The sequence below is a fragment of the Sorex fumeus genome, unplaced genomic scaffold (genome assembly GCF_029834395.1).
Source record: "Sorex fumeus unplaced genomic scaffold, SorFum_2.1 ptg000072l, whole genome shotgun sequence".
NCBI lineage: Eukaryota > Metazoa > Chordata > Mammalia > Eulipotyphla > Soricidae > Sorex > Sorex fumeus.
Window position 1 is genome coordinate 15,285,398 of NW_026606129.1, and position 1,153,433 is coordinate 16,438,830.

Genomic DNA, 1,153,433 nt, shown 5'->3' on the forward strand with positions numbered 1-1,153,433 from the left:
CCCAAATTTTAACCATTGAATCTGGAGGGATTTCTGTCAAAACTTGCTGGGTTCCGAGATTTGTTTCTGAGACTCTGGGATCATGGCCAGTAATCATGGCTTGATCAGGAGCCAGAGAGGCCATTTGTGGGCGGCAACTCGGGATCTTGTTGGGATGGGGAGGAAAGGGCTGGCTCCACCCCCATCCTGTGAGGCTCCACGTGTCTTGTCACTGTGGACCCAAACCTGACTATCCAATGTCCTTTGGCAAATGGGGGCCACCGAGCTGCCAAGGGGGAGCAGGTGGAGGAACAGCACCCTTTTCCCTTCTGGGTGGCCCAGTGACAGTAATTTACTGCGGGGTCCGGATGCATTTCTGCCAAAAGTCACTGGGCTTCAAGATTTGTTCTGAGTCTCTGGGTTTATGACCATTAAGCAGCTTGATCAGGAGCCAGAGAGGCCGTTTGTGGATGGTGATTCAGGATCTCTTTGGGACTGGGAGGAAAGGGCCGATTTCACCCCCATTCCATGAGGTCCTGCATGTCTCGTCACTGTGGGCCCAATCATGACTGTTCAATGGCCTCTGGAGGATGGTGGTCACCGAGTCGCCAGGGGGACCAGGCCAAGGCATGAAACCTATTCCCACCTGGGATGACCCATCGCTGGTATCCTACTGCAGGGACCGGATGCATTTCTGCCAAAAGCCACTGGGTTCCAAGGTTTGTTTCTGAGTCTTTAGGATCATGGCCATTAAGCAGCTTGATCAGGAGCCAGAGAGGCCGTTCATAGGCGGTGATTCAGGGTCTCGCTGGGGTGGAGAGGAAAGGGCCGGCTCTACCCCCATCCCGTGAGGCCCTGTGTGTCACTGCGGGCCCAAATCTGACTTTCCAATGGCCTTTGGAAGATGGTGCAGGCGGAGGGACAGCACCCCCATGGGGTGGCCTGGTGACAGTAACTTACTGCGGGGTCTGGATGCATTTCTGCCAAAAGCCATTGGGTTTTGAGATTTGTTTCTGAGTATCTGGGATCATGGCCGTTAGGCAGTCTGATCAGGAACCAGAGAGGCCATGCCTCCAAGTATATAGCTGAGCTGAAGGTGTTTTATGGGTGTGTCTCCCACATACCTAACTTTTGGCTGTTTACTTTCTTGGTAAACTTTGCCCCAAGATTTTGGGGTCTGGCCAAAGGCACAGCAGCAATTTGGGGGTATCTGGAAGTCTGAAGGCGCCATCAGGCTGCTAATGCACTTGCCTCACAGGTACAGATTGACCTGCTGGCGGCACCATATGCCCCAATTCTTGGCCTTTAGAGGGCACCACTAGGTCCACCATAAAACTATATTCCTGAAGATAGAGATCTATTTTCAGGTCCTGTTACCCTGACTTCTTTTCCCAACTTTTCTTTCAGGGCCATCCAGGTAACTCCCTTCTTTCTCCTTGGAGATATATAATTTAATCACTCGAAGGAGTTTAAAATCTCACAGAGAGGAATAAGGATCTTCACAGGAGACACAAGAAACACTGGAAATGTTAGTTTCTGCCCTTCAAATCCCTAGTTCCAAGAAATTAAAAAGAGTTTGACTTCGTTCTTGAAATGAAAACGAGGGAGGAGGAAAAGAACACAGAGAACCAAAGAAAATTAATATCTCCATGTGTTTTTCCCATGGGTTTCTCTGCTGGTATCTGTAAGTTGTCTTGACATTTGAAGAAAATAATGACCATAATTTCGGGGTGACAGTATGAAACTCCCTTAAGGGCTTCTTTTGATAAATCACAAAAAAGTCTTATAGAATGGCTTTTCTTGGAGTCCTCTAAGAAGATTCCAAGATGAAGATATATGTGAGAGTATTTAAAAAAATCCTTGGGGCAGCAGGAATGGGATTAAAAAAAAGGAGGGGTTCAAGGAAGAGGATGTGGGATGTGGTCAGGAACAGCTCCTGTGGGTATCTTTGACTGTCCACAGGGGAACTAAGAGGAAAACAGATGGATTATTAGTGCCTCTGTTTGTGTCAGGAATTGATTAAGAGCTGTAAATTGTGTGTTGGGGTAGACAATGTTAGTCCCCACACATTGGATGTCTCTTCAAATTCACAGACATATGATCTATTTCAATCTGCCAGTCCTCTGATGGAGAGAGGGAAGTATTAGATCTCTAGCAAATGGCATATTGCTTTGTTACCAAAATGGCATACTCTTTCCCACTCCACAAGCAATCCCTACAAGCATGACTCTGCCACTCTCTTCCTGAGAGGTGGAGTCCATGTCTCTTTCTCTTACACCTAGGCAGGTCTCTGTGATTGCCTCCTTGGCCAGAGTACAGCGAGAAAAGACTGCACAGATTTGGTGGTTAACAGAGAAACAAACCTTTTCTGCCTTATTCTCCTGGGAGGTGTGCCTTAGATAACCTGCAAAGGCCAACAGGCTGTGAGGAAGCCATGTTGCCTCCATGGAGAGACCTACAATGAGAGGACCAGGCATCCAGTACCAAATTTCCAGCTTTCTGAGGGAGCTTTTCTCACACCAGCCTCTTCTAGCCTCCTCAAAGATGTTGGTCAGCTCAGAGTGAAGATGGGCTTTTCTTTTTTTTTTCTTTTTTTTCCCCTTTATTTTATTCTATTTTTTTTTAAAGTTGTAGATTTACAAATTTTTGTGCTTTGGTTTCAATTATACAATGATCAGATACCCATCCCTCCACCAGTGCCCATTTTCCAACACCACGGATCCCAGTATCCCTCCCACCCCCATCCCCCCATCCCCCCTGTCTCTGTGGCAGGGCAATCCCCTGTGTTCTCTCTCTCCTTTTGGGTGTTGTGGTCTGCAAAAGAGGCATTGAGTGGCAAACATGTTCAGTCCATAGTCTACTTTCGACATGCATCTCCCCTCCTGGGAGGATCCTCCAAACACCCTTTATTTGGTGCTCCCTTCTCTATCTGAACTGCCCTTTCCTCTAGGATACCCGGCTGGCCTCTAAGTTATGGAGTAATCCTCCTGGTGCTGATCTCAGCTATTCTTGGGTATTAATCTCATACTTTGTTACTTTATATCCCCCAGATGAATGCAATCTTTCTATGTCTATCCCTCTCTTTCTGACTCATTTCGCTTAGCATGATACTTTCCATATTGTACCACTTGTATGTAAATTTCATGACTTCATCTTTTCTAAGAGCTACATAGTACTCCATTGTGTAGATGTAACAAAGTTTCTTTAACCAGTCATCTGTTCTTGGGCATTCAGGTTTCTTCCAGTTTCTGGCTATTGTAAAGAGTGCTGCAATGAACAAACAAGTGCAGATGTCACTTCGACTATACATTTTTGCCTCTCTGGGATATACTCCCAGGAGTGGTATTTCTGGGTCAAATGGGAGCTCAATTTCTAATTTTTTGAGAATCGTCCATACTGTTTTCCAGAAGGGCTGAACCAGTGGACATTCCCACCAACAGTGAAGGAGTGTCCCTTTCTCGCCACATCCACGCCAGCATCGGTTGCTTTTGTTCTTTTGAATGTGGGCCAGTCTCTGAGGTGTGAGATGGTATCTCATTGTGGTTTTGATCTGCATCTCCCTGATGATTAATGATGTAGAGCATTTTCTCATGTGCTTTTTTGCCATTCGGATTTCTTCTTTGAGAAAGTTTCTGTTCATTTCATTGCCCCATTTTTGGATGGGGTTGGATGTTTTATTCTTGTGGAGTTTAACCAGTATTTTGTATATCCTGGATATCAACCCCTTGTCAGATGTGTATTCGGTGAATATCCTTTCCCATTCTGTAGACTGTCTTTGTATTTTGGTCACTGTTTCTTTGGAGGTGCAGAAGCTTCTTAGTTTAAGATAGTCCCATTTATCTATCTCTGTTTTCACTTGCTCGGCCAGTGGCGTGGCATCTTTGAAGATACCATTAGCTTCAATGTCATGGAGGGTTTTGCCAACTTTATCTTCAATGTACCTTATGGTTTCTGGTCTGATGTTGAGGTCTTTAATCCATTTTGATCTTACTTTTGTACATGGTGTTAGGCAGAGTTCTGAGCCTATTTTTTGCATGTAGCCGTCCAGTGATGCCAACACAATTTATTAAAGAGGCTTTCCTTACTCCACTTCACATTACTTGCACCTTTATCAAAGATTAGATGAGCATATGATTGAGGAGAGATGTCAGTGTATTCAACCCTGTTCCATTGGTCTGCAGTTCTGCCTTTGTTCCAGTACCATGCTGTTTTAATTATTACTGCTTTGTAGTACAGTTTGAAGTTTGGGAGGTTGATTCCTCCCATTTTCTTTTTCCCAAGAATTGCTTTCGCTATTCGTGGGGGCTTATTGTTCCATATAAATTTCAGGAGTGTTTGCTCCATTTCTTTGAAGAATGTCATGGGTATCCTTACAGGGATTGCATTGAATTTATACAATGCTTTCGGTAGTATTGCCATTTTGACAATGTTAAGTCTCCCGACCCATGAGCAGGGGATATCTTTCCATTTCCTCATGTCCTCTTTTATTTCCTGAAGTAGCGTTTTGTAGTTTTATTTGTACAGGTCCTTTACTTCCTTAGTTAAGCTGATTCCTAGGTACTTGATTTTCTGGGGCACAATTGTGAACGGGATTGTTTTTTTCATGTTGCTTTCTTCTCTCTCACTGTTTGCGTATAAGAAAGCCATGGACTTTTGGGTATTGATTTTATAACCTGCAACTTTACTATACGAGTCTATTGTTTCTAGGAGTTTTTGGTGGAAGTTATTGGGTTCTCTAAGTATAGTATCATATCATCTGCGAATAGTGAGAGCTTGATTTCTTCCTTTCCTACCTGAATGCCCTTAATATCTTTTTCCTGCCTAATCGCTATTGCAAGTACTTCCAGTACTATATTGAACAGCAGTGGAGAGAGTGGGCATCCCTGTCTCGTCCCTGATCTTAGAGGGAAGGCTCTCAGTTTTTCCCCATTGAGGATGATGCTTGCTGTAGGCTTGTGGTAGATGGCTTTAATTATGTTGAGGAAGGTCCCCTCTATACCCATTTTGGCTAGGGTTTTCATCATAAAGGGGTGCTGGATCTTATCAAATGCTTTCTCTGCATCTATTGATATGACCATATGCTTTTTATCTTTTCTTTTGTTGATATGGTGGATTATGTTGATTGATTTCCGAATGTTAAACCATCCTTGCATCCCTGGGATGAATCCTACTTGGTCATGGTGTATGATCTTTTTGATGAGTAGTTGGATTCTATTTGCTAGTAGTTTGTTGAGGATCTTTGCATCTGTGTTCATCAGGGATATCGGCCTGTAATTCTCTTTCTTTGTGGTATCTCTGTCTGCTTTTGATATCAGTGTGATATTTGCTTCGTAGAAACTGTTCGGAAGTGTTTTTGATATTTCAATTTCGTGGAAAAGCTTAAAGAGCATCGGGAGTAAGTCCTCTTTAAAGATTTGGAAGAATTCACTAGTGAATCCATCCGGGCCAGGACTTTTGTGCTTGGGGAGACTTTTTATTACCATTTCAATTTCCTTGATGGTGATAGGTCTGTTCAGGTATTCCAGGTCATCTTGGTTCAGCCTTGGGAGTCTGTAGGAGTCTAGGAATTTATCCATTTCCTCGAGGTTTTGATGTTCCGTGGCATAAAGCTTCTCAAAGTACTCCCTGAGGATCCTCTGAATTTCTGTGGTTTCTGTTGTAATGGCCCCCTTTTCATTTCTGATTCGGTTTATTAGGGTTTTCTCTCTCCCTTTCTTTGTGAGTTTTGCTAGAGGCTTATCGATCTTGTTAATTTTCTCAAAGAACCAGCTTTTGGTTTCATTGATCTTTCGGATTGTTTTTTGGGTTTCCATCTCGTTAATCTCTGCTCTGAGTTTTATTATTTCCTTTCTCCTGTTCAGGTTGTGCTCCTTTTTTTGGTCCTTCTCCAAGCTCTTAAGCTGTGAGGTTAGGTTACTTATGTGTGCTCGCTCCTCCTTCCTGAGGAATGCTTGTAGAGCTATAAACTTTCCTCTTAACACAGCCTTTGCTGTGTCCCATAAGTTTTGGTAACTTGTGTTCTCATTTTCATTCGTTTCTAGGAATCTTTTGATTTCCTCTTTGATTTCCTGTCTAATCCACTCGTTGTTCAATAGTGCACTGTTTAATTTCCAGGTGTTTGATTTAGTTTTCTGTTTTTGTGTGTGATTTACTTCTAATTTCAGCGCATTTTGGTCTGAGAAGATTGTTGATACAATCTCTACCTTCTTAATTTTATGGAGGCATGTTTTGTGGCTCAGCATGTGGTCTATCTTGGAGAATGTTCCATGTACGCTTGAGAAGAATGTGTATTCAGCTTTTTGTGGATGAAGTGTCCTGTATATATCTACTAAGTCCCTTTCTTCCATTGTTTCCCTCAAATGAAGTATGTCCTTGCTAAGCTTGAGTCTGGTTGATCTATCAAGAGGTGACAAAGCGGTCTTGAAGTCTCCCACTAGTATTGTGTTGCTATTGATGTCTTTTTCCAAATCTATGAGTAGTTGTTTTAAGTACTTTGCTGCTCTCTCATTAGGTGCATATACATTTATTATTGTAAGTTCTTCCTGTTGTACAGATCCTTTGATCAATAAGAAATGGCCTTCACTGTCTCTTATGACCTTCCTCACTCTGAAATCGATGTGGTCTGATATAAGGATGGCTACCCCAGCTTTTTTATGGGAGCTGTTTGCCTGTAGGATTGTTTTCCAGCCTTTGACTCTGAGTCTGTGTTTGCTTTGACTATTGAGATGCGTTTCTTGCAGGCAGCAGAATGTTGGGTTCAATTTTCTAATCCATCCTGCCACTCTATGTCTTTTAATTGGTGCGTTTAGCCCATTGACATTGAGAGAGATTATTGTTATGGGATTTTGTCCCATTGTTCTGTTAAAATTTGGTGTATTTGAGGGGCCTTTCTTGCCTTAAAGTAGCCCATTTAGTTGTTCTTGTAACCATGGTTTTGAGTCTATGAAGTTCCTGAGCTGTTGTTTGTCTGTGAAACTGTGTGTTGTTCCTTCTATTATGAATGAGAGTCTTGCTGGGAAAAGTATTTTTGGGGAGGCATTTATTTCATTGAGTTTTTTTACTATGTCCCACCACTGTTTTCGGGCCATGAGGGTTTCATCAGAAAAATCAGCTGTGAATTTTAAGGATGCTCCTTTGTAAGAGATTTCTTTCTTCGATCTTGCTGCTTTCAGAATTTTGTCTCTGTCAAAGATTTTGGTCATTTTGATCAGAATGTGTCTTGGGGTATTTTTATTCGGATTTCTTCTAGCTGGTACCCTTCGGGCCTCCTGAATGTGGTCACAAGTTTTCTTCAGCTCTGGAAATGTTGTAGCAATGATTTCTTTGACAGTTTCTTCTTCATCGAGGTTTTCTTCCTGTACCTCTGGGACTCTAATAATTCTTATGTTACCCCTCTTGGCTTCATCACGATCTTCTCTTGCCATCTGTTCCCGAATTGTGAGTCTCTTTTCCATTTTCTGCTCTTTTCTGGAGAGTCTCTGAACTTCATCTTCGAGCTCACTGATTCTGTTCTCAGCCGCTCTTACTCTGCTGCTGAGGCCTTCCACTGAGCTTTTCAATTCGCCTACGAGATTTTTCAGATCTGACATTTCTGATTGCATTTTCCTCATTTCTGCCTTCAGATCCTCTTGTCTTCTATTGGCATTGCTTTCCATTGTTTCTTTTAATTCCCTAAGCATCCTAAGTAGCTCCCTTCTGAATTCCTTGTCAGAGAGGTTGTCTAACACTACAGTACTGTTGGTGTCATCTGGGCTAGACTTTTCAATATGAAAGTTTGGTGGGCTTTTGCGTTGCTTTACCATTGTGAGAGGTGTGGTTTAGTCCTTCACGTTTACTGTTACTATTCTGCTTGATATGCAGTGTGAGTTAAGATAGGCTTATGAGTTATTGGCTACTGTGTTTCTAGTGGCTGAGCTAAAATAGAGAAGTTTCCATCTAAGAAGTTAGCTTATGGTTCCTATGGCATATATAGTGGGAAAATATTTTGCGGCCGCGTCAGCGGCCGCGGCTTCGGAAAGAGTCCCTGGCACTGGGCAAGGAGTTGGGAACGTCTCCTGTTTGGAATTGGAGCCGTTCAGCTTTGTTGCCCAGAGCTGGGCCTCTGTGCCCGTCCCACGCAGATCAGGGGTTGAAAACCGGCTTTCTAGGGGCTGGTTCTAGCTGCGCGTGCCCAGAGAGGGACCCAGGCCCTTGGGGGCAGGCTGTACCTGTTGGAATTGGAGCCGTTCAGCTTTGTTGCCCAGAGCTGGGCCTCTGTGCCCGTCCCACACAGATCAGGGGTTGAAAACCGGCTTTCTAGGGGCTGGTTCTAGCTGCGCGTGCCCAGAGAGGGACCCAGGCCCTTGGGGGCGGGCTGTACCTGTTGGAATTGGAGCCGTTCCAAGATGGGCTTTTCTTAAGCCTTACTTCCATGGAAGACTTGAGCAGAATCATGATAACTGGACGTTTTCTGTTGGTTTCATTTTGTAAAACTTGAGATACCCTTGGTTTGCCTATTGTATATGTTTTGTGAGTGTTTTCCACAGTGTTTTATGGGAAAGTTATTCTATCATGTTTGCTGTTAAAGTATCAAAATCCTCCACTACAATCTATCCGACTCCACCCTGTGGATCCCTCTCACAACCTTCATTCTGTGGATTAACCATGGGTTAGTTTTGTATTGATTTAGTCTTTCCCCTTACTTTGCTTTTGTGTATACCCTATATTTATGTTTTAAATTACTTTGGAGTGTGTGTGTGTGTGTACACACTTACAAATAGAAGGTGTATCTTATAGGACTGGTTAAAATAGCTTAAGCAGTGAAGCATGCGCCTAGTGTATTCAATGCTCTGAGTTCAGTCCTCAGAACAACTGTCCTATGCCCCTGCCTCATATTCAGCACTCCTGGTAGTAGCCCTGTTAGGTCCCAAGTACCACTGGTGGCTCTGGTAGGCTACAGCAGCATTGCAGTGTTGGCTCAAGTACTGAACAATCAGATCAAGCATTGCTGGGGTGGCCCTTATTTACAATAGCAAGAGATGTGTCATGTTTGCAGCCTAGCTTTGAAAGTTATATAGCAATACTTTCTTTAAGATGAAAGACCCACCCAGATTCAAGGGGAGAGAGCCTGGATCCAAACACTTGATGGTATAAATGTCAACGTCATATGTAAGAAGTACTTGAGGGATGTGAGTTTTATATTCACCTTGGGGAAATTCAATCTGTCCCTGAAAACCACCACGCAGCATGAGAGATTTTCAAATGCTGGTTGTGCCTTTACTAAGCTTGAATTCCTGAACGCCAGAGGTCTTTGTTTTTCTGTTTCAGTGTTTTACATTGAGAATATAGTTGTTTTCATACCTGTTGCTTCTCTGAATATTTATTGAGCAAATCACTGGTATCCTACCCAACCCAATGCTCAGGAGGTTGTTCCAAATTTCTGAAGAGTGGAACTAAAAAAAACAACCAAAACAAAACTAAAAACCAAAAAAAACAACCAGATGAACTTCTCAGAAGTTTCTGAAGGGTACGAGTAATAGTAGTGAGGCAGACTCCAGTTGGTAGAAACAACTGGGAGATTTTCAGTGCCTTTAGAAAGGCCAGAGATCATGGAAAAGAAACAAGAGAACAAGCAAGTGGTAAACTAATATGATGCTGTGAAACAGTTGTGACGATAGCAATAGTAATAAGAATGATAGTTATGATTAACAACTGATGGTCATTAGTTTTAATCACATAATAATATTCTAACAGTGGATAAGTTTACTAGAAAACCTTGGGACAGAGAGATAGTAAATAAGGTAAGGTGCTTGCCTTTCATATAGCTGACATGGATTCGACTCTAGGTACCCCATATAGAGTCCCTGAAGTCTGCAAGGCGGGATCCCAGCACAGAGCCAGAAGTAAGCCCCGAGAGACTACAGGTTGTCCGTCCCCACCCAAAAATTTGCTTAAGAACCATCTATGTGCTAATGTCTTCAGAATAGTTATCTCCATGCCTTCAAGAAGTATCAAGTAAGATAGATTGACCTGTTTCATCTTACTCTGTCATTGTTAGAACTGTGATGAAGAGCAATTTGAGTAATTTTACCAAGATCACACACCTATTAAGAATAGAACTAGGACTCAAATACAAATAGATTTGATCCAGAAGTCTGTGCACACTCTGTATATGCTGTGTTACTCTCACAAAGGAACTTTCAGTGGGCACTGAAGAGCCTGCATGGAAAAGAAAGTCTCTTATTTGGGGAATCTGACTTTCTCACAATCAAAATAATCAGAATAATGTCTGAATTCGTTTTGGTTCTGCTTCTGACTTGTGGGTTTTAATTTAATAGAAAGGGGGACTATTTCTTTGAGAAGAGCTTTCTTCTTGAACATTCTAATCTCTCCTTTACTTGTTTTTTATTTTTCATTCCTTAAAGCATCTACTTTCATTTTACTCCCAGAGCCTCTCAAACCATCTTCTGCCCCATTTGTAAATGGTCATTTAGGAAAAGCTGCATTGAATTAGCTAATATGAACATACTGGTATTTTTTATTCACTTTGCTCTGACACTACTTAGAGATTTCTTTTCTCCATCAAAAGTAACTGTTAAAAGCCAGTTTGAAAATTATTTTTCTTCATCAAAAGCTTACTCTTGAAGATTTAAAGAATCAATCCTTACTTCTAGGTTCGTTGAAAAAAACAAATTAGACTTCATTCCACCATCTTTTCTCCCTTATGAGAAGCAACGATTTTCTTCTCTTTTGCTGATTTAAACAAAATTTCTTCTCTTTGCTTGCTTAGTTTTTATTTATTATTTTGGTCCACTCTCAGGAATACTCAGTCTATCAGGCTGACTGTTAAGTGCTAGGGCCTGAGGATGAGATCCACTAGGGTCTGGGGTATGGGACAATGAGGTCACAGTGGGGACAATTGTGACTGAGGCCTCCAGAGTCATGCCCAGTGATTCTGGGGAGGGCATGTGGTACTGGGGACTGAACCATGGTGGGACCAGTGTAAGGTAGGCATTCTACTCCCTGTGTTATCTCCAGCCCCTGTCTTATTTCTTGATGGTTATTATTGAAGGGCAACTTGAAATCTTAATAAGAGCCCCAAAGGGTTCATCAGTTCATGAGAATTGATTAATGGGGCAAATGTCTAAAAGAAAGTTGCTGGGGATCAGGGCAATGTCCCCAGGCATTTCTTACAGATAACATTACTATCAATGAATTGAGCTATACATACAATGTAGATACAGGTACTGGGTCTCAAGGGAAGGACTTTTTTCCAACTGCAATGATCAGATGACTAGATTAAAATAATCTCAATAATATTTTTCAACCAATAATTAGTTTTTAAGTAAATTTAGGTCTTAGATCTAGTATAGTGAGTTAGGCAACTGCCTTACATAAGATTGACCCTGGTTTGATCCTTGACACCACATACGCTACTCAGAGCACAGCCAGGAGTGATCCCTAAGTACATAGCCAGGAGTAAGCCCTTAGCACATCCTGGTGTGGTCTCAAAACTCAAAAAAAGGGAAAATATAAGATTACCAATAATTTAAAATAAACATCTCTTTTCCAAACTGCCAAAAATTCCAGGGACACTGGTCTTTTGGCTGAGAACTCTGGGGTCTTCTCAGAATGGGGACAGACAACTTCTTCCCAACCTACTCCCCACTTCCAGAAATCTCTGGCAACCACACCTTACATACCACAACTGCATCATGCAAACTTACCACCCAGTTAAATATTCTGGAATTTCTGGAGTGCACAACTACTACTGACATCCCAGTAGGAGCACACCAGGTTAGATGGGAAAATACCACAGTAACCAACTAAGCTCAGTAAACAAAATCATTAACACAGAAGGATCCACTAGCAACACACAGGTTAGTAAACCCTCAGCCAAGGACTTAACTTGCCCATTGTGAGATATAATAATTTTCACAAATTTTCTTTTACTGAAGTATTTTTGATAAATCTGTTAGATGTAACAATCAATATAAAATGAATTAATTTGGGCCTACTAAGGGGGAAGGCTTGGGGGATGCTTGGGAAAATGGGGAATATGGTGGAGGGAAGCTCACACTGGTCGTGGAATTTATATTGGAAAATTAAATGCCTATAACAAATGTATCATGAAGAACTTTGTAAACCATTGTGTTTAAAAAAAGGGGGGAAATAGTGTCTCTATGTTCTCTCTAGTTAGGAAACAAAGTTGTGACTGGAAAGAAGTAAATTACCTTGAGAATTATCTGTGGCATATTGATTTGATAAAACTAGTGGGAGGCCAAGACTAATTTCATTGGTCAGTAAAATATCTTATGGCTTTATAATATAATAAATAGAAACATATATTTAAAATATACTAAGTCAAATAATTATTTAATATCTTCTCAAAACAACACTGCCCTAAGAAAATACAGTGTGCTGTAAACATTGGGATTCCAGAAGTTATGCTAGGCATGATTTAATGACTCATACCATTGATTTGGACCTATTTCTTTTTTGTTAAATTTTAAAAAAATTTAATATTGTTTACTTTTTATTTTAAAATGTTTTGAAATATGGTTTATGTAGCATCATTTAAAAATTATTGAATCACCATGAGATAGTTACAAGCTTTCATGTTTGGGCTACAATCACACAAGGAACAAACACCCATCCCTCCACCAGTGCACATTCCCCAACACCAATATCCCTAGTATACCCTGCCCTCCCTCTGCTCCATGACAGACAATATTCCCCATACTCTCTCTCTACTTTTGGGCATTATGGTTTGCAATACAGAGACTGAGAGGTTATCACGTTTGGTCCTTTACCTACTTTCTGCGCACATCTCCCATCCTGACTGGTTCCTCCAGCCATCATTTTCTTAGTGATCCCTTCTCAATTCCAGTTGCCTTCTCCCCTTTGCTCATGAGGCAGGCTTCTAGCTATGGGGCAATCTTCCTGTCCCATGTATCTACTGTCCTTAGGTGTCAGCCTCATATTATGTTGCTTTATACTCCACAAATGAGTGCAGTGATTTGGACCTATTTTTTACATCCCTACTTGTGATGCTTTATATATTATTCCACATGTGTTAGGCAAAAGTTATCTCCTAGGAATTTTCCTTTGATCTGGAATCATCCTCTCTGAAGCCTGTGATTATAACCACCACTTAAGCTTCTCCTCTCTCCTGCTCCTTATCATTTCATCCATTCACAATATTCCTTTGTTTCAGATTCTTCATACTCTTTTTTTTCTTGCTCCCTTAATTATGAACTTGACCGTGGGTCCTCAGAAGGAAACTGTATTGGGGCTGACTTGTGTATAACTTTCCTTTTCCCCTTTGAAACTTATTGTAACATTCTTGCTCTTCTTGCTGCCTGGGGTCTTTGGCAGCAGCTGGGATGCTCACAGTCTGTCAGAAGAGGAAGGGAATCATTCAGGCATCCTCCCAATGTACACTTCACATTTGTACTGGTGGGACTTGGCCAATTGCACAGAGCAGCCTGCACAAATGACCCGCTCTGAAAAAAGCTAGCTGGAAAGCAGAGGGCAGAGCTGAGGTGCTGTCAGGATGCTGGAGTCCTTGATGGTCAATAAAGTCCTGCCTGCCACATGAGACCTTGAGAGAATACGAGTCTGACCCATGGGTCGCCCTGGTCCCGGAATAATATAGATGTTTGGCCAGAACCCACTATCTGATAAATTGACTGATGTCTCGGTACACTCAGTCATTTTCTTGTTCATAGCATATTTATTAAGTACCTGCAGCGTGTCTGGAATCCAGCTTAGCAGCTAATCTTTTCTACTCCCTAAAATTCTGCAATTATCAGCTTTCCAAAAATAAGCATTTTAAATTGTGCTCAAATGTAGAGCCAAGGTATGACTAGGAAGCAGCTCCTCTTTCTCTCCTCCCTCCTTCTTCCCCAAGATCCTCTATCCTTCCTTCCTTCCTTCCTTCCTTCCTTCCTTCCTTCCTTCCTTCCTTCCTTCCTTCCTTCCTTCCTTCCTTCTTTCCCTTCTGTCCCTGCTTTCCTTCCCTCCTTCCTCACAGCTTTCTGCTTTTGGATCATGTATGGCAGTGCTCATTCTAAATTTGTGCTCAGACGTCACATCTGGTTTTCAGGAGACTATAGGAGCTGCCAAGTATTGAACTGTGATTGTCTTCATGCAAGGCAAGTGCCCTAACTGCTGTACCATCTCTCCATCGTCCCACCACACCTTTTATCACACCATTTTTTCCTTTCCCAGATGTGCTGAAGATGGAGAAATGTTGGACCAATTGGGTTTGCTTTTTTTAGATTTGGGTGATGTGATCTGAGCTCTTGTGGATGCAGAAATGTCCTGGTGGAATTGTGCCCACATAGAAGGAGCTTCCTGCTTAAAGGACAGGGAAGTTACAGAGCACAGAGGCTAGGTACAATCTGTACAGGTCATCTTCTTTGTTCAGAAAATACAGAAAAGTCTAATGAAGATTTCCATATCTTCTCTAGCTTTCCAGACTCAATCTGTGTACAAATCAGATGATAATAGGCATGCTATTGATAGTGGGATTTTTCCACCAATGTCTTGAAAATTTTCCCACACCATCAACTAATTTGAGCATCATGATTACATACTCTGTTATTTGAGTGTATCAATTTGTTTGACCATTTTAATTGATTTTTATTTCTTTTTTTACCATAGGTAATGCTCTTCTGAATATTGTTGGTCTGCATTGCTGATTATTCTTTCAGAGTCTTAGAAAAATTAGTGATGTTAGAAACTTTAACTTTTTAGAGACTTTTAAGATACATTGTAAAAAGATATTTCTGGGTGAGGGACTTACTTTCACAATATCCCCATCAGTAATGTTTGCAAGTGATTAGAAAGCTACTCTCTCTAATATTGTGTATGAATCTTACAACTTACACTATTAAATTATTAATGAAAGCTTTAAAATGGTATCTGTTCCTCTTTGAATGGCTATTGCTCTTTTTTGATGTTTTCTCTAGGAAGGAGGAAGTGAGTGAATCTGGTGTGCAGAAAACCAGCATTACTTTCTGCATTCCCTGATGGGCCTTCATCTTGCTGTCAAGAGACATTAGAAATGATTCATGCTCTTCTCCACTCTCACCCCTCAGAACACTTGACTTGATGAGATGATGATTTTGCCCCCTTTCTTCTGCCTGATAAAGAAGTCAGTCTGTACTTGGAGCTCTGATAGTAGTTAGATTTAGTGATTGGGTTCTCGGAAAGAAAATTTTCCAGGACTGTCCTTCAATTTTGATCCTGTCTTCAAGAAAAGAATGCTAATGTTGGTTTAACCAAATTTTTATCATGCTTCCAGGTGTATTGTTTTGCCTAAGATTGTCATACTATTTCCTCAAGGTTAATTAAATATAATTTTAGTAGAATATGAAATATTTTTAGAAGAGAGTATCATAAAATCAAATATAAAACAAGTACCTCCCCAAGTTTTTTGAATATTGACAATAATTTCCTTAAAGACAAAAGGACCTCATTCTCAGTGGGATGTTTGAGTACAGCCAAACCTGATCTTTGTCCTGGAATCATTGAAGAAAGTTTTCTTGGATGAAGCCAGAGATGGTTTTATTTGCTAATAGAGATTAACTAGGGTTTTGTCTTAGAACTAATTGTGAAAACAGAGGGGCAAAATGAATCTAGGTATTCAGTATGGTCCCTATTATTGTGGGCTGGAGCGATAGCACAGCAGGTAGGGCGTTTGCCTTACATGTGGCTGGCCCGGCCAACCCGGGTTCGATTCCTCCACCCATCTCGGAGAGCCCGGCAAACTACCGGGAGTATCTCGCCCACATGGCAAAACCTGGCAAGCTACCCGTGATATATTCGGTATGCCAATCACAGTAACAATTGTCCCAATGGACACGTTACTGAGCCCACTCGAGCAAAGTGATGAACAACAGGAGGACAGTGACAGTGACCTATTATTGTGACAACAGAGACCAGATAATATGATCATAGTAAGTAGCACAAAAATTGTGAGTTTTAACGGGAAATAATGGGCATAGTGTGTGAAAGCTGACAATTGTGATTCAGCCAACGTGTTCAGTGTTCAGGGAAAACTGAGAAAGTTATTTTGTGAATATAGAACCTTGCTCCTGTCCTCCTATTAGGAGTTAACAGGTTAAAGGACTTACAGAGTTGAGAAACTAAAGCAGGAAAAAGAAAGGCTCCAGCTGTTTGGAACAGGGAAGGAAATTGCTCTTGCCCTGGAAAATAAGACTTCCTGAATAGGGTGGAAGCTACTTCTAATGCAGGTGATAATGCTATTGGGCAAGAATATTAAGCAAGAGTTTTAGCTACACCTCTGTGTCAGGACAGGCTTGCTACTAGGACAGACTGCTAATCAAGGTTGTATGCTGAAAAAGGAGTCCAGGCAGGCCAAAGCCTGTAAAAAATATCTTAATGCGCGTGTGGAGGGATGGGAAGATGTGAGTTGTCAGTGGGCTCTCTGGTCAGCTCTCTCTCACCGCCCACATTCGGTGCTCTCGAGCCACTGTGTATTGACCGGATTGGGGTGGCTCCTCCTTTGTGCTCTGCTTCTGTGCATGCCGCTGTGCTCTCCTCTGTCTGTCTCTCTATTTCTGACTCTGTCTCTGTAGTCTTTCCTCTGGTATCCTCCCATCTCTTTCTCTCTGGAGCCTTTCTGATCCTCTCTCTGGAGCCCCTTCACTCTAGATTCTGATTCTGACCCCCTCCACTCTTACAGTCTTAGTTCATATAGCAATCACATAGGTGGTGACACAAATGTGGGTTGAACATTAACAAATCAACAAAGAGAGATAAAACAACTCCTCCAGGAGATTAACCCAAGGATAAAATCTCATCTAAAGAGATTACTCTGGATTACTAGGAGATCCACTTAAGGAACAGATCCTATCCAGGGTGTGTTGCTTTCTTCTTTCCTCAGCTAGTAATCCTCTTAAATAGTTGTAGTAAATCTACTTCTAATATTTCTAGCAATGTCATTCTGTATGAGCACTGTAATACTGTATCACTGTCCTCCCATGGTTCATCGATTTCCTCAAGCAGGCCCAGTAACGTCTCCATTGTGAGACTTGTTGTTACTGTGTTTGGCTTATCAAATACATCACAGGTAGCTTGCCAGGCTCTCCGAGAGGGGTGGAGGAATCAAACCTGGGTTGGCTGTGTGCAAGGCAAACACACAGTAAGAGATATATCAACTTAAAGTTTGGTTCTTTCAAGGACGTCTTACTATATATTCCAAACCACAGTCCTCAGACCAGGTTAGTCTTTCTAACCCCAGCAGAGTCCTAATCTCATTGTTACTTTTGGATCATGACAGCATTTGTCTATGATCATGCTCTCAACTTATAGTTGAGTATCGTGGCACTTTGGTCTGGCCCATTTCAATGCCAGGGTAGCTCACAAGCTGCCCTGCGTTCATTCAGTCCCTTGTCGTGACCTTGCTTTGGGGGGTTCTAGGAACTAAGGGTAACTGAGTCGAGAGAACAGATGCCCAAGAATAAATATTATTGGAGTCAATCAACCCCCAAGTTACAAAGCATAATATTAACTGTCTTCCTGTGTCATTACAGAATGGAGATTGCTTTAAAAGGTAAACTAAGTTCCCTGTGGCAAGGCTGAAAGGTCAAACCCAGTGTTATCCTACAAAACCCTATAGCAAGCAAATGGGAGGGACATTGTAGTTCATATCTGAGTCCTTATTACTGGTGAGCATAGCATGATTTCTTCTGAATACATAGAGGGCTTAGAAAAGAAAATTGTACATCCACTGCTCTTATTTGCCCTTTGGCCTGCATGAAGCGAATCACCAATACTGCATGGAGAATGAGAAGAGGCCAAGGAAGAAAATGCACCAAACTCCCTTCACCTGTGTGACACCTGTTATGTGGCTCAGATAAGTGCTGTGGGGATAGCCCAACCATCTTTCCCTCTAGAGAATTCTGACAAAAAAGACAACCAAAAAGTGATTCACTGCACAGAGCTTGCTTTCCATCAGAGTTCTGATGGCTCTTACCAGAGTTGTGACAAAAAGATTTTGAGCAAACAAACTTTGGGGGAAATACCCTGATTTTAAGGAAAAGTAAAGCTTAGCTTCTTTCAGTCCCACCTGATCAGATTCTCCTATTTTCACAGCCCCTGCAGTGTTGTACAGTGTCTATAGCATGGACCTTGGGGCCAAGTACTCCATGCAGGAATCTCAGTCCTATGTTATATTAGCTAAAACGAATCCTCAGAGTCACTGTTTGTAAATAATTTATTTTCTGTACTTGCCTTTTAGCATTATTTGTGAATGTAAGTGGGAATCATATTTGCAGAAATGAACTGTGATGTAAGAAGTGTCACACAAATGGAAATTACCATTAGAATGAAAAAAAACTAGATTGAAATAATGTCTCCATCTCCACCTCTGCTCCTGGCCAGGTTCTGTACAATCGAAGGGCACTGCCTCAAGGTACTATGTGAAGAGATCCAAGGCCAGGATCATAATGGCCATCTTACCTGTGGGTCACATGCAGGAAGCTGGGCTAACTGGCAGGAGGAGGCCTGCTGTTCCCACCCCCATCTCTCCTCTCTTTCTTTCTCTCTCTCTCTCTCTCTCTCTCTCTCTCTCTCTCTCTTTCTCTGATGAAGAAAGAGGTCAAGAGACCCCACCACATCTTCTAGAAAATGTGCTAATGACAAAGTTCTTTATTAGCAAAAGGAACTTTATCCCCATCTACAGAATTATTTCATCAGGATTCTTGGATTCTTTCCCAAACAAACCTGAATTTCTGGAATTAGAGAGCACAGCTCCCTGCACAGCGGCAGGTGAATGTTACTACCCAAACATAAGATGTCTGTTCTCTAGAAGAGATGTGAATTCACAATTCACATGCTTGAACACTAATAGGCATTGTAACTTGATGTGGAAGAAAAGGACTTAGGAGACAGTGTCAGAATACCCAAACTCAGTCTCTCCTTTGCTTTGTATGTGTCTGTATCCTTAAAATTATTAGAAAAGCTTCATGATTGCTAAGACTTTTGATTAATGTCAGATTTGGTGACTGGATCATTGGTTTTAATCTCATGTACCTTTTTGGAAATGAGTTGGAGGGCCAGGGTTAGAGAGTGGTAGTAGAGAACTTGACTTGTATGTAAAACCTCTGAGTTTGAAACACCACGCACAGAGAGAGAGAGAGAGAGAGAGAGAGAGAGAGAGAGAGAGAGAGACAGGGAGAGAGCAAGAGAAAGACAGAGAGAGACAATGAGAAAGCAAGAGAGAGAGACAGAGAGAGATGAGCTGGGACACAAACACAAGAATGACTTGCTTAATATTTTTTCTAGAAAACTTGTTTTCATGGATAAAAATCCAGCTATAGCCCATCAAACTCTGAATAGAAAATTCTCTGCCTCTGTTCACTATTATTTTAGTATGTTACCATTAGCATTGATTTAGTAGGGTCTTCCAGAGTTCTTGAAGTTCTGTTCTTCCCTCAAATCTGCAATCTAGTCTGCCATCCTACAGCATCCTGGCAAACTATTTTCAGTGAATGTGTGGCCCTTATAGATTCTCCTCTCTCCTCATGGAATATTAATACATTTCCTGGGTCCCTCTGACAAACTCAGACATACCTGATATACATTTACTTCATTACATGGATTGAGATAAAAAATATGGCCATATACTTCACAGATGGCTATAATACTAATAAAACACTACATATTCATACATATATTCTTTTTTCACTACCACTTGTATGTAAATACCAGAATCAGTTTTATACTTTGATAGAAAAGTTTGAGAATTTCTCATGCACAAATAGTTAACTTCTTGCTATTACTGGCCTGTTGAAGAGATGGAATGGCATTCATCCTAAAATCTTTGATAAATGGGCCTGTTCTTATGTACTGTTCTGCTTCTATGAATCTGCTTTGTTCTTTTAGAGGTGTCCTTGGTATTTGAAAATTAGCTGAAGGTTGGGGGATGTCGATCTAAGAAAGAATATCACCTGCTTCTCATTTGTTCGAGTGTTGAAAGCTCTGGGATTTGAGTCCTGATAGGATAACTACATTCCTTTTTTTATTCTTAAATGTGGTTTACTTAGTGGTTCTTTAACGAATTTGCCTTCCTTTTCTTCAGGGTCTCCAGTGATCTCATAGTACTTTGGTGTGTTATAATTTCTTTTCAGATGTTTTTCTGTTTATCGTCTGTTACTTTCAGTTTTCCTGCAGCTAATCTTGGAGATTAGCTGCTTTCATTCTGCCTCTAAGACCTTCTACTGAGTACTTGGCTTGTTTTGTTTTGTTTTAAGGGCCACCGTTGGTGGTGCTCAGGGGACCGTATAGAGTGCTGGGGATCGAGCCTAGGTTGGCTGTGTGCAAGACAAACACCTTACTTGCTGATCTACATTTCTCTTGAGATGAACATGCTGCTTGGAAAGATGGTAAAACTTGAACTGGGAAGAATCAGGAGTGAGGAGACCCTGCTTTACCTACTTAGTTATTGTCGAACCTTGGACAGCTCTTTATCCTCCTGTGTAAAATTGAAGTAAATAGATACAGCGAAGTGTCATTGAGAAGCTCAAGTATGTATAGGATGTAAAGGCACCTGGTAAACTACAAGGCACTACAAATACATGTTTTCATTGGTATTTTACATAAAAAGTGCCAGATTGATTTCTGGTTTATTTTTCCTGAGTTATCTTTATTACCCCTGCCCCAGCTGAGATTAGCCACTCAGAAAATATTGCATGTGGGAGGTGAGGTTCTATCAGTCTCTTGGAAGACAATCTGCTACATGAGCCCTGAGATCTGGTTGAAAGACCAGATATTCAAAGAATTAAGGAACACATCCTCACATAGATATAAACAGTTACGCAAATACTCACAAATATACAACCACATGCGTACAAAGGAGGGGTCCTCCCAAGACCCTGAGATATGATTCTTTTACATCACTGTCACTGTCCTCCCGTTGTTCATCGATTTTCTCGAGCGGGCCCAGTAACGTCTCCATTGTGAGACTTTATTGTTACTGTGTTTGGCATATCGAATATGTCACGGGTAGCTTAGCTTGCCACGCTTTGCCATGCGGGTGAGATACTCTCAGTAGCTTGCCAGGCTCTCTGAGATAGGCAGAGGAATCGAACTCAGGTTGGCCATGTTGGCCGCTTGAAAGGCAAATGCTCTACCCGCTGTGCTATTTCTCCTTTACATCATAGGATGGAAAAGAATCTAATTATTTCTTCCCACCTATATGTAAAATGCCATCCTGTAGAGCAGTATGGATGCATTGGGAGTTGGAACCTCCTTGCCAATGGGGAATTATAAGTATAGGGGAGAGCAGGATGCTCTGATAGAATTGGGGTCAGAATTCAGGTTAAGACTCAAAATGCCAAGATTTTATATCCTCATACTGTCTCTTATCTTTCAAGTTTTGTTCTCACCTCTGTGACTCATATTGTTCATGGGATTATTGAGGAGAGAGTGAGATTCATTCATTGAGCTCTTGGAATGGTTCACTGAGTTCAATAGAGCAGGAAGAATTGAGCATGCCCTCTGGAGACTGAGGAAATGTGAATCAGATTACCCTGCGTGATGTGGATGTCAGACTTCTTATTTATTATGTTACCTGATTATGTCATACTATTACTATCCATGCATTATACTGTAAACGAAATCTCTCTGCCTTATTTGCTACTCATTTATTAATGCTACCTTTAAGCGCAATAAATTCTATTTCTTCATGACCTCATCCTATGGCAATCATCATTTCATTATTTTTATTTACAGGTTTTACTTTTTATTTGTCAAATCTTGAGTTCTTTTGTCCAAAATAGAATGTAGAAAAGCTAGGTGTTGAATTATAGTTACTCCGCAGAATATTTGGCATAATAGAACCAGGTAGACTTCAATTCACATCCTGTTCATTGGTTTTGAGTTCATGGACAAGGTTAAACTGTCTGAAGTCAGTTTCTTAGATATATAATAAGACCGCTTCGTCTTCTTGTAGAACAAAGGGAGACAGCCACAAACCCTGGTGTTCAGGGGCTTTCTCATTGTGCATTCTTCTCCCCATGTCATTTCCTATTGCAGTTCACCCTGTTGGACTTAGCTGAATAACTACTAATGGAAGTTTAGACTGTGTAAAATTCTTATTTATTTGGGGCTGGAGTGATAATCACCCAAAATGCCAAAAAAAAAAAACCCGCAGGAAAAAAAAACCCTCTTATTTGTCCAATTGTTTTCAGACACATTATAGGTAATATAAACACCTACTAGTATCTGTCTTATTATATTCTCTTCATTGTAAGCAACAACACACACATATGTACATATATATAAAATATTGCTTTTTGGGTCACATCCGGCAATGCACAGGGGTTATTCCTGGCTCCTGCACTCAGGAATTTCTCCTGGTCGTGCTCAGGGAACCATATGGGATGCTGGGAATCAATCTGGGTCAGCTGCGTGCAAGGCAAACACCCTACCAGCTGTGCTATCATTCCAGCCCCAACAAATAATATTTTATAAATGAGAAAGGGCTTGGAAAGTATTAGGTGGAATGGCTTGCCAAAGTTATTATTTTTCTGACAAAGGTAGAAGAAACTTTAAATCTGCAACACCCTCCATCTTCTATTAGCCACACCTCTATGCCTCATTGATTCTGAGTTTGAAACAAAAAGTTCTATAATAGTTTCCCTTGACAGATTCCTCAGAAAATTCCCACGTCAGTTGCAACATTGTTTTCTTTCTTTCATAGATTTTTTTGTTTGCTGCAGCTGGATTGTCCAGCTGATTTCAAATACTAGTCTAGGTGAATTGTTCTTGAAAACTCCAGACAGATTTATTCTGTTTAGCTGCACTTGGGAAGTAAAAATAGACTGGCAAGATCTGGAATGCATCCATTTTACAAAGGTGGAAACACTTCCAAGTGGATCCTTTCCTGACTCTAGCTTCAGATCACAATACAAAGCCAAATAAAGACTTCCTCCACACCTCCACCAATCCAAGGACTTCACCAGACTCCAAATCATACTTTCTGGGGGCCATAAGTTTATTCTCTGGTTTTTAAAAATTTTGTTATCACCAGAGCTCATGTTTTCCAAGTGGAAGAAAGTATAGTCCATAGTAACACTTAGGAAGAAAAGTCAGGAAAATCTTCCTACCCAGAAATGCGTATGTGTGGCATCAGGAACATGCCAATCTGCATGGAATTTTGTCAGTTTTATATAGAACTGGTCCACTGAACTTGAGTAAATTTTAGTAATGTTTCCAAAATTCTTTTCTTTCAGGGTATCCCTTAAATCTCAAAATGTAGAGAATACGAACACTGGGTTTTCCATAACAGTCGTCTAGGGGCTCTGATAATTTTATTTGACAAATAAAGGAAGGCTAGTTCCATGATGGCTTAAAGATGAGGGTATTTGGGGCCATTCTTGGGTGGGTGTATTAACAAATACATCATTTCATACCTGAGTGGGCTATTTTGCATACATTGTAGAGCTAAAAACGGAGCCTAGAGCCTTGATGGGGTTATGGTTCTTAACAGTCAGTTATTCTTCATTGACAGAATGGAAACTCTCCGGATGAGTCAGGTCAGAGCTAAACTCATTTTGTATGCAAATATCAGCTCCTTTAATAAAGAAGGGTCAATTCTAATCCCCTCTCTGCCCTCCTGTGTCACCAGCATTGCCTTTGCTAGGATGCTGTGCAGACTTGCTCTCTGTTACTCTATAAAGTCAAGGGTGAAAATAGGATTTGACTTTAGCTTTCACTCAGATTGAAAAGTGTGTTGAATTCTTGTTCAGCAGTGGTGCAGTACCTAGGATACTGAAAGCACTGGTTTATTATCATTGTTCTTTTTATTTTACTTCTTTTGGGGCTTTATTGTAGGTTAGTTGAACGCTCTTTGCATTGTCTATCTTTAGAATGTTCTTATTTGTAAACTGGAGGGGGGGAGCCAGGGAGAGGCCCCAGTGGCTCTTCCCCTAGCCTCTGGTGTTCTGGGTGGGTCTGATCGTTCCCCCAGCTGGGGCAGCCCCGGTCATGGGGCAAACAGTGGATGAAACGAGGGCCAAGCTGGTTGGTTGATCAGTTGCCATTTATTCAGTCTCCCCATGCACCCGCCCCAGTCTCTCTGAGCTCCTGTTCTAGTCTCACACTCCCCTCATTCCCATCTCTTTCTCTCTCTCCCGCTCATCTCTCCATGCTCCATCTCGCAGTTTGGGCTCTCTCTCTCTCTCTCTCTCTCTCTCTCTCTCTCTCTCTCTCTCTCTCTCTCTCCACGTGCTTGCTCCAGTATTCTGCTTCTTCTACATTCTTCTCTCTTTGTCCCCCTTGCTGGCCTCTCCATGGTCCATCTTACTTCCCAGCTCTCTTTCTCATACTGATGTCGGTGGGCCCCACGGGTGACTTATGTGAAGTGCGGAGGAGAAAGACAGCCACTTTCTCCTCACCCGCCTCTGCCACCCGGAACCCTGGGTAGGCTAGGACCGGTAAAGTCTGCAGTGAGCACCTGCTCGGCACGGGCCTAAGCCCCGCCAGCCCCACAAGGTGGCCGTCAAGCCACACCTGAAGTCCGCTTGATCTTCTCGGCACGGGAGTTAATCCCCGCCACCCGATTGCTCGGGGAGCCACGGACTCAAGCTGGGGCTAGAATTTGCTCTTTGCAGGAAAGGAGAGACCAGTCCCAAGCCTTACCCGAGGTTTCTGGGGTTCTTGTCTCGCTCGCAGAAAAGAATTTCAGGAGTAGACGAGCAGTGAAGTAACAGGTTTTATTTGGAGGCTTTTGGAGAGGGAGAGAAAGGGATAAGCAGATAAGCGGGGAAATGGAGAGTAAGAGAGAGAGAGAGTAACGCGTCCAGAGGGAACGCGGGCTTCTCCGAGGGTGGAGAGAGCGCCAAGTGGGCTCTTGAGCTGGTTCTTATAGATCCTTCTGACTCAGAATGTTCTGGAATCTCCTTGGGGCTGGGTCACTGGAGTCAACCGGATAGAAAGCGGGTTCGAGAGTCATCTGACTTGGAATGTCCTGGGATCTCCTTGGGGCTGGGTCGCTGGAGTCAACCGGATAGAAAGGCGGGTTTCGGAAAGGAGGAATTTCATGGGGAGGAGGCCCATATTTTCAGGGTCTGGGGATGGTCTTATCAAGTCTTTATTCTCTGTGTCCACAGAGTGGGTCGGTCCTAGAATTCTTCTATGAGACTTTGTTTCATTGCAGAGAGCCTTTCCCTATCTACCTGCCTACATCAATACCTCCTCAGCTCTCTTGTCTGTCCCAACTCCTCAGCACTCTGGGCAGACACTGAACCCAGTCTGGTAGCAAAATCAACATAAAATAACCCTTCCTGAGGGCCCACCAGGTTCAGAGGTTCAAAGGAAACACCACCCAAGAGGTATTCCAAAGGCCTTCCTGACTGCCCAAGGGCAAAATACCTCTTAAGGTGTTTTTCTCCTTTCCCCAGTCCAATAACTATCAACCTCTTAACACTAGTTATTTTTGTATGGACACAGTCAGAGATAACATTGAGGCTTGTAGGGCACCTCTCCTGGGAACATCTTGCCACAGACTCAGACTACAGCTCTCAGGCCAGATTAATCATTCCTAACCCCAGCAGGGTCCAAATCTAGTTATTACTTTTTGGATCATGAGAGCATTTGTCCATGACCAAGCTCTTAACTTATAGTTAAGCATGAGGCACTTTGGCCAGGCCCATTTCCATGCCAGGGTAGCACATAGCTCACCACTTGCCCTGTTTCCATCCAGTCCCTCGTTTTCGGGGCCTTGCTTTGGGGGGTACTAGGAAGTAAGGGCAGCTGAGGCTTAGGTGGAGAGAACAGATGCCCAGGAGGAAAATATCACTGAGAGTCACATTACAAAAGCGCATATACTTTCTTCTTGTGTCCATACAAAAAGGACATTGCTCTGAATAAACTATGCAAAGGACTTAGGGAAAATAGAAAAACAATCTTTACAAGTCAACAGAGCACAAAGAAAGAAGTTACAAATAAACACAGAGGAATGGGAGCACTGTGATGGGAGCAACCCAATAAATCTAAACTACCTGAGGCTATGCAGGAAGGACAAAGCAGTGTTATTCTACACTTACTGATGAATTCAAACATTGAAACTCGTTGAAAGATTTTCAACTCTTCGAGGTGACATTTTTTTAGTCTCCTCAGCTTCAAGCCAAATACATTCATGTGCTCAATGAGTAGGTTTCTTGTGCTTTGCTCTAGGGAAATAAAAACCATTATTTCATGGGAGGCTTGGAAAATGAAAATTTTCAGAAAGAACTCTTATCATTATCTATTGCTTCCACTGTTTTTATAGTCAGACTTTAGCTTTACATCTATTGCAGCTTAATCTTTCCAGCTGGGACCTATCCTTGGCAAAAGGAGCTATATGCTTCCCCTTGATATCGGTGGGCCCCACGGGTGACTTATGTCAAGTGGGGAGGAGAAAGACTGTCAGTTTCTCCCCAACCGCCTCTTGCCACCAGGGACCCAGGGTTATTGGGTTCTTGTCTTGCCTCGCAGAAGGGAATTTCAGGAGTAGAGAAGCAGTGAACTAAACAGATTTTATTTGGAGGATTTTAAAGGTGTGGAGGGGGAGAGAGTGAGAGAGAGTAACAGTACTCAAGAGAGAACATGGGCTTCTCCAAGGGCGGAGAGAGCCTCTATACACATACCAGCATCAGACACGAAAGCATGAAAGTACACATCTCAAGAGGGGAGATGTGGGCAACACCTGTGCCAGCTGCCACTGTGCTCGGCCACATGGGCTCAAGCAACACTTGGGCTGGGGAAGCATATGAGTGCCCTTCCTTTATTATAAAGGTGGCCTTTATAGGGTTTCTCCAACCTGCCCCCAGCTGGGCCCATTGTTAAGGAGGTTGGGGGGGGTGGGGGTTGGGAAAGGTGATGGTCTTCTATGGAATTCCTTTCCTGGCCTTTTGTTTTCTGCTGGAGCTTCTCTGGGCCTGTTGCTATAGATAGGTGAGGGTCTTATCAGGCCTTAGTTCCTGTATTTCCTATTGTCTACAGGGCTGGCTTTTGCCATTACATTGGGAGGGGGTCTTCCCTGTCTACCTGCCTACATCACCCTCACTAGCTGGTAGGGCAGAAATATTTCTAACTGGTCTGATCAGCAGTGACTGCCCTGAACAGTGTACTGAAAATGGAGCTAAGGGGCTGAAGCAATAGCACAGCAGGTAGGGCATTTGCCTTCCACGCGGCCAACTCAGGTTCGATTCCCAGCATCCCATATGGTCCCCCGAGCACTGCCAGAAGTTATTCCTGAGTGCAAAGCCAGGAGTAACCCCTGAGTATCAGCCAGGTGTGACCCAAAAAGCAAACAAAACAAAACAAAACAAAACAAATGGAGCTAAAATTGAGATGGCTACAGAATGACATGCCACGACCTAGTCTGGGATGAGAGAGTTGAATATGGTATATGATCTGGTTCTGCTCTAACTCTGGTCTATGGCAGTAAACACTATGAACTGTCACTGTACACTGTCCTTCCGTTGTTCATTGATTTGCTCGAGCAGGCCCAGTAATGTCTCCATCGTGAAACTTGTTACTGTGTTTGGCATATTGAATACGTCACGAGTAGCTTGCCAGGTTTTGCCGTACGGGCGAGATACTCTTGGTAGCTTGCCGGGTTCTCTGAGAGGGGTGGAGGAATCAAACTGGTCAGCCGGCTGGCCGTGTGCAAGACCAAACACCCTACCGCTGTGCTATCGCTCCACTATATATCAAGTAAAATTTGCTTCTCAAATTAAAATGGAATAATTACCCAAAGAACTCTGGAATTATCTCATCGCCCCATCTTTTCTTTGGGCAGGACAAGCGAATATATGCTTGACTGTATGGCTTAGTGTTCAAATTAGAACATTGTAAAGTCTCCAGTGGAGACGTTACTGGGCCCGCTCGAGCAAATCGACGATCAACGGGAGGGCCTTTACGTTTACCTTTACCTTATACAGTGGCAGGGACCTGTATTAAAAGTTTTGTTGAACCCAAAAGGAGAGAGAGAACACAGGGGATTGCCCTGCCACAGAGACGGGGGGATGGGGGGATGGGGGTGGGGGGATATTATCCATCACTTAATCACTTAACTTCCCGTTAGTCGTAGATTTGCTCGAGCGGGCGCCAGTAACGTCTCCATTTGTCCCTGTCGCGTGCTAGTGTAGCCCAATGGCATCTGTTCGCTCCGGGAACATGAAGGGCCTCAAACCGATCGTTCATGATCTTCACGAAGAAGTCTGACCATCTGGAAGGTGGGCGGCCACGCGGTCTTTTGACATCCCGTGGAATCCAGTCGGTAACAGCTCTAGTCCAGCGGTCGTCTTTAAATCTCATTACGTGACCAGCCCATCTGATTTTCGACACCTTGGCAAATGAGACAGCGTCCCTGATTCTTCATCGTCGACGGATGTCAGAACTCCGGATTCTTTCTCTCATTTGAGTGAAACGTGATATTCCAAGCATAGCTCTTTCTATTCTTCTTTGGGAGACCTGAATAGCGTTCTCATCTTGTTTGCGTAGGACCCAGGTCTCTGAGGCATATGTTAATGGAGGAAGAACAGTGGAATCAAAGAGATGTGCCCAGAGCCGGAGGTTCTTCGTCTTCTTAGCTATTTCTTTGACGTTCTTGAAGGCGTTCCAAGCCACTCTCTTACTCCTGCGCAGCTCGGGTGCCAGGTCATTTGTCATGTTGACCTCTCGACCTAGGTACACATAGCTGTTGCATTCGGAGATGGTCGTTCCATTGAGAGCAAATGGGGCGTCAGGAACAAGGCTGTTTCTCATAAACATTGTCTTCGTAAGATTCAGCTGTAGTCCTACCTTTCCACACTCACGGTCAAAGTCGGCCAGCATTTGTGCCACTTGGCTGATGTTTGGTGTTACTAAAACAATGTCATCAGCAAAGCGGAGGTGGTGTAGTTGCTGACCATCTATCTTCACTCCCATTCCTTCCCATTCCAGTCGTCGCATGATGTTCTCGAGGGTGGCACTGAAGAGTTTCGGTGAAATGGTATCACCCTGCCGCACCCCTCTCTTGACATCAACGATCACTTCTTTGTAGAATGGTGAGATCCTGGTAGTGAATCCGCAATACAGCTCATGGAGGATCCTGATGTATTGGGCTTGAATGCCCTGATTGGCTAGGGCTTCAATGACTGCTTCCGTCTCAACAGAATCAAAGGCCTTCTTTAAATCAATGAACGTTAAACAGAGCGGCATCTTGAACTCCCGAGAAACCTCAATGAGCTTGGTTATTGTGTGGATATGGTCGATGGTGCTGAATCCTTTGCGGAACCCGGCTTGCTCGCATGGTTGTCCTTCATCTAGTGTTCTGCCAATCCTATTTAGGATGACTCGAGTGAACAACTTGTAGATGACAGACAATAGGCAGATCGGGAGATAGTTGCCAATGTCATGGATGTCTCCCTTCTTGAACAGTAGTACGGTCCTGCTGGTTTTCCATTGGGATGGAACCTTGCATTCAGATAGGTAGCGAGTGAAGAGCCGAGCCAGTGTATTGATGAGTACTGACGGCAGGTTCTTCAGGTGTTCAGGTCTGACCTTGTCTGGGCCGGGTGCTGTTTGTTTCTTTACCGACGATATGGCGTGTCGGATTTCGGAAGGGAGAACGTTGGGAACGACATATCCATCCTGTGGAATTTGGTATGTCGGCAAGTGGACATGGCTATCGAAGAGATTTGAGTAGAAGTCATGGATAATCTTCTCCATTGCCGTTCTGGAGGATGTGATGGATCCATCAGGACGTCGGAGGGCAGTCATCTTGGTCTTATAGTTGGCGAAGGACAGGCGGGCGTTACGAATACTTTTCCCGGCTTCTGCCGCATCTACCAGTACTTCTGCTCTTCTCTCTTTGAGGTCTTCCTTGATCGCATCTCTGCACTGCTTTGCGAGCTCGGACGTTAGCTTGCGGTTGCCTGAGGCATGCGCCAAACCACGCTGGCGAATTAGCTCAAGAGTTTTCGAAGATAGGCGATATTATCCATGGTGGTGGAAAATGGGCACTGGTGGAGGGATGGGTATCTGATCATTGTATAATCGAAACCCAAGCACAAAAAATTGTAAATCTACAACTGTAAAAAAAAAAAGAAACAAAAAAAATATATATTACTTGAATAAAAGTAATCACCAAAAAAAAAAAGTTTTGTTGAGTCAGTGACTGTTTGCTGGGACCATTGTTAATAATAAGCAAGACAGGTGGATTACTTTCTAAGTCTCTCCACAACTGTTAAGTATGTGTATCTACTTTAATCCAACTCAGACCCACAGTACAAATATAGCCATTTGTTTTTATAAATAAAGTTTTATTGGAATATAGTTAAGCCTGTTATGTGTTGGGGTCTTCACTGTCTTTTCAATAACACAAGAGTTTAGTAGTTATGACATGGCCTGCAAACTCCCAAATTCTATCTGGCTCTTTATGGGAAAATTGTGAACCCCTGATAATTAACTGAGCTCTTGTTGGTGAGACCTATATTCCAGCTTCCTGGATAAGTGTTAGAATTTACTATGTGTTGGCCTCATCTTAGACACTTTGTATAGGGGAAGTCACTGTGTCCCCAATGACTCTGCAGTATCTCTCATCTCGAATTCATCTAGAATTGTTCAGTCTGCACAAGAAATAAGGCTTCCTAGAAATAAGGTTTCCTAGCCTGCAGTTTTCAGAATTTTGTTTTATGAATATTCTTACAACTGTAAGCCATTCATATCTTCTCTCTAATATCCCACAACCTGGTAGCAAATCTTAGTGACTCAAACTCCATATTATATCTGAAATTTGAACACGTTTTACCATCTCCACCTCTGTCCTTTTTCATCTGAGTTTCCTCCAACACCCCATATCACTTGGTTTATCTCAAATTTCCTTGGTTCTGCTTTTGACCCTATACTCTGTTTTTATTAGCATATCTAGATGTATGATGGATCCTAAAAAAAAAACCCATTTCATATCACTCAGTTTATCTCTTCCAATTTCTCCCCATTTTATTCAAAGTAAAAATCAAAATCTTGACAGCTTAAAAGAGTCATTATTATGATCCACATGCTACCCACTGGTGATTATTTAAATTTAAATATGGTGGGCTGGAGCACAACCCGTAGAATGTTTGCATTGCACGTGGACAACCTGGGTTCAATTCCCAGCATCCCATATGGTCCCCTGAGCACTTCCAGGAGTAATTCCTGAGTGCAGAGTCAGGAATAACCCCTGTGCATTGCCGGGTGTGATCCAAAAAGCAAATAAATAAATAAATAAATTTAAATATGGTAAAATTAAATAAAATTAAGAATTGAGTTTTCAGTCACAGTAGTTTTTTTTTTCAAATGCTCAATAGACACATGTGCTAATGGCCATGATATTGAACAGCAAAGATACAGAGCATTTTTATCATTGTTTTGTTGGAAGAAACTTTGAAAGGTCTCCAGTATCTCTTCCCTCATTCTTCCTGTTCTTCTCTCTCTCTGTTCTTCCCTTTGCTTGTTCTATTCCACCAGAGAGCTACCTCTAACATCTGTATCTCAGGGTCTATTCCTAGATAAATAATTTGTCTTTGAGTTCCTTCTTTAATTGACACCTTCTCTGATACCCTGTTTAATATGCATCCCTCTAGCAGTTTCCTCATCCCTCTTTTTCCCCATATAATTTACTACCATTGATATACACATGTGTACATATATTTATGTACCCTGATTTCATTCTTTTCTGAGTGGGTTCCCAAGCAGTACTCAGGAGACCTGGGAGCTCCTACTGTTGGTTCTCTGCCAACCAGGCCAGTGATTCAGTACAAAGGCCTGAGTGTGTGGTACTGCTTAGGTCCTGCATTGCTGGAGATTGCCTCTGACCTTCAAGGTCACACCCAGTGTGTGGTATGAACATGTGGTGCTGGGATCAAGCCCCTCCCTGTTGTACTCTCAGGCCACCTCCCCCCACCCCTATTTATAATCACTATAATATGACCTCAACCATGTAATGTATTATTTTTGTTTGGGGGCCATACCCAGCAATGCTCAAGGGTTACTCCTAGCTATGCACTAAGCAATTACTCATGGTAGTGCTTGAGGGACCATATGAGATGCTGGACATCGATCCCGGATTGACCACATGCAAGGCAAATACCTCATTCTCTGTACTATCTCTCCAATTCCATGTCATGTATTTTTTAATTCATGATTTTGCACAGCTCTGATTAATTTCTGCTCCACTTAGTTCCCATAGGATTTGATAAAGAAATGAATAAAGAAGAATTCAGCAGTTCTTTTGTTTGAACCCCTAAAAGTCTGTTTCACATCATTTATGCACTACCATATTTTTTAAAAATCTATTTGTTTGTTTCCTTCAGGGTCAGGGTCAGGTGAATGAGACCAGTTGTAGTTACTTGTTTCCTTAGCTTATTGAGGTTTCTCGGGAGTTCAAGATGCCACTCTGTTTAACGTTCATTGATTTAAAGTTTAAAGAAGGCCTTTGATTCTGTTGAGACGGAAGCAGTCACTGAAGCCCTTGCCAATCAGGGTATTCAAGCCCAATACATCAGGATCCTCCATGAGCTGTATTGCGGATTCACTACCAGGATCTCACCATTCTACAAAGAAGTTATCATTGATGTCAAGAGAGGGGTGCGGCAGGGTGATACCATTTCACCGAAACTCTTCAGTGCCACCCTCGAGAACATCATGCGACGACTGGAATGGGAAGGAATGGGAGTGAAGATAGATGGTCAGCAACTACACCACCTCCGCTTTGCTGATGACATTGTTTTAGTAACACCAAACATCAGCCAAGTGGCACAAATGCTGGCCGACTTTGACCGTGAGTGTGGAAAGGTAGGACTACAGCTGAATCTTACGAAGACAATGTTTATGAGAAACAGCCTTGTTCCTGACGCCCCATTTGCTCTCAATGGAACGACCATCTCCGAATGCAACAGCTATGTGTACCTAGGTCGAGAGGTCAACATGACAAATGACCTGGCACCCGAGCTGCGCAGGAGTAAGAGAGTGGCTTGGAACGCCTTCAAGAACGTCAAAGAAATAGCTAAGAAGATGAAGAACCTCCGGCTCCGGGCACATCTCTTTGATTCCACTGTTCTTCCTCTATTAACATATGCCTCAGAGACCTGGGTCCTACGCAAACAAGATGAGAACGCTATTCAGGTCTCCCAAAGAAGAATAGAAAGATCTATGCTTGGAATATCACGTTTCACTCAAATGAGAGAAAGAATCCGGAGTTCTGACATCCGTCGACGATGAAGAATCAGGGACGCTGTCTCATTTGCCAAGGTGTCGAAAATCAGATGGGCTGGTCACGTAATGAGATTTAAAGACGACCGCTGGACTAGAGCTGTTACCGACTGGATTCCACGGGATGTCAAAAGACCGCGTGGCCGCCCACCTTCCAGATGGTCAGACTTCTTCGTGAAGATCATGAACGATCGGTTTGAGGCCCTTCATGTTCCCGGAGCGAACAGATGCCATTGGGCTACACTAGCACGCGACAGGGACAAATGGAGACGTTACTGGCGCCCGCTCGAGCAAATCGATGACTAACGGGAAGTTAAGTGATTAAGTGATTATTTGTTTGTTTCCTTAGGCCAGGCCTGGCTGAGTTCAGGGCTTACTTCTGATTCTGCACTCAGGAACACTCTTGGTGGTACTTGGGAGACCATGTGAGATGCTGGGGATTGAACTGGGTTGGCTGAATGCAAGGCAAGTGCCCCCTATACACTGTACTGTATCTCCAGCCTCTGCATTAAAATGTCTATTGCTTTGAAGTCAAGAGTGGTTTTGCTTCTTTTCACTCTGTCTTCCCTGCAGGTACTAACTTCAAGTCCAGGGTCTGTGCCTTTCATTCTTCTGCTTCCTCATCTGGGGTTAAGTGGCCTCGATTCAAGGCTGGCTGGGATATCACTGATAACTCATAGTAGTAGGTAAAATACAAATGAAATGCCAGTACATCATCTTCATTGCTCCCTCTGCAATTTATTTTCAAATTGAGATGTCATGATTAATAATAATATTAATGTTTATGATTTGGACATACTCAGTTACTGCACCAGACCCCATCACCACTGACCCTAGCTCTCTTATGCTCTGCTACACATGTTCTTCTCAGTTCTATGGACCAAAGTCAAGGTTTGTTTTCATTGGTCAATGTCTATTTCTTTTGAATGAACTCAGTTGGTATTTGTCCTTCTTTTGATTTACTTTGCTTAGCAGGAATCCCATCCATATTGTAGCAAAATGCGAGATTTTATCTTTTCTTATAACTATATTTTATTATCTTCTTATAGCACAGAGATAGCACAATGGGTAGGGCGTTTGCCCTGCACATGGCTGACCTAGGTTTGATTCCTCTGTCCCTCTTGGAAAGCCCAGCAAGCTACCCGAGACTATCCCACTGCAGGACAGAGCCTGGCAAGCTCCCTGTGGTGTATTCAATATGCCAAAAACAGTAACAAGTCTCACAATGGAGACATTACTGGTGCCCGCTCTAGAAAATCAGTGAAGAATGGGAGGACAGTGCTATAGTGCTATAGTGCTTATAGCACTATTTTTTTATTCCTCTTACCACTCAACTGTTGTTGGACATCTGTGGTTGTTTACAGATCTTGGTTATTGAAATAGTACTGGAACATCACTGCTACTTCTAAAAGTTATTTTTCTTATTGTCTTGAGAAGACAGTACTAGTTAGGTATGCAAATTATGGAGTACTTTTTATTATTTTAATTAATCGAATTTCTATATGTACACACACAAAAATATAATAGAAGATGACTTTCATGACAATGCATAATTATAATACAGAGGTGGAGGACCCTTTGTCTGAAGTTATGTCTTTATGTCCTTGCCACTGAAAAAACTTGAATTAAGTCAAAGTCCTATCTCAGCTACAGTTCAGCAGGAAGATTTTTATGCTGGTCTGAAACCTCACACGTTTTAGGGAATAAAGTGTGCCAAAGTCTAGAGTAGTAAGGCTGGGTGAATACTTAGCCCTTTAAACTCAGCTCTGACTATAAGAAGTATGTGGCTTTATTCTGATCCTGAATTGGATCTTTTGGGGCTGGGTAAACTTCTTCATTTCTCTGACCCCTGGGAGCAATGTAGTACTGTGTAGTAAAGTGAACTCATTGTTTTAGGGAAAATATTAGTACTTGACTTTCAGCTTTTTGAATGAGGACAAAAATCCTAATCAGGTGTGATTCAGCTTTACTATCAATATGCATGCAGTAGGTGTTCAATTAATGTTGAATCAATAAAATTCCTCTTACCTAAACACTAACATTGTAACCTCCTCAGGTTACGATGTTGGTGTTCTTTCTCCCTACTTATTTCTCTTTTAGCATACTTCCATTAATCACAAAGAATCTAAAGACAGATTAAGAATAATAGATCTATTCTTTATATTTAGTCTTCAGTCAGCTGCCATAATCAAACTTTTTTCATTTCCTTGGGAAATTATAGATATTGAAGCATCTCTTACCTTTATTGTTTTTCTCAAACATTTCTAGTGTTCTCTGTGAGTGAGGCTTCAGTTCTTATTTGTATTGAACAGATATAGTGATGAAACTTAAAGAGATTTGATTACAGGCAGGTTGTACCTATATAACTAAGTTTGCACAACTGGAAATTGAAAATAGTACTGGGATATAAGTCTTCAGGGATATAAATATTCTAATTCTAAACCCAGTATCTCAGTGCATGATTTATAATGTTTTGAAAATATTTTATATTGTATTTATATTGTATTATATTTATAATGTATATGAAAATATTTTCTATTTTGGCTTTTTGGGTCACACATGGCAATGCTCAGGGGTTACTCCTGGCTCTGCACTCAGGAATTACTCCTGATGGTGCTTGGGGGACCAGATGGGATGATGGGAATCAATCCTGGGTTAGCTGTGTGCAAGGGCAAATGCCCAATTCACTGTACTATTGCTCTGGACTGTGAAAACATTCTTTATACCTTCTTTGATTCACCAAGTTTGGTCATCTTACTAGAAAATCAACAAGAGGTGAAGTTCAACTTAAGAGGTGAAAATGGTGACCTTCTCAAGCTGTCAAAGCAGGGATTGAAAATTGCAGACTACCCAGGTCTCCATTTGTAACCTGGGTGGAAATTGCAGATCAAATTGGACCAAGATATAAGATTTGTTTATTTAAACTGAGCAGAAAGGAAAAATCAACTGAAACTTCCAGAATTGAACAGAACTGGGAGTGAAGATCAGTGAGTGAGGCTGAGATGCTAGAGAGGTATTGTCAAAGACTTGCTTGTTTAGAGTAGTGTCATGAATACAAAAGACTCTGTGTCTACTTGGGAAGACTTTTAGCAAATGACAAATCCCATGTGTTTAAATTGCTCTGATGCAGCATTAGTTTGGTTGTCCTTAATTGATATCCCCACGATCATCTGTTCACTTTTCATGTCTCGCTCTTCCTTTCTTCCCACTCCCCAAACACTCTCCCAAAGGAACCCCAAATCAGTTCCCAGATTCCACTACAAGTTTCTACTCATTTAGTTCAACTCACTACTCTTGGTACTTCTCTGTACTCTCATCTATAGATTTCCTTCATGATGGGGACTCTTTGTGACGTCAAGGTGACATTTGGCAACTCTTAATTGGTCATGTATTACTTTTTAAGTCTTACTTTCCCCCTTTCCCACTCTGAAACCATGAAAGAAGGTGTTTTAGTAATATAAGGCAGGAGAATAAAAATATTCAACAATGTAAGACAGGTGTGCTGCAAAAAATACCCAGGGAGGGGAGTTAAAGTGAGTCAGGGGGAACTGGCAAGGGGGAAAGTGATGAAGCGGCTTTTGTGAGGCTGAGACAGAAGATCAGAAGATGTAAAACCTCAAAGGTCTGGAAAATCTTCATATGGATTGGTTCATCAAAAACACCTCTGGGAGTGGAAGAGCCAGTTTAAGGACCACTAATGAGAGGCATGATTTCACGAAATGGGCAGCAGATAGATGAGTAAGAAAAGGTAGTAGCGTTAAATATGCTGTTTCCCTGCAAGGAAATGGATGGATTCATGGGTGAAAGTGCATTCAAAGTTATTAAGGGTTATGAGGGATGTATGAGCTGAATTCCTTCCTCTTATAACTGAAATTGTTGGAGATAATCAGAGCCATCAAAACCCATTTCTTGGGGACACTCTGAAAAGTGAAACCATAATTGAGTAAGTTGTTTTTCTGAATTTGTAGTCCACTGTGGCTAATAGTGAGTTTACTGTTTTGTAAACATGTTCTATTGGCTCATTCTAAGAGCACCCATTAATATAAAAATGAGACTGCAGAAAGATGCTGGGTTTGATCCCTGGCACTTCATGGCCCTCTGAGCATGGTGTGACCCCCCAAAATAAACAAGCCAAAAAATAACCCCGATAAACTTTTGGAGCAGGAGAGAGAGTAGAGAAGATAAGGCATTTGCCTTGCATGTAGCCAATCCCAGTTTGATCCCTGTCGCTGTACCCTCTGGCATGGCCAGGGGTCACTCTGAGCACAAACTTCAATAAAATATTAACTGTTACTGAAAAGTAAAACATAATCGAATACCTGTGTTTTCTGAATTTGTAGTTTATTATGGATATCACTGTAGTACTGTCCTCCCGTTGTTCATTGATTTGCTCGAGCAGGTCCAGTAACATCTCCATTGTGAGACTTCTTGTTACTGTGTTTGACATATAGAATATATATATTTGCTGTGCGGGTGAGATATTCTCGGCAGCTTGCTGGGCTCTCCGAGAGGGGCAGAGGAATTGCACCTGGCTCAGCCAGGCCGGCTGCATGCAAGGTAAACGCCCTACCGCTGTGCTATCGCTCCAGCCCGGATATAAATGGGGAAAAAAAGCATATAAAAGGGTAAGATCTCCAAATCTCACCACCTCATATCTCACCACTATAATTAACATCAGCTGAACAGTTTTCCCTGCTCTTCTCCTTCCCAAACGTTCTCTCTCTCTCTCCAGACATAGGCAAACATAGGAAAGTGGTGGGCTATATAGAAATGGTGACCACATTAAGAGATCATGTGGTAGGCAGTGGTCCCATTTGTCTGGAAAAGATCAAGCAGCACTCAGGAAAGCTTGAGTAGCAGCAATATTTATTTCTTTCTGATAGGTCCCAGAGGAGAACTATCTCATGGCTCTGGGCCCCAAACAAAGAAGGAGCAGGGCTCTTAGGCATTGCTACTTCTGTACAAGTGAATAAGCAAGTTTCACAAGGGTCTGGGGTGTTTTGGGTGGGTACACAATAATGAGCACAGTAGAGGACCTTTGGTATTTTCCTTGGTTAAGAAACACTCATTACCCTGGGTGGACCCTGTGGTCACAGTTCCTTGTTCTAATGCTCAGCTATGGTTTTCCACCCAGAAAAGGGGGTCAAATGCTTCCTGACCAACAGGAACTTGAGGAAGCAGAGGCTAGGTCAGCTGTCTAGCTGCACCAGCTAGGAAAAGGAGCCAGATCTGGCCTTGGTTTCTGCAGGCCAGTCTATCTGCCTATGGCAGTAATTATATGATTGCCGCCATAACAATCAGACTCTACATTACTTAAATAAAAAATGACAAGATTACCTCAAATTGCAACTCACAGATGTATTTTTCAGGAGAATCTAGTTCCTAGGAACTTCTGCTTAGTGATTTCTGTACCAACCAAGGACATCAACAATTGGCTGAAATCTTGTTAGAGTCACAGTGTCAGGTCCTTACCCTTACTCTGCATCAGAAACTCTGACCATATGACCCAGTCATCTCTAACAAGCTGCTATGTCATTCTGGAGGTACTAGAGCTTTAGACCTCCTTTCTGTGTATCAGAAAATAGTGGCAACATTGACATGCAGGCATTATAGGTGGCTTATAACTGCATTTCCCGACTGTGAAGAGTGGGAACACAGTACAGTTTTTCTATCTCTTCCCCCCACTTTCTGATTTCCTTCAACTAGCCGTTATTTTAACAGTGTCAAAATTTGTAGCATACTTGAAAAATTGTTATTGTCATCATGATTGTTTAATTTTGATTTTCTTTAAAAGAGACAATTCTTTGTTTCTATAACTCTTTTTAAATCTCTATCTTGGTATATGTTTTTGTTGGAAATCTTCTCCAGATCTCTCAGGTCTTTATAATCTTTATTATATGTTATTAATGATGAAGCTCGCTTTTTTGTTCCCTTTGTACTTGAAAAAATTTTTAATTTTGCATGACAGTTTGGGGTCACCATTTCTTAAACTCAGAACTTTCTAAGGCAACTTTCTCTCTCTTTCTCTCTCACTGTTTTTAAACTTATGTCTTGATCTAAATACCTGGAAAAAAGTTTTTTAGACACAGTTCAACAATTTTACTAAGACCAGCATTTTCTCTAACAATTGTTAATATTTTCTTGGAACAGTGTTCTTTCATAGATCATTTCCCTTTATTTTAAGGAAGAAAACTTTTCTTTGTAGCCTTTCCCCCACTTCATTTTATTTTGTAAAAGTATATGATTTACCAAGTTATTCATGGCTTGGTTTTAGACATACAATATTCCATCACCAATCCTACCAGTAGGTACAATGTCCCTTTACCAGTGTTTCCTAGATAAAAAGAAATCAACACTAAACAATAACATCAAATTAAAAGATGACACAACCAAGTAAAATGGTTTCCTGGGATAAAATGATCCCAGTGGTGCAGGAAGGAGATGATCACATGGGGGCCACTGGGGATTTGGAGGAGCCCTGCACCCAATGCCTTCGAATTTTCCTCAGGAACAGTACATTGAAGATAGTGTTTTCTTCCCACTTTTGAAAGTCAAAAGAAAACTGGGAGGAAGGGATTTGGGGGAGAACTTCTTGTGTTATGTGTAGCCTTTGAAGAATCTGGGACCTTTCTCTCTTCTGAACCTTTGTCTGGTTCCCTAGAAGCAGAGCTCATTGTATTTGGTCACGTGGTTGGAATTTATTATTCTAGCGTGTGATGTGATGCTTCTGTGTGTGTATGTGTGTGTGTATGTGTGTGTGTGTGTAAGACAGGCATGATACATATCTGTGGGTCAGCTTGTATGTTACATATATCTATTTCCACCCACCTGTCTTTTCCCAGCAGTGATTACTATTCCTTATATCTTATTTTATTTTTTCAACTTTGCTGTGCTGGGAATTAACCCAGAGCCTCACACATGTGAGGTAGACACTCTACCTTACCATAATCGCACCCCAGGTGTGATTTCTGTCCCTGCCTATAAAAGAAGAAAATGGCCTCATGACAATTGGGTTCTCATTCTTCGTTCCAAGAGGAGATATGGATTCATCTGGGTTCCCTTTACCCAACAATTTTTTTTGCTCTTGTTCTGCTGTCTGCTATTTTTGGTGATGGGAATATGATTAAGTCCTTGAAAACTGTTGTGACAAATGCAGGGTCATGATTATCTAGAAATGGTATCCACGACTCTCTTTTTAATGACATCCCAATTTCTATTTAATTGGCCACTACTTCCCAGGATAAACCATTTATTTGGGGGAGTAGGAAGCTTAAACCATCAGCATAGACTTATTGGAGGTTCTCTATGGGGAGAGGGATATACCTGGTAGTTCCCAGGGTACAGTCCCAAAGCCCTGTGCTTAGATATCATTCCTGGTGGGCTCAGGGCACCACTTGTGGTGCTGGGTATTGAATATGGGTTGGCCAAATGCAAGTCTTACCTGCTACTCTGTCTCTCTAGCCTCTTCCCACTCCCACCACACCTCCCTTTTTGGAGGAGGCTCTGAGAAGATGGCTATATAACTTAAGTGTATGGCAGACTATTTCATCCAGGTCTGTGTAATTTTGCTTGGACACTCTTACAATGATGCTAGTACCTATTAATGTATTCCTCAGCGCGTATACCAGCCATTAAGTGATGTGTGGCAGTTCATTATTACCTGGGCCCCAGCTTTGCTTCTTTGCTGACCATGTGCTTTCTTGTGTGATTCAATTAGAACAAACCTTGAACACTTCTGAATAAAATGTAATTTTATAAAATATATTTCTGAATGAATATAGTCTCAGCCTTGGTAGCTATCCTAGAATTTGCTGGGAAGAGAAAGTCAGAATTATTGAATAAAGCACCTTTCATATGATTCTGCCTCTGGAAAACATGATCCAACTAGTCCCTGAATACTTAAATTAGTTTGTATTTATTTTTGTTATTCATTATCCAATATCTTCCAACTTTACTCTCTCAAAGTACTATAAATCATGAGAATTCATAAATAACAAATTCATGAGTGTTAAAAATTGTGAAAATTCTTTTGAAGTTTGTAAAGCATACACAAAAAGATTAACAGCATATAATTAAGTCAACAAATGTTTATTGAGTATCTATCGTGTGCAAAGCTCCATTCTAGTCTTGGGTATTCAATGGCAAATTAAATCGATAGAAAATAGACAGAAGGGATTAAACCAGAAAATCCAATACAAAGTGGTAAATGCTATAGTACAGAAGTATAAGACAGTGAGTAGGGTGCTTTCCTTACACTTGGCAGACCCAGGTTCAACCCCTGGCATCTCATGTGGTCCCCCAGAAAAAAGCCAGGAGTAATTCTGGAATGCAGCGGCAGGAGTAACCTGTGAGCACCTCTGGGTTTCCCCTTAGAACCCCCACCACAACAAAGTACAAGATGCTTGTAGGCAGAAAATAAGACTCCATTATTTTGGTTATGAATTTCAGGGCAGACTTCCCAGTAGGGATGTCAGCTCTTCTGAAAATTAAAAAACTAGCCCCAAATGTGTGTACATGCATGTGTCTTTATGTGTGCACACGCCAATGAGTGTCAGTGTGCACACACACACAAAGACATACACATACGTACACACACACACACACACACACCCCAAGAGATAACCCAGTTGAAGAAATAGAAAATGTGGGAAGACTTAGAAACAGGAGTTGAATGACCTGAAAGAAATTCAGTCTGGAAAAAGCAGAACTGCTAGGGAGCTGGAGAAAATTACAATGTGAAACTATACAGATGCAGAAGGATAGGGCCATGAAGCTATGGGGAATGAATTACGTTGCTACTATATGGATTTTCATGGAGCATGAGAGTGAGTACAAGAGATAAAAAGGAACAGGTCTGTAGAAAGTTAGTCCTTCAGGGGGATGGAAAAGCATGATTGAGCTTCATAGGGTACATAGGAGTATGGGCTAGTTCCCCCCAGAGTGACATGCCTCACAAGCCAGAAACAAATCTTTTTTCTTATAGCATCTAGTTGCTATTGTGAAGCAAGGGTTTTCACCCAGATGAATGCTTTTGATGTAGACTATGTGATTGAAGATAACAGATTTTTCTTACCTCATTATTTTCCTCCATTGAACACATCCTTTTTCACCAACATATACATCTGCACACATGGTCCATGAGCCAGAAATGGGAAAAAAATTTGATCTTGCCACATTGAAGCAGCTGTGATATGAGTTGTGTATTCCCCCACCCCCTTTGTTCCCATTCTCTAGACAGGAGTTTTGAGAGGATGGAGTAGAGACATTTAGATATAGTAATTTACTCATAATTGAATTCTAATTATTCCCAGTTATTAGCTGTGTGGTCCTAGGGGAATCATTTCATTTCTCTGTACTTTTACTTTCCTTTATCTCAAAAAGAAGTTAGACTATATCCTTGTATGAATTTGCTATTGAGGCAGAGGAAACCACTTCCAAGGTTCAAGGGCTTAAAATAACCGGCATTTATTAGCATACACTTCTTCCCAGGTTCAGCTATTTGGGGCATTGCTCTTCTATGCGTTTATGGCCACATACAGGTTGGCTGGGAGGTGGCCTAGACTGGCTCCCTGGTTGAATTTACAGTTATGGCTCATTTCTCTCATCCTCCAAAGAGAACCTGAGCTTGTCCTCACAGTCAGTGTGTGAAAAAGGTGCTGGATCTCTTAACAGTCTTAGATCTAAATTGTTGCAATACCACTTCTGCTGCTATTGGCCAAAGCAAGTCACCAGAAAGCCCAGCTTTAAGAGGGTAGAGACACAGAAGAGCTGCTCAGGGCATTAAAGGGAGGCCGGCCCTAGGGAGGGTGATTGTTCTGGGAATCCTGCAGGCTGTCACCGTGCACTCTCAAGGGAAATTATTAAGAACATTCCTGAGGGTGCCTTAACCTAGTGCCCAGCATATAGATGTCCAGCAGCTGTTTCTTCTATTCTTCCTATATATACCACCAATCACTAGATCAAAATGAAGTAGATCAACATAACACACTGTGAACAAGAGGCAGAAATATTTTAATATGTGTTTCATCGTTACTTCTCCATGTCTTTCCCAATAGGCAAGTGCTTTAAAAAGATTTTGAAAATGGCAAAATTTCAGGTTGCAGGAGGTAAGGTGCTTGCCTGGCATGCTGCTACTCTGGGTTGGATCCCTGGTTAGCACATATGGTCCCCTGAGCCCTGCCAGGAGTCATCCCTTAGTATAGAGCCAAAAATAAGCCCTGAGCACCACCTGGTGTGCCCCCTAAAAATAATGACAAGTTTTCACATTTTTACTCGCAGCAAAATGAAATAACATGAATTCTCCAGTACTCTTCTTTTCTCCAACACCCTCAGAACAATAGTCTATACTCTTAAGGAGCATACTATTTTATTATTTTTTTCTTTTTGGGTAACACCTGGGAATGCACAGGGGTTACTCCTGGGTCTGCACTCAGGAACTACTCCTGGCGTGCTCAGGGGACCATATGGGATGCTGGGAATTGAACCGGGGTCGGCCGCGTGCAAGGCAAACGCCCTACCTGCTGTGCTATCTCTCCAGTCCCAAGGAGCATGTTATTTTGATCTGCCTTTGATCACCGGTCATTCACTATAAAGAGATTCCAATTGGAAACAATATGCAGAACACAGAGTTTCAGTCTGAAAGATGACATTGTAGAAATGGCGTTTTCCTAAATTGTTTCCCAGAGAACTATTTTTGGTGGAAATGGGTAAGAGTATTTCTTAATTCCTTTGGGTACTGAGAAACAGCCAGGCTAGGAAGGGTGAGTTGTCTCTGGTCATTTTTATCAGTATTTTTTCTGAATTCTGCCCATAGATAATCAGGGAACACCTTCCTGTTGAGTCTGCCAAAGAGACATAGTTAACTTAAAGATGCCAAACAAAGAAATTCACTCCTGTATTAGGCCACAAAGAGGAATTGAGTTAAATGATCCAATTGCTACTGTCACATCATGACCAAAATCCTGAAAATGATTCCATAATTTTAACTTCAATGAGTCTAACTTTATGCCAAACTCATGGATATTTGAAACACAAACATTAAATTTGGGATAATTTTAGATTTATTAAAGTATTATAAAGATGGTACAAAGAATAACAATAGCATTTCCCCATAATGTTAAAAGATGATATTACCACAGACACTTGTCATAACTACAAAACCAGTGGTAGCACATTGCTACTAAGTAAACCCACTTGATATATCTTTCACTGTTTTTTCCATTGATGTCATTGTTCTTTCTGTCTTGGAATCCAACCTAAGGTACCGTATTGTATTTAAAATCATGTTTCAGCATTCTCTGACTTGAGAGGTATCTCAATTTCCCCTCCCACCTTTTTCATGATGTTGACAGTATTGGAGAGCACTCATAAAGTAGTAGATAGCATATCCCTCAATTTGTGTGTTTGATGGGCTTCTCATGGTCAGACAAGGGAGCCCCTCTTGGTATTCTTGCCACATACTAACATGGGTACCTGATATAAGGTCACGTTCTTGGGATCACTGTATGTAAGAGGGAGAAGTTGGAGACAAATCCTCAAAAATAGCAATCAGTAATCCAAATACATTGCACCCATATATTGGGATGCTTCTAATACACATTGTGATGTAGGTTAATATTTTTAGATATAAAAGGGAGTCTTTATAGTATAATAGAAACATTTGGTGTAACAAAAATATTAAAAACACTTAGGAATATGGGGGCTAGAGAGAGTACAGTGGGAAGGGTGATTACCTTACAAGTGACCGACCTGGGTTCAATCCCCAACACCTCTTATGGTACCCCTGAACTCACCAAGTGTAATCTCTGAGCACAGAGCCAGGAGTAAGCCCTGAGAACTGCCTGTGTGGTCCCCAAACCCAAAACCAACCATCCAAACAAAAAACCCAACAAACACCCAGAAATAAAGATGTCTCTTGCTGCCTCACAACAGTCAGCCCTAGAAAGAAGACAGTTTCAGTTGAGAGCCTAAGGGCCCTATGACATACCCATAATTCTTTTTTGTTTGTTTGTTTTTGTTTTTGGGTCACACCCGGTGATGCTCAGGGGTTATTCCTGGCTCTGCACTCAGAAATTACTCCTGGCAGTGCTCAGGGGACCGATGGGATGCTAGTAATTAAACCTGGGTCAGCCGTGTGCAAGGCAAATGCCCTACCCACTGTGCTACTGCTCCAGCCTGGTGCCCATAACTCTTAAATCAGTGAGTCTTCCTCCCAGAGGACCCAGTGCCCACAGCCATACCAAGGAAACCCTGTGACCCAGGAAGCAGATTGTGTTTTTGAGGCAAACTTCACGCATTAGAGTTATTTCTCCCTGGAAGGCATACAAGTTTTTCATTTTGTTTTAAAAATTAATGACTTTTTATCTTGTATATTTTCTCTTTTATTTGCTCTCCTATTTTATTCTGTTCTATCTTTCCTGCCATCCACTCCCTCCAATCTTATTTCATTTGTTGTTATTGCAGGTGCTTGGGTGTAATGTGCATGCCTGGTTTTGGTGCTTGTAAACTTGGTTGTGGTGCTTGACAGGCATTACATTTCTGCATGTGGTACTAACAAACAAGGCCTCGGTACTCACGGGGTCAGTCACTTATGTCACCATGCTGCCTGCATCCGGCTGTGCTACACAGGACATCACACATTCAGTTCCAGTGTCTGGGGTCCCCTAATATCTACTTCTTTCATATCTAACTGGCCCCGTGGTGCTGTGTAATCCCATCAAAGGCCAAGACCCAGAGACTATAAAATCCAGCTCCCGGAAGTGCGTGGCCGCATTTGTGGCTGCACGACATCTTATAATCTTATTCTTACTTTGGACAAACTGGCAGGCTACTGAATGTAACCTGCTCACACGGCAGTCTGGCAAACTCCCTGTGGCGTACCCAATATGCCAAATACCAGTAACAATGATGGGTCTCATTCTCCTAACCCTGAAAGAGCCTTGAACATGGCACTTTTTAAAAAATCTCAGGGCTAGGATGAAGGAGACGTTACTGGGGCCTGCTCGAGGCAATCGACAAACAACAGGATGGTCGTGATCGTGATTTCTTTCATACATTTGGAATTAATTTTAGTACATGGTGTCAAATACTAATTTTCTTGCTTCTTTTTTCCTCCAATGTGACTTTCCAGTTTCCCTTGAAACATTTCTTAGAGGCTTCCCTTTCTCCATGGTCTGAACTTTGGTCATTTCTCATTGACTAGAAAACCATGTTGCTTTATTTCTGGGTTTTATATTCTATGCCACTTTCCTGGGTGCCTGTTTTTTCCCCAGTACTATACTGTAAAATTACTATTGATTCATAATAAAGTTTGAAGCCAGGAAGTGTGCTGCCTCCATTTCTTTTTTCTTTATTTATTTCAGAATTGCTTGACTATTTGAGGTCTTATATGGGTCCACACCAGTTTTGAATTTTTTTTTCTATTTCCTTGAAGAACACCACTCCTATTTTGATACAGATTGCATTGAATCTGTAGGTTATGTTAGGTAAAACGGCCATTTTTTAATAATGTTTAGTCTTTCAGCCCATGAATATGGATGTCTTTCCATTTTGGGGGTTTCTTTCTATTTCTTTTTAGTAATGCTTTACAGTTTGCAATATATAGATTTTTCACTTTCTTTATTAGCTTTTTCCCCTGGTATTTTATCTTTTTTGATGGGATTGTTTTCTTATTTCCCCTTTCTCCAACTCAATGTTTTCATATAGAAATGCAACAGATTTATATACATTGATTTTTGTATCTGACTTTACTGAGCTCAAATTATTTCTAATAGGTTTTTTTGGGGGGAGTGATTAATTTTTATATGTAAATACATAACATGTCCTCTGCAAGTAGCAGTGGTTTATTTCATTTTCAATGTGTATTTTCTCATATCCATTTCTTGACTAATTTCTCTGACTAAACCTTTCAAAAGTATTTTAAAAATTAGTGATGACCAAGGGAAATGTGGTGGGCAGATTTAGAGAGAACCTGGGAGTATTGATAGAGAGATGTTTGTATCCTGGCAGTGGGTGTGGTACTGAAACATTGTATGCCTGAAATACTACTATTAACAGATTTATAAGTCATAGTGCCTAATTACTTGTGATTGTAGACTTCTTGGTTCCAGAAATTAGAGAAAAAACCTTAAATTTTCCATCAGAGTATGGTATTAGTTATAGGTTCGTCACACTTAGCCTTTATTATGTTGAGATGTGTCTTTCTATTGTTTTTATATCATTTTTGTATTCTTTTTATATAAAAATTCACATTGAATAATATTAAATAGGTTTTTTTGGCTTATTTGGTCACACTCAGTGGTTCTCAGGGGGTTACCCCTGGCTTTGCACTCAGGAATTACTCCTGGTGGTGCTTGGGGGACCATATGGGATGCTGGGGATTGAACCCAGGTTGGCTGTGTGAAAGACAAATGCCCTGCCCCCTCTACTAGCACTCCAGTCACAGAAGAATATTAAATGCTTTTTTCCCAGCATTTATACAGTTTATGTATTGCTGTATGCTATTTGCTAAGGTTTTAGGTATTGGTTTGTAGTTTCCCTTTTTGTGCTCGCCTGACTTGGGAACTAGAGTGATACTGACCTCACAGGATGTGTTTTGAAGTGTTTCTCCTTCAGCTTTTTGTAAGAGCTTGGGCAGATTTTGTATAAGTTCTTTGAAACTTTTGTTTTATTTAAAATGAAACCATTCACTCCTGGGATCATGTTCTTATGTATCCTTTTTTAAAGTGTATGAGTTATAGTTTGGGTAATAGGTTATAATAGTGTTAAATTTATATATAGTATTGGATGAACAAAATTGCTACACATGAATACCACCAAAATGTCTATGTCTCTTAGGAATGCGCTTGGTTATTTTTATATCTTTACTTGTGATGGTTTCCTTAAGCTGTATATTTTTGGGGTTCAATTTGGAAGGCTTTATGATTTGGTTATTCAATTTATTCAATTCATAGTAGTCCTTTTGGTACTTTGTATATCTGCATTATAAGTTGTTACTTTTCCTCTTTTGATGCTGATTATTTTTAAAGGGTTATTTTCTTAGTAAGTAGAGGGATTGGCTCACCAATTTTGTTGATCCTTTTAAAGAACTAGTTCTTGATTTTATTTATCTTTTATTCTATGATTTACTTATTTACTCTCTTTTTAATTATTATATTCTACCTTTAAGTTGACTTTTGGTCTGTTAGTGCTTCTTTTCCTAGTTCCTCCAGGTATGATATTAGTTAGATCATTTATTTGAGACTTTTCTTGTTTATTGAGGTGAGTCTGTATTATGAAGAACTTGTGTCTAATAGTACTTTCACTACCCTTCCTTAAATCCAACAGCATGTCTTCTTTTTTGTTGTTCTCCAGGTAATTTGAAAATTTCTTCTTTGATTTCTTGGTTGACTAGTGTTATTCAGAGTAGTTTTTTAGGCATTTTCTCATTTTTCTCATTTTCATTTTGTTGTTGATTTTCATACCACTGTGATTGGATATATGCTTGGTATGAATTTTGCCTTTAGTATTATGACTTCTTTTGCATCCCAACATGTTATATATCCTTGAGAATGTGCTTTGTGCCCTCGAAAAGAATGTATTTACTTCTTTGGGGGTAGAAGTTTTTTTAGTCTATCATGTTGATTACTTAATTCATCGCCAGTATTTCCTTGTTTTTTTTTTGTTTGTTTTGTTTTTTTTGGGGGGATGACTTGATAGCACAGCGGTAGGGCATTTGCCTTGCACGTGGCCGACCCCACTGACCTGACCCGGGTATTGAACCCGGGTTCAATACCTCCACCCTTCCCGGAGAGCTCGGCAAGCTACTGAGAGTATCTCGCCCACATGGCAAAGCCTTGCAAGCTACCCGTGAGGTATTTGATATGCCAAACACAGTAACAACAAGTCTCACAATGGAGACGTTACTGGGTCCGATTGAGCAAATCGATGAACAACGGGAGGACTGTGACAGTGACAGTGACTATTGCTCTAAGTATCTGTTAAGATTCCCTGCAACTCTTGTGTTGCTCTCACTGCATCCCTAGTATTGTTTTTATATTTGGGTACCTCACAGTTTGATGATATCTGTCTACCTATCTCTATATATGATAACTATACTTTCTTGATGGATTGGTACCTTGATAAATCTGTTATATCCACATCCATCTCCTGTTATTTTTTATTGGTTGAAATGAGATATGAAAGCAGCAGCTTCTGCCTTTTTTTCTCTGCATTATTGGCTTGAAACTTCTTTTTCCAGCATTTCACTTTGTGTCTGCATTTGTCTTCATGTCCAGTGTGACACTCTTGTTTACATAGTAAAGGTGAATCATGCTTTGAGAGCCAGACAGTCACTCAGGGTCTTATCATTGGCGAGTTCAGACCATTCACATTGCAGACAATTATTATTATGTTACCAATAGAATAATATTGGGATTAATTGTCCGGGCATGTCTGGTCAATTCCCGTAGTCAGGAAGATAGAGATAAACATCACCAGTATTTTTTTGTAGTAGAAAAACAATCAAGTCTGCAGTGGGGACTAGGGTGGGGGAGTATCACAGAGAATCGAATGAGAGCCTTGAAAGAAGTAATTATGGACCAGAATTGAAGAATACTCATTCATGAGGGGAATTTTATTATGCCATTTATTAAGAGCTAAGCAAAAAAAGATTTGAAAGGATAAAAAGATACTTAAACTTAGTCTCAGCTTATTTGCCCAAAATGGAAGAATTCAAATATTTGCGGGAGTGTCATGAGACCTAAACAATGTTAATGTTATCAATTAAACATTAATGTTAATGTTTAATGCTATCAATTAAACCATTCAGTCAAGTTTCTAGCACCTAAAACAAACTTGATTACTATTTCCCTTTTCTTTCCATATCTTTCACTCTTTAAGATTAAAAAAATCTATCATGGCTCCATGATTTACTAAGTTATTCATAGTTGAGTTTTAGACATATTGTGTTCCTGTACTGAGCTCACCACCAACATCAACTTCTTTTCACAATTATCCCCAGTACCACCCCCATGTGACCTCCTTGGCAGGCACATTTTAAATTTTGGTTGTTGTGGTAATGGTCTCATATTTTCGGTGTTGTTGGTTTTGTGGTTTGTATATATACCTGTATCACTTCTCTATATTGCTCATGCATCAAACGCCTTTGACCTCTGCCCCCTATTACTTCTCTTCCTATTTTCCTTCTTGATTTATACCCTTCTATGTTCTTCTCATTCCTATACTCTGTGATCATGGAGGATCTAGGAAATCCCTCTTTTATACATTGCATTTACTTATTCAGTTTTTCTATACACTGCATATATGAGAGATCATCCTGTGTTTTTCTATTCACTTAACATATCTTCCAGTCTTACCCACATTGCATCAAATTACATGATTTCATCTTTCTTTACAGCTGTGTAATATTTCACTATGTGTGTGAATATATATAGTATAAAGTATATATAGTATATAATATGAAGATGTAATATATCTGCATACTACATCTTCATGTATACTACATCTTCATGATCCATGCATCTATCATTGGATATACAGGTTGATACTATATATTAGCTATTGTTATAAGTGCTGATGAATAATGGTGTGGATATCCCCTTTAGATGGAATGTTTTTGTGTTCTGGGAGTAGATATGCAGAAGTGGAATTGCTGGGTCTTATGGTAGCTCAATTCTTAGTTTTCTGAGAAATCTTTATACTGTTTTCCATAGGGTTTGAACCAGACAGCATTCCCACCAGTAGTGGATGAAAATTCCTATTTCACTCCATCCCCACCAATATGGTTTATTCCTTCATACCACCACTCTTATCTAGGAAAACATATTGCTGCTCTTCTGCCAAATTATAGAATAGGGTACTATTATCTAGGTTGCCTGGAATACCTCATCTCCTTCCTTTAGACCCATGGGTCATATTGAAATAAATGATATCTATCTATTGTGGGCATGTGTGTTCTTTTTGTTTCTTTTAGCTAGAGCCTTGTGCTCAACTATACTCAAAGTTAAAAAATAGCAGCTTGTTTATCTGATTCCCTTAATATGAAATTATTCAGAGAACTTCCTAAAGGTATATAAGGTAGAAATAATTCTTGGCTGCTAGTAAAGTTGGAAAGAGTGGCTTGAAGCAATTGGTTTTATTTTTCTCGTAATAAAATTGGCCACACTGGTTACCTCATGACATCAGGCCCAGATTTCTTTCATCTTTCTGCAGAGGAAGCTGACTGCTCCCTGGCCTCTTGTTAGCTGAGCTGCCTTTACCTTCAAGTAGAAGAAGGGAGGAGATAAAGGACATTGGAGTAAGGGTATGGCATAGGTTGTCTCTTCCTCCCATCTCCCCTCAGAGACATTCCTGAAGACTTCCCTATAACTTCAGCTGATATCTCAGCTAAACCAGTTGTGTCCAGAAGAACTTTCTGTGGTAATATCTAAATTGAGACTCCCAAACTTATTTGACCTATTGCCTCCTTTTTAGAAAAAGGAAAAAATAAGACTCAGTACCCTCCTGGAAATCTACCTTGAAGAGAGCAAATGGAAAGCACCTCTTAGACACCTCACTCCACTCCTAATCCCCCATTCCCACGATTCCAGTGTATCATTCAATTTAGAAAACACTAAACTCAACTTTCCAAGATAGTAGCTGTTGCTGCTTCCAGTCACCTGAGTCAATCAGCATTTCAAATGTGGAGAGTGTGACTGTGGAACTCTACATGTTTAATTTTGATACAATGCAAATTCCTGTTCACGTGTTAGCCTACGAGAGTAGGGTGAGATCCTAAACACGCGATGCTTCATAGGCAAGGCAGGCTGGGACACTTAGTTTTGGATTAAGTACAAGGCTTCTTTCCTGAACACTGCCTCTCTAGGTATGGACAGGCAAGCAAACAAAAGCATCTATGGGCTGGGCAAAAAGCAGTCTTCACAGCAAAGCATTGATGCCTGCTCATGCTCCACAAATGCCCAAGTTTGGAGAATGCCCTGAGAAATGACGTTGTTTAGGTAGACATTACGTTGGAGTTCCAGGCAATTCCCTTCTTTCACAGTGAAGAAACCCAGTTGAGGTGGATGAGTGAGGGGTGTCATTTAGAGATCCATCTGTTCCTAGGCTCTACGATCTTCTGTGCTAAATCTATGTTCTTTAAAATGGGGCCGGAGAGTACAGTGGATAAGGCAACCTCTTGTACACAAGTGACTCGGGTTCCATCCCCGGCACCCCATATGGTCACTGAAGCACCACCAGGACGGTTTCTGAGTGCAGAGCCATGAGCCAACTCTGAGTACAGCTGGGTATAGTCCAACAATGAAAACTACAAACACATCTGTGGTCTTTTAAAATATTGCCTGTCAAATATCAAAGAGAAAATGCTCCCTTCTTCCGATGCGCAGAACGCAAGGACAAGGGAGGTGAAGACGGACGTGGCTGCCACCTATTGGTAGATGAATGAACCAGGTGTCCCCTCCATGGCTGAGCTTGAGGGTGCCAGAGGGAGGACAGCCCCCTTGGAGGGAGGAATGATACGTAGCCAGGCATGTGCCCTGTCTCAGCCTGGCACCTCCGTGTTGGTTCTCTCAGGACTTTGCAGGTCTCCGATGGGCTTTCTTAGAGCGTCCCTCTCTGCTTTCCAGTAATAACACCCATCTCAGGCATCCACAGAGATGCCAGGGGAAGACATAACAGTCAATTTTCAAGATCACACAGAACTGAAGAGGAAAAAAAAAGAACACATTTTTTTTAAAGTTATAAATAAACCTGGGGTGAGATTCAAGGTTCTTATTTGATCCACAGCCTCAAAAAAGAAATCCTGTTATTTGTGGCAGTCCCCTTGGCTAGTGGTGTGTGTGTGTGTGTGTGTGTGTGTGTGTGTGTGTGTGTGTGTGTGTGAGAGAGAGAGGCAGGGTGGGGGCGCAGGCAGAAATTCAATTTCAAATCAGAAAGCTCACCCTGACTCATTTGGGGAAGGCTCCAAGGTTCTGACGACAGGGCCTGGGTTCTCTGTGTCTGCTTTCCTCATCTGCTACCCTGTACCAAATGGTATCTACTGCCTGTGGAAGAAGCCACAATTTCTTCCCTTTTGTTCCCTGGCCCCAGGCCAGCGCTTGCCTTCACACTCTGTGGGTGGGGTGCCTTTCAGATTGGCACAGGACAGGGAGCGAATGTCCCCGCTGATGGTACGAGAGACCCAGCAATTGAATCGACCCCTGGCTGGAGCCTCCCCAGAGAGCTCTGGGCACCCAGGTGACACCGTGTGGCTTCAGGGTTTGGCTTTAGATCTTTCTGACTATGGCTGTAGAACCCAGCAGTTCCGAATCCCTGGGAAGGAGAGTTGGAAGGAGGTGAGTGATCCAGTGAGGGGAGTTGGATGTTCTCTTGGTCCATGGGGGACTCTAGGTGGCCTGAGGCATGGAGACTGCAGGCTGGTTTGCGAGTGGGTGATGCCTTTTTTTTTTTTTTGCCAATGGGATGAGTTGTTGATGTCCTTGAAGAGGTGGGATTTGCGCCTTATCCTGAGCACCTTTGGATCTCCTTTTCGTGTCATGCTTGGAGAAATAGTCCCCAGCTCCTGGCATGAAGCTGCACATGTGCGCTACACACCGCCTTGCAGGCGACTATTTGTTTCTAATTAGGGAACTGAAGCCTGCTGGCAGCCGAATCCATATTTGTCACAAGTTGTGGCATTGTGTTTAGGGTGCGTGTCTATGCTTCTCACTTGGGGGGTGGGGGAGGCGGCGGCACTGGGAGAACCCGATTCTTCCCTCTGGATGCGAATTGCTTGTGTCCTCTCTACAGTGGTCCCATAGTATTTCTTCAATGAGCATCCCCATCCCCCCCCCCCCCCAACTCTTATTAGTCAACCGGGTTTCCCTGCTTGGCTCACTCAGACCAGCCCAACCCCAGAGATTTTTGTAGCGGTAATAAAAACCTACTTGGGCTGGTGGTTGAGAAAATGAAATGACCAGGTCAATGGTGTCCTTAACAGATTGCTTGGAAATAGTTCATGCCTCACGCTTCTTAATCCCTTGCCTCTCACTCCCCAAATAAGAAGCACATGCGAAATGACCCAGAGGGATTTTCATTTTATTTATTTGTTTTTTAAATTTGATTATTTCCCCCTGTATTTAAACACTGTGGTTTACAGAGTTGTTCATGGTGCATTTGTTATGGACATGTAATATTCCAACACTGGTCCCATCCACCAGTGTGGCCTTCCCTCCACCATTGTGCCCATTTTCCCAACACCCTCTGACCCCCAAGCCTGCCCCTAGGCAGGCATAAATGACTTTATGTTGCTTTTTACAACTAAATGGCTAATGTAATTATCAAAAAATATTTCAGTAAAAAGAAAATTTGTGAAAATCTCAACATGGGGACATTAAATCCTTGTCTGAGGGTTTACTAAACCATTGCTGCTAGATGAGACTTTGATTTTAAAAAATTTTTGTTTGTTTTGGGGCCATATCTGATGATGCCCAAGGCTTACTCCCGGAACTGCCCACAGGGACCATATGGGGTGCTGGGGATCAACTGGCTGAGCTTAGTGCAAGGCAAGAGCTCTACCCACTCTACTATCTCTTTGCCCTTTGGTCATTGTTAAAAGTTGTTTCCTAATTGCGTCTCTGGAATCCTAGTAGGGCTACCTGGTCTCCACCTACTATTTCTCCTCCTTTGGCTTTTGCAAGCTGGTGCTCTGTGTCTGTAAACAGCCCTTGGCTGATCATCTTTATAGGAAGATATCTTCTTGGGGGTGGGGGACTTAGAAGCTGTGGCGGAAGATCCTCCTGTTTCCGTCCTAGTAGTGATGCCACCCACCCCTTGGCCCCCATTCCATGCCAGAGAGAGCTCTTCTTGAAACTGGAGATTACTAAATTCGAACTGCAATCCTGCAGGTCCTTTGCGCTGGGATGAGACAGTAGGCCCAGGTCTGCACATCTGTCCCCTGCGTCCTGTGCACTGATCTGAGGCTCCTTTGAGTAAGTTTGCATCAGGAAAACCACATTTGCTCTCAGGGTGCTTTGTAAGGCAGAGCAATGATCCCACTTCCAAGAGCCCCGTGTTTCTAGCCGGCACTCTCGCTATGGCTGTGGTTGCATGACTGGGTGCTCGCAGGGAGTTGGGGCACTCTATGTATCTGGCTGTGGAACACTTCCTATGCGAGCAGTATGGTCACACTTGGCATGGGGGGGGAAGGGGTCATGTCCTGGATGTTGAGGATTCAAATGAACCTCCAGGGGATCCCCATATCTTTTAAAATTTTATGGGGAGTGACTCCCAGCTGTGCTCTGGGTTAACTCCTGCTTCTGCACTAGGCATAATTTCTCGGGGTGGGGGCCTCAGAGAACCATCTGGGGTACCAGGAGCTCGAACCTGAGCCAGCCACGTGCACGGCAAGCGTCCGACCCGCTGCACTCTAGCTCTGGGTCATGGGTTCCCTTACATCCCCGTGATTTCAGACCTCTTTTTTTTTTTTAAAAAAAAAAATATAGTTAAAATACAGGTACTCCCTGGGAGTCTCATTCATCTTAGACAGGATGACACGGGGCGAAAGCGGCTCCGTGATCTTTTTTGTTTTTTCATGCATTTAATTTACTAAAAAGCGAGAGCATCTCGCTCCCACCCTATGCCAAGTACTCCAGGCGATGCGGCGCGGAGACCGGCCTTCAAAGATGTGTGGAGGCCGCGGAGCATCTCTCTCGCCCCGAAGTTGGAACCCGAGAGAGGACCCCACCGGGGTGGCGGGGGTGGGTATGGGGGAGGGGACTGAGCCGCGGGGCACTCGCGGGCGTCCGCTCGGTGGGGAAGGAGCCGCGAGGCTGGGCGGGGCTCGCGGGTTCCCGGGGCAAAGCTCGGCGCCGCCGGCTCCCTCCAGGGGGCGCTCGCGAGCGCAGCTCCGCGACCCGGCGGGCGGGCGCGCTGGGCGCTCGGGCTTCGTCAGAAGGTGGCAATCTCCCTGCCAAGCCGAGCTGCCATCTCGGGGCCGCCCGCTGTCCCTTGCTCCGCCCGAGCCGCTCCCGGCGTGCAGCCCGCCTCCCACTTTACTCTCGAGTTCACTGGGAGCCGCGCTGCCGGTCCCCCTCCCCCTGGACCCCCGCCCCCCACCCCACTGCCACCCCCCCACCCCACACTCCCCATCACCATCACCGCCCACCACGTAACCCCCAGCTCCCCGCCTCCCCACCCAGCACCCAGCATGGAGTCCGGGTTTCCGGAGGAGAGACCCAACTCTGGGCTCAGCGTCTTCTCCGCCTACGGTTGCTAAAGTGGCCTCGGAGGACGCAGGGGGCTGGAGGGGGGGTGAACGACCACCCCTGCTGCTGCACCCCCCTGACATCACTCCCCACCTGCATCTCCTCCTCCCCCCACCCCGACCCCCTATTCCCCGCCCCAACTCTACTCCAAAGCCGGATTGGCAGCCTGGAGCGGGGACACCTGGTCCCGGGCTGAATTCTCCTCCTGCTCTGGGACCCTGACACACCCAGGTAAGTCCATGCAACTCTGCGTTCGCGGGCTCGGTCGGTCGGTCGTGGGGCGCTGCTTAGCGCCAGCAACTTTTGAGCGGCTCTGCCCCCTCGCTCCTCGGGCTTGTTTATATTCTGCAGCTGCTGCTCCAAGAAGCAGCGACAGGCTTCGTCTGTCTTCCATCCCAGGGAAGTTTCTTCCATACAGCTCGCTCCTGATGTTTCCCCCAACTCCTCTAGGTGGGTTGGGAAGAGGGGGGGGGCCGGTGGGCTGCCTGGGCTTGGGGAGACAGCTGCAGGGAAGTCCCCCACCCCCGTAGAGGAGATGGGGGATGGTGTAGCTTTAGATATTGGGAAAGGGGGGAGGGGAGGGGAGATTGTCCTGGCTGAAGTTGCGACTTCCCTGTGCACTAGAAAAAAAAAAGACTGGAAGATTGTAAGGGCACCGGATAACTGTTAGGGTTCAACCTCCTCCCCAAGTCTGATTTAGAATAGCTCCCCCCACCCCCCGACACTCAGTGACATCTGGATCAAGTGAATCCCTTTGATTCGGCCAAGTCGCTCCCTTCTAGGTTAGAGGTAGTAGCCCAGAGCGGGGAGGTGGATGGGCTCAATGGAAGTGCTTACTACAGACCGAAGTGATCAGGATCCCGGGCCCCAGGCTGGTTAGGACCTGATGGAAATAGAGGTCAATCAGACAGCCCCTGATACCCTGAGTGTTGACGGGCTCCCAGGGAGCAGGCTGAGCGCAGTGAGATGCTCTTAAGAAGGCGGCACCCCATCTCCTCTTCCCACTCTGCCCTCCCTGTGGTCCTGATTCAGCTCCCGGAACCTGCCTGGCTCTAGGAAGCAGAGACCTCCCCAGGCAGGAGCTTCTAGGAAGGTGCCAACGGGATTCCTGAAGTGGGGGGCAGGAAAGGCCAGCAGGGTAGGGAGCGGGTGGGGGTGGGAAAGGAGAGTTGCCCTGGCAACTGCAGCAAAGCATCCGTCCTGCACTCCCAATTTACCCACTGATGGGGGGGATCCCAGTGCCTCCGGGGAGAGATCCGCCACCCACTTCACACCTGTACTCAAAACTACGGCAAAACCATTTCTCTCCGTCCTCTCGCTGCCATGCCGGGTTTTAAAAAAGCCTCGCATGCGTCCCTGGCTCTTGGCTCACCCAACTTTCCTTTCCTGAACAGCGTTTGTGAGCTGTCCAAGGTACTTAAAAGTGTTCTCGTTAAATGGGGACAAAACTCCACTCTAGTGAAAACAACGCCCTGGTTTCAAGTGAAATAGTCTTTTCTACCCATTCCTTTCTTTATTAGTAAGTAATGGCAAAGACCTTTGTGTATTAGTTTATTGATTTGTTTGGTTGTTGTTTTATGTTAAGACAACTCCTTGAAGCACTACCAGAGCAAAACCAAACTTTCCTGGGTTGGGTGTTTTGAATTCACGTCCCTGTTTGTAGTCTGTAGACGCTGGTTCATTGGCACAGTGCATACCCCCCAAGGACAAGAGATGAGTAACAACTTCACTTATTTTATCTGGGATGCCTTTATGGGTAGGAAGGTCCCATTTCTTTGTATTATCCTGCAGATACGGCAGAGTTCATGCTGCCTATGACTATGATTAGATAACTTCTGATGTTTTCCTTTCCCTTGCTGGGCGGCCACTTTGGGGTTAAATTTATTTGATCGGCCTTACAAAATCACTCTGTGAGATCAGGGAGTGAGCCCGGAGCAGGGCATGGGTACTCACCTATAAGGAGACTGCTGAAAATAGCAGGAGGGTTGGCAAATCCAAATAGGATTCCTGCATTGATGTGCATGCTAATAAAGCCAGATTCTCCTCTTTCATTTCTGCCGGGAAGATTTTGATGGTTTCACAGGATCAAATTCCAGCCCCGTGAAAACTAGGCGATTTCCTCAGAGCATTATATAAAAGAAGGCGGTCATCCATAGCAGGAGTGGATGTTGACTCCTGGGCAGTTTTGAATGGTTGGGTGAGAAGAGCTGTACTCTAATGAACCAAGGGTCTATTCCTATGTCACCACATGAAAGTCTGTGGCCATCAGTTTCCGTATCCTGTGGGTGAATGGTCTCATTTTCATTCTCTTAGATGCTGCCAGCACACTTGGAAGCAGGCCCAGTGTATGTGGGGGACTTTTATTACAGCTTCTAAATATTTCTTTACCAATAGTTTCTCTGAAGTTTGTAAGTTGTTTTTAAATTGTACTTAAAAGACGCCTTGTTTTTCTGCAGGTGTTTGGTAGCGAAATGGCATTTTGCTTGACTCACTGGTTTGTCTTAAAAGAGACTCAGCTCTTAAAGATCTTAATTAATAGATGTCTTGTCCCAAAATGTTTCTTGATCTGTCTGTGGATTTCTGGTGAAAAATACCTCGTTCTATTTAGTCGGAAGCAAAGATGTGAGCTGCTTTATGTAGCAGTAAAAATAGAAGCTTTGGTTTTACTCATCATCAGATAATTGGAATCACCAGCATGACTGAAAATCTTGAGATTATATTGACTGTAAAAAATAATCAACGAGAAAAACATGGGTTAATTGTTGGAATGCTTATTTCTCATGCATTGAATCACTGGAAACTCGGCTGCATGCATTTATATGGTTTGCTATCTGCCTTTCTCTCTTCACTTTACAAGTTCCCTGAAACATAAAACACTGGATCATTATAGCCCAAATTCACATAAGAAAAGTAGTTTTCCACTTGAAGGTAAACACATGGGAGGTGAGCAGTGGATGTTGTATGTAATCAATGTCCCAAACTTTCAGAGAAATCTGGATCCTGAGCAACAATGAAAGCCTACTACTCTCTTATCTCTGACTGGATGGGTTGGCAAAGTTGCTTCATAAGTCTTTGTGTGTTTCAATCAGCGATGTGGTCAGAAGATCTATATTTCAGTACTTCAAAGAGAGAAAGGGCCTGAATGTGTTTTCTATATTTGATCTTTCCATTTTTGTTCTTGTTAATATTTTAAGGCAAAACCGACAAACGTCCCTTTGGATCCATGTGGTAACCCAAAGTAGTATTTCTTTGGCAGTAGGAGCCAGTATGTTGGAGATACAAAATATCAAGATGGAAAGTTTTAAATGCCTTTAAAAGAAAATGTTGGTTGGTTCCAGACCATCCTGTTGTGTGGTCAAACGGACCTAGTACTTAATCAAAGAGTTGCACTTGACTGTCCTCTTTTTCTGCTTAAGTGTAAATAGTTAAGAACAAAAGACAGGACTTTTAGTCTCAACATTTTTATGATGGTCTTTTTTTTTGGGGGGGGGGAAATCTGTGTAGAAAAAAAGAAATGAGTATGAAGCTATAAATCCACTCTCAGGGTGTGGTATTATAGGGAGTGTTGGGGTAACTCCAAGTTTAAGCTCAGTAATTGGGTGCTGTCTTATTCTCTATTGTTTGAACTAGACAATCTTAATAGTCCAGACTGCCATCAACACTAAATTCAACCAGTGGGTCTGCTGAACCGTGATTGCACAATGCAAGCATAGTAGTGCCTACATATGTACTTTCCATCTTTTCTGTACCAGAGATCTCATTTATGTGGGAGCTTTCTGTTTAGTCTATGAGCTGCTAAATATAGACGAAACATAGCGTATAAGCATATACTCTCTGTTTTTTCTAAGTTGGCAAGTCCTAGGAAGTTTTCATTTCAAGGCTGGGTTCTTGAGAAAGACTTTTGAGAACTACCAGCATTTTGTTTAGCAGATAGTGAGGGCCTGAAAGTAAGTCATAAAAAACAGAAATTGAGAGGGTGGACAATTTGGGACAGGAAATCCCTGTCCTAGGATGTCAATATACTTCCAAGAGCTGCAGGAATGATCCAGTCTAAGCCTGGTGATGGTGAACCCATTTCTAGACTGTGAACAGCAACTTTATCACATTGAATCTATGATTATGAGAATTGGATGAATCCATGGGGATTATCTGTTGACTCGAGCAGTTTAATTTGACAGCCGTGGAAACGGAACCTCTGAGGGGTGACTTGCTGCAGCCAGAAAGCTCATTTAATAACCCTTTTGATTACTCCTCTCATAAAGAGACTCCGTTTCCCCGGAGAGCATGGACATGGTGGCCCAGTATGTACTGATCATTTCTGGCTCCATGTGTCCTGATAATCTTTACTGAGCTGAGGCTCTTGCTGGGGGGTCACCCACCTCCCTTGAGTGTTTGTAGAAGCAGGCTTGAAACTGATTACATTGCTCTCTCCTGGAGCCAGGGCAATACTTAGCCAATAGACGTGATTAAATTTGTCCATAGTCACTGTCTGCAGCGCTCTCTGCTAATGTGCGTGTTTCATGAAGAATTGCTCAGGCACAGTCTTGGCTTTCTGGTTTGAACATCAAAATTGAGTCAATAAAGTAAACAAAGAGATATTCTGTATATTTACAGTTCTAAAGAACTCGCAGAGGGAATCCTTTATTATTATTATTTTAAATGAAATGTCCATTCATAAAGAACCAGTGTTTGGAAATGTTCCTTCAACAGCTCTGGCCCAGAACCTAGCATTTCTAGCTGTGTGTATCGTATTAGAAAATGACAGCTGCTCCTTTTTGGAAATATTGAAAAAGACAACATTTCAGATGAACTCTGGAAACCTCAGATTTAGGGCGCATTAACTAAAATCTTTTCCTTATTTAAGAAAGTCGAAACCTCTGTGGGATAATTCAGCAGGCTTTGAGGGAGAGGAGAAGAATCCAACTGGTTCTGGGCCAGGGTTCAAGGGACTGGCAAGAGCTGGACAGAGTTGGCATTAGAGTTGATGGCCGCTAGAGGGCACTGGAGCTCTGGCAGAGTCCACCTCGGAGCCCAGGAGAGGGACTTCTAGGCCCAGGGAAGGAGTTTGACAGAATCCCAAAAGCGTACCTAGATATGAGGTATTGATTTTCCAGTTCCTCTGACTCTCCATCCCATACTGCCTCAGTGCGGAGAGGGAACAGAAGGTTTTGCCTGCAAGTAGTAGAGGGTGTGGGGGATGCAAAGGGTGGAATTTCTTGAGTCTGGGTGAGTTACCCAGTGACTGGCAAGGCTTCTGGTTCCCAAGCTCCTTTTTGACTGGCCTCACTGGCGCTGGGTATGTTATCAGAGTAAGGATTCTGTCCCTGCTATGCCAATGTGGATTTGTGACTTTCTATATTTAAGGCATAGGTCTGTGGGGTCTTGCTTCATTTACCATCTGGAAAATGGGCTTAGTCCTGTCCACAAATGTGATATGTCTCTAGCAATGGAACATTGTCTCTTTGTGTATTAGAAAGATTTTTAAAAAATTGTGGTTCTAAATTGTGTCTTTAAAAACAATAGATCAGAGGAGCTGGAGCGATAGAATAACGGGTAGGGTGCTTGCCTTGTATGCAACCAACCCAGGTTTGATTCTTGGCATCTCATATAGCCCCCTGCCGCCCCACCCACCCACCCAGATTGCCAGGAGTGAGCCCTGAGCACTGTCAGATATGGTCCTCAAGCCAAAAATAAGTAAAAACAATGGTTCACAAGGGGCTGGAGTGATAGCACAGTCGGTAGGGTGTTTGCCTTGCCCGTGGCTGACCTGGGTTCGATTCCTCCACCCCTCTCAGATAGCCTGGGAAGCTACTGAGAGTATTCCACCCACTCGGCAGAGCCTGGCAAGCTTCCCTTGGTGTATTCCATATGCCGAACACAGTAACAACAAGTCTCACAATGGAGATGTTACTGGTGCCTGCTCGAGCAAATCCATGAACAACAGGAGGACAGTGGTTCACAAGAGTGCAAGTGTTGGGTTCTAGGGATACAATACTTCCGGAGCCCACTTATCTTCAAAGTGCCGATCTCCTACCCCCAGAGTCTCTAAAATTTATCCCATCTAACACCCCTTGGTGACCTCAGTTTTGTGTTCAGAGTCTAGGAGCTTGGATTTGTTGGACATTGTCTATTCTCTACCTTGGAGTGAGGTCACTTGGCATTTGTCTCTCTTCTGCTGCTGTATTGTTACTGAGCACCAGTCCTTCCAGTTCCATCCAAGTTGTAGGGGAGGCAACCCGACCTCTTCTCTTGGGTTTGAGTAGCGTTCCGTAGTGTGTCAAGACAGAGCACAGCTTCTCTATGCTGTCTTTCTTTGTGATTGTGAGCCTTTCCTCTGGGGATTTCACTTCAGTTTCTGTACTCTTCTATTTCTCCAAGCCGTTCTGTTTCCAGGCCTCTTGCTCAGTAGAAGGGTTGCACTGAACCATCTGCTGAAGCATAATTGATCTCCGACTTTATGCCAAAATCTGTGTTCAGATTCACTGGGATGAGTGTGAAATTCTGATCTGGATCATTGGATTCAAGTTGGAGGGGCAAATGACAGGTAAGAAGCAATGCTAGAACCTGCCATGGATACTGTGGGGGAAGAGATGGACCAGAGAAGGGGCTAAGAGGAACTGGAGTGTTACTTTTCCTCAGGAAACCTGTAGAAGGGTCCCTTCAATTCCTGACTGTGCTTTCATTTCTGTAGATCAGGGAAGTGAGTTTGTGGAGGATAATTCTGAAGGAGAGGCAAGGGAAAGCCTCATCCAGCATACACTTTAGTTTCTGTGTCTCCGTTAAATGTATATTTTTACATATAAGTGAACTGTGTTTTACATATTCCATAATGCTACCAGCCATTCTTCTATGAGTCGACTGACTCCTCAGTCCTATATACATTCATCTCATCATTTTCCTAAGACAATGTCTCAAGTTGGCTTAATCTACTTTAACAGAGAAATGCTTTAACGAGAAATGCTGTCTCCTTCTTTCCTTTCCTCTGTTGGCATTGTATGTTATTTGGCCCTGGCAGTGCTCAGAATTTATTCATGGCTCTTTGAGTTCATTACTCATGATAGTACTCAGGGAGACCAAATGTGGTGCTGGGGATCAAACTCTAGTTGGCTGTGAGCAAGGCAAGTACCCTACCCGCTGTACTCTCTGTTCATCCCATTGTCATCATTGTAACAATGTCTGGGGATCCCACACTTGGTTGTTACATTCACTGGGACCACAATTGGCCATAGGAGGTGGCACCAGGTATTGAACTCAGGACCTCCCATGGGCCTGGCAGGCCCTCTACCACCAAACCACATTTCTGGGCATAGGGAGATGGTTTCTTCAGAGAAAAATAAGAGTAATTTATTGTTACAATTGTTTGTGACAAAATGGGGACTTTGGGGTACCCTAAATAAGCATTCCCTTTTAAAAAAATCAAGAGATGTATTCAGTACAGTCTTCAGTAAAATGGAGAGTTAAGAGGGCAGTTGAATGGTACAAATAAATGTTCTCTCATCTTTAATGTGACAGAAAGGCTTTGAACTAATTCATCAGCAGGGATGGAGGTGGAGGAGGGGGTGGTTGGACTGCTACTTGGTGGGAATCCAGTTGGTTTGTGAGAGTGGTGATGGGGAGCTGGGCTGGGACCCCTGGGGCCACGATGACTCATTTTAGAGACCAGAGAAACAGCAAAGCTCCAGAACGATGCCGTGGGTGGAATTCTTTTGCCTATGTCCCTGAAATATGGTGACTTGGTTGACTGAATCCTATGGGAGGAGCTATGTGATAAGAGAGTTAGGCGGGGTAGCTCATTTGGGGTGGGAAGGAGCATGCAGAAGCTCCTGGCCTGACTGAAGACAGAGGGACAGGACTTAAAAACTTCTCATGGGACTGACCCTACCATTTTCCAGAGGAGCAGGCAGAGACCCTGTTAAGTGAAGCCACATCAGAGCAAGAGATGAGTATCCTCGTTCCTCCTCCATGTATGCTTCCTGGGCCCAGGGATCTCCCCAGAACACAAGGCCAGACCCCCAGGAGCCACTCAGAAGGTTTTTGTGACTAAATGAACTCTATCAGTGTTTTTTTTTTCTTTATTCAGTTCAAGAATGTACCAAGAAATCATGAGATTGTGGAGCAATGTGATAAAAGCAAATATTCGTTGAGTTTTGTTAGGATACGGGCTTAGATAAGCTTAGGATAAGTTGCAATGTAAAAAGACTTTCAAATCCGTGTCACTCAAATGCTGTTTAGCCTTGGACAAATCATCAAACCTCTCTGAGCTTGGTTTCCTTGTTTATAAAGGTGGGGATAAAGCCATATCAACAGGTAAGCACAGGTGTTTTTTTCCTCCCTTTTTGACTGCTCACTGTTCTTTCCCAGAGGGTCTCATACTTTATAAAAAAATTGTTTTAATTTCTTTTTTATTTTTATTTTTATTTTATTTCTTTTTTTCTTTTTTGCTTTTTGGGTCACATCTGGCGATGCACAGTGGTTACTCCTGGCTCTGCACTCAGGAGTTACTCCTGGCGGTGCTCAGGGGACCATATGGGATGCTGGGAATCGAACCCAGGTCGGCTGTGTGCAAGGCAAATGCCCTACCCGCTGTGCTATCTCTCCAGCCCCTATTTCTTTTTTAAAATTGAATCGCTGTCAGTTAGACAATTACAAAGTTGTTCATGATTGAGTTTTAGTCATGTAGTATTCCAAACCCATCCCTTCAACAGTGCACATTTCCCAACACCAATTTCCCCAGTTTTCCTCCTGCTTTCTCTCTCTCTCTCTCTCTCTCTCTCTCTCTCTCTCTCTCTCTCTCTCTCTCTCTTTCTCTAATTTTCCTATTAGGCACTGTGGTTTGCAGTACAGTTACTGAAAGGGTATTATGCATATCACTTTGCCTCCTTTCAGTACTCCACTTTGTTGGCTTTAATTTCTTTTAAGAAGTATCTTGCAGAATTTTATTCCACTGTATAAACAAAAAACACATAGATGGTCACTGAATAAGTATTCTGTGGGTTAGATGTTATTAGTCTTTTCTAATAATTAAGTGGGTCCGTGCCAAAGCATTAGCAATTGGGAAAGCAAAACATCTCTAATGCAGGCTGTCCCTCCCCCTGCCCTGCCCTACAATTCCAAGGCCAGGGAAGCAGCCTCAGGTCCAACTTTTGTATGATTTGGTCCACTTCTGCTCATGTCTTCTCATGGTCACGTGTGCTCCAGCTGTGAATGGGTATTATCTCCAGTATATGCACTTGTCTGGGGAGCTCCACTTGATCTAGAATATTCCCAGGTACTTAGAATTTTTTAGTACATAGGCTGCTGATGCCCATAACACACACACACACACACACACACACACACACACACACACACACACCCTATCTGTCCCTGTATCCAGGAGAGTTGTGAGTTGTTGCAATGTACCTTTTTCTTAGAATCACCTCTACACCTTTTCTTCTGCATGAGAAACATGAGTTGTGGTCTTTGGTTTGTTTGTTGTCTATGTTCCGGTTGAAAGGAACAGTGTGAGGTTGCACCAGCAGGCTCATTTTACCATAGGCTATTGCAGATATAATAGAAAGTCTATTGTACTGGCAACAATCTGTGACTTTTCTTTTCTTGAAGATGATTCATTGTAGAACTTTTCCTTTTGCACTACCTTTGAGTTGGAGCCTGTGCCCACGGGGCAGGTGCGCTGATGGATAGGATTGTACTCTGGGATGCACAGAGCTGGTTGGCCTGGCTTATTGGGAAGGACATCTGCGTGGAGTCACGGATTCCTGAGTTGGAATCTTGGCTCTGTCTCAACTTCAGAGCTGAGTTGGCACAGAGGTGGAATGAGGGAAGTGGAAGCACGAGGGTCTCCTAAGGGGCACAGCACTGCAGCCCTCTGACTTATCCTGCCTCTCATTCAGCGAGACCCGCAAAATAGGTTGTAGGGTAACTACCCAGCTATTTCCCTCTTCTCTGCTGCATGTTTCATTCCTAGCCACGGAGATGGCTCAAGACCAGACTTCTTTGAAGACAAGATTTCCTCTGCTCTTCCTGGGCCAGCTTTTTCTCTGATGCATGAGGGGTTCAACTCTGCACCCCCACCCAGACCCCACCACTACACATCCAGCCTGAGTGTGGGATCCATTTAAATTCACCCTCAGTCTATCACAAAGTCCAACCACAGAAACTTCTGACATTGAACTTTGTGTATCCTGTACTTTTGCCCGAGTTGGATTCTTGGCAGTCAGCAGTCGACACATTTGAGGAGTTTCTGTTTTTGAAATCCAAAGTTCTGTGACCACTTTTGCAGAGTGTCCTTGCCCCAATGCCTGTGACAACACATCGACTCTGATGCTGCATTTTGGTTTGTTCGTTTGTTTTTTTGTTTTGTTTTGGGGCCACACCAAATGGAGCTCAGGGCATTTATTTGTTGCTCTGTGTTCAGGTATCTACTGAGAGACAATATGGGATGTTTGCAAGGCCAGTGCCCTACCCGCTATCCTATTGCTCTGTCCCTGTGATGCTGCAATTCGTGTTAATTGAGCCACATTTAAGGGGGAGCCACACACGCCCGTGTCAGCACATTAAAGTCACATTTTCACTCCCAGGCTGAGTGTGGAGGGCTGCTTATATCCAGTGTGGGGTCTGTTCATGTCTGTCTGTCTGGCTTGGTGGGTCTAGCCTGGGAATCGTCATGCCTCTTTCTTCTACCCAGAAACCTGGGCCTTAAACTCACTCTTTACAGAAAAAGTAGACCATTTTCTCTTCTATGTGGTGCAGCCAAGGCAGTACCAGGGGGAAGAAAGGGAGGTGACATTTCCTGAGTACCTGTGACATTTTCCATGTGCCAGGGCCCGGGATGCATATTATCCCATTTAATCCTCACATTTCTCACTGCCCTGCCAATCAACTCGAAATTTGTTAGGGAGCCTTTGCCATAGATCTCTCCGTGTGCCGTGCTGGGCTCAGGTGTGCTCATGAACGGGACACGTACCTGACCTTCTGGATATCGGATGTCAGCAGGGAAAAGAGCCTGAGCCTATACCTAGACAATAGAAGACCAGAAGGGTTAGGGAACTTAGCTGAGGGGGGAGACAGCTCTTGGGAGGCAGAATACATGCTAGGGGAAAAGGAAGCTCAGATAGAGAAGGGAACACCAAATAAAGGGTTGGGAGGATCTCCCAGGATGGGAGAAGCATGCTGAAAGTAGACTATAGACCAAACATGATTGCCACTCAATGCCTCTTTTGCAAACCACAGCACCCAAAAGGAGAGAGAGAACAAAAGGGAATGCCCTGCCACAGAGGCAGGTGGGATTGGGGGTGGGGGTTGGGGATGGGAGGGATACTGGGACCCGTGGTGGTGGAAAATGGGCACTGGTGGAGGGATGGGTACTTGATCGTTGTATAACTGAAACCCAAGCACAAAAATTTGTAAGTCTACAACTGTACCTCATGGTGTTTCACTAATAAAAATTAAATTAAAAAACAAACAAACATTTAAACCATTTTATTCTTTTGGGGGCCAGGGAACAGTTTGGGTCAGACTCAGCAGTGCTCACAGCTTATTTCTGGCTCTGTGCTCAGGGATAACTCCCGTTGATCAATGCTCAGGGCACCATATTTGGTGTCAGGGATGGCAATGGTGACCACTGCATCCTGTACTCTCTACCTCCAGCCTCTGCTCTACTGTTTTATTATTAGTTTGGGGGGCCCACACCCAGCAGTGCTCAGGGATTGCTTCCAGAGAAATCTTGTGGTGCTAGGAATCAAACAGGGGCCTTACACACTCAGCCCTTTGGAGCTGTTTTACTGACCCTCAAAATAATTTTGCTTGAAAAGATGCAGCCATTTAGCTCAAGCAGAGGGAAGAAGCATTCCAAAGGCCTTTTAGCATCCACGATCTATGGCTACTCTCAGAATTATTAACGATTCCCACCAGACTTTTGCTCATTTGATTGAATGATCACTCACATTGAATGATCACTACTGCAGGAAAGTAGGTTGCAAATCCACCCGCTTTGCTGAGACTGTGAGTGCTTCACTCCTTAAGGTGGCCTTTGTGGCTGCCAAAGAGGAGAGAAACTTCTCTGCTCCTAAACTTCTTCCTCTCTCTCCCCACTTCCCCTTCTTCCTACCTCCCCTTGCCTGATTAACTCTGTAAGTCCAGTGAAGATGGCTTCCGCGGGAAAAGCTGACTTGCTCTGGGACTGCCTTTTTGAATAAGCATGCACGTGGGCCTGTGTGGTTAGGAGGAAGGAGAGCTGTCACCAAAGTGTCTATTAGGGTATTAAAAAGGTGCAATCCACGTCCCTGGACATCTGAGGTGTGCATCATCTTCAGAGATCTTCCAGACATCACACGCCCCATGGCAAGGGAAGCCCCAGAAATAGGCATGGAGCCCCCTTGCAGTTCTCACCTGGTTCTATGTCAGGGAACTTGTCGCAGAAATCACCGCCCCACTGGACTTGAGAGTCAGGGGCTTTCCTGTCCTGTTAGCTGCTAAATTGCACTGCTGTTAATCAGGGCTAGCAACCAAGTGACTGTTCTCATCATTGTTCTGACTCTCTATCTCAAGGCAACCAGAGTGCCTCTCTGTCTTGGCTTTTGGGGCTCATGAATGGGGCGCTGGCAGGTCACACGCTGAAGCCAGCCTGACAGTGTTGTTTGGTTTTGAGAGACAGCACCCAAAGGTAAGCTGGCATGGCTCCATGCGGTTCTCAGTGAATGATCAATGAATGCCGGCCCTTATTGGTCTAGAAGTCCAGGATTTAAGGAGGATGGTATCACGTGATCTCTGACTGTTGATCGGAAGGAAATCCTGGGAGGAGACATGGACAGGAGGAACTTGTTAGTCATTTGAGCTGTTTTGTTGTTTTTCCTCTCTCTTTCCCTTTGTTGCTGTTGTTGGCACGTGTGCGTATGTGTGTGTGTGTGTGTGTGTGTGTGTGTGTGTGTGTGTGTGTATCCACACACATACTTGGTTGAGGTGCTTGCACTTTTACAGATGTCACTTTGGATTGCACTGGCAGAGGCGGGGATCACACTTGGAGATACCAGGTGGTGCCCCTGGGACAAGAGCTTGTGTCGTTGTTCCTACTAGGCAGGTGTTCTGCCCCTGAGTCGCATCCCAAGGCCCCAGTTTGGTCTTTTTGACACCAGATGTGATGTCTGGATCAGTGGTTCACAGAGCAACTTCAAACATTTTTTTTCTTTTTGGGACACATCCAACGATGCACAGGGGTTACTCCTGGCTCATGCACTCAGGAATTACTCCTGGCAGTGCTCAGGGGACCATATGGGATGTTGGGAATTGAACCCAGTTCAGCCGCGTGCAAGGCAAACACCCTACCCACTGTGCTTTTGCTCCAGCCCCTTCAAACATTTTTTTATCCAGCTATTTGCTGCCATAGTTACCTCCCAGAGCCCAAGCATAGACTCAGACCCAAATATCATGATGTCTATAGATATTTATTTGCATTTTTTTTTGGTGGGAGGTGGGGGAGCACACCCAGTGGTGCTCAGTACTTCCTCCAGGCTCCGTGCTTCAGAGATCACTTCCAGCAGTGCCTGGGGAACCCAATGCAGAGCCAGGTTTTGAATCAGGGTCAGCAGTGTGAAAGGCAAGTGCCTTAACCCCTGTACTGTGTCTCTAGCCTTTTGGACAATTTTTTAAATGTTTTTTTGAGGCATCACTCTGGAAAGCTGAAATTGGACACCCAGATTCTCCTCTTGTTAGCAGGAGGCCCCTGGCTGTCTTGACCAGCACCTCTGACTGCATTGTTTGCAAGTGAATTTGCTAGGGGAAATACATTCCGGGCAGAAGCCCATGTCTTTGTGGGCCCAATATTGTTTCTGCAAATTCTTCCTCCACCCCCTCATCACAGCACCGATCTGTAGTACGGGGAGCTAGCTCCCAGAAACCCTTTTAGTCAAATTTCTGTGGTGGTTTTTAAAGTTGTGGATTTCTTACACAGAGTCCCCTAAGTCTGACTTGATCAGCCCCAGAACATACTCTCAGGGGCGAGTGCATGGGTTTGTAGAAAGTGAGTGCCTTTCTCTAAGCAGACACAGGCAGGGAAAGGATCTGACTTCGCGGTTTTCCATCGAACCAGCTAAGTACGTTCAAGAAAAAGTTTCCTTGCTCCCGCTGTCAGGGGCACATTTCTGCTTGGCCACCAAATCTACCATAGGCATCCCCTGCCCCTAGTCCAAAACTGTCATTTTGAAATCTGGCCTCCCGAGCTCCCCCAACCCCCCACCCCGCCCCGAGCCTACCGATTTCTACATTGTGTAGTTGTCTTACCACGAGCTGAATGATGGATTGTATCTTGCTCCATGAACAATTTATGGTTTCCAATCTGTAAAATCCATATAGTTGATTTGATCTCTCAGGACTCTTCTTGCCTGATTACACAATATTAGTGAGGCAGTGAGGCAGAGAGACCCTGGGCTCCTGGGCTTCCCTGGTCCGCGGGAAAGACGATCCAGCCTCTGGAGTCTCTGCCTGTCATTCCTCATGAAGCATCAGCTGGCATGATGAGGCAGGTCAGAGGCTGGAGCATCCCAGCCTGTGACATGTAGCATCTTGCACTAGAGAAATCGAGTAGTGGAATGCAGAGGGCATCTGACTGAGACTTAATGCTGCTTCAGAGTTGGTTGATGCAGATGGGTTGCAGAAAAATCACCAGCTCACAGCTGTTTCTTGTTTGTTTGTTTGTTTGTTTGTTGACCCACACCTGGCAATGCTCAAGGCTTACTGCTGATTTTGTGCTCAGGGATATCTCTGAGAGGCGATGCAGGGACCAACAGCTGTACTGGGGATTGAACCCAGATAGGCTGAGTGTAAGGCAAGTGCCCTGTCCACTGTACTCTCTCACCCACTGCTTTTTGATGTGATTTGGCACATGTTCTATATATATACCTTGGGTACCAGATTGGAGACAGAAATCACAATGACACGAGCGCTGGGGCACAGATGAGAGAGATGGAGAGGGAATTCCTTGTAGGGGCTGGGATTTGGGAGAGGGGAGGACCAGCTCCTTCTCTCCTTGTCCTTCACCCCCCCAGGGAGCAACAGGAGAGGTGTGGACCTGAGAGAAAAAAAAGTCCTGCCCGGGGGTGTTAACTGGGACACAGACTGACAGAACAAGAGCATCAGCCATCCCTTTTGGCACGGGAGTTCCCACCATCCCCTTTCCTGGAGAGAGTCTGGGTTTCCATCTGCTCAGCTGCACAGATTTGACCACGGGGTTATCATTTATTAATTCATTCATTTGGGAGGTGACACGCAGCCTCTGCCGAGGCGGGATCAGAGTCACAGCCTCGGCAGGTGCATTTCCGCCAGAGCCAGCGCCGCCAGTGCAGACCGCAGCCCTGCCTGCCTCCCGCCTGGTGGTGAGTGACTGGCCGTGGCAGGACAGAGGGCTGAGGGCACGCCGGGCAGGAGAGACCTGGCGTGGAGGGGAACGTTGGCCTCCTCCGGCTTTCAGGGGCAGGACCGAGATTGTGATCTCGCTTGGGATGAGAGGTGGGGGGCAGGGGGGCACAGGACCGGGTGGGCCTGGCCCCCAGCCCAGCATCTGGATCACGTTTTGATGCTTGTGCCTTTAAGCTCACAAGTGGTACCCAGAAAGGCTGCCCACCTGGTGCCCTGGGCTAGGAGCAGAATTTGCTTTCTAGGCTGTTTGTTTCAAGAATGTTTTGTTTTTCTACAACTTTGCGGTGCTCTGGAGAACTGGGATCAGAGTTGCTGTTTGTCCCGATGGACTTTGGCTAACACTATCATTCAGTTGAGGCGACGTCTATGGGTCCAGTGAGAACCTGGCATTCCTGAGTTAGGTTTCCCAGAGATTGCCTCTGGCTGTTTTCAGAGTGGAGCAATCTGGATGCATATGATTGGAAACCTTTGTTATTCTCCCATATTTCTATGTCCTGTACTTAATGCGTCTCGGATTGCGTTTATGATGTTTATTTTTCTGGGGTATTGTGTTACGCTCTGACACAGCAGCAGAGAATCAAATTGCTTTAAATCCTTCACCTCTGCAGTATTTGTGTGTGAATTTCTGTCCCATTTTTACCCAGGGGCACCGATTTCAGAGGAGGATAGGCGAAGTCTTAGAGCAGACTTTTGTTTTCGTAAGGAATGCCACTTAGGCATAAAAAAAAGAGGGGACTTCAGAGAATCAGGCATCTTTTAGAACTCCAACACACTTGCTTGTCTCATTTGTAAATGTTGATTTTCAGTGAATCCCTGGACTTCCCTCATTTCCTTATTTCACAACTCCTTAGGAGTGTGCAAGAGGAAAAGTAAGATGGGACCATCTTTTCAAGATAAAACACGATTCATAAAGGTGACAGCCATGCCATATGTGAGCGGTGATTAACAGCTGCAGACTCCGCTAACGGTTTTTTAAAAATAAAGCGATAAAGTTGATGTTTTCCCTTCGTTTGAATTTGCTGCTGGCTCGGGTGCACTGCCCTGATTTTTTTGAGTTTTACGTGATTCCATAGCAATTAAATTATTACTCCCAGCCCAGCAGTATTCTTAAATATTAAATAAAGGGGGGATTTAAATATTCCACACTTTTCTCTGTGCTTCCTCTAGCCCAGTGTTTTAGGTTTCAGGACAATAGCGGGACATATGAAAAATGATTACCTCCTCTATAATTGTTGGATTTCTTAGAGGGGCTTTGGAGGGTCTGAAGGGAAGGCATCTCCCAGCTCTGCTGGCTTGGATTTGGTTTGTTTTCATTTATATCTGTGATGGTGCTGAATGAAGTGTCACAAATTTTAAAAGTCTCCCATGCTGATCCCTTGTCCCCTGGCTGGGTAAGGACTGACAGACAGGCCCAAGGATGTTCCATCTGAGATGAAAGGTGGGGAGGAAGAAAGCATCTATTATCAATTCCCTTGTTATCTGAGCAGAGTGCATTTTCTCAAACATGAGGAAGACTAGACGGGAAATGGTTCTTCTGATGGATAAGCCCCTGACAACTTGCATGCGGATTATTTTTAAATCTTGTTTGGGTCCCCTGTCCTGCAAGGATAGGGAACTTCACACAGTGGTCTGTCTCCAGTTTCAGGGCTCAGGGACCTTCCTGAACTGTAGACACCTCCTTCTCCACTAAGAATCCCAGAACTCTCTCCAAGGAAACTCTCCAAGGAAAGTGCCTGGCAGTGCCAAGGTCTTTATAAAAAAAGCAAATGAACAAACAGACTGTCCCTTGATATTCCTAATATGGCATTTATGTCTCAAGGAAGGGGATCAGATGATTTGGGTAAATCTTGTAAAGTCCAGAACTGCCCCCGTTTTTGGTGGAGGGCCAGGGAGTTACCCCAAAGCACTGAGCACTGGGTATAACCTTCCTGTGTTATCAAGGAGATGGTCAGAGTTGAGTGCCCGGGTTCAGGAGTGTGGGTGGAGGAGGGGTGCTAATAGAACCTCAGGGGGTTGGCAGCAAAGGAGGCTTGGCTGCGAGCCACTGAATATCTGAAGATCCCTGCAACCCCTCTTCCCCCCACCTCCAGCCCCCATGGAGCCTCAGAGACCTGCTACCCTGGTGGGCAGCCTGGGACACTGGTGGCCTGAGCCCATCATGTGACATCCTGGCACCAATAGGAATGGGCCTCCCTCAGATACTTCTAGCGGAGACCAGTGGGGCCTCGGGATTTTGTCCAGGCGTCCTCCAGAGCTTGGAGCCTTGGGCTGGGAAATGCAGCTTTTCTGAGGCGGAGAGCTGAGCCTGGTCCCACCTTGGTTTCTGCTAGTGGTGGGTACAGACCAGCGAATCCACTTTCTGTTGACTGTGAGGCTCTCACGGCTCTATGCGGGGGCATCACTAAGCCTGGAAGTAGGTGTCAGACGCCAAGAGATAGTTTGCAACTAGAAAGAACCCAAGTCTCAAAATGGAAGACCCCGAAGCCCAAGGGTAAGACAAGACTCGCACCCCTCCCATCTTCTCCATGCCCCTCTTTTTCCCACCTTTCTTTCATTTTTCTTTCCATTTTTCTTTCATCCCCTCTTTCTCCCACTCTTCTCTCTTTTATCCCTCACTCCCTCTCTCCTCCCCTTATCTTTCCCCTTCTTTACATTCTTCCTCTCTGTCGTTTACCCTTTCTCTTCCATTCTTCCTCCCACTGCCTCTGCCTTCCACTGAATGAACCTTTGCTGTGGTGTGCCTGTGGTCTGGGCTGGGAGTCCCTCTCTGTCATTGCGGGTCTCCTGTTATGCTAGCGGGGGACAGTTTCTTCCTGGGTGACCATTCCCTGCTCACCTTCCTTGCCTGATTTCCCTCTTCTCTGTTACTGCATCGCCCTGCGCCAGGGTACTACTTGCCTTAGAGCCTAAAGCAAGAAAAGAATTACTGTCACTTTCAGAAAAATTTAAGTCCCAGGCAGCAGTGGAGCCCCAGAGTGGACAAGACCCTCCTGGCATGTCTGTCTTGTCTGGAATTTGGGCACTGTGGAAGTGCAGGAGGCAATCTGTGAGCAGGGAATTCAGCCCTCTAGGGTGAGGGGGGCCCAAGAGGAAGGGTATTATGTAGAAGGAACCCCCTCAGGACTTTCAGGAGAGGAAATTCCAATGCAGGAAAATAGAGACTTCTAGAAGGAAAAAGCGCAGTGGATTGGGTTTTCAGTCATTGAAAATTTCTGCCCATAATTTCAAAAGGAAAAATTCTGGGGGTGCCATTTTTCTGGTGTCACCTTTCACTTCTCTCCTGGACACTGCCATCTTCTGTTAAGTTTCTACACCCCTTAGCGACCAACATTGTCTCCCTGGAATACCTTTTCTCTTCTACCGTCAAGGGAATTGTCTCTTGAAGACCTCCTCTTGACTAGCAGACCAGGTGCTTTTTGCATGTCCTCCAAATAGCTGCTTTAAAGTCTGAATTCAGCACACAGCACTGAAGCATCGCTTTCATTTGGGGTGGTAGGAGTCCAGCCTTTGAGTTTTGTTAAGTCTTCGGTGAGCCATTGCATTTGCCTTAGGCTTCTCAATCTGTTCTGCCGGAGCTCCTGAGAAGCCCAAAGATCAAGGATTTCTTGCAGATCCCTAGTCTGGTTAGTCCAATATGGTAGACTGCAGTAAAGGCTGGAATGTCCGGTGTGCTGTGGAATTTCTGTTTTCTTCTTAGCGCAGCCACTCAAGGTGGAGAGGCAAGGGTTCATTGCCTTGTCTTTGAAATGCCCTGATGCTTTACGTAAGGGCACTCTCCAATTTTTCTTCCTCATTGAGAAGTATGTTGAAGCCGCGCTCCTGGTATTTTCATCACCCATGTATGCCATGAATTAAAATAGATTCATGTCATTTCCTACTAACAGCCCCAATCCAGGAAGGACTATTTTACTCACTGGATTTCTGGTGAATGAGCCTTTGTCAGTTCAACCAGTATCTGGGTTTATGACTACACTGGCTTGAATGAAACTGGACCAAAATGCTGTGATGAGCCATTAGTTGTGGGAGCTTAAGACTCCTACCCCCTGAGTTTATTCCCTCAGAGACTGGCATTTTTCTGTGACTGTTCCCTCTGATCCTACCAAAGGCTTAGCCTCATTGGCAACTTGGATGATTAAGAATGGCTGGGGTCCCCTTATCTTGTGACCTTTCAATTTTTTTGCCTTTAAAAAAACTGAATTCCTTTATCAAATATTTGCTGACTGGAGAAATAGTACAGCAGGCAGGGCACTTACCTTGCATACAACAGACCGGAGTTTGATTTCTAGAAGCTCATACGGTTCCCTGAGCCCTTTGAGGAGTAATTGCCAAACCAGAAATAAGCCCCAAGAACCGCTGAGTCTGGCTCTCCCCCAAAAAACAAAAATCTCAAGTATTTCCTGACTGCTAAGAATAGAAATGTTATCATTGGTCCATTATAATTGATTATTATAATCAATAATAAAAAAAACAAGCATTTTGTGTGTGCATACACACATGTGCATGCGTGTGTGTGTGCGTGTGTGCATGTGTGTGTGTGTGTGTGTGTGTGTGTGTGTGTGTGTGTGTGTTTAAAACAGAGGATTCCTTTACTTCCCAAGTACAACATGGTGATTCTTAGGAAATATGTGAGCTACACTCCTATCATCACCTGGTGAAATCAGATGATGGGTAACATTGCACAGAAGGGAGCGATAATAATAAATGGTGATAAATGTGAGCTTGGTTGGAAGTTTTCCTAGAATGGAATAGTCAAAAGGCAGTTCTGGGGCCTGGAGAGATAGCACAGTGGGTAGGGCGTTTGTAAAAAAAAAAAGAGGCAGTTCTGAAATATCTCCTTCCTCTCCCTGGGGTCAGGGAAACTGGATTCCAGGGATATGTTGGGATTGGGGCCAGGATGAGGTGCAAGTGACAGGGAAATGGGGATCTGTTGGAGCTTCTCTGAGTCTGGAAACTAACTAGAGGGACAGAACCTTTGCCTCCATTTATTAAAATGTGCTCGGCAACAACAGATTTTCATCAGTAGCTTGCAAATTTTTGTTCTACATTTTATTTTTATTAAGTTTTGGCTTCCCAAGCAGTGTTCAGGGGCCTCTGGGGTCTTGCCCTGTGATTCTTAGCCAGCTAGACTAACAATTTATTACAAGGGCTTGAAGATGTGGTGCTATTTGAGCTCTATGGTTCTGGGGGATTCCTGGGCCACGCTTGTGGTGCTCAGAGGTCTCCAGGGAGGCACCCAGCAGTGTCAGAGGACTATTTGGTGCCAAGGATGTAGTGAGGGTCAGCCATAGGCAAAGTAAATGCTTTAATGGTTGTACTATATCTTTGGTCCTCTTCCACACTTTACTAGGACTGATCTCACAGGCTGGAGTGATAGCACAGTGGTAGGGTGTTTGCCTTATACACGGCTGGCCCTGCCGAGCTGGTTCAATTACTCCGCCCCTCTCGGAGAGCCCGGCAAGCTACCGAGAGTATCTTGCCTGCACCGCAAAGCCTCGCAAGCTCCCCGTGACATATTTGATATGCCAAACACAGTAATGACAAGTCTCACAATGGAGACGTTACTGGGCCTGCTCGAGCAAATCGATGAACAACAGGAGAACAGTGCTACAGTGCAGGCTACAGTGATCTCACAGGATTTTGAAGAAACTTTGTAGATGGAGAATAATCTCTGTTTGGTTTTGTGTCCTAATCCTGCTATTCTCAGAGAATACTCCTGGTTCTGTGCTCAAGGATCATACCTAGCAGGGTTCAGGGAACCGTATGTGGTGCCAGGGATTGAACCCGGTTGACTGAGTGCAAGGTCAGCACCTTACCCACTGTACCATCTCCCTGGTTCCAAAATATTTTCAAGAATATAGAGGATTTTTAATGAAGATGTAGAGGTTCTGTGTGGTAAATAGCCTTTAGATTAAAAAAAAAGCAATCAAACTTACTGCATACCACAGCTTGCACCATGCAATAATGCCGTCGGAGATGGGGGGTGCTAGGATAATGCAAAGCTGTCCAGTTGCTCAAAAACTGTTAAATAACTGTCTTGTGAAAGACAGAAGCCAAGAATACAGTCTATTAAGGGACAATAGAAGTGGGAACCTCCTCGTGCATCACGGGTGCCATCAAAACTGTAATTAGACAAAATTTCCTCATCCCAAATGTCAACGCTTGGGGGAAAAGAGAGATTAAAATAGCTTCTGGATCCAAAACATTTTAAGAAAAAGAAAAGCAAAGGAGAGCAAAATCAAAATAATCCGGGTCTCGGGGGAAAAAAAGACCAAATCGGGTTAATGGACTTCGTTGCTGAGCTTAGTTGCTCCACCAAGGCTGTTTCTTGTCTCCTTAGCACTGTTAGCCTCTCCCTGGTCACTGGGAACATCAGCGTGTCTGGCCCCACACTCCCCAAAGGTCTGAGGTCTCAGAATCTTACAGAGATGAGAAGAGGGAGTTGGGGGTTATAGAGGAGCTGCGATCATTTTTTCTACCTGTTCCCCCTAGGAAAAGTTCAGGGAAAGGGGCCTAGAGCTGCATTCCCAGCTTCCAGGACATTTCCAGAGGCGCAACCCTCTCTTTTGTTTTCTTGTAGCTCCCTACAATGGCCCCAGATTCCCTCTGAGACTGCCCTGTGACTGGCTGTTCACCAGGAAGATGGCACAAAATCAGTTTCCTGGCAATGACACTTTTGGCTGGCTTTCAGCTCAGGCCTCCTCTGCCGTTTCCTGCCACTCAGGGTCATTGCAGGGATCCCACCCAACGATTTATTGCTCACTGCATTGGTTGCTTTTGCTGAAACAGACAGCATCGCACTGATGGTCAGAGCACTGACTATGGAATTGGGACCTTGGTTTCGGAATCCACCAAGGAGAGCAACCTCACTGGGGGCAGTTGGTCCATCTCTCTTTGCCCAGCCATGAACTCGACAAAACATCTTAAAAGAACATGTGCTGCTCATGTGTTGGGGTGGGCTGACTGGATGAGAAGTTACTTTAGAGCATTTGGGATGGTGCCTGGCAAATGGTAATAGCTTCTCAAATGTGAGCCATGCCTGTCGCTTTAGTGCAGGAACCCAAGGAAACGGGGAAATAATATGAAGGAGTAGAACAGAACCTGCCACAGAGGGCCAGCTTAGGGTGCAAGCTTGGAAATGGAACTCTCTTTTTTATGCACGAGGGAGTTGGTCTTGGACTTGATACTTAGACTGAGGGTGTTTCACCATCCCACCCCCTTGACCATATCACCACCTGGAGAAACACAACCTCCAGGAATTCTGAAATATGCTACAGTTACTGTGGTCCTCTTTGAGTGTTTCCTTTGGCATCCTGAAGGTACAGAAGAGAGCATAGTTTTCAGAGTCTCCTATCGATTGATGAATCTTATGATGTCTAGACATTTGCCACGGCAATCAGCATTTAAAGACATCTATTAGAATAAAGCATCTGTCTCAGGAGAAGACCTTTCTCTTGCTGCCCAAAACTAGTCTACTAAGTGTATGCTTCTTTCTCACTCAGGGACAAATTATGGAGAGGATCAGAGGAAGGATTTCCCATCCCACTGCCTTCTTGCTTACTTGGTAGGGTTGATCCTAAAAGACCAACACTGTATTTCATCTTTCACCTATATGATATATACAGAGGATATAAACAGATGAATTAGATGAAATGCAAATGAATTTTTGGATTATAAGACCCCTAAGTGAATGATAGGACCTCTAAGTTTTCTTATTCCAAAATTCATAGACCCCTAAAAGAAGCAGTGTATGTTTGTGTGTGTGTGTTGGGGGGGGGGGGTGGATGGGGAAGAAGACTGGGTAAATCAGGACAAAAGCAGCAAACGTATGAAGGGCAGGATTGTTTTACAGTTGCGAAACTTACATCGGATGAGGCATGTTGATTTTTAGTGATACACACTTGAAAGTTTCATGGCATTACAATGCAGTGGCACTTTAATTTCAAATTAAGGTAAGACCATACATACCATACCTATAGAATGAAGGGGGTGAAACACTAACTGGAAAGCTTTGGTTGATAGAGGTTCCTGCTGTTTAAATTCTAGCTGAAGTTTCTGCTAATAATAGACCATATTTTTCTTTTCTTTCCTTTTATTTTGGTTCTGGGGTCATATCCTATGGTACTCAAGGCTTACTCCTAGCTCTGCACTCAGGGATCACTTCTGGTGTGGCTTGGGGGACTTCCTGGGATACTGGGTATTGAACCCGGGTCAGCTGCATGCACAGCAAGCCCCCTACCTCTATACTATTGCTCTGACCCAGCCATGTTTTTATTATCTCCAAGGCATGCTCTGGTAAGGGGAAACTTAGTGGGTTTCTTTGAAATGCAAATCTGTTCTCCCCTAGCTATGCTCTGGACACAGTGTACTGTACTGTAGCACTGTACTCCCGCTGTTCATCGATTTGCTCGAGCGGACCCAGTAATGTCTCCATTGTGAGACTTGTTGTTACTGTGTTTGGCATATCAAATACATCACGGAGAGCTTGTCAGGCTTTGCCGTGCGGGCGGGATACTCTTGGTAGCTTGCCGGGCTCTCCGAGAGGGGCGGAGGAATTGAACCTGGGTTGGCCTGTTTGGCTGCATGCAAGGCAAATGCCCTACCCGCTGTGCTATCACTTCGGCTGGTCACTGTGTACAATTTCACAAATATAAAAGCCCTCCTTTAGCACCTGACTTTGCATTTTCAGGTCTGATTCCAAAAGGAGTGTTTTGATTCCCCTTCTCCCAGAACCACCCCATCTCTAATGGTGTCGAGTTTTCCCTAGGCCCTCACCTCAGCTCTGAGTGTAATATTCTCAGGGAGCCCACCCCATGCTGAGTTACCTGCTGGCCCCTCTACTCTGATTCAAGGGGCTGTGTCCATGGGAGATGGATATGAGGTCCAGGCTTCCTGGCCAGCCGATGTTGCTCTGCCTAGACTGAAGAGACCTCCCAGACCCACTTGTGTCCCAGGCAGAAGTGACTCTCTCAGAGCCCCTAAGCGATTGCAGATCTTCAGCAGCTCTGCGTGTGGCTGATCTTGAGCAACTCCCTTTGGGAGATTCTGCTCAGGACTGTGGGATTTGCACTGAAGCTTACCTGTCAGCTTGGGATTCAAGCCCCTTCCTCTCTCGGGCTACACTCCCAGCTCAGGACTGCCTCCATTCACGTTTGCCCCATTGCTAATCTGCAGCGTGGTGTCCTTCCGCCCTCTTCCCCATCTTCCATTTTACTGACCAGGAGAAACAGAGCTCTGTGGTTCTAAAGGCATCTTCTGGCCCTTTCATTTCCAGACTGTTTGAGGATGCTACACATGTGGCCGGCTGAGCCGGTCTCCTCGTGCTGTGGATGCTTCCCTGCCTGGAGTGCCTTTGAAAGCAGCAGGGAAAGCTGTGTGCCAGGAAATCCATGGGGCTTGCAGAGAGCACCGCTCCTGGGTTGCCCTGGGGATAAGGCTTTGGGGACAGGAAGGAACAGTGACAAGGTCAGTATTGGGAGAGGGGCAGAGGGGTGTCAGACCAAAGGTAGGTGTGACTGAGTCCAGACTGAGTCCAGCCTTGATTTGCTTCATATCAGAACAGAGAGAGAGAGAGAGGGAGAGAGAGAGAGAGACAGAGAGAGAGAGACAGAGAGAGAGAGACAGAGAGAGACAGAGATAGAGAGACAGAGACAGGGACAGAGGCAGAAACAGAGACAGAGAGAGAAAGGGACAGAGAGAGTTGGCGGGCTGGATCCTGGCCCATATACAGAGAAAACAGGGACGTATACTTTAGTATTTATTCTCTGTGAACATCCTTTTCCCCAGACCAAACTTTCCTCAGAGGATTGCAGATACCTGGATACAGTATTGATTGGAACTTTGGTGACCTAGAAATGAAGGAACAATACTCAAATAGGCCAGTAGGTTGCTTTGTGGATATGGATGTATGCGAATAGGGTCCTTTGGAGTCTAGGAAGCTCTCAGGAAAGAAGGGGTAGACCTGAGTGAGTTCCCTGCAGTTCCCCAGTCCTTGACCCACTTTTCTTAAAAAGCCTCATTTCTCTTCCCATCCCACTTGACTCTCTTGAGCCATCACAATCTGCTCTGTTACTTGGAGTTGCTTGTAGGAAGGAGGCTGAAGGTGGTCTGCTCCTCACTTCACGTCATTTAAACCTCGCCAAGTTCAGGGTGGTCAGTTGTTTGCATTGGATGGAAGAGGCTCCCAGAGGTTAGACCAACTGCTATAGGCACAGAGCCGTCTCCCAGCTACAATGCATACCCAGACCCTCTGCCCAGAGGAGGGCGCGTGTTAACATGCCACTGTGGCTCATCGTGTCATTAGTATGAGGAGGCGGTAGGGAAGGAAATTTACCAGTGTTTCTAGTACAGAAATTCTCAGCCTCAGCACCACTGACATTTGGGTCCAAGGAATTCTTTGCTGTGGGCACGTTTAAGGAGTGCAAAACTGGTTCAAGAAACCAAGGAGAGAAACAAATGCTCGTGACTACAGTCTCTGTCCTGCTACCATCCTGAAGTGTGTCATTGGAAACCCCCTTTCCTTGTTGGCATCTTCCCAAACTTCCCATCCATGCCATCTTTGAGTGCAGGGCCTCCTGGGGCTATCCTGAAGCCCAGCAGCTATGAGAACCATACACTCCTCTCCGTGCTAAGTGCCTGTGTGCAGGCAGTAAAATGCTTCAGTGGCATGAACATATGGTATCCACCTGGCCTCTGAAAGCCATGCTGGGCATCTAACAAGCATGGAGGGAAGGTGTAGCGGCTGTGCAGAGCTCTGGAAGCTAGAGAACAGCACCTCCCGCCCCCAGGAGCATCTGTGCTAGGCTTCCTCCAGGACCTGACATGGGGCAAGGCTAGGCACGGCTTTCCGGGGGAGGAGGCCGGTGCCTTGAAGACATTAAGCTGTGTTCGTTTAATAGCACTTTGTGACATCTGTCACAGAGAAAGACTCACAGAGCTGCTGTGTGACTCAGCACCAGCCTGACCTCTTAAACCTGGAGGCAGGTGTGTGTGTGTGTGTGTGTGTGTGTGTGTGTGTGTGTGTGTGTGTGTGTGAGTGACTTGGTGGAGAGGTGTCTGGGCAGCCATTCTGCTGACCTCAGGAGGTCAGAGCATGTGGGCAGCTCCAGAGGGAGCCATGATAGTCTAAATGCTTTGCCTCCTGCCTGTGCTGAGCCAGTAAACACAGATCAGGTATCTGAGCTGAGCGGCAGCTGCACTGAAGAATCCCAGGTTACAGAAGGTAGACCTGGATGGAGCTCACCATGGGAGGGACTATCTGGGACTTTGCATAAGCATGCTTCAGGTCTGGGTCTTCTGCCTGGGTAACATTATCACAGAGGTTGGTGATGGGTCTTTGCTTTGTTTGGTTGCTGTACTGGGCAGTGCTCAGGGGCTACCTCTAGGGCACTGCATGCTTGCTCAAGGGTCAGTCTTGGAGGTGTTCAGGGGTCATTCAAAGCTAGGTATTGAACTTGGGTCTTTAGCACACAAAGCCTGCTTGGCAGCCTTTCAGCCTGATACTGGATGAAAAAAAATTTTTATTGATTTATTTATTGTGGGTGTAAGCACTAAGCCCAGAAGTATTTGGGATCAGGAATCACTCCTGGTGGTGCTCAGGGAAACCATATGTGGTGCTGGTTATTGAACTGAGGTCAGTATTGAGCAAGGCACTTCTAAACCCTGTACAATCTGTCCAGGCTCATTGGTTGATTTATTTATCGTACCCAGCAATGCTCTGGGGCCTGAAGTAGTCAGGCCTCAGAGTTTCAGGGTCTTCCATCGTGGCACAGAGCAATGCTTAGGGAGTCATGTGATTAAACCTGTGAGGGATTGAACTTGGGGCCTTGTCCTTTAGCATGGGTGGAACCCCAGTCCCTTAATAGACTTTATATATAAATGACATAAAAGGACCAGAAAACATCCCAAGTTCAGTTCAGCAAGTTTTTCTTTGTTGATAGACTTTATGAATATATCCTGAACCACAGTGGACAGCCATGGGCCTGCATTCTTGGGGCTATTCATACACAGACATCCTTGTCTCCATATGGAGAGATCCTGGAACTTGAGGCCAAAGGAGCTGTTACAAATTCCACTTGACTCACCTCTTGCTTGTGAGGCTTGGCCTAATTACTTCAGATCTCCATGCCTGTTTTTTCATTTCCTGAATATTCCTAGAATATTAGAAATTGTATTCTGGCATTGTTGTGAAGGTTGTAGCACTGTAGCACTGTCCTCCCGTTGTTCATTGATTTGCTCGAGTGGGCCCAGTAATGTCTCCATTGTGAGACTTGTTGTTACTGTGTTTGGCATATTGAATACGTCACGGGGAGCTTGTCATGCCTTGCCGTGTGGGCAAGATATTCCTGGTAGCTTGCCGGGATCTCCGAGAGGGGCCGAAGAATCAAACTCGGGTTGGCCTCGTGGGCCACATGCAAGGCAAAGGCCCTACCCACTGTGCTATCGCTACAGCTGTTGTGAAGGTTAGAGTTAAAATTATTTGGAGGCACTTCTTTGGTAAATAGTATTATTGCCACAATGGTCTCTTATTAACCATTAAGAAAAATGGGTATTAATTCTGGCTTTTGATGGGGTTGATTTTCTTGGATTGCTCTTCACTTGGCTGTTACAACTGATATTTACTCCACTTCCTTCTCGAGACTGGATGTGGATACTTTCCAGTATACAATACTTTCTGTCATTCCACATGTGATAAGCCTTGATATGTCATCATTCAGGAATCTGAATTATTTTCATATAATTTGAAATTTCTGAAGTTTGACTGGCAAGCCAAGAATTGGTTTAGAAAACATTTGTGGATGAATAATTCATGAAGGCTTAGTAAGGGAAGTTGAAATCATAAAGTCTGGAACACAGGATGTAAGTTTGAATGAGTAAACTGTTAAACGAAGGAAGAGGTTGCTCTGAATGGCTGTACTGGTTTCATACTGCACAACCCTGTTGTTTGCCGTTTATATTATAGGAATAGTATCCAATCTACATAATCATGTGCAGCAGCACTGCAGCCAAGGACTTTACACAACATAATTGCATTTGCTCCTACCAACACCTATAATGTAAATGGGATGTTCTCCTTTTCACAGACAGGGAATATGGGAATCAGAGAAGTTGTTAAGTGCCATATTCACAGAGAGAATTTGTGGAAAGGAAAACTTCCAGATGAAATGAAGACTCCTCTGACTCTGGAGGTCCTACTTGGAGAATTTGACTAAACAATCCCTTTACAATTAAACTAGATATCTTGGTTCTTGATTTCCCTTTAGATTAGCTATTAGGTCTCTGGAGTTGAAAATGGCAAGAGGTTGAAATGGTAGCTTTCCCAGATCCCATATCTAATTTTCTTTGAATTTTATTTTTTTTAATTTTTATTAGTGAAACACCATGAGGTACAGTTGTAAACTTACAAATTTTTGTGCTTGGGTTTCAGTTATACAATGATTGAGTACCCATCCCTCCACCAGTGTCCATTCTCCACCACAATGATTCCAGTATCCATCCCACCCCGCATCCCCCCATCCCACCCTTCCTCTGTGGCAGGGCATTCCCTTTTGCTCTCTCTCTCCTTTTGGGTGCTGTGGTTTGCAGAAGAGGCATTGAGTGGCAAACTAACTTTCAGTTCTATATCCTTTTGTCTAGAGAAGCTTAGAGCCAAGGTCCTGAAAAATCCCTCGTAGCTGAGGATGGAAAGTTAGAACATCTAGGAGGACACTTGTCACATATGCAGCTGACCCGGGTTCAATACTCAGCATCAAATATGGTCCCCTGAGCTCTGGCTAGGAGTGATCCCTGAACAGTGAGTGGGGGAGTAAGTCCTGAGCACTGCAGGGTGTGACTCAGGAAAAAAAAACTGTTAGAGAACCTTGGACAAAAAACACATATGGGATTTACAAAACTTCGAGGGGTAACTGCTGTAGTGCAGATCACTCATCCTAGGGATGAGAGTTTTGTTTTGTAACTCATTTCAAAGACTGGCAAGCTACCGAGAGTATTCGATATGCCAGACACAGTAACAACAAAGTCTCCAATGGAGACGTTACTGGGCCCGCTCGAGCAAATTGATGATCAACGGGAGGGCCTTTACCTTTACCTTTACCTTCAAAGACTTAGGCTTCTGGGCCAGTAGTAAACTGAACATACAATGTTATGTTGATGTCTTCTGAAGAGAGCTGATTGGGTGGTTATAAGCCCTCTGTGAAGTCTTCTTGCTTGCTTCACCCCACCCCTCCTTCCCTTCCCTCTCCCCCCTTCACCCCCAGGTTCTCACAAAAATCTCAGGATGATTCTGGAAGTCCAGAGAAGGTGGGAGAGACTAAATGCTTTGGATGATGGCTTGCTGGTTCCATGTTCCTTCCTTATGTTTCTTCCTTGTTCGTAAAAGTAATTTATTTCCCAGTCAACTTTGAATGTATCAGCACAGCCCAGAGAGCAACCAGAGGTGAAAGGAAAACTTATGTGAAGTTAAAAAGGATTGTGATGCAGAAAAACTCAACTGCCGTCATGCTCACTGCCACTCTCCACACTCTTGGGCTAGCCTCACCCATGAGTGAATCTATTCCTGGACTGTGTGACATCACATACTTCACACCACTAATATTCAAAGAGTAGCCACCACATTTGATGGGGTTTAAAGTAGAAGGCAACCAATCTTAAAGGGAAATATATTTTTACATATATATACATATCTATAAAATTATGTATATTTTTGTTCAACCTTTAACAACATGTTAGTAATCTCTGATAGAAGGGCTTAATGGCCCCTGGGTGAAGTAGAACAATCTTCACATACTTTCCTCTAAGGAAACTTTTTTGAAGCATTTTCATTGGTTTATTCATAACAAACAATACAAAATAAATTATTTTGGTTCTTCTCTGGGGCAAGGGTTGGTGTTTGGGATGGAAACATCTGAAATATGGTGTTGGGAAGGTATAATGGTGTTGGGATTGGTATTCAAATATTAAGTGTAGTCAAATATTGTGAACTACTTTATAAAAATAAAATTAAACTAAAAATAAATAAAAAGGATTGTGGATAGCAAGGGATACACTTTTAAAGATTTGTAAATGAAGAGTAGGGACTTACATGATTCTATAGAAGGAGGACTGGCATATGCTGCATTAGAAACATCTTAGGCTGTGAATGTCTCTCTGAATTTCAGAACCTGTAGGATTCTTACAAATAATCTACTTACAGTGTAGAAAGGCTTTACATCTTTTTCTCTGCTTATCTTTTTTTTTTTTTAAAGAATGAGGGGAAGGGATGTAGAAGAGATTTATATTTCTAAATTACATGAATGGTTTCTTTAATATTATTGCAGGGATCCAGGAGGGAAGAACTTATTATCTTAATTTTATTGATAATGAAATGGATGTTTTCAGGGATCACGTGTCCTGGGGTGTGTGTTCAAGTTTTTCTTCTTTGGACTGGCAGATATAGAGCTCAGATTCTTTCTACAATTTTAAAAAAATTATTTATTTATTTACTTATTTATTTATTTTTATTAGTGAAACACCATGAAGTACAGTTGTAGACTTACAATTTTTTGTGCTTGGGTTTCAGTTATATAATGATCGAGTACCCATCCCTCCACCAGTGCCCATTCTCCACCTCCGGTGCCCCCAGTATTCCTCCCACCCACCCCCATCCCCCCATCCCATCCCACACTTGTGGCAGGGCATTCCCTTTTGTTTTCTCTCTCCTTTTGGGTGCTGTGGTTTAAAAAAGAGGTATTGAGTGGCAATCATGTTTGTTCTATAGTCTACTTTCCCATGCATCTCTTATCCTGGGAGGACACTCTCAATACCCTTTATTTGGCATTCCTTTCTCTATCTGAGTTGCCTTTTCTCCTAGCATGTGCGACTGGCCTCCAGGCCATGGAGTGAACCTCCTGGTACTTATCTTGGCTATTCTTGGGTGTTAGTCTCCTATTTTGTTACTTTATGTATTTTTGTTACTTTATATCAGATGAACACAATCTTTCTATGTCTGTCCCTCTCTGACTCATTTTACTTAGCATGATACTTTCCATGTAGTACCACTTGTATGTAAATTTCATGACTTCATCTTTTCTAACAGCTGCATAGTACTCCATTGTGTAGATGTACCAAAGTTTCTTTAACCAGTCATCTGTTCTTGGGCACTCAGGTTTTTTCCAGATTTTGGCTATTGTGAATAGTGCTGCAATGAACATAGAAGTGCAAATGTCATTTCGACTGTGCATTTTTGCCTCTCCAGGATATATTCCCAGGAGTGGTATTGCTGGGTCAAATGGGAGCTCAATTTCTAATTTTTTTGAGAATATTCATACTGTTTTCCAAAAGGGCTGAACCAGTCAGCATTCCCACCAGCAGTGAAGGAAATTCCCTTTCTTGCCACATCCACGCCAACACCGGTTGCTTTTGTTCTTTTGGATGTGGGCCAATCTCTGTGGTGTGAGATGATATCTCATTGTTGTTTTGATCTGCATCTCCCTGATGATTAATGATGTAGAGCATTTTCTCATGTGTCTTTTAGCCATTCAGATTTATTCTTTGGAAAAGTTTCTGTTCATTTCATTACCCCATTTTTGGATAGGGCTAGATGTTTTCTTTTGTAGAGTTCAACCAGTGCTTTGTATATCCTTGATATCAACCCCTTGTCGGATGGGTATTGGGTAAATATCCTTTCCCATTCTGTAGATTGTCTTTGTATTCTGGTCACTATATCTTTTGAGGTGCAGAAGCTTCTTAATTTAAGATAGTCCCATTTGTTTATCTCTGTTTCCACTTGGTTGGTCAGTGGAGTGTTGTCTTTGAAGATACTGTTAGCCTCAATATCGTGGAGGGTTTTGCCGACCTTGTCTTCAATGTACCTTATGGATTTTGGCCTGATGTTGAGATCTTTAATATGACTTTTGTGCATGGTGCTAAGTCGGGGTCTAAGCCCATGTTTTTACATGTGGTTGTCCAGTTATGCCAGCGCCATTTGTTAAAGAGGCTTTTCTTGCTCCACTTCACCTTTCTTCTCCCCTATCAAAGATTAGATGTTCATACATTTGGGGTTGTGTGTAAGGATATTCCACCCTGTTCCATTGGTCTGTGGCCCTGCTTTTGTTCCAGGACCATGCTGTTTTAATTATTACTGCTTTGTAGTAGAGATTGAGGTTGGGGCGAGTGATGCCTCCCCATGTCTTTTTCCCAAGAATTGCTTTAGCTATTCATGGGTGTTTGTTGTTCCATATAAATTTCAGGAGTGCTTGATCTATTTCATGGGTATCCTTATAGGGATCATGTTGAATCTGTATAATGCTTTTGGGAGTATTGCCATTTTGACGATGTTAATTCTTCCTATCCATGAGCAGGGGATATGTTCCCATTTCCTCGTGTCCTCTTTTATTTCATGGAGTAGCGTTTTGTTGTTTTCATTGTAGAGGACCTTTACCTCTTTAGTTAGGCTGATTCTGAGGTATTTGATTTTCTGGGACACAGTTGTGAACGGGATTCTTTTTTTCATGTCACTTTCCTCTCTCTCATTATTTGCGTATAGGAAGGTCATGGATTTTTGGGCATTGATTTTATAGCCTGCGACTTTACTGTACAAGTCTATTGTTTCTAGGAGTTTCTTGGTAGAGGATTTAGGATTCCCTAGATATAGTATCATATCATCTGCGAATAGTAAGAACTTTATTTCTTACTTTCCTATCTGGATGCCTTTAATGCCTTTTTCTTGCCCAATCGCTATTGCAAGTACTTCCAACACTATATTGAACAGAAACGGTGATAGTGAGCATCCTTGTCTTGTCCCTGATCTTAGAGGAAAGGCCCTTAGTTTTTCTTCCATTGAGGATAATGCTTGCCATGGGTTTGCTGTAGATGGCTTTAACTATCTTGAGGAAAGTTTCTTCAAAACCCATTTTGGTGAGAGTTTTCATCATAAATGGGCGAAGAGCTTGAATTTTTTAGCCAGTGAGGGACAACATACTTTCTTTAAAAAGGAAAGTATGTCAATTATCTGTCAGTGACAAGATTTACCACTGGTAGAGACAAAATAAGAGTAATTGAAGGAATTGCTCCTCTGTTAGGTATACAATTCCGTGTTTTCATGGTGCTTTAGTGGGTGAAGGGTCTGTCTTTACCCTTTTTCGATCAATGGTGAAGCTGAGACTCAGAGAGAAAGGGGTCTTCCCAAAGTCTAACTGTGGTTGGAACCCTTTCTTTGTACGTTTGGTATTTTTCTTCTCTGGCAGGATTTGAACACTCCTGAAATCTATTTATTCACCCCAGAGTCCCCTGTAGAGTGGTTTTTCCCATGATATGTGCCTACTGGACTTCTGACTGACTGATCAGGCCCCCGAGTCCTCCCTCTCTTGGCATCTATGCAGGGTCTGGCTGACCAGGCTTTATCAGGTAAATAATGGAAAGGAAGGCCTGGAGGATGGTGCAGGAGGTGAAACACTTGTTTTTATGAGACTGAGTCACAATCTTGGTTTGAATCCCAAGCAGCACATATGGTTCCCTGAGCACTGGTTACTCCTGAACACAGAACAGGCAACATCCCTTGAGCACCATTGCTTGTGATTCAAAAGTCAATCAGTCAAACAACCAAACAAAGCCCCAAAAAGAAGATTGCTCCCTTCTTCCTGAAGACTAGAGCAGTCGACAGCTATCATGTGTGAATGACAGATATGGAGCAGTCCTTTATTTAGGGGGGTCATATACATAGGATAAATTAGGTTGTCAGTGTTTCCCAGAGTGGGCAATGCCACACCCTGGAAGGTTCTGGAATGCTATGGGGATGGTGGAAGTAGCCTCTGGTGCAATTATTGTTGGAGTATTTCAGTTTGTTTGCTTAAAGTAGGTAGATTTCCAGGGGGCTGTTGAGATTTTATTTTTTGAAGGAAAGGTGCCACTTGCCTAAATTAACCTGGGAACCTCTGGGCTATGACAAACTTGATTCAACCCCAGTGGATGGGCACTCCTAGAACCCCTAAGACAGGTGGTCCAGTTATCAGTGAGCCAAGATGTTGCCTTAATGTTGGGCTCTGCTGCCTCAACACAGGGACATCTTTACAGCAGGGGACCTGGCTGTGTGGGCTCTTGACCTGATCATCACATTGGTGCACGTAACTTTTTGTCATATTGCATTGGCTGAAATTAGTCATATGACACCAGACACCAAAGAATGTGGTGAAGAAGCATTCTTCCTTGTGTCCAGGAGGATGAATTAGATAAATGAGAGTTCTTGGAGAAGAGGGGATGGGTTGAAGGGAACTAGAGAGATAGTATAGCAGTAAGGCCCTTTCCATGCATGTGGCCTGTCTTTGATCCCCAGACCCCCCCCGCCTCCCCATGGTCTCCTGATCCCCTGAGCCCATTTATAGGAGTAAGCCCTGAGTCAGTAATCACTGGGTATGGCTCCCAAACTAAAACAAAAGAAAACTCAGTTTCAGTATATTCTACTCCAGTGATATTGGTTTTCTATTTTTCTATTCCTGAGCAGGATTAAGGATTGCAGTCCCAATAACTGTGATGTTTCTGCAGATTAGTTTTAGGGATTTGTAGTTCCGTTAGCATGTGATAATAATTTCAATTCTGTATGTTGAACCACTGACTCATGTATAACTTGCTATTTGAAGTTTCTATATGTTTGTTATATCAGTTGCTTTAGCTTTTAAAAAATAACATTCTTTATAAGCCCTAAGAAATATTTTAGTTTAGAAAATTGTCCTATTTTCTTGGTTTTGTCTCAAAGGATGGTTTAATTGGAGCTCTCCTGAATTTTAAATATTTTTAGTGTAAAAATATTTTCTATTAGGTTATTAAAATTCTTCACAAAACAATGCCTAGTAAGCTTAACGCTGTAAAATGACACACATTGTGATTCCAGTCTTTCTTTCTTTCTTTCTTTCTTTCTTTCTTTCTTTCTTTCTTTCTTTCTTTCTTTCTTCCCTTCCCTTCCCTTCCCTTCCCTTCTCTCCCTCCCTCCCTCCCTCCCTCCCTCCCTCCCTCCCTTCCTTCCTTCCTTCCTTCCTTCCTTCCTTCCTTCCTTCCTTCCTTCCTTCCTCTTGTATTTTTTTGGCTACACTTGGTGTTGTACTCCTGTCTCTGCATTCAGGGATCACTCCTGGAAGGCATGGGGGACAGTATGTGTTGCCAGAGATTGAACCCAGGTTTGGCTACATGTAAGGCAAATACCCTAATTGCTGTACTACCTGCTGTACTATTGCTCCAGCCCCATCTTTTTCTGATAAGACCTCCTTTCCACATTGCCATGTGCACCAGAAACAAATGTATTGAATGTTAATAGCTATAATTTGTTGGCTTAATTATTACTTTTCATCTCTCTTTTTGTTCATTTTACAAGATTTATACCCAACCAAAATATATATATTTTTAAAAATTTATGATAACATTTTGCCTAGGTATATTAAATCAGAAAAAATAGGTCTCATATATACAGACAGGTAGTGACTAGATATTTAAAAGTGCTTCTGAATTTTTTGGTAATTCTGATTCACAGTAGAGGATTTTTCTCCCTCTGTTTTCTTTTCAAAAAAGGAATATAGAATTTGAAGCTGATCTTGAGAGAAGAGTGGGCAGAGCAGGAGGGAAGAGATATGCCATTCAGAGATGAGGAGTCCTTCATTTCCATCATGAAATCCAATTTAATGAGGGTCAGCCAGTCCCCGCATCACTGTCCCTTTCTGCTCCTCTAGGTTAGTTAATTTGGGATCTTCTGATGAATGTCATCTTGCAATTAAAATGCTGGCACTGACAGGTTTCATGCAAGATTCTGCATCCATGCCCCCCAGCTGTCGGTACCCTTGTCTTTTTAATCAGGACCTGTATTACTCTTTTCCACCATTTTCCCAGATCCCCAGGAATTTGTTTGGAGAAGAGAAACATTCATTGAATTTTAATCCAAATCACTTGTTTCTTGGGACCTCGGCCACAAAGAGGGGTCCATATGTTGCCAAGGTGATGCAGCTTCTGGGGTCACTCCATTCGAGAGCACCCAGGATGTGCAGAAGACCTGACACCCAGGAGAAGGAGCTGAGGATGATAAGCCCTGGAAGCAGAAGATATAGGGGCTGTGGGCTGTTAAAGTAATGAGGAATCAAATCAGGAGAGGACAAAGATGTGAATGTGACTGCCTTCTGTCCAGGAAAGAGTGGTCTAATCAAAGTTTTAGGGTCACATGTGTGTGGTGTGAGCAGGCCATGGGGTCTCTGGGAAGGGTCAGATCCTACTGACAGCACAAGTCCCCTGACCACAAGTATCATCCAGACTAGATAGAAGAGTTCGTCTCTGGGGCAGATGGCCCCTCACTCCCTCCCTATCCCCCTGGTTGTATGGGTGTCCTTCCAGTGGCCATGCTGTTATATGCCATCATGGTACTGCACAGACTTCAGCAAGTGTATATTCCACTATAGTTGCCAAGACTGTGGTTTGGCACCTGCAGACTGTTTCAGGGATGATGAGCTCCACTCGGCGCCCACAGTTCATTCATGGAACTCAGTACTTCCTCAACTAACTCCTGAGTGGTTTTGGACCCCAGGGGTCTTGATTAAATACAGCTTCCTTCTCAGTTGATACCCTGAAAGCCTGAGAGTCTACATCATAGCAACCGATTTCCAGATGACAGGAGACTGCTAACTCTGGGCCCTTAAGTGAGTAGCAGGAATTTAGCAAACAATGTCCTCATTAGAATCATCAACCTGCCAGGGATGTTGGAAAAGCTTGACTACTTGATCCTTTTCTCTATTTGAATTCTTCAGTATTACAACTTTCATGCAGCCTTTGAATTTACCAATGACTCCTATAGCAATTGATTCGTAGCTGAGTTGATCTTTCTTTCTTTCTCTCTCTCTTTCTTTCTTTCTTTCTTTCTTTCTTTCTTTCTTTCTTTCTTTCTTTCTTTCTTTCTTTCTAAAATTTTTATTAGTGAAACACCATGAGGTACAGTTGTAGACTTACAAATTTTTGTGTTTGGGTTTCAGTTATACAATGATCGAGTACCCATCCCTCCACCAGTGCCCATTCTCCACAACCACTGATCCCAGCATCCCTCCCACCCCCCCCATTCCCCCCCATCCCACTCTGCCTCTGTGGCAGGGCATGAGTTGATTTTTCTTTCAAGTTGGAAGAGAGGTGTCCAGATGGGCATTGGTGGTTGATTTTCTACTCTCTTAACAGAAACACACCCGTTCTCCTCAATAGTGCATGCTTAATTTCTGAATCTGTGAGCTTTGGGGGTAAGAGTCTCCAAGGCTTTGTGCTGACTGGAGCTAAAGAAAGTCTTTCTCATCATAGTCGAAGTTTGGGGAGGAGTGGAATTTAACTTGGCAAAAAGAAGAAATAAAAAACACCCAAGGCAACTGAATTAAAGGGAGCAAGAAAAATGGAAGCAATTCCTTGGAGCTTCATTGCCTTGAGGTCCTGCTTATGTCAGAATTCAGTGCCTTGCAAGAGTCCCATGAAAATGGCAAGTCAGCTACACCTTAATGAGAGCTTTGGTCCCTGTTCCTCACCTTTTCTTCCTGCTTCCCTTTGCGACTCTCTGCCCAGTTCTGAGTCTAATTTAATATCCACATCTCTGCTACAGATGGTCTCTGGCCTTTGGAGACTCACTGCAGAATACCACAGTGTGCTATTGAGATGACAAATGGGACAAATAAGAGAAGTTTCAAAAGCAGCCACGGGAGGCTATTGCCACAATGGGTGTGGATGCCAGAGGTGAGCACAGAGATTGGCAGTCAAACGGATTTTTATTAGCTGGTGCTGCTGTGTCTGCAGTGATACCATCCTGTAGAAAGGAGCCCAGGACTCTCTGGGAACAACATAACCCGGTTAAAGAAAATAAAAGTGTTTGCATTACAAATGGGGGAAAATATACAGCAGCCACTAATGTGGGGAAGTTAGAAAAATGAATTCAGTTGCTTATGGGTTTCTTGAACTATTATCAAATGCTTTCTTGTTCTGTACCAGCCTTAAATACCCTCCTGTAAGCCATGGGTATTGGTTTTCACTTTGCTTCAGTCCTAGAGTCTCTGGATGTTCTCATCCAGGTGTGGAGTAGGAGAAAGGCTTACGGTTAGTTTTGAGCACAGACAGGTGTGGCCCAAATTACCTCTTCCCCCAATAAATAAAATTAAAAAATTTTTAAAAAGAAAGACTTATGATTTCTCTTCTATGCACTTTGTGTAATGTCCAAGAATCATTTCTTTGATATACTGGGGAGATAACTTATAGGGCCGAGTGCTTTGCATGAGGGAGCTCCAGGCTCAATCCCCACCACTGCATGGTTCCTAGAGCACTTCTGGGTCACCCTTGAGTGCTAAGTTGAGAGTTGAGCACTGCTGGGTAGAAATCCAAAGGAACAACACCAAAAAGGAATTCTTTGAATCAGGCAGGACTCATTATGGTTTGATTTTGTTTTTTAAATGCTAAGTACCACAAAGGTTCAGGAACTTCTTATGGTGTAAGTCAGGAGGCTTTGAATTGGTGCTGATGACATGGGCTGCATTGTATTTGTGATTAATTTCTAGTTTTCATGTGCAGGCAGATTGTCTTCATCATTTTGTTCGTGGCCTGTTGGTGAAAGTGACCACCTTGCTGGCATTATCCGCTCATCCTACTTGACTAGGGTTTCCCTGCTGCCCTTTTATATAAGCCTTTCCCTGTGGCTCTTCTGAGTTCTGATGAATCCTAATCCTCATGTATTTTAAACAAGCCATCCCTGGTTGCCCTAACTGACTTTCTTGTTCTAGAGACAGCAGAGTAAATAATTTGGTAGTCAGGATTTAGGATTTAGTTCAATTTGCTGTTCAACTAAAGGACAGAAGAGGAAAACAGGTTCTCTGATTACTTTGCATTATTCAGCTTCCTGGTCTGGGCTATTCTCATTCTTAAATGAAATAGTATGGAAGATGGGGCTGGAGGATAGCACAGCAGATAGGGTGTTTGCCTTGCATGCGGCTGACCCAGGTTTGATTCCCAGTATCCCATATGGTTCCCTGCGCACCACCAGGAGTAATTCCTGAGTGCAGAGCCAGGAGGAACCCCTGTGCATGACCAGATGTGACCCCAAAAGCAAAAAAAAATAGTGTGAAACAAGCAAGTTCCCAGGGCCTACTTAAAGCAACCTTGTTTGCCATGAATGGGGCTGATTTTACTGCAGACTTAGAGAGTGTGGGGGTGGTCTTAATGTTCCAGTGCTTTATTCCTTCCCTATCAAAGGAGAGTCATCTTAGAGCACTACTCAGAGGGATGATGGCCATGGACTTAAGGAGCACAGTGTCTTCTCCCTTTTTCGATGTTTGTTCAATTGAGTTGAGATGCTCCTGCCTTGTGTTCCACTGGCCTGGAATATTCTTTCTCCCAATATCCTGATCATCAGCTCTCTAAATTGCCTATAGGTTTTCGAACAATTTCCTTCTCAATGATAATTTTCCTTTTTCTCAAAAAAATTAAATTTTATTTTTATAAAGTTGTTCGCTATAATTTGTTACATTTAATATTCGAACACCAATTGCACCTTCCCATCACCTTATTTCAAATATAAAAAAATTTTTTTTTCTTTTTTTGGGGCCACACCCGGGGTACCCAGGTGTTACTCCTGGTTCTGCACTCAGGAATTACTCCTGGCAGTGTTCAGGGGACCATATGGGATGTCAGGGATCAATGCGCCGCATGTGAGGCAAATGTCCTACCCATTTACTATCACTCCCGCCCCTGCCTTATCTCTCAAATTTTAACTCACCTCATAACAACCCTGTTTTGTTCTTAGTCTTAGCTTTTATCACTATCCAATAAGCTGTACATTCTTTATATATTGATTGTTTATTCCCTTCTCACCTCCTATCTCAAAGCATTAGATGCCATTCAGTGAAAAGACCCATTCAGTAAAAGTGATTGGTGTCCCATTTCATTCCTAGAACCTGGGACTAGAATATGATAGTTACATCATGAGGCAAACACCCTACCCAATATACTATCACTACAAGCACACGTGTAGTGGGTTGGGTATGTCTTAGCATATACTAAGTACTTGATAAACATCACATTATGATGGGGAGAGCTCCCTTTTCTCCCTTGTTTTTTTAAAATTCTACAGCTGAATCCTCTGTCATCTATCTGGACCCACTTAAACATTTTTCTTTGCCTATGGCATTCTTCCTTACACTCTATTTTATGATGGTATCATCTTTTTGTCTTTCTTAACTCATTTTCTGATTATTTCATATTGGTTGGTCTGATCTCCCTAGCTATTTTGGCAAGTTTCTTGTTAGCAGGAACAAATAACTCCTATTTGATTTCCCCCATATTTCTTTCAGCATAGTGCCAGGGGCATAGAGAGTGTTTATGAAATATCATTGCTGTATCAATCTGCATTGAGAAAATGTCACACAATGAGGAAATTTATCATTTACAACTAGAATCTAAGAAAATAAACTGAATAGAGAAAAAAATATCATTTTCAACCAAAAAACACACATTAGTGAAGTACGTTTTCTTGTGTGAATTATTTGATTAATATGTGTCTCCATAACATTAGGGCATTCTCTCTGCACTGGTCTTTTCTAAAGTACAATTTTCATTTTTGATTGACTTATTAGGGGTTTTCAATATTCTTAAGTTCAGGAGCTTAGCTTCACAATTCTCTCTCTACATATTCATTACCACTCCCTTCACCAAAGTTTCACTGTCACCTCATCACTGAAAGACCCCTCTATCCATTTCCTCCAACTGCCCCTCTACTTCTCTCTAATAACCACTTTTGTTTGTTTTGGGGGCTACACCGAAAAGTGGGGTTCAAGGATTACTTTGTGGCTCTGTGCTCCGGAATCACTCTTGGAAGTGTTTGGGGGAGCTATATGCCATGCCTGGGATTGAACAGGCGTCAGCCACATGCAGTATAAGTGCCTTAACTTATGTTCTGCTACCTCTCTGCACACACCACTATAGTTTGTAACAGAGTCTAAGAGTTAGTTTTGTGGAAGTTTTGCTAGTTAATTCACTTATTTATAGCACATATATGTGTGAAACCATTTAGTGAAATCGTTTCCTTACTTATTTCACTTAGCACCATCACACCAAGATGATCCATTTAGTCCCAAAGGACATGTTTCATCTTTATCAAGTGGCAGACTAATATTCCACTGAGTATATAGACTGTATCTTCTTTATCTAGTCCTTCATCTATGGGCATTTGGATTGATTTCATGTTTTGACTGTTGTGAATTATGTTGCTATAGGGATACAAATACTTTTTCATTTTTTATATTCTTCAGATAAATGTCTAAGAGTGGTATTGTGAGATCATATATAAATTTCAGTTTTATTTGTGTAAGTAATCTCCAGAATGTTTTCCACAAAGAGGGCACCAGTTTATACTCTTGCCAACATGTCCTACAGTTGTTTATGTCCAGATCTTTACCAACATTTGTCATTTCCAACCATTTTTACGTAGGCAATTCTCATTTGGTTTAAGGTAATACTCGTTGTGGTTTTGTTTGCATTTTCCTGACAGTGAGAGATGTTAGTCATTTATTCCATGTGTCTGTATGGCTTTATTCTATTCTCTCATCATGAAAAATTCTACATGCCAGAAACATTGAAAGAATTTTACAGTAAGCACTTGTTTGGCCACTAGTTGGCTTCTAAAGTTAAAAATTTCCTTGTATTATCACATTTTTATCGATCTGTCCAAATATTCTCTCTATGAATCTTTGTTGGAGGGCAGTGCACTTCAAACTAAGTTGCAGTACACTTGCCTCCACTTTGACCAACATATACTGAACTGCATTTAATGTTGCAACCAGCATTCTGCTTTCAAGCTTAGATTTCTTTTTCCTTTCCCAGGCTTTCATATAGATGGGAGGATGAAGCATGTTCAGCTTTTTGCATGAAACAGGGCTCCTGAGAGTCACCCACATTCTTCCAAGTGTTTTTTTTTTTTCACCGAGAGTAACATTTCATTGCATGGGTGTGTCATTTTTATTCTGGCTATAAACAAGGATGAAGGACATTTTGGATGAGCCTACTTATTAATGAAAATTTGTGCACAAGGAGAATCTTTTTCATCTTGGACAAATACCTAAGATGAGATTTCTCGGCCATAATATACACTGCTCTTTTTCATTTTTATTTTTTGTCCAAAATATTGCACAGTAACAACAAAGTCTCACAATGGAGACGTTACTGGGCCCGCTCGAGCAAATTGATGAACGGGAGGACAGACAGACAGACAGTCCAAAATATAGAAAGTCTTTTTCTGCCTTTTAGCCTTTGTTCTAGCCCTCCCCCCTTGTCTGGAATGTTGCTCTTTAAGTACAATATAATTTTGTTCCTTATCACCATGTAACTATCTCATACACTCTGAATATAGTCCTGCTGACTTCCCATCTCAAAGTTATGACGAGATCTCTTTTTGACAATGACTCCGTTTGAATATTCCTGAAGCTTTTTACCATTTTCATAATTTTGCTTTCTCCAGTATAACAGAGATGGATGAACCTATTCGCTTTTGCACTTGCACTTTGTAATCCAAAGCAATCTGCAGTAGTTTGGTTATAAACAGTTTTAGACATTTCTGTGCTGGAAAATTGTATAGCCTGTAATCAGAGACCTTATAGATCTCTGACAAAGAAGCGAAGTAGGAATAGTTGAGTTCTAAATTCTAAAACCCGTCAATTGTACTCATTATTTTACCTTCAGTGCCCAATAGACAATAAGAAGTCACTATATATTTGATGTCTATGTCAATGATTGCAATTTCTGTCAGACCAGAAACTCTTAAGGGAAATGCCACTCTGGAAAATGTCTTGCCTTGTCTCATGAAGGAAGTATTCCAATTCTTTAAACATGGAGGTAAAGCATCACCACCCAGAGAAATCGCTGGTGGCAAGCTGGAAAACTCACGTCTATACTGTCATGCAAACAGACTTGCTGTGTAGTCTGATGTTTAGCGGTACAAAAATGTATTTCTCCAACTCTAATTCCTGGTAGTTATCTGAATGAAGGAGGCAAGGGTGAAGGAGGAAGCTTTCTTCACAGGAAAATTGGTGCACATGGTGGGGTTAGCGATTGGACTTGATTTTTCTGTCTTGCTCATGGATTGTTATTCAAGATGCCTGCAGCTACAGTGACAGGAACTCTTTGAGGTTTAAAGGTAGGAGTACATTTTCATGATTTTCAAATTTTTGGAGTGGTGGGGAGGGACGATAGAAAAAGAATGCCTGTGACATCTAACTCCATGTCCTTTCTTTCTTAATCTAGCACATCATGTGCTGTGTAGGAGTGAAGAAATTTATCTGTTCATCCTGTGAATTAGGAAGGGAATTCTAGCATCTCCCAAGGAACAACTAAAAGGGATATTGGAGGAGAATCTTCCAAGTATATACTTCTCTTTGCGTTGACCACTGGTAGGCATGTGTTCTGAATAACAAAAATGGAGGTTTATGCCTGCCTCGTGAACTGGGGGAGAAGGCATCTGGAATAGAGAAGGGATCACTAAGTCAGTGATGGTTGAGGGATCGTTTGGGACAGGAGATATGCTGAAAGTAGATAAAGGACCAAACGTGATGGCCTCTCAGTATCTATATTGCAAACCATAATGCCAAAAAGTAGAGAGAGAAAGTATGGGGGAAATTGTCTGCCTTAGCAGCAGGGGGAGGGTTGGGGAGAGTGGGGGGAATACTGGGGACATTGGTGGTGGAGAATGTGCACTGGTGGAGGGATGGGTGTTCCATCATTGTATGACTGAAACTCAAACAGGAAAGCTTTGTAACTGCATCTCACAGTGATTCAATTAAAAAAAAGTGAGAAAGAAGTTGTGGTTGGAGTTGTGCATAACCCTCAAGCTGATGCTCTTTCTATTAGTCACAATCCTCTACCAAAATGCCCAGTGAAGAACCCACTTATTTGGATACCCAGTGCAGGCCATCATCTTTCTCTGTGCATTTGGTTTTTCTGTTTGTTCTTCACCCTTCTCCATCAAGTTATTTGCTTTACTTATTTATATTTCACACATGAATAAAGTATCAGTAATTATTTTTTACTTATTTCACTTATCATACTCACCCCATGATGCAGGCATTTTTTTTTGTCCCCAAAGCTATGATTTCATCTATTTTTATTTTTATTTTATTTTATTTTTTTTTATCATTTTTTTAATTAGTGAAACACCATGAAGTACACTTATAGACTTATAAATTTTTGTGCTTGGGTTTCAGTTATACAATGATCAAGTACCCATCCCTCCACCAGTGTCCATCCTCCCCCGCCACGGGTCCTAGCATCCCTCCCACCCCCCATTCCTTCCCCCCCCCCCCCCCCCGTCCCTCCCTGCCGCTGTGGCAGGGCATTCCCCCTTGTTCTCTCTCTCTTCTTTTGGGTACTGTGTTTGGCCAGAGAGGCATTGAGTGGCAATTGATTTCATCTATTTTTAATGGCAGACTTTGTTTGAGTGTATGTTCCACCCCTCTTTATCCAGTCATCTATCAGTAGGCATTGGTTTGTTTCCATAACTGGGCTATTGTGAATGAAGTTTCTATGAACATGGGCCTAGAGATTATTTTCAATATTGTGTATTCCTATCCTCAGATATATGCATAGGAATTTTATTACTTTATGTTGTGGTATAAAATGGAAAAAAATTGTTTGAGTTTGGAATACACTTAGTGGTGCTCAGAGCTCACTTCTAGCTCTGAGCTTAGGGATCATTCGTGATGGTGCTCAGGGGACCATATTCGGAGCTGGGAATCTAACCCAAGTCAGGTGTGTGCAAGGCATGCAACTTACCCCCATGGTACTAGCACTCTGGCCCATAAAATTAAATTTTAAATTAAGCGGAGTTAATTTCAAAGAGTCCCTGTCACTGAGCTGTGGCGTTCAACTGAAAATAAAATGAGTTGCTGCAAGAACTACAGAGAAGGCTTGGAAGATGAGAGGAAGCCATTTACCAGTGATTAGATCAAGGCTATAAAATTCAAATAATGAGGGTTGCTTTAAAACTCAGTGGAGAGTCTGAGAACCCTAAAATTCCACTTCTCCATGTATTCCAAATGAATTCCAAGGAGAGGCTATTATTATAAAAATAACTTTACGTTGGAGAAAAACATCTATAAATTGAAGGTCCTTACAGAATTCTGATCAGGATTAAATTAGTTTAAAAAGACACATGTGGACAGATGCTTTAAAGCATTTGGATTCCCATCATTTTATCAAAAGTTTTCTTAAACAGGATGTTATTGGCAAGGGGAAAAAGAATCACAGTGACATCAAACTCCTCATCTGCAGTCCCGAAGTCTAGGACATGATGGATGAAACATTCGTTGAGCATTTGAACTATGTACAGTTTTGAACTCTTTAAAAAGACATTTTTCTTAGTTGGAGACTAGATGGTTTAGAAGTGCTCACTGGTTTATGAAGCGGGAATCAGGAGATAAGTTTGCTTGTTCACCACCATTCTCATGTATTCCAGAATATGTCTTCACTGAATCTTCTCCCAACCTCATAAGTCCTTCCTATGACAACCCATACCAATATTACAAAAAATAGTCCTCAGAAATGGAAATATTTGCAAATACCACATTTAATATGGATCTTCCATTCAGCAACTCCTATTTCCTTCCTTATAAAGAAAAGAAGCAATAAAATATCAAGCAATTCATCCAGAGCTTTGTAAGTAATAAGTGGAAGAGTTGGACCAGACAGATCTCTTTTCCAATTCAATAGTCTTTCCAATTACATGGAGTGGGAATCCTTTCATTCTGTGAGATTCTTCTCATTCTGCTTATACAGTGCTTTGTTCAGTAGGTGTGAATTGGTTTTTCTTGCAACTAGAGGATCCCAACTGATTAAAAAGTCTTGCTAGGACCATACATCACCTAAACTATAATATGAATCCCCCGTCCCCAGGAATGTTCACATTTAACTTACAGAACAAAGCAAAATTCAAATCACCAACTAATCTCACTTGTAATAGGCACTTAGTTGATTAATAAACAGATATTTGATAGATTTGAGGACCCTATCCAGTACAGACAGAGGGACGGAGATGAATAAAGTGAAGGATATAGGAGAAATTTATTGGGGTACACTCTTGGAGAGAACTCTATGAGGCTGGGGTAGAACCACACTCTGGGAGAGATTAAGGGGGCTTTTAAGTTGTCTTGGGTGGGGAAAGGGGAGAAGGGAACGAAGACCAATGGAACTGGTGGTCTTGGTCTGGCCCATTATCTGTAGGGGATGGATATGAGGAAGCATGGAATGCGACCTGTTCACTTCCTGTCACCAGGTGGACCATAAGTCCTGTCTTCTGTGCTGGGGTCAGGGTGAACTTGAGTCTAGAAATATCACTGTTTCATCTACCGTCCACCATTCTGAGCAAACCTTACAATATTTCTAAGCAATGACCCTTTCCTCTGCTTAGCATATCTCAAATTTTCTTTCACTTTTTAAAATTTTGCCTCACCAACTGATGCTCAGGGTTTACAAACTGGCTTTTTACTCAGGAATTACTCCTGGCAGTGCTGGGGGGACCACATGGGATGCTGGGGATCAATCCCTGGTCAGCTACATGCAAGGCAAATGTCCTCCCTTCTGTATTATATCCCTAGCCCTCAAATTTCCTAGAAAATATAGTCTTTGATTCACCCATTTTTTTGAGTGACGAATACACATTATTTTTATCATTTTATTTTTTTTCAAGCTGATAATTTTAATTTGAAGTAATCAATTGTTTTTACCTTTTCTGTTCTTTCTTCTGTCTTTTTCTGTCTTTTTTTAAAAAATTTTTATTAGTGAAACAACATGAGGTACAGTTGTAGACTTACAAATTTTTGTGCTTGGGTTTCAGTTATACAATAATCAAGTACCCATCCCTCCACCAGTGCCCATTTCCCCCCACCATAGATCCCAGTATCCCTCCCACCCCCCTTCCCCCCCACCCCACCCTGCCCTGTGTGGGCATTCCCTTTTGTTCTCTCTCTCCTTTTGGGTGTTGTGGTTTGCAAAAGAGGCACCGAATGGCAATCATCTATAGTCTACTTTCAGCATGCATCTCTCATCCTGGGAGGATCCTCCCAACACCCTTTATTTGGTGCTCCCTTCTCTATCTGAGCTCCCTTTTCCCCTAGCATGTGTGACTGGCCTCCAAGCCATGGAGCAAAATTCCTGGTACCAATCTTGGCCACTCTTGGGTGTTGCTTGAGGCCCTCCCGTTGTTCATCGATTTGCTCTAGCGGGCCCAGTAACGTCTCCATTGGAGATTTTGTTGTTACTGTGTTTGGCATATTGAATATGTCACGGGGAGCTTTCCAGGCTCTGCTGTGTGGGCGAGATACTCTCGGTAGCTTGCCGGGCTCTCCAAGAGGGGCGGAGGAATCGAACTCGGGTCGGCCATGTTGGCTGCATGCAAGGCAAACGCCCTACCGCTGTGCTATCGCTCCAACTCTTGGGTGTTAGTCTCCTATTTTGTTACTTTTTGTTCCCCAGATGAATGCAATCTTTCTATGTCTGTCCCTCTCTTTCTGACTCATTTCACTTAACATGATACTTTCCATGTAGTACCACTTGTATGTAAATTTCATGACTTCATCTTTTCTAACAGCTACATAGTACTCCATTGTGATTCACCCATTTTTAGACTCAGCAGGTCCTGTCAAGGTCTTTTGTTACTTCTAATGTTTTCCTAATGTTCCTATTTCTGTAAGGGACACTCTAGAAATACAAATTACATTACGTGAAGCAATATTCTCTCTCTTTGTCCTGCCCCTCCTCCAAACCTTCTACCTTTCTCTGTTGCTGGCAGTTATGGGTCATGCTTGTGATAAAATGTTGACCTGTGAACACAAACTCTTGTCAGATATGTCCATATTACTGTCACTTACTTTAGGTTTTAATATTCATACCCTTGATCCTATTGTACATTCCACCTAGATTGGTGTCTCCTACTGTTAAAAAATGTCCTCTTAAAAAGTGCCCACATCATTCAAGTCAACCCAGACTTTCTACCTATCAGCCAAGCCATTGGGCTGCATGCTAGATTCACACATAAATACTAGCTCTAGGTTCTTGGAGGCTCTTTTTTTAACCTATAAAATATGCACCTTTCTTCTCTCCTAAGCTAACCCTTTCATTTTATTCATCCAAGTAAAGAAAAAGTAATGCACAGTAATCTTAGGGACTTGATCAAAGTCACTTTTCTTCCAAATGAGATGGATGAAAACCTTCAAAGCTGCCCACTCAAGTAGACCATTTCTCAGGAGTCTCTTTGCCTGCTTTGCTTGTAGCACTGAGCCTCATTGGCTGTGGGTACCAGCCCCTCTGATGGGGAAGAGGCAAAGAAGATGGTCTGGGCAGAATTGGATCTAGAAAGTATATTTCTGTATTTGGGACAATGGCGTGTCTGAAAACTTCATTCCTTTTTTTGGGTGAAAAGGTCTGCCCTTTTCACTGGTGGTTAAAAAGAGTTTTTTAATATTATGAGGAATATTTTCCCCTAGGCAGTTGGAAAGAGACTGGAATCCCAAGATAATTATGGAAAAAATATATTACATCATGGTGAAGAGAGGCAGTCTCAGCTACACTGGGTTCGAGGGAGGTGTTTCCAGAAGGAATGATAGAGCCTTGGTGCCTGCACTGGCCATTTGGCCAATCTGGGCTCTGTTACTGCCTCAATTGGAGAGTTCTTGGTTTCATTGTGAACCTGCAGCCCCCCCCCCCCAAATTTTTGAAGAAGATACTTCCCCAAGCCCCACAAAGAATAGTCCCTATGGGAAGATCCAGTAGTAAACCTGAGCACAGCTGGATGTGCCATCTCTCCAAAAAATATGACAAAGTTTAGTTCTTTTTTATTTTTTATCTTTTTTTCTTTTTGGATAACACCCAGTGATGTTCAGGCTTACTCCTGGCTCTGCACTCACGAATTGGTCCTGGTGGTGCTGGGGAACCATATGGAATGCCGAGGATCAAACATGGGCTGGAGCAATAGCACAGCGGTAGGGCGTTCGCCTTACAAGCGGCCAACATGGCTGACCCGAGTTCGATTCCTCCGCCCCTCTCGGAGAGCCCGGCAAGCTACCGAGAGTATTCGATATGCCAAACACAGTAACAACAAAGTCTCCAATGGAGACGTTACTGGGCCCGCTCGAGCAAATCGATGATCAACGGGAGGGCCTTTACTTTACTTTACTTTAAACATGGGTTGGCCGCGTGCCAGGGAAACTTCCTACCTGCTGTACTATCGCTCAGGTCCCTCTTTTGGACTTTTTAAAAAATGCAAACTTGGGGCTTGAGTGGTAGTACAGTGGGTAGGGCATTTGCCTTGCAAGCGACTAACCTGGGTTTGATTCCCAGCATCCCATATGATCCCCTGAGCACTGCCAGAGGTAATTCCTGAATGTAAAGCCAGGAGTAACCCCTGTGCATTGCTGGTGTGACCCAAAAAAAGAAAAATAAATAAAAATAAAAAGTGCAGACTTTCTGGAACCCCAAAAATGCATGGCAGATTTCTTGTTAGGAAGGCCTTTCTCCAAAGCATTGAGACCCATTTCTCAAGCATCCCTCCTCCCTAAAACATCAGGTCATGCCTTGGAGTGGGGGTGGGGGAGCACTCCACTCCCAGCATGCTTGGGTGTTCACAGGCTCTAAGAACCTGTGAAATCTGCTTTCAGACATAACTCATCAGCAAATTCCAGCCTGTCACATCTGGGCTCCATGGGTGAATGTCTGAGAAGTGCAGCTGTGAGGACCCTGCCAGGCAACATCTACAATACAAATTGCTGTGCAGCCTGCTAAGTGCTCATGGGTGGGTTTTCCCTCCTGCCCATATCTGTCCTCCTTCATTTCTCATTGTTCCTCAGTTCCTCTGGTGTATGGAGTTCCCTCTTAGGCCCTCCTCTTTCTCTGCCTTCCTGTGGACAATGGTTCCAATCCTCCTTCTGCTTGACTTTTTCATTGCCAGCCTTTCTGCTTTCCTGCCTGAGCACACTATTTTTTTTTTATTAGTGAAACACCATGAGGTACAGTTGTAGATTTACAATTTTTTGTGCTTGGGTTTCGATTATACAATGATCAGATACCCATCCCTCCACCAGTGCCCATTTTCCACCACCATGGATAATATCCCTCCACCCCCACCCCTCCATCCCCCCCCTGCCTCTGTGGCAGGGCAATCCCCTGTGTTCTCTCTCTCCTTTTGGGTGTTGTGGTCTGCAAAAGAGGCATTGAGTGGCAAACATGTTCAGTTCATAGTCTACTTTCGACATGCATCTCCCCTCCTGGGAGGATCCTCCAAACACCCTTTATTTGGTGCTCCCTTCTCTATCTGAACTGCCCTTTCCTCTAGGATACCCGGCTGGCCTCTAAGTTATGGAGTAATCCTTCTGGTGCTGATCTCAGCTATTCTTGGGTATTAATCTCATATTTTGTTACTTTATATCCCCCAGATGAATGCAATCTTTCTATGTCTATCCCTCTCTTTCTGACTCATTTCGCTTAGCATGATACTTTCCATATTGTACCACTTGTATGTAAATTTCATGGCTTCATCTTTTCTAAGAGCTACATAGTACTCCATTGTGTAGATGTAACAAAGTTTCTTTAACCAGTCATCTGTTCTTGGGCATTCAGGTTTCTTCCAGTTTCTGGCTATTGTAAAGAGGAGCACACTGTATTTTTAATGGAATTTCTCCTCTGGTTCTTTTCTCTCTCCTCCCGATCTCTGTGTTCTTCCACCAGTTCCTTGCTATAAATAACTCAAGGCATCCAACCTTTTGCTCATGGAGAAATGAATAATTAAAACTCCAAAGGAAGACATGTGGATTAAATCAGGCACTTAATTTCTTCAAAACACAGAGAGCATTTTATGGCGTCCTTTGCAAATGGATGAGTCACAGCCAATTACTTCAAGAGGGAGGAAAGCTGGGGTTTGGCTTGATCAACAGTGTATCAAAAAATGGAGCATACTATTGAATTCCAGCTTCTGGACAGGAATATCCCTTCTCCCCAAAGCAGCAGTAGAGTCCCCATGGTCACATGGTACATGTACATGTGAGCATGGAACTGTTCACTGGCCAGAGATGTCTACGGTATGTTTCTCTGACTGTTGTTGGTTTGTAAAATTTTTAAATATAATCAAATCCACAAACTTGGAGGCCACATTTGTATACCATGCCACAATAGCTGATCATAGGTTTGAAAGAGCGTGGTGAGGTAGGGACTGGATGTACTGGAAGACCAGGCAGAGGTAATGTTCCTGTTTCTATAAGTGCCAGGAAGCAGGTGGCCTGCTAGGTAGTGATGGTGTCTTGGGATGGGCTGTCCTCAGAGGCAGTCGCCAGTATGCAGGCTAAATGATCTCCCTGGTGCTCCTCATTTCATAAAGGTTACCCAGAGATGTGCTGACTGCCTTGCAGAGCAGTCCCATTTTCTGCTATCTTCTCTCTCTTTGGGACCTCATAGCCAAGAATAAGCAAGTCACAGGACATGGGTATCATGGGCTGTTTCACTGCTTTGTCAACAGACTTTGTGAAGGATAGTGAGAGACCTTGGTGAGTGGATGGAACCTTGATATGGAAAGCTAAAAACGCTTTAGCTTTGGTGCCAGACAGTGCGGTGGGTAGGGTGCTTGCCTTGCATGTGGCTGAACTGTGTTCTATCCCTGGCATTCATATGGTCTCCTGAGCCTCAACAGGGTATTCCCTATGTCAGATCCAGTCCCTGTGTCAGTTACAGAACTCTCCAGAACCTTGAAGTGAGAGAGAATCTTCAGGGACCTGTGGGAATTCAGAAAGAGTCGTCGACGAAGAAAGGAAACCCCAGTGATTCCAAAGAAGAATATAACACCTAAAATAACTGTGTGTGTGTGTGTGTGTGTGAGGATGAAGAGGAAAGAAGAGGTGATGAGAGGAGAGATGAGTGGAGAGGAGAGAGGGGAAAAGATGACAGGAGAAAGGGAAGGGAGGGGGAAGAGAGATGAGAAAGGGAAAGGAGAGGAGAAGGGGAATATGAATTGTGCTCTAAGATGAGATCAAATAAAATTCCATGAGAGAAAGTTTCTAAGTGAGAGAAGGTTCTGTGGTAAGATGTAAGTTTCCCTCTTAAAAATGGGGCTACACCTTTTAATGACACACTTACTTGGCTCTAAGTTACTGGACACAATTATTTCGCTTTCTGTTCTCTTTTTTATGGATGAATAACCTTTCTCCACAAATGACAGTTTCACTGTAGAAAAGCCTCTTTCTATTCATATACTTTCCCACTCATACATGTGCTACTCTCAGATTTTAGAGCTTTTGGGAGGAGACAGTGTTAATTAAGCGAATGATTTGCTTTCACTCATTCAGAACTTGGAAATGGCTAAAGTAGAAGAGGTGGGGGATCAGAAAACTGTGAGGCAGAACTGGTGGTAAAATCACACAAACATGAACACAATCCCTCTCAAACATGAATGTGTGTGTGTGTGTGTGTGTGTGTGTGTGTGTGTGTGTGTGGATTGAGTTGTCTGGAAATCTTGTTGAAAATGTAGATCCTGGTTTGGCAAGCCTGCCAACTGCCAGATGGGGCAGCTGCAGCTGCTGGCCGGAACCACCCTTTGAGGAGCAAAGAGCTGGCATTATAGACTCTAATTCCGTTGCCTGTGAAGTTCTGCAGTTATCTTTACGTTCTCTTATGTAAGATTATACTTTATAGATTATGACCACGGAACTTGCATGTGGTTGAGTGGGATTGACTCACTTGGGGCTGAAATCACAGTGTTGTTCTCACTCCACAAAATGGAATGGGTTTCTGTTGGTTTATTTAGTAGTCTTCTTTAATTCGTCTCTTAGTTTTCAGTTTTTAGCATGGAAATATTAGGCATTTATTGATAGATTTAAATCTATCTCTAAATATAAATTTTTTTACCAGAGTTACTGTGTTAGATTTCATGTTTGATGCTGTTGTAAAAACAGTCACTAATTTTTTAAAAAAATTTTACTTCTAGTAAATTGATAGACCACTTGAATTTTGAATTTTGTTTTTGTATCTTTTCAACATTATTAGATCCATTTTTTTTTAGTTTTGGAATTTTCTATGTTGATAGTCATTTTGTCTGGAGAACTCTTTCTTCCTTTCTAATATGTATGATTTTATCTCCTTTTCCCCTTATAGTTTTGCATCAACAAAGACTCTAAGATGATGTCAACTAGAGTTGCTTTACTGTTTCTTTTAAAGTGAGGTTCATTAATATTACTGTAAACAAAAATGAATGTGAATCAGGGAGAGTGATATCTACTACTGAGGACCCAGTGATATTAACAGAGCTCTAGGTTTTTTTCCCCTATCTTATAGCTATTGTCCTGCAAAAAAAAGGAATCTTCTCAGACTGAGGGATATAGCTCAGTGGTAGAGTACTTGCTGTATGTATGTATGTGTGTGTGTGTGTGTGTGTGTGTGTGTGTGTGAGAGAGAGAGAGAGAGAGAGAGAGAGAGACAGAGAGAGAGACAGAGAGAGGGAGAGAGAGATAGTGTCTGCCATAGAGACAGTCTGGGGGCATGGCAGGAGGGAAACTGGGGACATTGTTGGTGGGAAATGTGTACTGGTGGAGGGATAGTGATGGAATGTTTTGTGATAAAACCTGTCGATGAACAACTTTGTAACTATGCATACTACAGTGATTCATTAAAAAATGAGAGAATCTGTGTACACATCTTTCCAAAGCATACCCTCTACTCACCTATTTTGTTTGATGTTAGACTTTGACAGCTCTTTACCCTTTGTTGACAATGACTGTCAGAATCTCAGTTTACCGGGGCTGAAGAGATAGCACAGTGAGAAGGGCACTTGCCTTGCACACAGCTGACCCAGGTTCGATTCCCAGCATCCCATATGGTCCCCTGAGTAACTCCTGAGTGCAGAGCCCGGAGTAACCCCTGTGTGTTGCCAGGTGTGACCCCAAAAAAAAGCAAAAAAAAAAAAGAATCTCAGCTTACCATCTCTTGTCATCCCTGCATGCAAAAGAGGAATGCTTGTTGTTTGGATATCCCCATGTGGAGTAACTCGAACTAAAGTTATCTCTCTGTAAACAGTTTTGGCTTTTCTAAAACGATGTTAAACATGATCTAGAAGTCACAAGTTTCCTGTGTTCTTTTGTAAAGGTCCATGCATCAAGCCTCAAAAGTCTGTATCAGTCTGCTCACCTTCAGGCAGCAGAGGAATGGGATCTTTCACCAGTCGTGATATTTTCATACCAGTCCAATGGGAGAGAAGAGTTTGAGTGGATGGACTCACCTCCTTCTCTCACACCAGGCCGTTCCTAAGGCTTCTGTGAGCCATTGCTTAGGAATGCCTTTTAGCTTGGCCATGCACTTCATTTTTCATCATTTTTTCAGCAGCGGCATCCTCTTCTGTCATTGTGGCAGGTAAACTACACACAGAGGAGACAACAGTTATTCTGCCAATGATTGTTTTTATATGTTTTAAAGCAGAAACTTCCAAATTATTTATTTTCAAAGATCTCCTTATTGGGGACAGACTGATGGTCCAGCAGGTAGAGAATCTGCCTTGCATGACACTGGCCTCAGTTCAATCTTCAGTATCCCATATGGTCCCCAGAGCACCACCAGGAATAGCCTCTGAGTGCAGTGCCAGGAGTAATCCCTGAGTACTGCTAGGTATGGCTCCAAAACAAAAACAAAGCAAGACTTTCAAAGATGTCATAATTAAGAACGTTCAACTCCTTCTATAACTTGTATCATGCTGCTGTTGTGCTGGAGCGATAGCACAGCAGTAGGGCATTTGCCTTGCATGCAGCCAATATGGCCAACCCGAGTTCGATTCCTCTGCCCCTCTCAGAGAGCCCGGCAAGCTACCAAGAGTATCTTGCTCGCATGGCAGAGCCTGGCAAGCTACCCATGACGTATTCGATATGCCAAACACAGTAACAACAAGTCTCATGATGGAGACGTTACTGGACCAACTCGAGCAAATTGATGAACAACGGGAGGACCATGACCGTGACTAGATGCTGCTGTGAAGTTAAGTAATATTTAGTAAACTTTCTGTTACATATTTCACAGAGCATATCCTTGTGAAGGTTTTATGATTCTTACTGTTTTGACTGGAGGATTTTTAAAACTATTTTCTTTTCTTTTAGGCACTGCGGTTTACAATGCTACTAATGGTAGGGTTTCTTACATAAAACATTTCAGCGTCATAACCTCAACTGGAGTGTCCTTTTTCATTCATCATTGTATTACTGTTCCACTTGTCCAGTATTGCCTCCCATCCAGCCCCCACCCATGCTAAGTTTCCTACTGAAGACCAGTTCTCAGTTTCTGTTGCCTTTGGGCATTTATTTTTATCCTATTATGTTTCTTTATATTCCACATACTAGAGCGATCATTCATCATTAGTCATGCGACTAACTGGCATGTAGCTAGTCCTTTCCTGACTAACTTCACTCAACCTAATATTCTCCAGGTCCATCCCCATCACAGAAAATGGTATGATTTTATTTTTTCTTACAGTTGACTAATAGGCTACTGTGCATATGTGCCATAGTTTCTTTATTCAGTCATATGTTCTTAGACATTTGGCTTATTTTCAGATTTGGTCATTGTGAATTGTGCTGCAATGAACATACAAATATTGTTTATCTTTCTTGAAGACAATGTGGTGGACACATGTAAAAAATCAAGGACTTGAGCTTCTGTATGACCCAGAAATTTCACTTATTGACAGAAACCCCAAAGGTCCAAAAACTCTATTCAGAAAGACTAGAGGATTTTTAAAGAAAAAAAAATGAACTAGAGACACCATGTATTCCAAACTCCAAACAATGTTTTTTCCTTTTGAAGTCAAGGATGACTTTCTGAAGTTTTCATTGAAAACTTGGCTAAAACTCAAAACTCAACTTTGTCTTTAAATCAAGAACAGTTTGTTTTGGGGGCCATATCTAGCTGTGCTCAGGACTTACTCCTGTTCTCTGTTCAGACATCCCTCCTGACTTTGGGCCTTGTGTGGTGCCAGGCATCAAACCTGGATTGGCTGCATACAAGGAAGTGCCCTAGCCCCTGTAATATCTTTTCAGTCCCAAAGCAAGACATTGAAAGGCAATAAAAACTAGCCAAACACATGATAAAAACATGATCATAATTTAGATACCAAGAGAAGGTGTCTTTGCTTGAGACTTTTGAAAATATAACCAGAAATAATGCTTAGAGGGCTGGGGTCTATGACTGGCATACTTGAGGCCTTGAGTTTGATTACCCTGCCTCTTGCCAAAACAACCAGATATGACCTTGTAACACCAAGCTTTGCTGAGCTCAAGTAGAACTGAACCACCACACCTGAGCCCTGAAGCCATCAGGCCCAAGCTAAAAGTCTAAGTGGTTCCCAGCCTCCCCAAGGTCTGCTGGAGAAGGTCACCCCAAAGAAACTTGAATTTAGATAAATTTTTGTTCCTTGACAATATGGTATTATATGTCTGTGGAGACATATAATGTGTGTTTATATTATATGATAGACAAATGGAAAGTAATAAATGAAGATGGTGACAAATGGAAAGTAATAAATGAAGATGGTGATTGTAAATGTCTCTGATATGTGAAAGTGTCAGTGAAATTATGTATATCACCATTCAGTTGGAGAGAATATAGGCTTTGAGTAAAAATTCACAGTAATCTAATACTTGCATTATTTCTGTCATTCAATAAAATTTCTGCTCTGGAAACTTTAGTGACTTTCCTGAGCCCACACATTACATTGAACTCTCTTCAACCCAGGATTCTGAGCCCTCCAGGCTTGGCTCTCCTGCTTATTCCTAGGCACTCCAACTTCCTTTGCACCAACTGCCCATATCCCAAAATCTAAATGCAATTTTGTTTCTTGATGTATTTGCACAGTATTGTCTTAGGCTGCTTCTTGAGATTTCATATATTTTTTAGCCACCACCACTACCACCTCACATTTTATTATGTTTGTAATACTTTTTCTGTATCCCCAGCAAGAGAAAATATATTGTTTCTCTCTCACTTACAAAATTGGCTTTTCTTTTTGTCTCTTTGCAATGATTTCATTCTTTTAGAATTATCTTCCATTCTTCTCATGTCTGTCTCCATGAGGCAAGGACTCTTGGCTTATGAATGAATCCCTGAATTTACATGTTTAGTTGGCCAGTGCAAAAGCTACACACACACACACACACACACACACACACACACACATGCACATGCACATCCACACACACACATTTAAGTCAGTGCATGCAGGTCTGGCCTACTACCACAGAGATGAAAGCTCAGTGTTTTCAATTAAACACTGCATTTTATGCTTGACACCTCCTAAATCTATCTATCTATCTATCTATCTATCTATCTATCTATCTATCTGTCTGTCTGTCTGTCTGTCTATCTATCATCTATCTATCTATCTATCTATCTATCTATCTATCTATCTAGACTTTTGTTTTGGGACCTCACCTGGCAGTGCTCAGGGATTACTCCTTGCTTTACGCTCAAGGACACTCGTGGTGGGTTCAGGGGACCATATATGGTTTTAGGAATTGAACTTAAGTGAGCCACGTGAAAAGCATACCCCCCCACCTGCTGTTCTATTACTCTGGTCCTCATATATAATTTTTGTCCAACATACCTTCTTCAATCTGGGGAAAACAGCTGTTGTTTACATGCAAGAAAATACGTGATTCTGCAAGCAATTTCCACACATATAAGCTGAGAAGAGATTTATTATTAATAGAAATTAATTAATATTAACAAAGCATAATAAAATGTGTAATTTTTCATAAACAGTTTGCTAAGTGCATGGCTCCATATTCAAATTATGGGATAAAGCATGAGGTTTTATGTGCTAAAGAGTAAAAGGATGAAAAAACCCGAAGAGAAGGGCTATTTGGTTTTTAACTTTGGGGCTTTATGTTCAAAGTGACCCTGTGGGCTGGGCCTGAGGTAAGTAAGTAAGCTTCTTGTAAAACTAAGATGCCATAGGAAAAGGCACTATTGCTGGCAAACTTTTTCTTTCTGTTTTTAAGTAGTGGATTCATTTCTAGGACAGGTCCCATTCTATGAGCTATGCATGCTGTGCAAAAATAAATGTACACAGAACAAGGATTATTTTAGAAAATCATAAGAATATGGAGGCAATCAAGGTCAGTGCTCCCCAGTTTCTTGTGTGACACCCCTGTTTTTCCTCTTCTGCCATTGAGAAAAACCCTGTTCATTTTTAGGGCAGCTTGTGGTGTCCACCTCTGTCTCCATAGCTGTTATCCTCACCCAGGCTCACTGTCTTTCTCCTTTGGGTTATAGACTATCCTTCTCTCTGGCGGCCCTCTAATTGGTTCTCCATATTGCAGTTCCAATGATCTTTTTAAAAATGCAAATCTGATTATGCTACCCCCCTGCCTAAAAACCTTTCAAAGGCTTCCCATTGCTTTTCAGATAAAGACCAGAATCCTTAGCGTGACTCACAAGGCTTTGCTTTCCTGGGGCCCTTCCTGGATCAGAAAACTCATTGCCTATCAATTTCCATCACTCTTCACTCTCCAGCATCAGTGGCCTTCTGTCAGCAGCTTCATTTCACCCTGCTCTTAGAGCACTTATCTCAATTGGGATGAGTAAATATTTTTGTGCTTTCTGGCCTGACATCTATAAACTCTGGGAAAGAAGGAGCATGTCCCTGGCTGGGCTGGCTCATGTCTCTGTCGTCTGCTATTCTCACAGTGATGATTTTTAATCAGTCATTGCATTTGTTCTACCAATTGTTTGGTCTCAATCAACTGTGTCTTCTTCAAGAACAGCCGGTGCTTATGAGGCAGCCTAGAAGCTAGCACTTTAGAACTACTGGGTCAATGTTAAAGCAAAGTAGTGTGTTGGTTACTCTACATTTAGCCTAGGACCTTAAGCCTTGAGACTCTAAGTGAGGTTCTAGTGCTGCATTAGCATCACTTGGGAGCTTGTTAGCAATCTAAATCTCTGGGAGCCCGAGCAATAGTACAGCAGGTAGGGCATTTGCTTTGCATACAGCTGACCCAGATTGGATTCCCAAGCACTCCTAAGGTCCCCTGAACCTGCCAGGAATGATCCCTGAGCACAGAGCCAGGAGTTAGCCCTGAGAACTTTTAAGTGTGGCACTGAAACAAAAAAAACAACAAAAGTTCAATTTTTGGAACTCAGATCTGCGAAATCAGATTCTCTACTCGCAGGTAGGGCGTTTGCCTTGCACATGGCTGACTAGGCCGACCCGAGTTTGATTCCTCCGCCCCTCTTGGAGAGCCTGGCAAGCTACCGAGAGTATCTTGCCCACACGGCAAAGCCTGGCAAGCTACCCTTGATGTATTTGATTTGCCAAAGACAGTAATAGCAAGTCTCACAATGGAAACGTTACTGGGCCTGCTCAAGCAAATCAATGAACAATGGGAGGACAGTGCTACAGTGCTGCTCAGTACCACTAATTTTCTGTGGCATTTATTTTGCAAATGAGGTACCAAATGAAATGTAAGATTGCAAACTAACATGATACCTGTATTAGATCAAACATAGAAAATTTTCAGCAACTGCAAAGTTCCCATTCCCCTTGCACAGTGGTAACTGCTCATATTCCTATGTCATAATTGATCTGCTTAGTGCGTTCTTGAACTTGTACCACTATATTTTAGGTGGCATCTCCAGCATATGCATTTATGCAACACCTCAAGATGAGTTGCATGGTAGTTGAAGTTTGAAAGTTTTGCTAGGAAGTATTCATTCCCACCCCTGACTGTATAGTGCTATCAACGTTACCGGGGCAACTCTCAGAGAGCCTGGTTGAGTTGGCTTTAGGTGAGAAAAGGGGCTAGAATAAAATAACCACCACCCTAGTGGATCCTGATGAATTTATATCTGGTCCAATCTGAAAAGACTGCTCTTTCTTTCCCTAAGCCCCTATGGCAAGGTTTCTCCTGTCTCCAAAAGCCATGATAAGGAAATCGTGATTATCTCTTAGGATGTCTGGATCTCGCTGGAGCAGATTTTGCTTGATTTCTCAGTTGACTCCTTTTTTCATCTTCCACCTTCCCCCAAACCCAGAGAGACATATGGCACATATGGCAACCTTGGGGCTTCTGTTCTTCCATCTCCCAGAAGCAGTGGTGTGCTTGATACAGCTGGCCCATGCTGGCTGCTGAGGAAGATTCTTTGCATCTCTTCCCAAGTACACATTTGATGACAACACACTGTCAGCTTGAAATTGCCTGTGGTGGGAGTGTTTACACCACTGAGATGGGCAAACACCCCCACTACAGTTCTGTTTCCTGCATACCTTCTGGAGAACTGGATTACCACCACTCATATACCCTAAAGGGAAAAAAACAGCTAAATCTAATCTAACTAGATTTAAATGTTTTTTTTTTCTGTCACCCCCCTCAAGTTTTCACTTTTACCAACACCTCACTTATTCTTTAACCTTAGTAATATTGATTGGCAGTATGTCCACTCATTTGAGGAGTCTAAAGGATGGAGTGCAGTCATGGCTTTTCCATAGGCTACATTGGAAGCCTATAAAACCATGCTTTAAGGAGTCACTTTTTGTCTGATTACACAGGGCAAAGGCAGAAAGCACGGATCATATTTATGATGCAACACACTCTGACTTTGTGGTCGTATGATTTGATTTCTCTTGGTCATGAAATGTCCTTGGTGACAAACTTATTCAAGGTATTCTATAGACATTTTGTATGTAAACTGGTAGAGCACCATTGACAAAAGATTTATACTACATACGGACTCAAAACAAGACTTGAAGCCAGATGGATTTGTGTTTGAATATAGAATTTAGCTCTTCTACTCTTGTATCCACGTGCCAGTCATAGTATCTCTAAGATTTTTGCTTGTGTAAAGGATTCATTGAAAACTTATTGTAGGAATTAAGTTTAAATAGGTAGTACACTGAGTTTCGAAGTAATGAAACGACTCAATGTCTGTCTCCTAGCAATCAACCCCAAGCAGAGTTTCTAGTGCAGGTAGTTTGGGAGGTGATTGCAGGAAATACTGGGAGACTGTGAGGAGAGAAACAAGACAGGAAAGGGAAGGAAGCCAAGAAAAAGTGTACTATCAGGCAAATCTGAAGTTGAGATAGCTGTAACTTAATCCTACTGAGGAAATCAGGACAGCAAGGTGGAAGGTGGACTTCAGAGTTATCCCCTTAGCAGATAGAGGAAGCTGATGCATTCATGGCCTCTGTTAGTCACTGGTCCTCATGTCCCTGGCACTCCTGCCTAATATATATTATATTACATTATATTAACACATGTACTATCATATATTATACACACAGGTATAAAACTCAATCTTGTCCTTTTTTCCTATCAGGATTTATTTTTGATTTTGTGTCACTCTTATGTTTGGGTGCTACTCCTGACTCTGTGCTCTTGTGGTATTTGGGGAACAATGGGTGCCAAGGATTAAATACAGAACTCTTGCATACAAAGCATGTGCTTAGTCTATTGAGTTATTTATTTATCTTCAATATGAATTTTCTGCAAATAAAATAGAATGAACAGAAACAAAAAAAACTCATGTAAGCAAATGCCAATGATTGTATTCGAGTGTAAATGGCTAGCTTCTGGGTTCTTGTGGACTATGAATAAGAATAGCAGACTAACCATCCAGATATCTTTCCATTCATTTTTTTTCTCCCTTTTTTGGGGGAGGCATCACACCCGGCAATGCACAGGGGTTACTCCTGGCTCTACACTCAGGAATTACTCCTGGCGGTGCTCAGGGGACAATATGGGATGATGGGAATTGAACCCAGGTCTGCCGTGTGCAAGGCAAATGCCCTACCCTCTGTGCTATCACTCCAGGCCCCCATTCTCAAGATTCTCAATTCTCAATTCTCGATTCTTGAGATCCAACAATGACTTCCATGCCCAGGACAGCAATCCAACTAGCTCCTTTCCAGTGACTCATTACCTGTGTTTATGTACTCTGCATATCCCTACCTCCTTAGCTATTTTGGTTGTTTAATCAGTTATGCCATGAGGTTTTGAAATTATGATCGGTCTTATTGATTATAAATGGGGCAGTCAGATGACTTGATTAAAGATTAATCATATCGGCTCTTCAACAACCACTCATGTGGTGTATAGAGAGATGGCTTCCTGACTTCCACTGTAATAATCGTACCATCAATGATACCAGCAAAGAAGTACACAAATAGAGTATAAGTCAAAAATCTTCCTTTAATTCAAAACTCTAATCACAGTACAAGGGACATAAATTTTTTTTATGTCCTGATAAGTCAGGATATAATAATTATATTTGGAAACCAGTGGCTCCTTTTATGTGACTTTGGTTTCTAATTTGAGCTCTTCTTTCTGTAACATGAAAGCACTTTGTCTAGGTGTGCATACAGTCTAGAGGAGGTCTGTGGCAAATCGCTGCTGACTGACTGGACCCTAATGGATTCTGGCATTGCCATTGACTTGGTCTCTATGGAAGTCTATTTCTGTATTTACAATTGTTGTTGAAAAATTATATGTGTAGGACTTTTGTTTAAGACAACGCATCTGTTAAGAGATCTGCATAGATCTGGTCTTAGATCTTAATGGTAAGAAAGTGATTTCATTGGATCCATTGGTAAATGCAACTAAGGAATGTAGATATAGCAAGTTTCCAGAATATTCTGTCGTAAGACAATGGACATTTAAAAAGCTAGCTAGAGTATATAACTGAAACTAAATTCCATTCCATTCCATTCCATTCCATTCCATTCCATTCCATTCCATTCCATTCCATTCCATAGTGTAGTCTTTCCCCATTCTGCATTTCCCTACCCAGTCCCTGAGTGTGTGTGTGTGTGTGTGTGTGTGTGTGTGTGTGTGTGTGAGAGAGAGAGAGAGAGAGAGAGAGAGAGAGAGAGAGAGAGAGAGAGATTGGGGTGAGGAGGTTTCATTTGGGGGTGATTTAGCATCAAATATGCATTTACTGGATTTTCATCATTTTTACTGTGTCTCCTGGTTGAGGTGTGAGCTACCCTTCTCTCCTGCTATTTTTCACAGCCTGAAAAGGAGGTGTTGTGATGGGCTAATTATTACTGTCTCTCCTTTACTCCCGTTACAAGACTCTATCTTGATTGAACTGATCATTAGCCAGAGTGCTGGAGATTTCTTCTCCTTGGTCTCCTTATTATTAAACAATTGGAGTGCAGCTTCAGGGAAAGTGGCACATTTTATCCTTTTCTGCCATATTTGCATTCTTATAAAAAGCAGAGATCTTGGTATTTGTACCCTTCTTGCTATATCTCCTTTAGTTTCCCTCTTACTTCAGGGTACTTGAATATTACTGCTGGAAAGATTACCATTGGGCATCTTTATTGAGGTTGTTGGGGGGAAAATCAGCAGATTTCCCCTAAATTGAATTTTATTTTATTTATTTTTTAGGAGTTTTGTTTGTTTTTGAACCACACTTGGCAGTGCTCAGGGTTTATTCCTGACTGCACTCATGGATCACTCCTGGTAGGCTTGGAGGACCATATGGGTTCCCAGATTGAACCCAGGTCAGCTACCCTACCTCTATTAACGATTGTATTTTTGGTGTTGGATGTTTATTCCTTTCAGATATATAGAAGCCACTTTCCCCATCCTTTACCAGCCACCACATTTCCAGGTCCCTTTCTTTAGCTCTAAATCAAAATTTATATCCTTAATAATTTGCATGATCAATATGATCACCCATTTCCAATCCTGCCCCAGCTTGAGTGCCCCTTAATTTCCTTTCCTCCTGAATCTTGTGAAGCCTCCTATTAGAATTTTCTCATTTTCATCTTTGATGACTATTTCAGGGGGAAAATCCACCTCCCCATTTTAATGCTTTTTTTCTCATGGCCTACTCTTTCTCCCAAATTACCTTCAAATGAACAATAAGAACCGTCTTTATCTTGGTGAGTTTAGAATGTCCTGTGCCATTAGCTGACCTATAAACAGAATCTTCACTGAAGTTTCTGTGATTGTGGGGGTTCTATTTGCTTTTATATTGAACATGTATTTTCCCCCTCCCATTTACTTGAAAAATAAACCATGGTCATAATATAAAGAAAAGCAAAACTCTATAAAACCCAAAGAACTGATCTCTTCTTTCTTGCCCGAGGCTTCTGCCTAAGTGACAGTGCTGATTTCAGCCAACAAAATCTTACTGAAGGAGAGAAAATGAGACTCTTTCCTTCTCAGTTTCTTTAATGACCTCCTCATTTTGAGTTTCAGAACCAGTCATTTTCTAAATTCAGTGTTTTGTGCCCGAAGACTCGGTGTCTTTAGAAGCCACACTTGGATTTTTTTGATGCCGATGAACTCATTCCAAGGTGTGCCCTGTCCAGTGGAGAGCATAGTCTAGTAACTTCTTTGTAGGCTTCCTCCTGGACAGCAGGGCCAGTCCCAGTATCCCTGACATATTTAGTCTTCTCAAACACAAAGAAGTATCCAGAGCAAATCTTACGTACACTCATTCTTCTTTGATCTCTAATTCAAGGAATAATCTTGTTTGCCTTGGGAGTCAGAAGTGTCTTTGTCTTCAACAAACCTCCCTTGCTATGAATGAAGTTCTGTTTGTAGATACGATATTGTGTTATGATTACAAAAATGATGATAATAAACTAAATCAGGGAAAGAGTTTGACATTCTAAAAATGTATTGCATATTTAAAAAAAATTAGAGCAGTTCCTCTAAAACTCCTTTAGAAATATTTCAAGGATTGAGTGTTTTATAGGAGAGTGGGCCTGGGAGACACAAAGGAAATAAGGACTGCCCTTTAAAAAAATCAAATAGGTCCTGAGTACAGAGCCGGCAAGAAGTGTCCCTCCAGACCCCTGGCAAAAAGGGCAAATATGACAAAATATTAAGTTTTTTTTGGTTACAATTCCTATCTTAAACTTTTCTTTTTTATTTGTTTTTTTTGGAGGGGACATACCCAGCAGTGGTCAGGTCTTACACTGGGCTCTGAGTTCAAGGATCACTCCTGGGAGTGCGTGGGAGACCATATGGAGTGTCAGGGATTGGGTCTGGTTCAGTCATATGTATGGCAGGGATAGTACTGTACTTGCTGTACTGTCACTCTGGCCCATCTTGGACATATTTAAAACCTACATTGACAAGTCTACTTTATTTTTTGTCAAATAAAAAAGTAGACATGTTGCCTAATATGTTGCCTAATGTGAGTTATAATCTACTCTGCCTTCCCCTTGTCAGTGGCTGTTTTAAAGTTTCATTCTTTCATACACCCACATTACCTGTTACTAGCCAGGCTTTAATGATTATACTTATTTGTATGTCTTTTCCTTATATGGAGGATATATACATATATATATATGATAAATTCTGTGCACACTGCTCATAAACATCTTATTATTATTAACTACTTGTGCTCACAGAGAGAAACATACAAACATAAAGTTCTGGGAACTTGGGAGATGGTCCAAAGGGCTGGAGCTCATGCATGGCACACACCACCTCCCACTGTTGCTCAGATGCCTCCCGGCACTCTAGAGCCCCCTACTCCCAAAGAGTAGATTGTGCATCCTCATTTCATCACTTTAAAAAGGACCTTAGACCTCGGCAGACACAGAACCCCCCATTATTCTCTAGTTCCAGTGCATTTCTGCTGTTAATGAAGATATTTATATGTTTATTGTAGAGTGAAGATACAGAACTTGAGTAGCTTCCCCAGATACAGGAAACAGGGCTGTTGGAGGTGGATGATCCTAGTGGTTTCCAGTCTTGTGATATCCCAGAAGCCTTGGCTGGAGACCCTGGGAGAGTTCACATCCTCATTGACACACCTCTCATTCTCAAAGTGCAGGATCTGGAAACTGAGAAATGTGCATCTTGGCCTTGGGGTCTCTGCTCCAGTGAGAGACAGAGGCTCCTAATGGCCCTTCAGGGTACTGTTTCAACTCACCTTCACTGGAAACTGGAATTTTGTCTCTGTGGTACCTGCTGGCTGACTTTTCTGGTCTTTCTTTGTCTTCTGGACCTGGATTCTCTGGACTTAATATGGATTCAGAATTAAAAAGGAGAGTGATTTATTTTTATTGATTATTTAAAAAACTTTAGTATTTACTGTTAAAGTAAAAATCAAGTATGACATCATGGTCTGACTGAGGCGAGAAGGCATCAACCACATCACGCAATTTTCAACAATGGAGAAGAACTGTTCCTTCAAACATGTGACAAAAGATGCATTACTGGTGTCGGTGTCCTTGTCAATAGGAACTTGGCCATGAGCATTGATTCATTCGAATGCTTAACAACCCGAATCAAATGATTACATTTGAATAGATGTGGCTCACTGATGGCAGTTTCTATCTTCATTGTCTACACACCAACATACAATTATTTTCAAGAAGAAATCAAGAAGTTCTACATGGAGATGGAGGAATTCTATAAAGAAGACCACACCTTCTACAAGATCATTGTCAGTGATTTTAATGCCAAGATAGGAACGAGAAGATCAGCTGAAGAACTCCACATTGGGACCCATGGAATAGAATGGAATGAACAGGTGAGAGACTGAGTTCATCATGTCAACCAAGACCATCTATGGTAACTCACAGTTCCAGAAGGCTGAATCTAAATGTTGGACATGGTAGTCTCCCGGTGGACAGTTCCATAATGAAATTGACCATATCATATTCAACTGACAGCTTTGCCTGACTGATGTCGCTGTTGTCCCAAAATTCCAAATGGGATTGGACCGCCGTCTCCTTCATGAAAAATTCTACCTCATGGAGCGGGGAGCAAGGGCTGCAAAGTTTAAGAAGAGAACTCCCAGAACGATCACAAACTGGGAGCTCTTTGGCACTAATACTGCAACATGGGAAGATGCCGTTGTTGACAACATTGATGAGGAATATGATCGACTGGTTCAGCACCTCCATGATTGTGCGAGGAACACTGGGAGAGAGATAGCCACAAAAAGACAACTGTCTTCAAAAACTCTCGAGTTCATTCACCAACATGGCTTGGCGTGAGCCTCAGGCAACTGGAAGTGAACGTCCAAGCTTGAAAAGCAGTGCATAGAAGCGATAAAGGAATACCTCAAAGAGAGAAGAGCAGCAGTGCTGGCTGATGCAGCAGAAGCCGGGAAAAGCATTTGCAACACCTGCCTGTCCTTCACCAACTACAAGACCAAGATGACTGCCCTCTGATGTCCTGATGGATTTATCACATCTTCCAAAAGGGCAATGGAGAAGATTATCCATGAGTTCTACTCAGATCTCTTTGATAGCCATGTCCACCTGCCCACATACCAAATTTGGCAGGATGGATATGTCATTCTCAACATTCTCCCTTTCGAAATCTGACACGCCATTTTGTCGGTAAAGAAGCGAACAGCACCTGGCCCAAACGAGGTCAGACCTGAATGCCTGAAGAACCTGCTATCAGTACTCATCATTTTACTGGCTTGGCTCTTTATACATTACCTGTCTGAATGCAAGGTTCCATCCCAGTGGAAAGCCAGCAGGACAATTCTACTGTACAAGAAGGGAGACATCCATGACATTGGTAACTATCGCCTGATCTGCCTGTTGTTTGTTGTCTATAAGCTGTTCACTCAAGTCATCCTGAATAGTATTGGCAGAACATTAGATGAAGGACAACCATGCGAGCAAGCCAGGTTCCAAAAAGAATTCAGCATGATCGACCATATCCACGATAACCAAGCTCATTGAGATTTCTTGGGAGTTCAAGATGCTGCTCTGTCTAATGTTCATTGATTTAAAGAAGGCCTTTGATTCTGTCGAGACTGAAGTGTTCATCAAAACCCTAGCCAAACAGGGTGTTCAAACTCAATACATCAGGATCCTCCGTGAGCTGTATTATGGATTAACAACCAGGATCTCACCATTCTACAAGGAAGTGATCACTGACGTAAAGAGAGGGGTTCGGCAGGGTGATACCATTTTACCAAAACTCTTCAGTGCCACCCTCGAGAACATCATGCAATGACTGGAATGGGAAGGAATGGGAGTGAAGATAGATGGTCGGCTACTATACCACCTCCACTTTGCTGATGACATCATTCTAATAACACCAAACATTAGCCAAGCAGCACAAATGCTGGCCGACTTTGACTGTGAGTGTGGAAAGGTCGAACTGCAGCTGAGTCTCATGAAGACAATGTTTATGAGAAACGGACTCATTCCTAACATTCCATTTTCTCTCAATGGAATGAACATCTCGGAATGCAACAGTTATGTGTACCTAGATCGAGAAGTCAACATGACAAATGACCTGGCACCCGAGCTGCGCAGGAGGAAGAGAGCGGCTTGGAACGCTTTCAAGAACGTCGAAGAAATAGCTAAGAGGATGAAGAACCTCCGGCTCCGGGCACATCTCTTTGATTCCACTGTTCTTCCTGCATTAACATATGCCTCAGAGACCTGGGCCCTACGCAAACAAGATGAGAACACTATTCAGGTCTCCCAAAGAAGAATAGAAAGAACTATGCTTGGAATATCATGTTTCACTCAAATGAGAGAAAGAATCCGGAGTTCTGACATCCGTCGATGATCAAGAATCAGGGACGCTGTCTCATTTGCCAAGGTGTCAAAAATCAGATGGGCTGGTCACGTAATGAGATTTAAAGACGACCGCTGGACTAGAGCTGTTACTGACTGGATTCCATGGGATGTCAAAAGACCGCGTGGCCGCCCACCTACCAGATGGTCAGACTTCTTCGTCAAGATCATGAAGATCGGTTTGAGGCCCTTCATGTTCCCAGAGCGAACAGATGCCAGTGGGCTACACTAGCACGTGACAGGGACAAATGGAGAAGTTACTGGCACCCGCTCGAGCAAATCGACGACTAACGGGAAGTTAAGTGATTTAAGTGAAGTGAAGTGAATGCAACAGTTACGTGTACCTAGATCGAGAAGTCAACATGACAAATGACCTGGCACCTGAGTTGCGCAGGAGGAAGAGAGCGGCTGGAACGCCTTCGAGAGCATCGAAGAAAGAGCTAAGAGGGCAAAAAACCTTCGGCTCTGAACACATCTCTTCAATTCCACCATTCTTCCTGCATTAACATACACCTCAGACCTGGGCCCTACGAAAACAGTATGAGAAACGCTATTCGGGTCTCCCAAAGAGGAATCGAAAGAGCTATGCTTGGAGTATCACGCTTCACTCAAGTGAGAGAAGGAATCCGGAGTTCCGATCTCTGTTGACGATTGAGAATCAGGGATGCTGTCTTGTTTGCCAAGGCATCGAAAATCAGATGAGCTGGACACGTAATGCAATATGGAGATGACTGCTGGACTAGAGCCGTTACCAACTGGATTCCACTGGATGTCAAAAGATCACATTGCCCCCCACCTATGAGATGGTCACCCTTCTTCATCAAGACCTATGAGATGGTCACACTTCTTCGTCAAGACCCCGAATGATAGGTTTGAGGCTCTTTGCATTTCTGGAGCGAGCATACCCTATTGGGCTATACTAGCAGTGAGACACATAGTTCCAAAGTTGTTCATGATTGGGTTTCAGTCATACAATGTTCCAACATCAGTCCCTTTACTAGTGTATATTTCCCACCTCCACTGTCCCCAGTTTCCATTCTGCCAATCTCCTACCTCCACCTGCCTCTATTCAGGTACTTTTCTTCTCTCTCTCTCTCTCTCTCTCTCTCTCTCTCTCTCTCTCTCTCTCTCTCTCTCTCTCCTGGGCACTATGGTTTTCAATGCAGGTACTGAAAGATTATCATGTATATCCCTTTTCCTCCTTTCAGCATCCAGTTCTTGTCCAGAGTGATCATTTTCAACTATCAATGTCACAGTGGTCCCTTCTTTATCCTAACTGCCCCATGACCAACTCGTAGCAAGTTTCCAATAGTGTACCAGTTTTCCTGGCGCTTATTTCTACTGCCCCTTGTTCTTGCTGTTGGGTATAAGACATATCATAAATTCTTTAAACATTATCTCCTTTCAGCCTCTAGTATAGCATTAAAATCTGACAGATATTTAAGTCTTGCAGAAAAGATTTTATCAACTTATTTAAGATTCCAATGTCAGCTTGATGATGGTTTCAAGGCCCTTGCTAAAATGGAATGTCATCATTTGGGGAAAAGAAATGATGCTTCTCCATTTTGCTCCCTTATTCCCATTGTGACACCCTCACAGAATACTACTTTATTCTTTGTTTGGGGGCCACATCTAGCAATGCTCAGGGCTCAATCCTTGCTTTGTGTTTAGGGACTACTCATGGTAGGGCTCAGGGGACCACATGGGGTGCTGGGGATTGAAACCCAGGTTAGTTGCGTGTAAGGTAAGAACCTTACTCACATATCTTTGGCCCCTTCTTTTTAAAAAGTTTGAGGGGGAAAGGGGCTGGGTGAGGAAGAAATAGCATGGTGGGTGGGAGAGTCAGGCAACTGATTTTTCTTTCTTCCAGTGACAACCTTCATGAATAGCTCACATGAGGAGATGCTGCTTGGTTGTCCTTTCTTAGAAAATTCATGTGCTTCCAGATGAACAGGCCATCTGTCAGCATCATGGTTTGAGAACTCCATGACAAGGAGATGGAAAGAGTATGTATGTGTTATATGTGTGACATGTAAGTTAGGACATGCAGTTAGTGTGTCATTGCATGTACATTATGCGCCTATAATATATGCATGCATCTAGATCATTGTGATCAGATAGATGCACTGACAGTAACACAATAGATTTGCAATGTGCAGCTGTGACAGGAAGCAGTAGACCATCTTGAACTTCTAAGGAGGAAAAAGGAAACAACTATATTAAGAAGATCTGAGAACAGAAAGTTTCTATAGGAACAGAAACAGGTTTCTTTTTCTTCCCAAGCGAAGTATCTCTTAAAGCATAGAATCTCTCCATTTTTGCCATGAGCGGGCTTTTAATGACAGCTTTATCCCGGCCTGTGTATATGGGGCACGTCCACTGACTCAGATTGCTATGGTGACTGAAAGGTACTGGTCTGCCTCTCAAGTTTGGGGCACCATACTTTGAAATGTCAAGTTAAAGAACCCAGAATCCACATTTTGAGACTTGACAACTTGCTATTCCATGTTGAATTCTTAGAATAAAAAAAAATTCAATGCTATGCTTGGCAAACCAATTTCTTTTGACAAGATAAGTGCTTTTGACATCTCTGCTCTTCCCAGGTAATTGTTAAATAGACAGGTGAAATTGACCCGAGAGATAATCATCCACACTCATTCCTCCACTGCTATAATATTCAAAATACTCCTTCTAAACTTTTTTGGAATTGGTTCCTAAGAGGAAGAAGTTGTTCCATTTCATAAATTGGAGACACCGGTGGTGGAATCCTGTGACCTGGGTTTGGAGTTCAGCTCTCTCACTTACTGGTTGGGAGATCTTAAGGGAAAATTATTTTAATTTTCGTATTCTTAGTTTCCTGGTGTGCCAGTGTGAATATAGTCTGCACCACTTATGGTTGTACTGAAGAATAAATTAATCATGTCTGGTTCCTACAAGGGGCTACGAAAATGTCAGATATAATCAGCATCATTACTTATTTCTTTTAGTATTACTACATTAAATTCTTGGTAGAAAAATTGACACTGCTTTCCAGCCTATGATTAGAAGGGCTCTGGATAGAAGACAGTCAAATCATAGAACAGATATAGGATGGAGCATGGAAATTAACAGGAATTATTTCAGAATCACCTAGGAATATCCTTGATTACATTGGAGAGGAATCTGTAACCTTTAATTTCCATGTAAAACCTCAGGTTTTCATTTCTATTTATTTTTGGTTTGGGGGCCATAACTGGTGGTGCTTCTGGCTTTTTTTCAGGCAACTAGGGAAAAAATCTTGGTTATTATTTTATTTTTCCCACTTTTTAATTAAAGTACTGTGGTTTACAAAGTTATTCATAGTTAAAAATTTTACATACAATATTGCAGCACTGATCCCACCACCAGTGTCAACTTCCTTCCATCAGTGTTCCCAGGTTCCCTCCCATATCCCCTGCACTCTTCCAAACTACCCTCTTGGCAGGCTCCTTTCCAAGTTTGGTTGTTGAAGTTTGATTTCAGTGTTGTTATCTCCATGGTTTGGATATTTGGCTCTATCATTCCTTAACAGCAACTTTGTACCTGACTCCCCTGATCTGGCACTGGATACTTTTCATCTGTCTCTCCTCGATTTTCCCTTCACTTTTTTCTTTTCTTCCCTATACTCAGATGAAGGCTGATTGGCTGACTGGGGCTTCAACCCCATATCAAACAGTACTTTCCCTCATGCAACTATTCACCTATAAGTAAGATTATCCTATGTTTATCCTTCTGGCTTACTTCATTTATCACGATGTCTTCCAGTTCCATTCATGTTGCTGTGAAGTGCATGATTTCATCCTTCCTTACAGCTATATACCTATACTGCATCTTCATGATCCACTTAGTGATCTTTGAACATCTAGGTTGATTCCAAATTTTAGTTTTTGTACTGAGTATTGCAATGAATAATGGTGTGCATAGTCCTTTTAAATGAATGTTTTTCTGTCCTGAGGATAGATACCCAAAAGTGGAATTGATGAATCATATGGGAGCTCGAGTCTGAGTTTACTGAGTACCCTCCAGACTGTTTTCATAGGGATTGGACAAGGCAACATTCTCACTAGCAGTGGATAAGGGTTCCTTTGTCACCACATCTCCCCAACAGAGATTGTTCCCAGGTTTTTTGATATATGCCATCCTCACGCGTTTAAGACAACATCTCATGGTTGTCTTAATTTGGATTTCCCTAATAATAAGTGATGATGAGCACATGATTTTTTCATGTGCCTGTTGTCCTTCCGTTGGTTTTTCTCAGAGAAGTCCTGTTCATTTCCTCTCCGTTTTTTGATGGGACTTTTAAGGGTTTTTTTTTTAAATAGTTAATTTCCTTTCTTTATACTTTATTTCAGCCCAGCGGAAGGGCATTTGCCTTGCATGCAGCCAACATGGCCGACCCGAGTTCGATTCCTCTGCCCCTCTCGGAGAGCCTAGCAAGCTACCGAGAATATCTCGCCTGCATTGCAGAGCCTGGCAAGCTCCCCGTGACATATTCGATATGCCAAACACAGTAACAACAAAGTCTCCAATGGAGACATTACTGGGCCCGCTCGAGCAAATCGATGATCAACGGGAGGGCCTTTACCTTTTACCTTATACTTTATTTTATTTTATTTTTAACTAATTAATTTATTTATTGAATCACTGTGGGAAAAGTTACAAAGCTTTCAGGTTTAAGTCTTAGTCATGCAATCATCAAACACATTTCCCTTCACCAGTACTTATTTTTCACCACCAAGAACCCCAGTATACCCCCCTACCAACCCTCCCAATGCCTGTGAGGCAGATGAATTCTAGTTAACACTCTATCTACTTTGACTAGATTCACTGTTTCGACAAAAGATGCACCATTATTATTTAGAGTTTCCGCCCCCCCCCCCCCAAATCAGACCTGCTGAAAAGGCATTGTGAAGTAATTTGTTTCCTACAGCTGGTTACAAAAACCAAATGATGTCGTGCAGCCACAATAGCGGCCACGCAATTTTGGATTTCTGATATTTTACTTATAAAGCCTGGAAGTATTTCTGCCAAGAGTCAGATAATTATAAGATTGGTTTCTGTGGCTCTAGAGCCATGGCCGTGCTGGAGAGCTGCTCGTGGGGGCAACTCATGACCTCGGTAGGGCGTGAAGGACGAGCCGGGAACGCCCCCCTTCCCGTTAGGTTTCAGTTGCCCGTCATGACCGGCTCTTACCTGGCTTTCCAAAAAGCTCCGAGGTGGCCGCCATCTTGCTGTCCAGAGGGAAAAGGGCAGAAGGGAGCAACACCCTTTCCCTTCCAGGCAGGCATGGTGGCATGGATTAACGCATTGTCCATTCACTTTTCTGCTGCAAGCTGCTGGGCTCTGCATTAAGTCCTTGCACTTCTGGAGCCATGGCCGTGCCGGAGAGCAGCTTGTAGGGGGCAACTCATGACCTCGGTAGGGCATGAAGGATGAGCCTGGAACACCCCCCTTCTTAAGGGTTTTTTTTTTAGACGTTGATCTTTGTGAGTACTTTATGGATCTTCGATATCAACCCTTTATATGATGTGTTGAGTGCAAATATATTCTCCCTCTTGACTGTCATTCATGTTTCTTTTGCAATATAAAAGGCCCTCCCGTTGATCGTCGATTTGCTCGAGCAGGCCCAGTAACGTCTCCATTGGAGACTTTGTTGTTACTGTGTCTGGCATATCGAATACTCTTGGTAGCTTGCTGGGCTCTCCGAGAGGAGCGGAGGAATCGAACTCGGGTCGGCCATGTTGGTCGCTTGTAAGGCGAACGCCCTACCGCTGTGCTATCGCTCCAGCCCTTTGCAATATAGAAACTTCTAATTTTAATGTAGTCACCAAAGTTTATAGATCCAGATTTAATTTTTTTTTGCATGTGGTTATCCAATTGTCCCAACACCATTTGTTGAAAAGGCTGTCATTACTCTATTAGATGCTCTTAGCATATTTTGTCAAAAATTATTATATATGTGAGGGTTTATCCTTGGATATTCTGTTCTGACTCATTAGTGTTTTTTTCAGCACCATGCTTTTTTTATTTCTATGGCTTTGTAGTATAGATTTAAGTTAGGTAGTGAGTGATATATTTCCTAGTTTCTTGATTTTTCAGCATGGTTTTGGCTATGTAGGGTTTTTTATGGTTCCATACAAACTTTATAATTGAATGTTATAAATTCTTGAAGAATGTTGTCTGACTTTGGATAGGGATTGCATTGCATCTACATAGTAATTTAGTTAAGATGGTCATTTTCATAACATTGATTCTTCCAATTCATGAGCTTGTGATGTTTTTCCATCACTTAGCATCTTCTTCAATTTCTTGAGTGTTTTGAAGTTTTCATGGCACGGGCATCTCACCTCTTTTGTTAAGTTGATTGCTAGGTACTTGATATTTTGGGCCATTGCTTTAAATGAGATAGACTCTTTGATCTCTTTCTTTGTTGATTCATTATTTATATATAAGAATGCAACCAATTTTTGTGTATTGACTTTGTAGCCAGCCACTTTGCTATGTTGGTTTATTGTGTCTCAGAGCTTTTGTATGGACTCTTTAGGGTCTTCAGCGTATATCATCATCACGATCACAATCACGACCACCCTGTTGTTCGTCGATTGCCTCGAGCAGGTGCCAGTAACGTCTTCTTCGTCCTAGTCCTGAGATTTTTTTTTTAAAGTGCCATATTCAAGGCTTTTTCAGGGTTAGGAGAATGAGACTCATCATTGTTACTGGTATTTGGCATATTGGGTATACCACGGGGAGTTTGCCAGACTCTGCCGTGTGGGCATGTTACATTTGGTAGCCTGCCAGTTTGACCAAATTAGGAATGAGATGATAAGATGTCGCGCTTCCGGGACCTGAGTGTGATGATCTCTGGATCCTGGCCATTGTTGGAGTTACACGGCAGTTGGTGGGTGTAACTGTCTAGTTACTGGCAGGTCCAGTCCCAAACTGTGCAGGCTTGGAGATCTCAGCCCCGGGTCCCACACACCTGGGTTCCTCTGTCAGTTCTTATATGCGTGAGGCTCATCCAAGTGTGTGGAGAGTGCTCCCAGCATGGTCTTGGCTGGGCCTCGGTGGTCTTCAGCTGTTGGGCCCTGGTGGAGACAGTCAGGCATAGGGTAGGAGATTCTGTCTTGTTCTCTCCCAGGAGCTGAGTGTGATGATCTCTGGATCCTGGCCGTTGTTGGAGTTACACGGCAGTTGGTGGGTGTAACTGTTTCATATATATATGAAACAGAATCCTTCCTAACACCTTCTGTGAAGCTAACATTATACCAACCCAAAGTTGACAGAGATATTACCAAAAAAAAATTTCAGACCAATCTCCTTGATGAATATTGATATAAAAATTCCATTTCATTTCATTTCATTTCATTTCATTTCATTTCATCATCCTGTTAGTCGTCGATTGCCTCGAGCAGGCCCCAGTAACGTCTCTTTCATCCTAGCCCTGAGATTATATTCACGGCTCTTTAGGAGAATGAGACCCATCATTGTTACTGGTATTTGGCATATTTGGTAGGCCACGGGGAGTTTGCCAGACTCTGCCCTGTGGGCAGGCTACATTCGATAGCCTGCAAGTTTGTCCAAAGTAGAAATGAGATAATAAGATGTCGCGCGGCCGCAAATGCGGCCGCGCGGTTCCGGGATCTGGATTTTATAGTCTCTGAGTCTTGGCCGCTGATGGGATTACACGGCGCCAGGGGGCCAGGTGGTGGGTGTGACCCCCGCCTACTGGAATTTGGAGGATCTGGGTGGAAGATGCTCGACTCCAATTCGAGTAGGCTTGGAGGTCTCGGCCCTGGAACCCGCGTGGCTTTGTCCCTCTGCCAGTACCTTCATGTCTGCGGAGAGTGGTCTCAGCATGGTGGTGGCTGGTCCTGGAGGTCTTCGGCTGCCGTAGCCCTGGTCGGGGCGGGGAGGAAAGCTCAACCCGCTCCCCTCCAAGGGACTCCGGGAAGGAACACCCAGGCGCGGGGGCAGAGACTGCACTGTTCTTGTCCGGGATCTGGATTTTATAGTCTCTGAGTCTTGGCCGCTGATGGGATTACACGGCGCCAAACAAAATCTTAGCAGACTTAATTCAATGGAATATCAAAAGAAATCATACACCATGATCAAGTGGGATTCATCCCAGAGATACAAGGATGGTTCAATATATGCATATCAATTAACATAAAATATACTATATCAGTAAAAGGAAAGATAAAATTATATAATCATGTCAATTGATGTAGAGAAAGCTTTTGAAAATATCCAGCATCCATTTATAATAAAAACCCACAACTAGGGGCTGGAGCGATAGCATAGTGGGTGGGGCATTTGCCTTGCATGCGGCCAACCCGGGTTCGATCCCCAACATCCCATATGGTCCCCTGAGCACCCCCAGGAGTAATTCCTGAGTGCATGAACCAGTAATGCCTGTGCATCACCGGATGTGACCCAAAAAGAAAAAAAAACCCACAACTAAATAGAGGTGGAAGGAACCTTTCTCAAATTAGTAACAGCTATCTATAAAAGGTGCACAGCCAATATTATTCTTAATGGTGAAAAACTGAATGCATTCCCCCTAAGATCAGGGACAAGACAAGGATGTCCACTGCCCTGACTCTTATTTAATATTGTATTATAAGTCTTGGAAGCAGTAATCAGACAAGAAAAGGAAATCAGAGGTATACAAATTGGGGAAAAGGAAGTCAAATTATCTCTATTTACAGATGATATGATGATATTGATCCAGCCCCAATATTTTTGAAAGACATTAATCCATTTCAGACCTCTGGTTGTGACCTGAATTTTTGTCTCTTAAGTAAATATGCTTTGTCATTCTCTCATTCCTTCATTCACATGTCTATAAATTCCACAAACATTTATTAAACATCTACCAAGTGCCAGGCTTTGAGCTAGCTGGAAGGGAAATATAGGCATACAAGAGCCTATACAGGACCTGGAGAACTCCAAGAGCCAGTATGAGAGGGAAATAAATGATTCCACTCAGTGCTTGGCAAAGTGCTTGAAAAGGCTTGGTAAATTAAACTGAACAGATAAAACTGAAATTTGGGGCTGGAGCGATAGTACAGCAGGTAGGGCTTTTGCCTTGCACACAGCTGACCCGGATTTGATTCCCAGGATCCCATATGGTCCCCCAAGCACTGCCAGGAGTGATTCCTGAGTGCATGAGCCAGGAGTAACCCTTGTGCATCACCGGGTGTGACCCAAAAAGCAAAAAAAAAAAAACCCTGAAATTTGGAGATTGCTTAATATTTCAGGTATGTAGTCTAAAAATATTTTCAAAGTTCTGTTCTGTTGATGAGAATCTTTTTAATTGATTTTGTTTTTGACAGAGGGGCCATTTATGAAGTGAACTTGATTGCAATGTCTTCATTGTCTTCATTGATTTCTCAATAAAAAGTTTGAGATGTTTGTGGAATAAAAAATATCTAATATGAGACTAACCCAAGGACAGTAGAGACAAGGGCCAGGAAGATTACTACATGGTTGGATTCCTGCCTTATGAGCTGGGGGAGAAGGCAGCTGGGATAGAGAAGGGATAGTCAATAATGTCAATAATGGTTGGTGGAATCGCTCGGGACGGGAAATGTGTGCTGAAAGTAGATAAAGGACCAACCATGATGGCCTCTCATTATCTGTAATCTGTATTGCAAACCATAATACCAATAAGTTGAGAGAGAGAGAGAGAGAGAAAGAGAGAGAGAGAGAGAGAGAGAGAGAGAGAGGAAGAAAGCAACTGTCTGACTTGGAGACAGGAGGAGGAGTGCGATAGGGGGAGGGACACTGGGGATATTGGTGATGGAAAATGTACACTGGTGGAGGGATGGGTGTTGGAACATTGTGTACTGAAACTCAAACATGAAAGTTTTGTAACTGTTGCTCACAGTGATTCAATAAAAACAAGTTTGAGATGAAGAAAATTTACCTAAAAAATCTTCATTCAATATCACCTCAAAGAACCTCACATAGGTTGTATTTTTAATTGTTTTAATAAAGCCTGGATGCATTTGGTTTTGTTTCTCTTGAAGCTCGCATCACTTCTAGTTCTGAAGAGGTGGGTCACTGAAACTAGAGAAATTTGTCTAGAGTAATATGTCTAGAGTAATATGTCTCATTCTAGAATAGTATGTCTGATAAGAGTTTTGACTTTTACTCAGCTGGAGGCTCATGGCTGACACAGTGCTCCAAAAAGAAGGCATGTAACCCACTTGTTCACTCTCCTCTTTCTCCTCCCATGCTTCCATAATTCTCATTGTAGGCACCCACAAGAAACCAGGGGGCAAGGGCACCTGTATCCAGGTCAGATTTCTAGAGGCTAGAACAAGAGAAGAAAGGGTAGACAATGCCTTTGGAAGGGCAAAAAAATATGTAGCATAGGAAGATCTTTAAAAATGAGTCAAGATAATTCTCTGGGGCCAAATGTAAGGTATTTAAATGTGTAGGGGAATTAATGTTTCTTTGTCCAACTTAATGTAGTGACAGTGGTTTTTAGATCCAGTGATATCTTAGGGAATCAGTAGCAGTGATTGCTATTCTAGAAGCAATCAAGATTTGCTGTTCCTTAGTTTAATAAAGATGATTACAAAGGCTTTTCTGGTTCTCCCAATGAGACATAAAATCTAATTCCCTTCCAAATGATTTGGATATAACCTAATTGGTCTTTTTGACAATAGATTTAATATTTGGGCACTTCAAAGGCTAGATTCTAATAAGTCTTGCAAATTTTTCCTTGGAATACCCTAGGATTTCTAATGTGGAAAATGCAAAAATTTTAGCAACTACTTGACTTCAAGGAGCAGACAGTAATTTCCATGTAAAAAATCCAAATGCCTTGCTGTGTTGACAGTGGCAATACAGTTAATACATGTAGAAGAAGAGCTCCACTCTTTCCAGCTTCTTTCCATCAAGGTATTAGACTTGAGGGTGAATCTATTCTGGGAATTCCAGATCAGATTTTACACCAGAGAAATGCCAGTGAATGACCCCATCTGTATACATAAAACAGAAGATTCATCCAGGAGAACTTGTATCACATAATTTAATTACAAACATGTTAGATGCAGTAAAATGGTTGATTTATCCTACTAAATCTGGAGACAGTTTGTGAAGCAGCAGTTGATCATTGGAAAATGCTACCTGTTCTCAAATTGGTGATTCCCATTTGCCCATTGTTCACATTAATAATTCAGGGTATGAACCACTCTCCTTTAACTACTATACACATATTACTAGGATATACCTACTTAATTTTACAATTATGTGATAAGGAATCAGATAATTGACTCTAAAGTGAAGCTTTTGAATATTGGTTGGATTTTTGATTTCTGGAAATGGAGAGAGATCTTCAATTATTTGCTTAAGTAAACCTTTAACTTTAAGAAGCTAAATAAATTATATGGGTGTTACCCAAGTGCTCCATCTAAGACGACAACAACAGTTTTTTTTTAAATGTGACAGTGAATTTGGTGAGTAGAACACAAGGGAGGAGTCATTCAGCCTCAGGTACCAAGGAAAAGAAGCATTTACTAGACACAGTATAAATCAGAATACACTAGATTATGCCACAGTTATGAATGTCAAATCTCAGTGATATAATATAGGAGCATTTTACCTCCTGCTAGTAGTTGATTGGCCCTACTTAGGTTGGTATGTGTATTTAGTGGGGAGTTATGTCTTCATTTACAAAAACTCCTAAACACATGAGAACAGAGCCCTTCTCTCATTTCTTTGGTAAAGGGTTTATGGCTGCTAACCTATGAATTCTCAAATCAGTTCAAGAACCAGATGACTACCAAACCTACTTTACTAGTCAAAGCAAGTCATATAACTCGATCCAATTTGTAGAGGATAAGAAAGTTCTCCTGGGAGATTGGGGAACTGGAGATCCTGTGGTGAGAAGCCCTAGTTATGATCAAGCGTCTCTACCCAGGCAACCAGTCTTCCAGACATGGTTCACTGATGTTAAGAAAAGTCCATTTTATAGTGCAAAACCAGGTCAATGGAGGTGAAACAATTTGCCCACAGCCCCAGCCATTATTGGGTAAGGAGAGCGTGGAACACAGGTCTTATGTCCTTGGGTCTGATCCTCAAGGGATGCCATGCCCTTCTTTTGTTTGTTTTCATGATGCTCTGAAACAAATTCATCTCACTTAGAAACTGGAACAAAGCAATAGGAAGTGAGGAGAATTTAATAATTGCATTTAGAGTGAATTATCTTACTGAGGGACTCTCGCTGCCCCTTGAGTATGTGCTCGGCAGTGCACTGAATTGAGAAGAGATAGTTCTCACAGTATAGGGCATTGTTCTTGGCTGGAGAACAGAAAGAGAAAATATCAGTCTTTGGTATTTGTGACCTTTACTATACTCTAGGAAACAAGAGTAAAATATCCTTTAAAAAAGTCAAAGACTTAAAGGTATTTAAATAGTTCATTTGTAAATTAATGTATATCTCTTAAAGTTTGAGCATGGTGTTTTTTAAAAATTTTTATTCAAAAATTTTTAATAAAGAACTGTGATTTACGAAGTTACTGATAGTGGAGTTTTAAGTATAAAATATTTCAACACTAATCCCATCACCATTGTCAACTTCCCTCCACCAGTGTTTCTCTTCCCACCTCAACCCCCACCCCAACCCTACCACATCTCCACCTGCCAAATTGTCAGGGATTACATTACAGAGTTTCAGTGGTTGCAATTTAGCTATTATGTTTTAAGTTTTGTTGAGTCTGCGTTTTAGATATACATCACTCACTCATATCGCCAGTGTAACCGAAGCTCTAATGCCTGTTCACCCATTACTTCATGTTCTCTTCTTCCTCCCTTGGTATTTTACTCTCTCTGTCCTTCTCCTCTCTAAACACTGGGGTCAAGGGTGATCTAGGAATCCTCCTTTGACTGTAGTACTTTTCCTCATCCAGTATTCTGTATACCACAGATAAGTGAGATCATCCTGTGTTTGTTTTTTTCTCCTGAGCTACTTCATTCAGCATATCTTCCAGTTCCAACCACATTGCAGCAAATTACATGATTTCATCCCTTCTTTCAGCTGAATAGTTTCCCATTGTGTCTGTATACCACATCTTCACAATGCATTCATCTGTCATAGGAAATTTAGGATGATTCTGTATCTTAGCTATCGTACTGAGTTCAGCAATGAATAATGATATGTATATGTCTTTTAGAGAGTATTTTTAATATACTGGGGGTAGATGCCAAAAAGTGGTATTGCTGGGTCATATGGCAGTTCAATTCCAATTTACTAAGAACAGTCCCCAGGGATTATACCAGACAAAATTCCCACACAAGTAGATGAGAGTTTCCTTTTCACCACTTCCCCACCAACACAGATTGTTCCTGTTATTTTTGATATGTTCCATTCTCACTGGTGTGAGATTGTATCTCATTGTTGTCTTGATTTGGATTTTTCTGATGATAAGTGATGTTGAGTTGCTTTTATGTGCCTATTGACCATACACCTGTCTTCCTCTGAGATGTGTCTATTCATTTCCTCTGTCTGTTCTTGATATTTTTAAAAATTTTTGATGGTCATTGTGAGTAATTTATATATTCTGGATATCAAGCATTTATCTGAGGTGTTGAATGAAAATATTTTTCCCATTCAGTTAGCTATATTTTAGTTTTAGCTCATGTTTCTTTTGTTATGCAGATGCTCTTTAAGTTTATGTAGCTCCATTTGTTTAATTTTGACTGTGTTGCCTTTACCAGTGGTATCAGGTCATTGAAGGAAACTTTGGGGTCCAAATCTTGGAATTTTCTGCCTATATTTTCTTCATTGTATATTATATTTTCTGATTGGCCCTCAAGGTTTTTGACCCACTTTAAATTGACTTTTATGTGATGTGTAATATATGGATCCAGCTTTAGTTTCTTATGTGCAGTTATCCAATTTTCCCAGAACTATTTGTTGAAAAGGTTATCCTTATTACATTTCATTTTCTCAGCTCCTTTGCAGAAAATTAACTGCCCATATCTATGGGATTTTGTCACAGGGTATTCAATTCTGACCCATTATCAGAGGATCTATCTTTATTCCAGTACCATGCAGTTTTGATCACTATAGTTTTATATTACAGTTCCAAATTAAATATTGAAATATCCTCCAATTTCTTATTTTTCAGTATGGCTTTGACTATTTGTGGTCTTTTCTGAATCCATACAAACTTTGTTGTTGAGTTTTCTAGATCTTGGAAGAATTTCATCTAAATTTGGATGGGTATTGCATTGAATCTATATAATAGCTTAGGTAGGACAATTATTTTAATAATATTTATTCTTCCAATCTATGAACATGGATATTTTTTCTATTCCCTAAATTACTCTTCTATTTCTTTTTTTTTTTCTTTTTGGGTCACATCCAGCGCTGCACAGGGGTTACTCCTGGTTCATGCACTCAGGAATTACTCCTGGCAGTGCTCAGGGGACCAAATGGGATGCTGGGAATCAAACGTGGGTTGGCCGCTTGCAAGGCAAACACCCCACTTGCTGTGCTATGGCTCCATCCCCTCTTCTATTTTTTTCTTAAGTGATGTAAAGTTATCATGGTATAGATCTCACATGTCTTTTGTTAAGCTGATTTCTAGATACTTGATATTTTTGGATACTACTTTAAATGTGATAGACTTCTTGATCACTTTCTCTTGTGATTCATTATTTGTATATAAGAATACAACTGATATTTTGTACTGACTGTGTAGCTGGCCACTTTGTTGTATTGGTTTCTTGTTTCTAGGAGCTTTCTGTGGACTCTATTGTCTACTATGTACATCATCATTTCATCTGCAATTAGTGATCATTTGAGTTCTCCTCTTCCAGTTTGCATTCCTTGATTTGTTTTTCTTGCCTGATTGCTGTAGTTAGAACTTATAATGCTATGCTGAATACAAGTGGAAAGAGTGGATATCTTTGCCATAATGCTATGCTGAATACAAGTGGAAAGAGTGGATATCTTTGCCATAATGCTATGCTGAATACAAGTGGAAAGAGTGGATATCTTTGTCATATACCTGATCTCCAAGGGAATTCTTTCAGTTTTCACTACTAAGGATGATATAGGCTATGGGCTTGTTATAAATGGCCATTATTATCTTGAGGAAGATCTTTATACCTCTATTTTGTTGAAGATTTTTTAAATCATAAATGGATATTGAATCTGCATCAATTGATATAATCATATGATTTTATCTTTTCTTTTATTAATGTGCTGTATTATTTAATTTACTTATGCTGAACCATCCTTGGGCTGGAGCCATAGCACAGTGGGTAGGGTGTTTGCCTTGCATGTGGCCGACCTGGCCGACTGGAGTTTAATTCTTCTGCCCCTCTCAGAGATCCCGGCAAGCTACCAAGAGTAAATATCTCACCCACATGGCAAAGCCTGGCAAGCTACCTGTGACATATTCAATATGCCAAACACAGTAACAAATCTCACAATGGAGACGTTACTGGACCTGTTTGAGAAAATCGATGAACACCGGGAGGACTGTGACAGTGACAGTGAACCACCCTTGTGCAAGATGTTTTATAAAGAAGGAAAGATTCTTGTTATATAAAAATAGAAAAGTCCTGGAACTAGTGCACATATGAATATTGCTCCAAGCAGAGTTTAAGGTTTACAGTTTGATTCTTCAATATTTTGAAGCAGATACTCTTGGGAATGGACTGATAATTATCCCTTATCTTATGAGAGGAAAGTATATTTGTACACGTTTATATCTTTGTTAGAGTTTCAGAGTCTCTACAGATGCATTATATAGCAGAGGATTATTACATAAGACTTTATGGAGTAGAAGGATATTCAACTAAAACATTTCAGTTCTTGGAAGCTCTTCTTCTACATTAGTTGCTCAATAAATGTTCAATAAATAAGTGGAAATAGAAGCAGGGGGCTAATTAGCATATGACTTTAATGTATGCTTTTTATTTTGTGCTGCTACTCAGAAGATTGGTCTTTATTTTAGTTAGGAACCATATGAATATGAGCACATTAATTTATTGGTTGTATAAAAATGGATGCAGAAGAATTGAGAGAAGCTCAAATAAAAATAAAGCAATGAACAGATTATAATGGTCAGACTGTCTGTTTGATGGTTGAATGATTCTGAGAGATAGACATCTCATCATATGTCCTTGATTGAATGCCAGGTTCTTTGGACACCGGGGAACTAGAGATTAAAAGACAAGGTCTGATCCTGAGAGATCCTGAGTCTAATGAAAGAAACAGTAGGAAAATTACCCATATTGCTTGTAGAACTAGCCATCACAGAAGAACAAGCAGCTCTCGTTAGATGCAAAGTGAAAGGCTGCATCTTGACAAGTGACTCAGAATTTGTCATATTTGGAGGGGAGTTACAAAGAAATTATGGATATTTGTACATGAATGGAATTCCAAGAATTTGAAAAATGTCCAGTGCTTTTTGTTCTTGAATAAAGAATAATGAATAATAGTTTTGTGTAGAGGAATATTTGTAATAGTAAGACAGGAAGCAAGGACCCTACTCAGCTGTTGATCAAACCGATGGTCTCCCTTGGGGCCAGCTTTACTCTTCCAAAAAATCATTTCCATATTTGTATTGGTTGCTTGGAATGTAAGAGTGATATTTACTGGGAGATGAATGAATGTCTAATAAGTGAAATCCATTTATAATAGAGGTCAATTAATGAATTGAGCAACATTTTGGGAGCTAAATGGTAGGACTAGCTGATATGTAAACAAACGGTGGTAGATCTATAGTGGGAAAAGGAGAGATGGGGAAAAATCAGTGGAAAATTGTTCAGTATATGAATTTTTTGATCTGTTGATATCTTTTCCTGTTGGTCTTTCTTTAATGCATTGTTTCAAAAATTGCAAGGAAGGAACATAAGACTTTCCTTGAATTTCACATGTTCTACCATATATCCTCTAGGTTTGGATCTTGAGAATCAGGAATAGACCACCCAGAAAGGATGAAAACATACTTTTGGAGAAATGATGTGCCTGATTAATATACAGTAGTATATTGGATGCCTATTTTATATCTTTTCTTTCAGCCTGATGATCATTTTGGTCATTGGCTATTATTTAGCATTGTCTTGACTCATTGTCAAGTAGCCCACTTCCATTTCCTTCAGCCTGAGAATGATGTATATTGGCTGAGCATTTCATTGGATGGATTAGACATGATCCCACAGATTAGCTCCTCACAGCAGTGAGATGTTGACCAGAATTGTTTCTACCTGGCTAGCCACTATGAAACGGAGGTTCAGCCTGATGATGTCGCCTACTAGGGTTACCCTGGAAACTCACTTCTTTAGGATCCAATGAAGTTCATCTTCTAGCCATTCAATAGAGCACTGTGAAATGATTCCCTAACAGAGAGAATCTTTCACTGAGTCATATTACTTTAAAAGAGGTTATAAGGTGTTTTCAACAAAAACATGTTCATATGGAGAAGGTGCCTTGAATGAAGTCTAAGTTTGCCCATGTCATGTCATGGCTTTACACTCTCCTTGGACATTCATGCACCTTGGCTTTTCTGGCATCTCTCTGAAGGCATCTCTTCCACCTTTGAAATTTGACTGGTTAGCTAAGCTACATTGCCTGCTCAGGTAGCAGTTTGAGTAATGATGACAGGATCAGTGATGGAACACTGTATATCAAACCATAACTATGAATAACTTTGTAACTTATGCTGCTTTAATAAAATAAAGTTTGGAAAAGAAGTTTGAACAATGAGACAAAATTCTTAGAAATCAGCTTTATGAATTGGGAGGTAAATATTGCATGAGTATTTTTAGAGCAATGAACATTGCTTGAATCGAATCATTCTTGCTTGTGTTCTGCAGCTTCAGAGCTCTCTCTCATTTTCTTCCTCTCTCATCCCTTTTTTCTCTCGTTTTTTTCCCTGTGTTTCCTTCCTAGAGTGATGGTTTCTTTCTTTTCAAGGCTGCTTTTGAGTCATGCATAAGACCTGAAGCACCACATAGTACTAGATAATATTATAATGTGCTCCTGGGCTTTGGTAGTCAGGTGATGTATTTCTTAAAAGAATGAGGTTAGCCATTGAAAAGAAAGAAGGTTCTGCTAGGCACTCACATTTATTGCTAGCCCGCTATCATTATAAATCAGGACATGGATTGACTGCTGACATTTTAATTTAGATGATTTTGAGTAGTTTATGACCTATGGAGCAGAGTCGGGGAGATTGAAAGGGGAGCAAAAGAACTCCCTCATGCCTTGCATTGGGGAATGAAGAACATCCTTTGCACCTTCTGTGATTGATCAGTGAGGGCTCCTTATGCTGTTGTGTTATTGGGCATGCTAGCTACCTTGGAGGGAGGAGAAATGGCCTTTAAAAACTGGCTATTTCGGGGGAGGGGCAGAACAGTCATACAGTGGGAAGAGTGTTTGCCTTGAATGTGGCCAGCCTGGGTTCAATGCTCTGCACCCCAAATGGGATGAGCACCCCAGGAGTGATTCCTGAGTAATTCCTGAGTGCAGAGCCAGGAGTAACTCCTAAACATCACTGGGCGAGTCCCCCAAACAAAAAATGATGTGCGGAGGGGTTAGTTTATCTTTTTCATTGTCTAGTGGGGTCTCTTAGGTGAATGTTTGTAAGCTGGAATCTGGGTCTTACTGCCATCGCTAAACCAAACACTGTTGAATTGGACTCAGGAATTTCTATCCTGTCTTGAATATGCAGTATTTGGTTTGTTTTTTCTATGTAACTGGTCCTGTGATTTATGGTAGAGGATTGGCCTGGTTTAGACATTTTTGGAGTTTTGACTGCTCAAGACACTTGACTTTCATTTGTTTCATTTCACTCATTATAAAGTCCTTCAGAATTGGAGAATTCAGGAGTATCTCCACCTTGTAGAGGATGGAACTGCAGTTTGGAAAGGAATAAGAATGGCCAGAAGTCACATAGTTGGTCCTTAGGAGGGTAGGAATTTCACACTAGACTTCTGATTTTTGAAGAGGCTGGGTTGGAGCTGTGGTCCTCAAACATTATGTACTTCAGAATCCTGCAGAGGGTTTGCTCAAATTCTAAGCCCTAGTCTATTTCCTTCAGTGAATACATGGACAGTCACATTTCTAGTAAGTTTCAGTGGGATACTGATGCAGGTGGTCTGGAGAACTCACTGGGAACCACTGATGCAGTATATAAAACTTTGGATTTCTTCCATCACTTGCATGGATGCAAATAGTACTTAAGAGTGACAGAAAATCACTGTGTCTTGGAGCTGTTTTTGCTTATCTGTTCCTGCCTCTGAGAGCTGTGCTGAGAATTACCTGCAACAAAACATTTTATATGCCTGGTTCAGTGTCTGGTGTTTGGAAATGACTCATTTGTTATGCTCAGAGCTTACTCCGGGCTCTATTCTTAGGGGTCACTTCTGGTGGGGCACAGAGGACTATGGGGGTGCTGGAGATTGAACCCAGGTTGACCATGTGCTTGACAAGTGCCTTCCCACTGTACTATCTTTCTGGCTCCCCCAGCTCATTATTTCTTATCTTATTCATGTTGGTTTTCCAACTCTGAGTTCTTTTTTTCCCCCTTCATGTGTCCTACCACTACTGCTCTGTGCTCACCTCTTCCTCCCTCACACACACACTGTGGTATTTAGAAGCTTTCCTATCTATGGAGAGCCTCACCCCTAGTTAGAAGAAAACCCCCAATTCACCGGCTTTGAATTTCTCCACATTAGCTTCTTCAGTTATGCTCAGCCTGTGTGCCTTCTTACCTAGAAGATCCAGTCAGAATGCTTGATTTGAGAACTCTCCTGGAATAAGCTTCTGGAAGCCAGAGGCTGAGTACAATCAATCTCTGATCCTCAGCCAAGTCACCCAGGTAGCAGATCCGCACAGGTATCTGATGAATGAGTAACTGAGGGAGGGCATTGGCCCTGGTCACAAAGCACTTTGCCCCACGCGCTGGATTATTTTCCCATTATGAGTTTTGATTTCTTCAGTGAAAGGCTGGCAGGAGAATGGGGAAATTTAAATCTCTGCCCTTTCTATTACATTTGCACACACCCTGGAGAGATGATTTCCTGCTCAGTTATTCTCTGGGCGTCCTGGTCACTGAGGTCTCCGTGTACTTTCTTTAGCTCATTTTATAATAATACTCAGCTCCTTCCTGTGTGCTTACCGCTAAGTTGGTCCCTGGTTAGTGTACCCCATAGAGACTTTTCCAGAATCCCCATGACTCAATTCAGGAAGCTATTGTGTTTGTACTTAAAGGGAGGAGTCCCCAACAGTTCTGGGACCTGGGAGCCTCTCCTGGCTATACTTATCCCAGCTGTGTGGGCCTGGTGATTCAGTGACTGGGGTCCGTGAAGGAGGGGACCACCAGGGCCATAGATAATGGTTCTCAAGAGACCATGGAGTGCTCAAGATCTAACTCAAGGCCTCTGCATGCAAAGCATGTAATCCAGCTCTTTCGACTCTCTTCCCAACATAAGAAGCTCTAGTGCTTGTCCCAGAATCAGATAGAGACAGACATGCCGACATTATTTTCTTCTGAGTAAAGATGGAGACTTCCCATTGCCCTAGATGTAGTCAGACATGAGTTCTAGTGAGGATACACTCTGTGAGATGTTTTAGATGTCAGCAGGTTTGCACTGAGTGCTAGGGTGCAGTTATTCTGCACCCCCATTCAGTCAAAGTAGGACATGGCCTGGAACTGGGAGGGAAAGCCTTGTCCAGGAAGGTGTAATGCACAGTGTTGGATCAGTGGAACTGTGGAAGAAACAGAGTGACAGAAATACTTGCAAGTTTGTTAGTTCCCGATGACGAAAGTATCATGTTCGAGAGAGACATAATTTTGGCTTATTTTTAGATTTTTACTTCTCCGGTAGTGCTGGGGATCACCAGAGCTATGTCCAGGGGCATAAGAGCTGATTTGGTAGAGAGAATCCAACGTGGGGCCTGTGTTCCAGTCCTTTATGCTTTCTTCCTGGCTCCTGTCTGCAATTTTCTCTTTTTTTTTTTTTTGCTTTTTGGGTCACACCCGGCAATGCACAGGGATTACTCCTGGCTCTGCGCTCAGGAATTACACCTGGCGGTGCTCAGGGGACCATATGGGATGCTGGAAATTGAACCCGGGTCGGCCGTGTGCAAGGCAAACGCCTTACCCGCTGTGCTATTGCTCCAGCCCCTGTCTGCAATTTTCATGGGGGAAATAGCAAGATTAAAGTTTAGGTTTTATGGTCTCTCTCTCTGCCTATAACTCTCTTTCCTTTCATCACCGACAAGCAAAATCAAGTATTAGAATTTATAACTTTTTATCACCTGCCAACACAAAATAATTTTTACATCTTTAAATATTCTTTAACGACATAACTTTCCTTGGCTTAAAAGTGTTCAATTCCGTGGTTATGCACATTATTTGAAACGATCTCATTTTAAAAATATTTGTTTTGTTTCCAAAATTAACAGTTTAATAAATACTGTTTTGAATTTCCATCTATATACATATAAATGTTATAGATGTTTATGATAATTTCAGTGGAAAAAAACACATAAAATGAAATTTTATGGGGTTGTGGTGCATGAATGTAACTTCTATTCCATACATTTCAAAATACGTTTTTAATGCAGATTATTTTACACTTAATATTTTACTAACTGGTGGTGACATAAGAAGCCTCAGTAAGCCAATTTCATTACATAAATGGGCTTAGTAGTTAAAATAGATCATTAATTCTGTGTATTTTAAATAGAGAAACATGGGAACTCAAAGGCTGGAGTGCACTCTTTACATGCTGAAATCTTTGGTTCATTCCCTTATGCTACATAGTCTTTAAAGTTCCAATGGGAGTGACCCCCAAGAACTTCCATATGTATACATTAAAAATTGCATATTAAAATGTATATGTAATAAGATATGCACAGGCCAGTAAAATTTGATTAAATCTCAATAAACTGCTAATTTTCATCCTAATCATGTTTCAGAAACCCTAAAAAGAAGAAAGTTATCAAACTTATATCATACTCTTTCCTTTGATACCAAAACTTTTAAAATATAAGAAATGAATATTATAGACTAATTTTAGTATTATAAATGAATTTTTATTAAAATATTTTATTAACGGTCATGGTCACGGTCCTCCCATCGTTCATCGATTTGCTCGAGCGGGCCCAGTAATGTCTCCATTGGAGACTTTGTTGTTACTGTGTTTGGCATATCGAATACATCACGGGTAGCTTGCCAGGCTCTGCCGTGCAGGCGAGATACTCTCGGTAGCTTGCCAGGCTATCCGAGAGGGGCGGAGGAATTGAACTTTGGTCAGCCATGTTGGCTGCGTGCAAGGCAAATGCCCTACCACTGTGCTATTGTTTCTGTATCATAGTTTTATACTTGCAATGCCAAATGTTATGTTACTTCATGATCCCACAGAAGAAAGCCAACACGGTGTCCAGCTTTTATTAAGTATTTTTATTTTGTATTAAAGCCCTTGCAAAAAAAATGGTAAAAGAGCTCAGAGTGATTTTAGAAAAATAACATTAAACTAAGAAATCCAGTTGTGTGGGAATGTAAATCGGTATAGCCGTGCTGAAAAATAATGTGGAGGTTTGTCCAATAATCAAAAATCAAGCTGCCATATCATTCTGAAAATCCACTTCTGGATATATACCTCTAGGAAAAGATATAGCTATTTCAAAGAGAGGAAAGGCCCGTATTCCCATTTCCATTGCAATATTGTTTACAATAGCTAAGACATGAAAACAGCCATTTGTCAATCCATGGATAAGTAATGGATAAAGAAAAGATGATATAGACATCTCACACACAAATAATTCAAGGATGTCCAGGCTTCAATTTCTGAGATTACTACTTTCAAAAGTTATCAGTTTTTACATCACAGATTCCATACTGTAAATTTGCCACATGATGTTACACTCCGAGTAGGGGTTGAACAGGGCAGCACTTGACCTTCTTAATTCTTATGCTGCAGATGGGGATCCTGTCAGTTCAGAGCTGGTGATTTCCCTATTTCAAATGAACCCCAGAACAGTGCTGAAGTGCGGTCTACTGTTAATTCACACAAGGTTTGATATGCTTTGTAGATAAAGGCATGTGTTAGATAAACCGCCTTCAGACATAAGGGAGAGTGCTGTTGGATCTGAGTTCAGTACTAATGAATAGGCCATATAATCAGTAACATACACTAAATAAGGTGGCTTTAAGGACAAAGTACATCATCCTTAATATAATATTACACAGATAAAATGAAATTATTATTGGCTCACAAAAGTTTTGTGACCAAAGGCCTTCAGGGGCCTAACCTTGTGTTTTGCCCTGCAGCAGTGATTCAATATCTGCCAATTCAGTGTTTGTGGGGACTCTATAGAACAGAACTATTATTGCAAATAAGAAGGAGCAGTGGCCTTTATCATAGAGAAAGTCCCATATTTGCACATGAAGACTCTTTTTCTTTATTTTTTTTATTATTGAATCACTGTGAGGTACAGTTACAGGCTTACAAACTTTCATGCTTGTGTTTCAGTCATACAATGATCAAGTACCCATCCCTCCACCAGTGCCCATTTCCCCCCACCAATCGTTCCAGCATCCCTCCCACCATCCTCACCCTGTCCCCTCCACCCCATTCCACCCCTGTGGCAGGATATTCTGTCTTGCTCTCTTTCTCTCTCTTTTGGGGTGTTGTGGTTTGAAATAGAGGTATTAAGTGGCTATCCTGTTTGGTCTATAGTCTACTTACAGCCCGCATCTCCCATCCTGAATGGGTCCTCCTCGCACCCTTTACATGGTGGTCCCTTCTCTATCTGAGCTGCCTTTTCCCCCAGCATGTGGGGCTGATTTCTAAGCTGTGGAGTGATCCTTTTGGTACTTATCTCTTCTATTCTTGAGTGTTGGTCTCCCACTCTGTAACTTTATATTCCACAAATGAGTGCACATGAAGATTTTTGTTATTGTTGTTTTGGGGCCATTCCCAGTGGTGCTCAGGGATTACTCCTTGTTTTGTGCTCAGGGATTACTCCTTGCTTTGGGATCACTCCTGGCTGTGCTCTGGGAACCTACGTTGTGCCAGAGATTTAACCCAGGTTTTCTGTATTCAAGGCAAGTGCCCTACCTGCTGTACCATCTCTCCAGCCTATGCACAGGGATACTTACATCAAGTGTTTCATTAATCAGTGAAAAATAGAGACAAAATCCTAATGTCCTTCATGTAGAGGATAAATTAACTGCATTCATTTACTGAAACACTCTCTCTGGTGCTAGCATTTTATTGAAGAGACATCATGACAGAGCAAAACTCTATAATGTAAATATTATGTCCAGGTAATAAATGGATGTTGGAAAATTCATCAGAGAAGGAAGATAGTAAACTCTTGGATTTGGGGTGCTTTGACATTTTAAGTAGGGTGGCTAGGGAGTTTCCATGTGAAAGAACATAAATAATAAATAATTTGACCTTCTTTTCTTATTAGAATTTCCAGAACTTATTAAATAATAATTACAAAAGCAGATGTTCTTGTATTATTCCTTACTCCAAATATAGAAAATAGTAGGTGTTGAATAAATGTTTTCAAGAAAAAATTTTCTGACATTTCACCTTTAGATTTGAATTTGACTATCATCTACTGCTTCTACTCTTCATTGCTCTAGGAGTTCTGCTTATGTTTTTGCACTTTATAAGCTATTTCAGCTAGAGGACAGAAAGGACAGGTATTTAAACTTTAACTTTTCTCTATTGTTTATTTTTTTCATTTTTGGGCCATACCTCGTGATGCTCAGTGCTTACTTTCGACTCTACACTCAGGGATCCTTCTTAGCAGGCTTAGGGGTTCTGCGGATAGAACCCAGGTCAGCCACGTGCAAGACAAATGCCCTACTCACTGTATTATTCCTTTGGCCCTCTTTCTCTATCCTTATCTGGAGATTTATAATTAACATTTTCATCTCAGTGAAGCTTTGTACCTCACATTAATTAATGCTTAATATACAAAAATTGAATTAATAATAAAACAGAGAATAAAGGGAAGACCATATTTATCTTAATTTTTAATTTTCAAATAACTTAATAACTAAACTTTTGTCTTCTTACTCTGGGTCCTGCACATGATATGGATAGCTTAACCTAGAGAGCTAGTATTTACTCAACATTCTAGGTACAGAGTAGAGTCCTTTACATGTAATAAAAAACCCCTCAGGGGCTGGAGTGATAGAACAATGGTTAAGATGTTTGCCTTGCACGTGGCCGACCCGGATTCAATTCCCAACGTCCCATATGGTCCCCTGAGCACCGCCAGGAGTAATTCCTGAGTACAGAGACAGGAGTAACCCCTGTGCATTGCCGGGTATGACTTAAAAAGAAAAAAAAAACCTTCAAAGTTGATATTATTTCTACTTTATAGATTTGCAAACAGTTTCAAAGAGATTATGCTAATTTCCAAATGTCACACACCTGAATCATATCGGAACTCACTATCCCAGCCCAATGGGGCTGACACCCAAACCTGTATTCTTTTATTCGGAAAATAATGTTGGTTCCAGTCATAATTAGTTTGCTTTCTCCTGCTTTGGATTTTATGCTCAGCATCTCCATGCCAAATCACTGCAGCAGATAGTGAAAACCACTTAGAGTTTTCAATGTAATAAACACATATTGAGTTCCTACATCAGTTGTTTTCAGTATTTCACAAAAAGATATAACATTCTCAGCATGATATAAAGAGTTTATGATATCTCAAAGCTCACATTATACTCAGTGGTGAAATATGGAAAATTTTCTCCCTTGATATCAGGAACAAGATACAGAGGCCCACTTTTATTCTTGATGCTTGGGCTTTGTAACCAGAGTAATTGGCAAGAAGGAAAATAAAAGTCATCGAAAATTGAAAAAAAAGTAGAATGATTTTTATTCACATAGAACATAGTCCTATATGTAGAAAGTTCCAAAGAATCAACAACAAAAACAACAACAACAATAAAATAACTATTAGAATTAATGAAGCAAAGTTAATTAGAATTAATGAAGCAAAGTTGAACCATTCAAGGTCAACATATGAAAGTCAGTTACATTTTATACATTAATTATTTAAAATACTAAAAAGTAAATTAATAAATCATTTTCATTTAATTCCAAAGACTGAAACACTTAGGGCAGTTCTTAGCACTGTGTGGTCCCCCAAGTACCACCAGGAGCAATCCTTGAACTAAGTCAGGAATAGCTTTTGAGTACTGCCAGTGTGACCTATAAAACTTCCTGCAAAGTCACTGTCACTGTCACTGTCCTCCCGTTGTTCATTGATTTGCTCAAGCGGGCCCAGTAATGTCTCCATTGGAGACTTTGTTGTTACTGTGTTTGGCATATTGAATACATTACGGGTAGCTTGCCAGGCTCTCTGAGAGGGGCGGAGGAATCTAACTCGGGTTGGCCATGTTGGCTACATGAAAGGCAAACGCCCTACCGCTGTGTTTCCTGCAAAGTAAATAAAATAAATATAACTCCTGAATAAATTGAACTAAAATTATGAAAATCTCTGTGCACTGAAAGGTTATAAGACGTTGCTCAAAGAAGTTAAAGTTGAAAATGATTACTCTGGGGGGTATGATGCCGCCAGCAGGTCAATCTGTATCTGTGAGGCGAGTGCATCAGCAGCCTGATGGCGCCTTCAGACTTCCAGATACCTCAAAATTGCTGCTGTGCCTTTGGCCAGAACCCAAAAATGGGACAAAGTTTACCAAGAAAGTAAACGGCCAAAAGTTAGGTATGTGGGAAACACACCCACAAACCACCTCCGGCTTAGCTATATAATTGGAGGCATGGCGTCTCTGGTTCCTAATTGAATTGCTTAATAGCCATGATCCCAGAGACTCAGAAACAAATCTCGAAACCCAGCGGCTTTTGGCAGAAATGCGTCCAGTCCCTACAGTAAGTTACCGGCGCTGGGCCTACCCAGGTAGGAATAGGTTTTGTTCCTTGGCCTGTTCCTCCTGGTGGCCCAGTGGCCACCATCCTCCAGAGGCCACTGAACAGTCAGGTTTGGGCCTGCAGTGATGAGACACGCAGGGCCTCCCGGGATGGGGGTGGAGTCGGTTCTGTCCTCCCCACCCCAACAAGACCCCAAGTCATCTCCCACAAACGGCCTCTCTGGCTCCTGATTAAGCTGCTTAATAGCCATGATCCCAGAGACTCAGAAACAAATCTCAAAACCCAGCGGCTTTTGGCAGAAATGTGTCCGGACCATGCAATAGGTTACTGTTGCCAGGCCACTCCAGAGGAGAAAGGGTGTTGTCCCTCCACCTGCTTCCCTCTGGCAACTCTGTGGCCATCATCCTCCAGAGGCCATTGGGCAGTCAGGTTTGGGCCTGCAGTGACGAGACATTTTGGGCCTCATGGGATGGAGGTGGAGCCGGTCCTGTCCTCCCTGTCCCAACGAGACCCCACGTCATTGCCCACGAACAGATTCTCTGGCTCCTGATCAAGCTGCTTAATGGCCATGATCCCAGAGACTCAGAAACAAATCTTGAAACCCAGCAGCTTTTGGAAGAAATGCGTCCGGACCATGTAGTAGGTCACTGTCGCCGGGCCACCCCAGGGGGCAAAGGGTGTTGTCCCTCTGACTGCTTCCCCCTGGTGGCTCAGTGGCCGTCATCCTTCAGAGGCCAATGGACAGTCAGGTTTGATCCCGCAGTTACGAGATATTGTGGGCCTCACGGGATGGGGGTGGAGCCGGTCCTGTCCTCCTGTCCCAATGAGACCCCAAGTCATTGCCCACAAACAGCCTTTCTGGATCCTGATCAAGCTGCTTAACGACCATGATCCCAGAGACTCAGGAGCAAATCTCGGAACCCAGCAGGTTTTGGTAGAAATCCCTCCATATTTAAGTGTTAAAATGCCAGAATTTCAAAATCGCGCGGCCACTACTGCAGCCACGTGACATCATATGTTATTCATAACCAGCAATAGAAAACAAATTGTTTACGGTTGACTTTTCAGCAGATCTGAGTGTTGGGGTTAAATCTCAAATAATAATGGCGGGTCTGGTGTCAAAATATTGAATGTGATCAAAGTAGCGTGAGAGTAATATGGAAATCATCTGCCCCACAGGTAGGGGGAGGGTGTTGGATTGGGGTATACTGGGATTGTTGGGGGTGGAGAATGGGCACTGGTGAAGGTATGGGTGTTTCATTGTATGACCAAGTCTTAGACCCAAAAGCTTTGTAACTGCTCTCACGGTGATTCAATAAATAAAATTATAAAAAATAAAAAAAGTAAGGTGGAGTTCATGCACAATTCAATCCACTAATCAGTGGCTGAACAAATAGCAGTACTCCTACATAAAAAAAAAAGAAAATGATTATTCTGGACAAAAAATGAGTGCTGAAAGTAGGTAAAGATATATATATATATATATATATATATATATATATATATAGGCTGGAGTGATCAGCCTGGCTGAGCTGGGTTCAATTCCTCTGCCCGTCTCGGAGAGCCCTGCAAGCTACCGAGAGTATCTCGCCCACATGGCAAAGCCTGGCAAGCTACCCGTGATGTATTGGTTATGCCAAACACAGTAACAACAAAGTCTCCAATGGAGACGTTACTGGGCCTGCTTGAGCAAATTGATGAACAATGGGAGAACAGTGCTACAAAACTGGATATATATATATATATATATATATATATATATATGTATATATATGACGGTCACGGATCACGGTCCTCCCATTGTTCATCGATTTGCTCGAGCGGGCCCAGTAACATCTCCATCATGAGACTTGTTGTTACTGTATATATATATATATATATATATATATATATATATGTCTTTCGGTATCTGTATTGCAAACCATAACGGCCAGAATTAGAGAGAGAGATAAAGAGAGAAAGAAAAAGAGAGAGAATATAAATGTGCCAGAGAGGCAGGCTGGGATGGGAGTAGGGTATGGGATTGGTGATGGGAGGGAAACTGGGGACATTACTGGTAGAAAATGTACACTGGTGAAGGGATGGAAATTGCAACATTGTATGACTAAAATGCAGCCATGAACAACTTTGTAACTCATGGTGACACAATACTAAAAAAAGAAGTTCTAAGTGGATTGGAGGACAATTTTGTCTCGGTGTGTGTCCATTCACAGATTTAATAAAATTCCTATAAAAATTCAATTTTTGAAGTCATGACGGACTGGAGCGATAGCACAGTGGTAGGGCGTTTGCCTTGCACGCAGCCAACATGGCCGACCCGAGTTCGATTCCTCCGCCCCTCTCGGAGAGCCCGGCAAGCAACCAAGAGTATCTCGCCTGCACTGCAGAGCCTGGCAAGCCACCCGTGATGTATTCGATATGCCAAACACAGTAACAACAAAAGTCTCCAAAGGAGACGTTACTGGGCCCGCTCGAGCAAATCGATGAACAACGGGAGGACAGTGACAGTGACAGAAATCATGACAAAACTGATCATCATATTCTTATGGAATTGTCAATTACCCCAAACACAATATTGAAAATTGAATAACTTCATGATTTCAAATTTTATGTAAAGCTATATAATAAAAATGGTTGATACTGCCCAAAGCAGATATGTGGAATCATGAAATAGACCTAAAAATTTAGATTTAAAACCTTATATTCATGACAAATTGAGTTTCTGCAAGAATGCTAAGATTTTCCAACAGAGAAAAGAATATTCTCTTCATATGGTACTGGGAGAACGGGTATACCTATGGAAAAGAATGACATTAGACTAATACCACAGACAAAAAATGGATCAAAGATCTAATTAAAAGAGTTAAATCTAAAATATGATAATGCATAAGTATTAATATTGATGAGTTTGGAAATGAATTCTTAGGTAGGACACCATAAGACTGACCAACTTAAAAAGTTTGACTTATAATTTTAAGCACTTATTTACTGTAGGACATGTGAAAAGAGTCCACAAAATTAGAGAAAATATTTTCAAATAATGCATATGATAAGGGTCAGATTGCATGAAGAACTTTTAAAACTCATCCACAAAAAAAAAATCAATAACTGGGTTGGGAAGAAGGTACAGGGGTTAGGGTAGATGCCTTGTGTATGCCCACCCTGGGTTCTATTCTTATGATCTCCGAAGCATATGACCTTGGAGACTCCTTGAATACCCCTGGAGTATTTATTTCTGTTGGTTCCTGAAACTGCAGGGTTCAAACAACGCTGCATCCTTAAGACTGCTGCATTGAACTGCTGTTCCAGTTCCATTCTGAGCACTACTTGGGAATAATACCACCCCAGAGACCAGTCATCAAATTTGAAGATGTACAATGGAGTCCACACAGGCACATTTCTTCAAAAATTATATGCAAATGTTCAGCAGAAACATTACAAGATATTGATATCATTAAAGATTAACAAACTGGAAAACAAGCTCAAAATGAGGTATCACTTTACAACCAATAGGATGATTATTATTTTCCTTCAGAATTTTACACCAAAATGGGACCACAATAGTCCAACAAGTAGGGTGTTTGCCTTGCATACCTCAATCCGGGTTCAATTCCAATCCTGCCAAGAGTGATTTCTGAGCACAGAGCCAAGAGTAAGCCCTGGGGACTGCAATGTGTGCCCCCCAACCCCTTAAAAAGGGATTTTACACCAAGAGTTCTGTGGACTATTGCCTTCCATGACTTCTCACAAGCATGATCTATATTCTATTCTTGTCCTCAGTAGGATCTGATTTAGTGATCCTTATTCACTATGCAAATGTGAATTTTGGTCTCCCAAGAAAAAGTTCAAGATGGAATTAGGTATATATTTAGAGAAAATAGCTGTAAACAACAGAGAGGGGGAAGAAAACAAACAAGTGGAGGGGGGAGAGTTTTCTGTTTACCATTCATGTCTAATAACAATAAAATAAGAAGAAAGGAGAGTTGTGGTGTGTGTGTGTGTGTGTGTGTGTGTGTGTGTGTGTGTGTGTTTATGGAGGGGGGTGTCGGGAAGAATTATAGACTGTCCAGAGCTTGGAGAAAGTCTTGGCTGTGGATACCTGGGACTAAGATGACTGATCTGAGGAGTTTTCTTTGGACTGGGCTGTCTCTTGTTTCTGAATCATTCTCTGTCATTGACTAGGGATAACCATGGCAGTGTGTGGCCTCCATGGTGAGTGTTGCTGTGAACTGGAAGATGTGGCAGGTGGAGGATGTCTGCCATCAGCCTTGCCAGGGAACAGATTCTCTTAAAGGAAGATCTGAGAACCTCCATATCATTACAATTTGATTCTAGACAAATTTCATGATCTCTCCGAAGCTCCTTTTAAATTGCAGTTAATACCATCTTCATCTCTAGGGTTTAGGAAAGGTAAATTAAAATATCACAACTAAAGCCGGAGTGATACTATAGTGGTGAAGGTAGTTGTGTGACATGTGCTGACCTCCCTTCTGCCCCTGGCACCGCATGTGGTTCCCTGAACACCGCTGTGTGTACTCTCCCTCCATAATAATAAAATAGCATGAGGAAAAGCACTTGGCATAGTATCAGATCAAATATAAGCAACAAACCATTTTTCTTATCATCATTATACATAGGAGCACATTGTGACTGGGAGACAGGAAATGATGGTCCCAAAGGCCACATGACTGGCAAGAGGCAGAGGGAAGATTAAAACCCAGCCTAACCTTATGGCCTGCACACAAACACATATTCATCTAAGAATTTATTCCCCATGTCTGCAGGTAGGGGTTGCAGAGATTCTCTGGGTAGTCTGTAAAGTTGTCTGTGGAGAAATAGCCACTAGCTCTGGGGTGTAGGTAGCACAGTAGCACCGTCCACTGTTCTCCCATTGTTCATCAATTTGCTTGAGCGGGCACCATTAATGTCTCACAACAAATTGTGAGACTTGTTGTTACTGTTTTTGGCATATCAAATACATCACAGGGAGCTTGCCAGGCTTTACCCTGCAGGCGAGATACTCTCAGTAGCTTGCCGGGCTCTCTGAGAGGGGCGGAGGAATCAAACCCAGGTTGGCCGTGTGCAAGGCAAATGCCCTACCCACTGTGCTATGGGAGGTTTTCCTTAATTTCTTCATGTTTCACTTTCCATTGACACCTTCCAGAGAAGTGCCAAGCATCTTATTCTCTGATCACTGGCTGCATATTGGCAGTGGGAGCTTTTGGAAAGATGATAACATTTTCAGCACTAAAATATTCATCTTGGATCCATGCTATGTCAGGGAGAAAATGAAGATGTAAATTGAATCCATTTACATCTTACTGCTTCCACCACATAAGCCCACCAGTTTGGTGCCGCCAGACTGAAAGTGGCGCCCACTCCCCCGTGTGATCTGCAGACGGGCAGATGGAGAGCAGCTGCTCCTGGGCATCCTGGGAGGTAGCTAGTGGCAGCCGGAGCTCAGTTCTGGCCACTGCAAGCCCCCTGCCATCATCGCCATTGTGGAAAGTGAACTATTAACCGGGCTACCCTCCAGGAACAACCTATGGGCAGGTAAGAAATTAGAGTCAGATCCTACTTCGGATCATCCAGACATATGTCTCACTTCCTGTGCTTTTCCATATGTTTCTGAAGAACACAGTCAACCATTCCTCCCCGCATCAGATTGCCCACCCATGACACCATTTGTCAGTTGGCACTACAGAAGTGAGGGAGAGGGGGAGGGAGGGAAGGAGGCCGAGAGAGAAAGAGAGAGGGAGGAAGAGAGAGAGGAATGGAGAGAGAGAGGGAGAGAGAGAGGGAGGGAGGGAGAGATAAAAGAATGGAGAGAGAGGGAGAGAGAGTAAGGGAGGGAGAGAGAGAGGAAGGGAGAGAGAGGGAGAGAGAAGGGGGGAGAAAGAGAGAGGGAAGGAGGGAAAGAGAGGGGGAGGGAGGGAGAGAGAAAGGAAGGGAGAGAGAGGGAGAGAGTAAGGGAGGGAGAGAAAGGAAGGGAGAGAGAGGGAGAGAGAGAAGGAGGGAGAAAGAGAGGGAAGGAGGGAAGAGGGGGGAGAGAGAGAAAGGGAAGGAGGGAGAGAGGGAGAGAGAGAAGGAGAAAGGGAGGGAGGAAGAGAGAGGGAGGGAGGAAGGGAGGAAGGGAAAGAGAGAGGGAGAGAGAGGGAAAGAGAGAGCCATCTTGATGCCATGTTAGGTCGAGGATCCAGCTCTTTAGTATTTTGGGGGGAGTCTCCCAAGAAGTGCTCACGGGGATCTGGGGGTGACTCCTGGAGATACTTTCCAACCATGCGAGCTGTTTGGTGTGAGGGACTGAGGATGCAGTGCTGCTAAGGCCACATCCATCCATGCTTGTGGACCTCTAGTGCTAACCAAGTGATGCTTGGATGATCCTTTTATCAAACTCAGGGTCAGCCACCTACACTGCCTGTGCCCTAACCCTGCCCTAATACCTGTGCCACCTCCCTAGTTCCCATTAGCACTTTTCGTGCTGAGCACTGTACGTAGATACAAATTTTGAGTTGAAAAGATAGTTTCTGTCTTCACAGACGTCGACATAGAAGCAAGCACACTGAAATCTCTTGTAATAAATGTGGTGGGGGAGTTTGGTTTAGTCAGTATGTGGCTGAGTGACAACAGGAAGGATCAAAATTTGGGCATTGGGGTGATGAGGTGTCTGCATCAGGGAAAGATGTCTAGAGATGGTGCTAACTCTGGATTTTTCAGGTGACTGTGGGAAATGAGCATCCTGACTTGGATGCAGAAGTACACAGGCAAGTTGCATTTGAGGGCACTCAGGAAAGCATTGACTGAGTGTAAAGGACTCGGGGTTGTGGAGGACCTGAAGTAAGAGACATAGAGAGCAGGGCAAACAGATGATTTTGCCAGCCCACTGGTATAGAGCAGTTGAAAACCTTTAGTGTAGTAGAGTAGTTATAATTGCCAGTCCGTGGACTGGTTCACTTGAACCATGTGAAAAGGTTCAAGAATGCTGCTGTGGGTCAGATCAAAGGATGCTTACTGGACTCAGTGTCTGTCTGTGGAGAAACACCCACCAGCTCTGGGGTGTAGGTATGGGAAATTTTCCTTAATTTCTTCTTGTTTCATTTTCCATTGGCACCTTCCAGAGAAGTACCAAACATCTTATTCTCTGATCACTAGATGCATATTGGCAGTGGGAGCTTTTGGAAAGATGATAACATTTTCAACACTGAAACATCCAGGGAGGATGGTAAGTGAGGCAAGAAATGTGTGGTCACATTGGTGTTTTGTGATTCTCTTGTGTACGCAGGGGAGGGTGCTTTTTGGGAGAGACGTGGGTCAGGAATGGGTTCAGAAGATGATGGAGGAGTCCATGTGAGGCAAAGAGAAGATCCAAATGGAAGCCACAAAAGGGGCAATGCGGAGCAGGAAGAAGACACAAAGACTGCTTTAGAATGAAAAATAATGAAAGCAATTACAACCCTAATAGGAGTACCAATTAGCTGTTGCTGCTCCTGAAATATTCTTTATTGAGTTCCTGTAGCTGCACCAGGACTGGTGCTAGGGAAACCCTCTTCCCATTTATAACAACTCAGGATGGGATTAAACAACTAAAATCTCTTATCTGTGATTCTTAAATTTCTTTTAAAGAAACAAATAAAATGGTTTTCCAAATGTATTTGTAGATTGCAAATCTTGAGCTGGTTTTGAACTTGTTTGACAATGAACTGTTACCTAATATGCCAGGAAATTACTAGTATAGGTTTGATTTATGCCACTTTAGAGTGGGGCAAGAATGTAAATGTTTGATTATTGAGGGTTACCACAGACCCTTCCATTTATATATTACCAAGCGTATAGAGGATGATGTAATGTCCTTGGTGGGCATTGCGAATTGCACATCTTAAAAATAGAGGCCACTCTCAAAAAATGGGGTGATGGAATGAACAGAAACGTTCTCAGAGAGGAAATCCGAATGACAAAAAGGCACATGAGAAAATTGCTCTATAACACTCATCATCAGGGAGATGCAGATCAAAACAACAATGAGACATCATCTCTCACCACAGAGACTGGCCCACATCCAAAAGAACAAAAGCAACCAGTCTTGGCGTGGATGTGGCGAGAAAGGAACCCTCCTTCACTGCTGGTGGGAATGCTGACTGGTTCAGCTCTTTTGTAAAACAGTATGGACGATTCTCAAAAAGATTAGAAATTAAGCTCCCATTTGACCCAGCAATACCACTCCTGGGAATATATCTGGGAGAGGAAAAAAAAAGTACAGTCGAAATGACATCTGCACTTCTATGTTCATTGGTGCACTGTTCACAAAGCCAAAATTTGGAAAAAACCTGAGTGCCCGAGAACAGATGACTAAAGAAACTTTGGTACATCTACACAATGGAATACTATGCACAGTTGTTAGAAAAGATGAAGTCATGAAATTTACATACAAGTGGTTCTACATGAAAGTATCATGCTAAGTGAAATGAGCCAGAAAGAGAGACAGACATAGAAAGACTACACTCATTTGGGGAATATAAAGTAACAGAATGGGAGTCGAACACAATAGTTGAGATAAGTACCAGGAGGTCTGCTCCAGGGCTTGGAAGCGGGCAGCACTTGCTGGGGGGAAAAGGCAGCTTAGATAGAAAAGTCGGAACATCAAGTAAAGGATGTTTGGAGGACTCCCTAGGGATGCATGCTGAAAGTAAACTAGACTGAACACAATGGCCACTCAATACCTCTATTGAAAACTACAAGACTCTGAAGGAAAGAGTGAGCAAAAGGGAATGCCCTGCCACAGAGGCGAGGTGGGGTGGGGGTGGGGATGTAGTGTGGGGGTGGGAGGGCTAGTAGGATCATTGGAGGTAGAGAATGGGCACTGGTGGAGGGATGGGTACTCGATCATTGTATAACTGAAACCCAAGCACAAAATTTTGTAAGTCTATAACTGTACCTCATGGCATTTCACTAATAACAAAATAAATAAATAAGTAAATAAAAATAAATAAGTAAATAAAATATGGCAGAGTCTCCTACACCCGCACCTGAATGTCCTCGCTGGGGCCCCTTGGAGGGGGGTGGGTTGAGTTTTCCTCCCTGCTCCAAGCAGAGCCCTGGCAGCCGAAGACCTTCAGAACTAGCCACAACCATGCTGAGACCACTTTCCACACGCATGAAGGAATCGACAGAGGAACACAGGCATGTGGGTCCCGGGGCTGAGATCTCCAAGCCTGCTTGGATCTGGGCTGAGCATCCTCCACCCAGATCCTCCATCTTCCAGTAGGCAGGGGTCACACCCACCAACTACCCCCAGTGCCAGGTAATCCCATCATTGGCCAAGACCCAGAGACTATAAAACCCAGCTCCTGGACATCTTATTATCTCGTTCTTACTTTGGACAACCTTGACAGGCTACTGAATGTAACCTGCCCACACGGCAGAGTCTGGCAAACTCCCCATGGCATACCCAATATGCCAAATACCAGTAACAACGATGGGTCTCATTCTCCTAACCCTGAAAGAACCTTGAATGTGGCACTTTTTAAAATCTCAGGGCTAGGACGAAGGAGACATTACTGGTACCTGCTCGAGGCTATCCATGAACATCAGGATGATTATGATCCTGAAATAAAATATAATGTTAAAAAAAATAAAGACCTCTCTCAGTGATGCTTAGCCAGGTGGTGTAGGATTGCTGTTTTAGCTGACAGCACTGGGGATTAAGCTATCTCCTTGTGTCACCTCCTTCCCAATTATGTATTATGTCTACTTTATTACCTTTGTAAACTCCAAAGTTTTGATTTCTGCAACACACTTTTCACCTGAGGAAAGGGATCCTGAGTGTAGTGATACCACTTGAAGCTGCTGTGAAAAGATGAACAGAGAAGTTGAGTTGTTTCAAATGGGACCCAAGTAGGTGGTGATAGAACTGTAAGGAGATCCAGAAGAAGGTTCCCAAACCTGCACGCAGAGCTCTGTTTCTTCAAGGTTGGCTTAGGTTAAATCTTAGAGATTGGAGGTGTTGGGGGCACACTCAGCAGTGCTAAGGTGCTACTACACATTGTGTGCTCAGGAGTCATTCCAAGAAGAGGAATGGGCAAGGGAAGGGGGAGAAACCATATGGTGTGGGGATCAAATCTGAACCTCCTGCATCCATTTTATCCACTGAGATATCTATTCCCAGCATCCAAGTCTTTTCCCCTCCCCTCCCCTCAGGTACCCTCCCCTCCTGTAGAAGTAAGAGTTATCACTAAAGTTGCTCAAATGAACCTTGTAGCCAGACTCTAAGATGATGGAAATCAGTTACCAGTGGGAAGATTCATCAGTGGAGAGGAAAGATGTAGCTGCATAAAGCACGGGCTCCAGATGGAAAGAACCAGGGTGAGGTTCTGGTCCTTACTTTTGGGGGGAGAACTTCCCAAATGGTTCTTGGGAGGTTTTGCAGTCTCCAGTGGCAATGCTTGGCCAACCAGGCTCTCAGTTCAGTGCAAGAATCTGAGAATGCCATGCTGCTCAGGCCTGGCAGTGCTGGACATACTGATGATGCTGAGGATCTCCAGGGCCATATCAGGTTGTTTGGGGTACCATGTGGTGCCAGGAAGGGAACCCAGGTGTATGTCTGGACCACTGTACTATCTTCCGGCCCTGGTCCTTACTTTTTCATTCACACAAATGGAAGTGCATATACATATGTGTGTGCACTGAAATACATACACATATATGTACCCTGCCAAAATGCTAATGGTGGCATGAGTATAGATTGTTTTTACCTTTTATTCTTAAAAGCTTGCGGATTATTTTCCCGTATTGTTATTTTACTTTTTTAGTCAGAAAACAGACTTATAACTGTTTGCTTTGTTGTTCTTAGAAATGACATTTATGGGTAAGAGAGAAAGCATTGCGTGCCTTATAAATAAGAGATATTCAGGAAATAGGTTTCTTTTTAAATTTTTTTTTAACATATCACTACTAATAGACTGCTTTCTTATCCACTTGATGATGGCCTCTGGGGGCACTAGAAGTTTAAAAAGTTGAATTTTTGTTCACAACTTAGAATTATTGCATGTTTTTCACATTCTTTGAACTATGGTAATCCACTTTATTGCAACAATAAACCTTTTTCAAGTTTCATTTTTTAAAATTGTTTTATTAGTGAATCACCATGGGGTACAGTTACAGACTTACAAACTTTTGTACTTGCGTTTTAGTCATACAATGATCGAGTACCCATCCCTCCACCAGTGCCCATTTTCCACCACCAATGGTCCCAGCATCCCTCCCACCACCCCCACGATGTCCCCTCCACCCCACCCTGCCTCAGTGACAGGGCATTACCTTTTGTTCTCTCTCTCCTCTTGGGTATTGCAGTTTGCAGTAAAGGTATTAAATGGCCATCATGTTTGGTCTGTGGTCTACTTTCAGTCCACATCTCCCATCACGAACGAGCCCTCTTAGCACCCTTTACTTGGTGGTCCCTTCTTTATCTGAGCTGTCTTTTCCCCAGCATGTGAGGATGGCTTCTAAGCTGTGGAGTAATACTCCTGGTACTTATCTCTACTGATCTTGGGTGTTAGTCTCCCATTCTGTTACTTTATATTCCACAAATGAGTGTAATCTTTCGATGTCTGTCCCTCTCTTTCTGACTCATTTCACTTAACATGATACTTTCCATGTTGATCCACCTATATGCAAATTTCATGACTTCATCTTTTCAAACAGCTGCATAGTATTCCATTGTGTAGATGTATCAAAGTTTCTTTAACCAGTCATCTGTTCTCACAGTGATTCAATTAATAAAATTATCAATAAGCTTTTTTAAGTAAATTTATTTATTGAATCACCATGAGAACAGTTACATAGCTTTCGGGTTTAAGTCTCAGTCATACAATGATCAAACACCCATCCCTTCACCAGTACACATTTTCCACCACCAAAAACCCTAGGATGCCCCCCATCCCACCCCTACTGCTACCTGTGTGGCAGATAATTTACACATTTCTCTCTCTCTGGAGCGATAGCACAGCGGGTAGGGCGTTCGCCTTACAAGCGGCCAACATGGCCGACCCGAGTTCGATTCCTCCGCCCCTCTCGGAGAGCCCAGCAAGCTACCGAGAGTATTCGATATGCCAGACACAGTAACAACAAAGTCTCCAATGGAGACGTTACTGGGCCCGCTCGAGCAAATCGAAGATCAATGGGAGGGCCTTTACCTTTACCTTTACCTCTCTCTCTACTTTGATTACATTCAATATTTTGACACCAGTCCCACCATTATTATTTGGAATTTCCCCCCAACACTCAGACTTGCCAAAAAGGCAATATTAGGCTATTTGTTTTCTATTGCTGATTATGAATAGTATATGATGTGGAATTCTGAAATGTGGAATTCTGAAATTTTAATAATTAAGTCTGGAGAGATTTCTGCCAAAAGCCGCTGGGTTCTGAGATTCCTTTGTGTGTCTCTGGAATCATGACTGTTAAGAAGCTTAATAAGTGGCCGGAGGGGACTTTTGTGGGCAGCATCTCAGGGTCTTGTTGTGGCGGGGTAGGAGAAAAACTGGTTTCACCCCTATCCCATGAGGTCCTGCATGTCTTGTCACTGCTGGCCCATATCTGGATTGTCCAATGGGCTCTAGAAGATGGTGGCTCCTGAGCTGCCCAGGGAATAGTCGGAGGGACAACACCTTTTCCCACCTGGGGTGGCTGGTCCTGGTGGCCTAATGCAAATGCATTTCTGCCAAAAGCTGCTCAGTTCTGAGATTTGTGTGTCTTCTATTGTAATAATAAACTTTAAAAGGAACAAAAAGTGTTTCCAGGCAGTGATGAACTACTTGGTTTGGTGTTTTGGGGTCACACCTTGGTGGTCTTCTAGAGTTTCTCCTGGTTCTTTTCTCAGAAACCTTATGGTGCTCAGGATTGAACCCAGGTCTCCATAAACCATGTGCTCAGCCTGTTGAGATGACTCTCTAGCTCATTGATAAATTGTTTAATAAAAATTAATATAGAATGAAGTAAACTTTATAATAACATTAGAGAATTAAGACTTTTGTTTAAAGCTTACTGAAGTCTAATTCAAATTATATCAGGTTTGAATGAGTGAATAAAGTCTTTCTAAGAAAGGGTGGGAGGGAAGGGGAAAGTTATAGATGGGAAGCAACGAAGAAGGTGGGTCAGAGGATTAAGGCACAGTGGTGGTGTTAAGGAATAAAGGAAAAGGTAAAGGCCCTCCCGTTGATTGTCGATTTGCTCGAGCGGGCCCAGTAACGTCTCCATTGGAGACTTTGTTGTTACTGTGTCTGGCATATTGAATACTCTGGGTAGCTTGCCGGGCTCTCCGAGAGGGGCGGAGGAATCGAACTCAGGTCGGCCATGTTGGCCGCGTGTAAGGCGAATGCCCTACCCGCTGTGCTGTCGCTCCAGCCCTAGTGTTAAGGAATGACAGAGCCAAATATCCAAGCTACAGAGTCAGCAACACTGAAATCAAAACCTAAATTTTAACAACCAAACTTAAAAAGGTTCCCATCCAAAGGACAGGCTGGAGGAAAGACAGGGTCTGGGAGGGAACCTGGGAATACTGGTGGAGAGAAGGTGACACTGATGGTGGAATTGATGCTGCAGTATTGTATGTCTGAAACTCAACTATGAGCAACTTTGTAAATCACAGTGCTTGAATAAAATAAGTCTTTTTTCTAGTCCAGTAAGATATTATTATACTATTTTATACTTAGTAAGGATAAACATTTTATATGTATTAGGACTCTATAAGCCATAGAATCCAAATTTTACTCAGGACATAGTTTTTAAAAATTTTTACCTTTTGTTTTGTTTTCTGGGTCATATCTGGTGGTGTTCAGAACTTACTGTTTGGTAAGTATTCAGGGGTCACTCCTGGCAGTGCTGGGAATAGAACCAGGGTTGTCTGTGTGCAAGCCAAAAGCCTTAAGTTGTTTTATTTCTCCTGCTCAAGGTTTATTTTTTTTTATTCAGATGATTCTGTGGATAGTAGACCTGATATTGGCTCTTACATATGTATCTTCTCAGATTTTGCAGTCTTTCAACAAATTACCTTTATGCTATTTGTTTTAAATAGTGTCAGATGTATTCCATGCATTTCCAAAGATAACTTCTCTTTGGACCTTAGTTTTCTCATCTTTGATGGGGAATAATAACATCCAAATTATGTAGCTATGGCATGAGGTTGGTGTTTAATGTTTAATAATCAACCTTAAACAAGAGGGAAACTTTCCGTTTTACAGTATCCTCTAATTTCTATGTTGTAAGTGTTCCTACCAAGGTTTATTTCAAGCTACTGGAGTAATATCAAGCTGTAATATTCCCTTTCTTACTATACATGTAATAGGTATAAGTAACCTTAAGAGCAGAGATAATGGCAAAATGTAGCAGAACAATGAGGAAGTGATGAGTTTTGTTTTAAGTGCTTTTTAATGGTGAGTTCTAGGCTGTCATTTTAAATAATGGTTGCGTTTAACCAGCAACTTTGCAAAATTCCTGAAAATTTAACACTGAGCGCTTAGAGCCAGTAGAAGCAGCTTCAGCATGCCACCCACTAGGTGTTAGGAAGATTAAAAGGAAATCATTAATTTTAAAACTGCCTAATAGTGCCTTGGAACACTATACGTCCTCTATAAATCTCAATTTTCTTCACTCTTCATGTTTTATTAAGTCTCATCCTCCTCTTCAGCCAGCATAACAGTACCTCTAGCTCCAGCACCATTGTCAAAAACAAATAGCTTGATGCATTATTCAGAATATTCTGGAAAATGGAATGAACATGATCCACGTGCTCTCAGTTAAGATTTTTGAGAAGGGGCAGCTTGGATGTGAACAAAGAGATGTTGACATCTTTTTCTCTCTCCGTAAACATTTGGGCCTCTGCTGGCAATGGAACCAGGCAGTCTCACCTTGGCTTCCCTTCTGCTCCTGATGCCGGAAGTCATGCCCACAACCTGCCCCCAGGAACCATCTTGGCACATCAACAGCCTGGGCCCAGAAACTCCCAATTGAATCCCAAAATGGAAAAGCTTCCTACAGAGATGTGTCTGAAACCCAACTATTTATAATCTTAGAATGTGAGACCTCTCATGATATGCAAAATGAGCAATGGAAAATAAATGATCTAGCATCTGCCCCTGGAAGGCAGACTTGAATGGTGGTGGGAAAATTCAAGCAAAATATCACGATCACCATCACAATCATCCTGTTGTTCGTCAATTGACTCGAGCAGGCACCAGTAACGTCTCCTTCGTCCTAGCCCTGAGATTTAAAAAGTGCCATATTCAAGGCTCTTTCAGGGTTAAGAGAATGATACCCATCATTGTTACTGATATTTGGCATATTGGGTATGCCACGGGAAGTTTGCCAGACTCTGCCGTGTGGGCGGGTTACATTTGGTAGCCTGCCAGATTGTCCAAAGTAAGAATGAGATAATAAGATGTCACTTCCGGGAGCTGGGTTTTATAGTCTCTGGGTCTTGGCTGTTGATGGGATTACACAGCGCTGGGGGTCAGTTGGTGGGTGTGACCCCTGCCTACTGGAAAATGGAGGATCTGGGTGGAGGATGCTCAGCCCAGATCTGAGCAGGCTTGGAGATCTCAGCCCCCGGACCTACGTGTCTTTGTTCCTCTGCCGGTACCTTCATGCGTGTGGAGAGTGGTCTCAGCATGGCTGTGGCTGGTTCTGGAGGTCTTTGGCTGCCGGAGCTCTGCTCAGGGCGGGGAGGGAAACTCAACCCGCCCCCATCCAATGGGCCCCAGTGAGGATAGCCAGGCGCAGGGCAGGAGACTCTGCACTGTTTTCTTCCTGGAGCTGGATTTTATAGTTTCTGGTTCTTGACCATTGATGGGATTACACAGCGCTGGGGGTCAGTTGGTGGGTGTGACTCCTGCCTACTGGAAGATGGAGGATTTGGATGGAGGATGCTCAGCCCCAATATAATATAATGCCCCCAAATAGAAGAGAGTATCTGAGCAATTGTCTGCCATAGAGGCAGGGTAAAGACGGTGTGAAGGTGGGGGGAGATAATGGGGACATTGGTGGTGGAAAGTTTGTACTGGTGGGGGGATGGGTGTTCGATCATTGTATGGCTGAATCTCAAAATGAAAACTTTGTAACTGTATCTAATGGTGGTTCAATTAAAAATTTAAAAAAAAAAACAGAAACAAAACAAAAAAAAAACATTTGGGCCTCTTCCCAAGGCTGCCTACTTGCATTCTCTGCCCTTCTCTCTGGGTAAGTGGTTCTGCATTTTCCCTCATCCTCAAGCCAGCCCAGATGAGCAAATGGTTTAATTAGGGAATCAAAGCTTCAGGGGTGAGTTCTGGGAGATGTTTCCAAGCAGATGTTGAAAAATAACCACTCCACTAATTTTAATGTAGTCAATTTTGCTTTTATTTCTTTTCAATTATAAGCAGCATATTAGAAGTCCATGTGTATTTGAGCACATGTGTTTTTTTACAGATAAATTCTATTGCATTTTTTTAAAAATATAGGATGAAACATACACGGTGTTTAAAAAAGAATACTGAAAAATACTAGACAAGACAGGTTTATAATTTTTTTTCTTGAATCACTATGAGATATAGTTACAAAGCTTTCATAATTGAGTTTCAATCATAAAATGATGGAACACCCATCCCTCCACCAGTGAGCATTTTCTACCACCAGTGTCCCCGGTATCCCTCTCACCACTCCCACACCATCCCACTCTGTGCCTCTGTGGAAGGCACTGTTCTTACTATTTCTCTACTTTTGGGCATCATGGTTTGCAGTACAGATACTTAGAGGCCATCATGTTTGGTCCTTAGTCTACTTTCAGCACACATCTCCCATCCTGAGTGATCCCTCCAACCATGATTGACTTGGTGATCCCTTCTTCCCCAACTGCCTTCTCCTCCAGCACTTGAGGCAGGCTTCCAAACTGTGGAGTGATCCTCCTTGCCCTAAGACAGGTTTATACCTCTGTACTTCAGAGAGTAGCTGTTATCTTTTGGTGAACTTCTTGTTCACCAAATTTTTTGTATGTGTTTGAATGAGTTACACAGCTGGGATCATACAGTCTATGAAGTTTAATAATCAGCTTGGATGGTTTTTGATAGTCATGATAAATCTAGACTATTCACCTATTATATATGAGCACTTCTGGTAACAAAATTTTCATCAAAAGCACAAAATTGATGTCAGAGAGATAATACAGTGGAAAAGTTACTTGCCTTGAATATGACTGACATTGATTTGATCCCTGACATCACATAAGGTTCCCTGAAATCTGCCAGGAATGATTCTGAAGCACAGAGTCAGGAGTAATCCCAGGTATTGCTCAACCCCTGTGCCCCTCCAAAACATGTAAACTTACTTTTCTTTTTTCTTGCTTATAAACTCCCATAATGTCTTAACCTCATGATTAATTATAAGAAATTGTCCAGAATGCATTTATTATACAAAACTACAAGAATGGGATTAGGATGTAACACATGTATGCTTTTGGGCACAGATGAACCTGGGTAAAATTCCAGCTGTGTTACTCTCTGTGACTATGTGGTTTGTGATAGTTTGTTTATGCTCTCTGTGTTTCAGTTCCTTCACATGTAAAATAGGAATAATGTTAGCTGTTAGTGTTAATAGTGTTAAATAGCCTGTCTGGAAGGACTATTTGTTAGATTGGAGGAAGGGATGATGCTCAGGAAACGCTCAGCAGATAGTGCTTTATAAAGGAATACAGCTCCTGTTATCTTCTGTACTGACTGATCCAGTTCCGGCACATGAAAACCTGATAGGATGGGCCCTGACTACAGGACCAGTGGACAGAAGAGGAACAGTGAGGATGGAATATGTGACTTGTCTTGAATGATGCAAATGCATGGTTAGGAGGTATGGAAATGTTTGCTATCATTGGTTGCCCATTCTTGTCTGAGTTTATGGCTCCCCTCCCATTTGGCCTCTAAACTGAGACAGTAGTGAGTCTCAGGGGGCATTTTAATAATTATCCTAGAGCAAAAGGTGTTAACTTGGGTTGTCTGAAGTGAATGAGGATTATCCTAGCCAAACCAAGACAGAAAGTACACACAGATACCCACCGATACTCACCACACCCTTACCAAAACACTGCATAGTTTCTTAAACCTTCTTTCAGAGTTTCTTTATCCATACACAAGTAATTATACATTTTTTGTTATTTCTATTACCTTTTACATAAAAGGTAGAATTTTCTAAATGCAGTTTGCTGCTTCATTGTTCACTTAACAATAATATATCTTGGCAATTACCCATCTCAACACAAACAATTTCTCATATTTTTAAAATTCATAATGTTCCATTGTTTGGATGTACCATTAACATATTTAAGGCCTTTTCTGTAATCATACCTTTTAAATTGTTTACAATATTTAGCTGTTTAAAATAGCATGGTGATAAATAACTTCCTGTGTTGGAAGGCCTGGAAAAATAAAATTGCTGGGTCAAAGGCTTTACAGCTTTGAACAGTGTTGCTAAATCTTCTGGTATAAATTGTGAACCAATTTGCCTAACTGGAGTTTTTCCTTAATGGGTATATTGGGTTTTTGCCCCACAAAGTATATTGCTGAATTTTTACTTCTGACAACTGATAACAATTTTAGTGTAGTTAGGGTTTAATACTATGTTGTGATGATGAATATTCCTGTGTTATAATCCCATACTTTTGGGCTGTGTCCCATGAGTCAGCTTCTTAAACTAGTATTGTCTTTTGAGATTTTTTCTGTATGTGTGTTAAGTATCTATATAAGTATATATATATGTATATATATGTATATATATATTCCTATTGCTTTCTTGATTGAATAAAATATTCCTATTGCTTTCTTGATTGAATAAAAATAAAGAACTGCAATGTAGCTGTTCTCTTATATTTCTATTGTTTGATATTTAGAAAGATCTGTGGTTTTGTTCTATTATTTTACTGGTAATTATACATTAATATGATTCATATGTTTTTCTTTGAGTTTTATTTTGTAATGTATTACACAAGTAAATTATACCCATAGTATTTGTCCTTCTCTGGCTTATTTCACTTAGAATAATATATTCCACACTTATTAATGAAGCCAAAAGTGGGGGTATTTTCTTCTTTTTAAAGACTCAATACCAATATTCCATTACATGCTACATTTGCAAGCATGCGTCTGGATATGATGTAAACACAATATCACATTTTAACTACTTTTTTTCTTTTTTAATTTTTTTTATTAGGACATCACCATTACAAAGTTGTTCATGAGAGTTGTTTCAGGCATACAGTGTTCCAACACCAATGTCTCCTTCCTGCCACCAGTGTCTCCAGGTTCTCTACCACCTCTCAGCCTTCCCTCTTGGGAGGCATATAACTAATTTATTTTATATTGCTTCCTCCAACAAAAGTTAAAGGCAAAAGGAGTTATAAGAAAATAAATCACAAGTCAATTTCTAGTGATTGATTGCTATATGAATTTACCTGTGTAAATAAATTCAAATCATTTAATATAGTATAGTATATTACCTATTATCACTTACTTTCATAACTAAGTTCTCAGCTCTGCAATCTAAAATTCAATTTAATTTGCACCTGGATCTTTTGTGGTAATCATCAGATCTTCCCTATCATAAATGAAACTCCCTCTCCCCCTCTTGGCAAGCATATTACAAATTTATTTCATATTCCTTGGTCCAAAAACCCTTAAAATAATGGCAAATAGAATTATTAAAAATAAGTCCATAAAAGTCAATCTGGGATGATTAATTGTTATATGTTTATAACCTTTCTTAATGTAGTAGAAGATGACCATGTGCACCATCACTGAGTGCCATACTCAATGCCATGTGATGGGAAGTTTCTCCTATCCGTGAAAGGAGCTCTGTCTCTGTCTCTGTCTATCTCTCTTTCTTCCTTAGTTTTTATTTATTTTTTTAAAAACTTTTGTGCCACACCCAGTGGTGCTCAGGGATCACTCATGACTTTCCACTCAGAAACTACTCCTGGCAGTGCTTGGGGACCATATGGGATGCTAGGGATCAAACCCAGGTCAGCCGCCTGCAAGGCAAATGCTCTATCTTCTGTACTATCTTTTGGGCCCCAAGAAGCTCTTTTAACACTTCTTGCAAAACTGGTTTCAAGTGTATGAGTTCCCTAAGCTGTTGCCTGTCCATGAAGTTCTGAATAGTTCCTTCAAATCTGAACGATAATCTAGCTGGATGGAGTATTCTTAGTGAGGTGTTCATTTTGTTGCGTTTTTATACTATATCCTTCTTTATTATTCTGCATTATAGATTCTTATTTGATAGATCTGCTGTATATGTTATGGCTTTCCTTTGAATGTTAGTTCCTTTCTTGATTTTGCTGTTTTCAATATTTTGTCTCTATGTTTGGATTTTGTCATTTTTAGTATAATGTGTCTTAAAGTGTTTTCCTAATTGGATCGATTTTCACTGGGCCCCTTCAGGTCTTTTGAATTTTGGTGCCTATAACTTTCATCACCGGGAAGTTCTTATCAAATGATTCCTTTAACTATCATTTCTTCATCATATTTGCCTACTTGTCTTTCTGGGACTCCAATGATTCTGATGTTGTTCCTCTTGACTTCATTCCATAGTTCTTTGGTATGCAGTTAATTTCTTTACAGACTGTTTCTCACCTTCTGCTGTTTCCTAGCAGTTTCCTCCTTTTCATCTAAGAGCTCTAGTTTCTTTATTTATTGATGGATGCTAACATTATTCATACCTTGGCTTCAGTGAATGAATGCCACAGTAAACCTAGACGTAGAGCTATCTGAGAGTGTCTTTATCTCTTTAGCTACTACTTGAAGTTGGATCGCTACATTGCCTTCTGGCATATAATTTCTCTGTAGGGAAATCTTACATCACCTGTATTTATCCCACAAACATTTTTCCATTTTTAAATTGAAGTATTGTTATTTAAAAGTTATTGATAGTTTTAGGCATATAATATTTCAACACCAATCTCACCACCATTGTCAATTTCCCTCCACCGGTGTTTCCATATTCCCTCCCTACCTGAACCCTCACATCATCCCCACCTGTCAACTTGATAGGCACATTACAAAGTTTCAGCATTCCATGTAATTTTTTATGATTGCCCAAGCAATCATTACATATATGAAATTTACTGTTATGTCTTAGGGGTATCTTTGTATTGATGATCCTAGCATAAATTTCTTGCTTCGTGTTGTGCCTGTTAAATAAATGTACATCAAAGTCTCATTTCAGGAAGGTTTTTTTTATTCCATAGAATTTATTATTTTTTTGATGAAGTCATGAAATTTATATACAAGTGGTACAACATGGAAAGTATCATGCTAAGCGAAATGAGTCAGAAAGAGAGGGATAGACAAAGAAAGATTACATTCATCTGGGGGATATAAAGTAACAAAATATGAGATTAATACCCGAGAATAGCTGAGATCAGCACCAGGAGGATTACTCCATAGCTTAGAGGCCAGCCGGGCATTCTAGGGGAAAGGACAGCTCAGATAGAGAAGGGAGCACCAAATAAAGGGTGTTTGGAGGATCCTCCCAGGAGGGGAGATGCATGTTGAAAGTAGACTATGGACTGAACATGTCTGCCACTCAATGCCTCTTTTGCAGACCACAACACCCAAGAGGAGAGAGAGAACAAAAGGGAATGCCCTGCCACAGAGGCCGGGTGGGATTGGGGGGATGGGGGTGGGAGAAATATTATCCATGGTGGTGGAAAATGGGCACTGGTGGAGGGATGGGTATTTGATCATTGTATAATCGAAACCCAAGCACAAAATATGGTAAATCTACAACTGTACCTCATGGTGTTTCACTAATAAAAATTTTTTAAAAAAGAATTTATTATTTTTCATACCTTTTTAAGGTTTTATTTATTTAGTTTATTCATCGAAAACTCTGACTATTTTTATGTTGGATCTTCACTTTCCTCATATATTACATTGTCTAATCCCTAACATTTTTTGTCATTTTGCTTTCTACTTTCTAATTTCCACTTTCCTTGCTATCTGTAATGATTGCTCTGCTTAATAGTCTTTCAAGGGTTATCTTCATATTGGGGCTTCCTCCACTTCCTCTCCTACAACTCCCACTACCACTTGCTTCTTATTTTCTGCCAACTTTTTTCTTCTTCTCTATCCTTTAAACATTTTTTTCTGTTCTTACATTTATGCTGTGTCTTCCTGAATGGTAGAGATTATTTCATTAAATTAAAAATATTGCAACACAGGGGCTGGAGCAATAGCACAGCGGGTAGGGCGTTTGCCTTGCACACAGCCAACATGGCTGACACAGGTTCAATTCCCAGCATCCCATATGGTCCCCCGAGCACCGCCAGGAGCAATTCCTGAGTGCATGAGCCAGAAGTAACCCCTGAGCATTGCCGGGTGTGACCCAAAAAGCAAAAAAAAAAAATACCGGAACACTTTTATCACACTTTTTATGTGCCCAGGAAATTTTCTAAATTGTATTCTTCATTTATGAGTTAGCATTTCTCCTCTTTTCTTTATTTTCCTTTGCATCTAGTCAATTGCAGCTCACTCTTTATTGCTCATCAGTGAGCAAGTTGGAATTTCTGCTAGCTTTATGTAGAATATTTTTCTTTGGGTACTAAGCATCCAGGGTAAACTTAAAAACATTTCCCCCTTTGATGTACTACACTCATCCTAGTGTTTTATTTTTTTGTGTGTAATTCCCTCTCATATTCTATTAAGTAGACTTGGCACCATGGGGATTCTGCTGCCAGTCCTGCTCATTCAGCCTACACCCACTCAAAATGGAGACTCCACTTTTGTACTTAAGGCAAAAACTTTACTTTCAAGTGAATGGGACTTATCTTTCCTGAACTCGCTCACTGTTATGTTTTTTTTTTATCTACTTATTGATATTTTCCTCCTCAGGCAGCTTCTGCTTTTGCTCAGATGCTCTTGGCTGTCCTTATATGTGTTTTGAGACTCTGTGCATTTAATCTGTCTCCTGATTACACTAAAATGGAATTTGAGTTTTTAAATTCACTTTGTTTCTTTTATAGAATGTTCGTGAAGAAAAGAGTAAAGATACTGACTGATGCATCTTTCCTATCAGAGATCCTGAATATGATTCTGTCAAAGTAAAATGAAACAAAAAATTAATTGACGGGTCGTAATCCTACATGGTTCAGTGACTTTAATTTGTTTAAAATTATCTGTTGGGGATGGGAAATTATTCCTGGGTTTTCTAATCTATATAGGGAACTTTATACCTCTCCATTAATGCATAGTACTTTTTATAGACTTTTCCTTCTAAGATTTCACTCGTGTCTGATGTTTCAGGATTCTCCAATGGGACTTCCTTAAATCTTGTTCTTTTAATATAAACATTCCATCCTTCATTTTGCCTTTAGTGACACATAACTGAACCCAAAAGTCAGCACACTCCCTATTGCCTTTTCAAGCAGAGTCAGCTTTTGTCAAAGACGTATAATCGGCCATGAGTTGTAGACCCTTTCCTCATGGTCATGCCCTTCCAATAACTGAAGGATTTGAACTGCTTTTGATGCTGGTCTCCTAGAAAGTATGATAGCTACTTAACCATCTCCCACAGAACTCAGACATTCAGTTTCTAATTTGTTCCTTTGTTCTACTTTCCTCCATTGTTCTGATATGTCTTTCATGTTATTGATTTTGGTCAACTACACAGAGGTACTCTTCTCTAGTATTGCTAATTTGAATACCCCATTTTTCACTTCACTTGCTCTATTTTTTTTTTTTTTTTGGTTTTTGGGTCATACCCGGCAATGCACAGGGGTTACTCCTGGCTCTACACTCAGGAACCACCCTTGATGGTGCTCAGGGGACCACATGGGATGCTGGGAATCGAACCTGGGTCGGCCGCGTGCAAGGCAAACGCCCTACCTGCTGTGCTATCTCTCCAGCCCCTGCTCTATTATTTTGAAACAGTGATTCTGTGATCTTGTTTGAGACGTCCAGTGTGGTGATTCCTTTAATTTCTCTATCAGCTTCTTCCTGTATTTTTAAATTTTCTGTCCTACCCAGATTATATTTGACTTTATTTGAATAATCCTTTCTTTTTTTTATAAATATTCTCAATTTGTCCTAAACACCATTAGCAGAACTTTCTAATCTCGGACCTGACTGAACAAAACCATATGCCATACCCTAGGTATTAGTTCAAGCCCTTTGGAGAGAAACACACAATGGAAAAGGGTGACATCACCATACATTTCCAAACTCACCATCACTCCCAACTTGGCCTTCAGCAATACCAGGAAATGTCTTATTTAAATTTACCTGCTAAATTTGTTCCTCAAAGTTTATTTTATATACCTTCCATTATTCTAATTTCCCCTCCAAACCTTGTCATTTGACATCTTTCTATTTCCAGAAGTAATAGAAAACCATCCTATTATCCTAGTGGGATATCCTAGAGGTAACTCACCCTCTTTTACTACCATTTTCCCAAATTTACCTACTTCTCCTTTCTTCCTGCTTAGTGGGAGAAACATCCCTCTCTAATCAGCAACTATCCACAGATAGCCCAGGCAGCCACCTCTCCCACAGTCTCAAGGGACTCACTTTGTCAGATATTAAAGCTCCTATACCTTAAATCTCAGCTCTCCAGAACTTCTGTATTTTCCTCTGTAGGCTTCATCTGTGTCCTTGGTGTATTTTACCTTAGAAGTTTATTCCCTGATATAACATATCGCCATGACATTTTTAGAGGAAGCTTCTTGAAAGCTGCCTGTACAAATGCTATGTCCACTTCTTACCTCCCATTCATTTTTTTAAAGTTCTTCCCTCCTATCTAAATTCAGTACCTGTTCCCCACCTAAATTTATCTTGTTAAAACTGACAGTGGTCTTCTAAATCTAAATGGTGGTGGTTATTGTTGAGTCCTTCTCTTCAGTGGCATCCTGATGGCACTTAGTATAGTTTTGCACAGTTGCACTCTGGATTTTTATCTCTGGTGCTTATCTTTATTCTTTTATCATTATCTCCATTCCCAATGTTTCACAGGTATCCTATCACCTCTTCATATCAAATCCAAAAATTTTTTATGATCTGTGATTGTCTCTCAATCCTAATAGTCTTTCTATTCTCAATGCCTCAATCATATTAGTTTATCATTGTATAACTGTCATCCCGTTGATGGTCGTTTTACCCGAGTGGATGCCAGTAACGTCTCTATAACTCCCAGCCCTGAGATTTTAGCAGCCTCTTCTTACTCATATTTTCCCAATGATTGGAGGCTCTTTGAAGATCAGGGGAATGAGACCTGTTGTCGTTACTGTATCTGGCATATCAAATATGCCATGGGGAGCTTGCCAGGCCCTGTTCATGTGGGCAGGAAACTCTCAGTAGCTTACCAGGCTCTCCAAGAGGCATATATTTATATATTTCTCTATATAATTTGTTGCCTACTGTCTGAACCCCATCAGATATGGTGTAGTCATTATGGAAAATGGGTAGAAAGTGTCTTATAAGTGTCCAGAGAGTGTCCTGGACTGTGGCGGTGGTTGGGTAGTGGAGGTCGGCTGCTAGGGCTAGGTTGCTGGGGGTGGGGAGGGCTCTCACCTGTCCCACAGCCTGGCACAGAGTCTAGGTTTACTTTATATAAAGTTTATATATTAGTTTACTTTATATAAAGTCACACTTTGAAATTTTGCATCTACTGCAATATTTTATATCAGTGGACCTGACTATCTATTACGTATATATCAAATTAAACTTTTGTGTCCCCTTCTTCACAAAATTCTCTCTGATCCCAGACTGTAACCCTTTTATAAGACCTCATCACATTATTACCCCTCCCTCATGACCTTTATTCAGTTGTATAAACATGTAATCGTATGTTTATTTACTCAATATCCCTTTCCTAACAGTGGGGATCAAAGGTTATTTTTTTTTATTCCACATAAACATCTTCTCTTCTGAAAGTGTTTAGGGGGGGCAGAGGCATTTTAAAGGATTCTAACAATTGGGGAGGGCAGCTCAATGCTAGTACCTGAGGTATGTCTCTCTGGCCCTGGGACTTCAGGATACACTAATGTTGTGCAGATGGCCAGTAGTGCTGGGGTTGAAACTTGGGCCTGGTGTGCACAAAGCATGAATCTCTGATCACTGAGTTCCCTTCCTAGCCCACAGTCTTACTCTTTTTTAAATTTTTATTTTATTGCTTTTGGGATCACACCCAGGGCTGGAGTGATAGCACCGTGATAGGGCATTTGCCTTGCATGCAGCCAGCCCAGCTGAGCTGGGTTCGATTCTTCTGCCCCTCTCGGAGAGCCTGGCAAGCTACCAAGAGTATCTCGTCCGCACTGCAAAGCCTGGCAAGCTACGTGTGATGTATTCGATATGCCAAACACAGTAACAACAAGTCTCACAATGGAGACATTACTGGGCCCACTCGAGCAAATTGATGAACAACGGGAGGACTGTGACCATGACCAGATCACACCCGGCTATGCACAAGGGTTACTCCTGGCTCTGCACTCAGGAATTACTCCTGGCGGTGCTCAGGGGACCATATAGGATGCTGGGAATTAAACCCGGGTCGGCCACAGGCTAGGTAAATACCCTACCTGCTGTACTATCACTCCAGCCTCCCAGAGTTTTACTCTTTACTGAATCATCTGCACCCAGCCAATAACAAAGCTGAAACTCCATTGGTGTGTGTGCTTGGGACTGAAAGGAAATTTTGATTAGCTCTTGCCATAAAACAGAGTTATTGGATTATCTTATCTGTCATAAAATAGAGAGCTAAGTTTCTTTTCAGGCTTTTAGAGTTTGACTTTGCAACAAACCAGTTGATTTCACACTCAGGAGGCCCTTTAAATTGTCAACATGAATATGCTTCTGTTTATGCCATTCACCTTGGCTTGGAGACCTCCTGTCCAAACCCATTAGCTGATGTGTTAGATCTCTCATCTCCACAGCAACACCATTCAGGGAGTAATTTGAATCTTTCAGTCCTCTCACTGCTGTGTGTGGGGGGGAAGTATTGTCTTTTGACTGTGGGTGTTGTGACCAGGTCTGATTGGTATACTCACTTGTCTCAAGGTACCAAACTTGAAGTGAAAAAATCACATTAAAATATTTTTAATTTTACTCTCTTTCTCTACTTTAGGGCATTATGGTTTGCAATGCAGATACTGAGAGGTTATCAAAAGCTTGTAACTATATCTCACAGTGATTCAATAAAATTTTAAAAATTATATTTTTGACTAGAGGCCATACTTTTAAGTGTTCAGTGCCACCATACAGTTCCAGGAATCGTACCCAGGACCTTGAAAATATACCACTTAAGCTCTTTCCTGGTCCCAAGAAATAGCATTTTGAAAGGCAATGAATGTATATGTAAGGGGGTTGTTTCCTATCTTATAGATTCACAGAATGTCAGAATTGGAAAGTGTTTTATAGATCTAATTAAAAGTTTTCTGAAAGAATTAAGAAACTTGAAACCCAGAGATATAATTTGCCCAAAGTCACACAGTTAGGTAACCTCTTGACCACATGCCCAGCAATAATTTTAATCACTAAAAATATTTACATGTAAACTTAATTTTTCCTCCACTTTATTTAAGCTCATTGGTTTACAAAGTTGTCCATGATGCAATTGTTACTAGTATTCACTATTCAACACCAATTCCACCACCACTGTGACCTTTCCTCCACCACTGTCCCCATTTTCCCAACCACCCCTCAATCCTGTCCCTGTAGAATGCCCCAGATAATTTATTTTATATTGCGTGTAACCACTAAATAGCTAATATAACAATAAAAAACACTTAGCAAAATATTTGTGAAAATTATTGTATCTTAATATACCATGGGGCTGGAGCAATAGCACAGTGGGTAGGGAATTTGCCTTGCATGCAGCCGACCCAGGGTTGATTCCTCCATCCTTCTCGGAGAGCCCGGCAAGCTACCGAGAGTATCCCACCCGCATGGCAGAGCCTGGCAAGCTCCCCATGGTGCATTTGATATGCCAAAAACAGTAACAAATCTCACAATGGAGACGTTACTGATGTCCGCTTGAGCAAATTGATGAACAACAGGAGGACAGTGTGACGGTGCTACAGTACTAATCATGGGGACATTAAGTCCTTGTTAGTTTACTAAGCTCTTATTGCTAGTTGAACCTTCGATGCTAATATTTTTGTTAGTTGAGCTTAGTTGGCTTCTACATTACATTCCCATTAAATCTGGTGTGCTCCTCTTGGGATATTAGTATTATAGAGTTTAAAGATATTAAAGGTAAAGGCCCTCCCGTTGATCGTCGATTTGCTCGAGCGGGCCCAGTAACATCTCCATTGGAGACTTTGTTGTTACTGTGTCTGGCATATCGAATACTCTCGGTAGCTTGCCGGGCTCTCCGAGAGGGGCGGAGGAATCGAACTTGGGTCGGCCATGTTGGCTGCTTGTAAGGTGAACGCCCTACCCGCTGTGCTATGGCCATAAATGCTTCCACAAACAAAATCCAGATTTTTTAACTAGGCACTGAATGTTGGTAGGGATTTCAGTGCTTCCAAAAAGTATAGGGAAGTGTGGGGAAGTCACCTACTCCAACTTCAAGAAGGCCCTGAATTTTCAGCCAAAAAATCTCTAGTGTACCTGAAATTTTTGGCATTTGGCATCTCTATAGAGCTAAGTTGTGAGGCAGTGCAGCCTGATCATAGGTGCATGCCAACTTTAAATGGATTTTGTTAATATATTCCTTGAATTGTTAAAACAGTTGGATCCACATAATGGGAGGTGTGGTATGGGGGAGGGAAGGGAACTACAGACATCAACCATCTTGATTAAAGAGGTGTGTTCAGTTTCTTCATTCTTCGGGATTCTAGGAGACCTCCTAAATCCTGTTAATCACAAACCTGATAGAGGTAGTTTTAACCCTGTTGCCAAACCCATAGCTTCAGCCTCCTTGTGGTTAGGACTGAATGCTGTCTTTCACAGAAGTGTTTCCCTTTGAAGAAGAGGATTAACGGTCAAAATAAGGTAAATCCTCCAGTAAATGAAGTCTCTTTATTTCTCTGTGACCTTTGAGTTAAATGGCCTCACCATTTTTTCTTTCACTAAAATAATGTTTTCTTTTGCTGAGACAGTTTTCACTCTTCATATACTGAGGATTTTCTGCTGGAAGTGGTTGTGTCTCAGTAATAGATGGCAACGATCCTAGCAGGCTAATTGATAGGGCAAATTTTATTAGATCTGCTTCTTTTCATGATGGAACTGTCTTGAAATTTTTGAGGCATGAGTAAGTGTAAGTCACTCTGCAAAAATATAAGGGAGTGATAGTTCCTGTATAATGTATTGGCCTATGCGTTGATTGGAAATATTTCTAATCAACACCCTTAACTTCCTGTGTGAGCTCATTCTTTCTCACCTCAAAATGGTTCGTTTGACTCACCCTGCTCTGTGAGAAGCACAGATACAAGATGGGAAGCAGGAAGGTTGCAAGCACCTGTTTCTGAAAACTCCATGATCACAGGAGTTGGTTTTGAGAGCCTCACTATTCTCTAAGTTCTTTGCTATCAAAAGGGTAGCAGCAACTCTGTTCCTTGGCTTCTCCCATGTGAGAACCAAATGAAACCTACAGGGAATGGACAACTTAGTCTGACCCAGTTGAAGGGGGTTATTTATTATCTGCCAGGCACTCACTAAGTGCTTAATAAGGATCCCATGTTTCTTGACTCCATCACCACCACTGACATTCCCATCTGCATGAATGTATTACTGGAAATTGTACATTAAGTTATCATTAAGAGTATTTATACAAATGCCCCATCATATTCATACCAAAGAATAAGTCTTTTGGCTTCTAATTAATTTTTTCATTGGGAACCCCAGAAGGAGACTGGAATGAGACCATAGTCTGTGTTCCCCTGAATCCTTCTTGTGGACACTGGCTGGATCCCTGGCCTCCTCAGGGCAGTGCTTTTATTCTGGCATAATTCTCTCTGGATTTTAGCTGCTTCTATTGCCTCTTTACTGCACTATACCTTGATGTTCCCAACATCACAATTAAGTAACTTGAATGTGTTCACGTATTTCCAGTGAAGATGCCAATATAATTTCAAGATGAAGTCTATTGAACTAGAAAGTTCAGGTTCTTCCTGCAATTTCTTGTTAACTCCATTGAAGAATGCTTGTGCTTTGCCATGGCTGCCTAATTGAGACTAATTCAGACAATCTCTAGGAGATTGCATAGTGGAAGTTCAGTCTCTATAGCACATTTATAAAAGCACTTGTAGCCAAAAAGACCTTCTGTGCATTTGTGTTTGTTTAACGAGAGTCTAATCTAGCAGAGTCTAGTGTTGCCAAGACTGGTGTTACTCTAATTGGTGGTAGGAATCAGTCCAGGTTGTATCACACAGAACTACCCTTTGGGTCTCCTTTGTCATTCATTTACCCATAGAACAAATATTTCTTGAGCTTCCATAACATGCCAAGGAGTGAATAAGGTGTTTGGTCTTTAATGGAACTATTCATAGTCTCTAATGCAGTTCATCGGAGAGGAGACAATCCAATCGATAGACTATTCCAGTGCAGGAAACTCTATTAGGTACAAAGATAGCTTGTTGAGAGTATATGGAGAAAAAAGAGAAGAGGAAGATGAAAGAATGAGAAAATGAATAATGTCAAGGCTGGCTACCTATTGATGTTGGCCAACTTTGGGTTTTGAAGAAAACTGTCAGTTCATTGAACAGCAGAGTGCAGGTCGGAGTTAGTTTTCTGCTCAATTCAGAAACATTTATTGGACATGACCTCCCTGCCAGCCAGTGAGTGAGGCCTTTTAAAGTTTTTCTCTCATTCACTTTTCTGTCAATATCTGTGGGGTTATCAAATGAGAAAGCATGGAGGATCTCAGAGACCTAAAGAGCATCAAAGGGCATTTGGAGCCTAGTTTCACTGGGGTTCTCTGGTCCTTGCTGGGTTTAATGTGATTTCCCAGTCACTTCTTATGTGGCATGAAGGAGTGAGCTGCACATTGCCTCAACTCTTGGCTGTCTTCCTGTCATGGTACATTTTGTGTTGGGTGTGTGAGGGCAAATCGGGGACTGATTAATGGTGAGACAGGAAGGACTTGACAGGATGTATGTCATACAAATGTTTGAACTGAAAATCCTAACCTGTCCCGGAGCCTAAGGGAGAATCCCTTTGGGGCTTGTTTGACAGCCGGCAGGAACAAGAATTGCCCTTTGCACCTATTTTCTTGAAGATTCTGGCTCTGCTTTCCCTCAGCTGATCCTCAGATTGGCGCTCTCCAGTGGACTGTATCCAGGGCTTGGTTCCTCTTTGTCAGTACACAAAGCCAAGTTTCAATGCTGGAGTAGTCAACTGCTGCTCATTCCCTTTCATTTTCCCACATCCAGAAGGAGGCATCAGGGAAACAGAAGCTTCTCAAATGGTAGCTTCCCCTGGTGGATTCCTGGGTGATGTGATGCTCTCTCATCTGTTCCATTATAACTTAAGAGTGCGTGTCAGCACAGAACAATGGCTCCAGGACTTCTCAGCATGGCCAAGTGCAGGCATGGATGGGATGCCATCTGAATCCTGGTGGAGGGTACCCTTTGGGCTCTCTCTTGGCACAGCTTCTGATCTTCAGATGAGCTTTGCAGTGGTAGGACTGACTGCTAGGATGTTGCTCTTTTCCAACAGACAACCTCTCTTTTTAGAGGATGGCAAAGGACAAAGGGCGGTGGGGATTGCTGCCTTGAAATACTTGTTTCTTTAATGGGTTTTTAAAGCTCTGATGATGAATTCTCTTAGGATTTCTTGGTCAAGTTGATTTATTGACTTAATTTTGTTTTCTGGTTTTGGGCTACACCTGCTTATGCTCAGGGATCACTCCTGGCATTGCTGGGAGACCATATGCAGACCTAGGGATGAGCCTGGGTCAACCGCATGCAAGACAAGTGCTTTAACCTCTGTACTATCTATCTGCCCCCTGTCAAACTGATATAAAGTGTGAATTACAAGGGTTTTATGTTCAATACAATATGTAGGTCAGGTTTTAGTAAAACATATTTATGAAATTTTAATAATTTCGTAGGGCATTTGCCTTGCATGCAGCCAACATGGCCAACCCGAGTTCGATTCCTCCACCCCTCTCGGAGAGCCTGGCAAGCTACCGAGAGTATCTCGCCCGCACGGCAGAGCCTGGCAAGCTACCCGTGATGTATTCGATATGCCAAACACAGTAACAACAAAAGTCTCCAATGGAGACGTTACTGGGCCCGCTCGAGCAAATCGAGCAAATAAGTTTTCAATGCTGGTGATATATATAAGCAGCATTGAAAACGTATTGATTATTGACATTTCATAAATGTTTTTATAAATATATTTTGGTGTGGGGAGGGTGTTGAACCATACCTGGTGGTGCTAAAGGCTTACTTTTGTGTTTTATGACCTTTCAGGTACTTAGATCCACACGTTGACTCATAGATAACTGCACCACATCTTTGCAAAGAGCTTGTTAACCACCATCTGTTACTCAAGGAACTGTATCCCTCTACTCTTCCTCCTCCTCCCCCCTCCCCCACTTCACCTCTGGTAACCACCAATCTGTTGTCAGAATATAAAGATTTGTTTTTGTTTTGTTGGTTTCTTTGTTTTATTTCTTCATATTTCACGTGCAAGTGGAACCATATGGTATTTGTCCTTTTTCTGACTTATTTCACTTAGCATAGTCCCCTCAAGTTCCATCCACGTTGTTACAAGAGGAAAGATTTTTATCTTTTCTTATAGTCAGGCAGTATTCTATTATGTATTTGTGCCACATCTTCTGTATCTGGGCATCGGATATTTTTCCCTTACCACTGTTACAAAGAAATGGCGTTGAATAAGATAATATTGTTTGAAAATCTGTTATTCAGTCATTTGTTATATACAATTAATATATACTTAGCTCAGATTTTGTTTATTAGCATTATCTAAGAACTCATGTCTAAAGATTTTATTTTTAAAGTTTGGAAATAGTTATTTTATTTATTTTGGTCAAAAAAGTAGAATATTCATGTTAATTACCTACAACACTAAAATTAAGATCACTTGTAATCCCATGATTTTGAAATAAATAAAATTAAAATTGCATTATTATTTGTAGTGTACTTTCTTTTGGGCTTGCATCATAGGCATGAATCTCAGATTAGATGCATGACTTTTACATATATAACTACATGATATAAAGGATATACATGTACAGTAAAAATGAAATTACTGTTGTTTATTTACATAGTTGTCCTTGGATCAGTATTCTCTTAACCATTGACTTCTATCTCCTATTACAACAACAAAAATGAAGCCGGAAAATTATGGTGGGGAGATAAGGTTGAGGACAGATGGAGAAAAATGAAACACTGGTTAATATCCAGACCAGATGCCAAATGTCGTGCTGATTTTATTTGAAGTTTGTTTTACATAGGTGAACACAATGATGATTCTATTCAACAAATTCTGATTGAGCCTCTCTCTCCTTACTTTTCCTAGTAAGATTTGTAGACACAAATTTTAAACTAATTCATTCTTGCTTGAAATAGTTGAACCGGTGTTAGGGTTTGCTTCTCTGGGAAAAAGATGGTGACTTGGTTCCTGGCCCATGATTCAAACTGATTTCTTCCCTCCTTAGAAAGTTTCTCCTATCTTATTTTGTCTTCTAATGTCCCCACTTGCTTCTCCCCATGATGGTTTTGTGTTTGTTGTATCTTCCTTTATTTCTAAGTATATTTGTTGCAAGTGTTTTTATTGGCACGTCTAATCCAGCAATTCTTCTTCAAATAAACCAGTGTTTGTTGAGTGTTTATATCTGTTCTATAACACTTGTCACTAAATAATCTGGGAGAGAAGTAGGAAAAACACTTAGAAATTTTTCTTCATCCTTTTCTCTCACTGAAACCAGCCCACCTATTGGGATTTTTTGCAATTGGTTGCTAATCCCTCTACTACAATACATGCCTTTTATTTCTCTAAGTTCTCCATGGTTCACTCTAGAGGAGGCAGGATACATTAATGTCATTGAGCATTCTTACTATTATCCTCAGGAATGATACTGTATTTTAACTTAGATACTCTATAAATGTGTGCGTATAATTTTGAAAAGCCCAATTAGTTTGACCATAGGCTTTTTTCCTACAAATAATTAATTGATTCTATATAATTGTTCCCCCTCTTTCCTTAAATATTTTACTTATTTTGGAACTGAGAAAATCTGTTGACCCTTAGGAAGTCTCTTAGAGATGAAATTCCCCATAGCCTGAAGATCATTGCCTCTGTTCTCTTTTTATTCCATCTGCAAGCATGAAAGATCAACCCTATTTCTATCTTTCCTTATATGGCAAGCTTGTAGAAAATGTGTCCCTAGATTTCCTAAAATTCTCAATAAATGCAGGATAAACTTGGTGAATCATCACCAAGACTTAGAATACCTTGTTTGGTTCTTGGCACAAGTGCTCCTTTGATGATGACCCTGGGGAACATCCCCAATAGCCTGAATCTTTATTCTATATTGAGTATCTCCAGTACATTCTTCAGATGATAAGTACAAGGACACAAAGCGCTTACACAGATACCTATTTTAGAATACCATTGGGCACATTATAAGAATGCATTTTCTTTTTTTGCTCTTCCCATTTTCCTTCTTCATCCTCATTCCCAAAGATATATTTTGCTCTGAAAGTGGAAGGCTAAAAATCTCCCCCTTTTTCCCTTCTCAGAAGAACTATTTGTGTGCACTGTACAAAGTTAAATTTTTTATGTCATGTGCCTGTTGGAGAGAATTTATGGGTAGGTAGAGGGAGGGCCCATGCCCTGTGGGCACATTCACTTTTAAGGAGGAAGCAGGCAAGGTGAGCAAAGACTTTGATCAAGTGAGTGAATTCTGCTTGAGCAGTGAGTTGACCCAGGGGCTAAGAAGTCATGAGGGGAGTCAGCTGACTTCACCCCAAGGTAGCTCTGGGTCATCCTAGAGTAAGGGCTACTTCAGAAGAAAGTGTGTGTGTGTGTGTGTGTGTGTGTGTGTGTGTGTGTGTGAATGAGTGGGCATCCCAAATAAGAGTCAGTCTATGTCAATATAATGGCATATAAGTTAATGGCACATTAAGACTCATTTTTATTTTTAAATTATTATTATTTGGGGTTTGGGGCCACACCTGGTGGTGCTCAGGACTTACTCCTGGTTCGGTGATCAGGGATTACTACTGATTGTACTTGGGGGACCATATGGAGTGTTAGGGATCAAATCCTGTTCAGTCACATGCAAGTCAGCACCCTACCTGTTATACCATTGCTCTGGCCCCTTAAGCTTCACTTTTAAAAAGTGGCACTGGAGAGATTAGTTGTGAAACAGTGGATTTGGGATGTTGGCATAGCAGCAGCTGTGCAGAGTGGCAGAAAAAGAGCACATTAAAAGTCATATGACTTTGCCAAACTAGTCACATGACTCTCCTGAATTGCAGGAATGAAAATGGGGTGAAGCAATATGTGGTGATCTCTGTCTGTCTCTGTCTCTTTCTCTCTCTCTGCCTCTCTCTCTGCCTCTCTCTCTCTCTCTCTCTCACACACACACACACACATACACACTTGTATTTGTTTCTTTTGTCTTGCTAATGGAATGAAAGAGGACGATGTTAGAGCAAAAATTATTTGTAACAGGTTTTTTAATTGAACTGATAAACAATGGCTTTCCAATGAGAGGGACTTATTTTTGAACATCACCAAAGCTGATTTTTTTACAGAACTTGCCAAACACCAAACTAAAACAACAGTCTCAAAAGCCACCACAAAACCCCATAGATCTAATGACCTCATTGCAACTGAATGCATTTACCTTAATTTTTTTACTCAGACCAAAATATTAACATAAACTGATTTTTAAATTTGGAAGTTGACTTCTAAGAATTTACTTCTCTAAAAATCATAGCTTTCACAAATAATATGAGATTTAAATGTGAGGAGGAGAACTTGGGAACTTTTCTATGTTTTAGAACAGAAGACAGGAGAAATGGAAATAGAAATAACACTTTTAAACAACCTACTGTGGTGGTTATTATATTTTCTATTACAATTATCTTAGTAATACCTTCTATTACTATTACCTGAGATAATACCCATGGGAAGTAGTGATTAATATCTTCTTTTCCAATCTGAGGCTCAGAGAAGTTGTGCGACAACTTGAAAACATCAGAGTCAACACAAATTTCAGTCCATGGCTCCTTAGTGTCCTTTTGACTCTATACACACCTGTGTGATATATTCTCATTCACTGGAGCATCTCAGACTTCAGATCCAATGCGCCATTTCTGGGGTTCTGATTTTTGTTGTTGTTTGTGTGGGGGCCATACTCAGTGGTGCTCAGGTCTTACTCCTGTCTCTGTTCAGGGATCAGTCATGGAAGGGTTTGGGGAGTCATGGGGGGTGTCTGCCATCAAATTCTGGCCACACACACACACACACACATAAGACATGTACTAATACCACTAGGTCACAGCTTCTTCCTCAAGTGTCCACAACATATTCATGATTGGCCCTACAAAGTGTTGTTTTCTTTCTTCTTAGCTCTTCAAATTCAGACCTGGCTTTGGCTTGAGGCTTAAACTGCAACCTTTCTCTTCCATTTCCCCTCAATACATGTCTGGAATAAAGACAGAATATTGCTTTGTTCTATTTTCTCTGTGCTTCAGATCAAAGTCACTTGGTCTTTGTTGGACCTTGGCATCATTTAATTTGTATTCGCTAATTACTTTAGCAATTCATCATTGAGCTTGTGGAATTCATTTTCATATTAACACTGATGACATCAGAATGATATGGCATATACTCTGTGTTCTCTGTCTTCATTGTTACTCCATGCCTCCTTCATGTGCTGTTAAAGAGATCTTTGTATTAGATGCAGTTTTGCAGATGTGGAAACTAAAGCATTTCTTACCTTCAGTTACAAAGGTAGGACATCGTTGAGCTAGGATGCAAACCCGGAGAGTCTGTCTCAAGAGCATCTCTTCTCAGTGATCTTTGATTAAGAGAATTTTCCTTGTTTGCTTTCTGGACTTTAGCTGCTGGTATAATAGACAAACACCAAGGCTTGAGTTCTGGGGGTTATGTTAAGATCTTGTATTTTTGTTCCATGAGTGGTGGAAAAGGAATGAATTGGTGCCCTTTACCAAGAAGTGACTTCATTTCCTGGAGAATTGGATTTCTGAAATTCAGAGACAAAGCTGTCACCTTTGAACTCATTGCTGATAGCACAGCCAAATGAGTCAGGCTGGTGGAAGCAATGGAATCTGTTCATCAGGGATGAGCAAGAGAAATCCCTGTCTGATTGGTTAACTTCCGGTTTTCTGATTGCACTGTGAAGATTCCTGACCTATACCCATCTTCTTTTTCTTCTGCCATTTCCCATATTGTTTGGTAGGTGTGCAGTATCAGTGGACATTATATCTTAGACATTGCATGTTGCAAAGTACTTTTGAGCAATACCATTCAGCATTAGTCTTCAGGAGGAAGCAAGTTTAAAAAGAAAGATTTTAACAATGTGTTTGGAATATCTAGTATTTTTGCAATATGGTAGTAATAGCACAGGTTGCTATTTAAATTTAATTAGCAATGGAGTAAGAGTAAGATTTATTTCCTCAGGGGCACCAGTCATATTCAAAAATGCTCAACAATCAAAGCAAAGATACAAACCACTTTTAGATAGAGACAGCATAGATACAGAACGCTTTGTAAACTAATGGGCATTGCTGAGTTAGAGGTTGTGTTCTGTATCTTAAGAAGTCTCTCTTTTGATCCTCTATCAAGCTCCTTTTCTTTCCCCAAACACTCTTTTCCGTATTGTCCTCTGCCATCTAATTAAAAGTGTATAAGCACAAGTATGCCATTAAAAGCAGACGTGGCCAGTCATAACGAAGAAGGTGGAGGAATAGAACAAGATACATCAGCATCGCACTCCATTAGCTTTCTCAAGGAAATCAATTTCTGACTTCGTATGCTGTCTGTAGCTTCTCCTATGGAACATAAAAATAATCTTGCTCCTTTTTTCTTTTAAATTTAGACACATGTATGAGACCAGAAGCACAAAGTCTATTTTGTGAGCTCCAGCTTCCTGAGAACATGACATTAGTGGGAGAATCCAACCTGTGATTATATTTGAAAGGGAAAATAACTGAACAAAAGAAGACTGGGATTTGATCTTTCTACTGGGTAAATTTAGTTGCCTGAGAAACAGGAGGAAATTATTTCTGTGCCAAAATAACAAAAACATCATCTGAATTTGCATTTTCTCTCATGTGGGAGCTGTGGTTTGTCTTTAGTATGGTAGGGAAGGAGGGTGCAGTCATTCATATGCTTGTCTTTGGTATTTTGTTCAGGTTTTACTTTTAGAAGTTTTCCTCAGTCTTTATAATTATCCAGTTAAATTTATACTTCTAGTTCTTCTAAAAGCGGGTGACATTTGAGTGTTACAAAGTTAATATGAATCTGATGCAATGGACATAATTGCTTTCTAGAAAAATCTCATCTGTATGACTCACTGTTGGAGACAAAATCTGAGCCCGGAAGTTCCTAGAACATCAATATATCTGATTCCTTAGGCTCACATTTTTCCTAAGAAATCTGTTTTTTTCTGGAAACAGATTTCTGCTGGAATTTTTTTCCTCTTATCTTTGCTGTCTCAAATTAGAAAGCTCAGGAAATGGTTGAAATGACACTTTGCTGAACTGGTGTGGCTTGGCATATAAGGTTCCAGAAAACCTTTATGTGTTTATAGGGTCTAACTGAGTCTTTTTGACACTAAGGACTTTGGTGGCTCCCAGGGTTCTTCCCTAAGTTTCCCCCATGTTGTGGTGGTGTCATCTATAACTGATCAATCACAGTGTTGGAAAAACTCTGGAGTGTTCCAAATGTGGCTCCAGCTGCCTTGAGAGTAAGGGGGCAAATAAAAAGCACTGTTTTTAGAATTTTGTTCTTGGGGTCACACCTGTAATGCTCAGGGGCTGCTCTCAGCAGTGCTGGGGACCATCCAGTACTGGGGATAAAGCTGGACTTCCAGCATTCAAAGCCTGTGCTCTGTCCTTGGAGCTATTTCCCATATCCCACCCCAGTGAACTTTTAGACTGCTGGAGCCCGTTATCATTCAATACACTGCACCTATAATCTTGCTAAGCTTGGGGCAGGCTTTAACAGGGCCTTTGCCATCAAGATATTGAGAGAAAATCATTGTTCAGCAAATTAAGCATGTAACTCATTTGATAAGAAATGGAACAAAGCAAGAGTTCTGGAATCCGTTTGACTCACTTTTAACTCCTGGCCCTATCATTTACTGGCTCTGACTTCGTGGCAAATTGCTTTTTTTGACCTGGGCTGGATGATTTCTATTTCAAGAGATCTCTTGGGACTGGAGTGATAACAGCAGGTAGAATGTTTGCCTTGAATGCAGCTGATCCAGGTTCAATCTTTGGCATCCCATTTGGTTCTCTGAACCTACAAAGAGTCATTGCTGAGTGCAGAGTCTGAAGTAACCCCTGTGCCCCACTGGGCCCCCAATCCTCCCTGCCCCCTCCCTCAAAAAAAAGGAGAAAAGAGAGAAATATCTCAACAATGAAAAAAAATGGTATATTTGCAGTTTGTGATCAATATAGTTAAAGTAAGTGGCTAATAAAACAGAATTTTTAAAAGTTTGTAGGGCTGGGAAGATAGTTCAAATGGCTGGAGTACACACTTAGCATGTGTGAGCCTGATTCCACACATGGTCCTCCAAGCATTTCCAGGAGTCTGCTACCCTTCCCCAGCCAGGTCTACAACTTTTTAAAGGAGAGCTTTATTGAGAATTATTTATGTCTCTCAAATCAAACACTTAAAAAATAAGAGCTTTATTGGACATTATCAACTTAATGAGTACTGAAGGATACATTATTCACAATTTCTTTCTCTTTCCTATTCTCATGGAAGGATTCAGTATTTGTGCTCCCAAATTCAACCAGAACAGGATAAATCATGAATAAAGTTGTGTGCTGAAAGAAGACAGTTTAATTTGCAAGATAAAGGACTCACTAAAAAAAACCATAATAGAGTCTCCAAAAACCTAGAGGACTGTGAAAGAAGGGGACTGGACCAGAAATTTGGGGAGTAGGGTCAGCAGAAAGTGGGTAGTGAAAGTTATCCAGAGTGATATTTAAGGGAACTAGGTATATGAGGAAAATCTAGGGACCTGTGGCATGGTGGGAATAATTTCTCTGGGTCATCTTCAGCAGGATAAAGGCAAGTATAGAAGAGGCCTCAATTCTGGATTATACTTCTGAATTAAGATTCTCTTCTATGCTGCACTTCCTTCACTCTTCTGAAGCTGCATTTCTTTTGCCTTGAATGGGCTTCTCAATGGCACCTCCCATGGAGTTATCTGAGGGTTAGAGGAAGGATTCTTCAGAAGATTGGAGGGCTTAATTCTGAGTGCTTGGCAGAGAGAGGTGTCTAAAATAGCTGGGGATTGAACCCAGGGTTTACAGATGTAAAGATATACAGGGCATATGCCTTCCCTAACCTCCTAATAGTGAATATATTTTAAATAAAAAGGACACCAGTGGTTTGTATCAACTGAATACTCATTTTAGAGGAGTATTCTGAGGACTTTATGAGGGTTGACTCATTTGGTTACTCAACAGGACTAAATTATCCCATTTTACATGTGGAAAAACTGAAGTACAAGCATGACCAAGTCATGGAGGCACTAAGTAACTTCCCCAAAGAAGTGAAAAGGAATGCTTGGTTAGCATCCTTATCTGGGACTAGATCCATTTTCTTTTTCTCTGTATATTTTGTTTCTCATAGGTAAGAGAAGTGTGATTTTTGTTTATTTGTTTGGGGGTCATATCCAGTGATGTTCAGGAGTTACTCCTGGCTCTGCACTCAGGAATCACTTCTGATATTGCTTGGAGGACCATATGGGATACTGGGGATCAAACCCAATTGAGCTATGTGCAAGGCTAGTGTCTTACCTGCTCTACTATCACTCTGACTCCATGATGTTTTTAAAAATAGAGGTTAACCTCAGAGGAACTAGTCTTAGAGATAGTTGGCCCAGCAGTGTGGCCAAGCTTGCAGGATAGCTGAGCCACATCTGGGGATGCTTAGAAAGCTATTTGATGTCACGGATTGGATTCAGGGCCTCACACCTATAAGTGCTTTACCACTTGGGTTAACTCCCCAGATCTGAGTGTTAGAAACAAGATTTGCAGCATATGGACAGTGTGAGTTATTCTACAGATGGTGATTCTTGGTTTTTACTCTTCAACTTGCTACTCAAAGCATCAGTGACTTCTGGGAGCAAATCTCAGGTCACAAGGTAACCCTGGAAAACAGGAACTATATTTTTATAACGCTCCCTAAGTGACCCATTATGGTGTTAAAATTTGAGAATTTCTACTCTAGAATTGATTCTTTGAGGTGCATTGCAGATCTGATGATTCCTCTGTTTTTCACAGTGTCAAGCACAATGTTTGCCCCACCTCCACCCCTGAGAGTAGATTTACTCTTGTGTCAAAAGTGGATCAAGGGCTGTGACTATGAAAGAAACTAATAAGTCCCAGTAAAATATACCTAGGTCATTTTCAGTTGTGTGAATAGGGGTTCAGTGCCTCCAGCATCTCACACTGCACCAGGTACAGAGCTGGTCCCTTGCGCATATTTCTTGAATTGAGATGGAGATGTTATGTGATAGACACATTCAGTAGACACCAGCCTTCCCTGGGTGTATTAGAACATTTAGAAAGAACAAATAATGCCAACATTAGCAGAACAGTGATTATGCGCTTATTCTTAACAGGCTTTTAAGACCAGCTCTGCACAGTTGGATCCCCTGTGAACTCAAGCTGATTTGCTTCTCTCTTGAGCTCTCTATTGTCTTGGTGTTGTTTGCAACTCATTCAGAAACTAATTAAGTTTCAGGATCAGTTTGTCCTGTTGGTGGGTGTGGATATGCTGAAATGGGGATTTTAAAAAATAAATTATCTGGGTGAAAGGACACTTATGATTTGCTTCTAAAATTGATCAAAAGTCAGCCTTCATCAAAATAATTCTCAGCAGACATTAGTCTCCACAAAACCAGGATATTTTACAAAAGTCAATGAAAAGGATTTAAAATGGATCATGGAAAATGTATTGATAATCTGGCCATATTAATCCTATTCTCTAACAGAGTGTGAAATTACTTGTTTACTCCACTTATCTGGAGCTGGGAGCCACTGATCACTCATTGACAGAGCTGTATTTTGTGATCACCTTTGAACAATGAGCTTCAGTTGGGCCAAATCGAAGAGATTTGATTTCACTAGCCCATATATGATCTCTAGAGTCAAGGTCAGGATTGCTGTGACATCTGGAAGTAAGAGAAGCTCATGGACTTTAAATACCTACTATCCGTTCAGGACTTTGGACATGGATGGGAAAGTTAGCCAGAAACCCTCAATATAATTCTGAAAAGTTGGGAGTTTTATCTTCTGGATTTCCATGTTACTTTCCTGTGTCCTAGCCATCAAGAAGGGAAGGTTTATATTGGTTTTATTACCAGTGTATAAATAGTATAAGGTACTAGAGACAATGCAAGTATTCAAGGAGTAATTCCTGACTGAAAGAGTTCTGCCCTGCTGTGTAATGCATCTTTAATCTTCTTTTTTTTAAAATTTAAGGTTTAGGTTTTTGGGCCATACCCAGAAGTGCTCAGGAATACACCTGGCTCTTTGCTCAGGGATCACTCCTAGAGGGCTTGGGGAACCACATGTAGTACCAGGGATCAAAGCCAGGTCAGCTGCATGCAAGGCAAGTGTCTTACTGGCTGTATAATCACTCCAGCCCCTTTAACTAGTTTTTATTAGTTATTCCTGTCTAACAGTGTGTATAAAGCAATAGATATTTGGTATCTCACTAGTTATATGGCTCAGTAGTTTGTTAGAGAGGAGCTAAAATCTTTCTCACAAAAGCTACAGTCCAGGTAATAGCCAGGGCTACAGTTCCATCTCAGGTTCGATCTGGAAATGATTTACTTCTAAGATCATGTGACTGTTGCTATGATTCAGTTATTTTCAGTCTGTTAGAAGGCATTCCTCCACTTTTGGCTGTCATTGACTTCAGTTCCTTGTTTCTCCCACATGTCCACTTTGGTACAAAGCCAGCAAAGAGGGTGTATCTTAGCAAGATGGTGGCACTATCTGCTGCTGATTCTCTTATGCAGTATGAGCACAGAAATGACACCTCATTAATTTTTCCCTAATTTTTTTTGTTGTACAAAAATTTTAGGTCCCACCCACTATCAAGAAGATAGAGCTATTTCAAGGGCATGAAATCACTGTAATCTACAGTGGTCATGATAGTCTCTGTCGGTAAATCACTTCCCTATTTTTGTTCACTTATGCTGATCTATCTAGGGTGATTCTATTCTTGGCAACAAACTGGATTTTGGCTCTGTTGATTAAGGAAGGCCCTCCCGTTGTTCATCGATTTGCTCAAGCGGGCCCAGTAACTCATGTTCTAGAACTTTCCTTAGAATTACACTGAGGCTGGACTCCTAAGGAGACAACCTCCCTTTCCCCTCACTTTCACTTGATAATCTGCTTAGTTGAACTAATTGAAAGAGGGCATCTGAATCCTTCCTTCAGGCTCTGCTTCTAAGATGCCCAACTGAAGACTTTCAGGAAACTATTCTGACTCATAAGCCTGATGGGGCAAAAGAAATAGTATTACCAAAGCTCAGGGAGACCTGGAACTGTGGGGACAAAGGTGTCTGACAATTTACAAGTTATGTGGGGACTTGGTCAATGCAGAAATAAATATCTGAGGAAGAAATAGATTATCCCCCATTCCTTACCTGCATCTGCATACTTCTATTTCACTCTAATAGTTATCTTACTCCATTTAGGCTGCCAGAGTACCATAGACTTTGTGATTTGTGTCATAGAAATTTATTTCTCAAAGTTCTGATAACTGTAGATCCAAGGTCAGCGTGTTCATTTGAGCACCCACTTCTGGGTCACACCCTTTTCACTGTGTTTGTATAAGGTGAAACTATCTGCAGGAGTCTATGGGATTCTTTCGTAAGAGCTCCAGTGCCATTCGTGATGATTCCCCTCTTATGGCATAATCACCTTCCAGATACCTCGTCGATTGATACCATTACCCTTAACTAATGTGACCTCCCAGATACCTCACCAATGGATAACATTACGTCCTGGGGGGTTACTATTTCAAAATGTGGGTTTAGTGGTAGGGTTGGGGCATGGACCTTCAGTTTATAGCAACAGTAAAATAACAAACCAATGAGCTGGCAGGAATTAGAGGTTCCTTAAGGTGAATAGAGTCCATCAGCAAGGAAAAAATAGCCAATAACCAATATAACAATCTCAGATAGACAGTTCTTTCTGCTTTAGTCCTTCAGTCCAGCTGCTATATTGAACTGAACTTTATTATTTTCTGATCTATTTTTCTAGTTAAAAATTCTTCCATGCTGAGAATTATCTATTAGAATGATTCATACAATTTATGAGTCATATACCTCATTCGTATATGCATATATGCATATATATGTCTCTCGGAGATTCCGGCAAGCTACTGAGAATATCTCACCTGCACGGGCAGAGCCTGGCAAGCTCTTCGTGGCGTATTCAATATGCCAAAACCAGTAACTATAACAGTTCTCATTCCTCTGACCCTGAAAGAGCCTCAAATCATTGGGAAAGACGAGTAAGGACAGGCTGCTAAAATATCGGGCTGGGACAAATGGAGACATTACTGGTGCCTGCTCGAGTAAATCAATGAACAATGGGATGACAGTGATGCAGCATGATACTCATTGGTAAAAATATTTTCCCTGAACATGTAACCAGGTTTATTTTTTATTCATGTATAAGGTATTTAATCATCAACTAATATAAAAATCACATGCTGTGCATACATTTAGTATATATTGATTTGTATATGAAAAATACATATTAAAACATTTATTTATTTATTTATTTATTTTATAATTTATTTCTTTATTGCATCACTGTGGGAAAAGTTACAGAGCTTTCGGGTTTAGGTCTCAGTCATGTAAATATCAAACACATTTCCCTTTACCAATACTTATTTTTAACCGCGAACCCCAATAGAACCCCACCTCCCACCCCTCCCAATTCCTGTGAGGCAGATTAGTTCTAGTTAATACTCTATCTACTTTGACTAGATACATTGTTTCGATAGAAGATGCACAATTATTGTTTAGAGTTTACGACCCCCCCCAATCAGACATGCTGAAACAGCGTTGTGAAATGATTTGCTTTCTACAACTTGGTTTAAGAATAAAATGATGTCATGCGGCTGTGATAGCGGCCGCGCAGTTTTGGATTTCTGCTATTTTACTTATTAACCCTGTAAGAATTTCTATTAAAAGTTAGATAGTTAAGAGATTGGTTTCTGTGCTCTGGAGTCGTGGCCGTGCCGGAGAGCCGCTCGTGGGGGGCAGCTGGCGACCTTGGTCGGGTGTGAAGGATGGCCCATTACGCCCCCCTTCCCATGAGGTCCCTGCTGCTCCCACTAAAATATTTTTATTTATTTATTTATTTATTTATTTAATTTATTTATTTATTGAATCACTGTGGGAAAAGTTACAAAGCTTTCAGGTTTAGGTCTCAGTCATGCAAATATCAAACACATTTCCCTTTACCAGTACTTATTTTTTACCATGAAGAACCCCAATCAAACCCCACCCCCCACCCCTCCCAGTCCCTGTGAGGTAGATGAATTCTAGTTAGCACTCTATCTGCTTTGATTAGATTCATTGTTTCAATAAAAGATTCACCACTATTATTTAGAGTTTACCCCCCCCCCCCAATCAGACATGCTGAAAAAGCATTGTGAACTGATTTGCTTTCTACAGCTGGGTTCAAGAATTAAATGTTGGTTTTGGATTTCTGCTATTTTACTTATTAACCCTGGAAGTATTTCTACTGAAAGTCAGATAAATAAGAAATTGGTTTCTGTGCTCTGGAGTTGTGGCCGTGCCAGAGAGCCCCTCGTGGGGGGCAACTGGTGACCTCGGTAGGGCGTGAAGGGCGGACCGAAACGCCCCCCTTCCCATGAGGTTTTAGTCGCCCCCACACCCCCGGCTCATACCTGCTGTTCACAAGGCTCCCATGCGGCCGCCATCTTTCTTTCCAGAGAGGAGAGGGCGAATGGGGCAACACCCTTTCCCCTCCGGGCAGACATGATGGCCTGGATTAACACATAGTTCGTTCACTTTTCTGCTCCAAGCTGCTGGGTTCTGCATTAAGCCCTTGTGTTTCTGGGGCTGTGACCGTGCTCCAAACTTAACTCTGATTTTCAGGGAGAAACGTTGGGTGATTTACTTCCCATTGATCACTTTGTATATAGAGAGATGTCGCGCAGTTGAGCGGCCACGTGGTTTGGAGGAAAAGTCCTAGTTCCCACATACTCGAGTTATGCTTGTAGAGGCTTCTGGTCACCAGGGTTCCATCTGGGGGAGGCGGGATGCGGCACCTACCCCATCTGGGACTTCCCGATGATCTTGGCTCTTTTTGGAACCTGGTTTTTTCTCCGGGGGCTGTGGAGCCAGCCCTTCATGTGGCCCTTCTCTTCGGCTGTATCAATATTTATTTTTAAATGTGATAATTATCACCTAATGTGTGTAGAACCTCAAACAAACTACTGATTTGAGAGGTTACTGCTTTTATGTAGAGACTGGTATATTCTGATTACGTAGGAGGTAAAGACAATGATTTTAAGGGGTTTACTACTAACCCCTATACCTTAAAATTGTATCTGGGATTTTATAGTCATTCTGGTCGATAATGGAAAAATGTTTTAATTCAATGAAGTAGTGAGATAACAGCAATCCCAATTTTGAAGTGTTTACCCTATTTCTGGCTATAGGCTAATCCACTTTTCATCATCTGCTTAAGAGGGGTGTAACTGAAAGAGATTCATGGTCCTGCTCAGGATTACAGATTAGAGTGGAGGAACCAGATTTGAACATAAAAGGATGTAAACAGATCCTTGGCACTGTCTTTTTGCCAGTAACCATCTCAATGAAAGCTGAGCCCTAAAGCTTCCTCGTTCTGTAGAAGCAGTTTGTGTTCCAGAGAAAGGAGTCGGTGGCTCTTGAAAGTGGATGAGAAAGGAGCCACTCTGGTAAGGCTGCTTGCTGCAGGGACCCAACAATATGTCACCTCATTAAAGCAAATTCTAGAGCCAGTGAAACTGAGCCTTGCACCTGTTGCTGGGATTGACAGCAGCCATACATAACATATTAATGGATTAACATATCCATCTTCCAGTAATACTTTAGTTACTAGAGCAGATGGTAGGCCATCTTTAATACAAGGGCCAGAGTATATCCATTCCTGTCCAGAGAGCATACCATTCTCATATTCAGTGCAATTTTTCTCTACTATATATAAAGGATGATCTTGGGTTGGAAAGGAAGGGAGGAAGAAAGGAAAGGAGTAAGGAAAGGTGGAAGAGACAAAGAAATAGAAGGGGAAGATGGGAGGAAGGGAAAAGGGGAGAGAGAAAAGAAATGAAAGAAGAATGAAAAGCAGAATAGAGAACATTAGGATAGAAAATTCCAGTGACATCTGTCATAAGGGAGTGGTACCATCAGATTGGGATGATTCAACTTGGACATGAAGTTATAAGGTTAGAGAGACCATTGTGTGTGTGTGTGCATGTGTGTGTGCGCATGTATGTGTGTGCATGTGTGTGTGTGCATCTATGTGTGTGTGTTCAAAGTGCATGTACCATCTGGTAGAAGTAGTAGCACACTATGCTTGTACTTTTTGTAGTTTCAGGTACCATGCCAAGGAGATCACATGAAATATTTGTGATGGAAGGAAGAGGAAGGGATTATTTCTCATATTATAGATAAAGAACTTGTACCACTGTATATCAGTGCTGTGCGTAGTTGGGGAAATCATTGCCATTCTTTCTAAGGAATTCACAAGGAAACAAATTTTCAGGACAAGGCTAATAAAGATTGTGCTTAAGAGATCCTTCTGATGTCTTAGGGAAGGAACATGTAATGGGAGGTCTCTGAGGATCCTTGTAACTTACCCAGGAATTCTGCAGTGTGGAAAGCGTTCCATTTGAAAACAGGTGGGACCTTCCATGTTGTCTTATGATTGTTGTTCACCTGGACATTCAGAGGCTTTGTGCTTTTCATTTTTCCTTTTCGCCATTTTGGTTCTGAATTCTCTGTGACCAGAAGGAATGAGGGTGGGGAAGGGGAAAAAATGTCCAGGGCTGAAAATAAGCTTTGGGACATTGCTTTTGGAGCTGGTTTGCAGACACCATATTAAGAAGGTGGAATGGGATTTGGGGCAGGAAAGTTTGCATTGTTTCTTTCTGTAGGATGATCTATTTCTCTGGTGTCCCCCAGACTCGAAAGGAGAGCTGGATTTTTAGGTATTCTTCATAATATGGAACTAGATTACAGTAGATTACAGTTTGCAGTCTGTTGCACTAATTCATTAATTTCATTTCACAGACTGGAAGTTTTACTATGCAAATGTATGCAAATCAAATAGGAAAACAGTGTTTTGAACTGAGGATACCAGCACCTGTTTGGTTTCCTTTTTTTTTTTAAAGGTATTTGTTTCAGTTTTGGCAGGGGAGAGGCTTTTTTCTCACTGGGATTGTGTCCCTGGGGTACAAGTGAGAAAATAAATATATTCAGTGTTTGAAAGTGTGCAGAACAGTTTCCTGAAGAATGATTGGGGAGGTTTCTCCTTTGACAAATATTGTGGTGATTGGCATGTTTCCCACTCTCTCTTTCTTGTCTAAAACAGAATGAAGAAGATGAGCAACATCTATGAGTCGGCTGCCAATACCCTGGGGATTTTTAACAGCCCCTGCCTGACTAAAGTGGAACTGCGTGTCGCCTGCAAAGGCATTTCAGACAGAGATGCCCTTTCGAAGCCTGATCCCTGTGTCATCCTCAAGATGCAATCCCATGGACAGTGGTTTGAGGTAGGCAAGTCCAATGAAATGTCTCGAAGCAGGCCTCGAGGCTTGGCTAGCAATACATGGTATCTTTCATCTTCACATGGTGATTTCAAGACTCAGAGAAATCTTCCTTTTGTACTATGATGCTTTTATGTGGTTATTGGATGTGTGCGTGTGTGTGTGTGTGTGTGTGTGTGTGTGTGTGTTTTGCCATCCCCCTTTTATTCTGGAGCCTAACACTTCTAGGGTGTTTTTAATTAATTACTGAAAAATGTTCAGAGTGTGTCCCTGGTCTCATGCTCGGTCAAAGGAGAAGTTTTATTAATGGAAAAAAATGGCCCACAATCATTGCAAATATTTGGAGGGACTAGGGAAAGGATTACACATCGTGAAGCAAAGATGAGCCTAACACACTCAAGCCCCAGGATGGGTTGAGGTGGGAAAGCTCACACTCAAAAAATTAGCTGTATGTGTTAAGAAGGCCGGGTCAGATTTCATATTAGAATACATTAGGATTTGGGAATTGGCAGCTTTGCAAGACTAAGTTTTGGGGGGGTTGGGAGAGAAATAGCTGTTCAGATGTTCAGACAAAAAGGTGAATGCTGACTCAGGATGTCTTATAGACCGGTGCAGAAACATGGGTTCTGGGGACAGTTGTCAGTCTCATTGCCACGAGTTCCAGGGCAAGGCAGAGTGCTAACCAGTGGTAATGTAACCCATTACCAAGGAGTGACTCCTTCCAAGATCCATGGTGGAAAAAGCTGAGCTGGATATGGACGATGTCTCAATTGGAGTTCATTGGGCATTGTAGAAGAGTGAACACTGACCAGAGAGATTTTAGGTGGATCAATGGTAAGGAGATTTGGATGGCAGAAGTGGAAATGAAATGAACCTCCAAGCCTTGAGAGAGTTTTAACTGTCAAAAGCACATTCAGATACCCCCACCGTCTTTTTTTTTTTATTATTATTAGTGAAACACCATGAGGTACAGTTGTAGATTTACAAATTTTTGTGCTTGGATCTCGGTCATACCACGATCAAATACCCATCCCTCCACCAGTGCCCATTTTCCACCACCAGGATGATATCCCTCCCCCTCATCCCCTATCCCCCCATCCCCCCCGCCACTGTGGCAGGGCATTCCCTTTTGTTCTCTCTCTCCTTTTGGGTGTTGTGATCAGCAAAAGAGGCATTGAGTGGCGAACATGTTCAGTCCAGTCTACTTTCAACCTGCATCTCCCCTCCTGGGAGGATCCTCCAAACATCCTCCACTTGGTGTTCCCCTTTCTATTTGAATTGTCCTTTCCCCTAGAATACCCGGCTGGCCTCTAAGTTATGGAGTAATTCTCCTGATGTTGATCTCAGCTATTCTTGGGTATTAATCTCACATTTTGTTACTTTATATCCCCCAGATGAATGCAATCTTTCTATGTCTATCCCTCTCTTTCTGACTCATTTCGCTTAGCATGATACTTTCCATATTGTACCACTTGTATGTAAAGTTCATGACTTCATCTTTTCTAAGAGCTACATAGTACTCCATTGTGTAGATGTACCAAAGTTTCTTTAACCAGTCATCTGTTCTTGGGCACTCAGGTCTCTTCCAGTTTCTGGCTACTGTAAAGAGTGCTGCAATGAACAAACAAGTGCAGATGTCACTTCGGCTACACATTTTTGCCTCTCTGGGATATATTCCCAGGAGTGGTATCGCTGGGTCAAATGGGAGCTCAATTTCTAATTTTTTGAGAGACGTCCATACTGTTTTCCAAAAGGGCTGAACCAGTCGGCATTCCCACCAACAGTGAAGGAGTGCCCCTTTCTCGCCACATCCACGCCAGCAACGGTTGCTTTTGTTCTTTTGAATGTGGGCCAGTCTCTGAGGTGTGAGATGGTATCTCATTGTGGTTTTGATCTGCATCTCCCTGATGATTAATGATGTAGAGCATTTTCTCATGTGCTTTTTTGCCATTCGGATTTCTTCTTTGAGAAAGTTTCTGTTCATTTCATTGCCCCATTTTTTGATGGGGTTGGATGTTTTCTTCTTGTGGAGTTCAACCAGTATTTTGTATATCCTTGATATCAACCCCTTGTCAGATGTGTATTCGGCGAATATTCTTTCCCATTCTGTAGACTGTCTTTGTATTTTGGTCACCATTTCTTTGGAGGTGCAGAAGCTTCTTAGTTTAAGATAGTCCCATTTATCTATCTCTGTTTTCACTTGCTCAGCCAGTGGTGTGTCATCTTTGAAAATACCATTAGCCTCAATGTCATGGAGGGTTTTGCCAACTTTGTCTTCAATGTATCTTATGGTTTCTGGTCTGATGTTGAGGTCTTTAATCCATTTTGATCGTACCTTTGTACATGGTGTTAGGCAGAGTTCTGAGCCCATTTTTTTGCATGTAGCCATCCAGTGATGCCAGCACAATTTGTTAAAGAGGCTTTCCTTACTCTACTTCACATTTCTTGCACCTTTATCAAAGATTAGATGATCATATGATTGAGGGGAGATGTCAGTGTATTCAACTCTGTTCCATTGGTCTGCAGTTCTGCCTTTGTTCCAGTACCATGCTGTTTTGATTATTACCGCTTTGTAGTAAAGTTTGAAGTTAGGGAGGTTGATTCCTCCCATTTTCTTTTTCCCAAGAATTGCTTTAGCTATTTGTGGGGGTTTATTGTTGCATATAAATTTCAGGAGTGTTTGCTCCATTTCTTTGAAGAATGTCATGGGTATCCTTATAGGAATTGCATTGAATTTGTACAGTGCTTTCGGTAGTATTGCCATTTTGACAATGTTAAGTCTCCCGACCCATGAGCATGGGATGTTTTTTCATTTCCTCATGTCCTCTTTTATTTCCTGAAGTAGCGTTTTGTAGTTTTCTTTGTACAGGTCCTTTACTTCCTTAGTTAAGCTGATTCCTAGGTACTTGATTTTCTGGGGCACAATTGTGAACGGGATTGATTTTTTCATATAGCTTTCCTCTCTCTCACTGTTTGCGAATAGGAAAGCCATGTACTTTTGGGTATTGATTTTATAGCCTGCAACTTTACTATACAAGTCTATTGTTTCTAGGAGTTTTTTGGTGGAGGTTATTGGGTTCTCTAAGTATAGTATCATATCATCTGCGAATAGTTAGAGCTTGATTTCTTCCTTTCCTACCTGAATGCCCTTAATATCTTTTTCTTGTCTAATTGCTATTGCAAGTACTTCCAGTACTATATTGAACAGAAGTGGAGAGAGTGGGCATCCTTGTCTCGTCCCTGATCTTAGAGGGAAGGCTCTCAGTTTTTCCCCATTGAGGATGATGCTTGCTGTAGGCTTATGGTAGATGGCTTTAACTATGCTGAGGAAGTCCCCTCTATACCCATTTTGGCTAGGTTTTTCATCATAAAGGGGTGCTGGATCTTGTCAAATGCTTTCTCTGCATCTATTGATATGATCATATACTTTTTATCTTTTCTTTTGTTGATATGATGGATTATGTTGATTGATTTCCGAATGTTAAACCATCCTTGCATCCCTGGGATGAATCCTACTTGGTCATGGTGTATGATCTTTTTGATGAGTAGTTGGATTCTATTTGCTAGTAGTTTGTTGAGGATCTTTGCATCTGTGTTCATCAGGGATATCGGCCTGTAGTTCTCTTTCTTTGTGTTATCTCTGTCTGCTTTTGGTATCAGTGTGATATTTGCTTCATAGAAACTGTTCGGAAGTGTATTTGATATTTCAATTTCATGGAAAAGCTTAAAGAGGATTGGGAGTAAGTCTTCTTTAAAGATTTGGAAGAATTCACTGGTGAATCCATCTGGGCCAGGGCTTTTGTGCTTGGGGAGACTTTTTATTACCATTTCAATTTCCTTGATGGTGATAGGTCTGTTCAGGTATTCCAGATCTTCTTGGTTCAGCCTTGGGAGTCTGTAGGAGTCTAGGAATTTATCCATTTCCTCGAGGTTTTGATGTTCCGTGGCATAAAGCTTCTCAAAGTACTCCCTGAGGATCCTCTGAATTTCTGTGGTTTCTGTTGTAATGGCCCCCTTTTCATTTCTGATTCAGTTTATTAGGGTTTTCTCTCTCCCTTTCTTTGTGAGTTTTGCTAGGGGCTTATCGATTTTGTTAATTTTCTCAAAGAACTCTTGGTTTCATTGATCTTTCGGATTGTTTTCTGGGTTTCCATCTCGTTAATCTCTACTCTGAGTTTTATTATTTCCTTCCTCCTGTTCGGGTTGTGCTCCTTTTGTTGGTCCTTCTCCAAATTCTTAAGCTGTGAGGTTAGTTTATTTATGTGGGCTCGCTCCTCCTTTCTGAGGAATGCTTGTAGAGCTATAAACTTTCCTCTTAAGACCGCTTTTGCTGTGTCCCATAAGTTTTGGTAATTCGTGTCCTCATTTTCATTCGTTTCTAGAAATCTTTTGATTTCCTCTTTAATTTCCTGTCTAAGCCACTCGTTGTTTAATAGCGCACTGTTTAATTTCCATGTGTTTAATTTAGTTTTCTGTTTTTGTGTGTGATTTACTTCTAATTTCAGCGCATTATGGTCTGAGAAGATTGTTGATATAATCTCTACCTTCTTAATTTTATGGAGGCATGTTTTGTGGCTCAGCATGTGGTCTATGTTGGAGAATGTTCCATGTACGCTTGAGAAGAATGTGTATTCAGCTTTTTGTGGATGAAGTGTCCTGTATATATCTACTAAGTCCCTTTCTTCCATTGTTTCCCTCAGATGAAGTATGTCCTTGTTAAGCTTGAGTCTGGTTGATCTATCAAGAGGTGACAAAGCGGTGTTGAAGTCTCCCACTAGTATTGTGTTGCTATCGATGTCTTTTTCCAAATCTATGAGTAATTGTTTTAAGTACTTTGCTGCTCTCTCATTAGGTGCATATACATTTATTATTGTAAGTTCTTTCTGTTGTACAGATCCTTTGGTCAATAGGAAATGGCCTTCACTGTCTCTTATGACCTTCTTCACTCTGAAATCGATGTAGTCTGATATTAGGATAGCTACCCCAGCTTTTTTCTGGGAGCTGTTTGCCTGTAGGATTGTTTTGCAGCCTTTGACTCTGAGTCTGTGTTTGCTTTGACTATTGAGATGTGTTTCTTGCAGGCAGCAGAATGTTGGGTTCAATTTTCTAATCCATCCTGCCACTCTATGTCTTTTAATTGGTGCGTTTAGCCCATTGACATTGAGAGAGATTATTGTTATGGGATTTTGTCCCATTGTTCCGTTGAAATTTGGTGTATTTGAGAGGCCTGTCTTGCCTTAAAGTAGCCCATTTAGTTGTACTTGTAACCATGGTTTTGAGTCTATGAAGTTCCTGAGCTGTTGTTTGTCTGTGAAACTGTGTGTTGTTCCTTCTATTATGAATGAGAGTCTCGCTGGTAAAGTATTTTTGGAGAAGCATTTATTTCATTGAGTTTTTTCACTATGTCCCACCACTGTTTTTGGGCCCTGAGGATTTCATCAGAAAAATCAGCTGTGAATTTTAAGGATGCTCCTTTGTAAGAGATTTCTTTCTTCGATCTTGCTGCTTTCAGAATTTTGTCTCTGTCTAAAGTTTTGGTCATTTTGATCAGGATGTGTCTTGGGGTATTTTTATTCAGATTTCTTCTAGCCGGTACCCTTCGGGTCTCCTGGATGTGGTCACAAGTTTTCTTCAGCTCTGGAAATGTTGTAGCAACGATTTCTTTGACAGTTTCTTCTTCATCAAGGTTTTCTTCCCGTCCCTCTGGGACTCCAATAATTCTTATGTTACCCCTCTTGGCTTCATCACGATCTTCTCTTGTCATCTGTTCTCGAACTGTGAGTCTCTTTTCCATTTTCTGCTCTTTTCTGACAAGACTCTGAACTTGATCTTCGAGCTCACTGATTCTGTTCTCAGCCGCTGTTACTCTGCTGCTGAGGCCTTCCACTGTGGTTTTCAATTCGGCTACCAAATTTTTCAGGTCCGACATTTCCGATTGCATTTTCCTCATTTCTGCCTTCAAATCCTCTTGTCTTTTATTGGCATTGGTTTCCATTGTTTCTTTTAGTTCCCTAAGCATCCTGAGTAGCTCCATTCTGAATTCCTTGTCAGAGAGGTTGTCTAACGCTATAGTACTGTTGGTGTCTTCTGGGCTAGCCTCGTGAATAAGAAAGTTTGGTGGACTTTTGCGTTGCTTTACCATTGTGACCAGTGTGGTTTGGTCCTTCACACTCGCTGCTACTGTTCTGGTTGAGTGAGGAGAGACTGCCAGGAGCCGTTCAGCTTTGTTGCTGCTAGATGCGCCTCTTCTACCTTTCTGAGTCTGACTTTCTTCTCAATCAGGCGTTATTCTTTGTTTTATAACTGACATTGAGTGAAACTTTTGGAGGAGTTGCTATTTACTACTGAGCTTGTATAGCTATTTTCAAACAGAACTTTTGTTGGAAATGGAGTAGGCGAGTGGGATTTTGTTGAATTGTAGTAGAAGAGGTGAGAAATTTTGGTTGGTATTAGGTAACAAGTCGATGAAAAGGATGAAAGGATGAAGGTCCAACTTGCTTGGAGTGAGTGATATACCTGCGGCCGCATAAGCGGCGGCCCGCCTGGAAGCAGGCCACGCCCACTTTAGGAGGCCACGCCCCTTCTTAGAGGCCACGCCCCTAGCCAGTCCCAGGCCACTCCCTCCCAGGATCCTGGGATCCGCGCTGTCCTCCGGCGGGGCTCGCTCCTTGGGCGGCGGGGTCAGGGGCGGGGCTCCGCTGGAGTCCTCCAACCCACCTGGATCGGGGGCCGGTGGGCTGCTGTGCGCGCCTCTCCGGAGCTTGGCGCACGCTGGGGCCTGGGGTTCCCGCTGCCCCCCACCGTCTTTACGTGTGAAGTATCCTCTCCTGTGTAGAATGTTTGTAGCACGTACTCTTTGCACATGGCCATCTGCAGGGTGACTAGAATGTGTGATTGCAGTGACAATGCCATCAGTCATTCTCCCAAGACTCATGGGCTCTGCTTTTATGAGATATAACTTGAAATTTTTGCTCAAATTTATTTTCAGAATAATTTATTTATTGTCATGCCTATTGAACTATTGCCTCTCAGATCTGTGGTGAGCAAAGCTCTAGCAAAAGCCATAACGGTGTTTGGTTTTTTACTGTGCTCCATTTGGTCAGTAATTTCCTTGCATACTGCTCATAGTTGACAAAGAGGCACTGGGGGCAGTCCACAGAGAGGGCTCCCAGCTGGTGACCACATCGCACAGCATTTGGATTTTGGAGTGGGAACTCAATGTTATATTAATTGAGCTTTATCAGGTGTTTACCAGGGGCTGTAAGCCATGGTTTTTAGTTACTTGACATATTAAATTAGTTTATCTCATCTTTACAATAATATCAAGAGGAAAATAAGGCACAAAGGTTAAGGATTTGCTAAAACTCCTTCAATTTGCTAGTCACGCATTTAATATTTATACCTGGGCTCATTATTATCTGAGCGCATTGTAGTGCTTTGTGCACTTCTTGGGCCATGAGGGTAGTCTTCTATGGCAATACTTTAGATCGAATTCTACACTGCTGTTTTGCTTGTTTGTTTTATATTATTATTTTTGAGGGGGGGGGGACAGGTCCTAAGCAGTGAGTAGGAAACTCTGGAGCATGGTCTGCTGATTCTTGACCAACTGAGAATTTGATACTTCTTGGGCCTGTGATGCAAGGGATTCCCTGTATCACTCTGCAAGTGCCTGGGGATCTCCATGGCTACACTTGGTGGTTCTCAGAGAACCCTGTAGTACTGAGGATTGAAATGGTGTTGGGCTTTTGTAACGTATGCGCCATAACTGCTGTACTATCTGGCCCCTTGTTTGTATATTTTAAAGTTGAAACAAATTGTATAAGCAGGAGGATTGCCTTTTATGTCTTTGGTTGCGCTCTCTGTCATTGCTTTTGTTCCAGGTACCTTGTCTAAGTCAGCAAGGCTCTTACAGAGTTGGTCAGAGGTGGGCGCACCTAGAGAGGAATCAGGGTTTCAGCAGAGGGAGCAATTCTTGGCCTAATCTGGTACCAGCCCCTTGATGGAACTTGGATAAGGGGGTTGAATTCATGCTAAGTGAAACTGCTTTGGTCTCCTAAGACAAACTCTTCAAGGCACCTTACATCTCTCAGCCTCTGGAGCAGAGTCTTCCATCCTGTAGAAAGGAAGCTCATGAGAACCCAGAGATGGTGCTGTTGCTTCCTCACAGAGGGGTGGAAGCCCAGGTTATTCTGGAAATGACTTTGTTGAAGAGAGAAGAGCAGGTGTAATACCAGCTAGGAGGCAGCATGCAAGGGGTGGAGACAGGGGGCTGAAGGACAGATAGGTATCTTAAGATACCCTGGGCTTCTCCAGAACTAATATTGTAAGGATAAAGGAGCCCAGGCTTCTTGATGTGTAATCCTTTCCCCACTCCCTCCAAATATTTGCAATGATTATGGGCCATTATTTTTTCATTAATAAAACTAATGGAAAGCCTATATCATAAAGAAGGAACTCAGAAAGTTCGAGGAAAAGCAACTACTGAGACTCACTTTGAATGATTCGATCATTATTTAGATGTATTTCTCTTTGGTCATTACTTTCTGGTATTCGTATTGTATTTTTTTCTTTTTTATATTTGTGTTTTTGGTCTCCCAAGCAGTACTCAGGAGCCACAGGGCCCATTCCTGAAGGTACTTGGTCAACTATCCCAGTAGCTCAGGGCTAGGGCTAGGGCTAGGGATTCGGTGTTGCTCAGACTCTGCAGTGTCAGGGACCACCAGGACCACACCAGAGATGTTTGGGGAACTCCACAGTGTGCAGGAACTTCCAGGGTCACAACCCACAATTCTTGGAGTTGACAGATATCAAACCAGGAACATGCAAGACTTCCACCCGTATCCCTGTACTATCTCCCCAGACCCCCTGTCATCCATCCTTTTAGATTATTCTTATTACACATGTAAAATTTTCTCTCCTGATTTTATTGGCTTGTCATATCTGCTTTTCTCCATGCTGCTCTATCGATAATTTCAATTTTAAAAACTGTGTAATATCTTATCCAAATGGATTTATTTAATCATTTTTCTATTTTCAAATCTTGATGTCCCTCTGAAAGTATTCTACTTGAAATCATACTGCCATGAGCATCTTTTGTGAATAATCTCTCCCCCATTTATTTTATTGTTTTGTTTTGTAATCCAGAGATCAAACCCAAGACCGCACACATGAGAGGTCTTCTAGTCTTCATTTTGAATGAATTTCTAGGAGTGTCTCTGTCACAAAGGACAGATTAATTAGAGGACTTTTGGTGCATACTACCAGATTACTTTCACAAAGTTTCTAGTTACAGTGTTCTTCAAAGTGTGGTCTGAATACAGCTCATAATTTTTTTTGTTACTAGTTCAGGGTGAGATGAGAATATCATGATACTATATAAATTGTTTCACAGATTCCTTCATTTAAAAAGTTCGCTCTAAAAAAATGCCAGTTAGACCTCCATCATTTGATAGCATATGGCTGATTTATATTCTAGCACTTGGAAATTCCCTTCTCTAGTATGTTGTAGTCATGTTTTTGTTGTTTTTGTTGTTTTGGGAGGGGCACACCCAGAGGTGCTCAGGGCTTACTCCTAATTCTATACTCAGGGATCACTCCTGGTGGACTCAGGGGACCATATAGGGTGCTGGGGGTAGAACTTGGGTCAGTAGTATACAAGTGCCCTTCCTGCTGTACTATGACTCCAGCCCCAATATACATTCTTAACAATATAAATTTTAAAACAGAGTGGTGAAAGCAGAATCTAGTCAAGCTAGTTAATGGAAAATATTTAACTCAGGTAATTAGAAATAAAGGACTTGAGAGTACAGAGGAACTTAATAAGATTTTAAGGAAACCCAAATACTAACAATAGGAACCTGCTACTTTGCTTTGAGGGTGGAAGTGTGCTGGACCCAGTCGATGGTTTAAATAGTCAGAGACTTTAAAAACATGTGTGTTTTATACCACAGACATTGGCAAACATATCGAACTGTATCTCTCCTCTCTCCTCCATCCTTTCTTTTCCTTTCTTTCTTCCTGGAGAGCTGTTTGTTAAACAGGTGCTGGCATGCTGCTGGATAAGCAGACCAAAGGAGGGGATGATATTGCCAGAATGGCCTAGCAGAAGTTGGATGCAATGAAGGAGGGCTTTAGATCTAGTGGGCAATGGAAAGTTAGGGGAGATAATGCAAATAGGAAGAAATGCTGCATGGAAGGGACAGAAGAGGACCATGGCATTTTCTCCCTGTTGCTCTAAGTTCCCCTGTCAGTGCCTTCCTTTGGCAAAAGCTGACTGGAATCTAGTTGGCAAGATTAGATTTTCAGGGAAAAATCACAGAATGATGCAGTTGAGACCAGCGAGGGAAGTGCCTAGCACTCTGACCTGATAACTCACTGTGGCATAGAGGCATCCATCAGGCATCAAGGAACTCATATTTAGGTTTTCTTCACATCCACATTTTGGGCAATAGTTGAACAAGTTCGTCCTCTTCTTCAAGGTAGAAACAAACCTGTGCTAGAACTAGACACACCTGACAATCTTTTTAAACCATGTAGCTATTGCTGCTTTTTCTGGTGGAGACTGGAAGACACAGATCAAGCAGTGGGATGTTTTATTTGTGCACTTTTCCGACCCTGAACCCCATGGACATAAAACACATTTGTATTTCTAGAGAAAGTTCTCTGCACAGAGCTACAGAATTTGGAGAAAGCCTCGTAGAAGAAAATGCGTGCTGCTTGGGTCACTGACCTGGGTGCCCTTTTCAAGGGCAAAATTTACATTTCACGAAGAGACACACAACTAAGAGTTTAAGCTAATTTTCATAATGAGAAGATTGTGAAGGAGATGTCAGGTTGAGAGAGTGAAAAGCAAGACAAGCTGATATTTCAGAGAAAATTTTATAAAAGAGTTGGAAATCACCTTAATGCTTGCCCTCTGATGATTGGATTTGAAAAAGTGCCTGTCATTGAGGTAGGTTGGAGGGGGGTGTGGCAGGAGGGATATGAGGGATACTGGTGATGGGAAATGTACACTGGTGGAGGGATGGGTGCTAGAACATTGTATGACTGAAACCCGATCACTAAAGCGTTATAACTGTATCTCACCGTGATTCAATTAAAAAATACTTATTTTTTTTAAATGTGGTATGAATGCTGCACAATGGAACTTAGAGTTTTAAAATGATAAAATTGGGACCAGAGGCATAGTAGTATAGGGTTTAAAGCATTTGACTTGCACATGGATGAACCAGTCTGATCCCCAGCAGTTCATATAATTATCCAAGCACTGCCAGGAGTAATTACTGAACACAGCGCCAGAGTAAGCCCTAAGCATGGCCAAGTGTCCTTGCTGACCCCTGCCAATAATTTCTTCCATGTACAATAAAATAGATGGATATAGGCATCGTGCTTAATGAAATAAGTCATATTGTAAAGATAAGTATGCTATGATTTCAATCAGATATGGTACATAGAGAATAAAACCAAGACAAGAATGAACTCTTAAACCAAATTATTGGCTACTGGAGGGGCAGGGGAGAAGCAACATGGAAGGTCGGGTTAAAGGTATCAATTAAATAGTGGAGGATAGAATTGACTTTTAGTGGTGAACTTATTCCACCTAAGATTTGTAGTTATGAAGACCTGAAACATATGCAGTATTATAATGAAATGTTGTTACATTCAATAAAAATTAGGAATATTGGGAAGTGATACTAAAAGTTGTAAACTATTAACACCAAAATTTATTTGACTAAAGAGAAATTTTATCTAGATCAACATTGTCCAGGAGAACTCCTGGCAATGATGTCAGTGTTCCTGTGCTGCACATAAGAGAATGGCCAGCCACCAGTGTCTTACTGATCGTTGAAAGCTGCAAAATATTATTGGAAGGCTGAATGTTTTAATTCTTTAATTTTGATTGATATAAGGGTAAATTTTAACCAGTGCAGTTTCAGATTATTTTGATGCGCTAGAGAAATTTGTGTGTGCGTGTGTGTGTGTGTGTGTGTGTGTGTGTGTATGTGGTGGGGTGGGGGGGGAGGTTGTGGTGAAGAGGACAGAGAGATTGTAAAACTGAAATGTTTTGGGGCAGGGAAGGAAATCTGTAAGTAGAGCTTCATCTTTCATTTTTTTAATGGTTGTGAGTGTTGGATTGTGCTTCTCTAATGGAATTATGGCAGGATGAGGTCCCTGTTTCAGATCAGTTTACTACTCTAATAGTGCTAACTATCCTTAGATGCTTGCCCATGTGAAAGGAGAACTGTTTTCTCTTTTAATGACTCTAGACTGTTAGCAGTGGGAGAGAACACCTGATTTCTATAGTGGACTGTAAAACTGTAAGCCTGATTTTCCGTCTCAGAAAGACCTACATTCTGACCTTCTGTGCTGTTGACACTGCTGAGTGTTGGTAAAGATAAATATGTATTTTTTTAAATATTAGAAGCCATTGTTCTGAAATCATAACAGACATACTTTTGGCAGGCCATCCAGTTAGAAGGCTGAAGAGGCAGAGAATATACCTTGTTTCCTTCCAGGAATATGGACATGAGGGTCATTTTACTTACTTACTTATTTATTAGTTTGTTTAATTGCTTTTTGGGTCACACCCAGCAATGTCCAAGAATTTCTCCTAGTTCACTGTACTCAGAAATTATTCCTGGCAGGGCTTAGGGGACCATATGGGATGCCAAGAATCAATCTAGGGTCAGCTGCATGTAAGGTAATTGCCTACCCGCTGTTCTATTCCAAGAGGGTATTTTATTTATTTAATAATTTTTAGTTGATTTTAATTGAATCACTGTGAGATACAGTGACTAAACTTTAATGATTGAGTTTCAGTCATACAATGATCAAACACCCATCCTTCTACCGGTGTAAATTTCCCAGCACCAATGTCCCCAGTATCCCTCCACCAGTGCTATCCCACCCACTCCCTGCCTCTGTGGCAGGCACTTCCCTTCTTACTCTCTCTCTACTTTCAGGCATTAGGGTTTGTAGTACAGATATTGAGAGGCCATCATGTTTGGTCCTTTGTCTACTTTTAACACACATCTTCCAGCCCGAGCAATCATCATTGACTTAGTGAAGAGGGCATTTTAATTGGGTGATCCTTCCAATTTAAATCTGCATTTAAATTTAAATGATCATGATTGTAAACATCAGAAAAGAAGAGGAAAATTGGTACTGGGGATGAATTCCAAATTATATGCCTACCATTTCTTTCTCCTAATTCAGACTTCAGACCTACTACTTCTTTCTCCTAATTCAGAATTATTTTTAAAGATCACCCCTGCTCCTACTGGTGGCCAGTAATGGTGACAAGTGAGTGGGACACTTCAGTGTAGCAATCATTCAGAATATATTTCCTCCTTCTATAAAGAGTGGAAATAATTTCCACCTCCCTTGTGGGGAATATTGATGTGTTCACTAACTTCCGGAACTAAACATTATGTCCAAGTGGGATAAATTATCACTTCTCAGGAATCTAATGGGATGAGTCCTGTGAACTAAAGCATTTTGTTCAGTTTCCTGGAGAATGTGCTCTGTTCCCTGAGCACACTGGATGTTCTTCATAAAGCAAAGCTAAACTCTTGTTGTCATAGCCCTTGGCAGAGATCCTAAACATGGCAGAATACTTGTTTTCATTGGAAAAAAGCCAAGTTATTCCCTACACTACTAGGATATTGCTCCAATCATTTTTATGCCATTTAATTTTAATTTGCAGCTATTAAACTCCTCCATAGGAAGCTCTAAGATGAATTATCGTTGGATCATTTCCATATGAAAATAAGTTATGATGAATCATACACATTGGTAGATTTTTTGATAATAATAATTATAATAATTATTGTGGTTATATCAAACACACCAATTATCACTGCCCTCTAATGCAAGATCACTATTGTTTGTAGTGATGATTTATTCATATAGCACATTTTATATTCACAAAATCTCATCTACTTACATTATTTCACTGGAACTTCATTCGAAAGCTTGAAATTAACCACAGCATGAATCGGATACTCAAGAAAATACTTGGTAGGTGTCCTCAAAGACTTCAGAGTCCAGGTTAAGAACTCATCCACCTCAGAGAAAGGATACTGGATGCTCAGATGGCTACCTTATCTTGGAAAAAGAGGATTTGATACAAAATCCTGGCTTCAGTCTCTTCCTTCTCTTGAATTAGCAGTGTGTAGATCTTCTCCAGGTGTATATGGAAAATCAGCCCCTATCCTATATATTCACCACACATTCCCATCTTCTCTCCCCATTCACTGTCTGCCCTAATGTAGGGTTTGGTTGACATATGATCTAGAATCTGGTGAACAGCACAGAAAGGGCAGTGTGTGTCCACAATGGTGTATTTGCTCAATCTCTAAGAAGTAGACTGTGAACTTGTTCAGCTGGTCCTTCTTGGCTAAGCGTTTCTGGAAGATTTTACCCTTGAATTAGAAGTCACCCAATTCTGTGTATTGAGCCAGGAGGATAAAGTCCTCAAATAGGAGTTTCATCTCCATATAAGTTCAAGATAAGAAATTTTCTGTTGCTGGAGTTTATCAAAATGAGTCAGACTATATGGACATTGAGGTAATGAATTAAAGTAGTCTTCTTGTTGTGGTATTACCAGCTATACAGCCATCATTGTACCAATAAGGTAAAGGTAAAGGTAAAGGCCCTCCCGTTGATCGTCGATTTGCTCGAGCGGGCCAAGTAACGTCTCCATTGGAGACTTTGTTGTTACTGTGTCTGGCATATCGAATACTCTCGGTAGCTTGCCGGGCTCTCCGAGAGGGGCGGAGGACTCGAACTCGGGTTGGCCATGTTGGCCGCTTGTAAGGCGAACGCCCTACCCGCTGTGCTATTGCTCCAGCCCTGTACCAATATCTTTTCTAATCTTTACAAATGCCCCACATGTAGATGTTAATATCTGAGTAAGGTTAGTACAATAATAAATTATTCTGAGGTGCACAACTAGTAAACAGTTAAACTAGAATTTGATTCCAAAGCCTGTGCTCTCTCCACTGACCCAGAGGTTTGGAACTAGGACCTGAGTACTTCTTCCTAGATTCCAGACATATTCCTTTGACCTGAGTTTTATATTCTTCCCAAATTTAAAGATCCTTAGGCTGGAGAGATAGTACAGAGGATAAAGCACATGCCTTGCACACTGACAAGCAAGGTTTGATCCCCGGTACCACAAAATCACATAAGCATTGCTGAATGCAAGTCTGGAGATACACAAGTATTCCTCTGGCAGCCTAGGTAACGCATAATACCACAGCACCCAACCCACTCCAAATCCTTGGAAGTTTTTATTAAACTGCACGTCTACTTGATTGTGAATCCCCCAGGGAGAGGCCTGAACTGCCTCATGAATGCACTGAGAATTCCCCTTCCCAAATCTTACTTGTATTTTCATATAGCTCCAGATTCATGTTTCTTTTTTTTTTTTAAAAAAAAAAAACCTATCTGGCAACATGGAACCTATGGTCCTTGTGCAGCGACGCCGCAGAAAATATTAGCAGCTGCCAGACCCATAGTTTATCCCTGAGCTTTCTGTCAATCAAGCTGCTTCTTTCCATACTCCATTCACCCCTGGTGGTGTTTGAGTTGGACTTGGGCTTCTTAAATATTTTCCACTCATTGACATAATATGAGACTGATACCCAATGACAGTAGACACAAAGGCCAGGAATATTGCTCCATAATTGGAAGTGTGCCTCATGAGCTGGGGGAGAAGGCATCTGGAATAGAGAAGGGATCACTAAGTCAATGATGGTTGGAGGAATTGTTCAGGGTGGGAGATGTGCGCTGAAAGTAGATAAAGGACCAAACGTGATAGCCTTTCAGTATCTATATTGAAAATCATAATGGCCCAAAGTAGAGAAAGTGTATGGGGGAAATTTTCTGCCATAGAGGCAGGGGGTGGGATAGGATGGGGACAGGGGATACTGGGGACATTGTTGATGGAAAATGTGCACTGGTAGAGGGATTGGTGTTTGATCATTGTATGACTGAAACTCCAACATGAAAGCTTTGTAACTGTATCTCATGGTGATTCAATAAAAATATATTTCCCACTTATGGGCTGGAGCAATAGCACAGTGGGTAGGGCGTTTGCCTTGCACACAGCTAGCCCGACCGAGCCAGGTTCGATTCCTCCGCCCCTCTCGGAGAGCCCAGCAAGCTACTGAGAGTATCTCACCCGCAAGGCAAAGCCTGGCAAGCTGCCCGTATTCGATATGCCAAACACAGTAACAAGTGTCACAATAGAGATGTTACTGGGCCTGCTCAAGCAAACCAATGAACAATGGAAGGACAGTGACAGTGACAGTGACCCACTCATGACCTTATTGCCTAAGAAATGCACACAGGTAATCACTACCATGAACATTTCATATTTGTTATCTAGGGGTTCCCCCCTGATTAATTTTTGGCTTCTACTTATTGAGAAACCCTTTTCTGTTGCTAGGCTTTTTGAGACCCCCACATTCAGTTCCATGACTCCACAGGGGTATGTGGTCCACAGTTTGGGGGCATAGAGTACACACCTGTGCCTGTGGTTGGGTCTCTGCACCATACCTAACTTCTCAGTGGTGGACACAGATGCAAGCTGAAAATGAAAATGACGATAATTAAAGAAATCCCTCTGGATTTCACCTGCAAGCATCTTCTTTCTGGAACACCACACTTTGCTGACTTGTGGTGTTCTGGCAGCTAACACCTAGCATGATGAATGATAAAAAAAAAAATAGTTTCCCTGCTTGTTCACAAAGTTTTCACTGCAGTTTCACATCCAACTCCCATTTGGGAAGAAACTTTGATAATGCTTTCTACCAGTGGGCCCAGTAACGTCTCTATTTTGAGACTTGTTACTGCATTGGCATATCGAATACGTCACAGGGAGCTTGACAGGCTTTGCTGTTCGGGTGAGATACTCTCGGTACCTTGCCCGGCTCTCCGAGAGGGGCGGAGGAATCGAACCTGGCTCGGTCGGGCTGGCTGCGTGCAAGGCAAACACCCTACCCACTGTGCTATCGCTCTAGCGGGTAGGGTGTTTGCCTTGTGTACAGCCAATCTGGGTTCGATTTCCAGCATCCTCTATGGTCCCTCGACCACCACCAGGAGTAATTCCTGAGTGCAAAGCCAGGAGTAACCTCTGAGCATCTCTGGGTGTGACCCAAAAAGCAATAAATAAATAAATAAATAAATAAATAAAAGAACACCCCCCCCCCCCCAAAAAAAAAAGAATTGCTTTGCTTGAAAGATAAAAGGAAGAGAAATTCCAGTTCTGTTGATACTGGAACTTTTACCCCAGCACTAATAGAAAACAAAAGAACACACTGAAACTGCATGCTGGGTCCTCCCTTCTGTCCCAGGCCACTTCATAGATTCCTGACTAGCTGTCTGATGTCAGTTCTGTGAGTGATGTACTTAGGGAAAGGATGGCTGGGTTGCTTCACCGGTGACTAAGTAGCTTTCTTAACATTACTGCCACAATAGGGGATGCCCTTGTGTCAGAGAGCAGAGTCCCAAAAGATGGGAGTTTCTGGGCTGCCAAGTAGCAAAAATCCTTGGAGCAGGAATCTCAAACTATTAGTTCCTGTGTGTACCCTGAAGGGGATTTATCAGCTGGAGGAGCAATGTGGAGCTTCCAGCAGAGATGGTGCCATTATGAAGTGGAGAACTAGAGAGACGTATTCTGGACATCCTCACACAGAACCGCAGTTGCTGTGGATTTTTACTGCATGCTTGGAGCACCATGAAGAGTCAGAGAGAGTTGGAATCATCGGTCAAGAAAGTGGAGAGAGTCTTCAGCCTCTCTCTCTCTCTCTCTCTCTCTCTCTCTCTCTCTCTGTGTGTGTGTGTGTGTGTTCTCAATAGCATCAAGGAGATATTTTCTTCCTTAGGCAGCTGTGTCAGCAAAGGACAAGACTCACTATGGTTTCTGCTCTCCTTAAGAAAAGCTTCTTTCTACTGTCATTTCAGTTCATCTTATTTCTTTTGAAATTGTGGTGGTGTCTTATTCATCATGGCTCTGAAGTATGCTGAGTATAGTTACATGGTATGTGGAGGGGGTAACCTCTGAAGCTCTTTCCTGGTGACACCAAATCAAAGCATCAAAATAACCCTACAAATAGGGCTCTGAGTCTCTCTTTGATAGAGATATACAAAAGGCTTAATTAATTAAGTATCTAATTCGGGGTTCACACTGTGGTGAGTGGAGAAGCCCTTGCAAATGGAGTCCAGACTGTCCCACTTTGGAAACTGGGCCATCTCTGTTCTTCACTGACCTGCACCTCTTTGGGAAATAGACACCTTAACTGAGAGTTTATGGAGCCCTGTCTCCTCAGTCTTTAAGTAGACCCATGATCCTCCTGGCAGTGTTGCAAGATTAGGATTGTGCTCACCCATTGTGCAGACAAGAAAGCTGTCACTCACAGAGAAGTACCTGTCCATGGCCACAATATAAGTGAGCTCTGGTGTCTGGGCTAAAACTCAGATCCAGTTGTCTCCAGTGACCCATTTTCCCCATGAGGCTGCATATCTGAGCATGTCTGGCCTTGGGGAGGTAAAAGAAACCTATGTAATGCCACTTGGCTATAAATTGAATATATTAAAATTGAAGGGTACATTTTAGACGGTTGTATCAAGTTTTAAATGAATTTTGAGGGATACTTGAAATTGCCTCCTCAAACTTAATTCATATAGTTTTAGCTTAACCTCTGAAGGTTCCTGATGGGGTGTGGCCTTGTGATCCAATGTCAGACTATGGAGTCTAGAGTCCAGGTATAACCTAGCCATTGGGTTTGTGCAAATGAGTCTGCTGTGTCTCAGTTTTCCCACCCACAAAATGGGTGTCTTTGTGACACCTATGTTTTGAGGGCCATTTTGAAGACTGAATGATCCCATCAGTACATTTAGATCACTTTATATAGTGCCCGATGGACCAAAATTGGGATCAGTCAGAGTTATGATTATTGGACATATGTCAGTTTTTAATAAATGTCTTTGAAATAATGATGGACTGTTTCATCCTCAATTTTCTGAGGACTGAAAATGAATACAATAAAATGAGTCCCCTATCTAGAGACAATAGTAGATCTGGTGCGTCTGGAGGCTGCTAGGGAAATTTCTGGGTGCTGAAGCTGTGACCACTTTTTTGATTTTGCCTTTTCAGTTCACACAATGAAATTCAAAGTTAGATACATTTATCTCTCCTAATCCACTTTCTCCTGTTTACCAACAGGCCCTCCCTCCCTCCCTCCCTTCTTCCCTCCCTCCTTCCCTCCCTCCCTCCCTCCCTCCCTCCCTCCCTTCCTTCCTTCCTTCCTTCCCCTCCTACCCTCTGGTTCTGTGCCCAAGTATGACTCCTGGCAGTGCTTAGGAGATCATTTGTATTACTGGAGACTGAATTAGGGTTGACTGTATGCAAGATAAGTGCCTTACCTCTTGTACCATCTCTCCAACCCGTTTGCAATTGAATAAGTTTTGTTAATTGTCTGCACAGTTGGGTATCCACTATCCTAATCAAGATAGAGAGCATATTCTAAAATACATTTTAGGGGCTGGAGTGACAGCACAGTGGGTAGGGTGTTTGCCTTGCACGTGGCTGACCTGGGTTCGATTCCCAGAATTCCTGGATTCGATATGGTCCCCCAAGCACCAGAGTTGTAAATCCTGAGTCCCCTGGGCATCATTGGCATGACCCAAAAAAGCAAAAAAAAAGTGCATTTTAATTTTTTAAATATATAGCACAAAATGATAAACGTTTTAAAATTTCAATACAGGCAACCACAACTTCAAGTTTCATTTCCTTTGACTGACATGATAGCAAGTGAAAGAAATATCAACTTACAAAATAAATTTTATTAAAAGTCTTATATTTAAATATAATGGTGTTTAAAGGGGCTAAATATGTTTTCATTGCTAAAACTTTTCTTTTTAACTTGAAGTGTCCCATGAGAAAAAACTAAGCCCAGAGCTGGATTTTCTCTCAATCATATACTGTTCATATTGCAACTGCAGTTTTCATGCTGAAATAATACTGCCCAACATTTTCAGAAGCTATTCCAGCAGCCATGCGTGATCTGAAGTTGATTTGGAAAAATACATCCACCCAATGTTAATCATATGACTGGGAAAATTCTTAACTTCTTTGAACTTGTCCTAATTCCTCATGATGGTTGTCACAATCACAGTCACGGTCCTCCCGTTATTCATCGATTTTGCTTGAGCGGGCCCAGTAACGTCTCCATTGTGAGATTTGTTGTTACTGTGTTTTGGCATATTGAATACATCATGGGTAGCTTGCCAGGCTTTGCCATGCGGGCGAGATACTCTCAGTAGCTTGCCAGGCTCCCTGAGAGGGGTGGGTGGAGGAATCGAACCCGGCTCGGCCGGGCTGGCTGTGCACAAGGCAAATGCCCTACCGCTGTGTTATCACTCCAGCCCTTATGATGGTTGTCAGGATTAAATATTTGCTTGGCTGACACAGTAAACACTAGAATCAGATACCTGGGTTATTCATGTGGGCCCTCCTTAAATGAAGGTTACCATAACACCTATTCCATGAATTTGTTATAGGGATGAAAAGGGTTGCTTAGGCACTACTAAACATGGTATGGGCATAGTGAGTACTTCATAGCTTTTAAATGTTACTGTGTATAAAGGAGATTATGTGTGGTTACTACCTCACCTAATGCTCAGTGTAAAGATGGTATTACAGGTAACATCTACCTGGAGTTGTGTTTCATGCCTGATGTTCAACTTGAGTATTCTTGGTTTCTTTTGGTCTCTAAAACAATAGAAATTTCTGTAAGGAAATCAAGCAGATCTCTAAGTTTTCGCCAAATGTCTTACCACTTTGATTGATATGTTTCAGCTCCCCTGGTTGGGAATTATCTGAACCTCCTTATCCCCTGCACTCTCTGCATTTTCAAGAAGATGAATAGACTTAGAGTGACTTCATTCTGCCCGTCTGTGGTCTCTAATCTGTGGACAGGAATCAGAGAGGCCATGCTGATAACCTCACCTTTCCATCTTTCCTCTGTGCCAACAGCAGCCCCACTGGTTGACAAATTTAGGAGATAAGTGACAAGAAAAATCTTCCCTTCTGGAAACTCCAGATGCTCTGGGGGTCAGTTTGTAGGCTAATTAAATGTTTTATCTTGATCCAAGCTTGGAAACGTTCAGCTCCCTATCTTGGCTCGTCTGTTTTCAAATACTTGATATTTCAAGAACTTCCTCCCTCTCATCTGACAATTGAGTCTTAGATATTTTCTTCTTGAGTGTGAAGAATTGTTCTTGATAAGCAATTACAGATTTGGAGCTGTGTATAGGAGCGCAAAATGTTGATTCTTTTCTTTTTAACTGTACTCCCACCACAAATCCTCACCTTTCAAAACAACTTCTGAGAAGCTGGGATTTGGGTGAATTTATTTATTGTCCACCCTATTGTATATTAGCTATAGTGAGTCTATTTCAGTATTGCAAAATAATGACCCCCTTCAAATTCACTGTCACTGTCATTGTCATGGTCCTCCCATTGTTCATCGATTTGCTCAAGCGGACCCAGTAACATTGTGAGACTTGTTACTGTGTTTGGCATATCGAATACACCATGGGTAGTTTACCAGGCTTTGCCTGTGGGCGAGATACTCTCAGTAGTTTGCCAGGCTTTTCAAGAGGGGTGGAGGAATCGAACTTGGGTCAGCCATATTGGCTGTGTGCAAGGCAAACACTCTACTCGCTGTGCTATTGCTCCAGCCCCAAAATTAAATACTATAAATTTATTATTCAACACGTTACATTAAATAAAAGATAATAAATGTTCAACCAATATCACTTTCTAAATATTAGTTCTTTTCTCCATGTTATCATTTGTCTTTGCATTTCTTAAAGTGATCTGTGGCATATTATACTTGCTTTCACTAATTTATGGATTATACATTAGTGTTTTTCAATATTTTACACCTTTGGACCAGACCTGTATATATAGCAGTCCATGGACCAGTTGGTAGCCAAGGTTGGTTTTCTACCTTCGTGTACTTGTGGACCAGCACTGACCCATGAGCTGGTAATTGAAGGTCACTGATATGTATCAAGAGCCCAGATAAAATACATTTATCTCTGTTGTACAATGTTCAGAACTCCATCAGGGCACAATAGACAAAGAGCTAAAACCAGTGTTTCAAATCAACTGCAGGTTTCTTTATTTTTTGTCATCCTTGAGCTTCCAGTTGGATCTAGTATGTACATATTCCTTCCATGTATGACAGTTTTAGGAGGTGCCAAATGTGTACCAAACATTAATGTCATGAACTATACTTGGAAATGTCCTAATTAAGAAACCCTGTATTATGATCACGTGGTCCTGTGAATTCCTTAAAAGATTTGGATAGGAAATTTATAGGATTATAAAATACAAAGAGGGAGAGTGCAAGTCATTGTCTCTTTCCTGACTTTAATCACAAATTTTATAAATAATATACATGTATATATATGATACATATATATTTCCACCACTCTATATAAAAACAAAGAGGAAGAAAACATAGAGAAGGAAGAGGATGAGGGAGAAAAGAACTAAAAGAAACAGAAATGAAAATGGAAAAAGAAGAAGAACTAGAGTTAACTAGTCTTTGTAGAGGTAAAGGAAGTGAGGTTATCATTGTAATTCATTGGTTTCTTACCTATTGATGTTGGTATAATTTTTTTCATTGCCAATTTATATATGAGAAAACTGAGACTCAGAACTATCATCTTAATCAGATCACATAATTATAAATCAAGAGCATATAATCAGAGTGTGTGAGACCTGCCCTCTTAAACTCTCTGTCTTCAGATTTCAGATCCTTTGGTCAGACCCTGAGCTGCTCCTGTTGGTACTCATAGACAGTCCTGACTTCTTTAGAAACTAGTGTATGAAAGGCTACGGGTGCCATCTAAGCCCAAACACTATGGTCTGTATCTCTTTGCTGCTTGTTTCTTGTCTTTCCCACTCCTTACCTTGCCACCTTGAAATATGCCCCCTTATATCTATCAATTCTAATGTTTTCCATAATCGCTTCTTAGGAAGAGAACTCAGTTCATCCTATGGGTGAGCTATTAGCCCAATAATGGGCACATGTAAACAGTTCTTTTTTTTATAAAACAAATTTTACTTCTTCTTGTGTTTGGTACTGTTCTTATGACTGGGAATACAGCAGGTAACAAGGCTCAGTCCCATATTTTGTGCTAGTGGAGAGAACAGAATACAAACAATAAATATATAAGTACTGTGATGAATAATAAAGAGGGAAGTAGTATGGAGAATGTTGGGGGACTGTTTTTAAAACTGATGTTCACTGCAGTGCTATATATATTTGGGACCACAACTGATGGTGGTCTGAGATTACTCCTGGCTCTATGTTCAGGGATCACTCTTAGTGGTGCTCAGTGGACCATATATGGTGCTGGGGATTGAATCAAGGTAACCACATGCAAGACAAATACCTTAATCCCTATAATATTTCTCTGGCTTATGCAGTGTTATTTATAATACCCAAGATCTAGACACCACCCTGTGTCCAACAGTGGATGAGTGAGTAGGGATGTGGTTTATACATACAAAGGACCACTATTCAGCTCTTAGAAAAGATAAAATCTTGCCTTTGTTGCCTTTAGCTGTAGGCATAGATGTGGAGAAGGTTATGTTAAGCAAATAACTTGGAAGAGATAAACATCAGATGATTCTATTCATATTTGAATAAAACTCATTATTTTATTTAAAAATAAAAGAACATAAAATGTCAAATGAATACAAACCCTTATGTTCTGATGGCAGAAATGATGTTACCAATGGGGTTGGTGGAAAGAGTGGGAGATGCCCAGTGGGCTGCTTTAGAGACATTGACAGTTGTCAGTAGATTTAGTATCACTGCACCCCTAAATATATAGTTTTATAGACAAGTATTACCTCAATAAAATAAATTAGAATGAATACTGCTTTTTCTCAGTATTCTCAGAAACTTTCTGGAGAAGCAATATATGTGCAGAAAGATGAATGGGTTGGGGAATGAGCCCTCTTTCTTGGGGGAAAACCAACAAAATAATGTGCAGAAGCTGTGACCCCTGGCATTGCTTGGCTTATTTAATATATAGCCAGGAGGTGAGGGGATTGGAGAGCAGAGGGATAAGAAGGCAAGAGGGAAAGGAAAGGATGGTGAAGAGGAGTATGAGCAGACCAGCTAGGGTCTGGGAGGCCATAAGAATTCAGTTGCTCTGGGGTAGGTATGGGGTAGGCCATAAGGCCTGCTACATGGAAATAATTTGTATTTGAAAGATAACACTGTTTGGTTCTTCCAGACAGTGTTCAGGAGCAAGAGAAGATACCAGAGACAACTGGGTAGAGGATAAGGAGAGATGGGAAATCAATAATAGATTTCTCTCTTTCCTTCCCATGTTGCAATGGTTGAGAGTCACACACTCGCTTGGTTTTGGTGTTTTCATAATTAGTTGTGATATTCCTGGGGTGGGGAGCAGTGGTGGTGTGCATCACACTTTTAGTTGTGATGCTTGTATATACTGGCCACAGTGTTCAGGAGATTCCAGGCTTTGCCATGGCACTGAGGATTATGCCTAGCACAGGATTGCACTCAGTATGTGGAGTGGGACCAGGGATAAAACTCTTGGTCTTCGACATCTTATGCATAACAGCAAGATTAAGCATAACCTCCACCCGCAGCCTAAGACAGACAGACAGACACACACACGCACACACACGCACGCACGCACACACACACACACACACACACACACACCTTGTAAGGTGTATTTAAAAAGTGGTCTCTAGGGCAGCCATGCCCACCTTCCACAGCCACCATATTGACTCACCCACCGGCCTCTTCTACCAATTCCCAATTAAATCTCTGAGAAGATTCATGCCCTAAAGTTTATGGAAACATTGGTCCCCTCCTAATTCCTCAGTATAGAAATTCCAATAACAACACAATAAGTTAGATGGGAAAGTAATATGGAAGTCAACTCAACAAACAAAATATTAATGTAGAAGACTCGAATAGCAACAAACAGCTTAATAAAATCTTATTCAAGGACTTAGTAACCCTGTGATCAGAAATAACACTTTTCACAAAAAATTGATTTTGATATTTATTGATTTTAATATTAGAGCTCTGTTATCTAATTAATTTCAACTCTAGAATTGTATCAACAGTTGTGACTTTGTGTACATTGAAACAAAAAAATTTAAATAAGTAGTTTGTATCACATTTGTAGATGTAGGGTATGTGAAAAAGAGAGGAATCAAGATTAATTCCAGAGGTCCGAGCAGCTGGGGGAATGAGTATGAATAATACTGGGAGAAAGCATAGGCGATACCAATAATTCCCCAATAAATATTCTCCTAGTGGTCAGAAACTGTGAGAAACAGTATGGGATACTGTTTCTCTGGTATCATGTAATTCTGATCACAGGTCGTCTCTGTTTGAGTTCCAGTTCTATTATTCACAGGTTAAAGCTCTTGCCAAATTCAGGTACCACTGTTTTCTCCTATGTTTAATATAAGAGTCTCAACATTTTGTGGCACAAATATGTACACCACTATCTCAAATTTAACTAGATACCATTATTAGACTCTAAGTTTTCTTAGGGGGAAATGTGTCAAAGTATATATACATTATTTATTGTTTAGTATTTTTAAAACCTCTCATCAATTTTAATTTAAAAATGACCAAAAAGCCTAAATATTATATGAGAATTCATCAATCAGATTATCTAATAAAGTATATTTTGTTATTCATAGAATATTTTTAAGGAGACAAATTTTGCTAAAATGTTCTGCATGACAGTATTTTGAAACAAAGTAGATATTATTTTTTTCTTAAGGTTTAGTCACCATGAGTTACAATCCTATTAAGGTTTCATTTGTATAGCATTCTAATACCACCCCTTCCACTCCTCTCTGCTCATTTAACTCATACCTCCATCCCATCCCTCCACCCTGGCAATTATGCTCAGTTCTGTAGACCAGTACACAGACTATGCATACGAAAGTTTTAAATTACCAAACTACCTGTGTGAAATTGTTCCAATGATTCATGACCAGAAAGCTATGATATGCAAAGAAGAAAATCCTTTAAAAATATATTTTACATATTTAAACTTTAATATATGGACCCCTCAGACCTTCAGCATCCTCTCTTGCCCCAAAGGGAAGCTATTTCCTTATTTAGGCATGAATTGTCACTCACTTAAGTAATTTTATTCACACTTCCATCCTTCTTCCAAATACCTGTACATGGATGTGCATATTCATGATTAACATAATAACATGACAAAGTTAACAATATTTCTAATAGATGCAAAACATAGGTACCGCTTAACATGATTTTTTAGTCGACAGTGTGCGTTTATGTGTGTTTTTGTTTGTAAGAAAGGGAGAAGTTGCACAAGAAAGCTGTGGGTTGTGTGTCTGTATGCCAGAACTGAAGACTGAATCCAAACATCTCTGGTTGTCATCTTTAATTCTGAATGATCACTGTACTTGATGCTGTGCTTTATTTAAAGAGAGGAAGAGAAATTGATTTAATAACCTGTCACATTATACAACACAAGAAGTACTTGGGAAAAGAAAGCACTCTGGTATTCTTAGTGAGAAGAAAAATATTGTGACAGCTCCATGGAGAAATCTTTGTGAAGAGAGAACTGGTGGAAATTGTGGTGATGACTTGGATGTCTTAGAAAATACACTGCTTCTCTGGTACAGATCTGACCACTGTGCTACAGAGCTCAACAACACAGAAGGAAGCTATTTCTCTTTATTCTCTAAAGAGAGGAAGAAAACTGGGACCCCATAATTCCTTCACTTTCCCTTATTTATTAGTAAATAATTTATTCTATAACTGTTTCTACTGGGGAGGGGGGTTTCTAAAATATTCTGTTTAAGTTATGGCAGAAAAAGCATGATAATACAAATGTAGTTGAATTGTAAATTTTATTCAAAAGTCTTTACTACCATAGCACTCCATCCTGGCAAACTGGAGTCAATTTGTACTTGAGTGAATTTTAGTGACTATTAAGAAATAATGCCTACTTTTGTCAAACAACTCAGGTTTATTGCTGCAAGAACTATCCATGTGGAAGCATGGGTCATCTTAGGAAGAGAAGAGTTTCTTTTTTTGTTTGTTTGGTTTTTGATTTTTTGGGGGAACACACCTGGCAGTGCTCCAGGCTTAGTTCTGACTCTGTGCTCAGGGGGATTTCTCCTGGCAAGCTCTAGGACCATATGTCCTGCTGGGGATCAAATCCAGTTTGGCCACATGCAAGGCAAATGCTCTATCTACTATCTCTCAGAACCCAGAAAGAAAGTTTGAGGAAGGTGTGGAGCCTGGGAGCTGTGGTTGGGTGTCTTTAAAAAATCAAATGCAGGACAAACTCTCTCTGTAAAAAGCATCGTTTTAACCTAGGTGGGGTGCTTATTAGCTGCAGCTGTGTGTAGTTGAGACCGGGTATGTGTTTTTTCTGTTTCACATGTGACTCCAAAGCTATCAAGTTTTTGTCTATTTCCATCAAGGGCACATCGTGGCCTCGTGTTATGTTGGAATTCAGTGAAGAATTTTTGTTCAGCCTCACACAAAGACCTAATTGTATGTGTCAGGCTAACTCCTAGTGTTGTCAGAACTGAGTTGAGAACTCTAACGCAACTCTCAATGTGTCAGCAACTGCAGTGAAGCCCAGTGGGCAAGCTGTTCTAGTTTAAAAACATATTCTTAACAATGTCTTGCATACAAGCTTAAGATCTTTTATTTCCCAACTCTCCTGACTATCCAGATGGTATTTATGTTGTTAATGGACATGCATTCTTTAAGTGCATTTTTTCCTTTTACTATAACCTCAATGTTCCTTCTACTTTTCCCCCTCTGTTTCCCTGATCAGTTACAGGTAAAATTCCCAAGAGCTCTGATAAATTTCTTGAAGTTTCTGTTCATCTAACCAGTAAAAAATTCTTTGAGAACCACTCCAAGTTCACCAGAGAGCATGACTTCTTACAAGAAATATGGCAGGATCGATAGCATAGAGGGCAGGGTGTTTGCCTTGCATGTGGCCGATCTGGCCAACCCCAGTTCGATTCCTCTGTCCCTTTCGGAGAGCCTGGCAAGCTATCGAGAGTATCTAGCCCACTTGGCAAAGCCTGGCAAGCTAACCATGACATATTTGCTATGCCAAATATAGTAAATGTTACTGGGCCCACTCGAGCAAATCGATGAACAATGGGAGGACAGTGCAGTGTGCTACAGTGTTTTTAAATATAAGATAGACTGGAGAGATAGTCACTTGCCTTACACGTAGCTAGCCTAGATTCAATTAGCAGAACCGCATATGTTCCCCAAAGCCATGCCAGGAGTAATCCCTGAGTATAGAGCCAGGAGTAAGTTCTGAGAATAGCCAAGTATGGCCCCCAAACCAAAAACAATAATGATTAAATAAAGATAAGGTGGAGAGCTAACTCAATGGGCTAAGCACATGCTTTTCAGGTCAGAGACCTAAATTCCATCCCTGTACTCAATGGTCCCCTAAGCACTGCCAGGAGCTTTCTCTGAGCCCAGAGCTTAAGTAGCCTCAGTGCACTGCTAGATGTGACCCCCCAAATAAAACAAAACAATCCCCCTCCCAAAGAAACTGAGTACTTGATTTCTCTCCTATGTATTAAGGCAACTCCCACTTATGTTTGAAGACTGATTTTTCAAAAGTTCCATTTTATTAAGCTTATCTGGTCTCTGACATTCATTAAGCAGTGAACTATTAACTAACCACCAACTGCCAAGTACTCTCCCTCTCACTTTTATCACTGGGTATGAGACTAGATAGTGATGGATCCTACCTTCATAAAACTCACCATCCAAGATCAGACGGAGAAATGTGTGAAACCAAAAGTTGTTTAACGTCTTGGAGGAATCAGAGGAATGTAAATTTAATTGTAGATTTGAAAAGAGGAGTCAAGGAAGGTTTTGTAAGAAAAATATACAACCAGAAAGGTTTTAGGTGATGAGTCTTCCCAGGTAGGAAATAACACTATTTAAGGGGGTTGAGGATTATATTATGTACAAAGGTCTGATTTTAACAGGAGAAAAATCCCTCTCCATCACCAATACACAGTGATTGTGGTGGATGGTTCATGATGGGACCTTATGAAAGGATCTATTGGCTCTAGCTCTTCATAAATATATACACTTGAATGTATAGATCAATGAATTTTCTCTTGTTTGTAGAGATTTTCTGGGTTTCTTCAGTGCTGAATTTGATTACATGAGAAGTTCTTCTACAGATATTGGTGTATACAATCTAAGTGGAGCAATGTGTATATTTCTTTCTCTTTTTGTGGTTTTTGGGCCACATCTTGTGGTCAGGCTTACTCCTGACTCTGCATTCAGGGTCAGGGGAACATATAGGATGCTGGGGATTGAACCCACGCTTGTCTCATGTAAGCCAAGTACTCTATCTCTGTACATCTCTTCAGCCCCAGTCTACCTTATTTCTTGATAACATTTTCTTGTCCTTTTGAATCATCTAATTAGTGTGAAATTTTATGCACGTCTGATTTGGAAGGAAGTTTATGATAAGTATTTAAGGTAAGTTTTCATTTTATAAATAAGTATATAGCTCATGAAACCTTCAGAAAACAAACCAAACTGCAACAGTAGCACTCACATTAAGAAACTGAACGTTTTGTGTTCCAGACTACCTTTTGTGTCCTGTATTGTGCCTCTCATTTTGAACCTGGAATAATCACATTCTTGACTATTAACAGCACATATCAATTTGCTTGGCTTTGACTTGCTTACAGAAAGAGCAATAAGTACTATTTATTATTGGGTTTCTTTCTTCCTTTTTTTCTTATTTTACTTTTGGGCCACACCTGGTGATGCTCAGGGGTTATTCCTGGCTCATGCACTCAGGAATTACTCCTGGCGGTGCTCGGAGGACCATATGGGATGCTGGGAATTGAACCTGGGTCGGCTACATGCAAGGCAAACACCCTACCTGCTGTGTTATTGCTCCAGCCCCATATTTTGTTTTATTATTTGTGATTACAGATGGTCTAATTCTTTTACTTCTCTGCTGTAGCTTGTCCAGTTGAATGGATATACCATAATTGAATCATCCATCCCATTGCTGATAGACATGTGGGTTGCTTCCAGTTTAGCATCATGATAAATAATGTTGCTATGTACAATGCAATAGATGACTTCAAATGAGCAACTGTGGTTGTATTTCTCTTGGATAGAAACTAGGAGAAAGTGATTTCTGTCTCATAGGCTGAACATATGTTTAACTTGAATAGATATCTCCACATAGTTTTCCAAAAGCAGTTGCAAAACTGTATCTTCCCTTCTTCCTCATCATTTAACATGATGTCTTTCAGTTTCATCCATGTTTCAGCAAATTGTATGCATAGGATGATATCAGTTGTATGTGGTGCTTAGAATAACTGGATGAGGGAATGCGATGTTTTAAAGGGGGGATGCCCAGATCAACTGTGGCCCCAGATTCTAGGGGGAAGGAAAGTAAGAGTGGAGGTGAGGGGGAGAAGAGACAGATGAGAAGCAATGGGAGCCAGGTCAGGCAATTAAGGCGCAAAGATGGTGTTAAGGAATGATAGAACCAAATATCTAAACAACAGCACTGAAATCAAGAGACCCAAACTTTAACAACTGAACTTAAAGGGTGCCTGTCAAGAGGGCAGGCTGAGGGATCAGGGGCATATGGATGGAAACCTGGGAACATTGGTGGAAAGAAATTAACACCGATGGTTGGATTGGTGCTGCAGTATTCTATGTTTAAAACTCATAGTTGACATACAATATAGTTGAGTTTTAGACATACAATATTGCAGCAACAGATTCTACCACTAGTGTCAACTATGAGTTTAAGACATATATCTACTTTGTAAATTATGGAGCGTTAATTAAAAATTTAAATTAAAATATGCATCATCCCATCCACATTGTGTGATACTTCTATTGCTCCACATTTTTCCCAATATTTGATAACGTATGTTATCTTCAAAGCCGTTTTGTAGATGTGTAGGAATAGCACAGGTGGGTCTTAATCTATAAATCCCTGAAGAATAAAAAGAGAAACATTTATTTGCTGGGCATTGGTTATCCTATTTTGAAAATACTTGTGTCTAGGAGACATTTTGTTTTAAAGTTTTTTTAAAAAAAATTATATCTCCTGGGGCTGGAGAGATAGCACAGCAGGTAGGGTGTTTGCCTTGCACGCACTGACCCGTGTTCGATTCCCAGCATCCCATATGGTCTCCTGAGCACTACCAGGAGTAACTCCTGAGTGCAGAGCTAGGAATAACCCCTGTGCATCGCCAGGTGTGACCCAAAAAGCAAAAAAATTATATCTCCTTTCTGAATATAATTTCTCTAGCCCCAATATTCTTATTATTTCATCAATAAGAAATAACTTTATTTCTTATTGATCTATTCTTTATTCACTCAAACCTGTCATAATAATATCATCATCAAGTAATTATTTGCTTTTCTACTTAATTTTTGAATTACTTTGTTACTGGGCTGGAGCGATAGCACAGCGGTAGGGCGTTTGCCTTGCACGCAGCCAACATGGCCGACCCGAGTTCGATTCCTCCGCCCCTCTCGGAGAGCCCGGCAAGCTACTGAGAGTATCTCGCCCGCACGGCAGAGCCTGGCAAGCTCCCCGTGACGTATTTGATATGCCAGACACAGTAACAACAAAGTCTCCAATGGAGACGTTACTGGGCCCGCTCGAGCAAATCGACGATCAATGGGAGGGCCTTTTTTGTTTTGTTTTCCAAAAGGGCTGAACCAGTCAGCATTCCCACCAGCAGTGTAGGAGGGCCCCTTTTTCCCCACATCCACGCCAACAGCGGTTGCTTTTGTTCCTTTGGATGTGTGCCAGTCTCTGTGGTGTGAGGTGGTATCTCATACTTGTTTTGATCTGCATATCCCTGATGATTAGTGATGAAGAGCTTTTTCTCATGTGCCTTTTGGCCATTTGTATTTCTTCCTTGAGAAAGTTTCTGTTCATCTCTTCGTCTCATTTTCTGATGGGGTTGGATGTTTTCTTCTTGTAGAGTTCAACCAGTGCCTTATATATCCTTGATATCAACCCCTTATCAAATGGATATTGGGTGAATATCCTTTCCCATTCTGTAGATTATCTTTCACAGATTATTTTTTTTAATTTTTAAAATTTTTTATTAGTGAAACACCATGAGGTACAGTTGTAGACTTACAAATTTTTATGCTTGGGTTTCAGTTATACAGTGGTCAAACACTCATCCCTCCACCAGTGCCCATTCTTCACCACCACGGTCCCAGTATCCCTCCAACCCCTATCCCCCATCCCACCTTGCCTTTGTGGCAGGGCATTCACTTTTGTTTTCTCTCTCCTTTTGGGTGCTATGGTTTGCAAAAGAGGCATTGAGTGGGAATTATGTTCAGTCCACAGTCCACTCTCAGCATGGATCTCCCATCCTGGGAGGATCCTCCCCTGTATTTGGTGCTCCCTTCTCTATCTGAGCTGCCTTTTCCCCTACCGTGTGTGGTTAGCCTCCAAGCCATGGAGTAAACCTCCTGGTACTTATCTCGGCTATTCTTGGGTGTTAGTCTTCTATTTTGTTACTTTATGTTCCCCCAGATGAATGCAATCTTTCTATGTCTGTCCCTCTCTTTCTGATTCATTTTGCTTAGAATGATACTTTCCATGTCACACAGATTATTATTTAGTAAAATTGGCGATTACAGATGCACACATGCACACACACACTCAGCAAGGAAGGGGAAAAGAATGTCTTACAAAAAGACTCAATAAATTAAAGCATGCCTCCCATTTGATTGTGCTTAGAATTTTGCATAAATGCACTAAGTATTATTTGCTTTTGCTTTTATTAGTAAATAAGGGGACCTTGCTAGTCTGTTGAAAGGTATGCACTTTTACATAAAATATTATCTGAAATAACCTAGAATTCTGTTTTCAAAAGCTCAGTATAATTTCTCTTCATAAAAGGTGAAATGCATTTTTTTCCAGCTTTACTCAGCAATGATTGACAAATAAAATAATTTGTGCATATGTCTATATGCACATATATTTACATACATTATAAATGTGTGAATTTTTTGTGTACAATGTTATATAACATAATATAGACCTTAAAATGACTACGTAATCAAGTTAATATTAACACTTCTGTTACCTCATATAGTTACTTTTTCCTCATAAAGTAACGTCTCATGTATCTTTTTAAGTGTAAGAACACTTAAGCTTTACTTACAATATAATTAAAGTATTTAATAGGGTTGTGTTAAATAATTATTAGAATACATTCGATCTCCAAAAATCAACCTTTCTATAACTGAAAATTTCTGCCCTTTGACCAAAATCTCTTCCCTCTTCTCCCTCAACTGTTTTTTCTCTTTGGTTCTATGAGTTTAGATCTTTTAGATTCTGCATATAACTGATATAATACAAAATTCATTATTATGTGCTCAACATTCATTTAGAACAGTATATTTCAGGTCATATATATTATTATATATGACACAATTCTCTTCTGTTTTATGGTTTAGCAATATTCCAGTTATTGGCATATGTGTTTATGGATATGTAACATTTTCCTTCTTCATTTATTGACAGACATGTAGGTTGTTTCCCTACCTTAACTATTGTGAATATACTATGGTGTACAGGTAATGTAGATAATTCTTCAAGATAATTTGATTTATTTTGACTATATACCTGTAAATGGAATGGCAAATCACATAGGATAGCTCTATGTTTAGTTGTTGGTTTTTTTTTAACTTTTTAAATTGAATCACTGTGAGATAGACCCTTACAATGTTGTTCATGATGGATTTCGGTCATATAGTGTTCCAACATCCAGTCCTATACAATGTACATTTCCCAGCACCAGTGTCCCCAGGTTCCCTCCCATCATCCCCCACCCCACCCCCTGCCTACCTCTATGGTAGGTGCTTTTCTTCTCTCTGTGTCTCTGTCTGTCTCGGTCATCTTTTTGGCTGGAAATCTATATTTAGCTTTTTAAGGAATTACCACAATGTTCCCTCGAACTTACATTCTAACTGACATTGTATGAGGTTCCATTTTCTTCACATTCTTACAATTGGTTGTTATCTCTTTTTATCTTAATAATAGTCTTTTAAATAGATGTGAAGAGGTGATATTTCATTGTGGTTTTGAACTGCCTTCTCTAATGGTCAGTGATATTGAATACTTTTTCATGTACTATTCATGGCAATTTGTGTGTTTTCTTTGAAAAAATGTATATGGCATTTAATCATTTTTAATTGTGCTGTTTTGCTGCTGTTGAGTTGTATGAGTTCCTGATCAATTTTTGATGTAAACACTTTGCCAGATATATAGTTTGCAAATGCTTTCTATCATTACACAATTTTTCATTTTCTTTCCACTGCTGTACAAAACTTTCTAGATGAATGCTTGTGTTTTTGGAATCATAACCAAAAAATTCATTGCTAAAATCATTATCCATGAATTCCCTCCATTTTCTTCTAAGAGCTTGTTTCATATCTTAGTGTATGCTTTTAATCAATTTCAAGTTAACTTATTCATGTGTGGTCAGATAGGGTCCAGTATTTTTGTGTGTGTGTATTTTCAATTTTCTCAGAGCCATTTATTGAAGAGATTTCTTTTCTCTATTTAAGACTCCTGTCAATGATTGTTAACCATTATATGTCTAGGTTTATTTCTGAACTCTCTGTTTTGTTCATTGGTGGTTTATGCCAGTAGTACCCTAATATGCATTTTATAGTAGCATCATGCGTGTTTTATGCCAGCATTACCATAATATTTTCTTTATGTTTCTTGGAAATATAGTTTGAAATTAGAAAATGTAATGCCTCCAGATTTTTTCCTTTCTCAAGGGAATATTCTGGGTCTTACATGGTTTCATACACATTTTAGGATTGTCTTTTTTTTTTTTTCTGAAAAGCTTGCCATAGGAATTTTGGTAGAGATTACTTGGATATGTTGGATGGTGGTAGTTATATGGGCATTTTTAATACTAAAGTTTCTTCTGACTGATGAATAATAGGGATATTTGTTTTTAATATATATTTTCCATTTGTTTATGGATTTTCCCACTTTTTCCCCAATGTCTTAAAGTTCTCAGTATACAGATCTTATACCTGCTTGATTGGAGTTATTACCAAATATTTTATTAATATTGGTGCTAATGTGAATGAGATTTTCCCTTTATATCAGTCTGTCTAGTTAGTTGCTGGTACATGGCAAAACAAAAGTGAAATCATATGATTTTTTTCTGACCAAAAAGGTACAAAACTAGGAATTAATGAAAGAAAAAAAACTGAGAATTTGTGAATATCTGTGAATTAAACATTTTCTGAAAAAAGAAAAAGCATGGGTCAAAGATTAAATCAAGAAAAGAACTAAGAAACACAACTCAACAACAACATATCTGAATAGATTCTTTACCAAAGAAGACATTTAAATGACGAACAGAGACATTGAAAAGATGTTTATTATCTCTTTTTATCAGAGAAAGGAAAATCAAAACAACACCCCTTACACCTGTGAGAAATAGCCCTTATAAAAGAGGCAAGAAACAACAATGCAGAAGTGGGTATAGTGAGAAGGGAAGAGAAGAGGTATTACCCTGTTCTAAAGACAGTTTTTGGGCTGGAGAGATAGTACAGGTGTCAGGGCATTTGCCTTGCACATGGACTACCGGAGTTTAATCCCCAGCATCCCATATGGACCTGGAACACCACCATGAGTAATTCTTGAGTGCAGAGTCAGGAGTATCCCCTGAGCCCACAGGCTGTGTTAGAATAATATATTTGTTTCTACAGTATCAGTCAGGGTCCAGTCAGAAGAAACTACACTTTAAGAGAGTGAATATAATATAAAGACTTGTTACTAGGGATTAAATATGTGCAGAAGCAAAAAGGAGACTGTAAGGTATCAACAAAGGACTTTGTGGGGAGCTGCGTTCATCCTTGGGCTGGAGAAGTATGGGAAACCAAAACTAAAATTTAGATGGTTGAGGAGGGTCTCTGAAGGGGCTGATGAAGCAAGTCAGTTCTGGGCTAGCCGAAGACTGCAAAGTACATTCAGTCCCTGCCAAGGGAATGAAGTGACATTACCAGAGCAGGAAAGTACCATGGGAGGATTTTGTAGGAGCTCATGGGATTAAGGGGAGACCTTAAGTCAAACTAGAAAGAATAGAGAAGAGTGGCACTTTTCCTCTAGTGATCCCTCCTGGCCAAACCTAGGGGGATCTGCCTTGAAAGAGTTCCTGACTTCAGCATCACAAAGTTAATGTAGAAGGTGGATTTAAAAAGCAGATACAGTGGCATATGCTGTACTATATGCTGTACTATAACTACCTCTTATAGCTATAGCTATACATTATGTAGTAGGTAGGGTACTTGCCTTGCACGCAGCTGACCCAGGTTTTATCTCTGGTATCTCATACAGTTCACCAAACACCCCAGGAGTAACCACTTAGTGTAGTGCTGGGAGTAAGCCCTGAATATGGCTGGGTGTGGCCTCCAAACAAAAATAAAAAAAATAAAAAGAAGGTAAAGAGTTTAATAATTGCGTGCCTTTTGGAAAGTCACTCAAGGAAAATGAACTGCAATTATTCCACAAGACAATTGCTCCTCCAGCTTATAATAATCAGATTTCATCTTTTTACTGCCAATAGCCCTTGATCAGCCAGAGTAGATTTCTCATCTCTGCCATCTTTTTAAAAAATTATTTTTCCTTTACACTTTATATAAATACGGTGGTTAACAAAGTTAACAACATCTTAGTAATCTTTGCTATCTTTAATGCGTGAGAGTGATTAAACTGCAGGCTATTGAAAGCCATAGAAGCTTGAAGCTTACCTAAAGTTGGATTCTTGACTCTGTCACTAGCTCTCTGGAAAAGTCTTTGTCTCTTTATGATATAATACCTTTAGTTTCTCAGTAAAAGGACCTTTCTCATAGAGATATGACTGATGTAGATATCAAATAAGCATAAGTCCATGAAACCCTCAAAATCTTGGTGAAATTAGTAAGGACTCTGTGAATATCAGTTTTATTATTGGTGTGGACCTTGGATTGGACAGCGTAGCAGGTCATAATGAGACAGATTTTCTGAATGCTGATTTGCCTGACATATTTACTTATATTGCCCTAACTAGCTTCAGAGACATGTAACTGGGTAGGTGTGGATTTGGAATTGGAGAATTCCAAATCTTGAGGTAGATAAAAATAGGTGAATGATAACTTTTTGTGATAAGATTTCTTATTTCATTCAATAAATACTACAGAGCTGTGTAACATGACATCATTACTCATTTTATATTGCCATATAAAAATTTATTTTGTACTTTTATAGCTTAAAGCAATAAAAATCATTTATTATCTCTCACATTTTTGTGGATCATATATTGAGACAAGAAACCACAAAAATAATTTTCTCCTGATACACAATATCTATGATCATAACTAAAAAGTTGAAGAAAATATTAGGTAAAGGACTGTAATGATCTCAAGGCTCATTGACTCGCATGTGTGTTGGTTGGAGACCCAATTGGGGGTTTTGTTCAGAACGCTTACCTGCAGCCTCTTCATATGGTCTGAGCTTCCTCACAACTTAATGATTTCCCAGTAGAGAGCAAGCAGAAGGCATATTTCCTTTTTGATGTAGCCTAAGAAATCATGCAATGCATTGTTCAAAACAGTTACAAATGTCTACCCAAATAAAGATAAGGGAGGGAAGATCTCCCCCCCACTCACCCATCATGGAGAAATATCAGCATCGCAATATATGAAGAACATGTGGAACAGAATATGGTGCTGTTTCCATTTCTAGAAATTGTAATCTGCTACAGCATCTCAGGGTGGGAGAGGATAGAAGAGTTGATCAGAAAAGGCATACTCTATAAGTGATGGTGTTCTTCGAGGTTTATGAGTTCTAGAAGAAGTGGCTAATGAAAAAAAGAAGAAGGCTCTTTCAGATGAACTGTAAAGTTAAAATCCTACAGGTGTGTATTCACTGGATTTATGTTTAGAAAATAACATATAGTTTTTTGTGTTACATTTTCTTTGAATAATAAATGTCTGGGTATACTAAGACTCTTTTTTGCTGGAGTGATAGCACAGTGGTAGGGCATTTGCCTCGTGTGCAGCCAGCCTGGCTGAGCCGGGTTCAGTTCCTCCACCCCTCTCAGAGAGCCTGGCAAGCTACCGAGAGTATCTCACCTGCATGGCAAAGCCTGGCAAGCTACTCCTGACATATTCAATATGCCGAACACAGTAACAAGTCTTTAAATGGAGATGTTACTGGGCCTGCTCGAGCAAATCAATGAACAACGGGAGGGGGGGGCAGTGTTTGTTCTTTTGTTTTAACATTGTTTCTACTAGATCAAAGGCAAACCATTTAGTTTATTTGGGGAGATTTTTCTCCTACCATCTCCATTTTTCTTTTGCCTCCTGCTGAGTCTGTACAAAGTAGCTGGGTTTCTCATTAATCTGTTTCCCTGTTATTATGACTTGTGTCAAGGTTTGAGCATGAAGTATGGGTGGGGGTAATGTCAGTCTACTAGAAGGTCTGCTCAGGACATCCTCATTTGACCAGGTTCAGCATTCTGAATAATGTTCTCAATGAACCAATAATACAGTGAGACTCCATTTTTCAGTTCTTCAAGTAGACCCCTCTAATTTTCTTGATTTATGTTACTTCTATCTTCTTAGTTCTACCAGGAAAACAAAATCCTATTTGAGTTCTTATTTTGAAATCAAGATTACTTCCTTGGGCAGAGGAAAAATCCCTTAATTCTCTCTGTATTCCATGATATTGTGCAACAGTTGACCACTAATAACTTGAAAGTACTGGTTATATTTTAATGCTGTCGTACTTTCTCCCTTATTTTTCCAACTTTATTCTGTTGCCCATTTTTATTTTGTCCTTCTTTAATTGCCTTATATTTGATTTGACCCCACTCTATATTTACGACTATCTCCTTGGATTATTACGATGGCTTAATGATTGGTTACCCAATCATCTCTATTTTTCTCTCTCAACCCCTCCACACACCATACTTAATTTCACTACTTGTGCATACTTAATTTCACTACTTGTGAACATGGAGGGTGTTCAAAGAACTCTAACTTTTCCCTGGAAATCAGTTACTCCCTTACCCCTCCACCTTCCCTTCTGCAGGCTGAGTGATCCCACCTCCCCAGAGGGTGGCTTCTTGTGTTTCTCTGGCAAGGCTCAGTGTGATGTCTGCTACCCTGAGTCAAATGATTTCTAAATAGAAACCTTCTGGTAACACCATCATTAATTAACATCCTTGTTCAGAACATCTAAAAGGAGCTAGTTGGGAGAACAATGTGCTTCCAACAAAGCTAATGAAGTTTTGAAGCTGGCTGCTTTTAAAAATAAAGAAATGAGTATAGCCCTTGCTGGTTAATAGTTCTTGCAGTTTCCTGAACCTTCTCTTCCCTTGCCCTCCCTATGCTGTCCCTCCGTTGCCTTCTCTGCCACCTTCTGGATCAAAACTGTGTCTTAATTTTTGATGACCACACATGTGCTTTTCCCATCCCCTTATCTCCTGCTGCCATGGAGAAAACCTTTGATTATGATGTCATAATAGATTGTCTCATGTAAGTAGGCATCCTCACATACTTATCCTTTGAGGACCCCTCTTGATAGCACAGACTTTGGCATTCAGTGGGGCAAAGTGAACATTTAATGACTGATTGAGTGAACAGGTGTTGGTCACTAGAGCTGTTCTGCCCCTTTGGCTGAAACAATTACGTGGGAATGAACATGGTGTGCTTTCCCAATCCTGCTGAGACATTTCTGGGTAAGTCCATGCTGCATCCCTGCCTTAAGTAGATGTTGACTTATCTGTCATTCCCTTGAGAAACATTTCTAAAACCCTCACACCAAACTTCTCTCTCTTTCCTGTTCATGTTTCCTCATGCTTTTCTTGTGTTAGAAAATGCCCCCTTTTACTGTTTGATTTTTAATGATCTGTGTTCACCTTCAAACTACAGGCCCCAGGAGAAAAAAGTTCATATGTATCTTGCTTTCACTGGACTGCTAGGTATACTGAAAACTCTCAGTAAATATGAATAAAAAAACATATGCTTAGCTAATGAGAACAGGATATTTCCCCATGGGTCTCAAAATAAAAAAGTTCCCTTTCCTTTGCCAATGTAGAACTATACCATCTGAGTAGAATTTCACAGTGAGAAAACCACAGTAAAATATAATATAGCTACAAATAGTTCACTACTATAAAAAATGTAGAAGTGGAGGATATATGACCTACAAGTTTCTTTATGTTGAAAAGCTGAGATAACTTAATGGTCTTTGCCTCCATGGCTCATGGTAAATGGGCTGATAGGGTGTTTTGAGGGTTTTAGGTGCCATCTGTCTGCCATTTAGAGGGAAACATGGCTGTGATGAATGTTGAGGGGTACAGTGGTAAGGAACTTGCCTTGTATACATCCAATCCTGGTTCAGTCTCCATGGCTGTATTTAGTCCACTGAGCACAGCCAGGTATGGCTTCCTTCAAAATCAACAAAAATGACTAAAGAAATTAAAAATAAAAATGTATGAGATGAATAGCCAAAGCCAGGATTAACAGGGATGAGGAGGACTGGTCAATGGTTAGAAGCTTATCACAAGTGTGTGGGGCTCAAAGGGCAGTTAGGATAGAGATGGGACAAGTATGACAGTACTAGTTAGAAATGATCACTCGACAAGAACTGAGTATTGAAAGTGGGGAAAGAAATATACATGATGACCTTTCAGTACCTGAACTGCAAACCAGAATGCCCCAAATGAGAAATAGAGAGAGAGATATAGAGAGGTAGATTGCCTGCCACAGAGGCAAGTAGGGGGGTGGGTTATGGAACCGGCAAGAACCTCGCAACATTGGTGGTGGGAAATGTACACTGGTAAAGGAATGGGTGTACTGAAACCCAATCATGAACAACCTTGTAACTGTTTACCTCACTGCGATTCAATAAAAATATGTTTTAAAGAAATAAATAATCTGTAGGGCCGCAGCAATGGTATAGCAGGTAGGGTACTTGTCTTTCACACAGCTCACCTGGGTTCATTCCTAGCATCCCATATGATATCCTGAGCATCACCAGGAATAATTCCTGAGTGCAGAGCTGGGAGTAAGTCCTAAACATTGTCAGATGTGACTCCCGAACAAACAAAAACCAAAAAATAAATGAATAATCTTCAGAGAGACCATTCTGGAATGATATTTTCTGCACTTCATGCTGCCATGGACAGTCATAACATAGTTGTCTTAAAGAGGCCAGTAGAGTGGAATTCCTGGTCTCACCAAACAAAAGGAGAAGCCATACAGCATTCTTCTCCTTTCCCTTCTGGAAGTGACAGGTTTATCTAAGTGGTTGTCATAAGGCTGGGACTGGTCTAGAAGAGATAGGAATATGAAGAGAAGTAAAGACCTGTTTCTATTTCCTGAAAAATTGCCTTTGACATCTTAGCTTAGTTCTCAGTGATGCAGCTGATGGCAGCCTCAGTGAAATGTTGCATTTCGTTGGGTTTTATCAAATATTTCTGATAATGTTCACATTTCTCATTTTCTCATAATCTTAGCTTAGATAATTTTAGGAGAATTAGAGTCCTTCATAGGAATGGTTCCTGATTTAATTCTATATATCGTCCCAGTTAATTCTAGAAAGGTTATTGTCCTTTTTGATTCGCTACAGAAATATTTCTCTGCAGAGAGAGCAATATGAGTGGCCTCTGAACAGATCTGGTCTAAAGTGAATTCCATTTTAGAGGGTTTCTCTTTCAGTTGATGTCAGCTAATGGCTGCTTTGATCTATTTAGGGAAGTAGGAAGTGCACTGGGCTTAGATGTCAAAATCATCCTGCATTCAAATGTTAGTCTTGCTGAAGTTTCAAACCCATTGTTTCATAGGTCAACCAAAAGAATTCTTCCTATTTCTATCAATGGGAAATTTATATGCACTCCCAGTGAAATAAATAACTGTATTTTGAATAATGCACAAATTTCCTTTTCTCACCTTTTAGCTAAAATGAGTTCCTGGAGACAATAGAAATAAAGGTATTTGTCCTTTGGGTTCCTATTCTCCACATAAAGCTTTTGTCACATGGTCCAGGATATAGCTGAAGCTCTGTCCCTAAGCCTGCGCCTTAAGCAAACTGAGAGGATGTAAAAGTTCTCACCTGCCCACTCTCAGGAAACTGTCTATAATACTGCTTCTGTCAGAACTCAAAGTGTCATACTTTGTTGTAGAGGAGGGAGGAAATGGGGATGGTTTAGATAAACAGTTACTATAAGTGGTCCTGGGTCATGATCAAAGTTAATTGGTGAGAGAGAGAGAGAGAGAGAAGAGAGAGAGAAGTGCTTGCCATAGAGGCAGTGGTGGGTGGTGAGGAATATGGCAGGGAACTGGGGACATTGGTGGTGGGAAATGTACATTGGTGAATGGACAGGTGATGGAACATTTTAAGGCTGAAACCCAATCATGAACACTTTGTAACCATGTATCTCACTGTGATTCAATTAAAAAAATAAATTAAAAAAATTAGATGTCTAAGCATGGAGGACTGAATAGTGTATATTGAACATGGGAGACCCATACATTCCCTGGCACTACATGGTCCCTCAGCACTGCTGAGTAATCCCTAAGTAACAAGTTATAAGTAGCTATGAGTAGCTCCTAAATATCAAAAAATCACACTGAACCAAAGCAAATAGAAGATTAGGGGTCTATTCCTCTAGAGATGAAAAGAGTAGAGATTGGGTCCTAAATTTCCTCACTTGAATAATGTGAGACTGAATTGATATGACTCCCTTTCATTTTAACTGTGAAATCCTGTATCTTTGGTAGTTACTATCCCTCAGGGGCTAGAGAAATAATATAATGGGTAAGCCACTTGTATTAAATGAAGCCAACCCAGGTTCAATCACTCGTATCCTATATGGTCCCCAAACCTCACCAGGAGTGATTCCTGAATGCAGAACGAGGTGTAATCCCTGAGCATTGCCAATATGATCCATCCCCAATCTATCTATCCGTGTGTGTGTGTGTGTATGCGCACGCATGTGTGCATGTGTGTTAATAGTGTTAATACTATTCTTGTGAGTAAGAATTCAGAGAAAAAAAACACAAGGAAAAGTCAAAGGAAGTAGGGTTATCCATTTCTCAAAACGTAAAAGTTCATTCTGGACTTGTTGAGATCTGTTTTGTGAAAGAGTTTTTTATGAAAATGCTTATCATTAATTATACATGTACAAAAAAAAAGGGAAGTGAGAGGAAAAAAATCTCTTTTACTTTATAGATGAGGAAACAAGGCTCAGTGAGAGGGCTGCTAGTTTTTTGAAGGCCCCAAAGCTGATTAGCAGCAGGGCCGAGTGATAGCCCAGTTTCCCTGGGAGAATATTTATTCCTGTTCATTGTCCATCTTAACCTCTAACCAGTGAAAACCAGCTGGCAAAATTGACTGATTTTTCTATAAGGAGGTTGACTCAACTCTTGAGGGAAGTTGTATTGAGAAGTTGCTAGAATTTTCTGAGAACAGAAGGACTGGAGTTTAAATTTATATGGGCTTATCCAATACCGTCTGTGTGCCCGTTTGTTTCTTAGTCATGGGGCTGACATTGCCCATCCTATGGCTTCACTCTGGTTCCATGATTACCTCATCCCTGAAATCTCTCTCAGGTCTTGTCTGTCCTTTGATCCTTGCATCCTGGATTCTAGAATCCTGCTGCCTTTTGTGGTGGTAGATTTTCTTCCCCACTCTTGCAACAGCTGTGCTCCGGGGAGCGGGTGGGGTGGGGTGGAGGGGAGCCAGTTCCTCTGAGCGTCACAGCCTGCTCCCTCTCCCTTCCCTCACATCAGGGAAACCTATTTCTATCTTCAAAATGTGACCTTTAGCTCCCTTTATGAACACAGGCAACAGACTCAACGCACTGGCAAGAGCACCAGCTGCCTTTCTGACTTCTCACTCGAGTTTCTAAGGAGCGTTGCTGACATCCTGTGCTTTGTGTTTTATTCTTGCAGTTTTGTTTTAATGCTTGGTGGCATCTTGTTCCAGTTTTGCCCTTTTCTTTGTTGTGCTCTTCTTCGTCCTCTTTAATTTAAGACGACTTTGATTCTTTGTACCAGCAATCTGCTTTCTGCTGTGTCAGAGGCTGTATGCCACCCTCTTTCCTTAATATCTCCTCTGGCAGGCTTAATTAATTCATATAATTTTGCTGTGCTAAGTGGGAAACCGATGTTTGACAAAACAGCAATTACCTTATGAATCTACCCCATCTCCAAGTTATCTAATCTTATTACATGTCTCTGGCTTTTCCTTTGAACCTGGGTTTTTTTAACCTGTGATTGGTTTTGTGGCAGAAATTCATTGTCTGACAGGCATGCTGTTTTCCCAAACAGAACTCGTCTTTTGGGGAACATGTGAGAGAAGGACACTTGCTCCCAATTATAAAAATTATAATTTCTAAACTATGCATTTTTATCATGACAAAAGACAAAACCATAATTAATTTATACTTTGCTTGCTTTAAAATGATTATTTTTATGAGCTTATGGTTTGCCTCCTTACCAAGACTCTAAACTGTGGACAGAAGAATTTCTTTTATGTATGGCTCTAAAGTAAAGTAAAGTAAAGGCCCTCCCATTGATCATCGATTTGCTCAAGCGGGCCCAGTAACGTCTCCATTGGAGACTTTGTTGTTACTGTGTCTGGCATATCGAATACTCTCGGTAGCTTGCCGGGCTCTCCGAGAGGGATGGAGGAATCGAACTCGGGTCGGCCATGTTGGCTGCGTGCAAGGCAGATGCCCTACCCGTTGTGCTATCAAATCTTAGTATAATGTCTCACACAGAGTGACCACTGTACTATGACCAATAAATAAAAAATATAAGATAAAGATGTGTAGATATAAATACGATGCCAACCATTCTTCTTGGTTCTTTCTCATCCTAGTGTGTGGATATAGTGGATGGAGTGGCCATCACTATTTATTAACCATAAAAGGTCACAAAGTATTGAGGAACCCTCAGCCCTATAATTCTGCACCACCATCTGATTGCCAGTGATCTTCTACCTCCATAATTTTGGTTAAAAGATTAAAAGCTTCTGATGGGTTGACATCACTTACATGGGAGCTCTGCTAGCATTCAACTAAATGCAATTCCTAAGTAATGTCATTATGACGAAATGAAGGGAATTACTGTGGTGGACATGGTAATATGCCATCCTACTCTCATGAAAGGAAGAACCTTCTAACTTCTTACACACTGGCAATACTGTCAGCAGATGTTCATATGCTTACCCCTTAGGGGCATCTCATTTCTTGTCTCTCTTCATTCAAGAGCATACTCCTTTCTGGAAGTCCCACATTGAATAAGTGACCAATTGAATATATACATAAAGACCTGGCCATTTTATTCACCTTGGGGAAATTCCAAAGGACCAGATAGGGCATCTGTGAGAATACCAGTAATTATCATGAAGCTCAAATTGTAGCCTAACTCCACCTTTTTTCCCTCTCTGAGTGCCCCGTCCCCACTCCCTTTGTAGACACTGGTCCCCAAAAGCATTCCCCAACACATACCTTTACATTGGGCTCTGTCTTTGGGGCTGCTGTCCAAAGAATATCTTTTGTGCTTCCTGCTAAATTGCACTTTAATTCAAAGATATTGACATCCAACTCTATCAGTCTCTATGTTATGCCTTTACTGTTGTTGGTGATGGGCAGAAGACTAAAAACATGAATAAGATATAGTCCTTATTTGGAATTAGCTGCGGTATACTGAAGGAGTCATATAGACAAACAAAGAATTTTATTTGGGTAGATGAGTTCGTTTGTAGGGGTTATATGGAACATACTTAAAAACTTCTAGGAGAATCTGAAGAGTCTCACACAGAATGGAAGGTTTGAGAAAAGTTTTAAAGTGTGTAAGTGTATACTTAACAGGAAAATTAGAAAGTGAAGGACATTAGAAGGGAGGAGTATTAAGAAATGTATCAGCTTGAAAGGGTATGGCATGATTGAAAAAGACAAAGGACATTCTGGTACGAGGAGATGAGTCTAAAAAGTTTAATTGAAGTCAAATAGTGGAAAGCACTCTCTGAAAATTTGGGAATTATTTGGATCAAAGTGAAACATAGAAATTGAAATGTGGGGTCTAACCCCTGAGCATCGCTGGGTGTGACCCAAAAAGAAAAAAATTGAAAGGTAACAAAAGATTAATTAATGACTATCACTATATCACGGTCATCCTGTTGTTCATCGATTGCTCTGAGCAGGCACCAGTAACATCTCCTTCATCCTAGCCCTGAGATTTTAAAAAGTGCCACATTCGAGGCTCTATCAGGGTCAGGAGATGAGACCCATCATTGTTACTGGTTTTTGACATATTCAATACACCACAGGGAGTTTGCCAGACTCTGCCGTGTGGGGAGGATACTTTTGGTAGTATGGCTATATAAAATGTAAATTAAGAGGGCAGAGTTCTGAGGTAAGCAAATCTATAAGAGACCCTGAAGGGTATCCAGGCAAAAAATGAGGGGGGCTAAGCTAATGCAGGGACTTTAAGTACAGTGAATATACTGGATCCAGAAAATTTTGGTGAAAGAATGAACAAGAGGGCTGGAGCGATAGCACAGCAGGTAGGGCGTTTGCCTTGCATGCAGCTGACCCAGGTTCGATTCCCAGCATCCCATTTGCCATTTGGTCCCCCGAGTACTTCCAGGAGTAATTCCTGAGTGCAAGAGCCAGGAGTAACTCCTGTGCAATGCCAGGTGTGACCCAAAAAGCAAAAAAAAAAAAATGAATAAAACTGGGAATCTAGTTTTTTTTTTTTAATTTTTATTAGTGAAACACCATGAGGTAATTGTAGACTTATAAATTTTTGTGCTTGGGTTTCAGTTATACAATGATCAAGTACCCATTCCTCCACCAGTGCCCATTTTCCACCACCACGGGTCCCAGTATTCCTCCCACACACCATCCCCCCATCCCACCCTGCCTCTGTGGCAGGGCATTCCCTTTTGTTCTCTCTCTCCTTTTGGTTGTTGTGGTTTGCAAAAGAGGCATTGAGTGGCAATCATGTTTAGTCAATAGTCTACTTTCAGCATGCTTCTCCCATCCTGGGAGGATCCTCCAACACCTTTTATTTGGTGTTCCCTTCTCTATCTGAGCTCCCTTTTCCCCTACCATATGTGACTGGCCTCCAAGCCATGGAGCAAAATTCCTGGTACTAATCTCAGCTACTCTTGAGTGTTAGTCTCCTATTTTGTTACTTTATGTTCCCCAGATGAATGCAATCTTTTTATCTCTATCCCTCTCTTTCTGACTCATTTTGTTTAACATGATACTTTCCATGTAGTACCACTTGTATGTAAATTTCATGACTTCATCTTTTCTAACAGCTACATAGTACTCCATTGTGTAAATGTGCCAGAGTTTGGGAATCTAGATTGATGTCGGTAGTAAGTGATATAGAGGAATCAAATATGACTAAAGTTTTTGGCTAACTGTAGTGTAGTCATGGAACTTTGAAGATTCAGACAGAAATTGTGAGAAATTGGAGATATCCAAGATAACTTGTGACCATTGAAATAGATACTTAATACACAGAACCATCCCTGAGCTGCCAATATAAGCTTCTAACACATTGAACTTTTTGTCTTATTTGAAACTATGCATTCAAGTGACATTCTTCAAAGAAAGTTGTAGAATATAAGGGAAAATGGTGAAGGTCATAGCTCTGGAGAAACAGCTGTTAGGTCTAGTGGTACTTGAATAAATACTACTGAATTCTTAACTGAGTGATAATGACTAAAAGTTTGTGATCCAACTTTCTTTTATGTGGTGACACTACCTCTTTCAATAATTTGGAAAACTCTAGGCTAGCATTTAAGACTTTACCTTGTGTACATACTAGCCATTGTCTGCCCATTTTCTTTGAACTCTATTATATTGAAGAAAAATGGTATTATCCTCAGTTATTTATTTATTATTTTTTGCCTCTGAGAAGGATTTTCCAAACTTAGGGGTATATCAGATTAAACAAGGAGAAATTGGCGTTCATAGGAAGTGGGTCCGTCTTGCAATTTCAGATCCTCAGTCCTTGATTCAGGAGAGTTTTCTGTCATAAAATCAAACTTGTCACTTAGTTCTTGCTTTCAAAGAGTTTATAGAGTATCTTCTTAGTCTTTGAAGGACTTGGAGAGTAGTAAACACTAAATAAGTTTATGTGCATCTGAATCAAATGGAATTGAATCAATCCTGTAAGAATATCTTCAGTAGGGCCAGAAAGATAGTACAGGCAATAGAGTTATTTTATTTTTTTTAAACTTTGTTATTAAATCACTGTGAGATAGATCATTACAAAGCTGTTCATGATTGGATTTTAGTCATACAGTATTCTAATACCTATCTCTCCACCAGTGTATGTTTCCCAGCATCAAGTATCCCCAGGTTCCCTCCCATCACCCCCCACCCCCTGCCCGCCTCTATGGAAGGTGATTTTCTTCTCTTTCTCTCTCTGTCTCTCTCCTTTTGGACATTGTGGTTTGCAATATTGATAGTGAAAGATTATCAATAATATTCCTTCCCTACCTTTAACCCTTAGATCTTGTCCAGTGTGATCATTCCCAGCTATTATTGTCATACTGGTCTCATCTTTCCTACTTACCCTCAGCCCTAAACACACTTGTGGTTAATTCCAACCATTGACCAGTCCTCCTAACCCCTGTTTATCCTGGCCATGGATATTTGACCCAGTAATACCACTTCTGGAATATACCCTGAGGGTAAAAAACACACAGCAGAAACACTATCTGTACTCCTATGTTCATTGCAGCACTATTCACCATAACTAGAATCTGGAAACAACCTGAGTGCCCAAGAACAGATGAATAGATAAAGAAACTATGGCATATCTACACAATGGAGTACTGTGCAGTTGTCAGGAAAAATGAAGTCATGAAACTTGCCTATAAATGGATGGATATAGAGAGTATCATGCTGAGTGAAATGAGTAAGAAGGAAAGGGACATATATAGAATGACAGCATTCATTTGTAGTATATAAAAATACATATATAGTAGAAGACAATAGTGTTCCTGTGTTGCATGTAGTCAATCCTGGTTCAGTCCTGGTCATGACATATAGTCGCTTGAGCACCAGGCAGGGAATGATCCCTGAGCAAAGCCCAGTGTGGCTCAGTACTCCCCTCCACCCTCTTCAAAGAAAAACACAACAAAACAACACAAAGAAAATCTCCAGCAAGTGATACATTAAAATCATTAACTGACTTCAGATCTTTTTTCTGCAAAAATGGAAGTAAAAGTAAGTTTATTTGTGATTGTGCTCAACAGTGACCTTCTACATTTAAAATTCATTGGTGCTGGTATGTTCACACTCACACACTAGGAGACTGGTAGACAGCAGAAATCTATTTCTCATGAATTGGAGGCCATGATGTATAAATTCAAGGTGCCTGCACACTGAGTATCTGGTGAAGATATGCTCTTCAGTTTATAGACATTATACTTTCAGAGGACAGAAAAGGTTAAGATGCTCTTTGGGGTTTCCTTTACAAGGGGACTAAGCCCATTCATGACAATCCCGTTTTCAAGACTTATGTTAAACAGGAAGTACTAGAGTATCATACTAGCATACGGTATTCATGTGCTGAAAGCTAAAACAGAAAGTTTTGTGCTGCTGTTTATAAATGTGCATTGATATCCAGAAATTGTATAGTATTTTTGTCTGCAGCCAAACAAACGCAGGAAACAGAGGTTATTCATTTAAAGACAGATCCAACTGTCATTGTAAATATATTCTGCACACTAAACAGGATTCTGTTGTTGTTGCTATTGCTGTTTTGCATTGCTTGGCACATAGAAGATACTAGTTATCTTCTTATGCTTCCAGTACCTTCTGTGACATAAGTAATATATCTTATTTACATATGAACAAGTCAAGACTCCGAAATAAACTGATTTAATCACACAACTAGATCTCACATTCAAATGTAGGTCTGCCTCCAAATGCTGTCTGCTTTCAAACATGTTGCATTGTTTTTATTGAATTCTTCATTAAAAATACATGTAGAGTTTTAATAAAGAGAAGTAAATACAATTTTCAGATGTCTTAATTTTCTTAGTTTATCATCCATCTCAGGAATAAGAAATGCCGGGGGGATATCCTGACTTTGTCATAACTGTTCCCCATTCCAAGTCCTGCCATTGCTGTTGGTGTTTTATAGCAATAATTACAATGAGCTCAATTAGTTTTTGACATATTTATATCACAGCCCTCCTATTTTGGATTTTTATATAGTCAGTGGTCTTTTGTTGGTATCTGAACTGTTTCCAGAATACTGTCATTGTAATTTAGTTCTAGTCTACTTTTGAAATTTTATAGACTTGGAAATTACTAACTCCCATGGATTAAGTTTTTATTATATCAAATATAACTTTGGAGGCATTTATTATCATGCTTGATTTGGTGGTGCACTCCAGAAATAAAACAAAAATAGTACAGAGATGGAGAAATTATTGATAATCAACATGTAAGAGACCCAAGTGCCTTACTTGATTTAAAGGATGTCTTTGGGGTTGTCATAATTCTGGGTACAAGAGAGAGAATTGGACCCCAGGTGAAGGTGGGATTGTTTGAGATACAGGAAGGGAGTGGTGAAATAAGTGCTGGAGGGAAATGTGAAGTGATGTAGTCATAATATGAATAGGATTGCATTGACAGTTACTATTAGTTTCTACCCTGGGTTCTGTTGGTCCAGCATCATTAGTTTCTTTATGTCCGATAAGTGCTTCTGTGTGCCTGTTTTCGTTTTAGTCTCTGGTGTACCTTTTGCTTCTCTATGTAAGGTTTGTGGAAACAAAGGAAATTTGATCATTAACAGCATCATAGCCTGTATTTAAGGGCCCCTGTAATTGATGGTATTCAGCAGTTAGCAACACTAGATTCTTATTGGAATCATCCAGATTAGACTGGTACTCAAATTTGATGACACATTCAAATTGTTTGTTTAAAATACTGATGTCTTGAATCCATAAGGTACATAGAGGAAAATGTAGGCAAAACTCTCCATGACATTGAAGCTAAGAGCATCTTTAAGGATGAAACAGCACTGACCATGCAAGTAGAAGCACTTAATCACTTAACTTCCCGTTAGTCGTCGATTTGCTCGAGCGGGCGCCAGTAACGTCTCCATTTGTCCCTGTCGTGTGCTAGTGTAGCCCAATGGCATCTGTTCGCTCCGGGAACATGAAGGGCCTCAAACCGATCGTTCATGATCTTGACGAAGAAGTCTGACCATCTGGTAGGTGGGCGGCCATGCGGTCTTTTGACATCCCGTGGAATCCAGTCAGTAACAGCTCTAGTCCAACGGTCGTCTTTAAATCTCATTACGTGACCAGCCCATCTGATTTTCGACAACTTGGCAAATGAGACAGCGTCCCTGATCCTTGATTGTCGACGGATGTCAGAACTCCGGATTCTTTCTCTTATTTGCGTGAAACGTGATATTCCAAGCATAGCTCTTTCTGTTCTTCTTTGGGAGACCTGAATAGCGTTCTCATCTTGTTTGCGTAGGGCCCAGGTCTCTGAGGCATATGTTAATGCAGGAAGAACAGTGGAATCAAAGAGATGTGCCCGGAGCCGGAGGTTCTTCGTCCTCTTAGCTATTTCTTCGACGTTCTTGAAGGCGTTCCAAGCCGCTCTCTTCCTCCTGCGCAGCTCGGGTGCCAGGTCATTTGTCATGTTGACCTCTCAACCTAGGTACACATAGCTGTTGCATTCGGAGATGGTCGTTCCATTGAGAGCGAATGGGGTGTCAAGAACAAGGCTGTTTATCATAAACATTGTCTTCGTAAGATTCAGCTGTAGTCCAACCTTTCCACACTCATGGTCAAAGTCGGCCAGCATTTGTGCTGCTTGGCTGATGTTTGGTGTTATTAAAACAATGTCATCAGCAAAGCGGAGGTGGTGTAGTTGCCAACCATCTATCTTCACTCCCATTCCTTCCCATTCCAGTCGTCGCATGATGTTCTCAAGGGTGGCACTGAAGAGTTTCGGTGAAATGGTATCACCCTGCCGCACCCCTCTCTTGACATCAACGATCACTTCTTTGTAGAATGGTGAGATCCTGGTAGTGAATCCTCAATACAGCTCACAGAGGATCCTGATGTCTTGGGCTTGAATGCCCTGATTGGCTAGGGCTTCAATGACCGCTTCCGTCTCAACAGAATCAAAGGCCTCTTTAAATCAATGAACGTTAAACAGAGCGGCATCTTGAACTCCTGAGAAACCTCAATGAGCTTGGTTATTGTGTGGATATGGTCGATGGTGCTGAATCCTTTGCGGAACCCTGCTTGCTCGCATGGTTGTCCTTCATCTAGTGTTCTGCCAATCCTATTTAGGATGAGTCGAGTGAACAACTTGTAGATGACAGACAATAGGCAGATCGGGCGATAGTTGCCAATGTCATGGATGTCTCCCTTCTTGAACAGTAGTACAGTCCTGCTGGTTTTCCATTGGGATGGAACCTTGCATTCAGATAGGTAGCGAGTGAAGAGCCGAGCCAGTGTATTGATGAGTACTGACGGCAGTTTCTTCAGGTGTTCAGGTCTGACCTTGTCTGGGCCGGGTGCTGTTTGTTTCTTTACCGACGATATGGCGTGTCAGATTTCGGAAGGGAGAACATTGGGTACGACATATCAATCCTGTGGAATTTGGTATGTCGGCAAGTGGACATGGCTATCAAAGAGATTTGAGTAGAAGTCATGGATAATCTTCTCCATTGCCGTTCTGGAGGATGTGATGGATCCATCAGGACGTCGGAGGGCAGTCATCTTGGTCTTATAGTTGGCGAAGGACAGGCGGGCGTTACGAATACTTTTCCCGGCTTCTGCCGCATCTACCAGTACTTCTGCTCTTCTCTCTTTGAGGTCTTCCTTGATCACATCTCTGCACTGCTCTGCGAGCTCGGACGTTAGCTTGCGGTTGCCTGAGGCATGCGCCAAACCACGCTGGTGAATTAGCTCAAGAGTTTTAGAAGATAGGCGATTTTTTGTGGCTATCTCTCTCTTGGTGTTCCTCGCACATTCATGGAGGTGCTGAACCAGTCGATTGTATTCCTCGTCAATGTTGTCAACAATGGCATCTTCCCATGTTGCCGCAATAGTACCAAAGAGTTCCCAGTTGGTGGTCATTCTGGGAGTTCTCTTTTTGAACTTTGCAGCCCTTTCTCCCCACTCTGTGAAGTAGAATTTTGCACGAAGGAGACGGTGGTCCGATCCCGTTCGAAATTTTGGGACAACAGCGACATCAGTCAGGCAAAGCCATCAATTGAATATGATGTGGTCTATTTCGTTGTGGAATCGTCCACCGGGAGACTCCCATGTCCATCGTTTAGATTCTGCCTTCTGGAACTGTGAGTTACCATGAATGGTCTTGGTCGACATGATGAACTCAGACAGTCTCTCACCCTGTTCGTTCCATTCTAGGCCATGGGTCCCGATGTGAAGTTCTTCAGCTGATCTTCTCGGTCCTATCTTGGCATTAAAATCACCCACAATGATCTTGTAGAAGGTGTGGTCTTCTTTATAGAACTTCTCTAGCTCCATGTAGAACTTCTCGATTTCTCTTTCATCATAATGAGATGTTGGTGCGTAGACAACGAAGATAGAAACTGCAGGCAGTGAGCCACATCTATTCAAATGTAAACGTTTACAAGTAGAAGCAAACATAAACAAATGGGGCTACTTCAAACTAAGAAGCTTCTGCACTTCAAAAGAAACAGTGGCCAAAATACAGAAAGAGCCCACAGAATGGAAAAGAATATTTACCCAATACCCACCAGATAAGGTATTAATATCCAGAATATACAAGACACTAGTAGAATTGTACAAGGAAAAAACCTTCAACCCCATCAAAAACTGGGGAGAATAAATGAACAGAAATTTTCTCAAAAAAGAAATACAAATTGCCAAAAAGCACATAAAAATGCTCCACATCGCTAGTTAGCATGGAGATGCTAATCAAAACAACAATGATATATCATCTCACACCACAGAGACTGGCAAACATTCAAAAGAGCAAAAGCAACCAGTACTGGCATGGATGTGGGGGGGAAAGGATGCTCTTTCACTGTTGGTGGGAATGCCCACTAGTCCAGCCTTTCTGGAAAACAATATGGAAAGTTCTTCAAAAACTAGAAATTGATCTTCCATATGACCCCACAATACCACTTGGAATATATCCCAAGGATGTAAAAAACCACAGTAGAAATGACATATGTACCTATATGTTCATCGCAGCACTGTTCACAATAGCCAAAATCTGGAAACAGCCTAAGTGCCCTAGAACAGATGACTGGTTACAGAAACTTTGGTACATCTACACAATGGAATACTATGCAGCTGTTAGGAAAGATGAAGTCATGAAATTTGCTTATAAATGGATAGACATGGAGAGTATGATGCTAAGTGAAATGAGTCAGAAAGAGGACAGATATAGAAGAACTGCACTCATTTGTGGAATATAAAATAACATAACATGAGGCTCACACCTAAGGATAGTAGATACATGGGCCAGGATGATTGCTCTATAGTTGGAAGCCTGCTTCCTGAGTGGAGGAGAGAAGGCAGATGAAATAGAAAAGGGACCACTAAGAAAATGATGGCTGGAGGAATCAGTCAGGATAGGAGATGTGTGCCGAAAGTAGATATTGGACCAAACATGATGACCTCTCAGTGTCTGTATTGTAAACCATAATGCCCAAAAGTAGAGAGAGAGTATGGGGAATATTGTCTGCCATGGAGGTAGGTAAGTGGAGGCTGGGGAAGGAGGGGGTATACTGGGGAGATTGGTGATGGGGAATGTGCACTGGTTGAGGGATGAGTGTTTGATCATTGTGTGATTGTAACCCAAACATGAAAGCTTGTAATTATCTCACGGTGATTCAATAAAATTTAAAAATAAAATAAACTTTAGTACATCTAAAAAAATAAAATAAAAATAAAATACTCATGTCTGAGTTGAACTGCCAGAGATTCTATTTCATTGCCATGGTATATGAACTGGTTGTTAGAATGTTTGACCCCTCCTTCTACCAAAGAATTTCTATGACACTTTGAAAGATGCCAAATTGGGTTTGGTGGGCATGAAAGAGGGTCAAAGATTAATATTTGACTTGAGTTGCAACAGGATTGAGTTGCAACAGGATTTTTTTTTAACATTCAAAAAAAAACAGTGACCAACATACAGAGATGTTAAAAAAAAAAAAAACAGTAACAATGATTCCCGTGACCCTGAAAGAGCTCTCAATATGCCATCGGGCTACACTAGCATGTGACAGGGATGAGTGGAGACATTACTGGCGCCCCTTCAAGCAAATTGACTAACAATGGGATGACAGTGACTGTGACAGTGACACTATCTTTTGAAGTACAGAGGCTTCCTAACTTAATGTAGTCCCATTTGTTTGTGTTTGTTTCCACTTGTTTGGTCAGTGGTGTTTCATCCTTAAAGATGCATTTAGCTTCAATACCATGAAGGGTTCTGCCTACGTTTTCCTCCATGTGTTCAGTCTGATATTGAGGTCTTTAATCCACTTTGATCTGACGTTTGTGCCTGGCATTAGACAGGGGTTTAAGTTTATTTTTTTGCAGGTAGCTGTCGAGTTTTCCCAGCACCACTTGTTGAAGAGGTTTTCCTTGTTCCACTCCACATTTTTTACTCCTTTATCAAAGATTAATTGATCATATATTTGAGAGTCTGTGACAGAATATTCAACTCTGTTCCATTGATATGCAGGTCTGTTTATATTGCAATACCATGCTGTTTTAATTACTACTGCCTTGTAGTAAAGTTTGAAGTTGCGGAAGGTAATGCCACCCATCTTCTTTTTTCCAAGGATTTGTTTAGCTATTCGTGGGGGTTTATTGTCCCATATGAATTTCAGGAATGTTTTTATCTGTTTCTTTGAAGAATGTCATGGGTATCCTTATAGGGACTACATTAAAACCGTATAATGCCTTGAAACAATAGGTTTGTATAGTAAAGTGGCAGGCTACAAAATCAACACCCCAAATTCCATGGGTTTCCTATACACAGAAAGAGAAGAAAAAGATTTAAAAAAATCCCGTTCACAATAATGCCTTAGAAAACCAAGTACCTTGGAATAAACTTAACTAAAGAAGTGAAGGACCTTTATAAAGAAACAAAACACTACTTCAAGAAATAAAAGAGGGCACTATGAAATGAAGACACACCCCCTGCTCTTGGATCAGGAGGATTAACATTTTCTAGAAGTTCTCTTATCTCTTATCTTGGGCTGCCTTCTTCTTTCTTTTTCTTTCCTTTTCTCTGTTTTTGAGAAGTAGCTCATAAGAGCTCACCAAAGGAGGAAACACCTTATAGAAGAGGATATCAATTTCAACTACTATTTTCATTAAGTAGTCTCGTGATGTGGTTGAATGGGAGGGGAGTATTGTATGAAACTGAGGATGAAAAATCCTTTTACATTTTCCCTGGAATGTCTTGATCCTTTCCCAGTGCTTATTTTGCCAGAGATGAAATCGTGGTAGATTCTTTCATTCTTTTGGCTTCAAATATGTAGGAGAAGTTTGAATATATGATTGCAGGAGACAGTGCACACATGTGAGCAATAGATATTTTAGCACTAATAAAAATACTAAGGTATATATGTAGCTGATATAAAAAGTGGAGTTGTCAAGAAAAGAGGCTCGTTTGCATAACTCAGAAAACTTATCCCCCTTCAAATACCTGTGTGGTAGTATTTATATGGGCTACATCTGGTGTGAGGATTTTTGCTCCTATTTTTTAAAAAACTCCTAGCACCTGCTTTTAATTGCTGGGTTGTTAAGACAAGTGAGTTTGTATCGGATTCCTCAGTGGATTCTACAACTTAATTAGTTGAGGAGTATCATGGATTGAGGAGCCAGAGGGGTGGGAGTTGGAGGCAGAGGAAAGGTTTCAAAGGGGGTTCCTTGTTTTATTTCACAGAAGATTTACAGAAACGGAACATAAAGAATATCTCATCAAAAAGGCAACTACCACCATTCTATGTCAGATCTGAGACATTGAAGAACTTTTAATCACCCAATTCTCTTTTATAAAATGAAATGACCCAAAGGGACAGAAAGGTCACCGAAGTCAAGAATATCCAATGTTTTAGTTCCCATACCACTGCTTTTTTCATCAGAATCCATTGTCCAAACTTGTCTCCCCTCCCCCACTCTAGGGTACCACTTACTTTTGTTTTGTTTTGGTTATGGGCCACACCCACAGTGCTCAGGATTTACTCCTGTCTCTGCACTCAGAGATCACTCCTGCTAGGCTTTGGGAACCATATGGGATTCTTGGGATTGAATCTGGATCAAGCTCATGCAAGGCAAATGCCCTTCCCACTTTATGATCACTTCAGCCTCTAATTTTGGAAACTCTACATAGAAGGAAACATTTCTGTTTTTTTTTTAATTTTTATAATTTATTTATTTATTGAATCACTGTGGGAAAAGTTACAAAGCTTTCAGGTTTAGGTCTCAGTCATGCAAATATCAAACACCTTTCCCTTTACCATTACTTATTTTTTACCATGAAGAACCCCAATAAAACCCCACCGCCACCCCTTCCCATGCCTGCGAGGCAGATGAATTCTAGTTGACACTCTATCTGCTTTGATTAGATTCATTGTTGCAATAAAAGATGCACCACTATTATTTAGAGTTTACCCCCTCCCCCCAAATCAGACATGCTGAGAAAGCATTGTGAAATGATTCGCTTTCTACAGCTGGGTTCAAGAATTAAATGTTGGTTTTGGATTTCTGCTATTTTGTTAATTAACCCTGTAAGTATTTCTACTGAGAGTCAGATAATTAAGAGATTGGTTTCTGTGCTCTGGAGTCATGGCCGTGCTGGAGAGCCGCTCGTGGGGGGCAACTGGTGGCCTCGGTAGGGCATGAAGGCGGACCGGAACGCCCCCCTTCCCATGAGGTTTTAGTCGCCCCCACACCCCTAGCTCACACCTGCTCTCCACAAGGCACCCATGTGGCCGCCATCTTCTTTCCAGAGAGGAGAGGGCGAATGGGGCAACACCCTTTCCCCTCTGGGCAGACATGATGGCCTGGATTAACGCATAGTCTGTTCACTTTTCTGCTCCAAGCTGCTGGGTTCTGCATTAAGTCCTTGTGCTTCTGGGGCCGTGGCCGTGCCGCAGAGCTGCTCGTGGGGGGCAACTGGTGACCTCGGTAGGGCTTGATGGACGGACCAGAACGCCCCCCTTCCCATGAGGTTTTTGTCGCCCCTGCACCCCTAGCTCATACCTGCTGTCCACAAGGCTCCCATGCGGCCGCCATCCTTCTTTCCAGAGAAGAGAGGGCGAATGGGGCAACACCCTTTCCCCTCTGGGCAGAAATGATGGCCTGGATTAACACATAGTCCGTTCACTTTTCTGCTCCAAGCTGCTGGGTTCTGCATTAAGTCCTTGTGTTTCTGGGGCTGTGGCCATGCTCCAAACTTAACTCTGATTTTCAGGGAGAAAGATTGGGTGGTTTACTTCTCATTGATCACTTTGTATATACAGATATGTCGTGCTGCCTCGTAATCGGCCGCGCGGTTTGGAGGAAAAGTCCTAGTTCCTGCATACTCGAGCTATGCTTGTGGGGGCTTCTGGTCACTGGGGTTCCATCTGGGGGAGGCAGGATGCGGCACCTACCCCATCTGGAACTTCCCGGTGATCTCGGCTCTTTTTGGAAGCTGGTGCCTTCTCCGGGAGCTGTGGAGCCAGCCCTCCATGTGGCCCTTCTCTGCGACTGTATGCTGTAAAGATGGCGCTGGGGGGCGGGCCGTGGGCGTGACTTCCAGGATCAGAGGTTATTTGGGGGCCGGAATGGTCCCAGAGGTTTGGATGAAAAGTCCTAGTTCCTGCATACTCGAGCTATGCTTGTGGAGGCTTCTGGTCACCGAGGTTCCATCTGGGGGAGGCAGGATGCGGCACCTATCCCATCTGGGACTTCCCGGTGATCTCGGCTCTTTTTAGAAGCTGGTGCCTTCTCCGGGAGCTGTGGAGCCAGCCCTCCATGTGGCCCTTCTCTGCGGCTGTATGCTGTAAAGATGGCCTAGAAGGAAACATTTCTCACCAAACAGTGAGTGGCCTGCTGTCAATGGCCCCACTATTCTGTCTGACTTATGCTGCGGGATTCTAGATAAGATTTTTAAGTAGAGGGGAAAAAACACAATCTACAGCCAAATTTATAAAGTACTGATTGGCTAAAGGGTAAATTGAATGTGGTTTTGAAAACCATAAACTAGGATTAGAACAAAATATTACCCAGTGATTCCTGTTTAAAGGCAAGACAAGGAGCACTTGAATGAAAGAGCGTGATTTGCCATTTTTGTTTTTCTCCTTGCATAATCCTTTATTTATTTATTTATTTATTTATTTTGCTTTTTGGGTCACACCCGGCAATGCACAGGAGTTACACCTGGTTCATGCACTCAGGAATTACTCTTGGTGGTGCTTGGGGGATCATATGGGATGCTGGGAATCGAACCTAGGTCGGCTGAGTGCAAGGCAAACACCCTACCGACTGTGCTATTGCTCCAGCCCCTCCTTACATAATCCTTGAGGTAAATATTTGATCCAGCTAGAGAAAATATTCCAGCTAGTCATAGGAACTAAGTTGGGAGATGCTGATAGACTTGAAACATCATATATAATGTCTTGCATTCTTGCATATAGAAATAATTTCATGTCTTGCATATAGAAATTGTCATAAAGCATACCTTCTTATTTCACTGAGTGAGTGAGATGCATCAATCTAAACTATAATTGTCACTGTCACTGTCCTCCCGTTGTTCATCGATTTGCTCGAGCGGGCCCAGTAACATCTTTGTTGTTACTGTGTTTGGCAAATCGAATACATCACGGGTAGCTTGCCAGACTCTGCTGTGTGGGCGAGATACTCTTGGTAGCTTGCCAGGCTCTCCGAGAGGGGCAGAGGAATCGAACTTGGATCGGCCATCTTGGCTGCTTGCAAGGCAAATGCCCTACCACTGTGCTATCGCTCCAGCCCAATCTAAACTATATCAGTAGAAAAGTTTTTGTATTCCAAGATTCTGAGAATTATGGGTGCCCCAATGTTTGCTTAATTGAATAGATTATCTATAAAGATCCCATGGTTGGTCATTTCCCATCCATCCATCCATCCACATTATATTTTATTACCAAAAAAGTTCTTGGCTTACATTGGGGAAAAACACAATATTTTGGCAAATAGAAAAATTAATCTAAGCACATTACCGTGGCTTGAATCACAAATGCATTTTGGTTTTGGTGGCTTTTCAGTCAAAGGAGAAATCTGAGAATGGCAGATGTATGATGCAGGTTCAGTGTAGGGGAAAAATATTGATAAATTTTTCTTCATATGAACTCAAAAATTTGTTTATTAGAAAGGATCAGGCTTGGCTGCAGAGATAATGATGACAAATACTGCCAGATAGATGATAATAGATTTAACTAAACAGAGTGTGGAAGTGGAAGACATTATAAACAGAGGCACAAACAAATTCTTCAAAATTAAATGGTTGCAGTATTTATGACACAAGTCCGTCCCCCCTTCCCCCCCCCCCCCACACACACACACCAGCCTCCCAAGGCACAATTGAGAAACCAAAGGAGTGTTCAGGATAAGTAACACAGGAACTTACTTTTCACCTAATCTGCCAGCTGATGAATATATCTAAGCTGGGCATTAAAACTCACAAAAATTTGTAAGTCTGTAACTATCTCACAGTGATTCACTAAAAAATTTTAAAAAATTCATGATTTTGAAACCAGTACAAATTTCAAGAAGGTATTGCTGCGGGAAGAAAAAGATCCTACTTAACCCCCCATGAAGGCAACTGTCCCAGAACAAATGGAGGGTCTTTTTATAGTGGAGAAATGTGAAAACTGGTGTAAATATCAACAATTCAAGAGTCAGCAATAACTGCTTGTGCCTAGAAACTGCAGGTGAGCACTCTGGGTGTTTTCTCTCATTATATTAGTCTGTTGGAGCTAACTGCAGTGTGCATAGACCCATTGCTACAGAGGTATAGAATTAGTTCTAGGTCTACATCTCCATGACTTCACTGGGCCCATCTCTGTCCATCTAGGAAATCATGAGCTCTTGTGATGCAACAGAAGAGGAATTGTCTTGGGGACCAGGGAAGGAAAACCCAACTGCTGCACAATGGGCCAATTAAGATCCAGTTCAGATTCGAACCTTTTGAATATTTCAAGCTCAAATCCAGGAAGAGACTCATTAAAAAAAAAAAACCTGACATGAAACTAAAGCTAATTTCTCTTGAACATAATTATCCTGCCATTCAAAAGAACAGAAGGGACATAATTCTCTGCTTATAGGCTTGTCCAACCCCATAGAGAAGGGTTTGATTGTAAAACGTCGAGGTTAGTTTCTTTGCTTTGGTCACCAAAAATTCATATTCTTGGGTTGAGTAAAATTGTGTTTCTCAGTTTTCTAGGGACCTTCTAAAATGAAAAAAAAGAAAAAAGAAGAGATGTGGGAGAGAGGAAAGGAGAGAAAATAAAGAAAAAATATACCCACAAGGTCTTGCTTAATAGCATTAAGTGCTTTTCATTTTGATAATGGAATGGAAGATGATGTCTTGTGTAGATCAGAGTGCAAAGTTTAGTTCTTCATCCTGAAATGAAATACATAGACCTTTCCTCATTGGATTTTAGCAATTGTTTTCTTACCCCTTTTGTAATTTGAAATGAATTTGCATTTAAAATACCTATATCTATTCCATTAAATGCTAATGCATATTATTTTGAAAATTATATACACTTATGTCACAAGCACTGAAAACAATATGTAGAATAGTTTCATCATCCATGAAGGTCATCTCCTGTCCTTCTAAGTCTCTTCTCAAGAAGATACCACTTTTCTCATTTCTATGAATTTGTTTTGCAGAATCTTGAACTTTATATAAAGGTATTATTTTGGGGGCTAGAGCAACAGCACAGCAGGTACGGTGTTTGCCTTGCACTCGGCCGACCCAGGTTTGATTCCCAGCAGCCCATATGGTCCCCCAAGCACCGCCAGGAGTGCTTCCTGAGTGCAAAGCCAGGAGTAACCCCTGAGCATCGCCAGGTGTGACCAAAATAAAAAAGGTATTAATTTGTGTCTGGCTTATTTTCTCAGTTCCACATTGAATTGCCTTGATGCTTTGTTGAAAAGTAATTGAAAAATTTTGTGTGGCTTCATCGCCAGATTATCTGGATCATTTCTCTAGTTGTCTGCCCATTATGTATCACTTCCTGATTCCTGTTGCCATCATCAAATTATGATGTTGGGAGTCCTCAAGACATTTTATTTTTTAACATTTTTGTTGAAACATTTCGTTGAAATTTTGTTTTTTCAACATTTTGTTTTTTCAACCAAAAATTTAAGATTGATAATTTTATCTGAAAGTTATGCTGGTAAATTGACCACACTTGTGGTCTATATCAACTCTGTGGAAATTGACATTTCTGCAGTCATATCTCATACATATTTTTAAAATTAAAATAATTTTCTAAATATATCTAGTTTCTATTAAGATTTGTACCTGTTTTGCTAGATTAATTTTAAACATTTTAGTTTATGCCATTTATATTATTTTTTATCTTATATTTGTATTTTATTAGAAATAGGAATATAATTTCTACTTATATTGCATTATATACATCCTATGAATTTAACAATTCATTTATTACCTTTGTAATAAGTTTGATTTATACATCCAGAGGACTTTCTGAGTTTCTATTGCTAGTACTATCATCTGTTATTAATGATAGTTCTACTTTCTAGTCTTCTTTTTTAAGTTTTACACTCTCTGGAACTTCAGTATACTATTGAAAAAATGTATTTAGAGTAACAGTCTTTGCCTCATTAATGGTCTTGGGCAAAAGTGGTCAGCATCTCATTAAGTATATTTCTTCAGGGAACTAAAGAGATAACTTAAGTGGTAGAGTACATGACTGACTCTATGTAAAGCCCCGAGTTAGATCCCCAGAATCATGTGACCCCTGCCCTAAACCCATCCCAGGACTGTGAAATATTGTTCTGTTGATTCCCAAGTACTATTAGGTGTGGCTCTCATGATGCATAAGCGTCACCCACTGAAGAACCTACGTGCTGGTCAGGTGTTTAAAAATGTGATGTTAGGTACAGATCAGTAGCACAGCACATAAGGAGTTTGCCTTGCATTCATCTGACCTGGGTTTGACTTGTAGCACCAGACATGGTCCCCCCAGCCCCACCAGGAGTGATCCCTGAGCCCAGTAGCTAGGAGGAAACTGAGCCCCGCTGGGTGTGACCCCAAAAACTAATTTTAAAAAGTGATGTTAACTCTAGGTTTGTTCAAAATGTCTTTAATTTCATTCAGGGTACTATCTTTTGTATATAGTAATCTCAGAGGTTTTATATGAATAGGCCCTTCAGTTTCGTTAAATACCTTTTGCTGCATCCTTTGGAATGATGATGGGATTTTTCTTCTTTATTCTGCTAATGTGGTATGTGATATTTGTTGATTTTCATATGTTAACCTTGTATTTTCTTGGATGAACTTCATTTAGTTATCATTCTCGTCACTGTCACTGTCCTCCCGTTGTTCATCGATTTGCTCGAGCGGGCCCAGTAGCATTGTGAGACTTGTTACTGTGTTTAGCATATTGAATATGTCACAGGTGGCTTGCCAGGCTTTGCCATGCAGGCGAGATACTCTTGGTAGCTTGCCAGGATCTCTAAGAGGGGCAGAGGAATCCAACTCGGGTCGGCCATGTTGGCTGCATGCAAGGCAAACACCCTACCCCCTGTACTATCATTCCAGCCCATCATTCTTGTACATTGCTGAATTTTATCATTGCTGCACAGACACATACACACGTACGAACATTTGCTACCATTATACTGGGTTCTCACTCATTGTCCTTCCCTACAAGATATAGTTCTTGAGAAGAGCATTTATTTTAATCTCTGAGAGAAAGTGCCCTTCATTCATAATAGCTAATAAGTGCACAGAAAATACTTTACTTTAGAAATGAAAAATTCATGAGTAAACTATTGAAATATATATGTACATATATATGTATATTGGTTCTTCCTATATCTTTCAAGAGTAGGCTTTGCTTCATAAAAAAGGTCTGGCTTTAATCATTCTCTTTTGCTTACAGATGAGTACTTTTCTATGGGTGTGTCTTATTTCAGTGGTCCATAGTGTGGTCAGGAATTCCTCTGGTCTATTGTCAGCTCTGAATGAGATCATGTGGTAATTAAGGCCAGGTTTTAGCTGAGACACTATTGTGGCCTCTGTTGCTACTAGGAGATGGTAGCAAGCCACTTCTCCCTGTCTCTGTCTGATCATCTGTAAAGGCAGAAGGCTCTGTGATCTGGAAGGCTTCTTCTGTGTGTTTGGGGGTAACAACAAATAGAGGGAAGGCCAGAAATAGAAACAGGAGTTCCTGCCTCAAAAAACCCAACAACAGACTATCCAATGGCCCCAGCCACGAATGGGGCAATGAGATCAACAGATACTTTACCAAAGAAGACATATGGATGGCCAACAGGCATATAAAAAATTTCTCATTCTCACTCACTCATGATTATGGAAATACAAATCAAAACAAAAATGAGATGTCATCTCACGGCAGTGAGAATGGAACATATTAAAAAGTCTAGAAACAGCCAGCGTTGGTGGGGTTGGATTGAGAAAGGAGCCCTTATCTAATGTTGGTGAGAATGTCATCTGGTTCAGTCTCTTTGGAAAGCACCATGGAGATCTATCCAAGAATATGAAGAGAATTCCACAAGACCCATGGGTCCCACTTCCTGGCATTTGTCAGGAATTAAATTAACACAAAGTCTTAATTTAAAATGATATTTGCACACTTATGTTCATTACCACATATGGGAACCACCCAAATGCCCAGCTACTGATGAATGGATCAGAAATCATGGTATATATACACAGTGGAATGCTATGCAGCTCTAAGAAAGACAAAATCATGCAATTGGCTGCAATATGAATGTAACAAGAAGATACCATGCTGAGTAAAGTCAGTCAGAAAGAGAGGGATAAATACAGAATGCTCTCTCTATTGTGGGACATAAAGATACACAACATGGCAGCAACAAAGGGCCAAAGGCAACACAAAGGCAGAATTCATTCACACAATTGAGCTGACTTGAAAGGTAGGATCTTTGGGGCTCTTGTGGGAGGGAGGTGGATATACTGGTTATGGGTGTGGTATTGGAATTACGTGCATGAAAAACCATCATTAACAATATTATTAATCACAAAATTTTTATTAAAATTTCTTTAAAGAAGAAAAAAGTCTCCTCACGGTTATCCCCATCATCAAATTGTTATTTCTCTTTTGTTGTTACTGTTTTGGGGCCACACCCAACTGTGCTTACTTTGCCTTACTCTGGCTCTGCAAACCCTGATTACTTCCGGTGGGCTTGGGGGGCCATATGAGATGCCAGGGATGGAACCTGGGTTGGCCACATGTAACATGTTACTCTCTGTACCATCTCGCTGGATCCTCTAATAATTCATTTCATGCTGTTTGAAAGCTTATGTGAGAATTGTTGAACAAACAAAATGCCTACTCTCCTCTATCCTCATTAACTTCTATGAAATGACTCTTTGGTGTTTAATGTTTAACTTCTTTTTACTATTTTAAGATTTGTTGAGTACAATGATGAATAAAATTACAAAAATGTTTTTAAATAATGTAAGACATATCCAAACCTTTATTTATTTATAACATACAAATTCCTCAGTACCTGGTGCCTTTTCTAATATATGGTTCATTCTCCTGTGGAGTCATGGTTCTGTCTTTTATGATTCTAATTTTCCCCACTGATTATATTTATAATTTGACCCACATATTATATTTCTTCTTCCATGGTTGATTCCAAGTTCATAGAATAATGGGCAAATCAGTCTCTAGAATTTTTTCTAGGTTTTATTTTTGTGAAGGAGGGATTAAAACATATGAATTTTAATTAATATACAAATGCAGTCTTATCTGTGAAACTTCAAATATTACATATAATTTCGAAATATTCCTGAAACATTCACCTTCTTTTCTGGTCCCTTTTTAAGCTACTTATTTGATGTCTTTTCTTTTGCATTTAAATATTTACACAGGCATACCTAATAATTCCTCTGTCCCTCTCAGAGAGCCCTGCAAGCTACCAAGAGTATTCCGCCCGCACAACAGAGCCTGGAAAGCTACCTTTGGCATATTTGATATGCCAGAAACAGTAACAACAGGCCTCATTCCCCTGACCCCTGATAGAGCCTCCAATAAGGCAGAATTGGGAAAGACGAGTAAGGAGAGGCTGTTAAAATCTCAGGGCTGGGATGAGTGGAGACATTACTGGTGCCTGCTTGAGTAAATTGATGAATAACAGGATGACATGTGATACAGGTGATACCCAATAATTCCAAAATATTGACTAATGATATCAGGAATGTTCACTTTTTTAGCTCTTTACCTCATTATGTTGTTTCAATTTGCTAATATAATAGATGGTTTTGCTTTGAAGGTTCTTATGAACATTTTATTTTGTTTGTTTGCAAGTGCTAAAAGAAGACTATCCTTAATTTAACACCAAAAATTGCTCCTCTCTAGTCACAGAACCTTATATAGAATTGCTGCATCATGGGTCATGAGAATGTGCTTATTTAATGGCAACATACTTTCACAGGAGAGTGTTAAGAGCATTCAAAGTGGAACTAGACTATCCAGGTTTGAGTTTTTGCTCTCCACCTTACTAGCTGTGTGATCTGAAGATGGCTAACCACTTTAAGGAATGGGCCAATGAGCTCAGATGACTGGAATAGAGGGTTTAGGAGATAATATATATAAAAGATTTAGAATAGGGCCCCTCTCGTGTGCCCTTCACTACAATTTAGTTTCTAATGTCAGGGACCATGTCTTACTCAAGTTGTGAATAAACTCCACTAAAGTGCTGTACTTATTTGGCATGTAATAGGAATACAGGAAAACTTTATTGACTATCCTTAATTTAACACCAAAAATTGCTCCTCTCTAGTCACAGAACCTTATATAGATGTGTAAAGTCAGGGGAAAAGTGAATATTATTTGAGAGGCTGTTAATGGTTCATGTCAGGATCAGGCTAAAGATGTTGGAGAACAGTTTTTCCCAAGGGGTGCACCAGGTCCAGGCAGATGTGGGGGAAGGCTGACGGGTGGCAGAGGAGCACCCTCCAGGAACCCCGTGTGCGATGTGTCTGGGCATCGTGGGGAAAAACTGCTCCCCAACACTAGACATGCTATATTCTTTCCCTCACATGCCCTCAGTGTACACAGCAAATCACAGACTCAGAGAAGATAAGTCAGTTATCCAAGGTCTCCTAGCTAGTAATTTTAAATTCGAATTCATTGTCATTTGATCTGTGAGTCTGTGAATATTCTCCCAGTACAGAAACTGGGCTTTTGGTTTCTATAGGCATAGCCCATGCAAGAAGATATACTTTTCCTGGTGGTGTTGTAATCCTAATTTAAGAACAACTAGAAATCATTTTTTAAGAGCAGGTCTTAGAACATAGTGACATAAAGTATGGGAGAGAAAACCTAGACCCGAGTCAAAAAACTGAAACATGTTTTAAATTTTTGAAAAATCAAAATGAGTTGTTTCAGTTTAGTCTGCTGCAGCAAAGTGACCCTCCTAGTATAATGGAACTAGTAGTGCTAAGTACTGCACCTTGTATGTATATCTTTTATATAGCATCTCACTAAAAGAAAGCTTCACAGCTCTAGCCCAAGGATAGGGTACTTTATTTCTCAATGCTAGGGTTACTACTCTTGTTTGCTTTTTCTAGACAAATACCATAGAAGAAAGCACCATGGGAATTTTATGGTACAAAAACATAACTTTATGTTATATATATCAAGTGTTATAAATATATATATCACGATCACAATCATCCTGTTGTTCGTCAATTTCCTCGAGCAGGCACCAGTAACGTCTCCTTCTTCCTAGCCCCGAGATTTTAAAAGAGCCATTTCAATGCTCTTTCAGGATTAGGAGAATGAGACCCATCATTGTTACTGGTATTTGGCATATTGAGTACGACACGGGAAGTTTGCCAGACTCTGCCGTGCGGGCAGGATACTTTTGGTAGCCTGCTAGGTTCTCCAAAGGAAAAAATAAGATGTCGCACGGCCGCATTTGCGGGAGCTGAGTTTTATAGTCTCTGCATCTTGGCCGTTGATGGGACCAACCTGGCGCTGGCGGCAGCTTCTTCTAGTAAGTAGGCGTCACACCCACCAGCTGCCGCCAGCACCAGGTTGGTCCCATCAACAGTCAAGACGCAGAGACTATAAAACCCAGCTCCCAGAGGAGAACAGCGCAGAGTCTCCTGCCCCCGTGCCTAGCTGTCCTCACCAGGGCCCCTTGGAGCGGGGAGGGTTGAGTTTCTCTCCCCCCTCCCCCTCCCCGAGCAGAGCCCCAGCAGCTGAGGACCTCCAGAGTCAGCCACGGCCATGCTGGGACCACTCTCCACACGTCCGGACGGGCCTCATGCATGAAAGAACTGCAGTGGAACCCAGGCATGCAGGTCCTGGGGCTGAGGTCTCCAAGCCTACTCAGATTGGGACTGGGACTGGTCTCCACCCAGACCCCCCCACCCCATCTTTCAGTAGGTAGGCGTCACACCCATCAAATATATATCATATATGTTATTTGCATGTTATACATAATGTAATATATATATATACATATATATATATATATATATATATATATATCAGGTGACTAGGTTTTCTGAGAGCCAAATGATTTAGGCTGGTTTCCCTCATGGTCTTTTTGTTGGGACAGCTCTATTCAATGAATTTTCCATTCTACTCCTTGTACTAGAGGGCTACCCGACACATATTTTATCCTAGTAACATATGAGATACTCAGGTGCTCCAATGCAAGAATCATAAGACAGTCCTGGCATCAGAGCAAAAATACTGTCCCATTTGCTTCATACTAGCCAATGAAAGCAATAGAAATGTCCTCCATACCCTTAGTAGTAAAAATCTCAAGATCACTTATCAAAGGATATGGGTTCAGAAAAGGTTGAAAACACAGGACCAATGATGCAACCCACCACAAAGATTTTAGAGTTCCTTCAAGGGTAGTATCTGCTCTTCCAGCTTTGGTTCAGCAGCTGAAACAAAAAGAAGAGGCGGGTATAATCTTGTTGGGTGATATCTTGGTGGATGTTTGCTCATGTTATTTTTTTTCTTTTTCTTTTTGGAATCAACACTGTCATTCCACTATTGAGGCTGTCATGGAAAATGCCTTTTTCAAGACTCCCTCCCCTATGGGCACATGGAGTGAAGAGTAATTGAAAATGAGCTCACTGTTTTAGGTTTTTCAGAACACCTGCATCTTATTTTAGAAGCAATTGACGTTCTTGGCCTGGTTTGTGCTTGGGCAATTTGGAGTGATTAAAGAATTTTACATTTCTCAAGTGCTTCTGTGTTCAGATGAGCCAAATAGGGATTGGGTGCAAATCTTAGTTTTTTTTAAGGCACTTTTAATTACTAATCACCTAATAGAGTAGCTAAGATATGAAACTCCCCGTGTCCCAGTTTTAATTCACAGCAAGACAAATTTAGAAGCCTCCCTGGCAAATTTCAACTCATTGGCTTGATGTTTCTCTCCCTTTCCTTTCTTATTTTTAACAACAAGAAGTCCTCGCCTCTGTGTTTGTCATTTTTTGTTCAGATGGTGCGGGCTGATAGAAGTCAGATAAAAATAAATGCTTTCTTGAGAGAATTTTTCTGGAATGGGGACTAGCAGGATGAGATGAGGAGAGAAAATAGTGAGAAATAAGTGGAGTGGGAACCACTAAACAAGCAAGGTTGCTGGAAGTATATGCTTTCTGTTAGTGTTATACAGATAACCTACAGTCAGTGACTCTGCTATAATGGAACAAAAATACTAAACATATTTTTTCTACAAGACACTCACCACACTGTTCTCTCAGCTTGAGGGTAATGAGGAAAGGTCTAGACTTCACCTTTCAGCTCAGTGAAGAGAAGGGAGTTATCTGAAGGGCACTCTGGCAATCTCTCAAAGTGAGTCAGTGATCAAGGGCTTCCAGGAGTAGTTACGAGGATGGTCACTAAATTGGAGTCCTACTACATTACATCAGAACATAAACTAAGCCTGCATGACTGATCAGGACAAAAATCTCACCATGGTAGACCAGTGAGGGCAGAGATCACTCCCTAAATTCTGGACGAGGTGAGTGGTCCTTCCTTTGAAATCATTGGGGACCACAAGGAGGCAACACAGGACCAGATCCTTCTGGAGATATAGACACTGGACAGCAGAGTGGAAAGGAGAGGGGGGGATCATGGAAGGGAAGGATCTCTCTTTGTCTTTCTTTGATGGAGAACTTGACACATAAGCTGATGAGTTCTTTCCCAGACATGGGATATAATGAGAAAATACATTTTAATATGAAGACTGTTACTTGTCATTGACATGTGTTTCCTTCCAAAATTGAGAGTAGATAGTGAGTTGATATACAATTAAAAATACACATTTTTGTAGTCTGATTCACTGAGTTAATTCTTCTTGCCCATACACACAGACCAAAATACCCTCCCCCAATTATTTGAATTATTTTAATGTGACTAATGTTTTATTGTTGCAAGGCTCAATATATTTGGGCACTGAGGGCCTAGCTAATTTCTAAGTTATGTTAAGTACCAAGTATTTGAGCTGCTTTTACATGCCAGGAATTGAGTAGCACTACACACACACACACACACACACACATACACACAGACATTTATATATAAGCACATATAAATATGCATATATGTGCATATAAACATGCATATATGTTCACATAAATATGCACATATGTGCATATATGTAAACACAGGTGTATATAATGTTCATATATATGCATATATACATATATGCATATTTGTATAGAGAGAGATGGTGTGGTCCATATCAAGCAATGCTCAGGGCTTACTCCTGGCTCTGTATTCAGGAATCACTCTTTTGGTGTTTGTGGGAACCTTATGTGTTACTTGGGATCGATTAGGGGTCAACTACATACAAGGAAAGCACTTTATTGGCTTTACTGTCTCTCTGGACAATTATTTTTAAAAATAATGTTTACAGAAAGACCTGTGATCCTATAATTGAGGTGATGGGGTTTCAGTTTGCAGATGTGAAAGAGGGACTTGGAAGACTTGCTTAGAGTAATTTCCCAACACAACAAAGTTGGTGGTAAACCCCCTGAAGGGGTCCCGAGACTTCAGAATCTAAGGTCTGGACCAATGCGTTAATATGGCAGTGGCTGTGGAAGATGGGCATGGCTGCCAGGGCTTCCAGAGTATGGAAGGTGGTGGGGGTAGGGAGGCTTCCCACCCCAATTCAGAGAAGACACCAGAATTCTCAGCCTGAGTACTGGAGTACCTGAAATTATTCGCAGTTTGGTATCTCTGTAGGGAATACTTGTGAAGAGGTGGGGTTGACCCTTTCGCATGGCTATAATGGTGGGGTGTGAGTGCAGTTGTGTAGGGATCAAGAGCCCAGGAAGGGCAGGTACTTGGGCCACCTCCCTCTTGAGAGTGTCCTGGAGTTTTCAGTTGTGGGAACCCTGTTTCCATGATTTTCAGCTGCTTGGCGTGCAATCCTTGGATATTTAGTCAGGAATCAGTAGAACAGGACCAGTGGGTGAATTGACCTGGCAGCATCTGTGGGAGGTGGGCCTTGTGTTATTACTCTCTAGGATCATGCTGGTATCTTCTTTCCAATTGTTTGTGAATTATTTTTGGTTTTGCTTCCATTTTTATCCAAATCAGTAAAGGTGATCATAGCTGATGTCAGAAATGTGTATTAGGGCCTTGGCGTGAAAAAAAGGGCCTCTATTTTCAAGAGGATGTTGAGAAGAGAATACGATTTCCTGCTGTGCACCCCATACAACATAGAAGGAACATGGCAGAGGACTCACAGCCCAGGGTCGTGTGGATGATTATACTTGCTACCTGAACACTCTGAGTCAACTGAGAGAGTCAAGATGCACAAACCATTTCCTACTCTCTGCTCTAGTCATGCCACTAATAGGAATATTTTTATTTTTACCCATTTATTTATTTATTTTTTGATTAGTGAAACACCATGAGGTACAGTTGTAGACTTACATATTTTTGTGTTTGGGTTTCAGTTACACAATGATCAAGTACCCATCCCTCCACCAGTGCCCATTCTCCACCACCAATGAACCCAGTAGCCCTCCCACCTCCCACTCCCCCACACCGCCCCACTTCTATGGCAGGGCATTCCCTTTTGTTCTCTCTTTCCTTTAGGGTGTTGTGGTTTGCAATAGAGGTATTGAGTGATCATCATGTTCGGTCTATAGTTGATAGAAATATTTTTAAAGAAAATTAGAAATATAGATATTTTATGTTTTGATTAAGGTTTATTAATTCCTTTAATACTTGAAGAACTACCTGCAAGATCATGAAGGCATTAGCATGTTTTAACAGTCAGTAGTTTTTTCCTGTCTTCTTTTTTTCTTTTCGCCTGTCTCTTCTCTCCTTTCCTACCCTCCACTTTTTTCTCTACCCTCTCTTTCCCACCTCCCCTACCATCTCCTCTCCTCGCTCCTTGGAGAGTCCAGCTGATACATATATCTAGCTTTCAGAAAACACTATCCATCTCAGTGCAGAAACGATAGATTATTCCTAAAACAGACTCAGAGATGGCTAATGATGGCATTAAAATATTCTGCTCCATTAATAAATACATGGGAATTAAAATAAGATACAATTTTCCAATCACTATAATTATTTAAGTTTGCAAAAATGAGAATATCCAATGTTGTTGAGGATGCTGGGAGGGAAGCTCTAAACCCATTACAGTTGCTGGTGGAAATAGATTCTAATGAATATGTAAATTGTATATATAAAAAAAGTGACTCCTTGCAATGTTGTTTATGTTAGTGAAAATAAAAAAACAGCCTACATGTACAAGAATAGGAAAGTGATTGTATAAATTATATTCATACAATTCAATCACGGTCAGCATCCATCAACAGTGATATTTTCTTCCGGTCCGTCCTTCACGCCCTACCGAGGTCACCAGTTGCCCCCCATGAGCGGCTCTCCAGCACAGCCACGGCCCCAGAAGCACAAGGACTTAATGCAGAACCCAGCAGCTTGGAGCAGAAAAGTGAACGGACTATGCATTGATCCAGGCCATCAAGTCTGCCGGAGGGGAAAGGGTGTTGCCCCATTCGCCCTCTCCTCTCTGGAAAGAAAGATGGCGGCCACATGGGAGCCTTGTGGACAGCAGGTATGAGCCGGGGGAGTGGGGGCGACTAAAACCTCATGGGTCGGGGGGCGTTCCGGTCCGTCCTTCACGCCCTACCGAGGTCACCAGTCGCCCCCCGCGAGCGGCTCTCCAGCACGGCCATGGCCCCAGAAGCACAAGGACTTAATGCAGAACCCAGCAGCTTGGAGCAGAAAAGTGAACGGACTATGCGTTGATCCAGCCCATCAAGTCTGCCGGAGGGGAAAGGGTGTTGCCCCATTCGCCCTCTCCTCTCTGGAAAGAAAGATGGCGGCCACATGGGAGCCTTGTGGACAGCAGGTATGAGCCGGGAGTGTGGGGGCGACTAAAACCTCATGGGAAGGGGGGCGTTTCGCTCCGCCCTTCACGCCCTACCGAGGCCACCAGTTGCCCCCCACGAGCGGCTCTCCAGCACGGCCACGACTCCAGAACACAGAAACCAATTTCTTAACTATCTGACTTTCAGTAGAAATACTTCCAGGGTCAATAGGTAAAATAGCAGAAATCCAAAACCAACATTTAATTCTTGAACCCAGCTGTAGAAAGCAAATCACTTCACAATGCTTTTTCAGCATGTCTGATTTGGGAGGGGGTGTAAACTCTAAATAATAGTGGTGAATCTTTTATTGAAACAATCTAATCAAAGCGGATAGAGTGTTAACTAGAATTCATCTGCCTCACAGGGACGGGGAGGGGTGGGGGGTGGGGTTTTATTGGGGTTCTTCATGGGAAAAAATAAGTATTGGTAAAGGGAAATGTGTTTGATATTTGCATGACTGAGACATAAACCTGAAAGCTTTGTAACCTTTCCCACAGTGATTCAATAAATAAATTTAAAAAAAAAACTGATATTTTCAAGCAATATTTAATGACAAAGTTTAAAAAGAATACTGACTGGGGATAAGTGTAAGTGAAACTGGGTATGTTGGTGGAGGGAAGTGAACACTCATGGAGGGATGGGTGCTTGAACAATGTATGACTAAAATTCAGTCATTAACAACTTTATAGGTTTGTATCTCATGATGATTCAATAAGTTAAATACAAGACAAAACAAAAAGAATATTGCACCTCTATACGGTTCAAAGGGCTGGGATTCAATGCAATACAATTCAATTCAATACAATCCCTGGCACTGCATGGTCCCTTTAGCACCACTGGGTGAATCCCCTTCAATAATATTAAACTGGAAGGAAAAAAATTATAACATTTCATGAAAATGCATTACATATGTATATAACATATTATTTTCAGAAAAAATACACTAATTATTTTAACTTCTAAGTTAGGATCAAATGACAGCTTTTCATCTTCTTACTTATTCTTATTAGTATATTCCTGATGGGCTGGAGCGATAGCATACTGGGTAGGTTGTGCCTTGCATGCAGTCGACTTGGGTTTGATTCCTCCACTCCTCTCGGAGAGCCCGGCAAGCTACTGAGAGTATTCTGCCCACATGGCAAACCCTGACAAGCCACCCGCGACGTATTTGATATGCCAAATACAGTAACAAGTCTCATAATGGAAATGTTACTGGTGTCCTCTTGAGCAAATTGATGAACAATGGGAGAACAGTGCTACAGTGTTATATTCCTGATATTCTTCAATAATTTAACAATTTTTTTAAAAATCCATGGTCATTAATCACTCTCTTTTACCACTTGTTTATTAGTCCGTCTGCAGCAGTTAACTTTTGTTCTCTTTATGTCTCTCCATCTGAACTTCTGATATTATATTGGATTACTATTGTTAGGTTTTATTTTAATTTTTTTTTAACAATTAAGTGTCAAGATGACTGGAAATTCCATATTTCTGTCTTGATTCTTAACCCTTCTTAAGTCACCTCAATAAACCCCTGGGACTTTAGTGAAACAATATCGTTTTGACACATTAATACCTGTTAGCAGTAGCCTTTAGTTCAGCCTCTGCTGACCTGTGATTCTCTTTCCGGTTCTGCCCTGAGTCAGAGAACAACCAGCTTTACTCTTGGAATAGACAGGCAGGATCAGCAATGCATTGTTACATGGAATCACATATATCCAAAACGGCAGGAAATTACATCATGGATAATATTAGTTTCAGGAATCTTTAATCCTCCTTATGGCTAAGGAATGAAATGAAGGGAATTTGCTTTTTTATTGGTGAAGGAAAAAGAGGCGATGAACATGTAAGTAAAACTTGTCTAAGGTCAGTGGTCAGTGGTGGAGGTGAGCAACACCACAGCAGGTGGGCAGCAGGGTCCAGGGCAAAGCCATGGAGAGAGGTTGAGCTGGTAGTCCTAGGATGTCAGTGCATGGGAGAGGAATGACAGGAGCATCCCTGGGAGATTCCCTGTAACCTTTGTCCGTGTGCTGATTTGAGTTGTCAGATATCTGTGGAAGAACACTGGTTTGGGTTAGAGTCTGAAGGGAAATTTGTTAACAGGTTGTATTTTCCAAAGATGACCCTAACACAACACTTCCTAAAATTGGAATTTGATGTATATCACTCCTTATGGATATGGAGTTGACATAGACATGTGACACCTGTGAATATGGTGTGGTGTGACTTCTGAGGTATATCATGGAAGGAAATACAATTTCTGTGTGTCTGGGATGGGGTAGAGAAGGAGGTGGATTTTGTTCCTACAACTCAGCTGCCATGTTATGTGGAAGGTCCATAATAGCTACAAGGAAGAGTCCAGTTGAAAGGCCCAGGCTAGGTCCAAAATTTTCATCAGTGTCAGTCACTGGACTCATGAGTGAGACCTAAAATGCCACCAACTCTCCCTCTACATCTGTGTGCTCTTGAACTCCCAACCCAGAGACAGGTACCCTTTCTGAAATTTTCTGACCACAGAATCCATGATCATAGTAAAACTGTTGCTGTAACCAACTAAATTTGAAGTGCTTACTGTATGTACTGTCTATTCCAGCACGGTGCCTGGAATAGACAGAATTTAAACGGGTCACAATCTGGGAATCAGGTAGAGACAAGACTTAAATCAAATTCCCAGAGAAGGGTGAAAGCCCAAGCTCACTGTCCTGGTTACAATAACTCCCTGCTGAGCAACCCCAAAAGCACAGAGGAAGAAAATCTATAGCACCTCCAAATGTTGAGAAAGATTACTGCTTTCAAAGGGTTTTTAACACACACTTGAAGTCTGGTGGAGCTGAGTTGAAAGTCTCAATAGGCTGCCTTGCCATCTGCAGTCATTCCCCACTGGGACGCAGGAAGGAAGGAAATGCCCTCTTATTTCCTAGAAGCTCTCAATCCACAGAGAATTGAACAGTTTGAACTGTGCAGAGGGAAGTTCATGGAGCATCTTATTCCATCCTTGCTACACCTCTACGTGTATTCCCAGTAAGTTCTAATCTGATTCGGTACTTTTGTCTACCTCCTAAAGAAAACCAAGCCCTTAGCAACTCTTACTACATCCATTCTGATAAAGCAGTACCCTGTCAGCCTGCAGAGAATGGGGATAAGAATGAACCAACTCTCATTTGTGGTATATAAAAAAAAATCATAGTAAGAGACCAATACCCAAGACAGTAGAAACAAAAACCAGAATGACAGGCCCACAGTTGGAAGCTTGTTATAAATGGTGGGGCAGGGGGTTAGGGGTGGTGGTGGTGAAAGCAATTAGGATAGAGAAGGAACCATTAGGACAGTGATAACTGGAAATGATCACTCTGGACAAGAACTGAGTGCTAGAAGTAGCTAAATGGATAAACATGATAACCTTTAAGTACTTGCATTGGAAACCATTATGTCCAAAATGAAAAACAGAAAGAGCAAGAGTGAGAGAGAGAAAAAGAAAAGTGCCTGCTATAGAGGAAGGCTGGGAGTGAGGTGGGAGGGAAACTGAGGACATTGGTGGTGGGAAATGTGCACCAGTGAAGGGAAGGGTGTTGGAACATTGTATGACTGAAACCCACACATGAACAACTTTGAGGCTGTGTATCTAATGGTGATTCAATAAAACAAACAAACAAAAATGAATGAGCCAACTGTTCCAGGGAAAAGGGAAAAAGAGGGTCTTTAGAGATAGGAGTCTAACAATAAAGCCAAGTATCTGAAAAATACAAGCATATGAGTAGTCAGACATGAGAGCACACTATTCATTTTATCTGTCATGATCATTGGAGGCATAGGAGGGAAGAAGAGAAGACATCAGCTCCCAAAGATCTGTGTAACATGAATGCTTCTTATATCGTAGAATGTTATGCAAGAACATATATTCAGCTACCTGTAAAGCATATCTTGAGGTTTACATGTATTAAGCCATAATAACTCTACAAGTTAATACATTATTTCCTCAACTTACATATAACAGGCACAGAAATATTAAGAGCCTTGTCCGAAATTGCACAGCTTATAGATACAAGAATCTAGGTAGTCTCACTCCATCCCCTTTGTTATTGATTTCTATGCTGTCAGCCTCAAGTGCTTATATTAATTCCACTTAACTTTCCGTAATCAGGAATAGTATCAATACAAACTAAGAGAGTCTGTCTCATTACAGTTTAATGGAGAAAATTTAGTTCTCAGCTCTTTGTTACCAAATATTTTTATCACAAAGCAAAAAGCATCTAGTGTAATTAAAAAAACCCTAAAGGGAACCAAAATCAAGCTAGTACTTATTTCCTGCCATATAATGTATAATTAAACATAGTACCTATAGACTCAGTGCATGAAGGATATGGAAACACAATCTTATCTTTGTCAACTATTTCATTGATAATTCGTTTATCCATTCACTTACTCAATAAGCTTATTTATTGAGTGCTTATTTGTTAAGGGAAGTGAATTAAAATAGCAATATTTTTCTTGGACACTTAATTGTCTTAGACCCATGTTCCATTTTCTGTGACTCATTGCAGATTTATAAAAGTATGACATGTTTCTCATAATTAAGTTGCATAGGTTAATGAAACTGTTCCAGTTAACTTTAACCTTCAGAGGATTTAATTATAGTTAAATTGTAGTCTAACCTTTGAAAGACAGAACTACATGGTTGGAAGCAAAAATTTTGACACAGAAGGATACTGTATTTGAGTGAGTCTTGGGTCTGCTGCTAGAGTGTGGCCTCAGCTATTTATGTCTCTTAGTTCTCATTTTCCTTATTGTAAAATAAAAATATGTTGGAGCCAGAGCAATAGTAACATCTAGCACTTGTGCTGCAGGTGGCTCATTAGGATTCAATCCCAAGCACCCTATATGGCCCTCTAAGCTCCACCAGGAGTGATTCTTGAGTACAGACCCAGGAGTAAACCCTGAGCATAGCCATTTGTTGCCCCAAACTCTCTCTCTGCCCACCAAAAGACACATGGCTGTTGTGAAGACAAAGTGGAGGTAGTCCATTTAAATGGTTGAATATGGTTCTTAGTATGGAATTAATTTTCAAAATTTTAGTGATGATGGCAGTGGTTATGATAATGCTATAGTCAGCTGTCTTAAATCAATCATTAAAGCTTTTTAGCAAGTTTTAAACCAACTAAAAATGCATGGAATTAAAACATTGATAGAGTTGATATATCTTTTCTGTTACAAAAGGAAGATGGTGATAGCAAAAATTTAATGTGGTTATACATAATGATACTGCAACTAAAAAATCACAAATAGCTTCTGAAAGTGATAGTTTTTATATTCTGCCTTATTCCAACCTCATTCTCAATGTTGATGTCAGACAACTCACATGAATTAAGTTATTTGCTCTGCCAGGTATTACAAGGCATCTCTGATGTGAAAAGAGCCCTGACAAGTAGATATCACAACCAAACTCCTGGGAGCACTGGCTCCTGAGTTGAGAGATTGGACTTGACACTCATTTTCTTTCTTCTTAGATCCACAACATTTGATTCATTATCCAACTTGGGCCTCTGTCAACTTTTCTGTAAAAGGTGGATATTAATTGTGCCCAAACCAATGACCTCTGTGAATATTTTATGAGATCCTATCAAGTGATACTATTTGCATGGTCTATAATAAACTATAATAATATGTGAACAGTTATTTTTTATTACACTATCAACTCAGCTTCAAGGAGCTACAGTTTAGAAGATATAATAGATCTGAAAGAAATCATGAGAACATGGCCTGTAAAGAACACACAGATAATTGGAATGATCTGTAGAAGATAGATCTTCGGTGATTCAAGGAAAATATTAAAAGAACATAGAGAATAAGGTAGATGTAGATGTTTGTATATGTTGTAATGCACACCAAGACAGGGGCCAAGATTGAGAGTGTGTATGAGAGTGTTTGTGGAGGGATGATCTCTATAGATAAAGAAATTGAGGGGCTTTCTTTTAAGTAACTTCTCCTACATGACCCTCACATTGCTTCCACCACAGTTCCCCTCCCACCATCCTTTCTGTTTCTTTGTGTTCTCTAACTGAGCCTTCAAGGTCTCTTTCTTCTCTCTGTCTTTCTGTCTCTCTGTCTCTCTGTCTCTCTGTCTCTCTGTCTCTCTCTCTCTCTGTCTCTCTCTCTCTCCATACCTCCCTCCACATATTTATAAAAAGTCAGGGAAAATAGAACACGTGCTATTAGTAATGACAGTCTCCTGGAATAATTGAGAGCTTGGGGACCCAGGACAGAGGGTCACACTAGTATCCAGGAATAATGAGAAGTCCCTGACAATGGGTACACCCACCTACACAGTGCTCTATGTTTGGAGTATCTATTCATCTTTTATGTTTGTGTGAGAAGCATGATAGTTTTTATTGAAAGAAATTTGCTAAGAAAGATATGAGGGTAGAAAAAGAGAAGAAATTGTGTTCAAGAGAAAACATGTCTTCTCTAGAGTGGAAAAAAAAGCAGAGAAAGAGAACAAGATAATGCGTTCAAGTAGAACAAGGGCTGGAAAGAGCAAAATGTATCTGTTCACCTTTACAGCAATTCTGCAAGGAAGGTTTCATTATTCCATGTTTCCTAGAAGAAAACTATAATGATCCAAAAACTCATAGTGATTTCACATTTCAGGTTAAAATTTGGAAATAGTTCATATGCTGCCTAAGTAGCCCACTGAGGACCAGAGGAGAAAATGTTTCTTTTTATCATAGACATTGTTGACACATTTTAGAACAATGTGTCTAAAATGTATTGAGTTGGTTAATATATATAGTCAAACTTTCTATGTAAACACTGTTTTCTGTGTTCACCATATCACTTTGCCTTATTTATTGGAGCAATGTACCTTGTGGCATATAAGTAAATAAGAGAAGACAGCTCCTGTAATATGTGCAGAGGAAGAATGGATTTGATTTTTTTCAAAGCATACATAATTCAAATAGCAAATCCTGTCCCACTCAGCTTATGCAGAAGTAATTTACAGATTCTCTGAACTTTTGCCAGCTTACCCCCTTCCAGAAGCTTCCTAGGGTTATACTGAGAATGCTGTAAGTAGCTGGAGGTGGTAGAGATAATATTTGTTTTTATATTATTATTATCTGCTAGCTTTTTAGTTCAATGTCTTATAGTTGACAGTATTGGCTCTATAAGTATGATTTTAGTAATGATGCTTTTACAAATGAGCAAATTGAGATGCCGAAATGGTTAAGGAAAGCCCAAGTTACTAGTGTGTAGTGACAGGAGGGGGAATTTTTGGACTGAGATCAACTCCCACCAGTTCACTGAGTTTGTGCATTGTTGCAATTATTGTCTTATTTTCCCGAGGGTAATAATTATGCACTGTCTTCAGTTCTTAACCACTATGGGATGGATATTATTTTTTTTGGCCACAGCTGGTGGTACTCAGGACTTCTCCTGGTTCTGCTCTCAGGGATTACTCCTGGCAGGGTTTGAGAGACCAATATGGGGTGCCAAACCCAGTTCAGCCATATGCAAGGCAAGTGCCCAACTACCTGTACTATCTCTCCAGCCCCACCCCCACCCCAGCAATGGATATTTTTAAGATGTTGTGGGCAGTATTGCATGTTATTCTTAAAGATATGTAGATGGCTTGAATGTTCCTTTGACAATGTAGACTTGGAAATGTTCATTTTTCTAGAGCAGAGTTTGACTCACCATGAGCCAAAGGGTGACAAATGCTACCTGAAATGTGCCCACTTGAGGTAACTTTATCATTTCTGGTTTACAATTAGTCTTTTAAAAATTAATAGAATAGTTTTTCTGTAAATAGCCAGTTGAAGATTTAAAACCTTTGTACTTAGAATTCAAGCTTTCTACAGAAGTGATTCTCCTGACATCTTCTTGTTCTGCTTCAACATGGGTGTCTGGTTTCAGAGGATATTACATAGCATTGCAGCGTTGCATATTGTCAAAGGAAAAGGGTCTGTTCTCATGCAGTCATGAGATCTCTGCCAGCTTCTTCTGAATGGGTATCAGCATCAACTGTACTTAGTGCTCTTGGAGGTAGAATGACTTGACTATTGGTAGGACTCCAACTTCATGATTCCTGTTAACTCTCTGTATATATGCTCCTTATCCAGTTGTAAATTTCTTTACACCTCTTGGAACTTGAGGCATAGTCTCATGCTTCTCTGCAGAAGCACCTGGAAACCACATAAATATACTGGTAAACCAAAATATACTTTCTTGCCCTTGCCCCACCTTCATTGTGTAATCTCATAAATTCTCTCCTATTTTAATAGCCTAAAGTTGGCTAGCAGATCTAAACTGTTGCAAGATTTTATTCCACCTATTCTAATTCAATATGCCAAAAATGGTAACAACAAGTCTCACAATGGAGATATTACTGGTGCCCGCTCGATCAAATCCATGAACAACTGCTACAGTGCAGTGCTACATTCTAAAGAGAGAATCATGGAGTAAATCTCAACATGTGTTTCAACATCCTTCCTTCCTTCCTTCCTTCCTTCCTTCCTTCCTTCCTTCCTTCCTTCCTTCCTTCCTTCCTTCCTCCCCAGCACCTATAACATAATCAGAATTTAAATTTCTTCCCTGTGTGGCAGAGAACCTTCTATCTTATATCGTGATACCCCACAACCCCATTTTTTATAACTGACTCTGAAGCTGAAGTAGACCCCATAGAGGTTAACAAGAGAACCATCTCCTAACAGTACACCAGATGCTAAGGATAGGTGGTTCTTCTAGGAAGGAGTATCTGGGTGTGCATCTCATGTCTATAACAATGATGAATTATGTCTGTTCTTAGTGATGTAATGGTCCTTCCTTTTGATTCCCTCCCACCACCACCATATCCTTTCTAGATGTTCTTTGTTTTTATTCTAAGAAGGAATTTCTTATGGCAGAGAAAGGAAGGGCAGATTATATTCCATTGGGAAGGTATGGTTATTTCATTATAGGAATTAAGCCAAAAATAAAAAGATAGCCTGTACCCTCTTCTTGATAAATGGGCTGAACATCTTGCATAATACCTCTGAACTCTTGCTGCAGTAGCTTAGTATTTCCTTTCTAACTATTCCCAGCTCAATATGATGAAGGTACTAGCTTTGTTTCAGGAAATAGAAAGATAAGGTTTCTTGTCCTTAGGATAAAATGATTATTTGGGAGGAGCTCTGTTTAGAAGTAGGGTATGGGTATAGGCACGAGGGACTCAGCAGAAAAAAGTTGAAAGGATTCCACCAATTCCTTGAAAAGTTTATTCAAAATGGTATCAGCTGTGTTGATTCCCTATCCATATAGAAGCTCTCAGGAAAGGTTTACTTGAGAAGTAAATTCACTAGTGTGAATGCCAGTGTATAGCATTATGATTGATAAAGCAACTCCAAAATTCTTTTATACCAAGGTTGGGTCATTTATTAGTTAGACTTTGTGTTCTAGAAGCCCAGCCCAGAGATTTGAGGACAGTCATGGCATGATGTTGCAATGATGCAATTATCTCTATAATAAACATCCTTAAAGATTACCTTTGGGGCCCTGTGATAGACTCAGGATTGTGTCTCACTGTGTCCAAGACTTATAGTATCCATCAGGGGCTGGCAACTGAAATGCTAACCCAAATATTTGTCTTGCTGCTTTGTAGGTCCTTTTAGAATTCTAAAGTTTGCAAGCTAGATACACCCCACACTTAGTTGAGCAGAAATTTAAATCAAACTGTAGAATTCAAATCCTGTTGATAAATATTTTGGCTGACTATTTCCTGCTGAGGCCGGCATTTAGCCAACATATTTGTTAACTGAGTTGTGATTTATTCTTTTGGATTCCAATTCACTGATGCTGTGTCACTCTCTGGCTGCTGACAGGGCTCACCACAGAGGATATTGAAATAAAAAAAACTAATAATGATCCAAAATACTAATGGATTAAAATTGGAAGCCAATTGAGAAGATTATAGAGGAGAAAATCAGCTGAACTGAGAGTGGAGGAGATGAAACTGATTGTGCCAACTTCTTCATGAGAATGTTTCTTCTCACATACTCCCACCCTCCACAGGGCAGCTAACTTATGGCACTCACCCCAAATGCTCCCTTGTTCTCTCTTGCTTTATCTCTGTGCAGGATGGTTTCTTCCTGGCTAGATATTTTAGGTCCTTGAGTTGCCGTACACCTATTCTTCATATATCGAAGAATATAGTGCCTCACATGTAAGAGGGAGCGGAGACATAAAATCACATCGCTAACCAGAACTGACATACTCTTAATAGGGTTACCAGGAAATGACAGGAACTAACCCTCCTCTAACAGGTGAGAGGATGAGAATGGGGCATGGGGGGAATGGTTCAACAGTCTGCCTGGATTACCTGATAGTGGAAGCACAGTAATTACACACCAGAGTTCTTCATTCTCAAGGAAATAGTCTTTTTCTTACTATAATAGTGTTACACTTTTACAATGTTTTGCATATGTGAAGAAATGCTTGAGCATAAAATAACTCACCAGTCAGAATAATCTCTACAAGTGTTGAATATGTATAAATAAGTTCATGAAGATATCAAGGAATATATCAAATAGGCATTTAGGATATTGAGAAATAAATATCAATTTGTATAATTTGTAATCTTCCTGAAAATGCAAATGTTTGTCAGTGTATTAAATAATATATGTAAAATATGACAATATATAATATGTATACTTTTTAATATGTTTTAAGTTTATGTTACATATTATTACCAGCTTCTAGGTATTGCAATGTTCCCTAAATAGATGTTTAAAGGCTACAGTGCAGTGTAGCCTTTAAAATTTTTTTTAATTTTAAAAAATTGTATGTTATGGACTTGGCATGATTTATTTAAATCATGTTTTATAATAAAATATTTTCTAAAAGTTTACATTATATTGTTGACATTTGCTTTCAAGAACCTTTCACCATAAAATATATGGCTACATTTGCCCTCATCTTCTCTTTGGGTGAATGTCAGCTGATTCAGCCTCTTTGAATAACAATATGGACACTTCTCAAAACAAGTACAACTTATGCTTCCGAATACCACCCAGCAAATCCTCTTCTCAGAATCTACCCAAAGGGCCCCAAAACACTATTGCAGAAGGACCTTTGCACTCTTATGTTCATTGCAGCACTATTTACAATAGCCAAAATCTAAAAACAACACATATCCAAAACTGATGACTTAAAGAAACCATAGTATATATGAACAATGAAATACTACTCAACTGTAAAATGGTAAAAGGCCCTCCCGTTGATCGTCGATTTGCTCGAGCGGGCCCAGTAATGTCTCCATTGGAGACTTTGTTGTTACTGTGTTTGGCATATCGAATACTCTCGGTAGCTTGCCGGGCTCTCCGAGAGGGGCGGAGGAATCGAACTCGGGTCGGCCATGTTGGCCGCTTGTAAGGCGAATGCCCTACCCACTGTGCTATCACTCCAGCCCCCTGTGACGTATTCGGTATGCCAAACACAGTAACAACAAAGTCTCCAATGGAGACGTTACTGGGCCCGCTCGAGCAAATCGACGAACAACGGGAGGGCCTTTACCTTTACTCAACTGTAAGAAAATATAAAATTATGCAGTTTGTTGCTACATGCATGGAAATAGAAGATACCATGAGTAGTGAAATAAGTCAGAAACAGAGGAATATACAGTATTCTCTCTCTTGATGAGAATGCAAAGAAGCATCATAGGAAAATTAAAAAATAACTAAAAAGAACAGACCTTGAGAACTGGTCTACGCAACTCCAAGGATGTGGGATTGGTGGAGGGACTCAAAGATCATGGAGTATGTTTTTTTTGGGGGGGAGGAGGGGGGTCACAACCGTCAATGCATATAGGGTTATTCCTGGCTTTTGCACTCAGGAATTACTCCTGGCAGTGCTCCGGGGACCATATGGGATGCTGGAAATTGAACCCGGGTCAGTGCCCTACCCGCTGTACTATTGCTCTAGCCTGACCATGGAGTCTTTGAGTGGAGGGAAGTAAACATTCTGATGGAGGACAGAACTTTGGCATTGGAATTGATATGGATAAAATCCTATCATTAACAGTGTTTTAAACAATAGTGCTTAAAAAATATATCCAGTGAGTTCATTTTTTTCCTTATTTTTGTCCAGACCTCAGATTTCAATCACAAAAGGAAATTCTGAAACAAAGTAATGAACTATTTAAAAACTCCTGATACATTGTTTTCCAAAAATTTTGCACCAAGAAGATCCCCATTGTCTTTACTTGACTCGAATAAAGTTTAAGGCTAGGCTAAATATGCTTTGTTTTGTTTATATTTTAATCAGTTTTATTGTGGTGACATTAGTTATTTCATTATATAAATTTCAGCTGTGCAATTTTATAATTCAGCATCTTTGAACGCTGCATTGTGGTTACCACCGAGAGTCTAGATTTTTGTCCATCACCACACACTTGACCCTTTATTATTCATTTCACTGCTTCTCCCTTCCTTTTCCTCTGGTAAACCATCAGTCTGTTCTCTGAATCTAGGAGTTGGATTTTGTCTTGTTCTGTTTATTCATTGGCTTTTCCATCTTCATATTCCACCGATGAATAAGCCATATAGTATTTGTCTTTTTCCATCTGACTTATTTTAGCAGTGTAATGCCCTGAAGGTTGTTCACATTGCCACAAACAGGAAAATTTCATAATACTTCTCTATCTTCAAGGTATTATTGTTTAGTCCTTTATAAACCAAAAAATATATTTTATTTGGTTGAAGTGAAATGATAACTCAAAGTGTATATTTCTTCTGCTTTCTTTTTCTTTTTGGAGCCATATCTGGTAATACTCTAGGGCTCTTTATGATTCAGTGCTCAGGGATCACTCCTAAAGATGCTAAGGGACCACACAATACCAAGGATTGGTAGTCCATGGTATTCCATTGGTATTCCATAGTATTCAATCCTTGAACTCAGCCTCCTGCATGCAAAGCATGTAATTCAGGCCCAGATATTTTTAAATCACTCTAGTTGTCATTGTACACAATGACAATATAGTAACATTTTAATTATAGTGTAGTAACATTTTAATTTAAAAGAATATATGTGCTTAAAAATGGAAGAGCACATGGTTGGGTCCCTGTGTTCAGTTCCTTGTATAGATGTGGCCCCATGAGCACTGCTGAAAGTGGCCTTAGTGGTCCAGAACTCTACTGGGTGTTCTTCACAAATAACAAAAATAAGTAAGTGAATAAAAGCAAAAGGTACTGAAGTTCACTCTAAATGTCACTTGTTTTTTTTTTCTGTTCTGTCAAATTCTTAGTGTTTTTATTTTTATGATTTACCAATTTTTTTGCACAATACTTAAATGCTATAATGTTCACAGAAATGATTACTATCATAATTTTGATGAAATATGAATATTGTTTCCTTAATTTACCATTGACTTCAAAATTTGTCAGAGTTATTCTTAAATGCCATAATAGATCATTGTTAAAAATAAACTGTTAATTACCTTACATGCTTTGTTTACTTCTTACTAATCTCTGCATTTGGGGTGAATTTATCACCAATAATAACAAATGTTTTCTGGCCTGTGTTGTATTAGCTTGAGTATTCTAATGCATCATTTATCACCCAAATATATCATAATCTTATGATAAACATTTCTCATATATTTCAATCATAATCTTTTCACTTATAATTTATTATAATAAATATTAAAAATATAAAATCTTTAATTTACTTGTGTCTACAGAGATTTAAAATGGGCATCTGAAAGTTTTCAAAAATTTTTGGAAAAACAAATCTTAAAGTCATCACTTGATATCCTGTTACTCATGAATTTGCTCGAGCAGGTACCAGTAATGTCTCCATTTGTTCCTGTTGCATGCTAGTGTAGCTCAACGGTGTCTGCTCACTACAGGAACATGAAGAGCTTCAAACTCTTTGTTCAGGGTCTTAATGGAGAAGTTCTACCATCTTGTAGGTGGGCGGCCACACATTCTTTTGACATCACATGGAATCCAGTTGGTAATGGCTCTAGCCCAGCAGTCATCTCCAAATTGCATTACATGTCTGGCCCATTTGCTTTTCTACACCTTGGAAAATGAGACAGCATCCCTGGTTCTTGATCGTCAATGGAGGTTGGAACTCCGATTCCTTCTCTCACTTGAGTGAAGCATGATACTCCAAGCATAGCTCTTTCGATTCCTCTTTGGGAGACCTGAAGAGCGTTCTCATCCTGTTTTTGTAGGGCACATGTCTCTAAGGCATATGTTAATGCAGGAAGAATGGTAGAGTCGAAGAGATGTGCCCAGAGCCGTCCTCTTAGCTATTTCTTCAATGCTCTTAAAGGCATTTCATGCCACTCTCTTCCTCCTGCGCAACTCAGGTGCCAGGTCATTCATCATGTTGAGTTCTCAACCTACGTACACATAACTGCTGCATTCAGAGATGTTCATTCCAAATGAGAGTGAATGGAACATCAGGAACTAGTCCATTTTTCATTATAAACATTGTCTTCATGAGATTCAGCTGCAGTCTGACCTTTCCACACTCATGGTCGAAGTCTGCCAGCATTTTTGCTGCTTGGCTAATGTTTGGTGTTATTAGAACGATGTCATCAGCAAAGAGGAGGTGGTGTAGTTGCTGACCGTCTATCTTCACTCCCATTTCTTCCCATTTCAGCCATCCCATGACATTCTTGAGGGTGGCACTGAAGTCATAGATTTTCAAAATAACTTAAAGTTTTTATTTTGAAATAAATTTGAAGAAAGAATTTTTAAAAATAGGGAGCATGAAAGCCATAACTACTTAGACAAAGTAGTATGAAGCAAAGGAAGGGACAAAGAGTAGGTTCAAATAAGTTTTATTTGGGGGGGATGGGATTGGAAATTCTAAGGTAAAGGTAAAGGCACTCCCGTTGTTCATCGATTTGCTCGAGCGGGCCCAGTAACGTCTCCATTGGAGATTTTGTTGTTACTGTGTTTGGCATATCGAATACATCACGGGTGGCTTTCCAGGCTCTGCCGTGGGGGCGAAATACTCTCAATAGCTTTCTAGGCTCTCCGAGAGGGGCGGAGGAATCGAACTCGGGTCGGCCATGTTGGCTGCGTGCAAGGCAAACGCCCTACCACTGTGCTATTGCTTCAGCCCGGAAATTCTATAAATATAGTTAATGCTAATTGTTTTACATCTATAACTTTCCTATACAATAAACTGCATATTTAAAATGAGTTAATTTTATTATATGTATTTGATACCCCAAAAGCTTTTAAAATGTGGTACAGAATTCTCAACCAGGTATTCTCAACAGTAGCATCTTTTATAACTGACCTAACTGCATTGATCAAGATTAGAAATTGTACAGCAGTATTATCAAAATGATAAGTATTATGTGGATTTCATCAGTTTTCTTCATGCTCTTTCCCTTTTTGTGTTTTTCATTTTTGGCACGTGGTGTATACTTATATTAATTAACTTCCATGTGTGAGTTTGTTTAATCATTATTATAGTTAGGAAGCAATTTTCCCTTCACCTCCAATATAGTCCTTTGTGATTCTTTATTGTCTCTTTCTCTTGTAACTATAATTCCTGGAAACCTTTAAAATGTCTCCACTACTATAGTTTTGTCACTTGTCAACTTTATGAATCACACATCTTATAACCACTTTAGATGCTCTATTCCTTAGAGAATCATATTCTGAAAAGCCACACAAGATTGACATGTCACATATCAATCATTTTATTAATTTGTCATTTTTTAGTATTGCATAGTATTTTATGGTGTGAATGTCCAACATTTTATCTGTTACTGTGGTGCAGGATATTTGGGTTGTTTTCAATTTTAGACTATGAATATTTATGTTAATTTTTTGTGTCTACATATGCTTTATTCTCTGGGGTCAACAGTCACAGTAACTTGTTCAAATGCTACTAATATGCTTATAAGAGATGACAAAGCTGGCAAGTGATGTGAGACATAAGGGATGGAGATGCTGTATCCCAGAATGTTGCTACCATTTTACATTCCCATCAGTAATAATTCAGAGATAACATTGTTTTCCTTTCTCATGATACTGCCAGTGTTTCATGATTTCAGCCATTCCAGTAGTTGTGTAATGGTTTCTCATTGTTACTTTCATTTGCTATTTCCATCATGCCTTATGGTGTTGGGAATGTTTATATTTACTTATCTGCCATTATTATATCTTTAGTAAAATATATGGTCAAGTATTTTATCATTTTAGCTGAAGTGCTTTGCTTCTTGCTGATTCTGAGAGTTATTCATACATTCTAGTTTTTTGTCATTTGTTGCATTTCTGATTTATGAATATTTTCTCCAAGTCTGCATGTTCCCTTTTCTTAGCAGATCCATCAGTAGAACAAAGGTTTTTCTTTTATAAAGAACAATTTATCTATTCTGTGATTATGGATCGCATATATTTGATGTCATTTTTAAGAACTCTCCATATTCCCAACAGTGAAGGGAGAGATTTTCATTTTTTTCTTTTCAAACTATAGTTTTTGCTTATTTTATTCTACTTTATTCAAATTTATTCTACTGAATAAATTAGAACACTCTTATGTTAAATAGGTGTGGTGAAGCTAGACATACTAGTCTTTTTCTTGATATTAGGAAAAAAGAATTTCATTTGTCACATAAAAGATGTAAAATATAACTTGATTAGTGCCTAGCTTCTTTTTCTTATTAGTGAAACACCATGAGGTACAGTTATAGACTTAAAAACTTTCGTGCTTGGGTTTCAGTTATACAAAGATCGAGTACCCACCCCTCCACCAGTGCCCATTCTCTACCACCAATGATTCTAGTAGCTCTCCCACCCCCACACTCCATCTCCCCCACCCAAGCCCGCCTCTATGGCAGGGCATTTCCTTTTGCTCACTCTTTCCATCAGGATCTTGTAGTTTGCAATAGAGGTATTGAGTGACCATTGTGTACTGTCTATAGTCTACTTTCAGCATGCCTCTCGAATCCTGAGCAAGCCCTCCAAACATCCTTTACTTGGTGTTCCCTTCTCTATCTGAGCTGCCTTTTCACCCAGAATGTGCTGCCAGCTTCCAAGCCCTGGAGCAGACCTCCTGGTACTTATCTCAACTATTCTTGTGTGTTCAACTCCCATTCTGTTACTTTATATTCCCCAGATGAGTACAGTCTTTCTATTTCTGTCCCTCTCTTTCTGGCTCATTTCACTTAGCATGATATTTTTCATGTAGTACCACTTGTATGTAAATTTCATGACTTCATCTTTTCTAACAGCTACATAGAATTCCAATGTGTAGATGTACGAAAGTTTCTTTAACCAGATCTGTTCTTAGGCACTCGGGTTTTTTTTTCCCAAATTTTGGCTATTGTGAACAGTGCAGCAATGAACATAGAAGTGCATATGTCATTTTAATTGTACTTTTTTGCCTCTCCGGGATATATTCCCAGGAGTGGCATTGCTGGGTCAAATGGGAGCTCACTTTCTAATTTTTTGAGAATCGTCCATACTGTATTCCAAAAGGGCTGCACCAGTCAGCATTCCCACAAGCAGTGGAGGAGGGTCCCTTTCTGGCCACATCCATGCAAACATTGGTTGCTTTTTTTCTTTTGGATGTGGGCCAGCCTCTGTGTTGTGAGATGATATCTCATTGTTGTTTTGATCTGTATCTCCCTGATGATTAGTGATATAGAGCATTTTCTCATGGGCTTTTTTGCCATTCCGATTTCTTCTTTGAGAAAGTTTCTGTTCATTTTGTCACCCCATTTTCTGATGTTTTCTTCTTGTAGAGTTCAACCAGTACTTTGTGTATCCTTGATATCAACCCCTTGTCGGATGGTTATTGGGTGAATATCCTTTCCAATTCTGTAGACTGTCTTTGTAGTTTGGTCACTCTTTTTTTTTTGAGATGCAGAAGCTTCTTAGTTTAAGACAGTCCCATTGGTCTATCTCTGTTTTCACTTGCTTGGCCAGTGGCATGGCATCTTTGAAGATACCATTAGCGTCAATGTTGTGGAGGGTTTTGCCCACCTTGTCTTCAGTGTAACTTATGGATTCTGGTCTGACGTTGAGGTCTTTGATCCATTTTGATCTTACTTTTGTACATGGTGTTAGATAGAGATCTGAGCCCATTTTTTGCATTCAGCTGTCCAGTTTTGCCAGCACAATTTGTTAAAGAGGCTTTCCTTGCTCCATTTCACATTTCTTGCTCCCTTATCAAAGATTAGATGATCATATGTTTGGGGGCAGATGTCAGTATATTCAACCCTGTTCCATTGGTCTGCAGCTCTGCCTTTATTCCAGTACCATGCTGTTTTAATTATTACTGCTTTTTAGGAGAATTTGAAGTGAGGGAGGTTGATTCCTCCCATTTTCTTTTTCCCAAGAATTTCTTTAGCTATTCATGGGGGCTTATTGTTCCATATGAATTTCAGGAGTGTTTGCTCCATTTCTTTGAAGAATGTCATGGGTATCATTATAGGGATCACATGGAATTTGTACAATGTTTTGGGAAGTATTGCCATTTTGACAATGTTAATTCTCCTGATCCATGAGCAGGGGGTATCTTTACATTTCCTCATGTAGCATTTTGTAGTTTTCTTTGTACAGGATTTTTACGTTCTTAGTTAAGCTGATTCCTAGGTACCTGGTTTTCTGGGGCACAATTGTGAATGGGATTGTTTTTTTTCCTTTTTGGGTCACACCTGGCAATGCACAGAGGTTACTCCCAGCTCTGCATGTAGGAATTACTCCTGGCGGTGCTCAGGGGATCATACAGGATGCTGGGAATCGAACCCAGGTAGGCTGCGAGCAAGGCAAACGCCCTACCCGCAGTACTATCATTATAGCCCCGAACGAGATTTTTTTTTCATGTCACTTTCTTCTCTCTCATTATTTGTGTATAGGAAAGCCTTGGACTTTTGGGTATTTATTTTATAGCCTGCCACTTTACTATACAAGTCTATTGTTTCTAGGAGTTTCTTGGTAGAGGTTTTAGGGTTCTCTAATTCATGTCATCTGCAAATAGTGAGAGCTCGATTTCTTCCTTTTCTACCTGAATGCCCTTAATATATTTTTCTTGCTTAATTGCTATTGCAAGTACTTCCAGGACTATATTGAACAGCAGTGGAGCAGTGGCATCTTTGTCTAGTCACTGATCTTAGAGGGAAGGCTCTTAGTTTTTCCTCATTGAGGATGATGATTGCCATAGGCTTGTGGTAGATGGCTTTAACTATATTGAGGAAAGTCCCTTTTATACACATTTTGGCAAAGGTTTTTATCATAAATGGTTGCTGGATCTTGTCAAATGCTTTCTCTGCATCTATTGATATGATCATGTATTTTTTTTCTTTTCTTTTGTTGATATGATGGATTATGTTGATTGATTTCTGAATGTTAAACCATCCTTGCATCCCCAGGATGAATCCCACTTGGTCATGGTGTGTCATCTTTTTGATGAGTTGTTGAATTCTATTTGCTAGTATTTTGTTGAGAATCTTCACAACCATTTTCATCTTGGATATCAGCCTGTAGTTTTCTTTTCTTGTGGTGTCTTTGTTTCCTTTTGGTATTAGAGAAATATGAGCTTCATAGAAACTGTTTGTGAGAGTTTCTGTTTCTTCAGTTTCCTGGAAAAGCTTGAGAAGAACTGGCAATAGGTCCTCTTTAAATATTTGGAAAAATTCGCTAGTGAATCCATCTGGATCTGGGCTTTTGTTTTTGGTAAGAATTTTGATAAAGGTAAAGGTAAAGATAAAGGCCCTCCCATTGTTCATCGATTTGCTCGAGCAGGCCCCAGTAACGTCTCCATTGGAGATTTTGTTGTTACTGTGTTTGGCATATCGAATACATCATGGGTGGCTTGCCAGGCTCTACCGTGTGGGCGAGATACTCTCGGTAGCTTGCCGGGCTCTCCGAGAGGGGTGGAGGAATCGAACTCGGCCATGTTGACTGTGTGCAAGGCAAACGCCCTACCGCTGTGCTATCGCTCACGCGCCAACTGTTTCAATTTCCTTGATATTAATAGGACTATTCAGGTACTCTAGATCTTCTTAATTCAGCTCTGGGAGATTATAGGAATTCAGGAGTTTATCCATTTCTTCTAGGTTCTCTTGTTTCATGGCATACAGATTTTCAAAGTAATCTCTGATGATCTTTTGAATTTCTTTGGTTTTGTTGTGATATCCCCCTTCTCATTTTTGATTCAGTTTATTAGGGTTCTCTCTCTTTCTTTGTGAGTCTTGCTAGTGGTTTATCTATCTTGTTTATTTTCTCGAAGAACCATGTCTTGGTTTCATTGATCTTTCGGATTGTTTTTTGGGTTTCCATGTCATTGATTTCTGCTCTAAGTTTTATGAACTCTTTCCATCTGCCTGGTTTGGGCTTGTTTGGTTGGTCCTTTTCTAAGATCTTGAGCTATGAAGTCAAGTTGTTTATGTGGGCCCTTTCTGTCTTCCTGAGAAATGCTTGCAGATCTATAAATTTTCCCCTTAACACGGCTTTAGCTGCATCCTATAGGTTCTGGTATCTCGTGTCTTCATTCTCATTTGTTTCTTTTTATTTCTTCCTTGACTTCTTTCCTGACCCACTCGTTGTTCAACATTGAGTTGTTTAATTTCCAGGTGTTTGATTTGGTTTTCTGCATCTTTACATGATTAATTTCTATCTTCAGTGCATTGTGGTCTGAAAAGATAGATGACACAATGTCTATCTTCCTGATTCTGTTGAGGTATGCTTTGTGGCCAAGTGCATGGTCTATTCTGGAAAATGTTCCATGTGCACTGGAAATGAATGTGTATTCTTTTTTGCAGAGATATAAAGTCCTGTATAGATCTTTCAGTCCTCTGTCTTCTATTTCTTCCTTCAGAGCCATTATTTCCTTGCTGAGTTTAATCTTCTTGATCTATTCAGGGGTGATAAGGCAGTGTTGAAGTCTCCAACTACTATTGTGTTGCTTGTAATGTCCTTCTTAAAGTCTGTTAGCAGTTGTTGTAGGTGTTTGGCTGGTCCCTCATTGGGTGTGTATATGTTTAGGAGTGTGATTTCTTCCTGCTGTACATATCCCTTGATTAATAAAAAGTGACCTTCACTGTCCCTTCTAATCTTTTTCAACCTGAACCCTATGTTATCTCATACTAGTAAGGCCACTCCAGCTTTTTTGAGGGGACTGTTTGCTTACAGGGTTGTGTTCCATCCTTTGACTTTGAGTCTGTGTTTGTTCTGATTGTTCAGATGTGTTTCTTGTAGGCAGCAGAATGTCTACTGGGTTCTGTCTCTGAATCCATTTTGCCACTCTATGTCTCTTAATTGGTGAATTTAGACCATTGATGTTAAGAGAGATTATTGTCATGGGTTTTTGTGTCATCTTTCTGTAAGGTTTTGTTGTGCTTGTAGGGGTTTTTCTTGTCTTACAGTAGCCCCTTTAGCCCTTCTTTTAGGTTTGGTTTTGAGCCTATGAAGTTCCTGAGCTGTTATTTATCCACAAAATACTGTACCGTTCCTTTGAGTTTGAGTGAGAGTTTAGCCAGATAAAATATTCTTGGTGAAGAGTTCATATCAGTGAGTTTCCCACCATTGCCTTCGGGCTTAGAGGGTTTCCTCTGATAGGTCTACTGTGAATCTAAGGAGTACTCCTTTGTATGTGATTCCTTCTTTGACCTTACAGCTTGCAGTATTGTGTCTCTATCCATGGCATTCATCATTCTAACTATGATATGTCTTGGAGTGTTTTTGTTAGGGTCTCTTTTAGCTGGCACCCTTCAGGCTCCTTGAATCTGAATGGCTGCATTGTGTCCAGCTCTGGGAACTTTTCAGCAATGATTTGTTTAACCGTGTCTTTTTCACTAGGATTGTTTCCCTGGCTTTCTGGTACTCCACTGAATTTAATGTTGTTCCTCTTGGAATCATCCCCTATTACTCTGATTCACTCTAGAGCTATTTTGAGGTCTCTTGCCATTGCTTGTTGTTGTCTGTAGGCTTCCTGAATCTCATCTTACAGCTCACCGATTCTGTCTTCAGCTGTGGCCATTCTCCTGTTGAGGGCACAGACTGAGTTTTTTAATTTCATCTACAGAATCTTTTATTCATGACATTTCTGTGCATAGCTTTCCAATTTCTGCTCTCATTTCTTCCTATATTTTCTCAATTGTATGATCCATTGTTTCTTTCATGTCCTCCTTTAATTTATTGGATATCTGTCTCACTTTTTCATTGAGTACATTGAACATCTTCATTACTTCATATCTGAATTCTTTATCAGAGAGCTCCCTTAAGTGAGTAACACCTAATGAGGCTTTGGGACTCTTTTCATCGTCCTCTCCTTGTGGTGGGGATTTGCGTTGTTTCTTCATGTTGGTGTGGTGGTTGGAGACTGAAATGTTACATGAGATTGCTAGTTATGAATAACTTACCTGAGGCCGTGGCCCCAAATTAGGCCACACCCACTTCTGCAGAGGCCATGCCCACTTCTGATGAGGCCAGGCCCCCTTTGGGTACCTGGTGTGTAGGGGTACAACCTGGGAGGAGAAGTCCAGGTGCGGCATTGGGGATGAACAGGAAGAGGCTCAGGGATAGTGGGCTACCCAGCTTTCCAGTGGACCCCTGGGGCTTACACGTGGGGAAAGTGAAGTCCCAGGTTTGAATCATGACTCAGTGTCTAGCTTCTTAAACTGAGTTTCAACTCCATATGGTGATAATAACTGAATGTGAAGTTTGAAAAAAATCTTAAAAATTTATTTTAAAAGAAATTTCTTTATGCTTTTGTAGGATAACATTGGTTGTCCTTTCTCCCTTGCTACAGAGAGCTTAGGTTTTTTGGGTGACACCCATCACAGTGCTCCTGAAACACCTCCATTCCTCTGTGTTTATTGGAATGTAGCTCTAAACATTTTAGGATGATATTGGTATGTCCTGTTTCCCTTGCCACAAGGAACTCAGGTTTATCACAGTGCTCCTGAGGCACTTCAATTCATTGTGTTTATCTGTAAACTCTTCCCTATGGCTCCCCTCCCCAACCAGTTAATCAGCTTTTCCCTAATCAGACTCTGTAAACTTGTAAGGTCAAATTCCTCAGAAATCTATGATTTTATATGTGTGAAATATTATCTTTCTTCTCTTATATCTTTTGAATAGTTTACTTTAAAGCAATATCCTTTTGAATAGACACAGGAAGACAGTTATTATTATGCTTTTATAACTTGGGATTTAATTGGCTTCGAATATTATTCATTCCTGGACATCTGCTTTCTCGACTTAAGCCTTAGTTTCCCTTAGTTCCTAGTACCCCAAAAGCAGGATCCTGACAAGGGACTGAATGGACCCAGGGCAAGTTGTGAGCTACCCTGACATCAAAATGGGCCAGGCCAAAGTGCCATGCTACTCAACTATAAGTTGAGAGCTTGGTAACGGACAAATGCTTTCATGATCCAAAAAGTAACAACGAGATTAGGACCATGCTAGGGATAGGAAAGACTAATCTGGCCTGAGCACTGTAGTCTGAGATGGAGATGATTCCAGGAGAGCAATTCTATAAGCTTAATGTATCTCTTACTGTGACCATACAAAATGATTAATATTATGAATGTTTATTCCTAGCTGCGGTATCCAGGCGGCTCGGGCCTGCTTTGAACACTATGATTTTTTCAAAGTAAACGCTTTGGGGGCTGAAACAGTAGCACAGTGGTAGGGCGTTTGCCTTGCCCCGCTGAGCCAGGTTCAATTCCTCTGCCCCTCTCAGAGAGCCCAGCAAACTACCGAGAGTATCTCACCCACACGGCAAAGCCTGGCAAGCTACCTGTGACGTATTCAATATGCCAAACACAGTAAAAACAAGTCTCAAAAATGGAGATATTACTGGGTCCACTAGAGCAAATCCATGAACAATGGGAGGACAGTGTTTGATAGTTTATGTATTTTTATATGTTTATTAGACTAAGGAGGGGAGAAACACACCCATATTTGCCTTTAGGCCAGTCATCTTTGCTGGATAAGAATCTGTCCTGGAAGTAGCTTCCCCTAAGGGAAGGACCTTACATCCGCTGATTGTATAGTGATACCTATGTGTAATTGTTACCCCAACCCCTCATGCTGAGGGATTTAGCTAGGTTGTAGAGGAGCCAGAAGGAGAATGAAGGGGGATCGAGGAGAATGAAGTAGCATTGGGGAGGAAGAAGTTGGAGGAGAATCAGAGGAGAATGGAAAGGAGGGTGGAATAAACTGCAACTGACATCAACCAAACTGGCCCTTGTTCCTTCCTTTGCCTGCCCATCACCATTGACCTCCTTGGGGTGGGGGAAGTGGCAGAGATTACTGAACATGGGAGGTGGTGGGAGAGATAGAGCGCCCCTGCCCCCCTTTTGTGTTTACACATGGTTTATTATCAGAAAAGGTTTGATTTGGGTGCCATAGCCATATATGGCTGGAGTGATAGCACTGCGGGTAGGGCGTTTGCCTTGCATGTGGCTGAACTAGGTTTGATTCCTCCGCCCCTCTCTGGCAGTCCTGCAAGCTACCGAGAGTATCTTGCTCACACAGCAAAGCCTGGCAAGCTAACCCATGACATATTTGATATGCCAAAAACAGTAACAACAAGTCTCACAATTGGTTGTGAGATTTACTGGTGCCTGTTCGAGCAAATCGGTGAACAATGGGATGACAGTGCTACCCATATATTCGGTGTTGCATAAAATGTTTTTCTTGTGAAAGCAGTCACAAGTGAGAAAATTTTAAGTAGTCCTGAATTAGTATATTTTTATATTAAATTTTTATTTCTATTTTTTTATTTTTTTCATGAATGAGCTTTACATTTTCTCAGGGGTTCTCCCTCCCACCCCCATGCTCCCATCAATATGCTCATGTCAATTTTCTCCTTTAGAGTATTAGTATAACAGATTTCATTAATTCCTTTCTGAGCATTCAGTCAACTATATATTAGAACAAAAACCACTTGACTCTAAGATATTATTCCATCTATGAAATATATATATGTTAAATCTATGTGTATGCTCACATTTTGTTTAGAATTTCATTACTGATCATCATAAAGGCTGTGGTTCCAAAAAAATGTCAGTTTCCATTCAAGCCTTTGGAATGATGTTCTGGTCTATTTCACTTGGGTGTCCCCTGATTCCTACCCAAGACTGGGGTGGTAATTGACCCTATAATCAACTCTAAGAGCTTTCTTTCACTTGCTTCTGGGCAGGTTTCAAGCATGGGCAACTTCTGCGTGTCGCTGGGACTTCATACAGATGTAAAGGATCCGTTCCCCTACCGCCCCTCAACACCCTCACCTCCGCTCCCATCCCGCCCCCTTTATAGCAGCCCTTCTCCTGTCTATCTGGGGAAGGGTGAGTGCCTATGTTTAATGCGCACTTACTGAGTGTCTGTGAAGTCCCATAAGCCTCCTCTACTGATTGCGCAACCATCACCCAACGGAGGGGACCACCACCAACTCCCCGTTGGCATTTCCTGAGTGATGGGAGGGCTGAGTAGCAGGATTTCTTTCCCAGATTTTGGTGATTGCGCTTACTGGGAGAGGGAAAGAAAGTGTTTCTATGTCTCTTCCTGTGTGCCTTGGCTGTCAGACTGGGAAGCAGGAAGCATATTTCTGTAATTTTCTGCAATGAACTGTATAGGCTGCTTCTGTAATATTTATACGGCATCCAGGGTACCAAGAAGTCATCATTAGGACTAGGGTTATGGCCCCGCCCCCGTTATTCTAGATAAAGGAAGAAATCTTCACCTAAGACTTTTCTTTGTTTTTCCTTTCTCTTATTTTCATTGTACCCTTTGGCAGTTCTCATTGCAGAAAGCCCTAGAACCTATGTTGAGATAAAGATGAAATGAAAGTAAGACCAAGGGAAATTCAATCCAGTCTTCCTTCTTCCTTTATCACCAGACAAACCATCATCTTTTTATCTCACCTCTTTTCAGAATCTTCTGATGGTGTTTCATCTGGGCATCCAGAATTTTTATTGTAATTGGGAGGAGAAATAGGATGAAATATGCAGCTTTCATTGTGAGTGGGAACAGAAGCTATTGTTTTCTTTTTATTATTAGTCAGACTATTTTTTATGTTTATTATTAATTTAAATTCTTTTTGAATTGCATGCTCATGTCCTTCAGCCAATTTCAAATGAGATTTTCTTATTATCTAATAAGAGTACTTTGTATTACTTTCTTAGACTAATTTTAATTGCCACAAGATAATTTCCTAGCTCTTCTATATCTTATCTATTTTTTAGAATCTTTTACTGATGTTACATTTTTCTTTTTGCACCCTAAGAATCTGAATACAATTAGTTGTATTTTCTTTGGGAAATTTTTTGTTTAAAAAAAAGACTTTAAAATCACAGTCCATCTTAAATTTATTTATATTCTATGGTAAGAAGTGATGTAATGCATTTTGTTTCAGTAGTCTTGTTTATTTTTTGATCCTTTCTCCATATATATATATATATATATATAAATTAATGAGTACTTTTTCTTTCTAAGAATTTCTTTGACACCCTCACCTTCAAGTTTAACAAACTTTCTTGGAATCTAAATGAAAGATAATGACCTTACAGTGCCTGCACTATAAGCTGTAATGATCAGAAGGAAGGGAAAGAGAGTGAGAGAGAGTGAGAGAGAGAGTGAGAGAGAGTGAATGAGAGTGAGAGAGAGTGAGAGAAAGAGACAGAGAGAGTGAGAGAGAGTGAGAGAGAGAGTGAGAGAGAGACAGAGAGAATAAAGTGCCTGCCATAGAGGCAGGCTGAGGGTGGGGAATAGAAGGATGGAAATTGGGGACACTTGTAGTAGGAAATGTACCTTACAAAGGATCTGATGTTGGAACATTCTATGACTGAAACCCAATCACGGACAACTTTGTAACTGTGGTTTAATTTAAAAAATTAAAATAGGAAGATGAAATCTAATCTCTCATAAAAGGTGACACAGAGGAGCTCCTGATCTTTTCTATCCCACTCTCATCACTCCACACCTAACAAAATTAATAGTATATGTACTCAGTAATACTATAGCACTGTCCTCCCGTTGCTCATGGATTTGCTCGAGCGGGCCCAGTAATGTCTCCATTGTGAGACTTGTTGTTACTGTGTTTGGCATATCAAATATGTCATGGGTAGTACTCAGGAATATGACATATAAATTTAAAGGAAGTCGTTAAGTCTGGCTGACCCATGGTACTAATAAAAATAGAAAATTAGGGCAATAGCGATTATTGTAAAACTTTTTTTTGAAATCCCAGGTTTCCACTATAGCTGCACTTTTCTCCATTTTATCTCTTAAAATACAAAACATATAGATATTTGTTATTGTATTTTCTTCTCAAGATATGGAATTAAAATGGTGTTTTAAGAAGGAATAATTTATCTTTTTCAGTTCGCAGATATTTCTTGCTTTTCTGCTTAATTCTTTGCTGCTTTAATACCAACAGGTAAATATGTTCCATGAGACTATTTTATTTTTGCTGGCAAGTCTGTGACTCTCGAGGCAGAAGAAGGAATCTTGGTGAATTGTGGGGTGAAGAAGACTATCAGAAATGCTGAATGTTCTTGATGAGTCATTGGTGAACTTTGCATATTTCGCCAATTTTGATGAATTGTTCTTGAGCAAGTCATCCCAACAAAGTGTTACATCTTAATATTCACAGCCAGGCTCCTCTGGGCCAGATGGCATTTTTAGCTGCAGGAACTGAGAGGTCATTTTTGTTTCCAGAGCATCCTCAATTGACCTGTTGTTTACTGTCACTTTACATTCCAAACTGGCTAGACTTGCTGTATGAGAATATCCATAATATGCATTCTGCCCCCAAACTGATGTATCAACATAAATGGCAACTATACACCTAAAAATCTGTAAAATAAAATAAATAATAAAAATCTGTAAAATAAAACTTCAATCCTTGGAAATTTAGGTCAATGGCCTGAACAGGAAAGATTTCAGTCATTGAACTTAAAACCAGGAATCTTTAATCACCTGTCTTGGGGGCCTCATGTCTTCTATCACTTAATTGGTCACATCAGTTTGCAATATAGGCATTATAGGCACAATTGACCCTATTTTTCATATGAAAGAAAATAAAATGTGCAGGAGGACTCACGTCCCAAGTGGCAAAGGGCACTTATAATAGGGACTTCATTCAGTTTTGGATGATCACTTCCCTGCTGGACTAATGAACAAAGATGATTTTAGGAGAAACCTAGAAAAAAGTTAAGGTGTACTAAACCACATAGTGAGAATTGCCACTTTTAAATTCTTTCCATTGTTCCCATAATCTTTGATTTTGGTATTATATATTTTCATCTTTTAGTATGTTTTCCACGTCAGTGAAGAGAAGAAAGATCTCAGAATAAGGTTTTAGGCCAGCAATAGTATCCAACTAGAATTTTATATTTTGTAATATATTTTTATTTTTCTCTTCTATTTATGGCAAATTTTAATAATTTTTCCTTTATTGGTAAAGCTTCAGTTGTTTAGATAGATGAACTAATTTTTATTGTGTCAACATCAATGAATACAAGGTTAAATCCAAGTATTAGTGACAAGAAAAATAATATTCAGGGAATGCATATTTTGCTTTAAATATGAATCTAGGCATTGTTTAAAAATGTAAATTCTTTTACTCCATGGCTTGGAGGCCAACCACACATGCTAGGGGAAAAGGGAGCTCAGAGAGAGAAGGAAACACCAAATAAAGGGTGTTGGGAGGATCCTCCCAGGATGGGAGAAGCATGCTGAAAGTAGACTATAGACCAAACATGATTGTCACCTATTGCCTCTTTTGCAAACCACAACACCCAATAAGAGAGAGAGAACAAAAGGGAATGCTCTGCCACAGAGTCAGGGTAGGATGGGAGGGGATGGGGGGTGGGAGGGATACTGGGATCCGTGGTAGTGGGAAATGGGCACTGGTGGAGGGATGGGTATTTGATCATTGTATAATTGAAACCCAAGCACAAAAATTTGTAATTCTGCAAAAAAAAAGACAAAAAATGTAAATTCTTGAGAGTATAATATTTAATCCTTTTTCTAAGATCCTATATGTCATGAACTGTTGAATTTTAGAAGTAAAAGTACCAGAATATTATAAAATTTTTCTTGCAGGATAAATGAAAGCATACTGTCCTCAATTTTGCAGAAATTCTAACACTGTTCTAGATGAACTATAAAATATATACTATCTATAAAATATATAGCACTGTAGCACTGTCCTCCCATTGTTCATCGATTTGCCCGAGCGGGCACCAGTAATGTCTCACAACAAATTGTGAGACTTGTTGTTACTGTTTTTTGGCATATTGAATACATCACGGGTAGCTTGCCAGGCTTTGCTGTGAGGGCGAGATACTCTCGGTAGCTTGCCGGGCTATATATATATAGACATTCTTTTAAAAATCATCCTCTAATTGTACATAAGAGACATTTTACCTGAAAATCTACATAGGATTTGAAATTTTCTCTACAACAGTGTTTCTCATAGTCTATGAATACATTTTAAAAATTCCATTCTGAAGTATTCACTTTAAAGTACTTCATTTCTATTCCATCCAATGCAACATCTTTTGTTCAACAACTGTTTGTGGGGACCACAAGAGATACTGAGATTTGCACATTCTGAGTATTTCAGAGAACAGGAAAAAAAAGATTTTTATGGAATTTGCCTTTATTAAATTGGTTAGGGACTACAATATAGAAAGAATATATAAAGTGCTACAGTTTAGAACTACAGTTTAGAAGGGAGAACTACCAAAATAGTTCTATAGAACCTCCAGAAGTATCTCTAGAATGTGTAAGACCACAGGAGAGATAGAGACATAGGATTTAGAGTGAATAAAAGGAGATATAGTGAAAGGAGAGAGTAATGGTGATATGTATTATTTTCCAAAATTCATACTGTTGGGGTCAAGAGATAGTACAGCAGGTAGGATACTTGCCTTGTACATGTCAACCTGGGTTCGATCTCTGGCATCCTGATATGGTCCCCTGAACATGCCAGGGGTAATTTTTGAGAGCAGAGCCAGAAGTAACCCCCAAACATTGCTGGGTGTAGTCCCAAAATAAATCATACTGTCAGATAAATTAATAATCACGACCACCCTGTTGTTCGTTGATTGCCTCGAGCAGGTGCCAGTAACGTCTTCTTCGTCCTAGCCCTGAGATTTTTTTTAAAAGTGACATATTCAAGGCTTTTTCAGGGTGAGGAGAATGAGACCCATCATTGTTACTGGTATTTGGCATATTGGGTATACCACGGGGAGTTTGCCAGAATCTGCCGTGTGGGCAGGTTACATTTGGTAGCCTGCCAGTTTGTCCAAAGTAGGAATGAGATGATAAGATGATAAGATGTGGGACCCGGGGCTGAGATCTCCAAGCCTGCACGGTTTGGGACTGGACCTGCCAGTAACTAGACAGTTACACCCACCAACTGCAGTGTAACTCCAACAATGGCCAGGATCCAGAGATTATCACACTCAGCTCCCGGGAGAGAACAAGGCAGAGTCTCCTACCCTGTGCCTGACTGTCTCCACCAGCGCCCAACAACGGCCAGGATCCAGAGATTATCACACTCAGCTCCCGGCCGCGCAACATCTTATCTTATCAAGTTAATAATAATCTAGATAAATAAGGATGAATGTGGAGAGAATTTATAGAAGGCTATATAGTAATACAGGGATGATATTATGGTAACTTCAACTAAGGTGAAAGTGGAAAAAGTGTTCATACTCTGAGTTTACTTAGAAGTTAGATAAATGTCAGAGGACATGGTGATACTGTTATTTGGAAGCCATATTTAATTCTGTCTTCTAAGCATCATTAGTTAACTAAAGAAAAATGATTTATGAAATACTTTTCATTCTGGTGTTTGGGCCAAACCCAGCAGTGCTTAGGGATTAGTCCTGCCTCTGTACTCAGGGATCACTCCTGGTGGAACTCAGGGAACCATATGTGGTGCCAGAGATTGAAGGCAGGTTGACCATGTGCAAGACAAGCCCCTACCCAGTGTACTATCTCTCCATCCCGTAAATGCTTTTAAATCTAAATAATGCCCAATATTTCTTTCCAGAATCATCTTCAGTATTGTTGACATTTTAATTTTTAGCTTGTGTGTATGAGCAGTGCTTGTGTGTTTGCATCCATATAGAATCTTATTCATTGTAAGCTATAGAAGCTATCACCTAGTAACTTAATTAAAATGCAGCACAACATTTTGCTGATAAATAGGTCTGATGGTCACGATGCAGTTATTTCAACAACAGATGACACATCAATCCAAAAAATTTCTCCCCATTGTCTTGTGAAGGAATATAACTTCTGATTTATTCCAAATAAGTATCTTTAATATTTGTCAAGTAGTGTCCCACTGGGCTACTTACTTCTTCATTTGTTGCTTTGGTAGAGTGTAGTTGCAATATTGTTTTATAGGATTACATAATTAGTATTAGTTTGAGCACCTTTTCTTATAATTGCTGCCTCCTCATTTTCATCTGGGATTTGGATGTTAATTTTTGGCTTTTGTAACTTTCACCTTCTGCTGATGAGTTTGGATTATGGATAGCCCAGAAGAACTAAATGGCACCAGTGAAATGTAAATTTTAGTGACTCAGCAGAAAAACACATTCTATTCGATATGTATTTACTAACCTCTAGCAAGATGCCATCCAGAGGGGTCATAATGATGAAAAAGCAAAGTATTATAAGTGAATTATCATAGGATCTAATCTAAGCAATGACAATGATAGTAAGCAAGGAGACAAATTTCAAATGTGTATCAACTGTGTACATAAAAGAGCAAAAAACACTTTGTGTAAGTTCTCAAAACATGTTCTGTTTCTCAAAAAAAAAAAAACAACTCTTACCTGGCTTTAGAAAAGAATAACCAAGGATCCAGAGAGATAGCACAGTGGGTCGGGCTCTTGTCATCTATGGTTTGATCCCTGGAATCCCAAAGGGTCCCCCAAGCACTGCCAGTCTTAATTCCTGCATACAGATCCAGGAGTAACCCCTGAGTATCACTGTATGTGGCCCCCAAATAAATAACAACAAAAAGAGCAATCAAAAATGACACTCCAAGGAATAGAAGTAATCAAAATAAAATGAAGTTAAAGAAAAAATGAGTAAACTAAGGTCTTCCTTTTCCAATAGTCATACAGGGGAAAAAGTGTATATCCACATAAGAACTTTCATAGGTGTTTATTATAGCCCAAACTGGAAACAATCCAAATATCCTTCAAGCTGAGAATGAATACAAATTGTACTACACTTTTAAAAGAGAACTCTACTCATAAGATGAACAAGCTATAAATGCATGAGTACCTAGGTAAATATTATAAACCCTTTTAAGTTGGAGGAACTCAAAAATAAAACTGTATGCAAGCTATATGATTCTGTTTACAAGAACCTCAAATAAGCAAATCTAGCTTTGGTGATAGAAATCAGGACAGGAGAAGCTTGCTTCCATTATGGAAATGCTCTATCTCTTGATTATGACATTGATTGCATGATTATTTACATTTGGTAAAACTCATCGCACCATTTTCTTAAAAATCTGTCTACTTTATCTTTGGTAAATTATGCTTCAAGAAAAGAATGGTGAGGAAGGGGGATAAAATTTGAGATAAAATTTGGGATAAAATATCGCTGGAGCAATAGCACAGCGGGTAGGGCGTTCGCCTTACAAGCGGCCAACATGGCCGACCCGAGTTCGATTCCTCCGCCCCTCTCGGAGAGCCCGGCAAGCTATCGAGAGTATTGGATATGCCAGACACAGTAACAACAAAGTCTCCAATGGAGACGTTACTGGGCCCGCTCGAGCAAATCGACGATCAACGGGAGGGCCTTTACCTTTGAGAATTCAGCAGTCAGAAAATTATGTGAAACAAATTTTGAACTAGAGAAAGTAAATATTATATTCACTTACATTTATCTTATCTTTTACTACCATATAAGACCTAGTTTCTTATATTGTGAATAACGACCCCCTCTGTGTTCTTGTAACTAAATAGGGTCGGTGGGATGGAGGTCCACCGACCAAAATGGCAATAGTGAAATGTTTCTGAATGTGCAACAACCAAAAATGAATTAAAAATCAACCACCCAGGAATCTGAAGTACTTTTAGCAGCTCTTTCCCATGTTGTACTTCTTGGTTGTAAAGGGATATTATGGCTGGGAAAAGCTTGAGAAACGCTGATATAAATGTTATTTTATTATACTAATTTTTTCCTTTATTTAAATATGAGTGATTTATCTCTAATTCATTTTGGTTAAGAGCATAATTCTTGTCACATATTTTGTTGGGGGTGGTACTAATTTAGTGTCTGTAGTTGTACACAGAAGCAATTGAGAGCAAAGTTGCCCAGGACTGAGGGTATATTTATAAAGGGATCATCTTGAAACATGTCCCTTCTTCTCCATGCATACCTCTGCATGAAGTTTTAGATGCAACTCTTTGAAATCCATATCACGATCATGATCATCCTGTTGTTCATTGATTGCCTCGAGCAGGCACCAGTAACGTCTCCTTCATCCTAGCCCTGAGATTTTAAAGTGCCATATTCAAGGCACCAGTAATGTCTCCTTCATCCTAGCCCTGAGATTTTAAAGTGCCATATTCAAGGCCCTTTCAGGGTTAGGAGAATGAGACCCATCATTGTTACTGGTATTTGGCATATTGGGTACACCACGGGGAGTTTGCCAGACTGTGTTGGCAGGTTACATTCAGTAGCCTGCCAGGTTGTCCAAAGTAATGGAAATCCATATGAGGATTTCATCTTTTTAACAGGGAGAATGGTTAAGATTCTCCCTGTTAAAAATGAAATACAGTATTAAAAGTACAAGGAATCAATCATCAAAAGACAGTGAAAATTAAGAATTTTTTTTGCAAGGGGCCCAAGAGAGATAGCACAGGAGTTAAGTCACTTACCTTGCATGCAACTGAAGTGGGTTTGATTCCTGACACCACATATGGTCCCTTGAGCACCCTCAGAAATGATCCCTAAGCAGAGAGCTAGAAGTAAACTCTGAGCACAGTCAGGTATAGTGCAGGCCTCCCTGCCCCAAATCACAAGTTTAATATTCAAAGCATTAAAGAATAATAAATGTATTCTAAAAGAAAGAATTAACAGCAAGAAATAAAAATCTCAGATTGTGTGTGAAGACAAAGTGAATTGGATTGTGAGGACTAAGAATCTGGAGTGTCAAGAATAAATAGCCTCTAAAGCAGTGTCTGTAGACCTTTTACTAACCATCCTCCTTTCTAACTTTGTTTCCTTCCTGTGCCACTCACCTGTTCTACTAATTGGCCCTCTAGTCTTAGACTGTGCTCCCCTATTAATAGGATTTTCATCTGTGGTTCCTTGGGGATATTCTGGGGGCCTCCAGTTGAGAAATTTTGATCTACAGGTAATTGTAAACGTGAGTATTTATACTTAAGAGTGTAAAGTTTCTGTTAAGAACTCAGTTGACAGCCCTTTGAATCTTGAGGGTAAGGTTTAGGGGAGGATGTCACTTAAAGAGCAAGTGATAAATCCCTTCACTGAATTCCTCTTCCTCAGTTCTGAGTTAAAAGTCCTCAGCTCAAAGGAATTCATCCTGGAGGAGCTTGAGAAACCCCACAATGTGTTGAATTTTAAAACTGATGGACATTTTCCCCTGAAGTTTCTTTATCATTGTGCTCCATCTTGCTATTTTCCTTTCATTCTGACCTTGATGATATATAAGAGGGGATGAAAGGTGACGATGTTATAACTCTAAAAGGGAGAACAACTCCAAGTGGTCATCGAACAGTTTCAAGAGCTCAAATTGGTCTGCATGATCCTCATAAATACATTGCTGTCAAGCCCTCTCCAAGCTATCTTCTAGCCCACTCTGACCCTCTCTGACTTGAACATTTTTAGGTCATTAAATGATTCACAAACCTCTTTTCCAGTCCACCCAAGCTGTTATCCCTGTGTGGTACTGTTCGTATCCTTTAGCCTTTCATTTTGCTCTATACACACACACACACACACACACACACACACACACACACACACACCTAGATTCTTTTTCTTTCCCTTACATTTAAAAGAGCAAAATTGTTTGCTATAGGCCAGACAAGTGTGTGTTCATGAATGTGTTCATTTTTCCCCCTCCCCCGACACACACACACACACACACACACACACACACACACACACACACTTTTTTACTTTGTCCTTACCACTCTGTGAAATTGGCATCATTTCCCCTACTTTCAGTGTGAGAACATGGGGATTAGCAGGAATTAAGTAGTTTATCCAGGATATAGTTGTTCTAAATCAGAATTGGACTCAATCATCCATGATCACCCTCTGTCCTATTTAACTCTCTTAAATACTAATTTCACTTATGTATCTATGCAAATCTAAGACTTGTGCTAAGTATCTTCTCTCTGCTGATCTCAGACTGAGCATGTGAAATATTTAAAAATCCTAGTGTCTGTCAATGTCACTGTAACTGTCATCCTGTTGTTCATCGATTTCCTCAAGCAGGCAGCAGTAATGTCTCCATTCGTCCTAACCCTGAGATTTTAGCAAGTGCTACATTGGAGGCTCTTTCAGGATCAGGGGAATGAGACCCATCATTGTTACTGGGTTTTGGCATATCGAATACACCACGGGGAGCTTGCCAGACTCTGCCATGAGGGAAGGATACTCTTGGTAGCCTGCTGGGTTCGCCAAGAGGGAGTACTAGATAATAAGAGGTCGCTTCCAGGAGCTTGGTTTTATAGTCTCTGGATCTCGGCCATTGATGGGATTACACAGTGCCGGGGACAGTTGGTGGAAGATGGGGCATCTGGGTGGAGGAGATCCAGTCCCAGTCCAAGCAGGCTTGGAGATCTCAGTCTCAGATCCCACACACCTGGGTTCCTCTGCCGGTTCCTTCATGTGTGAGGCTCGTCTGAGCGTTTGGAGAGTGATCTTAAGCATGGTTGGCTGGTTCTGGAGGTCTTCAGCTGAATTTTTTTTCCTTTAGGAGAGGAAATAGTCCAACATAGATTTTGTCAATCTTTGGTAGAGTTCTTTGCTTTTGTCATACTCCTTTGGGCCTTCTTTACATTTTTTAAAAATTCATCCTGACTTCACTTAATGCTATCCAAGTCCTGGGGCTTTGATTCTGGGCTCTGATTCATGCTTTCATTATCAACTTCTGGACTAAAATCAGGGCCCATGCCTTTCAGTCTGCCAGTGGAAACTGAGAATTATTGAGTGAGATGATGAAGAAGAGTTCACTCTGTTAAAGCCATTTGGCAGCGCAGAGACCTTGGGTCTCTTTTTTGTGACCTAAAAATAAAATCTCAGGGCTAGGACGAAGAAGACGTTACTGGCACCTGCTCGAGGCAATCGACGAACAACAGGGTGGTCGTGATCGTGAAGGCACAGGCATTAGCATAGGTCACTGTCTCTGTCACTGTCCTCCCGTTGTTCATCGATTTGCTCGAGCTGGCCCAGTAAAGTCTCCATTGGAGACTTTGTTGTTTCTGTGTCTGGCATATCGAATACGTCACTGGTAGCTTGCCAGGCTCTGCCTTGTGGGCGAGATACTCTCGGTAGCTTGCCGGGCTCTCCGAGAGGGGCGGAGGAATCGAACTCGGGTCGGCCATGTTGGCTGCGTGCAAGGCAAACGCCCTACCGCTGTGCTATCGCTCCAGCCCATTAGCATAGGTAAAGAAGGATTTCATCACTTTTTTCCACGTAACACACCAAGAGTGGCTATTGTTGCCTTTCTTGAAATGTCATTGCTTAATTTACTATATTTAAAGCAAATGTGGGCTTGACTGAGAAGCAAAGAAACTAGAAGGAAACTAACCTCTTATCTATTTCTTAATTTTTATATTCTTCTTGGGAACAAATTTCTACTTTAGAAATAATAGCTGAGAGAGAGAGAGAGAGAGAGAGAGAGAGAGAGAGAGAGAGAAGTGTCTGCCATAGAGGCAGGCTGTGGGGGCTGTCGGATGATGGGAGGGAAACTGGAGACACAGGTGCTGAGAAATATATACTGGTGGAGGGAATCTAATTGTGAATAGCTTTGTAAGGGTCTGTCTCACAGTGGTTCAATAAAAAGATTTAAAAAATAAAATAAAGTGCTAACTTTCTTTGAAAAAAAATAGAGAAATTATTGCTTCCTAAATAAATGTATGGACACAGACTTCTCCACCTAAACATGAATAAAACTGAGACCTAGAAATATTAGAAGTCCTTATCATACCCCTGACTGCCGTTTATCTGAATAGTTTCACCCATCTTCATCTTTTGCACTGTGCTCAGCTGAAGGTCAAGCAAGTTAATATTTAAGAGGTGGATAGTTTTAAAAACAAAACAAAGTGTTGAGTTCTGCATGTCTTTCTAAGATACATTTACATCAAATTCCTGTGTTATTGAGCAACCAGAAAGACATCAGGTATTATGATCTTAATAGCTGAATTTTGAATTTCTTGGAACCATAGAGTAACTATCTTGATGAAACCTTTCAAGTCTCTCATCTGGCAAATAAATTGCTAAAGACAACCAAATTTAATTGATTTACCCAGCTTGATAACTGTGGAAGTCAGGTTTTATATCTTTTATATTAGTGCTTTAGTATTCTGAGAGTTTAGCATGTTTTAGATTCTGTATCAGATTCTGACACCTGACACCTGAATCTTCCTGAATAAGGCAACCTTTTTCATTCATTGATTCATTTGTTCATGCAACAAAAAATTATTGTATGCCTTCTCTTAACTAGATTATGAAAATCCTCCAGAGAATCATGAAATATTTTCTGTATCCAGATCTTGCAATCTGGTTGCATGTTTCAATATACAGAACAGAACTTCCATTTCTTTTTCCTTTACATAAACAAAGAGAACTATCTGGCTTGCTATACTTGATATCAGACTGAAAACAGAATCTAGTTTTAATGTAGGATTTTTATTTAAATTTCACAGCGTGTGCTTATCTTTAAATATTTTGCAATGTGGATGATGAAATCAATTTGGCCTTGATGCCTAACCTTTAAGAAGGGTGTGATTACAACATGATTTTACAACTCCAGTTATTTTTGCATTCATTAGAAAGTGCCCCAGTGCTGCTCCAAAGCACATCCTCCATCATTTGCTTTCAGGATGATATTTAATTGCCATGTGCTCAGTGAAAATGAAAGCCTTGACCCTGGCTATATTCAGAACATATGGCACTTTTTCATCTCCACAACTCTTGGTGTTGGTTTTTGTATTGATGGCATGATCTCTGAGAGGCTGATAGCTGAGCCAGGGCATTGCCAAACTATCATCTACTTGGGGGTACCTTTGTGGAAGTCTAAAGAGCATTGCATCCAGGGTCAAATCAAGTTCTGTCAATTAATGGGCATGGTATCTTCAGCATTTGTAGACAACCATCCAGATAGTAACTTGGCATCCTGTTATTCAGCATCCTACAGGGTTGTATGAGGACCACATGTTGTGCGAATCATCTAGCCCAATGCTTGGCACATAGTCAAATGTTGGCACCCATCCTCTTTTGCTGGCATTAAAAGTGTGTGCGGTGTGCATTGCCATTTATTTCTGCCTGCCTGCTGAGAAATTATTTTGGAGATTGAGATCTGGTTGAGAATCAGTTGAAGAATATGACACAGGAGGGCTTCTCAGATAAACTCTTAGGAAGATGGATTTTTTTCTGGAACTGCAGGTATGAAGCGCTGATCTTGAATGCATTCTATCAGTAAACTGAGGTGACTGTTGACTCTAAGGTCATGACTGGGGCAGATATTTACTTCTATGTGCAAGTAGACATAACAATTACCCTTCAAAACCAGCAGAGACATCATTTTTGATGATTGAGTGGCAAAGTCATGTTCACATTTCTCTGTCCTATCAAATGAATGTATTGTGAATTACCTGGGATATAAAGAGTATATGAGTAGTTAGGAAAAATCAAAATTAATTCATTTTCTGAATTTATTCCTATCACAATCATGACCATCCTGTTGTTCGTCGATTGCCTCGAGCAGGCCCCAGTAATGTCTCCTTTGTCCTAGCCCTGAGGTTTTTTAAAAAGTGCTATATTCAAGGTTCTTTCAGGGTTAGGAGAATGAGATCCATCATTGTTACTGGTATTTGGCATATTGGGTACGCCACAAGGAGTTTGCCAGACTCTGCCGTGTGGGCAGGTTACATTCGGTAGCCTGCCAGTTTGTCCAAAGTAGGAATGAGATAATAAGATGTCGCGGCCGCGAATGCATGAAGGTACCAGCAGAGGAACAAAGGCATGCGGATCCCGGGGCTGAGATCTCCAAGCCTACTCGGATCGGGGCTGAGCATCCTCCACCCAGATCCTCCAAATTCCAGTAGGCAGGGGTCACACCCACCAACTGGCCCCCTGGCGCCGTGTAATCCCATCAATGGCCAAGACTCAGAGACTGAATTTATTTATAATTTTTTATTATTCCCCTTGGGAAGCAATTCATTTGAGTTAAGAGTAGTTACCATTATTGATTGAGGCCTCTCTAGGAATCATGGCAGCCAGCATAAGGACCACAAAAAAAAGCTTCTTTATGGTTTCTTAACAAAAAATGCCACACACCAAATCCTGCATAGACATTGTTGTAAGATTCCTAAGGTGATAGGACCAAAAGCCTTTGATAGCGATCTGACTACAATTTAAAAATCTAAATACTTTGTTTTAGAAGCTGTGAAACATAATGTTTTATTTCAGAATTAGCTGATGAATCAGCCGAATTGTCTTTTATTTTGTTTTATAAATCTAGTCTCTTTGAGTTTATAGAGTTGGGGGATTAATTGGCTTTCTGTACCCTGATTGTTAGGATCATAGTAAAATTTCAATTTCCCTAGATGACTGATTTTCCAAGTTCTTCTTACTTCCTGGGAAGACTGTTTAACATTATACTCCACTTGTAAGTAAAGGAAATGGGTAATCCCTGGAAGAGATGCTCAAAGTTGACAGGTCAAAGGAATTATTAAAAGTAAGTGGGAAATCTATGAAGTCCTGAAGAGACCCAAAGATCTGAGAAACAGGGTTCTTTATTTTTTATTGAATCACAATTAGATACAGTTACAAAACTTTCATGTTTGAGTTTCAGTCACACAATGATCAAACGCACATCTCTTCACCAGTGCACCTTTTCCACCATCTGTGTCCCCAATATCTCCCCCCCACCATACACCTCCCCCTGTCTCTATGGACAATTTCTCCCATACTCTCTCTACTTTTGGGCATTATGGTTTGTAATAAAGGTACTGTGAGGCCATCACATTGGGTCCTTTATCTACTTTCAGCACACATCCCCCATCCAGAACTATTCCTCCAACCATCATTGACTTAGTGATCCCTTCTCTATTCCAGCTGCCTTCTCCCCCAGTTCATGAGGAAAGCTACCAGCCATGGAGCAGACTTCCTTGGCTCTGTCTCTACTGTTCCTGGGTGTTGATCTAATATTATGTTATTTTATGTTCCACAAATGAGTAAAGTCATTGTATGTCTGTTCCTCTCTGTCTGACTCATTTCACTTTGCATGATACTCTCCATGATCATCTACTTATAAGCAAATTTCATGACTTCATCTTTCCTGACAGCTGCATAGTTTTCCATTGTGTAGATGTATCAAACTTTCTTTAACCAGTCGTCTGTTTTGGGGGCACTCGGGTTGTTTGCAGATTCTGGCTACTTGTGAACAGTGCTGCAATGAACATATAGGTGCAGGCGTCATTTATAATGTGAAGCAGGGTTTTGAAAGGATCCATACACCTAAGAGTAAAAAGAAGAGCATTGTTTTGATTTGTGGACTAAAGAATGAATGAGCAAGCTGCAGAGATATATGGTGGAAATTTGCGTTGTAGTACATGACTCCATTTCCCTTTCTGAGTCTCCCCTTTGCCTTCTGTGACATGAATTCTGCAGTTTGTGTAGCACTAATGAGAGAAAAATGTGAACCTTCATTGCAATGGAGAATCCTGCCCTCTCTGTGTTCTCCCTCTTGCAGATAGGAAGCGATCAAACTTATGATCTCTCTAGAACTTCTATCCTAAGTGAGTGATGTAGGGTAGAAGGAATATTGGGCATCACTGCAGCTACACTTTCAGAACAGAGATCATCAATTCAAACCCTGTGCCCTAAGGAAACAACTGCTCCTTGAGGCTAGACCGTTATAGGACTGTGCACTCTTGTCAGTTCCCAAGCCTAGTCTTATAACCTTCCCCCCTTCTTCCTACATCCCTAATGCTCTTTATCAAAATCTCTTCTGAAAATTAGCAGAAGCTGGTTTTTGTTCTGGGGACTTAAGCATCTATCACTGACCCATTCCTTTCATCCAAGCTCATCTCCAAGACCTGACATTCCATCACTTCCCATTCTGACATGTCACTGGTGGGTTCTAATATGGTAAAGACCAAAGAGGGCCTGTGATCTAGCCATTGGCAGGTAGGATTAGGGAGAAAGCAAGCGCTGATTACTCTTAAATCTGTGGGAACACTGTGGCATAAAGGTTAAGTGAGTTGGCAAGATACATGAGTCACCTTCCACAACAAATAGGAAGAAATGGAACAGGGATCTTGGTGCTGCTGTTGTTCAGCTGTCATGAAATTGAATTGCTGTTGAATAGGTAATGGTGTGGGCAGAAGAGTTAGGGGTTGTTACTCAGAGAAAAAGTGCCTGCCTTATATGCAGTATCTCAGGTTTGTTTCTTGGCACCACGAAACAAATAAACAAACAAAACAGTTCAATATTGTGTCCTTTCCTTTATAACTTCTCCCTCACTCCTTTTGCCTACTCTCTACACTTGTTTTGTCTACCGCAAAAAGCAGATGAACAATATCTCTGAGAATTATCGAGAGTAAAAGAGATTGCATGGGTTTTATTTTTTTAATTTTTATTAGTGAAACACCATGAGGTACAGTTGTAGACTTACAAATTTTTGTGCTTGGGTTTCAGTTATACAATGATCCAGTACCCATCCCTCCACCAGTGCCCATTATCCACCATTTACATTTTTTAAAAAAATTTTTGTTAGTGAAACACCATGAGGTACAGTCGTAGATTTACAAATTTGTGTGTTTGGGCTTCAATTATACAATGATCAAACACCCATCCCTCCACCAGTGCTCATTTTCCACCACCACAGGTCCCAGTATCCCCCCACCCCCCATGCTACCATCCCACCCTGCCTCTGTGGCAGGGCATTCCCTTTTGCTCTCTCTTTCCTTTTGGATGTTGTGGTTTGCAAAAGAGGCATTGAGTGGCAATCATGTTTGGTCTATAGTCTACTTTCAGCATGCTTCTCCCATCCTGGGAGGATTCTCCCAACACCCTTTATTTGGTGCTCCTTTCTCTATCTGAGCTCTCTTTTCCCCTAGAATGTGTGGCTGTTCTTCAAGCCAGAGATTGTATGGGTTTTAGAGCCACAAAACCCAGAATCTAAGAGAGTGCTGAAAGTTCAGATGTGGTTGTGGTTTTGGTGGGTGTTCTGATCGTCCTCTGGGGTCTCACGGTGCCAGAGTTCATTATTTTATTCTTTTTTAGGTTATTAACTCATACCTGGTGGTGCTCAGGGGCTGTTTCTAACTCTGGGCTTTGTACTAAAGGGTCCTTTTTGGAAGTACTTGGGAAAATATGTGGCCCAGGAAATAGAACTTTGACACCTTGTGCTTATAGATTGTGTTCTGGTCCTTTGAGCTCTCTCTCTAGTCTTGAAAATTATTTTCAAGAACAGAAATACTTGGAACTATGTTCATCCCAATGGGCATTTGTTCCACCTGCCAAAATCTCTTAGTAGAGGGTGTGAACAAATGAAATGAACCCAATGTGACTTGCATGAGATGTGTTGGGTGTAGAAATCTGGGACCAGCTGCCCCTTCAAACCTGTTTCACATTGCTAGAGTGTTATCAGTATCCTTAGTGATCACCTCAGCTGCAGAGATCAACCAACTTCAAGTATTGTCCTTCCTTTTATCAATAGGCTGAAGGATGAATGGAGCTGGGAATAAATATCCTGGCCATTTCAATCCACTGTCATCTGTCAGTTCAGCTAATCTCTAGAACTTCCATGAGGTCAGTAGTCCTATCTAGGTGCTTGATGGCTGTCCTTGTGTTCTGCCTGATCTTGTCCTCTTTCTTCCCTTTTTTTAAACCTTCTCTCCCCTCCCATCTACCTCCCATCCCCTCTCCTTTCCTGCCTCAGATGTTTATTCTCTACACCTAGTCTAATAAATATATTGAATGTTAAATCCATAATCTGGTTCCAAGGTAACTTGTAGGATGACATTGCTTTGTCCTTTCTCCCTTTCTCCACAAGGAGCTTAGGTTTATCAGGTTACACCCATCACAGTGCTCCTGAGGCACTTCCATTCCATTGTGTTTATCTGTAAATTCTTCCCTATTCTCTCCTCCACAACCAGTTAATCAGCTTTCCCCCTAATCAGACTCTCTTAACTTGTAAGGTTAGATTCCTCAGAAATCTATGATTTTATATGTGTGAGTGAAATATTGCCTTTCTCCTCTCTTTATGCCTTATGAACAGTTTACTTTAAAGCAACGCCCGTTTTGTATAGATACAGGAAGACTGTTAACATTATGCTTTGTAACTTAGGATTTAATTGGCTTTGAATATTATTCACTCCCGGGCATCTGCTTTCTCGACTTAAGCCTCAGTTGCCCTTAGTTCCTACTATCCCAAAAGCAGGGTCCTGACGAGGGACTGAATGAACCCAGGGCAAGCGGTGAGCTACCCTGGCATCAAAATGGGCCAGGCCAAAGTGCCATGATTCTTAACTATAAGTTAAGAGTTTGATCATAGACAAATGCTGTCATGATCCAAAAGTAATGATGAGACCAGCATCCTGCTAGAGGTAGGAAAGACTATCTGGCCTGAGCACTGGAGTCTGAGATCAAGATGGCCCTAGGAGGGCAATTCCATAAGTTTAAGGTATTTCTTACTGTATCCATACAAAATGGTTTATATTATATATGCTTATATGTTTGTTACACAAGGAGAGGAGAAACACACCCAGGGGAATTTGCTCTAGAGTGAATTGATCTGATAATGAGGATCTGTCCTAGGAGTGGATGTTCCCGAGGGAAAGAATTCTAACCCTATTGATTGTGATTGCACCTATGTGTAATTGTTACCCCAACCCCTCATGCTTGGGGATTTAACTAGACTGAAAGAGTGGGCTGGGAGATGAGGATCAGAATCCAGACTCCAGAGAAAGAGGATGAAGGGGGATGGAGAAGGAGAATGAAGTAGCATGGGGGAGGAAGAAGCAGGAGGAGAATCAGAGGAGAATGGAGATGGGATTGGAATAAACTGCAACTAAGACTAACCAGCCTGGCCCTTGTTTCCTTCCTTCACCTGCCCATAGCCATTGACCTCCCCGGGGTGGGGGAAGCAGGGTGAGACTACCTAACATGGGCGGCGGGACAGATAGACCGCTGCTGCTGTACAGCTGTTCCTTTTTGATTTTACATAGTAACTCAGTCCACAATACCTCTCTGTTGGTTATTTGACATGAAATCCTTTGAGCTACCTTGTGAGATAATCTATTATTCTCCCTAGTGTAATATTTGAAGGTCTTCAAAGGAATCAAGTAAGCAACTTGGCTAGGAAAACACATTACATGACCAGTCTAATCTAGTTCAAATCTAGTTAGTTTGATTCCAAAGATCAAGATTTTAAAGAAATAATTAAGGTGTCATCTTGGTATAAAAGAACAGTTTTCTCTCCTGGAGTGAGCAGCTGGGCTTAGCAGAACAGGTCAGACTCATTATGTCCATGAGCTTTTTTTCTTGGCTGAAAAAAAAATCCCTTTGTCTGTTTGTCTATATTCATTAGCATCCCTCTTTACTCCCTAAGTTAATGGCTATTGTTTTCATTTAAAAATAGCAAGTGTCAGCTTTTACACATTTTCAAAATTTTCAATGTAATCACTTAAAAATAGGCCCTGAAATTTTGTTTTCTCTATATTGGCAACCATGGTTGCTATGGAGTTCAAGTAATAGATTGTGATGTTTAACACTGAATTAATTACTACTTCTCACTCCTAGGGAACATCTAATTATACATATTCATGCTGAGCAGTATATGGTTTTCTTAAAGAAAGTGGTGTGTGTGTGTGTGTGTGTGTGTGTGTGTGTGTGTGTGTCCTCTTTTACTCTATAAGGTGTATGGGGGAGGGGTCTGAAATTTTAGTCTTCTAGAAGACCTTTCATGTTTTCCTGGTATGGTTTTTTTTTATTAACTTCAGCCTAATTTGAAATAATATTTTCCTCTTACACACCTAGAGTACTTGCATATGACCATGGTGGTCTCCTGCCCCCTCCCCCTTTTAAGCACTGTGGCAAGGAAATGCAGAAAGATTTCCTTTATTTCCCTCCTCTGCCTTGTTTCCTTGGCTCCCTATAGAATGAAGTGGAGAAGTACTATTAGAAGCATCTGTCTTTTAGAATGATTATGGAATAGCTGAACCTTAGTATCTTAATCCATAAAATGGGATGAGTCTCTGTACTATGGGGGTCGATGCCACGATTAAATTGGGGCTTAATCCAATTTCGCACTGAGTGTGTTAGATCTGAAGGTGTGAGAAAGACATTTTACTCCAATGAAAATTCTGACTGAACAGGCTGGGCCTGAGGCTCACCGTTTCTGCAGGAATCCTGGGTGATGCAATGCTTTTGCTCCATGGGCCGTATTTTGAGTAGTGAGAATGTAGTTAATGCTGAACATACAGAAGGAAGCAAGTACACTTTTAGTTTGTAGAAAGGGCATTTCTTTAGTCCTTACTCATGCCTTTAGTGAAAAGAACACAAAGCAGTTGAAGAAACTGAGCACAGACCATCTGATTCTGCATTATCCACAAGATGACTCCACTGGGCATCTCTGCCATTAACCATTTTGCCTTTCTCCTGCAAGGTCTGTTTCTTCATTGTGTGGGTTGTTACAATCCCTACTGCTGCTAATGGGATGAGGAAGAACATAAATACTGCAGTGTCTTTATGCACTCAACTAATAAAGCAATTGTATATTTCTTGAAAAGCAGTCAATATCTTGGCCATGAAAGTAAGCAGGGTGAAATGGACCCTTTTGGATTACCCATCCAATGACTGTTTTTTTCAAATGGGTTTTGGAAATGGTTCTGTGGCTCTAGAACGTTGAGAACCTCAGGGGAGTAGAGTCTGTGGAACACCCAGTGCATGTTCAGAGTAGAACCTAGCCCCTTGCTAAAAGGATCCTGGGATTCTTACAGAACAGGAGCTGGCAACCTTTCAGCTTTGGGTAGGCAGTGTTTCTTTTATTTAATTTCTTCATTTAGGGGAGGTGACAAAGTGCCTCTTCTTGGAAAAGATTGGGAAAGGACTTTTTTCTGCTTTTCATCTCCCGTGGCTCCCGGGAGTACTTCGCTCTTGAATCTCTGCTGTGAGCTCAGCAGCAATGTTTCAGGTCTCCTGGGCCTCCTGGCTTCTTTTCTGGAAGTTCTGGGTTGTTCAGGTGCCTGCCACTTTATAATCTTTGCTGGCCTTTTGTTGCTTAATCTTTTGGGATCTCAGACCAAGACTAATATAGACCTACCACCTCTTCCTGGACTAATGCTGTGACTGGCTGGTCCCAGACTCTTCTTCACTCCGCCATGTGATGTGGTTGAATGACATTCATAAGTCCTCCAAAGACTTATGAAACCAAGCCCTACATGGTTTGATTCTTTCATAATGCCTCTCACCTCCTGTCCTAATATGCACCCCTCGTTCACTCTTGAGTCTTCTAACATCAGTCTTTCTTGCTGTTCCTTACATATGATAGGTACATTCCTAAGCTGAGGATTTGTACTTTATTTTGTTTTGTTTTGGGTCACACCCAGCAATGATCAGGGGTTACTCCTGGCTCTGCACTCAGAAATTACTCCTGGTGGTGCTTGGGGAACCATATGGGATGCTGGGAATCGAACCCAGGTTGGCTGCGTCCAAGGCAAACGCCCTACTTGCTGTGCTATCTCTCCATCCCCAGGATTTGTACGTTAACCCTTGCCTTAGCCTGGATCTTTTCGCTCAGAGCAACTTGGTTAACTCCTTCCCCTCCTCCCAGTCTTACCTTCTCTGGAAGTGTTTCTGACTTACTAGTTTCCTACTGAAAAAATGCAAATCAAGGGTACCCCCCATTCCCACCATTCTGACCTACCTTACTCTGCTTCCCTGGGTCTCTTTCCCCTAGGGCTTATACACTTGTCTTGGTTTTGGTTTCAGTAGAACTTCTTACCCCATATTCCCACATTACTAATTTGCACAGAAAAGAGCCTTTCCTTCCATATTAGGTAAACCTAAGTCTTTAGAAAGAGCAACAGAAATAGTTCTTCAAAAAATGCATAAGATAGAAAATTTATTGATTTTGGTGCTATTTACATATCTGTGCATGTTGGTTAAAACACATTTATCTGTTCTTGTTAAAGGAGTAGTTTACTATAAGTTAAATATCAGTAAAGTTGATTTTAAGGCAAAGGGGTTTGTAACTATCTGTTCAACTTAGAACATGGGGTGTTGATGAGGTAGTGGGTAGTACTAGGTAGAAGTTGTAGTTGACATTTAGGAAGATAATTTGTTTTCCTTAGAAAAGATGTGGACAGAGCCAGAGAGATAGCTTAATGGTCTGAACTCAATCGTTGCATGCATGCGGGAGGTGTGGATTTAATCTCTGGTATTATATGATCCCACAAACTCAGCCAGAAAAGATCTCTGAGCTCAGAGCTGGGAGTAGCCACAAAGAACTGTGGGGCATGACCCCAAAAATAAAAACCAAAACAAAATAGAAAATAAAGAATGCGAACAAAGCATTTAGTTAGTCTAAATTCGTACTGTGAAAATTCCTCCTTTGGCTTTGACTGTATGGAGGAAAAGCCTGTCTTGTTCTTATTGGCTTGTGTGGGGGTTTTTTTGCAGAGATACCAGGAGAAATTCAAAATTAGAAAATTTGGAGTTTGTTTAGGGTTATCTTTTTTATTGTTCAGAAGTTAATTGATATACATTTTGTTCCTTCAGGGGGTATTGATTTGAGTCTATCAACTCTGAATATAAGTGTTTTTCACCTGGAAGAGCCAAACTAAACTAACAAATCCCCTCGGGTTTTTTTGTTTGAAAGATAAAACTGGGAAAAAGGAACACATTCAAACACCTCAAAATTAGAGGAAACCACAACCAGTAAGCCAACCCCCACCTATTTAAAAAGTTTCTTAATGAAGATACTTTCCACTCCACCCCCAATTTCCATTTCAGACTTTTCAGGAAGAGTGAGCTACATTTATGGTGTGAGAATGTGTGGAAGGCAAGGAGAGGACACTATTATCTATTCTCCATTTCTTAAATACTCACCAGGATAACCTCAGATCATTTTAGTATCTAAGGAGCAGATTTATTTATTTATTTATTTTATTATTTTAAAAAATTTTTTATTAGTGAAACTTCATGAGGTACAGTTGTAGACTTACAAATCTTTGTGCTTGGGTTTCAATTATACCATGATCAAGTGCGCATCCCTCCACCAGTCCCCAATTTCCACCACTACTGATCCCAGTATCCTTCCCACCCCACATCTTCCCCATTCCCCCCTCCCCCCCACCCCGACATCCTGCCTCTGTGGCAGAGCATTCCCTTTTGTTCTCTCTCCTTTTGAGTGCTGTGGTTTGCAAAAGAGGCATTGAGGGCATTGAGGGGTTATCATGTTCGGTCTATAGTTTACATTCTACCATCCTGGTAGAATCCTCCCAACACCCTTTATTTGGTGCTTAAGGAGCAGATTTAGACCTGCACATATTCAAACCTGTGGTTTTAGACTTGAGGTAGTTTTAAAATACATATACAAATACCTTAAACCACAATAATAGTGAATATTTGTTTTATTTTTATATTTATTTGGCTCGGGGGCCAAAGAAATATAAAAATATTCTTTATATTCTCTTGGTTCTTTATTCAGGGATCATACCTGGCCATGCTGGGTGTGTGTGTGTGGGGGGGGGGGGTCGGGGCACGGTATGCAGAACCAGAGAATGAACAGGGGCAAGTTGGATGTCTGGTAACTGCCTTAACCTCCCATACTATCTCCCTGACCCAATTGTGGATTTTCAAATATTTTCCCAATGTGCTCTGACTACTGTCCTGACACAGACTGTGGAATCTTCCTGTGATGGAACAGAGGATATGGTGGGAGGGGCAGTCACTGAATCGCTCTCCTTGGTTTACTTAAGCTTCATTTGCTCTAGTCTCTCAAAAATATTATCAGGACATCATATCTGCTTATAGCCTTGTCTCTTCAAGTTGAATTCCAACTAAGAAACATGCCTATTTAACATGAGCGGTCAGGTTTACCTCTGGATTCTCTTTGTCTCCATTCCTAGAGAGTCTCTGTTCTGATTCTTTCTATTTCCTTCCCCCAGTCTTCTCAGATAGAAAGTATCCATGAGTGCTTCTTTTTATTGGTACTGTTAGCAGCTCGTTCAATTTCACAATCCCAAAATCTGTTTCCTCATATCCTTCTGTAGAATATCTAGTGATATATTTTATGAATTTTATGCCGAATAATTCACCCTTCTGATCCTTTACGTATTAGGAATAGTTTTAGATTGCTACCCTGTCCACCTCTACCACCTACTGTTGCTCCCCACTGGGTCTGCTCAGTCAAACCATACATATTTAATTCTTATAATCTTCCTTTATCCACCAGGCTCACCAGTTTCTTAAAATTAGGTTGCACTTCTGTAGACCTCCTCCTGATTGTTGGTGCTCCATAATCCTGGAGACTTGTCTCAAAGATTCAAGCTACTGTCAGCATCATAGTCAAGTGTCTCATGCCCATTAAAAATAAAGACTACAGAAGCTGCAAAGGATAAGGTTCTTTCCAGTTCTCTGCCTTCCAAACACAAAGTTGGTTGCATTTTCTGGGCCCTTGGGATTGAAGGACCTGATGATTAGTTCTGGCCTGTGAATGATAAGGAATAGATCGTTTCCAGTCTAAGACCATGTGAAAGACCCTCCGGAGTGCTGTTTTTTCTGGAACAATGACTACCAATGTTCAAATTAATGACTACTCTGTGGGTCAAATTCTTTGAGTGACTACAATGAGCTGAAACCCTTCTGTCACACTGCAAAGTCCAGGTAACAAGAGTCAGAACAATGCTTTTGTTTGTTTTGAGTTCTGAGGTTGGAGAGCGTGTACTTAAAATGGAGTAACCTAGTCTTTTCCACCAATACCTGCTATTACAAGCACCTATATGCCTCCTAGTATGTGGGTGTTTTCTGAGTCAACCCCAAAGTCCTGTTTGAAATATGTGTGTACATTGAACTTTTTGAGGGTACCATACCATATGAAGTTTGTTCTTTCTTGGACCTTTGCCATTTGCTCTCAAACAGATGCCAGACCCCTTCGAGGCAACACAATTGATCCTGAATACCTTAGATAAAGAAAGATTTTTTTCTCCCCCTAATTTCCCAATACAAATGCTCGGCATCATCAAGTACATTACATTTTTTAGATTCAGATGCTACGATATCAACGTGTTCTGGGTCTCTCCTCCCAGAGTACACTGCTTTCTGACACAATAATCACTCCCTCTTCAAGTGACCACAATTGGATAGTTTAAGAATAAAACCAGTGACCTTCGCCACCTTCCTCTGCTGTCCCTCATGGAAAATCAGTTAATGTTTCTTCCAGATTTACATAAAATGGAATGTTTTATATAACCTGCAAACACAGTAACAAGTCTCACAGTGGAGATATTACTGGGCCCGCTGGAGCAAATCAATGAACAATGGGAGGACAGTGCTACAGTCCCTAACCAAAGTTAAAGGACATTCCAATTTAATGTCATGATGCTGCTCACTTTAAATTTCCATATGCTTGCATATATGTACATATACACATTACATTTGTGTATATTAAAGGAACAGGAATGGATTTTGATACTATTATTGCTTCTGCTATTCTAGTATGCCATATTTTCTTTTTCACTTTCTCAACTTGGAAAGCTATTTCCCATGTTGGGATTTATGTTGTATACAAAATGTGCATTCTTTCTGGTTTTCCTGTTATAGTTTTACAAATTCTTTTCTGTAGTTTTAAGTCTTTACAGAGTTTCTCCTCATTTTCATTAGAACAACGTTCATTAAGTTGAAAATCCAAGCATTAACTGATGTGAAATTTCCATAATGCCCATTTCTGGGCACACTGAACAAAGAACTTTTACATCCACACTAATTGAATAGTATCCTCAGAGAAATAATCCCAGTTCAGTTTGGGATGTGAGAGAAGCTTGAAACTCATAAAAGACAGCTTTAAATACAGAGCAACAACTTGAGTTCTTATCAAGTGTGTGACCTACTAGATGTGAAGACATTGCTGAAATTTTCTTCCTATGATTTTCTGTTCTGTATCCCACGTGCTCATCCTAAGATAATGAGGTCTTTTTCAGGTGCAAATATCATTACACTTCTCTATGTCCTTACTTGATTCTATATGTATATATTTTTTCTTGTACATGCCACAGCAGGTTTTTGGCCATTCAGGGACAGACATACAGATGAATTTAGCCAACCTAAATTAATCTTCTGATGACCTTGAGAAGTGTGATCAGCCTCTTTTGCCTACCTCATTTGAAGTTGTCTATTTCCTTTATTTTTTCAGCTTATAAATTTCTCCAGTAGTATCTCAGCAATCATGGACCATTCACAATCTATGTGAACAATATAGCTGATGATCTGTTTGTTGTCTACTGTTAGAGTTTGTTCCCTTGGTCTCTCCTCAGTTTGTAGTTGGATTTCATGTCCATCTCATTTGACATTGATTAACAACACTGTATGGGTTGAACATTCTGCCTCACTTTCCCCCACATATTTTGTGATACTTTGTGAGGGAGACTAGAATGTACATTTGTTTTCTTTTTTTTTAAATTTTTTTAATTCTTTTTTTTTCTTTTTTTATTAGTGAAACACCATGAGGTACAGTTATAGGCTTACAAATTTTGTGCTTGGGTTTCAGTTATACAATGATCAAGTGCCCATCCCTCCACCAGTGCCCGTCATCCATCACCACGGGTCCCAGCATCCCCCCCACCCCCCATCCCCCCCCCCGTCCTATCCTGCCTCTGTGGCAGGGTATTACCCCTTGTTCTCTCTCTCTTCTTTTGGGTACTGTGTTTTGCAAGAGAGGCTTTGAGTGGCAATCATGTTTGGTCTATACACTACTTTTAGCATGCTTCTCCCACCCTGGGAGGGTCCTCACAACACCCTTCATTTGGTACTCTCTTCTCTATCTGAGCTTCCTTTTCACCTAGAACTTGTGGCTGGCCTTCCATTCATGAAGCAAAATTCCTGGTACTAATCTCAGCCATTCCTGGGTGTTAATCTCCCTTTTTGTTGCTTTATGTTCCCCAGATGAATGCAATCTTTCTGTGTCTATCCCGCTCTTTCTGACTCATTTCGCTTAACATGATACTTTCCATGTAGTACCACTTGTATGTAAATTTCATAACTTCATCTTTTCTAACAGCTACATAGTACTCCATTGTGTAAATGTACCAAAGTTTCTTTAACCAGTCATCTGCTCTTGGGCACTCAGGTTTTTTCCAGATTCTGGCTATTGTAAAGAGTGCTGCAATGAACAAACAAGTGCAGATGTCACTTCGACTATACCTTTTTGCCTCTCTGGGATATATTCCCAGGAGTGCTATAGCTGGGTCAAATGGCAGATCAAATTCTAATTTTTTGAGAGTCGTCCATACTGTTTTCCAAAAGGGTTGGACCAGCCGGCATTCCCACCAGCAGTGAAGGAGGGTCCCTTTCTCGCCACATCCGCGCCAGCACCGGTTGCTTTTGTTCTTGTGGATGTGGGCCAGTCTCTGTGGTGTGAAATGATATCTCATTGTGGTTTTGATCTGCATCTCTCTGATGATTAGTGATGTAGAGCATTTTCTCATGTGCCTTCAAACTCTACTACAAGGCAGTAATAATTAAAACAGCATGGTACTGGAACAAAAGCAGAGCTGCAGACCAATGGAACAGAGTTGAATATACTGACATTTCCTCCCAAACATATAATCATCTAATTTTTGATAAGGGGGCAAGAAAAGTGAAATGGAGCAGGGAAAGCCTCTTCAATAAACTGTGCTGGCAAAATTGGATGGCTACATGCAAAAAAGTGGGCTCAGATCTCTGCCTAACACCATGCACAAAAGTAAGATCAAAATGAATTTATGACCTCAATATCAGACCAGAATCCATAATGTTTATTGAAGACAAAGTCGGCAAAACTCTCCATGATATTGAAGCTAATGGTATCTTCAAAGATGTCATGCCACTGGCCGAGCAAGTGAAAACAGAGATAGACAAATGGGACTATCTTAAACTAAGAAGCTTCTGCACCTCAAAAGAAACAGTGACCAAAATACAAAGACAGCCTACAGAATGGGAAAGGATATTCACCAAGTACACATCCGACAAGGGGTTGATATCAAGGATATACAAGGTACTGGTTAAACTCCACAAGAAGAAATCACCCAACCCCTTCAAAAAATGGGGTGAGGAAATGAACAGAAACTTTCGCAAAGAAGAAATTCGAATGTACATTTGTTTTCTATTGTAAGAATGTACCATAATCTCAATGAATTGACACAATCGAAATGTTTATCTGACAATTATGTGTGCTTGTCTGGCATAAGCCTGACAGATTAAAATGAAGATTTCCCAGAGAAATACTTCTGCCAGGACCTGCAAAATAAACTGCATTTTCTTGCTTTTTCCAGTTTCTGGATGTTACTATAGTCCTCACTGCCTTGATCTTCAAATTGGTCATTGTGGGTTGACTTATTTCCACATCACTTTACAAGACTTCCTATTTGATCTCCTTCTTCTACTTTTAATGACCCTTGTGGCTGACCTATCAGGATTGCCTTTCCAATTTATGATCAACTGATTAGGCATATAAGATCCAGCTGCAACGTTAATTCTCCATTGCCATGTAACCAAACATAATCACAGGTTCACATGCAATGACACCTATGTCTATTTACTCTCCTGAAAGGCACCCTGTGTTGTTGCAAGAGCCCCAGATTCTTTTTATCAAAGATACAAGTTCTGTTCATTCAGGAGCTGTAGAAATTGACAGTTTTAGAAAGAGTCCCTTCCCTACAAAACAAAAAAAAATACTATTTTATTACAGAACACATACTTTCCCTTCTATCCCTCAGAACATTGAGTACAGTAGTAGTCAGATACCATTTTGAACTTTATGTCCATGGAATCAAGTCTACATATCAAAGCCATTCCTCATCTCTATGCCACTATTTATGTAAAATATCTTCATATAACTCTTTCTTATAGTTTCATTCTCTACTAACATGCATGTCATCCATCTTTTGCACTATAACCTTTAAGGTGTTTGTTAGTTATTACTTTAACTCTTCTGTCTAATGGTAAAAATCTTATCACTTCACTCTAGTCCTGTAGATTAGTGTGTCTGTTGATAGAGGTTGGTTATTCTTTTTGTACACCTCATTTTTTCTATTGAATGGTGTATATCAGATTGTTTAGGATTGAAAGCTCTCAGGTAAAGTGCATATATGCCTGGAGCTGAGATTTCTTTACTATTTCTCTAAGGTCCCATCCACCACCACTCCCGAACGCCACTTACCATCTTCAGATAATAGTTCTATTGATCATTGGAAATACATATTTGTCATGTATTTCCCACAGTGATAAACTGTTTCCTCCAAGCTCGTATCAATGAAGGGAACTTTGTTCAATATCCTGCCTGGCTTCAGTTTCTTATGAGAAATCAGGGGTCCCTGGAGGAAATTCTGTAATGTGAACTTTCTTTGAGTCTCTCTTGTAAGAGTCCAAATGCTCACTCTAGCTGAAACTCCCATTTAGCGTTAGCAGTTCATCAAACCATTTAGCTGAATTCTTTTTTTAAAAGGGTAATGGACATTTTAAAAAAATTGAATCACCAAGAGATACACACTTTCAAAGATTTCATGATCAAGTTTTAGTCATACAATGTTCCAACACTTATCTCTCCACCAGTGTACAATTCCATCACTACCAATGTTCTCAGCATCCCTGCCTCTATGGCAGGCACTTTTATTCTCTCTCTCTCTTTCTCTCTCTCTCCCTTCCCCTTCCCCCTTCTCCTTCTGTGCATTATGGTTTACAATACAGATACTGAGAGGCCATCATATTTGGTCCTTTACCTACTTTCAGCATGCATTTCCCATCCAGAGCAATCCCTTCCAACCATCATTGTCAAAGTGGTCCCTTCTCTATCCTAACTCCCCTCTTCCTCAGCACTTCCAACCATGGACCAATCCTTCTGACCCTTGTTTCTATTGTTGGGCATTAGTCTTATACTATGTTTTTTTTTATATCCCACAAATGAATGCAATAATTCCTTGTCAGTTTCTCTTCTGACTCATTTCTCTCAGTATAATATATTCCATGTCCATCCATTTATAAGTGAAATTCATGACTTCATTTTTCATAACAACTGCAGAAGATTCCATTGCATAGATGTACCAAATTTCTTTAACCAGTCGTCTGTTCTTAGGCACTCAGGTTGTTTCCACATTTGGTCATTGTGAACAGTACTTCTATATAAACATAGAAGTGCAGATGTCATTTCTGCTGTGTGTTTTTGTATATTTTGTACCCAAGGGTATATTCTGCTGTGTGTTTTTGTATATTTTGTACCCAAGGGTATATTCCCAGAAGTGGTATTTCTGAGTCTCACAGAAGCACAATTTCTAGTTTTTTGAGGAATGCCCATATTGTTTTCCAAAAAGGCTGGACCAGTCAGCATTCCCACCAACAATGAAGGAGAGTCCCTTTCTCCCTGCATCCCCACCAGCACTGGTTGGTTTTGTTCCTTTTGATGTGTGCCAGTCTTTGTGGTGTGAGATAGTATGTCATTGTTGTTTTGATTAGCTGAATTTTTATCCACCTGTAGGTGTCTTCTCTTCATGCTCTGTCACAGGTTTGCAGGTACTGATCTTTTCTTTGGATTTCATGTGTGCTTGTACCCTGTGTTTAAGAAAAGGTGTAAATGTTTAGATTATCTGACATTTTTCTGATAGAGAGGAACTAACACTCTTTTCCATTTTTCAACGTATTGAGCAGCAATTCTTATTTGAGAATTTGAGTAAAATACATTTTTTCCAATCTCTGTTGTTCATTCATTTATTCATTCATTCAACTGATACTGATTAAATGTCTTCTACCATGTACCAGGAACTATTTTTTACATACATGAAAGTTAAGGAGGAAGGCAATGTTCTAGTTTTCCTAGAAAATACATTTGGGTATTTCCTACTACCTTCTTTTGCTGTTAAAATGCAATATAACATTTTTAGAAAAAAAATCTTTATAAATATCAGTGAGAAATAGCTTAAGTGGGGAAACAGCTTATATTTTGCATATTAAGATGTTAATTGCTACATTCAGTTTAGGTAATTAGGCAAGATTGAAACTATACAATTTTTAAAATTATCCCCTGTAACACAGAGAACCTTGATTTATCTTCCTGAAATGATAAATGCATATTTCACTAGGAGACACTTCATAGTCACATTTTTATGTGGAAAAAAAACTTTCCATGGGAGAATATATTCCATTTTGAGTGCATTCTACGCAATAATTGTCATATTTATATGTAGCTACCTAATTTATGTCCATGATGGAATATTTTGGACAAACTGGCAGGCTATCGAATGTAGCCTGCCCACACGGCAGAGTCTGGCAAACTCCCCGTGGCATACCCAATATGCCAAATACCAGTAACAATGATGGGTCTCATTCTCCTAAAGAGCCTTGAATATAATCTCAGAGCTAGGATGAAAGAGATGTTACTGGGGCCTGCTCAAGGCAATCGACGAATAACAGGATGATTTGTGATTTGTGATTTGTGATGGAATATTTTATAAAGACGTAAAATTATACATGTAATATTGAAAATTTTTAAGAAAAAATTTTTAAAAACCCAAACTAATTTTTATTCCTATAAAATGTATATTTATTAGAAAGGATACATAGCTAAAAACATGAACTTTTTCCAGAATACGACAAGAATTATATAGTAGTTAAGATAGTTTAGTTTTCTATGTAATATTCCTATTCATTTTTTAAGCATAGAAATGCAAATGAAATTTTTGTTTGTTTTCAGGCCATACTAAGAGGTGTTCAGGGCTTACTCCTGGCTTGGGATTTCATGTGAGATGCTGGGGATCAAATCTGGATTGGCCATGTGCAAGGCAAGCCTTCTACTTACCATACTATCTCTCTACCCGTGCAAATGGATAATATTGATCAAAGGATGCAAGTTATCAAAATTAATTCTGAGAATTGAATGTATAACATGATTAATAGAGTAGGTCTTAAACGTTCTCTCACACACACAAAAGATAGTCCACAATGTGAAATGATGGATGCATTAAAAATATCTTGATCTTAATGAGCATGCTGCAATGTTCATCAAGTAATCATCAATTTTTGACTTTAAATAATACACATTTGTCAACTATCTGAATAAATTTGAAATGAAATTTTTGGGTCAGAGCAATAGTAGAGCAGGTAGGGCTCATGCCTCTCATGCAGTCAACTTTGTTTTGATCCCCAGCACCCACAAGGTCCACTGAGCCCCAAGAAGAGTGATCCCTGAATGCAGAGTCAGTAGTAAGCATTGAGTACCACCAGCTGTGGACCAAAAATCAGGAAGAAAATAAAAGAAAATTTATTACTATATTTTTTCAGATTTTAGAAAATGTAAAGCAGTGAATAACATACTATGTATTAATTTAACTGGATTTAAATCAATAAGTTTACTTGGGAAAATTTCTAGGTCTCATAAATATACATATATATGAGATCTATATATGTTATATATATTGCTTTAGTAATAAAGGTCTTTACTTTTTAACTTTTTTTTCAAGTTTTGGGGCAGCACATATACTAAAATTGGAACGATAGAAGATTAGCATGGCCCATGCACAAGGATGACATGCAAATTTGTGAAGCATTCCATATTTTGGGGGTTGGAGTGATAGCACAGCAGGTAGGGTGTTTGCCTTGCACACGGCCGACCTGGCCGACCCAGGTTTGATTCCTCCACTCCTCTCAGAGAGCCCTGCAAGCTCCGGAGAATATCTCGCCTGCACAGCAAAGCCTGGCAAGCTACCTGTGATGTATTTGATATGCCAAACACAGTAACAAGTGTCATAATGGAGATGTTACGGGGTCCACTTGAGCAAATCCATGAACAACGGGAGGACAGTGACAGTAGTTTGGGGAGTCATACCCGTGATGCTCAGGAATCCCTTCTAGTGAGCTTTGGGGACCATTTGGGATGCCAGGGGTAGAACCCGGGTCTACAGCATGTAAGGCAAATGCCCTACCCACTCCAGTATTGTCATTACAGTTCCTATTTTTAAAATTTTGTTATAGTATCATCGTTTACAAGGTTATTTATAATTGAGTTTTAGATATACAATGTTCCAACACCAATACCACCACCAGTGTCATCTTTCCTCCACCAGGATTTCTAGTTTTCCTCCCACCACCACCCTTAGTCTGCCACTTTGATAGGTAGATTTTTAAATTTGTTTGTTGAAGTTTGCATATCTTGTTTTCAGTGTTGTTGACTCTGTAATTTGGATATTTAGGTGTACCATCCCTTTAAACCATCAATGTACTCGAACCCCTTTGACCCCCTGATACTCAAATCCCCTTGGACCCTTGACCTTTGCTTTCCATCTGTCTCTTTTCCCCCCTTGATTTCTTTCCTTCCTTGTCCTTGTCCTTATACTCTGGGCCAAAGGTAATCTAACGGTATCTCATCTCTTTAAAACGTTGTGTTCCCTCTTCCAATTATTCTGCGTACCACATATAAGTGATATCATCCTTCTTCTCCGGCTTACTTCTTCATTTAGCATGATATTTCCTAGTTTCATCCAGTTTGCAACAAATTGCATGATTTCATCATTCCTCATAGTGGTAAGTATTTTTTTGTGCATACCATATCTTCATGATCCACTTGTTCATCACTGGACACTTAAGTTGCTTCCGTATCTTAACAATTGTACTCAGTACTGGAATACATAATGGTGTGCATATATCCTTTCGAGTGAATATTATTGCATCCGGAGGGTATATGCGTAGAAGTGGAATTACTGGGTCATATAACAACTCAATTCTTAGTTTACTGAGATATCTCCATATGTTTTCCAAAAAGACTGAATTAGACAACATTGCCACCAGTAGTGGGTGAGAGTTCCTTTTTCATCATACTTACACCAACACAGATTGTTCCCAGTGTTTTTGATATGTGCCATTCTCACTAGTGTGAGATGGTCTCTCTTGCAATCTTGATTTGAATTTTCCTAATAAGAAGTGATGATGCACATTTTTTCATGTGCCTTTTGCCCATGAATTTCTCAGAGAAGTTCCTGTTTATATCTACTTCCTATATTTGATATTTTTAATTTATATATATTTTTATATTTATTTTTTAAATATATATATATCTCTTGGATCTATAAAGTTATATAACCTTTTTTCTAATGTATTGAATTCAAGTATTTTCTACCATCTGGTGAGCTGACTTTTAGTTTTAGCCCATGTTTCTTTTGTCCTACAGAAACTCTTTAATTTGATTTAGCTTCATTTGTTTACTGTTTACTCTGTTGCCTTGCCAATAGCATTGAATCATTGAAGACACCATAGAAGTTCTGATCTTGAAGATTTCTGTCTTTATTTTCCTCAGTGTACTTTATAAATTCTGGCCTGGTTTCAAGGTCTTTGATACACTTTGAATTGACTTTTGTGTAAGGGGTGAGATATATATACAACTTTAATTTTTAATATGTGGTTTTAATATGTGGTTTTCTTATTACATTTGTTATAGAGGCTTTTTTACCCCCATTTCAGATCCCTTATCAAAAATTAGTTTACCATACATGTAGGGGGCTGCATTAAGATATTCTATTATGATCAGAGTCTATCTCTCTGTTTTTTATGCAATTGGTTTAATAGAAAATATATTAAAGATAGTTTTGGCTTGCTCTGCAAGCCCATGTCTCCCTTGAATATGTGTCTCGCTTGCTTCTTTCTTTCTTTCTCTTCACATCTTTCTAAATAAGTTTTAATTTAAAAATTCTTGCTTCACAAAAAATAAAGAAAACGAAGTTCGTTTCTTTGAAATTTTAAATTATCCAGAGATCTGTAATGGGTAGAAATTATTGATACACTTCAAGATTAAAATGGTCATTTCACGAACAGCACATATAGTGTATTCCCAAATGTAGATCCAGGAGGAACCCCTGAGCATCACAGGGTGTGGCCCCCAAACAAAAAATATATTAATTAATTAATTAATTAAATGGTCATTTTCAATCACGAGACAGAGATGGAATCAATAACATGAGATTGATTAATGATGTACATGAAGATCCACTTTTATATTCTATAAGCAAGGTTTCAGGAAGTAGAAGACCTGACTTAACTGAAAGTTATCCTGCAGGCTGTTCAGTGGTGAGATCAGTAAAAGTCAATATGTCCATGTGAGTAAAAAATATACATGCAAAATTTTAGAATGTGTTCTCTCTCAATAAGTACAGGTCCAATAATCACACAACTGTATCAGTAGGGTAGCCATCAGAGAGTCAGATAATAGAACATGTTAACATTCTATTTATCAAATTACTTTTCAATGTCTAGCCTACTAAGATAATTTTATAGATATTCTGACACTGTCACTGTCCTCCCATTGTTCATCGATTTGTTTGAGTAGATGCAGTAACATCTCCATTGTGACACTTGTTACTGTGTCATGGGGAGCTTGCCGCTTTGCTGTGCGGGCAAGATACTCTTGGTAGCTTGCCTGGCTTTCGGAGGGGGCAGAGAAATCGAACCTGGGTCGGCCAGGTATTATTAAAGAGAAATCTGGATATTTTGTGATCTGAAAATAAGTTTAAATGATGAAGAGTTGAGGTAATTATTTAGATACTTATTCTGGAAGGAGAGTTTTCTTATAAATATACAATTTATATATTTTCCAGGTATCTGATATTCATGAGTTCTGAATTGAGCATACACTTATGTTATATAATCTGAAGATCTCTTCCAACTGTGGTATTTATATGTTCTTAAAAACAAAACATAAACTTGTAATCTTATTACTGGTCTCATAATTCCCGTATTTAAGTACAATAGAATATGTTCTATCAGGTAATATAGCTATAGAGTACTCACTGATTGGAAGAAAGTTATAAAATGGTGTCTGGATTTTGGCAAATGGTTTCATAGAGCTTTGTGCTAGATATCATTTGTTGTACAACTTAGCCTAAAAAGTAATGCCTTAAAATCATAAACTTAAGAGACAAAAAGTCACACTATTTCTATAGGAATTTAGGGATTGCTTTTCTGGGCACTTTTGGCTCCTAGTCTCTTAGGATATTGCAGTCAAAATGCTGGACAGTGCTGTAGCCATTGGAAGGAAAGGTTGGAATTGGAGGATTATTTCTAAGATGGCGCATTTACATGAATAGTGAGGTGGTCCTGGCTTTAGGCCTGTGGCTCAGTACCTTAGCAGGTGGAAATTTGTATAGGAATAGTTTGAGTACTATCAGTATATGGCTGCTTCTTTTTTCTAGATTAAGTGATATGAGAGAAAACAAAATGGAATTTGCCACGTCTTAGATAACCTAGTCTTGAAAATTACAAATTGTCATTTCCATTATATCCTATTGACTACACAAATTGGCCTTGTTCACTGAAGAAGGAAAGTATTCAGGAAAGCAAATTCCAGGAGAAAAACAGGAATTATTGTGATCTATCTTGAAGGCTATTATGGGGATAATTTCCAACCTACAACTTCTTAAAATTGGTTTGGTGTTCACTCCTAGTGGCGCTCAAGTTTACTCCTGGTACTGTGCTCCTGGTCACTCCCTTGCAGTGTTCAAGGGACCATGAGGTGCTGGAGATTTAACCTACAGTTCTTTACTTCTCATTCACGAACAAGTGTTGGGTAGGTCAGACTAGACCATGAGAATGGTTTCTAATTCCAACTTTTTGTCACCCATTCAGTCATAAGAGTTTTTTTTTTTATTATTTTTCTTTCAAATTAATTCTATTCCAATCATCAACTATTTCCTGGTTGCCTATAACATGCAAAAAGGGGGAATATCCCAAAGGCAATAGATACAAGGGCCAGGAAGATTACTTCATAGTTGGAAGCCTGCCTCATGAGCAGAGGGGAAAAGACAGCTGGAATCGAGAAGAGATAACTAAGAAAATGATGGTGGGAGGAATCGATTGGGATGGGAGATATGTGCTGAAAGTAGTTCATAGACAAAACATGATAACCTCTCAGTATCTGTATTGCAAGCCATAATGCCCAAAAGTAGAGAGAGAGTATGGGGAATAGTGTCTGCCATGGAGGCAGTGGGATGGTGGGAAAGAGGGAGTATACCAGGGATGTTGGTGGTGGGGAATGTGCACTGGTAGAGGGATGGGTGTTTGATAATTCTGTGATTATAACTCAAACATGAAAGCTTGTAACTACCTCATGGTGATTCAATAAAAAATGGGGGGGAAAAGAAAAAAATGGTGGAGATATGAGATTAAAGACTAACAGTCAAAGTGATAAAGCTCCTATTTACAGCAGACATGGCATATACTGTCATATTTAAATTGTTTAAGAATCCTGTGTATAAGTATCATTTATCTCATATTACAGATGGTGAAACTAAATAAATGAAATGCTTATAATGGCACACCCAGTGAATGTTGATACCAGAAGTTAAAACCCAGACTATTCAACTATCAACTTGGATGAAAGAAATTTACTCTGTATTTCCCTAGTTTTCTATCCTTAAGGGTGAATTGGGGCTGGGGGCAGATCATAAACATCCCCTGACCTTCTCCACTCTCTAAGGGATTTTATGCTTTGGAAACAAATCCAGGAAACATCATCAGCTGTTCACTGTTCTCCTGGCCCTGCCATATCCTTCAGAGGCAGTGGAATAGATCAGCTCCAGGAAAACAGATCAAGAAAATGAGCAAATAGCTTTGTTGTAGTTGGTGGCTTCTAAAAATGTCTGAGAGTTTTTTTGTGTCTTTGTTTAAATCTGCAACTTTTTCCTGTACCTGCAACTGCCCATTAGCTAACCAAGTTGACGGTACCTTCTTGCTCAAGGCAGGGGTGGCCATAGTCAAATTACAATGCTCTGATTAATATTGGGAGGCAAAGTTCATATTTTAAATTAAATATCATTTAGTTGTAGGTGGGAGGAGGGCACCCAACCACAGAAAGGTTCTCATTAACTTCCAAGATGCTTTCAGGAGGCCTCAGAGGGGATGTTGTGAGAACCTAATTATATCTATGACTTAACTGACTATCCCACACAGTATTTGAGATCTAAGCTGCTTATTCCCATGCTAATGGAAATCTAGCATGTTAATACAAGAAGAGTAAGTTTGCCAACGAGACCCCAAGTTGCTGCCCACGAATGGCCTCTCTGGCTCATGATGAAGCTGCTTAATGGCCATGATCCCAGAAACTCAGAAACAAATATCAGAACCCAGCAGCTTTGGGCAGAAATGCGTCTGGTCCCTGCAGTAGGTTACCAGTGCCGGGCCACCCCAGGGGGGAAAGGGTGCTTGTCCCTCCACCTGCTCCCCCTTGGCAACTTGATGACCACCATCCTCCAGAGGCTTTTGGACAGTCAGGTTTGGGCCCACAGTGATGAGACACATGGAGCCTCACGGGATGAAGGTGGAACTGGCCTTTACCTCCCCGCCCCAACGAGACCCCGGGTTGCCGCCCATGAACAGCCTCTCTGGCTCCTGATCAAGCTGCTCAACGACCATGATACCAGAGACTCAGGAACAAATCTCAGAACTCAGCAGGTTTTGGCAGAAATCCCTCCAGATTTAATTGTTAAAATTTCAGAATTCCAGAATCATGCAGCCACTACTGCAGCCACACGACATCATACGCTATTCATAATCAGCAATAGAAAACAAATTGTTTATGGTTGCCTTTTCAGCAGATCTGAGTGTTGGAGTAAAATACCAAATAATAATGGTGGGTCTGGTGTCAAAATATTGAATGTAGTCAAAGTAGAGAGAGAGAGAGTAATGTGGAAATCATCTGCCCCACAGGAAGGGGGAGGGTGTAGGAGGAGGGTATACTGGGGCTTTTGGTGGTGGAAAATGGGCACTGGTGAAGGGACGGGTGTTTTATCATTGTATGACCGAGTCTTAAACCTGAAAGCTTTGCAACTGCTGTCACCGCGATTCAATTAATAGATTTATAAAAAGGGGGAAAAAGTAAGGTGGAGCTCATGCCCAATTTAATCAGCCTAATCAATGGCTAGGTAGATAGCAATACTCCTACATTAATTTTTTTTAATAAAAAAGAGTAAGTTTGGAATTTCCTAATTTCTCTTTATTTAAGTAAAAGTTATGTGCTGACAGATTTTATTTTCCTACCAAGACTAATCATAGCTTCTAACAATACATTTCTTTAAATGCGACCTTCCTACATACATAGGTATAAGGTTGAGTTTCTATTCCTTTTTTTTGTATCCAGACACACTTTCTGCTGAGTATGGAAGCGTGGACAATAAATCTTCTTTTACAGTAGAAGGGACTTGGAGGCACTGAAGGAACTACGGACTTTGTCTTGCTCTCTCTTGGAACATTTATTTGTGGCACCTACTCATGATGCTGAGAGGAGTTACTGGCCCTGAGAAGAGATCATTTGTCAGTGTTAGAACTAACAATCAGCATCAACCATAAGGCACATGAGTGAGAAAACTTCTAGGAGATTCCAGGATCAACCAGTCACCATTTCTAGAAAAAGTCTCAAGTGAGAATTATGGAGCTGAGCCAAGTCAAGTTCCAGAACAGAGATATAACAATTACAAATAATGTTTGGTGGGTTTTGTATACTATTATTTTTGTAGTGCTTCTTTTTATATGTACTTAGAAAAATTAGAACAGTGCATCAGCCCTCCAGACAAAAATAGCTTTGAATGTGAAGTGTCAAAGTTGTCAGAATCACTTGCTTGTGGTTTGGTTACAGCTCTAAATGCTATTTTTTAACCCCATCCACCTTTTCTATATTGCCACAAATACTTGGAAAGAATGATATCTCCCATTCAGGTCTACATGTCTCTGTGAAACTATTTTCAGACTAGTTCTCCACAGTAATGTATTTCCCCCAAGCCCCAGGAATGTAAGCCAGGGACTTCCCAAGGGGGTGCACATCTTTCAGGTTTGCAGCCACATCATGTAATTTATTCATGGGCTGATTAGATGGCAATGAGGACAGAATATTACCAAATAGGTAATTCAAAATCTGCTGGCTGAGCTCAAGGCAAATTAATCTGGGAAGTGGTCAGAAGTCTGTTCATTATTAGAATTCTGGACACATGCTTCTGAATATTTCTTTTAAATAATAGCCAACCAGAAGTGTACATAGAAGGGATAACTTGAATTTAAAAGGGTTCATTATATTGCAAAGGATGGAATTAAATTTTTCACACTGAACATATGGACCCTATGCAGATATTGAATCATAATAATGCATACTATAATTTCATAGTTTAATATTATGACAATACCAAAAATTCAAAACAATAAGAACCCGTGAAAAAATAGTGACTTTGAATAGTCATCATTTTTTTAACTTATTAATATGGGGACAATATATTGTGCTGACCTGAATAGTTCTCAGATGGACTTGCTCAGTAATCTGTGCTCATTGCAGAGGAAAATTTGGCTAGTAATAATGGCAATGGAGATGAATTACCACATGTCCCTGTTCTCTAGCCAACTCCCCTAGGATCAGTGTCAACAAGAGTGGCATAGTTCCAAGACAAAAAGCAGAAGCATTTAAGCATCATTTAGCATGATTTAGAATCACCAACAGCCACTTCTGCAACATTCCGTTGCCTAAAGCAAGTTGCCAGGCCAACCTTTGTGTAGATATGGAGAAATAAGTCAAACCTTTAGATGAGATGATTTTTAAAAGTCAAGTTTTAAAGTCTGCTGGACAAAGAGGAATAAAAAATAATTTTTGCAATCATTCAGGACTGGTCTTGGTTAACCAGTATTGCCAACATTTTACACTAATTCTATAAATCTAGGAAGCAAATAGAGCCTGGTGTTAGATATCTCTTTATCCAGGTGATGTCATATTCAGGGAAGATAAGCTCTCTGGATGGACCATTTTCAGATCAGATATTTCATAGATATTTACACTTTTACTTTGATAATAGTTCCCATTCCCTGATGCTTGCATTTTATCTACAGCATACTGACTTTATTTGACTAAGCCAAGTGGATTTTTCTTAGGAGTAACAGCTAAATTGTACATAGATATGAAGTTAATGATGGTTAAACCCAAGAAAATGGACAGAAAATCCAGGTGTGATATCAGCTTTCAGAAATCCTACCTCATAGGGGAATTAGTGGTGCAAGAGAATTTAACACCCCCCCCCCAACTTAATCTGTGATGGGAAAGATTATTTACTAACTGTGTATGTATGGGGGAGAGAGAAACAGAGGCAGACAAACACATAGGCAATGAGATGGTGAGAGAAGAAAGTGATTGACTCTAACCACTATGAGCTGGGAGGAGTATAGGACCAAAACAAGGTGAGAGAAGAAGTAAGATGTGCTGGGCAAGGAACTATCTTACTAACTCAGATAAAATCAAATATTAATTAAAATCCAAAACTTTTCATTTAATAAGAATTCCCCTTTTTATGATTGTCCAGTTTGATCACTGCATAGTTCACAACTAGAAATTCAGAATTGGATCACAGATAGAACAGCAGTTAGGGTGCATGTTGCATGCAGCAAACCCAGAATTTAACCCCTGGTCCCATATATGTTCCCCTAAGCCTTGTCAGGAGTGATCCCTGTGGTCAGAGCAAGGGGTAAGACAATCACCACCAAATATACACTCCCTCAAAAAATGAAGAAGACAATGAAGAAGAAGATGATGAAGAAGGAGGAGGAGGAGGAGGATGTGGAGGAGGAGGAGGAGGAGATTGATCTATTTATTGAATGTTGAATATTTATATTGTCTCTTTTATTATCATGACAAAAACTGTTGTAGTAGACATTTCTGAGAAAAGTCTTTTCTCCCCAATTTGTTTCTAAGCCTCAAAAGTACAGGAAGTTGTTCATGCCTAGAATAGTGCCTGACATAAAATAGATACCAAAATGCTTATGTAAGTATATATCCTCATATTTATTTATTTTTTGTTTTTGTTGTGTTGGGAATTGAAACCAGGTGAGGTATGTGTGTTCTACTACTAAGCAACTTCCTGGTCTTTAAAGTGTTAACCTAGGAAAGGTTCCCAGATGTCCCAAAGGTTCTCAGAGTGGTTTTCTATCTTCCAAGTTTTTTGTTTATTTGTCTGCTTTGAGGTTACACTCTGTGGTGCTCTGTGCTCAGGGATCACCCCTGGTGATGCTCAGGAACCATTTGCTATGCCAGGCATCAAACTGGGGTAAGCTGTGAGCCTTACTGCAGTACAATATCTCTGGCCTAAGCCTGAGTATTCCAGGTATTCTTATCCCAATATTTCCTTTAAGGAGAAGGCACAATAACTTGCACAGTTTCTTTTCTAAGAGGAAAACCTGATCATTAACAGCCAATCTTATTTTTACTTTTATCCTCTGGTGGGAAATAAGGAACTGAATTTGGTACTGATCAAAAAAAGGGAAAAGAATTTGTATTAACTGTCACTCTCTGTGTCCTGAGCACAGATATAAATCTCAGATGATTTCCAATCCCCCAAGATATAGGGAAATTGGAGCTCATAGGAAATCGACTCTAGCCCACCATGTGATGGCACATCACACAATCTCAGGGCTACTCACCTGACTGGTCAGTGATAGAGGTTTAATTTGAATTCAGATTTGTCTGACTTCAAAGCCTGCCCTGTTTTGTTTTGTTTTTTTTGCCCTCTCATGACTCCCTCAGAGACTAAAACAGGTCTGTAACTTAGAAGATGCGGCAACAGTCCATCCTCAGAAACTTGTCTGTTCATGTTCCCAGACCCGCTGAAGAATTTAGTCTGAGCTTAGGATGCTAAGTCCCAGGCTTGACATGCACTTTGGGGGTGGTGATCTTTGTGTTATCTGTGTCTCTGTATGATGAGAAGCTGGTTTCTGTGTGCAGAGCAGCGAGGGGAAAAGCAGCCCCTTCCTATGTGTCTGTTAGGCCAGGTGTATAGTCTCTACTGTTTGATTCTGTCCCAAGCTCTCAGATAGATGATTAGATCTTGGGGAGACTCCAGGGTTTCTCTCTGTGAACACTTTGTGCCTTGGGGTGCTATGAAGAAGTCTGTTTTGTGTCATCACTCACAGTATGCCATAAGATCAGCAGAGTGGACAGGGTCTCCTGTGGTGGTGCTATCATCCCTGTCCTGACTTGCTCCCAAGTGTGTTCAGTGCATGCTAGTATCTGCTCCACATCTCACCCCACTTCAATTTGGGAACCAGGAGGAGCAGCTGATGCTTGGTCAACATTTTTTTGCTTATGAAAGAAGAGGAATCTGCAGTTGCCCCCTGTTGGATTCTTGGGACCAGAGATGTGAGGCAGTTGAATAATAGTTCAGCATTTGTCTTGCATGTAGCCAACCAGGTTCAGTTCCTCCGCCCCTCTCAGAGAGCCCAGCAAGCTACCAAGAGTATCCTGCCCTCATAGCAGAGCCTGTCAGGCTCCCCGTGGCATATTCGATATGCCAAAAACAGTAACAACAAGTCTCACTGTGTAGATGTTACTGGTGCCCACTTGAGAAAATTGATGAACAGTGGGAGGACAGTGCTACAGTGCTGTAATATACTTAATTGTTCTCTGCTCGGGGCCCTGATATTGCCAAGCTCCAAGTGTCTGTTATGTATTAGAAGAGAAGCTTAGTTTTCTACTTTAAGAGGCTAGATGCTGATGTTCGTGTACATCCTCCTGCATTGTTTATTTCTGTGGTTCTGGTTCTTGACTCCACAAGTCATTCCCAGTGGTTCTGAGAATGAGGAGACATGCAATGTTATGGACTGAACTCAGGGATTCATACATGTAAGTCATAGGCTATAGCTTTCACCTCTGGAATATTTTCTCTGTTATTCTTTTCATCTCTCACTTTGGATGCATAGCCTATTTGGACATAAAAACTATTTTCTGTTTTGTTTTCTCTCTAAAAATCTATGACCAATTTCCTTGACCTGAAAGATAGACCTATCTGATATTATCCCTGCCTTCTCAGTAAGGCATCCTAGAAATGTTTCTATCTTTCTGTATTTTAATAAAAAGTTCTGGCTGAGTTTATTTTGAATCCTAGCTTTACTTGGGGTTCAGGGTCAGCCATCAAAGTAGCCAGCCTCAATTGTAGCCAGACACAGAGCACTGACTGAAACCCAGAACACTCACAGCCCTGCAAACAGACTAATCAAGTAGATTCAATATTGTGTCCTGGAATTTTTCTACTGTTATTGAATGCTAACAAGTGGTTGATTGCTCTCAGTCTCCTTACTTAGCTCTTCTGTTGGCATAGAATTTTGGCATATGCCATATAAAACTTTGGCGTTGAGAAAGAGAACTGAGTATGGAATATCTAGGCATAATTGCACTGCTCTTTTTGCTTATGATCACAAGGTATCTTTTATGCCTCACCATTTTGATCTTGCAGGGTCTGTAGTGATTGGGCAGGAGCATATTGTGAAATGCCATTAAGTGCAAAAATAAATCTGACCCCATTTCAATCAAGAGAACAGCATGAGTTTTTAAAATAATTCCAAGTGTTGCCTTAGTACTGAGTGATTCGCCTGCTGTGAACTTTGCTGAGAGATGCATGTTATTCGCCCCCAGGTCCCTTGAATAAGTGACAGAGGAATAGGTGACAGAGACTGTCATATCACGCTCCCCCTAAGGAATCGCTCCTATGTTTGTGACCCAAGATTCTCTGGATATCCTCTACAAATTCTGAACTATTATTGCTCATAATCTGAACTCTGTCCCTTTCCTCATATCTTCTTTCTCCTTTTCAACTTGGGAATCTTTCAAAATCATTTTGGATAAAGCTTTGTCATGATTGGATGAGCTTACTCCCTACAATAGCATTTAAAGCCCACATTCTTTTCCCTTTCACCATCAGAGAAGTCCCCTTTATTTCAGAGAGCAATATGTAGATGACCTAGAAGCACTTCTTCCTGTCTCCTTGGCCTTCTGTCACTGCCATCAGAGTAGATTCTTCTATGTATGTCCTACTCTATTGTTTGAAATTAAAACCATTCCCTTGAGCTAATATTCAAAACTCTTCTGATTGTAAGCCCAAGGGGGTTCTAGGTTGTGGGTCTCATACTGGATCCTCTGTCCACAAAAATCAATCTACTGATATGTAAGATGTGTAAGAAACTCTATTTTTTTCATTCCATCTTGTGTTTTGGCAGGTGAAATTCCAGATTTAATCTAGCCCTACCATTTTAGCATCTACTGTCACTATCACTGTCCTCCTGTTGTTCATCAATTTGCTTGAGCAGACCCAGTAACATTGTGAGACTTGTTACTGTAATTGGCATATCGAATACGTCACGGGTAGCTTGCCAGGCTTTGCCGTCTACAAAATTAAAATATTGATATATCTGAGAATAGAATCCTATATGTCATTTCTTGTAGTGTATTAATAGAAAGGGACAGAATTTATGATATCTTCTGATTTGTGCAAAATCATTCCTACTGAGACTAATTCCAAAACTTCTGTCACCACTTAACCACCCACCTTATCATTTGTATTTATTGAACAATCACTGTATGTGGGGCTCTTACAAGCTGAGATGATCTATATTTTTTTTAACAAAGTGGATCTGCCTATAACAAGTTTGCTATATTAGTGAAGAAAATCCCTGTAAAACAGAGTTGTTCACTGTTGGGAGTTCTACAATGAAAAATCTTAGAGGTGATATGAGGAGCACAAAATCCACTGGGGTGTTTAGGAAGGTTTCTGAAAGATTTATGGAATATACAAATATGTACTAATAGTCCATGGGAAGGTAGAAACCTGATGTCCAGAGTTCTTGGAAACTGAAATTTCCTCTCATCTTATACTTGGCAGAATTCTTCAGTGGTAGAATGAAAGCAGTAATTATAGCGGTTGGCACTGGCCACTTCTTTAGTAATGTAGAATAATCTGCAACCCTCCACCCCAAACTATTGTTATGGGTATGTTTTACCAGTGATTGGTACCATTTTTAAAAGAGTTAATTTAGATGACCTACTTTTAGTGATAGAATCTCACTCATGGGGACAACAGAAGAGGATTTTGGCAAAGAATATTCTAGTTTGTGTCATAATTAAGTTTAGAGACTGGAAGCTGACAGCAGAATATTAGGAAACAAAAATAATGCACAGATCCAGCCAAAAACTAATGAACTTCTTTTCAGTGTAAATCATAATTCTTGAGAGGCCTCTTCTGTAGAGTGAGTTGAGTGAGCTGAGACTGAGGCCTAAGTGGGAGTTCTCTGAGCCTTGACCATTCTCAGAAGGTTATATCTTGAATGTGATTATTGAAATTGTTCTATTTGGTATCCCAGCTCTGCTAACTGCTACAGTCTTGGAGATACCATGCAGTATTGAATCTTCAGTGAAGTTTCACTACTGGCCCAGCCTTTTTAAATTCCACTATCTCTGATCTCTCATAGATTGACCTCAAAGTTAAAAGTACATCTACCTACCTTAGTGTTCTTGATTTTTTATTTCTTCTCAGAGCCAGTTCTCAAAACTTCACAAAGTGAATAAATAAACCATAAGCTCTTTGGAAATGTTTTGTCAGAAGAGTTTGGAGAAAGTGTCTTTAATTGTCTATGGGGTGCATGAGTTCAGTTTGAATTCCAAAGTCTAATGAAGTTGATCCTTGCACAGTTTTATCTTATTGATTTTCTTCTGGGCTTTTGGTTTAAAGGAAAACGGAAAAAGCAAAACCTTTCAAGCAATGATTTTTCTTTGTAAAATTCAACCAATGATACTGGTAGATTTAATGCCATACGAGGAAAAAAAAAGCACAGTTCCCTACCACCATGCACATATTCCATTTATGCTAATTATCTGATTTTTTAGAAAAGAGAATAAAAAGTTCTTCTTTTCTCCAGAACATTCTTTTGCTTTTGTTTTGGGGCCATACCAAACAGTACTTAAGGATGATTCCTGGCTCTATGCTCAGGGATCACTCCTGACAATGCTCAGGGGATTCGAGGGATAAAACCTGGGTCAGCTGCATGCAAGGAAAATGCCTTTCCCACTGTACTATCACCCTGGCCCTCTCCAAGCATTATAATAGAAAGAAAATAGGAAGTTTGCGACCTTTCTCCCCTAGACCCTCAACAACTCGCAGAACAATCTCATCATATTCAGATTCAAGATCACCTCTTCTAGAAGCATCTTTTCTCTCCCCTCCCAACCCTACCTAAGATAGGTTTGTTGATTTTTCTAAGTAGGATGTTTCTTGTCACTCTCTATATCTTCTACACCAGACTTAGAATATCATTTATGTTTCTATCTGCTTATGCTTCTAACTATCTTATTCTCTTGTATTCCTGATGATTGAAGCCATCTTCTTTTTTTTTCCCTTGATCGTGCCTAGGGGTGGAATAGAGCAATTCCTTGCTGGGGATTAAATGTGTTAGGGCCTGTATCTCCTTACATCCAAAAGTTGGTTTGTAACTAAAGTCTCTACATTCCATTTCCCAGCTTCTGCAGAAGAGTACAAAAGCCTATGCAATAGATGTGATAACTGATGGGTTCTTTTAGGATGATCATTTAGCAAACATATTACACAATATAATTACAAAATGTCTAATGAGGGGGGCTGGAGCAATAGCACAGTGAGTAGGGCATTTACCTTGCACACGGCCTGACTCGTGTTTGATTCCCAGCATCCCATATGGTCCCCTGAGCACTGCCAGGAGTGATTCTTGAGTGCAGAGCCAGGAGTAACCCCTGAGCATCGCTGGGTGTGACCCAAAAAGCAAAAAAAAAAAAAAAAGTCTAATGAGATCCCTTTAGCTACCCACAGCGGGGTCTTTGGAGCAGACTGAACCAGTCCCTCTTAATTAGCACATAGCCTGAAATCTGTCACCAGATGGCCTATTCATGTTGAGAACTTATGGCAGATCCCCAGTGAAGTGGGCAGATCCTATACTGTTTTATCCAGAACCTTCCCTCCGCTTACCAGTTTTGAGAATCCTTGCACAGGAAATATTAGATTCCATAAAAGAGTTCAAAGCCCAAGGTCATTGCAAAATATGAGGGATGCAAGAATCTCTGCTTTTCTTTCCTCTCTCATTGCAGATGAGAATGCTAAGACTTGGGGAGGGGGGTCAGACATGGCTATCATTTCAATTCATTACTCAGACTTTCATAGTTTAAGAATACCAAAGGCACTGTGACCCATGGGTTTTTAATAATACAGCATAGAGCGGAGCTTCAGCAAATGCATGTATAGAGGTTGGAAGGGACAGGCACCGTCAGGAGTGAATAGGAACCACTATGCCCTTTTCCAAAGAAAAAGAGAGAATAGTCTTCTGGTTGGAAGCAAAATGTTGCCGCCTTTGCAAAGAGAGTTGAACTTGCCCAACATCATTGGATGAAAAGAATATGTGTGTATTATTCTAGCAACAAAGCAATAGCAGTTAAGAGGAAGGCTCGCACAGGCTGTTTTTCTGAGCCACTATGGCATAGATGCTCTTTGAGTGGGAGGTTTCTGTTCACTTGCAAATGCGATGACATTTTCAGTGTTTTGTAGCAGGAAGGGAAAGGCCTGGGGAAGCTTGTGGCTGAATACATTCTCCAGAGAACAGTAAGGAGGTTAAATCCATCACTGATGGAAGCTCTAGGGTGAAGGGCTAGGAGGAGGGCAGACAGGTGTGTGGCAAGGAGTTCTCAATTGAATGGACTTTGAGAAAATGTATTTCCAGGCATCCTTCTTCCATCCAACCTTCCTCATTTCCCCCCAACCACTGCAGGGACAAAGCTAGGAAAACAAATATCCTCTTAGCAGAAAGTTTGGGGATGGCAGTATGTGCTTGACCTGAGTGAGCAGATCCAGAATAAAAGAATGAGGCTGTAATTAAGCTCCTGGGGACAAGGTACCTGACTGTATCCAAGGGAAGGATTCCATTCAACAGAGTGCAGATTAAAGAGGAAGGTTTAGTAAGGGCAGACTGAACCCCTTAAGTAGTTAATGAGGCTGAAGATAACTCTCAAATGGCTTTGAGTCAAAGCAACATTGGATAGTGGGAATGAAAGTGAAGTCAGCTCTCAATTCATTAAAATCCCCGCTACTTTCTTGAGACACAATGTGTGGAGCGCAAAGGTGTCTTGTTGGGTGCTGTGTCCACCCATCACTTTCCCAGGGAGCCTGGAAATCTGGGACAGAGAAAGTAGCTGTGGAAATGAAGTTGTCACTGCTGTTATAGGCTCTGATGATGAGGCCTACCTCTCATCTCTCTACAATGGTGGGCTTAATTGCTACCTCACAGGTGCTGGTTACAAATCAGGATCACCCTAAAGTTCGGGAGAACTTTTCCAACTGGTCATGGAAAGAGCCATAATTTTGTTGTTGTTACTTCATTAGCAAACTTTTCACTCACTGGAAAATCTACGGACATAGGGTATTTCTCATCTCTGAATACCACAGTTTTGAGCTACAAAATAAAACAATAACCAAACAACCCCGCTGTGGGAAGTAGGAACTTGAGTCTGGCACCTTAGACCACTCAGCCATCCTGACACACTGGGCTGGAGCGATAGCACAGCAGTAGGGCATTTGCCTTGCACACAGCCAACATGGCTGACTCGAGTTCGATTCCTCTGCCCCTCTCGGAGAGCCCGGCAAGCTACCGAGAGTATTTCGCCCACACAGCAGAGCCTGGCAAGGTACCCGTGACGTACTCGATATGCCAAACACAGTAACAAGAAGTCTCATGATGGAGACGCCAGCTTGAGCAAATCGATGAACAATGGGAGGACTGTGACCATGAACCAAGCAACCAGCAAAAACAAACAGTACCTCCAGGGCCTTTTCTTTTTCTTATTTTTTTTTAATTAATGAACTGTAACTTACAAAGTTATTGATAGTTAAGTTTTAGGCATATAATATTTTATCATCAGTCCCACTACCAATGTCAGCCTCCTTCCACTTGTGTTCCCATATTCTCTCCTTACCCCATCCCTAATGTAACTTGGCAGGTACATTACAAAGATTCAATGGTTACAGCTTAGATCTCATGTTTTCAGTGCTTTGGAGTCTATGTTTGGGATATATGTATATGCCACTCACTCATATCATCAATATAACTGAAGCCCTGCTGCCTCTTCACCCGTTATTTCCTGTTCTTTCCTTCTCTCCGCGATTTCCTCTCTGTGAAGGGCTTTCTACCACCTTTGCAGAGCAGAAAGAGAGTCTCCCTCTGGTGGCTAAATTAAAATAAGACACTCTTTCTCTGATTGGCTTTCTGCTATGGACACTGGCCACACCAGGGACTGGGACTGAATATCATTCCCCCTCATCCTTGCTACTAAGCTCACAGCTGCAGATCACAATCTTCATGTTGAAAATCAAGGACTTGAGGACTACCCTTAAAGCCTAGGTTTTGGTGGGACCATAACAGGGATCCCCTGTGGTTCCTTATAAGGGATGCATGTTATCTCTGGACTTCCTGTGAAGACATTGGCAATGGTGGGTGACAGGCTGGTCTCAAAGTTATGTTTTGATATTGAGTGGAAATTCATTCTATGATGGCCTAAATCAACCGCATCTCTGCAAATGTTCTTTCCATGATGGTGCTGGATTTTCCCATGAGTTTTTCTTTTCTTGAGCATCCTCAAGAATGAGTGATTAGAAAGTTCAGGGTTTCAGTCACTTCCTCATGGTGAAGTGTTGCTCTCAGAAGCAGTCAGAGGTGACTGCATCATGCAGGGCCTGATCCTGCTGATGTTCTTAGAATAAAAGTGCTCCAGGGACAAGTGCCCTGGCATACACACCCTGGGCAGCCCTGACACATACTCAGACACCAGGCAAGAGGGGAGGATATCTGGGAAGGCTGAAGTGTGACTCATGACTCTGATCTCATGTCCATGTAATCTGTAGTCACAAGTCTCTGCTCTCTTCTCCTTGAAGGGGTGAGATTTGAACTCACCTGCATGATTAGATGGGACCTACCCTCGTAATCAACACATGCCAAGCATCTGGGCCAGGCACATACTTAGGGTGTTAGGCCATTGGGAGGAGATTGGTATGTTTCCAGGGTAGTGAATGAGAAAGAGAAGGAGTGGAGAGACGATGAGAGCTGGGGACAGAAATTTTACCTATTGTGGAGGGCTTATCAGCTCCCTCTGATCATCAATAATGCTGACTTCACTCAGGCTCTGACTCAGTTAATGTTGCTATATTGCTGCCATTGTTAGATTAGGTCCTTCAGGTGATTCTGATCTTGGGTGAAAAGCTGCAGATACAGAGCTATATAGTGTCTTATAGAAACTCAGTTTTTATTTTAAGAACAGTAGCAAATCCTAACATATTAAGCAGGAAAGTGACAAGACATCATTTCCATTTTGAAAGTGGCATCTTGATACTATGTTAAAGAGTGAGTTGAAGGGCATACAAGACAAAAGTGAAACCCACCCTTCAGAAGGAAGAGGGGAGGGATGTCAGCAGGAATTTGGGTGCTTGAAAGGAGAGCATTGGATAGAGAGAGGAGAAGACAGGGTCTTCCCAGAATTTCCTATATGGCTTCTCTGTGGTTAATTGGATTGCATAGTCATGGAGTAGATGTCAATCCAACATATTTTAAAAATTTATTAATTTTTTGTTTTGTTTGTTTTGTTTTTTTTCCTTTCTTTTTGAGACCAGTAGATCTTTTTTTTTTTTTTAAGTTTTGATGTGCCCTTTAGAGAAAGAGAATCTTTAGGAGAACCAAAATTTGGGGTGGGAGGGTGGGGAATAGAGAGGTAGAAAAATGGAAAACGAATTTTAAAAAATCTCTGTCCTTGGCCAGAGGAATAAGTATAGCAAGGAAACATTTGCCTTGCATGTGGCTATGACAGCCGTAACAGGTTTGAATCCCCAGCACCATGTATATTCTCTCAAGCACCGTTAGGGGTCACTCCTGAGCACAGAGCCCAGGAGCACTGGTAGGTGTGATCAAAAATAAAACAAACACTAAACCCTCCAGTCTTGACATATGATGTTGGGGCTATATGTTGGATTTCTAAGAGTGGGTATGTGATTGGCAGTTGCGTGATGAATAGGAATTTAGGGGAGAGATAAGATTTTTGCAGCAAAATCTGAGCTTCTGTGGTAAATTTATGGTATTTCAAGCATGGATTGAGATTTCCTTAAGAGTAAAAGTGAATAGAGTATGGAGTCCCAAAGCAACTGTGTGCTTTTGGCCAAATTAAAATTGGAAATACTATCTCTGTGTAGAACACGTTTAAAACAGGTATTAAATATTTCTGGGAGGAAAAAATCTAAATGGTAGAGAATTAAACTGAAAAATTTGTTATATTTAAGCTCTTTGTTGATTGATTTATTTTCTTTAAGAAACTGGATAGGAAGCCTGGGAGATTCAGGTTTGATCTCTGACAATGCAAGTTCCCCTGAGCATTTCAGGACTTCTGAACATTGCAAAGTAGATGTAACTCAGGCTGTGCTATGCAAGGAAGGAAGGAGGGAAAGATTGGAGAGAAACCGGTATGAGCTTATGTGATCTACAAGGCAGAAATAAACTTCTCAGTGACCTGGTTCTGGTTCCTTTTGTATCAGGATATTGTAAAGGTGAAGCACTATACACTGTTCCTACTAAGGCCTCCTGCAAGCAAAGAGGTTGGCTCTTTGGGGAACTAGTTTTTTTTCACTCTGATTCAAGCAGAAAATTGCCAGTTTTGTGACTGACTAATTACAGTGACTATCTCAAATGACTTAATGAAGTCTACTGACAACCTTAATACCAGACTGAACAGTGAAACAAGTCCTATGTTTAGAGAATGGCTGAAATACTCTAGAGAAAATGGCTGAACTGTCGATGGCTCAGGAAACAGGGAGTCTCTCCAGTAAAGCTGTTGTGAGAGGGGACAATCTTTCCAGGGACTTTTCAGCAGGAATATATCTTCTTTCTTGGCTTTCTGTGCTCTCGGTGCTCTGTAAATTCATTTATTCGGTACAGTTCTCCCCACCTGAAAAGATTTATGAGGAAACACAAAGGTTTCCTAAGGTGTCCACAGAAAACTTAGGGATAATGCATATGTTTTCACTTTTGTGCTGAGTCCTAGCATTGAACTACTCAGTACCACATGCCCTTCTTTTTATCAAGCTGAAATACTGTGTTTAGGGCAGTCTGTGATACATTGCACTGTAGCTTACAAAACCTCCCATATTGGGGGCAGAGGGAAAGTACAGTGGGTAGATTTCCTTTGCATATAGCTGACCTGGATTCAGTCTTCAGCACCATATATGATTTCCTGATCATTACTAGGAGTGATTTCTCAAGGACAGAGTAGGAGTCACATCTGGGTGTGGCCCCAAAACCAAGGCAAATAAACAAACAAATAAAAAACAAACAAAACCTTCCAAATGCTCATATGGGGCCCTGTGAAATATTGGCATCAGCACTGGAAACACAAGAGACCATTCCCACTTGGTCAACATCAAATGTTTCTGAAAGTGAGATTTTCTACTCTTGGTTTTCCACCAAATTGAAGGTGGACCTAATTGACTTGTCAGTGGCTGAATCATTAAAAATATTTTCAATGATAAATAATTGTGTGATTTTGATGTACAGTTTGCAAACACAGCCAAACAATTGAGTGACACTGCCATTAGAAAACCTCTGTTCACATCTATTTATTTACGAGAAGACTGTTTCTCAGTTCTCAGCATTTATAAAAATGAAAAATAGGAATGCATTTGAGACTGAATCTCATTTCTTTGAGGGGTTGATTGTATTCATCTGAGAATACACAAGGTAATTATAGAAGGAATGGCTAGTAAGGAATGCATTTTTTGAATGACACTTTTAACTCCAATAATTATTTATAAAAATCTAGAACAAATACTGCATTATTTCAATCCTTTTTGTAATCAGAGTTGTAATGAAAATTCAGTCCAAGCAAAAATCTTTGACACATACATTTCCAGAAAGCTTTTGAAGGATTTACATTGATACACATCTTTTTGTCTCAGAGGTAATAGAGACTGATCCAACATGGTGAATATAATAGTATATTTCATTAGAATAAAAACTCTTTGAGGAAAGTAAATTAAAATGCAATTTGCAAGGAAGGAGGCAGTTATTCCATAAGAGAAAATTTCCTAAAGTTTGGTAAGAGAAGAGCTTTCTGCATACTTCTTTTCAATAGATAGGAGCCTTCAGTTATGTTGATATCAAACTGCTCCTCTTGAGATTTCTAAATGTGAAGATGGCAGAGTTAAAGCATGCGGGAAATAATATCCTTTGCTACTGGAAATCCTGTGATGAATTGCTCGAGGTGCCAGACTAGAAGAGTATTGGGTGAGTTCCTTGCTTTTCACAGCTCTTTGAGGGCCTACCTTTGTTGTTAAAAAAAGTTAAGCTGATCACAACAACAAGGAAGTAAGAGAAGGAAAGAATCATGAGGATTTCTATCCAGCAGAAGAACAAATCTTCCCAAGTAGCCTCCATCTGGCTTGGCCCTGAATTGAACAGGAAAGTTTTGATCTTCTTCAGTAGATGATGGGCTGGGGCGATAGCACAGTGGTAGAGCATTTGTCTTGCATGCAGCCGACCAGGGTTCGATTCCTCAGCCTCTCTACTCTCGGTAGCTTGCCAGGCTTTCTGAGAGAGATGGAGGAATCGAACCTGGGTCAGGCGCGTGCAAGGCAAATGCCCCTCTCGGAGAGCCCTGGCAAGCTACCGAGAGTATCTTGCCTGCACGGCAAAGCCTGGCAAGATACCTGTGATGTATTTGATATGCCAAACACAGTAACAACAAGTCTCACAATGGAGACGTTACTGGACCCGCTCGAGCAAATTGATGAACAAAGGGGTGCTACAGTTCAGTGCTACAGTAGATGACAGTGGAAGATGGTACTTGGAGCCTGTCACAGATTGACTGTAAAAAGATGAGCTTTGGGGAGCGAGCTGAGAAGTATACAGGCAGACACCAATTGGCCCACAAAGAGACCCACTGGGGAACAGTCCTTGGTCAAACAGCTGAGTTCATTTTCTATGTCCCTACATCCGCTGAATTCAGTTGACAGTAGGTGATGGGATTAAGTGCTTTGTGGGATCAAGGAGTGGCCCAAACTTCACTACAGTAGTCAGGTCCACCATGAAGGAGGAAAAGCCAAGTGGCTGGGTTGGCAGAGACAAGAGGGCCCAGGATATTTATGTGGGTGCCAGTGAGTATGGAATTTCCAGGCTTCTTAGACTGGGGTGAGGTACAGACACCACATTTCTTTTTGTTAATTTTTATTTATTTATTTATTTATTATTGAATCAATGTGAGATACAGTTACAAGCTTTTATGTTTGAGTTTCAATCAGGCAATGATCAAATACCCATCTCTCCACCAGTGCACATTCTCCACCACCAGTGCCCCCAGTATACGCCCCCCCTTTCCAACCCTACCCCTGCCTCCATGGCAGACAATTTTCCCCCATACTCTCTCTATATTTTGGGGTATTATGGTTTGCAATGCAGATACTGAAAAATTATCATATTTGGTCCTTCATCTACTTTCAGCACACATCTCCCATTTCGAACGATTCCTCCAACCATCATTGATTTAGTGATTCCTTCTTTATTCCAGTGCCTTCTCCCCTGCTCACGAGGGAGGCTTCCAACTATGGGGCAATATTCCTGGCCCTTGTGTCTACTGTCCAGGGATGTTCATCTCATATTATGTTATTTTTATTCCACAAATGAATGCAGTTCGTCTACATCTGTCCCTCTCTTTCTGATTAATTTCATTTCACTTAGCATGATACTCTCCATGTCCATCCACTTGTAAGCAAATTTTATGACTTCATGTCTCCTAACAGCTGCATAGTATTCCACTGCGTAGATGTACCAAATTTTTTTTTAACCAGTCATCTGTTCTCGGGCACTTGGGTTGTTTCCAGATTCTGACTATTGTGAACAGTGCTGCAATGAACATATAGACTCACACCAAATTCTTCCTTTTTCCCCCTGCCTCAACCTCATGGACCCTGTTACACCAAAGGCTGGGACAGGGCCCATGTTGAAAGGAGGTGGAGCAGTGACAGCACTGGACAGGAACTGAGTGTTGGGTGCTTTCTACTCAAGTATGGCTCACCACCTTTTAGAACTGGTTGAGGAGGTCCCCTCCCTGGGGCTCTTGAAGTTCCTGGACTTGAACTCTAAAGCAATGTTCACCATCAGTCCACAGATTTGTACTGGTTCACAGTTGTAGAAAGGTTGAAAACCACCGGTCCAACATTTTTGTCTGCACTGTCGATCTGTGGATCAGTATGCAGGATGGTGGCAAGCTGAAAAAAAGATGGACAAGTGCGTCTCTTTTCTACTGGATTGTCCTTTGCTTATTTCCTCTGATCTTTTGTATGACTTTCTCTGAAGCTTAAGTTATCTATTCTGATATTATATCTACAGTCCTTACAAGGACTTGGCACATAATGGGCACTCTGATTCTTAATGCTCTGGCTGCTAGTCTTCATTGGTGCTTGCGGTTAGATGCCTCCCTGAATAATCATAGTAAGCATAGGAGGTACCCTGTACCAGGGTGGCTCAAAGTGCTTTTGTTCTTAAATTTTCTCCCAAAACCTTGGAAAATTAGAACTGTTATTATTTCTCATTAGCTTAAGTCCACCAGGGTATAGGAAGGTTAAAGCAATTGGCCTGATTTTATAGTTATTAAGAACTGGAGCTGGTATTTTAACTTAAGCAACATTATTTCTGAGTGTGCTCTTTGAACTGTGATACTATGCGATCCTTGCCTTAACAATAGGATGCTAACAACCTTTGAACCCTGTTTATTTGGGAAAGGAGAAAAGTGCATTTCTGGCAGCAGGGAGAGTTATCCATGATGCACAGCTAGTAACTAGCTGGGCTAGGACTCTGATGATGCAGGCGAGTGAAATTCTAAGGTTCATGTTTACTACACCTTTGAGGCAATTTGGCTAAGCTCAGAACTGGAAGAATCATTTTGCATATTTTGACTAAGGATGCTGAGAGCCTTGGGGCACTCACTTTTCAGAACTGTAGGATGAATCGATTAAGAAGGGTGACCAGTGACAGAATGGGTACTGGTTGGCAGTTCTATTAGAGCCTGTTATTTAAATGGGTCTGGTGGAGTTCTCTAAACAAATAAAATCACATGTACATGGTGAAAAAAATTGAAATCAGATGAAAGAATAAACAAGGGAAAGCCATAATTATCATCTTTCCACCCTCCTGACGAAAGCCCTGCTGCTTTCTGTGCATCTGAACATATGGATTTTAGTGTGTGCATCTGTGTATGCATTCATATAAAAATTTAGGCTTGCTTTGTGCTTGAATTATTCAACTTCACACTATAACATAAGTATTCTCTCATTTCATTCAATATTCCTAATGAGAGAACCACAGAGCTAGTACAACAGGTAAGATGCTTTTCTTGCACATGACCAATCTGGGTGCGATTCTCAGCATCCCACATGGTCCCCTGAGCTCCACTAGCTCCACTCTGCACTCTGAGTGCAGAGCCAGGAGTAATCCCTGAGCACAGCCGGGTGTGGAGCATAAACAAACAGACAAAATTCCTAATGAAGTGATTTTTAATAACCTCACAGGCAGTGGGTAAATCATAATTTATTTAATCCAGTTTCTGCTATTGTTGAATACTTATTAGTATTTATCACCCAGATCATTTCTCTAGGGTAAATTCTTAAAAGTAAGTGGAAGGATCAGAGGCTTTTTATGCATATGTTCCAAATATGCTCAAGAAAGTGGTATAAATTTACTCTGCCACCAAATCTATGTGTAAATTTCATCTCTCTCTAATCTTTCTCTACAGTACTATATTTTTTCAAAATGTGTCAGTTAAGTAGATACAAGATTTCCTCCTCAGTTTAAAAGTTGTAATCCTTTGATTATTAAAGTGGCTAGACATTTTCAATGTATTTTGTGTTATTTTCACTTAACCCTTTGGAAATGTATTTTCATATTATTTGCCCCTCGTCTCCATTAGGATACTCTTTTGGGGGGGGGGCTGTTTTCTCCACTTTATCTATTTTCTTTAATTTTTTATTTTAATGAATCACCGTGAGATAGTTACAGACCTACAAATTTTTGTGATTACTTTTCAATCAAACAATGTTCGAATACCCATCCCTCCATCAGTGCCATTCTCCACCACCAATGTTCCTGGTGTCCCTCCCACCACCCCAACCCCTTCCCACCCCCTGCTTCTGTGGCAGACACATTCTCTCATACTCTTTCTCTCCTTTGGGGTGTTATGGTTTGCAATATAGACACTAAGCAGCCATCATGTTTGGTCCATAGTCTACTTTCAGCATGCATCTACCATCCCGAATGATCCCTCCAACCATCATTTACTTAGTGACCTCTTCTCCCTCCCACCTGCCTTTTCCCCCAGCACATGAGATCAACTTCTATACCAATCCTCCTGGCCTTTATCTCTACTATCCTTAGGTGTTATTCTCCTATTACGTTACTTTATATTCCACAAACGGGTGCAGTCATTCTGTTTCTGTCCCGCTCTTTTTGACTTATTTCACTTAGCGTGATACTCTCCATGTTGATCCACTTATATGCAAATTTCATGGTTTCATCTTTTTATTAGTATACTCTTATTCTCAACTTCTGATAAATCAACATATGCAACTTATTTAATTAGAAAAAGAAAACTTTTTGTTAGAAATATTTTCCAAATTGGCAATTTGCTTACATTCTTAACATATGGAAGTTTAAAGCTCATATAAGTCCACCACATATTTTTATGTAAAAAATTTCTTTGCATATGAATTTCATCGCACAAAATTCAGAATCATACTTTTATAGGTTTTCTTAGACTTCTGGCTTCAGTTTTTTGTATTTTAAACTTTATTTTATTTGGTTCTTACTATCAGTGCTAATTAATTTTTATGTTTTTCTCAACTAAATAATTATTTGCAAGTGGTATATGAAGCATCCTTTTCCCTGTAGTCCATTGTATAATTATCCCCCCTTTAACAAATTAATATATTATCTGCTCCATTCTCATTATAGAGAGAACACTGCTATGTGTGATGGGGGTCTTCAATTGTACTATTCTAATATTCCAGTCTCCAGGAACTTCTAACCAATATGAGAAAGACACTTAGTGAATTCACTCTTGCAGTAGTGGACAACAAAATAATGAAAGTCATGTGGTAATAGCTCTGAGTTTCCATTAGAAAATGGGTGAAATTGCTTGACCGGTTTTGATCTGCCTCAAGGACCATGCAGAGAAACTATCAGATTTGCTTTCAAATCCCACAGGGCCTCCCTGAGTTATCAAAAAATAACTAAGAATACATTCTTTGGAGGGCTGGAGCGATAGCACAGCGGTAAGGCGTTTGCCTTGCACGCAGCCGACATGGCCAACCCGAGCTTGATTCCTCCGCCCCTCTTGGAGAGCCCAGCAAGCTACCGAGAGTATCTTGCTCACACGGCAAAGCCTGGCAAGCTACCCGTGATGTATCCGATATGCCAAACACAGTAACAACAAAAGTCTCCAATGGAGACGTTACTGGGCCCGCTTGAGCAAATCGATGAACAACGGGAGGACAGTGACAGTGACATTCTTTGGAGGCATCCAGTGACTAAGTGAGGGTGAGGTAGAAAGGTCCAGCCATTTGGACCTAATGATGCTAGGAAATTCTTGTAGGTAGTGTTTGCTCTGGAGACCCTATCAGTTTCGTACTGCAATTCTTTTAACCACCATTGCTGAATTTGGCTTCCTCCTCCTCCTCTCACAGGTGCAAACCCTAATAATAATTTTGTACCCCTCCCACACACAGGGAATTGGAAATGTAATAATAATTGGTAAGGTGCTTGCTTGGCATGAAGGTGATCTGGGTTTAATTCACACCACCACATATGAGCTCCGAAACCCTGCCAGGGGTCATCCCTGAGCACAGAGAGTGGAGTAAGCTTTGAGCACCAACAGGTGTGGTCAAAAAACAAACAAATCTTGTAGCTTCACTGAGTTCAGTGCTGCTTCTAGAGAACTTAACCTGAGACACGCTGCATTTCCCTCCCCGACATATGTATAAACCAAGAGCAAGGGAGCAAATCAAACCTTCCAAGGTGTCTACAAAAACTCAATTCCAGAGACCTTGGAGAAATAGCACAAATGACACCTTGATGTGCTGAGAATGAGTTGGTGCTTGATGGGTGCACCAATTAGCAGATAAGAATTTGAATTGTGAAGCTACATTGAGAGAGGCAGAAGTTTAAGTTGCTAAGAACTGATGTATTCACAGAAGAAGCCTAGGGAAGCCACCTGGCAGTCAGAGAGAGTGTGTGCTAATTTCTAAAGAGGTGATCAAAGACACAGTGCCTTATCCCTTCAAGTCCAAAGACAAGATTCTTACTTCACTTTACAATGCTAATACAATTTCCCCATGACTGCTCTAATAGTGGGCTGGAGCGATAGCACAGTGGTAGGGTGTTTGCCTTGCACGCGGCTGGCCTGGCCGAGCCGGGTTCGATTCCTCCACCCCTCTCAGAAAGCCCAGCAAGCTACCGAGAGTGTATTGCCTGCACGGCAAAGCCTGGCAAGCTACCCATGACGTATTCAATATGCCAACACAGTAACAAGAAGTCTCACGATGGAGACATTATTGGGCCCGCTCGAGTAAATCGATGAACAACGGGAGGACTGTGACCGTGACTGTGCTTTAAAGGCACTTAGTATTACAGATTAGACTGGATCCCATGCCCTACACATTCCAAGGAGATTCTTGAAGTCTTCACATTAGACAAAATTAATATGACCCCCATTTTCCTTAGGAAGTATAAGTACCATGCCCAAACCCATACATGTTGTCAGTGATGTGCTATAATAAATCACAAATCACAAATCATCCTGTTAATCGTCGATTGCCTCGAGCAGGCCCCAGTAACATCTCCTTCATCCTAGTCCTGATATTATATTCAAGGCTCTTTAGGAGAATGAGACTCATCATTGTTACTGGTATTTGGCATATTGGGTACACCACGGGGAGTTTGCCAGACTCTGCCGTGTGGGCAGGCTACATTCGGTAGCCTGCCAGTTTGTCCAATGTAGGAATGAGATAATAAGATGTCATAATAGGATGTCGCGCGGCCGCAAATGCGGCTGCGCAGTTCCGGGAGCTGGTTTTTATAGTCTCTGAGTCTTGGCCGTTGATGGGATTACATGGTATAATCCCACATTTATTATCAAAATAATTTTCCAAAGTGTAAGTTTATAAAAATAAGTTTATTTGACTCTACATAGGACGCTGATATATTGTCATCCTACTTTAGAATGCCAAGAAGACAGTCAACGGACAGTATGTTTAAGAAGATATTATGTTTAACCCATGATAAAAGTTGCTCAATATCTTTGTATTATACCAATATATATTATTTCATCAAGGAGGGATGGATTCACAGTTTTAAATATTACATAGTGGGATCTTTCCCTCTAGGAATTTAAAGTGAGATTTTTGTACAGATACAATTTCACAAATGTAACAAATATATACCAGTTTACAACTGAAGAAGTCTACCATTCAGTCTTTTGCATTGTTTTAAAAATCTACCTCCATAATTCCTTTCTTAAAATAGAAAAAAACAAAACAAAACAAAAACAAGAAAAACCCTGTCCCAAATAATATATAAAGCCTACATTTCTCTAGAAATGTATATATATACCTAATAGTAAGGCCCAAAATGACACTTCTGGCTATAATAAATACCCAGTAGCTAATGCCTTACTTTATTTTCTGATCTTTCAGGTGACCTGTGGAAGCTACTTTTCTTCTCAAAATAGCAGCTTTTCTTCTCAAAATAGGACTCCTCATATCTCTCTTATCAAGTCATTTTGATGAATATATTAGATTGTACAATATAAAGCCCCCACATTCTCTCTCATAAAGGAAACACTTTCCACATGTTAGTTGTTCTTAGCAGTGTCATTATTTTCAAGGTTTTTTTAAAATATGCATTTCTACATTAGCCAAAGTAAATTTCCTTTCTAATAAAGGGATTACTTATGGGAAGACTTTAGTGACCCAGGCAAATAGTCAACACTAAACAAACCCTGTCTTTCTTCCAAACAAATGCTAAGAAGAATATATAAAAAATTAGAAAATAAATCCAGTGCTGAACCTTCATAGTTAGATGAGGCAGTCCCAGGTACTGGAAATGAAGATGCACAGGGGTTCGGAAGATGCTGCTGATGGCCAGCTTTCAAAGGTATAAGATCTGAGACAAAAGGATAGTAGAAAAAGATACTTGTTTTTCACATGGTTGATCTGGGGTCAGTCCCCAGAACTGTATATCATTTTCTAAGCCCTGCCGGGAATGATCCCAGAGTGCAGAACCAGAAGTAATCCCTGAGAACCACTAGGTGTGGAAAAGAGGGAAGGAAGGAAGGAAGGAAGGAAGGAAGGAAGGAAGGAAGGAAGGAAGGAAGGAGGGAGGGAGGGAGGGAGGGAGGGAGGGAGGGAGGGAGGGAGGGAGGGAGGGAGGGAGGGAGGAAGGAAGGAAGGAAGGAAGGAAGGAAGGAAGGAAGGATAAGGGAGAAAGGGAAAAAGGGAGGGAGGGAGGGAGGGGGAGTGGGGATGGGGAGGGGAGTGTAGAGGAGAGGAGGGAAGGGGACAGAAAGGAGAGAGGAGTGGAGAGGAGGGAAGAGGAAAAGAGAGGAGAGGAGGGGAGGGGAAATCTGGTCTAAGATCTATTGGCCCTTGGTCCTGGATAACTGGAGTCTAATACCCAGACAGGCCAGTGTGGTCTTTAGGTCTTCAGCCAGCCTCTCACAGCACAGACATGGGGTTTACCTGATTGGAAAGTGAAAACAGAAATCTGGAAAATCAGTCCTCCTAAAACCTGGTCTTGGCATTAAAGTCACAGAAACTTGTCACCTGCGGGGGTGGGGGGTGGGGGTGGGGGTGAGTCAACAGAGTCCTGACTGACTACATCTTAGTATGCAGAAACCCAGGAAATCAATGTACGCACTTTCAAAAAATAATAGAGGAAGGAAGGAAGGAAGGAAGGAAGGAAGGAAGGAAGGAAGGAAGGAAGGAAGGAAGGAATCAGGAAGTTAGGTTCCCCTGTGGTCTTGGCAGAAGCAAACACACCATCCCTTCATTAGACAAGACTCAGAAGCTCCCACTGCAGACTCTGCTAAAAATGATTTTGCCATGAAAAAATTTCAAAAACATGAGAGAAAGAAGCCACCAGGAGAAAAGGCTTTGAGTACAAAAAACTATCCATTTTGTACCCAGAGAAATAAAGTTAGTAAATAGCACAGTAACAGTAAGGCAGCAATAAGATTGGGGCAATAACGAAGAAATGGGCTGGGAAAGCCTCTTGGGGGGAGCCAGAGGTCAGCAGAGCCATACAGGAGGTGATCAGGTGGGTGGGGAGAGAAGAGTTCAGGTGGTAGGGGAAGAAACCTCTGGGAAGGGACATGGGTTGGTAGATGTGAGGACATGAAGGCCAGTACAGATGTAAGGAGTGACCAAAGTGGGGAAAATAAGTCCTTAACCTCTCCAAGCTTATTATTTGCTCCACTGCCAAACGGACTCTGACTGTTTCCCAGAGCAGGGAATATAACTAATTTCAGCAAAGGAGTCTTGTTGGTGGAACAGCAACACTCCTTTAAGTTAACTATTGACTCTCACGGGAGGCTTCTGGAGGTAGCTCCATTTATTTTCTAGGATGCTGTGATTCCCAGAAGTTAAATACTTTTGACCATGAAAAGAGGAAGACATGCTGTGGGATTCCACAGAGGTCCTTTTGCCTCCAAAGCCATCATCCTCCAAGTGAGAAGTCAAGACACAGCCAGGGCTTAAGGCTGCCCCCCAATTGAGTGGACATCTGAGGTGGGTGGAGCAGACAGGAACTGAGAGTCTTGAATGGAAGACTCTAGAGATACAGTCTGTAAATCTATTGCGGCTACCCATGTGGAAATCTAGCTTTAGTCACTCTCCTGATTACAAGCATGGGAACGAAAAAGGGCAATAGTTGCCAGTAGAGATGGACTCAGCAATGACAAAAATGCATGATAAGCAGAAGTGTTCAAAGCGGGCACGTGTGTCCCAGGAAGTGACAGCCTCTCTGTAAAGAGTCAGACAGGATTGGAGATCCCAGCAAAGATACCTTAGTAGATGGGCAGGCTCATTTAGTTCTTAGACGATTCTAACCCCAAGAGTCTATGAATTTGAGTATTAATAAACATTTCAAAACCTAAAAAGGAATGCCATGTTCAAATCTCTTTCCTAAGATGTCAGTATCCTGGGCAGTCTTACCTTGCTTCATTTGAGTGGGCAGAAAGAAATCATTTTAAGGAACCAGAAATAGAGATTCAATTTGCATAAATCTAAGCTAGGAGAGTCATGGATTCATCAATCTTGTCCTTTCACTAGAACATCTGGTCAACGTGCTAGAAATCATAGAAAATGTTGTTTAACTGCATCCACTTGCCTTCCATTCCTTCCCTGTTCCTCTTTCTTGGTTCCATACAGTAGGATTAAGCATATGGACTGAAGTCAAATATACTTATTAGCATGATTGAAATATATCTTGAATTTAATAGGAGGATTTTGGCAGCCACCAGGGACCCTGGAAGACCAGGCTTGAAGCAGAAGCTACAGAAATGGTCTGTGGAAGAAATCAGAGCATTGAACATTGAATGCTATGGTTTGCATTATTATCAGCTCTGTGCTGGGAATCCTGTCTTGGGACAAAGGTGACTATTGTCACCTCCAGAGGCAAAAGGGATCCACTTTAACCAGTGTCAGAATCTCACCTGCGCTGTCTGTTTGGCAGAGAACAGGAGTCCTACCCACTTTACTCTGTAGTCAAGTTGGGAAATCTGCCTCCAAGATTTATAGGTTACACCAAGGTCCCTAATCACAGAAGGGAAGTTCAAGGAGGGATAGCTGAGAGTGAGACTCATCATCTTCTGCAAAAACCTTTTGCTGCATAGGTGGTTGGGAGAATTATTTCTGATGTTATAGGACCTGAAAGTTAGTGCTGGTGACAGACTTTCATCATAAAGAACATAGCGATTAAAGAAAAGCAAATTTTGATTCATCAGCTGCAGTATCGCAGGATTGGTGAAATATTCTTTCTCCTATTTCTGGTGCTCACTCCAAGGACTTGACTGTTGTAAAGAAGGTGGGGGGTAGCAGTGGAGCTGCTCAGAGCCATTACAGCTTTCTCTTTAAGCTAGAATCCTTGGACCATGATCAACAGATTGTCTCCTTGACAACTATCATGGAGGCACTTGAGTTGCCACAGGGTCGTGCTTATTACTGCTCGCTTAGCTGAGGTCAGCAGCAGGGGACCAGGTGCTGTGCAATCTTCAGATCGGTAGGTTCATCTGTCTCATGAAATCTATGAGGCCTCGCTTCACTCGGGAGAGGTGAGTTTCACCATTTCCTTCTAGAGGAAATGTCAGCCGTGTATGAAATACAAAGAGATCTACATTTCTGTTTGTCATTCCCTAGAAACTGACCCTCTGGTTGCTTCTGCTTCCCAAAACTTTATATTTTCTTAAAGAAAATTTTAGACCTAGCTACTTAATCCCAGAAGCCAAATATGATCTGTGGGGAGTAAAATCAATCTTTTCAAAAACAGAATCTCTATAGTGGTGTGACGTAGTGCAGTGATGTGTGTGTGTTTGCGTACCACCCCCCCACAACAATGCTATTTTAACACACTGAGATAGACCAGACTGAACTTAGATGTGTTCAAAGTGCATGGAATAGTGGGAAAGTTTAAATTATTAAATGATTCACACCAGGGAGATAGTTTAAGTGGTAGAGCTCATGCTTAGCATGTACAAAGTCCTGATTTCAGTTTCTAGAATTATGCTGCCCCTGGAATTGTGGAAGCCTCTGGCTCTGCTGTTCATAGCCCTGTAGAAAGAGAGAAGAAAAGGTAAAGAATGAAGAGAGAAAGAAAGAAAGAAAGAAAGAGAGAGAGATAGAGAGAGAAAGAAAGAAAGAAAGAAAGAAAGAAAGAAAGAAAGAAAGAAAGAAAGAAAGAAAGAAAGAAGAAAGGAAGAAAGGAAGGAAAGAAAGAAGGAAGGAGGGAGGAAGGGAGGGAGGAAGGGAGGAAAGGCAGGAAGGAGAGAAAGGAAGGCAGGAAGGAGAGAAAGGAAGGCAGGAAGGAGAGAAAGGAAGGCAGGAAGGAGAGAAAGGAAGACAGGAAGAAGAGAAAGGAAGGCAGGAAAAAAGAAAGAAAGAGAGGAGAAAGAAAGAAAGAAAGAAAGAAAGAAAGAAAGAAAGAAAGGAAAGGAAAGGAAGGCAGGAAGAAAAGAAAGAAAAGAGAGAAAGGATGGAAGGAAGGAAGGAAGGAAGGAAGGAACAAAGAAAGAAAGAAAGAAAGAAAGAAAGAAAGAAAGAAAGAAAGAAAGAAATTAGGTGTTTCAGTATAAATTCTTTGTTGAGTTGTCATATGGGGGAATGTTAAGTCAGTTGACTAAAGGTGAGAGGGAATAGTATGTTGGAAGCCTCATTTAACTAACATCCTGGGTATTTATGATGAATCTCAAAAGCTGTCATCAGCAGAACTGACTCCCCGGATCTTGCCCTTTATATGCTACACAGTTTGACCTCCTCATGTGTGCCAAAGGGCTTCATGTTTGAAAAATTCTTGAATAAGAGAAGGAAAGAAAATAAGAGTGAAAGAAATAGTGGATTAAAAAAAACTCAGCTAACCATTTCAAGGTAGTTTCAGATCAGTTAGTTTGGAGTCTCTTCTATTTACTCAGGTACTTAATAGACATCTTCCGAGCATCCTCTAAGCGTTGAGCTCAGTGGCAGATACTTGGCGTGAAGTTTCCTTCCCTCTCCAGCTTCAGAACATGGACTTCTCTCTAAGAGTGGAGCATAAGAGGTGAGACCCCTCTGTATACTCCAGTGAGGAGAAAAAAATAGGTCAGAAAATACAAAGTCATCTTTCCACACACAGAGTTATTGGGAGTTGTTAAGATTGTCATTTTCACTAGTCTCTTGCCGTGTATGAGGAACCCACATATTTTTTAAGGTAGTATATTTCGTCAGACTTGCACTGGGCACTGAGGCCCAACAAGTTGTTTTTGGAGTCAGTCATGACCTTTATGCTGTTAATTTCCACTTTGGTGTGCTAATCTGTGATGATTTTCCCCTTAACTATAATCAACATATATCTGGATGCTTCTGCATGTTTCAAAACACTTTGAATTTAAATAGTTTGTTAGTCTCTAACTTTTTGTTTTGGGGTCACACCCAGTGGTATTTTTGCTTACTTCTGGTTCTGTGCTCAGGGATCATTCCTCCTGTGATTGGGGGAGCATAAGTGGTGCCAGGAATTAAGCCTGGGTTGGCCACATGGCAAGGCAAATGCCCTACCTGATGCACTCTCTCCAGCCCCCTTTACTAGTCTTTTACTTAGAAAGAGGGCTGTGTACTTTGTTTTGCCAGTAAAATTCTAAATATCCTTTGCTTCTGTAGATTCTCTGGTTTCTTCATTTTCAATGTTCAAATGATTGGGATTGAATTTGACGTTTCAACTCTGAAAAACAAAAAGGGGGGTCCAGATTTATGACATTTATGACATTCCTCATGGAATGCAGAACAGAAAGGTTTCTTCTACCAGACTTTCTCTCTCTTAGCATATTTGTTCATGAAATCTGCTTGCTTCCAGTAATCTTTGGGCAATTTGTATAAACAAAGAAAACATTGCCTTCACTGCTCACTCCAGAGCATGGACTGTAAGCGTGGAGCCAAGTTAGACCTAGTTTCACATTATCCATGTATGACTTGGTCCATAGTTGGGGACAGACAGACTTGGAGAAATTCTGTTTCCTTCCCTTCCCAACTTCAGAGAGACACTCAATCAGGCCCATGTGCACAATGTGTAACCAACCCTGAGCACACTGGTTTTCATCCTGTCCAATTTAGCCTTCCCTTGGCCTCCTGCACCCTGGTACTATTCCCTATAGTTCCTACTAAACCTACAGAACAACTATCTGGTTTGATTTATTCCTGTGTATTCCTCCCTGGGCACTGGTTTTATGTGGGCCTGAAGCGTCCAGTGTTTGACCATCCTGGGGTTTTCTGCTTTGTTCTGTTGGTGGTGCTCTATGAAAGATGTAGATTTTCTAATGCGTCACACAAGGGAATTGGAGAAAAGAGTCTGATTGCAGAGGAAACAGATTGCAACTGTTGTTTTATTTATCCCCCTCAGCTATGCCAGAAATCACACTTTCATGGGTCAGTTCAGAATGATGATAAGCCCCACTTCATCCAGATAAGAGAGTGCAGTTCGAGGAAGGTAGACGATTTGTCCAGTGTCATGGGTGTGAGAGGGAGTGGACTGTGGGGAGTTTGTAGTACCTGACGCAAGGAGCTGGCCTTGGGAAGGTCCAGCACAGGATAGCCTGAGCTTCCTAAAGGTCACTCAGGGGAATTGGCAATGGTGGGAGCTTTGTTAGTCAAGGGACCCCTGTGAGATGTCATTGCATCAGGGGCAGGTCTGATGCCAAGGTGTAGTGAGGTTTAAATCCAGGCGTCATGAGCAAGCCCAAATCAAGTTTCATCTTCTAGAAGGAGAACAAAGTCCCAAAGGAGCAAAGTCAGCCCTGCTGAAAGACTCAATTTTGAGACTTGGGTCAGAATTTATTCCCCTTCAGCATTAACACCCCTCCATCCCCAGAAATAGCTCTTCCAGGCTCTCAGTAGAGCTTCATGAAATCACAGCTTCAAATAGGGATGCTTTCCACATCCAGTCCTGACCAGAAGGGCTCCATGTGCTTTTCCACCTGCCCATGGACAGGTGCCTGAGTTTATCATTTCATATATTCACTCTATGTGTAATTAAAGGCCATGCAGAGTCATGGGAGATGGGTTGGGTGGAGAGTGGAGGGTGCTAGTTATAGATTCTCCTAGAGTGTGGGAAGGGTGCCACAATAGGGCCAATGGAATTGCTTAAAATTCTGGGATTCATATTGAATCTGGTGGCTGCTATTGATAGAACTCACTCCCAGTAAGAACTATCACCATGAACAGTGAACAGTGATGACGTGAGACCTATAGGATGGTGCTGAGACTGCTTCTCAGTTCTTCTGGAACTGTCTTGCCAATAAGATTTTCCCTCCAAGGGAATGACTCTTTTCTCTTCTCTCCAAGGTCTTTCTAAACCTCTAACCCTCTAACCCTAGTTCTGTTGTTTCTGATAAGCTTTGCGCTTACAATTTGAAATATCTGGACCCTTGCAATGAAAAATAATAAAGCATTGAAGTGCTCTTGTTTCTGAAACAAATTCTTTTTAAAAACAAAGTTTTATCCTTCTCCTATTTCTCTGTCTTCATTTTTAGACCTGCCTGGGACCAGGGCATGTGGGAAGTTCATAGTTAGTGCTGGGAGAGGTCAAGTTCACATCTTTGCAGGGGAAAGATGATGAGTTTCTTCTACTTTGGGGAGTGGGGAGGTGGGGAATGAAAGCACTTTGTAGTGAACAATGAACCTTTACGAAGATGATTCCAGGAAAGTCAGTGGACATGTTCCAGAAAGTTCTTAGAGGAGGACAAGTCTACATGTTGGGTGGAAGGCAGGAGCTTTGTACCACAAAGGAACAAAACTTGGCCCTTACACCTAGGAAACAAGTTCAGAGCTGCCTGCATCTACCTTCCTGCGTACTTGAGGAAGTAGCAGGAACCAGCCCAAAAGTCAGTACATTACCCTGTGACTCTGCAATCTGTCTGCTCGCCTCCACATTCTTGCTGGTTCCCAGTTCCCCCTTCATCTATGTGTGGAGGATAGAGGATGACAAGGGAAGCCTCTTTCTCATGGAAGAAATGCCTTTAATCCATGCTCAGCTCCCAAGGAACAAAAGGCCATTGTCCTACCCAGAGTGACAGATGTGGCCTGTGAGAGCAGTGAGTTCACAGAGGGTTGTGTCAAATGTGTTAGCTTTGGGCGGGGCTGATTGCTTCCATCCTGAATGCTTTGTGTGGGGCTCTCCCCAAACTGACATCTGCTTTATCTCTTGGGGCAGTGCTTTCATTTGACTTCTTTGTAGCAATTTGGAGCTGCCTGGAATGGTTTTGTGCAAAACTCAGTTCCTATCATCACAGCTTCTCCTTCTCCCTGGTGGGTGGAAGTAGGAGGCTGAGGTGAAAATGTTTATCAAGATGTTATCAAGCTCCCACCCTCTTGGTCAGACCCAGAAAGGTTGATCTAAGCCTCCCCTCAGCGTTTTGGAAGCCACTGAGACAGCAGAAATGACACAGACACCAAAAGTATCTCAGCTCTCCACTCTGTAGCTAAACTAGTTTTCCATTTGCAACAAGAAATGTGGAAAATTCTTGAAATCCCCAAGCTTTGCCTTCCTGACCCAGGAACAGGGAAAGAATGTTGTGGAAAGAGGAAGTGTCCCCTCCAAGGGTACTAGACCCATGAGGAGGTTGTAATGGCTAGTTCCCTTCCTCTGATGCCTGTTTGCTTTGGAAGCTCATTGGAAAGTTCATTACAAGTTGGAATAAAACTTGGGCAGCAGGTAGATAAGAAATCTACTCTGGAGTAAACCTCCTGTAAGTTATCTCAACTATTCTAGGATGTTAGTCTCCTATTTTGTTACTTTTTATTCCCCAGATGAATGCAATGAAGGCCAGTCGCACATGCTACGGGAAAGGGCCGCTCAGACAGAGAAGGGAACACCAACTAAAGGGTGTTGGGAGGATTCTCCCAGGATGGGAGGGAGATGCATACTGAAAGTAGACTATAGACCGAATGTGTTTGACACTCAATGCCTCTTTTGCAAACCTTAGCAACCAAAAGGAGAGAGAGAACAAAAGGGAATACCCTGCCACAGAGGCGGGATGGGATGGGGGTATGGGAGGGTGGGAGGGTTCCTGGGATCATTGGTGATGGAAAATGGGCTCTGGTGGAGGGATGGGTACTCGATCATTGTATAACTAAAATCCAAGTACAAAAACTTGTAAGGCCAACAACTGTACCACATTTCACTAATAAAAAATTTTTAAAAAATCTACTCTGGGGCTATTTAGGGAGGAGAGAAGAAACCAGCATGATAAAGGACACTCAGCTCGGAGAAAAGTGCTTTGGCACAGGCCAAAAGTATGGCCGTTCTCTCATACTTACCTGCTCCAAATCAGCACTGTGTTAGGGTTGGAGCGATCGTCCAGCGGGTAAAGTACTTGCCTTACACAAGACTGGCCCAGTTTTGATCCCCAGCACCTCATATGGTCCCCTAAGCCTGTCAGGAGTAGTTCCTGAGCACCATCAGGTGTAACACCCAACAAAAAACAAAACAAATCAGCACTGTGTGCAAGGCATTGCAACCCAGTCAGCCTCGCTGGCCCAGTGGTCATGCAGCTTTTCCTCAGAACATATTCTTCCTCCAAGGCTCCTCTTACAGGGACATGTAAGACATTTGTATTATCTCCTCTACTTTCCAGTTCTCTTATCTGAGAATGAGCTGAGTGAGAAGAAGGAAAAGAGGCTCCAATTGGCTCAGAAGTAGAGCATGTGTTTTGCCCTGTGCGAGTTCCTGGCTTTGATTCCAGCACCCAAAGAAAAATAAAAACAACAAAAAAATCACAGTCACAGTCACAGTCCTCCCGTTGTTCATCAATTTGCTCGAGCGGGCCCAGTAACGTCTCCATCATGAGACTTGTTGTTACTGTGTTTGGCATATTGAATACGTCATGGGTAGCTTGCCAGGCTCTGCTGTGTGGGCGAGATACTCTTGGCATTTTGCTGGGCTCTCAGAGAGGGGCGGAGGAATCGAACTCGGGTCGGCCATGTTGGCTGCGTGCAAGGCAAACGCCCTACCGCTGTGCTATCGCTCCAGCCCCAACAAACAAAAAAACTAAAAAAAAAAAAACTAATAAGGAGAAAGAAGGAAGGAGGAGAGTGTGGAGGAAGAAGAGGGAAAAAAAATCGAAGAATTTGAATTTTTTTTTCCGATTTTTTTTTTTAAAGCTTGCCTTCTGGCTCCATGCAAACCCCCGTTAAGAACCAAGATCCACAGAAATCAGAACCTAGAGATTCAGGGCTTTTGAAGGACCTTTCCTAACTCTTAGTTTTACTTAATATGCCAGAAATACCACAGGACTAGATAATTTGGGTTAGAAGCTTCCAAAACAGTATAGAGCATTTAGCTGATGGGGGAAATTATTACAATACATCTTTCCTTTCCCAAACTTTCTTCTTTCCTATCATATTCTCACCTTATTCTCTATCCTAGCCACTCTGAGACATTTATTATGCACAAATTACAGTTTCTCTCAACCAAAAATGAGAAACTTCAATCCTGGAACACAAGACAGTCTCAAAAAGGTTAAATATTTTCAAAGAACTTAGGTTCTGAGCTGTTTCCCACAGTGCAAGCAAATTAACTGCTCCCAAAACCCCCAATGTCGCCCCCATTTTTCTTCTCTCCTTGTAGAACCCATGGCCATTTTATCATTTTATTCTATGTCCCCATGTGCTTTAGAGGTCAGACATGAAAAAAAGGGAAAAGAAAAAAGGAAAGCTGGAATATAAAACAAGTTGACCTGGCTATTTACTAGTAGGGCTGGTGGGAGGGGCGGGGAGTGGAGAAAAGAGAGGAATTTAGAAAAGTTCAGCTAAAGATGGTCTCTGCTTTTAGATTTCATCTTTGCTTCCCCCCCTCCCCATTTATTTTAATGGAAGCAAACACTATTTCTGAATTATGTTTCTTTCATTTTTTGTTTGAGAGTCACACCTGGTGGTTCCCAAACTTATTCTTCGCTCTACATTGAATGGCTGGTCTTAGCAGTGCTCAAGGGACCATATGTGGTTCTGGGGATCAAACCAAGATTGGCCAAATACCAAGCAAATGCCTTAACCCCTGGACTATCTCTCTAGCCCGAGTGCTAGATTTTGAGAGAGGTTCTCAAGTAAAGAGCCACTGCTAGTTTCCAGTTTGTGTGAAGGAAAAAATCCATCCCAGACTATTTGGAAAGGGTGATGTGATGGTTATTTATTATTTTTAACCCTGAGGGAAGAATTCAAGAATACAATCTGTGAATCTTTATTGTCTGAGGGTGAGACGGAGGGATGGCAGATGGTGGAGGGCAGCCAGGGGGATTTTTTTCAGCTTAACTTCTCCTGAGGTCTTGGCAGTGAGCAGGTCCTGAAAAGCTCAAGAGAAGAATCTTGTAAAACATAATTCCCAAAGTATAGAGAGAGTATAGGGGAAATTATCTGCCATTGAGGCAGAGGGAGGGCTGGGATGTGGTGGGGGTGGAATACTGGGGACATTGGTGGTAGAAAACGTGCACTGGTCAGGGATGGGTGTTAAATCATTGTATGACTGAAACTCAAACATGAAAGCTTTGTAACTGTATCTCATGGTGATTCGAAAATTAAAAAAAATAATCCCCAATTCTCAGAGGCCACCAGATCATATTTCCTGTGTGATTTCATGGGCTCTGTGATTGTCAAACATGGGTTTAATCTGTTACCCTACCACCAGCATGTTTTAACTGCCAATAAGAGAACACTCAGCTCTTTGTTAATCATTGTTAATTATTGCTCCTAGGAAGCCAGATCCTTCCATCCTTTTGCCATGGTGTCCCCACCACTCCTCAACCCCACATTCCAAAGAATGTTAGATTTCACATTGAGTCTGGTTCCACCATTTAATAAGATGACAACTTTACGCCCAGCCACGAATATGTTCTCACTCCTCTGTGTCCACATGAGAGAAGAGTCCTTTCTCTTTGTTTGTGTTGATTTTTCAGGTTGGAAAACATACTGCAGAAGTTCCTCCACTCACTTCCCTTGTTATATCCGACTGCAGGTAGAGACTCAATCTCTAAGCCCATCACTGAATGAAATTACCATCTCAGGTTTTGGCCAATTAGGCTTCATCAGTGGCTTCATCAGGGGTTCAACTGGGAGGCCCTCTTCCATGAAAACATTATTGACTGCAGTTATGTTAGCAACAAAGAAGAGAGAAAAGCAACTGAGCAAGCAATTGATTCTTATCTAAAAAAAATAGGGGAAATGAAACCTGTCTCTCATGATTTCTTGTGACAATCAAGGAAAAATAAAATCCTTAAGAAGCTGGTATGGAATTAGCAGTAAGATGCATACCTTGTGGGCCAGAGGGGCAGTACAGTGGATAGGGCACTTGCCTTGCACATGCCTGACCTAAGTTTGATCCCTGGCACCACATACAGTCCTAAATCCCACAAGGAATAGTCAATGATCATAGACCCAGGAATAAGCTTTGAGCTTACTGGTGGGTGTGGCCCATTACATAACCCCAACCTCATACACACACACACACACACACACACACACACACACACACACACACACTAAATTCATTAAATAAATTCAGTCAAAAAAAGGACATTTTTAGGTCTCACCTTCCTTGGAAAGATTTGAATGGGCTGGAATATTCAATGAAGACTTGAGTCTTTGTGCCTAATACTCCACTGCTCTTCTTCTAAAGAGCAGGATCTTCTGTCATCCAAATTGGAGTGGACATGATCACTTTCCCATCTCTTCAAATCAACAGATTCAAGAATGGTGTATTGGGAAACTTTCATGTGAAGTGTAGTTATAACTTTGTAGTTATAACTTTGCTTATAAAATTGTTTGTACAAAAAACTGAAATATAGTGCACTGTTCCCAAGGGCAAAATTTCAGCAGTGAACTAATAGTTTTCACCTGGTATGTGTATAAATTCAGCTATGTTTACTTGGTAGGCTACATATTCTGCTTTTAAGTAAACACAGTGTCCTTATCTTTTGCAAGGTGTCCTTATATTTTGCACAGTGTCCTTATATTTTGCAAGTTAGTTAGCTTCCCTTGAAAGACTAAATGTTAGTCAATTTCCTAGATTCACAGGATGATTCTTATATGTATTTAAATCATTTTAATAAAAAATTTCTCTCATTGAAATGACTAAAATTCATGTGAAATCAGAATTAAATTTTTTTTAATTTGAAACCATCCTAGTATCATAAGTTTTATTACTGGTCCTTAATTTATTTTACTCAAAATAGTTCAATAAATAGTCCATGTAAACCATTGTATTTATAGTAGATCATTACTGGATACAATAGTTTTTAAGCAAATATTTTGAATTTTTTAACTAATGATTTTCATTACTGTCCCATCTTTTCATAATCTCTCATTGACATACTTGAAAAAAATAAAAACACTTTTGAATATATATTTTGCTAAACTGTTCAGAGTAATTTAATTTTTTTTCTAAGTTAAAACTTGGGGAAAAATTCTCTTTCTTTTTATCTTTGGTTCTTACATTCTGCATGCTAAGATATAAAGGTTTTAACCTTTACGATGTTGGGGGGGGGGGGAATAGTTTGACCATATGTTAAAAAGACAGTAATTATGCTTCAGGGAATTTTTCCTAATGAAATAAACAGCACATATGGAAAAGAATGTTGAACACCACATATTTATCACCTCTTATTTTAAAAGAATGAGCATTTGGAAGCCACTGAAAATATCTAAAATAGAAAATGGTTAGGTAATTTTAATTTAGCTATTTCATAAAACAGTGTGTAGCTATTTAAAAATATCTGTAAGGAGTTTCCATAGCAATTTTGTTTATTTTTTTTGTTTTGTATTTTTGGGGCCACACTTTGTGGTGCTCAGGGCTTAGTACTGGCTCTATGCTCAGTGATCACTCTTAGCAGGTCTCTGTGGACTACATGTGGTGCTAGGGACCAAACCCAGGTCATCTACATATAGGGCAAGCACCCTACCAACTGTACTATCTCTCTGGCCCCACAAATTTAAATGTTAATATTAGAACAGAAGCTAAAAGATAAGGTGAAATATTTTATCATTGTCAATGTCCTCCCATTGTTCATTGATTTTTCTCGAGCGGGCCCAGTAATGTCTCCAGTGTGAGACTTTGTTGTTACTGTGTTTGGCATATCAAATACGTCACGGGTAGCTTGCCAGGCTTTGCTGCGCAGGCAAGATACTCTTAATAGCTTGCCAGGCTCTCTGGGAAGGGAGGAGGAACCAAACCCTTGCACGCAGGTTGGCTGCATGCAAGGCAAAAACCCTACCCACTGTGCTATCGCTCAAAAATCAAGGCCCAAATTAAATTTTTGAATAGGAAATTTTACAAAATACATGCTATGAAATATGTCAGAATGCTATGTAAAAAATTGTGCATAGTTGGATTATGCATGACTGATCACTTTTTTCTTTACATTTCAGTTTTATAAAATGCACATAATAAGCATATATATTTTATTATTTTGTAAACAAAGATTGATTTGTGAATGTATTAAAGCAGAAGACATTGATCATGTTCTTGTTAAATTTTGCAATCTTTTCTAAAATTTCTTACATTGTTTCCTCTGAAATTAAAATGCTGGCTTAACAAACCATGTGGTAAGCTTTTCTCTACCATAACAAGCCACTTAGCAATTTCTGAGATTCCAAATTTTGTGTCAAGGCAATTTGTTATGCAGTGAATTTCATGATTTTCCAAACTGTCTAACAGAGGCTAAATATCCAGTAAAGTGTTTGAGTCTATCATTTTGTTACTTGGGTCAGCTGAGTTCAAAAACTTCAGCGCATTCTACAAAGTTTTGAATAAATTTTTAATAGCACTGTAGCAGTGTCTTCCCGTTCTTCATCGATTTGCTCGTGCAGGCCCAATAACAAGTCTTGTTGTTACTGTGTTTGGCATGTCAAATATGTCACGGGTAGCTTGCCAGGATTTGCTATGCGGGCAAGATACTCTTGGTAGCTTGCCAGGCTCTCCGAGGGGGGTGAAGGAATCAAACCTGGCTCAGCCAGGCCAGCTGCGCAAAAGGCAAACGCCCTACCACTGTGCTATCAACCAATATTTTTTTAATAATCTACCAATTATTAATTTATTAATTAATTCCATTTATGATGGAATTTGGGACACATTCTAAAACCTTTAAGAAATATTTCTCATAGCCAGGAAATATGCTTATAAGTGTATGGACATGGAGAGTATCATGCTAAGTGAAATGTTTCAGAAAGAGAAGGACAGATATAGAAGGACTGCACTCATTTGTGAAATATAAAATAACAATATGAGTCAGACACCCAAGGATAGTAGACACAAGTGCCAGGAATATTGCCCTATAGTTGGAAGCCTGCCTCATGAGATAAGGGGAGAAGGCAGCTGAAATAAAAAAGGGATCACTAAATAAATGATGGTTGGAGGAATCATTTGGAATGGGAGATGTGTGCTGAAAGTAGATGAAGAACCAAAAATGATAACCTCTCAGTATCTGTATTGCAGACCAATAATGCCCCAAAATAGAGAGGAGTATGGGGGAAATGTGGGACCCGGGGCTGAGATCTCCAAGCCTGCACGGTTTGGGACTGGACCTGCCAGTAACTAGACAGTTACACCCACCAACTGCTGTGTAACTCCAACAATGGCCAGGATCCAGAGATTATCACACTCAGCTCCCGGAAGCGCGTGGCCACATTCGCGGCCGGGCGACATCTTATCATCTCATTCCAAATTTGGTCAAACTGGCAGGCTACCAAATGTAACCTGCCCACACGGCAGAGTCTGGCAAACTCCCCGTGGCATACCCAATATGCCAAATACCAGTAACAATGATGGGTCTCATTCTCCTAACCCTGAAAAAGCCTTGAATATGGCACTTTAAAAAAAAAAATCTCAGGGCTAGGATGCTCGAGGCAATCGACGAACAACAGGGTGGTCATGATCATGATTGTGATGGGGGAAATTGTCTGCCATGGAGGCAGGGGGAGGGTTGGAAAGGGGGTTATATTGGGGACATTGGTGGTGGAGAATGTGCACTGGTGGAGGGATAGGTGTTTGATCATTGCATGATTGAAACTCAAACATGAAAGCTTTGCAACTGTATCTCATGGTGATTCAATAATCACTGGGATCACTGTCATCCCGTTGTTCATTTATTTACTCAAGTGGCTGCCAGTAACATCTCCATTCATCCCAGCCCTGAGATTTTAGCAGCCTCTCCTTATTTGTTTTATTCCCAACACTGCCGTATTGGAGGCTCTTTCAGGGACAGGGGAATGAGACCTGTTATTGTTACTGTTTTTGGCATATCAAATAGCCACGGGTAACTTGCGAGGCTCTACCATGTGAGCGGGATACTCTCAATAGCTTGACAGGTTCTCTATGATTTGTTGCCTGTGGAAAATGGATAGGGAGTGTCTTATGATTTGTCATGCGGCATTCAATAATAATTAAATTTTTTTTCACAGTATCACTGTATCACTATCATCCCATTGATCGTCGAATTACTTGAGCATGTACCAGTAATATCTCTATTCCTCCCAGTCCTGAGATTTTAGCAGCCTCTTCTTACTCATCTTTTCTCAATGATTGGAGACTCTTTCAGGGTCAGGGGAATGAGACCTGTTGTTGTTACTGATTTGAATAATTATTTGAATTTGTTGTTATTGTTGTTACATATTGAATACTCCCCTGGGAGCTTGCCAGGCTCTACCGATGTGGGCAGGATACTCTTGGTAGCTTGCCGGGCTCTCTGAGAGGCATATATTTATATATTTTTCTCTATGATTTGTTGCCTACTATCTGAACACCATCAGATATGGTGTAGTAATTGTGAAAAATGGGTAGAAAGTGTCTTATGCTGTATTGCAAAGTCCCTTCATGCTGTACAGTCTGGAAAGTGGCCTGGAGCATGGCGGTGGTTAAGTAGTGGAGCTCAGCTGCTGAGGCTGGGTCCCTTGGGGTGGGGAGGGCTCTCACCCACCCCAAGGCCTGGCGTGGAGTTCAGTGTCATGATTCTGGGAGCCTCATTTTATACTCCCATCTGGGAGGAGCTCGAGCGGGCCCAGTAACGTCTCCATTGGAGACTTTGTTGTTACTGTGTCTGGCATATCCAATACTCTCGGTAGCTTGCCGGGCTCTCCGAGAGGGGCGGAGGAATCGAACTCGGGTTGGCCATGTTGGCCGCTTGTAAGGCGAACGCCCTACCCGCTGTGCTATCGCTCCAGCCGGGAGGAGCATCCTGAGTCCTGGAGGGTGGCCAATGAGATTATCTGGTGCCGGCAGGGTGTGGCTTATGGGTGTGATCCCTAAGTCACCAGAGACTGGGGGAAGCAGGCAGAGGATCTCTGTTCCGGGGTCCCGTTGAGTCCAGAGTTCAATGTCACGAAGTTCCGCATTATCTGGGTTCTGTGGGACTTCATTCATGTGCTAGGCTTGGCCTGAGCATTTGGAAAGTGGCCTGGAGCATGGCGGTGGTTGGGTAGTGGAGGTAGACTGCTGGGGCTGGGTCCCTTGGTGTGGGGGAAATTTAACAAAATTTTTTTTAAAAAGAAATTTTTCTTAAACAACAATCCATCTCATTACCAGACATACTCTCCTTGGTGTCTCTGTTATTGGGTAAGAGGTGATAGCATGTCACCACCTCATAGAGATAGCTCAGGCATCAGCAGGCCACACTGTGGGCTTTGACTATCCAGGGATTCCCTGTGGACATTCCTGATGTATTATGCAAACCCCGAGTTTTCTCTAGCAGCAGAATGCCACCTGGAGCAGAGATGGCAGGAAAGTGCTAAAATTCAATCCTAAGCAGTAATGAGGATCTGGGACTAAAATTCCTCCCCACTGCACTTAGCCCTTTATACCTGTAGGGTACTTTGACCTAGTCATCTGTGTTTCACAGAACTTATAGAAAGAACAGGTGACATTACATCAATCATTTTGGTTCTATAGGAAATTCTGTTTTCTTGCTTGTGGTTCTCAGTGTACTGCGGAGATGTTTCTAGTAACTCTGGTGTGGTCAAGAGCCCTAAGTAGAGCTTCTCTCCTCATGACAAGCTGGTGATGCAAGCTCAGCCACTCTGAGACACTGTGTATCTGGCCCCCAGTGTCCTCCTTTCCTTAAAGTAGGAAGATACTAGACATCAGTGTCATAAGCTGGAGGAAATTTCAAGGCAACAGGAAAAGTCCCATTTTAAATGCTTTTATGTTAATAATATGCTTATTTTGCTCAAGCTCGAGCGGGCCCAGTAACGTCTCCATTGGAGACTTTGTTGTTACTGTGTCTGGCATATCAAATACTCTCGGTAGCTTGCCGGGCTCTCCGAGAGGGGCGGAGGAATCGAACTCGGGTCGGCCATGTTGGCCGCTTATAAGGCGAACGCCCTACCCGCTGTGCTATCGCTCCAGCCATAGCCACCTAGAAATTGTAGGTGGCTTGGTGACTTGGTGAATCTACAATGTTGCTAGGCTAAAATAACTAACAAAACCCCACATCCTTATGGAAATCAATTACCCTGAAGTCCTTCAATGGGTCAAGGTTCTTGCTTTTGTTATTGAAGTGACTGTACTGTGAGCCATGTAAACTCATCTGGAGTGTTTGGGAACCCAAAGTTTAGCATTAAGAATAAATGGAATATTTCTCTTTATCCTGTTTAGGAAAAAAAACAGTTTCACATAAGAAAAAATAAGCAATGTTCATCTCCTACTGAAATTATAATGAATTTATTTTTCATGGAGGCTACTTACGGACAGGAGAGGCAAGTAATTATATATCCAGAATTCAACTTAAACTCAAGGAAGGAGAGAACTCTTTCTCACCATCTCTGTTAGTATTGACCAAATGGGTGTTTCTGATATGCAAATTCTAGGATCTGAAAGTCTAGTTGGCCAGGAAGAACAAAGGAAGGAGGAAGATAGGAATTCAAAAAGTTTCTAGAACAGTGTTGTTTTCCTTGCATTTGATTTCCGCCATCTACATAGAGAGCAGAAGACAATCCTCTTGAGAGCAGGGTTTATTTTCCCTCCTCATAGAGGTTCTCAACATGGATCTGAGGATTTGGGTAGCCGTGTGCCTGGACATAAGCCACATCTAGTCTCCTCACTAATTTATCCTAAAGAAAGGCAGTCCATCTTTCCTCTCAGGCACAGATAGAACAGCTGCGACAAGTTAACTCAAAATATGAAACTAACTGTTAGATTTAATAGCTGTGCATCCTTCACACAAGGGTGCACCCGCACTGACAGATGCCCTCACTCCTGGTTTGTGAGAGGAAGGGGACAAGAATTTAGAGTTTTCTTCTTGTCTTCCTAGAACCTCTGAGACAACAACCATGAGTTGAGTTTCTCCATTTTCATTTGTGCTGCAAAGTAAATTCAAAGATCCCAACCCCCTCCCTGAGCTTGCCCTCTGAAAATGCATATTCAAGAAGAGGACCAAAGACCATGGAAGTAAGTAAGCTGCTTCACTCAACACTAGGGAATCATAAGCACTGGAAAATTCCATGGGTAACTAATGCACCAGTGGACAAGCACAGCTTGGATGAGGTCAAGGTTTGTAAATATTTGATGACAGTCCACGCAGTCATGCCAGCATATACCTAAAAAAAAAAAAAAATGGAACCTGTAATAGCAATGGACTCTGCACTATTATCAGAGTGAGGAGATCTCTGAAACATCTTTTTTCAAGTCTCTGCAAGCTACAAAGAACTCAGGCTTGCCCTTTGAATAAGCAAATCGCTCTGAAAAAGGTGGAAGTAGCTCATCTCTCTGTCACTTCCCTCATTTGGGGCTCTTTCTTCCATCTTCCTTCCAGGGGACTCATTCAGTATTCATTTCCAATCTGATTGCACTTCAGGGAAGTGTGGCATGAAATTCATGTAGCAGAGGATAAAAGAAAAGAAAAAGAAAACACACATAAGGCACAATCATCCTCGACAGCAGAAGGAAATCAATTCTCTTTTTCCCAGGCCTTTGGACAGCTGATCAGAGAGAGCCATTCCCCATTCTGCTTAAGATGAAGTTGTTCGGCAAACATCCCTCTGGACCTTTTCGATTAAAGGGCTTTTTGCAGATAGTGTTAGCTGAGTTTCAGCTAGTTCAAGGTCCCTAAAGTGTTGCAATTTCAGAAAATGGAGAGATTCTACTTGATACCAAACCAGCTCTGGGTGGGGAAAGAAAAAAAGATCAACATGAAGGGCGTTTACACAGAGAAGGATTTCTGATTCAATTTTTACCCCAATGAATAGGGTTCATTCTGGGCTCAGGTTATTACATTTGTGATAGGATTTTTTTTTCAAACCTCTCCTGTCTGCTGTATAGCCTTCTACTGGTCATATCACTAGACTGTTTTCATTTCCACATTCCCTGCAAAATGAGAGATGGTGATTCTTAAGTACGGAGGGGCTCTTTCCTCACATCCTTAATGACTTGATCAAGTCAGGATTTGTTTCTAAAATAAATAGGTGCCAATTTTTCTCAGTAGTAGCTGTGAGCAAGGTGGGAGCAGGAGAATGTTGAAATTTACAGTGTGTGCAGAATTTCTTAGTTCTGATGCGATCATAGTCTCTGTCTCCTTTTCTGTCATTCTCTGGAATCATTTATATCCCAGCCAGTGATGGGATGGGATGGGACGGGACGGGACGGGACGGGACGGGACGGGATGGGATGGGATGGGAAGGGGAGGGGAGGAAGGGGGAGAGGAGGAAAGGGGAGGGGAGGGGAGGAGAATTCTCTCTTTCCCCTGATCTAGACTTTGGAGAATAATTGTCACTGTCACTGTCACTGTCCTCCCATTGTTCATCGATTTGCTCAAGTGGGCCCAGTAACATTGTGAGATTTATTACTGTTTTGGCATATCAAATACATCACGAGTAGCTTGCCAGGGTTTGCCATGCGGGTGAGATACCCTTGGCAGCTTGCCGAGCTCTCTGAGAGGGAGGAATCAAACTCGGGTTGGCCATGTAGACCACATGCAGGGCAAATGCCCTACCCGCTGTGCTACCACCCCAGCCCTGGAGAATAATTAAACCAAGAAAACAGGAATGACTACAATGCAAAAAAAATTTTTTAATAAAAAAAAATTCCTCACATACTAAAGACTTGGTTTCTAAATAGATCATAAGGATATACGTTCTGTTTGAGTAAGATATTTGGCTTTCTAGATATGAACACTCAAGCCATGTCTCTTCTTAAAACTATAAAGTCTGAGTGTGAGTATTTGGGGAAAGGGAATTTAAGGAGTTGGAAAGAAATTCTTCTAGTTATAAACTTCTCCTTTGGGTTGGCAAAATGGATCTAAAACTCTTGTTTTGAAAAAATTGACTCAGAGGGGAAAATTGAAGCTTGAGTTTCTTTTGTTTTTAAGTCTGACAAAATGTGAATCATGTTCTCTCCTTGCCTAAAGGAGAAAGGGGTCATGAATGTCTTCCCTGTCCCCTATCAGTGCCCCAGAAAAGCTGAAGGGTTCCAATGGGGATATTAGTATTTTTTTAAATGCCACTTACTGGGCTTAGACAACTATTGTCCTTCATTAGTGAGTTCTTTTTTAAAAAATCAGTCTGAATGGATTTTTATTTTTCTTTGAAGTGGCATCTCTAAATATATGTGTCAATGTGGCTTAAGACTCTGGGATAGAGAGTAAGTTAAGCTGAGAAGAGATGGTGGTCTTTTACTAAATATCTAAATGCAATACGCAAGAACAACACACAAAGACATGCTTTACAATAAGGAAGAAAGGAAGGAAAGAAGGAAGGAAGGAAGGAAGGAAGGAAGGAGGGAGGGAGGGAGGGAGGGAGGGAGGGAGGGAGGGAGGGAGGGGGGAGGGAGAGAGGGAAAGAAGGAAGGAAAGAGGGAAGGAGGAAGGGAAGGAAGGAAGGAGGGAGGGAAGGAAGGAAGGAGGGAGGGAAGGAAGGAAGGAGGGAGGGAAGGAAGAAAGGAGGGAGGAAAGGAAAGAAGGAGGGAGGGAAGGAAGGAGGGAAGGAGGGAAGGAAGGAGGGAGGGAAAGAAGGAGGGAGTGAAGGAGGGAGGGAAGGAAGGAAGGAGGTAAGGAAGAAAGGAGGGAGGGAAGGAAGAAAGGAGGGAGGAAAGGAAGGAAGGAGAGAGGGAAGGAAGGAAGGAGAGAGGGAAGGAAGGAAGGAGGGAAGGAGGGAGGGAAGGAGGGAGGGAAAGAAGGAGGGAGTGAAGGAGGGAGGGAAGGAAGGAGGGAGGGAAGGAAGGAGGTAAGGAAGGAAGAAGGGAGGGAAGGAGGGAGGGAAGGAAGAAAGGAGGGAAGGAAGGAGGGAGGGAAGGAGGGAGGGAAGGAAGGAGGGAGGGAAGGAAGGAAGGAAGGAGGGAAGGAAGGAAGGAAGGAGGGAAGGAAGGAAGGAAGGAGGGAAGGAAGGAAGAAGGGAGGGAAGGAAGGAGGGAAGGAAGAAGGGAGAGAAGGAAGGGAGGGAATGAAAAAAGAAGGAAAGAAGGAAAAAAGAAAGGAAGGAAGGAAAAAAGGAAGGCAGGAAGGAAGGAAGGAAGGACGGGAGGGAGGGAGGAAAAAGAGGGAGAGAAAAGAGGGAGGGGGTACATTTTTCTTCTTGCACACATATGCCTGTGCCTATGTTTAGACTATATATTATTTTTGAAGAAAAAAATAGGCTGTATTTGAAAGTTTTGAGGAAGGACTGAGATGGAATATAGACTTATATTTTAAAGTTTTGTCATGACATATTGTTTATCTACAATAATAGGCATCCAAATGAAAGAAAGAATTCACTGACAGCATTGCTTCAACCACAAATCAAGCTGTTTTCACTTTGCTCTATTCTTTTCCTGTCGCCTTTCCAATCTTGTCATCAATTTATCTGCCATTTTTCATTGATTCTAGTGTAGCCTTGTTTATGAGGGACATTGTTGATTTATTGCCACTTTTCAGAACAGAACAAACAAATGAAACAACATTAATTGCAGATTGTAAAATTGGCATTAAGCACAAAAAATCAGCAAAACTGTGAAAAGTGGCCGTAGGATAAGGGAATCCTGTGAGATACATCTTGTTAAAGATAGGATTTGAATCTTCAGTTTTCATCATAGCTTTGTATGACCCTGCCTCAATATGCCATTAATACACACCCTGCTGACTGTTAGGCTTTGGTAAATAGTTCCATCTCTGTCTGGTGGTGAGCCTGAGACAGCACATACCAGTTCTTGGTGGTCCATTGTGTGCATCTGTTCCCAGGTCTGACTTCAGTGACTTTACACCAGTAGCTTGAAATTAGCTACTAGGAAAGTACACAAACATTCCACCAGCACCCCACAGCTTTATTGCTAAAATATTTGCTATTATGCATAGAATCATATTCAATAGCTCTGAATAAACTTCCCAATGATTCCCTTTTCAGAATATGGAAGAGTCTTGCAAAGAGGATACTGGTAATAAAGGATGTAATAACGTTTCAGCTGTGTTATTTAATCTTCAGAACACTAGGCTTTAATATTACCATGTCTTACAGATGAGAAAATAAGAGAGTTAGAATAAGTAGACCATCAAGTTTTTAGCCCTAAGTCAGACAACAAGTAAGTGGAAGGACCAGGATCTAAATGAAGACAGCCTGATGCCTGAGGCCATCCCCGGAGTTGTAGTGTGGTTCAATAATATTCCTAAAATTTGAGCCCTGAGCCCCAACAAGTGATCACTCTGAAACCCCAGTCTTCCAGGTCTCTCAATTCATTGTTACAAGCCCAGTTGGGTCCACATATTCTGAATACCCATTCTGTAGCTGGGGGGTTGGCAGCTGCTGATGCCAGAGGTACTCAGGGAGTCCTTCTCAGTCTTGAACCATTTGGTTCCAATAGTGCATGAGTTTCTCCACTCTTCTAGTCTTCAACACCTATTTTTTTTGCTAGCTCTCCTTTCTTGTGTGAGCCTTCCCAGGACTCTAGAGTCTCATTTTGTCTTTAGCAGTGATCCTTCCATCACCTCATCCATCCCCTTTTTTCCCAATTTATTCTTCGGTTCCTTAATCCAAAAGAAGTGAACTGTTGCTTTCACAAAAGACCCCCAGAGAAACTATTGATCATGGATAAGAATCCCCTTAACATGTCTTAGCACCATGTCAGAGGGAGAAATAAAGGAGGCAATGCTTTGGTAAATAGTTCCACTAGTTTTAGAGTTTTCAGGTCTGGAAAGGTGGTAGAAGGGAGGACTGGCCTAGCAAGGGAGGGCTAGGTCAGAAAGAGTGTGAAGCTGCGGACTGCTGGGCATCAAGTCAGATGAAGAACTTGGGAAGGAAATCATTAGTCTTCATAAATAAGCCATTATGTTGGCTCAGGAGCTCATCTTCCTGAGGGGAGTGTTTCCTGGAGTGATTAGCCGAATCACTTTTGTCTGTTCCCCAGCCAAGGGACAATGTAGTATGGAAAGAAAAGAAATGCCTATTCTCAGCATTGTGTATCAGAGACAAGAGAAAGCCTGGTGTTTTCAGTTCTGGGGAGGAAGAGGGCTTTTGGGAAGGAATTATGATGCCTTCCCCAACAGGGAGGAGGCTCAGTTAACTTTCATCATCCCTGGAGGCAGAAGCCTGAGACAGGTGTCTTTGTTAGGAGGACAATCACAGTGACAACATGAGGCTCATACTCAGGGACCTTCTCTCCCATAATGTACTGGTCTTCCTGGACACATGTGTCCTATACCTTTTCTAGGTGTATTTTCTGGGTCTAGAAACCATTTCCTTTGGTTTTAGACTGATAAGATGTAATCCCAGCAGCAATACAGATGAGCTCTATGGCTTCCCTAGTGCCTGCAGCCAATTTCCTATAGTTTCTTTGCCAGCCTGGCCCAGGTGAGGCTGGAAGGTAAACATGATGCGATCAGAGAGCCAGGGGCACAATTTCCTGTGGCCTTTTGGTTCTGTTCATCATCATCTTCTCATTAACTGGCCTATGATTTTATCAATGCCAGGGAACATTAGCCACTTAGGCGCGATTTTAAAGTGAGAAATAATAACTGGTAATATTGCATTTAAGGTTATCATTAACTTGAGCTAAATTACAATGAGACATATCCAGAAATAAATGAAAGACTTGGAGGAATAACGACCTAATTTATTACAATTTCACATAAGCACAGTGAGCCCGGGACAGGCTTATCACTGACAGGCCCTTGCAAAGGCCCTACTGCACGTCACTGCATCCAACAAAGGCGGCTTGGATGTGGCAGCTGTGCTTCATGTTATCTCTGTCATTAAGGCAGTGGCTGAGTCACATTAATCATGATATTTTATTACTTGTTCCATTTAAAGAGGAAAAACTCATTGTGTAAGAGCACCAAACACTTACTGCTTTATCATAATTAAGAACACGTGAAACAACATAAAATTTCTTGGGGGAACATATGTTATTGTATTAGGAGAAGGTTCCAGATGGTCATGTCCTGCGTAGGAAAGAGAGTTTTCATTTTTGAAAGAAACCATTTTGTGGTATCTGTGCTTGTTGTTGCTTTCCCTCTGTCCCTATAGGAATCTCAGTAGAATTGACCTAGTTACTTTTCTGTGTGACATTTCTTCCCTGCCTTGACACACATACATTTAACTGCAATAACAAGAAGCCCCCATTTTCCTCCATTCTAAAGTAAACAGTAATGTGTTTCCCTTTACAAAGGAAAAGTTGGGGATCTTTTTGGTTACTAGCTGAGCTTTTTGGCTGAAAGAAATGGTAGTTTATTCAACAAAGCTTTATATTTTAGAGGAGTGGCTATTTAGTTGTTGCTTAATATTGTTTTGGTGCCATTTCTCTTTCTTCAGTTCATCAGATGACCATTAATCCCGGAGGATGGGATGGAGGCATGCATCTCATCATACTGTCACTCTTAAATTTTTCTAAAAAAGTGTTTGAAAAGGGAGGTTTACGTTCTCAGCCATGTAAGGTGGTTGGGTATCCTCCTCCTGGATACATTTCTTCTTCCCACACAGATGGAAAGATGAAAGTCTGAGGTAGCCATCTCAAACTTGCAGGTCACTCACGGGGTTCAAAATCTTTATATTTTGCTCTTACTTATTAGTCCTGGAGGTCTTCGGCTTTGGCTCCAAGCCTACTCGCATTGGGGCTGAGCATCCTACACCCAGATCCTCCAAATTCCAGTAGGCGGGGGTCACACCCACCAACTGGCCCCCTGGCGCCGTGTAATCCCATCAACGGCCAAGACTCAGAGACTATAAAAACCAGCTCCCAGAAGAGAAGAGCGCAGAGTCTCCTGCCCCCGCGCCTGGCTGCCCTCGCCAGGGCCCCTTGGAGGGGAGCGGGTTGAGCTTTCCTCCCCGCCCCGACCAAGGCTCCGGCAGCCAAAGACCTCCAGGACCAGCCACTACCATGCTGAGACCACTCTCCGCACACATGAAGGTACTGGCAGAGGGACAAAGTTACGCAGGTTCCGGGGCCGAGATCTCCAAGCCTACTAGGACTGGGGCCGAGCATCCTCCACCCAGATCCTCCAAATTCGCAGCCGCGCAACATCTTATTATGACATCTTATTATCTCATTCCTACTTTGGACAAACTGGCAGGCTACCGAATGTAGTTTTGCCACATGGCAGAATCTAGCAAACTCCCCGTGGCGTACCCAATATGCCAAATACCAGTAACAATGATGGGTCTCATTCTCCTAAAGAGCCTTGAATATAATCTCAGGGCTAGGATGAAGGAGACGTTACTGGGGCCTGCTCGAGGCAATCGACGAATAAGAGGATGAATAACTTATTAGTCAAGGGAGAAAAAAATTTAAAAACATGTGTTTTTACTAAGGTTATAAAGAAAAGCATTGAAAAAAAGATGCTGGAAGTGATAGACATGGATAAATAAAGAAAAGACATTTCAACATGGGATAAATGATTTAACCTCAATTCACTACAATGCAGTAAAATAGATGCATTGCATGACATGGTAGATAGAAATGCATCATTGAGATTAACAAAGAGTTTAGGTGTTTTAGTTACAGCAGCCGACAGTGTATCTGAAATGACCAAAGTTATCAGGGTCTTTACTTACTATTAATATAGATTTTCACAGAGCTTTTATATGCAGAATTTCCAAACTTATTTAGAACAACTTCCCTTTTACACACACACACACACACACACACACACACACACACACACCAACTAAACAGGCTATACACACTTTTTTTTTGAAGAAGTGTTTTTGGGCCACACCCTGTGTTCCTCAAAGCTTACTTTTGCCTCTGTGCTCAAGAACCACTCCTGACATCTTAAGGGACCATATGCTGTGGTAAGAACTGACCTTGTGTTGGTTGTATGTAAGTAAAACACCTTAACCCCTGTACTATCTTACTCCACACTTTTATTTTTCTTTTAATTTTTTAAAAAATTTTATTGATTGATATTCTTTGGTTTACAATACTTCTAATGGTTTCTCAAGTACATAATTACAACACCACACCCATTTCACAATATTTAATTACATTTAATATTCAAACACCAACCCCACCACCATATTCTGGATGTTTCCATCCCGAACCCCAATATCTGCCCCAAAGCAGAACCCAAAAAATATATTTTGTATTGATTGCTATGAAAAACCTCTGAAAATGCTACAAAAATATCCTTAGAGGAGTGTGGATATTGTTGTATTTCACCCAGGGGCCACCACACTTTTATTTAAAAGAATAGAAACCCAGAATATACTATTACCTGATTCTTCATAAAAACCAGCTTGAAAAGTACTCCTCACTTGGAGTGATAGTGTAGTAGGTAGGACACTTGCCTTGCTCTTGGGCTACCCAGCTTCAATCTCTAGCACCCCATATGGTCCTCTGAGCCTGCCAGGAGTGATTTCTGAGTGCAGAGTCAGGAGTAAGCCCTGAGCACTACTGGGTATGCCCCCATTGAAGAAAAATATAGCACTGTAGCACTGTCCTCCCATTGTTCATCAATCTGCTCAGCAGGTCCAGTAACATTGTGAGACTTGTTGTTACTGTGTTTGGCATATCGAATACATCATAGGTAGCTTGCCAGGCTTTTCCGTGCAGGCCAGATACTGTCGATAGCTTGCCGGGCTCTCGAGAGGGGCTGAAGAATTGAACTCGGGTTAGCCGGGCTGGCCTTGTGCAAGCAAACGTCCTACCAGCTGTGCTATCGCTCTAGCAGACCAAGATCATTTGTGGTTTACCCCACACAACACAGATCTTAACCATGAGCAATCGTAGTACTTTCAAATTTCAGAGTAATATAGGAATGGTTGCCTTTAGCATGAAATCTCACAAGATGATTTAAAAAAAGGTGGCAACAACTCTAGCTGATAAATACCAAGCCTTGCATAAGAAATTAGATGTTAATAGAAGGTTTTACCAATCTCTGATTTAATGGGCTCCTCCCTTTGTTTGTTGATTTGCTCGAGCGGGAACCAGTAATGTCTCACAGCAAATTGTGAGACTTGTTGTTACTGTGTTTGACATACTGAATACGTCACAGGAAACTAGCCAGGCTTTGCTGTGCGGGCGAGATACTCTCAGTAGCTTGCTGAGCTCTGAGAGGGGCGGAGGAATTGCATCCAGCCATGTCGGCCACATGTGAGGCAAATGCATTACCCACTGTGCTATCACTCCAAGCCCGATTTAATGGGCCAGGTGAAATAATTAAGGGTACAGCTTTTACCTGAATCTCACTTTTTGAAGATCGCTACATCTATGCCCCACATTATTCCAATATGTATTTTCACATCATTTGCCCCTAAATGATGCTTTTCATAAGCTTCTATTTAAAAATTTCAAATCTCTTGTGATGTAGATTATTTTTCATAAATAGAAATCTTTCAGATATTACATTTAAATTAAAAAGTCAATGATAATCCCTTTGAACTTTATTATTTTTGAGATAATGGTTTATAATAGTATTTGCACCAAAGTGTTGATACTTTTGGTATACAATATTAGCATACAATATTGCCAAAATCTTTGGTGACTTTGGCGGCCTTATTAAAGTAGGTTTGGAAAATGGAGCTAGGACATATAATATGCCAGAGTATGGTTCCCATGTTTTTAAATGTTTTATTGAATCACTCTGAGATAGTTACAAGCTTTCATGTTTGGGTTACAATCACAAAATGATCAAACACCAATCCCTCCACCAGTACACATTTCCCACCACCAGTATCCCTGGTATACCCTCCTTACCCGCCTTCCCCCTGCCTCCATGGCAGACAGTATTACCCATACTGTCTCTCTACTTTGGGGCATTATGGTTTGCATTGCAAATACTGAGAGGTTATCAGACATAGAAGGACTGCACTCATTTGTGGAGTATCAAACAGTATGGCTCTCATTTAATCACCTATGTGCTCTTCTCCCTCTTCCTCTCTACCCTGTTATTTTTTTTTCCTTGTAAGAGAAAATTAAAAGCAGCTTATCCCAAGTCTCCAGCCAAGTGGCCTGTCTGCATTCAGGTTTAAAGGGTCAATTTCTACTCCATGGCAAACTTACCTAGATGTTTTGTTAACATCCTTATATTTCAGAATTTGCAAAGTATCTGAGGCTGACTCTGCATCTTATCACTGAAGTCCTGTCTCTTCCCTCAAAGAGGTCTTGAGCTGATAGAAAATTGAGTCTTCTTCTGGAATTTTCCCTCTGCTCTGACCTCATTTCTTCAACCTCATTTCTTCTATCTGATTCACCATTATTTTTCCCCAACAGTCATCTCAAAAAAAAATAAAAATAAAAAACCATGGGAAAAGCAGGAACAGCTCATCTCAGTTTATGAAGAAGAGATCCTATTATCGATATGTCCACATCACTTTTTGAAAATAAAAATGACTTCATACTAAACCTTCCTGAGAATGAACATCTGGTTGCAGATATAAACATGAGAGAAATCATCCTCTGGGGCCAGGGAAATGGAAAGAACAAGGGGAATCTGGTGATTTGGGCCATAGGACTGGGAAAGGATTCAGGATTTTTGCTATGTTTGGGACTCAGAGGGTCACTTAAAATGAAAGTGAGACACACGTCACATGGAGACTGTCACCCTTCTTTTGGTTTGTTTCCACAAACAATTTAAGAAAGGGTCAGATTCCAACACCAAGTATGTAACCCAACAGTGAAGCATCATTAAGCCCACTTTCGCTCCCTGGCTGGCCTCTTCCTGCATCTGCAGAGTAAGGACAAAGATGGCCATTTCAGAGGGATATTTGGGGCTCGAGGAGCACATCAGAAGGTCTACAAAAATGTCAGCCTCCTAATTTTCTTCCATAATTCAAACTAAACTCTCCAGTCATCATTTGGAGCATGTACACTGTCATGCATTTTGATTTCATTCAGACTGTTCTTGGATTAGCTACTATAGTGGCAGTTCACTATTGGCTAAATTGAACCTTAAAACTCTGCACTTTCCACATATGGTCTCAGAGATATCATAGTTACTACATCAAGATGCTTAGATAAATGGGCATCATCTTGGGTCCTGACACCTTGGCTTTTTTTATATATATAATGGAATTATTACCTTTTCAGAAGTAGCAAAGCTGACATTGATCCTATGGCATAGATCTGATAATGCATAATATTGTCACCTTCTCCCCTCAGCAGTACTTACAGTACTGTTAAGTGCTCTCCTTAGAGTAGCTTGTGATGTGCCTTATAGATTAATTTGCATTTGTAGGAGGGAGCTAACTTTTTTTTCCTTTCTCATTAGCGTCAGTCACTTCTTTAATCACACAGATACTTTATAAACTGATTTTGTAGGGGAAATAAAGAGACGGGTTAACTAGGTATATGAAAGAATGAAAAAAAACTTGTCAAGAATTCAAATTTTTCAGCTCTCAGAAAAACCAGCTCTGTAAGGGAACTTCTTTAAGGGAGACCCCATCTTGGTAGAGGAAGATGGGCTATTGAGCCTACCCTGATATAGAAATGGAACCTTCAGTTTATGGCGAGCAACTTAATAAGTTGATGTCCCTAGATGCCAACTCAGAGGCTTTTTAGCAGTTCATTTATGTCTCTTCTCCTGTGATGATGTGGCTTGTGTTTTCCTCCTTGCTTGACCTCATACACATTCTGTTCTTCTCATACTCATCAGAGGACTAGGTAGATCTCAACATATTAAATTTAGATCTCTCCCTGTATGTGTCTCTGTCTCTGTGTTTCTACCTCTGTCTGTCTCTGTCTGTCTCTTACACATTCTGAGTAGTACTCAGAAGGTCCAGGAGTCCCTTCTGACAAACAGCCAATAGGATTAGTGCTTCATGGCAGGGGTTCAAAGATTTGGTGCTTCTTGGGCCCCAATGTTCTGAAAATTAGCTTGGTCACCATCTCATTGGTGCTCAGGATTCCTCCAGGACCACACCCAGAAGTGCTCAGGGGATCCTGAGACTCAGAGGATCAAACCAAGGACAACCGCATGCAAAGCAAGCATCTTAACCCTAAACTTGCTTTCTCGCCCTCAGTTATCTTTTTGAGAGAGACAAGTTTCGGTTCCAGTTATGAAACCCCAACTAAGACCTTTGCTGTGGTATTGCTAAATTTCCTAGGAATGTCACTGATACACAGTGGTAAATGGAAGTGCCTTAAAGGCTTACTGGGGATTATTCATCAAGCCCAGGTTCTTCCTTGCTTATTTTAATGTGTTAGTTTCTTCTATCACCTATTTCCACTCTGGAGAAGCCTTTCACTCTTCAACACACCCTTCTCCCTTTCTCTCCTCTCACATCTTTCTAAATAAGTTTCAATTAAAAACAAATTTTCTTCACCAAAAATAAATAAATAAAATTTTAAAAATTAAAAATAAAGGCTGGTCAACATCACTGGGGTGACCTTCTCCTGTTTCTTCTTTGTTAAATCATAAACAGAGCAATTGCTTTTATCCATTCATTCTTACCATCCAAAAACAGAATGTGAATGAATGATAATGAAATTGACCTCCCTAGGTGAAAGTAACCTTGGAATGATTGAGATGGCAGCAAAGTAGGTGAAATCTTATTTAGTAATGATGGCACATTAGATTCTGGCTGTGAATATTGAGATCCTCATCTAGATGGGATCCAAGGTGTGTATGGGGATGCTCAAGCTTTACAATTCATGAGATGAAATAAAATATTTTTGAGAAAAACTAGTCTTTTCCCAGCATCTTTTAAGGCAGAACTGGGCAGGTCAAATACACAGCTGTTAAATTGTGAAGATATTTTTACTTTAGCAGTAATAAATACTTGAAGGCTTGATCAACAGTGCTATATCAATACCTCTTGTATTTGGCGAATGAAATGCCCAAATGTTTTTGAGTTCTTGGAAGCTTTTTAGCATTTGCTACCCATTTGATACCTATCTTATTATAGCACCCATAAAACTCTGGCATAACACTTCCTCTGTTCTGGTGTTATGCTTGAACACATTCTTGGTGGTTTGATAATTATATCAGAAGAGCTTAGGTGAGTTTATTGATATTATCTCAGGAGGGAAGAGACTTTATTGAAGCATAACATCAGGAATTTCTCTTGGTTTGTGCCAGATGAGTTTTGCATTTTGAAATTGGATTGGAGAGTCTCTCTGGAAATGCTTCACTATAGTAGCAACCCCAAAAGTCTCCAAAATAAGAATGCCTAATGGGATGGGACAGATGATCCTGGTATAACTTAGTTAATAATGATATAATAAGGTAGACATGTGTCCTTTGTATTTAACAAATCCCATTACAAAACACACAAAGGAAGTAGTCAACCTAGAATATGCAAATTCTGAATAAATCTGACGCCTGGCTTGGAAACATTAAGAAACTTGTCAAACTTACTGGTTCTCAGAGCAAGGCAGTTCTCAGATTTATGACTCCTGAAAACCCAACATAACAGTAATCAATTTGTAATTGTATTTTTTCATCCCAGTAGGTTGTAATAGAGAGAGTGGATGGAATATTAATTAACTCCTTGGAGTAAATACGAATAAAGTCAGTGGAAGCATTTGGGATATGAAGATATTTCCTTTTTATTAATTTTCAAAAGGAAAGAGTTTGTTATTATATAAGTACTGGTTTTCTTAGGCCTATATAGCTGTTTTCTTAGTACCACAGCTTCAAGCGTTAACTCTTTTCTTGTGAAGATTTGTGTTGCCTTGACTAAACTGTATCATCCTGTTTTAAGTATTCACTCACACCACCATAGAGGCTCCAGTCATTTTAGATCATTGTAATGTGTCTATTTTAGATACATTGTAATGAATCTGCTAAATTAAAAGGAATATCTGTTTATTAAACAAGCCAAAACAGTACAAATAAATTTTGCTATTTAATAATCACAGTTACTTGATAATGGAACGTGTGTAGGTAGCTTCTCAAACAAGTGATGGGGGAACACATACTCTCTTATCCTGTTCCACATTTTAGCAATTGCTATAAATCTAGCTCCCCAAGGATCACGGCATTACAAGAAATACAGCAGAATGAGCTAATGTTGAAAATGTAAATTACTTTGAGTTAGCACTTTGAAAAATATCCAACAAATATCAAATGCCACTCTTTTCCTCCTTAGAATATCAAGTGTTGCAGCCTGAGAGATAGTTAGCAGAAGGTAAGGCACTCACCTTGTATGCGGCTGAGTCTCACCCCAGTTTGATTCTTGGTATCACCCCTGAGTGCCACCAGGAGTAGCCTCTTGAGCACAGAGCCACAAGTAGCCCCTAGCCCCACAATAATAATCATGGAAATTACTAGTGACATGTACGTTTCAACACAAATACCTTGTGAAAAATCCCTCCAAGTAAATTTATATAATCCATTTATTCAAATGGCTGCATAATATCACAATATAGAAGAACCACAATTTAGTTTATTTCTCATTTTTATGGAGATTCATTGAATTTACAGCTTCTCAGATTTGAAAACACTGCTATTCTTCATATGTTCTCACAAAACTATGAGTTTGTTTCTAAGAGATTTCTTCTCAAATTTGGAGTTCCTGCACTGAAGGGCGTAGTCACGTTAATTTTTTTAAAAATAGATGCTGTTAAATAGCTTCACCAGATGAAAAAATTTTCACATTCTCACAACAACAAATAAGAAATCTCTTGATGTCTTATCTCCAGTAGAATAGGTATTACCATTCTTGAATTTTAATCAGTCTGATGGGAATCATAATATCTTTTTGAAATTCTGATTTATATCTATATTGAACAATAGTGATTTTGAGCATTCTAAAGTGTGTGATCCATCTGGATTTTCACTTCTGGAATTGCTTTTTTATTATTTGATTCTCTTTTCTTTTCTTTTTTTTTTTGAACTGAACTTTGTCCATCACTATATACTCTCTTTGACTTTTTTAAAATTATTGTTGTTTTATTTTGAGACCATACTTGGTGGTGCTCAGAACTTATTCCTGATTCTGTGCTTAAGATTCACTTCTGGCAGAGCTTGGAAGACCATATGTCGTGCTGGAGATGGAATTTGGTTGTCCATGTGCAAGGCAAGAATTTTACCCATTGTACTATCTCTCTGGCCCCAAGTTTGAGTCTCTTAACAGTTTGCGCCATTGCTCACTACTGGCTTTAACCTTTTGTCATCTGACTTATGAATCTGTCTTTTGTCCACTAACTGTAATTTTTTCTCATATAAATTTTTATACACCCTTAGCTTCTAGGTCTAGTTCAGGATGATTTCTTCCCCCTAGGTTGGACATGCACAATTACAGAGACCTTATTGTCCACTTTTTATTGTAATTAAGAATTTAGGAGTTGGAGAGACAGCAAAGTGGATAGGTTGCTTGCCTTACAATGTGGTTGGCCCAGGTTTGGTCCCCAGCACCTCATATGGTTCCCTAAGATTGCCAAAAGTGATCCCTGAGCACCTCTGAATGTGCCCTCTCCCAAAAAGAGAAAGATAATTTAATATCTGAGACATGCTTTTTCATATTTTAATATTGAGCAAATTAAAGTATAATTTTACTTTCATATTTTTAGATAATTGTGGACTTATTTCATAGTAGTTTTCTTGTCACTGAAATAGACTTTCATTTTAAATAAATTTTTAAATGCTGTGAAATCTTTGTGAAATTTCTATTCTGCTGGATTGACCTTTTTGCTTATTATCATACCAAAAATGTGTTATTTAATCATTATTAGCTTTGTAATATGCTCTGGTATCTGGTAAAGAAAATAATCTCATTAAAGAAATTATTTCCTTGCTGGTATTTTGTTTTTGTAGTTGCAGGGACTAGACTCAGGCAGTTCTTTAATATAAATTTTATAATCATTGTGTCAATTTCCCCAAAGTCTGTTGAGATTTTTTATTAGAATTTCTCTAGATTTCTAATTTTTGGGAAATTACATATATTATTGGGAGGACTGGTTCTCCATCCTGGAGTGGGATTACAGGCCATATGGTAAGTTCGGGCAGTAACAAGGCAAAAGATCTTTTCCCTTCTTACTAGGCTGTTAGAGGACCTGCAGTAGAGTCAGCACTTTAACTGCTCCCAATGAAATGAGATTATCCCTGGCATAGTGACAGTGTAGAACAGGTAGGGAATCATATGTTCCAATCCTGTTCAATAATCACAGGAAATCCTTGACTCTGAGTGTAGATCAAATAGGAAACTTGCAAATACAGCAGACTTTCTTCTTGTAAATCCTACCTTATGTTTGGCAGTTCAATAAACGATTATTACTCTGATGATGTGATTGAAAAAGATCACAGAAAAGAAATAGTTATGACAATTTTATTATAAACAGGGAGTGCAAAGGCACATAAAATAGGTTCCTATTATGTTACCTGGTAAAATGATAAAATGGTGATACCAGTAAATTGTGAGAACTTATTTATATATATATATAATATATGCATTTACTTCTGTCAATAAGGCAAAATAGTAACTTTATCAAACACGCACATACACAAAACATTCTCTACAATCAACCTAAAATGAAGTAGATACTTTGATTAGTCCTGAAATTATAAAGGAAATTGAATTTGTAATTTAAAAAAATGTTAAAGGCTTAAGAGACAGTATGGGTGCATGCCCTTCTTGAGACTTTAGGTGCATGCAGTCAGTCCTGTTTAATCTCTAGCAGCCCATGGACCATGGTACCTGGAACACTGCTGGAGGCAACTCCAAAGCAAAGAGCCAGAAGTAACCCTGAGCACTGCTGGTGTGACCAAAATTCCCCCCACACCACCCAAAATAGTCATAACATAAAACCAAAACAGGACTTCTCCAGATGCAAATGATTTCACTGGAGGATCCTACCAAATATTTTTAAAAGAATTAACCCCTACCAATGATGCTGAAAAAGTTGGGAAACATAAAAAAAAATAATTCTTACTTATATCTTTTTTTAATAATTCTTACTTATATCTTGGGCTGGAGCGATAGCACAGGGGGTAGGGCGTTTGTCTTGCATGAGGCCCACCTGGCCAACCCAGGTTCGATTCCTCCGCCCCTCTTGGAGAGCCCAGCAAGTGACCGAGAGTATCTCGCCCGCACGGCAAAGCCTGGCAAGCTACCCATGATGTATTCGATATGCCAAACACAGTAACAACAAGACTCACAATGGAGACTGGGCCCGCTTGAGCAAATCAGTGAACAACGGGAGGACAGTGACAGTGACAGTGACTTATATCTTACACCTTATAACGAGCCCCCACTGGAGCGATAGCACAGCGGGTAGGGCGTTCGCCTTACACGCGGCCAACATGGCCGACCCGAGTTCGATTCCTCCACCCCTCTTGGAGAGCCCGGCAAGCTACCGAGAGTATTCGATATGCCAGACACAGTAACAACAAAGTCTCCAATGGAAATGTTACTGGGCCCGCTCGAGCAAATCCACGATCAACGGGAGGGCCTTTACCTTTAGGGCCTTTACCTATGACAAAAACAAAAACCAGTCATTAAAAGGAAATATTGGCAATTCAGACTTCCTTAAAAACTCTATAGGGGTATGGATGAGGCTCAAATGGTAGAAAACATGTCACAAATGTATGCTAGCTTGGGTTCAGTCCCTGACACTGTGTCCTGCACCCTCAAACACTAAGAATCTAGCACTGTCAATTGTAACCTCTGAAAAAAGAAGAAAACAGGAAAATTATTTCTGGAGTCCCCTTTAAGAAAATGAGACAAGCTATAGACTATAACAAAGTACTTGCAGATGATACATCCCACAGAGGGCTAGCCTGTTGGCTCTTTTTAAAATCTCAAAACTCAACAGTAAAAGAAATCTAATTGCAAAATGGCTAGAGATAAGGAGACATTTCACCTTAGAGGTCATACGCGGCCAATAAGCACACGATCAGATATCAATAACTACTAGGGAAGTGCAAATACTATATATAGTGATATATGTAGTATAACTATATAGTATTAGAAATGATCAACTAACATAAAAATAGTCAAAACAAATGTTTGGGGGTTGGAGACTGGGCCCACTTGAGCAAATCAGTGAACAACAGGAGGACAGTGACAGTGACAGTGACTTATATCTTACACCTTATGATGAGCCCCCACTGGAGCGATAGCACAGTGGGTAGGGCGTTCGCCTTACACGCAGCCAACATGGCCGACCCGAGTTCGATTCCTCCACCCCTCTCGGAGAGCCCGGCAAGCTACCGAGAGTATTCGATATGCCAGACACTGTAACAACAAAGTCTCCAATGGAGACGTTACTGGGCCCGCTCGAGCAAATCGACGATCAACGGGAGGGCCTTTACCTTTACCTTATATATTTCTAATAGAATATTAAGTAGTAGAAAAATTATGGAAAATAGTTTTTCAGTTTCTTTCTAAATTATTATGCAAGTATCATCCAACCTAGTAATTGCACTCCTGGGCATTTGTCCCAGAGAAATGAGGATTTACATTCACACAAAAACCTGTATGCAAATGTTTATAACAGTTTTATCTGTGATAACCCCAAACTGAAAACAACCCAGATGTCCTTTATAATGAATCCGTCCATAGTTGGAATTCTGCTTAACACTATAGAGAGCAAGCTATTGGTATCTACAGTGAGCTGATAAGTCTCCAGAGATTTGTACTGCATTTCATAAAAGGCAATCCCACAAACATAACACTATTTGAGTTCAATAGAACTTTCTTGAGTAAACAAAATTATAGAAATGTAAAACAAATTAGTGGATGCCAATAATTAAAAAGGGGTGGGGGTGGGTGAGGCAGATATGGATATGCAGGAGATCCTCGAAGTGGAGGAAAATTTCTTATCTGATTTAATATCCTGGTTATAATATTGTACTATAATTTTATAAGCTGTTACCATTAGGAAATACAGGTTACATAGTACAAAGAATTTCTTTGTATTATTTCTTCTAATTGCATATGAGTCTACAATTAATTCAACATAAAAAATGTAACTTTAAATAAACTTACTAGATTTTTTTTAAAAATTAAGAGTGATAGTTCAGCAGGTAGGGCACTTGCTGTGCATAGGGATGACATAAATTCTATCCTTGCATCCGATATGCTCCCTCAAATCCCACCGAGAGTGATCTCTGAGTGCAGAGGCACAGTAAGCCCTGAGTGCCGCCAGGCGTGGCCCCAAAACAAACGAAAAACGTTGCATCACTTGTATATTTCTTTTATTTGCATTTCTGTGTGCTTAGAGTTAAAGAAAAGCCAATAACTTTAATTTTTCTGTATCTAATTTTTTGTTGAACCATTGTGAGATACATAGTTATAAAGTTGTTCAATTTTTTAAATTTTATTTTAGTTTTATAATGTTGTTCACAATAGTTCATTACAGGTAATATTCAAACACCAATCCCACCACAATGCACCTTCCTAGCACCATAAGAGGAAAGTGTGTAAAGATTATTGTATTTCATCCTGGAGCCATTTAGGCCCTTGTATGAGAGATTGCAAGCATTTATGTTAAACCCAAACAAATGTGTGCTACTTTTGGTACATCGGTGGGCTAGAGTATAGTAGGTTGCTGCTTTTGTGGCTGTGCACTCCAGGACATTCTACTTCACTCTCTTCCGGGAGCTTTAGTTCATAATCTCTGGATCTTGGCCATTGATGAGATTATATAGCGCTGGAGGCAGTTTGTGGGTGTGGCTGCCAAGATACTGGAAAACTGTAGAGTTGGAGTAGGAGGCCCAGTCCCACTCACTCCAAGTGAGCTTGGAGATCTCAGTCACGGGTCCTGCATACCTGATTTTTTTTTCTACAGGTTCCTTCATAGGTGAGGCTCTTCTGAGCCTGTGAGAGTGGCCTTGAGCATAGCTGTGCAGTTGGGTTCTGAAGGTTTTTGTTTGCCAGGGTTCTGCTGGGGTGGGGAGAAAAACTCAACCCACTCCCCTCTGAATTGCTCCGGTGAAGACAGACCGGTGTGGGGTCAGGACCAGAAGTTGTTCATTTTTAAGTTTCAGTCATACCATACCATGTTTCAACACTCGTCTCTTTATCAGTGTACATTTCCTATGACCAATGTTCCCAGTTTTCTTCTCTCCCCCAAACCCTGTTCCACCTCTATAGCAAGCACGTTTCCTCTCTCTCTTTCTCTCTGTCTTTCTGTCTCTGTCTCTCTCTATTCTTGCTCTTTCTCTCTTTCCTTTTGGGCATTATGGTTTACATTTGTATCTAATTTCTATGTTTTAATTTCAGATACCTCATTGAATTGTTTTATCATACTGACAGATTTTATTCGAGACTTTGTAAAAAAGGCCCAGTAACGTCTCCATTGGAGACTTTGTTGTTACTATGTCTGGCATATCGAATACTCTCGGTAGCTTGCCGGGCTCTCCGAGAGGGGCGGAGGAATCGAACTCGGGTCGGCCATGTTGGCTGCATGCAAGGCAGACGCCCTACCCGCTGTGCTATCGCTCCAGCCCCAATTATATAATGATATTAGCAGAAAATAAGTGCATTAGAACTCTGTTTTTCAGTATACCTGCCAGTTGTTTAATTTCCTCATATTGGTTTAAAGTATTTTATACAAGATTAAATAAAAGTAATGAATATTCTTATCTAATTACTGCTTGTAAGGTAAATGGTTTTATTATAACATCTATTCTATTTACAACACAGACTGTTCTCTTTATTTGCTTCTAGTTATTTAAATAGTTCTCATTTTTTTGTTTTCTTACTGCTGTTTTCAGCATGCATGGATATGATCACGTGATCACCAGTGTTCATAGGTTCCCCCTCACCCTCCTTACTCTACAAAACTTAACTCCCACCCGGCCTGCCTTCTTGACAGGCACATTTTGAGTTTTGTTACAGTAATTTTAATTCCCTGCTTTCAGTGTTGTTGATGCCTCTCCATCACCAATGTACCTGGTACTTGCCCCTTGTTATTTCTTATCCGCTTCTTTCTACCTGCCTCAATTTCTTCCCCAGTCTGTCCTTCTCCTCGGTTTATTCTGGAATTAAGGTTGATTGAGTTATCCCCACTTCATACCTTGTATTTCCTTGTCCAGTTATCCATATACCACATTTAAGTGAGATCATTCTATGTTTGTTCTTCTTCTGGCTAACTCAACATAATAAGTTCCATCCAGGTTTCAGTGAATTGCATGATTTCATTGTTCCTTGCATCTGCATACTATTCCGTTGTGTGTACATAAACCACATCTTTATAATCCACTTATTTGTCATTGGACACCTAGGTTGATTCCATCTCTTACCTATTGTACTCAGTGCTGCAATTAATAGTGCAATGAATAATAGTGTACACATGATTATTTGTTTTTACCAAAATACTTCTACCTAACACGGGATTGGCACTCTCTCTTTCCAACATGCCATATGTCAAACTGACAAGTGTCTTTCTCACATGGCACTCCACACCTGCCAGTGCCCAGGTTTACTTCTGTCTCTTCAATCTTTAGAATGATTTTGTAACCTAAGGAAGAAATATCAGAGGTGCAATTGCTGGGTCATATGGCAGTTCAATTCTTGGTTTACTGAGAAATCTCCAAATTGTTTTCCATGGGGTTAAAACATACAACATACCTACAAGCAGTGGATAAGAGTTCCCTTTTCGGGAATGCCCTGCCACAGAGACGGGCTGGCATGGGGGGCATGGGGGGGATAGGAGGGATACTAGGATCATTAGTGGAGAATGGGCACTGGTGGAGGGATGGGTACTTGATCATTGTATAACTGAAACCCAAGCACAAAAATTTGTAAGTCTACAACTGTACCTCATGGTGTTTCACTAACAAAAATTTAAAAAAAAGAGTTCCCTTTTCACCACACCAACACAGACTGTTCCCAGTATTTTTTATTTGTGCCATTCTCACAGGTGTGAGAAGATATCTCACTATTGTTTTGATTTGGAGTTCCCTAATTATAAGTGACATGAGCAGTTTTTTCATATGCCTACCGGCCATCTGTCTATCTTCCTCAGAGAAGTGCCTATTTATTATCTCTCCCCAGTTTTTTTTTGGGGTTTTCAGATTTTTGTGGTTGTTCTTTGTGAGTACTCTATATGCGCTGGACATCAACCCTTTCTATAATGTATTGACGTATTGCTCCATTTTCACATTCAGTTAGTTGTCTTAGTTTTAGCCTGTGTTTCTTTTGACATGTAGAAACTTTTTAATTTTCTGTAGTCCTATTTTTTACTTTTCTCTGTTTTTCTATTCTATTTTTTGACAGTGCCAGGGACCAAACCCAGAACCTCATGCAAGGCACATACTTTATGCTTGTTCAATGAAATTAATTGGGGAAACGGTCTAACTTTTTTTCCATGTTCTTGGCCAATTAAATTAGCATCATAATTATCTGTTTTAGAAAGGTTGGTTATCTCAGTTGTGAATACATCTAGTCCTACCATCTTTTTCAGCAGCTAATCTCTAACCAGTTTCACAAGTTCCTCTACAGTCGTTTGACCTATGTTACCCACTTCATAATGTTTTAGTAATTTATGTTTAAAAAATCATCTTCAGGTTATCAAAGAGATAAAACAGCTAACAGCTATATGTGGACAACCCAGATTCAATCCCCCACAGCACATATGGCTCCCAAGCACTGTCAGGAGTTATCCTTGAGTGCAGAGACAAGAGTAAGACCTTGGCACTGTTAGTATGGCCTGAAAACAAACAACAACAACAAAAAACACAAAATAAAAGTAAATCAGGAAAAGGGGCTGGAGCAATAGCACAGTGGGTAGGGCATTTGCCTTGCACACGGCCAACCTAGGTTCAATTCCCAGCATCCCATATGGTCCCCCAAGCACTTCCAGAAGTAATTCCTAAATGCATGAACCAGGAGTAACTCCTGTGCATCGCTGGGTGTGACCCAAAAAGAAAAAAAAGGGTAAGTCAGGAAAAATCATATCCTTTCGAGAAATATTCCATAACCTTTTTTTAATCTTTTATGTCTCTGTGATTACTCTTTAATCTATAATCAGACTGCTAGGTATTGGACATTTTCATTTTAAATTATTTTTCAAAGGACCACATCCCAAATGCACTTATTCTTCCAACTTGTCTTTCTTTGTCTTCTATTATGCTGCTGTAGCTGTAAACATTGATTTTAATTAATTTGTCCCCACAGTTTCTTCTGATTTAATATTTTCCTAATTTCTTAAATAAGTAAGAAGGTTGGAAAAATAGTACAAAAATAGTACAATAAGGCACTTATCTGGTATGTGGCTAATCCTGTTTTAATCCCTGGCACCTCAGATGCTCTCCTAACCACCATCTGGAGTGATCCCTGGGCAGAGAACTAGAGTAAGCCCAGAGTACTACATGATGTGGTCTCAGTACAAAACAACAGCCAAAGAGATGAATAACAACTTTCTATATTTTTATTCTTTTTAAAATTTTTTTATTGAACCACTGTGAGTTAGACCTTTACAAAGCTGTTTATGGTTGGATTTCAGTCATACAATGTTCCAACACCCATCCCTCCACCAGTGTCCATTTCCCAGCACCAATGTCCCCAGTTTCCCTCCCATCACTTCCCACCCCCACCCCCAAGCCTGCCTCTCTGGCACATGTTTTTCTTCTCTCTCTCTCTCTCTCTTCCTCCCCCCCCTTCCTCCTGAGTACCAACATTTTATGTTTTATTTTTTGTACTAAAAACACAAAGTTACACATATTTCAAAGAGTAGAATTTCACACTTCTACATGTTTCAGCAAGAAATGTTTTTTCAGTTGCTTTCTAGATTATTATAATTTCTATTTTTTCCTCCTTAACATAAAAATTATTTATGTATTTTAATTTTAAATTTCAAAGAAAGGATGTTTTTGTCACACATATTCTTTATTCTTATTCTTATTAAATTTTGTTCTGTGAACATATTCTATAAAATATTGCTTAGATTTTGTTAAGGTTTACTTGGTGGCTAATTATGGAACCAATTTAATGTTCCTTAGCACAGCGGTAAGGAGTTTGCCTTGTGCGCAGCCAGCCCAGCCAAGCCGGGTTTGATTCCTCTGCCCCTCTCGGAGAGCCCAGCAAGCTACTGAGAGTATCTCGCCCACATGGCAAAGCCTGACAAGCTACCCATGACATATTTGATATGCCAAACACAGTAACAGCAAGTCTCAAAATGGAGATGTTACTGGGCCCACTCGAGCAACTTGATAACAATGGGAGGACAGGACAGACAGGACAGTTCCTTAACAAAAATATAAAGAAATAAAAAAGAAATAAAAAGAAATAAAAATATAAAGAAATAAAAGGGCTCAGTCATTGATGAGTTATACATGTGTATCTATGTAAGATATGCATATATATGCGATCAAAGATTTGCATATTTGTATATGCAGACACATATTTCTAAATCCATTTGTACATTCATGCTCTTGTGTATGCTAGCCTTTGCTCTGTATCTTCTTTGTTTGGGTTGGAGATATAGCACAGCGGTAGGGCGTTTGCCTTGCACGTAGCCAACATGGCCGACCCGAGTTCGATTCCTCTGCCCCTCTCAGAGAGCCCAGCAAGCTACCGAGAGTATCTCGCTCGCACGGCAAAGCCTGGCAAGTTACCCGTGATGTATTCAATATGCCAAACACAGTAACAACAAAGTCTCATACTGGAGATGTTACTGGACCCGCTCAAGCAAATCGATGAACAACGGGAGGACAGTGACAGTGTCATGAAAACCACAAATTCTGCTTTCTTCAGATTTAGGTTTGACTGAATTCATCCCTTTCTGTTTAGCCATATTAAACCCAGGGTTCTTTAGAAACAGGGGGCACACTTGCCATGCAAAGGAAAGTTCTGGAAGATATGAGGAGCAGGAAGGGCAAGACAGCATGAGTAACTGTCTGTATTATGGTTTTAGTGAGTGGGGAGGAGGAAGGCAGAGTAGACGGGTTTAGGATTGACCCATTGGTAAAATTCCAGTAGCTCAAGGAGAATGGGAGCAGCCTATGTTCTCTGCCTGGCCTCAGTGAGGGCACGGAAGTGGTGACCCAGGGCAGGACAGGGTAGAGGAGGTGGTTGGGGTGGGGTGTTAGCTCCAAATGGTTTGGGTTTTCTAATAAAAGGTGCCAATTCATATGACTTCAGCTATATCACAATTTGCTGAAGGGTAGTGCCTCCGTATTCATCAAGAGCCCCAAATGTCAATGCATAAAATAAAAAATGGAAAGGGATGGCTACAATATATACACCCTGATTTGTCTGTGTTTTTGCACTGGACCAAGAAAAAAACAGACTTCTCATGGGATTAGGGGAATCAGGGAGCTGGAAAATGACCATCACAATCCACAACCACCAAATTTACCCTCTAGATAATTGAGAACTGTTCTTTCTCTGGCTCTTAACGATGGGGTAAAAATAATCTATGTTTGGAGTCAAGCATAGAATGAGTATTCTGGGCTTGGTAGAAACCTTTGGAATGAATCCATTCCATACCTTTTCTCTATCTGTTTTTATATCTCCTCTTCATTCCTGCTGGAAGAAATCTAATTTTGTCTTCAGATTTTTCTGATTGTAAAAAGAAGATTTTCCTCTGTCTAGAAGCAAAGCCTGTTTCATTTGGGCCTCAGCCTGCTAATTCCTAAAAGCCTGGCATCTTGTTGAACACATTTTTAAAAACACTCAGAACTGCAGCCAGATTAGATAATGTATATAATAGGTTCATGGAACTGACAAGGAGTCCTTTGTTACACTTATTATACATCTAAAAACTAAAAACACCCTTCTTTAAATTTGTTTACTGTGCTGCTTTTTTTTTTCACTAGAGCAAATATGTCCATCCTGCATTCTACCCCAGTGTATTGCCAATGACCACCAATACCCAGAACATCCTTCTGCACACACAAGGCTTTCTGCAGGATGAATGGGAACTCTGAGAAAAATAGTGATGTATCTGCTTGAATCCTGATCCCCTAGCACCTGACTAGGTGCTAGAAAAATCATGTATTAATTTAACTCTTTCTTACACAAAAGAGTCCATATTGCTGATCAAAAGCTTTTGCAGGGAGTTCAATTCTGCTGAATAAGCGACACCAAATAAAAGGTTTTGGGTTACTTTTAGAAGGAAAAAACCAGCCCTCCAGGGAGCCAAGGTCAGGCACTGAAATCATTGCTGTTGTTACAAAAAAGCAATATATTCCAGATTACCTTTCCTGAACCCTCTCATCTTCAAAATCTATGTTGGCAAGAGACCAACATAGAAGGGCTATTATATAGCTTCAAGGAGAGAGTGATTGTCAGGAACTTGGCATAGAGCCCATGGTAAATGCTCAAAGCCCACTTCTGCATACTGTGGTTGTGTAGCAAGTGACCATAAATGGGAATAATTCCAAGTTTGTCCTAAGGCTAAGCAAATCTGTGTGGTCTACCCCGCCTATGTGGTGGGTACATATCCGTATCCACTCCAGATTCAGCCAAAGCCTGACTATCTCTACTATTCTGTCTTCTGAGCTAGGGTTTGCAGAGAACTCAAATTTGTAGTTACTTGGGTTTGACTTGATATAGAAGCTCAACACGATCACGATCATGACCATCCTGTTAATCGTCGATTACTTCGAGCAGGCCCCAGTAACGTCTCTTCATCCTAGCCCTGAGATTTATTTTTTTAAAGTGCCATATTCAAGGCTCTTTCAGATTAGGAGAATGAGACCCTTCATTGTTACTGATATTTGGCATATTGGGTACGCCACGGGGAGTTTGCCAGACTCTGCCGTGTGGGCAGGTTATATTCGGTAGCCTGCCAGTTTGTCCAAAGTAGTAATGAGATAATAAGATGCCACAATAAGATGTCACGTGACCGCGAATGCGGCCATGCGCTTCCGGGAGCTGGGTTTTATAGTCTGAGTCTTGGCCATTGATGGGATTACACGTTGAAGCTCAACACATTAATGAGAAAAACTGGTTAAGTGAGACATTGGAGAACAGGGCAAAATAATGCACGATACTGAATTTGAGGGACTGCTCATTAGTTCATTTATTCAGCCAATGAGCAGTGAGCTCCAGTGTTGCCCAGGATGAAACAGGTACACCAACATGTCCCACTTGTGTTTTTCACTTGCTTGCCCTCAGAGAAAAGAAAAGACGCCCATTTTCTTAAGATGTGAATGCAAACTCCTAGATTGACTTTGTTGTTGTTGTTGTTGTCTAGTAACATGTATTTGCAAGATAACATCTTTATTTACTGCAAAATGCCAGAGTCTGAATGTTGGTTCACTGAACAGTTTTCTGAGAAAAAGGTTTAGTAAGCACAACTCCCAAATTCCCTTGACTATACAACTTCCTCTATTTCTAAGAGCTACTTGTAGACCCAAGCAGCTCTTAGAACAGTATTAAACACTTCAAGAAGTCTTTGCCCAAGAGTAAATCATTCATTTCAGAGGACAGCAAGGCATCTGTCTATGTCCTGTCCGCTGACACCCTCTGTCCTCTACCAGTCTTTCCAGCTAAGAGGTCCACTGAGTAATGTCTATGTATGGAAGCATCTTGGCTAGCTCACTTTCTGGCCTGGTTTATCACCAAAGTGTTACCCCTTCAGGGGTGCAGATATTGTGGGGGACCAGTCCTCAAGTACAAAACTACAGCTTGAGGGTGAATGTGTATGAGTGTTTTGAACTTTGGAGCTGAGACTCCAGGTCCTGTCAACCCCTGTGCAGCTGTATATGAGACCATGACACACAGTTTGGTGCAGAGAGACAAAGAATTACAGAGAAATATGCCAGGTATCAGTGAATCTCACTGAATTCACAACACATCCAGTTAGTAGCTACAGTTATTTGAGAACATCATTCACAGATCAAAGGACGTGTTTCCACTGCTCAGCACTCATTGCCAGGTAGAAGAGGAATAGGACCTGTGTGACACTTGAGCTATTGAACTCCCTTCCCTACCCGAGTTCAGTATTTCTGGGTGATCAGTCTTCTCCCTGAGTACAGAGAACCCCAAGTACCTTTGCATGCCCCTGCTTACCCTATTCAAACATACCATGCCTCTGCAGGTAGTCCTGACTCTCATTCCCAGACTTCGTAAAATTAAAAAATGTTGAATGTGAGATACTTGGCTTCCACAACATCCCCTTCATGGGAAGAGCAGAGTGTCTGGAGAGATCAGTGACCCTGATTCAAGGAGTGTCAAGAGTGGTGTGAGTGGACGGTGGACATAGAAATATGGTATCCTAATATTACATTTTAAGGAATCCATCTTAAATTTTGAGCTTATTTGCTGTTTTCTTTCTCTTTCTTTCTTTCTTTCTTTCTTTCTTTCTTTCTTTCTTTCTTTCTTTCTTTCTTTCCTTGCTATGATGGGAACCTCCTAAGTGATGCTTCAGATACCCAAGTGTCCCTCCCATTAATTCTTGAGCAACTCAGCTAGGGGATTCAATTCAAGGCCCCAAGGATGTGGAGCTGGTTAGATCCTGTGATGCTGGTGGACTACTCAGGTCATTGCAGTGGTACCTAAGAGACCTTCAGGGCTGTACCTTTCAATGCTGGGATTGAAATATGGTTGGCTTCATGGATGGCATATGTCTTAATCCCTGTACTCTATCTCTGACCCCAGATACTTGGTTCTAAAGGGATTGAGATTGGAAATGGGGGTGGAGGGTGGTTATACATTATGAACCTGTGACCTAGTCAGAAGACACTGACATAGTGTTAAGTTTGGCTGGCACATGGAAATCCTTGTAAGGACAGATGAATAAGGTGGTGGCAAGTCCATCTTCTAAATCTAATAAATGGTTGGAGACCATGAGGGCCCTGAGATTCATATATCACATCCTGCTGTGAGTCTCTTCTCTCTCTTTCCAAACATCAATTACTAAAAAAACTAAGGCTCCCCAGTTTTAACCACCCTTTCCAGAGAAGTGTGCGACTGTGATGGAGAGATGAGATGATGGGGCCATTCTGTTAATAACCAACATCTGAGTGAAGTGCAAATTGCTTTACACTTGTGTGGGATTAGCCTCCAAATTCTGTCTGTTGAGGAGATGATAGGAGCTGCAACTTGGAGTGACCTGTAATCCTACACTTTCCCACTCCCATTACTGGCAGCACCATCAGCTTTTAACCAACCAGGTATGAATTTTGTGAGGTGGCTTCTGATTGCCTGATAGTTCTGTACCAGCTTGTGGCCAGAGTGGCAGCTAGAAGGCTATTGATATAGACCTGGAAAGTACCACTGGTATCATCGAACCATCTCCCCTCTTCTGGTCTTGGACATTCAAATATCTACTGAACTTTTGTGAAGGGGATCTATTTAAATAAGAAGGAGCTTGAAGAATCGAATAGAAAAAAAGAGGAGGAGAGGGAATTGGGATTGGTGGCCTGGACACTCCGCAGTCATGTTGAAATGACTCTGCTGGGTCTGTCACCCAGATGAAGGTGTTAAAGATTGTATCTCTCTCAGACATAGAAGGACTGCACTCATTTATGGAATTTAAAGTAACAGAATGGGAGACTAACACCCAAGAATAGTATAAATAAGTACCAGGAGAATTACTCCACAGCTTAGAAGCTGGCCTCATATGCTGGGGGAAAAGGCAGATAGAGAAGGGACCACCAAGTAAAGGGTGCATGTAGGGCCCACTTGAGATGGAAAATGCAGGCTGAAAGTAGACTATAGACTGAACATGTATCCCTGTATCACTGTCATCCTGTTGTTCATCCATTTCCTAAAGCAGGCACCAATAACGTCTCCTTCGTCCTAGCCCTGAGATTTTAGAAAGTGCCACATTCGAGGCTCTTTCAGGGTCAGGAGAATAAGACCCATCATTGTTACTGGTTTTTGTCATATTGAATATGCCATGGGGAGTTTGCCAGACTCTGCTGTGTAGGCAGGATACTTTTGGTAGCCTGCCAGGTTCTCCAGAGTAAGAACTAGATAAACCCACTTTCGAGAGCTGGGTCTTGGCCGTTGATGAGATTACATGGCGTCGGGGACAATTGGTGGGTGTAACACCTACATACTGAAAGATGGGGGATCTGGGTGTAGGAGGCCCAGTCCCGATCCGACAGGCTTGAAGATCTACGCCCCAGGTCCCGCACACCTGGGTTCCTCTGCCGGTTTCTTCATGTGTGAGGCTTGTCCGAACATGTGGAGAGTGGTTTTAAACATGGCTGTGGCTGGAACCAGAGGTCTTCAGCTGCTGGGGCTCTGTGAGAGGTGGGGAGGGAAACTCAACCCACCCTCCTCCAAGGGGCCCTGGTGAGGACTGAACATGATGGCCACTTAATAACTCTATTGCAAACCACAATACCCAAAAGGAGAGAGAGAGCAAAAGGGAATGCCCTGCCACAGAGGCAGGGTGGGGTGGAGGGGGTGGGGTCAAGGGGATGGGAGGGATGCTGGGACTGTTGGTGGTGGAAAATGGGCACTGGTGGAGGGATGAGTACTCGATCAATGTATGACTGAAATGAAACATGAAAGTTTGCAAGTCTGTAACTGTACCTCACGGTGATTCACTAATCACTGTCACTGTCATTGTCATCCCGTTGTTCATTGATTTCCTCGAGCAGGCACCAGCAACATCTCCATTCTTCCTAGCCTTGAGATTTTAGCAAGTGCCACATTGGAGGTTCTTTCAGGGTCAGGGCAATGAGACCCATCATTGTTACTGGGTTTTGGCATATCAAACACACTATGGGGAGCTTGCCAGACTCTGACATGCAGGCAGGATACTCTTGGCAGTCTGCCGAGTGTTCTGAGAGTGAGAACTAGACAATAAGAGGCTTCCGGGAGTTTGGTTTTATAGTCTCTGGATCTTGTCCATTGATAGGATTACACGGCGCTGGGGGCAGTTGGTGGGTGTAACTGTCTAGCTACTGGAAGATGGGGGATCTGGGTGGCGGAGATCCAGTTCCAATCCAAGCAGGCTTGGATATCTCAGCCCTGGGTCCCACACACCTGGGTTCCTCTGCCAGTTTCTTCATGTGTGAGGCTTGTCCCAGCATGTGGAGAGTGGTCTTAAGCATGGCTGTGGCTGGGTTCCAGAGGTCTTCAGCTGCAGGGGCTCTGCTTAAAGTGGGGAGGGAAACTTAACAAATAAATAAATAAATAAATAAATAAAAGATTGTTTCTCTTTCAGAGAGGTTTTGGAGAATTGCATGGGGAAGCACCCTGCTTGATGAATATCTGAATCTGCAGGATGAGCAGATGACACCTGAATGGCGGTCCTCTTGAAGAGAACTGCCAAGTCCTAGAGGAAGGGGATGCTATGTGGTCCCATCCCTTAATAGCTATCTGACCTCATGGACCCTAAATTTGCTCATGTGCAAAGTAGTAAAAGTAAAGTAAAGGCCCTCCCGTTGATCATCGATCTGCTCGAGCGGGCTCAGTAACGTCTCCATTGGAGACTTTGTTGTTACTGTGTTTGGCATATCGAATACATCACAGGGAGCTTGCCAGGCTCTGCCGTGTGGGCGAGATACTCTCGGTGCAAAGTAGTAATGATGTAGATATTTAGTTGTTGGGAGGATTGGTTGGGCTGATGGATGTGTAGTGTTTAGGACAAAGCCTATTGTGTGCAATGTGTTTTATTTATGCTCCTTCTGATTTATAATTGAACATGGGTGGAGTATAGGCTGCTGTGGATAAAAAAAATGATGTCACATGAACCCCATTTGCATCATCAGATTTTATCTTTTAAAAGACAAGTCCTATTCATCATGAGTCAACAAACCAAATGCCCTTGGGATTCAGAAAGCCTATTCAGGCTTTGTAGTATTATTTCACAGGTTCATTTAAGAGCCTCATGGAACCAGTGAGACTGCCAACTGTAAAAGAGATGTTAATGAGGGCCACTAGAGATGGAAGAAACAGTCAAGAAATGCCAAGATGCTCTGTAACTAGCAGGAGTGGGAAGCCAGTCAGATCTGAGGTTGGTGGACAGGCAGAGATGGCTGTGTTCCTGGAACTGTATCACTGGAGGCCATATTATGGTATTACCAGGAACTAGGGCTACAAAAGGTGACAGGGGAGGGAAGGTACATAGTCACTGCGAAAAGTGCAGCAGAGGACAGGAATGGGGTAAGAGAAAAACCAAATTCTCTTTCCTCCCACTTCTGTTCTACTGGTATACTTCATTGGTGCAGAGCTAAAAAAAAAAAATCCAAATGAAACAGACCAAGCAGGTCTATCTCTATACCTAGCACAGAGGAAAAATTTATAGAAATGGAAAAGAACAGCCAACTCATTTTGTAAGTCTTGTTTCACAATTTTCAAGTATGCTATTCATTAATGGAGTTTTTGGTGAGAGAATACAACCAAATACACCCACCCATAATGTGCTTATTTCATTGAGTTTTTACTTGCTGTAGGGAGACAACAGTCAAAATAGTGGTTTCAAAGGAAAAATAAATGTGCTAATACATTGATGTATTTATTTTTGATCCCAAAATGAAGGTGTGACACTCAAAGCAGACCACACATAACCTTTTGTTTCCACGTCTCCTAGCCCCTTGGAGCTGAGTCTCAGCACTTGGTACTAGATTGTTATGGTTTCGCCCACTTAGCTATGCATGGGTTAAGATGTTTTAACCACTGGGTAGATTTTAACAGTGATTTTTAAACCACTGTTTATTAATTACTGGGTAGTTTTCAAAACTCACCTGGTGTTTTAGTCTGTGTGGGCTGCAAAACCAAATTATCATAGACTGGGAGGTTAATAAGTGGCATAAATGTGTTGCTCACAGTTGCAGAGGCTGAGAGTCCAAGATTGGGCATCTGGTGAAAGCCTACTTCCTCAGAGACTGCTGTCTGGGCCTTGTGTGGAGGAAGAAGCAAATGCTCTTTGGGGTTCATTTGAAAAAGGCTCCTGTCATTTATGAGGGCTCCTGCCTCATGATTTCTCTCGGGGAGCCCACCTCTAATACTAACTCCAACCCTGAGGATTAGCTTTTAATGTATTAATTTTGAGGGGATACAAATATTCTGCAAATAACCTGTCTATGTTTTTGACTGACTAATTGTTATATATATAATATGTTATATATATGTTTTATATATATATTTTATCTGTACTGTCTGTACTGTCACTGTCCTCCCGTTGTTCATCTATTTGCTCGAGTGGGCCCAGTAATGTCACCATTGTGAGATTTGTTGTTACTGTGTTTGGCATATCGAATACATCACGGGTAGCTTGCCAGGCTTTGCCGTGTGGGCGAGATACTCTCGGTAGCTTGCTGAGCTCTCTGAGAAGAGTGGAGGAATCAAACCCAGGTCAGCCGGGTCGGCCACGTGCAAAGCAAATGCTCTACCATTGTGCTATCTCTCCAGCCCATATTACAATGTATACACACATATATATATTACTATATATATAAACATTCGTGTGTGTGTCTACATTAATCACTTAATCACTTCACTTCCCGTTAGTCGTCAATTTGCTCGAGCGGATGCCAGTAATGTCTCCATTTGTCCCTGTCGCGTGCTAGTGTAGCCCAATGGCATCTGTTCGCTCTGGGAACATGAAGAGCCTCAAACCGATCGTTCATGATCTTGATGAAGAAGTCTGACTATCCGGTAGGTGGGCGGCCATGTGGTCTTTTGACATCCCGTGGAATCCAGTTGGTAACAGCTCTAGTCCAGCGGTAGTCTTTAAATCTCATTACATGACCAGCCCATCTGATTTTTGACACCTTGGCAAATGAGACAGCGTCCCTGATTCTTGATCGTCGACGGATGTCGGAACTCCAGATTCTTTCTCTCATTTGAGTGAAACGTGATATTCCAAGCATAGCTCTTTCTATTCTTCTTTGGGAGACCTGAATAGCGTTCTCATCCTGTTTGCATAGGGCCCAGGTCTCTGAGGCATATGTTAATGTAGGAAGAACAGTGGAATCAAAGAGAGGTGCCCGGAGCCAGAGGTTCTTCGACCTCTTAGCTATTTCTTCGATGTTCTTGAAGGCGTTCCAAGCCGCTCTCTTCCTCCTGCGCAGCTCAGGTGCCAGGTCATTTGTCATGTTGACTTCTCGACCTAGGTACACATAGCTGTTGCATTCGGAGATGGTCGTTCCGTTGAGAGCGAATGGGGCGTCAGGAACAAGGCTGTTTCTCATATACATTGTCTTCGTAAGATTCAGCTGTAGTCCTACCTTTCCACACTCACAGTCAAAGTCGGCCAGCATTTGTGCCACTTGACTGATGTTTGGTGTTATTAAAACAATGTCATCAGCAAAGCGGAGGTGGTGTAGTTGCTGACCATCTATCTTCACTCCCATTCCTTCCCATTCCAGTCGTCGCATGATGTTCTCGAGGGTGGCACTGAAGAGTTTTGGTGAAATGGTATCACCCTGCCGCACCCCTCTCTTGACATCAACGATCACTTCTTTGTAGAATGGTGAGATCCTGGTAGTGAATCCGCAATACAGCTCATGGAGGATCTTGATGTATTGGGCTTGAATGCCCTAATTGGCTAGGGCTTCAATGACCGCTTCCGTCTCAACAGAATCAAAGGCCTTCTTTAAATCAATGAACATTAAACAGAGCAGCATCTTGAACTCCCGAGAAACCTCAATGAGCTTGATTGTCATGTGGATATGGTCGATGGTGCTGAATCCTTTGCGGAACCCGGCTTGCTCGCATGGTTGTCCTTCATCTAGTGTTCTGCCAATCCTATTTAGGATGACTCGAGTGAACAACTTGTAGATGACAGACAATAGGCAGATCGGGCGATAGTTGCCAATGTCATGGATGTCTCCCTTCTTGAACAGTAGTACGGTCTTGCTGGTTTTCCATTGGGACGGAACCTTGCATTCAGACAGGTAGTGAGTGAAGAGCCGAGCCAGTGTATTGATGAGTACTGACGGCAGTTTCTTCAGGTGTTCAGGTCTGACCTTGTCTGGGCCCAGTGCTGTTTGCTTCTTTACCGATGAAATGGCATGTCGGATTTCGGAAGGGAGAACGTTGGGAATGACATATCTATCCTGTGGAATTTGGTATGTCAGCAAGTGGACATGGCTATCGAAGAGATTTGAGTAGAAGTCATGGATAATCTTCTCCATTGCCGTTCTGGAGGATGTGATGGATCCATCAGGATGTCGGAGGGCAGTCATTTAATGTACACACTACTTAATGTACATTATGTACATTATGTACTTAATGTACACACTACTGTAATGTAGTGTGTACATTGCAGTATTTTATTACTCTTCAGGGAAGCAGTGCTGATACAGACCAGAACAGTTCCCATATGACAGTCACTGGATAACTGACCATAGCTGACTACCTAAGATAGAAAGAAAATTAAATATAAATGAAGTGTAAAATTCAATCCCTCAAGCTCAGTAGCCACACTTCAAATGCTTCATAGCCATACCTGGATTCTGACTCTCATTTTGATTAGTGTAGATATAAAATATCTATATCATTATGCAAAGTTCTCTTGTACAGGGACAGATCTCTCAAACTCAGTGGAAAGGGTCTCAAAGGCAATCAGACAGAGATAAAAAAAAAATACATGAAATTGTGCCCAGAGAGACAGTACAGTGGGAAGGGCCCTTGCCCTGCATGCTTCTGACCTAGGTTCAATTCCCGACATTACATATGGTCGCTCAGCACTGCCACAGTGATCTCTGAGCACAGAGGCAGGAGTAATCTCTGAGCACCACCAGGTATGGTCCCAAATCAAAACAAAAATCCATAGAACTAAATAAAACCACAAAAACTGGCACTAAAGTTGAAGAGGAAACACAGCTCTAGAAGACATGGAGGCATTTGACCCTTACAATCAAGATGATCCCCAGTTCTCTATGGATGGGGACAGAGTCGTGGAGGAGCTAAGAAAGATCAACAGAAAAATAAAAGGAATACCCATCCCTGGGACACTAGAAACCTGTCTGAAATTACTTATAAGGGGACTCCTTTTACTTTTGATAAATGCTCATGGGCGGGTCTACTGCCCAGCTTCAACAATATAAACCAAGGGCTATGTCAGGTGGTAAAGGGACTGCCTATCTCCATGCTCTCCAGTAGGTTCATTTCCAAGGATGAACCATACCCACGTGGCATGAGAGACACTTCCACTGGAAAGCTGTGTAACTGCAGAGTAGGAACTAAAGGGAAGAACTCATAAAGCACCATCTTGTTTCCAAGCCATCAGGACCAAAATGACCTGACACTGTGGGGTGTGGGAAGCGAAACTGGCCTGAGCACGCCATGTGGAATTTATGATAAAATCCCAGTCAGCTTTTAACCTTAGCTCCTGAACCCCAGAGAAGTAAGTTTTGGAATGTTTATTTCTTACTGTATATGTCGAAATAACTGCAAATATTAATAAAAAGTAAATTTTATTGTTTATATGTGCAAGCAGGGAAAGAGCAAAGCACACGGATGCTTGTGCGAATTCGCCCTGAGAGAATTTCTCAGTATAGTCTCAGACAGTACGTCTCCTTGAGATAATTCCCCCAAAAGAAATGCCTCTGTTGAAATGCTTGACCTCTGTAAATGATAAATCAGAATACATTCAGTCCTGGACCTCGAACCCCCTCAGATGTTCTATAATTTTGCTAATCAGTTCTGAATTAAAGGTCCACTGTTCACTGTCCATTGGCCATTAAAAAAATAATAATAAAATAAAGGGAAGGGTCAGTACCTTGGGAGTGAATGAACCATTTGTCATACTGGATTATTGATTTAATTCACCCTAGAACATGTGAAGTTATTGACATGTGGAGAGTGATGTGTGTCTAGGGGCAGATGGGGGTGCTGCTAAGTCCATGGCAGGTGCCATGTTGGGTGTTTACTGAGGTAAGATGCTATGAAGAATACCACAGATTGTATGGTTAAGTGGAAGACTTGTATTATCTCAATGGAGAGAGACTAGACATCCAGATCTATGTGTTGCCAATGTTGGTTCTTTCCGAGGGTCTGAGGGAGAGAACCTGTTTCATGTCTCCCTCTCTAGGGGTTTCTTATGGTGTTTCTGGACATCTTTGGTGTCCCTTGGATTGTAAGTATGTAACTCCATTTTTGCCTTTCACATTCAAATGACTTGTGTATATGTGTCTCCAAATATCCCCTTTACATGTTTATATCATAGGTTCATTCTACTCTGGCATAACCTCATCCTAACTTAATTACTTTTATAATGATCCTAATTCCAGATAAGGTACTGGGGATTTACCTCCAAAGAGGAATTTGGGGAGATAATTTAACCTATAACACAATGTCTTGTAGAAAGGTTCATATATTTTATAGTCAGACAGGCTGGAGTTGAATCTTGCTTTTATTCCTGCATTTTGTGGACAGTTCTATTTGCTCATCTGCAAAATGAGAATGATATATTTAATATAATCAAATGGCAAGTGGTAAGATGAAGTGCTATTGTATCACCAGAATAGGAAAAAATACTATGATCAATGGCATTTCCTCAGTAACGTCCTACAGCCCAATTTAAAATATGCTGAATTGTGTATTTTAAGGACTAGGGAGCTAGATAAAGGGAAGAAGTACATCTTGCTTGCATGCAGTCCTGAATTCAACCCCCAGAAGTGATTGCATCCTTTTACTCTAGCAATACTGGGTGCATCCCTGGTAATCACAAAGCCCTAGACAGAGGTCCATACTGCCATGTCCAGGGTCACTGGCCTTTGGTGCCCCTGAGCACAGCAGAGAAAATACTCACTTCCACAGAAATTACATTTTAAAGCCAATAATGGTAAGGATGGGAGATCACATGTCACATACTTTCTACGGGAAGAAGGCAAGAGGGTGTCCCCAGAGTGGAGCTAAGTTTTTCTCTCTAACTGCCCTTACTGGAGAAGAAACATGAGGATGGCCATTGGACACTGCTCCGCTGGGTGGCCATTTCAAGCAGAAATTAAATTGAGTGACCAGTTGTCTCCTTGGCTTCTTAAAGTGTAAAGTGGGTTCTTTCTGCAAAATGTTACTCATTGTTTCAAACAGGATCCTGTGGATCCTTTCTAGTCTCTCTCTCTCACCCTTCATTCAGATCTTGACTAACAAATCCTTTCATGTGAATGGTTCTAAGAATCATAGGATGTTGTTTATTTAGAATGCTGTCTAATAGAATACCTGTCTATTTAGTTGAAGTTGAAGATGGGGCTCATAGGGAGTGAATATATGTCGCGGGTGATCTGAAACTATCTCTCCTCAAAGGATGTATCCTATCAGTCATGCCTCTTGTCAATGTGACAGACACAGGATATTCCCATAGGCCCTTGTGGAAGAGAAGTCTGCCCACACTGAGGATGGCAAAGCTAAACCAATGTGTCAGAGTACATGGCCAGCTTCCACCAGGGTTGTCTTGAAAAGTTCAGGGGGAGCAAAGGCTGTCAAATATAGACTCAGTAACCCAGAGCAGAAACCCTAACTCTATATGGCAGCCATCGACCACCAGGACCAATGCAAACTTAGTAGGTGATAGACAACAAAATGATTCTCATAAATTTCTATTCCCCCATGGGACTTATTACATTACTATCAAATTGCCAAGAGTTTTAGTCTTAACAAAGGAGAAAGTCTACTTAAATTGAAAATAAAAGCCATTTATCTGCAACACTTCTCTGTCCCAATCCCCATCGACCTTCATCCCTCCCCTTCACTCCCTCACACCACCTCCTCCCTTTCCCCTCTCCCACTCTACCTTGTCTTTTGAAACGTGCAAACTCTTTTTTCTGTGGCTAAGTCACCACCCTGGAAGCTTATCCCTTGAAATCAGCTACCACAAGCAGCTGAAATCCTGAAATTGAATGATGGAATTTCTGGTCGCTCCAAAATTTATTTTACTTTCTGAATTGTAGTGGTTTAATATGTCCCCATTTGAAAAACTGTCTGTAATATCTCCTTTACTTTTGAACATAATTATCCATTCTGTACTCAGAGATGAGTTTCTCCCACACTCATTAAATGAATATTGTGGGCCTATAAAAGAGTACCAGCTTGAAGAATACTTGATCACCCCAGAGCTGCCCCAGAGCAACTCTCTGGCCCTTGGTGCTATTCTTCACCAGTGCCCATTCTCCTCAGCACAAGGATCTGTGCTTTTACAGAAAACCTTTGCTCTGGGACTGGCATCAGTTTGGGGGGCACTTTTCCCTCCCCACAAAAGATATCATGTTTCATAATCACCTACTAGGTCTCACCTCCCTGATTGGTGCTATTTCAAGCCCTTAGATACCTCCAAGTTTCATATAGTCATTTTAGACATGTTTGTTGAAAACATATAGATCTTGTCCCCTTCATAGCATGTCAGGGAGACAAAATCACAGCCACAACCTCCTTTGTCACCTTCCCACTCAGTTCCACATTTTATGTCTGTTGTGTGACTTTGGACCATGAAGTTTGGGTGGATAGATTTCAAATTTGCATGACTCCGGAGCAGAGAGGTGAAACACACAGACTGGGGAGGATTCAACGATCCTCCCTTGTGAGAGGTAGGATGAAATTGAGAACATTGTGGGGTCTCTCTTCCTTCGAGGAAGAGATGCTAATTGTACCTATGACTTAGTCCTTTTATAAACATGGATAAAGGGACCCATCAAAAGATGTGAATACACACTTTATCAGAAGGACAGGTAGATGGTAATTAATTGTCTGAAAAGATGCTCAACATCAGTAGTTTTTAGAAAAATGCAAATTGAAACCACAATGAACTACCACTACGTGTCTATTATAATTTAAATAGTTAAACAAAAACCTATTTAGCACCCAACTATTTATCCAAAAGAACTCTATGCCCTTACAAATGCTTGTACATGAATATTCATTGCAGTTTTACATATAAGTGCCAGCTGGAAGTAATCCAAAAGTCATCAGTAGAATACTACTGGCAGTGAAGAGGCTGAGTTGGTGATGTACACAACCCTGATGAATAAATCTCTGAACAATTACGTTAAATGAAAGAATAGAGATTTTAAAAAAAAGACTATATCCCATGTACAGTGTTTATAATCTTAAAGAAGCTGCAAAGTAATCCCTAGAGAACAGAAAGCAGATCAGAAGTGCCTTGGGAATGTAGTGCCTTGGGGTGCCCAGGTGGCAATGGGGCAGGAGGAAATTTGGGGGGGGGGGGTAGGTAAATGAATATGTTGACTTTCTTGATTGTGGTGATGGTTTCCCAAGTATATACACGCATCATAACTTACTGAATGGCACATTTCAATTAGATGTGGTCTGAAGTGTTAGAGCAAATGCCCTACCCACTGTGCTAAAGCATCTCTATTAACCATGTATGCTGCCAACCCCCGTTCAGTTCCTGGTATGGGACAAGTTCTACCAAACACCTCCAGAGGTTACTCCTGAGCATAGAGGCAGAAATAGTTCTTGTCCAACCTAAGTGTGGCCCAACCGCCTCCCTCCAAATATATGTGTTCTTTTATATACAAGTTATATTTCAATAATACAGGCTGGAGCGATAGCACAGTGGGTAGGGCATTCGCCTTACACGCGGCCAACATGGCCGACCCGAGTTTGATTCCTCCGCCCCTCTCGGAGAGCCCGGCAAGCTACCGAGAGTATTCGATATGCCAGACACAGTAACAACAAAGTCTCCAATGGAGATGTTACTGGGCCTGCTTGAGCAAATCGACGATCAACGGGAGGGCCTTTACCTTTACCTTTACCTATTCTTCTTTAAGAAAAATACCTTTGACATAGTCAGCCTTCTGTAACTATTAGAAAGTTCAATGTTAGTGCCAGAGCAATAGTGCAGTAGGCAGGGCACTTGCTTTGCATGCACCAGACCTGAGTTCAATCCCCAGTATCCCAAATGGTCTCCCAAGCACTGCCAGGAGTAATTCCTGAGTGAAGAGCCAGTAATAACCCCTAGACACTGTTCTTAGGATTTATACTAGCCTTGTGAATTATCCTTAGACTCTATCTGTCTTGATAATGCAAGTGTTTTTTACATAATTTCTTTTTAATTAGCTGTTTACCTTCTTCCTCCACCAAAAAACAACCCAAGTCATTCAGTGTTACATGTGGAAGCTTCCCTTGGATAGGTAGGACTTGATGCCCATGTGAACTTTGTGTGGAGCTGTTATTTGAAAACTAAGCCATAAGATGAAAAGCAACTGCCTAGGTAGGCATTGGCCAGTTGTGCCTTCGGAGTGATTAAAACAGGAGGACAATGATGACAATTTTCTATCTCTATCCTTTAAATGTGTTAAGGATCTATTCTTCTGTCCAAAAGGAAAGAAGCTTTCTTATTTTTCCTGCCAGAATCATTCCTTGGAACTCATAAGTTTGAATCATGGACTCTCCCACTGAACTGTACCTTCAGCTCAAATTTCTTATCTACATTCATCTTTTATTTTTATTTCTATAAAGTTGTTCACAATGATTCATTACATTTAGTATCCAAACAATCCCATCACCATGCAACTTCCCTCCATCATAAGAGGAAAGTGTGTGAAGATTCTTATATTTCATCCTAGAACAATTTAAGCCCTATAAGAGATTACAAAAATGTATGTTAAACCCAAACAAATGTGTGCTACTTTTGGTACATCGGTGGGTTGGAGTATGAGAGGTTGTGCAACTTCAAATGTCGGCTGTGTGTTCTAGGAATTCTGAAATTTAGAATATGATTATAGAGCAGGTTCACTTATGGGTAAGGCCTATGTCACTCTCTTATTGGCTGTTGATGAGATTATATGGCACCAGGGGCAGTTTGTGTGTGTGTCTGCCAAGATACAGAAAATTTGGAAGCTGGGGGTAGGAGGCCCAATCCTGCTCTAAGCAAGCTTGGAGATTTCAGTCATGGGTCCAGCATACCTGGGTTTTTTTTTTGTTTTTTTTTTTGCAGATTCTCTCATAGGTGATGCTCATTTGAGCCTGTGGAGAGCAGCCTTGAGCATGACTGCAGTTGAGTTCTGGAGGTTTTCAGCTGCCAATGTTCTGCTGGGGTGGGAAGAAAAACTCGAGAGCCTAGTGTGGGGTCTAATCTCTTTTCTAACATTCATTATTCTATGAACATGGACTGGACAATGCAAAACATGACTCCTGGGATCAGGCGGGGAAATTTATGGAGAGAACAATTTGGGAAGTGGAGAATGAGGATGTCATCTGAACAGGTCATCCTTAAGCATGTCCTTGTATGGTTGTGGAATTCTATTGCCAGATTGTGTGGATTTTTCCAAAGGAGGAACAATAGAAACAGCCTCTCTTTCCTGTTGGCAAATGAAAGGAAGGCCAGGATGTGCCCAACATTTTCTCACCCGCGGCTCCTGCAGTCCATCCTAAATCATCCTTCTGGTTATCTTATTCTGTAACAATACAACCTGCTCTGACTCTTTTATATACAGAGCTACAGAATGCCCCAGAATTTCTCTCCTTGACATATAGCTCAGTCTCAGAAGGGACTTCCCTGGAGATCTTTTATCTTGGTGCATTGGAAAGAGGAGAAACACTGCAAGTCTCATCTGTTTTAAGGATCCCACTGAAAAGTTCAATATCCTTATAGCATTTCTCTTTCTCTCTTCTTGCAGGTGGACAGAACAGAGGTGATTCGCACCTGCATAAACCCAGTGTATTCCAAACTGTTTACTGTGGACTTTTACTTTGAAGAGGTGCAGCGCCTGCGTTTTGAGGTCCATGACATCAGCAGCAATCACAATGGACTGAAGGAAGCTGACTTTCTGGGTGGCATGGAGTGCACACTGGGCCAGGTAAAGTAAAAAAAGTAAAGTAAAGGCCCTCCCGTTGATCATCGATTTGCTCGAGCGGGCCCAGTAACGTCTCCATTGGAGACTTTGTTGTTTCTGTGTCTGGCATATCGAATACTCTCGGTAGCTTGCCGGGCTCTCCGAGAGAGGCGGAGGAATGGAACTCTGGTCGGCCATGTTGGCTGCATGCAAGGCAAACGCCCTACCCACTGTGCTATATGTGCCCCCTTGCCTTCCTCCAGCATTTCTTCCTTCCACTTCCCTCCCTCCCCCCCCTGAAATCCTGGCTTTCAGTCTTTCTTTTGGTGTTGCTTTTCTTCGGCCCTGTAACCTTTTGGAACTTCCTAGGCACTGTTGTAACCAATCTATTGAACATTTGCATTTACACTGGATGGTGTACAAAATTATTCATTTTCTCTGCCAAATTCCTGCCTTCTGTTGGACATTCATTTAACAATGTATTGAGCACTTACCAAGTTCAGGTTTTATGTCTGGGAGAGCTTTATCCTGATGCCTTTGACATTTCCATCTTCCAATTCTAGTGTGACAGCTCCCTCTTCTACCACCAACTCACACACATACAGGGACTATTGCTCATTGCTGTGTTTTCCAAGTCACTGGGTGCAAAAATAGCTTGAGAGGGGAACTAAAAAGGTATTTGGTGAATGAGTAAGTGCTATCACTTAGCCCTCACAGCGATGTGAAGTAAACATCCTCATTCCATCCATTTATCAATGTAACTGAATGAGACTCAGAGGGTAGCTACTTGCCTCAGGCTGCCCTCTAATAAGTAGCAGAGAACTACAACTGGAACAGAGTCGACTTTGCCAAGCACCATCATTTTGTTTTAATAATTCCTTTCTTTTTTCCCTTCCCTTTCTATAAACCCAGAATTTCAGTAGCTACTTAGGTGAAACAAAAAGAAAGAACAGAGGGGCTGGAGTGATAGTACAGCAGGTAGGGTATTTGCCTTGCATATGGCCTACCTGGGTTCAATTTCCAGCATCCCATATGGTCCCCTGAGCACCACCAGGACTAATTTCTGAGTGCAGAGCCAGGAGTAACTCCTGAGCTTCGCTGGATGTGACCAAGAGAGAGAGAGAGAGAGAGAGAGAGAGAGAGAAGGAAGGAAGGAAGGAAGGAAGGAAGGAAGGAGAGAGAAAGAAAGAAAGAAAGAAAGAAAGAAAGAAAGAAAGAAAGAAAGACCCTATGCCTAAGAAGAGAATCAAACTGAAGAAAGCAACATTTTGTACCTCACTGTCATTGTCACTGTCCTCCCATTGTTCATCGATTTGCTTGAGCAGGCCTAGTAATGTCTCCATTGTGACACTATTTTGTTCCTCAAATAGAACAATTCTCTCAGCCATTGAGAAATACAGTACTCCAGGCTCGAGACATAGGGTTGTCTTTTCTACTGGGTAGTCAAGGAAGGGCATTACCACTGGATGGACTCGAGATTGGGAGCGTTGATCTGGTGGAAAATAACCTTCTCTTGAACTACAGAGATGCCCCTGTGGAATCACAGTCAACCAAGGGACTCCCATATGTGTTTGCTGGAGATTGTTATAAGGGTGTCATGTGGTCACTTCCAATCAACGAGACAGGGCAGTTTTCTCTGAAACGTTTCCTAGCCTTAAAAGCAAATGGAGACATGTATGAAGGAAACTTTCTTCCGTGCATCCTAAGGCTACATCTTGCAGCAGTACTGAGGATGAGACAACTCTCAGGGGAACTCAGGGTCATAGGGTGTGGAGGCACAGGCCTGAGACATTGCACTGGAACCCTCCCAGTCTGTAACATAATATATCCTACAGTTGAGGTCCTCTGGGAAAAGATTTCTCATTTTTTGAGCTAAAGGCATCATGATGTCCAAACTTATTTGACCTACTGCCTCCTTTTACAGAAAAGAAAAACAAATGTGTTTTGCCTTTGTTTAAGCAAAGTTTTGCTTTTTTAATGAAACAAAGTGCCCGTAATTGTAATGCAATTAATGTCCTTCTGGATCATTCCAGTGACAACCCCCCTTCCCCTTCCCAGAGAATGGTATACCCACTTGGGAAACACAGATATAGAACATAGTCACAGTCACGATCCTCCCGTTATTCATCGATTTGCTCCAGCAGGCCCAGTAATGTCTCCATCGTGAGACTTCTTGTTACTGTGTTTGGCACATTGAATACATCATGGGTAGGTTGTCAGGCTTTGTCATGCGGGCAAGATACTCTCAGTAGCTTGCTGGGCTCTCTGAGAGGGGCAGAGGAATCAAACCCTCTCCGAGAGGAGCGGAGGAATCAAACCCGGCTTGGTTGGGCCGGCTGTGTGCAAGGCAAACACCCTACTGCTATGCTATACATGAAAATATGGACAGGATTTACTCTAAGGATTGGGGGAACAATGGAAAACTGTGGGAGTGCACAGACACTTAATCTCTCAAAATGAGAAAAGTGGCAAAGTGAGCCCAGAGAACTATAATATAAATAATTATTTCTATATCTTGATATTTGTCAAAAGCTTCCATACTGATCATTTTATCTGACCTCTTGGCAGTACTGGGAAAACCTTTGGCATTATTTATATTTAATGGTTCAGATGATCAAAGATGAAAAATTTCAGTGTCTTGACAGAGGCAAGACCAGAAGTCAGGAGCTTTTGATCCCTAACCCAGTCCAAAACTCCTTACCAGTATGTTATTTCTAGGTCTTTTGTTATTGTTTCCCTCCACTCCCAAACTCCATTTTTCTCCTTCCTTGGAATTTTTGTTTCTGTAATCTAGAACCAATGATTTTCCCACCTTTGTTACCTATCATTCCCTAGACATATTATTCTAATAATAATAAACGACAACTTAGTAATAACTAATCTGTAAACCTGGCACTTGTCCTTATCCATTGACTTACTTCGCTTAACATAGATCCTCCAGTTCAATCCAAGTTATAGCATGTTGCATGATTTTTTCATTTCTTGTGGCTGCACGGTATTCCATTTGTATATTAATACTATTCTTCTGCTGTTAAGCACCTAGGCTGTTGTCTGTGGTCCTGTTCAAAGGCAAATGAGTTATTCATCTGGGCTAACTGGGTGAATAGACCCACAATCTCTACTGAGAATCAATTAATTCCTGTATTTTTCATTGCCCTTTTTCAGGTAAGTAGTCTTCCAATGAGATCTAGGAAAATCCCTCTGCCTTTATGGAATCTTCCGCAGATACTTTAAATATCCCATGTTGGATTCTCATTGAAATCCTGAGCTCTAAGTTCTAGATTTGTCACCAGTTTTCTGTGTAATGTTGGAGAGTTTGCCTGTCCTCTGTGGTGTAATGACCTCATCCATAGAGCATAGGCTTTATTCTGATTAATCTCTATAGGAATCTTCCACTTCCAATAGGCAGATTCTCAATTATATCCTTCCTTTCTCCCATCTCTAAAGAGAAGCATTCCTACCTGCATTCTTATCTCTCTTCTTAGGATGAGCTGGAGCATACCACCTGCACTAGCCCCTTCTCACCTATGACTCATAGATGACTTTCAGTCACAGACTGTATCTCCTACCTAAGTGTCTCCAGGAAAGCAATTTCTCCTTGTGTCTTATTTTCAAAGATATTTTTAAAAACATCTTTTCACCTCCCAATTTCACAGTATTGAAATTTTAGTAGGAGCACACTAAGTTAAATGAGAAAGTAACCTAGACTCAACAAACAAAAACAATAACACAGAAGGCCCAGCTAGCAATGAACATTTCATTGTCAACCTCACTTAAAACTACTCTTGGCTTCCAAGATGATGGTTGAAAGACTGCCTCGTTCCTTTTGTCTGAAAAAATGCTCACCCTTCTGAATGGGTACTTGAAGCTGTAGCTCTTTGGACACTTGGTAAGACTGGATATGGGGAGGTAGCCTGCCTCTTGCTAATCTCAGAGTCAGGTCATTTGTGTTGATGGGATCTTATCCCCATCATCAGTGGCAAAGGTGGATAATTAATACACCAGGGGTCCTTAAACCCCTCTCTATAGCTCTCCCTCCACTCTCTCCCTTGCTAATGAAGTCAGGGAAAGGGTGAAGGCCTGTAATTAGACTTGACATAATTAGAACCCTGCTTAATAGAAAGCCTAAAACAGGAAGCCCAAACCAGTAGATTACCCATTGCTTCTGTCATTTTGAATCATTCTCCCCAGGATGGCCCTTTTATAGGTCCTCACTAGGGATCTAGAACTGAGCTGACTTTATACAAAATTCACACACACACACACACACACACACTCACACTCACACATACACACTTCTAAATGGCTGAGAAAGCTTCAGCAATGCCAGCTCTCTACATTTCTACAATGTTTCCCATTAATAGAAGTCTAAGTCAGCAGAATAGATTAATGTAAGCCCTTTTCTTAAAATCTTTAAACTCTGATCATATTGTACTGAAACAATCTACATGCAATTCTCACTTTATAGCTCAGTGCTTTTCCAAATTAACGTGCATGCAAGTTACCTGGGGAATCTTGTGAAGTTGCAGGTTTGGACTCAGTCATTCTCAGGTAGCTCCTGAGATTCTTGAAGCCTAGAAAATGCCTAAGCCATACTGCTCTAGTTGGTGCTGGAAAAGCTAGATAAGATGAAGAGGGAAAGACACATCCTAAGGAGCTAAGGAAAAGTTCTTCTCTAACCCAAAGATATAACCAATTTCCTTTGACAACTACTTCTCATGTGGATGTTGAAGAATGACGAAAGTTTGCAAGTTATTTGGGGAAGGTCATCCTAGACAGAGGGAACCACATAAGAAGAAGGATAGATCTTGAAGGAGTTTTCAAAAAGTTCTCTGAACACTATTTTTAAAACTTCCCTTCATAAGCAGTATATACAAAAGATTGACATTCTCAGGTGTAACTCTGTGCTCCAATGGGATAGTGGGCCTTAGGGTGGCAGAGGGCTATGAGAAATGAAGAGAGCTCACGAAGACAAGGACCTTCACATCTAATTCCGCTTAACAAGTATGCTTTCTACAAGTCATGATGTTGCCCAGAAGTATAGGGGAAGAAAATGGGAATATATGGATTCCCCTACAGTCATCCATCACTAACATTGTCACCTCTTTTCATGGGACTTTGAAATTGATCATAGTAAAGTCATTCTATGAGGTTCCCAATTCTGCTGTTTTAACTCATCATAAACTTGATAGTTTGAAGCAGCAGGAATGTGATCTCTCACAGAGGTCAGAAACCAAGCAGGGGTCACATACCTGCTCCTTCTAAAGGCTCCAGGAAAGAATGCATTCTTTGCCTCTGCCAACCTCAGGGAGCTGCTGGAATTCCTGGGGTTTTGGCTGCATCACTTACAATGTTCAGCATCTTTAATCTCTTTCTGCTCATCATATTGTCTTCTCTTGTGAGTGTGTTTCTTCAAATCAAATCTTGCTCTCAGTCCTCTCATGAAAGCATTTGGGATTGCTTTTAAGGTCCACCCCCAATCATACAAGATAATTCATCACTTTTAAAGATCCTGACTTGGGGCTGGAGAGATAGCACAGTGGGTAGGGCATTTGCCTTGCACGTGGCCAACCCCGGTTCAATTCCCAGCATCCCATATGGTCCTCTGAGCACCACCAGGAGTAACTCCTGAGTGCAGAGCCAGGAGTAACCCCTGTGCATCGCAGGGTATGACCTAAAAAGCAAAAATAAATAAATAAATAAATAATCCTGACTTAAGGCACCAGAGAGATAGTGCAGTGGTTAGAGCATTTGCTGGCCTTGCATGCAGCAGATGTGGGTTCAATCCTTGGTACCGAGTAATCTCTGAATGCAGTCAGGAATAGCCCTGAGTACTGCCAGGTGCGGCCCACCCTCCCCCTCAAAAAATCCTGATTTGAATGTTATCTGCCAAGATTTTGGTTTCCTTTTTGCTATATAATGTTCACAGGTTTCAGGGGTGAAGATGCAGATATCTTTTAGGGGATCATTTTGACGCTTCCTCATTTTGCCTGAGTAAATTGGGGGAGGAGCCTATCCAGAGCTTCACATTTGGGAAGAAGTAGGTCTTCCTGCTGTTCCTCCTCATCCTCCCTAACCCAGCCCCTCATACCTTCACCCTACCCCCACTCCTTATCATCTTGCCCTTTGTTCTTATTGTTTCCTCTACAGGGAACCTCACCCTAACTGTTAAATTATCTTCTTGTCTAAGCCTGTATGTCAAGGGTACTTTCTTCAGAAATTTCTTCCCTGAACTCCTGGACCTAGTCAGTCTCCAGCCCCATGGTATGCCATTTCTTCTCATTGTAGATTTGGAATGTGACCACCTCAAGTCATCATTGTATTCTCAACATACAGTGCTTCATCCATAGTCAGTCACTATTTTTTTGAATGAAGAAAAGAATCCTCGAGTGGCTTCAGGGTGGGTTCATGGCCAAGTCTGTCTTGCTGCCTTGCAAACCACCACTCTTTCATTGTATCCTCACATAGCCTTGCAGAGGAGGAAAGACCTCCGCTCTTTTTCTTCTTAGAAGGACGCTTGTCCTTTCAGATTTAGTTTTCCTCTTCTGTGGCATCATTTAGTTTTAATTATTTCCATAAAGTCCCTCTTTCAAAATACATTACCCTACAACACAGATCTTTATGGGACACCCAGTCCTACCCATCACACTCTCAGATTTTGAATAAACTTTTTGATTTCTGCCATCCCAATTGCCTGGGAGCCTGAGACTTGGATCATTAAATGATAGAAAATAGGATAATGTTTGTGAAGCAGGCTGCATGTGATCGGGAAACAGGAAGTGTTTTGTCTTGGGGTCCCCCAGAAGAAAAGGTTGGAAAATAAGATTATTTGGGAGGTGGAGAAAATACTAGATGGGAGATGGAGAGCTAAGAAGTAAAAGGGGGAAGGCCAGTAAATTAAGAGGGTGGGCTGGGGGATATTATCTAACAGACCGCCAGTGGGAACCACTGGAGCTTCTTCACATTAGGGTCTGTGTAGATTGAACGCCATGTAAAACCCAACAATAAGAAGTTGAGGTATTTCTACACCAAGTCTCATCAGTTACTTGTTGGGGTCTATTCCCAAGAGGTGTTGATTTTCCCCACTTCCAGCTTGCTGTGTGAGGATCACGGACATGAATTCTAGAGAAAACACTCAGACAAGATCTATCAATGTGACCTATAGAAAGAAGTGTTAACTCTGTGTGTGGTTGTAAAACCATAAGAGACTGGAGAGGTCTCTTTCACAGCCAAATAGAGGGAAAACTTGGTTCTCCTCTGAAGCCTGGAAACTAATAATTATGAATTGCTGGACATTTAGAAATGCTCCTTGACAAAAAATAATTTGGTGCCAAACAAGTTGGGAAATACTTGTTCATAATAATCCTCAGAGGAATTCACAACTAAAACTCTTCTGGCATTTCCTAGTGGAGATTATCAACTTTTTCTAATTCATTGTTAGAAGACTTTCTTTTACAATATATGCTCGCTTACCTTTTAAGGAAAGAATGCCCTCCATGCCTTGGAGATAATCACTTCCAGCTAAATTGCAACGTGTTTGTTAAGTATTGTAAAGATAGTTCTAATCTGTTCACCACTGTAGCCTCAAAAAGGCTCTTCACCTAGAGAATGTGCTCCGTGAGTTGTTGGTGCAGTCACAGAACTGGAGAACAATTTTGAAAAATCACCTGAATGTACTTTCAGTAACAGTCTCATGAAAAATAACACTTTTGTTCTCAAAATGACAGTCTGAAAAACATTGAAAAAAATGTTCCACTGAGTGCCGCTTGTTAAAATACTGGTCAAATGAGTTTTCCTCTGACTGTATTCCCATTCATCTCAATTAAAAGTGGACTTTCTGGAAACGTGAGGCTCCTTGCTGTTAGACTGCTGTCCACTTCATAGGGGAAGAGCACTCCCCACGGCCATCAATGTGCTAGTGCAGACTGGGAACTTAGTTGGCAGTAGTATCCTTTGGTCTGACTTTGCTAGAACGGGTGTTTTAGCATCTGTTTTCATTCCCTACATATCACCCTTTCAGTCAATGCTAATGATTGCAGCTGTGACCCCACTATAGAGTGAAAAGAATAAAATTAGAGGACTTCTGACAAGTGCATCCCCTTTGGCTTGATGCCAGACAGAGCTGGCTATTTGTTGACCTCAAATGTCAGCTGGGACCAGGGTGAGTCCTTGTCACCCCAACTTTCTCATCCTCTGATAAGACCTAAGTCTTTTTGAGCCTGATGTGACTGTTTCAACTGCTGCAAAGCATACCTAAAAAATGGAATTGGCAATAAGCTGGCCCTTGTCTCTAGATCATTGCTCTAGCTGGGCATAGCTTTGACAAATGGTGAGGCCAATGGAATTGTTTATGGAACATTATTATACCAAAAATATTGAAACCTTAAAGATTATTTATTCTTCAGGATAAGATATATATTTGGGGGTGAAATATAAATTTGCTTGTTTAAGAGTACATTGTAGTTTCAAAGGGAAAATGTGGGCACAAGCCACCTCCCCAGGCCAGTTAATGGCAATGGGCAGATAAAGGACTAGGGAAGAGAGAAACAGGGGAACTGTCTTGTTGGTAGACAGTTTATTTCTTTCTCCTCCCTAACATAGTCTGATCTCTCCCTTACAGCACAATCAAAGTTGCAGTTTTGGTCATAGTACCAGTCATTATAGTCCCCCCGGTCCTCATCCTCATAATCCTCCCCTTCCAGTCCTCATAGTTCTCATTCCACTCTGGTTCTCATCTAGTCCTTCTCTTTCTCATAGTCCCCGCCCTCCCCTTACAGCATAGCTATACAGAAATCATGAAGGGTGGAGGTACACAAAGGTGGGTTGAACATTGTCATAACAACAAACAGACATAAAGCCACTCCTTCCAGGGGAGTTATAGAAGATTAACTCAGAGACAAAAATCTCATCTGAGGATTCAGCACTCTAGATTACTAGAAAATCGCTCAAGGGCCAGATTCCACCTAGCGTGTATGCTTTCTCCTTTCCTCAGCTAGTAATTCATTTAACCAATCATGGTAAATTTACTTCTTATAATATTTCTAGTCATTCTGTATGAACATAGTCATAGGACTGTCCTCCCATTGTTCATCGATTTTGCTCAAGTGGGCCCAGTAATGTCTCCATTGTGAGACTTGTTGTTACTGTGTTTGGCATATCAAATACGTCATGGGGAGTTTGCCAGGCTTTGCCGTGCAGGCGAGATACTCTTGGTAGCTTGCCGGGCTCTCCAAGAGGGGTGGAGGAATTGAACACAGGTTAGCCAGTCTGGCCGCATGCAAGGCAAACGCCCTACCACTGTGCTATTATAGCTCCAGCCCATGAACATAGTAAGAGATAAGAGATATATTAAGCTTAAAAGTTGGCTCTTCCTGGGGACATCTCACTATATATCCCAGACTATAGTCCTCAGGCCATGTTAGTCTTTCCTAACCCCAGTAGGGTCCTTATCCAGTTACTTCATTTGGGGTCATGACAGAGTTTGTTCCATTACTGTGCTCTTAATTTATTATACTTCTTATGGCACTTATATTGTTCCTTTCTGATGCCACAGTAGCTTACCACTTGCCCTGGGTCCAACCCGTCCCTTTGTCAGGACACTCCTTTTGGGAGTGGTAGGAAGTAAGGGCAGTTGAGGTTTAAGTTAGGTAAATATGATGGATGCCCAGGAGTAAATATTATTTGGAGTTAATTAACTCCCATGTTACAAAAGCATAGCATCAACTTTCTTCCTTTGTCTATACAAAAAGGACATTGCTAAGCCATGCAAATGACATAAAGGAAAGAGAATAGCAATATAGGATTATTCATGTTTGATGGAATTGGGTGTGCCTCGGGAGAATTGTTGTGGGAGTAACTCAATAAACCAAAGCTCCCGGCAGGAGGAGCAAGGACAACCCAATGTTATCCAACAGTACATAATCCACAGGGGCTCTCTAATAAGCCATATTACATAAGGTAATCATCCAAACATAAGCCTTACTTGATTTCTTGTTCCCTTCAGAAACTGTTCTGTCTCTGTTTCTTACTTTATAGCCCAATTTATTTAAAGAATTGTCTTTTAAGTATATGCTGCTTGCTGTCTCTTCCTCTCTCTTTCCAGCCTACTACAGTCTGTTTCTTGACTCCAACCTGTATCTATGTTCTCTGATACAAATGTACTGTCCTCTACCCTTCATATTCCTTATCTCAATGACATAAATATCAGATCCAGTGATGCATTTGTGATGCTTCCTTTCTTGCTTCATTTAATGTTTTCAAATTCTGATTCTTTCCTACCCATCTCTTAAATCCAGCTAGTCTCTCCATCCCTACAATCAATATCACCTCTTGGCTACATTATTTTAAGAGATTCTTTGTTTTTAATTTCTTGTTTTACTTTTTTTTCAACATTATATCATAGATTTAATTATTTTTAAATTTTGCCACTGTGATCCACAAAATAGTTGACAATAGAGTCAAGTGCCTGTTTTCCAATAACCAATGCCTCTGTCCTTGGTCTTGAGTTATTTTCTTTCAGTTGGCTCTTGACTTCATTGCTATCTGCTGCTCCAGAAAGTAAGCACTGTGACTTCAGGTATCATATCTGAATCTGTTTATCTACCAATCTGTTCTTAGATTATAGCACCAATTCTGTCATAAGTATTCCTGGAGTGAATTAAATATGTTACACAGACTACTACTTGAATGTAAGTTCCTTTGACTTTCACTATCAGCAACAGCAGCCATGCCTCCACCACCACCATCACCACCAAGTGATTGATTTTGCCCTATACTTTGCAGGACTCAAGGCTTACTCCTGACTCTGAGCATTTCTGGCAGTGCTCAGGGGTGTATATGTGGCACTGGGAATTGAATCAAGATTAGCTACATGCATGGCAAGTACCTTACCTGGTGTACTGTATTATCTCTCTGGCCATAGATATTTTTTATTTTGAATTACCACTTCTTCTTCCTATGACAGTCAACTGAATAGCAGGATCCGTATGTCTGCTTGACTTGAGGAAGTTGTCTGAATATCCCTCATTTACACTGACATATACTTGGTATATTTTTTGGTCTAAGGCAGAGAGAAAGATATGTGAGGATTTCAGAGAGTAGTTTTGTCTCCCTACTTTTCAAGTGATCCCTTTCCCTTTCTTTCTGTAATATGTGTGTTGTTAATGAATACCCCTTAAAATTGATTATTCCACAACTTGATATCCTCCCAAAGTAAGCATTGATTATCTCATGGATTCTATTCATGAGGAATTGGTGGCTATGTAGCTTGGTACTTGACATCAGGATCCCATACAAGTCCAGATGCAGTTTTCTCAAAGCCCATCTTGGAATGGACATGCCACTAAGCTCACACACATGGCTCCTGGCAGGCCTCCTGTTCTCAATGACTGATGACTGGAGATATCATTCCCCTATTACTTGGGCTCTTAGAGATATTCGCAGCATGGAAGCTTACTTTCCACAGATTATAGTATCTAAGAGAAAGAAAATGAGAGATGATGAATAAGAAGGAATCCAATCCAGAGTAACTTTGTAACCAAATCTCTGAAATGAAGTCCCACAACTTTTTATGGAAGTTCTGTTCACAGGAGGTTACGGGCTCTGTTCCATCCTCAGGGGTTTGAAAATTACACAATGACTCGATTACCTGGAGAAACAGATCTCTGGGGGTCAGCTGAGATAGGAGCTGCCCAGCACAAAAGAAGACTCTCTTCTTCTGAGATCAGGCACAGATTTCTCTAGGTTCTTTTAAGAATGGGGAATTCTGGGTCACATACCCATCAGGACATCAACTCCTTGCCAAACTTAACATTCAAAAGAGAGAGGGAGGTGGAGAAGGTTCTGCTAAGAATAGCTCCCAAGATGATTGTGATTTGAGTTGTTTTTGCACATTGTGCGTTGACACTGAATCATGCAGAGGACCTCAATTACTCCTATTGGCTTGCCTGAGCATCAGTTTTCTGATGACTTACATTATAGTTTCCTAATGAATAAATTAAAAATAGAACTCTATAGCATATAGATACAGAAAGGATATATTTAGACCTTGATTCTTTTTTCTTCCATCACCTCTTCTCCAACTTGTAATTGAAATCATTCTAAAACTTCTTTTGCTTTACCTTAATGTACATGTACAGTAGGGTATTTTTTATCTGATTCTGATACAAATGCTCCAGCAACAATTAAACTATATCCAAGTTTACTGAATTATGTGAAAATTCTAATACACTCTTTCTTACATCGCAAGCTATAAGAGTAAAGTAACAAAGGAGAGATTCATGGACAATAAATGGCCATCAATTTTGTCATACTTTCACATAGAACTAAGAATAAAGACTTTTGTAGAGAAAAGATAGACTTATTATATGACTTTTTCCCCCTACCTTTTGTTTCCTTTTGTACAGATTGTTTCCCAGAGAAAACTGTCCAAATCCTTATTGAAGCATGGGAACACAGCAGGGAAATCCTCCATCACGGTAAGTTCTCAGCAACCATGTGTCCTAGATTAGTGCACATATCGAGCTGGGTGGTCCACACTATAAACTTGGGAGCTAGGCTCTGGCTATGGGGAGTTAAAGCCACAACCACTAAACTATCCAATTTGATCCTTGTTTTCCTCTTCTTTCTCCATCCTGCCAATACAATTTTGACCTTTCTACCTCTGTTTGAAGCTGGATAATTTATGAATCACTTCTGTTCTGGGAGAGGAAAAGATGGAGATGGAGTTGTCCAGCACCCATAAGACTATGAAATTACCTGTTTTCAAAGTAGCAAAGCCACCAGCTCCTGGCTTTCATGGTTTTGATCATTTAAAACTTGCTCTAAAAACTTTTGGTCCAGACATGAGAGATAGATCAAAGGGATGGGTACATGCTCTGCATACAGGAGCCCAGGCTTAATTCCCTGTATTTCATGACCTCCATATACCACAGGGAGAGGCCTCTAAGCATTGAGCTCAGAGTACCCCATGAGCACCACTGGATGTGGCACAAAAAACAAAACCAAACACCTGGCCTAGCATTAGTCATGTCTCTTTTAAATAATAGTTTCAGGATATGCTACCAATTTGACAGCTTTTAGCTGCACATTATTTATGCATAACTAAAATTATTTATAATTTAGTAAAGCAAATATTCATCCTTAGTCATCCTAGTTACATATCAAGGTTTCAATACTTATATCTGCCCAGAAGCTACTATACTGGCCTGTACCATAGGTAGAACAACTCTGTCATTGCAAAAATATTCTTTACAACAATGGTGGAAGTGTTTCTAAGTAAAATCTTAACAGTTTTAGTAGAACGTTATTTGAATCTTAGATATCTATATCAGAAACATTGAGAAATGCATGAAAAGTGATTCAACCATTTAGCTCTTTGAATCTCCTAGCCTCTAAACGCCACCTACCCCACTGCCCTCAAACCACCATCACAGCACGTGTGCGCACACAGACACACACACACACACACACACGAACAATGTAGGAAAAAATACAGAAGAATCTGAACTGCTAGGGAGATAGAGAGCAAATTGCCAAGAGCAAAGTTCCTGCATTTCTTTGAACATTTCCTTTAACTTGAAAGTGATTAATTTTTCAAAATTTTTAATTTAAAAGTAGACCCAGTTTGTGAATGTCATGGTTGTTCTCCCAAGAACTTACCTGAGTTTGTTATTTGAATATTTTAAATGACCATTCATGTCAAACCTTTTTTTTGGTTGTTATATTCAATCATGAGACTGATGATGATGATGATGATGATGATGATGATGATGATGATGATCGGCTGGAGTGATAGCATAGTGGGTAGTGCATTTGTGTTGCAAGCCGCCAGCCTGGCTGAGCCAGGTTCGATTTCTCTGCCCCTCTCGGAGAGCCTGGCAAGCTACCAAGAGTATTTCACGCACATGGCAAAGCCTGGCAAGCTACCCGTGATGCATTCGATATGCCAAATACAGTAATAATTGTCACAATGGAGACGTTAGTGGGCCCACTCAAGCAAATCGATGAACAATGGGAGTACAGTGACAGTGACAATATTCAGTCATGAGAAATGATTCAAATGGTATTTATAGATACCATTTAGGCTCTGAAAAACAATGTAGACCCAATGGTCCACTCCACCAAACCATCAATACCAAGAAGATGTGGGGTTGAACCCAGAAGGTGCTCCTTTCCCAGGGGTATAAAACTTCATCTTGACCTCTTTTCTCTGAGAGATCTTGAATATTTTCTTCCTCTCCACATTTCAGAAATATTTTATCTCCCTCTTAGTTTTACATATTTATGTTTTTTTATCCCTGCCCACATGGCAGAGCCTGGCAAGCTCCCCATGGCATATTCGAGATGTCAAAAACAGTTAAAACAAGTCTCACAATGGAGACATTACTGGTGCCCACTCGAGCAAATCGATAAACAATGTGAGGACAGTGTTACAGTGCTACTCTTTTTATCTCAGGGTCAAAATTTTTGGCTTCAGTTATTTCTAGAAAATGCTTGAAAATGTTAGAAAAATACTCTAGGTTTTGAGATCATAGGTTTCATGATGAGCTTTCCAAAACTACCTGAAATAGGTCATGACATAGGTCACTCCTCAAGTGAAGTGTAAGAGATATTAAAGTGACTAGGGACAAAAGAGAAGTGAATGAAAACTGCCAAGAGGATGTCCCCTTGTTTATGTATTCCACAGTATACTTGATTTCTTACTATGTATCTAGACTTGTGTTCTTATTCCTCAGTTGCTCACACTCTTGGGGGATCTTTTCCGTCTTAGAAACACAAGTATCAATAGTTGGTGTAAAATAACTGATATGTCTAGAAGTTATCAGTCTATATAAGTAGAACAGTTGGATTTAAAGCCTGGTGATGAAGCTGATCTCAAAGACAGTGGTGATCAAAGTCAAATGAGAGCTTAGTATCCTGACATAACTAGTTTGATAAGGTAGTCCACATGTACTGATTTCTCAATACAAGGCAAAATCCTAACATTATTTACAAATAATTTCACCTCGATAAGTTTGGCACCTAGATTTATGTGATTATTATTTTTTCCACCAATTTCTGCTTTGAGATTTTGAGAACACTTAACAATTAAATAGTGGAGCTAATATAAGGGCTTCTTCATAATATTGTTTTTTCACTTATACTAAAATTGGTCAGGAGCATGTTCCGTCTCCCTTTCTCTCTCTTTCCCCTCCCTCCTTCTCTTTCCACTCTTCCCTATTCCTCTTCCCTATCCTGTCCCTCTCTCTTCCTTCGTCTCTGAAAGCTCAGGCACAAATTATTTTTGAAGAATGAGAAGTAGAACATTTATTGGATGTCCATTTCTTGATATAAATATTTACCTGTAAAGAACACAGAGAGTCATTAATTTCACATCTCCTTGTTAACTTGTTGATGTGACTCAAAACAGTGGTGATATATTACTGCTTTTCCTTTTTTTATAACTTCCCACAGGAAAAATGTCTATAATTATTTTTGTTCCACCCAGTACTGTGTAAGCTTTAAAGAAGTTCTTTTTGATTGCATTTCCAGATATTTAGCTTATACTCCACTTCTTATATTTCCTTGCTCTGCGTACATGATCTAGTGAATTTATTTCATCTGTTATCTATTCCAAGGAATTCCCCTTGCACACCTAGTAGTGGTAAAAATGACTGTTGCCATGTTATAGAAATGCATCAGTTATTATTGATTTTTGGACTCAATATGAGCTAAATATTTTTTATGAATTCCTGGGTCAAGATGTCAACAACTATCACCATTGATGTGTTGGTTTTTTTTCTTTAGGTGATTGCTGAAGAATTATCTGGCAATGATGACTATGTTGAACTTGCATTTAATGCTCGGAAATTGGATGACAAGGTAAAGTATTTGGCATTGGCCTTGTTGAAGGAAGTAATAAAGCTAACATACAGTTTAATCAGACTTCCCCCTGCAGCTGTGCTTTCTCTTTCAAGCAACATTATTAAATAGATCAAAGATTTCAGAGGGATCCACAGAGTAAGACTTCACCCCAATTGAGAAATAGTTGATGAGAAAGGAGAGGGACAATAATTAAAACCAATTTTATGATACTAAGGCTTTATTTGTTCCCTAATGCCTGTAGAAGTGCACAGGTAAAAGTTATTTAACCACACCAATAGAGATATTTCAAGGAGGAGATGTGAGAGGGAAGAAAAATGACACCTCTGTTGAAGAATTACAGAGTTGAGAGGTTTTCATGCATTATTATTTTCAACACATTTCTTTTCACATGTAACAGGGATTATTAACTGCTTTGCAGAAAAAGAAATCAATTTAAAGATGAAGTAAATTGGTAAGCAACACTCTTTATGTTACTCCAGATCCTCTGAGAAGTTCACACCAAGACAGGGTTAAATTTACAAGGTTTTATTAAGAGAGATGTCTGTGGAGGAAGGGAACCTGCAAGAGTTGATAGACCATGATTTAAATCTAACCCAAGTCATAGGGAGAAAGCTGAGTGGCAATGTCCTGGAATGCCACGCACACTAAGGAGTATTCAGAAAGATCAACAAGGAATTTTAGAGGCAAAATCAGCCATCAAGCTCTTTCCTTGTCTCCCATGCCTACTAAATAACCTTTCCTTGCTCAAGGAAGAACAGCCAATGGGAGCCTCAGTTTCATGCAAATGCGGGATGGATTTTGGAGCCCAGCCAATGAATCCTTTAAATGTCCTTTGGAAATTTTTCTGAATACCTTCTCAGAGTTCCGCTCTCTGCTAGGAGGTGGTAAGACTGAGAATCAGTTTCATGGCAGTCTTGTTTTCATCAGTATTTTATCTCACAACTTCTATTCAATCACATGCCGTGTTAGTCTCATAGATACAACAAAAGTTTTATGATCCCCACTCTCTTAAGAAAACTATGTCTTCCCAGGCTCATCAACCTTGGGATTCAATTTTCTAAGAATAAAACAGGAATGGGGAACATGACAATGCATAGCCACTTTCCCCAATATTTATTGTCATTCATTAAACTGAAAAAGAGGGGCCAGAGAGATAGTACAGTAAATCAATTCTTATCTTTCACACTGCTAACTCGAGTTAAACCCTGGCATCCCAGATGGTCTCCTAACCCCACCAGGGGTGATTCCTGAGTGTGGAGCCAGGACTAACCCCTGAGTATTGCCATGTGTGACCCCAAAAGGAAAAAAACAAAAAATAAAAGTAATGTTTCAAACAAGTCCCTGAAGACTTACACAGTGGTTTGTCTACTAGCATATCTTATTAACTTATACTCAGCCCATTTGTATATTTGTTAAATTGGTGTCTTATTTATTCACTTATTCAACTGTTCATCGTTCATTTCCTAAACCTTTGTTGTGTGTTATGCGTGAGATTGTGAAGAAAAGACTGGCTTTAAAGCACCCTTAGACTCACAACCTAGAATTCACCATTCTAAACATCTGAAATATACAGTTAAGCAGCAGATGATACTTTAGGTCTGATAGGATGTGATAAGTGATCCATAATCAAAGTGTTCTAAAAGGGGTAATTTCATTCTGCCTGGGGACTCAGGAAATACTTTATTCTTCTGAACAAACTGTATTTGATTTTTTTTTAATATCTTGAGTAGCTTCATAAACCTTTGCCTTTTGACATTGTTGAGAGCAAGGTGCTGAGAATTGCAATGTATGCTGATATCAGTTGGGGGTGAGCTTTTAACCCTCACTTCCTTATGACCATTATACTCTTTCTTATCCATTATCACCCCAAGTTTCAGAATAATTCACCAAACTTCTCTTCATTATCTTCCCTGGTGCCATTATCAGCCACTGGGTCAGTGTGTAGCAATTTTAAGCTACTCACTTAATGGCTTATAATGGCTTCTTTCCACTTAGTATTCTCTTAAGTACCTCTAATTTGTCCTCCTACTGATTTATGTTACTATGTGAGGGGATTTGGGGTTTAGTTAGCAGGTCCATTGGCTCGAAGGTGTTTGAACAGTTCCCCTTTACTCAATGAGCATTTGGCCCTGTGTGAATATGGTTCTAAAGGATCACTCCCACCCTTGCCTGTCTGATCTTCCAAGGTCCCTGCCAGTGCTGAAACTTGTGTGCCAATGCTGTACACCCTATGTCACTCATCATACCATTATATGATGGACCTATCTTAATAGCGCACAAAGTAGACTGTATTCAGAACAAAACAGAGATTCGGTTTGGCCTGGAAATGGGATTGTCTTAGGTAGAAAAAGAGCAAACTTTTAGAAATGAGCAAGGTGATACCCCGAAATCATCTGATACAAACTCTCATGCCCATGAAGGCTCAGCAGACATACTAAACCACAGGCACATAGCTAATGATTAAACCACAGACATCTGGCTAAAGCTTTTCTCTTGCTGCATAACACTCAGGCACAAAACCTAGTGACTTCAATGCTATCTGCATCATGTCATGATCTTGACGGTCAGAAATTCAGGCAGGGATCAGCTAGGCAGTTCTGCTCCTTATCATGTTGACTCAAGATATTCCAAGGTCCTTAATTCTGGGAATACTGTATGAGGAGGTCAAACTTGCCTCCCTTTGGATGATGTCTAACTCTGCGGATGATGACAAAGTTGAGTTCAACTTGGTCAGCCATCTGGTGTCCACACCCCCACAGTGGTTCTGACGTAGACATACTTCCTTCAGACTGGTTGGAGATCACCCAAAAGAACTAGGTATATACCATCTGGTCTTTTATAATCCAACCTTAGGACTTATGCATCATCCCCTCTGTTGCATTAGGTTAATGACAAATGAATCATAAATCCAACCCGGAATCAAGAAGAGGTTAGTTAGAGTCCTCATCTTGATGGAGAAATGACAAATTCATATTGTGGAAGAGCATGTGGACTGTGAACACTGTTGTTATCATTTTTAGTAAAAGACCAATGCCACAGTATCTTGTAACAGAACAAAGAATATGGTACAATTATTTAATATTTTGGTTGCAATTGTTCCCAAGTTTCTCAAGGAGACCTTCCCTCTGTTAGCAGCTGAACTTAACATATCTAGTAACTGAGAAAATATATCAAAACTAAAAGCAACAATGAGAAAATAAAGGTCTTTTTATTTAACTGAAACATTGTTAATGAACACCATGAGAGAAACTGATATCTATATACACCTGAAATTTGGAGTTTAAAGATATACTATCAGATATTCTCAGACAATGATTATGACAAGTGTGGATTCCCAGTTTCCTGGTAGGAATACTGGCACTTACCCAGGGAGCCTAATACCTCAGGGAGAAAGCCCCAGGGATAACCTAATTGCTTTCTTTTACAGAGGAGTTTCACAGATTTGAAGTTACTTATCCAAGGTCTGTCTGTTTCTATCTCTCTCTCTCTCTCTCTCTCTCTCTCTGTCTCTCTCTCTCTCTCTCTCACACACACATACACACACACACACACACAAAGACACAGGGCACACACACACAAAGACACAGGACACACACACACACACATTATCAGTGAGAGAGTGAGAGAAAGGGATTCAGTCAACTTGCCTAACTAATACCTAAACCTTTGCTCAGGGCAGAGGCTAATGAATAAAATTGAATTGGCCTCCAGATAGGAAAGACATGGCCCATGACAGCAATTTCAGAGAGGAATGGAGCCAGAGAGGAGGGAGGCAAGGGTTTGCTGCTGTCCTCAAAGTTCTCAAAGTTTCAAGACCCTTTCAGAAAAATACATGTGGTTAAAACAATTTTTAGAATAACATTTAGTCCTTATTTTTTCTTTACTCTCAATCTCTCATACACATACAATATTTTTCTAGGAATTACATGCTCTGCCTAATATAACAGAATGGATGCAGAAGCATATGTGAAAAGCCTTCTGATTTCTGTAAAGCCTGTCAGTAAAACTGATTTTTGAAGCTATAAAATAATACCAATCTTCTTGCTGATTTCTAAATTTAAAAAATAGAATCTGATTTCTATTAGAATGCTTTATCAGTTATCAGTGAGCTTATTTTCTTGTCAATAATGACACAGAAAAATATTTTGAAATTTTTTCAGTTTTAGTTAATAAAATGGTAACTATTAAATAGCTATAATCAATGTTGACCAAGGCTCTTTAGTGTTCTCATAATTTTTTTAGAACATACGGGCATCTGTGACAGAAAAGTTTTATGAGTATACATATACAGACGCACCTAACATTTTTTCAAACCACAGTTTCAGAGAAATTTCCCCCATTGTTTTGCTAGAGATTGTTGATGTTATCTTGTTTCTCCAATGCTGTTGAGCAGAATAGAGTCCTTGAAATGTACTTGAGATAAAAACTCAGAGTCCTTGAACTCTGATAGGTAGTCTTCAATAAATAAAAACTGATATAGATTAGGTAAAAGGAAAATAACCTGCTAATCTAGTATTTGCACAATCAATTTTGTAAGGGGGGGGTGCTAAACTTTCGAACTTCGAAAGCATGTTTTGCTCCAGCAGCTTGCTGGTAATTAAGCCAACAAATAGACATGAATGAATGTAATCACTTTGGAACATTCAAGCTAATAAGATATTCTTTTCCTCTCCTTTCTTGTTGTTTTTGGAGCTTATTTTCATGCTGGTGGTCTCCACATAGTAATAGGAAGCATTATAAATTGCATTTTTAGTGTACTCATGCTGCTAGTTTGAAGGGGTGGCATAAAAGCAAATAAATCTGTCTCTAAAACAGAGGTCGGTAAACTTTCTCTCTAAAGGGCCAGATGGTAAATATTTTAGGCTTTGTAGGCCATATGGTCTCTATCCCAACTACTCAGATCTGCCTCAGAAGCATGAAAAAAGCCATAGACAGTACACAAATGAATGAGCGTGGCAGTGTTCCAATAAAACTTTATTCACAAAAACAGACAGTGTGCTAGATTTGTTTCATGCAGCAAAGTTGCCCATCCCTGCTCTAAAACAATTATCAGTTCCCTAACTGTTCTGCTGGAATTTCATCCTATACATATATGTTTCTTTGGAAATACAATCTAGTCTTCATTAAGGATAGAAAATTATAATGAATGAGCATCTACAATGTACCTAGTGTCAGATATCTACCCTATACTAATAACTCTAAAATTTATAACCGTGTTCCCAAAGGGGAGTATCATCATTCTATTTACCTATGAAGCATAATAAAATTAAATTTGTCCAATGTCACAAGGATAGTAAGCCAAGGAGTCTGTATATGACCCTGAATATTCTACTCTTTTAGTTCCAGTGTCTAGATCACTTTTCAAGATAATTGTCATGGAAATGTTCTCCTTCCTCCCTCCCTCCCTCTCTCCTTCCCTTTACTTTCATTTGGGGGCTGGGGGAGTGTCTCACCCAGTGGCTCTCGGGGCTTACCTGGCTCTGTTCTCAGGGATCACTCCTAGTGGTGCTTGAACAATCATATGAGGTGCCAGGGATTGAACATGGGGCAGCTGCCTGCAAGGCAAATGCCCTGCCTGCTGTACTATCTCTCTAGTCCCTTCTTTTATCAATTCCAAACCTCTGTTGATTGCTTATGGCCCTTTATTGAACTTTCACGTTGGACTCAAGAGCAGGTGAACATTCCCTCCAAATTAACTTTTTAAGTTCACCAATCCATTTTGTAAGTAGCTAGGCTTTCTACCTTTGAAAGCATATGTTTGAAAGTGCAGCATAGGGGCTGGAGAGACAGCACAGTGGGTAAGACATTTGCCTTGCACGTGGCCGACACCGAGTTCGATTCCCAGCATCCCATATGGTCCCCTAAGCACTGCCAGGGGTGACTCCTGAGTGCAGAGCCAAGTAACCCCTGTGCATCACTGGATGTGACCCATAGAGCAAAAAAAAAAAGAAAAAGAAAGTGAGGCATAATTTTAGCAAAATACCTCAGTTATTCATCTTTATTACACTGAACTATTCCAAGAACTATCATCATGCTAATAGCCAAGCAGAAAAAAGCTGAAAATTCCTTAGTGTGCCCAAATAGTTACCATGGGCACAACGAGAGCTATAAGTTGGTGCCAGTGAATACTACCCATGGCCCACACTTGAATGTGGTTCAATTAACACAAATTTCTGGACATATATTTCAGATATTTTTGAGGGGTTAGCAGTAGTTTTCTTTTCAGGAATCATAGCACTATAGCACTGTTTTCCCATTGTTCATTGATTTGCTCATTGATTTTCTCAAGTGGGCACCAGTAACGTCTCCATTAGGACACTTGTTGTTACTGTTTTTGGCATATCAAATACGCCATGAGGAGTTTGCCAGGTTCTGCCGGGCGGGCAGGATACTCTCGGTAGCTTGCTGGGCTGTTGCTGGGCTCTCCAAGAGGGATGAAGGAATTGAACCCAGGTCTGCCGCATGCAAGGCAAATGCCCTACATAAATTAAGACAGGCAGGTAGATAGGGAAGGGCCCCTGTGGCAATGGAATTCCTGAAAAGTAAAAAATCATTAGCTCCAAGGCTGTGAAAGCCCATTTTCTGAGCACAGAAATTAAGTCCTTAGAAGACCTTTCCCCATGCCAGCACAGACCCAGAAAAGGCTGGACTCACCCCTCCAAGAGAAGTTCAACCCCTCCAAGAGAAACTCCAGTAGGAACAAAGGCAGGAAAGGAATTTCAAAGGTCATTAACTGCTCCCAACTCTATCCCCTTGGCAACCACCCTAGCAATGGACTCTAACCAAAGTAGAAAGCCCCACGTGGGACAGTTGGGAAAATCCCTATAAGAGCCATCTTGAACACAAGAAGTGCATATATGCTGTCCAAGCCCATGTGCTGCATGTGTCGATGGGTCTTGGCCAAGCTTACATGGTGCCTGAACACATGTGTCCCTGCAACTTCCCTCCTTAGATGTGTGCTTGTGTGCTTCCATATCTAATTCTGGAATGTGTGCTAGGGCTCTGACTGCCTTTATAGCACTGTCCTCCTGTTGTTCGATTCAGAAATCATATGCCTTCTTAATAGCCGTTGCCCCAGATATTTGTACAGTGCTTTGCAAAGGGTCCTTCTGAGTTCTGTCTTCTATTGCTAATGATCATAATGTGGCATTTTTTGAATGCTTGCCATGAGGCTTATACTGAGGTCAACATTATACATGCCTGAGCTCCTCCTACCAGGTCACCATGAGGCAAGTGTCATGCTTACTCTCTCCATTTATATATAAGGAAACAAAGACTTGTTGAAAGTCATTTCATTCTTCAATTATATGTAATGCAAGCAACATTTGACAGCAGCCCCCAAACCTGCAAGCTGTACATTTGATCTGCAGTTACTTAAGAGCAGAGAATGTATCTGATCTTTTTCTCCTCAATGTACAATATGTCTTTCTGGAAATTTTTTTGTAACCGTAAATAGTATTTCTTGAAGATGTGAAATAAACTGCTAGGAAGATAACTCAAGTGGTAGAGCATGCGCCTATCATGTAGGGTCCTGAGTTCAAATCCCAGACAATGCATGGGCCTCCTGGGCTCATCAGACCCACGTAATCGGGCATAACATTACAGGGATTGGTTCTAGGTACCCCCTAGTCAGGAGCCATCCTCAGCATCACTCAGTCACTTAGTGTGACCCCTTTTATAAAAACGAAGTAAAATGAAGAAAATATAGTATGTTCAATGCAGAGAAAGTGTGTGTATATATCACTGTATCACTGTTGTCCCATTGTTCATTGATTTTTCTCGAGTGGGCACCAGTAATCTCTCCATTCATCCCAGCCCTGAGATTTCAGCAGCCTCTCCTTACTTATCCTTTCCAACATCGTATTGGAGGCTCTTTCAGGGTCAGAGGAATGAGGCCCATTATTATTACTATTTTTGGCATATCGAATATGCCACAGGGAGCTTGCCAGGTTCTGCCATGCAGACAGGATACCCTTGGTAGCTTGTCAGGCTCTCAAAGGGGACGGAAATTCTGCATCCTCTCTTCCAGGAGCTATATTTTATAATCTATGTATCTTGGCCGTTGATGAGATTACATGTAGGTGGGGGGGGGGGGGCGGTGGCAATTTGTTGATGTGGCTGCCAAACTACTGGAAACTGGGGGACCTGGGTGGAAGAGGCCCAGTCCCAATCCAAGCAGGCTTGGAGATCTCAGGAAAAGATCTCCAGGAAAACCTGCCTTGCTCTCTTCCAGGAGCTTTGTTTTATAGTCTCTGGGTCTTGTCTATTGATGATATTACATGGTGCCAGGGGCAGTTTGTGGGTGTGGCTGCCAAGCTACTGGAAAACTGGGAATCTGGGTGGAGGAGGCCCAGTCCTGATCTGAGCAGGCTTGGAGATCTCAGCCACGGATCCCTCATACCTGGGTTCCTCTGATGGTTCCTTCATGGGTGAGGCTCATCTGAGCATGTGGAAAGTGGCCTTGAGTATGACTGCAGCTGGGTTCTGGAGGTTTTCAGCTGCTGGGCTCTACTTGGGGCGGGGAAAGAGACTCAACCCGCCCTCCTCTGAGGGAGCCCCGGTGAAGACAGCCTGGTGCGTATACATATATATGTATACACTATATATACACATATGTACATACATATTTATACATATATATGCATATATATCCATATATATGTGTGTATATATATATATACCTGGATTTTTGCACAGGGATCATTCCTGGAGTGCTTGGGGGACATTAATTGGTACCAGGGATCAAAACAGTTTGGACACATGCAAGGCAAATGCCTTAACCCAGGAAAGCAAGAAAGTGAGAAAGGGGCTGGACAGGGCAGGGCAGGACTCACCAAAAAGTAATTAATAGAGCTGGTTTTCTTCCAAGTTTAGTCATTTTTATATTTTCTACAATTTTATTTTAAAAATTAAAATAATAACAAGTTTAAAATTACAAATTAAAGAAAAAAGAAAAATAATGAAGGGTGTTCCTCCTGTATAATCACCGTTTTTTTTTTCTTTTTGGGTCATGCCCAGTGATGCACAGGGATTACTCCTGGTTCATGCACTCAGGAATTACTCCTGGCCATGCTCAGGGGACCATATGGGGTGCTGGGAATCGAACCTGGGTCGGGCGGCGTGCAAGGCAAACACCCTACCTGCTGTGCTATCACTCCAGCCCCATAATCACCGATTTTTAAGAACACTTTCTTTGAAGATCAGAAACCTATTTAAAGAGACTAAGTACATCTAAAGCATCCAGAGAAGGAACCCAAGGGCAGCTAGGAACAAAACAATGTGGCCAACATTCACTAGTGATAGGAGGAGACTGGGATAGTTCAGTTTTTTAAGGTAGGTGTTGAAACAAGTATAGGCTTCAGGAAATATCTAGAAAAAATGCCTAGAAGTTCGTAGTACTGTAGCACTGTCCTCCCATTGTTCATCTATTTGCTCGAGCGGGCCCAGTAATGTCTTCATCGTGAGACTTGTTGTTACTGTGTTTGGCATATTGAATACCTCGCAGGTAGCTTGCCAGTGCTGGCGAGATACTCTCGGTAGCTTGCCGGGCTCTTCGAGAGGAGCGGAGGAATTGAACCCCAGTCGGCTGGGCCGGCGGCTTGCAAGGCAAATGCCCTACCACTGTGCTATCGCTCCAGCTCGCCTAGAAGTGAGAATCATTTATAAGTGTGTTTGGGAGGAATACAGATACCATGCAGAAAGAAAACAAGGTTTGAGGGATAAACTTAGGGACAAAAGCAGCTGCTGTGGGAAATTTACAGGATGAAGGTGGTGAGAATCTGGCACCTTCAGAAATAGAGCAGAAAGTTTTATTCCAGACTGGCTGTTATAGGGCATGGTCAATGATTCCTGGTAGCAGGGCGCAGGTATAGGGAAAAGCAAATAGAAAGATCCATATCCTTATTTCCCAGTCTTCTCTTTCTGAGATACCCCACAAACTTTCGAGACCAATACTTATTACTTGAACAGCCAGTCTGATTATTATCTTGCTCAGAATCATTCAGTGATTCCCCACATCTCTCTCAGACTGTTCCCTCTCCAGAGACACACTTATATTTTCCACCAAAAAAAATTTCATCAAAGGCTATTTTTATAGCCTTTGATGAAATTTTTTTTGGTGGAAAGTATAAATGCCACAGAGGCAGGGTGGGGTTGGGGGAATGGGGGGTGGGAGGGATACTGGGATCCGTGGTGGTTGGAAATGGGCACTGGTGGAGGGATGGGTATTTGATTATTGTATAATTGAAACCCAAGCACAAAATTTGCAAGTCTACAACTGTACCTCATGGTGTCTCAATAATAAAAAATTTTTTAAAAATTCATCAAATAACTCTTTTTTATTGCACATTTTCTCCTTTTTTCCCTTTTCTTCCTTGTTTTCTTCATTTATCTATGAACATAGTACTGAGGATACTTATTTGTATACTTTTCTTACCACAAAACTGTATGGTACTTTAGAGGGCTGAGACCAGGTCTTGTCTTTTCTTGTATATTAGTAACAATCACAGTGGCACTATGATCCATAAATCCTTTCTTACTATTTTGTTGGGCTTATGACTGGAATGGCTATAGACTTATTTTTTTTTCTTGAGCTGGCAAGCTCCCCACGGCATATTTGATTTGCCAAAATCAGGAACAACAAGTCTCACAATGGAGACGTTACTGGTGCTCACTCAGCAAATCGATGAACAACGGAAGGACAGTGCTACAGTGCTACTGAAATTTAGATCTCTGTGGGGAAACAGTCATCGATGAAACACAGTAAGAATGTTATGACAAAAGCTATGGCACACATTCCTTTTGTTACCTCGCATTCCTCTTGTTTATTTATACATTCATTCAAACGTTCAATAAGCATTCTCTATCTCTCAAAACTAGACATTTGGATTTCTTCTTTGAGAAAGTTTCTGTTCATTTAATTGCCCCATTTTTAATGACCAGGAATTTTGCTACATGGATTGGAGGCCAGCCGCACATGCTAGGGGAAAAGGCAGCTCAGATAGAGAAGGGAGCACCAAATAAAGGGTGTTGGGAGTATCCTCCCAGGATGGGAGAAGCATGCTGAAAGTAGACTACAGACCAAACATGATTGCCACTCAATGCCTCTTTTGCAAACCACAACACCCAAAAGGAGAGAGAGAAGAGAGCGGAATGCCCTGCCACAGAGGCAGGGTGGGATGGAGGGGATGGGGGGTGAGAGGGATACTGGGATCCATGGTGTTGGGAAATGGGCACTGGTGGGGGGATGGGTATTTGATCATTGTATAATTGAAACCCAAGCACAAAACTTGTAAATCTACAACTGTACCTCATGGTGTTTCACTAATAAAAAAAACTAGACTCTATGTTGGGAAAATTGTAAAATATGAAAGAAAATGAAAATCATTCCTTCCCTCTGAGAGTACATAATCTATTAGGATAAAGTTAACAAGTTTTTAAAAAAGTATGTGTATTGGTCTGCTTTCCAATAATGGAGTGTCTATTTATTTCATATTTTCTCCTGATGAAACCATTTAAATCACTGATAAAGTATTGGAGACATCTGTTTGAAATTTCTGTGCCTCTCCAGATTTGAGGAGCCAAGAAGCTGCAGAAAAGAGAATAAATCCATTGAGATCAGTCAGGTTGTTATGACAATTTTCCATCCAAGGTTGATTTATAAAATAGCTTGACTAAAGGGACTGGGCACCCTAGCAGAAAATTACTAATAAGAATTACAGGAATTGAGCAGAGTTGTTGTTAATATTATGGGACTGAGAAAGCAAAAGTGAAGTAGATGTCTATTAAGAAAGCAAAAGCTAAGAATTCACAAGTGCTTTAGTGTAGGAAAAGAGGTCTAGTAGCCTGAAAAGCTGAGCCTCCCAAAGAATTTACCAATTAACAAATAGCAAACATAAAGAGAACACTGGAAAGTCAAGAGATTATGGAGATAAATAAAAGCCCATGAGAGTGTCATAAATAAGAATTAACTTTTAAGCCTTGTCAGTCAGGGAAGGAAGAGGCCTCTTTGGAGGAATAGTCTTTCTTTTAAGTTCTATATCCAGAGAATCAAATTATAAGAAATAGATTAGACCCTCAAGGACTTTTGAAGAAACCAATTGCTCATTCTTCATCGGATTTAGGTAACTGCTCCACCCTCATTCTAACTTTTTGCCAGAAATAAAAGATTCATATGAATTGTAATCATTTTATCATATGATGTAGTCCTGGTGTTTAATCAAAAATTAACAAGCATATCAAGTGACAGAACCAAGAAACATCATAGAAATAGCCCCATAGGTGATTCATATATTGTATATATCAAATATAGGTTTTACAACTAATGAAGTTGTTTAAGACAGATGTGTTGCTTGTTAGAGATAGGAAATTTGAGTTAAGCTTTGAAGAATGTTTTGAGTTTTAATCAAGTACCTTTCAAAGAATTTGGTGTTCAAATGCAGCCCCTTGTAATGAAACTGGGAGAAATAACAAAGCTGGCCCAGAGCATACCCAGGATGTTTGATCCAGGATTGCATAAAAGAGAAGATGAAAAAATCTTATTTCTATTTATCTATTTTAGGATTTCTTCAGCAAATCAGACCCATTTCTGGAAATCTTTCGTATGAACGATGACGCCACACAGCAGCTGGTACACAGAACAGAGGTGAGAAGAGTCATCTTTGAAGATGACAAATTTATTTTCCTCAAGAAATCCATTACATTTCTTTTATTTTAAATTAATTTAATTTGAAGGATTGGGCCACATCCAGTCATTCTTAGGGACAACTCCAAAGATCTGTGCTGAAGAAGAAGCTTACATTTGTTTTTGTCTATAGCTTTGTATTGGTCCTAGGGTCTTTGCTATGTTAAAGATAATTCTATCTCTTATATCCTTTTTAATTTTGCTCTGTTTACTTAGATATTAGAATAGAAGACCCTCACTCAGCTATAATTTCTGTTATGTACTATTTCTATAGCCAGCCAGAGACTATTAAAATTAAACTATAAATATCAGCTAATATTTTATGAGTGATATATTGGTATTTATGAAATGATTTATATTCCTTATTTAATTTCTCAAAACAATCCTTTGACATTATTACAAGCTGGCAAGCCTGGTATAGAAATAGCTGTCCTGGCTAAACCATCCACTTTTCCATATTCATCTCTATTTTTTCTTCATAAAACTCCAAGCCTTACCCCTCAATATATCTAAACCAATATTCACTGCCATACACTCAGTCAACAACCAACCCCAATCTCCAAGCAAATCCAGAGATAGTCTGTGAAGGTTAGAAGTGCATAGATTTGGAAGGAATAGGTTAATGTGATAGGTGACTTGGAGTGAGAAAATTCTGTTGTGTTTACATACCTGTTGTAACATAAAGACAGAACCCTCATGACTTTCATAAAATAAATGTGGAGATGCCATATTCTTACTACTCTGCACTTGAAATCCATTTTTTCAAACAGAGTAGCAGGAACATACCACTGAATTTTCAAGGAGGGGATATTACTTGGTAGTAGAATACTTGTTGGCATTTGAAGGGCCCTGGATTTCATCTCTGGAAACACACAAAGTTACAGATCTAGAACTCTTCAAACTTTAGATAACTTGAATTTTATAAATTCTATTAAATAATAGAATGAATTGAGTTTAGCATATATAGTATGTTCACATGTTATAGCACAGTTTGACTATTTGGAACTTAATTCTGGAGGTACAACTAACTTGGAACTGTTTTTGTATGGTACTTCGTCACCATCACTATCTTACAGAGAGATTTTTGGGATAGAAAGAAAAGAAGTAAATAAACCTTGGAAAGAGTCAAAAGTGTCTAGTCTCCAGTTATTGAATGGAGGCTTTATTGGGTATAGATGGATAGTGTTATTGGATCTCTCTCAAAAGATTGTCTTAAATCCTATTCTTAAGAATCTCTAAAACTTTCCCCATAAGTCCAAGGCTAAAGAGTTCTGGAATCTTAGAATAAGGGTGTAATGTTTTCTAGTGAATCAAGCAACATAGTATTGATTGTTCCTCCTTCTTATTCAATAGATACAAAGTAATGTGCACATTCAACTATTTATTTCAGATGAAATTTTTAGTTGAAATTTTGATTTGATATTGAGTTCTTCAGAACAGTTACAATGGAATATCTTCACTTCTTAGTATTTTTATATAAAGGTGAGAAATTTAAATTAACCCAAACAATTTTATATAACTTCTCATTATCACTTTGATAATCCTTAGGGTATCAAAGTAAAAGACAAAGTTCCACAGGAACATTATTTTTCTGTTTTAATGCATTAAAAGAAACTTAATGAGTCCATGATATGATGAAAAATTCATAGTTATGTTAAGGAATTCATTAAAAGGGGGAATCACTTATAAAAAATATGTTTGAGTATAAAATTAACATTTTTAATGCTATGACTTCTGTTAACCATAACCTTCATATGAATAAAAAGTGATAGTCTGTAAATTCCATTAAATTTTATTCAAATGTCCTATTTATCAGTGGCTCTCAATTTTTTCCTTTTTTGTTCATAGTGCTATTAATAATTATTAATACTATTATTAATAGTAGACCAAATTACAACACCACATATATCACCAGTATACCTATCTCACTCCACAAAGTACCCCCAAATCCCTTGCTTCTTCCACACACAACAATGGTTCTCAATTTTTATATACTGCATATCCACCTCCAAAATTTCTGACAGTAAGTCCTGTTGGAGCCTAGAAATTTGCATTTTTAACAAATTTCAAAGTGATGATTTTACTGCTAGTCCAGGGATCACCTTTGGGTCTACAGTACAAAGCAGCACAATCCTAGGCCCAGAGCAGGTATATGTATATTCCAGGTCAAGTAGAATTATTTGAATAACAATGTTGAATTACTGGATAAGACTTGACTCCTAAGATTCTTGGCTAGTTTTAACCAAGTTCATAATTGGTAAGCTGCTTTTCAGTGTTTTACTACATTTTAGAATTAGTTTGTGACACCGAAGTTCTGCCATGCTATGCCTTTCTAGGATATTCTAATTAAAATAGTTATGAGCCATTTTATATCTGCGTTGGAGACTTTTCCCCATAGAAACTTCTCATATGACTTGCAAGATGATCAAACTCAAGGTTACCAAATACCACTCAATTCTTTCTTAGTAGGCTTGTCTTGCCATATACTCTATACTCATCAGTATATAGTATTTGACCAGTGTTTCCTTATGCTGGTCTCAATAAAAAAAATTGTATGCCCTCTTTTATGATTTTATCAGAGAACAGACAACTCCTATCATCTGAAATTCCTTCATTGGAACTCAAAGAAAGCCCATCTTCATTATTCTGTCCCTTTGTGTTATTGAGGTGTCATCCCCAACGTTTACATTCTGTCACTATGATTGTCACTATTCATGAAACAACAGTCAGAGCAGTGACTACAGGAGTTCTGTCCATAATCACCTAACTAGTGGGCACCCTTAAAAATGTACTATTCCAACTGTTCATTAAGACATGTGTTACAGACAATTGTCCCTTTCTCAAGTGTCACAGTACTTCTGATTTTATATTGAAATGTTAAGTGTAAAGCCACCCCCTGCCAACAACAACATGCCTTTCTTTCTTTTCTCAGGTTGTGATGAATAACCTAAGCCCTGCCTGGAAGTCATTCAAAGTATCAGTAAATTCTCTATGCAGTGGAGATCCAGATCGCCGGCTGAAGGTCAGAACTCTATTTCCAAGGAATACAGTTAAATCCATCCTATTTAACTTGATTCTTCCCTCTCAAGATCCAAAATGTTCTGTCCAACTTAACCAAATCTCAGTGTTTTGATGGAAGAAATGAGGGTGATTTCTTTAGTTATTGAAACTCGTGAGGTAGCCCTAAGTAAATCCCAATTGAGTTATGTCAAAGCCAAAACCCATGACTTCTCAGAAAAGAACTGTGACAATAGGCTTAGGGTATAATTGGGATGTTTATTGTTGTCATCATCTTTATGTTTATTATTACTATGGTTTGGGGGACCATACTGGCTGTGTTTAGAACTAATTCCTATCTCTGAGCTCCATGATCACTTTTGGTAGGCTTAAGGGACCATATAGAGCTCCGGGGATTGAACTTGATTAAGCTACATGCAAGGTAAGTGCACTATCCACTGTATTATCTCTCTGGTCACTATAATTGGGAGTTTTTGGAACATAAATATTGCTGTGTCCATGACCTACCATTGCATTGAAGACTGTTTTAGAATTCAGTAGCTTAAAATGCAAGTATTTTATTTAACCTATGATTCTCTGTACTGGCTAGCTGAGGTCACCAGAAAGTCCTTTTTGCCTTGGTTTGACTCCATCATGTGTCTGTGGCCAGTTACATGTGACTCTGCCTCTGGGTTTGACTGGCTGTCATCTGCAATGACTGGGAGGTGGGGCCCTTAGTTTCTTATCACTCAGAAAGTTATCTTGAACACATAGTGACCTCAGTTCAAAAGGAGAAACCACAGATACTGCAAAGAGCCTTAAATTTCTAATTTCTCACTCTAGGCCATTTCCTTCTGTTAGCCAAAGAAAATCACATAGTCATCCCAGATTCAAGGAGGGAGGAAAGACTCTTTGGTGAAAGAGCTGAAAAATAGTATAACCATTCCAAAAAAAAATTTACCACAAGTGCTCTTTTAGTATCATAGAAATGTAGGAATTTGAAAGATAAGATACATTGTGAAGGTTGGGATGATGAAATGAAAATCCTTATTGACTGCAGAAGCAAATTCCAAAAGATATTTCCTATGATCCTTGACCCTTTATCTTGGAAGTCCAGAAACTGTGTGATCAGTGCATCAGAGTTGATTCTACTAACTCGGGATGACTAAATAACTCCAATCAAGACTGGGATTTATATTCCAAAGACTTCACATTCTATGAGAAATATGACCATCACATAGACTCATCTCAACTTCATAGGTCATTTTCTTTTTCAGTTTTTCTTTTAATTTTGTATTAGTAAATCATTGTGAGGTACAGTTACAGACTGACAAACTTTTGTGCTTGTGCTTTAGTCATATAATGATCGAGTATCCATCCCTCCACCAGTGCCCATTCTCCACCACCAGTGATCCCAGAATCCCTCCCACCACCCCACCATATTACCCCACCCCACCTCAGTGGCAGGGCATTCCCTTTTGTACTCTCTCTCCTTTTGGGTATTGTGGTTTGCAATAGAGGTATTGAGTGGCCATCGTGTTCGATCTATAGTTTACTTTCAGCATGTATCTCCTATCCTGAGCAGGTCCTCCAAACACCCTTTTCTTGGTGTTCTCAAAGGGCATTTTCTCCATGCATGCAAATCACTGGGAAGGTAGCACTGTAGTACTGTCGTCCCATTGCTCATCCATTTACTCGAGCAGGCACCAGTAAAGTCTCCATTGGGAGAGTTCTTATTACTGTTTTTGGCATAACAAACATGCCATGGGTAGCTTGTCAGGCTCTGCCGAGCAGGCAAGATACTCTCAGTAGCTTGCCGGCCTCTCCGAGAGCAATGGAGGAATAGAACCCAGGTTGGCCGCATGCGAGTCAAATGCCCTACCCTCTGTGCTATCGCTCCAGCCCACTGGGAAAGTAATTGTTGGGAATTTGCTTCAAGTAGCCTGAAGGCAGATTCTGGATAATGGATATTATCAGTGGCTTCAGAATCTGAAAGTTGGGCACCTACCCTCAGTATGGAAATATATCTCCTTTTAAAGCTAGAGAGATAGTACAAGTAGAGTACTTACCTTGCATGTGCCCGACCTGGTTCTATCCCTGAAATCCCAGCTGCTCCTCTAAGCACTGTCAGGAGTAACTCCCGAGCACACAGCCAGGAGTAATTCCTGAGCATCACTGGGGATGTCCCAAAACAAAACAAAACAAAAAATGAAATACACAACCTTTTTTTTTTTGCTAATTTTTTTTTTTTATTTATTGAATCACTGTGGGAAAGGTTACAAAGCTTTCAGGTTTATGTCTCAGTCATGCAAATATCAAACACATTTCCCTTTACCAATACTTATTTTTTACCATGAAGAACCCCAATAAAACCCCACCCCCCACCCCTCCCCGTCCCTGTGAGGCAGATGAATTCTAGTTAACACTCTATCTGCTTTGATTAGATTCATTGTTTCAATAAAAGATTCACCACTATTATTTAGAGTTTACCCCCCCCCCCAAATCAGACATGTTGAAAAAGCATTGTGAAGTGATTTGCTTTCTACGGCTGGGTTCAAGAATTAAATGTTGGTTTTGGATTTCTGCTCTTTTACCTATTGACCCTGGAAGTATTTCTACTGAAAGTCAGATAGTTAAGAAATTGGTTTCTGTGTTCTGGAGTCCTGGCCGTGCTGGAGAGCCGCTTGCGGGGGGCAACCGGTGGCCTCGGTAGGGCGTGAAGGGCGGAGCGAAACGCCCCCCTTCCCATGAGGTTTTAGTCGCCCCCACACTCCCGGCTCATACCTGCTGTCCACAAGGCTCCCATGTGGCCGCCATCTTTCTTTCCAGAGAGGAGAGGGCGAATGGGGCAACACCCTTTCCCCTCCGGCAGACTTGATGGCCTGGATCAATGCATAGTCCGTTCACTTTTCTGCTCCAAGCTGCTGGGTTCTGCATTAAGTCCTTGTGCTTCTGGGGCCGTGGCCGTGCTGGAGAGCCGCTCGCGGGGGGCAACTGGTGACCTCGGTAGGGCGTGAAGGACGGACCAGAACGCCCCCCTTCCCATGAGGTTTTAGTCGCCCCCACACCCCCGGCCCATACCTGCTGTCCACAAGGCTCCCATGTGGCCGCCATCTTTCTTTCCAGAGGGAGGAGGGCGGAAGGGAGCAACACCCTTTCCCCTCTGGGCAGAAATGATTGCCTGGATTAACGCATAGTCCTTTCACTTTTCTGCTCCAAGCTGCTGGGTTCTGCATTAGGTCATTGTGCTTCTGGGGCTGTGGCCGTGCTGGAGAGCCGCTCGTGGGGGCAACTGGTGGCCTCGGTAGGGCATGAAGGGCGGACCGAAACGCCCCCCTTCCCATGAGGTTTTAGTCGCCCCCACACTCCCGGCTCATACCTGCTGTCCACAAGGCTCCCATGTGGCCGCCATCTTTCTTTCCAGAGAGGAGAGGGCGAATGGGGCAACACCCTTTCCCCTCCGGCAGACTTGATGGCCTGGATCAATGCATAGTTCGTTCACTTTTCTGCTCCAAGCTGCTGGGTTCTGCATTAAGCCCTTGTGCTTCTGGGGCTGTGGCCGTGCTGGAGAGCCGCTCGTGGGGGGCAACTGGTGACCTCGGTAGGGCGTGAAGGACGGACCGGAACGCCCCCCTTCCCATGAGGTTTTAGTCGCCCTCACACTCCCGGCTCATACCTGCTGTCCACAAGGCTCCCATGTGGCCGCCATCTTTCTTTCCAGAGAGAAGAGGGCGAATGGGGCAACACCCTTTCCCCTCCGGCAGACTTGATGGGCTGGATCAACGCATAGTCCGTTCACTTTTCTGCTCCAAGCTGCTGGGTTCTGCATTAAGTCCTTGTGCTTCTGGGGCCGTGGCCGTGCTGGAGAGCCGCTGGTGCGGGGCGACTGGTGACCTCGGTAGGGCGTGAAGGACGGACTGGAACGCCCCCCTTCCCATGAGGCTCTAGTCGCCCCCACACCCCCGGCTCATACCTGCTGTCCACAAGGCTCCCATGTGGCCGCCATCTTTCTTTCCAGAGGGAGGAGGGCGGAAGGGAGCAACACCCTTTCCCCTCTGGGCAGAAATGATGGCCTGGATTAACGCATAGTCCTTTCACTTTTCTGCTCCAAGCTGCTGGGTTCTGCATTAAGCCCTTGTGCTTCTGGGGCTGTGGCCGTGCTGGAGAGCCGCTCGTGGGGGGCAACTGGTGACCTCGGTAGGGCGTGAAGGACGGACCGGAACGCTCCTCTTCCCATGAGGTTTTAGTCGCCCCCACACCCCCGGCTCATACCTGCTGTCCACAAGGCTCCCATGCGGCCGCCATCCTTCTTTCCAGAGAAGAGAGGGCAAATGGGGCAACACCCTTTCCCCTCTGGGCAGAAATGATGGCCTGGGTTAACTCATCGTCCGTTCACTTTTCTGCTCTAAGCTGCTGGTTTCTGCATTAAGTCCTTGTGTTTCTGGGGCTGTGGCCATGCTCCAAACTTAACTCTGATTTTCAGGGAGAAAGATTGGGTGGTTTACTTCTCATTGATCACTTTGTATATAGAGAGATGTCGCGCGGCCGCATAAGCGGCCGCGCGGTTTTGAGAGAAAGTCCTCGTTCCCGCATACTCGAGCTGTGTTTGTAGAGGCTTCTGGTCACCAGGGTTCCATCTGGGGGAGGCGAGATGCGGCGCCTACTCCATCTGGAACTTGCCGGTGCTCTCGGCTCTTTTTGGAACCTGTTTTTTCTTTTTTCTTTTCCTCCGGGATCCCGCACCCTCCATGTGTTCCTTCTCTTCGAAATATACAACCTTTTGACAGACTAAACCCTTGTATCGGTCTTTCAGAGACCCTCAGATTCTGTTAGAGGGACATTATCAATGTTTATCTGTTCAGCTTTGTGTTTTCCTTACTTCTTTTTTCTCCCACAAGACTTCTGAAAGATATTCTTTTTTATTTGCCAGTGTTATCAGATTAGAATCCTATCTGTTTGGTTCATCCCAGATTTTTTAAATGTAGAATATATATATATATATATATATATACACATATATATATATATGTATATAGTGGGACTTTGTTGTTGAGCTCTAAGCAGACAAGTTTGTTTCCATCCTCTGAGGGCAGTTTAGAGATAATCCTAATATCTCTTCTAAGATCTAAGGTATTTCAAGTTTTAACCCCTCCCCAGGCTTGCAGCTGTCTTTCATGCCAGGTGCAAGACTCATGATATCTGAGTCTCCATGTGTAAGCTCATATGTGGAATGGCTAAGAGCTACAGCTTTGGGCATGGAGTGATGCTGACTGTCTCTATTATGATCTGTGAAATCTTGTTCCTGGGAAGATGAGTGAACCCTTTGGAAAAAGAAATAAAATAATTCCTTAATTTGTCATGGAGGAACTTTTTCCTAAGGGGTTATTAATTGGATAAAAGGAGAGGATTACCTGCAACTAAATAAGTTCAAATGCAGAAAAGGAGTACTTTGTGGTCTATTGAGTGCAGTTATCTGTAGAGGAACAAATATAAGTCAATCATAGATACATAGCATGAGAAATAAAGAATAGGAGAGGGGAAAGGGTGGATGATAAGAGAGGGGAGAGAGAGAAAGGAGAAAGAATCAGAACATCTGAATATCTGAATTTTTATCATTTGAGTTTTTTTATGGGTTCAGTGGGTTTGGTTTGTTTTGTTTTATTTGGGTTTGGTTTCTTTGGTTTGGAGGTTATACCAGTGTGTTCAGAGTTACTCTTGACTCTGCACTTTTCTGATTTATATTTATATTTGTTAATTTTATATCACTTATATTTCAATAGAAAGGGGACCACTCCTGGCAGTATTTGTGGGACAATACATATGCCAGGGACCAAACCCAAGTTGGATAAATGCTGTACTATTGATCCAACTCGTCCTGTGGTTTTTAAGATGTTTGCTAGCATCCCTGGTTACTAGATGCTAGTAGTACTTATTATTAAAAGATATTTAGCCGATGCTAAATGTTCTCTGGAGGGTAAAATTTTTGAGAACCAGTGGAATAGAACAATGGGTTTGAAACTTAGTGTACAACAGAATCACCTAGATGGCTTGTTAAACACAGATTACTGGTTATTAACTTCAGAGTTTCTGAATCAGTGGACCTGAAAATTTGCATTCTAACAATTTATCCACTGAAGCTAATACTGCTAGACCTAGTCCACACTCTAAGAACTTCTGGCATTTGGCATTTGCTTTTTCCTTACAACTCTCCCTTGGCTTAATGCCCCCAAAACCCTTTCCACCATCCTATCTCCTCTCTCTCCTCTCTTCCTACTTTCTTCTGCTTAGCACTCGACCTATTCTGTACTCTCCCCATCTGCACTTATTATCTATTTTATCCTGTTTTTCTCTTCAGACTTTTACTGCTTGGAAATGTAGAAGTGTCATCCCATTTCCAACCCCCCTAATCTCAGTCTGGGCAATAGTCCCACTTCAGCTCCATAATTCACTCATACCCACAGAAGGGTCATTTAAATACTCCCTGGGTTATAAAAGCATTTCTCAATTCTTGATACAAAATGTATGGAGTTTGCATTAGGCGTCCCATGTCTAGCTATATGCAGGATTGTTGGGAACTCTTGTGGTAAAGTCTGACATTCCTATGTCATTGAAAAGAAGTTCATGTTCCTTTCCACCTAACTTATAATTTAAAGTGTGTGTGTGTGTGTGTGTGTGTGTGTGTGTGTGTGTGTCTGTGTGCGGGCGGGGGGAGGGAGGGAGACTTGGATGATTCGTGGTCCTGTTGAGATTTCTTGAGATCTGTTAAAATTCAGGTGCTCTCTTTATGGCCTTCTGGACTTGAGAGCTGCTGTTTTTGTGCCTGTCGATTGTGCACTCAGATTCAATGTCCTGCAATTACCAGAGGATTGCAGACACATCGAGTTGTCTCTTTATTGGCTCAGCCCTGATGCAGGAATTCTCAGCTCCTCTTAAGTAAATGGCAGTCCAGAGCCCAGCAGGCTGCTGCTTCCGAGCTTTGTAATCAATACTGAAGCATAGAAAAGCAATAAGGCAGCTTAAATAGAGTTAAGTCATGCAGGAAGAGTGGGGCTTCTGAAAAAGAAAAACTACCATACTTTTGCATTTGAGTATTTTTATTAATGTTATTATTTCCATTTTTCCAGATAAGAAATTCATTCTCTATTTATGCAAGTTGCTTAAGATTGTGCAGCTAAGTAGCTCAGTCTTTGTTAATGAGGTTTCTCAAAGCTCTATTGTCTTTGCTCTTGACTATTAAGAGACAGCTAACATTTGCTAAGCATTTACAAGATTCAGTGCCATACACACTGTTGGTAGTGGGTGTGGAGTGGTAGCATTATACCCCTCATTTACACTCTTACAATCCAGTGTTACCTCAATTGAAAAATTAAAGACCTTTCTTGGTTTACCATTTAAAAAGATAGTTTTGTTTCTCAAACCACTTTTATTAGACTGAAATAAACCTCCCACCTCTGATGCTAATCTACTCAAATCATTTTAATAACATAAGAATGTACAGGGTAATATTAAAAAATAACAGTAAAATAATCAAAATGTCACTGGCATGATATGACTAAATGTAACATTTAGATCACTTATAGACACCATTAATCAATTACCCATGAAAGTAGTTTCCTCCTCTACTCTATAACCACTCCCCTAAAACTAATTTTTAAGAAAATACAAAAATTTGTATTAAGAAAAATATCTCATTTGACCTTAAAACTGTCCTTGATTAAATGATGCCTCCGTAAAAAAAGAGCCCCTATGCCGTAGAAGTTTATTTCTTGATCACAGAAAAAAATCAAGGGTAAAACTTTTTATCAGTGTCTGACTCTCCACTGTGGAGTGATTCAAGAACCCAAATCACTTTCCAATGCAAATGTCTAACCACGGATCACTGTAACTTGGATGAAACTGAAGAGTATATTAATATGTAAAATAAGTCAGAGGGAGAACATCAAATGCAAGATGATCTTACTTATCTATAATATATAAAGAAACAACACCAAAAAGAAATAGATGATACTGAACAATTATAACCCCTTAATCTTTGTTTACATAACTGAGTACATAAAATGGGATAGGAGTGTGAAGGAATAAAGAGATGGACTAGGGGTGCCATAAGGATCAGTATGTATGTAGGGTATTAGACACTTTACATAAGGACATAGGTAGAGGATATTAGGTACTTCAGTGGTGGTCAGGTATGGTAATTGTAGGTATGGTGTACATCTGCTACATGAAGACCATAAGTACACCAAACATTAACACTATTATAAACATATTACCTTAACTACAATCATATATATGCATGTAAACATATTTATTTAAATCCAAGGCAATTGCAAAGCAGAAAAGTATTTATAAAATATATGACCAAGTGTGACTAGCTGTAATACATCAAAGTTATAATTCTGTAAAATAAAAATTTAAAAATTTTATCCAATTAAATAAAGGAAAGTCAAATAAATTAAAGAACCCAGGTCTTTTCTCTCTCTTGTGACCCATCTACACTCTAGGTCCTCACTAGTATTTTCATTTAGTAGGAAGAAAGCGGAAAGAGGGGGGAAGGGAAATACAGAAAGAATTTACTTTAGAAGTTTTAGCTAAAAACTTCAGTTGCATTACTGTTTATATATCATATATATTTTAGCTGCCTATATTTTATTTCCTAGAGCTCATTCATACAATCACAGTGAACTATAAGAAAAGCAGAAAATGTGGTCTAGTCTGATGCGTAGAATGAAAAGGAAAACAGGGCTGAAGGTATAATATGAAGATTGAGGGGCTTGCATTGCATAAAGCTGAACTCAGTGCAGGGTATGCCTGCTCAAAAAACTAAAAAAAAAATAGAAAAGAAACTCTTTGGAGAATCTGGTCTGCTGGCATTTCCTTGGAAGAAGTCTAATTATTCCTATTTTATAGATGAGAAAAATGAGGCTAAAAAATATGAAAAAAAAACAGTGCCTTGATTCAGAGCCTACAAGTGACATAGCCAGAATCAAATTATTCTGACCCTACAACCTAGTCTTTTAGCAATTGCCAACTGATAAAACTTTCTGTGATGGTGGAAAGATTCTGTATCTGGGTTATTCAAAACTAATGGCTGTCACCCACAACTAATGTCTAGAAGTAGCCAGAGAAATTTTCTTCCAAATTTTCTTTCTCTTCAAGCTACCTTCCTGGGTTTAGCCCTCCCATACTAGTATGCCAACCCTTTTCTTCCAACAGATGCCATCCATGGAGAAAATTCCACCCCTTCATGTAACAAGCCTTCACTGCTAATGGAACTCCCTCCTGTGACCATTAATTCAGACTCCATGGCAGAGAGATGGGTTTCCTCCAAATGAGCACAATGGTAGAAAATTCAATGAGAGTATACTTTTCACCAGTTAGAATCAGTTCTGATTTCCTTAATATAATAAGAGGGCATGCCTTTCCAGAGTAAGTGATATTTTTCCAGGAAACAATACAATGTGGAAGTTAGCACTTAAAAGAAATCGTGTTAGCGGGAAATATGGTCAAGATCTAGTGATGGGTTAATGGTGTGAAGGTCAGTGACTGTCATTGCATTCACATTGTTGAGCAAACATCTGCATCAAATCCATTTTTTTCTGACCCCCAAACATCTCCCTTTCAGAAATTCCTGTAAGAGATAAGCAGAGGTTCTTTCTAACACCGACATGAGCTGAGCACTCAAATAGCCTAATGTCCTATAACGTAAATTGTTCATAGGTATGCTGTGCCTTTGACTCAGAAAATTATTTTGATGAACTCACTTTTGGGGTCTTCTAAGGTGGACACTTCTCCACTAAAAAAAAAATCCTTCTGAATAAATCATACGGAAAGCATAAACTCATGTTAGTGAGAAGTATGTGGAGAAAATCAGGAGCTGAAAGGAATCATTCAATGATGACAGGGCAGGAGTAATTGAGGAAGAAAGTCTGGGACTCATCCTTAGACACAGATTTTTGACATAATTCTCACAGACGGATTGAACTGCACTGTTCAAATGACATTGTGTGCTGCTGGCAATAGTGCTTGCTAATGCTGGTTGCTCTTGCCTGATTGATATGAGCCATCTTATTGTTCTCCTACCACTCAGTTAACACTGAAATGTAACATTGCTTTGAGTTCTCATTTTTTCTTTTTGCCTTTGGCAAATGTTCTTAAACCTAGCCTAGTCAGTAGGAACGATTTCATAAGCTCGTTTTACATCCTGAGAGGCCTTGGTACAGAATCGGTTTCCATAGAGCACCTGGCTACCCTCCGAAATTTTAAACATTCAAAGGGAATTTTTCTTAAATATTGCAATCTGAAGTCCCCCCAGTGTATCTTTCTGAAAAAGGCTTTTTAATAGAGATACAAAATAAAAGAGTTCTCTCAGGAAGAAGGAAGTTTTATAGAGATTCCATGAGAACAACAGAAAGACCTTTGGGGCTTGGTTTCCATTGAATGGAATTAGGAACAAGCTAGATGTGTAAGAATGTCTCCTCCTGCTACCAACATTCAGATTGGCCACCTTTCACCTCTTGTGCTCATGATTCTTTGCATATTTATATAAGGACTGAACTTTATCCAATCACTCAACTTGGTTCCTACAAGAATTGACTTATATCAAAGATAGATGCTTAGGGGCTGAAGAGATAGTACAGCATGGATAGGTGATTTGCCTTGAATGTGGCCAACCCAGATTCTATCCCCAGCATCTCATATGGTTCTTTAAGCACCACCAAGAGTAATTTTTTAGTTCAGAGCCAGGAATAACCCCTGAGCATCACTGTGTGTGACCCAAAAAGCCAAAAATAAGACAGATGCTTAAATAAGGAGGCCAATGTATTAACTGAAAAACATTTTTAATGAGAATTTAATGAATTAATTGACCAGAAACTATATCCTCATGCTCTACATGGGTACTCCTTTCCTAATAGCTGAGCATTTGTGAAGCAGAATTAACTATTAGAATGTTACTTGGTGAACTTGGAAAAAATTAAGACAAGAACACACAAGTAGTCTTGAGTCTATTCTGGAAAGCAGTTTGACACAAAAACCCTTGGCAAAGTGTGATTGCATTAATAAGATATTTGCTATTTTAGAATGCATATAATGCTGAGGCTTTGTAGATTCATTAAAGCTCATCTCTGAAGTCCAGACCCCTGAACTAAGTCATGGTGAGTCTTGTCCAAGTATAATTTTCAAAAAATTAAAAGCATGACTCTCAGCCAACTATGAAATGAAATATGTCAATGATTTTATTCAACTCATTCATTAATGATAAAACCATTAAGATGATAAAATTGTTTTCCAAGAGCACTTCACAGAATCCGATTTGTACAATCTTTTACATTAAATACAACTGAATTTTCTAGATACAAAAGAGGCCCTTGTCCTTCACAGCAATGAATCATAAACTTTGGGTTATTTTTTTGCTACCAAACAGAAATATATGCATTATGTACAAACTTAACATATATCACTTCACAGGCCCTAGTTAATAAATAACAAAAGCAGGCAATGTTGTAACATTGTAAGCAAATAACACATCCTTGGGTAGGCTTGCTGAACAAAGATGCATATGCCATTGAAATCATAGTTATGACTAACCTCCTGCTCACAAATAAATTGTTTTTGTTATTTCATTGGGGCATGAGGGGGGAGGGGGTAGTCACACCTGGACAAGGTTAGGGCTTGCTTCTGGTTCTGCATTTAGGAATCACTCCTGGTGGGCTGAGGGACCATGTGGGATAATGGGGATCAAACTTGAGTCAGCCACGTGGAAGGCAAGTGCCTTCATGTACTGTAATATTTCTCCAGTCCCCTAGATAAATTTTCTGAATAAAATTGTTTATTTCTTGGTCACTGTCACTGTCCTCCCGTTGTTCATAGATTTGCTTGAGTGGGCCCAGTAACATTGTGAGACTTGTTAGTGTGTTTGGCATATCGAATACGTCACAGGTAGCTTGCCAGGCTTTGCCGTGTGGGCGAGATACTCTCAGTAGCTTGCCAGGCTCTTCGAAAGGGGTGGAGGAATTGAACTCGGGTCGGCCATGTCGGCTGTGTGCAAGGTGAACGCCCTACCTGCTGTGCTATCGCTCCAGCCCATATTCCTCTTAGTCAACATTTTTAGAGCTTGATGAAAACTTTGATTCCTATCTGCCCCCTTTGCCTTTCTCCACCTCTGAATGATTATCACATTCTTAATCTTCAGATGCCAGCTGAAAATCCAACCACTCAGAGAAATATTCCCAGATCTCATTGTTTATATATGCAGTTCTCTGATTATTTGCCGTATCTTCATCCTAATTCTCTCTCTTGTGGCACTGAGAATTATCTATTATCATGCTTATTTGCTTATGTTTCTTATTTGATTTCTTCTACATCAAAGGATTTAGGTCCACAGGAAAAAAACTGGCCTATTTAATGTTTGTCTCTATCATAGGTCTCTAAAATGTTGCATATAGTTGATGCTTAATATCTACTTAATGTTTGATGCATAAATGGGTAGGTGTATTGGTGAATGAATGAATATATATGCACACACAAATTTATATCTAGATCTTCTAGAAGACATTCTGCCAAGATTTTGTAACTTGTACTGCCCTTTAAATGACTCTTAGGAGAAAAATCTCCTCTGTCCTACTTATTCTTACCTTCACCTATATTGACACTATTGATTAATTTTTTATTTCTATTACTTTGACCGGAGTAATTTCCTTTCATTTCATAAAAATGTAAGTTTATCACAGAAACGCTATTTCTGTTGTATTTTTCCTGTGAAATTTAAACACCTCTATCCTACCAATTCTATGGGGTTTCAGGAGCAAAAAAAAATGACATGACAAAGTCAATAGGGGAATACATTCCTTCAGGAATAATTTCTTGGATTGAAAGTCACAAAGAAACCACCTAACCTTACCTGGCTTTCATAGGAAAACTTTGAGATAACAAAGAGATCAATGTGTCTCAGAACAAAAAATAAAGTCGGGGCGGGGGGGAGGGGGTTGCGGAAAAACTCCTGAGTTTTCTAAATGCCAGATCTTTTTAATTTCAGTGCCATTGTTTATAGATAGGTACTTTACTTTCCAAGCCATCTTTGAAATAGCAAGTTCTGTCTAGTACTAAGGATGATAATCCCAGATGTACCTCTAAATTGTGAGATTTTCAGTGAGAAAAAAATCAGGAGAAGGGGAGAGGAAAGGAGGTTGTGTGAGATAAGCAGGATTTAAAGAAGTCTTTCAGTGTGTCAAAAAAGAAAGCATTAACTTCAATTGCTATTCACAAAGCCTCTCCTTTTCTTTTCCTTGAGAGTTAAAGTCTACCCAAATATTACTGTTGAAAGCTCAGTATGCCTGGTTGCACTATCATGTTAAATGTTTGATGACAGCTATTCCATGAAAGAGAGAAGCCACCAAATGGACTTTTCAGGGAGTGTTAACTCCAGCTCATCTCCCCTGCACACCGACTGGCCCTCTTCATAAACTCTTTTAACAGTTCACTCAACCCTGCTTCTCTCGATATGAAACCCACTCTTGAAGAATTGCAATGGCGAATGAACTGATGATGTAGCAATATATGATCTAGAGTAGTGTTCTCAAATTTGAGCATGCATTTCCTGGAAAACTGATTATTTTTTTAAAAGGTATCTATTTATCATATCATGTTTCTAACTTCCTCGGCCAAGCTAAAGCCCAAGAATTTTCACTTTGTTCATGTAGAGAATTGCTGAAAATGAAGAAATAGCTGAGACAACCTCAATAACATATTTTCCTCTGTTTACCCACATCCTCCTTCAAATTCCCTCTGCCTATGCCCATCATTCTCTGCTTTCCCAAACTAATACAATCCTACAGCCACTTCATCCTAGTTTCTTCTAAATTCCAAGGGCTCTTTCATAACTCATTGATGATACAAGTATTTTAAAGCTTTGGAATAATCCAATTCAGTCTCTCCATCAGGATTTCTCAACCTCAACCCTAGTAGGCATTTGGGGCCAGAAAATTCTTTGTTAGAAGTTGCTGACCTGTACATTGTTGTATATTTGGCAGTATCACTGACCTGTGCTGACTGGCTGACAGAAAAGCACCCCAACTGTGATAACCAAAAAGGTGTCCAGACATTGTCAAATGCCCCTTAGGGGAGAAAAATCATCCTCATTTGAGAACTATTTTTATCAATTGTATCTTTAATCTCCTTCTCTGCTGGGGCATAATTCATTGCTTCCCTTCCTAAGTTTGGTTAAATTGAAAAATATAGAACTGAGAAACACAGAGATCAAAATATCATCTTACTGATGATAAGAGCTAAAGCTGAACCCCACTGCCCAGGAAAGACTGTTTTTCTCTCCTAGGAGAGCTTTGTGCTGCCATGAGCAGTAGGAAAGAATGCCTATATAGTTAATCATAGGATGGCCTAGAAAAACAAGTGCATTGTGTAAAAAACAGATGGTACAGCAGTAGCCTAGCAAAGGCAATTGTTCTCAACATTGGATACTTACTATAATCACTTGGGAACCTTTATATTTCTTAATTTCTAGATCCTGCCCCAGATCAAGTAAAGGACTTTTGAGTAAAGAGTCGAGAACTAGAAACTTTGAAAAGCTGTCCAAGGGATTCTAATGTGTATCGAGAGTGGAAAACCACTGTTTAGATACACAATTTGGTTCCTTTGCAATTTCCACCCTCCCGTCATCCCCCAGAACTGACCAAGTCTAGGAGTATATGCTCTACCATTAGCTACATGGTCAGCTGGATTTCCTTAAGGGGATTGAGGACAAAACAGTACAATACAATATCTCCCAGTACATTTTTAAAGACTTTTTAAGACAATCAGTCTTTAAAACTTAACTGATGAGCAAGTAACATGGACTTCTTAGGAAGAGCATAAAATCTTTGCAGCCATTGGTATAATCTTCCCGGGAGGAAATAATTTCTTTTCTTTTTGTGTTTGGTTTGGGAAACTACATCAACATTTCTCAGGGCTTACTCACTGCTGTCTGCTCAGAGATCATTCCTAGCAGTTCTTAGGACTGCATGTAATGTCTGAGAATAAACCCAGGTCAGCTGCATGCAAGGCAAGTGCTTAATCTGCTGATCTATCTCTCGAGCCCAGGAAGATAACTTCTAAACTAGGTAAGTCATTGAGAATATGTACAAGTCTCAAGACCTAGAAGTATGTAGTTAATATGATGAAGTCTGCAGCACTTAATCTATTAAGTGCACAATACCATTGGGATAATACAAATAATAAGATAATAGAATTGTGGTTCAGATTAAGAAGTTAATTTCTATCCTGATAGCCATGATTGGGGGAAGGACATGGTCATTTTGAATGATTTTCTTGGGATCACAACTCTGCATTACTGGTGAAATTTGTCTTCATAAGCAGAAGAGCTGGTTGGAATTCATAGAATTAATCCAGGTTAGGTTTATTTATGAGTCATGAGCACCTCCAAAAGAGTAGTGGCATCAGAACCCACACTCTGCATCATGTACCTTTTTTTTTCCTATGGGAGGGGGTACTGGGATTTTTGCCATAATTGGTTCACTCTGGTGGTGCTCAGGAAAATATATGTGGCTCTCCAGGGATTGGATCGTGGTTGGCCACATGCAAGCCAAGTGTCTTACTTGCTAGACTATCTCTCCAGCCCTTTTGAATGCTATTAAGGGAGAAAGGTGGCTCCTGAGCATCCATGGAGCCCAGAGAGAGAAAAAGAAAGTCACAGAGAACACTAGTGACCCAAAGCTGGAGTCCTAACACAGGATTCACCAAGACTATCCTCAGCAAGACTCTGACGTGAGCTGCCTGAGATCTGCAGGATAGTGGCCACAGAAGAAAGTTTAGGTTAAGTTTTCTGAGGATGTGGCCAGACTTTTCAGCTTTCCTGCTGAAATTACATAAAGGCACAAGAATTTGGAGAATTTTCTATCTCAGGATAGGTGGTTTTAATTTAAGTCATCAATAAAATTACCAAAAGCAAATTCAATTTTCCTATTGGTTCTACTGAATAAGAACAAAATTTCCTTGGAAGGGGTGGAGAAACCTTTGACTTGACTCTTCATTCCTGAAACATTGTGTTTTTGAAGAGAATGGAACTGGAATGCCACCATGTCCTAGCCTGATGGACAATGAAAAGTTTTCTCTATTTTTCTTCTATCTGTGCATAGTTTTCCAACTTTGTTCAAAAGCATTTATATCTTTAGTGATCCCTTGAGTGGTATGCTGACGAACTTCTGTACAAAATAATCCCCTGTGTTCAAAATGGGTTATTTCACACTGTTGAAAAGAAAGATCTTATAAGTGACTTTTTTTAGCTTCCTAGCTCTTTCTTCAAGGCCCGAACTCTCCTCCCAACTGTAAGTGACCTGTACCCCAAATCTTCCTGGAATTCAATTGTATCACTTACAAAGCAAAGATGAAAATGCCTTCTCCAACCTACTCCTTGGGGGCATTTATTTGAGTCAAGGAGAAAGTCTGGAAAGCACTTAGCCTCACTCTCATGGATTTGTTATTTCAGAAATGCTTTCTTAGCAGTGTGGGCCGGGGGGAGCCACACAGGTGCTACAGAAGTCTCTGCCTACTGGGACATCAAAGAATGAAAAATCAGCTCATCACTTACTAAGTTTCTATCTGTGAAACAGTGTGTATTCTTTCATTTATATGACTCTCGCTAGAGCATTCTCTTTTTCTAAATCTCCATCATGAACCTTAATGCATCAAGCTGTTCTGATGATTAAAGGAGAAATTACACACTCTATGGTCAAGTGGGACTCTATGGTCAAGTGGTATGTGTTAAGTTATCCACATTTGTGTTAAGATTGATTGTTTGGTAAGATGTTGTATTGGCCAGGAATCAATAGTCCTCTTCTATAAAGCCTGTGCTGCAATTTCCAAGAAAATGATGGCTGATACTGTAAGATATAAAGACACTCTAGAATGATTAGCAAAGTGGAATTCTGTAGCTGTGAAGGCCTAGTCTTCTCTCAAAGTAGGTGTGGTATTGGCTTGGATATGACCAGTAGGAGGAGAGCAGTAACAGAAATATAATGAACACAGCTTGTGCCCTTGCAATCTGGAACACTTTCTGCCCAGGTTGGTGCTAGTCTTGTGACTTTTCCCTGTTTATTACATGAGGTGATAATAGCTGTTGCCTCTAAGCAAATACCCTCTCCTCTCTCATCAGAGTCTTTTTGTTAATCTGTCCCTCTCAGTCTCTACCCCCTTACCTGAAAACTGTTCTATTGAGCTGAATTTGGATTCTCTAAAATTGGCGTAATTGCTTGCTGTTCCTTCAGTTATGTCCCTTCCTGAAAAATCACTCTGATTTGTGCCAAACTGTCCTTCACTTTCCTTGATTATGTCCCTCTTACATTTTTCATTTAGAATACATAGCATCCTTAGATTTCTTCTGATTCTCCTAAGCCTAGAGGATGATACTGACTTGCTTGAATCAGCGTTATGAAATTCAGTTACCTGAGACAAGAAATAACAGCCTCATTCATTGTGAGATCTTTTCTCTTTCTATACAAGTGCTCTTTTCTCCTATAAACATTCATGTGGTATATAACTAAAAACTGGATACAGAAAAGGTCCTTGATTGAAAAGAACTACTAGCAACTAATGTTTCTTAAAATACAGTCCTCTGGTCAGCAGAATTAGCATCACCTGGAAAAATTGTTAGTCATGCAAAGACTCAGACTCCATCCAAGAACTACTGAAGCAGGAAGTCAAAACTTCTAGGTAATTCTGATAGTAAAATGTGAGAACCTCTGACAAAAATGATGTCAAAATTTGGTGTTTTCACTATATAAGTCATTAAATGACACTTATACTTGATTTTGATTAATTTTCACAGGTAGGTTTGAATTTCAAGACTGTTATTTTTCCTGAATAACAAGGTAAACTAATCCCTTTCAAGGTCCAGGGTTTCCCTGAAATTAACCCATGTGTTCTCAGTGCTCTATAGGATCATGGACCTACCTGAGGGGGAAAAAAAATTAGATGGATACTGAAGTGAATAAAGACAGATATTTACCTAGGTGCATGTACTCTTTTGATTATTGCTTTGTTTCTGGGGTTTAGGGCCATGCCTGCAGGTGCTTGACTGGTTTCTCTTGATGATGCTCAAGAAACCACATGTACCAGCAGTCAAACTAGAGTTGACTGTATTCAAGGAAATAGCCCTAATCCATGTAGTATATCTCCAGTGCTCTGTTCTGTTTAAGTTGAGACACTACTCTCTAGCCCTGTGCCATGGTTCTTTACTTGTATATTTTCATCTTCCTGGATTCTGAAGACTTTTGAGTTTGTTACCCTCCCCAAACCCTATGTGCTCTTTTTTGCAAAATATTAAATGCCTCAGCTAACATTGTTTAATAAAACTTTCAGTAATGTTCTGTTCTATATTAAATAGAAGGTCAGTATTAGTGCCCTCTGCTAAGGAAGCCATTAGAGAGCTATAGCTACTGAGCACTTGCAATATGATCATACACCTTGGGAGAAAATTTTAAGAATTTACAAAGTGATCATTTATTTATGGAAAAAATTGTTTAATTTGAAAATAGAATCCAGTTCATATAAAGAAAGGCAATATAACAAAACCTGTAAGGATTTATAACAAAAAGACAAAATTTGCTTTACCATTTGAAATACCAATGTAAATTATTATTTTTTAATTAATGTATTTATTTGTAAATGAATCCAAAAGTATCCTGCCCACACGGCAGAGTCTGACAAACTCCCCATGGCATATTCAGTATGCCAAAAACCAGTAACAGTGATGGGTCTCATTCTCCTGACCCTGAAAGAGCCTCGAATGTGGCATTTTCTAAAAATCTCAGGGTTAGAACGAAGGAGACGTTACTGGTGCCTCCTCAAGGAAATCGATGAACAACAGGATGACAGTGATACAGTATTTATTGGTAAATGAATCAAGGGTGTTAGGTAAAGGCATTGATTTGCCTAATAACATGATATATTCCAGATTCTTCTCCTTCTGTAGGAATAAATCCTCTGAGGGATAAATCCTAGTAATAAACTTGCTTTTTAAGAAGTTAAGACAGGGGCTGGAGTGATAGCACAGAGGGTAGGGCATTTGCTTTGCACGCGTCCGACCCGGGTTCGATTTCCAGCATCCCATATGGTCTCCTAAGTACCGCCAGGAGTAATTCCTAAATGCAGAGCCAGGGGTAACCCCTGAGCATCGCTGAGAGTGACTCAAAAAGCCAAAAAAAAAGTTAAGACAATTCTATTTGAATATATCTCTAATATACCCTACACTTTCTTGACAGAAAGAATGTATTCAACTATTTCTACTTTATGTCTGGGTCTATACTGGCTGGAGCAATAGCACAGCGGGTAGGGCATTCGCCTTACAAGCGGCCAACATGGCCTACCCGAGTTCGATTCCTCCGCCCCTCTCGGAGAGCCCGGCAAGCTACCGAGAGTATTCGATATGCCAAACACAGTAACAACAAAGTCTCCAATGGAGACGTTACGGGGCCCGCTCGAGCAAATCGACAGTCAATGGGAGGGCCTTTACCTTTTTACCTTTACCTATACTAAAGATAATTATGTTTTAAACATTTATATAAACACTATATAGAAGTAATATTATAATAAACATTATAAATACAAATGGTTATTTTCTATAGCTCTTTTCCATTAGCTTTTCTTTGAGTTTTTCTGTCAAAAAATATGTTTCATATTTGTACATTTTTGTGTTTTTATTGGGCTGGAGCAACAGCACAGCGGGTAGGGCATTTGCCTTGCACATGGCTGACCCAAGTTTCGATTCCTCTGTCCCTCTTGGAGAGTCCAGCAAGCTATTGAAAGTATCCCGCCTACAGGGAAGAGCCTGGCAAGCTCCCCGTGGCATATTCAATATGCCAAAAACAGTAACAACAAGTCTCACAAATGGAGACGTTTCTGGTGCCCACTTGAGCAATTCAATGAACAATAGGAGGACTGCAGTGCTATCTCCAAAATCTCTGAAGAGAATTCTCTATCAGCCCAGATATTCATCTTCTAGGTATTTTTCTAAAGAATAAGAAAATGCTAATATGAAATCATAGGCGAGGGATGTTACTCACAAAAGAAAAAAAGAAAGAAAATGAAGGAGGAAAGAACAGGGTGGGGATGGGCAGAAGGAGGGAGGAGAGCAGGGAAGGAAGTAAGTAGGGAGGGAGGAGGAAGGGTGGAAGGAAGAGAGGGAGGGAAGAAACCAGTAAAGGAGTCAACTATATAGTGATGAGTAGAAACTAACCTTTTGATGGTAATTATAATTTTGTTCTTACCGAGGTAAATAACAATGCTAGATATCTCAAGTTTAGGTAATGTTATACATCAGCATCACCTCAAATCTTGACTCTTCTCTCATTTCTCTCCCTTCTGTCTTTCATGCTTCTATTGTGGTCCTCCTTAGGATTCCAGATATATTATAAGGTCTATACCATTTGTCTTCAAACAGTCAGTTATCTTTTTTGAAGAGAAAATGTGTTAATATTTACTTGTGTATTTACATTTCCAAATTCCTTTTTTACTTTGTGTAAGTTGACATGAACAAACTCTATCCTAAACATGGTTCTGCAATAATGCCACCCAATAAGTGTTTGCTAAATAAATAAATGATTGCATTTTACATAAATAAATGATGACCCTCTGGAATAAATGTATTTATATTTTTTTAAACCAATCCCACCACCAGTGTGACCTTCCCTCCACCACTATATCCAGTTTTCCCCCAATTCTGCCTTTGATAGCACAGCGGGTAAGGTGTTTGCCTTGCATGTGGCCGACATAGCTGACCTGGGTTCGATTCCTCCGCCCCTCTCAAAGAGCCCAGAAAGCTACCAAGAGTATCTTGCCCACATGGCAAAGCCTGGAAAGCTTCCCGTGACATATTCAGTATGCCAAAAACAGTAACAACAAGTCTCACAATTTGTTGTGAAACGTTACTGATGCCCGCTCAAGCAAATCGATGAACAACGGTAGGACAGTGCTATTTTATATTGCTTCTTATAACAAAATGGCAGATGGAATTATTGAAAAAATTTGTGAAAAATATTATATCTCACCATGGGGTCCTTAAGTCATTGTCTGAGGGTTTACTAAGCTGTCTGTTGCTAGCTCTGCCTTCTGAGTGTTACTGTTTTTGTTCACTGAGCTTAGTTGACTTCTATGCTACTTTCCCATCTAATTTGATGTACTCCTTCTGGGTTGTCAGTATTGTAGATTTTGGAGGTGTCAGGGCTTCTGAATGTATAGGAGGTGGGGAGGCAGCCCACCCTCACTCTGAGAATTCAGAGTATTCAGCCTGGATTTTTTTTGTCGGTTTGATGTATCTCTGGAGATTAGTGGTGAAGCAATGAAGTTGGGCCATTAACATGGCAGCACTTCTGGTGTGTGTACAACTGCTCAGGGATCATTTAGAACAGTCCTTTTATTGATACCACTTATATACTTATACCTGGTATTTGGATTAACTGGATAAGGAAGTGCAATGGTTTAAAGGGGGGATAACTAAGATCACCCTTGGTGGCAAAGTACAGGGAGGAGAAAGAAGAAAAGTGGAGGAAGGTGGGAGGAGAAGAGACAGATAAGAAACAATAGGGGTCCAGGGTCAAGGTATATCAATGGGTGTTAAGGAATGATAGAGCTAAATATCCACACCACATGGTCAACAACACTGAAATCATGAGACCCAAACTTTATAAGCAAACTTAAAAAGGTGACTGTCGAGACGGCAGATGGTGGGTGGGGAGTAGAATAGGGAACCTGGGACACTGGTGGAGGAAAGTTGATATTGGTGTTGGGATTGGTGATGGAACAGTGTAGGTCTAAAACCCAACTATCAATAACTTTGTAAATCATGGTGATTTAATAAAATAAAATTGGAGGGGTCAAAGAACAGTCCCTTTAAAAATTAGTGGACTTGGGTCTGGAGATATAGTACAGGACTTAGGATACATACAAAACTTTGATACCTGGCACCATATGGCCTTCCAAGCATCATCAGTGTAGGTCTGGATCTATAGGTCTGGATCACCAGCATGGCAGGATGAATCCTAGTGAACCCAGGATGATGCTGGGTACTCAGAGACTGAGCAGCACTGAATCCTCATGCCTCATTGGATGAATACCATAACCGTCAAATGCCCCCTGGATAACTTGGAAGACAAAATTATTTTTTTTTGTGGGGGGCCACTTTTGGAGCCAGTCCTGTCACCGTCACTGTCCTCCCATTGTTCATCGATTTGCTTGAGCGGGCCCAGTAACATCTCTATTGTGAGACTTGTTGTTACTGTGTTTGGCATATCGAATATGTCACAGGTAGCTTGCCAGGCTTTGCCGTGCAGGAGAGACACTCTCAGTAGCTTGCCAGGCTCTCCAAGAGGGGTGGAGGAATTGAACCCAGGTCAGTCAGGTTGGCCCTTCAGCTGTGCTATCACTCCAGGTAATTATATCTGATCCATTTATTAATATAGTTTAACAAAATTAAAAGTTTTCCATTCATGATAAATGCTAAATATTTCTAGAACCAGGAGATTTTCTGAGACTTTTTATTTTTATTTTTGTCTGAGACTTTTTGGAACATCAGTACCTTAGTAAGCTATTTTATTTTAGTGGAGTCTCAGAGAGTCATGCCTGGGGATGCTCAGGGCTTCCCCCTGGCTCTGTGCTCAGGGATCACTCTTGGAATGCTTAGGGGAACTATCCCAGGTGTCAGGGATTAAAGCTAGGTCAGTTTAGTGGAAGGTAAGCATCTTACCTGCTGTAATATCCCTCCAGCCCATTAGTAATGTATTTTGAAAGGAGAATAGCTGATTCTACTAAGTTTGAAAGAAATCAGACTGTACAAATGACAATTATCCAAAAGAAATCCATCAAAACTAAAAATACTGAAAAATTGAATTTATTTTTTATGCCTGGCAAGCTACCGAGAGTATTCGATATGCCAGACACAGTAACAACAAAGTCTCCAATGGAGACGTTACTGGGCCCGCTCGAGCAAATCGACGATCAACGGGAGGGCCTTTACCTTTTTACCTTTTATTATTTTTTATGCTAAATGTCATCCATTAAAGATTTTTTTCAATAAAGAATAAGTTACCAATAAGGCAATTTTAAGTTTAAAACTTTATGTGACTGTGGGAGCCAAAGTGATTGTCCAGTGGGTAGGACATTTGCCTTGCATGCAACCAACCTGAGTTCAATCCCTGGCATCCAATATGGTCCTCCAATCACCACCAGGAGTAATTCCTGAGTGCAGAGCCAGGAGCCAACTGTGAGCATCAGTGGGTGTGACCCAAAAAGGCAAAAAATAAATAAATAAAAATAATGTGACTATGGGCTGGAGCGATAGCACAGTGGTAGGGCATTCGCCTTACAAGCGGCCAGCATGGCTGACCCGAGTTCAATTCCTCCGCCCCTCTCGGAGAGCCCGGCAAGCTACCGAGAATATTCGATATGCCAGACACAGTAACAACAAAGTCTCCAATGGAGATGTTACTGGGCCTGCTCGAGCAAATTGACGATCAACGGGAGGGCCTTTACCTTTACCTTTACCTAATGTGACTATATCTTATTTGCACAGGATATTATCCAGTCGTCCAAATATTTATAAGTATCTAGTAATTTTCTAGTTAAAGAGAAACAGTGTTCAGTTTCCTTATTTTTCTGTATAGGATGATTTAAAGTTAGAAAGTGGTGAATTCTCTCTTTGCTAGAGATAGTTCATTCTTGTTTTTCACATGAATTTAGAAAAAAATCATTGCTTTAACTTTCCTTTCCTATCATCTATTCCAGTATTTTTCAATTTTTCTCCAGACCATGACTCCATGTCCTAATGTTTGAACCCTTAGTCTCATGCTGTGGCCACTCAACTAATGAAATTTTTTGTTGTGGCCTTCCTTGGAATATTCTGGGTGCCTACAGGGGGCCATATGATTCCCAGTTGAGAAATACTGGGCTAATCTCCCTGCAGTTACAAGGTTTTGTCAAGTTCAAAATCTTGTAAGTCAAAGTCAAAGTAGGTTTCAAGTAAAAGTAATCAAATTTACCCGGTCTAAAGTATTTACCTCAAGAATGGAGATGCACAAATTAGGACTGACTATACAACTATTGAATATTATTGGTCCCTTAGCTTGAGATGAAGATTTAATTGTCACTAGAATTATTTTGCAGACTGAAAATCAGCCAAATAAAACTGTGATAGTAAGTTAGTTTGATTACTTACTTTCTCTACTGGTTCTGACAGTTATACTTGGGGAAATGATCCAAAATGATGAACTCTTTCTAATGTAAATTTCCTATGGATGCAGTTTTGGCAAAACAATGCCAATTTTGGTATTCATATCCTTAAAACACAAGTCTGTAATAAATTCTTAAAGTATGAAAAATTCAGGAGACTATTAACTATGTTTCCAATATTTGTGGGGGTAAAATATGCATGTTGCTAGGTAGACTGTATTAGAACTCACCAAGAGAAAATGCAAACTAGTAGTAGATTGCTATGAAATTGTACTAGTCGCTGAGATATAATCAACAACATTCTTTTTTTTACCCCCCCTTTCCCATCCTCCCCCTCCCTCCATGGCAGACAATATTCCCCATACTCTCTTTCTACTTTTGGGCATTATGGTTTGCAATACAGACACTGAGAGTTACCATGTTTGGTCCTTTATCTACTTTCTGCACACATCTCCCATCCCGACTGGTGCCTCCAGCCATCATTTTCTTAGTGATCCCTTCTCTATTCCAGCTGCCTTCTCCTCTTTGCTCATGAGGCAGGCTTCTAGCTATGGAACAATCTACCTGTCCCATGTATCTACTATCCTAAGGTGTCAGCCTCATGTTATGTTATCAACAACATTCTTTAAAATCAGTATTGCTAATCCACAACCCCACCCTCCATCACTTCTCTTAGAAAGTCTCTCACTGCTATTTTTATAAATCTTAGTTTAGAAAAATAACAACAGATTTATACTTAGAAATGAAATATTCAACATGAATGAATAGATACATTAACAGTGGAACTCTCTGCACCGTTTTACATATTTATTTATTTTTATTATAATGAATCACTGTGAGATACAGTTACAGACTTACAAACATTCATAATTGCGTTTCAGTCAAACAATGTTCGAGTACCCATTCCTCCACCAGTGTGCATTTTCCACCACCAATGTTCCCAGTATCCCTCCCTCACCTCGACCTCTTCTCACCCCCTGCCTCTGTGGCAGACACATTCTCTCTTACTCTCTCTCTGCTTTGGGGTGTTATGGTTTGCAATACAGGTACTAAGTGGCCATCGTGTTTGGTCCATAATCTACTTTCAGCATGCATCTCCATTCCCAAGCAATCCCTCCAGCCATCATTTACTTAGTGGTCCCTTCTCCATCCCAGCTTCCTTTTTCCCCAACACATGATAGGTAAAGGTAAAGGTAAAGGCCCTCCTGTTGATCGTCGATTTGCTCGAGCGGGCCCAGTAACGTCTCCATTGGAGACTTTGTTGTTACTGTGTTTGGCATATCGAATACTCTCGGTAGCTTGCCGGGCTCTCCGAGAGGGGCGGAGGAATCGAACTCAGGTCGGCCATGTTGGCCGCTTGTAAGGCGAATGCCCTACCACTGTGCTATTGCTCCAGCCCCCATGATATTGGCTTCTAATCCATGGAGTGATCCTCCTGACCTTTATCTCTACTATCCTTAGGTGTTAGTCTCATATTATATTACTTTATATTCCACAAATGAGTCTGCATCATTTTAAAGTAATGTTATTAAAAAATATATTCTAGATCTGTTTTGTGGGGATCTACAATGGAGAATAAGTTAAAATTGCTATAAATTTTTCCTTCTTTCTATTTTATTTTGCTTTATTCTATTATTTTTAATAAGCTTTGAGGTCAGAACTCAGTGATAGTATACATTCGTCCCATGTATGAGGCCTTGAATTTAATACTTGGCACCAAAAAGACAAAACTCTTTTGTCTATTGAAAAACTAAAGAAAATAATTAATTTGGAAGGGCTTCTAGAATGCTCAGGGCTAATTCCAGCCTCTATGTGCTGCTTGGGGCACCGTAAGCAGAACGACGGACCAAACTTGAGTCTGCTTTGTGCAAGAAAAGTGCCTTAACCCCTATGATTCCTTTCCAGTCCTTAACTAGTTAATTTAAGTTAAATATTTGGTTTATTAAGTATTAGCTTTCTTCATTACAATTTGATATTTAAGGCCTTAATTTTTATTCAAATTTTTTCTAATCATATAGCATAATTTCTGATGTTTAATATCTTCATTGATATCTAGCTCCTGGTAATGTTTAGCTCTTTTTATTATTTATTTTATTTCCATACATTGTTTTGAGTTGTGAACTTTTTTTTTCTTTTGAGATAGGGTTTTTTTGTTTGTTTCATTTTTTTCCCTTTATTTTATTTTATTTTATTTACAGTTGTAGATTTACAATTTTTTGTGCTTGGGTTTCAATTATACAATGATCAGATACCCATCCCTCCACCAGTGCCCATTTTCCACCACCATGGATAATATCCCTCCCACCCCCATCCCCCCATCCCCCCTGTCTCTGTGGCAGGGCAATCCCCTGTGTTCTCTCTCTCCTTTTGGGTGTTGTGGTCTGCAAAAGAGGCATTGAGTGGCAAACATGTTCAGTCCATAGTCTACTTTCGACATGCATCTCCCCTCCTGGGAGGATCCTCCAAACATCCTTTATTTGGTGCTCCCTTCTCTATCTGAACTGCCCTTTCCTCTAGGATACCCGACTGGCCTCTAAGTTATGGAGTAATCCTCCTGGTGCTGATCTCAGCTATTCTTGGGTATTAATCTCATACTTTGTTACTTTATATCCCCCAGATGAATGCAATCTTTCTATGTCTATCCCTCTCTTTCTGACTCATTTCGCTTAGCATGATACTTTCCATATTGTACCACTTGTATGTAAATTTCATGACTTCATCTTTTCTAACAGCTACATAGTACTCCATTGTGTAGATGTACCAAAGTTTCTTTAACCAGTCATCTGTTCTTGGGCATTCAGGTTTCTTCCAGTTTCTGGCTATTGTAAAGAGTGCTGCAATGAACAAACAAGTGCAGATGTCACTTCGACTATACATTTTTGCCTCTCTGGGATATATTCCCAGGAGTGGTATTGCTGGGTCAAATGGGAGCTCAATTTCTAATTTTTTGAGAATCGTCCATACTGTTTTCCAGAAGGGTTGAACCAGTCGACATTCCCACCAACAGTGAAGGAGTGTCCCTTTCTCGCCACATCCACGCCAGCATCAGTTGCTTTTGTTCTTTTGAATGTGGGCCAGTCTCTCAGGTGTGAGATGGTATCTCATTGTGGTTTTGATTTGCATCTCCCTGATGATTAATGATGTAGAGCATTTTCTCATGTGCTTTTTTGCCATTCGGATTTCTTCTTTGAGAAAGTTTCTGTTCATTTCATTGCCCCATTTTTGGATGGGGTTGGATGTTTTCTTCTTGTGGAGTTTAACCAGTATTTTGTATATCCTGGATATCAACCCCTTGTCAGATGTGTATTCGGTGAATATCCTTTCCCATTCTGTAGACTGTCTTTGTATTTTGGTCACTGTTTCTTTGGAGGTGCAGAAGCTTCTTAGTTTAAGATAGTCCCATTTATCTATCTCTGTTTTCACTTGCTCGGCCAGTGGCGTGGCATCTTTGAAGATACCATTAGCTTCAATGTCATGGAGAGTTTTGCCAACTTTATCTTCAATGTACCTTATGGTTTCTGGTCTGGATGCCCACTCTCTCCACTGCTGTTCAATATAGTACTGGAAGTACTTGCAATAGCGATTAGGCAGGAAAAAGATATTAAGGGCATTCAGGTAGGAAAGGAAGAAATCAAGCTCTCACTATTCGCAGATGATATGATACTCTACTTAGAGAACCCAATAACTTCCACCAAAAAACTCCTAGAAACAATAGACTCGTATAGTAAAGTTGCAGGTTATAAAATCAATACCCAAAAGTCCATGGCTTTCCTATACGCAAACAGTGAGAGAGAAGAAAGCAACATGAAAAAAACAATCCCGTTCACAATTGTGCCCCAGAAAATCAAGTACCTAGGAATCAGCTTAACTAAGGAAGTAAAGAACCTGTACAAAGAAAACTACAAAACGCTACTTCAGGAAATAAAAGAGGACATGAGGAAATGGAAAGATATCCCTGCTCATGGGTCGGGAGACTTAACATTGTCAAAATGGCAATACTACCGAAAGCATTGTATAAACTCAATGCAATCCCTATAAGGATACCCATGACATTCTTCAAAGAAATGGAGCAAACACTCCTGAAATTTATATGGAACAATAAGCCCCCACGAATAGCTAAAGCAATTCTTGGGAAAAAGAAAATGGGAGGAATCAACCTCCCGAACTTCAAACTGTACTACAAAGCAGTAATAATTAAAACAGCATGGTACTGGAACAAAGGCAGAACTGCAGACCAATGGAACAGGGTTGAATACACTGACATCTCCCCTCAATCATATGCTCATCTAATCTTTGATAAAGGTGCAAGTAATGTGAAGTGGAGTAAGGAAAGCCTCTTTAATAAATTGTGTTGGCATCACTGGACGGCTACATGCAAAAAATAGGCTCAGAACTCTGCCTAACACCGAGTTGTGAACTTTTTTAAACGTTAGATACATAGATATGGGGCTAAAGCGATAGCACAGAAGGTAGGGCATTGCCTTGCATGAGGCTGACCCAGGTTCAATTCCTCCGTCCCTCTCGGAGAGCCCAGCAAGCTACCGAGGGTATCTCACCCACATGGCAAAGCCTGGCAAACTACTCATGACGTATTCAATATGCCAAAAACAGTAACAACAAGTCTCGCAATTTGATGTGCGATGTTACTGGTGCCCGCTCGAGCAAATAGATGAACAACGGGAGAACAGTGCTACAGTGGTACATAGATATGTAGATAATATTTTATAAATTTTAAAATTTATTATGAAGTACCAAAATGGTGATCTATCTTATGCTGATGTTTTGATTTCTTTTGAAACATATCTCAAGAGTCAGTTTTAGCTAGAATTCAATATTCATAAAGATTTCATGTGTGATTAAGAAGAATGTATTTCCTTCAAATTAGAATGGATTCCTCGGGCAGGATATGGCAGTAGAATATAAACTTATAAAGTAGCAAGGGTGGAAGAATAGAAACAAGTTAGTAGGATTTTGCAGTAATTTAAGCAAGAGATGGTGGTGTCGGCCAGGAAGAGAGTTTTGGAACTAGTAAGAGGGAATAGGATTGAAGAAACTACAACAATGATGGAGAGAAGTGATCAACCAGGGATGATGGAATGAGGAAAGGTGGTAAAGTTTTATGTATGAAATCCTATCAGTAGTAGTACTGTAAACCTGCAAACCAGTTTGAAGAAAATATTTTAAAATGACTGTTTTAGAATCGGGCTGGTGGGTGGAAGGGGAAAAGGGGACACTGAGAAGGGAATTGGACACTGGTGACAAGATTGGTGTTGGATCATTGTATGCATGAACCCCTATCATGAATAACTTTGTCATTCACAATGACTCAATAATTTTTTTTAAAATAAGAAATGTCCCAAAGAATTGGACATTTCAGGTTGGTAGAGAAAACATTATTTTTTTAACAACTAGGAAATTGGGGTGTCCTTACGTTAGATGGAGAGAATCATAAGTAGAATATGTGTAAGGTAAAAGATCTCAGTGGAGAGAACTATTAGACAACCATGTGGAGAGCAGAGTATGTAGAAGAAAGTAGTTCTGAGCTGAATATAAAAACTTAGGATGTAGGCATGAGGAGTTCAGGCAGGAGAGGGGAGGAGGCATTTAAAGTCATAAGGATCGTGGAGTTCATGCCCAATTAAATCAGCTTAATCAATGGCTGAATAAATAGCAGTACTCCTACATTAAAAATAAATAACTAAAGTCATAAAGTCATAAGGATGGATAAGTCACAGAGGATGATGATTTTTAACTTGGGGTACTTGGAGAATCTGGGATGACACTTCTGGTATTTAGTTAGTATGGGTTAGAGATGATACTAAAAATCCTATAATTCTCAGAATTGTTCCATTGTAACACAGAATTGTCTGGCCTAAAATGTCAGCAGTGCCAGGGTTGGTAAAATCTGACTTAGGGAATGAGCACAAATGAAGAAGAGAAAGTGCTGGGAAAAAGTTAGCTCTGGCATTCTTACTGAGAATTCAACAAATTGAGGAAGAACTGTCAAAGGGAGCTGAGGACAGTCCTAGTATCCAAGTGTAGAAAGATTTAATAAGAAGGTGAATATGATCAGTTTCTTCCAATGCTCTTGATATGTCCAGAAAGAAGAAAAATGAAATTTAGCATTGAAATTTTCATTGTGGGGGGTCATAAACAATACCCTCAATTGATATTCAGTCTTTGAGATTGATGTCAGAAAATAGTCATTGAGTAACCTCAGGCAAGATGCTTAACTACTCTGAGTTATGGTTTTCTGACTATAAGATGACAATAACAGTCTATTTTGTAGAGTTGCATGACATAATATGAACAGTTTATAACAAAAAGCACCTACCACAGAACTTGTGCATAATTTGTTATCCAGTAAATATAAGGTCTCTTTCCACAGAATTTTTATTTTAAACTTCTCTTCTACAACATACATATATACACACACATGAACACGTCCAAGCACACAATTGCTGCAAAGATTGTTCGCTCTCTAGGCAATTGAAGTTTCATCTGAGATAATTTTTCAATCAAAATATACTTTATGAAGGTAGCCATATTTTGATCCTTCCTTATGTGGATGGAAGAAAAAGAAATGTGTTAATAGAGTTTTTCTGTATAAGATGTTAGACTGGACAGAGAGACAGCAATTTAAGAAATATATGTAATCACAAAGTCATTTCTCTTAAAGTTTAAAAAATATATTATTAACTTGTGAATTACATTTTCTATAGTTTTATCACTGTACAAACATAAAACAGTAGCTCCATTTTCTCGGTCTATTATAGCACCATTTGTTTTTGTCACATAAAACTCCTATATTCCAAACTCTCAATCAGAGTGAAAAATATCCTCTGAGCTATCTAAAAGGAAAGAGACTGGGAAAAAATCTAGAGAGTTGGAAACTTACTCCTTAAACCCTTTTTATTCTAGAATCTCACAGATACTGTCTTCTCTTGAGACCCATAAAATGCTTATATTACTCTAATGATTGCACAGTAAATTTATAAAAATGAATTTAATTTGAAAAGGTCAAAAGTAACTGTATTGTGGAATAAAGATATCCAAAAAGTTGTCATTCTGCATTCAATTCTAATTTCCACAGAACTGGTCTACTGGAAGGTCATCCAAGTAATGAGATTTTGTGCAAATTCTCTAGTTAGTTGCACATAATGAGTTCTCAGTCCAAGTGGCTCCTGACAGAGCTATAAGCTCAGAAATACAAAGAGAAATTCTTCCTGACTTAGAACTTCTAGATGCCTTGACTCAGTATCAAATGATTCACAGGCAGCCTGACTTTCATATTTGCTAGATCTCTAGCAAAGGTTTTATTAATCTCCATATCGTATATCTGAAGTATTTCTTTGCTTCTCAGACACATATTTTTCTCAAATTTTTATGTCTCAGGATTGAGACCACCTCATAGAGCCAGTGGCATGTTAATCAGACCTTGGTAGGGTATGGAAGAATTAAAGGATTAATCATGGTTGGTATATGAGTCAGAGTCTGATAAATTGCCAATTAAAAGCCATAAATTTGTAGAATAATATCTCACTTGGCCTGGATTCTTGAACTTGGATATATCCCTGTTTACATAGGGTGAGACTAGAAGCTAATGACACCATTTCTTGAGTGTCTCTTTAAGCTTTTTTCACACTATGTACAACTTTGGGGTAAAAGTTAACAATATGGGACACAGGCAGGAGGTCTTTGTCTTCGCTTCTACAAATCTAGCCCTATTCTGGCTTCCCACAAGATAGAAAGTGGTGGTCTGAGGAGCTAGAGCAGGAGTACAGCAAGATTGGTGTTTGCCTTCACACAGCTGGCTGGGGTTTTATCCCTGGCATCCTCATATCGTCCCCTGCAGGAGTGATCCCTGAGTATTGAGCCAGGAAGCCCTGAGAATAGTTGGGTGTGGCCAAAAACCAAAAAAGAAAAAGAAAAAGGGTGGACTGAAAGATGTCTTCAATAAAAATCAGAAAACCCAGATGGCATCACACAGAGATCCAAATTGATCCAAATTGGCAGAAAAAGCTCAGAAAAGTTGGAACTTTGTACACCTGAAAATCAACTATGAATAACAATGTAAATTACTGTGCCTTAATATCAAATTTTTTATGTAAAAACTTAAAATTATGTTACTGGGAGTTAAAGAGACAGTAGAGCAGTTAAGGCACTTGCCTCGTATCTGCCCCAGGTTGGATCCCCAGCACTTCATATGGTCCCCTGAGCCCTGCCTGGACTGATCCCTGAGCATAGAGCCAGATGTAAGCGCTGAGCATGGATGGATGTGGCCTAAAAACAGAAACAATCTCAAAATGATTTTTTGCATTAGAATGCAGAGCAGGATTAAACAACTAAAACTAAAGAGACTTGTTAAAGAAGATCATGTCTGTCAGAGCCAAATGCACAGCAAGAGAGAACCCAGGTATGAAGAGCAAGAATCGGTGGCCATTTTAAGGAAGAAACTTCGTGATCAGAATTTACTGCCTAGTGATGGATCCAAGCTAGCATCAACATTATAGATTTTTGTCTTTGTCTTAATTTGACCTCTATGGGTTCTTAATGGTTCTACTTGGTCCACTCAATATGTAGATAAAGACAGCAGTCACTTACTTGATAATGGTGTATTTCATATTGCTGCTATAACAAATACAACCTTAGTTTGGTGGCTTCATACATCTAGTTTATTATCTTATACTTTTGGGGGTAAGAAGTACTAATTTGAGTCTCTCTCTACTGATGTAGAAGGGCTGGCATATTTGCATTTATTCTCTAGGGGGAAAATCCATTTTCTCCTAGAGCTTCCTTGCATAGATTATTGACTCATGAGTACTTTTTTCTGGCCTCTGCTCTCATCATCCCCTCTTCTCTTTCTTTAATTATGATTCTGTCTACCTCATTAAGGACCCCTGTGATTATATTGAGTCCATTTAAGATTGTCCAAAATCATCATCCAATAACACAATTCTTAACCATACATGCAAATTTTCTTTTGTTATGTAAAGTAAGACATACACAGATTCCAGGGGTTAGGTGGTATACATCTTTGAGAGGCCACTATTTTGCTTTGCATCAGTAGCATATTCATTGAAGATGCCCTCTTGTCCCCCTCTGTCACTACAAATTAACATCTGTTCAATCTTGAAGTGGCAGATAACTCAGAAAAATGCCCCACTGGACAAAAAGAGAAAGAATTTATCCTACCACAAGTTGTCAATTAAAAAATCTTAACATAATTGCTTGCTCTGAAAAAACTCTCTTGTGAAATCATTTCATTGCAATATATCAGCATCACTATTTTTCAATCACTCAAACAATTATAGTAATTATTGTGTTCTGAAAACAGGGGCATGATACTTGACTACTCTTCTAGAGACCCTTTTACATTTCATTTTCCTTGTGGTATTGAGTGTTATGAAAATCACTTCCAACACATTATACAACCAGAGACGTACCCCTGTATGTTACTATATTCTAGATGAAGCCCTCTTAGAATGTTCACTCAAAGAGAATGTAGTGGAATCATCAACCATTTGGTGCCTTTGTCCTAATTAATGGAGGATTTTATAGTGAGACAGCAGTTTATAGCCCTCAGAACTTTTGACAGAAAAGTTGTTTGGGGATTAAAGATGTGATTTCCTGTAATCACACTTAAGTTCTGTTGATTCTTCCTCCTAATCTCTCTTCTCCCCCTTCCTTGCCAACCTCATGCCAATTTGTCAAGGCAATGTGATACATTTCTCCCAAATGACCTGATCTTAAGAGCCTTTGAGGTGTGCAACAAGCAGGCGGATTTCCTGGCACCTTACTCAGAGTTTTTGGTTCTAAATCTTAGGAAGGAACTTGAAATGTGTCTCAGTATGCATAATAAACACACCCTAAGTGTTTCATTTCCTATCAGGCAAAGGTGGGAAAGACTGGCATTATGATGGAACAACTGAGCCTGAAAACTCAGACATATTTGAAAAATATATTTTTCAAGTGTGTGAATTTGAACAAGCTGCTTAACTTGTCCAGATCTGCACCATGAAGGAGTCTATAGGTAATCAGAAAAACTAGATAGGATTGTGAGTGCAATTTACTGTAGACAGACCCAGTGTTCGATAATTATAAATTATCTTCTCTCCTGCCCCTACACACCTCTCCCTACAGAACATGCTGTGTTATGATTTTTCACAGCTGGAGATATTGATGGACTCTGCAAATGTCATAGAATGACAACCAGTGACACTTGGTTAATCACTTTGTTGAACATTCTCTACCTACCCAGTTGTTAGCTTCACCAGTAATTACACAAGCTTGTGGGCTCCCCCTGCCACACAGCAGGAAATGGGCACAATGGATTCCCTTCATTCTCAGCTCCCAGCAACACAAAGACAGCTAGTATTCCTGAACAATTGTGTCAGCTGTAGTTCTAGGAAATGTGGTGTGTGTGTGTGTGTGTGTGTGTGTGTGTGGTGTGAGAGAGAGAGAGAGTGAGAGTGAGAAAGAGAGAGAGAGTTATCTGAAAGGACTACTCCAGGAATGCTGAGATCTGTACATTTTTCACATGCTGTGGGATTTGCTAGATTTTAAGGTCACACTCATTTTCTTTTTGGCAAGTTTATACTTCATGGAAAACAATTATATTTTTTAGTAGCTCCAAAGAATCTTGGAGTGGATTATGCCCTCTTCTGCTCCCCCATCCCCTTTTCTAACGACTGTTTCGATCTTTTTCTCCATGAGCTGATTGTAGTGAGTTCAGAGTGATGATCAGGCTCTTTACTATGGTTGATGGGTCAAGTATTGAAGTCCATTATTCCTCTCTCTACTTCCCGCTTGGGACCAAATAACAAGGTGTTCAAAATGTGATCTTTAGAGCAGTACTGTCACCTAAGCACATGTATAAATGCACATTCTGGAACTTCAGCCCATACATACTGAATTGGAAATTCCAAGATGAAAATCCAGAAATCCTTATTTTAAGAGCTTTAAGTTATTAGGATGTACTCTAATTTGAGATTCCTCACATTATAACTATTTCCTATCTATCTACCATTTCCTGTAATCAACCTTGCAATATACTCAATTTTTAGTGACTTATGATTTACTGGCCTGACTAGAGAATACTGAGAAATCTTCCCCACCATCCCAATTTACCTCATTTTATTCCTCCCTCCTTTCCTCTGGTTTCTTCTCTCTACCCTTACAAAGTCCATGTGTCATTCTTCATATCTCCTCTATCAAAACATTATTTTTAATGGGCCACACAGGGCAGTACTCAGGACTTATTCCTGACTCTAAGCTCAGAGATCACTCCTTGCAGGTCTTAGAGAACCATACAGGGTTCAAACTTGGTGCTGATTGTGGGTAAGCAAGTGACTTACCTACTGTACTATCTGTCCAGCCCCTCTATCAAAACTGGCAGTCACCTGAGAGATGATCTAAGCCAAGAGGTGAGGAGGGTGACAAAGGTGTCCTCTCAGTTGTGAGAATTCTGAGTCATTAGTAGACTCTCTGGAATACTATGTTGAGCAGTATTCTGAGATCATGTCCAAGTTTAATGAAAAAGAGCTCCACAAAGATTGGGAATAGTACTGTGAAATTTTAAAGGGAGATACCATCAAAGCAGGCTCTAAGAGACTTCCCTGGCCTCAGCTACCCACAGCCTCACCTTATAGTGGGAAATAATGGGGCCAGGGAGCTCAAATGATTTATCTCAATCATACTTATGATGAATGGGATAGCTGCAACTTAAAAACCAGAAATGATACCCAACACTCTTCTCTAAGATCCCAAGTTCTTTCTTTTATTACTCCATTTCCCTTATTCTTGGTTCTCTACCCAATTTTCTTCTTATAGACTTTGCTAGTCATAAACGGATTAACCTTCACCACAGATGAGTTAAGGAAATGAGTGGCTATTAAAACAAATAGGTTGAGCTCCTTATCAGTGAAGAGAGAGGCTACCTAGCAGTAATTACCCCATAAAATGTTCCGTTGATTTTAATCTGCCAATCTTTTTTACAAGATAAAAATAAACATATCTTTCCTCCTTTCACTTTCCTTCTTCCTTACTTTCTTCTTTTTGCTCTTCTTCCCATTTTCCCCTTCCTTCCTTTCTGATATTCCTCCCTTCCTTTCTCTTTTTTCCCCCTTCCTTTATTTCTGAAAAATTTTCACTGGATACAAAAAAAACAGGCATTTGACAGGCACTGAGTACAGCAATTAATATAACACAAAACAAATAATCCCTCCCCTCATGGGTCTTAAATTTTAATAAGGGAGACAGAAAGTAAATAATTCATCAGAATATATATCCTGTCCAATGGTGATAAGTCTTATGGAGAAAAATTAAGTAGGCAGAAAAGCAAGGGGAGCAGAGTGGGAGCAGTTGTCATGAGAGTCGTCAGAGAAATTGTTATAGGAACATTTTAAAAAACCTGTAGGAAGGAAGAGAGCAAACTCCATAATCAGTGAAAGGAGAGCTTGAGGCAGAGAAAATGCAAATGCAATGTCTCTGAGATAGACAAATGCAAGGAAGGGTAAGACTGTCATTCCACAGGGAATAGAATGAGGGGATGGGGGTTCAGAGGGTGTGTGATGATCAGCAGTGCCATTAGGGAATTGCTAGTAGGCATCGTGTCCACCATTGGGAAGAGAGTTGACTAGGACCAGTAAAAGCATGAGCTGAACTGTAGCACTGTCCTCCCATTGTTCATCGGTTTGCTCAAGCAGGCCCAGTAACGTCTTCATCGTGAGACTTGGTGTTACTGTGTTTGGCATGTCGAATACATCACGGGTAGCTTGCCAGGCTTTACTATGAGGGCGAGATACTCTTGGTAACTTACCAGGCTCTCCAAGAGGGTGGAAGAATTGAACTCGGGTTGTGAGCCACATGGACCAGGTGCAAGGCAAACACCCTACCTGCTGTGCTATCGCTCCAGATCTAAGATATTTTTCAACTCTCTAAAGGGTCTTCTGCCAACTCTCTTAGTCACCCATACCTAAACCATAGTCCCTCTCCCAACGAACTTTTCTTCAAGAACTTCTCACTTAATCATTCATTTTCCTTCCATTTCATGTGAAACCATTTCATAACTTCATCCACAGTGTTTCTTGCCCCTCACACCTGTCTATTTTTTAAAGCTTGGAGCTGGAGAGATAGAGGTAAAACAGAGGTAGAGATACAGGTAGAACTCTCGCCTTGCATGTGTCTGATTCAGGTTTGATCTCCAGTATCCCATATGGTTCCCTGAGCACCACCAGGAATAATTCCTGAGTGCAGAGCCAAGAGTAACCCCTCAGAACTGCTGGATCTGGCCCAAAGAAATAAAAAACTGATAAACAAGCTCACATCATGAAGTTTTCTATAAAACCTTTCCCAGCTTTGGCAAAATAACATTCCACTGTTATGCTGTTCCAGGATTGGATCATTAAATCCAGGATTGCTTACAGAACTTTGGAGATGACTCATTATTTGCATGCTCAACCATGCCCATAGGTCAATGATGTCTCTCTCTAAGAAATATGATCTTCTTTCTTCTACTTTTTGTCTAATGGAATGTCTACTCTATGAACACATGTGGCTTTGTTGTCTTATCTAACAAATATCCCAGATTGGCACAACTGATCTCTAGCTAGTGATAAAACAGTTTCCTGGAAGCATGAGGCAAATGCTGAGAAAATACATACTGCTATAACTGTACTTTCTTTCCAGGAATATCTTCAAAATACTCCCCAAAGCATTTGTTATCTGTAGCACAGACAGGTGGGAAGCCAGATGATAATGTAGTTCTCAGAAGCACACAGGATGGGAAGCAGGGACCGGAGCTAAGTGTGTCTTTTATTCCTTCCCTCTCTACACTTTTAGCATCATTTCCAGTATTGCATCTATGCTTCTAGTATTATCTTCACACTATTTAGTACTCCCCCACCTCATAGAGTCAGACAAGGTCGCCCATCACAAATCTCTTCAGAAACTTCTTTATAGGAAGAATTTGTCTTATACCACTTTCCAACTGATGTTTCCCATACCCTGACTCATCTCTGACAGTTTTGGTGGTAACAAAGCTACTCATATCACTTAATGGACTATGGGGTTTAAGATGATCAGTATGCTGTTTACCGCAAAGTCTCACCATCTAACTTTGCCCCCACCTCTGTGCGGTGGATACTTCAGATGCCCAAAGCTAACATTTTTGGAACAGGAATCTCTGGGGGTAATTTCTTCAGGTCTTTTCATGAAACCTCTATATCTTTGTAAAACCAATCTGTTTTATATTCAAATAAGAAAGCTCATCATTCCATAATGAAGCTTATCACCTCAAATTGTTATGTAAATAAATAGCCTCTGGACTGAATAAAGCCCACTTTGTTTCTCTTAGCCTGTGGCTTTGCAACCAAAAGCAAAGAGTCTATTTGTAATACAAAAGAAAAATGGAGGATCAGAGAAATTGGATCTAATCCCCTCAACCTCTCAACCTGTCTTAATTTCACTGGATCTCTGTTTGCTCACCTGTAAAAACAGATCACTGGAAAAACCTTCCAAGACCATTTCTCTAAGAACTGTTCTATAGATTCACCAAAAATGGCAGCAGGTCTCTCAGACAGGAAGTTACTAAGAAGAATCTCATCTGTGTTCCCACAGCATCATGTCCTCAACTTTATAACAGAGAGAACTTAACTAGCAACATCTTTCCTCCTTCCCACCCCTCTGCATACACTTCATTCCCCAGCCCCGCCCCCCCATCCCACAAGTTTATACGTTTCTAGGAAAACAGGCACCATGCCTTAGTCTTTATACCACTAGCATTTAACATCATCTAGCTCACGGTACTTGCCAAGGAAATAGTTTGTGAGTGAATGAATAACTTGAATGGCGATAGTTTAATCTTGGTGTTGGACAAAAGTCTAAAGAAAATGATCACAGTAAGCAAGTCAAGTCTTGTATCAATTTTGACTCTGATTCTAAGGATAAAATGATATGCGAGAAATTAAAGGACAGTGATACCATTCAGAAGGATTTGTTTATAGAATTTTATGAAAATTTTTGAAATTTCAAAGTGTTATTCAGAGACCTAAGAATGGAAACTACTTCCCTAGAGGATGGATTTTGACTATGGAGTTCAGGAAATGTGGGAAGGGATAAAGGTGAAGATATGGAAAAATAAAAACAAAAATTTCTGTTTCAAATTTTAGGTTTCAATTTTTTTTCTAATACAACATCCATTAGAAATATGCCTGAATAAATAACCAAAGAACTGGGTTTCTCAAAACCTAACATAACTTCTCTGAGCTTTAGCCTCTTCATCAATAAAAAGAAATGATACCACTGACATCTCAAAGAGTTGTTAGGAGGATTATTTGAGGCAAGTTATGTGACAACAATAGAGCTATTATAAATGGCCTCACAATATAAGTAATTGACCAGGTCAATAAGATGATATTTTTAGTGCCTCTTTGTTAAGAGCAGGCAGAGCAAGACTTTAAAAGCAAAACCACCATAAAGAAATTATGTGGTATTCATCCTTTTATAGCTTCAGTTTTCTTACTCCTGAAATTAGAGTCAGAGTAGAATTATCCCCAAATTGCCACTGAACCTAAGATACTAAGGTTTCTATGACCAACTTGAGATAAAGAACAGTGAGGAAGTTCCCATTTAATGAGTCTAAGAATACCAGCATTCATTGAACAGTGCTCAGACTCTGTAAATCTGTATCACATAAGTGAAGAGGTGAGTATCTGAACCACAATGTCTGCTGGCTCATGTTAGAGCTGAGAATATTGGCAGCATAGCTCTAGCCCTCATTTTTCCTTGTGAACCTGAATCAGTTGTCCAAAGCTTTAGAGCGACTGGCCGTGATAATTACTTATAGATGCAGCTCATCAAAGACTTTGCACCTTCTTTGTGGTGAGGGCTGATCTCCCTGACTCCCACTCTTCCTTTCTCTTTTATGTTCTGACTGTTCCTTAATTCCTTGCATTTTTATGTGCCTTCGATTCTGATAAATTCAAAGCGGTACAGATTTAATTTACTAATCCATCAGTTGGGAATGGTCAATGAGAAGAGAGACGCACTATTCTAATTCTTCAGCTAGAGAGCCTGAGCCCAGAGACCTGGTTGGAGAAAGCATCCACTGTGTACTAAATCAATCACTGGGGAGCTGCTATGGGAGTTGATGTGGGCTAGACTGTTTTTATTAAAAAGGAATTTGTTACCTTTAGTATGGGTGAGTTATGTAAGAATTCACCTGATAAAAAGGAAAATACAGTATTTTGCTACAACCCCATGATTCTAGAAACAGCTGAACAGCCATGTCTCATAGAGCTTATCAAGTTGAGGATTCAATAAATCATTCAGAATTTAGAGCACTTCTAGAGATCTGGTTATATGGTCTTCCCTAAGCAGTAATGGTTTATTTAATAAACAAACATTTATTAAACAAGATGTTTATTTTCATAAGTAGACATTTTTAAAAATAAATATTGTTTTTGCTCCACCATTATAGAAGCTTAATTATTCTTCCCATGTTCTTCTTACTACTTCCACAAACAAATGCTTATTCTTTTTTCTCTGACTTAAGTTCTGATTGGTTCATTTGGACCCCAGTGTCTGTAATGAGTAAAACTTACAAGCCAGACAATCTCATGGATTCCTGACCAATTTTTATGAGTTTGCCCACTTCAGGAGAACATAGGCATGAGACACCATTATAGCAATGTACATGGAAAGTATCCCTTTGAAGATGGATTCAGGGAGATGCAGATATTCCAAAATTTAGCCTGTCTTCTAAATGGTTCGAAATGCCATAATAATGACCAGTATGACTACATAAACCATTTTTTATAATTTCCTTTCAAGGTTTTTTTCCCTGTAATGACATATTCAAATACACTCCAGCTTGAGAAATACTAGATAAAAAAATTAGGAACTTCTTTGCATACTTTTACATAAATTAAAAATTCAATCTGTGCTAATCTATTGATGTTTGATTAAAAAATCATTTTATTAATAAGGTTCCCAGTATGTTAAAATACAATTTAATTTATCAAGATCTAGTGGTCATGTAACTTATAAAGATTATCCGTTGAACAGAGTAAAACACACAAATTCCAGGTTGCATTTTTTTTAACTAACAGTATTGCCACAGTATATTTCTGTGATTGTCTATTACATAATTCCGTGTTTTCTAAGTGATGAGATCTAAACACTGTCTACAATATTATTGATATTCTTACTCCTAAGTCTCCAGATAAAAAGCTCCCAATGACTAATAAATTAGAAATTCATTTTTTTATTCCAGAAATCTTATATCTACCAAAATTAGTTTCTTTGAAGCAGTCATCTTCACTATTTTCAAAGGCATTTTTCATCATAACCATTTTATAACTTTGACTCACTCCATATCATGGGAGATAGTGTAAATTTGAGAGAAACAAAATTTATAAAAAAAACCACTAAATTTATGTGAGATAATGGCCCTCAACCCTATGACCATAGCTTATCAGCGTTACCCCAGAACTTTTATGATAAAAAAAAATCCTTCTAAGATTGAGGAATCAGAACTTTACACATGATGCTCAAGAATTTGTGTTAAAACTTCCAGGGAGATTCTAGAAATGTTGTTCAAGAAATCTTCTGTTTGAAGAAGAAAAAATTCCAGAAGACTTTGAGGCCTTTGAGAGAGACTCTTTTGGCCCTATCCTCTAGCTGATCACAGCCAGAGCCTCCCAGAATTCTGATTCTCTTCTCACACTGCTTCTTGGCCACAGTCAAGCTTTGGACAACTGGCTCTCTTTTAATATTTCTGGCTCTCAAAAAATCCGTTTTAGGGGCTGGAGTGATAGCTCAGCGGGTAGGGTGTTTGCCTTGCATGCAGCCGACCCAGGTTCAATTCCCAGCATCCCATATGGTCCCCTGAACACCGCCAGGGGTAATTCCTGAGTGCAGAGCCAGGAGTAACCCCTGTGAATTGCCAGATGTGACCCAAAAAGTTAAAAAAAAAATCAGTTTTAATCGCAGAAGTTCATTTACTCTTGTGCCTCTTCAGCTAGAGAAAGCTTCTAATTATACACACTTGGATTTTTCAACACCATTTTATACCTTACTTGCTTCAAGATCCCAACATCAGAGTTACTATATATATATATAGCTTGATGAATTCTTCATAAGAAAATGCATAGGTAAAGACATTCTTGTGATGTTTATTTAGCTGTTCTCAGTGTCCCAAATGGGCAAGTTGATAATACTGCTCTGAGCCATTTGTCAGCTTCCTATGACTCCAGGAAGAATCAATTTCATAGAAATGCAGTATTCACAAAGGCATCCACTATGTTTTACAATGCAGTAACTCACAACTTGGTTAGGAGCAAGAGTTGATGCTATCTCACTTGGTACTTCTGAGGGAGAGCAGAAGAATCATACTTTTGAGAGTCAGATCTGGTAAGAGGAAGAACTAAAAATGAATGTAATTAGTGCACATTGGTTCTCTTTCCCTAGTCTTTGTCTCCACTTCTGTTTCTGCAAGCAATTTCTTAACTTCAGTTTTCAAGCTAGAATTTTCTCCTACTTCCTGTCAAACCAAGTGCTACATTTTTTTCCAGATTTTCTGCTTGTATTCATCGAGTATCTATTGAACCTTTACTTTTATCTGGCTCAGTTTTACAATGACGAATTATAGTGACAACTGAGGTTACAATGACTCTGTCCCTGCCTTCATTTCTAATGAGTATACACACAGATCATTTCACTCCTTTACTTTTATCCAACTCTTTTTCTGCGGTTCCTAATAAATTTTCATTCAACTTAACTTTAGTTTTAAGTCACTTCCCGGATATGCTTTGGTGAAGGAATAGGGAGTCAGAATGGAAACATCCAAATTGTAATGGTAGTGGGGTTGATATTTGAATATTAAATGTAATCAAATATTGTGAATACTTTATAAAATAAAAAAGTTAAAAATGAATGTCAATTATTACATCTTAACTTGCTCCTTGTGTTTGATTGAGATGTTTGGGTTTTGAAGAAAAAAACTGTTGTGGAATTCTGACTCGGGCCAAAAGGACAAATTGGATTCCTTTAATTAGTAGAATTTAAAAAATAATTCTGCCAAGGGAATAATTTGTAAAGGGCCAGAGAAACACAGAGGAGAATGATAGTCTGTTTAGCAGTCATTAAGTGTCCAAAATCTTTCCACTGAACTAGATTGCCTGCCAATCCAAATTTGCCAATAACAGCTGCCTGGAGGTTATTTATAAATTCCTCTTTTACAAACATGTCAAGATTCTTAAGTTTATGATGTGCATACCTTCTTGACTTGAAATAATGTCTTCCTACTTCTTCAATTTCTATAGGCAACTTCATGAGAATCTTGTATATCAGTCTCATATAGTCATGCAGCAGAAATCTGCATGTTACTGGAGTTATCACCGCTTTTCTATCTGAAATGAATTTTAACAATGGTCTCAGTCTTCCTTTTGGGTCAATGGAAGCTAAAGATGCTGAAAGTTACAGCACCTATCACAGGCAGAACGGCAGGTTTCTGTTTGGTATCCGTTGACTTTGCAGGAATGGAAAGCAACTCTCCTTGCTCATAGTGAAGTTACTAGGCATTCCTTATTCCTAGACCTCACAATGAGGAAAATGAGTTATAAAATAGTCTTTGAGAAGGATAGGCATTGAAACCCAGTAGGCATTGCTATGTTAAAGGCAAATATTAGAAGGGAAACAGTGAAATTAGGAATTCAGAGACATAGATAAAAATCATGATTTGGGGAAACTTAAAGGAAGAAAGTCTTATCACTTAACTCACAGAAATACTCCATACTGATCACATCTCAAAGAGTATAGGTAAAAGATTAAAGTAGAAATCATAGATGAACTGAATATAAGGGTTAAATAAGTGATTTATATCTATATCTAAAAAAGACCAAGTCCCTATCACCTGTAATTGGTGGGTCTCACACTATCCCAGAGCAATAATCTAGACAGCAAAGCACTGAAACGTCACAAGTCAACATCACATCCCACACTTGCCCAATGACAAGTGTTTATACAATATGATTGATTGCCCTGCAATTTACTTTGTCAATCAGTTACAGAGTTAATTACATGTTACTCTTGGGCACTATTATAAATAATGGTATGGCAAACAGTGTTAGGTTTAATGGTCCTTAGCGTTCAGCTATTAAATTGATGACACAGCTACATCAGTATTGATGAACAGGGACCTTCTCCATCAAGGATAATTTATATCACTAAGTGTAATGGGCTATCCCAGACCCATTTTTGCCAAGACATTATTCACTTTGATACAGGCAATGAGTACATCAATAAAATAGGAACAAATATAGTTTACTTTGTGGTTAAAAACAAATCCCAGCTAAATGCTGATCATGAGGAAACGAGGCTTTTTGTATCATGAACACAAAGCTTTAAAAAAATGTGAACTCACCAAAAAACTTGCCAGAATGAAAAATGCAGATGGCTACAAGAGGACTATCATTCATCCAGACACAGTTTCTCCAGGAGGACCCTTTAGATGTGCAGGTCACCTGCCTCCTTCCTACTCACTCCCCACACAACTCATTGGCTCTATTTATCCAGAAGGTATCATCTTCAGTGATTTATATTTTACTAAGCCTTCCCTGGATTTCTGGGCTGGCTAGCCATTATAACCTGGAAGCTGGCCCTTAGGAAGGATTCACATGAAAGTTCTCCTAGGAAGAATTGACACAAAAGTGGAATCAATCTTTTGCCTATACCATATATGGGAAGGACGAAAAGCAAGAGCAAGAAAATCTCAAAAAGAGGGATGTTGACATAATCTATTAGGAATAATCTGAAAATAGAATAGTCAAGAATTTCCTTAATCAGAGATAACTTTTAAGCCTCTGCATGTGCCAGTCACCAGAAAGATGTCCTGAGAACTTCAAGTATTGCTTGCTCAGTAAAGACTGGCAACTTGAAGAAAGTTCTCTAACGAAAGTGTAGATGCTGGAGTTGCAGCAGCAAAGACAACAGGTGTTGGTGAATCCCCAAATGGCAATGGACTCAACACAGCATAGATAGTCCTATTAGTATATGGTGTACTAGCCCTGCAAAGTTTCACTAGCCCCTTGTACCTTCACTAAAAGAGTAGTTACCATGCTGTGTTTTAATTACTTTTGTTAATTGTCCATCTTTCCTGTTAGACTGTTAAGTGCCAATATGAAAGAAGTCATAATTCTCTTATTCATCATTTCATTGCCAGTGACTAGCACAGTACCTGTGCATAGTTAGTTCTCAAAAAAATATTTGTGAAAGAAAAGCAAAAAGGGGATAAACAGAGGAATGGAGGAAGGAAGGTTGGTTTGCTAATATAAACATATCACGTACTCAAAGACAAATATGACAACATAACATGCTCAAAGGGATTGTGTTGAGCATTATTCTGTGTATGAGAATCTTGATACTAAAAGTCAATCATTTTTAATTTACCTCAGGAGTACATTTTTGAAAGTCCAACTGGGGCTCTTAAATTAACTGATTGTGAGGGAAAATAATTAAATGCATGGTCTGGAATTAGGACTGTAATTATTTCACTATACCATGATTTGAATAAGCATAAATTGTAACAATACAATTTCTAATTCCCAATTCTCTTTTGCTAAATGTTGTTAAGGTTATTAACTAACATGGGCTACAGAACCATTTTTTTTCTAGTTACATATGGATTGCTTGGTAATCTCTACTTTGTCACATATATTTTTTACATGTATTTTAAGTGAATTTTCTTAGTAAAATGGATGTTTATTTCTCAAATAATTCTAATCTGTTTCTATATGGACAGTCGTCATGGGGTGATTCAGATATTTGAGCTGCATCACCCTTGGAGCTCTATCATCTTCAGAGTCCTTAAATGATCCTTGCCCACCTAGTGCAGAGGAAAATGGGGCAGAGAGACACACCCTTTCATAATCACTCCATTCCAGAGATGACACATTACCTTCCCTCCATAGTTCCAGATAGTCATTCAACAAATATTTATTAATCTCCAAACCCCAAAGTCTTGTTATTAACTTGGGAATAAAAGATTAATGATACATAATTACTGCCCATGGGTATAACATAATCTATGGGAGAGATAAGAATTTTATTATGTATCATAAGAACATATATATTTGATCCTTGAACAGCCAAACTTCTCATAAAACTTTTTTCTTCTCCCAATTTAACTATAGTTGCCCAATAGTATTCCATTGCCCATGGGTGGAGGGCGGGGTATGATGGTAGGGTTCCTCTGAGGACCCAACCCTAATGTCCCATGTCCTAAGAATACCAAAACTCAAAGAAATTCAAGTTACTTAGAGCTAGACCTCTCTATTTCTGGGTTCAACCAACCAGCATCTGGAGTGGGTTTCTAATCCACGAATCAGGATCCATGCACTTTAGTACTGTCCTCCCGTTGTTCATCAATTTGCTTGAGCAGACACCAGTAATGTCTACATTTTGAGACTTGTTACTGTTTTTGGCATATTGGATACACCATGAGGAGCTTTCCAGGCTCTGCCGTGTGGGTGGGATACTCGGTAGCTTGCAGGGCTCTCTGAGAGGGACTGAGGAATCGAACCTGAGTCGACCATATGCAAGACAAACACCCTACCCGCTGTGCTATCACTCCAGCCCATCAGGATCCACAGATGAAAAAAATATGCTTAGAAATGAACCCTGCAAATCCTTATTGCTCATGGATCAATTGTAATCCCAAGCATGCAGTGAAGGAAAAATACAAGGAGAAAACAGTTTGTACCAAGCTAGACCTTATCTGAGTAACAGTTGAGTCATGGGTAGGATCTTCTTCCTAGTTTTACTAAGATTTGCTGTGTCCTAAAGTCTTTTACTCACACCTTGGTCAATGAAGGGACAATGTATCTTTGTCTTTATGAACAATTCTCCATTCTTAGAAACCTATTATGATAGTCATTCTCTCTCTTTTCTTTAATTATCTCTTTCTCTTTCCTTCCTGTCATCATTTTATTTACTTTTGTTCTTTTTTAATTGAGCTTTTGTGGTTTACAATGTAATTAGTAATGGTTTCTTATGCACAAAATTCCAACACCACACCTATCACCACTCTTCCCCCATCCTTTAAAGTTCATCTGTGTCAATGAACATTGGCTTAGTCCCCTTGGTCCCATTAGCAGGCATGACAATCCTGTGTTGTCCACCAGACTAGCTGCAGGTTCTTGTGCTGTGATCCACACAATACACATTTGCTGTTCTTTCTACTGGGAAAAAGTGTCACTGTCTCATATCTTAGGTCTTTTACATTCATCCTCTTCCAATATTCATCTTCCCTACTCTGTTCTCCTGCAAATCCTCCATGAGCTTTCCTCAAAATCTGTCTGAATAGACTGCTATCTATTCCAGTCCAGTCCAATCATGCTTCAACTCTGAAATACCTTCAGTCTGACTCTCACCAAAGTGCTTGGTTTCTATGAACTGACTTTTCCCTACAATATTTTAATATTTCAAAAAAAGGGGTGGTTTCTTTTTTATTTCCAAGTTTTCGGTGCTTTGTCATCATTTGCTATGCACCACACACTCGAAAACAATACTGTTGGAATAGTAAATATGGGTTTAAAATAAAACTTTTCCTCAAACTTCTTTTCATAAGACTTTACAACTTCATAATTTTGATAACAATCCTCACTTATATATAAGTACTCACACAAGTTCCTTGACTAAAAAAATTTTGAAAACTTATATTACACTCAAATTTAAATATTGTTCATAGTGTCCATCCGCAGGATCTGGAATCAGGTAAGGCGTACTAGACCATCAGGTGCCAAATTAAGGAGGCATCCACCTCTCAGGTTCAAGCAAGTTTGGTCTCAGAGTTTACTTCCCTAAGAAAAAGTACCTCCTTAAATTTTTTTCCCCAAGTGACTGATATCCTCTCCTAGTGGTATGCCTATACATTGGCATTTCAAACACTCCAACATTCCTGCAGCAAAGAAAAATGTATGACTTTTATTAGCCCAGGTTAACTATTTGTGAATCCAATCCTCTTCAATTTTTTATTACTACCTATTAAGTTTTATAGAACTAGTATCTATGAAATAACCTTTAAAATCACTTTACTCCTCTATGGATTAGTAAGATTTTATTTCTGCTCTTTCAAATGATAACCTTCTTATGGAGACAAATTTAGATGAAAACTTGGACTCTTTTGTCAAAAACTATCAACTAAAAATACATTGTGAGGATAGCCAGAAGTTTCTAATTAGTTCCCGGAACTTTGTATACCTTCCCAAAGCAGTTATTGATGAGGTTGTTGCAAAGAGGGCTGTTTCCATCAGCAGCAAATGGATGGGTTTATATGTCCGGGTAGAGAAGTTTTGTTTCATCGTCCCAGAGACAAATAAAGCTATTGGGTTGTCTGCCGATAGAAATAGAGTAAGAAGAAAAGTTCAATTACTTGGGTAATAAGTGATAAGAAGGTCAGTGACTACTTAACACTGTCAAAATTTCAGCACTCCCCTTGTCCATCTTGCAAATGTGTGTCTGACTCCACCTGGGTGGAAAGAACTGGATATCCACTTGGCTGACTCATAGAACTAAGTCCTCTTATCTCTCATAAAAAAGGGCTTATTCAAAAGTCTGTCTGTAAGACTTATTGTTTAGAACCTGAAGATTAACTCTATTTGACAAATAGTTTCACTAGTAGCAGTTTTAGGCTAACAGCTTAGTACAAATTTTGGGTTTTCTCTCTCTTTTCTGTGTGTGGTTAGTTTGGGGGCCATAGGCAGTAACAAGTTTGAGGCTAACTCCTGGCTCTGTGCTCAGGAATCACTCCTGAGTAGTTTGGGGGAACAGTGGGGGTGCCAGGAATCAAACCTGAGTCAGCCACATGCACAGCAACTGCTTTACTTGTACAGTCTCACTGGACCCTGGGTTTTCTCTTAATTTAGGAACTTCCAAACTCTTTTTCTTAGACTATATAAGTAAGCATCATAATTCAGTGAGCCCATATTGATTATAAAATGTTGAGTCTATGTAGAAGGTACAAATGGCAGGAAAACCTGTGATAACTAAATGAAAAAAAGAATCTTATTTTATTTTGTTGGGTTATGGGGGAGGGGCACACATCTCGTGGTGCTCAGAGCTTACTCCTGAATCTATATTCAGTTCACTCCTAGCATGGCTTAGAGGGCCATAGGTGGTGCCAGAATCAAACTAGGTCAGTTGCATACAAGGCAAGTGTCCTACCCACTGTATGTACTATTCCTCACCACCCCCCAAATCATGAGATTGTCTTCAACTTGGTTTCAAGGGTGGTTGTAGTAAGTCTAAACTACTATCAAAATTCAATGTTTGGTTAAGTTTTGCGAGAGATATTTGAGTAAGAGAATCCCCAGGATTATTAGCCAGACACTTCAGAGCAGAGAGCAAGATGGTAGTGATGATACCAAAGGGATCCAGGACAAATTTTATCAAACCAGTAAAATGTCTGATTTATTTTGTATTGCCTTAGGGAGACACGGTTACTTGACTTAAACACCCACCAATGGCTTGGACATAGCAGCAATAAAACTCTTAAAAACAGCTAAATCCGGGGGCTGGAGCGATAGTACAGTGTGTTGGGCATTTGCCTTGCACGCAGCCAACCTGGGTTCAATCCCCAGCATCCCATATGGTCCCCTGAGCACCGCCAGGAGTGATTCTTGAGTGTATGAGCCAGGAGTAACCCCTGTGTATTGCCGGGTGTGACCCCAAAAGCAAAAAAAAAATAATAATAATATTAATACTTCATGCTATGAGGATCTGGTTTGTTCTTTTATTTCAAAATTTATAAATCTTCAGTATCTTTCATCACTGCCTAGAAAATAATTAAACAATAGAAGCAAGTAGAATGAGCTTATGTTGGAAATCAAGTTGCCTAGCTATGCCAAGACTTCCTCTTGGCTGTCAGAGAGTTCCACATTGCCAGCTTGCGGTTTCCAGACTGATTAAGCCATACAAATAGTCATCTGTTCTTTTCTGGTCTTCAAATGCCTCTTCCTCCTCAATGACCTACCAGGATGTTGTCTCCAGGCATCAAATTATAGCAATCAATAAACCACGAGTAGCATAGCTCATTTAGAAAGAGACATGAGGATTTTTAAGAAGAAACGATCATTACTTGTCATGAATTCAGAGAATCTTGGTGCTTATTAGAGGTCAAGAATGTGAAATTCAACATAGCCAAGTACTAACCTATCCCATTATCCTCAAATCTGTTCCTCCTAGGATTCCAGTCGAGATGAATCAGATGCTGAATTATCCAAGCCAGAGCTGGAGGCCAAATCTTAATTTCTTTATCTTCCTTTTCTTCCCCTTAAGCCCCATCTTCTTCTTAGTGTTTGACACCTAGAATTGCCTTTTCCTTAATACTTCTATAGAATCATTCCCTTCATACATTTACTGCACACCCTCATTGAATCTCTACTCCCAGTCCTCTTTTACTAGTTTCTCTGCTGGATGGGCAAAACAATTTCTCTCTATGGCTTGTCTGCTTATGTCACTACTATGTTTTAAATCTTTTAAATATATCCAAATTGCCTGCAACGGTTTCAGTCCAAATGAGGAATTCTGTTGAATGCTCTGAAACTTGGCAAATGTTATGGTGGACTGATTTTATACAAATAGTATAAGATTCTTGTCCTAGCCATTATAAAATTTATAAAAAACACAACAGCTACTCAATAAATATTCATTTAGAGGTAAATAAGTATGAATTACGGTATCTAGAAAAGCAGGAGTGCTGTCCCAAAAGACCAAGGTTAAAAGTTCAGCTTGACCATCTTTAATTTTTTTTTAGCCCAGTAGCCTCAGGAAAGTTAACTAATGTCCCTGTCTAGAAGGGACATTATTTTTCAATTTTCTGTCAACCCCTGCATAGAAGGTTTTAATGTGAGGATTAACTAAGAAGGTACTGGCAGAGGGACAAAGCCACGCGGGTTCCGGGGCCGAGACCTCCAAGCCTACTCGAATTGGAGTCGAGCATCTTCCACCCAGATCCTCCAAATTCCTGTAGGCGGGGGTCACACCCACCACCTGGCCCCCTGGCGCCGTGTAATCCCATCAGCGGCCAAGACTCAGAGACTATAAAATCCAGATCCTGGAACCGCGCGGCCGCATTCGCGGCCGCGCGACATCTTATCAGAACTTTTTTTATGACATCTTATTTTCTCATTCCTACTTTGGACAAACTTGCAGGCTATCGAATGTAGCCTGCCCACAGGGCAGAGTCTGGCAAACTCCCCGTGGCGTACCAAATATGCCAAATACCAGTAACAATTATGGGTCTCATTCTCCTAAATAGCCTTGAATATAATCTCAGGGCTAGGATGAAAGAGACGTTACTGGGGCCTGCTCGAGGCAATCGACGAATAACAGGATGATGAAATGAAATGAAATGAAAACTAAGATGTAATTAAAGAGCTTGACCATAAGTGTCTGGCACACAGAAATAGCATCAACTCCAACTGATTTTTTTAAAAGTAAATTGACAGAACAAAAATCACCTTATAGGGGCTGGAGCGATAGCACAGCAGGTAGGGCATTTGCCTTGCACCCAAGTTCGATTCCCAGCATCCCATATGGCTCCCTGAGCACTGCCAGGAGTGATTTCTGAGTGCAGAGTCAACAGTAACCCCTGAGCATCACCAGATGTGACCCAAAAAGAAAAAAAAATATCACCTTATAGGCATCACTTAAACTTAGTACTTTATGAAGAAAATTAGGGATTTATAACTTCTGACCTATAGTACTTAAGCCACTATTTCCCTGTAGCCCCAGTTAGTTAAAAAGCATCTACTCAAGGTTCATAATCCAACTGGAATGCATGTTTTCCTTTTTTTTTCTGGAGAGAAATTGCATTTACATTAGATACAACAGCACCACTCAGCCAGCTCCCCCTCCTTTTTTAATTAAAAAATTGTATTATAGTTTAGACAAGGTGTTTACCATAGTATTAAATTTTATGGTATATATGAACAAACCATTGGCAACTATCGCCCAATCTGCCTATTGTCTGTCATCTACAAACTATTCACTCGTGTCATCCTGAATAGGATTAGCAGAACACTAGATGAAGGACAACCATGTGAACAAGCTGGATTCCGAAAAGGATTCAGTACCATCGACCATATCCACACAATAACCAAGCTCATTGAGGTATCTCGGGAGTTCAAGATGCCGCTCTGTCTAATGTTCATTGATTTAAAGAAGGCCTTTGATTCTGTTGAGACGGAAGCAGTCATGGAAGCCCTAGCCAATCAGGGCATACAAACTCAATACATCAAGATCCTTCGTGAGCTCTATTGCGGATTCACTACCAAGAAGATCTCATCATTCTACAAAGAAGTAATCATCCATATCAAGAGAGGGGTTCGGCAGGGTGATACCATTTCACCAAAACTCTTCAGTGCCACCCTCGAGAACATCATGCGATGACTGGAATGGGAAAGCATGGGAGTGAAGATAGATGGTCGGCAACTACACCACCTCCGCTTTGCTGATGACATCGTTCTAATAACACCAAACATCAACCAAGCAGCACAAATGCTGAACGACTTTGACCGTGAATGTGGAAAGGTCGGACTACAGCTGAATCTTACGAAGACAATGTTTATGAGAAACACCCTTATTCCTGACGCTCCATTCACTCTCAACGGAACCACAATCTCCGAATGCAACAGTTATATATACCTAGGTCGAGAAATCAACATGATGAATGACCTGGCACCTGAGTTGCGCAGGAGGAAGAGAGCAGCTTGGAATGCCTTCAAGAGCATTGAAGAAATAACTAAAAGGACAAAGAACCTCCAGCTACGAGCACATCTCTTTGATTCCACTATTCTTCCTGCATTAACATATGCCTCAGAGACCTGGACCCTACGAAAACAGGATGAGAACGCTATTCGGGTCTCTCAAAGAGGAATCGAAAGAACTATGCTTGGAATATCACGATTCACTCAAATGAGAGATAGAATCCGAAGTTCTGATCTTCGTCAACGCTCAAGAATCAGGGACGCTGTCTCATTTGCCAAGACATCAAAAATCAGGTGGGCTGGACACGTAATGAGGTTTACAGACAACCGCTGGACTAGAGCCATTACTGATTGGATTCCACGGGACATCAAAAGATCACGTGGACGCCCACCTATAAGATGGTCAGACTTCTTCGTCAAGACCCTAAATGATCGGTTTGAGGCTCTGCATGTTCCTAGAACGAACAGATACCATTGTGCTATGCTAGCACGCAACCGGGATGAATGGAGACGTTACTGGCACCCGCTCGAATAAATCGATGAATAACGGGGATTAAGTGATTAAGTGATTAAGTGATTAAGTGATATGAACAAAGTTATTGCACCTCACCACCACCAAAGTGCCCAAGACCCTCTGCTGTTATGTTACACTGTTATCTGTTATATTACATCTAGTTTATTTCCTTCCCTCCCTCCACCTCAATTCTACTATTAAAGGCCTGGGATTTTTAATCATTTCATACTATTTGTTTGCATTGTTTCTCTGTATACCACAGATGAATGAAATCATATGGTATTCTTCTCCCTCTGAGTTAGTTCACTTAACACGATGCCCTTCAGTTCCATCCTAGTTGCAGCAAACTGCCATACTGCATTAGAAATGTATCCGTTCTCAGTAAAGCTAGGAATTATTATATGGGAAGGTCCTACAAATAAGTATTTTGTAGTTTTGGTTTTAGTTTCTTTTTTACTTTTTAGGCCATAGCCAGGGCTTAGTCTCGCTCTGTGTCAAGGATCACGCCTGGCATTTCTTGGGAAACCATGTATGGTGCTAGGAATTCAACCAGTGTTGACTGCATCAAGGCCAATGACTTAATTCCTATGCTATCTCTCTATCCCTGTATTTTATAGTTTCAAAACCTAGTTTGATTTTATATTTTCTAGGGGAAATAGTAGTACCTCTTGGAGTTAGATCTTGTATTGGGTAAATATCAAATAGGAAGATGCTAGAATTTTCTTTCCCACCCTTAGTAAGCTATTATTGTCAAAAATGAATACATTGGCACTGAAAATGGGAACTGAAAAGATATCTTAATTTTTTTTTAAATCATGGTGCATTGTTTTCCAGAGTTAATTGAGTTTGGTGCCACTGGTTAGTGGAAATGATCCTAGTGAGAGAAGAAAAGAAAATTGATTGAGGAGCTGGAGAAATAGTACCATAGGTAGGGCATTTGCCTTGCACACAGCCAATCCAGATTCAACCCCCGACATCCTATGTGGTCCCCTGAGCACCACCAGGAGTAATTCCTGAATGCAGAGTCAGAAATAACCCCTGAGCATTGCCAGGTGTGACACAAAAAAAAGCAAAAAAAAAAAAAAAAAAGAAAGAAAGAAAGGAAGGAAGGTAGAAAGAAAGGAAGAAAATTAACATTTTTTTCATCTAGATCAAATTTTTTAGTCACTTAAATAATAGAACATATAAAGTTGAGGACCATCAATTCTAATTCTTTATTTCTCCAGTTAATAGACTTGAGCCCTTGAAACATGAGGTATCTTGCTTGGAAAGGTCATGGCCATCCTGAAAGCAAACACCTTCTTCTCCTAACTCTGTCTAGTACCTCTTTCACTGTGAGCTGTGCAGAAGATTTGTGTTATTTAGTAAAAGGTAGCTCTGCATGTTGAGAATGTTCCACAAAATGCCATTATCCTCAATAACTCTCCAACATAAGATGTGGAGAAACTTCTCTTTTCCTTCCCAAACTTATTATAGATACTCTATCTTAGACTCTTGAACCTATAGAACAGTCTTCTGTTCTACAATTCTATATAAATATATATATAAATCGATGTAAATTGCATAAACATATAGTTATTATATGGTTATGAAGTTACAGGCTGCATACATAATGTAAATTCTAAGTGAAATAAGAGGTCTTATATTAGTTACTACTTATCCTATTAAATGTTTAGAAGGAATTATTGCTTACGATTTGTAAAAAGTTCTCCAGTATTCTTGCATGAAAGAGTCTACTCAGTGATTGGTTTAATTCAGTCAATCATTTAATTGATACTTTTTCAATTCTATTCTATGGAAACCGTTTAATTTTACATTTTTCCAAAGTATTTAATACCTATCTTATCACTGACCGTAGGTTCTATGTAAGTAGAACGAATTTATCCTTTTCTCCCATATGTTGCTCTGTGAATCTAGCCCATTTTCTGGTGTTGTGTAGAAACTCAAAAACAATTGATAATGAATGGAAGAAAAGCACTGGATAGTAAAAAATAAAATCCACAGTGACTTTTTATACTTCTTACTATTAAATATATATTCAGTTCATCTCAGGTGGATCTCAAGAACCAGGCAGAGAAGAAAGATACAAATATGAAGGGAGGAGGATAGGGCAAGAGAGATAAGAGCCTTCTATTTCAGAATTCCTCAACCTTAGCAGAGCTTCACAAGAATTTTAAACACATGTGCACTGAGTAGGCATGGCATTCACACTTACAATTCACATAGAAAATTTCCTGAGACCAACCTGGTATCCGTCCTATGATCAATTATCAACTTCTGAGAACTTACACCTATAAATTTGGTAGAGGAAATGGTATATGTTTAACCAATGCAGAGTGACTCTAACATGATGATTGAGCTCTTACTGAAAGCTTATGTCATCGGTCAGCATCAAAGCCTGTCTCTTCATTCTGCCCACACAACCATTTTCAATCTTCCTGAAGTAGTGGGGTGTGAAGTGAAAATGGTTTGAACAAGCGTCGGAGAGCCTCTGAAGCTTATCTGAATGAACCAAGCCTTCCAATGCCATAAATCTTCAACAAAAGATTCTGAGTAGGATGCTTTGTTGTGGATTGTCTCCAGGCTTGGCTGCCATCCAAAAAGGAAGAGATGTGTGAACTGTCAAGATAATACCCACGTACCCATTGCGCTTCCCTCCTGGGCATCTCTCTGTCTCAGTCTCATGAGCATTACTATTAGGATTTTATTTGCCTGCTTTACGGTAGTGCTATGTTAAATAACCATGTAGGAGCTGGATGGTCCTGAAATGTTTTCTTCCTTGATTAGGTTTCTTATTGATCTGAAGGAGACACTGTAAGCTAGAGTATAATAGTAATTCTTATCACTATCATTAAAAAACATGGACCCAGTGTTTCTCACTGTGAAAAAAAAAAAGCACATATATCCAAACTCATGAATTAATCAACTTTAAAGGTAGATTTAAGGGACTTTCCCCAGAAAACAGAATGAGAATCTCCAAAGGTAAGTTCTGGGAATATGAAATTCAATCAACTTTCTTTAAATATATAAACTCCCTAGGTCTGTAATTTTTGTAGTACTGAACCAGTGCAAGCTAGCCATTTTGTGAATGAGGATGAGTTCCTATGCCCTAGAAGAGGATATGGCCTGTGCAATGTTGCAGAGTTGAATCACATGAAAGAAAACTGCAGGGCCCATATCCATGTCTTTCAGATTTGTCTCTTTTTTTTCTATTTTAATTGTTTTTATTTTAATGAATCATCATGAGATATACAGACTTAAAAACTTGCATGATTATGTTTTGGTTATGCAATGTTGAAGTACCTATACCCATCCCTCCACCCATGCCCATTCTCCATCGCCAATGTTTCCAGTATCCCTACCACCATCCCTCATCCCCCTCTCTGCCTCTGCGTTAGACACATTCCTTCTTACTCTCTCTTTCATTCTCGGTGTTACGGTTTGCAATAGAGGTACTAGGTGCCCGTGATGTTTGGTCCATAGTCTACTTTCAGCACGCATCTACCATCCTGAGCAAGCCCTCCAACCATCGTTTACTTAGTAGTCTCTTCTCTATCCCAGCTGCCTTTTCCCCCAGCAGATGAGATCAGTTTCCAAGCCATGGAATGATCCTCCTGGCCCTTATCTCTACTATCCTTAGGTGTTATCCCCTACTATGTTACTTTATATTCCACAAATGAATGCAGTCATTCTATTTCTGTCCCTCTCTTTCTGACTCATTTTACTTAGCACAATACTCTCCATGTCTATTCACTTGTATGCAGATTTCATGATTTCATCTTTTCTTATAGCTGCATAGTACTCCATTGTGTAGAACATATCCCCTGAAGCTGCACTTGTCTCTTTTTATCACAACACCCTTCTCTGTATCTCCTGGACAGTTAACCCTGGCTGAACACAAAGGAATGCTGTGAGATGCTGGCACTGACTCTAGATCAGTAATTGAAACTCAATTGGACATCTAACTTTCTAGGTCCTTGCAGGCTCAAGTATGGAAAAGAGAATGGAGAAATCTCTCCTGATTTATTTATCCCTACAGTATGCGCAGAAAAATGTCTGATGTTAGACATTTTTCTTTCTGCATAAGAAGATCTCTTCTGCATGTCTCTATGGTTGATTAGGTATATTTGCTTACTTGCTCTTGGGAGTTTTCCCTAGTTGTCCATGGTGAACATCCACAGATAGCTTTTGGTGAAATCATCTGTATTTGCCATGTTGACTGCATCACTACCATTTGTTAGCACGCCCATCCCCAAGCATGCTCTCCAATGCTTGGGGGAAGGAGCTAAATCTTTTAGGTCTTTATATGATGGTCAGCATGATTCCTACTCATGGAAAATTATAAATAATATGTAGGTGAGAAATAAATCTTTGTATCAACCTGCTGAGTAGGAAAGAATTTTCATTTCTGCCTTAGAGATAAATAAACAGAGCATAGAGGGCAAGGTGAGTTGGGAGTCATGACACAGTTGTGCAGTGATGGGGAGATTTGAGTCAAATTCTGAAGGGCTCCAAGAGTTCTGCTTCTATCCATATCAGACCACAAGCAAGTTCCTTCCTGCCCCCCTCCCCAAGGGAAAGCTGTTTCTTCTCCTGAAGGTAGCTGCATCTTACACCAATTCTCTAATTTTGGAAAAAGTAATTTGATTCATGGATAAAATGAGATAGATGCAAAAAATGTAAATTGAGAGCAGATTTAGAAGGCAAAAAATAGTAACATCAACAGCAAGAGAAGGTAGAACCAGAAAAATAATACGTAAGGAGCAGATTGAGGTCAATGGTATGGAACCAGGTCTTCAGCCGAACCTGTGCTACAGAATGCCTCTCCTGCTAAGCACTTGGCCTGAGTCTCATGACTAAAGGAAGCTCCATCCTTTTAGGCACATGATGCCAATAAAGAAAGTGGTGTAACCCCAAAATGAGCATACAGTACACCCCACTGCATTCAGACTTCCTTTCTTAATATACTCTTTTTTTTTTTGAGGTGGGAGTCAATAAGTGAGAGAGGCTGAACAGAGAAAGCATTTGGTCGAGGTCTGTGCACAGACTCTTTATAGGGCCTACAACTGGAATTAAAATGAGTTGTGAGGCCTAATGTTTATAGGGAGCATTAAACAAAGGCTTGTGGTAAAAACTATATTTTACTTGGTTTTGGGAATCCACTATCGTAATACCACTTCCCTCCCATTTCCCAGTACTCTTCCCTGTTTTATAGTAGCTCAAAGTAAACCCAGATCCCATGCATCCAGGCATGTGCTTTATCATTTAACCACATCCCCATTTACCCATATCCCTTTAAATCTGCACTTCAGTTATTCTTTTATATCCCTTTAATGTCCGCCCGTCAGTTATTTCTTTGAAAATTCTAAACATGAGTTGCTGCCCGTGCTCACCACCAGAGTCTTTTCAGCTACTTTGTGGCATCAGCCTTTCCCCCAACTCTCCTCTGGTACATTAGATCTTACTTCTGCTCAGAGTCTCCCCCATTTTCATTGTACAGAAACTCGCATTTTAACAAACTCCAAATCAACAGTCATCTTTCAGGGAGGCAAAGATTTCAACACATCTTCTTTTCTTTTCTTTTTCTTTTTTAAAATATTTTTTATTTTCAGCACTGTGATTTACAGTATTAATAATGGCAGTTTCACGCATGAACCATTCCGATACAGACCCTCCAGCAGAGTGTCAGCATCTCTCCACCATTTTCCTAGTGTGTCCACTCCCCATCTCATCTGCCTCTCCCATTTCCCCACAGTGATATTCTTTCTACTAACAGCAACTTCTGTTTCTGTTGCTCTTGGGCATTTGTTATTTCCTTACTCTGCTTATTTATATACCACACACAAGGGAGATCATTCTGTATCTGTACCTCTCCTTCTGACTAAGTTCATTCAGTGTGATATTTTCTGGATCCATCCACGCAGCAGCAAATTTCACGATTTCTTCTTTTCATATAACTGGGTAATATCCCATTGTGTACATGTACCACAGTTTCTTTGTTCAGTTATCTGTTGTTGAATACTTGGGTTGTTTCCAGATTGGGGCTATTATGAATAGTGAATTCAATGAGTATAGCAGTGCCACTGTCTTTTCTGAATAGAGTTATGGGCCTCTTGGGGATAAATGCCAAGAAGTGGAATTGCAGGATCATATGGAAGATCAATTCCTAGTATTTTTTTGACAACTATTTGCATTGCTTTCCAAAAGAGATGAACCAGTATCCATTCCCACCAACAATGGATGAGACTTTTCAGTACCATTTTCCTCTCTGTTACCCTGGTACAAGAAGACCTTCCTGTCTGAATACCAATGCCATGCTCTCCTGTGTCTGCGAAATATCCTGCTGCTATCTCTCCTCCCTCTATCCTTGGCCCTTAGCAAACCCACCCTACATGGAAATTTGTGGTCCAGATTTGTATTCCAGGGCTTATTAAACCCATTCCTCTGTTCTCCAAATCTACATAGGACCCAACCATTCCATACAAATTTTTCTTTTACATTGCTCCATCTGATGAAGCTCTTAGAATGACAATGTGAACCACTGAGCTTTAGTCATCCAAGTATAAGCATACTCTGACATGTGAGAGCAAAGGGAGTATTTTTACTGGTAATTGGATGCTGTTAGAATTGTATAGAGAGATAAAGAAGCCAAGATACATAAGTAGGGATTCTAGCTCTGGAAGTCACCTCAGGTAATGTTCTTTCCAATTCTTATCTCCCCCACCCCGCCCCAACACACACCCCTTTTACAGGCAAGGAAACCAAGGTGCATAGAGGTTGGAATTCTGTCCCATGACCTCAGTGCTGTATGCAAGTTGGTACTAGAATGTGGGTCTCTTGATGTCCAGCCCACCTCCTCCATATACAATTATTACAGTGTTCATAATCATATATCTATAATGTCATGTCTATACCCATGTCTGTTAACATCCCAGCACTTTGTCCAGTTTTAATGGTCTCCTTTCTTTTTTAAAAAATTTTATTGAATAACTGTGAGATAGTTACAAGCTTTCATGTTTGGTTTACAATCACACAATGATTGAACACCCACCCCTCCACAAGTGCATATTCCCCACCACCAATATCCCCGGTATATCTCCCCTTTCCCACCCTCCCCCTGCCTCCATGGCAGACATGATTCCCCATAATCTCTCTCTACTTTGGGGCATTATGGTTTGCAATACAGACATTGAGAGGTTATCATGTTTGGTCCTTTATCTACTTTCTGCACACATCTCCCATCCCAACTGATTCCTCCAGTCATCATTTTCTTAGTGATCCCCTCTCTATTTCAGCTGTCCTCTCCCCTTTGCTCATGAGACAGACTTCCAGCTATGGAGCAATCTATCTGACCTGTGTATCTACTATCCTTAGGTGTCAGTCTCATGTTATGTTGCTTCATACTCCACAAATGAGTGCAGTTAATGGTCTCCTTTCATAAAAATTAACAAGGTTGATTGCCAATCTTTTTCTTCCTTTTATAGTGTAGAGATAGGACCCCCAAAAAATCCATCAGCTCAACATAGGAAGAAAAACCTTTTTATTCACTAAGTATTGGCTTAGTTCTTATTGTGCCCAAGAACTGTACTAAATCCTGATAAATATCTTAGTACTGAGGCTTTCTTGAGTAGTGACTATAGGAGTCTACTGCAAATGTAAGTTAAAGCCATTGTAAACAGTTTGCAATGGAAGCTTAGAATCAGGAGTAACGAAACCAGCCAGAAGTTTGAGAGTGAATTCTGCTTCACTTGTTCAAGTGACAAGTTACAGTGTTCAAATACATGCATGCCTACACTTCAAGTCAGGGAGAAAAGAATAGATTTCCTTTCATTAGCATTCTTCAGTGATCAGTGGCCCTTAAATAGTTTTCTGATCACAGGTTAGACAGCTTGCCCCTGCCCACCAGGAACTGGATCAGATTCAGATCTTGAGAACTGTAAAATCAAAAGCCAGCACACTTTCAACACCCTGAATATTCCATAACAGCGGTAGATCATTAACCTCTCTATTTCTCAACTGCCCATCGATCAAGAGGCGATCATAATAATAACTCCCCACTGCTAGGACTGCTAAAAAGATTAAATCAGTCCAAATCTGCCAAATGCTTAGAACACTCTTGGGGCAAAATAAATGTTCAATAAACGTGGGCATACTAGTCAGAGCTGTCACTGAGAACTCCCTTCTAACTGGCAATATTCAAGTGCAAGGGAGATGAGGAAAGATGTTAAGGGTTAAACAGAGAACAGAACAAGTGAGAGAGAGGCACAGGAAGAGGTTTATTGAAAAGAATTGGCTTAGGTCTGGTGAGGGCTGACTGTATGCATCTAAGATCCCAGAGTAGTTGGGGTTGGAGCGATAGTTTAACAGGTAGAGCATTTGCCTTGTATGCAGCCAGCCTGGGTTCAGTTCCCGGCAGACTAGATCTTTTGGCACAAGCTAAGGTTAAATCCAAAGTCAAACTTTTATTTCCTTTGAAAATGTATTTGTTGTGAGTTTACAATAGTATATCATCTCGGGAATATAGCTTACTGTCTGTGTCTGTGTACAGAACTTAACTCTTTAGCATCACCTTAGACCACCAAAACATTCCTCTCTCCATTTCTCCCACTCACTCCCATTTCCACTGATATCTACCATAATCTAAGTCACCAAGTCTAAGCATTAGTTTGGTTGATCTTTTCCAGCTACTTTGTTTGTGTTTTTTATATTCCACATATTAGTAAAATAATCTAGAAGTTGTCTTTCACTTCCTGACTCATTTCACTTAACATGATGACCTCAAGTTCTAGACATTTTGTTCCAAAGAGCAATATTTCATCTGTTTGGTTTTATCTTTGGATTTCATTTTTCAGAGTCTCACCTGGAAGTTCTTATAGAATACACCTAACTCTGTATTCAGTCAGGGGTCTCCTCCTAACTGTACTCAGGGGACCATATGGTGCCAGGAAGTGCACCCAGAACTCCTTCATACAAAACATTGACTCCAACTCTCTTTCTAACGCTGATTTAATCTTTTTTTTTTACTGGCAGAGCAGTAGTTTTATATACATAAGAGGCTCTTTACCTCATCATCTGTCTCAGGGCTTACTTCTGACTACATGCTTAGGGATCACTCCTGGCAGCGCCCTGGGTACCATGTGGTACTGCGGATCAAAGCCTGTTAGTCACATGCAAGTCAAGTGTCCTGTCTGCTGTACTATTCACTCCAGTCCTGTGCTCATAGTTTTATCCATTCTGTTGTAGTTGGATATTTGGGGTGCTTCCATATCCTAGCTATTATAGTAAGTACTTCACTGAACATATGTATGCATATATATTTTTCAGTGATTTTTTTTTGTGTTCTTGGGAAAGATGCCAAGAAGTTGGATCACTGAGTCATAGAAAAATTCATTCTTGAATTTTAAGGAAGGCTTCATACTGGTTTCCACAGTCTAAACCAGACAGCTTAATCACCAATAGTGAATGAGGGTTCCTTTTCACCATATCCCCACTAACACTGGTTTTCCAGCCTTCTTGATACACCAATTATATTTTTAACAGGAAAAGAAAATGCAACTCCTAAATTATAAAAACCACAGAATTTAAAAAAAATAAAAACCACAGAATTTTAATATCAACTGATTATGAACTGATTCATCATGTCAACAAAATAATTTCACTATAATACCCTAGAATGGATTTTGATTAAATAACTGGGGTGTATAACTTAGCAGTGTTGGTAATACAAAAACAAATCTTGCCAGTAAAAAGGCCTAAAAAAAACTCTCAGTTTACATACTGTCTTTATTTGTTGGTTTCAAAGCAAATATAAAAGGGGAAAACATGTTAATACATATTTTTAAACATTTTTTAAACTTAAAAATTTTTTTTTATTTTAATGAATCATCGTGAGCTACATTTACAGACTTACAGACTTTCATGATTGTGTTTCAGAGAAACAATGTTCAAGTACCCACCCTTCCACCAGTGTCCATTCCCCATCTCCAGTGTTCCCAGTATCCCTCCCCTGACCTCCACTCTTCCTACCTCCTGCCTTTGTGGCAGGCACAATCCCTAAGCCCAACCTCTTAATACACAACTATCTAAACCTTCCACAGACAGGGCTACTACCATGAAAACAATGCTCCTGCTGTTAGACTTGCTGGAGAGATAGTATGGTGGGTGGGAAGCTTGCCTTGCAGAGGACTGACCCTGCTAAATTCCTGGTATTGCATATTGTTCCCTGAGCACTTCCAGGAGCGTTGCCAGGAGAGCAGAGCTTTAGCATTTCTGGGTGTGGCTCAAAAACAAACAAGCAAAAAAAATGCATCCCTTCATTTGTGAACAGTGAGCAAGTTCTTTATGTTGGAAATTGTGTCCACTGAGCCTCAGAAGATCCCAGTAGTTTAGTGTCAGTCAACAAGTGGAGCTTTTTGAACAAGCAGGTTGGGGTGATCTTATTATAAATTCAAGTTTTCTTTAAGAGAAGGTACTAAATAAGAGAAATAGTGATGCCAGACTCCTGGATTCAGAGGAACCTTTGTCATTTTCTGGGCATCTAGTCAAGTCACTTAACCACCCTTCCAGTGAACGGTGAATGAAAATGGAGATCACCAGTGGTTGGTCATTTCAGCATTGTCTAAAGGATTTGGGACCATTAACACAATGTCCTGTGTTTATAAAAGATGGTCAGTTAAGGAAAGCAATGGAGTTGAATATCTTTTAATTCAAAGATTGCCAAGTTTGTTGAATCATCTTGAGAAATGTGCTTCATCTCTTACAACTTGCTTGCCTCATCTATAAAATGAGCATAGCAATAAATTATTTCAGGGTTTCAGTGAGCTGATGTGTATATGCCTGAAGGACTCAGAAACAGTGTTGAGTACCTAGTAAGTGCTCTCTATACTATTATGATTTGGTTTTTGTGTGGCATTGGTAACTCAGAAAGAGGAAAGCTAGAATTTAGTCCCATCTCAGCACTGAGCAAACTCCCAGAAGTAGCTTTATGTTTCTCTCAAATGAGAACAAGGACTTAACAAAAACTTGAAGACTTGTGTGTTTGTGTGGTTTTGTTTTTGTTTTCAGACCATACCTGGCTGTGCTCAGTTCTTACTCCTGACTCTATGATCAGGAACCACTCCCGGCAGTGTTTGGGAGACCATTCGAGTGCCAATGATCAAACCCAGGTTAGCTATATGCAAGAACTATTCGGCTGTACTATCTCTCTGCACAACTCAGACATTTGAAGATGGGTCTCTAAAGTCCACTGTGGGCTGAGACCCTGAGGAGTTTAACTGGCATGGACAGAGCTTGGGGCTGCCCTCTTACCAATCTGTCAATACTTTCTCATTGATTCTTAACCAGGGACCCTGCCTCTCTGTTTTTCTGCCGGGCAGTTGATCTGTTTGCTTTTCCTGAAGATGTGTTCCTCTGTCAGCTGCCTGCAAGCTGTCACACACCAGCTATATGGAAAGGAAAACAGTTTTTGTTTTTCTGCTTCACTGTGTCTTCCTTCCTATGGGAGCTCTTCTGAGAAAGGTCAAAACAGAATTCTGCAACTGCTATGATGAGAAATGCCAGAAGAGTGAAGCGGCGGGGTCCTTGTCAGTAGCAGGGTCCAGCCCCCAGGATACAACGTAGCAGTCCTGACAGGGCTAACATAGTCTCCAACTCTGGCAGGTGCTGTGGGCACTCCCTCTCAGCCCAGTGAGACAGCAAATGAACTAACTTCTTGGGTGGTGTGCTTAGCTGCTGGAAGGAGGAAGGGTCACCGACTTTAGCATGACAGAATATCTAAGGTAGCAGGAGTGAAGGAGTGGCATGGTTTTTGCTTAAGAGTCTGTGACAAACCAAACTATTACTATCTATCCCCTTTCCACCTACTTGCTCTTTTAACTTCTTTTGGGTCCAGGGGCATGAGAAGTGTTCAATATGGCCAGTGGTTAGGACTCCTGCCGTCTTTCCCAAATCAGGGAAGGTTTCAAAGGCTGCTTCCACTTGGTCTCTCTCATTGCTTCTGACTCAGTTGCCTTTTGATTGGGTTCTTCTCTAAAATCAGAAGAGCGAATGTGCTGTCAGATGCTAGCTTCCATGGTTGAACTCATTCTGGTCAAAGTCAGGAGCCTTAAATAAATGGTCCAGCAGAGATGTCTGGATTGGGACACCCTGATGGTGAAGGAAGTGCATAACTTTGTATACGAAGAGCATAAACATTACTTAAATAATTACTTAAATATTACTAAACATTACTTAATAAATAAATAATTACTTAAATATTACTAAACATTACTTAATAAACATTACTTAAATATTACTTAAATAATTAAAATGATGTAAAAAAGAAAGAGTACGTCCAAAAACTAAATTAAATTCGAAGAGATGGTTCCAGGAGGGACTCTGCATTCTCTTTCTAGCAGCAGCTAGCATCTTCTTGCTGGTTCCAGGGAATGAATATGTGTGTTTCAGGGTCAGTGAGGAGACAAAATGCACAGAAGCAGGAATGGGAGGGTGAGAAGATTATCCAGAACAATGGCTAGTTTCCTGTAGCAACTGGGAGAATGGAAGTCGTTCACTATAATAGAAAATGAATGAGTAGAAATCATTGGGGTGATGTTCCCTGTGGGACATATTTCACTGGAGATCCATGGGGAATGCCACCGAATCCGAGACAAAAAGTTTTATAAGTCATGTTCTTTAGGCAGGGCTGGCTGGTGGGATCCCATTCTGGGAAGACCTAGGTTGCCTATTTTTTTTACAAATTACTTATACATATATATTTTTTTGATGAATCACCATAAGATACAGTTACAGACTTACAAATTTTTGTGATTACGTTTCAGTCATAGTGATCAAATACCCATCCCTCCACCAGTGCCCATTCTCCAACACCTATGTTCACAGTATCCCTCCCGCCACTCCCATCCCTTCCCACCCCCTGCCTTTACAGCACCAATATTCCAAGGAAAATATCTGAGCAAACGGCCCCTCTATGTTGTCTTGATCTTAAAGCAACTGGGAGAGTGTAGTTGCGATTCACTATAATAGAAAATAAAAGGAATTTCCTTCCGGCCAATCACTGGTTTCAGAGGTAGTAATGCCTGAGAAGCTGGCTCACCATTCACCCCAGAAAACTGGGGAGCTTCCCTTTCATCGGATAATGTGTAACCACATGGATTTCATCTGCTGATTTCATCTGACTCATTCTACAAAGTGTCGCCTGTGGACCCAGATTTAGTCTGGATATTGTCAGAGGGAACCCTCTGTGGGAAGTGAACCATCATATCATATGTGTGATGAATGCCTGATATTTACTAAAGTGACCTACCCAGCACTATTTTTCACTTATTTTTCATATGGGTGCAGTTAAAAAATCTCACATGGCTACCTTCTTACACATTTCTATGAACATCACATTTATAACCTTGAGGAAAAGAAGTCAAAGAAGAAAATATGATTGATTGGAGCCCGTTCTGAACATTTAATTTGGTAGAAACTTCTACCCTGAAGTCAGGCAACTAATTCAGCCTGTAAACTGTGGTGTGGTGGCAGTTCTGAGCAGGGGGAAAGGACACTGAAATTAGTGTCAGCATGTTTGTCATCAAATCCCAGTTCTCATGCACTAGATGGCCCCCTTAGCAAATTATTATCTCCTTTGGGTATTATTGGCCTTACAAGAGAAATGGGCAAAAAAAGGCTAATGTACAAAGCAGAGAAATATTCTGTTTTCCACGACATGCCACTATCCTAGTCAGCCAAGCTTTGATTTAGACTTAGCATTATCTTTCATTAACTCTTTCTCCCTGAAATTCCTACTACCTTCAACCTTTGGATACCCTCTTTGTTGGAGGGGGAATAAAACAGATACTCTTTTTTCTCTTGCAGTGCATAGTATGGGACTGGGACTCCAATGGCAAACATGATTTCATTGGAGAATTCACCTCAACGTTCAAGGAGATGAGAGGAGCCCTGGAAGGAAAGCAGGTATGTGCAAATCACTCTCAATATTCCCCAAATACTCCTCTTGTGATGTAGATGATGTATTCTTCCAAATCAGTCACGTAGGTACTAGTTAGAGGAGAGACATTAATATATGATCAATCATGACAAGATGCAGCAGTTTGGAGTCTCATGACCTGGACTCCAGCACTAGACCAACCCAAAACAATTAGGGTGTCCTTGAGCCAAATACTGATCTAATACCATTATTTTCTACCCAGAAAATAAAGCATTGTAGCACTGTCCTGTTGTTCATCGATTTGCTCCAGTGGGCAACAGTAATGTCTCCATTGTGAGACTTGTTATTACTGTTTTTGGCATATCCAATACGCCACAGGGAGCTGGCCAGGCTCTGCCGTGCAGGTGGGATGCTCTCAATAGCTTGCCAGACTCTGCGAGAGCGATGGAAGAATCGAACCTGGGTGAGCCGCATGCAAGGCAAACACCCTACCCACTGTGCTATCGCTCCAGCCCATAAAATAAAGAATATTTTTAATTTCTTTTAATTTGGCAGCCATAGTCCCTTGTATTAAAATTAAGAAATAATTCTCTTATCTAAAATAAATTAGAAGTGACTATTGTATATTTCTTACAGAATTAAGATTCAATGAGTATCAATTTTCATTTTTCAGAGTGCCTAGCACATAGCTCACACGTCCAAAGTATCCATGGTTACTAGCTGTGTTCTTTTTTTGTTTGTTTGTTTTGAGATCACACCCAGTGATGCTCAGGGGTTACTCCTGCCTCTGCACTCTGGAATTACTCCTGGCAGTGTGCAGGGGACCATATGGGATGCCTGTGGTCAAACCAACATCATGTGAAGCAAATGCCCTACCTGCTGTACTGTCTTTTCAGGAATTGTTAGATTCATTCATATTTTTGTTATGGAGACATCAAGTTTTGGTCTAAGGCCATCATTTTGATCTTGACACACACACACAAAATTTTATTTGCATTTATTGACACTGAATTATTAGAAACCAAAATTAACAGAAATAAAATATCAGCTATACTGGCCTCTAATAGCGCCAAAATTAAGTAATTATGTATAAATAAAATTAACATGTATGTAATCAGTATAGTAAAATCTACAGATTGTTGATTTAAAGAAGCCAAATAAGGCTAAATAGAGAACTCTACCACAGTAATATATTGGAAGACTAAACATAGTAGCCACTTCATTGCAAAACAAAGCATAGATTTAGCACAGTCTTAATTAAAAATCCATAATATTTTTGTGTTATGTAGACAAATTGACTCATTTTAAGTGGCTGATAGCCAGATATATGCCCAAATGCTACCACCTGCCACAAAAGCTCACAGGGATTCCACTGTACGCTGCAAAACAGAACTCCAATGTTTTCTTTTCTTTTTGTTTGTTTGGGGGCCATGCCTTTTAGGAGCTTATTCCTGGCTCTTTACTCAGAGATCACTCATGGAAGTGCTTGGGGATTATATGGGGTGCTTGGGGTTGAATTCAGGTTAGCTGCGTATAAGACAAATACCCATACCTGCTATACTGTTGCTCCTGCCCCATTCTCTAATGTTTTTCTTACAGACACACATTCCTATATATGTATACACACACACACACACACACACACACACACACACACACACACACACACCTCTGTATCAATGGATCATTCCATTGCTGTCCTTATGGATTCTAATCATGTAATTCTGGGACAGGGAGGCACTTACATTGCAAACAGGCCACCCCGGTCCAAACCAAGACACCATATATAGTCCCCCCAACCCCACAGAGCCAGGAGAAATCCTGAAGCACCACCAGGTATGCCCACACATAAAAGCAACTTCTGCTCTTACCTTTTCAGGGCTCACCAGTTCAACTTTCAGATACTTAACCTGAATTACATTGCCTCAAGGTTTTCTCTGGCTTCTAGATCCATTCTGCACAGGCACACAGAGAACTGGAAGGAAGGGGGAGGGGCATATATCACAATAACTATTGGGAATTGGGGCATAAATACCCCAGCTGTCTTTCCCTTTGGGTATCAAAATTCTGAATGTGTGGGCTGGAGTGATAGCACAGCAGTAGGGCATTTGCCTTGCGCGCAGCCAGCCAGCCGAGCCGGGTTTGATTCCTCTGCCCCTCTCGGAGAGCCCGGCAAGCTACCGGGAGTATCTCACCCACACGGCAAAGCCTGGGAAGCTACTCGTGATGTATTCAATATGCCAAACACAGTAACAGCAAGTCTCACAATGGAGATATTACTGGGCCCGCTCGAGCAAATCAATGAAAAACAGGAGGATATTGCTAAGAATGGTGTTACATATAGTTTCCCAGAGTTTCCAGCACAAATAAGCCCTGGTTTCACACAGTGGTAAGTGAACTGATAATGTACCCCTTTTGATGGCCTACTCTATCCCAATTTTCTACTCTTCTGTAGGTGCTTCCTTTTATAACCTCCCCGATGAACTATCTGCACTGAATTCCTTAAGTCCATTCTTTTGGACAGAAGATCAAGCAAGAGATAACTAGACAAGATAGAAATACACTGAGACTTCAAAATTAGAATCTCAATCTGCCTGATTGTTGTGTGTGTGTGTGTGTATATATATATATATTATACAATATTTATATAATGAGAATATGAATCTGCCTGACATTCAAGGGCAAGTTTCTGCATAGCTTCCAAAGAACCTCCTGTCTATGCTCTATTGTAGACCCAGCATTTCAAGTAATGTGTCAAGCACACAGAGATGTTCAGCAGAGTTCACAGAGAGTCAGGGGCACAATTAGCAATAACACTAAATTCTAAGTAATTACTGCCAGGGTGACTAAGTGTATAGCTGGAGAAGCTGTTGCTCCATCAAAGATACAGCCCTGAGCACAACTGAGCTAATAATAAATAAATGATCATTACCAATACCACCTGCTATAGTTCTAAAGTGTTTCAATGGCATTTTTGCCTGGTAAATTTGCAAACTTGTGCCTTGTTTTGCAAATAGAAATAGACTGGTTCATAAAACATTGAATCTGTAGGTTACTAAGAGGATTAAAATTTAGATTATAACACATATCATAGTTGAAAAGCACCAAAGTCTGCTGCATGCAAACAGAAACAAATCTTTAAATCCCATTGAGGAAATGAGTAAGCTATTATATTTCCTGTGGTACCAGAAAGATTTTTTCAGTGATACCAGGAAGATTTTTCAGTTAAACCTCTGAGCTCCTGTCATGGGTGTGTGGGGAATTGTTTGTTTATTCATTGGTGTCACTAATATTTATTGAGAGGAGCCTACTAAGGGCTAGGTTCTAGATGTGTTATGACTAGACATAAGAGTAAAATTTAGGAATAGATAGATAACTCATCAGAGTGGAATGTATGCCTTGCATGCAAGAGGCCTGTGTTCTACTTAATCTTCCAAACACAGTTGTGCATGACTCCTGAGCATAGTCAGGAGAAGCTCTGAATACCAAGTGTTGCCCAAGAAACAAAACTAACAAAAAGTAAAACTGAGAAAAAAAATTTTTTTAAAAGTAACTACAACTTATGACAAATGTTCTAGCAAGTGAAATTGGCTTTAAAGATATGATTCAGAAACATCATTTCCAATCAAGACCCTTGTGAATGAAAAGAGGCCAGCCGTGTAACCAGTAAGGAGAAAGCTCCTCAGAGAGACTCACTCTGCAAAGGGAAATCAGGGAAAAGTCTTGCATGGTGAGATTTGAAAAGACATCCATGTATCTAGAGTAGAAAGGATTGAGGGAAGTCAGGCATATGATATGATCAAAGACAAGAAAGATTCTGAGAACTCAAAAAAAAAAAGGAGCTTCAATTTCCTTCTAAATGTGGTAAAGCACACAACTGAGACCTGTATCATATGAGAGAGTAGCGTATGACTACGCATAGCTAGTTTCAATTCAATTTTTTGTCATACTAGTGACTTATTTTGTCGTTGTTTGTATTTGGTCTATTTTATTTTATCTATTTTTTTATTTTTCACTGACATATTATTAGTTTACAGTGTTTTGGAATTGCAGGGTTTAACTTCCTACCTCTATGCATGCAAGTATCTCCACTTCCACCTCCAACACTTATCATAGAGAAAGAGCTCAATATCCTCATGGTATTAGTGGTTTCAACACTGATTGATTAAACAAATGCATGCAACATTGCCCTCCTTGTTAGAAAGTTCTATTGGACAGTGCTGCAAAGACACATGAATTATTTCAATTTTTTAAACATTCCTTTCAGCTATTGTGTACATAATTAATTATAGAGAGACAAGATAATGAAGCAGAGAGATTTCTTAGGAGATTATTATTATAGAAAGATAAACTTGTATTTTTAATTTGTTAATTTTTCCTCTGCTTTAGTCTACTATTATACTCTCAATTATATTTTCAAGATTTATTATTATATTTTTCAACTCCATAAATTGTATTTTTAATTAATTAATTTTTAATTGAATCACAGTGAGGTAGTTACAAAGTTGTTCATAACTGGCTTTCAGTCATATAATGTTCCAATACCTGTCCCTTCTGTCCCTTCACAGTGTACATTTCTCACCACCAATGACTCCCAAAACTTGTATTTTTTAAAGTGACAATGGAGATGGGGATGGGAAAAGGTAGAGAGAGAAAAGATACATTTGGAGGAGAGAATGATGGTATTAGTGGAAGGATTGGCTATGATGAGTACAGAGGGGAAGGACCCTTCACAGACAGAGGCACAATTGGTGCTACTTTAAACATGTGGATATATCTAAATAAGATCCTATAAGATCTGAGAATTGTGTTGGAAACCACCAAAAAAGAGAAGGTATGTAGAGTCAATGGAATAACTGAGAACATTTAGGGAGAGAGATCCAAGCTGACTTGAACTCTGAGAAACCCCAATATTTAAAGTCAGAAGACAAGAAATGCCATTTTTGGATATGCTGTTTTATGGGGCTACAACCAGCTATGCTCAGCGCTTACTTCTGGCTCTGCTCTCAGGGATCACTCCTGGCAGACTCAGAAAACTATATTGGGGTGCTAGGATTGAACCCAGGTCAACCGCATGCAAGGCAAGTGCCGTGCCCTCCCCTCAGTATTATCCCTTTGGCCCCGAGATGCCACCTTTTTTAGGCTCCTTCCCATGAGTCACAGTTCCAAAGGTATGGGGCAAACTTCTGATGAACTTGGATGAATTCTTGAGTGACTCCATGAACATCTTTAGTTTGAGATGGCCAAAAAGTAAGAAGAAATAGAAGCACACCCCCATACCCCAGGAGCCTCCCAGGGTTCCTAAACAGACTTTGGAAAGAGCACTGGTTTGATTTTTCTCTCCTCTCTGAGCCTCTTTCATCTGTAAAGTGAGTTGCGGAGGGGGGGGGGGGGCGAGGGGGTTGAGAGAATTAAATGGATCTTGGATGAAAAACTTTTAACCACACATTAGACAACAACTTCATGTCACAATAAATGCAGGATACATAGAACTTAATTTATCAATAATCCCTTCCCACCCAGCAGGCATGAAGTCCCCAAGTTTCTGCAAGGTTTTATTCTGTTTCCTTGGAGCCCTTGTCTGATAATGCCAACCCTCCCTCCACTATTGATCCACCTTAGCCCGAGGGGGGAATGAGCAGACTTGTCACAGATAAGCCTTAAAAGTCTGAATAGAACTCAGAATCTAACTTATCAAAATTCCAGTTGTTATGATCAACTGGATCATAACAGAGCCTGGCAAGCTCCCCGTGGCATATTCAATATGCCAAAAACAATAACAATAATGGGCCTCATTCCCCTCACTCTGAAAGAGCCTCCAATACCAAAGCGTTGGGAAAGACGAGTAAGGAGAGGCTGCTAAAGTCTCAGGACTGGGATAAATGAGACATTACTGGTGCCGCTGGAATAAATTGATGAACAATGGGATGACAGTGATACAGTGATACAGTAATATGATCTAATGGTAGAAGAAATTGAGGTTAATCGAAATTATTGGAAAAGCCAAAGGGATTAGCACAGCTAATTTTAGCATCTTTATTTTCTAATTGTGAGGTAAATCTCTACACTACTTATTTATCCTGCAACATCAGTGGAAGCTTTGCAGGGGGTGGGAGAGGTAATTTCCATTTGATGGGTCTGGGTAGGACTATGGCTTCTTTGCTTAAAATACTAATAAATTTTGAGACAGGCTGGATTTATCATCTATGTGCACAAACCACATTGAACTGAAAAAAAAAAACCTCCAAGAGTGGGAAAAAAAAAGACAACCATTGTGACTTTGGAAAGATGGTATGTTTTATTAACAGATGAGATGTTTTATTTCAGATTTGGTTCTAACTCTTATCCCTCCTTTCTTTTATTCTTCCCTCTCTCTCTCTCCCTTCCTTTGATTCTTCTCCCTTTTCTTGCTCAGATCTTAGAGGCCTCTTACCCAGAAAGGAAGCCTTCTAATTGCAAACCTTTATGTGGTTGTCAGTTGCCTACTAGAACCTTCCTTTCTGGGAATTATGGCATCAGTTATTTATTGCTGAGTAACCTATTGCTGCCTGGGCAGAGCAATAGCAGCCCGGGCGGAGCAATAGCACAGCGGGTAGGGCATTTGCCTTTCACAAGTCTCACTCGGGTTCAATTGCTCTGTCCCTCTCGAAGAGCCTGGCAAGCTACCGAGAGTATCCCGCCTGCACGGCTGAGCCCAACAAGCTACCCATGGCATATTCGGTATGCCAAAAACAGTAACAACACGTCTCACAATGGAGACGTTACTGGTGCCCGCTGGAGCAAATCTATGAACAACAGGAGGACAGTGCTACAGTGCAGTGCTACAGTGATGTTTGCCTCCCATTCTGGCCTACATATCTGACATCTGACATCAACCTATTGCTCCAAAAACGTTCTATCTCCATGTGCTTTAAATTTTCTCCCCTAAATGACCTTTTGCTCCCAACTATACCTTCCCATCTCCTAGTTCCATCTCTGTTCTTCAGAGGAAATTCATTAGAGAGCTGTTGTGACAGTCTTGTGATATGGATCATTCCATTATTTTAGTTCTCAGTGAAGCATTGTGCAAATTCATTACTCTCTATTCCTGTAACAGCATTAAAAATTCCTCAATTTTCCTGTCTTTTAAGTCAGTTCCGGGCACCATATAGCACTCCAGATAGCACTGGAGTTAGTTCGGCTGTGTCTTTAGCTTTCTTTTCTCCTCTGTAGCTCCTTATTTGAGTTTGTGAACAATAAACATCTGTGAGCACAGGTACTGTTCTAAATGTATGTAGATTAATTATTCAATCCTTCCTCCAATCCTATGAGATAAATGTAAACAGAAACTCTATTTTACAGAGGAGATATGCAGGCAGAGAGGAATTTAGTCTGTTGCTCTAGGTCCATCTCTAGGAGGAGCTGGGATTCACAGCAGGCAGTCTGGGCCACAAGTCACTGCTGCCCCTTTCTTGAGGTAATCATCACCTGGAGACTATGTGTATGTATTAGCCTACACACCTGTTTGCTGCAGCACCCAGCAGTGTGTGGCCTCTGAAATGCCACCACTTCCTCTTGAGCAGGGGTGTTTACACTATGATACTTCTTGTTGCAGGTCCAGTGGGAATGCATCAACCCCAAGTACAAAGCCAAGAAGAAGAATTATAAGAACTCCGGCACTGTGATTTTAAATCAGTGCAAGGTATGCAAAAAGGCGCTGTCTTTCTGAACTACAAAGCTAGAATGGTCTGGGAAGAGGAGGATTTTTATGAATATGTATCTCAAAAAGTCTGTCCAGGAACAAACTGATGGATTAATACAGTGAAAAGTATTAGCAATGGTGATCTTAGATGCTGGGACCCAATGCCACTATGTTCTGGTCCCAAAAGGAAAATTCTGTTCCTGAAACTAGAAGAAATCTAATCTAATCACAAGTCAGGATCTTTCCAGGACAGCCTACATTTGGGTCACACCTACTATGTGCTGGTCACAGTGCTGGGTTCTGAACATGTGGCATCACCCCCATGCTGAAAGGGATTATGTAAACAAGACAATGAAGAAAGACAAAGGGCCTAAAAGTTCAGAAAGGTGCTCATTTTTCAGGAAATCTTGTATGTTAAGCCTCTTAAATCACATCAGAGAATGAATCTGCTGTGGAGTAGTACCACCTTCATTAGGGTTGTTCTTATTCAGTGAGAGAGATGAGTAAGTGCCCAAGAAATGTTACTCAAGATTGCTCATGATCTAGGAAGGTCTAACTAGTCAGAAACTGTTGGTAAAGGCTTCTTAAGTCATTGTGATATTGAAACTTCCCATCTAGATAACCTATAACAAATACTACATAGGGATAGTGGTGGATAGTCTTGGACACTCTACTGGTGGCGAGTAAAATTATTTTGTCCATAAATACCATGAATGTTAACACTATTTTAACTGCGTTACCTAAAATACAATAATAAAAATATTTTAATATGTACAAAAACTGAAAATTCGACATGGAGAGCAAAATGAACCAAGTATGAGATTTTATTGATTTCAGAACAGCAGTAACCCTTAAAAAATACAGTTCCAGCCTCATCTCAGAGACTAAAACTATGCATAAACCAAAAGAGAAGAACAATGAATAAATATTTGCCATCTGGGATACTTCACAGGCCCTCTAAATTGAACATTGCTTTGTTTCTCTGCTGTAAGGAAGCAAAATCAACTGATATATTTTTTCCCCAAGAGATATCTTTTTCCTCTTTCCTCTAGTTTATAATTTAACCCCAAAGTTTAGACCTTCAATCTAGCAGGGAGTAAATGGATGAAGAAAGACAAATTACTTTTTACAAATACAAATACTATTACTAAAGCACTTTCCTCCTCCTGTGCAGATTCACAAGATGCATTCTTTCCTGGACTACATCATGGGTGGCTGCCAAATCCAGTTTACAGTAAGTGGCTTCCATTCTTATGCAGGGACAGAGTTGGGGAGTGATGCTGGGTTTATGGCATGAAGAGACAAAACTATTAAATTCCTTGCCTCATATTTGTATCAGTCTCATTGCTAACATAGTGAATGGTACCATGCTGTTAAAATGATTCCACGCTTTGGGTTCATCCAGTGACTCTGGTTTTTAGCATCTTAGCAGGAAATCCATACCATTGGAGCTTAGGTGGTATGGGGAACCATATCAAAGCTTTCTATTATTTCAGTAATGTAACAAATTCCATCATCTGGTGAAAATAGTTGGCAGTAAAGGAATTGTGTTAGTAAGTAAGGTGCCTGAGTGTTTATGTGTCCAAACACAAGCTCCAGATTATGCCCAGTGGCTAATACCAAGAGTAATTTATCCAAATAGGTTGTTGGGGCCAATGAAAATGGCAAGTTCAGAAGATTAACCAAGTTGGTGAGAAAATAAAATTAGTGTCTAGGTTCCATGGGTGGGTAGATCAAAGCTCATCTCTTACATGTAATCTGTGAGCCCCTGGAATTTACACATGCATTTATTTATTTCAATATTTAAATGGTAGGTTGGGTATTTTGTTGCTGTTGTTTTAAGTGCCAGATATGCCAAGGTTGTGAGTTCATCTTCCCTGAAACAACTTAATTTCAATAACTTAATATTCAAATTTCTCCTAGGTGTAGAGAGATGTGACTTGTAGAAGGAGAATACCCAGATGGAAAGAGACCGCTGAAACCTATGAGAAAGCAGCATGGGTGTAAATAAGAGAAAATCTGTATGGTGTTGGCTCACATCTTACAGAGGTGTACTCATGAAGCACAGCTGTGGTTACTTCATGAAGTACAGCTCATGAGTCATAGTTGTAGCTATCTATATTGGATGGATTATATGAGGAAAGCAAGGGGGGGGGAAATAGAGGAGGGGCTGGTGAACACACCTGGCACTTCTCAGGACTTCCTCCTGGCTCTGTGCTTAGCGATTACTCCTGACAGGGCTTGCAAGACCACGTGAAGCGCCAGGGATCAAACCTGGGTGGGCCACATGCAAGGCAAGTGCCCTATTCACAATACTACCTTTCTAGCCCCCCCAAAATTGTTCGTGTTTGCTCAATTTCAGTTCAGGTTGAACCCTGAGAGTAGAGGGGCCCGACATGGTTCTGATATGAAGGATGGTAAACAAAAAAGACTAAAATGTGGAGTCTTGAAAGATGAAATAAGAGGTTCTAGAATGAACTAACTTCTTTAGATAGAGGATATTTTCCTTGCTCTAATCTGTCTATATCATGCCCAAACTAAAGGTTCAATTATCTCTAAAGATGTACTATCAGTTAACGAAAGGATTTGTTTATTTTTTTAGATTTTCATATTCTTTAAAAACAAACCCACTCGACCCTTCTACAGGTACTCACTGAAGGTAGCAAACGTATTTTCTGTGGACACACACCTCACTCTAGTTGTCCTATGGTCTCATTTTCACCCTGGCTGGTTACAAAAGGAAGAGAGAAGCTAGCAATGTCATATAGGAAAGATAGTGGAAATTGTGTCCTAAGATCTTTGCAAAGGAGCGATTTCAGCAAACTATTTATAGGTTTCCAAAGGAAGGTTCTATTGATTTGGGTCTGTTTTAGATTATATAGATCTCATGCTCTTGAGCAAGTCTTTATTCAACCTTGAGGGGCTTGCTGTACCCTTGGTATGGTGTTGCAAAGCATCTGCCTCACAAAAACTAGACTTCAACTCCACCTCACATCTCTCCTAGCTTCCCAATAGATGCAGGAAGTTTTGTGTGGCCAGCCCAAATGAGAAAATGGCTCCCTCCACTTTGTTCTCTTCTCCTGTCACCTCCATTGGGAGGTACCACTTTAGATGAGTTGACTACCAACTTCCCAGGCCCAGTTTTTCAGCCTAGCTCCTACCCCATCACTGTCAAATGATGGAGCTGCAGGGAAGACCTTGGGAGAGAATCAGTCTAGAGCGGGAAGGAGGAGAGGAGAATGTGAAGATGATGCTGAGGGAAACAGAAGGCATCACCAAGTGCCTGCCAATCAATCCTTCTTCCTGGAGCACTTCAGGTTAGGGCTCAGAAAATGGAGTTCACTTCTATTCAAAAGAGCTTCACTTCAATATCACCTGGCCTCCAAAACTAAAACAGCTTTCATGTGATAGATTTCATCTGGATCAGTCATAAGAATCTGAACTAGTAAAGACTAACATACTTTTTAAGCTGTAGTACAAATGACTAATATGCATTAACAAACCTTACTTCATTGAATCTATCCATGTTTATTATGTGTCCAGTACTTGTCTTGAGACTCTCTAGCCATATGAAAGGAATGTGGCACCAACAGGAGAAGTGAGCAGAAGAGAGCTTCCTGAAGAAAACATCAGATTACTGTGGTAGTTTCACCTCTCAGCTCTCCAGAGAAAAGAACTTGCATGAGTGAAGATGACCCGTGGCTGTTGAGCAGGTCCAATAGCTTCAGCCAAGATAAGCTTCTGTCTCCCTGCAGACAGATCTTTAGGAGCCCATAGGGAAATACAATTCTCAGTGTTTCCTCCACTCTTCATATTTTTCCACCTCCCCACTCCCCCACCAGGCTCTCCTGTTCATAGACTTTGGTTGTATCTGACAAGTGAGAGGCATCAGATAGAAAATAAAGAATGGGGATAGACCAAAAGGAGAGAGAATAAAAGGGAATGCCCTACTGCTGAGGCGGAGTGGGGTGGTGGAGGATGGGGTGGGGTGTTGGGTGCGATGCTGGGAACATTGGTGTGGGAGAATGGGCAATGGTGGAGGGATGGGTAAATGATAATTGTATGACTGTAATGCAAACATGAAAGTTTTTAAGTTTGTAACTGTACCCCACAGTTATTTACTAATAAAAATAAATAAATAAAAATTTTTTAAAAAGAATGCGGATGGAGAGTAGTTCAGGTCACTCTTTTCTCAGCTGTCTGTCTGCCAGACACAGTGTGGAATTGACCATATTCTCATAGACCAAGGTAACTGTCAGGAGCCTGATCCTTCAAATGCTATATCCACTGGAGTGTGCGTTCTGACCCTTCCCATTTGGTTTCCCTTAACATATTTGAATGGTCCTTTTATTCACATTTATTCAACTCTCCTTCATCATTTTTTACAGTGAGCCATTTGTCTTCGGGCAAGACTCTCACCAATATACATTACAAACAGGGACTAGAAGAAAGTTCTCACATTTTCTACAGATGCCTGATCTTCAGGTTCTATCCTAAAAATGTCAAAAGTTTGAGTTGGAGAGACAACACAGAGTTGGTTAGGATATTGCTTCGCATGAGACTAACTCCTGTCCGATTCCCAGCACTGACTATAGATTCCTGAGCACTTCCAAGAGTGTTCCCTAAACCTCACTGGGTGTGTGTGAGTCAGCCCCCACCATCACCCCCAGAAAAAAGAATGTCAGAAGTTGAGTATCTTTTCTTCAAGCTGGCAGGACGAAGTAGTTGAAGTGCATTTGTGGAATTATAATGGCTTGAATGCTAAACCTTCAAAGTGAAGAAATGAGTTTTAACAAATAGAAGCCATTGGATAAACAAGTGGGACTCTATAGGATTTTTGCCTCAGAAAACACCCCTCTGCTTAAAGGTTTATGTGTCCAGATAGTATAATGATAAATATTGAGACCTTACTCAAGTTAATGTGAATAAACAGGATATATGCCCTGACAGAACATGTGAGAGAAATGATTTGGATTAAGAAGTTGAAGTACTTTGTAGTGGAACACTGGAGTACTGCATGACTGATACCTGACCATCAACAGCTTTGTAACTCTGTATCTCACTGTGATTCCTTAAAAAAGAAGAAAAAAGAAGACGTTGAAGGATTTTGAATATTTAAGTAATTTAGTGACTAAGAGAATGTGAAGGACTTTGGATATTTAAGTAATTCAGTGACTAAAAGAATGTTACAGAAAATTTTGAGCAGGGCTTTTAAGCAAGTAGGCAGAGGCTATAGGGAAGAAACTTTAGAAGTGTTTGGTGAAATGCATTGATTGTAGTAAAGGGATTCTGCAGCATGAAGCAAGAAGAGATAACACCCACCTCAGAATTGGGCCCTGGTGATAATAAGAGACTCAGCTGGAAAGGCCATAGTAGGAAGAGGCATAGTGACAAAGAAGGCAAGAAGCCTTGTTCTATTAAAAAATGTAACGAAGAATCACAAAGCATGGGGCAGTGATAAGTCCAGCAGATTGGTACCTGACTGCGAAAGCATGGAAGCCTTACAGGGACATGGAAAGCAAGTTTAGCTGCCAGACAAGATTATAGTAAATCTTCTTTGGCACCTCTTGGAAGTGCTTTCAGGCATCCCAGATTAATAAATATGAATCTGGGTCACAGGGGAGAGGGGGAAATTGTGTTTGCATGGGTCTACATGAGATGACTAGATAAAAGAATACCGAAGTAAAGGGGATCTGAGGACAGAAAAATTGTAGTAGACCCTTGAAGTTTTCTGTTTTTCTTCCTGGTCACTAGAGTCACTAACTTCTCCTCCTCTTTTCTCTGAACCTTTTTTTGACAATTCTTTTCTTATTATTTGTCCCCTTGCCTCTCCTAACCATTATTTTAAAAAATGAAGGGAACACCATTTTAAGTAATGATAGATAAAAATAGAGACATGCCTAAGTTGTAGAATTAATTTTTAAAAGGGTGGGGCTGGGCAGAGAAATAGAACAGTGGGCAAGGCATTTGACTCACATGTGGTCACCCAGATTCAATCCCCGGCATCTTTTGTGGTCCCTCAAGCCCTGCCAGGAGTGATTACAGAGCACAAAGTCAGGAGTAAACTGCTGAGCATTATCAAGTGTGACCCCTCCAAATTAATTAATTAATGGAAAGAATCATGGACTCAAGGGGGGAAAGTAAGAGGAGTTAGGCAAGAGGTAACAGGGGCCTTGAACATATGGATGGTATAGAGGTGAGGCAGATCTGTACACCTGAACTACATAATAAAACTGAAAGCAAGAGATCCAAATATTCTGTTAAGAAGGAGGCTGGGAGGGGGAGGGAAATTGGGGGCATTGGTGGAGGGAAGTTGACGTAGGTGGTAGGATAAGAATGGGAACTTCGTATGCCTGAACTCAACTATGAACAGCTAAAAATCATGGTGCCTTAATAAAAAAAAATTAAAATAAGTAGTGAATTTAGGCTTGAAGAGAAGAAGAATGCTGGGTATGGAGAGGTAATGCAGTGGGTAAGGTAGTTGTCTTGAAAGCAGCCAGCCCAGGTTTGATCCCTGGCACCTCATACGATTCCTGAGCCCTGCCAGTAATGATTCTTGAGTACAGAGCCAGAAGTAAACTCTGAGCACCACCAGGTGTGGCCCCCAAACCAAAATAAAATTTAAAAGAATACCAAGTAGAGCTACTCATATACTAAAAATAGAAGTCAGCATGTGAAAAATTAAAAAGCAACAGCTGGGTTATGTCATGAGGAGGCAAATCCCCACTTCCAAGGGGGCAATTTCAGCAGATCAACAAGGAAGAGCCATGCATTCGAGTATAAGCAGAAGGCAGGGAAGCCAATACTGTGGGTCTAACTCTTCACTTAAGAAGGTGGACAAGTTTTCAGTACCTGTATTACAAACCAGAATGTCCAAAAGGAAAGAGGGAGAGAGGGAGAGAGAGAGAGGGAGGGAGGGAGGGAGAAAGAGATTCCTGCCATCGAGGCAGGTGTGGGGGCAGGACAGGGCAACAGGATGAAAACTGGGGACATTGATGGTGGGAAATATACACTGGTGAAGGGGTGGGTATTAGAACATTGTTTGACTGAAACCCAATCACAAACAACTTCGTAACTGTGTATGTCGTGGTGATTCAATTTTTAAAAAGGAAGAAGAAGGTGAACAACTAATGGAGGGCAACAGGGAAAAGGAAGGTGATGTTTTGGAGATTAAAGACCAAAAGTTAGGCTAGTATCTGTTCATATGCCTAGGATGAGGGTCCAAGAAGAGAGAGTTCTATGAATGCTAGAATAAAAGTCTTAGTTGATGATTCTCTTTCATGATAACAAGGACCATTTGAGAATTGGATACAGGACCTGTATCTTCTCCCCAGAAAATTCACACTCCCCCAGTGCTGTTCACAGTTTTGGGATGTCAAGGACATCCTGAAAGACCATCCTTGCTCCTCCTACAAGTCCTGAGCCAGAAGTTGCCTGGATCAAAGGTCCCATCCCAGCTTGGGTTGAGGTAGACTGCAGAGTGAGTTCAACATATTTAGCACCAAGACAGCAACTAAAAATAAAACCAGATACTACAATTTCACATGCATAATACTAAATTATAGACAGCCTCGGAAGAGACAGACACCATAAGGTATTTGGAAGAAAAATGGTTAGAAGAATTAAATGTTTCCTTTTCCAGATGAACAAATGGGTTCATTGTCAAGTGGATTTTTCACAGACAAGTTGTAAGCAGTTTAACTGTCTGACAATGAGATAATGGCAAGGGAAATTCCTCCTGAACAGAGGGAAAACCATTTTAGATGATAATGAAGGGTAAAAATATGGGGATATACATAGGTTGTAGATATAAGTGGAAAAAAGATTACTAAGCAGAGCTCTTTGCTGATGATAATTCTGTAAAATACAGACAATAACTAGAAAATAAAAACAATAAAATAATATAGGACTCAGTAGTGACATCCTGAGAAGCTTTTTTTCTAAGTATCTTCAGATAGTCATTTTGAAGGGTTTTTAATTTAAAAAATTAAAGATGCCATTGCCTTTCTTTAGTGATTTTATAGCCTATGTTAATAATACAACATGTCATAAAAAAAACTGATTGTGATTTCCCCCTAATTTAACCTTCACGCCTGAAAAAAATAATTTAAGATTCTCTGGAGAGATCTTCCCAAACCAGCATATGAAGGACATCTTATGTCCACAGTGTCCCAGTGTGAGTTTCAGATCTTTACTCTGTATCCCAGATTAAATACCAATGAACCCTGGTGTAGACCTCTGAGAAATCAGACTGAGCCCTGGGTTGAAGAGGAAAATACTTTGCAATTTCCAGGAAAAGAACCTGGTGACCTCATGAGTCTATTTCATCAAGTCTAGGTTCTTATTTCTTAGCCCCCTATGGAGTTTTGAGGAAATAGAAAAGCCCAGGAATTTAACCTATCACTTAGAAATGGTCCAGATTATACATTATCTCTACCTACAGACCTCATTGTAGCAGTTCAAATTATAGACAAATTAAAAACAAATAAATCCACCCCAGCAGGTAGCTCTAAGGTTGACTGCAGGTCAATGCCAAGAGATTGGCCAGCTAACTAGAGGTTGGTTCACAGCAACTGCCTATTTTTGGGGAAAATAAAGGAGGCTCCCCAGTGACCTGTTGGTGACAGGCAGGGAAGGAACTCAAGGAAGGGCTCATTTCATCTGACAAATGAAAGCTTAAAAAAAAAATGTCTTGAAGGATGTGCATGGTTGCTTCTAGCCTTTTCCAGAAAGCAGCTCCCACTGCTGGAGACTTGCTGTGAAAGAGGGGACTTTCCACATTCTTTGCAAGGTTTTGTAGAGCTGCTACATGGTTCTGCTTAGTAATGAGGAAGAGATTCCAGGGAAAAGGGAAGAATAGGGAAGATATGTGTTTTCAGTCTCCCCACAGAAGATTCTCACCCCACCTCTCCCCACCCTCTGGGGGTTTTCCTAAATGCTTCCCAGCAGGAAACCAGGCTGCCATCTGAGCCACCTCCACCAACTGGCATTTTTCAGTCATTTCCTCGCTTTTATTTCTTTACTTAAGTCCATCTCTCACTGCCTCCCTGTTGCTTTTTAAAATAAACCTAACCTTTCGTTCTGTTCTCCTGGCTCTAATGCTAACTTTAAAGAGCACCGAGAATGCGTGCTAGAAGGCTAAAGAGAGGGACTTTATCTCCAGCTCTATCAGGGAGATGTCAGAAGCCATCACTTACCAGGAAAACCAGCACACTTTTCACTGCCTGGTCCTTCACTCTCCAAGCTTTCTAGACTTGTGATAAAGTGTTTTCTGTTGTAAGCAGTGGAGACTGCAGAGATGGGTGGTACAGATCATTGGCTGTTTCCTTCTTCCCTCAGTCCTGGGCAAGTTCCTACCCTTTGGCAAGGCTGTAACAGACTCTCCAGAGCTAGACTAGTCCTGTGATTGTCCCAAACATGGAGCCTCTTTCTAGGGGGCAAGTCGCATCGCCCGCTTTGGGAAAGATTGCTCAAGAGCATAAGAGAATCCAGACTTTCTGTCCTGAGTCCTAGTGAACGGAGACCACTGAATTTTGCTTTCTCTTCCCTTACAACACTTTTTATTTTATTCCCCCACCCCCACTTTTTTTCCTTCTCCCAAACATAACAATTTTTGAGAGAGGTGTTTGCTGGGTTGGCATTTCTTTAAATCACAATGCTACTTGTTGAAAACCAGAAGAAAAGTCCCTTCTCATTTTAGCACATTCCAGACTTAAGCATGCTGTTGAGTGTTGGGACGATGCAATGCTTATTTTAAGGAGGAGGATTTTAGGGGTCAGAAACATGTTAGAACGTTTGAGTATCATGACTATTTAGTAGCAAGATGGGTTTCCATTTTCCTTTCCCTAATGTAGCTGAGCGGGAAGGGTGGTTTTCCCTCAGTCACTAGAAGATTTTGTCCACTCGCAGAGAGACTTCTTGCAAAAAATTTTATTATAACCCACTTCCACACAACTTTACACCACTGCCACTACTGAGACTGTACCAGAGATATGTTCATTTTTTAAATTTTTTAACTTTATTGACAAACCATGATTTTCAATACTGTAAATGATCATTGATGCATGCATCATTCCACACCCATCACCAGAGTGTTCATTTCATCAAGATCCCAAAGTTCCCTCCCTTTCAACACCCTTTCACCAAGCTCAGCTCTGTGGACGTAGTTTTCATGTAGATTGCATCTTTAGCACAGATTTTGTTTTTAAGGGATTTTTCCTATGCCTCTGAAATGAAATTACTCTTGCTTGGGTGCGCAAAAGTCTTTTCTAAGTGAATTATGAACTGAGTGGGCATAGGAGCTACAGATCTTCTACCACCTTCATTGCTGTCTGGTGACATGGATCAACCTTAGCTGGCCTTTTCAAACCTATTGTCTGTCTCAAGATCCACCTAGAGAAGAAAAGGGAGAGAGGGGGGTTGACAACAACAGATTTGACCTCCACTAAGTGAATAATGGTTTTCAAGGGAATTAATTACTTCTCTAGCTTTCCTTATAGGCAGAGTATTCTAACACACTGCTACTTTCTATCTTAGGCCGTTTCTGTCTTGGGGCACACCAGAATTCCTATGCAACTCATTCACGTTGAATCAATGTGTTCTACTGTTTTCTCTTCCAGGTAGCTATAGATTTCACTGCCTCCAATGGGGACCCCAGGAACAGCTGTTCTCTGCACTACATCCATCCTTACCAACCAAACGAGTACCTGAAGGCTCTGGTGGCTGTGGGGGAGATTTGCCAAGACTATGACAGGTATAAGACTTGGTTAGCAAAGGTTTTAGTGCTCTATGTTCTCATGGTTCCTGCCTGATCCTGGGTTCAAGAATAGAAACAGAGTCTACCAACTAGTCTCACAGAGGGTTCAAAAAGAACAGAATAAAACCTTATCCCCCAAAGTTTTTTTTAATCCTTACCTACACCTAGAGGAACTCAGTTTAGTGTCAGCCAAAGAATCCTTTCTCAGCTTTCTTCTTTCTTGGCTTGCAAGATCAGTGGACCCCAATTTGAGTTTCTACTTTGTAAGGTTTTTAATCTGTTCCTTAGTATGTGACATGGGCCCACAGACTCCACAGTGTCATCTCCTAGGAATTCAGATTCTCAGACATATGTGTGTGTTAGTTTGTGTACATAGCTCAAAAACATGATTTTGAAGTCAGATCAGGATTATGTTGATTTTTTACTTGATGATAAATATTGACCTTTTCCACGGCAAGAATTCCCTTTAAGAAGTGATTTACATAAATTACATTAGACAATTTATTCCACCCTTCCAGATGGCTGTGGAATGGTCCATTTGTTTGTTCAAGAAGGCTTTTAGAGGTAGAATCAGTGTAAATATAAATGTGGGTAAATCTCAGCCGACTCCTTGTAAAACAAGGCTAGTTATCTATAAACAGCAACTAATGGACCAACCTCTTAAACCTGGCAAAGAAAGTGGCTGGCCCCTTCCTGCAGTTTGAGAGGCATATGGGAGAGTATGATTCCATTCTTTCTTATTTCACCGTTGCAATAACCATGTTAAAAACCTGTGACCTCAGTATCAGAGGGGATTTGATGCATCAGGCAACCAGGATCTGCAAAGAAAACAACCAGGCAGGTGACAGAAAGGGTTCCAGTGGTGCCCTTCTGGTTGTGGAGTCTTAACTGTGTGTTGGGCATCACCAGTAACCAGATGGGTATGAGGGCACATGGAGAATGAATGAATAGGTTGGGTAAAATCAGAGCTTTCACCATTCAGGCCTCTTGCTGACACGTCCCCTTCTACACATTAGAACAGAGGGCAAGAGCATTTGAAATGACTGTTGAGTGATCCTTTCTACACTTAACCTTAAAATATCTACTGTGAAAAACACTGGAATTTCAGCTCTGATTTCTTGAAATCTAAATACAGGGAGAATTCTCAACAAAGTTTACATCTTTTTTTTTTTTGCTTATTTTGGGTCACACCTGGCGATGCACAGGGGTTCCTCCTGGCTCTGCACTCAGGAGTTACTCCTGGCTGTGCTCAGGGGACCATGTGGGATGCTGGGAATCGAACCCAGGTTGGCCGCGTGCAAGGCAAACGCCCTACTCGCTGTGCTATCTCCAGCCCCAACAAAGTTTACATATTACAGAGATTTCTACCAAAGAGAAAAGACAAAAATTGCAAGTTCCATGAGAAATTTTTCCAAATTCCCCCAAGATACAAAACTCTCTCTCTCTCCTTTTGCTTGTCCCCATCCCTCCCTCTTCTCTCTCTCTCTCTCTCTCTCTCTCTCTCTCTCTCTCTCTCTCTCTCTCTCTCTCTTCTCCTGTCTTTCTCACATTTACACACGTGAATCATGTCATAATAATTTGCTTCTCAGCCTTTTGGCTAAGATCAAGTGAAGTACCTGTCATAATAATATGTACATAAAATAATATGCATAATAAGGTGTACATCTAAGATAAAAGGAAGGGAAGGGATGTTTCAGGGGATGTATTAACTTTTAAATCCTAAAATGTACGTAAAGGAGATTTAAAAAAGAAAAATGGATGTTGAACAATAAACTAGATTTGAAATTTCAGGGAGTAGCACTGTAGCACTGTCCTCCCGTTGTTTATCAATTTGCTCGAGCAGGCACCAGTAACATCTCCATTGTGAGACTTGTTGTTACTGTTTTGGGCATATCTAATATGCCACAAGGAGCCTGCCAGGCTCTGCCATGTGGGTGGGATACTCTTGGTATCCTGCCGGGCTCTCCAAGAAGGACGGAAGAATTGAACCCAGATCGACCACTTACAAGGCAAACGTCCTACCCACTGTGCTATCACTCCAGCCCTCCTCAGGGAGTAGAAATATGAAATAAGAGTAATCAGAAATTTCAAAGGAACGGTTAGTGAGCTGTCTGGAACTTTGGATGCTGGTGCTCAGACCACTGCTCAGACCCCTGAGCTGACCATAGAAGTACAGAGCTACTCTGTTTTCTACTGACTTCCCATGAAAGTGGCAGTGACTCCTATCAGAGTGATCTATATCTCTGCCTTTACAGTGTGAACAGAGAAATCTGAGGAGCGTGCTGAAATCCCCCCAAAACACAGTTTCCATCTAGAATTAAGATACAAAACTGTTAGGGGTGACATGAAGAATCACCGTGAATGAGCCTTTGTAAGTTTCTACTAGAAGTACACTAAAACTTAGTAGTCCAACTAGTCCAGAAATTCAAGTGGCTTTAATTTCACGGAACTTGATTTGGTTCTTCTGTTTTACTTTAAAAAAAATTTTTTTTTTTTAGTTTTCTTGTTGAACAAAATCTGCTCTGCCTTAACACGGGCAAATATCTCAGGAAGAAAAGGAGGATTGAAAAGCCTCAGCCGTTCTTTATAAAGAACTCCCTAGAAGAATGTGTAATGCCAGCTGCTTGCTTGGAAACTGACAAGGTTCCACCGTTTCTCCTTTGTGTGGGTGGCTAGACAATAGACAGGCAGAGTCAGGAAATTTCAAGTCGGGGCTTTGGAATTAATTTATTCTCGCATCAAAGTCAGGGAGGCTGATGCTGAAAAAGAAACACTTGAATAAAAACTGACAGAAGGCATGGTTCCCCCTCCCGCAGAGACACAGAGGTGTTTAATCCCCATGAGCCTTAGAAGTTCCGCCCAGCCTCTGACAGCCTCGGGTTTTCTTTCTGCCTTGTTACAGTCATCCAGGAGGGGTCATTGCCAGGTGATCCGTGAAAGAGAACAGCTTGAGGGATGCGTGAAGCTCTTCTCAGGATGGCCTGAAGAGAAGCCCCCCTCCCCCACACCCCTACCCCTCGCCACCACCAGCACCCCTTACACACACACACCCACACACACACACTTACTTTCTGAAACATCTGGTCCTTTATACAGAAAGCGACAGGGTGGGATACTCTTGGTATCCTGCCGGGCTCTCCAAGAGGGACGGAAGAATTGAACCCAGATCGACCACTTACAAGGCAAACGTCCTACCCACTGTGCTATCACTCCAGCCCTCCTCAGGGAGTAGAAATATGAAATAAGAGTAATCAGAAATTTCAAAGGAACGGTTAGTGAGCTGTCTGGAACTTTGGATGCTGGTGCTCAGACCACTGCTCAGACCCCTGAGCTGACCATAGAAGTACAGAGCTACTCTGTTTTCTACTGACTTCCCATGAAAGTGGCAGTGACTCCTATCAGAGTCACTGTCCTGTCCATCTCTTAAAGAAGCCGATGCCCAATCTCCCAGAAGTCTCCCCAAGGATGCGTACTCACGGCCATGCACACTCGGAGGCAGGAGTACACTTGTCCAGTTGGTCATGGCATTTGTCCAGCTCTTGAAAAAACCCGGGTCTTTCCTATGGCTGCTCAAGACCAAGGTGAGATGTGAGTCTCACCTGGCTTGGGCCAGCAGAGATGTAACTCGCTGAGTCCCTGCAGTGTCCTCTACTCTAAAAAATACCGAATCCCTCTGCTCTCCAGAGAGTCTAGGCCCAGAATTCACTGCTTGGAAGGACAGACTCCGACTTATTTACTTCTCTGCCCTTCCCCATTCTGTCCTCGTTGTTGTCATGCCCGTGGGTTGCATGCATGCGGGATTGTGCTTGCATGAATTGCACATGCAACTGTGGTGCTCACATAATGTCGTGGCGGGGTGGGGGGAGACTCATTGGGGGAATCCCAGCATCTCTTAACAGCAGCCCTTGTGCTTGTGCCTGCTAGTTACAGCATTTGCTGGAGTCCTGGTGACCAGCAGTCACTATGGACACAACCAACTAGGGCTGCTGGGGACTCACACTTTTTTTAAATTAATTTTTATTGAGTCTCCATGAGTTATTCATAGTTGAATTTCATAGTTGAATTTCAGACATATAACATTTCATCACCAGTCCCACCACCAGTATCAACTTTCCTTCACCAAAGTCCCCAAGTTCCCTCCCACCCCCAGCCTGTCTCCTTGACATGCACATTTTAAAGTTTGGTTATTGTAGTTTGGGTCTTGGGCACATAGTGTTGGCTCTGTGGTTTAGATATGTACATATGCCACACCTTCACACTGTCAGCATGACCCCTGCCCCTGTACCTTCCATTCACTTATTCTTCTCCCCTCAATTTCTTTCCTTCCCTGTCCTTATTTCTATAATCTAGGGTCCAAGATAATCTAGATATCCCGCCTAAAATATCTTGCAGTCCCTCATTCTGCTATTCTGTGTATCACAAGATAATTATTCTTCTTCTTATTTATTTCACTTAATGTGATATACCCTGCAAATTGCCATCCAAGTTGCAGTGAATTGCATGATTCCATCTTTATAGCTGCATAGTATTCCACTGTGCATATAGAGCACCCCTTAATTATCCACTCTTCTGACATTGGATACCTGGGTTGATTCCATATACTAGCTGTTGGTTTTCACACACTATTTGTTTGCAGTGCTCAGGCTACTGCAAATAAATACTCTGTTGTACTGCCCAGGATCCCAAATAGCATAACTGCTGGGACTGGGCTAGATGTATGAGGGATTGAACTCACAACCTCAGCCTTTAAGGTGGACTCTTTAGCCACTGAGTCATCCCCCAGAAACCTCCAGACTGATATTCATTACATAGATGTCTACAAGACAGAACAAGACAAGGTTATCAGAAATCCAGGCCAGAGATTTCCTCTACCATATGGTACTGGGTGTGGTGCTGGGTGAGAAGGTTCAACCAGAAACTTGATAGTTTTGGTATTTTCCAATGTTGAGTATTAGGCTAGAATTCAGAACCTGTGTCCCTGACACAGTGCTGCTACCTTTTCTACTCTTCCAGCACCAGAGAGGGATGTGCAACCTTAGATGCACGTTGGAACCCCCTGGGCTATCTTAAAACGTGCTGATGACTGAGCATTTCCCCAGAGACTCTGGTTTAATGAGTATAGTGTACATCTTAGGAATCAGGATTTGTGACCCTCATGGGCATCTAGGGCGGATACCTATTTGGTAGGATACCTAAGTGGTGGAGAAATGGGGAGAAATGGCTCAGATGGAATGGCAAGGGATCTAGACAGAACCCTCTGGATACCAGACACTGCCTATGGTGCAGGAAAGACAGAAATTCATAAAGCAGTTTCCAGTCAGTGATTTTACAGCAGAGAAAGGGATGTGAATAGCTAACAGTCCTGCACTTCCCAAATAGCTTTGCCTAGTGCAGGACTGGGACCTGCCAATACATAGAAGGATTAATTCTGGATCATTGGAGGGACCAAGGATCTGCACAAGAGTGAAGAAACTTTCCCAGGGACAGGGAACTTGGGGATGATCAGAATTCTTCTATTTCTGTGCTTTGCTGTTACCAGAACACAAATGGGATTACCTTCATTATTCTGAACTATTATGCCAGCCCAAGCAATCTACAGGGATGAGAGAAAGAGCTTGCCATCTCCCTCACACTTGGACTTGGGATCTAAGCCCACTTAGGGTGCATCCATTCTCCCAAGGCTTACATGCCTGGGCCTTGGTTTCCTTGACTTCAACTGAGCATTGTTTAACTTCCTTTGCAGCAAAACTATAGGAATTATGTGTCATGGCCAGCTAACCTCTGCAAAGTGATTCTGCCTATTAGAAATGGACTATCTGTTCAATACAGGGTAGAAGCTATTATCTTTAATACCTTTAATCAGCATATTTGCTTTTTATTTTTTTCCTGTTTCTTTGAGAAGCTGTTGAGATAAGTCACTGTTTCAATTGACGTATATAGCATGAGAGTTTGACTTATGTATATTGGAAAATGGAAACCACAAAAGCTTCAGATACCCTCTTCTCATAGAAACGCAATGAAGATTTATAAAAAGAGAAAATTGAAAAAGGGAAAACAATTTCCTCCTTAGGATGAGAACTCTTGGGATTTACTCTCTAACTTTCTATAATCATAGAGCAGCGTTAGCGTGGCCTTCACGTTGTACACTACAGCCCTAGGACTGGCTTCTCTGTAATTCCTTGATTTCTTTTAAAAAATGGAATGCAAAAGAGACAAGGAAGATATTGTCAGATCTGAAAGTTATTTTGGACCAGTGACCTTTAAAAATGTTTTGCCTCTACCCTCAAAAGGAATTTTATAAAAATGTTTAGCCCTCCTATATTTTTAGATTGAAATCTAACATTTTCTATCATGAGTTTAAATAGTGACAAAGACTGAAAATTGTAGAGTAGTATAAATATGGATTTTTAAAATAGAGCTTTTACATAACTCTTGTGAATGCATCTAGGAGAATATGAACATCACATCTATTTGATAGCCACCATCACTGATTTCAGCTATATGTGAACAAACTCTTCAATTTGAGCTGAGAATTTTATTTGTTTCTTCTTTTAATCATGAACTCATGTTTTTATTCCCTTCCACCCTGCCCCAAGATCTTCTCCTAATGTGTCTTTTAAAATTAGTTTGGAATTATTTTATTGATCATAGTATACATTTTTCAATAAAATAGGAATCTTACATTTTAATTTCTAAAATTATTTGTGATCAAAAGATTTAAGATACTTTAAAATAGCTTCAGGTTGATTGTTTATTACCATAATAGTATATCATTGATCAGAATAACATTGATATACAGAAAATTTTAGGACATAATTATTGCCTATAAAAGGTTAAAACTCTTATGGACACAGATAGTGGGAGTTTTCCCCAATTATTTTACATATCTTCAGATAAATGCTAACTGTTATTAGAATAGGACAGCTTAGTTTCTAAGCAAATATTTTTTAATGACTATCAATGCTAGGAAAATTAGTACTTATGAATAAGTTATAGTAATTAAAAGATTTTGACTAACAGCATTATTAAAATCTTTGATTATTATCTATATCCAAAGCAATTATATAATTATATGTCATTAGAAATATTTGTTGGGGGTCAGGAGCTGCAGTATACCAGTAGGCTCAGAGCTTATTTCTGGCTCTGTGCTCAGGAATGACTCCTGGCGAGACTCCAGGGACCATGGGATGCTGGGGATTGAGCAGTCAGCAGCATGCAAGGCAAGTGCCTTACCCCACTGTTCTATCTCCCCAACCCCATAAGGATATAATTTTTAATGACCAAGAGTGTGACTCAAGTGGTAAGCACATGCACTACATGTGATGTAGTGACCTGGGTTCAATTTCTGGGACTATGTCCAGGCCCAGACAAAACCCCCCAGCACTCTGAGGTATGACCCACACAACAAAATTTTAAAAAGATTGAGTTTTAATGATGTCATCTGACATCATCTGATGTCATCTGATGTCATCTGACGTTAGCACTTCCTAGAAAGTTTCTTAAAGCAGAAATTGGTCAAAGGACCCTGACTTGCAAGAAGGTGTGTTTCCTTATGAATAACATTCATACTGAAAAATCTCTTCCTTGAATAATATTTTATACTGAAAAATTGCTTCCTTGATTTTTTGCTACGGTTTTTACATTTTTGAGCTATGCACTCTGGTGGTTGTGATTTGGAATGGGTGCAGAAGGGAGTCACAGTGAAAAGGAAGGTGTGTATTGAGAATACAGCTTTATCATCAGTGTTTCTAGATCAAATACCACATCAACAACAACACAAATACTAATAGAAGTAGAGGAACTGGATAATGACTTGCTTTAAAGAGAAGTCAGGGCTGGAGTGATAGTACAGTGGGTAGGGCATTTGCCTTACACGCAGCCAACGCAGGTTTGATTCCCAGCATCCCATACGGTCCCCTAAGCACTGCCAGGAGTAATTCCTGAGTGAAGAGCCAGAAACAACCCCTGTGCATCACTGGATATGAACTAAAAAGCAAAAAAAAAAAAGAGAGAGAGAGAGAGAAAGAGAGAGAGAGAGAAGAATCATGCTCAAGCTCAGAAGTACTCTGTATTTTCATGCACCCCAGTGTTCACACCAGGATCCCTGTAAATAGTCTTGATGCAGGTCAAGGGGTTCTGAAACCTAATTTTTCTAAGAAAGTCCCAATTCCTTGTCCATGTTCTAACTTGGCTTTAATCTTTTTTCTCAGAGATCTCTTGCTTTACTTTATCTGGTTTCCTTAAAAAAAGGTAAAAATGGTGATTGAAAAGAAATTTTCCATTCTAATGTCATGAGAACTAACAATCACAACACGAAAGACCAGAGATCTTTGTCATTTATTCTATTTTTTGTTTTCAGTTAACTTGCCTTGTTGATATGTTCCTGGATTTTTCCTTACTAGTAGGTTTTTACCTGTTATCCTCCCAAATGGTGCTAGTAGATCTCTTCCCTCAGTGCCAGGAGGATCCAGTCTCCTTGAAGTTATTGGCTTAAAAATGCTTGCTTGGTAGATCAGTTCACCTTCTCTTGCCTCTTGCATAAGACTCCCTCTGCCTAGTTTCATTCTGAATCAGGAAAAAGAGATGCTTAACTCTATTGTGCTTAGGTTTGAAACTTTTTTCCTTTGTATGATCATTAGTCAGGCCTAGTGGTAGCTGACTTCAGAGATTTGATGCCCTCCTGGGTCATTCATTATTCCTCTGTAGGTGTTGCTTATTCCCTATCTCCCGCCTCTTGAAATTTTATTACATAAAAGCAAATCATGCTCAGCTAACTTCAGCTCCCTAGGGCGGTGGGGAAGTTATAAAAGGAAGATCATTATGACTAGGCCTCTGGTTTGGTTATTAGGAATGGATGGAATATTAGTGCTCTCCCTTCCAAAACCCATCAAAGATAGGGCTATCTCTGAGTTAGAAAATGTAGAACCTTTAGAAAATTTTCTAACAGATACAAATGGAATTTATCTCAGAGATTCTCCCTTGTAGATTCTTTCCCACACTTCTCCCACATTGTCTTGGGTAAGGGGAATTGTTAAGGCAAAGTATTTCACTATTTCCAGGGATCAGAAGTTTTGTGATACTTCCAGAGCAGTGGCTAATCAAGCTATTGTGATTCACCATTAGTGTGAAGAACTTTTCTAACATGTGAGCTGCAATTGTTCCACCAAACCCTTATCTACACAACACGAAGGAAGGGTCTGGAGGAGAGCTGGTAGTTTTCTAGACAATATGGCCTTTGATTTCAGATAATTTTTTTTATTCTTTGATTTCTTTGTACCTCCTGGCCACAACCTCAAATTTAAGGTAGAATCTAATTGGTAGTGTTTTAGTGATCTTTTGCTCGTGTTTCCTAAATCACTTAAGTAGTGTTGGGTGAGTATCTAGCTTGTCCTTTTTTAACCTGGAAACCTAGGGAAGGATGAGGGATTCCCCTTTAGCTTACAAAAGAGATGTTGGGGAAATGGTAATCCCAGATACCAATTTTCTTTTCTCCTTAACTAGCTCTGTGAAACAAAACAAAGCAAAAAACCAAACAAAATTTAAAAAAAATTTAAAAATATAGAAATCGCTTCAAGAATAAATCTCCTATGGGTTTATAAGGTGAGATAAAGTATGAAGGCAGATAACATGATAAGGCCATGCTTTCTGCCTACAGTATTTCAGATTTGTGAAAAATCATGCAGTTTGCTACAACATGGATGGATCTGGAGACTATCATGTTGACTGAAATCTGTCAGCAAGAGAGAAACAGAATATGTGAAATTTAAAGAAACTTCATAGAGGAATACCATATGCCCAATGGCAGTAGAAACAGGAAGCTTACAACTGGAATGGGGTGGGGTGGATTAGTTAGGGAAAGGAACAGTAGGACAATTGGAGAGGGGAAAAGTGCCTGCCACAGAGGAAGGCTGGAGGTTGGTACATTGGTGGAAGGTAGTTGTTACAGGTGAAGGGATTGATGTTGGAACAAGAAAATACCTGAAAATCAAAATACTGTTGTAACTTTGTAGTTCATGGTGAAAATCATAAATACCTTTGTAAGTTTGTAGTTCAATTTAAAAAACAAAACAAAACCAAAAATAACCTTACTTATAGAGAATTTTGTCAATTGTTGGGTCAAGATACCCAATTATTGAAAGTGCCATAAGAAAATCATGTTAAATATATGTAATCTCTACCTTGTAAAGTTATGTTAGAAATGACAATGAATATTGAATCACTCATTACTCCCTAGTAAACCCCTGAGATCACTTTCTTTGTCTTTTTCAGACTCGGTTTATTGATTTGTTAAATGGGAATAAAAAGTAAATGAAACTTCAAGGATTGTAGACTAATCAAAGGAAAATATAAGACTCGGTGTTATGCCTAAAACATTGTGTAGTTCCAGCAGTAAAGTTCAAATTAAATTGTAACATAAGTGAATAAATGAAATTTCAATATGTACAAGAGGACCTGAGGCAAAGGAAGTATTAATGACTCATGAATTTTCACAGAAATTCTCCATTCTTTGTATAGCCACATCTTAATTATTCAGTTCCCAGATTATTCATTAAATATGTATTGCCTATATACTTTATAACTGCATTAAATTTCAAGGGACATTTTGATGCAGGGAGGCACAGAGACATAAGAAATTCCTTATATCAAAAGGAATATACCTTTGAGTTCAGTAGACAAGAAAGTACATCTAACCAATTTGTCACTGATTCTTTGAGCTAACATGGTTGTCATGAACCCACATTCTGTCAATTAGTTGGCTTTCTGAGCTTTAAGTCCTTTTTTAGGAAGTGATCCACTCTTGGAAGTACTGAGGGGGAGGGAGAATCATGGTATGCCTGGGATCAAACCAAGGCCTCACAACCAAGGACATAAGCTCTACCATTTGATTCATATCCCTTCCATTGCATGCTAATATCCTTTTGGATTCCATTTTATCTGACTTTGAACCCTGACTCTAGCAATATTATCTTAGATAAGACACTTTACCTGCTAGGGCAACTTCCCCACCTATTAATGGAGAAGGAGAATGTCTCCCTATTAAGATCAAGAACAATAATATATATAAAAGATACTAACATAGTCAACCATTGATGTTTCCTTATTCATGATCATGTTCTTGATGAAATAGAAGACCAGAGGGAAAGGTAGGGAAGTCATGGGAACGTTTTACTTCTTGGTATCATTGTCACTGTCACTGTCCTCCCATTGCTCATCGATTTGCTCGAGCTGGCCCAGTAACATTGTGAGACTTGTTACTGTGTTTTGCATATTGAATACGTCATGGGTAGCTTGCCAGGCTTTGCGTGTGGGCAAGGTGCTCTCAGTAGCTTTCCAGGCTCTCCAAGAGGGGCAGAGGAATTGAACTCGGGTCGGCCATGTTGGCTGCATGCGAGGCAAACAGCCTACCCACTGTGCTATTGCTCCAGTCCTTCTTGGTATCAAATATGACAAAAGCATTCCTTCTAGGAAGAAGTTGCAGACTAATGGTCATAATAAAATGTGGGGGTTATTTCTTGATTATAATTACCCATGCTATTGCTATTCCCTATTACCACAGAGAATTAAGAGGCATGAGTCAGCCTTGGCCCCAGCAGTGTGTCCTATGGTAATGCAGAGGTAATGCAGGTTCATGTTTTCCTTTCTCATCAGATGAGCTAATCAAACTTCATTTTCTTTTTCAATTGTTATTTTAGTGACAAAATGTTCCCAGCCTTTGGGTTTGGTGCCAGGATCCCCCCAGAGTACACGGTGAGTAAATGGTGATGCCTTGTCTATCCTCTTGCTCTAACCCCAATATAGCACAAAGACTCCTATGACATCTTGCTCTTGTATCCTTCTAAAGACCTTTCCTTCATGGGAGTCTTGCTCTTTGAATCCTTATTATGATATATAATCCATTATGGAAGGAAAGTCATAAATGACCTTCTTTCCACCAACTTGCCTTCTTTTTTTTATAGTTCATAGATGCTTTACTCATAAAAAGGAACATTAAAATAGCAAATATATATTTTTAAAAATAAGAAAATCGTATGCCAAACCTATAGATGTTATTTATTTATTTTTTATTAGTGAGACACCATGAGGTACAGTTTTATACTTACAAATTTTTGTGCTTGGGTTTCAATTATACAGTGATCAAATGCCCATCCCTCCACTAGTACCCATTTCCCACCACCATGGATCCCAGTATCCCTCCCACCCCCCATCCCCCCAATCTCACCCTACCTCTGTGACAGGGCATACCCTTTTGTTCTCTCCTTTTGGGTGTTGTGATTTGCAAAAGAGGCATTGAGTAACAATCATGTTTGGCCACCAACTTGCCTTCTGATGGAAATCCAATCTACTGGCCTTCTGCGTCTTCTCATAAAGCCTCACACAAAGGTTCCATAGTTTAGCTTCATTGAGAGATGGATCTGATCAGAAACTTCCAAAACAGTCAGAAAGTTATTCTTCAGTGACTCTGAGTCCATTCAGGTAACTCTGAAGGAAAGTCTGCTGGCAACGTTCACTGTGAACTTTTATGACAACAGAGTCTCTAAATAGACTCCCTAATCCCTAGTGTCTAAATATGGCTCCTGTGTTGGAGATACAGAGAAGCCCTGAAGAGAGAACTGTTCTGGCTTCTAGAACTTGGAAGTTTAAAAGTTCCAAGGAAGCCATGACTACCCTGTTTGTTGATGGTCCTGACATCTCATGGCACCAAGAAGGCAAAGATGGTATATGGAGGGTTGGGTTGTGGTATACCAGATGCTCGTGGGGGACATGCCTACAGCAAACTCAGATCCCCTAAGTGGGAGGGCTTTGAAGTGGCAGCAGAGTCACATCTGAGCTTAGAAGTCCAAGATACGTGCAAGCTGCACTTCCCAGATACCGAGTTTTAGTGTCTGAGTAAAAGGGCGAGAGGCCTATGCCCACATTCACTCCCTTACCAGACCAAATACTTGACCATTCTGTGCCCCTTTTGAAAGAGGTAATCTATCCCCCTATTATCGCTGGAGTGAGCAGTGAATGGGATGGTGAAACTACCTGATGGGTCCTTAGGACTGGAAAGTGGGTATTGCTTTCCATCCCAGCCTCCCTACATGTTATAGGCATGGCTCTAGGATTTTAGAATCATTTGTCAGAAGCTGCACCTGAGGCGACAGACATTGGAGCAAGTGTTGCCAAGGGATGACCTGTCAACATGATTCAGATCACAAATATATTTGACATCTCATTATTTTTTCAAAGAATTATATCGGTTCATATAAAATGTTCCATTTCTGTCTCCTGTGAGAAAATGTAAACACCTGGTAAACCAAAGATTAGAGAATTTCACATTCAAGAATCAGCCAGGAGTTGGGAGATGCAGTTCTCTTCAGGCAAGGATCCACTCCCAAATGTGGGCAGGTGAGTGCCCACCTTCCACACTGAGCTGCTGAGCCCTGAGACCCTAAGTCACTTCAGTAATCACTAGTACAGCTAAAGCATCCTACACCAGGGCCCTCCAGGAAATCTTCCAGTCTTGGATAGGTCCTCCTAGGGCCAGTTAAACAGACATTGTCTTGGTCTAGCAGAGTTGAAACAGGCACATGGGAAATCTTGTTTTAGGTCTTCCTTTTCTCCTTCATCACAGCTGCCTTGACTCCATCCTGAGCCTTTTCTCCTTGTTGTTTTCTAAAGTCCACAATCCCACCTGATCCCTTGCTCTAGCTCTACTGCCTGTCTAGTAACTTACTCTTCCTGTTGATCCAACAGGGATCCCTCACATAGCCCCAGTTCAATACATCCCTCAAGCCCATTCAAAGACATTTCCAGAACAGGCACTATTGGTCCAGGAAGCTCAGGTGCTCCAGCTTGTTGACAAGGTCATCACCATCTTATCAAATAAAAACAGAGTTTTCCTGGAAACTGACACCTTAGCACCCAAGTGGGTCCTCTCCCAGGTATATACTTTGAGATAAGGATTTGGATACAAGTGGTTTATTTGTGAGGTGGAAGAAACCACAATATAGAGGAGATAGCAGAGAGTTAATGTGAGGAATATGAATTAAGTAGTTATCTAGGACAAAATCTGGGAGACAATGTAGAAAAAACATAGAGCCCCCCTATCCCCCAATAGATAGAGACTGGGGTATTGATAGACTACTTCCCCTTTGCCAAGAAGTAAGGGTTCTCCCTGTGCACATTAATTCCCCAGTCCATTTAGCTTGTCACTTGCACGAGCAAAGCAGGCTAGAAAGATAAAGTTAGCCCAGCAGATCAGGAGATTGGAAGTCAGCAGACTTCCTGGAATTGCGAAGGGTAAATGAATAGTCAGACAGCCTCAGCACTGACCCCCTACTGAAAAAAGGCAGGGTGGTCTCTAACACAGTGACCTATTTTCTCTCCCACAAGAGAATTGGTGTTTGGAAAAAGCTTGCAAAATAAAAGTCTATAAAATTCCAAATGATGCAATCAAAAGTATCTGGGTGCCACAACACCCTTCTTGTCTTATCGGGTTTTTGAAAGAAAAAAGTCAACAGTGTCGTTTGCCCTTGTCCATTGGTCCCTCCGGGTAGAGGATTTGTGGTAGAAGATGGCCAGATATATTCATTTCACAACTACCTTTCCCAGATTATAGAGCTCAGTCTGTTTCATCTGTCTCTGTGTGAAAAATCTCCAGCCCTCTCCTTCTGCATATCCCATTAGAATGTTTCTGAAATGTCAGCAGTTTAGCTGGTGCCCATCTCATCACTCCCACATCGAGCAGACAACCTGGGTTACTAAGTTAACTTTATTTTTTCTTCTTATCACTGGGTCCAAATTGAGCTTAGCTAACTCTCAGCCTCCTCTCCATGGCCAATTTTCTCTGGAAGCTCTTTGGATCTCAGATTTTCCTGAACTCTTCCTCTTGGATTTTTTTTTTTAGTACATCTTAGTCTCCCCTCCTTTATCTGATTCTAGGAAATCTTGCTGTCACCTCCGCTCTGCAGGGAGCTAAGAATTCACTCTCCATCTCAGATTGATTGTGTAAAGGCTTAAAATGGTTCCTGCTGCTTAACACATAATGAATGTCATGGGCATTTGTTTGCAGACTCTAAACCCCAGTGCCTCCTGGTTGGATTAAAGTTATAATTCTCCTTTCTTCCTTTTTTCAATTTTAATTGGTGTCTAGGTCTCTCATGACTTCGCAATCAACTTTAATGAAGACAACCCCGAGTGTGCAGGTAAATCCCAACATCAAAGAGAGCCAACAACTTGCTACTTTTGGGTTGTACCTGTCCCAGTTTCAGTTCTCTCCTCGGAAGCAGAATAGTTCCCAGCTGAAACAAATGCAGCCTTCCTGGATCCAAGTGAACTTTGCTACTCCCAATGCAAGGGAAAATTTTAATGACAGAGCCAAAAATAAATAAATTAATTAAATAAATAAATAAAACCGATATAGTAAAGACAGAATGCAGAAGACACGAGGAACATGCAGAGAAGCCTCCTACAGCAGCCCCCCCCCCCTTTGCTTTTTCCTCCACTTACATGGCCTCAGGGCTGGAGCAATAGTACAGTGGTAAGGTGTTTGCCTTGCGAGCAGCCAGACCAGCTGAGCTGGGTTCGATTCCTCCGCCCCTCTCGGAGAGACTGGCAAGCTACCAAGAGTATCTCACCCGCACAGCAAAGCCTGGCAAGCTACCCGTGACATATTTGATATGCCAAAAAAAAAAAAGTAACAACTAGTCTCACAATGGAGACGTTACTGGGCATGCTCGAGCAAATTGATGAACTGGAGGACAGTGACAATGTTACAGTCCACATGGCCTCAGGGTGAAAGTCTCCAAATGATGGAAGAGTGAATGCCACCCATCTCTACACCAGAGCACCAGCAGATGCCCAGGTCTGGCAGTTTGCTCATTCCTCTTGCTCTTGGCGATGAAATGAATGAGCTGCCACAAGCTCCTTCTGCTTTCACTCGTGCAAGAAGTTTTGCTTTCTACCTACAAAGACTTTAGCAGCAGGGAGAGGGTCCTGAGTACATCTAATTCTCAAAGGTGATCTGGGATGCTTGTATCACTTGTATCACTTGTCATCCTGGTTGCTCGTCAATTTGCTCGAGCGGGCACCAGTCATGTCTGGGATGCTATATACTAAAATTGAGGAGGTGGTGTGAAATTTAGAAGAACATTAAAATTAACCCCCAACCCCCCACCTCCACACTATACCACCACTAAAGGCTGTTTAGTGTGAGCATGGAGTTGTTGGTTTTCCTTTGATATTTTTAGCATGGCCTTTGTGCCCATGATAGAGGCCCTGGGCCTGGAATTCTACACATCATTGGTCCTTTCCACCTCAACCTCCTGTGCTGGGCTCCTGAGATGAGTCCTATGTCTCAAAAGCCTCTATGCCTTTGGGCTGGTTTAGGTTCTAGACAATATTTTTCCTGCCAATAGACGTTATCAAGTAAACCCCTCTCTCTCTTTGCCTGCAACTCCCTCCTCCCCTCAGAGATTTCCCCTTCTGCTTGTAAGGGAGTTGCTGGTGGCTTGGTGAAGTGGGGGAGCGAGAAAAGTAGCCTTGGGAAAAGAATGCTTCCACCTCTCTGCTCAACCCACCTGGGCCACCTGAGGAAATGCCTGTCATGGATCAGGACTGGTAAAGTTGGCTACAAGCATCTACTGGGCGAGGATGCTCACACAGCTCCGGGAGGCAGTCAAGTTGTGCCTGAAGCCCACTTGCTCTGCACAGCGTGGGAGGTGATACCTGACAGCAGAGTTCTCGGGGAGCTGTTGGACACCGGCTAGAGTGAGGAATTGGTTTCTGTAGGAAAAGCAAAGGCAGCCCTCACCTGGCATAGGCATTTCAGATTCACCACCTTTCCTCACAGAAAAGAATGTCAGTCAGAAGGAGGAGAAATAGTGAAGCAAAATAGTTCATACTGAAAGAAATGCAAAGAAAGAGATATGAGGGGAAAGAAAGATTAATAGGTGTTCAAGAGATAACACAGGCATCTTCAAAATGGAGGAGAGCTTCCAGTGACTTTTGGGAGAAGATCACTTAATTACTTAACTTCCCGTTAGTTGTCAATTTGCTCAAGCAGGCGCCAGTAATGTCTCCATTTGTCCCTGTCGCATGCTAGTGTAGCCCAATGGCATCTGTTCGCTCTGGGAACATGAAGAGCCTCAAACCAATCGTTCATGATCTTGATGAAGAAGTCTGACCATCTGGTAGGCCACGTGGTCTTTTGACATCCCGTGGAATCCAGTTGGTAACAGCTCTAATCCAGCGGTAGTCTTTAAATCTCATTACGTGCCCAGCCCATCTGATTTTTGACACCTTGGCAAATGAGACAGCGTCCCTGATTCTTGATCTTCGATGGATGTCGGAACTCCGGATTCTTTCTCTCATTTGAGTGAAACGTGATATTCCAAGCATAGCTCTTTCTATTCTTCTTTGGGAGACCTGAGTAGCATTCTCATCCTGTTTGCATAGGGCCCAGGTCTCTGAGGCATATGTTAATGCAGGAAGAACAGTGGAATCAAAGAGAGGTGCCCGGAGCCAGAGGTTCTTCGAACTCTTAGCTATTTCTTCGACGTTCTTGAAGGCGTTCCAAGCCGCTCTCTTCCTCCTGCGCAGCTCAGGTGCCAGGTCATTTGTCATGTTGACTTCTCGACCTACGTACACATAGCTGTTGCATTCAGAGATGGTCGTTCCATTGAGAGCGAATGGGGCGTCAGGAACAAGGCTGTTTCTCATAAAAATTGTCTTCATAAGATTCAGCTGTAGTCCTACCTTTCCACACTCACGGTCAAAGTCGGCCAGCATTTGTGCCGCTTGGCTGATGTTTGGTGTTATTAAAACAATGTCATCAGCAAAGCGGAGGTGGTGTAGTTGCCGACCATCTATCTTCACTCCCATTCCTTCCCATTCCAGTCGTCGCATGATGTTCTCGAGGGTGGCACTGAAGAGTTTCGGTGAAATGGTATCACCCTGCCGCACCCCTCTCTTGACATCAACGATCACTTCTTTGTAGAATGGTGAGATCCTGGTAGTGAATCCGCAATACAGCTCATGGAGGATCTTGATGTGTTGGGCTTGAATGCCCTGATTGACTAGGGCTTCAATGACCACTTCCATCTCAACAGAATCAAAGGCCTTCTTTAAATCAATGAACGTTAAACAGAGCGGCATCTTGAACTCCCAAGAAACCTCAATGAGCTTGGTTATTGTGTGGATATGGTCGATGGTGCTGAATCCTTTGTGGAACCCGGCTTGCTTGCATGGTTGTCCTTCATCTAGTGTTCTGCCAATCCTATTTAGGATGAGTCGAGTGAACAACTTGTAGATGACAGACAATAGGCAGATCGGGGGATAGTTGCCAATGTCATGGATCTCTCCCTTCTTGAACAGTAGTACGGTCCTGCTGGTTTTCCATTGGGACGGAACCTTGCATTCAGACAGGTAGCGAGTGAAGAGCCGAGCCAGTGTATTGATGAGTACTGACGGCAGGTTCTTCAGGTGTTCAGGTCTGACCTTGTCTGGGCCGGGTGCTGTTTGTTTCTTTACCGACGAAATGGCACTTTTGGGAGAAGGTTATATATAATTTCTCCAAATTGTCTTGCCCTGGAGTTCGCTACAAACTTTAAAAATTAATCAGGGCTTTGTCACAGAGGAAGTCTCACTGTTGATGGTCCTTTCATATTCTTATCACAACCTTTAGATTCTTCTGCAGCTTCTCCTTTCCTAAGGGGCTCCATGCTTCTCCAAGTGGTGGGTGCCTCAGTTTCTGCATCTGATTGATGACTCAGTCTCCAAAAAGCTCAGGATTTGCATCTCAAAGAGGTGTGTTCCTCATGCCTTTGGGCTAGTCAGAGCTGGGCAATTTCTTCTTAAATTTTACTCTTTCCCAAAAACCTCTTTACCCCTATCTGCCTGTGACAAGGGGAATGGTTTGTATCCCTGCTTGGGAATTATACAGCCTGTGTTCTTTCTTGAGCACATTTCTCTAGACTCATTCTCTCTCTCTCTCTCTCTCTCTCTCTCTCTCTCTCTCTCTCTCTCTCTCTCTCACACACACACACACACTCTCCCTCTCTCTCTCCCTCCCTCTGCCCCCCCCAATACACATATTTTATTTTAAAAAATTAAGTAGTCTATTTGCCTTGTGACTAGGAGCACAGCCCTTGAAACACACAGAACTGGGTTTGAATCCTAAGTCTCTTACATGTGGTATGACAGGGCAGATCCTGTAACTTCACTACACCTTCTGAAGTTCAGGGGTCTCCACGGGTGTCTTATGTGAGGTGCCTCTGCCACCCCGAGGCTGTCTGGGAAAGCTAGGATTGGTAAAGTCTATAGATGAGTCCCTGCACGGCATGGATCAGAGCCCTGCCAGCTCCACCAATGACCATCAAGCCACTCCTCACATCTGTTTGGTCTTCTCAGCACAGGAATTAATCCCCACCATTCTCTCGGGAACCATGGACTCATGTTGCAGCCAAGAAATGCTCTTTGCAGTCCTAGGCCTGACCCAGGGTCTTCAGGTTCTTGTCATAGCTCTTAGAAAGGAATTTCAGGAGTGGAAAAACAGTGAAGTAAAACATCTTAAAGGGTTTTCGAGGACGGGGAAGGAGGGAGAGCAGTGAGAGAGTAACATGTTCAAGAGAGAATGCGGGCTTCTCCAAAGGCCAGAGAGCTTTGAATGGTCTTTAAGGTTGGCTTTTATATGGATGTAGGTGGGGGTCACACCCACCACCTGGCCCCCTGGCACCGTGTAATCTCATCAACGGCCAAGACTCAGAGACTATAAAAACCAGCTCCCGGAAGAGAACAGTGCAGTCTCCTGCCCCCGCGCCTGGCTGTCCTCGCCGGGGCCCCTTGGAGGGGAGTGGGTTGAGCTTTCCTCCTCGCCCCGACCAGGGCTCCGGCAGCCGAAGACCTCCAGGACCAGTCACCACCATGCTGAGGCCACTCTCCGCACACATGAAGGTACCGGCAGAGGGACAAAGCCACGCGAGTTCCGGGGCCGAGATCTCCAAGCCTACTCGGATTGGGGCCGAGCATCCTCCACACAGATCCTCCAAATTCCAGTAGGCGGGGATCACACCCACCAAATGACCCCCTGGCGCCATGTAATACCATCAACAGTCAAGACTCAGAGACTATAAAATCCAGCTCCCGGAACCGGAATGTGGCTGCGCAACATCTTATTGACATCTTATTATCTCATTCCTACTTTGGACAAACTGGCAGGCTATCGAATGTAGCCTGCCCACACGGCAGAGTCTGGCAAACTCCCTGTGGCATACCCAATATGCCAAATGCCAGTAACAATGATGGGTCTCATTCTCCTAAAGAGCCTTGAATATAATCTCAGGGCTAGGATGAAAGGGACGTTACTGGGGCCTGCTCAAGGCAATTGACGAATAACAGGATGATTTGTGATTTTGATTTGTGATTTTATATGGATATTTCTCAGACTGTCTTGGTCGGCTGCTTTAGTCTAGAGTTTCTCTGGCAGAGGTGGGTGGTCTTTCAGATGTAGTGAATCTCTTTCAGGTCCTTAATTGCAGTCTCTGATGAAATTTATGTCTCTATGGCATAAATTCTCTATGTCTCTATGGCATAAATCTCCAACACAATGAAGATGTTACTGGGCCTGCTCCAGCAAATCGTTGAACGGGAGGACCATGATGATCGTGATGGCTGTCCAACCTCTTTAGGGTTGTCACTGGCACCAGGAAAATCTTATCGGGTGTAGGCCTTAATTCTTGCAGCTTTGGTATTATTGGATTTATTACTTCTCAGAAATCCCGTTGCCATGGGCCCTCTCCTATCTCCCTGCCTGCCTCAGTCAGTACAGGTCTCTTTCTAGAAGCCAGTATCTGCACTTAAGGAACATACCGGGTGTCATCTAGCTCATATGTTCTGAGTTCTTGAAATGAAATCTTCTTTGTGAACTGGAGTTTAGGGAAAAGGCAACTTTTGACCTCCATCTTGATTGATTTCTGTGGGAGTGTAGGCAGCAACACCCACCATGAGGTACATCTTCAGAACATCGCTCTGATGTTGATAAGGTTCAGTGCTTGGCTTGTATGTGTTTAATAATAAATAGATTAGTAAAAATAGTGAACTCTTGCTCTTGGTCCATTTCAAGGGATTCAAGGGGTGGTGGAAGCCTACCAGAGCTGCCTTCCCAAGCTCCAGCTCTACGGACCCACCAACATCGCCCCCATCATTCAGAAAGTTGCCAAGTCCGCCTCAGAGGAAACCAACACCAAGGAGGCATCGGTAAGGAGAGGGAAGGGAGGGCGGCCAGCTTGCTAAGTAGGGGGAAAGGGAGTGTCCCTGGTCTGGATATTGGTCATAGCACCCCTCCCACTGCAATTGTAAATTCAATTATTTCTATATGTGTGAGTTTGGACATGTGACTAGACCTTCTCTTATCCTCAGTCTCAATATGGGGACCTGAATAATAGTACAGTGGGTAGGGCATCTGCCTTGCATGCAGTTGACCTGGGTTTGATCTCCAGCATCTCATATGGTCCTCTGAGCACTGGTGAGTGGGTGTGGCCCCCAAAACACATTAAAAAAATAAAAGTCTCAACATGTCTGCAACACTAATGGAACGCAGGGAACACAACAATGGCTCATGGACGATAGCCCATGGGAAAAAGGGAAATAAAAAACAAAAAACCTGTCCCAAAACAAGCTTGCTTGCTTTCCCCTGTACCCAAACTACAGATGGAAGGGCAGCAAAAGTAAAATGGATAACTCTGCCCCCTGATGGCCACGCGCAGTAACACATGCATCGAAGCAAGAACCCTCTCACATTGGTAGGGATAGAATGGCCTGAGAATTTTCTTTTATTTTTTAATATTTTTATGGCAATCTCATGTTTTCCCATAATAATAATATTATTTTATACTCACAATGTATTAGGGATTTGGGGCATGAGCCCAAATAGCGTTTGTTTTACTTCTAAATTGAGAGTTAAACAAAGCACCCTGATCATTTTTTTCTGTCTCACTTTCATTGATAACAACATGGTTCTTTTTTAGATTTTGATATCCCCCCAGATTTATCCAATATTACTAAAATTTTCCCCCCTATGATTTCTCCTGGGTCCCCAAATCCTGTTTGTATGAGGAGATTGGACTGTACTTCTTGTCTTTCATCACCTTTACCCGTTTGCCCTGAAGCTGTGCTTGTCTTAGAGTCGATGCAGAAGTATGTCTCTCACTAACCACTTCTCCTGTGCTTCAATAATACTCCTCCCCGGGTACCCCAGCACGATGAAGTAAGCAGCTAGAAGCTCTCATTCTCTAGCATCTTTTCCCCCTTTTTCCTGATGACTAGCAAACACACATGCTGGAATAGTGCCTGTTCAAATTCAAATGTCTCCTCTGATACCACTGTACCTTTAGCTACTGTTTCTTATTTTTATCTCCTTTGGAGAAAAAAATTCATTGAAAGAATTGCCTTGTCTCATTCTCTTCATTTCTTCTCCCATGGTCTCCTTCCCCAGTAACTTTCCTCCCCCAAACTTCTCTGAGTTAACGGCGGCCTCTATCTAGTCAAATTCCCAGAGGCCTCACGCCCACTGCATCCTCAGAGATGTAAGTCAGGGAGAAGGGTTGAACAAGGTTAGTATTTCATTTTATTTTACTAACATTTTGTTTATCACCAGAACCTAAAATTAAAAAGTCAGGCTTAGAAAGCCAAACTATAGAATGGATTTGATATTCACAGCATCTTCTTCCTAAATCTCAGTGAAAGGAGAGGATGCAAACTTCTCTCTTCTCCTTTCTCCCCAAGAGCATGATTTGAAAAGTGAACCATCTCAGTCTCTGTCGGGTGTTTGGACTCACAAAAATAAAAGTGCCTGTTGGTCTGGAGTTGGGGCTGACATAAGCCCTTACTCACTCCCGAAGCGGCCCCTGAAAGGGCCCATCAGGAGACAGTACAGGGATAATCCAATCCAAATAACCACCTCATCTGCCCCAGAGTTCAGGAACACTGAGGCTAGAATCCCTAGTGGTGTTTCTGGGTCTTTCTATAACCCCTAAGACCCTTTGCGCCCACTATTACTCAGGACTCAGAACTTAAGCCTTAGAATCTGTTAAGGGAATCTGTCAGTAGGATTTTCTCCTTGGTCTTGGGAAACTTTTCTAGAATGAAAAAAAAAAAAAGATTTTCCTCTTCATCTAAACACAAACTACCAGCCCATTCAAAGACTGTATTCTTGGGACCAGAGAGTTAATACAGCAGATAGGTCACTTGCCTTGCACGTGGCTCACCCGAGTTGAATCCCTGGTGCCACATATGGTCCCCTGAGCCCTGCCAGGAGTGATTCCAGACCATAGAGCCAGGAGTAAGCCCTGAGCACTGTAGGGTATATCCCTGCCACTTAAGAACAAGACAGAGACTCTTCTTTTTTCCTATGTGCAGTTTCCTAGCTGAATTTAGAAACAAGTATTACTGCTAGCTCGTTGGAAATTCCCATCAGGGTTGGTTTGTTTGATTTTGCAGCAGGGAGGGAAGAGGACAGTGGGGGTGGCCTCCCAGGCAGAGCTTAGGAGGATCTGGAGGCCCCTGATAGTTCTTGTCTAACACAACTGGCCAATGTCAGGGTCTGAGGAGTCTCCTGGCCACACCCGGCAGAGCTCAGAGGACCTTGTAGTGCCAGGGATTGCAGTGGCGGCAGTGCCCTGGAAGCCTTAACCCTGTGCTATGTCCTCCATCAGGGTTTTGGTCTGGCCCTCGGCCTTCCACTCTTATCACCTGCAAAGAACCTAAAGTTTCAAATTCTAAACTCCTGACAAACTCTTCAGACCAGGGGTTCTTAAGCTTCTTGTTCCCTGTTCACCAGCTGCTGTGTATCCCACGAACTCCTCAGAAGTGGTTTTAACTGCACCAAATGAAATATATATTAGAAAATCAGCTAATCATATTGAAATGCTGTTAGCAACTATTTTTAAATGCAACACAGATGCATCATCAAGAGTCATAAAATACTTCTTTTATTAATATTACATTAGAAGAACCGAAGAACCAAAAGCTAATCTAATAGTTCTCTAATTCTAAAGTAGAGTGGAGTGTAAATGATATATCGGGCTGTTGGCAGTCACTGTGATCTAACAGGCGACAATCTGTATTTTCTTTAGGCAATTGAGTTACAAATACAGCTAACGCTAATTTGATTTTGCCAATGATGTTTGTAACTAGAAAAAAATGATAAAGATACGCTGCAGGTTATGAAAATAAAAATATCAACTACCCCGAGTTCACAGACAGCCTGCTCGCAGGCCCATGTTGGGCCTCTCACTCCCCAGTGGACTTCAGCAAACGACATCCCGAGGCCCATTTTCTCAATCGCTTGCAAGCTCAGAATAGGTTTTGCATTTTTTAATGATTGGGAAAAACAACCGAAAGAGGATTTCATGGAGCGTAAAAATGCGATGACATTCAGATTTCAGCATCCCTCAGGAAACTTTCACTGGAACACAGCCACCTCCATGCAGATGAAGTTTGTTGGTGGCTCTTTCTGCCCGACACTTGTCAGAGCTCTGTCATTGCCTTAGGTAACTAGCATGGCTCGGAGAAGTCTGAACTATTTATTACTGTCCCTGCACAGAAATTCCTTTCCCAGCCTTATGTGAGGACTTGACAATTCTACTGTGTCTGGATGCGGGGTGTGATGGGACATGGGGGAGGGGCCATGAAAAGTGGGGACAGGGGTTTTGTTCCTAGAGGCACTGAGCTGGGAACACAGTGAAGACCCCAGGCAGGAGGAGGTGAAGTACAAAGGCTGGAGGGAGGGAACACAGAAGGGGCTTCACTCAATGACACAAAGATCTGTGGAGTGAAGAATCCCCTTTCATGCAGGGCATGCGCCCTGCCCTTCAGGAGTGCATCCTGTGGAGAAGGATTTTTCACTCTGGTACTTTCTGGTTATCCCGACAAACTTCTGAGGTTTCCTATAAATGGATCAGGCACCCATTTATTTGAAGTTCACATGAAAATGAAGCAGAATTTAAAATTCTGTTGCTCTGTTGCTCTCACCCCATTTTAGGCAGTGGGCAGTTTAAGACTCTTAAAAAACAAAAATGTTGTTTAGGACCAGGGACATAACACAGGGCATAAGGCAGTCGACTGGCACACAGTCTATCCTGACTCAATCCTTGGTGCCACATTTGGTCCCCTAAGCCCACCCAGGACTGATCCTTGAGCACAGAGCCAGTAGTAAGATCTGTGCAGCACAAAAATTCTCAGCACTGAAAGTAGACTATAGACAGAACGTGTTTGCCACTCAATGCCTCTTTTGCAAACCTTAGCATCCAAAACAAGAGAAAGAACAAAAGGCAATGCCCTGCCATAGAGGCGGGATGGGATGGGGTTATGGGAGGGGTAGGAGGGTTACTGGGACCATTGGTGGTGGAGAATGGGCTCTGGTGGAGGGATGGGTACTCGATCATTGTATGACCAAAACCCAAGTACAAAAACTTGTAAGGTCAGCAAATGTACCACATGGTGTTTTGCTAAAGTAAGTAAAGTAAGTAAAGGCCCTCCCGTTGATCATCGATTTGCTCGAGCGGGCCCAGTAACGTCTCCATTGGAGACTTTGTTGTTACTATGTCTGGCATATCGAATACTCTCGGTAGCTTGCCGGGCTCTCCGAGAGGGGCGGAGGAATCGAACTCGGGTCGGCCATGTTGGCTGCGTGCAAGGCAAACGCCCTACCCGCTGTGCTATGTGTTTTGCTAATAAAAAAAAAATTCTCAGCATTGATGGACAAAGTTACTGCATTGCCATGACCCTCCATATGGACAGTAGTGCCCACACCTCTCCACCACTGTCCCTTTGTATTGTGTTAAGGACATTTAAGGGACTATAGTGATAGCACAGTTAGGTAAGGCATTTGCCATGCATGCTGCTGGCCCAGGTTTGATTCCCAGCATCCCATATGGTCCCCTGAGCACCGCCAAGAGTAATTCCTGAATGTATGAGCCAGGAGTAACCCCTGTGCAATGCTGGTGTGACTCAAAAAGAAAAAAAAAGAACATTTAACGTGAAGTCTGTACCTCTTGATAGGTGTTCAAGTTTGCAACAGAATATTGTTGGCTAGATGCACTATAGAACATCACATCTCTAGAACTTACTTCTCCTGCTTCACTGAATTTAACGATTCTTTATGGTCACATCCCAGTTCCCCCAACCACCGAATCATGACAACCAGCATCCCTTTGATTTTGAATCTATGAAGTTTACTCCTCCCACCATAAATAGAGCCATGCAATATTTGTCTTCTTATGAGTGATTTACTTATAAAATAGTCAAGATTCATCCATAGTGGTTTGTTGTTGTTATTTTGGAGGGGTGGAGCTGTTGAGCTCCATTCACAATGCTCAGAGCTTTCTCCTGGCTCTGTGTTCAGGGATCAATCTTGCTGATGCTTGGGAGAACCATACACCAGGGATTAAATCGGGTGGGTATTGTGCAGAGAAAGTGCCCTGTATAATGGCTCCAGTCCCTTCATCTACATTGTTGCATGTTGCCAGTTTGCTTCTTTAGTATGGCAGAAAACTATTCCATGATATGCATGTACTTGTCTTTGTTTGGGTTTGGTTTTTGTTTGTTTGTTTGTTTGTTTGTTGAGTCACATACAGAGGTACTCAAGCCTTACTCCTGGCTCTGTACACAGAAATCACACCTGACAGGGCTCAGGAGACCATATGGGATGCTGAGGATCAAACCCCAGATTGACTGCATGCTAGTCAAGCACCCTACCTATTGCAGTACTATCACTCTGGCCCACATGTCACATTTTTCTTTCCTTATCAGTTGATCTAAGAATCCTTAGGTTATTTCTACATCTCTTTAATGACTCCCCAATACCCATGAAAGCAGTTTAAAAAAAAAAGAAAGAAAAAGAAAAAAGAAAAAAACAACTTAGTGCTACAGAGGCGCCTTTAGGACACAGTAGCAGAGAGAGAGAGACAGAGAGAGACAGAGAGACAGAGAGTCAGAGAGACAGAGAAAGAGACATAGAAAGATACAGACAGAGATAGAGACAGAGAGACAAATACAGAGACAATGAGACAAAAACAAGGAAAGAGAGAGACCAAGAGAGACAGAGAAAGAGAGACAGAGACACACAGAGATAGAAACAGAGACAGAAAGAGAGAGCTGAGGAGGTGAAGATGCAGAGCAGCGGAGGGAGTTGGGAATGAGAGTGGGCACTTTGCCTTCCCTCCCAGCTGCCCATTCCTCCTATCCCCCCATCCCTCACCCCCGCCCCGGCCACCGTCAGGACCAGCTCCCAGAGGCTGCGCCGGACTGGTGGTACCCGGGCCTGTCCATAACCGACTGTGCTTGTGCCCCCAACTTCCTCCCTCTCCGTGCTGCGGGCGCTCCCCCAACGGCAGCAATACTTCATCCTGCTCATCCTCACGGATGGTGTCATCACGGACATGGCTGACACACGGGAGGCCATCGTCCACGCCTCGCACCTGCCCATGTCAGTCATCATCGTGGGCGTGGGCAATGCGGACTTCAGTGACATGCAGATGCTGGACGGCGATGACGGCATCCTGCGGTCCCCCAAGGGCGAACCAGTGCTGCGTGACATCGTCCAGTTCGTGCCCTTCCGGAACTTCAAACACGTAAGCACTGGACAGCAAAACCAGCTCGGGGCCACGGGTGTGCACCAAGGGTTGTGGGGAACCAGTGTCCCAGGTCGGGGTGCGGAAGGGGGCTGGTCCCCACACCAGGCTCTATCAGACATTTGTTTTATTTCCTTGCTCAAATTCTATAATTTTTCTATTTTATTTACACAACGTGGTCTACATTGTTTTTTACCATGGGAGTTTTCGGGCAAGCCATGTTCCGGTTCCCTGGTACCCCCATCCCTCCTCTTCTGAGCTCAAGTTCTCTCCCATACCCCCAGTCTGATTCCTTGACAGTTACTTGTGTTTGGGGGTGGGTAGCAGAGCTTACTCACTCCTGGCTCGCTTCTCCGATATCATTCCTGGCAGAGCTCAAGGAAACATATGGGGTACTGAGTCTCGAACCCTGGTCATGGGCACACATGCCCCTCCCCCATAACATTTTTATGCTGAATAGTTGTAGTTTGGGCCCCAGCTTAGGTGATGTTAACTCTAGAGGTGTAATAGAGACAGACATTTCTTTTTTTTTTTTAAATTTTATTGAATCGTCGTGAGATAGTTACAAGCTTTCATGTTTGGGTTATAATCACACAATGATCAAATACCCATCCCTCCACCAGTGCACATTCCCCACCACCAGTATCTCCGATATACCTCCTCTCCCTCCCTCCCCCTGCCTCCATGGCAGACATGATTCCCCATACTTTCTCTCTACTTTGGGGCATTATGGTTTGCAATACAGACACTGAGAGGTTATCATGTTTGGTCCTTTATCCACTTTCTTCACACATCTCCCATCCTGACTGATTCCTCCAGCCATCTTTTTCTTAGCGATCCCTTCTCTATTCCAGCTGCCTTCTCCCCTTTGCTCATGAGGCAGTTCTTCCAGCTATGGAGCAATCTATCTGTCCCATGTATCTACTGAGACAGACACCTCACCTCCACACTGATCCTTACACCTATATTGCCCCTACCCCCCTCTGCTAGCTGGACTCCAGCAAAAGAAGTGCAGCCCGAGTTGTAGACAGGGATCATGTGACTGTGGCAGCCAGCCCTTCCCTGGTACTTGTCCTCAGCAGTAGATTCGGGTACCTCTGGGGTCCCCCACCCTGTTTGAGGCTGCCAGGTGAAAGTAATGAGATGCAGCAGGTACACAACTTTTGTTCTTGTGTAAAGCTCTGTGCCCCGGAAGGAGCTGGTATTGGCTTGGCTCCAAATGCTCCATAAATCTATAATAAGCAGCATTAGATTTATTTAACTCAGGAGAGAGCCCTTCCAAATGAGGTAACTGCGGTCCATCAGGAAAAATGCTGGAATGACTTTGCTAAGGCCGCTTTCAAACTGGATCGTGGCTTAAAGGGTTAAATGGAAATTGGGGAAGAGGTTCTAGAGAAGCAGTACTGGAGTGAGGGTACACACCTTGCTGGCATCTGGAATCTCAGCACCCCATGGTCCCCCCAGCACTGATGGGTGCAGTTCCAGAGGCCCACGGGCACACCAGGATGGCCTGACCTTGACTGATCCAATCCTGAGAACCACAGGACCAGAGAATTGTCAGGAGGGGGTTTCAAGTCCCTGTCAGCACAGCTTGGGAAGCCCCATTCCCCTCCCCAAATTGCAGGGATTACCTTCTGTAGAAGATAAAAATCTTACCAGTTTTCTCCACTTGTAACAAGAGCTTTTACATCTTGAACCCAAATCAATACCTCAGCAAAAGTACTCAGCAGCAATTTTTCTGGATGTCCTAATGAAAGATGAGAATCTTCCCAATTCCTACAAAACCCTGAACCTCTTGGGTTTTGATGGCCCTGGAGCTATTTCCTCCTTCAGTACTCTTTCAGGGCTGCTGGTCTCAGGAGGACCCCCTCATGCATCCTCAGCTCTGCCCCAGCAGTCCTTGGGGGGTAATGTGAGTAGCCACAGACAGTCCTCCATCATCTTCTATCCTCTCCCACTCACGAGAGTCACCCAAGAACCCAGAAATTCCCCCAATCCCTCCACCATCAATGCCCCCCACTGTCCAGTATCTTAATATCCCCAGCAAGATGGCCCCTGAATCTTTCATAGCCTGAAACTACTCTAAAGACCCTTTGCAATAATGAGAATGTTCTCCCTTTGCTGGGGAGACTCTGTCCCTAAACCTCTTTCTGCCTGCCTTGATCTGTACCCCTTGTCTCCAGGTCCTACTGCAACCCTCAACCGCCAGCACCTCTGTCCCCAGCCAGTTGCTTCAAGTCAGGAGAAGAAAGTCTAGTGAGGTGCTCTCCTCTCCTAGTACTCCTGGGGGGGGGTGTGCTTTGGAAAAGCCTTTCTCCTCCACCCCAACATCACCACACACCCACTGCATGCCCAAGTTGGGCACATCAGTTGGGGCTCACCTTGGTACCCCAGTGATGCTGGTGAGGAGTATCAGGGACGTAGGTGGATGAATGAATCATGATTAATTATGACCCCTTCCAGGGCCAGTGGTTAGTTCTGCGACCTCTGTGGAGTAGCACTCAGATCACATGCCAAGCTTCTTTCTGCCTTGGGTCACAAGGGAGAGCATGCCTGGCTCTAGGGTCCCCTAAGCAAGAAAGTACTGCCCAGAGTCCTTTTACCACACAATCACAGTTCTCTGGGTAAGGAGCTCTCTGCAGTCTCACTAGATGTATCAGAGAAGCATAAAATCAATCCTTGACCACCCCCATCCCCCATCACACTGTCAGTGACACCATGAGTGAGAGCAACTTTCTTCAGTATATTCCCTGAGGATGTTTTCAGATAAAACCACCATGGGTTACATAAAAGAAGCCTGGCTGCCCTGCAAATTATGCATATGACTGGAAAGCAAGGAGGAGAGAGGAGCAGAAATAGCATGTCCCCTACCAGGAGGGATGTGCTCAGACAAGCTGAGTGGATGCTTCATGCTCATCCATGCAGCTGCCTCCTTGCATGGTGCCCAACATGTGGAGAGAGGCGCCCCATTTCTCAGCATCAGTGACCCATCAGGGCTTTGCTGGCATGAAAAGGGTCAAAAAGCTTACCCCAAGGAGATTTATAAACTTCCCCTAACAAACACGTGTACTCAGACATGTGCACATTCACATACTCACACATGCGTGCGCGTGCACGCGCGCACACACACACACACACACACACACACAGACACAGAGCTTCGTGCTTCCTCAGTGTCACTGCAAGCTTCAAACCTCTACCCCAATACTCTTCCTCCACTTCCTCCTCCTCCAACACTCATGGAGAGTCTAGTTCAAGTTCAGGTCATGTGCTAGGTCCTAAGTCTACAGCAGTAAGATTCAAACCTCAGGAATGTTCTGGAGACTTGCAGGGTTGCCACTTAGGTGTCAGCAGAACTGTGTCCTGCTAAGATGCCCTTGAAGGGTGACAAAGAGGCACTATGTTGCTACCAGACTTCAGAGCAGGGAGCAGTGGCCGCAGGAGGGTCTCATAATATGCACAGGAAGCAGGTAGGAGCAGAGCCTTGGTGAGAGGGAGTTGGGGGACACTGGTCACGAGGGGAGAGCCCTGTGTGGGGCAAGAAAGTGGGATTTGCTCCTGGTCTCTGTGCTGCTGCCCCTTCCTGCTACAGGAATGACTGCCCCCGGGATGACAGGAGCTAGTCACCCTCCCCCTTATCTTTATGGATTTCAAATGAGACTTTAAAGCCCATTTCATTATCTAAATGAATCTACTCTAAATTCAATGAGCTGTAAATAAAAGAGAAGATGAGGAGCCAATAGAAGTCAGTGGCTGCTGCACTGTCTGTCTTCAGACTGCCTTGGGCATAGAGGCTTAAGAGCAAACAGCATGCAGGCTCCAGGCTCTGTGGCCCCAGGAGAGTGACTTAACCTGTCTGTGCCACAGACCTGGTTCTGTCACACAAGGCAAAAAGGACACAAATTGGGAGAGGGGGTGCCAGTAAAAAGTTAGCTAGCACAGACTCTGGCCCATGTCGTGGTGAGTGAGTGCAACTAGTATATAAACATTGCCAAAGGCCCCGATTTGTCTGGCATTTCCCCCATTTGCTCATTGGAATCACCAGCACAGTAAGCAAGGGGAACTCAGAATCATCACCTGGGAACCACACTGACCAATACAGTAGCAGATAATCATTTGAAATTCATGCAATACTAGATTTGTGTTTCCATCTCACTGGCTGTACTTTGAACTGCATGTTCTATTGGACAGCGCTGTTTAGGAATAGTTTTATCTTCCCACCAGAGCAAATTTATCTACAGCAGATAACATGTGTGGTTGTCTTTTGGGAAGGACCACACCCGGTGTTGCTCAGGACTTACTCCTGGCTCTATTCTCAGAGAACATTCCTGTTCAGGGGCCCATATGCTGGGGACTGAACCCAGGTTGGCCGTGCGCAAGGCAAACACCCTACCCACTATACTACCACTCTGGTTCCACATGTGTGGTTCTTGTCCAAGGATGACTTTGCTTCCCAAGGTAGATTTGTGGATGGGGGTGATGTTCCAATAACACTGATTGGGCTCTGAGATCACTCCTGGCAGTATTTGAACAACAAGGTGGACAGTTTAATGCTCAGTCTCTACAATGTTGTGTTGCTTGCTTGGTTAGTGGTGACTGGGGACCACCAGGATGATCCTGGCAGTTCTCTGTACACAATTTTTAATGGTTACAGTTGTGGGGTGCTACTTGCATCTTGTAGATGGAGGCCATGGAGGTTGGCAAACATTTTACCACATACAGGATAGTCCCCACATAAAGGCAATCAGGGCCAACACATTCATAGCACAGAGGTTGAAAAATCCTAGAATTTATAAATCTGAATATGTTCTTCTCATGTGGCTAAAAATTAGGGACTGGAAGCTTTTAACATTTGTTTTGTCAGTGATTCAATCGTATCATATTCCATTTATCTCAAAATGGAAAAATGGTTGCCATAGCTCCAGAAATCACGTTCTAGTTCAGTGCAAAGAGTAAGTGAAAAGGGAAACAGTCGACCATATTTATCCCCTAAAATAGGAACAGAAATCATTTCAAGGACCCAGGAAACATTCGTTTTCATCTGAAAGAGGAAAACTAGGGCATAATGCCATCATTAGATGTTAAGAAAGCTGGCAAATCAATGACGTGGTCTTTAAATGTGTCTGAGACATGATAGCAAGGAGAGAGTCGGAATCTCGATTTAACCCAGGACACATGACTCAGAATGTAATATACATCCCTGAGAAGTTATTTTTAAAACAAGAGTGTGTTCATGGATGGCACATGTTTTGCATGCTGAGGTATCCAGAATAAAAAGGGTTATATAAAAAAAACTCACTCTTTTCAGATTGTTTCCCAGATATGTAGCTCTGATTTCAAATTACTTAAAATCGCTAAGATAGAACAAATTCTTTTCATGAAGGGCAGCTCTCTGTCCTTTGGGTTCTTTACTGAGCTCCAACACTTCCAAACTGCTCTCTTCTCTTCAAATTTTTCACCTCTGCCATAGTGTCTGATAATAAGGTTTAAATAAAACTTGACTTGCAGTTAATACTAAAGGGTTGAATCCCAAAGCAGACCCAGTTCAGTATGACTACAGAGTCCAGACAGAATTATCAGCCTCCATTAGCCTCCATCCCCCAAGTCATACAGTGAGTCCATAGGGTGGGAGAAAAATGTTCCCTATCATTGGTCCAAGTTTCAGGATGCTCCATCATCTCAACTCATTTCCAACTGGATCCCTAACCAGTCCTGCATCTCCATCCCTATAGGGCACATCTCCAACAGTTTCATCTTTCAGGGTAATTTAACTTCCTGTTCTCAAACTACATAGTGTTTGTAACTCTTGAGAGCCCCACTTCTAAAATTTCAGTATACCTAGGAAACTTGTAGCATTGTGTTAAAATATAGATTCTGATGAACTCTAGGATAGTTCTAATGTATAGAAAGCTCCTTTCTTTTGTATGTTGCTGAATGCAGGTGGCATGTTCTGTCTCATCATACAGTTAGTATTGGCCACACCAGGCTCCTCTCACTTGACTGTAACTTACCCACTGGCAAGAACCTAACCTTCCCACCCCCACCATCCATCCTAGTACAGAGGCTGGACCATTATAAACATATTGTCTGGAATGGAATGAAATCAGAAACAAAACTTCAGGACAATTCTTTCTGTCCTTTCATTTTTACCCAGCTTCAAGAGTGACTGTATGTTGAGACTTGCATTTGAAAAATTAAAGTTTCATTTTCCAATGACCTGTCAGCTCTTGCTTAGTATAGAACTCTCAACAAATAAAGAGAGTGAGGGAATGAATGAATGAATGAGTGAATGTATGAGAGTAGCTTTCCAGTGCAAGGCTTGCCTTTTGGTCCATGACCAAATTGATGCTCATTTCTCCTTCCCTGCAGGCATCTCCAGCTGCCCTGGCAAAGAGCGTGTTGGCTGAAGTCCCAAATCAAGTCGTGGACTATTACAATGGCAAAGGGATTAAACCAAAATGTTCATCAGAAGTGTATGAGTCTTCCCGGACACTAGCACCATGAACACCACACATTTTACAGAGTTCTGAAATACTATTCCACTAATATTTAATACTTCTACTACTCCTATACTTAAAACACCCACATATGCGTTTAAAAATAGCACGTTTTGGTGATTTTTAAACTACTTTCTGTTTCCCTTTTTGTTTTTGTTTTTGCATGTGTAGACCTGAGGCCTGGATCTGTTAAGCCCTTGTATTGTTAAAGACTTTTTACAAAGAAACACAATAATTATAACTTACTCTTTACAGCATGTCGCCTTGAAATAATAAAATGGTATCGGTATCTGTTTTTTATACAGGTTTGTTGAAATTTTGCTAAATTTCTTATTATCTTTACACTGTAAAGCATTTTGAAACATTTATTGAATGTTGATAGCCAAAACATAATTTGGTTTTATCTGTTAGGGGATGGAGACTTTTCAAAATGGCAGATGCATGGACTGTATTTTGCATGTTTAAAATAAAAATATACCAATATTGTTTTTGCAGTTGTTATCTATAATTCCTTCCTGCTCAGAATGTTCTCTCTACTGAAAAAGAGTTTGATCCACCAAGGGATAGCCTTCTTGCCATGAGTCTGGAAAACCTAACACAGTACCTCTCCCATTTTACTGTGCATTCAAATTGCCTGAGGATCTCAGTGAAATTCAGACCAAGGCAATGGGTTTGCATGGGCCCAAGATCCCAGATGATGCCAGTGGAGTCCTTAGAGCACAACCAGAAAACTGAGGTTGTAGGCATGAGGCTGTGATTCTACTGTAGAGATCATCAGAAGCAGGATGGCACGTAATCTTCTGAGAATGGCATATCTCCCAGCCAATAGCACAAAGACCCTGCGGTCTCAAAGGTGGGAGCAGAAAGCCATGAAACTGATTTCAGAAGCTGCAACCTACCTGCAATCAGTCTCACTGCTTTCTAGTCACACCTCTTACTTAAACAGACTAGAATGCATGCCTCCTGGCCAGCCCTTGCCTTCTTAAAGGAGGTATCTTACCCCATAGCATGAATGGTTCCATTTTTTATGTCAATCCCTAGCAGTGACCTTGGAGTCCTCAAAGGAATCATAATAATGTTAGGGAGTCCATGGCCATGTGGTATGATGCCCCAGGGCTGGCCCACTGAGCAGAACTTCAAGTAGAGTATGGAAGAGTCTTTTAAGAGCTCCCAAGAGAAAATCATTGTTTGGTCTGGAAGTGTTTTGTTGTAAGTTTGCTGGTCTTGAACCAAAAAAATAAATGTTTTTCACTTGTAAAATCTTCTCCTAAAGAAATGAACGAGTGTGTTTGTCAGGCATAAAAGCACAAGGTAAAACTGATTTGTTTTGAGACCTAGGGAAGTAAATAGTAATGTACAAGAGATCTGTTTGTTATTTGTTTGTTTGTTGATGGGGGAAGAAACAACCAAATCAAATGCCTGTATGATTCCCAGTGTTATAATTACAGATCCTAATTTTGCAAATACATGTCAGCCAAATGCACAACATTTTGGGAATGGCAGTAAAAATGTATGACTGAAAAAAACCTCAAATATTTAAACTGTATCGTTTTATGAATAAATTGGGTACTAACTTAATGTGTTCAAGAGTTAAGAGTCTTGTTTCTCTGTTTAAGGCGATTTCCAGTGATTTATTTCATGTAAGTGATGTGGCCTCAAATGAGGAGTAACTCTTTCACGATGCCCTGAAAACATGACCCATTATTTTTAACAAACATGAAATGACAGCATTAAAGCCCCTTCCAACAGAAATAATCTGCTTTTTGTCTTAACCGCAACAGATGACATGAACTGCACTGAACAGAAGCAGCCGAGAGATGGAAAATATAGCTGGCTAATCAAATGAATGAATGCATGCATGAATGAATGAACTTTTGCCTCTTAACTCATAGAAAATCTACTGTAAATTGAGTAGGTGGATTGTGTTTCTGGATGCCAATCAAAATGATTCAGTTTATCACTCTCAAGTATTAGAACCCTCTATTAGAATCTTCTACTTTCATACCAGGACTCCTGGGATCAGTATGACGATAGTAAGGCAGATGATGGTTTGCCTAGCTGAATCTCAGAGAGTTTACTTTCTTTTTAGTACTAGACAAACCCAGCTCAAAAGCAAAATAAAAATAAAAGCTAAAAGTGTTGAAAGCTTATAGTCCACAGAGCTATTGGTGCTGCCCTCAGTGGTGTTATAGACTCTCATCTCATTGTCCCAACAGCCCTGTCAGTAGTATTAGTCTCAATTTGAAGATCAGGAAGTGGAGACACTGAGAAGCCAAGTAGTTAACCCAAGGCCACACAGCTCTCAAACCCAGTACCAGATATGATCTCAGACAAGCTAACTCCTGAGGCTACATTCATTGTTGAATTCCCATTTCAACACCCTTCCTGGTAGTTGACCTCCTGGTTAGGTAGCCAACTGTTGGAGAGTTGATCTTTGCCTGATCTTTGCTTCTATTTCAGAAAGTTCTGTCTTTCCCAGTAATCTTAGCTTCTCCGTGTGGGATCTTGGCCTTTTGTGATGTGCTGCATCCCTGTGGGAACAGGATAAGTGGTTCAGGATGCAGTCAGGTTCTCCCAACATCCAGAATTCAACCCATTTAGATTGCATCTGACCACAACGCACTGTACAAGCCCAGTGGAGGAAGGAAAAGGAGCAGAAGGACAGGCAGAGCAGAGAGGGGTAAGGCAGGGGAGTCCAGGGTTAGGAGGGAACGGATGTGAAACTGGGCTGTGTGTACCCAGCAGAGGCAGCTACCCCTCTCCCCAACATGTACCAGAATGGCCTTGGTGTAGTCAAGTCACTGGAGTTTTCAAGAGAATTGGATAAATCTCTTGTCCAAAAATTTTTTTTAAATTGTTTTTTTATGCATAACCCACCAATTAATAATAAGTAAAACTCAACACAGTAAAACTGGATTAGACACCATCCAAACCAAAGTGTAGGAAGTACCTCTGTTCTCCTAGTGGTTCCACAGTGCAAAATCGGATCTAGTGATGGGTGTCGTGGTGTCCTGCCCACCAGGCCTCAAGGGACAATGCAGACTCTTGAGGATCCCCCAAAAGATATTATTTCTGTGGTTTATGTCTGTTAAGATTTGCTGTTTTCAAAATGGAAACTGAAAATATATGTGAATTCACTGAAATGGCAATGATAAACCTATGACCTGTGAATACAAATAAAATCTGTGCACTAAAAACTCTATTTTCAAAACCAAAAAAAGGAAATGAGACAAGTAGCATGCGTGTCTTGCTGTAACCAAGGACTGGATGACAATATTCAATTATTAATGAAATAATAAAAGCTTTACTAGAAACCTGAATTATCATACCTGCTTCTATGCTCAGTCTGTTGAGAATGACAATTGGTTGGACCAAGAAATCCAGGCACTAAACAACAACCCAGGCACTAAACAACAACCCAGTTTCACAGTTTCATGATTAATTTCAGAAGAGATACAAGCCAAGCCAAACTTCTAAAACTCACTGGCTGAGTTATACGGATCACGGTGCTCCTGGAGCATGCAGACACGTATGGGATCATGTGGCATCTCCAAATTCCTCAATGCTGACAGTCCAGTAGGAGCTCAGCAAATTAGATGGGAAAGTAGCATAGAAGCCAATAAATAAAAACAATAATACAGAGGGTTCAACTAGCAACAAACAGAGTAAACCTTCAGACTTGAATGACTCCCTTGTGAGATATAACAATTTTCGTGAATTTCCTTTTACTGAAATATTTTTTGGATAATTCCATTAACCATTTTGTTGTTACAGGAAATATAAACAATTATTTTGTGCCTTATAGGGGGCAAGCTTGGTGGGTGAATGGGAAACTGGGTACAATGGTGGAGGGAAGGTCACGTTGCTGATGGATAGATCTTGGAACACTTAGTACACCAAACAGCTGTATTATGAACAACTTTGTAAACTGTGGTGTTTAAACAAAGTAAAAAATTCAGAGGCTGGGCAGCTGGGAATGGAGAAAGCTGTTTAACCTTCTCAGACAACAAACTGTTTCTATAATGTTCAGATTGGACAGGTAATAGTTTCTACAAGGCTAGTTACAAGATAAAATATGAAGTCATCTTAAGAAATCTTTTTGTCAATGAAACTTTTCCATGGTCTCTTGACACAGAAGGATTTGCTAGTCCCAGGTGTGAATTAGTGAAATCATGCACTGGTCATTTGGAATATATTGATCCCCTCAGCCATTCGTATGTGGAAAATTCTTCCACAGCTTATTTTACTGAATCAAAATTCCTTCCCTTTGTAGTGGTATCTGTGGTGGCTCATTTCATTAGCAGTCTGCAAAGAGAACAAGGCTGTCAAATGACAGCCACAGATCTGGGGTTCCCACAACCTTGATCTTGACTGCACATGCGTGCACATATACGCGCGCGTGCGCGCACACACACACAGTTGTTTTTCTAAAAGTGACAGGCTCACTTCACTCATATTTTAAGGATGTTGTTGCCCACTGCCCATGTTTGTATAACTCTAGTTTATCTGCCAGTCTATCTTTTTCAAGTGCTGAATGACATTCTCAGGGAAAAGAAAGAACGGCTTTCTTTTCTTTCAGGTTCTCGCACAATAATGCACAAATTTGTGTAGGATGCAGCAACTGCTGGGCGCTTGGAGGGGGCTTTGCACTTTTTCAACAGCAGATGAAAACAACACAGACTCAGGCAAGGGAGAGAGCACAGGAGTTAGTGTGGAAACCTTGTGTGTTCCTGACCCAGTTTAGGTCCCAGCCACCACATGAGCCCTGAGCACGGCAGGGCTGGAATGGTAGAACCCCAACCTCAAGACCTGAACAACTGTGTATCCTCGAACCAGTGCTTTAACTGACTGACCACTGGTTGAGAATTGCTGGGAGAGTTCCCTCCCCACACCCAGGCTTCTGCCCTCACCACAAAAAAAAAATAGTATGAAGGGACAAGAATGTTTTTAATTGAATCACAGTGAGATACAGTTATAAAGCTTTCGTGATTGAGTTTCAGTCATACAATGTTCCGACACCCATCCCTTCACCAGTGTACATTTTCCACCACTGATATTCCCCTTATTATTCCTGCTAGCTCCCTCCATAGAGGCAAGCACTTTTCTTCTTTTTCTTCTCCTTCTCTTTCTTCTCCTTCTCCTCCTTCTCCTTTACCTCCTCCTCCTTCTCCTCTCTTCCTTCTCCTCTCCTCCTCCTCCTCCTCCTCCTCCTCCTCCTCCTCCACTTCTTCCTCCTTTTCCTCCTCCTCCTCCTTCTCCTCCACTTCTTCCTCCTCTTCCTCCTCCTCCTCCTCCACTTCTTCCTCCTCTTCCTCCTCCTCCTCCTCCTCCACTTCTTCCTCCTCTTCCTCCTCCTCCTTTTCCTCCTTCTCCTCTGCTTCCTCCTCCTCTTCCTCCTCCTCCTCCTTTCTCCTATGGGGCGGGGGGGGGGGGGGCAGTTGTTTCTCCTGGAGGCCTTCTACATTCCTTCCCACTTTCCATTGATCCCTCCCATAGCATTAGTGGGACAAGTCACCAACAGAGGTACCTCTTTGCTACTGACCTCCTCTGCTGCCTCCTCTTTCTGACCTCAGCTAAACACCTTTGATTCTGAGTTCCTATAAGATTCAACTGTCCAGATCATTGAGGAGTCCTCACTCTAAAATCTAGAACCTTAGTTATATTATTGGCAAAGATGTTGGAAGTTACCAAATTAAAGGTCCTCACAGGTGAGGTTCCAGGTAGGTGAGGACTTACCAAAACCCACAGAAGTTCACTTAAAGTCCTGACATAGTCTACACAGGATTTACAAGCTCATTGTTGATCCTTACAGAAAAAAATTTCAGGAGGAGACAAAGTGTGAAGCCGAAAAATCTGATTTAGAAAAGGTGAGAGAGAAGGATAAAGGAAATGTGCTCCAGAGTGAACACAAATTTCTCCAGAGACAAAGTAGAGAGCATTGGAAAGGAATTACACATCCCCACGTCAGAATGCAAGCACGTCTCAAAAATGGAGGGGCATCCCAGAAAGTTAATAAAGAAATGTCGCATACCCAAGATTTTCAGGCATGAGCCTTAAGCAAGATGGAGAGTGGGTCCCATGGATAAAAGGGGCATTGTCACACCCCTAGAGTTGATGGGTGTGAAGTCACCCAGACAAAGTGGAATGTGCACCTCTCATCTTCAAAGTTGGATCACTCTGAATATGCACTGCATGCTGAAAATAGGTAAGAGAACAAACAGGATAATCTTTCAGTATCTGTATTGCAAAACATAATGCCTAAAAGGAGAGAGAGAGAGAGAGAGAGAGAGAGAGAGAGAGAGAGAAGGAAAAGTGTCTGATGGGTACATAGGATGGGGTGAGGGTGTCAGGAGGGAAACTGGGGACACTGGTGGTGGGAAATGTATACTGGTGGAGGGGTGGGTATTGGAATACTGTAGGACTGAAACCCAACCATGAACAGTTTTGTAATTCTGTACTTCACAGTAATTCAGTTTTTTTAAAAAAATAGGTCTTAAAGGGTTTTTATTTTTGCTGTTTCCCACCCCACCCATCTCCACCAAGGGTGTGTTGCTAGGACATTGTCAAGAAAGGACTGCTTAATGGTCCTACAATAAGTCTTTAGCAATCTTTGGTGGGATCCAGCTAGTTCTTACTTTATGGAATTCACCTGAAATTCACTGCCAAGCTTCCATGGTGCTCCCTGCTCCCACTCCAACACTCTGCTTCAAAACCTTGAGGAGTACACCTATAAAGTCCGTGTAATGTTACATATTTCTCAGTTCTGGGTATAAGGGCTGGGATATATCCATGGAGACATTCTGCTAAATACAAACTGAGTGCAGGCTACTGTTGGAAGGCTCAAAACAGAAATGTGGGGTGTTCAAAGAATGTGGGTTCAAGGTTGCCCTTGGAAACAGAACAAGAATATAAGACTAGGTCCTTGAGCAGTGGCAAAAATGCCTGCAGATTCTAAATCTCTGTCCAGGAGAACAATTCTAATTCTCTTGAAAGAACCCCCTCTCCCGCTCCAACCCCCCCCCCCCCCCCGTCCCCACCACCACCACCACCTGGTGTTTCTAGCTCTTGCTAAATACCACTGCTGTACTAGGCTTGGGGAAATGAGGTGGCGGGGAGGGTGTGAGAAACTGGGAATAATAGGGATAGAAGGAAATATCTGATTATTGCTCCCAGACCATTTCACATTCTATATCTGCCCTCAAATTCCAGGACTTAGAGTCATTGGACCTGCCTTGGCATGAAGAATAGCTAAAATATTAAAAGTAGAACAGCACTGGAAGGATAGATGCCGGGACATGTGTGAGAAGAACCTACCAACCAGTTTCATGATGACTGCTTTGGGCCCTGTCCCAGGAAATGGACCTGCAAATCAGTCCCTAAGAAAAAAATCTATTTTCTAAATATGCCTAGACTCTGCACCCTTTTTTTAAATGTTCAGTGGAGGGATCTGATGTTTTCAAGCCTGAATAAACTAAATCCAAATCCAATCTTTGCTGTTGGAGAGTTGTAAGGTGTCTCTGGGCCTCAATTTGCTCATTGAGATGCCCAATTTTCTCCATTAGTCTCATCTGTGGAATGGTGAGACTAATTCCTACTTGAGTGATCTCCTGGGAGCATTTGAGATAATCTATGCAAGCACCTGGAACCATATCTGCTGTTGCACGTTCTCCTTCAGAAACAAACTCTAAGACTGAAATTCATGTGTGGGAAGATTATTCGGGGAGTATTCTCAGGATTATGAGTCATGGTAGATTATTCAGAGAGTGGGATTGAATTGAGGAAAGGTTGGACAACAGTGACAACAGTCTTAGCTGAGCCCACAGGAAGATATGTGAAGGTGATAGAGTGCTTTAAATTTATCTTGAGCTGAGACAAAATAGAAATGTCTTTTTACACCCTCCAAGACTCATGGCAGTTGTGAACTGCCCCAAGAAGAGGGTTGGTTTGAGGAGAGACTAAACTGAGAACTCAACGGAGAAATATTCAAAGTGGAAGAGGTTTCAGCTGAGTTTCAGCAGTTGGAGGCGTAAACCCCTTCAGTCTTGTAGGGGAAATGAGGGATGAAACCACTTCAATGACCCAGTCAGTAAGTGTATTGTGACACTCATTCTTATTTTTGTCATCATCGTTTTTATGCTTCATTTTAAAGCTGCTGCCCTTGACATAGTTGGAGTCTGTATTTCTCTTGTCTGAGATATAAAAGAGTCTCCTAATTGGTTTTCCTAATCTAGACTGCCTTCAAGCAATCCTGTCTTCATTTTGCTTGCAGAATGATGGTTATAAAGTTTATCTGATCAGTGCCCTGCCCTGCTTAAAAACACTTCAGTGGTTCCCACAAACTTCAAAATAAAATCCCAGACTTGACCAAATATTTCTCTGACCATTTCCTTTTCACACGAACACAGCTCTAAAACCTAAACTTAAGTCTCTGCCAGAGAGATGAGTCCTTTCTCACCCAACTTTGTACTCATAAGCCTTATGGTTGGACTCAGTGCACAATTAAAAACATCAGTTAATAAGCAGTGAATTTATTGATAAATTTATTTAGTTATTAATAAATTAATGGGCTGGAGTGATAGCACACTGGGTAGGGCGTTTTCCTTGCACGTGGCTGACCCGGGGACCCGGGTTAGATTCCTCCACCCCTCTCAGAGAGCCTTGCAAGCTACCAAGAGTATCTTGCCCGCATGGCAAAGCCTGGCAAGCTACCCGTGACGTATTCAATATGCCAAAAACAGTAACAAGTCTCACAATGAAGATATTACTGGTGCCCGTTCAAGCAAATCTATGAACAACGGGAGGACTGTGCTACAGTACTAATAAATCAATAAACAAATCAATCAGAGGAAATTCCCTTATGAATGGAGGGGAACCAGGTACGCGATCAAATCTCATTACCACTTTCAAAGAAATGCAACCATTGAGCACAAATCAGATTCAGCTGCATTAATTTCCGTTATACCAAGAATCTCAGTCTAATTCTATGCAGCTACTATTAAGTACAAAAAATTAATAAAATAATCTGATCAGGGTCTTAAAGCTTATGTAATACAATTACATAATCCAGGTATCCTGGAAATTTCTGTAGCCATTCATAAAAAAATTCCCAATAGGATGATAAATATTGGACACAGACTCTCCACTTTGAGATAAAGAAGTGACACAGTTGTAGACTGTCCAATAGATTCTTTATTCCTGGGCTACTAGAAGAACACAGTGAGCTAACATGGGATCCACTAAGAAATGCAAACCACAAATCTCACAGGCAACCTCTGTGTGTGCCCTTCCACGATGTCTCAGAGTATTTGTGTTCCCATGAGGCAAAGCCCAGATGTTAACTTAAAGTTAACAAAATACTGCAGAATACTTACCAGCAACTGTGCAGGGAGGATCTGAGCACTGAAGAGATTCTATCTCAAACCTGGAGCCCATGTCATGTAGACAACTCTACCCTCCCCACCAAATTGTAGGGACAGGAAGAAACCAACATCTAAGAAACGGATTATAAGCCCACATAAAAACCAACACTGTTTTTTTTTTCACTTGCATCCTATTTTAATTTTTCTCACATTTTTAATTAAAGCACTGTGATTTACAAAGTTATTCATAGTTGAGTTTTAGACTCACAATGTTGTGGCACCGATTATACACCAGCATCAACTTCCCTTCACCAATGTTTCCAGGTTCCCTCCCATATCCCCCTTCTCTTCCCCTAGCCTGCCCTCTTAACAGACACCTTTCTAAGTTCGGTTGGTAATAGTTGGGTCACTTGATTTCAGTGTTGTTGACTCTATGGTTTGCATATTTGGTTCTATCATTCCTTAATACCACCTTTGTACCTTACCCCCATCCTGGTCCCCATTGATTTCATCAGTCTCTTCTCCCCTTCCCCACCACTCTTTCCTTTCTTCTTCTCCCTATATTCTGGGGCCAAAGCTGATGAGGACATTCCTCCTTTAAAAGGGAATGCCCTGCCACAGAGGCAGGGTGAGATGGGGGGAATAGGGGACTGGGAGGGATACTGGGACCCGTGGTGGTGGAAAATGGGCACTGGTGGAAGGATGGGTACTTGATCATTGTATAACTGAAACCCAAGCACAAAAATTTGTAAGTCTACAACTGTACCTCATGGTGTTTCACTAATAAATATGTATTTAAAAAAACACTGCATTCCTTCACCCAGTGATTCTAAATACCACATATGAGTGATGTCATCTGTGTTTATCCTTCTTCTGGCTTGTTTCATTTAACATAATGTCTTCCAGCTCCTCCATGTTACTATGAATTGTATGATTTCATCATTTCTAACAGCTGCGTCATATTCCATTGTGTATATATACCACAGCTTCATGATCCACTTAGCTGTCACTGGAGATCTAGGTTCATTCCACATCTTAGCTATTGTACTGAGTGTTGCAATGAATAATGGTGTGCTTATGTTCTTTTGAATGAATGTTTTTCTCTCTTGGGGATAGATATCCAAAGGTGGAATTGCTGAGTCACATGGGAGCTTAATTCTGAGTTTACTGAGTACACTCCATACTGTTTTCCATAGCAGTAGAATCAGACAACATTCCCAGTAGCAGTGAATGAAGGTTTTTTTGTTTGTTTGTTTGTTTTTTTACCATATCCCCACCAATGGAGATTATTCCCAGTATTTTTGATACGTGCCATCCTCACCGGTGTAAAATGGTATCTCATTGTTTTTCCTATTAATAAATGATAATGAGCATTTTTTCATGTGCCTATTGGCCATCCATTGGTCTTTTTCAGAGAAGTGTCTGTTCATTTCCTCTACCCAGATTTTGAAGGGATGTTTAGGGTGTGTTTTTGAGATCTTTGTGAGTACTTTATATTCCTGGGTATAATCCTTTATCTGATGTGTTGGGGGCAAATATTCTCTCCCACCAGTTAGCTATCATTATATTTTAGCCCACATTTCCTTTTTCAGACAGAAATTTTTAATTTTGATCTAGTACCATTTGTTTAGATTCTGTAGCCTTTGCCAATGGCATCACATCATTGAATACTCCTTTGAGATCTTGGAGCATTATGCCTATATTTTCTTCAATGTACTTTATAGATTCAGGTCTGATGTCAAGATCTTTGATTTACTTTGAGCTGAATTTCCCCCCCATTACATAATATATATTACACGTATATATGTTTAATTTAATTTAATTACCATGAGATACAGCTAATCGACGAACAACAGGAGGACAGTGCTACAGTGCTACAGTGCTACCATGAGATACACACTTCCAAAGCTGTTCATGATTGGGTTTCAGTCATATGATGTTCCAACACCTGTCCCATAATTATCATACATTCCCCACCATCAATATCCCAAGTTTCCCTCCTGCCACCCCTTCTAGCCTGTCTCTACAATAGACACTTTTCTTCCCCATTCCCCCTCTACTTTTGGGCATTATGTTGAGTTGACATTTGAAGACTATTATCTGAATTTGTATATGGGTTGCATTAAATCTATATAGTAGTCTAGGTAAGTTTTTTTTTAACACATATCTCATACAAAGGTCAATTTGTTCTCTTTCTCAGCCAACCCTAACTTCTCACTTTGGACAATGATACTAGATTTTTTCCCCCTAGTTGCCTCTTTCCTTTTCGTGAACATATTTCTGCATTTGTGTTTGAATTATACTCCACACACTACACTCAATCTTCACCACCACCATCACCAGCAACAACAACACAGTTCCTTTGTTTATTTCTCCAAAGTATAGCCCAGAACTGACAAGATGCTTAACAATGCTCTACTGAAAACTGGAACTAAATAAAGGACATTTTAACCAGAAAGGAAAGTCCTGAAAACCAGATATCTTGTTTGCTCTGAGAGCTTATGGATTATAAGATCTATAATTAATTTAATAACACCTAGGAGAAAATGGAATAACTCATTAAATATTTACACAAAGTCTCTATTGGCCAACAAGAGCATATACTCTTCCTTACAACCTCACTCTCCTTTCCGCTGCATTGTCAAAATGTGTCCAGACCTCCTATGTAAGATAACACTGTTTTGTCCTTCCTCAGGTAGCTTAGGCTTGTCAGGTCACACCCATCCCAGTGTTCCCACTCTTTTGTTTATTTGTGACTACGTCTCTATGCTCTATGCTCTCCTCCCCAGCCAGTTAATCCCTAATCAGATTCTATTGGCTTGTAAAATCAAATCCTTCTAAGGACACTGAACTTGTATTGTAAGCAGTGTCCTTTAAGTATGGACACAGGAAGACAGTTAATATTATGCTTTGTAACTTGGGAGTTGATTGACTCCGAATAATATTTACTCCTGGACATCTGCTTTCTTGACTCAGTTGCCCTTAATTCTTAGCACCCCAAAAGCAGGGTCCCGATGAGGAACTGAATGAACCCAGGGCAAGCTGCGAGCTACCCTGGCATTGAAATGGGCCTATAAGTTGAGGGCATGATCATGGACAAATGCTGTCATGATCCAAAAGTAAGTAACAATGAGACTAGGCCCCTTCTGGGGCTAGGAAGACTAACCTGGCCTGAGGACTATGGAATGTTTAGTGAGATGTTCTCAGGAAGAATCAAACTGTACGTTTATATCTCTTACTGTGCTCACACAGAATGACATTGCTAGAAATATTAGAAGTAGATTTACAACAATTATTTAAGTAGATTACTAGCTGAGGAAAGAACACACCCTCGTTGGGATCCCACCCTTGAGCGGATCTCCTAGTAATATGGAATAATCTCTTTAGATGAGATTTTATCCTTGAGTTAATCTCCTGGAGGAGTGGTCTTACCTCTCATTGTTGATTTGTGGATGTTCAACCCACCTTTGTGTCATCACCTTACATGATTGCTATATAAACTAAGACTGTAAGCTTGGAAGAGTAGAATCAGAAGTGAGAGAGCTCAGGCTCCAGAGATCCAGAGTCAGAGCCAGAAGGAGATGGGGTTCAAGATTGGGGCCCAGGAGAGAAGGAGGCAGAGGAGAGACAGGAGTGAAGAGGATTGGAATAAACTACAATTGATATTGTCCAGCCTGGCCCTCGTTTCTTCCTTTCGTCTGCCCTTGGCCAACAGCTGTCCTCATCCAGGCCACCCACAGCGACTCAAGAGCACCGAACATGGGCGGTGAGATAGACCCGTCCAGAGAGTCCATGAACACACAACCTTCAGCGTGCCAAGATTTTACACTTCTCCACATTGTGACCTGAGTGGAGTTCTACCATTTGCAGGTCTTTGTACATATACACAAAAACTTGGGTTGTGTCACCATCCTGGAGGCCCTGGACCACTGGGGCCTGTAGAGTGACAAACGTCATTCTGAAGCTCATCCAAGAACATTGTGTGCTTTTCTTTCCTGATTAAACATAGAGTGGTTTCAAATTTAAAAAGCTGTACATTTGCAGAGGAATGCCAGGCTACCGTTCCCTTCCTGCCTATGGGACCCCTGGATCCTAAAACTATATATAGCCTTGTTGGCCTGGGGAGAAAAAAAATCTTCCCCAGAGAGTAAATGCAGCTTCAAATTTGTTGTAATTTTTCTACATTTTTTACCCAGGAATTTCTGAAAAAGAAACAAGTTTCACACAGCCATTTGTTTCTTAAATATATGGAGTGCCCTTTCTTTTATGCCTCTCTGTACAGGATGCACATCTATTCATTAGCTTTCACTTTTATAAAATGAAAAGCAGAACCCAAGGTTGGCAGGGCTCCCACTAAGAATAGCAAATACTATGTTCCTGATTATTAGTCATGATGACCAGACCAGCCAAAGATCTCTAGAAAGGAAATTTCTTTCACAGATGATTAAAAGGTATGGCATATTTCAAAACAAAAATCTTTTCTTTCCTCTTGCATACTGAATAATTTTCCAAGGAACTTTAAAGTGCTAAAAAGGACCTCCTGCATACATTAACAATCCAAAGGTAAATCCTTGGCAATGCTGGTCTCCACTGGGATTGTAATCCCTGCATCAAGGAAAGCAATCAGAACACCAAATGTCAAGCCTGGGTAGACCGGAGTGTGGGATATTAAAAACATGTACACCCACAGGGACTGGAGTCTACTGAAAGAATAATTTCATAACCCAAGCTAATTCATTTAGAGTTTAATATTAATCAAATGAATTGAAAATGACTAAAAATACCATTAACCCGCCACGACCCAGGAATCACCATTATGTTTTGTTTGTCCTCCCATTATTCATTGATTTGCTCGAGCGGGCACCAGTAACGTCTTACAACAAATTGTGAGACTTCTTGTTACTGTTCTTGGCATATTGAATACGCCACTGGGAGCTTGCCAGGCTCTGCTGTGCAGGTGGGATATTCTCAGTAGCTTGCCAGGCTCTTCAAGAGGGGCAGAGGAATCGAACCCGGGTCGGCCATTTGCAAGGCAAATGCCCTACCCACTGCGCTATTGTTCCAGCCCAGGTTTGTCTATGCCTCTTTATTTAATATTCTAAGGACCAGAAGTTGCTGAGCTGTGCTGCTATTCTGCAGATCTCAATTCATGCTAAAATGTGCATTTATCCACTCTTATACAGAGACCTAACAAATTGATCCCCCCACCCCCAATCTCTACAGAAGGCAGAAGCATGAGTAGTATCAGCAAAAGTTTTTATGTCAGACAGAAAGAGAGTTTCCCACATGGAGAGTATTAAGCTGAGTGAAACGAGTCGGGAGGACAGGGACAGATCTAGAATGACTGCATTCATTTGTGATATATAAAAATATATAGTAGAAGACTAATATCCAAGGCCAGGAAAAACAAGGGGTAGGAGGACTGGTTAATGATTGGAACCTACCACAAATGTGTGTGGGATGAAGGGTAGGTAAAATAGAGAAGAGACTAGTAGGATAATAATAGTTGGAAATGATCACACTGGAAAAGAACTGAGTGTTAAAAGTAGGTAAAGGGATATACATGACAACCTTTTCGTTTCTGTATTGCAAACAACAATACCCCAAAGGAAAGAGACAGAGAGCAGTGTCTGCCATAGATGCAGGATGGGGTTGGAATGGGGGTGATGGGAGGGAAACTGGGGACACTGGTGCTGGGAAATGTACACTGGTGGAGGAATGGGTGTTGAAACGTTGTATGACTGAAACCTAATCATGAAACATTGTAAGGGCCAATCTCACAGTGATTCAATAAGGAAGGAAGGAAGGAAGGAAGGAAGGAAGGAAGGAAGGAAGGAAGGAAGGATGGATGAGGATCCCCAGAATATGCAAATTTGGTTGCTTTCACTGACCCTAAAATAACTCCTTTTTGAAATGATGGGGAAGGGGGCTGGAGCAATAGCACAGCCCATTTGCCTTGCATGCTGCCAACTCAAGTTTGATTCCCAACATCCCATATGGTCCCCTGAGCACCGCCAGGAGTAATTCCTGAGTTCATGAGCCAGGAGTAAGCCCTGTGCATTGCTGGGTGTGACCCAAAAAGCAAAAAAATAAAATAAAATAAAAAATAAAATGATGGGGGAAATGGGTTGGAGCGATAGCACAGCAGTAGGGCGTTTGCCTTACACGCAGCCAAAATGGCCAACCCGAGTTCGTTTCCTCCGCCCCTCTCTGGAGAGCCCGGCAAACTACCGAGAGTATCTCGCCTGCCCGGCAGAGCCTGGCAAGCTACCCGTGATGTATTTGATATGCCAAACACAGTAACAACAAAGTCTCCAAAGGAGACGTTACTGGTCCGCTAGAGCAAATCAATGAACAATGGGAGGACAGTGACAGTGATGGGGGAAATACTATATACCTCTTATGTTATAGTTCTTCTGGGATTTAAGGAGATAGTGTATTTTCAACATGTTGAATCATGTAGTAAGAGATCCGTAAGTCATTAGTTAGATAGAAAGAAGGGAAAAATGTCTCCTAGAATAGAAGACTCTGCCTGAAAAATAACTAGACTGCTGGACACTACAAAACTCCCATAACTTCCCCACAGCCCACTGGCCATGCCTCCCAGTGCTGGCAGGGGGCATCCTCCCTCCTTGTGTCGCCCCACCTCGGCCCCCAATCCCTTCTTTTTTCATCTTCTTCTGCTCATCCTACATTCACTTCTGCCTGTGCCCACTTCTCTCCCCAGACTCTGCATAGACAGGGTGGGGATGGGAGGAAGGGAGAACCCACAACCCAAACCCATAGCACCTGATGATGGTCTTAGTCATGGTGTCTAGCTTGGAGATTGGCATGTCATTGAGACAGGCCAATGATTCAAGATCCAGGGCCAGAGAACTAGTACAATGGGTAAGACGTTTGCTTTGCACATAGTTGACCCAAGTTACATCATTAGCACCAAACATGATTGCTGGATCACTGCCAAGAGTGACCCCTAATCAGGAGTAAGGGGTGTGGTCCCAAGCCCAAAAGCACAGCTGGTTGTGGCCCCCAAACTAACAAATAACAAGAAGGACTCCTAAGACCCTGACTATTGCTGAAATTATCAAGAACAAATAACTACAAGGACGGGGAGCTTTTCCCTCCTCTTAGGAACAAGCCCCAAACAGACGAAAGTAGAGCTAAGACGGGAAAAGAAAAAACAAGAAGCATAACACAATGAGATTCAGAAAAAGTTCCTTGCTACATCTTCCTAAAGCAAGGTCTGCATCAGAATGGTCCACCACCTCAGCTCAGATCATTCCTTTTCACTGAATTCAGCAGAAGTTGTATTTCTGTTGCAAGAACCAAAGTTTTTGGGTCAGTGCCACTCAACCTTGGGCAGAGAAAAGATAGCAGGGCAGCTGTAGGGAAAGCAGTGCTGTTCCTCTCCTAGGGGTCATAAAAGAATCCCATTTTCCGGTTGCCTTTCTGTCCCTGAACTGTAGACAGGATGAGGCATATCTAAATTAATAGAATATTGCCAGTCTATCAATGTTTAAAATATTCTGCCTTAGGACATCAGAGCAGAGGCTCATTTTCTCCCGTAGGATTTAGCACTTAACTAGCAGACACAGCTCTATAACACACTGGAAAACAGTGAGTACTTGTCCTAATCGTCCGCAGTCCTGATTCCCATTTCCCAGAAGTGGACACTTTCAGCTCATTTGTAACTCTCCGCCAACCTTCTGCTGATAGCTTTGAGTTTCGAGTTGTGATGATTTCCTATAAAAGGTAAAGGTAAAGGCCCTCCCGTTGATCGTCGATTTGCTCGAGCGGGCCCAGTAACGTCTCCATTGGAGACTTTGTTGTTACTGTGTCTGGCATATCGAATACTCTCGGTAGCTTGCCGGGCTCTCCGAGAGGGGCGGAGGAATCGAACTCGGGTCGGCCATGTTGGCCGCTTGTAAGGCGAACGCCCTACCGCTGTGCTATGAAATTCCAAAATGGGTAAGATGTATCTCTCTGTAGGATAACATTGGTTTGTCCTTTCTGTCTTGCCGCAGGGAGCTTAGGTTTATTGGGTTACTCCCATCACAGTGCTCCATTCCTCTGTGTTTACTTGTAACCTTTTTTTTCTCTTTTTCTTTTTTCTTTTCTTTCTTTCTTTCTTTCTTTCTTTTTTTTTTTTTTTTTTTGCTTTTTGGGTTACACCCGGCAATGCACAGGAGTTACTCCTGGCTCTGCACTCAGGAGTTACTCCTAATGGTGCTCAGGGGACCATATGGGATGCTGGGAATTGAACCCGGGTCGGCTGCATGCAAGGCAAATGCCGCATGCAAGGCAAATGCCCTACCCGCTGTGCTATCTCTCCAGCCTATAACCTTTTTTTTTGTGCTCTGTTGACTTGTAAATATTATATTCTCTTCTCCTTAAGTCCTTTACATAATTAATTCAGAGCAATGTCCTTTTTGTATAGACACAAGAAGACAGTTAATGCTATGCTTTTGTAACTTGGGAGTTAATTGACTCTGAATGATATTTTTTCTTCTGGACATCTGTTTTCTCAACTTAAGTCTCAGTTGCCCTTACTTCCTAGCACCCCCAAAGCAGGGTCCCAATGAGGGACTGGATGGATCCAGGGCAAGCTGTGAGCTATGTGCTACCCTGGCATCGAAATGGGCCTGGTCAAAGTACCATAATGCTTAACTATAAGTTAAGAGCATGGTGATGGACAAATGCTATCATGATCCAAAAAGCAATAACTAGATTTGAACCCTGCTAGGGTTAGGAATGATTAATCCAGCCTGAGCACTGTGGTCTGAGTCTGTGGCGAGATGTCCCCAGGAGAGCCACCCTACAAGCTCATTGTATCTCTTACTGTGTCCATACAAAATAACTAATACTAAGAAGTAGAATTAAGATGGCAATTAAGATGGTTAATTAAGGAAAGGAGGAAAACACCTTAAGTGGTATTTTGCCCTTGAGCAGAAGAAGGGCTTTTGATATGTTGATTGTGCTACCTGAAGATAAGTGGGAAGTTGGAGGGATGAGAAAGACCAGGGCAGTGAGATGGAGCTCATAGAGACTAGCAAGGGGGCCAGAGGGAGAAGAATGTAGGGGAAGAATTCAGGAGCAGGTGCACAGAGAGACGATAGATGAGGCTGTGAGAGGGAGCATGGAGAAATGAGCAGGAGAGACAGGAGGAGACAGGAATGAAGGGTAGTGTGAGACTAGAATGGGGAACTTAGTGAGACTGGAACGGGGAGAATGGAGTAAACAGCAACTAATCAATCGTCTTGGCCCTCACTTCCTCCTTCATCTGCCCATTTCCTGGGCCAAGGACACCAAACCCGGACAGCGAGAGGGAGAGTCGCCGAGGCTCTCCCTAACTGCCCAGAGATTAGACATCTCTCCTACTCCCTTTCGATCATGCAGATCTTTCCCATTCTCATCTTTCCAATTTAGTTATATCACAAGTTGGGCTGAATTAATTTACATGCCAGTGCACTGTGCTCTTTCTTAATGTGTTTTTGCCTACCGTTGCTATTTCCCTTAGTATCTATTATAAGCTTTCTCATTGCATTTTTCAGGATTGGGAATAGGATAATTCAGATTCCCATTCTGAAATCACGGAAAAAATAAGATCAACTGTCTCATAGTCTTAGAAGCAGAGGAAAAATTGTGATTCTTTATAAATTTGCTTGGAATTTGGTAAGAGAAACCAAGGGAAATTTAAGGATGAATGGTGCATCCTCCACACCTGGCTTCTCTCTCTTCCGCTTTAAATCCCAAGACGGCATCTACCGTCACCAACACCTTCCTACTTGCTGGACACTTCCAACCTAGCCACACTGGAGTGCATGGAAGAAAGTGTCTGGTTTCAGTTTTCTTAAGAATCAGTTTTGGGTATGTTTTATTTTGTTGTCTGACCAAATCCCAAACTCCCTTTTGCAGAAGGACCTGCCCACTTGCAGGATGACATTTCATATTGAGATATTCCCAATCTAGTTGATATTTCACTTTAATTTTCTCCCTTTGCTGCTGGTTATGACTTTAAAAAAAAAAGGAAATATTGCATAAATAACCTCTGCTTTCAGTTGTCAAAGCCATCAAATCCAAAGGCTAAGCATCATGTGGAGTGTAAAAATAAAAAGTCTTTTGCAGATCTAGGAATGCTAACTAGAGAGGTGGTCTCGAATTTCATCTCTCTGGCTACAGCCTTCCCTTAGAGATTGCTTTGGGAATCAAATGAAATCATAAACATTGAAGCATTGTATCAGATGCCACATGAATAGCTAAAAATTTTTAAAAAATAATTTATGAGTAATTTCATGAATATTGTTAGTGTCCTTATGGTATAATAGTAGTTCATTTTCCAGAAGAAAAAAAGACCTCTCAAACAATATGATGTTCCCATGATTAGTCACTTATAAGAAACTGTTTTTCTTTACAGAAGAGCATCAGACCTGCACTTGAACAGAGTGGTGAATTCCAAAGAGAAGATAAAGGCAAGAAAGGGAAGTGGGTTTAGCGTCCTACACTTCGTCCAGAAAAGAAATCTGGCTCCTTGGCGGTCATAGAGGTGTTGATGGTGATGTTTTTAAACAATGGGAATACTACTTCTGTGTAGATCACATTTTTTAAGTATTCAACACAGGCCAAAAGAAAGAGCCTGAGTTTTGGACTCCTAAGCAGAGTACCTACCTACCTACTCTTGAGACCAAAATTTTGATCATAAACACTGCCATGTGTTAAGTGTGATTTCAGTGCCATTCTAAAGGCACAATTTTTCCACAACCCTGTTCCGGTGTGTGAAAACTACAAGCAAGTGTGTGTATGGGGGTGGGGGAATCAAAGTAGTCTGTCAGGAATCTTGATGACATCAAGATGAAATTATTCAGGAATAAAATATCCCTAAAAATGTCAGTGGGACATGATGGAATGTGACTCAGCATCCCAGTAAAGTGCTTGCCTTGCATGTGTAAAGTCCTGGATTCCAGAAAGATGAAAAAAGGAAAGGAAGAAAGAAAGAAAGAAAGAAAGAAAGAAAGAAAGAGAGAGAGAGAGAGAGAGAGAGAGGAAGGAAGGAAGGAAGGAAGGAAGGAAGGAAGGAAGGAAGGAAGGAAGGAAGGAGGAAAGAAAGAAAGAAAGGAAGGAAGGAAGGAAGGAAGGAAGGAAGGAAGGAAGGAAAGAAAGAAAGAAAGAAAGAAAGAAAGGAAAGAAAGAGGAAAGTAAGAGAGGAGAGAAAGAAGGAAAAAGGGAGAGGGAAAAGGAGTGGAAGAGGAAGGGAAAGAAGGAAGTACAGAAAAAAGGAAGGATAGAAGAAAGGAAAGATGGTATCTAACATAAAGTGAATATAAATTATATTGTTGTATAATGGCTAGTCAAATGAAAGTAGTCTGCATCCTATATCCTGAGCACTGTGCTAAGAGCTTACTTTTATTTCCTTTTCTTTCCCTTCAGTTATCCCTGCAGTGTTTGGGGATCCCATACAGCTGTATACCTAAAGTCCCACTAGGGCAAGTGGTCACACTTGGGTGGTTCTGAGGATTGAACTTGAGACCCTAATGTCTGCCTCCATGTCAGGCACCCTAACACTGAACTAGCCCTGTACTCCAGTAAACATTATGCATTTTAAATGCATAGATTAATTTCTAGTTACTTTATGAAGGAATAATTCTCTAGCTGAAGAACCTCAGAGCATCAAGTGATTCTCCCAGTCAGGAAATCAATCCAGACCTCAGTGAAACAGGGCTGCAAGCCACTACCTGGGCACATCAAGTCCTTTGCTCCTCGAATGTTGGTGGTGGAGGAGACTAGGGTGGGCAGACAGATTCCTTGCCCTTACATCGGAAAACCCGAACACAGGTCTTTCACCCTAGCTCTGGGGTTGCTTGATTTCCTCCGGCTGTGAGCTACCTCTGGTGTCTCTCTTGGTCTTGCCTTCAGATTCACATACAGTTTTCCTTCTGTTTCAAAGTTTTGTTTTGTTGTTATTGTTGTATATTATTTGCATACTATCAGCTTCTTTTTTTTAAAATACATACACAGCCTTGGCATTAGAGCATAAATACCCCCCAAGATGCTGTTCAGGCTTTCTTGGAACATCTAGAAATGTAGAGTTTGGGTTTGGAAAGATAGTATGGGCATTAAGACATTTGCCTTGCATCCGCTTGTCTTGATCAATTCTGGTTCAGTCCCCCAGCAATGCATATAATCCTCAAATACCACCAGGAGTGATCCCTGAGCACACAGCCAGGTGTAAGCCCTGAGCATTGCCAGGTATGGCCCAATAACCTGACTGCCCCCTCCCCAAATTTTTTTAATAAAAAAAACCATAGAAATATAGTGTTTCCACGAGGGTTGAGGACATTTTGCTTTGAGGAGTTTGTAGTCTGGAAGGAGCCTGCTCAGAAGGCTAGAGTATACACTTTTCATGTGGGAGGCTTGGTTAGTTCCCAGTCATTGCTGGTCCCAAGAGCCCAGAAGCAAACCATCTAATACCCATGCAGGTTAGCCCCTGAGCACCTCCAGATGTAGCCATCCAAACACAAAAGTAAAGAAGAAAGAGCTTGCAACGGTGTGTAAAGTTGTCAAGAAAACAGTCTTTCAACTTGAGGCTTCTCACCATTTTGAGGATAAGAGAATTGGATTTTTCAATATCACTAAGTCCAGTAAGATCATCTAGGAGAGCAGAGGGAGGTCCTGGTGATTAAAAGGGGGTTCTTGGCAAGGGGGCAGGCCTGAAGCTGGTCTTTGGGGAATGAGGAAGGGAAAGACCCCAATAACATGTGAAAGCAAAGGTGGGTCAGACTAAAAGGCCCAGGATTCAACAATTTGCCCTACTGAGACACTGGCTGGGACTTTGAAAGGAATTATCCAAGCACTGAGATGCGGCCAGTGATTTTTCAGCTCGAGAGAACTGGGTGTATTTGAAGGTAATTTATATCACAGCAACTAGCCATGTCGCTCAGGATCTCGGCTGGACGTTCACCGCTTTCAGCAGGATGCGTGTTTTGTGCCACTGGGAGAGATTGCCCCTAGGTTGGAAATTCCTGCTTTGAAAAGCCATTTTGTTCCATTTTGATATAAAGTGGGAGTGAAAGCCAGGCCATGCTGCTGGATGGTTCATCAAACTGCAAAGGCATTGCCGCCTGGACCCAGAAGATTATTTTAAACATCAGCTTTCGTGCTCAGTGGTTACTAAGGGAATTCTGTCTCAGCTCTGTGGTGCAGACAGGCCAGTTGCCATGACGATCTGGGCTCAGTTGGAGACTAAATACCCACATAGTTACTGCAAGACTCCTGATCCTGAGAAGCCTGCCCCCTCCCCGCCACACACACACACACACACACACACACACACACACACCATTGTGTAATTGTTCTGGGTCACCATCCAGCGGTAACCTGGGGATTTCCTGGTGCATTTGGGATTGATCACGGTCCCCTCCCCTCCACCCCCCCCCCCCAACCAATGACTGAAGGAAGAGGGCCACAGGCTGGTTCATAATTAGTGGCCATTTATTCAAGTCTCATAGTGTTAATTATAGATAAATGATGAAGGGTTGGGGGTAGCAATTACCCATAGGTGTGATTCAACATTATCATAATCAATGAATAGATGTGAAACCCTTCCTTCAGGGGAAGTTAAGGACAGAATCTAAGGACAGAATCTCATCTAGGAACTCCAACTCTCTAGATTCCTACTAGAGATCCAACCCAAAGTAGGAATTTCATCTAAGGGCATATTGCCTTCTCCTTTCTTTTGTTAGTAATCCATTTAAACAATCATATTGTTTATTTCTTAATAATATTTCTAGTCATTTTGTATGAACACAGTAAGAAATGTATTAAGGGTGGCTTAAAGGGTGGCTCTTCTTGGGGACATCTCACTATATATCCCATACTACAGTCCTCAGGCTAGGTTAGTTTTTTCTAACCCTAACAGGGTCCTTATTTAGTTACTTCTTTTTGGGTCATGTCAGTTTGTTCCATGACTGTGCTCTTAACTTATTATACTTCTTATGGTGCTTAACCTGTCTCTTTTGGATGCCAGGGTAGCTTATGGTTTGCCCTGGATCTTATTGTAAGAAAAGCACATTACAAAGTGATGTCAGTGTCAAGTCACTCAGTCAGACCCCCTTTTGGGTGTTAGGAACTAAGGATAACTGAGGCTTAAGTCAAGTAAATATGATGAACACCCAAGAGTAAATATTTTTTGGAGTCAATTAATTCCCATGTTACAAAAGCATAGCATTAACTGTCTTCCTGTGTCTATACACAAAGGACACTGCTCTAAAGTTATCTATGCTAAGAACATAAAGGAAACAGAAAAAGCAATATTTCACTTACATATATAAAACCCAGAGCCCTCAGAAGATTTGACCTACAAGTTACAGGGTCTAATTTGGAGATATGTGTGATTAACAGACAGGGGGATGTGTTCAAAGGAGAAGTTAAAAATAAACACAGGGGATTGTGAGTATCCAATGGACTTGAGTGAGCCTTGGGAGCTCTATGGCAGATATAACTCAATAAACCAAAGCTCTCTATGGCCGGGGGCAGGAGAGAAAGGAAAAAGCAGTATTGCTTTCTAAAATTCTTAGAACTACAATCCAACACTGTGCAGCTTTGTCATTGGTCCTCCTGGGCCACCTCTGCTGCCCCAGTCCTTGCTACCGGGGAATCACAAGCCCAGCTATGGGGTGGAGATCCTGGGTCAGTGTCTTAGACCTATTTGATGGTGCGTGTTTGGTCTCAGAAGATAGTCCTGGTTGTCTCTTCTTGGCATGCCTAGTCCTTGAAGCCTGCCTCAATCTCTAAGTCGAGGAAATCTTAAGCATGTTTACTACCGCCCATAATTGCACAAGGAACAGAAGAACATCTGGAATAAATCTTATTTTCTTTCCCATAAATCAGTCAGATATAATATAAAACTATTTTGAAGTGGATTAGGGGGGATGGTTGGGGTCAAACCCAATGATGCTCAGGAGATACTCCTGGCTCTGTACTCAGTAATCACTCCTGGCTGTGATCAGGGATACTGAATATCAAACCTGGGTTGGCCACATGCTAGGCAAGCACCCTTCCTTTCGTGTACTAACTCTCAGGCCCCAGTAATGTAAAACTTCTTTCCATGATAGCTGTAATTGTTCTATCCCCATAGTGATGTAATGCAATTCCATTCTATCACCTGCACATATACATGGTCTTTGTGACAGATTCTCCCCACACCTCCTCCTCTCTCTCCCCAAGTCAAGGATCAAACCAGGGAGTAAGGCAGGTAAGACATGCTCTGTATTGCCTAGCCATATTCCCGGCCTCCTCTGACTCTCCTTACTACACATGGCTGTAAACATGTCGCTCGTGGCCTGTGCTTTTCTTACAATACTCTGCCACATTCTCAGTAAGAAGTGGAGCTCCGATCCTCTGCCTTCAATATGAGCCAGCTTGGGTCCAAAGTGACGTCAGTGCCAGCAGTTTCTGAGGTAAGATGATCAAAGTGGACACAGCCGGCCTCTGATGCTCTTAGGAGAGTTGCTCTTAGTGCCTCGGGCCTGTGAGATGAGGAAGACTAAGCAGACATTGGAGTGATATGGTAGTCCTGGCTAGCAAACAGCGTCCACTACCATCTCAGGTATGAATGGGTTTATAAATGAGTGCACGCTCTCAGCTGACATCAATCCTCATCTCTGAGCCATCCCCGCTGAGGCCTCCAAGATCACAAAGCAGAAACTCATCACCGACATGGTGCTTTCCCAGAGTCCCTAACCAATGGAAGTCATCCAAATAATAAAATGGTGCTTGGTCTCTAGCAAAACATTAGAGGTGCTCCATTCCCAAGCCACAGTTGCTGGAAGCATGATCTTTAAACTTAGAATATTCCTTTGCTCTACTCTGCTCTTTGACATTTACTTTTCCCTCTAGGAATAAGTTGGATGTTACTTCCTGTATGACTCTGCCACCCAGGCACTTGGTACAAACACCCTCACTCTGGCATTTACCATTTAGGCTGTTTGCTTTCTCTGTCTTGCCGGCTATGCTGAGAACTCCTCAAAATTCAATTTGTCTTGTTAGTTTGCAGTAGAAGCAGATGCTTAGTGGGGATTTGGGAGTCAGTTAGATCTAGTTTTAAATTACAGTTGTGTTATTAGCTAAGTGGGCAAGTCACTTTATATTTCTCATTTCACTGTATATGTCAAATGGTGAAAACATCAGTCATTAGTATCAGGAGCAACCTGGGTGTTATCCATCCTTGTGATCATATATCGATGACCATGCTCTTAATTTATAGTTAAGTATTATGGCACTTTGGCCAGGCCCATTTTGATGCCAGGGGAGCTCACAGCTTGCCCTGGGTCCATGCAGTCCCTCATCAGGACCCTGCTTTTGAGGTGCTTAAGAAGTAAGTGCTACTGAGGCTTAAGTTGAGAGAACAGATGTCCAGGAGTGAATAACATTCGGAATCAATTAACTCCCAAATTACAAAAGCATAGCATTAACTGTCTTCTTGTGTCTATACAAAAAGGACATTGCTCTGAATTAACTATGCAAAGGACTTAAGGAGTAAAGAAAAACAATATTTACAAGTTAACAGAGTCTGATGAGATAAAGGTGATTGACTGGTTGGGGAAGCAGAGCACAAAGAAAGAGTCTACAAATAAACACAGAGGAATGGGAGCACTGTGATGGGAGTAACCTAATAAACCTAAGCTCCCTGTGGAAAGGCAGAAAGGACAAACCAATGTTATTCTACACATCCTAAGTCCAGTGATTAACTTATAAAATGCCCAAGAAATAGACATTTTATTATTATTTTAGTAACTCTTGGTTTTCTATAGTCATTGTCACTGTCCTCCCGTTGTTCATCGAATTGCTCGAGCAGGCCCAGTAACATCTCCATTTTGAGACTTGTTGTTACTGTGTTTGGCATATTAAATACGTCATGCGGGCGAGATATTCTTGGTAGCTTGCTGGGCTCTCCAAGAGGGGCGGAGGAATTGAACCCAGCTCGGCCGGGCTGACTGCATGCAAGGCAAACGCCCTATCATTCAAATTTATTTGTTATTCTATCAAGCTACCCCCTGAAAAGTACTAGCTATTTCTTAGTTGATACTAACTGCATATTCTCAACAGGTGGATATACAAAACAATGCAGCTGGCAATGTCTATGGATTGTTCATGGATCTGAACCAAGAATTAGCAAGAATTATTTTCCTTAATATCAAAAATCTAGAGAGATAGTACAGTGGATAGGGTACTTGCTTTCCCTGATGCTCATGTCATCTTATCAGGGCTACACCTATTTGAGGAGTCTCTGGGGAAGGACCCATTCCTTGCCTTTTGCATCGTCTCCTGCTATCCACCCATATGAACTCGTGACATGTGAATCTCCACTTCTATCACCCAAATGTCATAACACACTGAATCCTTTATCTTACACTTCTTCTATGGCTGAGAAGGTTTTTTGATTTTAGGGGCTCATGCGATTGCATGTAAGGCCCACTAAGGTAATCCAGAATAATTTCTATATTTCAAGTTTCAAACCACAATGTAATCTGGAAAGTTTTTTCTACCCTGTAGAGAATAAATTCACAGATGCTAGGGATTGAGTGTGAGTATCTTAAGGGGAAGGACAATACTCTGCCTTCCACAGGGAATGTTACTAATAATGGTTGAAAGGGCAAAAACGGCCACACTAGGAGCGAATCTGCTCCTTCGTTATCTCCCAAATAAAGAGGCAGGTAAAGTCTCCAAACCAAATGTGCTTTTTATTCTGGTTACCTCTTAGAAACTTAAATGTCTGTGGACTAAGTTAGAACTACAAGTATTATATTGAAGTTGATGCTTAGAACCGAATTTACCACATAATGGAATGAGCCATTTGTTGAAGATGTAATATGACTTTTAAAATATTTGATCTGGGGTTGGAGCATTAGTATAATGAGTAGGGCATTTGCCTTGCATGTGATGAGCCTGGGTTTGATCCCTGGTACCACATACGGTCTCCCTGAACCCACATGGAGTGATCCCTGAGTGTAAAGCAAGGAATAAACCCTGAGTGGCCCCCAAACAAGCAAAAAATATCAAATCTGGCTAACCATGAAGTCTCAATGTTCAAAACTTCTTAGGGTTTATTATATCTACAACCCCTTAGATTCTCAAGGCATCCTTATAATATCTCTACTGATTTTTAAATATGCTAAATTAAACTTTAGAAAAATAAAAGAAGGTCTAGGAAATTTAATAGAAAGTCTGGAATGATTTTTGTTTATTGGGGTCTTCCGAGCAATTCTTAGAAGGCCCAAGGAACCCTCCCGTGACAGCCCTGATAATGGCCACCAGAACCACACCTGGCAGCACCAGGTGGCCATGTGGTACCAGGGATCAAACTCAGGATTTCCACATGCAAGGCTGTGTTTCAGCCCTTTGAGGAATCTCCCCAGCCCCCCAAATAACTTTTCTTTTCTTTTTCTTTTTGGGTCACACCCAGCAATGCACAGGAGTTACTCCTGGCTCTGTACTCTGGAATTACTCCTGGCAGTTCTCAGGCAACCATATGGGATGCTGGGAACCTGGGTCAGCTGCGTTCAAGGAAAACGCACTACCTGCTGTGCTATTGCTCCAGAGGCCCCCCCCCCAATAACTTTTAAAGATTTTTCTTATTTTGGAATCTCAAACCTAGAGCTTCACACAGCAAGACATGTACCCGAAATCTGAGTCAAATTCCCAACCCTCTAAATATTTAAAATTTCAAGTAGAAGGCTTATTATTTAGAGATGTGGGGGGTTGAGAGCCCTCCCCAGCCCAAAGGACCCAGCCCCAGCAGCTGACCTCCACTACCCAACCACCACCACACTCCAGGCTGCTTTCCAGACACTCAGGCCAAGCCTCATGAATGAATGAAGTCCCACGGAACTCAGTAATGCAGAACTTCGTGACCATGGACTCTGGACTCAACAGGACCCTGGAATAGAGATCCTCTGCCTGCTTCCCCCTGTCTCTGATGACTCAGGGGTCACACCCATAAGCCACATCTTGCTGGCACCAGATAATCTCTTCGTAAGCCACCCTCAAGAACTCAGGATGCTCTTCCCAGATGGGAGTATAAAATGAGGCTTCCAGAACCATGCCACTGGACTCCACACCAGGCTGTGGGGTGGGTGAGAACCCTCCCCACCCCAAGGGATCCAGCCCCAGCAGCCAACCTCCACTACCCAACCACCGCCACATTGCAGGCCGCTTTTCATGTCTTTTATAAGACACTTCCTACCCATTTTCCACTATTACTACATCATATCTGATGGGTTCAGACAGTAGCCAACAAATCATAGAGAAAAATATATAAATATATGCTTCTCAGAGAGCCCAGCAAGCTATCAAGAGTATCTCACCCACATAGGCAGAGCCTGGCAAGCTCTCTGTGTCGTATTCAATATGCCAAATACAGTAACAACAACAGGTCTCATTCCTCTGACCCTGAAAGAGCCTCCAATCATTGGGAAAAGACAAGTAAGAAGAGACTGCTAAAATCTCAGTGCTGGGAGGAATAGAGATGTTACAGTGCCTGCTCGATTAATTCGACGATCAACAGGATGACAGTGACAGTGACACAGTGATATTTAGAGATACCATCAATGAATATAAAATGAAAAATAGTCAACAGTAAAAAATTGATCCTTCTGTTATAAGTCAACTATTCAGAACATGTTGCAAATATTTTACTGAAAGGCAGGAACACAGAAAAGGTATTCCAGTGAAAGGGTTTAAACCTGCCTTGGTGAATTCTTTGGTGGATTTGGCTTGAAGACTTTCAGAAAAAGAGTTAACCTTCTTTTAGGGCTTTATCCCTTGTCTACGAGGTCTGGTCCTTGTCAGTGAGGAGCGTGCGTCAGTGACTAAGTAGAACATAATGACATCTGCTAGTCCTCCCTTGTAATAATGAGCTGTGTGCTATATAGCAACAAAGGGGGAAATTTTTGCTTTGAATTCATTTAGCAGTGGTTCCTGCTAAGAGTTTCATTGACTCAAGCCACCATTAATGCATCGGAAGAGATTTGTCATCAGGGGTAAAATTGAGACTGAATAGCTGTCTTTTTCAATCTTCATGGACCACTGTGTGTGAAATGTTTACTTCCCACATTTCATTTTGATCCACAGAGGAATTCCAACATTTCAAAGGAGTCAAAGAAGTTAGATGGTTAAAGGCACATTGCTTCATGGTCACATGGCTAACATTTGAATCTTGGTTCTATCATTTGCCAGCTGAATGACCTTATCTTAGATATGCCATCTTTCTGTGCTAATCTTCTCAATTGTGAAATGGAGATACTTAGAATCTGATCATATGGGGTTGTTATCAAGGTTTAGAAAATACACTGAAAGAGTAAAAAATCAATCTTGTTTAATCAGGCCACAGTCTTTATACTGGAACACCTAGGATGCTATGTGCTATTTATTCCTCAATAAAATTGTAATAAAAATTTTAATAAGGATATAATGGGACCTCCATACAAAGCATTGCCAATGCCACACCACTGTTTCAAACTGACTAGTAATTTTTTATTTGGTCTCCTAGCCTCCAGAAAAGAATTGTTGAAATGTACATTTGCTAAATTATACTTGCTTCTAGATAGTATCCACTTAATAACAAGTCCCCGATTTCCTGACTCCACCTTAAAATAGCAGTATAAGTCTAAATCCTATAACACGTCTTTCCCAACTCATTCACATAAAGATATCTTTAGGATATCCTCTTTTAGGCTGTACCAAACTCGTGAAACATAACCTTGTTTGGGTTCAAGTGTGTTTCTGGTAGTCTTGATGGTCCTATAAAAAAAATATATGATAATACATCAAATGCACAACATATGGTTATTTACTGGAAGTTGTAAGAAAGACCTTTTATTTCCAGCTTCTTTCATCTATCACACCTCAAGACATGTTTGTTCAATGAAACATATTTGCTCCATTGTTACTAGGCAACAACCCAGAGAGCTGTGATGCCTTATTAAAAGATATGCTGATGCCAAACATCCAACTCAGAGGACTCAGTGTGGAATGATAAGGGGTTTATTTTCATGGTCCTAGGGGGCCAGAACACGAACTGTTCTGGAGGGGGTTAGGAAAGGAAAGAGAACAGAATGAACAGAAAAACAAGCAAAGCTTTTGAGCTTACAAAAGTCCAGACTATAATCAGGAATTACTATTTAGCTAGCTGGAACGCTAACAAAAATAGGGTATAGAAATGCCTAAACTTTCACATTTTTATTTTCTAATTTCTATAAACACCCATTTGACTAATAAGCTAGCAGTCTTTTGGAGTCCCTGCAGGACACCACCCCCTGTCTGTCCCCCTGATGGGCAGACCAAGAGGCCCAAACACTAACAATCCCTTTAGCATTGCATTTCACCTCTGTTACATTGGTAACACACAACCCGTTTGCAGGCTAGGCCCTGCCCGTCTGCCTGATCAGCCTTTCTGCATTTGTACCAGAAACCGAAGTCTGCGCTTCCTCACTAAGATTGCAGAAATAACTTCTCCCGTAGCAGATTGGCAGTAAATAAATAGAATAACAATCACTGCTTAGTATAGTAATATGTCCCGCACCCCCCAACACACCCACTGTGTTATCTATAAATAATTTCAAAGAAAGTCTATGGCCATTTTCTTCATGATCCTAAAATTTCAGCTCTGACCATCACCCTCCCGCACCTTTCCCCCGCAAACCCGCGCCCCCGCTCCCCCTAGAAACCGGCCCCAGGGTTGGTCCTAAATGGGACTATTCAGAAGGCGGAACTCTAGTTCCGGACACCTGGCGGCAGGAACCGGAGCGTATTGGCACAGGACCGGAAGTGGCTCCCAAGGCTCTTTTTTTTTCTTTCTTTTTTTTTTTTTTAATTGCAATCTTTCCCGTCCCGGAGGGCGACGGCGGGACGGCTCCTGGGAGGCTGCGGCTGGACGGGCGACGGCGGCGAGGGGCCTGCACCGCCCTGCACGCTCCCCCGGCCACCCCATGCCCGGCTGGCGTCTGCTGGCCCAGGCGGGCGCCCGGGTGCTGCGCCGCGGCCCCCTGGACGCCGCCCGGGCCCCGGGGAACAGGTGGGTGCAGGCCGCCGCGTGCGGCCGCGGGGCTGGCAGAACTTTGGCCTTGGCGGAGGGAGGGTGGAGGCAGGAGGGGCTCCGTGCACAGTCGGGAGCAGACAAATCAGGAGTCTTTTACTCTCGGAATGTGTGCCCTTGGGGGTCATTTATTTTGGCCTTTTTTTTTTCCATGCACACGGGTCAGCGACTGACAGCGACCATCCTGGGGAGCAAATGTAACTGCTGGCTAGTGGGGGGTTTTCCTCTGCAGTAGATCCCCTTTAGTGGGTATAGACCAGGCGCTATAGCCCAGGGAGCTTACGGTGGGAGCCCTCTTTCTCCTCCCCTTCTTATTAAAAACAGAACTCTTTTCAAAAGGAGAAATGACCTGCCCAAGGTCACTCGAGTGTAATGCGAAGTCGAGAGGGTGACAGTCTTGATTGCAAGGCTGAGACCGTCTTGATTGCAAGGCTGACACCCCGTTTTGCTGACCCCGTTTGCAAGCCTCTCCTAGGGCACTTGGTCTCAAGTCCTATCGGTGAGCCTGTGGTTTTGCATGCCCAGCTTCTTCACTGTTCCAAGCCCAGGCTTTCAGGCAAATTCGTTACAGAAAAGCAGGACGTGTCGATGAATTTCACGTTCTGTCCCTTTACTGCATAGAAACTGTTGGGCCCTTTAGACTGAGCTCACGGCCCTGCCGGCTGGAGGTGCTGCTGCTTTGTTTAAAATGTGTTTATCAGGGTGGAGAGAAAGAAACAGGTCATAAGGCACTTACCTTGCACACAGACTCCAGTTTGATCCCTGGCATCATCTGCCAGGAGTGAACTCTGAGCACTGAGCCAGGAGTAAGCTCAGAGCATCACTGGGTGTGGCTTAGCCCCCCCCCCATGCCCCCTCCTCTCCCCTACATAAAATAAAATTGATATCCCAGAGAAGATGAGGCCCTTTGCCTCCAGTGTATCCCTTAACTATTAAAATGAGAGTCTTTTGTTATTATAAAGATTATTAGAAACAGTCTTGCACAATCGCTTTCTAAGACTGGACAGACTTCCTGACCCATGTACCCTTTCTTTCCTAGACCAACTTGGGAAATTTTTAAAATATGGCTTATTTTCTAATTTTTTTTTTTACAGAACAAACATATGCCTTTCGGTTAGAAGTTTACATGACAAGAGTGCTACGTGGTGGGATGAGCATCTCTCCGAAGAAAATGTCACATTTTTGAAGCAGCTGGTCTCTGATGAAAATAAGGCCCAGTTAGCAAGTAAATTGTGTCCACTGAAGGATGAACCGTGGCCTATACACCCTTGGGAACCAGGTGGCTATTTTGTACTTGATGTATTCACAGTTTCTAATTAGTGTGTCTGGCATATTCGAAATCTTCATCACTTGATTACTTGAACATTTTTTAAATTTAATTTTCGTGTTGGGCAGGGGGTGGCTGGCACTTCCTATGATTCTTAGCCAACTGGACCGGCGGATCAGCTTTGGGGTCCAAGGATGCAGTGCTGCCCGGACCCTGGGTTACTCACAATTACCCCAGTGGTGCTCAGGATCCTCTGCGGCCATAGCTGGTGGTAGGCGGGGCCCTCTAGAACTGCATTCAGTGACACTTGGGGACTATGTGATATCAGGAATCAAACCAGGCTTGGCCACATACAAGGCATGCCTATTTTTTTGTGTCTTGAATGCCTGTCTGCTTGTAATTAACCAGATTAATAGAGGGTCTGGATTAACTAGACCCTCTTTTTTGTTGTTATTTTATTTTATTTATTTTTTAGACTTACAAATTTTTGTGCTTGGGTTTCAGTTATACAATGATTGAGTACCCATCCCTCCACCAGTGCCCATTCTCCACCACTAATGATCCCAGTATCCCTCCCACCCCCCAACCCCCCCTGGAAGTGCTAGTTCCAGGGCCCTGATTACTGTTAATACTTAACAATAGCTGAAGACTTCCCCAGAAAGCTGTTTGTGAATGAAGGGTTTGTTCTCTGTGCATTTTTCTTTCCTTCACATTAAAAAAAAAAAAAAACATGAAATCAGTTGGCAGAAAAGGAGGAAGAGTCTGGTCTCAACTCTCTGGTGCCAATTGTCTTTCCGGTTGGGTTGGTCTCGCACTCCAGGGTTGCCGAGCAGGGCCTCTGATTCAGGCCTTTGCGAGAGTGTGCTGAGTCCCCTGGGCCAGATCAAGAAGAATAAGGTCTTCCTGTTAAGTGTTGGGTTTCTGGCTAGAGCTCATGGTGACTGTTGAATCAGACCTTGGACAAAAGGTCTCACTGCAGTCGCTGTATTGATTCATGCAGCAAATCTAAGTTTCATGAGAGAGCAGGTATGATTTAGCAGCTAACCGTTTGTGTCCTGACTAGACCCCTAGCTAACTTCTTAGGAGTTAAGTGATAGATGATCTCTATTCAATGATTAGGGGTAATAATTGCTGTTAGAAAAGTAAAGCATACCGATAGATTAACCAGACCCTCTATTTGTGCCGTTATTTTAAAACCAAAATAAACCTGTTTCCTTGCAGGGTTCTCTGATACCTCCTGCTTAATTTGCCCAAGACTTTTGGAGCACCTAAGTCTATATTAGGCCAGGAATAGTTGAGGATATGCACATCTTCAACTATTCCTGGTAAGAAGTACTTGTGTTTCACTTTATAAATGGATTCTGTGTTTCTTATCTGCTGCTTCTTATATGAAAAGCACAATTCCAGAAGTACTGTTGCATGTTGGTTAATGTAAACAAAGCTTGTGCGAACAGTGATTTGTTTTTTGTTGCCAGGTTCCTCCAGAGTAGGACTCATTGCTCTGAAGCTGGGCATGATGCCTCTGTGGACCAAAGATGGCCAAAAGCATGTGGTCACGTTGCTCCAGGTGAGAAAGAAACAGAAGGGCTGATGATTTGTGTGTGTGTGTGTGCTTAGCTCTGTGTGGTGTACACAGGCATGGTTATATCCTGAGATGTGCAGCTGTATGATGGAGAGGAGGGTAGTGTCAAGGGCAGGAAAGATGATATAGGAGGTCAGGGACTTGCCTTGCACTTGGTGACTTTGGCCACAACGCTGGTTCATTTCCTGGTACCCACTTATGCCAGGCACCACCAGATGTGGTCCATAAAGCAAATAAGAGTAGGGCATCATCGAGCATAAGTACTGCTGAAAAGACTTAGTTCATATGGTTTCAGTGAATGTTTGCACACTAACCTGAGTAGTGACTTTCATAATTCTGGCAGTGGGATGACCAGAGCAAAGATTATATGAAAGGAGGGCCTGAGAGAGAAAGGACGGGAGGTTATGCATAGATTACCTCCTTGCCTTGCGTGCAGCCGACCCAGCACGATATATGGTTTTCAGAGCACTGCCAGGGGTCACTCCTGAGCACAGGGCCAGGTCTAACTCTTAAGCACCTCCAGGTGTGGCCCTCAACTCCCCCAACCCCCCTGAAAAGCTTAAAAAGAATTGTAACCTCACTTTTCAAATACCTCACATCACAATTGGGAGATATCTCAGTCTCATCTCATTTTCATTTACGAAGTTCTTTCGACTCCAAATTATAATTTTGATGTCTTTACTAACTTTATTATCTCATCCCTACTTTGGACAAACTGACAGGCTACCAAATGTAGCCTGCCCACACGGCAGAGTCTGGCAAACTCCCCGTGGCGTACCCTATATGCCAAATACCAGTAACAATGATGGGTCTCATTCTCCTAAAGAGCCTTGAATATAATCTCAGGGCTAGGATGAAGGAGACGTTACTGGGGCCTGCTCGAGGCAATCGACGATTAACAGGATGGTCGTGATTCGTCGTCGTGATTCGTGAACTCTGAATTTAGCTCTCTTATCTGCGGAAGCATGTTCATCTGTGAAATAAAGTACACTCAAGTGATCAAAAATGTGAGCCCTGGCACACATGCTGCCCAAACCCATGTGCTGCTTGTGCCCATGTGGCCAAGCACATGCGGTGCCTGAGCACATGTGTTGCCCACACCTCCCCTCTTGAGATGGGGACTTTCATGCTTTCGTGTCTAATCCGGGGATGTGTGTAGGGGCTCTCTCCGCCCTTGTAGAAGCCTACACTCCCTCATGGACACCTTACTCTCTACTCTCTCACACTTTCTCTCCCTCCTCCCCTTCAAAACCCTCCAAATAAAATCTGTTTTACATTAAAAAAATAAATGTGAGTCCTGGAATCAAGACACATGACTTCCTGTCCTGGTTCTACCACTTCCTAGGTGTGGGGTGTGGGGGGTTGGTGCCTCCTGTATAATTTTCTATAAAAGAAATAATGAGGACACGCCTCGTGATTATTGTGAAAATTGAAGGAGGCTCTATGACAAGCATTTAAAACCTAAAACAGCATGACATGGCCAATTAACATTAACGGTTGCTGTCTTCAGCGTCATCATCATCCTAGTAAATCATTGACAAACTAGTCTCAGACAAACAGTGTGGACCAAATTGATATCGCTGGTGTTCTTAAGTGCTGGGTTCTGATGGGCTCAGCAGGCCTGGGCCTTCAAGTGTTGAGTACATATTTATCAATCAGATCTGAATGAGCAGAAATAGATATACAGTTTTGAAAACTCTGAGGGACCCTGGGAGCTCTCGGGAATGGCTGGTCACGATCACGATCATCTTGTTGTTCATCAATTTCCTTGAGCAGGCACCAGTAAATTCTCCTTCATCCTTGCCCTGAGATTTTAGAAAGTGCCACATTCGAGGCTCTTTCAGGGTCAGGAGAATGAGACCCATCATTATTACTGGTTTTTGGCATATTGAGTACGCCATGGGGAGTTTGCCAGACTGCTGTGCGGGCAGGATGCTTTCGGAAGCCTGCCGGGTTCTCCAGAGTAAGAACTAGATAATAAGATGTCGCACAGCTGCAAATGCGGCCGCGTGCTTCCGGGAGCTGGGTTTTATAGTCTCTGGGTCTTGGTTGTTGATGGGATTACCTGGCTCCGGGGGCAGTTGGTGGGTGTGACCCCTGCCTACTGGAAGATGGGGGATCTGGGCAGAGGAGGCCCAGTCCCTATCCGAACAGGCTTGGAGATCTCAGCCTTGGGACCCGCATGCCTGGGTTCTTCTGCCGGTTCTTTCATGCCTGTGGAGAGTGGTCTCAGCATGGCTGTGGCTGGTTCTGGAGATCTTCTGCTGCCGGGGCTCTGCTCAGGGCAGGGAGGGCCCCTCCTAGGGGCCCCGGTGAGGACAGCCAGGCGCAGGGGCAGGAGACTCTGCTGGTGAGGCTCTAAATTAGTGCCACCACTCGGGAAAGAGTTTCACTCTGTACACTGAGAAGTTGAGACAGGTGGGCTTGGTAGTCTAGCTTGGTGTTTCAACGCCTTCCCCTGTTTGTGGCCTCCTCATGACGCGTTTTCTTCCTAGCCTGCCCCTGCCCTCCAGATGCCGTGCCTCACCCCCTGTAGGTGATTTTCACTGTAGCTCCTTTGGAATATCCCAGAGGGCCTCGTGGTCCTTTGTTGAGAAGCACCAGACTAGCACGTAAGCTCCTGAGTGTTGTTGGAAGTGTTGCCCAGCCATGCCCCGGATCCCTGTGTGACAGTGCGTGTGACAGCAATTGTTCTTCGCTCTCCCACATTAGGAAGAGCCCAAATGCTCATCAGTGGTGGAACAGGGTAACATGCCATAGTCTTCTCGCCTAACGGAATGCTGGACTGCAACAAAAATAAACAGAATTGAATAGCACTGAGCAATGGGGAGGTGCTGGAATGCTGAGTGAAGGGAGACAGGAAAGAGTCGAGACAGTTGGATTCCACATATAGAAAGTTTAAAGCAGGCAACACTAAGCTGCCTTATAAGTAATACTTTTTCTTTCTTTTTTTTTTTCTTAAAGATACCTACAAGCAAACATCTTTATTTATGTTGCTTTTTGCGTCACACCCAGTGATGCTCAGGGATTGCTCCTGGCTCTGCACTCAGGAATTACTCCTGGTGGTGCTTGGTACCATATGGGATGCTGGGGATCGAATCCAGGTTGGCCACATGCAAGGCAAACGCCCTCCCCGCTGTGTCATTACTCCTGCCCCACTAGTAATACTTTCAAAGGTGGTGATTAGAAAGAAAATGTGTCAATAGTAGGGGTTCTCTCTAGGACAGTGCTCCTTTAGGAAGAAGTTCTCTAAGCTTCAGAATCATGGATGGGGGAGTGCTATAGAACAGATTCTGATGGGCTGGGTTTCAGTGGGAATGTGAGAATTGGTGCTTTCACCGAGTTCCCAGGTGATGCCAACTCTGCCTGTCTCAGGACCGCTCTTGGAGAACAGCTGCTCAAGGGGCCTCGGGTGACCAACAGGTGACACCCAGACTGGCTCTCGACAAGGATCGTGAGTGAGTCTGTGCGTATTTTCCTGGTTGGTACTCATTGTATTGCGTTGTTTGTGCCATTTTCTGTGTATGTTATCTGTATGTTCTAGACAGGTCTTCAGAAGGTTATTGCTGCATTTTAAGTATGTGGCCTTCTAGGAGACATGAGATACTGGCTCGAGGGAGTTCCTAATTAGAACCTCTGTGTGATTGGTGTGTAACATTAAGATGTATCTTGCCAAGAATGGCCGAGATTAGTACCAGGAATTTTACTCCATGGCTTGGAGGCCAGCCACACATGCTAAGGGAAAAGGGAGCTCAGATAGAGAAGGGAGCACCAAATAAAGGGTGTTGGGAGGATCCTCCCAGGATGGGAGATGCATATTGAAAGTAACTATAGGCCATCTTTGAAGCGTTCAGCATAAGAGAAGGAACACATGGAGGGTGCGGGTTCCCGGAGGAAAAAAAAAAGAAAAAACAGGTTCCAAAAAGAGCCGAGAGCACCGGCAAGTTCCAGATGGAGTAGGTGCCGCATCCCGCCTCCCCAGATGGAACCCCGGTGACCAGAAGCCTCTACAAACACAGCTCGAGTAGGCGGGAACGAGGACTTTTTCTCAAATCTGCCGGACTACACTTCCCAGGTAACCTCTGATTCCCCAAGTCACGCCCACAGCCCGCCCCCCAGCACCATCTTTGAAGCTTTCAGCATAAGAGAAGGAACACATGGAGGGTGCGGGATCCCGGAGGAATAAAAAAAAGAAAAAACAGGTTCCAAAAAGAGCCGAGAGCACCGGCAAGTTCCAGATGGAGTAGGTGCCGCATCCTGCCTCCCCAGATGGAACCCCGGTGACCAGAAGCCTCTACAAACACAGCTCGAGTAGGCGGGAACGAGGACTTTTTCTCAAATCTGCCGGACTACACCTCCCAGGTAACCTCTGATTCCCCAAGTCACGCCCACAGCCCGCCCCCCAGCGCCATCTTTGAAGCTTTCAGCATAAGAGAAGGAACACATGGAGGGTGCGGGATCCCGGAGGAATAAAAAAAGAAAAAACAGGTTCCAAAAAGAGCCGAGAGCACCGGCAAGTTCCAGATGGAGTAGGTGCCGCATCCTGCCTCCCCAGATGGAACCCCGGTGACCAGAAGCCTCTACAAACACAGCTCGAGTAGGCGGGAACAAGGACTTTTTCTCAAAACCGCATCTCTCTATATACAAAGTGATCAATGAGAAGTAAACGACCCAATCTTTCTCCCTGAAAATCAGAGTTAAGTTTGGAGCACGGCCACAGCCCCAGAAACACAAGGACTTAATGCAGAACCCAGCAGCTTAGAGCAGAAAAGTGAACGGACGATGAGTTAACCCAGGCCATCATTTCTGCCCAGAGGGGAAAGGGTGTTGCCCCATTCGCCCTCTCTTCTCTGGAAAGAAGGATGGCGGCCGCATGGGAGCCTTGTGGACAGCAGGTATGAGCCGGGGGTGTGGGGAGCGACTAAAACCTCACGAGAAGGGGGGCGTTCCGGTCCGTCCTTCACGCCCTACCGAGGTCAACAGTTGCCCCCCACGAGCGGCTCCCCAGCACGGCCACAGTCCCAGAAGCACAAGGACTTAATGCAGAACCCGGCAGCTTGGAGCAGAAAAGTGAAAGGACTATGCGTTAATCCAGGTCATCAAGTCTGCCGGAGGGGAAAGGGTGTTGCCCCATTCGCCCTCTCTTCTGGAAAGAAGGATGGCGGCCACATGGGAGCCTTGTGGACAGCAGGTATGAGCCGGGGGTGTGGGGGCGACTAAAACCTCATGGGAAGGGGGGCGTTCTGGTCCGTCCTTCACGCCCTACCGAGGTCACCAGTTGCCCCCCACGAGCGGCTCTCCAGCACGGCCACAGCCCCAGAAGCACAAGGGCTTAATGCAGAACCCAGCAGCTTGGAGCAGAAAAGTGAAAGGACTATGCGTTACTCCAGGCAATCATTTCTGCCCAGAGGGGAAAGGGTGTTGCTCCCTTCCGCCCTCCTCCCTCTGGAAAGGAAGATGGCGGCCACATGGGAGCCTTGTGGACAGCAGGTATGAGCCGGGGGTGTGGGAGCGACTAAAACCTCATGGGAAGGGGGGCGTTCCAGTCCGTCCTTCACGCCCTACCGAGGTCACCAGTCACCCCCCACGAGCGGCTCTCCAGCACAGCCACGGCCCCAGAAGCACAAGGACTTAATGCAGAACCCAGCAGCTTGGAGCAGAAAAGTGAACGGACTATGCATTGATCCAGGCCATCAAGTCTGCCGGAGGGGAAAGGGTGTTGCCCCATTCGCCCTCTCCTCTCTGGAAAGAAAGATGGCGGCCACATGGGAGCCTTGTGGACAGCAGGTATGAGCCGGGAGTGTGGGGGCGACTAAAACCTCATGGGAAGGGGGGCGTTTCGGTCCGCCCTTCACGCCCTACCGAGGCCACCAGTTGCCCCCACGAGTGGCTCTCCAGCACGGCCACAGCCCCAGAAGCACAATGACCTAATGCAGAACCCAGCAGCTTGGAGCAGAAAAGTGAAAGGACTATGCGTTAATCCAGGCAATCATTTCTGCCCAGAGGGGAAAGGGTGTTGCTCCCTTCCGCCCTCCTCCCTCTGGAAAGAAAGATGGCGGCCACATGGGAGCCTTGTGGACAGCAGGTATGAGCCGGGGGTGTGGGAGCGACTAAAACCTCATGGGTCGGGGGGCGTTCTGGTCCGTCCTTCACGCCCTACCGAGGTCACCAGTCGCCCCCCGCGAGCGGCTCTCCAGCACGGCCATGGCCTCAGAAGCACAAGGACTTAATGCAGAACCCAGCAGCTTGGAGCAGAAAAGTGAACGGACTATGCGTTGATCCAGCCCATCAAGTCTGCCGGAGGGGAAAGGGTGTTGCCCCATTCGCCCTCTCCTCTCTGGAAAGAAAGATGGCGGCCACATGGGAGCCTTGTGGACAGCAGGTATGAGCCGGGAGTGTGGGGGCGACTAAAACCTCATGGGAAGGGGGGCGTTTCGGTCCGCCCTTCATGCCCTACCGAGGCCACCAGTTGCCCCCACGAGCGGCTCTCCAGCACGGCCACAGCCCCAGAAGCACAATGACCTAATGCAGAACCCAGCAGCTTGGAGCAGAAAAGTGAAAGGACTATGCGTTAATCCAGGCAATCATTTCTGCCCAGAGGGGAAAGGGTGTTGCTCCCTTCCGCCCTCCTCCCTCTGGAAAGAAAGATGGCGGCCACATGGGAGCCTTGTGGACAGCAGGTATGAGCCGGGAGTGTGGGGGCGACTAAAACCTCATGGGAAGGGGGGCGTTTCGCTCCGCCCTTCACGCCCTACCGAGGCCACCGGTTGCCCCCCGCGAGCGGCTCTCCAGCACGGCCATGACTCCAGAACACAGAAACCAATTTCTTAACTATCTGACTTTCAGTAGAAATACTTCCAGGGTCAATAGGTAAAATAGCAAAAATCCAAAACCAACATTTAATTCTTGAACCCAGCTGTAGAAAGCAAATCACTTCACAATGCTTTCTCAGCATGTCTGATTTGGGGGGGGGTAAACTCTAAATAATAGTGGTGAATCTTTTATTGAAACAATGAATCTAATCAAAGCAGATAGAGTGTTAACTAGAATTCATCTGCCTCACAGGGACGGGGAGGGGTAGGGGGTGGGGTTTTATTGGGGTTCTTCATGGTAAAAAATAAGTATTGGTAAAGGGAAATGTGTTTGATATTTGCATGACTGAGACATAAACCTGAAAGCTTTGTAACCTTTCCCACAGTGATTCAATAAATAAATTAAAAAAAAAAAAAAGAAAGTAACTATAGACCAAACATGATTGCCACCCATTGCCTCTTTTGCAAACCACAACACCCAATAGGAGAGAGAGAACAAAAGGGAATACCCTGCCACAAGAGGCAGGGTGGGATGGGGAATGGGGGTGGGAGGGATACTGGGATCCGTGGTGATGGGAAGTGGGCACTGGAGGAGGGATGGGTGTTTGATCATTGATAATTGAAACCCAAGCACAAAAATTTGTAAGTCTACAACTGTACCTCATGGTGTCTCACTAATAAAAATTAAAAAAAAAATGTATCTTGCCACTGACTGGAGCAGTAGTACAGTGGGTGTGTGGCATTTTCCTGGCACGCAGCTGACCCGAGTTTGATCCCCAGCATCCCATATGGTCCCTCGGTCCACCAGAAGTGATCCCTAAGCACAGAGCCAGGAGTCAACCCTGAGCATTGCTGGTGTGGCCCCTGAACAAACCACAGCAAAAACACCAGAAGGATGTATCTCGATGCGTACTAATGTTTTATTGTTTCCCCCCTCTCCCCCACCCTTCCCCCTCCCGCCAGGTGCAAGACTGTCACGTCCTCAAGTATACTCCAAAGGAAAATTGTGATGGGAAAATGGGAACCTTAACCGTAGGAGGAAAAACCGTTTCACGATTTTACGTAAGCATGTATTTTCATTCTCGCAGAATAGGGTTTTTCATTAGTTTCAGATTTAGTTTTTGAGGATGTTAAACTTGACAGAGTTGTGCTTGCCCATAAGGTAAATTGTGAATCTTTTTTCTAAAGTCTCTCAACGCTTGGCATCAACAGCATGTGAAGATGCATTTTGTATCTGCCAGAAGGAGCTTTTAGCACTTGGGCAAGAGCTGTTTGTGAAGCCATATCAGGTTTTTTAAATAAAGCAGTCTCCCCCCCCCCCCCCCCCCAGTAGAATAGTAATAGAATGCTGAGTTTGTAGTTTAAATTTGAAAAATTTAGTATACACGGTGGATGACTAAAAGCAGTGAATACCTTTCTGGAAATGGTGATGTGTTTTGCTGGTGGGTAACTAAACATCTGAAGGTTTATTGAAACATGTTCTCTCCAAGACAAATGCTTTTTCAACTTGTTCTTCAAGCCCATGTTCTCTCTTGAACACATTTCACTTGCTTGTTTTTATGTTTCTTTTACTTATTTTTACTTCGGAGAAGCTCAGATTCTCTCTTAAACACATATTTCCCCTTCTTTCCTACTATCGCTCCCTCCCTCCCTCCCTCCCTCCCTGAATCATAGTGAACTATACAGATACAAAGATGTTCATGATTGGGTGATCCAGTTTCAATCATACAGTGCTCCAGCACCCATCCTTCCACCAGTGTACATTTCCTCATTTCCCACCACCGGTGTCCTTAGTATCCCTTACTTTTTTGTAAGAAAGTTTTGTTCATTAAAAACTGCCTTGCTTCACTTAGGGGAAAAAAAAGAAAGAAAGATAAACACTTCACTCTTAAGTTGTTTGTGAAATGAACATGGATGGAAATTAGGCTATGATTCATTTGCGGCAACTGCAAAAAATTAGCAGGTGTTATTATATGCCTCTTTCCTTGTTGTAAACTTGTATAAGGACTTACCACATGCCAGGTACTTAATGCATTCAGGCCTGAACAGTTGCTTTGGTATAACCTTTTAGCCTGTTAGACTGAGGACGCCGAGGACTTTTCTGCCTGGCCCTTGAGGGCCACAACCTAAGAAGCAGCTGGACTGTGGGTCTTCAAAGCATATGTTCCTGTCACTTGATACCCACCCTCTCTCTTCTGAGCTGGGGGGAAAGGTGGGGAGGTAAAGCCACAGTCCCAAAGCAGAGTGAGAGTTGGAATAAATCAGATGAAGGGTACTAAATCCTAGAAATGTCCTCAGGAGGGAGATCAAGAAAGGGGATGGGTGTTGAATGAAGACTTGTGAGAGGGCGTGGTCTCTGCAAAATCAGAAACAGTGGATGGAAGTTTGTACCAGGAAAGAAGTGGGGGTGGGGGAATCTGCATTTTTATGTGCCGCAATGGACCCGAGGGCAGGTGGTTAAAAGGTGAAGAGTGATAGCACAACAGGGTAGGTCGGTAGGACGTTTGCCTTGCACGCGGCCGACCCAGGTTCAATCCCTGGCATCCCATATGGTCCCCCAGCACCGCCAGGAGTAATTCCGGCGTGAAGATGAAGAGCCAGGAGTAATCCCTGAGCATCGCTGGGTGAGCCCCAAAAAGCAAAAAATAAATAAATAAAATAAATAAAATAAAAGGTGAAGTTTGCAATACTTAGGGGCATTTAGACTTTACCTATAGACTTCTAGGAACTTTCTGAATTCTTCAGGGCAGTAAGGTGGTTAAATTGATACCTGGGTTAACTATATCCTGATGAGAAATATTTGGATACAGAATAAACGTTCTTTAGGTTCTGAAAACATTAGGGAAGAGTTGATTAAAAACAATTCCGTTCCACTAGAGCACTTGCACATTTGTAACACACTGGGCAGGGGCTTAGTGTGTCTGACAGGGCCTGGACACGGGTTGGTTGGTAAACTAAGCCGCTGTTCCATGCACAGGCTGGAACCTGGGATGGGAACAAGGCAGAGAGTTTGGGAGGAAAGGTATTGATGTTGGGTTCACAGAAATCCAGGGAGAATTGGCCTATAAATGCTGGGACATGTGAATTGCCTGTGGTGAACCATCAAGCCTTATAATTGAATAGAAGAACCCCTGCAGAGCCTCACCTATAAGGCAGTAGGGTAGTTATTTTATTATTGTCATAACTAGTATTAGAGGGTGGTAGAAGGGTAGTTGTGATAATTGCATTGAAGGATAGTTACAGCTGCCTATTTGCTTTATATTGAATCTCTCTAGTAATATCCATCCTGTTGTTAGTAATTGACGGTTTATTGACTAATAAACTCAAGAGTTCAGGTAATTTCACAGTAATTAAAAGTACAATGAATTATTTATGGGATTGCTTTTAAAGTATGAAATGCATGAATTTTAAAATATGTAGATATGTGCCAGACCCCACGTGAGTGCTTCTTTGGTTTGACAGGCCCCGATGTTTTCTAATTAATTGTATGTCAGTGTTTTTGTTGTGATTAGCACCATTATCTTGATTTTTCATTATCAATATTGTAAATTCATGATTTTTGCCGCCTTGATATTTGTAAACCAAGCATCAGCATGGAATAATCTAGTCTGCTTTTACAGAATGTGAATCTTCTTTCCTCAAACTGGGTGGAGAAACAAGTAAACATGTGTCCGGAAGAGCTGAGTTCTAGTACTGGCTTTTGCCCTTAGTTCACTTCATGCCAACTCTTTTGAAGCTTTTCTTCGCCATAAAACTTGGTAACCCACAGGTACCACCTGTGATTACACTTGAATGTGGTTTAATTAACCCAGATGGCAGTGCCAGCACCAACACGATCCAGTTCTCTGGTGCTAAAAGCCTCGTGTTGGTGCTTGAGAGAACAGGGGACTGGAGAGATAGCACAGCGGGTAGGGTGTTTGCCTTGCACGCAGCCAACATAGATTCGATTCCCAGCATCCCATATGGTCCCCTGAGCACCACCAGGGGTGATTCCTGAGTGCAGAGCCAGGAGTAACCCCTGTGCATTGCCGGGTATGATCCAGAAAGAAAAAAGAGAGAGAGAGAGAGAGAGAGAGAGAGAGAGAGAGAGAAAACAGGTTCCCACCAAAATGTACTTAGCACTTTAGTGTACTTAGTTTTACTTAGTGGTGAAGATGTCGTCCAGTTAAAAATTTATTTATACGGTCATACTTCCTATTCTTAAGCCCTGTACATGTCTTCAGTTTACCTCTTCAGTGAATACATAGCAAGCACAATGATTTGGATGCTGTATTCTATGTTCTGGTAGATTTTGACCCACACTTTCAAAACTGTTCACTTCTCAAAAAGTAGAAATAAAATCTTTTGGGGAGCGGAAGAGATGCTCCAGTGGTTAAGGTGCTTGACTTGCCCGTGGCTGACCCGACTTTGATCCCCAGTGCCACATGGTTCACCCATCCCCACCCAGGGTGATCCCTGAGCAGAAAGCCAGGAAAGAGTAAGCCCTGAGCACTTCCAGTGTGACCCAAAAAGCAAAACATTAAAACAAAAACAACCAAAAAAACCCACAAATTTTTTTAATAAAAAATGGTTTGCCTTTCTGGTAGACCAAGTGTTACAAAAACGTTCTTTATTCTTCCAGATGTAAATTTCCTAAGGAGATACTTATTATAATTATAAAATAATTATAAAAGCGTTTTTTAAAAACTTTTGTTCAAAATGGGCTGTGAAAATGAAGTTTTAGAATTCTTAAAGAAAGTATCTTTTCTCTATATGAACTTGCTTTTGCATGTTGTGACCCTCCTCTGGGAAACTGCAAATAGTTAATTATACGGTATTTAAAAACCAAAAAAGCCAAAACCTATTAATTTGGCTATAGTGTCAAGTTAAGTTTTCTAAAATCAGTTGACTGAATCAACATTTATTCATGATGGGGCTAGAATTGTTATTTTTCTGCAATTTGTAAAGAATTTGTGGCTCCAAGAATTAGACCACTTGGCAGTTGCTATTTTTGTGCTTTATTATAAATAAAAACTGATTGTAGTACATAATGGTTTTGAATAGGGAAGCCAAGTGCCTTAAAAGTTGATAAATCAGTTCATCTTAAGAGCAGAGAAGCATTTTCATTGTGGAAAGGATAATTGCAGACAACTTTTAAGGGGCGGTGGGGGGGAAACCAGCCTCTTAGATGGTATTATCCAAGTGTGACCTTGCTGTCAGTCTTTTAAATTGCCTTTTAGAATCATAGGGAAGTTGAAAAGTGGCCTCTGTTAGGTTGCCACTGTTCAGAATAGGCTGTTGAAAATGAAGTTTAGAATTCTTAAGGAAAGTATTTTGTCTCTGTACCAACTTCTTTTTGCATCCTTTCTTCACTTGAGCATGTAGGTTTTCTCATGTGCAATTTATAATCAGTTCTATACTCTTTGTTCATTGATTTATTGGGGAGGGGAATTCTCCCAAACAGTGGTCAGGGACCCAGGCCACTCAATACTCAGCCCACTGGGGTAGGTGGGTCAGTGCTAGGGTTTGAGCTTGTGGAGCTGCAGGACCCTTTAGACCCAGGGGACCAGGGTCTTCCAGCGCCACACCAGGCAGTGCTGGGGACTATTTGTTTCAGAAAGAAAAAAAATTAAGACTTTGGTAGTTAGTGGAACTGGAAGATAATCAACAGGTATTTGTTCTTTTATTTGTATTAGTCAATAGTTTTTAGTCTATAGTTACTTGGATCAAGTCTTTTTGTTGTTTAAATTCTAGATTATTATAAATGTTTATAAAATTATTTCCGTATAGTGAAATGTAAGATAAGATACTTGATGCCAAGGAATATAACATAATAATGGAAGATCTAAGTTCTAGCACTGACAAATGATCATTATCTTTGTCATTTGCAAATGCTGTTTCAGACAAAAGCAAGTTGATTTTGATGTTATACTCAAGGAGGTGAACTCAGAGTAGCCAATAGACTTGGTTTTTAATTTAAAAAGGCTGGAGCGATAGCACAGCGGGTAGGGCGTTCGCCTTACAAGCGGCCAACATGGCCGACCCGAGTTCGATTCCTCCGCCCCTCTCGGAGAGCCCGGCAAGCTACCGAGAGTATTCGATATGCCAGACACAGTAACAACAAAGTCTCCAATGGAGACGTTACTGGGCCCGCTCGAGCAAATCGACGATCAACGGGAGGGCCTTTACCTTTGCCATTTTTAATTTATGTACATAATATTTTTTATTGCAGTGTCAGTTTATAACAGTACTGAAGCCACTGTTGGACGCTTGCAAAGTTGCTAAACTATCCGTTCCACCTTGTGTCCAGCCCGTTCCACCGTTGTTCCACAGTGTACCCCCATCCCAACCCTCAGTTTCTAGTTCTGTATAATCATGTCTCAAGATTTGTTTCCACTGGGGATTATCTAATCCCTTTAATTTCTTTATATTCCACAAGTCAGATCATTCAGTATTTTTCTTTTGCTTTCTGACCCACTTTGCACTCAGATTCCTTTTTCTTTTTTTAATTTTTATTAGACACCATTCAGATTCCTTTTATGTTGGAGAAGATGCCATCTTTTTTTCATTGCCGAGTAGTACTCTGTTGTGTCTGTGTACTGCAAGTTTTTTATCCATGCATCTGCTGTTGTGTGTTTTGGGTTGTGTGCAGATCCTGGCTATTGTAAATAATGTTTTAGTGGACTTAGGTATATATTGGTCTTTTCACAGGGTGTATTTGTGTTCTTGGGACATCTGCCCAGAAGTGGAATCACAGGGTCAGATGGAAGCTCTATGTATCGTGTTTTAAGAAGTCTCTGAGCACAGCTGGGTGTGACTCAAAAACTAACAACCGCAACAAAAACCCCACCCCCTGCTTGTCCAGATCCAAATCTTAACAACCCAGCAAGTAGATATGTAATTCAGTTCTAATTACAAAACTTCAAAGCAGTGCAAACAGTAGTTGCAATATAGGCAAGGTCTCAGGATGGCCTGGGCAGAGACCCCAATATCTGGCAGGAAAGTATTCCGCAGGAGGTCAGTATTTGCCAATAATCTTTGGCTGTTCTGAATTTGTTGTTGGGCCAGTGAGGAATGTGTTGCAAATGAGACAGGTTACACTGGAAGGTCGATAAGCGTTAAGGTCAGGATGGATAAAACCTTATAGACTGTGATAGGACTTCGGGCTTGATTCTGCCTGAGTTTGAAGCCATTGTGGAGATGTGATATAGCTTGAGTTAGAAGGATCTTGGTAGCCTGTAAATTCCATCACCCATCAGGAGTCAGGAAGCTTGGAGCCCAGTTAGTAGTCTGTTGAAGTCATCCAAGTAGAGGTGTTGGTTTGGGGTAGGGAGGAGAGTGGTTGATGTGGGGTGTGTTTTCAAACAGAGTCCATAATAAGCATTGTTGGGGTGGGACCTGGGATTTGAGGAAGAAGAGTCAATAGTGAACAGATCTTTTTTTTTTTTTTTAAATTTATTTTCTACTACAAACAACAGAAGTATGGAACTGCCATTGCTTGAGATTTGGAAAATCACAGGAGAGCAGACTTGGGCACTGGGGAGTTTGTGGCATTCCACTGTAGACAGGTTAAACTTGAGTTGCTGGCTGATGTCAGAGCAGGGTGCTGAACTCAGAGTTGGGACATAGAATTTGTAGTTCGGAGTAGAGTTTAGGATAGAAATGAGACACGTGGGGTCGTTAGCCCATGAGAGATCTGAGGGTAGTGCCTGGAAGACAAGTGAAAGTCTTTTGAGGAGACGAGGGTTACCTGTCAGATGGAGTACAATGATTATGCAAGCTTATGGAGCCAGTGGGTGACCCTCACAATAGTCACCATTCAGCTCGGCGCACAGAGCTACAGAGCTGGTCATGTCTGATGAGAGTGAGTTTGGGGGGGTGGGAGCGGAAGGTAATGTCAGCAAGCCTTTCCAGGAATCAGCAGAAGGAGACCACGGTAGGTGAGAGAAAGTTTTATCTTAACCTGTGCATTGTTAGGACAGCTTTGGCTGTGTACTGGTAGCAAAGTTCCAGTACAAAGAGGCAATGATGGAATCATTTCAGATCTAGAGCTCCCTAAATGGTGAACGGGGTTGGCATCAGTACATCAGAGTTGACTTTTACTGGAGTATGGACTGTTCTGTCATTGTGATCCCCTGCCTCAGTGTCACTTCAGAATCCTAAAGGGGACTTAAAGAAACACTCCCTCCTGGATGCCCTCTTAGTCCACTGAAGTCAGTGTCTCTGGGCAGCAGGGCCTAGTCCTGGCATGTTCTGTCACCCGTCTTCTTCCGATTTGCCTTCTGGGTCGTGCCCGACTGCTCACAGCTTACTCTTGGCTCCGAGCTCAGAAATTAATGCCTGGCATTGTTCAGGTGACCATAAATGATGACCAGCCCCAAACAAGTGCCTGATCCACGGTACTCTCTGACCCCAACTCTGGCCTTTCCTAGAGCTGCCCAGGTGCCTCTCTGGGACCAGGAGGGCAGTGGGGAGCTGACGGCAGCCAAGTGCTAGTGCAGGCAGTTTGCTTGGTTTGGTGATGAGGAAGTGCTCTTTTTAAAAACTATTTTAATATTTATTTGGTCGACACCTGGCGGTGCAGTGTGCGAGCTTGCTCCAGCTCTTCGGTGCTGGGGAGCGAAGCAGGGCCTCCTGCAAACAGAGCATGTGCTCCAGCCTGTTGCATTGTCTCCCAGCCAGGCAGTGTTCTTACTGCTCCTGCGTGTGAGTGAAGTAAGAGGCAGCGTGATGCATGCAAGTGAGCAGGAGGAAACAGTGCTGGACAATTTACAAAAGGGATTGACATAGTTGCCTTGGAGAGGGTGAGGAGGCTGTGACCTGGACAGAGTAGTTTGGCCAAAGTCCATCAGGCCAAGTTTGAAGTTTGTCATCACGTATTTAAACATCACTTCCTGTGTTTTCTTAGTGCTGCTTAAAAGTGAGACCATTGTAAACAGTTGCCTTTCCCAGGGTTGGGGCTCTTGATACCTGCAGAACTCCACTCAGAATTTGAATGAGTCCAACTCTTATTCCCTGTGCTACCAAACAAAGAACTTTCCTCCTAGTTGTATACAAGGCCACGTATTACGTAGCTGGATATTAAGTGCAGTGGATTACTTATAAGAGGGGAGTGAGGGTGCTCTTTGTAAAGGGACTGAGGCGTTCTTTGTTTCCTGGGGTGTTAAGGACTTGATTTCTGATCTCTATGCGCTAGACTCCACCTTTAGTACTTAATGTATCATTTGTGTGTGCTGTTTTTCCTCTAGAAATCTCCAGCTATATTGGAATTTTACCGAGAACTTGGATTGCCACCAAAGCAGAAAGTGAAAATCTTTCGTGTCACAGATAATGCTGTAATTAAGCCAGGTAATCTGAGGTCAGGGAGAGGAGGGAGGTAAAAATACCCAAATATGTGATTTGCTTAATGCCAGCCCTTTTGATAAAGCTGAATCCAAAATACAAAGTCCCAAACATTTATTTTTAAATATAAAACCATATCCAATTTAATCACCTGGGACAAACAAGCCCTTTTCTTTTTAAGAGTAGAACTGTAAAGAATTCTTTGTTTCCATTAAGAGAGGGAGGAACACTTTTGTTGTTAATGTGGAAAGAGTTTCACATCTAGATAAATACGCCAACTTTCAAGATATGAAGTTCACAGGAGACTTTCATTCTATTAGATGAAGAGTAGCTAGATTTCTCACTGAGAAAATCTAGCTATACATAACCTGAAAATAGAACCCAAACTGGGAGAGTGACCAACCATAGCACCTTAATGTGGAGATTCAAAATAGGAATCTAAAAAATTTCAAAATATGGGGGCTGGAGACATAGCACAGTGGCTTTTGCCTTGCTTGCGGCTTACCTGGATTTGATCCCCAATACCCGTAAAGGTCCTTCAAGCCCTCCAGGAGAAGTCCCTGAGCAGAACCAAGAATAAGCCCTGAGCACCACTGGCTTCCCTCTTCAAAAAAAATTCAAAATAGTTTGTGTAATATAGAACATTAAAATAAAATTTAGCATATAAGCATATAATGATTCTGGTTGAAATAGTTAATAGTGTCCTGAAGTCTTCAGTGTTCAGAAAGTTTCCTGCTCTTTGGGCTTCAGTTCTAAGGAATAGTAAGTGTGTCAAAATTTGGCATTTTAACATCTGAGCTGAATTCTTGAAATAAAATACAGTTGCAATGGACCCTATTAGCTGGACTGACTATGATCAGCCTTAATAACAACTAGAAAAGGTTTTGAAGTACTTGTTTTGCAACTTTAAAGTAAGTGCAATTAAACTAACAATAGTAGAAATTTAGTCCACATAATTTTTTGTTCTAGTTCAGACTCTGAAATTGATGTTTCTATGGATATATCAATGGTTCATTCACCCTCAGAAATGTAGCCACTTCCTAAGTTGTTTTTTTTGGGGGGAGTGGGGGGGCATATCTGCTTTCTCAGGGGTTACTCCTGGCAGGGCTCGGAGGACCATATGGAATGCCGGGGATCAAACCCAGGTCACCTTTGTGCAAAGCAAATGCTGACCTGCTGTACTATTGCTCTGGCCCCTCAATTTCGGGATTTGTTTTTTCCCCCTCTGTAAAATCAGGCTAGAGCTATCCTAAAACGCATTTCTCTCGGTACATGGAAGTACCTAAAAATGTTTGGAGATTAATTGCCAAATTAAATGATTTTTATAAACAGTATTATAAAGGACTTTGATTTATGTAATTCCTTTAACATGTTCCTCAAGTGCAGTTAAAGTAAGATTTTATTTCTCCGCAACTGGTTTTGGAATGTTTGTTTATAAAGTTAGGAGTACCTATAATCAGTTTTTTCAGTAAATTTCTGGGCATATGCTGCAGTAACTATATTTTTTACTGTTAAACACCAAAAATGTGTTTGAACTTACATGGGTATTACATGCAGCCTAATCACTACCCGACATGGGATGAACATGTATGTGTTCAATATGGAGGCTTTCTGAATTTGGATAACTTGCCTTCAATAAAGAATAAAAATATTTGATCCAGCGCCAGTGTATTTTAGTTATTTTGGTTTTTGTCGATAGCACAGCGGGTACGGCGTTCGCCTTACAAGCGGCCAGCATGGCCGACCCGAGTTCGATTCCTCCGCCCCTCTCGGAGAGCCTGGCAAGCTACCGAGAGTATTCGATATGCCAGACACAGTAACAACAAAGTCTCCAATGGAGACGTTACTGGGCCCGCTCGAGCAAATCGACGATCAACGGGAGGGCCTTTACCTTACCTTACCTTGTTTTCTTTATACAGAGTAGGAAAATTACCGTAATTCAGTATTCTGCTATTCATCAAAATGACCAAGAAGCCTCGAACCCACACATGGACCAGTCAGAGCACTGGGTTACTGTGGGGATTCTCTTTAGCCCTCACCTCTGGGGTCTCTCAAAGGCACCAGCCCACCTGCCAGCTTGGGCTGGCCTCCCTCCGGCCCTGAGCCTGTTTTGGGCACACCCTCTCCTCCAGCCTGTGCTCAGTCAGTTAAGAAGCATGTTTGCTAAACAAGTTTGTTGTCCGTGTTTCTGATCATTATAATGACTCGAGAGAATGTCCTACTGCTTTTGAAACTTGATAGCTTCCAGGGCTTCCTGAATGTCGTCTCTGTGGAGGACAGCTGTTGCAGGGATAATTTCATGCTGGCTTTTTTGTCTTGTCCTATAGGTACTCCTCTTTACGCTGCTCACTTTCGCCCAGGACAGTATGTGGACGTCACGGCCAAAACGTAGGTCACAAAAGAGGTTCTTTTCCTCTTTTTTTTTTTTCCATATATTAAAAGGGAGAGAACAGTAAGAAAACACTCTTTTCCAAACCAGTAAATAAAGTTTATTTAATCTTTATTCTAATCTTTAATGTCATTGAATATATCCTAGTCCTAAAATTGTGCTGAGCTTAGGGCCAAAGAGATAGTACAATGGATAAGACACTTGCCTTGTACAAAGCCCACCCAGGTTTGATTCCTGGCATCCCACATGGTTCCCAGAGTGCCACCCAAAAATAAAGTAAAATAAAATTGTACTGAATTAGTAGCTGTATGTGTACAGTCCACATCAGGACACACTTTAAACTGAGGCTTGCAATGGGGATAAGGGAAAGGTCATGTGACTCGGGTTCTGTTGGCCTGTGCCCACTTCTGTTTGGAGAACAAAGACTACATACCAGGTGGTGAGATACGAATGAATCCATAGTCACAGTCATAAGTGCAGGTCGGATCCTTCCGAAGTCACTGTATAATCTAAAAATGGACTGTTGTGTCTCAATCTAGGATGCAGTTTAATCAGAAAAGCTTTGCTATTATGTTAGTGATCTCAGTGATCTCAGTGCTCAAGCTTCTCATTGGGTAATTATAAAACGTTTTTTGTATCAGTTAAAAGGCTGCTAGGAAGTTTGAAGAGAATTCAGTGGACTGGAGCACAGACTTTGCCTGTGGGAGCCTTGGGTTCCAACCCGAGCACTTAGTCAGGAGTAGCCCCTGAGTACTGCCAGATTAACTCATCCCGCCTCCTCCCATCTCCACATGTACAAAAAAGCCTATCTGAGGCTGGAAGGAAAGAGTATTGCTGTTACTCCTTAGACCTTCCCAGTAACGTGACAGTGAGTACTTGGTGAAACTTCTTCCTTAACTTCAGAGTATTCTTTTTGATCCTTAACGCACACGGATTATCTGGGTGGAAATCATTGTGTCACTGTAATTCTTAACGATATGCTGGCTTGAATCACATTTAGATTGGGCAGTGGTATTTTTGGTTCTGTCATTTTTGATATTGATGTTTTGGGTACTTTCGAGTCTTGCCATCTGTCACGTAATAGATAAATTCAGTTCTGTCTAGAGAGTCTCTGGGAAACTGTGGGTTTGTTTGTCTTTCTTTGGTTTAATTTGGGGCCTATACCTGGCAGTGCCAGCGGCCGCTTCTGGCCCGGTACGTAAGAGGCTGCTCCTGGCAGTGTGTGGGGTCCCTGCAGTGTGGGGGATTCAACTCAGAGCTCCAGTGCACAGTGCTCCAGCCTCTTGAGCTATCTCTCTGGCCAGGAAACGTGTCTGACCTCAGGGTAGCGCTGTAGCACTGTCCTCCAGTTGTTCATTGATTTGCTCAAGCGGACACCAGTAAGGTCTCCATTGTGAGACTTGTTGTTACTGTTTTTGGCATATTGAATATGCTATGGGAAGTTTGCCAGGCTCTGCTGTGCATGCAGGATACTCTCAGTAGCTTGCCAGGCTCTCCGAGAGGGACAGAGGAATTGAACCCGAGTCAGCCGTGTGCAAGGCAAACACCTCACCTGCTGTGCTATCGCTCCAGCCCACCTCAGAGTAGTTTTTCTATTAGTTAGAAATGGAATGAAGTAACCAAGTTTTTATGTCTGCTTTATGGAGAAATTGTTTGGTATATGTTATTAGAATCCATATGACCAAGGCTTGCTGTTAAATAACAACTCTTGTCCATTCCTGAATGGTGTTCTATCACTGTAGGTGATCAGCCACTTCCTCATGTGCCTTGGTTTCCCCCTTTCTGTCACTTGACGGTGCAGTGGCCTGGCCTGTGCCCCACTAATGTTCTGATTAGGAACCTTGTGTAAAATAAACTCTGTTCCACAGGTGCTCGGGTGTAATTTTCAGGATCAGTCACAGTCAAAAGTGGCTTTAACTCAAGAAGCCAGTTAAGTGGCAGCCTCGCCTCAGTTTCCATCGCAGTCAGACCCACCCCCTTTTCTGTACTGTGGCCTGTGTTCAGAAATGGGCCCTTGAAAGTCTGGTGGGTACCTTTTCCTTTGTGGCGCTCTTTAGAAGCAGAGGGAGATAGATAGGCAGACAGGTCCTCTACCTTTTTTACACTCCGGGTCCAGGCTCATTTCTAGTTACTGGGGTTCTAGAATCCCTGATGTATTCTGTCTCCCTCTTCCCTCCCTCCCTCCCCCGCTCAGAACTCAGAACACTGGCACTGTACATCTTGGGTTTGGTTACTTGAAGAGAGATACGTCTGTGTGGGTTGCGAATGAGAGGGTTTCAGTTTTTTAATTTCTGATTTAATGATCACATTTACTAAGATGCCTCACAGTGATTGTTAATTTACACACAGTTAATAGTCTGTTAAGCCCGTAGCCTCTCTGGCAAGTCAGATGCTGCATCCTGCAAAGCCCTGCACCACAAAGCAGACACCGAGTTAGCAGATCTTTGCGGTTAGATGTGCTCCAGCTGGGATCAGAGCCTCACTTTTCCGATGCCTCTATAGCAGATGCAATGTTGGGTTTCCTGGGTTCCTTCTTTCAAGTTATTTTTAAAGCTTTAGTCACCTTTGGACTGGAGAGATAGTCGTGGGGCCAGGCCTGTGCCTTGCGCACACCCGTCCCTGCCTCAGTTCCAGCGCTGCATAAAGGGGTCCGAGCACCGCCAGTGCTGATCCCCGAGACCCCTGGCTAAAGACCCCAAACAGCAACACTGAAATGCTTGGACATCTTCTCAGTAGGAGGTGAATAAATAGACAAGTGTTTTTGTTTTGTTCTGCGTCCTGTATCAAAAAAACCAGGTTGTATAAAGCCACGTGCCAGCCTCTGCTGACAGAGCTGGTAAAGAACTGGAGAGTGCCGGCTGGGATGCGACATCGCTGGTGATCGTCCCTGGACAGGGGCTGCATCTGAGAAGAGCGTGGCTGTCACAGAGACGGTGGCGCCGTGTTCCTCTTCTCTCCAGTGGCCCGTATTGGAGTGCCCTGTGCTCTGGAGAGCTATGCATTGGGCCTTCTCTGACCTTTGCTAAGTGTTGCTGATGACTCTTGGAGCAGGCTTGTCGTCATGTCCTCAGGGCGCCTGTAGGCCCTTGTAAATTTGTCAGAATCCATCTCCTCCTCGTGTGGATGGATTTGAATTCCTTTCGAGAGCAGCAGAGGAGCCCGGAGGGCACTAGCCCTGAATGCGGCTCTCCCTGCTCCTGCCGCTGACGCCCTTGTTGGGAGATCAGGTCTATTTCCTTTGCTTCACATTGTTTGTTCTGTGGCCTGGGAGTTAGCACAGCAGTTGGGGCATCCGTGTAGCATGGCCCCGACTGGGTTTGACCCCTGGCGTCACAGGGTGGCCCCCAGGGTCCCAAGCACCACAGCCTCAGGTCCTAGCATTGAACCAGTCTGCCAGGTGTTCGCTGGCTAAGCATCCAAAGGAGGGATCCTGCAATCCCCCACTCCCTTGAGCACCCTTTGAGTGCCCCCCTCGCCCCCCCAAAGTAGTTAAATATAACTGTGTCCTTTCCTTACTACTACTTCTCATTTTGGGGGACTGTCCTCCTGCTTGACACTTAGGTCCTTCATAGCCGGTGAGAATGTTCTTTCCCTTACAGGTGGTAATTGGGACTTGCCGTCTTGAGAGTGGGTTGAGGCTTGAGTCCTCTCAGTCCCTTCCTGTACTTGTCTTATGACCAGAGACTTGCTGCTTTGTCCTCTACGTCCAGTACTTGTTATAAAAGTTTTGTGGGCTTCCTTTGTTTGGGCTATTGATCCCGTAGACCAGTGCAGACAATAGAGAAAAAAAAAAGATGCTGGTTCGATCTGGTGATGGAGGAGGTGGGTTCCCGGGCTGGGGGCGGTTGTCACATTGCATCTGTTTCAGAATTTCCAGGGAGATGTGTGAAGCTCGGATTGCGGGGGGCGGGGGTCGCCTCACTGGGTCTGGGGTCAGCCCTGATCAGCCGGGAGGAAGCTTGAGGTCCAGAGGGCAGTGTTGGAGCTTCCCGAGGAGTACTTCCCTGCTGACGCCTTTTCTCATTTCAGAATCCTCAGCCCTGCCTCTCGAGTTCACACAGATTAACACATAAGGACTTTTGTTTCAGCCCGTCCAATTGCAGATAATGTTGCCGGTGAAATTGAATTTTTTTTTATTATTCACATATTTATTTTGTTCAAAAAATGTTTCCTTCAGTAAGGAGATACCCTTTAAAATGAATAAGAATTCAGTTGAGGGGCTGGAGCGATAGTACAATGGTAGTACAATAGTACAATAGTACCACTTGCCTTGCACATGACCAACCCAGGATTGATCTCCAGCATCCCGTATGGTCCCTCGAGCCACCACTGGGTGTGGCCAAAAAAAAAATTCAATTGAGATATTTTGCTAGCACATCAGGTCATTGCCTTCTTACTGCATGCTAGAAGTTGCTTCAGCCTGTGGAACAGCATTAGACCACAGACAAGTGGCTGAAAATCACTGTTTTATTCTGTCCCTTTTACAGCAAAGTAATAACCAGGAATGTTAAGATGATACACTACTTCCCACATCAAGAATTCTTAGAGTAATGAGGATGTCCTTGAAATAGCTTTATGCCTCTACTAATTTGCTGAGTATTTTTGTGCTAATCTGTTTCTCTGGAGACAGTATGACCTGGGTTGAAAATGTGGCCAGATGCTTCCGTTGACCAGGGGTTTGACCTTGGCCAAGCGGCTTAACTCCCATGGATGTAGATTTCATTATCTTTAACACAAGGGCAGGGAACTAAATGGTTTTCAAGGATATTTTTCATTCTAAAATTGTTTTTTAAAAAAATCTGATTTTGTCCAAGTGACATATCTCACTCTTATCTTTATTAATGAAGAAACAAACAAACAGCCAGAGACGTGCAGCACGTGGCAGTATTATCTCCTGAAGACCGAGAGAAAGTTCCCCATTCCAAAGACCTTCAGACAACTCTTGGGGTTTTTCATAACTTTGGTTATTTTGAGTTTTCCTTTTTTTTTTTTGAGAAAACCAAACTGAACTCAAGACAGCAAATGTGACCTTCTGGTTTCATTTAAGGTAGCCAGGAAATACCCCTTGTTTGTAAAAGGTTTAAAGGAGCATTTGGCGCTTGTGCTGTTGAGTGAGCTCTGTTTAATGTCAGAGAGCTAAAGCCAGGTACCCTTAGCGGTCACTTGTTGATAAAAATGTTCCCAGGTATAGATGGGAAGTGTACGATTTCTTTTTAGAAGAAACAGAATTCTTGCATTTCAGGTCACATCATCACAAAGTCATACTACAAAGTTACAGCTGCTTAGTTATTCCGCACCAGCTTTTAACTGTACGTGACAGAGCACAACGCAACTAGAAAATTCAACTATAGGGGACTTGGGTGCTCTGTATATCCATCAGACATGTAGACAATATGGAATTGCCTAGTAAATCATTCAGACACTCCAGATCTTCAGTTGAGGTGCTGTGCACTTTGGAATATGCAGACATGAAAGTGTACAGATAACATCGGGATGCATTTGTGGAAGTGGTGGGAGTCTATAATTAAAAGATTAAAAGTGGGCCATACTAGTTTTTGTGAATTAAAAACTATGATGGACATATTGAATTAGCTAGTAAGGCCATATATATACATATATATGTAGTTTAGTAAAATAAATTTATTTTTATTTATTGGAATTTGTCTTGAAATTAAAAAGCATTAAAAATAAATAAAAATAATTTAATTAAATTAAAAGCATTTTCAGAGTACTAGTATGGCAAGGAAGGCACTTACTCTGCTGACCTGGATTCAATCCCTGGCATACAGAAGAAACTATGTGTGTCTGCAAGAAAAGCATTAGAAGATGGGGCTGGAGTGATAGTACAGCAGGAAGAGCATTGGCCTTACACATGGCTGACCTGGGTTAGCTCCCCGGCACCCAACATGGACCCCCAAGACCTGCCAGAAGTCATCTTTGAGTGCAGAGCCAGGAGTAAGCTTTGAACACCGCTGGGTGTGCAGGGTCCAAGAAAATAAAACAAAACAAACAAACAAAAACATTTTGGACAATTGGACTCAAACAAACAAAGTGATGTTAAGTTAAATTCTACAAGAAATGTTCCTTTGTTCATTTTTGGCCACCTCCTAGCAGAGCTTGGGGATTACTCCTAGAGGGCCTGGGGACCCGATATCTGACCCCTGGCAAGTTCCCTACCACCTGTCCTATTTCTCCAACCAAAATAATCTTTCCATTGCTGGTTTGAACATTACATTGAACATTGCTGGTTTTGATAGTCAGTGGTAATTTTCTGCAGTTAATTTTTATCTAACTCCTGTTCTTGATCAATCAGTTATCTAGATACCTAATCTTGATTTGGGCTAGGAACTAATAATCTCCATTTCCTTGTATTTTAAGTATTATGTCCAACTATAGAGAAACTGGTTTATATTAATGATTCTTATACTTTCTACCACCTCTGCTGTTTATTAAAAAATGTAGCCTGAGGTAAGAGAGATGGTGCAGCGAATAAGATGCTTGCCTTGTATGTGGTGACCCAGATTTGGTCCCAAGCACCACATATGGTCCCCCCAGGCACGTCCAGGAATGATTCCTGAGCACAGAGCCAGGAGTCAGCCCTGAGCACCACTGGGTGTGACCCAGAAACCAAAAATGAAAAAAAAGAAAAGTATGATCTGACCTTGGGCATCCGTCGAGAAGTCAAGAGTCCTCTATTCCATTTAGTACTGATTTTGTTTTTCTGAGAGGTTATATACAAGTCACTTAAACTTTTTACAGCATAAATCAGTTGAAGAGGCAAAAATTAAAGCTTAATTTAGAAATGGCTCTGATTTTAAAAACAACATGCAGAATGGAGTTTGATTTTTTTTTTTTTAAAGAAAGTACTTTGCTGCTGATGCAAAACTTGATGGCAAACTTTGTGTTCTTATTGGTAATAGCAGGTTGCTACTCTAGTGGTTAGATTGTTTGAGGTAAAAGGAACAGAATGAGTGATGACCACAAGGGTGGTCCATGTAGGAATTCTTGGTAGAAACTGCTCTGACCCAAACTTGTGGTGGTCTCGATGCATGGGTGGTTCAGGGGTAGAATTCGTGGTGGGCAGTGTTGAAAAGTTTGACCAGACAGAGTTATAAAGACCAAGCTGCAAAAGTTGCAGGAGACCATTTAAGGTTGTGCTTTAATTGGCTTTTGTCATTGTTACTGCCATTTTGCTTTCAAAAGCGGAGGTAGTTGTGTGATACTCTTGTCATCTTGGGAATTTCATTCCAGTTGTCATGTGGGAGGTAGTTTCAGCAGACAGGACTCAGTTTCTCTTCTGAGACTTCATCGAATGACTGGGCTACTTCTGGGTGGGTGTGATTGATGCACCTGTGGAATGGGAGAGTAGGGTTCTTGCCTGAGGGGTGAGGTATAGGGAACACCGGCTTATTAGTAAGAACTTCTGAGGGCTGTGAACTTTTCTCAGAAGCCAGAGAATGACGATAAGAAGAGTGAGCATTATGGTCTCTGCTGTAAGTAAGCTCTACTGTTAAAGTTCAAAAGGAACCATAATTGGTAAGTTTTAAAAAAACAAATTATAAAAACCAGTAGCCAATGCAACCCATAGTTCACCTGCCCTTTGTTGTACAGTGAGAAAAGGGTCAGGCAGGTTAAATGGCAGCAAGTATGAAGGAACTTCAGAAAACACTAGGGAAACAGGAAACTGGGAGGAAGTGATGGGGGGAAGGCTTTGACACAAGTGTGGCAAAGCATACCTGAAACTCTTGGTTCGATTGCCCCCAGCACCACAGGCCTGGCTCCCAGGCCCACACAGACTTCTTCTTTTTTTTTTTTTTCTTTGCTTTTTGGGTCACACCCGGCATTGCACAGGGGTTATACCTGGGGCTCTGCACTCAGGAATTACTCCTGGTGGTGCTCAGGGGATTATATGGGATGCTGGGGATCGAACCCGGGTTGGCCGCGTGCAAGGCAAACGCCCTACACGCTGTGCTATCACTCCAACCCCCACCCTTTTTTTATGACACACAGACATTTTTAAAGGAGGAACAGAGAACAGTTTTTAGACGAATTCGTAGAAATTTGAACATCATTGGGAGGATATTAAGAATTGCTAATATTTTTTTTCTAAATGTGAATTGTTGTTTTTATTTTGTCCTTTAGAGTGAGTAGAGCAGCTAAGAATCTTGCCTTGGCATACGGCTGAGCCTGGTGCAGCCCCTGGTACCGCGTATGGTCCCTGTGCCATGGCAGGGCTGATTCCCGAGCACGAGCCAGGTGCCTCGAGCACTGCCTGGTGTGGCCAAAGAAGCCAAGACCAAACAAAAATCCTAGCCTTTTCACAGCCCCTGTTGGAGCATGTGGGTAAAATGATAGAATGTTGGGCGTTTTCTCTTTCTTTAAAATTGGAGCTGCAGGGGAGGGTTTAAAGGAAGCAAACAGGCCGTGAGTCATTGTTTGAACCTGAGTGAGACGGATAAGAAAGGGCTCTTTTTACTAGTCTCTTTGCTTTGAGAGATCTAGAATATTTACTAAAATTTTAGAACTAGTTCCTTTCGAGTCTGGAGAGAGTGCAGTGGGTAAGGTGCTTGCATGCTGCTCGTTCCTGCCACCACATTCGGTCCCCTGAAAACCATTAGGAGTGATCCTCGAGCACAGCCAGGGGTGGCCCTGACCCCCCTTTCCCAGTCAGACCCCCTCCCCCCCCCACACACACACACATTATGTTAATAAAAAGCAGAAGGTAGATGGTGGCTAAGAGAAGCAGCAGTAGCTTGCTTCCCGAGAAGGAAAGAGAGGTGAGGAAAGGTTGATGAGGATGGTGTTGAGGGAAACACGGGGTGGGGATTGAGGGATGAAATTCTGGAGGAATTTCTCACAGGACCAAGCAGGGAAGGACTTGACCCCACCTCGCTCCTGCACATTCAGCTGTTTCTGCACACACAGGACCAAACTGGTCCATGGCACTATCCTCTGCGTGGTGACATACATGACAGGTTTGGAGTCAGAGCTGTGTGACTGCCGGTGGACATTTGGGCACTTCTCACAGTCTGGATGCAGAAGGAAACGGGCACTGCCATCTCTGGAGACTGGTAGAATGCCAAGGGCAGCATGAGTCATACACGGTCTTCTGCAGGATGCTTTGAATCATGGCCTCTAAACACAGTCTTAAACTTTTCTCAAAGTCCATCCATTAGACGGAGTTAGAGCCCCCTTTCCTAAGGCTCGGCTGTCGTCAGCAGCCACGTGCCTGCACCATGTCTGGGTTGGGCACGAGGGAAATAAGGCACAGTTGCTGGCCTTCGCAAACAGGGCTGTACAAGGGGGAGCAGACAAAGAAGCAAAGTCTGCTAACTTTGCAGTGTCCGTGTTTTTGTTTTTGTTTTAATTTATTTTTTCTCTTTTGGGTCACACCTGGCGATGCACAGGGGTTACTCCTGTTCATACACTCAGGAATTACTCCTGGCGGTGCTCGGGGGACCATATGGGATGTTGGGAATCGAACCGAGGTCTGCTGCATGCAAGACAAACTGCCTACCCGCTGTGCTATCACTCCATCCCCTGTCCCCCGTCAGTGTGTTTTGATGTTTGATTTAACACGTGTATATCCCCCTGAGAAGACTTTTTTTTTTTTTATGTTTTCCTAATTTTCAGATCTGTGTCTTATATTTGGAACTTCTCGCATTGTGATTTTTCTGGCTTGAGTTATTCCTTGATTTATTTATTTATTTTTAAGCCCCCTCCCTCACCCTCCCCTCCCTGCTGTCACTAAAAATGTACCCAAGGTAAAAAAAAAAAGGGGGGGGGTGTAAGAGAAAGCTTGTGGTCTGTGAAATGTGTCATTTTCAGTAAAATCAAGGTTTATTTTCTGTGACCTGTGGAAGCCTTGTATTTGAAGCACGCCCAGCATGCTAAGTATAGATTACTTCATTTTCTTGCTTTTGTTTTTTGTTCCGGGGTGACAGCTGAGAGGAGCAGTAGAATAGCTACCTGGACCACCCCTGGATCAACAGGTGCCCGTAATCTGAATGAAGCCAATAATTTGTCATGTCATTTGTGCTTCTTCCTTTTGTTTAAAGTTGTTTGTTGAAGAGGTTCCCATTGTACACGTATAACAACATGATGTATTCTAGAACTAGATTGAAAAACAGTCTGTAATTAGCCAGCAGATAATTAGCACTTTTAGGATTCCACTTTCATCGTATTATCATTTACTCTTAAAATGAGCTCAATTATCTTCTGTAATTTACCTGGCATGTGTTTTCTTGGCACACAGACTCACTCCTTCTCTTTCTAAGTAAGAGATGAATCCATTTGAAATTTTAGATGGTACCAGCAAACTTTGTGCCGAGAATGGCCAGTGTTGGGATGTTATTTGGAGAGCATGTTTACTCTACATTAGTGATGCCACTGCCCTTTGCTTTGTTCTTTAGGTATTATTTGACAAACAGTAGTCTATGTTCAAATGACTCTTTATGTGTATTTTTTAAATTTTTTAAATCATCAACTTTTTAATTTGTCATTTTAGTTTCAAAATTCAGCATATTCAAATTTCCATTGGTGGAAATGTTTTCACTTTCTGAAACAATTTTAGTGAACTATTTGATTATCATAGTTTTTTTTTTCTTAAACATTAATCTCATTGCAAATTTCAGAGTGATTTTTCCATTTTAGCTCTTTGTCAGGGATAAAAGTTTTTATGTGTTAGAAACACAAGAAATAATTTTAGGCACTGTAAGTGGTGTGTTCAGTTGAGTCGTGTGAAGAAATGATGCAGGTACTTTTAGATTACTCATATACAAACAATTTTGGCCTGTGATTTATTAAGAATCAGCTTCTAGGTTCTCCCATCATGTGTATTGTTTTTATGTTGCATTCCTTAAAAATTACTCTCAGTGATTTTACTTTAGCCCATTATTGTGATCATTGTCAAATGGACAGCCAAGTCCTTGTGAAAATTACATGATCTTCGTAAGCATTTTGCTTTGGGTCTGTTCTGTAAGTAGCCTGGACTGTGCACTGTATAACAATAGCTAGCGTTGTTGAATGAGGGAATACTTCATTAAATAGGTTGGCCTGTTATCTAGTGAAGTGAAAAAGAATCGTTCATTTTTAAGAGTCTATAAAAGTGTATCTATTCCAGACAGAATTTATTCTAGTCTTCTCATTTTATCATATGTACTGATATATTTGGCAGTGACAAACTTTAATAATGCTTAAGCCTTACTATTTGCTTTCTGTCTGCATCACGCAGTATTTGTCTAGCAGAGAAGACCAGGTTTTATGTAAAATCTGAAATACTCCGGGGGCAGGGCCCCCAAGCAGTCCTCAGGGACCCAGAGGCCCCTCCCTGGGATATTCAGCAAGCTGCGCTAAAAGTCTCTGTGCTGGGATCCAGTGATATGCTGCTCAGACCCCAGGCCTGCAGTGCTGGGGACCACCAGGGCCATACATGGGCAGTACTTAGAGTGGACCATGTAGTATCAAGGATGGAACTAGGGTCCCCTGTGCTATTTCCTCAGCCTTAAAATAGTTTTAAAAAAATTGTATTCCTTGCTATTAATTGTCCATTTGCTTCCTACTCTAGCCTTGACCCCAATGTCCACCTGGTTTCTTTAATTGGTCTACATTTTGGTCATTCTGATTGTTTTATTTAGTAGTCTCTTACATGAGTTATCTATTGCTGTTAACACATTACCCTAAAGTGTAAGTTCTTAGAACAAGATGTAACTGTTGCCTCACAGTTTCTGTGATTAGGATCCAGAAGTGATTTAACTGGATCCCTCCAGCCCGGGTCTCAAGACTGCATCTGGGGCATCAGCTATCTCAAGTCTGGACTTGGGGAGGATCACGGCACTGTCAGGGGCAAGCTGCCGGCTCACTGCTGTTGGCTAGAGAGTGACGATGGGAGAGATTGCAGTGTAGCTGAGCCTGGGAAAGCAGAGAATGGATGCCAGGATGAAGGCCCCCTGCCTCTTTGTAACCTCATGGCATTGACATTTGTTACAGTAGTACAGTCTTTAGAAGTGGGTCCCTTGGTTCCTCCAGACCCAAAGGGAGGTGATGACACCAGAGCCTAAGTCTCAGTAGGATCTTAATTGATGCCCACCACCTTTGTTTTTGGTACTTGGGAGTGTCTAGAAACATCCAGCACAAACATAACTTTCACTGTGGTGTTTAACAGGATTATGATAACAGTTGTGTGTTTAAGCAGAATTCCTTTTGCTTAAATAGCTGTTGTCTCCTAATCTTGAATTAATCATTTTATACAGAATGAGCCTCCGGGAAAGAGGGCAAATCAGGACAGGGATAAAGGGCTGTTCTTGGCAGGGTTGCTTGTGTAGCCTTTCCTAGTTATTTAGATAAGGAGCTTTGTTAAAACTCTGAGGTACTGTCAAAAAGTATGCAATTGGGAATATCTTATGTGCTGCTCATTATGTAAATTCTTATGTTCATATTGCTCAGAATCGGTAAGGGTTTCCAAGGCGTCATGAAAAGATGGGGATTTAAAGGCCAGCCAGCGACTCACGGTCAGACCAAGACCCACAGGAGACCTGGAGCTATTGCGACTGGTGTAAGTAGGATTTGGTTATGTGCTTTTTGTTTACTAAAATTTCAGCTGCCACAGAGATAGTACTTTGGTCTGTAGGTAGGTCCCGTTACTTGTCAAACTTTCATGGGTCCTGGCGTCATTGTCTTTCCAGAACCAGATCTGAATCATGTAGTTACAACTATGACAACCCATGTACTTAATCGCTAGTGTTCCCAATTCTTTTCTGCCTACTTTCTCACTCAGCTATAGGAAATAAAGGATTAGAATGCCCTCCCATATGACCCCACTGGGTCTTTCACGCATTTGTTTTTGCCTTAAATGAGACAGTTGGAAGGATTGCCAAAGAATTTCCTGGTACAAGGGAAAGCAGTAAAGAAGAAATGGAGACCTATTAGAAGTGCAGAAAAGGGAGAAGGGCTTTTGTGTTGTTAACTCATAGAGTTATAAAATCAGTGAGAGAGTTTTATACTCCAGAGCAATAGCATAATACAAGATCGGTCTTTACAACTTGACCATGTAATCAGCTTAGTGTAATAGGAGAAATACAGAATACAGTTACTCTTGAGATACTAATTTCTCACCTGACAAATTTTGTTATCTAACTCTAACTGTTGCCACTATGTTGGCAGGAGTCTGGACACAGGCACTCATACCTTGTTGACCTTGTTGGTGGGATGCCAATAGGACATCCTTTGTGGAGGGAAATGTGGCAACACCTAATAGAATGAATTTGCCTTTGACCTAACTGTCTTCTTGTAACTTACCCTGAAGGTTTTCTCCCCCACATAGGAAAATGCACTTGTCATTATTGTATTATTTGTAATTGCATGCACAGATGCCCACACCAGAGAGTTTATATGAATGAACTATGCTTCTTCTATTCAATTGAATACTCTGCACTTCCAGAAAAGAATTGAGGTCATTATAAACAATGGAGTAATTTCAAGGATATGAATAAACACACATATTATCTCTGCTTAGTTTTGCAAAAAGGGGTGGATCAGAAAAATAAACCAGACAGAACAAATTGGTTCCTTGTGCAGAATGGATGGGGACACTATAAAAGGGCTTGGGAGTAGCAGGCGTGGCACCTCCATGGATGTGCTTTTTGGTTACATTTTTTTTTTCTTTTGCAATCCTATTAATGTGGCATGTATTCAAAATAAGACATGGTTGAGGTGTATTTACAATTAAAACATTGTGAACCAAACTGTTTCCAATGGATAACATAATCACGCTAAAAATGAAGAAGGACTAACTCAGTTAACTTTTGACAAAGCTGTTGATTTATAAACCCTGAGTCTTTGTTTTCATTTCATTTCATGTAGGTGCTAATTTTGCTTCTCTCATTTTAGGATATTGCCAGAGTCTGGCCTGGAACTAAAATGCCTGGACAAATGGGAAACATAGATAGGACATCATATGGGCTGAAAGTAAGTCTCTTAAGTGATTTTTTTTAATAGCACTGTAGCACTGTCCTCCCATTGTTCATCGATTTGCTCGAGCGGGCCCAGTAATGTCTCCATTGTGAGACTTGTTGTTACTGTGTTTGGCATATCAAATACATCACGGGTAGCTTGCTGGGCTCTCTGAGAGGGGCGGAGAAATCAAACTCGGGTCTGCCGCGTGGGCCGCATGCAAGGCAAACACCCTACTCACTATGCTATCAAGTGCAAAATCAATAGAGTATGTATTTAGTTTGCATCTGTGAAGAAAAAACAGACCAAAGGGATATGTATCTGTGTATGGTTGTTCTAACATATTTTGCAAGTGGTGGTAAACATGTGAAGAATGAGTGTGTTTTTATGTGTGAGTTGTAGTTGTGGTGGTGTATTCATTTAATATTCAAGCCTTAGAATGTGCAGCCATTTAAAAAAAAAAAACTTGTGGCCAGACTAGCACTTGCTTTGCTTGTGCCAGTCGTAGTTTGACCTCCAGCACTGTATAGAGTCCCCAGAGCATTACCAGGAGTGACCTGAGTTCAGCTGGGTATGGCTCAAAAAAAGAAAACTAAATCAGCTTACTGTTTGACCTGGAAGATATTTTTACCATATAGATGTGACTTAAAAAATACAGATTTAATTTTTTAAAATATAAAGATTGAAATCAGTATGTCTTATTTTTTAAATGGGATGAGGGTTATAGCTCAAGTGGTCAAGTACACACCCAGCATGTGTAAGACCCCAAGTTAGATCCCTGACCCTATGAAGAAAGTAAGTTTAAAAAAATGAATCTAAAGTCCTGTGCCTACATATGTTAAATAGAAATTTCTATGTCAAAATCTATATAAGTGTTTCATGAGACAGAAAAGTAGGTTATATCCCGATTACCTTGGATTCAGTGTCAGATGCGTGGGTGGACAGAGCGGGTGTGGGTGATGAGACCTCATAGGGGTGAGAAATGAGCAGTGTGAAAGGATTGGGGTGTATATCACATGTCCGTTATGTCCCGAGTGGGGAGGGGAGGTAAAGTTTAGCCTGCTGATTTGAGGAATATATGTCATATCTAAGTGAAAATGAGTTGTACTGGGGTGTTATCTGGTAAGTTTTTTTTTTTCCTCCTGAGGTAGGGGTGCCCACATCCAGTGATGCTCAGGGTTATCCTGGCTCTGCACTCAGGGATCACTCCGGACGGGCTCTGGGGACCGTATGAGGTGCCAGGATTGGCTGTTTGCAAGACAAACACAGTACCCACTGAACTATGGCACCGCCATCTGATTTTTACTAAACAAATAACAAATGTTGATAGTCCCCAAATTATGGAAGTACACAGAAGAAAAGACGACACCCCAAAGTAACCACTAGTAATATTTTGGTGGATGTTCTTCCAGTCATTTCTAGATATGATTTATTTCTAAAATTTTACCAGCAGAATTTTTTAATTTTATAATTGAAGATTTTTTTCTCTCTTGTATTGCTTTAATGTTTACTATATTTGTATCTGTTTGGGTGCATTATTGTATGTGTGTATGTGCACTCACACACACATAGAGATTTGTATATAGTATTTGATATTTAGCCATTGTTAAATATGACCTATGCATCAAGCTTGATTTTTTTTTTTACTTCCCCCCTGCATATTTTCTCCCTCAGTACTGATTTTTCCCAATCATCTTCTCCCCTATGTTTTTCCCTCATGTTGAAATGCTTGAGAACCATCTGCTCATCACTTTTAAAATTAAGATACGTAGAGGTGGTGCCTTCCCCGGTTTCTAAAAAAACAAAAACCAGGAAAACCCAAAACACTAAAATAAAGTTGAATTTCCACTTGTTATTAATAGTGCCAACAAGGGAAATTTAGATAGTATCTAAATAATTTAGTCTTGATCACTTAGTCACATATCGAAGATGTCTTTCCCACTTCCGTAGAACATAGGTGGTATAGTCATAATTAATTTTAGAAGATTTAAATTGTTTTAATTCTCATTATCATTTAGAAGTACATACATTATATTATTATACAGGTTACTTAAAGCCTTAGCTTTGAGTTACATTTTGTTCTAATTACAGCACATTCCCCAATTTTTAACTTAAATTTTAATTCCATTTTTAGGTGTGGAGAATCAATACAAAGCACAATATCATCTATGTAAATGGCTCTGTGCCTGGACATAAAAATTGCTTAGTAAAGGTATGTAGCACCGCCTTCATTTTCCAACATTGAGACTGTGGATATGAACCATAAATCTCGAATGACCTATGAGTGTGGATGGAAAATAAGTGGTTTATTTCCCCATGTGCTCTTTTCTGAACCTTTCAGCTTCTTAGTAGCACCTGAGGGGGGGAATTGCACAAAGTAACCCATAACCTGTGTCTGTAAGCCAGGAAGCTTCGGGAAGGGTGGAAACCGCCACCTAGGGCTCTATGGAATACCAGTAATCTCTGTCCTTCCAAAAGATACCTTTGCTGTTTTAAGAGTGCTTAGAGTAGAAACTAGATGAGAGTGTCACCATGAAAGGTGGTTAAAGGTAGATGTTCTAAGAACTTTTTAGTCGTGTTGTTTGTTCTTTTTAGCACTGCTCTGGCTGTACCTTTAAGAATATGTTCAAAAACATAAAGATAAAGAAGAAAACAAATGTGGGACAGGATAGATTTGAAGAAAAACAAACTCTCAGGGCCTTGTTTCCAGCAAATAAAACACAAAGAAGGTATTAGCCTGGAATTTAGGCTCACTTGATAGAAAGTGAGAGGTGACTTACTCCATTCTGAAAATCATTGTGTGTAGACGCAGTATTACTTATGCCCTCATTTCAGTTTTTCAGTAACAACAAAAATAGATTCATTCTTATACTTCAGGTTTTTCAGTTTGGGTTTTGGATATATCTTTCATTTCTACGAATAGACTCTGCTGATAACATAGGGTAGGGTATTTGTGTGATTAAATTCCCTTTGTTGCAACTCTTCACTTTCTTGTTCTAGTGGTATTGTCCTGCACTACCTCTTCTTCAAAAGATTCTGACTGGTTTGCCAGTATAAATAAATAGATGGTGGAGGGAGTTTTGGGGAATGCAGGGGAGTCATAATGCCCAACAAAGATTACGTGCACAAAAATACCTCCTCTAGAGTCTTGCACATTTGTTAAAGGTTAGGCTGGAAACGTTTTGCCTTCGACTATAGTGTGGACTTTAACTAAGATGTCATTTGTTTCAAACAGTTTCGAGAATTCTATTTTTTTTTGGGGGGGGGGGGGCGGGTCACACCTGGCTCTGCACTTAGGAATTACTCCTGGCGGTAGCTCAGGGGACCATATGGGATGCTGGGAATCGAACCCGGGTCAGCCGTGTGCAAGGCAAACGCCCTACCCACTGTGCTATTGCTCCAGCCCCAAGAGTTCTAATTCTTGGCATCTACAATTAGGGTATATAAGCTGGCAGTGCTTTTATCTGAAATGTTCTTCAGGTATGATTAAGCTATAAAAATACAGATGGTATGGGACAGGGAGACACAGGAGCTGAAACAGGTGTATGGAGGCACCTTGGGCACAAGTGATATGTGGTTCCTGAGCCAGGAGTCACCCCAACACTGCCAGGTGTGACCCCCCCCCCAAAAAAAAACCTGAGGTAAGAAATAACTACAAATCAGCTCTTTGGGTCATTTAATGGCCGAATCAGCACATTTATTAAATTAGCTAGGGAAGTTTTGTTGGTTTTGTTGCTGTTTAGATTTTATTTTTGGTTTGAAGATTGTTAACATTGGTGAGAATGACTTTTTCCCCCAAGTTAAAGTTCAACCCAGGATTAGTATATTGATAGGAGATGAGGCGGGGGGGTGAGGGGTGGAATTAATTTATTTTCTTTTGCCCAACTTAATTTCTTGAGCAGTTTAAATGAGATTAATATAGATGTTTTTCTGTACTTAGCTGCCCCTAGCAGCTGTGTACTTTTTCTAAGCAAATTATTCATTGCTTATTGCCAGAATGATTATACATTATTTTATTCTGTGTATGATTCCATGTGATACCTCTCACCCACCCCCTTTCTTTCTGAATGAAGCCTTATGGAAAGAATCGATAGCTTCAATCAATCTAGTTACCTTTTTTCTTTCCCCCCAGAAAAACATAACCCAATATTTTTAAATGTTATTTGTGTGTGAAGTCAAGTTTTATTTATTATTTATTGGTTTGGGGGGCCACACTTTGAAGTGCTGAGAGCTTACTCCTAGCTCAGTGCTCAAGGATCACGTCTGGTGGTGTTTGGAGACCATACTGGGGTTTGAATCATGGTCTTCGCTGTGCAAGGCAAGCACCTTACCCCGATACCATCTCTCCAGCCTAAAATAGCTTTATTTCAGTAAAACGAGGAGAGCCAGAGAAATTACACGTCACTGTTACATTGTGGGCAGCTGAGACAGTGGCAACCCAGCAATTTAGACTGTATAATAGTAGAACGATTGCGTATTTATTTATCTTGCTTGAAAGAGCTTCTTCATGAGGCATAAGCTCTACCTGAGCCACGTCCCCATTCCTTAAGTATAGCTCCTTAGTGTCTATTAAATGTAGGCTGATTTTCTCACCATAAGTTTATATTTTTGTTAATGTGCCCTTAGAATTAAAACTAACAAAAATATTAGGTAAATAGAGAAATCAGTGCTTTGCTGAAAGATAGTTGATCAGAGAGATTGTATGGTGGGTGAGGGCTGTCTTGCATGCCGTGGTGAGCCCTTTGCCTGAGAACCAGCAGGTGTGGCCCAGATCAGCCACCTCCAAGTAAAGAATAGTGATGCCTTTCAGGAATATTGTGAGCTCTTTATATTTAAAACTCAATTTGGGTATACTTGATATACAAGTAGTAATTGTGGAATATAACATAAATTTTTGTTTCTGAAGTGTATGTTACACATAAGATACAAATTATGAGGTATCTGATTAACTTGAAGATTTTATCACTGGCTTAAAGTTATCATAATAAAATAATACATTTAGGGACCAGAGTGATAGTACAGCAAGTGTGATGCTTGCCTTCCATGTGACTGACCTGGGTTCAATCCTGGCACCCAATTTGATCCTCTGAGTCCAAAAGAAGTAATCCCTGAGCACCACCAGTTGTGACTCAAAACCCATAATAACACTAATACATTTAGTTCCTTTTATGCTTTTTCATTTTTTTTTTTTTTTTGCTTTTTTGGGGGAGGGGGTCACGTCCAGCAATGCTCAGGGGTTACTCCTGGCAGTGCTCGGGGAGAGCATATGGGATGCTGGGAATCGAACCTGGGTCAGCCACGTGCAAGGCAAACACCCTCCCCGCTGTGCTATTGCTCCAGCCCCACTTTTTCATATTTTATGATGTAGGAACGATCTCCTTTGATTATGAACTATAGAGAAAAAACCGCAGTCTTCAACTTCATTGCTAATTTACTAATTTGATCTTTGGCTTCCCTCTCCCCTGCAGGTCAGAGACTCTAAGCTGCCAGCATATAAGGATTTCTGTAAAAACCTACCATTCCCTACATATTTCCCCGATGGTGATGAAGAGAAACTCCCGGAAGATTTGTATGATGAAAATGTGTGCCAGCCCAGCGCACCTTCTATCACCTTTGCCTGAGCCAGTGGACAGGGCAGAGAGTTTTGATGGATGGAGTCGGGAATCCTGTTTTCCTTACGGAACCACATAGACCTGTTATGTCAAAGGTGTAAACACAGCCTTTATCCTTCAACTGAATTTTGTTGGAAAAAATTACATCACACATACCCGCTAAGTAGGATGGAGATGTCAACTGTAGAGGCACTGGCAGTTTCCGGACAGAATCTTTACATTATGTGAGCTTTATGCTTTTCTACTATGTATTTCCAGGTCATCATGTTTATAATTATAACTTCCGTAATTAAAGATCTGTCTCTGTGAATGAGGTGGATGTGTGGCAAACCATCTGTGAACTCTGGGACCAGAGAGAAAGGAAAAAAAAACTTACCTTGCAAGCAGCCAGTCTAGGGATAGTTCCAATATCTCATGGTCCCCAGAATCCCACCAGGAGTGAGGAGTAAGCCCTGAGCACTGACAAATGTGGCCCCCAAAAACAACAACAGCAACAAAAAACTGTTTGAGAACTCTGATCGAAATTGCTGAGACAGATGAAGCCATTTTCATTCTTAACAATTTTGATATTCTTTTATACTTTAGAAGCTTCAAGAATGAAGGTGAGATTTTAATTTAAAATATATATGCCACAGCTAAAGGAAAGATAATGAAACAATAAAATATGGGTCCTGGTTTCCATGTGTGCAGAGTAACAGCCATATTTAGCTGATGACTCAGTTGTCAGGTTGGTATGGTCCTCTTCTCTTGATTGCCTCCAAAAGGACTTGAATGACTGGGCATTGTACATTCAGCATACTTTTACTAATCACCTATTACACAAATCTCATTAATATATGAAGAGAATATGTTTTCACTAATGGCTGTTTAGGACAAGATAATTAGGCTTCACAACAGTCGCAGGACTGGGCCGATAGAACAGGGAGTAAGGCTTGGCTTTCGTGGCAACCAATCCCAGTTCAAATCTCTGTACCACCCTCAATACTGCTTGGTGTGACACAAAAACAAACAGTCCATATTTAACTAGTGGATTTTCTCTGACTAGATTTCTGAGGACACAGCAGATCCTATTTATTTTTCTTTTTTGACTGTGGAGCCTGGGCTCAGGGTTATTCCCGAAGACACTTGCCAGGCTGTACAATTCAGTGATGAGGACCAGCGGTGCTGGAAGCCACCAGTGCCACATCTGGTGGAGTTCAGGAAACTTTTTGGTGCAGAAGATTCAGCTTTGTCCTCACACATGCCAGACACACCCAGCTGAACCCTGAGCTATCTCCACAGACCCCAAGATGCCTGCTTTGAACTCCAGATGTTTTCTGAGGCTCGACTCATCCAAGAGACTTATGTCTCCACATGATTTCCTGTGATTAAGAATTAATCGTTGCTAAAACATTCCATAGTATTTTCCGGCCCATAGAATATTCCTCTTGTTCTTAAAATACAGAAGAAGATTACTCTTAACACACAGAGTTCTTCTACTCAGATTGGCTCTGTGAGAGTAAGACAAATAATATTGATCGGTTACATATTTCTCTTCAATTGTGAGTTCCTTAAAAGGAATCCTTTAAAACAGGCATGATCTTTTGTCAAGTCATATTTCATTACAAACAAAAATAACAAAAACTTGTTTATTATTCAATAATCCTGAACTTGTTAAAAGATGCATCAAACAGGGATGGAGAGAGCTCAACACACAGGAATACTGCATGCTGGGGACCCTGGTTCAGTCCCCAGCACCGCATGGTCCCCTGAGCACCAAGAGAAGTCACCCTCAAAAACTGAGCTAGGAGTAGCCCCCAAGCACCACTAGGTGTGCTCTGAAAATTAAGTGATATGTCAGGCAAGAATTATACTCCTGGGTCAAATGATCATTTTAAAAACACTGTAGCTTCTACTTAGTTGTTTTACACATCCTCAAAAGGACAGTCAGACAAAGAACAATGATAAATATTATTAAAAACAAATCCCATGGGCCAGAGAGACAGTACAGAGGACAAAGTGCTTGCCTTCAATGTGACTGACCTGGGTTCGATCCTCAGCACCTTGTATGGTTTCCGAAGCTTCTCAGCACCACCAAGTGTGTCCCCCCAAACAAAAGGAAATCTCAGTATTTGTAAGCTTTGGCTACTTAGAGAGCAAAATCGCCTCGAGTATCAGAAGCAGTGAAGATATTGCAAGAGGAGAACCAAATGCAAGATTAGTATATAAAACAGCAATACTTAGGGGTTGGGGGAGGAGTGAGGACGGTTGTCATTCACAGTGGCAGTTTTCCTTACACTTGTGCACACAAACCAGATATGCTTACCAATGGTCTCCATCCTTACTTGGAAGTCACATTCCCAGCCATGGAGATCGTCACACATCTTTGGGGTAGTGCTTGCTGGGGATCACACCCTTGGTTTGTGTTTCCACACACCTGGCTGGGATGCAGCTGGGACCATGCTCAACAATGCATGTGAATGGGGGGCGGGGGGCGGGGGTGTTGAATTTGACACCTCAGCAGACCAGACACTTTAGCCACTGAGCCATCTCCTGGCTTCCACAATAGCAGTCTTTTTAAAATAAGGGTTAACTAGGAAATTGGCCTACAAGAAATGTTCTAGTTCTTAGAGAAGAAAAGGTCTTTCTGGAAGAACAATAATAATAGAAAGAAATATATACCGTGGTTATGAATGGGAAGGTAAAGAATTCATTCCTATTTCTAAATTGCCAGTAGGACTTACAGTGTAACTATCTGAGTTTAAAATTGATGTGAAAGTTATTCAAGAATAACGAAAATTGGGGCTAGAGCAATAGCACAGCAGGTAGGGCGTTTGCCTTGCACGCAGCCAACCCGAGTTTGATTCCCAGCATCCCATTTGGTCCCCTGAGTGCTGCCAGGGTAATTCCTGAGTGCAGAGACAGGAGTAACCCCTGTGCATCGCCAGGTGTGACCCCAAAAGCAACAACAAAAAAAAGAATAACCAGAATTTTAAATGGGACTCAGATATGCCCATACTATTCTTAGGGACTTAAACTTTCAATTTTGAAATACCGAATACAATATACTTTAATTCTACCTGACTCATCTCTGATCAAAATAGTTTAGAGATGGATCATTTGCAGATAAAACATTAGGAAGCAGTTATTAGCTTAAGAGACAACTGTGCATTTATTGCTAGGGAACAAGGACCTTTTGAGTTTCAGTAAAGCATTCACAGTGCTGGAGAGAAAGAAATCCACATAAAGGGAAGCGGATGAACTTTACGGAGAAAATATTGTCTCACTTTTAGGACAGAGGAGAACCCTGTCTTAAAGCCACACAGAGAGCAAAGCCATTTTCGCCCTCAGCCCAATTCCAGTCCCAGACCCAGCCGTTGCACCTTGTAGGGCCTTGGAAAAGGATGTGGCTTCATTCCTGCAACTTGGAAGGAAATGGTCTGTGCATCCTGCTGAGCCAGCTGCAATCAGAGAACTGTTTTGAAATGCATCAGCAACTAGAGTATGCTGCTAAGAGTCTTGGGGCACTTTCTGGCTACAGCAGTTGCCATCAGGCACTGAGACACCAACCTCCACTGAAGACGGGGCCATAAGTGCTCATGGCCGCCTGAGCATTGGAGCCAAACCATCACCAACAGTAGCATGCAGGGGCAGGGATGGAGCATGGGTCAGACGCCTGCACGTATGGGGCCCAGTATTGACCCCAGCGCCACGGGCCTGCTGAGCACCAATGGTGGGCCCAGCATCACGTTCTAGCACTGAACTCTCCAGCCAGGTACACTGTGAAAGGTCTTGGGGGGCCCCTGAGAATTACTTGGGAGCCTCATTCCCAGCCACCCTTCTGCCCCTCAATCACTTAATCACTTAATCACTTAACTTCCCGTTAGTCGTTGATTTGCTCAAGCGGGCGCCAGTAACGTCTCCATTTGTCCCTGTCACATGCTAGTGTAGCCCAATGGCATCTGTTCGCTCCGGGAACATGAAGGGCCTCAAACCGATCGTTCATGATTTTCACGAAGAAGTCTGACCATCTGGAAGGTGGGCGGCCACGCAGTCTTTTGACATCCCATGGAATCCAGTCGGTAACAGCTCTAGTCCAGCGGTCGTCTTTAAATCTCATTACGTGACCAGCCCATCTGATTTTCGACACCTTGGCAAATGAGACAGCGTTCCTGATTCTTGATCGTCGATGGATGTCAGAACTCCAGATTTTTTCTCTCATTTGAGTGAAACGTGATATTCCAAGCATAGCTCTTTCTATTCTTCTTTGGGAGACCTGAATAGCGTTTTCATCTTGTTTGCGTAGGGCCCAGGTCTCTGAGGCATATGTTAATGCAGGAAGAACAGTGGAATCAAAGAGATGTGCCTGGAGCCGGAGGTTCTTCATCCTCTTAGCTATTTCTTCGATGTTCTTGAAGGCGTTCCAAGCCGCTCTCTTCCTCCTGCGCAGCTCGGGTGCCAGGTCATTTGTCATGTTGACCTCCTGACCTAGGTACATATAGCTGTTGCATTCGGAGATGGTCGTTCCATTGAGAGCGAATGGGGTGTCAGGAACAAGGCTGTTTCTCATAAACATTGTCTTCGTAAGATTCAGCTGTAGTCCTACCTTTCCACACTCACGGTCAAAGTCGGCCAGCATTTGTGCCGCTTGGCTGATGTTTGGTGTTATTAAAACAATGTCATCAGCAAAGCGGAGGTGGTGTAGTTGCCGACCATCTATCTTCACTCCCTTCCCATTCCAGTCGTCTCATGATGTTCTCGAGGGTGGCACTGAAGAGTTTCGGTGAAATGGTATCACCCTGCCGCACCCCTCTCTTGACATCAACGATCACTTCTTTGTAGAATGGTGAGATCCTGGTAGTGAATCCGCAATACAGCTCATGGAGGATCCTGATGTATTGGGCTTGAATGCCCTGATTGGCTAGGGCTTCAATGACCGCTTCTGTCTCAACAGAATCAAAGGCCTTCTTTAAATCAATAAACGTTAAACAGAGTGGCATCTTGAACTCCCGAGAAACCTCAATGAGCTTGGTTATCGTGTGGATATGGTCGATGGTGCTGAATCCTTTGCAGAACCCTGCTTGCTCGCATGGTTGTCCTTCATCTAGTGTTCTGCCAATCCTATTTAGGATGACTCGAGTGAACAACTTGTAGATGACAGACAATAGGCAGATCGGGGGATAGTTGCCAATGTCATGGATGTCTCCCTTCTTGAACAGTAGTACGGTCCTGCTGGTTTTCCATTGGGACGGAACCTTGCATTCAGACAGGTAGCGAGTGAAGAGCCGAGCCAGTGTATTGATGAGTACTGACGGCAGGTTCTTCAGGTGTTCAGGTCTGACCTTGTCTGGGCCGGGTGCTGTTTGTTTCTTTACTGACGAAATGGCGTGTCGGATTTCGGAAGGAAGAACATTGGGAACGACATATTCATCCTGTGGAATTTGGTATGTCGGCAGGTGGACATGGCTATCGAAGAGATTTGAGTAGAAGTCATGGATAATCTTCTCCATTGCCGTTCTGGAGGATGTGATGGATCCATCAGGATGTCGGAGGGCAGTCATCTTGGTCTTGTAGTTGGCGAAGGACAGGCGGGCGTAACGAATACTTTTCCTGGCTTCTGCCGCATCTACCAGTACTTCTGCTCTTCTTTCTTTGAGGTCTTCCTTGATCGCATCTCTGCACTGCTTTGCGAGCTCGGATGTTAACTTGTGGTTGCCTGAGGCATGCGCCAAACCACGCTGGCGAATTAGCTCAAGAGTTTTCGAAGATAGGTGATTTTTTGTGACTATCTCTCTCTTGGCTTTCCTCGCACATTCATGGAGGTGCTGAACCAGTGGATTGTATTCCTCGTCAATGTTGTCAACAATGGCATCTTCCCATGTTGCCGCAATAGTGCCAAAGAGTTCCCAGTTGGTGATCGTTCTGGGACTTCTCTTTTTGAACTTTGCAGCCCTTTCTCCCCGCTCTGTGAAGTAGAATTTTGCACAAAGGAGATGGTGGTCCGATCCCGTTCGAAATTTTGGGACAACAGCAACATCAGTCAGGCAAAACCGTCGATTGAATATGATGTGGTCTATTTCGTTGTGGAATCGTCCACCGGGAGACTCCCATGTCCATTGTTTAGATTCTGCCTTCTGGAACTGTGAGTTACCATGAATGGTCTTGGTCGACATGATGAACTCAGACAGTCTCTCACCCTGTTCGTTCCATTCTAGGCCATGGGTCCCAATGTGAAGTTCTTCAGCTGATCTTCTCGGTCCTATCTTGGCATTAAAATCACCCACAATGATCTTGTAGAAGGTGTGGTCTTCTTTATAGAACTTCTCTAGCTCCATGTAGAACTTTTCGATTTCTCTTTCATCATAATGAGATGTTGGTGCGTAGACAACGAAGATAGAAACTGCAGGCAGTGAGCCACATCTATTCAAATGTAAATGTCCGATTCGGGTTGTTAGGCATTCGAATGAATCAATGCTCTTGGCCAAGTTTGTGTTGACAAGGACACCGACGCCTCCAACACCTCTTTTTTCGCATGTTCCGAGGAACAATTCTTCTCCAGTGTCGAAAACAGCATGGTGAGATTCGTGCCTTCTTGTCTCGGTCAGACCAATGATGTCGTACTTGATCATTCGCGCTTGTACCATCAGGTCCTCGATGGATGCATCTGATGCTAGAGTACGTGCATTGAAAGTACAGATGATCATTTTTGTCTTCCTTCGTTGTGGCAGCCTAGTTCGGCCTTGAGATTTTGTCGGCCTCTCCTTTCTCATCCTTCTCAGTGCTGCCATGTCGGTGAAGCCTTCAGGGTCAGGTGAATGAGACCAGTTGTAGTTACTGGTTTTGGCATATCGAATACACAGCGGATAGCTTGCCAGGCTCTTCCATGTAGGCGGAATACTCTCGGTAGCTTGCCAGTCTTTCCGAGAAGGATAGAGGCTTTTGGGGCGACCTCTAATCACCCTTGTAGGTGTTACCATATTTGAACCCTATCAAATATGGTACAACAATTCCGGAAGATGGGTATTTAGTGTCTTATGATGTGTCGCGCGGCCTCTTGTAGCCGCTCGGGTCCGGAAAGCGTCCTGGAGTGTGGCGACGGCTGGGTAGTGGAAGTAGTGTCACTACTTCCACTGCCCCTCAAAAAAAATAAAAAATAAAAAATAAAATGCAACAGAAGCATGTCTTATACATGGACAATGTGACTCATTTCCAAGGAGATGGGAGTATTTCAGAGTCAAATACAAGGTCATGCCACTCTACTCTCTGTAATACCCCCCTGGGCCCCCCACCCCCACCCCACGCTGCAGGCCGTATCCAGCCTCACTAGAGCCAGGTGTACAGTGAGTAGGGTGCTTCCCTCACATATGGCCGACCTCGGTTTGATCCCAAGCACCACACGTGCACAGAACCAGGAATAAGCCCTGAGCACTGCTAGCTATATGCCCCCATCCCCTGCTCCCCTGTCCTCATGCCCCCCCCCACACACACATATACACAAAGTGGAGGCTTTGGCTCCCTGTGGACCTGCAGGGTGGCCTGACTGCAGGTGGGTTCTACGTCAGCCACTTGGTTACTAGCTTTTCCAACATGGATTCTCTCTGGGGAGAGGAGAGAGGGGTGTTCGTCTCAAAATGCCACTACTGCCTGAAGTAGGCAGTTAGTTTGATCATTTCTCCACTTCTCCAGAATTCCGGCAGAAAAAGATGGATTCGTGCTGCTTCTCTGATTTTTACTGAGTGTGGTAGTGGAGTATTTCAATGAACTGTGGCCCAACAGAGCAGACAGACGTAGGCCACATGCTGAGATGCCCCCTTGGTGCAGAAATGTTTTCAGAAAATTGATGCTCAAAGGACTTGCTTCTGGATCCCTGGCCACATGTAGGAAGCAGTTCTTTGTAGTTTATTTTAGGTGTTTTTGTTTTTGTTTTTGTTTGGGGTGGGGGATTGGTTTTTGTTTGGTTGGGGTTTGGGGGAGGGGTGTTGTTTGGTTTTGGACCACACCTGGAAAGTGCTCAGGGATTACTCCTGGTTCTTTGTTCAGGGATGATTCCTGGCAGTACTCAGGGCATTCTCTTTAATTCTGGGTATCAAACTAGAGTTGGGTACATTCCAGGCAAGTACCTTAACTCCTGGACAATCTCACTAGCCCTCACAGGAGAGTTTAATAATGAATAAAGTTATTACTGCCTTTAGGAACATACATATGAGGACTTGATTGTACAACAACAAACACTTCTCCAGTTTCTGCATCCTCTCTGAGGCTTCTACCAGCTTTCACTAGCTGGGGTGGAATCTGGCACTCAAAAGGGTGTGGTCTCCCAGCTGACCTAGAAGACAGTGTCCAGGCCCTCCAAATCCTGCCACCAGCAACTGCCCAGGATTCCCTGAGGCGAGGACCCACTACCCCTCCAGGAAGCCCGCGTTCTGTGTGGCTACCAGCATCCATGCTCTTGTTTTTCCCCTTTTTCAACATTCCCTCCAAGTCCACCACAGTCCCTACCACACATGGTTTTTTCATTCTCTTTAGATAAGAGCCTACTAAGGTGAGAGGAAATAAACAGTGGCCACAGACCTTTTTAGACCACGTTCCTAAAGGCAGCAATATTCATTATTAAACTCTCCTGTGAGGACTAGTGAGATTGTCCAGGAGTTAGGGCACTTACCTGGCATATACCCAACTCTGGTTTGATACCCAGCACTAAAGAGGATGCCCTGAGTACTGCCAGGAGTCATCTCTGAACAAAAAACCAGGAGTAATCCCTGAGCACTTCTGGGTGTGGTCCAAAAACAAACAACCCCTCCCCCCAAAACACAGCTACACACACTGTGTAGCTGATCCTTCCCATTACCAGGCTGAGTGTGTGGAAGTGACTGTGACCGATCTCTTGGGAAGTGGACTTTGTATTATATGTCAAGGCCTCAAAAAGAGTTTATTTATAAAGAAAGGAGAGGAGAGTGATCAAATGCCAACACTGCATCGGATTTGCTTACTTAAGAGGGAAACTAACCAACACTGTTACCATCGTTTTGTCAAAGTTGCATGTATTAGTGGAACTGTCTGTAAACAGACAGTGATAAATGGCTTTCTTGGGCATTCTAAACAAATTACCTTATCTAAATGGGTGTGTTTAAATGATGACCAAAGACAGACTCATGGCAATAGTCTGACCACCCCTTTCTTTGTCAATAGGGTGGTAGACTGGACATGTCACCTGGCTGAGGAATCAGGTGCTTGGAAGGCAAACACAGCACTTTACATGCTGCCTGTAACAGCCAGCCTGCTGCTGAAATAGCCCTGAGAATGACAAGCTTGAGGTGACATTATCTACAGCGAAAATGGATATGCAGAAAAGCAGAAACCAAAGCTGAGAAAATAGGACAAGGGGAAAAAAATCTTAAAAAAAAAAATATATATATATATATATGGGAATGGATAAATAATACAACAGGTAAAGCACTTGCCTTGGGGCCGGAGAGATAGCACAGCGGGTAGGGCGTTTGCCTTGCATGCGGCCGACCTGGGTTCGATTCCCAGCATCCCATATGGTCTCCTGAGCACCGCCAGCATGCAGAGCCAGGAGTAACCCCTGTGCATCATCAGGTGTGACCCAAAAAGAAAGAAAAAAAAAACACTTGCCTTGCACACAGCTGACCTAGATTTCATCCCTGGCACCTCAAGAGTGATCCCTGAGCAGAGAGTCAGGAGTAAGCCCTGAGCACAGCACCCAGTGTGATCAAAAAAAGACAAAAGGAAACTTTGTGTTCGAGGAAAGCCTCAACATTTCTCCCTATGGAATGAAAGCAACTCTTCCTAGCTTGCAGTGCCTTGGTGCCACTAAGGACACACCTGCCCATGAAGACAGTTGTGTCTTAGAAATCCAAAACCCTTTGTGGTAAAGAGCCAAAGGCGACATAATGGGAGAACTGACCCACACAACTGAGATAGTGGGGGCTTGAGAGTAGTGGCTTGGAAAAGAGAGTTTTGGGTATCTTTGAGGGGTGGGAAGCAGATACACTGGTGATGGGTGTGTGTTGGAATTATGTACAAGAAATCATCAAGGGCTGGAGCAATAGTACAGCGGGTAAGGCGTTTGCCTTGCACATGGCCAACCCGGGTTCACTTCCCAGCATCTCATATGGTCCCCTGAGCACTGCCAGGGGTAATTCCTGCAGAGCCAGGAGTAACCCCTGTGCATCACTGGGTGTAATCCAAAAAGCAAAAAAAAGAAGAAAGAAAGAAAAAAGAAAAAGAAAGAAAGAAAGAAGGAAGGAAGGAAGGAAGGAAGGAAGGAAGGAAATCAGCAGCAGCAGCATTGTATGTAAATCACAGAACCTCAATCAAAAAATTAATTAAAAACAACAAAGCCATGTATTATCACTTGTATGTGAATTACATGACTTCATCTTTTCTAACAGCTCCATTGTGTAGATGTACCAAAGTTTCTTTAACCAATCATCTGATCTCGGGCACTCAGGTCTTTTCCAGATTCTAACTATTGTAAACAGTGCTGCAATGAACAAACAAGTATCATGCTAAGCGAAATGAGCCAGAAAGAAAGAGACAGACATAGAAAGATTGCATTCATCTAGGGAACATAAAGTAACAAAATAGGAGACTAAAATCCAAGAATAGCGGAGATAGGTACCAGGAGGTTTACTCCATGGCTTGGAGGTCAGCCGCACACGCTAGGGGAAAAGGCAGCTCAGATAGAGAAGGGAGCACCAAATAAAGGGTATTGAGAGGATCCTCCCAGGATGAGAGATGCATGCTAAAAGTAGACTATAGACTGAACATGACTTCCACTCAATGCTTCTTTTGCAAACCACAGCACCCAAAAGGAGAGAGAGAACAAAAGGGAATGCCCTGCCACAGAGTTAGGGTGGGATGGGGATATGGGGGTTGGGAGGGATACTGGGATCAGGGGTGGTGGAGAATGGGCACTGGTGAAGGGATGGGAACCCGATCATTATATAACTGAAACTCAAGCACAAAAATTTGTAAGTCAACAACTGTACCTCATGGTGTTTCACTAATAAATTTTTTTAAAAAGATATATTTAATGTTATTTGATGTTCAAGAAAAGCTCATAGAGTTTTAAATTATAGTAAGTCAATAATATTTAATAGCTGCTGGATGAGGACATAACTGGAATAGACCATAAACTTAGAAAACTTGGATGAAGGAGGGATGGTAGCTCAGAACAACTGTTTGACTTATTTATAAGAAATGTCCTAGATTGATATTTGACTAGAATTAATTTATGTATCAGCAAATATTTATTCTGCCTAAAATATATCAGATAGTATATAGAAATATTACCTACCAGTTGATTCCTCTCCCTTTTTTGACCTATTTTATATAGTTTATGTAGCAAAATGAAATTTGAAAATCTAGTTAGATTCAAATTCTGTTAAAGAAAAAATGTTAACAGAAGTCTTATAATTTTGTGAAACTTTTGATGCTCTTCCTGAGAAAGTGAGTTGTCCTGGTATTTCTTTCAGTTTTTGTTTTCAAAAAAGTAAATGGAAGAATGGGCATGGGTGGAGGAATGGGAACATTGTTTGACTGAAATGCAATCATGAAAATCTGTAAATCTGTATATGTATCTCACCATAATTTATTAAAATAAAAAAATAGTAAATGGAAAGGTTAAAAAAAAGCCCTCTGGAGGTCACACCCAGCAATGCTCAGGGGTTACTCCTCTGCACTCAGGAATTACTCTTGTGGTCCTCGGGGAGCCATTGGGGATGCCAGGGATTGAGCCTAGGTCGGCCACATGCAAGGCAAATGCTCTACCCACTGTACTACAGCTCCATCCCCTGGAAACAACCTCTGGTAAAAAAGAGAGACTTGGGATTCTGTGGCCCAGGAGCTCCTGAGATCCACATTTCTGGTGAGGTATAGGGGTTGGTGGGTGGAGCCAGCAAGCATGGCAAATATAGGAAATTCTCATCTTGCCTTCTTCAAAACTTGCCTTCATCTCTCTCAGTAACCTCCAATCTTTGAATATATGCGAGTACCTTACCAGTTTTAAAATCTAGAGTGAATAATTTCTGAGTCTCTCAGACTGGACACTGGTCATCTGGGATTCTTTTTTTTTTTTTCTTTTTGGGTCACACCCAGCGATGCTCAGGGGTTACTCCTGGCTCATGCACTCAGGAATTGCTCCTGGCGGTGCTCGGGGGACCATATGGGATGCTGGGAATTGAACCTGTGTCGGCCATGTTGGCTGCGTGCAAGGCAAACGCCCTACCCGCTGTGCTATCGCTCCAGCCCCCATCTGGGATTCTTTAAGCTCCACAGGTAACATTCATGTACAGTTGACACCGAATTGTCTGGAGAACCCAGGCCAATTATTTGGTACCTCCTCAAAGCAATTCAAGTTGGAGAATATTTTATTGAAATGCAATAGTAATAATGCTCTGTGTGTATCAAGAATTTATTTTGGGTTTGGGGGCCATACCTCATTGTACTCAGATCTTAACTCCAATTGTGCTCAGGGATCACTCCTGACAGGGCTCAGGGGAGGCATATGGGTTGCCAGGATTCAATCCCATTTCAGCCCCCATGTTGGCCACATTCCTGACAAGCATCTTGCCTGCTACACTCTCCCTCCAGTCCCTCATTATTGACCTCTTCATGGTGAGGAACCAGGGCTTCTAAAAGGGGTTGAGGAGCTCATTGAGGCTAAAGAAAGTTCTGAGCATCTTTTAAGCCCACCCCCTCATTGTCATTGTCAGTGGTGTCTTCCTGGATGACATCAGGGCACAAGAGCCAAGACTGACTGACATCTCACAAGGAAGTCTCTGGAAGGCTTGTCTGGGGGCAAGATGTGGGGAGTGAAGGGCTCTTAGGAAAAGAGGAGCTCTTTCAAAGAGTTTCAGGTGTAAACTTCCCATTTTTCTCAACAAGAGCAGCTGTCTACTCATCCCTTGCCTATATTCTACCACATGTGCTCTTGTTTGGTGTGGGTGCTATTTCCCCAGGCTGGACATTCACACACTCTGAACGAATAACTTAGAAATGTTTGAAGGTCAGCATCAAACTACTAATGATTTTCCAGGGGGTGCTTTCCTTGACTGCTATGATAAGTAAAGCTTCCTATTATAGCCTGAAAATCACTTTCTTCTAGCTCCATGGGACTGTACTAGGGCCAAGAATTCTAAAACTTGATAGCCAAGGCCCATGAACAGGCCCTCTGGCTACTCAATAAGCTGCTTAAGCCATAATCCCAGAGACTCAGAAACAAACCTCGAATCCAGCAGTTTTTGGAAGAAATGCATCCAGACTCCATATTAGGTTACCAGCCTTGGGCCACCCCAGGTGGGAAAAAGTGCCAATCCATCACCTGTTTCCCCCTAGCAGCTCGGGGTCTGCCATCTTCCAAAGGCCAATGGCTTACCAGGTAAGGGCCTGTAGTGACAAGATACGTGAAACCTCATGGGATGGGGGTGGGGTTGGTCCTTTCCTCCCTCGTCCCCAACGAGACCACCGAGTCACCACCCATGAATGGGACTTTTAGCTACTCAACAAGCTACTTAAGCCATGATCCCAGAGACTCAGAAACAAATCTTGGAACACAGCAGCTTTGGGCAAAAATCCCTCCAGATTTAGTTATTAATATTTCGGCCACGCAACATCATATGCTATTTATAATCAGCAATAGAAAACAAATTGTCTAATGTTGTCTTTTTGGCAGATCTGAGTGTTGGGGTAAAATCCCAAATAATAATGGTGGGTCTGATGTCAAAATATTGAATGTAATCAAGGTAGAGAGTAATGTGGGAATCATCTGACACACAGGTAGAGGGAGGGTGTGTGTTGGGGGGGGTGGTATACTGGGGTTTTTGGTGGTGGAAAATGTGCACTGGTGAAGGAATAGGTGTTTCATCATTGTATGACTGAGACTTATACTCGAAAGCTTTGTAACTGCTCTCACATTGATTCAATAAATAAATTTTTGGGGACTGGAACAATAGCACAGCGGGTAGGGCATTTGTCTTGTACGTGGCCAACCCAGGTTCGATTCCCAGCATCCCATATGGTTCCCTGAGCACTTCCAGGGGTGATTCCTGAGTGCAGAGCCAGGAGTAACCCCTGTGCATCGCCAGATGTGACCCAAAAATCAAAAAAATAAAATAAAATAAATTTATTAAAAAAAAACCTTGATAGACAAGTTCACAATCACTCCATCCCCATCTTGTTAAATGTTACCTGTAGGTCCAATGACTCCTTCACTTTTCCATAAACTCCTGGGGCAGGGCCTATGGTTTACCCATGCCTGTTGCCAGTAGTATCATGTGGGTGATAGGAAAGAGGTTCAGAAAAGAAAATTTACATAAAGCAAAAGGAAGAAGGATATCTGAGACTCTGTTTTTCCTTTCATTCATTTGATCTCATTTGTTTTCCCTTGTCTGGCTCCTTCTCTCTGTCCTATGAATTTCCAGAAGATTTATCTGGTTAAGTAAATAAAATGAGCATATTAAAGAATCTGCAGGGTGGTTTGCTTTTGTCTCTGTTTCCTTGGTTATTTGATTTGCTTTCCTCACCATTAACCCTGGCACCATGGTGATATGCTATTGTCAAGGTTGGAAATCATGCTAGAACACCGCAGGATGATAGCGCCTCGGTGTTGTAAGTCAATTAAATAAATGAAAAGCACCTGTGCTTAAAGACACTCATCGTAAGAGTTGCTGATGAGATTAAAACTTAAGTTCATGGAGAGATTGGATCAAAATGCTGCCGTTGATTTAGAACTTGATTTATAGGCTTTCTGTGATTGCCTCACAATTCCTATGGGGTTGAGGAAAGGCAGTAAAGAGTAAAGGAATTGGGGGAGGAGGTTTATAATTTGTAAATGCTCTAGAACCTACCCATGATGATAAACCAGAGGCCATCTGAAAAAAGTCAGTAACGGGGGAAGATATATTTCACCAAACTCTAAATCAATGTTTCTCACTTTGTTGTTGACTCTAGCCACCTTCTGATCTTGTTTTATTTATTCTTTTATAGTTAACTTTATTTAAAATTATTTCTCAGGGGGCTGGAGTAATAGCACAGGGGCAATAGCACAGGACGTTTGCCTTGCATGCAGCCTACCCAGGTTCAATACCCAGCATCCCATATGGTCCTCCCGAGTACCACCAGGAGTAATTCCTGAGTTCATGAACCAGGAGTAACACCTGTACATTGCCGGGTGTGACCCAATAAAAGCAAAAAAAATTTTTTTCAGTAATGTGGTTTATAAAATGGTTATTGTATTGTTTCATACATAAAATTTCCAGCACCATAATCTCCACTGGAGTGTCCACTTTACTCCTCACCATCATTCCAGTGCTCTTCACTGGCTTTCTTCACTTGACACCCCTCCCATACCTCCATCAATATACTGCTTGACACCCCCTCTTAGTTTCTAGGCTACAGTAAGGTCTGTTGCTGTCTGAACCTCCCAAGCACGACAAGGAGAAGAGCAAACCTGAAAAGTCAGTCAAGAAAGATGAAGACACAGTGACCAGAACCAGGACAATGCCAGAAAGTAGTATTCCGAAGGCAAAATTCTGGATAAGCTCAATTAAGTCCTGCTGAATAGAGTCACTTGATCACTTGATAACTTGACATCTCATTACTCATCGATTTGCTCGAGCAGGCGCCAGTAACGTCTCCATTCATTCCTGTCATATGCTAGTGTAGCCCAACACCCACTGCTTGCTCCAGGAACACGAAGAACATCAAACTGATCGTTCTTGATCTTGATGAAGAAGTCTGACCATCTGGTAGGTGGGCGGCCACGCAATCTTTTTTTTTATTAGTGAAACACCATGAGGTACAGTTGTAGATTTACAATTTTTTGTGCTTGGGTTTCGATTATACAATGATCAGATACCCATCCCTCCACCAGTGCCCATTTTCCACCACCATGGATAATATCCCCCCCACCCCCATCCCCCCATCCCCCCCTGCCTCTGTGGCAGGGCAATCCCCTGTGTTCTCTCTCTCCTTTTGGGTGTTGTGGTCTGCAAAAAAGGCATTGAGGGGCAAACATGTTCGGTCCATAGTCTACTTTTGACATGCATCTCCCCTCCTGGGAGGATCCTCCAAACATCCTTTATTTGGTGCTCCCTTCTCTATCTGAGCTGCCCTTTCCTCTAGAATGCCCAGCTGGCCACTAAGCTATGGAGTAATCCTCCTGGTGCTGATCTCAGCTATTCTTGGGTATTAATCTCATATTTTGTTACTTTACATCCCCCAGATGAATGCAATCTTTCTATGTCTATCCCTCTCTTTCTGACTCATTTCACTTAGCATGATACTTTCCATGTTGTACCACTTGTATGTAAATTTCATGACTTCATCTTTTCTAACAGCTACGTAGTACTCCATTGTGTAGATGTACCAAAGTTTCTTTAACCAGTCATCTGTTCTTGGGCATTCAGGTTTCTTCCAGTTTCTGGCTATTGTAGAGTGCTGCAATGAACAAACAAGTGCAGATGTCACTTCGACTATACATTTTTGCCTCTCTGGGATATATTCCCAGGAGTGGTATTGCTGGGTCAAATGGGAGCTCAATTTCTAATTTTTTGAGAATCGTCCATACTGTTTTCCAGAAGGGCTGAACCAGTCGACATTCCCACCAACAGTGAAGGAGTGTCCCTTTCTCGCCACATCCACGCCAGCATTGGTTGATTTTGTTCTTTTGAATGTGGGCCAGTCTCTGAGGTGTGAGATGGTATCTCATTGTGGTTTTGATCTGCATCTCCCTGATGATTAATGATGTAGAGCATTTTCTCATGTGCTTTTTTGCCATTCGATTTCTTCTTTGAGAAAGTTTCTGTTCATTTCATTGCCCCATTTTTGGATGGGGTTGGATGTTTTCTTCTTGTGGAGTTTAACCAGTATTTTGTATATCCTGGATATCAACCCCTTGTCAGATGTGTATTCGGCGAATATCCTTTCCCATTCTGTAGACTGTCTTTGTATTTTGGTCCCTGTTTCTTTGGAGGTGCAGAAGCTTCTTAGTTTAAGATAGTCCCATTTATCTATCTCTGTTTTCACTTGCTCGGCCAGTGGCGTGGCATCTTTGAAGATACCATTAGCTTGAATGTCATGGAGGGTTTTGCCAACTTTGTCTTCAATGTACCTTATGGTTTCTGGTCTGATGTTGAGGTCTTTAATCCATTTTGATCTTACTTTTGTACATGGTGTTAGGCAGAGTTCTGAGCCCATTTTTTGCATGTAGCCATCCAGTTCTGCCAGCACACTTTGTTAAAGAGCCTTTCCTTACTCCATTTCACATTACTTGCACCTTTATCAATGATTAGATGATCATATGATTGAGGGGAGATGTCAGTGTATTCAACCCTATTCCACTGGTCTGCAGTTCTGCGTTTGTTCCAGTACCATGCTGTTTTGATTATTACTGCTTTGTAGTACAGTTTGAAGTTCAGGAGGTTGATTCCTCCCATTTTCTTTTTCCCAAGAATTGCTTTAGCTATTCGTAGGGGCTTATTGTTCCATATAAATTTCAGGAGTGTTTGCTCCATTTCTTTGAAGAATGTCATGGGTATCCTTATAGGGATTGCATTGAATTTATACAATGCTTTCGGTAGTATTGCCATTTTGACAATGTTAAGTCTCCCGACCCATGAGCAGGGGATACCTTTCCATTTCCTCATGTCCTCTTTTATTTCCTGAAGTAGCGTTTTGTAGTTTTCTTTGTACAGGTCCTTTACTTCCTTAGTTAAGCTGATCACGCAATCTTTTGACATCCCGTGGAATCCAGTCGGTAACTACTCTAGTCTAGCAGTCATCTCTAAATTGCATTACATGTCCAGCCCGTCTGATTTTCGATGCCTTGGCAAATGAGATGGTGTTTCTGATTCTCGACGGAGGTCGGAAGTTTGGATTCTTTCTCTCATGAGTGAAGCATGATACTCCAGGCATAGCTCTTTTGATTCCTCTTTGGGAGCCCCAAATAATGTTCTCATCCTGTGTTCATTGGGCCCAGGTCTCTGTGGCATATGTTAATGCAGGAAGAACAGTGGAAAGAAGAGATGTGCCCGGAGCTGGAGGTTCTTCGTCCTCTTAGCTATTTCTTCGACGCTCTTGAAGGCATTCCAAGCTGCTTTCTTCCTCCTGCGCAATTCATTTATCATGTTGACTTCTCAACTAAAGTACATAACTGTTGCATTTGGAGATGTTTGTTCCATTGAGAGCAAATGAAACATCAGGAACAAGAACATTTCTCATAAACATTGTCTTCATGAGATTTAGCTGTAGTCCGACCTTTCCACACTCATGGTTGAAGTTGGTCAGCATTTGTGCCCCTTGGATCATGTTTGGTGTTATTAGAACGATGTCATCAGCAAAGCAGAGGTGGTGTAGTTGCCATCTATCTTCACTCCCTTCCCATTTCAGTCGTTGCATGACATTCTTGAGGGTGGCACTGAAGAGTTTCGGTGAAATGGTATCACCCTGCCAAACCCCTCTCTTGACATGGATGATCACTTCCTTGTAGAATGGTGAGATCCTGGTAGTGAATCCGTAATAGAGCTCACAGAGGATCCTGATGTATTGAGTTTAACGCCCTGTTTGGCTAGGGCTTCAATGACTACTTCAGTCTCAACAGAATCAAAAGCCTTCTTTAAATCAATGAACGTTAGACAGAGTGGCATCTTGAACTCCCAAGAAACCCCAATGAGCTTGGTTATCATGTGGATATGGTTGATTGTGCTGAATCCTTTTCGGAACCTGCCTTGCTCGTAAGGTTGTCCTTCATCTAGTGTTCTGCCAATCCTATTCTGGATGACTCGAGTGAACAGCTTGTAGATGACGGACAACAGGCAGATTGGGCAATAGTTACCAATGTCATGGATGTCTCCTTTCTTGTACAGTAGAACAGCCCTGCTGGTTTTCCATTGGGACAGAACCTTGCATTCAGACAGGTAGCATGTGAAGAGCAAGGCCAGTGTATTGATGTGTACTGATGGCAGGTTCTTCAGGTGTTTGTGTCTGATCTTGTCGCGATCGTATTCTTTGTCAATGTTGTCAATTACAGCATCTTCCCATGTTGCTGCAATAGTGCCAGAGAGCTCCCAGTTAGTGGTCATTCTGGGAGTTCTCTTCTTAAACTTTGCAGCCCTTTCTCCCCGCTCCGTGAAGTAGAATTTTGCACGAAGGAGATGGTGGTCTGATCCCATTCGGAATTTTGGGACAACAGCAACCTTGGTCAGGCAAAACTGTCGATTGAATATGATATGGTCAGTTTCATTGTGGAACCGTCCACCGGGAGACTCCCATGCCCAACATTTAGATTCGGCTTTCTGGAACTGCGAGTTACCATGGATGGTCTTGGTCTACATGATGAACTCAGTCTCTCACCCGGTTTGTACCATTTTAGGCCATGGGTCCTGATGTGGAGTTCTTCGGCTGATCTTCTCGGTCCTATCTTGACATTAAAATCACAGACAATGATCTTGTAGAAGGTGTGGTCTTCTTTATAGAATTTCTCCATCTCCATGTAGAACTTCTCAATTTCTTCTTCATCATAATTGGGTGTTGATGCATAGACAACGAAGATAGAAACTGCTGGCAGTGAGCCACATCTATTCAAGTGTAGTTGTCTGATTCGGGTTGTTAGGCATTCAAATGAATCAATGCTCATGGCCAAGTTCATGTTGACAAGGACACCAACATCACCGATGCCTCTTTTGTCGCATGTTCCAAGGAAGAGTTCTTCTCCATTGTCGAAAATGGTGTGATGTGGCTGTTTCCCTCTCATCTCAGTCAAACCAATGATGTCATACTTTATCTTTTGCACTTGCACCATCAGGTCCTCTATGGATGCATTTGATGCCAGCATACGTGCATTGAAAGTACAGAAAGTCATTTTTGACTGTTGGACAGAGTCACTTAACAAAACTCAAATGAGCTCCGTGGCCTAGCCACCATGTCTCAAAGATGGAAGAATCCACTCTCAGGCAAACAGGAGCTCCTTAGCAAAGAAAGGGCTTATTAAAGTAGCTGCCAGGGCAAAGTGCAAGGAATCCACAAAGGAAATACCAAGGGTGGAAAATCCCCGCTGCTGGTGAAGATGCAGGACCTGGTGCCACTTACGATTTGTTTTCTCAAAGAACACTTTAGTAAATAAAAGTGAAGTGTTGGCTGGAGTGATAGTACAGCCAGTAGGGCATTTGCCTCGCATATGTCCAACTTGGCATTGATCTCCCCAGCACCACATATAGTCCCCCGCACTCACAAGGAGTGACATCTGAGCACAGAGCCAGGAGTAATCCCTGAGCACAACTGGGGGGGGGGCGCAAAAGCACACACACAAAACTTAGAAGAAGAAGGGAGAGAGAGAAATGTCAAATGAACTCACACTCTTTTGAACCCTCTCCACTCCAAAATACAGTGACAATGAATGAAATATGCAAAGAGGCACAGTCAGTCAGTTCCCACAATTAAGGAGCCAGAAAAGGGGGGAGGGACCATAAAGCAGAGAAAAATTAAATCACATGCCTCTGAAGTTCTGGATGGAAAAGGAAATTGTACCAATGCCTTGCTATGTGAACCCAGAGAAAGGGCTTCTCTACCCCAATATTCACTTCAAATACAGGTCAGGGGAAAAAATCATGATTGCACATGGCATGTGCTGGCCAGAGGATATAGATTTTTAAGACCAAGGAACAAAGTGAGTTCCCACTGACTTAGTAGTTAGACTTGCAAAATTTTTATTATCACCAGAAACCAAGATGTTAAGAAATAACTATGGACTAAATGTTCTAGTGTAAAGTGGAAGCAACAACAAAGCCTGGCTCTGTGTTCAGCAAGGTAGATGATAAGATAAAAAGAAAAATAAGGAAAACAATTTTAAGAATAAATTAACCATAGCTGAAAACATAGTACAGGGGATAAGGCACTTACAAGTAGCCAACAATAGTTTGAGTCCTGGTGCCAGATATGGTCCCCAGACACTGCCAAAAGTAATCCCTGAACATAGAGCCAGGAGTAAGCTAAGAGTAAGATATGGCCCAAAAACCAAAAGTAAAAACAAACAAACAAAAACCTAAATAAACCAATTATCCCCCATTCAAAACAGATACCCACCTTCCCACACACTCTAGGATAAATCAAGTGTTGAACCAAAATAATCAACAACCAAGACACATACCCTCCACCATGATATTAAGAGTTGTACTGTTCAAAAACCAAATACTGTTAAATTAGGGTGTTCAAAGGGATGACTAGGATTACAAGTTCCCTTCAACATGGAAAATATAAAAAAATAAAATAGCTCCAAGCCAGAAAATTGGAAACAAGAATGAAATGGTGTGCTCCCAACTACTTGACTTCAAAATACCAATAGAATTACCTGGGATAAATCATTCATATGTGATTATAGTAGAAAAACATATTTTTCCATTGGGTACATTAAAATAAATTGATAGGAGAGGCAGACAAAAATCAATAAGACACAGAAGATTTGAGCAACACAATGAATGAGGTTAATCTAATGGGTATTTATGGATCCAGTCCTTCCTGGCAGCCCAAAGGTCCCTCTGGACTCTTCTAGGCTTCAATTAATATTTTACTCTCTTCTGGAAGATTCATTCTAGTCTTAAGTCCAGTGGAGGTAGTTATCCTTTCTCCCTTTATTGCATCTGTCATCATCATCATCATCATCATCATCATCATCATCATCATCATCATAGCAGCATGTATCAAACCAGGTTGGGGGATGATTACTTTGACTGCTACCTAATCTTCAAAGCAAGTGTTCAAAATGGGAGCTACAAAGTACATGTGTAGCTTGAACATTGGAAGTGTGGCCCAATTCTGAAGTGAGATGTGGCAGAAATATAAAACATGATCTGGGGAGCTGGAGAAATAGGGTAAGGTGTTTGCCTTGCATGCTGCCAACCCCAATTTGATTCCCAACACTGCATATGGTCTCTTGAGCACTGTCAGGAATCATGCTTGAGCACTGAGCCAGGAAAAGTCCTAAAGCACTGCAAAATGTGGCCCCCAAACTAGATAGAGGTAAACTATATATATATATATATATATATATATATATATATATATGTGTGTGTGTGTGTGTATGTGTGTGTATATATATATACATATATATATCCTGGACTTCTATGACAAAGTAAGGTTTGGGGAAACAGAATGAAAACATTACATCATACTAGTCTTTTTTTAATCTATTGCATGGTGAACATAAAAAATTCAGACTCCCGTGGATCTCATGTGCTAGGGGGAAAGGCAGGTGGGATGGAGAAGAGTTATGAAGTAAAGTAAATAAAGTAAATGAAGGTTGGAGGGATCACTCAGGATCGTAGATGCATACTGAAAGTAGACTATAGACCAAACATGATGGCCACTTATTACCTGTATTGCAAACCATAACACCCAAAAGGAGAGAGAAAGAGGGAATGTGTCTGCCACAGAGGAAGGGTGTGGGAAGGGTGTGGGAAGGGTGTGGGAAGGGGTGGGGGTGGCAGGAGAAATACTGGGAATATTGGTGGTGGAGAATGGGCACTGGTGGAGGGATGGGTACTCAAACATTGTTTAATTGAAATGTAATCACAAAAGTTTGTAATTCTGTAACTGTATCTCACGGTGATTCGTTAAAATAAAAAATAAGTAAATAAAATAAAATTAACTTCGTACATCTCCAAGCCTACTCGGATTTGGGCCGAGCATCCTCCACCCAGATCCTCCAAATTCCAGTAGGCGGGGGTCACACCCACCAACTGGCCCCCTGTCGCCATGTAATCCCATCAACCAATGGCCAAGACTCAGAGACTATAAAAACCAGCTCCCGGAAGAGAACAGTGCAGTCTCCTGCCCCCGCACCTGACTGTCCTCGCTCACCGGGACCCCTTGCAGGGGAGTGGGTTGAGCTTTCCTCCCCGCCCCGACCAGGACTCTGGCAGCCAAAGACCTCCAGAACCAGCCACCACCATGCTGAGACCACTCTCCGCACACATGAAGGTACTGGCAGAGGGACAAAGTCACACGGGTTCCAGGGCGAGATCTCCAAGCCTACTCGGATTTGGGCCGAGCATCCTCCACCCAGATCCTCCAAATTCCAGTAGGCGGGGGTCACACCCACCAACTGGCCCCCTGGCGCCGTGTAATCCCATCAACGGCCAAGACTCAGAAACTATAAAAACCAACTCCCGGAACCGTGCGGCCGCATTTGCGGCCGCGCGACATCTTATTATAATATCTTATTTTCTCATTCCTACTTTGGACAAACTGGCAGGTTACCGAATGTAGCCTCCCCGTGGCAGAGTCTGGCAAACTCCCCGTGGCATACCCAATATGCCAAATACCAGTAACAATGATGGGTCTCATTCTCCTAAAGAGCCTTGAATATAATCTCAGGACTAGGATGAAGAAGACGTTACTGGGGCCTGCTCGAGGCAATCGACAAATAACAGGATGATTTGTGATTTGTGTGAACTTCATACACCGTAGCACTGTAGCACTGTCCTCCCGTTGTTCATCAATTTGCTCAAGCGGGCACCAGTAATGTCTCACAACAAATTGTGAGACTTGTTACTGTTTTTTGGCATATTGAATATGTCACAGGGAGCTTGCCAGACTTTGCCGTGTGGGCAAGATACTCTCGGTAGCTTTCCAGGCTCTCTGACAGGGGCAAAGGAATTGAACTCAGGTCAGCCATGTCAGCCGCATGCAAGGAAAATGCCTTATCCGCTGTGCTAAAACAAAATCAATGCAAGTGGGAAAAAAAATATTCAGATGCACAGAAGTCAGAAAAGGCTACACTGAGATAAAGGAGGACAAAAATCAAGAGCAGCATGAAATTGTGCTTTTTGTCTGGGGTAAACAAAACAATAACACAGCCAAAACTATACCCTTGAGCCAACAGTCCTTTCCCTCAACTATCTGAACACTCTTCAGTTAGGCTGTTTTTCCTGCTTTATTCCTCTCACCTGGGGGTGATAAAAGTGCCTATAGCTTGCAAGTTAGTAAGCTCATTAAGGCACTTGCCTTGCATGCAGCTGATCCAGATTCAATGCCTTGTGCCCTGTATGGTCCCCCAAGACTGCAAGGAATGATTACTGAACACAGAGCCAGGAATAATCCCTGAGCACCTCCAGATATGGCCTCAAACAAAAGAGCCCCAGTGAGAGGGAACCTTGGAATGTAGTTTGGCTACCAAGAGTCATTCTAACAGGGTTCCCAATGAAAAGGACACTGCTGTCCTCAGAGCATGCTGTGGAAAACAGGACCTAAATGGAGACATTCCCGATTTTTCATTTATGTTTAAATATTAATTACAGGGATTAATGTGTTTTCCTTTCATATGGCTGACCCAGGTTTGATCTGCAGCACTGCATAAGGTACCCAGCGCCCCACCAAGAGCAATCCCTGAACACAGAGTCATGAAGATTCAAATAAGTCCTGAGTCTCACTGGGTATAACCCAAACTAACCTCCTACTCTGCCAATAAGGGGGAAAAAAAGTATATTTAACATGCATGTATAATTCACCAACACTGTGCTATGTCCTGGGGAATCTAACAGGAAATGTGTCTGCGCTGCCCCCCTTGGCTCACTTTTGGGGAAGGGAGGGAGGGAGGGAGGGAGAGAGGGAGAAGGGATAGAGAGGGAGGAAGAGGGAGAGAAAGAGAGAAGGAAAGGGGGAGAGAGGAAAAGAGGGAGGGAGGGAGGGAGGGAGAGAGGGAGAGAGAGAGAGAGAGAGAGAGAGAGAGAGAGAGAGAGAGAGAGAGAGAGAGAGAGAGAGTGTCATAATATCTCACACCAGCAAGGGTCCAGAGAGCTAGGTTAGTACTTTGATGTTGGTGCCAGACTGGTGATTTGGGGGTCCCCAGGGCCTACACCCCGCAGCTTCCTCTATTCTCAAGGTTCTTTGATCTTTCTCCCAGCAAGTCTGCGTTTGGGGATCATCTAATTCTAGACACCTTCCCTTGCTAAAACAACCAGGGATAGTGGTGAGAGGGGCCTAAGAATATTCAAGGTTATGAAAATAGAAAATGTGTTGTTGTTTGGGAAAATTCACAGCCACTGTAATGAAATGTAAAAGATTTCACATCCCAGAGCCAATTCCCCACAAGATGATCACCGCAGTAAAGTAGGTCAGATTCTGGAGCAGTGTGTCTGGAGACAGTGCTGAGAATCAGTGAAATTTAAATAGTGTTATTGCCCTTGCCTTTAAATGGTTTTGACATGAAATTTTAATTAGTCTTCAAAAGGCGTCATCAGTGTGTGGCTGGGAGCTGAGGGAATTCTTTATCCCTGAGTCTTTGTATTTCTCCTGAATGTCAGAGTAGCAAGGCCAATTTAATTGAAAGCTGGAATCTTGTGTTCTCTGAATATTTGGTTAGTGCAGGTGCAGGGGGTGCTGGGAAAAAGGAAAACAGTGCCAGAGATCTAGCACAGAAGGCAGAGCGTTTGCCTTGCATGTGGCACACCCCAGTTGGGTCCCCAGCACCACATATGGTCTGCTGAACATTGTCAGGAGTGATCCCTAAACCCAGAGTCAGGAGTAGCCCCCTGAGCACCATCAGGAGTGGTCCAAGACTCCACTTCTCCCTCCCCCCCCCCCCAAAAAAAAACAATTCTTGACACCTGGAAGCTGACTCGGGGCCACCTGCTGTCAAAAGACTTGAGCTGAAGATTTTCATTGGAAAGATCACTGTCCAACCATCTTAACACAGACAAAACATTGTGTGCAGCCCCAAAATCACCCACCCCTTCTCCAGGTTCAGGTGAGTTCCTACCAATTCCCCAGTAAGCCTCCACCTACTCTTCCTTCTAGAAAAATTTTCATTTTTCAAGGTAGGGGTAGTGGGGAGGGTTTGGGGCTTTTCAGAGGGGCCCTGTTGACTCCATCCAAGGGAAGGGGGACTTCCTGAACATGACGAATCCAAGAATCTTCTCAAAGGTGCTGTTGTCTACCCTTCCACTTATTGTCCTTCCATCTACTTCTGGAGCTGTTTTAACATCAAACACACAGAGCATGAACATCTCTTAAGAGGGAGGGACAGGCCAGAGACCAGGGAGAAAGAGAAGTCCTGAGAAGTATGTGTATGAAGTGCAAGATGGCCTGTGTGTCTTTGTGTCTTTGCGTCTGTCCTGAATGTCAGAGTATTATCTGTGATGCTTACTCACTTACAGTCCTATCCAACTTGATTCCTGAATTATCCATTAATTAATTAATTATCCATTCTCAATTCACTGATGAGACAGAGAAGGTAAGAAAGGCCCAGCATGGTGACATACCCAAGTCACAGCAGAGCCAAGACCCTACGTCAAGCTTTGATTTCTCTTTTATTCCACCCGGATCCGAAAGGTGAGATGTTCAGGGAAGAGGGCATTCTAAGTTTGGCTTCAAGAGAAAACTGGCTTATGCAACCTGGCTGTTAAGACAAGTACCAAGGCATGGGTAATGATGAGGCAAACTTGTGTCTTTATTTGGCACCTAGAGTTAAAGCCGATGGTCAGAGATCACGATTCATCATCATCTAGAACATAAAGGTGGTGGGGGTGGGGGAGCTGGAACTCGAAGAGGCTTTACTTATCTATGATTAGTGTATAAACGAGTTTAAAACTCATCAACCCATTAACTAAAAGCTCTGCTGCCCAAACATGGCAATTTCCCAAGCACCAAATCAGTGATTTGCAATATAAATAAAGCAATGGAAATAGAAAAGCATAGAAAAGCGGCCAGCAAAATCCACTTTAGAAGACTGCTGCCAGAGGAAACATGGGGAAGCGTTTTCCAGCTATGATTTTGACAGAAAATGAGCTGAGAACAAGCTGAAAATTATAACCCCTTGCTGAAACCCGACAGGCGGGTAGCATGAGAACTGCTGGGGCCCATTTCAGAGAGAAATTCAGACCAGAGTGCCACTAATGGCATATTCTGAAAGCTTGTCAGGGTGCAAACACACTACACTCACTCCTAGAAATGGTTGTGAACTTTCTTGTATATGGGGAAGGCCTTTGTCCTGTCCCTTGTCTGGACCCATTCCACCCAGGCATGGCACCATGTGGTCAGCTCCTGTGTGTGGGAGCAGCCACAGAACTTCTAGGGTCCTTATTGCTTTCTTTCTTATCTGAATAGAGAGAGACAAGTCCCTTGGGGCCACTACTCTAAAGGGACAGACTTTTCCTTGCCTCAGACATACTACTACATAATCTGTATGTGAACACTATTTACACCAGTACCAGACAAGACAGGGTCTTTGAAACAATTCGAGCTGCCATAATGCAGGATAGGGAAGGCCCTCTCCCAAGACAATGGCAAAAGCCAACCTTGCAGAAAACAGGAAAAACAGGAAAAAACTGGAACTAAGATCTAATAAGACCCTCACCTGGCACCATCAACAGACCCAGAGAAGCTCCTGCAGAAACAAAAGGTCAAAAAAGAAATTTCAAAGAAGACCATCACCACTTCCAGTCCCCCTGGTAACCTCCTTAGCAATGGACTTTAACCTAGTAGAAGCCCACTTGAGGGCAGGTTGGAGAAACCCTATAAAGGCCACCTTGAACAAAAGAAGGATGCGCATATGCTGCCCGCGCCCATGTGCTGCTTGTGCCCACATAACTGAGCACATATGGCACCCAAACACATGTGTCACCTACATCTCCCCTCTTGAGATGTGTATTTTCATGCTTTCTTTGTCTAATGCTGGGATGTCTATAGGGGCTCTCTCCACCCTTGGAGAAGCACATGTTCTCTCTTAAGTGCATTTCTCTCTCTCTCTCTCTCCCCCACACACACATACACACCTTCAAAAACTCTCCAAATAAAATCTATTTACTGCTTGTCTACTCCTAAAATTCTTTTCTGCGAGGCGAGACAAGAACCCAATAACCCTGAGTCCCAGATGGCAGAGGCGGATGGGGAGAAAGTGACAATCTTTCTCCTCCCTACTTCACATAAGTCACCCATGGGGCCCACCGACATCAATAACAGCTCCTACTGTTTGTTCTTTGAACAGGATCATTCGCTGAAACAGCAATTTCCATGGGCTTCTGTTCAGATTCTAAACGTGTGTCCAGACCTTTAAGACCCCCTTGCCTCCAGGATTATGGAAAAGAGAGGGGAAAAAAAGACACGCTGCTTCAAGTTGAAAGCACTTCGAGAGTTTTGAAAATCCTGGAACTCAACAACAAAAAAATCAGTAGCTTCCACAGGGAAGGAAGAAAACAACACCCAGAGAACTTCCTGGTGGATGGACACAAGTGGGGAATTAGACAGACTCAAGCCCAGACTGCAACAGACACAACAGGGGAAGCAGCATAGAATACCAACATACTTAGTCAGTCTTCAGGAAGTCCTGGTGAAGCTTCGTGTGTCTTCAGAATGCAGTCTTGTTTTTTGTTTTGCTTTTCTTGTTTGTTTGATTTTGGGGCCACACTTGTGGTGCTGAAGCAGGGCCTACTCCCAGGACATTGCACTGCTCAGGGTCCCACCCTGTGGTACTTGTGGAAGAATGGGGAGATTGTGCAGTGCCAGAGATTAATGAACCTGCAAAGCAGTGCTTCAGTACTTAAAGGATCTCCCCCCTGAGAGATGATTTTCCTGGAAAAATAAGTTAATCCTTCTTTTCTCATGCTAATGATCTTATCCCACCATCCTTCTGACATAGACTTTCTACTTGCTAGAAAAGGAGACATACCCAATTCTTTGTTGGTGGGAGGCACACCTGGAGCTGCTCAGGGACCATGGGCTGCCAGGGATGGACCTAAGGTCAGTCTAATGCAAGAGTCTGAGTTCCTCATTATAAGTTCCTTCAATATAAGTTGGTAAAATCCTGCTCTCTAGCACTGCTTGCAAACCTCTTGAATTTTTCTCCCAACATCTTTTTTTAAATTTTTTTTTTATTAGTGAAACACCATGAGGTACAGTTGTAGATTTGCAATTTTTTGTGCTTGGGTTTGATTATATAATAATCAGATACCCATCCCTCCACCAGAGCCCATTTTCCACCACCATGGATAATATCCCCCTCACCCCCATCCCCCCATCCCACCCTGCCTCTGTGGCAGGGCAATACCCTGTGTTCTCTCTCTCCTTTGGGGTGTTGTGGTCTGCAAAAGAGGCATTGAGTGGCAAACATGTTCAGTCCATAGTCTACTTTCGACATGCATCTCCCCTCCTGGGAGGATCCTCCAAACACCTTTTATTTGGTGTTCCCTTCTCTATCTGAGCTGCCCTTTCCTCTAGAATGCCCGACTGCCCACTGAGCTATGGAGTAATCCTCCTGGTGCTGATCTCAGCTATTCTTGGGTATTAATCTCATATTTTGTTACTTTATGTTGCACAGATGAATGCAATCTTTCGATGTCTATCCCTCTCTTTCTGACTCATTTCACTTAGCATGATACTTTCCATGTTGTACCACTTGTATGTAAATTTCATGACTTCATCTTTTCTAACAGCTACGTAGTACTCCATTGTGTAGATGTACCAAAGTTTCTTTAACCAGTCATCTGTTCTTGGGCATTCAGGTTTCTTCCAGTTTCTGGCTATTGTAAAGAGTGCTGCAATGAACAAACAAGTGCAGATGTCACTTCGACTATACATTTTTGCCTCTCTGGGATATATTCCCAGGAGTGGGATTGCTGGGTCAAATGGGAGCTCAATTTCTAATTTTTTGAGAATCGTCCATACTGTTTTCCAGAGGGCCTGAACCAGTCGACATTCCCACCAACAGTGAAGGAGTGTCCCTTTCTCGCCACATCCACGCCAGCATCGGTTGCTTTTGTTCTTTTGAATGTGGGCCAGTCTCTGAGGTGTGAGATGGTATCTCATTGTGGTTTTGATCTGCATCTCCCTGATGATTAATGATGTAGAGCATTTTCTCATGTGCTTTTTTGCCATTCGATTTCTTCTTTGAGAAAGTTTCTGTTCATTTCATTGCCCCATTTTTGGATGGGGTTGGATGTTTTCTTCTTGTGGAGTTTAACCAGTATTTTGTATATCCTGGATATCAACCCCTTGTCAGATGTGTATTCGGCGAATATCCTTTCCCATTCTGTAGACTGTCTTTGTATTTTGGTCACTGTTTCTTTGGAGGTGCAGAAGCTTCTTAGTTTAAGATAGTCCCATTTATCTATCTCTGTTTTCACTTGCTCAGTCAGTGGCGTGGCATCTTTGAAGATACCATTAGCTTCAATGTCATGGAGGGTTTTGCCAACTTTGTCTTCAATGTACCTTATGGTTTCTGGTCTGATGTTGAGGTCTTTAATCCATTTTGATCTTACTTTTGTACATGGTGTTAGGCAGAGTTCTGAGCCCATTTTTTTTGCATGTAGCCGTCCAGTGATGCCAGCACAATTTGTTAAAGAGGCTTTCCTTACTCCACTTCACATTACTTGCACCTTTATCAAAGATTAGATGAGCATATGATTGAGGGGAGATGTCAGTGTATTCAACCCTGTTCCATTGGTCTGCAGTTCTGCCTTTGTTCCAGTACCATGCTGTTTTAATTATTACTGCTTTGTAGTACAGTTTGAAGTTCGGGAGGTTGATTCCTCCCATTTTCTTTTTCCCAAGAATTGCTTTAGCTATTCGTGGGGGCTTATTGTTCCATATAAATTTCAGGAGTGTTTGCTCCATTTCTTTGAAGAATGTCATGGGTATCCTTATAGGGATTGCATTGAATTTATACAATGCTTTCGGTAGTATTGCCATTTTGACAATGTTAAGTCTCCCGACCCATGAGCAGGGGATACCTTTCCATTTCCTCATGTCCTCTTTTATTTCCTGAAGTAGCGTTTTGTAGTTTTCTTTGTACAGGTCCTTTACTTCCTTAGTTAAGCTGATTCCTAGGTACTTGATTTTCTGGGGCACAATTGTGAACGGGATTGTTTTTTTCATGTTGCTTTCTTCTCTCTCACTGTTTGCATATAGGAAAGCCATGGACTTTTGGGTATTGATTTTATAGCCTGCAACTTTACTATACGAGTCTATTGTTTCTAGGAGTTTTTTGGTGGAAGTTATTGGGTTCTCTAAGTATAGTATCATATCATCTGCGAATAGTGAGAGCTTGATTTCTTCCTTTCCTACCTGAATGCCCTTAATATCTTTTTCTTGCCTAATCGCTATTGCAAGTACTTCCAGTAATATATTGAACAGCAGTGGAGAGAGTGGGCATCCTTGTCTCGTCCCTGATCTTAGAGGGAAGGCTCTCAGTTTTTCCCCATTGAGGATGATGCTTGCTGTAGGCTTGTGGTAGATGGCTTTAATTATGTTGAGGAAGGTCCCCTCTATACCCATTTTGGCTAGGGTTTTCATCATAAAGGGGTGCTGGATCTTGTCAAATGCTTTCTCTGCATCTATTGTTATAATCATATGCTTTTTATCGTTTCTTTTGTTGATATGATGGATTATGTTGATTGATTTCCGAATGTTGAACCATCTTTGCATCCCTGGGATGAATCCTATTTGGTCATGGTGTATGATCTTTTTGATGAGTAGTTGGATTCTATTTGCTAGTAGTTTGTTGAGGATCTTTGCATCTGTGTTCATCAGGGATATCGGCCTGTAATTCTCTTTCTTTGTGGTATCTCTGTCTGCTTTTGGTATCAGTGTGATATTTGCTTCGTAGAAACTGTTCGGAAGTGTTTTTGATATTTCAATTTCGTGGAAAAGCTTAAAGAGGATTGGGAGTAAGTCCTCTTTAAAGATTTGGAAGAATTCACTAGTGAATCCATCCGGGCCAGGACTTTTGTGCTTGGGGAGAATTTTTATTACCATTTCAATTTCCTTGATGGTGATAGGTCTATTCAGGTATTCCAGGTCTTCTTGGTTCAGCCTTGGGAGTCTGTAGGAGTCTAGGAATTTATCCATTTCCTCGAGGTTTTGATGTTCCGTGGCATAAAGTTTCTCAAAGTACTCCCTGAGGATCCTTTGAATTTCTGTAGTTTCTGTTGTAATGACCCCCTTTTCATTTCTGATTCGGTTTATTGGGGTTTTCTCTCTCCCTTTCTTTGTGAGTTTTGCTAGAGGCTTATCAATCTTGTTAATTTTCTCGAAGAACCAGCTCTTGGTTTCATTGATCTTTCGGATTGTTTTTTGGGTTTCCATCTCGTTAATCTCTGCTCTGAGTTTTATTATTTCCTTTCTCCTCTTCGGGTTGTGCTCCTTTTTTTTTTTGGTCCTTCTCCAATCTCTTAAGATGTGAGGTTAGGTTACTTATGTGTGCTCGCTCCTCCTTCCTGAGGAATGCTTGTAGAGCTATAAACTTTCCTCTTAACACAGCCTTTGCTGTGTCCCATAAGTTTTGGTAACTCGTGTTCTCATTTTCATTCGTTTCTAGGAATCTTTTGATTTCCTCTTTGATTTCCTGTCTAAGCCACTCGTTGTTCAATAGTGCACTGTTTAATTTCCAGGTGTTTGATTTAGTTTTCTGTTTTTGTGTGTGATTTACTTCTAATTTCAGCGCATTATGGTCTGAGAAGATTGTTGATACAATCTCTACCTTCTTAATTTTATGGAGGCATGTTTTGTGGCTCAGCATGTGGTCTATCTTGGAGAATGTTCCATGTACGCTTGAGAAGAATGTGTATTCAGCTTTTTGTGGATGAAGTGTCCTGTATATATCTACTAAGTCCCTTTCTTCCATTGTTTCCCTCAAATGAAGTATGTCCTTGCTACGCTTGAGTCTGGTTGATCTATCAAGAGGTGACAAAGCAGTGTTGAAGTCTCCCACTAGAATTGTGTTGCTATTGATGTCTTTTTCCAAATCTATGAGTAGTTGTTTTAAGTACTTTGCTGGTCTCTCATTAGGTGCATACACATTTATTATTGTAAGTTCTTCCTGTTATACAGATCCTTTGATCAATAAGAAATGGCTTTCACTGTCTCTTATGACCTTCCTCACTCTGAAATCGATGTGGTCTGATATTAGGATGGCTGCCCCAGCTTTTTTATGGGAGCTGTTTGCCTGTAGGATTGTTTTCCAGCCTTTGACTCTGAGTCTATCTTTGCTTTGACTATTGAGATGTGTTTCTTGCAGGCAGCAGAATGTTGGGTTCAATTTTCTAATCCATCCTGCCACTCTATGTCTTTTAATTGGTGCATTTAGCCCATTGACATTGAGAGAGATTATTGTTATGGGATTTTGTCCCATTGTTCTGTTGAAATTTGGTGTATTTGAGGGGCCTTTCTTGCCTTAAAGTAGCCCATTTAGTTGTTCTTGTAACCATGGTTTTGAGTCTATGAAGTTCCTGAGCTGATGTTTGTTTGTGAAACTGTGTGTTGTTCCTTCTATTACGAATGAGAGTCTCGCTGGGTAAAGTATTTTGGGGGAGGCATTTATTTCATTGAGTTTTTTCACTATGTCCCACCACTGTTTTCGGGCCATGAGGGTTTCATCAGAAAAATCAGCTGTGAATTTTAAGGATGCTCCTTTGTAAGAGATTTCTTTCTTCGATCTTGCTGCTTTCAGAATTTTGTCTCTGTCTAACTTTTGGTCATTTTGATCAGAATGTGTATTGGGGTATTTTTATTCGGATTTCTTCTAGCTGGTACCCTTCGGGCCTCCTGAATGTGGTCACAAGTTTTCTTCAGCTCTGGAAATGTTGTAGCAATGATGTCTTTGACAGTTTCTTCTTCATCAAGGTTTACTTCCTGTATCTCTGGGACTCCAATCATTCTTATGTTACCCCTCTTGGCTTCATCACGATCTTCTCTTGCCATCTGTTCCCGAATTGTGAGTCTCTTTTCCATTTTCTGCTCTTTTCTGGAGAGTCTCTGCACTTCATCTTCGAGCTCACTGATTCTGTTCTCAGCAGCTGTTACTCTGCTGCTGAGGCCTTCCACTGAGTTTTTCAATTCGCCTACGAGATTTTTCAGGTCTGACATTTCCGATTGCATTTTCCTCATTTCTGCCTTCAAATCCTCTTGTCTTCTATTGGCATTGCTTTCCATTGTTTCTTTTAATTCCCTAAGCATCCTAAGTAGCTCCTTTCTGAATTCCTTGTCAGAGAGGTTGTCTAACACTACAGTACTGTTGGTGTCATCTGGGCTAGACTCTTCAATAAGAAAGTGTGGTGGGCTTTTGCGTTGCTGTACCATTGTGAGAAGTGTGGTTTAGTCCTTCACGTTCACTGTTACTGTTCTGCTTGATATGCAGTGTGAGTTAAGATAGGCTTATGAGTTATTGGCTACTGTGTTTCTAGTGACTGAGCTAAACTAGAGAAGTTTCCATCTAAGAAGGTAGCTTATGGTTCCCATGGCATATGTAGTGGGAAAATATTTCGCGGCCACATTAGCAGCCGCGGCTCCGGAAAGAGTCCCTGGCACTGAGCGAGGAGTTGGGAACGTCTCCTGGTTGGAATGAGTAGCTGTTCAGCTTGGTTGCCCAGAGTTGGGCCTCCGTGCCCGTCCCGCACAGATCAGGGGAGAAAACTGACTTTCTAGGAGATGGAGCTAGCTGTGCATGCACAGAGAGGGTCCCAGGCCCTTGGGGGCGGGCTGTACCTGGTTGGAATAGGAGCCATTCAGCTTGGTTGCCCAGAGCTGGGCCTCCATGCCCGTCCCGTGCAGATCAGGACTCCCAACATCTTGAGAATTTCTTGCATCTATTTTTTAAAATGAGAGTTTTGTAGCATCATTTTCTCTATTTAAAAAAAAAGATGGAAAGACTATGCTGGATTGAAGAAACTTCTTTACTTTCTTAAAGTCCCTGACTGGTTCTGAAAATCAGGTCCCAGGACCCACCAGACATCTATTCAGTTCAAATATGAGCCCAAGAATATATGAACGTCATCAGACCTTGGAATGGCCCAGCACCTATTACTGATTGGCATAACACCAGAGACAATGACAAAAAAAATGAACACAGTGGTCCTAATAGAAGGCATTAAAGTCCAGAAGGATCCCCAGTGATATCAGACCTCTATAATTTGACTGAAAAGTCTTTAGGACAGGAGAGAGAGAGAGAGAGAGAGAGAGAGAGAACAACGGAAAAGGTGTTTGCCTTTCATCATGGGACTGATCTGTGTTGGATTCCTAGCACCGCACATGATTCTCTGAGCACTACTAGGATTAATCCCTGAGCATAAACCTAGGAGTAAACCCTGAGAGAACCACTGGACTTATTTTTCCCCAAGTCCAAAAAAAGTCTTTAGGACAAATATATCAGTGCTCAATGAACTGAGAATGACATTTGAACAGAGACTTAATAAACTTTAAGAGAGCCTGGTGCAAAAAAAAATGAAATAAAAAATTAAGTAATACAAGAGGAAGTCTCAGAAGCAATATGGTAGAGCCACAAAGAAAAATAGTGCACTCAAGTTTACAGTAAACAACTCCTGCAAGAAAGAAGAGGCAACAGAAAAAAGAATGAGAATAAATGAAGATAATATGAGATAGTGTTGATACCAAGAGAAAACCCCGCCAGAATCATAGGAATTCCAGAAGAAAAAAGAGGGAAGGGGAAAACAAACTAGTTGAAGAAGAACCACAAGAATTTCCTTAACTTGATGGGAGCACTGATCCAAGAGGCCCAAAAAGTGTCAACCAGAGTAAACCCAAACAAAAGACCATGACACTTGTAATCAGAATGGCAAGGACCAAAGACAGAGACAGACTCTGTACAGCTACAAGAGAAAAGCAAGCCCTATTATAGAAAGGATAAAACGTGAGTGTCACAGTAAAGGGCTGGAGCGATAGCACAGCAGTAGGGTGTTTGCCTTGCACGCAGCCAACATGGCCGACCCGAGTTCGATTCCTCCGCCCCTCTCGGAGAGCCCGGCAAGCTACCGAGAGTATCTCGCCCGCACGGCAGAGCCTGGCAAGCTCCCCGTGACGTATTCAATATGCCAAACACAGTAACAACAAAGTCTCCAATGGAGACGTTACTGGGCCCGCTCGAGCAAATCCACGAACAACGGGAGGGCCTTTACTTAATGAAATCTTAAAAGCAAGAAAAGAATATAATAACCATATGCAAAGTGTTACATGAACCATCACATAGGGCTATTGTTATCACTGGAGTTCATTTGTCCTACTGAGAACCCTTATGAACACACACACACACACACACAAACACACAGAATGAAAAGAACCTTAAACCAAGAATCTTCAACCCAGCAAGGTTGAAGAGTGGAAGGAGGGATAGAAACATTCTCAGACAAATAATGTCTGAGGGAAAAATCAGAATCTAATCCAGTTCTGGTGAGACACTGAAAGGTCAGATATAAAAAGGAAAACTAGAACAGCACAAGTAGCGAAATACTTCATGTAGACATTACAACAAATCCTTTCATAGCAATAATTTCCTTAAATGTCAATGGAGAAATTCTCTCATAAAACAACACAGAGTAGTAGGATAAAATAGGAAACAAAATCAAACCTTCAGTTTCTTACAGGAGACACACTTAAATGCTCATAATAAACACAAAGTCAGAGTCAAAGACTGGAAAACAATCATAAAGGCTAATGTTAGATAACACACCAGTGAGAACGGCTTATATAAAAAAAAAAGCCTAGAATTAACTAGTGTTCCCAGTTGGTGAAAAAGAAATCCTCATTTATTGCTGGTGGTAATTTCATCTGGTTTAATCTCTGTGGAAAGCAATATGAAGGTTTCTCAGAAATGTACGAATATAGTTCCCATTTGTCATTTTGAGCAACATCAATTTTTGGCCAAAATATAGTAACATCACTTCAAAAGAATATGTACACACCTATGTTCACTGCACACTTAGTACAGTAGCTAAAATATGGTAATAATCCAAACACAGATCAATGAATCAAGAGGTTATGAAGAGGTTATGGTACATCCATACAATGGAATATTATGCAGCATTAAGAAAGGCTGAAATAGACGATCTTGCTGCTGCTTTGTCATTCCAGGTGAGGCTTGCATCTGGTTCACATCACTGGGTCTAATCTAAGGCAGAGCCACAACCTTCTGGTTAGGGCCCGCTGCCACCACACCCACCTGGCCATAAAAATAGCCCACACCACAGCTCAAAAGCATGTGATAGATCTACTCAACAAATTACACACTGTTTGCAATTATTCTTTCTGTCATTTGATGAAGATGGACAGAGAAGAAAGACATCAACTCCAGCCTAATTCCAAGGGTCTAAATGCAAGGACTCTCACCCAACACAGCTAAAACACTGAAAAACCAGTGGAAAAAATATATAGAAGCCCACCAAGCTAAAAGAAAGAAAACAATATGGCAGACATAAACAACAACAGTAAATCCTCAGACAATGTCTTTAGGGATGCTATGGTGAGGATTTTCAACAAGTTTAATGAAACAATAGCACAGGCAGGCAGCAAAGCACAAGAAAGTATGAGTCAAAATGAAAAAAAACTACTACAGTTAGAAATGACAGAAAAAATATATATATATGGTCAGTGATATAAAAAAAGTTAACAAGTTCTGGATAGCAGAAACTGAGCAAAATATCAAGAAGCTTAGAAGGTGGAGACCCCTAGGAAACAGCAGAAGGTGGAAAAGAGTCTGAAAAGAAATGAACTATGAGGACTATGGAAATATGAGAACCATGGAATGAGTTCAAGAGGAACAATATAAGAATCATCAGAATCCTTGAAAGACAGGAAGGTAAATATAATGAAGAAACAACGGTTAAAGAAATCATATATAAGAACTTCCTACAGTTGAGAATTACAGGCCCCAAGATCCATATAAAAATAGACTCAACTAGAAGAACTCCAAGACACATTGTACTCAAAATGGCAAACTCCAAGATAGGGACAGAATACTGGAAGTGGCAAGATCAAAAAAGGAATTTACATGCAAAGGAAGTTCATAATACGTACAAAACACCTAACAAATGAAACACTGTAAACCAGAAAAGTATGGAGGGATGTAGTATAATTACCTCAATGAAATGAACACCTCACCAAGAATACTTTATCTAGCTAGATTATCATTTGGGTTTGAAAGAAAAATACAGAGATTCATCGACAGGCAACAATTCATAGCCTTGAAGCCAATTTTATAAGAAGCTTTAATGCTCTTAATAGAGATTCTCTAAAGGACAGAACAAACTTCCCAACCTGTAGACTGCAGATGGTATTCACCAGTGGTGTATATGCTGACACTCTACTAGATTAAGATAGCTGTTTACTCCTAGATTGCTGAAAAATTTTATACAACTTCAACAATGGATCAATATCTTATTTATATTGCTTAAAATCACTTAGTAATCAATCATTACACACCAAAAAAGGATAATTTTTGAAATAATGCAATTTGTCACAGCATGGATGAAATTACAGGTTATCATGCTGAATGAAGTCAGTCAGAAAAAAAGGGACAGATACTAAACGATCTCTCTCACATCTGTGTTACAGTACACAATCAGGGAGAAACTAATGAACAAAGACAATAGAAATAGAGTTGGTGCACAGAATCAATTGTGGGAGGGACCCTCGGCACACTGACGGTGGGAACTGGGCATTCTGGTGATGAGTGTGGTGTTGGAACAATGTGTGCATGAAACCCTTTATTACAGCATTGTGAGTCACAGTACCTCAATAAAATAGTTGTATGAAAAAAATAATTAAATTTTTAAGAACTTGCCAATAGTACACTTCTCTTGATACTAGAAGGCTCAAAGTCATTAGAAGTTGCTATTCTGAACTCTCATGCTCATGTCCTCACCTTTCTAGACCTTGACTAGAGGCGTATGAAATTCTTCCTCAGTATACCCCTTTCTCCATCTCCTCCTAATTCTTTGCTCTGTATAGAATTACTTCTGGCTATAATTTTTTTATTTTTTTAATCCACCTCTCAAAGTCCCTGGACCACCAACCACAAATTCTCATTCTTCTGATTTGCATTCTCCTTTGAATTATTCTTTAATCACCTTCTTTTCATATTGAGTTGTGTATGGATCTTAGAGTCAAAACTACATTTGAATTGTTAGAGGGCAATCTATGATCCAGTGTTACAAACTAAATATGACTAGTAATGCTTGGGAACAAATAGGTGCACAAACTCATATACTTAAATGTAATCTTTTTGTTATTAAGAGTAAAGAAGGAGGGGTTGGAGCAATAGCACAGTGGGTAGGGCATTTGCCTTGCACACAAGTCAAGCCGGGTTTGATCCCCAGCATCACGTATGGTCCCCTGAGCACCTCCAGGGCTAATTCCTGAGTGCAGAGCCAGGAGTAGCCCCTGTGCATCACCAGGTGTGACCCAAAAAGCCAAAAAAAAGAATAAAGAAGGAATAAGGGAAAGAAACAAGAACCTTTTTCCATTAGATATCCCATCTTAATTACTTTCATGTTGTTTCTCTTTGAATTTGACTTCTGAACCCAAAATCAGAGTCAAAATCCAAGGATCTGAGGACAAATAGTTTAGTTGAGTGGTGATAAGCAAAAAGTACCAGCAACAGAGTAAGGCAATGAGCTGGGAACAAGAAAGAAAAGGACCTCAGATAGAGAAGGGAGCACCAAATAAAGGGTGTTGGGAGGATCCTCCCAGAATGGGAGAAGCATGCTGAAAGTAGACTATAAACCAAACATGATTGCCACTCAATGCCTCTTTTGCAAACCACAATACCCAAAAGGAGAGGGAGAACAAAAGGGAATGCCCTGCCACAGAGGCAGGGTGGGATGGGGGAGATGGAGGGTGGGAGGGAGACTGGGATTCGTGGAGGTGGGAAATGGGCACTGGTGAAGGGATAGGTATTTGATCATTGTATAATTGAAACCCAAGCACAAAAATTTGTAAGTCTACGACTGTACCTCATGGTGTCTCACTAATAAAAATTAAAAATTAAAAAATAAAAATAAAAATAAAGAAAAAAAAAGAAAGAAGACAGCAAAAGATAATCTATCATGCTGATTTCCATGGTGGGCAGCTTCAGCTCAGGTCTATAGGAGTATCCTGGAGGTATCACGCAGAACAATCCCTTAAGTGGTCCCAATCAAGAGGTGAGGACAGTAAGTGGATATTTATCAGCAAATTTCCATCTGTTGTTGGTTGAATGTTGCTTTGGGGCATATGATCTCAGTGGAAGGCATGCTTCCTACCAGACAAATACCTTCCCCCAGCAAAAAAAAAGAAGTCTTTGGATAGCATTCTTTAGAATTCTAAAAGACTGGATCAGGCCTTTGCTATAAACAAGAGAAACTCACCTCTTCCATGACTCAATATGTCTCCTCTAGAAGAAAAGAGAAGCTTGCTCCCCCCCACTTTTTGGCGTGTCCAAAGTCAAATATTTTTCTAATTATCTTTTAGTCCCACTGAGTCCCATTACAGTTCTAGATGCAGACATCATTGTGCTTTTGCAAAATATTGAAGGGTACCAAGAGTCTGGGTTCATTAATTGTTTGGCCATAAAAAAAGCAAGAGGTCTGCAATTTTTTATTAAGATTGTAAAATGTGCCAATTACAAGCTAGATGAGATTCCCACTTGCCTTTATGGCACTACTTCTCCAGGCATTTAATGTGCTCCCTCTGGGCTCTGCTTAGCATTTCGACTACAGTGCTGAGAAGCAAAAGGGTGTAGGGGGAGAGGAGGCAAATGCTAGAAATCTGAATCATGTTTGTTAAAAGCTATTATACATGCAGAGGAAGGAGAGGAAGGAGGCCTCCTTCCTCTGCAGGTGGTGCTTTAAAAGCAATCCTGAGAAGCTCTTTGATGGCTTCTGGAATGAAGACCAGGATGGAACACAGCCTTGGGGAGACATTTAGTCATGAGAAACTTTAGCTGTTGATAAAATAAAATTATCATTGTGCCGTAGTACAGGTATAACAAGACCAACTTCCAGTTCAGGCTGGATAATTAGACTTGGAGAAAGGTAAGATTTAGGACTTCATGCAACAAGCTGTCAGTCCATGACTTCCCTCTGTCCCTTTTCCTGTTTCCAATGCTTTTTTATGAAACTGTGTTCCATGGTTCTTTGGGACATGTAGAGTTAAAGTTCTACTCAAGAACAAAGGTTCTTAAACATTAGCTATGTCTTAATCATCTGGAAGTTTTATTGAAGCACTATGACTGAACCCCATGCACAGAATTTCTGATTCAAAAATTTTGGAGTGAATTCTTATCACTGGGAAGTTCCTGGGAGATGCTGGTCCAGAGATCCAACTATAGGAATGACTGTTCTAGAAAGACAGTGTCTGAGAAATAGCACTTCAAGCCCACCAGAAGTCAGGCTGGTCTGTAAACTATAAGCAATATCAACACTCCAATGGCTGGGCCTTGGCTCCAAACTCAACTCCAGATGAAACAATCAGATCTGCCCATTCCTGGGTCTCTAATCTCACAATATTTATAAAAGGCTCCATCAAAGTTCCTACCCACACTCAATGCCATGCTCGCTTCTCCAGTTAATAGCTAATCCTTAGAACCTTGATGCACTGTTATCATTCAAGCTTTCATTCCATCTAGGAATGAGATAACAATAATAGTATAGAAATAACAATTCTTACAGATGAGAAAAAGGACAAAGAGTTCAGGAAGCTATAGGGAAGGCCATGTACCAGAACTAGTTGAATGTGATGAATTGTAAGCCTGGAGTCCTCTATCACCTCGTTCAAAGTCTTGGCTAAATAATCTCCTGATGGCAAGTTTTGCTCTGGTGACTCACCATTTGCACCACCACGAAAAAAAAATTGCCTGTAAGAATTAAAGATCAATATTTTGGTTTGAATATCTCTCAGATACAAAAGGTATCAACTACAAGTGGATTTTGCTGCAAAAGGAGAGAATGAAACCCTTGTATCTGCCGTTATGCACAATCCAAGGAAGCCACCAACCTGCTTCCTGTTGCCACTGTTGACCAAGGACTTGGAGGCACATCTTGGACTCCAGTACTTTCCCCTAACCATAGATGACAGGTCAGGATGCACAGAGACAATGTTTCCAAAGGAAAGACACAATGGTGAGGAGAAAAGATGCCTTTTGAGTTCAAGGTTGGCCATTTACTTACTAAATGAATGACAGCTCTTAAGTTCAGTGACTTCACCAACCGTATTGCTAATACTACCTCCATTTCACTGGGAGTTGATTGTAATTGTGGTAAACCACACTCTGTTACAGGCTGGGCATAATATTAGTCCGTTGTCTCCAGTATCTTACTATGAACTATTGACATTTGTGAAGACATTTGAAAACACAGAGCCGGGTTAGAAAGATAGTGCTGTGGTTAAGGTATTTGTCTTGCCCACAGTTGACATGAGTTCAATCTGGTTCCCCTCAGAAGTGCCAGGAGTGACCCTTGAGCACAAAGCCATAATTAAAATCTGAGCACTGCTGGGTATGGCCCAACACCCTCTCCACAACACCCCCTCCCCACTACAACCGTCAAAAAAGGCAACAAAAACACAGAGACTCCTTCCTTGGTATTAATTTGATCCTTGTTCTCAGTCTGGACTTGGTCCCTGGGCTTTTTGCAGACCATGGTGAATTTCTGAGCCTGAATAGTTACCAAGTCCCAACCAATAACACACGCAAGGGGTCCCAGTCAAAACATGATTTGGGGAAAAATGAATGATCTCATAGCTAATAATCATCAAAATGCTGAAAGTCCCAAACCTTGTGAAACTGTAACTTTAAAAATGTGAAGTGTTTATTAAAAAATATACACACTCCAAAGAAAGTAATGGCATGAAGGTATTTTCATGCCTCTGCCTGGTCTCATAAGAACTGAGGTGGCAGATGGTAGCTTGGACCAGGTCTGTGACAGGGCAATTCAGGGAAAGACTGAATTGTCAAGTTGTTTGGATGGGAAAGTGGCTGCAGTTCTGCCCTGACTCCTCTGCTGAGAGCGCAGGAAATTTCCCAAATAATGACTGGGATTTTTCATAGGCGGACTTCACAGCCTTAGTACACACCTTGCCCCCGAAACCTATTAAGGCTGTAAATCTCCCAAGAAAGACTGCATCCCACCCCACACCTGCCATTCTGATCTTGTCTTATCACCCTTCTGTGACCACTTTGACAGGATCTGAACCAAAGGTGAGGCCAGCACAGAGTGGATGCTAAATGCCAGGAGTATCAGCCCAGGGCTCTACCTGATCCAGCAGGTGAAATGTGACCAAAAAGGCTGCTCTGAGAATACATCACAACTGCTTCTTAGTTACCAGGCAACAGAGGAGTGTCCAGAACAATGGGGACTGAGGGGTTGGGGTGGGGTGTGGATAGGCAGGTCCAGCTTTGTAGGACAGCAGCTTCTCCCTAGCCCAGCACCTTGCTGCTGTGTAGCAAGGCACGTCCAGCCTTGTGAGTTTCCAGTTCTCTACAAGAGAACCAAGAAATGTGATTTTCTTTTTTGAGTGACAACTCTCAATTTTTATCACTGGAAACAAAATTAGGCATTAGTTAGGGCATATGAGTAGCCCTTAACCTCAGGAACTACATGATCCCCTGAGCTTCACCAGATACAGTCTTGAAGACCCCTGGGCACTGGAAAGTGTGGCTCTGGAGACCCCCAGCGGTGCATGGAGTGGCCCAAATATGCCTGTCACTACAGGGTCCAGTCAGCATCATATCATTGGATTCTTGCTTTGACCTGCTGACAGGGTTGGCCAAGAATCACTGGTGATACCCCAATACCACCTCAGCACTTCTTGAGAATGCCCCCCACCAAAAAAAAACTGGAAAAAAATTAAACCTAAATTTAAAAAAACAAACAGGAAAAGGACTCTATTGGGGGGAGACAGAAAAAGAGAGAAATGTGATTCGTAGGTGACATCTGCAGATTTGGGACTCTTTAGACTCTTATGTTTAGTCAGAAGCTTATTTTATCCTTGGAGTAATCTCGAGGTTGCATATGATGTAGTAATCTGTAGATGAGAAATCTGACATTCCCAGTCTATGAAACTTGCTCCAAATGAGCCTGAGATCAAAGGCCTAAGTTTCTATCAGATGAGGAAGCAATGGCTTCTGAGCCTACTTCTGAGCTGGGGGGCCATGTTTACACACATGAAAAAATGTGGGTTTCCTTGGTAAAGGATCCGTGAGGTTCATCTTCTCAGAGGCCCCAGACTCACCAGCCCAGAATGGGGAGCTTAGAGAAGAAGGTAGCCAGGTTGTAAGAAACATGAAAAGGTGCTCCATTTCCTTGGAGTTGGGGCAACATACGTGAAAGCAATGGATTTGTCTTCAAGGCTGTGTTACAAGAGTCCAAGTGCTTGTGGCAGGGACAGTGATGGCACATTTAATGGGTAGGAGCTTCTTGGCTCATGGTCTTGGTGACTGATAAAGCTCATCAGACCCAAATGTGTCACTCACCTTCTCAATCTCTGTACAACACCCTCCAAGGTGCCCTGATAGAGCCCGGTTGTTTGTATATTGAAGGCAGATTCCAGTTAGGGTTTTACTGAGTCCTTTTATGATATCCTACCCTTCTTGCAAAACAGTTTTCAGTCATAATCGGGAATCTCATAATAATCAATCAGAAAAGAAGTGTAGAGATAGTAAATGTTTCTATTATTGAGTAGACTCCAACCAGTAAAATAAATTCTAAAATTAAGTATTTCATTATAACTAGGGAAAATTAATTAATATTTTTCCAATGTCTTCATGCAAGTTCTTAAAAAAGAACTACCCACTTCCTCACAGTAATGAAATAAATGGTAGTTCTTTTTTCCTGAGCCTTATCTTCTACAAATGTCCATCATTCATCAAAATGTGTCTCCTTGTGTTAAATAGAACAGCCAGCGTTGTCTTCACTTACATTTCAAGTAAGACAGTTCTTTCATTCATTTTAATTTGGGAAATCTTCTTTCACTCAGAGCAGCAGTGAATAAATCACTGGCGAAAGTCTTAAAGAGAAATTTGACAGATTCACAAAAGTTCTATTTAACAATAAATGGACAGAAATGACAATATTTCCTCCCTTTGTTCTTCAGGCTTCATCTCAGTGGTTTTCAAATGTCTCTGAAGTTGTAACCTTCACATGGAAATATTTTCACCTGAAAGTTCCTGGACCAGAGAAAACTCAATGAACTGGAGCACATGGTTGGACTATAGGGAGCTCAGGTTCTATTCTATGTCTGCCTGGCACCACATGGTCCCTAGAGCACCACCAGATGTAGTCCAAAAAAACCAAGGAAATTTTTCCAAAAAACCCTTCTAACGTTGTAATTCATTTAGTTAAAATATTCCAAGGTTGTCCCCTGAATGTCTCTACTGAATTTAGAGGCAAATGACTGGACAGAAATCAGGATCTTTGATCCTTGCTATAGTGATTAGTTTTAGTAATTAGTGCTTGTTGAAAATGATCAAGGCATGCGAAAGTCACCCTGAGTTCCTTTGGCAACAAGACCTCAGCACCTTTTCCCCTTACTCATGGCATGTATCTTTACAACCTGAGTTTACTTCCTATATAATTGACCATTTCCATACTTTCTGTACTTGTCACTCTGTCCACAGCCTTCTCTACAATGTGCGCTGAACTTTAAGATATAATTTTAAAGGTAGGTGCTTCAGAATACATGATTCAGAGCTTATTTTGTTTGAAAATATCTTTGGATCTTTTTAATTTACCTTTACCTTTTTAATTATAGTAAGAAAAATTGCATTCAGCTGCTGATTTATTTCGAGTCTCCCATGTTAGTTAGCCCAGGGCTTGGAGACATGGGCTACATCAAAGTGAGCTCAAACTGGTGAGTTAGTGTCAATTCACTTTTGAAATAAACATGGGTAGCTGAGTCCTTGTGTGTTTAAGGCCAATTGTAGAGTTTAGGACCTGAAGCTTCCACAAATATCCAAACTCAACAAGGGCTGGAGAGAGAGGATAGATGGAAAGGTCACTCAAGTGGTGGAATTGGTGGTGAGTTTCCAAAGAAAAACGCTCCCTGGGCACTCAAGGAACTATGGCGATGGACAGATGAACGAAGGACAGGGGGAATGGAGAAACTTGGCCTGGGCCCCAGGCTGGTCTATAGACAGTCTATTTCTCTCTCCTCCCTGATAGTCCAATCTCTCCCCTACTGCACAATCATAGTTGTAGTTTTGATCATAATTCCAGTCATCATAGTTCCATCGTCCTAGTCTCCTCATAGACCTCAAAGTCCTCTCTTTCATTATATCTTTTTCTTTGTCTCCACATAGTCTCATAATCCTCTACTTCCAATCATCATTGTCATCTAGTTCTCTTCCTAGTCCCACAGTCTCCAAAGTCTGTGTTCTCCTCCTTCAGTCTTCAATGTCTAGTCCCCTCTTACCCCTTGCAGCATAGTTATATAGAAATCATGAAGGGTGGGGATACACAAAGGTGGGGTTGAAAATTATCACAACAAAAAACAAAGGGAAAGCCACTCCTTCAGGCGTTTAACTCAAGGAAAAAATCTCATTTGAGGAGATTACTCCAGATTACTAGGAGATCCGCTCAAGGGCAGGATTCCATCCAGAATGTATTGCTTTCTCCTTTCCTCAACCAGTAATCCATTTAAACAATCATAGTAAAGTTTACTTCTTATGATATTTCTAGTCATTTTGTATGAACACAGTATGAGATATATTAAACTTAAAGGTTGGCTCTTCCTAGGGATATCTCGCTATATATTCTAGGCCATAGTCCTCAGGCCAGATTAATCTTTCCTAATCCCAGAAGGGGCCTTATTCAGTTACTTATTTTTGGATCATGACAGAGTTTGTCCATGACCGTGCTCTCTACTTATAATTAAGTATTATGGTGCTTGGTCCATTTTGATGCCAGGGTAGATCACAGCTTACCCTGGGTCCATCCAGTCCCTTGTTGGGACCCTGCTCTTGGGGTACTAGGTTCTAAGGGGAACTGAGGCTTAAGTCAAGTAAATATGGATTCCCAGGTAAAGGTAAAGGTAAAGGCCCTCCCGTTGATCGTCGATTTGCTCGAGCGGGCCCAGTAACGTCTCCATTGGAGACTTTGTTGTTACTGTGTCTGGCAGGAGTAAATATTATTTTAGAGTCAATTAACTCTCATGTTACAAAGCATAAGCGTAGCATGAACTGTCTTCCTGTGTCTATGCAAAAAGGACATTGCTAAATAAACCATGCAAATGACATAAAGAAAAAAGAAAAGCAATATAGGATTATTAGTGCTTGATGGAATTGGGTGTGTCTCCAATTCCATCAAGACCTCCGGTTCCAGCCACAGCCATGCTTAAGACCACTCTCCACATGTTCAGACGAGCCTCACGCATGAAGGAACTGGCAGAAGAACCCAGGTGTGTGGGACCCGGGGCATAGATCTCCAAGCCTGCTCGGATTGGGACTGGGGCCTCCTCCACCCAGATCCCCCATCTTCCAGTATGTAGGCGTTACACCCACCAACTGCCCCGGCGCTGTGTAATCCCATCAATGGCCAAGACCCAGAGATTATAAAACCCTGCTTCCGGAATAGAACAACTCAGAGTCTCCTGCCTCCGCACCTGGCTGTCCTCACCAGGGCCCCTTGGAGGAGGGTGGGTTGAGTTTCCTTCCCCACCCCGAGCAGAGCTTCGGCAGCTGAAGACCTCCGGTTCCAGCCACAGCCATGCTTAAGGCCACTCTCCACATGCTCGGATGAGCCTCACGCAAGAAGGAACTGGCAGAGGAACCCAGGTGTGTGGGACCTGGGGCATAGATCTCCAAGCCTGCTCGGTTTGGGACTGGGGCCTCCTCCACCCAGATCCCCATCTTCCAGTATGTAGGCATTACACCCACCAACTGCTCCCCATGCCATGTAATCCCATCAACAGCCAAGACCCAGAGACTATAAAACCCTGCTGCTGGAAGTGCACAGCCACATTTGCAGCCACACAACATCTTATAATCTAATTCTTACTCTGGAGAACCTGGCAGGCTACCAAAAGTATCCTGCCCACACGGCAGAGTCTGGCAAACTCCCCGTGGCATATTCAATATGCCAAAAACCAGTAACAATGATGGGTCTCATTCTCCTGACCCTGAAAGATCCTCAAATATGGCACTTTGTAAAATCTCAGGGCTAGGACAAAGGAGACGTTACTGAGGCCTGCTCGAGGCAATTGATGAACAACAGGATGACAGTGACCCAATGACACAGTTGCACTGTTGTGGGAGCTGCTCGATAAACCTGAGCTCCCTGTGGGAGGAGCAAGAACAACCCAATGTTATGTAACAATTGGTGTGGGAACACTGAAAGCCTCTGAAGACTGTATTATGAAAAACTGTGTTCATAATACAGGTGTATTATGTATTTCTTACACACATTAGTGTTGAAAGTGTTAATTTTTTTTTTAAATTAAAAAAAGATAGCGGAAGCTCAAGGTATAGATCAGTGATTGAGGCCCTAGGTTCAACCTCATCACCAACAGGGAGAAAAAAGTAGAATGATTGAAGGACAAAGGAATGGTAGATGAATTAAGATATGGTAGAGGGACTGGAGAGAGAGTTCAATGGGATGAGTACATATCTTGCCTGCAATATTCCCAGGTTTGACCCTTGCTACCATGTGGTTCCCCAGGTCTCACTGGGACCTATCCCTGAATACAGAGCCAAGAATTGCCCCTGAGCACCACCGGATGTGCCTCCCTTCCCCCTAAAAAGTAGTGTAAAGGGCAAGTAGGGTAAAATATGAATGGTAGACTTGAAGCCATGGGTATAATTCTTCTAGAGTTTTCTGAATCATCTGATTTTTTTTCTTGAATCTGTGCTGGTTTTTGACTCAGCTGATGTTACTCTGCTGCTGACTGTTGAGACCTTCCACACGTTTTTATATTATCTAACAAACTTTTTAAAAAAATTTTTGGGCCATACCTGCACATGCTCTGGCCTTACTCCTGGTTTTATGCTCAGGAGTCACTCCTGGTGGGGTTTGGAAGACCATATTGGGTTCCAGGGATCAAACCCAGGTCAGTTGTGTGAAGCCTCCTACCCACTGTGCTGTCTCTCCAGCCCCAAATTCTTAAGTTCTATTACTTCTGATTGTAGTTTGATTGTAGTTTTCCCATTGCCTTGCTCATATTTGCTTGTACCTGTACTATTGTTTCTTTGAGTTCATTAAACATCCTTATCATGGTATCTCTAAAGGCATTAACTGAGAGATTATAGAGCTGGTTGGGAGTCTCCTGGGATATTGTCTTCACTCATTAAGCCTGGAGGATTTCTCTGCATCTGCATCTTTCCCCTTATATCTGCTGTGGTTTAGGAGTAAATCTTCATAGTTTATCTCTCCTCCCTCATTTCTCTAAGAGATTCAGGTGAGTGTTGCTCTTTTCCTTCTCTGCTGAGCCTAAATCAACACATTTTTGCTGTTCTGTGTTCATTGTTTGAATCCTGGGAGCAAATTACAGGGCTATTTTAAACTTCACTGGCCCTGCCTCTGCTATGGCTATAATTTGGGGCTCTATGGTTTCTTACTACCACCATAGTCTTTCAATACCCCTCCCACCCCGACCCACAACCCCTGAGGTTGACATGTGGCTGGAGCTAGAGATGAGTGACTGTTGGCACAGGGTTTCTGAAGGCATCCAGGGCTCTACCCGAGTGGTTCTTGTGAACCTGTCAAATGATTCACTCTGCAGGCAAAGATACATATGCCCACCAGTGGGCATGATCCCTCAGAATGTAAGGGCTCAGCTGCTCTGGGAGACAGGTCAGAAAGATCAAGACATAGACACAAGAAGTGAAAACGGGGGATTGGGATCTCTGTGCAGGGTGTAACCAGAAATCACGAATATACAGGTACACTCAATGCAATGAGATGTTTGAATATCTTAATAATCAAACATTTGAGAAAATAGCAGAGAAAGCAAGGACTTTAATATGCACATAATTCATATCAAGTATTTACTGTAGATATTAAGTAATTCTAGAGCAGGGAAGCATCAAAAGAGAAAACTGTGGCTAGAGAGTCAGCCACCTGCCCAAGGTATCCAGCTAGCTGGTGCCACCAGGCCTCCCACTGTGGGCACAGAGTACTCTGTAATGTCCCATTTAGGAACTGGTTAGCCTCAGATGAAAATCACTGATACCAAATGAATTCTAGAAGGAGGGTTTTTTTTTTAACTCTGCCAAATGATATTATCTTCTCTACCTACCCAAGCAATTAGTTCAAACACTATTTGTTAAAATTTGTAGACACTGGGAGTAGGGGAAAAAATGAAGCAGTATTTTATTTTAAGCAACTTAATTAACATCTTTAGATACTTATCTATTTATTGCATTATTCTAAAGTGTTTTTGCAAGGCCCAACTGCTTTGTCAGAGCAGAGAGAAATGCAATTATTAATCCTGGCTCTCATAACCACTGCACAAAGCAGTAAGTGCTTAAGACCTTCACCCATACATTCTAGGAGAAGTTTCCTATCAACATTCCTCAAAGACAAGCAACCGGAGGGGTAAAATATTCCAATGAATCATCTGGAGCTATTATCTGTCTCCTTTCAGAGTTTCTGAGTCACTACCTAAAAGCAGATTCAACTTCAGTTGAATTTGAGGAGAGGGTAGAGGGCTACAGTGAAATATTTTTCTTCTCTCTTTAGAGAGTCCTGCTTCCTTAATTGCTCTATCCTGGCACTAATTCCGCCCATTACCCTTCAAGGATAGAGAAGCCATTAAATAAGAAGCATGTGTGCAGATAATGTATTCTAACTTTTCCAAGGCAGTGCTTGGTGCTAGAGATGGCTGGTTAAAATCACTGAAGCAGATGCAACAGACAAATCTGAGAAAATTATCCTTGGTTCCCCCAGATTGGGAAGCAACTCCGGAGACCCCTGGCAGATGTGGGAGGCCAGAGCTGCAGCGTGGGGAGAAGTTGGAAGAGAGCCTGGCACACAGGCTGGATCCAGGAAAGCAACTCTGTCTCTCTTACCGCTCCACGGCCAGGTTTGTGGTGGCTCACAACTTGCTCGTGAACCCTCAGCGGCATCCAGGATTAGGGTATGGCGGAGTCTCAGAACACTGTCTTACACTGTGGGTGCAGGAACTCATGGGCGAAGCCCCGCCCTGTGGGCGTGAAAACTGATGGGGAGGCCTACCAAAAAAATAATTGTGAAAATAAGAGCTTTTTAAGACCCTTATTTCAACTATTTTTTCATTTATTTTATTTTATTTGTTTTTACAGTTGTAGATTTACAATTTTTTGTGCTTTGGTTTCAATTATACAATGATCAGATACCCATCCCTCCACCAGTGCCCATTTTCCACCACCATGGATAATATCCCTCCCACCCCATCCCCCCATCCCCCCTGTCTCTGTGGCAGGGCAATCCCCTGTGTTCTCTCTCTCCTTTTGGGTGTTGTGGTCTGCAAAAGAGGCATTGAGTGGCAAACATGTTCAGTCCATAGTCTACTTTCGACATGCATCTCCCCTCCTGGGAGGATCCTCCAAACATCCTTTATTTGGTCCTCCCTTCTCTATCTGAACTGCCCTTTCCTCTAGGATACCCGGCTGGCCTCTAAGTTATGGAGTAATCCTCCTGGTGCTGATCTCAGCTATTCATGGGTATTAATCTCATACTTTGTTACTTTATATCCCCCAGATGAATGCAATCTTTCTATGTCTATCCCTCTCTTTCTGACTCATTTCGCTTAGCATACTTTCCATATTTTACCACTTGTATGTAAATTTCATGACTTCATCTTTTCTAAGAGCTACATAGTACTCCATTGTGTAGATGTACCAAAGTTTCTTTAACCAGTCATCTGTTCTTGGGCATTCAGGTTTCTTCCAGTTTCTGGCTATTGTAAAGAGTGCTGCAATGAATAAACAAGTGCAGATGTCACTTCGACTATACATTTTTGCCAATCTGGGATATATTCCCAGGAGTGGTATTGCTGGGTCAAATAGGAGCTCAATTTCTAATTTTTTGAGAATCGTCCATACTGTTTTCCAGAAGGGCTGAACCAGTGGACATTCCCACCAACAGTGAAGGAGTGTCCCTTTCTCACCACATCCACGCCAGCATCGGTTGCTTTTGTTCTTTTGAATGTGGGCCAGTCTCTGAGGTGTGAGATGGTATCTCATTGTGGTTTTGATCTGCATCTCCCTGATGATTAATGATGTAGAGCATTTTCTCATGTGCTTTTTTGCCATTCGATTTCTTCTTTGAGAAAGTTTCTGTTCATTTCATTGCCCCATTTTTGGATGGGGTTGGATGTTTTCTTCTTGTGGAGTTTAACCAGTATTTTGTATATCCCGGATATCAACCCCTTGTCAGATGTGTATTCGGTGAATATGCTTTCCCATTCTGTAGACTGTCTTTGTATTTTGGTCACTGTTTCTTTGGAGGTGCAGAAGCTTCTTAGTTTAAGATAGTCCCATTTATCTATCTCTGTTTTCACTTGCTCGGCCAGTGGCGTGGCATCTTTGAAGATACCATTAGCTTCAATGTCATGGAGGGTTTTGCCAACTTTATCTTCAATGTACCTTATGGTTTCTGGTCTGATGTTGAGGTCTTTAATCCATTTTGATCTTACTTTTGTACATGGTGTTAGGCAGAGTTCTGAGCCTATTTTTTTGCATGTAGCCGTCCAGTGATGCCAACACAATTTATTAAAGAGGCTTTCCTTACTCCACTTCACATTACTTGCACCTTTATCAAAGATTAGATGAGCATATGCTTGAGGGGAGATGTCAGTGTATTCAACCCTGTTCCATTGGTCTGCAGTTCTGCCTTTGTTCCAGTACCATGCTGTTTTAATTATTACTGCTTTGTAGTACAGTTTGAAGTTCGGGAGGTTGATTCCTCCCATTTTCTTTTTCCCAAGAATTGCTTTAGCTATTCGTGGGGGCTTATTGTTCCATATAAATTTCAGGAGTGTTTGCTCCATTTCTTTGAAGAATGTCATGGGTATCCTTATAGGGATTGCATTGAATTTATACAATGCTTTCGGTAGTATTGCCATTTTGACAATGTTAAGTCTCCCGACCCATGAGCAGGGGATATCTTTCCATTTCCACATGTCCTCTTTTATTTCCTGAAGTAGCGTTTTGTAGTTTTCTTTGTACAGGTCCTTTACTTCCTTAGTTAAGCTGATTCCTAGGTATTTGATTTTCTGGGGCACAATTGTGAACGGGATTGTTTTTTTCATGTTGCTTTCTTCTCTCTCACTGTTTGCGTATAGGAAAGCTATGGACTTTTGGGTATTGATTTTATAGCCTGCAACTTTACTATACGAGTCTATTGTTTCTAGGAGTTTTTTGGTGGAAGTTATTGGGTTCTCTAAGTATAGTATCATATCATCTGCGAATAGTGAGAGCTTGATTTCTTCCTTTCCTACCTGCATGCCTTTAATATCTTTTTTCCTGCCTAATCGCTATTGCAAGTACTTCCAGTAATATATTGAACAGCAGTGGAGAGAGTGGGCATCCCTGTCTCGTCCCTGATCTTAGAGGGAAGGCTCTCAGTTTTTCCCCATTGAGGATGATGCTTGCTGTAGGCTTGTGGTAGATGGCTTTAATTATGTTGAGGAAGGTCCCCTCTATACCCATTTTGGCTAGGGTTTTCATCATAAAGGGGTGCTGGATCTTATCAAATGCTTTCTCTGCATCTATTGATATGATCATATGCTTTTTATCTTTACTTTTGTTGATATGGTGGATTATGTTGATTGATTTCCGAATGTTAAACCATCCTTGCATCCCTGGGATGAATCCTACTTGGTCATGGTGTATGATCTTTTTGATGAGTAGTTGGATTCTATTTGCTAGTAGTTTGTTGAGGATCTTTGCATCTGTGTTCATCAGGGATATCGGCCTGTAATTCTCTTTCTTTGTGGTATCTCTGTCTGCTTTTGGTATCAGTGTGATATTTGCTTCGTAGAAACTGTTCGGAAGTGTTTTTGATATTTCAATTTCGTGGAAAAGCTTAAAGAGGATTGGGAGTAAGTCCTCTTTAAAGATTTGGAAGAATTCACTAGTGAATCCATCCGGGCCAGGACTTTTGTGCTTGGGGAGACTTTTTATTACCATTTCAATTTTCTTGATGGTGATAGGTCTATTTAGGTATTCCAGGTCTTCTTGGTTCAGCCTTGGGAGTCTGTAGGAGTCTAGGAATTTATCCATTTCCTCGAGGTTTTGATGTTCCGTGGCATAAAGCTTCTCAAAGTACTCCCTGAGGATCCTCTGAATTTCTGTGGTTTCTGTTGTAATGACCCCCTTTTCATTTCTGATTCGGTTTATTAGGGTTTTCTCTCTCCCTTTCTTTGTGAGTTTTGCTAGAGGCTTATCAATCTTGTTAATTTTCTCAAAGAACCAGCTTTTGGTTTCATTGATCTTTCGGATTGTTTTTTGGGTTTCCATCTCGTTAATCTCTGCTCTGAGTTTTATTATTTCCTTTCTCCTCTTCGGGTTGTGCTCCTTTTTTTTTTTGGTCCTTCTCCAATCTCTTAAGATGTGAGGTTAGGTTACTTATGTGTGCTCGCTCCTCCTTCCTGAGGAATGCTTGTAGAGCTATAAACTTTCCTCTTAACACAGCCTTTGCTGTGTCCCATAAGTTTTGGTAACTCGTGTTCTCATTTTCATTCGTTTCTAGGAATCTTTTGATTTCCTCTTTGATTTCCTGTCTAAGCCACTCGTTGTTCAATAGTGCACTGTTTAATTTCCAGGTGTTTGATTTAGTTTTCTGTTTTTGTGTGTGATTTACTTCTAATTTCAGCGCATTATGGTCTGAGAAGATTGTTGATACAATCTCTACCTTCTTAATTTTATGGAGGCATGTTTTGTGGCTCAGCATGTGGTCTATCTTGGAGAATGTTCCATGTACGCTTGAGAAGAATGTGTATTCAGCTTTTTGTGGATGAAGTGTCCTGTATATATCTACTAAGTCCCTTTCTTCCATTGTTTCCCTCAAATGAAGTATGTCCTTGCTACGCTTGAGTCTGGTTGATCTATCAAGAGGTGACAAAGCAGTGTTGAAGTCTCCCACTAGAATTGTGTTGCTATTGATGTCTTTTTCCAAATCTATGAGTAGTTGTTTTAAGTACTTTGCTGGTCTCTCATTAGGTGCATATACATTTATTATTGTAAGTTCTTCCTGTTGTACAGATCCTTTGATCAATAAGAAATGGCCTTCACTGTCTCTTATGACCTTCCTCACTCTGAAATCGATGTGGTCTGATATTAGGATGGCTACCCCAGCTTTTTTATGGGAGCTGTTTGCCTGTAGGATTGTTTTCCAGCCTTTGACTCTGAGTCTGTGTTTGCTTTGACTATTGAGATGCGTTTCTTGCAGGCAGCAGAATGTTGGATTCAATTTTCTAATCCATCCTGCCACTCCATGTCTTTTAATTGGTGCGTTTAGCCCATTGACATTGAGAGAGATTATTGTTATGGGATTTTGTCCCATTGTTCTGTTGAAATTTGGTGTATTTGAGGGGCCTTTCTTGCCTTAAAGTAGCCCATTTAGTTGTTCTTGTAACCATGGTTTTGAGTCTATGAAGTTCCTGAGCTGATGTTTGTTTGTGAAACTGTGTGTTGTTCCTTCTATTACGAATGAGAGTCTCGCTGGGTAAAGTATTTTGGGGGAGGCATTTATTTCATTGAGTTTTTTCACTATGTCCCACCACTGTTTTCGGGCCATGAGGGTTTCATCAGAAAAATCAGCTGTGAATTTTAAGGATGCTCCTTTGTAAGAGATTTCTTTCTTCGATCTTGCTGCTTTCAGAATTTTGTCTCTGTCTAAGGTTTTGGTCATTTTGATCAGAATGTGTCTTGGGGTATTTTTATTCGGATTTCTTCTAGCTGGTACCCTTCGGGCCTCCTGAATGTGGTCACAAGTTTTCTTCAGCTCTGGAAATGTTGTAGCAATGATGTCTTTGATAGTTTCTTCTTCATCAAGGTTTTCTTCCTGTCCTTCTGGGACTCCAATAATTCTTATGTTACCCCTCTTGGCTTCATCACGATCTTCTCTTGCCATCTGTTCCCGAATTGTGAGTCTCTTTTCCATTTTCTGCTCTTTTCTGGAGAGTCTCTGCACTTCATCTTCGAGCTCACTGATTCTGTTCTCAGCCGCTCTTACTCTGCTGCTGAGGCCTTCCACTGAGCTTTTCAATTTGCCTACGAGATTTTTCAGGTCTGACATTTCTTATTGCATTTTTCTCATTTCTGCCTTCAGATCCTCTTATCTTCTATTGGCATTGCTTTCCATTGTTTCTTTTAATTCCCTAAGCATCCTAAGTAGCTCCTTTCTGAATTCCTTGTCAGAGAGGTTGTCTAACACTACAGTACTGTTGGTGTCATCTGGGCTAGACTCTTCAATATGAAAGTTTGGTGGGCTTTTGCGTTGCTTTACCATTGTGAGAGGTGTGGTTTAGTCCTTCACGTTCACTGTTACTATTCTGCTTGATATGCAGTGTGAGTTAAGATAGGCTTATGAGTTATTGGCTACTGTGTTTCTAGTGGCTGAGCTAAAATAGAGACGTTTCCATCTAAGAAGTTAGCTTATGGTTCCTATGGCATGCGTAGTGGGAAAATATTTCGTGGCCGCGTTAGCGGCCGCGGCTCCGGAAAGAGTCCCTGGCACTGGCAAGGAGTTGGGAACGTCTCCTGTTTGGAATTGGAGCCGTTCAGCTTTGTTGCCCAGAGCTGGGCCTCTGTGCCCGTCCCACGCAGATCAGGGGTTGAAAACCGGCTTTCTAGGGGCTGGTTCTAGCTGCGCATGCCCAGAGAGGGACCCAGGCCCTTGGGGGCGGGCTGTACCTGTTGGAATTGGAGCCGTTCAGCTTTGTTGCCCAGAGCTGGGCCTCTGTGCCCGTCCCACGCAGATCAGGGGTTGAAAACTGGCTTTCTAGGGGCTGGTTCTAGCTGCGCATGCCCAGAGAGGGACCCAGGCCCTTGGGGGCGGGCTGTACCTGTTGGAATTGGAGCCGTTCAGCTTTGTTGCCCAGAGCTGGGCCTCTGTGCCCGTCCCACGCAGATCAGGGGTTGAAAACCGGCTTTCTAGGGGCTGGTTCTAGCTGCGCATGCCCAGAGAGGGACCCAGGCCCTTGGGGGCGGGCTGTACCTGTTGGAATTGGAGCCGTTCAGCTTTGTTGCCCAGAGCTGGGCCTCTGTGCCCGTCCCACGCAGATCAGGGGTTGAAAACCGGCTTTCTAGGGGCTGGTTCTAGCTGCGCATGCCCCTTATTTCAATTATTGAGGATAAGGTAGATACTCATTATTTTTGTTCTGACGTATGCACGACTACTCATAATGTTTATTGCAAAAATCAATGCAAAAAAGAAAGATGGATAATGATATGGAAAATCATTTCTATTTCATTCTACCATGGTTCCTTTGACACCTGATGGTTTCAAAAGCAAATGAAAATTTAATTGTGAGAAAAGCATATGCTCATTTTAATTGTTACCTATGTAAAATATTTCAAAAATTTACTTGTGAGATAGTGAACATTTCTTCTATATATAGCACTATAATTTTTTGGGGGGTCACATCCAGCGATGCTCAGGGGTTATTCCTGGCTCTGCACTCAGGAATTACTCTTGGCGGTGCTTGGAGGACCATGTGGGATGCTGGAGATCGAACCCAGGTCGGCCACATGTAAGGCAAATGCCTTACTCACTGTACTATGTCTCCAGTCCCAGCACTATAATTTTAAATTGATGGGATGTTAAAGTTTGAAATTGAGAAATACTCGAAAACAATATTAATTTTTAATGGATTTTAATATAACAATTTGTGGGAAAAGGGGGTGGGGTGGGAAGGGAATTGTGGAGAATGGAGCTGATAGATGCTCTTGCCTTTTGAGCATCAAGGTGAAAGCCTGTTTATAATTGCAAAAGCAAACAAACTCGTAAATGCCCACATGTGTTCACAATTTTGCATGCTCAATGCAGCTTGAGTTGAGTATCTCTTAAAAAGGACCTAGTTAATGAAGGGATGTGAATAGGACTGAAGAGCCTCAGCTGGCTTGCAGCTTTGTAAGTGAATGAAAAGAGCATAGCCAAAGAGGGGCTGCCCCCACAAAGAAAGGAATTTACTTACTCTTCTGGTCTCCCCATCCAGTTCTCCATGTTTACTTACTCTATGTTCATTCCAAAAGAATGCATACCTGTGTACTCTCTGGAGTGCATATAAATTGCGATTCTACTTACACAAAACTCAAAAGTTAAAATGGACCCAGCAATACCACTTCTGGGAATATATCCTTGGAACATTGGTGGTAGAGAATGAGCACTGGTGGAAGGATGGGTACTTGAACATTGTTTGACAGAAATATATTCACAAATCTTTGTGAGTCTGGAACTGTGTCTCATGGTGACTCATTAAAAAAAAATTAAGCGCGCATGCACACACACACGCACACACACAAAGTTAAAATGACTCTGTCATGGCAGAAATCACATCTGTGGCTTCCTGGAGATAGAAGGAGGGCAGGGAAGGAGAGGACAGAGAAGCCTGTGGCAGGAGAAAACCATGGGAAGAAATGGATTTGTCTGATCCTTTGATCTTGTTTTAGGTTCTAGTGGCATCAACACCTGTGGAATTGATGGAATTCCACATCCCATCAATGGTGGAACATCGTTTTATCAGCAGATCCTTCAATAATGAGTATGCTTTGTTCAACATTGTTTCCTTAAGGGTCTGGAAGTGACACTAAGTGAGGAGTTACTGAATTTTAAAAACATGCAGCTGGAGGTCAGGGAGATGGGTCAAGAACAGAGTACATGCCTTGCAGGTGTGAGGCCCTGGGTTCCAGATCTAACAAAGAAAAACAAAGATCGAATTAGGTCTGTGACTAATTTATGGCTCAGTGACCAAGTGTATAACTTGCATGCATGAGGTCTGGGAGATGAGAACACAAAACTGAGTCGTTCTCACCGAAATCTGCAGGGTGGTGGCAGGCCGGGGGGGGCGGGGATCTGCAGGAGAGATTTCTGTCTATGCCTCTCTTGTCTCTAGATACACCAACAATGCCTGGTAGCAAGTAAGTGCTTGAAAAACAGAGTATGGAAGAATCTAGAGTTCAGCAGGGAAGGAGGCAAAGCTCAAAGGGAAAGGAAAAGCAGGCATCATGTTTAAAAGGCACAATGCCCAAAAGGAGGGGGGGGGAGAGAGAGAGAGAGAGAGAGAGAGAGAGAGAGAGAGAGAGAGAGAGAGAGAGGGATAGAGAGGAGTACCTGTCATAGAAGCAGGCAGAGAGTGGGTGGGGGTAGGGAAGTGATGGGAGGGAACCCCAGGGACAGTAGTGCTGGGAAATGTACACTGGTGGAGGGATGGGTGTTGGAATAATGTGTGACTGAAATCCAATCATGAACAGCTTTGTAGTGGTCTATCTCATAGTGATTTAATAAAAAAGTAAAAAAAAAATAGGCAACAGGATTTGCTGGGTGAGCAGGACCTACAAACAACTAAGTTTCATTTCATTCAAGCTATACTTCTTGGGCGGGAGAAATAGTAGATCTGGAAGGGTGCTTGTTTTGCATGAGACCCACGTGGGTTTAAATCAGGAATCCCGTATGATCCCAAGTCCCATCAGGAATGATCTCTATATGAAGAGCCAGGAGAAAGTCCTGAGCACTACTGGGTGTATCACCCCAAACAAAAACAAACAAACTAACAAAGAACAACAACAAAAAACAAGTTTTACTCCTTTTTGCTCTGTGATTGCTGAAAAATCATTTCAGTTCCCAGAACTGCAGCTCTGATTTTGCAACCTTGTCCTTCTCTTTCCTCTCCATAATTTAGAAGGACTCTCTACGGATAGGAAAAACTAAAACAGGTGGCCTAAGGCTTGTATTATGGAGGGTAGACAATCTGTCCCTGGGTCAAACTGCCTCCTTGCATTCTGTTGGTTCTGGTTGGGCCAAAGTGAAAATTTAAGGATACTTTTGCACTGAGAAGCCCTGCAGGCCCCTCCCAGGCTAGGGCAGACTGAGCAATAGAACCTTCTCAGAACTGCAGCCTCTTTGCTTTTTACTACCAGATTCTAAAAGACAGCCCTCCAGGTCAGAGAGATAGTACACAGGGGAGCTCTTTTGCCTTGCAAGTGGCTGACCTAGGTTCATCACCCAGCACCCCATATGGTTTCCTGAGCACTGCCAGAATGGCTCCTAAACCAAAAAACAGTAACACAAATGTCAAACTAACTAAAAGTATCCCTGGACAAGAGAAACAGTACAGTGCTTAAGGTGCTTGTCTTGTATGTGAAACAGCCATATTAAATTCCTGAATATGATTCTTCTGAGCACTGACAGGAGTGGCCTCACACACACACACACACACACACACACACACACACACACAGACTAATGTTACTCTACCATTTTCTGTACATGTGATGTATGTTCTTTGTATGTTCCTCTTTGTGCATGCTCGATGGTCTCCCTCATGAATATTTATGAGTTTCCTGACAATATACTAATATGTGTATAAGTTTTTATGCCACCCTCTCTCGTCTGGACTTAATACCAGACCAGTCTACTATCTTGAAGGCTTTTTCTCCAGCCCATGCTAGTGGACATTCCTCACAGCTGAAGCTATTTTTTTGCCAGTCAAGTTCCTCTTTTTCCATTCAGTTATTCCGGTGCTCTTTTCCAAGGATGACAGATAGAACTCATTTGATAAAATGACTGAAGTTTTAATAAGTGCAGATTAATGTACCTGATAGCAGATGTCAACTCTCTCTCTCCAAAATAGCACCTGGGGCCTAGATGGGTACGTGGTCTGTAGCATAATACACAAACACACACACACACACACACACACACACACACACTCCAGAATGTGTAGGAAAATCATGTCAAAAATGAATTTTCAGATTCTCAGCAAGACAGAGTATGGTTCTATGTCTGCTGTAAAAGGCTTGGGACCATATGGTCTTAAGGAAGACAAGAATCATGCAGAATGTTTTGGCCAAGTAAAGCTGAGAAAATAAACTTGTAGATCTCATCAGCCCATTCATTTGCGCCTTAACTATATTACTAACATAATAGTCACTTAAGCAAAGAAATGTTTCAAAACACCGTTTTGGAGAACAGTCTAATTTGTAAGGGATCTTTTTAAAAACTTTTATGGGCTAATTGAGACATCATTACTGGGACTTGAATAGTCTGCTTTGATGAAGAATGAAGTGAGTTTATCCCAGGCAGAGGAGAGGCCATTTGATTCAGTTCTGTTGCCAAGTATCCAGACAGAGAGAGCACGGGCATAAATCAAAAAAATTCTGTATCTTGTTGCCATGGTACGTAAGTTATACAACCCACTCAGGCTATATTTCTTACTGAGGCGGGGTGGAAGTGAGCAGATGACAAGAAGAACCAATGATCCCTCATAAAACCTTCCATCCCAGGGGAATGGTTTGAAATCAGGCAAACCAATAAAAGTGGTCCCTTTCCACTTGAATTGACAAACATAATCATGTGCTTCATTCCAAGATAATGTTCTGCCTTCCACAACTCCATCATTGGGAGCTGAGATCGTGTGATTTTCTTTCCTCCCTCATGGAATGGAGTCATGAACTCTAAAAAGAACTCATCCTCATTTAATTCTATCCCCCTCAATACATGTAATGATTTCAATCTACCAGGCCTGTGACAATCAGCTCATGACTTTCCCCTGACCGAAGGGCTTGTTCGGGATTGGCTGAATCCTTGGTACTATGGTGAAAGTGGAGGAGACAAGTGAGGTATACCATGTAATCTAGTTCTTTCAATTGGTCATTTTATTAAAAATAATTTTTGAAGTAGAAAAGATAAATAAGAAACATCGATTAGTTCTTTTAAAAATCATACTATATAACAACTGAGACAGGCATCAAATTCTCTTGGCTTCTGTTTCCTTCCAAGAGTACCACACTTCATTAAAAGTCCCAATTTTATGAGACTGACACCCAAGGAAAGTAGACATAAGGGCCAGGAATATTGCACCATAGTTGGAAGTCTGTCTCATGAGCTGGGGGAGAAGGCAGCTGGAATAGAGAAGGGATCACTAAGACAATGATGGTTAGAGGAATCATTCGGGATGGAAGATGTGTGCTGAAAGTCGATAAAGGACCAAACGTGATAACCTCTCAGTATCTGTATTGCAAACCATAATGCCCAAAAGTAGAGAGATAATATGGGGGAAATTGTCTGCCATGGAGGCAGGGAAGAGTTGGAAAGTGCTTGTATACTGGAGACATTGGACTGGTGGTAGAGAATGTGCACTGGTGGAGGGATGGGTGTTTGATCATTGTATGACTGAAGCTCAAACATGAAAACTTGTAACTCTCTCTCACGGTGATTCACTAAAAAAAAAAGGAAAAAAGTTCCAATTTTATGCAAGAAAGGATAAATCATGACAAAAAGTTGATGGAACTAGGGGAACAGGAAATAATGATAGAGGAAAAAGAGAATGGATACTTGAAGTATTGTGAAATAAGAATTCAACTTAGGCTTTCTTGTACAAGAAATAAGAAGTAGGAACTATGGCCAAACAATGTGGGGTTGTCTCTTTTTTTTAATTGTATTTTATTTTGGGAACTGTAGTTTATAATACTACAAAGTTTCTTGCAAAAATCATTCAAACACCACACTTCCTACTGGAGTGTCCACTTTTCCCTCCACCATTGTCCAAGTCCCCCTACTATCTTATCCCCCCACACAACCCCCCAGATTCCTAATGAAGATCAGTTCTCAGTTTCTATGGCCTTTGTGCATTTATTATTCCCCTATTATGTTTTTTGGTCATTTTAAACCTTGCCTGCATGAAGGCATCAGGGCAGGGATAACTAAGGCATTAAAGAGGACATGGAACATATAATTTTCTTTTTGAGTCTACACCTTTGAGTCTTCAGCAAATGGCAGAATAAACATCAATTCTCACATGCTATGTACATGACTGGAGAACAAAGGAAAATCCAAAAGGGTAAAGAGCACTGGACACCAACAATGTGAGACAGACCACAGTGCTCCGGTGACAGACCAGGGACCATCAAGTGAATGACCTGCATGGCACAGGACTCATTCTCTGTGTGAGAACTGGCCTGAGGTCTAGACTTCATACCTGGGACATGGTGAAACCAGAGACTACAGCCAACAGAAGCTGTAAAATAAACTGCCATCCCCAAAGCATCTGGGGTTCTATGTGCTAATTTTACACATGGATTCCCAAAGACCCTCCCAGGAGCTTGTCAAAATTTGCTGTATCAATGGCAGAGCTAAGGGTTCTCCCCTCAGATACAAATAAGGGGGAGTTAATCAGCCTGGAACTGGAGCTCACTGCAGGCAATAGTGTGACCACATAAAATGAAGTCAGCAAGCCTCTGGATCAAATATTCCTGAAATCCACATACTTCTGAGATTTTCAGATACCTGAACTAAAAAAGTTTAAATTGAATCTTGCATTCACAGAAATAAAACAGCACTGCAGGGAGAAAAGGAAGAAAGCTTTGTGTTTTAAAGTTTAAGTTTAGGGCTGCTCAAAGGAAAGTGAAGAGGGAGAAGAGGAGAGGATGGGAAGAGGGGAGAGAGAGAGAGAGAGAGAGAGAGAGAGAGAGTTAATTAGCTGCTTGTCTAACTCCCTGAGGAAGGTTCCATCTTACCTGCTTACCAGTGATTGAGACAGGGGCAGTTATTCTCAATAAGGAAGCATTTACATGACTGTCAAACCATCTGTTTTTGATAGGCATGTGGCAATCCCTAACAGCCAGAGACTGAACAAAAAAATGCATTTTGAATTTAAGATCACTGTCTCCAGGTAGGAACCACCCTAGGTGGGAGGAAATGCAAATTAAGGAAAAGCAAATCAGCCTAAAAGATTTGGGGTTAGATGTTAGATGTTCTGGGTTTTTACAGTCTCTGTGGGTGAAGCTGGCCCCTCCCAGTAAACTCGGCAGGGGGCTAGGATGAAGATGCACTGAAGCCACAGAGCTTCTCACAGCCTAAAAGGAAGGGTTTCTTCCTCTTCCTTAAAGAAAAAAAAAAGCAAAACAAAAATCAAAAGCCCTCTGCAAATTCACCTTTTGTGCACCCAATTTTTATTCCTCATACTTATGACCAAAAACTTCATAAATAATACATGTCCATCAGCGAATAAAAATGTATTTACATTTCCAGAATTTTATTTGACTTGCTGAATTTCACAACAAGGGCCCCAGCCCACAGTTCCCTGTAGTGGCACACATAATCAAGGTGGATGGTCTCACTCAGGTAAAATAATTTTTCTTCATATCAAAGGCAGAATTTGAATCCTGAAATCACAGCTTGTCTGGACAAGAATACTGCATGTTCTGACTATGGCAATAAATAGCCAAGACTTGGAAAGTCAGGCTGAACCAGAACTAGATATGAACCCACACTTAGGTGCTGCATCATTCACGAGGTAGGCAAAGCCCCTTCACGTTCATTAGCCCATGAGTGGGTCAGCATGAATTCAAGGCATGTCAACACCCTCCTAGTGTCAATCTTTGAAAACAGACTCACAGTCCACAGATTCATAGAATGGACATGGAGGTCCAAATCATAGTGAAAGAGAAGTTTTTATTGACGAGTTGATAACATGAGTGCAAGACCGAGTGTCTAGTAGGTAGACACCCCCTGCCCCCCAATAGTCAGAACATGGATTATATTCTCTGGTGCACATGCCCCTCCTCTTGTTCCTCATTGACGGAGTTCCCTGGAGTATGCAATCTGCCTGGAGCTTGCCTAAATTTTATTGGCTAATTTGAATGCAACCTTGGGATTGGTTGAGTTTTTAGAGGCAGGTTTTGCTTGTTTCCACACTCACCCACTTTGTTCTCTCGTGGCAGAAAGGCTCTCCTGGGGTATGTGTTTTCTAGCATAGAGGCAGTTTGATCCTTCTCTTCATACCGTTAGTTGAAATATTCCGTTAGTTGGTGAATTATTATGTAGACACAATGCCAGTAATTTTCCATTTAGGGCTAAAATCTTTGTCTTGAAAAAAGTCAGACCACTGCTGACTTTATTTCTAGCAAACCTCATAAGGTAGTCAAGAAGAAGAAGTAGCTTTTAAGGTCATTCACTATCATATGTACCTGCATCCTGTGTCCCATGTTTGGTTTAACATAATTAACATAATAGAGAGGGGTGAAGCTAGGGATCACCCCAAAGAAACCAGGATGTCTATAGTAAGATATTTGGATGAAAAAGGATCAAAATACCAACCATGCCAGAAAATTGGTGTAGAAGTTTTTGGGTGTGGGATGGGGCTGTAGGGAAGACCCTATCCTGGTTCTTGGCACACGGTGCGCTTATCTCTACCACAACCAGTTACCCCGGTGTCAGGCACTTGTCATAGAAGTGGGTCAGGATGTGGGGCCTGGACTCGGGTCTGACATATGAGTTGTGGAAGTCAAGGTGAAAGGCGGCAACACCTTTGCCCAGCTCACCGTTCAGCTTGTGGTTCAATCCGTGTGTTCACTCCAGGCTGTGGCTGAGGGTTCAGAGGGCAGAGCAACAAGCGCCACTAGTCTAATTCCAATGCCAAGGTAGATCTATCGTGTGGATCCTGTCCATGGCTCCAAGTTTGCCCTTCCTCCCTGATGTTAGCACTGTTCAGCTGGGTCACTCTTGGGCACATTGATGAGTATAGCAAAAACCCACATTGATGAGTATAGCAAGTGGGCAGCCAGGACCACTCCTAGCAGGGCCAGGACAGAACCACACATCAGGATGAGTTGCTGAGACTAGGCTCAGTGACAGCCAATCAGGACGGCCCTGGAAGTAACTAATGGTGATGTCACAATCTGAGACCTACAGAATTTAGAAACTTCCTCAGAGCCACGGTTGCTTAAGGATAAGTTCTGGGATGTGGAGAAACCATGAGCAACTAACTGGTTTGGATCTAGGTAGTACACAGAGCCCAGGGCGGACGGCTTTTAGTAAGTCAAATTAAGGGAAGTGGACTCTCTAAGGGCACTGGAGATGGAGGAGTACTGCCCCAGGGCAGTGGGACTGAAGGAGTTTCATGGCCCACTGAATGCAGAGGCAGAATCATGCTAGGATGAGGTCAGGGGTTCAGGAATGAGTGGGTAGAAGTGTCTCTTTTATTAAAAATGGGGATTGTTGAAGTGAACAAAGATAGTTCTGGCAGGAATTGGTCATGGCAAAAGCTGACTAAGAGAATAGACAACATTGATGAGATTAGTGGGTAAAGGACAAATGAGGAAAGAGCTGTAGATGCTATAGAGAGTGCAGTGGGCCAGAGGTAGAAGGTTTCTGTGACACCCCACCACCACCATATATACAGACAACTGACATGGGAAGGAAGGTGAGAACTGGGGGATTACTCAGACCTGATGTCAGGGGATATGGACTCAGGTTCCGTCACCCCAGGTCATCAGACCTTCCTCACCATTTCTTGACCCTGCACTCTGTGCAGATTATTTCTACACCAATACTTCTCTACTAAGAAAAATGTAAGGAATCTCTGTGTGTGTGTGTGTGTGTGTGTGTGTGTGTGTGTATTTCCTTGCTTTGTCAACCAAGAGGTCCTAGAAGCAATTACATCCCAATGGAAACATGTATACTCAGTGCCCGGATTTTGATTTCAAATGCCATTTTGCAAAAGGAACCAAGACTTTTGAGAAGAATGGCTGATTCAAGTTCTGGGGCAGGAAATACATTTGATGAGTATCTTGTGGAGTGATGCACAGTGGGTAGGACATTTGCCTTACACACCACCAACCCGGGTTCTATTCCTTTCTCCCTCTCGGAGAGCCCGGAAAGCTACTGAGAGTATCCTGCCTGCACGGCTGAGCCTGGCAAGCTTCCCGTGGCATATTTGATATGCCAAAAACTGTAACAACAAGTCTCACAATGGAGACGTTACTGGTGCCCACTCGAGAAAAATTGACAAACAACGGGAGGACAGTGCTACAGTGTTTGTGATGTCAGAAAGTAAATACCCCTGCCCCATTTTTTAAAAAAAATTTTATTAGTGAGAAACCATGAGGTACAGTTGTAGACTTACAAATTTTGTGCTTGGGTTTCAATTATACTATGATCAAATACCCATCCCTCCACCAGTGCCCATTTCCCACCACCATGGATCCCAGTATCCCTTCCACCCCCCATCCCCTCATCCCACCATATTTTTCAATGAAAAGGTTAAAAAAAACACATTGATGAGTATAGCAAGAGACTGGGACACAGGAACCAACCGAGCAAACATGAAACAATTTGAATAGCTCAGTAAAGCAGCATTGGATTATTGGATTATTACCCAGAGTATAAAATCTGTCCATACAGTTGCAGATAATAACAATGGATGACATTAAGGGAGGGAGAAGAGTAGCATCTATGTGAAAGAATTCACAATCAACACTTGGAGGTGAGTTCTGACTCTTTGTGACTTCCCATTCTCTAAGTGTGGGCTGTTAAGGGACTCCTTCCCAGTAAAACAGCTTGGAAAGAGGTTCAGGTGTGAAGACCAAATTCCACAGACCATACCTAAGCCAGGTGGTCAAGGTCAATATCAACAGTGACAGTCATATTGGTAGTATGTGCTCTAGATAAGATGTAATGAATATGGTACTTCATGTTAGTTGTCTTCCTCCCCAACAGACATAACTCTGGGCTAACCAAAAGAACTTGCAAGCTCTTCTTGCTGACCCTGGTTCAACTGCTGGCACTGGGCATTGCTAGGTGTGGCCCCAAAACAAAAGCAAAATCAGTGCCCCCTACCAAAGAAAATAAGAAGGGACATTCTACAAAACAGCTGACTGGCATATCTCAAAACTTGTAGGGGCCTGAAATCCAAGCATCTGAGAAACTCACAACTAAAATGACTTAGTAGAGTAAGGAGATGTACAGGCTGGGATCTTGGATCAGGGAAAAGGACACCAGATGAAAACAAAGGAAATCCAAATAAAACACAGGACTCTGCTTAATCATGATGTATTGCTACTTATCCAGTAGAGCAATAATGTGCCACACTAATACAGTAACTGTAGGGGGAATAGTGTGGGAATCTATATTCCCTCCACAGATTTTCTGTAAGTTTAAATCTTCTAAAAAATAATGCTATTGGGAGGGGAGTAGGCCAACCTGGCCATGCTCTCAGGGCTGCTTCCAGCTAGATGCTTCAGAGTGCTTCCTGATGGTATTTGGGGGACCACATGGTGCCAGGGAACAAACCTGGATCTCTTGCATGTAATGCATACCCTTGATTTGTTGCATTTTATCTCCAACCTAATAAAATTATTTTTTAAAAAATTAGTATGATGTAATTCATGAAATCTAGACTCTACAAAGTAATTACAAGACATATGACCTCTTTTATTATTATTATTATTATTATTATTATTAATTTTTATTAGTGAAACACCATGGGGTACAGTTGTAGACTTACAATTTTTTGTGCTTTGGTTTCAATTATACAATGATCAAACACCTATCCCTCCACCAGTGCCCTTTTTCCACGGGTCCCAGTATCCCTCCCACTTCCCATCCCCCCATCCCACCCAACCCCTGTGGCAGGGCATTCCCTTTTGTTCTCTCTCTCGTTTTGGGTGCTGTGGTTTGCAAAAGAGGCATTGAGTGGCATGTTTGGTCTATAGTCTACTTTCAGCATGCATCTCTCATCCTCGGAGGATCCTCCCAACACCCTTTATTTGGTGCTCCCTTCTCTATCTGAGCTGCCTTTCCCCCTAGCATGTGCAGTTGGCCTCCAAGTCATGGAGTGAACTTCCTGGTACTTATCTCGGCTATTCTTGGGTGTTAGTTTACTATTTTGTTACTTTACGTTCCCCAGATGAATGCAATCTTTCTATGTCTGTCCCTCTCTTTCTGACTCATTTCACTTAGCCTGACACTTTCCATATAGTACCAATTGTATGTAAATTTCATGACTTCAGCAGCATAGTACTCCATTGTGTAGATGTACCTAAGTTTCTTTAACCAATCATCTGTTCTCAGGCACTCAGGTTTTTTCCAGATTTTGGCTATTGTGAATAGTGCAGCAATGAACATAGAAGTGCAAATGTCATTTCAACTGTACTTTTTTGCCTCTCTGGGATATATTCCCAGGAGCAGTATAGCTGGTTCAAAAGGGAGCTCAATTTCTAATTTTTTGAGAATCGTCCATACTGTTTTCCAAAACCAGCTGAACCAGTCGGCATTCCCACCAGCAGTGAATGGGAGTCCCTTTCTCGCCACATCCATGCCAACACAGGTTGCTTTTATTCTTTTGGATGTGGGCCAGTCTTTGTGGTGTGAGAGAATTATTTCTGGAGGAGACAAAAAGTGATATCTCATTGTTGTTTAGAATGCATCTCCCTGATGATTAGTGATGTAGAGCATTTTCTCATGTGCCTTTTAGCCATTCGGATTTCTTCTTTGGAAAAGTTTCTGTTCATTTCATCACCCCATTTTTTGATGGCGTTAGATGTTTTCTTCTTGTAGAGTTCAACCAGTACTTTGTATATCCTTGATATCAAACCCTTTTCAGATGGGTATTGGGTAAATATCCTTTCCCATTCTGTAGATTGTCTTTGTATTCTGGCCACTGTATCTTTTGAGGTGCAGAAGCTTCTTAATTTAAGATAGTTCCATTTGTTTATCTCTGTTTTCACTTGATTGGTCAATGGAGTTTCTCTTTGACGATACCGTTAGCCTCAATATCGTGGAGAGTTTTGCCAACTTTGTCTTCAATGTACCTTATGGATTTTGGCCTGATGTTGAGATCTTTAATCCATTTTGACCTGGCTTTTGTGCATGGTGTTAAGTCAAGTTCTAAGCCCATTTTTTTGCATGTTGTTGTCCAATTATGCCAGCACCATTTGTTAAAGAGGCTTTCCTTGCTCCACTTCACATTTCTTGCTCCCTTATCAAAGATTAGATGTTCATAGATTTGGGATTGTGTGTACGAATATTCCACCCTGTTCCATTGGTCTGCAGCCCTGCCTTTGTTCCAGTACCATGCTGTTTTATTTACTACCGCTTTGTAGTATAGTTTGAGGTTGGGGACATATGACCTCTTTTCTTTATTAATGAATGACAACGGAGAAAAAGAGTTAGAGGAAGAATCTAGTCATTAAAAGATTCTGGAGAGGATGCCTGAGAGATAGTACAGCAGATAAAGCTCTTGCCTTGCACCCCATCAACCCAGTTCAATTCTCAGGATCCCCCAAGGTCCACAAAGCCCTGCTGGTAGAGATCCCTGAGCATAGAGTCAGGAGTAAGCCCTGAGCACAGTAGGGTGTGTTCAAAACTGAGAGACAGACACACACACACACATACACACACAGATTATGAACAATTGAACAAATTGGGCTTTATTGGTTAAGTTGGTGGGTCCCCATGGATAGCTTATGTGAGGTAGACTAACTGGGAAATCTAGGACTGATAAAGTCTTCAGATGAGCCTCTCCACAGGATGGGCCAGAGCCCTGCCAATTCCACCAAGTGACCATGAAGCCTCACCTAATGTACATTTGGTCTTCTCAGTATGGGAGTTGGTCCCCACCACCTGATTTCTTGGGGATCCATAGACTCAGGCTGGAGCAAGGTGTTGCGCTTTGCAGGAAAGGAAAGCCAGTGTTTGGTCTTACACAGGCCTTCCAGGTCTTTGTCTTATCTCACAGAAAAGAATTTCTGGAAGAGACAAAAAGTGAAGTAAAAACATTTTATTTGGAGGTTTTTAGGAACCTCTGATCGAGATGAGAAGGCATCAATCACATCACACCATTTTCAATACTGGAGAAGAACTGTTTGTTGGAACATGCGACAAAAGAGGCGTAGGTGTTGTCAGTGTCCTTGTCAACACAAACTTGACCATGAGTATTGATTCATTTGAATGCCTAACAACCCAAATCGGACGATTACACTTGAATATATGTGGCTCACTGCCAGCAATTTCTATCTTTGTTATCTATGCACCAACATCCAATTATGATGAAGAAGAAATTGAGTAGTTCTACATGGAGCTGGAGAAGTTCTATAAAGGAGACCACACCTTCTACAAGATCATTGTCAGTGGTTTTAATGCCAAGATAGGACCAAGAAGATCAGCCGAAGAACTCCACATCGGGACCCATGGCCTAGAGTGGAACGAACCGGGTGAGAAACTATCTGAATCCATCATGTAGACCAAGACCATCCATGGTAACTCACAGTTCCAGAAGTCCGAATCTAAACGTTGGACATGGGAGTCTCCCAGTGAATGGTTCCACGATGAAATTGACCACATAATATTCAATCCACAGTTTTGCCTGATCAATGTCGCTGTTGTCCCAAAATTCCAAATGGGATCAGACCCCCATCTCCTTCATGCAAAATTCTACTTCACAGAGCGGGGAGAATGGACTGCAAAGTTTAAGGAGAGAACTCCCAGAATGACCACCAACTGGGATCTCTTTGACACTATTGTGGCAACATGGGAAGATGCCATCATTGACAACAATAATGAAGAATACGATCAACTGGTTCAGCACTTCCATGATTGTGCGAGGAATGCTGTGAGAGATAGCCAAAAAAGACTCCTGTCTTTGAAAACTCTTGAGCTCATTAACCAATGTGGCTTGGTGCAAGCCTCAGACAACCGCAAAGTGAACGTCCAAGCTTGCAAAGCAGTGCAGAGAAGCAATCAAGGAAGGCCTCAAAGAGAGACAAGCAGCAGTGCTGGCAGATGCAGCAGAAGCTTGGAAAAGCATTAGCAACACCCGCCTATCCTTCGCTAAGTACAATACCAAGATGACTGCCCTCTGACGTCCTGATGGATCTATCACATCTTCCAGAAGGGCAATGGAGAAAATTATCTATGACTTCTACTCAGATCTCTTCGATAGGCACATCCACCTGCCCACATACCAAATTCTGCAGGATGGATATGTTCATCTCCAATGTTCTCCTTTCCGAAATCTGACACACCATTTCATAGGTAAAGAAGCGAACAGCACCCAGCCCAGAGAAGATCAGACCCAAACACCTGAAGAACCTGCCATCAGTACACATCAATACACTGGCTTGGTTCTTCACATGCTACCTGTCTGAGTGCAAGGTTCTGTCCCAATGGAAAACCAGCAGGACTATTCTACTGTACAAGAAGGGAGACATCCATGACATTGGCAACTATTGCCTGAACTGCCTGTTGTCTGTCATCTACAAACTGTTCACTCGAGTCATCCAGAATAGGATTGGCAGAACACTAGATGAAGGACAACCATGTGAGCAAGGCAGGTTCCGGAAAGGATTCAGCATGATTGACCATATCCACATGATAACCAAGCTCATTAGGGTTTCTTGGGAGTTCAAGATGCCACTCTGTCTAACGTTCATTGATTTAAAGAAGGCCTTTGATTCTGCTGAGACTGAAGTCATTGACGCCCTAGCCAAACGGTGTTCAAACTCAGTACATCAGGATCCTCCATAAGCTGTATTATGGATTCACTACCAGGATCTCACCGTTCTACAAGGAAGTGATCATCGATGTCAAGAGAGGAGTTTTGCAGGGTGATACCAATTCACCGAAACTCATCAGTGCCACCCTCCAGAACATCATGTGATGACTGGAATGGGAAGGAATGAGAGTGAAGATAGACAATCGGCAACTACACCACCTCCGCTTCACTGAGGACATTATTCTAATAACACCAAACATCAGCCAAGAGGCACAAATGCTGGCTGACTTCGACCTTGAGTGTGGAAAGGTCGGACAACAGCTGAATCTCATGAAGACAATGTTTATGAGAAATGGTTTCATTTCTGTCGTTCCATTCATCAATGGAACGAACATCTCCAAATGCAATAGTTGTGTGTACCTGGGTCGAGAAGACAAGATGACAAATGACCTGGCACCTGAGTTGTGCATGAAGAAGAGAGCAGCTTGAAAAGCCTTCAAGAGTGTCAAAGAAATAAGATGAAGAACCTCTGGCTCCAGGCACATCTCTTCGATTCCACTATTCTTCCTGCCTTACCATACACCTGGGCACTATGAAAACAGGATGAGAATGTTATTCAGGTATCCCAAAGACGAATCGAAAGAGCTATGCTTGGAGTATCATGCTTCACTCAAGTGAGAGAAAGAATCTGGAGTTCTGACCTCCGATGACGACAATCAAGAATCAGTGATGTTGCTTCGTTTGCCAAGGCATCGAAAATCAGATGGGCTGGACATGTAATGAGGTTTTGGGATGACCACTGGACTAGAGCCATTACCGACTGAAATCCACTGGACATCAAAATATCGCATGGCCGCCCACCTATGATAGGTCAGACTTCTTTGTCAAGACCCTGAATGATCAGTTTGAGGCTCTTCATGTTCCTGGACCGAGCAGACACTAGTGAGCTACACTAGCATGCGACAGGGACAAATGAGACGTTACTGGTACTCAAGCAAATTGATGAGAAACAGGATGTCAAGTGATCAAGTGATCAAGTGAAGTTTTTAGAAAAGGGAAGAAAAGAGAGAAAAAGAGAGTGAGAGAAACACATGCAAAAGAGAATGCAGGCTTCTCCAAAGATGGAGAGAGCCCCTGTACACATCTCAAGAAAGGGGACGCGGGCTATACATGTTCTTGGGCACCAAATGTGCATAGCCACGTGGGCACAAGCAGCACATGGGCTTGGGCAGTACATGTATGTCCTTCCTGTGTTCAAGGTGGCTTTTATAGAATTTTTCCCAAGCTCCTCCACTGGGACATCTAGCTAGGTAAGAGTCCTTTGCTATGGTGATTGTCAAGGGGATAGTTGGGAATGGTTGATAGTCCTCTTTGAAATTCCTTCCCTTCACCTTTGTTCCTACTGGAGCTTCTCTCAAAGGGCAGGGGTGTGTGTGTGTTGGGGAGAGGGGTGTAGAGGGATGGTGGTGGTCTGTCCCTCCTTCTCTGGGTCTGTTGGTGGCAGATGAAGTCTTATCCGGTCTTTGTTCCTGTGTCTGTAAGGTGGGTTTTTTGCAGCCTAGGTGCTGTTGGTTTTACTATTTCCTAGGAATTCCATTGCCAAGGGCCTTCATACTATGCCTATATATATATATATATACTATATATACTATGCCTATATGCCTATATACTGGGATCCTAATTAAAAAAAAACAACAACAACAGTGAGATAGCAAGGGAAATGTGAATACTGCTTGGAGATTTGCGATTTAGGGAGGATGGCTACAATAATAGTATTGTAGCCTTAAAAATATATTCCATGTCTTTTAGAGCTACCTGCTGTAATATTTACAAATGATTTTAAAATAACCGTGAGGGAGGAGTGAATGAGAGTATAAGTAAAATAAAATTGACCACGGCTTGATAATTTTTGAAGCTAGATGAAGGCTCCATTAACTGCTTATTATATTATTCCCTCCCTTTTAAAAGGAAGTTTGATGTTTTTCCATAATAAAAAAAAAGTTAAAAATAACAAGATCTTTGATTTCACCTGAAGTTAAAGGTAAAGGTTATAATTTACATTTGAATAAAGCTTTGCATTTCACAAAACCTTTCATAGACTGGATTCTTTTAGGTCCAGCGAGAGGGAGCGAGAAATACAACTCAGTTTCTAGGGAGAAAGAAGCCTGCAACCAACAGTCACCATTTGCAGAGTAATTTTATATGGCTCCACTTAACTATCACAACATCTTTCAGGTACTTGAAATACAGAGCTAAGGTTAAGAACTGCTGCTTTAAAGACTACATGGAAAGTATCATGTTAAGCGAAATGAGTCAGAAAGAGCAGGATAGACACAGAAAGATTCATCTGGGGAACATAAAGCAACAAAAAGGGAGACTAACACCCAGGAATGGCTGAGGTTAGTACCAGGAATTTTGCTCCATGACGGGAAGGCCAGCCACACGTTCTAGGTGAAAAGGAAGCTCAGATAGAGAAGAGAGCACCAAATGAAGGGTGTTGTGAGGACCCTCCCAGGGTGGGAGAAGCATGCTAAAAGTAGTCTATAGACCAAACATGATTGCCACTCAAAGCCTCTCTTGCAAAACACAGTACCCAAAAGAAGAGAGAGAGAACAAGGGGGAATACCCTGCCACAGAGGCAGGATGGGACGGGGGGGATGCGGGGTGGGGGGGATGCTGGGACCCGTGGTGATAGATGATGGGCACTGGTGGAGGGATGGGCACTTGATCATTGTATAACTGAAACCCAAGCACAAAATTTGTAAGCCTATAACTGTACCTCATGGTGTTTCACTAATAAAAAAAGGGGAAAAAAAGCCTGAACAGTAAAGAGGAGGAAGAAACACAGGGCCAGCAAAGAGCCAGTGGGGTTTGTCCAGAAGTGCTCATGAATAGCATGACACTGTTGTTAATTTGGAGCCATGCCCACACCCCAAATCACATCCAGCAGCATTCAAAAAGATGGCACCACAAGAACCAAGCCTGCTCTTGTTTTGGTTTGGAAATATTTGCTGAACCTGGGTGCCCCATTAGTTGGGGTGGATCCCTTTCATTCTACAGACAGGACTTTTGTGTCACCCCCAAATTCATGCCTGATTATCTCACTAGCACTTCAAACCCAACCCACTGAAGATTGAACTCAAAATCCCCTGTCAGAGGGTTTTTTGTTTTAAACTTTGCCCCTTCTCATTCCCAAATCTCCAGACCCCTGCCACTCCCCTCCTGCCTTCCCTACACACACACACACACACACACACACACACACACACACACACACACACACACACAGAAACACACACACTTTAGGACTCGGAAGAAGTTAAAGCAGATTTGTCTAAGGCTTTGAGTGTGGAGGGCATGACACACTCTTTTGGAAGAAGCTGCTCTTTTCCATCCTCTTGGCTCTGACTGAACTACAGCAGAGCTTGAAGAACACTTTGACACTGATAATCAGGACCCCTGGCCAATGGAGACTTCAGTAGAACCTATTTCTACCTCGAGTTTCCTTGTTCTTGATTACCTTACTAAAATACAGACCTCCATGACATTCCTCCACAATTTTCAGTGCAGGCTACGTATGTTTTTGTTCCTCAGTTAGTTGCACATGCTGGCTATTCTCCCTCATGAGTATGTATGAGTTTCCTGAAAAACTAATAGAATATGTTAAGCACTCTACCTCTACTGGGCATAAAACCAGACCCCCTACTCCCTCTCTTCAAGATGGTTCTCCAGACCATGCTTAAGATATATCCTCCTCCACTTGTTTCATTGTCATAAAGCTGCTTTTCACTATTCAGCTGTTCCAGTGTTTTTTTTCTAGGACCAACACCCCCCTTCTGCATCTTCTGGAGCCCCAATTCTGTGATGGCCTACCACCTGCCCTATTGCCTATTGCCTAAATTTAGAAGCCCTCAGATAATCCTTCAATCCAGCCAGCCTTTATCTTTCCTATTATTTCCACTCTCAATGTTCTTTTAATCTGCATAATACCCCCTCCCTACTTGTCCAAACTTCAGCTTGTTTCTTTACTTTGTCCTCTCCAGGCCACTGATACAGCTAAAATCATGCCCTATTCATATCTCTTCAGGGACTGCCTCTAGTTGTACCCGAAAGGGCAGAGCCAATGCAGTAAGTGGGATCTTTTGCTAAACCATGGAACCCAATAACAAATATTCTATTACAGAAGCTGAGGGTCATGAAATAAGAAATAGTTTAGATGAATGGGTCTGGTTCAGGGTTTCTTATGAGGTTTTACTTCAGTTCTCAGCAAGGGTTACAGTGAAAGAAAGGCTTTACTACTAGAGCAGGAGATTTTGTTTCCCAGGTGATCTGTGACAGTTTGGTGCTGGTTCTTGTCAAAAGGCTTCAGTTTCACACAGATTTCACATAGATCTCCCCCAAAGAGCTGCTTCAGGAGTTTCCTAACAAGGTGGCCAGCTGTCTTCTGAGTGTGTGATCCAAGATGGAATATCCATCCTTTATGACCTCAGAAATCAAACACCATCACTTCTAGAATGTTCTAGTGGCCATCCCAGCTTCCCTTTGTGTGTGAGAAGGATCTTCCCAGAGCAAATGAAACAGAGGTGAGGCTCACAGGGCCCCTCTTGGTTATTGGGAACCACTCATTCCTCTCAGACTACTTTTATCAACTTCACATTTTATGTACCACCCACATAAGAAGTCTTCAAATTCCCATGGTTATGTTCTTTGTGCCAGCAAGGATTTTCTTTCCCTGGTTACCTGATGAACTTCTCCTCAGCTGACTGAAGTATAATTGACAAATGAAAATTAGATATTTAAGGTATCCAAGCACAATAATTTCATACACAATAGCACTGTGACCTATTTATAAGAAAACTCATTAACATCATCTCCCGCAGCTACTGTTTGTGTGTATGAAGAGAACACTCAAGATTTACTTTCTTGAAATCCTTTTCACAAAGATGGTGTTGAGAGCCCAGGCAGAAGACCTTGCCTGTCCCAAAACTGAACCCAACGCAGAAGGAACCCAAAGCAGAAGTTTTGAAGGCTTGGAAAGTAGCATCCACACACACACACACACACACACACACACACACACACGTGAAGATCCACACCTTATCCACTTTCCCATGATGCAAGGCTTTGCCACTGAGAAAGCAGTTGGCAGAGTTGGAAGAGCAGCTCAGGAAAAGAATCTTGACCACTTTTTTATCTCCAAGTTCCCTCTGGTCACCTTCTACCCCCAAAACGGAGTCAGTCATGAGGAAGATAGAAAACACCATCAACTTGGATCTGTTGTGAAAGTCACCATGAACAAGCCCCACATGAAACAGACTGTGAAGAAACTCTGTGACACTGATGTGGCCAAGATCACCCCTCTAATCTAATCCGACCTGCTGGAGACATGAAGGCATTTGATTGCCTGGAACTTGACTAGGATATCTTGGATGTTGCCAAAAAAAATTTGGAATCACCTAAACTGAGTTCAGATGGCTAATTCTATATACACCTTCCCCTCTCCCCCCTCACCATTTTGGCTTTCTTAACAAATTTCAATTCTGAGTATCTTAACTGGTCAGAGAGCATACACAGGCTCTCCACAGAGCCTGGTTAGTTCATCTTGTATAATAAAAACGCTTTGCTTCTTGAGCATCACCTCCTTTCTTTTCACCCCTGGGTCCCTAGGAAGCCCTATTCTCTGATGAGTTGGGCTTTTTAAAGAGGGCACCTGTAAGAGTAGTATATGTCTGTATCTGGTTTATTTCCCTCTGCAGAAAACCCGCTAAGCTCATCCATGTCATTGCCAACAGCAATATTTCCTTCCTTTTTATAACCGAATAATATTTGATGGATATATATCCAAACAAATCATTTCCTTGTATGTGCTGATACATGCTTAAGTCATTCCCTTTGGTGAATTCTTGTTCAAACCTGTGTGCCTATGCCCAGTACAAGATGGGAACTCAATTGAGCTTAAATTAAAAAAACACTGGGCCAGGACTCAAAAATGAATCTGGGAGGAGAGCAGCATTCTGCAGAGATGTCTCCCCACCCTGTGCCAGGCTGATTTTATGGGGCATCTCGGAGGGGTGCTGGTGTGTCCCTTCGCCTACCCCAAATGAACTCCTGCAACTGCAAAACTGTAGGTGATATCTTCCCTGAAGCCACACAAGCAGGGTAATAGCATGGAAGTGCTCAAAAACATGTGTAGGGGGCACAAACAATCCCACTAACCTTGCATTTTCAGAACTGCATCCCACCCAGCTCTGAGCTGATTCTCAGTTGATGTCTAGTCGATGGCTGGCTGGACATGGGCTCACTTTGTATGAAACAGTGGAATGCTAGAAGTCTTTAGGGAAAAAATTGTTTTAGGGAAAAATCTCTCCTATGAAGAGAGATTCTGACAAATTAGTGAATCTTCCTCCAAAGTTAAGGCAGCTTTCTGTGTTTAAAACATTTTCCTGAAGGACACTGAACCCACTTGAATCATGGGATTCAGCCAATCACATAATCTTAATTGTTCTTTACAGCAATCTTCGGGCAGAGACAGGAAATGAGGACTTAATCACTTAATCACTTAACTTCCCAGTAGTCGTCGATTTGCTCCAGCGGGCGCCAGTAACGTCTCCATTTGTCCCTGTCGCGTGCTAGTGTAGCCCAATGGCATCTGTTCGCTCCGGAACATGAAGGGCCTCAAACCGATCGTTCATGATTTTCACGAAGAAGTCTGACCATCTGGAAGGTGGGCGGCCACGCGGTCTTTTGACATCCCATGGAATCCAGTCGGTAACAGCTCTAGTCCAGCGGTCGTCTTTAAATCTCATTACGTGACCAGCCCATCTGATTTTCGACACCTTGGCAAATGAGACAGCGTTCCTGATTCTTGATCGTCGACGGATGTCAGAACTCCAGATTTTTTCTCTCATTTGAGTGAAACGTGATATTCCAAGCATAGCTCTTTCTATTCTTCTTTGGGAGACCTGAATAGCGTTTTCATCTTGTTTGCGTAGGGCCAAGGTCTCAGAGGCATATGTTAATGCAGGAAGAACAGTGGAATCAAAGAGATGTGCCCGGAGCCGGAGGTTCTTCGTCCTCTTAGCTATTTCTTCGATGTTCTTGAAGGCGTTCCAAGCCACTCTCTTCCTCCTGCGCAGCTCGGGTGCCAGGTCATTTCTCATGTTGACCTCTCGACCTAGGTACACATAGCATTCGGAGATGGTCGTTCCATTGAGAGCAAATGGAGCGTCAGGAACAAGGCTCTTTCTCATAAACATTGTCTTCGTAAGATTCAGCTGTAGTCCTACCTTTCCACACTCACGGTCAAAGTCGGCCAGCATTTGTGCTGCTTGGCTGATGTTTGGTGTTATTAAAACAATGTCATCAGCAAAGCGGAGGTGGTGTAGTTGCCGACCATCTATCTTCACTCCCATTCCTTCCCATTCCAGTCGTCACATGATGTTCTCGAGGGTGGCACTGAAGAGTTTCAGTGAAATGGTATCACCCTGCCACACCCCTCTCTTGACATCAACGATCACTTCTTTGTAGAATGGTGAGATCCTAGTAGTGAATCCGCAATACAGCTCACGGAGGATCCTGATGTATTGGGCTTGAATGCCCTGATTGGCTAGGGCTTCAATGACCGCTTCTGTCTCAACAGAATCAAAGGCCTTCTTTAAATCAATGAACTTTAAACAGAGCGGCATCTTGAACTCCCGAGAAATCTCAATGAGCTTGGTTATTGTGTGGATATGGTCGATGGTGCTGAATCCTTTGCGGAACCCGGCTTGCTCGCATGGTTGTCCTTCATCTAGTGTTCTGCCAATCCTATTTAGGATGACTCGAGTGAACAACTTGTAGATGACAGACAATAGGCAGATCGGGCGATAGTTGCCAATGTCATGGATGTCTCCCTTCTTGAACAGTAGTACGGTCCTGCTGGTTTTCCATTGGGACGGAACCTTGCATTCAGACAGGTAGCGAGTGAAGAGCCGAGCCAGTGTATTGATGAGTACTGACGGCAGGTTCTTCAGGTGTTCAGGTCTGACCTTGTCTGGGCCGGGTGCTGTTTGTTTCTTTACTGACGAAATGGCGTGTCGGATTTCGGAAGGGAGAACGTTGGGAACGACATATCCATCCTGTGGAATTTGGTATGTTGGCGAGTGGACATGGCTATCGAAGAGATTTGAGTAGAAGTCATGGATAATCTTCTCCATTGCCGTTCTGGAGGATGTGATGGATCCATCAGGACGTCGGAGGGCAGTCATCTAGGTCTTGTAGTTGGCGAAGGACAGGCGGGCCTTACGAATACTTGTACCTGATGGTACAAGCGCGAATGATCAAATACGACATCATTGGTCTGACCGAGACAAGAAGGCACGAATCTCACCATGCCGTTTTCGACACTGGAGAAGAATTGTTCCTCGGAACATGCGATAAAAGAGGTGTTGGAGGCGTCGGTGTCCTTGTCAACACAAACTTGGCCAAGAGCATTGATTCATTCGAATGCCTAACAACCCGAATCGGACATTTACATTTGAATAGATGTGGCTCACTGCCTGCAGTTTCTATCTTCGTTGTCTACGCACCAACATCTCATTATGATGAAAGAGAAATCGAAAAGTTCTACATGGAGCTAGAGAAATTCTATAAAGAAGACCACACCTTCTACAAGATCATTGTGGGTGATTTTAATGCCAAGATAGGACCGAGGAGATCAGCTGAAGAACTTCACATCGGGACCCATGGCCTAGAATGGAACGAACAGGGTGAGAGACTGTCTGAGTTCATCATGTCGACCAAGACCATTCATGGTAACTCACAGTTCCAGAAGGCAGAATCTAAACGATGGACATGGGAGTCTCCCGGTGGACGATTCCACAACGAAATAGACCACATAATCTTCAATCGATGGTTTTGCCTGACCGATGTCGCTGTTGTCCCAAAATTTCGAACGGGATCGGACCACCATCTCCTTCGTGCAATATTCTACTTCACAGAGCGGGGAGAAAGGGCTGCAAAGTTCAAAAAGAGAACTCCCAGAATGACCACCAACTGGGAACTCTTTGGTACTATTGCGGCAACATGGGAAGATGCCATTGTTGACAACATTGACGAGGAATACAATCGACTGGTTCAGCACCTCCATGAATGTGCGAGGAACGCCAAGAGAGAGATAGCCACAAAAAATCGCCTATCTTCGAAAACTCTTGAGCTAATTCGCCAGCATGGTTTGGCGCATGCCTCAGGCAACCGCAAGCTAATGTCTGAGCTCGCAAAGCAGTGCAGAGATGCGATCAAGGAAGACCTCAAAGAGAGAAGAGCAGAAGTACTGGTAGATGTGGCAGAAGCCGGGAAAATGAGGACTAAGAGAAAAATATGGTCCTAGATCACACAAGAGTGAATGTAGACAAGCATCTGATGCATTTATGCAAGCAGTAGTTATGTTTGCAGAAGCATTTTCATTTGATGGGGGGTTATTGAGTAATTTTGCTTTGGGGGCCACAATTGGCAATCTACTTGGGGTTTACTCCTGGTTTTGCACGCAGGAGTCACTTCTAGCAGTGCTATGGGAACCATATGAGGCGGCAGAGATAGAACCTGGGTCAGCTGTGTGCAAGGTGAGTGCCTTCCCCGCTGTGCTTGGAACCCTTCAGAAGCATTTTGAAACTTACTTTGCTATAAGTCCTTTCCAGCCCTTTTCCCTGGTCTAATTGTTCTGTCTCTGTCTCTCACTGGCCCCATTCCTTTCTGATAGATTAGTTAGCAAGCCCTTCATTCTGAGAGTAGGAGCGGGCTGAGTTTCCCCCTCCAGAGCTCCTAATTTGTCAGCTCCCTTCATCTATAGCCCACTGGGAAGCTGGATTCCACTAAAATAGACCTAAAGCTTGAGCTCCTGCCTCAGCCCCAAATATATTAAATAATTAACTTCCATCACTTCCCTTGTGTGCTCATCTCTGCCTCACCCACAATAGCTGGTGGCATTTCCTCTGCAGAAATAGAAAGCAGAAAAGGTCAACTGGCATTGAAATATATTTATGCCTTTATTTTTTCAAAGCAGCAAGCTAGTGGGGTCCCTTTATTCCTTCCTACCTGGGGCTATTTCCTAACAATTTCCTAGTTTCTTAACCCCTTGGCCAATTTTCAATTGTCATCTTGCGATCTAGTTACTGATTACTATCCATACTCCAGTCACCAACTTGGGTATCTCTCTGACTAGCTGGGAAAGAAAGCATTTTCCCAAGCTAAGCATAAAAATTGCCATTTTATTCTAGTAGTCTTAAATCTTGCACTTCCAGTCTCACTTCCAGAGAACCAAATGAAAGGTAAATGGGCGATTTCCTCTCCATGGCATGAAGCTATGCACACAAGGTGTGGGGTGTGGGGGTAGGACTTCATCTTGGCTCTCTTTTCTTTCTAAAATGGTACATAGTGATCACAGGAGAAAAGGATGTTTCCACTCTGCATCTGCTTTGCTAGACTTTGCAGGGAATCTGAATATCCCAGGGATGAAGAGACAGTATAGCAGGTAAGGTGCTTATCTTGTATTTTATATCCCAAAACACAATTAACAAACAGGAGATGTACAAGTGAATCTTCTGCCTTCTCAACTTCACCTAAAAGCATACATTTTCCTTATTTTGATCTGCACCTCCCTGATGATTAGTGATGTAGAGCATTTTCTCATGTGCCTTTTAGCCATTCAGATTTCTTCTTTAACAAAGTTTCTGTTCATCACCCCAATTTTTTATGGGGTTGGATGTTTTCTTCTTGTGGAGTTCAACCAGTGCTTTATATGGTCTCCAGAGCACTGCCATGAGTGATCTCTGAGCACAGAACCATAAGTAAGTATTACCAGGGGTGACTCAAAAATCCCCCCACTGAAATGGGCACCAGTGGAGGGATGGGTATTCGATAATTGTATGACTGAAATGCAAGCACGAAAGTCTGTAAGCCTCTAACTGTACTTCACGGTGATTCAATAACAAAATAAAATATAAAAAATCCCCCCACCAAAAAATCACTGTATCACTGTCATCCTTTTGTTAATCGATTGCCTCGAGCAGACCCCAGTAATGTCTCCTTCGTCCTAGCCCTGAGATTTTAAAAAGTGCTATATTTGAGGCTCTTTCAGGGTCAGGAGAATGAGACCCATCATTGTTACTGATTTTTGGCATATTGAATATGCCATGGGGAGTTTGCCAGATTCTGCCGTGTGGGCAGGATACTTTTGGTAGCCTGCCAGGTTCTCCAAAGTAAGAACTAGATAATTCGGGAGCAGGGTTTTATAATCTCTGGGTCTTGGCCGTTGATGGGATTACACAGGTGCCAGGGGCAGTTGGTGGGTGTAACGCCTACATACTGGAAGATGGGGGATCTGGGTGGAGGAGGCCCCAGTCCCAATCTGAGCAGGCTGGAGATCTACGCCCTGGGTCCTGCACACCTGGGTTCCTCTGCCGGTTCCTTCATGTGTGAGGCTAATTTGAACGTGTGGAGAGTGGTCTTAAGCATGGCTGTGGCTGGAACCAGAGGTCTTCCCGTTACTGGGGCTCTGCTCGGGGTGGGGAGGGAAACTCAACCCACCCTCCTCCAAAAAAAAAAAAGAAAGAAAAAAATGCCACCCCCAAATATGCCACTTTGTCATCGGATTATTTTGAATGGAAAGCAATTAACAAACAGGAGATGTACAAGTGAATCTTCTGCCTTCTCAACTTCACCTAAGAGCATACATTTTCCTTATTTTGATCTGCACCTCCCTGATGATTAGTGATGTAGAGCATTTTCTCATGTGCCTTTTAGCCATTCAGATTTCTTCTTTAACAAAGTTTCTGTTCATCACCCCATTTTTTTATGGGGTTGGATGTTTTCTTCTTGTGTTCAACCAGTGCTTTGTATATCCTTGATATCAACTCCTTATCAGATGGGTATTGGGTGAATATCCTTTCCATTCCGTAGATTGTCTTTGTATTTTGGTCACTGTATCTTTTGTGGTGCAGAAGCTTCTTAGTTTAATATAGTCCCATTTGTTTATCTCTGTTTCCACTTGGTTGGTCAGTGGCATGTCATCTTTGAAGATACCATTAGCCTCAATATCCTGGAGGGTTTTGCCGACCTTGTCTTCAATGTATCTTATGAATTCTGGTCTGATGTTGAGGTCTTTAATCCATTTTGATCTGACTTTTGTGCATAGTGTTAAGTCAAGGTCTAAGCCCATTTTTTTGTATGTGGTTGTCCAGTTATGCCAGCACCATTTGTTAAAAAGGTTTTCCTCGCTCCACTTTACATTTCTTGCTCCCTTATCAAAGATTAGATGTTTGTATATTTGGGGTTGTGTGTACGGATATTCCACCCTGTTCCATTGGTCTGTGGCTCTGCTTTTGTTCTGGTACCATGCTGTTTTAATTGTTACCGCTTTGTAGTAGAGTTTGAGGTTGGGGAGGGTGATGCATCCCATAGTCTTTTTCCCAAGAATTGCTTTAGCTATTCGTGGGCATTTGTTGTTCCAAATGAATTTTAGACGTGTTTGGTCTATTTCATTGAAGAATTTCATGGGTATCCTTATAGGGATCGCAATCTGCATACAAGAGGTTCTACATGGAAAGTATCTTGCTAAGTGAAATGAGTCAGAAAGAGAGGGACAGACATAGAAAGTCTGCACTCATCTGGGGAGTATAAAGTAACAGAAGAGGAGACGAACACCCAAGAATAGTTGAGATAAGTACCAGGAGGTCTGCTCCATGGCTTGGAAGCTCGCAGCAGATGCTGGGGGGAAAGGCAGCTCAGATAGAGAAGGGAACACCAAGTAAAGGGTGTTTGGAGGACTCGCTCAGGATGCGAGATGCGTGCTGAAAGTAGACTATAGACCGAACACGATGGCCACTCAATAGCTCTACTGCAAACCACAACACCCTAAAGGAAAGAGAGAGCAAAAGGGAGTGCCCTGCCACAGAGGTGGGGCGGGCTGGGGAAGGGATGGGGGGGGGGGTGTTATTGAATGATACTGGGTTCATTGTTGGTGGAGAATGGGCACTGGTAGAGGGATGGGTACTTGATCATTGCATAACTGAAACCCAAGCATGAAAGTTTGTAAGTCTACAACTGTACCTCATGGTGCTTCACTAATAAAAAAATTAAAAAATAAATAAATTAAATTAAAATTTAAAAAAAAATGGCCCTCCCGTTGATCGTCGATTTGCTCGAGCGGGCCCAGTAAAGTCTCCATTGGAGACTTTGTTGTTACTGTGTTTGGCATATCGAATACTCTCGGTAGCTTGCCGGCCTCTCCGAGAGGGGCGGAGGAATCGAACTCGGGTCGGCCATGTTGGCCGCTTGTAAGGCGAACACCCTACCACTGTGCTGTTTTCCAGGGGCTGTTCTTGGCTCTGGGCTCAGGGGTGCTCCCTAGTGGTGCTTGGGAGTTGAACCGAGGTCAGCTGCATGCATGAATCTTACTTCCTGTACTATGCCTTTGGCCTGACAGAAAATTCTTATCACTGAAGACAGGATGTTGATGTTGATGCTGAGATGGACCTGTATAATCTATTCAGATCACTTTGATCTTCAATTACTTCCCCCACCACTACCACCCCCATACATGTCCCAATCATGACTGCACAATGACTGACCCACTATCTCCCAAACTCAAATCCTTATCCTTTATTTTTCCATCATTATCCCACAAATGTACCACTCTTATCAAAATTGTACATAAGCTCCCAGACCTACCTGCTACTTTGGAGTGTTCACTTCTTTCTGGAAAGGCCCCCCATACCAAGTAAAAACCTAGTGGTGATTAAAAGTCACATGATTTTTTTCCTCTTGTGAAATCTATTTTCTTACTAGTTCAGTTTGCAGGTTCCAGTGACATCACAAAAGAGGGTAGAGGAGGTCTTATTCCCCCTAGCCCGTGTTCTAAAGATCAAGGGTATTGTTCTTTGGGTAGGTTTCATTTATAAAGATGGCAGAGACCCTTTGTGAATATAGCTCTTTCCTCTTCTGGCCCAGAAAGTATTTGGGTCCAGTGTCATAGAGGAACACCAACAAGGAAATTCTGGACCTCTGATGCCCTGATGACTCAGGTGCTCTACCTACCATGCTCCCACACCCATCCATTTGAAACCTGATGGGTCCTGAAACTTGACACACTCAAGTTGAGAATTCTGAGAAAAACATCGGATTTCACCTGCAGGAGTCAAAGAGCATTTGAGACCTTTTTTGTTGCCACGTCCTAGATACTTCCCATGGTGTGGAGGTATCTCTGAGAACACCCCTTCCCATCCCGGAAAGTTTCCTCAGCATGCAGGAAGGAGAAGGGAATGGGCACCATTAGCTGGGGTGAACCTTGGTGCTGCCCCCATACCCTTTCACAACAATGCAGGCCAAGGCTTCTTCAACATTTTCTGCTCATGATCCTGGGTAAGACTAAAATAGACAAATATTTACCCACAGCAAATCATATATTTATTTTAAAGGAAAAAATTTTGCAAACTGTTCCCACATTCAATTCATGACCCTAAATATTTTGCAACCACCGGTCTCAGCAGCTAGGGTGGAGAGAGAATACAGAACAGTGATGTCCACCAACCCATGAGCACTGCAGGAGCTGTGGTGTCACTAGGGGTGGGGGAAGGGTTCATTCCCAGAAGACAAATGAGACCTCAGCACAGTGACCTTCTTCCCTTATCCTTATAAGCTGACTCTGTCATGTCCCCTTAAGTCATTTAGTGGACTAATATACTCTCTGCTGAGCATCCTATTTTGAGAGTATTCATGATGAGAAATCTAAGTCTCTGGGTCCTTCTTCCCAGGCCTCGTGAATGGATAAAAGATGCAATCACAAGGACACCAAAGTATTGAGCAACAAGGATCTTCGCAGTGGTCTGAGTGGTCCTTAGCTTACCTGGGCATCACTTTAGACTTTGTAAAATCCCACCTTGCAATTCACCCAGATCTGGTAAATTGAGGATGGATGACAATGTGCTCTTGTGTTTAACATCACTCAGACCAATGCCAATGTTCACAGTGGAGAAGCTCTGGTCTAAATGACAATGTATGGTGTTGAGGGTTGGCCCCACCAATGATTGACAATGGGCTGCCAAACTCTCAGTCCTTAGCAAGATGCAATGCTGGGAGCAATAGGGCATCTGTGCATTAGATTCATGTGACTCATTTTGTAGCAAATATCTTGAGCTACCTAATGGGGAGCCCCTCGTCCTCATCATTAGTGAAAACAGCCAACCAAGTTTGATTCTTAAATGATAAGCACAATACCAGATAGTCAGCAGCTAAACCACATGTTACCTGCTCTAATCATTACATGTATGTGATATGCTCATTAATATACTGCTGGGTAAGGAAAAGATTAAATAGGTGATTTCTTTTGCAACCATAGGAAAAAAATACATTTATCAAGAATCAGGTTCCTCAATACTCCACGGATGGACTTGGGAACTGGGCGAGAGAAGAAGTGCTCTGTTCTGAATCCTGTTATCGCACATAAGGGATTTCTCCTTGGCTGGGGTCACCTCACACGAGAATGGCTGGCTCCGAGGGCAGCAGCTCAGTGTGTTAGATGTCAAAGGGTCACTCAGAAGCAGGCAGTGCTGGGTCTTTCCAAGTGGAAATTTCAAAGGGCAGATGACCTCCTCTTCCGGGCTACCAACAGGTGGGCTGGGGCTGCTGGGAGGCTTTGAGAGCACAGGGTAGGACAGCTCAACTCCATCCACGGCTCAGAGCCAACAACACTGACTGGTTCAGGAATCTGAGCACAGAAGATGTGTTTCCGGCTCTCAAAAGGAGTCAAGGAAGTGAAGGGCAAGATGGCAGTTCCAGCTGGGTAACGGCTTCCTGGAAGAACACCCAGCCAGTGAGGTCTACGGATGTGCAAGAAAAGCGCTCGCTGAAACTTGCTTCTTCTGGACAGTTTCTTAGTGCTGCTTCTGGTGTATGGGCCCTTCTCCCACTGGGATCAGTCCCTGGTCCTCAAAGTAGAGGAGCTGGTCCACTTCAAAACAGTCGCTGGCACGGGGCACCACTTTTTCCAGAGACTCCCGGATCTCTGCCTCGCTGGCCTTCTGCTGCCTGGCCTTCTTGAGGTAACTGTAGACCTCCTCAAACACCTGCGTGCCCAGCTTCTGCATGGCAGATCTACGACACAAATGAACAAGAAAGAGAGAGAGAGAGAGAGAGAGAGAGAGAGGGGGGTTACCTGGTAACCATACACATGAAAGGTATTTTTAAATTAATAAGACAATAGTGACATTGCAACTCTGGGGTCTAGGAAACAAATGGAAAAAAAACAAGATGGAATGTCTCCACCTTGAACATTCAGCACTACAGCAAATGCTTCTATTTTTTTGTTATTTTCTTGGGGGAGTGGTGTGGTTGGTGGCACCTGGGAGTGATCAGGGGCTCTGTGATCACCCTCTGTGATCAGAGGATGATCTCTGGTGGCTTCCTAGAAGACTACTAGCTTCCTGGAAGACTACTTCTCTAGTCCCCAAATGTTCTTTTTTTTTTTTTTTGCTTTTTGGGTCACTCCCGGCAATGCACAGGGTTATTCCTGGCTCTTCACCCAGAAATTACTCCTGGCAGTGCTCAGGGGATCATATGGGATGCTGGGAATAGAACTCAGGTCGGCCACGTGCAAGGCAAACGCCCTACCTGCTGTGCTATTGCTCCATCCCCCCCCAATGTTCTTTTTAATTTTTAAAATTAATTTTCATTTTAAGTGAAATCATATCATTTTCTAACATGCTACCATTACCAGGTATACATCATGACAAATCATCACCTGTATCATCACTTTGATAGGTCACCACTAAAAGTCCATTCAATCCATCCCCATACATTGGACACCTTTTACCTTATATACCCATGCCCCTTCCTTTTTTTTTCTTTTTGTGTTTGGTCCATACCCACCTGTGATCAGGGTTTATTCGTGGTTCTGAACTCTGGGATCACTTCTGGTGGGCTCAGGGGGACCATATGTGGTGCTGGGGATCAACTCAGGTCGGGCTCGTGTAAGTGTCCTTCCCCCTGTACTATTCTTTGGCTCTCCTTCTCCATCCTCTGGCCTTTTTGATTGGCCATACCAGCATGCTCAGTGTTTCCATATTTTATTTTCTACCCAAATGAACTTCTTATGTTGCTCATTCCACTCTATGGTTCCTCCAAGCACTATCTGACACTGTCCTCTGTCACTAATTTGCTTTCACAATTTGTTTGTTTCATTTGGTTCATTCATGTTTGGCAGTTTCTTGGTATACCATATATGAGTGAAATAAAACGATGTTATCTCCCTCTGACTTATTTCATTCAGCACGATGCTCTCTAGCTTATTCCATGGTACTGCACATAGTAGGATTCTGTTATTTTTTTTAAAGTGGGGTGAGGGAGGAAGGTATTGAGACACACACCCAACAGTGTTCAGAGCTTACTCCTCTTGGTGGTGCTCAGGGGACCATATGTGATGCCACGGATATAATTCTGATCAGCTGTATACAAGGCAAGTGCTTCACTCACTGTCTCTTCAGCCCAAGGATTCCATCTTTATTATAGTGGCATCAACAAATACTTCTCAGACCCGTGTTATGAGGCAGGTGCCCAGCTAGAAATGTGGGACAGGTGGCACTGTGCAACTTAGGCCAAATTCTGCCTCCATGGGGCATACCTGTGAGGAAGCAGTTGGATGGAAAGAACAAACACAGGACACAGTGTCAGGCAGGGCTGGGAGGAACCAGGAAGTGGATTGAGCAACATGAGAAGTTCATGTAGGAATTAAAAAGTTCATGTAGGAATTAAAAAGTCATGAGCATGCTTGTGTGGCCAGTCAGGGCCACAGTTGGGAGGAGGAAACAGCCTTGAGAGTGAACTAACAGCGAGGGGGCGACAAGGGCCCAGGAGGAAGGGATAATAACCACACTTGCATGCATGTTAATCCCTTCTCATCAGATAAAGACACAAAGGCTGAAGATGTTGAAAGATGTTGACCACAGGCCAACTGCTCACCCAGGTCTGGGTCCCCTTTATCTGCTTCGACGCCCTCTATTTAGTCACGCCCCTATTTTCTTCTATTTCTAGGAAGGGGCACACACACTAAAGACCCAGGGGCAAAGCACGGCATGTTTGGTTCCACCAGTAACTCATTGAACCTTTCTTCCGGTCTGTCGACACTGTTTCAAATATTCTAACAATGAAGGCAAGTTCAGGCTGCGTCCACTCTGCACTCTTCCCTGCCCTCTGCATCTCTGTCCTCCTATCATTATGCCCACTATGCTGCTTCTCTGCGCTGTGCCACCCAAGGGCATTTTGTAAAATCTGCCCTCATGTTCATATGGTCTTTGCTTGTGGGGGAAGGGCAGGGCGGGGATAGAGGCCGAACTTGGTAGTGCTTTGGGTGGGTGTGATACGTTGGGGGGGGGGGGGGGGGCAATGCAGAGCTGAGAGTGGAACTTGGCTCTCCTCCATGCAAGGCCTATACTCAGCCTTTTGAGCCTGTTCCCTGTCCCTCATGGCATCATTTTAAGGGCTCTACAAGGTTCCTGCTACTCTGCCACACAGTCCTGGCTAGTTGCCTTGTTACCACACTCTTAGGAACTGTCGCCTTGTGGTCAAGGGGACTATTAACTGACATCAGAGTCTCATAGGGTGGGGCTAAGGCATGGTGGCTCACTCATTAGATGTTCCTGATTCCTATATTTCCCTGGTTGTGATGAATTAAGAGAAAATATTTTTGTAAAAATGGGATTATTTGTTGCAAATGCAATTTTATTAATTAAATCTTGAAGACAAGCTTCCCTAGTCTCTAATTTCAGTGGAGTAGGTAAAAAAACAAAAACAAAAACACAAAAACAAAAACAAATCAGCAGGGTTGGGAGGCGTTTGCTTTGGGACACACTTGGGTGTGCTCAGGACTCACTTTTAGTTTTATGCTTAGGGATCAGTCCTGGCAGGATTCAAGGGACCATATGTAGTGCTGGGGATCAAACCCAGGTGGACATAGCAAAGCAAGAGCCCTGCCTGCTGTACTATCTCTCTGGTGCCATCAATTTGGTTTTGGAATTTTTAAAAATATTACTGCTAGTAATATTTTACTAGTCATAGTAACTGTTACTAGTAATATTACTGCTAGTCAGTGATGATGCTAATGCTGACAGTAACACAGGAGGCATGAATCAGAGCCCCATTTGTGTTGAAGCTCTTATTCTGCTGTACCATTCCACTCTGTACTCTCAAGAATACAAGGATCAGATAGGTGTTATGGTTCGAAGAACAAGCAATAGATCCTGCTCAGAAGATGATAATTATAAAGCGGGGCCAGAGTGATAGTACAGTGGGTAGGGTATATACCTTGCATGCAGTCGAACCAGGTTCAATCCTTGGCAACCTATATGGTCCCAAGGCCCACCAGGCGCCACCCCTGAGCACAGAGCCAGGAGTAAACCCTGAACACCACTAGATGTGGCCACAAAACAAAAAAGTCAATAATTATGATGCAAGAGATAAACTGTTGGAGGCATGGTGTGGTCAAAGCAAACACGACTACTTGGTAGAACACAAGTGTTTCCAGGGAACCGAGAATATGTACAAGAATGGGTCTCACTGTCAGGATGACCTTGTGATCTCCCCACAGTCCACAGACTTTCTGAGTCTCTTTTGAAAATTAACATTAAGAAAAGTTTTAAAAAAAAGAAAGAAAAAGAAAAAATTACTGGCTAACACACGAATCATGAATTGTTTTTACATGTTTTTCTGTTTTCTGTTCCCATATCTAGTCCCTTCCCCTTGGCATATGACCACCTTTGTCCTTACTCAATAAATGTTCATCTGGCCAAAAAACATTTCCAAATGTGGCTCATTTTCAAAAGAGCACAGTTCTCCAAACACCCGATTTGCTAAAATTAATGTGTGCGGTGTCTGATTGAGCCATGGCAATACATTATTTTATTTTAAAGTACTTTGTAAGTTTGAAAAATGCTTTTACTCTCATTATCTCAAGTGATCCTTGTGAATGAGGCCATCCTTGGAGCATTCATCTCCATTTTACAGACAAGGATAAGTAGGCTGACTCAGTCAAGCGCAAGACAGTACATAGTTGATGAGGCTTGAACTCAAATCCAGGGGGAACTTCCTGGAACTTCCAGAGGGAAACTTCCTGAAACTTCCAGGGTGGGACTTCCTGGAACTTCCGGGGCAGGAGAGATGACTTTGTTCTCAGGGTCAACATCGCCCAGCTAGACACAGGACTCCTCTTTCTGCCAAGGGCTTACATCTGGTTCCAGGGTGCCTCCCAGTCCTTATCCTCTCAGTCACGGCCAGCTTCCTTTGGCTGATATTTACCAAAGTCTGGCCAGTCCCCCTTCACAGACGACTTCAGCAACTAGCCATCCCTCTTCCTTCCATAGCCCACATGCCCCTTACCCACACATTTCTATACACAATCCATGGGGCCTCTGATTCTGGACGGCTTTATAACCAATGACGATGCCCTCATTAGTTATTCCCTAATCACCCTGCCCAGTTGCCCTCTCCCTAAATCACCAACCTCATCCACATTACTAACACCATTGCCTCTAGTTCTGATTTCCCACCCACGCAATAGCCTCTTACTGTTCCTACCATACTCCGGCTCTTCTTCTATTTCACGCTTATGTTCAACCCCTTGGACTCTTAGCACCAATGAAAAAAACCACCCCTTTGTACCTTCCAGTCTTCACTGCCCACTTACCTGAAGTTAAATTTCAAGGTGCATTACTGTAAACCATGACCTTGCAGGTCATGTAATGCAGTAATGCAGTCACAGAAATGTGGTTCAGTGTAATCATTTGTGCCAAAATCCTCTGGCAAAGATCTGATGACTATACTCTGATAGGCACTCAAACAATAAAATATTCCTACAGGAAACTGCCCAATTCTACCCAGAGATTTTATTTAGAAAATTGATCATCACAGATCAAATGGCCTGAGCACTGCCCAGGACTGCTGCTCCCATACTTCCCTGGTATACTTGTTTTCCACTGTTCAAAATAACATATTTTTTTTTATTTTAAAATGACTTTATTCTTTCTCAACAGATGGTATTACCTAGTATTGCGTGAAAAAATAGAAACACATCTGTAACAGGGTCCTCATCTTCCCAGTGTGGAAATTGATCCATCTACCTGCTTCATTGAGCATCTCCTCATTATGGTGTGCCCACCTAGCTCCTTCTATCCTAACATCACACCACATCACACCATCTGCTTCCCCTTAACCTCAATGGCCCACTCTCTTCACTTTACCTACTATTGTTAAGGGTAGCCCAGGACTTACTCCCATGTCCCTATGATTTTCTCTATCTTTATTTTCTACTTTATTTACACCTATCTTTATTTTCAGAGTCTCCTGCCCCCGTGCGTGGCTGTCCTCGCCGGGGCCCCTTGGAGGGGAGCGGGTTGAGTTTTCCTCCCCACCCCAATCAGGGCTCCGGCAGCCGAAGACCTCCAGAACCAGCCACCACCATGCTGAGACCACTCTCCGCACACATGAAGGTACCGGCAGGGGAACAAAGGCACGCGGGTCCCAGGGCTGAGATCTCCAAGCCTACTTGGATCGGGGCTGAACATCCTCCACCCAGCTCCTTCAAATTCCAGTAGGTGGGGGTCACACCCACCAACTGGCCCCCTGGCGCTGTGTAATCCCATCAATGGCCAAGACTCAGAGACTATAAAACCCAGCTCCCGGAAGACATCTTATCATCTCATTCCTACTTTGGACAAACTGGCAAGCTACCGAATGCAACCTGCCCACACGGCAGAGTCTGGCAAACTCCTCATGGCGTACCCAATATGCCAAGTACCAGTAACAATGAAGGGTCTCATTCTCCTAACTCTGAAAGAGCCTTGAATATGGCACTTTTTAAAAAAATCTCAGGGCTGGGACGAAGGAGACGTTACTGGGGCCTGCTCAAGGCAATCGATGAATATTTTCTACTTATGTGGCCCCACCTAGCCCTACGGATTAATAGACTGGGGACTAACTTCCTATAACGCCTTCGGGTCAACTCAAGGCTTGTGAATATCTAACCCCCTTGATAACTCCAACCAGAAGTTTAAAGGGCACCTCTCTCAGCTGTAATAGGAAGCCAGAAAAGGAAGTCCTCCTTACACACCCTCTCCTTTTCAGTGTTTGTTGATTCCAAAGTCTTTCCTGGTTTCCTGTCCCAGTCTCTGCCTTATTCTGCGAGCCCAATTTTGGGTCTTGATCACCTCAAGTCTCTCTCTCATGATGATTCTGCCAGCCAGTCTTGTTGGATTCCTCAAACTGTCCTGAGATGAAAATCAACATTTACATCTTTCCATTTCCAATCTCTCCTGAATTCAATCATGGATCTAGAGAACTAAATGAAGGATCTAACATCCATAATGAATAGGGAACCCCAAACAGACTCTTTTCCTGTGGCTTCCTAATGGGATTTGACAGTACCCACATGGGCCTAGGCTAAAGTATGGGAGAAAAAAATCCTTCATTACTGGATCTGACACTGTGGCAAGGTCCACAGGCTGTCTCTAAAAACCCTCAACTTCTGTCCTTAGCACAGGCAGACTGGTGCCAAGTGCCAAGGTGTTGGATTATAGTTCTAAGCATTTTAAGAAGTAACACTGGCTGGTTTGCCCTTGCTCCTTCTGCAGGGAGCTTAGGTTTATTAAGTTACACCCATCACAGTGCTCTCAAGGTACACCCAATTCCAACAGCTACCCCTAATCCTCTGTGTTTATCTTTAACTTCTCCTTTGTGCTCTTCTTCCCTCTATCTGTTAATCGCAAATATTCCCAAATCAGACCTATGACATTAATAAAGACAATCTGAATATACTCCATTGATTTGCCTTTAAGAGATATAAACAGACATTAATGGAATGCACTCCCTCATGGTTAGAGAACTCATATTCTTCCCAGACTCTCAGCTCATGGTTATAAACCTCAATCTTCTGTGAGACAAGTCAAGTCTCACATATTTCAAAGAACTATCCTTACACAAAATGTAGTTACCTGACCATAACACAATTGCTGAAAATCTGTAGCAAAGGATGCCATATTGCTGCACTTAGAAATTTACTTAATCTGAATAAATTGCTCATCACTGAAGGAAGCAGGTCAGCCATAAACAAATTCATTTGAAGACCCAAATCAAAGCAAGAGTTGATACTGGAAGCAGATTTATTCCAACACTCACGAAACACGTGGCAATATTTCTGCAATGGTGCATTCAAGTATTTTAGGAGTCAGAAAAGAGAAAATTCTATTTCTGGGAATCTTTCTTGTTGTTATCCAGGATTGGCGATGAGAAGGAGAATTCCCTGTGCTGTTTAAATTTAAGAAAAGTTTTGATTATTCAGAGGGAAGAGGGAGAGAGATAAAGAAAGAGAGAGGAGAAAGAGGAGACAGAGAGAAAGGAGAGAGAGAGAGAGAGAGAGAGAGAGAGAGAGAGAGAGAGAGGTTGAGGGAAAGATGGTGCCACCTTTTAAGTGCTTTTCTTAGAACAGGAAACTGCAGTCTTAAATGACAAGAACTTATCTTTTTTTCAATTATTTTCACCTATTAAATTCATGACCTCAAAGGGACCAACCAAGTCATGGTCAAAGGATGAACCCATGGGTTGGAGAAAAGATCTTAACTCAGACATACCCTATGAGCAGGAACTGTTATTGCATAGGACTGAAAATGCGGGTTTGGTGAGATGGCTCAGCTGGCTGAGGTCAAGCTTTGCATGAAGTGGGACCAGATTCCATCCCTGACACCACAAGGTCCATGGTGTACCATCACGCACAGAGCTAGCAGTAGCCCCTACCCACCACTGGGTGACACATTACAAGGCCGAATTTGCAAAGAACAATAAGCATAACAACACACCCTTTTGTTGTCTCTTGCCTTGGGCCTTCAGTCTTCTTTGTAGGGTAAACTGTTCATGGATCAACCTGACACCCAGCCTCAATGGCATATAGTACCACATGTATGTTTTCACAAACTTTTCTCCAAACAGCACAAATGGGAAGTCAATAGCAAGAGTAAGTACATATCTAAGTAACGGCAATTTAGGAGACCAGAAGCTGACTGGTGTCAGTTCTCCTGGTCCTATGTACACTGCAAGCATTTTGTTTTGTTTGCGGGCTGTGGTATCTTTGTAGAGCTGGTGGCAAAAAATAAATTTCATTTATTTTTAAAAATGGGAAGAGGGGGCTGGAGAGAAAGTACAAGGGTTAAGGCATTTTCCTGTGTCTCCCAATCCCCACACAACTAAATTAGAAACTTTAAAAAGTGATGCATTGTATCATTATAGAACTTTAAGACATATACTACGAGAAAGCAACTTCTGTGTGTAGCCCTTTAAGTTCAACCCTGGAAGTCTAATACCAACAAGACATCGCTCAGCCTTCAATTCTGAAAAATGAGCTGTGCTGTGCTGAGCCTGTTTCTAATCTCTGCAAAGAAGAAACGTGAGGCCTCTTCCCGACCCTCCCAACGGCATCACATGGGTATTAGAAAAATCTGGTGGTGAGTCTAATGCCAGGATCACTCCTGTCTCAAACTCCTGGCTCAAGGAAACAAGTGCAGCAAATAACAGTGGAAGTGTCTTGGGACCCACAAGGAATCCTTGTAATTCAACATCTCCAAGCAGGTGAAAAGTGCTCTCACTGTAGACATGACTATGCAACTCCTTAGAAATAGGTGAAGCCTTTTTGTGACATTGCACTTACCTAAGAGGCAACGCAACTTAGGGTTTATTATTAATTTTTTAAATATCTTTGCTCAAAATTTTTACTATGTGTCCCCTGTCAACTTTCCCTGGTGCCCCTCAATACTATTCTTTTTCCTCATTGGCTTTCCCTGGTTCCCCTCATCACTATTCCTTCTCCTCATTGGCTTTCCCTGGTGCTCCCTCATTATAGTTCCTTATCCTGATTGGCTTTCCCTAGTGTCGCTCATTACTATTCCTCCTCCTGCTGCTACTGAAATGAGCTGTTTCTATCCCTCCCCTGCCCCTCTCCCAGCTGCTGCTCTGGAAGTTGCTGCCTGTGGTCTCCCACACATCACCTTGTATTCGTTCTGTTTTAAACTACACAATGAAAACCCCCGTGGGAAACTGTTCTTTTATAGACACAGCTCCCACACTGTCATTATCTTCAGATTGATTTACTGTCACTTGTAACCGATTGTTCATAATAGCTCCAAGACAGACATGTTGTAGAAAGAAAATACAATCCAGAGAGGCATGCCTTATTTGAAAATCAGAGAGATGTGTTTGAGTTTTTTTTAAGCCCTGTAAGTTAACAAGGGGAGTCCATCAACCCTAGGCTCTGGAGAGTGCACCCTGGCCTGAGTCCATCCAATCTGATGGCCAGATGATGAAATAATTAGAAAACACATCAACTTCCTTGCTTTAATTCTGTCCTGGAAACCCCACTAACCAGTGCACCATGAAACACGGACCACAAGGATGAAGTTCTCCTATAGGCTAAATTCCAATGGTGCTTCCTTTGATCAATTCAAGCCCCAATTTTTAGTTTTTGAAAGTCCATTTCACCCTGGCTTTGCTGAAATTGAATCAAATATCAGAAGATAAGACAGATTTCCTCACCAAAACACAACAAGAAAAACTGGATTGGCAAAGGAAGAGGAGGAAAATAAGAAGAGAAATTAGAGCAGAAAAATGCTTAGAAGAATATTTTTGAATTGGGGCCAGAGTGATAGTACAGTGGGATAAGCATTTGCCTTGCATGCAACCAACCTAGGTTCGATCCCTGGAATCCCATATAGTCCCCCAAGCACCACCAGCGGGAATTACTGAATGCAAAGCCAAAAGCAACTTGACCATCACCAGGTATGCCTCCCCCCAAACCAACGAAAAGAAAAACAAAAAAAACCCCAAGAATTTGTTGGAGCAATTTCTCAGAAGTATTACCATGATTGGGAAATCATGCTGGTGGATTTTGGGGAGGAAAGTAAATTTGAAGAGTGGTGTTTCATTCAGTGAGATTCCATAAGTATGAACTCCCTCACTAAGCATTTAGCTGAGCTCCCAGAGGTTCTATGCTTCAGACATCTGTCCTTGCCTGCTCAGCTGGAAGGCTCCACCTTTGAGACCTCAACAAGCAACTCTACATAATTCTCCATCCGTGTTCAGCTCATGACTCCAACTGCCCCTGATGTATTTACAGCTTTTTTCCAGTTCACTCACTGTTGCATCATGAACAAAGCTTTCCTTGCCTTGTTAAGTCTGTCCTGTAAAATTTTTCTTGATAGGTTCACGTTTTCCATTTTTTTTGTTTGTTTTTGGGTCACACCTGGTTGTGCTCTGGGCTTTCTCCTGGCTCTGTACTAAGGAATCACTCCTGGTGGGGTCCAAAGCACCATAAGGGTTGCCAGGGATTGAATCCAGGTCAGCTGCATGTAAGGCCCTGCCCACTGTACTATTGCTCTGGCTCCTGGGACCACATTTCAATGCCATACTGTCACCAGATTCTCTCTGGCAAACTTCTCCTACTAATACTAATGGCCTGATCTTGGGTCACTTGATACAATGAGTACTCACTTGACACTGGCACCCACAATCAGCAGTGATGCCACCTACTGTCAGAGTGTCCTCGATGGGATAAGATTCTATACTCACCCACACAGAGAATGAAACCAATGGCCTAGAGGCCCTCAAGTACCAGAGGACCAGATGGACCTCAAGCCAGTGCTAGATAGTTTTGATTCCCAAGGCCTAGTTATATGGGATTTATATCAATTTAGATCCAAATTTAAATTTCTCTACTGATAAAAGATTATTTTCTCACTTGTTCTCTCAAACACTGCCTTTATAAAACTTCTCTTCTGATGTCTATAGATGGGTTTATCCCTGCACAAACTACAAGGCAGGACTGTGCCATGCATTTCAGAGAAAGGACAGGTGGGAGAGAGGGAGCAGAGAAGGAGACAGAGAGACTAGGAAGGCCAGTGTGGTGCTGGCTGTTTTCCTGAGGAAAAAGCTGAGACTAGAGATCAATACTTCACTCCCCGGTGAGTTGCATTCAAGGGATGACATGGATCTGCACAACAGTTATTGAAGTTGACACCTGCTCAGGAAGGTAGGGACAAATCAAGATTGAGCTGTGTTTCTCTTATTATTTTTTACTGGAGGCTCATGTCAGCAGTGTTCAGGGCTTCCACCTGACTCTTTGCTCAAAGATTGAACTAGGTGCCAGGGATCGAATTAGGGTCACCATGTGCAAGGCAAGCACCTTATCCCTGGTACTATCTCTCTGGCCCTGAGAAGTGCTTTTGTGTCTACCACAGGGCTAGGGCAGGATAGGAGGAACCCATCTAAAGCCTTGCCTCTGTAGATAGTTAATTTCTCAGCTGTCTTCCACCCTGAGGCCAAGGAGACCAATTCTTCATTAAGGGAAGGTTGGCTGAGTGGAGTTTTTAGCTGCTTCTACTCACCTGAGAATATCTTTAAAAGATCATGACTCTGCAGAGCTTCCCTAGATTTGTGGGTGAGGTGAGGACTGCAAAATCAGACACTAGCATCTCCAGCAGGATGGCGTGGGACAGTGGGGTGGAGGGAAAGGGAACTGAATCAGATCTAACCTCCAATGAACTCTAAGCCTAAGTTGCTAAGCGTATCTTACAGGTAGCAAGGTGCCAAAGAGAAGAGAGCAGTACCATGCATGGGGTCTGAGTCCCTTGGCCTCAGCATCCTGGATGTGATATGCAGGATCAAACTTGATTTAGGAACTGAGGACATGGGAAGAATGTTCTACCAAACCTCAGCACTTTCAACAAGATGCTGACCACAGACTTTTAGCTTCCACCCTGTCTACCAAAGCAGAACCTAAGTTTAACAAGGTCCCAGATTACTTGCTGGAGCTGTGGATGAGACTTCCAATCGTAGGAGTCTAAAAAGCCACTCCATGCCCCGAATTAGCCTTTGACAGGCAGTTGTGGTGCTTTTATGCATGCAGGTCAACTGTTCAAGCTGAGACATCATTTCCTATCCAGGACTCTCTGTTGCACTGCTGAATGTACTTGTTTTACAACAGGAGTTAAGACATGATAAGAGGCTGTCAGAGATATCTAGGAGGTAAGACACTTGCTTAGCATGTGGTTGTGTCAGTCATGACCCTGATTCAAATCCCTGGCAATAAATATCAAGGTCAGGCCAGAGAAAAATGATAGGGGTTACAGCTGATGTGTATGCAAGCTCTGTTTGATCTCTGGCACCACATATAGGCCCCTAAGTGCCATCAGGAATGATTCTGAGCACAGAAGTAAACCCTGAGCAATGCTAGGTGTGGCTTAAAATACAATAAATAAATAAATAAATATTACAGGCAATATCCCCAAACCAATCATTGTAATAAAATGTCATATTCTATAAACTACTTAGTAAAATACATTTCACTTAATCACTTAATCCCCGTTATTCATCGATTTATTCAAGCGGGTGCCAGTAATGTCTCCATTCATCCCGGTTGGGTGCTAGCGTAGCCCAATGGTATCTGTTCGTTTTAGGAACATGTAGAGCCTCAAACCGATCATTTAGGGTCTTGACGAAGAAGTCTGACCATCTTATAGGTGGGTGTCCACGTGATCTTTTGATGTCCCGTGGAATCCAATCAGTAATGGCTCTAGTCCAGCGGTTGTCTGTAAACCTCATTACCTGTCCAGCCCATCTGATTTTTGATGTCTTGGCAAATGAGACAGCGTCCCTGATTCTTGAGCATTGACGAAGATCAGAACTCCGGATTCTATCTCTCATTTGAGTGAATCGTGATATTCCAAGCATAGTTCTTTCGATTCCTCTTTGAGAGACCCGAATAGTGTTCTCATCCTGTTTTCGTAGGGTCCAGGTCTCTGAGGCATATGTTAATGCAGGAAGAATAGTGGAATCAAAGAGATGTGCTCGTAGCTGGAGGTTCTTTGTCCTTTTAGTTATTTCTTCAATGCTCTTGAAGGCATTCCAAGCCGCCCTCTTCCTCCTGCGCAACTCAGGTGCCAGGTCATTCATCATGTTGATTTCTCGACCTAGGTATATATAACTGTTGCATTCGGAGATGGTGGTTCCGTTGAGAGTGAATGGAGCATCAGGAACAAGGCTGTTTCTCATAAACATTGTCTTTGTAAGATTCAGCTGTAGTCTGACCTTTCCACATTCACGGTCAAAGTCGTTCAGCATTTGTGCCACTTGGTTGATGCCACGGCAGAGCCTGGCAAGCTATCCGTAGTCTATGCCAAATAGACCAAATTGATATGCCAAATCCAGTAATAAATGGATCTCATTTCCCTAACCCTGAATATGCAGAGTCGAGAAGGATATGGAAGGAGAGGCTGATAAAACACCAAGGCAGACATAGGCTGCCAAAACACAGAAAAACAAAAATGATTGTCTGTACTTTTAATGCTCGTACACTGGCATCTCCTGCTCCATTGAAGACCTTATGGTACAAGCACGAAAGATCAAGTACGACATCATTGGTCTGACCGAAACGAGAAGACATCAATCCCATCATGCTGTTTTCGACACTGGAGAAGAACTGTTCCTTGGAACATGTGATAAAAGAGGCGTCGGTGGTGGCGGTATCCTTGTCAACACAAACTTAGTCACGAGCATTGATTCATTTGAATGCCTAACAACCCGAATCGGACGATTACACTTGAATAAATGTGGCTCACTACCGGCAGTTTCTATCTTTGTTGTCTATGCACCAACATCCAGTTATGGTGAAAGAGAAACTGAGAAATTCTACATGGAGCTGGAGAAGTTCTATAAAGAAGATCACACCTTCTACAAGATCATTGTCGGTGATTTTAATGCCAAGATAGGACCAAGAAGATCAGTCGATGAACTCCACATCGGAACCCATGGCCTGGAATGGAACGAACAGGGTAACAGACTGTCTGAGTTCATCATGTCAACCAAAACCTTCCATGGTAACTCACAATTCCAAAAGGCTGAATCTAAACGTTGGACATGGGAGTCTCCCGATGGACGGTTCCACAATGAAATAGACCACATCATATTCAATCGGCGGTTTTGCCTAACCGATGTTGCTGTTGTCCCAAAATTCCAAACGGGATCAGACCACCGTCTTCTTCGTGCAAAATTCTACCTCACAGAACGAGGAGAAAAGAATGCAAGGTTTAAGAAGAGGCCTCCCAGAACAACCACCAACTGGGAGCTCTTTGGCTCTATTGCGGCAACATGGGAAGATGCCGTCATTGACAACATTGATGAGGAATACGATCGAATGATTCAGCACCTCCATGATTGTGCAAGGAATGCCAAGAGAGAGATAACCACAAAAAACCGTCTTTCTTCGAACACTCTTGAACTTATTCGCCAACGTGGCTTGGCACGTGCCTCAGGCAACCACAAGCGAACGTCCGAACTGGCAAAACAGTGCAGAGAAGCCATCAAGGATGACCTCAAAAACAGGAGAGCAGCAGTACTGGTAGATGCAGCAGAAGCTGGGAAAAACATTCGTAATGCCCGCCTGTCCTTCACCAACTACAAAACCAAGATGACTGCCCTCCGACATCATGATGGATCTATCACATCTTCCAGAAGGGCAATGGAGATTATTATTCATGACTTCTACTCAGATCTCTTTAATAGCCACATCCACTTGCCCACATACCACATACCACATGATGGATATGTCGTTCCCAATGTTCTCCCTTCCGAAATCCAACATGCCATCTCGTCGGTAAAGAAACAAAGAGCACCTGGCCCAGACAAGATCAGACCTGAACACCTGAAGAACTTACCATCAGTACTCATCAATACATTGGCTCGACTCTTCACACGCTACCTGTCTGAATGCAAGGTTCCATCCCAATGGAAAACCAGCAAGACTGTACTACTATACAAGGAGACATCCACGACATTGGCAACTATCACCCAATCTGCCTATTGTCTGTCATCTACAAACTATTCACTCGAGTCATCCTGAATAGGATTAGCAGAACACTAGATGAAGGACAACCATGTGAACAAGCTGGATTCCGAAAAGGATTCAGTACCATCGACCATATCCACACAATAACCAAGCTCATTGAGGTATCTCGGGAGTTCAAGATGCCGCTCTGTCTAATGTTCATTGATTTAAAGAAGGCCTTTGATTCTGTTGAGACGGAAGTGGTCATGGAAGCCCTAGCCAATCAGGGCGTACAAACTCAATACATCAGGATCCTTCGTGAGCTCTATTGCGGATTCACTACCAAGATCTCACCATTCTACAAAGAAGTAATCATCCATATCAAGAGAGGGGTTCGGCAGGGTGATACCATTTCACCAAAACTCTTCAGTGCCACCCTCGAGAACTTCATGCGACGACTGGAATGGGAAAACATGGGAGTGAAGATAGATGGTCGGCAACTACACCGCCTCCGCTTTGCTGATGACAGCGTTCTAATAACACCAAACATAACACCAAAATACATTTACCTTAAGAAAAACCCTAAAATTGGAACTTTTCTAAAAATAAAGAGCAAGTTAAGAAGAATATTTATGTCAACTTTATACGTGTTGGAAAAATCTGAAAACTAGAAAATCAGGAGTTGGATGTTGTATTATTAGAAAGTACTGGCACTTGTTTAAATACCAACAGAATATTCAAAACACTGGGAGATGCTCAAAAAAAGTGAGGGAGGAAAATCATGATATCCAAGGCCATGACAGCCACGGTTGTTTTTTGTTTTTAAACTTAAGACTCACATCACACACACACACACACACACACACACACACACACACACACACACGCACCCTAGTTTTTTTGAACTTTACTAAAATAGTGCTTGGAGTGGTTACAGATTACTCCAATGGAAATCAGTGCAGTGAGCAACTGAGTCTAGGTTATAAAGACACCAACAGGCACCCTGAAAAGTAACACACAGATGAGACTGTGTTATACCCACCATTTTCTGCTCCAACCCCAACCCTGCTTTTCTGTGAGGATTTCTGTAGCATGACTTCTGAAATTACTGAATTAAATAAGAATGTTCATGTAAAATCTCCGCATAGACACAGTGACCTCCAAATTAACACACCAATGGGTACTTTTCAACATCATGAAAGTAAATGCTTCATTTCATTTTTTCATTTTCATTTTCTTACAGTAGGTTAGTCCCTTCCTGTCCCTCTCTGCAGTACTGACCCCAGTCTCAGTTCTGATGACCATAATTCAAGGATTTATTTTCATTCCCTTTTTTTGTTTCTTATTTGAAAAGGGAAGTAACAAGTGGAATGTGTTAGTGTATTTTTGTACACTATTTTGCAAGATTGTAAGTGATCTCTGCCTCCCCCTCTCCCTTCCCTTTTGATCTTATAGGTGAAGAGACAGATGGAGAATCAGAGTGAAAAGCAGCAAAGAATTCACAAAACATTTAAAATCCAAATTAAGAGTGGGCTTATGTTGGGAGTCTATAGAGGAAGCCGCAGTGATGGCTCTGCCCGGGATTGCACACACGTTTGTGAAACTTTCCCTTCTTCAAAAGGAAACTACAAGGTAAAGTGACCTTCCTTGCCCAGTGTCTCTGTGAATCTGAAATCATCACAGTGGACACACTAAATTTAGTGATAGTTTGTCCAACTCACACCCTGAATTCACACAGCGATGGATTATATAGTCTCTTAAATGCAGTTCAATAAATCTAGAAAGACAGAAGGACTCTGAAGGCAGAATGCCTGGGGAAACATGCATATGGGGGCGATCAGACACAGAAGCGGGGCATGGGTATCTCCAATCTAATCTTCCTGGACATGAGATTCATCTGGGACCCATATTGATAAAAGCAGATTTGGGGCTTAGAAAGCTAGCTCAAAGGGCTGGAGCACAGGCTTTGTCTGGGAGACCCAGATTCAATTCCTGATGCCATCAGGTGCCTCAGCATCACTGGGAGTGACTGTAAGGCCAAGGTGGGAGCAATCCCTGAGCACTGCTGGGTTTGACTCTCGACACCCCAAGAAAAACAAACTTAAAACTGCAGATTCAGACACAGGGAGATTGAGATTTTTTTGTTTTGTTTTTCATTTTGTTTTGTTGGGTCACACCCAGCAGTGCTCAGGGACTAGTCCCAGCTCAACTAGGAGCCCTGGATGGCTCCCTGCAGTGCTTAGTGGACACATGGTGCGGGTTTCGTACCTGGAGCTCAGCTTTCTCTCTCCAGCCCTGCTCCCCCATTTCTAGTGCATTCCCAGTCGATGCAGACACTAGTGGCCTGGGAGCCAGTGGGAGGACAGTAGACAGGGACAACTGCAAGTGGAGGGAAGGGCCTACGTGCTATTCAAAGCTAATATTGTCCCACACATGTGACACTGTGACAGGAGTGAGTTGCTGGTTCGGTATGCCCTATACCCCCAGTGGCCTCCACCTGGCCTGGGCAGCACCAAGACCCAACCAACAAGGCCTTCACGTGCTTGCTCCACCCTGCCAGGACTCTGCTCTGAAGTCAGTCATAGTTCACTGGCTTCCTCTCCCCCACCTCCACCCCGTTCCTCTGACACGTCCATTCATGTCAGACTGGGCATGGCCGACACTGACACTTCATGGCTGTGACCTCTCTTCCCTCCTCTAGTGCATGCCTCCAAATCACAGCTAGTGGGAGCAAGGTTTCACCCCAGGATTTTTGCTTGTTTGTTTTTGAGCCACACCCAACTTCACTGTGAACTTCTGGTTCTTTCTGCACACAGGGATCACTCCTGGCAGGCTCAATCAAACCTGCATCAGCCACCTACAAGGCCGGGCCTCACCCGCTGTACTCTCTCTGGATTCTGACAGGGAATGAGAACAACAAAATGGGGGCTTTGCAGGCAGGCCCAACACTAAAGGGTTAGCAGCAGCTCTCCGCACCTTCCGCGGTCACTGCCTTCCATGATTACCCTTTCTCTTTGTACGGGGATCCAAAGAATGTCTGCAACGCCCCCCCCCCACCCGGGTCCAGAGGAAGGACCTTCCAGGAGGCATCACATTCCAGCAAAGCCAGGGCCAAACACGGTGTCTACCTGGGAACAGGGAAACCTTTGTATTTAATGCTTTCTTGGCCTTGGTTTCTATGACACTCATCCTTGCAAACCAAGCAAGTACAATGGTTGGTTTCAGGCTGCTTTAGTTGCCATAGGCAGAAACATTTTCTCCTGATCCAAGGCAGACAGGATTTGTGTGGGTATCCTGAGATTTCCCCTCAGTTTAAGGACAAAAGGATAGGACACCCCTCTCTCTCTCTCTCTCTCTCTCTCTCTCTCTCTCTCTCTCTCCCTCCTCTTCTTTCTCTCTCTTCTCTCTCTCCTCTTCTTTCTCTCTCCTCTTCTTCTTCTTCTTCTTCTTCTTCTCTCTCTCTCTCTCTCTCTCTCTCTCTCTCTCTCTCTCTCTATCCTAGCAAGAGCTCATGCTTGGAGCTTTAAGAAATCAATGTATCACAAGCAATATAAAATAAATTATTGAGGACCTGCTATGGAGGCAGTCTGAAGGGCTGGTGGGAAAATTGGAAACAAGGTGGAGGGAAGATGTAATGGTGGTGGGATTGGTGTTGGAATACTGAATGACTGTAACAAATCATCGTGAACAACTCTGTAAACCGCAGTGTTTATATAAAGTGTAGAGGGAAAGGTTATATATGTAGGCCTTACCTATTTCATGTAAACTCCAAAATATATTATGACAGAATTGCCTTGAAAGTTTTATTAATGACAGGTGAGACATGATTATTACCATTACGAGATCCACATATAAAATGAAATTTTATACACTTTAGATTCCAGAGTTGAAAACATGTATATGTAAATGAGAATGGGCAATTTGTTATATCATATAAATGCTTTCAATTTTTCTTATTACATAGGCCAAAATCATATAGTAATCACTAATTGACTCTTTTTGGGGGGGGGTCACACCCAGCGATGCACAGAGGTTACTCCTGGCTCTGCACTCAAGAATTACTCCTGGCGGTGCTCAGGGGACCATATGGGATGCTGGGAATTGAACCCGGGTCAGCCATGTGCAAGGCAAACTCCCTACCCGCTGTGCTATCACTCCAGCCCCCACTAATTGACTCTTACTCATTTATTTTCTGATCATTCTATTTGCCAGTTCTTAAAATTTTGTTGGAATAAGCAATATAAAGTAAATCTGTTAAGTGCCTAAGGGGGCAGGTTGGAATTGGGAGGGAAACTGGGGATACTGGTGGAGGGAAGGTCACCTGGTGGTATTGGAACACTAAACACTTGAAATAACTGTATTATGAACAACTTTGTAAATCACGGTGTTTTTTTTTTAACAAAATTCATTACAGAAATAAGAAATTACTTTAAGGTATTTTTTTTTTCAAATCATAATCAAAAGGAGGTCCTAGAGCAACATATCTGAATTTTGTCACTTGGGGCTATTGAATGTCCTCCTTTTTGCAGTGGGGTGGGGGTGGGGGGAGGGTAAATGCTCAGGGGTACTCAGGAATTCTTCCTGGTGGTACTAGACAACTATGTGAGATGCCCGGGATTGAAGAAGGGTTGGTCATGTGCAAGGCAAGTGCCCTACTTGCTGCACTATAGCTCTGGCCCCTGAGTGTACACCTTGTGTCAAAAAGCTAGGAAGGGTGTTTATGTTTAACATAACTGGTACAGGAGGCGGGAAATAGAGTATAGTGGTGATGGGGGGAGGGGCAAGGCATTTTCTGTACATGTGGCCAGTGATGTGGTTTGATCCCCAACACCATCAGAGTGATCTTTGAGCCAGGAGTAAGCCCTGAACACTGCTGGGCGAGGCCCAACCTCCACTCTCCACCACCAAATAAAAAGGTAAGAAGAAACCAGCTTCCTCTTAAGCCCATGGAGATGTGCAGGCTTAGCTTAATAAGTGACAGATACAGAATAAGGCTACATGAGACGCTTTCTAATATGCTTGTATTCACTTTAAATTTTGCTCTAATTAGAAATCATTAAAAAATACGATGATTAGCAATTAGGGTGTTTTTGTGCTTGATTCATGCTTTCATTTGCATGAAAAGGTTCTATTTGAGGAGAAAATCAGAGAGGCATAATGTTTCTTTCCATTTTTAAAGAATTAGGCTGTTAGGAGAGGATGTTTATAATAACCACAAAACAGCTTGTCTACTTGATGTACAGAAAACAAACAGCTTTTTGAGTGTTTACATGGACACATACAGGAAGCCAAGTCCATCTTTATGTCCTTGGAATAACTATTTAAGGGAAATCTGTAGGCTGTGGAGAGGTGTGTCCTGTGACAAGTAAATGCTTGCTAGTTTCCACTAAAGGTGTGAAAAGAATAGCTTGGGTTCCTTGAAGGAGCAAGTGGTGCTTAGACACACACACACACAGTGTGTGTGTGTGTGTGTGTGTGTGTGTGTGCGTTGAGGGGAGTGGGGATTGCCTGCCTGTTAGTAAGCTACAGCTTCAAATCTTGCCTTTTGCATGGATTTGGGGCACTGGGTCCAGATCTGAGCTTTGCCCGAGGGAGCCTGGAGTGCCAGGGAGACCAAGGACACGCCCTTGAGGTCCTGGTTCATTGTCAGTCTCTCCAGCACACTCAGCCCCAGACTCAGTGACCACCCTAGAGACTCCTGCCTGAAGCAAGCAGCAGACCCTCCCAGTCTCAAAGCTTTCCTGATCCTGAACTCTTCCTCCTTTTATTCTTTGACCCTAGGTGACATTGCTTCCCCATTGCTTCTATTTCATGACATCCCCATGTCTCAGTCTTGTCTCTCTTGGAACTTTAGTTCCTAGTTAATAACTCTGTATTGTATTCTAGCCATTAAAAGAATCAGAGAGATGAAAGACTGTGCCCATAGGTAAGCAGAGCAAGGTCTGGCAAGGTTCCTCTGCAGGACAGACCGTTTTCCAACTAAACAGGGTTTTGTTTTGTTTTGTTTTGTTTTTTATTAGTGAAACACCATGAGGTACAGTTGTAGACTTATAAACTTTCATGCTTGGGTTTCAGTTATGCAATGATCAAGTACCCATCCCTCTACCAGTGCCCATTCTCCATCAACAATGAACCCAGTAGACCTCCCATCCCCCTCTCCCTTCCCCAACCCGCCCCACCTCTGTGGCAGGGTATTCCGTTTTGCTCTCTCTTTCCTTTAGGGTGTTGTGGTTTTCAATATTAGGTATTGAGTGGCCATCGTGTTCAGTCTATAGTCTACTTTCAGCACGCATCTCACATCCTGAGCGAGTCCTCCAAACACCCTTTACTTGGTGTTCCCTTCTCTATCTGAGCTGCCTTCCCCCCCCAGCATCTGCTGCCAGCTTCCAAGCCATGGAGCAGACCTCCTGGTACTTATCTCTACTATTCTTCGGTGCTTGTCTCCCATTTTGTTACTTTATATTTCCCAGATGAGTGCAGTCTTTCTAAGTCTGTCCCTCTCTTTCTGACTCATTTTACTTAGCATGATACTTTCCATTTAGAACCCCTTGTTTGCAAATTTCATGACTTCATTATTTCTAACAACTGCATAGAATTCCATTGTGTATATGTACCAAACAGGGTTTTCTTATAGGAACTTTCCTCCCTTTTGACACTGAATTGGCTCTGAGCACCTCTAGGTCCACTCTGGGTGGTCTGGCTACCTTCTGTACTTTTCTTTCTTTTTTTTTCATAATTTATTTCTTTATTGAATCACTGTGGGAAAAGTTACAGAGCTTTCGGGTTTAGGTCTCAGTCATGTAAGTATCAAACACATTTCCCTTTACCAATACTTATTTTTAACCGTGAACCCCAATAGAACCCCACCTCCCACCCCTCCCAATTCCTGTGTGGCAGATGAGTTCTAGTTAACTCTCTATTTACTTTGACTAGATACATTGTTTCGATAGAAGATGCACAATTATTGTTTAGAGTTTATGACCCCCCATCAATCAGATATGCTGAAACAGCGTTGTGAAATGATTTGCTTTCTACAGCTTGGTTTAAGAATAAAATAATGTCGCGCGGCCGCTATTGCGGCCGCGCGGTATTGGATTTCTGCTGTTTTACTTATTAACCCTGGAAGTATTTCTATTAAAAGTTAGATAGTTAAGAGATTGGTTTCTGTGCTCTGGAGTCGTGGCCGTGCCGGAGAGCCGCTCGTGGGGGGCAGCTGGTGACCTCGGTCGGGCGTGAAGGACGGCCCAGAACGCCCCCTTCCCATGAGGCCCCTGCCACCCTCCGCCCCCGGCTCAAACCTGCTGTCCACAAGGCTCCCGTGCGGCCGCCATCTTTCTTTGCAGAGAGGAGCGGGCGAGCGGGATAGCACCCTTTCCCCTCTGGGCAGGCATGGTGGCGCGGTTTAACACATAGTACTTTTCTGTACCTACCTGGTAATTCGAACAGATTCTTGCATTTTCCTAAGATAAATTAAACCAACCTATTCTTTGAAATAAAGAAATAAGTTCAAAATTCCTCCTGACTTGATTATTGTCTTCTACTGAAACAGTAACTTCCAAAAACAAGCCCATGGGTTGCAGCTTCTGCTAAGTTGTCAGCTTCTCCATAGGCCTTATTGACTTGCATGTATAAATGAAATTCAGAACTCTGCACCTCAATGGTAATTTTTTCAGTGCTGGTTGAGAGTGTTCCCACTGAACTGGCCAACACGAACTGCACTAGGAGGTTCTTGAGGGTTCCCACCCTTGTATAAAAGCATCCTGTTCTCAGAGTAACAAACAGCATATCTGTGACCAAGGAGCTGGCACATGAAATACAGCAAAAAAAGTCTCCTTCACAAATGCTGGCATCTCATGCCACATACTCAAGTTAACTATCTCATACTGTACATTAAAGTGAATGAAAGACTTTCATATTCAACAAGAGTCAACCCCCATGTATATATATGCATATGTATACATATATATGTATACATATACATATATATTCACACACATATATAAATATGAAACTCAGAGGGATCATCAATGATTTTCATTCCATTGGCAATGGAAAACAAAAACAAAGCAAATGGTTATAATCTGTAATGCTCTATCTCACAGTGATTCAATTAAAACAAACAATATTTTTAAAAAGCAAATGGACCTACATCACATCATAAAAGGTTCTTCTTGGCAAGAGAAATTCGGGCTGAAATGTTTGCATACATGAGAGAAAGAGCTAATATCAAAATACATAAAGCAGACACAAAACTCAACAACAACAAAACCAATAACCTCATCAAAATATAGGGAGAGGGAACATTCAACGGCCTGCAGAGCATCATGCCCAAGTTTTACTGTGACTACTGTGACATGTACCCCACCCATGACTCTCCATCTGTGAGAAAGACTTTGTGTCAGGAAACACAAAGAGAATGTGAAAGGCTATTATCAGAAATGGATGGAAGAGCAGGACCAGAGCCTGACAACTGCTGCATATCAACAAGGCCAGATTCCTCTGACTCCATTGTCTGCTCCTCCTCCTGCAGGGGTGATGATCCCATCTCCATCTAGTCTCCCGGATCCTCCTCGCCCTGGGATGATGTCAGTGGGGAGCCCTCCCATGATGACAATTATGGGTCCCCCTCCTCCTGGGATGATGTTAGTGGGTCCTGCTCCTGAAATGAGGCTGTCAGTGGGAGGCCATATGCCAATGATGCCTAGGCCTCCAATGATGAGACTGCCCCATGATGGTGCCCATTCAGCCTGGAATGACTCGACCAGGCAGATAAAGAGAGAGGAGCTGATATCACTCTCTATTCCTTCTGTTACTTGTTCTTCAACACCAGGAGATCTTGGTGTTATGACTCTGGGTGTTCTCCAGAATGTTAGAGAGATTTGGCCCCCTTCCTGTTAGAACGAGGACAGTCTTGGAGAGGGGATAGTAAATGGTACCAAAAACCAGCCATTTTCATTTGTATTGCAAAATGTGGAAATAATGTTGTCAACTTTATATATATATGTATATACATGCATATATATACATATATATTAGAAAGAGAGAGGAAGAAAAAGAGAGAGAGGAGAGAAGATAAAGAGAGAGAGAGAGGAGATGAATAAGAACTTCCTGTAAGCGGCATAAAGAGGCAGTGGGGGTACGGTGCCACCAGCAGGTCAATCTGTACCTGTGAGATGAGTGCATCAGCAGCCTGATGATGCCTTCAGACTTCCAGATACCCGAAAATTGCTGTTGTGCCTTTGGCTGGACCCCAAAAATTTGGGGCAAAGTTTACCAAGAAAATAAATGGCCAAAGTTAGGTATGTGGGAGACACACCCACAAACCACCTCCGGCTAAGCTATATAATTGGAGGCAAGGCCTCTCTGATTCCTGATTGAACTGCTTAATGGTCATGATCCCAGAGACTCAGAGACAAATCTTGGACCCCAGCGGCTTTTGGCAGAGATGCATCTGGTCCCCACAATTGGTTACCAGCGCCAGACCACCCCAGGGGGGAAAGGGTGTTGCCCTCTGCCTGCTCCCACTTGGCAGCTCGGTGGCTACCATCCTCCAGAGCCCATTGGACAGTCTGGTTTGGGCCCTCAGTGATAAGAAACATGGGACCTCAAGGGATGGGGGTGGAGACGGCCCTTTCCTCCCCGCCCCAACAAGTCCCCGAGTTGCCACCCATGAATGGCCTCTCTGGCTCCAGATCAAGCTGCTTAACGGCCATGATCAAGAGACTCAGGAACAAATCTTGGAACCCAACAGGTTTTGACAGAAATCCCTCCAGATTTATTTGTTAAAATTTTGGAATTCCAAAATTGCGTGGCCACTACTACGGCCGCACAACATCATATATTATTCATAACCAGGAATAGAAAACAAATTGTCTACAGTTGCCTTTGTGTTGATCTGAGTTGATGTGAGTGTTGGGGTAAAATCCCAAAAAATAATGGTGGGTCTGGTGTTGAAATATTGAATGTAATCAAAGTAGAAAGAGCGAGTAATATGGAAATCATCTGCCCCACAGATAGGGGGAGGCTGTGGAATAGAGGGTATACTGGGGTTTTTGGTGGTGGAAAATGGGCACTGGTGAAGGGACGGGTGTTTCATTGTATGACCGAGACTTAAACCTGAAAGCTTTGTAACTGCTCTCATGGTGATTCAATAAATAAAATTATAAAAAAGGAAAAAAAAAGTAAGGTGGAGTTCATGCCCAATTCAATCAGCCTAGTTAATGGCTGAATAAATAGCAATACTCCTACATTAAAAAAAAAAGAGGCATAAAGATACATATGGATGACCACTAGGCACATTGAAAACTGTTCATTGTCTCTTATTATCTGGGAAATGCAAGCAAAAAAAAATAGTCAGATCTCAACCGATCCCAGTGAGACTAGTGTATATCAGAAAGACTGGAAATAAACAGAGTTAGCAGGGTTGTGGTAAAAAAGAAACCCTCTTTTCATTGTTATCTGGTTCTGACTTTATGAAAAACAGTATGGCAATTTATCAAAACACTTTTTTTTTTAATTTTTTACTTTTAATTTTTACTTTTTACATCAAGGAGTAAAGAGAAGTCTCAGGTACCCCGCTTATTCCACCTTCTGGCACTTGCCTCCAAAACCTAAAAGCATCAATTTAAAAAATAAACATGCCCAGCTATGCACACACATTCATTGAGTGCTGAATGTTCACTGCAATAGCCAAAGTATGGTAACAACAACAGATGAATGTCCAACAACAGATAATAAAGAAGCTACACACAATGGAATACTATGCGACTGTAAGAATGGACAGAATCTTACTGTTTTCTGCAACTTGGAAGTGGAGAGTATCATGTTGAGCTAAATAGGCCAGTGGTAGATGACAAATACTCAGTGATATCATTCACGAGGTGTACAGAAAGCAAAACAAGAAAATATACAGTATTGAGTGATGACAAACTCTTGGACTTTGACTAAAAATCTGAGGTTGCTAACAGAGAGTGGGAGAGCACTGGTGGGTAGGAGGAGAAAGGAGACTAGAAGTACAATGAGACAGTGGTGAAGGGTCTTGGTCACTTTGGTGATGGTGAGGTACAATAACTGTGTGTACCAAAGCTATAAACATCAGCACCAGGTGACTATGCTACATAAAGGTAAAGGTAAAGGTAAAGGCCCTCCTGTTGATCGTCGATTTGCTCGAGCGGGCCCAGTAACGTCTCCATTGGAGACTTTGTTGTTACTGTGTCTGGCACATCAAATACTCTCGGTAGCTTGCCGGGCTCTCCGAGAGGGGCGGAGGAATCGAACTCGGGTTGGCCATGTTGGCCGCTTGTAAGGCGAACGCTCTACCCGCTGTGCTATCGCTCCAGCCCTATGCTACATAAACTATAGGTAAAAGGTAAAGGCCCTCCCGTTGATCGTCGATTTGCTCGAGTGGGCCCAGTAACGTCTCCATTGGAGACTTTGTTGTTACTGTGTTTGGCATATCGAATACTCTCGGTAGCTTGCCAGGCTCTCCGAGAGGGGCGGAGGAATCGAACTCAGGTCAGCCATGTTGGCCGCTTGTAAGGCGAACGCCCTACCCGCTGTGCTATCGCTCCAGCCCTATGCTACATAAACTATAATAATAAAAATAATAATTTTTGAATTATTATTAAATTCCCTAAACTTTTTTTTGGGGGGGAGGGTTATATACCCAGAGATGCTGTGAGGTCTTTTCCAGTGGTATGCAGGAAAACACATGGTATCGGGTATCGAACCCAGGCCTTCTACATGCAATGCATCATACACATCAGCTCTTTGAGCTAACATCCAGACCCCAAGATCCCTTCCTAAACATTCTTCACTCATCCAGTCAGCCAATGCTACAGTGTACTTTTGCAGACCTTTCTGCATCTGATCCCAAGTTTTCAATACCCCCCAAGAGAAGGTAATATCATCTTCCCTTGGTGGAGCCGGAAAGGGAAGACCAGAGTTGGTGAGTCATGGGAGGAAACCTGAGCATCCTTGGCTTCTAAATTCCCACAGCTGACAGAGATCTGAGCACACTTGCATGGACAATGAGGGATCCCAGGAATCCCCACGATCCAGAGTGGAATCGATGGGCACAGGGTCAGTGTTGGGGGCTGAGGGGATGGTCAGACATTCCATTCTGCACAGTCTGAGCAGAAGGGGGTCTGTTCCCTGAAAGAAAACAAGGCCTGCTTGTAGAGCAGAATTTGGTTGATGCCAACAGAGATACCCCATGTAGCCAGTGGACAGCATCCATCTGTCACAGTCCTTCCCACTCCTCTGAGCAGAGACAGGTGATGCTAGGCACAAGCAGTTGAGGAGCATGCCCTGTGCAGCTAAGAGTCACAAGGATTGATGCTGGCAGAGCTGTGGGTCATGAACAGAGCTCAAGTCAAAACAGTCTTCACAGTGTAAGAGCTGAATCATTCATCAGTGAGGCTGTTGGCAAAATTTCTCTCTGTCTAGTCAGAATCAGTTTCTACAGCCCCCTCACAGCCTTAAAAACACTTAGCATCCAGCCTCCTTTGAGAACACAGCTCTGCACAGCCGCCCCACTTCACCCAGAGAAAACAGCAATGGGAAGCTGAAAACTACCCTTCAAGTCTAGTTTCCTTAAAATCACACACCCCTTTGGGGGAACCCAAGACCAGGATTTGCATAGAGCTGGCAGCAACCTTTTGAAGGCTCAATGGTGCAATAAGGGAAAAGCCCCTTTAAGAAAATAATGGCAGAACTGTGTTTGAAGATTAGCAATATTTCTTGTAAAAAAATATATGCTTGAAATTTTGAGATAAAGACAAGTGAATTAAAAATTCTCCCCTAGTTGCTTGAGTCATTCATTCATTCATCTGTCTGTTATCTACTGAGCACATAATCTTTGTGCTGAGGAGTAGGCAATGAACCAGACAAAGAACCCTGTCAAAATTATCTCAGTATCTTCGAGGGAAAAGCGCAATCATATAAAAGTGTGAAAGGAAATGACAGAATCCTAAGCTGTCTTTTCTAATGCAGTGCTTTGCCCTCGCATTCCTGAGCAGGAGGAGTGTTTTCTCTGTAGAATTCTTCAGCCTGTTTGGCAAAAGATTCACCACCTCACTTAATTCACTCACCACCTGTCCTGTCACTAAGAAGAAAAACCATCATAAAAACGAAGTTAGACAGCATTTTTTGTACCCAGTCAAATATTGGTCTATGAAGAAACGTGGTGTAACTTTTAGGGGTAATGAAACATTGTCACCTGGGAGTTGTGTTTAATGAGAACATCTTTAAACAGCTACCGTAAACAGAGGGAGCAGAGGATTTTTTTCTTCTCAGTGTTGAGGACGGAACCCAAGACCTTACACATGTGAGGCATGTGCTCTACTGCTGAGTTACATGCCAGCACAGTGGAGGATGTTTTGTGGTCACTTATGGCCATGATACTGACTGTGGGAGAACCAGTTTAGCCTTGATATGACAATGGCTCTTTTCCATGCCTGCGACTTAAAAATTCCAAGCAACGACTTCAGAGTTCAACTTGTGTTGTTTCAATTTTTCCAAAGACTAATTGGGAAAGAGTGTTCTCCATGAATTTTAATATGTTTCCCCGCCCCCATCCTCGGACAGACAAAATGTGCATACAGATAACAAGAGTCCTGATATTAGAACCCCAAGGCCAAGCAAACTGGAGAAAGCACTGGGGAATTCAAAATATTTAGGAGTTTACGAAATGCTAAAAATAAGCCAACAGTGACTGCACTTAAAATGAATCCAGAGAATCCTCAGGTGCACATACAAATAACTTTTGCAAATTGGGAAAAGAGCCCTGACTTAAAAAAAAAAAAACAACTAGGTAATCCCAGTCCAGAATGGAGTGGACTATGTATTAGACTGTTCATAAAATTTGGGTCAAGTGAGAAGAACCCCAATCAGATCACCTTCTAACTATGTTTTGAAAAAGAGAACATGCATTGTGTGGTTTCTAAACCACACAATGAGAGAGAGAGAGAGAGAGAGAGAGAGAGAGAGAGAGAGAGAGAGGCTCTGGAGGGGTGGGGCGAGCCCTCACTTCCTCTCATCATTTGTCCCCTTTCATTGACCAGAGAATTTTTTTTTCTTTTTTGGGTTACACCTGGCGCTGCACAGGGGTTACTCCTGGCTCTGCACTCAGGAATTACTCCTGGTGGTACTCAGGGAACCATATGGGATGCCAGGAATCAAACCTGGCTCGACCACATGCAAGGCAAATGCCCTCCTCACTGTCCTATTGCTCCAGCCCCTGAGAATTTGTTTTTATCTTCTGCATTTGTAAATTTTTTATGTGGCTAAGAGTCAATGGGTAATAGTCAACAAACCAAGATATTCATAAGCAGTTCTGCATTGAGATCCCACTTATTCTTTCGTGGGATCACCTGGCTGTTATGAAGAAGATTCTGCCAGCCCATCAGGACCTGTAGCCCAAGGCTCAGAGTGATGAGGCCCCACACTGAAGCATGAATCTTGCATCCTGTTTCTCTTAGAACATCAGTACCAGTAATTATACTCGAGAAGGAGTTGGCCATAAACTAGAACTTGAATGCTGTTAATTATTGCACAGCCACTGGGAAAGATGCTCATCAAATCAAGGGCATCCCTGACATGTATTCCTCAGAGAATTCACATCAAAATCTGTCTTCAGTTTTGCTCCCATGCCTTCTCCAAGGGTGACATATTTTTGGTTTAAAAAAAAAAAAAGGTTTGAAGCAGACACTTGATTCAAAATCTAACAAGTTCTTAAACAGCTCAATGAGCAGAGGAATAAGCTTGTCACAGGGCAATCTTACCATTCCTGAGGCCACAGGGCTGAAATACATATGTCCCTTTTTATACAGGACACTGTGGAGGAGATGACATCACTGAGTTCTACCCAGACCTGGGTAACCATTTGTCCATGCCCCTCCTCCTTCACTTCCTCCTAGAACCCAGGTGGCACATTCTCATTCAGGATCATGAAAACTAGGCTTCTCCTTATGCCCATGGCTTCTTCAGAGCACAAACAATGCGCTGAGTCTCAGCCTCCCAAGGTAACAAGCAGATGTCTCAGTTCCCTCTTTGGTCCACGTTCCTGTACCCACTGGTTTGCTAGCCCTGTAGTCTATTTCGCTTGGTCTGATAATCTGACTGCTGGAAGCTCTGGTTGGTCAAACAGGCTCTTCCTGTGATTCAGTCTGTAGCTGGACTTTTTGCTTCCTTTTGGCCAGGAGTTAGGGGGGAAATGCTCTCAAAGTGAAGATGATTTCAAGTCCTCAAACACAAAGGCTGTCTTCCAGTTCTCTCTTCAGCTTTTGCAGTAAACAGCAGAGGTTTGGGAAACGGTAGGGAAAGCAGCATGGACTAGCATGTTGCTTACTCGGGATTTGGTCACCATTTCTCAGAAATTGGTGTAATAAATAGGGAGACTTAACAGTGAAATATTCTAAACTGATCATATGAAGATAACGAAAAGGCCTAAAATAACTTGTTGAAACTTAGGTGAAGGGGACATAAATTGGAGAGGTAATATCAAACTGAAGGTACTGGCAGAGGGACAAATACACGCGGGTTCCGGGGTCGAGATCTCCAAGCCTACTCAGATTGGAGTCGAGCATCCTCCACCCAGATCCTCCAAATTCCAGTAGGCGGGGGTCACACCCACCACCTGGCCCCCTGGCGCCATGTAATCCCATCAACGGCCAAGACTCAGAGACTATAAAATCCAGCTCCCGGAACCACGCCCGCATTCGCGGCAGCGAGACATCTTATCAGGACATCTTTTTATGACATCTTATTATCTCATTCCTACTTTGGACAAACTTGCAGGCTATCGAATGTAGCCTGCCCACAGGGCAGAGTCTGGCAAACTCCCCGTGGCATACCCAATATGCCAAATACCAGTAACAATGATGGGTCTCATTCTCCTAAAGAGCCTTGAATATAATCTCAGGGCTAGGATGAAAGAGACGTTACTGGGGCCTGCTCGAGGCAATCGACGAATAACAGGATGATGAATGAATGAAAATGAATATCAAACTGAAAGGTGGACACACAATTAGCTGGCCTAGCAAAACCTCCCTAAAAAGATACCAAACTTAAGCCCCCATTTCAAAAGCCTGGAGGATGAGGTCCTCCTTGCTAGGATAATTAGCTGCACCCAGGAGGCTATGGGGCCCCACCTTGTTCCATTCTGCACCCCACCTCCACCCCTGCAGTTTCCAGGACTGTCTTAGCATCCTTGCCTCACCAACTGGGCCCAGCTAGACTTGCATTCTATGCCTTTGCCTCAGAAAATTTTAAAATTGCCATATTTCTTTATGGGATGTGCTAAAATTTATTTCATGCACCTATTATCTTTATATGATCAGTTTAGAATATATCATTGTTGGTCCAAATTATTATATGTATTTCTTATTCCTTTTTATGTGATTCATTTTGAAAAGCTTCTATACAATTTACTTTTTCCACAAACCGAAACCTTGTCTCCTGCATGCTCCCTTCCCAGGACTAACTAACCTCCTGAAGAAGTCCAGAAATATCCAATTAAAAATGTTCCCTAAGAGTGCAGGATGGCATGCCCTCTCCTCTCTCTCCTTCCCCCTCACATCCTTTCCCTCTCCCCCATGCCCTCTCGGCCTCTCTCTTCCTTTTGCCTAAATGCTCTTAATTTTTATAAACTTTTACTACACCTCAGATCCAGCAGGATCTGAACCTCCTCTGAACCCTTTGCCTCAGACATGCTTGCCACCTCATTTTCCAGAAGGAGAAGCAGAAAAGTCAGGATGGTTTTTGAGCAGCAGAAAAGTCAGGATGGTTTCCGTGTGTGAGTGGTGGTGGTGGGGTGGGGGGGAGGCTGGGGTAGCAGCAGCTCGTGACTGGGTGACCTCTCCCCGTGGCACTGCTGCTGAAGAATGCCACAGACTGGTCCATGATAGGAGCTTATACCTCCCAGATGGGCAGGCCAGCCCAGGGCGACCCTCCGCCCCCTGAGGCCCATCTCCTCACTGGTCCACAGCAGAAGCAGCCCTTTTCATGTTCTACAGTCTTCTAGAGGTTGTACGGGTGCTCATCCTACTCCTGATACCTTCATCCTCATGCCCCTCTGAATCCCCAACAGCGGCTCACTTCCTAAAGTCACAGTCTCAGGGGTCCACCCTGTGAACACTGTCTGGAGACTCAGGGCTGAAATGCAGAGGACACAGGTCTACTTTTTTTTTCCTGCTTTTTGGGTCACACCCTGCGATGCACAGGGGTTACTTCTGGCTCTGCACTCAGGAGTTACTCCTGGCAGTGCTGGGGGGACCATATGGGATGCCGGGAATCGAACTCTGGTTGGCCATGTGCAAGGCAAATGTCCTACCCGCTGTGCTATCGCTCCAGCCCCAGGTCTACACTTTTGGGGTGCGAACACAGCAGGCTGGCCTTGTGCGTGGACTGGGACTTGGGGGACCTATGGCTCAAGTGCATCAAAATCCTCGGTGCTCTGCACTGCGACAGAGGCAGGAAAACATTTCTGGAAAATCTTTGTGGTTTGGAAATTCCTGGTGCCTTAGACAAGAAATTACAGAACAGTACTGGGAATCCCCAAGGGGGATCATGTCAGAGACCCCTGCGCCCGTGCTGCAATGGACAACTGGATGATTGAGGGCTCCATCTCCTCCCCAGTCTTAGATATCCTGCCCAGGAGGCAGGGCCCCCTGCAACTACTGGGGTCTCCTACAGAGTGACATAATCTCTGTGGTCACAGGGGCAGAGAAACTTGGGTTTACCTATGCTGTGGAAAACACTAGGCCATTCTCATTCTTCCCATTTGCCTAAGATTTTGCCCATTCTTCTGTATCCAACTCCCTGAAAAGTGCTTCAGACCATGCCCACTGTCACAGTGACCTGCTCCATGACCCGAATCTATCCACCTTATCATGATTCTAAAGTGATACTGGTTGCAATCATCTCTCTGCAAGATTGCCATACACGCCAGTAGAGAAAGCCCCCCCAACCTCTTCCCGCATGTCTAAGATTTGGGGACCCAAGGTACCTGGAAGTGGAAAGGGCTAGCTTGCACACTCTACAATGACCTATTAAAAAACAATTGGGTAAAAAAAAAATCTATGGAGACAGTAACCAACAGGGGATTTCTTGCTCAACCAGTGGTACCCGGAGGAGTTTTGGATTTTCAGCACCTGACAGATTGTGGAGATTCCACAAAACAAGCAAACAGCTGTGCTGGTGTAACAGAATTTTACCAAACACACTAAATTGTTTCCAAATAATGCCTACTGCTTTTGGCTGGGAAAAAATACAAGTTTTTCTATAATTCAAGCATGATCATCTTGAAAGTCAAAGACACATAACCTATTTAGTATGTGGCTCTAAGAAGAAGTCAACATCATATATGAGGAAAGGTAAGCAGGAGACAATAAAAAGGCCTGAGAAAGTCTTGGTGTTGTGAACTACATGATGGTCCCAAGCCCCTGATCCTGGGCCCACCGACCTCTCTCCCTTTCCCAACCCTGCACATCAGGCTTACAGTAGCTACAGGATTGTTTGTTTGGAAGCTGACATTCAGTTTTAGATAGTAAAAGAAACAACAGAATAAGCAAGTTAATTTCCAAGGAGATACTAAGACACGAATCCATAAAGGCAGAGGCTGCCGAGAGAAGGAGGGGCACAAGAAGAAGGGAGGGCAAGAGAGAGAGAGAGAGAGAGACAAAGAGAGAGAGAGAGGGAGGGCAGGGCCAGGGAGATGACTCAAATGGGTTGGAGCATGTGCTCTGTGGGGAGGAATCCCGGATTCCATTCACAGCACATCATGGTCCTTCAAGCACTGCAGGGATAGTTCTAGATAGAGCACCATAATTGGTGGCTCCCAAATAAAAGAGCAAGGGGAGGGTGTAGAGCATTCCCAGGCTTTTTATTTTATTTTTTTTTTTTTGGCCCTCACTTAGAACTGAAGAGAGCGCTACTGGATAAAGATGTAAATTATGCATCCACTTTGTAGGAGAAGGAATGGAGAGCTGGAGAGGTAAAGCACCTGTCTGAGACGGGGGAGTCAGAAGAGAACCCAAGCCAGACCTTCCACACCCTCCAACCCCTGTTCCACTCACTTCCCCATTTATTGAGGAGGTTTCCCATGGCTGGCTGAAATGCAAGCAATGGAATCAGGTACCACTGTGTTAAGCATAGGCATGAGTGTGCATGTATGCACATGTGTGTGCGCGCGCACACACACACACACACACACACACACACTTTAGAAGAAAAATCCAGAGAGACTTTTCTGGGTAAGGCGGGGTCAGAGGCAAGGTGTGGGAGGAGCTTGAGGGCACTTTGTTCCGTACCGGAGTAAGAGGGAAGTGGGAGATGACAGAAGACTGGAAGGATTGGAGACGCCTGGGGGACCAACAAAAGGAGCCCAACCCGAACAGAAGGAAGGAAATAATAAAACTCAGAGCAGAAATTAACGAGATGGAAACCCAAAAAAAATCCAAAAGATCAATGAAACCAAGAGCTGTTCTTCGAGAAAATGAACAAGATCAATAAACCTCTTGCAAGACTTACAAAGAAAGGGAGAGCGAAAACCTTAATAAACCGAATCAGAAATGAAAAGGAGGACATTACAACAGACACTACAGAAATTCAAAGGATCCTCAGGGAATACTTTAAGAAGACTGCTCCCCAGGATCTTTGATCACACCTGAAGCTTCATTCCCTGGCTGCTGGGGCCCCAGCAGAGAGCCTGTGGCCTCTATCAGAGCTCAGGCCGCTTCCTGTCTCCTGCAGTCAGGGAATGGCAGACACCAGGCTCCCATGCCACCTGGGAATGACCTGGCAGGGGCACCCCAGCTTCCTTGTGCCTCTGTGGTCTCCTGGGCCCCAGAGAGGAGACAGCATAGTCTGATTTCTCTCCGCGGTTCTCTCCTGTGTCATCCTCTAGGCTTGTCGCTCAGCACAGAGCTGCTGGTCCGCCCCCTCCCCCCAACCCCTGACCCCCAAACAATCCCGACTGCATGAAAACCATCTTGGAGTTTGCTTCCCAGTCAGGGTCTTTGCAGCATGTGGCCACAAAACAGTTCTTAGGAATAGGAACACTGAACTTCGCTTAAGTCTTGGGGACATGCAGCCTCTGTCACCAGCTTTTGAGTCTTCTGAGAAACCTGCAGCCCTCACAGATCACTTGGGTGAGGAGGAGTGCGGAGAAGAAAGGAGGAAGAAACTGGATGTTCCATCAGGACCAGGATGGGGCAGGATGAAGGAAACAGATGGAGAATGAAATAGTCCCACCCCTGAGGGATTCAAGGGACCATCAGGAAGGACTGTGAGGACCACGGGGCAGGGATCAGGGACCCGAGCTGCTGACATCTGCAGGGGTTGGGAAACAGCTGGATGATGCCTGGGTGACTGCTGGGGGCCTGGAACCCACTTCTGAGGAAGGGGGCAAGTTTGTTCCTGGGCCAGGACACAGGTAGGAGAGGTGGCCTGGAGGGCAAGCAGCATCTGAGCAGCACTGGGATGTGCCCATCCCTTTGGGAGAAACAGACTCTTCCTCTGACCCTTCTGGGTGTTGGTTCCACCCAGATGGTCCCTGACACCCTGACACCCCCCTGGACTTGGGATGTGTCTTGGGACTCACTCCAGGTGTCCAATCTCCCGAGCTCAGGTCCAAGGGGGTCTTCCCTGGATATGTGTGTCAACAGCAGTTGGCAACCCCTCATCTATCAGACTCTCAGACTCTCAGTTGGGCTAGGGAGATGGTTCAAAAGTTGGGGACACATGTTTCACATGAGAAAGTCCCAGGCTCAGTCACTGCTACCCTATGTCCCCCTCTCCTCCTGCCAGGCACTGGGATAGGTGTGGTTCCCCCCAAACAAAACAAAAGATGACAGACCAAGAGGGTTTTTATTTCGCTTCCTTTAGTTTTGGGGGCACACCAGAGCATCACCGGAAATCACTCTTGATTGTGCTCAGGGGACCATATGCGATGCTGCAGACTGAACCAGAGCCATGTGCAAGGCAAGTGCCCTCCCTGCTGTGCTATTTCTCTGGCCCCTGGGGTCTGAGGTTCTTTAAAACAGCTCTTAAACCCGACATGCACGCGGGGAAACGCTGCCCTGGAAAATCAGGGCCCTCCTTTGCCTCACCAAGCCTCCCTTCCGCATGAGTTTGTGTTCGTGAAATTGAAACTCTGGTTTCAATCCACAGTCACTGTGGAAGTGCGGCCTGCGCTGCCCTTTTGTTAGAGAAAGGGCATGTCCGAGGCAATTACTGACGCCACTTGCGAGCCAGGGGGAGCGCGGAGAAGTGCCCTGGCTTCCGCTCGGCCTCCACTGCGGGGCTGATTCAATCTGTGAGGCAGAATGAACTTCATGTGTAACAGGCTTTGGAAAACCCGAAGTTGCACATTCTCTGTATTAAATCCGTGTATTTGACAAAGGAGACGCCGTGACTCCGAGAAGGAGAGGTCGTGGAAACGCAGGCATCAAAGACCCATTCTCTCAGCAAAACATAGCAAAGGGCAGAGAATTGGATGGAAGCAGACGGATCCTTGCTACTTGAGAGTTTCATTCCTGGCTACTCTTGGAATCCTAATTTCTCCATCTTTATTACTTTTTTTTTTCCAGGTCATGCTCTGTATGCTACTTCCAGCGACTGCATAGGGAACTACGCGACAACGCTCATGGATCAAACCTCGGTCCCAACCTGAGCTGGCTGAGCTGTTTCCCCAACCCCAGGTTTTCATCTTTAAAGTGGTTTGGCATGACTATGACCGAAGGAGAATTAGGAGGTTTAGGGGTATGAGTCCAGCACGTGGGAGTTTCGTGGTGACTGACAGCTCCTCTGGAGTTCCCAAGGGGATGCAGGCTTCCATACCACTGGGTTCCCACTGTCACCCACCCAGCCTCGCGGTGGTTCAGTTCCCAGCCCTGGTTCTAGAAAGAACCAGACTTGGGTCTGAAGTGGGGCTCTGTCCCTTGCTGGTTGTGTGACAGCGGGTTTGTTCTCCTGAAATACACGCTGGATTCTCCCACCCGTGAAGAGTCTCCCTTACCTCCCAGATATGTGTGGAACAGGGCATCTGGTTTCATAGCCCGAGACAGAGGGGGTCCTAAGAGCAGCTCTCCCTCCAACAGCGCATCAGAATCTGCCATGATGACAAACCTTAGACTACCCTGATCTAAGTATTTCGGGCGGGTGTTTCTTGCCAATGACTGTGACTAGCTCAGCCAATTATCTATTAGGAAAATGAGGTGAATCCAGGTGGTGGCGTCTGCTCTTCAGCTTGACCTTCCTCCATCAAGGTCTCCTGATATTGGAAGAAACATTTCAAGAACTTGTGACCCAGCTCTCCAGGGAGAGGGAAGCAATTGCTCCATTTATCTCAGTGCTGCTGAGATAACCTCTGGATCCTATTCCAGCTCTGAGCGGTCCCCTGCAGGCCTCATCTGGGCACTGCACTGCGTTGAATCCTAACCTTGGCAAGACCTTTTCAAAGAGCTGAATGTTAACCAAGAAATCACCAGGAAGTTGTTTCTTGAAGTGTGGCCAGGAAGGCTCTGAAAGCCCCCGCAGCTGACGTAAGATCTGGTGCCACGTATTCAAGGACAGGCATCCGGAGTGGTCTACCAATACACCTGTTCTGAGCACTGAAAGGAGGACGTGTCTGATTGGGTACCCACCTTGTTGCGACTCAGTTCACTACACACACCAGGGCACTACAGGGCACCAATGAGGACTGCCTTTCTGACCATTTTCCCAGCAAAGATGGTAACCTGCCTACCCATAGGGGAAGGTCTGCTCTGGTATGATGCTGCCCATGACCACCCAGAGGTCAGCTCTGCAGCAGCTGCCCTGCGAAGGTACGTCTCCCATCTTCCATATCAGAAGCTCTTGATGCATTAAGATAATTCATCCAAAACAAAAACCAAAACCTGGCTAAATGGTTGAAGGAGTGGCGGTGGGGGGAGAAATCTCAATTTTTATTAACTTGTGCAAGGAACATCATTTGATGCCCACTGAACCAAATTTCTAGCAAAGTGTGTTGGATATGTTGGCTGAACCCTGAGCTCCAAAGTGAATTCTTTCTTTCAACTCCAACTCCCAGTCTGGGTCAAAATATTTTGTGTTCTTCATTCTTGAGGGTATTTGCAAAGAGAGATGAGGCTCCAACATACTAAATTCAAAAAAATAACCAAAAGTCAATAAAATAAATTTCATGGCAAAAGAGCACTTTTATGAAAGAGGTCTATATACACAGAGAAAGATAATATAAAATAAATCCCAAGAGCTTGATAACATACATTGGGGAGAATTGGAGAATGGCACACATACACTAGAGATAGAAATCTGGGAATCCCTATAGAGTTATATATACATTTAGCTTTGGACCAAGCAAGTCTACCTCTAGCAATGTAACTCAAGGAAAACTTGTAATAAAACAAACTATATGCAATGTATCTGTTGCAGAATTATCTGTCATAGTTGGAGGTGAGCAAATGCATATGTCTATCTAGGGGGTGGGATGGCTGAATAAACATGATCTAAATACAGAGAGAAGAGTCTGAAATCTAGACCAAGGAATTAGGTATGACGTACTTTACATAATTGTGACATGATCTCCAAGATCCACAGCTAAGGAAGCAAACAAAAGCTTGCATTCCATCTGAGAGACATCCAAACCAGTGGAAGGGAGGATTTGTCTTCTTGAATATATGTTTCTATGAAAATAAAAGAGTGATCTGCTAAGTTTTAATTACTCCTTTTGGGGGAACAGAGAAAAAAGGGCAAGGGTCCATGGACAAAAGCTGGTTTTCTTTAAAGATGCCATTTTAAGGAGCTGGACTGATAGCACAGCGGGTAGGGCATTTGCCTTGCATGCAACTGACCCAAGTTCAATTCCCAGCATCCCCTATGGTCCCCCGAGCACCACCAGGAGTAATTCCTGAGCTCCAAGCTAGGAGTAACCCCTGTGCATTGCCAGGTGTGAACCAAAAAGAAAAAAAAAAGATGCCATTTTAAGATTTGACTTTGGACTCAGGGAAACAATTGACATAATTAAGAATCAGTAACTGAAGAGCAAAAATCATAATAAAATAAAAAGCAACTGGTTTCTGGAAATCTGTAACAGACCCAGAGGAAAGTGATTCAGCTACATATGGATGTGTCTGCATGCCAGGAGAAGAGGGGCCACAATGAAGGAAGAGCTGTATGAAATATTAAAGAATGGGGTGGGGCTAGGAAGAACCCAGGGCCAGATGGAGCATGGGCCCAGCCCTGCAAACAGCATCTATTGTCAAACCTGACCATCTGGTGGGTAATGGGAAAAGAATGCAGGAGGGTCTCACTTTAGGAATGAGTCACAATTTCTTCCTTGGTTCCATATTACAAAGCTAAAAAGTAAAACCCCAGAATGTCTGCTTCCAAGTAACTGAGCTCAAAACCAAAACTTGAGACTATGGGAATGTAGAAATACTCAGCTCCAAAGAAGGTAAAATCTGCAATGCCTGACATTCAGAGATTTCCAGGCAGACCAAGCGGAAGAAGACTATAACCTACAAGAAGGAGACTCTAACTCAGATCGGACAGATGCCCGAGTGAGCAGAAGAGACATTGCAGTAACCCTAACGACCCTCTACTTGTTCAAACAGCTAGAGGAAAAGTGGACATGTAAAGCAGAGATATGGAGGATATGAGAAAAATAAAAGACTCAATCCAAACTCCTAATGATTAGAACTACAATATTCAGAATGAAAAATATATTGGATGGGATTAAGAGCAGATTAGACATCACAGAAAAAAGGATTAATTAATCAAAGACACAGCAATGTAAACTTTCCTCCCTGAAACAGAAGGAGGAAAAGCTTTGGGAGGGGGGAAAATAGATTAGTGCATCACTGAGCTCTGAAACCACTTTGTGATGCCTGATATAAGTGTCATTACAGTTTCCAATGGAGACATGAATCCTTGCAGACAAAGGATTCATTTTCACTGTGCCCTCCACATGAACTGACCACACAGAGGTGATTCAGAGTTGTAGTCAGAGACCCCATCTCTGCCACGGAGGAAATGTATCAGGGTCCAGTTGTTGCTAAAGCCTTGGCTTCTAACTGGAGAAACTGGCTCAGAAACTCCCCTAGACCCTCATGTCTGCTCCATGGCTACCCCTCTGTGGGTAGAGTTATAGCAAGGGGTACTGAGCCCATAAAACTTTGTCCAGATAAGCAAGATGGTGTGGGACTCCCTTACCCATTATTCCCAGGCACGAAGGCTTCTTGACCACTACAAGGACCTTGCAAGTCCCTCATCAGGAAACTGGAAGTTCACTCTCAGCATCTCCTGGGGAATAACAGACGTATGGATCCAGAAATCTGAGGGACAACTTCCTGGAAAGTGACTTTAACCCAAACCCTGGTTTACCTTATGAGGATCTGGTGGAGAGGAAATGGAATTCCCAAAGACAAGGGCAAACAAATGGACATTCACAGGTCTAGATCCAAACCCACACTACCTAAGGGACAACTAAAGGAGCTAAGAGATGGGTCTGCATGTACCAGTCTCTGAAAAAGACAAACTATGGGGCGGGGAAACAGAGTGATTCTGCCAAGGGGCAAATACTGTGGGAGAAAAGGACTGCAGTGAGGTTGCACAAGGGAATTTACAGAGGTGAGAAAACTTCTATAACCACGATGTGGTGCTAGCAATGCACACTTACTAAATTAATACTGTTAAGGGAACAAACATGACAACCTCTCAGTACCTGTACTGCAAATCATAGTGCCCCAAAGTGGGGGGTGGGGAGGAGACAGAAAGAGGGAGGGAAAGAGAGAGAAAGAGAGAGAGGGAGAGAGAGAGGGAGAGAGGCAGAGACAGAGAGACAGGGAGACAGAGGCAGAGAGAGAGAGAGACAGAGACAGAGAAAAGTGCCTACCATAGAGGCAGCCTGGGGGAGGGGTATGGGAGGAAAACTCGGAACATTGGTGATGGGAAATGTGCACTGATGAAGGAATGGGTGATGGAACATTGCATGACTGAAACTCAAACATGAGCAACTTTGTGACTGTGTATCTCATGTTGATTCAATAAAATAAATAAAAATTAAAATGGGGAGCAGGTTCAATGAATGGGTGCAGTGGAGGAATACTGGTACTTTGCTGATGGCTGTGGGTGTGGTGTCATAAACTTCGAAGTGTCATGAAATTGTACCTCTAAGAGAGTTCTATAAACTAATGTTATTTAAATTTTAGAAACCGAGGTCTTAAAACATGTTTTTATGTAACATTTGTCTTTTATTTTTTTTTTCAGCGACACAAGCAAAAAATTACTAGATAAAATGAAAGCGAAAGTACATCTCAAGAAGTGAGCACGTAGGCAGGCTTTTAAGAGTCACTTAGAGGCTTGTATTTGGCTTTCATCCCAACTCATGCTCTGATGACAAACTACCCTCCCTGTAAGAGCACTCTAGAGTCAGTGCTCTCAGACAAGGACATAGAAGAGAATCTCCACAGAGTTTATTAAAATGAAGATTCTGATCTGGGAAGGGTGAGGCCGGAGGGTCTGCATGTCTTACAAGGTTCTCATTGATGTAAAAGTGGCTGGCTGCAGACCATGTTAAGGAAGCAAATCTCCAAATGGAGACAAAAAAGCCAAGAGAGATGTTCCTTTGGATGAACTGATCCTTCTGAAACATGACGTGTATGCATTAAGAGTCTGATCCCTTGGAAACAGTATGCGATACTTCCCTCGTTGCTGAGGCTAACCACTGTCTTACTAGAGTCCTCTCCTCTTCAACCTCTAGTGGAAGTCTGGTGTCATACTGTAATAAAATCAGGGTTACAGTTGTAGAGAAACTGCTTCTGAATAGAAAACCAGAAACCTATACTCTGCAGGATAAGGCCTGTGAAGCCATGAGGGCTTACCTATCTGTCCATCCGTCCATCCATCCATCCATCCAACCATCCATCCATCCATTCATTCATCTATCCATCCATCTGTCCATCCGTCCATTTATCCACCCACCCATTAATACACCCATCTGTCCATCTATCCATCCATTCATATGTCAGTCCATCCATCCACAAATCAGTTCATCTGCCCGCCCATTCATCCATCCATTCACCCCTCCACCTATTCAACCACCAATCCATCCATCCATCCATCCATCCATCCATCCATCCATCCATCCATTTGCCCATCACACACCATTCTGTCCATATATGAACAACCTGTCAAGTGAATGTCCACAGAAACGATTCAGCCTGTCAGACTAGAGATTATTGAGGGGCAGTGGTGGAGGGTTTGGGGCATTTTGGTGTATGTGTTGGGGGTATGCAGTAACTTTGTACATCAATACCATAAATTTTAACACTAACTGTGTTACCTAAACTACAAAAAAAAGGGAAGGAAGGAAGGAAGGGAAGGAGGGAGGGAGGGAGGGAGGGAGGGAGGGAGGGAGGGAGGGAAGGAGGAAGAAAGCAGGAAGGAAAGAAAGAGAGAAAAAAGAAAGAAATAGAAAGAAAGAAATAGAAAGAAAGAAAGAAAGAAGAAAGAAAGAAAGAAAGAAAGAAAGAAAGAAAGAAAGAAAGAAGGAAAGAAAGAAAGAAATGATTCAGCCTGAACGGAAGTCGTAATGAATTTCTTGCCACTCGGCTGACTGCAAGCTCTTTGAGTGGCGCTGCTCCCTGCTGCTGAGGGCTCAGTGCTGGCAGTGCCACTGCAGGAGGGTTCAGGTGCAGAGTGGACACCCAGCAGGAGGAGGAAGTGGCCGGGACAGGAAGCCACTGCTGGAGGACAGTAAATGGTTGCCTTTTATAGTCAACAATTTCATGACATTTTCCCTGCACACCGACACTTTTTATTTCATGCTAAAAAACAACAGAAAAAAAATAACACCAAAACACCCAGATTCTAGAAATGTCTCCATCCATGGACAGCTCTTCACCTGCTGCTGATCTGTTCTCGGGTACAGAACATCAATCGGCAGACAAACACTTGCCAACACCTTCAGATACTTTGCAAGAGGAGGCAGCCACATGTACACCGAGAGCTTAGGAGCAACTCTTGCAAATTGCAAATTTAGTTACTGATCACTCACTCTGTGCCATGAATTATCCTCTGGGCACTTCAAACTGTCGTGATCACAACTAACACTCCCTACTGCCCCCCAAGGTGGCAACCACTATTAGCCACACTCTAAAGATGAGACATCTCGGGCATGAGGAGGTCAGGGAACCTGTCTGGGACAGATGCCAGTAAGAAAAATCAAGGAACACTAACCCCAGCTGTCACTCTTCCCTGCAGCCCCTCCTGAATGCCGGGAGGGCCTGCCTAGTGTTGGGGCCGGTCTTTACTAAGACTTAGCCCTGGGATCTCTCAGCAAAGAGAACTGGAAGAAATTCATCATTCCCCTGTGTCCTTACAGAGCTTGCTTCTTTCATAGTGTATGAAGCAGCCTGTGGTGTGGTATCCTTAACCTGTCACACACTGAGACTTTTTGGCTTCCCGTGGCTGAGCCGGAACGTTTGCTCTTACTTACAGACCATCTGTTGTCTGAAAAGACAGGGCAGCTCCGTACAGGCGCACCATCTGGAAAGATGGGGTGGGCCATGGGAGCAGCATGTTTGTAGGAGTTCAGCTTTAAACAGCCTGCCTTTGAAATGCATTGTGGGAGTCCTAGCGGACATGCCAAAGAGCAGGTTAAAAATTCACCTATGCCTGCCAGACTGCAAGAAGGAAAGTGAGGCATGCCCACCATTGTCATCCTGGGCCAGAGACTTGAGGAAACACCATCTTCACCAGGTCAGCCAGTGCTTCCCACACACTCCACTTCCTTCTTGTCTTTTCTGGAATGGATGTAGTGGCATGGAATATCAGGGGGTGATGGGTTATTCTGTCAGAGGAGCAATGCTGGCCAAGAGGGGGCACAATCTAAGTAGCACTAAACCACAGGAATACACAAGTCTGAAAGTCCTCGGTGAATCACAGCCTTGCAGTACACAACAACATGCTGGAAGTAAGATCACTGTGATACATCTTGGTCATTCGCTTTTTTTTTTAAACTGCTTTCATTTTAATGAACCTATGCATTTCAAAATACACTGAGATGCTATCTACTTGCTAAAAGTAATTGAAGTGTAAATAAGAAAAATCTAGTCACATTGCAGTATGAAATTTTCAGGGCAGAATAAGTGAGTTCGTTCTCTTTGTTGTGAAGATTCTGGATGGGTAGATAAGCAAAACCGCCTCCATATTCTCCTGCTGGCAAGGAGAAGTGGAAGGAGACAAGAGGCGGGAAAATTTAGCCTAATATCCTCACCTGCAGTTTCTAGAAGTGCTCCATCGCCATGGTAACCGGGCTACACTATGACCACTCAGGCACCCACGTGAGAACAATAAGCAGCTAAATACACCAGTAGCTTTAGGCCTGGAAATGAAGATTTTGAGAATTTTTCTCCTTGGCTTCCCAACACGAGCATGCCTGCTGCTTGCCCTGGAGGGGCTGGGACGACAGAAACCCCATGGGATGGACACACAGACTTTGCCAAATTCTTGAGCTATTCACCCAGCAGCCATGTAGGACTAGCTTCACTGAGTGAAGTCACTAAGTGGGACCCTCACTGGAAGGGCCCATGGACCCAACCTGGCCTGCTGTCTGCAAATCTGGAGCACTCTGCATTGTTGGGACCAGTTGAAAGGTTTGAAGCACTTCTAGAGGAGAATACTGCATGAAATCTGAAAAGTGGGAGTTCATGTATGACTACAAAAGAGAGTCTTCTGATGGTGATAACAAACCCTCCTCCCCCCACCCCGTCCTCCTCCCCCCATCCCATCTCTCATCCCCCTGGCCACTGTAGCCTTCTGCCTGGAGATTTGTGTCCAGCTGTCATGGACATCTGGGCAGACTTGCAAACCAGTACCCAAAGGCTCAGAAAAAACCACTTCTCTGCCTGATCCTGGTTGCATACACCTTGCGGCCACCCTTGGGACTAGAACTGTGATTTCTGTTCTTGAATAAATGTGCAGCCGTGAGTACTCATGGCTGCTTCTCCCAGAAGGGAGCACAAAATGAGGCTCCCATAACCATGCCACCAGACTCCGTGCTAGGCTGTTTTCACTTGGGGCGCCCCAGAGGGGGGCAGGTGAGACCCCTCCCCACCCAAGGGACCCAGTCCTGGCAGCTGACTTTCACTACCCAACTGCTGCCACCCTCCAGGCCTCTTTCCACATGCTCGGGCCGAGCCTCACATATGAGACTTATTCCTGGACACATCATAAGACACTCCCTACCCATATATTTGATGGGGTTCAGACTATAGACAAAAAATCATAGAGGGAAATATATATATATATATATATCTCAGAGAGCTCGGCAAGCTACTAAGAGTATCCTGCTCTCATGGTGCCTGGCAAACTCCCTGTGGCATATTTGATATGCCAAAAACAGTAACAATAATGGGTCTCATTCCCCTGACCCTGAAAGAGCCTCCAATATGGCAGCATTGGGAAAGACGAGTAAGGAGAAGCTGCTAAAATCTCAGGGCTGGGACGAATGGATGTTACTGGCGCCTGCTTAAGTAAATTGATGAACAATGGGATGACAGTGATACAGTGATACAACGAATAAATGTGCAACCTCTCACCACCTCCCCACCCTCCCCCTGGCCCTTCACCATTATCTTCATAGGGTGCTGGGGACAGAATCCAGGCCTGGAACAAGGCATATGTGCTACTATTAGGTCCCATCTCCAGCTCCAAAGAAAGGTCCTTGTATTCTTGTTTTAGATTGTTTATTACTTAGCACTAATCCCACTCATGGGGACCCCAGACTCATTATCTAAGCATCTCTTACCCCTTACTATGACCATCATCTTTGTGGGTGAAGATTCCAACATATGAGTTTAGGGGGAAATGCAAGTAGAGACTCACAAACGAATCACTGTAGACTGGACCGTTTGCACAGACCATGTACCATCCCACTGTATCCAAGAATGCATAAGGGCTGCTTTTGTGGCAATAGGTGAAAGCAAGGGGCCAGAGCAGTAGCAGGCAGTGTAGCAGATAGAACATTTGCCTGGCTCACAGCCGACCCAGAGGGCTGACCCAGGTTCAATCCCTGGTACCCCATATGGTCCTCTAAGCCCATCAGGAGTGATCCCTGAGTGCAGAGTCGGGAGTAGATGCTGAGCACTGCCAGGTGAGCCCCCCCAAAACAAACAAAAATAGGTGACAGCACATCACCCAGAGAGATCACAGTCTTTGTCAAACTAACACTGCACCCAAGGGGGCCACTGGCTACTTACTCCCTCATGCGCTTCATCTTGGTTCCAGCCATCGTGTTGTTGAAAACGGTTGGTCCAGGGGATGCAGCTGGCACTGGGCTGGTGACGGTCCTCGTGTCTGAAAATCAATGCACAGCCCTTACTGACTTCATCAGCACTCTAGCAACTTGGAGGCCAAACTCAAGGTCAATCAGAAAACTGAAGTAAATCCACCTCTGCCACAAGGTAATGTGACACTAATTAGAGGTGGTTTCCATGATGACATGCACACGAAGGAGATTTATTCCAAATGACAAGATTATTTACAGTTTTAATATGTGCCAGGAAGGATGCACTCCCACGATCCAGCTGATCTCAGGAAGGAAGATTTAAACAGAACATTAGTTGTTTTTTTGTTTTTTTTAGAAATGAGCTTCTTAAACTAGAAAACTTGGGGGAAGGCAGAGGAATGCATCCAGAGAAAAGCAAATGTTTTCGGGAAGATTTCGGCCAGCCTTTTCCAGCCGGTGTATTTGCTTGAATGAGGAATTTTTTTTCCCTTTATTTTATTTTATTTTTTTTAAAGTTGTAGATTTACAATTTTTTGTGCTTTGGTTTCAATTATACAATGATCAGATACCCATCCCTCCACCAGTGCCCATTTTCCACCACCATGGATAATATCCCTCCCACCCCCATCCCCCTATCCCCCCTGTCTCTGTGGCAGGGCAATCCCCTGTGTTCTCTCTCTCCTTTTGGGTGTTGTGGTCTGCAAAAGAGGCATTGAGTGGCAAACATGTTCAGTCCATAGTCTACTTTCGACATGCATCTCCCCTCCTGGAAGGATCCTCCAAACATCCTTTATTTGGTGCTCCCTTCTCTATCTGAGCTGCCCTTTCCTCTAGGATACCCGGCTGGCCTCTAAGTTATGGAGTAATCCTCCTGGTGCTGATCTCAGCTATTCTTGGGTATTAATCTCATACTTTGTTACTTTATATCCCCCAGATGAATGCAATCTTTCTATGTCTATCCCTCTCTTTCTGACTCATTTCGCTTAGCATGATACTTTCCATATTGTACCACTTGTATGTAAATTTCATGACTTCATCTTTTCTAACAGCTACATAGTACTCCATTGTATAGATGTACCAAAGTTTCTTTAACCAGTCATCTGTTCTTGGGCATTCAGGTTTCTTCCAGTTTCTGGCTATTGTAAAGAGTGCTGCAATGAACAATCAAGTGCAGATGTCACTTCGACTATACATTTTTGCCTCTCTGGGATATATTCTCAGGAGTGGTATTGCTGGGTCAAATGGGAGCTCAATTTCTAATTTTTTGAGAATCGTCCATACTGTTTTCCAGAAGGGCTGAACCAGTGGACATTCCCACCAACAGTGAAGGAGTGTCCCTTTCTCGCCACATCCACGCCAGCATCGGTTGCTTTTGTTCTTTTGAATGTGGGCCAGTCTCTGAGGTGTGAGATGGTATCTCATTGTGGTTTTGATCTGCATCTCCCTGATGATTAATGATGTAGAGCATTTTCTCATGTGCTTTTTTGCCATTCGGATTTCTTCTTTGAGAAAGTTTCTGTTCATTTCATTGCCCCATTTTTGGATGGGGTTGGATGTTTTCTTCTTGTGGAGTTTAACCAGTATTTTGTATATCCTGGATATCAACCCCTTGTCAGATGTGTATTCGGTGAATATCCTTTCCCATTCTGTAGACTGTCTTTGTATTTTGGTCACTGTTTCTTTGGAGGTGCAGAAGCTTCTTAGTTTAAGATAGTCCCATTTATCTATCTCTGTTTTCACTTGCTCGGCCAGTGGCGTGGCATCTTTGAAGATACCATTAGCTTCAATGTCATGGAGGGTTTTGCCAACTTTATCTTCAATGTACCTTATGATTTCTGGTCTGATGTTGAGGTCTTTAATCCATTTTGATCTTACTTTTGTACATGGTGTTAGGCAGAGTTCTGAGCCTATTTTTTTTGCATGTAGCCGTCCAGTGATGCAAACACAATTTTTTAAAGAGGCTTTCCTTACTCCACTTCACATTACTTGCACCTTTATCAAAGATTAGATGAGCATATGATTGAGGGGAGATGTCAGTGTATTCAACCCTGTTCCATTGGTCTGCAGTTCTGCCTTTGTTCCAGTACCATGCTGTTTTAATTATTACTGCTTTGTAGTACAGTTTGAAGTTCGGGAGGTTGATTCCTCCCATTTTCTTTTTCCCAAGAATTGCTTTAGCTATTCGTGGGGGCTTATTGTTCCATATAAATTTCAGGAGTGTTTGCTCCATTTCTTTGAAGAATGTCATGGGTATCCTTATAGGGATTGCATTGAATTTATACAATACTTTCGGTAGTATTGCCATTTTGACAATGTTAAGTCTCCCGACCCATGAGCAGGGGATATCTTTCCATTTCCGAATGAGGAATTTTTTTGTGATGAAACTTCCTTTCCCCTTTGGCTTAATCCCATGCCTGACCATCAGCTTTTCGGTCCCTGCTGTGGAAAGCAAGATGCTGATCAAGGGGTCACATGCAGCCCTGAACTTCAGCTGAACAGAGCAGACAGTCACAGTTGGGTCCTGGAGGTAAAGAGCTATAAACGGGATTGGATTAGCCGCAGCATCCAGCTGAGAGCACCAGGGTTTGGGGTCTTGGAGCGCTGTCCTCCAGATGCCTATAAAATATGCTGAAAGGGCAGGAAATCATCCACTATCTTCTCACTAGCACCACGCAGCTTCCCAGTAGAAGTGAACACTGGCCCCAAGCAGGGACTGGGGTGGGGGTGTGTGTGCAGGGTGGGGTCTGCATCTGAGCCTGCCCTGAACCAGGTTAGAATGCTCTCTATATGTGCCTTCCACCTCCCATTCGCCACTTCGCCCCAGTAGGGAGAAAGTGTGGTGCATACCCGCTGGTCACTCAGAAATTACAATTGAGCAGTTGTCTTGTCAGCAGTGGCCCCACCGTGAAACTCCCACACTTTCCAGTGAACCTTAGCAGCATGCAACTGACAGGCAGAACCAACATGGACGTGAAGGCATGTTCCCCTTCAACATAGTTCTCAAACTTCTCTCGTGTATTATTTAAATGAGAAAAATTAAATTTGGGGGCCAGAGAGATAACACAGGGTTAAGGCACTTGCCTTGCATGCAGCTGACCCCAGTTCAACCCCTAGTACTGCACTGAGTCCCCTGAGCACTAGTGGGTGGGTTCCCTGAGCAGAGAGCCAGAAGTGTGGCTAGATGTGACCCATTCCTGCTCTGACTGAATGCAAGTTCTGTCTCACACACAGCTGGTATGTGTGCAGTGCACTTTCTCCAGGTGCCTCTAGCCTGCCTGTTCTTTATCAGGGGAATACCCCACTGTGAGATTCACACTTGCTCAGAAGCTCTGCTTCTTCCTGGGTTCCCCAAGGTGGAATCAGAGGCCACAGCAGGTATGAACTTCAGAGAGAAGCACCATGACCTGCTCTCCTACAGTCTGCACTTCCTGGTACCTCCCTCATCAGGTCTCAGGTTAAAGTTCAAGTGTAGGTGACAGAGGGCTCCCTTGGTCTCATCATCAAAGCTGTGGAAGGCTGGAGCGATAGTCCACTGGGTAGGGTGTTTGCCTTGCATGTGGCAGACCAGGTTTGATCCCCAGCATCCAGTATGGTTCCCCAGGCCCTCCAGGTGTAATCCCTGTGTGCAGAGCCAGAATGAAATCCTGAACACTGCAGGGGCACCACAGGATGTGACCCCAAATAAAAACAAAACCAGACAAAACCAAAATGAAGCTCCTGAGCTCTGGAGCGGGGAGGAGGTAGGAAGTTCATGGGCAGCTTCCTTCAAGGTCTTCTCTCCTGGGACCAGAAACCATGGCACCACAGGTAACCCACCTACAAAGAAGGAAAGAAAGGTGCTGCTTTCCCAAGTTTTTCAGAGAATGTCTGCTGCTCCCTTGGGATACACATATAATGGTCACAATCCTTCCCCTGAGTGGAATGGGCTTACTTATGCTACTGTTCTCCTCAGGGAGCTCTGGACATTGCAGGGAAAGATGCTAAGCCTGGAGAAAAGGGGGCAGGTAGAATTTTGGACAACAGGGTTGGCAAAGTCTGTAACTCCGAGCAACTTCCTCCTCTATGAACCAGCCTTTCCTTCCCTGTCCTACCATTTGACCCAACACTTCTCAAAGGACAACACATTTAGCCCTCTGGAAAAAAATGACTGGTGGGAGTTAGAACAGTGGGTGCCTGGAAGTCTATTAATAAATCCATAAATCACTGTGCCTAAATAAAAGAAAAATACCAGGTGAGAAGAAAGGAAAAAAACAAACAAACAAGGGTCAGAACCAGAATCCCAGAGTGCCAGACCCATGGTTACACGGATGCCTGGCCATGGAAACCATTGCTGTAGATCAGGTTTATCAAATTTCAGTGGCCCATATGTATTGGGATGGGATGACAACACAACCAAAAAGAAGAGATGGTGATGGCCTAGAGGCTGCATCGAAGTCCCTAGCGAGGTTATTGGACTCCCTCCTACGACTTGGTCTTTTCCTGCCCTTTTCCACCCCTTGCTGCACCTGCAGAAAGAAATCCTTCTCTTCTGACTTCTGGGATTTTCCTCTCATTTCAGTGGCTGGACAAAAGACCTTGATCAGTAATGTGGAAAGCTGTGTTTGCCTGCCCTGCTAAACTTCCTTCCCCACAGGGAAAAAAGAGCTGACGTGGTGGTGTAGATATTGCAACAAGATTCACGTCTGCCTCAGACTCTGCTTACTCACGTCCGCCTCGGACTCTGCTTACTCGGGGATTCTCGCAGGTGCTGCCTTTAGCAGACAGAGCTGAGCAAGATTCTCCCCATCTCCTTTGGTCCTTCTCTCTTTTTTTTTCCTTTTTGGGTCACACCCAGCGATGCTCAGGGGTTACTCCTAGCTCTGCACTCAGGAGTTACTCCTGGCGGTGTTGGGGGACCATATGGGATGCTGGGAATCGAATCCGGGTTGGCCGTGTGCAAGGCAAATGCCCTATCCGCAGTGCTATCACTCTGGCCACTTTGGTCCTTCTCTTAACTACCACAGAACCCTTTGAGAAAACAGCACAGCGGCTCCCTGACTGACCTGCCCACCCTGGTTGTGAAGTTAAAGGCAGCCCAGCCTCCTCCTGCTGCTCTTCAAAATAGCACGTGGCCCAAAACTCCCCCTAGGGCTTGACTGGCAAGGTTTGAGGGTAAAGGGCCAAACACTTTAGAGCTAGTTGACGAAATGAATTTTCCTGTAGATGAAGGTGACACTGGGCAGTCAGTGGGGATGGCCGTGATCCATGAAAAAAAAAATTCCATAAAGTGGTTGTGAGCCAGTGGATAGCAATTTATGGACCCTTGGCCTCAACAGCAGAGAATCATCCTGATCTGAAGCATCAATTTCTTCAGGACAAAGCCCCTCATCTCCGGATGGGAAAACAGGGGCCCAGAACAGATGTCGGACTTGTCCATGGGCATACAGCTGTTTAGGGAGGGGAGGAGCTGAGATCAGACCCACGGGTTCCTGACACTTCTGGGAGTGCTTCTGGAACCTGCCACTGAAGGTCCATGTCCAGCCAAGACCTTGCATGTACTGGTTTTGGGGTCACCAGACTAGACGGCTCCTCAGAAGGTCGCTCCTAGCTGGGGTGAAAGGACATTCTTGTGGCCCTTCCATTTCTCTATGCCTGCTGATCATGCCCATGGGATCCACCCCACTTTGACAGTGTGGGAGAGTTTTCCCATTAACTGCTTCCTGAGACCCTCAGTACAGCCATAAAGGTGATGAAGAATCTGCCAAGCAGGTTGGTCTCTGTCTTCAGGGATCATCCCAACACACAAGGGATAGAGAGGCACCGCCCAGATCTCTTTTCGAGGACAGACGTCCTCTGAGTGACAGGGAGTGCTGGGGACGTGTAGTTTTCAGCTGAGGCAGCTGCCATTCCTGGGTGCAGGCCTTCTACAAGGGCAGCTGGAGGGCCTGAGGATGGCAGAAGTAGAGTCCTGGCAGTGGGGGCCATGTGGGTGATTCTGAGGAGTCTAGAGATTCCCAGGGGGTTGGACTCTGCCTCACCATTCAACTCCTCCCTCCTCCACCTCCTACTCCCATTCCCTGCTGCTCCTGGGCACCATCCTGAAGGCCCCTTTGAAGGAATGTCCTCATCATTCCATTCTATGTTGGAGGCTTAAAAGTCTCAAGGGAGGTGATCCCGAGGTATGGGAGCTGGGACATGGAGGTGCAGGACCAAAATGGAGGCACTTCCGCTAAGCCCTCCAAGACCTAACATCTAACTGTGGTTTCAATCCCCTGCGGTCTCAGCCTCTGTTATGCACATGCACCTAACTGGTCACCACATAGTGGAGAATAACTCTTTTTTTGGTTCTCAATGGCAGACGAGATCATCTACCACAAGGCTTTCCCCCAGTCTCAGGGGCAGGTATACATAGTCTGAAATGATTCCCTCTTCCCTGCTTTGGCCCAGTTCCTGCCTCTGTCAACCTATCTTTCTGTAAGTTTCCCAGAGGCCTTTCTTCTTGTCAGAGGAGAGCTAACCCACTGAATATAGTCAATGACTTTTCATGAGGAACTTGGTTAGGTTTTGGTGTTTCAACGGTGCTTTGAACAAGCTAGGTACTTGCTAAGACAGAGAGTAATGATACTGACCTAACTCTTCCTGCCACAGGCCCTGCTCTCCTGGGTTCTGGGAAGAGGCGGGTGTTGGAAAGGGAAGCAGAGAGATTGTCCCATTGTCCCAGAAGCTGTCACCTAAGGTAGACATGGTCAGCACTACCCCAATGGCCATGCCCAGGTTCCTCAGGGAAATAAAGAAGACAGATGGCAGGGGAAGACGGTTCTGGAGGGATGAAGCTGGCCTCTGGGTACCTCAGAACAAAGGGAGCAGGGACTCTGCCTGTGCTGGAGCCTGGATTCCCCCATGTTTGCTTAAGTGGCAAAATCCAGGTCTCTCTCTCTCTCTCTCTCTCTCTCTCTCTCTCTCTCTCTCTCACACACACACACACACACACACACACACGAGCCAACCTTTTACCCACCAGGAGTGACCCCTGAGAGCAGAGCTAGAAGTAAACTAAGTAAACTGAGCACAGTCAGGTGAGGCCCAAAAAACAAACAAACAAACAAACAAAAGAACCTTTTTGAACTCCAGGGAAGTGGCACTGCTTCAATCTCTATCCAGCCTGCCAGTATACTGGCACCGTCTGTCCCCCTCACCTCTCCCCTCCCCCACAAACACACCTGACCCTGTCCTGCAGCACCCCACCCCCGCCTCTGGCTTGCACCAGCAGCTTCTCAGTGAAGCAGCAACAGCCCCTGCTCCCCCCCACCCCCAAGTTGAAGTCCTTGGGAAAAGTAAGTGGGTCAGCTTGGAAAAGGCAACTGCCAGCCAGAAGGGAGGCGAGAAATTCCAGCACATGGGGAGGACATCAGCCTTCTATTTTTACCCCCAGGTTGTTTCACACTGCATTGTGTGGAAGAGCACAGGCCCCTGAGGGCAGGGGGTCACCATGGTGTGCATCTCTCCTTGAATAGCTCAGAATCCAGGAATAGCGCAGAGGCCAGCAAACAAGCAAGTCAAGGAAAAGGGTTTGCGATGGGACTCACATTCAGCTGTTACCTGGGAACGAAGGCACTGGGGTTGGGGGTGGGGGGTGGGGACATGACTGGCCCATCTGAGGGGCATGTGGTAACAGAGAATCCCAGGGTAGAACAGTGGTCAAGGCTCTTGCTTTGCCTACTGCCCACTCAGGTTCTATCCTCAGCACCGCCAGGGGTCCCTCCTGAGCTTATGCAGCCCCTGAGCACCTTTGTGTATGTCCTCCCCAACCCTGAACAAACCCCCCAAACACTGAACTTTCCAAAATCAAACATATATACTCTTATACAAATAAATTATGAATAAATAAATATGGAGGAGAGGTGCCGAGAAGAAAGTCAGACCCTGACACTCTCAGTTGTATTTCTTCCTATAGAGATATAGCCAGTGGTCTGGAAGTTTCCAGGCTGCTAAAGGGAAGACTTGCTGCTCTAAGAACAAAATCTACTTTTCTGAAATGGCAGGTTAATTGGCTCAAATCCAGGGAAATGTGCCAGCACCTCCCTCTGGAGAACAGAAAATCATCCCTTCTTTCCCACCTCTGCCATCTGGACTCATCGCAGACAAGCTAGGAAATGGAAAGGGGACTTGGAGTTCCGCTCGCACACTTTGGTGATTCCAATGGTATGTCCACATGCACTTGAATGTGTGTGTGTGTGTGTGTGTGTGTGTGTGTGTGTGTGTTCATGAGAGCTCTGCATCTTTCTTCACTCCAATTTTTATGCTAATGCAACCATAGCATCATTTAGATCTCAAAGAACTATTGTTCTAGAAGTTTCAATTCCACTCATTTTTTTGTTTTTGCTCACACCCAGCAATGCTCAGGGGTTGGTCCTGGTTCTGCACCTAGAAACTACTCCTGGTGGTGCTCAGGGAACCATATGGGATTCTGGGAATCAAATCCAAGTCATCGCATAGAAGACACATGCCCTGCCCACTGTGCTATCTGTCTAGCCCTCTACTTACTCTTTCGATTCCAACTTTCACTATTATGAAGTACACTGCCATTGAGAGTTTTTGTGTATTCTGTATCTGTACATAAAAATCTGATCATCTCTTCTTAAGTTTTTTTAAGGTTGCGTGTTTTACCCAACAGGGCTTGGAAGGTATTCCCAGCTTAGTGCTGTGTTGATTTCTTTGGGATTAAATCATAGATGTAGACGTGTGTGTGTGTGTGTGTGTGTGTGTGTGTGTGTTTTGGGGGGAGTGTCAAAAATATTTTACTCTCCCAGCTTAAGAGAAAACTCTTTTTTTAGATAGAAACACTCTTTTTGTGGGGTTAAGAATATATTAAAAATCAGGGGCTGGAGCGATAGCACAGCTGGTAGGGCGTTTGCCTTGGACGCAGCCAACATGGCCGACTGAAGTTCGATTCATCCTTCCCTCTAGGAGAGCCTGGCAAGCTACTGAGAGTATCTCACCTGCACGGCAAAGCCTGGTGAGCCACCCGTGACATATTCGATATGCCAAACATAGTAACAACAAAGTCTAGAGACGTTACTGGGCCCGCTCGAGAAAATCGATGAACAATGGGAGGACAGTGACAGTGACAGGTAGAAACACTCTTTTTGTGGGGTTAAGACTATATTAAAACTCAGGGGCTGGAGCGATAGCACAGAGAGTAGGGCATTTGCCTTGCAAGCGGCCATCCTGGGTTCGATTCCCAGCATCCAATATGGTCCCCGAGCACTGCCAGGAGTGACCCCTGAGCATTGCTGGGTGTCACCCCAAAAGCAAAAAAAAAAAAGCAAAGAATATATTAAAAATCAAGGGACAGAAAGAGAGTAAAGAAATGAGATACTTGCCTTGCATGCAGCCAATCCAGTTCAGTCCCCAGCACTGTTTGTGGTCCTCTGAACACTTCCAGGGGTCACTCCTAAGTACCAGGCAAGGAGTCACCCCTGAACATGCTCAGGTATGGCTTAAAAACTCAGCCCCCCCACAAAAATAATATTTTTTTATTGGTAGAGGATTAAAAGAGAACAGCAGCTCCAAGCCAAAACAGATAATAACTAAAGCCAGAAGCTGTGAGATGATGAGAGGATAATTCAAATTATACATGGAAAGGAAGAAATTCTGCTGGCATAAAGACCTCAAGTGTGAGAAATAAGATCAAAGTATTTAAAAAATTTTAGGAGTCTGGGACCAGAGAGATAGTACAATGTGTAAGGCACTTGCCTTGCATGTGGCTGACCCAGGTTTGATCCCTGGCATTCCATATGGTCCTCCTGAGTTTTCCAGGAGTGATCCCTAAGCACAGAGCCAGGAGTAAATCCTGAGTACAGTCAGGTGTGGCACCCAAAACTACCAACCAAAAAATTAGGAGTCTATATAGAAAACACTTAAAATACAAGCTAGAAGGCTGAATCAAGTAGACAATGGCTTAGAGCAGCCGGCTTGTCAGCACATGGTCCCAAGTTCAAATCCCTGGTGTCCTGCATGTACTGAGATGATCCTGGCAGCTCTGCCACCTGTGATTTCCTGGCACTGTGAAGAACTTCTGGCCACACTCCAAGTTTGTGTGAGCACTACAATGTTGGTTTGACATCATAAGTACCACAGCGAGGGAGTGCTACCTGGATGCTGAGCACATGTGACACCCCCCTTCACACACACAGACACACACACAGAGTACCACAAACACACCTTTGTGTGTCTGCACCAAGTGTGAGTCCTAGTGAACAGGTATGCATGTTCCTCAACTGACAGGGTCATGTGCATGAGCCCCCCAATGAGCACCTCAGCTAAGAATATGTGATGCGACCACCCCAACCAGGTGTGTGTGAGTGAGACCCCGGGTCATCGCAACAGCATCAGAGAAGGGAGGGGAAGGAATTAAACAAACAAACCAGGAAAGATGGAATCTTATGGAAGTTGAACTCTGGAGTAAAGCATTTGCCTTGCACGTGTGAGGCCCTGGGTGTCAACACCCATCACAGCCCCCCCCCCCCCACACACACACACAATGAGTCATATCTGTCTGCATAAAAATTTAGAAAAATTTTCTTACTAAAATAAAGGTCCAAACCAATACCAAAAATGCATAGACATTAAATAGATTGGGAAAAAATTTACAGCAGACAGAACAGAAATGGTAGCAAACACTAGGGTTTTGTTTGTTTGTTTGTTTGGCAAACTGCCACTAATTCTAAACCTCTTGCCTTCTTCCAAGTTTTTTTGTCTTGGCGTGGGGGCAGAGTTTGGACTACACCTGGTAGTGCTTGGGACTATTCCTGACTATGCTCTGGGGTCACTCTGCCATGCTCAGAGACCATTGGGTACTGGGGATTGAACGAGGTCAGCCACATGCAAAGCAAATGGCTCACTTCCAGTGCTATCTCTCTCTGGCCCCAACCTTTCAAGTTTTAAAGAATGCACAGACACATTAAATGCCTCTCATACAGGAACAGATAGAGGCCAACAGATACTGTCCATCAGTATTAAAATGATCCAAGTCACTTAGGGTCTCAAATACCCCATCTCCTCCAAATGGAGTGCTTCCGAAGGTGCCAGGAGCAATGCTGCAACACTGTGATGACAACAGTCAAATTATCATGAGGAATTCTTTTCTGTCAAGGGGAAAAGCAGAGCAGGGCAAGGTTAACTGGCTGTCAGTCATGCCTACTCAGAGGCTTAGTGTTTGAAGAGCTTAAGCAAAGGCAGTTTCTGAAGAATTCATAAGATGCGATGCCTTCTCTGGTCTGTATCAGCCGCCCTGTTTATTTAGCAGAGGCTAAATTGTTATTAACAAGGTTTAGTGGAAGAATTGAGGGGCGAACTTTTAAAAAAAAAAGTCAGACTTAGCAGATCTATCAACACGACAGAAAAGTCTGAAAGGGCTGCACGCGGGTTCAGAAGCATCAATTCTGTCCCGGCTCTGTGATAACAGCAAGCGCGGCGTGATGAGACTTTTTACAAACACGTTGACTGGGGACTTCCATCCCCGGAGACGTCTCTCAGAGCTCAACTCATTTCCCAAACATTAAACCATGTTAACCTTCCTCTTTTGCTTTGGTTCATCACCAGGTGACTACGAAGCAGAAAACAGAATTGTCCTAAGTTCAAGGAAAAGGACATCAGGAGTCATCCATGGGCCTGCAGTTACTATAGTGATGCTGCCAGCTGTCCGGGCAACAGAAGCCCAGCTCCCCTCACTCCCCTGGGAGCTGCCTCCCCCATGGTTCAAGGTGATGGATCTTCCCTGCACCTGGTAAAGGAGTGGAGGGAGTGGAGTGCAAGGGATTAAGTTCAAGCTACTTTTTTGTTTGGTTTGGGGACCACACAAACACAAATATGCTCTTGGGAAGTACTCAGGGCTTACTCCTGGCTCTGTGCTCAGGGATCACTCCTGGCAGCCAAACAAGCCCCTGGTTCAATGCAAAGGCCCAAGGGTGAGACGCATCTTGGACCCTGCAGTGTTGGGGACACCAATGTCACCCAGGTCTGGGCTGGGGGCAGATCTGGTGCTTGGGGCCTCCAGAACTATGCCTGTCAGTGCTGGGGGGAGGGGGTGCTCGTGGTTCTGGTAAATGAAGCCAGGTCAGGCACTGCTAGGCACATGCCCTAACCACTAATCCTACCTTCCAGTCCCCAGGCAAACCCTTGTTAGTTGGACATAGCCCAGTCTGTTTATTTTTGTTGTTGTTGTTATCTTTGTCAATGTTGTCAAATCAGCAAAAACACTCCTTTTGGCCATATCTTCAACTGATCCCTTTTCATTTGCTTCTTATCTTCCTTTTCCTAATTCTGAGATCACTCAGTACCCTGTTCAAGATTGGCTTTGTTTCCTGTACCATGTGGGAAAATGTGTGTGCCTGCGTGTGCATGTGCGTGTGTGTGTGTGTGAGTGTGTGTGTGTGTGTGTGTGTGTGTGTGTGTGTGTGTGTGTGTTGGGTGGTGGTGGTGGAGGTGCTGGGAGAACTTGGAGTCCCAGAATGGAAGTGACTCCATTTGGGACACTATAGCCTCCCTGTGTGAAAGCAGTACAAGGCGAGTGTTCCGAATATTATTATAAACCATTGTCAGAAAGCTTTGCATCAATGGGTCCCCCCACCCCACTGGGTGGCTAGGATCATGTTCCAAATAGGTTGCTCTCAGCATCTGGCCCTGCCGCCGTCCTAGATAGCTGGCAGGGTGTCTAAGGGTGAGGCCCAAATGCCTTCGGTTCCCCAGAGGCACCTGCAGGTGGCGCCAGGCCACGCAGCATACACTGACAGCATCTCAGCGAGACATCTCTGGAAAGAAGCTCCTTTCCTTTCTGTTTATAGGCCATTTTAAGAGACACCATGTCTAATTTTGTACTTCAGGACTGTTAGGTCTGAATCGCGAATCCAGGCAGGCAGGCAAGACATGCTCCTGAGCGTCTCCAAGGCTTGAAGCCACGACTCAGAGTATGGTCAAACCCAGATGACCAGCATTGCTGGGGGGTATGTGCACTGTAGCACTGTCCTCCCGTATTTAATCGATTTGCTCAAGAGGGCACCAGTAACGTCTCCATTGTGAGGCTTGTTGTTACTGTTTTTGGCATATCGAATATACCATGGAGAGCTTGCCAGGCACTGCCATTCAGGCGGGATACTCTCCATAGCTTGCCGGCTCTCAAGAGGGATGGAGGAATTGAACCCGGGTCGGCTGTATGCAAGGCAAATGCCCTACCTGCTGTGCTATCACTCCAGCCACATCCTGTCCTGTTCTCCCGTTGTTCATTGATTTTCTTGAGCGGACCCAGTAACGTCTCCACTGTGAGACTTCTTGTTATTGTGTTTGGCATATTGAATACTCTCGGTAGCTTGCTAGGCTCTCTGAGAGGGGCGGAGGAATCGAACCCGGCTTGGCCGGGCTGGCTGCGTGCAAGGCAAATGTGCTTATTTATTTATTTATTCATTTATTTATTTTACGTGGCTGGACTGGACCACTCCAGCCACATAAAATAAATAAATGAATAAATAAATAAAATAACAAAGTGAAAATACAACCTATGAATCAAGGGAGGAGGGAGATATTTGTCAGCCAGATACATGATACAGAGGCCAGAGTAGTACAGCTGGTAGTACAATGGGCAGGGCGCTTGCATGCAGCTGAACCAGGTTCAATTCCCAGCATCCCATATGGTCCCCAAGTACCACCTGGAGTAAACCCTGAGTATCGCCAGGTGTGACCCAAAAAAACAAAAGCCAAAAAAACTCATATAACTCAAGAGCATAAAAACAAAAATCCTATCTAAATTTGGGCAAAAGAACACCAAATAAATACTTTCCCAAAGATAGACAAAAGGCTATGAGGGCCTCTATAAAGGGTAGTAGAAAAGATACTCAGTCCACTGACCACTTAGAAATGCAGGTGGAAATCACAGCAAGGGTTCACCTCACACCCACTACAGTGGTCAACATCAAAAGACAAGATGAATCTCAGACACTCCAAAACTAAAAACAGAAAAATGAGACAACAAACGCCAGGCAGGGTGTAGAGAAGAGGGTACCTGCACGCACAGTGCTGGGGGGACTGTGAGTCAGTACAGCCACCGTGGGAAAGTGTGGAGAGACACAGAAAATACAGACAGAACTCCAATGTCATCCAGCAACGACACCTGTCAATATATTCAAAGGAAGTAAAAACACTCCAAAAAATTAAATAAATAAAAGTTCCCTAGCATCTGCATAGCAATAGCATTTACAATAGCCAAGCTGTGGCAGCAACGTAAATGTCCACATTGTGATTATTATCACAGAGCTGTAATATCTATGCCCACAATGAAGTCCCATATAAGCTAAAATTAGCCTTTATCACATTCATTAACTTGGAGGGATGGGAAGTTAAAATAGCCAGTCACATGAGACAAACACTGTATGATCTTACTGATATGAAATTTTATGAATTCAAAACCCCAATGCACAGGGTACAAACTGATTAGGAGGCTGGGGGGACGGGGTGGACTGAAAGAGGGTAGGGGTGAGGTAGGGGAAAGAATGAAGAAAGAAGTCAGAGAGTACAAAATCACAGGTATGAGGGATGTCATATACAGCACAATGCTGTTAATAACACCATTTGTGGGGGTGGAGCAATAGCACAGCGGGTAGGGCGTTTGCCTTACACACAGCCAACCCAGGTTCAATTCCCAGCATCCCATATGGTCCCCTGAGCACCGCCAGGAGTAATTCCTAAGTGCAGAGCCAGGAGTAACCCCTGTGCATCGCTGGGTGTGACCCAAAAAGCAAAAAAAATTAAAAATTAAAAAAAAATACCATTTGTCAGTGCAGTATGAGACAAGGATAAACCCTTATCACAAGGGTGATTTTCTCTTCTTGTCTGAGGTGTGATGAACACTAAAGCTGTGTGATCATTCCACAATAAATGTAAGTCAAACCAGCACACTGTCGTCTTTAAACTTATCTAATGAAGTATTTCAATTTCATCCCTATAGGGAGTCAGAGAGATGGTGCAGGGGCTAAGGCCCATGCCTTACATCCTGCCAAGCCTGCTTCACCCCCCAGCACCCCAACGGGTATGAGCCAGCTCCCTTTCTCCGATTACAATAAAACTGGAGGTGCTAAAGCAAGGCAAAAGAAAGTGAAACAACAAAAACAAAACAAAGGCAAAACCAGAGCTGATTCCTGTCTAAGCTAGATCAGATCTACTTCTTCACTTTACATTTCACTTCCACCTACTACTGGAATGTCTTGTCTCAATTTATTTACCTGTAAGTGCCTCCAAACTTAGTTCAAGACAAGCTCGAAGGCTATGGGTGCCTCAAACACTGCAGGCATCTGCAGTCAGGGTGCATTTCTGTACTAGATACGCACATGCTTTACATTCCGAGAGTGGCGTGTACACTGGAGAGCAGAAGCCACAGAGCGAGAGCCTGCTCTCTTGCTCCATAGGCCGAGCACAGGCATGGCGAGCCAAGGCCTGGATCTGATTCCCTGCGCCATGTGGGTCCACACCCGACTTTCCCTCCAACCTTTTAAGGGATTCAGATGCTGGGGCCAGTGTGAGAATTGCTGCTCTAAAGGGTCTCATCTGACCCAGAGGTGGAGAGACCAAGAATTCAATGGGGTACCTTCAAATTAGGCTCTCTGGAGTGACAGGCATAAGCTCCTTCAAGTTTCCACTCCATTCTCCCACACTCAGAAGGGAAATGTTCCCAGTCCCCGATTTAAATGAAAAGAAAACTCAGTCTGGGAACGGGGGTGCAGGAGGGGGAATGTCAAACCATGGCACCCAACATTTTCAGAGCCCTGAAGCTAAAATCCTTGCCTGGCCCAAGTCACTTGCCAGGACATTAGCATTTTGGGGGCTCCTTCTCCTCTTTTTATGGGTACAGAGCAACCCTTGAGCATGTGAACGAAGAGCAGCGCTTAAACATGCTCAACAGTGCAAAGTGCATGGTGACAGGGAGAAGCCTAAGTTCACAGATGCTTCATTACTAAGTGACATGTCCTATATTCTGACCCATTGGCTTCCGTTGTCTCTTGGGAGGACCAGGGAAGGGCCTCCACCATAGAGCATTTGTCTTGCAGGTGTGAGCTTGATCTCTGGGACCACAAATGCATGGTTGAACAGATCAGCCCTTGGACCCTATTCACATTCTTCCATATTCTAGCAATCTCAGTGATGGAGGAATTCATAGAGTTATTGTCTCAGTATTCCTATTTCTCACATTACCGGTGAATCTAACCCTACAGTACAACAGCTCACACCTGAGCAATCTCAGTCCTCTAAGATTTTTCAGCCCCACTAACACTGTGGAATTTCTTCATAGCTCCCTGTCAGGAGAGACACGTCCCTAGAAAGACTGTGGTGGAAAGACTGTGAGCTTCCACTGAATGGCTGCATTCAGGGTTCTTGAGAGCCATGACTTTAGCAAAACCAGTCTATCACAGGTAATATATATAAACAGGAGGTGAGGTCTCCGGCATTCTGGCCACAGGAACATCGCCGAACTTCTAACACACACCACTGTCCCCCGATCATCTCCCACAGCACTTCCAGCAGGAAACCACCCTTTGTATTCATTCATTCATTTCACAGTCTTTGGTTTCATTCATACATTCATTTTGTGGTGCATGAGTAACCAGAGCCCATCCTGGTACCCTTGAGATCCAAGATTCACATCCACATTCATTCAGGCTGGAAACCTGTGATACCCAATTCACCCACCTCTCGTGCACATCTTAGAGCTGGGCAAGGAAACCAAAGTCCCCCAAGCAAGTCCACACAGACATTGGGGAAGAGGCAACCCTCCCCTCCCCTTTCCTCCCACTCACACCCCAGTGATTCCTCCCCCCCCCCCGCCCCCATCATCAATGTTATCATGAAGTGATGCTATCTGGGCACCCACTGGAATATTCTCGTGAGTTATGGGAACTCCCTCCCCAGGCACATATTTCATGCTCTCCCATCACCTCCATATCTGTGGGCTTCATGCAGTAGCCCGCCTGGGAGCAGCGCAGCAGCCTCTGTGGCCCTGGGAGCTAAGCAGGTCATTCTCCAAGGTCAGTCCAGTCAGAAGCAGAGTTCCAGAGCTCCGGGTCTTGTAGATTCTAGCCATTGGCATGGAGCCAACCTTGAAATGCTCTCTGAATCCTCCATTCAGGTGCGAGAACACTGGCAGAGCAGAGGCACGCCAACACCAAAGCATCCTACTTACCGGGTATACTTATGCAGAACCTTGCAGATGATGTGGAAAAAATGAGCCAGTTATCTGTCAGCACAGGTGTAAGTTTTTTGTTTGAGTTTAGCTTTTTCTTCTTTTAATGTTCAAGTTGGGGTATCGTGAACATCTTTTTGGTAATTGAGATGTCCCCAAAGTCTTTTTCCTTCTCCCAGGCATGGCCTGGAAAGACTGCTTTGGGCCAGGCAATTAAAAAAGTTCTAAGCAAAAATGCACAATCAAGTGTGAACAGCAGAAAAAAACCACCTCAGTCCTTTGCTGCACCCAGAACCTCAAAGAATAGCCTGTTATTCTATTCCAGTCAGGTGTAACAATTTATCAGCCAGGAGTAGAAGTGATCACAGCTGGGTTATTTGGATTGGAAAAAGAAGAAACTAAGAAATAGGGTGGTTTTGCCTTGAAGCAGAGCCATCCTATTTATCTGGACTGACAATGCTAAAGAAACTTCAGCTTTGTAACTCAGACCAAATCTCTTCTGAGAACTGACTCCACCATGCTAGTTCTTTGGGTGTGACAGAATATAATATGCTTCTCCAGGATGAGAGAGGATGGAGGCCCCTTTCAAGGAAACCCATAAAGCCAGAGACCATGACAAATGCTGGCTTTCAATGCCGCTATCCCTGAAGGCTGGCGATCATATAATAATGATGAATTTTTCTTCTTTGAGTCCCCAATCCCTTGGGCCAGACATTTTGACTTCTCTTGGCCTCAGTCTTCTCATCCATTAAATGGGGAGCAGGAGCTGGAATAGTTTTATGATTCCTTCCAAGATTTAGTGTTCTTGGACATTACATTAGAATCAGGAGGTATCGCGATCAATAGGAATCTGAGAAAATGTACTCACCTAATGAGGTGCAACCCAAGACATTTTCCAAACACCTGACCAGTGCTTCAATGTCACTGTCCTGTCAAAATAAAAAAGATTTACATCCCACAATGAATGAGGAATATTTAATGGCATAGAAAAACGCGCTGGGCACACTCAGGCTGAACAGAACACAATAAATTCCTGTTACAAAATTATATTATCAGTTGAATCATTTCTTTAAAGACAAACACCTATATATTCACCTATATCCTCTCTCCTCATCCCAAACCATAGCTCTGTTATTCTACCTCTGTGTGCTAGAGTAAACACTGAAAACGTTAACAGTGGTTTTGGCCCCAGTTGGGATTATGGGAGATCTTAATTTTCTCCTGTGTGTTTATACTTTGGTCATTTCTAAATTTTCTATAAAAATGTATTCTATTTAAGCTCTGAGGTGGCGGCTACCTTGCTGCAGGGGGGGCGGGGAGGCGGAAGGGAGCAACACCCTTTCCCTCCCGGGGAGGCATCGCACTGTAGTTTAATGCATGGACCATTCATTTTTCTGCCACAAGCTGCCGGACTCTGGAGTAAGTCCCTTTGCCTCTGAAGCCATGGCCGTACCAGAGAGCCGCTCGTAGGGGGCAACTCGTGACCTCAGTAGGGTGTGAAGGATGAGCTGGTACCGCCCCCCTTCCCATGAGGCAACTGCAATCTCATGGGAAGGGGGGCAGTACCGGCTCATCCTTCACGCCCTACCAAGGTCACAAGTTCCCCCCCTTCCCCCCACGAGTGGCTTTCCAGCACAGCCATAACACCAGACACACAGAAACCAATCTCGTAATTATCTGGCTCTTTGCAGAAATCCAAAATCATTATATGACATTATATGATTCTCATACCAGCTCTAGAAAACAAAGTATTTCACAATGCCTTTTCAGCAATTCTGATTGTTGGGGGGGGGGGGATTCTAAACAGTAATGGTGCATCTTTTGTCGAAATAATGAATGTAATCAATGTAGATAAGAGTTAAGTAGAAATCATCCGCCTCACAGGCATTAGGAGGGGTGGGAGGTGGGGTATATTGGGGTTCTTGGTGGTGAAAAATGAGTACTGGTGAAGGGAAAGGTGTTTGATCATTGTATGACTGAGACTTAAACCTGAAAGCTTTGTAACTTTTCCACAGTGATTCAATAAATAAATATAAAAAGAAAAAATGTATTCTATTTAATCTACAAGATGGTAAATGCTATTAGAAAGAAACAAAGTTGCATTCAATCAATAATCTATACTGCAGGAAATAAGGGAATGTCCTCACCCCCCCAAAAAAAAACACCTCTTCTTAATCCAGTTTTGTGGAAATGTGTGGTTTTAAAGACATCATAAATCTAAGGATTGGACTTTTTATTTATTTAACTTAACCATCAGCAAGGGGCAGTCATTCCCACAAGGGATCCGGAATCTGAGAACTGTATTTGACAGCAGATACTATTCTTACGATGAAATAAATATCTGCCCTCTGCCCAGGAGAGCTGGAAACATCCCCAAAGTATCATAATGATCTTAATTATCTTTGGATCTGTGGTTACGCTGAGGGAGATTAATAATTTATGGCTCACCTGCTCCATTTCAGAAGAAGCAACACATCTCCTATTACAGTAAGTGTGCATTTTAGAAAAATGAATTCTAGTCTAGTTGATGGTTCTACAATGATGATGTGCTGGCTCTCATTGCACAACATCCAGTTGGGTCCAGGCAACCAGCTCTTGTGCAGGAGATGAAACCCAATCTCCATGCATGTGCACTAATACACACACACACACACACACACACTCATACACAATCATTTGTGTGTATTGTCTTTACAGTTGTACCCCCTTCAGGAGAGATTTATGAAATACTACTTGTATGTTGAAAGGAAGGTGGCAGCAGGCTTAGCCCACCATTTCAGGGGCAGCAACAACCTAATAATTTTGAGAGGAAGAAAATGCACATGAGCCCAGGGTGCTGGGACTGTCTTGGAAGTCCACAGATACTTGTGAGCACTGCACAACAACGATCTCCTTCCTTCCTTCCTTCCTTCCTTCCTTCCTTCCTTCCTTCCTTCCTTCCTTCCTTCCTTGTCATCTTACCCAGCCCACAGATACTTGTGAGCACTGCACAACAACGATCTCCTTCCTTCCTTCCTTCCTTCCTTCCTTCCTTCCTTCCTTCCTTCCTTCCTTCCTTCCTTCCTTCCTTCCTTCCTTCCTTGTCATCTTACCCAGCAATGTGCAGGGGATACTTCTGGCTCTACACTCAGGAATTACTCCTGCCAGTGCTCGAGGGACCATATGGAATGCTGAGGATTGAACCCCGGGTTTGTCACTGCAAAGCAAACACCCTACCCACTCCAGCTCCAATCTGCTAATTTGCAGCAGCTAATTACCTCCATTTCCCTACAAGGTACATTCTTCACCAGCAGCTGGATGCCAGAAACCATAGGCTGAGGAATTCGTAGAGAACAGAGAGTTACACAGTCAAAATGAACAATGAGACTCAGAGTAATCTTTCCCAACTCCAGCCCGGAATGCACCTTAACCTCCTGGCTTCTCTGTCTGCTTGGTTTCATGCATGTCTCTCAGAATAGCTGTGATTTGGTTGTGATAGTACAGTAGGTAGTGAATCTGCCTTGCACATGGCCAATCTGGGTTTAGTCCCGGCCTCCTATATGGTTCCACAAGCACCACCAGGAGTGATTCCTGAGTGCAGAGCCAGGAGTAATGCCCTGAGCATCACCAGGTGTGACCCCAAAAACCAAAAACAGAAGAAAGAGGAGGAGGAGGACGGCAATGAGGAGAAAGATGAGAAAGAGGAGGAGGAGAACGACTGTGACTCGGTTGCTAATCACAGACAGGAAAGAAGTCCAGATTCCCTGCAGAGAGACTCCAGGCTTGGCAGGCTTGCCTGGCCCTGCATAATCCTGCTTCTGTGTATCACAAGAACGTGCTCCAGTCAATTTTCCTCTTCTTTAAACACTAGGCTGGAGCGATAGCACAGAGGTAGGGCGTTCGCCTTACAAGCGGCCAACGTGGCCGACCCGAGTTCAATTCCTCCGCCCCTCTTGGAGAGCCCAGCAAGCTATGAGAGTATTCAATATGCCAAACACAGTAACAACAAAGTCTCCAATGGAAACGTTACTGGGCCCGCTCGCAAATCGACGATCAACGGGAGGGCCTTTACCTTTACCTTTTTTTTTAAACACTAGGATCTTTGCTCACCTGGAGCTCAAAAATAGTGTTCAGGGAGTCTGGAGCCCGTCTCAGAGATTCTTTGCCGGCCGTTCAATGTGAGGCGTGAGGGTGAGGTGCTGTTCAATTCGAGGGCCTAAGGATAAGGTGCTATTTGAGACCTGCAGTGCTGGGGATGACCTGGGGCACCCCAGATGCACCCAAAGGTGCTCAGAGGACCACATGGTGCCACAGATCAAATCATGGTCCTCTACTGTGGGATGTTTGGCAGCATCCCTGACCTCTGCCCACTACTTGTACCCTCCCTGGTGGAGGAATCAAACCCTGACCAGCAGAGTCAGCTGCATGCAAGGCAAATCCCCTCCCTCCAGGTGGTTTACAACCAAACATGTCTTTGAAACTTCCCAAATATTCCTCAGAGAGCAAACTCCCCACCAGGCTAACAGGGAGTCATTTGGCATCAAAGATGCTGGTTGCCTTCTCTTAGCGAGTATAATCTCATATACTTCTTTTTCTTTTCTTTTTAAATTTTATTTTATTTTTATAAAGTTGTTAACAATAATTTATTACATTTAATATTTTAACACCAATCCTACCACCATTATACCTTCCCACCACCATATTTCGAACATTTCTGCCCTGATCTCCAAACCCTGCCCCCAAGCAGGACCTTAATAATTTATTGTATATGGCTTGTTATGAATAGCACTGTAGCACTGTCCTCCCATTGTTCATCGATTTGCTCAAGCGGGCCCAGTAACGTCTCCATTGTGAGACTTCTTGTTAGTGTGTTTGGCATATTGAATACGTCACGGGCAGTTTGCCAGTCTTGGCTGTGAAAGTGAGATACTTTCAGTAGCTTGCCGGGCTATCTGAGAGGGGTGGAGGAATCGAACCCTGGTCAGCAGAGTTGGCCGCATGCAAGGTTGCCCTACCACTGTGCTATTGCTCCAGCCCTGTTATGAATAATCTACTAAAAATGATCCAAAAAATTTCCTTAGAGGAAAGTGTGTGGAGATTGTTCTATTTCACCCTGGAGCCATTAAGCCCTTATATAAGAGATTACAAAAATGTTCTCTAAGGTTGTGCTTTGTGTGCATATATATATATATTTTTTCTATCCCCAAGATGGATTGCTTTCTACTTTATACCTCATCAAATATGGTGTGCTCCTGTTGGTACATTAGTGGAAATAAGAGAGATTGGCTTTTTTCTCTTCCTTTGGGTATTTTTTTTTGGTTTTGGGGGACTACATCTGGCAGTGCTCCTGGAAATTCTTGGGGGGACAATATGGGGTGCTGGGGATCAAACCTCAATCAGTTGCATGAAAGGAAAATGCCCTATCCACTGTACTATCACTCTGGTACTTATGATCTCATCTACTTCTAATTGGTCACAATACAGATGTATTTTAGAACTCTGTTATATTCATGTAAAAAAAACCAATAGGGTATAAAGTATTCTTCCTCTCTGCATTGCTGAAGGAACCTGATATCATATCTTTGCTTAGATTTACACTAAAAATCTAAGTGGCCCATAGAGGCAGATTGAAGGGTGGGTGGGAGGGAAACTGGAAACATTGGTAGTGGGAAATATACACTGGTGGAGGGATGGGTGTTGGAACATTGTATGACTAAGACTTGATTATGAACAGCTTTGTAACTGTGTATCTCAAGGTGATTCAATAAAAGAAAAAAAATCTAAGTGGAATGTGTGTTTGTGTATGTGTGTGTGTGTGGAGATATAACTGTATAGTTTCCATTGAAGCCACAGATATCAATATGTGCATTATATATGACTATATTAAAAATAATTGTAAAATGTCCCCTTTACTCTTGCTTGCAGTCAAAAAATATTTAAGAGAGTAAGGTGTGCTAAGTACAATACTAGACACACTGTGATAAATGAGAGAGGTTAACCAAACTCAATTAAAAGAATCACGTGTACTGTAGTCTTCTCAGTTGGATACTTTAATATTGTGAATCTTGCTCACACTAGAAATCTAAAGTTCAATTAAAATATTAGCTTTGAGTTAATACTTTTAATGTCCTGAACACTTTGACTTATTAAAAAATGTTCTGCAATTTCCAGGCGCTTTATTGTTTTCCTAAACAACTTACTATTGCTTTCATTAGAGAATTTTGATGCCTGGAAAACAAAAAACAAAAGACCAAAAAAAACCTCATTAACACAAACAATTGAAAATATGAACATTCATTTTTCTTCTGCAGGAATATTATCTCTGGGTATTATTTTGTTGGAATTTAACACATTGAAGAAGATACAAGGAACCAAATTCTCAAAGTCTCTCATGCCCATACCCCACAGCAGAACAAGGAAGCCAAAAATGTGGTTACAAGACTTAGCCCAATCCAGCTACGTAGCATCTTACAATTTTCAACTTTAGCTCCTAAAACTAAACCCCAGATACTGTCATTCAAGCAAATCACAAGCCTCATTTGTTCCTTTAAAATTCCAACCTGAACATCTAGATGGAACCTTGGGGAAAAGAAATGACCTTGGTAAAAGATAACTTGAATTATTATAAAATCTCATAAGGTATCTAAAATAAAATTCCCTCCTTAATTTGAAAGTTGACAGGATGCTGTTTTGAAAATATAATTTGACCAATATACGGTCCAATATACGGTAAAATTTCTATGCCAGTATTTCTACTGGAAAATAAAAGTCTTATTTAATTACAAGAGTTCTTTAAGTCACCTTAGATGAGCTTTAAAATCTTACTTAGTTTTTGCAGTCTTTTTCTCATGATGACATTGATGATGATATATTACTTTTTTATGGTGAGGTGAACTGCCAAGATCTTAAGCTGCAATTGAATATATGCATATATATGTATATTATGCATATATATATGCTTTTGGGGGGTCACAGCTGGCAATGCTCAGGGATTACTCCTGGCTCTGCACTCAGGAATCACTACTGGCAGTGCTTGGGGGACCATATGAGATGCCAGGGATTGATACCCACAGTACTATCACTCAGGCCCCACATATATATTTTTTAATGTCATACCCATGGGGCCTCTACCCCAAATGGATAAAGAACTGCTCTTGTATCTCCAAACATCCCAGCCAATCCCCACTAACCATGGCTATTCTGATTTATGTGCCCATAGATGGACTTTCAGTTTATATTCTGTTCCTCAGCCTGGATTGGTCTTTCACTTACAGTGATGTCCACTTTGCTTCCTAAAGACATTCCAGAAAGAGCTTCATTTGGTCTCAACCCTTCCATCTCTACCCTCATTCTGTGGGGCCTGGACTTGATATACCCCTCCCTGAGGAAGGATCTTTGTACATGCTCTTCCGCTCTGTGTACACTCCCTCCCAAATCCCTTTAAAGAGCTTTCTGTATCTTTCAGGACATTGTCAGTCATCTTCCAATAATTCTTCCTCATGCTGCTGCCCCACTCCAAATACTCCTCTCCTGTATCACATCAATATCTTCCTCTTTCAGTTGTTCTGATTTATTTGTGCCTGGGCATAACGGCATAGGACTGACAGGTCATTCCTTCCTTCATTCATTCCACCTCAATAGAGCAACGACACGATATTCCAAAGTGGGGGTCACAGGTGAAAATTTTGTGAAATGGGGAAGGGGAATGGCATGGGACTTGGGGGCCAATGGGTAGGACAAGGGGCCAGCAGAAGCTAATAAGGTGGGAAGCTTGGCCGGCACAAAGGCTGAGAACCACTTTCCCAGAACACTCAAGTCTGTGATGTGCAAATAAACCATCCAAGCAACCATCCCACAGTTCCTTTCCTGCAAAATCGATTCACTAAGTTGTAATCCCTTCTTCTGAAAGCCATATCCACAAATAGTGAACCAATGCAGAACTGGGAAGGTGTTCTAGATGAGGGTTTGGAAATATAAGGAGTAGAGAGAAGGGAAAGGAACGCAGGGCTGATGGAGGGCTGTGCGATGCCTGCCTGACCGAGGTTTTGGTAAGTGCATCCTTTATGAGCTGGTGAGGCTGGGACTCCCTTGGCTGTCATTTGTGTCTGGAGTTCCAGCAGGCTGGAGGGGAGTCTGGTCTTCCTGAAATACCAAGGCCAGTCCCTTTCCATTATCTGGATACCTATCATGGGCAGCTGAGCCTGGGCACTCTAATAGGCCTGATTAAGATCTCTTCCAACTGTATAGCAGCCAGAGGCTTTAACCTCTTCTTTCCCTCTTTCCTTCCCCACCTTCCTTCCCACCTTCCTTCTCTCCTTCACTCCTTCCTTCTCTCCTTCCTTCCTCCCTCTTTTCCTCCCTCCTTCCCTCCCCATCATAGTTGGGTTTCTCCCACCTATGCCACAGGCATTTTTCATTCATTTCTGCTTCTGTACTTAAATCTGCTTCACAAGGACCTGAACTGATGTTGCAGAAAAAGTCAGGGGCACCCAGTGGAGCTTTTGGGGAGGTTAACTCTTACAGTTCTAGTGACTAAGATCTGATTAAGCGAATGATTCCCCAGTTTGCAGAAGACTCTCTTAGAGGCATCTCCCCTTTAGGGGTTCTCAGAGGATGGATTCCTTTCTCTGCTCAGGGGGCATCATTTCAAGCAGAAGCTCATCTCTGATTCTCCTGATCCTTTCTTGTGTAAAGGGAATTTCAGAATCAAAGGAGGATGGAGGGGACATGAACAAAACATCTCAGAAACACTATCATAAGTGGGTCTGAGCAGCCCTTTGGCTTAGCAAGAACAAGCACCATGCTCAGAGCCTGTTGAAAACACTTGTCGACTAGGGCAAAGGGCATTAAGAGTCTGTGCTGAGGGGCTGGTGAGGGGTCACACACCTGCTGTGTGTCCCAGGTTTGCATGGGACCATGAGTCTTGCAGAAGGTAGTGATGATCAAGGCAGAAAAGAGAGGACACTGAAAACCGCCACCAGCCTGCGGTCCTAAAACGTGTCCACTAGAGTACATAAAACATATCCCTCAAAGGTCCCACAAGTATCGTCCGGCACCTGTGATGACAGCAGCTATAAACTCCAATCCCCTGGGATGGACAAGGCTAGTTCTGCCTCAGTAACCACACACCCTATGAGAAATGGCTGGCAGTAATGGTGGCATCACTGCTCTGCTAATCACGGCAGAGATGTTTCTGACAATCAACAGCAATTAGGTGCTTCACAAAACTGTGCTTGGTGCTCCCACTGCTGAATAGCTTGTTCTGGGCTGGGGATCACAGAGATCCCCATGATCGATCCTAATGACGCCTGTACTGTTTTTCTTCCTGCAATCACTCCTTCCAGCAGAAAAGTGATTGTTGTCCTGTCTGAAGGAAGGGGAAGCCACTCTGATTTGAAAACCCACATGAGAGGGGTGGGTCTCATGATCCTTCCAGTGTGCCCTGGCACCGTCGGGGTTCAAGGGCAAGAGAGGGGAATGGGGCAGAAAAGACAATCTCAGATGACTGCAGGGGGCGCCCAATTGCGCCAAACTCACAGGGACTAGTGCCCAGCCCTTGGGTCTGCCATGCTAAGTGCTCATTGCAAAGTAGATCGGCAACTGTGTGCTGTTAATAAAATAACCGTAATGATAGGAGAAGTCAATACCCACCAGGACCCAAATGTCACATGCATCCTGGGGGAAGGAGAATGCTGTGGCCTCAACTAAGAAAAACCTGGGCCAATGTGGGCCTGAGGCATGGCTCGGACCACTGCCGAGTTGGGTAGCCATGGGCAAGATATTTCGCAAAAACTTTGTTTTCTCATTTGGAACACAGGGAGGTTCCTGAACAGGTTTTGGTTTTTTGTTTATTTGCTTGCTTTTTATGGGGGGGGGGGGTCACACCTACAGTTTTCTGAGTTTATTCCTGACTCTGTGCTGGAGCGATAGCACAGCGGTAGGGCGTTTGCCTTGCGGGCAGCGAGCCGGCCCGGACAAACCGGGTTAGAGTCCTCCACCCCTCTCGGAGAGCCCGGCAAGCTGCCGAGAGGATCTCGCCCTCACAGCAAAGCCTGGCAAGCTACCTGTGACGTATTCAGTAAGCCAAACACAGTAACAACAAGTCTCATGATGGAGACGTTACTGGGCCTGCTCGAGCAAATTGATAACAACGGGAGGACAGTGCTAAAGTGGACAGTGCTACAGTGCTCAGAGACCACAGCTGTGCTCTGGGGATTATATGCCCTGCCAGGGAGCAAACTGGGTTCTGCCGTGAGTATGGCAAGCAAGTGAAGCAAGTGTCTTAATCCCTGTACTCTCCCTCTGGCCCTATCTTCCCATTTTACAGTTCAGAACACTGAGACAGAGTAGAGTTTAGAAACCTACACAGGATCACACAACCCACACCTGACAAAGCTCAGGCTCAGATCCAGGCAGTTGGATTTCCAAAGCCATGTTCTAACAACAGGACCTTCTTAGAAGAATAGCAAATTCAATTTGCCATATATGCCATAAAAGGTAGTATCTGCCACATATTTTATTTGTGTGGTTATTTGAGGCCATTTTAATGTATTAAAAACATTTTAGATTGTGCTATGAATGGCTAAAATTTTGATTTGAAATGCTTCCTAATTTAAAAAATTAAAGATTAATTCTCTCTTAAGTTTTAGCTCCTTAATGTCTCTCTCTCATTCTTTTTTTCTTCCTCCTTCCCTCCTTCCCTTTCACTCATCCTTTTTCTACTTTGCCCCATCTCTATCTCATTCTGCCTCTCTTCTCCTGGGCCTTCCCTCCTTCCCTATGTAGGATCTGAGAATGCTCCTTACTGGTTTTAGTTCCTTTTATCATGTATTCTTTAGTCTTCAATACAAATCTGTAAGTGGAATGCACACTGGCCTTCTCTTCATTCCAAAAATAATCCCCCTGAATTGCATTTCCATTGATTTCAGAGCTTTTGAATTGACGTCTGTTTTATGAGTTACTGGTTCTAAATTCAAAGCTTCCGGCCATTTAGGACTGGAAATGCTACCAGGTTATAACCTCAGAAAAAAAATGACACAGAAGAGCATACATCTACCAAGAGAGATCTACCCATCCCTTCACATGATCTTGATTTTTCCTTCCCTCTTCTATAGACACATATCCCAGAGACATATCCCACACCAGGGCTCCTCTGGGTCTGTGGCCCAGATGGAGCCATAAGAAGAGAGTCCTATGGCCAGGGCCTGTCTTCCATGCTATATGGAGGATGGACCCCTCCCAAGTCTGGAAAGAGTCAAAAAGAACATATACTAAGGTCCAGAATCTCTGGGTCTCACGGTCCTCCCGTTGTTCATCGATTTGCTCGAGTGGGCCCAGTAACTTCTCCATCATGAGACTTGTTGTTACTGTGTTTGGCATATTGAGTACGTCACGGGTAGCTTGCCAGGCTCTGCCATGCAGGCGAGATACTCTCGGTAACTTGCCGGGCTCTCCAAGAGGGGTGGAGGAATCGAACTCGGGTCGGCTATGTTGGCTGCATGCAAGGCAAACGCCTTACCACTGTGCTATCTCATCCCTAAATTTAATTTGTATAACATAAATGTGACTCTAATATAAACACCAGAAATAAAAGTATCTGTGTTTAAAAATCCCTGTCTGGGAACAGACACAGAAGATCTCACTAAATTTGCAGGATATAATGAAACATTGTAGAAGAATAATTCCCAAAGGCGATAGAAACAAAGGGCAGGAGAACTGGCTTAGAGGTTAGGAGAGAGAAGAGAACACTATGACAACGATAGGAGAAGTGGTCACTCTGGATGATAACTGGGTACTGAAAGGAGGTAAAGCATGATATTCTTTCAGTAACAGTATTGCAAACCACAGTGCCTGAAAGGAAAAGGGAAAAGGGAAAAAGTGCCTGGTAGGGAAACTGGCCATATTGATGGGAGTATCCCTGGCCAGGGGAGGGAGGACACTGGTGAAACAATTGGTGTTGGAACACTGAAACTAAATTATGAATAACTTTGTAACTTGGTAGTTCATGGTGACTCAATACTTTCTTAAAAATTAAGTTTAAAAATTCTAAAAGGACTGGAGTGATAGCACAGAGGGTAAGGCATTTGCCTTGCACATGGCCAATCTGGCTGACCAGGTTCAATTCCTCTGCCCCTCTTGGAGAGCCTGGCAAGTATCTCGCTTGCACGGCAAAGCCTGGCAAGCTCCCCGTGATGTATTCGATATGCCAAACACAGTAACAACAAGTCTTACAATGCAGATGTTACTGGGCCCGCTCGAGCAAATCAATGAACAACGGGAAGACAGGACTCAGTTCAAAAGTTTAAAAAAATCCCTCTGCCTGCTAACATTGTTTAATTCAATTGCTGTATGTGAGTGCTTCTCAGTGTAAAAGTAAAACAACAGGGAATGTATTTGCTGCTCCCCAACACCCCCTAGGGACAGGTTGTTCTAGCCCTTCCCTCATTAATACGGCCCACACTCTCTAGACTAAGAGTATCTCTTGGAGCCTTTGTAAGAATCCTAGTCCCTCTGCACCGGCGGGCAAGGCCATAACAAATCAGCACCTCGGACAGTTTCACAGTCTCCCTTGGGGGAAGCTGCAGGTACCTGTTGGTTTGTTCTGTAGGAAAGCTGGGGCTCCTCCTCACTGCTTTCTTCCTCCAATCCAGAGAACAATGCTTCTTCTCCCCCCTCCTCACTCTCTTCAGAACAGGAATCAAAGGCATCTGCGTAATACTCCTCTGCCACGAGGGGGTCTTCTGGGATCTCTGAAATAAAGAATCAGTGTCATGCTTCTCCAATCATGACAATCACGATGAGGGCAGGAACTCCCAGATTATCCTGGAGAGGCAGGCTTTGTTGGCGTGGATAAAGCCTCCAAGGGAGGACAGGGCCCCGACTTAGCTTTCTGCCTATGGGACATAATAAACAGCTAAAGGAAACCAGCTGCAAAAAGGAGAGGTGACAGTAGTTGCAAACATATTTTGAATGTGGAAGCGTGAGGCCATGAAACAAGAAGGAATGATCACTTTGTTAGTGTTGACATTTCGATGCTTGATCCTTAGTACAAATGAGACGGTGCAGGAGTAAAGCTAGATAAGACCCCCTGACCATAGAATGTGCTTGCAGTGTCCACAGAACATGTTTGGAGAGGCAGCCGGACTGGAACTCTGTCAGCATTCTTTTGGCAAATGTCCTCTTAAAGGCAAATACTGGTGGTGAGATGTGACAAGATAGACAGACACTAGAATAATGGGGTTTGGGCAGGTTTGGAAAAACATTACAATTCCTTTCTATTGTGCTAGGAAAGATTTGGAGGAGGCGTTCACTCTGGGGACCTATGTACTTACTTCTATACATGCTAATAAATGACTACAACAAATAGTTGGTACTTACAATGGTCTTCAACCAAGAAAGGCTGAGAAAGGAGCACACAAGAGCCATCATAGTGATCTGAATCGCAATTTACTAATGACAGCTGGAAACAGAGATATATCCTCGGGAAGAGGAAGAAGTTATATAAGGACACCTTGTACCACAGCAAAACTGTGGGTATCTTGAGCTTAGACCCATACTCTTGACTGCTTAAAATACAGAATTTCTTAAAAGTACACACAGCCTTTTTTCATTGCATTGTTGCTTTCTGTTTAGTGGGGAGAGTCTAAACCCCTTGTTTGAGTACCCTTGTTTGGGGATTTAGAGTCATAGACTCAAGGTTTGAGTTGAGCTCTTTCTCCTCTCAAATGAGAGCCTGGGCAAGAGACTTGTATTTAGAGGACCTTGTTTCTTTAGTAACACTGATAGAAGGAAATATAATAGCATAGACTACTACAAGACTCAATAGTATGATTCTAATGAAAAATCCACATTTGAGAAAACTTCATACCAATGTTAATGCAACTTCTACCACTATAAAAATTGCCTTTTCATTAACTGACACCAGAATAGTTTGAAAAGAAAATGCTGAATGGATGCAGAATTCCCTGACAACTGAGCACTTTTCAGACTTTGCTATCCTTGGTTTTCTACAGACATGCAATATGCAGTAGAGTGGAATCAAAACTCCCCAGTTCAGAGGACCAACATAACTAGCACAGCCAAAACTGCCTTTGCCAGTCCTGTGGGAAGAGGTGTCCTGGGGGTTTATACGTTCTCTTGTTGACTCCAACACAGTCTTTATATTTCTACCTGGGCATTGGGAAAAACAGACGATCTGAACATACGTTTAATAAAAATCCCTGTGTGATGTACATTCAGAATAACAAGAGGAACACAGAAAGAGGAGAACAGAATGCTGAAGCCAGTGGAAAGGAAGGTTCAGGTTTCCAGGCTGCCCTCAAATAGGGGTCCCTGGCATGAGGAGTTGTGGGCAGAATCAATTGATTTTCTCCCCTTTTCTCCCCACATCTCTGTATCTGTGTCAACAAACTGTCCAGTCTCTCCCCCTTACTTCCTCCTATTTCCATTCCTTTCCCCACTCTCTATAACAGTGATTCATAACTCATTCACTTACTCATCACACTTCTTGCTCTCCCTTCTTCTCTCCATCTCCCTGAACAGCATCTTCAGACAAGAATACCTGGATTCACACTTTACTAAGAAACAACTGGTTCCAAATAGACAGAAATGTATTAATGCAAATCTATATTGCAAATTCTTGTCATTGAAACAAAATTTCATGCATCAAAAGTTATCCATACTATATGAGACACATTGGCATTTTCCATTCTTTTCGATTTAAAAAAAATCTGGTTGCAATTCACTAACCTGATTTCTCAATCCACAGTATGAGAAGTTAAGTATGTTGGCTTTAGTATGCTGACTTAAGCATTAAAAAGGCCTGCATTTAAATCAAGGCTCTAATATCAGCTCCATAGCAAAAGGTATTACTGAAGCTTATATTTCAGTCTTCTCATATGTACAATTGGGGGTATGATATTTCACAGAATTGCTCTGAACATGAAATAATAGTTTATGCCTATGGCATATACCAAATTAGTTACTAACATTCAACATAATGTTAAATTTTTCTCCATAGTTCTATCATGCTCAAAGTCAGGAAGAAATAGAAATTTAGACAATCACAAATATATATATCAAGTTGGCATTATCAAAATCCATAAGGTCCCTAAGTCAAGTGGGCTACAAGGAATCACTCCTTTAGCCTTCCTTCCACTGGGCTGTGCAGGGAGCTGTGAACGTTTTACCCTTCTGACCTCCCGTTACCCTTCCTCTTCAGGGTTCCATTTGGATTCTCTCTAGCACAGGGGGTAATAATGAGTTTGTTTGGTCAAGGGCTAAGTAGTAATAAATGTAGGCTTCATAGGCTGCATACTTTCTTTCACAACCACCCAGTCTTTTATAAAAGAGAAACAAATATAAACAATGACTGTGGTCATGTGCCAATAAAACTTTATTGACAAGAATAAGCTGTGAGCCAGATCACAGCTTTACAATAGAGGTAAACCTTTTCAGTGTGAAATAGTAAATCCCTCTTCACATAATATGGTTCCCTAAACAATGAGTTTTGGTGTTTTCCCGCTCCTACCCAGGGCCCCGTCTTGGGAAGGAGAGGAAGGAAAATGTGATCAGAAAAGAAATGCCATCAGCCATGAAAGACTGAACCAGCCATCAGAATGGGAAGATTCCATCTTCAGTACTTTTTTTCCCCTTTTTTTCAGTAAACACCATGAATTTTATGCTGCTCAGAAGTGGGAAAAGTCAAAAGAAAAGCTAAGTGTTCCAGCCCAGGTCTGTCATCATTTCTGCACTCAGGCCCAATTGGCAACCTTGTTGGGCTTTAAAACTCCTGTCATTAAAGGAAAAATGGTCTGGGACAAATAGCTCTAATTTTCTCGCAGTGTAACAGATCTGCTGGGGTGGCATTCCAGGTTTCTACTACCCTGGCAAGGGCGAGCATGAAGGAAAGAATGTATGAGCAATTTATAAGGAATCCAACGTACTGCCTTGCTTGGATGAAGGGCTTTGAATCTATGCTGGGGCAAAAGAGAAGCACTCTGTTCAGGGGTGCTCTTTGTTGACAGAAGCATCACCTGAGACTCAGGCGAATCTCCTCCTATCACATGTGAGTAAGTGACAGAGCCAACCCAAGTTCAAATCTTGGCATCCTCACATGGTCCCTGGAGCCTGCCAAGAGTGATCCCTGAGTGAATAGCCAGGAGATATGGCCCTGAGTATCACTGGATATGGTCCAAGAAAACAAGCAAACAAATCACACACACACACACACACCAAAAAAATAAAAAAATCAGAGAGAGAAAGGGCAAGCCCAATACAGAGCTCCTGGATTCTACGTCTGTGCTGGGACCTGAAATAGGTCTAGTCTAACAAGTTTCCAGAGACAGCTACTCTCAGGACCTCTGCTCTTTAAATGAGACAAGGTCAGATAAAAGCACTAGCACACCTCTAGATAGTTCTAGAAGCACCCATAAAAAGTGCACATCTTTCAACCTCTGAATGCTACAGGCCCAATCGTGCAGCCCAGAGAGGCCCTCCCTCCTCATCCCCTCTCCTGCTATTCTGAAGGGGGCAGGAGATACTGGGCTGAACCTACAGGGGAGCAACACAATGCTTGAGCCTGCTGGCGCATCGCCATCAACTGTGCTGGAAAGTCACAGAGCAAATGGAGAATGATGGGGCTCAGAGGCATGGCACCAACACCCAGAATGTTTCACTTTCCTTAAAGAGCTACTGTAGACTGGGGGAGAGATGGGCCTCATTCCTTGTTCAATACCAGCATCTTAAATAAAAACACAGTCCTCTCTTATGCAGAGGAGGCCTGGGATTAATAAGGGATTAATAAACTGCAGCAGCTCAACACAACCAGGTAAAAGACCTGCTGGAGAAGACCCAGGGCTTCCTTGTTGTATGTGTGGGGGCATGGAGGGTGGGGCTCGGGGGGGTCAAAAATTAGGATCAGAGGAAAGGAACACCATAAAAGCTGTTACTGGGGATAATGTTTGCACATGCCTCATCTCACTCTCCAGAAGGAACGAGGTGGGAACTGAGAGAATCAGGGTCTGGGCCCGTCTGAGGTGCAGTATTGGCCTGTGTCCAGCTGGCCCATGTCTAGCATTGGCTATGCAACCTGGTGTCACTTCTATGCAGAGCTTTCTGTTATAAGTGGGTGCAGAGAACAGTGGCTGCTCCACCCCACACCCTTACACTAGACGTGCCCTAAACTGTGTGCATTGGCTGCAAGGAGGATCGGTCAGCTAGGGCCACCATATGAAAATGTCACCTTCTGGGTGGCTTAACCACAGAAAGTTAACCAACCCTCACCCAATCTGGAGGTGAAGATGGTTTGATTCCTTCTTGATTTGCCGGTCCCTGGGGGCCTGGGGACTCTCTGGGCATCTAATCTCTTCATAGAAGGGCATCAGTCAGATTGGATTGGCCTCCACTCACAGCCTCATTCTACACCAATCATCTCTTTAATGTCCCCACGGCCAAGGACCACCACACTCTGAGACTCTGGGAATCAGGACTTCCACGTGGGAACATTTAAGTTGTCACTGTTCAGCTCAATGACAGCTGCTAATGGTGACCAGATTTTCTCTGCTCCTGTGGCCAGAGACTTGCCCTCAGATCGTGAAATTTCTTTGCTGAGAAGGTTATGCCTCAGCCCCACCCAGGGGAGCCCAGACCAAAACTAAGAGAGACTCACTGGGCGGTGACGTCACTCGGACCCAGAGCCCCATCGATCAGAATGGGGCTGCCTCCAGCTGACATCCCAATCCTTTCTCAACTCCCGCCCACTGTCCCATCCTACACCACCCAACCCCAGAGCTCTCCCAGCCGGAAACCCTCCAGCACTAGCAGCCCACCTTAGGCTCTGCCCCTGCAGAACACTACCAGAGACCTGTGGGTTTTAATTCTGCCTGCAATGCTCAAAGCCAGGAAGAAAGAGAAATATTAGACAATTACAAATGTATATATCAAATTGACATTATCAAAATACCTTGCAATTATTTCATTTGATTTCTGAAGTGAACCTTCAGAATAAAATACCTTGGATCAGAGCTACTGTGCTACCTAAGAGACTCTCAGCTTTTATGCAATCATACAAACATCCTGCAAAGAGAAAACTCGCAAGATGGTAACGAGGTCACTGTTCACATGTTCCAAAATGCCCTCCTCAGACTTTCTAGAAAACAACAGCTACTGCTGAAGTGAGCTGCTTGTCAGACAGACGTCAGCACTGTCTGCTCCCGCCAGTTTCTCTGCCTCCTGCTCAGACTTCAACGCTTCAGTGAGCACAGATCTCAGCACACACCAGCTGTTCCACAAACCATCCTTCTTACTACTTTGGCAGAGACAAAGGGTTAGTGCTCCTACTTGTTCTCATCCCAGTGGTAGGAATTTAGAAAAAAAAAATCCCTGACAAGAGCCCAGAGGAAGGAAGTCAGATATCTTCCAAGTGAGAGATGAGAGGAAGAGGGACTCTGACTCTAGGAAGCGGGAGGTGGAGGGGGTGGGATGGGGGTGGGGGCAACCAGCATTGACAAGGTTGTGCGCTGCTTCTTCTCACACACTTGGAGCTGAAAGCGCTGGGTTTTCTGCCTGCATCATAGGTCGGTGTGAGAAGGTGAGATTACCAGTGAGGGGTAGAGGTGGGCTTGCACAGCAATCAAGAAGCATGGTGCAGACAGGCAGCCATGTGTGCCATGCACCCCAAATACCCCAGAGCCAGGGAGGCCTGAGCTGGCATTCAGTGGCATCATTATTGGTGTGGATAAGAAGTTCATAAAACTGCAAGAAAGGGGGCCAGAGCAATAGTACAGCGGGTAGGGCATTTGCCTTGCACACAGCTGACCCAAGTTCGATTCTTCCATCCATCTCAGAGAGCCCGGCAGACTACCAAGAGTATCCCGCCCCCATGGCAAGCTCCACGGGGCGTATTCATATGCCAAAAACAGTAACAAGTAGTCTTACAATGGAGACGTTACTGGTGCCCGCTCGAGCAAATAGATGAACAATGGGAGGACAGTGTTACAGTGGACAGTTTTCTCTGGGAAAGAGCGTGCACAGAGCCCCAGAGAAAAGAACACACTTTTTCCTAGGAGAAAGGAGCAAGCATCCCAGATGGTGTTTACTACTCAGTGGCTGGGATCACCTCCCTGTTTCCTCCTCTATCAACCTTATACACACAAGTCACTCGGGCCCTTTCTCATGCTGTGACTGAACAGTGTGAAATCTTCAGCCTGACAGCCAAGGCCCCCTCTCATCTGGCTCCACAGCCCAGTCCTACCTCCTTGTGCCCATGAATTTGGGAGTCCTTGGATATTCCCAACTGATGGAGCCCCGGGCTGGGTCCAGGCAGTTGTGTTTTTCTGAAACTTTCCAGATCGTTTCTCCTCTGCCCTTGGTCTTTGTAACCCAAATGTTCTACTTTCTCCCCTTGAACTCTCTTGCTTTCCAGATTCACTTCACTGTGGTTTTATTTGGTGTGGGTGGAAGGTGTGCCACACCCAGTCTGCTCAGGGGCTGTTCCTGGTCTGTGCTTAAGGGTCAGGCCTAGAGGTGCTTGGGGGACCATATGTGGTGCCACTGATAGAGTCAGGCTTGGACACATGCAAAAAGAAAACAAAAAGTGCCTTCAGCCTCACATACAGGGGGAAAAGGCAGCTGGGATAGAGAAGGGACCACTAAGTGAATGATGCTTGGAGGTCTCGCTCGAGATGGGAGATGCGTGCTAAAAGTAGACTGTAGACCAAACATGATGGCCACTTACTACCTGTATTGCAAATCATAACACCCAAAAGGAGAGAGAGAGTAAAAGGGAATGTGCCTGCCACAGAGGTTGGGGAGGGGGAGATGGGGTGGGAGTGGTAGAAGGATACTGGGAACATTGGTGATGGAGAATGGGCACTGGTGGAAGGATGGGTGCTCGATCATTTTAAGATAAATGTAATCATGAAAATTTGTAAGTCTGTAACTGTATCTCACGGTGATTCATATATATATATATATATATATATATATATATATATATATATATAGTGCCTTAACCCCTATACTATCTCTTTGGTCCCCAGCTTTCCTCCTTACAAGAGCTGTTTCAGGTTGGAGAGACTATACAACAGGTAGGGCACTTGCCATGCATGCAGCTGACATGGAATCAATCCCCAGCATCCTAGGTTTCCCCAAACCCCATGTGAGCACAGAGCCAGGAGTCATCCCTGAACACAGCTATGTATGATTCCAAAATTTAATTTAAAAAAAATATATAAAAAAGATCTTGTCCATCTAGTAGTACTCTATCCAATTTGGCATCCAGAAGGCACAAATGACCACTTAAGTGGAAATTAATATGAAAGAAAAGTGCAAAATCAACACTTCAGTGGCACAGTCACATCTCTCAGGCTTGACAGCCATTTCTGACAAAATTAGAGAATGTTTCTATCATCACAGAAAGGCCTAAAAGGCAGCATTGTTCTAGAATGTTCTTCCTCTGAATATATTAGCCCCTGGTTGGATTAAACTAGGTATCTTGGAAGTCCTGCAATGTGGGGCATGTCACCTCTCTGCCCTTCAGTTCCTGCTGGATGGCTGGCCAACCATCTGCCAATTGGAAGAGGAGACACAGGCACCCACCAACAGTCTCCTATTCTCGGGGAAAATACAGCAACTTCGTCCTGCTACAGCCTGGGCCTCTTCCACTTGCCTCAGAGCCACATTTAAGAACCCACCAAGCCAAACCTCCTTCTCTATGAGATTCCCACATTTTACCTTCTCCGTGCAGAACGTTAATAATGGATACCCAGTGCCCAGACTTCATCCTCGAGAGCAGCAGCCACAGGATCCTGCAGAGCCCGACTTGTAGGCAAGCCTCCTAAATCCAGAATATCACTCACTGCTAGTGGGGCTTGAGCTCCAAGTCAGTCTGGGCTGTAGGATTGAGCTCTCACTTAGCTTGACAGCCCTTTCAGGCTTTCTTCTTTCACCTGTGAAATTCTAAGCTGCTACCAGTACCATGACCTTTACTGAAGTAACCCTCCAAATGAAGGCTAAAATTAGCTGTGCTGATTAGGTTAGCCTGCAGCATCGCACATGAGGCTGTGAAAAGAAATGATTTTCTCAGCCCAAATGCATATTCATGGTCCCTTTTTGTGGGAAGGCTAAATAGAGTACAATGCCTTTTTTTATATGTAGGACAGTGGGCTCTGTTGTAAGTCTGTTTGTTATCTGATCAGTGCACCAGTCTAGCTCCCCCCTGTACACACACACACACACACACACACACACACACACACAGCATAAAGGAGCTCCACAGTTCACTTGGAAATTGGTCTATCCAATCTGTGCTTTGATCTTGTGAATCATGATGAGTCTCCCTTCAGCACAGTGCATACACACACACACACACATATATGTGCATGTGCATATGTGTGTGTGTGTGTGTGTGTGTTTTGAACTTGATCTGCCAGTTTGGAGAGCAAAAGCCAACATGAGTAGGTCAAGTTGGTGTTTTCTGGACCAGATTCCAAAAAAATGATGAACCCTCCTCCTGAGGGAAATAAAAAACAATTGCATTTCCTGAGAGTGTTAGCCATGTCTGGATGCTGAGTTTGTTAGCAGAAGCTCTTGAGTTCTACGATTTTTGGCAACTGGCTCCAGACCTGTGGGCTTTAGTTCTGTCAAACGTGCATAGCAACGACCCACTAGCCTAAAAGCTGGAGCCTGATCTAGATGAGTTCTCCTGCTTCCCTCCTCTCAGGATCACATTAGTGGAAAAGATGGAGAAATGGGCCAGAGGAGGCTCTATGAGAGTCCTTCAGGGACCGTGATGAAAGGCAGACTTTGGCTGGCAGGTCTGGGAATGATAGCTCTGCATTTCTCAGAGACGCACGGTGGTGCAGACACCGATGGGCCACGGACCACAATGAACAGCAAGAGAAGTGACCACTGCTTTCTGCTCTCAGCTTCGAAGCCTGTGTTAGGACTGTCACTGCCCTCCCACTGTTCACCGATTTTGTAGAGCAGGCCCAGTAATATCTCCAGTGTGAGACTCTGTTGTTACTGTGTTTAGCATATAGAATATGTCACGGGGAGCTTGCCAGGCTCTGCCGTGCGGGCGAGATACTCTCGGTAGCTTGCTGGGCTCTCCGAGAGGGGCGGAGGAATCGAACTCGGGTAGGCCATGTTGGCCGTTTGCAAGGCAAATCCACTACCCACTGTGCTATCACTCCAGCCATGAGATGATAATGAAGATGTTCACGAAGCTGAAGACTGTGACTTGCGTTCCTGATGCAGGCTCTGCCCTCTCGCTGCTTTTCCTTTGGCTGTCTTCTCTCATTTACCCAGGCCAGGAAACATCGGAAGGTATCAAACAATTTGTTTTTATGGCACAGTGCACACCTTGGGTTGCCATGTAGGATTTCCTTTTCAGAGAAATCTTGGAGCTGTCATTTACCTTTTCCATTTCGATCCTCTTGGAAGACATTGGTTTCTCACTGGCAGCAGCCCTCTGTTAACTGGGCAGCTGGAGGCAGCCAGGAAGCTGCCAGCAGAGCCTTGCAGATGCAAATCTGGTCTTAGCTCATCGGTGTGAACAAACTGATGAATAGGGTAAGATGGACCAGTGATCCTGGAAACACTAGAGCGCTCCAGAATTGTGAGTGTGGGCAGGGCTCCATGGAAGTGTCTAATTCAAGGAAGTGCCCATCAGAGTATCAGCAGTTCAGGCACTTTTGTGTGGTCTTGTGCAGAAGTTCTACTGCAAGGCTGGATTTTCCTGGGAACCTAGATTTCTAGAATCAGGTATTTCCTGTTGAATACTGTCTGATCATAGAGTACAAGGTAAACCAAAGTTTATTTGGTTTTGTTTGTTTGTTTTGGATGCGGGATCACAGCTATCTCTGTGTTCAGAGATGGCTCCTAAGTGGTGCTTGGCGGACCATAAGTGGTGTTAGGGATCAAACCCATGCCAGCCACATGCAAGGCAAACATCTTAACCCAGTACTATCTGTTTGGTCTGGTAAACCCAGTTGAACAGAACTCCTGCATGGCCCATGAAATCTATGAAAGGTCTGACCTTGTGTCTCCCCCAAAATATTACTGTATTACTGCCATCCCGTTGTTCATTGATTTACTTGAGCAGGCACAAGTAACATCTCCACTTGTCCTAGCCCTGAGATTTTAGCAGCCTCTCTTTTTTTTTTTAAATTATTTTTATTAGTGAAACACCATGAGGTACAGTTGTAGATTTACAATTTTTTGTGCTTGGGTTTGATTATACAATGATCAGATACCCATCCCTCCACCAGTGCCCATTTTCCACCACCATGGATAATATCCCCCCCACCCCCATTCCCCCATCCCCCCCTGCCTCTGTGGCAGGGCAATCCCCTGTGTTCTCTCTCTCCTTTTGGGTGTTGTGGTCTGCAAAAGAGGCATTGAGTGGCAAACATGTTCAGTCCATAGTCTACTTTTGACATGCATCTCCCCTCCTGGGAGGATCCTCCAAACATCCTTTATTTGGTGTTCCCTTCTCTATCTGAGCTGCCCTTTCCTCTAGAATGCCCGACTGGCCACTAAGCTATGGAGTAATCCTCCTGGTGCTGATCTCAGCTATTCTTGGGTATTAATCTCATATTTTGTTACTTTATGTCCCCCCGATGAATGCAATCTTTCTATGTCTATCTAGCAGCCTCTCTTTACTTGTCCTTCCCAACAGTGCTGCATTGGAGGTGATCAGGGTCAGGGGAGTGAGACCCATTATTGTTACTGTTTCTGGCATATCAAATATGCCATAGGGAGCGTGCGCGCAGGATACTCTCTGTAGCTTGCTGGGTTCTCCGAGAGGGTGAACTAGACTAAAAAGGTAAAGTAAGTTATGACAATTCCTTCCTGTGGCCTGACCCTTACACAACTCACAGAAGGCATTCAAATTTATTTTTCTCAGCCTATTTTATAACACAGTGTGAGACAGTGGGGTTATCCCTTTGATCACAAATCAGGATTAGATTCACTTGTGCAATTTAACTTTATTGAATGTGACAGGCCCCCAGCCAGATTTTCTAATTCCAAATCTAGTGTTTTTATGTTAAATCATACTGACTGTATAAATATGTCCATTCTTTGAAGGTTCTCAGGCTATTCTGATCACTTACTGACAAATGCAATACTATGTGCAAAAGAAGAATTTCAAATACTCAGCAGCACCACCTCTTTCTTAAATGCCAGCATTCGCTTCTTCTTCTGCCCAACAATTATGCCCACCACCACTGACTACAGAACAATTTCAAATAATGTCAAATAATGGAAGTGAACTTTTTTCAGTGAAAGTCACTACTAAGAACTCTTCCAACGAAACAAATGCATCATACAATCCATTGCTATGTGATAAATTGTTCCTAATGGTTTAAGTTTATATATATAAAAAATACACACATATTCTCACATGTTTCCTGTGGGTCAGAATAGGAGTGGCTGAAGCAGGTGATGTCAGCTCAGGGATTGTTGGAAGGTTATAGTCGAGGAATTAGCTGAGGTTAGAATCATATGAAGGTTTTAATGGGGACTGGAATATATAATTCTAAGCTCATTCATATCAGTATTGGTAGGAGGCTTCACTTCCTGGCATGTAAATCTCTCCATCAGGCTGTTTGAATGCCCTCATGGCAGAGAAGCTGGCTCTCCCTCCTGCGGGAATGCTCAGGAGGGAGAAAGAGTAAGGCAGAAACTCCAATCGCTTTTGTTACCTAGTCTGGGAAAAGACAGGGTGATCCCTACACTATCTATCCCACTGGTTACATAGATCCATTCTGTTCAGTGTGGGAAGGAACCATGCAGAGGCAAGAGGAAGCAAGAATCCACCAGAGGCTGTCTTGGTAGCTGGTATAAATATTACCTGAAATTTCACTTTCATTTTTTTGAGGAAAATATTAATTTTATCCTCATGCACACATAGTTCTCTGTTCCCTTGAAAACTTCCTATGACATTAGTGGTAACTCTTGTCATCAAGCTGACATTGTCTAAAATCAAACACAGGCAGAACTTCAGACCATCCTGTTCAATGACTGTTGTAGGGAGTGAGTCACACGGTGCCCTCAGAGGGGCTCTGTCACAACACAAATGGCAGATCGACAAAATCTCTGACACTAAAAGCAATTTCCCAGCTTCATTCGGGGGAAAACTCAGAAGAAAGAAATGCTGCCAGATCTCTGATTGGAGCAGGAAATTACTTCCAACTTAAATTAAAACAAATTAGGAAGGAGTCTTGTTTCTGTGCCCCAGAAACGGAGGCAGATGAGAAATTAGCAAGTCACTGACTGCAAGGGATTCCAGGATACACTGGAGTGGAGGGAAGGTAGCCAGGCAGGGGCAGGGCCACACAGAGCCTCACAGAGCATTATGTCCACTCCCACAGGGCAGTCATCGAACAGGATGGTCTGAAGTTCTGCATGGGTTCCCTCAAGCAGATGGATCCTGAGAGCCTGTGAGAGCTCCCTTCCCCTGCAAAAAAGGTGGAGGTAGAAGCTGAGCCCCAGGAGGAGATAACAGGGACAGAGATGGGATGGACAGAGCTTTAGGAGCAGCAGCCCCTCTGGGGACCCTTTCTCTGGCCCTGACGTTCCTAGCTGCAGTCTCCAGCTCCATGTCTGTGATTCTTCTAACCAGGGGCCCTATCACACACCTCCGTGAGCAGCACCTCCTGCGCTCACCTCCACTCAGTCAGATTCCCCACCCCATACCTCCCATCATTTAGACCTGGTCTAGAAGAGCTCCTGCAACCTAGAAATGGAGCCTCAGAAGCCAGTGCTGAGGCAGTGAACTGTTAGCAAGCTCATCTTTCTCCCAGAGCAGCGGCCTCAAACTTAGCTCCCCTCCGCAGTTCTTGGTTTCTCTCTCTCCATTTATCCCAGAAATAACAAAGTCAAGAAGACACAGCCAACTGCATGCTCCAAGGTAGGGTCAAAACACCTGAGAGACACAAAGGGAGAAACGTGCCCAGTATTTTATCAGTGGCTCTAAGATTCTCCAGTGAAACGCAGTTTAAAACATAAGTAAAATTCAGTTAGAAAGGAGGCGATGATCAGTACTAAAATATTTAACTTGGAGATAGGTTTCTAAAAATACCCCAGCGCAAAGAGCATATTAATAAATATGCTCCACTTAATAAAATAAAAATGGTTATTTTAAACAATGAGGAAGGGAAAATTACTGGTGTTAAAATGCAAAAGTGTTCTGCATCTCTAGGAGGTGCATTAATAGGATCTTATTTAAATGCCTCTAGGAAACTTAAGAGTTCTTCCAATAAATTTTGGAATGGAAAAGGTGCCTGGAGGTAGGAATATAAATTTGGGTTCAATAGTACTTTTACTGTGTATTCAACTAGAAAATGAGGGCCGTCATTACTTCTTTAGTGCCTTTGTCAAATGTTTTAGTAGGCCATTCTACTAAAATGAATTTTCTCTTTGGTTTTCTTGGTGGGGAGGTGGGGGGCAGGGGTAGATCCTTGTGGTGCCCAGAAGCTACTACCAGCCCTAAAGTGCTAAGAACTGGGTGCTCTAGGGTCACTCTTAGCAGTGCTCAGCATCTATCTGTGCAGTGTCAGGGAATGAACCTGGACTTCTTGTATGCAGAGCATACACTCAAGCCCACCAAGTTATCTCTCTGGTTCCTAAAAATAAATCTTCCCAAGAAAAAAAATTAAACAAGAGAAGAGTATATTCATTTAAGAAAACAACTAAAGCGAGGCCAGAGAGATACCACAGTGCACAGGGCGCTTTCTTGCACAGGACCAACCTGAGTTTGATCCCTGACTCCTTCTATGCCCCCCCCCCCCCCCCCACAAGTGCCTCTGTGAGTGATCCCGGAACATAGAGCTGGGAGTAAGGCCAGCACACTGTTGAGTGTGGCCCAAAAACAAGCAAGCAAGAAAACAAACAACAAGAGAAACTGGAACTGAAAAAAAAAAGCCGCATGTGCTACTTGTTGATGTTGGTCTAGAACAATCAACTACAAGATGCACTCTGCCCGGCCAGCCCAGGCAGCACACATCCCTGTCTCTGTATCTCCTGGTTGCTAGAGATTTAGCCGCTGTGACGGTGGTTGCCTGGCAGATGTTCCAGCTCCCTGAGGACCATGTTTTCTGAAAAGTGGAAGAGTAACACAGAATAATTTATCAGACACTTTGCATCTTCTTTGGGATTCCTCAGCAATAAAAACAACTGCGCCTGGCAAGCTCTGGAGTCAGGCGTTTGGGAGACAGATTTAGAAATTCCCCAGCTCTATGGGGGAGGGATGTAAGTAAATGCATATAACTCACTATACAATTATCCCTCCAGGAGTTTTGGGGCTCCTGCATCCTCTATCACTTAGCACCTAATCTGATGTGGATGAAGCTGTGGAAGTAAGTGCATGGGTTCAGTAAGGCTGCTGGGCCATCAGGCAATGTTATTCCTGCTTCTTAATGACTCCACCCCCCACTGAATTCAAACGAAGTCTGGTTTATACCTGGAAGCCCCTAATGGTGAAAGAGCTCCTGATGCCTCATTATCTGTTTTCCCAGCTTATTAACATTTGTTTAACGGGTCTGGACAATGGAGAAATGATTTGTGACATTCTGCATAGTAAATGCTGCCCCCATCCTTCTAGCTTTTGTAACTGGACAACAGTTCTCAGCCAGTGGTCCAGGGCTCCTGGGAGTCCCTGCAAGCCTTCCGAGAAAGGCCAAAATCTCAGCTGTTTCCAGAGTAATCCTGAGTGACTGTAATTTGCCTTTTCATTCTCATTCTCATGAATAGTCAGTGGACTTCTCCAAACACTACATGTAACATAGGGATAGTCTAAATGCAAAGCAGATAAGACAGTCGTTAAAGAAGCTAGTGACTTTAAGAGATAAATAAAAATGCATAGCCACTCTTCTCAACTTTTTTTTGTTTTGGAAACTATAGTTATTATCATAATATTTGAAAATATTATGCAAACAGTATAGATGCCCTTTGAAGATACTGTGCTAAGTGAAACAAGCCTACCACAAAATCAGCAGCACTTTCTGATTCCAAACTGAAATGAGGTGACCAAATCATTCAATGCAGAGAATCCAAGAGCAGAATGGGGGTACCCAGGACAGGCCCAAAATGGACTACCAGAATTAATTTAGCTTAGCTTAACAGGAACCCGCATTGCAAAATAACTGGTTTTTCTGCCCCTGAGCAAGGGATTCAGATACAGGTGCCCAGAGTTGCAAGTCACGAGAAGGGGGGTGTGGGAGTCAGACCAGATAACCAGATGTCTCTCACAAGACTCATGTCACAAGACCCAGGACTGCCCTAAAAACCAGGACATTCCTAGCACTGATGCAAATGCTGATCTTTAAACTATAGGCTAAGAAGTGATGTACCCTTAATTGGATTGGTTTGGAAAGTATCTGTTATTACAAATCTACTAGCTATGAAATGCGTGGGCTCTGCTGTAACGGTCAGTGAAAGCCTATATAAGATCTCCTTTGGAGAAGCTTGGGGTCTTTGCCCAACCTTCCAGACCTGCGTGTTTGCATAGGCGGCTGGACCTGGCTAGCCAGTCTTACAATAAACCCTGCTTGCTGTTTGCAGTCTCTGGAGTCTCTTTGTCGTTAGAGGGAGATCACAACCCATGCCCTAACACCCAGGATGGGTAGGAGGGGGTCAGTAATAAACAGGGGAAAGTTTTAGTTAAGCAAAAGAAATAGGCACTAGAGATTTGCTGTATAACATAGGCAAAGTCATATTCATTTGAACTGACCACAGATTTTTTTCTTATCTTAGAAATCAATGTTACAAAGGAAAACTGTCAGCTGAAATTTCTTTATACTCTAACTGAAGGAGAAAAATAATAGGATTCAGAGCAACATTTCTAAAATCAGAAGGTCACCTATATATACAGCCTTCAAGGGAGAATGCAGAATAAATCCCTATGTATCAGACAAGCTCTCTGATTTCATTACAAATCCAAAGCAGAAATTTCCATTGAGATTACTGCATGAATTACCTGAATATTTCCAATGCAAAAATGCATGTTTTTTTGCCTATCAAGCTCTGTATTTTAATCTACTGAGTTTGGCCTAAGCCCCAAATGAGACTACAGTGGGAAAAATAATGTATATTCTTGTTCTTATTATGTTCCTTAATACTGAACATATTTATAATGCACTGAGAGAAAGAAGTAGGGAATTTTAGCTGCCAGTGTGTGTTTGGCATGAGTGACCAAAAAACAGCTCTGAAGACAGAACCTGGTCTTGGGTTTGACTTTCACATATAACATTGATGTTCTTGACCCAGCACAGGAGATATGTGCATTAGAGGGGGATATACCTTAGTTCTGCCTGCTGACTGCAGACTTGCCAAAGATCACTTTTCTGGGTGCTACCACAATATGGCTCAGATGCACAGAATTAAGACCTTCATTTCACAGATGGAACTAACCAATCAGAGTCCTTTCTTATTTCTCATAAATGCAAGAGCTATAGAAAATGAAAGTATCACATCCCAAATCATACCTAATTTATATGGGAAGATGCTTATAATCAAGGTCTCTGGGGCTAAGTAATCACTGAAATATTATTCATCACCCATTCAAAGGTTTTAAGTGTCATCTGAGAAAGTAGTCCAGCTTGCTTTCCTTTCTGAGTGAGAGTTTGTTGTGCAATCTCTAGGCTTTCTTCCCTTTCTTTTTACTATTTATTGCTGTGCCAGGGATCGAGCCCAGAGCTTCACAGATACAAGGCAAGTGTTCTACCACCAAGCCATAACCCCAAATTCTGTGCTAAGCTTTTTCCTCACTTCACCCCTGAACACTGGGTGGTGTCATCATTCTCCACATTATAGACAAGAAAACTGAGACTTGGAAATATTGAATTTTGGCGGGGGCAGGGGGCGGGGGCAGGGAAAAGGGGCATCCTACTTAACCCAGCTGCTAAGTAAAGGAAGGAAAGACAGTCTGTTTCCAAACTCTGCCAAAGATACCAGTGACTTTGAGTCTAGTGTATTATTGTGGAATGTATTCAGTTACTTCAGCAGTTTTAGTTTTTTTTATCAGGGGCAGGGGGGAGGCATGGATGGGGACTGGCAGTGCTCAGGGCTTAGTCCTGATTCTGCACTCAGGAATCACTCCTGGAAGAGCTTGGATGACCATATGGAGTGCTGGGGAGAGAACCGAGGTCAGTTGCATGCGAGGCAAGAGCCTTACCAGCTGCTCTCTCTCTCTAGCCCAGTTTGAGTCATTTTTTACTCAAAATATTCTAGAGGTAATAAGGGGGAAAGTACTGAATTCTTTGTGTTGCTCCTGTATAAAAATCAGGCTGTCTATCCAAATCCTCTTCAGTGCGTAGAATGACCTGAATTCAGTAAGGTGGTCTCTAAGGAAACCTCTCCCTGGAGTGTGGCCAGTGGCCAGGCATACAGGAGCTTTAGGACATTGGGGGCTTGATAGATCCATGAGCACAGCCTCTTTGCTCAATATGGGACTTCTCTATGGGAAATCTTGGACCAGCACCACCCACTGGGCTGACTGCTATGCGCAGCTCTCCCTGCTCCCCGCTCACCTTTTCTGGGCACAGATATGTACCACAGTCTCAAGGCTCTACCTGAGCTCCTTCTCTGTGACCATCACTTCCCCTATCTCCCACCCACCCCCACCACTGTTCTCTCAACAGACAATACCCTTAATCCATCTCTTGCCCTGTTCACTGTGGCTTTGCAGGAGCCCAGCTGACATCATTCTGAGAAAGCAGTTTCACATAAGGGCATTCCCAAGCCTGATCTTAAAATGTAAAGAAAAGGGACTGGAGAGGGTGTGACTCAAGGAGGGGAGCACAGGCTTTGCAGGTGTGAGGCGACCAGCACTTCTGGGGGTGTCAACATAAAGAATAACCCAACTGGGGCTGGGGAAGGAAGGAGTACAGCAGGAGGGGCACTGGCTTGCATGCAGCCAACCCATGTGTGATCTCTGGTCTCTCAAGCCTCACCAGGAGGGATTCCTGAGTGCAGAGTCAAGAGTAAGCTCTGAGCACCACCAGGAGTAGCCCAGAAAAATAAAACTAGAAGAATAATCTATTAACCTTGAATACATTTGCTCATATAGCACAGCGGTAGGGCATTCACCTTACAAGCGGCCAACATGGCCGACCCGAGTTCGATTCCTCCGCCCCTCTAGGAGAGCCCGGCAAGCTACCGAGAGTATTCGATATGCCAGACACAGTAACAACAAAGTCTCCAATGGAGACGTTACTGGGCCCGCTCGAGCAAATCGACGATCAACGGGAGGGCCTTTACCTTTACCTTTACATTTGCTCATGCTCTGCCCTCTGATAAATACTGCTGTGGGTTTGATAAGGGCTTGGAGTTGACACAAACTAAAGAGAAATACTTGCATTTGTCATCTGGACTACATTACACATCACTGCCCCTATGTATTTGCGCCTAGTGAACACATGGAGAATGATGGCCTTGTGGTGATGATGTGGCCACCCCTATCAAACCACACTGGTCTTGAGGCTGGAACGATAGCACAGCAGGTAGGGCGTTTGCCTTGCACGTGGTCACCCGGGTTTGATTCCCAGCATCCCATATGGTTGCCAGAGCACCGCCAGGAGTAATTTCTGAGTGCATGAGCCAGGAATAACCCCTGTGCATCACCAGTTGTGACTCAAAAAGAAAAAAAAAAACACTGGTCTCTCATTGCCATGGGACCATGGCAGACTGCATAGATAGTTTCCCAGACACATTCAAACATGAATGTCTCTTAAGGCATGCCTGGGAACTTTCTATTCCCATGTCTGCAAAATGCCTCCTTGATTTTCCATCTTCCCAAGCAAAACTGGATTACTATCTCCCTTAGAAAGGGAAATAAGCTGTGGGTGGAGACTAATGCAGAGAAGTCTTTTCTGGGCAATGTATGTATCACTTCCCCAGATGAATTCATCTCTGCAGGAAATGTATACAGTTTACAACAAAAGCAGGAGTCCTTCTCCGGATCTTGCCCCTTAGCTTGAGTCATTAACTTAACAAATATTTACCAACCGCCAGCTCTAAGCAAGTTGCTGTGTCAATAGGCAGAAATCAAATGAGAATCAACAGGCAGGAGCCTGGTGCTCCTAGCCTCTGAAGCCAGCATGGTGTGTTTTGAACTTGGACGTGCACATGAATTGCTGGGATTTTGTTTAAAGTGTATTAGGGAAATTATGTCAAAAAAAAAAGTTTTGAGTTTTGGCTCTCACTGTTGTCTACAGTCATTCTCAGATACTTCTAGCTTCTAAGGCAAATTTCTGCTTTGAGTCATTATTCAACAGGCTCTTTTAAAATAACGAAATAATAGGCATCTTACAGGTCTCAGAGAGTTTAAAATAAACCAGGTATGTTCTTTGTTTAGGACAGGGGCAGCAGGCATTCTGAGAAGAAGGAAAGACCCTTTAACCTCAGCCAAACAATTAACCTCAACCCAAATTCATCCTGGTGGTTGGGTCTTCTGGAAAACTGGATCCCCTTTGGATCAACTAGTACCTAAATGGAAAGGGGCTTCATCAAGCTGTCTTAGGGACCCACCCTGTTGTAAAAGTTATTGGGATTTCTAGTTGGGTTTATCTCTCCATGATAAAATCAGCTTCACTTGTGTCATCCAGAAACCAGACTGACAGAGAATGATTCAAACAATTGCTACAAACCTGGTGAGGACTTGAAACTTCCCTTAAGGAAAACCACACTGGGGATGGAGAGATACTATAGCAGGTAGGGTGCTTGCCTTGCACACAGCTGACCTGGGTTCAATCCCTGGCACCCCATATGCTCCTCTGAGTCTTCCTGGAGTGACTGGACTGCTGAGTGCAGAGCCAGGAGTAATTTCTGGGCACAGCTGGGTGTGAACCAAAAACCGAATTAAACAACAACAACAACAACACTACAGCTAAATTATATGTCTGCTCACTTTGAACATGTCTTTACAGGTAGCAGATACAAGTAGGAACTATTTCTTTTACAGCAACCTCATCAGGATACAAAAAAGGAAACAAAAAAGATTATTCTATAGCCATTATTTTCTTTTCTTCCTAAAATACTCTGTCCTCTTTGGACCAGAAAAAGCTTTTCTCCTCCAGGGCCTAATATATAAGAAAATTGCTATCTAATCTATCTATTTTCTCTTTCAGACTGACAGTCCTGAGACCCAATAAGCCACTGCCTCTATCCCAGTGATGATAAGTCAGTTTGAGATTTCATTCCCGTACAGAAGTAGGTGCACACCTATTTTTTTTCACCTCAGTAGGAAGAAGGACCCCAACTAGTGTTCCCCTTAAAGAAGTGAGGTCTTTAAGAAGGAATGGCACAGGCACTTAGATAGGGGGTCCTGATAATGACTTTTATAGAAATAATAAAACTAAGAAGAAATTGCCTAGCCCTGAGGTAGCCCAAAGGCATGAGGAACACATTCCTTTGAGATGCAAATCCTGAGCTCTTTGGAGACTGAAACTGAGGCACCACCCAGAAAAGGTGAATCCCTTCAAGAAAGGTACAGCAGACTCTCAAGGTTCTGATAAAAATGTGAAAAGAACCATCCAGCAGAGCTCAAGGCTTTCCCTGTGACAACACCCAGAATAACTTTTAACTATGTGGAGAACTTCAGGCCAGGATAATTTGGAGAGAATATATATATTTTCTTCCAAAAGCTTTTCTTTGCTTTTTCCCCTCTGGAGAAACCCATGTTTTCTTCTCTCTCCTCCCTCTCCTCTCTCTCTCTCTCTCTCTCTCTCTCTCTCTCTCTCTCTCTCTCTCTCTCTCTCTCTCCCCCTCTCTCTCTTTCTCTTCTTTTCTCTCTCTCTCTTCTCTCCTCTTTCTTCTCTCTCTCCTCTCTCTCCCTCCTCCCTCCCTTCCCTACCCCTTAAAGTTATCTAATTAGATTTCTTTTAATAAGACTATTTTGCTTCACTAGGAAAAAAATGTATCTTCAGAGCCAGGAAGCCCTAGGATGAGTGCGAGACTCTTGCTTCCTGAAGAGTGCCCAGGAGACAGGGTAAGGTGCCACCAGAAGGCCTGTGAGGCGAGTGCATCAGCAGCCTGATGGTGCCTTCAGACTTCCAGATACCCCCAAATTGCTACTGTGCCTTTGGCCATACTCCAACAACTTGGGGCCAAGTTTACCAAGAAAGAAAAAACAGAGAGAAAGAAAAACAGCCAAAAGTTAGGTGTGTGGGAGACACACCCACAAACCACCTCCAGCTAGCTACATAATTGGAGGCAAGACCTCTCTGGTTCCTGATCAAACTGCTTAAGGGCCATGATCCCGAGACTCAGAAACAAATCTCGGGACCTAGCGGCTTTTGGCACAAATGCATCCAGTCTCCGCAGTATGTTACCAGCACTGGGCCACCCCAGGGGGAAAGGATCTTGTCCTCTTGCTCCCTCTTGGGGGCTCGGTGGCCACCATTCTCCAGAGGCCATTGGATAGTCAGGTTTGGGCCCACAGTGACAGACACAAGGGGCCTCACAGGATGGGGGTGGAGCCGGTCCTTTCCTCCCCACCCCAACAAGACTTGGGCTCACTGCCCACAAATGGCTACTCTGGCTCCTGATCAAGCTGCTTAACAGCCATGATCCCAGAGACTCAGAAACAAATCTTGGAACCCAGCAGCTTTTGGCAGAAACATGTCCGGTCCCTGCAGTAGGTTACTGGAGCTGGGCCACCCCAGATGGGAATAGGTTTTGTGCCTTGGCCTGTTCCCCCTGGTGGCCTAGTGGCCGCCATGCTCCAGAGCCCGTTGGACAGTCAGGTTTGGGCCTGCAGTGGCAAGACACACAAAGGGGTGCAGCCGGCCCTTTCCTCCCCACCCCAACCAGACCACGGGTCACCGCCCATGAATGGCCTCTCTGGCTCCTGATCCAACTGCTTAATGACCATGATCCAAGAGACTCAGAAACAAATCTTGAAACCCAGCAGGTTGTATGTACAACATACAGGCAGAAGCTTGTCGCCACAATTCCCACTAGGTTGAATTTCGAGCTGAGACACCAGAGACTGCAGGAGACCCATCTACTGAGAGTGAAAGGAAGAGGCGAGATCCCAAATGTCAGCAGGATGAGTCCAGAAAGGATAGAATATGCAGCAGGCAAGCACAGGGCCAGGGACCCAGCCTGTGCCAGGCAGGCAGTGCCCAACGAGGCTCCAGGGTTGAGGGAGACTTAATACATCCTTTCTATCTCTAGTTTTGTAAGGTCCAGCGATCATTTATTTTTCATTTATTTTTTCATTTTCTTTTCATTTATTTTTTCTTTTTGTGTCATACCCAGTGATGCTCAGGGGTTACTCCTGGCTCTGCACTCAGGAATTACTCCTGGCAGTGCTCCGGGGACCATATGGGATGCCAGGGATTGACTCAGGTCAGCCTCATGCAAGGCAAACGCCCTACCTGCTGTACAACTGCTCTGGTCCAGTAGTCACTTTCTTACCCTCTCACCTTGACTGCTAAAACTTCTCATCCAGCACTCCATGAACACACAAAGGTTAGTCTTCCAAATGCAGCCTTCCAAATGAAACCAAGCCGAGTATATGTAACTTCAGACCATTATGTTCATAAGCAAAGGCTCTTGCAAATAATTAAATGATTACATCTTTAAATGGGGTTATGGAGAGGGGGAAAGGTGAATGAAGGGAATTAATTTAATTCCATGCTATTTGAGACCAGGAAAACAGCCACAGGAACGTAACCTGGAAAGCAGGATAATTGAGTTTATTCATGTTTCAGGGACTCAAAGGAGAAAATCAAGCCAAGACATAATAAGAGTAAAGGCACTTTGATCTCTGCAACCCAGATGCAAGGTGCCAAAATGCAGGGAGAGAGTGTAGTCATCTAGAATTCAGACACAGGATGGACCTGGACGACTGGTCTATAATAAGAAGAAAAACTTCTATGAATAACTTAAGAGCCAAGGTCAGAGGGAGAGAAAAGAATGCAAAGGAGTTGGCAGGAAAGAAGGCTCAAGGTTGGTTGGGCGTGAAGCTGGGTACAGATGCTTTCAAAGACGTATTTCGACACATGGATGCTAATGCCTTGGACAAGAGGCTGAATTTCTATGAATGTTCTCCTTACAAGCTGCAGGTGCTGGCAGGGCCAGAGAGGGAGGTAAATGGGCATTTTTAGAAGTCAAACTCATCACAGTGCTTGCTTGGAAGACAAATGACTATGATCAGGACAGGCACTTTGGATCTTGCCTGTAGGTTTTCTCTTTAGAGTTTTTTTTTTTTTAGAAGCATTAGAAAGAAGTCAGTGGGAAGTACTGCCAGTCAGGAGAGACAAGTATTGATTACCACAGCCTTGGTTTCTGGTTGGCAAGTTGGCACTGTACTTTTTGGAGACGTGCTATTTCACTTGAAAAATGAGATTGTTCAGGAAGTGAATCTAGGAAGTGTTGGTGTACCGGTGTAACTCCCCTCCCTCCCCCTCCCTCCCCCTGACACACACACACACACACACACACACACACACACACACACACAAACACACACACAGCAACAGAGAAAAACAGAACCTCTCTGCAGAGACCAGAGACAGCAATCACAAGTACCTAAAGACGAGCCCGATACAGCTAAACTATTCTTATCACTTCAACCAAAAACTCTCAGCAGATTCAAAGCTGGTACCTCTTTGGCAGCAGATACTATTCAACAGAACTAGGGCTGCTGTGACAAATGATCACAAATTCAGAGATTTAAGGCAAAAAAAAGTTACGGTTTTCTTGGGAAAGAACTCCTACATGGTGGTGAGGGTACCACTCCTGTGATACTTGGCTAACAGGCCAGCCATTCACTGTGAGGGTGGGAGGAGGTAGAGTCCTGAGGTCCTGAAGAGCTGGAAACCACCAGACCACCCCAGAGCCAGGCAGGGCCCTCCAGGGGCACCCCACCCTAGCACAGTCTGGAGACCTCCAGGGCTACACCTGATGATGCTTGGGATGTCATGCAGTGTGGGGATTTAATCCAGGCATGACCCTTGACTCCAGTCGGAGCCCCCAGCAGAGTTTATCTCGGACCAAAGTGATAGTAAAGGAGGTAGGGCATTTGCCCAGCATGCGGCTGACCCAGGTTCGATCCCTGGCATCTCCAGAGCACCACCAGGAGTAATTCCTGAGCACAGGAATAACCCCTGAGTATGGACCGGTCTGACCCAAAAGAAAAAAAAAAAAGCAAAACAAAAAAAAAGGCAAAGAAAACCCAAAGAAAAGCAAGTGTTTATTTGATAGTTCTGTAGATCTGAAGATCTCACTAAGATAAGACTGAATTATCTGCACTTGCCTCTTAGGGGCTCCTGGGGAGATCTGAGATGTAGTCACTTGCCTTGATCAGCCCCAGACATCACTTGCTTCCCTTGACTTGTGACCCCTCTTCTTCCATTGTAGTTAGTACTGTTGGCCCAAGTCCTTTTCAATCCCTGTCATCTCTCTCGTTCTCCTTCTTATCCACTTTTAAGGAGCCTTAAAAGTGGTTACAGTGAGTCTGTTCAGATCGTTAGGATAATCACCCTACCTTAAAGACAGCCACTAGCAACTTTAGCACCGTTTTTAATCTTGATTCACCTCCCTTGGCCATGTTTTCTAGGATATTCAAAGAGTTCAAGGATCAGGACCCATATATCTTTGGGGTAAATTCTATGAATGTACCTAACTTTGTTAGCAGGTTAAGAATAGAGCACTAGGGGAGATAGTATATGGGGATGAGGTACTTGCCTTGCATGTGGCTGACCCGGATTCAATACCAGCACTGTTTATAGTTCCTGGACACCATTTATAGTCCCTCTGCACCACCAGGAGTGATCCCTGAGCACAGACCCTTGAGTAATCACTGAAAACTGGCCAGGTGTGGCCCAATATTCTGCCCCGCCCCCACCACTCAGCTGGAGAATTAAATAAGTATAATCATGTCTAACACTTTTAGCAAGCCTACAAGTGACTCTCAAACAGAATTTTACATATAAGGGACTGATTTAAGAGATTTAAAGGCCAATTTTAGAAATGCCTCACGCAGATTCTGCCACTAAGGCCCATACCATTGGGATGAATACTGCTAGGGGGTAGTTTCTAAGTTGTTTAAAAGCTGAGGATCAGAGGAAATAAATGTCTCACTTAAAACCACAGCACTCACATAGGAGCGCTGGGACTCAGGTGCAGAGCTGAACATTCCTCCCCCCTACCCACCTCCTGGTCACAGGAACCCTGAGCTTCCTCTGGGCGCCATCCCAGTACTGAACAGGGTGCAGGCATGGAAGCTTATGCACAACTGTGAAGTTTGCGTGCATGGAAATTGACTTCATCAGCGACGGGTAATCCATACCAGGACAAGAGCAAAGTGCTGCCTGAGACGCATAGAAGGCGTCAGTCTGTTCTGTGTCCTAGCCTACCTTAAAGCCACGATTGAAGCTTATTTAGCTTAATTGATTCCTTGCAAACCTCCTCCATGAGGAACCAAGCAAGTACTCTTAAGGGTGCTCTGTGCCCTCCCAGCAAGACCCCGAGTTTAATCTCTATTGTATAATTTATACGGAGCTCAGGGATGGCCCCGTGGGAACAAAAAGAACTTTCCCAGGGAGGAAAAAAAAACTGTTTTTGAGAGGCCCCTGGGTGCTAAGGGTCTTTGTGAATAACTGATGTTCCGGGGACGGATTTTCCTCTTGTTACTATTGTGCCAGCTTAGGACACAGCAGTGAGCTGGCTAATGCGGGCAGGTGTTATTTACATCCACTTAAATTTTTCAATTTGGATCTGATTTTTAAGATTTCAGTTACAGGCATCTACCCAGCTTGTCACTGAGAGGAACGCTCTGAATTATTAAATGGGCCTCAAGGTGGAGAGTCAGCACATCTTCATTCGATATTAGATCCATTCTAATTATCCCTGAGAGCTCAGGAGAACAGACAGTGGCTGCAGGAGCCTCTCTGCGAGAGGCAGGGGGGAAATACCACGACTCAGCACAGCAGAATGAAGAGGTGACAAAGATTGGCGGGAGGGGGGAGGGGGGGGGTTTGACCAGCAATGGTTGACATTCCTGGTCAAGGTTTTAAGGATGCAAAGCTATGGGAGTGATAGGATGTCCAGGAAAACAGAAGGGACCCTGTATTGGCTCTTTTTGTTTCTAAGAACTCACAAATCGGGCAGCTCCACCAGCTCCTGGCATTGGGCTGATTTCTGGAGTCCAGTCAATCATTTTGTTGTTGTTGTTATTCTGTGCTCAGGCTGCTTAGTGGTGCTAGTCCTTTGGACGTGCTTAGGTTCCCGGCAATGCCCATAAGATCCTCCAAATGAATGAAGAGAGGAGCGAAAGCATTTCAGATCATCGTTTCTATTCTTATCCCACCATGTGGGTGCTAAGGATGGAACCAAGGGCCTGTTACATGCAAAGCATGTGCTCAGCCACTGAGCTACATCCCAGCTTCCCTGATGGTCATCTCTAAGGAGTCAGCTTTTCTCCTGAGAAAAAGACCCCACAACTCTCTTAATACTGCATGTGTTAGGCAGGGTTGTCTTTTAGTCGAGATAAAATAGGCTTAAGATTATTCTATCAACACACGTACTTGAGCACCAAACCATACTCAGAGATCTTTCCATCTGGCCATGATTTCAGACAAGTCACCCTCATTCATTAACTAAAACAAAGACTTGGGGCATTATTTATAACCCTTCCCCCGCATTCCTTTTTCAATAGCTCTTCAATGTTTTTTGTTTGTTTACTATCTTGACTGAAACAGAAGTTTGGGACAATAAGTTGTCCTCACTTAAAGGACATAATTCAGGTTCGCTCTCTTCAGCCCAGATCCCCTATGAACTCATACCTTTGCTCGCTTTCCTGTTTCCCTCTAGAGAAGCTGTGCTCTCTAGTTAATCCATATTTCTCTCTTCATCTCCCCTCACATCTTTGTAAGTTTCCCACTTCCGTTGTTCTCAGGCAACCAGGTGCTGCTAGTTCTAGAACTTGAGAGAAACAGAATCATTTCTCCAGTAGGTACAGTTCTATGGATGACATCCACATCATTCTGTGAATTGGTACTTGATTTCTCTTCATTGCCAATCAGTATTATTTTCCAGGGATAAACCACAAGTTTCTCCAGCCAGCTGGCTGCTTATGGATACCTCACCTGTCCCTTCAAATGCCTGGTGTCATCTATAAATATCTAGAACATCGGTGAGCTGAATTAACTTCTGGAGTCAGTAAAACTCCTGGAGGTGGTAAACATTGTCTTCTATTTTTGTTGTTGTTGTTGTTGTTTGTTTTATTTTTTAATTTTTATTAGTGAAACACCATGAGGTACAGTTGTAGACTTACAAATTTTTGTGCTTGGGTTTCAATTGTACAATGATCAAATACCCATCCCTCCACCAGTGCCCATTTCCCACCAACACGGATCCCAGTCTCCTTCCCACCCTCCATCCCCCCCAATCCCACCCTGCCTCTGTGGCAGGGCATACCCTTTTGTTCTCTTTCTCTCCTTTTGGGTGTTGTGGTTTGCAAAAGAGGCGTTGAGTGGCAATCATGTTTGGTCTATAGTCTACTTTCAGCAAGCTTCTCCCATCCTGGGAGGATCCTCCCAACACCCTTTTATTTGGTGCTCCCTTCTCTATCTGAGCTCCCTTTTTCCCTAGTATGTGTGGCTGGCCTCCAAGCCATGGAGCAAACCTCCTGGTACTAATCTTGGCCACTCTTGGGTGTTAGTCTCCTATTTTAAACAATGTCTTCTTGAAGTTTAAAACAATAAGAAATATCTTTGACTAATATTTGTGTATATGTATATGGCCCCATGAGTCAGAAAGGTCTTCAATGGAAAGGGCAGGTGGAGACCACATGGCCTGAAGGCAGAACTTTAAGTACACACACACACACACACACACACACACACACACACACACACACGAAGCTCAGGATTTGTTCAAGGAAGCAATGTTAGGAGGGAAATGTGAGGTGAAATAAAGAGGTGCAAGGTATTGTTCAGGCCCACGCCAGTGCAGTTCCCCAGCTGACATGTAGGTTGAGAGCCACACTCTGGCTGAGCCTGAGCCCCTGAGTGTCAGGCGGCTCCAGCTCCCCACCGTACACTATTCTGAGACTCAGCTGTGAGATGCTTAAAATAAAGCTAAAGTGCAGTGAAGTGTCTGCCTATATATATATATATATATATATATATATATATATATATATATATATAGTGTAAGAACTCATCAACATTCCACAGAAGGGGGTAAGCAGGGATGGCAGGCATTCCAGTTGTGCTTTCTCATTATAATGATTAGTCACAGCTTCACCTAGGCTCATTAGCCAAATCAGCTAAGAAATGTAATGTAAGTAATGTCTCACCCTGTCTTCTTTCTCCATAACTCATGCCTCATAATCCAGAGGAAATTTTTCCAAATTGGCATTAAAGACTGATTCAACATTTGGTGCTGGAGCTTCAAAAATGACCGTGTAATTTTATTTTACACATAGAAACTAGATAATATATACATATGTATATATCATATATATGTCAACTCACTCTGAGTGAGAGACTTTAGATTCAAATTTTATTTGTGAAAGTTTAGATATGAAACTTACTTATGAAAATTCAGATTCAAATATACAAGTCAAGGAGAATAACAAAAATACCCATGAAAGTTCACCAACAAATTCAAGTTCTCAAAATTTCAAGGTTACCAATGTGATCATTAATCATCTTAATCATTAACTCAAAGGTTATGTTTTCATAGTACTAAGTCTCCTTTTTAATTAATATTTGAGACAGAATAAACTGTAGAGAACACATTCAGAGGGGAATAAAATACAAGAAAAATGTTTAAAGTATTCTGCAAGGCATTTGACACAATTGACCATGTATGTGTGTGTGTGTGTGTGTGTGTATGTGTGCAGGAGTGTTGTGTGTTTTAACCTTACATCTCATTATGGATATGTAAGAAGTATTTTGAATATAGCACCAAGAAAGTGATTGAAAGAATAGATTTTGAGTCTTTCCAGTTGGGCTAGTAAATAAATAATATCCTAGCATACTGAGATCTCCATGACAGATGATAAAAGAATTGAGGAAAATACTTCGAGCCTCCTGGTCCGAAAGAGCTAGCTTAGGAGTAATCTAATCATTATAGTTCATAGAAATTAGCCTAATGATACACCAAAGACTCTATGCCTTTCGAAAGTTCAATTCACTTGCCATGTTTGTCTTGTCTTGCAAGTCTTTCCGTTTACCTCTAAACACACACTTCGGAGGAAATGGGAAATCTCTATGGTGCAAAGCAGAGATTCAGATTGGCAGATCATTCTCTTCATCATCCAAGCACAATTTACCTAGTACCCCAATGTTCCTGGCATGTTACCCTGGGTCCTTGGGGAGGAAAGGCATTGAAGAAAGTCCTATATCCACAGCAGTCCCTCCTCTAAGTTCTTACACTGACTGCTTCCCTCAGCAGACCGTTAGGTCTCCTCACCTCTTTCTTTGGGGGGTAGGGGGGTTGGAGGGGGGGAAGCACACACAGCAATGCTCAGGGGTCACACCTGGCTCTGTGCTCAGGAATCACATCTGGCAGTTCCCAAGGGTGACTCAAGATTAAATCCTGGTCAGCCATATGCAAGGCAAACACCCTACCCACTGTAGTATCTCTCTGGTCCCTTTCGCCTCTCTTTTTGCTGAGCACAAAGGGCCCAGGCCTGTTCTTCCTTGCTTGCCAAAACAACCTGGGAGGTATTTTTCTTTCTCAGTTTACAGACAAAGAAACAGATATAGAGAAATCAGGGTGCCAGCCATTTCCCTGATAAGGCCAACAGTTTCCGTCCTAAAATTATTTTTTAAAAAATTGAATCACCATGAGATACAGTTACAAAACCTTCATGTTTGAGTTTCATACAATGATCTAACACCTATCCCTTCTTCACCAGTGCACATTTTCTACCACCAATGTCCCCAGTATCCCCTCCCTTCCCATCCCTCCCCCTGCCTCTATGGCAGACAATTTCCCCTATACTCTCTCTCTACTTTTGGGCATTTATGGTTTGCAATATAGATACTGAGAGGCTATCACATTTGTTCCTTTATCTACTTTCAGCACACATCTCCCATCCTGAATGATTCTTCCAAACATCATTGACTTAGTGATCCCTTTTCTATTCTATTCTAGCTGCCTTCTCCCCCGGCTCATGAGACAGGCCTCCAATTATGGGGCGATACTCCTTGCCCTTGTGTCTACTGTCTTTGGGTGTCAGTCTCATCACTGTATCATTGTATCACTGTCATCCTGTTGTTCACCGATTTCCTCGAGCAGGCACCGGTAATGTCTCCATTCGTCCTTGATCACTTGATCACTTGACTTCCTGTTAATCATCGATATGCTCGAGCGGGTGCCAGTAACGACTCCATTTGTCCCTGTCACGTGCTAGTGTAGCCCAATGGCGTCTGTTCGTTCAGGAACATGAAGAGCCTCAAACCAATCGTTCATGATCTTGATGAAGAAGTCTGACCATCTGGTAAGTGGGCAGCTACACGGTCTTTTGACATCCCGTGGAATCCAGTCGGTAACAGCTCTAGTCCAGCGGTCATCTTTAAATCTCATTACGTGACCAGTCCATCTGATTTTTGACACCTTGGTAAACGAGACAGCGTCCCTGATTCTTGATCGTCAACGGATGTCGGAACTCCGGATTCTTTCTCTCATTTGAGTGAAACATGATATTCCAAGCATAACTCTTTCAATTCCTTTTTGGGAGACCCGAATAGCGTTCTCATCCTGTTTGCGTAGGGCCCAGGTCTCTGAGGCATATGTTAATGCAGGAAGAACACTGGAATCAAAGAGATGTGCCCGGAGCCGGATTCTTCGTCCTCTTAGCTATTTCTTCAACGCTCTTGAAGGCGTTCCAAGCCACTCTCTTCCTCCTGCACAGCTCGGGTGCCAGGTCATTTGTCATGTTGACTTCTCGACCTAGGTACACATAGCTGTTGCATTCGGAGATGGTCGTTCCATTGAGAGCAAATGGGGCGTCAGGAACGAGGCTGTTTCTCATAAACATTGTCTTCATAAGATTCAGCTGTAGACTGACCTTTCCACACTCATGATCGAAATCGGCCAGCATTTGTGCCGCTTGGCTGATGTTTGGTGTTATTAAGACAATGTCATCAGCAAAGCGGAGGTGGTGTAGTTGCCGACCATCTATCTTCACTCCTATTCCTTCCCATTCCAGTCGTCGCATGATGTCTCGAGGGTGGCACTGAAGAGTTTCAGTGAAATGGTATCACCCTGCCGAACCCCTCTCTTGACATCAATGATTACTTCTTTGTAGAATGGTGCTCCTGGTAGTGAATCCGCAATACAGCTCACAGAGGATCTTGATGTATTGAGCTTGAGTGCCCTGATTGGCTAGGGCTTCGATGACCGCTTCTGTCTCAACAGAATCAAAGGCCTTCTTTACATCAATGAACGTTAGACAGAGCGGCATCTTGAACTCCCAAGAAACCTCAATGAGCTTGGTTATCGTGTGGATATGGACTGTACTATTGTTCAAGAAGGGAGACATCCATGACATTGGCAACTATCGCCCGATCTGCCTATTGTCTGTCATCTACAAGTTGTTCACCCGAGACATCCTAAATAGGATTGGCAGAACACTAGTTGAAGGACAACCATGCGAGCAAGCCGGGTTCCGCAAAGGATTCAGAACCATTGACCATATCCATTTGTCCTAGCCCTGAGATTTTAGCAAGTGCCACATTGGAGGCTCATTCAGGGTCAGGGGAATGAGACCAATCATTGTTACTGGGTTTTGGCATATCAAATACACCATGGGGAGCTTGCCAGACTCTGCCATGCGGGCAGGATACACTCGGTACCCTGTCGGGTTCTCCAAGAGTGAGAAATAGACAATAAGAGGTTTTCCGGGAACTGCGTTTTATAGTCCCTGGGTCTTGGCCGTTGATGGGATAATAGATGGGATAATACGGTGCCAGGGGCAGTTGGTGGGTGTAATGCCTAGCTACAGGAAGATGGGTGATCTGGATGGAAGAGGCCCAGTCCCAATCCAAGCAGGCCTGGAGATCTCAGCCCTGAGTCCCGCTTACCTGGGTACCTCTGCCGGTTCCTTCATGCTGAGGCTCATCCAAACATGTGGAGAGTGGTCTTAAGCATGGTTGTGGCTGGATCTGGAGGTATTCAGCTGCCATGGCTCTGCTCAGGGTGGGGAGGGAAATGGCCAAGACCCAGGGACTATAAAACCCAGCTCCCAGAAGAGAACAGCACAGAGTCTCCTGCCCCCGTGACTGGCTCTCCTCACCGGGGCCCCTTGGAGGGGGGCTGGTTGAGTTTACCTCCCCGCCCCATCAGTCTCATATGTTATTTTATAAAATTACTATTTTATGGGCTGGAGCGATAGCACAGCGGGTAGGGCATTTGCCTTGCACGCGGCCCACATGGCCAAGTCAGGTTCATTTCTCCACCCCTCTCGGAGAGTCTAGCAAACTACCTAGAGAATCTCGCCCACACAGCAAAGCCTGGCGAGCTACCCGTGACATATTCGATATGCCAAATGCAGTAACAACAAAGTCTCTCAATGGAGATGTTACTGGTGCCCGCTCGAGCAAATCGATGAACAACGGGAGGACAGTGACAGTGACAGTGACTATTTTGTACCATAAGGCGATGCTGTATCTCCCATTTGGGTGATATCTCTGAACATTCTTTATTCCTAACATATCCAAGGTGCTGATTTTTTCAGAATCTGACATTGCCTCTTCACTTTACACTGTTCGGGGCCAGGTAAGCCACACACAGCAGAGGGAAGGAGGGCCTTGGAGCATCCCCAGTCCAGGGAAAGACCTATATTAAGTGGGGCCACTCCTTTACGTGGTACAAGGATCCAACTCATCTTTACTTTGACAAAGAAGGGAACAGAGGACAGACAAACACTGACTTCTCTGCTTTTCCTCCCTGTCACAGCCCCACATGGGCAAACAGAGAGAAAGTCCTGGCTACTTCTCTGTGGAAGTAGTACAGTTCTGAGTCTGGGGCAAACTCATACCGTGATCATCAAGGTCCCTTCTGGCATCCTCGACAGCAGGTTCTGGTGTGTCAAAGTTCAGGGAAGACATGAGCTGAGATTCTGGCAGGTTCTCTGAAGTCAGATCATCAGATTCCTTGTGGGAGGTAAAGGAAGAGGTGGTGATAGGCTACAAAAGGAAATGGCACCACCACAGATGAACCAATGTTCTGGTTGACAAGACCATTTGGAATGCGCCTACCTGCTCCTGTGTGAAAGAGGAAAACATTTTCAAATTCCCAGAAGGCAGCTTGGGATCAGAGAAAGTTGAATTGACTGGACAGGTGACTGGGGGCGAGGGGGTGGGCAGCGTCTGCCCCAGTCCCAGTTTCGGGGCCAGGATGAGAGTGGGCAGGTAGGACACTGGGGTGTAGTCTCATGGGAGAGGCTCATTTGCTAGCTCAACACACAGCCAGGTCAAAGAGCTTCTCCTCTCAGAGGGTGAGGGGCGGGGGTTCACTCATCACCCCTTTATCTATTCCTGTTCAGCTTCTTCGCCTCAAAATCACTGATGCTGGCTTGGAAGACACACAAGTTCACTTCTAGATTTTAAGGTTTTGTGACTTTATGACTTCTTCGTTTTTTTATTTATTTTGCTTTTTGCTTTTTGGGTCACACCCAGCGATGCACAGAGCTTACTCCTGGCTCTGCACTCAGGAATTACTCCTGGCAGTGCTCAGGAGACCATATGGGATGCTGGTAATTGAACCCAGGTCGGCCACATGCACTATCACTCCACTGTGCTATCACTCCAGGCTGAGTTTTATGACTTCTAAGTTCCTAAAAGGAAGGGATGTCGGAGGTCATGTGAAAGAATTCACATTTCAAAACAACCAAAGTAAAATTTCTCATGTATATCATCAGCAATCTCAAGAAATCACTTTGCCTTTTGCTCGGGTTTCTGTGTACGTGTGTGTATGCTGGCAACACCGAGCTTATGCTGAATTAATCTGCTTCCCTTGATAAGTGGCTTTCATGGAGACATACTCCAAGAATATCTTTTCATGGAAAACACAGTTCAGACTAATCTTAGTGAACAAATTAAACAAAGCTGTACCATGCTATGCGGATTGTGAAATACTCATAAAAGATGCTGAAGGATCCAAATTTTTATGCTGTACAATAATAGTTGCGGGAGGCGAAATTGGCTCCAATTTTTCAAGGGAGCACAAATAGGGCTCTGAGAACAAAGAAGAGAGACTGCAGGAAATGTCTTTATACTGACTTCAGAAGTTACTTGAAAATCAGTATTTGGGGACCCCGATTACCTTTGACTGGTTGAGGTTCTTAGTGGCAAGAACAGAGAGAATTGCTATAATTGTGTTTCTTAGAAAGAGAAGGCCTTGACCGGATCTTTGATCTCAAAACCATTTCATGCCTGGAGCCCTGATCGGATTCATTTCTCACAGAAACCCTATTTGGGGCCCATCCCTCCTACGTACTCCCTCAGAGAAAAGAACTGACCAGGCTTCTCTATGTATCATGTCATCTGGCTGCTCTTCAGTTGCCACCCTTTGAAGAAGCAGGGCCTCGAGTGATTCTGCTACGCTTCAAGTTTGCAAAGCCAAATCCAGTCTGGCAGAAAATATCTCTCAAAGGAAAGGTCCCTTCAGTTCAGGTCAAAAAATATATAAATAAACCCAGCCTCTCTCTACTGAATGCCTCAAAAAAACAAAAATTAGAATCTGATTAAGAAGTGACAGGATGGGCCTCTTCTCTCACCTAATTCTGACTCCATCTCCTACAACTGAACAGTTATTGGAATATAAAGTGTTTTTATCAGCTGGGCAGGAAAGCAGGAGCAAGGAAAAGGGAACTGAGCTCCAGGGAGGTGAGTGAGGGATTATGCCGGAAGAGAGAGAGAGAGAGAGAGAGAGAGAGAGAGAGAGAGAGAGAGAGAGAGAGTGTATGTGAACAAAGGCAGGACCGGTTTCCTCGTCTTTCCTGTTCTCTGGGGTTGGCAGGTTTTCCCACTAGCTTCTTGTCCCTCTGATGAGTCCAATTTTTTCTTATCCTTTTTTTTAAATCCATTTTCAACTCAATGAGGCCCTTCCTTGAGAAGTCTATGGAGTTCCCAGTTCTATGTTTCCTACCCCTTGTTCTCTAAGGCCATTAAAGCTCCCTTATGCACGTCTGTGGATTTTAGACACTTGCCTTGCCTCTGCTAGGCCTCATCTTTTCAGCCTTTCCCTGGGGCTGACAGGAAAACTCTGCATCTTCCTGGGGCTCCTTTCTTTCTGTTCCCATCAAACACTTCTTTTCCTACGAGAAAAGTTTGTTGATGAACAGTTTGGTCCACCCATGGTGAACTGCTGTACGATTTCTGTCCATCACTAATCTGAGGGGGTCCTGGACCTCAGAGGCTCAGGCACACCAGATCAAGCAGCACGTGCTGAATTTTAGCAAGACCAAAGCTGCATGTGGGCACCTCCTGAAATCAGAGGCTAGATGTCCCAAGGGTATGAAGGAAGATGAGGTGAAAGGTGAAGCAAAGAGGACAAAGGTTTTACCTCTTCAGGAGGCGTTTGAAAGAGAGGTATAGAAGGATGGACCAGGTTGATGCCATTCTAGAAGGTGGGCCTGGAGGAGGGACACTATTATCAAAAGCCATGTGCGTGTCTAGGCCCCTTCACTACACAAATCTATTGAATGCGCTTCTGGGAAGCTCAGGGCCAACTGCCTGTGAAAGAGCAAAGAATCTGTGAAATCCCCCTGAATGCCACCGCCGTCCCCCCAGAGGGCTAGAGGTAAGGCACTTGCTTTGCATATATGGTCCCCTGATCACTGCCAGGGGTGACTCCTGAGCACAGAGTCAGGAAGAGCCTCTGAGCATCTTCAGGTATGATATATATATATGTATATGTATATGCATATAGTAGGAAAAGGGGCGAGAAAAAGGGCCAGGAAGAGCGTGGCAGGCACTACGGACAGCAGGAGCTGAGATTTCATAAGATGGTTTGTGAAATCATTTTTTCCATCTGTGTTGGGCCCAAATCAGGGGACCTGATTTGGTTTCTGTGTTTTAGGGGATAATACATAAGAATATAAAAATTTCCTGATGGCAGGGAAGTCTGATTCCTGTATTCAGTTTATGAGGCCAATTTCCGTGTGTGTGTGTGTGTGTGTGTGTGTGTGTGTGTGTGTGTGTAAGTGTGAAGCAAGGTATTTTTTATTGAATACAACTTGTTTAAAAAGATGTGAGGGGAGAGAAAGAGAGTAAATACATGTTGGAAAGAGAACATGGGCTTCTTTAGAGTGGAAAAAGCAAGCAAAGATACAGAGGGACAAACAAGAGTATTCAAAAGAGGGCATGGGATAAGTCACCCATGCCCATTTTTGTGAGGGGCATCTGGTTCCTATCCCTGTTCTTTGTTCTTTCCCATCTCAGGGAAGCCTGATTCCAGGTCCTCCTGTTATTGAATCATGGACTAAATCACTCTGACCTGTCTGCAGACTACATCACCTCATCATGGGGAATGCTGTCCTCTTCTGGTGCCCAGCCACAAGGGTAGACTATTCCCCAGCCCAGGGATGAAGCTGCATAAAAAATGTAGCTGGAACCTGGGTCACTTGAGAGACTTGGTAGATGACTCTGCCAGACCAGCACTGGTGCTAAATAACTTCAGTTTTTTATCTTGTTCCTTTATTTGTCTTTGTCTCTGTCCCTGGCATAGACTTCTTCAACACTGAAATGCTTCCTGCTCCACGGTTTCTGATGTGCGCTAAATTGTGAGGGATCCTCCAAGGACCCCAAGTCTACCGTGGGGTGGGGTGCTAGGGATGTGCACAGAGCTGTTATCACTGCAATCAGATCAGAGATGAAAAGGAAAACTAAAGTGGCTACTTTGAAGGGTCAGAGAGTCGGGCAAGAGTCAAGTAAATTGATCGGACACTAATAATTAAGAGGCTCCATAAAACAACATTCATATGGTAATCCCAAGAATAAATAGTTACTTAGGTTTTATAAAATAAAATATTAGTGCATCTGTATTTCCCCATTTCAAATCTTAGTGAGGGCAATCCTTAGAAGCAGGTGTCCACAAGCACTCTGATCTACCCACTGAATCAATGAGTCATTTACATAGGTTAGCAGACAACTCTTTTTCTAACTAGCATTTTATTTTCTTTATTTGGAGGGAGGGGATTTGGACAGCATTGTGGCTGTGCTCAGGAGACCATACATAGCATCTAGATGGAACTGGGGATCAGCAATGCATGAGGTCAGCGCCTTGAGCCCTAGACTCTCTGCAACGCCCCTCCCCGGCCACCCCCAGAATTCTTATCATTGAACTGAACTATGGGAATCTGAAGTTCTCAGCCCCAGAGGAAAGGTAGCTAAAAGATCTAGAAAGACAACCCTTTCTCACAAGTTGCCTGGTGTAGGTAAAAGGGGCTCTGTGCTGGGAAGGTCTTAGGGTGTCCAGAGTCCCCTCCAATGAGGGTCTCTCAGAGTGCTCCCCCACCCATTTCTGCCAGCTCTTCCTTTCTCTACTTTCCAGGTTCCCTGCTAGTTAAGTGCCCCCCCCCGGGAGAGGGGGTGGACGTGATTGCTAGTTCCCCCAGGATGGCTGCCCAAGGGCCCACCAGAGGGAGAGTATGAAGGTCAGAAGCAGCCAGGCCTCCTGTCAGCCCCCTGTCTGCCTTTCTGACCCAAAGGCTTGCTGCCACTGAATAATGGAGGAAGGTGGATTACCTCTCCGCGGGAGGCAGAAAACAAGGGTTCCTGGGATCAGGAACTGAGTCAGGCTGGACAGAGGCCCTGCTGGGGGCGCCTGCATGGTCCAGAGTCTGGAGCTTCTGCTTACTAACCTGCTGTCCCCATAGCAGCCTGGTTCTTGGTTCTTCCTGCAAAAGGCAGTGCTTTCTGGGAGGCAGAGCTAAGCACAGAATGAGCTACCAGAACATAGTATAGCATAGTTTTTCATAAAAATGACTGAAGAAGGGGGGAAAGGGGAAAGAGGGGGAAGAAGAGGTAGAGGAGGAGAGGAGGAGGAGAGTAGAGAGAGGATAGAGGGAGAAAGAGAAAGGAGGAAGGGGAGGGGACAGGAGAGGAGGAGAGAAGAGAAGGAGGAAGGAGAAAATGAGGGAAGGGGAGAAGAGAAGAGGGGAGGGGAGAATAGAAGAATGGGAGGGGAGAGGAAGGGAGAGGAGGGGAAGAGAGGAGAGGGGAGGGAAAGATAAGGGAGGGGAGGGAAAAAGAAGGGAGGAGAGGGGAGGGGAGGGGAATCCTTTCTCAGTGGCTCTACCAGAAGAGTTAGGTTGCTGCTGGTGTCTACTGTTCAAATGGGATCCTGAAGAAAGGTGACCCTGAGTCTCCAAGTGCACACCTGGGCCCGTGGAGCTCAGTTTGATTAATAGAGAAAATGGTATTTGCTATCCAGGTGCTTAGGACACTGAGGACATGCCTTTGGGTTTCATCTGATGTGAACATACAATCTTTTCCTATTACTGGACAGCTATGCTAATTCTTCAACATTTGACTGTGCATATTAACACAGTGCACAATGACATATATGAGAGATATGAAGTAATGAAAATATAACATTTAAGAAATTATGACAAAAAGAAAACAAAGAACTCATAAAGTAAAATATCAATACAACTGAAATTTAGAAGTAGACACACCCACAGCCCAGATGTCCTCATACACTACAGGATCTCATCATTCGAAGAGTGAATCAAGAAATCTGTATCTGAGTATACTCACTTTGAATTAGAGTAAATAATGTCAACTTATGATGTAAGAGAAATCCCAGTATATCCTCTCTGAAATTGGTAACATTTGGTTCAGATGCATTGTTTCACTACTAAGTCTCTTTATCTACATAACTGGCCCCATCAGTCTCGAGATTTCGAAGCAAGGAAAGATTGGCTTTCAAATTACAATGATGAGAGGAACTTACATGGAATATATCGACATTCAGCTGCTTAAAATTCCGCAACCTCATTTCTTGCATCCGTTTGTTATTTTCCTCATATTTTTCTTCCACAAGTTTTCTGCAAATTGAAAGAGGATGTAGAAAACTTCCTGATATTGGCTAAAATCATTTCCGTGTTTTGCAGAGAGAAAGAATATAGTATAACAAATGGTCACTGTCACTGTCCTCCCGTTGTTCATCGATTTGCTCGAGCGGGTCCAGTAACATCTCCATTGGAGACTTTGTTGTTACTGTGTTTGGCATATTGAACACATCACAGGTAGCTTGCCTGGCTCTGCCGTGCGGGCAAGATACTCTCGGTAGCTTGCCGGGCTCTCAGAGAGGGGTGGAGGAATCGAACTCGGGTCGGCCATGCTGGCTAAGATCAAGTGTAGTATAACAAAGCTTTTTTAAGCTTTTTTTTTTTTAAGCTTTTTTTTTGGCTTTTTGGGCCACACCTGGCGATGCACAGGGGTTACTCCTGGCTCTGCACTCAGGAATTACTCCTGATGGTAGCTCAGGGAACCATATGGGATGCTGGGAATCAAACCTGGGTCGGCCGTGTGCAAGGCAAACGGCCTACTCGCTGGGCTCTCGCTTCAGCCCCCAAGCTTATTTTTTTTTTAAGCTTAATTACACAGGACTGGAGCGATAGCCCAGCGGGTAGGGTGTTTTGCCTTGCATGCGACCAACCTGGCAGACCCGGGATCAATTCCTCCACTTCTCTTAGAGAGTCTGGCAAGCTACCGAGAGTATCTCGCCCGCACAGCAAAGCCTGGCAAGTGACCTGTTATGTATTCAATACGCCAAACACAGTAACAACAAGTCTCAAAAACGAGAAGTTACTGGGCCCGCTCAAGCTAATCAATGAACAATGGGAGGACAATACAGTGCTATATTATATATATATATATATATGTGTGTGTGTGTGTGTGTGTGTGTGTGTGTGTGTGTGTGTATGTGCCTGTCTATCAATTTTTGGACTTTGGTATTTCTTGCTCCTTCCACATGGTCCTGTACACAAAGAAATAGACATACACACACACACACACACACACACACACACACACACTGAGTAATATTTTATCAAAGTTTGGTCACTGGCCAATTATGTCTGATTTATTTGGGACACTCATTTGTTTTCTTTTGAGGCCTCACCAGGAGTGCTCAGGCGTCACTCCCTGCTCAGTGCTTGAGGGTCACTTCAGGTACTTAGGGATCAATTCTGGGCTTCCTGCATGCAAAATATCTCCTCCTGCCCAACAAGCTATCTTTCTGGCTCCTGAGATACTCATTTCAAACACAAAATAGAGAATTTTTTTTTTTGGTTTTTGGGTCACACCCAGCAATACTCAGGGGTTACTCCAGGCTCTGCATTCAGTAAGTACTCCTGGCGGTGCTCAGGGGACCATATGGGATGCCGGGGGCTCAATCTAGGTTAGCTGCATGCAAGGCCAATGTCCTACAGCTGTGCTATCACTCTGGCCCTCAATATTGCATCTTAATGGTCAAGGTGAGAATGATAAGAAGGCAACTTTAAGAAGGCATGTTCTGAGTGTAGGAACACACTTTGAGTGGGAATTCTTCAGCTTGGAAAGAATCTGAGCCTGGACCACATTTTCCAGTCACTGGTTATCCAGTCCCTGAAATCTCTTTGTTTTAGCCATTCTGACGCAGATTTTTATCATCTAAGTAAAAAATAAATAAGCTTAATTTGTTATACCACATTCTTTCTCTCTAAAGAGCAAAAGAATGTAGTATAACAAAAAATAAATTTTTAAAAAAGCTTAATTTGTTATACTATATAGCAGTAGGGTGTTAGCCTTGTGAGCGGCCTGCTTGGCTGAGCCAGGTTCGATTTCTCTGCCCCTCTCAGAGAGCCCGGTAAGCTACCAAGAATATCTCGCCTGCACAGCAAAGCCTGGCAAGCTACCCGTGACGTATCAATATGCTAAACACAGTAACAAGAAGTCTCACAGTGGCGATGTTATTGGGCCCTCTCGAGCAAATCGATGAACAACGGGAGGACAGTGCTACAGTGCTACAGTGCAGGTAGGTGTGATCCATGCGTCAATAAAGGCTGTTGGGAAGCCAGGCCAAAGGCTCCCCTCCAGATTCAGAGCTGTGTAGGGCAGTATCCGCTGATTCTCTTACAGGCTCACAAGAGGTTACACTTAAGTTATGCAAGCTCCTTATCCAAACCAAGAACTCCTACTGTGCTGCAGTGGGCAGTACCAACCCCCACGTCGCCTGTCCTGTAGCAACCAGGCTGTGGAATGCTCAGCACAGAGGTAGCTGTTTTCTGGATGAATAATCCCATAAAGAAAACAGAAATTCATTTAAAATAATTTATGGAAAGGACTGAGAGACTTATTGTGGAGGGGAATGTTTTTTTGGATATATTTTTATTTCCATTTTTCCAAGAGTTAGATTAGTGGTCCTCCTATTAAACTAGAAGAAAGAGTTGCATTCTTGTGGTTACTTGTGTGCTAATTTATAGTTAGAATTTCTGACAATCCCCAAACATCCCTAGAGACAAATTTTCTGTCTAGAAAATATGTGTGTAATAAACCTTCTGACAATAGAGCCATTTGTGAGCCTAAATCCACGGTTACTCTTAAATCCTAGACAGAACCATCAAAACCAATGCTAGCATAATTCATTCATACAGACTTTATTTAAAAGCCATTGCCTCTAAACAGAAAACATAGTAAACGTCGTAGGGAAGATCTATGACTTTCTTTTAAGAATAAAAGACCTGTAATTTGAAAAATAAATTGTAATGCACTTGCAAGTTGCAAAATTGCCTTTTTAATTGGTGCTTGTCAGAGATTTCATTTTCTTTTTTATTCTCCACCAGTGACATGAACCAAGGTACTCTGAAACAGCACTGTTTCTGAGAAGCTAGAAATAAACTGGGACCTGTGAGCTGCTATAATCGCTCAAGCAACAATGTGAATACATTGTCCCAGTAAGACCCAGACTGAGTGATGCAGGGGCCTACAGAGACCAGCCTCTTCTGGCTCCCAGAAGCAAGGTGCGAATACATCTTCCCAGTGGAACATTCAGTGAAAGCAGGGTAGCTGATCGAAACTGGCCACTTGCAGAGGATTCACTGCTAGGGTTCAGCTGACATGTGAGCAGGGGCTCACCCCAGTCCCTGCTGGTTGGTTACCACTTTTGGGCACACTTCCACACATGTCCTAAAGAAAACATGTGTGAAGGAAAAACACTCTCACAGATTCTTCCCTGCTTCACATGAGACCACTCTAATGTACATGAACAAAGGTCACCAGGTGAGCAGCTATGAGTCATGGTCATCTCTGTGTCTCCAGGGCTGGGTTGGGGACCTTAAAGTTACAAAAAACTGGGCAGAGGAAGACAGAAGAAAAACTAGGACATTGGACAATCAGTATTTTTTTTTTTTGCTTTTTTGGGTCACACCTAGTGATGCACAGGGGTTATTCTTGACTCTGCACTCAGGAATTACCCCTGGAGCTGCTCAGGGGACGAAATGGATGTTGGGAATCGAACCTGGGTCAGCCACGTGCAAGGCAAATGCCCTACCCGCAGTACTGTTGCTGCAGCCCCAGAACAATCAGTATTGAGCAGTAGTTTGAGGACTTCGGTCATATCTACTCACTCATGCTAATTTTCAACTTGCTCACGAAACATCTCCAGCGGCAGCCTGAGCGCTGGCTTTTCAAAGGGCTTCATCTGGTAAAAGAGAGCCTTGTCTCCGATGGGCTTCTGAAAGCCAGCCATTTGCTGCTGGCCTGCCTGTTCCGTGTAGCCCCCACCGGGTCACCTGGCTGAGGCATGCACATGGGACAGAGGACAGGATGTGGCATCCATCATTCAGAAACCAGCTTGAGATGTCCATCACTAACAGCTACCTAGAAAACCTGGTATTCATGGTGTCAGACAGCCAGTCACCACACTTTGGGCCCAACAGGCATCTTTAAAGGAATGAGTGTATATTAAAGACAAGAATCCCCATGTGCCGCCCCCTGATTTCTTGGTTTGGGGGTTTATTTCCATTAGGTAAATTCCTTGAGAGTCCAGGGTCCGGGGTGTCCTGGTGGAAGACCACTTACTTCAGCTTCCCTGCTCGCTCGTCTGCTGCTTGGAGCTTCCTTAGCCGCATCCGTTCTCTGGGGGTCATTCTCTGCACTTCAGACAGCGCCCGGAGAGTCTGTAGGTGGATCTTCCTTTGCCTAGAGAGAATCCAGATTTCCTGTGTGCAACCCATTCCCAAACATGCTCAGAAAAACTAAACAAACATCTCACAGCAAAATCATTACGTGGCTGAGGAGGGAAGAGAAGCTCGAGACGGGCCAGGCAAAAACTAATAAATGCTGGATGGGTAATGAGCCAGCCCAGACTGTGCTTAATTGACAACATTTTTCAAATTAGATTTTTGTTAAAGAGCAAATCATTGTACTTTCCAAGTTTCTGCTCATTTCTCTGCCCCGTGACTGGTTTCAAGCATGTAAGGCAAATTAGGATTCCGGCTATTAAAAAGTAAATAGACTGGCAGATAAATTCAACGGTGTGGACGGAACATAAGCTTTGCAATTTCACAGGCAGGGCTTAGTCCCATTTCTCCCATTTATTACCTCTGGAGCCCTGGGCAAGTTATTGAATCTCTCTCACCCCCAGTTTTGTCTGTCAAAAATGGGCTATAATAAAGGACAGGGAAGGAAAGAAACCAACGGGGATACGATGAAGAGAAGCATGGGAGGCATCAGGGTACGGCTCTGCTCCCCCGAGCACATCACTAGCATAGAGCTGAGGTATGTGTCTCCATCTAAACAACAGAACCAACAATACTAGAAGTACCAAATCAAAACTAGAAAAATCAAACGTGAAAATGTGCTAGGCAAGGAGGCAGGCTGGTGAGAGGAGGGAACCTGGGGACACTGGTTGAGGGAAGTTGACACTGGTGGTATGACTGGGCTTGGAACACTGTGTCTGAATCCCAACTGACAATAATAACTCTGTAAATCATGGTGGTGCCCTAATACTTTTTTGTTTGTTTTTGTGGAGGGTCACACCCAGTGATGCTCAGGGTTTACTCTTGACTCTGCACTCAGAAATTACTCCTGATCGAGCTCAGGGGACTTTATGGGATGCTAGGGATTGAACCTAGGTTGGCCACATGCCAGGCAAGTGTCCTACCTGCTGTACTATTGTTCCAGTTCCAATGTGATCTAATATCTTAAAAGAAAATAAATGAAACATTTTCAAATATGCTCTCCTAGTTATTAAGTGAGATAATATGCCTACAATATTTGACACATGAAAAATGTCAAAAATTGAGAGCAGTTTAATAGCTAAGTTGTACTGAATATATTTTCAACTCTTGACCTGATTTAAATGACATTTTTAAGAAAGCATGACACGGTGCTAAACTGGACAGGTTAATATCCCTCCCTAGGTTCAAATATTAGTCTCTGGTTATATGATTTATAACCCAGGGAAAGTTATGTATTACTTTTGCCATCAATAATGATAATGATACTGCCTATTTCATAGCGCTATTATGAGTCAAATTGCTAATAGTAGAGGCACATCTACAGTTATTACTTTCCAAAATGTCTGTGGATACTGTTACATAAGAGCTTTTCTTGGGTTATAAAAATGTGTTCCCATTCGCCCTGAACTGAAAGGACGGCAACCACATTCATCCTGTGATTATTTTTCTTGTCCTAAATTTGGTTTGGACAAAATACCACAGAACGCCCTTTGAACTCAACTCCTTTCTTAATAAAACACTATGAGAAAAATTATACTGACCACTGTAGATAACCCTCGTCCTCCTGGGATACATTCAGCCTAGATTAGATGTCCAGGGGACATGAAAATGTTAGGAAATTTATAGCCCTTGTTTTGGAAGATGCAATGTATCTTCTTAAATTATAGTTAGAGATCATGAAATTAACAGGGGTGATTTATTTTATTTTTATTATTTATTTATTTTAATTAAATTACAGTGAAATACAGTTACAAGGTTCAAGATTGGGTTTAAGTTATTTAATATTCCAACACTCATTCTTTCACCAGTGCACATTTCCCACCTCCAGTGTACCCAGTTTCCTCCCCACCCCCCAACCCCTGTCTGCCTCTGGCAGGCACTTTCTCTCTCTCTCTCTCTCTCTCTCTCTCTCTCTCTCTCCCCCTCTCCCTTTATCCCTCCCCCTCCCTTCCTTTCTGTCTCTTTGTCTCCCTCTTTCTTCTCTCTTTCTCTTTCTCTTACCTCTCTCTTTGCTTTTGGGTACTATGGTTTGCAATATAGATACTGAAAGGTTACCATGTATATCCCTTTACCCACTTTCAACACTCACTTCTTGTCCAGTGGTCATTAGTATGACTAATAGATCAATAGTATGATTATTAATGTCATACTGAGGGCTGGAGCGATAGCATAGCGGTAGGGCATTTGCCTTATAAGCAGCCAACAATGCTGACCCGAGTTCAATTCCTCCGCCCCTCTCGGAGAGCCCGGCAAGCTACCGAGAGTATCTTCCGCACGGCAGACACTGGCAAGCTACCCGATATGCCAAACACAGTAACAACAAATCTCATGATGGAGATGTTACTGGGCCCACTCAAGCAAATCGATGAACAACGGGAGGACCGTGACTGTGATTAATGTCATACTGGTCCTTTCTCTTTCCTAACCGCCCTTTGCCCCCAACACACATGTGACAAGCTTCCAACCTTGGTCAGCTTCCTCCTGACCCTTTTTTTCCCTGGTGATTTAAATCAATGCTACCAATATGGAATGCCACTGAGAAACTGGATCTCAGCACACTTTGTAACAGTGTCAAGCAAGTGATTTCACAACTTCAGGGAAAAAATGACAGCTAAAATGAATATGTATGTATATATGTATTGTACCTATTATTCTCACACTCTGGTTAATAAACTGTGATATTTCAAGCTCTCTTGAAGTAAAGTAAAGTAAAGTAAAGGCCCTCCCGTTGATCATCGATTTGCTCGAGCAGGCCCAGTAACGTCTCCATTGGAGACTTTGTTGTTACTGTGTCTGGCATATGGAATACTCTCGGTAGCTTGCCGGGCTCTCCGAGAGGGGCGGAGGAATCGAACTCGGGTCGGCCATGTTGGCCGCTTGTAAGGCGGACGCCCTACCCGCTGTGCTATCGCTCCAAGCTCTCTTGAAAGGACAAGTAATAACCCAAGAAAATAATTTAGGTATATTATAGGAGCACAATGTATGCCCTGCATCTATTTTAATTCCAAAAGTAACAAGAATTTCAGTATCTAAAATAAATACATAAGCATCTCGCTCTGTTTCATTTCCTTTGCAGCATATCTCCATGGCCATGAGATGCAATTGGTCTTTTTCTCCCGTGTTGTGTGGATTTAATTACTTTCCAGGTAGAAAAACTGCGAAGAGGTAGAGGAGGTGGTTTCCTCCACCAAAAATGCCAGGTTCCTCAATTCAAATAAAAAGATGGAAGACAAATATGGTGCCCCCAAGAAGCCATTGGGAACCAAGCAATTAGAGAAGCACACTCATGCTGGGATTGACTGAAAGCTACCGTTTTCACCCTGCCCCTTTGTTCTGTCCTTGTGAGGGACTGCCATTGTCACCCGGCCTTAGAAGAAGAAGAAAAAAAATGTTCCTGCTGAAAAATTACAGATTGGGCCTTTCTAGGTGGCAGCCCTGTGGCGGTACAGTATACAGACTGCATGGCCATACATGGCTTTTCTGAGGTCGCCTCCCTTCATGTGTGCCTGTGAGTTATAGCAACGAAGGAAGGGAGAGAGGTTAGGACAGGAAATAATTATGGCCCTTTGTGAAACACACAAAGAAACTCCTGAATGCTTATGCATATCTCAAAGTGAATTCCGGCATATTTTCATTGGTCCTGAGACTCCCTATGTTACCTTTTCAATAAGATCCTCTGCCAGTTCCTATTAAACAAACATGAGAAAGCCATTTATACTTCAAATGGAAATTTCATTAGCATAACTACCACTAAATGTTGGATATTAATTTCTCTCTATAAGTACAAGGCGACAGCAGAGCCACCAGTAGCTCTTTGAGCTACACAGTGGTTTAAAGTTTTATGATTCCAATTTGCTACCACCTGGGGCAAAGGGCTTTGGAACCCACATTACTGAAGCTCCTTAATTTCTTGGCAAGTGTTAAGTGAATCCTAGGATACTCCATGCAGTCTGCTTTGCACTAATAGATTTTTAAAGACAAATGCAGTTAACACTGGTACTCAATGGGTTTTAAAAAAAAACAATTACTTACACTGCATTAATTATATGAGCAGCTTCCTTCTGACAATTCGAATTCTTGTCTTCCAGAGTCATTTCTGAATATCTACACATCAGGTGCTGAAAAAAATATCAAGAGCCACCAAGACACACCTTAGAGATATAAAAAAAAAAGCCTAACAATGACCCAACCTGAAGCTTGGTCTGTTTTGCAATCATGTCCAAGAGTTTAAAAATAAAACCCAGGGGCTGGAGCAATAGCACAGCAGGTAGGGCATTTTCCTTGCATGAGGTCGACCCAGGTTCGATTCCCAGCATCCCATATGGTCCTCTGAGCACCGCCAGGAGTTATTCCTGAGTGCATGAGCCAGGAGTAACCCCTGTGCATTGCTGGGTATGACCCAAAAAGCAAAAAAAATATATAAAAATAAAGAAATAAAACCCAATTGTTCTCTCTCTCCTTTTGGGTGTTGCAAAACAGGTGCTTCACTAATAAAAATTAAAAAATTAAAAAAATTAGTATCCCAATTCATGATATCTTTTCAACAACATGATTTAGAAAGATAAAAGATCTAAATGTTCCCCCCCAAAAAAACCCGAGAGAGAGAGAGAAAGAGAGAGAGAGAGACAGAGAGAGGCAGAGAGAGGCAGAGAGAGAGAGAGAAGAAAAGTGTCTGCCGTAGAGACAGGCTGGGGGGGGGGGGTTTAGGGGGGTGGAGGGATGGGTGTTGGGACATTGTATGACTGAAACCTAATAGTGAACAGCTTTGTAAGGGCCTATCTCACAGTGATTCAATGGAGTGATAGCACAGCGGTAGGGCGTTCACCTTACAAGCGGCCAACATGGCCGACCTGAGTTCGATTCCTCCGCCCCTCTCGGAGAGCCCGGCAAGCTACTGAGAGTATTCGATATGCCAGACACAGTAACAACAAAGTCTCCAATGGAGACGTTACTGGGCCCGCTCAAGCAAATCGACGATCAACGGGAGGGCCTTTACCTTTTTAATAAATAAATAAATAAATAAATAAATAAAACACGCCCCTCATTTCTCTTCCTTCCAAGCAAGGGTGGCAAAGATTTTATAGTATCCACTTTAAGCACATCCCTGTGGAGTCAAGCTCAAATTTCAAGGGGGGGGAAACAAAAAACTCAGTCATCGAATAAAGATTATTTTAACACAACACTATTAAAAAAGGGGGGGGGGGAATACTCCAGGGTCAGAGAGAGTAACAGCACCCAAAATTGAAATGTAGGCAGGTTCTGATCTGGAATTCACACCATCCTCCCTTGCCTGAAGCTAGTCCTGTCAGATCTTGTCTTTGAACTTTTTAGATTTTTTGTTAACCGGAGTTTTAGCATTCGTCTCGATTTTCAAAGCACTGGACTAAAATATTATCTCCCTTAATGACTCCTTGAGTGGTGACCTCTTTATAGCATTCTTATTGCACATGACACATTTGCTCTACCGTTGACCCAGTAGATTCCTCTTGGACCTCTTCTGTTTGGGGCGACAGGAGGGGTGGAAAGGGTATGCTCACAACCCCTCCCGGGGGACTTGATCCAATACCCTTCTTTCATGAAGGACGGCTCTCCAGGAACTGGTTTTGACTATTCAGCTGATCCTTGAACAACACATGAGTTAGAAGCACTGAGCGTCTTCATTCAAAAATTTCCAGATAGGGGCCAGAGTGACAGTACAGTGAGTAAGGCGCTTGCCTTGCATGTGACTGACCCGTGTTGATTTCGGACACCCCATATGGTCCTATGACCCTGCTAGGAGTGTTTCCTAAGTGCAAAGCCAGGTGTCAGCCCTAAGCATTGTCAGGTGTGATCCAAAGTCCAAAAGAAAAAAAGAAAACAAACCTTTTTTTCTATATCACTTTGCCTCTCCCTACTACTACTAATAGCTGGCTGACTGTTGGAGAAGCTTCACAATAGGCAAACAAAACAGAGCTTGTATGTTTACGTGAATTACATTCTACAGTCTTACAATAAAGTAAGGCAGAGGAAATTATTGATAACTGTAGCACTGTAGCACTATCCTCCCGTTGATCATCCATTTTGCTCAAGTGGGCACATAAATAATATAGATTTATATTTTATATATAAATATAAAGTATACAAAGAACCTCCAGCTCCGAGCACATCTCTTCGATTCCACTGTTCTTCCTGCATTAACATATGCCTCAGAGACCTGGGCCCTATGAAAACAGGATGAGAATGCTATTCGGGTCTCTCAAAGAGGAATCAAAAGAGCTATGTTTGGAGTATCACTCTTCACTCAAATGAGAGAAAGAATCTGGAGTTCCAATCTCCGTCAACGCTCAAGGGCTGAGGGAAAATGTTATCCGAGGGCATCCTAGGGGCTTCCAGGGTCTTACCTGATGATGCTTGGGGGACCCTGTGGTGCCAAGGAATGGAACCCAGATTGGGCACAGGCTAGACTTGCACTCCAACCACTGTAATATCTCCCATCTCTCCCCCACTCCCTTAGTGATCATTTATAATATTTAGTTGCTAACTCTTTCTTTGCTGCCTGGGATGCGCCTGGCCTCCTGCATGGGAAGTACACGCTACTCTTAAGTTGTAGCTGACTTTTTCTTGGTTTCTGGGTCCTCCAGTAGCCCTCACACTTCTGAAGGCCAGAAGCCCCTCATCACCATGTGATGCCCCGCTCCCTGTCAGGGCGGAGCCCGCACTTGGCTCCTCACAGCCGTTGACACAGTTTGCTCACTGGTGCTGGACTGAGAGCTGGATGCTGATGAGACAGTCAGTGACCACTGCGGGGGGCCTGGCAAAGCTCTTCTCGAAAAGGAAGCTTGTCAGAGGAATTTGTATGGCAAAAGCCTAAGAAATATTTTTTGTTTCTAATCTTTGGGAGGTTGGTGAGGGGAACTTGTTTTCCCTCCCCCTCAAAAGACAAATCCTCTACTTCAAATTTCCTAATCTATAAGAAAACGAAATTAAGTCATTTATTCTATCACAAGTGTTCTTGCTATAAATAAGAAAGGAGTAGAATAATAAGACCCAATGAAAAACACCAGCGTTTCAGAAGACTGAATATATTATTGTCCTAGCAGGGTATTTCTTAAAAGTGCTGAGGTAAAATCTGTCAAACAAGGGCTCTGATGGGGAATATTGAGTCTATGCAGAAAGCCACAATCCTCACAGGTGTCTCTCTCCGTCACACTGGAGGTTCCAGACACCTTCTTTTTCAAGGAGACTGCCTTAACTAATAATTCCCCTCCTTGGCTGTCTTTTTTTTTTTCAATTGAATCATTGTGAGATGCAGTTACACAGTTGTTCATGATTGAGTTTTAGTCATACACTGTTCCAACACCCCTTCCTTCACCAGGGTACATTTCCCACCAACCAATGTCCCCAGTTTCATTTCCCCTCCTCTGGTCCCCCAACTAAGCAGGTACTTTTCTCCTTTCTCCTCTCTTCTTCCTCCATTCTCTCCCTCCTTCCCTCCCTCTCTCTCATTCTATCACTCTGTCTCTCTCTGTCTCTCCGTCCCTCCCTCCCCCTCCCCTGCTCACTTCAGGCATTATGGTTTGCAATACAGATACCAAGAGGTTATCATATTTGTTTCTTTACCTACTTTCAGCATGCAGTTCTTGTCCAGAGTGATCATTTCCAACTATAATTGCGAGCTATTCAAAAAACTTGTTTCCCCTCAATTTTCTTTCTTTGCTTTGGGTGGGGGGGAATAGGAGGTTTATGGGTTTGCTCCCTATGGGGCTCAGGGTACAATGCAGTACCAGGGATCAAACTTACAGAATGCTATGGATGCATTCCAGCCCTCTGAGTCACCTCCCTGGCCCAGGCTTCTTCCTGACTGATTCTGGACACATCTGGTTCCCACAGCACATCTTCTTGTCCCAGCATGGCTCATCAGAGCTAAAATGCTAGCAAATGCTTCCCAGCATCACTTTTGTTTCAAATACCTGTAATTGTTCATCAATGTATGGGAGTTTTAAAATTTCTATAGCAGATGGTCTCAGTGAAGGACTCTTGTTCAACATGCTGCAATGTTTAAAAAGAAAATTATCTTTCAAGTGACTGAAAGCCTATGTACAATTGAAGGTTGCTTCCGTGGCAATAGATTCACTTCCACACCTTTCCATGATGGCATTGAGTTCCCTTGGGAATTGCTCAGGGAGAGCAGGCGTGTCGCCTTCCACAATTTTTAAAACAATGGATAAGAAATTGGAGCCAGTGAATGCGTGCCTCATGCAGCATATCTCATATAAGATGCAAGCCAGAGACCTGGTGGGGAGAGGGAGGAGGAGAAAATCAACAAAGAAATTATATATAAGGAACAAAAGTCTAAATTCTGATCTTCATAATATATAAGACGCCTTCCAAATAAACACTAGAAGTGTTAGAGTAGTGAGAAACTCACATACACTTCACTTTATTCCTTGAAATTTTATTCCATATTGTTCTTTTCTACTTAAATATGTACTTAAGTAAAAAAGAGGGGTGGGGGAGAGTGAACAGAAAGCATAGAACTGAAGTCTGAATGGCCACAGTTCCGAGAGGAGAGCAAAGCAGCAGGAATATGCCTGCACATCGTAGGCATCTACAGCTGATCAATGTACCTAATAAGGCTATTCCTCAATTCTCTGTTAGGACAGACAAAAAAAAAAGTAGGCATTGTCTTTCTAAGACATTTTTTGTTACTGTTAATTATCTTGAACCACAAGATCAATATGTGAAAATATGCAAAATAACGTTTTAATCTTCCCTCCACAGTGCAGCCAACTGTCCTAAGAAGGAAACACATTCTTTATTGGTTTTCTGACTAGAATCCGTTTCTGACTAGGATGGGAAAGCTGCTACGTGAAGCCCGCATTAAAATGCAAAATTATCCCTTCTGGGTATGGAGCAGAAATATTAAAATTCTCGATCAGCCCAACACTGATTTGTATTAACCATGCAAATCAGAAACCTCTGAGGCAGCAGAAAAATTGTAACCTGATGCCACTAAGAAAACAAAGGAGAAATCTCTACCTGAACTTTGTGTTAAATAATCGTAGTGCTGGAGAGAGAACTCAAAGGGCTGAATGCATTCTCTGCATGCAGGAGGCCTGTTCAATTCTCAGCACCAGATGGTGCTCCAAGCATCTCTATCTGAGCATTGCCAGGTGTGGCCCCCAAAACCAAAACAAAGCCAGACCAAAAATAAAAAAGTACCTTTTTGAATAATGTATTATAACCGTTCCAATACGGTGAACAAAGTAATTGACCAGATCTTTCCATATTAATTTCTTGAAAAATTAGAAATAAATTTGTAAGGAATCTTGTATAAGCTGTTTTATGTTTTAATGCTTCCCTTAATCCTTCCTTATATGAGAAAGCAATCCTGAAGATAGACATTAAGTGTTTCTGTTCCAGTAAAGAACATCAAAGATTTCCAGTTAACTAGGATTTTACATTTTACTTTCACATATACATCAGCTATATAGACAGTTAATGTATAATCAAGTTGTTGCATGCATGAAGCAGAACAAGGAAAGCCTCTTCAACTAACAGTTATAGGGAAACGATATATTCATTCAAAAAATTAAACTGAATTTGTATCTCATTCCATATATGAAAGTTAATTCGAAGAGAATTAGAGAACTCAATATTAGACCAGAATCCATAAACTACATACATTGAGTAAAACATAGGCAGAACTTTTGATGAATTTAGTTTCAGAAGTATCTTCAACAATTTAATTCATTGGTTAAAAAAAAAGAAACAAAAATAAATAAAACTACATCAAATTTAAAAGGTTTTGCATGGCAAAGGAAACTCAGGCTAAAATTAAAAGACACTCTACTTTATGGGCAAAAATATTTGCATACCAGATATCAGATAAAGATATATAAAGTACACATAAAGTTCAACAACAAACAAGTTATAATTCCACCAAAATTAGGAACAGGAGGTAAACGGACACTTCCCCAAAGAAAAGTAGGCAGTCAGTATGCATCTGAAAAATATGTGCATTATCTCATTATCAGGAAAATCAATTCAAATGGCACTAAAATATCATTTCACACCAGTGAGAATACACTATGTCAGAAAGACTTGGAACAACCAGTGCTAGTGAGGAAGTGGTGTTGTGGTATCAAAGAGCCCTCATTCACTGTTGGGAGGAATGCTGTCTGCTTCAGCCTCTGGGGAAAATAGTATGGAGATGTTTATTTAAAAAATAAGCGGGGGTGGGGGGAACTGCCATTGGCCCCACAATCCTAAACACTGTAGCACTGTCCTCCCGTTTTTTCATCGATTTGCTTGAGTGGGCACCAGTAACATCTCCATTGTGAGACTTGTTACTGTTTTTGGCATATCAAATACGACCTGGGGAGCTTGCCAGGCTCTGCTGTGTGGGTGGGATACTCTCTGTAGCTTGCTGCACTCTCCGAGAGGGATGGAGGAATCAAATCTGGGTTGGCTGCACGAAAGGCAAATGCCCTACCTGCTGTGCTATCGCTCCAATCCTAAACACAAGCACATTAATTCAAAAGGACATATATACAGTTAAGTTCACTGGAACAAGATATGGAAACAATCTGAATGTCCAATGACAGATGAATGGAAAGAAGTTTGTGGTATAGATACGCAACAGCTTGCAATTTGGATGAAATTAGAGAGCATCGTATTAAGCAAAATGAGAGCGTACAGAGGGAAAGGCACTGGCCTTGCACATTGTTGACCCAGATTTGATCCCTGGCACCAAACATGGCTTCCTGAGCACCACCAGGAGTGATCCCTGAGCACAGAGTCAGAAGGAAGCCCTAGGAGTTGGAGCAATAGATAGCACAGCAGGTTGGGCATTTGCCTTATATGAGACTGACCCGGGTTCGATTCCCAGCATGCCATATGGTCCCCTGCGCATCGCCAGGAGTAGTTCCTGAGTGCAGAGCCAGGAGTAACTCCTGTGCATCACCAGGTGTGACCCAAAAAGCGAAGCAAAAAAAAAAGAAAGAAAGAAAGAAAGAAAGAAGCCCTAATCATTGGCAGGTGCGGCCCCCAAAGTAAACCAAAACAAAGAATTTTTTCTCATGCTGACAAAAATAAAAAATATTGACAAAGCACTATAAAGGATGACCAAAATCCGATCATTCCAAACTCAGTGTTACTCGTAAGCAAATCAAAGCTCCGAGAGGAAGCAACCTGGTGGAAAGGTGCTGTGCTTGGTTATTAGATGAACTTGTCTGCTTGGCACATTTGTTCTTATTCAGCGGTTTTTAAAAAAACACTGCCATTGTCATTTACATTAATGACACCCATACTATAACCTAATGTCCATGAACATACCAAAAATAAATCAAATCACAGATCAGAGTGGTAGAAGGTTATAAATGGGTCAGCACCTACACAGTCTCTTCTGTAGAACTGACAAGTTTGAAGGGCTGATGAGTGAAGAATAATCCCTGATTGTGGTTATTTTTCACAGGATCCTTCAACACAATGATAATGATAGCAGTAATGACAATAATACCTGAAATTTGAATGATGTTTACCATAAACCAGATCCTCTCCTATCTCTTATATAATTTAACTGGTTAAATAATCCTAACAAGAGCCTTATAAAAATATGAATTATTATCATTTTCAGTTTCTGGGTTTTTTTTTTTTTTGCTTTGTTTTTGGGTCACACATGGCAATGCTCAGGGAGTACTCCTGGTTCTGCACTCTAACCTGGATAGGCCCTGTGCAAACACCTTACTCGTTGTACTATTTCTCTGGGCAATTTTTCAGATGAGAAAAGTCTATGGCTAGGCAAATTGTTCAAGGTTCGATACTGACTTGGTGGAGCTAGAATTGTAACAGAGCCACACAGACTCTATCATACCTCTCACCACTCTACCAATCAGAGCATTTCAGATAAACAATTGAAAATATTGACAGGCCCCAAAGGAAGCCTTCCAAGAAAGGCTGACTGCCCAAGTTTGCTTCAAGTCCTTCCTGGGAAACATACACCATACTTTCAAGGATCTCTGAAACCCGAGACAAGCCATGCAGGGGCATCAGACCATGGCAAATATGGGATGCATAGACCATGATAATCTCTGTGACCAGAGAAAGGAAGGCAGGCAAGTCTGACTTTAGATTTTCTGTTGCTTAGCAGGAAAGAGTGATTAGTGGTCAATTAATTAAGCACAATGAATTGATTATGAAGTCAAATCCTGATTTTTTATGCAGGCATCTGATCAATTTATCAAAGGTTATAACAAGATATAAAATTATGTGGTGTAACCATCTATGAACAATTAGACCTAGAGGCTAACTCAATGATCAATTAATTTTGATACGACTTTAGAAATCCTCTCTGCCATATGGAAGGCACAATGCTTCCCATTCAGTGGTAGTTCTTCAATCTAACTATATTGCTTCTGCCTTACATATGGGGAATACTTCATTTAATAACTGGTAACTGATGGAAAGCAACTTGCTCTGGCCTTGGTATACTTGTCTGAACTGGACAGGAGCTGAAATATGAGAGTCTGACTCCAGAAACTCCCATGATATTTGGGTGAAAGACTTTCAAATATGTCTTAATTTAACATCTATTGACAACATAGACATTCTACTCTTATAATTATAGGTCTAGATACCTATGGCCTTATTTTTTCTAATTTTCAACCAGTCACTTCCACACAGAAATAATTACATCATCTCCAACACATCATGACTATCCTTTTTGAAGATTCTTCTCAGACTGGACAATCTTGTCTTAAATTGGAAAATATGGAAGGCAGAGTGGAGAGCGGGGGAGGAGGCAAGTTAAAAAAAATGAAAGGTGAGGAATGCATTTTACTTAGAAGTTTTTGATTTGCATTCTTTTTCTCCTACTGAAATACAACCAACTGTGAGGAAGTAAGCAAATAAGTCCTCAAGGGGCTGAATGTAGGGAAGGATGGAATCAGGTGTGTGTGAAGCAAATTACGCCTCAATTTCCTACACTTGCCATCTGTCCGAGTCATAAGAACTCACCCAGAGGATTTCTGAAGCCTGGGTGGGTAATGAATTGCAAATGTAACTCAAATTTTGTCTTGTCTCAATTCATCCTTTGAAATCGGCCCAGTCCCTGAAAGGAGAATGCTTGCTAGCAATGCATGGCTTGGTGGATTAAGGACATTTTACTGCTGGTGCTCCAGCTGAATGAGGAAGACCTATAATTTTCGACATCTTTCCACATTCAAGACTTGCAGTGGTTGAAAGCCACTGCTCTAGATAATAATTTTATTTGGTGTAACCAAGGACTATCCTGACACCTATGAAGAAAAGTATATACAGAACTTTGGCTCCCAAATAAAAAGAAAGAGAAAATCAGAAATTTAATATAAGTACTTTTTTTCCCTCAAATGTCCCCCTAAACAAAACATTTAGATGGAACTGAGTGTCAATATTAATTGTTAAGTATAATGGAAGACATTATATTTATCAGTGGGTAGGGTATTTGCCTTGTACATAGCCAACCTGGGTTCGATTCCTCCACCCCTTTTGGAGAGCCCGGCAAGCTACCAAGAGTAGACCGCCTGCACAGCAGAGCCCGGAAAGCTCCCCATGGCATATTCGATATGCCAAAAACGGTAACAACAGGTCTCGAGCCCGCTGGAGCAAATCGATGAACAATAGCGGGTAGGACGTTTGCCTTGCACGCAGCCAACATGGCCGACCCGAGTTCGATTCCTCCACCCCTCTCAGAGAGCCCGGCAAGCTACTGAGAGTATTCGATATGCCAAACACAGTAACAACAAAGTCTCCAATGGAGACGTTACTGGGCCTGCTCAAGCAAATCGACATACATTATGTAATTATTATCTTATCACTTAATCACTTAACTTCCCGTTAGTCGTCGATTTGCTCAAGCGGGCGCCAGTAACGTCTCCATTTGTCCCTGTCATGTGCTAGTGTAGCCCAATGGCATCTGTTCGCTCCGGGAACATGAAGGGCCTCAAACCGATCGTTCATGATCTTGACGAAGAAGTCTGACCATCTGGTAGGTGGGCGGCCACGCGGTCTTTTGACATCTCGTGGAATCCAGTCGGTAACAGCTCTAGTCCAGCGGTCGTCTTTAAATCTCATTACGTGACCAACCCATCTGATTTTCGACACCTTGGCAAATGAGACAGCGTCCCTGATTCTCGATCGACGGATGTCAGAACTCCGGATTCTTTCTCTCATTTGAGTGAAATGTGATATTCCAAGCATAGCTCTTTCTATTCTTCTTTGGGAGACCTGAATAGCGTTCTCATCTTGTTTGCGTAGGGCCCAGGTCTCTGAGGCATATGTTAATGCAGGAAGAGCAGTGGAATCAAAGAGATGTGCCCGGAGCCGGAGGTTCTTCGTCCTCTTAGCTATTTCTTCAACGTTCTTGAAGGCGTTCCAAGCCGCTCTCTTCCTCCTGCGCAGCTCGGGTGCCAGGTCATTTGTCATGTTGACCTCTCGACCTAGGTATACATAGCTGTTGCATTCGGAGATGGTCGTTCCATTGAGAGCAAATGGGGCATCAGGAACAAGGCTGTTTCTCATAAACATTGTCTTCGTAAGATTCAGCTGTAGTCCTACCTTTCCACACTCACGGTCAAAGTCGGCCAGCATTTGTGCCGCTTGGCTGATGTTTGGTGTTATTAAAACAATGTCATCAGCAAAGTGGAGGTGGTGTAGTTGCCGACCATCTATCTTCACTCCCATTCCTTCCCATTCCAGTCGTCGCATGATGTTCTCGAGGGTGGCACTGAAGAGTTTCGGTGAAATGGTATCACCCTGCCACACCCCTCTCTTGACATCAACGATCACTTCTTTGTAGAATGGTGAGATCCTGGTAGTGAATCCGCAATACAGCTCACAGAGGATCCTGATGTATTGGGCTTGAAGGCCCTGATTGGCTAGGGCTTCAATGACTGCTTCCGTCTCAACAGAATCAAAGGCCTTCTTTAAATCAATGAACGTTAAACAGAGCGGCATCTTGAACTCCCGAGAAACCTCGATGAGCTTGGTTATCGTGTGGATATGGTCGATGGTGCTGAATCCTTTGCGGAACCCGGCTTGCTCGCATGGTTGTCCTTCATCTAGTGTTCTGCCAATCCTATTTAGGATGACTCGAGTGAACAACTTGTAGATGACAGACAATAGGCAGATCGGGCGATAGTTGCCAATGTCATGGATGTCTCCCTTCTTGAACAGTAGTACAGTCCTGCTGGTTTTCCATTGGGACGGAACCTTGCATTCAGACAGGTAGCGAGTGAAGAGCCGAGCCAGTGTATTGATGAGTACTGACGGCAGGTTCTTCAGGTGTTCAGGTCTGACCTTGTCTGGGCCGGGTGCTGTTTGTTTCTTTACCGATGAAATGGCGTGTCAGATTTCGGAAGGGAGAACGTTGGGAACGACATATCCATCCTGTGGAATTTGGTATGTTGGCAAGTGGACATGGCTATCAAAGAGATTTGAGTAGAAGTCATGGATAATCTTCTCCATTGCCATTCTGGAGGATGTGTTGGATCCATCAGGACGTCGGAGGGCAGTCATCTTGGTCTTATAGACCAAGCGGACAGGCGGGCGTTACGAATACTTTTCCTGGCTTCTGCCACATCTACCAGTACTTCTGCTCTTCTCTCTTTGAGGTCTTCCTTGATCGCATCTCTGCACTGCTTTGGGAGCTCGGACGTTAGCTTGCGGTTGCCTGAGGCATGCGCCAAACCACGCTGGCGAATTAGCTCAAGAGTTTTCGAAGATAGGCGATTTTTTGTGGCTACCTCTCTCTTGGCATTCCTCGCACATTCATGGAGGTGCTGAACCAGTTGATCGTATTCCTCGTCAATGTTGTCAACAATGGCATCTTCCCATGTTGCCGCAATAGTACCAAAGACCACCCAGTTGGTGGTCATTCTGGGAGTTCTCTTCTTGAACTTTGCAGCCCTTTCTCCCCGCTCTGTGAAGTAGAATTTTGCACAAAGGAGATGGTGGTCCGATCCCGTTCGAAATTTTGGGACAACAGCAACATCAGTCAGGCAAAACCGTCGATTGAATATGATGTGGTCTATTTCGTTGTGGAATCGTCCACCGGGAGACTCCCATGTCCATCCTTTAGATTCTGCCTTCTGGAACTGTGAGTTACCATGAATGGTCTTGGTCAACTGATGAACTCAGACAGTCTCTCACCCTGTTCATTCCATTCTAGGCCATGGGTCCCGATATGAAGTTCTTCAGCTGATCTCCTTGGTCCTATCTTGGCATTAAAATCACCCACAATGATCTTGTAGAAGGTGTGGTCTTCTTTATAGAACTTCTCTAGCTCCATGTAGAACTTCTCGATTTCTCTTTCATCATAATGAGATGTTGGTGTGTAGACAACGAAGATAGAAACTGCAGGCAGTGAGTCACATCTATTCAAATGTAAACGTCCGATACCTGTTGTTAGGCATTCGAATGAATCAATGCTCTTGGCCAAGTTTGTGTTGACAAGGACACCGACGCCTCCAACACCTCTTTTATCGCATGTTCCGAGGAACAATTCTTCTCCAGTGTCGAAAACGGCATGGTGAGATTCGTGCCTTCTTGTCTCGGTCAGACCAATGATGTCGTACTTGATCATTCGCGCTTGTACCATCATGTAATTATTATATGTACCATATATTATATATAGTATACTGAACAAAATCACTGAATGAATAAATACTTGGGAAATAATATTATTCATCAATTATTCATGTTTCAGGATCACTGTCAATGCATCTCAAGCTTTAACAAGCATAGCATCACCCAGGCATACTGTTAAAATGCTGGTTCTAAACTCTCTGGGAAGGAAATGACATTTACATTGGAGCAAACCTTCTGGATCCTCCTTTTTCCCCATATGGAAACAACCAAAACAGATTAATGGCTAAACCAAACCCAACAATATGACCAATGCCTTCAGACAAGTTAGGTGGCAAGGAGTCACCTAATGATGTCATGGAAATGAAAATGAGCCGTAGTGTTCACATTCACAAAAGAATCAGCAGAGGGAATCAGTGGAGTGAATGACAATCCTAAGAATAGATGAACTTCCAAAGAATTAACAGATATGCCCCGAAAAGCATAGAAGATCAATCTAAGCACAATGGTAAGAAATCCCTAGAGGTTCTGCCCAATCCCCAAGCAAGGTAAACTCAGTCACCCCTAGAGTAATGCCCAAAGGATTGGGAAGGGGCTAGCTCAGGGCGACTATGCAATAGAATTTTCTGCAACAACAGAAATGTCCATATTTCTAGTTGTAGTAGCCGTTAGCCACATGTGGATGGTCCAATGAACCAAGGTCTGAATGTCTGAGGAATCAAGTGAATTAAAATTATTTTTACTTAAAAATATTTGTTGGTTCACACCCAGTGGTGCTCAGGGATTACTTCTGGCTCTGCACACATGAATATATATATCAGGTGGTGCTCAGAAGATCATATGGAATGACAGAGACTAAACCTGGGTTAACCTCATTCAAGGAAGGCACCCAACCTACTGTCCTATCACTCTGGCCCCATAATTTTTTAGTTTTTTTTTTATTTGGGGGGAAATACCTGCAATACTCATAGGGATATACTACTCAGAGGCAGTACTCAGGGGAAATACTATGGGGCTGTAAGTACTCAGGGCTCCGTGCTCAGGGATCATTCCTCACAGTGCTCAGGGGGACCATATGTGGTACAAAAGATGTGAACCAGGGTCAGCAGGAAGCAACACGAGCATCTTATCCCCTGTACTATTACTTCTGTCCCAGGAGTTGAATGAAAAAATATTAATGGGGGCTTGAACGATAGTACAATGGGAAGGGTGTTGCCTTGGATATGGCCAACCTGGGTATAATTCCTGTACCTCATATGTCCCTTGAGCTCACAGGGAGTGGTCCATTTGCTGCCAGGAATAAGCCCTGATCACCACTAGGTGTCGCCCTTGAAAAAAGAGAAATATTTACAAAGAGAAGTGAGTGGATACCTTCCACTGAACCATCCCCATATGTTACCGTGTTTGGAGTAAAAGCCAACCATTGAAGAAACAAAGTTTGGGCAAACCAGCCTCCGCCCGCCCTTTCTACATTCCTTTCTTCCACAGTTGAGCTTTGCAATGTCTCAGGAAAGATCATCTCCTCTCCCTCCCCAGAATGCTCCTAGGCTCTCCACACTCTGAGAACTGTGCCAATGCATGATCTGAGGAGAAAACTGACACTGAGGAGAGAGGACAGACCAGGGAGAGCCCAGGGTGGCAGGAAAATAAAAGGGAATGTTGTCTTGCATCTTCTGCTCATGACGGGTTCCAGACAAACCACAGGCTTTGGAAAATGAACACAGACAGTGATCATAGTGGGCTGCCAAGGAAAGCAAGAATCAGAAATAAAAGCCCCCATCTGCTGCCATCTGCTCCTCACACAGCTCTCTACACAGGCTGGGTGTGGCTGCAGCCTGCCCTGCTCCTGTCCCATCAGTGGCTTCACACTCTGACTGAATGGCTGTGTTCCAGCTGCTTAATCATCTTTAGCGGTCTCCAGAGGCTCTTCAAAGCCACACAGAGCACCGGGAGTTGGAAGGCTGCCAGGTTCACAGAAAGCCTGTCTACCTCCCTTCTTTGTCTCTACCAACCTCTTCCCACCCCAATCTGCCTTCTAGGTATCTCTAAGGCTAAGTCCTCTGAGAGACTGTATATACCCTACACATTGGTCCTTCTCCCTTTGTTTAATCACAGGACCACTATTCTAAGAGTAATGCCCTTTGTTTCTCCTTATGCAATGATAGATTCTAACTCGTTATCATTTTAATCAATTTTCAGCACTGGCTTGGGAAAGCCAACTTAGATCTATGTTTCTTGAGTGGAAAATAAGTATTCAGTGGAAAAAATGGAGTCTATGAATCAGCCATGCTGACTGCGTTGTCTTCCGTGAACCAAATGATCCTAAGTTTCCAAATAACTGTTAAAAATTTCTGGAACCTAACCCACTTTGAAGAGACCTGCTGTAATTGATAGCTATAAATAAATAAATCCCCAAAGGTTGAACAGATTGCAGGGGAGAATGAGGTCACATACCTCATCTTCCCAGCAACAAATGGAAATAAAATTAGTATTATACCAATTCTTCTTTAAGTATGATGTACATACACTATTATAGCTACTAGTGCTGAGGCAGAAACAACTATTAATTATTCATAAGTACTTCTAATCTTGAGAAGATGGCAAATAGAACCTGCAGACTGAGATTCAGAGACAAACCCCATTCAGCCTAATTTTTTCTAAGACTGTCCCCCAGAGATAACTCATCACACATACATACCTGTCATTATAATGAATAGTTCTTAGCTATTCTCTCACTTCAGATTCCGCAATAGAAATGTCATAATTAGATAAGGATTGGATCTGGATTCACAGAGAACCGAGGTAATTATTAAGTTTATAAAAAAAAAAGTTGGTATTTGGGGTCAGGATAATAATTTAAAAAAGGAATCTTTAGTATGTATTTCCTGAATAGTTAAACAGTTTCTGCAAAACACATAAAAATATATTAAAAATATGAGACTAATATCCAAGGACAGAAGAAATAAGGTCCAGGAGGATGGTGCATGGTTAGAAGCTGGCCTCAAGTGCTGGAGGGAGAAGGCAGTTGGGATAGAGAAGGGACCACTAGGATGATGATAGTTGGAAATGATCACTCTGGATAAGAGTTGTGTGGTGGAAGTGAGTAAAGGAACAAATATGATAGCCCTCTCAGTACCTGTAGTGCAAACCATAATTTGCAATTATGCCCAAAAGGAGAGAGGGAGAGACAGAGACAGAGACAGAGACAGAGAGAAAGAAAGAGCCTGCCATAAAGGCAGGCTGTGGGGGGGGGGGGGGTGGGAAGGTGCTGGTGGAGGGTGGGGAGAAGGAAACTGGGAGCACTGGTGGTGGGAAATGTATACTGATGGAGAGATCAGTATTGGAATATTGTATTACCGAAACCCAATCATGAACAGCTTTATAACTGTGTATCTCAGGGTGATTCAGTTTAAAAAACAGTCTCCCACATTCTTATATTTAGAAGGCTGTGACTTTTTGTAAGACTTTCCTCGGCCTAAAGTGTCATTTTTTGTAAGTCTAACATACTGGTGCTACTGTCTCATATATTTCTAAAATTCTTTACATAATTCTAGGAACAGGTTTCTATTTTTTTAAGAAGTGGGATTGAGACAAAAAGTTGCTACGCTCAGAGGGTATGGTGCCTTCTACAGATCAATCTGTACCTGTGAGACGAGTGCATCACAGCCTGATGGCGCCTTCAGACTTCTAGATACTCCAAAATTGCTGCTGTGCCTCTGGCCAGACCCCAAAAACTTGGGCAAAGTTTTCCAAGAAAATTAGGTATGTGGGAGACACACCCACAATCCACCTCCGGCTCAGCTATATAACTGGAGGCAAGGTCTCTCTGGTTCCTTATCGAACTGCTTAAAGGCCATGATCCCAGAAACTCAGAGACAAATCTCGGAACCCAGGGGCTTTTGGCAGAGATGTTTTCGGTCCCCGCAATGGGTTACCTGTGCCAGACCACCACAGGGGGAAAAGGGTGTTGTCCCTCCACCTGCTCCCCCTTGACAGCTTGGTGGCCGCCATCCTCCACAGCCATTGGATAGTCAGGTTTGGGTCCACAGTGACAATACACACAGGTCCTCACGGGATGGGGATGGAGCTGGCCCTTTCCTCCCCACCCTAATGAGACCCCTGAGTCTCCACCCATGAACAGCCTCTCTGGCTCCTGATCAAGCTGTATATCGGCCATGATCCAAGAGACTCAGGAACAAATCTCAGAACTCAGCAGGTTTTGGCAGAAATCCCTCCAGATTTAATGGTTAAAATTTCGGAATTCCAAAATCGCGAGACCACTACTATGAATGCATGACATCATATGTTATTCATAACCAGCCAATAGAAAACCAATTGTCTACTGTTGTCTTTTCGGCAGATCTGAGTGTTGGGGTAAAATCCCAAATAATAATGGTGGGTCTGGTATCAAAGTATTTAATGTAATCAAAGTAGACAGAGAGTAATGTGGAAATCATCTGCCCCACAGGTAGGGGGAGGGTATGGGATGGGGGGTATACTGGGGTTTTTGGTGGTGGAAAATGAGCACTGGTGAAGGGACGGGAGTTTCATTGTTGACCAAGACTTAAACCCGAAAGCTTTGTAACTGCTCTTACGGTGATTCAATAAATAAAATTATAAAAAAGGGGAAAAAAAGAAAAATAAGGTGGCGTTCAGACCCAATTCAATCAGCCTAATCAATGGATGAATAAATAGCAATACTCCTACATAAAAAAAAAAGTTGCTATGCTTTACAGCGGTCTCCATGGAACTGTTGTCTCAGCTTTCTTGGAGATGTCCTTTGAATTTGGCAAGAAAATGGAGATGCTGCTAATAAGAGCCACTTTCTTGAAGTTTCACATAATTACAAAGACATAGGATTCAAAGGTTAATGAACTAATTTAGATGACAAAACTTTTTGCATAGATACCCTCTAGTCTTAAATCATAAGGAAGTTACACATCTGAATCTATTTTTTCTGTGTTAATAATAATAATGAGTATAAAGGAAAATGTAGGAATGTAACTCAAATTCAGACACAGCCCAAGATTAATTTTCTGAAATGGGAGAAAAGTTCTCTAGAAAAGAATCAGCATATTTCTCTCATAGGGCAGGAATTCTATCTTTTCTGATATTTTATGTCCTAAGTGTTATTACACAATTCTGAGCTCAAGTGAGTAAAATGTAAAGAAACTCTCTCCTCTGAACAAACCTTTGTGGGTTTCAGATCAGGATTGTTTGAGTTTTTGTCTTGGAGGAAGTCATTAGAAGACTGTGACAGTCTTGGAAAAAGCTCAACAGGGCAAAACAATCGAACATTGGAAAAACCCCAGTGAGGAGTCTAGGAGGAAACAACCACAAGAGTGAAAAGCAGGAACAGAACAGAGGGGAAATGACACAGGCTCATGTGTTCTTGCTCCCGTGGCATCCAGGTCAAGAGCAGGTGGGAAGATCTCTTATTATATCCCTGATGGACTCACTTACCTGACCAGATAGGAGGTCACCCTCTTCTATATCCTCCTCACGAAACCAGAGTGGACACACTCTTCACACCACTCATCTTTTAAGGCTCAGAGAGGACTTAAGTTAGTTTCCATAACATAAATATCTGGACAGTTAATAAGCTCTTCCCTGGATTAAGCTGAGCTAAAAATCATAACATAGTGAAGAAACAACAAATACTCAAAGGCAAGAGACACTGAAAAATGGATCTTTAATAGGAAGCACATCATAAAGTGGGGTGGGGAAGGTGGGGGCAGACACTAAGGTGGAGGGGGTAGCAGTGAAATATTTTGGGGGTATTTTATTGCATGAAACACTGCCAGAATCAATACTGTAAATAACGATGCCTAAACTAATTTTTTAATTATGTAAGATTCATCTTCAAAGGAGAAGAGATTTCCCTCAAAAAGGATCTATTGCTAACATGCAGAGGAAATTTTCCACATGATATGTAAACCAGAGTCACAGTGAGACAGAAGAGATTCCCTTGATAGAGGCTCAAAAGGTCAGAAGTCTCAGGAGTATCAGTCACTAGAAACTTAGAAATTTTTTAAATTTTCATTTTTTTAAGGTTAACATAGAGTTAAAAAAAACTAAAAGAATATAGAATAACAAAAGCAAAGAAATGAAAAATCTGTTTGTTGTTCCCCCACATAGAAATAAAAGATAGCAAAATATAATAAATCATTTTATGATTGTAAATGGGCTGGAGCAATAGCACAGCAGGTAGGGTGTTGGCCTTGCACGCCGCCGACATAGCTGACCTGAATTCGATTCCTCCGCCCCTTTCAGAGAGCCCGACAAGCTACCGAGAGTATCTCGCCCGCACAGCAAAGCCTGGCAAGCTACTCATGACACATTCGATATGCCAAACACAGTAACAAGTCTCACGATGTTACTGGGCCCGCTCGAGCAAGTCGATGAACAATGGGAGGACAATGACAGTGACAGAGATTGTAAATGCTTCCTAGAAGAGACCAGCAGAAATGCGTCAAAATGCAACTTTTCAGTACGTGAAGAACTTTCTCTTGTGTTTCAGGAAGAGAAAAAAAACATTCATCTTGAAAATGAAGAGATGCTTTGAAATCACATTAATAAAATATATCAAATTCCAACTCAAAAAGACCTTCCTTTATTCTGGTCATAAGATGCCAAAGATTTCAGAGTAAGTGCATGGCTATAATGAGGAACGGGCCCCTCATAACCTGCCCCTCTCTCGGGCAACAGACAAATCCCTCGAACTGCCCACTACCCACTCACCAGATGTCCGACTTGGTATCATAGCCTTGGTGTTTCAGAGCTTCAGGACTCATATAATGGGGAGTTCCAGTTAAAGTTGTGGCAAGATCACAGGATCCCATTAGGAGTCGAGACACTCCAAAGTCCCCTTGAAATATAAGAATCAGTTTTTATGGGAACTTTAAAACAATGAAAAATCAGCACCAGACATTAACAACCATGGTCCTAATTTGACCATATTAGAATACAATGATTCAGATCATTTTAAAGGAGGGGAAAAAATGACAATATGTTTTAAAGTAGACAATGCTGGTAAGTGAAAAATATAAGCTTGAGTTTTCTTCCTCTGCCAGGTCAGTCATTATTATAACCCAGGACTTCGCTTTCCCTGCCGATCAGCCCCTGGCATCCTCTAGGGCCCTGGGCCGCCCACCATCCCTGAGTCTCTTTCTGTTCATCCCAAATGCCGTGCCTGGTTTTCTTCCTCTCCCAGGTAAGTCATTATTTGAACCTGGGCTACAGTAAGACAAGACAAACCCCTACAAGCACAACAAGCCCTTACAAAAAGATGGTACAAAACCCCATAAGAATAATCTCTCTCAATGTCAATGGTCTAAATTCACCAATTAAGAGACACAGAGTGGCAAAATGGATTCAGAGACAGAACCCAACATTCTGCTGCCTACAAGAAACACATCTGAACAATCAGAAAAAACACAGACTCAAAGTCAAAGGATGGAAAACAACCCTGCAAGCAAACAACCCCCTCAAAAAAGCTGGAGTGGCCTAACTAGTATTGGACAACATAGATTTCAGGTTGAAAAAGAATAGAAGGGACAGTGAAGGCCATTTTTCATTAATCAAGGGATATGTACTGCAGGAAGAAATCACACTCCTAAACGTATACACACACACAGAGGGACCAGCCAAATACCTACAACAACTGCTAAAGACCTTTAGAAGGACATTACAAGCAACACAATAGTAGTTGGAGACTTCAACACTGCCTTATCACCCCTAGATAGATCAAGAAGATTAAAACTCAGCAAGGAAATAATGGCTCTGAAGGAAGATATAGAAGACAGACGGCTAATAGATCTATACAGGACTTTATATACCCCAAAAAAGAATACACATTCTTTTCCAGTGCACATAGAACATTTTCCAGAATAGACCATATGCTGGGCCGCAAAGCATACCTCAAAAGAATCAGGAAGATAGACATTGTATCAACTATCTTCTCAGACCACAATGCACTGAAGATAGAAGTTAATCATGTACAGATGCAGAAAACCAAATCAAACACCTGGAAATTAAACAACTCAATGTTGAACAACAAGTGGATCAGGAAAGAAATCAAGGAAGAAATCAAAAGATACCTGGAAACAAATGAGAATGAAGACACGAGCTACCAGAACCTATAGGATGCAACTAAAGCCAGGTTAAGGGGAAAATTTATAACTCTACAAGCATTTCTCAGGAAGGAAGAAAGGGCCCACATAAACAACATGACTTCACAGCTCAAGATCTTAGAAAAGGACAAACAAAAGGAGCCCAAACCAGGCAGAAGGAAAGAGAAAATAAAACTTAAAGCAGAAATCAATGACATGGAAACCAAAAAAAAAAACAATCTGAAAGATCAATGAAACCAAAAGCTCGTTCTTCAAGTAAATAAACAAGATAGATAAACCACTAGCAAGACTCACAAAGAAAGAGAGAGAGAGAACCCTAATAAACTGAATCACAAATGAGATGGGGGATATCACAACAGATCCAAAGAAATTCAAAAGATCATCAGTGACTACTTTGAAAGTCTGTATGCCACAAAGCAAGAGAACCTAGAAGAAATAGATAAATTCCTGTATTCCTATAATCTCCCAAGGCTGAATCAAGATCTAGAATACCTGAATAGTCCTATTAATATCAAGGAAATTGAAACTGTCACCAAAAGTCTTCCCAAAACAAAAGCCCAGGTCCAGATGGATTCATTAGTGAATTTTTCCAAACATTTAAAGAGGACCTATTGCCAGTTCTTCTCAAACTTTTCCAGGAAATTGAAGAAACAGAAACTCTCCCAAACAGTTTCTATGAAGCTCATATCTCTCTAATACCAAAAGTACAAAGACATCACAAGGGGGGGATGGGGTGCTGGGGTGGGAGGGCTACTTGGATCATTGGTGGTGGAGAATGGGGACTGGTGGAGGGATGCGTACTCAATCATTGTATAACTGAAACCCAAGCACGAAAGTTTGTAAGTCTACAACAGTACCTCATGATGTTTCACTAATAATATATATATATATACACATATATATGTATATATATATAAGATTGCTTGGGGAAAGATGAGTTTAAGACAAGAAATTGAATTTGATGTAATTTCTGGAAGTAGGGAGAACCTGCACCTTTAAACAAAAAATGTTATCTCACGTCTGAAGCACCATAAACGAAATGATTCTCAAAGAGCTGAACAGAATGATTTGCAATTTCTTCTTGGGGAGCATTTGTTCTTAACACACAATAAAGGAAAAATTTAAATCAAAGACGCAAGCTTCATCAAGAACATGACTTTTCAACTTTAAATCTATCAGTTTTCTGTAATTGCCTGACAGGATACATGATTTATACCTTCCCTCTCTAAGAACTTCTTACAGAAAGATTAAACATTGAATAAGTGACATGCGAGGAGATACAGTTCTGAAGAAGAGCTAAAGGTTAAACAAGGCCATTTTATTAACATTTTAATGATCTATGATAACTGCTAACTGCTCATGATCAAATAAGAGGGGAAACCTATGATAATTAATCAAACTAGTAAAACAAGTCTCACCACCTGCAAAGAATCCAGCATGGAGTAGGACTTGGAAGGACTGGAGCAGAGATAGTATAGCAGATAAGGATCTTGCCTTGCATGCAACTGACCCAAGTTCAGTCTCCAGTTGGCATATGGCCCCCAAGCCACACCAGGTGTGATCCCTGAGTGCAGAGCCAGGAGTAAACCCTGAGCACCACTGGGTGTGGCCCCCAAATTAAAAAATAAATAAAAACAATCTTTTCTGAATCACAGTGTGAGTGAATAGCTAATGTATTCCATGTCAATTGGTATTAGATATTAGAAGCAAAGCAATGAATTTTGTTGGCCCCAACCAAGAACAAATAATTAAGAATTTTTAATAACTCAATGATCACTCAACACTTCTTGGTACTGTATACCTCAATTTGACATACTTATGACAGTGAGACTATAACTCCTGGGATTTTAAAGTACAAATATTAAAAAAACCTTACCAATTTTAAGTAGATTATTTTTCAGAAATATGTTCTTTGATTTCAAGTCTCGGTGAAGTATCCTCCTACAAAATACAAAAAAGCACATACAATTTCATGCAAAATTAAAAATAAATCTTAAGTGGTAAATTCCAATACAAATAACATATATAGATATAATAAGTAGTATAAGTCACACATAAATATACACTCCCATTGAAAGATCTTTCAATGTTTAAAAGCTGAAAATCCTCATTTTCTAGTTTCTCTGAGAAAGTAGGAGTTTTTGTCACAAGAACTTGTAACTGGTAAAAAGAATCGTGTAGTTTCAACTACTTCAATAAGACAGTTCTGACCATGGTTTGATAGGATCTACAGTGTTAAACGCAATAGTTTTAGATCCATTCCCATAAAGCTTCATAATCTATGATATGCAACCTATTATTGTTGTCATATAAATATCATTATTAAAGATATAAATGTACTACCATGCACATATTATTATGCAATTAATACATAACAATATGTGGCCCAAATGTTCATATTTCATATACTTATTGTAGTAAAAATATTGATATTGATGTCATTTAATAACAGATATCACTGATTAAAATTTACTGTACCCCAGAGCACTGTAAATCATGTCAGTTAAGGTCTTAACTTCAAACTATAGGGAGCACTGGGCAGCTTGAAAATCCTCACAGAAGCAACAACTCACAAAGTTAAATCAAGCATGCAAATATCTTCACATAGGCACAACTGAGTTGACAAGAAAATGAGAAAGATCATGATCTGCCTGCAGGAACTCTGGGTTATATCCTCAGCACCGCATGATCCCCCAAACACCACCAAGAACAACTATGAGCACTGAATTGGGAGTAGCCCAGGAGAACCACCAGGTATGGCCCTCAGACAATAAAAAAAGGAAGAAACGTAGAGGAACAGGAGTGTGGGTGGTAGGTGCTGATTTATCCACTGCAGGGAGAGATGTCTTGTATCTGACCTGACCTGGTGGCTTGTGGAGCATGGCAACAGGCACCAGAGAAGATAAGATCCGTCCCTGCATAGCAGATAAGACCTGTCCCTGAATAGTGACCCAGTAGGGAGTGTCTGGGCTCATTTGAAAAGCACTAAGTATCCGACCTTTAGTCCCACCCAACCCCTCAAGAATTATCACCTACTCTAGTCATTCCTAAGTGAGTAGTCATTCCTAACTACAGCATCTAGCCCTGATTGGGACTGGACTGGGGCAAAGCAGAGTTGGTGAATAGGTCAGTAATGCTAAACTTTATGTGATTGGGCCATTCTCTTAAGCTGAGACCCTCTATAAAATAAGTGTGTATTTGGCAATAAAGTGAGTGGCCATCAGCTGTCTTCCAGAGTGGTTTCTCCGCCCACCCATCATCCTTTGCCCCACGTCTGCCCAGACTCGGTGAGCAAAGTGTCTGGGCACATTGGGGAAAAACTGTCCCCTAACATGGGCTCACTATAAAGACCTCTCAGAACTACCCTGAGCCCCTGTGAGAAGGGGAGAGCAGAAACTCATACACAGCCATAAAGCCAGGATCCTATAGAGGATCCACACCTTCAGTAAAAGGCTGGCCTGAGAAACAGATATTCACCCGGGAAAGAAAATGACAAGAGTTTATCTGTATAGTCTGAACTGAGTGGAGGAAAAAAATAAAACAAAACTCCATATTTTGCAACCATTATCTCTTTATTCATTCACATTCTGGATTCAAATATGCAGTAGCTGCATGACCTCCAGAATCACAATCCAAGAAATTAACATAAAAATTGGTCTTCTGCTGCTAATACCCTCCTTGGGGCACCTGGCAGAAGCAAATGCAAACTAAGAGTCAGCAAAGAGCATACTATACATTAGGCCCCTGAGAGTCTCAGAAACTCTTAACAGGATACAAACCATAAACCATATTTTAAGTGATTAAAGTCATAAAGGAATAGAAATGTGAGCCATAAATAGGACAGTATCCTCCCCAACAAAAATAAATAAAGATAGCACAAATTTGAGGGGGGAAAAAAGCAGAATTTCTAGGGGGGAAATAGAGTTATTAAAATGATAAAATCAAGACTAGGATCTCAGGGGCTGAAGCAATAGCACAGCGGGTAGGGCACTTGCCTTGCATGCAGCCGACCTGGGTTCAAATTCCAGTGTCCCATATGGTTCCCTGAGCACCGCCAGGAGTAATTCCTGAGTGCATCAGCCAGGAGTATACCCCTGTGCATTGCCAGGTGTGACCCAAAAAGCAAAAAAGTAAAAATAAAAAAATAAAAGAGTAGAATCTCAAGTTTCCAACTATCATGGAGTACACATATAGAATAGTATCTCCCACCTCCAAGAGAATACTGCACAATGTTAACTTAAAATTGTGTTATTGTAGTTTAGACAATCTGGTTGTAATAATATCTAGGTTTGTAGTGTTGACATTCGTCACTAACTAAATACCACCATCACTGGTGTTCATGACCTTCTGCCACTGTCTTTTGTCACCTCTGGTCTCATCTTTTAAAAAGCCATATCTCTGAAGAGATCAGTTTATGAAAGCAAAGGAAGGCTGCCAGCACTCCAGAGGAAAGAAGAGCTTCACACAGTGAAAACCATGCTTCATGCTCAAGGCCTGTGGCCTGTGCAGAGTGTTCTGACCTGAATGAAGCTTGATGCAGTTTCACTGGGTTTGTAAGATAACAATTATAGTTCAGCACCATGAAGAAGTCAGGACTTAAGGGGCATATTCCCCAGAGAAATAGGAATAAAAAGGTAAGAAGTCAAACATCTTGGTGAAGCAAGATAATTTTTATTGAAATTTATTTAGAAAGATGTGAGGGAAGAGAAAGAGAAGAAAGAGAAGCTTGAGAGCAAACACAATCTCCAGGTAGAAATAAACAAGCAAAGGAACAGAGACAAGCAATGAGATTGTGTTCAAGGGAGAACACAGGCTTGAAGAGCAGGCATATTTAACAAATATTCAAAATGAACTATGATGAACATATTCAAGAAAATTAATGACACAGTGGAGAATTGCATCAGAGGATTAGATTCAATATCCATTTTTAAAGGGTCCAATAAAAATTCTAAAATTGAAACAAATATAATTTTTTAATTAAGAATTCAGTTTATATGTTTTGAAGCAGATTAGGCAGAAGAAAAGAGGATTTAGAAACTGGAATGGTAATTACTTTAAAAATTCAAACTGAGCACACATACACATGTGAAAAACTATCAGATACAAATGAGCAAATGGGTCACTAGAAAGAGTTCTCAGAAGTAGAGGCTAGAACGTGAACATGCAACATTCATCTCACAGATACTCTAGACAAAGAAAATCAAGAAGAGGCAAAATACAAAGACAGAATAATGGAAATTTTCAGCATTCAGACCAACATGCAGTAGCACAAGTTCATCTGTAAAACAAATCTCATGTTGGAATTTTTGGAGAGAGGGAATTAAAGAAATACACAACTCGACACACCTTCTATCCTGGAGAATAAATAACAAAGACAGAGAAGACAGTGAGAACTAGATGAAAGAAAATTAACATATTAAGAGTGGCAATCAGATAATGGAATAGAAGATGGCTTTTTAGCATTAATAAACCACTGAGAAGACAGAAGGCCAACTTGTAAAACAAAACATTTGTCAACTTAGAATTTTTCACCTGATAATAAACAAATTAAATATAGCATTTTAAGCTAAAATAAAAAATACTGTGAAAGAACCAGGAAAACAAACAGACGCCTCCAAGCAAACCAATAAATTTAAAAAACAAACAAAAAACCCCAAACAGGAGTGTTTAGCTTTCACACAACAGAAGGATTCCTTTGAGGGAGAATAGGATTGTCCAGGAAAGGCAGTCTGTGCCAGGGGTAAATTGAGGGGCAGGTGGACATGAGAAAATCTACACCAGTGGACGTTTCCAAACTGATGGTAATGGTGATGGCGAGCGCAGAGAGGGGAGTGTTAGAGAAAACAGAGCTGAAATCCTGAGTAGACACAATATAAAAAAGGGAGGAACATAACTGAAGTTAAAATCTTTGTAATGTTTTAAAGGGTAGATAAAATCCAAGATATCAGGAGAAATTACCATGAACAACTTTATCCTGGTATGCTGGAGAACCTAGAAGAAAAGGACAGTTTTAGAATCATCTAATCTGCCAAAACTGAGTGTGGAGGAAATAGAAAACCTGAATTGGCCAATCACAAGCAAAACAACTGGAACAGTAATCAAAAATCTCCCAAGAACAAAAGCCGTGGTCCAGATGGTTTCAATGGCCTATCAAAACTTAAAAAAACACTGTTTTTAATCCTTAAACGCTCTTCCAAAAAAATTGAAGTAACAGGACTCCTTCCTAATAGCTTCTGTGAAACCAACATGACACTAATATCCAAAGCAGATAGAGATCCTAGTAAGAATGAAAATTTTAGACCAATTTCCCTGTTAAACATCTACACAAAAATCCTGAACAAAAACCTTAGCAAACCAAATCCACTAGCATATCAAAAAGATCTAGCATTATGATTAAGTGGGATTCATCTCAGAGATGCAAGGATGGTTCAACATCACTTAATCACTTAATCCCCGTTATTCATCGATTTATTCGAGCGGGTGCCAGTAACGTCTCCATTCATCCCGGTTGCGTGCTAGCGTAGCCCAATGGTATCTGTTCGTTTTAGGAACATGTAGAGCCTCAAACCGATCATTTAGGGTCTTGACGAAGAAGTCTGACCATCTTATAGGTGGGCGTCCACGTGATCTTTTGATGTCTCGTGGAATCCAATCAGTAATGGCTCTAGTCCAGCGGTTGTCTGTAAACCTCATTACGTGTCCAGCCCATCTGATTTTTGATGTCTTGGCAAATGAGACAGCGTCCCTGATTCTTGAGCGTTGACGAAGATCAGAACTCCGGATTCTATCTCTCATTTGAGTGAATCGTGATATTCCAAGCATAGTTCTTTCGATTCCTCTTTGAGAGACCCGAATAGTGTTCTCATCCTGTTTTCATAGGGTCCAGGTCTCTAAGGCATATGTTAATGCAGGAAGAATAGTGGAATCAAAGAGATGTGCTCGTAGCTGGAGGTTCTTTGTCCTTTTAGCTATTTCTTCAATGCTCTTGAAGGCATTCCAAGCCGCTCTCTTCCTCCTGCGCAACTCAGGTGCCAGGTCATTCATCATGTTGATTTCTTGACCTAGGTATATATAACTGTTGCATTCGGAGATGGTGGTTCCATTGAGAGCGAATGGAGCGTCAGGAACAAGGCTGTTTCTCATAAACATTGTCTTCGTAAGATTCAGCTGTAGTCCGACCTTTCCACATTCACGGTCAAAGTCGTTCAGCATTTGTGCCGCTTGGTTGATGTTTGGTGTTATTAGAACGCTGTCATCAGCAAAGCAGAGGTGGTGTAGTTGCCGACCATCTATCTTCACTCCCATGTTTTCCCATTCCAGTCGTCGCATGATGTTCTCGAGGGTGGCACTGAAGAGTTTTGGTGAAATGGTATCACCCTGCCGAACCCCTCTCTTGATATGGATGATTACTTCTTTGTAGAATGGTGAGATCTTGGTAGTGAATCCGCAATAGAGCTCACGAAGGATCCTGATGTATTGAGTTTGTACGCCCTGATTGGCTAGGGCTTCCATGACCACTTCCGTCTCAACAGAATCAAAGGCCTTCTTTAAATCAATGAACGTTAGACAGAGTGGTATCTTGAACTCCCGAGATACCTCAATGAGCTTGGTTATTGTGTGGATACGGTCGATGGTACTGAATCCTTTTCGGAATCCAGCTTGTTCACATGGTTGTCCTTCATCTAGTGTTCTGCTAATCCTATTCAGGATGACTCGAGTGAATAGTTTGTAGATGACAGACAATAGGCAGATTGGGCGATAGTTGCCAATGTCGTGGATGTCTCCTTTCTTGTATAGTAGTACAGTCTTGCTGGTTTTCCATTGGGATGGAACCTTGCATTCAGACAGGTAGCGTGTGAAGAGTCGAGCCAATGTATTGATGAGTACTGATGGTAAGTTCTTCAGGTGTTCAGGTCTGATCTTGTCTGGGCCAGGTGCTCTTTGTTTCTTTACCGACGAGATGGCATGTTGGATTTCGGAAGGGAGAACATTGGGAACGACATATCCATCATGTGGTATGTGGTATGTGGGCAAGTGGATGTGGCTATTAAAGAGATCTGAGTAGAAGTCATGAATAATCTTCTCCATTGCCCTTCTGGAAGATGTGATAGATCCATCATGATGTCGGAGGGCAGTCATCTTGGTTTTGTAGTTGGTGAAGGACAGGCGGGCATTACGAATGTTTTTCCCAGCTTCTGCTGCATCTACCAGTACTGCTGCTCTCCTGTTTTTGAGGTCATCTTTGATGGCTTCTCTGCACTGTTTTGCCAGTTCGGACGTTTGCTTGTGGTTGCCTGAGGTACGTGCCAAGCCACGTTGGCGAATAAGTTCAAGAGTGTTCAAAGAAAGACGGTTTTTTGTGGTTATCTCTCTCTTGGCATTCCTTGCACAATCATGGAGGTGCTAAATCATTCGATCGTATTCCTCATCAATGTTGTCAATGACGGCATCTTCCCATGTTGCCGCAACAGAGCCAAAGAGTTCCCAGTTGGTGGTTGTTCTGGGAGTCCTCTTCTTAAACCTTGCATTCTTTTCTCCTCGTTCTGTGAGGTAGAATTTTGCACGAAGAAGACGGTGGTCTGATCCCGTTTGGAATTTTGGGACAACAGCAACATACACAACATATGGTTCAACATACACAAATCAATTAACATAATACAACACATCAATAAAAGGAAAGATAAAAATCAGATGATCATGTCAATCAATGCAGAGAAAGCTTTTAATCAGCTCCAACATCCCTTCATCACTTGATCACTTGATATCCCGTTAGTCATCGATTTGCTCAAGCAGGTGCCAATAACGTCTCCATTCATCCCTGTTGCGTGCTAGTGTAGCCCAGTAGCATCTGCTCATTCTAGGAACATGAAGAGCCTCAAACCAATTGTTCAGAGTCTTGACGAAGAAGTCTGACCATCTTGTAGGTGGCCCCGCGATCTTTTGACATCCTGTGGAATCCAGTCGGTAATGGCTCTAGTCCAGCCCATCTGATTTTCGATGCCTTGGCAAATGAGACAGTGTCCCTGATTCTTCAGCGTTGATGGAGGTTGGAACTCCGGATTCTTTCTCTCATTTAAGTGAAGCGTGATACTCCAAGCATAGTCCCAAATAGTGTCTCATCCTGTTTTCGTAGGGCCCAGGTCTCTGAGAGTATGTTAATGCAGGAAGAACAGTGGAACCGAAGAGATGTGCTCAGAGCTGGAGGTTCTTTGTCCTCTTAGTTATTTCTTTGATGCTCTTGAAGGCGTTCCAAGCTGCTCTCTTCCTCCTGCACAACTCAGATGTCAGGTCATTCATCATGTTGACTTCTCGACCTAGGTACACATAACTGTGGCATTTGGAGATGGTAGTTCCGTTGAGAGTGAATGGAATGTCAGGAACAAGACTGTTTCTCATGAACATTGTCTTTGTGAGATTCAGCTATAATCTGATCTTTCCACACTCACATTTATTATGAATGAACATCCATTCATAATAAAAAAAAAATCCTCACCAGTTGAATTGACCCTATCTGCCCCTTCAGAGTCTGAATTAAAGCACGGATTTTATTTTTAACTTTTATTGGTGAAACACCATGAGGTACAGTTATAGACTTACAAATTTTTGTGCTTGGGTTTCAATTATACAATGTTTGAGTACCCATCCCTCCACCAGTGCCCATTTTCCAACACAGCGGGTCCCAGTATCCCTCCCATCCCCCATTCCCCCCCCACCCCCCCCCCCCCGCCTCTGTGGCAGGGCATTCCCTTTTGTTCTCTCTCTCCTTTTGGGTGCTGTGGTTTGCAAAAGAGGCATTGAGTGGCAATCATGTTCAGTCTATAGTCTACTTTCAGCATGCATTTACCATCCTGGGAGGATTCTCCAAACACCCTTTATTTGGTACTCCCTTCTCTATCTGAGCTGCCTTTTCCCTCAGCATGTGCGAGCTCGCCTCCAAGTCATGGAGTGAACCTCCTGGTACTTATCTCGGCTATTCTTGGGTGTTAGTCTCCTATTTTGTTACTTTATGTTCCCCAGATGAATGCAATATTTCTATGTCTGTCCCTCTCTTTCTGACTCATTTTGCTTAACATGATACTTTCCATGTAGTATCACTTGTATGTAAATTTCATGACTTTATCTTTTCTAATAGCTACATAGTACTCCATTGTGTAGATATACCAAAGTTTCTTTAATCAGTCATCTGTTCTCAGGCACTCAGGTTTATTCCAGATTCTGGCTATTGCAAACAGTGCTACAATGAACAAACAAATGCAGATGTCACTTCGACTATACATTTTTGCCTCTCTGGGATATATTCCCAGGAGTGGTATTGCTGGGTCCAATGGGAGCTCAATTTCTAATTTTTTGAGTATCGTACATACTGTTTTCCCAAAAGGGCTGAACCAGTTGGCATTCCTACCAGCAGTGAAGGAGGGTCCCTTTCTCGCCACATCCACGCCAGAACGGGTTGCTTTTGGTCTTTTGGATGTGGGCCAGTCTCTGTGGTGTGAGATGACATCTCATTGTTGTTTTGATCTGCATCTCCCTGATGATTAGTGATGTAGAGCATTTTCTCATGTGCCTTTTTGCCATTCGGATTTCTTCTCTGAGAAAGTTTCTGTTCATTTTGTCGCCCCATTTTTTGATGGGGTTGAATGTTTTCTTCTTGTGGAGTTCAACCAGTACTTTGTATATCCTTGATATCAACCCCTTGTTGGAGGTGTATTGGGCGAATATCCTTTCCCATTCTGTAGACTGTCTTTGTATTTTGATCAGTGTTTCTTTTGAGGTGCAGAAGCTTCTTAGTTTAAGATAGTCCCATTTGTCTATCTCTGTTTTCACTTGCTTGGCCAGTGGTGTGACATCTTTGAAGATACCATTAGCTTCAATGTCATAGAGGTATATCACAGATTTAAGGAAATATTCCTCTCTCTTTTTCTGACCGATGGTGTGAGCTGGGATTTTTCCTCCCATCTGCCTGGCCCTTTAACTGAGCGACTTAGACCATTCATCTCCCTGGTTGTCATGCTCTCACCTTTGGGTTGAATTACACCACCAGCTTTCCTGAGTCTCAGTCTGACAGAGAACAGGTCATGGGAGTTCTCTATTCCAGAATCACATGAACCAGTTCTTTAGACAAAACTCCACTGTAACCTTGGTCACTATCTCTCTTTTTTTCTATGTTGATCTCCTTATTTCTGACTTTTTCTCCTCATTTTTATGTCTATCTCATTTCTATGTCTTTATCTCTCGCTCTATCTCCTATTCATTCTCTTTCTCTGCGGAGTCCTGACTCATTTAGTGCAATACCATCAGTGAAGAACTAAGAACATAGATACACTGGAAAATCAAGGGGTCCGAGAGATAGTTAACAGGGACTTAAAGCACTTGTCTCCCATACAGCTGACCCCAATCAAAATCCCTGGAACCACACATGATTCCCAAGCACAGTACCACCAGATGTGGACCGAACCCCCTCTCCACCCCCCAAAATAAACAAACCAGAAAAACTAAGAACACGGTTACAGAAGAGATGAAAATGCTGTTGACTCCGCTGGCACTTCCCTGTACTTATTTTAATTTGGCTTATTTATACATTTGTGATGTTCTAAATCTATAGCATACAGCAAAAACAGTTATAAATAGTGATCCTCATAGCTGAGAATATTCACAGTTCACTTGAGGCTAACTTGAGAATGGAGTACTAAGCTTCATTCCTTCCCCGGAGCCTGAACTTCTTGTGCACAAGACAGAAATATGTTATTTTTAAAGGTGTTTATTGAGGCGGGGTTGGGGGGCAAGGAGGACGGCGGTTTATGTCAACTCCCTATAGCTTTTTGTTTGAGGGACTTCAGAGTCTTGTTCAAAGCTAGAATCTCTATCTCCGTTCTTCTTTGGTGGCAGAATGCATTGCCTAATCTTTGAAACATCATCTTCTCTGGACTCAGCAGAAACGGGCAGAAGGGAACTCACTAATAGTGGCAATGTCTTGGTCACCTGGTTTGCCCCTGGTGCTAAAATGAAACCATGAAACAAAACAAGCTCCCTGGCACTTGTGTCTGTTGAAAGAATTGCTGGATGAGCTGTGATTTCTTCAGGCGGACAGGCAGCTTTATTGCAGGGCATCAACTCGTTTGCTAGTGACCCTGAGCTCTTGGGAGCTGGTGCTTTTCCATGGGGGAGAAAATAGGCCAGACACAGGCCTGAACTGACTGCCACTTAGAACCCTTATTTGTCCCACAGCTTATAGTCATGCACAGTACTTCACCTCGACACCAGCGATGGGCTAGAGGCTCCTGGCCCTGCCTCTGTTACCTCCTGTCTCTTCTTACTTCCCCTCCCTCTATTTCTTTCCTTCCCTATTCTTTTCATTTCTATAATCTAGGGTACAAGGTAATCAAGGTAACCCCTCTTTGATACCTTGCAATCTCCTGTCCTGTTATCCTCTATACCAGAGACAAGTGAGATCATCCAGCCTTTGCCCTTATTCTGACTCGCTTCACTTAGGATGATATCCTCTAGTTTCTAGTTTCTTCCAAGTTACAGTGAATTGCATAATTCCATCATTCATTGCAGCTGCAATTGTATTCCATTGTGTATACATAGCCCAGGTTCGTTATCCACTCATCTGGACCCCTGGGTTGATTCCATATTCTAGCTATTGTGATAAGTGCTGCAGTGAATAACTGTGCATATATGTCTTTATGAATGGATGCTTTTGTGTGTTGGGGCTAGATATCAAGAAGTGGAGTTGCTGGGTTGCATTTTCTTTTTAGAGAAATCTCCATCCTGTTTTCCATCTGGGTTGAGCCAGACACAACATTCCCACCAGCAGTGGATGAAAGTTCCTTTTTCACCACATCTTCACCAATACAAGGTTTTGATACATTGTAGCACCTATCAGAAGGTTCTAGTCTCATCAGTGTCTACACAACAAAATAAAGCTCTCTACAACTGTCCTTGTCTTTCCTTCTCTCACAATGTATCTGTCTCTCTAAGAGGGCCCTACTTTCCTAGCTCTGGGTCTGTGTCTGTGTCCCCATCCCCTCTGTTTCATGAATCTGGAAAGCTCTGACAAATCTTTCACCATCTTCATCACCTACCTTGAGTCAAAGATCACTGTTCCCAAGAAGTCCTCATTGGTCCTCTCAAACAGAAATGTGATCCCTCTTCTGATCTTTGTAGCACTTAAAAAATACTTTTCTTGGACTCTTATCCCTTGTTTTAAATGAAAGTATAATTTATAGTGTATAAATATTAAGCTTGATGATTTTGGGCATCTATCTATCTAAATATATATTACCCTTCATCCTCTATACAGATGTGAGATATGAAACATTTCCGAGGCCTGAGAGATAATACAGGAATTAAGATGTTTATCTTGCATGTGCCAAAAAACAAACTTAGTTTATTAATAAAATATTCCCAGAATATTAAGAATATTAATATTAAGAATCTAGGTTCTTAATCCCCCATTCCTGGGAAAATCCATTTTGGAAGGTAATTTCTATTCTGGCTGATCATAGATCAGTTTTTGTTCTCAAACTCCACTTTAATGGAATCTGTGCTAACCACTCTTTTCTAGTTTCTTTCACCCATAGAGTGCCTTTGAGATTCACCCAGGTCATAAATATCAAGTGTATGTTCCTTTTTTCCATAGCAGGATTCCACTGTATATCCATGCCACAATTTATTTCACTATTCTATTATTAGTGGACATTTTCCAGAGTTGGATTATGACAAAGAGGCCATTTTGTCCATGTCTTTTATTGGATATGAGTAATCATTTTTTCTCTCAGGAATAGAATGACTGATTGACAGGAAATTTAAATGTTGAATTTTGAGATACTAGCAAACATTTTTCAAAGTGTTGTCATTCCAATTCGTTCCCAAATAGCAACCCAAGAAAGTTCCAGTTGCTTTTCATACTTGCCAACATTTGTCATAGTCATCAGCATTCTTAATCCCTTCCAGGATTCATGTCCTCATTTCCATAACGAATTACAACCACAAACAACAGCTTTATATAGTAATATAACTTTGTATAATATAATATAATATCCATATATAACATATAACTTTATATAATAATATAATGATGCCTATTCCCTAGTTCTATAAAGCAAGCAAGGACAGTCCATTAGTCCATTATCCTTAGTTTACAGATGAGGAAATTAAGGCTCAGAGTGGTCAAGCTGCTTCCCCATGACCACAATACAAGTAGAGAGAAAAGACACTGACCCCAATGTTCCTGGTTTACTCCATTATTTGGGTAGATGCTTGATCTCCATTAGTTTATTAATAGTTGAGACTAACATTCAATTCTAACATTATTATTTAGTGAAGAAATGGAATTTGATATAAAAGTTATATTTCTCAGGGGTCTTTGTGGGTGCTCAGGGCTTACTCTTGATTCTCTGCTCCAGAATCACTCTGGGTGGTGCTCAGGGAGCCAAATGTGGTATCAGAGATCAAGTTGCCTGGTCCGTATTTGCCTGGCTTGTATTTCTCAATTTATGCATAAAATTTTAGAATAATTGGATGCAATAATAGCAAAAAATAAGAGGCATTATGAATAATGCTATCTGAATCAGAAGACATTTCATACATATAGATCCACAAATATCCAAACATTTCATTCTGTGTTTTGAAATAAAGGATTCTGAAGAAAATCTAATCCTTTCTTTGAAGGATTATTTTAGCTATTATTAAGAAGATCCAAATGTACAAAAACATTGGTTCCTAAACCAACAGGATTTCATTTATATACAGTTTTGCACACAGAGATAACAAACTTGTCATCTCTACATGTGTTGCTTTCTCCTGCACAGCTCACAAATATGCCAGGGAACATTTTTTAAAAACAATAACAAAATAAATATCAACATAACTGTATGTATATAGAAGTCCTATACCCATAAGTTTATTAAAAGGTTATTTGATGTCCTTTTATCATTGTCTCTTGGGATAGAGCAAAATCATTCAAAGATACTTATGAATCGTTGACAAGTCAGAGGATATCCATATTATCAAGCATGTGTTTCAGAAAATACATGGGAAAGAGAGTAATACAATTGTTTTTCATGCTATCTGGGGCTGGAGCGATAGCACAGCTGGTAGAGCATTTGCCTTACACGTGGCCGACCCAGGTTTAATTCCCAGCATCCATATTAGTCCCCTGAGCACCACCAGGAATGATTCCTGAGTGCAGAGCTAGGAGTGATCCCTGAGCATTGCCGGGTGTGACCCAAAAATCAAAAAAGAATAACAAAAACAACAACAACAAAAAAACCCAATTGCTGGGGCTATAGTGCTGCCAGCAGGTCAATCTGTACCTGTGAGGTGAGTGCATCAGTAGCCTAATGGAGCCTTCAGACTTCCAGATACCCCAAAATTGCTGCTGTGCCTTTGGCCAGACCCCAAAAATTTGGGGCAAAGTTTACCAAGAAAGTAAATGGCTAAAAGTTAGGCATGTGGGAAACACACCCAAAAACCACCTCCGGCTCAGCTATATAATTGGAGGCATGGCCTCTCTGGTTCCTGATTGAACTGTTTAATGACCATGATCCTAGAGACTCAGAAACAAATCTTGAAACCCAGTGGCTTTTGGCAGAAATGCATCTGGTCCCTGCAGTGGGTTACCGGTGCTGGGCCACCCAAGGTGGGAATAGGTTTCGTGCCTTGGCCTGTTCCCCCCAGCGGCCCAGTGGCCACCATCCTTCAGAGGCCACTGGACAGTCAGGTTTGGGCCCCCAGTGACGAGACACACAGGGCCTCATGGGACGGGGGTGGAGCCGGGCCTGTCCTCCCCATCCCAACGAAACCCCAAGTCATCGCCCACGAATGGCCTTTCTGGCTCCTGATCAAGCTGCTTAATGGTCATGATCCCAGAGACTCAGATACAAATCTTGAAACCCAGTGGCTTTTGGCAGAAATGCGTCTGGACCCCACAGTACGTTACTGTCGCCAGGACACCCCAGGGAGGAAAGGGTGTTGTCACTCCGCCTGCTCCCCCTTGGCGGCTCGGTGGCCATCATTCTCCAGAGGCCATTGGACAGTCAGGCTTGGGCCCGCAGTGACAAGATATTTTGGGTCTCACGAGATGGGGGAGGAGCCAGGCCTGTCCTCCCCACCCCAACGAGACCCCAAGTCATCACCCACGAACGGCCTCTCTGGCTCCTCATCAAGCTGCTTAACGGCCACGATCCCAGAGACTCAGAAACAAATCTAGAAGCCCAGCAGCTTTTGACAAAATTCCCTCCAGATTTAAGTGTTAAAATTTCGGAATTTCAAAATCACATGGCCTTACTGCAGTCACACGACATCATATGTTATTCATAACCAGCAATAGAACACAAATTGTCTACTGTTGCCTTTTCAGCAGATCTCAGTGTTGGGGTAAATCTCAAATAATAATGGTGGGTCTGGTGTCAAAATATTGAATGTGATCAAAGTAGAGAGAGAGTAATGTGCCCCACAGACAGGGAGGGAGTGGGATGGGGGTTTTTGGTGGTGGAGAATGGGCACTGGTGAAGGTACGGGTGTTTCATAGTATGACCGAGACTTAGACCCGAAAGCTTTTTAACTGCTCTCACGGTGATTCAATAAATAAAATTATAAAGAAAATGAAAAAAAAAGTAAGGTGGAGTTCGTTCACGCACACTTCATTCAGCTAATCAGTGGCTGAATAAATAGCAGTACTCCTACATAAAAAAAAAAAAACCAATTGCTTTTTATGCTATCAGATGGCACATTTTAAAGCTATTTCACATCAGTGAGTATCCCAAAGTTTGGTCGTACAAATTTTCACTGTTGCTCATAAGAAACATTGCCACATGTTCTATTTACTCCAGTGTGAGGTTAACAAGAGTGCCTCAATGTATACCTACTTCTATCTGTCCATGTACATTCATCCTTAAATGCATTCATATCATTTTATGAGTTCATGAAATATTTAATATCTATAATTTCTTATTCTCAATGTGTAGAAAACTAATAAAAACTTTTAGAGTGCATTCTTGAGGCAGAGATGGTAAATGCAGATTATAGACCACTGAACTTCTGAAACATACATTGACCTTCTTTATCACATATTTCATGTCAAAACTGACATTTGGGCAGAACACTCGTCTCTGAGGTCAAGGAATATCTTCTGCTTCAATTACTCAATTTATCTTAGGATTGAGCACGGTTAAATGTGCACTGACACTTTCCAAGGTAACCACACGATTCATGAGTAGCAAGCTGTCATATTTATAGCTCAAGCCTGCTGTGAAATATAATACATTCGCTGCATACTAAAGGTACCTGAGAATCAGTTGTGATTTGCAGGATTTGATCAAATATAGGAAAATGTGTTTATACAAGTTTCTGTCTTATATTGAAGGTCAACTGGATTTCTAGACCAAAAGCAACAAAAAGCTAGTCGCACAAACTAAATACTTATCCATCTGTCTCCTCCTGGAAAAGCCATAGATACTTAACCAGAGTCATTTACCTTTTGAACTTGCTTCCCCTCAACTCTGTTCACCCCCTCCCACTGTTCAATATCATTTTCTAACTTAACTGCTATTAAAGTTCACTCTTGACTGGTAAAAATGTTCCTGATGTCAGTAACAAATGCACCTACCTTTCGTGCATGTAGTCAACTCCCAGTAACAGCTGGATAAACCATTCTAGTATTTGACTTTCAGGAAAGGTTTTCCCAGCTTCCTTATATTCCTGAATTTTACAGTCAAGATCTCGACCCTGAAAATGAAACAGAACAACTCTTCATGTGGCTTTCAGTTAAAAATGCAGCATCATTCAACTAGAAAAAAAGGATTTACATCAAGCTCTCTCAATAGCAGCTCATACAGAAGTCACTGTTTACTTAAGAGGTAGTGTTTACTCCTGGTAATGATCCCAGGCAGGATATGCAGTCTCTCTTCTCCACCATTACTCCAAAAGAAAGTACCTCTATTCGAGGTCCGGAGACTTCATTCAGTGGATAAGGTGCATGCCTTGCAGAAGGCCGAGTGGGTTTGACAATCTAGCACTGATACCCACCACCCCATATGGTCCCGCAAGCCCCACGACGAGTGACCCCTGAGCTCAGAGCCAGGAGTAAGCTCTGAGCCAGGTGTGCCCACCAGGTGTGGCCCCCAAACCAAAAAAAAAAAAAGTAAAAAAAGTAAAGTTAATTTTTCCCAGCTCATACCTGGAGCCTGGAGTAACTGTTTTCTGGGTTCTGAGAGGGTGTGGTCAGCAAGCTGGATAGGTCCCAGAGAACAGCCCTCTCCCCATGTCTTTGCACCTTTAATTTCTATGACTCTACTCAGACCCCCAGATTGGCTCCCATCCTGTCCCTTTCTCATTCTCCTTCTAACACTCAATCATCTCTGTCCCTATCAGCTTGGTTCTTCCTGAGGTGAACAGTCACTGGATAAAATCTGTTTATGTAACGTCCCAGCCATGCTTATTGTTAACTCAATACAGACGCCTTCCAAAAGGGGTTCAATTTTTATATTACCTAAAACCTTGTTTTTGTTATATTATATCACACATTTCTATGTTCCTACATAAATCAGGAGTAACTTTCAATACATGTGTTAAGAGGTTCATGTAACTATAGAACCCAAGTAGATCACTGTCACACTGTCACTGTCCTCCCATTGTTCATTCATTTGCTCGAACAGGCCCAGTAACATTGTGAGACTTGTTATTGTGTTTGGCATATTGAATATGTCACGGGTAGCTTGCCAGGCTTTGCCATGTGGGCAGGATACTCTTGGTAGCTTGCCAGGCTCTCCGAGAGGGGCAGAGGAATCAAACTCAGGTCGGCCGTGTCAGCCGTGTACAAGGCAAACGCCCTATTGCTGTGCTATTGCTCCAGCCCAAGTAGATAGAAATTTAAAATATAAAGTCAATCCAATCCAAAGTACTAATATTAGTTGAATATCAAGTGCTGTGTTCCAATGGAACTAAATGACCCTACGATTGCATCTGTGGCCTGGCTGCCGCCCTGCAGACCCCTTTCAGACTGGCATGCCCTTAGGCCTCAGGATGACAATACCCCTTGGTTTTTACTTATTTTACCATTGCAAAGCCTCTAAATGCAGCCATACGGATTTACATGCAGCCCAAAGATAACAATTAGGCCTTGAGTGAGTCTCTCCTCCCATTTACTCGTAATAGGATCAGTAAGAGGACTAAATCAGGACTAAAATATATTCAGGACCCCAAATGACCAATAGCTAAAATTTCCTGTCGTTGTCTGGCATCAGACCCTCTCAGATTATAATCACGTCATTGCATTTCAACTACTTAAAAATGAAAGCACAGAAAGCTAAATTCTGTTCAAGAAGCCCTCTATCTGCTTCCGTTTGCCTTAATACTGAAAACTGAGAGAACACTGTCATAGGGTTCCTCTAAAGAAAAAGGCAGGTTAAATGCTACTCTGCTTGTCCTTTGCAGAATGCCAACAACACAAACCCATGGAGAACAGAGAGTGGCTGCCACTGCTGTAAAGAGCACCGGAGTCAACCACGAAGGCCCTCAGATTATTTGTAATAGAGCCAGGATCTGGATGCAAAGGCAAAGCGATTAGAGGTAATGAAACAATCAAAGAGAAATTACTTCTAATCAAACAATACCAGGTCAACAGACTAACTCATTTGCAATGCATATTTATTTTCTTTCCATGAAATATGCAAATGTTAGCCCAGCAGTTTCTCTCCCTGCACACAGGAAATGACAACTTCGGCCTCACCCAAACTCAATTTCCTGCTGGAAATTTTCTGGACCCAGGAAGACTCAGTGTATTGGAATTCAAAACCACAGCAAAGGGTCAGTGTCAAAGCAACTGTCTTGCAACCACAAGGCCTGGAATTTTATTCTTCCTCATGTGCTGAGCACAATTCCAGCAGCTCAGCTGTCTGGGACCTCCCAGCCAATACCACATTGTGCCAACTTGGTACAACCTATGCAGTTGGGTGTATTGGAGCACCAAAAACTAAGGTGTGTGACCACTAGTGAGCTTGCAGCTAAGTGTGCGAGTACCACAATTGAAGGGCAATCCCCAATGACACACCACAACTAAATGTGTGTCACCTCTGGTCATCACAAAAGCAGCAGCAAGGAGAAGGGGAAAATAAGTAAATTAAAATAAAGAAGACATGACTCCTGACCGCGTCGCCCATCTCATCCTAAATCCAGGTCAGCTCAGCTGCCAGCTCGCGACCCTGGGACCTCCATCTTTCCCTGCAGGACCCCAGGTGTCTCCCGAGATGCCTAGAGAGAAGCAGTTTTGAGCGTCTGCCCTGCCCTCTTCACTCCTGACCGCGGCGCCCATCTCATCCTAAATCCAGGTCAGCTCAGCTGCAGGCTCGTGACCCTGGGACCTCCATCTTTCCCTGCAGGACCCCAGGTGTCTCCCGAGATGCCTGGAGAGAAGCAGTTTTGAGCGTCTGCCCTGCCCTCTTCACTCCTGACCGCAGCGCCCATCTCATCTCAAACCCAGGGTTCTGTAGAGGCGTGGCCTCATCACAAGTGGGCGTGGCCTCAAGAGTCGGTGTGCCTTAATTTCCGGCGGACTGCAGGTTGTTTTCCCATACTAAGGAACCTAGTCCCCAAGGAATCTAGTTCCCAACCTACTCAGCAATATGAAGAAACAAAGAAAATCCCCAACACAAGGGGAGAACAACGAAAACAATCTAGAACATTCTGTCAATACAGCTCACCTAAGGGAACTCTCTGACATAGAATTCAGATACGAAGTCATGAAGATGTTCAATCAACTCAATGAAACAGTCAGAAAGACAGCCAGTAACACCACAGAAAAAATCAACAAATTACGAGAAGAAATGAGAGCAGAAATGTCATGATTAAAAGATTCCATAGATGAAATGAGAAACTCAGTTTATTCTCTTAAAAATAGAATGACCACAGCTGAAGAGAGAATCAGTGAGCTGGAAGATCAGCTGCACCAAGCCAACACGCAACAACAAACAGTGGCAAGGGACCTCAAAATGGCTCTACAGAGAATCAGAGTCCTAGCAGATGATTCCAAGAGGAACAATATTAGAATCATGGCACTACCTGAAGCTCAGGGAAACAATCTCAATGAAAAAAACACCGTCAAACAAATCATTGCTGAAAACTTCCCAGAGCTGCACAATGCAGCCATTCAGGTTCAAGGAGCCCGAAGGGTGCCAGCTAAAAGAGACCCCAACAAAAACACTCCAAGACATATCATAGTTAGAATGATCGATACTGCCGATAGAGACACAATACTGCAAGCAGCAAGAGCAAAGAAGGAAATCACATACAAAGGAGCACCCCTTAGATTCACAGCAGACCTATCAGAGGAAACCCTACAAGCCCGAAGGCAGTGGCGAGATATAGTAAAAAAACTCACTGAAATGAATGCTTCACCAAGAATACTCTATCCGGCTAAACGCTCCCCCAAAATTGAAGGAACGGTACACTATTTTATAGATAAACAGCAGCTCAGGAACTTCATAGACTCAAAACAAAACCTAAAGCAAGGCCTAAAGGGGCTATTATAAGAAAAGACAAACCCTACAACCACAACACACCCACACAGAAAGATGACACAAAACCCCATAACCATTCTCTCTCTCAATGTCAACGGTCTAAATTCACCAGTTAAGAGACACAGAGTGGCAAAATGGATACAGACAGAACCCAACATTCTGCTGTCTACAAGAAACTCATCTCAACAGCCAGAGCAAACACAGACTCAAAGTCAAAGGATGGAAAACAATCCTGCAAGCACACAACTCCCTCAAAAAAGCTGGGGTGGCCATACTAGTATCCGACAACATTAATGTCACCTTGAAATAGATTAGAAGGGACAGTGAAGGCTATTTTCTCTTCATCAAGGGATACGTACAACAGGAAGAAATCACACTCTTAAATGTATACGCACCTAATGAGGGAACAGCTAAATATTTAAAACAACTGCTAATAGATTTTAAGGAGAACATCACTACCAACACAATAGTACTTGGAGACTTCAACATCGCCTTATCACCTCTGGATAGATCAATAAGAACAAAATCCAGCAAGGAATTATTGGCTTTGAAAGAAGTAATAGAAGAGAAATGGCTTATGGACTTATACAGGGCTTTACACCCCAAAAAGAAAGAATACACATTCTTCGCCAGCGCGCATGGAACATTTTCCAAAATAGACCATGTGCTAGGACACAAAACATACCTCAACAGAATCAGGAAGATAGAAATAGTATCAGCCATCTTTTCAGACCATGATGCACTGAGGATAGAAGTGAATCACACAAAGACACGGAGAACCAAATCAAACACCTGGAAATTAAACAACTCGATGCTGAACAACGAGTGGGTCAGGAACGAAGTCAAGGACGAAATCAAAAGATACCTGGAAACAAATGAGAATGAAGACACAAACTACCAGAACTTATGGGATGCAGCGAAAGCTGTATTAAGGGGAAAATTTATAGCTCTGCAAGCATATCTTAAGTCGATAGAAATGATGCACATAAACAATTTGACCTCACAGCTCAAGACCTTAGAAAAGGATCGACAGAAAGAGCCTAAATCAGGCAGAAGGAAAGAGATCATAAAACTTAGAGCAGAAATCAACGACATGGAAAACAAAGAAACAATCCGAAAGATCAATGAAACCAAGAACTGGCTCTTCGAGAAAATAAATAAGATAGATAAACCACTAGGAACACTCACAAAGAAACAGAGAGAGAGAGCCCTAATAAATCGAATCAGAAATAAGAATGGGGATATCACAACAGAAACTAAAGAAATTCAAGAGATCATCAGAGACTACTTTGAAAGTCTGTATGCCATGAAACACGAGAACCTGGAAGAAATGGATAAATTCCTGGATTCCTACCATCTCCCAAAGCTGAATCAAGAAGATATAGAGTACCTGAATAGACCTATTCACATCAAGGAAATTGAAACTGTAATCAAAAGTCTTCCCAAAAATAAAAGCCCAGGCCCAGACGGATTTACTAGCAAATTTTTCCAAACATTTAAAGAGGACCTATTGCCAGTTCTTCTCAAGCTTTTCCAGGAAATTGAAAAAACAGAAACTCTCCCAAACAGCTTCTATGAAGCCCATATCTCTCTAATACCAAAAGGAAACAAAGACACCAAAAGAAAAGAAAACTACAGGCCAATATCCCTGATGAACACGGATGCGAAGATTCTCAACAAAATACTAGCCAATAGAATTCAGCAACTCATCAAAAAGATCATACATCATGACCAAGTGGGATTCATCCCAGGGATGCAAGGATGTTCAACATTCGGAAATCAATCAACATAATCCATCATATCAACAAAAGAAAAGATAAAAATCATATGATCATATCAATAGATGCAGAGAAAGCATTTGACAAGATCCAGCACCCATTCATGATGAAAACCCTTGCCAAAATGGGGATAGAGGGGACTTTCCTCAATATAGTTAAAGCCATCTACCACAAACCTACAGCAAAAATCATCCTCAATGATGAAAAACTGAGACCCTTCCCCCTAAGGTCAGGGACGAGACAAGGATGCCCACTCTCTCCACTACTGTTCAATATAGTACTGGAAGTACTTGCAATAGCTATTAGGCAAGAAAAAGATATTAAGGGCATCCAGATAGGGAAAGAAGAAATTAAGCTCTCACTATTTGCAGATGATATGATACTATACTTAGAGAACCCTAAAACCTCTACCAAGAAACTCCTAGAAACAATAGGCTTGTATAGTAAAGTGGCAGGCTATAAAATCAATACCCAAAAATCCATGGCATTCCTATATGCAAATAGTGAAAGAGAAGAAAGTGACATCAAGAAAACAATCCCATTCACAATTGTGCCCCAGAAAATCAAGTATCTAGGAATCCGCTTAACTAAGGAAGTAAAGGAAAAGTACAAAGAAAATTATAAAATGCTACTTCAGGAAATAAAAGAGGACATGAGGAAATGGAAAAATATCCCCTGTTCATGGATGGGGATAATCAACATCATCAAAACGGCAATACTTCCCAAAGCACTGTACAAATTCAATGCAATCCCTATAAGGATATCCATGACATTCTTCAAAGAAATGGAGCAAACACTCCTGAAATTTATATGGAACAATAAGCCCCCATGAATAGCTAAAGCAATTCTTGGGAAAAAGAAGCTAACTTCAAACTCTACTACAAGGCAGTAATAATTAAAACAGCATGGTACTGGAACAAAAGCAGAGCTGCAGACCAATGGAACAGAGTTGAATATACTGACATTTCCTCCCAAACATATAATCATCTAATCTTTGATAAGGGGGCAAGAAAAGTGAAATGGAGCAGGGAAAGCCTCTTTAATAAACTGTGCTGGCAAAATTGGACGGCTACATGCAAAAAAGTGGGCTCAGATCTCTGCCTAACACCATGCACAAAAGTAAGATCAAAATGGATTTGTGACCTCAACATCAGACCAGAATCCATAATGTTTACTGAAGACAAAGTCGGCAAAACGCTCCATGATATTGAAGCTAATGGTATCTTCAAAGATGTCACGCCACTGGCCGAGCAAGTGAAAACAGAGATAGACAAATGGGACTATCTTAAACTAAGAAGTTTCTGCACCTCAAAAGAAACAGTGACCAAAATACAAAGACAGCCTACAGAATGGGAAAGGATATTCACCAAATACACACTCGAAAAGGGGTTGATATCAAGGATATACAAGGTACTGGTTAAGCTCCACAAGAAGAAATCACCCAACCCCATCAAAAAATGGGGTGAGGAAATGAACAGAAACTTTCACAAAGAAGAAATTCGAATGGCAAAAAGGCACATGAGAAAATGCTCTACATCACTAATCATCAGAGAGATGCAGATCAAAACCACAATGAGATATCATTTCACACCACAGAGACTGGCCCACATCCACAAGAACAAAAGCAACCAATGCTGGCGCGGATGTGGCGAGAAAGGGACCCTCCTTCACTGCTGGTAGGAATGCTGGCTGGTCCAACTCTTTTGGAAAACAGTATGGACGACTCTCAAAAAATTAGAATTTGATCTGCCATTTGACCCAGCTATAGCACTCCTGGGAATATATCCCAGAGAGGCAAAAAGGTATAGTCAAAGTGACATCTGCAATTGTTTGTTCATTGCAGCACTCTTTACAATAGCCAGAATCTGGAAAAAACCTGAGTGCCCAAGAGCAGATGACTGGTTAAAGAAACTTTGGTACATTTACACAATGGAGTACTATGTAGCTATTAGAAAAGATGAAGTTATGAAATTTACATACAAGTGGTACTACATGGAAAGTATCATGTTAAGCGAAATGAGTCAGAAAGAGCGGGATAGACACAGAAAGATTGCATTCATCTGGGGAACATAAAGCAACAAAAAGGGAGACTAATACCCAGGAATGGCTGAGATTAGTACCAGGAATTTTGCTCCATGACGGGAAGGCCAGCCACACGTTCTAGGTGAAAAGGAAGCTCAGATAGAGAAGAGAGCACCAAATAAAGGGTGTTGTGAGGACCCTCCCAGGGTGGGAGAAGCATGCTAAAAGTAGTCTATAGACCAAACATGATTGCCACTCAATGCCTCTCTTGCAAAACACAGTACCCAAAAGAAGAGAGAGAGAACAAGGGGGAATACCCTGCCACAGAGGCAGGATGGGACGGGGGATTTGGGGGGTGGGGGGGATGCTGGGACCCGTGGTGATGGATGACGGGCACTGGTGGAGGGATGGGCACTTGATCATTGTATAACTGAAACCCAAGCACAAAATTTGTAAGCCTATGACTGTACCTCATGGTGTTTCACCAATAAAAAAATAAAAATAAATAAAATAAAGAATACATTAAAACTTGTAAAGTCACACCAAAGCCTTTGTTTTCTTCTCATTCTCCAAACTAGCTTTTGTTTCCCTTCTTTTTTTTTTTTGCGGGGGGGGGGGGGTGTTATACCCGGCGATGCAAAGGGGTTACTCCTGGCTCATGCACTCAAGAATCACTCCTGGCGGTGCTCAGGGGACCATATGGGATGCTGGGAATTGAACCCGCGTTGGTCGCGTGCAAGGCAAATGCCCTAACCTCCGTGCTATTGCACCAGCCCCATGTTTCCCTCCTTTTTAATCCTAATTAACAAAAGTGACTTTGGACCATATACACTGTACTATTTGTCTCTATTCATGGCACAAAACATTTGCTGAGGATAGACGATTATAGATGCTAAAAAGCAGACACAAACGCCCTTCAAGTGAAAGGTGAGCTATGAAGGTTTTTAGTTCTCCAACTCTAGTTTTCCTTTTCTATACAGGAGGACTCTGCCTAACCTCCCTCTTTCACACAAAAACCGAAAAATTTAAAGCAAAAAATCTCTTTCCAAGATCTCACTTTGGGTTTTTCAAATATAATAAAAACATCTCCAGTAGCAGAAAAATTGACTCATGTTACCATTTCCTTTCTTAGAGAAGGGAGAGGGAGAGAGAGAGACAGAGACAGAGACAGACACAGAGAGAGAATAACAGAAGAGAAAAAGGAGGGGAGGGTACAGAATGGGGAATGGAAGAGGAGGAGAGGGGAAGGAAGGGAAGGGAAGCAGAGGGGAAGGGAGGTGAAGGAAGGGGAGAGAAGGGAAGCCCCCCCAAAAAAACAACCGTCTTTACATTAGGGACATTCTTGGAGAAATGGTAGGACTGGTGTTGGAATACTGAATGCCTGTAACAAATCATCATGAACAACTTTGTAAACTAGTGTTAATATAAAGTGTAGGGAGAAAATGTACCTTTTAAATGTAAACTCCACAATATAGTAACACAGAATTGCTTTAAAAATTTATTAATGACAGGTTCTCGAGATTATTATTACCATAATGAGATCCAAGTATAAAAAAATAAAATTTAATATTCTATTTAAAATTTTATACTTTATGCTAAAAGTAGTCTATAGACCAAACATGATTGCCACTCAATGCCTTTCTTGCAAAACACAGTACCCAAAAGTAGAGAGAGAGAACAAGGGGGAATACCCTGCCACAGAGGCAGGGTGGGACGGGGGGGATGGGGGGTGGGGGGATGCTGGGACTCGTGGTGGTGGAGGATGGGCACTGGTGGAGGGATGGGTACTTGATCATTGTATAACTGAAACCCAAGCACAAAAATTTATAAGTCTATAACTGTACCTCATGGTGTTTCACAAATAAAAAAAATAAAATAAAATAAAATTTTATACTTTAAAATAAAATACAATTTTACTTTAAATTTACTTTAAATTTAAAGTGATATACTTTAAATTCCAGAGTTAAAAACATATGTGTAAAATGAGAATAGACATTTTATTATATTGTATTAAATGTTTTGATTTTCTTATTTACATAGGTTAAAATCATACAGTAATCACAAATTGACTTTTACTGATTTATTTTACTATTTCTTAAAATTTTGTTGGGATAAACAATATAAAGTAATTTGTTATGTTCCTAAGAGAGCAGGTTGGGATTGGGGGAGAAATGGAAATACTGGTGGAGTAAAGGTCACACTGGTGGTGTTGGAACACTAAATGCTTGAAACAACTGTATTATGAACAGCTTTATAAATCACAATGTTTTTAATAAAAATTAATTAAAAGAAAGAAAATATAGGGCAGTCAGTAGTAGGACTCTAAGTGAAATAGGAAAAGGAACTAGACTAAGTCCCCATCATCCTCTTGGTAGAACCTTGTATGTAGCACTGTCCTCCCATTGTTCATCGATTTTCTCAACCGGGGCCAGTAACCGTCTTCATCGTGAGACTTGTTACTATGTTTGGCATATCAAATACAACACGGGGAGCTTGCTGGGCTTTGCCGTGCGGGTGAGATACTCTCGGTAGCTTTCCGGGCTCTCCGAGACGGGCAGAGGAATCGAACTCAGGTCGGCAGCGGGGCCTGCATGCAAGGCAAATGCCCTACCTGCTGTGTTATCACTCCAGTTCGATCATATATTTAAAAAAAAAAAAAAACCTTTACATGTTGGGCCAGAGAAGAAGGTAGCACAGTGGCGAGGGCAACTTCCTTGCATGCAGCTGACCCAGGTTCGCTCCCAGGCATCCCATAGGGTCCCCTGAGGCCACCAGGAGTGATTCCTGAGTAGCAGAGCCAGGAGTCAGCCCCTGAGCCACTCATGTGGCCCAAAAACAAAGCAACAAAATAAGTTTACATGTTAAGGGCTGGAGAGAAGGCACAACCAAAAGAGCACTTGCATTGCCTGACAGCTGACCCCAGGTTAAATCCCTGTACCTCAGATGGTCCTCTGAGCCCCGTCAGGTGTGATTCATGAGCCAAGAGCAGGAGTCAGCCCTGAGCTCCACTGGGTGTGGCCCCAAAGCAAACAACCAAAAAAAATTTTTTTTTGAAATGTATAATAATGATTTCATTCTCACGCCTCTCGGCCTTAAGAAAATAAAATATTCTGGTTCTTAGTACAAGATTAAGCAATGGAGATGTTCCATCAACAAGATAAAAGAACCCCAAAAGGTTAAGCATGGAACAGTTCTTGGCCTCCTCAAATTACTCCCTAAAATTTTCATTTCCCATGTTTATCTATAAGAAAAACTCTTTCGTTCGCATTTACTTTGTCCTTTAATAAATACTTGTAGATATTTACCTTAGGGCTTAATTAAGGTATGCAAGGCACTCACAGATTAAGATACAACACACTCTGCTTTTATGTGGCAGAGAAAGATAATTTTTTGTGAAGCTGTCTGATTTTAGCTCAGCAATATGGAAAGCATGTACTACTTTCTCTAAGCCGTTTTCCAAGAGAAAATCAAATGTTTTTGATGAAATGTCACACCTTGGCTTAAAAAGTTATTTGGATATCTGTAGGCACATTCTTTCTTCCTTACTTTGTCTTTGAGAAATATTTAATGATGGCTTTTATTGCTAAAACAACTTTAATGAAAAGAGTATTGACTTTAACTTGAACCACTATAAATGTGGTCCTAAATCTATATTGCTGGCAGAGAAGTTTTTCTTTATTAATACCGCCTCTTGAAAGTTGCATGAAAGCCTTGATGGTAACTTCTAAGAACTGGGACATCTGTGACCCAGAATCTACCACTTGATGGATTAATGTTATCTCCCCCTCCCCTAAAGTTAATCAACATTAGACTGCCTTTGAAATTCTAAGTCCTAGAAGACATGAAGAACAACTCAGATACAGTGTTTATAACTCCAACTTTGATGACTATTTGAAAGTTTTAAATCCTGAAAGACTAATTCAAAAAAAATTAATGATCCATGCTCTTTTAAAATTAATAGCAGCACTGAAACAACTAGTTTATGAGATGCAAGGAAAGCGTTGTCAGCAGCCTGCATACAATGAAATTGCAATGTTCAGAGCATGTTCAAAGGCCAAAATAATCTTCAGACTTCAGTACAGGGAGGAGCTTGAAAACTTGTTCCATTCTACTCCGCCAGTTTAAGATTCAAAGATGCCCCTTATTTATTAACCAGGTGGACAGCATACTTGAGTACCTCTTCTTCATACAAGCTGTAAATATGTCCATGAAGTGGGTAGTGAGTTTAGCATGCATCAAAATTGTCCCAGTGATTTATTTAAAAGGCATACTGCCACCCACAGCAACAGAAACTCTGGCTCCATTAGTACATAAATGACCGAGGAATCTTCCTCCCCTTAGTTTGTATTGTTTCTGGTGGTTGCAATGATTAAGGAGGTCATGCACTTTGGCTGAATGCTCACAGGGCATTGCATCTTTGGTGTTCAAACACTTTACTGCAATGCTGGCTGGTGTTGCATATTTGATTGTGGTGCTTGTATAAACTAGGTTATGGTGTGCCAGAGACCACACTATGTCTCTGCAACAAAGATCCCAAATGGGCTGGAACAATAACACACGCCTTGCGACTCAGCTGACCCAGATTTGATCCCCTGCACCACATCTAGTCCCCCAAGCCTCACCAGGAGTGATCCCTGAGTACAGAGCAAGTAGTAAGTCCTGAGCACCACCATGTGTGGCCCAATGAAAAAAAAAACAAAAAACAACAGCAATAAAGAGGATTTTGAACAGAAGTGTCATGGGGATTGCACTTAGCTTCTCATGGGGCAGTGTAAGGGATCAAACTCATCACCTCAAGCCTGCAATGTGGGTGCTCTATCACTGAACCACCTTCTAGGCCCATATATCTGTGATTTTAACGACAGTCTAAGAGATTTTGAACAGGTTGTCCCTGCTGAAGGAAAAGTTGTTAGGTAATTATACAACTGGACAGTATAAGTCATATTTCACCTGTCAGTGGAAACCTTCTGTTCAACAGTCTGAATATCCAAAAGGCACAAAATGTACTAGAAAATGTCAGGGTTGAATAAGAATAATCTTATCACGACATGTTTTGAACAGCTGTGACATAAGAGAACATCAATAAATGGAGATGGATGGTACAGAAGGAGATCTTGTAATTATCACATAGAATCTGATGGCATTTTCTCTGAGTTCTGCAAGTTCCCTGTAATGAACTTCCTAAAAAGTGAGAGAAGTGTCAATCCACATATACTCATAAAAGCAAACATTTAAAACTCCATCTCCTAACACTTACAAATGCACATATGATCATGAGTTTAGTGGCAATCAGTTGAAAGTTTTACAGTGGAAGAGTTATTTTGCTGAAGTAAATGTATGTGGGTAACAGTAAGAAGGCTGAACTTAAAAAGTGATAATTACAGATGGAAAAGTAGCTCACAAGGGCTGGAGTACATGTTTGTCATGCAGGTTCCCTGGCATTCAATCCCCTGAACCACATGGTCTCCCGAGCACCACAGTGGGAGTAACTCCTGAACACCACAAGGGGTGCTCCACTGAAAATGTGAGCATGAAATAATGTTCCCAATTGCAAACCACTGGGATTTCTTTAAAAGCAAACTATCTTACATAGTGTTTTCAGATTTCAGTTTAAACAAAAGATTATATAAAGTCATATGTCAGGCAAAGCCATACTCCAAGTGAGGTAATTTCTGCTATGTTTATGAAATGCCTTATGTTAAATGATTAGTATAGTTCTTTTATTTTGCTTTTTGGGTCATACCCAGTGATGATCAGGGGCTACTCCTGGCTCATGCACTCAGGAATTACTCCTGACAGTGGCCAGGGAACCATATGGGATGCTGGGAATAGAACCCAGGTCAGCTGCGTGCAGGGAAACACCCTACCTGCTGTGCTATTGCTCCAGCTGCCGTTTTTTTATTTTGACACAAGCCATTTAAATTAAAATTTGTGATCTTTTCTATGAACTTCTTTTGTTACAAGGTTAAAGTATTTCATGGCTTAAACAATGAAAGTAAGTAGAATATACATCACGTTGATGCCTGTGTGTCCCTAAATCAGTGAAGTCCAAACTCAAGACCTGGCACAGAGCAGATTCAGGAAACTCTCCCTTATCTAAGGTGGTTTCTAGTTCCCTCCGTTTGCAAAAATCCCAGCAAACAAATTACTATGACCGCCCTGAAGTGAGGTCCCCTGGAGCACAGACCAGAAAGGATAGTGTTAGAGACCAACCACTTGTGTCACCCTGAAAGTACACGTTAAAGCCCTAACCTTCAGTATGATGGTCTTTTTCGGAGGTGGAACCCTCATGAATACAGTTAGTGCCCTTTGGGAAGATCCCAGAGAGCACCTCCTTACTCCCCCTAATGTCACGACACAACAACAACAAACAGTATCTATCAACCTGAAATCAGGTACCCACCAGACACAGGATCTGCTGGGGCCCTGATCTGAGACTTCCAGTCTCCCAAAATACAAGAATCAGTTTGTTAGGTCTAAGTCACCTCGTGATATCTTGTTCCAGAAGAACAGACTAAGAGAGATGATAACTCATCAGTGTCTGTGATGATTAATGCCCAAGGGGTATTGCTCACCCACAGACCATCAATTCTGGTTAGTGGCAGCCCCATATCTTCAGGACTCCAATCAGTAGTTCTGGAGGAGAGAAAGAGATTTGTCTCTAGCAATGTAACCAACACACGCAGCAAGTAGGCACAGAATGCTGAGTCAGCCAGCCTGGTTACCACACGTTATCGCCAAATTCACTTGCAAGAGTCTGAATCACAGTGGATTTCAAACTTGTAAAATGCAACTCACTTCCTAGGTTTATTTAAAGTTTTATGTAAGAAAAGGAAATTTTCAGGTTTTTTTTATATAGTACAAACAAATCCTTGGAAGCACTTGCTTGGGAGTTGCCATCGGCCCGATTAGTGTTAAAGAATCTGCAGGTTTCCTTCTTCTAGCTTGAATCCATCTAGTAAAGGCCAGAAGCCAAAAACTCAGAGAGGAAAAATCAGCCTCCTATCTAGAAAACAACTGGGGGTGGCGGAAATAGCAATGAGGTTTACCAACTATAATAAATAACAAAATGGATGAATAACAGCCCCACTGGGTGCAAAGCTCTGACAGTCACCATTGCCACATTTCATTATTTCAGATCCCAGTAATAAAACCTACCAAAACTCGTGCTCCAACATTAACTGAGGATCCCCGAAAGGGGTCCAAGAGATGAAATATTTGTTCAAAGAACCAATCTGAACAGGCATCAATGTGGCGCCTGAGTTGACACGCTTTCCACTACTTCAAATTCTACCCAACCTTCTGATTGAGAGAGAATAAAATAATCAAGATCAGCAATACTAGGTTAGGCTAGTGTGTCAGTAACTGTGTCTAGGACAGACAAAGATGCAGAACTCCTGCAATAAAAATCCATCAAAAACAGCAGCTGCTATGCTCTGTTATCACCACCAAGGGGGTGGGCACACCCATTATCTCATGTGGTTTCCTTTTGTATGTGGTAAGAGGATCTGGCATCTACTGTCTTGGCAAACCTTAGGGGTGCACATTTGATCCCCAGAACAAACTTGTTCATCTTCTAACAAAAAACACAGTCAGGCTTGATTGGTGAGGCTATGCTGAAATGTGTGCTTAGTTTAAAGTAGCATATTTGGTTATTTGGTTCAAGGTTGTTGATAAAAACAGTAAAATGAAACCTACTACTGCATATCCAGAGAGAGGTCTCTCATGGAATGCTTGGAAGGTAGGAACCATAAACTTCTTGGTTGACTCTCTTAAATATAAAGGGGCAGGAGAGGAGAGGTACCCAAGTAAAAGAGGCAAAACGAACAGCTTTCCCAGAGCACAGGTTCTGCTTCTGGTCCAACCCTAGAGGAAATACAACACTCCAGCCATGTTACTGACAGGTTATGATTCTCCATCAGCAAAATCAACAGAAAAGTTAGCAAGAATTCACTTCTCCTGGGAAAAGGATGGTACCATATTAAAGAACACAGAAGGCAACTGAAGGAATCCCCTAACTGAAGCTGGACCAGTTTAAAAATCAAAGTTTAATCACGGCTTACCACCCCTATATTAAAGGGAATACCTACTGCAATACCCAACCTGACATAAAGAAAGAACTGGAACACAATGCATACCTGGATAAAGGAATGGAGTTATAGTCTTCCCTCCAAGAGAATACCAATTAGTATGCTAGTCAAAAGAAAGGAAATACATAATTACCATTTATTATACAGAGTATAGTTTTAAGAAAAAATGCTCTAGGCAACCACAGAATGGTGCTAAAATCAGTAGGTGGAAATGTGAGGAGAAACCAAGTATCAGAATAGTCTCAGCACACTGTCCCCAAGATCTTTAACTATTACAAAAAGGAAAATACTAATTTGAATGTGGGGAAACGAAGCAGCTACAACCTTAACCAAATAATCATTAATCTCATCAAGAATGAGACACACCAGATGCCCCAAGAGGATGCAGTGAGGATGTAATTCTTCTGTGGTGGCTTTGCCCACAGTATGTAATCTCAACTTAATGAGAATCCATCAGCCAAATCCATGTCGAGAGAGTCTACAAAATCAGCCACCAGTTTTTCTCAAATGTATCAAAGTCCTTTAACAAACAACTAAAGGCATGAAAGGGAAACTTGAAAATCAGGGAAGAAGAGAGAGGAGACTACAAAGCACAATTAAATTCCATGCAGGAGTCAAGATTGGGTCCTGGTATAGTGGAGAGAAGTGTCTAACTGGGAGGAAGAGGTGATGAAGTGTTATTCATGAAATCCTATCAGTAACAGTACTGTAAACTACTATATATACTGTAGCACTGTAGCACTGTCCTCCCGTTGTTCACTGATTTGCTCCAGTGGGCCTAGTAATGTCTCCATTGTGAGACTTGTTGTTACTGTGTTTGGCATATCGAATATATCATGGGTAGCCTGCCTGGCTTTGCCGTGTGGGCAAGATACTCTTGGTAGCTTGCCGGGGTTTTGAAGAGGGGTGGAGGAATCGAACCTGGGTCGGCCAGGTCGGCCACGTGCAAGGCAAACGCCCTACCTGCTGTGCTATCACTCCAGCCCATATATATAATATATATATAATATATATATACCATTCATCCCTGTCACGTGCTAGTGTAGCCCAATAGCATCTGCTCGCTCCAGAACACTAAGAGCCTCAAACCACTCATTCAGGGTCTTGACAAAGAAGTCTGACTATCTCATAGGTGGGTGGCCAGGCAACAGGAAGGAATGGAGACTTACTGGTGCCTGCTTGAGCAAATCGATGAGCAACAGGATTACAATGACACAAGTATATGTATCTGTATGACACATACATATACAGATATATGTGTGTATATATATTTACACACATGCATACATACATACACACACACACACAGAACTGCCTCTTGTAGAAGTAGACTGGTGGGTGGGAGGAAAATGGTGAAGGAAATGGTCACTGCTGAAGGAACTGGATTTGGTGTTGAAACATTGTATGCATGAAACTCAATCATGATTAACTTTGTAATCTCATGGTGACAAATTTATTTTATTTAAAAAATAAAATAAATTTTTAAAAAAGATTGGATCCTCAAGAATGGCCGAGATTAGTACCAGAAATTTTACTCCATGGCTTGGAGGCCAGTCACACATGCTAGGGGGAAAGGGAGCTCAGATAGAGAAGGGAGCACCAAATAAAGGGTGTTGGGAGGATCCTCCCAGGATGGGAGAAGCATGCTGAAAGGAGACTATAGACCAAACATGATTGCCACCCATTGCCTCTTCTGCAAACCACAACACCCAATAGGAGGGAGAGAACAAAAGGGAATGCCCTGCCACAGAGGAAGGGTGGGATGGGGGGGATAGGGGGTGGGAGGGATACTGGGATCCGTGGTGGTGAGAAATGGGCACTGGTAGAGAGATGGGTACTTGATCATTGTATAACTGAAACCCAAGCACAAAAATTTGTAAGTCTACAACTGTACCTCATGGTGTCTCACTATTAAAAATTAAAAAAAAAAAAAAGATTGAGTCCTGGTATAGACAGAACAAATACAAGGGAGTGGGGAGGAGCCAAACACTGCTATCTGTGCTTTGATGGTTGTGCTGCAATTCTACAAACAGTGTGCTGCAAACACACTGAAATGAAAATGAAAATAGGATCCCAACTCATGGCCCATACTTTTCTACCTCTACCTTTAACCAAAAGCCTCCTTTGAAGAAATATCTTCCTTTGCTCCATCTTCCTTGACTTCAGACCTCAACTTTCAAAATGCTGTCCAAAGTCCCTCCAGAATTCCCAGATGCTAAAGACAACTTCTCTCCTCACCCTGCACCTTTGCTGTATCTTTCCTTGATCTGTACTTCCTTCACCTGGATTTCCATGAACATCAATGCAAAGACTCTTAACAAAATCTGAGCGAAGGGGCCAGAGCGAGAGTACAGTGGGTAGGGCATTTGCCTTGCATGCAGCTGACCTGGGTTCAATCCCCGGCATCCCATATGGTCCCCGAAGCACCACCAGGAGTAATTCCTGAGTGCAGAGCCAGGAGTAACCCCTGAGCATCGCTGGGTGTGACCCCAAAGCAAAAAAAAAACCATATATATATACACATATATCACTTAATCACTTAATCACTTAATCCCCGTTATTCATCGATTTATTCAAGCGGGTGCCAGTAACGTCTCTATTCATCCCAGTTGCGTGCTAGCGTAGCCCAATGGTATCTGTTCATTTTAGGAACATGTAGAGCCTCAAACCGATCATTTAGGGTCTTGACGAAGAAGTCTGACCATCTTATAGGTGGGCGTCCACGTGATCTTTTGATGTCCCGTGGAATCCAATCAGTAATGGCTCTAGTCCAGCGGTTGTCTGTAAACCTCATTACGTGTCCAGCCCATCTGATTTTTGATGTCTTGGCAAATGAGACAGCGTCCCTGATTCTTGAGCGTTGACGAAGATCAGAACTCCGGATTCTATCTCTCATTTGAGTGAATCGTGATATTCCAAGCATAGTTCTTTCGATTCCTCTTTGAGAGACCCGAATAGTGTTCTCATCCTGTTTTCATAGGGTCCAGGTCTCTGAGGCATATGTTAATGCAGGAAGAATAGTGGAATCAAAGAGATGTGCTCGTAGCTGGAGGTTCTTTGTCCTTTTAGTTATTTTTTCAATGCTCTTGAAGGCATTCCAAGCCGCTCTCTTCCTCCTGCGCAATTCAGGTGCCAGGTCATTCATCATGTTGATTTCTTGACCTAGGTATATATAACTGTTGCATTCGGAGATGGTGGTTCCGTTGAGAGCGAATGGAGCGTCAGGAACAAGGCTGTTTCTCATAAACATTGTCTTCGTAAGATTCAGCTGTAGTCCGACCTTTCCACATTCACGGTCAAAGTCGTTCAGCATTTGTGCCGCTTGGTTGATGTTTGGTGTTATTAGAACGCTGTCATCAGCAAAGCGGAGGTGGTGTAGTTGCCGACCATCTATCTTCACTCCCATGTTTTCCCATTCCAGTCGTCGCATGATGTTCTCGAGGGTGGCACTGAAGAGTTTTGGTGAAATGGTATCACCCTGCCGAACCCCTCTCTTGATATGGATGATTACTTCTTTGTAGAATGGTGAGATCTTGGTAGTGAATCCGCAATAGAGCTCACGAAGGATCCTGATGTATTGAGTTTGTACGCCCTGAGTGGCTAGGGCTTCCATGACCGCTTCCGTCTCAACAGAATCAAAGGCCTTCTTTAAATCAATGAACGTTAGACAGAGTGGTATCTTGAACTCCCGAGATACCTCAATGAGCTTGGTTATTGTGTGGATATGGTCGATGGTACTGAATCCTTTTCGGAATCCAGCTTGTTCACATGGTTGTCCTTCATCTAGTGTTCTGCTAATCCTATTCAGGATGACTCGAGTGAATAGTTTGTAGATGACAGACAATAGGCAGATTGGGCGATAGTTGCCAATGTCGTGGATGTCTCCTTTCTTGTATAGTAGTACAGTCTTGCTGGTTTTCCATTGGGATGGAACCTTGCATTCAGACAGGTAGCGTGTGAAGAGTCGAGCCAATGTATTGATGAGTACTGATGGTAAGTTCTTCAGGTGTTCAGGTCTGATCTTGTCTGGGCCAGGTGCTCTTTGTTTCTTTACCGACGAGATGGCATGTTGGATTTCGGAAGGGAGAACATTGGGAACGACATATCCATCATGTGGTATGTGGTATGTGGGCAAGTGGATGTGGCTATTAAAGAGATCTGAGTAGAAGTCATGAATAATCTTCTCCATTGCCCTTCTGGAAGATGTGATAGATCCATCATGATGTCGGAGGGCAGTCATCTTGGTTTTGTAGTTGGTGAAGGACAGGCGGGCATTACGAATGTTTTTCCCAGCTTCTGCTGCATCTACCAGTACTGCTGCTCTCCTGTTTTTGAGGTCATCTTTGATGGCTTCTCTGCACTGTTTTGCCAGTTCGGACGTTTGCTTGTGGTTGCCTGAGGTACATGCCAAGCCACGTTGGCGAATAAGTTCAAGAGTGTTCGAAGAAAGACGGTTTTTTGTGGTTATCTCTCTCTTGGCATTCCTTGCACAATCATGGAGGTGCTGAATCATTCGATCGTATTCCTCATCAATGTTGTCAATGACGGCATCTTCCCATGTTGCCGCAACAGAGCCAAAGAGTTCCCAGTTGGTGGTTGTTCTGGGAGTCCTCTTCTTAAACCTTGCATTCTTTTCTCCTCGTTCTGTGAGGCAGAATTTTGCACGAAGAAGACGGTGGTCTGATCCCGTTTGGAATTTTGGGACAACAGCAACATCGGTTAGGCAAAACCGCCGATTGAATATGATGTGGTCTATTTCATTGTGGAACCGTCCATCGGGAGACTCCCATGTCCAACGTTTAGATTCAGCCTTTTGGAATTGTGAGTTACCATGGAAGGTTTTGGTTGACATGATGAACTCAGACAGTCTGTCACCCTGTTCGTTCCATTCCAGGCCATGGGTTCCGATGTGGAGTTCATCGACTGATCTTCTTGGTCCTATCTTGGCATTAAAATCACCGACAATGATCTTGTAGAAGGTGTGATCTTCTTTATAGAACTTCTCCAGCTCCATGTAGAATTTCTCAGTTTCTCTTTCACCATAACTGGATGTTGGTGCATAGACAACAAAGATAGAAACTGCCGGTAGTGAGCCACATTTATTCAAGTGTAATCGTCCGATTCGGGTTGTTAGGCATTCAAATGAATCAATGCTCGTGACTAAGTTTGTGTTGACAAGGATACCGCCACCACCGACGCCTCTTTTATCACATGTTCCAAGGAACAGTTCTTCTCCAGTGTCGAACAGCATGATGGGATTGATGTCTTCTCGTTTCGGTCAGACCAATGATGTCGTACTTGATCTTTCGTGCTTGTACCATAAGGTCTTCAATGGATGCAGCAGATGCCCGCGTACGAGCATTAAAAGTACAGACAATCATTTTTGTTTTTCTGTGTTTTGGCAGCCTATGTCTGCCTTGGTGTTTTATCAGCCTCTCCTTCCATATCCTTCTCGACTCTGCATATTCAGGGTTAGGGAAATGAGATCCATTTATTACTGGATTTGGCATATCAATTTGGTCTATTTGGCATAGATCACGGATAGCTTGCCAGGCTCTGCCGTGCGGGTTGGATATTTAAGGGCTGGAGCGATAGCACAGCGGGTAGGGCGTTCGCCTTACAAGCGGCCAACATGGCCGACCTGAGTTCGATTCCTCCGCCCCTCTCGGAGAGCCCGGCAAGCTACCGAGAGTATTCGATATGCCAGACACAGTAACAACAAAAGTCTCCAATGGAGACGTTACTGGGCCCGCTCGAGCAAATCGACGATCAACGGGAGGGCCTTTACTTTTTAAGGTACCCTGAAAATTTAGAGAAAAGTAAATAAATAGTCGCGCGGCCGTGAATGTGGCCACGCGCTCCCGGGAGCTTGTTGTGATAATCTCTGGATCCTGGCCTTTGTTGGGGTTACACGGCAGTTGGAGGGTGTAACTGTCTAGCTACTGACAGGTCCAGTCCCAAACCGTGCAGGCTTGGAGATCTCAGCCCCGGGTCCCACACACCTGGGTTCCTCTGCCAGTTCTGTTATATCTGAGGCTTATCCAAGTGTGTGGAGAGTGGCCCCAGTAAGGCCTTGGTTGGGGCCTGGAGGTCTTCAGCTGTTGGGCCCTGGCGAGGATAGTCAGACACAGGGTAGGAGACTCTGCCTTGTGCTCTTCCGGGAGCTTGTTGTGATAATCTCTGGATCCTGGGCTTTGTTGGGGTTACACGGCAGTTGGAGGGTGTAACTGTCTAGCTACTGACAGGTCCAGTCCCAAACCGTGCAGGCTTGGAGATCTCAGCCCCGGGTCCCACACACCTGGGTTCCTCTGCCAGTTCTGTTATGTGTGAGGCTTATCCAAGTGTGTGGAGAGTGGCCTCAGTAAGGCCTTGGTTGGGGCCTGGAGGTCTTCAGCTGTTGGGCCCTGGCGAGGATAGTCAGACACAGGGTAGGAGACTCTGCCTTGTGCTCTTCCGGGAGCTTGTTGTGATAATCTCTGGATCCTGGCCTTTGTTGGGGTTACACAGCAGTTGGAGGGTGTAACTGTCTAGCTACTGACAGGTCCAGTCCCAAACCGTGCAGGCTTGGAGATCTCAGCCCCGGGTATATATATATATATATATATATATATATATATATATATATATCCTTGCGAAGTGTGTCCAGCAATACATCAAAAGGATTATACACCACTATCAAGTGGGATTCATACCAGGTATTCTAGAATGGGTCAATATATGCAAATCAATTAATACAATATACCCTATCAACAGACTGTCACTGTCACTGTCCTCCCATTGTTCATCGATTTGCTTGAGTGGGCACCAGTAACATCTCACAACAAATTGTAAGACTTGTTGTTACTGTTTTTGGCATATCGAATATGTCACGCGTAGCTTGCCAGGCTTTGTAGTATGGGTGAGATACTCTCAGTTGCTTGCCAGGCTCTTGGAGAGGGGCAGAGGAATCATACCTGGGTGAGTACGATTTACAAGCAAACATCCTACCTGCTGTGCTATCGCTCCAGCCCCCTATCAACAGAAAGAAAGATTAAACTATATAGGGCTGGAGGGGCTGGAGAGATAGCACAGCGGGTAAGGCGTTTGCCTTGCACACGGCATACCCGGGTTCGATTCCCAGCATCCCATATGGTCCCCTGAGCACTGCCAGGGGTAACTCCTGAGTGCAGAGCCAGGAGTAACCCCTGTGCATTGCTAGGTGTGACCCCCCTCAAAAAAAAAGCAGAAAAAAAAACTGTATAGGGCTGGAGTGACAGCATAGCAGTAGGGCGTTTGCCTTGCAAGCCACCAGCCCGGCTGACCCGGGTTCAATTCCTCCACCCCTCTCAGAGTACCCGGCAAGCTACCAAGAGTATTCTGCCCACACAGCAAAGCCTGCAAGGTTCCCGTGACATATTCAATATGCCAAACACAGTAGCAACAAGTTTCACAATGGAGACATCACTGATGTCTGCTCTAGCAAATTGATGAACAACGGGAGGACAGTGCTACAGTGCTACAGTCCTATCAAAAACCATATGGTCATATCAAAAGAAATCTTTTGACAAGACTGATCCAACACCATTTTATGACTAAAAAAAACAAACTTCCAAAAACTAGGAATAGCAGGATTTAATGCAACACCCATTAAAATTCAGTGACTTTTTTTCAAAGACATGGAAAAATCTCTACTGAAATTTGCATGTAAACATAAAACTTCTCAAATTGCCAAAGCAATGCTAACAAAACAAAATAAAATGTGAGGTGTTGCACTTGCCAACTTTGAACTATACTACATAGGTATAATAACCAAAATTGTATAGTACTGGAACAAATATAGACATGCAGACAAATGAAACAGAATTCAGAGTCCTGAGTTAAGCCCCCAAATTTATGTTCAGTTAATCTATGACAAAGGAGCTAATTATGTGAAGTGGAGCAAAGAAAACCTCTTTAACAAATGTTGATGGGAAAATTGGGTAGCCATATGTAAAAAAAGATAAAATTAGAACCATACCTCACACAAAACACAAAAAGTAAACTCAATATGGATTAAAAGTATCAAGATTATATCGGAATTCATAAAATACATTGAATAAAACATCGGCATAACTTGCCAGGAATGAGATGACCACAGTGGCAAAGACAATAAAAACAGAAATAAGTGAATGGGATTACATCCATTAAAAAGTTTCTTCACAGTGAAAGAAGTTCAAGCTCTAATAAATAGATACCTACTGAGTGGGAGAAAATATTTGCACACAAAATTTCTGATAAAGGGTTGATATCCAATATCTATAAAGCACTCACTAAACTTACCACCAAAAAAACCCAATCCCTAAATGAGGTGAAGAGAAGAACAGACACTTCCCCAAAAAAGTCATACAAATGGACAATAGCATATGAAAAAGTGCTCATAGTCGCTCATAATTAGAGACAGCAATAAGATACCACGGATCTCATCATCCAAGTCCACTGGAGATATAGCAGATTATCTCTACCACCAGTACCACACCTATTAACTGACACAGCAGTTGGGCTCCATGACAGTCTCAAGAAAGACTCTAGATTACAATGGCCTTTGTGAACCTCCACCTTTTAAGGAGGCATCAACTAATGTGGAATGCACGTTTACTCCTCCTGGAGGACTAGAATAAGCATGGTGACAGGGAGCTCCTGCTGGGTTGATTAGCAGGAGTTTCCCTGTGAGAACCTGTCCAGCATGGGAGGGAAGCTGAGTAGACACCAAAGGATGGCTCAGGATATGGGGAGGAAAAGAACAAACTGGGTCATTTTCATGAATCACAGCACCACACATGGAGTCCCTCGCGAGAACCACCATCGTGGCTAGATATCCCCACTCTCCTCTCTGCTTAGCGCCCCACGTTGGTGGTCTTAGGACTCTGCCTTTCTGATTCTTCCCTAATTATGCTCTCTTCTTGCTACCCCACCCTACCCCATAGTTCTCAGCCCCGGAGAGCCCAACAAACTCTTGCTGATGGACCCCAATCCAGAGCCATTAAATGAGGCCTTGGGCCTTGGGATTGTTTGGAGTTTTCCAGACGATCCCACCAGACCAGCATAGCTGAGCAGCATCTTCATGCCCACATAGTTTTTCTGTGGTTCTCCTAATGCTGGTGAGCAGAAAACAGACAAGTCAGACTTTTCCTTTTCCTCTGTCAGATGGTTCCTCTTTCCCAAGATGATGTGATCTCAGCTATTCCCTGTCGAATCAACTCATTTAAGATTTCCAGGAGGCTTCATCTTCCCCCAGTGTAAAACCTCCAGGCAGTGCCTCAGAGGTCTCTAGAGCTCATGTTAGGAGGACGAGTCAAACATGAAAAGGGAATGTGCACATGACATATATGACAGGTACAAGGATCCGATAGTTCATCTTTTACCACCAGTGCTTGACAGAAATGAGGTGGGAGGCAGCTGGTAACAAGAAATCAAGAATTAGTCCAAGAGAAGGTAAAACATGCTGTTCATGGGCCTTGATTGATTTCTGGCTCACTACATGGTTCATGATGTGAGACAAAAATGAGTCAAAAGAATGTCAGTCCTACATGCTGAGAGTGAGAAGGTGGATACAATGAGCACCATGAGAGGTGAAAGGCATGAAAGTTGTGGGGATCAGGAGGGAAGCAATTTCCAGCCAAGAGAGTAATGGGGTGTTGATAGAGGAAAGAGCACTTCAGTCCAGCCTGGGAGGGTGGGATGAATGTGGGGATGGAGGAAGAACATTCTGGAAAGGCAGCGGCCCCATTACAGAAACAAACTTGGGGACATAGAGGATGAACAAGGAGAAGAGTGTGGCTTTCTTTCCCTGAGCAGAGGACAAGAGAAGATGCCCAAAGTTGAAATGTCCCTGTCACCTTGATGGAAACTAACTGCCCATTAAAGATCTTGTTAGACTGGAGTTCTCAACCTTTGGACACTCGGAGGATGGCAAATCCTGGTTTGGACACCAGTATGTACAATGGTGGCCAAAATCCACTGCACTACATCAGTGCTTTTTCACTTTTAGCCCTGTGGACTCGTGCTTGAAAAGAAGAGAAGACAGAAGAGAAGAGAAGAAAACTGTCAACTACTGTCAGACAGCTGAGAAAGTTGAGGTATTTACTTTTAACCTAATAATCTGACGTGACGCTTCCCAAGGGTTAGGTGGTGGGTATACCTGCCTCATGAACATACTTACAAGTTTCAATTTGCAAGGCCCAAAATTAAACTTCAGAAGAAAATTAAAATGGAGAAAGCAGTCATTGCAATGTCAACATTTTCATGGGAGGTGAAGCTTGGTTGTCTGCCCTATCCGACACAACTCTACTTTCAAGCTAGGAAAACATCAGGCTTGTGTGCATTAGGAGCACAGCTGCATCTGCAGACGAGAAATATCTCTAGCATGCCTGAGGCTCAGCCTGTCTGTTGAGCCTAGAATCCCTGCTGTTGTTCCCTTGGCCCTGTCAGGGGCCATCACCATAGCAACCAAGGCAACTAACTCAGCCCTGAAAACAGGCATCATTGACAAAGGAATGCTGTATTCATGTGAGGGTGGGGGGGAACAACAAAAAAAACAGTGTCATGGGAGTGGTTTTATTTATTTATTTATTTATTTATTTATTTATTTTGGGCTGGAGGATAGCACAGCGGGTAGGGCGTTTGCCTTGCACACAACCAACCTGGCTGACCTGGGTTTGAGTCCTCTGCCCCTCTCGAAGAGCCCAAAAGCTACTGAGAGTATCTCACCCGCTCGGCAAAGTCTGTCAAGCTACTGGTAACATATTCAATATGCCAAACACAGTAACAAGAAGTCTCACAATGGGGATATTACTGGGCCCACTCGAGCAAATCGATGAACAATGGGAGGGCAGTGCTACAGTTCTATTTATTTTAAGGACAAAACTGGGAAGAATGGACTGACTTTGATTCCGGACTATGGAGAAGATGTGTGATTCTTGCCTGGCACCCTTGCCCAAAGGCAGAATGTCTGAGTCAGTGCGGCTGGAGTGGAGGTTGGGCATCACCTTCCAAAAAGCTGCCAAGCTCTGTAAAGGTTGCCAGTCTGTGATCACACCCTGAGAACCATGGATCGCATCCTAGCAGTGGCACTCACAGTGATTTCCTAAGTTGGATCATCCTAGTGTGGATAAGAAAGAAAATATCCTTGGCGTTAGGAAATGCTTTCTTACTTAGGAACAACTGGGAATTATGTCTGCAATTTACTCTCAAGTGGCTCGGGGGAAAAAAAAAGAAGGAATAAATACAGTGATAAAGTAAATGCATAAAATATCACCAACAGGAGAGCCAGACAGATAGTACAGGAATTAAGATGCTTGCCTTGCATGCAGCTGACCCCAGTTCAATCCCCCTTAGGCATTGAATAAGGTCCACCAAGCACTACCAAGAATGAACCCTGAGCACAGAGCCAGAAATAAGCCCTGAGCATTACCAGGTGTGGCCCAAGCCCCACCCCCCTCCCCAAATTAAAAAAAAAAAAAGGATTACCATTAGAAAATCTGGACAAAGGGTATGTGAGAATCAATTATGTCTCTCCTCTCTCCTATAATTTTTCTGGTAGTTTAAAATTGTACCCACATTCAAAAGTCAATGCAGGAAAAGAAAGTCCTAAGTTGTAACCCAGACCTGTCCAACATGATGGTCATATTAGCCAGTAAAATGTAACCTCCAGTTCCTCAATCCCATGAGCCACCCATTAGCTGCTCGAGTCCCGTGAGGCTGGGTGGGAAGCAAAAATATAGCACTTCCACACCCTCACAGTCTTTTCTGGCAAATACTGCACTGAATTATGTTTTAAGAACAAAGAGGAATCTGGAAAGTTCAATGTACCAAAAGTGGCACTAGAGTAGCAGTAATAATCAGAAGCAGTAGGAGTCAGTTGTTTCCCAAGCAAGAGGGTGTTACTATCGGAATGGGGCAAAAGGAATGGGGATTCAATGGGAGCCGATGAATCATGGGGTAGCAATTTACAGAAACACCTATGAGTTGACATGGATTAGCCACACACTCCCCAGTCTCAATATTACCACCCTTATCATTCCATTGATTTTCTCAACAATCCATTGGATGAAGGAGAACTATCCTGCCCTGGTACTTTTTCTTTTCTACTCCACTTTTTTTTTTTTAAGCAGAGGAGCGGAGAGACTTGGATGAAAAGTGCTTGCAAGGAAGAGAAGGGAAGGTTGGCTGAGAAGAGTTGGCCAGGATGTGGAATCTCTCTCTGATGGTGTAAAGTGGGCCCTTGGTGTCACTTTGGCAGATACACCACCAAATGTGCAAAGTTTTGAACAACTCCTGTCTTTTTATTCTCTGCCTCTCTCACATACATATCATCCTTGGGTACTCAAAAGGTTTTGACCCAATAGGCTAGCCTGTGCACTAAAAAGCCTCCTTTAAGTTGCCAGCCTCAGTCCCATGCCCCAGAGAGAATCAGAAAAAATCACTCTGAAGTATGACGAGAATGGCATTTTTGAATACATCAAATGAATGCATCGTTCTCCCAACAGACATTGGTGAGGGACATGCTGAAAGCTACTCTGAAGAGGACCATTGTCAGGTAATTTCCTCCTACCCCAAGCCTTGCCATGCCCCTCGTCCACCTCTGCCTCTCTGCTTCATGTGACAGTGACCCCGGAAGTTCAGATACACATAGGGCTCAGTCCAATGCACCACAGATGCTGGAAGGGAAGTTGGAGGGCAGGGAAAATGGGAAAACCTGAAGTCATGAAGAACAAGCAGGAGGTAAGATGGACACACACACAAAAAAAAGCCTGAAGACACAGAATTCAAGAACTGAACAAGGAATTCAAGGCTTGGACCTGTGTCCTCACCTCTGCCAAAGGTGTGAAAGTCTAAGCGCATTGGGAATCCCCCACCCTTCTCCAAAAATCATCATCATCATCATCATCATCATCATCATCATTATCAATATCATCATCATCAATATCATCATCATCAAGTATCACAAAGCAATTCCTCTTTAAAATAGATCCACTCTGAGTCTGTGATCTGCAGGAACCCTTCTTTAGAGATGAGTTCATTGAGGACCCTGAATAGTACTACAGCAGGTAAGGCCCTGGCCTTGCGTGCGACCAACTCAGGTCCGGGTCCTTGGCATCCAAGATGGTCCCTCAAGCACTGTCAAGAGTGACTCCTGATGGCAGAGACAAGAGTAAGCCCTGAGCATCACCAGGTATGGCTCAAAACATAAAAAAGATGAAAGAGAGAGAGAAAGGAAGGAAGGAAGGAAGGAAGGAAGGAAGGAAGGAAGGAAGGAAGGAAGGAAGGAAGGAGAGAGGGAGGGAGGAAGAAAGGTGGAAGGAGAGAGGGAGGAAGGGAAGGGAAGGGAAGGGAAGGGAAGGGAAGGGAAGGGAAGGGAAGGGAAGAGCTGAGATCACTGAGCCCCATTTCATGTTTACTCCAAAATGCAGACATGACCAGCCAGAGTTCAGTCCAAGACTTGCTCTCTGACACTTTGCAATGTCACCTTACAACAGATGTTTGACCGTGAACTGAATTTTATTAAGATCCAAAAACTAAGGAAATTTGGCCTCACCTCACAGTACTCTGTGATAATGCAGAAGTTCTCTCGCTCCACGAAGCTGGCATGGAACTTGACAATGGCTGGGTGGTCCAGCTTGGCGAGCAGTTGGGCCTCCAGTGTGGCCTGCACAGTCTCATTGGGATTGAGCTCGCCCACGGAGATTTCCTTCAGTACCTTCCTGCAGCCCAGAAGAAAGGGAGGTACATTAAGAGCTGAAAAGTGTATGCAAGAGCCAGAACCCAAGGTCCCGGGCCACCTTGTGAATGCTCAGGCGTGGATGCCAGGTTCGTGCCTTTTGCTGGATAGAGCCACGATTTCCCCTCAGGTCTCTGCCTCCACATGGGCATACCAGCCTAGCAAACTGGGCAGCAACAGAGCCAAACCCTGTCTCTCTAGAAGCTTCTTTCTTTCTCTCTCTCTCTCTGAATTCTATATTTGTCAGCTTCTCTTACTTTTTCTCCCTGAATTCTACATTTCTTGCTGCTTTTTTCTGGCTCTGTTTCTCTCTGTATTCATTTCTTCCTGGGTGTATGTTACCATTATATAAAGAGAGAAATTTTTCAATGTTTCCCTGGGTCTTTTTCTCTTCTCCTGGATTATTTTTGTTGTTTTGGTTTGGTTTGGGGGCCACCCCCAGAGATGCTTGGGGGTTATTCATGGCTCTGTACTCAGAAACCACTCCTGTTGGTGCTCAAGAGACCATATGGGATGCTAGGGATGGGAACCTGGGTCAGCCTCATGCATGACAAATACCCTAACTGCTGTACTATCACTCCAGCCCCAATTCCTTGGTTATTCTTTTGCCCTACTTTGCCTTTACAATGTCCTCTCACTGCTAAAATTTCCCAAATCTATCAACATAGTATCTGTAATATCTATTTTTCAAAAATATTCTGGACACACCATAAATGATTGATATCATTAGCCAGGAGAAGAAAAAAAACTCAAAACACTGAAGAATATGTTTAGGACCTCTAGCATGTATGGATGAAACAAGAGCTCATTAAATTTTATCCAAATTATTCATTTTTAACTAATGACAATGCAGTGAGTAGACCCTAACATGGTATCTTCCCATCTACCTAAGCAAGGAAAAGAAAAAATAAAGGACTAAACAAACTAAGACAGGACCAGAGTACAAACTAGATTGCCAGCGAAAGCACTTTTTGTGTTGTTGGATTTGGGTACCACATTCAGCGATGTTCAGGGCTAACTCCAGGCTCTGTATTCTGGAATCACTCTTGGCAGGCTCAGGGGACCCCTTGGGATGCCAGGGATCAAACCCAGGCTGGCTGCCTACAAGGCATGTGCTCTACCAACTGTACATTTACTGTGGCCCCAGGAAAAGCACTTTTGAGAACCAACCCTGGATGTAGACAGAAGCTCTGATTGTGACATGAGCAGCAGATGTTCAGTAAGACAGGTTCTCTAGGACTCACACTAAAAACAATGTTCTTTCCACTTTTTTTAACAGAGGTGGAGGGAGTGGTTCACACTATGACTAAAAAAATGAATATTTTTTAAGTTACTCCCCAGCATATTAATGAAAATATATGGCTATCAGAAGCTCTCCTAATTGAAGGCTCTTGACCAAGTTCCAGATTAACTAGGTTCTCTGGTTTTGTTCTGGCAGATGCTGATGTTCACATGGCCCTCATCAGGGGATCACTTGAGAATAGGGAGTGCTGAGCATACTATTCCCACTTTCCCATGGGAATACGGTGCTTATCCAAGTCATTCTTCTGTTTTTCCCAAACTTGTTCTGGCCACTGTGCTCACTGTAAGTTTGTAAATTTAAATGTGACAGAATGCTGAAAAGTAAGCCTGAGAGTCAGGCTTTATCATCTTTCAGGGTTGGGGAGGGTAGAACAATGGACTTCAAATGTTTACCAAAAATACTTGATCATAACAAGCTGGAAGAAGAAAATGTGACTGAATCATTGCCAACACCATTCTAAAGGGTTGGCGGAAAAACATAAGTTATATAGTTCTGCAGATTGAGATGGCTCAGATCTCATTCTGACCTATAGAAAGTAAACTTGGGCATAGTTTATGCCAAAAAAAGATGAAGGGACTTTTAACTCAGGCACTTTAGACATGGCTGTGGATACCAAAAATCAGAGAAAACATACAATATCTTTAAGTAGAAGTAAATTTTAGTTCTGCGGCTTCATTTAAAAAAAAATTCCTCCTAGTTAACAAAATACTGGCATGACCACACTGGGTAGGACTCCTGCCATCTTAAAAAGGTTATTGTGTGAGCGCATAGCAATAGTACAGCAGGGAGAGTGCTTGCTTTCACACAATTAACCTGGGTTTGATTCCCAGCATCCCATATGGTCCCCCAAGCCTACCAGGTGGCCTTTCTCCTGATTCTGTGCTCAGGGATCACTCTTCTACCTACTGCTGGTGGTAGAGACATGATTCCTGAGCACAGAGTCAGGAGAAAGGCCTGAGCATCACTGGGTATAGCCTGAAAATCAAAAACTAAAACAAAAAATCAAGAAGAATTATTTGACCAAATGTAACCTGCCCACACGGCAGAGTCTGGCAAACTCCCTGTGGCATACCCAATATGCCAAATACCAGTAACAATGATGGGTCTCATTCTCCTAACTCTGAAAGAGCCTTGAATATGGCACTTTTCTAAAAATCTCAGGGCTTGGACGAAGGAGATGTTACTGGGGCCTGCTCGAGGCAATCGACGAATAACAGGATGGTCGTGATCGTGATTGTCGTGAAAAGAAGAATTATTTGATTTTAAAAAACTATTTGGGGCTGGAGCGATAGCACAGCGGGTAGGGCGTTTGCCTTGCACGCAGCCAACATGGCCGACCCGAGTTCGATTCCTCCACCTCTCTCGGAGAGCCCGGCAAGCTACCGAGAGTATTAGATATGCCAGACACAGTAACAACAAAGTCTCCAATGGAGACGTTACTGTGCCTGCTCGAGCAAATCGATGATCAACGGGAGGGCCTTTACTTTACTTACTTACTTAAAAAACTATTTGATTTAAAATGGTCCCATGTCAGGGCCCAAGCTTGCCAGGGCTCATGCCTTGCACACAGCTGACCAGGCTTCGATTCCTGGAACGCCCCCTGTAGTTCCCAGAGCCCCACCAGGAGTAACTCCTGAGCACAGAGCCAGGAGTAAGCCCCGAACACTGCCGGGTGTGGCCCTAAAACAAAAGACAAAACAAAACAAAAATGGCCCCATGTTGAAAGTGGTCCTTCAGCCATGTGGATGCTGAGAAACGCATGAGACAGCCTACGCAACTCTGATTTTCTGGAACATCTAAGGATGATAAAGTGACAGACAAGATTTGTTACATCTCCATAGTGATTTTCCAGTAATTTCTATGCCCCTGACTCTTTGCAGGTGTGAAAGTCATGGTGGTTAAGCATGCCAATAGTGTCTTATGCAAACCAAACCTGCAGGGTTTTCTTTCTTTTTAACTCCTGACACATTTCACTCAGCTACACTCTCCATGTCCACTTACTTATATGTGAATTTCAAGACTTCATTTTTCCTAGTGGCTCTATTGTATTTGAAGATTTTTCTCTGTTTTGTTTTTTGTTGTTGTTTTTGCTGGCAAGGAACAAATGGTTAAAGAAACTTTTAATTAAAAGTTCACTCAAGTCATCCTGAATAGGATTGGCAGAACACTAGATAAAGGACAACCATGCGAGCAAGCTGGGTTCCGCAAAGGACTCAGCACCATCGACCATATCCACATGATAACCAAGCTCATTGAGGTTTCTAGGGAGTTCAAGATGCCACTCTGTCTAACGTTCATTGATTTAAAGAAGGCCTTTGATTCTGTTGAGATGGAAGCGGTCATTGAAGCCCTAGCCACTCAGGGCGTTCAAGCCCAATACATCAAGATCCTCCGTGAGCTGTATTATGGATTCACTACCAGGATCTCACCATTCTACAAAGAAGTAATCATTGATGTCAAGAGAGGGATTCGGCAAGGTGATACCATTTCACCGAAACTCTTCAGGGCCACCCTCGAGAACATCATGCGACGACTGGAATGGGAAGGAATGGGAGTGAAGATAGATGGTCGGCAACTACACCACCTCCGCTTTGCTGATGACATTGTTTTAATAACACCAAACATCAGCCAAGCGGCACAAATGCTGGCTGACTTCGACCGTGAGTGTGGAAAAGTCGGACTACAGCTGAATCTTATGAAGACAATGTTTATGAGAAACAGCCTCATTCCTGATGCCCCATTCGCTCTCAACAGAACAACCATCTCTGAATGCAACAGTTATGTGCACCTAGGTTGAGAAGTCAACAGGATGAATGACCTGGCACCTGAGTTGCATGGGAGGAAAAGAGCTGCTTGTAAAGCTTCAAGAGCGTCAAAGAAATAGCTAAGAGGACGAAGAACCTCCGGCTCTGGGCACATCTCTTTGATTCCACTGTTCTTCCTGCATTAACATATGCCTCAGAGACCTGGACCCTATGCAAACAGGATGAGAATACTATTTGAGTCTCCCAAAGAGGAATTGAAAGAGCTATGCTTGGAGTATCACGTTCACTCAAATGAGAGAAAGAATCTGGAGTTCCGACCTCTGTCGATGATCAAGAATCAGGGACGCTGTCTCGTTTGTCAATGCGTCAAAAATCAGATGGGCTGGACATGTAATGAGATTTAGAGACGACCGTTGGACTAGAGCTGTTACTGACTGGATTCCACGGGACGTCAAAAGACCGTGTGGCCGCCCACCTACCAGATGGTCAGACTTCTTCATCAAGATCATGAACGATCAGTTTGAGGCTCTTCGTGTTTCTAGAATGAACAGACGCCATTGGGATACACTAGCACGCAACAGGGACAAATGGAGACATTACTGGTGTCCGCTTGAGCAAACTGATGATTAACAGGAATTCAAGTGATCAAGTGATCAATTAAAAATAAACAATTAAGATACCTACTTTCCCTTGCAAACATCAACAATTGTGTCATGGCTCATGAGCTTTGACATCTAGTTCATCAAGCTCCAGTTGGTGACTTGATGAAAAATATGCAGAGCAGCTCTCTTTGCCCTGAGCTTAGCAGATGGAGGTGGGGCTCATACAGTTGGGTCACCCCTGAGACAGATCCTGGAGGGAGTCACCCTAGACAGTGTCGCTGAGCAGAGGAGGAGGTGCTCCCTGTTTCTCACTGTGACTCCAGCAGCTGAAGCCAACACAGAAGCTCACCAATCACGGGAGTTTGTCGCTGGCCCAGGACTCTCTCTGTGGCCACTTCTTTTTTTTTTTTTTTTTTTTTTGGTGGGGGATCACACCCAGAGATGCACAGGGGTTATTCCTGGCCCTGTACTCAGGAATTACTCCTGGTGGTGCTTTGAAGGGGGGGGGGGATCACATGGGATGCTGTGAATCGAACCTGGGTTGGCCATGCGCAATGCAAATGCCCTACCCACTGTGCTATGGCTCCAACCCCATGAGCCCACTTCTAAACTGCATGCCAGATCTTGATTCTGTGAGAGCCTCTGCTGCTCAGGAGAAACTTCAGGAGGGCAGCCCAGCGGACTCCCTTGCTTTGCTGACTGATCTACTTTCTTGCTGGCCTGCCCCTTTCTTTCCAACATCGGTGGCATATTGACAAACATTGGAGGAAAGGGCTCTAGAACTAAGGGGAAGCTTGCTACTTCCATTCCCACTGAGGCTGAGGTGTTAAATGACGAACAGCCATTGTTCCCAGATTTCCTTGGAAGTTTTACACTTTCCTCACTGTGCCAGCAGCCTTGGGGCATCTCAGTGAAGCAATGCATCACTGAAAGCAGATGAGTTGAATCCTTGCAGATGAGTTGAGTCCTTTTGACTTTTGGTCCAAAAGAGATGCCAAGGGCAAAGAGAAAAGGTTGGAAGGTACATCTGATTGGTGGGTGAGGGTCCTTCCTGCGCCTAAGGGAAGTGGGGGGCAAGCAAACTAGGTATGCAGAACCCTGAAGAAGTCTCAGTTCCTAGACACGGTCCAAATAAGGGCACGGAATCAGAACTTGTGAGCAGGGAACCTTGGAGTAAACCTGTAATCTTCCCAAAGGCCGCCAGAAGGCCAAGGACCTCCCACTTCTTAAAGGGCAGGAGCTGAGCAAAGGGGTTCAAAGAACAGGTGAGCAGAAGGTCAAAGAGCTCTGAAGTCTCCAGTACCCCAAAGAAGGGTCAAGCCACCATTACCACATCAGGTAGGATCAGTGGGCCAGAGAGACTGGACTGCTTTGCACTTTCTAGAGAGAAGGAAAGAGAGCAGACCTTTCCCTGCAAGTAGCCATCATCTATCCCTCAATGCACATCATATATCCCACATTGCACAAGTATTAGTAAGCGCTTACTGAGGGTGTCCACTGGGGATTTGTGTTGTTGGGAAAGAGAGTATCAGACAAGCAGATAAATAAATGTGCATGACAGTATAGGCATTTATCTGTGGTTAAGGGGACCTGAAGAACTTGCTGTGTGCAGCTGTGTACTGTGGCCAATTACAGCCCAACACTGCATCTGTCACCAAGGTCTGTTCCATCCAGAACACCTCTACCCATCCCCACACCCCACCCCTTCCTGTTGGTCACTGCCATTGTCATTATCCTCCTTCTCAGGGAAAGGCAAAACAAAACCACCAGATTTCCCCTATGCCATTCTGAAAATCTGTCCATCAAGGTAGGAACCCTAAACTTGGGGGAATGGACCCACAGAGGGCAGAGCCACAGGGAAAAGACTTTCTGCTTAGACGAGAGACTGATTTCTTATTTGTTGTGGGGCTCTTCTGTGTCGTTTAGTTTGGGGGTTTTGAGTTCGCCTTCTGTTCTGCAAAGAGATGATCAAATCCACTCAGGGCTTTGAAGATCAGGCTCTCTCCACCCAGCCAGGCAGCAATTGTTTGCCATAATCCTCTTTTCTTGAATGATAAGCTCCTGCTTTTCTCATCTGCAGGGACATGTAGTCTCATGATAGAACACTATGGAAAGCAACCCCTGGAAAACATCCTTGTGATGCATCATCCATCAGGCATTGTGCACCAGGTGCCACTGGCTGTGTGCGGGATCTGCTGAAGCCTCCTGCATCTCTTTGTTCTTCTGATCAGCAGAGGCAACCCCACTGTGTGCAGTTCTCTCCACTTCACTCTCAGGGCAGGGATTGGCACCAGAACCCCAAGCTTTAGAGCCTCCCCTCCACGTACCGGCTCCTAGTCTGTGGGACCTGCCTTCCCCAGAGTGTTAAAGACTGTCTGACTGAGAGAAACTATGGGACCTTTCCTCGTGGAGCTTGGGTACAGTGAGTGTGCCCACACCCCAGAGACTATGCTTGGGAGTGAGCCTGGTACAGAGACATAGGCCAGGCTTCCCTCTTTCATGAAGAGATGGTGTGCTAAGAGATGGTGAGGCTCGATTCAGGGGTGTTCGCACCACCGAGAAACCTCGTCTATAGGAGTCACTGCAGAGTGGGCCTCGGGGTTTGCTCCCTGAGTCGTCCTACCACTCTGAGGATATGTTCCCAAAGTGAGTCTGTGCTCCAGAGGAATTCTGTGTCTCAGAGGGCATCTGTGTCTTAGAGGGTATCTGAATAAAGCATCACAAAGAACAGTGCTCTGAGGTTTACAACACCTGAACAGACTAAAGAAGTTCATAAACTGGTGACTGGTTACATTTTTGAACTTGCCCTGAGTATGTTTTTCACGTGAAGACATTTCTTTAAAGTTAAATTTGGGGTCAGAGAGATAGTGCAGCAGGTAGGACACTTGCCTTGCACACAGTTGACCCGTCTGCAATCCCTGACACCCTATATGGTCCCCAAGCACTGCTAGGATTGATCCTTGAGTGCAGAGCCAGGAGTAATCCCTGAGTATCACTGGGAGTGGCCTGAAAACAAACAAACAAAAATTAACTTTGTATCTGGCAATGTGGCTCAGTAATTAGTGGGAGAGCACTTGAGTAGGATATGTGAGGCTGAGTTCAATTCTCACATGCCCAAATGTGATTCTCAGCTCTGCCACAGTCATCCCAGGCACCATGGGAACGACCTCTATTGCACCAGTGTGTGTGAACATTAAAACCAAGTGTGCATGATTACTACACTGAGTGTGTGCAAACATGACAACTGTGTGTGGATACAATAACCAAACGTGGGATCATTACAACTGAGTATGTGAACACTACAACCGAGTGTGTGCAAACATCACAATCAAGTGTGTGTAAACATGATGACCAAGTGTGATCATGACACACAAGTGTATGAACACTACAACTGAGTGTGTGCGAACATGACAGTCAAGTGTGTGAGGACGCTACAACCAAGTGTGCGATCAATACAACTGAGTACTGAGTGTGCGGTCACTACAACTGAGTGTGTGGGCACTACAACTGAGTGTGTGGTCACTACAACTGAGTGTGTGTAAACACCACAACAAAATGTGTGTGAACACTGTGCCGTGTATGTGATCACTGCGGTGTGTGTGTGTGTAAGCACCATGACCATGGATGTGGTGCCAGAGAGTTCTACAATCAAAGTGTGTAAACACTGCAACCAAGGAAGTGATTTCTGGACATCACAACAACAACAAAGGAAAAGGGGGAAATAACACACTGTGCAAAACTCACTCAACTCCAAATTTTTAGACAATGGACTAAAAACCTCAGATAAATGCTGAAAATCTCAGACTTTGCTACAAATTCCTCCTGGGCTCCATTGTGCTTTGAAAGGTGCTGAGCCCCCAAGCAACAAAGATCCTGTTTATGTCAGCGAGGAGAGGAAGGAGTGTGACAATGTCAGGAAGGATATGAGAGAATAATTTACCATAGATAATCGGGTTAGCTTTTGTTACGACTGTTATACGCTCTAAATTTACAATTAATATTAAGCTAATATTCAAGATGCACTGCTCTAATGCATTATTCATCTCGGCTTTTTATTTTCAGAAAACATTTGTGAAACTACTAGAATTGTGGATTTCAATGAGATAATCAGATGTGGTGCAAAGCCTGCCATGAAATCAAGATATGGTGACAAATTGAGTCTTAAAAAGCAGCAAAAACTGATTAGCTCCATTTCTTCGACTAGGTACAAGTGACAAAGGATAATCCCTGTTTAAAGTAAAATTAAATTATGATCCAGGCAAGAAGGCAGTTGGAGCTCATAAAATAATTAAAAATAATAATAATAAGTGAAAAATAAATTAAAAAGTCATCTAGGGCTTCAGTGACAAAGTCCCTAATCTTCATGTGTAGCGGGTGCTGGAATAAAAGAGAGCCAGCCTAGCAGGAGTTACTATTTCTAAACAACAGTCTTTATATTATCATCATAGTGGTAACTGTACTTTGTAAACTAGAGCAAGAACTCTCTGGCTGTAGCACAAAACAGGCTGGTGCTGCAGTTAGTTCTGAGAAAGTAAGGGAGGGAAAGAAAACCCTGTTTTGGCGTACTTCCGAGACACGGTTTGACCAACTGAGTCTGGGTTTTGGATCTTTTCTGCAGAGATGTGGTTATACTGAATTCGACGGCTTTACTTATGGTTCAGAAAGGTAGTGGTAACCTTCGAATTAGAATGAGCTCGGATTAGAATCTTCTCCTAGAAGGGATCGGGCTGCCCTGAATATCTTCATGTTTCACAACCTGAAGCTGAGTGTGGAGCCTGAGAATACCAAATATGGTATTCCAGAAACTTCTAGCTTTGTTGCAAGGTAGCAATGCAGAACCTGTCTTGCCTCCTCCCCGCTCCAAGGAGCCCAGAGAAGCTCAACACAATTCCCCCTCTCTCCTCCCCCCACACACATCACATCCTGATACCCGCCAAGGAGACCCAAAGGGATCCTGGGAGTGGCTCACCAACCAGCATGGTTTCTAGAGATGCTGGAATCGACCTGAGGATGGTACAAAGGCTGTCCAAGAAAAAGAGCTGCTGGCCTCTGAAAGCAAAATGTCTGCAGAAGACGCTGAGAAGAGACTCAGCTCGGGACAAGCTGCTCCAATGTTACCTCACAGATAAATCACTGGTCTGGTCTGCAGAGGGGCGGGGTGGCAAGAAACTGCACCTTTCTCACGGGTTCAAGGTGACACACACCGGACCCCTTCCCTTTTGTCCAATGTCCCTGGAGGTTGAAGAACAGGTGCCCATTGTCCTGCAGACATTTCCCATCACTTAACTGACAATATCTGTAGATCACACTCTGTCTCCAGCTAGGGAGTAAACAGAGAACAGTAGAGAGGTGGCTGCCCCCAGGTGCCCCGTCCCCACCTCAGAAATCTGAGTCGACTTCAACCCCAAGGCAGTCCTGACAGGAGCCAGGGTACCCTAGGGAGGGTGGTGGATACTCTATTAGAGAGAATTCATAGGAGACAGAATTCCAGCTTCCCAGAAATAATGACTGTGTAAACACACAAAAAATAAAAAGGCCGGCGGTCAGGCCGCTTCCCCACTCCAGCGAGGTCGATGGCGATGGTCAGGCGAAGGAAGGAAACGAGGGCCAGGCTGGTCGGTCTTAGCAGCAGTTTACTACATGGAAGAGATGTATGTCATGGAGGCCTCAGGAATCCTCAAGCACATGTGCCTTTGTTCTCTCAGCTTCTGTCCTCAGCCCCATCTTCCCAGGTTCTCTGATGCACGTGTCCCCCCAGAGAGCCCTGAAATCTCCCTTATATAGATCATAGTACCTCTAAAGGGTGCAATATAGTTATGTCATCAAAAGGAGTTACAGAAAGAACACTGAGGCAAAACATACATTGTTTCTTTACAATCGCAGGCCAGTAATCCTGGCCTTACCTTTTTATAAACTACAAGCATTTAGATTAGCACAAGAAAGACCAGTCTGCTAGAGCTTGGAATCTACATCTCCAAAATCAGCTAGCCTGGAGCCAGGCATCTACATCCCAAAGATCAGGCCTGGTTTAGCACCTGGGATCTGTATACCTAAGGCCAGCTAGGTTCCTGCCTCAATATACTGAAATCATTTACTGAAGGCAGTTTGGAGGGGAGAAAGGTTCAATCTCATCTAAGCTAGTCAGGACACATAGGAAAACTGCTTCTAGGACGTGTTTCTCCTCTCCTTGTCCAACCAACATAAGCATACATAATATTAATCATTTCGTATGGACACAGTAAGAAATACTTTGAGCTTATAGAATTGCTCTCCTAGGGCCATCTCGATCTCAGACTGCAGTGCTCAGGCCAGATATCTTTCCTGTTCCTAGCAGCAGGGCCCTAGTCTCGTCGTTACTTTTAGATCATGACATCATTTGCCTATGATCAACCTCTTAACTTATAGTTAAGAATCGTGGCACCTTGGCCTGGCCCATCGCGATGCCAGGGTAGCATATAACTTACCGGCTTGCCCTGGTTCCATCCAGTCCCACGTCGGGACCCTGCCCTTGGGGTGCTAGGAAGTGAGGGCAACTGAGGCTTAAGTTGAGAAGGCAGATGCCCAGGAGTGAATAATATTCTAAGCCAATCAATTCCTAAGTTACAAAGCATATTAATTAATTGTCGTCCTGTATCTATACAAAAGGACATTGTATTAAAGTAAACTGCTCAAAAGACATAAGGAGAGGAGAAAGGCAATATTAACTTACAGTACAGCTTCAGTGTCTAAGAAGGATGAGACCTTACAAATTGGTTGGGGAAGAGAGCATAGAAGTGGTTACAGACTGACAAAGTAATGGGAGTGACTCAGGAGCACTGTGATGGGTACAATCTGATAAACCTAAGCTCCGTGTACTCCAACAATGACCTTTGCGGTCTAATCCAAATGCCTGCCACGTGGCAGTCCTACAGGGATCTGCAAGTCTGTGCAGGGACTGATCATCCTGGGAGCATGCCTAGCACCGTGGAAGGGTGAAACGAATATTCCAGAACCAGGGCCAAGAGAGGGGAAAAGTGTGTGCCACAGCCTATGGAGTGAAACATACGGAGACTGGGCACTGCCTGTGACAAGAGCCAGTGTCCAAAATGTTGGAACGATAGCCCAGTGGGGCATGTATGGGGTACTGGTTGCCCTGGATTCTGGAATGTTAGGCAGCTTTGTGTGTGCTGCCTCCTGTGAGTCCATCAGGATTCAACTTCAACCCTAAGGATCTCTTCGCCAACAAGAACCCAGCAGACATACTGGCTGAGTTGGTGAAAGAAACAAAGTGAAATAGCATGGTAAATACAACATGAACTCCCCTGATACTTTTCATACTATCTTTTCCCTCTGCTTTTGCTGCCATGCTGAGGTTCACAAAGCCAATTGTAGCTCATCAGAGGTGGCATACTTGTGGCATCAAGGGCCATCAGAATCACCAGGATTGTACTCAGGGCACAATGAGAGGAGCCTGACTCTGTAGGGGATGGGGGTCCCAGGACAGGTGAAGCACCTGCTTGACCAGTAAGAGTCCCTGGGTTTTGTCCCCAGAACAAAATAAACAATGGTTCATGAGTCACAGTTCTGGAGGTCTTGGGGGACGGGGGTTAGTTGCCTCTCTGATCTTACCATAAGGCATGATTCCATGTGGCAGCTAAAGAGTTGCTGAGAGTCTGGGTTGTGAAATGGCAGTAAGATTGTAAAATGCCAGGCTCCTATATTTTGGCCTGAGGACCTCATTTCAAGGGGGATACTGTCACCCAAGTGAGCCTAAGGACTGATGAATAACACGAGCAAGGGTCTTGGGGCTGGAGACATAGTATGGCACGTAGGGCTCTTGTCTTGCATGTGGCCAGGTTCGATCCCCAGCATCCCCTATGTTCCCCTGAGCCCTGCTGGGGGTGATTTCTGAATGCAGAGTTAGGAATAAGCCTTGAGCATAGCCAGTGTGCCCCCACCTCCCCCCCACAAAAAAAGAGAAGTGGAAGGGTCTTAAAATCCAAATGCTCGGCTGAAGTGATAGCACAGAAGGTAGGGCATTTGCCTTGCACGTGGCCGACCCGAGTTCAATTCCCAGCATCCCATATGGTCCCCCGAGCACCACCAGGAGTAATTCCTGAGTGCATGAGCCAGGAGTAACCCCCTACAATGCTGGGTGTGACCCAAAAATAAGAAGAAAAGAAAAATCCAAATGCTGGTGAGAAATGTTCACTGGTGAAGGGATGGGTGTTGGAACATTATATGACTGAAACCCAATCATGAACAACTTTGTAACTGTGACAAAAATTTTAAATATTTTTTTAAAAATCAGAATGCCCATGAAGTAGAAGAACAAGATGACAGAGCTAATATGTTTTGTGCAATAACTTGTGAAAATGGGCTGCGCATGTGGTTCATTAAACACTTATAGCCACATAACATTATTTCCCCCCATTTATCAATAAGACGGATAGGTCAGGTGATCATTTAAAGTGGAGATGCTGAGACATAAATGCCGAGGGGTGAACTGAAAGCCCAGGCTCTTTCTGTTTTAAGACTGTCACTTCTATCCAATAGGTAAGACGGTGTGAGTATCGAGAGAGGATTTGAGAAAGGACACTAGGAATTGGTCAGGGAGTTCGTATACAGGCCAGGGGTCTTGCCTTCACCTGCCTCTCCTGACTTAGCCAGCCCCATGCTGATTTCTGTCCTGTAATCGCGGCTTCTTCATTCTCTTGGGGGCAAAGCTGGGGATAGTTGGGTGCCATCCTTGTCATTTCTTGGCTGACTGGACAAGAAATACTTGGTAGACAAGAGCCTTGTCCAATGTGGTGTAGTTTTTTCACCAGAGCCTCTTCATTGAGGCATAATTCATCTATCATGAAATTCATTCTCCCAAGGTGAATACTTCAGTGGTTTTGTGTGTATTCCCAGCTGCAACCATTGTCACTCCCCAATTCGAGAACATTTTCATCATCCTTGCCAACTGCTGATCTCATCTTTCTCTTTCAGCATAGTCCAGGAACTTAGAGGGTTTAAATTATACAATATGAGATCTGTGTGACTGACTTCTTTCACTTAACATTTTCAAGATTGATTCACATTGTAACAGTACTTCCCCGATTTTTTATGATTCAGCAGGTTGGTACTTGCCTTGTGTGCACAATTCAATCCCTGGCACCACAAAGGTTTCCCAGGCCCTGCCAGAAGGTATCCCTGAGCACAGGGCCAGGAGTAAGCCTTGTGTGGCCCCCACGCCAAATAATAACAATAAGCCATAGTAAGGAAAATCTGCCTTTTATTTATCCATTTGTCAGATGATGGATGCTTGGGTTGTTTCCCCTTTGGGCCTCTGATAACTAACACTGCTATAAATCTGCATGGGCCTGTTTTTGAATGGCTACATGTTTTCCTGTCTTGAGTGACACTGTGGAGAGGAATCTTGGGTCACATGAAAACCCCTTGTTTAACATTTTGATATACTGGCAGATATTTCTGCCAAGTGGCTGTACCATTTTACATTGCCCCGCAGTGTATGAGGCTGTTTATCTACACACTCACATACACTCAAATAAATCTCTCTGATTCTAACCATCCCAGTGAATCTTGTGGTGGTTTTGATCTGCAGACTCTTAATGGCACCTGATCATCAGTATTTTTTTTTCACATGCATACTGGCCATCTGTAGAGCTTCCTCCATGAAATAAATAACCCCATTTGCTTCTATTCCCCAGGCCCTATATGAGGACTGAGCACTCAGGAAGGACTCAATAAGCAGAAGTCCTAAACCACTTGGAGCAGAATCCCTCAGAACTCTTAAATGCCAGCTGTTAAACCTACTGATGTGGGAGCAGAGGTTTCCCCTCCCATGCCCTACCCATACTGAACTTAATAACTACTGTAATACACTGAACTAAAGATCTTAAATACCGAAACAGCAATAATGCATTCAGAAGTAAACATGTCAAGGATGGAGCTCAGTGGTAGAGTGTTTGCCCTGTATGTATGAGGCCCTGGGTTCAATCCCCAGCACTGCCTAAAATAATCAAAACATAAAACTCAAAGAGAGGTAAACATGTGCTCTATCCCATTCTAGGCTGCAGAAGTAGGACTGGTGGGTAAGAACCAGAAGTAGGAGAAAATCACCTCATTAGCAGGGGTCAAGCTGTGGTTAGCTGGCCTACCTGCCAGGCAAGCCACTGAAGGGAATCTCATCTTGAGAGGTGGGAGGTGAGAGGTGGGACAGCATGTGCTCTTTGTCAGGAAAGGAAGCCGTTTCTGTATCTGGTAGATGTCATTAATTTCAAAATATACAGCCTTGCGATCAGATAACAGATCCTGGTACTATCTAAGATGGACTAAGTCGCTACCAATCTCATCTTCAGCCTGGGGTTCTAACTACCCTTCCATCTGATCAGGGAACTTTCCACGGGAACTTGCTAGTGATGCGTCCCATAAGCCCAGGGAGAGGAGGGAGTATGGGGAGGTGGTGATCACACAAGCCAGAGAGAAGAGGAGCCTGATGACAAAATGCCCCAAACACGGGGGTTGGGGGGTGCTTAATGTCACTGACATCTGCCAGGAGGGATTCAAGAGCCAGAAGAGGTTTAGCTAGAGTGGCATGATGAAGGGAGAATCATGAAAAAGGGTCATCCATCAGCTTGAGCAGAGTAGAAAAGCCCGCCAATCACTGAATTTCTGCAGCAGAAAATTGAAGAACCTAAGAGAAGGGGAGAGGGGGAGAGCAAAGATAAACCTGGGAGGTCCCTTGGGAAGAAGTGATGAGTGACCTAAACAAGCATGTGCCAACCACAGGGGGATGATCTTTACCAAGCCACAGATTCTGACTATTTTCTCCAAGTCAGACATTGGAGAGAGATACCAAAGGAGGTTTCCCATAGGCCTGGGGAGATAGAAACCTGCACCATGAATGAAAGATGATGGCTGACAGAGGGGGACTACCAGTCTTCTGTTCTTAGGCCCTGGGGAAAATGAGGAAAGTGAGCGGAATGAATGCGAAGCCATACCTACACTTAATCTTCGCCCCAGAGAACAGCGTTCCAGATAAACTTCCACTCAGTTAATCATCAGAAAGCTACATAAATTGCCTCTGTGAGAAAAACAACGTGAGTCAGCTAATAGGGACCAGACCAAGTGTCTTTCCTCTCATTAAACGTGGCCTCCAGGACCTCTATGTCTAAGATTTCATGTGAGGTTATAAAGATCTGTTTGAGCAAGATGATGGGCACTCTTGCAAACTATTTCCAGGCCTTCATAATCAAAATAGTTCAGCTCTATTGATTGCTCCTCAGTGATGCCAGAGGTCTGTCACTTGGGGAAACACTCTGTGTCCTTCTTCCATGCCAGTAGTGTCCCTGGTGGGAAGGAGACCTGTGATGACTCAGAGGGCCCAGGGGTCAGCAGGGCCTGTATTCATTCTGCTGTCATTGGCTGAAATTCTCCATCCTTCTTAACGAGAGGTCCTGCATTTTCATTTTGTGCTGGGCAAACTCAAATTAAGTAGCCAATCCTGCCAGCGTCATTCAATTAGAAGCAAATTCTAATTGTCTCTGGCTGCACTCAAAAACTTCATCCTGGGTCCCTTCTGCTCCCACACACTGGACAAGGTGAGCAGGACTCAAGTTTCTCCGTCCTTTGAGTGTCTGTCACTGGCATGGATGCAAGTGGGAGGGGTTTAGAAAAGTCCACAGAAACATCTTTCTTGAAAAGATGCAGATGGGTGGTCAGAGCAATGCCCATGCCCCTGAGGGGCTCACTTGAAAATAAACTTTCCAAGGTGAGCAGAAAAGGCCAATCAAGTGGAAACCTGTAATGTGGACCCTTGGAGACAAGTGCAGCTGAACAGACATAATCATGCCATGCAGAGAAGTTGGCACTTGTTCCTGAAAGAAGCGCAGGAGAAATTTATGGTACATTAACAGACTCTCAGGGAATGATGAGATTTTCTGTGGGCACTATCATCACCTTCCACAGTGAGCTTTAATTTCTTGTGGGATTACACTTCCAAAGTCCTAACCCAGAGACTGGAGACCTAAGATTAAAGTGATAGATGGTTAATACTTAGGGTTAAATTTGGCCTTGCAAGTTGTCAAACTCACTTAAATCCTGGCACCACACAGGGTCCCCTGAGCACTGCCAGGAGAGATTTCTGAGCACAGAGCAAGGAGTAAGCCCAAGTACTGCAAAGTGTGGCTCCAAATCCCCTAAAATGTACAAAAATAGAGCACTAAACTGTTAAGGAAACACAACTATATCACAAAACAGTTTTACCCTATCTCTCCAAGAAGCTTAATTTTTTTCTCTTCAAGAAAAAAATTTTATTCTAACACAATTATTAAAATAAACCAATGTGTAGAAATATTCCTGTTGCATTTGAATTCTCCAGCTCTAGGAAGCATATCCTTGATATAAAGCTGAAGCTATTCAAGGTCATTTCAATGAGATAGAAAAACAGCATTCATGGCCCTCCAGGACAAGAAAGTAGCCAGGCTTCATTGTTTACTTGGATTATTCTTTAAAACAAAGACAAAACAACAACAACAACGAAAAAAAAAAGTTTTTTATTTGAAGCCTCCTCATGAAACTCATAAAATTAAATGTAATAATACTGCTGAAGTACTTTTTTTCCCAAAAGAAAATGGAAAATGACCTAAAAGATAGATTTCTAGGATTAAAGGCATTATCAGCTTTATGGACTTCAACTTCAATCAATTCTCTCTTCATAGAAAATGAAGGTAAAAAGAAAAACAAATCCTTAATCAATGACAAATTTTGTTTTCCAAATGTAATGGTTTAACACTCTATTAGGGTGAAGGAAATCTGAGTCTCTTTTCTGTTCTTTGTTCTAGTGACCACCTTCGCCTCCGGCCACAGCCACGTACCTCTCCTCAACCCCAGTCCCTCCCACTCAGATGGAGACCTGTGACCATCTCAGGATTGAGCAAGCAAGTAAGTAATTGGAATGGTGGTCTCGAGGCTGTTCAGGAGAAGAGGTGAGTGAGATACGCCATGGGGAGCTTGCCAGGCTCTGCCTGTGCGGGCGGGATACTCTTGGTAGCTTGCCGGGCTCTCCAAGAGGCATAAATGGGTAGGAAGTGTGTTGTAATATGTTGCGCAGCCACAAAGAAGTCAAGCAGTCCGGAAAATGGCCTGGAGCATGGTGGTGGCTGGGCAGTGGAGGTCGGCTGCTGGGGCTGAGTCCCTTGGGGTGGGGAGGGCTCTCTCCCACCCCACAGCCTGGCACGGAGTCCTGTGGCGGTTCTGGGAGCCTTCTTTTATATTCCTGTCTGGGAGGAGCATCTGTTGAGTTCTGGAGGGTGGCCTATGAGGAAATTATCTAATTTAAATTGATACCCCAAACAAATAAAATGATACCAAAGACAAAGGAAACCAAAGCAAAAATTTTGAAATGAGACTACCTCAAACTAACCATCAACAAACCTAAAAGGCAACCTACTGAGAAGGTAATTGCAAATCACATATCTAGCACCCAAAATACACAAAGAATTCATGCAACTCAAAAGCAAGTCAACTGAATCATGGGAGGGAATGTGAATAGATATTTTTTTCCACAAAAGGTATACAAGAGCCCATTAAGATGATAAGCCTGGTGCTAGCCTCTGTCACAGAGAGAAACTGAACTGTATATGCATTTCCCTTCTGGACCACCCCACCTGTAACACATTAAATTATATAATAATTCTATTTTTAGAATTAAAAGTTGAGAATTCTATAATTGTCTCACAATCAGTATAATCACTCCATCAGATTTTTGTGTGTGTTAAGTTCTTTTGTTAAATGTGAAACTTGGGAACATACCACATTTTTTGTTTTTGTGTTTTAGACAGTTATAAGCTTACTGGATGGCAGAAGAATGTAAGTGGCCCAGATCTCTCTCAACCTCTGTGAGTCCTTGATCTGTCTCACCCATTGGCCCTTCCCATAGAGTTATTCGCTCTCACTTTTTATTTCAGTCCAGACGTCTCTTTCTTGGAGAACCATGGCTACATGGCTGGTGGGTCTTTTCAGCAGCCCCCCTCATGATGACAGAAAAAAATATTTCTTTTTGACATTTTCACAGAGAGTGGACAGTTAGGTTAAAGGCTTATGTTTTGACTTTCAAATGAGAGAGCCCACCTACATCTTTGTGCACAGAAACTTGCAGAAATCCATCTCACACAAAGATGACAAAACAAACCTGATTTCAGACCAGTTAAAAAAAAAAAGGTCCATGAAGTTGAGGCCAGAGACATAGATAATACAGAGGTAGGGCATTTGCCTTGCATGTGGCTGCCCCAAAACTGATCTCCAGAAACCCCTATAGTTCCCCCAGCCTCCAGGAGTAATCCCTGAGCTCAGAGACAAGAGAAAGACCTGAGCACTGTGAGGTGTGCCCCAAAACAAACAAGTATGAAAAGGTCCATGAAAAGAAAGAGTTTTTTATCCCCCCAAACTTCTCAGCCAATTGACACTTTGCCTAGAAACTATCAGAATTTTAATAACCTATCTTTGGACTCTTTTCTCATTAACCCAGTGAAATTAAAATATTGGTTGACTGTAATTAAATGCAGATGACATTATAGAACCTGAATTAATACTGCCATTAGAAGTACAGCCATGATTTAATATCTGGTCTGTGTGGACCATTACCACCATCTGCTGTTTGGGATGCCAGTTTAAAGAGTGCCACTCATTTATATTCCCCATCCTGAATCTCTAATGGACTTTAACACCACAGGTACTTATGACCACTAGTTTCAACAAGGTGCCCATGGTGTCCAATGTGGCGAGAGTTCCCTAAGTGGGCCCCTCCGGGAAAGTCGTGCTCATGCCAGCGACCTGAAAATAAGGGAGTTCAGAGATGGAACAAGTTTGGGAAAAAGCCCTCGAAGATTCATAATTTATCCACAGACTGGTGGATCTAAAGAATCACTCAACAAAAAAAGTGTCTTAGCCTTTTGTAACCCAGTATTTCTCAAATGTGTTTAATCACAGAACCCCTGAATACCTATTACCGTTTTCAAAGTCACCAACACTTGGTGCTCTAAAGGTCTATGGTCACAGAGCATCTGTTGATTCCCCTAACTCCCAAATGGAACAGTTTCATCGCATCAGATACCTATAAACAAACAAGTCCATGGACAACATGATGTTTGCTGATAAACAGTTTGCTGCTGGACTAGCACATTTTCATAGGTCACCTGCAGGAGTCACTGAACAGCAAAACAGCAAAGCTGTCCCTCCCACATCACCTTAAAGGCACCGGAAGTGAAAAGTTATTGTACCACAAGACTTTAGTATCAAATTTCCAGTGGTGCTGCTCAAACTTTGCAGCAGTATCTCCCTCAGCACTAAGAACCATAAACTCATACTTCTGGAACAGGACTGCCAGAGTCAGGATATAAAAAGTGGTGCTTTATTTGAAAAATTCACCCCCCAAAAAAATATAGTGATATGACTATGAACTAATTAATGACTGGACTTAGTCACTGCAGCAATGTTTGGAGCAAGAGAAGATTAAAAACCATGAGTGCATCAATAGGCAAATGGATAAATGAATTCAACTAATGTCATACAGTGGGTTAGACCATACACTTCTTAAAATAAAGAAGGTAGATATTACTTATATATCAATATGAAAATACTTCCAAGCATTTTGGGCACATAAAAGAAAAGAAACAGAAGATAGTTTTTATCAGAAGGAGCAGAATAAGAAATCTTTACACTAGAGTTGCTTTGTAATATATAAAATAACTCTGGATAAAAAGAATCCAGAAGAAACTCTTAATGGCAGTTACTTTGGGGGAAAGGACGAGAACTTGAAAGGGAGGGAGGCAAGGATGAGAGGAGACTAACAGTGTGCCTTGTACCACATAAAAACTGTATGAATGCATAACCCATCAAAGGTATTTCCAAAATAGAAAAAAAAGCATGGCCATTTTTCACTCTGCTTCTTGTAACTGGTTTTTTTTCTTTTTGGCCACACCCGGCAATGCACAGGGGTTACTCCTGGCTCTGCACTCAGGAATTACCCCGACAGTGCTCAGGGGATCATATGGGATGCTGGGAATCGAACCCAGGTCGGCCACGTGCAAGGCAAATGCCCTACCCTCTGTGCTATTGCTCCAGCTCCTTGAAACTTATTTTTAATGCCCCCATAAATTTCACAGAAAGTGCAACCAAATCAGTATTTACCCTCCTGCAGGAGGGTCTTGTAACTAAGGTACTATTGAGGCCCCAAGGAACTGGCTCAAGTCATTTAGAGTTTGCCTGAACATGCAGCCTTCGACCCTTTTGGACAAGCAACATAATTACCAAAACACTTGGAACTTCCACTGAAAAGTGCTGAGTCAATCGTTTGGGATTTTTCAATCAACAAACTAGAGTTTTTTAAATTTTTTTCTTTGCCAATTTTATTGAGGAACCAGGACTTATAATACTGTTAATTATAATTTTCATCACTACATCATTCCAATTCCGCACCCATCATCAGAGGACCTGCTTCCCTCCACTAGTATCCCAAGGCACCCTTCCAGAACCAGCAAATCCCCGCTCCCAACCACACACTCACCTTCCCAGTAAACTCGGCTCTGTAGACAAAAATCTTTAGTTCTGCCTTTGGCCATCTGTTGTTCCCTTACTACATGTCTTTATATCCTGCCTAAGACACCTACACAAAGATGAGTAAAGCTAAAATCCTAAAATTAAGCTGAAAATTTTTTTTAAACATAGGAATATTTATTTTTGTATTTATTTCTTTTGTTGTGAGATAGTACAAACATGGGAATATTAATCTTTAAGTGCAAATAGGAAGTGGATAAACCACCTCTATTAGAATCATACAGTGGGGCATCCCACTGAAGAAAGTCTCCATTCTTTGTTTCAACAGTCTTACCACATGGCAGGCTACCAAAAGTATCCTGCCCACATGGCAGAGTCTGGCAAACTCCCCATGGCGTGTTCAATATGCCAAAAACTAGTAACAATTATGGGTCTCATTCTCCTGACCCTGAAAGAGCCTCAAATGTGACACTTTTAAAATCTCAGGGCTAGGACGAAGGGGACGTTACTGGGGCCTGCTTGAGGCAATCGATGAACAACAGGATAACAGTGATGCAGTGACACCATAGGGAAGGGGAATTGATACTCTCTTTGGCTGTGATCACACAAAATGCAGTGACACAGATGGGTAGGTCACAGAGCCCTGTATGGCCTCAGCACCCAGCACCCTAGGACAGGCCTGGCCCTTAGGGCACCCCAGCACAACTGCAATGTTCAACTCTCCACCCATGTTCACATATTTCAGGAACCAAAGTGCGGAGGCAGGGAATAGAGGCAGGTGGGGAGGAGAAAGGGCAAAGGCCTTGGTACACACAAAACCCTGGGTGCAATCCCTAGCATCATCCTGCCTCTGGACCATCACCAGCTGTGGCCCCAGCACAGCTTAACAGTCCCTAAGACCACTATTTAAAAGCTTAGTTAGGGGGGCTCCTAGAAAGAGAGTATAGGGGATAAGGGCTGACCTGGTCAATCCCTAGCACCCAATATAGCCCCTGAAACACCAGTACGAGTCATCCCTGAGTGCAGATGCCAGGAGTACGCCTCGAGCACAGCAGGGTATGGATCAAGTGCCCATGCACACACAAGCACACGTGCACGTGCATGCACGCACACACACACACCTTAAATTTAAAATCAATGAAAAGTTTAGTCTTGCTCCAATTTTTATTTTATTTATTTATTTATTTTTGGTATTAGGGCATTTGCCTTACAAGTGGCCAACATGGCCGACCCGTGTTCGATTCCTCTGCCCCTCTCGGAGAGCCCAGAAAGCTACCAAGAGTATCTTGCCTGCATGGCAGAGCCTGGCAAGCTACCCGTGACGTATTTGATATGCCAAGCACAGTAACAATGAGTCTTATGATGGAGACGCTACTGGGCCCACTCGAGCAAATCTATGAACAACGGGAGGACCGTGACCGTGACCAGTTTTTTATTTACTTATTTATTTTAAGTCTCAGTCATATAATGATCAAACACCTTTCCCTTCACCAGTACTCACATTTCACCACCAAGAATCCCAATATACCCCCCTCCCACCCCACCCAATGCCTATGAGGCAGATGATTTCTATTTAACTCTTCTCTACATTGATCACATTCATCATTTCAACAAAAGATGCACCATTATTGTTTAGAATTTTCCCTCCAACAGTCAGAATTGCTAAAAAGGCATTGTGAAATACTTTGTTTCCTATAGCTGGTTATGAGAATCATATAATGTTGCCTGGCCACTATTGCAGCCACACAATTTTGGATTTCTGCAAAGAGCCAGATAATTTAGAGATTGGCTTCTGTGCGTCTGGTGTTATAGCTGTGCCAGAGAGCTGCTTGTGGGGGGTAACTCAGGACCTCGGTAGGGCGTAAAGGATGGGCCAGTACCGCCCCCCTTCCCATGAGACTGCAGTTGCCCCGTCACCGCCGGCTCATACCTGGCTTTCCAGTAAGCTCTGAGGCGGCGGCCACCTTGCTGCCAGGGGTGGGGGGGGGGGGGGCGGGGGGGGGAGAAAGGTGGAAGGGTTGCTCCAATTTTTTAAACACCACCCCACACCCCTGCCAAAAGCTTCATTTAGTCATACTTTCACCGTTCTTCTATTAAAATGCTTTTATGAGGCCAGAGAGTTATGGGGTCAGTTATGGGGTAGAGTGTTTGTCCAGCATGTAGCCCATCCAGGTTAGATCCAGGGTACCACATGTGGTCCCACCAGTACAGCCAGGAGTTGATCCCTCCCTGAGCACAGAGCCTGAAGTAAGCCCTGAGCACTTCCAGGTTTGGTCTCAAAGCAAATATGTAAACCAGGGGCTGGAAAGATAGCCCAGTGGCTGGGGTATTTGCCTTGCACACAGCAACCCTGAATTCCACCCCCAGCATCCCATGTGGTCCCCGGAGCACTGCTAGGAGTACAGAGGCAGGAGTAACCCTTGAGCATCACCTGGGGTGTGTGTGGGGGGGGAGCGGGTGGCCACAAACAAACAAAAGAGCAAGTGAAACACTTAATATAAGTGATCTATGTGAAGGCATGGCATTTTTTTCATATTCTTTCAGATCCAACAAACAAAAACACAGCTCGGATTGAACTAGGAAACTCAAGGCCAAATGTCAATAAAATGTACCCTAAGTACCTCGTCTCACCCCAGGAAACCGAGGTTAAGGGTGAAGGGTCCGTGATCCTGTTAAGAAGAGTTCAATGAGGCAAGAGTGTCGTCCACGTCTCCTAAGTGCTCCCCAAACTTTGTTTCTCCACGTCCACAGGACAGGATGAAGACCGCCCCCCCCCCAAGGCGGGCCCGGCAGGGGAGACGGGCAGCAGGGACCCAGGGACTTGAAACTGCACCGCAGCCTCTGATGGTCTCTTGGATATTCATAAGTGGCAGAATGATTCCACCTCTCGGTTTTATTTCGGTTGTAATAATGAGTTCTGAATAATTGATCGCAGGGTCATACATTATTCAGGGCCCGCCCGGCACGCAGTTTCCAAGGGATCCTGCAGTGAGTGGGCTAATGGCATAATAGGCGTGGGGGGGGGGGTGGGCGTACGCCCCCCCAGCACCCCAGGCTGCAGTGGCTGCAGAGCACAGGCCGAGTAAGTGCCTCCCAGCGGGGGGCTTCCCAACCTGCGGCTGGATTAAGGCCTTTTGCATCGGGATAAAGTAGGATTCCCACCGGGCACTCTGTCATAGAGTGCTCCTGGAAGACTTAGCCCTGACCTCTTGCTCCACAGAACTGAGACCCGTGCTCTAGGTCATGTATGGCCTTGGCAGCTGAAATGCAACACTGAACTGAAAAATGCAACAAAGAATACAGAGATCTGGGCTGGAAGAACAATACAGTGGGAAGTCGCTTGCCTTGCAGTCGCAGACCTGGGTTCCAGCCCCCCAGCCTGCTGGGAGTTATCCCTGAGCACAGAGCCAGGAGCAAGTCCTGACAACGGTCTTGTATGAACTGCCTCCCCACTTCCCCAGTCTCCTAAAAGAATATGGAGGGATATAGGTACTCTCTACATATCCTATACCAAGGTGTGTGTATACACACACACACACACAAACACACACACACACACCAGACCTATATTAGTTGTAAGCCTGAGTACATGCAAACTTACAAGTTTATATAGTTGGCAGCATTAGCAAAATAATACCAAAATGTTTCTTTCTGATGGGCCTTATCTACCGCTGTCAGCTTTTAAAACTCTTAATGTTGAGGGGCCAGAGAGATTGTACAGCCTTGCACTCAGCCAACCTTCTTCCTTCGAACATCAGCACTGCATAAGTTTCTCTGAGCCCCACCTGGAGCGATCGTACTGCAAATGGAACGGTTGCCTGGGATGCTGCTGGGCCGGGTTCCATCCCTGGCATCCCACATGGCTCCCCTGAGCACCGCCAGAAGTAATTCCTGAGTGTAGAGCCAGAAGTAACCCCTGAATACCGCTGGATGTGGCCCCAAAAATAAATAAATAAAAATAAAATGAAAGAAAGAGCAGAGAGCTTGGGTTCAACCCCCAGGGATTCACTTCCTCGCGATAGCAAGCTACCTCTCTCAAGGATCTGTCTTAAGGTTTTCCTCTCCGAAACCATGAGGAAAGTGCTGGAGAGAATCCACTAGGTAGAGTTCACCCATCAGGGCAGGGGGATGTCTTTCAGGGACACCGTGAATGAGGCCCAGATGATTAACTCAGAGAAGATTCAGTGTTTCCCCAAGCTCATGATCCCACAGAATTAGCACAGGAGCCAGGCTGGTGCAGGAGAGAAGGGAGAGAGGAAAGGAAGGGCTGTACGTGCAAACGATCAACTCTGCCTCTGGGGAGGCAAGAGTTGACTGATTACAATTTTTTTTTCTTTTTGGGTTACACCCGGCAATGCACAGTGGTTACTCCTGGCTCTACACTCAGGAATTACTCCTGGTGGTGCTTGGGGGACCATATGGAATGCTGGGAATCAAACCCGAGTCAGCCATGTGCAAGGCAAACGTCCTACCCTCTTTGCTATCGCTCCAGCCCCATCACTGATTAGGTTTTATAGGATTTTTTTTCTTTCAAATTCCTACAGTGGAGTGCAAATATCAATCACATTTGAGTTAAAATGCTGAGTGCCTGGGATGTGCAGGAAGAGTGAAGCAAGCTGGGCCCAAGCACCTTCTTCCTAACCAAGGAGCCCAGGGACAGGAGCTTCTGTTTCACTCACAGAAGATCAGAAAGACACCCAGAGCTCATGACAAGAGCATCTGCTTACACTTATACCTTTCTTCCTTTGGGCCTTTGGGAAAGGGCCTGGAAAGCAAAGCCAAGTCAGCACTAAAAAGTCAGAAGGACCGGTCTAGACCCAAATTTCAACATGATTACCACGAGCTCCTGAAAAATCAGCTGGCTGGACAATCTTAGAGGTCAGTGGCTGCAATTTCTGAATATATCTCCATTAACACAGAACATACATACAGCATAGACAGCAGTGGTTGACATACTAGGCGTATGTAAGCATATGACTTGATCAACTGTAACATATGTATATTCCCATGAAACCATCACCACAGTTAAGATAATGAGGTACCTATTGCCCCCGCCCAAATAATTTCTAGGGTTTGCTTTATTCAATAATGGAAACTTTGGGTGAGTTTTCCATGTAATTACTTAAGCAACATGCCTACCACACTAACCTATCTGTCTTAAATTTTGTAACAGCACATTCATACATCTGAGTATCCGCATTCTAAAGCAGATGAGGGGGCCTGGAGAGATAGTTGAGCAGAGATGGTGCATGACCTTGCACATGGCTGACCTAGATTGGAACCCTGAAACTGAATATGGTCCCCAAGCATCACTGTGGGTCATCTCTGAGCAGAGAACCAGGAATAAGCCCTGAGCACCACCAGGTGTGGCAAGAGAGAAAGAAAGAAAGAAAGAAAGAAAGAAAGAAAGAAAGAAAGAAAGAAAGAAAGCTTATTTAAAGCAGGTGAGAAAAAAGGACTGTGCCCTTATTCAACTATGAAATAATTTTCCCTCACAGTATTTTAGAACAACATTGGTCTCCCACAATATAAGCTCTTTGTTGTTAACACTAACAGAATGATTTATACAAGGCACAGTTCCCACAGTCCACAAACTACTTTTAGACTTCTTTGGCATCAATAATAGCTCCAACCCATAAAAAAATATAAACTCACAAATCACTAGCTCCAAAAACTAAGTTTAGGAATAAATAACTACTACCAGGGTTGCTGCCTTTTTTCCCCTGTTGACCTTTATGTCATAAGCATCACTCAAAATTCACTATTTAGACCTGGGTATCACAGCCACTGAGTTTCATCCTGGGAAATGTGGATGAGGACTAATAATAAAGAGAAACCCAAAGTGATCTAACCTGAGTGTTCTGTCTAATGTCATTTCTCTAATGCTTCCACTGAAGATGTACCTCAATCCAAACTCCTTCAAGGTGGAGGTGACCCCAACTCAAAGTCTCAGTTCAGTGTATTACCAAGTCCTAAAGCAGGTAAGGGCCTTGCTGTGCAGACAAGCCCAGTTTGATCCCTGGCATCACACATGGATGAGCAATGCCAGGAATAAGCCCTGAGCACTGATCCAGGAGTGAGCCAACAGCACCACAAGGTGTGGCCTCCAAAAGACAAAAGACACATTTGTTTCCAAGTGAAAATGCTGCCACTCCCACCCTCCCACCCAGGCTTCTGGGTCTGCACCATGTCAAAGGAAACAGACAGCAGGAAAGGACTGAGACAGGACAGGCCTCAGAGAGACTCTAGGGAGAGAGGGTGAAAGCCGCAGAGCTCACATGCTAGGGGGTGGCTGCCCCCCAATGCCCACAGGGAGAGCAGCAGGGACAGAGTGTCCAGAGACCCCACCACTAGAACCAGCAACGAGAAAGAATGGGGTTAGAGGGATAGTGCAGGGTGGAGGGCGTTTGCCTTACTTGGCCCAGCTGGAGTTCAATCCCTGGTACCCTACATATGGTCTCCTGACGATTGCCAGGGATGAGGCTGGAGAGATGGTAGAGAATGTAGGGCATTTACTTTCCACAGGATGACTGGGGTTCAATACCTGACATCCTACTGAGTCTTCTGAGCATTGTCAGGAGTAAGCCTGAGCACTGTGGGGTGTGCTCCTCCCAAAAAGAGAAGGGTGACAGGTGTAACCTGAAGGTCTCCTCCAGGTCTTGAGGTCTGGAAGCAAAGTCAGCTTCAAAGACTTTCTGATACCATTAAAAGCCTTGGACTGGGGCTGGAGCAATTGTAGAACAGGTAAGGCGCTTGCCTTGCATACAGTTGCAGGTTTGATCCCTGCAACTTCTTATGTTCTCCCAAGTCCTACCAGAAGTAATTCCTGAGTGCAGAGCCAGGAGAAAGCCCTAAGCACCACCAGGTGTGGCCCCAAAACCAAAACAAATAAGGAAAAGGGAAACCTTGCATTGGGTCACAGAGGTTGCTCTGCAACAGATGGAAAATTTGCTCAGCCCTTGCTGAGAGGGGGAGACTCTGCCTGGAAAGGTCCTTACTTGGTGAAGAAAAAACAAATTCTCTTACAATTCATCTACAAAGTTTTTAATCTTGCCTATTATGCATTCGTCCTTAAAATGTTTTATTTATTAAATTAATGGGACAAGGTAACATTTTAAATAATTGGCTTAGTATAAATCCTGCATTTTAAAAAATGGTAATGAGCAATGACAATGTAAAGGAACCAGCATATCCAATTACATGCTTAACTCTCATTCACTAAAAATCGCTGAGATATTCCCCCACCCCACCCCACCACCACCACATGCATTTAAATGAAGACTCATATTCCTTATTTCCTGGAAGTATCTGGCAGAGTTTGCAAAATCCACCACAAGCTTCCCCACACACAAATCCACCAAAAGGCACAAGTGAGGACCAGAGAGGGATGAAGAATAGGAGGAACAGAGTGGAAGTCTACTTTCGCTTGGACAGTAAGATTGGAGGAGGAGAGAATATTTTTGCAAAGATTTTTGTGTGTGCTATTGTCTTCTTATGAAATGCTGTTGGTGATTCTATTTGCAAAGTCGGCTTCTGTTTTGGCCCCCTGTCTAATCTAAAATGAAACAGGACTTCCTTGCATCCTACTCATCCTAAAATATTTCCTCAGTCATCTCTTACCTGATCAAGATTAACAGCTCACAGCTTCTGAGCCAGTGAGATAGTACAGTAGGTAGGGCCTATGTCTTGCATGTGGCAGGCCCAATTTGATCCCTGGCACCCTGTATGGTACCTTGTGCCCTCCCAGGAATAAACTCTGTGTGCAGAGCCAGGAGTAAACCCTGAGGCATAACTGTAGGTGGCCTAACAACAACAACAACAAAATAATAATAATAATAGTAATAATAATAATAAATAAAAACTTGTGGCTTCTTTATGCTAATACATGAAGTAAAGAGGTCTAAGGACAGTGTTCATTATTTATTCTGAAAATCAACCTCATTCCCATGGTGAAGACGAGTCAAAGGACTTATGCTATCTTTTCTTTTTCCTTCTCTCTTTTCAACATTAAAAGTTTTAAGATATGGGAGTAATGCGGCATCGCTGGTAGCTGAAGAAGGCGGAGAGTTCTGTGAAGCAATAGGGACCAGGATTCATTCATGCAGCCAACCACAAAAGGCTTGAAGTTGATGCTCAGTACGGGTACTGCCAGCCCGGTAGTGTGAAAGTCATGAGATCATCATTGAATCGTCAACTTTGAAGTTTTAAAACAATGGAGAAGACTTAAGAAACAGTTGAAAAAGTTCTTCTAGAGCCCTACAAATACTTACTTCAGTTACCAGGTAAACAAGTGAGAACCAAGCTTTCACAGGCATTTAATCATTGGCTAAAGGTTCCTGAAGACAAACTACATATTATCATTGAAGTGACGAAAATGTTGCATAATGCCAATTTACTTATTGATGATATTGAAGACAACTCAAAACTTTGGCGTGGCTGTCCAGTGGTACATAGCATCTATGGAATTCCTTCTGTCATCAATTCTGCAAATTATGTGTACTTTCTTGGCCTAGAGAAAGTCTTAACTCTTGATCACCCACATGCAGTCAAAATTTTTACACATCAACTTTTTGGAACTTCATAAGGGACAAGGCCTAGATATTTATTGGAGGGATAATTACATTTGTCCTACTGAAGAAGAATATAAAACTATGGTGCTAAAAAAGACAGGTGGACTGTTTGGATTAGAAGTAGGTCTCATGCAGTTGTTCTCTGAGTACAAAGAAGATTTAAAGCCTCTACTTGATACACTTGGCCTCTTTTTCCAAATTAGGGATGATTATGCTAATCTACACTCCAAAGAACATAGTGAAAACAAAAGCTTTTGTGACATCTAACAGAGGGAAAATTCTCATCCCTAAAATCCATGCTATTTGGTCAAGACCTGAATATTTTGTGCCAGAAAACTGAAAACAAAGATATTTAAAAAAAATACTGTGTACATTATCTCAAGAATGTAGGTTCTTTTGAATATACTCGGAATACTCATCTTGAATCTAAAGCCTATAAACAAATAGATGCACGTGGTGGAAACCCTGAGCTAGTGGCTCTAGAAAGCCACTTAAGTAAAAATGTTCAAAGAAGAAGAGTAAGCAATTCTCGATTAGGTTTGATAGCTTAAATTAGTTGATTTTTTAAAAAATCATCTTTGAAAATTTTTTAAGGTTTTGATCTCCAGGATCAGAGTGAATAAGTGAATGTGAGTGAGATGGTTTCAATTTAGAATACTACTATACAGATAATCATGTAACAAAGTTGAAAGAATCAAAAGAAACCATACTTAAATAGATTTAATTTCTGTTTTCTAGTGTGCTTTGTTGGGTTTGTCCAGCCAGCTCTGCCACAAATTGGTCTATTGATCCTGTCAATAAAGACTTCCAGGACTTTTTACCCAGGTTTAAAAAAAAAGTTTTAAGATATGGGGGCTGCCAGAAAATCAAGTACCTAGGAATAAGCTTAACTAAGGAAGTAAAGGACCTGTACAAAGAAAACTACAAAACACTACTTAAGGAAATAAAAGAGGACACAAGAAAATGGGAAGATATCCCCTGCTCATGGATCAGAAGAATTAACATTTGTCAAAATGGTAATACTTCCCAAAACATTGTACAAATTCAATGTGATCCCTATAACGATACTCATGACATTCTTTAAAGAAATGAAGCAAACACTCCTGAAATTCATATGGAACAATAAGCCCCCACAAATAGCTAAAGCAATTCTTGGGTGAAAGAAAATGGGAGGAATCAACCTCCCTAACTTCAAACTCTACTACAAAGCAGTAATAATTTAAACAGCATGGTACTGGAACAAAGGCAGAGCTGCAGACCAATGGAACAGGGTTGAATATACTGACATCTCCTCCTAAACATATGATCATCTAATCTTTGATAAGGGAGCAAGAAAAGTAAAGTGGAGCAAGGAAAGCCTCTTTAACAAATTGTGCTGGCTAAACAAGATGGCTATATGCAAAAAAGTGGGCTCAGATCTCTGCCTAACACCATGTACAAAAGTAAGATCAAAATTTATTAAAGAGGGGCTGGAGCAATAGCACAGCGGGTAGGGCGTTTGCCTTGCACGCAGCCAACATGGCCGACTCAGGTTCGATTCCCAGCATCCCATATGGTCCCCCGAGCACCGCCAGGAGTAATTCCTGAGTGCATGAGCCAGGAGTAACCCCTGGGCATTGCCAGGTGTGACCCAAAAACCAAAAAAAAAATGTATTAAAGACCTCAACATCAGACGAGAATCCATAGGAACATTGAAGACAAAGTTGGCAAAACCCTCCATGACATTGAAGCTAACGGTATCTTCAAAGATGTCACGCCACTGGCCAAGCAAGTGAAAACAGAGATAAACAAATGGAACTATCTTAAACTAAGAAACTTCTGCACCTCCAAAGAAACAGTGACCAAAATACAAAGACAGTCTACAGTTTGGGAAAGTATATTCGCCCAATACACATCCGACAAAGGGTTGATATCAAGGATATGCAAAGTACTGGTTGAACTCCACAAGAAGAAAACATCCAACCCTGTCAAAAAATGGGGCGATGAAACGAATAGAAACTTTCTCAAAGAAGAAATCCGAATGGCAAAAAGGCACATGAGAAAATGCTCTACATCATTAATCATCAGAGAGATGCAGATCAAAACCACAATGAGATATCATCTCACACCACAGAGACTGGCCCACATCCAAAAGAACAAAAGCAACCGTGTTGGCATGGTTGTGGTGAGAAAGGGACCCTCCTTCACTGTTGGTGGGAATGCTGACTGGTTCAGCCTTTTTGGAAAACAGTATGGTCAATTCTCAAAAAATTAGAAAGTGAGCTCCCATTTGACCCAGCAATATCACTCCTGGGAATATATCCCAGAGAGGCAAAAAAGTAGTCGAAGTGACATCTGCACTTGTTTGTTCATTGCAGCACTGTTTGCAATAGCCAGAATCTGGAAAAAACCTCAGTGCCCGAGAACAGATGACTGGTTAAAGAAACTTTGGTACATCTGATGTCGGTGGGCCCCACGGGTGACTTATGTGAAGCGGGGAGGAGAAAGACAGTCACTTTCTCCCCATCCGCCTCTGCCACTCGGGACCCAGGGTTGCTGGGTTCTTGTCTCGCCTCGCAGAAAGGAATTTCAGGAGTAGACAAGCAGTGAAGTAAATAGATTTTATTTGGAGGATTTTTAGGTATGGAGGGAGGGAGAGAGAGTGAGAGAGTAAAGTTAGACACGAAAGCATGAAAGTACACATCTCAAGAGGGGAGATGCGGGCGACACATGTGCTCGGGCACCACATGTGCTCGGCCACGTGGGCACAAGCAGCACATGGGCTCGGGCAGCAAATGCACGCGCTTCCTTTGTTCAAGGTGGCCTTTATAGGATTCCTCCAACCTGCCCCCACGTGGGGCTTCTTCCCAGGTAAATGTCCCGTTGCTAAGGAGGTTGCCAGGGAGGATGGGTGTGGCTATGGTCTTCTTTGAAATTCCTTTCCTGGCCTTTTGTTCCTAGAGGAGCTTCTTTGGGTCTGTTGCTGGAGCCAGGTGAGGGTCTTATCAAGCCTTAGTTCCTGTTTTCCTATTTTCTGCAGGGCTGGCTTTTGTCGTTGCCCGGGAGGGGGCCCTCCCTGTCTACCTGCCTACATCACATCTACACAGAGGAATACTATGTAGCTGTTAGAAAAGATGAAGTCATGAAATTTACATACAAATGGTCCTACATTGAAAGTATCATGCTAAGCAAAATGAGTCTGAAAGAGAGGGACAGACATAGAAAGATTGCATTCATCTGGGGAACATAAACTAACAAAACAGGAGACAAACACCCAAGAATAGCCAAGATAAGTACCAGGAGGTTCACTCCATGGCTTGGAGGCCAGCTGCACATGCTAGGGGAAAAGACAGCTCAGACAGAGAAGGGAGCACCAAGTAAAGGGTGTTGGGAGGATCCTCCCAGGATGGGAGATGCATGCTGAAAGTAGACTATAGACCAAACATGATTGCCACTCAATGCCTCTTTTGCAAATCACATCACCCAAAAGGAGAGAGAGAACAAAAGGGAATGCCCTGCCACAGAGGCGGTGGGGGGGGGGGGGGACGATGGGGGTTGAGGGGGAGGGATACTGGGATCAGTGATGGTGGAAAATGGACACTGGTGGAGGGATATGTACTCGATCGATGTATAATTGAAACCCAAGCACAAAAATTTGTAAGTCTACAACTGTAACTCATGGTGTTTCACTAATAAAAATTTAAAAAAAAGATATGAGGGCTGGAGTGATAATATAGCAGGTCAGGCCTTTGCCTTGCATGTAGCTGACCAGGTTCCATCTCCGGCACCCCATATGTCCTATGTCTCCACAGCCTTCCAGGAGTGATCCCTGGGTGCAGAACCAGGAGTAAGCCCTGAGCACCGCTGAGTATGGCCTCCACCCTATCCCACAAAGTGAAAAAATTGTAAGATGTAAGACAGTAAAAACTCAGGTACTCAATCACTGAAACCCAAGCACAAAAATTTGTAAGTCTACAGCTGTACCTCATGGTATTTCACTAACAAAAATTAAAAAAAAAAAAACAGTAAAAACTCAAAGGCTTGACTTTATCACAAGCAAAGAACTAAGGGGAAGTTCAAGTTCAAGAGAGCTCCAGAGAGCTCCTAGAGAGTCCAGGATGTCAACAGTTCCACTGTGCTTCTATGTGATCATCTCCCTTAAAAGGGTAAACCTTTCAAGGGAGGGGGCAGCACCATAGTACATAGTAATTGCCTTGCATAGGCCAAATCCTGTATGATCCCCTGAGCCCTGTGAGGAGTGATCCCTGAGCTCAGAGTCATAGGTAAACCCTGAGCATCACCAGATAAAGCCCCAAAACAAAACAAACAAACAAAAATACATTCCAAGGGGAAAAAGGCTCTATCACTACAACGAAAATACTGAAGAAAACTGTGCTCTCCAACATGGCAAAATCATTAGTTTCCTCCAAATTACTTTCATAACTCTCCACTGTGTAGAGCACTGAATCCTATTAAATTAACTCGGCTTGTTCACGAATTGATTCTTCTTCCCAGATATCCCCACTAGAGAGAATGCTGATCATAATAAAGGAGTAATAGCTTTAATAAGAATACAGCAAATGGGCTCAATGTCTCATCAGACTCTACTGCTGTAGGGGCTGGAGAGATAGTACAGCAGGTATGGTGCATGCCTTGGATGCAGTCAACCCACGTTCAATCCCCAGCATCCTGTAGATTTCTCTGAGCACCAGTAGGAATGATTCTGGAGCACAGAGCCAGGAAAAAGCCCTGTGTACTGCCAGGTGTGGCCCCGAAACAAAACCAAACAAGATTTACGGATGCTGGGAGAATCAGTACAAGTAGGTAAGGCATCTGACTTGTACACGGCAACACAGCATCCCATCTGGTTCCCTCCCCCAACCCCCCCAAGCACCATCAGGAGCAATCTCTGAGCAAAGAGCCAGGAGTAAGTCCTGAGCATTGCTGGGATGATCCCCCAAACCAAAACCAGCAACAAAAGATTTATTGATGCCTTGTTCAGAATGATTCAAAACCCAAAGCAAGGACATGTTCAAATGACTACACGAACTTGACAGGAAACTCAGCCAAGGCGTGAGCAGGAGCAGTACATGGAAACACCTGCCATGCTGATCACTCTCCATAGCACAAGTGACCGCCCCCTTCTGCCACTGAAAGCTTGAACTCAATATTCTACAGTTTCTGCATTCCAGAAAGAATTTTTACTCATCTCTGACCATTTTTTACAGATCTTTGATTGATGTAGGCAGGTAGACAGGGAAGGCCCCCTCCCAAGGCAATGGCAAAAGCCCACCCTGCAGAAAATAGGAAAAACAGGAACTAAGGCCTGATAAGACCCTCACTTATTTACAGCAACAGATCCAGGGAAGCTCCTGCAGAAACAAAGGGCTAGGAAAGGAATTTCAAAGAAGACTATCACCTTTTCCAACCCACTGGTAACCTCCTTAGCAATCGCCCCGGGGGGGGAGGGGGGGTCCGCAGGTTGGAGAAACCCTATAAAGGCCACCTTGAACAAAGGAAGGGCGCGCATATGCTACCCCAGCCCATGTGTTACTTGTGCCCACTTGGCTGAGCACATGTGTCGACCAGCATCTCCCCTCTTGAGATGTGTACTTTCATGCTTTCGTGTCTAATGCTGGTATGTGTGTAGAGGCTCTCTCCACCCTTGGAGAAGCCCGTGTTCTCTCTTGAGTACCGTTACTCTGTCTCATTCTCTCCCCCTCCACACCTTAAAAGTCCTCCAAATAAAATCTGTTTACTTCACTGCTTGTCTACTCCTGAAATTCCTTTCTGCAAGGTGAGACAAGAACCCAGTAACCCTGGGTCCCGGATGGCAGAGGCGGTTGGGAAGAAAGTGACTGTCTTTCACCTCCCCACTTCACATAAGTCACCCGTGGGGCCCACCGACATCATGATCACTGTCTGACTACTGCTATCAATTTATGAAGAGGAAACAGCATTCCTTTTTGAAAAAGAAAGGTAAGAACACAGGAAGGAAGACTTCTAAGTGCATCCTTAAGACGATGAGGGATAAATTCCTCGCCCAATTTCTCCACTCCTCAGGGTGCCAGAAACCAACTTGAAAGGGGTTGGAGTTCTTTTTTCCTCAAATACCCCCAGGCATGTCAGTGGAGTGGACAATTCATGGCTGGCCCAAAGCTGCTTCCACTGGGGTGCTACCCACCCCCACCATCCCCCGCCCCCTGCCCAGCAGGCCCAGCACAATCTACTAAGGAAGCTTCACTGTTTCCCAGTGATACCAGTATCAGAAAGACGAGGTCCCTATGAGCACTGCAGACATCTCATCTCTGAGGAGGCTCAGAGGCACAGCACCATTTACTGCATCTGCTTCAAGGACAGTTCTAGAATCTTCATCGCCAATCAGAGGGAGCCATGGGAAACTGATGGTGAAGCCAAAACAAGTAGGTCTCGGAGTCAAGAGAATTTAAAACACAGCTTCTGAGAATATTTGATAGCCTGACACGATGCTTATATTAGTGCTTTAGATAGACGCTAAATGAGGGCTGGTGTGATAGTACTTCAGGTCCAGCACATGCCTTGCATCTGGGTTAGATCTCAAGCACCCCACTTGGTACCCTGAGCACCAACTGGACTGGCCCCTGAGTACAGAGCCAGGAATTAGCCCTGAGCACTGCCAGGTGTGCCCCCCCCCCAAACAAAATAACGAAAGATGCAAAATAAAGCTCAGAGCATCTCCAACTCCCAGCCTTTTGCCCCAGTGAGCTACAGGGTCTCCATGCCAGTGGCAGCATCTCATGCTTTGTCAGGTCCCTTCCAAGGTGCCTGGGTCTGGACAGCTGTGTTTTCTCAAGCCCTCACGGCAATCCCATGCGGCGGCTGTTGGGACCCACAGCTATGACGGCACAGTATTTGAATCAGTCCTTAGTGCTCTGCCCGGCCATGAGACCAGGCGTTATTCTCAAGCCCAGCCATATACTAGGTCACCTGGACGCTCAAGTACTCAGAAGGCTGTAAAGCAGCCCTCTGAAGTCCACATTGGGGTGTGACTCAATCATGGGTTTTTTTTTTGTTTGTTTGTTTTTGTTTTGTTTTTTTTTCCCTTTATTGTATTTTATTTTTTTTTAAAGTTGTAGATTTACAATTTTTTGTGCTTTGGTTTCAATTATACAATGATCAGATACCCATCCCTCCACCAGTGCCCATTTTCCACCACCATGGACAATATCCCTCCCACCCCCATCCCCCCATCCCCCCTGTCTCTGTGGCAGGGCAATCCCCTGTGTTCTCTCTCTCCTTTTGGGTGTTGTGGTCTGCAAAAGAGGCATTGAGTGGCAAACATGTTCAGTCCATAGTCTACTTTCGACATGCATCTCCCCTCCTGGGAGGATCCTCCAAACATCCTTTATTTGGTGCTCCCTTCTCTATCTGAACTGCCCTTTTCTCTAGGATACCCGGCTGGCCTCTAAGTTATGGAGTAATCGTCCTGGTGCTGATCTCAGCTATTCTTGGGTATTAATCTCATACTTTGTTACTTTATATCCCCCAGATGAATGCAATCTTTCTATGTCTATCCCTCTCTTTCTGACTCATTTCGCTTAGCATGATACTTTCCATATTGTACCACTTGTATGTAAATTTCATGACTTCATCTTTTCTAAGAGCTACATAGTACTCCATTGTGTAGATGTACCAAAGTTTCTTTAACCAGTCATCTGTTCTTGGGCACTCAGGTTTCTTCCAGTTTCTGGCTATTGTAAAGAGTGCTGCAATGAACAAACAAGTGCAGATGTCACTTCGACTATACATTTTTGCCTCTCTGGGATATATTCCCAGGAGTGGTATTGCTGGGTCAAATGGGAGCTCAATTTCTAATTTTTTGAGAATCGTCCATACTGTTTTCCAGAAGGGCTGAACCAGTGGACATTCCCACCAACAGTGAAGGAGTGTCCCTTTCTCGCCACATCCACGCCAGCATCGGTTGCTTTTGTTCTTTTGAATGTGGGCTAGTCTCTGAGGTGTGAGATGGTATCTCATTGTGGTTTTGATCTGCATCTCCCTGATGATTAATGATGTAGAGCATTTTCTCATGTGCTTTTTTGCCATTCGGATTTCTTCTTTGAGAAAGTTTCTGTTCATTTCATTGCCCCATTTTTGGATGGGGTTGGATGTTTTCTTCTTGTGGAGTTTAACCAGTATTTTGTATATCCTGGATATCAACCCCTTGTCAGATGTGTATTCGGTGAATATCCTTTCCCATTCTGTAGACTGTCTTTGTATTTTGGTCACTGTTTCTTTGGAGGTGCAGAAGCTTCTTAGTTTAAGATAGTCCCATTTATCTATCTCTGTTTTCACTTGCTCGGCCAGTGGCGTGGCATCTTTGAAGATAACCATTAGCTTCAATGTCATGGAGGGTTTTGCCAACTTTATCTTCAATGTACCTTATGGTTTCTGGTCTGATGTTGAGGTCTTTAATCCATTTTGATCTTACTTTTGTACATGGTGTTAGGCAGAGTTCTGAGCCTATTTTTTTGCATGTAGCCGTCCAGTGATGCCAACACAATTTATTAAAGAGGCTTTCCTTACTCCACTTCACATTACTTGCACCTTTATCAAAGATTAGATGAGCATATGATTGAGGAGAGATGTCAGTGTATTCAACCCTGTTCCATTGGTCTGCAGTTCTGCCTTTGTTCCAGTACCATGCTGTTTTAATTATTACTGCTTTGTAGTACAGTTTGAAGTTCGGGAGGTTGATTCCTCCCATTTTCTTTTTCCCAAGAATTGCTTTAGCTATTCGTGGGGGCTTATTGTTCCATATAAATTTCAGGAGTGTTTGCTCCATTTCTTTGAAGAATGTCATGGGTATCCTTATAGGGATTGCATTGAATTTATATAATGCTTTTGGTAGTATTGCCATTTTGACAATGTTAAGTCTCCCGACCCATGAGCAGGGGATATCTTTCCATTTCCTCATGTCCTCTTTTATTTCCTGAAGTAGCGTTTTGTAGTTTTCTTTGTACAGGTCCTTTACTTCCTTAGTTAAGCTGATTCCTAGGTACTTGATTTTCTGGGGCACAATTGTGAACGGGATTGTTTTTTTCATGTTGCTTTCTTCTCTCTCACTGTTTGCGTATAGGAAAGCCATGGACTTTTGGGTATTGATTTTATAACCTGCAACTTTACTATACGAGTCTATTGTTTCTAGGAGTTTTTTGGTGGAAGTTATTGGGTTCTCTAAGTAGAGTATCATATCATCTGCGAATAGTGAGAGCTTGATTTCTTCCTTTCCTACCTGAATGCCCTTAATATCTTTTTCCTGCCTAATCGCTATTGCAAGTACTTCCAGTACTATATTGAACAGCAGTGGAGAGAGTGGGCATCAATCATGGGGTTTTTTAAGACACTGTGATCCATGGTCTAGCCGAAGGGACAGACTGGTACCAGCCTCAAGAACAGTCCTCAGAGAATAAGGGTCAACTAAGAGTGACGAGTACTTATTGGAAGATGAAGGAGATGGAGCGTTTTATTTTCCCCATTTTTATACATTTTGTGGAGATTTTTCTTTTTATATTTTGCATGCTACAGTGATAGCCCAGCAGGTAGGGCATTTGCCTTGCACGCGGTCAACCGGGCTGACCCGAGTTCAATTCCTCTGCCCCTCTCGGAGAGCCTAGCAAGTTACAGGGAGTATCTCGCCTGCACGGCAAAGCCTGGCAAGCTCCCCATGTCGTATTCGATATGCCAAACACAGTAACAACAAGTCTCACAATGGAGATGTTACCGGGCCTGCTCGAGCAAATGGATGAACAACGGGAGGACAGTGCACAGTGCACACTGAAATGAAATTCTAAAAATTTTTTTAATGGTCTGGTGATGTCATTCTCCACATATTCTCTCCTGCGGCTGAAGTAAGCCTGAATTTCTTTAGGAGAGTGAATTTGAATTTTCTTTAGAGGCCTGAGTATCAGGGTCTAGACTGGAGGATGGGTCTCCTCAGAATTGGGGCCTGGCTTGGAAGATGGCTCTCCAAGCACTCAGCGGCTTTTTCTAGAGAGAATTTCTGCCTCTCATCTCACATGTTCAGCTCTGCGTAGAAATGTCCTCTGCAGAAAGCACTTCTACGTATGCCGCGGTGACTGCACCAGGCACAGGACAATGGGCACAGCACATGTGTGCACAAAAATGGGAGGTGAGTGTTAATTCTGCCTCTCTTCTGGACCACAAACTCGGGAGAGCCAAGATGGATCTTCTAAGCCTTCAGTTTCCTCCCTGGCAAAGATTTAAAACTTAAACTAAAAACAACAACAAAAACACCAAACAACAACAACAACAAAAACTCTCTCCAAACACACGCTAATCAAGTGTAATGGCTGCAATTTCTTTCCCCCTTCTCTTCCTCCTCCTCCTCCTTCAGTTCTATACCTAATAGGGAAAAAGAGTGAAAATGGAAAGGAATGTGCCACTTCCATCCTAATTAAAATTCTGGATGCAAGTGAAATGTCAACGGTAGAGTGCTGCCACCTAATGGTGTGATGCTGAATTACAATTTCGAGGCGGCCAAGTTAACACTACGGCAGTTCTAAGATTTTCAGTTAAATCCAAAGGCATATCTTTTGTGAAGGTTGATTTTGTAGGGGCCGTTTAATAAGAGCTCTGAAGATCAGTTCTACTTTAACAAGAAAGATCAAGGGCTGGGCAGGGAGGTGAAGGCCTGATACATTTTCATTATTATGCCAGAAAGGGAATAGGTATGTTTGCAGACCCCATCCAGGGAGGCAAGAACTCTGACCTTGTGAGGGAAGAGCGATCCCACCATCAAAGAAATCTTTTTAGGAAGTATTCATCATCTGCTCAACTCCGACACAAAGTAATTCCCTGCTATTGCCTACTGCATCGAACAGAATTTCTTTTTATAAGCTTACACATGTCCTACTTATTTTGATTTTTTAAAATTTTTATTAAAGAGCCATGATTTATGAATTTACCAATAGTTGCATTTTAAGCATATAATTATTTAACACCAATCCTTTGACCGGTGTCAACTTCCCTCCACTCGTGTTCCCAGGTTCCCTCCCCATGCCAGCCCCTACTCCACCACCACCTGCCAACTTGATAGGCATATTACAAAGTTCCAGTGGTTGCTGCTTAAATCTCACGTTTTCAGTTCTGCTGAATCTGTGTTTTGGGCATATGGCTGTTGAATCTGTGTTTTGGGCATATGACTATACCCCTCACACATATTACTGGTATAACTGAAGCCCTGGTGCCTGTTCACTCATTACTTCTCATTCTATTCTTCCCCCTTGATTTATTTCTTTCTCTGTCTGTCTCCCCTCCAACACTGGGGTGGAGAGGATCTAAGCATGCCCCTTATACTGCAATACATTTCCTTCTCCAGTAGTCTGTATTCCACAGATAAGTGAGATCACCCTCTGTTTGTCTTTCTTCTGGCGTACGCCACTCAACAAGGTATCTTCCAATTCCAATCATGTTGCAGCAAATTGTATGATTTCATTGTGCCTTGCAGCTGCACAGTATCCCATTATGTACATACAGAATCCATTACATATGAACCACATCTTCCTAATCCATTCATCTGTCATTGGACACCTATGTTGATTCCATAGCTTAGCTATTGTACCAAGTACAGCAATGATATTGGTGTGCATATGTCCTTTCAAGCGAGTGTTTTTATGTCCTGGGAATAGATGCCCTAGTGTGGAATTCCTGGGTTATATGGCAGTTCAAATCTAAGTTTACTGAGAACTCGCCATACTATTTCCCACAGGGGTTGTACCAACAATATCCCCCGCCAGGAGTGGATAAGAGTTCCTTTTTCACCACATCCCTGCCAACACAGATTGTCCCTACAATTTATGATACATGCCATTCTCACTGGTGTGAGATGGTATCTCATTGTTGTCTTGATTTGGATTTCTCTGATGATAAGTCGTGGCGAACATTTTTTTGTGTGCCTACTTGCCATATACCTGTCTTCCTCTGATGTGTTGACTACAAATATTATTTTTCCTTTTAGTTAGCTCTATTTTAGATTTAGTCCATTGTAAAACCTTAGCACACTGAAGGTTGTCTGTTCACAGGATCTCTGGACAGCTCTGTCTCACCACCCACGTTCGGTGCTCTTAAGCCGCTCTTAAATGTGGCCTAGATCAGGATGGCTGTTCTCTCTCTCAACCTTGAGCCCCTCTCGCTCTGACTCTGGATCTCACTCACCTGGGCCTACAGTCTTAGTTTATACAGCAATCACAGAAGGCAGTGACACAAAGGTGGGTTGAACATTAACAAATCAACAAAGAGAGGTAAGACCACCCCTCCAGGAGATTAACTCAAGGTTAAAAATCTCATCTAAAGAGATTACTCCAGATTACTAGGAGATCTGCTCAAGGAGATCTGCTTTGGGATCCCAAAAAGTGTGTGTTCTTTCCTCAGCTAGTAATCTACTTAAATAGTTGTAGTAAATCTACTTCTAATATTTCTAGAAATGTCATTCTGTATGAGCACAGTAAGAGATATAAACTTACAGTTTGGCTCTTCCTGAGGACATCTCACTATATATTCCACAGTCCTTCAGGCCAGGTTAGTCTTCCTAGCCCCAGCAGGGCCCTAGTCTCGTCATTACTTTTGGATCATGACAGTGTTTGTCCATGATCATGCCCTCAACTTACAGCTGAGTATTATGGCACTTTGGCCTGGCCCATTTCAATGCCAGGGTAGCTCATAGCTTGCCCTGGATCCATTCAGTCCCTTGTCAGAACCCTGCTTTTGGGTTGCTAAGAACTAAGAGCAACTGAGTCAAGAAAGCAGGTGCCCAGGAGTAAATATTATTTGAAGTCAATCAACTCCCAAATTACAAGGCATAATATTAACTGTCTTCCTGTGTCCATACAGAAAGGACATTGCTTTAAGGTAAACTATTCAAAAGACATAAGGAGAAGAGAAAGGCAATAATAATTTATAATACAAGTTCAGTGCCCTGGGATGGGTGTGACCTGATAAATGTAAGCTACCTGAGGAAGTGTTATCCTACAGTCCATGGGTTGTTTTGTTTTGTTTTGCCATGCAGAAGTTCTTTAACATTATGTAGTCCCATTTGTTTATTTTTTATTTTGTTGCCTTTGCCAGTAGAATAAGATCACTGAAGGCATCTTTGAGTAGTAAAAAGGAGCATCTCCCTTTTGTTACAACTCATTTCCTCATCCAGTATTCTATATTCCACAAATAAGTGAGACCATCCTGTGTTTGTCTTTCTTCTTCTGGCTTACTTCACTCTACACAATAGCTACTCAAGAACACTCCAAGCCTTGAAGTAGTAAAAGGAAGATGTTTAGAGACATCTCATTATATATTCCACAGTCCTTCAGGCCAGGTTAGTCTTCCTAGCCCCAGCAGGGCCCTAGTCTCGTTGTTACTTTTGGATCATGACAGTGTTTGTCCATGATCATGCCCTCAACTTACAGCTGAGTATTGAGAGAACTCAAGAACACTCCAAATCTTGAAGTGTTCTGCCTATATTTTCCTCAACATATTTTATAGTTCCTGGTTGAATCTCAAGGTCTTTGATTGTTTGAATTGACTTTTGTATGATGTGTAAGATATAGATCCAGCTTTAGTTTCTTACACGTAGCTATCCAATTTTCTCAGTACCATTTGTTGAAGAGGCTATCTTTACTCCATTTCCTGTTCTCTGATTCTTTATTGAAAATTAACTCCCAATATATAAGGTGTTTTGTCATAGGGTATTCAATTTTGACACATTGAACAGAGGGCCTATCTTTGTTCCAGTACCATGCAGTTTTTATCACTCTAGCTTTATAATACAGTTTCAAATTAGATAATGAAATACCTCCCATTTTTTAAATTTATCAGTACGGTTCTGGCTATTTGCAGTTTTTTCTGATTCCATACAAACTTTATTATTTATTTTTCTACATCCCGGAAGAATGTCATCTAAAGTTGGATGGAGACTGGATAGAATCTATATCATAGCTGAGGTAGGTGGGATAGTCATTTTAGTAATACTGGTTCTTCCAATCCATAAGCATGGTATATATTTCCACTTCCTAAAGTTTTCCTCTATCTCTTACGTGATTTAAAATTATCATGATAAAAGCTTCTGTTAAGCTGACTTCTAGATCCTTGATGTTTTTGGATACTATTTCAAATGGGATAGACTCCTTAACTGCTTTCTCCTCTCCCTAATTTTTCGTGTACAATCATGCAACTGATTTTCGTGTATCGACTTTGTATCTGGCCTCTTTGCTGTATTCATTTATTGTTTCCAGGAGTTTTTTTTTTCAAAGCTTAAAGACCCTTTAGGGTCTTGTATGTATATTATCATGTTATCAGCAAATTGTTACAGCCTTAATTCTTTTCCAACTAGAATCCCTTTGATTTGTTTTACTTGCCTGAATGCTGTAGTCAGGACTTCTAATGCTATGTTGAATACAAGTGAAAGAGTGGACGTCCTTGCCTTGTACCTGATCTTGGAGTGAATTCTTTCAGTCTTTCACCATTAAATATGATACTGACTGTAGGCTTGTTATATATGACCATTATTACATTGAGGAAGGTTCCTTACACACCCTTTTTTTTTTTGAGTTTGCAGAGAATCCTGCTTTAGGATTTTATTTTAATTTTTTACTTTATTATTTTTTATTAATATTTTAAAATTTATATTAGTGAAACACCATGAGGTACTGTTGTGTACTTACAAGATTTTGTGCTTGGGTTTCAGTTATACAATGATCGAGTACCCATCCTTCCACCAGTGCCCATTCTCCACCACCACTGATCCCAGTATCCCTCCCACTCCCTATCCCCCTCATCCCACCCTGCCTCTGTGGCAGGGCATTCCCTTTTGTTCTCTCTCTCCTTTTGGGTCTGTGATTTGCAAAAGAGAACTGAGTGGCAATCATGTTCATACACCCACTTTTTGGTGAGGGTTATAGACCCTTGAATGGATGTTGGATCTAGTCAAAGGATTTCTCTGCATCACTTGAAAGATCATATGAATTTTATATTTGATTTTATTAATATGGTATATTATGTTAATTGATTTGCCTATCTTGAACCATCCTTGTGTCCCTGGGATAAATCCCACTTGATCAGGCTGTATGATTTTGTGATATGTTGTTGCATTCGGTTAGCTAAGATTTTGTTAAGGATTTTTGCACTGATATTTATCTGGGAGACTGGTCTGAAATTTTCTTTTCTGGAAGTCTTCAGTCTGCTTTGGGTATTAGCGTAATGTCAGCTTCACAAAAAGTGTTAGGAAGAATTTCTTTTTCTTTGCTATTTTGGAAGGACTTAAAGAGTACAGGCAGTAAATCTCTGAAGGTTTAATAGAACTCACCAGTAAACCCATCTGGACTGGGACTTTAGTTCTTGGGGAGATTCTTAATTACTGTTTCCATTTCCTTACTTGTAAGTGGCCTATTTAGGCTTTCTGCTTTCTCCTCATTCAGTTTTGGGAGAATACATAACTTTAAGAATCTATCCATTTATTCTGCGTTCTCCAGCTTAAGAGCATAAAGTTGCTCATAGTTACCTTGCATTATATTTTGCATCTCTAAAGGACCTGCTGTAATTTCTCCCATTCCATGCCTGATTCAACTTATTTGAACATTTTCTCATTTTCTCTTTTTTCTCCTCTCCTTCCTTCTCTCTTTGTCTCCCTACACACACACACACACACACACACACACACACACGACCAAATCTTGAGTCAAACTTAGGTCTTACTTTCTCTCCTCTCTCTCTCTCTCTCTCTCTCTCTCTCTCTCTCTCTCTCTCTCTCTCTCTCTCTGTCTCTCTCTCTCTCTCACCCCCCCTTCCCCCACAACCTCCATCCCCATCCCCACCAGCCTGAGGCCAACAGCAGAGTGGATGGAACTCACATTCTTAGTTAGCTAAGAGCTGCAACACCCAGGCCAGCCAAACACAAGATTCCTACTAAGAGTTTTTCTACTTACAGTTCCTCTCCGGGCTTGGCTTTCTTGTCTGCCACCAGATAGACAATTCCAAAACTGCCACTGCCAAGTTTCTGCTGAAGCACATATCGTCTTGCAATCAAGGCCTTTGAGTCAGTGGAAACAGCTGCGGATCCCCTCACACACTTAGCAGCCTCTTGAAATTTCAGCATTGCTCCGAACAAGAGGGAATGGGTATGACTGGGTATTGAAAGTTGGCCCCCAAGTCTGCTTACAACTTGTCTGAGTCATTCAGGTAACATCAGCCAAAGCCTTAAAGAGGAAAAGGTCATAGGTCAGGCCTGAAGGATACTGAGTTATATTCATAATAAAAAGGGTAAGTTGGGCCGAAAAGAAAGTATAGCTGGTAGGGTGCTTGCCTTGCACCTGGCAGACCTAGGTTCAGTCCCTGGTACCCCATATGGTACCCTGAGCCCACCAGGAGTAATCCCTCAGTGCAGAGCTAGAATCTGATAACTGCTGATATAAACCCTGATAACTGCTGGGTGGGTGTGGCCCCAAAACAAATGTAAAAACAGGATGAGATGGTTCTTTTTCTTTTTTGGTGGGGGCACACCAAGCCATGCTCAGAACTTACTCCTGGCTCTGTACTCCGTGGGGGTGAGGGAGGACCATGAAGTGCCAAGGATCAAAACCAGGTCTGCTGTAATATAAAGTAACAAAATAGGAGACTAAAACCCAAGAATAGCCAAGATAAGTACCAGGAGGTTCACTCCATGGCTTGGAGGCCAGCTGCACATGCTAGGGGAAAAGACAGCTCAGACAGAGAAGGGAGCACCAAGTATAGGGTGTTGGGAGGATCCTCCCAGGATGGGAGATGCATGCTGAAAGTAGACTATAGACTGAACATGATTGCCACTCAACGCCTCTTTTGCAAACCACAGCACCCAAAAGAAGAGAGAGAACAAAAGGGAATGCCCTGCCACAGAGGCGGGGTGGGATGGGGGCATGAGGGGTGGGAGGGATACTGGGATCATTGGTGGTGGAGAATGGACACTGGTGGAGGGATGGATACTTGATCATTGTATAACTGAAACCCAAGCACAAAAATTTGTAATCCAAGCACAAAAATTTGTAACTGTACCTCATGGTATTTCAATAATAAAAATTTAAAAATATAAAATAAAATAAACAGGTCAGCTGCTTGCAAGGTAATAGCTCTACCCACTGTACTCTCTTTCTGGTCCCAAAGAGTAAGTGTTTGGCAGTGACCCCTGCATCATAATAAAACTGCGTGGAACCAGTTAACCTTAAAAGACTTGAGAAAAGTTCCAAAAGGCAGATACTGCCTCTTCATACTTCCAAATCACCCAGCACTGACTTTCAGCCCAGTTTCTCCTGATTTTCTAGCCAGTATCTGTGTAATATATAGATTCTGCATACACTTTACTAAAATGCCTTCCTATAAGGTCATTCTAATTTCCTTACATCTAAACATTTGTATTAACTTTCTGTAATTCTTTTAAGGAATTCATAGTTGGTCTTTATGTTCCTGGGATAAGTTTTTTATTTACTTCCTTTTCCTTTTTTTTTTTTTGAGCTGAATGTTGAACCCCAGGCCTTATACATGCAAACTGTTATACTCAGTATTAGGGTTTCCCGTTCACAGAGAGATCAATTTTACACGTGAGACTGCAAAGGAACTTCATTGCTAGCTTGAGCTAGGGTCCAAGTCTCATCCAACGCAGTGGAATCTTCTCAAGGACCACGAGTCCTTATCACAGTTTTTATATTTTTAATCATGTAAGCATAGTTAGCAGGTGTCCTTTGCAGGTTTTTCCAATAACAGTCTACAGGACAGGATAACGGGACAAGTTGCTTACTGATTAATGTAAATGGCTAGGGTGGGGTGGGGTGGGGCAGGGCGACTTTTTAGTAACTCTAACCACAAACTTTTGGGGAAACCAGGAACACCAGTCTTTGGGAAACAGAAACTTAGGCCCTACTGCTTGCTTTGCTGAAGTGCAGCCTGTCATGGCCTCTTGTTCTGCCTCACTCCAGCCCTTCAATACCACTGTAGAGAATCCCCTTCCTGAGCTCTGTAACCCTACCCCTAACTTTTTGGTAATTTTCTCCTACACTGCGAGTATTTTGATTTGCTAAATGTGAGTTCTGATTAAAATCAGAAATATGCTGATTAAAAATTTTTTTTCTCTCCCTATGCTAAGCCTGTATTAGACTAGATATGTATTTGTATGTATTATGTATTTGCATGTATTAGACTAGATATGACATGACTCTGATCCATGATTTTTTCTTGAAAATTCTGGTCCAGGTTCTGAAGATCCTAACATTCATACTGTATTTTGAGGAACCTCCGTATATGGGAAAGGGTAAGTGCCACAAATGCAGTCCAAGCCTAAAAATATTTTTTTAATGTAAGCTGAATATAAATGTATCCTAAGTATAATCCTTATGAAATTTTTGATGTCCAGTGGAAATGTGAAAGGAAGAGGCTGTTTCATATGAGTCTGTGCATAGTCCTGTCCTGTTCTTCCGTTGTTCAACAATTTGCGCATAGTAAAAATTTTCTTTCATTAAAGTGTAAAATGTTCTACTAGTGATCATGAAAAGTGGGTTTTGGTTTAAAGCTATAAGAAAACAAGGTTTCATACCGAAGACTGTCCATATCTGGGAGTAAGCTTCCCATATTCAACTACTTCAGAGATATGACAAAGTCTAATATACATAATAATACAACAAGGCATGATCTGTGTCACACTGACCAACAGATTGCTGTGTATAGGACCTCGGTGACAGAAAAAAGTCCTTGGAATAGAATTAACAATGTCCATTTACAATATTTTCCTTTGTGAAGGACGTAACCAAAGGCCACATTTCACAAGTGGGGAGGAGGGACAAACATAAAGGTGAGAGAAGCGAGAAGGAGTAAGAGAAGGAATAATCAGAGAAACCTTAGGAGCAAAGATGCTGTGTTCCTGACATTAGCACTGGATTGGAACTTCTATATCTCTTATCTGAGCTAAAACATAATAATCATAATTATGTGAAGTCTCCAAGATCACAGAAAATATCTGTGAAGCCCATAGCTGAAAACACAAAAATAGAACTGGAGAACTGTTAATCGTTTTGTTTGTTTGTTTTCTCTGCTCACATTAAAAATAAATAAATAAATTTTGGCCTAGGCAATTGTTAAGAAAATTGTGTGAACTCCTACCTTTCTCCACTGGCAGGGCTCCTTCAAATTCCAATCACATAGGAAATTCTCCTTATATAGGAGTTGGGGTTTAGTCTCCCTTTTAGCGAGAGAACAGCTCCAGTGCTCTTTCCTGGGGCTTCTCTTCGCAAATGGATGTGTAAAGCTAGTGGTGTCTATGCAGACTGGGTCCCAATCCCAGTCCCCAACAAGCGAGTCGCCCCCAAAGGCTATCCGTTCCACTAGTGCACCCCTACCTCTAGATTCTAGAACTTACTGTTTGTTCACTAGTCACCTGCCCCTAAGCACACAGATTCGGAGTGATTTTGAGTACCTGGGGCACAGTTTTCTCTCTTGTCTTTTTGTGGTGCCTGGTTTATAGCAGATTCAACAAACTTGGTTAGGGTAAACTGCTGTCCGAAGGTTCAGGGGCTTCCCAGAGGCCGGTGGGGAAAGGACTGGAGGCGGGGAAAGATTTTAACAGCTGGATGGGAACAAGGAGAATGTCCAGAAAGGGCTGTTCAGGGCAATCTCACCCTTGGAGGTGAACTGATCTGGGTGTGGCCAAGACGGGAGGTCGTGTTTTATCACTGGCAGAAGATCTTCTGACAATGATAAACAAAAGAGGGGCTGGAGAGATAGATGGTACAGTAGGCAGGGCGCTTGCCTTGCAAGCAGTCGGGTTCCATCCCCTGCATCCCATGCGGTCCCCTGAGCACCGCCAGGAATAATTCCTGAGTGCAGAGCCAGCAGTGACTCATGAGCATCAAGGGGTGTGACCCAAAAAGCTAAAAAAAAAAAAAAAAAGAAGTAAAAAAAAGCAAAAGAAACTCATTCGACTCCAAGTTCCACGAAAAACCTTAAGGTAAAATGATTTCTTGGCTCGGGTTTTTTTTAAGATTGGGGTCTTCGCAAAGCGGGCGGCCCTATAACGTGGGAGAGAACTGGCAACACTTCGGAAGAGCAACGGGAGCAGGTGGGTGAACCGTGGAGGGGCCGGAGGGACGCGGGGAGGCATGCGGGACCAGAAAGGTGAAGCCGGGCCGGGGGGCTCGGCACGGCCCGCAGGGTTCCTTCCGCATTACCTTTGCGAGGAGAGGGCGGAGAAGCGGGGCCAGGCGCAGCCGCCTGCTAACCGGGTCTGGGTGGGGCAAGACTGCTCAACGCGGCCGAGGAAGCTACTCAGCTCTAGCGCCCGGGATTCCCGAGTTGTTTGGCGTCGTTGCCAGGGAGACGGCGCGGGGCATGCCGGGAAGTCGGGGCACGAGGCGGTTCGGAGCCCGCGGCCGACGCCGGCGGAAGTGGGCGCGGCCGTGGGGGGCGGGGACAAAGACAAGACCGCAGATCCGATTGGCCAAGTCTCGTAAACAGACAGTGGCCCGCGCCGAGCGGACTTCCGGCCCTGCCGCGGTAGCCCGGGGCTTCCCGGTGTCGGTCGCCTAATTCCCGGGCGTTCCGGATCCCGATTGCCGGTGACGTCAGGCCCGCGAGCGTCCGGCTCCCGCTCCCGGAGCTGTAAGCGCACGGGCTGGGCTCTCGGGACCTCGTGGGGCTCCCCAGGCGCGCGGCTGCTGCCAGGGCTGCGTTTCTCGGGTGGGGACCGGGCAGGTGGCTGTATGGACCCCTCGATGCTTGAGGATCGAGTTCAAACTCTGACTCGCCTTCCCTCCCACTGTCCGGCACGCATTTGTGGCACAGTTTCTGCAGTGGATTGTGGTATCAATAGCTCAAGTTGACAACAGCGTCTGCCTGTCAAGTCTTGACCGAACGCATTTGTAACGAAATTATTACCGTCCTATGCAGGATACTGACAATAGAGATGGGGTGAAAGGATTCGGGCGTAAAATGCAAAAATATATATATATAATAAAATAAGAAAGAAAAAAATAAGGGGGACGGGGACGTCTCCAAACTCATCTGCCAAAAATAAACTTGATGCCATGCACTTCAAAATTAAAAGTTAATGCTATAATAAGCCTGCATTTGAGAATAGGGCACTGAAGGGTTCAGTGGAGGTGCTGCTTGGCCACTTGAGGCACTGTATCACAGTATCACTACTCCCCTTGTTCAGCGATTTGCTAGAGCGGGCCCAGTAAGGTCTCAATTTTGAGACTTGTCGTTACTGTGCTTGGCATATTGAATATGTCTCGGGTAGCTTGCCGGGCTCTCTGAGAGGGGTGGAGGAATCAAACCCGGCTGCGCGCATGGCAAACGCCCTACCACTGTGCTCTCTCTCCAGCCCACTTGAGGCACAATCTTAATCTTGTGGGACTGGAAAGACAGTGCAGGAGTTAATGCACATGCCTTGCAGACAGCCTATGTGGATTCTATCCTTGGCAGCGCATGTGACCCCCTGAGCATAGTCAGGAGTGATCCCTGAGCATGGTGTCAGCCTATGTGGATTCTATCCTTGGCAGCGCATGTGGCCCCCTGAGCATAGTCAGGAGTGATCCCTGAGCATGGTGTCAGGCTGTTCTGAAAACAGCCACATGTTGCCCCCAAACAAAAAAAAAGAATCATGGGTAACCTCATGGCTAGGCACACAGGAGCCTGGGAGGAAAGGAGAAACTAGTCGAACCTACTCATGTGACTAAAGCTTGGCAAACAATGGGTTTTGTTAATACCATTGAACCTGGGCAAGAAGGTTCTAAGACAAAATGAAAAAACCCTGGCTATAGTGAAATGAAAGAGCTGGTTCCTAGAGACAGGAAGCAGTAATTTCTTACCCAAAGTTATGCCAGTTAAGATGGTCCCATAAATCTAAAGGCCTGAAAGAAGTTACCAGCTCCTATTGACAAGGAAAATTGAATCTACATCATTCATTTATCTGCCTGAGGTACCCAAAGACCTACACATTCTGATTGTGAAATTGAGGAGGTTATTTTTAGAACCTTATACTCACACCCCACAGAATGTTCCGTGCTAGAAAGTGATAATTCCTGTTTCAGTATCAGCGTTTACATAAGGTAAACTTCTGCAAACTGGTGGAGTTCATGCCCAATTCAATCAGCCTAATCAATGGCTGAATAAATAGCAATACTACTACATTAAGATTTTTTAAAAAAAGTATGTAAACTGCCAGAGAGATAGTACAGCAGGCAGAGCATTGACCTTGCTATAAAATAATTCCTGTTTCAGCATTATAATTCACATAAGTGGCCAGAGAGAGATAGTACAGCAGGCAGGTCTCTGGCCTTGTCTGTTTTTATAACAAATCCTGATTTGAGGAGCATGGCCAGGTAGGGGCCCCACAGCAAAACAGATTCAGTCTTTATAAGTTCTGTGTTATGTCCATATCATCTTTACATGGTTTCACTTTAGAAGCCTCTGCATCTTCACCCCTGGCCAAAGATCAAAGTCGATGAGGCTAGTCTGTTTTTATAACATCCATATAAAGCCAAGGAACAAGCAACTGTGCTGCTGGTTGGTGCTTCCTAAGGGTCTAAGGGAGAATTGAGGTATGCCGAAGGCTTTATCCAAAGAGCATTCTTAGCCTTTGCTGTTGATTGGATGGTACTGTAAGTAGTGAATTGTAATTCTCTAACCAGAACAATTTAAAGTATGTTTCTTCATCTTAAACAGGCGGTTATTCCAGCGTCACCATGGGGGTTCGTGGACTAATGAGCTTTGTGGAGGATCACAGTCGTGAACTCTTTGCTGATGTGAAATTGCGGAATACGAAAATTGTCATCGACGGCTACTCTCTCTTCTACCGGCTGTGCTTTAATTCCAACTTGGAGCTCCGATATGGAGGGGAATATGATTCTTTCGCAGATGTTGTGCAAGATTTCTTTGAATCACTGTCTGCTTGTCATATCTATCCATATGTTGTGTTAGATGGGGGGTGTGATCTCTCCGATAAAAAGCTTCTGACGTTAATGGATCGGATCAGAGACAAGGTCCAGGTCGCACATTCACTCTCTGTGGGTGGGGGCGGGTGTGTGTGTCCCCTGCTCACCCGGGAAGTATTCATGCAGGTTTTGATCAAACTCGGGGTCCCTTTCGTGCAGTGCTTCTCGGAAGCAGATCGGGATATTATGACACTTGCCAATCATTGGAATTGTCCAGTGTTATCATCGGATAGTGACTTTTGCATTTCTGATCTGAAAACTGGGTTTTTCCCACTGAGTAGCTTTCAGTGGACAAACATGAACACCATCAAGGGCACACAGGACTACTATATCCCAGCCCGATGGTTCTCTGTGAACACGTTCTGTAGCCGCTTCGGGGTGAATAAAGGTCTCCTCCCTCTCTTTGCTGTGCTGAGCGGAAATGACCATGTCAACCTTCCAGTCCTGGACACATGCTTTAGTAAGTTGCGCTTTCCTCCTGCCTCTCCCAATGGGAAGAAGCACCAGCGCATCGTGGAGCTTCTGAAATGGTTGTCGCAATTCACTAACCCTAGCGCAGCACTGGAGACCGTCCTGAAAAGTCTCCCCAGGAAGGACCGGGAGCCGGTGAGGGATCAGCTCTGCTGTTCCATGGACGAGTATCAGCCCTCGCCAGTGCAACTGCAGGACTTCTTCCAGCATGGCACCTACGCCTGTCCCGATGCCCAGAACCTGGGGCTGCCCGACTGGGTCCAGCGGGCGCTGGCCAGAGGCCAGCTGTCACCTTTCGTCAGTGATGCGCTGGTGCTGAGACGGACCTTCCTTCAAGCGCAAGTGGAGAACACACAGCGCCCAAATGCCCACAAGATCTCCCAGCCCATCCGACAAACCATCTATGGACTGCTCTCCAGCGCACCGCGGGGCAGCTTGTCTCCACAGCCCATGGTGTGCAGCGAGGTGGGACGGATCAGCAGGAACATCAAAACGTCCCTTGTGGAGGCAGCGGTGCTGCCCGTAGAGTATTGTGACTTAAGCAGGCTGGCAGAGGTAAGTGTGTGCAACCCTGGCCAAGCTTTGGGTCAGCACTTGACAGATTACAAAGACTTTTAATTTCATTTGGGTTGGGGGTGGGGGACGGATCATAACCTGGTGGTGCACAGGGGGCCATTCCTGGCTCTTTGGCTTAGGAGTCACCCCTAGTGCTGGGCATTGGTACCAAGGTGGTACTGTGGCAGCCCACCAAAGGCAAGTGTGGCCCTTCCTGCGCTTTCTCCAGCCTCTGTCTGTAGATGCACTTTTACAAGTGATTGTTTCCAGGCTACCAAGTAACACTTAACTGTTTCTGGGGGCCAGCGTTTGAGCTGAACTAGTACTGATCATCTGTCAAGGGACTTTCTACAACTTCACCTTCACTAGTAAAACTGAGGTGAGGCGCATTCTAAAGAACGATGTTTTAGAGCAGGAGTAGGGAGGAATGCATTGCATGCACTGGGCTTGCATGCAATGGCCTGGGTTCGATCTCTGGCACCTGAGCCCACCAGGAGTGATCCCTGAGCATAGAGCAAGGAGTAATGTTTTGGGGCAGAATGACAGCCTTGCATGAAGGAGACCTGTGTTTGATCCCTAAGATTGCATGGTCTCTCCCCCTTTCCCCCCAAAAAAGCAACCTCTGAGCATTACTGGGTATAGCCCAAAAGCCCCCAACAAAATTTTTTTTAAATGGTTGTCCGGCTGAAATTGTTTTTCTACTCACAACATAAATAGTGCTGTTGGAAGACTGGATTTCTTTATTGTTTTTTTGGGGGGCCACACCTAACAACGCTCAAGGGTTACCCCTGACTCTGCGCAGGAATCACTTACCTGCTGTACTGTCTCTCCAGCCCCAGGATTGAATTTCTTACAAATTTCCTTTATGACTTTTCTGGAAAAATAACTGTTGTACAACAAAGTGCACATTTGTTTTCAGAAAGGAGTTTTTTAAAAGGTGAATTTTGATGTGTCCATCCATGAATGTATCTCCTGAAAGTTCCTTGTCGCTTCTACATTCCATCTCCCCCTGCATTTGTATACACAGTGCAGCCAGGTGAATTCTCCTGACCCATCCATGTGAAGACCAAGGGAAACCTATTCTCAGCACAGAAACTCCGCTGTCGGTTCCAGCCCCCACCTCATCCCAGGACAACAAACCTGACCTCTAAGAGCATTCAATAGTTTTAAGCTGATTGGGGGCTTTAAAAATGGATTTATGTGGGATGAATTCTCCTTTTACTTGGTGTCATTTGAGATTCACTCATGTTGCTGTGGGGAGGTAGACATTTCTCACCAGGGTATAGTACCGCATTGTGGGGCTATGCCATGGAGAATTTTTTTTCCCATTTTACAGCTGATGGACAGTCTCAACTACAATTTGAAGTTTGGACTCTCAGGAACAGTGTCACAAACATTCTCATGCACATTATTTAGTCAAAATATGGACACATAAGGAGGGGAAATTGCTGGGTCATAAGATGTATATTTTGCTTGGATGATAAATTGCCAAATGGTCTTGTAAAATGATCGATTATACCAGTTAAGATTCCCACCAGCTCCTATAATTTTACACCTTTGCTCAAACTGTTTTCTCTCTTCAAAAGATTTTTACTCTGATGGTTGTACATCATTTCAGCCAGACTTGTGGGTGATGATTCTCATTTCGTTAACCAATTATTTGAGCACCTTTTCAAGTGTTCTTTGGCCATTTATGGAAGGTTTTGTTCAAAGCCCACTTCTCTTATGTTTTCCTATAACAAATATTCTGAATAAACAACCTCCCCCATTCTGTGGATTTTCTTTCCACTATATTTGGATGAATAGCAGTAGGTTTTGATGAATAGAAGTTTTTCATGTCATCTAAACTTTTGTTGGTGGTTATCACTTTTGTGACCTACTTGAGAAAATGCTGCCAAGGTCATGAAAATCTGATTTTGTTTTTTACCTTTTACTTTGAGATCTAAAACATACTGGGGTGTGTGTGTGTGTGTGTGTGTGTGTATGTGTGTGTGTAGAGTTCAGGACATTTTTACCCCAGAATGAAAACCTGAGTCGCTGAGGGCCCCCTGTTGATTTTACACCAGCCTATCACTACTCTAGTCAAAGTAGGGTGACATTATTAGTCCACTCTGGGCTGGGATAGTATTTGATCTTCCTTTGGCCTAATCAATTCTGTGTTTAGTGCAAAGTTGTCAACCTCTAAGTAGCCTGTGATCGTTCTAAACAGATCAGATGCAATGAGATTCCAAAGACAAATGCTGGTGGGGAAAGGTAGTGATATCGGCTCACTTGTCTTTCTCTCCTGAGATGGTAACCCGATAGGTGTCAGCTTTACACCTGTTACTGTAGCAGGACTTGTGCTGCTCCATCTCTCAGCAATGTCCCCAAAGACTAGGAGCAGACTTTCCCTTTCCACTGTGTCTGCAGCAGTGGATACAGCACCCCTCAAGTGCACCCGCAAGATGTTAACTGTAAGGAGACAGAGAAGTGAATTGTTCTGCAGGGCCCAAACTAGCCTCTCTCCTTACACCCCTACATCCAAGGAAGCTTCTCCTACAAGCTCCTGCTTTCCAACCCCTCCCACTGGGAATGAAGCCTGATTGAACTGAAGGCCTGCAAGTGGAGCGATAGCCTTTGGAAGAGGAAGGCTGAGAGATAATAGAGCAGGTAGGCTCTTGCCTCAAATATGGCTGACCTGGTTTCAACCCCTGGCACCACAGATGGTACCCCCCCACCCCCACCTCTGATCCCCACGAGGTGGCGGGGTGGGGGGGTTGGATCTTTTGAGAGCAGAGCCAGGAGTAGAGAAGTAAGCCCCTAGCACAATGGGGTATGGCCTGAAACCAAAAACAAGTCAGGAAGAACATAGCTTTCTAAGGTACTTGCAGTTCTGCTGAAAAGTTTCTGCTTTAAAAGTCTTGGGACAGGGCCAGAGAGAAGTAATATAGTGGGTAAGGCGCTGCCTTACACACAGCCATCCTTTACCGAAAAAGCTATCTCTTTTTCCAAAAAAGCGATACCCAGTGGTACCCAGGGCTTACTCCTGGCCCTGTGCTCAGGTTACTCTGGGCAGTGCTCAGGGGACCATATCGGGTACCAGGGATCCAATCCCAGCCTAGTGTGAGCAAGGCAAGAGCCAACCCACTGTACTAGAACATCTAAGTCCCAGCCCCAGCTCTGCTTTCTTCCTAAAATTCATAACTTGACTCAGAATCTAGGCATCATCTTAGTTTTACATGGTGCTTTTTTTTTAACCAGTTTAGTTCATAAATATAGTTGTTTTTTCATATTTAAGTAGTTAGTACCATTTTCCACAGGAGTGACTGAGTATAATTTAGGTACTTCAAATGTTTCTAACTTAAGAACTAAATTACAGCATTAAATGAGTAAAACCATTATTTACCATGCTGTACTTAATGCTCTCATGCATGGATGATGCAGCTTCTTTGTCAAATATGCCATTTTGTTTCAGGTGAATATCTCTTTTCCCAGCTGTCAACATAGGCATGGAGTCCTGACTAACTATTAAATGCTAAGAAATATGCCACCAACATTATCTTCCAGAAATTTAGATCGTTTTCTGAATATGTGCAGATACTAGACAATAACTAATTTTTTTCTCTTTTAAAATTTGACTAGAAAGTCCCTCTGCGGGCTCTTTTAATAGTCCTCACTTCTTTATCTGGAAAAAAAAAAGACTCTTGTAAGGCTCCTTAAGGGTTACAAGTCCCATGATTATTTTCGTTTGGGGGGGTCATACCTCACTGTGCCCCCAAATTACTCCTAGCTCTGTGCTCAGGGAGTAACTCCCAGCAGTGATCAGGGGACTAATATTTGGCACCAGGGACCAAATCATCCAGGCTTGGCAGTGTGCTGAGCAAGTGCCTGAGCCCTGTACTATCTCTTCTTGACATTTGTGGCTCACGACATCTCGAGTAAACATGATCATTCTCGTGAGCCCGTGCTGGCAACCCCTCAGTATTCCACCTCCCATGTTGATGCCTCTCCCCTGCAGCCATCACTGGGTACCATCTTGGGTGGGAGAACACAAAGACCATCTAACGTTCACCTGGGAAGGGACACAAGCCAGTTGATGCAGCTAAGCTCACCCGGGTGCTCCCAAGCGTGTCCTCCGAGGGGACGGCAAGCTGGGAGAAGGAGAGGCCCGAATCATCACTGGCAGGCCCACGCTGGGTAGAGGCTTGCTTTCCTTCCAGCAGAAATTGTTAAAATGCAGATTCTCATCCTTGCCTTGGAGTTACTGAATCCCAGTGTAGGGCATGAAACCAGGTGACCTGCAAGCTGACGATGGAGGTAAGGGGATGAGCGGGGGCTGGGTAGGCACTGCCTACCCGGCCTACCCACCCAGCCAACCCACCTGGCCAGCCCACCCCAAGGAAGCACAATATTCGTGTTGTAAAGAACAGGAGTGGGTAAGACTGCACTGAAAGGCTAGACACGGCGCAGCAGCCTGCCTTGGCATTGCCGCCTTTCCCTGGCCTTGGACTCCCAAAGGACCTTTTCTTTTCAAAAGGAGAAACGTCTGGTCTGTCTTTTCAGCTCCCTTTGGAACGACGGCGGGTGCTCTTGTTAGAAACTCTGAAGGTGAAACAGTCCGTCCTGGAGCCGGTCCCTGCTCTGCTCCAGTTGCCCGTAGCTGTCACCTGCTACTGGCTGCAGCACCCAGAGGTCAAGGCTCAGCTCCACCATCTCCACGCCCTGCTGCTGGCGCTACTGCTGGGGCCCCTGCAGGCTGCGCTCGACAGCCCCGGTAGGTGTCAAGGTCCCAGGGCATATGCCCTTTCTTGCGTGGGCCTCCCGCACGTATCACTGGGCACTGAAACCAGTATCCCTGGCTCTGTACCCATCAAAGCAGTGGCAGCAGGATGTCAGTCATTGATGTTTCCTAGCACTCGTGTGCCAGGCTCGGTACAGGGCGGGGACTTGACTCCAAGGGTCTGGCAGAAAAAAAGGTGCCGCGTACCCTGAATCCCACCTGCTCGGGGGCACCAAAGGCTTTTAATGTTGTTGGAGGTGAGACAAACTGAGTTCACTGGAACTTTATTGGAAATCGCACTTTGGCATCACCTAGTGCACACCCAGGGACCTTTGGTGCTGCTGACCTTTAGTTCTCCCCACTGTTTACATTCGTTAGTGCATTAGTAGTGAAGGTAGAAATCAGAACTCCATTCAAGCAGAGGTTCCCAAATGTATTGGCCTTCTGTCCCCTACCCCATTCCCACCCCTTTTTAGAAAAAAAAAAATCATTGTCTTCCAGGAAATCTATCTAAGAGAATAAACAGACACTCCTCAGCTAGGGGAGGGGGTTAGAATCACCCACTTTTTTTTTCTTTTTGGGTCACACCCGGCGATGCACAGGGGTTACTCCTGGCTCTGCACTGGTGGTGCTCAGGGGACCATATGGGATGCTGGGCATCAAACCTGGATCGGCCGTGTGCAATGGAAACGCCCTACCCTGTAATTACGAATGTGGAGTGATAGCTCAGTGGTAGGGCGTTCGCCTTACATGCGGCCAACATGGCCGACCCGAGTTCGATTCCTCCGCCCCTCTCGGAGAGCCCGGCAAGCTACCGAGAGTATTCAATATGCCAGACACAGTAACAACAAAGTCTCCAATGGAGACGTTACTGGGCCCGCTCGAGCAAATCGACGATCAACGGGAGGGCCTTTACTTTTAATTCTGGGGTGTGCTATTGCTCCAGCCTCAGAATTACCCACTATGGGAAAAACTGGATGGAAAAAGAAATAGGCTTTGAGGCCATTTGATCTGCAATTAAATATCAGCTAAAAATAAAGGTTGACTATTGGAGAACTAAGCCTCTAATGGAACGATTCTCTGTACAAATTTATAAATGTTGGTTTGTAGAGATAAACATATGAGCATGTGGGAGTGGGAGGCTCAGACGTGAGCTCCAGCTTGGCATGTTTCTCCCAGAGAAGGACCCCCAAGCACTGAGCCAGGAGTAGGCTTTAAGCAGTGCCATGAATAAACCCCAAAGAAAATGAGATTTTAAATGTTTATAATACCATCAAAACTCTGTCAGAGTTCTAATCCTTCCTGTCTAAACTAGTCATCACATTCGCTCTGTACCACAGTAACCCGACAGCTCCTGGTGATGTGTCTCTGTTTAAAGTTAAGATGGAGGGTCCAGAGCAGTAATATAGTGGGTAAGGCACTTGCTGCATACACGGCTGACCTGCATTCAAACTCCGGCACCCTGTGTCCTCCCAACTACCACCAGGAGTGATTCCTGGATGCAGAGCCAGGAGTAAGCCCTGAGCACCAAAGGGGCTGGCCCCCCAAATAAAAGTTTAACCAGTTTCCCGCTTCCACTCGCACACACCATTGCAGGACAGTCCTCGTGGCCAGGGCTTCTGCACTGGACAGCGCAAATGCAGAAGTTTCCTCCTGTGGCAAGCTCTGCCAGCAGGCGCTGCTCGAGAGTGTACCTTGTAAAATAAGGTAGATGGAAGGATGAGAGGCACCAACTCCGAGACACCTCCGGGCCAGCTGTCAGAGGGACCATGGGGATGGGGCAGCCTATCTGGTGGCAAGCAAGCTAGTACAGGCCCACTGGGGGTTGAAGACCTGAATGGCCTTCGGGCATTTCCTCTGAGTACTAAATGCAGGGTAAGCGGGTTCTGAAGAGCTCGAGCTTGTTAAGTCTTTGTCCGAGTGCCGGAGGAGGGTGGAAGGGCCCCTGCCTGTTTCTTTAGGAGTTGTGGCCACTGCACTCAGGCAGATTCAGGGCCTTGCTGCCCACCCAGGCCCTCTTGGTGCAGATGTCCTGCCAGCCTGCAGCAGTGGACAGCTGGCCCCCTGGCATTCTTTACCTTCTACTTGTACCTCCCACCTTAATCTCTCCTCTGGGAAGCTGGGGACCAGTCTGTCTCTCTGAGTCACTTTTGCATTTCCCTCCCATAAAATAGAACGTATGTTCTTTATAGTACAAGGGCACCAGAACACCTTTCTCCTGAAAGCAAGTTTAGTGAGGGTGAAAAAGTCTTTTTAAGGACCAGGCTGTTGCTCCACTGCCAAGTACATTTCTTTCCTTTGTGTGAGGTCCTGGGCTCAATTCCTGGCACCAAAACCCAAATAAATGAAACCAGAAAGTAATTTTGGGTTGAATAAAGTTAGGTTCTCACAAAAAAGACTTCTCAGTATCAAGAAGTCAGCATTTACAGCAAAGTTTTAATAGTGACGTTCACCCAGTAAAATAAAGCCAGAAAACAAAACCATTTGGGTGGTGTAAAAATGTATGAAACGTGTAGGACTTGGAAGTTTCACATACATGGAGTGCAATATTACACAGGGGGCTGGAGCAATAGCACAGCCTATAAGGCACTTGCCTTGCACATGGCTAACCTGGGTTTGATCCCCAGCACCCTAAGCCCTGCTAGGGGTGATCCCTGAGCAGAGCCAGGAATCAGCCCTGAGCACTGCTGGGTCTGACTGTCCAAGCAAATAGTCTACAATACTTGTTGGCTCCCGCCTCTCAGGTGGTCCTGTTTTTTAGGTTCATCAGTGCTGCCGGAGGATGGTGCTAAGAAGCTGTACTCAGAGTTTCGGAGCGTGAAGGCACGGGCCTGGCCGGGGGAGAAGTTGGACTTAGATGTGGCTCACACCTTCTGTCAATGGCAGTGCTGTCTGCAGATGGGGCTGTACCTCAATCAGCTGCTCTCCACCCCGCTCCCAGAGCCAGACCTAACCCGGTAAGTGTCACAGGGAACTACTGTAGAGGGCTACACACAGAAGGGTCTTATGGCAAAGAGGAAGATGCTTTTAAAAAGTAATCATTAAGATTAGGTCTTAGCTGAGTTCCAGCAGAGGAGCTGGAACTAGGAGGGAACTCAGTTCTCTGCACATTCCAAAAGCAACTGTCCATGATTAGGTTAAACTTTAAAAAAAAAATCAATTTCTTGGGTCCAGAGAGATAAGACTAGCAGGCAGGGTGCTTGCCCTACATGCAGCTGACCTGGGTTTGATTCGCAGCATCCCACATGGTCCCCCCAGCACTGCCAGAAGTAATTCTTGAGTGCACAGCCAGGAGTAATCCCTGAGCATTGCCAGGTATGACTCAAAAAGAAAAAAAAAAATGGGGATGGAGCAATACTACAGTTGATACGGTGCCAGACTTTCATACAGCCAACGTGGATTTGTTTCCTGGCATCCTGGCATCCCCCAAGCCCACTGAGAGTGATACCTGAGCCTAGAAGTAAACTGAGCACCACCAGCTGTGGCCCTCCCATAAAAAGCAAAAAATTTAAAAAAAAATCCCAAACAACAAAAAAACAGGAAAAACAAGACCAAAGTTTTTCCTAACGATTTCAGCATGTCAGCATTACCAAGACTTCTCTAAAAAATTGGTTGTACCCTGATGGTTTCACAAGAATCGCTAGAGCACCAGTTTAGGGATGTTAAATTTGTGGTTTTCAGTTCATCCCATCTTACATTCGTGGAGTAGGTTTTAACCCACCTGAAAGAGGGCCAGAGCAGTAGTACAGGGAGCAGGGCATTTGCCTCACACGCAACTGACCTGGGTTCAATCCCAGTCACCCTAAATGGTGCCCCTGGGAGTAAACCCTGAGCACCACCGGATGTGGCCCAAAACCTCCCCCACGCCCCCCCAAAACAAACAAATAAACAGGTAAAGAGCCTTGCAAACAGTGCCATTATAGTGTCTCATGTTTAAGCAGACTGTGTTGTAATTTTTCTTTTGGGGTCACACCTGGCGATGCACAGGGGTTACTCCTGGTGGTGCTGAAGAGACCATATGGGATGCTGGAAATCGAACCCCGGCCAGCTGCATGCAAGGCAAATGCCCTACTCGCTGTGCTATTGTTCCAGCCCCTGTGTTGTCATTTTTGAGTCAGCCGACATGTCAAAGGGCTGGCTCAACTTTGGGCAAATTGCAGAACCATTATGCAGCCGTCATTTCATGTGTTGGTAAAAAAACAAAATTTAAATACCACCAGCCAAGAATATATCCTTCTAACAAATCACTGCCTTCATGGAACAGACTGTTCTCAAGTAACTGTACAGAGATGAGAAGTGTGTCCCGGTGTTTATGGAATTGTGTTTGGTAGCTGCCCCAGTTCTAGCAGCTAATAACCACCCTTTTCTCTCCTATGACACAGATTGTACAGTGGAAATCTGGTGCATAATCTCTGCCAACAACTGCTTCTGTCAGTCTCACCAGAGGGTCTCCTGAGAACGTGTCCTGAGGCAAAGGGACTTTATGAACATCTTTTCAGTGCCACTAGATCATATGCCCCTGCTGAACTATTCCTACCAAAGAGTAAACAAACCTCAAAAAAGAAAAAACCCAAGAAAAAAGGTATCAGGAGGTCCAAGAACAGAGCTGGAGCTGTCTCAGATCTCCAGAGTGCCTATAAGGGGAGCAACCGTTTTCAGGTATTAACGTCTGAAAGCTTAGAGGACTACATGGAGGCCATAGAGCTCGAATAAACTCAAGTCTGCACCCAGACGTGTGATTCGCACTGCTTTTCTGCTGCCACCCTTGAAATGGTTGTCTTTCTTTTGAGCTAACCTGGAGGCTTTCCTCTGCCATAGGAAAGTCTCCATATTCCCAAATATTTTGTATTCTTCTTGTAATAAACACAACCTGATTTAAGAAACTTCTTAAATTGGCAAGCGTGTTTGTTATTTCTCAAGTTCTATTTCACTAATAGTTTGTTTCCTTTCATATGTAATTATAGTATTCTCTTAGGCAGCAACTTGGCTGTTAGCAGAGTACAAATTCTACTTCAACTATTTTCTATAAACACAAGCTAGGTTATTGTTTTAAGAAAATCTTTACAAGTCTTCCTCAGCCTCATTACGAAAGGTCTAAGCCTAGGAAGATGGGGGTCAGGATGCCAAAGAGAAAACTATACACCAAATAAGACTGAAGAGCACTAAAGATACTTTCCAGGTTGTTTTGTTTTTGTTTTTCTTAGGCCACACCTAGCAGTGTTCAGGGGTTACTCCTGGTGGTGCTCAGGGGACCATATGGGATGCTGGGCATCAAACCTGGGTCGGCCATATGCAAAGCAAGAACCCTACCTGCTGTACCTGTACCATCTCTCCAGTCCCAATTTTGTTTCTGTTTTTGGGCCTCACTGTTCCAGGTTTTAAAGTAGAAGCTGAAATTTTAATGGCCACAATAAAATAAGAAACAGCATCCTAAGCAGCTAGACCTAGCGGAAGGAACAATGAGAAGAAATTAAAACACTAGATATAGGAGCAACAATACTAGCATATAGGCCATTCTTCATATTGTTTTAACCCACTAATGCAATGAGAAATTAGCCATAACCCAGCATTTTAAAAATGGAAAATCACATGCATAATAGATGTTATTAGGTGGTTGTGCAAAATGTATTTCTTGCTGTGGATTGCAGTCCAAAGATTTTGAAAGCTGTTGGTTCAGAACACATTATTACGAACACCAATAAATTGTGAAAGTCCTGGTCAGTTCCAAATAAAGGATTTGTAAATGAAAAAGCAAGTGGAATGAATACATTTGGTCAAGATCTGAAAGTATATTCTAACCTTCATCTCATACTCATTAATTGTTCTTCAGTCTCTGCTTTCTCACCGGTGTACCATGAATGCGGTTGTCAGCTGTCATTTGTAGCAGGCCTGTGTTCAGTTTCTAACATGAACAATTCTCTTCACTCTCCTGGCAACTGTTACACACTTATCTCCCCAGGTGGTCTGACTTCAGCCCATTAAAAAAGGGCAGAAACACAATCCCATTTGTCGTTACTGTGTTCAACCCCCCTCTTCCTGACCTCTGGTTCAAATAAAATTTCCTGGAATTCATTTAGGGGTGCACAGGGCTCTCTAGTAAAGTACCAGCACTTTTTCATATTTAACGAAGCATTTGAAAAAGAGCAAATGGTCAAAGCATTATTTTTTCTGACCACAAGATGGCACTAATGGATCACTCCTCCAAGGAACAGGCACTTGGAGTACTAGAAAAATGTTTTAAACAGAGTTGGTTTGTATTTTTAAAACCTGTATTTAAAAGCACATTTTTGTCAAACACAATGTAGAAAAATCCAGAACCAAATAGTAGGCCTCTAGATTCATGTAGAACTACCTACCACTACCTGTGGTACTGCTGCTCATAGTTCCTACATGTGGTTTCTACTCATTGTTCTAAGAACAATGCTGAAGAAGCAGTGGTGATGGGACATTCCCTTAGAATGAAAGACAGCTGGCCCACAACTGAGAATGAGTCCTGGGGCCATTTCATGTATGTGGGTCTTTGCCAGGACAGTTGTCCATTTGTCTGCATTCAAGCACAAAGTGACAGGAATGCCAACCATTTTAGAAAGACTTGTAGGTTCAGCACTGCTGACATGGAATAGCTGGAACAAAGTTCGTGTGTACACAAGAACTTAGGCACACTTAGATTCGAGAAGGATTTATAAGGATCAAAACAAATGACTCAGGACTGGAGTGATGTTTAAGAGGGCAAAGCGCTAGCATGTGGCCAAACCTGGTTCAATCTGATGTTATGGTCCCCTGAGCACCATCAGGGCTCACTCCTGAGCAGAGCCAGGGATAGTCACATACGGTCCAACCCCCCCAAATATCTAATGACTTACGACCTTTTTTTTTTCACATCCTCCCCAAACTTGAACACTTCATTATTACCTCTTTTGGCAATGTGGCACTGCTCCGGGAACCCAAGCACTCTTAGAAACACTCAGCCAACAGACCAAATGGTTCACGGAACCCAAGAAGCACTCCTAGAAAAACTCAGCCAACAGACCAAATGGTTCAATTTGATGTGGTTTCCTGGACCCAGTGGTGCTGTGAGTGAGTGCAGGCTCTCCAGGGCTACACGTGGCAGTGTTGGAGTTGGGGAAAGACATGTGATGCCAGGAATCAACCTTGGATCCTTGCTCATGCATTTACTTATTTGGAAAGAAAAGAGATCATATAAAATCCACATTTACGAATGAAGTGGCTTAGATTTAAATTTTTAATGTATCCTAAAATATAAAATCCCACATTTTATGTTCAAACTTATGCCTTCTTTTACTCTTTACCAGTCAGTATTCACAGGCAACTACTACTACTACAGACATGCACTACACCTCTAGGGCCATCTGGCTTGGCTCATTATCTAGACTTTGGAAAATGGGTAAAACAACCGTTTCTCAAAATTGAAGAAAAAGAATTTCAAGCTGAAGGAATACTGTCCCAAAGAAGTGAACTTTTAGAGTACTATTTGGGATGGATCTGTGGCTAAAAAGACCTTTTTAGAAATAGTATAAACAAAATTAGCATTGTTTTCCACTTTCTTACCATAAAGTACTTGTTTGGAGCAACTGGCTATTTCCTTATGTTAATGTTGGGCTTCCGCAGCAAACTTCACAGTGAGTTATGCAATTTGCTGTAGTACAAATTCTCTCACCTCTTAAAACAGTGTCTTACTAGGAATACCATGAAGATTTGCTGCCAATCATTGTTTCTTAGTAACTTTAGGAATAGACTGCTTTGAAAGCTCTAACAGAGGAGGAGACTCGAATGAAAGGTAATTAATTACCTTTCTTTCCTCCCTTTTGAATCTACTTAAGTGCTTATTCTTTTATTTGGGATATGGCGGAGGGAGTACAGTTAGGACAGAGAAAGGACCACTATGATAAGTAAGAGTTGAGAATGATCACTCGGTATAGGCAACAGGTACTGAAAGAAGGTAAAGTGATATACATGATACCCCCTCAGTAATAGTATTGAAACCACAGTGCCTAAAAGGAAAAAGGAAGAAAAAAAAAAAGGAAAAAAGTGTCTGCCAGAGTAATGCAGGGGTGTGGGCGGGAGAGAAACTGAAGACATTGGTAACGGGAAATGTACACTGGTGAAGGGATGGGTGATGGAACATTATGTGACTGAAACTGAAAAATGAACAATTTCTGTGTATCTCGTGGTGATTCGATTAAAAATAATGAAAAAAAGAAACCCTGCTTTCCCCAAAATCTTCTATCAAAGCTGAATTCACATTCACTTCTTTTTAGCACACACAAAAAGCAATGCTTGTGAAATTTAAACTGTGCTCTAAGACTCATTTGACATGTTCTCAAACTTCACATTTCAAATTGACATGTGGCAGCTCCATATTGGTAAAAAACTCCCCAACAGTTCTGACATCCACAGCAAATGCATCTTCCATGTCTATCTCTTTCTCCTTTCCTGCTTTCATTTCTGAAAATAACATTCTGTTCATATCTTCCTCTCCCATCCCCTTCTCAAGTAACCCTAACTATCAACCCTACCCTCCCCACGTTGTTGTGAATCACAAACGTTCATTTATCATGACTGAATACTACTCCTCTGTATAAATGTACCATATTCCTTTCTCCATTCACTACTGGACAGGCACTTCCATTGCTTCTGTAGTTTATCTGCTGTGCTTAATGCTGCCATTAAGTACCAAGGTGGATGTAACTTTTTATGTTACCATCATATTCCTCAGATACCCCCAAATGGGACTGTTGGATCATATGACAGCTCTGTCTTTAGCTTCTTAAGCATCGGTCTTTTACAAAATGTGCACCAATTTACATCCCCACAAACAGTGCATGAAAAGTCCTCCAACTCCCTTCCCGACACTAGTCATTGCGGCTTATGATATAAACCATTCTCACAAGTGGGAGGTGGTATCTCATTGTGTTCTTAATTTATTATTTTCCTGATGGTCGATGATGAGCATTTTATCACATGCCCATCTGTTATCAGGATGGTTTCAAGTTTTAGAATTCTGCCCATTTGAAATTGAGCTGTTTTAAGCTTTTGGCTTTTTTACATATACCTTAGATATTAAGCCTTTATAAAAAATATGGTATCTAAAAATCCCCCATTCTAGTGCCCAGGAAGTGGGGGTGGGAGGAGAGGGAAGAAAAGGGAGGGAAAGAAATAAAGTGCCTGCCATAGAGCCATTGAGGCAGGCTCAGGGAGGGAGGCAGGAGCGAATCTGAGATCATTGGTGGTGGGAAATGGGACTCTGGTGGAGGCATGGGTGTTGGATTATTGAATGACTGAAACCTGATCAAGAACAGCTTTGTAACCGTGTACCTCATGGTCACACAGTTAAAAGAATGCATTGTTAACATTGCTAACACCATGGAATGTTTCACCTCCGTTATCTTCTATATATACTATATAGTTTTGGGTTTTACATGTAGGCCTTTTAATCCACTTAAATAAAATTCTGCTTCCTCCACTGTATGGTAAATTATATACTGATAAGTGCGTGTATTTCTGGGTTTTTTACTCTATTTCATTGAGTCATGTATTCAATTCCAATAACAGTTTTCATTACTGTTGCTTTGTAGTGTTTGCAGTATGTTTCCCATTTTTTCTTCCTCAGATCTGCAGTTGAGATAGTTTTGCGATTCCATGTCTAACTGCATTTCCCCCCATTTTCTTAAAACATCACTTAAATTTTTAAGGGCTGCACTAAATCTGTATATTACAGGCTGAGATATAGCTTAGTGGTAAGAGTACAGGTCTTACAAATATGAGGTTCCATGACCATACATGACTTCTATATGCTATACTTGGTGGACAGTACATTTTGACTTTATCTGTTTTCCCCTGGATTATCTTCCCTTCTCTTTGTTCTTTTATGTCTTTTAACTGTCTTACAGTTTTTGTTATAAGAAGATCTTTAACCTCTTTTGTTAGATTTATTTCTGGATAATGGACTCTTCGATGCAACCGTAAATTGCTTTCTTAATTTCTTCTCACTCATGTCATTACTAGCATAAAGTAATTCAACTTGTAGTGAGACACAGATTTTACTTTTTAATTCGAGGTTAGGGGATGTTTGGGCTACACCTGTGTTCAGGGCTTACTTCTGGTTTTGTGCTCAGGGATCACTTCTGGCAGGGTTTGGGAGATCATACGGGCTGCTGGGGACAGGACAGCCGCATGAAAGAAAGAAAGCACCCTACCTGCTGTACTATCACAACTGTATCTACAAAAACAATGACTTCATCTCCGTTCTTGATTTCTTTTTAAATTTCTTGATGTCTAATCACTCTGGTTAAGGGCTTTAATTAAGGGCGCAATTAGCAGAAGAAAGAATAGTGAAAGCCTTGTTTTCTTCCAAGTTTTAAGGCTTTCAGTTTTTTTCCCACTGAGTTGGATAAGCTGTGGATTTATAGTATGTGTCCAGTTTCATGTAAGGTGCAAAATTCCTTAACTACTATTGCATTATTGTCAGCATCACTTTTTTTTTTGTAATATATTTTGGTTTCCCTTCAGTTGGCTCATATATCTATATATATATATATGAATGACGATAAAATCTTGTATTAAGCCGATTACTATATCTATTCTCGTATTACCATATTATTACCTAAGTAGTGCTGTGCCTGACTTTTAAAAAACAGCCAAGCGTTTATAGTAGTTTTCCAAGATTTAGTTTTAAGCCCATGCCTATCTTAAAATCTAAGATGTAGTTTCTGTAGGCAGCAAGGGCTGGGTTTGGGGGCTGGTGAGGTAATACAGCAAGTAGGGCATTTGCCTTGAATACAGCTGACCAAAAAAATAGAACAGATGTAAAAACAAACCCCCAAAAGGTTGAGTTTTATTTTCTGAAATCTGCTAATCTATACCTTTTAATGGTGTATTCAGCACACAAACATCAACATTTAAGATGATCATAGATACCTGAAATCAGATTTGTAATCTTTCTGATATAATCCAAGGATATTTACCCAGAATACTGTGGCATCTGTTCCCTTCTGTATCAACATTTTTCGCCTATCTAGATGAGATTTGGCACCAACGCATGGAAGAAGCTACAGCAGGGCAGTTACTGTTGGAAGGTACCTGAATTCAAGCCTTCCCAGGGGCTGCTGGCATCCACGCTGGGGACAGAGATTTGCTCATCCCTCTCCTTGAGGCTGGTCCTGCAGCCTTAGCACTCCCGAGAACTTCAGATTACAGCTATCCGTTTGCTGGGCTCATCTTTGATGTGGGGCTTCTGTCTGTCCATGCCTCCTGAAGGGCCTAGAGTGGAGAGTGACCCAGTGCCTGAAGGTCTGGGCTCTGGTCAGGCTGCAATGTAACAGCAGTCACAGGAAGATACAAGTGAGGATCTACAGATGCCGTTACTCCGGTCACGTGCTCTAAACCAGTGCTTTTCAACCTTTTCACATCTGTGGACTGACACCAGCCCACGGGAGGCGTAAGCCACAGCACACTGGGCTCTAGTCCCAGGTGGGGTCGAACCAGTGCTCACATATCCGAGGCCAAGAGGCCACAGCGGTGCCCTTGCAGTTCTGAACACACCAGGGGCCCTGCGCCTCCCTCCACCCTTCCTGGTTTGAAGTGCAGCTACAACTGGTGGCTACAGAGCAAGTTTTCAGCCCTCATACTGGACTGCCACCTTAAGGGTGCCAAGGAACTGTCTGATCGTCTTGGGCACCCCCTGCACAAGGATGCAGGTGTCTCCTCCTTTGCTCCTGGCTGTCTGCTCCCTGAGCTTCAGGCTGTGGAACTCTGCTCCCCAAAGGCCCACTGCTGTTTGTACCTGCAATGCTCAGACTCACTGCCACCCACCCCTTTCCCAGCCTCCATGTACCAGAGGACCCCATGGTGACCCTAGTGAGGTGTTCCTACCCATTCCCAAGTCTCCTACAGCCTCACCCTAAGCCACCGCTTATCCATCTGTCCAACCCTTCACAGCCCACAGTTCACTGTGGACACCTTAGTTGGAAATGTGAGGCAGCCAAGGACCTGGAATCTCCACTCATCGGCCTTCTTGCCAGCTCTCAATGCCATGTCTTAAACAGAAACTTGTGTTTTTCTCTTTATACTGAGTGCCCAGCTCATTTTGTCCTTTACCCCTTACATTTCTAGAATTTTCTCACCAGTGTCCCTATCTTATCTCTACAACTTACCCTCTGTGCTTCCATCGGTTTATAATGAGACCAAAATTTGACCACACCCTAAAAATATTCCAGCATATCATGCAACAAGAGAAGCCAAACTCTTTACTGTCACTACATGACCCCGCCAGACATGTCCAGTTGTACACATTACATACTGCCTCCTCCTCAAACAGTTCCGAGCTCGTGGAGGTCTTAGCTGCTCCCCCGGCCCTCATGAATACCTCTGCAGAGGCCTTTTGGTTGCAACATCCTGTCGCTTCTTGGCTTGCAGATTCCCAACTTAAGGCTGTTTCTGAGGCCACTAATCTAGGAAATTTCTTTCCCATGAAGTTATTTCTCTCCTCTGGCTACTGCAGCACTTTGGAAAACATCTGCCACAGTATCGGATGCAATTCTCATTGGTTTCAAGTTAAGAAAACTTCCTGAAGGCAAAACATACCCCTTTATCTCTTTATAAACCTCAATTATGACATTTGCATTTTACTATATCTACATTAATGGAACAAGAACTAGTTAACCCATTAACCATTAGTAGCTAACAAGAACTAGTTAATCATTATTCATTAATAAAAACCTACTCTGCAAACCAAAATCCAAATTAGGTTGTCAAACAGTTACACTGAGTGCTGAGCTCAAGGAAGAATAAATACCAGGAAGATCTTTGTGACATACCGGTTAGAATTAACTTATCCACAGTAAAGTTCAGTGTGCAAGCCAACTTTTTTTTTTCTTTTTTGGGGGGGCCACACCGAGAGATTCTCAGGGATTACTCCTAGCTCTGCACTCAGGAATCATTCCCGGCAGTACTCACGGGAGCATATGGGATGCTGAGAATTGAACCTGGGTGAGCTGTGTGGAAGGCAAATGCCCACTCCACCCACTGTCCTATAGCTCCAGCCGGCTAGCAGCAGTTTCAAATTCAGTTTAGTGTAAAAGGCAGGTTAGGGGTTGAAGAGATAGCACAGCAGGAAAGGCGCCTGACCTGCACACGGCCAACCCGGATTTGAACCCTGACATTACATATGGTTCCCCAAGCATTTCCAGGAATACTTCTTAAGTACAGAGTCAGAAGTAACCCCTGGGCATCACTGCTTGTGGCCCCCAAACAAGTTAAATACATAACTAAATATAAGGCAGTTCATAGATCTTCAATGTCAAGAAAACCTTCCAATCAAATATGTGCTCGATTCAAATTCCTGTATGTGTGCTTCTAAGATGCAAGATCATGAAGTAGCCCATTAAGCTTGTTCTTTATCACCATCATATTCTTAGCATACTCCTGATTCCAAGCAAGTAAAGGCTTACTAAAAGATTACCAAGTCACCCATCTAAACTTTTGGGTGAGCATTATTATGCCAAAGGCAGGACACAAAGTAGGCTTCATTTCAGTGAAATTAAGTACATTCCTTACTCAGTTATGTCCTGCATGAAAAGAGATCTAAAACTTGAAGTGATTTCAGAATGACACCCACTGAAAAAGAATGTACCTTTCCTGGGCATGAAAAGTAAAAAATGTGTTTTATCCTTGTAAAGTGTGGTTATTGCTATATATAAAGTGTGATCCTAAATGGGGAGGACCTGGAGATTTCCCGATTTCACCCTCTAGTATATGGGTCACACGATTCTCATTACAAATGAGGGAAAACGTGCTAGTAAGCTTTGTTTCTTTACAGTTTTAATTATTTGAGCCCGGCAAGCTACCGAGAGTATTCGATATGCCAGACACAGTAACAACAAAGTCTCCAATGGAGACGTTAATGGGCCCGCTCGAGCAAATCGACGATCAACGGGAGGGCCTTTACCTATTATTTGAGCAATGTCTATCAAACTGGTTTATGGTCCGTCCTTCCTTGATGCTTAATCGCTTTGGGGACACAGAACTTCATTAGAAACCTAACTTGGGAGACTAAAAATTTCAACTTTCCCATACTATAAAAACATGTATAGAAACATTCTACTTAGATGACGTACTATTACAAATGAAAACTGAGCTGGAGAGGCAGCACAATAGACTTGTCTTGCACACGGCTGGCCTGGGTTGGATCTCTAGCACCACGTATGTCCCCTCCAGCTCTGCCAGGAATGATTCCTCAGCACAGAGCCAAAGGTAAGCCCTGGGCACCACCAGGTGTGGCCCAACAACAAAAGAAAAAAGAAAAATGAAAACCTGGACACAGTATTCCTATACTGTATATTTAACTAATTTTCAAATCACAGATTCTGGGGATAGGAGTGCTGCCTATGCTCCATATAACAACACCTAGGTAGATCATTTTACTGCTAACAGTCCCAACTAGATTAACTTATAAAAAAGAAATCCTTTTTTTGGTTTAAAACAATGAAAGGATAGGCACCTTTATTTCATACAAGTCACATTCTTGGAACTAAAATGCAAAGCAAGAGATTGACATGCACGTAATTATTTTAATTATCCGTAACAAAAAAAAAATCATTACAAAATTTAAGTAGGAGACATCAAGTCACTAAAATGACTTTATGTCATGTTTATTTAAGGAGAAGGAATGATGTATCTTTGACTAGTCAGTCATTAAGGATAAAGGAGAATAAAACTGCAGGCATCTCAGTTCCTTATACTTGACTGTTTCAGTAACAAGAACTCAAAGAACATTTTCCTTGTCATTTAATAACAATATCAGTGCAGATACTGGCAGTTTAATATTGTTTATAAAAACTAGAGAGTGGTTTGTCCTGACGATTAAAAAAAATGGACATTATAAAATACAAAACAGTCACTAACTTCAAGAAGATTTAAACCTGTAAGAATTTGAGAACTGTTTGCTTCAGAGAGAAATATTCAAAAGGAGAGTGAACGTCTAATTTTGTATCTCTGGTCAAAATTTGCCACAAATTACATTTACCTCCGTCAGCTATTTAAAAAAAGATGGAATTACAAAGAACATAGTCATTAGTTTCTCTAGCATGCCAATGAAATAAAAAGAAAGCAGAGGACAAATGATAAAGATTTAGAAGGAAGAGGCGCTGATATAAAGCAAAGAAGCTAAAGATACAACATGAGCAAAGCCAACAAAATCTTCCACATACCCTAGTTCACAAGACATCTGCTTGGGTTTATTTTTTTTTAATCTTTTAAGTATAGTACTCTACTTCCTCTAAAAAAGAACCTTAAAAAGACAAACATTAAAAAAACATCTTATGTAATATGATTCAGTTATTCAGATGAGGTACTTGGATTTATATTTAGGGAATGACAAAGTGGTATTTGACAATGTATTTATAATTAACTCAATAAGGAGATATGTTTAAATGATGTTATAATTTTTAGCTAATCAAGTGTTTTTGACACTGACTGGAAGTTAACTACAGACATTGCTACCTAACAAAAATACCACTTGATAACCCAGTTTTAATTCTGAAAGACCAAAGACTCAAACCCTTGAAAAGAAAAAAAAAAAGCAACCATTTTATACTTACTAAGAAAAACAAATATTTACTTCAATCAAATTGCAGAATAGGCTTTTCAATCACAAAAAGAAAGAAAAGAACAGTGATCTGACGTGGTCACATCCTGTGCAAAAAAAATATCTTGAGATACAAAAGTGGTAACATGAGGTTTCTGAGCTGCTCACGTTGTAGGAAAAAGGAAATACAGTAGCTGAAATATGGCACTCCAACGAATCAACTTCTAAACCATGTAGAATGCCTCTGAAATGATTAAATTTATTTGTGTTATTAGTAAGAAAGCCCCGCCACCATAAATAGTACAATATTTAAAAATAAAAAAAATATTTATATCTATCTAAGATAGTATATTTTGTACTGTTAGACATCTTTAAGTGCAGAAGGTGGTTCAGATTTTGCATCTTTTTTTCCTTTTCATTGTAAATGAAATAAGTGCCCATATGCATTAAAAAGTTCCACTTATTTGCAAAAGCCAATTTAAATCAAAGAGTATGTTATCAAAGTTGCATAATTTCATTTGGGACTGCCAGCAGGTTAAAGTCTTGAATTAAGTCTTTAACATTAATGCTCAGTTTTATCAATGAAAAAGTTAAAAAGTTCTCAAATCTTCATTATCTTCTTGTATTTTCCCTTCTAAATGATCTTCAGACTGCAATTCCTAGTTTGCAAATAAAAGAATGCAATATGCATCATACTTCAAGAAAAGACGACGACGAAGGTGAACTAACGTGCTTCTGGATCTTTTCCCTGCTCCTTTCAACCTTCTTTATTATTTCTGACACTACGCACACCGATGAAGTGAGACCCAAAAGAAAGAGCAGATCTGCAAGAGAAAATAAGTTGGAGTTTACAATTCTTTCCAAGATGCAGTTGTAAAGCATAATGGCTTGCATTTCTCCCAAATCTTACTAGAGCTTGTTTCACGAGTATTCTAAAAAGGCAGACACAAACTGACTTGGTTCGAAAATAAGGAAGGGCTGAAGAGAATGGACAGGGGTGAAGGGGTTGCCTTGCAGCCACCATGCCACCCTAGTACGACTCCTGGCACAGCATAAAGCTGGGAATAGCTCTTTACCACTGCTAGGTAGAGCGCAAAACCCATGCCTCACCTCCAAAAACAAAAGGAAAGGCAGTGACTATACTACTTTCTTTGAATCATAACCTCATCAACATGATTCTTAACTGCTAAGAAAAGTTTTCTATTTAAAAGCTCACAGTCTTTCACAAAGGCTGCTGTTCAAAAAGTGCTAATTTGATTGAAAATGTCTATTTACAAATCTGTATATGTTTTATTCAAAAGCTTACAAAAACTCATCGTTTAAAGCTCATATCTTTACAGAAGTATCCATAGTACCTCATACGTTGTGACTGCTCACAACATTTTTTCGTGACTCTTTTTTTTAAAAGAGGAATGTATGTAAATATATTAGATGAATGTAAGCAAATATATTAGAATACTGAAACTGAACTGGAGAGAGAGATAATACATTAGGCAGGGTGCTTGCCTTTCAAGTGGCACCATATATGGTCCCCAGGCACTGCCAGGAGGATGCCCAACTACAGAGCCAGGAGTAAGCTCTTAGCACCATGAGATGTAGACAAGAAAATTAAAAAATAAAAAATTTAACTAAAAATTTTTTAAAAAGCAAAACACTAAAACTAAGCTAGTTCAACTTTAAGGTGAAATTAGGGGCCTGAGAAACCATCCCCGTGGTGCTACAGAAGCCCCGTGGTGCCAAGAATAAAGCCTATTTGCAGAGCAGGGCTTCAGTCCTTTCAGTTACCTCCCTGGTTCCATTTACAGTAAACATTTACCAGAAAAAAAAACCTGCAATGTTGTTTAACTCATTTTTAGAATTATTCTAATTTAAAAAAACCAAGAAGAAAAGTAGTATAATAAAATGCATCACTTCTCATAGTCATAGTGGAAGAGTAACTTTAAAATGTAGTATACCATCATTTGATACATCATATATAAAGTCTGTGTGATATATATTCTTAATATTTTCATTTTTGTGTAAGATTTTTACTTTATGAAATCAGAATGTGCTTTGGCAGGTAAGAAAAGTGAACTCTCCGTTCACTGAAATTATATGCTTGAAGAGCAATTCGACTTTCACAGAACTTAAAACGGAAATGCTATAAAATACAACTGCTCTACAAGTCTAATTCACTATGCCTCAGAATCACCAAGTATGATTTTGACAACTGATAACCTATAAAAATAATCTAAACTTTCCAAATGAAACAGAGCATTACTGTTATATCACTTTCATTATATCGTTTTTTATTTACATTATTTATTATTGTATCACTTTTAAAAGTAAAATTTTAATAACACAAATGTGCTAGAAAAAGCTTACAACTGTTCATCTAAAATACATAAATTATAAAAATAACTTTTTTTTTACCCAATATACTCAGGCTCTCGGTCTGAAAAACTTTCTGAAGTGGAGGAAAATAAATAACTAGTAACTGTCCCATGATGGATCCAAGAACTGCGTAGCAAAACATTTTATTACTGCAGAGCCCGATCTCAAACACAGATTTGGTCTGTTGGCAGAAAAGAGAGTTCAATTACTACCTCTTTCTCATAAAAACAACTTTAATCTCAAGCAGCCTTTTTTTTTTTTTTTGGCTTTTTGGGTCATACCCAGTGATGCTCAGAGGTTACTCCTGACTCTGCACTCAGGAATTACTCCTGGCGGTGCTGGGGAGACCACATGGGATGCCGCGGATCAAACCCAGATCTGCTGCGTGCAAGGCTAATGCCCTACCCACTGTACTATTGCTCTGGGCCCGTAGCTCTTTTTATTAAGCAGCTTTTCTTTATCTCAATTAAGGACCTGCTTAATAAAAGGGTGCCCTATATAGGGGGTGGCAGGGGAGACCTAGAAAGAAACTTAAATGTCAATGTCAGTATTTCAAAACATACTTTCTTCTGAAACAAGAATCTTTATAGAAAGCATGAGGTTTTTCCTAGACTTAAATATTTGATATCAACCTAAACCTATAACTTAGCTATAAGGAAGTGAAAGGAAAGAGGAGACAATGACATGGGTGATTACTTTCATCTGCTGATTGACGGTAAGGTTTCTCTCCCCAAATACCCACACCTGCCACGATGACATATTTAAAGAGGAAAGCTAATCCGGAGCTGTCAACTATGACCCCCAAATCAAGCCATGCTAAAATCCATAATCCTGTCTACTACTTACTATTACTAATCAGTCAGCTAAGACCACCTAAAGCATACCTGGGATCTGGAGCTTAGCGCATTGAACATGTCAAAAAACACAAAGCACGTGAAAGTCATCGTTGTGTCTCGAGGTGTTATCACATTGTCTCTTAGCTGTCAAGAGGAAAAATGGGAAATGATTTTCCAGTGACTGAACTTTCTGAGCAAATACTGCATGATTAAAGATCAGTCTTCAGTCTTTTATTTTAACTAGGATGAGTCTTTCATTTTAACTAGGATCAGACAATTTTAGTCTAAGATTAAATACATAAGCTACCTACAATTTCCTATACGTTCCCTATAAATATGAATTTTAAATAAAGGTAAAAAAAGGCCCTCCCGTTGATCGTCGATTTGCTCGAGCGGGCCCAGTAACGTCTCCGTTGGAGACTTTGTTGTTACTGTGTCTGGCATATCGAATACTCTCGGTAGCTTGCCGGGCTCTCCAAGAGGGGTGGAGGAATTGAACTCGGGTCGGCCATGTTGGCCGCTTGTAAGGCGAACGCCCTACCCGCTGTGCTATAAACAGCTGTATTTTTCATAAAGTAAAAAAATTTTTTCACAAGCCTATATTGGATATTGAAACAACTTTTCGTTTATGATAATAATAAAAGTAGCTAAAAACAGATTTTTTTTTTTTTGCTTTTTGGGTCACACCCGGCAATGCACAGGGATTACTCCTGGCTCTGCACTCAGGAATTACCCCTGGCAGTGCTCAGGGGACCATATGGGATGCTGGGAATTGAACCCGGGTCGGCCGCGTGCAAGGCAAACGCCCTACCCGCTGTGCTATTGCTCCAGCCCCTAAAAACAGATTTTTAAGCACCTCATATTTTCATTATTAATTCTTATCATCTCTGATAATTCTCTGCAGACAAAACTCATTTTAATAAATCAGGAATTCAATTAAAGATTGAAATCAAATCTTAGATTTTTTTTTTTTTTTTAGTTTTTGAAGCCCTCTTCCCACTCACCAGTTCTCCACATAACAACCAAAGAACTAAGAGCCCTATCACATGGCAGACATGCCTTCAAAGCGGCTCATCCAAGAACATACCTCCCGCCAGAAGACAAATAATGTTCCACAGACAATGATTATTGATGAAATAAGTATTTTAAGTATTAGATTTTTGGTCAAAATGCTGTCCTTCCAATTGCGTGGAGGTTTACGAATGACATCTTTATCCACTGGCTCTACTCCTAGGCTAAAACAAACAGAAAAGTGAATTAAAGTTTTAAGATTCAGATTTTTACTTTCAAGGCTTAAATAACCAGGAAACTAGTAAACTGCATTCTCATGGAAATAAAACACTGAATCACAAAGAAAATCTTTGGGTTATTAAAAAAAAAAAACCACTGGTTTTCATTCTCTTTCACTATTTTTGGTAGTTTGACATGAGACTAATGGTACATAGTCTTTAAGCTTCCAATTCCATTCCATATATATACAAGTTTATTTTGCAGTGCCATGATCAAACTCAGAGTCTCACATGTGTGAATCATACTCTCTACTTCTGAGTCACATCCCTGACCTCAAGTTTACTTATTTTAAATATGGCTTGAAATACATTGGCCGATCAACTCAACTTTGAAGTATGTTTTAAAGGAGAGTACTTCAACTAAGATGATTTGTTGCAATGGACAATGACAACATATCACTCAATAGCTCATTATGAAATACTTAGATGACTGTTTTTTTCTTATGCTTTTTCATTTAAGCTTCTAAAACTGACAATTGGACCTAGGTAACAATAATAAACTTGGAGATTTCTCCCATTATATTCTTAGAAATAATGTTTTCTTTCCCGAGGATGGGGACTGCTGGGCAATTAATACAATGAAAGGTTCAGATTTGTATTGAAAAGAAAAAGCACCCAAAGACAGTAGGTGTACACATCACATGTGCAACAAAATGCAAAAATTTCCAAGAAGTCTCAAAACTTAAGCCACCGCCCATCCTTGCCTTTCTGATATGTAGTTAAGAGAGTTACCTCTGAGCTGGAGGTCCATCCATAATAATATTGATCCATAAAATCTGCATGGCATTGAGAGGATTAGGAAAGTTCATTAATGTAGCCAATGAGATTAAAGTTAATGCTGCTATACTCCTGTTAAAAAAGAGAGGCTAATATTAAAAAATCTGTCAGCATAATATTTACAAATTTTATACAAACTTTTCAGCAAGTTTATACTGTGCTTATAAAGGCCATATTTCTAATACTTCATTCATGTGAACATTCTAAAGCTGATTTCACTTTTGTTTTTGGTTTTTTTTTTGGTGTGGGGACCATACCTGGCAGTGCTCAGGGCTTACTCCTAGCTCTGCACTCAGAAATTACTCCTGGGGGTTCTCAGGTGACCATATGGGATGCAGGGACTTACAGCAGGTCAGCCACAGACAAGGCAAATGCCCCTACCCAGTGTATTATCGCTCTGGCCCCCTTATTTCACTTTTATGCTTCAAATATGTAAAGTATGTTAATAAGCATAATTTTTGGAGCAACACAAACAGAAGTGTATTTGAGCACCAAAATTTACAGACTTTAATGGCCAAACAGACATCATTATAATATAATATTTAGAACAAGCCACTTTTCTTGGTTTCAAGCCACCTTTATATTTCAGAATTTTCATTTTGTAAACTTTATACATAAATAACCCCACAAAAAGAGAGCTCAGCTGCTCTGGACATCATCTACGTTTCATAAAATTTATGTATAAAATACTGGTGACAAACTTCTAATGAACTTACGTGCTCAACTGGAATCTAACAAAATTTTTAATGTTATTATAAATTCCTTTACCCTCTTCAATTGCAGACCTAAAAAAAAAAATAAACACAATCACACAAAAATAATATACTGAAATACGGTGAACCTATTTTTGAAAACAATTTTACAACTGATGTAACTATCATGGAAAGAATCTGTTTTTCTTCACATTATTAAGTCTAGAAAAAAATACTAAAACATTCTAGTGCAAGGAGTTAAAAATCAAGAATGCGAAATTCTACCTTAACTACTTGTATTTTACATAATTTTTCATTCTTAAGATTTTTATTTTTTTGCCACAGCCGGTGATGCTCAGGGGTACCACCTGGCTCTTCACTCAGGAATTATTCCTGGAAATCCTTGAGGACCATAGAAGATACCGGAGATTGAACCTGGGCTGGCCACATGTAAGGCAAATGCCCTATTCATTGTTCTATGGCTCCAGCCCCTCTCTAAGATATTTCATTGAAATCACATATTGTCAGACAGGGTGCTTGCCTACCATGTGTCCCCAGTTGTAAAAAAAAAAATAGTCACATACTGTCTTCCTACACAAGAGGTATTGCCACCCACATATACCAAAATAATCATCTCACTATCCTGTTCCATGTTAATTTTTTTCTTTTCTGGACAGTGAATGTTTGGACCACACGTGGCAGTGCTCAGTGCATTGTGCTGGGTCTATACTCGGGTTGTGTGGTGCCAGGCATCAAATCTGGTTTGATCACATAAAGGCAAGCACCTTAACTTCTGTACTATCTCTATGGTCCCATACTAACAATGTTACTGTTTGTTAAAAATATTACATGCACACAATAGTATTGATGTATGTCAGGAATTAAATGGAAACAAGCTACTTAAGAATTATAAAATTTAAGCCATCATTCCTATACACAGTTATATATTATGAAGAATTATATTTAAAACATGGTTTATAGATTCATGTAAATTTTCTCTTACATTTGACTAAATCTAGAAAACTCTGTTTTTTAAGCACTTCCCCCTTTCTTCTAAGATTTTTATATCATTCTAAGAATAGAAAGGAAAAGTGTATATCCTTTCAAGAGACTGGCAGATGCTCCCTGTACTGTCTTCCTGTATCTCCAGGTGAAGTCACAATAGGTTAATAAAGTACCCTGTATCTCCAGGTGAAGTCACAATGGGTTAATAAAGTACCCTGTAGAATGTAATTAGCACACATAAGTGAACTGAGCAATATTCCAATCATCCAAACAGGTAGGCTTAAGAAAAAAAAAAAAACCCACAAGATTCAAGTGGCCTCTGCCCTCAAGATTGTAAAATTGATCCCATCAGTATTATTATAAACTATAATATGCAAGTAGGCTGAAAGAAGGTAAAAAGACCCTGTTTAGGCTTACTAAAGAGTTAAGCTTAATAGTCAGGCCGGAGCGATAGTACAGTGGGTAGGGAGTTTGCCTTGCATGCAGCCGACCGCAATTTGATCCCCGGCATCCCATATACTCCCCCAGCACTGCCAGGAGTGACTCCTGAGTGCAGAGCCAGAAATAACCCCTGTGCATCGCTGGTTATGACCTAAAAAGCAAAGCAAAAAATAAATAAATAAATAAATAAATAAAGCTTAATAAAGAGTCGCATTTAAGCTTAGTAAAGAGTCTCATGAAAAAGGGCAATATGAGCAACTACATATATAAGGAAACAAATTCAGGTCTAAAACTCATTATCTCTTTCTGGTTTGTTTTTGTTTAAGTCCACCCCCAGCAGTGTTCTGCCCTGTTTGATGATCTCTGGCTCTGCACTCAAGACATCACTTCTGGCGGGGCTTGTGCGTCCATATGGGGTACCAGGGATCACATTCGAATTGGCTGCATGCAAAACAAGTGTTTTTCCCACTGTACTGCCTCTCCAGCTCCAGTTAACTATTTCTTAAATGAACAGACCCATCATCTATTATTTTTTTCCCCATTCATGTAAATAACTTTCTATGGCAAAAAAAAAAAAATATCTAGTAAGACAGTTTAATTTATCCAATATTGAAATAATGTTAATTCTTTCCCATCTGAACTATCTGATAGGGGCAAAAATCTCTGAGGAGCATTCACTGAAAATATACTTACATGATGGTTTGAAAATCATCATCCACCAGGATCATGTCTGCTGCCTCTTTGCAAACATCTGTGCCAGCCTGGCCCATGGCAATTCCAATGTCTGCAGCCTTCAGAGCAACTGCGTCATTGACTCCATCTCCTGTCATGGCTACAACACACCCATTTTTCTGGAGAGACTAGAGTCAGCAAGGGAGATATTTTCATTAAAATAATGGATAAAGACATAGCATGTCCTGTTCATTTAAACCAACCTTAATTGTAAAATACCACCAATTTTCCAATAAAACTTCAATAAATGGAGGGCTAAAGTCAAAGTCATCTTACAAAACGCTGCTTTTAGTATTCCAAAGTATGAGAACCATTATGTCTAAAGGCCTATTTACAATCAATTAATAAGAAAGTGGTAAAGTGGTTCTCAGGGACAATTTTGTCTCCTAGTGGTCCTTCTTGCAATACCCAGAAACAAATCTGTTACAATCTGTGCAATGCCAATGGCATCAAAAGGAGTGTGTTTAGGGGTGCTGATAAATGCTTTACAATGCATGCCCATCCCTCAAGATGAAGAATTATCCAGCTCAAAACATCATTAACGTGGATGCTTAAATATTCTTAACTACACAATGATGGGCTAGTAAGTCTATTAACAATGAATACTATGTCAGTATTTCATATAAATTCAATAATCTAACTATGGTAATTGTACACACTGATTGCTATCCACAACTGGATTAAACTCACTATGGGCTCCTATCATAATATTCTTCAATACTGTTCAAAAGATTGTTCATAGATATTTCTTTTTTTTTTTCCTGCATCTTCTTATATTAACCAAAATCTTTGTATTAATGCCTTCACTGAATACTCCAAAAAAAAAAAAATCACTTCCATGCTTTATCAATATTCCCGGTAATAAAAATAAAGGTAATTAAAGATGGGCAGTAGCATATTGTCTATTGAGAGAAAAAAAAGTCTGCTTTTGGAAACTCACCTTAATGATTTTCATCTTGTGCCTCGGACTTGCTCTGTAAAATACTGCAACCTGTTAAAATACAGGATACACTAAAAACCTTAAATGCGAAGAATATTATAGCAACACATACACATAACAAAGAATAAAATTTTAGTTAAGTTGTATTTAATTTGCCACAAAGGTCAAGCTTGTACTATATGCCCAAATTTTCATTCTTTTGACTTAGACAAAATGCACCGCACAAAATACATAACCCAATGTATGCCATAATTTTTTTATTATTTATTTTATTATGGACCAGCGTATTTTGAATGTTTCCACCCTACCCCAAAGAAGGACCTAAACAATTTTCTTTGTATTGCTTGTTATGAATAATCTGCTAAAAATGATTCAAAAAAGTTTCCTTAGAGAAAAGCATGTGAAGATTGTTGTATCTCACCCTGGAAGCTCTCGTACAAGAGATTACCAATATATAAGATGTCTTTAAAATATTAAATAGTTTTATAGCTGAGGTTGTTTTTTTTTTTTTAACTGGATGGTGACTTTGGGGTCTGGAGGCATCTCTGCAGTATACTGGTCTGTGTTTCTCTCTTCCAAGAGTTTTATTTGTGTGACTCTGGATCCTGGCCGTTAATGAGTTTAGATGGTGCCAGGGGCAGTTCTTGAGAGCCTGACTGCCAGGCCTATGGAAGCACAGGGAGATGGGGGAAGGTTGCCCATTCCTGACTTGCAAGCCTGGAGATTTCAGTCACGGGTCCCGTGTACCTAGGTTTTTCAGTAGATTCACTAATGGGTGAGGCTCGTCTGAGCCTGTGGAGAGCGGCCATGAGCTTGGCGGTGACTGAGTTCTGGAGGTTTCCAGCTGCCATGGCTCAGTTGGGGTGGGAAGGGGTACTCACCCGCCCCATCCCCCAGGGTGTCCCGTGTGAGACAGCCTGGTGTGGGGTCTGGAGGCATCTCTATGATGTATCTTTCATCTATATAATTTTTAATGTTAAAGAAAAAGCTTTATTCTTAAAATATTTTGGAGACAGAGGAAGCAGCTGTTCTTGCATCTACTTCTTCATGACACAACTTAGATGTTTCTCCTCATTCTAGCCTCAAGAGGTGAAAAGAAAAACAACTGCTTCCAAAGAGCCATGGTGGCTTTTTAAAAAGAAATGTTTCAAGCATCTGCTCTCTTCTTCAAGAGGTTAATTCATCAGCCTGTCTTCCACTGTATCTCCAACTCTTCACAGCATCTTATCTCTACAAATCATTTTTGATCTCCTTGCTGATCCTCAGGTCTTCATAAACCCAAGCTAAACATCATCACAATCCCCTGCATCCTGTGTTCTTTCCACCAAACACAACCTTTTAAACAGTTCCCTAGGGGTGAGGCCTTCCACTTTCCATTCTTCATAGAAAAACTCTATCTTCCATGTCCTGTGAGCCTATACTTCCCAGCATTTACTGTTCCAGGCTATGCCCCCCCATCTTCTCCTGCCCTCACAAAACTCAAAGCTTCTGCCTCACTAGCATTCTCTTCACTGGTGAAATCAGTCTACAAACTCTTTTCCCTTCCCTACTCTCCCAAAGGATAACTTCATACTAGATTTTCCTTTTTCAATCTATCCTTTTCTGAAACCTGCCTCACCTGACAACCACCTTGTTTCCCATTTCAAAACAAGTGTGTGTGTGTGTGTGTGTGGGGGGGGGGGGGGGGGCGCACCAATCACCCCAACAGCCCTGGCAGCTGAAAACCTCCAGAACCCAACGGACACCATTCTCAAGGTCAATCTCCATAGGCTTGGGACGAGCTTCATCCATGAGTGAATCTGATGAAAAACTCAGGTATGCAGGTTTTGTGACTGAAACCAGGTGCTCATGGGAAAGGGCGACCTCATCCAATCTCCCATCTTCCGGAAGCCTGGAAGTCGGGCCCACAAACTGTCTCTGGTGCCATATAAGCTCATTAGGCCATGATCCAGAGACTCACAAATCTCAGAATAGATCAACAAGCTAAACAGATGCCTCCGGACCCCCAAATCACCATCATGATAAAAATTTGACTCCAGCTGAATCACCCTAGTTAAAATTTTGGAATTCTTGGAATGACATCCCATACTCTCACCACTGAGGTACTTGGAGTAGCCCACCACAATGGATGGTGAGTAAAGTAGAAGGCAACCAATCTCAATCGAAAAAAAAATTAGGACACAAGGCTCAACCTGTAACAACATGTTAGTAATCTCTTATACAAGGGCTTAATGGCTCCCAGGTGAGACACAACAATCTTCATACATTTTCTTCTAAAAATCTGTGATCATTTTTAGTGGATTATTCATAACAAGAAATACAAAATAAATTATTTAGGGCCTCCAATTAGGACAGGCTTGGGTAGAGGTTGGAAAAATTTGAAATAATGGTGGTGGGAAGGTGCAGTTGCGTTGAAATATTGAATACAATAAATTATTGGAAGCAACTTTATTTTAAAAAATTTTAAAAAGTGTAACTCCAACAGCGGCCAGGATCCAGAGATTATCACACTCAGCATTCGCGGCCGCGCGACATCTTATCATCTCATTCCTAATTCGGTCAAACTGGCAGGCTACCAAATGTAACATGCCCACACGGCAGAGTCTGGCAAACTCCCCGTGGTATACCCAATATGCCAAATACCAGTAACAATGATGGGTCTCATTCTCCTAACCCTGAAAAAGCCTTGAATATGGCACTTTAAAAAAAAAAAAAAAATCTCAGGGCTAGGACGAAGAAGACGTTACTGGCACCTGCTCGAGGCAATCAACGAACAACAGGGTGGTCGTGATCGTGATCGTGATCTGCCATAGAGGCAGAATGGGGATGGGGGTGGGGTGGAAGGAAGGAAATTGGGAACACTGGTGGTGGGAAATGTACACTGGTGAAGGGATGGGTGTTGGAACACTGTATGACTGAAACACAATCATGGACATCTTTGTAAGGGTTTTATCTCACAGTGATTTAATTAAAATCAGAAATAAAAACAAAAACAGTGCTTGCCCTGCATACAGCAGGCAGGCCCTCAGATTCATTGTCCCCTGAGCAGTGTCAGGATGACTCCTGAGAACATAGCCTGGAGCACATCCATAGCATTCTTAGGTGTGGTTCTAAAACAAACAAAACATATAAACAAACACACACATACACACCAAGAAACAAAACAAGGGTCAAGAATCAGTGCACATGCTTTGAATTCTGGAGGTCTGGGTTCATTCCCAGGCACCTTATGGTCTCTAAGCACTGAGCTGGGAATATGCCTGATACCACTGGAGAAGGGAGGGAGCGACACTCTCACACCTCCCACCTCCATTCAGAAAAGAATCTCCACAACATTTATCCCCCATATATTCAGGCACTATCCTTTCCTTTTACTTCAGAGGAACTGAACATGCTCCTAAGTATATCGCATAAATCACCTTAAGATGATTTGGCTAAAAGTTCACCCACACCCATCAATTTTTTACTCAATGCTGCAATCTTACCATCAAGATACAAATAAACTCATACTCTCTTGTTTAAAACAAAAATTAAACAGCCCTTTACAACTCAGTTGCCACCCTTCTCTTCCTCCTCTACTGTCTAACTCTATAGCTATCTCATCACTACAATGAACCCCCCATCCAAAGATCAAAGACACCCTGTCTTCTCCAGGCTTCCCAAACACAGTCCACTCTCCTGAGAGGCAGGTCTTCCTCATTCTCTGATGGCTCCTGTGCAGGTACATACAAGCCTTCCTCAAGTCTGCAGTTCCTAGACGTTCTCTTTAAGATGTCGAAGAGTCTCCTACTTCTTCCTAGTTGATCTCAATCAGTCTTCAGGGCTTCAATTTTATTTATGTATGCATTTCTATCTCTAGTCCCAGACATTCCTTTTGCTGAAATCCAGACTGATGAAACAAATCCATCTTCCTATCAACAATTCCTCTTGGACACCTCAATTCAGATTTAAATGTAAAATTTAATCATCATTAAATAAAGATGAGTTATTTTAATGCAAAGCCCTCATTATTTCCCTTAAAAGCTTTCCTTGGTATTCTATTAATGGCAAAGACACCCTTGCAAGTTGCTTAGGATCTAAAGTTCAAAGTTCTCCATGATTCCTGCTTTTCTAAAGTCACAAACACTCTGACAGAAAATCCTATTGGCACTATCCTCAAATATATACAGATATATTAGCAATGGGTTTAAATATCCCAAGCCAATACAGCTGACCCAACTTTCTTATCTACGCCCTAGTCTAAGACTTCTGAAACTTTTTCCACTCAAAACCCCCTTCTGCCAGAGAAATGTTTACATAATTCTTGGTATACAGGGATATGTATAAAGTATATATACAAATCAAACATTTACTCAACATAGTACCCTCAGTGAGGCCTTCCCTAATTATGTTTACCTACAAAGGTCAATACCCTCCTCACCGTTCTCACCACTTCCATTAACGTTCTTCCCTGCTTTCCCCAGTACTCTAGCAATTTGCTCATCTAACACATCACTGTTACTGTCCTCCTGTTGTTCATCAATTTTCTCAAGCGGGCCCAGTAACGTCTCCTTTGAGAGACTTTGTTGTTACTGTGTTTGACATATCGAATACGTCAGGGTAGCTTGCCAGGCTTTGCCGTGCGGGTGAGATACTCTCGGTAGCTTGCCAGGCTCTCCGAGAGGGGCGGAGGAATCGAACTTGGGTCGACCATGTTGGCTGCGTGCAAGGCAAACACCCTGCCCGCTGTGTTATCACTCCAGCCCAATCTAACACATACATTCCATTATCTTAAATTTTGCTCTAAATCTTCAATTTTCTTTGCACACCAAGTGAGTAATGACTGAACTGAAACCAGCATATGGTCTTTTCCTAGATATTCTTTCCAATTTTAACCCAAGTCTAAATAAAGCCAAAGGATTATTTTCCTAGGTGAAAGACTCAGTCCATTTTACCTGTAATGTTATTACATGACTGACTGACTACCTATAGATCTTCTGGGCAAAGCAATATTAAAAGATTAAGAGAGTATGCAAGAATTACAGGAAGTAAAAAATTTTAATGAATTAATATGACCACCTAATTAATTTTCATATAATTTTTTTGGTGGGGGGGTGGTACACATTCAGCAATATTCAAGGGTCACTCCTGGCTCTGCACTCAGGAACTACTCCTGGTATTGCTCGGGAGACCATATGGAACACTGGGGATTGAACCCAGCTTGGCAGCGTGTAAGGAAATGCCCTACCTGCTGTACTATCACTCCACCATCCTCTTCCTTTTTAAAACAGTTCAAAAATCTATTCAGAAACTAATCAGTGGGGCCTGGGTTCAATTCTCTGCACCCCGTTCATCTCCTGAGCCCTCCTAGGAGTGATCCCAAGTGCAGAGCCAAAAATAAGCCATGAGTACCACCAGATGTGCCCCCCCCAAAAAAAAAACTCATCTACTGTTTTTGTTTGTTTTTTTGGGTCACACCTGGCAATGCACAGGGGTTACTTCTGGCTCTGCACTCAGGAATTACTCCTGGTGGTGCTCGGGGGACCATATGGGATGCTGGGAATCGAACCCAGGTCGGGCACGTGTGCTATTGCTTCAGCCCCCTCAAGTATAACTCTTGTATCACTGAAGAAATTAGTCAAGTAGCAAATAGCACTGAAATATAAAGGATATTCAGCAGAGGCTGCAGGTTTTACAGAATACTTAAATACAAAACTAATTGCAAATACTCAAAAATACTCAAACTGTACATAATGAAATATTGTTCTTGTTTTGTTCTACTTCATTTTTGAACCGCTGCAAACCACAACTTTATAGGCAGTGGGGGTTATCACTGAAAATGGTCATGAGGATGACAAGCCAAGTGGACAGAATGCTCGTTTCTTTTGCACAGAGATCATTTATGAGGCATGTATCCAATACACCTATTACTTAACCTGAGACTTAAGCCTTTCAAAGCTTTTGATATGAATTCAAACATGAAAGAATCTTTCTTGAGACTAAGCAGATCTTAGTGCAAAGCGGAAGACTCAGTATTTTGCAAATGGCACACAATATTACAGAATAAAATCTTTTCTTATATTTTAAGAGAAGGCCAATCATTTCAGGTTAGTAAAAACAGCAAAATTTAGCAGAGATAAGATTTGAAAGGAGATTATGATTAGGAGAAAAAAGGGCAAAATAAAACTACTAATTATATGACAGAGCAAGGATCATATCTAGGGATAATTATATTTTTGCCTGACAAGCTACCTATGACGTATTCGATATGCCAAACACAGTAACAAGTCTCAAAAATGAGACATTACTGGGCCCGCTCGAACAAGTCAATGAACAACGGGAGGACAGTGCTACTAAAATCTTATTTATCTTATAATTATGTGTTTTACAAGCCAGAATAAAGGGAAGAGACACATGAAAGAAAAGCACACTACACCAGTATCGTACCATGGGAGTAGGAGTTAGGGGAAGGAGGACAGTGGGGCCAAAAGAGGGCAGTGGGGGAGAAAATCAGACAAGGAGCAAGTGTAAAGAACATTAGTGAATACAGTGAAAGTCAAGTAAATGTGGGACAGGATCATTCTATGCAGTGTCATTATTTGCAGTCAGTACTCAGAGTTCCTCAGTTCTTTGACTTAATTACTATGTAAGGTGTATCAAGGAAAGAAAGTAATAGAAACCAAAAAGTAGAAAATTTTACAGGAGAACTTAATGGGAAAAAACGGTTCCTGGCATAAAAAAAATCAGTCAGAGATCCGCAAATGCTCCAGGACAGACAAAAAGGCACATAATATATATATATATATATATATATATATATATATATATTTTGAAAAGATGACAAACTATAACCAACCCAAAACTAAATGTGATTATATTACAGGGATTTGGTTATAAATTCAAATGCAAATACAATGGGTACATAACTGCTATAAAAATGAAACAAGAGGTATCCACTTGACAACAGAAAATGTAAGATGAACATAAAATTTTAAGAACGTTTAGTTGAATTCTAGGAAAACTCTAGAAAAACAAAATTCATTTTCCGCACTACCTTCTAATGTCTCTAAGACAAAAGGAAGGGCAAAGCAATATTAGAAGATTAAGAACATATGCAAGAATCATAGAAAGCTAAAAAATATCTTCTTTCTTTTTGGGTCACACCCAACTATACTCAGGGATTTCTCCTGGCTCTGCACTCAGGAATTATTTCTGGTGGTGCTTGGGAGAACATATGGGATGCCGGGGATCCAACCCAAGTTGGTCACGTCCAAGGCAAACGCCCTACCTGCTATACGATAGCTCTGGCACCCTGAAAAACATTTTAATGAATTGATATTATTTGGGTACATATGGAAACCAATTTTAGGCTGGCAATTTTGAAATATTTTGTCTTTAACATTAGGAATAATGATTCAAACTTATCTGGAATAAAAATAACAGGTCAACGCCCGCTCCTCTCTGGAAAGAAAGATGGCGGCCGCACGGGAGCCTTGTGGAAAGCAGGTTTGAGCCGGGGCTGGCGGGAGCGGCAGGGACCTCATGGGAAGGGGGCTTTGTGGGCCGTCCCCCACGCCCCACCGAGGTCGCCAGCTGCCCCCCATGAGCGGCTCTCCGGCACGGCCACGGCCCCGGAGGCACAAGGACTTAGCATAGAGAACCAGCCGCTTGGAGCAGAAAAGCAAATGGACTTGTGTTGAACCGCGCCACCAAGCCTGCCCGGAGGGGAAAGGGCGTTGACCGGCCCGCCCGCTCCTCTCTGGAAAGAAAGATGGCGGCCGCACGGGAGCCTTGTGGAAAGCAGGTTTGAGCCGGGGCTGGCGGGAGCGGCTGGGACCTCATGGGAAGGGGGACTTTGTGGGCCGTCCCCCACGCCCCACCGAGGTCGCCAGCTGCCCCCCACGAGCGGCTCTCCGGCACGGCCACGACTCCAGGGCACAGAAACCAATCTCTTAACTAGCTAACTTTTAGTAGAAATTCTTCCAGGGTCAATAAGTAAAATAGCAGAAATTCAAAACCGCGCGGCCGCGCGACATCATTTTATTCTTAAACCAAGTTGTAGAAAGCAAATCATTTCACAACGCTGTTTCAGCATGTCTGATTGTGGGGGGTGGGTCGTAAACTCTAAACAATAATTGTGCATCTTCTATCGAAATAATCTATCTAGTCAAAGTAGATAGAGTATTAACTAGAACTCATCTGCCTCACAAGAATTGGGAGGGGTGGGAGGTGGGGGTCTATTGGGGTTCGGGGTTAAAAAATGAGTATTGGTAAAGGGAAATGTGTTTGGTATCTACATGACTGAGACCTAAACCCGAAAGCTCTGTAACTTTTCCCACAGTGATTCAATAAATAAATAATTAAAAAAAAAAAATAACAGGTCAAGTATACATACTGGCTGCGGCAGTTGCCCAAATTAAGAGAAATTTGGGGGAAAGACAAAGAGTAGGGGAGGTCCAATTAAGCTCAAATAACTGAAAAAACTCAAAGATACTATCTGGAGGAAAGACTTCAAAAAAACATGAAATAGTAGGGAAAAAGTACTGTTTACAGAATTCCTCTTTAGAGTAGGATGATTTCAATTTTATATTTTTTATTCTCCTTGAAACTGAATGCAGGTATGTGCATAACATGGAAACTTTTATTTGGAAAAGAACAATGATAAAATTTCCCAGGCTGATAACATACTTATAATTTGCTTTTTTCCTACCTTCAGGTAGGTTTTCAAAGCTCACTGGCATTTTTTGTCAGAGAGCCAAAGTGAACTGAAAAAAGTAAACAAAATGAAATGTTAATTAAACCTGCCAGTTTCACTCCTTGCTAGTATCTTTGGAATATGGAAGAAACGGCTGAGCACAAGGCCAGTGGGAAAATATTTAATTGATTGCAGATTTCACATCTATTTACTAATATGCATTCTGACTCAATACCCCTCAGGAAAACTAATCTGAGATTTTTTTTCCCCAGAAATAAACATCAGGAAGAAACGAGGGACAGGAAAAGTCCCATTTAAATACAGAACTTCTGAATTAAAAATAAATACACACACTACTCCCAGGTGGTCTGAAAATAACATTCGTAACTGACAGAGTACGAGAAAGAGAAATGTGATCAATGCAAACATGCATTTCTACAAATACCTACATCCAAAATTTAACAATATAAAGTACAAGCTGTAGAAATATAAACAAAAACTTTTTAAACAGATTATTCACAAATTCACTGTTAAAGGGTCTCATTTAATGTGCTTATCACTGATCCAAACATTTTATGCATGGGTATCTATTCTATAGAAATAATCAGAGATGAGCATAAAATCCTCTGTAGGGCGTTTGCCTTACAAGCAGCCAACATGGCCGACCCGAGTTCGATTCCTCCGCCCCTCTCAGAGAGCCCGGCAAGCTACCGAGAGTATCTCGCCCGCATGGCACAGCCTGGCAAGCTCCCCGTGACGTATTCGATATGCCAAACACAGTAACAACAAGTTTCATGATGGAGACGTTACTGGGCCCGCTCGAGCAAATCGATGAGCAATGGGAGGACCATGACCGTGATAATGACACTCAGTGAATAAACTGTGGAGTCACAGAGACCTACCTGGCTGACATTCCAATGCCACTGACATCATGTAACAATTCTGAGAGTTCAGTCAAGTCTCCCATGTTCTCAAGACTCCTAAGCCATGGGGCAGATCGACAGCACAGTGGGTAAGGCATCTGCCATCCATACGGCTGACCCAGGTTAGATCCCTGGCATTCCATGTGATCCCCCAAGCACCACCACGAGTTATTCCTTAGCACAGAACCAGGAGTAAATCCTGAGCATGGTTGGGTGTGACCCCAAACCAAAAATAAATAAAAGACTCCTAAGCCTCAAATGTAAAAATGTGACTGCCTGTCTCAAAAAAGCAGTTATAGGAGTAAACTGGTAATATACGTAATATTTTCATTGTCTGTACATGGTAAATATTTGCTTCTATTGTTACCCTAAAGGAATATCACTGTATCACTGTCAACCCGTTGTTCATCGATTTACTTGAGCAGGTACCAGTAAGGTCTCCATTCGTCCCAGCCCTGAGATTTTAGCAGTCTCTCCTCACTCGTCTTTCCCAACGGTGCCATACTGGAGGCTCTTTCAGGGTCAGGGGAATGAAACCTGTTATTGTTATTGTTTTTGACATATTGAATATGCCAAGGGTAGCTTGCCAGGCTCTGCCGTGAAAAGGATTATAGGTAGCAAAAAAAAGGAAGCTCAAATTTCAGCAGGGAAAATGATCAATCACGTATCTGCTATGTTTATACATATGAGCTAAGTAAAATACTGAGCAGACATTGAAATTACTTTATATAAATAACTAATAATTTCAAGAAAGTTACATGAGGGCGGCCGCACCGGAGCCTTATGGACAGCAGGTTTGAGCCGCGGGTGGGGGCGGCGGGGACCTCATGGGACGGGGGGCGTTCCGGCCCGTCCTTCACACCCGACCGAGGTCACCAGCTGCCCCTCACGAGCGGCTCTCCAGCATGGCCACGGCCCCGGAAGCACAAGGACTTAGCACAGAAAACCACCCGCTTGGAGCAGAAAAGCAAATGGACTATGTGTTAAACCGCACCAGCATGCCTGCCCGGAGGGGAAAGGGTGTTGACCCACTCCCCGGCTCCTCTCTGGAAAGAAAGATGGCGGCCGCACCAGAGCCTTGTGGACAGCAGGTTTGAGCCGCGGGGGGGGGGGGGGGGGGGGGGGAACCTCATGGGATGGGGGGCGTTCCGTCCCGTCCTTCACGCCCGACCGAGGTCACCAGCTGTCCCCCACGAGCGGCTCTCCAGCACAGCCACGACTCCAGAGTACAGAAACCAATCTCTTAACTATCTAACTTTTAATAGAAATACTTCCAGGGTTAATAAGTAAAATAGCAGAAATCCAGAACCGCGTGCCAGGCGACATCATTTTATTCTTAAACCCAGCTGTAGAAAGCAAATCATTTTCACAGCGCCGTTTCAGCATGTCTGATTGGGGGGGTGGGGGTCGTAAACTCTAAACAATAATGGTGCATCTTCTATCGAAACAATGTATCTAGTCAAAGTAGATAGAGTATTAACTAGAACTCATCTGCCTCACAGGAATTGGGCGGGGTGGGAGGTGGGGTTCTAATGGGGTTCCCAGTTAAAAATAAGTATTGGTAAAGGGAAATGTGTTTGATATTTACATGACTGAGACCTAAACCCGAAAGCTCTGTAACTTTTCCCACAATGATTCAATAAAGAAATAAATTATAAAAAAAAAAAAAAAGAAAGTTACATTAAATGAATGTTGACATTTATCCAGATTTTATTAAGGTAACACTTAAGAAAACATGGTTTGATTTATGTTATCTTCTTGTTGCCATTACTTGTTGAGACCACACCCAGCAGGGCTCTGGGGCCCAGGGCTATTCAAGGGGCAATGAGATCAGATTCAAGGCACTGCATGTGCACAAGTAAGCTATTATTTGACCAACATCCTGGCTACCTGATTTTCTGGAATGTACTGTGTTATCACCCCTGGGTGTTTGAACAATATGACAGGCAATTTGTATTACATCTTCCACTATTCTGTTTCCCAATTTACATAGCATGAACATATAATACTATGAATAAAAAAAATCTAATAAAAAAAAGAACATGCCTTAAGTTGAGATGTGAATACAAAACTTGGAAAAACAAAGCAACAGGAAAGCGAGTATGGTGTTTGCCTTGCACACGTCCAATCAGGTTCGATCCCCTGCATCCTATACAGTCCCCCAAGCACTGCTAGGAGTAATTTCTGAGTGCAGAGCCAGGAATAACCCCTAAGCATAGTGATCCAAAAGCACCGCCCCCCCCAAAAAAAAGAAAGAAAAAGAAAGAATAAATATGAAACTTGCAGCCCTGACTATAAAATAATCAAGACTGTAGTATATTGTATTACTGTCAATGAATGGCAAAGAAAGACTAAAATTCTAAAATGATAAACACTTCTTACACAACGAGAGCCAAGAAATCTGAACTGCCAAAAATTTAAACGCAAGACAGTTGCCTATCTCTTACAGGGTCCTTCCTTAAAGTATCTGAGTATATTCACAAATCCCTAAAAGTATCCCAAGATAGTTAATATCTACTTTTATTCTGCACAAATGATTGTTAGAAAAACATAACAATCAAAAAAAAAGGTAAGAAAAAAGAATTCAACAAGTGGAACTGAATCTTCGTGTATAAAATAATAAATCTAAAGTCACTTCTCAAAACATATACAAAAATGAATTCAAAAAGGATCACAGACTTCAGTGTAAAACCCACAACTACCAGAGACCAGAGAGCTAGCATGGGGGCAGGGTACCTTTCTCACATACAGCCTGACACACGAACCCCAGAGTCCTGCTAGGAGTCATCCCTGACTGCAGGGGCAGATTGAGGTCTGAGTAATACTGGGTGTGGCCCCAAAACAAAGAAAAACAAAAAAAGGGGTGTGTGTGGGGAGTGGGACATGGCAAGCTACCGAGAGTATTCAATATGCCAAATACAGTAACAGGAAGTCTCACAATGGAGACGTTACTGGGCCCGCTTGAGCAAATCGATGAACAACAGGAGGACAGAGAGTAAACAGAGTGTGGGGAGTAACCCAATAGTAACTATCAGCCTTAGCAGGAGGCCTTCCCATTGCTCCCTCTTAGGCCTACCTTTGGTACTATTTGTGAAAGCTGTTGAACATCCATTGCATCCAGTTCTTCTCCGGAAACAGACTGCGAAGTTTTGGAATACAATCCCAGACGACTAGCTAAAATAGAGTGAGAGAAAGGAAACACAACTAAACCCCACTGGTTTTAAAAGGCTGGCCAACATAATGCTCATTGAATATAATGCTCTTTTGAAGTAATAATTTCTACAGCAAGAGATCAGAAAGCAAACGATTACTAAGACACTTTTCCGAATTAGTAAAAGGTATGGAGTCTTCTCCCTGCCTTACTTTCATTTCAATTTAACAATAACATCTTCACAATTTTACCCAACATATCTAAAAGCTGAAACTAAACAATCTGGTTTGGCCTAGAAGTTAAATTTTAATCAACAGGAGAGTGAATTTTCAGGGGTGAACCCAAGGTCAAACAAAATGGTAATGAATACATAGCACTGCACTGTACTGTCCTCCCGTTGTTCATCGATTTGCTCGAGAGGGCCCAGTAACATCTCCATTGTGAGACTTGTTACTGTGTTTGGCATATCAAATACGTCACAGGTAGCTTGCCAGGCTTTGCTGTGTGGGCAAGATACTCTCAGTAGCTTGCCGGGCACTCCAAGAGGGGCGGAGGAATTGAACTCAGGTCAGCCAGGTTGGCCATGTGGAAGGCAAACGCCCTACTAACTGTGCTATCGCTCCGGCCTAAATGAATGTGTCGTGATCAAACTTGTTTATGTTGGAAAAATGGAGATTAGTGGAGAGAAGGTCACTATGGTGGTGGGACTGGTGGTGGATATTGAATGCCTCTAACAAATCCATCAGGAACTACTTAACACTCTCAGGGCTCAGTGAAGGGCAGCAGGTCAAGGCACGGTAGTGTGGCACCTACAAGAATTATAATCAGACCATTTGACTGCTTGAAGCCCGATTCCTAATAAATTCCTTCTACCCAACGCCCCAAATAAGTTTATAAATAAGTGTTCCAAAGGTCCTCTACATATAATCTTCCTGACAAGTTTCTAGAGATATAATAAAATAACACAAACAAACACTGTCCTCCCATTGTTCACTGATTTGCTTGAGCGGACCCAGTAACATCTCCATTGTGAGACTTGTTGTTACTGTGTTTGGCATGCCGAATACGTCACGGGGAGCATGCCAGGCTTTGCCGTACGGGCAAGATACTCTCGGTAGTTTGCCAGGCTCTCTGAGAGGGGCGTCGGAATCAAACTCGGGTAGGTCCGGTCGGCCGCATGCAAGGCAAACGCGCTACCCACTGTGCTATCGCTCCAGCCTAAATGAATATGTGGTGATCAAAAAGTTGTTTATGTTGGAAAAATGGAGATTGGTGGAAGGAAGGTCACTATGGTGGTGGGATTGGTGGTGGATATTGAATGCCTCAACAAATCCATTAGGAACTACTTAACACTCCCAGGGATCAGTGAAGGGCAGCAGGTCAGGGAATGGTAGCGTGGCATCTACAAGAATTATAATAATCAGACCATCTGACTGCTTGAAGCCCGACACCTAATAAATTCCTTCTACCCAGCCCCCCAAATAGAAGTTTATATATACAAATAAGTGTTCAAAAGTTCCTCTACATATAATCTTCCTGACAAGTTTCTAGAGATATAATCCAATAACATAAAAGTGTGAAATTCCTGTTCCAGCTTTTCTTTTTGTTTTAATAAAATATGAAGCAACAAAATTTAGCAAACTACCTAAACTTATTAGTATGGATTACAGTTCACAGGCTCTGAGATTAAATTTCCAATCCATTTTCCCCTGATACTTATAAAAGCATTCATAATAGCATCCAAAATGTACAGGCAGATCTATACCTATGAGACAGAGAAATATAGGCACTGTTTTCTCCCAAATTAGATACAAGTCTACTTTGAAAACTATACTTAAGTTGAATGGAAAACCTAAATTTTGTTTTCTAAGTCATGATCAAATTCTTGTACCTGTCAATATGTGTTTTTAAAATGCCTGTCAGAGAAAGGCTGGGGTAGGAAGGAAACCCGGGACACTGGTGAAGGAAAGTGGAGATTGATGGAGGGGCTGGTGTTAGAACACTGTACATCTGACACTTAAAACATGAATAACTTCATTTACAATAATGTGTTTTATCTGTCAACAAGCAGATTATGAGAATAAAGGAATCATAGATCCTATTTTGAACGAAACAGTAGTTTCATAATGATAGTAACATATTTTCAATGAATAATGAAATTATATATAGAATTTAGAGAGTATGAGGAAAAATGTGAGCCCATTTTCATAGTATAATCTCAAAATTATGTAGAACACCACTTCGGCTATAAAGTTGCACAAAAAGGTGTACGGCTGTGACCAAGGCAAATGACCCAAGGAAGCAGCCCTGTCATACCGATGGCGACTGCAGTCTCCTGGGAATCACCAGTGATCATCTGTATGGACACTCCTGAGGCAATGAGCGTTGCAACAGCTTCTTTCACACCAGTTCTGGGAGGATCTATCATTCCCACCAGGCCAAGGAACATCAGCTGTCCCAGTTCAGGACCAGAAGCCAAAGCAAGAACTTAGGAAATAGCAATAAAATAAAAAAAGAGAATATCAGCCACAAGAACATTAGAAATTTACTTGATAAAAGCTGGAAACAAATATATTTCTTAAACACTAAAGACTGTGCTGTCGAAATTATTACACGCTGGAGCAATAGTACAATGGCAGAGTTTCACCTTGCATGAGGTTAACCAGGGTCCAACTCCTAGCACCCCATATATCTCCCCAACCCCGCCAGGAGTGATCCCTCAGCAGAGAGCCAGGAGTATGTCCTTAGCAGCACAGCCAGGTGTGGCCCCAAAAATCAAACAAGAAAATTGTAACGTGCTAACACATTATTTACCGGTTCTAGATACAGGATTACTTTAAGCTATTAATTTTTTTTTAAGTAAAGAACTGTGAAGCAGAGAAGGCAACTGCGGAGCAAATTGTTTTCGCAGAGTAACCACACATCGCTCTTTTGGACATAAACCACTGGCTCTTAAGAAAGTATGATCAGCTGTTTGGAGAAACTCTAAATTCATCAAAGTTTATAGTGGACTTGAAACAGACCCTGTGAAAATATCTTCTACTAATGCATCTTCATTTCCATTTAAAAAGTTTCGAGAACAGGTTACAGCTTGAAGACTAGGTTAATTAATTACACACAAGCTAGAACAACTTCATACATGACACACCCTAGGGAGTAAATTTACTGTCTTGCATGATTGTTAAAATCACTAATATACCAAATACTTCGGATTCTTTGACTCTTCCTACAACATTAACATTTTCAACTTTGTTCTTTAATAAGAGTCTATAAATGATACCATATCATAAGTACTTTCTTGTCATCCTTGAGTAGTTAGCATAGAGCACAAAGAAATGCCCATTCCCAAGTATTATTTAGCTTATTCTCAGAATACTAGAACTTCTGCTAACTCCCATTTGAATCAAAGGATGACAGTTTCATCTGGGATATTAGCAGATTTAACAAGAAACAAAAAAAACCTTAATGAAGCAAAGACGGAAGAAGATTTGTTCTTCCTCAACAGGAGGCTCTCTGGAGGAGTACAAAGAGCTGGAAGCCAGGGTTTGGAGGTAAATGATTTCTTTCTCCAAAGCATTACATGGCTTACTACTTATGAGATGTGGGCCCCAAAGGCTTTCACCCTGATGGAAGAAGACACTTGACAGCCCTAGGGCTACAAGAGGCAGAGGTCAATGGGTGATGACAATAAGCATCAATTTCTGTGTGAAAAATCCCAAGGAATAAATCAGTTCTTGGTATTCCCAAATAGAGGGGTAGCTTGAGTCTAGAGCAGAGGTTCTCAAACTAATTTGACTATCCCCTTTGCAGAAAAAAAAAAGTTTTTGCCTCTATCAAAAATCAAGGGGCTGGAGCAATAGCACAGCAGATAGGGCATTTGCCTTGCACTCGGCCAACCCAAGTTTGATTCCCAGCATCCCATATGGTTCCCTGACCACCACCAGGGGTAAATTCCCGAGTGCAGAGCCAGGAGTAACCCCTGTGCATCGCCGTGTGTGACCCAAAAAGCACAAAAAAAAAAAATCAACCTATTTAGGCCAGAGTTAATAGTATAGCACGTGGTCGACTCGAGTTCGATCCCCAGTGTTCCATATGGTACCCCAAGCACCTCCAAGAGAAATTCCTGAGTGTAGATCCAGGAGTAATCCCTGAGCACCACTGGGTATGACCCCCCAAAAAAGCCAAAAAAAATCATAAATAAACCCTTCTTTAAGCAAAAAGACAAAAAACACCCCTATGCCTTAACTACTCTGGAGGCTACTCACATCTCTCTGGATGGTACCAGTCTCCTCTGGGGAAAACAAATCTCTAGGTTAGAGCCTGTGTTTATATGTTTGCTGTGCTTTTTTTTTTTTTTAAGGGGGTGGTGTGTGTATGTGTGTGTGTGTGTGGGGGGGGGGGGTGCTGGTTTGAGCCACAATCAGTACTAAGGGATTACTCCTGGCTCTGTGTACAAGGATCACTCCTAGCAGGCTCAGCGAACCATATGAGATGCTGCAGATGAAACTTGGGTCAGTCACCTAACAGTGCCTTACCCGCTGTACTATCTCTCTGGCCCCCTATGTGTTTGCTTCTTGAATACAAATGAAGACATGTTACTGTTTAAGATAAGGGTAGTTAAGCTTTTTTGTGTGGTGGGTTAAGGACCACAACCACACTCACTTTAAGAAAACTGTTTTATATAACTGAGCATAAGTACATTGTTACATTTTGTCTTTCTCATTATGATAGTTTATGGGGAAGGAAATGCAGCGAGAGAAAGAAGAGTGAAAGACAAATATTTGACCAGAATATTCTTTTCCAAAGTCTTACGAAACAGAACCGGCTCTACCAACTCACAAGGTGAAACATGTGGTACATCAAACCACACACAAAGTGCCACAATCCATCAGGGCAGGGAAAAAAAATTAGTCAAAATAGTGTTAAACCTCTGTTCAAAAATTCATGAAAACAGGGCACACACCAGACCTTACAGGACCTTCTTAAGGTCTCTTAGACCCAAGATAACTTTGCAAACCATTTACTATGACTCAATAAAAATAAAAGAACTCAGATCTTAAACAGAATAACTATGAGACTACCTCTCTAAAGGACAGAAGTTTTCACAATCCACAAAATGTTTTAGACCCACAGAAAGTGAGCCATGAATTAGAGCATTATAACAATATGACTTGGCTTCTTTCTCTCAGAAATTCTAGTGCTCGACTTTGATTTTCTCATTAAAAGCAAAAGACACACTTTCAATTTACTGGAGAGAGACAACTTGTCCTCAGTCCCTGCCTCTCCACTCTTATGCCTAATGGCCCAAGGAGACACGGCGGCTGTGGGTCACTGTCCAGTCAACAGCCTTTTAAAGAGGAGAATGTGGACACTTCATCTCTGGTGAAGAGCAAGAGGAGAAAGGTAGCAGGTGAGTAGCAAGTTAGCAACTATCTCAGTCTAAAGAACAAAGTCAAGTTAAAACTTCAATACATCCTTTTTCCGCAGAATTTTTTCCTCTATCAAACATTACTACACATCTGTACAAATAGTCAAGATTTCTTGTTTTGCTAAATTCCCAACCTTTCAAGTTCAGCAGGGCAGTTAGCCAGCTAAAACCCAAAACTTCAGAAACAGCCAGGCTGACTAGATCTGGAATACACCTGGGCAGCTCAGGTGTGAAACGTGACTCCATCTGCAATGGCAAGGCATCGTGTCCTTTCCACCCTACGCCGAGGGGACCTTACCTCTAAGCCCTGCGGAGCCCATCCGCGCCTTCTCTTGCTGGTAAAGATCTCTCTGCGTCTGAGTGAGTGGCACGGTCTGCCCTTTACTGTGGTATGCAGTACAATACTTAATCACCTGTTCGTAAGCACCTTTCATGAAACAAATCTCTGGTCTGTCCTAAGAAGAAAGTAAGCACATAAGCGCCAGTTAATTTCAAACTTCTACTGCCACTGGAGCTCAAAAGCGTAGCACGCTTCTCTCATACTCCCCAGGAAGGTGAGTGAAGCCCAAAACTTTGAGTGGCACATGGAGTCTGAGGCATCACAAGTTCACATGCAGGGAGATTGCTGAACACTCCAGAGAAAATGGATCCACTCCTTACTCTAGCCCCACCCCCTGACAGCAATGGCACAACTAGCCCAGGACAGCTCACACCTAACAAGACAAGCTTACCAGCAGTCCCCACATGGTGGCTACCTGGTTTCTGTAGCAGGTGGATATATGTGTGCGCACAGGCATGCTCCCATGTAATTCTCACAACTGGCTTGTAATGTACTATTACAACTGGCTTGTAATGTACTATTAATAGACTTCCTCTTATTCTTTTTACACGAATATACAAAAACTTACACTGAAAAACTGCAGCTTCCTGACCACAAAACCTTCTCACCCCTAGTTCTAATCCAGAGAGGCAAACTCTCCCCCCCCCCCAGATAAATAGCTCTTCCCTTTGATATTTGTCCCCACATTTTAAAATACATTTGTAATTTTTGAAGACATATATACTTTTGATTATTTCTGAGACACATTCGTGAGTCCTCACTCCTGAGCCAAATGCTATCCACACCAACAATCCCCACACATCCCAGTTCTCCCTGCAGACATGCAGGAGAAATAGATTTCCCTCTCCCTTTTGCCCACTCTACAGTCAGTATGCATCCTGTGTTGGTCAATACACATTAGCAATCTCTGTGAAACTGGAGGGAGCAGCACATACTGGGCGCTATTCTGTCCCTATTATGATGGATGGCAAATACTTACACTAGCAATGTGATCTTTTATTCTACTTTCTAATGGATTCTGATTCCCTGAGTGTATCTGAAATCTACTTAAATACATTTTGTTACCAATTTTGTAATGGTCTTTGGAAATTTTCTTGAGCAGAAATGCATTTTGTCACCAATTTTATAACCTACGTATGTCTCAAACCCCTTTCTCTGCTAGCTTGACTCTGTCTTCCACAATGAGGAGATATTAGAAGTGAAGCAACTGCAGGTGCCGCCTCCTCTCCCTGCCCACCCCCCGGAAGGATGTTGGAAAGACTTGGGTGGTGGTAATAGCTTCTAGTGCAACTGGGGTGAGTTTTTTGGTCCCCCCTACCTCCCACTACTGAAAGAAGGTATGCGGAAGTAAGCTGATTTTATTTTTCTGAAAAGGGGGTATTAGGCCAAAGAAGTTTGGGAACCTCTGATCTAGAAGCTCCATGGGTACCATCAAAGCTTATCAACTAGTGGACCCTGCTGTGGGATTCTGAGATGAAGCTTGAGTTACTCTCTAACAGTGAACTAAGGCTGAGTGAGAAAGACCGTGCACAGCTGGAATCTCCCTGGGAGCAGGCCGCTTTTCCCAACACTCTCCATTCTCCTGACCTGGCGATACCAACCTCCCAGCAGGCATAATGAGAAAGAAGTCAAGATCTGAGGTTTCACTCTTCAGGAATATCTTTCCCTCAATCTGTTTTCAGTCTTACATCTTAATTCAGCCCTCTACTCTTGTATCCATAACAGAGTTCTCATAGCCTATCAGAGTTAAGGAATGGATAATGATCTGGTCTCAAGATAGAGAAAAGGTGCTTGGGGGAGTTCTACTGGGTCCTTATTCAAAATTTCAACCTGATCTCCTGTCCTTCCTGGCTTTTGCTCTAGTTCCTACTTTCAGAAATACCTGGCAACCTGGCTCTTTCCCATACTTTTTGTTTTTAAAGTCTGTATCTTTATTCTTTGTTGGCTGTTTGGGGAGCTTCCAACAAGAAAGGAACATGTATTGCCATGTCCAAATAAAATTCGTTAAAAATTATTCTGACTCATGTTTATCTAAGATTGGTAAATTTGCCATACCTGTGGTGTTCTGACATGGTAAGATTAAAAATTGTTGAAAAACCAAATCATTAAAGTCTACATGAACAATGTTAACCTGCAATTCTATTCAACAGTATAAAAAATATGAAGAAAAGGACCTTTCAAATATGCTCATATATATTTTCCTATTGTGTTAAATACAGAGTCTAGGGACATAAGCTGAAAAGTACCTACCTCTATTTGCTCACAGGTGAAAATGAAAAACTATTATTAATTCCTTGTAAAGAAAACTTAAAAGTGGCAAAGTAACTTTAAGCACTGGTAACAGTAGCTATGAGTGAAATGATTACACACTGTACATAACCAAGAATTTAGAATCTAAAAATTTTCCAGAGTACCCAGGAAAAAGGTAGGCTCTAAATCATCGGAGATACTAAATATCACTGGCCAATTTATTTGCTCAATCAATTAACATGAGTTATACCCATCTGATAACCACTTTCACACAAAATAACGTGGTTGTTTATTCTGTAGACATGACATTTCTTCAGTGGAAAAATAGAGATTTAGTAACAGTTAACAGAGACCTATAACAAACTGCAATCTAGAATTAAAAAAATATGCTCTGACATAAATACAGCACAAGCTCTAGCTTACTTAAACTGTTTGGTGACAAAGTAAAACTGGACCTCTCTGCATGATTTCAAAGAAAACTAAGTTAACAAAAGATGTGTATACTACAAATTATACATACTTTAAAGCAACAGGTCTTTATTATGCTTCATGACTGTTTAAATTTAAAGATGGAAAATAAATGAGAAAGTTCTTTGTGTCAATCAAGATAAAATACTCTTTTTTATAAAAGGATACCTGCTGTGTTCGATGTACACACTTAACTGCCATCCACTTTTGTTCTGAGCTAAAAGGATATTCTGCTTTTCTGATATAGTCCTGTTGAAGTCCATCAAGACCCATCTATATGGCACAAAAAAGAAAGTGAATTCTCACAAACACAAAAGTATATTTTCCCTTTGAGGAAGAATAAAAATCAGAGTCAGTGATCTCTAAACAGCTAGAGATAAATGTGTATCCTGCATATAAGGAATAAAGTTACACAGAAAAAGTTCAGTGCTCTATATTTTAGGAAGAATATACTAGTTCTCAAAAGGCAATAAAAACAATGTAATACTGTTGAGCTTTCATTCTACACTTGAAATCCATTAACACCAAAACAGAAGGCCTCAAAATTTCGTTCAAATGGAAAAAGGTAGGATCTAAATAATCACATACTAAATACCACTGGCCAATTTATTTGCTGGATCAATTAACATGAGTTATACTCATTTGATAACCACTTTCATACATAAGTCTTATGTAAATAAAGATCTAGCACGTACCTTCATTGCAAGAGCAATTAAAGCTCCTTCTGTTGGCTTCCCCATAAGACTGTTATTTCTTATTACAGCATCATTGCACACAGAGCCAGCCTAAAAGAAATATACAGGTGTGAATCCATCACGGTGCTCCAGGCCATCTTGAAGAACACCATCCCTTTCTTCTTCTTTTGTTTTGTTTTGGGGGGTACACCTGGCAATGTACTGTAGTATCTACTCCCAGCTCACTGCTTGAGGTTGCGTCTAGCTGTGCCCAGGGAATGATACAGTGCCAGAGACCGAACCTAGGACTCCAGCATACAGAACATGAACTAGAACTCCTTCAAGAATTACTCACCTCTACAATTCTGCTAACAGATGGGTTATAGAATCCATGAACAACATCACCATCGACAATCACTTCCCCAAATGGATTATAGCCAACTCCAGTAACCTAAGGAGCACAAAGTAGGTTCAACAATAGAAACAGAACAGTAATCAAAGAAAAACTTATGAAAACCAGAAACTATAATAATAAATTCTATTTGTTTTATTTTATATACAGTGTAGTGTTTATACCTCTAAAAATATTTAAATTTGTCTTTAAAAGCACACTTAATAGCTTAAGAACGTAGCACTGTCCTCCCGTTGTTCATCGATTTGCTTGAGAGAGCCCAGTAACGTCTCCATTGTGAGACTTGTTGTTACTGTGTTTGGCATATCGAATACATCACGGGGAGCTTGCCAGGCTTCACCGTGCGAGCGAGATACTCTCGGTAGCTTGCTGGGCTCTCCGAGATGGGTGGAGGAATCAAACCCGGGTTGGCGGGGCCGGCCACGTGCAAGGCAAACACCCTACTGCTGCGCTATTGCTCCAGGAAAAAAAAAAAACAAAAAAAGCTTAAGAACTATTGATGTTAATTTCTCATCAAAATAATGCTATTGTCAATAATTATTAGTTAACAGCTATTAAGTTCTTTTCAACTCTAAAATACTATGGAAAAGATAAACTATTAAAAACTTATATAAATTAGTTACATATAACATATGTTTTACACAGAACTCAAATTCATTACCACATGTAACATTTGTGTCAAAACTATGACCCAGACCAGTGGTTGTCAATCTTTTAAATAGCTGTAAATAAAATCACTGATGTACACAAAAGTCAAATTCTTTCTAAACGTGCACACTCAGAGATTAACATAACATTTTACACACCAATTTTAAAAATCGGATGCTGATTTTAAAAATTCAATGACACAGTATGCTAAAAAAAAAGTAATAAAGATTAAATTTCACAATAGAAATAAGACTATTCGGGAGAAATTAACAAAAAGGTTCAATTTTGACATATGAAATCATGGGTTTCAAAAGTACTGATGAACATTCCAGTTAGAAATTCTGCATTAAGGACTGGAGAAATCGTACAGCAGATAAGATGCTTGCCTTGCATGTAGCCAACCCACGTTCAATCCTCAGTATTCCATTTGGTCCCCTGAGCCTAGTTAGGAATAATTCCTGAGTGCAGAAGCAGGAATAACCCCTGAGCACTACCAAGATGTCTCCCAAAACCAAAAATCAAAAGCAAAACAAAACAAACTCTACATGAAAAAACTTATCCCAATTTCAAAATTTACCAATGTAAATATACTAACAGTACTTAAGATACCAATACCTAATTTTAAAATAATTTGTCCACTTATTCTTTCAACAAATAGTATTAGTGGGAGGCCCTATACTAGGCAGTAAGATCCCGGGTTCTTGTAAACTTGTGGATAAACATCAACGAGCATCTCCCCAACTCCAGAAGCCAACTCTAGAAACCGAGAGTGCACAAAGAGGAACAGAAAATTTCTGCTAAAATTCCCAGGCTAAGAAGAGTTATGGAGTGCTATGGAGACATTTATCATAGACAAATTCTGAGTGGTCAGCAAAGTTTTTCTGAAGAAGTGGGAGAAAAAAAATAAGCAACAAATGATGACGAGGCATCAAACTGTTTTAGACACCGAGAACAGCAACCAAAATCTGGAAGTTAGAGGAATTGGGTCACACTCAGAAAACCATAAAGTAAACACATGCAGTTAAAAGCAAGCAAACAAGCATTTAAAGCTAAAAAAGAAATAAGGAAGAAGCATGCAGGGCCTAGTGAGGTCACAGTTCAAGGGTCCTGATCACAGTGGAAAATATCTTTTTTTTTTTTAACCTGTTATTCTTTATTTTTTTTTTAGATTTTATTTTTTACTTATTTATTTTTTAATTTTTATTAGTAAAACACCATGAGGTTCAGTTGTAGACTTACAAATTTTTGTGCTTGGGTTTCAATTATACAATGATCGAGTACCCATCCCTCCACCTGTGCCCATTTTACAGTTGGAAATATCTTAATTCAGGGAGTGACAAGCTCAAAATTGGCTCTAAAACAAGGCTCAAGGCACACATAGAGCAGAGCCATCAAGAGATTGGTAATGAACAAACCAATGTAAAAAAGTGACTGAAAGAATTACATCAAGGATGATTCAAGGTTACAGGACTATGAAATGTTTAAGTATGATTATCACTTGGTAGAATGAAACGGGAAAACTGCTACTAATTTACAACCCTTTTGAAGATAAGATACTGGAATCTTTAAAAATATTTAACACCATGTAACAAAGGAATGCTCCTGCTTAAAAAAGGATCTATAGATTACCTCAGCATGCTGGCCATCTGAAGTAAATATGTGAGTTACAGTCATTTCATTCTTCGTCAGTGTTCCAGTTTTATCTGAACAAATCACATTACAGCAGCCTTAAAGAAAAAGTCATTATATATCACCAGTGGAGTCAAGGAGAAATGCAAGTTTGCAATGAAAATAATTCAAAAGATTTTGGAAACCTATCTTGCTCTTGAATTTTTTACAAATCAACCTCATTGATAAGTTTAGATTACTTTCTCTCATTATGCCTGCTTCTGAAAGTGGTTTCTGAAATAAAATTAAAAACTAAATATTGATTAATGTTGAGTTTTTTCTTATTTGCATTAAGTTCTACAAGTCTGCACAACACTATCTTTAAATAATAGCCTTACATAGTACATTTTCTTGAAAGTCTTAAAAATTTAAAATAAGCCTATAATTTTTATCAGAAGCTCTAGACATTTTTGTGATTGGAGGGTATTGTCTTCTCAATATCAAAATGCAAAACAGATATTTTGGGATTTGGTAACTAAAAATGTAACACAGTATAAAATTACCACAATTTTCATATCATGTAAAGCTGCTATAGCAGTGTAATTATCGTGTATTTCCTATTCAGTCACGGTACTCCCGTTGTTCATCGATTTGCTTGAGCGGGTCCAGTAACGTCTCCATCATGAGACTTGTTGTTACTGTGTTTGGCATATCGAATATGTCACAGGTAGCTTGCCAGCTCTGCCATGCGGGATAGATACTCTCGGTAGATTGCCGGGCTCTCCGAGAGGGGCGGAGGAATTGAACTCGGGTCGGCCATGTTGGCCGCTTGTAAGGCAAATGCCCTACCGCTGTGCTATCGTTTCTATTCATATTAGCAAATTCAATCAATTGTTAAATTCTGAATTTAACAATTCAGAATCAAAAATTATCAGTTTTTTTCCTTGAATGGGGTGGTGGCGGGGGTTACCTCTTAACAGCAATACAAGGCTTCATTTGCTGTATGTTTTTTAAAAACATGATTTAAACACTAGAACACTGTATGGCACAGTAAGATTGTTTCATAAGTCCCCTGTGTTGAATATATACATTTAGTATAAGGTGCTGGGCTCTGCTCAGCAGTGCTCAGGGTTTACTCCCGACTGTGCTAAGGAATCACTCTTGCTAGTGCTTAAGAGACCAAGGGCAATGCTGGGGATTAAACAGCTGTATGCAAAATAGCATCTTCGCCCCTATACTAGCACTCTGATGTCAAATAAATATAGTCTAAAATTACCTTTTTCAATATATTTAAAATCAGAGTTGACATTTCCATCAAACACCACTATGAAAATCTCTAAGACAAAAACTTTCAAGGCCAAAGATGACTGTTGAAGTAAACTAACAATCATTGCATAAGTATACTCTTACCACAGACCTACCCAGAGTCTCCACAATAGGCAGTTTTTTCACAATGGCCCTTTTCTTCACCATTCTCATAACACCCAGGGCAAGAGTCACTGTGACCACAATTGGAAGACCTTCAGGAATTGCTGCTACAGCCAAACTGTAATCAATAAATACAGAGTACTGAAGTATAGCACCCATAGTAGAAATTGCTAGTGGTTGGCTACTTAACATGAACTCTCATAAAAATGCAGAATTAACATTTTCAACACCCCAAATAGCCTCAAAATGATGGCAAGGTTGACTAATATGTATTGGACAGCTTCTCACTGCCAGCTTACACGTAGAAACTAAAGAATACAGATACTGACATCAGAACTCCTCAATTTATACCCTAAACTTCACCAATTTTATCTTCTACTTTTTATTTTACCGCTGCAGTTTAGATTCCTCATACCCGATACAGATAACAATAATGTTCACAAAGCAATATTACAAAGAAGGATGTACCCCCATGCCCATTTACTGATAACTCGGAGACTATGGTATGTCCATTCAACACAGTATCGGTCATAAAAAAATTGAGGTCATGATATATACTAAGAAGACATGAATCTCTCAAAAATACCAAACACAAAAGAGCACATAGTTTAAGATTCTGCTTAAATGAAATACTAAGAGTAAACAAATTCAGGATCAGAAGGTAGTCGACTGGTTGTCGAACTCTAAAAAGAAAGAATGTCAAGTTATTACCCAGCAGACACAGGTTTTCTTTTCTGAATCAGAAAAAACAGATACTATGACTTAAAATCTTGACCTTTTGGTTCATTTGGTTCTTATCAATAAACCTTTTCATATTTTTGTAATTAATTCAAAAGCAAATAAATTTAACAATTCATCTAAATTCCAATCCCCAACTACATTTCTAGTTCTAAAGATGAGTATATATATATATATATATATATATATATTTATTTGGACCCAATTAATTCCTCATCAACAATAATAAATGATGTGAATCATATTCAACTTATAAATACTGACTTATAAAAGTTTTTCCTAAAGGATTTTATAGGCTTATCAATTATTGTTTCTGCACTTTCTCCAAAAGGCAGCACTTCCAAATACATTGATGGTAGATAACTTTTTGAAAAGCAGTCAATTTTCCAAAAGACCTGCAAAGGTTTCTTTTTAAGATTCATAAAGACCAATTACAATGATGGTATAAAGTAAATATAGATTAAGAAAACAATTAAAATATGAAAGATGCTATCTTCTCTTAGAAGAAGCGATACAGGTTCTTGCTTCAGAATGAGTAAGTGGGAAAACTGTTTCCTTTCAGTTCTTAGAAATAAACTATTCACATATTGAGAGTTTGAAAAAAACTTAGAATATCCTTAACCAAAGATTCACAGGTTTGAGATTTAACTTAAATTACCAAATTATCTCCCTACTGCTCCAAAACTACTGTGTTTCTTTTCTCTTTGCATTCATTTCTGGTTTGTCTAATAATTGTGAAATTTCTGTCAATTATTCTCTTCACCATTATGGAAGAAAATGAAAATTTCTGAACACTTCCCCACCCTCCAAATTACAATAGGGTCTCTAAATTTCTTCTATACCTTCTTAAACAATGGTGCAATTCTGTGGACAACATAAAGGATAATAGAACAGTGATGATTTGCTTCAAGACACCAACATTTTAAATAATTCCATTATTCTTCTGATTACCAATTGTTTTACTCATCTCTTGCACAGTTGGAAATAATTATTAAAATAATTACTAAGGTAATGAAATAGTGGTATGTTTCAAGACAGGAAAAAATAAGGTCAGTAAGTAGCACATAATGCAATTTAGATTTATAAGAGTTTAATAACCCTGATGGTAATTTTAACAGAATGAGTTTTGTTCTACTAAAGATTTTCTTTTTGTCCTTTCAAAGACCCTGAAGTATGTGTAAAAGTTGTAATGTATTACTCTTCACGAAAACTGCTCAAAAAACCAAAATGCATCCTTGACAGACACGCCAGTAACTGGTACCTTAAATTCATGCTTCACTTTTACACTGAACCCTATTCAAATATATACGACCACTGTATGACTAAAACTCAAGCACTAAAGTTTTTAAGTCTGTAACTGTACCTCACGATGATTCACTAATAAAAAAAAATCAATCAATAAAATCAACAACAAAAATGTATACACTTGAAGCTAAAAATTTCAAATTGCATTTTTGCTTCTGTAAGAAAATCTGTCTTCTTCACCATATCAAAAGCATCTTTTTAACTTCTTACCTACTTCTTGCAAACTTTTGATTTTTAACCTACATACTTTTATTCTACTATATGAACTCTTACTTCCCAGGCCTCCTAAGGGACTTTTAGGATGACATTTCTTCAGATACCTCAGTGAGTTCCACTCATTCTTGTGACTCCAGATCTCACCCCTTTCTTTTTTGTATCCCTACTTTGCAGAAATTCATGTGAAGATAAGGAAGAGAGTCTGATTACTGGCCCATCAACAGATTAACGAGACTGGTAACTGGTAACATATGTGTAAGTTCAGAGAATGAACTCCAATACTTTGATAGTACTACACTCCCTTGCTTTCTTAATGACACCTAAAACTCATACTAGTCACATATGAGATTTATTGAACTATTCTGACATCTCTGTCTCTTTCCTGTTTTTGAAGATCTCATTGATAGTACATTACAGTCTTTAAATTAAATTTTTAATTAGCCATTATAATCTTAGTTTACAAAACCTTTTCTGTTCTGTGATCTTCTGACCACTATGAATATACACAAATCTCTGAAAATAAACTTCATTCTTATTTTTCTTCTGTTTCTTAAATTTTTCATTTTTCTGAGATTCATCATACATTTTTTTTCTTTTTGTAGATTTTGGGTCACACTGGTGAAGCTAGGGGGTTATTCCCGGCTCCTGTGCGCAGGAATTACTTCTGGCAATTGGGAGACTGTATGCGATGCCAGGGATTAAACCCCCGTCAGCTCTGTACAAGGCAAAAGCCCTGCCCACTGTACTATCACTCCAGCCCCCTCATTATACAATTTCTATATTGTGGTTTTTATCTTTCATGCCACTAGTTTTTAGTTCGGCAATCCTTAATTATATATACATACACATGTTTTATAGTTCTATCAAAAAATAGTGAAATAGTGAGTTGATAATAGCAACATGTAGCATAGGTTTTCTCCACTGCCATAGATGTAGATTTTCATTTTCCTATAGTTTATTTCAACATACAAATACTGAATTATTTAATTAGCAGGAATAACTTAGGCACTTGGGGGGAGGGGCTGGACAGTATCTGACAGTGTTCTTGGCTTAGTCCTTGCTCTGTGCTCAGCATTAACTCTTGGCAGGATGGGAGTGGGGGGGTGGTGGTGGTGGTGGAGATCAAACTGAGTATGCCAAGGAATGCCTTACCACTGTACTATCTCTCCCACCCAAAGCTTATATCTTAGATATTCACAATGAAACATGAGTTACACCTATTAAAGAAATAACAAACAGAGAGACTTTAATTTACAAACAATTACAACTTACCTTACACTGATAGTAAACATTTCCAGGATATCTTTTCCTAGTAACCAGCCAACCAACATGATGATACCTGAAAGAATGAAACAGCTATTTCTCTCTTTTAAATAAAATAGCTGGCATAGAAGTTATAAACGGCAGAGGCTCCCAATTCACTTTTAAAGACCATTAAAAAAAAACCCCAACTCACTCAGCACTTTCCTGGCAATCCACCTTCTCTAAGTGAACTGGCAGTGCGACCCAAATGCACTAAAGGCTGCCAGCTCACGGTGGGAAGTGAGGGTCACAGCCCACTTTGGGAAACACTGGGAGATAGTAATAAGCTGAGGACAACCAATGAGCCCCATTTATGATAGGAGTAAAGCACACCAGATCAGAAAATAATTTCACAGAAAGCCATTAACCAGGAGAAATTAAATGTACATGCACATAACCATCAGCTTTTTCTTTTACAGCCAGCACTGCCACCCACCCTGAGAGCAGAAAGTCGTATCTGAGAGGAGCAAGTACAAGCAAACAATACCAGTATTTTCAGACAACTGGTGGAGATGCAGGAGGTCAGTACAGGGGAGGAGGTGGAGGAAGCATGCAACATGTAAGTCCTCTATTTACTATCAGCTTTCAAAAATGAATTACTGGAGCCTTACTTCCCATGAGTAAATCATCAGACATGACACAATGTCTATACTGTACTGTAAATAATAAAGTCCTTTGGACCTGGTTCCGAGAGCAACGCACCTTACTGAAGACATCTACAATTGCATTAGCATCTGAAAATACTTGGATGAAATTTAAAGTAATTTAAAATGAAGAACACTTAAAAAAAATTATTAGAACCAAACTAAACAAACTAATCCAATACTCTCTTAACCTTTATCTTTAAAAAAAAAGAAGAGAGTGAGGGCCAGAAATAGAGAGACAGCAGGTAAGGCGCTTGCCTTGCACAGCTGACCTGGGTTTGATCCCTGGAACCACATAAGGTAGCTGAGCCCTGCCTGGTGTAACCCAAAAACAAAAATAAAGGGAGAAGGCAGAGGGAGAGAAAGAGCGCAATACTACTTTGTGAGGAATAAAGAAAAACACTATCAATTTTTAATAAAGCAATTTGGAATTGTATTCTAGAATAACAGACATTTAATACAAGTTTTTATCCTCATCACTATATACTACAAGTGATCCTGATTGTAATATGATAGATTGAGATCTTATCCCAAATAATATTATTAGGATAAAAGAAACTATCTAGTAAACTATACCAGTGGTTGACAAACTACAATCAATGGACACCTGTATGATGCTGTACATAAAGCTTATTGGAAGACAGTCTTATCCACTATGAGTTCTATGGTTGCTTTTGTGCTGTTAGTAGCACTAAATATTCCCAGTAGGTATTGTATGAATCATAAGTTTAAGATAGCTTACTATATAAATACAAAATATTGTGTATACATGTAAACATATATATTTACACTTATATCCCAATAACTACTAAAAAATTGGGTTGGGGACACTCAACTAAACAAAAACGTAACCATCACTATCCGAATTATACAAGGAGTTTTTACCAATACAAACCTTGAGCCACAAAAAAGGTACAAAAAGACCAAGGGGTCTTAGTAGTCTTAAAAGGATCAGCACACGTATGACCAAATGTTATGTTTCTCTGATAACTGGAAACAAAGTAAGCCTGTATTCACCTGTTAATGACAACAAAGCCTGAAAATGGACGAGGATGCTGGAAGAGAGACACTTTTGCTTTGCCAAAGATTATATTGGTATATGAAGCAAGTTTTTTAACTGCATGACTCTCTGATTTAGTCTTAAGAAGTTTTCTAAAGAAATGAGTATTTACAGTAAGTTATTTCCTCTGAAGATTTACATCATTTTACAAAACTTTAAGAGGCCTAATACTGTTTTGGGGTTTTTCTGTTCTTAGGGCCACATCCGACTATGACTGGGGACTACCCCCAGCAGTGCTTGGGTTGCCATTAGGAGTCAGGGACAGAACCTTCTGCATGCAGAGCATGCACTCATCTGTTACCACTCCAGTCTTTTGAGGCCTGATTTTATACATACACACACACACACACACACACACACACACACACACACACACACACTCACACACAGAGAACACTAGCAACCTTTAAATTACTTTAGGTGAGCACTTATTTAATGAGAAACTCTTAATGACAGTATATGTGGGGGGAAAGGGTAATCTATAACACAAGACTTTCATGTTATATAGAAAATTAGAAGGAAAAATAAATGCTCCTAGAAAATCTCAATGGTTACAGAAATTACAAATTTGTTTTGTCTTCATAGAATAGGACAATATCTAGGATTAGATTTATAATTTGAGTGAGTGTGGGGGTGGTCCACAACCAGCTATGCTCAGGAATCATTCCTGGTGGTGCTTGGGGACCATATGAGATGGCAGGCATCAAACCAGGGTTGGCCACATGGAAGACAAGCGCCCTATTCACTGTACTATCTCTACAAGCCAAGACCTTAAAACACAGCAAGTATGTATCTAAACTCCCCCTTCCCTCCCAAAGCAAACCCAAGTAAATACATAAGATACACATACTCACTCCTCTCTTACCTATTATACCAAAGGAGTAAAAGGAAAGTTGTTTTCCCAGGAGATCCATGCTCTTCTGCAAAGGGGTTTTTGGTGCCTTGACAAAATGGGTAAGAGTGTTACCAAGATTTTCTAAATTTATAAGACATCCGAGGTGCCAGGGAGTCTGCTATGTGCCTGACACACTCATATGCTAGTGCTTGACAGAAACGCCTCTCCCTGTGGTAAGAGTTATATTACCTCTTCACCAATGAAAAAGGTTAGACTTCTTTTTTTCCTTTTTGAAGCTTACACTTTAAACACCACCTAAGTTCACCTAGCAAGGAATGCCAAACCTTTACACTTTTAAATATATTTGCTTAAAAAAGTCCAGGCACCCAAAACTTCTCTTTAAGGAAAGGTGTGCGCTATAGGAGTTTCCAGATGCTCCTTGCCATATCCAAAAAATGCTAACACCCCAAGTCTTTTACCCTGCTAGCAATCTTATCTGCTCTCTTGCTAAACCATTCCTTCACAGCCAAGATTCCTCAAATGGTTTTACACCTTATAAATCACAACTGGAGTCTTGGCAGAATAGCTGAGAAATTCAAAAGATTCGAAAAAAAATATGACATTCATAAAATATAACTTCTTTTTATACATACATATTTTACATAGAGAATCTTTGATATCCTTGATCAAGATTATTTTCCAGATTATTTTACTTCATAAGCCCATCCTTACTTTTAAATATGCAGAGTTAGAAATTGAGTAGAAGACACATTCTGAGACAAATATTTATTAGTAGTATTAAAAATTGATAAAGTTAACTTTTAAAAAGAATAAACACTGCAAACCTTTTTCTCCTACGAACAGTATTAAAATGTTTTAGAAAATTAACAATGTCGATTCAAGTCTTTCAAATTATACGCTCCCAATTGTATTAAGTATAGAAAAGTGAACAATATTGGGAATAAAATGTTTAATAGTGCATGAAATAATCAAATAACACACTCTTCTCTAAATAAAAAAGCTTAGATTTAATACCAATACTGCAAAAACTAAGTACTCACTTCTTCTGCCTGCATCATTTTAAAAACCTCCCCAAATTCAGAGTTTTCACCAGTTCCAATGACAATACCCTAAAAAGGGAAAAAACAGAAAAGTCCACTTATAGTCATATGAATCACCACTCTCATTCAAAAATTTAAAGCACCCCCCCCAAAAAAACAAATTAATAATCCTGCTACCAAGCATTCTCCAAAGCCAAATTCATAATCAAGGTGTCTGATGTACACATCCAAGGTTGCCAGAAAAATTCACTTTCTGATGTTACTACAGATCATTAGTACCACCTGTGAAATGAACTTTAAAAGACTAATATTTCATTAAATTTATTAATAACTCAATTCTGATGGCTCTATTTTGTCTGTATCAGTATTTCTGACATGTGAATCTCTCTTATATTCAATATTTAATAGTTTCTATGCCCCTCAAATGCTACTAAACTGTATTATTTATGTTCATAGTTTAGAACTAAAGGGAAAAACTACCTGAAATCAATCAGCAGGAACAATAGGTAGTCAGACTTTTTGGGGGTAGAGGGGTGGAAGTGGAGGGCACACACCCAAGTGGTGCTCAGAACGCACTCTTGTTCCTGGCAGAGCTCAGGCTGGCAGGAAGGAGGCCATATGTGATCCTGGATCTGAACAGAAATCGGCAGCATGCAAGACAAGCCCCTTAGTCCTTGTACTATCTCTCCAACCCCTGTAGTCAGAATATTAAAACCAGCACCATATAAACTAAATTTTACTGATACAGTTATGCTTCTATCCACAAGCCACATTTCAGGGACAGTTCTTCCTCGGTCTCACAAATAAAACTAGGACCATGTTCAATTCTGATGTTTCTTTGTTACATATTTTGAAGACACAAAACTAGCTAAAAGATGAAGGGTGGAGGTAGGAACCATGAAGAAAATGATTCAATTCAGGGAACTGCTATTTCTAAATTTTTTTTTTTTTACCTTTGCTTTGCCACACCTGACCAGTGTTCCCATGAAGGCAATGTTACTTCTTGATGCAAGAGCTCCATTAGTTGCAGTGGGCTGAGGGGCTGTAACCTTAGAAGAAGGGGTTGTCTCTCCTGTCAAGCTGGACTCGTCAATAGAAAGATCCACAGCCTGAGGGAAGAGGAGTCATTCCATTAAGTTCAATTTTAAAGACTCTGCTACATTTAATGCCTAGAGCTTGTAATCATCAATGTATCCTCAAATAACCTTTGTTACACAACTCTTTGATCACATCATAGAAGACCAAAGTATAACCGTATCTAAAAAGAAAGTTATGTTAACAAAATCAGACACAGAAAGTAGAATACCTAAGATAAAAATAGCTTCAATTTCAAAATCAACTAGGCAAGAAAAGATATTAGCTCATGGGCCAGAGACTGAGTTAACGTCATTATGCATGTGACCAACCTGGTTTACTCCCCAGTACCACATATGGTTTTGTGAGTACCACCAGGATTGATCACTAAACAGAGCCAGGATTGTAACGCCTGAGCACTGCCGGGAAGGAGAAAATTTATCTGAATAAAGTTCCATCAATTCTATGATAAAATACTATTTCTTAATTTTGCCATGGCTAAGTTTCTGAAAATCTGTGAGATTAAAAACTATAGAAGAAAAAATATAAAGAAGGTAAAAGATACTGAAAAAAAAAAAACAATTATTTTATCACTTGGGGCTCAAATTTTATGAAATCCTTCTTGCTATAACACATCACTATCCTAAATATGTTAGAAATAATCTTTAAAATGTTTTTTATTTATTGAATCACTGTTAGAACAGCCACAAAGCTTTTCAGTTTAAGTCTTGGTCATACAATGATCAAATATCCATCCCTTCACCAGTGCACATTTTCCATCATCAAAAACCCCAGTATACGCCCCCTCCTATTCTTCCCCCTGCCTGTGTGGCAGAAGATTTCCACTTTACTCTCTCTCTCTCTACTTTGATCACATTCAATATGATGCTCTCTCTCGGTGTTTCTTCACTGGGAGGATCAGGACCGTCGTTGCCCCGGGTACATGTGGGATGTTTGGGGAAAATGTTGGAGATGTTGGGGAAAATTCCAAATAATAATGGTGGGTCTTTTGTTGTTAGCAATATTTTTTTAAATATATAAAATGCTTCCATGGAAATCATGACATTATCTCCTAAATATGAGTTTCAATTCTAATGCAAATAAAGTCACATACTGAACTATGCAAAATATTACCATTTTTTTTTAATTGAACCATCGTGAGATAGTTAAAAAAATTTCATGTTTGAGTTTCAGTCATACAATGATTGAACACTCATCCCTCTACCAGTGGACATTCTCCACCACCAATGTTCCCAGAAACGCCTCCTTCCTTCCTACCCTCCCCCTGCCTCTATGGCAGACAATTTCCCCCATACTCTCTCACTACTTTGGGCATTATGGTTTGCAATACAGATACTGCGAGGCTATCAGGTTTGATCCTTTATCTACTTTCAGCACACATCACCCATCCCAAGCTATTCCTCCAACCACCACTGACTTAGCAATCCTTTCTCTACCCCAGCTGCCTTTTCCCCCCAACTCATGGGACAGGCTTCGAACTATGGAGCAATCTTCCTGGTCCTTGTGTCTACTCTCCTTGGGTGTTAGTCTCATATTATGTTATTTTACATTCCACAAATGAGTGCAGTCATTCTATGTCTCTCCCTCTCTTTCTCATTTCACTTAGCATGATACTCTCCAGATCTATCCATTTATAAGAAATTAATTTCATGACTTCATCTTTCCTAAAAGCTGCATAGTATTCCACTGTGTAGATGTACCAAAGTTTCTTTAACCAATCATCCGTTCTAGGGCACTCAGGTCATTACCAGTTTCTGGCTACTGTGAACAGTGGTGCAATGAACATGCAGGTGCAGATTTCATTTCTACTGTGCTTTTTTGCACCCTTGGGATATAATTCCAGAAGTGGTATTGCAGGGTCATATGGAAGCTCAATTTCTAGTTTTTGAAGGAATGCCCATATTGTTTTCCAAAGAGGCTGGACCAGTCAGCATTCCCACCAACAGTGGAAGAGCATCTCTTTCTCCCCACATCCACACCAATACATCCAGCTGATCTAGTATTTTTTTTTAATGTATTACTGGATGTTAGTAGACACTGTGTATTGGAACGCAAAGCAAACACCCTACCTGCTATACTATCTACCCAGCCCCTGAACAGCCTTTTAGACTAAACTGCAATTGAAACTGTTGCTGGTCTGCATACTGACCCTTACTCACTATACTCACTGCTAAGGGATGACCAGGTAAGATTTATAAAATCTGAGTCAAGCATTAAATAGCTTTCCTTCCTGAAGTGCTTCCTAATACACAGAATACAATAGAATGGAGTAGAAACATAGAAACCTCCACAGGAGTACAAAAATAGCAGGGTTTTTTCAAGTGCAGTCCCAACAGATCCTGCAAAACTACCATTACTCTACTATGCCTTGGAATTTCTTATAAAGTCAATCTTCATGCTCAAACACAGAGGAAAAAAAATAAAAATAACAAGACTGCATTAATAAGCCCTCTAAAACAATTTTGATGCACACCTCAAAATTAGAGAATTGCTGGAACAGTGTTCCCCACACTTTTGAACTCATTTTATTCCAGAATCTCTTTTAAGAGGTGTTTTTGGGGCATATTCAGAGGAATTTCTCTTCTACATAAATCCTCTAGGAGGGTGACACTTAATGTTGTCTTTGAAGATATTTTATTTGAAATGTTACAAACCTTAAACAGGAATAAACACCATATTGACCCTCCCCCCACCCATAGGACAAGGAGTGTAAGAATAATCTTTTTGAAAAGAAAGAGCACAGCTTTATTTTCTATACTTATAACCTGTATCTTCAGTGCCAGCCTTAGTAGCATAAAAACCATTTTAAAGTAAGACTTTCTGTTCATTAGGTATTTCTACAGAAAAAGAAGCACATCATCTTTAAAATCACAGTCATCAGTGAATCACGTACAAATTGATATGGAAAGGGGGTGTGTGGCTTAGATCTTTTTCTATAAATTATAAAACTCAAATTTCAAGAATATACTGTCAGAGAAATCACATCTAAATAGTGTATCATATTGCAAAGATCTCAATTGTTTACTGAAGAGTGATATTTTAAAATTTTGGCATGCCTATTACATAAAATAAAGCCACAATTTACGTCATCTGTGAAGAAAGATGTCAGAGTCATTTATCACTGCGTTAATGAGAGAAAGAGTAAGATAAAATAAAATACAATCTGCAGGCTCCATGCCTGCTGGCAAAAAGTTGAAACAGTAGACCTGGAGAAGAGAGTGAGTCTGCTAATGACTAGGGAAACTGATGAGGCTTCAATTCTCCTCAGGCATTGTGGCAGAGGTGTGAATAAGATACAACACAATTCAAAAGTCAGAATAATAATAAGAATCAGGATGCATCTGAATCTATAATCTGAATATCAACTAGAAATAAAAATGATTGAAATTTTTTACTTTTGCTCCCTTAAATTTAAGATTCCTTTACTGTTTATTCAAATGAGGCAAATATAATTTTAAATTCTTCATGAGCTCTATTATACTAACAATCAAAGCCCAATCAAACAAATACTACATATTACTGAAAAGGGCATTAAACACATTTTATCCCATGGTAAATAATAGGATAAAAATTAACTTGCAAAAACTTTAAAGTATACAGATTTAATTTGATGAAACTGCAATAATTTAAAGACCAGCATTCCTGTAATGGTTTCTATAGGTTTTCACTAAAGCTGTTAAGAAAAATTTCCCAAAAGAAATCCAATTTTGCAACAGTTCTACCAACATAAAATATAATCTTAAAACAAAGGCTCTAAGGGCTAAAGAGATAGTTCAGATGGTAGGGAGTTTGCCATGCAATAGGCTAATGTGGGCTAGGTCCCCAGCACTCCATATGGTTTCCTAAGCACTGCCAGGAATGATCCCGGAGCACTGCCAGGTGTAAGCCCTGAGCACTGACAGGTGTGGTCCCAAAACAGATTCAACAACAAAAACAAAGGCTCTAATTAAAAGTCTCACTGTGAGCCTACCCATACTGTCTTTTTTAATTCTAGTAGCTTAATGAGAAAATTTTTTCCTTTTGGCATTTTAAACACCAACAGCATTCCTCAGTTAACACTGCTTTTAAGTTACTGAACCAAAAAAAAAGTCAATAAAATACTAAGTAGAGCTTAACTTTATATAATCAGAGAACAAATACTCCCAGTGGTGTAAGAACAGTGATTTTCTAAGCCATATAATGATTAAACTATCACAGAAATGTGCATCTAAAGTCAAATGCAAGTAATTACATCAGATTTTAGCTAACAAAAATATTTCTCAATTCCATCAATATGGTATAGTCTTTCTCATTATTAATTTCTTCTGACAGCCAATATAAAATCTCTATTTCCTATATAAACTGTTCTTTAAGTATGCTTATTAGTTCAATAATTCAAACAGTTTAAAATACAAAGTGTTAGGGGACAGGCAGGGCACTTGTCTCACACTTGTCCAACCCAGGTTTTATCCCTGGTATCCCATACAACCAATCCCCTGAACCCACCAGGAGTGACCCTTGGCACAGAGCCAGGAATAAGTCCTGCACACTGCCAGATGTGCCCCCCTCCAAAAAACAAAAACAAAAAAGGGCTAGAAAGATAGTAGGGTGTTTCCCTTGCATGTGGCAACCCAGTTCAATCCCTGGCATTCTATAAAGTCCCAACAGCACCACCAGAAGTACTTTCTGGGCACAGAACCAGGAGTAACCCCTGAGCATCTCCAGGTATGGTCCCCAAACAAAAATAGTAACAGAAAAACTCACAGTGTTTCAGTAATAAATCATTAAGGGGAATAATTATAATTCAGGAATAACTTCCCAGAAAACAGTGGAGTGGAGCACTAAAGATTTATCCCTCCATTAAAATAATCACTTGCTGGGAAACTCTAGTTGCTGACAACTCTAAAATAAAAAAATACAAAGTAATTAGAAGAGCAGTCAAATTGAAAAAATAAAAGGTGAATTTTGGAAAGAAAGCATATGGCACTTTTGTTTTCCTGTCTATCATGTTCCATCCACATGGTTTCAGAAGTTATGGGAACAGAAGTCTATGTTTCTGGTGGGCTGGACTGATGGGCAAAGGTGAAAAGAGAATCTGTTCTTAAAGTACAGTGTTTATGTGTTTTCACCTGTTCGACAGTCCTGATGGCCAAGAGCAGAGACTGAACCCGATATCCCACCCCTGCCCAGTCAGAATGCCCATCAAGGGATCTGCCATAAGTCCAGGGACAGAACAAGTCAAGCAGCAAATACAAGAAACACTGGAAAGGAAGAAAATGCAGTGAAAGCATTAGGGCTTGGAAGGACCTATGTACACCAGCACAAACAGTGTGTATGCATCCCCTCAAACCAGATACATACACAGAAAGCTGGAGAGGACGGTAGACTTGTAACCATAATGAACCTATGGGTTTGATGCAAGCAGGAGGTAGAGGGGAAGACAGTATTGAAGGAAGCTTAGTTAGCTCTGAGTTGGAGAAATGTTCAAGCTCTGAAACAAAGTACAAAGACAGCAAGAAGAGTTTTATCCCACCCCTTCTGGCCTCCAGAGGGGTATGGCTGACTACTCAAATAAAGCAACAGAAATTTTAGTGACAATATATTACAGGGAACATGACCTTCGCTAAAAAGAACCTGAACAAATCACTAGACACACTGAACCCCTGCAGTCCTCAGCCATCAAAAACAAACTTTCGGGCTGGAGAAGAGAGCACAGTGATGAAGGTACTTGTCTGGCAAGCTGCCAATGGTTCAGTCCCCAGCACAACATACAGTACCCTGAGCACCACCAGGAATAACAGCTGAGTACAGAGCCAGGAATAAGCCCAGATACTGCCAGGTGTGGTCTACAAACAAAAAAATCTTCAGGAAGAGGAGACTTATATTCAGAGAAATGACATCATAATATGTAAAACACCAAGTTTTATCAACAAAAAATTTACAAGGCATATATAAAAAACATATAGATATGGATTATTCGTAGAAAAAAAAATTGAGAGTAACTATACCTAAGAAAGGCAAGCACTGAATAGGAAGACTTTAGATCAACTGTTTTAAATGTTCAGTAATGAATTAAAAGGAAGCCATAGGCAAAGGAAACTAGAAAAAGCAATGAATTAACAAGAGATATCAATAAACAAAAAACTTATGAAAGAAATAGAAATCCTGATTCCTGATGCAGGTAAGTATAAAAAAATGAAAATTTCACTAGGTGGATTCAAATGAGCACTTGAAGATTGGAAAAGTGAGATTAATCATTCTGAAAGGCAGAAGGGAACAAACAAAAGTGACAAAGCACATGAAATCTGTGGATACACCAGCAAACATACTAATATACACAGTATGGGCCTCCATAAAGGAAAAAAAGAAACGGAAATGGGCTGGAAATATCTGAAGAGATGATAGATTGGAAGAACTCCATTTTGAATAAATAAATAACAAACTCCATGAATTCAACTAAAATTCTTTGGAGAAATTTATTTATATCAAATGACACATCTATAAAATACCTAAGGAAGTATAATCCAAGGTCTTGTCATTAACTAAATAATGAAACTAACAAGAGAGATAATGAGCTTTTAGAAAAGATTTTTATAGACCACTAAAAGGAGAGGAAATAACAAAATTTTTTAACATTCTTAATATTTGCTATTACCAATCATTTCATAACCCAAGTAATGCAATCTATTATCTTTTGAAGGATATATGTTACATAGAGAAAGAGTCCTTTATTCCAGGAATAAGTATGTTCTCAACATAGTTCCTAAGATTCCTCACGCTTTCCATAACCTCTACATAAGAAGACTAATTTTACAACATAATTAAGTATACAAACACTGACAAATTTTATAGGTGCTTATAAATGGTAGGTAGTCTGTTAATTTCAATAAGCACAAATAGTATGCTAATGAGTTCTCAGGGTCTCAAACTAGGTTCCTAACTCCATTTTCCACCACCTTCAATATATCCCTCACACTATAGTTAGATTGCATCCTTTTGCAAACTGCACATGAGCTTTGAGTTTAATTCTTTGCCAATAATACCTAATGTGTAATTTCATATCCATGGTCCTTCTGAATCAGAATCCATTAGACATTTTCTGTTCTTAATATATTCTACACAGTACAGATATTAGAATACTCGGTGATCTAATTTCTGTTCCTTTACTCTCTTCTCTGCCCAGACTTTCTACTATCACTTCCAAAGCCATGTCGTTTCTACTATCACTTCCAAAGCCAAATTAGACACTTTCTAATTTCACTTAAATCAGAAGCAACCACTTCCTAAATTTCCAAACTCCATTCTTTGTACTTATAGGGTGTTTTTTCATTTTATGGTGAATGATTTGTATGTGTAAATAGTATGCTCCATATTCAGAGAGTTCATTCAGAAAAATCCAATGAATTCAATCATTCTGATCTCTCTTCATGCCTGAAACACATTTCCATAAAGATCTGATTCACTGGGTCCAGAGAAGAGTACAAAACAGGTAAGGTGCTTGACTTGCACACAGCTGTCCTTCATTCAATCGCTAGCACTGCAGATGGTCCTCAGTAGCACCAGAAGTGATTCCTGAGTACAAAGTCGGGAGTAAGCCCTGAGGACTGTCTAGGTGTAGTTCAAAATAAGAACAAAATTTTTAAATATTTGGTTCACTGAAGCGACACTTGAATACTCTATGGTAAAGACATACCATTTATTTTTAAGGGTAAAATCATAAGCATGCCTATAAATGTCACGTTTTAAACTATAAAACTGAATACCCAAACAACACTATATTAATTCTTAAAACTGCTAGTATCAGGGCCAGACAGGTAATTTAACAATGAGGTTAAAAAGCTTGCCAATGCACACAGTCGACCCCAGTTCAATCCCTGGAAATCACATAGGTACCACCCAAATCACAAATACCACCAGGAGTGACCCTGAATACAAAGTCAGGAGTAAGCACTGAACGCAGCCAAATTTGAACCCCAAACAACAAAACCCTCCTGCTAATGTGGATTTTTTTATCTCTTGCAAAATAGTTTCACTTCTCCCCAAGTAGATTTCCCAAATGCTGAGAAATAAATGTGGTTCCCACACAACCCCCGCCCCACCCCAAATTCATATGCTAAAATTCTATGCTAAAAACACCCAAGCATAAAAGTAAGTCACAAGAGTAGGTTCTCCAAAATGGTTCTTATCAAAGAGAACCCAGAGATATCCTTGCCCATTTCAGGAAGAACTCCCTTTCAGAAAGCAACCAGGCTGCTGCTGCTGCCTTAATTTTTTGACTTCTCAACCACTAACACTGTGAGAAATGTTTCTGTAGCTTCTATGCTAACCAGTCTGTGGAACTTTGCTTTTGCATCTCAAATAGACTAATACCGGAAACTCACCTCAAACAAGCGTAAGTCAGCAGGAACTCTGTCCCCAACGGAAAGGTAAACCGTATCACCTGGAACCAAGTCTCGTGCAAGTGTATGCTCCAATTTCCCTTCACGTACACTGTATCATGAAATACAAATAACCATGGGTAGAAAAGAAAGCCAAATCATTAAAAAAAATTTTTTTCCAGTGGGCTTTCCTGAGGGAATATACATAGAATTATTACCCCTTACGTGAAGTATAAACCAAGAAACATCATTTTGGAGCTCTAGGTAATTAAGCTACTCAGATTAAATAAAATAAAAAAAAAATGCACTAGAAAATCTGGCAAGCTATTAAGATGCAAAAAGAAAAAAAAAGAAGCAACTTTTGGAATCATCTGGGTCTGTTTGTGCTTCACAGTGTGAACTGTGCACATACAAAGCTGCACACATAAAGAGAGCAGGTAATACATCCATTTCTAAGGAGTTTCAAAACCAAAATCAGTACTTTTAACTTTATTGGGGATGTTGTGGTGGGAGGTGTCATGCCCAGCATCACCCCGGGTGGTGCTTAAGTTGACCATACGCAGTACTAGAGACCAAACTGGGTTTGCCAGCATGCAAAGCAAGTACTGTAGAACACTCTGTCACACTGAATAGAGCATGCATGTCTCTTTTCAGATTACTGGTTATTGAATTTTACCTTCCATGAAAAGAAATCTGGGACTACAGTGTAAAATGTCCCAAGGATCAAAATTCAGGGTCTCATAGACCAACTTCTAACTTTAAGTGTGTAAATCCATACAAGAAACAAAGATCATACCAATGGCATTCTGGTGGCATAAGTTTACTCAGTTCTTCAAGAGATTTTTCTGAGCGATACTCCTATTCAAAAAAATACAAAGCAATCATAGTAAAAAAAACATTACAAAGAAAATAAAAAATGTATGCATACACTATATTCCACATTAAAACTAAATACTTCATTCACAAAAATCTCCCATCCCTTTTCTTATTTTTTACTTGCAATGAGAGTCCTACTCATAAAATCGTATTCCTAATAAATAGTATTATAGTAAGTAATTTTGAGAACTAAATAATCCCAATCTACACTTGAATATTTAATGTTCAAACCTAAGGCCAAGTTATTTATAGGAAAAGAAAAATACTGACTAGTAGTATGCCCCCAAAATAAGTAATTTTCTCATCAAAATACCTTTTCTTTAAATGCTTTTGTAACTGGAAAAAGACTAAAATCTACTGATTTTATTTCTATTACCACGCATTTTGTTTCCATCTTTTAAAATTATCTTTAACAACATCAAATTAAAAAACTAAACTTCGGATGCCAGGGAAATAGCTCAAAGCACTGAAACACAGGCTTCAAATGTGGGAGCCCCAGGTTCAATCCCTGGCACTATACCATCGCCAAAGTACCAAACTACCACCAGGAGGAAATCCTGGACACTACACCAGGAGCATTCCTAGAGCACAGTCAAGTGAGGTCCCTCCAAATATTCAAACAAAAACAGGTTTTCCTCATGCTACTACCTAAATCAAAGTAGGCTAGTTCCACAAACTTCCCTGCACAGGTGTCAATATCTGAAATTATTTCAAAAACAAAAAGTAAATTGCCACTGTCCTCCTAATGTAACTAGTCATAAGCAACCTTAACCAATTAACTAAAACCAGATACCTACTCACCTGAACAAAGGCAACTGTAACGACGATAAGTATTGCCTAAATAAAACAAAGGAACATTTCCAAATCAGACATAAATTCCATCCTAATTATTAATCCCATTTAATTTTTTCAACTACCTGCAATCCCAAAATACCACATATTAAACACTGGGATCAGCTTCTTCAAAAGTCATAATTCTGATGGCTTGCCCCCAACCCCCTGGACAGCTCATCAAACTTCTTGGCCTCAAGATCCGTTTTCTCTTACGAATTCTGAGCCAGCTTCTGTTTATGTGGGCTACATCTACTGATATTTACTAAACTTTTCCAATTACTTGACTTCTTAATGCATCTGAAAAAAATGAACTCCTAACATGTTAATACTATTACACTTATAAAAACTATTTCCCCCGGCCACCCCCCAAAATTGAGAAAAGTGACTGTTGTAAATGTTTCTGTCTTCAACCTTAATAGAAATATATTAATAGAAGACTAGGATCTCCTATTTGCTTTTGCATTCAATTAACTATAACGTTACTAACATTGAAGCATATGAAGAAAATCCAGCCATATCCAAATATTGCTGGAAAAAGAAGGAATACTTGAATAGGTCTTTTAGGTAGCTGTGCATATTCTTATCTACTACTATAAAATCAGTCAAGTATTATTTATTCAAAGGTAACCTGCAAGGTGAACCTAAAACTAAAATGAACTTTCTAAATATGCACATTAAAATCTATTCATCTCTTTGCATTCTCAGGTAAATTTATACCACTAAAAACTGTGTGAAATCAAGCACTCTGGTCATAAAAATGTTGGTTATTAAAGTATTTCAAATGTGGAACATTTTGTAATGATATAACAATTTTTAAAAACCAACCACATTTATTAATAGCAACACTGAATCTGATTAGATTCAATACAGAGAAAACTATCCAGCACACACAAAAAGCCTTGTAAAATTCTAATCGTAACTTGACAGGAATTTAATTTTTGGTAACAAATTCTTGAACAAAAACTTGAAGTGACATAGTTTTCTCATTTTCAAAAACAGCCCTGAGCACCACCAGGTATATACCTAAAGTCCCCGATCACCCCTCCCAAAATTCGTATCTGTCAAATTAAGAGACAGTTAAATAATGACATATGCCAACTAGGCACCCCTTAACATTTTTGCAAATAAAATTCAAAATCTGCAACTGAAAGCAGAATCTGATAGCTAACAATGAAAATATTAGCCAAAAAGTCTTGAAGAAAATCCAGACATTTCTTAATTTTCTTTCCAATATTAAAACCAATTCTAATATATATGTTTGATCAAAAATTTTTTTTAATTTTTTACTTACCACAGTGATACTGACAGCATCATCAAACTGATGCATTAAAATACTGATGACTGCTGAGACCAGAAGCAGCATAATAAGGGGATTTTTAAACTGAAAATAAAAACAAATTTTTAACCATTTTACCTGAATGGCACTTTCATTCCATTATATAAAACGCTTTCAAAAGAAAATTCTACTGGGGCACAATTAGAGAATTATAAATATCTACATTTAATTAAAAAATATCTTTAATCAAAAGTGCTATATTTGAAATGCACTATTTCGTAACAGCTCCTTTTCAGAAGAAAATAAGATCAATACTTAAAACTATGAAATTACTAAGTTCTTACAGTACAGGTACATTTTATAGCATAATAATTTAATAAATACTGTAGTGCTATTGAATTTATACTGAGGCTAGAATAAGAAAATTATTTCTTTATTAAAGATCATTATTTACAAAGTTACTGAGTTGAGTTTCAGACATGTAACTTTTCAGCACAAAATCCTCCACCAGTGTCAACCTCCCCTTACCAGTGTCCCCAAGATTCTTCCTCTTCCCCCCAACCGCACCCTCACCCAATACAACTTGCCACATTATCGGAAACATTTTAAAGTTTGGTGGTAAGAAAATTATTTGTAAACTAAAAATTAATGTTAAATACTAAGAACAAAATGCCTAAATTATGAGATTTAAATAAGCATTCCTCGTACAAGTATAGATTATAATCCTGAGATCAGACCACTTTAACTCAGGGATAACCCTCCGGGGCAGCTGTGAGAAGACAGATCCTCTTCAGGGAGGATGCTCAAGATACTCCCATTCCAGGTTTTCTGCTATCTCACAGAGACAACAAAAGGTTGCTCAAGGAAAGAACCAAATGCTTCCAGCTGGGCACCCTATTACTCAAAGATCAGAGCTCTGCTGCCAGAATCTCCTCCTCTGATAAAATGCTGCCAATTGTTACCAAAGTTGCAAAGCAACCAGGCTGCAAAGAATTCATTCCAGCTGCGAACCCAGCACCCTGGGCACCATGGAGCCAGCACTAGATGCTAACACCTGCCACTCCCTCCCGTCCTCTGGCTCTGTTTCAGCACAGCTTCCCATCAGAATCCTGTGACGTACTCCTGACAAATGCCCAGGTTCACACCAGACCAATCAAATCACAATCTCTGGGCAGAGGGCCCAGATTTCAACAATTTTCAAGCTTTCCTCAACTGTTTCTAAAGCAGAAAGCAGAGGTTCTCAAACTTATCTGGCCTACTGCCATCCCCTTTGCAGAAAGGAACTTACTCAGCCACCCCCTGGAAATCTACCTTCTTTAAATGAATAAATAGAAAATATCCCCCATCCAAATGCACTGGATGGTTTCACTGGGATAAAGCACTGAAAAGTAACTTCCAACAAAGTAAAATTACAACTGCAATTAGTTACTCTAATTGCAGTGGGCTGACAAACCACACACCTGAGTCAGAGTACCTGTGAGTGAACCCAGTCCTGCACTTAGGTATGGCCCTCCTATCTTTCTAAACCTGTGACTCCTCATCTGGTAAAACAGTATCATACCAGAGACTGTGGGAAAGATTAAGACTGTGTATTTCTTGTAAACCATAAGACCCTTTTCAACTTTTAGCATCACATTCTGATTAGGGGGTCCATGGCTTTTTCAGACTTTTCCCTTAAAAACCTGTGCCATCAAACACATGTCTCGAGAGGTGAACGTTTCCAGTGCCTGCGGACCATATTCAGTGCCTCTGAAACGCTGCCCAACATGTGAGGATTGCCACTTGCCATTTACTGTTGTTTCTCAAGCTTAACTATATATTAATATTATCAATTCCTCTTCACGGCTAATCTACAACGCAATCCAACAGAATCAAACAAACACTGTCCTCCCACTGTTCATCGATTTGCTCAAGCGGGCCCAGTAACATCTCCATTGTGAGACTTATTGTTACTGTGTTTGGCATATCGAATACGTCACACGGGTAGCTTACCAGGCTTTGTCGTGCGGGCAAGATGCTCTTGGTAGCTTGCCGGGCTCTCAGAGAGGGGCAGAAAAATTGAACCCGGCTCAGCCGGGCTGGCTGCGCACAAGGCAAACGCCCTACCACTATGCTATCGCTCCAGCCCAAGAAAATAAAAAACATTTAATCATTATAGCTAGTGATAAATCCAATCTTTTCAGTTTAGAAATCCAGAATAAACTTCACGAAGTTTCAGATAATGTAGTACTGTCAAGAATATGAGGATTAAAGCATATTAAAGGTCTTAGAGTAAGTCTTAGAGTACTCTAATCTTAGAGTAAGTCTTTGGACACTGATAAAATATAATTTAAAATCACTAACATCTATTAATAGATTTATATTTGCTAAAATTACACATTTTACATAGAAGGCTCAAAAAGATAGTATAATTCATACAACTAGTAAGAAAAGTAGAACTGATATCTAGCAGTCTGTATCAAATTTTCTATCTTATATTTTTCTATATTATTTTCACTTAATTTTCTAAGCTGGTCAAACTGCTTTTAAAAACTATTTGTATCCCTACATTAAAGGCATTTAGGTATTTACACAAATCTTTTCAGCATGCACCCATGAACATATACCACTATTATCAGTAATAATAAATTACTAATAATAAATAGTAATTTTTACTAATAATAATTTATAATAATTTATTACTAAAAATAAATAGTCATTTCATTTATTATTACCTCCATGTGGTATTATGTTCATGGGTGCATGCTAAAAAGATTTGTGAGCTAGGGGCTGGAATGATAGCACAGCGGGTAGGACATTTGCTTTGCACATGGCCAACCCAGGTTCGCTTCGCAGCATCCCATATGGTCTCCCGAGCACCACCAGGAGTAAAACCTGAGTGCATGAACCAGGAGTAACCCCTGTGCATCGCCAGGTGTGACCCAAAAAGCAAAAAATTTAAAAAATTAAAATAAAGATTTGCACGCTAAAAAGTATAGAAATTCCAACCTTTAAATATAAATTTTCAAAATGAGTTTGATTAGCTAGTAGGGGGTGAGGAGTGGGAGAGAACTTTGTGTCACAGAAAGAAAGATGCGGACACTGGTGGTGAGTTTAGAGTTGGAAAAATGTATGCCTGAAACACTATTATTAACAGTCCTATAAATCGAACTGCCCAAATAAAAATATTTTTAAATGAAAAAAAAAATTTCAACCAATGTAATTCACGTATTACATTAAATTCTTACAAAAGGGCATTTTTACATATATTTCAAAATTGTTCCTTTTCTTTGACATAACTTCACAAAAGTAAGCTACTACACTAACAAAAGCACATACAATTATATAGGGGAAGAGCAGCGAAAATATCCCACCTGAGAAATATACTTCTTCCATAGCGGTTCGCCTTCACAGATGTCAAACTCATTCCAGCCATGGAACGCTCGCCTATGACTAACTTCACTTTTGTTCAGGCCATTCTGAAGATCAGCCTATTAGATTTTACATATGAAAGTAATTGAAGATGTTAGAGAGTGAAAGAAAATAAACAAAGCAGCACTTACTGTATGATCACATTAACTGGAACCTCAACAGGCAAAAATACTCTATAGTGAAAGAAAGCATAGTAGTGATTATATGGTGCCCAGAGTAATATTCTGGCAGGGTTTAATTACAATGGGATATGGGAGGACTTTTATGAGTAACTTTTTAAAAGTTATGTATCTTAGTTGTGGTGGAAGTTATATTTCAGAAGGAAAACTATGTGTAATATGGGTATATTCTATTTTATGCAACTAAATTTTCGTAAAACTTTGGTGTTTTATTTCATGTAAGCAACACAATAGAGCTTATTAAACTAAAAACTTAGTTTAGGGAAAAAGAAAAAACACAAAGCAACCACAAGATTTTAGGGAAGAAAATATCAGTACAATTCAATTAGCTTTTTGTTCTCTTTGTCATTTTGTTGTTTTCTAAAATTAGTTCCTCCAAAAGAGCATTCAATGACTATGCCTTGTTCTCAGCAATCCAAACCGTGAGGGTGGGATTACTTTTTGCTCTTCAGTTGTCTCACAATTTCAAGCAGAAAATTTTAAATTCCTAAATTAACTGAAAATAATGAATACACTTTATAATCTTTAAACACCATCTACATCATCAGTCACTATTTCTTAAGATGTATTATTACAACTATTATTCAAGAAAAAATTATCTCTACCCCTAAAATAATTAGCTTTTCTGGTCAAAAGTTTTATAATAAAAGTTTAAAAATAAACCACAACACTTAATAATCCATTTTAAAACAGTAAAAATACAACAATGAAAACAGCTAAAAGATTTTTTTAATGTCATCATTAAAACATACCAATTCTTTCTTTTAGTGGGGTTGAGTGGGCATATTCAGGGGTGCTCCGTGGACCATGTGGTACACATGAGTCCAGCCCTCTGAGCCATCTCCCTGGCCCAAAACACATAAATCCTGAAGGAAATTTTTTTAATACTCTTGAACTGTACTTTTTCAAATTAAGAGATTCAGGTGGCTACACACACGATAGCAGGTAGGGCACTTGTCTTGTAAGCAGTTGACCCGAGTTCAATCCCCAGCAATCCATATGTTACCCCAAGCCTGCAGGAGTGATCCCTGAGCACAAAGTCAGGAGGAATCTCTGAGCACCACTGGGGGAGCACTCCACCAAAAAAAAATACATATATATATATATATCTTTAACATATTATATTCCTTAAAGAGTTAGTTTATTTATAGCTCTAAACTAATACTTTGTTTTTGCTTTAGCTTAGAAAACAATTCTTTTAAAAACCTCCTAACCCTACTTAAGTTAATAATTTATTTTGCAGGACTGCAGCAATAGCACAGCGGGTAGGGTGTTTGCCTTGCACGCGGCCGAACTTGGTTCGATTCCCAGAATCCCATATGGTCCCCTGAGCACCGTCAGGAGTGATTCCTGAATGCATGAGCCAGGAGTAACCCCTGTGCATCGTCGGTTGTGACCCAAAAAGAAAAAATTTTTTACTTTGCTAATCCAACTAATCCTTACATAGTCAATAATCTAGAATAGCACTGTCCAGTTATATTTAGTCACACTGATACTTAAATTTTAAAACAAATTCAGAGGCAAGGAGAAAGTATGGGGCTAAGGCCCTTGCCTTTACACAGCTGGCCCTGATTTGATTCCCGGCATCCCATATGGTCCCCCAAGCAGCACCAGAAGTGATTCCTGAGCAGAGTCAGGAATAAACCCCAAGTAGAGCTGGGTGTGGCCTTCAGCACTCACACACATCAAATAAAATCAGGTTCAGTGAATTCAAACTACCCTATACTATCTAAACCTCACGTACTCAGTATTCAAGAAGAGTATTTAATCAGTGGCTGTGAACTGGCATTGCACAACCTTTCTTTAATCAAAGAATATTCCATTGGACATGGGGTCTAAATGGCTTGCAGGGTGGTAAGTGTATCATTTAACTATCTCCTCCCAACTTCCCCACCAAACACTTACTTGGAGAATGCTTGCAACCTCACTGACTGGTAGTTCACTTGCTTTTTTTGATGTCAACACAGGAATCATTGTTTCATTTTCACCATTAGGTATTTTTTGAAAACGTGCAACCTAGGAAATTAAACCAAAGCAAAAACATTTGAATACACCAAAATTTTCAACTGCGGTCTGGAATAAATGAAAACCAGATATTCACAGGAATTTATTTTCTACAGTTAGAAAACAAATTTTTCCAGAATATCTAGTCCTAAAACAATTTCATAGTAACCATGTGCTATTTTCCAAAAAGCACACTTCCAAAGTTAAGTCATTCGTACCAGTTAGAACACAAAATAATTTTCACATTAAATAATTAAGATACTATTTCTACACCAAAGGAGACAGTAAAAAGCAAAGCAGACTCCCAAGCAAATCCCTAATCAGAATCATCTGAACTCATTAATGTTTAACAGGAGGGGTAGGGAACAGCTAAGCTCTCTCCATTTTAACTATCCTGTGCGTAACTCATTTCTTTCCCATGCAGAAAGGGTACCTGGCTACTCTACACCAGTACCATGATAGCAAATCTACTCCCACTCTAAGTGGACACACATAAAGCAGCCAAGGAGATGCCGCAAAGGTTAGCAAAAAGGTTGTAAGCAAGCGGAGTCAGAGAAAGCGACACCTGCAGGCTCTGCTTCATTAGCCAGATCTAGAAAAACATTGGCAATTTCAGAAATTCCCAGTTCAGACCTGTCTTGAGTCCTGTGCTGAGAATCTGTACAGACAAGATGCGAAGGTAGAAGAAAGTGAGACCAGAGTTTCCCATTCCTGACACCTTGTCAAGCAAACAGCTCTCCACATGTGCTGACTGAAGCAATGGTGGAGCTGAAGGGCCCTCCCGCTGCCAGGTGGAATGTTTTCAACCTCAATGGCCAGGACTTGTAGGAAAAGTATATCCCTCTTTAAAACAAATGAGATAAAAGAATCAGCTAATCCTATTATGAGTATAATAATCTATTCATTAAAAAAATTGGGGTTTACTCCAAAAATGGTGAATAGCTGTGAAAAAAGTTTCCTCAGTGTGCCTGAGTTCTGCAGTGTTTTCTAGTAACATGTAGTGAGAGGCATGCTGTGCAGTTTAAGAACTTTAAAGAGCAGAAGTATTTCTCCACTTTTCAGGATACCAGCAGTCAAATATTTTGAAGAAATTGAAGACAAATGACCCTTATTTCATCAAAATAAAGTCCTGAAATTATCTGATAGAAAAAGGGCTATTATAAACTTTCAGGTCAAGAGAATTCTACTTAGGAGATCCCCTCATACAATGGGAGGCACCTTGCCCTTCTCCGCTAATATCCTAAATAAAATATTGTCTAAATTCGAGGGAAACAACATCCCCCCCCCCCAATTCCTGATAATAAAAACTTTCTAAGTTTCAGTGGCAATCAGAAAGACATCTTATAACCATGTGAAAGATATCTAGAGATAAAATCAAGTAGTGTGCTAGGAATTTAATTGGAAAGACCTGAGCACACTTCCACATTTAACAGAGAATAGGAAAACAGCTTAAGAACTTTCAAACCACACCGTGCCATTATAAATGTAGAGAAGATAAATACAAAGAAAAGCACAAAGTGACATAGAAGTTCCAGCTTTTAAATCTAGGATCATGTGAAATAGAGAAGCAAGGGCAGCACTAAGACAGCTCATAAAGAAGCCAGAGGAAGCTAGGCCTAGGTTTCAGTTCCAGAATTCATTGAATTGAGCACAGATCCCGGGAATTGAGTCATTATTTCCCTGAAGTGAAATAGCCAAGGTGAGGTCAACTAAGAGTTACCAATCAGATGCAGGTAGGGAAACCCCCTCACATAACCCTTATATACGTCTAACTTATAACCAATCAGCTAAGTACAAGTAGTGGAAACCCTCCTCAGATTATGGCCCAAAGGGTGGTCCGAGCGAGGAAAGTTCTTGTTATATAATGCTATGGTATAAAAGCCCCTCACTTTTGAGACTAGAGCCGCTCATTTTGAGAAGGCTGCCACTGTATCAGTGAGCCGGATGAGGGCCCTAGCTCGAGCTAGCCAAGCTAATCAATAAAGACCCTTTGATTATTGCATTGCAACTTGTCTTCGTGTAATTCCTCTGGGGAGATCTTGAGCTGGTTTAAAAGGTACCACACCAAACACCCCCGGCTGAGCTGGGAAGACAGAATCAAGTTCTAGGCCCCAGTTTAACTTCAAATATAAGTTTCCTTTTAAGTACTACGTCGAGGTTCTAGCAAAGATAAGCCAGTATTTTAAGCAAGACCTTTACAGCATGAGAGAGGAGGGATTGACACTTTATATAGTGATTCTCTAAAACTGAGCGTCAGAACCACCATGAGGGCATGTTAATACAATGGTTATGGGGCTTCAAGATCAGCATTATTCAGCAGGCCCGCACAGGTCCCAGAAAGTGCATTTTTTTTTATGACAGAGCTGCAGTGAAAGGGTGTGAGACTCACTAGATGGTGCTCAGAAGTCAGACATGTGGTACTGGGGAATCAAACCCAAGGCCTCACATATACAAGGAATGTGTTCTACCACATAAGCCCCCTCTGCATAAGCACCCAAAGTGCCATTTCTAACCAATTATCAAGTCATGTGCCCAGGGACCACATTTTGAAAACTGCTCTGGTCTGAGTTAGACATGACAGATCCCAAACCACAGTCCCAATTCTAAGTCCTGTCACACATGTGTAAGTCTAAACAAGTTATCAAATTTCAGCGTCTTTTTTTCCCTCAGTGGAAATCTGGGGGTGGTAATAACTTTGATTTCAAGAAGAACTAAAAGAGCGACTATTTATAACACATGTATGGGACAGTATCTGGCATAAAGTGGGTACTCAAATTACTGGCTCCCTTCCCCAAAGCAACACTAATGGTATAACACTTATGCATTTGCCTCACCCTGACCACTCCAGATCTTCATCTAGCTTTTATTTTTGTGTCCTCTAAAAAGTCCTTAGTAACAGCAAGCATCAAAGGTGCCAAAGGTGATACTGGTATTTCCTATCTCATTGGTCAATTATGTAAACAAATATCATTGTTATCCTAATGTACCTGTACGATGTAAGTGTTCTTTCACTGATGATGCAAAAAAGATGAGAGGTGATCGGGTGAATTATTTGATCACCCAAGAACTAGCTTATCTGGTACAGGAACTAGGCAAATTTAAACTTCACTTTTCAAAGTACTGATATAAAGGGTTCTAATCACCAGAAACTGTTCTACTGGCAAATGTACCAGCCATGCAAGCAGGAAAAGTCCATTTGCCCCTACTGCAGTTCTCCAGGTATCAGACTGCTGGCACAGGGCGGAGGTTGGCAAGTGTCTCAAGCAGAAGAGTTAGGATTACTGTTCTGATAGCACAGCGTGTAGGGCGTTCGCCTTACAAGCGGCCAACATGGCCGACCCGAGTTCGATTCCTCCGCCCCTCTCGGAGAGCCCGGCAAGCTACCGAGAGTATTCGATATGCCAAACACAGTAACAATAAAGTCTCCAATGGAGACGTTACTGGGCCCGCTCGAGCAAATCGACGATCAACGGGAGGGCCTTTACCTTTACCTTTACCTTACCAATGAAGAAATACTGGCACAAAGGAAAAGGTCCTGTAAACACATTCTTATGAAACACCAACTTAACTCAGCAATAGGTTTAACAGCACTTAAAACAGTGAAAAATCCAAAGAAAAATCCTAGGCTCAATGGATAACTAAGTATTCAGAAATATCCACCAACACACAGAATATGCAAATTCTGAGTTTCCCACTAATATCTCAAAGTCATCAACACAAAAATGTTACTATCTTAATCTTACCATCTAAAAGGAAAAATCAAAAGTGATGCTTCTCAACTTTCAGTTGTCGTCACAATCACCAGGTACCATGAGGTAAATGTATAATTAAATACATTTATTATGTAAGTGTATGATATGTAAACAAATATCATTATCCTTGATATTTGTTTATATAACTGTTCATTATTTCATATTAATTAATATTATATAGCACAGCGGGAAGGGCGTTTGCCTTGCATGCAGCTGACCCGGGTTCGATTCCTCCGTCCTTTTCGGAAAGCCCGGCAAGCTACCGAGAGAATCCCGCCCGCACGGCAGAGCCTGGCAAGCTCCCCGTGGCATATTCGGTATGCCAAAAACAGTAACAAGTCTCACAATGGAGATGTTACTGGTGCCTGCTCCAGCAAATCGATGAACAACAGGAGGACAGTGCCACAGTCCTATATTAATATGTTAAATTGTAATTAATTTGGCGGAAAAGTTAAAGCTGAGTTTGGCCTATGGAATCTAAGTCTGGACTCAACCTGACTCTACCAATTTCAGTTGGGAGCTCTGAAATTCCTGCTGTCAATAGTTCAGACCAATTAGTACAGAACTCGCAAGGGATTCTGGGTCCCAGGTATCCATCCTCTCTATAAAATCTCTACCAGTAATAATGTCTTGCCAGTGCTCTAGGCCTACCCATCAACTCACAGGAAGTAATTCAGAAGGTAAAAGAGCATATCAAATCACTCGAAGAACACAATTAGCAAAATGTAGGCAGCGGGAAATTCTACAGAACAACCTGATTTTGTCAACCAACGACAGAGTGGTATTTTCAGACTAAAATCTTATTTTAAAGCCTTATTTCAATCTTAATTCTAACAAATAAGTGCTTTAATCAATCCAGAATCACAGTTATATTTAACTGCCATGCCTCTCCAGTCGTAAATATGGCACCATTCCTTAGTTTTCTGGCCTCTCATGACCTCCACCCCACTGCATAGAGGATGAAAGCAGACGATGCTTTAGTAGACGATCCCTATGCTACAAATTGTAATATTGGTTAGTGTGACTTTTCTCAATAGATTCAGGTAGTATGGAGAAAGATCAGAAATTAATCCAAGTTTCTCAGAACCTATCAAAAGGCACATGATGCTTGTTACAACTGACCTGTCTCCCCAAAGTTTATCTACTACATCCTCATCCCTTCAATGTCCTACACCCCTCTTTGAAAACAGGGTCGTTAAGAAGCTAACTTAAAAGTGAAATGAGATCACAGGAGTGGGGCCCTAACCAGTAAGACTAACATCCTTTTAAGAAAACAAAGAATTCCTAAAAGCTTCAGAAAGGAAAGACATGTGGAGAAATTAGGAGAAGGCAGCTAGCTGCCTGGCTATGGACCAGGGAAGTTCACCAGAAACCAAGACTGTGCTAGGACCCTGATTTCAGACTTCCAGCTCTAGAACCAGGAGAAAACCGCTCTTCTGTTAGAGCAGCACAAGCCAACTAACACAATGAAATTGTCCATCTGTGATAAAGTTACTTTGGATCACAGGCTAAAATTCTATTTGAGAACCCCATGATCGAGGTACTACAAGCATTATTTTCTAGGGAAATATTATGAGGTGATGTGAAATAGCCCATACTTGACCACACCCTGCCTACTTAATTTGTACCTGAATCAATTATGATGTACACAGAATGGTCTCTCTCTCTTCTCTCTCCTCTCTCACTCCCTTCCCCCCTTCCTCTCCCTCTCCCTCCTCCCTCTCTACCCCTCCCGACCCCCTTTCTGAGCATTATGGTACCAAAATGTTATCATAAACATCCCTTTACCCACAGGTACAATTCGGTGTCTTTAGTCTTAGGTTTGTTTATAGTGCTTTTTGTCAGCAGCCTTAGGTTATACAGACAATGGTCTGTATTCCAAAGTTATTGAGCTTAGTTCATCTAGAAAAATATAACCTACAGTCTTTTTCAATATATCCTGGGGACCAAAATGTTATGTATAGATCTTGACTAAATCTTCATTTTCATTGCAGTGTGTATGTATATGTAGATATATATGTCTACATATATATGTAGGGCTGGAGCAATAGCACAGCAGGTAGGGAGTTTGCCTTGCAGGAGGCAAACCTGGCCGACCCGAGTTCGATTCCTCTGCCCCTCTCAGAGAGCCCAACAAGCTACCGAGAGTATCGTACCCACATGACAAAGTCTGGCAAACTACCTGTGTTGTATTCGATGTAACAACAAGTCTCACAATGTTATTGGGCCCGCTGGAACAAATCGATGAACAATGGGAGGACAGTGAGAGTGACATATATATGTATGTCTTCCTTTATGTAACTACTTTCCAACATATAACAGTGCAAAAGATGATTCATGAAAAACTTGAAAGAAGAATTTTCATATTGATAGAAGTATGGTGTTTTAATGGATGCTGCCAAATTCTGAGAAAGAATTCAAGCTCTTTGACTTCTTTAGGGGGGTGGCAGGAAGAGCAGGGGTGAGGGTGGGGTTGGGCTACACCCAGCAATGCTCAAGGGTTACTTCTGGCTCTCAGGAATTATTCCCACAGGGCTGGGGGGGGGGCAAGATAGGGTGCCAGGGATCTAACCCTGATTAGCTGTGTGCAAGGAAAGTGCCCTACCTGCTGCACTCTCTCCAGCACCAACACTTTGACTACTAATCAGGAGTATGTGTTTCTTTCTGCAGAGTACAGTCAACAGGCTAGATTTTCACTCTTTGTCACCCTGATCTGGAGCTATAGCACAGCGGGTAGGGCCTTTGCCTTGCACGCAGCCAACATTGCCGACCCGAGTTCGATTCTTCCACCCCTCTCGGAGAGCCCGGCAAGCTACCGAGAGTATCTCGCCCGCACGGCAGAGCCTGGCAAGCTCCCCGTGACGTATTCGATATGCCAAACACAGTAACAACAAAGTCTCCAATGGAGACGTTACTGGGCCCGCTCGAGCAAATCGATGAACAACGGGAGGACCGTGATAGAATTTGCATATCTAATGATTTTGAAATCATTTACCAAGTGTGAGTCACCTGGAATGTGTCTCAGCTGTACAGTTTAGGCCATCCATGATTATCCAATCATAAAAGAAATTCTAATACATAGAAATGAGAGCACCCCAATATGCTTAAGTGTAAGTGAAATATGCCAGAAACAAAAAAGACTAATATTGTATGATTCCACTGTAGCACTGTCCTCCCATTGTTCATTAATTTGTTGAGCAGCCCAGTAATGTCTCCGTTGTGAGACTTCTTGTTACTGTGTCTGGCATATCAAATACGTCACGTGTAGCTTGCCAGGCTTTGCCGTGCAAGTGAGATACTCTCGGTGGCTTGCGAGGCTCTCCGAGAGGGGCGGAGGAATTGAACCCGGGTCAGCCGAGTTGGCCGCGTGCAAAGCAAACGCCCTACCCGCTGTGCTATTGCTCCACCTCATGATTCCACTAGAATAGCAAATCCCTCATGACAAAAAGTAGTAACCAGGGTTTGGGAACTAAGAGGAAATGGGAAGATACTGCCTTGAAGGGTACAAAAGTTTCTGCTGGGGATGCAGACAATGTTTTAAGAAACATTGGTAGTGTTGGCTGCCAAATATTGTGAATGTAATTAATGTACCCTTTAAAACAATTAGATTGACAAATTACATATATTTGAGGGGGCTCCAAGCAGTGCTCAAGAGCAATTTTCAGTCACTGGACTGGTGGTTCAATGCTAGGGCTTGAGTATAGGGTTCTGCAGTGCTAGGGATTATCCAGGCCACCTGGCGGAGCTGAGGGCCTTTAGGGCCATGCCCAGCAGTGCTGAAGAGCCTCCAGGACTATATATCACAATGCCTGGAGAATCATGTGGTACCAGAGATCAAATCAGGGTTAGTAGATCTCTCTGGCCCATACATATTTTTATCACAATTAAAAAAAAAAAACACAAATCCAGTGATATTTCTTCTGGTGGTAACCAGAATTGAATTGTGATATTTACAAATTAGTCAAGTCTAGTTCATTTTCAGGCCGACATTATTATTACAAACATGTCAAAATCAGGGTAATCACTATTCCCATAAAAGAGAATGTTGGTAGGTACGTTTGAGTCAAAAATAAAACCTGGAATTCAGAATTCAAATACCATGGTGATTATGACATACTCAAACAACTGAAAGCCTAAAGGTGAGAGTCTGATGCTCATGCATTTCTAGATAGGAAAACAAATACAAAAGTGGAAGTTGTTCTCCAAAAAGAAGCAATTTGAATAAGAGGTTTTTTTTATTAAAGTTCTACTATTTCTTTCTCTAGGTCAGTTCCTCCTAACAGTATTTTAAATCCACTTCCCTCATCTTTGCTTATTCATATAACTTTTTCTCTCCCAAGTAAACAATTTTATTTCTCATTCTTATCTGATTCATATTTATCAGAAATGATTAAAAAAACAGTACAGAATATGACAACTACAATCCCACCAACCTTCTCTGCAATGAATCGAGCTTGTTATACATTCAATATGTTCTTAAAATTTTTTTTCCGAGCCACTTAGTCAATGTTTAACTCTGGTATTTGGGTTGGCAGTCCTCTGCTACCCTTATGGTAATTTCTCTATCCCACAGAACAGAAATCTTTTTGTTCCTTTTCACTTTCTTCAGCAAATATAATGTATCTATTTTCCCATTATGATATGCAGAGGCAAAGAACAGACTCACCAATTTTAAGTTTACTTATATTGGTCACACTTAATCCAACTTTGAAAGAAAATACAAAACCACTCTTGAAGACGGCTTTTATAAATTTGCATTTATTATGTTTACAGTTTTTCTGTAACAATATAATTTTTAAAACTTTAATTCTCTTGTCATAGTTCACCTGCCTGAATCCTGTTTAGATTTCTTAAATGTCTAGTAAAATAAAAAACAGAACTGCTGCATTTTAATTTTCAGCCAACAAGTACTCTTTTTCACAAATTTCAAAATAAGCTTTTAATTATAATCTGTAATCTCACCAAGACTAAAATCCTACATAAGATGAATACATTTTAAATCTGTCTTTAAAGAGCAAACTGCCCTTTTCTAAAGTTTCAGTTATTCTCTGCAGAATCCTCTTCCTCAATACTGTTTCAGCTAATCAATAATCTTTATTGATTCCAAGGGATATCAAAAATTAATTCCTCATCAGCACACACTAACAGTCCATCTTTAGAAAAACCAATCCCTAACATGAGTAGGTAAAGCAGGCACGATACATGTACAAAAAGACAGAAATAAGGGGATGATTTAACCAGAAAGAAAAGGGAGATGCAGTCTCCTACTTATTAGTCCGAAAACCTGCATTCTCTCTGCCCTTGTACCGCTATTTTCCTTCAGAGCCTAAAGAAATATATCTGCAATAACAAAAAAACGATTTTGAAAGAAAAACTCTAAAAATATAAACCGAAGCTTTCGTTAACTCTATTAAACAATCACATTTGAGCCCAGCCTCCAAGAAAATCACAGTTCCTACTTCAATTTAAATACTCATACCCCATGAGTATCTCTGAAAGAATTCTGTTGGCTGAAGCCCAGGAGAGTTCAGTTGCAGAGCACCTGCCTTGAAGAAATGAGCCTCAAATTCAATCCCCAGCACCATGCCCCATGTGCCACTGCAATTCCATTTGGGATCCTGGGATGACAAAATGTGTGACTTCCAGTGTACCAAAGCCAAGTGGATGCGATCTATAGTAAGCACACACAAAAGTGTGTATAAGCAAAACTGAAGCATGGGATCCCCAGCCACTAACTGGAGAGAATCCTGGAGCTGGAGATACAATCCGGTGTTAAACACATCACAACCTGGTTCTACCTTGGCTCCACATGGTCTTATAAAAACAACTTGAGGAAGGTCGAGTTGTGGGGGAGGCGATAGTACAGTGGGTAGGGCATTTGCCTTGCACACAGCTGACATGGGTTTGATCCCCACCACACCATATGATCTCCCCAAGCACTACCAGGAGTGATCCCTAAACACAGAGCTATGAGTAAGTCCTGGCACTGCCAGCTGTGGCCCCCAAACAAAAGAAAACATACCACTGTAAGTTTCTATGTTGAAAAAGAAATTGACAACTGAGTTCTACTGCCAGAAGCGCTTCCACGGAGGAAGGAGGGAAGAAGGGAGGGTGAGGGAGAGAGACCAGGCCTAGGGCATCTGTGGCAGCCTCATTTGCCACTGGTGAAACTGTTGACTTCAATATGGCTGATTTCCAGAAGAGCAGTAACTTTTTTCTCCCCTGAAAAGGGAGTAGTTATTCCAAGTAAGTCTGGGAAACTCTGTCCTCTACTAAATTTTCAGGCCTCATTCCCCCTATGTTTTTCTGTGGTCTCCCAGCAACTCTAAACTACTCAACTCCTAGTATCTTTACTTTAATTATCAGTTATTAGCTCCAAACATGCTTATTTTCCTCCCTTGCACTGTAAAGTCAATGGCTAAAACACTGATGCTGGCCATGTATGACACACAGTTCATGCTCAGCAGCTATCAAAGAGATGAATGAATAACTACAGTAACAGATTTCTTTCTTACCCATTTCAACTATGTCCCCAAACAACAACAAAAAAATTCCTATAATTAAGAATTATTTCCAATAAATGCATAGTAAAGCCTCCTCTTTCTGATGTACAACGAGGGAAAAGAAATCTATCATCCAGAGAAATGAGTCAAAGGAAGATTCTGTGACCTAACAAACACAAATGCTTTATTTGCCCTGCATTATGGATAAGTGAAGAATACAGGAATGTTTCTTGTACTTATTGTTAACAACAATTGGCTTCTTTCTGTTGGGAGACATCTGCCATGCTCCAAGTACACCCTGGAGAAGCAAAGTGAAACACATAATCATCTAAAAGCTTAATAAACACTAAGAAGGATGAGCCTAAAAAGTCCACATAAGGGTTGGGGATGTGGTTCAGCTGAATCAGTAAGTGAAATAACATACAACCAATTTCACCATCTTTAAAAAAGATGGAAAAATGGATGAATGCAAGGATAGATGGACAGAGGGACAAAGAGATAGATAGCAGGTAACTACTGAAGTACCAGAAGCTAAGATTCCAGAATAATAAACAATACAAGTTGACCTCAAATACACACACACACACACACACACACACACACACACACTCACACCCAGTGAATTACTCTGGCTCTGAGTGCACTTAGGAATTACTCCTGGCAGTGCTTGGGGAACCATATGGGATGCCTGGGATTGAACCCGGGTCAGCCACATGCAAGGCAAACACCACACCTGCTGTACTATTGCTCCAGCCTCCTTGACCTCAAATATAATTTAAAAATATGTGAAACTATTCAAAGCATAACCCCACTGTTAAAAAGGTAAAAGATCATCTTATAATGTCCTCAAGAGTACAATGTGACCCAATCGTAACGTGTATGCCATCACCCTTAGGACCTATCCAAAGTGTGACATGTTATGATATTTCAGAAAATTGTGCCTTAAGAAGATTAAGATAGGTGGAGAAAATTACAACTATTTGTCTTCAGAAGAAAATTATGAAGGCACTGAATGACTACTAATTGGATTTCTGTGAAAGCTTCCACATAAACAAAGAACATTATAGGTACCGTCAAACAGACTAAGTACTATTATAAAAAACGACACTCTACCTAAACTAAGAATAGAATCAGTCTCAAGAGACAAATTTCCAATCATCAAAAGCACAGTAGATTTCTGACTCTGTAACATTTTCTGAGAGAGAATGCTGGTGTTTTTATATGATAAAAGTTGAGCTGATCCTCTTGAAAATTCCAAGAAAACAAACTGATTAGTAACCTTTGTTAAGACAGATACTATGGAAAGGTTACTTTCTATTAAAAATTGGAAATTCCAGTACATGGAGCTAAAAGAGTAGCATAATCAAATTCCAATGCAGACAGGCAAAATTACAAATCATATTTTCTCCCTTGGGCTGGAGTGATAGCACAGCAGTAGGGCATTTGCCTTACAAGCAGCCAACATGGCCAACCCGAGTTCGATTCCTCCGCCCCTCTCGGAGAGCCCAGCAAGCTACCAAGAGTATCTTGCCCGCATGGCAGAGCCTGGCAAGCTACCCATGACGTATTCGGTATGCCAAACACAGTAACAACAAGTCTCCCGATGGAGATGTTACTGGGCCCGCTCGAGCAAATCGATGAACAATGGGAGGACCGTGACCGTGATTTTCTCCCTTACAATGCTTGGGAATGGAAGTTTCTAAATGCTATTAAATATTTGTACACAAAAGAGCATTCTACTTTCTGAAACCTGGCACTGCTTATGGTTCCCAAGCACCACCAAGAGTAATCCCTGGGCACCAATGTATCGGGCCCCAAAACTAACAAATAAAAACCCAAAAAAAACTCAAGAGAGCACTCTAAACTATTTTCATTATGCAACACACACAGACAGGCACAGACACAGACACACACACACACACACACACACACACACACCAGTAGGGATCATACACAAAATAACCAATTTGGCAGGAAAAAAAAAATCAGATCTCTTATTCCTAGAGGGAGTTTTAAAAGCAAATTAAGTCTTTTTTAATGATTTTTTTCAAAAAAAAAAATCAAACATCAGCTCACTGGTGTTTTAAAAAGTCAAGAAAAGTTTTACTTCAAGAACCCTTTCTTGCCATACTGCCTATAAGAAAACCCTGTGAAATGTTTCTCTGTATCCTTGCCAATATGTGATTTGTGGTGCATGCATGTGTTTTACATGAGACATCATTTAACCATAAACTGCTTTATGTTTTCATCCATTTTAGACCTCTTACTTTGCCTTCCTACCCTTCTTCCATTGTTTTATTTGTTCCTCCCCACCCCCACCTCTGTTGGTACAGAGGACTGAAGCCCGGGTCTCACAAGCAAGGCAAATGTTCTTCCACTAAATTACATCCCCAACCCTTGGATCTCTTTCTCTTTACCACACACACTAATCGGCCTCATTTTTTTAACAGTTCATAGACTGTTTTATTGTTACTTTGAGTTAACCAGTCATCCTTGATGGCAGACATTTGGCCCACCCCTATCTTTTTCTATTATGTTACTATAGCAAACATTGTAAGTCTCTGTATGTCAGTTCAAGTACAGGTACAAGATACATCTCCATGAACTTTTTGAGCATATTTTTAATTATGACAGTTATTGCCAAACAATTTTCCAAAGATGTCCTAACAACATTCAGGAGCTTTTAATTTCCTTACAATCCAGCCAAGAAAGCACCACTACATTTATTAAATCTTTGCCAGTTTTATGAGTGGAAATGTCTGGTTTAATTTCCATTATTGCTGAGGTCGAACTCCTTTTCATTTATCTTCTAGCCATCCTATGAACCTTTCTCAATGAAAATGGTTATTTGTAACCCATGGCATTTTCTCCTATGGGTTATTAGCAGTATCTTAACAGATTTAAAGGGCCTTTTGTCATTTGTTTCAAGTACTCTTATCACTGGTCTGCAATTTATCTATGTTTTTAAGTGTTATGATTACGCATTTCAATATTTTCCATTATGGTCTAAGGTTTTTGTCTATGAAGAATGGCAAAAAAAATTAAGTAACTAACTCAAATGTTTAAAGACATTTTGCACAAATACTTTGAATGCCACCCTCATGCTTAAAAAGGTCTTGTCTGTGTACCTATAATCATAGAACCTCAAAGGGGACAATTCAATGCAATGCTTACAAAAATTCCAACTGCCTCTTTTTTTTTACAGGAATGCAGAAGCTGAGGGTGAGAAAGTGGCTTGGGGGTAAAACTCTTGCCTTGTCTGTGTGAGGCCCAAGGTTGGATTCTTGGCACTGCATAATCCTCTGAGCACTGCAAGGGTAATTTTCAAGCACTGAATTGGGAGAAGTTCCTGAACATAGCAAGGTGTGTGTGCCCCCATCTCAAGGGGGGAGGAAAAAAAAAGGCAAGCTGATTCTAAAACTTCATATGGTAAGGCAAGGGATTCAGAATAAACCAAACTACCTTTAAAAAGAACAAATTAGCTCTGGAAAGAAAGATGGCGGCCGCACGGGAGCCTTGTGGACAGCAGGTTTGAGCCGGGGGCGGGGGGCGGCAGGGGCCTCATGGGAAGGGGGGCTTTGTGGGCCGTCCCCCACGCCCCACCGAGGTCGCCAGCTGCCCCCCACGAGCGGCTCTCCGGCACGGCCACGACTCCAGAGCACAGAAACCAATCTCTTAACTATCTAACTTTTAATAGAAATTCTTCCAGGGTTAATAAGTAAAACAGCAGAAATCCAAAACCGCATGGCTGCGGGACATCATTTTATTCTTAAACCAAGCTGTAGAAAGCAAATCATTTTGCAACGCTGTTTCAGCCTATCTGATTGGGGGGGGGGGGGGTGTCGTAAACTCTAAACAATAATTGTGCATCTTCTATCGAACCAATGTATCTAGTCAAAAGTAGATAGAGTATTAACTAGAACTCATCTGCCTCACAGGAATTGGGAGGGGTGGGAGGTGGGGTTCTATTGGGGTTCACGGTTAAAAATAAGTATTGGTAAAGGGAAATGTGTTTGATACTTACATGACTGAGACCTAAACCCGAAAGCTCTGTAACTTTTCCCACAGTGATTCAATAAAGAAATAAACTATTAAAAAAAAAAAAGAACAAATTAAACAAACGTATACTCCCTGGTTCCAAATCATACTATAAAAGCTACAAAAGCTGCAGTTTATGGAAACAATGTGTACTGACATCAGTCAGACATAAAGACCAATGCAACAAAATTAAGCCTAGAACTAAATGCATAAGTATTTTTTTTAGAAAAAGGTTGATTTTTGACAACCATGCCAAGTTAATTCAGCAGAGAAAGAAGTCTTCAACAAACGAGTAACTGAATTATTACATGCAAAATATAATGAATTACACCTATCTAACACACATATAAAAATTAACTCAAAACAAAACGTGAAAAAAACACCGATCTTTGTCATCTTGTATCAGGCAGCAATTTCTAAGACATAACAACAAAACACAAAAACCACACACAATAAAAAAGAAACTAGACCATCAAAATTTTACATGTATTCTTCAAGAGATCATCAAGAAAATGAAATCACATTATATAGGACGGAAGAAATACTTGCAAATAATATGCTTGATAAAGATGTTATATTAGATTGAATACTCCAACACAAACCTCTTTGTATACTAGTACATATGCAGTATCCATGATAAACTACAACCGGTAACAAAAAAGCAAATAGCCTTACAAAAAAAGGGGTAAAAGGAAATAAACATTTCTCTGAAGCTATGCAAAGGTCCAAGAAGCAAGCACATGCAAAGATGCTTGAAAACATTACTCTTCAGGCGAACACAAATAAAACCACAAGATTCTATTTCAAGGTCAGGGATATAGCTCAATGCTAGAGAATATGCCTCCCAAGCATGAGGCCTGGGTTTGAGCCTAGGACCCAATATATATAAATTATATACATTTCATTTCATACCCTCAGCACAGTCATTTAAAAAAAAACAGACAGAAAATAATATGCTGGAGAGAAGGTATCAATATTAACTGGGACTCTCATACACTGCTGGTGGGAATGAAAAATGGTACAACCACTGCAGTTCTTTCTCAATTAAAAAAACTGATAGAATTACTATATAAGCCAGCACTTGCACTCTGAAGCATACACCCAAAAGAACCAAAAATACTGACAAGAGTTGGGAATGTGGAGTTGGAGACACAGCACAACAAACAGATAAAGAAGGTCAACCCTGGTACTCCATATGTCTTGCAAGCACAAGACCTGAGTTCAATTCCTACAACTACAAAATGAGGGGGTGGAGAAGGGCACAAAAGAACCTATACATGAATGTTCATTGCAATATTTGTTAAGTCAAAAAGTAGAAGTAACTCATATGTCCACAATGCATACAAAATTATTATTTCCTGTAATATGGCTAAATGCGGAAAACAAGTTTTGGCTAAATGCAAAAACACAGTAAGTACGCCTAAGAAGTCAGAGTATAAAACGGTTACCCATTACCTGATTCTATTAACATGAAGTGTTCAAATAAACAAGTGAGAAAGATCAAAATATAGGTTAGTATTTTCAAGGGGAATTTATGATTTCTGGGTGGCAATAGAAATGCTCTGGAATTAGATCAATCTACATCCTTATAAACATACTAAAAACCCCTTAACTGCGTTATTTAGGAGAGCAAATGTGAATTAAAATTAAGTATATGAATTGTATCTCAAAAAAAAAAAGCCAAGATCTGAAAAATTTAATTTACAATTTACTCCAGCAGTTAAAATGATTAGTAATCAGTCTATGGGTAACTTTGAGTCTAAAACTATGCATCCAGAACAAAGAAGATTTAGTTGCAGAATTGATTTCAAATACTTACAATTATAAACGAAATCAATTCCCAAGTGTGGCATTGGTAGAAATGAGAGCTGTAACCAAGGAACCAGGGAACAAGCCCCAGAGAATGATCCTTTCAAGTGAACTGCTACCACCCAAAGCAATTACAACTGTTGATAACTTCTAAGCAGATAAAGTCTTTTTAAGTAGAGGTCTTCATTACAGATAAATCAAGGAGGGATATTCTCATCATTAACTTCAAAAGGTTGAAGAAACTAAAATAAAAAAAGATTGGAATAGGATACGAACAGTTCATAGGTGAACCAAATTCTTGTTTGGTGAACCAAACAAGTAACATAACCTCACTGTAGAAAAAAGTGAAAAGAACTAACTTAAGGAAGGTCCAAAAACACATTTTGACTGTGTGTTGTAAAGCTGAAAGACTGTAAACTTTAAAAATGCTCAACTTTAAAAATGTTATTTCTCAGAGAGGAACAGATAAGGTGTTTGGAAATTGTTTACGTGTATCTACACACACATGTGTACTAGAACTGACAGGTAAATATATTGTGAATGAGAACCACATTTCTTATCTCTGGACAAGAAAATAAAAGAAAAGGGGAAAACTAGCGGGGGGGAAAAAACCAAACAAACCTAGAATGAAACTCATGATGTGGAACTGGAACTGACAGCAACAGAATGACTTTAGACTTTTTTTTAACTTACATAGATATATGGACAAATAAGGTTAGTACATGTGCGTGCATATTATAATGCATACATCCGCTAGTTTTAGCTCCTGAGAGAATCAAGAAACAATGAAACCACAGTAATATTAAACACACCAGACAAACTGATTTTGGTTTCCAGATACCATTCCCAAATAAAATAAACCAACCTCCTCCCAAGAATGACTGATTTTTGTGGCCGCTGGTGCAAACTGAACAAATATGAAATGCATTGGATACATCTTTTGGTACCGATAAAGTAAACTAGTACTCAAAAAATGAAGGACAGGGGCTGGAGCAATAGCACAGCAGGTAGGGCGTTTGTCTTGCACGCAGCAGACCTAGATTCAATTCCCAGCATCCCATATGGTACCCCGAGCACCACCAGGAGTAATTCCTGAGTGCATGAACCAGGAGTAATGCCTGTGCATCGCCAGGTGTGACCCAAAAAGCAAAAACAAAACAAAACAAAAAAAAAAAAGGACAGAGGCACTGTAAAAAAGGATTAAATATGAAAGCACTCTAAGAACCAACAGTGAAACAATTTGGGTTTTAACCCACACAGTGAAAATAAGTAGTCACAAAAACTATTAAAATTTTAAAAACTGGATAATAGATAAAAGAGGAACAGTTCTCCCTTAACAGAATTCTAATAAACTAATGTAGCAGAAAAAGGAAATCAGAAAATCATTAAGCAATATGCCTAACTGCTGCCAACCAGAACAATTAACAGATGGAAAAACTGACCCATGAACAAAGGATTCTGTACTTTCTGTACTTTCAAAGCACCTCTCCACAAGAAGGTATAAATTACAATACTTATTACATTACAAGGAAAATATATGTAATTATGAATTTAAAAAAAGGAATGTATCTGTAACCTTACAATGGAGAAACATGGACAAGGCCATCTTATTCAATGACCAGTCAGCATGGCCAGTCACCACTGTCACTGTCACTGTCCTCCTGTTGTTCATTGATTTGCTAGAGCGGGCCCAGTAACATTGTAAGACTTGTTACTGTGTTTGGCATATCAAATACGTCACGGGGAGCTTACCAGGCTTTGCTGTGCGGGCGAGATACTCTCAGTAGCTTGCCAGGCTCTCCGAGAGGGGCGGAGGATTCGAACTCGGGTCGGCCATGTTGGCTGCGTGCAAGGCAAACACTCTACCCGCTGTGCTATTGCTCCAGCCCATGGCCAGTCATAATACCAAGTAATCCAACTGAGGGACACTCCAAAACAAAAAATGACTGGTATTCTTCAAGTGTGAGGATCATGAAAAACAATTAAAAGACCAGGAAATCTAATAGATGGGATGAGACTAAGAAAATATGATGCATACAAAGTTAAACTGGATTCTGAACCAGAAAAAGGATTATTTATAAACATGAATTTTCTTGATTTTGTCCACAGTGCTGTGCTTACATTAAGATGTCAACATTTGGAGAAACTGGAGAAAGGGTATGTGGGAATTCTTTATACTTCTTTTACATCTGATTAGTTTTTAATTATTTCAATTAGGAAGTTTAAAGATTTTAGAAAAAACACTGAAAAGTAAATCTTTGTTACTAAAAATTAATTTTCGGGATGGAGCGATAGCACAATGGGTAAGGAGTTTGCCTTGCATGCAGACGACCCGGGTTCAATTCCCAGCATCCCATATGGTCCCCTGAGCACCACCACGAGTAGTTCCTGAGTGCAAAGCCAGGAGTAACCTGTGGGCATCGCCGGGTGTGACTCCCCCCCCACAAAAAGTTAATTTTCATTTTTATATTTTTTGGGGGGGACCACAGCCAGAGGTGCACAGGGGTTAATTTTGGCTCTGCACACTGAAATTACTCCTGGCGGTGCTTAGGGGACCATATGAGATGCCAGACACTAAACCCAGGTCAGCTACATGCAAGGCAAGCATTTGATAAGGAACACTTAGAAAGTTAAAACAATTACACTTGGAAATAATCTGACCTTTTTATTTTAAACCACTGAGTCTAAAAGAGGGCACAATATTCCAGTTTTTGGTGTATAAATTTACAGAAATATTTTTCTAGACCTGACAAAAATTGGGTATCAGGATGGGGGAATAAAGCATTGTATGATCTATCTTAAAAATCTGTCAATTTTGCTTGTCAACATATACTGAATATGCACCTGATATTTTCAAAAGTCTTTGCCTAGCAATAATTATTTTACTAGTAATATCTAGGGAAATTAAAGGTTTTTTTAAAGACTATGGTTTCCCTCTGTGAAAGGTATCACTGTCATGAGTCAGTGATTCATCTGCAGAAACCAATGGCAGATACCCTTTCCCTTCCTGTTCTTCCACCCTTATGAGTCAAAGAGATGACCATGGCCTCGTCCTCACCCTGTACTTACCTGACCTAAATGATACTGGTACAACAAGAAGTCATGTACATCCACACCCACAGAGGCAATTTGTGGTAGGTACAATTTAATAGCATTGAAGGGTATCAATTTTGAATACTATAAGTTTAAGGTGAATAAGAATGTCTTTGCTTCCAGAAAATGTACTTCAAAAAATTACAAAGACTTTTCTATTTTAAGTGGTTTTGCTCAAAAGTTAAAATTTTCTAAACACTTAACAAGTGGCTTGTTTTCAATCATCTTAGTTTAATATAAAAACAGGAATAATGTTATTTCTAAATTCTACCTGCTATTGATAAAAAATAAATAATAAGAGTATCAAAAACAGGTCACTAAATTCCAGCACCACATCATTGCCATATTAAGAGAGGGAATATTAAAAGAGCAGCAGACTAAAACTTTTCTAAAAGTGTAGTTTTATTTTTTCCTAAAAGGGAAAAGATAGCAGCAAAGAACTTCCAACAACTCCTTAAAAATGAGAATGTCACACAACAATGTACAGGTAAGCAGACATTAACATAGTGAGACTATGACTGGAATCCATTATCCAAGGGAATGGTGCCCTGTGTTGGAAAGAGTAATTCATGTGTCCTATTCCTATAATGAGTAAAGAGATAAACCAGGGCTGGAAAGAGAGCACAGGTTAGGAGTTTACTTTGCACATGACTCAACCCCAGTTCTATTTCCAGCACCACATAAGGTCTCCCGAGCACAAAGCTGGGAGTCAGTCCTGAGCAGCACCAAAAGTCGCCCCAAAAACAGAACAAATAAACGGAAGAAGAGCTCTATTTCAGAGACATATGTACTGAAAATACTGCAAGTGGATAAAGTAACAGGCCTTTAAAGACAGAGGGTCCAGCATTTTCTAACAGAAAAAACTCACAACACAGAACAATTCAAACAGCAACAATTTTAAAGGACAGTAAACAATGAACTTAACCATACAGAGTAGGTAAAATTATTCTTCAGATTTTTTTCTTCTTTTCCTTTCTTTTTTGAGGAAAGGGGGTCAGGGCCACACCTGGAGGTGCTCAAGGCTTACTTCTGGCTCTGCATCCAGGGATTACACACGGTGGATTCAGGAGACTGTTGTGCTGATGATTGAACCCAGCTTCACCACATGCAAGGCAAGTGCCCTATCCACTTACCAATTATCTCGGGGCTCCTTTCTTTAGAGTTTAATATGTGCCTCATCTAGTTACAAATCATGATATACAAAAACCCAAACCTAAGCAATCAAAACATATAATCTAATGAAACCACACGAAAAATATTACAGGTTTTTTATAATACATATTATAATATAAATATTATATTGATCTAGCACAGCGGTAGGGCGTTTGCCGCGTGAAGCCAGCCTGGCCGAGCCGGGTTCGATTCCTCCACTCCTCTCGGAGAGACCAGCAAGCTACCGACAATATCTCGCCCGCGCGGCAAAGCCTGGCAAGCTACCCGTGACGTATTCAATATGCCAAACACAGTAACAACAAGTCTCAAGATGGAAACATTACTGGGCCTGCTCGAGCAAATCGATGATCAATGGGAGGACAGTGTTTGTTTGTATATTATATATTACAGGTTTTTATATTATTTTTATATTATATGAAAATATATCATATGAAAATATTTTAGGTTTTTTTATATTATAGTGGCTGGAGCAATAGTATATAGCAGGTCGGGTATTTGCCTTGCACAGAACTGACCCAGGGTTTGTGCTCAAGCATCTTATATAGTTCCCCAGCACTGCCAAGAGTAATTCCTTAAGTGCAAAGTCAGGAGTAACCCCTGAGCATTGCCAGCTGTGACTTAAAAACAAACAAAAAAAACTAGAGGTTAAGAGACCAATGATAAAACCAATTTCCTCAAATCAAATTAAAGAGAATCCACATTTCCTAATCAACTTTCTCATGCCAGGCCCTTACATATCGTGTCTTTTGTTATTCCAACAAACATGAGTTACTTTCAGCACCATCCCTTTAGTAAGAAAACCAAGGTTCAAAGTTTACTTCGTTCACTTTGCTAAGAATAATATTTCTCAACCTGGGCACCCCTGACATTTGGGGCCAGAGAGCTCTTGGGTGGTGGGGGGAATCTCAATACCAGCGGATGTTTATCAGCACCCCTTGGCTTCTATCTACCAGCGATATCCTTTACATCCTCTCGCTTGATATTAACAAAATCCTCTTGAGCACATTGCACTGAGGGAAGAAGCCAGCATTTTCAATCAGTGGGCAAAAGCCACATGCCTGACTTTTCACAGAGAACTGGGTACATGAGGGCCTTTGCCCCAAGAGGTCACACTGAATCTTGTTTTTCCAGCCCAAGTGATACTCAATTTTAAAATCTCTCTCCATACACAACCTATATATGACACAGACACTACGGCAATCTGACCTTCAACATACTCCCTTCTGGCCAGTTCCCAGAGCAGTTAATTCTTCCAATCACAGTCAGAGGCACCTCCATTAACCCACTTATGTTGGTTTACCAGCTTCTAGTCCTTTCTAACTCAGTCTTACCTTCATTCTCTACCTGCAAGGCCAGTTTCAGTCAGTTCTCCTACCACAGAATGTCTTTTATCCATCCCTAATCTACACTCTCATACAAGATCATCTCCCCTCTTTTCTATGGCAAGAGATCAGATAGTTCAGAAAGAAAGGAACCTGCCTTGGAAGGAGAAGCCACAAGTCTGATCGCCAGTATCACCCACATGCTCTGAGCAAGATTCTGGTTGCACTGACATTTAAGACTCCGCAACAAGGTGTGCAATGGTCTGTGCACGTAACCAAGCATGTAACTCCCACTGACCAGCACAACCAAGTGTATGCAACCTCCGGTCACCACAAAATCAGGAGGGGAATTAAGAAAGGAAAAAAGGAATCAAAAGGAATATCTGATAATCCCTGGAACAGATTAAAGGTATATAAGAAAGTAACATAACTGAACTACTAACTAAACTATGAACCTCTAAAGAGTTGTACAAAGACCACATTCTTTCTTCTAGAGTCGGACAGGAAGCAGGAATTTCCCATAGGATCACAGGCTCTTTCACAACCAGATGTAAACACTCAGTAAACAGAAGCCCTGACAAGCATTAAGAAAGGGACATAGCAGAGATTCATTTTGCATGCCATTAAAAGAAGACTTAGTGTGCTATTCTGGCATTTGTACCATAAATCACTTTTGCCTGCTTCCAAGGGAATGCACAACTGACACTACAGAAGTGAGATTCCAAAAGCGAACTAGAGAGATGGCACAGCGGGTAAGGCTTGCCTTGCACACAGCAGTGCTAATTTGATCCCAAAGCCCCTCCTCTTCTAACCCCAGTCAGGAGTGATCTGTGAGTAAGCACTGAGCACCTTCAAGTGGGACTCACACACACACAATCCAATCCAAAAGAAAGGTCAAACCAACTCGAAATTCTGCCTCCCACTCTAGAAACCGAGACACAGGTACTGATACAACCACCTTTCCTCAAGGACCCAGCTTCTATACTCTGGGTAGCAACCTCATATGGGGGAGGTGTTTCCACATAATATTTTTAATTTTTTAAATGTATAATTATTAGTAAATGTTTTATTTTGAGTCCTTTTATGTGACATGCCTTAGGTCACATAAAAACTTGGGGGGGCATAGAGATCACAAATGGAAAAAGTTTAAGAAGCCATGTTCTTGGGGAATGAAGTACTGCTCAGCAATGAAGTACCTGCCTTACAGGCACAACGCCATGAGTTCAATTCCCAGCAACATACCCCACACGCTGAGTGCAATCCTGGTGGAACTGCTTTGGGCTTCCTGGTGCTGTAACAAAAGGTGTGCAATCTCAAGCTCACTGAAACTCAAGTGTGTGGCCCCAGAAGACACTACAACTAAAAGTGTGCGGTACCTCAACCAAGTGTACAGCCCTTGCCACCACAGCAACAACAAAAGGGAGGGACAATAGAACAAAGCCCAGTGAAATGAATTAATTACATACGTCATATGTTAATATAGAAGATTTATTTATACTACAAATGAAAAATTGATTTAAGATAAGCTGAAATCGAGACCTGTTTTTAAAACTTTATGGTCATAATTAATGGTTCTTGGGAAATTCTTTTTAACTTAAATGCTTAACTTTTAAGACACAGGGGCTGTAAGGGGCCACTTTTGAGTGACAGCAACACAAGCTGACAGCCACCACGGGCTCAGATAATTTCTGAAAAATGGATATACAGTCTTAAAATAGAATGTAGACCTAAATACCCAGACATACCCACTTTTGTAAGATTTGTAGCAAGAATTAGTAGAATTAACAGTTCTAATGGTGTGGTGGATCCAGGAGCCATCCCTGTGCTAGCAAAATGGCAAAACTCCTAGAGATAGCATCAAAGTTGTCCTGTAAGAGCTTTGGCATCTAAGGATGTCTAAAGAAAAGATGAAACTCCTTCAGCCACCTGCAGGACACTGCTACAGCAGTTATGAAATCAAAAATCATCCCCGCCACCCCATTCAATTTAAGCAGTCTTCATTTTCCAAAGTAGTCCATTTTCTAGATCCACTTTGTAGACTTTGGGCTGGAGCGATAGCACAGCAGTAGGGCGTTTGCCTTGCACGCAGCCAACATGGCCGATCCGAGTTCGATTCCTCCGCCCCTCTCGGAGAGCCCAGCAAGCTACTGAGAGTATCTCGCCCACACGGCAGAGCCTGGCAAGCTCCCCGTGACGTATTCGATATGCCAGACACAGTAACAACAAGTCTCACGACAGAGATGTTACGGGGCCACTGAGCAAATCGATGAACAACGGGAGGACCGTGACCATGACTTTGTAGACTTCAAAGTACTGGAAAGGAAACTCCCATTAAAAGGCAGTTTATCTTAAGACACAAGGGTCAGGATCTAGCCTATCTGTAAAGCATTATTCTAGCATGATGGAGGCCCCAGGCTCTATCCCCAGCACTAGAGAAAAATAAATAAATAAGTAACCTCCAACACAACCCCAGCAGAATTTTATTTATTCTGGTTTTGGGTCACACCCAGTGATACTCAGGACTTACTCCGGCTCTGCACTCAGGTGTCACTCCTCCAGGAGGGCTCAGAGGGACCTCCTGGGGTGGGAAGGACCCAACTAAGGATGGCTACAAGGCTGTCCTTATTAGCTGTCCTATCCTGCCCCAGTCATCAAGATAAACTTAAATCCTATTTAAGAAAATTCACAATCTAATCAAAAATTTTAATTGATATTTCAGTTTTACAAAATAAGGTTCAAGGATAATATGACAGATGACCTTCAACATACTTCCTCTTCAATTATTTTTTCTAAGTATTCAAACAATACAGGGTGGAACACACTTAACATCAGGGTCTTAATAAAATTCTATCAGTTATTTAAGTAAGTAAATGATACGAATTTCTACCAGGTTAATTCAATGATCTCAGAGTTCTCTGAAAGAATATTATGCTAAGCTAGGAACCAGAGATATATATAGTACACTGGGTATGATGCCTACCTTACACTCAACCTGGGTTGGATCCCCAGTTTCATACAGGGTCCCTGTGCCCAACCAGAAGTGATCCCTGAATGCAAAGCTAGTAGGAAGCCAGGAGCACTGCCAGGTGTTGCACTACTTCTCGCAGAAATATGTCATGCTAAAGTGCTATATTTCTCTCGACAGACTCAATTTAGGTCAGCATTTTTGTAAAATAATCAAAAGCCATGCCAAAAAAGCCATCCTTAAGGTAGAAAGTATAACTAATAGATACCGTAAATAAATACAATTCACAGTTTCTGTTACCTAAAACTAATAAGCCAGGCACTGACTGAAGCTGATGCCCAGTTACAACTATCCTAAAGTGATATTCTGACCCCTGCTAATCCTTTCCTTCTATCTATAACCTACTGTAGCACTGTGTTCCATTTTTTCCCCAAATATATACAACGGCCAAAATTAATACAGCACAACATGAGTCATTCCTTTGTGATTCTAAGATGTATACCTTTGTCAATAGTGATTTAAAAGTCTTGAAGATGGAAGGCATACTAACAGATGCCTTCAAGAGAAAATACAATCTGGCCTGACATTTTTCCCTGAGAAACATCTTCCTATATGAAAAGATGGCATCACCTAGCGCCAATTTTCACTTTACCAACACTTGATTATAATCTTGTCACAACAAATGTCTAAAATTAAATAATTTGTCTTGGGGCCAAAAAGTCAGTTCTGAGCATATGCTTTGCACATGGGAGGCATCAGTTTGATCCCCAGGACCACATGGCCCCAAGCAGTGGCAGAAGTGACCTCTGAGCACTGAGCCTACTCACCTCCAAGCAGACAGGTTTGTTTCCCCAGCAAAAAAGAAACAAGAAATGTGGAGACAGAGAGATATTACAGGTGTTAAGGTGCTTTTCTGACCTTACATACAACCAACTCTGGTTCAATCCCTAGCCGACTATATGATCCCCCAAGCACTGCCAGGAGTGATCCCTAACCATAGAGCCAGAAGTGGCCCTTAGTGCACCACAGTACAGCTCAACCTTCCCCCTTAAATAAAAAAAAAAAATCAAACTACTGGGTCTGGGATGATAGCTCAAGGGGATGGAGCTTCTTCTTTGCATGGGGAAGGCCAGGGAACAGATCATCACATGGTCTTCTGAGCACTGCTAAGAGCAGCCCACAAGCATTGCGCCAGAACAGCCCACAGCACTGTCAGATGTGGGACACCGCCCTCTCCAAAATCAACCTTTAGCCACAAAAGGTATATTCCCTAAGAGGCAATTTTCACCGACACCACTTCAATTAACAGTTAGTTAAATTGTGCTGATATTAAGTGAATGATAAACATACTAAGACCAATCGAGTATTTAGGATTCAATGGTCAGAAAGCTATTGCTAAAAAATAATCTTGGCAACATACATGCTCTGTGTTAAACACTACGGCCTATAAAATGCTGTCACATGTACAATCTTTTGTTTCAACTCTTTCAGAAATACTAAGATAGGTATTACAGGAGTAAGGCTTAAACATGGCTGGTCCTGATTCAATCCGTGGCATTGAATATAGTCTCCAAGTACCACCAGATACTTGCTGGTACGTGGAGATTCCTGACTACAGCCAGAAGCAAGCCCTGAACACAGCCGGCTGTAGTTTACACACACACACACACACACACACACAATTTTTTTTTTGTTGTTTGCTTTTTGGGTCACACCTGGCGATGCACAGGGGTTAATCCTGGCTCATGCACTCAGGAATTACTCCTGGCGGTGCTTGGGGGACCATAAGGAATGCTGGGAATCGAGCCCAGGTCGGCTATGTGCAAGGCAAATGCCCTACCTGCTGTGCAATCGCTCCAGCCCCACAAACACACAACTTTTGTGGGGTCAACGAGAGAGCTTAGAGAGCTAGAATGCATTCTTTGCATTTGGGAGACCCTGCTTGGATCCTGGAGCAACTTAGCCAGATACGGCCCCCAAACAAAATTATTTTTAAAGTATGCAAATAAAATGCATTATCATGTTCAAATGCTAGCCAAAGTGATTAATGTATTCTTCTTGCCCTATCAGACCTGCCACTAATCTTAAAATAAGCGTGTTCTAAAATCTTAAAGATTACTCCACTATCCACTAGTCACAGAAACATTTAAGGAGACTATTTTAAACAGCACTAAATATATTAAATTTATTTTGGGGCTTCTATGGAAAAGGTCAAACTTAATTTTTTAAAATCCCCTACAAGGAAGGAGGAACTGCAAACTTGTCCAGCTATAAATACATCTTATTAGTAAGCCATTCCTTTAAATACAATAAACACTCGTTAAAAACCAAGCCATTTATTAGTGCATCTCAAAATTCCTACATGATATCCATTCAGGACTGTGATAAATAGGGAAAGAGAAGTTCCAAAAGATGTGAGTAAAAGTCCTATCCCACAAATAATAGTTAGAACCAGTCCCTGAAATTCCACTAAACTTAACTCTCCAAATACTTGTGGCTGGCAGAAAAATTCATGAAACATCCTGGAGGCTAAAACTAAAAACCAGTCAGAGCTTTGCTGACCAAGTTTAAGTGGGTCACTGGAGAAAAGTTCAGAAGAATTAAAAAAACTGCAGTTCCAAAGAAAATAACACCACTGCTGAAAGGAACCACATGGGTGAAGTCACCCCCTCCAAAAACCATGACAGACAAAACGAACGGCCAAAGAACCCTCAAGCCTGACCCAAGAGGTCACCATCCGTTCTACCCAGTGCATACCTACAGATGTACCTTCTCTGTGTACCAACCCAAGGATTCTTTTTCTCGAACAGCAGCAATTACTCAATTCCTCATGATGCTAAGTATGTGTCCACCACTGCTCTGGGCTCTTGGCATGGCAAGTTCCATATATCCCCTCACACCAAACACCAAGACAGAACTAGGCCATTCACAGACGAGACAACATAGAAGCTGAACAGCACAGTAATTCATTGGGTATTAGGAAACTAAAAAATACTTGACAGGATCAAAATTCAAGTCCGTCTCTTTCTTTTCTGGCACTTGGTTTCATGGCAACTTTCTATTATGGTCTCCAAATCATTAGACTAGTAAAAAAAAAAAATTTAAACTCCAACCCTGCCCTAAACAAAACTGACAAGTTCATACAGACCATTTTGCCTATTCACGATCCCCCCTTTCAGCATTTGATTATGGTGACATTAATGCCAGTAACACATTAGTCTGCAAACCCTGGGCGAGACTACTTACAACATACATTTACTGAGTATTTACTATGTAGTACGTACTACATGCCAGATACCATTCTAAATGTTACAGCAACCTCACTGTGGTAGGTTCCATCAATATCCTTACTTTATAAAGAAACTGGAGCTCAGAAAACCTTAATTAGCTGTGCGAGGTCAAATCTGATAAATGGGGATCCAGCAAGAAAATGGGGCTGCCTCGTTCTACATCTACAACACAAGCTCTTAGTGCTGGCCTTCCTTTCTCCCAGGACATTTATACAGGGCTTTTCATGCAACACTCTCAAAAATGGAAAGCTCCTCTTAACAAGCAATACATTATCAAACCCAATTTGCAGATAAGCAAACAGAAGCTGAGAATGGTGAAGTAACAAATTAAGAGGAACTGAGCACTCATCCATTAAAGCATGGGTTGAATCCATTATTTTTTCACATATATACAAAGAGATGACATTGCACCAAGTCAAAGGAAGATGATAACCACAGGAAGACAACAAATAATAATTTATGTACTTCAAAGCAGTCAGCTGGTTTTGATAATGCTAGAAATTATCTAGAACCACATAGAAGTTCTTTAAATGTCTAACTTTGGGAAAAGAAATAAAAGCAGTGGTAATGAGAAACTGACGGGGGGGGGGGGCTTCTTAACTGCTATGAAGCAGGAAATTGCAAATTTTTAAGAATGGAATCATCTTTTACTGAGGCCAAATCATCCTATTTGACCGTGCAATTCAGAGAACTCCATCAATGCCGCTCAAGCACACACACCATGCTCCCCCCCCCCACAAGACTCCCTCCCACCCATCGAAACAGACAAGAGAGCCAGCTTTATTAGTCATGCCCTATTCCCTGCGAGATCAAGAAACAAAGGCAACAGCTCAGAATCCACCTCCACCTACTTTACGTTAAGCTCCAAAATTTGGGAACGTTCTGAAAGGAAAGACTAAGTATCAGGTGTGATTTGAGATGAAACTACTAAGAAACAGGTAAATGACTGTATGTCGTACTCTTTGTCTCTTGTGCAGAAAGGATTTGCCATTCTTCAACCCATAAACACAAAGACAAAGAAGAAAACAATGCAGAAAAGTGATTTTCCATACCACTAGACAAAAACAATACTGTGACTGCTTTCAATGCTGTTGTGGTAGACCCAATTAAGACAGCAAAACTCCTCTGCACCTAGACACTCCAGTGTTTCAGAAAATGTCTTCCACCAATTATCCATTCAAGTAAGAGTGAGCAATAAAATCATGCTTCTTATATTTCCCTCGTATCCCAAGGGTCTCGGATAGCAAAAGAGACTACTGTAAGAAACATCTCTTTTAAAATTACTAGTCTTACTTAGGATAACCAGGCTTACATCCTCAACAACAGAAAAGCAAATGAGAAAGCAGTCAGCAAACCCATCGGCAGCCTGGGTGCCAGACACACACTTTAAAAGCTGAAATATACGGGAGAACAAATATTTTTATAACATCTGGCAGCCCCATTTAAAAAAAATGGAAGGGAAAAATGGAAGGGAAAAAAGGGATAATCACACCATCACTCACAGAAGTCCGTCCAAAGGCTGAGACAGTTAATGCTAAAGACAAGTATCAGTGCTGCCCAAGAAAAGCCTTAAATATTTAAATGAGTCCTGAGAAATCATGTATCCTGTGAATAAGAATGTGTTCAGTGGATAAACAGGTTCCACTGTCAACCCTTTCTAAAAAGCAGATTTGTGAAACAGGGAGAGTTTTAAGGAAATGCCTCTTAAGACTCCGTGAAACTGGGAGCTGTCTTTTTTTTTTTCTTAGTAAAAACTGAGTATTCTTCCCAAAGTTGCATGTTACTGTTATTTTTTTAAGTGCTTTCTTATCAAGGAATCTAGACACACACCATACTAAGGCTTGCCGTGCAAAAACAGAGTGTGGCTCCCATTCCCTCCGCATCTCCACTTCCCCTGGAATGTTCCCTTCCTCAAACACAGCTCTCTCTCTCGGAAATGAAAACTTCCATTCCCTGAGCTAAAAGCCAAGCAGGGTTTCCCAGCAAAGCTGAATTCCAGCTCCGTCACCCCACAGATACCTTTTTTTAGCCGGCCAAACGTCCTAGATGAACCAAAAAATTTAAAAAAAAAAAAAAAAAAAAGCTAGATCGTTCAAGAAAGCAAGTCCTAGGGGCACTTGGCAAGCAACTGGGGGGGATGGGGGGGGCGGGAAGGGAGGGGAAAGAGATTAATAAAATGGGGAAATGGAGGGGGGGAGGGCGCACAGAACTTCAAAAGCAAAAACCACCACACCCTCAACTCCGCGCTACCACCACACACATCTCGAGCCCCGGAGGGGCCTTTTACCTTCATCTTCCATCGGAACTGCACTTGGGTTGATGGTTACAAAGTCTTTAGTGTCAGCCGCGGCCACACTGGGAACAGAGAACGGCGGCGGAGGTGGAGGAGGAGGAAGAGGGGGAGGAGGAGGAGGACAAGGAAGAGAAGCCCCCGGAATCCCAGGCAGGCACCCCCGCGCCCGGCCACACGTCCCACGGCTGTTCCCACCACCCCTAGCAGCAGCAGCATCTGCAAGAGAAACCAGGAGAAAGCGCGGCTGACGGGGAGGGGAGGAGGGGAGGGCACCTCCCCCTCCCTCCCCGGCTTCGAGTCACCCCCAGGGGTCCCGCCCCAGCCCTCCTACCCCCAACCCCGGGTGGCCCCACGACGCCCGCTGGGGGACACCCCGTCCGCCCCGCGCGGGAGACCACCCCGGACGCCCCTTCCCTCAACCCCTGGAAGTTTCTGGAAATGGAGGGGTGGGGGCGGCGGGGGGGAGGGGGTGGGGGGGGCCATCGCTAAGACGGGCGCCCGCCTTCAACCCCGAACCCCACTTTCTATCCCCCCCCCCCTCTCGCACACACACATCCCGGCGTCGGGGACTCACCCGCGGGGACTCGCAGGAGCGCCCCGCGCGCGGCTCTCCCGGCGGAGGCGCCGCCAAGCCCCGGAGCCTGCGCTCCGGCCGGGAGGAAGGAGCGAGGGAGCGAGCGAGCGGGCGGGGGTGGGGCGGGGGGCCGGGCCGGTGAGGAGGTGTGGGAGGAGGGGGGAGCCCGTCCCGGTGGGTGCCGCGGGTTCCGCGCGGCCGCGCTGCTCGGCTCCCGGCTCCGCCTCCTCCGCCTCCTGCGCTCCGCCCCTCCCCGCCGCCGGCCGTCCCGGCGCGCCCCGCACTCCCGGGCCCGCCGCCCACCGAGCTTTGTCGCCGCGACTTCCGGCGGCCGGCGGCGCGCACGCGCACTGGCGCGCAAGGGCGGGGCCGGCGGAAGTGGAGCTCGGGCGGAGCGCGGCCGTCGGGCCGAGGGCCGGGCAGAGGTGCGGAGGCCTCCTGGGTAGGGGGAGGCGCCCCCAACCCCCACCACGCCGACCCCTCGCTGACCCTCGGCCCCGCCTTCCCGGCCACCCCCCCGCACCGCGGTGTGGGCGTACTCCCTCCCGCGGGGGCTCCCGGGGGTCCCCGGATTCTCCACCCGCACCTCCCCCTGCGCCGGGCCTTCCCCGGGGGCTGCGGCGGGGTGTTGTTAGGGCCGCTGAGGTATTTGGGGTCCCCTCAGCAGAGCCCCTCTCCAGGGGGGACGACTTGAACACGGGCTGGGCGCTGGCGCTGGGACGGTCGGGGACACGGTGCCCCGCGGGTGCTGTGCGAGGGCTCGGGTCGTGGGAGCCTTTTTTTTTATTTTTTCCTTCTTTCTAATTTCAAGCTTGTGGAACCCCGACGTGCGAACAGTCCAGACCCCGGAAAGTCCGGAGATGGAAGCTGAGAAGGGCGGGGGTGATGGGGGAGCGGCGGCTTTCCCTCGGCCGCTGGCTCTATCTGGCCTCGGAAGCGTTTCCCTTGCTTCAACACCAACCCCATCCCCCCCCCCCCCACCACCCAAAAAACGCTGCTGGCTGGACGCTGGGTGCGGGCCCTCCTGCTGAGCCCCACTCCAGAAACGGCCGAACGGGGTCCTCGCCAGGGTCCGCTAGAGGGCAGGGCTGCTGAGCCTGCCTGCCAAGGGAGCGCGTCTTCCCTGGGACTGGACTGGACCCAGACCCCCAAGGGATGCCTGCCTTAAGAGGCCGGTGTTTTTTATTTTATTTTATTTTTAATTTTTATTAGTGAAATACCATGAGGTACAGTTGTAGACTTAGAAATTGTGCTTGGGTTTCAGTTATTCAATGACCGAGTACCCATCCCTCCACCAGTGCCCATTCTCCACCACCAATGATCCCAGTATCCCTCCCGCACCCCTATCCCCACCCATCCCCCCACTTTCTTTGGCAGGGCATTCCCTTTAATTCTCTCTCTCCTTCTGGGTGCTGTGGTTTGCAAAAGAGGCATTGAGTGGCAAGTGGGTTTTGCTTACAGGTTTTTTTTCCCCCTACCTGCGCGGACACCCATATTTTTTCATAGTTGCCCCATATTTCAAGTCCTGTAACACACCTCAGTGTGTTCTCTGGGCCACAGGTTTCAAAGTTGAAAATGGGAGAAGGGGGTTCAGGGCTGCCTGTTTTCCTCTTCCTCTGGTCCCAGTGGAAATAAGGAACAAATCTCCTGGGTGGCTTTCTAAACTTGCATGTTTCCTGAAGTAGCTTTTAGAGTTCGTTTGGGGAGGTCCCCCCTAAAATTTCAAAAGTCACACCCTACCTAATCAGGATGAAGTGAATTTCAGGTCTGGATGACTGTGCCCACCCCAACCTCTGGCTTGCACGCTCAGCAGGTTTTTCATAGTCCAGCAGTGTAGAGAAGCCCTCCATCTGTACAGCCAGAAATGTGTGCTTGTTATTGGTTGCAGTCAGTGTGTGAGCGTTATTAATTCCTCACTGGACCTTGACCCCCTCCTCCACATCGTAATAAAAAAAACATTAGCATTGAAGGAAGGAAGCATATGTGATAGAGATGTATTTGATTATAACACGTGATAGAGATTACTTGATTTTAAAAACGGTCTTACAAAATGGAGGGCTATTGCGCTGCAGAATTTGCTGTTGGATGGCTTTGGTTGGCTCACTTTTTCTAAGGCCATTTTTCAGAATGATCTATTGTGCACTGCAATACCCCAGCATTAACACTGAATCCGTAATTAACTCTGCCAAAGATTTATCACTCCAGGGTTTATACCCAAACTAGCTGACACTGGAATTTTACTTTTTATTACCTAAATGGTGAAAATCATTGTTGATATTGCTAAACCTAAACAAAAAAGAAGCTGGGTAAAACCATCTCCAACCAGACATTGTTACATGCTCTTCATCTGCCATTCTTTTTACTAATTCATACGCTTGGGAGAAGTAAAACACTTTTAGGACAGACAGCTGGTTGGACCACTTAAGCTTCATCAATTTATCTCTGCTAAGCCAATCTCTGTCCCACGCCTGAATACTTCTATCAGGGGTAGGCATCATCAGTATCACCAATGTTTAACTTCCTGCCTACATAAAAGAACATTCATTAAGGCTCTTCAAGCAGCAGCATAATTGCTTGGGCCACAAAGTTTCAGAAATCTTTCCTCTCCCTGCATCTATTCCTCTAACCTGCTACAAGAGCTCTGTCACACTACCTTCTCATCTCAGAAAAGGAGACTAAAATATATGTACACTGCATTGCATGTGTACACATATTTGTGTACATACACAAATAGGTGGGTGTATATACATTCACAAATACTTGAAATTTTATAGAAATATTGGCATTCATACACACCCTCAAATGATTGCTGTGAGGATCTGATGAAGGAAACTGTAAATTATAAGCACTAGAAAATGTAAGACCATCCAGCGTGATAAGAACTAGTAGGTGCCTAAAAATAATATTGATGGCAGTGAAATGTATTCTTTTTCAAGTATCTTCATAGATCCTTTTTTAGAAATCAATGCTCTAAAATTTTTTAAATCATTCTTTGTAATCAACAAAACTAAATTTATTCCATTTAAAAAGTGGTCACTCACAAGCAAGGAAACATTTTTCAAGCATCTCCACTTGGGGGAAATATACAAATAGAGAAGATTAAGGAAGAATGGTCATAATGTTCTCATTTTTTTCTTTTTGAGTCACACCCATGATGCTCAGGGGTTACTCCTGGCTCTGCACTCAGAAATTACTCCTGGAGGTGCTTGGGGGACCATATGGAATGCCAGGGATCGAACCAGGTCAGCCGCGTGCAAGACAAACACCCTACCCACTGTGCTATTGCTCCGGCCATTCTCATCCTGCTTATATCATGCCTTATTATATACACAAAATATGTGAGGCATCTAGTTTTTAATACCCAATTTGATAGCTGACATTTTTATATACCTGGATGATAAATACATGAAAAAATTTATTTGGGAAGGTTAGTTTAAATCTCATTTAAGTAACTTATTACTTAGAGCCTGTTTCGGCATTGTAAGTACCAAAGTTAAATAGTGAAGGAATTTTACCTAGCTTCTAGAAAAGATATGGTCACTTTTTTTAGTGGTGTGTTTCTAAAGAATTTGAAGACATTACTTTATTATTATAAAGTAGTTTACTCCAACTGAAAAACAGAAGTATTTTTCTAGTTGATTAAGAAGTTTATTATTTTACCAAATGTTTTGTTTTGCTCTAATGATAAGACCATGTGATTCTTCTCAATTCAGTCCATTAATGTCATGGACTTTTTGGCTAGGTATATTTTTCATCTTAAAGGATAAAGGACTTGCTAAGTGTCCAGTTTGGGGAAAAACAGCCTGACTTCAGGGAGTCATATGAGAAGCTGGAGAGAGTTCATGCCTAACATTCTCCAGACACAGGTTCAGTGTGGGCCTGAAGGCTCCTGAGCAGAAGCAGGTATGCCCCTTTAGATCCATAAGCAACTCAAGCACAGCAGGAGACCCCCCCCACACACCTCTCCAAAACAAATGTGTCGTATGAGATGATTGCCTAACAACCACCTGCCAGAATTGTTGTAAATTGCTCAGTTCTATGTTTTTAGCAGTGCCAGAAGCTTTAAAAAGAAAAAGCAGAAATCAAAATCAGTTGGGCAGGTTCAAACAGAGATACAGACACCAAAGGTTTTACAAATAATAGAACAGCTTGCAAAGTCCCATAGCTTTTATGCTTGCTAGAATTCTAACCTTGAAACATTTGATGAACTTGAACAGAATTGCAAAATTTAAAGGTTTTTTTTTATTTTTAGTTTATTTCAGCACCAGAGACAGAGTTCATGGATTAAGGTTCTTACCTGCATTGAGCCAACCCAGGTTTGATCACTGCACAGCACATGGTCCCTCAAGTATATGGTCCTCCAAACTGCTGAGGAGTCCTCTCTGAACACAGAGCCAGGAGTAAGTTCTAAGCAATGATTTTTTGGTTTAAAAACATACAAAAACCCTAAATATATAAATTTGAGTTGGGTTCAATTTTCCCACTGAACAGTCCTGAGTTTGTGGTGCTACTTGGACCTTTGGTATGTGCTGCCAGTCTTCTGAGTTGAAGGTGAGAGTAGGTAGCATACAGGGAAGGATAAAAGGAAAGGAAAAAGAGCAGAGTGTGAATTCTGTGTTCAGAATCAACTTTGGACTTCACCTTTTCCACTGGAAATTAGACATTTTTCCATATTACATACCCTCCGTGGTTTGTTTTGACATTTAAAAGTATCTATGAATGACTGGAGAGACAGCTCAACTGGGCTGAGTGCATGCTTTGCATTCAAAAGGCTTGGGTTCCATCACTGGCACCACAGGGTTCCCTGATCATAGAATCAGAAGTAGCTCTGAGCACCACTACCTGTGGTCCCAAAACAAACCCAAAAAAGTGCCACTTAAAAGTTACTTAAGGGTCAGAGAGAGAGCATAGGGATTAAGGCTTTTGCCTTGCATCCCATAGATCCATCTTTGATCTCTGACATGAGTGACCCCTGAGCACCACAGGCCAAAGCCCCACAGAAAAGTTTGTATCGTTTCCAAACTGGCTTAATTCCTCTCTGGTCCTAAAATATTTTGGCTACAGTAAATATGGAATTTACTTTTGAATGAAAGGGTCATCTGGAAATTGTTATCATAAATATTTTTTGTTCAGTGAATAAACATAAAACCACCTTTGACTTTCTGCTTGCTTCCTCGTGATCAAACTAAAATAAGAGCTTCAACTTTCCTGTAAAGCAAAGTAGAACTAAGGGATTTTCAAAGGTTTGAAAATGAACTTAAATCTCCAAACCACAAAGGAGTTTGCTAGTACAGCTTCACCTAAACCAGAATAAGCTCTAATCTTTGCAAGAAGTGCTAAATATTGAGCACTGCCCTGAAACAGATAAAATTTTACACCCAGAGTTTGAGCCCAGGTAACCTCTTGAAAATGAAAAGTTAATAATGACTGCTTCTATGCACATAGGAAACTTCAACCGCGTGATAGTGCTTGGATGATTTGGATGATGTGTATATCAAAAAGCAGTCTCATTTCCTGCATTGTCTTCACTTACTACTCCAGGGATCAAACAATCTACTCTCAGTTCTTGAACAAGGCAATCAGGAGAGAAGGTATAAGCAACAGGCCTTGTAGAATCTAAGTTAAATTGGTGTCCACCAGTATTTCCCATTGCTGACAGGCAGTCTGCTATAAAGCCATGAAACTATCAGATTCCATAGCATGTACCCTCATCCCCTGCTGTGTTTGCAATAATAGCCCAAGCTACCTCCCTCCATTTAAATGCTTCCCAATTTCACTCAGAAACATTTTCAATCTCTCTTTACTCTGCTGCACACTGAGGTCTAAGGGAGCTCCTCCAAAGGGTTGCATTCCACAGACCTCTAAAATTGTACATTTAGCAACTTTACAGTATTCTGCCCCACCATTTTCTAGATGTCAAATATTTTTCCCTAGGCTTGCATCTTTGCCTGAACTTGTCCCACATCCTACCAGGACCCCTGCAGAAATTGTTGCTCCTCTGTGCATCCAATTGTGAGAAAAAAATGAGGTAAAGGCACAAGAATGCTATTGCGATAATAAATTAGGGAGGGAGGTCCATAGAAGAGAAATTGCCCAAAGCTTTATAAAGATCCTGACGCTTAACCTTGGGGAGTCACACAAACGTCTTACTCCAGTTGAGCATGCCTTATGAAATAGGAAACCACGGCACAAAAGAGACGTCTTCCAGTTGGTGGGTGAAATGATTTGCAAAAAGGTGATGAAGAAAGTTACAAATTGGCAAGGAATTTTTGCAACCTGAGAAAGTTGTTAAACCTTTAGTTTAAAAAATTCATTGATGGCTAAAGTAGGTCAGACAGTAAGACGCTTGCTTTGCATGCAGGGAGCCTGGATTTGATTCCCAGAACCACATAAGGTCCTCTGAGCCTGCCAGGAGTGATCACAGCATAGAACCAGGAATAAAGTCCTCAGCACAGCCAGGTGTGCACCACCCGCTAACCCTCACAAACACAAAATCATTGCTACAAAAGAAAAAGGTTGCTCCTGGGGGGAAGGGTGCTGTCCCTCCACCTACTCCCCCTTGGCGGCTCAGTGGCCACCATCCTCCAGAGGCCATTGGACAGTCAGGTTTGGGCCCGCACGAGACACGCGGAGCCTCATGGGATGGGGGTGGAGCTGGCCCTTTCCTCCCCACCCCAACAAGACCCCGAGTCACTGTCCATGAATGGCCTTTCTGGCTCCTAATCAAGCTGCTTAATGGCTATGATCCCAGAGACTCAAAAACAAATCTCAAAACCCAGCTGCTTTTGGCAGAAATGCATCCAGACCCTGCAGTAGGTTACTGTCACCGGGCCATCCCAGGGGGGAAAGGGTGCTGTCCCTCCACCTGGCCCCCCCTTGGCGGCTCGTTGGCCACTATCCACCAGAGGCCATTGGACAGTAAGGTTTAGGCCCACAGTGATGAGACATGCGGGGCCTCATGGGATGGTGGTGGAGCCGGCCCTTTCCTCCCCATCCCAACGAGACCCCCGAGTCGCCACCCACAAATAACCTCTCTGGCTCCTGATCAAGCTGCTTAACGGCCATGATCCCAGACACTCAGAAACAAATCTCGGAACCCAGTGGCTTTTGGCAGAAATGCGTCTGGACCAAGCAATAGGTTACTGTCACGGGGCCGCCCCAGGGGGGAAAGGGTGCTGTCTCTCCACCTGCTCCCCCTTGGTGGCTTGTTGGCCACTATCCACCAGAGGCCATTGGACAGTCAGGTTTGGGTCCGCAGTGACGAGACACGTGGGGCCTCATGGGATGGGGGTGGAACTGGCCCTTTCCTCCCCATCCAAACGAGACCCCCGAGTCACCACCCACGAATGGCCTCTCTGGCTCCTGATCAAGCTGTTTAATGGCCATGATCCCAGAGACTCAGAAACAAATCTCGAAACCCAGTGGCTTTTGGCAGAAATGTGTCTGGTCCCTGCAGTAGGTTATCAGCGCTGGGCCAACCCAGGTGGGAATAGGTTTTGTGCCTTTGCCTGTTCCCCCTGGCGGCCCAGTGACCGCCATCCTCCAGAGGCCACTGGACAATCAGGCTAGGGCCCACAGTGATGAGACACGTGGGGCCTCATGGGATGGGGGTGGAACTGGCCCTTTCCTCCCCATCCAAACGAGACCCCCGAGTCACCACCCACGAATGGCCTCTCTGGCTCCTGATCAAGCTGTTTAATGGCCATGATCCCAGAGACTCAGAAACAAATCTCGAAACCCAGTGGCTTTTGGCAGAAATGTGTCTGGTCCCTGCAGTAGGTTATCAGCGCTGGGCCAACCCAGGTGGGAATAGGTTTTGTGCCTTTGCCTGTTCCCCCTGGCGGCCCAGTGACCGCCATCCTCCAGAGGCCACTGGACAATCAGGCTAGGGCCCACAGTGATGAGACACGTGGGGCCTCACCGGATGGGGGTGGAACTGGCCCTTTCCTCCCCATCCCAACAAGACCTCATGTAGCCACCCACGAATGGCCTCTCTGACTCCTGATCAAGCTGTTTAATGGCCATGATCCCAGAGACTCAGAAACAAATCTTGAAACCCAGCAGCTTTTGGCAGAAATCCATCCGGTCCCTGCAGTAGGTTATCAGCGCTGGGCCAACCCAGGTGGGAATAGGTTTTGTGCCTTTGCCTGTTCCCCCTGGTGGCCCAGTGGATGCCATCCTCCAGAGGCCACTGGACAATCAGTTTAGGGCCTGCAATGATGAGACCCTTTCCTCCCCGTCCCAATGAGACCCCGAGTCACTGCCCACGAATGGCCTCTCTGGCTCCTGATAAAGCTGCTTAACGGCCATGATCCTAGAGGCTTAGAGACAAATCTTGGAACCCAGTGGCTTTTAGCAGAAATGCGTCCGGATCTGTAGTAGGTAACTGTCGCCGGACCACCCCAGGGGTGAAAAGGTGCTGTCCCTCTGCCTGCTCCCCCTAGGCAGCTTGGTGGCTGCCATCCTCCAGAGACCACTGGACAATCAGGTTAGGGCCCTCGGTGACGAGACACGTGGGGCCTCATGGGATGGGGGTGGAGCCGGTCCTTTCCTCCCCACACCAACGAGAATTCCGAGTTGCCACGCACAAATGACCTCTCTGGTTCCTGATCAAGCTGCTTAATGGCCATGATCCTAGAGACTCAGAAACAAATGTCAGAACCCAGTGGCTTTTGGCAGAAATGCATCCGGACCACGCAATAAGTTACTGTCGCCGGGGCCGCCCCAGGGGGAAGGGTGTTGTCCCTTTGCCTGCTCCCCCTAGGTGGCTCAGTGGCCACCATCCTCCAGAGGCCACTGGACAGTCAAGTTTGGGCCTGCAGTGACAAGACACGTGGGGCCTCACAGGATGGCGTGGAGCCGGCCCTTTCCTCTCTGTCCCAAAAAGACCCCGAGTCACCGCCCATGAACGGCCTTTCTGGCTCCTGATCAAGCTGCTTAACGGCCATGATTCCAGAGACTCAGGAACAAATCTCGGAACCTAGCAGGTTTTTGCAGAAATCCCTCCAGATTTAATTGTTAAAACTTTGGAATTCCAAAATCGCACAGCCACTACTGCAGCCACGTGACACCATATGTTATTCATAACCAGAAATAGAAAACAAATTGTCTACTGTTGCCTTTTTAGCAGATCTGAGTGTTGGGGTAAAATCCCAAATAATAATGGTGGATCTGGTGTCAAAATATTGAATGTAATTAAAGTAGAGAGAGAGAGTAATGTGGAAATCATCTGCCCCACAGGTAGGGGGAGTGTGTGGGATGGGGCTATACTGGGGTTTTTGGTGGTGGAGAATGGTGAAGGTACGGGTGTTTCATTGTATGATGGAGACTTAAACCCGAAAGCTTTGTAACTGCTCTCAGAGTGATTCAATAAATAAAATTATAAAAAATTAAAAAAGGTGGAGTTCATGCCCAATTCAATCAGCTAGGTTAGTGACTGAATAAATAGAAGTACTCCTACATAAAAAAAAGGTGGCTAATTATCAGAATGCACAATATATCTTGAGGTAAATTTATTTTGGTTTTCTTGGTTAAAAAAAGAATGTTTAGTCTATTTTTAGTTTATTAAAAATAATTTAATATTGGGAACAGAGGTGGTGGGACTGGTGTTGCACTTTACTCCTGAAAGAATTCTATCATGAACAGCTTTATAAATCAGTGTCTTAATAAAAAGAAAAAATAACATAATTTCACATTGCAAATAGCTTCTATTTGAAGGTATAAGGAAAATGGGTGTTCTGTTCCCCCACTTTTTTTTTTGGTTTTTAGACCACACCTGGCAATGCTCAGGGGTCATTGCTGGCACTCAGGAATCACTCCTGGAGGTGCTCAGAGGACCGTATGGGATTCTGGGGATTTAACCCAGGTTGGTCATGTGCAAGGTGAATGCCCTACCTGCTGTACTGTCACTTCAGTCCTGGAAAATGGTTTTTTTTTTTTGCTTTTTGGGTCACACCAGGCGATGCACAGGGGTTACTCCTGGCTCTGCGCTCAGGAATTACCCCTGGCGGTGCTCAGGGGACCATATGGGATGCTGGGAATCGAACCCGGGTTGGCCGCGTGCAAGGCAAATGCCCTACCAGCTGTGCTATTGCTCCAGCCCCATGGGTTTTATTTTTTTAAGTAAAAAGAGAACGTTTCCTATTTCTGTAGATCAGGGACAAATGAGCTGAAGTACAAATATGGTGCTTGAACTGGCCCACCCAGACAGTTACATACAAAACTATTTTCAAGGAAAGTACTACCTCAGCCATAGGAATTTTGGTATTCTGAGTGAGCAGCATTTGCTGTAGACAATTTTGCAGGAAGCACTAGAAATGGCCCCAGACCCTGTATAGAGAGTAAAGCAAACTTTTTTCTGTATTCTAAATAACAAAGACATCTTGTAATCATTAGCAGTGATCCTTAAACCTCTATTTCCCTACAAGATCACAAACCTAAGCTCGTGTGCCCCCACCTTTCATTTTTTTGTTGTGGAGCCATACCTGGCATTGCTCAGGGGCTGCTTCCACGTCTGTGCTAAGGAATCTTTTATTTACTTGGAAAGGGAGAGTTTGAGGTCCCATTCAGTGGTGCTCAGGGGTCATTTTCTGGTAGTGTTTGGGAGACCATACACGGAGTGCAGGGAAACATAAGTGATGCCAGGGACCTAAATGAGGTCAACACCATATAGAGCAAAACCTTAGACCTTTTGCTATCTCCCTGTCTTTATGTTAGTGTTTCTTAAAATATGGCCCTATCAGCAGCAACAGCATCACTTGGGAACTTGTTAGAAATATAAATTCTCAGATAGCACCAGACCTACTGAGTCAGGAACTCTGGGAATTGTACCCAGCAATTGGTAATTTAATAAGGCTTCCTTTCTTCCCCATAATTCTCAATGTTTGAAGTGCTATGGCCACTTAATTGCCCTTCCCTCCCATCTTCCTCATGGAGAGTCCAAAGCAAGGATGGAAACTTCTAAGAGGGAGCCAAGTCCTTTAAAATATAATTAAGCCAACAAATCAACTAACCCTGGAGGTTGTCTTACCACAGGACTTTAATGTGAGACAATAAACCAATTATATTTTCTGTAACTTTGCAGCTGGAAGCATCCAATTTCGTGGATTCTTAAATGAAGAAAAAGTTACTTTAGAGAAATAGGGATTCCAGTGCTGTTGCTTGATATATTGATTACCCCCACAAAAGTTTAGTCAATGAAATATGACATAATTCAAGTGATGAAAGTTTAAACAACTTACTTCTAAGTATAAAGGCAGTGTTAGTTTGTGAGATGTTACAGAATTAGAAATGAGCCAGAGACCCCTGAGGAAGTTCAGTTGCAGAATGCCTGTCTTGTGCGCATGAAGTCAGACTCCCAGCACTACCCTTCATGCTGAGTGTGATCCCAGCACCAAAACTAAAGTGTGCGCCCGTCAGTGAGCACAACCAAGTGTGTGTGACCCCTAGTCATCTCAGAAGCAACAACAATAAAACAAAGTGGCTGGGAAGTGGAAGGGGGATGGGTTATACACAGTGTTGCTCAGGGGTTATTTCTGATTGTGCTCAAGAAAAACATTTGACAGTAGTCAGGAGACTACGTGTGATGCCAGGATCAAACAGGATTTGGTCATATGCAAGGCAAGTGTCTTACCCCCATGTACTATCTCTACACCCCTCCTCCCCAAATAATCCTGTTTAGAAAAAAAGAAACAAACCAAAGAAACTGGACAGGGGTATATCTGATTTCTAAGTGATATCCATCTTAACCTGCAAATGAAAATACCACTGACTTCAGAAGCTGTTTTGTCAAACTTTTTATTCAAGTCATGAATACTTTTAAATTATATGTCTGCCTGTTATTCTTAAGAACTAGTTCGAGTTTAGAACTACTCTTATATGTAGTTGCTTGTTTTCTTGTTTAATTCTTTGATTAATGGCTACTTGACTATTCTATGAAGTTACCAAATTTGCTCGTGTCTTTCTAACGTAGGACATAATCATTTATATAACAATCGTGACAAAAATATTTATTTTGAGATTTGCATGTAAACTTTTTTCTTCTCTCTGATATAGAACTGTTTATGACAAGCCTGCACCTCTCTGGTACCACCAGCATTCAGGTCCAGGGTGCAAATTTTCTTTTTCTTTCACTACATGCCACACCATTCGGAAGTACCCTTGCTCTTCTTTAGGGTGTAAAATTTCATTTACTTAAAAAAAATCTTTCTTGGCCAGAAGGGACATGGAAAATATGCTCAGCATCACATACCAGAGAAATTCTAATCAAGACAACAATGAGGTATCATCTCACATCAGTGAGAATGGCACATAGTAAAACTAGTAGGAACAATCTGTGTTGGCAGAAATGTGGTGAACGAGGAATTCTCATTCACTGCTGGTGGGAGTGTTGTCTGTTATAACCCCTGTGGGAAAAAAGTATGGGGAATTCTCAGTAAACTTAGAATGGAGCTTCCATATGACCCAGCAATTTCATTTTAAGCAGCTATCCCGAGGACGTAAAAACACTCTCTTGAAAGGACATATGCACACCAATATCATTGCGGCATTTGGGACAACAGCTAAGATATGGAAGCAACGTAGGTGTCCAATGACAGATGAATGGATTACAAAAGTGTGGTTTATATACACAGTGGAATACTATGAAGCTGCAAGGAATGATGAAATCATGCAACTTGCTGCAACATAATTGGAACTGGAAGATACCATGTTGAGTGAAGCCAGAAGAAGAAAGATAAACACAGGATGATCTCACTTACCTGTAGAACACAGAATACTAGATGAGGAAATACATTGCAATAAAATCAGGATTCCTAGATCACCCTTGACTCCAGTGTTTAAAGAGGAGACTAACAGAAGGAAAGGAATCAAGATGGCTGGGTGGGAAGAAAAGAATAAGACGTAATGGGTTAACAGGCATCAGAGCTTCAGTTACACCAGTGATATGAGTGAGGGGTCACTTGATCACCTGACTTTCCGTTAATCGTTGATTTGCTTGAGCAGGCGCCAGTAATGTCTCCATTTGTCCCTGTCACGTGCTAGTGTAGCCCAATGGTGTCTGTTCATTCAGGAACACGAAGAGCCTCAAACCTATCGTTCATGATCTTGATGAAGAAGTCTGACCATCTGGTAGATGGACAGCCACGTGGTCTTTTGACGCCCCATGGAATCCAGTCTGTAAAGGCTCTAGTCCAGTGGTCGTCTCTAAATCTCATTACGTGTCCAGCCCATCTGATGTTTGACGCCTTGGCAAAGGAGACAGAGTCCCTGATTCTTGATCGTAGATGGAAGTCAGAACTTAGGTTTCTTTCTCTCATTTGAGTGAAATGTGATACTCCAAGCATAGCTCTTTCAATTCCTCTTTGGGAGACCCAATAGCGTTCTCATCCTGTTTGCATAGGGCTCAGGTCTCTGAGGCATATGTTAATGCAGGAAAAACAATGGAATCAAAGAGATGTGCCCGGAGCCAGTGGTTCTTTGTCCTCTTAGCTATTTCTTCAATGCTCTTGAAGGCTTTCCAAGTCACTCTCTTCCTCCCGCACAACTCAGGTGCCAGGTCATTCATCATGTTGACTTCTCGACCTAGGTACACATAACTGTTGCATTCAGAGATGGTCATTCTGTTGAGAGCGAATGGAGCGTCAGGAACTAGGCTGTTTCTCATAAATATTGTCTTCGTAAGATTCAGCTATAGTCCTACCTTTCCACACTCACGATCGAAGTCGGCCAGCATTAGTGCCGCTTGGCTAATGTTTGGTGTTATTAAAACAATGTCATCAGCAAAGCAGAGGTGGTGTAGTTGCTGACCATCTATCTTCACTCCCATTCCTACCCATTCCAGTCGTCGCATGATGTTCTCAAGGGTGGCACTGAAGAGTTTCGGTGAAATGGTATCACCCTGCCAAACCCCTCTCTTGATATCAATGATTACTTCTTTGTAGAATGGTGAGATCCTGGTAGTGAATCCGTAATATAGCTCATGGAGGATCCTGATGTATTGAGTTTGAATGCCCTGATTGACTAGGGCTTCAATGACCGCTTCCATCTCAACAGAATCAAAGAGCTTCTTTAAATCAATGAATGTTAGACAGAGCAACATCTTGAATTCCTGAGAAACCTCAATGAGCTTGGTTATCATGTGGACATGGTCGATGGTGCTGAATCCTTCTCAGAACCTGGCTTGCTCACGTGGTTGTCCTTCATCTAGTGTTCTGCCAATCCTATTCAGGATGACTCGAGTGAACAGCTTGTAGATGACAGACAATAGGCAGATTGGGCGATAGTTGCCAATGTCGTGGATGTCTCCCTTCTTGTACAGTAGTACAGTCCTGCTGGTTTTCCATTGGGACGGAACCTTGCATTCAGACAGGTAGCGAGTGAAGAGCCGAGCCAGTGTATTGATGAGTACTGACGGCAGGTTCTTCAGGTGTTCAGGTCTGACTTTGTCTGGGACGGGTGCTGTTTGTTTCTTTACTGACGAAATGGTGTGTCGGATTTCGGAAGGGAGAACATTGGGAACTACATATCCATTCTGTGGAATTTGGTATGTGGGCAGGTGGACATGGCTATCGAAGAGGTCTGAGTAGAAGTCATGGATAATCTTCTCCATTGCCCTTCCGAAAGATGTGATAGATCCATCAGGACGTTGGAGGGCAGTCATCTTGGTGTTGTAGTTGGCGAAGTACAGGCAGTCTTACAGATGCTTTTCCCGGCTTCTGCCGCATCTGTGGCTATCTCTCTCTTGGCATTCCTCGCACAATCATGGAGGTGCTGAACCAGTCGATCGTATTCCTCATCAATGTTGTCAACAATGGCATCTTCCCATGTTGCAGCAATAGTGCCAAAGAGCTCCCAGTTGGAGGTTTTTCTAGAAGTTCTCTTCTTAAACTTTGAATTCTTTTCTCCCTGTTCTGTGAGGTAGAATTTTGCATGAAGGAGACAGTGGTCCGATCCTGTTTGGAATTTTGGGACGACAGCGACATCGGTCAGGCAAAACCGTCAATTGAATATGATGTGGTCTACTTTGTTGTGGAACCGTGCACTGGGAGACTCCCATGTCCAACGTTTAGATTAGGCCTTCTGGAACTGTGAGTTACCATGGATGGTCTTGGTCGACATGATGAACTCAGACAGTCTCTCACCCTCTTCGTTCCATTCTAGGCCATGGATCCCGATGTGGAGTTCTTCAGCTGATCTCCTCAGTCCTATCTTGGCATTAAAATCACCAACAATGATCTTGTGGAAGGTGTGGTCTCTTTATAGAACTTCTCCAGCTCCATGTAGAACTTCTCAATTTCTCCTTCATCATAATTGGATGTTGGTGCATAGACAATGAAGATAGAAACTGCCGTCAGTGAGCCACATCTATTCCAATGTAAACATCCGATTCGGGTTGTTAGGCATTCAAATGAATCAATGCTCATGGCCAAGTTCGTGTTGACAAGAACACCGATGCCTCTGATGCCTCTTGTATCACATGTTCCAAGGAACAATTCTACAATTCTACCTCCACTACCTCCACTACCCAGCCGCTGCCACGCTCCAGGACACTTTCTGGACACTCCGGCCGAGACTGAAGCCCCACAGAACAAGATAAGCAGAACTCTGAGACCTTGGACTCCAGGCTCAATGGCCCCGGGGGCAGAGATTCTCTGCTTGCTCCCACCAACCACAGGTGACAAAGGGATTAAAATCAGGAGCCCCACCCTACCCTGCCCTGTCTGCTTCCACCAACCTCCAGAGACCCAGGGCTTGGATTGCACAAAGGAGACCCACCCTACCCCTACAGGTACCAGAGAAATACCTCACCGGCAGACCTCCACTACCTCCACTATCTCCACTACCCAGCCGCCACCACACTCCAGGATGCTTTCCAGACCGCGCAGCAGCCACACAGCACATTATAAGACACTTAATATCCATCTTCCAGAATTTCTGTACCATATTTGATAGGGTTCAAATATGGTTTGAACCATGGGAACACCTACAAGGCGATTAGAGGCTGCCCTAAAAGCCTCTATCCCTCTCGGAGAGCCTGGGACGCTACCGAGAGTATTCCACCCACACGGTAGAGCCTTGCAAGCTATTCGTTGTGTATTAGATATGCCAAAACCAGTAATTACAATGGGTCTCATTCTCCTGACTCTGAAGGCGTCACCAATATGGCAGCGTTGAGATGGATGAGAAAGGAGAGGCTGATAAAATTTCAAGGCCGAACTAGGCTGCCAAAACGAAGGAAGACAAAAATGATTGTCTGTACTTTCAATGCACATACACTAGCATCAGATGCATCCATTGAGGACCTGATGGTACAAACGCAAAAGATCAAGTATGACATCATTAGTCTGACCGAGACGAGAAGGCACCAATCACATCACGCCGTTTTCGATACTGGAGAAGAAATTTTACTCAGAACATGCGATGAGTGAGGGGTATGACCATATATTCAAAACACAGATTCCACAGAACTGAAAACATGAGACCTAAGCAGCAACCACTTAAACTTTTTAATGTGCTTGTCAAGTTGACAGCTGAGGGATGGATTGGAAGTTGGGGTGGGGAGGAAATCTGGGAACACCAGTGGAGGGGTGTTGATACTGATGATGTTGAACTACTGTATACCTAAAACTCAACTATCAGTAACTTTGTAAATCGTGGGTCTTTAATAAAAAAAAAAAATTTAAGCTTTCTTCTCACTCATTCTCTCTCTTATCCTCTCAGCCTACATTATTCTTAGAATTAGTACTCTTCCTCCATGAAACTATTTTGTCAATAAAATAAATAATTAGCAAGCTAAAACATCCTTTTAACTATGTGTATTTGTTCCTGGTTTAAATAAGTTACACCTGGAAAGTGCTTGCAGAGGTAAAATGCCAACATTGCATATTTGATTAAAGAAATATACATTGCTTTTCTGGGAAATGAGAATCAATTTTCACTGAATGGTCTCCAAAACCACATTTGTTTAGGGCTTCCAGTTGACAAAATTTACACATTCATAATTAAATTTAATCCTCACAACCCTATGTGATGAGCTCAGTAGATCTTGTTAATTGCTGCTTACAGTTGACAAACCTAAAACTCACTCAGGTGAAGTTTCTTGCACAAGAATTTTCTAATATCTATGTTTAAGCCAGGAGTCAAATATCCATTGTGACTTCAATTTGCTTAACACTTCCACAAATGGGGCTGGGACAATAGCCCCAGTGGGTAGGGTGTTTGCCTTGTATGCGGCTGACCCGGGTTCAATCCTCAGCATCCCATATGGTCCCCAGAGCACCACGAGGGGTGATTCCTGAGTACAGAGCCAGGAGTAACCCCTGTGCATCGTCGGGTGTGACCCACAAAAAAAATCCACAAATGACTTCAGAAAATAACAGGAGAATAGCCACCCTGTCTATTGAATTACCTCTTATAATTTATCACTTTACTTTGCCAAATTCTTGCATTTTTTAATTCAGTGGGTCACTCGGCAATCTTGTCAGTCATTTATTATAGAGACTAGATAACCAACCCTCCTGGAGCGATAGCACAATGGGTAGGGCATTTGCCTTGCACGCGGCCAACACGGCTGACCCGAGATGGAGAGCTTGGCAAGCTACCGAGAGTATCTCACCCGCATGGCAAAGCCTGGCAAGCTTCCCGTGACATATTCAATATGTCAAACACAGTAACAAGTCTCACAATGTTACTGGGCCCGCTCAAGCAAATCAATGAGCAATGGGAGGACAGTGACATACAAGAATATATTGATTAAAAAGAAGTTGATTTTAAACCATCCTTTGTCATTATCTACATCTATTCCCTTGCTCTTTTCTTAACCTTTGGACGTTGTCAGTCTTCTAGCTAAAGCTATTCTAGAATCCGTTAAGTTTTTCAGAGTTAAAAAAATTACTGCTACAATGGGAGTGGGATTTTGTGAGTAAATAATCTTAGGCATTAGAAATTACTTGGTAAATAATTGCATATTCATTAACATGCTTTACTGAAAAAGGACAGGCGGGCGTTACGAATACTTTTCCCGGCTTCTGCCGCATCTACCAGTACTTCTGCTCTTCTCTCTTTGAGGTCTTCCTTGATCGCATCTCTGCACTGCTTTGCAAGCTCGGACGTTAGCTTGCGGTTGCCTGAGGCATGCGCCAAACCACGCTGGCGAATTAGCTCAAGAGTTTTCGAAGATAGGCGACTTTTTGTGGCTATCTCTCTCTTGGCGTTCCTCGCACATTCATGGAGGTGCTGAACCAGTCGATCGTATTCCTCGTCAATGTTGTCAACAATGGCATCTTCCCATGTTGCCACAATAGTACCAAAGAGTTCCCAGTTGGTGGTCATTCTGGGAGTTCTCTTTTTGAACTTTGCAGCCCTTTCTCCCCGCTCTGTGAAGTAGAATTTTGCACGAAGGAGACAGTGGTCCGATCCCGTTCGAAATTTTGGAACAACAGCGACATCAGTCAGGCAAAACCATCGATTGAATATGATGTGGTCTATTTCGTTGTGGAATCGCCCACCGGGAGACTCCCATGTCCATCCTTTAGATTCTGCCTTCTGGAACTGTGAGTTACCATGAATGGTTTTGGTCGACATGATGAACTCAGACAGTCTCTCACCCTGTTCGTTCCATTCTAGGCCATGGGTCCCGATGTGAAGTTCTTCAGCTGATCTTCTCGGTCCTATCTTGGCATTAAAATCACCCACAATGATCTTGTGGAAGGTGTGGTCTTCTTTATAGAACTTCTCTAGCTCTATGTAGAACTTCTCGATTTCTCTTTCATCATAATGAGATGTTGGTGCGTAGACAACGAAGATAGAAACTGCAGGCAGTGAGCCACATCTATTCAAATGTAAACGTCCGATTCGGGTTGTTAGGCATTCGAATGAATCAATGCTCTTGGCCAAGTGTGTGTTGACAATGACACCAACGCCTCCAACACCTCTTTTATCGCATGTTCCGAGGAACAATTCTTCTCCAGTGTCGAAAACGGCATGGTGAGATTCGTGCCTTCTTGTCTCGGTCAGACCAATGATGTCGTACTTGATCATTCGCGCTTGTACCATCAGGTCCTCGATGGATGCATCTGATGCTAGCGTACGTTCATTGAAAGTACAGACGATCATTTTTGTCTTCCTTCGTTGTGGCAGCCTAGGTCGGCCTTGAGATTTTGTCGGCCTCTCCTTTCTCATCCTTCTCAGTGCTGCCATGTCGGTGAAGCCTTCAGGGTCAGGTGAATGAGACCAGTTGTAGTTACTGGTTTTGGCATATCGAATACACAGCGGATAGCTTGCCAGGCTCTTCCGTGCGGGCGGAATACTCTCGGTAGCTTGCCAGTCTTTCCGAGAGGGATAGAGGCTTTTGGGGTGACCTCTAATCACCCTTGTAGGTGTTACCATATTTGAACCCTATCAAATATGGTACGACAATTCCAGAAGATGGGTATTCGTAACGCCCGCCTGTCCTTCGCCAACGATAAGACCAAGATGACTGCCCTCCGACGTCCTGATGGATCCATCACATCCTCCAGAACAGCAATGGAGAAGATTATCCATGACTTCTACTCAAATCTCTTCGATAGCCATGTCCTCTTGCCGACATACCAAATTCCACAGGATGGGTATGTCGTTCCCAACGTTCTCCCTTCCGAAATCCGACACGCCATTTCGTCGGTAAAGAAACAAAGAGCACCCGGCCCAGACAAGGTCAGACCTGAACACCTGAAGAACCTGCCGTCAGTACTCATCAATACACTGGCTCGGCTCTTCACTCGCTACCTGTCTGAATGCAAGGTTCCGTCCCAGTGGAAAACCAGCAGGACCGTACTACTGTTCAAGAAGGGAGACATCCATGACATTGGCAACTATCGCCCGATCTGCCTATTGTCTGTCATCTACAAGTTGTTCACTCGAGTCATCCTGAATAGGATTGGCAGAACACTAGATGAAGGACAACCATGCGAGCAAGCAGGATTCCGCAAAGGATTCAGCACCATCGACCATATCCACACGGTAACCAAGCTCATTGAGGTTTCTCGGGAGTTCAAGATGCCGCTCTGCTTAACGTTCATTGATTTAAAGAAGGCCTTTGATTCTGTTGAGATGGAAGCGGTCATTGAAGCCCTAGCCAATCAGGGCATTCAAGCCCAATACATCAGGATCCTCCGTGAGCTGTATTGCGGATTCACTACCAGGATCTCACCATTCTACAAAGAAGTGATCGTTGATGTCAAGAGAGGGGTGCGGCAGGGTGATACCATTTCACCGAAACTCTTCAGTGCCACCCTCGAGAACATCATGCGACGACTGGAATGGGAAGGAATGGGAGTGAAGATAGATGGTCGGCAACTACACCACTTCCGCTTTGCTGATGACATTGTTCTAATAACACCAAACTTCAGCCAAGCGGCACAAATGCTGGCCGACTTTGACCGTGAGTGTGGAAAGGTAGGACTACAGCTGAATCTTACAAAGACAATGTTTATGAGAAACAGCCTCGTTCCTGACGCCCCATTCGCTGTCAATGGAATGACCATCTCCGAATGCAACAGCTATGTGTACCTAGGTCGAGAGGTCAACATGACAAATGACCTGGCACCCGAGCTGCGCAGGAGGAAGAGAGCGGCTTGGAACGCCTTCAAGAACGTCGAAGAAATAGCTAAGAGGACGAAGAACCTCCGGCTCCGGGCACATCTCTTCGATTCCACTGTTCTTCCTGCATTAACATATGCCTCAGAGACCTGGGCCCTACGCAAACAAGATGAGAACGCTATTCAGGTCTCCCAAAGAAGAATAGAAAGAGCTATGCTTGGAATATCACGTTTCACTCAAATGAGAGAACGAATCCGGAGTTCTGACATCCGTCGATGATCAAGGATCAGGGACGCTGTCTCATCTGCCAAGGTGTTGAAAATCAGATGGGCTGGTCACATAATGAGATTTAAAGACGACCGTTGGACTAGAGCTGTTACTGATTGGATTCCACGGGATGTCAAGAGACCGCGTGGCCGCCCACCTACCAGATGGTCAGACTTCTTCGTCAAGATCATGAACGATCGGTTTGAGGCCCTTCATGTTCCCGGAGCGAACAGATGCCATTGGGCTACACTAGCACGTGACAGGGACAAATGGAGACGTTACTGGCGCCCGCTCGAGCAAATCGACGACTAACGGGAAGTTAAGTGATCACTTAAGTGATTAAGTGACTGAAAAAGCAACATAATACATATAACACCGGTTCTAGGACCCAACAACAACCAGGATAGGAATACTGATTTTATCATTCTAAGAAGTAAAATTTTCTTTGTTCTGAGTCTTTATAGCTATAATTACATATTAAGCAAAATGGAGATAAGGGAAGATTTGATTTTGTTTTTAATGGTAAGAGAATAATGCTCTAGGAAGTGTGAAGAGCATAATGATTCTGCCTTTTTATATTTTGCAATTGAAATCAACAATGAAAATTCTCAGTAGCTGCCATCAGCTTAATCTGTAAATAGCTACAGAAAAATGAATTAAAGAGATAAAAAGAAGTTTTAGATGATATTCTTAGGGAAAATCACTACTTCTCGTCTACCTGTGATACTAAGCGCTGTGATGCTACCTTGGCAGCCGTAGTTGAAATGACCAGTGAACCAACAAGACCCCTTCCAACCTTGTTTTCTCCCCTATTTACGAGTTGGCCTCCTAGTCTTGTGCTGTCGTCCACCCCTCTATTTATGTGACTTTTCACCTGTGCCTCCCTTGAGAAATCCCAGGGGCTCAAGAGGGCCACTATGGACCCTGGTTGAGAAATGGCTGCTTTGACTTATTCCAATGCAGGCTAGCAAGCTGAGAACTAATTGGTAAGAAACATAAAACTTACATCTAAAAATAGTTTGAGTGTGCTAATTGTCCTCAATCCTAAGGAATTAGAATGAGCATGTACATCAGATTGTAAACCTCTGCCAGCATGCTTAAAAGTTCATACGGAGCTTCCAACTTTTTAAATTGATATTCTCAGCCTCAAACAAATTTGAAAAGACCAGGGGAAATTTGAAAACCCCAGCCCCATTGAATGAAGTTGAGGATGCTCTTTTGATGTTTCATGCTACATGAAATAGCATTAGAAAAATAGAGATTTTTGATACTGCTATAACCCAAAGGTTCCTCCGAACCCACCTCCATTCCCAATTATATTGGCAAAAAACTTACTGTTTGCAATGGAGTTATTTGTAAATACAATAGATTTAAAGCTCCTAAATAGGTCTAATTATTATTAAATATGCAAGTTACTGTTCTTTCAAGCAAGCCCATTTACACACATACACACAGAGCATGTTATTGCTATTAAAGACTACACAGTAGAAAAATTATAGCCATACTAAAGAAAGTCTTTAAGAATTCATTAAGATGTAATCAAGCTTGTGCAAACTCATTTGTTATTTGCAATTATAACAACATTTCTGTAACTTGTGTCTGAATAAAATTACCTTTCTGAAGTATTTCTTTGCTGAGTTTTGCTCATTGTAATGTATTTAAATGCCCAGCTGTCTCAAGTTTCCCTCTTAGCAGAAACTCTTGACACTTCATTTTTCTCCTTTGTTCTATGTCTGAATAGCCACCTTTGTAAAAACAGATTGTCCTGAAATAATTGTCCTAACAATTGTATCCTGTACCACTAACCCTATTTTAATATTTACCACCAAGCTAGACTATACCCTTTAGGTATGATGTTTCAAATTTTAAGCATATTATTGGAAAATATATAAATGCATACTTTACAATCCAAGTATTCAAAGTGAATAGTGAGGTTAGAGTAAAACCTGTGTTCACTTATGTGGCCTTGCGACATTTCCTGATATGCAAAGTGATCAATGGAAAGTAAATGATCTAGCGTTTGTCCCTGAAAAACAGGCTTGAATGGTGGTGGGAAAATCTGAGCAAAATATAATGCCCAACTGAAATGCATCTGGACTGTGCATTTAACTATGGTGCTATGCCGCCCTAGGAGGGGAAGGGTGTATATCCCTCTGCCTGTCCCTCCTTGCGGTGACGGCACGGTGACCTGCATCTTTTAGAGCCTAATGAACAGCCAGGTATGAAGCTACATTGACGAGACACGTGGGACCTTGTGGGATGGGGGTGGAATCGACCCTACTCCCCGCCATGACAATGCTCCAGGTTGCCACCCCCAAATGCCTCCTCTGGCTTCTGAATGACCATGATCCCAGAGGCACACAAACCAACCTCGGAACCCAGGGGCTTTTGGCAGTAATCCCTCTAGGTTTATTACTAAAATATCAGAAATCCAAATTCACATGGCTGCTATATTGGCCACACAACATCATATGCTCTTCACAATCAGCAATAGAAAACAAATTATCTAAAGATGTATTTTTGGCAGGTCTGAATGTTGGGGAAAATTCCAAATAATAATGTTGGGTCTTTTGTCGTAATATTGAATGTGATCAACGTAATGTAGAGAGAGAGAGAGTAAAGTGGAAATCTGCCACACAGGCGAGGGGTGGGTGGGAGGTGGGGGGCATATGGGGTTCTTGGGGGTGGAAAATGTGCACTGGTGAAGGGATGGGCGTTTGATCATTGTATGACTGACCGAGACTTAAACTGAAAGACTTTGTGACTGTTCTCATGGTGATTCAATAAATTAAAAACAAAAAACAAAAAAACCTGAGTTCACTGGTCTAAAGCTACTAGTGAAAATCTACTCTTCTCTGTCTCCCAAATACAATTTCCTTCTTCGTTTTACTCTCTCCTTTCCTTCCTACTATTTCCTCCTTCCCTCCCTCCCTCCCTCCCTCCCTCCCTCCCTCCCTTTCTTCCTTCCTTCCTTCCTTCCTTCCTTCCTTCCTTCCTTCCTCTTTTGTCTTGTCTTCTCTTCCCTTTCCTTCCCTTCTCTTTATTGTTGTATCAGTGGTTATGGTGATTGTGAGGGGCAATATGTACTAAGTTGCAGTGTGTAGGAGACCACACACTTTGTTGTGGCACCAGGGATCACAAATGACAGTGCCATGAAGAACTCATTGGGAATGTGAGATGGAACTCATATTGACCCATAGCCTCATGCACGCAAGGCAGGCATCTGACCACTGAGCATCACCTCCCCCCACCCCCCAGTCATGCTTTGTATGTCTGATGTCCACAAACATTTTATAGTCCTGAAATGTTATATGGGTTCTTTTGGGGGAGGGGTGGTTAGGGCTATACCCAGGGGTTCTCAGGTGTCATTCCTGGCTCTGTGTTTAGAGTCAGGCATTGTTCAGGGGATTGTATGTGGTGCCAGGGATTTGAGTAAGTGTTGGCCACAGGCAAGGAAAGATTTCCAGCTCCTCTATGATCTCCCTGGGCCCCTATATGCCTTGTTTCATTTTGTTTTGAAGAGATTAAAATGTTTCTCTGAGGAATGTGCTGATTGAAGAAAATGACTTTTCCTATTTGTGAAGTTTCTCCTTACTCCTGTTTCTGTGATCTCACCGGGGCTGCTTGCTGCCACCTGGTCCACCTGGTCAAAGAAGCATTGTGCTAAAGGCCCTGACCTGGAACAGGAAAACAAAGGCTGGCTTCATAACTGGAAACACAACTGTAGTTCTATTGCTACTGCATTGTTCTCTAATTTTTCTTCTTCCCTTTACCCAAACTATGGTGTTGTGACACTCAGAGTTACCTAAGAGTTTCTCACAATTGGACCTCATTGACATTACTCTTGAAGCTCCCAAATGGCTCATGCTCATGTTAAGTACTAGTATAGCAACATTCGCTGTTGCTGTTAGACTATTACTCCAGAGCTGGATTCGTGGGATGCCAATAAAGTGTAAGTTTCAGGATTCCTCACTTCCTGATGCTCCTTTTTAAGATCTTGAAAGAGACTCAAGCACTATGGTCTTACGGTTTGGTAAAATTTGCAAAAGATATTATAAATTCTACGATTTTATTTTCTTTATTTATTTTACTTTATATGAGGTCCACATTCAACACCGAGAGCAGTAAGTTGTTCTCAGTTCTAGCAATGCTTGGGATACCACACTTAATGGTACTGGGGGCCAGGGTGGTAGGGGAACATGAAGTGGCTTGGGTAGATAGTTTCAATTCCAAGCATAGAGTAATCCTCTTAGCATAGCTGAGAACAACCTCTGAGCACCATACCAGGAGTAGCACCTGATTACTGCTGAGTTAGCCCCGAAAAGAATAAAAAAGAAGTTATAAAAAGTCAACAATAAAGGGAAAAAATACTAAAGTCTACTAAAGAAAACTATAATGTACAAAGGAAACCCAGTCAGGCTATCATCACATTTCTCAGAAGAAAGTCAATAAACTAGGAGTAGAATAACATATTTACAATTCTAAAAGATAAAAACTTCCAGTCAAGAATACTCCCTTCTGCAAAATTATCAATCAAATCTGATGAGAAATAAGGGCTTTCCCAGATAAAAGCTAATGGAGTTTACAACCACTAGGCCTGCAGTGCAATAAATGTGGAAAGCAGTTCTTTCATAAGAAAAGGAAAAAAAAAACACATAAAGCCTTGAACATGGTGATAAATAATAACACTGAATCAGAAAAACAAGCAAGAATAAAATGAAGTAACAACCCATCAAGGGCAAGGTAGAATCTGTTTAGTTTAAGGATACTGAATTAATACCAGCAGAAAAATGACAAACTAGTTCAAACTTGAAGTTAACTAAAAAAATTAAAATTGGGGCAGAAATACTTAGAAGAAGATATGAAACAACTTAAAGAATGCTCAGGGAACTCCTTCCAGAATAAATGAAAGTTAGGAAATTATGGAAAAAGAAACACCAAACATATAAAAAAAAACCCAGAAAACAAAAGATAGAATGGTAGTATTTATACCCATATGTCGGCAATAACCCTAAGCATGAATGGTCTGCACTCGCCAATCAAAAAACACAGAGTAGAGACATGGATTAAATACAAAACAAAACAAACAAAAAAAAACCAGGCTATCTATGTTAGACAAACAAGAAATTTAAGATTAAGGGATGGAGTCACAGTAAAGACTGATATAAGGTATTGAAAGCCAGTAAGAGAGAAAAAGGGCAGTAACTGCAATACAAGGCAAAGAGATTGTGATACACGTTTAATGAAATATAACTCAAATATTAGAAAAGATCATGCAGTGTTGCCAGACAACATGCACTGAAAAATAAGCCAGAAAGTGAAAGACAACTCCTATACTATTTCACTATGTGGACTACAAAAAGCCAAAGCAAATAAACTAGCTAAAAACAAAAAACCAACTCTATCAAACCAACATAGTGGTTCCCAGAGGGAAAGGGAAAAAGGGAGAGGGAATGGGTAGAGATGATCCTTTTCTTTTTTTTGCAATCATAAATGACTATATTATTGTTTCTTTACATAAGGTTGCAGGACATTGTCTTCTTCTTCTTCTTCTTCTTCTTCTTCTTCTTCTTCTTCTTCTTCTTCTTCTTCATTATTATTACTGAGGTTTACTGTAAACTTTTGGTTTACAGTAGTGTTAATGTTTATGTTTTAGGTATATAAAGTTGTTGTACCAAAGTGCCATTATCAAGGGTTTATTTTGATAGCGGGGTGGTGGTGGTGATTTATATGCATGTGGAAATGAGATTCTGTACTCCTAAAATCTTATACTGTTGTAAATGAAAAACCAATACAATTATGCTTTTAGAAAGAATATGAGAGAGAGAAGTTGTAGGGCGTGGTAAGAGGGAAACTGGGAACATTGGAGGTGGGAAATGTACACTGGTGAAAGGATGGGTGTTGGAACATTATGTGACTGAAACCCAATCATGAACAACTTTGTATCTGTGCATCTCACTGTGATTCAATTAAATATCTATCTATCTATCTATCTATCTGTCTGTCTGTCTGTCTGTCTGTCTGTCTGTCTATCCATATGAGACTGAAGTTGGAGAGATAGGACAGTGGCAGGAGGTTTTTCTTGCATGTGGCCAACCTGGGTTCAATCCCCACCACCCCGTATGGTCCCCCAAGCCTGCCACGAGTGAAACCTCAGTCCAGAGTCAGGAATAAGCCCTGAGCACCACTAGGGGTGGTCCCAAACCAAATAAAATGAAACTATTCACTTTAAGTTGCATGCACCACAAAGCTGATTGAAGCATTATTTACAATAGCTAAGGTATTATTTATAACAACTAAAGCATTACTTATAAGAACTAAGGTATGATTTATAGTAACTAAGGTATAGAAATCATATGTGTGTCAATCAATGAATGAATGGATAAGGATAATGTATCATAGGAATACAACGGATACTACTATTAAGAAAAATATGAAATCTTGCTACCTTCAACACAACAGAAGGAAAACTGAAAGGATTATGTAATGTCAGGAGAAAGACAAATATCATGATTCCATCCCAGTGTGCAATAAAGGAAACAAAGCTAATGAATGGAAAAAACAAACCAATGAACACAGAAAAAAATGAGGCAAATGGCAGAGGATTGGAGCAAGGCTGGAGGGGGGTCTACTGGGTGGTGATGTTTGTTTTCATTTATTTATTTATTTATTTATTTATTTATTTAAATTTTTAATTTAAAATAAAAATAGGGATGGAGGGAGGCAGACTCCAGAAAAGAGTGCTTCCACCTCTCTGCTCGACCCACCTTGGCTATCAGCTACCAGCATAGCACTTAGGGGAAATGCCTGGCCTAGATCAGGTCAGTCGTAACCTCAGCACAGATGTTACGCATTTGCGGCCTTTTCCTCACGGAAAAGAATTTCAGGAGGAGGAAAAATAGTGAAGCAAATTTTTATTCTTCAAACTTCAAATTTCAGGAGGAGGTGAAACGGTGAAGAAAGTTTTTGTTGAAGTTTATTTAGGAAGATGTGAGGGAAAGACAAAGAGAGAAGCACATGTTTGAGGGAAAACAGAGTTTTCTCCAGAGTATAAAAAAGCAAGCAAAGAAACATAGAGACAAGCAAGTGAGTACGTGTTCAATAGAGAACATGGACTTGAAGAGCAAGCCCTAGATATTATCTTAAATGAACGAATGAAAGTGACAGAATATGACAAATTCTGATAGAGGGAAAATAGTTATAAAAGTAGGAAGGTTAAAAATCAATGCTCTCATAAAATAATTTTAAAATGAAAACTTGATTATAAAACCTTAATTTTATGCCAGACAGTACAGCAGGTAGGGTGCATGTCTTGCACAAGACTACTGGGGATATATACGCAAATAGTGAAAGAGAAGAAAGTGACATGAAGAAAACAATCCCATTCACAATTGCGCCCCAGAAAATCAAGTACCTGGGAATCAGCTTAACTAAGGAAGTAAAGGACCTGTACAAAGAAAACTACAAAACGCTACTTCAGGAAATAAAAGAGGACATGAGGAAATGGAAAGATATCCCCTGCTCATGGGTCGGGAGACTTAACATTGTCAAAATGGCAATACTACCGAAAGCATTGTATAAATTCAATGCAATCCCTATAAGGATACCCATGACATTCTTCAAAGAAATGGAGCAAACACTCCTGAAATGTATATGGAACAATAAGCCCCCACGAATAGCTAAAGCAATTCTTGGGAAAAAGAAAATGGGAGGAATCAACCTCCCGAACTTCAAACTGTACTACAAAGCAGTAATAATTAAAACAGCATGGTACTGGAACAAAGGCAGAGCTGCAGACCAATGGAACAGAGTTGAATACACTGACATCTCCCCTCAATCATATGATCATCTAATCTTTGATAAAGGTGCGAGTAATGTGAAGTGGAGTAAGGAAAGGCTCTTTAACAAATTGTGCTGGCATCACTGGACGGCTACATTCAAAAAAGTGGTCTCAGATCTCTGCCTAACGCCATGCACAAAAGTAAGATCGAAATGGATTTATGACCTCAACATCAGACCGAAATCCATAATGTTTATTGAAGACAAAGTCGGCAAAACTCTTCATGATATTGAAGCTAACGGTATCTTCAAAGATGTCATGCCACTGGCCAAGCAAGTGAAAACAGAGATAGACAAATGGGACTATCTTAAACTAAGAAGCTCCTGCACCTCAAAAGAAACAGTGACCAAAATACAAAGACAGCCTACAGAATGGGAAAGGATATTCACCAAATACACATCCGACAAAGGGTTGATATCAAGGATATACAAGGTACTGGTTGAACTCCACAAGAAGAAATCACCCAACCTCATCAAAAAATGGGGCGAGGAAATGAACAGAAACTTTTGCAAAGAAGAAATCCGAATGGCAAAAAGGCACACGAGAAAATGCTCTACATCACTAATCATCAGAGAGATGCAGATCAAAACAACAATGAGATATCATTTCACACTACAGAGACTGGCCCACATCCACAAGAACAAAAGCAACCGGTGCTGGCGCGGATGTGGCGAGAAAGGGATCCTCCTTCACTGCTGGTGGGAATGCCGGCTGGTTCAACCCTTTTGGAAAACAGTATGGGCGAATCTCAAAAAATTAGAATTTGAGCTCCCATTTGACCCAGCAATAGCACTCCTGGGAATATATCTCAGAGAGGCAAAAAAGTATGGTCGAAGTGACATCTGCAATTGTTTGTTCATTGCAGCACTCTTTACAATAACCAGAATCTGGAAAAAACCTGAGTGCCCGAGAAGAGATGACTGGTTAAAGAAACTTTGGTACATTTACACAATGGAGTACTATGTAGCTGTTAGAAAAAGATGAAGTTATGAAATTTACATACAAGTGGTACTACATGGAAAGTATCATGTTAAGCGAAATGAGTCGGAAAGAGCCGGATAGACACAGAAAGATTGCATTCATCTGGGGAACATAAAGCAAAAAATGGGAGACTAATACCCAGGAATGACTGAGATTAGTACCAGGAATTTTTCTCCATGACTTGGAGGCCAGCCACACGTGCTAGGGGAAAAGGAAGCTCAGATAGAGAAGAGAGCACCAAATAAAGGGTGTTGTGAGGATCCTCCCAGGGTGGGAGAAGCATGCTGAAAGTAGACTATAGACCAAACATGATTGCCACTCAATTCCTCTCTTGCAAAACACAGTACCCCAAAAAAGAGAGAGAGAACAAGGGGGAATGCCCTGCCACAGAGGCAGGGTGGGATGGGGGGGGTAGGGGGGTGGGAAGGATGCTGGGACCCATGGTGGTGGAGGATGGGCACTAATGGAGGGATGGGTACTTGATCATTGTATAACTGAAACCCAAGCACAAAAATTTATAAGTCTATAACTGTACCTCATGGTGTTTCACTAATAAAATTTTTTTTTAAAATTAAAAAAAAAAGACTACTGGGGATAGATTCTTGGCATTGCATATCTCCTGAATCCCACCAGGATGATTTCTGAGCATAGAACTGAGAGTAAGCACTAACCACAGTCAGGTGTGGCCCCCAAAACAGAATAATTTTTAAAAGTATTCATAAAACATTTAAATTTTTAGAAAATATCTTATATTTTCGAGTCAATCGACGAACAACAGGATGATTGTGATCGTGATCTTATAAATAGTTGATTAATACTTACAAATTTTAAATAAGGCACTGTCTGTAACTACAAGTATAAAATAAAGTTTTACCACCACCACTTATGAGCTTTGTATATTTAAAACCACAGCTCTCGGGGCTGGAGCCATAGCACAGCGGGTAAGGCATTTGCCTTGCATGCAGCCAACCCGAGTTCGATTCCCAGCATCCCATATGGACCCCTGAGCACTGCCAGGAGTAATTCCTGAGTACAGAGCCAAGAGTAACCCCTGTGCATTGCCGGGTGTGACCCGAAAAGCAAAAATAAATAAATAAATAGACCCACAGTTCTCTCACTTGTAAGGTGGGAACGACACCACCTACTTTTCAATGGTACTATGAAGATTAAACAGCAATGTGAAGGACCTTGCCAAGCGCATGACACATTTTTTCCTTCGGAGAGCCCGGCAAGCTACCGAGAGTATTCGATATGCCAGACACAGTAACAACAAAGTCTCCAATGGAGACGTTACTGGGCCCGCTTAAGCAAATATGGGCTCTAGTCGGGCTGGTATGGCAGGATTCATACTTTGACTTGGTTCAAAGACTGAAGGTGCCAAGGGCCACCAACTCAGCAGGATTTGACGATTAGGTACACAAAGCTCCTTTTTCTGGAATGAATAATCTAACTTGATCTTTTAAAAATTTTGTTACTAATATGCTGCCTTTTGGATGAACAGGGAAGAAATAATTCCAGCATCTTTCATGCTCTCTTCACAGCAAATTATGAACAGTACAACATATGTGGGAAGTTCATTTCCTCTTCTTTGAAAGCATAGAACTGTCTGTACAGGGTAAGAAAAATATGTCTTCCATTCTGAACAAAAGTGATTTGAATGTTGCTGGTGAACTATAAGCAGAACATAATAGCAAATTTAGAAATCTGTATAATAAGCTACATTGTAGTTCAAACGCACAGAGAGAGAGAGAGAGAGAGAGAGAGAGAGAGAGAGAGAGAGAGAGAGGTTACACCATGTTAATGGATTCATTTCAAAAACAAAGCTTTGGGGATCCATCCATTTACTGGCTCCTGTGCTTCAAAAACATCTTCACAAAACAGATTAGGAAAATATCTAAGCACAACGCAGGGTTAGAAAAATTCAAAAGTGACTTCAGAATCTCCCCTTGTCCAACACATCACACTGGGATTTTCCAGATAAAAGGGGTGGAATATTTTTAGAATGGCCGTAAATAAATAGTATGTTGTCTGCCTTACATGCAGAAAAGAGAGTTTGAAATAAAATAAAATAAATACTCTGTTAATATGCCACAAAATAACCAAAAATCTTCAGTGTCCTTGTCCATCAGGGACTTCTAAGCATACAAACAGTTCCATACTTGAGATTTTCAACTTTACAATGGTATGAAGACAAGAGGTATTCTCAGAAACCCCAGTTCCATGTTCTCTCATGAGCGATGGGTAGCTGCAATTCCCACTCAGCATATTCACTAACATACACTGAAGAGATTTCAAGCTGAGAGTAAATCTACTACACCTAACTTTCCAAAAGGCATAGCTCAGCCTAGTCCACCAGAAACGGTCTTCGAACACTGACATTGGTTTACAGTTAGGCAAAATCATCCACTACCAATGCTATTTTATAATTGTGTTGCCTACCTTAAAGGTGGTGGACGTTTAGCAGACAGGGTGGAATGTGAGGATGCAAAACACAACATCCAAAAAGTTCTGGCAACACAGTACATTGTGGAATGGTTGTACGTTTTAACTCAGGTAAGTTGGGGGCTGTCTGCAAACAGTGGTTCACTCATTTTAGCTGCTCGGCATCATAAGAGAGGACCCTACTAAATAATACTAGCCCTGCAAAAGATCACAATTCACAGTACATAATACAAAGCACAGTTTCTACTGAAATTTTGCTCTTACGGTCCTATAGTTAGGGACCATCTATATTTATCATGGGAAGGTTTCCTAATTCTATTAAACTACAGGGGCAGGTTGTTCTGTGGCTGATCAGACTAAAAAAATGAGTCACTGAGGCATCTGCTTTTGCAGCTGAGGTATCTGTCTGCTGGATAGAAGGTTATTTCCTTTCCTTGCAATTGCATGCTACCTGAATCTCCAGAGACTGTGATTCTGTCTTCTTTGACCTTAGATTCCAGGACAACGTGCTCAGATTGTGGATTTTCTTACCACTAACAAAATAAATAATTTCTGCGTGGGAGAAAATAGCTCAAAGGGCTGAAGTGCATGCTTTGAGTGTTCCGTCCCTAGCACTACCAGGACAAACTTGCAAGCACCAAACCTAGAGCACCAAGCACTGCTGGATCAAATAAAAATAAGTGAATCTATCAATTAATTAGTGCTGAAGCTACATAGCTCAAAATTTCTTAGTGATGAACCTAGTCCTTTTCTCGGTTCTTAAGCTATCTGAATTATTCATCTTTTGCTGACTGCATGCGAATTTTTGGTGCAGAAAGGCGTCTAATCATTCACATTTTTCTTTCGTGACACAAAAACCATCACTACCCCATCCCCAAGGAGGGGTCACATAGCCTCCCCTCTACATATTACGGTCATCTCCTTGTCTCTCAGTTTTAGAAAGTTTGTCCTTATGACAACTCAACCTCTCTCTGCAGTTCTCATTAGATACAGCACACACACACACCTCATTCTCACAGAGCCCAAAGTCCAAGAGTTTTTCAGGCACCTCTGCCTCTAGATCTCACTCACTGCTCCTCCCCAGATTTCTCTCACCCCAAAGTATAATTCTTCACCCTCATAATCAGCATCCTCCATATCTCAACCACCATGTCCATCTGAGACATCCTGGGAATCAGATTGCCCCACAAACAGAGGCACAGTTACTACTGGGATAAGGACAACAAAGCAGTTATAAGGTGACTGAGAAGGAAATCACAGGAGGGAGGACCAGGGTGGAAAAGTCAGAAAATGCTGTTGGAAGGATGTTGCTATGTAATCAGAGTGTTGCTTCAAGGGTGCAGAGAAGAGTGGTGGAAGGCAACCATGCTGCCAGAGAGGGCATGGGACCCGAAGGAATGAGGTCCTGGATTGGAGCCCCTATTGGGGCTCCAGAAACATTGTCTTTGATCTGAAAACAAGCAGAAGTCAGTGACAAATCCAAAGTGTCATGCTGACATGGCTGTGGGCCATGGAGAGGTCCAGGTCTCTAGAAGACCTCTGTGCCCTCTCTGGCTTATTGTGTGAACTGATCAGACCAGACAGCAGTGGGTGGAAGGAAACTGATTGATTGGAAGGATGTTTTGGAATAGAACTGAAAAAAATTTGATGATAGATTAGATATTGACAGAAGCAACCGAAATTACCCAAGATGATTCCTAGGCTTCTAAGTAAATAATAGGGAATGAAGGTGAAAATTTTTCCTAGAAAAGGTGATTTAGGAGAGAGGAAGGCCATGAGAACAAAGTCAATAATCTGATCATAAGCCAATAATCTTCACGCAGGCAGTGAAGTCCAATTCTCAGTCTACCTACAGGCAATGGTATACACAGGAAGATTTCTTGCCTCCAAATCTTTATTGAAATCCTACCCTATAATGGGGTTAGGAGTTGTTTGGTCGGTGCTTAGGTCATGAGAATAAGATCTCATAAATGGTATTCATGACTTATGAAAAAATCTGGGAGCCCCTGATCCCCTCTACCCTGTAAATATAACAACCACAAAGTCTGCAGCTCACAGGCTGGAAGGCACTGTGACAGGCATTAAATCTGTTATCCCTTTGATTTGGACTTTCAGCCTCCAACACTGTGAGAAGTAAATTGCTGTTTGTTTCTAAGCCAGACAGCCTATGGGATATTTTTTTAATAGAAGTTGGATCAGACTGAGATAGGAAAAAAGTTAAAAAGTACTTAGGGGCTCTTTGTGTGTTGTGTGTGTGTGGGAGGTGATGGTGATGGTGGTGGTGGGCTTAAATATATAGCTCTTTAAAAAAATTATCCTTTCAGATAGAGAGGGCTGTTGTAATTACCATGATAAAATAGTTCAACTTTTAATATCACGCTTAATATTCAGAAATATTAAGGTTCAGCTTCACATTATCAAAGCAATTTAAGTGTCAATGTTACCTATATTCAATTATACAAATTCCTCCACAGTAGTGAGGTAGAATTTGTGTCCTCTTTCTTAAATTCTACAGGGATCATCTTTCCCATCTGCTTCTGAAGGATTAAAGCAGATTCTCTACCGAGCACACAAGAACACGGGGCAAAGGCTTTTGCTTCTCCCCTGAGATGTCTTTTGAACTAACACTAGCATTTTATGGCTTATTTTAGAGGCTTTTAAAAATGGACAATTTTGGTATACTCTTAAGATCTAACCATCGAACCAAGCGCTAAAAATTTTAGGGTTTTTTTTTTTTTTGGTTTTTCTTTGTTTTTTGTTTTATGCTTATTGGGCGATGCCTGGCAGTGCTCAGGGCTTACTCCTGGCTCTGTGCTCAGAAATCACTCCTGGGGAAGGGTGTCATATGTGGTACTGGGAATTGAACATTGTACAAGGGAAACACCTTCCCTGCTGTAAGATCCAGTCCCAAGGCTAAGAATTCTTACCATAGCTTAAACAAAGATCCAGAGAAATTTCTATCATTTTACCTAGAATAAAGAAAAATCTGCCTCAGCAACCACAAACTCAACTGGAACATTTCAGATCTCACCATAGTTTAGGGGGATACAATACGTGGGGGAAGTTCTTTAGCTTTCATTGTGTAGTTAAAGCAAGCGAGCATAAGAGCCAAAAAAAAAAAAAAAAGAACCAAGTTACTAAGGTTCAAATTGAGCTTGACTATTTATCTAACAAGTCAACTTTATGGCTAGAATTAAGAACAAAAAAAAAATCTAGCGATTCTGTTTGAACTAAAACCCTTTCCGTAAGTCATTAAAGAGATGTTTTATGACAACTTCTCAAACAAACTTGTCTCTAATCCTCAATTAAACAACAACTCTTGCTCACACCCCTTGGCCCCCCTCAAGATCATTCATTTAAAACAGATATCCAAACAGAGAGGCCTTGAACCAGAGGTAAATATGAGTGCAGCATGTACATTTTTTTTTGGTCTCTTATCGTAAAGACCAAGTACAGCTCTTTCAACCCATGTGAACTACAAATATTGCAGAGGGATTATATGAAATTCATTTTTACATTCTGTCATCTATAAAATGCTGCACTCATAGTAGATATAAAAAATGTTGCTTAATAATCAAAGAACTCTAAAAATTAATAAAAGGAACTCAGTAATTCCACAAAAAAATATAACAAGTTCTGGCCAAATAAACATGTGTCTGTATTTACATAAGTACACCAATGGCATTATGATTGCAGTATCAGAATAGAAGACTATAGGAGTGAAAAAAGCATATGATTAATTTTGTTGAAATATTTCAGTTCAATTATCTAATTCCAAATATGTATAATAATATATGTAAAAGATAAAGCATTTGCTCTTACATTAATAAGTAACCAGGCCATTGATTGGCACATCACAGCATAAATAATCACTGTATCACTGTATCACTGTCATCCCATTGTTCATCGATTTGCTCGAGCAGGCACCAGTAATGTCTCTATTCATCCCAGCTCTGAGATTTCAGCAGCCTCTTCTTATTCGTCCTTCCCAACGGTGCCATATTGGAGTCTCTTTCAGGGTCAGGGGAATGAGACTCATTATTGTTACTGTTTTTGGCATATTGAATATGCTGTTGGGAGCTTGCCGGGCTCTCTGAGAGGGACGAATAATGTAGATAAGAGAATACAAGCAAGTATGTTAAAACCAAACACATGTGTGCTGTTTTAGGTATGTCAGGGGGCTAGACTATAAGAGGTTCCACTTCCAGGAGCTTTGTTTTATAGTCTGTGGATCTTGGCCATTGATGGGATTACAATGGTGCCAGGGCAGTTTGTGGGTGTGACTGCCAAGCTACTGGAAAATGGGGGATCTGGATGGAGGAGGCCCAGTTCTGATTCGAGCAGGCTTAGAGATTTCAGCACTGGGTCCCGCATAAATAATAACTGCAAAAATTCCAAATCAACCTAGAGTCTGGAAGAGGACTCAAAGGGACAGAGAGTTTGTCTGGAGTATACAAGATTCTATGTCTGGCAGCACATGGCCTCCCAAGACATTGATTGCCCCAGTATTGCTGGTCCCAGACCACATTGCTGAGCCAAGCTTGTGAGAAATGACTTATACTCCCTCCCATTAAAAAAAAACTAACAACCAGTCATTAGGTCAAATATTTATGCCCTTTTGACCCTTAATGTAAAAAGAAAAACCCTCCTTCAGTCCCCCAAGGAGAAGTTCTTCACAAGAAATCCTCTATGGAGAAGGTGAATATAAAAATGGCCATACGTTGAGCGGTGGAGACCTTAAAATATCATCCTAAGATAGACAAAAGCAAGAAGAGAGGAGTTACCTGGGCCATCTCTCTACCATATACATCACTCCTACACAAACCAGACTAGGCCCAGCTCCAACATGGGCTTCAGGGAACAAGAACAAAACCTCAGAATCTTGTGTGCACATGTATAGACTTGCAAGCAAATGTCTTACTATATACAATATATTAGAAAGAAGGCAGAATATTTTGAAGAGAGAAGGGTTGTATCTTAACTTTTACCCAGGATAACTGAAGAAAGGTTGTTAAGGTTCTGTTGGAAGGCCTGCACCCAGTGGTACTGGGGAATTATCTTGGTGCAGAGATGAGACTACATTAACTACCAGCAATAACTGTGGACCAAAAGATGCTGAGAATTGAGCCCAGCAATTGGGTTAGCTCAGCTTTTGAGCTATTTCCTTGTCTAAGAAATATGTTTTTTTTTTCAAATGGGGTGTATTATACCTAAGACATGGATGTGTTGATGATCTTCAGGTAGATATGTTGTAAGTAAAAGAATTCTTGGCTAGATGGAGGAATGTATTTTAATGTAGATAAGTGGAGAAATTATATCCAACCCGCACGGCAGAGCCTGGCAAGCTATCCGTGGTCTATGCCAAATAGACCAAATAGATATGCCAAATCCAGTAATAAATGGATCTCATTTCCCTAACCCTGAATATGCAGAGTCGAGAAGGATATGGAAGGAGAGGCTGATAAAACACCAAGGCAGACATAGGCTGCCAAAACGCAGAAAAACAAAAATGATTGTCTGTACTTTTAATGCTCGTACGCTGGCATCCGCTGCATCCATTGAAGACCTTATGGTACAAGCACGAAAGATCAAGTACGACATCATTGGTCTGACCGAAATGAGAAGACATCAATCCCATCATGCTGTTTTCGACACTGGAGAAGAACTGTTCCTTGGAACATGTGATAAAAGAGGCGTCGGTGGTGTCGGTATCCTTGTCAACACAAACTTAGTCACGAGCATTGATTCATTTGAATGCCTAACAACCCAAATCGGACGATTACACTTGAATAAATGTGGCTCACTACCGGCAGTTTCTATCTTTGTTGTCTATGCACCAACATCCAGTTATGGTGAAAGAGAAACTGAGAAATTCTACATGGAGCTGGAGAAATCACACCTTTTACAAGATCATTGTCGGTGATTTTAATGCCAAGATAGGACCAAGAAGATCAGTCGATGAACTCCACATCGGAACCCATGGCCTGGAATGGAACGAACAGGGTGACAGACTGTCTGAGTTCATCATGTCAACCAAAACCTTCCATGGTAACTCACAATTCCAAAAGGCTGAATCTAAACGTTGGACATGGGAGTCTCCCGATGGACAGTTCCATAATGAAATAGACCACATCATATTCAATCGGCGGTTTTGCCTAACCGATGTTGCTGTTGTCCCAAAATTCCAAACGGGATCAGACCACCGTCTTCTTCGTGCAAAATTCTACCTCACAGAACGAGGAGGAAAGAATGCAAGGTTTAAGAAGAGGACTCCCAGAACAACCACCAACTGGGAACTCTTTGGCTCTGTTGAGGCAACATGGGAAGATGCCGTCATTGACAACATTGATGAGGAATACAATCGAATGATTCAGCACCTCCATGATTGTGCAAGGAATGCCAAGAGAGAGATAACCACAAAAAACCGTCTTTCTTCGAACACTCTTGAACTTATTCGCCAACGTGGCGTGGCACGTGCCTCAGGCAACCACAAGCAAACGTCCAAACTGGCAAAACAGTGCAGAGAAGCCATCAAGGATGACCTCAAAAACAGGAGAGCAGCAGTACTGGTAGATGCAGCAGAAGCTGGGAAAAACATTCGTAATGCCCGCCTGTCCTTCACCAACTACAAAACCAAGATGAGTGCCCTCCGACATCATGATGGATCTATCACATCTTCCAGAAGGGCAATGGAGAAGATTATTCATGACTTCTACTCAGATCTCTTTAATAGCCACATCCACTTGCCCACATACCACATACCACATGATGGATATGTCGTTCCCAATGTTCTCCCTTCCGAAATCCAACATGCCATCTCGTCTGTAAAGAAACAAAGAGCACCTGGCCCAGACAAGATCAGACCTGAACACCTGAAGAACTTACCATCAGTACTCATCAATACATTGGCTCGACTCTTCACACGCTACCTGTCTGAATGCAAGGTTCCATCCCAATGGAAAACCAGCAAGACTGTACTACTATACAAGAAAGGAGACATCCACGACATTGGCAACTATCGCCCAATCTGCCTATTGTCTGTCATCTACAAACTATTCACTCGAGTCATCCTGAATAGGATTAGCAGAACACTAGATGAAGGACAACCATGTGAACAAGCTGGATTCCGAAAAGGATTCAGTACCATCGACCATATCCACACAATAACCAAGCTCATTGAGGTATTTCAGGAGTTCAAGATGCCACTCTGTCTAACATTCATTGATTTAAAGAAGGCCTTTGATTCTGTTGAGACGGAAGCGGTCATGGAAGCCCTAGCCAATCAGGGCGTACAAACTCAATACATCAGGATCCTTCGTGAGTTCTATTGCGGATTCACTACCAAGATCTCACCATTCTACAAAGAAGTAATCATCCATATCAAGAGAGGGGTTCGGCAGGGTGATACCATTTCACCAAAACTCTTCAGTGCCACCCTTGAGAACATCATGCGACGACTGGAATGGGTAGGAATGGGAGTGAAGATAGATGGTCGGCAACTACACCACCTCCGCTTTGCTGATGACATCGTTCTAATAACACCAAACATCAACCAAGCGGCACAAATGCTGAACGACTTTGACCGTGAATGTGGAAAGGTCGGACTACAGCTGAATCTTACGAAGACAATGTTTATGAGAAACAACCTTGTTCCTGACGCTCCATTCGCTCTCAACAGAACCACCATCTCCGAATGAAACAGTTATATATACCTAGGTCGAGAAATCAACATGATGAATGACCTGGCACCTGAGTTGCGCAGGAGGAAGAGAGCGGCTTGGAATGCCTTCAAGAGCATTGAAGAAATAGCTAAAAGGACAAAGAACCTCCAGCTACGAGCACATCTCTTTGATTCCACTATTCTTCCTGCATTAACATATGCCTCAGAGACCTGGACCCTACGAAAACAGGATGAGAACACTATTCGTGTCTCTCAAAGAGGAATTGAAAGAACTATGCTTGGAATATCACGATTCACTCAAATGAGAGATAGAATCCGGAGTTCTGATCTTCATCAACGCTCAAGAATCAGGGACGCTGTCTCATTTGCCAAGACATCAAAAATCAGATGGGCTGGACACGTAATGAGGTTTACAGACAACCGCTGGACTAGAGCCATTACTGATTGGATTCCACGAGACATCAAAAGATCACGTGGACGCCCACCTATAAGATGGTCAGACTTCTTCGTCAAGACCCTAAATGATCAGTTTGAGGCTCTACATGTTCCTAAAACGAACAGATACCATTGGGCTACACTAGCACGCAACCGGGATGAATGGAGACGTTACTGGCACCCGCTCAAATAAATCGATGAATAACGGGGATTAAGTGATTAAGTGAAGTGGAGAAATATATGTGTGTGTCAGGGAAAAATTATTGTGTGTATATGTATTAAAACCAGCCTCAGTTAAAATCCTGAGCTCAAAATTTCAAGAGCGCACATGTGGGCCTGTTCCTTCCTTTTGCCTTGTTGCCTCCGGGAAAGCAAGATGGGTCACCAGCAGCTCTATTGCAACCATCCAAGAAAATTTGGCCAGGGATCATGCTCTTGTTGCGTCTTCAGATCAACATGGCCTAATCCAGAAATACAGCCTCAATATGTGCCACCAGTGTTTCTGCCAGTACTTGAAGGACATCGGCCTCATCAAGTTGGACTAAATGAACTTCGGGAATTGATCATCAGAGACACCTACTGACAGCAGAGACAATGCTAGCTCTTTGTACATACAATAAGGTAAGGTAAAGGCCCTCCCGTTGATCGTCGGTAACTTCAATTATCAGTAAAAAGTAAATAAATTAAAATTTAAAAATAACAGCCTCACTACTACAGGGAATGTGCTCTACCATTTAGCCACATCACCTACCATAGGATAATATTCTCCAAGTATGCGGCAAACAACACAAATTTAAAATGTGGTATATTATATTATTAGAAATACGACAAAAGCAGTATTAAGAGAGACATTAATATGACACATCACAATCAAATCCAGGCTTCCCGAGTGCAAAGCAAGTGCTCCAGTCTATTGAACACTTCTATTTGTGCTCCAAAACAGGAAGAGAGACATAGAGAGAGAGAGAGAGTGAGAGAGAGAACTTACACTAGTACAAGCTTATCACAGGTTAGAAGATAAGCCTCAATCCAATATTACTGATAAGAAGACTACAAATGAAAAAACTTAGTCCAAAATCATTGGAAGAATGAAAACAGTGAAATCAAAGTAGAAATAAACAAAGAAAGAAAAAAATAATTAAAGGACTTATTTAAATTAGAGAGGGCAACAATATCTGTTCCTAATATTATTATTAAGGTACTATTAATATTATTAACAAGGTTTCCATATTCTTGATTAGAAGCAAGAAAAGGAAATAAAAAGATCCATATTGGAAAGGAAGAAATAAAGCTATCACTAAATGTGATTTTTGTATACCAAGGGTTTTATACCCCAAGGGTTCCCCCAAGATGCTGTTGTAGAAGTAATAAATGAATACAGCAAAGTAGCCAGCTGCAAAATCAATATATAAAAATCTTTCGCATTTCTATTTCTTGGGGGCGGGGGGACACAGCTTGCAGTACTCAAGAGCTATTCCTGCCTCTACTTAAAAGTGACCTCTGGTGGTACTTGGAGGACTATATGCAGTGCCAGGGATCAACAGAGGTTGGCCACATGCAAGACAAGTACTCGCCTCCCACCCCCCAGTCTATGTCTCTGACCTTCAAATCGGTTGCATTTCTAAGTACAAACAATGAACCAGCAGAAAAAGAATGAAGAAATCAATGCCTTTTATAATCACATCAAAAAGTATGAAATGGATAATAAAAAAATTAGCCAAGGGAGTTATAGATCTGTCATCTAATTTAAAAATGGAGAATTTTAAATAGGCATGTTATCAGATGATGTATAAACAACCAATAGACACATGAATGACACTCTTTATCACTTGTCATTAAGGAAATGCAAATCAGAGCCACAATGAGATGCCACCTCACACGGGTGAGAATGCCTGTTATCAAAAATAAACAAAAATGGCAAATGCTGGCAATAATGTGAAGTAAGGGGAATCAATGTGAGTGGGAATATAAATTGTTGCAAGCACTATGGAAAAATAGTAAAGAAGTTCCTTAAAAATTAAATATAGAACCACCATAAAAACTAGTCATGCCACTTTTGGTTATTTATCCAAAGAATATGAATCTGAATAGAGGCATCTCTGTGTTCATTTCAATGGCCACAAAATAAAAACAATCCTTGCGTGGATAAAGAGGTCATATATGTATAAACACAGAAGAATGCTTCTTGGCTATAGGATATGGATTCTTGCCACTCACAACTGCATGGATGGGATCTGAGATGATTATGCTAAGTGAAATAAGTCAATCAGAGGAAGGCAAATACAAACAAGTTCCCTAATTTGTTGAGTATAAAAGTGAAAAATTAATGAACAAACAAACCCTTTGGCTCTGACAACAGAGAAGTAGCTACCCCAGGAGAAGGTGATATGGGAAGGCTGGACCAGAGAGAGGGGACCAATCTATCAGTGTTAGGTAGTGAAAGAATAGTTGGGTGGTGTGGTAGACACAGCTACCGAGGTGAGAAATTGCACACCTAAACCTAGACAGTTTGCAAACTAAAGTACCTCATTCTAAACCAAGTCACCAAGGCTATAAAGCTAGGACAGGGGCAACTGTACTACCTGTATTACACATAGTCGACCCTGGCTTAAGCCCCGGCATCACTGTGCTCCCCTGAGCACCCCCAGAGTGATATGTGAGCACAGAGCCAGGGATAAACAATATGTACCACTCTTGTGGCCCCCCAAAAGACAAAGAGATATTGATCTTTTAAAAGATCACAAATAAACAAATGAAACCAGGCCCACAGGGGTTCCTAACTTTCTTCAGTACTTTCTAACTGGAGAGTCCTTGGCAAGACTTCTGAGGTTATTATGACTCAGTTCTTCCCCCTATATGATGAGAAGCTATTTTATAGGAATGAGAGGATTAGAAATAACACAAAGCAGGTTCTAAAATAAATGATAGACTTTCTTAACTTCCTTTATAACTGTCTAACAAACTTCCCTAAGTTAGCCACCCTCAGCCCTGACCTTCTTTTCTTCATTCTGTGAGACAAATGCTCTGTAGAGTTGAAACCGTTTTCAGAGAGGAATCAAAAATGTTTCTCTTGATGGAGACATGAACTCATCTGGAAGTTAAGAATTTGGCATGATGTTTCTTGCTTTTCCCAAGTCTTTTCAAAAATGTTTATGCATTGGGGAACGCCTTCTCCTCCCGCCAATTCAAGTCACAGAAATCAAATGCATTGTGTCATATTTTAAACATGTACAAGTAGAGGCCAGAAAGATACTACAATGAGGATGACTCTTCCTTTGCATGTTCAATTTCCCAGCATCCCATCTGGTCCCTGAGCCCACTAGGACTAGTTCCTGAGTGCAGAGCCAAGAGTAAACCCTGAGCAGCACTGGGTATGACCCAAAAAGACAAAAATAGAAACACATAAGAAATATGCCCATATCCCCCCGAATGTATAGTACTGAAATAAAAAGGGAGAGGGAGCACTTAATTCACAGTTTCCTGTTCCAATCCCATCCTGCATTCTTTCACCTCGACCGCTGCTCACTCTGCTGTCACCTGTTACAAGGAGGGGCAGGAATAAGCCCCCTGAAGAGGGCAGATAATATGCAGAGCCCCACCACTTGAGCCTCTTGGCTTTCTACTTCAAAAACTAAAACCTGAGACTTGGAACCCAAGAGGCTGCTTTGTAATCTCTAAGCTCTCTCGCCAAAGTCAGAGATAACTGGGCCAGTCTCCCTCCTATAGTGAGCCCGTTTGAACTTCTGGTTGTTGTAAAAAAAATCATTCAAGCATATCATAAAAGTAGTTTCCTCTTGGATGATCGTTAATGAATTTCAGCTTCCAAATTATGCTTCAACATTTTAGAAGATTTTCCGTTGGCTGACCTTTGCTTTCACTTTCTAGAAGAGTTTTATTCAAGTAGGTCATCTCTATAAATACAGGACACGACTAATTTCCTCCCATGCAGTTCTGTGGTTCTAGTTATAAGCACAAAGAACAAGCAATTTGTGACTCTTTGCAGCAATACATTTGTCCTTTACCACTGCCATACTTCCTCTCAAATGAGCCATTTCTTCTAACAATTTGGTACAATTCAGAAAAGCAGTTTTTACAAATGTCCTTTTCATCACTTTAAGGGATAGAATTATATAAATCTAAAAAACAATAAAATAAAAATGAATGTACGAGTTTAAACAAAATAAGACATTTTGATCGTTTCTTTTTCATGTTTAAACTCCCACACGCTAAAGCCTACTACTAGACATCCTAATATTTGATTGGCTAAACAGACAGAAATTTGCAGTTTTACATCCCCTATCCTTCATCCGAAAATGACTATTTACGTCTGAATGATCTTGACAGCTCCTTAACGATCTGTTGAAGGCTTTCATATTTACAGTTTACAAGAGGTTTTCTGCTTTGCAAATCCTCGTGAGAGTTACATACTCAGACATGCAGACAAGAAGACAAGAATATTTCCAGGACCTGCTACTTTTGTTTGTTGAAATAGTAATAGTTTTAAAATTTGTACTCGAGACTCTGAAAAATTATCAAGGAATCCACAGCATGACTCTGAATGAGTAGTTTAGAAGTTGGCAGTTAGTAAGAGAAACCCATGGTTTTATTCTAGAACTTCAGTTTTGTATCAGTATCTAAATGTCTCCAGTAAATCTCCACACACCTGCTCACCCCTTCAATTGTCAAGTCGGAAAAGCACAAAGCAGTGCCAACTTGTACATATAAACAGGTAAACCAGCAGTCCCTCAAAACCACCCAGTGACGTAAAAGCAACACACAGAAGTGGATACCCATCAACAAAGAGATAATGAAAACAAAGCAATACCTGTTCTTCAGCTCTTTGGTGTCTCAGCATCGACAAATATTTCCTAATGGCATGGAGAGGATATTTTTTGAAATAAGAGACTCGAGACTGGGGCAACAGATTAGCCATGGCGAGGAAAGCAAGATAAAAGTCCTTGTCTGGCCCACCCTGTCAGTCACCATACGAAATTTTGAAGCTTCCCACTTTCAATGATGCCTGAGGATTTGCTCGCTGTTGCCGGCCACTTTTCCTCCAAACAAAGCAAATGTTCTTCTGGCTTCTTCCTTCTCAGGCCCAGTTTCTGCTGAAACCAGACAGCCAAGTAGGAATCGGATCTAAAAGCATCCAGAAAGGCAATGTCCACAGGGCACTGGGAGCCAGGTGGAATTCGGGGGCTGGTCCACAGAATGCAAATGACTTCGTGGTAGTGCTGTTACTGTCCTATTTCTAGAACAGCGTTCTGGTGTGAGCTATGTTAATATTAGCTAGCTGATGACTTTCCACACCCACAGACTCTCGGGAGGTTGCATCTGAATTCTTCTGACAGCCCTTCTGTCTCTTAAAGAGGACATGACATGTGACTTTTCCCATTTCCTTCTTCTAGATTTCTTATCCTTGGGAACACACACAGACAGCCCAGAGCTGCCTCTCAGCCCTGCAGTGTGGATTCATTCTGGCTGGAGAAGTGTAGTTTGGGGAAGATTTCTGGAAAAAAATTAACAAATTACCACACTCCTCATTATGATGGAGAGCTGTGGGCACTGAGAGCTTCACCAGGTCATGCATTATGCAGTATCCTCTACTTGCAGTTACTTTACCTGAAGTGAACAATTGAGGCAAACAGATTCTCCTATGAGTTCAAAGGCTCCTCTCCGCTTCAAATCCTTATCTGAGATCCACAGACTGAATCCAGGAATAGGACATCTCCCCAGGATTTATTCTGAGTGCAAGAGAGAGAAAAATGTCATATACGCTTTCCATGATAAAAAGGATCTATGCTTTTGATTAAAAAGAACATGAGAAGTCTAAGGTCTTAAAGGAGCCAAAATCATGAACCTTGGAAGTTCAATATTTTCTTCCTGTGCAATAGAAATTACCTGTGGAAGCTGAACAGTCTCCAATGCTGCCTTATGTTTTATATTGTTGTAATCCTTTTCACTTTGCAGTGCTCAGTTCATTTGATGGGAACATTTAGCCACTTCTGTGAGGAGCTGTTGCAGAGAGTCTAGGCTGGACATCAGGAAAATCCAGGGATTTGCTTTCAAATGGAAAGAGAGAGCTGGGCATTTTCTCTGCCCAGTGAATGCTGAGGTCGGAGTGAAGGGTAAATAGAGGGTGGGGAGGGCCCCACATTCTAGCCCAAGCCAGGCCCGTGGACATCCCTCCTGCCTCTCCCAGCTGGCCTCCTGCCTTCAGGGAACACACTTGCAGGCCCTAGCGTGGGCTGTACTGTGAGTAGGCCCTGACCAGCTGTCAGGCTGGCCACAGGCCCACTTGCAAGGTGATCTTCCTCTTACCAGGGCCCCTGCTGACAGTGCTGAGCAATCATTTACATAAAGCTGCTGCAGGGATGGACTTCTGGAGAGGCCCTGCCCTCCTGTCTGCTCTCCAGGTGTACCCTCTGCACTGACAGACACTGCCAGCCCTGTGCACGCTGCATTCTAATGAGGCCAGAGAGCACCAAAATACACAGAGCTCCCTGCAGTGCACACTCTGCTAACCCACAGACCAGAAACACCAGATAACCGTGCACCCAGCAGGCCCAGACCCTGGAAAGAGGTGGGAGGGCCCTGGACATAGTTGGGGACAATAAAGGCACTGTTTCTAGACTCCCTCGAGGAATTCTCAAGTTGCCCTTTCCCCTCCCCTCTCTTTTCAAGTATGCAAATCTTCAGAGGTGCCTCTTACATGGGCAGAAGTCAAGGGCCAGACAACACCCACTACACCCATGGGGATCTGCATCCAATGGACAGGCATGAAGCAACCTTTCTTCCAAAAGAAGTTATTCTAGACCTCCTCTTCCCAGGCTGAGGAAAGTGACTGGAGATCTGGGAGGGAAAGGGAGCAAATAAATAATCCCACTCCCCTAATTTTGTCCCTACTAGGTTCAAGAGTACTAGAAAAGCTAGTGTAACAAATACAACCAAAATTTGGGGACTGGAGCAATAGGACAGCAGGTACGGCGTTTGCCTTGCATGCAGCCATCCCGGGTTTGATTCCTAGCATCCCATATGGTCCCCCGAGCATTGCCAGGAGTGATTCCTGAGCGCAAAGCCAGGAATAACCCCTGAGCGTTGCTGGGTGTGACCCAAAAAGTAAAACAAAACAAAAACAAATACAACCAAAATTCTCATAGGTGTTTAATTGATAATAGGTAGGTATAAATCATCTCCAACATCTTATTGTACCTTTTGCTGAAGCAGTGCAAAATCATTTAAATGGAACTGCTGGCACCCTTGAACACTCTATGTAGGTGCTGAAGCCCAGAGAGGGCAAACAATTTGCTAAAGTCACACAGCTGCGAAGCAGAGGAGAAAAGATCCCGAATAGGATGACCTCTAACTTTTTATCCCTATGAGTGAAAGGCACAGACTTCTAGTCCACATCCAGAAATGTATTTCCAAGAAATTCCCTCAAAGAAGGAAAGGCACAGACTTGGCCTCATTATAAAGTCACACAAATGTAAACTGATAGAAATAGATAACTAAGATAACTCAAGCCCCAAACCAACTGACAACCATTGCTTCCTATGATGGATTATCTATAAATACTAATACTTGTGACTTACCTCTTTAACGTTCCTTTCTGAAATGATTCCAGGGATTTTAAGAAGAGGTTGTTTGCAAAGTTTGAAAATGATCCCCCATCTCCGTGTCTATTGGACATGGCTTACCATGATCCAGTTCAATGTTTGATCCCAGAAACCAGGGGGGCTTTACGTTCCACTTTTCAGGTGACAGTCAGCAGTGCCTTTGTGTCCATAGTTTGAGGACTCTGCCGGGTCAGCCTGGAGCAGTGCCCTTTGGACCTCACTGACTCGGTTGCCTTGAGGAAAAGCAGTTGACCGGACTCTGATGGCTACAGTGTCCTGTAGAAACCAAAAGAACTCACTTGACTCTGCCTCAAGAACAAGAAGTCTATTCTGTCCTTGACAAGGAGCACACAAAGGAGTCAAAACATTGTTATATTTTACTCCTACCTCTTGTCCCCAGCTCAAAAGTAAAATAAGCCAAAGGAAAAGTCGTAGACTATGACTGCAACGCTAAAAGAACATCCTGTGTTCTTTTCTGATTTCTAAGAATTACCTGCTGTTTGACAAATAGCTGAAAACATGGGCACTTGCCATTGCTTTACTTCAAAAAGCAACAGCAAGAGGCAAAATAAAAGTCAGGTACATCAGGAGTAAAAAGAGGTATTTTTTAAAGTTTATTCCTTTTTGGGTATTGGAGAAAATGAGATGGAACGTGGGTATGGGAAGTCAACTGGCAGAGACAGGACACATTATTGGTATTTCACTGAGGTACAACAATGTAGACTTGCCAAGGAGAAAAAGCAAGGAAGAGAGAGGTAACCCAGTGCCGAATTCAAGATGAGAAAGATGAAGGGCTGTAGAAAATGAATCTCCGGGACACCTTTGAGTTAACAGAGTTTCCAAACTGCGCCCGATGAAAAACAGAAACCCCACTAATCTCCTTTTCTTTTTCCTTCCAAGCAGTGCTGGGAAATTCCATCAGGAACATGTCCCCGTTTTCTGGGAATTAATCCAAGCCAGTTATAAAGTGAAGGGCAGGCTGTTAGAATGATGGAGAAGCAGCTAGCTGAGAAAGCAGAAACCATTTTTTTTATTATTAATCCACTGAGAAATCTCTCTCATCTGATGGGATCTGTGGATATTGACTTCATCTTCTGCTCCCAAGGACAGATTTCAAGGAAATCAGGCCCAGGAAAGGGAGGCATTTACTTGCTTATCAGAACAAGTGATTGATGCCCAAATCCCACCTATCTTTTATGCATGATTAAAGCCCTTCCTCCGACTAAAGTTTAAAGTTACTTCCTCCGACGCTTTTTACATTTTTTTACCCCCTTTTTCTATCTTTTTTTGTTTTTGTTTTTGTTTGTTGTTTTTTGGGTCATACCTAGTGGTGCTCAGGACTCACTCTCTCCTGGCTCTGCGCTTTGGGCTCTAGGATGGCTCCTGGTTGTGCTTGGGGGACCATAAGGGTTGCCAGGCATTGAACCTGGGTCAGATGTGTGCAAGGCAAGCACCCTACCTGCTGTAGTACAGCTCTGGCACCTCCCATGATATTTTCTGGGTGCCCCCACCATGTATGGAGTAATATTCTGAGTAAAGTGCTTTTTCCCTTTCCCAAAAGTCACATTCAAAATCACCCCCATCCCTCCCTTCTCATTATATTCTCAAACCCTGAGATGTTTCTAATTGCTCTCTTTGTCAGCTATGCAATGAAATTGCTTCCTGTGTTCTAAATTTTCCAAATCTATTTAATAGCATATATTTCCAAAATCGCAAAAATAATTTAACAACAATCCTGCTCCCAGGGAACTCTTAACCTCCACTCAGGAAAACACTGCTGTCCTTTGTCCTGCTGGCTTTAGGCCACAGATATGTCCACAACAACTGGAGAGCTTCTGAAGCTCAGGTCCCTGCCCCAACCTTAGAACTTTGATTCAGTAAGTGTGGGTGCCACGAACACCACAGGAGCAAAGATGTCACATCTACCACAACTCTCCTAATATGCTCAAGCAGCAGGGAGTATGACGGCCTCACATGGAGAACCACTGGTCAGGGAGGAGGGCTTTCCCAGGTGCAGTCTGAAGAACACAAAGTGTTTGCTGGAGCACTTTGCAAATTTTCTTCAGATCTGCATATTTTTTATGGGAGTCACCCCTAGCATTACTTGGGGCTACCAGGACATCAACTTGGGGTGCTGGAAGTGTTAGCAGGCAGTGCCAGGGAGCAAACTCAGGACTCAAACATTTCTTCAGTCTCTATTTCTGCTGGTGCAACCACTTTTCCATGAGAGAGACCTTGCAGTCCCAGAGGGCCTCCCACTGAGCTCCACTTTCTCAGTGATATCTGTGTTTGCTATCAGATTGTTCTCACTCTCAGAGTTCCTCTTATCAAGTCTCTGAGGCACTATCAGTGTTCTTAGCTCAAGGGAGATCAACCCTTTCTTTAAGCTCAGAGCCAGAAACTGCAGCTGCCTCCACTAACACTCTCTCCTCTCCTGTCTCTCTAGCTCCTTGTTCCATTTTCCTGGTGGAGATGGAAGCATCTCAGATCTGGAAGAGGGCCTCAGGAAATCAGGAATCTCAACTCAAGAATTTCCAAAATCAGGACTGGAGCAATAGTACAGAGGGGAGGGTGCTTGCCTTACATGCAGGCGACCTGGAAACAATTCACAGCACCCCCAGATGGTCTCCCAAGTCCTGCCAGGAGTGATTCCTGAGTGCAAAGCTAGGAGTAAGCTCTGAGCACCACGTAAAGAGTGATTTTTTTGTTTGTTTTTAATTGAATCACCATGAGCTACACTTACAAGGCTTTTTTTTTCATGTTTGAGTTTCAGTCATACAATGCTCAAACACCCATCCCTCCAGCAGTGTAAATTTTCCACCACCATTGTCCCCAGTATTCCTTTTTCCCTCCCTCATCCCACCCCAGCCCCTCCCCTATTGCAGACAGTTTCCCTCTTACTCTCTCTCACTCTACTTATGGACATTATGATTTGCAATACAATAATGAAAGGTCATCACATTTGGTCCTTTTTCTACTTTGAGCACACATCTCCCATCCTGAGCGATCCCTCCAACCATCCTTGACTTAGTAATCCCTTCTCCATTCCAGCTGCCTTCTCCCCCAGCTCATAAGGCAGGCTTCCAACTATGGGGCAATATTTCTGGCCCTGTCTCTACTGTCCATGGGTGTTACTATCATGATATTTTATATTCCACAAATGAGTGTAGTTATTCTATGTCTGTCCCTCTCTTTCTGACTCATTTCACTTAGCATGATACTCTCCATGACCATTCACTTATAAGCAAATTTCATGACTTCATCTTTTCTAACAGTTGCATAGTATTCCATTGTGCAGATGTAACAAAGTTTCTTTAACCAGTCATCTATTCTCAGGCACTCAGGTTTTTTCCAGATTCTGGCTATTGTGAACAGTGCTGCAATGAACATACAGGGGCAGATTCATTTCTACTGTGCTTTTTTGCACCCTCAGGATATATTCCCAGAAGTGGTATTGCTGGATCACATGGAAGTTCAATTTCTAGTTTTTTAAGGAATGCTCAAATTGCTTTCCAAAAAGGCTGGACCAGTCGGCACTCCCACCAACAATGAAAAAGAGTCCCTTTCTCTCTACATCTGGGCCAGGACTGGTTGTTCTTGTTCTTTTTGATGTGTGCCAGTCTAAAGAGTGATTCCTACTAAGGATTTACCCACAACTCTTCCTTTGATAGAAGCAGACAGGAACCCTGGCAAGTTTAGCCTTATGGGAGGACTTGAAAGCAAGTCTTTGAAGCCAGATCGCTTTCTTGGAACTTTATTTCTCCTAATTAACCTCAGTGACCACACTTTGCTCTTTCTAAGCCCCAGGACCAACTCAGGAAAGGCAGTCTCCTCCTACAGAGGAAAGAGAGTAATGGTTTATCCCAGGAGAATTTTCAAATTGGTGATCCTGCTATCTAAAAATTTTGTACAAAATTGAATGTCCAAATCTGGAAAACACATTTTGCCCTTCCAATAGAGCACTTTGCCTAATGGGAAGAGAGAACAGGTGTGTGGGATTTCCCTGTCAGGTCGGGTGCTTTGATAAGTAAGGAAGTAAAAGTGAAAGCAGATGTGTAATTGGGTGAGGCCTGTCTGACTGCAGAATGCCTTTGGCACCTAGAAGCCACCCAACTGCCCTTCTCATTTCCCTGACGCCATCAGCTAAGTGGAAGTCAAATGGCCAGAGAACTCAAATACTTGTGTTCAGTTTTGTGACAATGCCCAAAGTAACTCACTCACTGTCACTCTTACCTCCGAAGTCTAAAGACGATGACAGCTGATATGTAATAAAGACAATAGGGGCTAGAGAGACAGTAGGAGGTCAAAGGCTTGATCCCTGGTACCACACTGTCTCTCCAAAGCACTGAGGAAGGAAAGAAGGAATGCTGAGAAGAAACCTAAATACCGCTGCAGAATTCCTCAGTCTCAGGAACTGAAGACTTAGAGGTGGAGGTGGAAGCAGGTGGGTTGGTTGAAGTTCCTTATGGAACATTTGGTCCAGATCCTCCCTCATTCCACTCAGGACAGATCTGACACGTACTTGCAGAAAAATTAGTTTCTCTTCTCTATTGTTCACTGAGTTCTCTGGACTTGTGTCCTATATATTTTTTAGTGCTTGATTGTTCACTGAGAGAGAGCACAGCAAAGGACAATCATCTCTGGATGTGACTGCCTCCTTTTTTCATTCCTTAGGTCTCAGCTTACATAAAACCTCCTTAGAGAGAGCTGCCACATGGCTCTCTCTAGAATAGCTGTGTTCCGACTTTTTCCTCTGCCTAGCTAGTCCTTCCTAGAGCACCTAGCTTGTAAAATGCAGTTTCATGACTCCAGAGATTTTGTGAAGCTCTCCATCTCCAACCTGCATGGTTCTTTCTGAAGAATGAAATTTACTTCCTGAATGAGAGTAGGCAGTAACCTGGGGTCTTGATCAACCTAGAATCAAGAGGCAGTAACCTGGGGTCTTGATCAACCTAGAATCCTCACCCTGTCTTCCAGGTAGATGCTGGGTGATCATAGCAATTCAGTAAGAATGAATGAACCAATTAGAACAAGGTGGCTCTTGCCTGGGAAAGATGTTTACAAGTACCATGGCTCTTTAGGTGTTGAGAGAAAGCAAAACTCCCTTTGGGAGCTTTCACTCATAAACCTACTCATGATTTGAGATTGCCCAGTCCCTGAAAATGAAAGTTTTAGACCTGTGTCACCTGTACTTGCTCTCTCTTCCCTCCAGCTGAGACCTGTAAGCGCAGGGGACTTCCAGAAGAGAGGGCTGGGTCTTGTCCCCTGTCCTGTTTAACATTTCTCCTCCTGCTCTCACCTGCGATCAGATTTCTGATTTGGCAGTGTCTGGAGAGAGGTCATGAGGATGGAGAGTTCTGACTTGGCTCATGTTGCTGTGACACTGTTACTGGTACTTGCTCTAGAGAAAAGGGTTGGTGTGAAGGAAACAGGTCTGTTCAGGTGCTACCCACCTGAGAAGATGGTGGACCTGAGTATAAACAAAAAATGTATATTAAGCCCCGTGGCTCTCTCTCACAGCCTGCATTTTAAAAAAATTTTATTAATGAAATACCATGAGGTACAGTTGTAGACTTACAAATTTTTGTTTTCTGTATATTTTCTAGTGAGCTATGCTTTACACATTTAAATATTTAATAGCACTTACATTTTATTTTATTTATTTTGACTTGGTTCACATTCTGTGGTGCTTGGTGTTGATTGAACCTGGGTCCTCCTACATGCATTGCATGTGCTCATCCTTTCTTTCTCTCTTTCTTTCTTTCTTTCTTTCTTTCTTTCTTTCTCTCTCTCTCTCTCTAGTCCTTTATATTTTTATTTTTGCATGTCATAGAAATCTACCTTATCGTCCTCCTAGTGACTATCTCCTAATCTCATATATTAATCTCCACAGAATTTTAATTCACATTTTAGTTCTAGGATATACTTGTTTGCCTGAAGTATATTTTAGGGCTATAATTACCGCAATTTTAGACAAAGATTGGGTGCCTCAAACACCAAAAATTTATTTCCACACAGTTCAGAGTCTGGGAACAAAATGTTTACTTCCGTTTTTTTTGGGGGGGTTGTTCTGATTTGGGGTCACATGTGGTGGTGATCAAGACTTATCCTGGCTCTCTGCGCTTTGGGATCACCCCTACTGGGCTCGGGGAACCACATGGGTACTGGGGATTGAAGCTGGGTTGGCCATGTCCAAGGCAAACACCCTACTCACTGCACTATCTCTCTAGCCCCTGCAAGTTGACTTTCTTTGGGTCCTCCCTGCTGGTTGTTGGCCATCTTCACCCTGAGACTTCCCCCGGATACAACTTTGTGCCCACTTTCACTTTGATGAGCATCCCATTCATATTGGATGAGACATACCCTAATGGCTTCAATTTCACTCCTTCCTTTAAGACCTTTTCTCCAGGTAGGTAGCCACATTCAGAGGATGTGGCTCCTTAGCACTTCAACCTTTGAATTTTATATGAAATTGCAACACAAATCTGTTTTCTCAATGGATCTATTTTCAGATGTTATTGTTCTATTCTCATGCTATCATCATCGCTGCGAACTTAGAGACTAGTTAAAACACAATCACTAGAAATTGACAATTGTTAGTGTTTTTCCATCCTTTGCTAACCATCAGAGTTTCTTCTCTTTCCTACTAGAAACCAATGTTTTTAACGTATTTGTTTGTTTGATTTGGTCTTTGGGTCACATCAGACATCACTTAGGGGATTCTCCAGGCTCACTGATCAGTGGTTGCTCCTGACATTGTTTGGGGGAACATGTGGTGCCTGGGTTCAATCAGGGGCTCCCACAATCAAAACATGAATTCCAATTCTTTGAACAATCTCCTTGTGGGCACCTCTGCCCTCCCCCATATTTTATTTGGACTTTTATTATAATGGAGTTCCCTTTATGAAGAGGTAGGTCAATGTTTAGCATCAAACTTGCTTCCCAAGGCTCAATAATTAAAACATTTGCATCCATTAAATATTTATAGGTAACTTTATTAACTATCATATGCTGACCCCCTTATACTGTACTATGAATTTTCTTTGCACCACCTCCACAGTACCCTGTAAAGCAGGAATAAGGCTCAAAAGAGTCAAGTTACTTAGCAGAGGGTACATAGCATATGACTGACTGTTTAAGATTCCATTTTTTTATTTTTGACTCCAAAACCCAAGCTCTCAGCCATTACACATTCTGTCTTCATAGCTATTTGTGTTTCTCCCTCCATCTCCATCTCCACACAGAATGCCTGGTGCCTGGTAGTCAGCTCATAGATGTGCTTGTAAAATAAACTAAGCTAAATAGCACTCCAATCACCTTGTTGTCATTGCTTCTATTTAAAACCGTGGTGACCAGTGAGTTATTTTAAGGTTGGTTTGCTGCAGTTGAAGTAACTGATATGCAGTCAGGATCCTCCCACTTCCTGGACGCTGAGTCTCTGCTTCCCAGTAATGACAACTACCTTTGCTTTCCTGTGTTTTCCTGGTCTTTGACACAAATTTCACACTTAAATACCAGGCTCCATTATAGCTGGTCACCTGGTGTTGTCATTTATCAGGGCACCAAGTCAATGCCATAAACAGTTTCACTGTGTTTTTTTTTTAAAAAAAAACTGAAAATTTTAAAAAACAGTTAAAAAACTTTTTAAAAACACTGAATTTTTAAAAGAAAACAGACCAACTTTAAGGAAAACAATGGACACCTAGCCACAAATGCTGGTTCTCCATTATCACTGGGGGATTTGTTCACTGACTGCCCTCTGAGCAGTATAGTACATAACTATATAGATGGTTTGGTGGGTTTCTTGGTCAGCTGGGGTTGCTACAGATACATACCTCAAACTTGGTGGTTCAAATAATAAAATGGACTTTCTCACAGTTCTAGATGCTAAGAAGTTCAGATTCCAGCACCTGGTGCCAAGAAATTTGGTTTTTGGTGAAGACTTATTTCCTGTCATTTACAGTTACTCCTTATGTCCTCACTTGGTCCTTTCTGAGAGGTGGAAGTGGAGGAAAAGGAGGAATAAGAGGTGGTGGTGGTGGTGGTGGTGGAGGAGGAGGAGGAGGAGGAGGAGGAGGAGGAGGAGGAGGAGGAGGAGGAGCAAAAGGAGGAGGAGGAGGAGGAGGAGGAGTAAGTAGGGAGAGAGAGAGAGAAGTGAAAGGATGAGAAAAAGGGATTAGAGAAAGGGCTCAATATTATCGCTTTTCTGATAAGGACATCAACCTAGTTGGATCAAATCCTAACCGTTTTGACCTCATAAAATCTTAGTTACTTCCTTAGAGTTACCATTTCCAAGTATAGTTACAGAGAGTTCAGACTTCAACACAAGAATTTCAAGGAGAACACAAACATTCAAACTATAAGAATGGGTCAAAATGAAGGGAGACGCCTTTGAAAATCTTAGCACATTAGAGCCAGAGTGATAGCACAGCAGATAACGTGTTTATCTTGCACACAGAAACCCATGTTCTATCCCCCAAACACTGCCAGGAGTAATTTCTGAGTGCAGAGCCAGGAGTAGCACCTGAGCATCACTGCATATAACCCAAAAAGCCAAAAAAAATTGTAGCACATGATTGGCCTCAGTCAGTGACTATAACAATACCTCTAGAGAGAGGTATCTAACTTAATTATATTTTCTATGTATTTATCTATATCAATATCTATAGCATATGTCTTTCACATACGTGTGCAAAATTTTAAACAATAACACATAGTCAAAATTTAAAAGCTGAATTACCAGGAAGAAAGACTACTATTATATAAAGGTGAAAATTTTTCTATCATAAAGTCTTCATTAACCATTAGAATGCAATTCTCATCCTAATTCACAGTTGCTTTACTCCAAATTTTTGACTTATTTCTTTGAACCATCTCTTGTCTCCTTTGGTATTGGTTTTCAGACACTCACATATAACTCTCTCTCCCCGGAGGCCTTTGTTTATAGTTATAGAATTTTTATTGCTACAGAACTCCTTTTGGCTCTTTATGATTTCTCTTGCTCCAAGTTCCTGTCTAGACCTGACACCCCATGATTTCGAGATGCTTCATGGTGAAAGCAATGTTTTAAACTCAAGGCTTGTCAAGCTCAAAAATATATAAGGTTGCAGGGGCAGCTAGTGTGGCGAAGTGCAGTTATTGTTTCTGTTCTGCAGAATGGTTAAAGAAGCTGGAAATGACAGCCAAAGTTGAGTGCTATTCCTTCGCATAGCTGCACATTCAGAAACAAGTCATTTTCCTCATGCTCTTGATGTCAGGGGATTTTCTGGTCCAAGAATTCCTTCAAGTGTGGTGCTGGTTTTCTAGCAGACACGTCTCAGTAGGGAGACCCTGAAGTTCCCCTCTTAGTGGCAGGTGTCTGCTGCTCATGGTATGCTTTTGCTCTCATTGCGGTCCCTTCTCTTTGTTGTTCCAAAGAGGCAGCCTGAGAACTGTGCCTTCTTTCAACAGCCTGACACTGCTGTCGAAAGACGCTCTGTGTCAGGCGTCTTGTTCTGGGTGAAAGCAGATGTAAAACTGATACGACTGCTGTTGCTAGTATTTTGTTGTTTTGTGTTTTGGCTTGGATTTTGCAGTGTGTGGTCCAGATCTAGGGCCTCACATTTATAAGGGAAGTTCTCTCTCCTTGAGCTACGTTTTGGGCCCATTTGAGACTACTATTTGAATTTTATTATTTTATTTGGGCTGGAGCGATAGCACAACAGGTAGGGCATTTGCCTTGCATATGGTTGACCCGGGTTCGATTCCTCCATCCCTCTCAGAGAGCCTGGTAAGCTACCAAGAGTACCCTGCCTACAACGCAGAGTCTGGCAAGCGCCCCGTGGCATATTCGGTATGCCAAAACAGTAACAACAAGTCTCACAATGGAGACGTTACTGGTGCCTGCTCAAGCAAATTGATGAACAACGGGAGGACAGTGCTCCAGTGCTGAGCTATTTAGGGTGGGTGTTCAGGGAACTAGGTTGTGTGAAGAATCAGTCCTGTATGCAAAGTATGTGTGCCAGCCCTTTGCATCATGTCCCTGGTTCCTAGTGTTTGAATTTTTTAAGGTGGCAGTGAGGGGGATGGATTATACCCAGCAGTACTCAGGGACTATTCCTGGCTCTGTGCTCAGAAATGACCCCTGGCTGTATGCAGTGCCAGAAATTTGAACTGGGGTCATCCACATGCAAAACAAGGGTTTTAACCCCTATACCTTCTCCCTGCCCCCCACTGTTTGAATAGTACCATGCATCAAATTCACTCAAATATCTGAACAAAGAATGTTACTTTGCTCATTTTAAATACATGAGAACTAAAATAAAATTTTAAGATAATTTTACAGGACAATAGTTTTCCCAGTATTATTCTAGCTTAGCTGCTTTCTCCCTTTCCCATATTAAATATAGAGTCCCCTTGCTCTGAGAGCAGAAGTGTTGCTTATGACTGAAGTCATGTCTTACCTTCTCTTCTGAAAACACAGCAGCAACATGAAGACATCAAGTAAACCTGAAGCAAGCCATTCCTCGGACCCTTGATTCCTGATGAGAGCCACAAAAGAGAGCAGTGAAGAACAGCAGTCCCCTTTATCTGTAGGGGGATGTGTTCCAGGACCCCAAAGTGGATATGAAACCACGAATAGAGTCAAGGCCCATATATACTCTGTTATTTCCGATGCATGCCTAGAATAAATTTGATGTCTAAAATGGGCATATGAAAGTACATTCCCAACAACTCTAATAAAATAATCAATTATGATAATACAGTATTATAAAGGTTAATGTGGTCTTTCTCACATGTATATTACATATTATATGCAGTGTTCGCAACTCACAATTGACCGTGGGTAACTAAAATCAGATTGTGAACAAGTAGAAACAACTACACTGCCTCCTCAATCCTGGACAGAGAATGCCAGTTTTTATCATTGTCTCACAGCTTCAAACACACCATTCTATTATTTGGGATACTAAGATTCCCTCTTGGATACTGACATTCCATCTCAGAGAGCCTGACAAGCTACCAAGAGCATCCCACCTGTGTGGCAGAGCCTGGCAAGCTACTCGTGGCATATTCGATAAGCCAAAAACCTTAATGATAAGGTCATTCCCCTGACCCTGAAAGAGCCCTTTATACACCACTGGGCTACACTATCACATGACAGGGATGAATGGAGACGTTACTGGACCCCGCTCAATAGGGACAAGTGACAATATTCTATAAGCCACCTTTCCCCTTCATTAGCTTCTCCCCAGAGGCCTTTACCACTGGAAGTCTAGAGCAAGTATCAATGGATAGGAAGGTACTTTGTCCTTTCTTTTTCAATCGTTTGTCCCTTTTTGACTTTGTGAATTTTAGACTTTGTGAATTTGAGATGCCTACTGACTCTATTTAAATATGGGAAGAATATTTGGCTTATAGATAGAGGTCTAGGAGTCATTCATCTGAGTGTTGCTGAGTCTGCTACCCTTCTTTGATAGCCTTGAGAGTTAGATGACTCTCTTTCTTTGCTATGGCATCAACACCTTCTTAGCCAAAATTCATTTTTCAAGAGAGGTTGACTCCAGCTGGCAGAACACACTCAGAATCAGCCTGAGTACCCTTATCAAAGATATTAGCTAGGCAAACTGGCTCCTGCAAAGTCCAAGACCCCACTCCAGGACACTGCTCTGAATCCAGAGACAGAAGTAGCAGGATAGTGGCCTTCTCCTCGGAGATCGGTTCTTAGTCTCTTTCCCCAACTTTGCATGAAGAAAGTCAGAGGGATCCAGTGTTAGCATGAGATTGAATCTCGGGTTATTTTAGTTAGATATTACCGGCAAGGCTATCAAAGAAGGGTAGCAGACTCAGCAACACTCAGATGAATGACTCCTAGACCTCTATCTATAAGCCAAATATTCTTCCCATATTTAAATAGAGTCAGTAGGCATCTCAAATTCACAAAGTCTAAAATTAAGTCATAGTCTTTCCCTTTTCTCAATGAATTTTGACATGACCTACCAGTTCCCAGTGGAAACTGTTTTCTACCTTTACAAATAGTCTTCAGGTGCTTTCAATTTTATATCCTAAATTTCTTCCACTTATTGATCTCTATTACCCTAGTCCAGGTCCTTTGAACTTACTGGATTACTGTAAATCCCACTTATCTTGCTTTCTGGGTCTTCCCCGTCTAAACTAATCTTTCTTGAGTGCGTAAGGCTTTAAAAAGACCTAAAAAGATAATGGAAGCTTAAAATTTCCAGAGCACAGTCTCAGATATGTCCAGTGACACTGGAGAACATTTCTCTATTTCACATCATTAAATACTATCCTCTTCTTTTTGCTGTATATGAGCAAATTGAATATGGACCTTGATATAATTTGCTTTATATATCTTGGGTTGCTTATTTACTGAACATTGATCTGCTAGTTGGTAGTTACCATAAATATTGGACAATTTGGCTGTTCTTTTTTCTAATTTTTAAAGAACTCTTCATTTGGAAGCCAGAAATTGTAAACAAAAAATTATCCTGGATATTTTTATATTCCCATAGATAATTCTTGAGTTTTTTTCCAGAATATTCAGTTACTTGGATACTGTATGATTTGGGGACCTTCTATGACTTATTAGGTGGACACAATTCTGTGTTCAACTAGAGCTAATTATTTTTTAGGTATTGAGGCAGGACCTTCCTGAGTTTTATAATATTTCTTCAAGATTAGCAACTTCCTCCAATCTGGCTGGTGCACAGGGCCTCCTCCCACCCTTGGGTGACTATGTGGTACTA

At 42.0% G+C, this 1,153,433-nt stretch overlaps 5 protein-coding genes and 4 pseudogenes across 11 annotated transcripts; 7 read left to right on the forward strand and 2 right to left on the reverse strand.

Moving 5' to 3' along the window:
• Window positions 1–53,248: 53,248 nt before the first annotated feature.
• On the forward strand, window positions 53,249–577,222 carry CPNE4 (copine 4). Of its 4 annotated transcripts, none has more exons than XM_056129315.1 (16): window positions 53,249–53,546; window positions 201,134–201,314; window positions 423,946–424,125; window positions 436,506–436,577; window positions 439,888–439,962; window positions 452,525–452,608; window positions 455,580–455,669; window positions 523,016–523,114; window positions 530,683–530,769; window positions 531,944–532,003; window positions 541,389–541,522; window positions 553,219–553,273; window positions 556,662–556,713; window positions 562,629–562,762; window positions 568,900–569,136; window positions 575,506–577,222. In XM_056129315.1, exons 1-16 carry the CDS (start codon window positions 53,494–53,496, stop codon window positions 575,638–575,640), a joined length of 1,728 nt encoding a protein of 575 aa, XP_055985290.1. In that variant the 5' UTR covers window positions 53,249–53,493; the 3' UTR covers window positions 575,641–577,222. The 4 variants fall into 4 exon arrangements, with proteins under 4 accessions (XP_055985290.1, XP_055985292.1, XP_055985293.1 ...); XM_056129317.1 differs by lacking the exon at window positions 53,249–53,546 and adding an exon at window positions 56,558–56,687; XM_056129318.1 differs by lacking the exon at window positions 53,249–53,546 and adding an exon at window positions 71,675–71,824.
• On the forward strand, window positions 333,052–333,150 carry LOC130037930 (uncharacterized; annotated as a pseudogene).
• A 29,632-nt stretch (window positions 577,223–606,854) lies between the features above and the next one.
• Window positions 606,855–648,325, forward strand: MRPL3 (mitochondrial ribosomal protein L3). The gene is made up of 10 exons (XM_056129356.1): window positions 606,855–607,058; window positions 608,174–608,358; window positions 609,822–609,913; window positions 617,704–617,802; window positions 625,968–626,067; window positions 628,389–628,449; window positions 640,895–641,003; window positions 642,338–642,415; window positions 644,535–644,612; window positions 647,869–648,325. Exons 1-10 carry the CDS (start codon window positions 606,973–606,975, stop codon window positions 648,019–648,021), a joined length of 1,041 nt encoding a protein of 346 aa, XP_055985331.1. The 5' UTR covers window positions 606,855–606,972; the 3' UTR covers window positions 648,022–648,325.
• An 87,530-nt stretch (window positions 648,326–735,855) lies between these two features.
• On the reverse strand, window positions 735,856–973,509 carry NEK11 (NIMA related kinase 11). Of its 3 annotated transcripts, XM_056129478.1 has the most exons (15): window positions 973,340–973,509; window positions 927,425–927,590; window positions 898,076–898,194; window positions 882,341–882,405; window positions 879,074–879,200; window positions 863,852–864,001; window positions 863,680–863,758; window positions 859,763–859,848; window positions 855,570–855,689; window positions 851,458–851,551; window positions 845,537–845,651; window positions 812,116–812,276; window positions 800,417–800,477; window positions 782,317–782,413; window positions 735,856–736,299 (listed from the first exon to the last, which is right to left on the reverse strand). In XM_056129478.1, the coding sequence occupies exons 1-15, from the start codon at window positions 973,507–973,509 to the stop codon at window positions 736,080–736,082; spliced, it is 1,830 nt and encodes a 609-aa protein (XP_055985453.1). In that variant the 3' UTR covers window positions 735,856–736,079. The 3 variants fall into 3 exon arrangements, with proteins under 3 accessions (XP_055985453.1, XP_055985454.1, XP_055985455.1); XM_056129479.1 differs by lacking the exon at window positions 782,317–782,413; XM_056129480.1 differs by lacking the exons at window positions 859,763–859,848; window positions 863,680–863,758; window positions 863,852–864,001.
• LOC130037593 (U1 small nuclear ribonucleoprotein C-like) lies at window positions 759,379–759,827 on the forward strand (annotated as a pseudogene).
• Window positions 956,971–957,937, forward strand: LOC130037397 (geranylgeranyl pyrophosphate synthase-like; annotated as a pseudogene).
• Window positions 973,510–977,935: 4,426 nt separating the features above from the next.
• ASTE1 (asteroid homolog 1) lies at window positions 977,936–991,024 on the forward strand. The gene is made up of 5 exons (XM_056128964.1): window positions 977,936–978,029; window positions 980,097–981,391; window positions 985,934–986,144; window positions 988,912–989,107; window positions 990,533–991,024. Exons 2-5 carry the CDS (start codon window positions 980,117–980,119, stop codon window positions 990,861–990,863), a joined length of 2,013 nt encoding a protein of 670 aa, XP_055984939.1. The 5' UTR covers window positions 977,936–978,029; window positions 980,097–980,116; the 3' UTR covers window positions 990,864–991,024.
• A 9,750-nt stretch (window positions 991,025–1,000,774) lies between these two features.
• ATP2C1 (ATPase secretory pathway Ca2+ transporting 1) lies at window positions 1,000,775–1,138,270 on the reverse strand. 2 transcript variants are annotated; one of them, XM_056128962.1, is made up of 28 exons: window positions 1,137,897–1,138,270; window positions 1,061,938–1,062,048; window positions 1,059,796–1,059,912; window positions 1,056,458–1,056,547; window positions 1,055,134–1,055,169; window positions 1,054,253–1,054,314; window positions 1,053,460–1,053,568; window positions 1,044,958–1,045,113; window positions 1,044,005–1,044,073; window positions 1,042,974–1,043,049; window positions 1,040,375–1,040,441; window positions 1,036,837–1,036,961; window positions 1,035,437–1,035,534; window positions 1,033,103–1,033,198; window positions 1,032,769–1,032,858; window positions 1,032,242–1,032,346; window positions 1,029,314–1,029,470; window positions 1,025,904–1,026,074; window positions 1,023,513–1,023,610; window positions 1,010,840–1,010,890; window positions 1,009,861–1,010,027; window positions 1,007,746–1,007,814; window positions 1,006,985–1,007,101; window positions 1,006,051–1,006,198; window positions 1,005,012–1,005,107; window positions 1,004,167–1,004,308; window positions 1,002,451–1,002,578; window positions 1,000,775–1,001,998 (listed from the first exon to the last, which is right to left on the reverse strand). In XM_056128962.1, exons 1-28 carry the CDS (start codon window positions 1,138,002–1,138,004, stop codon window positions 1,001,972–1,001,974), a joined length of 2,886 nt encoding a protein of 961 aa, XP_055984937.1. In that variant the 5' UTR covers window positions 1,138,005–1,138,270; the 3' UTR covers window positions 1,000,775–1,001,971. The 2 variants fall into 2 exon arrangements, with proteins under 2 accessions (XP_055984937.1, XP_055984938.1); XM_056128963.1 differs by lacking the exon at window positions 1,137,897–1,138,270 and adding an exon at window positions 1,092,269–1,092,397.
• LOC130037257 (40S ribosomal protein S29-like) lies at window positions 1,133,448–1,133,616 on the forward strand (annotated as a pseudogene).
• Window positions 1,138,271–1,153,433: the final 15,163 nt, after the last annotated feature.

Excerpts from the sequence above, each read along its gene's own strand:
- CPNE4 (XM_056129315.1), top strand. The coding sequence starts at position 53,494 with ATGGCTGTAGAACCCAGCAGTTCCGAATCCCTGGGAAGGAGAGTTGGA. Across the intron at positions 201,315-423,945 it reads CCCATGGACAGTGGTTTGAG|GTGGACAGAACAGAGGTGAT; the intron begins GTAGGCAAGTCC and ends CTCTTCTTGCAG. Across the intron at positions 532,004-541,388 it reads GCTGCCAAATCCAGTTTACA|GTAGCTATAGATTTCACTGC; the intron begins GTAAGTGGCTTC and ends TTTCTCTTCCAG.
- MRPL3 (XM_056129356.1), top strand. The coding sequence starts at position 606,973 with ATGCCCGGCTGGCGTCTGCTGGCCCAGGCGGGCGCCCGGGTGCTGCGC. Across the intron at positions 641,004-642,337 it reads CTGGAGCTATTGCGACTGGT|GATATTGCCAGAGTCTGGCC; the intron begins GTAAGTAGGATT and ends CTCTCATTTTAG. Across the intron at positions 642,416-644,534 it reads GGACATCATATGGGCTGAAA|GTGTGGAGAATCAATACAAA; the intron begins GTAAGTCTCTTA and ends TTCCATTTTTAG.
- NEK11 (XM_056129478.1), bottom strand. The coding sequence starts at position 973,509 with ATGCTGAAATTTCAAGAGGCTGCTAAGTGTGTGAGGGGATCCGCAGCT. Across the intron at positions 927,591-973,339 it reads GCCAAGCCCGGAGAGGAACT|GAAGGTACTGAAGGAAATCT; the intron begins GTAAGTAGAAAA and ends TCTGGGCTGCAG. Across the intron at positions 812,277-845,536 it reads AAGGGACCTTGATGATCACG|AGATCCCAGAAGACCCCCTC; the intron begins GTATGAGTTTGC and ends TCTTTATTTCAG.
- ASTE1 (XM_056128964.1), top strand. The coding sequence starts at position 980,117 with ATGGGGGTTCGTGGACTAATGAGCTTTGTGGAGGATCACAGTCGTGAA. Across the intron at positions 981,392-985,933 it reads ACTTAAGCAGGCTGGCAGAG|CTCCCTTTGGAACGACGGCG; the intron begins GTAAGTGTGTGC and ends CTGTCTTTTCAG. Across the intron at positions 989,108-990,532 it reads CCAGAGCCAGACCTAACCCG|ATTGTACAGTGGAAATCTGG; the intron begins GTAAGTGTCACA and ends CCTATGACACAG.
- ATP2C1 (XM_056128962.1), bottom strand. The coding sequence starts at position 1,138,004 with ATGGCTAATCTGTTGCCCCAGTCTCGAGTCTCTTATTTCAAAAAATAT. Across the intron at positions 1,010,891-1,023,512 it reads TTTCACAAATAGTACCAAAG|GTTGCAGTATTTTACAGAGC; the intron begins GTAGGCCTAAGA and ends GTATTTTAACAG. Across the intron at positions 1,001,999-1,002,450 it reads CGTCGTCGTCTTTTCTTGAA|AGGCATTCTACATGGTTTAG; the intron begins GTATGATGCATA and ends TAATCATTTCAG.